At 37.4% G+C, this 1,153,433-nt stretch overlaps 5 protein-coding genes, 3 long non-coding RNA genes and 1 pseudogene across 16 annotated transcripts; 5 read left to right on the top strand and 4 right to left on the bottom strand.

Annotated features, from left to right (window-relative positions):
- Nucleotides 1-6,131: 6,131 nt before the first annotated feature.
- LOC122475848 lies at nt 6,132-45,405 on the top strand. Its single transcript, XR_006295321.1, has 3 exons — nt 6,132-6,383; nt 9,125-9,207; nt 45,196-45,405. It is a non-coding gene; the product is annotated as an uncharacterized LOC122475848 (long non-coding RNA).
- A 66,249-nt stretch (nt 45,406-111,654) lies between these two features.
- Nucleotides 111,655-129,552, top strand: PDC (phosducin). Of its 2 annotated transcripts, none has more exons than XM_043567866.1 (4): nt 111,655-111,763; nt 122,301-122,385; nt 127,053-127,204; nt 128,651-129,552. In XM_043567866.1, the coding sequence occupies exons 2-4, from the start codon at nt 122,325-122,327 to the stop codon at nt 129,173-129,175; spliced, it is 738 nt and encodes a 245-aa protein (XP_043423801.1). In that variant the 5' UTR covers nt 111,655-111,763; nt 122,301-122,324; the 3' UTR covers nt 129,176-129,552. The 2 variants fall into 2 exon arrangements, with proteins under 2 accessions (XP_043423801.1, XP_043423802.1); XM_043567867.1 differs by having other exon boundaries at nt 111,669-111,751.
- A 15,140-nt stretch (nt 129,553-144,692) lies between these two features.
- Nucleotides 144,693-179,621, bottom strand: ODR4 (odr-4 GPCR localization factor homolog). The gene is made up of 14 exons (XM_043568043.1): nt 179,438-179,621; nt 176,859-176,979; nt 173,872-174,009; nt 170,108-170,203; nt 167,920-168,026; nt 166,820-166,856; nt 165,873-166,013; nt 164,782-164,877; nt 163,370-163,438; nt 160,637-160,765; nt 159,662-159,752; nt 156,234-156,419; nt 149,474-149,584; nt 144,693-146,706 (listed from the first exon to the last, which is right to left on the bottom strand). Exons 2-14 carry the CDS (start codon nt 176,955-176,957, stop codon nt 146,639-146,641), a joined length of 1,368 nt encoding a protein of 455 aa, XP_043423978.1. The 5' UTR covers nt 176,958-176,979; nt 179,438-179,621; the 3' UTR covers nt 144,693-146,638.
- Nucleotides 179,622-180,090: 469 nt separating this feature from the next.
- On the top strand, nt 180,091-245,859 carry TPR (translocated promoter region, nuclear basket protein). Of its 3 annotated transcripts, none has more exons than XM_043568035.1 (51): nt 180,091-180,538; nt 182,607-182,711; nt 184,869-184,942; nt 186,443-186,539; nt 188,060-188,163; nt 188,526-188,690; nt 189,170-189,262; nt 189,914-189,994; nt 190,074-190,161; nt 190,857-190,997; nt 191,429-191,520; nt 191,793-191,990; nt 194,069-194,176; nt 195,322-195,548; nt 196,232-196,395; nt 197,047-197,180; nt 197,267-197,415; nt 198,429-198,591; nt 200,225-200,359; nt 200,855-200,995; nt 201,868-202,033; nt 203,015-203,181; nt 203,948-204,100; nt 204,577-204,693; nt 210,393-210,596; nt 210,916-211,100; nt 211,776-211,923; nt 216,018-216,155; nt 216,253-216,384; nt 217,330-217,460; nt 218,405-218,615; nt 219,999-220,142; nt 220,478-220,676; nt 221,578-221,783; nt 221,990-222,051; nt 224,706-224,914; nt 225,702-225,974; nt 227,078-227,226; nt 227,860-227,943; nt 231,145-231,345; nt 232,436-232,567; nt 232,763-232,853; nt 235,198-235,382; nt 236,577-236,645; nt 236,757-236,851; nt 238,698-238,804; nt 239,967-240,062; nt 240,189-240,345; nt 242,258-242,376; nt 244,951-245,046; nt 245,658-245,859. In XM_043568035.1, exons 1-51 carry the CDS (start codon nt 180,388-180,390, stop codon nt 245,711-245,713), a joined length of 7,092 nt encoding a protein of 2,363 aa, XP_043423970.1. In that variant the 5' UTR covers nt 180,091-180,387; the 3' UTR covers nt 245,714-245,859. The 3 variants fall into 3 exon arrangements, with proteins under 3 accessions (XP_043423970.1, XP_043423971.1, XP_043423972.1); XM_043568036.1 differs by having other exon boundaries at nt 236,760-236,851; XM_043568037.1 differs by lacking the exons at nt 180,091-180,538; nt 182,607-182,711; nt 184,869-184,942; nt 186,443-186,539; nt 188,060-188,163 and adding an exon at nt 188,391-188,429 and having other exon boundaries at nt 245,658-245,805.
- PRG4 (proteoglycan 4) lies at nt 245,810-262,605 on the bottom strand. Of its 4 annotated transcripts, XM_043568038.1 has the most exons (13): nt 262,578-262,600; nt 261,903-262,001; nt 259,211-259,333; nt 257,833-257,952; nt 255,115-255,261; nt 254,502-254,624; nt 250,166-253,018; nt 249,409-249,486; nt 248,440-248,576; nt 248,005-248,161; nt 247,339-247,536; nt 246,764-246,889; nt 245,810-246,010 (listed from the first exon to the last, which is right to left on the bottom strand). In XM_043568038.1, exons 1-13 carry the CDS (start codon nt 262,579-262,581, stop codon nt 245,913-245,915), a joined length of 4,263 nt encoding a protein of 1,420 aa, XP_043423973.1. In that variant the 5' UTR covers nt 262,582-262,600; the 3' UTR covers nt 245,810-245,912. The 4 variants fall into 4 exon arrangements, with proteins under 4 accessions (XP_043423973.1, XP_043423974.1, XP_043423975.1 ...); XM_043568039.1 differs by lacking the exon at nt 259,211-259,333 and having other exon boundaries at nt 262,578-262,596; XM_043568040.1 differs by lacking the exons at nt 254,502-254,624; nt 255,115-255,261 and having other exon boundaries at nt 262,578-262,598.
- Nucleotides 262,606-377,691: 115,086 nt separating this feature from the next.
- HMCN1 (hemicentin 1) lies at nt 377,692-843,394 on the bottom strand. 3 transcript variants are annotated; one of them, XM_043568168.1, is made up of 107 exons: nt 842,759-843,388; nt 740,725-740,795; nt 723,608-723,766; nt 721,751-721,873; nt 673,672-673,843; nt 671,518-671,624; nt 659,838-659,958; nt 658,679-658,942; nt 656,588-656,732; nt 652,800-652,921; nt 647,204-647,479; nt 627,479-627,620; nt 626,249-626,376; nt 623,930-624,043; nt 618,377-618,535; nt 611,019-611,213; nt 608,334-608,429; nt 606,731-606,858; nt 605,673-605,817; nt 602,493-602,605; nt 600,643-600,802; nt 599,869-600,037; nt 596,160-596,287; nt 593,703-593,975; nt 591,299-591,394; nt 588,648-588,842; nt 587,260-587,390; nt 586,947-587,094; nt 584,593-584,719; nt 581,158-581,312; nt 573,576-573,854; nt 572,786-573,067; nt 571,966-572,074; nt 570,587-570,756; nt 569,175-569,329; nt 556,608-556,731; nt 541,803-541,904; nt 540,833-541,009; nt 538,328-538,479; nt 536,135-536,258; nt 531,366-531,541; nt 526,738-526,834; nt 522,730-522,852; nt 521,489-521,650; nt 519,807-520,088; nt 516,547-516,714; nt 511,967-512,080; nt 511,307-511,393; nt 499,025-499,216; nt 495,532-495,705; nt 494,099-494,212; nt 492,855-493,000; nt 488,554-488,704; nt 486,295-486,489; nt 484,662-484,775; nt 480,307-480,494; nt 478,719-478,815; nt 472,890-473,051; nt 471,638-471,751; nt 471,315-471,517; nt 470,657-470,738; nt 470,418-470,549; nt 469,934-470,083; nt 467,384-467,543; nt 465,194-465,318; nt 464,782-464,965; nt 464,090-464,187; nt 462,914-463,192; nt 457,174-457,370; nt 453,855-453,936; nt 452,191-452,327; nt 448,069-448,210; nt 446,910-447,054; nt 446,390-446,517; nt 445,920-446,076; nt 443,763-443,884; nt 443,400-443,564; nt 441,696-441,803; nt 440,899-441,036; nt 440,631-440,765; nt 437,047-437,316; nt 434,195-434,385; nt 429,961-430,174; nt 427,703-427,837; nt 427,121-427,311; nt 425,347-425,428; nt 420,914-421,183; nt 420,176-420,346; nt 419,901-420,071; nt 416,226-416,396; nt 415,287-415,457; nt 414,223-414,393; nt 413,881-414,051; nt 410,284-410,433; nt 409,873-410,010; nt 408,716-408,837; nt 407,798-408,035; nt 402,703-402,765; nt 401,543-401,662; nt 400,242-400,376; nt 397,435-397,548; nt 396,810-396,935; nt 393,620-393,748; nt 391,397-391,747; nt 387,409-387,528; nt 380,864-380,990; nt 377,692-379,126 (listed from the first exon to the last, which is right to left on the bottom strand). In XM_043568168.1, the coding sequence occupies exons 1-107, from the start codon at nt 843,024-843,026 to the stop codon at nt 378,760-378,762; spliced, it is 16,908 nt and encodes a 5,635-aa protein (XP_043424103.1). In that variant the 5' UTR covers nt 843,027-843,388; the 3' UTR covers nt 377,692-378,759. The 3 variants fall into 3 exon arrangements, with proteins under 3 accessions (XP_043424103.1, XP_043424104.1, XP_043424105.1); XM_043568169.1 differs by lacking the exon at nt 391,397-391,747 and having other exon boundaries at nt 377,694-379,126; XM_043568170.1 differs by lacking the exons at nt 377,692-379,126; nt 380,864-380,990; nt 387,409-387,528; ... (10 more) ...; nt 410,284-410,433; nt 413,881-414,051 and having other exon boundaries at nt 414,276-414,393; nt 415,271-415,457; nt 842,759-843,394.
- Nucleotides 421,414-427,646, top strand: LOC122476014. Its single transcript, XR_006295362.1, has 2 exons — nt 421,414-421,820; nt 427,027-427,646. It is a non-coding gene; the product is annotated as an uncharacterized LOC122476014 (long non-coding RNA).
- Nucleotides 782,370-782,524, top strand: LOC122476658 (annotated as a pseudogene).
- A 4,023-nt stretch (nt 843,395-847,417) lies between the features above and the next one.
- Nucleotides 847,418-854,595, bottom strand: LOC122475980. The gene is made up of 3 exons (XR_006295352.1): nt 854,084-854,595; nt 849,016-849,174; nt 847,418-848,399 (listed from the first exon to the last, which is right to left on the bottom strand). It is a non-coding gene; the product is annotated as an uncharacterized LOC122475980 (long non-coding RNA).
- Between the last annotated feature and the right edge of the window lie 298,838 nt (nt 854,596-1,153,433).

Here is a 1,153,433-nt window from a genome sequence, read left to right on the forward strand (position 1 = left end):
ATGAATTATAATTTTAATAATCACTCTGAAAAAGTTAAGGATACTATGTAAGCCTATAACATGGGGGTTAACCTAGTGTTTTATACCAAGGATAAGAGAAAGAGGTCTCATTGTATATAAAAGAGAAATGAAGGGACTGGTCATATAAAAAAATGTAAGGAGGTAAGTGACGTCTCTGAGAAGCCATAAGAAACTTAAGTGCTAAAATTGAGGTTAGAATATAGAAAGAGAAGAATCAGACTGATGAATACAGGGAACAAACTGCCGGTTACTGAAAGAGCAGACCTAGGCCGGCCGACTAGTGAGTATATCCCTGACATGACCGCAGAAAGAGGTTCCTGCTCAAACCTCAGACCACGCCTCCTCCCCTTGAGTAACTTATGTTTTCTAAGAAAGCAGGCTACTGACTGAGGCATTCTTCCGAAGTCTAAGGTGGGAGGAAGGGGAGTATGAGAGGCGTGGAAAGTGTGAGTAGAAGAGGGAGGGCTTCTCTCAGGTGGGGGCCAGAGGCAGGAACCCTCAATCCTGTCCAGGCTTAGAATGACGTGGGAGCATTTTACCCCTCCCCAAACCAATTAATCAGAGTCTCTGGGATGGTGTTTGGTGCTAGGATTTATATAGCACAGCAAGGCTGACAGCCAATGGTTAATAGGTGACCAGTGAGAAATGTTCTGTATACACTGAGGCCAAACATGTTAGAGATCCTCAGACTCAGTGGTTCTTAAACTTCAGGTGCATCAGAATCTCCTGGAAGACTTGTTCAAACACAGATTGCTGAGCCCCACCCCCAGAGTTTCTGATTTAGTAGGTCTGTGACTACCAGGCCCAACATTTGCATTTTTAACAAGTTCCAGGTGACTGGGATCTTAATTGCTGATCTGGGAACCACACCTTGGCAGCCATTGTTCTATCCTTCCCCAGCCAATCGGCTGAGGCCACAACCCTTCCCCAGCCAATCAGCTGAGGCCATGATCCCTATAAAACCTTTGTGCTTTTGAAACCCCCCTCCCTCCCCCTCCCCCTCCCCCTCCCCCTCCCCTTCCCCCTCCCCCTCCCTCAAAAAAAAATAAGTATAAAATCTGGTCAAATTCTTTTGGAGTTTGGCAAAACAAACTATTTTCTTTGTATGTCAATTAAGTTATAAGTAAAAATAAACGGTGCGTATGGCAGAAATACTATCAAAAACACAGTGAAGAATCACGAACTTCATCTCAACATAACTTTTATTAAATCCCAAACTTACAGAGGTTAAACTATGTTTGTTAGAAACAGGCTGGAGAGGGAAAGCTGTGGCATGTCACAGAACAACTTTCCTTCCAAGCCTTCACAGGTATTACAGAGCAACTGAAATTCACAGTTTAGAAAGAGATAACACAGAAAAAGAACAGCTACCTTTTAAAATGGGCCTATTGGAAGAAAAAGAAAAACACTGCTAAACATTTCTTATTTATATTCTCAGCAAGATTTGATAGGATAGTGTCTGTATGCAGTCCAGAGATGGAAATGAGCTAAAACTGAAGATTAGAAGAAAGTATTTTTCTAAAACATGTTATTTAATATAGAGAAGTTGAATTACTATGTTGAAAACTTAAACAAATGTAATATTGTTTGCCAACTACACTCAAAATATTTTTAAATGTGTGATTTAATACAAGAGGCAGTGAATAACAGATTGCTGTGTCACAAATTAATGTGATAGAGAAATTATTCTCAAGAAATTATCCTACAGTCCAAAAACAAAAGAAATTTCTGAAAAGTATGAGAAGACATAATGAAATGGGAGATCTATAGGATCTTAGGAGTTATCTCATTCAAGGAGCTGGGTTGGATTAGGAGGCCAGGCAAAGGTATCACAGATCAAGAATATGCACCTTATGTTTTACTCACAATATGACCTATGGTCATTCCAACACTGTCTGAGTTTATTCAAATGTACTGATTTAGCCATTGTTTCATCTTTGGTTCAAATAAAGTTTCAAAATAAGCTTTAATATTTGCATACCTAATGAGATTCTTTGCCTTCTGATGGATATTCAGTCTTGAGACTAAAAGACAGTATTTCTTTAAATTCATTTTTATCCATTTATCCTGTGATAACTATTGATTTTTCCCATTTCTTTGGTTTAACTGGATATTTTATTTGTTGCCTTTTAAGTAGTATCTTGTTAATGAAAATATCCAGAAGTCCTAAATATTTATTATGTTCACTTAAGTAACAGTAAACACATACCATTTATTGAATGCTTACTATGTGCCAGTCTCCTTTCCAAGTATCCTCTGTGTATTCATTCATTTCAACTTCATAATAATTATGTCAGGTAGGCACTCTACCACTTTAAAAATGAGGAAACCAAGTCACAAAGTTCTAAGTCATTTCTTAGTAGGATTAGGATGTAATTTAAGTCCAACTAGCCTAACTGTAAAATTCATATAACCACTAAACTATATACTGTGAAGAAATTCTAGAAAATTTATTTTGGCCAATTAATTATTAAGAATTTTAATTGCCCACAGTGTAGTATCTGTTGAAATTTTTACTAATTGGCTTTTCAGTTGTTTGATTAGTTTGGTAGCACATTGGAAAGTAATCGAATAAATTTGACCAAATTTTCTTCTATTGACGAAGAGCATACTTATTAAGTTTGATTTGAAGCTTGGTAATCTGAAAATAAAGTGACATTCAATATAATTTTATTTAATAAAATTTTCTATGATATTTAATAGATGGTGATGAAAATTATTACAGAATTTGGAGTCATGACATAGATAACTACACTGAATGAAGCCTGTTTCAAACAAAACTTAATATATAAATTTATAACTCTATAATAAATATAACAATGGTTAATTCTAGAATTGAATGTTGAAACTGGATGAGGGCAAATTCAACATCTACATATATTACTTTGCAGTTCTATCTCCTACATGTAGATAATTATTTTTTTATTTTATTTTAGAGAGAGAGCATGCAAGTGGGGAAGAGGGAGGGAGGGAGAGAGAGAAAGAGAGAAAGAGAATCTTGAGCAGGCTCCATGCTCAGCATGGAGCCCAATGCAAGGTTCGATCTCATGAACCTGGGATCATGACTTGATCTGAAATCAAGACTTGGATGCTCAACCGACTCAGCCACCCAGGTGCCCCAGATGTAGTAGAATTTAGGTACTCTGTTCTCTCTCTCTCTTTCTTTCTGTCTCTTTCTTCACTTTTTTCTTTATCCCACCAGTCTGTGGTATGAATATGGTTATGATAAGATTAACTGAATCTCACTTCAACCCAAAGATAAAGAGTTGAGAAGAGCTAGGAAGCTAGAGAAAATGAGATGAAATCAAGTAACTTCAATTAATTTTGAAGGGATAGAATGAAAGCATGTTAGGGAAAGTATCAAGGCATGAAATTGGAATAAGCGAGTACATGTCATATTAAGGTTTTTTTTGGTAAGACAGACATCTATTACAAAGGCAATGGAGAGTTACTTAAAATTTTTAATCAGGGAACTAATACAAACAATACAATAGAAATAATCCTGGAAGTAGTGTAGTGTGAGCCTTGAGCTAGGAGTGGTAGAGAGGAGTGGTTATAGATTAATGGTGTCATTGGACTAGAGGAAGCTATAAATAAGGCATTTAGTGATAAGAAGTCAAATTAAGGCAATGATATCAGAAGCAAAAGTTGGAGCATATTAGGGGAAAATTTAGATATATAAATACAAAATTATTTTTATCAGAATCTATATACAGTATTTCTTTTATTTATTTATTTATTGAGTTTATTTATTTTGAGAGAGAGAGAAAGCAGGAGAGAGACAGAGGAAGAGGAGAGAATCCCAAGCAGGCTCTGTGCTCCGCCCTGAGCTCCACACAGGGCTTGAGCTCACAGTGAGATCATGACTTGAGCTGAAATCAAGAGTCGGATGCTCAACCAACTAAGCCATCCAGGTGTCCCTTTTCCTTCTTTTTTAAAGAAAAAATTGCTAATGTGCCATACATTTTTTTTTCACATTACTGGTTTAATTCTTTCCAAAATGTTAACACACCACTTTAACCACCATGATTTCAGGTAAACTATACTCTATGTATCAGCTGAAGTTCTTTGTTGCTAAGTATGAGAACCATCTCTGAGGAGACAGTGAGGAATGAAGACGCTGGGGTTAAAATAAGGAAAGAGGGTCAAAGTCCTATGGATAATTAGCAGGTTTTTAAACCAAGCAATGGAAATGTATTGTAAAGCCAGTGGCAGATCACAAAATCTATAAGGAAACTCAGAAACCAAAGTAAATCTTGGAGGCCTAAAGCTTGGAAATACAGAAAATTCTGGTTTAGAACATTAAGTTATCAGCAATAGAATGAAAAAAGTCCAACTCTGTCACTTTAAAATCAAATTACAATGTAAGCATCTAACAGGCACAATTTGTGTGAAATGCCTGATTGTTATTAAGGGTTAAATCTAAAAATCTGAGCACCTAGAACACAGCCCAAACAATGAAGTCTCTCCAAATAACTTGCTCAATGTTCAAAAGATTCTCAACCTTTGGTTAGGGACAGTAAAGCTGATTACTGTCCGGTCATATTGTATCCAAGGGGGAAAAGGCTAATTCTCTAAAAGCAAATCTCTTGTTAGAAATAGAACAAGATATTGGGCAGCCAAAGAACAATGAATATTCGTCATATCTAAAAAATGCTAAGAATACAGTAGTTCTCATTATTTTCAGAGTACTCAGGAAATTCTGTAACTAATGCTAAGAAATCCAGTAGCATTATAAAATAAATACAGGGGCGCCTGGGTGGCGCAGTCGGTTAAGCGTCCGACTTCAGCCAGGTCACGATCTCGCGGTCCGTGAGTTCGAGCCCCGCGTCGGGCTCTGGGCTGATGGCTCAGAGCCTGGAGCCTGTTTCCGATTCTGTGTCTCCCTCTCTCTCTGCCCCTCCCCCGTTCATGCTCTGTCTCTCTCTGTCCCAAAAATAAATAAACGTTGAAAAAAAAATTTTTTTAAATAAATACATAACATGATTTTTAAAATAAATAAAATAAACTGTGGAGATCAAATTATCTGTTAACAATAAAATTGGTATGTTCAGCTATGATTTCTTCCTACCCCCCCCCCCCCACCAATTTCTCTATTTCCTTATTTCTTGATTTTTCCCTACTCTTTTGCAAAGTTAACGTGGCTTCTGAGATACTATTTACACACCCTGCTTTTTGTTCCTGGTTGCAGTTATTCATATATTCCTTTCATTCCTTTTTCCTCTTTGGAAAGCAAGGAAAGAGATTATCTTCTAATCTGATGATAATATTTCTCATGTCATTGTTTCTCTATTTCCTTGCTTCACTCTGGAATTCATCTCCTCCCCCTGCCTCCCTGGTCTAACCCAGCCCGGGGTTTATTAACCTTCAGGGTATGGTGTAATACTAAACATTTCCCCAACTGAGTCATGTAAATAAGGGTAGCCTCTACTATTAAAGTTTAACAATTTGCTATTTTGAAACCTTTGCCCTTTGCTAGTTCCACATAAAATGAGAAGAAATAGAATAGTGTGAAGAATAAAATTCTCTTTACACAAAAATAAAAATGCATTATATTATGTAAACATATTATTAGTGTGGTGTTGGTATAATACCCATGAGGTTTATCCAAAGCCCTGCAATTACCGATTATTATAATATTATCTCTAACTTGTTGAAAAGCAACATGAGAGGAAATGAGAAAACTCATAATAATATTCATAGTTCAGGATTTCTTCAGAAAAAGCTCCCAGTGAATAATGCTTAGATGCAGATATTACAGGATAAATTTCAGGCTATCACGAAATAGGACAAAGTGAAAGGGACACAGTTCTGGTTCAACGGTGGAAATATCTCCCAAGTAGTGTCCTTGAATGAAGTGGAGAATCTCATACTTCCAATAAATGGGAATGATCAAGCATTTTATCTCTGAGCAGTGAAAAAGTAAAATGTGTAGCAACATTGAAATTCTGACTTAGCTGAGGCAACATTGAAATTCTGACTTAGCTGAGGCACGTTTAATGACTCGTCTTTGCAGTGTAGCAAAGCAATGAAGGGTTACATGAATTCGGCTTAAATTTCTGCTCTGCTATTTATTAACTTCATGGCACTGGGTAAAACTTTCACTTTTTAATCCTCAATCTCTAACAATGCATTCTTTTCAGAGCTGTTGAAGGTATTAATCAGAGAATATGTGTAAAGCTCTTTAAAAGTTACTGACACATAACAAATTCTTTAATATGTGAACTGAATATTTGTTTCCAGAATACTAGCCATAGGGACACCTAAGGGACAATGTGATTTAACACTAAAGGCTCTGAAGGACCTGCTAAATGAGAAGATAAAACTTGCAGCAGTGCAACACTGAAATAAAGTACATCAACGTGAGTAATTTTTTTTTATCAGAGTGTAATTTCCTTAGAATTTTCAGAGAATGCATCAACTGAGTCTTGATTTGGGTGAAGTGGAAGTGGTAAAGTTCTCTTCTTTTTTTGTCATTTAAGTTGATTCTATGATGATAATTATACACATAGAGTTTTAAAAGAGAGCAAGTGGAGGGGCGCCTGGGTGGCGCAGTCGGTTAAGCGTCCGACTTCAGCCAGGTCACGATCTCGCGGTCCGTGAGTTCGAGCCCCGCGTCGGGCTCTGGGCTGATGGCTCGGAGCCTGGAGCCTGTTTCCGATTCTGTGTCTCCCTCTCTCTCTGCCCCTCCCCCGTTCATGCTCTGTCTCTCTCTGTCCCAAAAATAAATAAACGTTGAAAAAAAAAATTTAATAAAAGAGAGCAAGTGGAGCATTTTCCCAGATTAAACAAAGAGACCATAAAAATAGGAATGAAATAGTATTTTTCTGCCTTTGTCTCTCAGCCACAAATGCAGGAACTCCAGATTTTCCTAACTCATGCTTCGAAGCATCTGAGTTTGTCACATTCGTGCTTCATAGCTAGCACAGATACCACAAGCTGTTCCTTCCTCTTCTTGGTTTCTGTTGTCCCTGGTTGCTTATATTCTCTCCTGCATCTTCTCTTTTCCAGGTATTGTGCCTGGTCCGTAACTCAACCTGCTCCAAAAGCAGCCACAAGGGAACATTTCCCTTATTCCACAGCTTTGCTACACTCTTTTACACAGGATACAAAGAACTGTTTCCTTGTCCCCTCAAGTTCTTAAACATATCTCTTATTATCTCTTCTTTTAGGGCTCTCACACAGGTTTCTGGGGGCGGGGGTTAAATAAAAGGACAAGCTCGGCAACACATCCCCAGCTTTACTCAGAATTACCTTGCCATTGGAACACTGACCCTCTGACTTGGGACTGACTCATCCTTCTTTTAGAATGAATTCTGTTCCTGATGGTCTAACAGTCACTTATGTAAATAGACTCCTTTGGGTATTTCCAACCCCGTCTTACTGACAAGCCAATGTGGGATTTTTGGAAATCCTATGGAGAAGCCAGGAGATAGGCTCCACAAACTAAGATTTTTTGCTTCAAAGAAATGGGAAAATTATCTATAGAATGCTCTAATGCTGGCATTGCATGTCTATTGTGTCTTTCCGAACCACTGTGAATTTCAGTTTTCATTTGGCTTGACTTCACTGTTGTATATTTGACCCCACCTCATTGAAATGTTGTTTTCCCTTATCTCTGTCAAAGTCATTCTCTCTTGATTTTCTTTCTGCTTTCTTTCTCAGTTGAGGGTGATAATTTCCATGTCTCTACTTCTTGTCCTGATCATTTTTATAACAAGGATAATATTTATTACTATACATCTGGCTGCCTATTGTATACGTAAACCTTTTTGACCCATGTTGGGTCAAGTGGCCACCTACAATCTAACAACTATGGCCAGGAAGCAAGGTCTTACTGTAGAAAGAGCACAACTCCCATGCTGTAATGGAGAAGAGAGGGGAAATTCTAAAAAAGAGAGAGAGACAAAGAGAGAGAGGGAGAGACACAGACAGACAGAGGGAAAGAGAGAGAGAGAGAATGAAAAATTGCTAGGCTTGCAGGGGAGAGGGGAAAATAGGTGATGGGCATTGAGGAGGGCATTTGTTGGGATGAGCACTGGGTGTTGTATGTAAGCCAATTTGACAATAAGTTATATTTATAAAAAATAAACCATTTTGAAGAAAAAAAAATTGCTAGAAAGAGGAGGGCTAGTTTCTAATCAGCCATTCAAATAAGTGTCCCATTCACCAAGTTAAAACCAAAACCTAGAGCTATAAATAATTACAAGACATGCTGCTTTATATTTTATCTCTTCCTTTCCCTAACTATAATTTAGTTGAAATGACTTATTGGCATGATTAGCAACATAAAATAGACAATAATCAAAGAGAGGATATCTTAAAAGTTAGCCAATCAGTACCTGAATAAGCAAAAGTTGATAGTACAGCAGGATTTACTAAGTGGTATGCATTGAAGCATTAGCCCCATGAAATGTCCTGGGACAAAATTGTTCCATGGTCATTCACATTTCTAAAAATCAGTTTACTACAGCCCTCTCCTGGAGAGTCACAATACATATTTATGTTCCAAGGGCTTTAGAGAAATATTTCTCTATAAACACCAGGAAATTGTTCACATTCTAAACTGATTCATTTCTAATGATATTTGAACTCACTGTTTTTCCAGCTACCATTTTATGTTATCTTTATAATTATTTCTATTGAGGCACAAGTCCTTTTATGCTCTTCAATCTCTGGATATTCCTCAAATTTAGGGTAAGAGGCTTGGGTTCCCTAGGCAATTTCCAACAGGCTTGGGAAGTTTAATGTGTTTACTCTAGGCCAAGGTCAGTGTCATCATGTTTAATCAACTTGTTGCCAGACTCTTTAATAAATCCTACCTTATTTAAAGTTCTGGGTACTTTCCTATCTTTGTCTTATTTCTGGGGCAACTAGGGATTTTGGAGAAGTGTGATGTAATTTAACAAAAGAATATTAAACTAGTTTTCAGGCTTAAGGGTTAAAAATGTATCTTGGTAGATTTATTTATAAGAATGTCAAGTTCACTTCTGTTTTGGACAAAGATTTTATTGTCCAAACTTTGAAACTTTATTAAATCTTTATTATGTTGATTTCTGCTAAAGAACAAAAAGAAATTCATGGTATAAATTATTTTTTATAGGGCAAGGCAGGGGCAACAGAATCATCGGCTACATCTTGACTCCCAATTCTGATGGGAATTTCCAATATTGACACCCTAAAAAGGTATTGTTGTTGTTTTTAACTTTTTGAATAGTTAACATGGAAGGTGATCTCTGTTAAAGAGTTAGGCATACAGGTATTTCAACATATATTAAGTCATCATGTTATAAAGCATGTTGACACAAAACCTGCAGTGTCATAGGAAACTAAGAATTAATGTATTTTGCATAAAAAGGAAAATGGAATTTAGCCAAGACAATTGCAGACAGCTGCAATACAATTTTATAGTCAGGTTGGGTAGCTTCTCCTTTACTGGTATTTGGGTCTGAAATGTTACTTGTGAGTCACCGAGCACAGAGAAGGATCTTAGTGACCTGGAGAATACTCCTTGTCAGGTGTTTTCTACTGTGTCAATAAAATGGAGTCATGGGGCCATCCCACAATGTAATTATGCAATTGTGAGAAATTTAAAGAGAAATGTTTGAAGATTAAAGATTGGAAAATACCAAATGCTTCCATTGTGATGGAAAAAACCCACGTAGCTGAAAAATAAAGGATATATCCAAACAGGAGCCATAAATAGGTCATCAGCATAGGTGTAAATCATGTCCATGTAGATATTGTAAGACAAAGAAACACATGTAGAATGCAGGGAGGAAGTATTTCCAAATATGAATATAGTTTCAATCATAAAGAAAAAAATTATTGCTATAATCTATCCATGTGGCTCTGTAATAAAAGAGTATAAAACTAATTGCAAAAAATTTGTTATAATAGTTATTAGGGTTCCTATGGAATCCGGTGACTTTCTAATACCTTTGGAAATATGCTTTAATGGTTAGATTTTATCTGTCTCCTATATTTATTTTATGAGAACTTTGATCCAGTTTTATTCTTTTTGAAACTGAAAATTCTTTGGCTAAACTTCAGGAACTATTTAAACTTCATCTGTATCTGAATCTAACAACTTTTTATATTCAAATTCTTTATAATCTGGGTGTTAGAGGGTAGGGGAATGAATGGGAAAACAATTTACCATTTTTTATGTATTCAAATATATATAAACAAATATTCTTGCCACTATGGAAAAAGAGATGAACAAGAGAGACAAATTCCCTTTTCTCACAGAGCTCACTTTCCACTGAGGAGACCAAGCAGCTAAATGTGTAAACCAGTACCAAATTTAAGCAAAATACTAATAGCTAAGAAAGAAACAAGTAAGATATGTATTACAGGCAATCTCTGTAAGAGGTGATGTTTGAATATCGGCACAGCTCCAGCTATGTGAAAAAACCTGCATAAAAGGGTACTGTTTATCGGGAACAGCAAATCCTAAGACCTCAAGAAGCAAAATAATTTGAGCCCATTTTAGGATCAGAAGAGAGTCTAGGGTAACTAGTACCAGGAGCGAAAAGAAGAGAGGTGTGAAATGAGTCTTCGAGGAAGGCAGAGACAGGTTATTGTAAGGAACTTGCATTTTATTGCAAATGCAGTGGCAAACTATTGAACTTCCTGGTTAGACTTCAGTGGTTAAGGAAACTAAATCATAAGTACTTTAAGATGTCAGATAACACTTATAAAGATTATGAATTATTTTGTGGAAGATTTTTCTATGACAAAATCTAACATTGATCTTCCATACTCTATGCCATTGCTAAAAATATGAGGGGATCTTAGTTATGAAGTTAAGTATCGTCATTATTTTAAAGGATATCATTTGGAAAGTTAATAGTAACTTTTGAAATGATGAATTTTATAGATCATGAATAAAGAGCAGTCTATGTGGGGGAAGTAGTTGTGGGGTAAGGATGTGAAAAGGTTTAAGAAGTTAATTCACTTTTATTGTGTTGAGATGAACTGAGGAAGACTTTCTGAAATAGAGGTTAATAATATTCATTATTTTATATATGCTTTAAAGTGCATTAGTTGCCAATTTAATAAATTTGGCAACTATAGAAAGGTACAAAGAAGAAAATAGTAACCTATAATAACATTACTTGTCAGTCTTTCTTAATCATTGTAATATGTATTTGACAAGATTGAAATTTTATAGGATATTAAATTTACAACCTAATTATTATTTGTATTATTATTTTAAGTTTATTTATTTATTTTGAGAGAGAGTGAGCATAAGCGGGGTAGAGGCATAAAGAGGGGAGAGAATATCCCAAGCAGGGTCCACACTGCCAGCACAGAGCCCAACACAGGCTTGAACTCACAAATCATGAGATCATGACCTGAGCCAAAATCAAGAGTCAGATATTTAACCAAATGAGTCACCCAGCCACCTTCAACCTAATTATTTTCATTTAACATTATATTTTTCATGTCAATGAACATTCGTTGACAACACCATGTTAATATGTACATAATAATTATTCTTTGGTAATACAATGATTCACTTACTCCTTTATCTGTCTTGATTTATGTTTTCTTCTTTAACCTAGAAGGGGTTTATGAGAAATTGTTTCTCATAGCAAGTTTTTAATTTTAAAATGTGTCTGACTATATTATTTTTTTAATGTTATTTATTTTTGACAAAGAGAGAGAGACATCAGGAGAGGGACAGAGAGAGAATCCCAAGAAGGCTCCACTCTGTCAGCATGGAGCCTGATGTGGGGCTCAAACTTGAAGACAGGCAGATCATGACCTGAGCCAAAATCAAGAGTTGAATGCTTAACAGATTGAGCCACCCAGGCTCCCCTAAAATTTATCCCAGTGTATTAGAAGACACAGGACCAAGGGCTCCTGGATAGCTCAGTTGGTTTAGCAGCTCACTCTTGGTTTCAGCTCAGGTCATGATCTCACAGTTGTGGAACTGAGCCCCGCATCAGGCTCTACTCTGAGAGTGGAGCCTGCTTGAGATTCTCTCTCTCTCTCTCTCTCTCTCTCTCTCTCTCTCTCTCTCTCACTGACCCTCCCTCACTCATGCAAGCAAAATAAATACATAAACTTAAAATAAATAAATAAAAGAAAACAAAGGGCCAAATCCTTGTTGGTGGAATACATTTGTTTTAGTAAGCATCACAGTGACTAACAACACAACCTCAACAGTGACAACAAAAATTACTAATGACTCAAATATTGGAACGTATTTTATATGTGTGTGTCAGAAAAATATTTTTTCTGAGGTGTTCTCCCCCCTTACTTCATATCTAGTGTGGCTTTAGAGGTTATATATTTAGTGTGGAATGAGGTGGGTGACGTACATTCACTGATTCTGAATTCAGAGTATAATTCCCAACCACCAAGAGGATTCCTATATTTCTGCTTTCCAAGGCTTGGTCCTGTGAGCCCTAATCTAATGGGACACATTTTAAAATAAAGAACCGTCATTAGTAAGAAGATCTTTCTGGAGGCCAAGATTAATGCTACAGTTTTTATTAGCGATACCTGGCTTCAGTGTAAGGGTCAAATGCCATTTATATATTTAAAAATATTATTTATCATGTACTGTTTGTCAAGAAAGGTAATCTCTGCCCTGGTGGAGCCTTTGTTCTAGCAAAGAGGCAGGAATCAACCAAGTAATCAAATAGTTACCAGGTGTCTTAGAAAAGACACGCGATACTATGAGAAAGCCTAACAAGGAAACTGTCTTAGCCTGAGCAGGGTCAGCTAAGTGTTCCTTAAGGAAGTGGCATCTGAGCTGGGATCTTGAAGAGAAACAGAGGTTAACTGGGTACAGAAGAGAACCTTCCAGATAGGAGGAAAAATAAATTAAAGGCTCATTGCTTAAATAATAACTGTTATGAATCCTGGGAGGAAAGTGTTTTAACTAGCTCAAATTGCTACTTAAGCTTTCACTAGAGTCTAGTCAGTTTATTAGTCATATTTTATGCATTTACATTAAATGGCGATCTAATCTACTAGGCAACCAAAACTGACTCCAAACGGTGACATATAAATATTAAAAGAGAATAAGAATCAGCACTGGTTTTTTAGTGTTTCTTGCTTAAAGCATTTGAACCAGAGATGCATTTAAAAGAATAAAGACCCATGCTTTGTACAATATTACATGTCTAGAGTATATAACAATAATTATGGGGAATTGGGAAGTACAAATACAGAATCACTGCTTTTAAGACAGTTTTTAGCTACAAAGATAGGTTTTTTTAAGCTTTTTGCTCACAGTTTATCGCATCAGTTAGAAGACAAAAATGACGTGTCTTTCTCATGGATAAGTAACATCTAGAAATATGCTTACAGTCATCATCAACATGAAAAACTCCCCCTTTTTTATTTTAGAGAGAGAGAGCGAGAGAGCGAGAACACAAGCAAGGGAAAAGGACAGAGGGAGAGAGAGAGACTCTTAAGCAGGCTCCTCGTTCATCACAGAACCTGATGCAAGGCTCATCCTAAGACCCTAGGATCATGACCTGAGATGAAATCAAGAGTTGGACACTCAACCAACTGAGCCACCCAGGTGCCCCAAGAAAAGTTCTTTAATACGCATTTTAACCAAAATATCCTGAAATGACAATTAATAGAAGCAGCAGTTGGATTAATAGTAATAGGAGTGTTAGTTGTAATAGTTACTATTTATTCTGAGTTTACTATGAATTTCTCAGGCTAGTGTTTCATTGCTAATGCTTACAATTACTGACCAAGACAGACGCTATGATCTCTGCTTTTCAGAAAATACCATTCAAATTCAGACATGTTAAGTGAGCCACTCAAGATCACACAGAAAGCAGTGGAGTGAAAACTCAGCCCTGGTCTCTCTGGATCTCTATTCCAGACCAGTGCTGCTTGGACCCAGGGAACTTACCTAGTTCTGGTTGTGACGAAATCATTTCTCTCTAGATAGATCTCCAACTGCTTTCATAGCTATAAAATAGTAATGCCCTATTTGCATCCCTTGTATTTCAGATTAGATCAAAGCAGAAAATTCACTCCAAAAATTATGCAAATTTTCTTCCAAAGTTCTAGACTGGTGTTGAAGAACATGTTTATTAATTAATGTCTAAAGAACATTAATGTCTCTTTCTCTCTCTCAAAATAAATAAATGAGCATTCTAAAAAAAATGTTTCTTGAAAGACAAACTGTTGTACAGAAAGTGGTGTTATTATGTAAAAATAAGTAACAATATTTACAAGAAACCCAATATGGTACTGCTTTTGATCATCATTTCCTTAGTTTTTGAAATATTAACCTGGTTCTAATAATCTCCAGATAATGAGGAATGTTTTCTAAATGGAAACAACAGTTAAAATAGATATTAGATTCTATTTTCAATGGGGTAAGTCATTGAGCTAGGAAGAAGGGAATTAGAAATGGGATGCAACAGAAGTTTATTATAATATAATACAAGGATTTATTAGCAACAAGGGTCATACCCAATTCAAAATAACATACAAGTTCTATAGAAAAATATAATGTAATATCCTTTCAGCTGGATAGGGGCAGAACCAATAATTAAATCCATGTATCTAATCCAGGTTTGCTGTTTTTATCCATGACTTTAGTATATTCTAGACTGACATATCAATTTTATTGGAAATAGATGAACCAAAGCTCTCACACATACAAACTTAACAATATCTGAGAATTTAGTCTGGGTGAGGGAAATAGGTAAAAAATACAATAATATTTAAGGAAAGATGGAAAAAACAAGCACTAACAAAAACCTGTTCTCTAGGTAAAATGGACTATAAACAAAAAACATTATAAGAAGATACAGTTACAATCATAATAATTAGGAAGTTTTACTTTCTTACTTCAAAAACACTAGTGAAGGAAGCACTGAAGGAAAAATTGTTATCTTTTTTCATTTCTACAACAAACAGTATGAAAATGAGACAAATAAAGCTACAACAATCATGACAGTGTGGCACTGGCAAAATAATACCCAAATACATCAACAGAACAGAATAGAAAGCCCAGAGTAGATCCACATAGATAAAGTCAACTGATCTTTGAAAAAGGAGCAAAGGCAATACAATGGAACAAGGATAGATTCTTCAACAAATGGTGGTCATCCACATTAAAAAAAAAAAAAGCAAATCTACATACATACCTTATACCCTTCACAAAAATTAACTCAAAATGGATTATATCTAACTGTAAAACACAAAACTATAAAATTCCTGGAAGATAACAGGAAAAAAACCTATGAACTTGGGTGTGGTGATGCCTTGCCAGATGCAACACCAAAGACATAATCCAGAAAAGAAATATTTGAATAATGAAGCTGGACTTAATTAAAATTAAAAACTTCTGCTCTGCAACTGACAATATGAAAAGAATTAGAAGATAAGCCACAGATTAGGAGAAAGTATTTGCAAAACACATCTAATAAAGAACTCTTACCAAAATATGAAAAGATCTTTTAAAACTCAACAATAAGAAAACAAATAACCCAGTTAAAAAATGGGCCAAAGACTTGAACAGAAACCTCACCAAAACAGATATATAAATACAATGTGTACAATGTGTGTGTGTGTGTGTGTGTGTGTGTGTGTGTGTGCAGGGAATTAGAAATGAGATGCAACAGAAGTTTATTATAATATAATACAAGGATTTATTAGCACATGAAAAAATATATAAGCATATGAAAAGATGGTCCACATCACAGGTCATCAGAAAAACACAAATTAAAACAATGAGATAGCAGTACGTACCTATTAGAATGGCCAAAATCTAGAACATTATATCAATAGCAAATGCTAGTGAGGATGTGAACCAACAGGAATTCTCATACATTGCCGATGGGAATGCAAAATGGTACAGACACTAAAAAGTGTTTTAATTTTTTTTAGAGCTTACTTATTTTTGAGAGAAAGAGAGGGAAAGAGACAGAGCACAAGTGGGGGAGGAGCAGAGAGAGACACACAGAATTTGAAGCAGGCTCCAGGCTCCGAGCTGTCAGCACAGAGTCCAATGCGGGGCTCGAACTCATGAACTGTGAGATGATGACCTGAGCCAAACTCAAACACCTAACCAACCGAGCCCCAGTGCAGCTGCTTTTGAAGGCAGTTTAGCAGTTTCTTTCAAAACCAAACCATACTTTTGCTGTGTGATCCAGCAAGCATGCTCCTTGGAATTCACCCACAGGAACTGAACTTATGTCCACACCAAAGCCTGCACGTGTACATTTATAGCAACTTTATTCATTATTGCCAACACTAGGAAGCAATTAAGATGTGGACACCTACTGTGTCCTTCAGTAGGTGAATGCTTAAATCAACTGTGGTACATCCAGACTATGGAAGATTATTCAGCATTTAAAAAATGAGTTATCAAGCCATGGAAAGTCACGAAGGAAACTTAAATGCATGTTAGTAAGTGAAAGAAGCCAATCTGACAAGGTTACATACTGCAAAATTCCAACTATGTGATATTATGAAAAAGACAAAACTACGAACACAGTAAAAAGATCAATGGTTGCCAGAGGTGGCAGTAGGGCAATGTATGACAGGGAGAGATGAATAGGCAGAGCACAGAGGATTTTTAGGGTAGTGAAAATAGCCTGTATGATATAATGACAGATATATGTTATTATATACTTTGTCCAAACCCATAGAATATACAACGCAAACAGTGAATCCTAAGGTAAACTATAGACATTGAGTAATTATGATGTGTCAATGTAGGTCCATCCTTGATTAAAAAAAACCAAAAAAACAAAACAGGTACCATTGTGGTGAATGATGTTGATAATGGAAGGCTAGACCTGTGTGTGTGCAAGAGATACGTGGGAAATCTCTACTTTCCTCTCAATTTTGTTGTAAACTTAAAACAGTTCTAAAAAAATGTTTTAAAAAGAAAACAGGTTTTCAATTGGAAAAGACCCAAATGCCAGGCAAGGTGAATGAAGAAAAACCCATACCTAAAACTGATCAGACCAGCACTCCTTGATTTTCCTCTCTAAACCTGTAAACCCTTCTGCCTCTGTGCCCTCTTTTCCTTCTTCCCATCCTGTTATGAAGGAGAATGCAACCATCCCTGTCTCAAAAACTTATCTCTCACTATACCCTGGTCGGAGAATTCAAAACTGCTTATGGTCTTTGCTCCTTCAGTTAGCCCCTTTCCCTCCAGCTGTATCATTTCCATCAAAGGCAATTATGTTTTAGAATTCCTACCCTAAAGCAACAATAAAATCTTCCTGGTATTTACATTCTGCCTTAAATTCTATCTCAGTTCTCAGCTCTATTTCAGAATTTTCCTTTGTGGTAATTTTTTTTTTGAAAAAAGAGATATCTTTCTCAATCTTTCCAGAATTTTTTTTTTTTAATTTTTTTTTTCCCAACATTTATTTATTTTTGGGACAGAGAGAGACAGAGCATGAACAGGGGAGGGGCAGAGAGAAAGGGAGACACAGAATCGGAAACAGGCTCCAGGCTCCGAGCCATCAGCCCAGAGCCTGACGCGGGGCTCGAACTCACGGACCGCGGGATCGTGACCTGGCTGAAGTCGGACGCTTAACCGACTGCGCCACCCAGGCGCCCCTCCAGAATTTTTTTAAAAGGAATTGTATACTTATATTGTATCCAGTTCCTTTATTCTCATTCACTTCTCAGACCATTTATGTCTAGAATTCACCTCCAGAAGTCCATTGGCACTGCTTTTGTTAAGGGTTAAGAGGCCAGATACTGCTAAAATGAATGAATTTGGTGTTTACCTTACTTAGCCTCTCATCAGAGCTTGACACAGCTGATCATTTCTTCCTTCTTAGGAACTTACATGTTCTTGATACTTTTTTGTTAACTCATTGCTTTTACTTCTCAGTCTCTTTTGCTGATTCCACCATTCTTACCAACCTCCTAAATGTAGACTTCTTCAGGTTTTTCACTCTTGTTGATGCCTTCCCTTTCTGTACTCTCATTCTCCATAACCTATCTCAGAGCTCCCTTGGTGTAACTACTACAGATGTGTTGTCAACTCCCATATCTATATTCCTGGTATAGACATCACTAAGCTCTAGAGTTGTGTATCCAATTTCTTCCCTGACTTCTCAACTTACATATCTCAACTTATATATCTTACCAACATTTAAAATTTAAAATGTTCAAAACATGAAATAAAACTTGGTTCTCACAATCTACCCAGTTGCTCACACCAAAAACTCTAGGAGCCATAACTGGTTTCTTGCTATATCAATCAGCAAACCCTGTTGATTCTTTCTCTAAGGTATATCTTCACTTTCCCTACCTCTCTTCATCCTTTTATGTTTAAGTAATCTCTAACCAACATGGGGCTTGAATTTTCAATGTCAAGATCAAGAGTCACATGTTCTACCAACTAAGCTAGTCAGGCGCCCTCGTCATCTCCTTTATTACAGTTACAGTGACTTGTGCTATTATGGTCTCCTTCAGTTACACTGTCCTTTTTATAAACATAATGTCACTTAGTCCTGCTAATAATCATGTAAGGTGGACTAAAGAGGAAATGGGCTCATTTAAGGTAATTAATTTCACATAGTAATTTACTTCACATAGTAAGTAGTACAGATGAAACGCCAAATCAGTGCTCAAAAGTATGTGAACAAATGATCACTAACATTTTGATTACCTGCTAAGTGTTACACATTTTCCACATCTAATTTAATCATCATAACAAGAACATATAACTGTTATTATATTACAAATAAAATAGGAGATTTAAGCCAGTTGTCTCAAATTATGGTTCCCTTTGCTTCCACTTTCAACTTCCTTTTCATTTCTTTCCATTCTTCTCAATACCACCAAAGAAATTTTTTAAAAACATAATTCCTATCATGTCCTTCCTCTGCTTAAAATCCTTTAACAGGTCAGAATTGGTTACAGAATAATGTCCTTATCATGGCACTGAGATGCTTTTATAAATTTGTCACTGCCTTCCTTTCTAATTTTATTTCTTCCTACTTCCCACCATATCTCCTGGATTCCATCCACATATCAACTGCTTTCGAGATTCAGTTTGAACAGGCTGCACTCTTTCTTTCCTATATGTCTTTATCCAAGCTGTTTCTTCTGCCTTGAAAGTTCATCCCGCATATAGTAGTCATTGTAGTTGCTTTCCTACCATCTCTTTTGTTTCTTTCAATAGCCACCCCAAATATCCAACTTTCCTGGTGCCATGGTATGAGTTTGGCCAGCTCTAGCTAATCAGCATGATTTTACACCCTAGTTGGAGTTTCTAGTTCAGGTGACGCAATTAGAGACAGTAAGACATAAAGTGAGATTTATGTGAAAAATATTTCCCGGCTCTTCTCAGGGGATTCTACAATTAACATTCTGTCTTCTCTTGTAACTGATGTGTAGTTAGTAAGCCATTTTATGAACATGAAGGAGAACGGGTTTTAAACTGAAGTTTGACCTTCAGGAAGGCAGAAGGTTACACCAGATCTTTCCATAATGACATTACTAAGCTGCTGAAACAAACCAACACTGAAGCTAACTTTACCGCTAGACTTTCCAGTTATGTGAATCTCCTTTATTGACAGACTTTTCTGCTACTTGCAACTGAGAGCAGCTAAATACTACACACATTTTATCATAAAATGTCACTAACAATAGGCCTTCCTAACTTCTCAGTTGAAGCTAAATATTTTTTTTTCCTCAGTAAAAGTTTCTTTTGTATACCTCTATCAAAGCCTGTAGTACATTGCTTAAACTATTAGTTTGCTTCCCCAGGAGACCAAACACCTGAAGTGGAAAGGAGTTCATGTTATTTGCTGCTCTATGAGTTTGTTATCAGACTGTGCTCATAAATAGCCCACCATCCATCCCCAAAACACTTTTATTTAATGCAATTTCTCAACCTCCGCACTATTGATATTTTGGACCAGATACATCTTTGCTATAGAGGGCTATCCTATGCAACCTATAATATTTAGTAGCATCTGTGGCCTCTACTCATTAGATGCCAGTAACATAACCCCTCCCCACCATGTGTGATAATAAAATGTGTCTAGGAATTGCCACATATTGCCTTGGAGGTAAAATTGTACAATTTGAAAACTACTTACCTGATGACCAAGAGGACAAATTTTATTACAAACATCCTTACAGGATAATATTGTATCCATCCTTAAGTACAGACAGAAAGGGCTAATAATCCCACAAAGGGCAAAGTAAATTGTTTTCATGCAAAACTACTGGTTTGGTTTGTAGTAAAGGAGTGTGAGGGTAAACTCCTCCTTTACTGGGTACAGGATATGATCTCACACACCAAACCTGCTTTTCTCATAAGCCAATCCCCCTCCAGAAACTTCCCATTCCAAAGGGATGGGTCAGTTTCATCACTGAAAAAGGAAGGACCAAAAAGAAAAGACAATTTCTTATATGTAAGGAATATCAGATTAGGTGCCTGTAACAGAACTTGGCACTAAACATCTTTCATCACCTCCTTGTTTCTTACACATACCCAAACTAATCCCTAAATGGTTTCTCTCCATTTAGAGTGAGAGCTTTCAAACTGTTACTAATTATAAACTTCTTCAGAAGCAAGGTGTTTTCACTGAGAGTGAACGTGCAGGTACTTGAGCCCACACAACCTCCTTGGCCTCGGGGCAAGCACTTCTGTCTGAAACGCCTTCTCTAACAGACAGGATGATGAAAACGGAAGCTGTAGAACTGAGTGAGCCAAGCCAAAAACCCTGTTTGGATGATTAAGTGTTCTCTAATACATGAAGAATTCAGAGAAATGGGGCAAAGTGAATGCACTTCACTATGATCTGACATAATAATCTACAGTCCCTATCTTTATGTCCAAACATACTTTTATGTATGTATTGTACATAAAATTATGTATGTATGTACTTTTATGTATTCAAGTCACTCCTTGAATATATCATTTTGGTAAATGTGAAAATTAATTTCTGAAGGTGAAATCTATAACTTATAATCATCCATTTTGACTTTTCTTTTTCTCCATCTCTTAGGTTGAAGCAAAACAATGTTTGCCTTTGAATCTAAATGTAGTTTTAATATTAATTTTCATATGTATATTTAAAAGTTACAAGACTTTAACTAGAAGTCTTGATTCCAAGAACAAGGAAATTAATGAAAACCATAATAAGTGTATACAATGTTAATAATTAAGGCCATCGATATGATTAAGAATGATAATTGTGTATGGTATGGTTAATTTCCTCAGATACGCCAGGAAACAATATAATTTTAACAACTGATCTACCCATGGATGGAATGTCTATATTCCCTCTATATGGGGCGCCTGGGTGGCTCAGTCAGTTAAGTGTCCGACTTCGGCTCAGGTCATGATCTCGTGGTTCACGAGTTCAAGCCCTGCATCCAGCTCTGTGCTGACAGCTCAGAGCCTGGAGCCTGCTCAGATTCTGTGTCTCCTTCTCTCTCTGCCCCTCCTCCACTCACTCACTCTCTCTCTCTCTCTCCCCCAAATATATATATAAAGAAACATTAAAAAATTACATTCCCTCTATAGAAAAGAGATGTTTACATTAAAAATTAAATCATGACCATAAAAGAATTTCCCTGGAACCTGGAATAGAAGACTGTAATGGGCATTTTTATTATTTGCTTTGTAGATGGTAATATTCTTTAGATTAGCTTGGGGATAGATACTAAGTCTGTTTTTCTATTTTCCTAGATTTCTATGAATATTTTGAATAGTTAACAGAGCCAAAATATTAACTGATATAATAATTTCTCACTATTCTGCTCCCACATCTTAATGCATGTGAAGGCACTTGTCTCTACCTTTACATCCTATCTAATAATAACGATCCTATCGACTAAATTCCTATAATATACTAGCATGCATATATTATGCCAATAATTTACTCTCTCCCCAAAAGAACTCTGAGATAATACTACTATTCCTATTCTACAGATGAGATAACTGAGTTTGGAGAAGTAAGCAGCTTACACAAAGTCACATAACTTGCAAGAAACAAATCATGTTCTTTCTGTGAAGAAAGGCAATCAGTACCTCATCCATCAAATAGATTCATAAGCCAGAAAGAATCATCTGGGGCTTTGTGTTCCACTAAAAGAGGAGCCTTATTATTGAATATGTAGGTGGCAGGCACAAAGCTGGAGGTGAAAGCTAATAAAACTTCAAATGAACTTACTTAGCAAGCTGGAAGAACAGACCCCAAATCAACAGGATGAAATTATTATAAGGATGGATGTAGTGGCCTGGACTTACCTTTAAAAAACATCCATTACAAAAAAATCCATAAAGAAGTAAAGAATGGATGATCAGGTTGGGGTGAAGCCTACTCTCACAATAATCATTGGTCACGAGCAGTCGCTTACCTAGTCAAATACCTAGGCCACTGGAGCCACATGGTGTTTATAGCATCCCCTTATCTACCAACCTAGTAACACTAGCGGAAATAAAACTGATTCACTTAGCATGACTGGTTCTTTTGGAACTCATGCTGGATTCTCACTGGAAACTACTTTACTCAAGTTTCCCTAAGCTATCCATTTAATAATATATTCTAGAAATTTTTCCTAAGGATTGATGTGAGGTTTACTAGTTAGAAATCCCCAAGCTCGGGGTGCCTGTGTGGCTCAGTCGGTTAGGCGGCCGACTTCGGCTCAGGTCATGATCTTGTGGTCCGTGAGTTCTAGCCCCGTGTCGGGCTCTGGGCTGACAGCTCAAAGCCTGGAGCCTGCTTCATATTCTGTGTCTCCCTCTCTCTGACCCTCCCCTGTTCATGCTCTGTCTCTCCCTGTCTCAAAAATAAATAAACGTTAAAAAAAATTAAAAAAAAAAAAGAAATCCCCAAGCTCTATCATTTTCTTCTTTTTAAAAGTATCAGAACAGCTCTTTTTTGGACTTCTGCCATCTTCCCACAATTTTTCAAAGACTACCATGGAGAGCTTTATGTTCACTATCAAAGTACTTTCAGAAACCAGGTGGTAATTCAACTGGACCTGCAGTTTGAACACAGTTTAAAGTTATTAGTTATAGGTTAGGAAAGAAAAAAATAAGTTTTCTTTCTGTGACTGTTAATTTTAGTTCCCCATTCCTAAATAGTAGGCCTCATTGCCTAATTATTATTATTTTGAAAATCTAGGAAGGAAGGAAAGAAGGAAGGAAGGAAGGAAGGACAGAAAAAAGGGAGGGAGGGAGGAAAGAGAAAAAAGAAGAAAGGAGGAGGAGGGGAGGAGGGAGGCAAGGGATAAAAAAAGAAAAAAAATTATTTAACATCATTTGAAATTCCCCATTCATTATGAACTTCAAGATGCTATAGATATAGCCTCTCAAATTTCATGCTATTCACAGATTTCTAAATGAGTTCTGCCTTGTCATAATTAAACCTAGAGAAAGAATTTCTCTTACCACTTCTATTTAAAACATTAAATTTTCAAAAGAATAAGTCAAGAATATTCATAAACTACTATTACTCTGATCATAAGGACATAAGATATCTGATTAGAGGGAATCACCTATAAACACTACATCTTGTTTATATACAATAGTGTGTAGCAGTGAAAGTGTCTTAATGCAGAGAATCTATTTCAAAATCATCTTAAAAATAACCAACTTATTCAAAACATGTTTTTACTTCTAAGAATGTAGGCACAGAGTCAAGAAACTAAGGACTGCTGGTGCTAATATTTAGGAAAGTTAGAAAAGCCATTCACAAAGAAAACATTTGTGAGTAGTTAGTACAAATTTCCCCTTAAAATGTATCTGTTTTTGTCTGCACTTGTAATGAAAGTATTTTCCCATCTTGTCACAAAATTATTTTAGAACACCAGTTTAAAGGCAACATTGATGTTAACACATCATCTGAGAATGGCTCATAGTTGGCATAAAAATGTACCAGAATAGTTGGCAATTTAAAAATACAGTCATGGGGTGCCTGGCTGGCTCAGTCAGTAGAGCATGCAACTCTTGATCTTGGGGTTGTGGGTTCAAGCGCCATGGTGGGGGTAGAGATTGCTTAAAAATTTTTTAAAAATCTAAAAATATAGTCAATGTTTATTTAAAATCTGAATATTGTTTACAAAAATATAGTGGTGTTTCTTCTTTTCTACGTGCCCTGATTTATTAGGTTCTTCCTTGTCTCCAGTCACACCTCACATTCTTAATCATCACACTACAACTCTCATTCTAATAAGTGATTCTAAATTCCATTTCCAGTCTTTTCTTCTCACCCAAGATTTAGGCCTCAAAAACAATCTCTTCTTCACTCCATTCTTCCAAAAAGCAAGAAATAAGGAAGATAATCCTATTGTTTATAACCTGGAAAGATTTTATGTGCTGTACCTTCTAGCCCACTACCTTACTTTAGCCCTCTCATAATCTGTCACCAAGATCATAAAAATAGCCTTTAACTGGTCTCCTACTAAACAGAATTTTCGCATTGTTATCTAATATCCACACTGCCATATCTGATAACTTTCTTATTTTAATCCTCCATTTGATCCCTGTTGCCTGCAAAACAAAATTGGAACTTATTGGCATTGGAATTCATAACTGGTCCCCATTGATATCCTGAGCCTCACATGACTCACCTCTATGCTCCTACCCCCCATAAATACATCCTCACCTGAATATCCTATGCTCTTTCACAACCAAGTACTTTTGAGTATTCAATTCACTTGGCCTGGAAATTTGTTCTTCTTCTCTACATATATCTTCTGATTCTTCTAATGCACTGGAAATATCAATTCCTATACAATTTGATTTTCTTCAGAACTAACCATCCATTCCCCTTTGCTTGCAGCTCTCTATAGAACTTATAGAATATTAATTCAATACGGTCAGAAAATCACTATGATAGAGATAGATAAATAACATAGAGTGGAAAGGCAAAAGGAAAAACCAACTCTTGATCTTCTGAGTTCTGTAGACTATGAGTTCACTGAAGGCAGCAACTTAGTTTCATTTATTATCCATTCAGTTGGACTTACCTTTGAGACATGGTGAGTGTTTAGTACCTATGTATATTTTTATTATATAGTCCCTTTTAAATAAAAAACCCTGATTACTAACCTTTATCAATGTTTTAACATTGGATTTCATGTACTTATGTTTTCTTCCAATTGTGTAATGTGTTCAAGCCTAGTCTGCCCAATAGAAAGACAGTAAATTCCTAGAGGTGAGGCATCCAAAAGATTCATATTGAATTAAATAATAATCTTACACTAAATAAACTAACTTTACCTCAAAGTTAGTTTCCTGAACTAAAGTTTTTATCATTTTTGTGTAAAAATACCGAAACTTGATGTAATTGTTACGTGGTCATCGCTCAGTCTACTTGGAATGTGATTTGAATATGTTAATGATTTGGAAAATTTTTTCCAAGATGATGCATGAGTGGATGAATATCACAGAGTTGACACAACAAATTGAAATAGCTCTCATTTAAAGTTACAGTGTAAATCATTAGTTATATGATAATCAGAAATAAAGTAGAAAACGTAGCTATCCTCACCATTTTAGAGTTTCCAACATTACCATAGTTTATACCAATTTAAACAATCTGAATAAAATCCTATCAGAGTTTTTTAATAATGTAAAGCTAGGTAAATTCTATTCTTTTATGAACTTTGTCTAAAATTGACAGATTTTAATCTTTTTTAAGATTAAAATACTTTAAAATGACTCCCAAGTGGGCTTAGGGCTTTTCAGTTTCCTTGGTATAAATTTAAGAGAAATATTATCTTCAATAACTTAGTATTTTTGATTGTTTAACTCTGGCTGAAAATTAACTTAACGGTTTCCTTGCCACCTAACACTTCTAATTAGAGTCATTTGTAATTTGAAGTATCTGATTATATAATTACATTGTCCAAAATCTTTAAAAAAGTCTATGAAAAAAAGTCTATGATTGATTACAAGAAAACCATCCCAAACCATGCAAAGTTGTTCATCACAATAATTCTATGTACCACAAAGTTTAATATGACTTCAATTTCTAAAAATAAAGTCAATATTATAAAATATTAGACTGAATCTAATGACAGAGTTTGAAAGACTCTGTAGCAATATAAAAATGCTTGTGTGAATTAAATTTGTAAAAGCAGAATATAAAGTTGTATGTTTATTATGAATACAAATATGTAAAAAAAATTATCTAAACGTGGATTATTGGAAACTTTAAGGAAGAGATTCCAAAATGTCAGTGATGGTGGTGTTTAATTTATGAATTTATGGAAATAATTTCTCTCCCTGTCTTTATTTCCCAAACTCTCTATAAGGTTGCTTCATGATTATATTAAACTTATAATTTAAAATAATATTTGCAATAATATGGACTCAGTAAACTATTCTAGCAAGAAATCTATTTGGAGCCTAAATTTACCAATTAATTTATTGCTTTTAGGTACTTAAAGTGACCTAAAATTGTGTTATCTATACTATATTTATAAAGATACAGATACTGTCTACTCACACATGTCCTTATTTTATTTATTTAAAAAAAAAAAGAGTAGACCACTACTATGCTCATTCTGCTTTTTCTTATATTTCCTATTCTACATGTTCTTCAATTTCAGTATCTTTTCTTAGGCTCATCTTCAGCTCATTACAGATATAGATGGGTGGATGGGTCAAGACCAGGCAAATGGAAAGGATCCAGCTTACCTCAGGTTTCTCTCAATGCATGGCCATACTGATTATTTTAAAAATCATCCTTGGGGGCCACTTATATATGTTTCAGACACCAGTGCCAAACACTTAAGTTCATTATCCCCCAAGCAGACCTATTAAATGACTTTTTTGGGTCCCTATTTTATATATGGGAAAACCAAGTGTCACAACATTCAGTATATAACACGTTCAGTATATACACTTCAGTATAAAACACTACAAAGCTTCTGACTTTGGTAAGGTACTTATGTCTTCAACTTTACCTGTTGTTCTCTAGTCCACAGATCCTCATTCTATCCTCTCTATATAAGTCCCTAGCTTTCTGCCAAGGTTTAGCTGCAGAAAGTGAGGGAAGTAGTCTGACTACTTACACAAAATGTCAATCAGTCATCCTGTTTTCTGCCTCGCTTTCACCCTACTTTCACAGGTACCTGGTGCCAATAACTTCTGAGCTTCTAGGGATCTACAGTGGGAAAAAAAAATTCCTCCTGAATCTTTCATTGTTTGTTTCAGATTCAGATCTCTTGGGTCTACTAAGTTACCACATATTTCATATTTCAGTTTTTAAAATATTGAGCTCTGGGGCACCTGCGTGGCTCAGTCGGTTAGGCTTCTGACTTTGGCTCAGGTCATGATCTCACAGTTTGTGGGTTCGAGCCCTGCATCAGGCTATGTGCTGCTAGCTTAGAGCCTGGAGCCTGCTTCGAATTCTGTGTCCCTGCCCTGCTCGCACTCTGTCTCTCTCTGTCTCTCAAAAATGAATAAATGCTAAAAAATTTTTTTGAATATTGAGCTCCTGTTGCTGTTCTTTCCCCTCCTCCTTTTTCTGCTTCTCCTTTTTTTCTCTCTTTCTCGATATTTTATTTTGAAATATAATTCACCTAAAAGTGAATAAAACATATTTTTGCATCTGTGGTAGGCAATACTGTGGCTCCCAAAGACGTCCATGTCTTAATCACCAAGACCAGGGCGCCTGGATGGCTCAGTCAGTTGAGCGTCTGATACTTGTATATGTCTCCTAATAAAATAATATATTGAATCAATGAATAAAAATGCTCACGGCAAACCTTACAGATGAAGTGGGCGTCGTCCGACCTTAGCCTCACTAAATGAAAGTCAACCAGACATATTCTTATGGTGTGATGAAATGTGAAGAACAGGGTCTCTCTCACCTATGCAGTATTGTTACCAATAAACAAAGCCACTGAATCGTATTGCTATAGTTTGAACTATGTCTCACTCCACTCCCCAAAGTCACATGATGAAGCCCTCATCCCCAGTGTGATATTTGGAGGTGGAACCTTTGGGAGGTAACTTCAGTTAAATGAAGGGAAGATGCTTATAAAGGGATTAGTGCTGTTTTAATGAGACACCAGACAACTTGTTCTACCTCTCTCTGTGTGTCCACAAAGGAGAGGTCATGTGAACACGCACGAGAGATGGTGGCCACCTACAAACCAAGAGACGTCTGAGAATGAAGCCTATCTTTCCAGCAACTTCTTGAGCTTTCAGGCCCCCAGAATTGTGAGAAAAATAAATGTTCATTGTTTAAGCTACCCAGTCTATGGTATTTTGTTATGGTAGCCCAAGCAGACTAAGAATAGATCTAGTCAACCTAGTCAAGCCACTAGGTCCAACTGCTAGTTTACAGGAAATATGGAGAAAAAAAAAGAAAAATTTAAGTAGTATCCACGCAACTTTGATAGAACAAATACCCAGTTTCTTCACAATTCAATGGAAGGGAAAAGTAGGACTTTGGTGGGGGTAGGTGGGTGAAGGATACAGTTACAGAATAAAAGCAACTAAAAGACAAAACCAAATGTAATGTGTGGGCTTTGTTTGGATTCTAACTCTAATAAACAACTGTAAAAGTTCATTTGGAGAATAATCTGGAAAATATGAATATGAACTGGGCATTAGATGTTATTAAGGAATTATTAAATTTTTTAGATATGATAGTCACAAAGGGTTAAGTTTTAAAAGAAGGTCTTTATCATTAAAGATACGTATTGAAGTATTTATAAGTAAAATTACATAATGTCTATGATTAGCTATAAAATACTGTTTACTCCAGCACAGAGAAGGAAAAGGTGTGGGACAGATGAAGGAAAATTGCTAAAATGTTAATTGCTGGATCAGTACTAATGAATTTACCAAACTATTATTTCTACATGAGTGAGATTTTTGTGCATGATTTTAAAAATCAATAAAAATGTATTAAAAATCTAGAATTAATCAATAACTCTAGTCTCTTACCAGAAAATAACTCCTGGGTTTCTAATAGCTTCATATTAGCGCTGTAACAAATTACCACAAAGTGAGCAGCTTAAAACAATACAAACTTATTATCTTACAGTTTTGAGGTCAGAAGTCTTAAAATCAAGAAGTCTGCAGGCCAGCAGGGATACATTCCCTTTGGAGGCTCTAGAAAAGAACTTTTTATATTTTCTGGAGGCCACCTGCATTCTTTGCTTTTGTTCCTCTTTCCATCGTCAAGGCCAGTAAGTATGGCGTCTTCAAATAACTTCCCATCTCTATCTCTGCTGCTTTCTCTCTCTCTTTGTCCCTCTGTCTCTGTCTCTTTCTCTCCCCCTTTTCTCTCCCTCCTCTTTCATTTCCTTTTATGACTAAGACCTTCCTGTCTCCCTTTTCTAACCCTTATGATTATATTAGGTCCATCCAAATAATCCAGGATAAGCTTCCTGTCTTAGGATCCTTAGATTAATCACACCTCTGAAGTCTATTTTGCTTTGGGTTTTGTTTTTTGCTTTTTTTGGGGTGGGGGGGAGTGGGTTTTGTGACGTCTGTTTTGTCCTACAAGATATTATATTCACAAGTTTAGGGAATTAGGGCATGGACATCTTTATATTATATTCACAAGTTTAGGGAATTGGGCCGTGGACATCTTTGAGGGGCCATATACACTTGAAGATTACAGAAAAAAATAAAGAAATTTCCAGATTTCTTGAAAAAAACGAGAGGCTCTAACACATGGTAGCAACCAGCTGAACCAAGGAGCAACTACTTTCATTCAATTTTCCATCCATGCTACCACTGCCTACTGCCTTACAACCAACCTGTTTTACTTTACATTAATCTGCCTCTGCCTATATTTGGGTTTCTGATATCTGATTTAGAATGAAGGCTATACACTGAAGAACAGAAGTAAGTCCTGAATATCTGGAGCACAGACACAAAGAGAAATCAGATTGGAAGCCTGATTGGAGCAGGCCTGGTGTGGTCAATAAAACTTAAAGAGTCTTGAGCAGGGAAATTACATGCCCATATTGGAGTTTAAAAAACAAACAGACAGGGGCGCCTGGGTGGCGCAGTCGGTTAAGCGTCCGACTTCAGCCAGGTCACGATCTCGCGATCTGGGAGTTCGAGCCCCGCGTCAGGCTCTGGGCTGATGGCTCGGAGTCTGGAGCCTGTTTCCAATTCTGTGTCTCCCTCTCTCTCTGCCCCTCCCCCGTTCATGCTCTGTCTCTCTCTGTCCCAAAAATAAATAAACGTTGAAAAAAAAAATTAAAAAAAAAAAAAAAAAAACAGACAAGGGGCGCCTGGGTGGCGCAGTCGGTTAAGCGTCCGACTTCAGCCAGGTCACGATCTCGCGGTCCGTGAGTTCGAGCCCCGCGTCGGGCTCTGGGCTGATGGCTCAGAGCCTGGAGCCTGTTTCCGATTCTGTGTCTCCCTCTCTCTCTGCCTCTCCCCGGTTCATGCTCTGTCTCTCTCTGTCCCAAAAATAAATAAACGTTGAAAAAAAAAAAATTAAAAAAAAAAAAAACAGACAAAAAACAAAACTCTTCATGCAGAGTGAAAAAGGGATTGCAAAAAGTGCTTTGGAAGCTGAAGACTAGAAAGTATCAATTTGGATTATTTTATCAACTTTCAGATAAAAACCAAGGATGAATTTCAAATTTTGTGCAGTCTTGTTTTAGTCTGATAAAAAAAAATGTCCTTGTGACTCCTTAGCTTTTTCTAAAAACAATAAAATATAAGTTAGTCATATCTTGAAAAAACATTGACCAAAATTATTCTAAAATGAAGGGGGAAAACTTGCATAAAAAGTGAAAATCCAGATGATAAAACCTGACTGATAAAAGAAAACTTTCCCGTATGTTACAGAAAAGTCTTCCCCTTACTCAATACAGTACATCCTAGTATTATCCAAATAAACTTGAACTCATACAGACACGCTGAAAAAGTTATAACTCAGAATGACCCACGGGGCCTGTTTCCTGTTAGACTCTATCCCTGGTTCTGCTCTCTAATTTTATTTGAATACATTTCAGCAATGATTCATCTTGTGAGTCTGCCAGTAGTCTTTCCTACTGAGCAAGTGGCATGTACTTCACGTACTTTAGCAGGAACACAACTGAGAATTTACTCAGATGGCTTCCAAATACCTTATTTGCTATTCAAAAATAAGTCATACTATTTTTTTATTAGTAATACGCTTCTCCAAGACTAAATATCATATGACAAACAGTGAAACTTAAAATAGCAAAGGAACATTATCTAGGGATGACTTTGCCCTACATTTTGGGGACCTGGTCTCCTTCAGTGAGGCCCACTGCCTGGGATCTACGTGGAACCTGTATCTGGTATCCAGGGTAAGCCATCACCTTCCAGATCCAGCCTGGTCCAGTGGGTACCATGGCATGTCTGACAGTGTGACAAATACTCCTTTTTTGGTAATTCTTATGCCCTAATACATTAGCAAGATTTTAGTCAAGACCATTATTTCATTATTATATTCTCACCTACTCCCTGTCACCCTCATCTCCACCTCAAGACTCAAGTCTGAAGTCTATGAATTGCTGAAGTAAAGCAACAATAATAATAGCTAATATTTATTAAGTCATTATGGGTCAGAGGATGTTCTAAATGCTTTGTACATACCAATTGATTTAATTCTTACAACCACCCTATTAGAGAAGTAGGTAGGTTATCCTTTTTACAAACAAGAAAACTGGGTTATATAGTGGTAAAGTCATAACTTGAAACTTTGCTATTAACCACCACACTCTAACTCTAGAGCCCATACTTTTAACCTCTATTTTACAAACATTCTGCTGTATTCTGATTCACCTTTTTTCTGCAATATTTAACATGGCATTGGATGTGCTCTTTTCTGGAGGGCTTCTAGGCTCCTCATGGACACATCCTATCAGTCTACAAGTCATGACAGATGTAGCTGGATAGCAGTGGCCCCAACTTAAGTTCAAGCTGGGATCCCTACTTTTCCCAACCCCTAGGTAACAGCCACCCACAGATCTTCCTTTGTCCTTCCTTCATCTCCATCACGTCCAATAGATAACTTGATTTTTTGCTTCTACTTACTGCCCATATTGGAGATAACATTCCTTCTTCAACTGGGGATGAGCAAATAAAGAATCTTCTCTCTTCACTGAATCAGAAACAAGAAACAGAAAGAATCCCCCTTCTCCACACAAGTATCTTATGGAAGTTTCGTTGGCAGCAAGAACCATGTGTTCCTATCATCCAACTTTCCCAGCTGCAACTATTGTCCCCTTAGAGAGAGCTGATTAAGCCAAATCTAGAGTCATCTCTTAACACTGTTTTTCTCCTTAACCTTCTCATTCCCATACAAGCAGCATATTTAAATTGTTGTTGAATCTATCCATTGCTCTCCATGTCCATCCTCATTAATCTTATAAAGGCAAAATTATCTCTCACCTGAATTACTGAAAATATGTTACCTGGTTTCCTAGACTTCCCTGCCTCTGCCATTCCATTTCACTTTTCACACTCTAGCTAAAGAATATTTGTAAAGAGCAAACTTACTCAATTTATTCCCATGCTAAAAATCCTTCGACTCCCCATTACTCTTTGAAGAAATAAAAGATTTCCAACATTGCTTTCAATGACCTGGCCTTCATTTATCTTTCCAGACTCATCTTTCATCATCTGTCCCAAACATAGTCCTACATTCTCTTCCATTCTATTACTTGTAACTTCTCCTTGTTTTGCTAAAGTAGTATCTTTTTTCTTGCCTACTGGTGTTTGCACATCTTTTCTCCCACACCTCTCACTGTCCCTTTTCCTTTGTCATACTAGCGTATCCATGTTTTTGTGTGTGTCTGTATCTCCTGGTACTTCCTCATTGTTTTCATGGCTGGTTGCATTTTCATTGCTATTGTTTGTATAGTTTATATCTCTGGCTAAACTGTAAGCTATGCAGGAAGAGGAACTATTTTACTTTTATTACTATTGTGTCCCTAGCACCTATTACAGTGCCTTGCAAATAATAGGCACTTGGTAATCATTTATTGAACGAATGAGCACATGAGTAATCTGTTACATTACAAGTTAAATAGGTTTCCATGGATCTATTTGAAAGCTAAGCTTTCAAATTTACTTCTGGAATAGTTTGTTAATAATTTGGCATTTTGACCCATTTTGCCCATTTGTTTATTTAGAAATAGAATGTATTTTTACACAATCATCTCTTCCTTTCCTCACTAATGACTATGTCTAAATTTCCTATATTTGCTATTTGATTAGGAATATAGAATAAAACCATGGTCCAAGGTAGAGAAATTAGAAATGGCAATAAGAACTAGAAAAATTGGAAAATGGAAATATTAAATGTTATTTATAAAGTGTTGTCAAATTACCTTGTATTTACTGAGTGCCTAACAAGCACAGATCTCGGCACTTAGGAGGCATCCCAAAAATACAGGTTGATTTTCTGAGTGAACAAAGCAACTTTTCAGAGTAGTTTTATCCCAATGTTCCTGATAGAAAAGGATACTGATAGTCCTTAGTGCTGATACCTCTCTGCCTACAGAATCGAGTCTAAGCATTGATTTTACAATTTTTGTTTCTAGTTCTCATGTAGAATAAGTGTTTTGTGGGATCTTCCTCCTACAGAATTCCAACCTATGGATAGGACAGGTGCTTGAGGCACTGTGAGTCTTACAGAAGTTTTAGAAGTCCTCTTAGTGTCTTGCTGGCAGGAGGAGTGGTTGGATAGAGTTACTGTGGCCAGAGCTGGGAGCTAGGAGTAGTGGGCAGCCAAGAAGAGCTGGCTTGCCCTGAGAGTCTGAGGGCAAATGCTGTACTGCTATTGGGATACTGAGGCTTAGGCCAGCACTGAAGTACTGAGTTGAGCCTTAGAGGTGATCAAGATCCTTAGAATAAACTAAAATGATCCTTAGCTTTTATAACCCCATGGGTACTGGCAGAAGCACAGATCAAATCCTCTCTGCTGGAACTGTTGCCTAATATAGACCCACTGAAATGCCACATAGTAAGATAAGGCAATCTGATCACAAATAAAGGTTACATAGAAAACAGTAGTTAATGTTATTAAAGTCAGAAAAACAATAAAGAACAGATTCAGATCCCTAAGATTTTCTGTATAGAGTATAAGAAGATAGACTTATAAATTTTGGGCAAACATGTATGAAATGTTTAAAGAAATAAAGGATTTCATCACAAGATAATCAATTAAAAGCTACAAACCCATATATTTGAGGGGAAGTCAAACATCTAAAAATGAAAATATAGCTGTTGAAATTAAAAGCTCAATCAATAGTTAGGCAGTAAGCACATCAGCAGAGAGAATTGATGATATATCTTGAGAAATTACACAGAATGCATCATAAAGAGACAATGATATGGGAAATATGAAAGAGATGTGGAGGATAGAAAGAGAAGGTTAACACAGACCCAGAGTTCCAGAATAAGAGAATAGATAGAAAAGAGAGGCAAAATGTGAGCACATAGTGGTTGTAATTCTTTAGATATAATAAAAACATAAGTCTCTATAGAATCGCAATATATTCCAATAAAATCCTGGAACCATGAGATTACACACAAAGGAATGACTGTTGGAATGACAGCAACAGAAATAAAGGAAATCAGAGAGATGGGATAATTTCTTCAAGTTGTTGAGAGACAAAACTATCTTTCAAGAATGTGTAAAATAAAGACATGCTTAGATTTACCAAAACTGAAAGGCTTTATTATTAAGAAATCTACACTAAAGCAAATAAAGCAGTATATGTGTGTGTGTGTAAATCAAAGCAAATATCGACTATGTAATTTAGAAAGCGCAATGTTGAATTTATGGAGCTAAAGAAAAGACAAGAATAAAATCCTAGGGGCAGCTGGGTGGTGCAGTTGGTTAAGCAACTGACTTCGGTTCAGGTCATGATTTCATGGTTTGCGGGTTCAAGCCCTACATTGGACTCTGCACTTATAGCATGGACCCTGCTTTGGATCCTCTGTCTCTCTCTCTCTCTCTCTCTCTCTCTCTGCCCCTCCCACTCTCTCTCTTTCTCTCAAAAATAAATAAACATGTTTTTTTAAAAAAAGGAAAGCCTAGACAAAATTATCAGAGTGGGAAGGAATAGAGTTAAAGTGTTATGAGGCTTTTATATTTGGGGAGGGGTTAAGATATTAATTAATTCCGATTTCTTTTTTTTTAAGTTTATTTCTTTTTGAGAGACACAGAGAGAGCAGAAGTACGGGAGGGGCAGAGAGAGAGAGAGAGAGCCTGACGTGGGGCTGGAACCCACGAACCATGAGATCATGACCTGAGCCAAAATCAAGAGTCGAATGCTTAACCAACTAAGCCACCCAGGTACCCCTAATTCATTGAAATTTCTGTTAATGATTTGCTAGTTCATACAGCATTCCTGCTAAGAAATAATGAAAATTACCAAACACATTATAAATAAAACAACACTTTTTAAAGCATTGAATATCTTAAAAGACAGAAGGGAGTTCACTGGCTAAGTTTTGGAAGAAAGCCTCCATTTGGAAAAATAAAGAAAGCTTAGAGCCCCAGAGCTGCAAAACCTATAACTGGTATGTAGCAAAAGAAACAAAAACAAAACAAGAGTGGTAGACAAGAAAATAAGATACAAAGGCAAGAAATGGGCATTAATTTTCTCATTCAATAAATATTTATCATGCAGCTACTATGAGGACCCACTCTAGGTGCTAGGCACTATTCTAGGAGTTGCAGAAACAAAAGACAATAGAACAGATATGCAAAATCTTCAGATACTGGTAAAATGAATCACAGATTTTTTAAAAACAAGTATACTTGACATGTTTAAGGAAATAACTCACAAACGTACAAATATGTATGGGAAACAGGAAATCATGAAAAGTGACATAGCTGATGAGAGAAAGAACTAAACAGAATATCTAAGAGTGAAAAATAAAGTGAGAGAAATTTTAAAAAGCAATCAAGATGGCAAATAGGCACATGAAAAGATTCTCCACATCATATATCATCAGGAAAATATAAATTGAAGCAATGAGATACTACTACACATCTGTGAGAATGTCCAAAATATAGAGCAATAATACCAAATGCTGACAAAGATCTAGAGCAACAGGGACTCTCATACACCTGCTGGTTGGAATGCAAACTAGTACTGCTACTTTTGAAGACAAATTGGCAGTTTCTTACAAAACTAAACTTTTACCATATTATCCAGCAATAATGTTCCTTGTTATTTACCCAAAGGAGTTGCAAGAAGCTTGTATAGCAGCTTTGTTTATAATATCCCAAATTTGAAAGTAACCAAAATGCCCTTCAGTAGGTGAATGGATAAATAAACTATGGTACATCCAAAGAATAGGATATTATTCAGTGCAAAAAAAAAAAAAAAAAAAAAAAAAACCACACACACACACAACAAAAAATGAACTATCAAATTATGAAAAGACAAGGAGAAATCTTAAATGCATATTAGTAAGTGAAAGAAGCCAATCCAACAAAGCTACATACTGTATGATTCCAACTATATGACATCATAGGAAAGGCAAAACTATGGATTCAATAAAAAGATCAATGGTTGTTAGGTGTGGTGGCTGGCAGAGAGGGATAAGGAGGGAAAGATGAATAGGCAAAGCAGAGGATTTTTAGGGCAGTGAACATACTCTGTATAATGTGGTAATGATGGATACATGTCCTTATGAATTTTTCCAAACCCGTAGAATCACCAAGAGTGAACCTTAAGATAAACTATAGACTTTGGGTGATTATGATGTGTCAATGTAGTATACATATATAAATATCATTCCTGAGTGATGTTCATAGTGGGGGAGGTTATGAATGAGTGTGAGCAGGGAATATATGGAAAATCTCTGAACCTGCCTGCCTTTCAGTTTTATTGTAAAGCTAAAACTGCTCTAAAAAATTCTTTATTAAAAAAAAAAAGACCCCATGTATCTCTATATATTTGCCTGGCACAGAAAAAGGTATGAAAGGATACACACTTAACGTTGATTACCTCAATGTGGATTTGAAGGAAGGAACGAAAGGAACAATGAACTTTTTCTCTATGTAAAAAAACAAAAACAAAACCAACCAACCAAACAAACAAAAACAATGGACATAGCTGGCAATGATTGGATATAACGTAAGAAATAACCAGCTGGAGAACTACAAGAGAAATTAGAAGAAATAACCCACAACACAGGATAGAGAAATGAAAAATAAAATGGAATAAAGCAGAAGTGAAGATAATAGGTGTGAAGGAGACCATGAAAATGTCCTTATGTTTGATTAGAGAACCATCAGAAGAGGAAAGCAAAAATGAAACCGGTTTAAAATTTGAAAAGATAAAGGCTAAGAATGTTACTGACCTGAGGAGAGATAACAAACCACAAATTCAAGAAGTCCAACAAATTCCAAAAGATAATTTTTTAAATATACACTTAAATGCATCATAATGAAATATCAAAACCCAAAAACAATAAAAAGTTTTCAAAAATCAAAGGAGCCACAGCTACTCTGAAGCTGACTTCCCATCAGCAACAATGAAAGTAAGAATAGATATCATTTATTTCAAAAGTAATGTGGAAAATGTCGTCAGCCAAGACTTGAATAAAGTCTTCTTCCCTGTCTGTTTAACTGCTCTGGTGCAATTTTTCTTTTACATATCCTAACATGAGTTGGAAAATAGACCCACTTTTTGTATTTTCTTACAAAGTTTGTGTAACTGGCACTGTTTCTTCCTTGCGTGGTTAGCAGAGGTAAAACTCACCAAAAGAGTCATCTGGGCCTAGAATTTTCTTTGTGGCCAAGTGTTTTGACTAATAATCCAATTTCTCCATAATTTTATTATCTGTTGATACCTGCAACATTTATAGTGATAACCTCTTTTTCATTCTTAATCCTTTTGGGGGATTTTACTTTTTTATAAAATCAATTCTGAGAGATGTTTGCCAATTTATTAGTCTTTTCAAGGGACTAACTACTGCTTTGGTTAATCACAATTGTATATTTGTTTTCTATTTCATTAATTTTTTTACTAACTAAGGTTTACTAACCTTCCTTTTACCACCGTAGAGTTTAATTTGCTAATCTTGTTTCTAATTGTTAGCATTACTGGTCCAATGACTGATTAAGACAATCTATAACCAATGATAAAAGTTTAAAGATTTATTCTTGTAATCTTAAACAAGACCAGGATAACCATTACCACCATTTCTATTCAACATTGTACTGTAAGTCATGATCATTCATAAACATGAAAAAGAAATGAAAGGTATAAAGGGTTAAAAGAAAAAAAAAAGAAAGAAAACTGTTATTATTCACAGATACTGTTGCTCATGTAGGACATCTAAAAGAATTTGCAGGAAAATCATGAGAATAAGAGAATCTAGTAAGGCAACTAGATACAAATCTATACATAAAAATCAGTTGAGCTTTTATGCAGCAGGAACCAGCTACTATAAAATTAAATTTTAAGTAGATATAAATTCTCATCAGCATTAAAACATTTTATCATCAAAATGCTTACTTCCAAAATATATACAAACTACTCCTACAAATCAATGAGAATAAGGTAGACAAACCAACAGTAAAACAGGTAAAAGAACAGAATAAACACTTAGCTAAAGAGGAAATTTAAATGGCCAACACAATAGGAAAACATGCTTAATCTTTTTATAACAATTAGCATTTTAAAACCACAGTGATAATACCACTATACAATCTCCAGATTGGCAAAAATTTTAAGCTACCAATAATACTATGTTAAAGATGTTGAGTCACAGGAACTTTTATTCACGGCAGACAGGAGTATAAATTGCATTGACTAGTTTGGAAAATTGTTTTCCATTACCCATTACAGTGGCCTTGGGTACACTAATTCCATTCTTAAAAGTTCAAGGATATGGTGCATCAGCATATACATGCAATAATGTACTTCATCACATTATTCACAATTTTCAAAAATCAGAACTAGCCCAAATGGCCATAAATAGTTGAGTGAATAAACAAGTTGTGATATAATCATACAATGGAATATTATGCAAGAAAGAAAATAAACCAACCAACCATAGTTGGAACTTCATACAAAAAAAAATGAATGGATTTTTGAAACAAAGTTGAGGGAAAGAAGCAAGCCAGAAAAGAAAAACATGCAGTATGGTTGCATTTATATAAAATTCAAAAAAAGTAAATCTAGGGGCTCTGGGTGGCATAGTTGGTTAAGCATCCGACTCAGTTAGTTTTGGTTCAGTCATGATCTCACAGTTTGTGAGTTCAAGCCCCACATTGGGCTCTGCACTGACAGGGCGGAGCCTGCTTGGGATTCACTCTTTCTCCCTCTCTCTCTGCCCCTCTCCTGCTCCCTCTTTCTCAAAAAATAAATAAATAAACAAAAATTTTTTAAAAAGAGAGTAAAACTAAAATATATTCATTATGGATGTATATACAACTAGTAAAGCAAGGAAACTTATCATAAATTAAGGATAAGGCTTACTTCTAAATAAAAGGGAGAAATTTATAATTGGGATGAAATAGACAAGAAGTTTCTGGAGGTGCTTATTATGGTTTTTAATCTGAGTTGTGCACAGGTATTTGTTTTGTAACTATTAAATAGTAACTATGCTTTTTACACATTTCTATATGTGTTATGCTTCATACCTTCAAATTGAGTTTAAGAAAATACTATACAAGATAGGCTTTAAGAATGGGTAGTAAAGTTTTGAGTATAACCACAAAAGAATAGAAATTAATGCAAAAAAAGCCAAGTCAGTTCAGAGGGTAAAAAATGGTCCTAGAAAAAGAAAAACAAACAAAAAGATAAGAATGCTAAAGAAATAAGCAGAGGGGACAAAAGACAAATAAAATTTTTAAAAATAAATAAGGTAGTAGAATTAGACCCAACTCTATGACAATCAAAATAAACATAAAGGAACTTACATGAATATCATCAGTTAAAAGAAAGACATGGAAAGATTGGATTAACAACAAAAATAAAACCAAAATATAGTTCTGTGCTGTATATAAGAAAGAAAGTGAAAGTAAAAGGATAAAAAACGATGTACGGGGCAAATGTTAATCACAAGAAAACTGAGTTAGTCATGTTAATAAGAGATGAAATAGGCTGTAAAATAAGAAATGTTATTCGGAATAGATCATCAGAACAGTGGTGGAACTTCACGCAGGGTCAAAAAGTTTCTTTTTCTACAAGTCAATGTAACAGGTCCAACATCTTCAGACTCTCTTCTTTTCAGTTAAGATGTCTATCCTAATAAAAAAGCCACTGAGATTATATATGGCATGCATGTCACACTACCTTTGATTCATTCCCCACTCTTACACTGCCCTTCTCAAAATAGCCCTTAGAAATTCATTCTTCACATAAATGAATAGAAGAATTCTAAGAAGTGAAACACAGAGAATTCAAGTGAAGCATGTTCACAACACCCACCAATAGGCTATTATTCTGTCATTGTCACTTAAAAGCAAAATGAAGAATCCAGATCAGCTTTTTTTGAAATTATATGTCTTAGAGACCCTATCATTTTTTTCTCGCAAGTATTTCTGTTATAGAGCATGATGAAACTCCATGTTATCATTCATACTATGGAGAAAAGAGCACCACTAACTATACTTTGAGGCCAAAAAAATCTTTAAGTTTTTGTCTTAATATACTTATAATGAATACTGAGTAAGAAAAAAATATATATAATTATCCTAGGTAATAGGATATCATAAATAACTTCTCAAAATATAAGAGGAATAATTCAATTTTCAAAAATGAAGACAAATGAGCCAAAGCTATATTCTATGACTCAATAAATAAAACTTTTTTTTTTAAGTTTATTTATTTATTGGGGCTCTTGGGTGGCTCAGTCGGTTGAGTGTCCAACCTCAGCTCAGGTCATGATCTCCTAGTTCGTGAGTTTGAGTCCTGCGTCGGGCTCTGTGCTGACAGCTCAGAGCCTGGAGCCTGCTTCACATCCTGTGTCTCCCTCTCTGTGCCTCTCCCACTTGTGCTCTGTCTCTCTTTCTCTGTCAAAAAATGAATAAACATTTAAAAAAATTTTTTTAAGTTTATTTATTTGTTTATTTAGAGAGTCCCAAGTGGGGAAGGGGCAGAGAGAGGGAGGGAAAGAGAAAATCCCAAGTAGGCTCCAGGCTCGGTGCAGAGCCTGATGTGGGCTTGAACTCACAAACCATGAGATCATGCCCCTAGCCAAAATCAAGAATTGGACGCTTAACCAACTGAGCCACCTAGGCACCCCTACTTTCAAGACCCCTAAATCAACAATGATGCATCAGAAAAATACAAATAAGCTTAATAAAATCTCAAATATGACTAAAGCTATAAATAAAACGGGCAGTTAAAAATAGTGAAACATTAAGCCAGAGGCATTTATACAAAAACACTGGTAACCTAATCTGATGTTGAGACTATGATGCCCCAAGATGAATTAATGTGTGTTCCTGAAAATTCACATTTAGTAATAAAAGGCGTCTGGAAAAAGACTAGCTGTCAAGCCAGAACAATTCTGGGACTTCCATTTCTATATGAAAGTTTCATACCACTGTGAGACTATCAAAGGATTCAAACCAGGATATTCAGACTCTGCTTTTAATGGCTATTTCTATATTGTAAACAAATGGCTCTAATTCTCCATTCATCAGAAAAATTTCAGGAATTAAAATAACTATTTTTATGAATTCTTATTTCAAAAATTTTTTAATGTTTATTTATTTTTGAGAGAGAGAGAGAGAGAGAGAGAGAGAGAGAGCATGAGTAGGGGAGGGGCAGAGAAAGGGAGACCAGAATCCAGTGCAGGCTCCAGGCTCTGAGCTATTGGCACAGAGCCAGATGCGGGGCTCAAACTCACAAACAGTGAGATCAGGACCTGAGCCAAGGTCAGACGCTTAACTGAGCCACCCAGTCGCCCCTATTTTTATGAATTCTTAAGTTAGATAACATGTACTCCAAAATAGGAGCCTTCTGCCAATGTTTCCAGAAAAATTATATGCCTATGTAATTGCTCAGACTGCCTTAAGTTTCCAGTCATTCCCTCCTTTCACTTTCAGCTCTGTTTCAGCCATGAGCATAGGTTAGTAATAGCTCAGTAGCATTTTACATTTTTTGCTTAGGGCATCTTCTCTTGCTGTGGGCCCCAATCAAAGCTGTAGCTTTTCAGATCCTCCGGTAAATGGTCAAAGCAGGATACACAGGGTAGGTATATGTTTCTTTCAAGGCATGCCAATTATTAGGTCTCTTTCTTAGTGGTACAGGGCCAAAAGCACAGCAAGTTGTTTTTCTCTTTGGTGGAGATATCTTGGCATTTCCCAAATGCACTTTAATGTTACAGCAGGATCTGACATCAAGGTTGTCTGGTCTTTCCTTTTTCAAGGGGATCTGATAGTGTAAACAATCAGGTTAGGGAATTGGCTAAGGGATATGATCATGACTTTTTCTTTTCAAGGCTTAAGTAAGACCTCTGTTTATTGAACCAGGAGTTTTTGCTTTGTTTTATATTATGTGATTGTTCCACTCTCAATTTTTTCCTAGGGAACTCATTCATAATCTAGTAGTCATAGCCAGATAGCTCTTCCAGATAGGCCAGTCTGATGATAGTGCCAGGCCCACTGCCTATTATGGTCTTGCCTTATCTCTGCCACCCTCATGGTGCTTCTCATTTCCAATGCAATATTTCATGGCAGCATTTCTGGCCTACAGCTATTTTAAACAGATGTTTAAAAACAGATCTTTTAAAGATATTCATACTTCCTTCAACACATATTTCAGATGTTTGTTGAAGAGACTATGATCTAGACCCTCTAGATTTGCCCATTTTTATAATTTCTAAAATAAGATATTCTAACACTTAACATCCACCTTTCTCTGTTGAATGCATTTTTAAGTGTGTTTGTGTATGTGTGTTAACCAAAAATGTTAGAATCAACCCAGCTAGTCTATTTCATATAGAATCTCGGGTATGTGGACCATACTGACAGATTCAGTAAAACTAAAATCATGCTTTCTCCTTAGTCAAGCATCTAGAAAATCTAGTCTCATGTATATTTCCTACTTTAGAGTTAATATACATTGGCATGTTCCTGACTGCCATTCTTTTGTTATATAAAATTTTACTTTCCAATATTGATTTCGGACTTTGGGGCATGCCAGGGTATAATTCTAATTAATGGTCTAAGAGCGAAAAGATGTGGGGCATGAGAAAGACTGTTGACTTCTTTCTCAATGTGAACTATCTTCAGATGAAGGTATATAGGTACCTACAAGCATGAAAGAAAACAGTTTTCAGACAGGAGAGAGAGAAGAGTCACTTCTCTGTCAAGAAAAACTTTGGAGGTTCAAATTACTCTGATGCCTCTAGATCATTTTTTTCCTAATGGATGCCTTAACTTTCACATAAGAAATCTAGCAAAGTTCTTTTTTTTTAATGTTTATTTATTTTGAGGAAGAGAGGGAGAGTGTGCATGGGCATGCACATAAGAGGGGCAAAGAGAGAGGGAGAGAGAGTCCCAAGCAGGCTCCATGCTGTCAGGGCAAAGGCAGATGCAGGGCTTGATCCCATGAGCAGTGAGATCATGACTTGAGCCAAAACCAAGAGTCAGAGGCTTAACTGACTGAGTCACCCAGGCACTACAAGAAATCTAGCAAAGTTCTGGTACTAGTAATTAGTGCTCTCGACCATTATTTCCAGTTCTCATTCTGGGAAAAATTGTACTTCTTTGCCCCCTCAAAGTTATGAAAGGCCATATGACTTCCTTTGGCCAAATATATTTGAGTAGAAGTGATGTCTCCCACTTTCCTTCCAAAAGCTTTAAGAGCCACTTCACAATTTGCCCCAATTTCTTTCCTTCCCTCTGCTACAGTCACCAGCAATGATCCATATAATGGCTCCTACATTAGCCTGTGTCCTGAAGTGAGGGGAGTGCAGAACACAGCAGCCAACCAACCTGCAATGGATTTGCAGTATGAGTGATGCTTATTGCTTTAAACCAGTTAGACTGTGGAGTTGCTTTGTTATCATAACCTGGCCTATCCTGACTGATACAACTCTGATAACAATCCAATAGGTACAAAATAGAGGAGATTCTTTCAACATTTTCATATAAATTCCTTGAGTTTAATTTTTTTAACATTTATTTATTATTGAGAGACAGAGAGAAACAGCTTGAGCAGGGGAGGGGTAGAGAGAGGGGGGACACAGAATCTGAAGTAGGCTCAAACTCACCCCCGACGCAGGGCTCAAACTCACAAACTGCGAGATCATGACCTGAGCCGAAGTCGGTCACTTAACCAACTGAGCCACCCAGGCGCCCCTAAATTCCTTGAGTTTACATCCACTTTTCCAAACTAGTACTTTAATATTTTGAGTCTACTAATTCCATTGTCATTATTCACCCAATGCCATCAAGAGCCTCCCTACCCTGCCATCCTTGAATTTCTCACACTCTATATTGTTCCATGCAAGAAATTGTTCCAAGCCTTCACACTTTATCTTTTATTGAGATTTGTTTTTCCAGATGACCATAGGTCATAACTAAACTGTTTTATCAAAGGGTACCATACTTGATATTTCATTCTTCAGTGATGATCTATGACCTGAGATTCCTCATCACTTAAATTTCTTGGTTGAAAGCAGAAGATGCAGACTCTGGCTAACCTTTAAAAAGGAAGTTTATTGGAAGGCTATTGGGGTCATGCAGATAAGATAGGAAGTTAGGGGACCAGACTTGGCATGGGAAAGAAACCAAGGGAGGTCTAGAAAACAAGGAATGAAGAATCAGGTGGAAACAATTATCCTAAGGCTGGCATAGCTGTTGCTGCCCTGATAGATGTCTGGTTATTCTCTCTGTCCTTACACCACTTGTCCAGAATTCAAATCTTGGAAGAAAATTTTCAATTAGAAGAACTTATATCACAAGCTCACCCACCAGCAGTTCCAGGGAGTGGGAGAGGAGTGGTCTGGCCTTTCAAGTTTCATTGTTAGAGGCATAGGCTTGAATTCCTTCCCACCATGGTTACACACGTTGGGAGGAGGCAAATCCCCCAAGAAATCAGGTTCTACTAGGGAAGAGAATGGATGCTAGGCAACAACAATACCAAAAAAGATAGCTGTCCATGAGAGAAGTGGGAAAAGGAGAGAATAATATGGTCCTTAATAAAAGAAAGTTTTATGGCTTCACTGTGTTACTAGGTTACTATAGGAACTCAGGAAGTCTTCACTTACCAAATGCATTTTTTTCCTTGCAGGATCATGTAGCTGAAGGCACTTTGGAATAATACAAACCTTAATTCAAACCATGGTCTGTCGTTTCCTGGATATTTGGGGGGGGAAGTTCCTTAATTTCTTTGAATCTCTGTTACATCCTACAGTTGCCTGAGGACTCTGAGTGAATATATATGGAAGACTTGATACACACCCTGCACTAAACAAACATTAGTTTCCACCCGCTGTGTCTTCAGAGAAAAGGACCAATAAGGATGTGTGTGTGTGTGTGTGTGTGTGTGTGTGTATGTATATATATATATATATATATATATATAGAGAGAGAGAGAGAGAGAGAGAGAGAAAGAGAATTATTTTAAGAAATTGGTAATTATTTTAAGGAAGATGCACTTATGGAGGCTGGTACGTCCAAAATCTTCATGGTGGGCTAGCATGCTGGAAACCCAGAGAAGAGCCGATACTGCAGTATCTGACAAGGTCATATACTTTTGCTCTGAGGAGGTCAGTTTTTTGTTCTATTCAGGCCTTCAACTGACTGGGGGAGACCCACCCACATTATGGAGAGCAATCTGTTTTACTCAAAGTCCACTAATTTAAATGTTAATCTCATCCAAAAACATCTTCACATAAACATCCAGGATAATGTATGACCGTATATATACGAGCACAGTGGTACAGCCAGGTTGGCATATAAAAATTAACCATCATACCATGAGAGATGCTATAATTAAGGAAAATAGTCTTCCTTCTTTCTCTGCATTCAGTACAGTATTTTTTTAAGGCTTTTAAAACCAGTTGAGCAAGGGATGTCTGAGACTGGGCATATAGCAATGGTGGGGATGGCAGATGTGGGCCATTAAACAATAGATCCCAGAGGGTAAGTACTCAAGCTTTAGAAGAGGCTCATCCTTAGGGCACAGTCCTCTGCAGACCCCTTTCTCCCCTCAATGATAACCTTCACCAACACCAACTCCTACAGCAACTCTTGAACCTGATCAAGAATGAGCTGATTATCTGCAAGCTTGTGACTGTCCACTCCTGGAACAATGCCAGAATAGTACTTTGCCCCACTATAGGGCAAGCATGTGGACACAGATAAGCAAAGTGTTTACTTCCAAAATTCAAAAGCATGAGGATGACATAGATGAAAAAGATAAGATTTCTGCAAAGACTTCTCCGAAGATAGATTGAATGCAAGAAGACTAATGGCTATATGTAACATGGCACATACCTAGAGATGAATAAATGTTGAGAATCAAGATTCTCATGAAACACAGCCTCAAGGCAGGCTGAAGGCAGATAGAGCACACAAGAGTCTTTTGAATAGGAGCCTGGGTGGCTCAGTGAGTTAAGCGTCTGACTTCACCTCAGGTCATGATCTTGCGGTCTGTGAGTTCGAGCCCCATGTCGGGCTCTGTGCTGACAGCTCAGAGCATGGAGCCTGCTTCCAGTTCTTCTCTGTTTCTCTCTGCCCCTTCCCTGCTTTCTCTCTGTCTCTCTCTCAAAAATAATAAACATTAAAAAAAATTTTTTTTGAATGGCCATGCTGAGGCTATCTGTACTGCAATGAAGAGCAGCTACAGACCAAGAAGGGAAAGATCATCCAGACTCTGACCACGAAAGAAGAAACTAGGAAATAAATTTCATGTTTCATCTGTACACAGTGGTTTCATTAACAATAGATGATCTCCCAAAACCCAAGCCTTTATCTGGGGAAAAATGGCTAAAGAAAAGAAACAGAACATCTGAGGAATTTGATAAGTGATCAAAATAACATCATTAAATGAAAATTAATGTAATATTTACATTTAATTGTAAGAAATTGTTATTATTTGACCACTTTTAACCTACAAAAATGGCAAAAGTGCTAAGAGTCAAGGTGAAGCCAAGGTACCATCAGTAGACAGGCAAACCCTGTCCTGTAAGTTATTATATCACCATTCTAAATCCAAGGAAATATAGTTGTTAGTTCTGAAAGGGAAGCAGACTTGAAAATGTTACTACTGACAATTCAAAATTATAAAATCAGGGCCTTGAGATCAACAGAACAGCTAGTAAAAATGGTGCTGATGCAAAGTACAATACATATCACACACACTCGTGCAATAGAAAGAACTCTTTCTCTTGCAAGTGGAAAGTTGTTTTAGCTAAGCAAGGACTAGACTCTGTGGGCAAGGATTACGGGTTGGGAAGAAACATACATGCACATGTATATGTACATGTATGTGTACAGGTGTGTTTTGTGAGTGTATATGTAGGGGTATGTGTGTTTATGTGTGTAGGTGTATTATGTGTGTGCACGTGTACATGGGTAGCTATGTATGCATGTGTATGTGTGTATAAGTGTAGGTTTACCATGCTGACAACACGGAGCCTGTTTGGATTCTCTCTATCATCTCACTGTGCCCCTCCCACTCACTGTCTCTGTCTCTTTCCCAAATAAATAAATTTTTAAAAAGTGTAGGTTTAGATATAGGTGTGTGTCAGGTCAAATTTTCTAGTCATGATATTTACAATATTACAAATAAACCTTAGGCTTTATCATCTTATTACTGTAGGTCTAAGTGCTGTCTTAACTTGGTATGTCTGAGGATATTTTTTCCAGTCATGATATAAATGAGATTCCAAAGAGGAGAAGGCTTATGCCTCATTTTCCCATTACTGTAGGTCTAGTGCTGTGCTAAGGTCTCCCGTGGACATACAAGGCCGTTGCAGAATTGAGTCTCTCCCTTACAGATGGGAAACAGATTGTATCTGAACCAAGTCCATCTTCCTTCTTTCACCTTCTCTTTGCCATTTCTTTACTTCCTCTTTCCCTCCCCTCCTTTCCATCACAGGTTGGCTGCCCTAAGGGGAAATGTTGCTCCTGCTCCAGGTAACTAATGAGTTTTGCATCCTCTCCCTCGGCCTGTGGCTTCTGGAAGCTGATGCACTGGTTCCTCACAGTACATGAAACCTGATGAGATTTACCAGTTTAACTGCTTTACCAGTTGTTGTTTTGTTTTGTTTTGTGCTCTTTCACACAGCTTTCAATTTTTCTCAGTTGTATATATTCCTTTTAATTAAGGAAGCTTGATACATAAAGTGTTAAAATGATCAAGTACAAAACTGAAAGGTTTGACTCTAAGGAATTCTTAAAAACAGCATCATATGTTTCTCCAAAGCTCTTATTATCTAAGATTATTACTTCACAAAGATCTTTTAAGCTTTGCAAATATCACTCACAGACCAAAAGATTAGACTCAGGAAAAGAGAGAATGGACAAAGTCCAAGAAAATACCCTTGATCTGGATAACGCTACAATGTTTTGGAAGCAGTACAAAGAAAAATGCATAATACTAGTATTGTACTACAATGCCCAGATTATGAGTCTGATTATTGCATTAATCATCTCATTTTCAATTCAGACTATTAAGGGGATATTTTACAAAAATGAATTTGATTAATTTGAAGTCTAACAAATTCAAAAGAGGCAAACTTTAACTCGACAAGTATTTAGCATGTACTATATGCCAAAGTCTGTGAGAAAAAGAAAATTAGTATAAGGGAGTAAGGCTTTAAGGAGTTCAAAACATTTTCTGAGATGTAGAAATTCCAATTTTGGTAGCAGCCCTATGAAGCCTTGGTTCACAAAGTTTCACTAAAGCTAGACATTCCAACATACTTAACTCATGGCTTTGGAGACTGCTTTTAAAAAAAATCTATGCCAGGAATATGCACACACCTACGAAATTAACAAGGGAAGTAGCCATCAAAGAAACCTGTGGACCCCTGCTTGGGTTCTGCAAATATTGAGAAAACAACCACCTTGAGTTCAGGGAGGACAGAAATGAGTATTCTCTGAACCAGTCTGTCTCAACATGCAGGCGTTCCAACCCCAAACCTGCTCTCACAGCTCCCCTTTCTGTGGTCATCATGATCCTAGATCCCAGATCACATGGCCAACACTGCCTCCTTGAAAATCAGTTGCCTCTTTGGCAAGTAGGCTAGCAGTACTTGATTTTATCTCTACAAGTTTCAGAACATGAGGACCTATTCAAGTAGATCCTTTCCCTTCTGATTCCACGGGTTCCCATCACAGCACACAGTTCTATATGAATGAGCATGCATTCATTGTTGGAAATTTGACGCTGGAGGTAAAGAAACAGAGACGCCCTGCTGCCTACTCAATAAAATGATATTGTTCTCCCTGAATAAATAGAACAAAAGAAACTGAAGATTTGACTTTCATCCCTGAGGATCCTACATATAGAGGAGAAAACCATACATATAATATGAAAGAGCCCAAGGATAATTAGAGAAACAAGAAATGATAACATTGTGTTGAATAAAAAGTGCTGTGGGGAAGGGGTTAAAAGAATAACCAAAATGGTATGAAATGAATATGAGAAAGCTTCCTGGAGGAAAGAACATGCATTCAAGGTAAAGGAAATGGAATGGACAAGGAGACATGGAGACAGAATTCCTTAAGTTTTAGGCAATCTTAATTTTTATATTTTTGACAGGCATATAACAGTTTTAGAATAAAACGAGTTCTGGAAAGGTATGTTTATTTATGTATACACCTGTTTGATTCGATGGCAAAGTAAAATGCAGAATTTTGATTCCGAGTAGTAGTTTTGGTTATGAATTCCAGATTTTAAATGAAATCAGCATTGGCAACCTGTAAGTCTAAACTCATAAATGTCATTAAACTTATAGCCTTAATTTGGGAAAAATGCCTGGACTTTGCCTTTTGATTTAAAAGTAATATTTTACTTTTCTCTCTTCTTTTTTAATAGTAACTTTAAAATCTAACAAATATTTATATTGTATGTTTTGGAAAAAACAAATTGTTATACCAGAAGTACAAATTTCACCTTACAATATGAATAAATACTGTAATGCTTAGAACAAAGTGAGGTTGCACAGCCACGGGATTGAATAAATCTTCATTACTGGAAATGTCTAAAAAATGGACTAGGCAAAAACTTAGAAGAGTCAAATTTATTTTTAAGCTCCCTTCTCACTTTGATTTCAAGATTCCATAGCTCTAGCTGAGAGCTTTCCGTATGAACAATCTCCTTTATTATGCAGTCTTCAGTAGAGGTAAAAAATTCTGCTTTATACCAGCAATGAGTTACAGCCAGGGATTCATGGCACTGCCTAGCATTTCACAAAGTTTGACTCTGGGGGCATATATATTACAGTATCTGGAATATTTACCAAACTTTTAGATTTCTAGGTCCCACTTTAGACCTACTGAAGAATCTTTACAAGTGAATCCCAGAAATCTACTTATTTAACAAGCTTTCCAAGTGACTGATACAATACTATAATTTGTAAACCACTGCCCTAATCCTTAACATTCCTACTGAAAAGGCAGATCAGTAAGGCCTATTTACAGTCATGACTGCAGTTATATAGTCATCTGTTCCTTAAGGAGTGAGTTAAGCTTACAAGTATCTCAAACAATTTTAAGCATCCAACCACCTTTGGAAAGTAAACTTATTGCATGTAAAACGTTCCTTGACCTTTTCTTTACAAGAGGCAATTTTTATTTTCATGGGCATTACAGTCACTAACAGTAATCTTTCTCAACAAAGAACATTGAGTGAATAAGGCCTCAGTTATCAGCAGTGTCTGGTTAAGACTCAAATGTATAAATATTTTAGCCTTTTTCATTTCTATTTGATGTTGGAAAAGAAAACAGTATTCAGATCACATTTACAACCTAAGCCACAGAATACGATTTAAGAAATGCAAGGGAATTATGTTACTTACCTCCATTTTACTATAAAAATATTAACTATTTGGTTGTATTAACAAACCACTACCACTTTACCATCTGTCCTATGATTTAATAACAACTGCAAATGTGAGGATTCTAGAACCTCACCATTTTTCCCACTATAATTCTTCTTAAGTACATGCCAAAGATTTAATTATAGCATAATGAAAATATAGAATAGTAAAAACCTGGCTAAATTAGGCTAATTGAGGGAAAGCTAATCCAAATTGCTAAAAAGATTAATCATTAAGGCATTTATAAAATATTATTTCCAATAATAGATATGACATCTCATTTTAAGTGTGAAATACTAATAGTGAGCATACATAACCTTTTTAGATAGAGTAAAATAATTAATATTATACTTTTTGTAAGTTAATATTAAGTTTTTTGTAAATACTTTCTACAAATAGACCAGGTCCAAATCCTATCTGAATTAACACAAATTCCAAATCAAAGGATTTGATTTATCTATTTATCTGTCTTTTAGGTTTTGAGAGTCAAATTATCATATATGTTAGTTACCTTTCATGCCTGCCTTAATTTATCTTCTAAGGACTTTTTTAAAAATTAGGATAAGATTCTAAAATTCCCTTTAAACAGAAAATGCAATTTCATTTTTAAAGCACTTTCTGTAACAAAACTCTTGGGTACAAATTAAACATAATGAGCATTTAAGGTTACAAAATCTTCCCATGAAAACATTTGGAAAGGTCACTTCAATTTATGAGGGTACATTTTGCCAAAGTTAGGAAGATCTTAAAATTTACAGATTCTAAGTTTTAATTGGCTACTGAAAGCCAAGCCTCACTTCTTCTAGAAAAAGAATAGGTTTTAATTTGAGGGGATAAACAAAATCAGAAGAGAAAATAATTATTCATAGAAAATACTGTATTAGAACCCCATTTCAGAGAGAACAGAGCAGTAAAAGAGTATATGTTTTGTGAGAGGTTTGTTAACTTGATTTAACTACATAGACATCACAGAGCTGATACGGGAGCAGAGAGTTAGTAAGATGGCGGAGCTTGATGTGGTCGACAAAATAACACCTCAGAGGGATAAAGCCCTTGTTTATAGCCTTATTCTGTAGCTTGACAGTTGTTATCACTTTGGACAAGTTACATAATCTCTCTAAGCCTCAGTTTCTCCCTTTGTAAATGGGGATGAATCATATCTACGTTCTAGGGTTTTTATGGAGACTAAATGCAATAATAGTTGTAATGCAATTAGTACCATAACAACTATATATGAAGCCTTCAATATCTATTAACCGTTACAGATTATAATACATGTTCTTGTGTATGAAAATCTCGGAAAAAAAGTGTAAAGATGTACCAGGACAAGTTGGTACTAACTTCTGAGAGATAAAAATGGATTCTAAACAAATTCATGTAATTGAACCTTATGAACACTATGTAGTCACTAAAATTCATTTTCAAAGAATAAATAACATGGGAAATAGTAATGATATGCTAAGTTAAAAAAAAAAGCAGGACACAAAACAACAGATTCTATGAAAAATGTGTGTATAGAAAAGAGTATTGGAACAAAATTTCTGAAGGTGCACAGTGGTACCCCTCTGGGTGCATTACGGATGGTATTACACATGCCCTGATTTCTATCATCCATGGTCATTCTCCTTCTGATATAATCCTGTTCACTCATGTTCTTTTAAAAGTATTGAGTTTTGGAGCCCCTAATTGAACATAATATTACATGTGTATTTTAATACAACAGGATGACCATATACTGTGATCTGATTACTCTTTAGAAAACCAAAGATGCAATTATTATTGAGCATTTATTGAGCACCTACTCTGTGCCATTCACTGGGGACAGATTTTTCCTTAAGGAATCTACAGTCTGGTAGAGGACAGAGAAAAAGTATGATGAATATTCTTAAAGAGTATACAAGATACTATAGAGGCACAGTTGAGCGCAGTCAACTCTTTTTCTTAGATTAGGGGTACATCAGCTGAATTTTGACACATGAGTAAGAATGGCTTTGATTTCACACCCGTTAAGTGTGATGCATGTGAAATATTCTTATGGAACTGTCCAGTAATCAGTGGGATACATGAGAGTAGAGAGCAAGAGTTTTGGGATGGAGATGAGAATTTGAGCACCACCAACACATAGGTGATAGTTAAAGCCATGAGAATGCATGAAATGGGTAAAAGTGGTCATGAAGAAAAAAGCAGGAATATGATCCAGAAACAGAAAAAAGACAATACCCTCAAAAACAACATTAGTTAAGGGATGTAGAAAGCAAGAGGGGTCCATGAATAAAGGCTGAAGAGAAATGACTAGAGATGCAAAATAAAGAACAAAACAGCTGAAGAGGAAGCTTTGGATGGAGTTTTTATTTATTTTTTAATATGAAATTTATTGTCAGATTGGTTTCCATACAACACCCAGTGCTCATCCCAACAGGTGCCCTCCTCAATACCCTCTCTTCCCTCCCACCCCCCATCAACCCTCAGTTTATTCTCAGTTTTTAAGAGTCTCCTATGGTTTCCTCCTTCCCTCCCTCTCTAACTTTTTTTCCCCCTTCTCCTCCCCCATGGTCTTCTGTTAAGTTTCTCAGGATCCACATAAGAGTGAAAAAATATGGTTTAAAGAAGGAAAGGGGTCAATGGCACTAGATGTCTCCAGTAAGCTAAGACAAAAAACTAATTCATTGGATACAGAGGCAAGGTTCTTTTGGGTGACATTTGTCTCAGCAGTTTCAGTGTATATCTCTGTGAATACGTGTGCATGTATTGTTGTGGGGGTGCGAAGGTAGAGGCTGAGGGCACTAAATTTAAAAACGAATGAGGATAGAAAGCATAAACATTCAATTCATAGAAAGAAAATACTGATGGAAAACATGCTATGTATAGAAACTGACCTCTCTAATGGCCAACAGGCACATGAAAAGATGCTCAACGTCGCTCCTCATCAGGGAAATACAAATCAAAACCACATTCAGATCACCTCACGCCAGTCAGAGTGGCCAGAATGAACAAATCAGGAGACTATAGATGCTGGAGAGGATGTGGAGAAACGGGAACCCTCTTGCACTGTTGGCGGGAATGCAAACTGGTGCAGACACTCTGGAAAACAGTGTGGAGGTTCCTCAAAAAATTAAAAATAGACCTACCCTATGACCCAGCAATAGCACTGCTAGGAATTTACCCAAGGGATACAGGAGTACTGATGCACAGGGGCACTTGTACCCCAATGTTTATAGCAGCACTCTCAACAATAGCCAAAGTATGGAAAGAGCCTAAATGTCCATCAACTGATGAATGGATAAAGAAATTGTGGTTTATATACACAATGGAGTACTACGTGGCAAGGAGAAAGAATGAAATATGGCCCTTTGTAGCAACATGGATGGAACTGGAGAGTGTGATGCTAAGTGAAATAAGCCATACAGAGAAAGGCAGATACCATATGGTTTCACTCTTATGTGGATCCTGAGAAACTTAACAGGAACCCATGGGGGAGGGGAAGGAAAAAAAAAAAAGGAGGTTAGAGTGGGAGAGAGCCAAAGCATAAGACTCTTTTTTTTTTTAACGTTTATTTTTGAGACAGAGAGAGACAGAGCATGAATAGGAGAGGGGCAGAGAGAGAGGGAGACACAGAATCTGAAACAGGCTCTAGGCTCTGAGCTGTCAGCACAGAGCCTGACGCGGGGGTCAAACTCACAGACCGTGAGATCATGACCTGAGCTGAAGTCGGATGCTTAACCTACCAAGCCACCCAGGCGCCCCCATAAAAGACTCTTAAAACCTGAGAACAAACTGAGGGTTGATGGGGGGTGGGAGGGAGGGGAGGGTCAGCGATGGGTAATGAGGAGGGCACCTTTTGGGATGAGCACTGGGTGTTGTATGGAAACCAATTTGACAATAAATTTCATATATTGAAGAAAAAAAAAGAAACTGACCTCTCTAACATATTAATAATGCAAGTTAAAATCAGATAGCAGGTTTGCTGACCACGTGAACAAAATATTCCTCAAAATAACCTCCTATGCTGGCCAGGGTGCAGTGAGACAGCACGTACTACTGGCAAGAATATGACATAATTCCCCATTTTTCCTTTTATGTTCCTGCTGTAACTGATCTCCCCTTCCTTTGCGGCCTCACTGTATACTACCTACAACATTTCATATTTCTCATATTCTTCATGTGTAATTCTCCCCCTAGCTGGCTTACAAGGTTTTTGAGGATAGACACCCAGTTTGACTAATCCCTGTTCTCACAGTGTCTAGTTTCCATCACGGTGCGTGACTCATGGTAAGAACCTAAGAGATGATTGGCAAACAAATTGATAAGAACCCAAGTTCCTGTTTTGATACATGTTATTTTAGCTAAAATTGGTAAAATTCACCCTAATTGTGAATGACATAAGTCAAAGAAAGAAGCCAGAAGTGGTTTCCTTTATGAAATTCCGATAGTGTCTGTGTAGTCAGATATAAAGGTAGGGACATATACTATGCATATTGTGCATATCTACAAACATTTATGCTGTCCTGACCTTCCTTCCATGTTGTTATTTTAATTCTCTCAAGGTAAGTATTTGCCTTTATTTAAGTCTCCATTTATCCCCTCATAATCCTTTGAATATAAATTTTAAAAGCTATCCAGAGCCGCCTAGTCAATCTAAGACAGTCAGAGCCACTAATATTCAGCCAAGCATATGACTAAAGCTGTGTCTAACAAGTTTATTGAAATCTATGAAAACGGAAAAAGTATAAATCCACTCGGTATTTGAAGTGGGAAAGTAAAATATGAGTAGGCTTTAAAGTGTATTTTTAATGTGCTTCATATTTCCTAAACTGTAATTTTAATGAATCATCAGAAATTATTGTGTCTGTATGTACTATTCAGGGAATCTCAGGGAAAGTACAGTCATCACTGGGCCCACAGTAAAACAGGTACAAGATTTTATGATACCTCTTCTGTGAGAGCCAAAGTACCCCCACTGTCAGCATTTTCTGGTGTTACTCTTTTAGGATGGATCAACATCACCTGGAGAATGAACCAAGCCAGCTTTTCAAAGAACTTCTCAACTTTCTTTAAATATGCTAACACTGCACTATCATTCCTTTGCTTGCTCATGAAATACCAAAATGAAGACAATTTCTCTAATTATGTATTACTATCCTTTATATGCGAAATCAGTGATACTCAACCAGAGGCAATTTTGCCCCCCAGGGGACACTGGCAAGGTCTGAAGACATTTTTGGTTGTCACAATTTAGGGTGAAAAGGAGGGTTGCCACTAGCATCTAGTTGATAGGGGCCCGGGATGCTGCTAAACATTCCATAATACACAGGATAGGCCCCCACAATAAAGAATTATCTAATCCAAACCACCAATAATGCTACGGTTAAAAGCATTCTAATGCTACCGTTAAAAGCATCCACCCTCTGCTAAATGGTAGAATGTGTAAAACTTTCAGAGAAAGTTGAGGCACAATGAAGCTACCACCCCTTTCATGAGGTTTTCTTGGATTAACCCACAATGACAACTTCACAGATTGGATTTTCCATAATTTAGGTTTCATTTGATGGTGTCCGATCTCAAAGAATTTTTGAGGAATCATGTTCCTATTCACTACTGATACTTTCTTCTTCTTCTTCTTCTTCTTCTTCTTCTTCTTCTTCTTCTTTTTGTAATTTGACAAATTTGTTCTGTGACAAAACTGTTAGGGAGCTTTATAAATCAAAAGACTCACTACTTAAGTTACTTTCTCTTTCTAAACTAGCTCTTTTTTAAAACTTTTCCAGGATATCTATTGTAATACTGCTTTCATAGATAATAATTTCTGAAGTGGGAAGGAATAACTAATTATCCCATTGTTTTTCCAGCTAAACTATTTGGGTAATATTTCTAGTAACCCATATTGCCAACATCCATTGTTTGGCCATTTTACTTAGAATAAAAACAAAGAGGCTATGATTTTTGGCCTTGGATCAATCATGTAATTCTCCTTCTATTTAAAGTTTGAAGATTTGGCTTGTTATTTCTAATGCCAGGAATTCACACCCCCATGAGCCAGGAGTGGTAGGAATAGGAGATGGGGGGGTGGGGAGGAACAATTTTGAATTAAAGACAACAGTTGAATAGAATTCATTAGCAATAGTCTTATGAAACAAGTGATTTCCTTGGAAAAGAAAGGAATTTTAATAGTTCACTGCCATATTGTCATTTTTTTTTTCCTGATTCTTGAGGGTCCTTTGGTATGTTTGTCACGTACAAACATTGAAACAGTGAGCACATATGGAAGAGTTTGCCAAGGATATAAATTGTTATACAAAGTGATATGAAGGCTTGCAAAAGAATTATTTTCATTATTTTTTCATTAAAAAAAGCTAGATAGATAGCCAGGTTACTTGGTGGTACATTTTAAGAAAGGAATGGTCATGACAGAAAGATCTGAATTTTGAATTTTTGCCTAAGACAAAGGGGGATGATGATGTGGTAAAGAAGTCACTAGCAGAAGCCAGCTAGATCTTAGTTTTAATACTGAACTCAAAATGATCTTTCCGTTACTTCCATAGAGGTTTCCTTCTGAAGCAACACAAACCCAATCCAATCTGTCTTCAACAGAAAATACCTTCAGACACTTAAAGATAGCTGCCCTGTTCTTCCCAAATATTCTCTTTGAACACGTTTTGACACATAAAAGATCTATCCTAACACAGGGAAAATTCAGAGAGCCAACACTGTATGATGCTAACACCTGAGTATAACCCAAGTGTGAGCAGTCTGTCTTTTAAGATCTAAATATAATTTGACTGGACCTGACTCCAATCCCTATATTTTGAATCGTGTCTCCTCTAGCTGTCTTCAGGGATTTCTAAATACAGAGAAGAGTTGAAGACTCTTTCTCTTGGTTATCTCTGGCTCAGAGCTTGTTTTCAGTAAATAGTCAGTTTTACTTAACTATCACCTGTGGATGTTCTCTTTCTCTTCTGTCTTCAGCACTAACTCAAACATGAAACAGATCTTTGTCCTACATTTTCCCAAAACCAATCACATAAGGCATTTTTGGTTGTATCAAACTTTACTGTAGTTTGGGGGGCAACAGAGGATGCTTACAGTACAGGAATGCAAATGACTGAAAATTATATAGTAGGCATCTCTGTAAAATTATAGAGTACACATTATTGTTTTTAAAAGTCCCTTAGCCATTCTGTTAGGTCCTCTGCCCTTTTAAACACACTTCCATAGATTTCCTCCATTCTTTTAGCTCCAGCATTGACATGTTATACAGCTTGTCTCATTACCTCCTGTAGGACAGGGTCTGGTTTCAGCACATTTGCATTATCAGTGGTACCACTGTTACACTGGTCAACCTGGTTCAAAACCACCTTAGTGTATCCAGGTGTTCCCTTCTTTGTCATCAAGCACTGTCCACTCATACTTTAAATGATGACTTATTAATGTAACCCCATCCCTCACTTGCGAAGGTCAGATTCCTTTCACCACATACATGGATTTGCTTTCAGTCTTTGTTTGATGGAAGCTCTCATACCACCTCCAGGTTCAGTTTCTGAAGACAGGACATTCATAATTCTACCTCTGCTCCAAATCTCTGACCAGACCTTGCTGGGTTAAGTTCCACCTTTGTTAGGACAGTACCATATCATGTTGCTTCTCTACAAAATCAACTAAACTCAATACCAAACCACTATTTTCTTATTAGGCCTCCTCCAAGGAAACACATATTTCTGCTTCCATACCTTTGTTCATAAGGTATGAACCCCCCCACCCCACCGCATGTTTGTTTGCTAGGACTACCACAACAAAGTCACACAAAATGGGTGGTTTAAACAACAAAATGTATTTTCTTGCATTTCTAGAGGCTAGCATCTCCGATTCTTATAAGGACATCAGTCATATTGAATTAGGGCCCACCAAATGACTGATTTTAACCTTATCTCTTTAAAGTCCCTATCTTCAAGCACAGTCACATTGTGAGGTACTGGGGGTTAGGACTTTAACGAATTTGGAGAGATACAATTCAGTCCATAACACCCGTCCCGTCTTAAGTTTTCTTCCTCCTCCCCCTCTCCAAATCACAATCAATATTTAAAGTTACATTCAAATTCTATTTCCAGTCCTACCACCTAATCATTATAATTAACTCCCTCTCTTCCTCTAAGCTCTGACTTCATTCACTTTGGCATTTGTATGGTTTTACCTTCCTGGGTGTATATCTATCTCCAGAAAGTTCAAACTCTTTTAAACTAAGTTGTTGGTAAGTGTTTACTGAATATGGATTTAAAACTCAACAAGATTGGGGCATCTGCCTAGCTCAATTAGTAGAACATGCAACTCTTAATCTCAGGGTTGTGAGTTCAAGGTCCACATCGGGTATGAAGCCTACTTTAAGCAACAACCACAACCACAACAACAACAACAACAACAACAACTCAACAAGATTGACTTTCTTCAATCTGAATTGTCTGTTTTTCAAAAGAACTTTTCTGAGTCTTATTTACTATGATATTGCTTTCGTAGATGTGGATACATTTCTAGGTAGGAAAGAGTCACTACTCTGTTACCAACTAAAAAGCAATGATTCAAATTTTTGAGAAGAAAACTTTCCCCTTTGTATAAGCATATATGACACCTCTCCCCTAATTCTCAAAAGAATCTTAAACTCTCTGTCTTTAATATTTCCCCCTGTCTTAAATAGCTCCTTTAAACATATTTCTTCCCAGCATCCCTGTGACCAAATACCATAAAATACAGGGTAAGCATCTCACTCAAATTCTTTCTTATGCATTGGACTCTGACACTTGAAAGTCTTTTAACTTGAAAAATTCAGCATTTACTTCATGAATATAATGCAAACTAACATTTACATAAATGCAAACAGCATTTATGGGTACAGTACATTCAAATTGGCTTACCTATATTCTCTCATTTAATCCCAAATAACTCTGTGAATGCATACTATGATTCCTCCCCTTTTGTATTTGAGGAAACTAAGGCACAGAAAAGTTAAGTAACTTTCCCAAAATTTGTGGTGGGTTAAGACAAAGTAGTCTGACACTACAACAAAATGGCTTAACTACTATGTTTGGTTCCATCTACAAATAGGAAAGACGTTGTTCTCTGTCTCTCTCCATCTCTAGTATTCTTTTTTAAAATCTAAGTTTTAGGGGTGCCTGAGTGGCTCAGTCGGCTAAGCACCCAATTCTTGATTTCAGCTCAGGTCTTGATTTCAGGGTTGTGAATGCAACCCCTGCATTGGGCAGGAAGTTGAGAAGCCTACTTAAACATACATACATACATATATACATAAATTCTAAGTTTTAAATTCATAATTACAAATTATTTTCCTAATGTAAATCACATATTGTTTTGATAAGGATTTTCAATCGTAGACAAGTATTTTTAAGTATATTTATTCTCTTTAATATTTTTACCTTGTGTTTCAAAATTCGAGCAGTGTGTATGAAAAAAAATTGACTCTATTTTCAAGTTCTTGTGCTATGTGGTTTCTTGGGCTGTTGGTAAGCAGTTTTCAGATTTAAGGTCAAAACAGACAGCTGCCCTGTGTGTGATTATGCTGCCCTCACCTGACAGAAATTGTGTACTGCAAGTAGAATGGACTCCTAGCAGAGACCATGAAGTCCCAACTCAGAGGAGCTGAGTATCTACCTAAGAGTTCACTGACCACTTTCAAGCCACTTTACCTGTAACCCTGAAAAGCCTGTAAAGTTTTCACATGTCCTTAGTTTACTTCACAGAAGAAATATACCAAGTGGGAGACTATTCAGTTAGTGAAAGTATTTATAACTCTATGTATTATATAGGTATTACATACATCTATAATTTGATAGTAGGAAATATAAAAAATGTTCTCCCTGTGAACTCAACATACTAATAGAGGAAGTCTGTATGTTACCATGAACATAATTTTTTAAAAAACTGGAAAATTCTTGAAATTTCTGCAGGGGTGTATGTAATTTACTTATTTAATTATACAACCTGTAGGCCTGCCATTTTTAAATCTTCTTAATATTAATTTTGGAACATGTAACTTAGAACATTAAACTTAAATCCTATATTCATAAGTATGGAAACTTTCTGTGTCGATTAACTAGAAAGGTACGGTCTACTTCCTCAACAACACCCAACATAGATCTCCAAAAGCGTTCTCTTTCTCTCCTTGATAAACAGTCTGTTGGCTTGCAAAGGCAGTGGCTAAAATTCCTCATTGGTCATACTTTCACATTAATATGGAATTAAAAACTAGAAACAGAGCCTCAAAATTCCACCCTAGATGATGTAGACAACTCCCTAGGAAATGTAAATCTGGGGTCGGCAAAAGGCCTCCAAATTATTTCTCAACTGGTCTGCCCCAGAGCCTAGGATCCCTGCCATTGATACATTTTTTCCTACTTACAACATGATGTCTTTGGTAGTTTCTCTGGTAGTCTGTTTTTAAAATATGAAAATACAACATTATCTACAGACATTATACACTATAAATCACAACTTTCTTTAGTATGGGTTAGTTTATCAGAGTACTTACTGTCAAAAGGAAAACAGTAAATAAGACCTTGAGGGAAGAGATGAAGATGCAGGGTGGTGTTAAATGGGCAGAAGGTGTTAAATGGGCAGCAGTGAGAATTGTAGAAGTGGGGGCAAAGGAAGATCACTCAAGCAAAAGCAGCCAAATACTGAAAGGAAAAGGGGGAAGAGGCTGAACACAAAACTTGGACCACTTGAGAATTTTATGGGGGACTGGCCTTCTTGGCCAAAACTAAAATAGAGAGATTAGCCAATAAGAAGGGAAATTTTTATCAGAGTTTATCAGAAAGGTATATACTACTATAGAAGAAACAACAACAAAAAGAAACAAAGGGTAGAATGAGCACATTTGTTTTAAAGGACTTTAAAATTGATGACTTTACCACAAATAAACTCTCACTTTCTTAAGATAAAACATTCTGCATTTAGAAATACCAGATGATATTGAAATGCTAAAGCCTAGGCTGAATATTGAACAGATTGTTCCATCTCTTCTCAGCCAAGAAAAGGAAAGGACATAATATTTTCTAAAGATCCTATTTGCTTTATGTCTTGACATGTTTAGAATAAACTAAATAAATGTAAAAAAAAAAAAAAGGAAAAGAAACATATAATCAAAATAATGTACTGCCAAGTAAATTTGTCAAGACTCTTAAAATCTAATTTTAATGCTCTCAAACTCTAAAAATGGCACCAGAAAATCAGCCAAATAAGTGATAATGTACATAAGTTTTATTTATCTGTATATCTTGGAAAGCAATGGTTAGTTGGTCCTTTTCTGGTGATCTCCTTGTCCAGGTTACACAAACTTACTTGCATCATAATAGTTCTTTCCACAGGAAATATTGATACAATATCTGTACTCATGTGGTGAGGTGTGGCTCTAGCATCTGAACCACAGCAAAGAAAACATCCCCATCCAGCACTGCTGCGCTCTCCAATAAAGGGCAGCACATGTGTCCTAAACTGGGTTGTCTTTTAATTTCTGCCTTTCTCTTTACTTAAAAGACAACATACTTGGGGGTCTGGATGGCTCAGTTGGTTAAGCATCCAATTCTTGATATTGGCTTAGGTCATGATCTTGTAGTTGTGAGAGTTGCAAGATTGGACTCTACACTGACAATGTGGAGACTGCTTGGGTTTCTCTCTCTCCCTCTTTCTCTGCCCCTCCCCCACTCACGTGCTCATGTGCCCATGCTCTCTGTCTCTCTCTCTCTCTCAAAATAAATAAACATTCTAAAAAAATTAAAAATAAAAGACAACATACTTTAGGTAAAGGTCAAATTTTTATTTCTAATCCCTAAGGATGATATTCAAAAGATTTTCTTTAAAAAGGGAAGGTGGCACACTGGCCAGTCAGGACAGTTTTTGGATGTATACAACAGGCATTTGGCTACCTTACTGTTTCCTATACCTCTTATTCAATCTCAATTCCATATTTCATTCTAAAGTTTTTAATTTTAATCCAATTTAAATATAATTATTTAAAATAACATCTATGTTTTGAAAATAAAGCCAAAATATGTGAAGTTTACAATTACATCCAAAAAATTACTTGTAACTTAGTTAAATTTAACATAGTCATACAGCTACATAAAACAGAAGAAAGAAAGAAAGAAAGAAAGAAAGAAAGAAAGAAAGAAAGAAAGAAAGAAAGAGGAAGGAAGGAAGGAAGGAAGGAAAGAAGGAAGGAAGGAAGGAAGGAAGGAAGGAAGGAAGGAAGGAGGGAAAGAAAGGAGAGGAGAGGAGACAGAGAGAAAGACAACCAAGAATCTATAACCTTGACACTAACAACCTGGTGAGTAAATGCACACATTTCTTCCCAAGGTGCTAATCACATTTTAATAGCACATTTACCATTCTGAAAGATATGTTAAGACTTTTTAAGGTAAAAAGCAAGATATTTGTAGTCTATTCACCTGAAATGACTATAATAGGAGGAATACTAAATATCAGATTATAAATATTACTAGAAAAAGCAGAGGTATATGTGTAACAGGAATTATAACCCATCTGGAGTCATGTTACTGTCCCATGTCCTCGTTCCAACTCTTATTGGCTCTGGGATCTTGAGCAAGATATTCAACCTCTCTTAGTTCTGTTTCTTCATCTATTAAATAGTAACAACTCTCCTTCCATTTGGATTATTGAGAAGGTCAGAATGAAAGCACGTTAGTGAAAGTGTTTTGTAAATTATTAAAAGTGATTCAAGGATAGCTGGGTGGCTCAGTCGGCTGAGTGTCCGACTTCAGCTCAGGTCATGATCTCACAGACTGTGAGTTCGAGCCCTGCATTGGGCTCTGTGCTGACAGCTCAGAGCCTGAAGTCTGCTTCAGATTCTGTGTCCTTCCCTCGCTCTGTCCCTCCCCTGCTCATGCTCTCTCTCTCTCTCTCTCTCAAGAAAAAATAAAACATTTAAAAAAAGTGATTCAAGGTTACCTAATTAAGCATTAGAATAATGATATTAATAATAATAACAATAATAAGCTAAATCCTAAGATTCATATTTCTTCCAAACAAAAGTTGCTTTCTTCATGAACAAAGCCTTAAGATATTACAAATGTGACAAGAATGTAAAAGTTTGACAAATGTTCTAGGGACTAACCCTGGGTTTAAAAAAAGCAATAGGCTAGACAATCTTTCCTCACCATGACAACACCTTTGCAACTTACACTTGAAAATGAATGCTATTTATAGTTAAAGCCACCCAGTTAATTCTCAGAAGAGGATTACACGACTGCCAATCAAGCAAAAGCCCCAGCAGGTAGGGTTTATGTGAGCTGATAAAACAGGTTCTGTCAAAGCACTTGTAGAAGTGAATTCCAGAATTACTGACCCTCTCACACCCTATCCTTCTTAATCCAAAAAATTATATCCTCCAGCTAAGAACAAAAAATAAGAGTCTGGTATTAAATAGATGTATTCCACCTAAAATCACTGTAGATTATGCAGAGAATATGTATGTTTTATACACTCAGATTTTGGAAATTATACTAAGAATTCAAAAGACTGCCCGGTATTTTCAAGGGTATCTCAAAGCAAATTATATTTCTTTGCCAGTTATAACAATGTTATTCTACATCCAAACTTGGACTCTTTACTTAACATCCAGGTCCAAATTTCCATGTGTATTCAGGAAAAATCTACCTGGACTACCTACCCAAAGGTACTTTCTACAGTCTTTACCCAAACCTCTTTCGTGAGGGTTTGGCTCAGTGAATATTATCACTATCATTCTAGCTACCTGGTTAAAACCTTACATCATCTTTTATCCTTTCCTCATCCCCACTCTCACCACAGCCATTAATTAATGAATATCTTTAGCTTCTATCTCTAAAATGTCTTTTATATTTATTCATTCCTCTGCTCTATTCCTATTGTCACTGCCCTTATCCAGGGATTCATCAAATTTCAACAAAATCATCTGCACAATGTCCTAACTATTTTTACTGACTACCTCACCTTTCCAAATGTACTTTCCACATTCCTAATGGAAAAGTCTTCTAAACAATAAGGCAGTGAGATTAAAAGTCCTTACAATCTAGTTCATATCTTCTTTCAGACTTATTTTTAAATTGATGTCTCCATAAACTATTCTCTAGTCACATCACACAGCTAATAGTTACTGTTCCTTGAGTACTGTATTCCATTGTCCAGGGCTTTTAGTCATGCTGTTCCCTGCATCTAGAACGTTCTTTCCTCCTTTCTGCAAATAGTAACATTTATTTTTCAAAACTGTTTTCTCCACCTCCTCTCATTTGAGCTATACCCCAATACTAAGAATCTATCACTATTTCCTACACTCTTATAAAGCCCTGTTTCATTTCTAAAACAAACAAACAAAAAAACACTTCTTTCACACATACATGTTGTTTTCTCACCAAATCACAGATCCAAATACCGTAAGCATGTCATTTTTAGCTTAGTATTTCCTATGGTCTCAAGCAGTGTGTGTGTGTGTGTGTGTGTGTGTGTGTGTGTGTGTGTCTGCATGCGTGTGAAGTTTATCCATCAGTAGCTCATTGAATGTTTATCAAAAATAATGCCTATCATTATAATAGTGTGCATGATGTAGTGATAGCTATAGTTATGAGCATAGCATAATGTATAGTGTTGTCAAATCATAATGTTGTACCCCAAAACTAATATAACATTGTGTGTCAACTATGCTTCAATAAAAAATAACAATAATGACTATCATTAAATGGGGGCTTATTACATTTAGGCTCTATCTCCAACATTTTTCACTATATTAAATATGTCATTTAATCCTCAAAATAAATCTATGAAACAGGTAACATTAGGCCCGTTTTATAAGTGAAGTTACAAATACCCAAAAAAGTTAAGCAGCAACCCAAAATGTACACTAGTCTGGAGTAAGGACTGGAACCGAGATCTTTCATAATTCACAGCTTGTGCCCTCAACCAACTTGCTACCCAGCCTTTGATGAACAGTTAACCACAAAAAACTACAGTAGATAAAATGGCTATTAAATGAATATTGATTGAAAACATTGAGAACATTGGTGCCTAAAAGGTAATATGATTAGAATCCACAAATTTAAACTCTTTGTTTAAAGAATAACATTCCTTATCTCATAAGACTATTTTGAAGATTAAATCAAGTATACAAAATGCCTACCATAGTACCTAAACACAGTAAGAGATCAAACAAGTTTTTTTTTTCTGTTGTGAATAGTATAGAAAGTATACTCAAACTTATTCCCCAAATCATAAAATACTAGAGCAAAGAGACATGCTTTACATTCATAATGGCTGAATGTCAGATAAAAAGAAATGTTTTAAATGTATCTGCTATAGATAAATATATATATATATATATATATATTAACAATAGTTTGGCAAAAACTATGAATGATGGTCTCTTGCATGACATCAGAAAGAGATCTCCTTAGCTTTTGAAGCTGATGGCATCCCACAATACATTGCCCTCATTCTTTGGCTGCAAATAGAGCATTGGACAATGAACTTCATCCAACAACATAATCGTACCAATTACTACAATTCACTGAGCAATTATGCAGTTCATATGTATCAAAACTTTTCACAAAACACCTTTGAAATCAGTGCTGCTATTATTATTACTGTTATTATACAAATGAGGAAACTGGAGTGTGAAGAGTTTAAGTATCTTACCCCAAATTACAGTGCTGTAAGTGACATAGCCAGAATTTAAGTATGGGTCTGTCTGACTCTGGAACCCAACCTCTTAATCACTCAGTCCGTTTTTACTCAATCTGTAATCTACTGTTGCTTTGGATTTTTTCTTTTATAAAGGGAAATTTTTTGTGTGATTCATTACATTATAAATACTAGCTTCATTTAAAAACTCATTCAAGCCAAACACTCATTGTCTAAGCAATCCAACTTCTTTTAATTTAACACAAAGAGCAGACATAAACAAATTATAATTAATGTAGTCTGAATTCCAATACCATAAAACCAGAAGGCACAATGTACATTTATCTATCCACATAGTCTTTTCCTAGAATGGTCTGAAACCAGCAATGACATCACTGGGGGGTAGACTAACTTCATACCATATGACTATATGGTGATGTGTTCTGAGTATGGTTTTATCTTGCTTTTTTCAAAGGTCATATGGGTAATACATCAAAAGAGGTATTTTTAAAAATTCAGCTTTTTCCAAGTAAGCAATACTGGCCAGGCTTTACATCTATATATTTTCATTGCTATTTTCATGGTTATTCTCTTTTTTCTAATTTGATACCTACCACTGCCTTCCAGTCATGGTCTAGGCAGTCTCTCACTTTAAAAAATGCTCCTGTAAAAAAAAAAAAATCATTCATTTGAAAATTCCATCTCTTAGGAGAATATGTTTTAAATATTCGTGTTGGACCTGCTCATTGAAATAAAAATGTGAACAATGGAGACAATTGGCCAGGCTTTGCCATAACTATCTGAGCTCTCCTTTCTCCAGCATATAAAGAAGCAGAAAGATGAATACAGAATTCAGAGAGTTTAATTTAACATGATGGTGGCTTGGGGGCCCCAGCATCTGATGGTAGTAATTACAGACTCCTCTTGCCAAATTCAATATTTTGAAGTTGAGACAAAGCTTTCATTTAAACCTAACTTTCAACGATTCATAAAGTTTGAAGTTATTTTCATTGTTTTGTCAGACATCTCAAATGCTATGTCTCAGTGATTATCCTGAAATTCCAGAGGTACCCACTAAAAGATACTTTTCTCTTTAAATACTTTGAAGTATTTTTTTGTGCCACTACCCTTTCATCACTTCCAGCTTTGTATTTCTGATTCTCTGGCCAGAACGCAGAGTCACTAAGGTCTAAAGCTATTCCAAAGGGATTTAAGATCCTGAGCAAATCACTCTGCGTCCTCCTTTCATATCTCACATCTCTGCCCTAAAAGACTTTATTTGGATGAGATATCTAAATTAAAATTTAAATTAGAAAATTCCAAAATGGCAACACAGTCCAGATGGATGTGTACAGAAGAGAAAAGGAGCAATCCTCTTGTTGAAAAATAAGACATGTTTCATTCTGGTTATATGCATAGGAGCTCTTCACCAATGTTTTTTTTTTTTTAATCAGGTGGAGAAATAAAAATTTCTCCTAAGCAAATGTCTATCAAAATCTGTGCATATCAATTAATTTTGTTGTTGCTGTTAGGATTGAACCTTTAGTTTTATTTAAACCATCACTTGCTCAAATTATGTAGCACCTGTAAAGTTATTCTTGCATAATTCTTCAATAATATTTATTCTGTTCTACAATGAAATCCAGTGTCATCAATTCATAAAAATTGTTCAAGGTACATTTAATAATCAGAAGAGGAGATAATACATTTCTAAACATATTGGTGGTAGATGGAATAAGGGCCATCAAAGATATCCAAGTCCTAATCCCTGGAACCTGGGAATATTACCACATATGGCAATAGGAATTTTGAAGATATAGTTAAGAATTTTGAGATGGGAAGATTTTCCTGGATAATCCAAGCAGGCCCTAAATGAAATTACAAGTATCCTTTTAAGAAGAAGGCAGAGGAAGACTTGACTACAGATAGGAAGAAGACCATGTAATTACTGAAGAAAAGATTGGAGTGATGTGGCCAGAAACCGAGGCATGTCAGCAGCCTCTAGAAACCAGAAGAGGCAAGAAATGTAATCTTCCCAGGAGCCTCTAGAAGGAACCAACCCCACTGACACCTTTCAGCCCCATGAGACTTACTTCAGACTTCTTGTCCCCACATCTGTAAGAGAATAAATTTGTGTTGTTTTAAGCCAGAAAGTTTGTGGTAATTTGTTATGGCAGCAATAGGAAACTAAGACAACATAGTACATCCATGAATGCATTTTATAAAGAGGAAAAGTGAGGTCATAAGGTAAACCACTGTCCCCAAAATTGGAGAGACAGACAGGTGAACACAGAAAATCAAAGTTTACCAGAGCAGAAAACTACCATTAGAAACCCTCAGGAACCAGTGCCACAACAGGAAAATGTGAACTTCATTTGGCAAGTTGCTGAAGGTTCAATGTAGACAAATTTAAGAATAGAAATTCCAGGGTGGCCCCCTACTTTTGGAGCTCTCTACCAGGTTCTCCCAGTGAATATCAGAAAAAAAATTCCTTTGGGCTTCTAGCAGGGAGAGACGGGGGGTGGGTGGGGGGGGTAGTAAACATTTTTGAAATATACCAAAGCATTCCATTCTTCTAAACAAGGCCCTTACTCAAGTAAAACTATTTTGCCAGAGCCTAACCCATTAGGGTTTTATCAGGGCCTGACCTGCTCTGGTCTTCCATGTAGGGGAAGGGAAATATTCAACTCCATTCCCCCTGCCCCCATCTGACCCACCTAAAATGTGGGAATGGATGACTGAGAAGCACTTGTGAAGTTCACAGTTCAGAGACATAGACTCACGGAAAAACTGAGCCCTAATTGTAGATTATAGTACATTTCCCTTACCCCGCACCTTATCAGAACATCACATAAAAAGCCTGTTTAGTGAGAATTACTTCCCCCCAGTACATCATATCTAGCTTTCAAAAAAAAAAAGGATAGAAAGAAAAATTACATGCATTCTAAATGGAAAAACACAGTTTAAAAAGACAACATAAGCATCAGAACTAGCCTTAGATAAGGCAGGAATATGGAAATTGATGAGGTTCTGGAGTGCTGGCGGGGCTCCAGAGCTGATGGCCAAGAGAGAATTCTTGAGATGTCTTTGGTGCATAAAGGTGGTTTTATTAAAACACAGGGACAGGACCAGTGGGCAGAAGAACTGCACTGGGGTTGTGAGGAGTGACTGGCTATATACTATGGAGTTGGGGTAGGTAAAGGCAAAAGGAAGCCTCCAAAGGACTTTCATATGCTAAAGAGGGATCACCAGAGGCCTTGTTATTGTTGAGCTAAAGTTATTTTCCCTCTAGTAAGGCATTAACATTAAGACAGTAGGGAGTTCCTAGAGAAATGTTTTACTCTGCCTGTCTCAAGCATTTGTCAATGGGCTGCAGGTTATAAAGAAATTTAATTTTATTTACCATTTCCTTTTGCCTTTGTTCCCCCACATCACTATGGAGGGAAGGGTGATGTTGGGGCTCCAGGAAACTGAGTCTATAGGTTTCTGGAGATCAGGCTACTGATAAGATTGCCTTTTTCTTGTAATTTACTAAGACATTTGTTAAGTAATGGAGACTCAAGTCCTGCATGACTGTGATCTCTATCAGTTAACCATTGGTTTTTCCCTTTCCTTTGTTCTTGGGCAGCCAGGAGTACCTGTGGAATGTCACACATCCCACTTGGAGGGGAGCTGGTTTGCAGGGTGTCAGCTTGCCTTATGCTCCCATATCAGAATTATTGAACTATGTATTTAAAACAACTATGATTAATATGCTAGTGGGTTTAATGGAAAAAATAGACAACATGTGAGAATAGATGGATAATGAAAGTAGAGAAATGGAAATTCTAAGAAAGAATCAAAAAGAAATGCTGGATATCAAAATCACTGTAACAGAAATGAAGAAAGCCTCTGATGGGCTCATTAGCTGAGGAAAGAATCTGAGGATATGCCAATGAAAACTTCCAAATCTGGAAGGCAAAGAGAAAAAACCCTGAGGTGTGGGGGGAGGAAACCAGAACACAATATCCAAGAACAGTGGGACAAATGCAGGATAAATGCCCAAAAAACTGTACCTAGTCAAATTGCAGAAAATCAAAGATCAAGAAAGAATCCTGAAAGAAGCCAAAGGGAAAAACACCCTACCTACAGAGGAACAAAGATAAGATTTGCATCGAATTTGCCATATGTAAATTTGTTTACATGGATTAACCCATTTAAGTGGATTGACACAACTATTCCCATTCTAGAAACACAGAAATGTTAAGCAATTCACCCAGGGCCACACAAGTAGTGAACCCAGACAGCCTGGCTCCAGAGTCTGTACTCCTAAGCACTAGGCTATCCTTAATGAACTCTAAAAAGGAACTGCATTGTTTTCCTCCCTAGGACATATAAATTGGCTGTTTTCTGAGCTAACCAGTTTGAAGTACCAATTCAAATGACTATCATTATATAGGCTTACAAAAGATAAAATTATACCTTTTAAACACCTCTAATCCAAATTTGTTATGATTTTTCAAAAAAAAATGATTTAATTTGAAAGTCTTTAAACCAGATAATTTTCCACTTTATCATCTCTTGAGGTTGAATCCCACAAAATTTCTAACTTCAATGTAAAGAAAATTCCTTGCATTGATTTGCTTAAATTTATTTCTTTCAAACTTTCAAGGGTGTTTCTTAAGTTGAATAAATCCATATTCATAAGTCCTGCAGCTTTCAAGATTTTATAAACGACAAATATATCTATTCTAAGGTACTACTTTCCCAAATCTTAAGATTCTATTCAAAATATTTTTATATGAGTACTTCCAGTCACCTTGATAGTAATTATTATTTTTCTGGAATTTTTCCAGCTTTATTATTTTTTTAACTTAATCCAGTCTTCCAATATGGGTATACTATAGTATTATACAACAGCAAAATAAAGTCATTTGTTTTATTTCTGAAACCATTCCTGACATTATACAATAATTTATTGGTTCTGAGGATTATAAGCAATCCATTGGCTAATGATTGCAGAAATAATCATCAGTTCCAAGTTCTTCATTATAATAAAACATAATTAAGATTATTTTCTCTAATATGTATTGATTCACCAAATACATATGAAGATCCTGCTATATACAAGACATTATTGAAGTAGAGTTGGCCACAGAACAGCCAATAATCTAGTGAATAAAGAGCATGAATAAGTGTAACAAAGAGAATGTCAAATAAATCATTTCCAAGTAAATGCTTTCTTTACTCACTGAGTTTTGGTATCATAAAACAACATCAAATGTATTTGTTTTCCTAAGTTTTCTCATTCTTGGTGTGGGTCAAAAATAAACCCCTATTTTCTTACCTAACAGTTTCTTTATCAATTGCCTACTACCAATAGTTGTTTCACTTAAACAACTATTACATAATTTAGCTTAAAAGAAGAAAGAGGAGAAGGAGAAAGGTATGAAGGAGAAACACCACTGAGCAATGTGATCTAAGGGCTAATAATGGTTTTACTATTATTAGTTCAATGAATAAATTACTGTGGTAAAGTAGCTGAATTATAGACTAACAACTATATTTAATGTCCGCTCAGTTCCAGAGAGTTGAACCACAAAGTACTTCTTACTTCATGAGTAATATTTTTACTAATACAGAAGATTCCCCTTTGCCACGTGAAGTGTTTCACGTAATACTATATGTGTAATGGCCCTTTTCCCACAGGTTTTCCCAGCAGCAATTTGAGGTTTAATAAATTCTAAGTCCTGGTAAGCTCACAATGTATTATAATGGTAATAACAAGCAAATATTCACCTTATTCAATAAAATAACTCTCCAATTTTATTTTTATATTGGTCACATATGTAAGCCAGAATAAGGAGAAACAAATAGCTAAAAAAAATGTGATCCACCCCAATAAAATAAATATTTCCTACTTATTTTTCAACATTTGACTTTTAACAATATGCGGGTAATGTAAAATAATGTAAATTTTACTAATAGGTTCCAGACTACAGACTCAAAATGCAAAGTGAAAAATCAGATAAACCCCTTCCACAGAGAAATAATATGAATACTTCACTAGAAAGGTATGTACTTCTAGTCCTCAAAACCCAGATATATAGATCACTGGCTAATTTAGATATATAGATACTAATTTAGAATGCTAAATTAGTTTTCCACAAAAGAAATGAGACTTGAGTATCCTGGAGTAAAAGGAAAGGATACAAATTTTAAAGTAAGCTCTGAAATTATTTTAATTACATCAAGAAGAAGGAAACACAGAAACGAGAAAAGTAGAAGAAGCAAAAATAATAGTATTATCTGCTCATTGTGTACTAGTTAATGATGCCAAGTAATTAACATACATTAAATTCTCACATTAATGCCCTAAGGTCAGTATTCTTTTTTTTTTTTTTAATTTTTTTTCAACGTTTTTTATTTATTTTGGGACAGAGAGAGACAGAGCATGAACGGGGGAGGGGCAGAGAGAGAGGGAGACACAGAATCGGAAACAGGCTCCAGGCTCTGAGCCATCAGCCCAGAGCCTGACGCGGGGCTCGAACTCCCGGACCGCGAGATCGTGACCTGGCTGAAGTCGGACGCTTAACCGACTGCGCCACCCAGGCGCCCCCTAAGGTCAGTATTCTTATCATTTTACAGAAGACTGAAGCTCAGGAGAGAATGTCACAATAGTAAACAAAAGGGCTAGGACTTGAACTTGGGCATTTCTTACTAAAAACAAGGTTCTTAACCACTACCTTAAGCTACCTATTTAGCAAGCAAGAAGAAATAGTCACTCTTTTAATTATTTGCCTTTTTATTTTGAAATAATTTTTAACATACCTAGATTTGCAAGAATAGTACAAGAAAGAATAATTATACAAATGTGGTAAAACCTTAACAACTGGCTCAACAATACTCATTATCAGGGAAATCAAAACCACCATGAGATACCACCTCACACCTGTCAGAACGGATAAAATTAACAACACAGGACACAACAGATGTTGGTGAGGATGCAGAGAAGAGGAATCCTCTTACACTGTTAATGGGAATGCAAACTGGTGCAGCCTGTCTAGAAAACAGTATGGTGGTTACACAAAAAGTTAAAAATAGAACTACCCTATGCTCCAGCAATGACACTACTAGATTCTTATCCCCCAAAATACAAAAACACTCGTTCAAAAGGATACATGTACCCTGATGTTTAGGGCTGCATTATCAACAATAACCAAATTATGGAAAGAGCCCAAATGTTCATCAATGGATGAATGGATAAAGAAGATGTGGTATATAATATACAGTGGAATATTATTCAGCCATAAAACAGAATGAAATCTTGTCATTGGTAATGATGTGGGTGGAGTTAGGGACTATTATGCTAAGCAAAATAAGTCAGTCAGAGAATGACAAATATCATATGATTTCACTAAAACATGGAATTTGAAAAAGAAAACAAATGAACATAGCAGAGGAAAAAGAGAGGCAAACCAAGAAACAGACTCTTATCTATAGAGAACAAACTAATGGTTACCAGAAGGGAGGTGGGTAGGGGGATGGGTTAAATAGGTAATGGGGATTAAGGAGGCACTTGTGATGAGAACCAGGTGTTGTATGTAAGTATGGAATCACTAAATTTTATACCTGAAACTAATATTATACTGTATGATAGCTAACTGCAATTTAAATAAAAACTTGGAGGAAAAAAAATAGTTGAAAACCTGAAAGTCTGGGAGAATATCCTAGAGTTCTTTGCACGATATTTGCAACTTTTAGGTATGTTTGGAATGTTTTCAAATTTAAAAGTCACAAAAAATTGAAAGAGCATATATTTTTACACGTATTTTTCCTTTAATCAGAGTCATTAGGAGTAAGTTTACAGACATGATGTCTTGTTACCTCAAAATACTTCAGTGTGCAGGGGCACCTGGGTGGCTCAGTCGTTTAAGCTTCTGACTCTGGATTTCTGCTCAGGTCATGATCTCACAGTTCGTGAGTTCAAGCCCCACATCAGGCTCTGCACTGACAGTGCAAAGCTTGTTTAGTATTCCCTCTCTCTCTCTCTCCCTCTCAAAATAAATAAAATTCTCTCTCTCTCTCTCTCTCTCTCTCTCTCTCTCTCTCTCTCCCTCTCAAAATAAATAAATAAACATTAAAAAAATACTTCAGTGTGTTTTTCCTAAGAACAAGAGCATTCTCTTTCATAATCACAGTATAGTTGTTGAAATCAGAGAACTAATATGGATATAATACTATTATCAAATTTACAGAACTTATTCAAACTTCTCCAGTTGTCTAATGTCCAAGAATAGAGGCAAGAAGTATTGTAATCTAGGATTCTAGAATCCAGGATCACATATTGGATTTAGCTGCCACACCTCTCATCTCCTTCAATCTGAAACAGTTCTTCATTCTTTGTCTTTCATAACCTTCTCATCACAAGCCAGTTGTAAAATGTCCCTCAATTTTGCTTTTGTCTGATATTTCCTCATGATTGTATTCAGACTATGCATTTTTGGTTAGAATTCCACAAGAGTTGATGCTGTTCAGCATGAGAAAGCACATGATGTCAGTTTGTCTCATTGCTGGTGATGGTGACTGGTCACTTCTTTACGTGGTTTCGATCAGGTTTCTCCACTGTCATTTATTTTTTTCCCTTTGTAATTAGTAAGTACTTTGTGGGAAGATACATTGAGACTGTGTAGAAAACCTGATCCTCACCAAAGTGTCACACCATAGTCTTGGCATCCATTGATAATTTTACTTGAATGAAATATTACTATGATGGTTCTAAGAACATACTAGTTTGACACTGTAAAAAAAATACAAATATTCAGGTCTTGATTGATTACTCATGTGGAGATGTGTAATGGTTGGTTTTTAAAACCACTTGAGGAAAAAATAGTTAATGGAAAGATGTGTAATTATAGCTGTACTTCCTGACAGTGATTCTGCTATAGTCAGAGGTCTGGCAGCTTTTTCCTCATAGCTCTTAAGAAATACTGATGTTCAACATACTAATATTATGAAAACAATTTACTCTCAAAGTATTTCCAGCTTTCCAAACCAAACCAACCCTTCTAGAGGAATTGTTAAACAATATTAGGAGCACTGGACATTTGGTCAGGACAACTAAGTTCTTGGCCAGCAGAATTTGTGAGACCCCAGACAAATGATGTAAACTCACTTGGCCTCAGTTTCCTTTTCTGTAAAGTAAAGCCAATAGATTAGGTGATCTCTGGGACACCTTGAGCTCTGGTTCTATGATTATGTGGTTCTATTTCTCCTTCCCCTAGAAGACCAGAGAGGTGGTATATTATTCAAACTTGCATTCTCCTCTACTCTTAATATACATTTCTGGTCTGTGCTAAGGTAGCCATGTTCATATTTCAGTGGTAAATCATAAATAGTTAAAAATGTAAATTTCTAGACCTACCCATACAATTCTGATGCAGTAGACCTGGGAAGCTGCTCAGGAACCAGTGTTTTTTATAAGCACCCAGGTTATTCTGAGGCCACTGATTGAGAATCGCAATTTTTGAAACACTGTCAAGGGTATAATTGGCAACCTCAAGGACGGGGTTTTACCTGAGAATTTTTGGGACTCTGGTTCATGCTGAAGTACAATGAGGTAGGTGCAGCGACTCCAGACCCCGAGCTTCACAGCTCTGAACCTCTCTCTTCATTTGAGCTCCAGTCATGTAGCCAGGATCCTGGATTTCATCAAAATCTGCTCTGAATAGTTAAAAGAAAGAGGATTAGAATCCAGAACAGAACAAGTTCTACAAATAAACAGAAACATAATTACAATGGAAAAATGGGCAATGACTAGGAACAGGCAATTCACAGAAGAAGAAATCCAAGGGTGAGTAAGCATTCATTTATCAGTGGAATAAAAACTAATAAAAGAGTAAGGTACCAGTTTTCACCAAATTGGCACACATTTAAAAAGTTTGATAGTATCAAGTAATGTTCAGGAAAATTGGCACTCTAATGCATTCATGGAGAAAATATAACTATAACTATAACTATAGCTATAACTATAACTATAACTATACTAGATGAGTCAGTTTAGAGGGCAAGTTAATAATGTCTATTAAATATGTTTATATCCTATGACACTAAAAATTTCACTTCTTAGTATTAACCTTAGAAATACTAGCATATAAACAAAGATAAGCATATTTAAGAATGACTTTAAAATAGAAAAAAAAAGGAAACTACCTATATATGTCCCTAAAGGAACAAATGTCTAAATAACTTGTAGTATAATCTTAGTAGATGTTATGCAACAATAAGAAAAAATGAGGTAGATCTGTATGGACTAATTTACAGAGCTCTCCAAGACTTATTGCTGAGTGAAAAAAAATCTAAAGAGTACTATTCACTGTGGTCACTTGTCTTCAACATGGCACCTTCAATTCCTTCCCTCCCATGCCATTCCCCATCAAGAAGCTGAGTCTATGCCTGCCCTGTCCTTGAATCTGAGCTAGTCTTAATGACTTTCTTGACCAATAAAATGTGGCAGAAGTGATTCTGGGTCTTCTGAGACTATTCTGTAAGAAGCTCTACAGCTTCCTCTGGGTTTTTTGCAACTTTTTATTGCAACTCTGGCTCTAGAAGAAAATCACCTGCTATGTATGAAATCTGACTGTCCTGAGAATGGCATGTGCAGAAAGAGGAAGATTTCATCCACCCCTGGATATTCTAGCCCAGGAAACATGTGACATGTGAGTGAAGCTGCAATTTTGGGAATTATAGTCTCAGCAGATGCCACTTACATAAGAACCAAGGTCATAGACATATCCCCAATCAAGCCACACTGGCCATCTTCAGCCTTTTGAGCAATCTCAGCTGAGGCCCCAGACATGGTAAAATAGAAATGAACCATCCCTGTTGTACTTTGTCTGAATTTCTCCCTACAGAATTGTGAGAATAATAAATGTTGGTCATTTTACAGAAGTTAAAAAAAATTACCATGATGATTACCAAATAGTGATTTTTAACTCCTTCTTTGAAGGAATGTTGAACGGCACTTTACTGTAAAGAGGGGATTTTTCCTTCTCCATTATTATTCACTATTCATTTATATCAGAATATACTAATAGAACCTTATTTTATTCTATAAATTATAATTTATTATTATAATTATTTATTTTGATATTTAAATTACCCCAAATTTGATCAACGGGCCCCTTTCAAGCTTGTTCTTGTATCCTTTTGACATGTCCCCATGATTTTTGAGCATTCATAATTTTTGGCATAAGATGATATCCCAGGCTCATTTTTTAGTTTCTTTGCTCCAGCTCTTGTTTCTTTTCCTTGGAGCACTGGTTCATTTAGTGAAAATGTTATTTGGAAAGTAAGATTTGGGTGCTAAGTGTACTCACTGCTACTAGAGTGTCATTTCTATGCCTTTAGTACACAGAGCTAGGAAATGTATGTATGTGTATTTCTATATACACATGTACAAATAGATAGATACATACATATATATGTACATACATACATATAGAAAAAGCCATGAATTCATACGAACACCTCCAGTGCCAATCCAATATCACTGGCTTTACGCTTATCTTCCCCCATTGCATAGCTATACTCATATCAACAATGGTGAGAAACTAGACTTCTATTACCCTCAACATATATACAGATACTACCCAACTTGTGATGGTTCAACTTAACAATTTTTTTACTTAATTGTGGTCCAAAAGCAATATGCATTCAATAGAAACCATACTTTAAATTTTGATCTTTTCCTGGGCTATTGATATGCTATGTGATACTCTCTCAAGATGCTTGGCAATGGCAGTGAGCTACAGTTGCCAGCCAGCCACATAATCACAAGGGTAAACAACCAATCCGTACCTCTACAACCATTCTGCTTTTTCACTTTCAGTACACTATTCAATTAAGTTACATAAGGTATTCAACATTTTATTATAAAATAGGCTTTGTGTTAGATGATTTTGCCAAATGGTCAGCTAATAACAAGTGTTCTGAGCATGTTTGAGTTAGGCTACGCTAACCTATGATGTTGTGTAGGTTAAGTGTATTAAATACATCTTTGACTTAAGTATTTTCAAATTACAATAGGTTTATCAAGACATAACCCCATAGTAAATCAAGAAAGATCTGTACTTATTTGCCTAGTCCTTAAAATTACATAAAGTAGTTAAGAGATTGCTAACCTGCAACAGTGCAGTAAACACTCTTACTGACTAGAGCTCAACATTTGCGTACAGTTCTTTCAGTCTTTAGTCCAAGGTTAAAATTTCAAAATATTGTATCTAAAAGTTACTTGGCCACATTGCCCCACACCTTCAACATGGCTGTATTTTTTTCATTTGAAATACTTAGCTTCACTTACTTATATTCGTATTCCATTTTAGATTCCCCTCATTCTTATACCTAACTCTGTGGGTTTATTTTGAAAATGTAAAATATTAGCATGATTAGGAAGGTCAAAACTGCATGAAAAATTGTACTTCAAGAAGATTCATTCCCTCATACCCAAATCTTCATTTCTACTAATTCCCAGTAGATAGCCAATCTTTCTCAGCTTTTCCTTCCTGTGCTTCTTTTTTGCAAAAATAAACAGATGCTATTACATTTTTTATATCTCCTTTCTTACACAAAAAATAGCATACTATATGCTACATAAAATTTTAAATTTACTTTTCTCACTAAACAATGTATCCTACAAATCATTCCATAGCAGCCTCAGAGATCTTTTTTTCATAAATTTCCAAAATACCTCACTGTAACCAATCTCCATAGATTAGAGATTTAACCAATCTCCATAGATGGACATATATTGTTTCCAATATTGTGCAGCTGAAAAAAATGCTGCAATGAATACATTTTTACATATTAATTTTCATAAAGTTAGAGATACATATTCAGGGTAAAGGCCTAGAAGTAGAATTTCTAAATAAAAAGTTAAGAATTTATGTAGTTTTGTTATGTATGCCAAATATGCCTCCGTAAGTTTTGTACCAATTTGCATTCCTATCAGTAATGTATAAAAGTGCCTGTTATCCCACATAGAATATGTTGCCAAGCTTTTAAAATTTCTGCTTATCTGGTAAGTGAGAAATGGTATCTTAGTGTAATTTTAGTTTCTCATATTATGGGTAAAGTTGAACATTCTTTTTATGTTTGAGTCATTTATGTATGTATATCCTTTATATATATAACATACATATATATTATAAATATAAAATCTCTGGTGTTAGAAGTCAGGATACTGGTTACTCTTTGAGAAGGGTAATTGGTGACTGGCGGCAAAATATAAAAATTCACTGAGCTTATGATATGTGTGCCTTTTAAATATATTTCAGTAAAGATATTTTATTTACTTTTTAAGTATATTTATTTATTTTGAGAGAGAGAGACCGAGTGAGCAGGGGAGGGGCAGAGAGACAGGGAGAGAGAATCCCAGGTAGGCTCTGTGCTGTCAGCATGGAGCCTGACATGGGGCTCAAACTCATGAACTATGGAGATCATTACCTAAGCCAAAACCAAGAGTTGGATGCTTAACCAATTGAGCCACCCAGGTGCCCGGTAAAAGATATTTTTAATAATGAGTGTCATATATATATGTATATGTATATGTATATGTATATGTATATGTATATACATATGTATATGTATATACATATGTATATGTATATACATATGTGTATGTATATACATATGTGTATATATATATATATATGGAGAAGAAATTAGAAGTGTTTAGAGAAAACATAATTAACTCAAAGAAAGTTTGGAAGTGGGCAAAAATAAAACTATAAAAATGTCATTAAGAAGGAAACACATGAAAAGCACTAATATGATAAGTATTATATATACCAGTAATCACAATAAATGTGCATGAATTAAATTCTCTAATTAAAAAAGAGACCCATTAGTAAATTGGATAAAAGATAGTATTTACTTCTATGCTTTTATTAACAGTAAAAATACTAGAAAAGACATGGTGAGCAAAAACTACCAATAGATGTTAAGACAGAAAAGAATCATTGTATCTAAAGATTGTTACTACATATGATAAATGACAATTGAATAGGAAGACTTAGCAATATTAAATTTATGGACACCTAAAACATGAAGATTTGAAATAATATTGACTGAAGAATGAAGATAAAATGTTAAGTTCATAATTATAGTTGTGATAATAACAGATTAAACTGACAAAAAGTATATAGGAAATATGAACAACTAGCAAAAACAAGCAAACTTGATCTCATATATGAAATATAGCAATCAACAGTTACAGAAAATAGTTTTTTCAAGCATAGACAAATCATTTACTAGGTCATAAGCCAAGTCTCAACAAACTTTAAATTTTATCATAAAGACTACATCATCTGACTCAAAGCAATCCAGAGAAAACTTTTTAAAAATCCCCTATGTCTGAAAATGAAAAAGATTGATCTATAGATACCATAAAGTTACAGTATCTCAGTACAAACTGAGATATGGCCCAAGGGATTAAGCAGATGGCATCATTAGAACTGAGATGCACATTTAGATGACCAGATTGAGAATGTCACATTCTCTCAAACAGATCAAATAAAGAAAAAAAAATCCAAAACAATTAAAGTCCCTTTCGCAAAAGCTTTTTAAAAAAAATAAAATTCATTTTGATACATTTTGGCTAAAATAATGTAGAAAATATATATTCCATATAATCTGATCAAGATCAAGACAAGAGACTGTCATTGGCTCTCTACTTTAATATCTGTTGGCCAGTTCAACCAAACTTTCTATTTTACTAATATTAGGGATGAATAGGTGCAAAAATAGCCTCTATAGTGTATTATAATGGTGGTTCTTAAACTTGAAGTATTTTAGAATCACCTGGGATATTCTTCTATAAATGCAGGTGTCTGGGGCCTACCCAGGAATCACTGAATCAGAATCTCCAGGGGCCAGCAATGTGTATTTCCAAAATCTCCACAGATAATTCTGATGCACAACAAGGGTTGAGTACTACCAAAAAGATATTTTAGAATACTTTTACAGAAAAGTAAATAGAATATTATATAACCTCAGATAAAATTTTAAAGTTACCATTAAAAATATTATGACCTATCTCAGGAATGAGACCACAAAAAATGGTCATTTCAAGTTACTCTCTAAAAAATATTCAGGAATCACTTTTATTGGTACCCCCTAAGAGAATTGATGTAGATTTTGACCAGAAACAAGCAAACAGAATAAAGCAAGAACAACAGTGAGAAATTACAGTGAGAAAAAAGTTTGTCATTAATTTTTCTCCTCTTTGCTCCTGATTTTTATTTTTTATACCTGAGAGGACAAACAGGTGACTTTCCTTAACATGACTGAATACAAGCTTTAGGAGAAAAAGTAGTCTTTAGGTGATCATGTCTTATCCTTTGATTCATTGACATTCTTTTAAAATTATTATTAATATGGTAAGAACACGTAACATGAGATCTATTTCTCTTAACAAATGTTTAGGTGTATAATACAGTATTGTTAACCATAGGCACAATACTATACAACAGATCTCCAGAACTTAATCATCTTGCATAACTGAAACTTTATATCCACTGAATAGCAGCTCCCTATTTCTCCCTTCTCCAAGCCCCTGACAACCACCATTCTTTATGCTTCTATGCTTTTGACTATTTTGATACCTCATATAAGTGGAATGATGAAATATTTGTACTTCTGTTGCTGGCTAATTTCATTTAGCAGAAGTCTTCAAGGTTCATTCATGTTGTCACATATGAAAGGATCTCCTTTTTATAAGGCTGATATTCCACTCTGTACATACCACATTTTCTTTATCCATTCATCCACTGATAGACTTTTAGATTGTTTTCACATCTTTGCTATGGCAAATAATGCTGCAATGATCATGGGAGTAGAAATTGTTCTTTGAGATCCTGACTTCAATTCTTTTGTGTAAATACCCAGAAGTGTGATTTCTGGGTATTTCTATTTTTAATATTTTGAGGAAAATCCATACTGTGTTCCATAGCAGCTGCACCATTCAATATCCCCACCAACAGTGTACTAGGGTTCCAATTTCTATCCATCCTCAATAATACTTACCTTTTTTCATTTTTTAAAATAAAGCCATCCTGACAAGTGTGAAGTAATATCTCATTATGGTTTTGATTTGTATTTCTCTCTTGATTATTGATATTAACATCTTTTCATACACCTGTTGACCATTTCTATGTCTTCTGTGGAGAAATATCTATTTGCCCATTTTATTTATTTTTTTTTATTATTTTTTATTTTTTTTTTCTGAAATTTATTGACAAATTGGTTTCCATACAACACCCAGTGCTCATCCCAAAAGGTGCCCTCCTCAATACCCATCACCCACCCTCTCCTCCCTCCCACCCCCCATCAACCCTCAGTTTGTTCTCAGTTTTTAACAGTCTCTTATGCTTTGGCTCTCTCCCATTCTAACCTCTTTTTTTTTTTTTTCCTTCCCCTCCCCCATGGGTTCCTGTTAAGTTTCTCAGGATCCACATAAGAGTGAGACCATATGGTATCTGTCTTTCTCTGTATGGCTTATTTCACTTAGCATCACACTCTCCAGTTCCATCCACGTTGCTACAAAAGGCCATATTTCATTTTTTCTCATTGCCACGTAATATTCCATTGTGTATATAAACCACAATTTCTTTATCCATTCATCAGTTGATGGACATTTAGGCTCTTTCCATAATTTGGCTATTGTTGAGAGTGCTGCTATGAACATTGGGGTACAAGTGGCCCTATGCATCAGTGCTCCTGTATCCCTTGGATAAATTCCTAGCAGTGCTATTGCTGGGTCATAGGGTAGGTCTATTTTTAATTTTCTGAGGAACCTCCACACTGCTTTCCAGAGCGGCTGCACCAATTTGCATTCCCACCAACAGTGCAAGAGGGTTCCCGTTTCTCCACATCCTCTCCAGCATCTATAGTCTCCTGATTTGTTCATTTTGGCCACTCTGACTGGCGTGAGGTGATACCTGAGTGTGGTTTTGATTTGTATTTCCCTGATAAGGAGCGACGCTGAACATCTTTTCATGTGCCTGTTGGCCATCCGGATGTCTTCTTTAGAGAAGTGTCTATTCATGTTTTCTGCCCATTTCTTCACTGGGTTATTTGTTTTTCGGGTGTGGAGTTTGGTGAGCTCTTTATAGATTTTGGATACTAGCCCTTTGTCCGATATGTCATTTGCAAATATCTTTTCCCATTCCGTTGGTTGCCTTTTAGTTTTGTTGGTTGTTTCCTTTGCTGTGCAGAAGCTTTTTATCTTCATAAGGTCCCAGTAATTCACTTTTGCTTTTAATTCCCATGCCTTTGGGGATGTGTCGAGTAAGAGATTGCTACGGCTGAGGTCAGAGAGGTCTTTTCCTGCTTTCTCCTCTAAGGTTTTGATGGTTTCCTGTCTCACATTTAGGTCCTTTATCCATTTTGAGTTTATTTTTGTGAATGGTGTGAGAAAGTGGTCTAGTTTCAACCTTCTGCATGTTGCTGGCCAGTTCTCCCAGCACCATTTGTTAAAGAGACTGTCTTTTTTCCATCGGATGTTCTTTCCTGCTTTGTCAAAGATGAGTTGGCCATACGTTTGTGGGTCTAGTTCTGGGGTTTCTATTCTATTCCATTGGTCTATGTGTCTGTTTTGGTGCCAATACCATGCTGTCTTGATGATGACAGCTTTGTAGTAGAGGCTAAAGTCTGGGATTGTGATGCCTCCTGCTTTGGTCTTCTTCTTCAAAATTCCTTTGGCTATTCGGGGCCTTTTGTGGTTCCATATGAATTTTAGGATTGCTTGTTCTAGTTTCGAGAAGAATGCTGGTGCAATTTTGATTGGGATTGCATTGAATGTGTAGATAGCTTTGGGTAGTATTGACATTTTGACAATATTTATTTTTCCAATCCATGAGCAGGGAATGTCTTTCCATTTCTTTAAATCTTCTTCAATTTCCTTCAGAAGCTTTCTATAGTTTTCAGCATACAGATCCTTTACATCTTTGGTTAGATTTATTCCTAGGTATTTTATGCTTCTTGGTGCCATTGTGAATGGGATCAGTTTCTTTATTTGTCTTTCTGTTGCTTCATTGTTAGTGTATAAGAACGCAACTGATTTCTGTACATTGATTTTGTATCCTGCAACTTTGCTGAATTCATGTATCAGTTCTAGCAGACTTTTGGTGGAGTCTATCGGATTTTCCAGGTATAATATCATGTCATCTGCAAAAAGCGAAAGCTTGACTTCATCTTTGCCAATTTTGATGCCTTTGATTTCCTTTTGTTGTCTGATTGCTGATGCTAGAACTTCCAGCACTATGTTAAACAGCAGCGGTGAGAGTGGGCATCCTTGTCGTGTTCCTGATCTCAGGGAAAAAGCTTTCAGTTTTCCCCGTTGAGGATGATGTTAGCTGTGGGCTTTTCATAAATGGCTTTTATGATCTTTAAGTATGTTCCTTCTATCACGACTTTCTCAAGGTTTTTATTAAGAAAGGGTGCTGGATTTTGTCGAAGGCCTTTTCTGCATCGATTGACAGGATCATATGGTTCTTCTCTCTTTTTTTGTTAATGTGATGTATCACGTTGATTGATTTGCGAATGTTGAACCAGCCCTGCATCCCAGGAATGAATCCCACTTGATCATGGTGAATAATTCTTTTTATATGCCGTTGAATTCGATTTGCTAGTATCTTATTGAGAATTTTTGCATCCATATTCATCAGGGATATTGGCCTGTAGTTCTCTTTTTTTACTGGGTCTCTGTCTGGTTTAGGAATCAAAGTAATACTGGCTTCATAGAATGAGTCTGGAAGTTTTCCTTCCCTTTCTATTTCTTGGAATAGCTTGAGAAGGATAGGTATTATCTCTGCTTTAAACGTCTGGTAGAACTCCCCTGGGAAGCCATCTGGTCCTGGACTCTTATTTGTTGGGAGATTTTTGATAACCGATTCAATTTCTTCGCTGGTTATGGGTCTGTTCAAGCTTTCTATTTCCTCCTGATTGAGTTTTGGAAGCGTGTGGGTGTTCAGGAATTTGTCCATTTCTTCCAGGTTGTCCAATTTGTTGGCATATAAGTTTTCATAGTATTCCCTGATAATTGTTTGTATCTCTGAGGGATTGGTTGTAATCATTCCATTTTCATTCATGATTTTATCTATTTGGGTCATCTCCCTTTTCTTTTTGAGAAGCCTGGCTAGAGGTTTGTCAATTTTGTTTATTTTTTCAAAAAACCAACTCTTGGTTTCGTTGATCTGCTCTACAGTTTTTTTAGTTTCTATATTGTTTATTTCTGCTCTGATCTTTATTATTTCTCTTCTTCTGCTGGGCTTAGGCTGCCTTTGCTGTTCTGCTTCTAGTTCCTTTAGGTGTGCTGTTAGATTTTGTATTTGGCATTTTTCTTGTTTCTTGAGATAGGCCTGGATTGCAATGTATTTTCCTCTCAGGACTGCCTTTGCTGCGTCCCAAAGCGTTTGGATTGTTGTATTTTCATTTTCGTTTGTTTCCATATATTTTTTAATTTCTTCTCTAATTGCCTGGTTGACCCACTCATTCGTTAGTAGGGTGGTCTTTAACCTCCATGCTTTTGGAGGTTTTCCAGACTTTTTCCTGTGGTTGATTTCAAGCTTCATGGCATTGTGGTCTGAAAGTAAGCATGGTATAATTTCAATTCTTGTAAACTAATGAAGGGCTGTTTTGTGACCCAGTATATGATCTATCTTGGAGAATGTTCCATGTGCACTCGAGAAGAAAGTATATTCTGTTGCTTTGGGATGCAGAGTTCTAAATATATCTGTCAAGTCCATCTCATCCAATGTCTCATTCAGGGCCCTTGTTTCTTTATTGACCGTGTGTCTAGATGATCTATCCATTTCTGTAAGTGGTGTATTAAAGTCCCCTGCAATTACCACATTCTTATCAATAAGGTTGCTTATGTTTATGAGTAATTGTTTTATATATTTGGGGGCTCCGGTATTTGGTGCATAGACATTGATAATTGTTAGCTCTTCCTGATGGATAGACCCTGTAACTATTATATAATGTCCTTCTTCATCTCTTGTTACAGCTTTAATTTAAAGTCTAGTTTGTCTGATATAAGTATGGCTACTCCAGCTTTCTTTTGGCTTCCAGCCGCATGATAAATAGTTCTCCATCCCCTCACTCTCAATCTAAAGGTGTCCTCAGGTCTAAAATGAGTCTCTTGTAGACAGCAAATAGATGGGTCTTGTTTTTTTATCCATTCTGATACCCTATGTCTTTTGGTTGGCGCATTTAATCCATTTACATTCAGTGTTATTATAGAAAGATACGGGTTTAGAGTCATTGTGATGTCTGTATGTTTTATGCTTATAGTGATGTCTCTGGGACTTTGTCTCACAGGGTCCCCCTTAGGATCTCTTGTAGGGCTGGTTTAGTGGTGACAAATTCCTTCAGTTTTTGTTTGTTTGGGAAGACCTTTATCTCTCCTTCTATTCTAAATGACAGACTTGCTGGATAAAGGATTCTTGGCTGCATATTTTTTCTGTCTAGCACCCTGAAAATCTCGTGCCAATTCTTTCTGGCCTGCCAAGTTTCAAAAGAGAGATCAGTCACGAGTCTTATAGGTCTCCCTTTATATGTGAGGGCACGTTTACCCCTTGCTGCTTTCAGAATTTTCTCTTTATCCTTGTATTTTGCCAGTTTCACTATGATATGTCGTGCAGAAGATCGATTCAAGTTACGTCTGAAGGGAGTTCTCTGTGCCTCTTGGATTTCAATGCCTTTTTCCTTCCCCAGTTCAGGGAAGTTCTCAGCTATGATTTCTTCAAGTACCCCTTCAGCACCTTTCCCTCTCTCTTCCTCCTCTGGGATACCAATTATGCGTATATTATTTCTTTTTAGTGTATCACTTAATTCTCTAATTTTCCCCTCATACTCCTGGATTTTTTTATCTCTCTTTTTCTCAGCTTCCTCTTTTTCCATAACTTTATCTTCTAGTTCACCTATTCTCTCCTCTGCCTCTTCAAGCCGAGCTGTGGTGGTTTCCATTTTGTTATGCATTTCGTTTAAAGCGTTTTTCAGCTCCTCGTGACTGTTCCTTAGTCCCTTGATCTCTGTAGCAAGAGATTCTCTGCTGTCCTGTATACTGTTTTCAAGCCCAGCGATTAATTTTATGACTATTATTCTAAATTCACTTTCTGTTATATTATTTAAATCCTTTTTGATCAGCTCATTAGCTGTTGTTATTTCCTGGAGATTCTTCTGAGGGGAGTTCTTCCGCTTGGTCATTTTGGATAGTCCCTGGCGTGGTGAGGACCTGCAGGGCACTTCCCCTGTGCTGTGGTGTATACCTGGAGTTGGTGGGCGGGGCCGCAGTCAGACCTGATGTCTGCCCCCAGCCCACCGCTGGGGCCACAGTCAGACTGGTGTGTGCCTTCTCTTCCCCTCTCCTAGGGGCGGGATTCACTGTGGGGTGGTGTGGCTCGTCTGGGCTACTTGTACCCTGCCAGGCTTGTGATGCTGGGGATCTGGCGTATTAGCTGGGGTGGGTAGGCAAGGTGCTCGGGGGCAGGAGGGGCAGGCTTAGATCGCTTCTCCTTAGGTGATCCACTTCAGGAGGGGCCCTGTGGCAGCGGGAGGGAGTCAGATCCGCTGCCGGAGGTTTGGCTCCGCAGAAGCGCAGAGTTGGGTGTTTGCGCGGAGCGAGCAAGTTCCCTGGCAGGAACCGGTTCCCTTTGGGATTTCGGCTGGGGGATGGGCGGGGGAAATGGCGCTGGCGAGCGCCTTTGTTCCCCACCAAACTGAGCTCTGTTGTCAGGGGGCTCAGCAGCTCTCCCTCCCTTTGTCCTCCAGCCTTCCCGCTTTCCAAGCAGAGCTGTTAATTTCTGACCTCCCAGACGCTAAGTCGCGCTTGCTGTCAGAACACAGTCCGCCCGGCCCCTCCGCTTTTGCAAGCCCGACTCGGGGGCTCTGCTTGGCCGGCGAGCCGCCCCTCCGCCCCGGCTCCCTCCCGCCAGTCCGTGGAGCGCGCACCGCCTCGCCGCCCTTCCTACCCTCTTCCGTGGGCCTCTCGTCTGCGTTTGGCTCCGGGGACTCTGTTCTGCTAATCCTCTGGCGGTTTTCTGGGTTATTTAGGCAGGTGTAGATGGAATCTAAGTGATCAGCAGGACGTGCGGTGAGCCCAGCGTCCTCCTAAGCCGCCATCTTGCCGCAACTCCTCTCTATTTGCCCATTTTAAAATCAGGTTATCTGCTTTTTGCTATTAAGTTGAAGGAATTCCTTCTGTCTTAGATATTAACCCTTTATTAGATACATGGATTGCAAATATTTCCCCCATTTCATGTTATCTTTTAACTCTATTAATTTTTTCCTTTGCTGTGTGAAATGTTTTAGTTTGATATAGTCCCTCTTGTCTATATCTGCTTTTGTTGCCAATGCTTTTGATGGCATAGCCATGAAATCACTGCCAGGACAATGTGATGAAGATTTTCTCCTATATTTTCTTCTAGGAGTTTTACAGTTTCAGATATAACATTTTAAGTCTTTAATCAATTTAGAGTTCATTTTTGTGTATGGTGTAACATAAAGTTCTAATATCATTCTTTTGCATATGAACATTCGGTTTTCCCAGCATGATTTGTTGATGAGACTATACTTTCCCTGTTATGTATACATGGCACCCTTGTTGAAGATTAGTTAACCATATACACATGGGTTTATTTCTAGACTCTCCATTCTGTTTCATTGGTCTATATACCTGTCTTTTAGCAGCACCATACTTTTTGTTTGCTTGTGTGTTTTTGTTTTCTGGGTTTTTAAAATTGAAGTATAGTTGACACATATTAGTTTCAGGTATACAGCATAGTGACTCAAAAATTATACACTACAAATACCATGTTGTATAGTTACCATCTGTCACCATACAAAGTTACCACAATATTTATTATTGACTATATTCTCTATGCTGTACTTTTCATCTTTATCACTTATTATTTTATAAATGGAAGTTTGTCCTTGTTAATCCCCTTCTCCCATTTCACCTACCCTCTCCACTCTCTCCCCTCTAGCAATGACCAATTTGTTTTCTGTAGTTATTTTCTTTTTGTTTTGTTTGTCCATTTTTTTTAGATTCCACATATAAGTGAAATCACATGGTATTTGTAATCCTCTGGCTTATTTCACTTAGCATAGTACCCTCTAGGTCCATCCATGTAGTCACAAATGGCAAGATTTCATTCTCATAGAGGTGAGTAATATTCCATTATGTAGGTATGCCACATCTTCTTTATCCATTCATCTATCAGTAGACACTTAGGTTGCTTCCATATCTTGACTATTGTAAATAATGCTACAATAAACATAGGAGTGTATATATCTTCTCAAATTAGTGCTTTTATTTTCCTTGGGTAAATACCCAGAAATGAAGTTATTAGATTGTATGCTATTTCTGTCTTTAATTTTTTTTGAGGGAACTCCATACTGTTTTCCAGAGCAGCTGTACCAATTTACTCTTCTACCAACAGTGCACAATGACTCCCTTTTCTCCATATCCTTGCCAACACTTCGTATTTCTTGTGTTTAAAAAAAATTTTTTTTAAACATTTTTATTTATTATTGAGAGACAGAGAGAGACAGAGTGCGTGCAGGGGAGGGATAGAGAGGGAGACACAGAATCCAAAGGAGGCTCCAGGCTCCGAGCTATCAGCACAGAGCCGGATGCAGGGCTCAAACACACCACTGTGAGATCATGACCTGAGCCGAAGTCAGACGCTTAACTGACTGAGCCACCCAGGCGCCCCTCTTGTCTTTTTAATACCAGCACTCTGACTTTTTAGGAGGTGATAATTCATTGTGGTTTTGACTTGCATTTCCCTGATGATTACTGATGCTGATCATCTTTTCATGTGTCTGTTGGCCATCTGTATGTCTTCTTAGGAAAAATGTCTATTCAGGTCCTATGACCAATTTTTAAATCAGATCATTTGGTTGTTTTGCTATTGAGTTATATAATTCCTTACATATTTTGGATATTAACCTCTTATCAGATATGTGGTTTTAAATATTTTCTCCTAGTCCTTAGGCTGCCTTTTCATTTTATTGATCATTTGCTTTGCAGAATATTTTTAGTTTGATGCAGTCCCAGTTGTTTATTTTTTATTTTGTTACTTGTGCTTTAGATGCCATATCCAAAAAATCATTGCCAAGACCCATATCAAGAGGTTTTTTCCCTATGTTTTCTTCTAGGAGTTTTATGGTTTGGGGTCTTACATAGAAGTCTTTAATCCGTTTTGAATTAATTTTTGTGAGTGATGTAAGATAAGGGCCTAGTTTCCTTCTTTTGCATGTGAATATCCAATTTTCCAAGAACTATTTTTTTTAAGATATTGTCTTTTCTCCATAGAGTATGCTTTGCTCCTTTGTCAATTAGTAATTGACTATGTATGCGTGAGTTTATTTCTGGGCTCTCAATTCTGTTCCATTGATTTATGTATATTTTTATGCCATTAACATACTGTTTTGATTACTATAGCTTTGTAACATAGTTTGAAATCAGGAGATGTGATGTCTCCAGTTTTGGTCTTTTATTTTCAAGATTACTTTGGCTATTCAGTGTCTTTTGTGGTTCTATACAATGTTAAATTTGTTCTATTTTTGTAAAACATGTCGTTGGAGTCTTGAGAAGAACGCATAGAATCTATAGATGGCTTTGGGTAGTATGGACATTTTAACAATATTAATCTTTCCAACACATGAACAACGGATATATTTCCATTTACTTGTGCCTTCAATTTCTTTCTTCAATGTTTTTATCTGTTTTCAGTGTAGAGAACTTTCACCTCTTGGTTCAATTTATTCCTAAGTTTTTTATTATTTTTAATGGTATTGTAAATTGAGTTTCTTTCTTTATTCCTTTTTCAGATAATTTGTTGTTGGTGTATAGAAATGCTACTGACTTCTGCATGTTGATTTTGTACCCTACGACTTTACTAAATTTTAGTGGTCTTGAGGATTTTCTCTATATAAAATCATACATCTGCAAATAGAGATAATTTTACTTCTTCCCTTCCAATTCTGATGCCTCTTGTTTATTTTTCTTGCTTGATTGCTCTGGCTAGGGCTTTACTAGTATGTTGAATAGGAGTGGTGAGAGTGGGCACCCTTGCCATGATTCTGATCTTAGAGGAAAAGCTTTCAACCTTTCACCATTGAGTATAATGTTAGCTAGGGCTTATAATATATGGCCTTTATTTGTTGAAATACATTATGTTGAGAGTTTTTAATCATCTCTCTTAAAACAATAAAAAGTAGAAACTGTAAACTAAGTAAAAGTAAGTTTTTAATCAACTCTAAAAACAATAGAAGTAGAAATTGTAAACTAGTAAAAGAACTTAAACAATGGAAAATTAAGCATTTCCTTAAACTGCCTTCAAGACATTGACACAATTTTATGGTTTGAGTAATGCATTGCACATAACTCAAAATAATAATTCTGAGATGTTTTTTTCAATATATGAAGTTTATTGTCAAATTGGTTTCCATACAACACCCAGTGCTCATCCCAAAAGGTGCCCTCCTCAATACCCATCACCCACCCTCCCCTCCCTCCCACTCCCCATCAACCCTCAATTTGTTCTCAGTTTTTAAGAGTCTCTTATCTTTTGGCTCTCTCCCACTCTAACCTCTTTTTTTTTTTCCTTCCCCTCCCCTATGGGTTTCTGTTAAGTTTCTCAGGATCCACATAAGAGTGAAAACATATGGTATCTGCCTTTCTCTGTATGGCTTATTTCACTTAGCATCACACTCTCCAGTTCCATCCATGTTGCTACAAAGGGCCATATTTCATTCTTTCTCATTGCCACGTAGCACTCCATTGTGTATATAAACCACAATTTCTTTATCCATTCATCAGTTGATGGACATTTAGGCTCTTTCCATACTTTGGCTATTGTTGAGAGTGCTGCTATAAACATTGGGGTCCAAGTGCCCCTATGCATCAGTACTCCTGTATCCCTTGGGTAAATTCCTAGCAGTGCTACTGCTGGGTCATAGGCTAGGTCTATTTTTAATTTTTTGAGGAACCTCCACACTGCTTTCCAGAGTGTCTGCACCAATTTGCATTCCCACCAACAGTGCAAGAGGGTTCTGTTTCTCCACATCCTCTCCAGCATCTATAGTCTCCTGATTTGTTCATTTTGGCCACTCTGACTGGCGTGAGGTGATATCTGAGTGTGGTTTTGATTTGTATTTCCCTGATGAGGAGCGACGTTGAGCATCTTTTCATGTGCCTGTTGGCCATCTGGATATCTTCTTTAGAGAAGTGTCTATTAATGTTTTCTGCCATTTCTTCACTGAATTATTTGTTTTCGGGTGTGGAGTTTGGTGAGCTCTTTACAGATTTTGGTTACTAGCCCTTTGTCCGGTATGTCATTTGCAAATATCTTTTCCCATTCCGTTGGTTGCCTTTTAGTTTTGTTGATTGTGCCGTTTGCTGTGCAGAAGCTTTTTATCTTCATGAGGTCCCAGTAGTTCATTTTTGCTTTTAATTCCCTTGCCTTTGGGGATACATCAAGTAAGAAATTGCTACAGCTGAGGTCAGAGAGGTCTTTTCCTGCTTTCTCCTCTAGGGTTTTGATGGTTTCCTGCCTCACATTCAGGTCCTTTATCCATTTTGAGTTTATTTTTGTGAATGGTGTGAGAAAGTGGTCTAGTTTCAACCTTCTGCATGTTGCTGGCCAGTTCTCCCAGCACCATTTGTTAAAGAGACTGTCTTTTTTCCATTCGATATTCTTTCCTGCTTTGTCAAAGATGAGTTGGCCATACGTTTGTGGGTCTAGTTCTGGGGTTTCTATTCTATTCCATTGGTCTATGTGTCTGTTTTGGTGCCAATACCATGCTGTCTTGATGATGACAGCTTTGTGGTAGAGGCTAAAGTCTGGGATTGTGATACCTCCTGCTTTGGTCTTCTTCAATATTACTTTGGCTATTCGGGGCCTTTTGTGGTTCCATATGAATTTTAGGATTGCTTGTTCTAGCTTCAAGAAGAATGCTGGTGCCATTTTGATTGGGATTGCATTGAATGTGTAGATAGCTTTGGGTAGTATTGACATTTTGACAATATTTATTCTTCCAATCCATGAGCACACAATGTTTTTCCATTTCTTTATATCTTCTTCAATTTCCTTCATAAGCTTTCTATACTTTTCAGCATACAGATCTTTTACATCTTTGGTTAGATTTATTCCTAGGTATTTTATGCTTCTTAGTGCAATTGTGAATGGGATCAGTTTCTTTATTTGTCTTTCTGTTGCTTCATTATTAGTGTATAAGATTGCAACTGATTTCTGTACATTGGTTTTGTATCCTGCAACTTTCCTAAATTCATGTATCAGTTCTAGCAGACTTCTGGTGGAGTCTATTGGATTTTCCATGTATAATATCATGTCATCTGCAAAAAGTGAAAGCTTAACTTCATCTTTGCCAATTTTGATGCCTTTGATTTCCTTTTGTTGTCTGATTGCTGATGCTAGAACTTCCAGCACTATGTTAAACAACAGCGGTGAGAGTGGGCATCCCTGTCGTGTTCCTGATCTCAGGGAAAAAGCTCTCAGTTCTTCCCCATTGAGGATGATACTAGCTGTGGGCTTTTCATAAATGGCTTTTATGACCTTTAACTATGTTCCTTCTACCCCGACTTTCTCAAGGGTTTTTATTAAGAAAGGTTGCTGAATTTTGTCAAAGGCCTTTTCTGCATCGATTGACAGGATCATATGGTTCTTCTCTTTTCTTTTATTAATGTGATGTATCACGTTGATTGATTTGCGAATGTTGAACCAGCCCTGCATCCCAGGAATGAATCCCACTTGATCATGGTGAATAATTCTTTTTATATGCTGTTGAATTCGATTTGCTAGTATCTTATTGAGAATTTTTGCATCCATATTCATCAGGGATATTGGCCTATAGTTCTCTTTTTTTACTGGGTCTCTGTCTGGTTTAGGAATCAAAGTAATACTGGCTTCATAGAATGAGTCTGGAAGTTTTCCTTCCCTTCCTATTTCTTGGAATAGCTTGAGAAGGATAGGTATTATCTCTGCTTTAAACGTCTGGAGAGCTCCCCTGGGAAGCCATCTGGTCCAGGACTCTCATTTGTTGGGAGATTTTTGATGACTGATTCAATTTCTTTGCTGGTTATGGGTCTGTTCAAGCTTTCTATTTCCTTCTGATTGAGTTTTGGAAGTGTGTGGGTGTTTAGGAATTTGTCCATTTCTTCCAGGTTGTCCAGTTTGTTGGCATATAATTTTTCATAGTATTCCCTGATAATTGCTTGTATCTCTGAGGGATTAGTTGTAATAATTCCATTTTCATTCATGATTTTATCTATTTGGGTCATCTCCCTTTTCTTTTTGAGAAGCCTGGCTAGAGGTTTATCAATTTTGTTTATTTTTTCAAAAAACCAACTCTTGGTTTCATTGATCTGCTCTACAGTTTTTTTAGATTCTATATTGTTTATTTCTGCTCTGATCTTTATTATTTCTCTTCTTCTGCTGGGTTTCGGGTGTCTTTGTTGCTCTGCTTCTATTTCCTTTAGGTGTGCTGTTAGATTTTGTATTTGGGATTTTTCTTGTTTCTTGAGATAGGTCTGGATTGCAATGTATTTTCCTCTCAGGACTGCCTTTGCTGCGTCCCAAAGCGTTTGGATTGTTGTATTTTCATTTTCGTTTGTTTCCATATATTTTTTAATTTCTTCACTAATTGCCTGGTTGACCCATTCATCTTTAGTAGGGTTTTCTTTAACCTCCATGCTTTTGGAGATTTTCCAGACTTTTTCCTGTGGTTGATTTCAAGCTTCATAGCATTGTGGTCTGAAAGTATGCATGGTATGATTTCAATTCTTGTATACTTATGAAGGGCTGTTTTGTGACCCAGTATGTGATCTACTTGGAGAATGTTCCATGTGCACTCGAGAAGAAAGTATATTCTGTTGCTTTGGGATGCAGAGTTCTAAATATATCTGTCAAGTCCATCTGATCCAATGTATCATTCAGGGCCCTTGTTTCTTTATTGACCATGTGTCTAGATGATCTATCCATTTCTGTAAGTGGACTGTTAAAGTCCCCTGCAATTACTACATTCTTATCAATAAGGTTGCTTATGTTTGTGAGTAATTGTTTTATATATTTGGGGGCTCCCATATTCGGCACATAGACATTGATAATTGTTAGCTCTTCCTGATGGATAGACCCTGTAATTATTATATAATGCCCTTCTTCATCTCTTGTTACAGCCCTTAATTTAAAGTTTAGTTTGTCTGATGTAAGTATGGCTACTCCAACTTTCTTTTGACTTCCAGTAGCATGATAAATAGTTCTCCATCCCCTCACTCTCAATCTGAAGGTGTCCTCAGGTCTAAAATGAGTCTCTTGTAGACAGCAAATAGATGGGTCTTGTTTTTTTTTTTCCATTCTGATACCCTGTGCCTTTTTTTGGCGCATTTAGTCCATTTACATTCAGTTTTATTATAGAAAGATATGGGTTTAGGGGCACCTGGGTGGCGCAGTCGGTTAAGCGTCCAACTCAGCCAGGTCACGATCTCGCGGTCCATGAGTTCGAGCCCCGCGTCAGGCTCTGGGCTGATGGCTCAGAGCCTGGAGCCTGTTTCCGATTCTGTGTCTCCCTCTCTCTCTGCTCCTCCCCCGTTCATGCTCTGTCTCTTTCTGTCCCAAAAATAAATAAACGTTGAAAAAAAAATTAAAAAAAAAAAGATATGGGTTTAGAGTCATTGTGATGTCTGTAGGTTTCATGCTTGCAGCGATGTCTCTGGTACTTTGTCTCACAGGATCCTCCTTAGGATCTCTTGTAGGCCTGGTTTAGTGGTGACGAATTCCTTCAGTTTTTGTTTGTTTGGGAAGACCTTTATCTCTCCTTCTATTCTAAATGACAGACTTGCTGGATAAAGGATTCTCGGCTGCATATTTTTTCTGTTTAGCACTCTAAAGATCTCATGCCAATCCTTTCTGGCCTGTCAAGTTTCAATAGAGAGATTGGTCACGAGTCTTTTAGGTCTCCCTTTAAATGTTAGAGCACATTTATCTCTAGCTGCTTTCAGAATTTTCTCTTTATCCTTGCGTTTTGCCAGTTTCACTATGATATGTCATGCAGAAGATCGATTCAAGTTATGTCTGAAGGGAGTTCTCTGTGCCTCTTGGATTTCAATGCCTTTTTCCTTCCCCAGATCAGGGAAGTTCTCAGCTATGATTTCTTCAAGTACACCTCAGCACCTTTCCCTCTCTCTTCCTCCTCTGGAATACCAATTATGCGTATATTATTTCTCTTTACTGCATCACTTAGTTCTCTAATTTTCCCCTCATATTCCTGGATTTTTTTATCTCTCTTTTTCTCAGCTTCCTCGTTTTCCATAATTTTATCTTCTAGTTCACCTATTCTCTCCTCTGCCTCTTCAATCCGAGCCGTAGTTGTCTCCATTTTATTTTGCAGCTCATTGATAGCATTTTTTAGTTCCTCCTGGCTGTTCCTTAGTCCCTTGATCTCTGTAGCAAGAGATTCTCTGCTGTCCTTTATACTGTTTTCAAGCCCAGAGATTAATTTTATGACTATTATTCTAAATTCACTTTCTGTTATATTGTTTAAATCATTTTGATCAGTTTGTTAGCTGTTGTTATTTCCTGGACGTTTTTCTGAGGGGAATTCTTCTGTTTCGTCATTTTGGATAGTCCCTGGAGTGGTGCGAGACTGTGGGGCACTTCCCCTGTGCTGTCTTGAATAACTTGCGTTGGTGGGCGGGGCGCAGTCAGACCTGATGTCTGCCCCCAGCCCACCCCTGGGGACACAGTCAGACTGGTGTGTGCCTTCTCCTCCCCTCTCCTAGGGGCGGGATTCACTGTGGGGTGGCGTGGCCCCTCTGGGCTACTTGCACACCGCCAGGCTTGTGGTGCTGGGGATCTGGCGTATTAGCTGGGGTGGATGGGCAAGGTGCATGGGGGCAGGAGCAGTAGGCTCAGCTTGCTTTTCTTTTGGAGATCTGCTTCGGGAGGGGTCCTGTGGCACCAGGAGGGAGTCAGACTCGCCGGAGGGATGGATCCGCATAAGCATAGCGTTGGGGGTTTGCGTGGCGCAAGCAAGTTCCCTGGCAGGAACTGGTTCCCTTTGGGATTTTGGCTGTGGGATGGGCGAGGGAGATGGTGCTGGCGAGCGCCTTTGTTCCCCGCCAAGCTGAGCTCTGTCATCCGGGGCTCAACAACTCTCCCTCCCGTTGTCCTCCAGCCTTCCCGTTCTCCGAGCAGAGCTGTTAGCTTATAACCTTCCAGATGTCAAGTCCCGCTTGCTGTGGGAACACACTCAGTCCGGCCTCTCCGCTTTTGCCAGCCAGACTTGGGGGCTCTGCTTGGCCAGCGGTCCGCCCCTCTGCCCCCGCTCCCTCCCGCCAGTCCGTGGAGCGCGTACCGCCTCATCGCCCTTTCTACCCTCTTCTGTGAGCCTCTCATCTGCGCTTGGCTCTGAAGACTCCGTTCTGCTAGTCCTCTGGCAGTTTTCTGGGTTATTTAGGCAGGTGTAGGTGGAATCTAAGTGATCAGCAAGACGCGCGGTGAGCCCAGTGTCCTCCTACGCCACCATCTTCCAGGATCCCAATAATTCTGAGATTTTAAATAACAGAGAAATATTCACTGAGTTGTCTATGTGATGCTTGAATTAATAAAAATTAAAAGGTAAATTTAGTGAAAACAACCTCTATTTTAATTCTTCTTCTAAGACTCATATTATCATAGACATTAAAACTGTGAAAGGACTCACCATCTTGTTTATGTATTTAAATTGTTTCTTAAATTTCTGTGCTATTTATGACTTTAATTTTCCTCTAAATGTTTTGGCATTGTATATGTAATATAAAGTCACCAGTTGCTTTGATATGACAGAAGCCTTAAATAGTGTTAATTCAATCTACACTGAACTTTGAAACATCAGTGATAGAAACAATAGTTTAGCTATTATTAAAAAAATTAAGTTGTGGCTATTTTAAAAACCATATACTCTTTAAAAAATATCTGACTATATGCTTCAATTTTACTCAGATAAGTTTCTATCTTCATAGGAATGTATACAGAATGCAATAAAGACTTCCCATTATGCAGATTTTTGTAGAAAGTGAATGCTATCCTCAGTTGAGAATGAAAAATGATCTCCAGGCAATATTGGTGGATCACTAAGAAACTTCAAGGTCCAAATGGTATTTATATTTTCTTCTTTCAATTAAAGGCCATAACATAAGATGAAAAAGACAAAATACCAGAAGTAAAGGGCTGGCTACACTACAAATGTTCCAGAATGAGATTTTTCTCAATTATATCTCTCACTGGGCTGTCTTTTTCTGAGACAAGAGTATATCCATAAGATCTCAAAAAGTGTTTTTTTGGAGATTTTACAATCAAATCAATGAAGTTGTTTTTTTTTTTTTAACACACTGTGGTGTGCATGTATCCCTTCAAATTAATGTTTTCTTATCTTTTGGGTAAATACCAAGTGATGCAATTACTGGATTGTAGAGTAGTTCTATTTTTAATTTTTTGAGGCACCTTCATTCTGTTTTCCACATTTGCTGCACCAGTCTGTATTCTCACCAACATTGTAAAACCGTTTCTTTTTTTCTACATCCTGACCAACAATTGTCTCTGTTTTTTATTTTAGTCATTCTGACAGGTGTGAGATGATATCTCATGGTTTTCTGATCTGTACTTCCCTGATGATGAGTGATGTTGAGCATCTTTTCATGTGTTGTTGGCCATCTCTATGTTCTCTTTGGAGAAATGTCTGTTGATGTCTTCTGCTCATTTTCTAATTGGAGTGTGTGTGTGTGTGTGTGTGTGTGTGTGTTGAGCGATGAGTTGTATAAGTTCTTTGTACCATTGCAAATATTTTCTCCCATTCCATAGGCTGCCCTTTGGTTTTATTGATTGTTTCCTTCCATATTTTCATGTAGTCCTAATAGTTTATCTTCGCTTTCATTTCCCTTGCCTCAGAAGACATATCTAGAAAGATGTTGCTATAACCAATGTCAGAGAAAGTACTGCCAGTGCTCTCTTCTAGAATTTTTATGGTTTCAAGTCTCACATTTAGGCCCTTAATCCATTTTGAGTTTATTTTTGTGTATGGTGTAAGAATGTTGTCCAATTGCATTCTTTTGCATGTAGCTGTCCAGTTTACCCAACACCATTTGTTGAAGAGGCTTTTTCCCATTGCATATTCTTTTCTTCATTGTCAAAAATTAATCAACCATTTAATTTGGGTTTATTTCTAGGCTTTCTATTATGTTCCATTGATCTATGTGTCTATTTTTGTGCCAGCACCACAGTGTTTTGATTACTACAGCTGTTTAGTATAACTTGAAATCTAGAATTGTGATATGTCCACCTTTGTTTTTCTTTGTCAGGATCGCTTTGCCTATTTGGGGTCTTATGTGGCTTCACATAATTTTTTTAATTGTTTGTTCTACTTCTGTAAAAATGTTACAGGCATTTTGATAGAGATTGTATTAAATGTGTAGATTGTTTTAGGTAGTATAGATATTTTCACAATTTTTGTTCTCCCCATTGATGAGCATGGGATGTCTTTCCATTTCTTTGTGTCATTTTCAATTTCCTTCATCAATGTTTTATAGTTTTCAGAGGATATTTTACCCTTACAGATATTTTACCTCTTTGGTTAGGTTTATTCCTAGGTATCTAATGGTTTTTGGTGCAATTGTAAATGGGATTGCTTTCTTACTTTCTCTTTCTGCTACTTCATTATTAGTGTGTAGAAATGCAACAGATTTCTGTACATTGGTGTTGTATCTTTCAACCCTACTCAATTCATTTATCAGGTCTAGTAGTTTTTTGGCAGAGTCTTTAGGGTTTTCTAAATATATTATCATGTCATCTGCAAATAGTGAAAGTTTTACTTTTTCCTTACCAATTTGGATGCCTATTATTTCTTTTTGTTGTCTCTTTGCTGTGGCTATAACTTCCACTATTATGTTGAATAAAAGTGGTGAGAGTGGACATCCTTACCTTATGCCTGACTTTAAAGGAAAAGCTCTCAGTTTTTCCCCATTAAGTATGAATGCTAGCTTTTTTATTTCTTTTAATAAACCTCATCTTCAAAAAAAATGGGAAAGGTAGATATATATGATGGCTCTGGGAACCAGAAAATCTTTGATGGAGACTGCTTAGGATTTAAAGAGAATTCCATATTTTCCTCTTTTTAATCTACCCCAGGCAAGAGAGTTTACTGGTTAACAAATAGTGTGAGCCCTGGAATTAAATCAAGCCTGAATTCCAAACCTGGATTTTTCACAAACTGTCAATGTTTTAAATGCAAAAACTTTGTTTTCTTTACTAATGTGTACAGTGTCCACAGAAGAGTGTTTATCATATAGTAGGCATTCCACAGATAAATTAATTTAGAATAATAAGGTACAAATATTCAAGTGTATCTAGACACTATCACTGTTAAAATTGCACAAATATCCACTTAAATTTTTTAGATAAAGCTACATATGATTAAACCTTATACTTCATGAACTTAGGTGTTTTCATCTTAATTGCCTCTTATATATTTGGCCTCTTGCTAATTGCAAATTTCTAGTTTTAAGCTTAGAATAAGTTAAATTTCCTACTCTGACAAAGTTGGTTGAGAAATTTGTCCATGAGGATGAAAGGCGCTAGGAAAAGATGGTAAATTGAACACAACTGTCTACTTTCCCACCTTTACATACCACTAAAAACAGAAGGAAAGAAATTCCTTTGTTTTAAAATTTTTATTGTTTATTTATTTTTGAGAGAGAGAAAGAGAGACAGAGAGAGACAGAGTGTGAACAGGGGAGGGTTAGAGAGAGAGGGAGACACAGATCCGAGGCAGGCTCCAGTCTCTGAGCTGTTAGTGCAGATACAGATGTAAGGTTCGAACTCGCGACCCATAAGATCATGACCTGAGCCAAAGTCGGACACTTAACTTAATGAATCACCCAGGCACTCTGCAGGAAAGAAATTTCCAATGGTAAAAAACAATAACAATGGGGAAAATGATAAGGGAAAAACACCAATCAAACTTTCAAGTACAGAAAGCAAATAGACCCAGAAATGACTTAGCCAACCTGAAGAAGTTTTATTAAAACTTGTCGGAGGGAGGAGTTAAAATGGAAGAGCAGCATAGAGACACTGAACTTGTCTCATTCCTGAAACGCAGCCAGATCAGAACCAAACCATTTTGAAAACCTAGGAAACTGATCTGTGGATATTGAGCATTTTTTTCATGTGTCAGTTGGCCATCTGGATGTCTTCTTTGGAGAAGTGTCTATTCATGTCTTTTGCCCATTTCTTCACTGGATTATTTGTTTTTTGGGTGTTGATTTTGATAAGTTCTTTATAGATTTTGGATACTAACCCTTTATCTGATATGTCGTTTGCAAATATCTTCTCCCATTCTGTCAGTTGCCTTTTAGTTTTGCTGATTGTTTCCTTCGCTGTGCAGAAGCTTTTTATTTTGATGAGGTCCCAGTAGTTCATTTTTGCTTTTGTTTCCCCTTGCCTCTGGAGATGTGTTGAGTAAGAAGTTGCCGTGGCCAAGATCAAAGAGGCTTTTGCCTGCTTTCTCCTTGAGGATTTTGATGACTTCCTGTCTTACATTGAGGTCTTGCATCCATTCTGAGTTTATTTTTGTGTCTGGTGTAAGAAAGTGGTCCAGGTTCATTCTTCTACATGTCGCTGTCCAGTTTTCCCAGCACCACTTGCTGAAGAGACTGTCTTTATGCCATTGGATATTCTTTCCTGCTTTCAAAGATTAGCTGGCCATACATTTGTGGGTCTATTTCTGGGTTCTCTATTCTGTTCCATTGATCTGAGTGTCTCTTCTTGTGCCAGTACCATACTGTTTTGATGGTTACAGCTCTGTGTATAGCTTGAAGTCTGGTATTGTGATGCCTCCTGCTTTGGTTTTCTTTTTCAACATCACTTTGGCCAGTCAGGGGTCTTTTCTGGTTCCATACAAATTTTAGATTATTTGTTCTAGCTCTGTGAAGAATGCTGATGTTACTTTGATAGGGATTGCATAGAATATGTAGATTGCTTTGGGTAATATCAACATTTTAACAATATTTGTTCTTCCTATCTAGGAGCATGGAATCTTTCTCCATTGTTTGGTGTCATCTTCAACTTCTTTCATAAGCTTTCTAGAGTTTTCAATGTATAGATTTTTCACTTCTTTGGTTAGATTTATTCCTAGGTATTTTATGGTTTTTTGTGCAACTGTAAATGGGACCGATTCTTTGATTTCTCTTTCTGTCACTTCCTTGGTGGTGTATAGGAATGCAACTGATTTCTGTGCATTGATTTTATATCCTGCAACTTTGCTGATTTCATGAATCAATGCTAGAAGTTTTTTGGTGGAATCTTTTGGGTTTTCCATATAGAATATCATGTCATATGCGAAGAGTGAAAGTTTGACCTCCTCCTGGCTGATTTGGATGCCTTTTATTTCTTTGTGTTGTCTGATTGCAGAGGCTAAGACTTCCAATACGATGTTGAATAACAGTGGTGAGAGTAGATATCCCTGTCTTGTTCCTGACCTTAGGGGGAAAGCTCCCAGTTTTTCCCCTTGAGGATCATATTAGCGTTGGGTCTTTCATATATGGCGTTTATGATTTCAAGGTATGTTCCTTCTATCCCTACTTTCTTGAGGGTTTTTATCAAGAAAGGATGCTGTATTTTGTCAAATGCCTTCTCTGCATCTATTGAGAGGATCATATGCTTCTTGTCCTTTCTTTTATTGATGTGATGAATCAAGTTAATTGTTTTGTGGATATTGAACCAGCCCTACATCCCAGGCATAAATCCCACTTGGTCGTGGTGAATAATGTTTTTAATGTATTGTTGGATCTGGTTGGCTAATATCTTGGTGAGTATTTTTGCATCTATTGATCTGAGGATAAATGCAACAATCTGCATAACTTGAGCCACGGGTCATGTTGCAGAGAGGTGAACTGGGGAGAGGAAAGCTGTGGAGGGTAGGGAGCTGTTTTCTTGCAGAAAGGACAGAGAGAGAAAAAGAAGAGTGGAGATGCTGTGCATCAGGATCGTGCAAGAACAGCACTTTCCCTGAAAGTTGCTGGAAAGAAAGAGAGAAAGAGTAAGAACACTCACAGGGACTAAACAAGAAATTTGTTCCCCCAAACCACTGACAGGGAGAAAGGAGAGGGTTTTAATACCATGAGGATTCTATAAATAGCAGAGTGCAGAATCTGAAGTTTTGGAGCTCAGTACCTGGCAGTGCTCTGCTGAGAAAGTAGGGTGAATCCCCAGGAGCAGGCCGTGGGGTCAAGGGGTGCCACACAGGGAGAAGCAGTTCCCCTGTTTGGAGAGCATTTGGTAGAGGCCATACAGCTACCCCATAGGCAAAGGTCTCAGCGGACCCCAGAAAGCATTTACATTTGCTGTATGCCAGGGAAACCTGGCAGTGGCTATGTTTTATGATTTGCCTTAATCTCTGAACCTCTGCCACTGCCTGATCACATGAACATTTTCTGGGGCAAGCTGGCACCCAGGTATTGCTCAGTGAGAACCTCCCCCAGAGAGTCAGTGTGGGTCCAAGCTACAGGGGTCTCTGAAGTGTGGGGTTTTGGAACACAACCCCATCTGAGACAAAACTCTGGAGGGAGGTGCCCCCTGGCAGGTGAACAGCTTGGACATGGACAGGGTAGAGGTAGGGAGTGGACAGGGGCCTGAGACAAAAGAGGGGTGCTTGATTGCTGGTCAGTGAGAGAACGAAGTTCTTGCACCAGAGACTAGGATGCTAGCTCTCCCTGGTACACACAGATCCATCCCAGTAAGCTAAGCTGCACCACCTTGTGGAGACTGAAGCTGTTACACCAAGTCCTGCCCAACTGTGCCCTCCAAGCACATCCCCTAGAAGACCAACACTCTGCCTGCTTAGTGTACAGACTATCGAGTGATTCATAGTTTCAGTTCTAGGGGAAACTGGATGTAACTTCATTCAGGTTTTATTCTATTTGCTGGTTCATTTATTTGTGCATTTTCTTTGTTTCTGTTTTGCTTTAATTGTTTTCTTTTTTTCTCTCTTTTCTTTCTGTTTCTTGGATACAGAAAGAGGAAAATTTTATTTTTATTTTTTACAACATATTTTATTTAAAAATGTTTTTTTCTATTTCATTTTATTTTATTCTATTTTATTATATAAATTTTTAACTATAGAAATTTTTAGCTTTATTTTTTCCTTCCTTTCCCTTTTTTCTATACTCTATCAAGCTTCTTTCAGCATGCAGACTGAAAAACACCTAGGACCTAGCTTCTTTTATTTGATTTTTTTGTTTTCTTCTTAGTTTTTTAACTTTAATTTTTTATTTTATAATTTTTTTCTTCTTCCAAAATGATAAAATGAAGGAATTCACCCCAAAATAAAGAATAGGAAGAAATGACAGCCAGGGACTTAACCAACACATATATATGTAAGATGTCTGAACTAGAATTTAGAACCACAATAGTAAGAATACCAGCTGGGGTTGAAAAAGCATAGAAGACGCCAGAGAATCCTTTCTGTGGAGATAAAAGAAATAAAATCTAGTCAGGCCAAAATTAAAAATGCTATAACTGAGATACAATCTTGAATAGATGCCATGATGGCAAGGATGGATGAAGCAGAGCAGTGAATCAGTGATATAGAGGATAAAATTATGGAGAATAATGAAGCAGAAAAAAAGAAGGAAACATAGGCAAAAGATCATGATACAAGACTTAGAGAACTCAGTGACTTACTAAAAAGGAATAACATCTGAGTCATAGGAGTCCCAGAAGATGAAAAGAGAGAAAAGGGGCAGAAGATTTATGTGAGCAAATTATAGCAGTAAACATTACTAATCTTGGGAAGGACACAGATATCAAAATCCAAGAAGCACAGAGAACTCACATTAGATTAAACAAAAACTGACCATCATCAAGGCATATCATAGTCAAATTCACAAAATACACAGACAAGGAAAGGATTATGAAAGCAGCAAGGGGGAAAAAAGTCCTTAACATATAAAGGAAAAGAGATCAAGTTCTCAGAGGACTTATCCACAGAAATTTGGCAGGCCAGAAAGGAGTGACAGGATAGATTCAACATGCTGAATTGGAAAAATATGCAGCCAAGAATTCTTTATCTAGGAAGGCTGTCATTCAAAATAGGAGGAAAGATAAAGAGTTTCCCAAATGAACAAAAATTAAAGGAGCTCGTGACCACTAAACCAATCCTGCAAGAAATTTTAAGGGGAATTCTTCAGTGGAGAAAAGACAAAACAAAACAAAAATGATAAAAAGCAACAAAGACTAGAACGGATCAGATAACATTACCAGAAACACCAACTCTACAAGCAATACATTGGCACTAAATTCATATCTTTCAGTATTCACTCTAAATGTCAATGGACTAAATGCTCCAATTAAAAGACATAAGGTATCAGAATGGATAAGAAAACAAGACCATCTATATGCTGCTTACAAAAGACTCATTTTAGACCTAAAGACACCTGCAGATTGAAAGTAAGGGGATGGAGAACCATCTATCATGCTAATGGTCATCAAAAGAAAGTGGGAGTAGCCATACTTATATCAGACAAACTAGATTTTAAAATAAAGACTGTAGCAAGAGATGAAGAAGGGCATTATATTATAATTAAGGGGTTTATCTACCAAGATTAGCCAACAATTGTAAATATTTATGCCCCAATGTGAAAGCACCCAAATATACAAATAAATTAATCACAAACATAAAGAAACCCATTGATATTAATACCATAATAGTAAGGGATTTCAACACCCCACTTACAACAATGCACAGATCATGAAAGCAAAATATCAACAAGGAAACAATGGCTTTGAATGACACACTGGCCAGGATGAACTTAACAGATAAATTCAGAACATTTCATCCTAAAGCAGCAAAACTATACATTCTTCTCGAATGCACATGGAACATTCTCCAGAATAGATCACATACTGGGTCACAAATCAACCCTCAACAAGTACAAAAAGATCGAGTTCATACTTTGCATATTTTCAGACCACAACGCTATGAAACTCGAAATCAACCAAAAGAAAAAATTGGGGAAGACCATGAAGACTTGGAGATTAAAGAACATCCTACTAAAGAATGAAAGGGTTAACCAAGAAATCAAAAAGTACATTTTAGCCAATAAAAATGAAAACACGACAGTCTAAAACCTCTGGGATACAGCAAAGGTAGTCATAAAAGGGAAGTATATAGCAATCCAGGCCTTCCTAAGGAAAGAAGAAAGGTCTCAAATACAAAACCTAACCTTACACCTAAAAGACCTGAGAAGACCAGAATGTAAAGCCCAAAACCAGCAAAAGAGGGGAAATAATAAAGATTAGAGCAGAAATCAATGATATAGAAACAAAACAAAACAAAACAAAACAAAACAAAACAGTAGAACAGATCAGCGAAACCAGGAGCTGGTTCCTTGAAAGAATTAACAAAACCCCTAACCTAAAATCATGAATGAAAGAGAAGAGATCACAACCAATGCAACAGAAATACAAACAATAATAAGAGAATATTATGAGAAATTATATGCCAACAAATTGGGCAATCTGGAAGAAATGGACAAATTCTTAGAAACATATAAACTACCAAAACTGAAACAGGAAGAAATAGAAAATTTGAACAGACCCATAACCAGTAAAGAAATTGAATCAGTAATCAAAAATCTCCCAACAAAAAAGAGTTGAGGGCTGGATGCCTTTAGAGAGGAATTCTCCCAAACATTTAAAGAAGAGTTAACACCTATTATTTTGAAGCTGCCCCAAAAAATAGAAATGGAAAGAAAACTTACAAACTTATTCTACAAGGCCAGCATTACCTTGATTCCAAAACCAGACAAAGACCCCACTAAAAAGGAGAACTACAGACCAACTTCCCTGATGATCTTGGATGCAAAAATTCTCAACAAGATACTAGCAAACCGGATCCAACAATACATTAAAGAATTATTCAACATGAACAAGTGAGATATTTACCTGGGATGCAGGGCTAGTTTAATATCCACGAATCAATCAATGTGATACATAACATTAATAAAAGAAAGGATAAGAAGCACATGATCCTCTCAATAGATGCAGTAAAATCATTTGACAAAATACAGCATCCTTTCTTGATAAAAACTCTCAAGAAAGTAGGGAAAAAAGAACATACTTCAAGATTATAAAGGCCATATACTAAAGATCCACAGCTCATATCATCTTCAATGGGGAAAACCTGAGAGTTTTCCCCCTAATGTCAGGAACATGACATAGATGTCCACTCTCACCACAGTTATTCAACATATTGTTGGAAGTCCTAGTGTCAGCAATCAGACAACAAAAAGAAATAAAAGGCATCCAAATCATCAAGGAGGAAGTCAAACTTTCACTCTTTGCAGATGACATGATACTCTATGTGGAAGACTCCACCAAAAAACTGCTATAACTGATAAATGAATTCATCAAAGTTGCAGGATATAAAATCAATGTACAGAAATAGGTTACATTTCTATACACCAATAATGAAGCAACAGAAACAGAAATCAAGGAATCAATTCCACTTACAATTGCACCAAAAACCATAAAATACCTAGGAATAAACCTAACCAAAGAGGTGAAAAATCTAAATACTGAAAACTATAGAAAGCTTATGAAAGAAATTGAAAAAGACACAAAAATGGGAAAACATGCCATGCACATAGATTGGAAGAACAAATATTGTTAAAATGTTGATACTACCCAAAGCAATCTACAGATTCAATGTAATCCTTATCAAAATAATGCCAGCATTATTCACAGAACTAGAACAAACAATTCTAAAATTTTTGTGAAAACAGAAAAGACCCTGAATAGCCAAAGTAATGTTGAAAAAGAAAACCAGTGCTGGAGGCATAACAATTCCGGACTTCAAGCTGTATTACAAAGCTGTAAGCATCAAGAAAGTATGGTACTGGCACAAAAACAGACACTCAGATCAATGGAACAGAATAGAAAACCCAGAAATGGACCCACAAATGTATGGCTAACTAATCTTTGACAAAGCAGGAAAGAATATACAATGGAGAAAAGAGAGTCTCTTCAGCAAATGATGTTGGGAAAACTGGACAGTGACATGGAGAAGAATGAACCTGGACCACTTTCTTTTACCATACACAAACATAAACTCAAAATGGATGAAAGACCTAACCATAAAACAGGAAGCCATCAAAATCCTAGTCTAGAAAACAGGCAACAACCTCTTTGACCTTGGCCTCAGCAACTTCTTACTCAACACATCTCCAGAGGCAAGGGGAAACAAAAGCAAAAATGAACTATTGGGACCTTATCAAGATACAAAACTTATGCACAGCAAAGGAAATAATCAGCAAAACTAAAAGGCAACTGATGGAATAGAAGAAGATATTTGCAAATGACATATCAGATGAAGAGTTAGAATCCAAAATCTATAAAGAACATATCAAACCCAACACTGAAAAAACAAATAATCCAGTGGAGAAATGGGCAAAAGACATGAATAGACAGTTTTCCAAAAAAGATATTCATATGGCTAACAGACACATGAAAAGATGCTCAACATCTCATTATCAGGGAAATACAAATCAAAACCACAATGAGATACCACCTCACACCTGTCAGAATGACTAAAATTAACAACTCAGGCAACAACAGATGTTGGCGAGGATGTGGAGAAAGAGAAACCCTTTGTACTGCTGGTAGGAATGCAAACTGGTGCAGCCACTCTGGTAAACAGTACGGAGATTCCTCAACAAATTAAAAATAGAACTACCCTATAACCCAGCAATTGCAGTAGTAGGTATTTACCCAAAAGAGAAAAAAATGCTGATTCGAAGGGCACATGCACCCCAATATTTATAGCAGCACTATTGACAATAGCCAAAGCATGGAAAGAGCCCAAATGTCCATCAACTGATGAATTGATAAAGAAGAAATGATATGTGTGCTTGTGTGTATGCATGTGTGTGTGTGTGTGTGTATACGTATATATATGTATATATACATATATACGTATATATGTATATATACATATATATATATATCACATATATATATTGTGGAATAGTACTTGATGATCAAAAAGAATGAAATCTTGCCATTTGCAGCAACGTGGATAGAACTAGAAAGTATTATGCTAAGCAAAATAAGTCAGAGAAAGACAGATATCATGATTTCACTCATATGTGGAATTTAAGAAAACAACAGATGAACATAGGGGAAGGGAAGCAAAAATTAGATAAAAACAGAGAGGGAGACAAACCATAAGAGACTTTTAAATACAGAGAACAAACAGGGTTGCTGGAGGGTGTTGGGTGAGCAGGGTGGGCTAAATGGGCAATGGGCATTAGGAGGGCTCTTGTTGGGATGAGCACTGGGTGTTATGTAAGTGATGAATTACTAAATTCTATTCCTGAAATCATTATTACACTACATGTTAACTAACTTGAATTTTAAAAAACAAAAACAAAAAACGTTTTAGGGTGCCTGGGTAGCTCAATCGTTAAGCATCTGACTTTGGCTTAGGTCATGATCTCATGGTTAGTGAGTTCAAGTCCCACACTGGGGTGAGCTCAAGCCCCAATTCAGGTAAAACATGAGCCCCACTTCTCTCTCTCTCTCTAACCCCTCATAGGATTCTCTCTCTGCCCCTCGCTCACTTGTATCCCCCCCAAAAAAAACTTATAGAAAAAGTTGAAAACTAACTCTATTCGTGTCATAAAATATTTCTTACATAGTCCCAATTTTGTAGTAATTATAACATTTCATTGTGATTTTTACTTTCTTATCTCCTTTACTGAACTGTGATCCCCATGACATAGGGCATATAGTTTAATTTTCTTTGTATCCTCAGTACCTAGTCACTGCTGGTTTACACAAAGTAGGTGCTCATATTACACAAAGTAGGTACTCATTTTATTGTAATAAATAAATATTCATGTAATTGCTATCTTTTGCCCATTAAATGCATTCTGTAAACTATAAGGTAACTACTCTTAGATTACAGAATATACATTCTATGAGGTGCTTTGAACTAATAGTTTCAGAAGTTTAATTTTCAAAGACTGCAAAAACACTTCTGTTGAGCATTCCCTATCAAAGGGTAGGCAGTCTATAAGTTGTTGTTGAATGAAAGTTCTTTGTTTTGAATGCCAATGGAAGGAAAATGAAATGACCAACATAATAAAACAAACAAGAACTAGGAAAGATACAATAAAGTAGGGGCAAGATAGAAAGGTTGAACTCATTAACATTATAAAGACTATTCAAGGGGCGCCTGAGTGGCTCAGTCAGTTGAGCATTCAACTTGGGCTGAGGTCATGATCTCATGGTTCATGAGTTCAAGCCCTGCATTGGGTTCTGTGCTGACAGCTCAGAGCCTGGAGCGTGCTTTGGATTCTGTGTCTTCCTCTCTCTGCCCTTCCCCTGCTCACACTCTGTGTATATCTCTCTCTCTCAAAAATAAATAATTTTTAAAAAAAATAATAACAAAGACTGTATTCAAACATTTCCAGTATTTTTTTTACAAACAAAAAAATAAATCTTTTATTTATAAAAAATAAAAGATTTTAATATGCAAGGCATTTCAGGGCACTAAAAAGTTAGAAGAAAATAGTTGTTTGGTGAATTTAGGAGGAAAATGGACCATGCCAAATGCAATTGTCAAGAAGGGTAGTTCTTACAGTTGGGCCAAGAAAATTTCTTGACCAGAAAAACTAATTTTTTCTTTCTGAAAATGGCAAGTGAATTTCTGAGTGAAATTTCCATGCTGGAAAGAGATAATTTTTTTCTTCAAATAACATAAAATAGGTGGACAAAGATTGTATTTACCACAGAATTTGAAGTTCTTCATTGTTTTAGTTTGTCTTTGCCTTACAGTTAATGAACAGGCTTTGTAAATCTCTTATGTTAATCCTATTACCTGTTCAGAGCTATTTCTGCGAGGGTCATCAATATTCAGGGATCTTAAATCTGAGCTTAAAACTGTCCAAGTTCAAGTGAAGTTCAGTAAACAGGCCTTCTCATCTACTGAACATAACCAAGGATACGAGGCACATAGGACCAAACTGTGAGTCTGCAGGTAATCTTCTTCATACAATTTTTAAACTTTTACCTTGGGGGAAAGAATACTGATTTTAATGCTCATGGGTGTTCTTTTAAAATATTTCAAAGTAACATTCAGTAATGACTTATCTAACTGTAAAACAAATTCCGCGGATCTTTCCCTCTTAAAGAGATGGGCACTACTCATCTTCACTAATGTAAATTCAGAGTAAACACATAATTTTGAACTTGATATTCCAGACTCAAAGATATTATTTCAGATAGTTAAATAAAACCATGAATAGAAAATTAATTTTGAAATTTAAAATTCTTCAGGCCTCCTTTTGAGTGAAGAGAGAATTGAAGGAAAAAAGGGATGATTCCTTGCACTTTGCATTTGAAGATATGACTCCTGAGCTATGAAAGGGAGTATTACGCTCAGTGAGAAAGCATTCTCAGGCTTAGAACCAGGCACTTAACCAGTTGTGTGTTCGTGTTTTTTGTTTTATTTTTAGTATTACATTTTTGGGGTTTTTACAGGGAGGGTTTGTCTATTTAAGTGGGGATAATAATAGCTGTTTCAGAAGGTTACTTCAAAAATTTAATGACACAGAAGTAATGTTTTAAAAGAAAAGAAGAAAAGAATAGGGGCTTCTGGGTGGCTCAGTCGGTTAAGCGGCCGACTTTGGCTCAGGTCATGATCTCATGGTCCGTGAGTTCGAGCCCCGCGTCAGGCTCTGGGCTGATGGCTCGGAGCCTGGAGCCTGTGTCGGATTCTGTGTCTCCCTCTCTCTCTGCCCCTCCCCTGTTCATGCTCTGTCTCTCTCTGTCTCAAAAAGAAATAAACGTTAAAAAAAATAAAAATAAATAAAAGAATATAGGGAGTTTGTGGATATTTGTTAAATTAGGTGCAATTTTTCTTTTGATTGATTATATTTTCTTCTATTTTGCCTCATTGTGGAGGTAATTATGATTAATAAATAATCTTTACAGTTTGCCTCATGAAAATGAAGTAAAATTTTCCCATTGTTTTGTCATTGAGTTTTTTTATTAACTTCAAAAATAGCTTTCAACTATAGCATCCATTTATATATATATCCTATACGTATATATATCCTAACATTAAAGCTAGAAAAAAATTTTAGAGGTCATCTAACTCATCATGGCAATTTTTTGAGTAAATATTATGTTTATAAAATGCATTTGAATTACAGAAGTTGTCAAAATATATATGAACCATTCATGATAATGCGTCTACTGTAATTATAACAGTAAGTGCTAAAGTAAGTATAGTTACGAGATATACAGATATTCAAAACAAGGTATCTGCTCTGAATTTCCAGCAAGATTCCAACATTTCTATTTGCTTCAGAACAACTAAGGAAATGTCTGTTTGTAGTAAGAGCAAACTTGAATAGGTTAATGTCTTTTTCTTTCATTAGGAGCAAAAACTCAGTTATAATTTGGAAGCTTATATTTTCCCAGGATATTTGTAACTGATGATACTGGCTGACAAATAGAAGACTGCCATATGCTATGCATTCCTGACATACAAATTGTTTAAAAGACTCCTTACATCTTCCACCTGTCCAGTCTCATTTATAACAAGATGAGACTCAAAACAATTTGAGAAGAATAGGAACCATTAACCATTATATATACTCTGCAGTGTCTCTTATCAAAGTTTCTATCATAATTCTTCTATCTAAGTTGTTATGAACTTTAGATACCAGGGAGAGTGAAAGTGATAAAGGGATGTTTTCGATGGCATCAAGGTGTGTGTTTTATATGTAAGGGAAAGAAAAGTAACGTTTGCTTGGTGTCAACCATTTGCTCAGCATCTATTTGTGACAGCCATTTTGAGGATAGTGTGTGCTATAATCAATTCATGATTCTGCGGATTTATTAAGAAAAAAACTTTCATTACGATAAAAAACAATGTGAAAGTTGACCTACCCCAAAATTAACAGCTAGAATGACTAAAGGCAGCAACATAAATCCTGAGTATTTTAACTATCTCTGCAAAGTCCTCCTCCATTAAATAACCGAAATTCAGAAAAAATATATAAACCACTATGACAAAAATGGAAAATCAAATTTAAATCACCACCTCTCATTTTCCACTTATGCACTTTTCAGAAAATCTTACTATTGTTTTCCAGGCATTTTCATGTACGTTTTATTAGTCTGTATTTCAGGCTAATTAGCCTGTATTACCTGTATTAATCAACCTGAATTAGCCTGTAATTCACCAAATGAATCTCCCCTCAGGTTTCACATTCTTAAATGTCTTAAATGTTTTATGGCAAACAGACCTTACTAGAAGTATATCAAAGTATTAGGATAAAGATAACCAAAGTATTAACATAAATCAAAGTATTAGGATAAACTTTAGTTAATAAAATAGAATAGAAAACAATTCTGAGATAAATGTATAATATATGTGTGACTGTGTACACACACATGTACACACACACACACACACACACACACAGATATTCTTGGGTGGGAGAGATAATTAGACATAAGCAGTGCATAAATGCATTGATTCCAAAACAAAATTTATATTGATTTGACAACATCTATTATTAATTTTAAATATTTTATTTTAGTATTTAAAATTTTTAATTATTTACTAATTATCACTTTTGCTCAACATCTATTAAGTTCCTACAACTAAATATTACACATTTTACATGATACATTGCATATCATTTAATACTCACACAGCCTTTTGAAGTGGCCACTATTATTACTCCAATTTTACAAATAAGAAAACTAAAACACAGAGAGATTTTGTGATTTGTTCAAGGTCACCCAGTCAATAATTGGCAGGGCTATATTTGAACCCAAGTGTTTATGTATTACTATGTTCTACTGTCACTCGAAGTATTGTAATGCATGGTTCTTACCCACAAGAAGCTTAGCTACTCCTCAGAGGAGAAGACATATATAATTAATCAATTGGAGAATTATTCAAGAAATTAACTGACATATTATGAGGCATAAAATTCCCTCTACATTGATACTGGACCTAACATAACATTACTCTTACTAGAAATCTCCAGTTCTCAATGTCAGTAAATAAAATAGAGGGGTGGGATAGAGAAAGAAGAAATTATGTCTTATGTGAAATCATTATAGCTATCTTTATGATTTGAGAGGTAATGGAGGTCTCCACAAACCCAGTAATAACTCCTATGATATGACATGGTGCTATTAGACCTATCTGATGTGAAATTCCCAGCACTTTTTTACTAATAAAGGAAAAGCAGAATTGTTTGCTATAGGAGTCCAATATGACATTGGGAAAGATAGTCATGGCAAGGGTTAAAACATCTGCCATTAATATATTAGCATTGGTGAGAACATTAGCCTGGCTTAGTTAATCAGATTAGTTCACAGTCACCTTAGAAAACAGGAGAGCACAGACCTAAGGAGATGTATGGTTAGAGGCAGAAAAGGGTAGGATGTGAAGCCCTCTAAGAGTGACACCCTTAATAAAGCACAGATCAAGGCACAAAATCAGGGTTTCTATCAAAAATAAGTCAGTCAGAGAAATACAAATACTTCATGATTCCATTCATGTGGAATTTAAGAAACAAAACAAACTATCATGGATCGGGGGTGGGGGAGAAGAGAGACAAACCAAGAAACAGACTCTTAACTATAGAGAACAAACTGATGGTTACCACAGGAGAGGAGGGGGGAAGGGGTTAAATAGGTGATGAGGATTAAGGAGGGCAGTTGTGATGAGCACCGGGGTTGTATGCAAGTGTTGAATCACTAAATTGAACACCTGAAGCTGATATTACACTATATGTTAACTAACTGGAATTTAAATAAAAACTAAACAAAAAAGAAGTGAAGGTGAAGCAGAATTTCTATAGATTTTTCTCCACCTAGCAATTAAAAAAATTTTTTTTCGCATTTATTTATTTTTGAGAGAGGGAGAGAGAGAGCACGAGTGGGAGAGGGACAGAGAGAGAGAGGGAGACACCGAATCTGAAGCAGGCTTCAGGCTCTGAGCTGTCAGGGCAGATCCCAGTGCGGGGCTCAAGCTCATGAACTGGGAGATCATGACCTGAGCCGAAGTCAGAAGCTTAAGCAACTGAGCCACCCAGGTGCCTCTGTTTGTTTTATTTCTTAAATTCTACATGTGGGTGAAATCATTTTGTATTTGTCTTTCTCTGACTGACTTCTTTCACATAGCATGATACTCTCTAGTTCCATCTATGTTGTTACAAATGGCAAGATTTCATTCTTTGTTATGCCTGAATAGTCTACATTCTATTGTAGTTAGTACAGACACCAATATTTTCCTCAGGGCATCAGTGCAACCCAGAAACTGGCCAAGGAAATAACTGGCATTTATATTATTTGGCATGCAGGGGCTTCCTGCCCTATGTTTTTATAGAGCCTTCTATGTTATCTCAGGAATATGGGTCTAGAAGCAGGGAAAGAACTAGTGAAGAATCCAAAAAAATGGACAAGTTAATCCTAGGTATGCCTCATTGCATTAATTGTAATTCTTAGACGATAGATGGTGAGTCCTGAGAAATCCAGAGGCTGCAAGGCTTCAGAAATTAAGGAAAAGGCAGGCTAGGCAGACTCAGAAATAACAGCCAGCATCTACATAATTTAGATAATTTATCACAAAACAGAACCAGGGGCTATGGACTGAATTGTGCCCCCCACAATTCATGTTGATGACCTAACTCTAACTGTGATGGTATTTTGAGATACTAATTAGTAAGGAAGGAAGTAATGGTTAAATGAGAGCACAAGGGTAGGGCCTTGATCCATAGATTTAGTGGCTTTACAAGAGGGGACACCAGAGAACTCAATCTCTACACCATGAAAGAACACAGAGTAAAGGTGGCTGTTTGCAAGCCAGGAAGGGAAGCTTCACCAGAAAGCCCTGCCAAACCTTGACCTGGGACTCCTGGCCTACAAAACTGTGAGAAAATAAATTTCTGCCCCAGAAGTCTATAGTATTTTGTTAAAATAGCCTGAGCAGACTAAGATACCAGGAAGTTATGTTTATGTGATTTCTGACAAATTGAAAAGAGGCAGACAGTTTGAAAGACTGAAGTGTTAGTTTTCAAATATATGCCACACATTGAGAAGATTTGGGGAGCTACATAATAATAGCACTAAGAAGCAAACAGACTTAATTTTAGAAATTGATCTTAAAGACTGTTGTTTCAATTACATTTAAATATTCAAATACCATTCTTTGGAGTATACAGTTAATTCTTAAGTGGTTGATACGAATCCCATGAGTGAAATATCACTTGGCTGGCCAAATCTTCATACAAAGCTAAGTATAATGTTTCCATAACTTTGCATTTCTAGTTTCAGTTTGATACAGAACTGACAAATTATTGCATATTACACTTGCTTTTATTTACTTATACTATTTATTTATTTATGCTGTTACACTCAGCATAAATCAGTGAGGTTTAATGCAAAACAGAGACATTTATCATTCAAGTAACTACTATCTCAAGGAATTTAGGAACATGGTAGCTTATTGATCGATTATTTTTCATATTCTCATCTTGGTTTTAATGCTTCTATAAAAAATTAGGCTGATTTATTTGGTTAATTCATTCATTCCTTTTAGCATTTTATTGAGGTAATGAAAGAACAGAAAAAAATGAGGATTTTTGAGGTTTGAGAGTCAGACAAATTCGGATTGAACCCTGGCTCTATCTACTGCTACAAGCTCTGTGAGCTTTGGCAAGTCACGGAATCTCCTGAAACCTGAGAGTCCATGTCTGAAAAATGAAGATAATAATTTTTTGAGAATTAAAAACAGTATCTATAAAGTATCTAGCACATAGTGGTTTCTTTTAAAAATGACTGCTGTAGGGGCGCCTGGGTGGCTCAGTGGGTTGAGTGTCTGACTTCGGCTCAGGTCATGATCTTGCAGTCTGTGAGTTCAAGCCCTGCATTGGGCTCTGTGCTGACAGCTTAGAGCCTGGAGCCTACTTCAGATTCCGTGTCTCCTTCTCTCTCTCTGCCCTCACCCCCCTCCACTCTCTGCCTCTGCCTCTGTCTCTCTCAAAAATAAACATTTAAAAAAATTTTTAAATGGCTGCTGTAACTTATGGAGTATTTATAACATGTGAAACAATTATAAGAAGACAAGAACAGGTAAAAAACTTGTTCCTGTCCTCAAAAAAGCTTACAGTAGTGGAGGAAAAGGAATGTAAAAATAAGTCCTAAAAAAATTGTTGTGGATGCTAGGAGAGAAGTCAATCTAGAACATAGTGGGGAGATGACTCTAGTTTTTGCAAATCTACCAGCAGACTACAAGAGTTAGTATTGAAGGCAAAGCTCTTCTTCAAAACACTGAGAATGTACAAGTCAATTGTAAACTAGATAGTCTGATTAGATCAGGTCAATATATTTAAAATGATTAACAGATGTCATCATCACAGCGTCATGTGAACAAGGATAATGATAATAATGAAATAGTTTAGGGGTAGATTTGGGGTTTTTAAAGAGTTTTTTAAACTAATGTTTAAGAATTTTACTCACTTCCTTTCTATTCTAGATCATCACTATGGGAGGTGTTAGAGTTTTAAGAGCAAAGTGTGAGAAATGTTATTCCCTATCAGCCATTATTTTAAATTACTATTAAAATCCTACACTAAGAGGAAAATAAAACCCAAACCTGGTAAAATTATATTTTAAACTATATGTCTCATTAACATGTATATATATCTAAAATCAAAAGGGAACAACATTACAGATTTTTATAATACATAAGATGGAAAATACAGTAACTGCTGAACCACAGCAAATTTGGGGATGGAAGCACTTTTCTGTCTTCTCACCCTATTTTATCACCAATTTGCAATCACACACAGATGAGCTTATTAATACCCAAAGTCTTGGGGCGCCTGGGTGGCGCAGTCGGTTAAGCATCGACTTCATCCAGGTCACGATCTCGCGGTCCGTGAGTTCGAGCCCCGCGTCAGGCTCTTCTGGGCTGATGGCTCAGAGCCTGGAGCCTGTTTCTGATTCTGTGTCTCCCTCTCTCTCTGCCCCTCCCCCGTTCATGCTCTGTCTCTCTCTGTCCCAAAGATAAATAAACGTTGAAAAAAAAATTAAAAAAAAAATACCCAAAGTCTTGTAAACATCCTATTGTTATTTTAAAACCTTTAACCCTTGGGGCGCCTGGGTGGCGCAGTCAGTTAAGCGTCCGACTTCAGCCAGGTCACGATCTCACGGTCCGTGAGTTCGAGCCCCGCGTCAGGCTCTGGGCTGATGGCTCAGAGCCTGGAGCCTGTTTCCGATTCTGTGTCTCCCTCTCTCTCTGCCCCTCCCCCGTTCATGCTCTGTCTCTCTCTGTCCCAAAAATAAATAAACGTTGAAAAAAAAATTAAAAAAATAAAAATAAAAATAAATAAAACCTTTAACCCAAAGCAGACATGGAATTTTTTAACCACTAAGAATACCACTGCAAACCAAATGCTGATCATATGTTTTAAATGATTGTTGTACTGTATTACAAACATAAAATACATATTTTTATTTTATTTTACAGACTCACATAACACTCACTATGTGTCTGGATCTAAGCACCTTCCAAATACTAATTCAATTAATTTTAGGATACTAATGCTAATTTTGAAAAAGATAAGTTATTTGAGGAAATCAGAAAACCCCAGAGTGAGGTGATGACAGGGAATATTATTAATAGGAGTGTAGATCAAAAACATCAATAAGTTAATTATACTGGACTTGTGTCTCCTCTACAGAATCTTCAAGCAGTGTCAGCAAATATGTTTCAATATGTTTCTTTCAATTTGTATCTGTTGACTGGTTTCCCTAGTAGTAAATAGTAGTAAATTTTATCAATCTTTGTACTCTAACTCAAATGAAGGCATTAGGTAAAGATGGGCTCTGGTTTTTACTAAATAGACAACCTAGCTGACTTAGGTCTTAGTGTTTGTAAGTGTCATATTGGAAGAGTTTTGTTCCTCATGTAATTCAGAGCCTATGGAAATGCCAGCCACATAGTCTATTCTTAAAATATACTAGTTGAATAATGAATCAAGTTTTCCCCAAGTAATGGGATTATCTTTTCAGTAAACAAATTGGCAAAAGTCTTTTTGGAAAATGAAATTTTTTTTTTACTGGATTTCTAACTAGGTTGGCAAGAGGCAAGCCAAGAAGCAAGTTATGCTTCTTTTTCTTCAACATTTGAAATAAAAATTATCTTTAGATAGTCTTAATGTACTTATTGTGTATTTATTGTATTTACCGTGAATCGTAGTTACCCCAAATTAGCTCTATACTTCTGCGGGCGGTGGGGGGAAGTCTGGTTGAGTGTCTTCTTCTCTAGGGACTAAAGAACTATTGAAGTTATCAAAAAGTTTCTATTACTTTGTTGTGAAGTGTTCTTTTGAAGCAAACTAATAAATATTCATTTTTTTAATGCAAAAATTATTTTTAAGTAATTGCAATAAGTAATTAAGTAGCTTAGTGTTTATGTAGCTTTAATGTTTATTTATATTTGAGAGAGAGAGAGAGAGACAGTGAGCAAGCAGGGAAGGGGCAGAGAGACAGAGACAGAATCTGAAGCAGGCTCCAGGCTCTGAGCTGTCAGTACAGAGCCCAACACAGGGCTTAAACTCACAAACTGTGAGATCATGATCTGAGTAGAAGTCGGACACTTAACCAATTGAGCCAACCAGACACCCTTAAGTAGCTTTTTAAATATAATGCTTATTTGTTTGTTTGTTTACTTTAAAGTAAGCTGTACACCCAATGTGGGGCTCGAATTCACCACCCTGAGATTAAGAGTTGTATGCTCTACTGACTGAGCCAGCCAGGTGTCCCTTAAGTAGCATGTTTTAACTAACATTTATTTATTTCCATTTTCCTTTATTCTTTTTAATTACTAAATCCATCGAATTTTAATATTTTGATTACATCTATAGTTACATAAATATTGTGTAATAAATTGGTGTTCCCTTGATAGCTTTTTTTAAAGTGACTCAAACCATTTATTTTTCTTATATTCCCCCTTTTACATGAACATGAGAAAGACACATGATTTAAAATCCATATCTACAGTCTCCAAGAGCTCTTGACAGCCTTTGCTTAAAAGGCTTTTCTTGTTCAAATGGATAAAATCAAATTGGCAAAGACCTTTGACATCCAGTGATTCTGAGTAAGGACTACAATGATAGAAACAATAAAATTATGGGGCGCCTGGATGGCTCAGTCGGTTAAGCGTCTGACTTCCGCTCGGGTCATGGTCTCAGGGTCCTGAGTTCAAGCCCCACATCTGGCTCTGTGCTGACAGCTTGGAGCCTGGAGCCTGTTTCGGATTCTGTGTCTCCCTCTTTCTCTCTCCTCCCCAGCTCATGCTCTGTCTCTCTCTTCTCAAAAATAAATAAACGTTAAAATTTCAAAAAAGTCACATCTATACGGACCCCGCAGGGAATGTGTTAGTATGTATAATAGAGTTTTCCAGATGTTGGAAAGATAACTAAGTACATAAGTTGAATTTGATGTGAACAAAGAATAAATAGGTTCTATATAATGACATCAAAGAGTTTCCCATGAATAAAACTTCATGTACTTTTGGTAGATATTGTGACATATTTTATTTAGTCAAAATTCTATAGGCATAGTGACTAATTGTTATCTACTTGTTGGGTGATTTCACCAAAACTTGCTTGATGGTCTGGAGAGATGTTATGGAATTAGTTTTTGAACAGCACTGTTTCTTAGATCATTATTCGTTAATGCCAGTTCAGAAGTTGGATTTGTCAAACCATATTGACAAAATGACTCTACTTCCGTATGTTAACTTCCATAAGAGTGTAATGACTTAAAATTTAGCTCTACAATTAAATCTAGGTTCAAATTTTTGCTCTACCACTTACTATGCAATCATGGACAAGTAACTTAAACTCCCTGTCCTTTAGCTTCCTCAGTTGTAAAATGACATTAACAATTATCTCCGCCACATATGGCTATGTGAGAATTAAATGATTTTTGACACATAAAGTAATTGGAACAATGTCTGCACATAGTATTCATAGTAAGTTTATAATTATTATTAATTTTTAAAGTGTTGTTATATAAAATATTGGGATATAATTGTATGATATTTGGTAACAAAATAAAAAACCATGTAATAAATAATGTTCACTAAGTACATAGATTTAAACTGAAGGCTCTTTAAGTAAAAACAAACTATGAATTATGTAAAATATTTAGGTCAAAATATCTTTAATAACATAAACATTACATTGATGTCCTTTTACAAGGCAGACAGAAACATACTGAACACTTTATCACTTAGTGATAACTCTTAGCCTACTGTGGAACTTGGCAGCAGGAGAATAATAGAATCTCATATATATATATATTTTTTTTCAGATTCAAAAAATTAAAATTAAAAACTCTACCTTTGGTCTACTACTGTTTACAATTGCAAAGAAAGTTCATAGTGGGAGAAGTTAGGAAGGAGCTTAATTATACTGTACATAGAAAGGTATATGTATACATATATAATCATTACTTCTTTGTTCATACTATAGATTATATCAAATCTAATCCCAAAAATGGAAGAAGCCAAAAGCCAAAGTTTGGAGGAAGACTTTGAAGGACAGGCTACCCATACAGGTAAGCAAATCTAGAAGAAAATAATAATTATTAAATTAAAGTTAAATCTGGATATCTCTAATGTTCTCATTGCCACTATTCAGTATGAAATTTAAGTAATATATTTGAATGGTTTCATGGAATCATCTAAAAATACTTGAGTGGAAAAATGAATGTGAAGTCAAATACTCTTAAGCAGTTTTATTTAGATGTCAAAGAATGAGAAAAACATTTATTATTGAGAATTTCTTACTGCCCAACTATTATAAGACCTTTCTATGTACAGTATAATTAAGCTCCTTCCTCTCTAATTTCTCCCACTATGAACTTTCTTTGCAATTGTAAACAATAGTAGACCAAAAGGTAGAGTTTTTAATTTTAATTTTTTGAATCTGAAAATATAAAGAAATGATAAAACATTCTTAAATTAAATGCATTTCAGTATTCCTCCAGAAAACATTAAGACTTCAATTCATTTCACCCAGAGCCTGTTTTCCTAATCTGTTAAATTGTACACGACTGTGTATATGCCTCTACTAAGAGTTTAAAAGTCAAATAGCATGGTTCAAGTTTAAAAGTTCAGTTTGTAGGGGCATCTGGGTGGTTCAGTCAGTTAAGTATCCAACTCTTGATTTCTGGTCAGGTCATGATCTCATGGTCATGCCCTGTGTCGGGCTCTGCGTTGAGTGTGTGGCCTGTTTAGGATTTTCTCTCTCCCTCTCAGAAAAAAAAAGTTGTTTGTACCTCTTAAGCCTCTTCACTTATTTTGTAAACCCTAAAGTAATATAATATTATTGTCAACTACACTTCAGTTAAATATAATATTAAATTATATTATAAATTATATTAATATATGTACATATATTATATAAATATATATAACAAATTATAAATTATATTAAATATAATATAAATATACTGTCAACTATACTTGAATTAAAAAAATAAATAACAGGGGCGCCCAGGTGGCGCAGTCGGTTAAGCGTCCGACTTCAGCCAGGTCACGATCTCTCCGTCCGTGAGTTCGAGCCCCGCATCAGGCTCTGGGCTGATGGCTCAGAGCCTGGAGCCTGTTTCCGATTCTGTGTCTCCCTCTCTCTCTGCCCCTCCCCCGTTCATGCTCTGTCTCTCTCTGTTCCCAAAATAAATAAACGTTGAAAAAAAATTTTTTTTTAAATAAAAGAAAAATAAAATAAAATAAATAACATCTTAAAAATATGTAAAAATAACAGTTTAGGGTTTTTTAAAAACTCTATTGAATCTTATTAAATTAATACTTTCCTCTGTCTTTTAATAATATGAAGTGGAGCCTTTAAATTTAGAAAGAAGGTTGAATGAATTCACATGAGTACTTTATTTTTTTTTAATTTTTTTTTTAACGTTTTATTTTTGAGACAGAGAAAGACAAAGCATGAATGAGGGAGGGTCAGAGAGAGGGAGACACAGAATCCGAAACAGGCTCCAGGCTCTGAGCTATCAGCACAGAGCCCGATGTGGGGCTCGAACTCACGGAGGGAGAGATCATGACCTGAGCCCAAGTCGGCTGCTTAACCGACTGAGCCACCCAGGCGCCCCCACATGAGTACTTTAAAAAATTTTTTATTTATTTTGGGAGAGAGAGAGAGAGAGAGAGAGAGAGAGAGAGAGAGAGAGACAGCGCACAAGTGGGGAGGGGCAGAGAAAAGGAGAGACAGAATCCCAAGCGGGCTCCACACCATCAGCGCCTGATGCAGCGCTCCAACTTACTAACAGTGAGATCATGATCTGAGCCGAAATCAAGAGTCGGATGTTTAACCGACTTAGCCACCCAGGAGCCCCAAATTCACATGAGTACTTAACAAAATGCATGGGAATTCATTTTATAATGACACTGTGAAGAATACCTGTCTAATTATGGCACAGAACCAAGAAACCATAAAAGAAGATTGATAAATTCAGCTATAAAAATGAGAAGGGAGAGAGGGAGAGAGGAAAGAATGAAGGAAGGAAGGAAGGAAGGAAGGAAGGAAGGAAGGAAGGAAGGAAGGAAAGAAAGAAAGAAGGGAGGGAGGAAGGAAAGAAGGCACCAATGAACAAACAGGGAGGGAGGAGAGGAAGGGAGAAAGGGAAGAAAGAATGTCTGCTGTCTGATAAGTCATTAGTAGCAAATTCCAAAAAGCATTTAACAAATTGGGGGAAACCAGCTGTAATTCAATTGACAAACAGTTAATTTCCTAATATATACTGAAAGCTCTTACAAATCAGTAAGAAAAAAAGCAACAACCAAATGGAGAAATGAGCAAAAGATAGGTCAATTAAAACAACAACAACAACAACAACAACAACAACAACAGCAGCACTGGGGCACCTGGGTGGCTCAGTTGGTTAAACACCTGTCTCTTGGTTTCCGCTCAGGTCATGATCTCACAGTTTGTGAGTTCAAGCCCCACATGGGGTTTGTGCTAACAGCATAGAGCCTGCTTGGGATTCTATGTCCTTGTCCCTTGCCCCTCCCCTGCTTGCTCTCTACCTCTCTTTCTCAAAACTTAAAAAGTAAACATTTTAAAAATAGCACTTATGGGGCACCTGGGTGGTGCAGTTTATTAAGCTCTTGGTTTCCGCTCAGGTCATGATCTCATGGTTCGTGGGTTGAGCCTGCATCAGGCTCGTCAGAATCTGCTTCAGATTCTGTGTCTCCTTCTCTCTCTGTCCCTTCCCTGATCAGACTCTGTCTCTCTCTGTCTGTCAAAAATAAATAAATGTTTAAAAAAATTTTAAATAGCACTTATGAAATTAGTACTGTTGTGAGATACATTTTTTTCATACAGTTTGTAAAAGTAAAAAGTTTAATAACACACTTTGGAAAGAGGCATACTCATATTACTGGTAGGAGTGTAAATTGGCACAACTTCCTTAAAAGTAGTATAGCAGTATCAAAATTAGAAATGTATATACTTTTAGGGGCGCCTGGGTGGCTCAGTTGGTTGAGCATCTGGCTTCAGCTCAGGTTATGATCTCACAGTTTGTGAGTTCGAGCCCCACATCGGGCTCTGTGCTGACAGCTTAGAGCCTGGAGCCTGCTTCCAATTCTGTGTCTCCCTCTCTCTCTGCTCCTCCCCCGCTCATGCTCTGTCTCTCTGTCTCCTTCAAAAATAAATAAAAACATTTAAAAACATTAAAAAAAAAGAAATGTATATGCCTTTTGACCAAGCAATTTTACTACAATAACCTATAGACAGAATTGCATGGATAGAAAAAAAAAATGTATGTGCAAGGTTCTTCATTCAGAATCATATATCATAGAAAAAATGTGGAAGCACCAATATACATCAATAAGAAACTACTTAAGCAATTTAACATCTACACAATGGAATGCCATGCCCCCATTTTTTTAAAAAAGAGAAGATCCTCTTTATGTATATATATGAAAAAATTTCTGAGATATATTATGAATTTAAAAAAGCAAGGTGAGAAAAAGTATGTATAATATACTACCACCTGTAAAAATAACGAGAGAAAAAGATGCCCTTTTCTGCACATATAAACACATGCTATACACATGCATATTTTGCATAGACAGAAAACATATCTAGAAGATGAAGACTATACAAGTAAACAGAACACAGTGATTGACTGAATATAATTTTTAATATAAGTAACTTTATATTAAAAGTACATATTGTATATTATGTATATGTATATTTATTTTATTATTTTTTTGAGAGAGAGAGAGAAAGGGGGAGAGCGAGAGAGAGAGAGAGAGAGAGAGAGAGAGAGAGAGAGAGAGAGAAAGCAGGGGAGGCGCAGAGGGGGAGGTAGAGAGAGACCTGAACTGAAATCAAGAGACAGACACTCAACTGACTGAGCCACCCAGACATCCCAACATATTATATAAATTTAAAAATTATTAGAAATATGGGGGAGAGAGCGAGTATATCCACATATATAATACAATATTAAAAGTATAGATAGGGCTAATCTTTAGTGAAGGATATTTAAAACTCCATATTTTCAAGAATTTAGATCTTCCAAACACTGTTATTATTTATCACGGCTACTAAACATCTGAATTCCAGTTGGATCATCCTTGATTTTATTAATTTTTCCTAAATCTTCAAATCCCAGCTTTTCTACATTTGTGAAAGGTTCTTAAAATCTTAAAAGGAACTGGATGATTATGTAATAATTTTCTTAAAGCCATTTTGGTTATGTTAATTGAGATCAGGTCTACTCTCACTGGTTGTCTTGTATGTGCTATTATTATTGTTGTTTTCTGGATCTTTATATCATTTCAATTTATTTCCCTAATAATCCTAGTATCCTTTGTTAATAGTGGGTGCCAATTTTAGTTTATTGCTGAAGCTTCCTTCTTATTAATAAACGTGCCATTTTTCTAGTTTCTCTCTACATTCTAATTTCTAACAAATTTACCCTCAAATTTTGCCAGTAGTTCAAAGTGTATAATTTGTATTCTCATTGATGTAGATGTTTCAGAAAAATTCTTAGCCATAACCCACTTAACAGATTAATTTGGGAAAACATTTTTATGAGCAGGGCAGTCAAAAATTTCTAGCCAAAACAAGATGTTCATTTCCGATGCAGAAGATGACAAGTCTATTCCCATGGCAATATTTAATACAAATTTAAGTTGTATAAATAGTCGTTTTGAAAATAAAGAGGAAAACAATTTGTTTTTTATTTTATTACAGGACCCAAAGGAGTAATAAATGATTGGAGAAAGTTTAAATTAGAGAGTGAAGACAGTGATTCAGTTCCACCAAGCAAGAAGGAGATTCTCAGACAAATGTCTTCTCCTCAGAGTAGAGATAACAAAGACTCAAAAGAAAGATTCAGCAGAAAGGTAAGGAGAAATCAATAATAAATAACTTACAATGTTTTTAGTCAAAATTACTTGAAAGAATCACTTTAGAGATATTATAAAATAGATATATTTCAAAAATATATATTATAGTATTTATATTGGCAAAAAAACAGGAAATGAAGTGAATGCCTGTGAAGATATTCCATATTAAAAAATGTATAGCAGCTATTAAAAGAATTAGTTACAAATACATGAGCTGACTTACAGGCAGTTCTATAATATGAGAAAGCAAGATACAGAGTATGGTAAATTATACAATCCCATTCTCTAGAGCAATGGGGAAAAAAACCACATCACTTCATATATTTTTATGCTTATATGATTATATGAACATGTGTGTAAAAAAGTAGGGAAAGACACTCACCAACTTGACAATATTGGTTAGTTGGAAGGATGGGATTGGTGAGAGATCTCAACTTCCTTTTTCCAAGTAGGAGAAAGAAGATAAGCAGAATAAACCACTTTTTTTTTAAGGTATCACGATTTTTTTAAAGCAGCATTAACAAAAAAATCACAGTAATTTACTTGTCATATAATGTGTATTTCCATGTGATATGTTAAAAGATGATCTCTAAAATGTTAATGGAGATAAACTCAGAATATTAGAATGAGGAAATTTCACTATTTCTTCCTTCATTCCTTTAGCTTTTAGGCCATTTTTGAATCCTTATAATTAGCATGCATTATCTATATAACAATAACAATAATAATCATATTAATTAAAAACCGATAAAGTGATTTCCATTGTGGAATATATCACCTTATGGATTATTATCTCTAAACCAGTGTATACCATTCATTATATATTAATTCTCAACAGACTGCATCAGAAACATAAAGGCATTTTTGAGTGACACATTCAGATTGTGTGTCTATACCTTTTTATTTTTTATGAAAGCCACTCCAGGGTAGAACTTGCTGGGATTTTTTTACCCAAAGTGATGGGTAGTTCAGCGGCACATTTCTTACTGGTGATCATCTCGTGGCTCCACAGCAATATTTAGGCATGCTCTAATCATGAAATAGTTATGAGCTCCTATTATATTCCAGACACTACAGCAGATAGTGAAGAGTGATGAATGAGAAAAAATTCCTGCCCCATGGGACCTATCAGTTATAAAAACTATTATTAAATAAATAAATAAACAACACAATCTCGGGTAGTGTTTATTGCTATGAAGAAAAATAAACCAATATAATGAATAGAGAGCATAAGGTGGGCATTCTGTTAGGTGGTGTAGTCAAAGAAGGTGACATTTGAACAAAGACTAAAAGTGGTCAAGGAGAAGGCCTTCACACCACGAGTGAGGTAGGATGAGGGGGAGAAAATAGCACATGCAAACTTTGAGTCTATATGATTTTGTGTCTAAAGCATATAAATTCTGACTGAATGATCTCTGTCATTTCTTTTGTGTTTATTCCTAGATGAGCATTCAAGAATATGAACTAATCCACCGGGACAAAGAAGATGAAAATTGCCTTCGTAAATACCGGAGACAGTGTATGCAGGATATGCACCAGAAGCTGAGTTTTGGGCCTAGATACGGGTTTGTGTATGAGCTGGAAACTGGGGAGCAATTCCTGGAAACTATCGAAAAGGAGCAGAAAATCACCACAATTGTTGTTCACATTTATGAAGATGGCATTAAGGGCTGTGATGCTCTAAACAGTAGCTTTACATGCCTTGCAGTTGAATACCCTATGGTCAAGTTTTGTAAAATAAAAGCTTCTAATACAGGTGCTAGGGACCGCTTTTCCTCAGATGTACTCCCCACACTGCTTGTCTATAAAGGTGGGGAACTCATAAGCAATTTTATTAGTGTTTCTGAACAGTTTGCAGAAGAATTTTTTGCTGGGGATGTGGAGTCTTTCCTAAATGAATATGGGTTACTACCTGAAAGAGAGACACATGCCCTAGATCAGACCAACATGGAGGAAGATATTGAATAAAGAGTCACTATGTCAACATCTCATATTTCTCCTTTACAAGTTGAGCATTGATTTTCATAGTATCTATATTCCTTTAGAGAACACCAAGTATGGCCATGGCTATTTTAATTTGTGGGAAAAAAAACATGTACACTAAAAGTATTTACTTAGCGTTTCTTAGTTACTTAAATGCATAGAAGTCTTTACTATAAAACATTGTAGTGTTCAGCCACATGTTTGTAGACAAAGAGAATATGAATAATGTGACAGTTTTCAAAATCCCTTTCGAATTATGTGTGGGCTTTTTTACTCCTTGTTTTTTCCTCAGTGTTATTATTTGGGTTTTCAAATTTATAATTTTTCTAGTGTGATAAGAATAAAGTCTCACAAGGAAATAAGTTTTCTTTTTGAAGTCTTTTCTTTCTTGAGTATTACATTATCAAGGTCCTAAAAACATTATATAACCCAAAATACAAAAAAAAAAATCATTAAGATACACACACACACACACACACATATAAACTTAGAAACACTGTGCCACATTAAAGTTGCAAAAAAAAGTAGTATTTCTTTTAAATACAATTTCAGAAGCTAACCTTATTTAGGAAAAAAGGCAGAGTAGTAGCAAAGTCTTTTTATTCTACAGACACAAAATTATCTAGTAGTGATAATAATTACAACTATACAGATATCATTTTTTAATTTTTATTTTTATGGGCCAGCATTTTATACATATAATATCTAATCCTTTTTTAATTTTTTAATGTTTATTTAACTTTGAGAGAGACAGAGCATGAGTGGAGGAGGGGCAAAGAGAGAGGGACAGAATCCCAAGCCGGCTCCAGGCTCTAAGCTGTCAGCACAGAGCCAGTTGCGAGGACCAAACCCACGAACTGTGAGATCATGACCTGAGTTTAACTGAATGAGCCACCTAGGCATCCCCTAATTCTTTTTTTAAACGTTTATTTGTTCATTTATTTTGAGAGAGAGAACACGTGCATGTGCGTGAGCAGGGGAGGGGAGGAGAGAGAGAAAGATAGAGAGAAAGAATCCCAAGCAGTCTCCATGCTGTCAGCGAGGAGCCCAATGCAGGCAGGGTTTGATCCCATAAACCGGGAAATCATGACCTGAATCGAAATCAAGAGTCAGATGCTTATCCAACTGAGCCACCTAGGAGCCCCTATAATGTCTAATTCTTAACCACAATTCCACAAGTAGATAGTATTATTCGACTTTAAAAATGATGAAACTGAAGTTCAGAGATCTATTTCTCTTGAAAACACTTGCAAAACTCCTCCTACACAAACAAATGGAAATGCAAAATAAAATATAATTTGAAAAATGTTTTTAAACACATGAATGAACTGAGCAAGAAGATAAAAGAAACTTCTAGGGGTCTGAATAACTGTAGGAAATAATGGTGAGTGAGAGCTGAAGCACTAAGGCCCGTATATGAAGACATAGTGCTTGATAAATCATCAAAAATTGGCTCCCTGTAGGAAGTGTGCTTAAAACAGTTTTGCCTATTTTCCCCTGGTGGACCAATGTTCAAATCAGACTTTGTCACAAGTTCTAGTCTCCAGTTTCCTAAATGAAGACTTTATAGATTCTCATTCCTTAAGCCTTTTATAGATTTTCTTCCTACTTCAAGCACTTCACCTTCCTCATATTTCACTGAGAAAATAGAATTTATCAGACGAGCCCAACTTCACCTTTCCATCACCAATCTACAATGTGCACCTGCATGTAAACACTGTTTCCACTGACGTTATAACGCGTGTCCATGCAGCTAAGACTCATGACCAAACTGAGCAGTAGAGCCAACCTTCTCACCCATTTTTCTCCTGCAAGTGTTTTCCCTCTCATTTCATCATGTTTCACCCTTTCTCTTTGTCATACTATTCATATTGGCTTGTAAATGAATTTTAAAATTGCCCACTATGTAAAATATACCTAACTATAATTTAAAATTTCCAGCTATTCCTCAGTTCCCTGCTTTCCTATACAGTCATATCTCTCAAAAGAACTATCTACAGCCACTATCTTTGTCTTCATTTCCATTTTTTTTCATCCCACTCCCATCCAGCCTTTGTCTCAAACACTCTAATTACAGTTGAAGTCATATTGTCAAACTTAGTGGACAATTCTTATTCCCTATTTTATTCTATCTCTTAATAAGCATATGTCAGAGCTGCCCACCTCCCCTCTTTTTGAGTCACTTCTTTCGGCTTCTTTCAAAATACACTGTTTGTTTGCTTTCTATCCTACTGACTATTTCATTCAAGTATGAATAGTCTTCTCTGCCAAACACTCATCCAAGGTAGCCCCCTTCTGTCCATAGTTTTAAATATCACCTTACATTCAGATCACTTTCAAATTCACATTTCTACTTTCACCTCTCTCCTAGACTACGAAACCCTGTGTCTCAACTGGAGAAAGAGAATAAAGGAGAAAAAGAATGGGAAAGAAAAAGAAGGCCTGTAATTGTTGTAGATATTGGTGATACAAATATGGGTAATATAGAATTCCTAACTATGGCCAGCATACATTGACAAGTCCTTGACATATAGTCATTGCAATAGGTAGTTTCTTTTAATGAACCTAAAATTCCATATTCTATTCCTCTTTGTAAATTGGGAAAGGCATTTTAAATATCCTCTGGCCTGTTTCTAAGTTGGTGAATTCAAGACATATCACAAGGAGGAAAAGTTCTAGGAGAGATACATGCAGGGCAATTACATATAAAATAAGAAACAAAAAAAAAATAGTCCAACTGTTTTCTCCTATCAAACAATTGCTAACAAATTTGTTAATCCTTTATGGAGTTCTCTGCTAGGGAATTAATGGACTCAAAAAGCCATAGAAACAAACAAACAAACAGGATCTTCATATGAGATATTAATAATGAAAAAACTCTTTAGTGGAATGTCTCTTTAGATTGACATTAATTCCATGAGCTGGAAGTAAATACTTAAAAAGATGATGACAAGGCAGTAAGGAATGACAGTCAAATGGATATCTTTAAAGAGAACAATATTTTAAGAATGTAAGTTCTCAATCGCTAGTCTTTAACTACAATGTGATACAGCTTTGTAGGGCAGGGGTAGAAAAGCATAGCTAAGCAGTGAGAAAAGTTTCATCTATTAAAAAGAAGAATAAAAAGGAGTGCTTTGAAAGATTCCTTCAATGAAAGCTTTACTCTTGTATCAACTGTGCATTTAAAATAGAGAACTAGCAAGCTTAAGCAGGACTGAACCCAGGAATGTATTTAACCCATAATTGCCAAAACAAAAGTAACTAGGTGGCACCTTTGTAGGGAGTAAGTGATGATAGCAACCATTCTCAAAATAAGCACTTGGTGACTAATGGATGCCAGAATGCAGCTTTGATGGTAACACTCATCAGAAAGAGTCGGACAAAAGGCAGGATTTGACTAGAATATCTGAAACCCGCTGCTGCAGAAATCCTGGATTACAAACTCCCCTCATGTAAACACTCATTCCGCTATTATGTTTGGCAGGAGAAGAGATCATTTTTGTCTCAGCAAAAGAATGAAGTTTAAATGTAAAGGTCTAAAATGCTGTAACATGCCTCATAACAAACCACCCAAATAATAAGGGGAATAGCCTTGGAAGAACCAAGAGTGTCAGTTGCAAAGTAATATTAAAATAGAGAAATATTTTAGGGAACAGCAAAATTATATTAGTAAGTGAGAAGCTTATTCCTTCATTCGTTCATGAAATATTTATGGATGAGCTGCAATGTGCCATGTAGTGTTCCTGACCTTAAGGAGCTTACAGTAGAGAAAGGAGACATTTAAACAAGCAATAGGTAATGCCTGCATCTATATCCATGTATATATTAGTAATGGTGGTTAATAGCCTGAGCACTGGTGCCAGACTACCTGGGTTAATTCAGTGACCTTGAGTAAGTTAGTTAACCTCTCTGTACCTGTTTCCTCATCTGTCAAATAAGGATAACCATAGCACATCCTCACTGGACTGTGAGGAAAAAGTGAATAAATCATGTAAACAAACTACTTAGAACAGTGCCTGTAACATAGGTATTACTCAAGTGTTGTTATTATTATTATTATTATTATTATCATTATTACTATTTCTAACAGATACTTATGAAGTATCATGGTACATACAGTACATAGATACAACCTCTGAAAGATATGCTCATGTAAATAGAAGCTAATTTACGAAGATGGTGGGATGCAATTCATCTATCCCAAACACCTCACACACATTCCTGCATATAAGGACCTTATTAAAAATTCTAAATATTTGAATTGAATGAGAGATCTCCCCAAAAATTGTCATTTCAAGTTGACTGAGGATACCATGATAAATATAAGTTAAATTATTTCTAAAAACAAAAGTGTGAAATAAATATTAACACACACATGAGAAAGAAATCTACAGAGTTTTGAGGACTACTATACTGAATTTTTTTTGGTACAATATAATCATGATCATATACTTAGTTGTTCAAATATATCTTGTAAACTATTACCTCACGATAAAATTTTGATTTTCTTTGTTTTCTTTATCTACACTAGTTTTCCACAAGTTTTGAGTGTCTAATACATACAAGTAATTATGTTAGATATAGGAAGTAGGTGATAAAAATGGGTAAGATATAGTCATTCTTTCTTCTCAAAGATTTGCAATCTAGGAGAGCACACATTCCTAAAATTAAAAGACATGGGGATTTATTTTTATTTTGTTTATGTATTACTGTTTGAGATCCTATATTCTGGAACCCAGCTGATACTGGATTTCAGTGAAGAAATTAGTATACATTCATGCCCCTCTGATTAGCTAAACACAGTCATCTCTATTCTGTTCTTCCTCTTACTTTCACTCTTAAAGTATATGTTCTTCAAGACCTCCAATTTTTCAACCCTACCTCTTTAACACTTTCTCCATTTCATGGTTTATGTTATATATAATATAATGTTATACATAACATATATTATCTCATTTGATTCTCACAACTGCCCTAAGAGGAGGGCACAGCAAAGGTTTTAATATGTCCTGTTCAAGGACGGAGACAAAATTTTTTCAGCTTTATTGAGGTGTAACTGACATTGTAAGTTGTCTAAAGGATACAACACCATGACTTGGTATAAATATACATTGAGAAAGGGTCTGCCCACACACACATACACTAAATGAGTTAATTAATACAGATGATGGAGAAATTGAAGTTTATGGTTAGTTTACTTGTCCAGGTTTATACACCTAGTAAGATGTAGAGTCTAAACCTAACCTTGGTCTCCCAATCCTAGTGCCTATGCTCTAGGATACATTATACTCTTTGTTTACCAGTCACCAATACAAAGCATACATTATCAACAAAATTTGGGATTCCTTAAGATTAGAAAGTCTGTCTTAATATATTTCATGTCTGTGTCAATTCTTCAGGGAAAAAGGAAAGTTACCTGGAATCCAGATAAAGCTTCGGTAGGTTGCACAACTCCAAAATCACTGTGGTGGCCATGGCCCTGGTAGACAAAACAAGCCTTAGGTATATAGCACATAATCTCAGTTTTCAATTATGGATTTTCCTTTTTTTGGCAATAGCATTCAAAGGAAACATAAATTGATATCATAAACATAAAATAAATATCTTTACTTGAGTCTCTCATCTATAACAAGTATCAAAGTCTTTTTTATCTTTCAGAGCTTTTTTTTCATAGTATAAAGATAATGCTTCTAAACAACCACTTTCATAAAACCAGGTGTTTCACCCTAGGCTATTTTATTTTTCAAAATGTCCACTCCCCACTCCCAATCCCTGAGCACATACTAGCTTGATTTAATCATGTTATCTCAAAAACAGTAATTCATTTTTAAGGCTGACATTTATTCATTGCTGACATGGTATGATTATCTCCTCTACAGGGTTCCTGTTCTAACAAATTAATGCACTTTCAACACACAATGATTATCACACATGAAATTGACTTGAATTTCAGAGACTTAATACTAATAAAGTGTGTTAGTCCCACATAAGTTTAGAAGCATAAGACCACGGCTGTACATTACATTCAAATTCATTAAAAAAAAATACAGATGTGATTTTCCCATCATTTTTTCCACTTTGCACATTTATTTTTTAATTTTTTTTGTAATACTTTTTTTAATTTTATTTTTTATTTTTTAAAATTTACATCCAAATTAGTTAGCATATAGTGCAACAATGATTTCAGGAGTACATTCCTTAATGCCCCTTACCCATTTAGCCCATCCCCCCTCCCACAACTCCTCCAGCAACCCTCAGTTTGTTCTCCATATTTATGAGTTTCTTCTGTTTTGTCCCCCTCCCTGTTTTTATATTATTTTTGTTTCCCTTCCCTTATGTTCATCTGTTTTATCTCTTAAAGTCCTCAAATCAGTGAAATCATATGATTTTTGTCTTTTTCTGACTGACTAATTTGACTTAGCGTAATACCCTCCAGTTCCATCCACGTAGTTGCAAATGGCAAGATTTCATTCTTTTGGATTGCTGAGTAATACTCCATTGTATATATATACCACATCTTCTTTATCCGTTCATCCATCAGTGGACATTTGGGCTCTTTCCATACTTTGGCCATTGTTGATAGTGCTGCTATAAACTTGGGGGTGCATGTGTCCCTTCAAAACAGCACACCTGTACCCCTTGGATAAATGCCTAGTAGTGCAATTGCTTGGTTGTAGGGTAGTTCTATTTTTAATTTTTTGAGGAACCTCCATACTGTTTTCCAGAGTGGCTGCACTAGCTTGCACTGCCACCAACAATGCAAAAGAGATCCTCTTTCCCCGCATCCTCACCAACATCTGTTGTTGACTGAGTTGTTAATGTTAGCCATTCTGACAGGTGTCAGGTGATATCTCATTGTGGTTTTGATTTGTATTTCCCTGATGATGAGCGATGTGGAGCATTTTTTCATGTGTCAGTTGGCCATCTGGATGTCTTCCTTGAGGAAGTGTCTATCATGTCTTTTGCCCATTTCTTCACTGGATTATTTATTTTTGGGTGTTGAGTTTGATAAGTTCTTTATATATTTTGGATACTAACCCTCTATCTAATATGTCATTTGCAAATATCTTCTCCCATTCTGTCGGTTGCCTTTTAGTTTTGCTGATTGTTTCCTTCGCTGTGCAGAAGCTTTTTATTTTGATGAGGTCCCAGTAGTTCATTTTGCTTTTGTTTCCCTTGCCTCCGGAGACGAGTTGAGTAAGAAGTTGCTGCGGCCAAGATCAAAGAGGTTTTGCCTGCTTTCTCCTGGAGGATTTTGATGGCTTCCTGTCTTACATTGAGGTCTTTCATCCATTCTGAGTTTATTTTTGTGTCTGGTGTAATAAAGTAGTCCAGGTTCATTCTTCTGCATGTCGCTGTCCAGTTTTCCCAGCACCACTTCTGAAGAGACTGTCTTTATGCCATTGGATATTCTTTCCTGCTTCATCAAAGATTAGTTGGCCATACATTTGTGAGTCCATTTCTGGGTTCTCTGTTCTGTTCCATTGATCTGGGTGTCTGCTCTTGTGCCAGTACCATACTGTTTCGATGGTTATAGCTTTGTAGTATAGCTTGAAGTCTGGTATTGTGATGCCTCCTGGTTTGGTTTTCTTTTTCAACATCACTTTGGCCAGTTGGGGGTCTTTTCTGGTTCCATACAAATTTTAGATTATTTGTTCTAGCTCTGTGAAGAATGCTGATGTTACTTTGATAGGGATTGTATTGAATATGTAGATTGCTTTGGGTAGTATCGACATTTTAACAATATTTGTTCTTCTTATCCAGGAGCATGGAATCTTTTTCCATTTTTTGGTGTCTTCTTCAATTTCTTTCATAAGCTTTTTACAGTTTTCAGTGTATAGATTTTTCACCTCTTTGGTTAAATTTATTCCTAGGTATTTTACGGTTTTTTGTGCAACTGTAAATGGAATCAATTCCTTGATTTCTTTCTGTCGCTTCATTGGTGGTGTATAGGAATGCAACCAATTTCTGTGCATTGATTTTATATCCTGCAACTTTGCTGAATTCATTAATCAATTCTAGCAGTTTTTTGGTGGAAATTGAATTAGTAATCAAAAATCTGCCAAAAAACAAGAGTCCAGGGTCAGATGGCTTTCCAGGGGAATTCTACCAAACATTTAAGGAAGAGTTAACACCTATTCTCTTGAAACTGTTCCAAAAAATAGAAATGGAAGGAAAACTTCCAAACTTTTTCTATGCAGCCAGCATTACCTTGATTCCAAAACCAGACAGAGATCACACTAAAAAGGAGAACTATAGACAAATTTCCCTGATGAACATGGATGCAAAAATCCTCAACAAGATATTAGCCAACCGGATCCAACAATACATTAAAAACATTATTCACCACGACCAAGTGGGATTTATACCTGGGATGCAGGGCTGGTTCAATATCCGCAAAACAATTAATGTGATTCATCACATCAATAAAAGAAAGGACAAGAACCATATGATCCTCTCAATAGATGCAGAGAAAGCATTTGACAAAATACAGCATCGTTTCTTGATAAAAACCCTCAGGAAAGTAGGGATCGAAGGAGTATACCTCAAGATCATAAAAGTCATATATGAACAACCCAATGCTAATATCATCCTCAATCTGCCTTTTCCACTGTTATTCAACATAGTATTGGAAGTCTTAGCCTCTGCAATCAGACTACTTTGCACATTTAAGAGATTTTATTTATTTATTTATTTATTTATTTATTTATTTATTTATATTTTATTGAGAGATAGAGTGAGACAAAGCGTGAGGAAGGGAGGAGCAGAGAGAGAAGGAGAGAGAATCTGAAGTAGGCCCCAGGCTCTGAGCAAGCAGTCAGCACAGAGCCTGATGCGGGGCTCAAACCCACGAACCGTGAGATCATGACCTGAGCCGAAGTTGGACGCTCAACCGACTGAACCACCCAGGCACCCCTAAGAGATTTTAAAAATTTATTTTGTTGTTGTTTTCATTTTGGTGGGGGACTGGAGAGAACTTTTATTTTTAATTTATTGCCAAGTTAGCTAACATACAGTGTATATAGTGTGCTCTTGGCTTCAGGAGTAGATTCCCATGATTCATCACTTACATGCAACACCTAGTGCTCATCCCAACAAATGCCCTCCTTAGTACCCATTTTCCCCTCTCCCTGCCCCTCCATCAACCCTCAGTTTGTTCTCTGTATTTAAGATTCTCTTATGGTTTGCCTCCCTCTCTGTTTGAAACTACTTTTTCTCCTTCCCTTCTTTCATGGAATCTTTTGGGTCTTCCATATAAAGTATCATGTCATCTGCAAAGAGTGAAAGTTTAATAATTTGAAATTTACAGTATAATTCTATTACTTGACACAGGAGTTAGTTGTATACACACACACACACACACACACACACACACGCACTTGTTTTGGTAACAAATATATATTTGTTATTAATTTCTACTTAATTGCATTGTGTTCCTAAATGTAATCTGTCTTACAATATCCTAATTTATTAACTTTTGAAAATCTTTGTGTGCTAGAGGGGGAAGAATGATTAGTTGGCTAATTACTGATTGCAGTATTTTATATATTTCCCTTAGATCAAGCTTGTTGATCATGTGGTTAATATCTACATTGATATTAATTTTTTGTTGATATCTTGATATATTAAGGATTGCAAGCACTGTACTAAAATCTCTGATGGTACATTAGTCACTTTCTCCCTATATTCTATCAATTTGTGCCGTGATATTTTATGACATTTTATTAGGTATATATGTTTAAAATTGATAGATATTCCTGGCAAAAGGATTCCATTTTATCATTATGTAATGACCACTTACAAATGACTATAAATTTGTTTGCCTGATATTAATTTAGTTATACTTGCTTTAAAAAAATTATTTGTTTGGGAAGCCTGGGTGGCAAGAGTGAACATCCCAGTCTTGTTCCTGACCTTGGGGGAAAGCTCTCAGTTTTCCCCACTGAGGAATCTTTTGGGTCTTCCATATAAAGTATCATATCATCTGCGAAGAGTGAAAGTTTGACCTCCTCCTGGCTGACTTAGAAGCTGATTCTTCGAAAGAATTAACAAAATTGATAAACCACTAGCCAGTTTGATCGAAAAGAAAAAGGACCCAAATAAATAAAATAAAGAATGAAAGAGGAGAGATCACAACCAACACAACACAACCAACAGAACAATAAGAGAATATTATGAGCAATTATATGGCAATAAAATGGGTAATCTGGAAGAAATGGACAAATTCCTAGAAACATATACACTACCAAAACTGAAACAGGAAGAAATAGAAAATTTGTGGTAAGGATAATATATGGATTATGTTTTTAGAGTAATAATAGTAATTATTTCCCTAGGTAACTTCTTGAATTCTCTCCTTTCTCTTGTATTTTTTATCATTTTTAATATTTTACATATACTAAAGAATATATGTATAATAAGTCTCCTGTGATGTGTCATTAATTCTTTCCCACCCCATATGCATGTGCTACTCTTCCATTGAGAGGTGAACTTCTTTTCCCTCTCCTCTAGGAACTATACTGGCCCTGTTTGCTTTGACCAAAAGAATATGGAGGAATGACATTCTGGGATTTCTAAGCCCAGTCCTTTAAGAGGTAACAATTCCCACTTTCTTGCTTTTTGAACACTGATGTTTGGGGCTCTTCCTTTTGGAATCCAACCACCATGATTTGAGAAGCCTAAGCCATGTGGAGAGGTTATGTGCAAAAGCAGCAGATAAATTGCCAAATATGTGGATGAGCTATCTTGGATGTCACAGCCCTTAGATAACTGAAGCCCAAGCTAACATCATGTGGAGCAGAACCTTTCAGCTGAGCCAGCTGAACCCAGTCAATCTATAGAATCATAAATAAATGATTAATAAAACCATTAATAAAATGGCTAGTGCCAGTAAGTTTTGAGATGATTATGAAGAGATAACCAAAACAGAAACTGGTGCCTAGAAATAAAGTAGCACTGGGCCAAAGCCAAAACATGTAGCCTTAACATGGGAACTTAGAAGGAGACAAAAGCTTTAAGGCCTTCAGGAAACAATGATGGCAAGAACAATGAAAAAACTGTTACTGAAAGGCAACCCTTGTTATGAAAGGCACTTTCACCTGCAGTAATGTGAAAGGTAGAACTAATGAACTTGTGGAAATCACAAACTGGAAGAAATAACTGAATAATCTTGTGGATCTGGCCAAGGAGATTTCCAGACAGAATACTGAAAATTCCAACTGACTTTTACTGGCTTTGATCAGAGATGGAAAGAGAGATGAACTAAGTAAGAAACTGTTCAGTTTTGGAGCAAACTTTATAGGAAATATAAAGGCCCTGAACACCTTTTTCCAGCCAGCAAGAAATTCTAGAGGAGGAAATGACCTCTGGGCAATGCTCAACTCTAGGGAATTGCAAGTAAAACAAAGCACAAGTTAAGTTAGGATTGAGAGTACAGCTAGAATAACCTTTAAGACTTCAGAAATATTTAATCCAGTGCCATAGATCTCTTAGCTAGACAAAAAGACTTCTAAGAATCTTATAAGCATGTATGTTATTTTAGTCCACTCAGCAAGGCAATTGGTACCTGATTCTTAAGGATGTTGTCTTTCAGCATCCTGGCACTTAGCTCAAAGTAGAGGGAGAGGCCTATCTTGAACAGATTTGTGGGTGTGCCTTTTGCTGAATGGAGTGGATTATAATTTGATTCATAGAAAATACACAATATTTTTAAAGGAATTACATCAGTTTGGTCTAAAAGGAAGAGGCAGTTCAAAATAAAAAGAGGCTTCTGGGACTTCAACCTTCAAAGAAAGACAAGGAAGCAAGTTGAGAAAGCTATTCAACTTCAAACAAGGCACTGTCATGGAAAAGGACAACTCAGATTAGAGTCAAAATCTCACAGGGAAGGGCCAGAGCTGAGAATTAGGCCCTAATTAACATACACTCCCTGTGCCTAGAATCATGATGATTTTAGAGACATGTGCCCAGTTGGGAGTTCAGAATTGCTATGAACCATTTTCTGCTTTGTACCTCTCATTTTCCCTCCTTTCAGACAAGAATCTATTGCCGGTCTTACCATATGGATATATGGGGAAGAAAACTTGTTTCTTAGTTCATGCATCTTCATATTGAGAAGAGCTGAAGTAAAGGTGGCTCATCATGTACCTGAAACTGATTCAAATGATGGGATTATGGGCCTTGAGCCTGAATCTAAAGATGAAACTTTTAAGGTGTCTTGAGAGGTGGTGAATTCATTTTCCACATCAGGAACATGAACTGCTATGTCCAGAGTCCACAGGGTATATTATGATAATAATCTCCAAAGATGGTTGCCATCAAATCCTTTCCTTCTCATATATGCATACCCATTGAGAGGTAAAGGTTTTTTCCCCTTCATCTTTAATCTAGGCTGGTCCTGTAGATTACTTTGACCAACACAATGTAGTGATGTTCTTAGATTTCTAAGCCAGGGCCTCAAAAAGACGCACAGGTCCTACTTCTTTCCTCTTGGAATGCTCACAATTGGGATGTTACTCTTGAATCCCAGTCATTACGATAGGAAGAAGCCCAGTCACCATGATGGAAGAACCCCAAGCCACACAGGCCACACAGAAGAAAACTGAGGTGTGATAGGTGAGTTCCCAGCTGATGGCCAGTATCAACTGCCAACCATATGAATGAGCTATTTTGGATGTTTCAAACCTAATCAAGCTCCTAGAAAATTGTAGTTCTAGCCTACACCATGTGAAGAGCAACCTGATTCCTGTCAATTCAAAATTGTGGGGGAAAAAAAAATGAAACATTGTTTTAAGCCAATTAAGTTTGGGGGTCATTTGTTAGTAGTAGACAACCAAGAAAATATATATATATGTTAATACCATTAGGTACATAAAGTGAGTATCAAGTAACCCATTTCAACTCAAGAACTAAAAAATCACCAATAATGTTTCATCTATTCATTTGTTCCTTCTTGTCTTCCTGCTCTGCCATTAGTCCCACCTTGAAATGGTAATCAACATCCTGAATTTTTTGTATCACTCTGCCACATTAAAAAAAAATTATCATGTGTTCCTGTGTAATATAGATGAGATTTGCTTGTTTTTAAACTTTATAAAAGCTATCTATCATACTGCAGCCTTCTGAGACTTGCTTTCTTAGGTCATTCTCCCTATTAAATTAAATTACAAAACCCATAATTTATTTTCCATTTCTTGTCAATAAACATTTGGGTGATTACAAATAAGGCTGCCTTGAACATTCTCAAGATGTACTCTTGTATACATATGGAAAGAATTTCTCTAAGGTATATATGTAGAAGTAGAATGGTCAGGTATTAGAGTATGTATATGGCTTACTTTAAAAGATATTGCCAAATTGCTTTCCAGGGCAAACTGTGTGTTGATTTACAACCCCACCTGTAAATGTCTTCTTGATGCAAATCTTCTTCATTAATATTGTTGTATTTCTTAACTTTTCATTTTACTGGATGTAAAATGATATTCACCATGGTCTTAGTTGATGACTTATGAGATTAAACATCTTTTCATGTGCTCAGTCACAACCTCTTAAAATGTCTGATTTGTTCTTTGCTCATTATGTCTACAGTACAGTGATGAATAGAAGTGGTGATAAAAGCATCCTTATTGAGTTCCTGATTTTAAATGTATAAATACAACTTAGTCATACTGCACCATCCTTTCTTATATAATGTTGAATTCAGCTGATCAATAGTGCTTTTGGTTTTAATATCTGTTAATGTGTGGGATGAGTCTGGAATTTTCTTTTCTCCTACTGAATGTAGGAGTAATCTGATTCTACTATGAGTAGTTATACTGGATCCACAAAATGAGCTGAAGAGTCTTTGGAAGAGTTTGCATGAGATGTTTAAATAGTATTGTCCTTGAAAAAGAAACATCTGTAGATGTGGGCTAGTCTGTCAAAAAATTTTTCATTACTTACTTTTCAACACTATTGAATAAGTCTATCTAGCTTGTCTATTTCTTCTTTAGACAATTTAAAGAAATTGTATTTTTCTAGACCTTAATCAATTTTGTCTAAGTTTTCAAATATATTAAGATGCTTCTGTCAGTCTCAGCATTTTCATCTCTGCTATATCTATGGAATCCTTTTTTTAAAATGTTTTTTGAGAGAGTGCACAAGTAGGGGAAGGGCAGAGAAAGAAGGGGACAGAGGATCTGAAGCAAGCTCTGCACTGAGCAGCAAGCCCGATGCAAGGCTCAAACTCACCAACTGTGAGATCATGACCTGCACTGAAGTCTGAAGCTCAACTGACTGAACCACCCAGGTGCCCCAAGAATCCTTTTCAATCTTTATGTTGTCTACTTGGGCCCTGTTTTCTTCTTGTTCAATTACGCCAATTTTATTGTCATGAAGACAACTTTGACTTTGTGATTATTTTGTTTTCTAATTCATTGATTTCTTCCCTTGCCTGTATCTCCTTGCTTCAACATTGTTTATTCTGTTGTTCTTTTCTTAAGTTACATACTCAAGCTTTTTAAAAAATTTAAGCATTTAAAGTCATTTCCTTCAGTGCAGTTTCTGCTGTACCACCCAATTTCTCCGAACGTGGTGCTTATAATTAAGTTCTAAGTATTTATGTTTTTAAAACATGTAAATGTATGCTTTTTAAAAAACTTAACATTTCTTACTGACCTCAAACTTATTTCTGATTATCCATTTAATACTGATTTTTAAAACTACTGTAATTTATTTCATGCCCAATACATGGTCAACTTCCGCTAACATAAAATGCGTAAGAATATTCTCTAATTGCTGATTATTTTAAATCTGTTGAATCAGTATGTTGATTGTATTATTCAAGTTTGGTTTTCCATTCATTTTTGGCTTGGTTTATTTACCAATAATTGAGAGCTGGTGAAATTTCCCACTCTATTGTTCAATTTGTTGGTCTAGCCCTATAATTTATGTATTTTGAGGTCATTTTATAAAGTATATACAAATTTAAAATCGTTATTTATTTCTAGTGAATTGATCCTTTTATCATTTGGTGGCTTTCTCCATCTTTAATAATACTACCATAAAATCTAATTTGGATTTAATATCACCAAAGCTACACAAATTTTATTTGTCTGTGTTTTCATCTTTTAAAAAACCTAGCCTACAGCTGGATTTTGAAAACTTATTCAGTCTGTTGTTGAACTGGGTTTAGTCTATTCAAGTTTAATAGTATTACTTAACTTGTTACTATGATTTTATCTATTTTGCCCCTCTCCACCCCTAATTTCTTCCTTTTGTACTGTTACTGTATTCCTATTCCATTATTTTAAACTTATCCTTTGCAATGATTCATTCCCTATCTACTATTTTTAGCAGTTACACTTGAAATTTTACCATATATATTCAACATACTTTAAACAGTATCTTCAACCACTTTCTGAACAATAAAGGCACCTCAGAACACTTTAATTCTAACCACCCTCCTTCCATCTTATAAGCTACTATCCAGTTTTTCAATTATATCCTATTTTAGAAGTCCACATTCATGTTGCATAAAATGTTTATTTAGTTTTACATTTTTTTTTACAGTTTTACTTCTTAAAAACACTTTTTTCATTACAATTGTTTTATATTAACAACACTTGATTTACATGTTTATCACTTTATTCACTAGTCCTTCAATTTCAGATCATCCTTATGGAATCATTTTCCTTCTTGAAGATCATCCTTTTGCAGTTTCTTTAGCGAAAGTCTGTTGATGGCAAAAATCTGTTTTTCATCAGAACATTTCAGTTTTGCTTCATATAAATTCTAAGTTGATAATTAGTTTTTCTCATAATTTTGAATCCATCATCTTTTGGGTACATTGTTGCTATTGAGAAGCCTACTAAGTATGTGACTGTCTTGCCTTCATTGGTGATCTTTTTGTCCCTTTGATTGCTTTTAAAATCTTGTATTTGGTTACCTTTTTGTTCTAATACTTTGGGTTAGGCATGGATTTGATCCATATATTCCTGGGATATAATACGTTTCCTGAAATCATGAAGTCATATTTTTCCAACAAATCTGGAAAATAGTTATCTTCAAATATTGCCACTCCTCCACCCCTCTCTATTCTTTCCTCGTAATACTTCTAGTCTTTGTAATTCTTCTCTCCATATCTCTTAACTTCTCTTTAATATTTTTATTTTCTTGTTCCTTGTTTCTCCTTGCTGAGCACTGGATAATTTCTTTAGAACTCACTTACAGTTTATTTATTGTGTCTTCAGTTGAGTCTAACATGATATTCAACATGCTTGAGGTTTTGGTTTTTTTTTTAATTTCAAGTAACATTTTTTCCATTTTTAGCAGTTCTTTAGTTCTCATTTGTGCCTGTGGTTCCATCTTTCATAGAAGTTGGTGATGAGACCTTGGAGAACTGAATCCAAAGCTTATTATTTCTATGGGAGCTTTCTCATGCTAGCTGGTTTCGATTTGCACTGGTAATCTATACTGCTTTATCATAATCTATGGAAATCTTGAGGCTGTATCTTGCTTCTGCCAGAAGTATTTATAGGATACTATAAACTGGGTAGCAATTCCAACTGTACTGGCTAGGACAGCATGTCAGATTCAGATTCATCTCCTTGTTTCTAGTCCAAGGCAAATTGCATATTGGCAGTGTTGCAACTAGTATTTGCCATCTGAGTAACCACTGCCCACTTGCATGTTTAATAGAGTATTCACAATTCCCAACTCAAAATGTGTTCATTTTTGTGGGGGAGTCAAAATAGAGGTATGATTCTCAGAAACTTCCCTACTGTCTTTGAGCCGATTAATGCATTCAAAAGTAGGTTTTATTCAGGATTTAGTTTTGTAGTACCTAGTCTAATGTACCACTAGAAGTAAATGTCTAATATATTAAAACATGTATGATATGCTAACCTGAGAAAGCACATGATTTATGGCAATCCTTACCAACTCAAACCTCTCTGAAAAGGTTGCCTTACCCCTTGACCAGAACTCAATCAGTATTTTGTAACTGAGTATGCCTTAGAAAGGTCCTAGAGTATGAGTTCACCTAATATGTAGTTGCTCCACTTCTTAGAAATTTCTCCAGTTATTCTATTACTAAGATATACAGTCAACCCTGACTATTCACGTTTTCAATATCCTGATCAATATGCAATCCAGATCAAGAGGACTAAAATCTATGAAAGTAAGCCATCATTTTGAACATTTTTGAAAATAGATAATAAGGATTTGTGACATGCAACTTCCATCTATATGCACAACTTTATTTTTGCAAGCCTGAGCCATCTATAATATAAGCAGGGCTAAATGAGGCAGCTAGTGATTTCCATTTAGTCAGAAACACACCTAGTAGGCATTATTGGCAGCAGATCTGGCTGCTACTGTCTGAAATGTAGATGGATGGTCTGCATCTTTATGATTCATAATTGTTGGTCAGTGTTCTCTGGATGATCAGGAAGCTCTTTGTGTCTCACCCTAATCACTGAAGTAGTGAAAGGAGATCCCCGCAGCAAGGACTGCAACTGCAACCGCTGCAATCACACCTACAAGTAAAACAAACACAAAACACGTGGAAATGGGATGAGCAAAAGAAAGGCTTAACTGATCCTCAGCTCTGAAATGCAGGTGACTGATGCGCCTAAACGAGACACACATGCACAAACACATATACTTCCACACACACATATATATGTACTAAAAGCCAGCAAAGTCTGAGGAGGAAAATACAGCTGTAAGTGGAACAGTTTGCCAAGGTTGAACTGGTAACCATGTACTTCACCACTTAGCAAACAAAACCCTAAAAAAAAAAAAGCATGTCTCTTTAACACATGTGTACTCACCTAAGAGAAAGACTCACACATACTTGAAAAGGTTTCTTTCTTTTTTTTATTTATTTTTTTAATGTTTATTTATTTTTGAGAGAAAGGGAGACATAGTATGAGTGGGAGAGGAGCAGAGAGAGACAGAATCTATGCTGTCAGCACAGAGCCTGATGTGGGGCTTGACCCACGAACCATCAGATCATGACCTGAGCTGAAATCAGATGCTTAACTGACTGAGCCACCCACGTGCCCCAAAAAGCCTTCTATAAATATGTACACTGAATAAGTCAGTCAGAGAAAAGACAAATACCATATGATTTCACTCATATGTGGAATTTAAGAAACACAACAGATGAACATAGGGGAAGGAAAAGAAAAATAAGATAAAAACAGAGCAGGAGACAAACCATAAGAGATTCTTAAATACAGAGAACAAACTGAGGGTTGCTGGAGGGGTGGTAGAGGGGGTGGGCTAAATGGGTGACGGGTACTAAAGAGGGTACTTGTTGGGATGAGTACTGGGTTTTATATGTAAGTGATGAATCACTGAATTTTATTCCTGAAACCATTATTACACTATATATTAATTGGTTGGATTTAAATAAAGTTTTAAAAAATAAGTTAATTAAATAAAATAAATATGTACAATGACATCCAAGCCATCTCATGGTAACTAGCTTAAACCATAAGAGAGCTCCAATGAGCAGTGTGTCTCAAACATTACAAGGCAAAGTCAATTGTGTAGCTATTAAAACTACAAAAACTCAGATTCCACCATTATAAAATCTAAGAATTAGTAAGCCTGTGCTGGTAACTTTTATTTTTATTCATTTTTTTTCTGATAATTGTAAGTTAACCAAAACAAAACTGACCAGAGAAGTCCAGACACAGACCCACACATATACACACACTTTGGTATAAAGAATTTGGGTAATCAGCTAATGAGTAAGTGACAAAAACAACTAAATTTCCTAACTTCTCTCAGTCAAAAGTCTTAATGCTTACAAAGCATTTTTCAAATTGGCATTCCACTTAACAACAGTCTACATGTTCTTCCATTAGTAAGTCTGAACAATGTTAAAGTGACTGCCACACTTCTTGGAGCCTTTAAAATTTTGAAATTCAAATGACATATCGGACAAAGGGCTAGTATCCAAAATCTATAAAAAGCTCACCAAACTCCACACCCGAAAACAAATAATCCAGTGAAGAAATGGGCAGAAAACATGAATAGACACTTCTCTAAAGAAGATATCCAGATGGCCAACAGGCACATGAAAAGATGCTCAACGTCGCTCCTCATCAGGGAAATACAAATCAAAACCACACTCAGATATCACCTCACGCCAGTCAGAGTGGCCAAAATGAACAAATCAGGAGACTACAGATGCTGGAGAGGATGTGGAGAAACAGGAACCCTCTTGCACTGTTGGTGGGAATGCAAACTGGTGCAGCCACTCTGGAAAACAGTGTGGAGGTTCCTTAAAAAATTAAAAATAGACCTACCCTATGACCCAGCAGTAGCACTGCTAGGAATTTACCCAAGGAATACAGGAGTACTGATGCACAGGGGCACTTGTACCCCAATGTTTATAGCAGCAATCTCAACAATAGCCAAATTATGGAAAGAGCCTAAATGTCCATCAACTGATGAATGGATAAAGAAATTGTGGTTTATATACACAATGGAGTACTACATGGCAATGAGAAAGAATGAAATATGGCCCTTTGTAGCAACGTGGATGGAACTGGAGAGTGTTATGCTAAGTGAAATAAGCCATACAGAGAAAGACAGATACTATACATGTTCACTCTTATGTGGATCCTGAGAAACTTAACAGAAACCCATGGGGGAGGGGAAGGAAAAAAAAAAAAAGAGGTTAGAGTGGGAGAGAGCGAAAGGATAAGAGACTCTTAAAAACTGAGAACAAACTGAGGGTTGATGGGGGGTGGGAGGGTGGGGAGGGTGGGTGATGGGTATTGAGGAGGGCACCTGTCGGGATGAGCACTGGGTGTTGAACGGAAACCAATTTGACAATAAATTTCATATATTTAAAAATAAATAAATAAATAAATAAATAAATAAATAATAAATAAATAAATAAAATTTTGAAATTCATTATGAATTTCCAGACTTGCATGTGACTTTTTTCATAGAACACATACCAAAATCTTCTACATTAACAGTTTTGCAAAGAACACCAGTTTGCAAAGCACTGGCCCAACTATACTAACTGAGTCCCAAAACTCAACATGTTTTTCTTCCAAAAACACCAAAAAAATTAACAGAAAGTATCATGTTCGAGGGCACTTGAGATAATGCATTATTTATAAATCTTTCCATCTCCAGGATCTAGCACTTTCCATAATACTCAAATACTCCTTAAACCAGTACTTCTAAGAAAGCAAAAATGGAATGGAAATAATTTAAAATAAGAAAACTCAAAATTCAAAATACCTTTTCAATGTTATAAAAGAAATTAAATACCTATGTTTTGCTGAATTTTCAGTATTATTCTAGTTTTAATTGGTTTTTCAGGATGTTCATCATCTGTGGTGTCCAATGAAGCTTCAGTATTCACAGAGTACCTCATACAAGCTGCAAGAGGATAATAATAATTTAATAATAATTCCTAAATGAGAATTACCATTTTAAAATTAATTTTAAAGAATATTATAAAGAGCATATACAACAAGCTCCATTTTCCTTCAACTTGACTTTTTTTAATAACATAATGTATTTGCTCATTATCAAATGCAGGCCAATTCAATCTCATGGAATGTATGTTAAGATGACAATTTTTAAAATCCTGTATGTAATTTTATAACTGACTGAAATCAAACAGCCATAGAGCTAGTTCTGAGTGACTCCCACAAATTATAATTCATTTACTATATGGTAGTAGAAATAAACTGATACCAAAAATCAAACCAGATAGGAGCAGGGTAACCTTCACTCTTAATTGGGATTAATTTCTATCGTTCTTATTGATGGTTTGACAATTAATAACTTCAAATAATTAGATATTAATAATAAAAGCAGGGATTTGCAAATTGCAGCCCATGGCCAGACTTTATGTGCCCCACAAAGCCTAAAATATTTACTATTTGGACCTATAAAGAAAAAGTTTGCTGACTGGATCTAACCTGAAATTTGATATGTAGTTGTACCCTTTAAATTTTTTCACGTTTATTTTGCAAAAGGAGCAGAGAGTGAGGGAGAAAGAGAACTCCAAACAGGCTTCCACACTGTCAGCGCAGAGCCCGAAAGGGGCTTGAACTCACAAACCATGAGATTATGACCTGAGCTGAAATCCAGAGTTGGATGCTTAACTGACTGAGCCACCGGGGTGCCCTGACATACAGTAGTACCCTCTTATCTGCAGATAAGTATCTTTCAGATACTTGCAGTCAACTGCAGTCCAACAGCAGATGATCTTCTGACACAGCATCAAAAGGTCAACAGTAGCCTAATCCTTGGTCACAATGCCTGAGTCATTCACCTCACTTTATCTCATGAGACATTTTATCATCTCATATCATCACAAGGGGGAGTATAAATACAAGAAGATATTTGGAGAAAAAGAAAGAGCACATGCACATAACTTCTTTAATAGTATACTGTTATGACTGTTATATTTTATTGTTAGTTATCATTGTAAACTCTTACTGTGCCTAATTTATAAACTAAACTTTATCACAAGTACATATACATAGGGAAAAACACAGTATAGAGAGTTCGGTACTACCTGCAGTTTCAGGCTTCTATTGGGGGTCTTGGAACTTATCCTCTGCAAATAAGAAGGGACTACTGTATTCAAGCAAAATATGATCATAAATTTGACCTTAAAACAACTCAATGTTAAGCAAGGCAACTCTTTATCCCATTTTACAGATGGAAAATAGGACCTGGGAAGTTAAGTGCATATTTGAGGGTAATGGATAGCAGACTGAGGATTCAAATACAAGTTCTCTATTTCATTATACTAGCAATAATTTATGTAGGTTGGTTTAGCTGAATTTATTTAACATTGATTAAAAAAAGTGTTTCAACTAAAGGGCCGCCTGGGTGGTTCAATCGGTTAAGCATCCGAATCCTGACTTCAGCTCAGGTCATGATCTCACAATTTGTGGCATTGAGCCCCGTGTCGGCACAGAGCCTGCCTAGGACTCTCTTTCTCCTCTCTGCCCCTCTTCCCACCTCTAACCAGAGTGCATATACTCTATCTCTCAAAGTAAATAAACTTAAAAAAAAAGTGTTTGAACTAAGAACATCCTTAGAGATCACATAGACTAGTGGTTTTCATGTTTTTTCCTAGTGCTAAAGAATCTGACAGAAAATCCCAGCATGTAAAATAGATGAAAATAGAATTACGCAGCTAAAACAAGAATGGAGGGATCCTGAAGCCAGACTCCCTTCCTTCCCTCAGAGGTGGTAATCAAATGCTCTTCTATAGAGCTCTAGGGAATTATCTGAAAGCATCTGCTCCATGTTGATACCTTTGTTTACAAAGAGAACACAGAGAGACAATAACTACTGTTTAAATTCAAGGTAAAATAACAATGGAGTACTACCTGGCAATGAGAAAGAATGAAATATGGCCCTTTGTAGCAACATGGATGGAACTGGAGAGTGTTATGCTAAGTGAAATAAGCCATACAGAGAAAGACAGATACCATATGTTTTCACTCTTATGTGGATCCTGAGAAACTTAACAGAAACCCATGGGGGAGGGGAAGGGAAAAAAAAAAAAAAAGGTTGGAGTGGGAGACAGCCAAAGCATAAGAGACTCTTAAAAACTGAGAACAAATTGAGGGTTGATGGGGGGTGGGAGGGAGGGGAGGGTGGGTGATGGGTATTGAGGAGGGCACCTTTTGGGATGAGCACTGGGTGTTGTATGGAAACCAATTTGACAATAAACTTCATATACTGAAAAAAAAAATAAATTCAAGGTAAAATAGATAATTTCCTGGATTTAAAATGTCTTTACAGACATCTTTATATCTCAATATAACAGCACAGGCTCACAAGTATGATACATAAACTTATGGAAACAGTTATTTGTGGTACCAAAATGAATGAAAGAGAAAGAAAAAAAATGCCTATTTTTACCGATTTCCCATGAAGATAAGTTTACTGTCATCTTCAGAAATCATCTTTAGCAACTACTTCATTACAATCTAGGCTATCACTGTTTCTTTTCCCCTCTTCAAGCATATGATGAAAGTACTTTAAAGACAAACACAAAACCCCCTTCCCTTTTTTTTTCTCCATATCACATTGGTTGCAAAGGCTAACAAACTCTTATCATGAATTATCTCTAGAACCATTCAGTCTTCTATATTTCCAGTTTTCTAGTTTTCTCAAGGGCTCTAACACTTTAGTTCTAGATTACATTAGCCCACCCCTAACTTTATATTTCCCCTAACTTCACCTATAGATCAAAAGGTCGAATGCAACAGCACACTTTTATTCATGGTAGCACACACACACAACTCTGGCTTTTCTGTCAGTAAATAAAATAAATAATTTCTATTAGTAAATAAAATAAAACTTTTTTGGGGGGGGCCACTAAAATCCTTGTATCTGATAACAAATAAAAATAATGGATGAAGCAAAAATTAAACTTATTTGCTAAAGGATTTTTTTTTACTTGAGTACTTGTATTTAAAGAGCACAAAAATGGTTTTGTCATGATGTTGCTTCCACATTTAACATTGAATTGTTACCTGCAAAAGTCATGCTCTAGTAATGTCAAATCCTCTGCACAAATAATTTACTTCTCTAAAAAAAGATATTTCATTGCTCTATTTCCATTTTGAATCTGTCATACAAAATCATATTGCTTTGATACAAATCTGAGATCATTTACTAAAGCAGAGCCATAACAACTTATTTGTGCTGGTTTTTGGTGGGGACTTTTAGGACTTTAATTCAAATCTCAGACATTATTCATTTTCCTAGTATCTGAAATTTAAATGCAAATAACATGATTCGATAGGAAGTTAGATCTTAATCATTCCTTAAAACCAGGTAATTTTAACTTCAGACAAGCCCCAAATTAATCATGTGAGAAAGTAGAGCAACTGTCAACAAACGAGAAAAAACAAGAGCCATAATGAATGCATGCTAAGTTATCAACGTGATCAATTTTATTCCAAGCTATTGATAGTTAGGACTGTTTAGATGCTTTAAATAAAATGTTAGGACTTGAACTCCTTAGTGGTCTTCTTCCCCATCCCTGAATACTAAAGTAATGAGGTTTCACTATAACCAGTGATGTAGTTGTAAAAATACATGTTCATTAGTACTTCTCTTTCCTTCATAATTATCAATGTTTAACCAAACAACAATTAATTAGCTCTAATAAAAAGACACAATTGGCAAAGATGAGTTTCACCAGATTTTAAAGGTAGGTCTCCAAATTTTTAGCTGATACTGTAGATAAAATACATCTGAGTTATTAAGTTAATATCTAGTAGGAGATGACTAACACACCTAAGAAATTCTAAAGCCACAGTTATCCCTCACCTTAAGTGAGTCATTTTTACAAACAAATTGTTCTTCATCCCTTAAGTCATTTAAAAGTATGTTATTTTAAGGTACTTACCTGGCAAAATATGTATTTCAAACATAGCAACTACTTGGCAAGTATATTATAGTATAGAAATAATAATAATCAGCAAATAATAACACCAAATACTTAGAAAATTAAGCCAGATACTTATAACAAGTTTAACACCCCTAAATGTACAGTAATTGATTTTAATTTTTGAACTTGAACAACTGAACTCCACTTTTTATGATTTTACACAAAAACCCTAATTTCAAATATTTAGGAAAATCTATGTATACCATAAAATACTACTTTTATACTTTATGTTAACATTTTTCATTATAATTCAGAAGTTTCATTTTTTAAAAGTTTTATAATAATGCTAGTTAATATCATCTTACAGTTATGTATCTCTTTTTGTTTAGAAAGTATTTTCCCTAACATTTATATTAAATTCTCATATCAACCCCAAGAGTATCTGGGGTTCAGAGGTGAATTGTTTAAAGTCACACAGATGTAAGTGGCACACCTGGACTCAGTTAAAATATTATCTCCATAAAATTATGCATCTAATATTTTTGAGTAAACTAATAAATGAATAAATGAGTGACAAATAAATTGAGAAATAAAGAAGTGAATAAGTGAATATAGTTCTAAACCAATAGGATACTAATGAAAAAGCACTTGATTTTTCTACTAAAATGTTTGTTTTTACCCTGTCCCATAATTTGGGAATATGTTATTTTGTTATTAAATATGCTAATTACCAAATCATTCCTTCTAATTCAACAAAAACTTGATGAAGCAAAACTAATATAATTCTAGACAAGTCATATTCTTGGCCACAATACATCTGATGCTAGTGTTCAATTCCTAAAAAAAAACCTAGATTTACTTTTAGTGCATTCATCATTCAAAATGAACTCAAATGTCACAGAATGAACACAAATGCTCTCAGATTTTTTCTAATCCCAGACAAGGATAATGCCTGTGCTGAATGTTCTGATAATTCTGTTCATCCCTCTATTATAGAACTAATCACCTTGTTTTAGAATAACTCATTTTTCTCTATTTCCCACTATACCATGAGCTTCTAATAGTCAGGACTATATATTTGATCTCTAGAACCCTCATGCTTAATACAGAATAGGCAATCAAAAATAATCAATCAGGGGTGCCTGGGTGGCTCAGATGGTTGAGTGTCCGACTTTTGATTTTGGCTCAGGTCACGATCCCACAGTTTGTGAGACTGAGCCCAGCATCAGGCTTCACAGTGCAGAGCCTGCTTGGAATTATCTCCCTCTCCCTCTGCCCCTTCCCTGATCATGTTCTCTCTTTCTCTCTCAAGATAAATAAATTAAAAGAAAATTTTTTTAAGTAATCATTCAAACACTAATTTGGGATTTATGTACATTTCAAAAACAGTGCAGACTCCGTAAAGAAGCACATTTCCCATAATGAAGTAGTATCTTCAATACATCATATAATACTAGAAAAACATATAATCTAGAAATCATGAGTTTGACACAGGATACATTTAAGTATACACAGCTAAACTTTCCAAGTTGCTGTTTTGTTCCTTTGTGTTTGTAATGTTAAACTCTTCCTACTCAAGTTAATCCATCTCTATACTAGATTACCAGCATAAAAAAAAAAATCACGTATTTTTAAATGTTCGTTTAATATGTTTAAACATGTTTAATATGTTTAAATAACATGTTTAAATACGTTTAATGTTTCATCACATATTTTTAAATGTTTCAGAAAGCCTGCTATACACTCTTGTACACTTATTTATAGATATGTTTTCACATCCTGCCTTCACTAGAAACAAAACAAAAACAAAGCAAAGCAAAACAAAACAAAAACAGCCTTCTAAAATGTAAGGTCAAGGGGCGCCTGGGTGGCGCAGTCGGTTGAGCGTCTGACTTCAGCCAGGTCACGATCTCGCAGTCCGCGAGTTCGAGCCCCGCGTCAGGCTCTGGGCTGATGGCTCAGAGCCTGAAGCCTGTTTCCGAATCTGTGTCTCCCTCTCTCTCTGCCCCTTCCCCGTTCATGCTCTGTCTCTCTCTGTCCCAAAAATAAATAAACGTTGAAAAAAAAATTTTTTTTTAAAAAATAAATAAGATGTAAGGTCAAATGTGAAAGTGACAGGGGAAGAAATTATGTTACATAATTAGATGCTATGGCAAATCTGTGCTCTATAAAAATAAAGTTGATCTAATGTTTGGAACTGCCTTTTTCAGCTTAGTATCCCAATTATATGAAAAAGACAAGAAAATAGAGGCCAATATATGAAAAAGATATTTAATAAAGTGTTTAAAAAAACACTGCGACATTATGCTTAACCAAATATTAAGATAATGAATTTTAAGAAAACTTTCCATATAATAAAACAAATACCTTAAGAGCTATATATTTCCACTTATTTAAGGATGAATTTTTTTAATGAAGATCTACTTGCTAGGCTTAGAAAAATTTTAAGTATCTTAAATTTTGGTAGAATTTTCCAAGAAAACACTGACTACATGTTCATCATATGTAGAAATTAAACAGACACATTTTTAAATGTCTTGAAAATATCAAACAGAACTAGTGTCAAAGAAATCTAAAGACATATTTAAACTAGATGCCTCATAGGTAATCTTAGGAAAAGTTTAATGAGGTTCTTAAGTAACATTATATAATTACCTGTGTTTATTTCCTCTGCAATTTCCAAATCTTCTATTTGAATCATATGATCTAACATCTCTATAAAATGGTCTCTCATTTCTTCAGCTGACTCATCACCAAATTTATAATCACATAACATTATAGTGGATCCCGGAATGGGGACAAAAACTCGGTGAGGGAGGATGTGAAACTCTTTTTCAGAATCTAAATGGAGAAGGAACATTATCAATATTTAGATAGGTCTGTCACTAGGATCAGTGATATATTTTGATAAGTATATGAAAATATACACTAATAAAAACAAAACCTAAAAGGTCTTTTCATTTTCTAATTGATCTTACACAAAACTGCTCTTACTGAATTCTGCTTTACCTTAACACCCCTGGCCTCTGCAAGGGACTCCATGATGCTCCTATGAAATGTAAACTTACCCACTGCCTTCAGTGTGAAGATACTGTTACTTATATATTCTTGTAATATCCACTGTCCTATGAAAGAATACCCAATAGAGAATTTTGTCCCTGGTCTCAGAAGTAGTTGTTTTTCTTATTTCTTACTTTCTTATTGTACTTCTTACAAGCAATGGATTTTATAAAAATAGTATTTCTCTTCTTCATGTAAGTTTGGAGCCAAATTAGTGGCCCACTTACACCAAGTGTATAGGACATGATAGTACATTTCACACTAATCTTACCACTGACTTCATCTTACTAGATCTAGGCTGATTACATGTTTTATATATGAATCTTACTGTAACTTCATCCTGCTTTCTTTTCATTTTCCCTTTACCTCATTCTTACCACTAGTATTTATCTTGTTATCTTGTTAACTGTAATACCTTTTTGCAAACAGCCTTAAATTATCAATAGAAAAAATAATCTGGATATAAATAAACAGTATTTCATTCTTTGAATACTCACAAAGTAAAATATAATACCTCCCCTAATTTTTAACATAGTCACTGGTCTACATAAACACATAATAATTGTTTAGTTCAACACCATGATTCTAATGAACTATTAACAAAGATAGAGATATTGTGTAAAGAATGACCTCTTTCAGCAATGGATGTGATTAAATAAGCTACCAATATACAGATCAAATAGAAAACTAGGGCTCACTTTAGTAGCAATCTACATTTCCTTGTCAGGAAACTAGCAGTAGCTTTATAAAACTATAAACAGAAGATGATGAAGGCGGCCTTAAGTGTCACAGGAAATGCTATGACTTAAAAATTATGTGTTCTTACCAGATTCTGCTTATTATCTTGTTTTCATATGAGAACTGGGAGAAAAATTTTACGATTTGACCAGGCTGCCTCCTAGCTGTAATATTATATTACTGCAATTTTTACTGTAGCATGTATATTGTCCACACATTGAAATTAGGAATGCATTATTTTATTCTGGGCTACAGTTTCTTATAACAGGCTAATGTAATTAGCTAAGGCCTCAAAGGCCACTCAGTTACCAGTGAAAACTTTTATTTTTATTGAAAATTTAGGAATAATATTAGATTGTAACATTAACTTCTAATACATCAAACTTAACGTATACATATCACAACTGCTATGAGAAGTAATTTTACTACTTGAACATCACCAAAAATTTCAAAACACTAGCTCACTTAATATAAAACAACATCAATGCATTTTTAAATGCTTTAAATAGAGTATTTAACTAAAGTGTGTGATAGGGTAGGTCTTTGGCATTAATGGTGAATGTATCCCTACGTCCCCAAAAATCCTAAAATTCACAGTTCAATTATAGCAGTCTGTTGCTTAGAAAGTGAAGTAATGTTTAGCACCAGGAGAGTTATGACATACACAAAGTTAAGTAGTAAAAACAAGGTCACACTGGGGCACCTGGGTGGCTCACTAGGTTATTAAAAGTCTCTCTCTTTTTTTTTTTAAGTTTAAAGTTTATTTCTGTCTGAGCCAGACAGAGTGCATGAGCGGGGGAGGGAGAAGTGGGGAGACAGAGAGAAAGAGAGAGAGAAAGAGAGAGAGAGAGAGAGAGAGAGAGAGAGAGAGGATCCAAGCAGCCTCCATGCTGTTAGGTCAGAGCCCAACGGGAGGTTCGATCTCATGAATCATGAGATCATGACCTGAGCCAAAACCAAGAGTTGGATACTTAACTGACTGAGCCACCCAGGCACCCTGCATTTGACTCTAGATTTTGGCTCGGGTCATAATCTCAGCAGTTCATGAGATTGAGACCTGCAGTGGGTTCTGCACTGACAGTGCAAAGCCTGCTTGGGATTCTCTCTCCCTCTCTGCCCCTCCTTTGCTCTCTCTCTCTCTCAAAAACAGTAAATGAATTAAAACACACACACACACACACACACACACACACACACACACACACACACACAAGGCCACACTGACATGAGGCTGATAGGCTGGTAGGCTGGGTGACTAATTGACCAGGTTTTACATACTTCACAAAACAAAAATCTCAATCCAACTGCTGCATATAAAATTTAAATTCATGTCTCAGCAAACTATACATTATTACTAAATGGAGCTTCAGGGTTACTTGTGAAGTACAGAAAGGACAAATGTTAAATTAAGTCTGGCAATTCCACCAATCTATCATACTACAGATATAAAAGAGATAATTAGTCCACCAAACCTAATATACTAGCTATCAGTAGTCCTAAAAGAAGTTAGTTATACAGAGATTTTCCTATAAACATAAAAATATTCCCTTAACAAGCTAATGTACATGTTTCATTTAGATACATATTCAACTGTGAATTGCAAATGCACTCACACCTGAATGGTTGGAAGGTAGAGAAAAGTGTGTAACTTCAAAAAGCATACTCAATATTATAATTCTCCTTTTGAGTAAAAAAAAAATATTATTAACACAAATTACATAAATGGTATAGTTTATATTTCTCAAAAGATGGAATAATTATAAAAGCTTAAGACAGAATGACCCAGTCTTTTTCAAATCTAATAAAGTTTGTTATAGTAATAATGAGAAGTATATAAATTAGTATACAAAACAACTTAGGAAAGATCAACTGCATATATACTACAAATTAATACCTACTAAAAATTTATTATATAATACTTAACACTAATAAATATTTTGTTTTGGATAAATTTTTTTTAAACACCAGATATTAATTTAATAATATTAGCTTTAAAATGTTAATACAGTTTACCCATTCTGGCAGAAATTCATGCAGAGTTTACAAAAAAATCCTCCCTCAGATTTTAAAAATGTTGACAGATTTGCTATTATAAGGTGTTTCAAACATTTTTTTGGGGGGTGGCAACTGAAAAATTGTCATTTGCTAAAAAAAGTAAAAGATGTCATATCGTTATAAAAGACAGATATAGGTAGTTACAAAAGATAACATATCTATTACATTTTGACATCCTATTACTGTATTGATAACACACACATAAAAAGTTCTTAATTTTATACTCATAACTTTTTTTTCTGGAACTTCATTCAAAAGCAGATCCTCAAATAGTATTTCACAACGATCTGCAACTGTATTCAATATATCTCTCTTCATTGCCTATAAAAAAAAATCACAATAAGAAATGAAATCTGTGACTTTAGATTTGCATTATTTTATTACCACTCCCCCCCAACATAGTTGACCTCCCTGTATAATCATGTTCACTACAATAATTGGTGGTACATCATCTCATTTTTGTTAAAGTTTATTTATTTGAGTGAAAGAGAGATAGAGAGCAAGCTCAGGGGAGGGGCAGAGAGAGAATCCCAATCACTGATAGTGTGGAGTCTGATGTGGGGCTCCATGCCACAAACCATGAAATCATGACCTGAGCTCAAATCAAGTCACTTAAGTGACTGAGTCACCCAGGCACCCCACATCATTCCATTTTTTTAATATCCATTGCTTTAGCATGATTAACACATTAACAGTTTAACAGCACATTTGCCTAGCCTTCATTTAAATAATTAAAACCAAATAAATGAATGAAATTTTGTATCTAAACAAATAAAGCTAGTGTTCCAAATTAGGAAATGTATAATTATAACAAAAGTGCCAGTCATCATTTTTTAAATTTCTGAATTATCCAGATTATAGAATACTAGGTAATAATATTTCCAGTGAATACTTTTCTTGTTATTTATAAAGTTTAACTTCCTTCTGAAGAGATCATTTCAAATGTACTACTATATCAAAACTGTGGATCACTGAATAAATATGTATAATCATCACTTTAAAAAAAGGCATAGACCAGATATCCTACAGATGAAAATCTTGGGACCAACGACATGGTACATTTGGATTAGCTAAGAGATTTGACCTTTATCAGTTAAAATCAAATTAATAATTATGAAATCGAAGATTGAAATAAGATTTTAGGATTTTTGAATAGTTATGTTAACATGCTTCTGTTTTTCATACAGCAGTTATTCCTTCTGTACCTGCACAGCATCTTTAACCTTGGGTTTACTGCTATGAATATAAGCTCTGCATTTCACGGCACCCTTAAGGTTTACCGAGCCACTGCAGATCTGGACTGTGGCTGTGGATCTGCGGTCTGAATTCAGAAGCTGAAAGACAAAATCTGTTTAAGTTCTAAAAGCCAATAATTATTAACTATATGAAACATTTAAACATTATATAAGCCATTTCATGAAGTGAGATAGAATTTCTGACTGAACAAACTGTTTGAAGATACCTTCCATAAATTACTAAAAGGCCTTCACATTCCTTATTAAATTATATATTATTTTCTGAGTATTTTAAAAGTACTCTGAAGTAAAACACAACCCCCAAAATGGGACACAGTAAAAATGAAAATTCTAAGTATACCTGGAATAAATAGGGTCAATTCTGAAGAACAAACACAAATCATGTAACTTGTGAATAGTGCTATGCGCCTCTGCAATAATAATAATAATAATAATAATCAGGAAAAAAGGAGGGAAAATGGTGAAGAAACTGAAAGACATGACTATGAGAGCACATGAATAGTTAATGTCTAATGTCTAATGTAATTCAGGCAAAGTTAGTTTGGGGTTTTTTTGCGTGTGTTTTTTAAAGAATTTAAAGTTAATACAGTCAAAGTCTTATTGGTAAAAAATCTGTCATAAACCAAAAAATTCAAAATGTTCCAGGACTGGTTAAAACAAAGTTTATCCTCAAACCAAGCAGCAGGGTGATAATGCTCATATTGTACCTGGAATAAGCCTATGATACTTGTAGAGATCATTGATATATCAATAAGGTGAGGGTGGAGGAGGAATACTGGGCTTCCTTTATCCACTACACAGAACTTTACTACAAATGAAACTATTTCATTATGGAACATAATGCCCTTTTTTATGTATTTAATATCTAATTTATATGTCTTACAATATACAACACATTTTTATTAAAAAAATTTTTTTTTAACGTTTATTTATTTTTGAGACAGAGAGAGACAGAGTATGAACAGGGGAGGGTCAGAGAGAGGAAGACACAGAATCTGAAACAGGCTCCAGGCTCTGAGCTGTCAGCACAGAGCCCGACGCGGGGCTCGAACTCACAGACTGCGAGATCATGACCTGAGCCGAAGTCGGCCGCCCAAGCGACTGAGCCACCCAGGCGCCCCTATACAACACATTCTTAACATATACATGTATAAATTAGAGCACTGTTTTCCACAAAGTACTAGACTATATATCAAAGACTACACACACACACACACACACACACACACACACACACACACACACACAGATGGAGGAGAGTTTTCAAAAGATATAAGGACTAACTTACTCCTTTTTGGTGGAAATGTACCTGTATGCTACAAAGATCAACTCCTTTTGGTTTCTTTGGACTCAGGAACAAACTAGCTTAAAAAGAGACTCTGGGAACCTAACTTGGTCATAACTGGAGGAATTTTTGTGACACTGATATGGTATTTTGGAAAAGAAAAAGATCCATCTGGTTATGGTGACCAAGAACTTTACAGAAGTGGTGGTAGAATTTGGGGTAGATCTTGAAGTATGGATAGGATTCTGGCTGCCTGAATGACAGAGAAATGACTGTACTGGCCAAGACACATGGCTCAGAAAATAAACAGAATTTTAAAGGCACAGAAAGCGAACCTCTGAAACTTTTCTAACTAGTCAGTATAGAGCAATGAAGGAATTTAAAACAGGGAGATCATTAACACAATCAGTGCCTAACCCTTATATACACTCAACAAATATTTTGTGGAAAAAAAAACCTAACAAGTAAGACTTTAGATACAACTATTCCATTTAGGAACACAATGCCTTATTTTATATATTTAATATCTAATGTATATGTTTTACATATCTAGTAAAAAGCATACAGGTACAGGAACAGCTTTAAAACAAGGGACACTCCTAACCTCAAAGGTACTAACGAGAGAAATTGAGAACTATGTTGATTGGCATTAGGTCCAATGACAATCTAGTAAATGCTCTATTGCTAAACACAGAGAAGGAAAAGAAAGGAAAACAGCCTCCTATGAAAATTACTTTTAAGTCTATTTTACTTAGGTAAAATAACATACAATAAAAAAAATATCCTGTTCTACATGCATACTTTTAGGAATAATTAATGGCTTTAACTTTTTATTCTTCAAGATATCCAATTCTCAACTTCTGAAAAAAAGAGGTGTGTAATTTAAAACAACCATAAAAAATATAAAAATTGCTAATGCTGTGTGATTTTTAACAAATCAAAGGCGGTATAAATATACTTCAAAATGAAGTATATGACAACTCTTGGCACATCTCTGCACACATCATTTTAAGTTGTTAAGAACTACAACTTTGCTTATAAAACCTATAACCCAAAATATCACACACATGTATGTATGCGTATGTACGTATATGCTATACGTGTATATATACTATACATATATATATATATATATATATATATATATATATAAAATACGTACATAAATTGCTATCTACTTGATGCTAAAATTTTAACAGCCTTGAGGCAAAACACCAAAATAGGTTTCATTAAAATAATGTTTCTGGTAAATAAATTTCCTAGAACTGGACATTTTGTACACCTTATGTTTCTAAAGTTCTTTAATTCTCTAATTATAAAAACCAGAACAATTTCATTATGATTATTCTAAGAAATAATGTATTTTGATTAGATAAGTAGTATTTTAAAATATTTACCAAATGTGTTAGCACTTTGACATCAAAACAATGACTAGTCGCTTGAACATTTCCTCTAGAAGATTTTTTCTGAAAAAACACAAAAGTTAAAAAACTTGATTATTGAGATCTGAGTGGAATATAAAAGATAATTTAGGAGCCATCCTACATATTCTAAGTAATTTAGAGGAAAAGAAAGTCTTATTATTTGTTTCATATTAGCTTTTTCTATAGATATGTTACTTTGTGTATTCTCTATCAATCGACGTATATTCTTAAAAACCACTAATTCCCTACTTTTGTTTCTCTAAAGCAACAATTGGCAAACTATTGCCTATGGGTCAAGTCTAGACTCCCTCTCGTCTTTGTAAATAAAGTTTTACAGAATACAATCAAGATCATTCATTTACATGTTATCCGTGGCTGCTTTCATGCTACAACAGCAGAGGTGAATAGCTGCCAGAGACCATGTCGCCGACAATGTCTAATATATCTACTATTTGGTTTTTTACAAAAAGTTCACTGACCCTTGCACTAAAGGGGGAAATTACCAAAGTTTCTCCTCAGATCAAAGCTATTTTAGAAGTTTGTATAGATTCCTTCTACAAAATGGCCAAACTGAGTCTTTAAACTGCTATCAAAGTAGAACATGTACCTTTAGTTTCTTGTCTTTTTTTTTTTTTTTAAATGTACCTTTAGGTTTTTTTTGTTTTTTTTTTTAATTTTTTTTTTTTCAACGTTTATTTATTTTTGGGACAGAGAGAGACAGAGCATGAACGGGGGAGGGGCAGACAGAGAGGGAGACACAGAATCGGAAACAGGCTCCAGGCTCTGAGCCATCAGCCCAGAGCCCGACGCGGGGCTCGAACTCACGGACCGCGAGATCGTGACCTGGCTGAAGTCGGATGCTTAACCGACTGCGCCACCCAGGCGCCCCAATGTACCTTTAGTTTTAAGCAAGCAGTTTACAATTTGGAAATCAGAATTTAGATGACATGTACTTCTTCAGATTTCAGGATCCAATTAATTCAGAAATAATCTCCCATAATTTTCTGAAAAAACATTTATTTGCTTTACTTTAAAAAACCTTAGGGGGCACCTGGGTGGCTCAGTTGGTTGCCTGTCCAACTTCGGCTCAGGTCATAATCTCAGTTTGTGAGTTCGAGCCCTGCATCGGGCTCTGTGCCGACAGCTCAGAACCTGGAGCCTACTTCCAATTCTGTGTCTCCCTTTCCCTCTCTGCCCCTCCCCTGCTCGTGCTCTGTCTCTCTTGCTCTCAAAAATAAACAAACATTAAAAAAGATGAAAAAAAAAAGACCTTAGAAATAAGAAGTAGATGGAAACTGTTTTCATGAAGGCAACAACTAAAGATGTCATTTTTAGTTTTTCCTTAAGTACAAATAATTTCATAAGATGATTTTCTCTCAACTCACCTGCCCTTCTAACAGGTCACAATCTTCATCTTTAACTTGTCCATTAATCAAATAAACACCATTTTCTATTTGCTTGGCCCAGCGTACAAGTCCATTCTTAAAAAAATATAACATGGATATCTTTCAGATATAATGCCATCTCAATTAAACTCCCTAGAGTCTACTTTTTTCCCCACCTGATACACTGAAATGTTAATGTGGTAATCAGTAGTGTGGTATTTATTTATTTCTTGAGTTAACATTTTGCCATTTTTGCTTTGTATATTAAAAAAATTGTTTTTCAGTATAGCTGACATAAAACATTACATTAGTTTCAGGCATACAACATAGTGACCCAACTTCTTTATATGTTATGCTATGCCTACAAGTGTAGCTACCATCTGTCACCATACAACACTATTACAGTATCACTGACTATATCCCTGTGCTGTGTCTTTATTCAGTCTCATAAACAACAAAAAAAAAGTATATCCCCAATTTTTAGCACCTTACTCCTATTTAATAATAGTTTTTCTAAACTTTATCCCAAACTAACATTCATATCACAGACTTAGAAGGTTTAATAATTACATGACCACAGTCAAATAAAATTCAGTAATGCTCATTATCTTAAAAAAGTGAGAAAAGAGAAAGAACCTCAAGAACAAATATATAAGGGAGTATAAAAGGGGAAAAAATAAGCAAGGTCCATCTGCTTCCTTCAACAGAAAAAAAAGAAGAGAAATGAGACATGAACAAAAGAATAGTACAGAAATACAAAAAAGGACTGGAAAGGAGAAAACAAAACTAAAGACCAAACAGTATACCTTTTAAATAATTGTATTTTATGTAACTGTATTTTACAATGTACTTAACTACATATTAATTAACAAATATTTACAGAGCACCTATTATGCTAGATGTGTTACCATTATGACGCTGTCCTATCTCTAAATTTCTAATCTGGCTGGGGTAATAAATTAGTCACTCATAATATCATTATAATTAGTATGCAATTTATGAGGATCATAAAATGAATGGCTCAGACAACCAGAAAAACAGCAGATTATCTATTCAGCAATCACTAAAGAAAATTCATTTTGCCTTAATACCTTTGTATTTTTCTCCAAAGTATAGCTGACTGAAGTAGTAGACAGCGGGATGTGAATATTAATATGAACTGTACACTCTAAAGAAAGCCATGAAGTTGATAGTCCATTTTGATACTTCCAATCTGCTGGTTTTGCTGAACTCTTTAGCAGTGGGGAAAGTAAAAAACAAAACAAAACAAAACATAAAATATGTGATTTAGGTAAAATATATCAAACAATGAAACATCATAAAACGTACAACATAATAACTCACACAAACTGCTATCTAACATATTGGCCAACTTCTTTCATCAAAGGGCAATAGGTTAAATTAAACAGAAATGAAGCATGCATTAAGTTCACTATTCTTCAGCACATTCCAGACAGCCTTGGCAGCTCCATCCCCCAGTGGTGGGTTGAAAAAGAATCAGATAGTTCATGGGTAGAATTCTGACAAGTCCTCTGGTTCTTCTCACCTGTAGCTTCAATAGTGTCAATTCTGAAGCTTATGATTCAGAGCAAATAATCACTGAGCAACTGACTATTAGGTGTCAGATGTTCTCCTTTCTGTCCTATACCTTGCTAACAGAAAACTGCAAAGTTACTTTTTCACACTGCTTTTAGACATCTTAGCAAAATGTTAGTCTGGATTCTGCTAGTAGGTAGCTTGCTTACTAGGCAATATAGCTAGCTACCAAAAGCCCAGATACTTTTACTACCAGCCACTCAAATAGAATACTAAATATATAAGTAGGTAGGGGAAGCTTAAGAAAAATATTTTAACAATGAAAAAAAACTAAATTTTCCTTATTTGTAATGAAATTAATCACATTTCAAAATAAACAACTGTAGTTGGCTGTGAACATCAATAGGAAGTGAAATTATGGAAAATTATTAAAACTAAACATTTAGTTTTATTTTTAAAATAAATTGCAATACAAAAATCTTTAAAGAGGTATTTTTCTTACCTTTGGATCATGGATATCATAAGTTCGACAAAATATTCTTTACTGGTTAAGGGTAGAAATGACCAAAAAAGATAATTCATTCTTATTAATCAAAAGAAAACAAACCATCAAAAAATAAAAATAAAGTGCATGCATCCAAGAGTTTTTAACAAAATCAGACTACTTTATATACTGAAATATATACACATATATGTTTGCACATATACATCTTGTAACTAAACATATAAAAATATCCATATTTTGTATAAATTTATATAAACACAAAAATCGTTCTGATACCTATGATGCTGTAAACTATTTCCTATTGCTTAAAATCCTGCCAATCACAATGAATAGAATGCAAGCACTTGCAGAATTTTCCTCAAATACACACCCTCTATAATAGGAGTGCTGCTTTAAATGGAGTCCAGTCTGAAAATGTTTACTGAGTCAAAGGTCCTGTGCATGAAACGTTTAATTACCAAAGGCATTGTAAGCTCAGCTTCGGCAGGAACGATCACTTCTTGAATTTTGCCTTTTCCACGTCCTAATTCACTAGGCCCTTGTGCTGCTTAGCCCCCTTGGTGTGGCTGCCTCTTGCTTGGGAGGTACCCTTGCTCTGACAAGATGTAGAGAAAAAGAAGCTAAGGAGCCCCTAAAGTGGCTTTTAGTGTCACTTGATGTTGGCTAAAGACATAATAATTACTTGGATGTTCTACACTGTCCAAATCAGTGTATCTGTGCTTTGAACTGACCATTCTGAACTGGGGGTGAAAATTTACCGTGACAAAAGAATTACCTTGCCTCAGCTGTAAGTTGGGCTTCTACCTCTCTGTACCGGACCTACTGAGCTTCAATGTACAGGGGTAGTTAGCAGTTAATGAGCTCAGAATCCCCAGTTCTTTCCACCTTTCTCAAAGTCTTTAATAATCCAAGACATGATTAACAACAATTACTACCCTAATTACTATTGGCAGTCCTAATTATGTGTTATATACAGGAAAAACTTACAAGTTATGCCTGTTTTTTAAAATGATGATTTAAATCAATGGGAAACTACTTGCAGGACCATTATTTTGGTCTCATATATTTTAAAATACAAACACCTATACAAAAGATACTTTTTTGTAGAAGAGCAAACGTGAAGTGTCACTCGTTCTGAGACTTCCTCTTCTGTGAAATTCCACAGTCTCCTTTTACTCATAGATTTTTCCATAGCAAATACTAGCTGAAAGAGAGGAAAACAACATCAACTGAATGCAAAATAAGAGAACAAAAATGAGTGCAGAAAAAGATAATTATAATGTCCCTAGGCTCCCAATTAGCTTTAAAATTCCATGATTCTATCATTAAGTTTTTTTGTCTTCAAAAAAATGACTGAATATTAACCTTTTGGATTCCATTTTTAGGGATGTATAAAATTTGGGTTTTAAATATAAACATACAATTCACTGTCATTAATCAACTGGACATGAGAAATTAATTTGGGGCAATTAACATTTATGTATAGAATAAATACTTTATTTTAATTAGAATCAGAAATGACAAGTGATTTTTAACCTATAAAAATGAAGCATGTCACCCATTTGGGATTTCTTATTTAAATGTCACAAAAGATGTAAGGCACTACATAAGTACACATAAAATATACTAATAACATAAAAGTAAAAAAAAAAAAATTAGAAACAGTGACATGTATTTATGTCAAAATAAGAATTTTAAAAATACATACTTGATATGAGAGCGGTCATAAATGTGACTCAAAGCTTCCTAACAGTAATGTGCACAGACCAACCTAATCTGTTACCTAATTCACATGGTCCATAAACTGAACACAACTGTTGAGAAGAGGCACAACTTTCTTGATAATGAAGAAATTTCTTCAAAGATGATAGTATGTAATATAACAAAGATCTCAACAAAGACCTTATGGAAGACACAAGTTTTATAAGGTTATTTCTTACAAATTGCCTCAATAAGGGCAATAGAAACAAAGTTAGGAAACTGATACTCCATCATTTCTGAAATACAGCATTTCTAAAGTCTTACTTCCTTCTTAGGAACAAAAATCATACAAAAGTAAAAGGAAAGAGGACCACCACTATCTCTCCAGCTCTGAGCCCAAGTTCACCTTATTCAATCCAGTGCCAACCACAAAAGGATGCACAACAAATGCAATTAAAAATGTCTAGACTTATACTTCAAAATGTCAAAAAGGATAAACAACTGTGAAAGGTACATTTATTTTAAATGGAGAAAACAGCAGAAAGTTGAGTAACTTGCCAGGGGAGGGGAATATCTCCATTTTCTTCCCTTTTTCCTTTAGGTACAAAGATTTAATACAGGACATTTGAGAGGAGAGAAGATTACAAAACTGAAGAGTCTGTAGCATCTGTGATTCTTATTGGCTGCACACTTTTTTACTAGGAAATGTTTTTTGGAGATTCTGTGGGGTTTTGCATTTATCAAGATTATAGGGTCCCCTTCTCTCTTGGGGTGGGAAAGAACTTTATGAAGACTCATTTGGATCCTGAGTGCTAAAGGAGATGAAAGGTGCCTGTACAGAGTTTGCTTTAGATTTGGGCTTAAGGGAAAACAGCTTGTGGACCTTCATAATTAATTATGGACTATGTTACCCAGTTCACTGATATAGGAATAAAACAAAAAGGAGGGGACTAATGATAGTCCTGATTAAGTATCTGATAGTCCAGAATAAGTATCTGATTATGTTTTACTCTTAGAATCTTGAGAAAATTAACACATGAAGAATCACAAAACCTATTAATTTCACATTATAGCAATCACTTGGAACTAAAAGGAAGTTAAGCTAATAGGTTTAATTTTAAAGATAATTTTTTACTATCATGAGACAAGTCATAGTGGTTTAACAAGTACTGTCCAATAGTAGTACTCTGCTAGAACTTCCATTTAGTTCCAAGTGATTGAGGAGGGCACTTGTTGGGATGAGCACTGGGTGTTACAGGTAAGCAATGAATCATGGGACTCTACTCCCAAAGCCAAGAGCACACTGTATACACTGTATGTTAGCTAATAAATTATGTTTAAAAAAATAAAATTAAGTTAAAGCTATTTTAAAATAGCTTTGATTGAAAATAGAAATATTGACCTTTTGTTACACTCAAAATACTATGCAATCAGATGAAAAAAGCTGTTTTAACATAATCCCAGCATAAAGGATTATGAAATGCTAATCTAAAATATGCCTAGGATCATTGCATATATGTATAATCAATTCAAATAAGATGTAAACCTTGATCATCTTAAGAATTTTTGATATTTCAGACTTACTCTACGCAGGGCATTTTGAAAATCATTTCCCATTTCTAAAGTTGTAATGATAAATACTCCAAGAACTAAAAGTCCCCCTGGTAGCATTCTGGACACCTAAAAATAGAAATATAGTATTAGCTAACATAAGCATTTGGCATTATATGCAATGTTTGGTGTTTGAGAAGCTAAATACTAAATCCACAAATACTTACTGAGTACTAACTATATGTATACCCTACAGGTATACATATACAGGTATACAGGAGCTTTGAAAAACTGGTTAAAATACTAAGAAACAGTTGATAACCATGATGAATGGGGTGTCAGTATGTACACAATCTTTCTAAAGTGTCCTTAATTTTTGTCTTAAAAATACTTTATAACTTAAACCCTTTAATAATGATACCCTTTAGTTACATCAATAAACAAAACCCCTTTCTCACAAGATCAGAGTATCTTGTGAGATACCTTCTAAAATTTTTCAATGGCTTCCACTGTCAGTCACCTAAATAATACATAAATTTTATCTACTACTAGTATTTCAGAGTCTCCAAAATCTAGCTAATCAGATATTCAGAGCCTCACTTGATGCTACTTTTCCCTGAAATATTCAAGTATCATTCAAAAAGTTCTGTTTCCCATACATGTATCCAGCTTTCTAATTCTAAACCTTCACTCCAGCTGCTCCCTCAGCCTGAACTGGTTTTCCTTTATCCTTCTACATGACTGAACTCTACTGTATGTCAAAGTCAGCTTGAGGAAGCTGCCTTCCCTGATACTTTGATCTCCCAACTCTACAAGACTCTGGTGTTGTTTTCCCATGGAGCTTATCACATGAGCCCGTGCTATAATCATTGGTATGCGATGGTCTGGAAGTTCTTTAAGAGAAGAAGTGATCCTCAACTAACTCTCTATTCCTATAATATTCAGAAGAATGTTAAAAGCCTAGGATTTGAATAGAGGGCGTCTGACTTGAAAATCCATTGTTTCCTATTTTTTATGTTTACTTCAATTTTTGTACCTATTTATTACATTGGGTATGAATGTTATTTCCAATTTTTCTTTACTCTAAAATAAATGTTTTTTATTTTAGACACAGAATCTGAAACAGGCTCCAGGCTCCAAGCTATCAGCACAGAGCCCGATGCAGGGCTATAACTCATGAACTGTGAGATTGTGACCTGAGCCGAAGTCAGACACTTAACCAAGTTACCCAGGCACCCCTTTACTCTAAAATAATATTGTAAAACTTCTAGCAAGGCTTTCTATGTTCATGGCATTATTTGCTTAGAATAAATTTCCTGAGGTGGACTTATAGATTATGAAGTTATGCATATTTTTGATCCAAACTACTAGTTTGTCCTCCACAATATGTTATTTCCCTTCACATGACTGTGGCTAGTTCTTAATACCATATGGATTTCTTTCTATCATCTAAATTCAGAGATCAAAATGCTTTGGTTATTTTTTTGTGTGCTCAGTGCATAAGAAAACTGATCACAAAGTTAAGTCTTCTTACATACCAGTCTATTCCTTAATATATTTACATTGTGTCTGCTGGTGGTTCCCTCAGATTTCATAAATTCTATTCACTATAGTAACATATGCTTGACATATAAATAAAGAACAAAGTTTTCATATTTAGCACAGAAAATCTGTATGTTTTCAAAATCACCATAACACATAAAATTAGTGATTTCTTTCTAGAGGCAAAACGGTTAACATATTTTGCTATAAAAATTTTATGTTCGTGTGTGTGTGTGTGTGTGTGTGTGTGTGTATGTGTGTATGTGTAAACATATACAATATGTATCTCTCTATGCATATATATATATACATGCATATATAGTATACACTGCATAAGAAACCAGAAGAAAAATTAGAGTCCAAAGTTACTTAGAAACCATTGTGAATTTAAGTTTGAAATATTTATTATTTTCATTAGAAGATATTAAAAATTTCTTGTATTTTTTTTACTACACACCACTCCTATTACACATACAAACATACAGATAAACACGTGCAACTCTGAAAAATTTAAAGTTGATGGGAGATGGAAATCATTATTTTACATTACTCTAACATTTCCTATTAGTTGATATAATCCATTCAATAACTACTTTTAAGTGAATTCCCTCTCACCCACTCCCAAATCTTTTTCTTCCTTATATAAAGGCAACACCATCTTCCTAAACATCTGGGCTAGAAATGTGTCATGTTTAGCTTCTTTCTCAATAGCTCTTCACTCCCAGTCTACTTGGTCACTAAATCATCTTGCTACTGGCTCTGTGACTGGAGCGTTTTGGCAGTGAAGTTTTAGCTCACTGCATTAGTTAACTCATGCATTCATTTATCCGACATTTTGGAGTTCTTCTTGTAAACCATGGAAATACTACACTTGGCACTGAGGATATACCCATAAACAAAACAGACATGACCCGTGTCCTCACAAAGCTTAGAGTCTAGGACGGGCTCACATCATCTTTTTTTGAACTATTACAGTAACTGATATTCAGTCTCTCTACCCTCCATTCACACTGTACCAAGGTATTGAAACTATCTCCTCAATTATTGATCAATCATATTAACTCCTTCTCTAAAGGAAGCTCTGAAAGTCTACCACAGAGCTACTATCTACCAAACAAACTCCTCACTTCTTAGGATAGCACTCCAAAACCATCCATAAACATCCTCACAGCCTTATGTCTAAAACTACATTCTTTTACATATCCGGTGTTTCGACTGTAACCAATTGCTTGCTCTTCCCCTAACATGCCTTTAACATTCATGCCTTTGGGTCATTTATTCATACTATCCTTTGTGTCTTCAGTGTGTTCTCTGACTTCTGCTGGCAGTACTATTCATATTGCAAGTTTAGAACCTTTTGTGAACCTGTTTGAATCTAGCCATTGGCAGATATTTAATCATTCACCATTCCATATTCTTACTGTCCTTTTCCACTTTTATCTCATTTCTCTTACAATTGGTTTGTGGTAACTTTGATTACAACATACATTCTAAGGACATAAAAAAAAAAAAAACCTATCATTTTATTCTACATGAAGTCTTTAAAACAATCTGACCAGCAACTATATTATCAATAACTAGTATTATTTTAGTATTATATTATTATTGTTTTATTAGTAGTATTATGTTATTTTAAAGAAAACTCAGAAATAAGCTAAAGGACAAATAACAAAGACAGGTTAAAAACTACAATGGATAGGGGTGCCTGGGTGGCTCAGTTGGTTGAACACTGAACTTCGGCTCAGGTCATGATCTCATGGTTCACAGGTTCAAGCCCCACATTGGGTTCTGCACTGACAACTCAGAGCCCTGGAGCCTCCTTCACATTCTGTATCTCTCTCTTTCTGTCCCTCCCCCACTTGTGTGCACACTCTCTCTCTCAAAAATAAATAAATAAGCATTAAAAAAAACCCTACAATGGATAAAGATTAGCAATAGAAAAGCAGAGCATATAAAATCAAAGGCTTTCAAATGAGACTGCCTGGTGCTGGCTTTGGCAGCACATATATCAAATCAGCCTGGGTTCAAATCCCAGTTCCATCACTTATTAGGTAATATTGGGTGACTTAACCTCAAGTAAGAAAATGCATTTTTAAATTAGACACAAGATATTTCTATCTTTGATGTACTATGCAAGTTTTGAAAACTTAAAAACGAGTACTCTGAAATCCTAGTCTAGTAGTCTGAGGCTGAAGTGCTTTTATTTTGTCAGTCAATAAGCACAACTTAACTCTATAAAAAACAAATATGATGACCTGGTTGGCATGTTCTGTGGCCCATTCTTCATCCAAGTTATCCAACTTAGCTTTTTGTTGATGTTTGAGGTTCTCATTTTGTTCCTCTTTGGGTGGCGTTCTAGTGGCAAGAATGACATAATCCTTTTGTGAAGAACACTTAAAAACAAATTAGAAAAGCTTATTAGAGTGTTATCTGATCGAAGAACATAAAGCTCTTACAACATGCAAAAATAATATATGTACAGCATAAGTTGCTAATACTTGCATTACAACAGAATTAACAGGGAAACCAATTATCATGGATAACTTTGCAATGTTTCCCTTGCGTGTCATTTATATACATGATATACTTAATATCAGATCCTCATTTGCTTGGACATCCTGAATGTGAATCATATAGTGGTCCTTTAGTGGTTCTTAAAAACAGTTTACTGAATGAGTGAATGTACTGCATTTTAACTAAAAGATAAAACGCTTTGTCAATTTTCTCGTTATCATATTTATTTTCTAAATAATCTGAACAGATTGGATGGCTCAGCAAATATAAAAACTCAGTAAAATAAAGCAACAAATTATCTTGTGTCTTAGTTTCACTGAAACAATGATAGAGCGAATTTGTACATGTTTGTCCACAGAAAAACAAACAGGATTTGGGACACATAATTGAAGTGATATCAGATTTATGTTCCTCAGTTTTAATAACTGGTAAATGGTAACCAAAGGTGAGCTATCTAAAGATAAATTTAGGGGGGCTCCTGGGTGGCTCAGTCGGTTAAGCGGCCAGCTTCGGCTCAGGTCATGATCTCGCGGTCCGTGAGTTCGAGCCCCGCGTCAGGCTCTGTGCCGACAGCTCAGAGCCTGGAGCCTGTTTCAGATTCTGTGTCTCCCTCTCTCTGACCCTCCCCCGTTCATGCTCTGTCTCTCTCTGTCTCAAAAATAAATAAACGTTAAAAAAAAAAAAGATAAATTTAGGGAACTTTTAATAGCTCAACCTCCTTACAGTGAAAGTACACTATAAATAAAAAGTAAAAACAAGGCAGATAAAACCAGTTAGCATGGTGTCATTCTCATACATGACCTGAAACTCCTATTATGAGTGTAATCCTGGAATAGAATACAAAGGAAGAGAAATTATTTCTACAAAAGTAATTTTTCCAGAAAGTTATATTCATATACACACAGGAAAAGGTAGATGCTGATTAAGAAAGCAGAACTTTAAAAAAAAAAAAAGAAAGAAAAACTGACTCAGAGAGTAGGAAACAGGCAAGCTTGAAGAAGGAGAAAGTGATGAGTTTAAGTAGAAACATACCGGAAGGGATGAAAAGGCAATAGAAGGAAAGACTAGAAGGAAGATCTTAAAACGTGAGAGGCTTATTTGTAAGATGGTGGTTTTGCCAAGCTCTAAAAGCCTATACGAGTAAGGCAAGTTTGGAAAAGGGTACTTCTCCCTGACCTTTTATCTTTACTGACTACGTCTTTTTCTGAGACTCTCATTCCCTTAAACTTTCTTAAATAAAAGGTAGTCGAAAACCTTAAATGAAAAGTTCCTAAGGTACCTGGGTGGCTCAGGTAGTTAAGCATCTGACTTTAGCTCAGGTCATGATTTCATGATTCTTGAGTTCGAGCCCCGCATTGGGCTCTGTGCTGACACAGTGCACAGCGTGCCTGGGATTCTCTCTCTCCCTCTGTTCCTTCCCCAGGTGGGCTCTCTCTCTCTCTCTCTCTCTCTCTCTCTCTCTCTCTCAAAATAAACACATAAATTAAAAAAAAAAAAAAAAAGCTCCTAGCAAAAAGAGCCCCATATTGGATGCAAGTAACCTGAATCACAAAGTAGTTCAGATTATTGCCAAGAGGTACTTTGGCTACCTAATGTGAGGCCTCATAGGGTGGTATTATCTGTGTGAACAGTACAGGGTCTACCCTCTGCGTTACAAGTTAGGAAATCAGCTGTATGAAAACCCTGAAAATGAACCGGTGTCTCAGGGCTAGACTGACATTAACTAGGCTCATTCAGAATGATGTTGAAAACAAGAATTATCATGAAGGGGTGTGAACACATGACTCTTCTGGACAGTACATTCTTTGTAAGTAGGTAACAGAGGGTTATAATTATAACCAAATTATAAAAGGAAACAGCTTGAAAATCTGGATAGAATCAGAACAAAAAAATTAATTACACAATTCGAAGATTCTAAAGCATCATGATAAAATACTCAGAAAGAAAATTATTACAATAGAACTTTTTGCTCCTAGGCATCAAAATCAAGCCCTTGGGCCACAGTGCACTCTTCTCTAACTAGTGTTTAGATGGAGGTAGGCCAGTGTGTCTGTGACTCTCCTTTTGTTGTCGCTTTATACTCCTGACCAGTCCTACCTGCTGATTATATGATAAATCAGCAGGTGCTTATGCTTTTTAACATAACTGTCCAAATCTCTGATCCATTTTGTGTTGATTTTTAAGGCTTAACTCTAAAAGGGAAATAAAATTTGTCTAATTTTCAAATTTCTCCTATTCCCTTTTCCTCCCTTTCCACTGAATCAACATTAAAAAAAAAAAATCAGTAAAATGGATACCATAGCATGTAACAAAGACATGCCCACTATCGCCACCAAGGTTGAGATAAGATAAACAATGGGAAATAAAGTTGTCAAAAGCTACTTTTGCAAAGAATTAGACAACCAGGAATTAATAAAGATTAGATGAGAGTATAAAACACTTGGAAAGACATTAAGATACATATAATCTGGTCAGTAAAATTCTAATTTTGGGGTTTCTTTTACATTATAATTTACTTTTACATTATCAAAAGGAAATGTGTTCTCACTTAAGCAAACTTGGGGTCTGTCCTGCTTCTCTATATTTTTCCTCAAAGATCCATGTTAAGTTCTTCTTTTACATTCCATTCTTCCATTCCCTAACCTTATGCTTATTGTTAAACAGCATATTTTAATTTTAAATAAACAAGTAATTTGTTTTATCAATAAATGCACTAAAAGATACATACCTGTCCAATTAAAAGACCAGAGACAAAAGCCTTTCCTTGAAGATTTATGTTTGAAAGATACTGGCCAACAGCCTCTTCTACGATGTAGGTTCTTCCCATTACTGAGAACTAATTCTATCTCCTAAATTATGAGAAAAAAATATACAGCATTCTTAAGTGTAAGTATAACTTGCAATGTTTTTGTCATGGAGGTTGTATACAGACAGAAGTGGTACTACCCTGATTCTATCCCATGCCTTGCAGAGATTGCTTATTAAATAGGGAATTCTTTCCTGCAAAGTTTAAATGTAGCTTCAGAGTCCTCAATACAGTGTTGCTGGAAATGATTACCAATCAACTAGAGTTGACATAAAAGATAAAACCCACTTCTATAGCTAAGATAAGGGAGAGGAAACCAACCTAGCAGTCAACACACCTATTTTTTTTTAATTTAATTTGCTACTCCTTAGTTGTAACATCTTTGATAGTCTAAGCTGAGCCTCATTGTACTCATTTCAAAAACAGGAAAGAAGACAATTTCTGAGCTGCTCATTGGGAGATAGAATCAAATTCATTTACTCAATAAGCATACTATGAAGAACTACTATGTGCTAGAAATTGAGCCAGGTCGGATGGCACAAAGATGAATAATACTTGACCTCTACCCTTGAGTAACTCACAGTCTAATTAGAATTATGAAATTTGATAAATAGCTATGCAAGAATAATGAACATTTACGTGGTTTCTACTTTGTATAAAGCCTTGTTCTAAGTACTGTACATGTGGTAATATCTAATATTCACAAAAACTCCATGAGGTAGGTACTATTACTATACCCCCCCTTTTAATAACCCTTGTTTTATAGATGAAGGGAAAAAAAAGGAACTTGCTCAAGCAGCAAAGCTGGGAAGTGGCAAAAGTGGAATTTCAACTTAGGCAGTCTAGCTCTAGAATCCATGTCCTTAAATGCTATGTTCATACTGAGGAATCATAGTTGGTGTTTCAATTAACCCTTTACTAAGGGTAACTTCTGTTCTGCTCTCTCTTTCCAGTTTATGGATGACAGCTGCAGCGTTTTGAATAGGAATAAGAGTCGTCTGAGTTCTGGAAAAGATTTCAAACTTTTGGCACAATAAAGCCAAGGCAACTATAAATATGCTGCAGTGGCATATCTGACACCCGTAAAGAAAATCACCAGTCACAATGATTTTTCCATTACTCCAAAAGTAAAGCCCAGCAAATTGGTTCCAGTTTGAAACTGTCTACGGGGTGTTGTTTTTTCAAAAAGCCTGTTCAGTTTTGTCTCAAAATGCATTACATTTCTTCCTAGCTCTTTTCCAACAACTGTGCAAGTAAATCGGGTTTGCACAAAATTTCTCTTTAGACTAAGTCTAGAACTGCCTATCTAAATCAGTAACGCTGCTATAAATTTAAAGGCTTTCCATTTTTAATAGTGCCTTAACATATTAAACTTTCCTCTTCTTTCATTGTGCTATTCTACTTTTCCTTCTGTCTTAATAATCCTTAATTCTTCAAGAAAAAGCAGTGACAATGACTCCAAAGTAATGAAATGTAACTTTGCAATCCTATTTTTTCCCAAACTATCACCTAGTAACCATATTACTTTAGTGCTTCTTCAAAACTTTTTATAGCTGACCATACTTTACAAAAGACCCTACTAAAAATGTACGTCTTGCCTAATACAGTTCAATTTATCCTGAAATATTGTGTGACAGCGTAAGCTATGCAAATTGTCCGAGCACTGTGACTTGAGACAGCTCAATCTCTACAAAAGAGAGATTTCCTAGTCTACAAAATAAAGAATTTGGATCAGGCAAGTCTGAAAACCCATCTAATTTTAGGACTCTGTGAGTCCAAACACAGAATATCTGCATTTTCCAAATCACGAATAGTGGGCTAAGGACCCAAGACAGTGCTACCCATACCAGCAACCTTAGTTAACATGCTTACATAAAATACTTTGGAGAAAAATCAATCTTTCCTTACTGATATTCACAAAAGGGCTGCTGCTGTGGGAACTGCAGGAGAATGACATTAGGAATACTTTATTTGCAATAAAGGACCTAATAAATTCTTTCAGAGGCATGTTTAAATATGAAATAATCTACAGGTTCGGCTTAAAAATCACAGGATTACGATCTGGAAACAAGTAGTTCTGTTAATAGAAGCAGGGTGATAAGCGGTTTTTAACAGTGTGTTTTAAAACTTTTGTTACAACACAAAACTTTTGTATATAGTTTCTCCATTCAAGAAGTAGAAACATGGTAACACTTTCTGCAGTATCACCTTAAAACAAAGAAAAATGAAACGAGCGCCTTAAATTCCTGTTGGCTCACTGTTACTCCGCTACACACACACACACACACACACACACACACACACACACGCTCTAAGTATGCCGTTTTAAACAAAGTTAAGTTTTGTCAAAGCTGGACTTCAATGTCGTGCCGGAGTGTCTGCCCATATGTTTCTTACACTCGGTCTCTTCCTTACTTCCTTCCTTCAAAAGGAGGTTCTCTGAGCCCGAGTGCACACACTCAACCCTCACACTCACGTATTACACCCGTAGGCCGACTCACCTGCAGTCAGATTCTGCACGCATGACAGGCAAACCTGTCGAACCGTCCGTCCTCCCGAGAAAGGGGTTTAAGGTGCAAGAACCAGCCTCCTGGGGCCAGATTCCCCTCGGGTCCAAATTCCACAGCCAATGAATTCATCAGAAAGCGACAGACTTCCCACACCTCACTTCCCACTCCAAACCCAGGGTCTCGGGAGTCAAGTGGCGCATACTGATGACGCACGCTGCCCCCCTTCCTTCATCGCAGCACCTCAGCCAAAGGGACTGCGGTCGCCACCCCGCCCCCTTCCGGGCGCCATTGAGAGCGTGGCGGTAGCCCGGCGCCTGCCGTTCATCCGTGTTCGGACCGATGCCCTCTAGTGGCTCAGTGTCTAGAAGCCGCCAAAGAGGACGACCCATGGCATCCCGGAGCTTTGACGGTAAGGTCGCCTGGCTCTTCAGGGAGGGACGTGAGTTGACGAATACTCCGTGGCGCCATCTCGCGGACAGTAGTCGTATGGCCTGAGGAGAGCCGGGGGGCGGGGAGAAAAGAGGAAGCGGAATGGGCGGTGCGCAATCAGGCTCACCGAAGGGATTGAGGAAAAAAAAACACCAAAACACTACGTTTCCCACAGGTCTGTGGGGCTTGAAGCGGGTGGACTGGGGAGCCGGAAATCGGAGTGCCCGGCCGGGTCAGAGGCCGCCTCTGAACTCGGATACCCAGGGTGCCCACCTTCCGGCGGCTGCGCGCGCACTTCGGGCGCGGGCGCTGTGGCGCGTTCGGCGGCGCCTAACGCAGGACTCGATTTCCCAGGGTCCCGCCGCGGGAGTCTCCGGCGGGCAGGCGCGCGCGAGCCCCGGAGCGAGGTGGTCGAGGCGGGCGCCCAGGCTTCTGGGTCCTCTTGGTCCTCGCCTTTCTTCTCCGGTTCTGCTCCGCCGGCCGCTGGCCCCGCGGCCCCCGGCCACATCGACATGGCGGCGGTGCTGCAGCAGGTCCTGGAGCGCACGGAACTGAACAAGCTGCCTAAGTCCGTCCAGAACAAACTTGAAAAGTTCCTTGCCGACCAGCAATCCGAGATCGATGGCCTGAAGGGGCGGCATGAGAAATTTAAGGTGGAGAGTGGTAAGTGGCGACGCTCTTCCCGCCCTTGGTTCTGGGCCCGACCCCGTAGCCATGGCTGGTCTTCTCCCCTTGCAAGCTGGCTTTCTGCGTACGACTTCGCGGATGGCATCGCTTCCCTGTGCTGCCTCGCCCTCCTGTAGGCCTTCTCTTACCTGCTTCCCTCACAGTTTGAAATGAAGGAGCCCTTTTGTTTGTTTTAAACTGAATTTACATTTAGCTCCGTTTTCTTTGTAGTTAGAGTAGTCTCACATAGGGACACTTAACGTTGTTCGGCACACAAATTTTGAAGATCTGGGTTTCTTTACTCCGGACTGGCCGGAGTCCGCGCGACCCCTCTCCCTCTAAGCTTAGAGTACCGTGTCTTTAGGTTGCACGTAAAATGCTAGCGATTGCCGCTCAGTTTTCCGGTCACCTGCCTTCAGAGGCCTTTGTCGAACTGACCGCTTCGTGCGCCTAGTTCTGTTTTTTTTAGCCCTTCGAGCGGATCCAGCAACGACGTAGATATTCACAAAAATGAGTAGGTGCATAACACAGCGCTGGAAACGCAGCGGTCGTAAATAGGTTAAGTAAGTTTGATACATTGGATTTCTCTGTAAAAGCTGGAGTTTACTAGAAAGTATATCAAGACCTGCTTATAGATACCTATAGCAGACCCTCAAGTAAAGTTACCGGCGACGGTGACTTGAACATCCTTGAAGAGAGATTAAGACCACCGTGATTATCGTTAGAAATACAAACTCTGTGGGGCGCCTGGGTGGCACAGTCGGTTAAGCGTCCGACTTCAGCCAGGTCACGATCTCGCGGTCCGTGAGTTCGAGCCCCGCGTCGGGCTCTGGGCCGATGGCTCGGAGCCTGGAGCCTGTTTCGATTCTGTGTCTCCCTCTCTCTCTGCCCCTCCCCCGTTCATGCTCTGTCTCTCTCTGTCCGAAAAATAAATAAACGTTGAAAAAAAAAATTAAAAAAAAAAAATACAAACTCTGTAAGTTTCTTGGTTTGGGGGGGGAGGTTGTGGTGCTGTTTCTGCTAAATTGATTGAAAATTCTGAATACATTATCACTTCAAAAAAATGTAATTATCAAGCAGAATTGGTGTTACAAAGTAATTCCCTGGGGGCGCCTGGGTGGCCCAGTCGGTTAAGCGTCTTAGGCTCAGGTCGTGACCTCACGGTTTATCAGGTTTATCAGTTCGAGCCCCGTGCAGGGCTCTGTGCTGTCAGCTCGGAGCCTGGAGCCCGCTTCGGATTCTGTGTCTCCTTCTCTCTCTGCCCCTCCCCCGCTCATGCTGTCTCTGTCTCTGTCTCTCTCTCTCTCTCCCAAAAAATGAATAAACGTTAAAAACAATTTTTTTAAATAATTCCCTGAATCCCAACACTGAAGGTTGTATACGGCATTCTTTTCATTAATTTATACATAACTATCCTTTGTCTTCTATGTACTTGATACTGTGCCGAACAGTACACATGCAGCCCTTCCTGTGTGAAGTTAGCACAGTTTTGCATAAATTTGGTTATTTTATAATTTCAGGTGTATGGGTCTGTTTACACAACCTTTTAAAACAAAGCAGTTTTTAATTAAGTATTCTTTCTCCATTTAATAAGGTTTTTTGTACGTGTGTCAGCTTTATGCTAAAAAGTAATGTGTGGGGAAAATACTAAGATATTTACTAATATCTTATTATCTTAAGATATTTACTAGTAATTTGTAAGTAAGTAAGTAATTTGTAAGTAAATATCTTAAGATATTTACTAGTAATGTGTGGGGAAAATACTAAGATATTGCCTACCTTGAAGAATTTCAGTCTTGTGAATAGAGAAGTAATTTGTAAAACTCTCTTTAGTTCTTGTTTTCTTTTATATACGTGTATATGTTCATATATACATATATAGATAAGTATATAAGGAAATGTTAAAGTCCTTTCAGTGCTCTGTGTATCTTTACTTAAACTTTCTTATTTGGAGTGCGATTCAAATACTGTCTTAACTATTAAAATCAATGTTATTAAAAATAAGTAGCAGTATTGACAGTATGTGCACATGTGTGTTTGATTTTTTTTCTCTGCTCTTCTGAAGAACAACAATACTTTGAGATAGAGAAGAGGCTGTCCCACAGTCAGGAGAGGCTTGTGAATGAAACCCGAGAGTGCCAAAGCTTGAGGCTTGAGCTCGAGAAGCTCAGTAAGTATCTAATTGTGTCCTTATTTTATTCTTGGAGAATGGAGATTTTTAGATACCTTTTTGTGTGCCCTGGAAACATTACTATTTATGAAAATACTGATTGTCATAGGGCTTAATGGTCAGGAGATCTGAGTTCCAATTCTGCTGTTAAAAAGTTCTTTTGCGGGGCGCCTGGGTGGCGCAGTCGGTTAAGCGTCCGACTTCAGCCAGGTCACGATCTCGCGGTCCGTGAGTTCGAGCCCCGCGTCAGGCTCTGGGCTGATGGCTCGGAGCCTGGAGCCTGTTTCCGATTCTGTGTCTCCCTCTCTCTCTGCCCCTCCCCCGTTCATGCTCTGTCTCTCTCTTCCCAAAAATAAATAAACGTTGAAAAAAAAAATTAAAAAAAAAAAAAGTTCTTTTGCCACATGTAAATCATAACATATAAAATGTTTAGAACCACCTGTCCGTCTGCTTACACAACTGTACAGATCAAATGAGAGATGTTTGAAAGCATTTTAAAAAGTCATAAAGCATTATGCAACGGAAAGTGTGATGAAGGAGAGTGACTTTATTATTTGCATGTTGAAGATTAAAGCCTATTAATTCTATTATTATAATTTTAATTGTCACAATTTTTACAAATGTGTATGAATTCCAGGATATTTCCTCTTTAAGGCCCATTTCTTGTGAAAGATGAGTAATTTCCTTTTTAATTAGTTTCCTTCTATCATTAAGTTCTAGAAGGTACACAAGATCTTGAAGGTCGTGGCATTTCTTAGGAAAATGATGTGTATTATATGTTTTGCTTATTATAGAAGAAAGCAAATGTCAGGAAAGAGCTTTCTAGAGTAGGGACATGGTACTATTAGGGATAGCTGGATTTTTAATTTGATTGGGAACACAGAAGCTAATAATCAAGAGAATGGTTAACACTTCAACCTTTTTATTTAACCAGGTCTGTGGCCATCGAGTATTTAGGTCATAGTTTTTTTCAGCTCATTTTGAAGCACTTAATTTTTTAAAAAAATATGACATATATGTACGATGGTATATATACACATGTAATGAAGGTATAAGTAATTTCTCGAGTAGCTACATCTGGTTCATCCATCTGTATTCTGTTTTGGCATGATAACTAGGTCTGTAGGGCTGTGGTACTTAAGAATTTCAGGAAAATTACTGGATTATTGCTCCTTTTATGAGATCTGGAAAAGATGAGGGTAACCTATCATTTGTCTTCTATGTACTTGATACTGTGCTGAACAGTACACATGCAGTCCTTCCTGTGTGAAGTTAGCACAGTTTTGCGTAAGTTTGGTTATTTTATACTTACAGGTGTATGAGTCTATTTACACAAGGCATATAGTATGGCTTCTAGGAGTGTACAATTATATTTGTGTTTTTTTAGTTTGTCATTCTAAATCTGCGCTTTTGGAAGGCAGCAAATGATACAAGTGTGAAATAGAAAGTTTAGACTAATTTAACAAGATTTTTCTGTATAATAAGCCAACTGTTTAAATAGAACTTAATATCGGAAATAGTGATAATGTATTTAGTCATTAAATTGCTAGCATGTAAATAATATAGATGTATTTTAATGGAGGAAAGTTTGAGGAAGTATATTTTTCCTAGTTACTTGCGTGCATTTAAGGGAGAGACTGTACAAGGAAAGATAGACCATTATGAGTGGAGATTGTGGGTTTGATAATTCAGTATCAAGCATAACTTTTTCCCTGCATGGTAAAGGCTCTTTTTAAAGTGATAAACAAGCTGAATTAAAATTATCCATTATTGTTATTTGCTCTGTATAAATTTTCTATACTTTAAATGTTGTTATTTACTTTCTTGGTTTTGTCTTTTTTTACTCAGTTTTCTTATTTGTAAATATAATTTACTCTTTATGATTGACTCAGAGATGTCCTTGAAAAATGATAAACGTGAGAACTGCATATGCGTTTTCCTGTAAATGTTGGTTAGAATGATCAAAAATGTGATTTTGGAGACAGGATAGCACATTTAAACATTTGGTCTACAAGTAAACTTGGAATATTCAGGAATTTGGAATGTACAACTCGGTCTTTTTGAGTCTCAGTTTCTTCATTTTGAAATACATATGGGTGGCAATTGGATGAAAACCGTCATTGCAGTTTTTAAGTTCATAAAATTCTTTTTATTCAGACAATCAACTGAAGGCACTAACTGAGAAAAATAAAGAACTTGAAGTTGCTCAGGATCGCAATATTGCCATTCAGGTAAAAGTTATTTTTGTGAATAAAGCTAACTATAAACATGATACTTGAGGAAGTATTCTATTCTGGTTGTGTTTACTCATTACTTAATGGGAAAATGAAGCATGTTCTATCACTAAACAAAAATGCATAAATATATATTCCTTAATTGGTCCTTTATGTGTTTTATTGATTGAGCATTTTTTTACTCATCAGAATGTATTAGTGCTTAATATAAAAGGGAACTTGCTTTTAACTCTGTAGTTCCTAAGGTTGTGATTTTTTTCCAGAAATTCACATTGTAAATAAAGTGCCATAGAACTGTAGGTAGGATAGACATTCACAGATTTATCTGTCCACCTACTTAACCTACCTAGAAATTCTCTAATGTTTACTATTGCTCAGGCAGTATTTCAACTATTGTGATCTGGTTGGGGATATGGGTGAATCCATATCATAATCATTTTAGAGTAGTAAGAAGAATAACAGATGGAATATGATCATGAGGATTGGTCACCCATTGGTTTAATAAAGTGGTCATAGTCCGTGAGAAACTAGATGGAATGTCAGCCTCTTGCTATTGCTTTTTTAAAACTTGTGTTTGATTTGAAATTAAAATGTACTTGGTATATTAAAGGTACTTACAATGGGAAAGAGTGCTAGACTTAATCCAATAGAAATTTAAAATTTTCTGCATAGAACTAAAACACAAGGAAGCTATTAAGTATTTTTCATTTAAAATATGACTGTTTGGATCCTTAATACATGACTGCTTTCATCCTTTAAGAAAAATCATTCAAGGGGGAAATGGGCAAAGGAATTAAAAAAAAAAAAATCAGGAAGCTGCACAAATGGTCTATGGCAATGTGAAAGGTTGCTCTACTTTACTTGTAATCAGAAAGATGCAAAAAAATAACAAAAAAATTTTTAAGGAAAAATGCAGATAAAACAATCAGGTAATTATTTTTTTACCTCCTCCTGTGAACATTGATTTTTTTTTTTTTTTTTTTTTAATCTTCAGTTCTGGCATGAGTGGCTTGAGATTGGTGCTTATAAATCAAAGCATATTAATTGCCATTATCTTGCTGTAAAACAGTTGACAAAAGATATGAAAGGTTTTTAAGACATTCCATTTCTAGGGCTCTTTCTTAAAAACATAATTTGAACCAAGGTGTAAATACAGTGACAGTCATCATAATTGTATTTTATGGCAGCAAAAAATTAGAAATAAAATGTCCTGTCTACCAAGTCATGTTTAAGTAACTAGGACATGTCCAAGTGATAAATAATGATATGGGAAATTTTTTCATAAGCTATGAAAAATAATTTTTAAAACTGCAAAATATAAATAGAAGTGTTGAGATTATGGGTAATTTTTAAACTTTTAAATGTATTAAGTTATAAGAAAAAACCAACCATTCTTAAACCACAGCTAATGTTAAAGTTCTGTGTTCAAGTTCCTATAATGATTAATCAACTTTATTTTTTAATTTAAATGTATTATGCTTCTCCTTTACATGATAGAGCCAGTTTACAAGGACAAAAGAAGAATTAGAAGCTGAGAAAAGAGACTTAGTTAGAACCAATGAGAGACTATCTCAAGAACTTGAATATTTAACAGGTATGAGAAAATACTTTAGGCTCTAACTTCACTCTTTCCTGTCTCTTCTTACAGTGCTAGGAATTAATCCTCAGTCCATTTCTGTTGCTGGTGTTTCTTTGTCATAGCACAGAATATAGTTCAATGTAATATCCTATTGTGTCTGCCACTCGTTTGTCTTTAGATCATTACCAAGGTTTTAAAGCAGTGTGTAGATAAGTATGCATAAATGAAAAACATCTCTAAGAAGTTGTAATTTGAACCAAGATTTACATGCTAACACTACAGCGTTATTTATCACATCAGATTGGAAGCAGTTTAAGTGTTTAGTTGTAGAGGCTAAACTCCTTCATTTTATACAGACACACTTGCTGGAATAAACTGTCCATAAACATTCAATATGTAGAAGAACCTGAAAGGAGAGCTCATATTTAAAACTACAGACTGAAGGAGTTATGAGGCAGGAACATAAGCTAAGTAATACACGTACGTAAGATAGATAGTAGATAGTATGTGAAACAGTTGATGTTTTAAGGTAAACATGACTCTTAAGCAGTTTAATGTATCAAATTCCCTTTGGTTACTTTTTAAAAATTTTTGAGGTTTTATTAATGGAAGAATTTTCAATTATTTATGTTGCTATACAGTACTATTCAGTTAGGTAACTATACTTTTCCAGTCTCAGAAAAGTTACTTCAGAGTATTTGTTGATGAAGTTGATCAACTAATAGGTAGATAAAATTGAAACTTTTTTTTTTTTGTTTATTTTGAGAGAGAGAGAGAGAGAGGATATACATACAAGCAGGGGAGTGGCAGAGAAGAAGAGAGAATCTCAATCATCAGTGCAGAGCCTGATGCAGGACTTGAACCCAGGAACCAGTTGGACACTAACCAACTGAGCCACGCAGGTGCCCCGGAATTTTTTTTAATAAAAACTTTCATGTAGGGGAACCTGGTTGGCTCAGTCAGTTGAGCATCCAACTATGGCTCAGGTCCTTATCTCACAGTTTGTGACTTTGAGCCCCACATAGGGTTTACTGCTGTCACTGCAGAGCCTGCTTTGGATCCTCTGTCCCCCTCTCTTCCCCTCCCCCACTCATGCTCACTTTCTCTCAAAAATAAACATTAAAAAAAAAATTTAATAAAACTTTGCTGTAAAGAGTATATAGAAAACTAAGCATGTACATGTTCTGGCTCTGTTGAGTAGGTTTTTGTTATCACTGCTTTTTAACTTAAATGGCTATTTATGAAATCTTAATAGATCTGTAAGTATATATCAGGAAAATTAATGCTAATTTGCATATTTAGCTTAAGATACTGCATTTAAAATAACCAGTGTAAGTTATATGTTGGCTTGGGTGCACAAATTTGGTTTATCATCTGCATGTTTAAATTAAATTTATAACTAAGTATGACAGAAACAAAGAAGTCGAGAACTACTTTGTATTAATTGCTTGTATTTCTAGAGATGTATCTTTGATGTTTGGTTTCTCTGAGCATTAATTAGTCATTATTTTCAAATTCTCTTCTGACCTTTCTAGAGGATTTTAAACGTCTAAATGAAAAGCTTAAAGAAAGCAATGCCACAAAGGGTGATCTTCAGTTAAAACTGGATGAACTTCAAGCTTCTGATGTTTCTGTTAAAGCAAGTAACAAATAATTTCTAATGCACAAAATACAATGTTTGCTTAAAACTCCCTAAATTAAATTTTAAATGTGGGCAGGTTATCTATGAAGTGATTAAAATCTGTGTTTTTGTTTTTGTTTAATATCAGGGAATTAATTAAATATTATGGCCATTTTAATTGAAGTGTTTATGTGATGTTTGTTTCTTATAGTTCTTGATATGATTATCTTACCTGATTACCTATTTTCTGTTAAGAATGCATGCAAATACTTATTTCTGTTAAAGTAAGATTCTGCTTGTGTTCTTTAGCTACAGACAAAATCTTTTATTAGCCCTATATTGTCTTTAACTGTAAACATGATTTTCTTGGGTATTTTTAGTATCGAGAAAAACGTTTGGAGCAAGAAAAGGAGTTATTACATAATCAGAATACATGGCTGAATACAGAGTTGAAAACTAAAACTGATGAACTTCTGGCTCTTGGCAGAGAAAAAGGAAATGAGATTCTAGAGCTTAAATGTAATCTTGAAAACAAAAAAGAAGAGGTAAGTTAGTAAAACTTTTTTTTCATTTTGGTTAAAACTTACATTTATGTGCCAGGTTATTACAAAAATATTCCATGGGTATACCAAATGAAATGTATTATAATGTTAGAAATGTGGAGGACATAACTCAAACATTTGGCCTAGGAAATGAACCAGTGGCATATAATTAAATATTTTAAGATCTTCTTTGATGAATTTTGATACTCTCTACTATTTTTTTATATATCTTTAAGACATGTTTAAGAAGTGGTGATAAATTTTGTCAACTAAATCCAAGTGTGTTGTTCTGTGAGCTGTTATTTTTCATTCTCTTACATATACATATTTTATATGAAATCCTTTTTTGGGTTTGGGGATTATTTTGCTTTCACTTGGCAGCTAAACTTTATGTTTATCGAAACATACGTTTATGTTACGTAATTGAAAATTAGTTTCAGCTAATACAACATCTTCCCTCTACCCAACTCTCTTCTTCCTAGGTTTCCAGAATGGAAGAACAGATGAATGGCTTGAAGATGTCAAATGAGAATCTTCAAAAACATGTAGAAGAGCTGTTGACCAAACTAAAAGAGGTATAGAAGACCACTTTAAAATTTCTCTTTTATAAAATCGTCAAAGCATTTATGAGGCGGGGCGCCTGGGTGGCTCAGTCCATTGCGCTTCCGACTTCGGCCCAGGTCACGATCTCACCATCTGTGAGTTCGAGCCCCGCATCGGGCTCTGTGCTGACAGCTCAGAGCCTGGAGCCTGCTTCGGATTCTGTGTCTCCCTCTCTCTCTAATCCTCCCCCACTCATGCTCTGTCTCTCTCTGTCTCAAAAATAAAATAAAAAAAAAAACATTAAAAAAATTAAAAAAAAAAAAAAAAGCATTTATGAGGCTATTATTCTTAAAATGATCTCATGTTGTGAACTATTTCTGGCTCCATAAAATGGCCAGGATACTGATATGATGTAGCTAGGTTAAAATAGCTAGACCCAGAAAAGGCAATCACGTAGTTTATCCAATATCCAATATATTGTTTGAAAATGAGTATGGTTAATTTCAGTATTTATGTATTACACTTTAAGATAAAAACATTTTTGTTTTTAAGGTAATTCACCTTTATCATGAAAATTGATGTTAATTTTTATCGCTTTGCAAATTGTATTTTTTATCTTAGTCTTTGATAAGCATTCTAAATTCAGTTCAGATGAGACTGCTGTAATTGGGTCTTTTTTGCAGGCCAAGGAACAGCAGGCCAGTATGGAGGAGAAATTCCACAATGAATTAAATGCTCACATAAAACTCTCTAATCTATACAAGGTAAATGCCCAGCCTCACATTTTAGTGTCCTACTGTTGCATTTTTGGATGTCAAATAACTTTGTAAGATTAAATTTTAGAGTGCTGCTGATGACTCCGAGGCAAAGAGCAATGAACTGACCCGAGCAGTAGATGAACTGCACAAACTTTTGAAAGAAGCTGGAGAAGGTAAGATTTAAATTATGGGGATTATTTTTGGTTTTAGATAAAAGGTGTTTTTTTTCTTTACATTTGTGGTTGTTGGATTTGGAAGGCAATCTTATTAGAGACAAAATTTGGTATAGAAGAAAGAGTCTTGGAGTAAGAAACTTTGAATTCTATTTTCAGCAGATATTTTCTATTTTGAAAATAGAGTTAGCTACTAGTTTTCTGTTTTTTTCATCTTATAATCCTATATATGGTCTGATTTCTAAAGGAAATTTTTCTTCCATTTATGAGACACTTACTTGAGTAGTTTGGGTATTCTCTTACTCCATAAATAAGCCTAACATTTCAGTTTGTAAATTGTGTCTTTTAGGGTCTTTGATTTTCTTATATTCTTATTTGTAATGTAAGTTATTTTCGTATGATCTTTTTCCAGTCATTTTCTGTGTTCTAAAGATCAGAATAAAATCAAAGAGATACGTAGAGCCACTTCTTTACAATCTGAATTTCCCTTATCTTCCCCTTAGATTGGAGACATCCAAAGGAGAAGTAGATTCACCAGGCTAGGACATTTAAGGAATGTAGAGCAAGAGCTTTCAGAGGGTGACTGTCAACCATAGCCTGTCTACAATTTAATGTTGTCTACTGAAGGGAAAAATAATGACTAAACTTCCAAGATTTTAATTGTGTTTGGATATTGTCTTTAAAAACGTTTTTAGCCAATAAAGCAATTCAAGATCATCTTCTAGAAGTGGAGGAATCTAAAGATCAAATGGAAAAAGAAATGCTTGAGAAAATAGGAAAATTGGAGAAGGAATTAGAGAATGCAAATGACCTGCTTTCTGCCACAAAACGTAAAGGTATAGATTAATAGGTACTTAATAAAGGCTTGAATGAAGTACTAGAACTTCCTACATAGTTCTTACTAATTTCCGCTAATAGTATTTCTTTATCATGTTGTGATAAAGGAAACTCCATTAATTTATAGAATTAGAATTTTTTACTTTAAAATTAATATCTATTAATTTTTACTATATTGTCAAGTATAATTATCATTTGATCACACATAATTTATGTGTCAACTTCCAGAATGTCTTTAACTATACTTAACTGCATGATTTTTAGAATTGGATTATGTTACCTGACAATTTGATACCCCATTGTAAAATCCACATAGGAATTTGTATGTAATGCTTCATAGGTGTCACATTTTACTCGTTTTGAAAAAACTGTTAGTGGCTTTAGTTTGAAATATTACAGAAATACACTAGATTCCTATGTCTTGGCACAGGAGCCATATTATCTGAAGAAGAACTTGCAGCCATGTCTCCTACTGCAGCAGCTGTAGCTAAGATAGTGAAGCCTGGCATGAAATTAACTGAGGTAAGAATGGTATTTAAATCTTACTGTTTTCCTTCAGCAAAAGGAAATTTGCTGAAATTTAATGCTGAGAAAAATTATTCTTAAAATCATCTGATGATTTCTTGGAACATTCCAAGAAAAGCTTTCTTGGTTTCTGGTTCTTATAACATAGTAAATAAACATTAACGTCTTATGTAAGTGCTAACACATGTTTATTATGAGGCTGTATCAATTACAGGTATATACTTCTGTTGTTATGCTCAGATTTGAAACAATCCCTCTTCTCCTTTCAGCTGTATAATGCTTATGTGGAAACTCAAGATCAGTTGCTTTTGGAGAAACTAGAGAATAAAAGAATTAATAAATATCTAGATGAAATAGTGAAAGAAGTTGAAGCTAAAGCACCAATTTTGAAACGCCAGCGTGAGGAGTATGAACGTGCACAGAAAGCTGTGGCAAGTTTATCTGTTAAGCTTGAACAAGCTATGAAGGTTGGTTCCATTCTTAAATTTTAGCTGTGGGAAAAATATAGATGACACATGATTTACTAGGTAATTCTTTCCTAGAATTAAAGTGTTTGAGTTGGGAAAGGCTAATCGTGCTTTTTCAGCAATAGAGTAATTCTACTTTATTAAACACCTGTAATAATGAAATGTTCTAATCTTACTCTGCTAAAATTATGGGAGCCTTTTATATTTTTTAAGACATTAGAGATGTTTTCTGTAGGATTCTCTAGTGGATGATGAATCGCCAAATCCCGCTGGGCTTCTCTTCAAATTAAAATAACAGTCTCTTTGTAATAGAACTCTTTTAAATTTGTCACAGTCATTCCTTGTCAGTCAGGTTCTGATATTCTGTCTAGAAATGGTAACATTGTTTGACCATAGAGAAGAATTCCTTTTTTATAACATTTCATAATTTGGCAAATATTTATGTACATTATTTTGTTAACTGTTCTTTGCCAATTGGAAGTACCAAGGAAATTCACAAATATCTTCCCTTTTAAGGTTCCTTTTTATTAGATAATGATTAAAAAACTTTCTGATAATTTTGCTTTTAGGGTACAACTATTAATATTACTGAGAAGTAGTCAAAGTTTATTAAACAAATTTTATTGAGAAAATTCAGTTAAATCCATTTGTATCTGCTGTTCTAAACTGATCAGTTTTTTTTTTTTTTCCCCTGGAGATTAGTATAAATAAATAGGGTCCTTAATTCAAACTTAAAATTTTGTTGCTGTTGCTATTATAGTTTAGTTGTCAGTTTAAATCAGGGTATATTATATTTAATGGTCTCTTTCTCCTGCGTTATATGACATCTGTCAGTCTTGCCTTGACAGAATATTGGCATTTAAAATCTGCACACACACACACACCCAACCCCATTGTTTGAAAAGAAGTCCCTTGGATATAATTACATCATCTTGAGTTTCTCACTGTTGAGAGTGTTTTGCCTGGAGCTTATTGTCTGAAGAGGATAGTGAAGTAGAGGGGCAGATGTTCATTGTGGAAAAAACCTATTTGTTTTTCACTAATGTGCAGGTATAACAATAAAAATCCTTTACATACTTTTTTAAAACTAGTTAAAGAATTTATAGATAATTTCTGTATCTTCTTTATAGTAGAATCTTTTATCCATAACCAATATCATGTGTCCTCCAGTCTAGATTCTGTGATGTTCATTTGTTAGATACTTAAGAGTTTTATAACCAAATTGCTTCTTCCTTGGCATCGTAGTTAATCCCATTTTAAACTCAGCAGATTTGTATCATTGCCATCTCATGAGTATTTGCCTTCTTCATTTTATCACATACTTGTTTCTACAGAAAATGGTTTATGCATACCTTTAGGGCAGTGCATTCAGGTACTTGAAACCACAGGATACATATGAGCCATCTTTCACTTGGATAGTATTTAAAACATTATTATGTAAAAAAAACTCATCAAGAGGCAAAATTTGTATGGATTTGAGTTAAAGCATAAGATTTCAACAAATTTTGTGCTTTTTTCAGGCTTGTTAAAAGTATGCCCCTAAATCCCTAGTGATATTGTGATGCGAAACTTAGCAAGACACTGCTTATACTATTTTTTTTTAACATAGGCTTGAAACATAGGCTGTTGCTTCTTTAGAATTAATTCCTGATGCCTTTTTTATACAAGTCTTATGCATCCCTTACCCAACATTTACTTTTGATATGTATTCGCAGATAAGTAACGTATTAATGATTAGCATTATAATACAGTCCTTTGTTTTCATCTCGGTAACACAGCTTTTGAGAGTATTTGTGTGATGTTATTTGATATACACTATTAATTTCATGTGGCTGTATAATTGTAATTTACGGTTAATTCTGAGTGGCAAATTCTCCATTGTTTGCATTAGCATAATGATAAGCAGTACTTGAGATATTAAGAAGTGTATGTGTTCATATTTGTAGAGAAGTAACTGTTTAGAAACTACTGTTTTATACAGAAGTAGTTGAGCACTGTGTATTTTTTTTGTTCATATAACTATTGGTATAGATCTTAGAAGGGAATACAGAATTTTCATTAGAATTTATGTTTTAAAGGAGATTCAACGATTGCAGGAGGACACTGATAAAGCTAACAAACATTCATCTGTGCTTGAAAGAGACAATCAAAGAATGGAAATACAAATAAAAGATCTTTCACAACAGGTTAGAATTTTTTGTTTCTTTTCTCTTTTTTTTTCTGTATAGACTGCCCAGTAGTGATCGAATCTGCAGGTATCTAAGATAGAACTACTGCATCTGAAGTTCTCATCAGTTAGGGATACTACTCTAACAGAATTATAGGCTAGTCATTGTTTTTTTGTTTTTTCATCACCCTTCCCATTTGTATGTTAAGTACTTGATAAATTTTCAAATTGCAAGTACCGATTGTAATAAATGAAATAATTCAAGAGTAAGTAAAAGTTTCTGCCTCCTGCTCAAGTCCCAGAATATAACCAGTGCTAACAGACCAGTTCTTTCACGTCTTTTTTCATATATATGCAAACACATGTGAACATTCATGAACATGTATAAGCATTCCTTGTTTTTTGTTTTTTGTTTTTTTAATTTATTTTGAGAGAGCACAAGTATGAGCATGGGAGGGGTAGAGAGAGAGGGAGAGAGAGAATCCCAAGCAGGCTCCGCATTGTCAGTGCGGGGCTTGAACTCAGTGAACTGTAAGACTCAGTGAACTAGGACCTGAGTCTGAGTCAGAATCAGAAGTTGGATGCTTAACTGACTGAGCCACCCAGGTGCGTCCCCCCCCACCTCTTGTTTTTATTGAAATAAAACCATGCTATATGCATTACTCTGGGACTTTTTTTTCCAACTGAGTAAGTCAAGAATGTAGATCTATCTTGTTCATATATTTTATCCTCAATTTTATGTGTAGGTTTACGCACATACATGAAAACCTCATATGAATGGAATTAAAATCTATTTTTCATGCTGTCCTTCTTCCGCACCATACAATATATACATAAGCATGCAAGTGCAAGCATACACACACACAGGTATATATTTCTTTGTGTTTTATTTGGCCACTGTTTTACAAAAATGGGACCATCCTTCTAGAATTGTGAATTGGTGATTTAAAAAAAACAACAGCTTTCATTGACACTTTTATAGAAATGAAAAATAGTTTTTCCCATTAAAATTTAAGTTTTAATATCCAAAACAATCTTGATATTAAGATAATTTAATATTGATGGCTTTCATAAAGTAATATTTTCATTTGAAAATTTTTATTCTAAACATTTCCAGAATCAAAGTCAATGCTATTTGATAATATATTAAAATTTTGTTTTTAGATTAGAGTGCTTTTGATGGAACTTGAGGAAGCAAGGGGTAATCATGTAATTCGTGATGAGGAAGTGAGCTCCGCTGATATAAGTAGTTCATCTGAAGTAATATCACAGCATCTAGTGTCTTATAGAAATATTGAAGAACTTCAACAGCAAAATCAACGTCTCTTAGTGGCCCTTAGGGAACTTGGGGAAACCAGAGAAAGAGAGGAACAAGAAACAACTTCATCCAAGTAAGCAACTGATTACCTCAGTTTGTTTAGCAAAAATATTTATTAAAAACTTCTTACGTGTCCTTAATAGTGCTGTAAACTGGGAATATGATGACCTAACGGAAAAAAGAATTGAGCAACAATACAAAAAAAATTTTTTTTTACTCTTAGGGATCTCAATTTGTGGATGAGATTGATGGTAAGATAGAATAAGGTATATAAATAAGTAGGATAATTTTAGTCCCGTGTGTTCAGTGCTGTAATGGCTAGAAGTCTGTCTTTGAGAGTGTAGAGGTGGAGGACCTAGCCTAGGTTTAAGGAAACAGACCAGGCTTCATGGAGAAGGTAATGTAGGAATTACTCAAGCAGAGTAATGAATTTTTTCCAAAAATGTGTTTGGTGCCAGAGAAAGAGCAGTGGCTAAGAAGACTGAGATTTGGACTGAGTGGAATTGGTTTGATTTTTGCAAACAGATTTTTCAGGTGACATTGGTGAGTACCTGAGTACTGTATGGTGGAGGTTTTTAAAGTGGTTCTTAAAATACCAGCAGAAGAAGGAAAGGATAAGAGAGACAAAACATTATGCTTAATGATAGATGGTAAAATGCTTATTAATTTATAGTTTATTGAAATACAGTAGAATTTATAGTAGATGTTATAATTCAATCTCAGTCATGTGAAATAGACTGATTTCTTTTCCTACAGAATCACTGAGCTGCAGCTAAAACTTGAGAATGCCCTCACTGAATTAGAACAACTCCGGGAGTCACGACAACATCAAATGCAGCTTGTTGATTCTATAGTTCGTCAGCGTGATATGTACCGTATTTTGTTGTCACAAACAACAGGAGTTGCCATTCCTTTACAAGGTAGGTTTTTACATATTATCCTAAAAAATTCCAAGTAATTTTGGGAAGTATTTTTTAAATGTATATTATAGAATAGATTTTGCAACATAAGCAGTGTTTACTGATGGTAGCTTCAAATTTATCTACTATATGTGATTGATCGATCATGACATCACCAATCCTAAAACATATAATCGTTTTAGGTATGACTAAGAAAGAAGAAATTCTGACCATTGTTGACAAGTGTGCATCTTAGAATCCATGAATTACTATATTTGTCTATTTTTAAGTGTAGTTGACATACAATATACTATTAATTTCAGGTGTACCTCATAATGATTTGACATTTCCATACAACATGAATTGACTCCCACATTCTATAAGTCTAGTTACCTTCTGTCACCATACAGAGTTAACTCACTATCACTGACCATATTCCCATACTATACATTACATCTCCATGACCTTTTAGTTATGTCTTGTTTCACCATTTCATTTGCAAATATTGTCTCTAACCAGAAATGGAAAGTGATCTTGGTAGATTGTTCATTAGATTCCTTCTTTCATAATCTCTGTAATCTTACTGTTTCATTTAAATAAGTCGAGCTTGTTTATTTTGGCAATGCCATATGTACAAAGAGATGTTACATTATTACTTTTACATTTCTGAAGCTTCAAGTTTAGATGATATTTCTCTTGCATCAACTCCAAAACGTTCAAGTACATCACAGACTGCTTCCACTCCTGCTCCGGTACCTGTAATTGAGTCAGCAGAGGCTATAGAAGCAAAGGCTGCTCTTAAACAGGTAAGAACACACCATGACACTTTTATCTTGGTTAGAATCTTTGAGAACACAGGTGGTCATCTTTTAATAATTTCATCAATATTTAGTTGCAGGAAATTTTTGAGAATTACAAAAAAGAAAAGGCAGATAATGAAAAAATACAAAATGAGCAGCTTGAGAAACTTCAGGATCAAATTACAGATTTGCGATCACAAAACACCAAAATATCTACACAACTAGATTTTGCTTCTAAACGGTAAGTTTTCTTTTATTTATAAGTTAATAGTCTTAGTAAAAATAGTCTGAACTTCAGTATTCAGTTGAATCCAGTTCAAGGATTAGTTTGCAAAAGTTTACTCATTTGTGGACTATAATCCAGGGCTGTAGGGGTTCATTTTTGAATATTGATTAATGATTCTCTTGGGCATTTCCTAAGTAGGCCAGGTAGTTTTTTAATAAGTTGAAATTGATGTGAAGAATGTTGCTGGTTTTCCTTCCTGAGATTGAACAATCTACTGTTTCTATAGGACTTAATTATTTCATAAATGCATAAGAGGATGAGAAGAATGTGAGCAAATTTTATTCAGCCTTTTCTAGGTAGAAGAGAAGCAAGCACTAGACAGTTAATTTTGAGAAAATTCACTTTCTTGGTCATTTATAAAAGTAATAGTAAACCTCATTTTATAGTTTTAGTAGGTCTGTCAAATACTTGTTAGTTTAGTAAGTTAGAATGAAATGTATTTCTGTATACTACATGATAAAACTAGGTTTTTGTAAGCATATGGCAGGTTGTTTCCTCCATACAGTCCCAACAGTTTGATATCCCAGATATAAGCACCTTTTTTCCCCTATGTTGATAACTGTAGCCAGCCATTTGTAGGCTTTCAAGCACATAATAGAAAGAATTATAGAGGAAAAAAGGATCTGCAAAACTCCAACCATGCATAAATAAATTGTGTTCTGTATCGTGGTGGGTGTTTCATGTATCAACATTATATTGGTGCTATTTTGAATGTGATCAAAATTCTTAGCTTAAAAAGAATCAAAATCTAGCTTAAAAAGTTAATTCAGCATGAAATGAGAACTTAAAGTTTACTTAGAATTTGAATTTAACTGTTAAATTTGGAGTTGAAGGTTTTACATTATTACACAAGGTACTTTTTTTTCATATTGTTAATCGTGTGAAATTAGTCTGTTGTAAAGTTCTTCAAGGAATAAGCTAGGATTCAGTATTTCAGTTGCTAATGGAATTCTTTCCTCTCACATAAGCTATGAAATGTTACAAGATAATGTTGAAGGATATCGTCGAGAAATAACATCCCTACATGAGAGAAATCAGAAACTTACTGCAACAACTCAAAAGCAGGAACAGATTATCAATACAATGACGCAAGATTTGAGAGGAGCAAATGAAAAGCTGGCTGTTGCAGAAGTGAGACCAATTTCCCTCATCTGATTTGCATTGTAAATTGCATTTGGCATGTGTTCTTTAGTTATTACTTTGATTCCACTGGTTGGTATGATACAGGTGTTTGAGCGGTTTATGGATTTCAAGTCTACTTATTTATTAGAGAGTGTACGTGCGCTCAGGGGAGGGGCAGAGAGAGGGAGAAAGAGAATCCCGAGCAGGCTCCATGCTGCCAGCATAGAGCCCCGTATGGGGCTCGAACCCACAAACTGAGATTATGACTCAAGCTGAAACCAAGAGTCACACGCCCAACTGACTGACACCCGGCTCCCTGATTTCAAATCCTTATTAGCATAGTTTCTAAATACCTAGTTGTGCATCAGTTTAGTGATTATTTCTATCAAAACTAAATGGGGAAAGAAATTTGTTTTTCTGGACTAAGATTTCTTTACAGGTCTTCCATTTCATACTAAATTTGTAAATCACTGTTTCTCTAACAGACAAATGAATATTTCATTCATTCTTGCTCATTTGTGACAAAAATACAAAAATCTTATTAGCATTAAATTATATTTCTGAATTTCAACATGAATACAAATATCTACTAGAAATTGGCAGTACTTTCAACTATACTGGATTCTTGATGATGAATTTCTATTTAATGTTTTACTGTTCTGTAAAGTTGTCTCACAACTTTCTGATCATTGTGAGCTAGGTGCACTTGTCCCCCATTTTACCGGTTGAGAAACAGACTCAAAACTTAAATGATTTCCTGTTTGAGATAGTCGTGAGAGATGGGTTGGTTGGGACTTATACCTAGGTTTTCTAATTCTGTTGGCTATATCCCTTCATTTTTATGTTTCCACTCATTTGTGGGGAATGGACAGCATCACTTTTTCAAACTGGGAGAGTAAGTTTTATGATTGCTCATTTATGATTTATGGTGTAGTTATGAATACTTTGAGGATATTTGTTTTCAGAGCACCCTTCCAAATCTCCTGAGACTCAGAGTGTACTCTTCATGAGGCAGAAAAAATGGAAATAAATCCGTCATCATTCTCAAACCAGATACTTAGAAACCAAGCTTTGATTCTAAAACTTGCATAATTTAATAATATATAGGTATGAAGGTAGCAAAATTTTGCAATTTTGTTTTACTCTGATGTTTTAGATTTTTTTGTTGGCTGTTTCAAAGTCTGATTTGTTAAGAGCAGAGAAATCATTAAGTATTTGTGGTAATTGCAAGATTTTTTCCTTTGGTCTATTGATATTCCCATAATTTTTGCTTCATATTTTAACACCTGAAAATTAAGAGTTATAAATTCTTATGTAATGAAGAAATGTCCTCGTCTCTAATTAGCATTAAGAAATACCAATGAGGGGGGTGCCTGAGTGGCTCAGTCGGTTGAGCAGCCGACTTCGGCTCGGGTCATGATCTCACGGTCCGTGGGTTCGAGCCCCGCGTCGGACTGTGTGCTGACAGCTCAGAGCCTGGAGCCTGTTTCAGATTCTGTCTCCCTGTCTCTGACCCTCCCCTGTTCATGCTCTGTCTCTCTCTGTCTCAAAAATAAACGTTTAAAAAAAAAATTAAAAAAAAAAAAAGAAATAACAATGAGGGATCTTTTAAATTTTTTCTTTTACTTGTATTTGCCTCAAGGTAAGAGCAGAAAATTTGAAAAAGGAAAAGGAGATGCTTAAATTGTCCGAAGTCCGCCTTTCTCAACAAAGAGAGTCTTTGTTAGCCGAACAAAGAGGGCAAAACTTGCTGCTGACTAATCTGCAAACAATTCAGGTAACCAAAAAAACAAAAAAAAACAAAAAAAACAAAAAACACCTGTAGAAAAAAATGTTCTAGTTAAATAAGTAGTTTTAACATTGCATCCTCTCAGGTTCTTAATTAGAACATTTTTCTGTCACTTTTGTCATGCATTATATAAATAAAACCTTGAAAGAGAACTGATTGAAACCATGCATTTAGCAGTTTTCACCCTCAAATCTATATTTACAGAGTCCTGTGCAGTTGAGTTGTTTACAAGATTAAATTTTTGTTTTTATTTTTTATTTTAAAACTTCAGGAGGTCTGAATGACTATTGCAATATGTCTCTTTTCCTTTATTAAGTAGATATTTTAATACAAAAAATGTCAGAAGACTTTTTTGGTGAATGTTCTAGATTTTAATTTCTTCATGTAGAAATGGGTTGTAATGCTCTATAGCCTTTCATTTTCTCTGTATTACTTTTTTAATTTCTTTCTTAAGCATAACCAAAAAATCTTTTTTTACCTTAGGGAATATTAGAGCGATCTGAAACGGAAACCAAACAAAGGCTTAGTGGCCAGATAGAAAAACTGGAACATGAGATATCTCATCTAAAGAAGAAGTTGGAAAATGAGGTGGAACAAAGGCATACACTTACTAGAAATCTAGATGTGAGTCTGTTAGTGTTATGAATTTCTATAGATTGTTTATTTCTGGAAATGAAGCTGGTATGTAGGTACACTGCCATTTCCTGTTGAAGCATGGTTTTGAAGAAGCTGTTAGTTTTCCTTGCCTCCTGTGTGCCTAATAATTTTTGGTTGGGTGCTATATATTTTGAGTTTTATCCTATTGGGTGCTGGATATTTTTATATTCCTATAAATCCCGTGTTTTTTTCTGGGATGCAGCAATTGAAAATAATTTGCTTCTCTTGAGGGTTGCTTTTTATGATTTTTTAGGCAGGTCCAAAGCAGTCCTCAGTCTGTAACTAATTATTCCCCACTATTGAGGCAAGACTTTCCTGTATACTAGTCCCAGTGTCCAGTGAATTATGAGTTTTTTCATTCTGGCTGCTGGTAATTGGCATTATTCCTGACTCTCTGTGAACACCAGACACTCTTCACTCAGTCTCTTTGGATGATTCTTAAGCCTGTCTGGGGTAATTTCACATGTATGTACTGATGACTATTTTGTTGAATATTCACCAGGGATCCTCTGCAAATCTCTTGGGTACTCTATCAGTGCAGCTCTCTGTGATAGTCTATCTTAGGAATTAGGAACTAATTTAGTCTGCCTATACTCTCATTTATGTGTTCTCAGTTCAAGGAGTCTGCTTGCTTCTGCCTTATTTCCCTTTCCCTCTGTCAAAGCCTAAACACACAGGAAGCTAGGGAAATTACAGGGCTTGCTTCTTTTGTTTCCTATCTCAGGTATCATAGTTCTTTTTTTCAGTTATTTCAGATGGGAGGATGTATCTGATTTCTGTTGCTCTATGTTGGCCAGAGTTTAAAGTGTTTTAAAATAACACTTAGGTTCACTTCTTAGGTTCAACTTTTGGATACAAAAAGACAACTGGATACTGAGACAAATCTTCATCATAACACAAAAGAACTATTAAAAAATGCTCAAAAGGAAATTGCTACATTAAAACAGCACCTCAGTAATATGGAAGTTCAGCTTGCTTCTCAGTCCTCACAGAGAACTGGCAAAGGTAAATACACTAATAAATAAGTAAAGTGATAACAAAGTACTTTTTGAGGCTCATAACATACCCTGTAAATAAATAACCTATGTTCTTTTTGGATAATAGCAAAAGAGGAAAAAAAAAACAAAACCTTTTACTCTTCATATAGAAAAGCTGTTTTAGGCTTAAATTAATAAATTTGCAGACTCAGAAGACTGGAAATAGTTCTGCATGGCACCTGACCAGTTTTCCAGTTGTTGAAACCATTTATTGATACTTGTAAAATGTTTCTTTTGAGGAGGATTAATACTTAAATCTTTAACTCTCCCTTGTTGAATCTGTAGTAAGGGTCACTTGCAGAAATAATTCATTTGTTTGGTCTCTTTTAGAGTAGTATTCATAATCATTGCTCATTGATAGCCTTAGGTAAAAGATTTGTTTCATTAGATTTTGCTTCTTTTTGAGAATGTACCATTTCAAATGCAAAGCCTTTGGTCCAGGTAATCTTAAGAAGAACATAATATATGTACATGGGTAAATATATGATACATAAGTGGATGTGTAATTATCCAATAATAGTCCATATTGATACATCACATGATAAGAAAACATCCTTTTTAATCTGTAGTTTCTTCCTTTTCCATGGATTTTAGAATGAAAATTGGACTAAATAATTTGAGATTTAGTGTTTTAGAGTAAACAATGTTAAAAAAGTAAATTAGTAACCTGGTAATATCTTCAAGTAGCTTCCTCAATTTAGCTCAAATGTTTATTCTTCTCTTTTAAGTATCTTCATTGTAATATTTGTAATGGCAGATTTCAAATATTTGATTTTTTGAAGAAATAATATTCTGGAGAAATACCTGTTTTTATTTTGGTATTTAGTGTGTGTTCAAATATACTTTCAAGATAAGTACTTTTACATTTGAGCCTTAATCCTAATTTCATAAACTCTCTGATAACAGCCATTTAAAATGTTAGTTTTAAGAGAGCTCTTAAATCTTTTAGGTCAGCCTAGCAACAAAGAAGATGTGGATGATCTTCTGAGTCAGCTAAGGCAAGCAGAAGAGCAGGTGAATGATTTGAAGGAGAGACTCAAAACAAGTACTAGTAATGTGGAACAGTATCGAGCAATGGTTACTAGTTTAGAAGAATCTCTTAACAAGGAAAAACAGGTATATTCAATTTTAAATTTAATTTGAATGCACTTTTTTTTTTTAATGTTTATTTATTTTTGAGAGGGAGATAAGAGTATGAGCAGGGAAGGGAGAGAGAGGCGGAGGGGAGACACAGAATCTGAAGCAGGCTCCAGGCCCTGAGCTGTCAGCACAGAGCCCAACATGGAGCTCGAACTCACAAACCATGAGATCATGACCTCAGCCCAAGTTGGACACTTAACCAACTGAGCCACCCAGATCCCTCTTAACTTTTTTTTTTAAATAAAAGCCTGCTGTGTGTAAGTACTATAGTAAATATGAGTTTGACGGATATCATTGTGTTTACCTTTTAAATCTGAAAAATACTTCAGTCTAATAAGCCAGATAAAACAAAACACACAAAATTCAAAACTGATTAGCATTGATAGATATTTTTTTTAAGTCTTTTTTTTTAATCTTTATTTATTTTTGAGAGAGAAGAAAGAGAGAGAGCAAGGAGGGGCAGAGAGAGAGGGAGACACAGAATCAGAAGCAGGCTCCAGGCTCCAAGCTGTCAGCACAGAGCCTGACATGGGGCTCGAACCCATGAACTGTGAGGTCATGACCTGAGCTGAAGTCGGATGCTTAACTGACTGAGTCACCAGGCATCCTGATAGATTTTTTTTTTTTTCAATACAAAGCAAATGTTAATTTTAGTACTTGTGAAGTTTAGATTTAGAGAAACTAATTGTATAATTTTAGATGTGTATAATTTTTGTATTCTATTACCTGGATGCTGGTAAAGGTGACAGAAGAAGTACGTAAGAATATTGAAGTTCGTTTAAAAGAGTCAGCTGAGTTTCAGACACAGTTGGAAAAGAAGTTGATGGAAGTAGAGAAGGAAAAACAGGAACTTCAGGATGATAAGAGAAAAGCCATAGAAAGTATGGAACAACAGGTAAATTAGATTATTAGCCATATCAATCTTTGTGTGTGTGTGTGTGTGTGTGTGTGTGTGTGTGTGTGTGTAAGGATTTGTATTAAGTAGCTTATTAGTTACCATCCAGTTCATTTCAACTGATACTGAATGGACACATATTTAACAATTTTAGTTGTATGTTTTACACTGCTTTGTAGGTCCGTATGTGTTTCCTTTTGAGTATTTTAGACTACTTTATGGTAGTAGATATCAGTGCTGTTTTTTATAAGCCTCTCTGCCTGAGCATTAACTTTTGCAGATGTTAGTAAGGAGTGAACATAAGCCTGTGAAATTTGTGCAGTATTACCTCAAGTTATCTTTTAAATTTAGTAAGTCTGTTTGGGCCAGTAGGATTTTAAAAATTTGTCTTTAAAATAACCCTGGTTATTTTATTAATTATTACAATAATTGTCTTGCAATTAACCCTGGTTTTAATTAATGTTCTTCTGATTTAGTTATCTGAGTTAAAGAAAACACTTAACAGCGTTCAGAATGAAGTACAAGAAGCTCTTCAGAGAGCAAGCACAGCTTTGAGTAATGAACAGCAAGCCAGACGTGACTGTCAGGAACAAGTAAGTGTTGATCATGTAGCCAGTTATTGAGAAATGAGGTTTGATCCTAGGGAGCAGTTCTTGGAGTATCTTACTGCATCTTGAGGATTGGTAAACCGTACAGAAATACAGTTATTTTCACCATTGTGGAACTTGCACTAAGATCAGCTGAAAAGTGTTATGTGAAGACTAAAAGCAAATAGTGCAATAACCATTAACAAAGCAACCTTGACAAATGGGGAAAAATATAAAAGTACCAGTAATAGTAAAACTGAAATAGAATGGGAAGACATGTAATGTTCTCATCTTTGAGTGGTATATGAATAGTCATTTGATTATAGTTCTTTATTGCTTATATATATGGTATGTACATGTATGAAGATTACATCAGAAGTGGAATACAGGGGAAAATACTTCAAAGGTAAATTAGACAAAAATTATCCTTGGCTTATTGCCAAACAGTGTAACATTGCAAATTAAAATAAAAGAATGTATCAATAATTCAATATTGAAATAAATTATTCTTATTTCCTTTTGTTTACTTTAAGTTTGTGTTTATGCATGTGTATGCACATGTATTTTACATATCGGAGTTGTTCTTAGCTTTTATTTTATAAAGCCTGTTGCAATTTGTTGTATCATCTTCATAAGTTTCATTTTGAACAATTCTTTCATATTTCTTCCTTGTTTTGAGTTTTTTTTTGTTAGAGTGGTTGTTTTTTCTCCAAATTTTTATTTAAATTCCAATTATTAACATATAGTGTAATATTAATTTCAGGTGTAGAATTTAGTGATTCGTCACTTACATACAACACCCAGTGCTCATCCCAACAAGTGCTCTCTTTAGAGCATTACCCATCTAGCCCATCCCCCACACCTACCTCCTTCCATCAACCCTCAGTTTATTCCCTATAGTTAAGAGTCTGTTTCTTGGTTTTCCTCCTTTTTTGCCTCCTGTGTTCATTTGTTTTGTTTCTTAAATTCCACATATGAGTGAAATCATATGGTATCTGTCTTCTTCTGACTCTTTCACTTCGCATGATAATTTCTAGTTCCACCCACATCATTGCAAATGGCAAGACTTCATTCTTTTTTGTGGTTAATATTCCATCATGCGCGCGCGGACACACACACACACACACACACACACCCCACCTTTTCTTTATCCATTTATCAGTCAATGGACATTTGGGCCCTTTCCGTAATTTGGCTATCATTGAAAATGCTGCTATAAATATTGGGGTGCATGTGTCCCTTCAGATCAGTATTTTTATATCTGCAGATACAAAAGGTATTTATAAATATCTTGTAGTGGTGTAATTACTAGGTCATAGGGTTGTTCTTTTTTAACTTTTAAGGAACCTGTACATTTTTCCAGAATGGCAGAATGGTTGTACTTTTCCATCAGCAGTGTAAAAGGGTTCCCCTTTCTCCTCATCCTCGCCAACCCTGTTGTTTCCTATGGTGTTAATTCTAGCCATTCTGACTGGTGTGAGGTGATAGCTCATTGTAGATTGGGGTGTTTTGTTTTGTTTTGTTTTGTTTTGTTTTGTTTTGTTTTGTTTTTGAGAGCGAGAGAGAGCACGCAAGCCAGGGAGAGGGGCATTGGGGAAGAGAGAGAATCCTAAGCAGACTCCACACCCAGGACAGAGCTGGACGGCAGGGGTTAGTCTCAGGACTGTGAGATCTGGACCAGAGCCGAAATCAAGCACTTAACCTACTGAGCGACCCAGGCTCCCCATCATTGTAGTTTTGATTTGTATTTCCTTGATGACGGGTGACATTGAGCATCTTTTCATATGTCTGTTAGCCACCTGGCTGTCTTCTTTGGAAAGTGTCACTTCATGCCCATTTCTTCACTGGATTATTTGTTTTTTTTTGGATGTTGAGTTTGTTCTTTTTTTTTAAAAATTTTTTTTTTCAACGTTTATTTATTTTTTTTGGGACAGAGAGAGACAGAGCATGAACGGGGGAGGGGCAGAGAGGGAGACACAGAATCGGAAACAGGCTCCAGGCTCTGAGCCATCAGCCCAGAGCCCGACGCGGGGCTCGAACTCACGGACCGCGAGATCATGACCTGGCTGAAGTCGGACGCTTAACCGACTGCGCCACCCAGGCGCCCCGAGTTTGTTCTTTATATATTTTGGATACTAACGCTTTATGAGATACGTTCTTTGCAAGTATCTTCTCTCATTTTGTAAATTACCTTTTAGTTTTGTTTATTGTTTACTTCATCGTGCAGAAGCTTTGTATTTTGATGAAATCTGAAAAGTTTATTTTTGTTTCTGTCTCCTTTGCCTCAGGAGACATATCTAGTAAGAAATTGCTACAGCCAATGTCAGAAGAGGTTCCTGCCTGTTCCTCTAGGATTTTGATGGTTTCTGGTCTCACATTTAGGCCTTTTATCCAGTTTATTTTTGTGTTTGGCATTAAGAAAATGGTCCAGTTTCATTGTTTTGCGTGTTGCTGTCCAGTTTTCCCAACACCATTTGTTGAAGAGACTTTTTTCCTTAGGATATTCTGTCTTACATACATCTGGGTTTTATTCAGTTCTGTTGCCCTGTGTGTGTTTTTGTGCCAGTACCATTATGTCTTGATGACTATAGCTTGAAATCCAGAAACGTGATGCCTCCAGCTTTGCTTTTCTTTTTCAAGATTGCCTTGGCTGTTTGGGGTCTTTTTTAGTTCCAAACAAATTTTGGGGTTATTTGTTCTAGATCTGTGAAAAATGCTGCTGGTATTTTGATAGGGATTGCATTAAATGTATAGGTTACTTTGGATAGTATAGACATTTTAACAATATTTGGTTTTCTAATCCGTGAGTGTGGAATGTTTTTTCTTTTTGTCGTCTTCTGCTTCTTTCATCAGTGTTGTGTGGTTTTCTTGTTTTCACAGTACAGATCTTTTACCTCTTTGGTTAGGCTTATTACTAGATATCTCAAGGTTTTTGGTATAGTTGTAAATGAGAATGATTCCTTGATTGCTCTTTCTGTTGCTTCATTATTGGTGTATAAAAATCCAACAGATTTCTGTACATTGATTTTGTAGCCTGAAACTTTACTGAATTTGTGTACCAGTTCTAGCAATTTTTGGGTGGAGTCTTTTGGGTTTTCTATATAAAGTATCATGTCATCTGCAAATAGTGAAAGTTTGACTTACTCCTTGCCAATTTGGATGCTTTTTATTTCTTTTTGTTGTCTGATTGCTGTGGCTGGGACTTCCAATACTATATGTTAAGTAACAGTGGTGAGAATGGACATCCGTGTCTTGTTCCTGACCATAGAGGAAAAGCTCTGTTTTTCCCCATTGAGGATGATATTAGCTGTGGTTTTCGTATATGGCCTTTATTACGTTGAAGTATGTTCTCTTTGTCCTTACTTTGTGGAGGGTTTTTATCATGAATGGATGTTATACTTCATCATATGCTTTTTCTGCATCTGTTGAAAGGAGCATATGGTTTTTACCCTTTTATTAATGTGGTGTATCACATTGATTGATTTGCGAACACTGAGCCACCCCTGCAGCCCAGGAATAAATCCTACTTGATCACAGTGAATGATTCTTTTAATGTACTGTTGGATTTGATTTGCTAGTATTTTGTTGAGAATTTTGCATCCATGTTCATCAGGGGTATTTGCCTTTTTTAGTGAAGTCTTTGTCTGGTTTTGGAATCAGAGGGTAATGCTGGCATCATAGAATGAGATTTGAAGTTTTCCTTCCATTTCTATTTTTGGGGACAGTTTGAGAAGAATAGGTATTATTAACTCTTCTTTAAAAAAAAACTTTTTTTTACATTTATTTATTTTTGAGAGTCAGAGAGACAGTGTGAGCAGGGGAAGGGCAGAGAGAGAAGGAGTCACAGAATCCAAAGCAGTCTCCAGGCTCCGAGCAAGGTGTCAGCACAGAGCCCATCGCGGGCCCAAACCTACAAAACATGAGATCGTGACCTAAGCCGAAGTCGGACACTTAACTAACTGAGCCACCCAGGCACCCTGTTATTAACTCTTTAAATGTTTGGTAGAATTCCCCTGGGAAGTCATCTGGCCCTGGACTTTTCTGTATTGGGAGATTTTTTATTACTGATTGAATTTCTTTGCTGGTTATCAATCTGTTCAGGTTTTCTGTTTCTTTCTGTTTCACTTTTGGGAATTTAATCTTTCTAGGAATTATCCATTTCTTCCAGGTTGCCCATTTTGTTGGCATATAATTTTTCATAATCTCTTAAAATTGTTTGTATTTCTATTGTGTTGGTTGTGATTTCTTTCATTCATGATTTTATTTGGGTCCTCTTTTTGATAAGTCTGGCCAAGGGTTTATCAATTTTACTAATTTTTTCAGAGAACTAGCTCCTAGTTTCATTGATCTGCTCTGATATTTTGTTTGTTTGTTTGTTTCTCTGTCATTTATTTCTGCTCTTTATTAATTTCCTTTCTGGCTTTGGGCTTCATTTGTTCTTCTTCTGGCTCCTTTAGGGATAAGGTTAGGTTGCATTTTTGGGATTTTTCTTTCTTCTTAAGATAGGTCTATATTGCTGTGTACTTCACTTTTGTGATTGCTTTTGCTGCATCCCAAAGATTTTGGATCATCATGTTTTCATTTTCATTTGCATCCATGTATTTTTTTTTTAATTTTTTTTTTTTTTAACGTTTATTTATTTTTGAGACAGAGAGAGACAGAGCATGAGCAGGGGAGGGTCAGAGAGAGGGAGACACAGAATCTGAGACAGGCTCCAGGCTCTGAGCTGTCAGCACAGAGCCCGACGCGGGGCTTGAACTCACTGACCGTGAGATCATGACCTGAGCCGAAGTTGGCCACTTAACCTACTGAGCCACCCAGGCGCCCCATGCATCCATGTATTTTTTTATTTCTTCTTTAATTTCCTGGTGGACCCATTCATTGTTTAGTAGGATGTTCTTTAAATTCCATGTATTTGTGGCCTTTCCACAATTTTTTCTTATGGTTGACTTCAAGTTGCATGGTGTTGTGGTTGGAAAATATGCATGGTGTGTGGTGGTGTGATCTCAGTCGTTTTATACTTGTTGAATCCTGATTTGTGATCCACTGTGTGATCTGTTCTGGAGAATGCTCCATGTGCACTAGAAAAGAATGTGTATTCTGCTGCTTTAGGATAAAATGTTCTGAATATATCTGTTAAGTCCATCTGGTCCAGTGTGTCATTTAAGTCATTGTTTGCATGTTGCTTTTTGCTTAGATGACCTGTCCATTGATGTAAGTAGTTAAAGTTCTCTATTGTTATTATATTATTATCAATGAGTTTGCTTATGTTTTTGTTAATTGTTTTATATATTTGTATGCTTCCATGTTGGGGGCATAAATATTTACAATTGTTAGATTTTCTTGTTGGATAGTCTCCTTTATTTTGATATAGTGCCCTTCTTCATTTCTTGTTACAGTCTTTGGTTTAAAGTTTGGTTTTAACTGATACTGATAGAAGTATTGCTATTCCGACTTTCTTTTGACTTCCATTTTCATGACAAATGTTTCTCCATCCCCTTACCTTTCAATCTGCAAGTGTCTTTAGGTCTAACATGAATTTCTTATAGGCAGCATATTTCATTAAATAGATATAGCATAACTTCTAAGTATTTTATTTTGGTACATTTAGATTTTTAAAGAATGTAATGTGCATCTTTTCAGAAAATACTGACTAGCCTTATGAGTTTTTAATCTTGTGTCAATGGGGAAATAATTTCTTACAGGCTAAAATAGCTGTGGAAGCTCAGAATAAGTATGAGAGAGAATTGATGCTCCATGCTGCTGATGTTGAAGCTCTACAAGCTGCCAAGGAACAGGTTTCCAAAATGGCATCAGTCCGTCAGCATTTGGAAGAAACAACCCAGAAAGCAGAATCACAGTTATTGGAGTGCAAAGCATCTTGGGAAGAAAGAGAGAGAATGTTAAAGGTATTATTATACATCATGATAGAGTATTCTGGAGAATTTAAAGGTATGGGGGTTTTTAAATATACATTGATTGGAAAATCTGCTGTTATTGTTTTTTATTTATTTATTTTGAGAGAGAAAGAGAATAAGCTGGGGAGGGGCAGAGAGAAAAGGGGACAGAGGGTCCAAAGCAGACTACTTGCTGACAGCAGAAAGCCTGATGTGGGGCTCAAACTCATGAACCATGAGATCATGACCTGAGCTGAAGTCGGATATTTAACCGACTGAGCCACCCAGGTACTCCAGAAAATCTGCTATTATGATAGACTCTTGTTTACAGGATGAAGTTTCCAAGTGTGTGTCTCGCTGTGAAGATCTAGAGAAACAAAACCGATTACTTCATGATCAGATTGAAAAATTAAGTGACAAGGTTGTTGCCTCTGTGAAGGAAGGTGTACAGGGTCCCTTAAATGTCTCTCTAAGTGAAGAAGGAAAATCTCAAGAACAAATTTTAGAAATTCTCAGGTAAATCCAATAATATTCTTAATGCTTTATTTTGTGGTATACCAAGCACTGTGTAATGTAACTATAAATGCATAAATTAGGGAAGTGGGGGTTATCTGCTATTTATTTATAAAGCTCGTTCCATTCCTATTGGCCAACAAACCCACTTCTACCCTATCAGCAGTCACTTTCGACCTTTAGACATAGGCCACGCTAAAGATAGGACTTTCAGTTGAATCTGATAGTAAGAACTTGAGCGAGTTCTTTGAAAAACTAAATGCCTTTCAATTTTTTTTTTTTTTTGATGTTTATTTTTGAGAGAGAGACAGACACAGAATGCCAGTGGGGGAGGGTCAGGGAGAAAGACACAGAATCCAAAGCAGGCTCCAGGTTCTAGCTGTCAGCACAGAGCCCAACCCGGGGCTCAAACTCACAACCTGTGAGATCATGACCTGAGCTGAAGTCGGCTGCTTAACCAACTGAGCCAGCAGATGCCCCTCAATTATTTTTTTTAAAGATACACATTTCTGAAGCCATTGTCTATAATAAAAAGCATCTCTCGTTACTTATTAATGAAAACATGTAAAAATAGTTACTAAAGTGAATAGATTTGTCATCTTAAAGATTATCCAAGTTTTAAAATGTTGTGTTGGTGGCATTTTTTTTACTCAAATAAAATTTTATATATTCCTGTAGATTTATAAGACGAGAAAAAGAAATTGCTGAAACCAGGTTTGAGGTGGCTCAGGTTGAGAGTCTGCGTTATCGTCAAAGAGTTGAACTTTTAGAAAGAGAGCTGCAGGAACTGCAGGATAGTCTCAATGCTGAAAGAGAGAAAGTCCAGGTATGTATCCCAAGCTTTAAGAAAGCAGTTATTTACTTATTTATTTTTTAATTTTTTTTTTTTTAACATTTATTTATTTTTGAGACCGAGAGAGACAGAGCATGAACGGGGGAGGGTCAGAGAGAGGGAGACACAGAATCCGAAACAGGCTCCAGGCTCTGAGCTGTCAGCACAGAGCCCGACACGGGGCTCGAACCCACGGACCATGAGATCATGACCTGAGCCGAAGTCGGCCGCTTAACCGACTGAGCCACCCAGGCGCCCCAAGAAAGCAGTTATTAAATCAAGAGAGCACATTTCAGTTTCTTGAAACATGAAATTTAATCTGAAATAAGCGTTTTTCCTACACTCTCAGATTATTAAACGTTATTAAATAGTGGTACAGTGTAATGGTAAAAGACTAGTGGCAATCAGACTGCCTAGTTTAAAAAAAATTTTTTTAATGTTTATTTCTGAGACACAGAGAGACAGAGCATGAGTGGGGGAGGGGCAGAGAGCGAGGGAGACACAGCATCTGAAGCAGGCTCCAGGCTCCGAGCTGTTGGCACAGAGCCTGAAGCGGCGCTCGAACTCATAAACCGTGAGATCATGACCTGAGGCGAAGTCGGTCGCTCAACCGACTGAGCCATCCAGGCGCCCCTAGACTGCCTGGTTTTAAATTCTAGCTTCATACCGTTAGATGTGTGTCTTGGGTATATTATTTTCCCTGCTCTTAAATTTTCTCATCTGTAATATTGGGATGATAATAATAAGGATTGAGTTCAAGTACGGGAAGCATTTAGAAACATGTCTGGTGCATGGTGAGTGCTTAAGTAAATTTCAGTTCTGTTTTTTATTATTATAGTTGTCATATGTATGTCAGTAATTATTCTGAGATAAAATTGTGGGTAGAAACTGCTACAGAACATTTTTTCCTCAGCAAGGAGCAAAAAATAGTCAAAACTGTCAACCAAGAAAGGAAAAGAAGTTGCTGAGGTGAATGGATGGTCACAGCAAAAGCTCAACTCCTTAACCTACGCTACCACCCAGAAGCTTACAATTGCATGTGCTCATTCTAAGGAGATTCAATAATAGAACTTCACATCTGGAGGGAAGGAAATTATGACCTTTACTCATTTATCTTCTTTTAAATTTTTTTTTTTTTTCAACGTTTATTTATTTTTTTTGGGACAGAGAGAGACAGAGCATGAACGGGGGAGGGGCAGAGAGAGAGAGGGAGACACAGAATCGGAAACAGGCTCCAGGCTCTGAGCCATCAGCCCAGAGCCCGACGCGGGGCTCGAACTCACGGACTGCGAGATCGTGACCTGGCTGAAGTCGGACGCTTAACCAACTGCGCCACCCAGGCGCCCCTCATTTATCTTGTTTTAAATGATAGTTGGAATGGCTGTTAGACAAAAGCCATCCAACCCCAGGGGAAAGTGAGTAGATTTATGGGGTTTATATTTTCATACAGAAATGAAAAGTTTCAGAATTGTATCTTGACAAAAACCCATTCAAATATATCTCGTAATATATAAAACCCTCCAATCAGTGGCATTAACATTTGGAGGAAAAAAAAGCAGAATCAGGATTTTTAAAAAGATGGCATATTCTCTCAGTGTTCCTTCCGGCAAATAATACTAGAAAATGCCCAACCAACAAAGTTAGATGGGAGAACCAGCTTTTACATACAATCGAAAGAGTCAAGAAATATCACACGTTATATAAAAAATAATACCCAAACATGAACAGTGTAGGATGGTAACCCTGTATCATAGCTTTTTTTTTATGCACACTTTTTTTTTGACTATATTAAAAGGCAATAGTCTGACAATAAAAAGGCTGCTTATGAAATACTGTTATATTAAACTTTAATTACAGGATGTTAAATCCTTAGAAGTAAGGATTTAATTAAATTAATGGAAACATCAATTGCTCTTCAGATTTGAGAGTTGCTGCTTGAAAAGGTGGTTTTACACGAACACTGAATTAAAAGAAACAAAAAAACTTTAGAACACAATGAATTGCTTTAATTTCAGTATGCATCCACATCTCAGCAATCAGTGGTCCTGAACAGAAAAGTGGAAAACGACAGCAATTTGCCAGGAAATCAGGCCCACCAATATCAGGGATCTGCTGTGTGCACGTTCTTTCTTAATCTCTGCTGAGAACCGTGAGAAGCAGCAGCACCAAAAGCAAAGTATGCACCGAATTCAGGGTTCTTTTTGTTCCGTTTGTCAGATTGCAAATGAGACCCAGGTGGATGGCAAGGATCAATTTTTAAAAGCTAATGCAATTCTAGGAAAAGAAAACAACTCATTCAGGGGGATTGTGTGTGCTTGTAAGTGTCTTCTGTGGCCTTTCTCCAAGTTTAACCACCAACAAGATTGAGGGCTCGCAGGTTTGAGTACCCCTGGTGACTGTTACTTTCACTTTGTCAAAACCTGAACTAAAAAAAAATCCACATCATTTGGGGCACTTGGGTGGCTTAGTCGGTTGAACATCTGACTTCAGCTGAGGTCATGATCTCGTGGTCATGAGTTCGAGCCCTGCATTGGGCTTGCTGCTGTCAGCCTGTCAGAGCAGAGCCCACTTCAGATCCTCTGTCCCCCTCTCTCTGCCCCTCACCCACTCGCGCTCTCCCAAAAATAAATATTAAAAAAAAAAAATCCCACATCATTTAATAATGAAAGCCAAGTACGGCAGGGCTGAGGATCCAATATTCATTATCAAGCTGGTGGAGAGAGAGTAAATGTGGTTCCAGTACTACACAAGGGAAGTCTGAAATTCTCTCCAACCTTACCTGATGGCTTCTAGCCAAAGCAAGGAAGTGTCATGGAAGGTGTTCAGTGGTGATAGTGTAAAAATGCACTTGAGGAAGAGGAAGGAAAACACAGTCCTCAGTTAAGGTTGGGGAGACGATATGGGGAAAACCCTGAATTTGTCCCCAAAGGCCATTTTCAGAGGGGATTAGAGGGGGTGCTGTCTATGCTTCAGTCAGAGGTGGTAGTAGAAAGTGAAGAAAGGACAATGGCTTGAAAGTGGGGGGGGGGGGGCATCATCTAAGATTTTAAAAAAGAAACCAGAGATGCAGCTAGAGCCCCCTCCCCCACCACCACACATAGCAGTAGTACCACAGGCTCCGACCTGAAACCCCCACTCCTCTAGCAGGTCACCCCAAGCTGGAGGGCTGTTGCAGGCCATGTAATCAGCAGAAGGTGATTGTGTGATATGTCTTTTCACAGTTGAGTTAGATGGGCCCCACTGGTTAGGATTGGAATCAAAGTATACTTTCTTGATCCCAGAAGTTCAACTATGTGGACAGTGGTTATGTTTGACAGGATTTGTTAGAGCATAACATATATTTCAAATGGACAAAAAAATTAGAATTGCTTACAGTATCTTAAGATAAATTGCTTTTGAATGGGAGTTTCCCTTTTAGTACTTTGAGATCTACAAGACATATCTAGAAAATTAACTACTGTGAAAAATGAAGACTGCTTAAATCAAGGCGGCAGGGCGAGGAGGAGGAAGGCCTATGGTTTTTCTTTTTGATTGACTGCTATAACATTATCCTCTGACCGGAGCCATAGCTTTAAAAATGGTGAGGAAATAAAGTAACATGTAAAAGATGGATAATTACACCCAATGAGAACAGAACAGAGAAGTTCGTCACCGTTGAAGAAATATTCAGTAGAATTGCTCAAAACCAAAGTGATGAAACAACTGAATGAAATGAAGAATTTCTAAACAGTGGGGAACATGGTGGAGGGGGAATAATATCATTTTAGAACTATTAATAAATTCAGTATACCAAGAAAAAGAATAAAGATTAATAGATAATAGAGATCTGGATTAATGTTTTTACCCAGTGTTAGAACTGATTATTTATTAGTGGGATTTTTATCTTTTTGTTTTCATCCCTATAATTTTAAACTTGTAGTTAGCCTGCATCACAGAAAAATAAATACGTACAACTTTCAAAAATTTCCATTTAAAAGCTGACATTTAAATCCTTTTTACTTTTTGTAGGAAAGATTAGAACTGGTAGGAAAAGATAAGTCTTCACCTACTGTTGGATGTTGGTATACACGTGTGTTTGAAATCTTTAGGTAACTGCAAAAACAATGGCTCAGCATGAAGAACTGATGAAGAAAACCGAAACAATGAATGTAGTGATGGAGACCAATAAGATGCTAAGAGAAGAAAAAGAGAGGCTAGAACAGGATTTACAGCAGATGCAAGCAAAGGTTTGGGACTTCCTAATCAAGAGTAAACACGTGTCATTTTTAACAATGTTAGAGTTTTTACATCAGATGTTCAAAAAAATACTGGCACTATTTTCAGGTAAGGAAACTGGAGTTAGATATTTTACCCTTACAAGAAGCAAATGCTGAGCTGAGTGAGAAAAGCGGTATGTTGCAAGCAGAGAAGAAGTTACTAGAAGAAGATGTCAAACGTTGGAAAGCACGTAACCAGGTAAATGCAATTAAACATGGAGGTGTTGATTTTTTAAATAATAGGACAACATTTAAGAGGATGAGAAATGGCTAATTTATTTCTTTAAATTCCAAATTTACGCTTTTCCTGTATCTCTAAAATATTTTTGTACATGAAAAAAATGAGTTTATCTAGCTGATTGAAGCACTTTAAAAAGACTTGGTCACTGAAAACTTTTTGGGGGGACAAAACTGTATAATTTTGATTAGAGGGTTAGAAACTCCAGCTCCATATTTAAACAAAAGATTGGAAATCTGCCTTGCCTGATAGTAGTTATGCAATTTGTGAGAGTTCCTTAATATTTCCGAGCCACTTTTCATTTTACAAAAAGTTTAATAAATGTAAAGCAGTTCACTTAGCACCTGGCTCCTAGAAAATGGTCTAGAATAGTAATTGTTATGATCCGAATAGGGTTATAGAATTTTAGAGCCCATTTTTTTCCTGTTTTTATCACACAAGCAATCTGAAAAATAAGAAAGGAGGGTGATCTTTCCAAATCTAGATATGTTCCTGGTAAACTTCACTGCACTGTTTCCTGACTCAATGGAATCAGTTAAATTTAGTTTATTTTTATGCAGTTGTAATGATTTATAGACATTTTTTCCTTGTAAATGTCATTTTAATGAAAGTGGATATTTAATATTAAAAGCTTATAATTTCTTTAGATTCATTTATTTGACTTGTTTGTAACTATTTTGAAGTGTTTGTTTGCAGTTATAAAAAAATAATGCATAATGACGTTTATTTCCCTTTCCCATTTTGGCTAGGGATTTTAGGTAAATAAACCTTCAATCTTATTTTATAGTTTGGTACTTGATCACCATGTATAAGACAGCAAACATAATTAGATATGCTGCTATTTTATTATAGTACATTAGTTTCATAAAACCTATATAACCATATTATGCGTTTTTGCTATTCTAGCATCTAGTAAGTCAACAGAAAGATCCAGATACAGAAGAATATCGGAAGCTCCTTTCTGAAAAGGAAGTTCATACTAAGCGTATTCAGCAGTTGACTGAAGAAATTGGGAGACTTAAAGCGGAAATTGCAAGGTATATGGAAAGAAATCTTAAATTGTATATTAATATATGAAATCTTGAGTTTATTTCTACTCTTTATATATTGACTGCCCAAGTGCTTCCTGAGTTAGAAAGAATGAAAAGTGCTGCAGCCTTTACATGTGGCTTTCCCTTTATTACCTTATGGAGCCAAGCAAGCAGTAATTTAATTTTATGCCTTTATGTATATGATTATTACTTTTTAAAAATCTACATTTTTGGTATGAGTCTAAACCTAAACGTATTTATTTTCTTAACAGTTGATAACTTTTGCAAGCAGGTTTTTCTTCTTTTGGTTAGCATTTATTTATGAGTATTTTGAAAGTGTTTAATAAAGAAAGTTTTTAAATAAGAAATTTTTTAAAATGAACTTACAATGAACTGGTGCCTTTTTAAAGTTAAGAAATTTAAAATTAAAATTAATGTTTCTGAGACCTTTTTTAAGTTTAAATTTTAGTGTTATTTATTTATGTTAGCTCCTACTTGTGTAATACTTGACAGCTTATAGATTTTTCTCATGTATATTCTTTTGTTTTATAGCAGTCTGGCATTTTAAGTAGGAGAGATAATAATTAGTACTTAATGAGGAAACTGAGTTTCAGAAAGGTACCCAAGATCACAGGTAGTAGTTGTTAAACCCATACTCTTAATTCAGGTCATGTGATTTCAGATTCAGTTTGATAAAGTACAGGGGTTGGCAGACTATAACCTACATGCCTGTATTTGCACGGCCTGTAAACTGAGAGATTTTCACATTTTTAAAGTACTGTAAAAAAGGAAGGACATGTGACAAAGACTACATGTGGACTACAAAGCCTAACATATTTACTCAACACCCAATATAGTAGAAATTATGTATTTTAGTATCAGGCAGAAGTGGCTTAAAATCTGTGTACTAACATTTGATTATTTTCTCCTTTATTTTTTTGTTTGTTTAGATCAAATGCATCTTTGACGAACAACCAGAACTTAATCCAGAGTCTAAAGGAAGACTTAAATAAAGTAAGAACTGAAAAGGAAACCATCCAAAAGGACTTAGATGCCAAAATAATTGACATCCAGGAAAAAGTCAAAACTATTACTCAAGTCAAGAAGATTGGGCGTAGATACAAGACTCAGTATGAAGAACTTAAAGCACAACAGGATAAGGTATTTTGAAGTAATTTTCTTTATGTTTGTATGTTTGTATATATAATTTTTGACATACACAACTTTGTTTTATACGCTTTTATTCATGTAATAAGTTTTCTTTATAATTTTTATTTATTGGTTTTTAGATTCTGAACATAACTGTAAGTTTATATATGATTATTTGGTTTAAGATATCTCTTTAATTTGCCTCAAGTTACACTATAAATTCATGAAGAAATTTTAGTAAATGCTTTGTTATTTTAGTTCAGTGTTCCAACTTCAAATATTTTCCTTTTTCAGACCTGTTCTTGTAACTTATTGCTGACTAAAATTGTGTATATAGGGGCGCCTGGGTGGCGCAGTCGGTTAAGCGTCCGACTTCAGCCAGGTCACCATCTCGCAGTCCGGGAGTTCGAGCCCCGCGTTGGGCTCTGGGCTGATGGCTCAGAGCCTGGAGCCTGTTTCCGATTCTGTGTCTCCCTCTCTCTCTGCCCCTCCCCCATTCATGCTCTGTCTCTCTCTGTCCCAAAAATAAATAAAAAACGTTGAAAAAAAATTTTTTTTTAATTGTGTATATAAAAAATGATAGTTCTTTATAATTAATCAGACTTTATTACAGTTTTACATAAGTAATGTATATTAGCCACCTATCAAAAGGAATTGTTTAGTTCTTGTAACATTTTGAATCTGAATTAATTCCCAGAAGTAAAAACAAACGTATGTTAACTTAATTATATATTTAGCACCTGTTAGATTAGAAAATGTATTTTGAAAATCCAAAATGCAGGATGCCTGGGTGGCCCAGTCAGTTGAGCGTCCCTCTCTCGATTTCGTCTCAGGTCATGATTCTAGGGTCATGGGATTGAGCCCCATGTCACGCTCCATGCTTAAGATACTCATTCATTCATTCATTCATTCATTCTTTCTCTCTCTCTCTCTCTCTCTCTCTCTCTCTCTCTGTCTCAACCCCCTCCCTGTCCCTCTATCCCTCTCCCTGACCTAGACTTGCACATGTGTACTCTTTCTCTCTCTCAAATAAAAAAATAAATAAAATGTAAAAATATCCAAAATTATTACCCCTTAGTATTGACTGCATTAGCACTTGAGTGCTTTTTCACTTAATGCGTTATTGTGAAAATATATTTGTATGTCAGAGATCCATCGATAGTGCAGCATCATTTTGATTAGATGGCTATTATCCAGTTGTATAGAAGACTCTAACTTGCTTAACTAATACATGTTACTTTCAGACATTAGAGTTATTCCATAGAAAATTCACTTATGAATACCTTTTAAGATAAATTTCTTTGCATAGTTGTGATTATTACCTTAGATGAACTTTTGGAAGTGGAATTATTGAGTATAAATGTGGAAGTATATTATTACTGTTTGTCATCTTAGGCCATGGAGACTTCGGCTCAATCTTCTGGAGACCACCAGGAACAGCATGTCTCAGTCCAGGAAATGCAGGAGCTCAAAGAAACCCTCAATCAAGCTGAAACAAAGTCAAAATCACTGGAGAGTCAAGTAGAGAATCTGCAGAAGGTATGACTGAGAGTAGTGAAGAGTGTATGTGTCCGTAATTGTTTCCTTGTTAAATACTTGAAATATGTGTTAAACACTGACAGTTTCTCTTGTCATATGGAAGCATTTTTATTATCTTTTTTATGGATATTTATCTTTTATACATGAATGATGTGTGTGTAAATAGTATCTAATCGTCTTCAGGTATCCACTTGAATGGTTTGACCACATTTTACATTTATATTTCCATTTAATCTAAATAAGCAAATTAATAAGTTTTACATGTTAAGTCTGCAGGGTGTACAGTTTATATTGGTATAATTGAATTACATGAATACTTTGCTTTCCTTTAAAAGACATTATCTGAAAAAGAGACAGAAGCAAGAAATCTGCAGGAACAGACTGTGCAGCTTCAGTCTGAGCTTTCACGACTCCGCCAGGATCTTCAAGATAGAACCACACAAGAGGAGCAACTCCGACAGCAGATAACTGAAAAGGAAGAAAAAACAAGAAAGGCCATTGTAGCAGCAAAATCAAAAATTGCGCATTTAGCTGGTAAATTTCTGTATATGCCAGAGTTTGAACTTAAATATTAGGTTGATTTCTCTTAGACACAGAATTAGAACAGTCTTAATTTTCAAATGATGAGGATGTCCCTGATCTATTTATGAAGTTTTTCCTAATTTTTGGCTGGTAATAGGGAGTACTGTGGTCCTTCTCCTTTATTGTGTGTCTGTTTCTGCCATCTGTTGGGAGATCCTTTGGGTCTGCTGTGTGCTTTGCCAAGAGGCCTTCTGTAAATTCCTACATAGCATTGGCTCTTACTAGCCCAATGATTTTCTGTGCCTTACTTTTCTGGGGGTTCCTCCAGCCCTTTGTGGAGAATATCATGTCTGATTTGTGAAGGACCCAGTGCTGGAATGCTTGGGAACTAATTGCACTTTGCTTGCTGTTCTGCTTAGTGGGTAAATAAAATGCCCAATCATCTGGGTTTTATTGTAAGCAATTTTTTTAATGATCTGTAATACAGTGTCCCAGCAACTTATTTCATTAAAAAAAAGTAAAGTTACCTGATTATTTTTAAGTATGTTATAGGTTGTATGAAATGAAAATTTTGGAATTTATAACCTTGTATTTTAGTAATGTATTGAAATATTAAAAGCTGTATTTATAAAAGGACTTACACTGACTACAGTTTATTCTGTATCCTTTATCTTTATGAGAGCTTAGATATAGTTACACATTGTTATGGTACAGTATTTTTTATATTGGAGTAGTAAATATAGATCGATGTAGATATTTATTTATTCAGATGTATTGTGTATTAGAATTAATTGTAGATGTTAAAGCTAAGGAATAGAATCTGATACAACCTTTGTGTACCTATGAAATGCATAAAAGTTCTTTACTTCCATTGTTTGATTATAATAATAGAATCACGTGATTTCTTCTTTAGGTGTAAAAGATCAGCTAACTAAAGAAAATGAGGAGCTTAAACAAAGGAATGGAGCCTTAGATCAGCAGAAAGATGAATTGGATGTTCGAATGACTGCTCTTAAGTCCCAGTATGAAGGTCGAATTAGTCGCTTGGAAAGAGAACTCCGGGAGCATCAAGAGAGACACCTTGAGCAGAGAGATGAGCCTCAAGAACCTACTACTAAGGTAGTTAGCTAATTCTGTGTAAATGACAAATCATTTTGTCCTTGTACATTGTGCTTGAAGGTGTCTGATGATTTAGAGGCCTTTATCAGTAAATTTTGGCTAAACAAAGTATACAGAGAGAATTAGTAAAAGTATAATATTTTGATGGCATTGTTTAGTGAACTCTTGTAGCGTAGACAAAATAATCCATAATTTTCTTTTTATAGGTCCCAGAACAGCAGAGGCAGATCACATTGAAAACAACTCCAGCTTCTGGTGAAAGAGGAATGTGAGTTTTAGTTCTGTCACAGTTTATCTGTTTTTATTTCTTTTAAAGTTCAGGCAAGAGTGAGTGATCTTGGAGGAGAAAACAAATCTGTATTATAAAATTATGTACTAAAAAGCTGTTTATCTGTACAAAACTGCATCGTGTAGTTGCAACTCTTTTTTCCAGGACTCTTGTTTTCAGCATCCTTTCAGTCCTCTCAGGTAGACCTTTGTGACAAAAGAAACAAGATTATCTTTTATCTTTTAGACTTCTGCAAGGCTACTGATATTCTCTGTGATGTTCTGTGATAACAAATTTCAGAGGCTAGGCTAACACCTGAGTTCAGTGACAAACAGAACATTATCAGGATGCAAGATCGTAGAGCATTTACTGTAGTTTTTAATGCTTAAATTCAAAACTTTTTCACTAAGACTTTTGAAACATTTAGTGAACAAAAAATACAGAATTGCACTCTGTAACTTTTTTTTTTTTTTCAAGGTTGCCAAAAGTACCCAAAGCAGTGTTAGGAAAAACTGAATACAGGGTCTGAGTTCATACACAATTGTACCTACTAAACACTCACTTGAGGAAACACATAGTGCTCTTTATTATTATTATTTTTTTTTTTTTTAATAACAGCTTTATTGAGATAAAATTAAACCCCACAATTCACCTACTTCAGTGTACAACTTGGTGTTTTTTGTTTGTTTTTATTCTTTTTAATTCCAGTGTAATTAATATACAGTATTGTATTAGTTTCAGGGATACAATATAGTGATTCAACAATTCTCTACCTTAGTTATTCATCACTACATAAGTGTACTCTTCATCCCCTTCATCTGTTTCACCCTCCCACCCTGCCACCTCCCCTCTGGTTCTCTATATTTAAGAGTCTGTTTTTTGTTTGTCTCTATTTTCCTTTGTTCATTTATTTTATTTCTTAAATTCCACATATGAGTGAAATTATATGGTATTTATCTCTCTCTAGCTGACTTATTTCACTCTAAATCCATCCATGTTGTTACAAATGGCAAGATTTCAGTCTTCTTTATGGCTGAGTAATATTCCACTGTGTATATATACCATATTTCCTTTATTCATTCATCTGTTGATGGATACTTGGGGTGCTTTCATAGTTTGGCTAATGTAAATAATGCAGTAAACACAAGGGTGCATATATCTTTTCCAATTAGTGTTTTCATATTCAGTGGGTGTAAATACCCACTAGTGGAATTACTGGATCATATGGTAATTCTATTTTTAATTTTTTGAGGGCCCTCCATATTGTTTTCCAGAGTGGCTACACCAATTTACATTCTTTTTTTTTTTTTTTTTTTAACATTTTTTTATTTTTGAGAGACAGACAGAGCATAGTCAGGGGAGGGGCAGAGAGAAAGGGAGACACAGAATCCAAAGCAGGCTCCAGGCTCCAGGCTCCAAACTGTCAGCACAGAGCCCGACACAGAACTCAAACTCACAAACTGCGAGTTCATGACCTGAGCCATTGTCGGACACTTAACTGACTGACCCACCCAGGCGCCCCAGTTCACAGTCCTATTGGCAGTGCATGAGTGCTCTCTTTTCTCCACATCCTTGCCAACTCTTGTTATTTTTTGTCTTTTTAATACTAGCACTCAGATTTGTATGAGGTGATATCTCATTTTGATTTTAATTTCTATTTCCCTGATGATTAGTCGTGTTAAGCACTTTTTCATGTGTCTGTTGCCATTTGTATGTTTTCTTTGGAGAAATGTCTGTTCTTGTCTTCTGCCCATTTTTTAATTGAATTATTTGTTTATGTGATTTGGAGATTAACTCATTATCAGATGTATCATTTACTAATATCGTCTCCATTCAGTACAGTGTCTTGGTTTTGTCGATTGTTTCCTTTGCTGTGTAGAGGGTTATTTTTTTCATTTCTATGTAGTCCTGATAGTTTAACTTTTTTGCTTTTGCTTTTCTTGCTTCAGGAGACATACCTAGAAAAATGCTGCTATGTCCAATGTCAGAGAAATTACTACCTGTGCTCTCTTCCAGGATTTTTATGGTTTCAAGTCTCATATTTAGGTCTTTATTCCATTTTGAGTTTATTTTTGTGTGTGGTATAAGAAATTCATTATTTTGCATATAGCTGTCCAGTTTTCTCAACCATTTGTTAAAGAGACTGTCTTTTTCTCTGTGTGTATTCATGCTTCCTTTGTTATGAATTAATTGATCATATAATCGTGAGTTTATTTCTGGGCTCTCTATTCTGTTCCATTGATCTTGTGTCTGTTCATGTTCTAGTACCATACTGTTTTGAGTACTGCAGTATATCCTTTTTTTTTTTTTAAGAGTTATATGAGAGAGAGCATGTGCATGTGAGCAGGGAGGGGCAAAGAGAGGGAGAGAGAATCCCAAGCAGGCTGCATCCTGTCAGCCCCATAGAACCTGACTCAGGCCTTGATCCCACATCCCTGGGATCATGACCTGAACCAAAGTCAAGAGTCGGATGCCTAACCAGCTAAGCCACCCCATTGTATCTTGAAATCTGGGATTGCGGTACCTCCAGTTTTGTTCTTTATCCAGATTACTTTATGTGGCACTTTTTGTTTTGATAGAATATATGTACTTTATAAGAAGTATTTATAGTAACTTTATATGAATCATTATTCTTGCATTTTCCCCTCTGTAAGTGCCAGCACATCAGACCCACCAACAGCCAATATCAAGCCAACTCCTGTTGTGTCTACTCCAAGTAAAGTGACAGCTGCAGCTATGGCTGGGAATAAGTCAACACCCAGGGCTAGTATCCGCCCAATGGTCACACCTGCAACTGTTACAAATCCTACTACAACCCCAACAGCTACAGTGATGCCCACTACACAAGTGGAATCACAGGAAGGTAAGTAAAATAATAAATCTGATCAGACTGACTACTCATTTAGATTTATTATGAGAAGATAGCAGTAAGTTCAAGGATAAATAAGGCTTCCACTAAAGCTAAAGACAAACATATAGTAAAAGTGGGCAGTTAATATTTTCAAGTGTGTGCCTCCCAGGATACTTGTTAATGCAGTGAATTTCCTTCCTCCTTCCTTCCCTTTCTTTTTGCTTTGTTTTTTTTTGGTTGTTGTTATTGTTTTTAAGCTGAAGGAGGAGGAAAATAACACACCTATAAGTACATAGCATGTTTTTCTAAGGCCAACATACTTACTTCTAATGGCTTAGGAAGACGATATGAAAGCCACCTTGGAAAGCATACTAAACCACTGGTTCAATGCAGACACCACTCTTTCACTGAAACTGTCTGACCATTTCAGTATTTTCTTCACTGTGTTCCCATGGCTAGTTTCTTACTCATTACTAATAATAAAACTGTGTAATTTGTTTTTGAGCTTCTTAATTTATCTTATTTGGTTATGATTTAAATAAAATCATAGATGCAAAGAGTTTCAGAGACTTATTTAATTCAACCACCAAACTGCACACTACCATGTCAGTCACATAGGCAACACAAAAATGCAGAATACATTAATTACCTTTACTCACACTGTTTTTGCCTAGTGAGTGGTGAGAGATACATACACAAATAACTGTAAAATGTTACCTGTAACATAGTAGGGAGGGAAAAATCCAAGTTTGCTAAGAATAGGAAACTTCATATATTAAATATTATAATTATTTTTCAGCGATGCAGTCAGAAGGGCCTGTGGAACATGTTCCAGTGTTTGGAAGTGCAAGTGGTTCTGTTCGTTCTACTAGTCCTAATGTCCAGCCTTCGATCCCTCAACCCATTTTAACCGTTCAGCAACAAACGCAGGCTACAGCTTTTGTGCAACCCACCCAGCAGAGTCATCCTCAGATAGAGCCTGCAAATCAAGAGCTGTCCCCCAACATAGTAGAAGTTGTACAGAGTTCGCCAGTTGAGCGGCCTTCTACTTCCACAGCAGTATTTGGCACTGGTAAGCTTAATTTCATTTATTTTGTTTTAATTTTTTTTTTTTTGATAAGGTTAATTTTTTTTTTTTTAATTTTTTTTTTTTCCAATGTTTATTTATTTTTGGGACAGAGAGAGACAGAGCATGAACGGGGGAGGGGCAGAGAGAGAGGGAGACAACAGAATCAGAAACAGGCTCCAGGCTCTGAGCCATCAGCCCAGAGCCTGACGCGGGGCTCGAACTCAGGGACCGCAAGATCGTGACCTGGCTGAAGTCGGACGCTTAACCGACTGCGCCACCCAGGCGCCCCGATAAGGTTAATTTTAAAAGCAAGTTAAAGTAGACCTGTGCATTGTATTTTCTTGGACATGATACACATCTTGAGTATTCTTTGTACATACTTGTTTTCTAAATGGGGTTAGGAAGGATGAATGGATTCCTAACACTTCATTTCATGTTTACTACTAGATCACTCATTTTTGTCATTAAGATCTTTCTTCTCTTCCAGTTATTTTGACTGGTTTTAAAGGTGATACAACCCCATAACATTATATGTAACTTAATACAGGTCCTGAGAGGAAAAAAAAACATGTAGGAGACCATATAAGGATTTTCAAATCTAAACAAACAGTGTAAATTTTTTTATCCAAGGAGTCTTGGATTTTATAGCGATGGAAGGCCCTACGTAAACTTTGTGAATAGCAGTTATACATCAGTACACCGTGAATCAAATGCATTGCTGTAAAAGTTGATGGGGTTTATTAACCACATTTAAGATTGATAGTATAAGACCATTGATTGAGAGCAGGTGTGTGGAGGAGAGTAAGAGGAGAGGGAGAGAGAATCTTAAACAGAGTTTGGAGTGCAACTCTGGGCTCATCTCACAACCATGAGATCATGACCTGAGCTGAAATCAAGAGTCAGACACTTAGCCAACTGAGCCACACAGGCACCCCAGTTACTCTTTGCTTACACGTATATTAGCAGGAATAAATTACGTTGAACTGTTCAGTTAAGTGTTTACTATATCTTTCTTCAGTTAAACGACCAAAATGTTTCAAAAACTAACTTTGTTTCATTCAGTTTGTTATCCTCTAATTCAAGATTTTAATTATGTAATTTCAAAGTTTCGGCTACCCCAAGTTCTTCTTTGCCTAAACGGACACGTGAAGAGGAAGAGGATAGCACCATAGAAGCATCAGACCAAGTCTCTGATGATACCGTGGAAATGCCTCTTCCAAAGAAGTTGAAAAGTGTTACCCCTGTAGGAACTGAGGTAAGTCTTTCAGTCACATTATTAGGTGCATGGACCTGTTGGAGCCAAAATCCATTACTTGGAAAACTCTCGTTGAACTTACTGCAAAGCTTCAACTGACAGCTCAGGTATTGTTGCTTTGCCAACATTTGTTTATAATTCTTGGCATATGTTTTGACTGAATTATTTCCCATTTCAATTAAAAAAAGACAGTTATAAAAACTTAAGTTGTATTCCATTTCAATGGAATGAATGGTTATTTTTTCTAATCAAAGAATAAGGAGTTTATTGTCTCATGGACATTTTAAACTGTTACCTGCCATCTTTTTCTCAGATTAACCAAAACTGTGTTCCTTTATTTTCTTTTGTTGAAGCTAAAGTTGTAATGAATTAAGTTTTACCATGAAACGTTAAAACTACTAAATTAATTTCATTAGCATGTATTTAATTAGTGTTTATAAGCTTGTTTATACTGAAGAGAACTGTGGTTGGTTATATCATATAAATGTAAGAGCATTTCTGTTGTATGTATGTAATGTAAGAGCAGTTTCATAAAATTATAGATTTAAGTTTTTATTTTGGGAAAACTAGCTGAGCAGGTGACTCTTCATCTAGTAAATTGATCTGGTTAACACACTTTGTATTATTATTCAGGAAGAAGTGATGGCAGAAGAAAGTACTGATGGAGAGGTAGAGACTCAAGTATACAACCAAGATTCTCAAGATTCCATTGGAGAAGTAAGTAAAACATTTAAAGTAGTAAATTGTTGCATTTCATGAATGAAATCAGCTTTGACAAATTGTAACATTACTTGGACTTTTTTTTTAACTTGATGCTTTTATATTTAATGAAATAACATTAGAATTACCATTGCAATTTCTGTTTTGTTTTACTCCTGGTTAGTATACTGCCTTATAAACTTTGTTAAAGAGATGTTTTTATTATACTTAACACAGAATTTTTGCAGGCTAAGAGTTGTCATGAGTAAAGATTATACACTCTTAACTATTTGGAAAGATGAGTGCTGGTTGAGTCTTGGGTTAATCCATAGTGCCCATTTGGTGGTCCTTTATTGCTCTCCCCTCTATTGCTTCTCTTATGGGATTAAAACAACCGATGAAAGGAAATGCATTTGAATTTTTCTTCATTTTTTGAGCTGTAAATGAGGCTTCTCCAGAGGCAGCCTCACTAGTTCTTAGACTCTGAAGCTATAAACCATTATGTTCCATTCCTGACTACCACTAAAAAGTTGTGTGACTGTGGCAAGTCATTGATTGTAAGCCTTAAGGCCTTAAGCCTTCTCATCTGTTGGAATAATATAACGTGATTTTTAGTATCATAAGTACTAAAAATACGTGGCAGATACTGTTTTAGGTACTATTACTTTTCTTTCATCCCTCTGCCACAATAATTGAGAATTCGTAATATAGTAATATTAATAGTTTAACAACTGATAATTAATACAGTTCCTTACTGTGCATCCCAAGTGTTCTAAGAAATCAGCAGTTATTAGCCAATTTAATCCTCAACAGCCCTATTATATGATGCTCAGGTAAGTAACATACTCAACTTCTGATAGCACTGGAGCTGGGACTTAAACTTAGGCTGTCTAGTTTCTAGTTATACTCCTCAGCTTGAAATAGTATGTTCTGTCTGGATAAATTTTTAGGATCATTTATTCTAATATTATCTATATAAAATTAAGGGATTGTTTCAAGCAGATCATAAGCAACCATAGATTGCAAGTGAATTTTGATTTCTTAGATGTATTAATTTTTAAGTTAATTTTCCCTATTTTCCTTAATTAAAGCAGAAAATTAAACCTTAAAAATGAGTGCACAGTACTCTAAATGACCTCCATTTCACGTGTCTTTCAGAGTGTCATATCTGAAAAGCATAATAATAGTTTTGAAATAATACTTGAATTTCTAATTTCTTGCGAGACTTGGTCAAATTATACTAAAGTCTTCTGTACAAAGTTTTTTCTTGAGATTGGCAAAATTGCCTGTGACTCAGAAGTACCATTTGGCATTCCATTCCACTTTTAGCATTATCTACTGATGTGTAACAGTTCATTTTTCTGGTTTTCTGACATTGAAGCAGATGTTCTTTGTAAGCATTGCTTTTCTTGAAATAAGCCTGTCACTTTGAAGCACATTTTTAATTATACCATAAATTACTCATTTTTTCCCATTACAGCAAATATAATCTTTGTGAAGGAATTCACAAGACATTGCTTTGGGCCTGTATAAAAAATAGATTTTGGGGCGCCTGGGCGCAGTCGGTTAGGCGTTCGACTTCAGCCAGGTCACGATCTCGCGGTCCATGAGTTCGAGCCCCGCGTCAGGCTCTAGGCTGATGGCTCAGAGCCTGGAGCCTGTTTCCGATTCTGTTGTCTCCCTCTCTCTCTGCCCCTCCCCCGTTCATGCTCTGTCTCTCTCTGTCCCAAAAATAAATAAAAACGTTGAAAAAAAAATTTTTTTAAAAAAAATAGATTTTGCTGAGTGCTTAACCAAAAAGTAGTCATTTAATTTTTTATAGTAAATAACAAAAATAAAGCTTAAATTACAGTTGATTTCAGAGGCTAACAAAATAGAATTGTGAGGGTGAATTAAGCAAAGAATTATATTCACGTCTAATGTCTTTAACATGGTTTGAGAACAGTATACTGAGTTATTAGGGATAGAAGCACCTTTGTAAAAAGACCATAATAATAGGGGTACCTGGGTGCCTCATTCAGTTAAGCATCCGACTTTGGCTCCCATCATGATCTTGTGGATCATGAGTTCACGCCCTGTGTCAGGCTCTGTGCTGACAGCTCAGAGCCTGGAGCCTGCTTCGGATTCTGTGCCTCCCTCTCTCTCTGCCCCTCCCCCACTCATTCTCTCCCTCTGTCTCTCTCTCTCTCTCTCAAAAATAAGTAAACATTGTCTTAAAAAGGCAGCTGTTTTAAAAAAAGACAATAATAATAGCTTATTTTGTTTAGTGTGTTTTCCAGGCTATTTCTGGTTTGGGGAATAAATTTTTTTTTTATAATAATAAGTTGCAAGCCTGTGAATATTCTTTTTTTCTGACTTTGGTCTGCAACTACACTGTCAACTAACCACATTGGCTGTTGAACACTTGAAATAGAGCTAGTCTGAATTGAGATAGACTGTGAGTATAAAAATCTACATTGGATAATAAAGGACTTAATTATAAATTTTAAAAGGTGGAATATCTACTTAAAAATTCTTAGTTTGATTACATATTGAAATAATATTTTGTATAAAGAATATAAACTGATTTCACTTGTTTTCATTTTTTAAATGACTACTAGAAAATTGAAAATTACATGTGTGAATCACATCGTGGATCACATTGTGTTTCTGTTGGACAACACTGATCTACACTATCATGCCGGTTTTCATACACATATATCTGTATATATGCATTTTTTTGTATTGGAGTATTACTCAATGGATTTATAATGCTTCCTCTACAAGAAGACGGTAAAGAAACCCGATTTATTTTCTCTAGCGTGTGTTTCAAATTAATTCTTCTTTTAATAAAAATCACATTTTATTTTATTTTTATTTATTTATTTTTTTAATGTTTATTTATTTTTGAGACAGAGAGAGACAGAGCATGAACGGGGGAGGGTCAGAGAGAGAGGGAGACACAGAATCTGAAGCAGGCTCCAGGCTCTGAGCTGTCAGCCCAGAGCCCGACGCGGGGCTTGAACTCACGGACCGTGAGATCATGACTTGAGCCGAAGTCGGACACTTAACTGACTGAGCCACCCAGGCGCCCCTAAAAATCACGTTTTAAAAACAAAATGCTACTAGTCCACAAGTGTTTTTTTGTCTTAGATATACAGTATCTCACTGATAGTTTTAAGTATATTTTACTTTAAAAAAAATTGTTTTTCTTTGTATTTTTTTTTTCACTCTTATAAGGGAGTTACCCAGGGAGATTATACTCCGATGGAAGACAGTGAAGAAACCTCTCAGTCTCTACAAATAGACCTTGGACCCCTTCAGTCAGATCAGCAAACAACAACTTCATCCCAAGATGGTCAAGGCAAAGGAGATGATGTCATTGTAATTGACAGTGACGATGAGGAAGAGGATGATGATGAAAATGATGGAGAGCATGAGGTAAATCATCCATTATTTTTAAACTGCTGGGTGAAATGCTCCAATCCTTAAAACTGCTAATTCATCAACCAGTAACATCTGCTTCCCTGTCAGTTTAAATAGGTTATTTTGCTTTTTTTATCCCAATAGTTCTGAAATTAATATTTTATAATGGAATTGAGCATAGAACAAGTGATAAAAAGTCCATCTTTTTTTTTAATTGCTAAGCCCTTTTAGGATTTGCTAAATTTGTTAAATTAATTGAACTTAGTTTTAAATATTACGGACAACTAACTGGATTCAGTTGTAAGCTCTATCGTTTCTGGAGATAAAAAAAAGGGGTTTTTTTTTCTTGTTTAGTCACATAATTTTTTTCAAAAATAATGGAAGGTTTTTTTGTGTCTTTTGTGTGTGTGTTTTTGTTTTTTTGCTAATTGAAGCATAATTTAAGTGAAACTTTATTTTTTATTTTGGGAATTAATCCTTATTGATAACCATTCATTTGAGATTCTTTCATTAATCAAACAGTGGTTTTTAAAGGCTCATAGTTTAGTATAATTCCATCATGTTTTTTCTTCAGTGCCACTTTTTAAATTGAGAATCAACTGGACCACCTAACACTTTTTGGACACCTCGGAGCTTTGATCTTTGAACTGGTCTCATGTCAACAGTTAGAATACAGAACTGATTATTACAGTACTCATTCCAGTAAACCTCACAGTTTTGCTATTTGCTGCCACTGACATAATTCCATATAACTCTCAGGACAATTCCTGTATCCTGATCAACGGTGTGTCACTGAAATTTTTTTTTTTTTTAATGTGTATTTATTTTTGAGAGAGACAGAGACAGAATACAAGGGGGTTAGGGGAAGAGAGAGAGGGAGACACAGAATCGGAAGCAGGCACCAGGCTCTGAGCTGTCAGCATAGAGCCCGACGCGGGGCTCAAATTCATGAGCTGTGAGATCGTGACCTGAGCCGAAGTCGGTCGCTCAACCGACTCAGCCACCCAGGCGCCCCTATTGAAATTTTTAAACACGCTGTTAGGATGTGCAGAATATGTGTGCTACATCAAAGATCTTTGTTTTTCCTTGGGAATTTTTCTGCTAGGATTATGAAGAAGATGAGGAAGATGAGGATGATGATGAGGATGACACAGGGATGGGAGATGAGGGTGAAGATAGTAACGAAGGCACTGGTAGTGCAGATGGCAATGATGGATATGAAGCTGATGATGCTGAGGTAAGTGGCTAGAATTAAGAACTTGCTAGAAAAACTGTTTTCCAAGGGTATACAGAGGCCTGTGTTGTCAGAACACTAACACTTCTTAGACCTTTGGATTTGTTTGTTTGTTTGTTGTTATTGTGGTTTAGGTTGGTTATGATGTTTTTAAGGTAACTAATATATTTGCACTTATTCCTCATATTTTGTTTTTAGGGTGGTGATGGAACTGATCCAGGTACAGAAACAGAAGAAAGTATGGGTGGAGGTGAAAGTAATCAGAGAGCTGCTGATTCTCAGAACAGTGGTGAGACTTTTTTTAAGGAGACCTTTTTTAATTGAATATTTCTGGTAATATCTTCTAAGCTAGGATAGCATTTGATTATCATGTAAGGAATGAAACTTGGTTAGTAAATTAGCAAGCAAGAGATTAGCTTATTCTAGGTTTGTTATTCTCTCATGTAAAGTCTACTATATTTATCACTAAAGTCATTATACTGTCTTTGCTGCCACATCAGACTTTTGTAAGATTCAAACATTCCGAAGTCTGTAAAGTATTGTAAATGTAATGTGTTGCTGCTGTTTTTATTAAGTGGAAAAAGTTCAGTCAGGGGCCTCTAACAGTGGTAATAGCAGTTCACAGCCAGAAGAGGTCATCTAAATCAAGTTGTACATTTAGGATTTGTGGGTGTTGGAGCTTTGCAATGTTTACTGGTTTTCCATTGAATAAAAGATACTGTGGTCATCGTAACATGCTTTTTGTTAAATGTTTGAGAGGGTGAGTCCAGACCTCACTGAAATGTTGTAGGTATTAAAGGATTCTGGAAATCATAGAAAAATTTATTTTAGAACATTTTTAAATGTGTTTTAAAGAATTGGTGATCATCTGGTCTAATATCCTGGTTTTATAAATAATACTGAGCCAAAATCACAAAGGGTAATGTAATAAAGCCTTATATATGTGGACTATTGGGAAAACTGTGTCTGAATTTCTGTATAAACCTGCACATTTAAAAATGCAAGGTATGGGGCTTGTGGGTGGCTTGGTGGGTTAAATGTCCAACTCTTGACTTTGGCCCAGGTCATGATCTTGTAGTTTGTGAGTTCAAGCCCCACGTCGGCTCTGTGCCGATAGTGCGGAGCCTGCTTGGGATTCGCTCTTTCCCTCTCTTTCTGCCCTTCCCTACTTCTCTCTCCCTTACTTTCTCTCTCTCTTTCAAAATGAATAAATGAACTTAAAAAATAAATGCATGGTATGTGCTCATGTGAATTAAGATAAAGCAAGGGCATAGGCAACCTTTCAGCTTTTAAATTTTTTAGGAAAAAAAATAAACTAATGAATATTAAACCATATACTAAAACATATTACTTTTTAAGGGACATAAGGAGAGAGATTAATGATAATTTGGGGTCATAATTTGCATTTTATAAAACATTTTGTAGATTTAAGAAACATGTGTCACATAGTTGGGATACAGGAAGAAATATGTTTTGCCCTTTTAAGTATTATCACTGAAAGTTAAGTCTTTTCAGGGCCAATGTTGGTAGCCATTTTTTTCCCAGATACAAAGCATATAATAGATGTTCATTGAATACTTACTGGAGACTTTCTTTTTTACAGTCAAACAAAAATAGGCCTAGTGATCTGGATAAAATTAAGTTAGTGGATGTATTTGGTATGTTGCCAAAAAGTTACAAAAAGAATGCTTTTCCTGAGCAACTGTACTTAACATTAAATTGAACAATGCCAGGGTTAAGGATGCCAAACCCCCTGTATAGTCAAATATTCAAGTATAACTTCTGACCCCCCCAGAATTTGACTACTAATGGCTAACTGTTGACCTAGAAGCCTTAATGATATCGTAAAACAATTAACATGTTTTTGTATATTGTATCACATACTGTATTCTTTTAATAAAGTAAGCTAGAGAAAAGAAAACATTATTAAGGCAATCATGAGGAGAACATATAATTATTGTACTGCACTGTAAAAAATCTGCATATATGGACCTGTGCAGTTCAAACCCGTGTTGTTCAAGAGTCAACTATATTCTTAGAATGAGCTTATCAGTTTAGGTACCAATTAAGAATCTGAGGGGGCACCTGGCTGGCTCAGGACATGCAGTCGGTAGAACATGCAGCTCTTGATCTCGGGGTTGTCAGTTTGAGCCCCACATTGGGCATAGAGATTACTTAAAAAAGAAGAGGGAAAAAAAAGATCACATAGTTATTAAATGTTATAGCTAGAATCTGATTCCAGACCTCAGACTTTTAAAACTGCTAAATTCTGTGATAGCCTATTTACTTTCCCAGTGGGAAACAGCTTCTGTTGTTTTTACCACGTATGTAGAAGACCTAGACATCTGAAGATCAAGACATTGAAATTACAAGTTTAAGAATCCGAAAATACAGAAGTATTTTTTAGCTGGTTCCATTAACCAACCAGAGAAATAGACTCAGAGAGGTTAAGGGACTTGCCTAAGGCTGCACAGCTGATAATTGCACTCCCATTGTCCACACCTCACTGCTTTCCTTCTGAAAGTATTAGTGAGGTGAACATTCCTAGTGGCAAAATTTATACTTCTAGGGGATTGTCCAAGTTATTCTGTGATAAATTTAATAGTTCAAAATAAGCTTCTCTTTTCCTCTAGGTGAAGGCAGTGCAGGTACTGCGGAGCCATCTTTTTCCCAGGACATTTCTAGAGAACAACAGCCATCATCAGCATCTGAAAGACAGACTCCTCGAGCACCTCAGTCTCCGAGACGCCCTCCACACCCTCTGCCCCCACGCCTGACCATTCATGCTCCACCTCAAGAATTGGGACCACCAGTTCAGGTATTAAAAGTACTGGTCAATCTGAAAAATAAACTAAAAAATCTTGGCTTTATCTCTCCTCCTTTCTGTTAGATACAATTTTTTCCAGAAGTTAAATGAACTTTTTAACGTTTTAGCATATTTTTATGAAGTTTTTTGAACTGAAACTAATCTCTTACTTCTTTTCCTTAAAATATGTCAGTAATTTACTTCATAAGTGAAGCAAGTTTTAGAAAGGCAAGGCTTACTAAAAGTTGTGTATAAATTGAAATGGTTACAGTCATAACAAATAAATGTCTGGTCACTTTTTCTAAAGGTTAAAAAAAGGAAAAGGGTTTCTGGGATTTTAAATAAAGTAAATTTTATTTTAGCAGCAGACCACCATGTATTTTGAAGGTTTCTTTTTCTATGGTGCGCATGTTTTTTCTTCAAAAGGAAATTACTATTCTGCTTAACAGAACATTTTTTTCTCTCCTTTTGTTTCATTCATACATATTAATTTCCATTTTCCTAATTAATGATAGTGTTCATGATCCTTAGCATGTAGCACTCTTTGTAATAGGGTTGAACATCTCTTAATCAGAAACTCTTACAGAAATAGCAGGAAAACTACAAAGGCTCTTACTAATCTAACTTGACTCTTACGCTACGTTATGGTGTACTGAAAACTGTCAGGTGTAGATTCTTCTAAAATACCACAGATGAAGATAACCTCATTAGGTAAAAATATAGCCTTAATGGATTGTGTATGGATCCTGCAATATATACCAAATCTACCAATTCAGAATTGCCTAAATTGGGCAACAGTTTATGTGAAGACCATATTGCTATTTGAGCTACAAAGAATAATTAAGCTTTAAGATCCAAAGGCACATTCCCTAATGTCTTAAATTAAGGAAATAGTAATTAGCTACATACAAATAAAATAGGATCAGAGATTGGTTTTAAATATTGGTTAATATTTTGTCTTTTGGTTAATAAAGTATTTGTTGGTCAGTATTATAGTCTGTACATTTAAAAATTTATCGCTATTTAAAACTGATTTCTTTAGTGCAAATATAAGCAATTTTTCCTGAAAAGATACCCTGGTGGTTACATTATATGCTAACATTTCAGTGCTGTTATGATCAGTGTAGTAAGCTGTATCTATTGGTATTTGGTTCTTGTTTCATTGCCTGATTCCTTAAAACAAATGTAATTCCCTTCTTGACACAGAGAATTCAGATGACTCGGAGGCAGTCTGTAGGACGTGGGCTTCAGTTGACTCCGGGAATAGGTGGCATGGTAACTATCTACCCATTATGTGAAAGTGACTCATTTGTTCAGCACATACTTACGTAGTCCATACATGTGTTTCTGTCATGCTGTTGATTCCATTTTCTGCCTTCATTTCAGCAGCAGCACTTTTTTGATGATGAGGACAGAACAGTTCCCAGTACTCCAACTCTTGTGGTACCACATCGCACTGATGGATTTGCTGAAGCAATTCAGTAAGTTAATGAACGAGAAACATATTTTGTAACTAATCATATTCTTCCTTTTTCCCTGTTAGTTTGTTTATATTTGAGTGATTCATTACTTATTGAGTCTTCTAATTGTGTCCTGAGCACTGGGGTAGGAGGGCTGAGGATGTAGTGTTGGGGAAAATGATATAAAGGTGAATGAAATATAGTGGCTTCCATTAGGAATTTGAAATTTAAAGGCATTATAACAGTGGTTAAGAACACAGCCTCTGGAGTCAGAATGCCTGGGTTTGAAACTTAGCTGTACTGCTTGCCAGCTGTGTCAGGTTATTTAGGTTCTCTATTCTATTCTCTATTCTCATTTTACTAATGAGCATAATACGGTAGTTAGTACCATAGAAATTGTGGGAATTAAATGAACTGATTTATACTAACATGGTTAGAATATTACCTGGTATGTAGTAAATGCCTTGCAGATGTTGATGAAGGTGTTGGTAATGGCAGTGATCGTGAAGGATGGCATTATTTCAAAAGCCAAGCATATGAGGAAACTAATTGTCGCCTACTCAGTCTAGGAGAATAAAAGGATAAGCAATAGGCTTTTTAATACAAAGAAGTTAGGGGAAATTAATATGAGACTTAATGGGGACAACATTGAATTGAGTCTTGGAAAAGAATTACCTACCACTTTTGAGCATTTCCATGAATCTGTTTATTTAATCTTTATAGCTATGAGCCTAGACACCATTATTGTTGCTGTTTTACATTATAAGGAAGCACAGAGATATTAACAGACAGCAAGAAAATGACAGTTTATTATTTAGAACCAGTCATTCTGGCTCTAGAACCTGTGTTAACTTGAGCCAAACCACTTCTCTTAAAGGATAAAAAAGCTTTCCATGTGAAAGTACTCGTTTAATTGTAACTAAAGTATTAGGTGCATAATAGGATGTACTTGAATACCAGAATGAAAAAGTTCCAGAGACTTGGGAAAATATATGCCCATATAATATATGCCCATCAAAACCTATTTTAAACTTGCTCAATTAACCATAACTCATCTTGGTTAACACACTTTTCCAAGCCAACTGATCAGTGTCTGCCCTTCCCTTCTGGAAGTCAGCCTATCAGAAAGAGACTCCAGTAAGCTGGTTCTGAGTGACAGCCAGTTAGCAGATTCTTGCATAGGTCAGAATGCAAGGTTCTAATAATTTTATGAAGATAAGTTTAACAATCCACCTGAAAGAGAACATCTTTAACTAAAGCAATAGTGTTGACATGGAAAAGAAAATAGATTTAAGAGTAACACAGAGGAATAATCCATAAACATTAGTGGCTGGCTAGTGAAAGAAGGTGGAAGGGTAGGGTGAGGTGTGGGCACAAGGGGAAGACAAGTTTCTAGCCATCTAACAGGGTCTAGACTTTTTCTAGACCTTGGGAGCCGTGTGATGAGCTCTTTCAGAGAGGAAGTGGGCTAGAGGTGGCTTATCTATGACTCAACAGTGAAAAACCAAGACAAGACTTTGTCTCATGACTCTTTTTTTTGGTACTTCTCATTTTAGATTTGTGTTGTTTTCAGTGTATCTACATGGAGATAGAGATCCAGTAGATTCAGGAAATGTGAGGCATAGTTCAGGAGAGCTGAAAGTTACTGATAAATTAAATATATATAAATCACATGTAATCTTACTACTAAATTCATTGACAACTGATATTTTGAAAATATTTTTATAAGGATTTCTGTAATCAACTTTATTTCTAATCTGTTTTCTTCCTACTTTGTGCTTATTCTTCCTTCTATGTTGTTTCCTATCATTGTGATTTAAACAAAGTAACTTTAAATTTTATCTTAAATTCATTTTTGTCTATTTAGCTCCCCACAGGTTGCTGGTGTTCCTAGATTCCGGTTTGGGCCACCTGAAGATATGCCACAGACAAGTTCAAGTCACTCTGATCTTGGCCAGCTTGCTTCTCAAGGAGGTAAATAGATAAATAAATGCTTAGATCTCCTGGATTTGCACGTATTCAAGTAATAAGCTATTCTGATGTGATTTTTTTTTAAAGTGAGCAAATATAAACTTTTTTAAAAAATTGATATCTAAGTAATTCCTCTGCAGATTTTTGGGAAAAGCTGTATTTACTACTTGTTAAATGTTGCCTTACATATAAATCTTACCTTTCCAACAAAGTTCTCAGATCTTTGAGCATAAGGACTAGATTTTACATTTTTATTTCTTCTGGCTCCTATATGTCATACATGTACAAACTATTTAGGAATATTTGTTGAACATAGGTACAATGAGCCATTTTAAAGTTGTTGAAAGGAATGCAGCATGTTTTATGTTTAGTTTGGTACTTTACATTTCTAGTTAAAGGTATAAAATTAACTAGATATTGTCTACTGACATTGAAAGTAAGAAATATAAAATGTGTAAAATATGTGGCATAAAATGATCCCTAAGTTAAGTAATACTAGTTGGCTGTTAAACATGAATTATGCTTTTTGTGGAATTAATTACCTTTTAATCCTCAGTCGGCATCCATATAACCAACTATATTTGTGGGAAGCTGTATGGCATTTTGTAAGTGAATAAGGAAAGCATACTACTTTTATAAGCCCAAAATAAAGGATCATGTAAGCCATATACTGTATCTTTTATATAAATTGAAATCTTACATGATTTTTTATTTTATAGGACAATTCCTAGGCTTGGAAGTCAGGTCTAGGCTTAAATTGGAATGCTACCACCTACTAGTTTTGCAACTTGGCAAAGTTGATTAGCCTCCTTGAAATTCAGTTTCTTTAACAAAAAGGGGAGGAGTCATATCTTGTAGTTTTGGTGAGTAGATTCTAACGTAGGACCTGATTTAGTTGGGTATTCCATAAAGTTAGCTTATATGAAATCACAGGACTAGCATCTTAGGTACTTTTTTAAAGGCTTCTGAGTGTCTGTGAACTTAAAGGATGTGTTTCAGTTACATTTACATTTTGAGAGACTGATTTTTGCCTGATGGTGCGAAATAAGTGGGCTACAGCAAACTTGTGTGTCTCCACTGATTCATTTTTTTTCTTTCAGATACCTAGCATATTGACAGTTTTATGTTCTTTCAATCATTCATTAATATTTAGAATTGTCTTTAGGTTTAGGAATGTATGAAACACCCCTCTTCCTAGCTCATGAAGAAGAGTCAGGTGGCCGAAGTGTTCCCACCACACCTCTACAAGTGGCAGCCCCTGGTAAGTATCACAGGCAGACTGGTAGATTACGTACATTCTTGGTAAAATGGGAACCTGTGAGACATCTTCTGGCTAAAGATTTGGTAAGCCACCAAGTTAAAGTTGTCGTTTCTTTTCATTTTAAAGTGACCGTATTTACTGAGAGTACCACCTCTGATGCTTCAGAGCACGCCTCTCAGTCGGTTCCAATGGTGACGACGTCCACTGGCACTTTATCCACAACAAATGAAACAGCAACAGGTGATGATGGAGATGAAGTATTTGTGGAGGCAGAATCTGAAGGGTAAAGGTTTACTTTATAATTTTACCTTGCTTTAGACCTTTACACTTGTTTTCCTTTAGCCAGGAGACAGTGGGTTTGGCTATATTTTCAGTAGCATCCCATTACAAAAATAAACCAAGCTATACATTTTGGAAGACTGATTTTTTCATACAGTAATATATTTTAGGACTTGGATGTTACTGCAGCAGACAAGTAATTTTTAAAATGTTTATCTCCCTGAAAATTACGTGATGTATTCTAGAACAGTCTTTTCTTTAAAGTCACTGGTACCCTTGCATTAATGTAGCTGCTTGAACTTTTCTCTAAGTAAGAAGTCTTTCTGTGAAAATTTGGAAATGGCTCACTTTCCATTTTGTAGTGGGCTCTTGAGTGAACCTCATTTATTCATTCTTTAGAACTTGATATCTGAAATACTGACTTCTTAAAAATTAGAAACTTCTAGTAGTTTTTAAGACCTGACAACATTTTTTTAATACATCAGTTATAAACAAAGTTTAACAAAAGTATTTCATGACACATCATCTGTATTTTTTAAGTCAAGGGAGTAGAGTAATTTATTTAAAAAAATGTTTTAACGTTTATTTGAGGGAGAGAGTGTGAGTGGGAGATGGGCAGAGAGAGAAGAGATGGAGACATACAATCCAAAGCAGGCTCTAGGCTCTGAGCTGTCAAAACTCAATGCGGGGCTGAACTCAAGAACCATGAGATCATGAGCTGAGCTGAAATTGGACACTTAATCAACTGAACCACCCAGGCACCCCAGAGGGAGTAGAGTAATTTAATGCAAAGAAGCACTAGACCATGGTCTTGGAAAAGTTTTAACTTTCAAGGCAGAACCTAATTCTTTATAAAATAAAAAAGTTGAACTACTTCATAGAAGCATAGCTAGAACTAGCACCCAGATTTCCTAGGTAGAGCTCAAAGATTTTGTTTTATTTAGCAGTATTTTCTTAGCATAATTATAGGCCACTTCTAGCATATGAGAGAAAAAGCAGGCTTATTATTATGCTGTAACACAGTGCTGCTAATTTTGAGGTTATACACCCTGCTGGGAATACTAGCTGTCATTAATTTCATACCATGTATACAAGTTGCTTTATATATGTTGTTTCTGACCCACACAAAATCTCTACAAAGTATTATCTCCAATTTACAATGAGGAAGCCCAGACTCAGAGCATGTTAAAATAACTTGCTTAGGCCACTGGTAACTGGCTTAGACTGGATTTGACCCTTGACTTCAGCCCCATGCACTTTACACTTCATTAGCACTTCTCAACTTCAACACATAGTTATGAAAGACATCTTTCAGATACATTATTACTAATGACTGTACTAAAATTTGCAGATGATAATACTGGAGCAGATTCAAAGTGCTTTTGTATTGTTACCTCCCTTCCTTGCGTTTTGATGTGCTTTTTTGAGTGGTAGAGAGAGTGGTGAAGTTATAGTCATTGAGCCAGGAAATCACATACCCACAGCATGTCTCATCTGGGCTAGAGCCCCTGGTGAATTAGTTGTTTATAGTTGTGACTTGTAAATTATTTTAGTGTTCTGCTTTCCTAGAAAGTTGTTTTGAGATTTCAAGATCTCGGTAATATCTCTTATGAATGTCAAGAATGTGCACATCCTTTGTCAAAGAAAAAAACGACAAAGAAAGGAAGCAGAAACTAAAATTGGAACATGTCCTGGTGAGAGAGGAATAAGGAAAAAGCAACTTGAGCTCTCTTTTCCTCTGCCCCCTTAAAAAAAAAATAAACCATTATCAATGTCAGAGTCTACAATCTTGAGTTAGGGGGAACTTGGGGTTATTTAAGTGATAAACTATATCAAAAAGAGGTTGGGAACAATTTTGGATACCTCAAAGATCAGCTTGTATTTTCTACCAATCAATTTTTATTTTCCTTTCTTAGTATTAGTTCAGAAGCAGGCCTAGAAATTGATAGCCAGCAGGAAGAAGAACCTGTTCAGGCATCTGATGAGTCAGATCTTCCTTCCACCAGTCAGGATCCTCCTTCCAGTTCTTCTGTAGGTAAGTTCCTGCTCTTGAATACAGCACAACTCGATACATCAAACTTGTTTGCAAAAGACAATTTTATCGGTAACAAATTGATAATTCTCTTTTTTCCCTGAGTTTAAAATGCCTTATTTAAAATGGAAATTGTATTTCATTAAAGGAGACATCAGGTATATTAAAGACGTGGTTGTCCTGGAGGTGCGGCAGGGCTGTGAGGGATTGGTTACTGGGAAGGAAGCTAGGGAGCAATACTTCACATCTCCTGCCTCTTGAAAACAAAGCAGCTTCATGTTATTTGTTCTACATTTGGGGGTTCTGACATGAGATTGGATTTGAAGAGTTGAAGGGTAGGAGGACTGTTGCTCAAAAAATATTTGAAATTTACTGATGTAAATAATTTCAAAGTTTGGCTTTCTTTTCAAGTACATGACATTAACTTTGAAAAAGGCTATTTTATGTATCTTTCCTACAATAGAAACTATTTATCTGGTATTCTTAAAAAAGTAACATTTATTGAGCACTTATGTGTATCAGACCATGTTTAAGCCCTTTACATGTATTTATTTAATTCTCACATGAAACCAACATGGTAATCACTCATACGGAAACTGAGGCACAGAAATGTTGAATAACTTTGCCATAGTACATAGCTAATAAATAATGGGCAAGCCAGGATGCAAACTCAAGAAGTTTGGCTTCAGGGACTCCACTTTTAAAATAATACGCTGTACTAACTTATCTGTCTTACAGTTTTTAGGTACGGAATTACTTTTATTATTGAAGAAATATAGTACCCATCATCCACTCTGATTATTTTTATTTTGAATTGTTTATAGTAGTAATTCTCAAATTCTGCCATGGAACCTTCATGTTCTGTGGAAGATCTGCTCAGTTATTACTTTTTTCAGTTATGGGACTTTACTATCTCAAGATCTTTTCTGCCTATCAGCTGCTTTTCTCTGACACATCAACCGATGAGCCAACATCCCAAGGCTCAGATCCCTTTTAACAGCTAGTAACTTTAAATGCCTGCACATTTATTTTATTATGAAGTATGGATGGTCATAATTAATCTTGTAGTCAAATTAGAAATGTATATAAACTATATAACTCAATGCATTACAGTCCACAGGGTTCAAGTATCATAATTATCAGAATTATTAATAATAGAATTACTGAAGTGCTCTTTCTCCAATTATATTCTAATGTCCCATGAGAATTCTTTTCAACTGTAGAATGGGCACTAGTTGTATCTTACCAGGGCTTGCATAAGAAGATAGGGTTTTTGTTCCCTTATGTAGTATGCTATGAAATTAGGATGTCTACATTTTTTGGTAATATAAAACACTAAGCCACCTCATCTGAGCAATTGTTCATTTGGTCAGTAAATATTTCAGTGCCCACCATGTGCCAGGCAAAAGAAAGCATTACTAGGAAAATGACATTTCAGTAAAGACCTGGAAAGGGTAAGGTAGCAAAGCTGTGCAGTTTTGAGGAAAAAGAGTGTTCCAGGTGAGAGATCTAGCAGATGCAGAGTCCCTAAGACAGCATTGTGGTATATTCAAGGTCAGCCAGGAGGCCAATGTGGTTAGAGCACAGGAAGACCAGAGAGGCACCGGGGGAGAGGCCCAATAGATCATCATAATTGCTTTGGCTTTCATGGATTTAGGAAGCTTTTCTTTTTTTTAAGTTCATTTATTTATTTTGAGAGAGAGAGAGAGAGAGAGAGAGAGAGAGAGTGTGTGTGTGTGTGTGTGTGTGTGTGTACACACGCACATAAGTGGGGGAGGGGCAAAGAGAGAGGGAGAGGGAGAATCCCAAGCAGGCTCTGTGCTGTCAGTGTGCAGCCCAACATGGGGCTCAATCTCACGAATCGTGAGATGACCTGAGGTGAGATCAAGAGTCAGATGCTTAACCTGTCTGAGCCACCCGGGTACCCTGGATTTAGGAAGCTTTTTTAGAGGGCTTCAAACAGAGTAGTAATAAGGACTTAACAGTATCAGTTTCGCTGCTGTGTAAATAAGAGATTTGAAAATGTGTAATGGGCAGAAAGAAGGAGAAAGTTTGGAGGATATCGTACTGATTCAGGGTTAAGACAGTGATGTTTAGACAGGCTGGTAGAGTTTAATTTGTGAGAAGAGGTCAGATTTGGGGATAAATTTGAGCTGGCAAGATTTGCTAATGATTGGATTTGGGGTGTCTGGAAACGAGAGGATTCAGATAATGATCACATTATAGTGTAGGGGACTGTTATTTCCTGAGGGAGGTGATATGTGGTATTTTATTGTAGTCCTCACCTTCTAGCACAGTGATACCTGGATAGGCACCAAGTGAATATTTATCAAATGAGTGGAGTGAATGAATGAAAAACCTCAAGCACTCTTTTTAATAAGGAAATTTTTTTTTTACATTTTACTCTTTTGCTTGTTAAACGTCCCTTGTTAAAAATGAAACAACTTTTAAATACTGAAACAAGTGGACACCTCTGCATTTATCCATGCATTTAGTAACTAGATTTTGTCATTGTAAATGCTTTTCTTATTTTTTAACCTGCTTTCTTATATTTTAATGCGTTTTTTTTTTCCTTAGATACTAGCAGTAGTCAACCAAAGCCTTTCAGACGAGTAAGACTTCAGACAACATTGAGACAAGGTGTCCGTGGTCGTCAGTTTAACAGACAGAGAGGTAAATTTCTGACATATTGATTACATGATAGGATGTATGATAGTAATACACGGAACAAGTTTTCTAATCCTTAAACTTCCAACTGTATCTAGGTTTTTTTAATGTTCAAGGATTGATTAAATTATTACACATTGAGCATGTGATGTTTACTAACCTGTAAGCTTCTTGCAGAAAGATTTGTAAACTATAGGTATATAATGAATATGTACTTAGAATTCATATTTATTCATTTCTTCCTTGAATTAAAAGTAAAGATTTTGAGAAGCTGAAGTGTTATAGTACTAGATAGTCATTTGTTACGTCTCTGCCTATTGTTATACTTCTTACACTACAGAATAAAGCTTTGTGACTTTGTTTAGTTAAAAAAATTAAAATTTTTAATGTGTCTTCTAAGGTAAACATTAAAGATTGTATTCATGTCATGAAAATAATAATCTAATTGTACTAATTTTCACTGAAGATGTCAAATGTCTAACACAGTTTTATATTTATATACCTAGATATTTGATATTGAAAACAATTTTTATAATGACCTAGGGTAAGTGAATACTCCAGTTTTGAGCTAACTTCTTAAAAGATGCATTCAGTTTGGTTATTTTTTTCTCTTATAGGTGTGAGCCATGCAATGGGAGGGAGAGGAGGAATAAATAGAGGAAATATTAATTAAATATCCTGTAAACTGTAATAATTGTGAATAAGATTGTCCAAGCCTGTTTTAGTGTAATGGTTGTCAAGATTAAAAACCTTTTTGTATTTAAATCAGTATGCTTCTCTCAACATTCTTTATTAATAAAATGTGTTTCAGTGTCAAAATTTTTCATTTTTTTCTTCATTTTAATTAGTCGATTCTTCCTTTGCCCGTGGGTCTAAGGACAGTTGTACCAGACATTGGACAAGGTCCGCCCAGAACGAGTAGTAATGACTCTTGCTGTTCTACTTGGTTCATCGATGTTATAGTATTGATCTAAATAAAAGAGAAATCCTTTTTTAATTAAAAAGAAAACAAAACACCTGAACTAAAAATAGGGGTTTTTTTTTTATTATTACACTCAAAGACAGTGTTTGTCAATTTAATATCAGAAATGTTTAGATTGATTAATTTGAATTTACAAAAATAAAATTGCTTTCCCATACTGACCTTTCACCATCTTTCCATAAAATTAGGTTCATCTCTCCTTTTCACGGTAAGAATTTGAGAAAAACTAAGTCTAAAAAATTATTCACTTGTTTTATCCTTTAAAAATATTTTTGACATTTATATAGGTAGAATAACTTAGATTTCTGAATTTTTCTAAGAAAAGTGCCCCAGGTAATATAATTGAATTAATAAAGTTAGTTTCTCAACTTCTTTGTGATCTTCATGACTGTGTAGTGATGCAAATCAGTAATATTTTGTGGCACAAGACCTCCTATAAATGCCACAAGCAGTAGAAGTAAAATACTGTTTTTAGTAGCAGTTTTACTCAAGTAATATGTTTTATTATACTAGGCTTTAATCTCATGAAGGATAGTACAGAATTGAATTGTAGCACATTCAGTTCAATTGAAAATAAAGTGAAAATCTAAACTTTCTCTTTTTCAGAGCAATTAGAATAAGTATAGTTTAACTTCTCATCTTTAGTCACCATTGAACACTCGTGGTTTTGCTTTAATTATATTATTTCAGAGATTAGAGCACATCTGTAAGAACCTATGAAGATTTTACTTAATAGCTTACCTTTAGAAAAGGCATAATAATCATAGCCATCAGGTTTTCTGGTGTTGGGCAGTGCTATAGCTGAAGTAACCACATTTGGAAATCCTCTCCAGTATAAACTCATTTTAACTTCATTATGGAGGAAACCTGTAGATTTAAAGGTATCAGACTGAAAAGCAATGTACTATAGGAAAGAGCAGATATTAGGCAGACCTGGGTTTGAATCGCAGTTTGGTGACTTAGTAGCACTACTTTGGGCGAGTTGTGCCTTAGTTTTTGCTCTCTCTGACATGGTACAAATACCTACCTTACAGGACTCTTCTGAGGTTTACAGATTTGTATGTAATGTTCTTGGTAAGAGGTACCTGATAAGTGGTATTAATTACAATGAACAAACCTGAATAAACATTTCTTTACTCACACACACAAAGAAAGTATTGATCTGGTCCTCCGCTGAGTTGGATTGATGTTTTACATCAATACGCTTTAAATTATTAGAGCTATTTAGTCACTGCATTCAATAAGCTTCATTCTGTAAGAAACTGTATTACATCTATTTCATGTGCAAGAATTTTTAACACAGTGAGAAACATTACCTTTGTCTTGATAAGAGACTCTGATGGGTGAATAGCGAATTCTGATGGTGTGTGTTTGAGAAGGTCCTATGGCGCGTTCGAAGCGACGTCTCCTAACCTGTGTTGTTTCTCCATACACTGAATAATTGATAGCAGGCCTTCTACCAGTGCACTTTCTGACAGGTTCCTGTTTATAAATATACTGCTGAATGCCGCCACCTATTATGTATTAGAAAATCACATATAATAATGAAAATTAAGCTTAATCCTCCGAAAAGGTGGAAAAGAGCTTTTGCAAGATAGAGGAAATGATCAAGGTCTTTCATAAAGTATGTCCAGACATTAATGACCATTAGTCCAAGGGTATTATAAAATAATTACTGAGTCCTGAAATCCTTCCTGAATGAACAAAACCAACAAATTGTATATTTGTATATTTAACTTTGTTTGAAAGTAAATGATGACACTTACATTAAGGACCTGAACATTCAAATGAAATTGTAATTTGTATGCTGAGAGCTCTAAATACTCTTTCCTGTCCTCAGTTTTTTCATTGAAAATATCTGATTCCAGCCATTAAAGATCTTTTGACAGTAAACCCAGTAATAAATGAAAATATTTAATAAAATTTCCCAGACAAATCAACTCTTAAAAGTTTTGTAATCTTGTCAATTATGTAACACATACCTCTCTTGAAAAAATACACAGATTCAGGTCTTTCCTTGTATTTAGCTATGGAGAGAGCTGCCACTATTTTTCCATTTAGTCCTCCAAATCCTTTTACAATTTGTTTGGGATACCCTGCATCTTTTATGTCATTGGTGAAACGCCAGTACTGAGAATCCTGATAATTCAACAGAGGAAATAATGTTAACAGCTTCGGAATAAAAAGGTTAGGGATTCATTCTTAGACTTAAATATAGGGAGAAAGTTTTAACTTCATTAAGTGAATAAATTAGCCTGTAATGTTACCAAGTTGTTAACTTTTCAGATTAAATTTTGATGATAGAATAGCTTAATAAAATATGGAGACCCTTCTGAAGTAGAGGTTAAGCTGATTTATGCTGTTATAATAAAGAATAGCTTGTTGCTGATTTCTCTGAAAAAAGATATTTTTCTTACCTTAAAGAAGAAAGTTTTTCCTTCACAGTTGCACCTAGTAAAAACAGTATCAATGGGGGAGGGAATACCCCAAACTTCAGTAATTTTACGAGCTGGAGATGGTGGACTGAATGGACTTAGCATCCAGAAATAATGACCTAAAATTGAAAGTGATCTATCAGCCTATAAGCTGAATGAATCCCAATAAAGAAACCAAAATAAAAAAAATTTAGTCTATCGTAAGAACAGATTGAATAAATAAGCATTACATGACAAGTTTAGTCAATACCATGAGGACTAGTATAGTTAGTATTTGAACATTTCTGAGAGTAGAGATTTCTCAAGTCTGAAGTTCAAGCCTTTGAAATATTTTAATTTTCCAGTTTCCCTAGAAACTTCTGGCTTTGTGACTTAACAGAAAGTCACTTCTCTCTCCATTTCTTTACCTTTTAGAACCAAGGAGTTATAATTCAATGACTGCCAAAATCTCTTTAGCCTCTACTGTGCTAGTCTATGATTTGTTTCCGGTCAGATTTAATCAAAATATTAGAGGACTGGACCAGCAGAAGGCACAGCAGAGAATTAACAGGAAGTAACTGCTGCTCTGTTACACTCACACACAATGTAGCACTGTAGAAAACATCACAATCAAGATGTTATTTTCAAGTAAAATAGAGCAGGTAATACAAATCCTGATGTCATTTCATTTGATATGAAATCAAACTATGAACTACCTTTTCATTCTAATGGAACAAAAAATCTTAGTAGTATCTCTTCAAGTTCTTTGTTTTGTTTGTCTCTCCCAATATGTCCAATTTTGTTAATCTTATATTTTGGTTATTACTCTCAGGTTCTCGTAATACTGTGTGAGGTACGTTCATCAATCAGTTTCCCTCCAGAAAGCTTAACCCAAACTTCCACTTTTCTTTGGTTCTCCCAAATGCCAAGAACAAAATGAAGAGCAGAAAAAGAAATACGTGCATAGCTCACCTCGAAATGCAACTAATGTTCCATTGCGCAAAGCAGTCAGCCCATCTACTGGCTTACCGTTGCATAAATTAGTCTCATCTAAAACAAAAAATTAAGCCAAGATAAAAGAAAATGCGAAAAGTGTTCACATTCTTTTCAAATCCTCCCACAGTGTTGTTTTCCTCTGTTCACCTTTTCCTCAGCCTTTGAAGGGACTGGTGGGAGGTGTGTGTATTTCAAAAATGAAAAAGAAGAGAGAGATTTCATAATTGGTTTACTTAAAAGTGATCATTATTCAAAAAGTAATATATAAAAATAAGTTACGAATTGGAATAGGCCAGGTTACCCATTATCTACATGTATTAGATAATTATAGGATGTTTGATCCCAACACAAAATTCCATTTTTCAGTTCGGTTTGCCTTTGAGACTTGGTTTGGTAAAGAATAATATTGCAGGTTTTTGCTTTGCGTTATACTCTTTTAAGGATAGACTTCCACTTAAGTATTTTTGACATTCTATACACTGTGTCTGCATATAGACACAGATGCACTAAGTTCCTAGCACACTAGGTTATTACATGATTTTCCAAAGACCAAATAACCTTACTACAATTACTCCTCTACTTACCTATGGAGAAGCTGTAAAACTCCACAAGTTAACAAGTTCAGGATTCTAGATAATGTACTTCAATAGAGTGATACTAACTTGGCATTCTGGTCCAAATAAATTTAAGTTAACATTACCAATTTTAAAACAAAGTAACTGATGCTTGTTACCTGAAAGCATGGAGTTGATGGCAATGTCTTGATTGGATCCTCTCACTAAGATATCCGTGCCTGGGATAAATATAGGAGTTAACACAGGGGGCCTGAGGATCACGTGAGGTTTTTCTCCTGCAGCATCTCCATCCTTATTTGGATTTACTTCAACTATTTCTGAGTTAGGTGTTTGGTTGGGGCTGGTGGTAGTTTGGAGAATGGCTTTTGTGGAAGAGGTGGGGTGTAATTTGGGCACTGTCGATGTAGTCATCCTTGGGGGAGTTGGTGTAGTCTTTGGTTTTCTCCCTTTAGGTATCGTGTTTGGCTTTTTGGTAGAAGTGGGCTTTTTTGGTGCTTTGGTTGGCTTTTGGGATTTAGGAGTTGACACTTTAGGATTAGCTCTGTCTTTTGGCGCAGCTGTGGTTTCTTCAGGTTTATTCATAGTCTCTTCAGATGTAGTTGCCTTTTTTGTTGTAGTCATTACTTTGGGTGCAAGAGTTGTGGCTTGAGGAGTATTTTTGGACGATGTGGCTGATGTTACTTGTGTGGTTGTTCTTGTTTTGGAATCAGTGGTCTTTTCTTCTGTCGGAGTTGATGTAGGTACAGCGACCATAATTCCAGGTGTCATGTGTATGTCTTTTTCTGTTGTTTTGTCTTTAGCTGTTGTAGTGATTTCAGGTGTGGTCACTCCAGGAGCCTCAGTTACAGGTATAACAGGTTCTTTGGGACTGTTTTCAAGAGCCTTTGGTGTGGGTTCTTTGGGAAACTCAGGAGTTGATTCAGCAGGGTTTTCGGGAGTAGTGGGAGGCTCCATGGTGGTTGTAGTAGAGCCCTCTGAGTTGGTTGGAGCAGGTGTCTCAAGAGAAGCTGGAGTGGGCTCCCTGAGAAGTTTGGGGATGGGCTCCTTGGTGGTGGTGGGAGCAGTCTCCTTGGGGACCGTGGGTGCAGGCTCCTTGGGAATGCTGGGAGCAGGTTCTTTGGGGGCCGTGGGTGCAGGCTCCTTGGGAATGCTGGGAGCAGGTTCTTTGGGGGCCGTGGGTGCAGGCTCCTTGGGAATGCTGGGAGCAGGTTCTTTGGGGGCCGTGGGTGCAGGCTCCTTGGGAATGCTGGGAGCAGGTTCTTTGGGGGCCGTGGGTGCAGGCTCCTTGGGAATGCTGGGAGCAGGTTCTTTGGGGGCCGTGGGTGCAGGCTCCTTGGGAATGCTGGGAGCAGGTTCTTTGGGGGCCGTGGGTGCAGGCTCCTTGGGGGCGGTGGGTGCAGGCTCCTTGGGAGCGGTGGGTGCAGGCTCCTTGGGAATGCTGGGAGCAGGTTCCTTGGGGGCTGTGGGTGCAGGCTCCTTGGGAGTGGTGGGTGCAGGCTCTGTGGGGGCCATGGGTGCAGGCTCCTTGGGAATGCTGGGAGCAGGTTCCTTGGGGGCTGTGGGTACAGGCTCCTTGGGAGTGGTGGGTGCAGGCTCTGTGGGGGCCATGGGTGCAGGTTCCTTGGGGGTGGTAGGTGCAGGCTCCTTGGGGGCCGTGGGTACAGGTTCCTTGGTGGTAGTAGGAGCAGGCTTGTTGGGGGTGGTGGGTGCAGCCTCCTTGGGGGCCGTGGGTGCAGGTTCCTTGGGGGTGGTAGGTGCAGGCTCCTTGGGGGCTGTGGGTGCAGGTTCCTTGGTGGTAATAGAAGCAGGCTTGTTGGGGGTGGTGGGTGCAGCCTCCTTGGGGGCAGTGGGTGTAGGCTCCTTTGGAGTGGTGAGTGCAGGCTCCGTGGGGGCTGTGGGTGGAGGTTCTTTGGTGGTAGTGGATGCAGGCTCCTTAGGAGTGGTGGGAGCAGACTTCTTGGGGGTGGTGGGTGCAGGCTCCGTGGGGGCCATTGGTGCAGACTCCTTGGTAGGTGTAGGCTCTTTGGTGGTGGGTGCAGGCTTCTTGGGGGTAGTGGGTGCAGGCTCTTTGGTCGTGGGTGCAGGCTTCTTGGGGGTGGTGGGTGTAGGCTCTTTGGTCGTGGGTGCAGGCTTCTTGGGGGTGGTGGATGCAGGCTCTTTGGTCGTGGGTGCAGGCTTCTTGGGGGTGGTGGGTGCAGGCTCTTTGGTGGTGGGTGCAGGCTTCTTGGGGGTGGAGGGTGCAGGCTCTTTGGTCGTGGGTGCAGGCTTCTTGGGAGTGGTGGGTGCAGGCTCTTTGGTCGTGGGTGCAGGCTTCTTGGGGGTAGTGGGTGCAGGCTCTTTGGTCGTGGGTGCAGACTTCTTGGGGGTGGTGGGTGCAGGTTCTTTGGTCGTGGGTGCAGGCTTCTTGGGGGTGGTGGATGCAGGCTCTTTGGTGGTGGGTGCAGGCTTCTTGGGGGTGGTGGGTGCAGGCTCTTTGGTGGTGGGTACAGGCTTCTTGGGGGCGGTGGGTGCAGGCTCTTTGGTGGTGGGTGCAGGCTTCTTGGGGGTAGTGGGAACAGGTTTCTTGGTGGTCGTGGGAGCAGGAGATTTGGTTGTAGTTTCAGCTTTTGGTGTAGATGTACTAGGAGCTTTGGATGTGGGTATAAAATCTTTAGCAGGTATTTTCTCTGCACTTTGTTTCTCTTTAGGTGAAGTAGTCTTCTCTTTTTCTCTATTTGAAGTCTGTTTATTCGTTATAGGAGTCTCTTTAGTTTCAACTGCTGTCTCCTCACTCGTTGAAGATGTCTCTTTGGGTGTATCAGAATTAGGTGGAAGACTGGGTTTTGGATTTGTCGGTTTGACTGTTGTAATCTTGGGAGGTGTGGTAACTTTATTGCGTTGGGTGGTAGGAATGTCAGGAGTCGTGGTGAGCTTGACGTCACCATTGTCCAGTCCACTTCCATCTTCATCTACAACTGGTGGTTCAGGGTTAGGTTTCTTTTTAGGAGTTTTTTCCTTCTTGTTATCTTTTACTAGAAAAAAAAAATGCACATTTTTTACTTTTGAATAGTTTTCCATAATGACCTAAGGAGCTCGTCCTTACCAGCTAGCTGTGTTGATAGCTGATCAAACTGCTTTATCTGTAGGCAAATTGCTAACCTGTAATTCATTAATTTGTTGTAAAATGGGAAATGATTAACTTATCTGATTGGGCTATTTTAGGGAATTGATGAGAAGGGATGAAAAAGCACAAGTAAAAGTCTATACTATTAATGTATAGAAACAAGTGGCAACTTTGAAATCACCAACATGATCAACTACACGAATTCATCTCTTTATATTAATGTTCTTTGCCTCTCACTTCCTCCACTCCTTTTACTTCACACTGTTGAGTGCTGCACTCTTCCTTCTGGAAACCTAGTTCCAACATCTTCAAGATTAACTGTACCAATTGGCCTCGGAAGCCTCTACAACTACACCCCAGGAATCTGTTCCAGTCACTCCAGCGGTCCCTACTAATCTGTTTCCATACACACGGCTGTTAGCTCTTCCCTTTCCTCTGCCCACCTAAACTCAGCAGCCCAGGGGATACAGAGAGGGGATTAGGATGCCATGGCAGCCAAAGACCTTGTTGAACAGGATTTCTCCTAGCAGCTACCCAAAGAGCACATCAAGAGCTCATCCCTGAGAGGAGTTCCATTTAACAAACTTGTATTGCACTTGCATTGTATGCAAGACTCTGGATGATTCAAAGACTATTTGGCTATTCTGCCAGAGTAAAGGCTTCAGGGGAAATAACAACCACCCAGGAAATAGAGTTCTTTGAAACTCCAGTATCCAATATTCAGTATTTCCTGGAGAAAGAGAATGTATTTTAGAATTTCAGGAAATTAAAAAAAAAAAAAAAGAACAAAAGGAATCTTTTTTTAGGAGGTAATAGCCTACTCTGTGGGACAGTCTCTACTACAAAAAAAAAAAAAAAATCAGCCAGATATGACATAACTTATTAGAAAAATAATAAAAAGTATCTGTAAAACGTGGATAATATTGCCTTTCCCAGAGATGTGTATGAGACTTTAATGGATTAACGTTTTAAAACACTTAAAGCAGCATATAAATGTGTGCAAAATAAAATAAGGAAAAATAAAAGGGAAAGCAAAAACCACAAGGAACACAGAGGAAGGAGAAGAAAGAAAAATGATATCAGATAGACAGGAATGAAAATCAAAACCATAAATAATCATCTCCGGTGCCATCCTGTGTTTCCAGAGCTGCTGCTATAGCATCTTCTTATCCTTGGTTTTAAGAGTGCTTTCTTAGCTGCTCTGCACTAGTTTCCTATAGGAAGTTCTCATTAGTATCTTCTAAAATAATTTTTACAAATTATTTTTATAAATCTATACATGCCCCAAGTATTGAAATGCCCTCAAACCATTCTACCAACACGCATTGCTTTTAGAGAATTATTTTTAATATGGCATTGATATAGTCTTTGATCTTTATCAATGCTCAAACCTTTGGGTTTCTTCTTTAATTCTTTATTAGCAGCTGAATTTTTGGAAGACTTGACTTTCCGAATAGTTGAAGAGGAAGAGGAAGAGGAGGAAGAAGACTCTTGATTTTCAGAAACAGAATGTTCTATAAATCAAATAAAAAGGTTGATCACACCAACTGCAATTGAAAGCAAAAAACATTTGACTGCTCTGCAAATGTCCGTGTTCTGCTTTTTTAATTTATCAGTAATATGATCAACTGCTCTTTAAATTTGTCAGTTAAAAGCCAGGTAGCTAAGCTTATCACAGATACTAGCAATATATATTACTTTCTCTCAAATTCCCCATGTCTCACAGAATCTAATTATTCTGCAGAAGATCTGGGCTTTTTTTTCCCAATGAGATTTGTCTTCTGATTACTGTAACCTACACCCATGCTGGGTTCAGTTGTAAGAAAAATATCTGAGGGTTTATAATTTGGCTTAAACTTTGACTTAAAACACACTTTTTAAAAAAGTGTAATAAGCCTTTCATGACTCATATGATTCCCTTTTTCTATGAAGAGTCTTTTAAAAGTAGTTCACCTACAGCTTAGTCCATCTCAAAACCTTTTATTACATCTGTCATCTTCCTACCTTCTGTTATTTCCTCTGATTCTATAACTTTCTTAGTCTTCTTCTTGTTTGGTGATTTGGGTGAACGTTTGGTTGTTGATTTGATGGTTTGAGATGCTCCTGGAGCTGGAGGTACAGTCTTTGAAGATGGTGATGGGGGATTATGCACTGAGGCCAAGCGAGACAAGTCAGTTAACATCTTGTTGACATTCATCAGCAACTCTTAACTGTGAAAGGCATGGACGCATCTGGCTTCAAGAATAGAGGCTGGTGAAAACCAGTGTAGGCAGGCCCTTAGCCTAACACTAATTACCACAAAGTGATTAATTCTGAGGAGCATTGCTATAAAATATAAACCTGAATTCCAGCCCTAGCCCTGCAAGTCTCTACCCTTGTGACCTTGGGCAAATGAACTAACCCTTCTTGAATTTTGTTTTCAGATCTGCATATTGAGATATTTATTCTAGATGATTTCTGAAGGTGTTTCTCTGCCTAAAAAATACCTGATTCTAGGGGCACCTGGGTGACTCAGTCAGTTGAGCGTCCGACTCTTGATTTCAGCTCAGGGCATGATCCCAGGGTCATAGGATCGAGCCCTGCATCAAGCTCCACACTAAGCATAGAGCCTGCTTAAGATTCTCCCAATCTTTCTCGCTCTCTCTCTCCTAAAACAAAACAAAACAACAACAACAAAAAAAACCCCTCAACTCAACCCCATACCTTATGCCAATCTTCTGTGATGGTAAAAATAATTACTGCATGTGAATGACAGGTATTTGTGCTCTCACAAAGAGAAATATAATAAGTACATTTGTCCTGTTTTCATATTCATTTAAATAAAATGATGCCAATCCACCTTTCTTCTTTCTAATTACAAAAGCTGTACATGAATATTTAGTCTTGTAAACAGTTCACACCTTCACATGCTTTTCTCGAAATGTGTTGCCCTTCCCCAAGTTAAACAACTGTTAATGGTTTGGTGTGTATCTTTGAAACCTTTTCTCACCCGTCCTCCTACCCTTTCTGTGTCTAGAAGAGAAGACAAGGGACGTGTTTTGATCATTAGGAACCAGAAGAAAAGGAAAGGGACTTCTAGAGGATAAGAAAGCGGAGGACAATGAGATGTTCTGGGTAGAGGGAGTTGTGATAAATCCTGCTGCTCTGACTAAACATCCCAGAAACTCCTGCCCGTGCAGTCTCCGTGAGCTGACCACCCCACACCTTCCTCTGTCTTCCCCCAAACAGCTCAGTTCTGCCATGTACTAGCTCATAATCTTGAGCCAAACAACCTCTTGGACTGTTTTCTCACCCACATTTTTTCAGCGCTTGAAACGCTATGATTTTGAAATGTATAGATGCCTACCAGCCGTGTCTATAGCAATCCCGAAACAACTAAGAGGTGTGTTGTAAGATGGTTCAGTTGTTATTTGTAAAAAATGAAGTATTGAAGCTCTGGGTGGTTCCATTATTTTCACTTGAGACCCTGACTATCTTTGTGAATTCTGTAAATGAAGTATGACCTTCATCAAATTTGTTGTTGTTGAGTCCTACTTAAACCTCAAGTAATCTGACCCAGCACCCGGTAGTATGGTCTTTAGCACGTTCTTTCAATGCTTCATCACTCTCTACCCAACCTTCCTTCCCACTCATCTTCCATCCAAAATAAATTCTTTTTTGTTTCACAGCCAAAACCATTATCAGGGCAATGAATAAATATGTATCCTTCATCATGGGTCCTTCTGAAAGCTGCAGGAACTCCACACTCAGTTTTTGATTATGAGGGTGTTGTCTCCATCATTTTTGGACTGCTTTCCAATGAAAACATTGAACAGTTAAGAAATATCCCTCAACTATGCTGATAAACAGTTTTTTACCCTATTTCTCCACTGTTCAAAAGAAGCAGGACGTACAGTCTTGTTTAAATAGAATAAGATTATGCAAGCAATGCTTATTTTCACTTTTACCTTCACAAATATCATTGTTTCAACAAAGTATAATTTAAGAATAAACATTTGGTAAAGAAAGGAATTCATAATTTAAGTCTTTTTTAAACTGTTTTGGAAAATCTGAAGTTTTATTATACTCTCAGATTAGTTCTCCAGGACCTATAACCAGAGAGGAGGATTTTAAAATGGAGCAATATCCCTTTTTATTGACTCTATCACACACAGGGATTTAGATGGAGATGACCATGGGCTCCAGAGACGAGAAGGGACATACAACAGACGGTTGACAACTTCTTGGTAGGTTTGCCTATAACTTTAGTGTCTTTAATCAAACTCCTAAATTTACAAGTTTAGAGAAGCTGTGTCATTCTGTCCTTCAATATACACTCAAAAACTCTGAAGCCAAAAGCACAGCTAACTCAAAGGACTGCTGACTTTGTGGGGTCAGCACCATTAGGGTGAAACAAGAAATCCTGGAATGAGCTGGTTACTGTTAATTGCACCTGAAATTGAACCACACCTGAGGAAAAAGTAGGTGCACTCAGCCCCCATCCTCTCTATTCCTCAACCAGCGATCTCTGGAGCTCCTGGAGACTGGCAGAACCAGGCAGTGCTGTTGGAAGAGGCTTTCCTTCATCAATTCAACTTGGTGAAGCAAAATTAATATGAAATGGCTTGTGCCAGTAAAATCAAGTCCTTGGGTGGAGTGCATATTGGACATTATCAGCAAAGCTAAGGTAGGTGCATAGATCGGGCTGTACTGAGAGGCGCTGACTGATACCACGATGCTTACCTTTTCCACAAAAATTCTCATAATCGGAACAGCACTTGCCATACTTCTTACATTCTGAGTCGCAGTCACACTCCCTCCCTCTTGCAAAGGACTCAAAGCAGCGGCCTTTACAGGAAAGCTCTATCCACAGCAAAACAGAACATAGATTACTGATTATGCAGCCACACCCATGTACTGATAGCCATTTCCCACCTTATAGCTGCCTAGACTTCCAAAAGTGCATTTCTGAGTCTTTTATTTGAAATTTGGAAAATACACGGTTTTCTAAGTGGAGAAGTCAGGAAGGAAATAAGGTGCCTCAGGGAAGCTTCTCTTGCCTTTCAAGACTCTAAGAGACACCCCAGTGCTGAGTCATTTCACATACGGACAATGGAAAAGTGGGAACCCTTCATAGGAAATCCCCCCATCTTCTCCATGTCACACCACTGCTTTGTAATAGATGCTTATTAAGTGAATGTTCAGATCCTACAATATTCCAAAGAGCTGGCATAATATAGATGGGTCACTGTTTAGGCTCAGAAATCATTTATAACGCAGAGACTTTTATTATGATGAACTGGGCAACATGTGGCGTTGAAAGATTACAGCCTAATCCCGTGGCATGGATTATACTTGCTCATTTCAAAATAAGCCTTGGTTAGAGACACAATAACTTTACCAAAGCCTGTTTGAAATTATCACCTTCAACAACACATAATTGTACAGCGGTATATTTATCAACTTCACATACAAATTCTAAAGTAAACATAACTTTGAACCATTTTTAATGATAATTTTCATAAATTGGATATGAAATGCCCGTGTTAACAAAATGATCTAAAAATGCATTCAGGTGAAATACCACCCATCATTTAAAATTCCGACCCTTTGGGTTTTAACTGAAATTCCTCATAAGACACTAATGCTTCGTACTTAAAGTGACTTTTTTCAGACAATTTAGAAACATGTTTATATCAAACAGTCAAACAGTAGATAAGATTATTTTATATCCATGGATTCTTTTGATGAAGCTATGGAAGAACCCCATCACTAAGCAGTTATATCTCTGATTGGTAAGTGAATAGTACTCATTACTATTTACTTGATGACTCCTGAGTCACAGCATTCTCTATTTACAACAAGATATTTTACTTGGACTAGTCAGTAACCTTGTGCACCTGTCAGAGTTCCCCTCCTCTTCCCTCCTCTTCCCTCCCCCAAGAGTCACGAGCTTTGACACCATCCTTAGGTACAGCACGCTGCAACATTTATGCAAGGAAGGGAAAGGCATTTAAGCAAAAAGAAGCGCAGTAGTGTGGAAACAGCACTGGAAGGGGCTGCAAGGGGACTCACAGAACAGTGCTGCTTGGCAGGGGAGACACTAGCTGTCAGGACTTACCCACAGTGCAGACTTTCTTGAAATCAGGGCAGCACTCCATGTAGTGTTGACAGTTATAATCACAGTTGCAGGTGGCATCTCTAGAATACCCTTCCCCACATCTCCCTGCACAGCTTGGTAAATCTACAATTATACAATACTAGGGTAAACATGGCCAAACCACTTTACAGAAAGGAAGGGGTCTAATGAGGAGGACAAAGCCATTTGGTCAGGGAGAATTTTATCAATTGGAAAAGGTTGGGGATGATGGTTAGCAATGGGTCCAGGTGATCTTTGCCTGATCTCTGATGTGACCTTGATCATGCCACTTCATTCTTCACCAGACTGAGAAGATAAATACACTTTTGAAAATGAGGCAAAGGTAATGGCTTTGCATAAAGAGGGTGATATTCGGGCAGTAGTGGGGTTGGGGAGTTGTGGTGCGGAGAGCGGCCACAGCTCAACTGAGGCTGCAGCTAAAATGATGACTAGTTGACATTTATTGAGCATCTCTGTATCTCTGTGCTGGACACTCAGTCATATGTTATCTCTAATGTTTATGAAACTGTTACCAGGAGGGTATTAGTAGCCCCTTTTGAGAGATAAGGCAGCTGAAACACAGAGATTTTAATAACTAGCTCAAGAATACCGGGTTAGTTAATGGTTCCAGGATATATGTATTACAGATAAATTGTGTTACCTATAATACCTATAATAAATATGTGTTACCTATAAATTATTCATACTGACCTCTTTCACTCTCCGAAGTGTCCTGATTTGGATAATAAGTTACATGGTCACCTAGAACTTGAACTCTGATATATCTGATTCTAAAGCCAACACTATTCCCACCCAATCACATTGCCTCTCATCCCTCATGTTGAGTTTAAAACAAGCTGGTTAGGCCAGCAAAAAACTTCCCTGGGCTTCCTCCTCCTTTTACTGGTGAGGATAACCGGTTCTTTAAATGTTGAGGAAGTGAGATGTTTACAACCACAGATACAGAGAAGACAAAATAAATAACTGTTCAAATAGCATCTGGGCATGAATATAAAGGTCAGAGTTATTCTGGGTGAAAAAAACAACAATATGAACAAAAGCATAGCTATCCTCAAATATATTTCTGGAAGTCATTTGGAAAACACCTTCCTGAGAGATAAAACCACAGAAATGTAACAATCGAATCCGTCTCTGGAATAGAAATTGGCAGGTGCAATGTCCTAAATCCATAGAGGGACGTTGAAACACACTGAAAAAATCTCAAAATAATGAGTCTGGGAAACTGAAAGTCTTCACATGCAAAGAAAATAGTAGATATTAGGACAACTTCCACAACCTTTTGCGTACATATGTGCACAATACATACAAAAACGCATATATAGTGTATGTATATAAATACATATATTATATATAAAGGAAAAAGAGAATGAGAAATTGAGAAGGCGAGAAAAGCAGACAACACAACATTAAAGTCTATTCTTTCCTAATTAGCAGATTTCTGAATGAGGAAATCAATTATCTTTATAGGAAAATTTATTTTCATAGACTAAGTGATTGTCCTACTTTTACCACTGTTAATTTTAAAGATAATTTTACATTCATTCATTTAAAGGAGAGTAAAACCATTTTGGAGCACAATTGATCTTATTCCAGAGGAAAGGTAGATTAGGAAATGCTCTCAGTGTTGTGAGCCTTGTAATGCTATCGTAAGACAGCAGAGGAGTCTGAAGATAGTGTAGAGGCCATGATTCCTTATTAAACGTTCACATGTGCTTCCATGTGTTTTTCCATCTTATCTTAGTGATTCGGAAACTATGTCCACGTCAGGAGATTATCTCTCATGCTTAGGTTTATGGGAATTTTAACTATTTTCCTGGAAATGCCTATTTTATAAATGCAATTTCACCATAACAAGCATGCACCTTGATTTTTCTTCTCTCAGGTTTTGCTTATCAAAGAAAAACAAGGATATGAAAATCCGATGTTCAGTATTATTGCCATTAATCAACTTTGATCGCATGCTAGAGACATTTGCTAAGGTGATTGCACTGGATATATCTTAACATTCTCTAAATGTCAATGACAAGAACTGTTCATCCAGGACAGTTTTTAGAGTACTGTGAATAGTTCAATATTATAATATAAGATGACATTCACACAAGTAGAGTCCATTCCTGGATGAATAGTTCTTGTAAGAAACAGAGCACTTTCAAGATTAATCCAAGGCCATTTGAAACATTGTCAATGCTCACTGTACCATGGTGCCTGGTTCTACAGATCCTGAAAGAAGCTAGCAATAATTTATTTGATGTAAAATACTCATTAAATTTACTGGAAACATGTGAGCAAAAATTACATGCCATTTAAACGTCATTCTTTTCAGTTCATCTGATGATACTGTATCACAATAGCACAGTTTTATCATGTGTCCGTGGTTTCTTTTTTAGCTTTTGGAGTCACCACAAAAATGAGTACAAAAATTAGTCTATAGAAAAGCCCCAAACTTGAAAGGTTTCATAAGACATGAGAAAAAGTAAGAATTCCAAAATGCTTAGAAATGTTGCATATGCTTTTACATAATTTTAAAACTATACTATACATTAAATTCAAACAAATGTACGTTTTCAGAAGTCTGTTTCTTTTGTTGTCATAATAGTCAAAACAGAATGATTAGCAACAGTTGTTAAATAAGTCTTTTTGGTGGTTAAGCTACCTTGAGAAGAAACTTGCTGAATCAAGAAAACAGAAAGCAGCAGCAAGTACATGGGAAGTATTTTCCACTCCATGTCTGTTTCCAGGTACCGAAACCTCACTGAAAAGAAAAGAAAAGCATCAGAAAACTGCTCTTTAATCTCACCACTAATTTATGCCCATGTTACTTACGGTGTTTCGGTAACTTTTAAAATGCGGTTTAATGGTAAAACCATCCCACTCTTGAAACAAGACTTTTAAAGATAACGAGCTTTAATTCTACTGTAAATATTTCACCATCTTATGCAGAAGAAATCGTGAGTCACCATCTCAATCATGTTATGGTCCATGTTAATACTTTAGAATTCTCCCAAATGAAAAACAGCCCTATCTCAAACTCCATTTAAATTATAGTATATACTTACAGTGCAAGGTTGAAATCCCAGCTTACAGAGAAAAAATAACCAGCTTCAGTAAAATTTAATTTAACAAACACAGGAGTGATCATTCCAACTTTCCCTTAACTCTCCATATAAATTTGTAAGCTTCCAACAGGTGTATTGTGTAGCTGTGATCCTTTTCAAAACTTTCCTACTCCTGTCCTTAAAAACTGTTCTCAAACTTCTTTAATAAAGCATAGCCCTATTGAATTGAAAACACATTTAATTCCACGAAGCGAGTTAACTTTGACACTTACCCATAAAAGCAATAGTGAGTTTTTCCAATGTTCTGGAAGTCTTATATATCAGTGCAAATATATTGGGATGAACCAATTAGTCCAAAGGTTAGACAGAATCAACAGTGACAACGCTATGAAATCAAACTTTCCTCATTTGTTGGAAGAGGGCCCAGACAACTAGACTTAGGCAACATCTGGAAAACACTTCCATTAAGAAAAATGACTGCTACAAAATAAATTTAGGATTATTGGCCAAAACACACTTCTAATTTCTGAGTGAAGTGAACAAATTGTTCTGAGATGGTAAATAGCTCTGGCAACTTCTGACTAGTGTATCAAAGCAGCAGCTTCAAAATAGTCAAGTGTGGGTATCACTTCTTCCTCCCCGCACCCCCCCCCCGCCCCCCCAGTTAAGTCCAGCAAAGAGTGATTTTGAAATTTGTCTACTGTTAGATTGTGGTCCAACTTTTCTTAACTTATGCTATTAAATCAAATGTACATTTCCTTTCTTGAGTATTTTCATTTTCACCGAGCACAGAAAATAGGCTCTTAATTGCCTGAAGGTGGATGGTCTGCAAGGGTGGATTTTCTAGCTTCCCTTACCATGTAAAAACCTTCTTCAAAACTGTAGCATAACAGACTCTTAAATACAGAGAACAAACTGAGGGTTGGTGGGTGGGGTGGGGGGGGATAGGGGAAAATGGGTGATGGGCATCGAGGAGGGCATTTGTTGGGATGAGCACTGGGTGTGGAATGTAAGCGATGAATCACGGGAATCTACCCCCCAAACCAAGAGCACGCTATATACACTGTATGTTAGCTAACTTGACAATAAATTATATTAAAAACAAACAAAACAAAACAAAACAAAAACACCGTAGCTATCTCCCTTCGCCCCTTTATTTAAGCACAGCAGCATTTGGGAAAAGGTCTTTTAAATTATTAACTTAGATTCCTTACCACAGAAAATGTGAACTATCATCTTGTGGAGCTAAGTCAACTCCACTCAAGGTCTTACCTCAGTTTGATATGAAATGTTCCTGTTAAAATCCTATCTAGCTACATAAGGCTGAGCTTGTGTCTTCGTACCTCCCTGAAACTGGCCCAGATTAACCCCAACCACATCAAGAATCATAGTCAAAAAATGTACTACCTTTCACTGCAATAATCTGTTCATTTGTCTCCTTCCCAACCACCCCACCCCCTACAATCTCACTCCCACAGACTGCGGTTTCCCGAAGCACAACCAACGCCCGTGCCTTACCTCTGTTGCCAACACGTAGTCCAGTGCTTCACTGAGGTTGTGTGTTTAACACGAGCTCATGGAACCAAACTGTTGTATTCTGCTGTGTGCTAGATACATGTAAACTAGCTGGGGACTGCATTGAAGCATCACAAGATGCCTTTGAGTTAAATATAATCCTCCACATTTTACGAATAAAATGAAGACCACAAAGAAAAATCTGTGACCCATGGAGGATACATAAGGAGTAGAAGCCAGAGCCAAGATCTGAACCCGTGTCTCTTCATTTAAATTCCCTCTTGCTTCTACTGTAATCAGCCCCTTTGGATCAACGCCATCACTCAGTACTTAATCATAGCACTAACATTTACTCCTTCATTTGTAGAGGTGGGTTTATGAGATTGTGACCCTTATTAAGACAGGGGTTATAATATAAGCATCCCTTTGGTTCCCACAATGCTTATTCTGGGCTAAATACATAGTATAAAAAGATAATTTAGAGACTATCAGTTCACCTCTAAGTAATCTCCTTCCTCTGGGAATTACCTCTCCATCTGTAGGGATATTTCCCTTTTAGCCACTTTCACACAGGTGATTTCGCCACAGCAACTATAGCTGGTAGGATGAGGGGAAGAAACCTGAAATAAATTGGGCCAATATGGTTTCCTATCCTGGAAATTTGGAACTGTAATTCGGAGATGACAAGTCTGTCCATGTAGGCCTGTAATATGTAAACTTCTGTCCATGGGCTACAGAAGCAGGAAAAATCCTTATGAATCAAGAGGTGCAAATGAGAGAGCTCTGATAGCCTTCTAGTCTTGGTCATTCCTTGTTCCTGACTCCCACATGCCTCCTTGTTTGTATCTTTATGGCAGACTCCCCCTCTGGGGCTGAAGCTGGCTAAAGATACTTTCTGCTCCTTAAAATCACTAATCATTACAGAGTGGATGTATAAAAGATCCTGTTGGCTGGAACTGAACCAAATTCTCTGCTTAGCTTTACTGAGGTCAAGAGGGGTAAAGGAGCTAGAAGCTTTGTAACTTTTTCAAGTCAGACCTTGTTAGTTTCAAGTCAGACCAAGTCAGTTCCCTTGTTAGTTGTTCAAAATTCTGGGAATACCAAGAATATTAGACATACATATACACACAGACACATATTCTTAAAACAAATATAGATTGCTTTCTGATTATTGCATTTTAGAGTTATCTATTCTACCACTTTTCTTCTTTGGACAAATCTTACAATGATGCAAATGACATTCTTAAAATGATTAAAAAATCCGCTCTCGTAACACTTGCTCTGAAGTCCAGGTTCTATTCTAAAGTTGGAAAACTGACAAAGCAAAACACACACACACACACACACACACACACACACACACAATTGTGACCAATAATAACTTTAAACATATCCATTAATGCATTCTCATTTTCATCAAATATATTTTGTCTGTATAATGAAGTATGGAAAAGAATGAAATCCTTCATTAAATGTCAAGTTCATGAAGTTCAACTTATAAATACCTGATTTGCATAATTCTATGGGTAGTGAGACTATTTGGGTAAGTAAAGTTTGCCTTTAAGCCACAGAAGCATTTTAATTTTGTCTACTAAATATAGCTTTATCATGTAGACTAAATGCATCATTTTGTGACTATTGGGCCATTTAACCTTCCTTATTGATCACACAGCAATCATTCCATTAGGTGATAGGTACCCTTGTTGAGATCTCTTTTCTCATTAAAGGTATTTTTTTAATGGTCACCTAAATCTCATTTAATTGGGATGAAAATTATCCTAGGATTGGTTTTTGGTAGGGGGAGATGGGGAGAGGAGAGTGAAGAGAGATGGGGAGGACGTAAATAATACTGGGGCCGATATTCATCTTCTAGAGACGACCTTCACACAGTTCCTCCTCACAAGCGTCAATTTCTTTTTTTAATTTTTTTTTCAACGTTTTTATTTATTTTTGGGACAGAGAGAGACAGAGCATGAACGGGGGAGGGGCAGAGAGAGAGGGAGACACAGAATCAGAAACAGGCTCCAGGCTCCGAGCCATCAGCCCAGAGCCTGACGCGGGGCTCGAGCTCACGGACCGCGAGATCGTGACCTGGCTGAAGTCGGACGCTTAACCGACTGCGCCACCCAGGCGCCCCACAAGCGTCAATTTCTGTGGTTGGCAGCAACACAGTGATGCCTTCAGAGAACACTCAAATGTGCTTAGGGATATTTGCTCTGCATTAAATTATCTCAGACTGTGCTTTCTCCTTGGTGTGCTGTCTCCATCCCTGCCATTAGTCGTCACTTTGCCCTGTAACCACTGTGTCTGTACCTAGTGGCTTCTCTCCATCTTTCCACATCTTTGATGTGTTTCATTTTCTTCCAGCAGCAGCCTAGGAAAAATTGAAGCATGCCAGGGGAAAACCACAGATGCAGTCTTGCTCTTTATTGCCCTCATTTTGCTCACAATGCTGTTAGAGCACTCTAGAAGTGGAATAACTCCTCTCCTCTCACGGGGAACAGTGACCAGGATTTGGGGACTACCTCTGTATGTTCTGTTCATGGCATTTTCACATACTGGAAAGGGCTGTGGCTTTTTCTCTGAATGTTGATCCAAAGTCTGACCATTAGGTAAGAAAAGTATTATTGCATTTGCTTTGGAAGGGTGTGGCAGTCGCATAATTGCTCCCCATCTTTTGTACCTTTTTCTAGCTGCCCAGCGAGACATTATATTGCCCAGCTTCCTCTTCAGTAATGTGTGGTCAGATGACAGCATTTCCTCCTACAAAATGTGAATAGAAGAGATATGCACAGCTTCCACTCTACTTTCCCAACAGAAAATCACTTCATCTGGACTTCCTGTTTTCCTCTGTTCTTGCAAAAGGGAGGGCAGGCTTCAGAGACCAGCCTTCATCATGCAGACAAGGATGGCAGCCTGGGAATAGCACCGTTTATGGAACTCACAGGCACTCCCTTTCTCTGGACGAGTCAAGAGAGTTGTATAAAAGCAAATAAAACTTCATTTTATTTGGGCAGCTCTAATTTGGGGTCTTTTCATTACAGCAACTTAGATATTACCTTAATATAGAAATCTTAGGAAATTCCCAACTACTTAAAAAAATTTTTAATGTTTATGTATTTTTGAGACAGAGACAGAAAATGAGCAGGGGAGGGGTAGAGAGCGAGGGAGACACAGAATCCAAAGCAGGCTCCAGGCTGTCAGCACAGAGCCCGACGTGGGGCTCTAACTCGAACTTGTCAACCACGAAATCATGACCTTAGCCGAGGTCAGATGCTCAACCAACTGAGCCACCAGGCGCCCCTGAAATTCCCAACTATTTAAAGGGCTGTATTCTAAAATTTGATTTGTATTCTGTACAGCAATGTAACGAATGAACTCTTGGTAATAAACTATTGACATTGGAAAGGGAGAAATAAACTATTTTCACTCGTAGATGACATAATTGTGTATGTAGAAAATCCTTAGGAATCTGCAAAAAACTGTAAAAACTAATGAATTGAGCAAAATCACAAGATCGATAACAAAATCCATGTTGAGGCCTTTAATTCATGAACTGAGATGTGCTGCCTCTTTTTAATGTCTAAGAATAAGAGTTAATTTATTTATTTAGTCATACAATTCTTTTGGTGAGCAAAAAGTGCTCACTATATGCCAGCTCTAGTATGAATTGCTGGAGATACATGTATGTGCAAGAAAGAGCCTCTGGTCTCTAAGAGTTTTTGCTCTGGGAGTCAGACATTTAAATCAATAGTTCAAATCATATGTGGAAAAGAGGAAGCAATGTGGTGAACCACTGAAATTGGGCTTTGGCATCAGTCAGACCATTATTCAAATCTTAGCCTCAAGATTTTCTACCTTATCCAATTCTCTTGACTTATCTAGTCCTCAGTTTCCTTGCCTGCAGAGTGGGAGCAGTAATTCCCATTATTATTTGCCATTGCAGAGATGCATTGGAGATGAGAGAGAATTATGTTGAATAATAGTGACATGTGCTCAATAATTTGTAGGTATTATAATTATGGTATGGTTACCATTCAAGAACTGTAGACAAACTGCTATGGAACCCTGGATGAGGAAGTGCCAGCTGGACTCAAGGAATTCTTCACAGAAGGTTGGTGGCATGTAATCTGGGATCTGAAGTCTCCTACAGCCAGGAACAGGGGCAATAAGACAAAGACCGTGATAGTTGGCAAAACGATATAGCTCCTCCTTTTCATTCTTCTTGCCTATTTTGTTTTTTAGCCCTGGAAAATCTGACTTCTTTTTGCATGGAACTGAAGTGTAGAAGATAGAAAATGACCTTATAATCATTCTAATACAGGCTTTTTCTAGCAGACCATTTTAGTGACCTAATAATAATAGGGAATGTGTTGACCACTTACATGGCACATGTGTATGAAGTTCATTGAGCCTCACACGTGATCTTATGACATAATTATTAGTATTAAACCCATTTTACCTTTGGGACAGTAACTTGCTTAAGAACACAAAACTAGACAGCCAATAGATGTTAAAGTAAGTATTTTAACCCAGGCTTGTCTACAAAGCCCATGATTTTAACCAGTTCCATGACCCATGTGCTATAATATGCAGGGTTAATAAGTATTTTCTTTGTGCTCCTACGTAACTATATTTGTATTTCTCAATGGGATTTCACACTTAATATCCATCTTTCTCACTAGGTCAGAAACTTCTTAAGGTTCCAGAATGCTTATATCTTATTCATTTTGTAGCCCCCTCCTTTTTTTTTTTAAATATCTGGCATAGTTTCTTTTTGTACATCAACGGTATTGATATTCTGCGCATTCGAATCAACATTAAGTTTACTGTCCTTCTCCTAATGGCCCCTTTGCCGTCATATCTCTGTTTTCTGGCACCTTCTCGCTGTAGCATTGTGCTCATTCCAGTCTACCTTACCTGGATTCCAGATGCCAAGAAAGCGTACTGTGTGACAGTTCAGACAAAATCATTACAAATTTATTTTCCAGTAGCTAACAACATGACTAACTTCCACATAACTAAGTGTATGAAAGTGAATTGGGGTGCTACAATAACTCAGGGTGACAAATACTTGGGAAATGGGAAATTCGGAGAGTGGGAGCAAAGCCTGGGTGTGGTTGAAGAACCACAGATAGGTGGGACAGGAGGGAAGTCTCCCAAGAGACAGTGTGGAAGACATTTCATTGAGTCATTCCAAAGCAGGAACGCCAGGCTCTTCAAAGGTTTTGAATATCATGTCGTTTTGGCTGATTGTACGACATTGCATAATCATCCTTGTAAACCCCTTTCCCTGCAATGGTAGCTAATTTCTGTCAAAAGGATTAAGAAGCAAGATATTTGCAATGACTTGCTTCTATGAAGCTTTTATTAAGCCTGATACGGAAAACCCAATCAGAAGCTTAAAATAAAACTCAACATTTCTCCCTTCTCTCCATCCTTTTTGCTGATGCCTCATGAAATTTGACACCAGAGGATTTTTTTCATCTCTGGGGGCTCCAAAGATGTTGGTTATTGCTAATGTTAATCCTTGCTCTAGCTTTCCCATGGGCTAGGAAAGAGGGCTTTGGTGTTTACAAACCCTTGGGTTCTTTGTGTATCAATTGGATCCCAAGAGTAAAGGGGTGGAGGGGCACCTGGCTGGCTCAGTCAGTGCAAGGTACAGCTCTTGATCTCAGGGTTGTGAGTTTGAGTTCCATGTTGGGTGTGGAGATTACTTACAAATAAAATCTTTTTTTTTTTAATTTTTAATTTTTTAATGGTTTTTAAATTATTTTAAAAGTGTTTATTTATTTTCAAAGGAGAGGGAAACAGAGTGTGAATGGGGGAGCAGCAGACAGAGAGGGAGACACAGAACCCCAAGCAGGCTCCAGGCTCCGAGCTGTCAGCACAGAGCCTGACATGGGGCTCGAACTCACACACCGTGAAATCATGACCTGAGTCAAAGTTGGATGCTTAACTGACTGAGCCACCCAAGTGCCCCCAAAATAAACTCTTCACAAAAAAAAAAGAGTAAAGGAGATGAAACAAATGGTTATTTATTTACCTTTCATTTGTACTCTGCTCTATCCCCAAAGGAAACATTTATGGCAGGGGCATTGATGGAGGCCAGGTCTTCTGTTTCCCCAAGTCCTCATTGAAGTAGAGTAGCAAAGAGCTGTGCCATTTATGGAGGTGAACTGAAGGTCACGGTTGTGCCCCGCAGAGTCTTATCAGGCTTTGGACAACACTCCCACCAACCGTGCACATTTACTGAGTACCAACTAGGTACCAGGCACTTATTCTCATTAAAGCTAAACAAACATAAACAAAAACAAAACAAGACAAAATAGCAAAGTAGGTTTTATGATTATTCTCTTTACAAATAAGGACAGTTCACTAGCTTTTCCTGTGAAAATGGCAGGAGCAGGATTCTGGCCTTTTGTTGTCTAAAAATTACAGAAGTAAATTTCTTTTACACTACATTCCAAGTTCTAACACTGAATTACTCTATAAGATAAATGTGCCTTCCTCCTTCATAGATGGGCTGAATTCAGCAGAATATGACTAGTAACTCTAAGCCTCTAGTTTTCTCTTTTTATTTAAATATAAAAATAGTTTAATTGATTGAAGAAAAGACTTCCTCTAAAATTTTACTACCTTAACACAACTATTTACATTCTTATATATGCTCTTCTAGAACTTGTCCCTATGAAATCAAAATTTTATAAATAGGTTCAAGACCAATAATTTATATTTTTAATTTTTTACTTATTGAATTAACAGACATGTTTATATTTCTTCAAAGTTGTCATGTTAATTCTTATATAATATTCCATGTACTTGAGGGACCATAATTTAATTTCATTCAGGTGTATTGTAAGACTATTTTTTGGCTATTGTTTAACAAAAAATATGCATTTAGCTTTTTTTCTCTATTAAAGAAAACTCGGGAGCTCTCTGCAGAAAATACAAGTAACTTGTACTTTTTGTGTATTTTTGGAGGTTAGAAGAGGCAGTCACAGAAACAGTCTGAGCTTCAGGTATATAAACTTAAACTTTGGGTTCCAAAGAAATTTTTTATATCATGCAGCCTGTAATTAACTATTCCCCCAAAACTTTGTGTAATATATTAGGGAGTCTCCTCTTCCAGTGGCCAGCATACAAGTCCAGTCTATTTAAAACAAATAGTTTCTCCTTGTCCTAATTTCTATACATTCCCTGACCCTATATACTATACTTCTTAGAATGTATTTGTCCTTAAATCTGTCTGGTTAACTATACAAATGAGATTGAGCATATCTTAATAATAAAATTGAATTTAGTAAATATCATTTTAATATCCTTAGAGTTAATATTTCTATTTTGTCTTCACAATTATTATTTTAAATGATAATATTTCATTTCAATCTTAATTATCCTCTACTATGACCTCTACACAAGTTGTTTCCAGTTCTTTTCCTTATGATTAATGCTACAATAAAGTCCTTTTTTCATGCAGTTTATACTGATCTGTACCTTTAAAATAAATGGCAGTGAGAATATCTTTATGACTCTTGATAACAATTGTCAAATTATCTTGCTGTCTATAGCACAGATTCATCAAAGGTAAAGAAATGGTCTCATATGCATTGGTAGCCCCAGACCTAGCAAAGAACTTCCACACAAGAAGTGTTTGATAAAATATCAAGTTGAATTTAAATGTAAAATTGTCCTTGATATGATGGGCAAGAATTTTTAAAATTCTTTTTTTTTTTTCCCATCCCAACACTGGAAATGAGTTAGTGCTTAGATACACACTCCTTGTTTATTCTCCCATCTGACAGTATGTATTTATAGAGATGAGACTTAACTGATGGATGTGATCCCTGGCCTTGGAAAACAGTTGTAAAAACCCAGTAAGGTAAGGAACAGTGCTGGGAAACAGGTGACTTCTGAGGGAACCTTTCACTGAATGATCCCAGAACTCAAAAAACTTACAGTCAGCTCTTCCTGGCATTGAAAACGACACTGCTGTCAGCTTTGGTTCTTCTTCTTTGCCTTTTTTTTTTTCTTATCACAGAGTATAAGTTAGCAGGTGAACACAGAAGGTCAAGTTGAGGCAAGTAGCCCAAAACTAATTTCTTTCCCGCCACCCTTTATCTCTTCCATGCTTCTTGTAGAAGAGGGATGTGGGAGACTTACAGAGAAAAGAAGTGAAAGCCAAAAGAAGATAAGTCTTGATGTAAATAGATGACATAGCCTTGCACAGAATCGTCTATCTGACATTTGGTGGAAGGCAGGTAGGCACACCAGAGGGGAAAAGAGCCCAGTAATTTATATGAATGCCAGTAAAACTAAAATCGGAGTTGTGTAAAGCTTTGCAAAGCTAATTGAACTCTTTTATGGTTCTGTTTGGGGATCTACAAAATTAGCTTCACATGGGAAAGTAGACAAACTTGTGTGCAATGTAATGATCTAGAAAAATTACTAATTTTTAGGCAACGACTCATTTTGCATCCCCCATTTTGCCTTCCTGAGAGAGACTGGTTTGTTGAAATAAGATTTCATACGTCCTTAGCCAAGTAAAAGCTGGCCAGCTCTCAGATACCCTGCATAATAAAAAAAAAGGTAGAAGGAAGCAGAGGGAGTGAGTGCTGTTTTGGAGGGAAGAGGGAGTGAGAAGTGATCTCTGGTGGGATGACAAGGGGGTTGAAGGAGGAATTAGATAAACAGCAAATGGCTAATGGAGATTTATTAAGTCAGGTGCTGTGCGTGTACAATGCAACTCCTCCTTTTCCTGCCCCTTGTGTAAACTGTAATAAATCCCGCTATGTCCAAAAAAGCTTTTTTTTTTTAATGTTTATTTATTTATTTTGAGAGAAAGAGAGCGTGATGGGGGAGGGGGCAGAGAGAAGGAGAAAGAAAGAATCCCAAGCAGGCTCCACACTCAGTGCAGAGTCTGGTGTGGAGCTCTATACCACGACCCTGGGATCATGACCTGAGTCAAAATCAAGAGTGTGACGCTCAACCAATTGAGCCACTCAGGTGCCCCCACAAAAACTTTTGACATCAATGAATTTGTTAAGTAATTGTTCATATATATATATATGTATATACATATATATATGTGTATATATATACATATATATGTATATATATGTATATATATAAAGTTTTTAAACAATGACATATTTTAAATATATATATAAATATATAATATATATTTAAAAATTTACATATAAAGTTCTTAAACAATAATATATATTACGTATACATATTTATGCATTGATTTCAACTGCACAGGCATCAGTATCCTAAACCCTCATGTTATTCGAAGGTCAGCTGTGTATATATGTTGTCATGGTTGGCCCTGGGCAAAACCAGAAGGTACATGTGGACTACTCTAATACTTTACTTCTAAGGAAACTGAATAATGAGATGGTATTTATGGTTAAATGTTAGAAGAAGACACATCCTCATCACAGCTGTTTTCAGGAGCTTCAGAGTCTTATAGATTGAGCACGGACTGATAGCACGAATAACTCCAATAAATTAAGGAATAGTTAGAGGTAATCAAAGAGATGTTTGAGAAAACATCTCTGCTCTAGAGACATGGAAGCGCAGGTCCCTGCCACCTCCCTTGGAGCTTCAGTCAGGTCCTGTCAGAGTCCTGGCTGGGTTGATTGTTGGTCTGTCCCATGTGGCAATTCTAGAGTCCTAGACTCTGGGTTGAGGTATCTAAGGACTGGAGACATAACAGCGTGGGTGGAGAGATAACTGTGTGGGTTTTGTTGCTTTGTTTGTTTATACTTTATTTTATCATTGAACAAATAATAGGTAATCATGATATAAAGAAAACAACTCTAACAAGTGAAAAATTTGAAATAATAAAAGGGAAAATGTAAGAATGGGTGTTTGTTGTTCATGGATTATGGCCAGTTCCTTCTTCCTTGATGGTGATTCTTCTAAGTGATGCACTGTTATAAACCGGAATGAAGTCGGACTGTCTGAGTGACTCACTGAAGGGATAATGGGAAATTGGTCAGCAAACTACAGCAACGTTTGGGTAATAGGTCATCTGGCTTATATCATCTGGCTTAAATTACTCTTCCCCTTCTTTCACTCTTGGAATTTCACCTGAACATCCCTTTTCTGTTTTATTCCATCAAGGAAAATTGGGTTCAACTGTAATATTTTTTATTATGATACAATTGATATATGACATTATATAACTTTCAGGTGTATAGCATTATATAATTTAGCATCTGTATGCACCACAAAGTGATCACCACTAAAAGTCTAGTTACTGCCTATCACCATACAATTGAACCCCTTCACCCATGTTGCCTTCCTCCTGTTTGGTAACCACCAATCTGTTCTCTGTATCTATGTGTTTTGTTTTATTTGATTGTTTTGTAGTGTTTTTAAATTGTTTTGTTTTTTATGAGTGAAGTCATTTAGTATTTGTCTCTATCTGACTTTTCACTTAGCATAACACCTTTAAGGTCCATCTATTTTGTTGCAAATGGTAAGATTTCATTCCTTTGTATGGCTGAGTAGTATTCCATTATATATACCACATCTTTTTTTATCTACTAATCCACTGATGGCCATTTAAGTTGTTTCATTTTTTGGCTATTATACATATTGCTGCAATGTACACAGGGCTGCATATTCTTTATAAATCAGTGTTTTTGTATTCTTCAGATAAATAGCCAGAAGTGGAATTGCTGAATCATATTGTTGTTCTAGTCTTAGTTTTTTGAGGAATCTCCATGCTGCTTTCCATAGCAGCTGTACTAATTTACATTCTCACCAATACTACACAAGAGTTCCCTTTTTTCCACGTTCTCTCCAACACTTGCTATTTCTTGTCTTTTTGATAATAGCCATTCTAATTGATTTGGGGTGATATCTCACTGTGGTTTAATTTACATTTCCCTAATTTTTTGTGATGTTGAACAACTTTTCATGTGCCTGTTGCTCATTTGTATGTCTTCTTTGGAAAATTATCAATTCAGATCTTCTGCCCATTTTCTTATTGGGTTGTTTTTATTGTTGTTGAATTGTAGGAGTTCATTATATTTTTTGGATATTAATCCTTTGTTGGAGATATGATTTGTGAAAATCTTCTCCCATTCAGTAGGTTGCCTTTTTGTTTTGATAATGTTTTTTTTTTTCCACTGTGTAAGAGCTTTTTAGTTTGGTAAAAAGCAAGAGCTTTTTATTTATTTTTGCTTTTGTTTCCCTTGCCCTTGGAGTTGGATTGACAAAAATATCCCTAAGACTAATATCAAGGAGCTTACTACTTATGTTTTCTTCTAGGAATTTTATGGTTTCAGGTCTTATATTCAAGTCTTTAATCCATTTTGAGTTAATTTTTGTGTAGGGTGTAAGATAGTAATCTAGTTTCATTCTTTTGCATGTCGTTGTCCAGTTTTCCCTACAGCACTTATTGAAGAGATTGTCTTTTTCACATTGTATGTTCTTTGCTGTTTTGTTGTAAATTTACTGTCCATATATATGTGGGTTTAATTCTGGGCTCTCAATTCTGTTCAATCGATCTGTGCATCTGTTTTTTATGCCAATACCATAATGGTTTGATTATCATAAGTTTGTAGTATAATTTGAAATCAGGGAGTGTGACACTTCCAGTTTTGTTCTTTCTCACAATTGCTCTGACTATTCAGGATCTTTTGTGGTTCCATACGAACTTTAGAACTATTTGTTCTAGTTGTATCAAAAATGCCAGTAGAATTTTGATAAGGATTGCATTGAATCTGTAGATTACTTTGGGTGGTATGAACATTTTAATAATATTAATTCTTTCAATTCATGAGTATGGAATATCTTTCCATTTATTTATGTCTCCTTCAATTTCTTTCGTCTGTGTTTTAGATTTCAATACCCAGGTCTTTCACCTCCTTGGTTAAATTTATTCCTAGATATTTTATTCTTTTTGATTCAATTATAAATGGGGTTGTTTTCTTAATTTCTCTTTCTGATAGTTCATTATTAGTGTAAAGAAATTCCATGGATTTCTATATATTGATTTTGTATCCTACTACTTTGCTGACTGATTTCACGTATTAGTTGCAACAGTTTTTTTTAGTGGAGTTTGTGGGTTTTCTGTATATAGTATCATGTCATCTGCCAATAGGGACAGTTTACTTCTTCCTTTCCTACTTAGATGTCCTTTTTGTTTGTTTGTTTGTTTGTTTGTTTGCTACTTAATTGCTCTGACTAGAACTTCCGGCAGTATGTGAATATAAGTGGTAAAAGTGAGCATCCTTGTCTTGTTCCTGGTCTTAGAGGAAAAGCTTCAAGCTTTTTAACATCAAGAATGATACTAACTAGGGGCGCCTGGGTGGCGCAGTCGGTTAAGCGTCCAACTTCAGCCAGGTCACGATCTCGTGGTCCGTGAGTTCAAGCCCCGCGTCAGGCTCTGGGCTGATGGCTCAGAGCCTGGAGCCTGTTTCCGATTCTGTGTCTCCCTCTCTCTCTGCCCCTCCCCCGTTCATGCTCTGTCTCTCTCTGTCCCAAAAATAAATAAACGTTGAAAAAAAAAAAAAAAAAGAATGATACTAACTATGGGTTTGTCATATGCAGACTTTATTTGGTTAGGTACATTCCCTTTATACCCACTTTTTGACAGTTTTTATCATAAATGGATGTTAAATTGTGTCCAATGCTTCTTCTGTATTTATTGAGATAATCATATGATTTTTATTCTTTATTTTGTTAATGTGGTATATCATGTTAATTGATTTGCCAATGTTGAACCATCCTTGCATCCCTGGAGTAAGTTCCACTTGATCATGATATATGATCCTTTTAATGTATTGGTGAATTTACTTTGCTAATACTTTGTTGAGGTTTTTTTTTTCCATTAATGTTCGTGTAACTTTCTTTTTGAGGGGATTCTTTGGTTTTAGTATAGGGTAGTGTTGGCCTCATAAAATATAACTCTCAGTTTTTAAAGGCTCTAACAGAAAGCAAGCCTGTGAATCAAAGGCTCAATGGAGTGACTTAATCACTAATACAGGCTTCTTGCCATTGGCAACGCACCAAATCATTCACTCCTTCAGATTTCATTTTAGAAGCTGCTAGAGTTAATTATTTGCAGCTGTTGCTGAACTTTCTGTGACAACTGATGGGCTCACCCTAACAGTCCAACAAGACAGAGCAGCACATATGGAGTTATTGATTGAATCTTATGAAACCCAAAGGCAGGCGGAATATAAAATTTATATGGGGGAATCCTAAGAGAAATCTCAAAAAAATATCTCAATAGAAACTATATATTGCCTAACAGCAGCCAACTCCAGAACTGCCAGAGTAAGTGAGAAAGTGCCAGCAGGGAATTGCAGCCTGCACTAGAAAGTAATGATCAATGCTGGGGGATAAGGAAGGAAAGAATGAGTCACCACTCTGAGACTTGGATCTCTCCATGGTGGCAGGTTGGAGGTGGGGGGCAACCCAGCCCCTTGGATAGTCCATGAGCAAGAGTAGCGAGTGAACATCTTAGATCTGGTAGCAACATTGGGACAGAGCTGAGCAAGGGAAGGAGGTAAGGACACTTGTAGCCTTGACTGGGTGGAGTGCCATCTGGTGGACATTTGACCACACCCCTCTGGAAATACCTATCACAGCCTTTTCAACAGACAAAATGGTTGTGTTTGGAAAACCAGGAAGTCAGAAGAGGTGTCTTTTTTTATTTCTACTTTTTGAGGCAAGGCTATTTGACTGAACAGTGCCTCAAAGGATCATGTTATAATTAATAATTTAATTATAGTGTATAATTGTAACTATAATAATTTAAAAAATATATACCTGAATGAAATTAAATTATGGTCCCTCAAGTACATGGAATATTATATAAGAATTAACATGACAACTTTGAAGAAATATAAACATGTCTGTTAATTCAATAAGTAAAAAATTAAAAATATAAATTATTGGTCTTGAACCTATTTATAAAATAATTATAATTTATAATTAATAGATTTTTGTGACATTAATGAGTTTTCTTATATTTTAAACAACATCTATGTATTTTCAAAAATACAAATTTTATAGTTCATGTCAAGATAGACTAGGGCTATTTTGATCATTCAGAGAGCAGATGTTAGAGTTAAATTATTCTTCTGAGTCAGTTCTTGTATGGTCATAGGGAGTTAGCAAATAATATCCTGAAATAAATGATGCACAGGAAAATCTAGAATTTTTTTTAAAAAGTTAAGTTGCATCAAGGGGCGCCTGGGTGGCTTAGTCAGTTAGACATCCGACACTTGGTTTTCTCTCAGGTCACAATCTCCCGTTCGTGGGTTTGAGCCCCGCCTGGGGCTCTGTGCTGACAGTGGGAAGCCTACTTGGGATTCTCTCTCTCTCTCTCTCTCTCTCTCTGCCCCTCCCCCACTCTCTCTTTCTCTCTCAAAATAAGTCAAAACTTTTAAAAATAAAATAAAAAGTTGAGTTAAATAAGTAATCTTTCATAAACTGGAACCTTCCATAACTCACCCTTGACTTTAGGGTTTGCAGTCAAAGAGTTGGAGAGCTACTTCATGTCAAACTGTTGTTCCCTGTCTCTCTCTCGGTTTTCTAATTACACTTGTAGAGAGACGGGTCCTAAAGGTGCGGTGAGGAGAGAACTACAAAGCAGGGGCTAAGACTCTCCCGGAGCGCAAGTATCGGTCCCCTGGCTCAAGCCTCTTTCATTTTTGCAAACTGTCTGACAGCAGCAAGAACATGCAACACGGTATTTGACATCTGGACAGGCCATCCACCTGCAGTGTATTCCATACCGGGTCATGAGTACATCTGGCGCCGGACGAAACATTCTTTTCCCAGGCCTGGCGCCCGTACGATGTCCTTCTGGAGAGAACGAGCAGTCCCGGCGTCCTGGGAATGAAACAGCTTTCAGTTCCTTGCTGCTCCGTCCCTTTCCTTCAGGACATTCTCACAGTGCCGTGCCATGGTGCCTCGGTGCCTCTGGCCTCTTGTTCTCCAACAGTGATGACTTTTGAATCAAATACTATCTTCCCTTAGGCTACTCTCCTCTCTCCTCCCCCTCAGGTATCAATGTCCTGGGGTTCTGGTCTCCTATCAAAGCCATCCTATCAAAAGCTAGACTTTGAAAAGGAAATGAGTAAATTCAACAGTGCAGCTAATAAAGATCTAAGTGTCACCTCCCTCAGTTCAACTTGAATTTTAATAAAAGTCACAAAGTCCCATTAAAATATCTCCAAAGCAATTTCTCAGGCAAAAACATTTTAAGGAGTCAAAATTTTATTTCAAACCTGCTGCCAGGAAAATGTTCCCTGAGAGAACAATTGAATGATGCATCTCCTGCTAGAGATATTTAATAGGAAAGCAAAGAGCTTCAACTCATAGATTAGAAGAGAAAATAAAGGACTGTGGTCTAGGCTCATTTGAGGAACTCAAAGATCACAGGTTCTTAGGTTTCTCCCAGGACTGAGAGACAAGGGGTGGGGTTCACAGAAGTGGCTCTTAAACTCCTTAAGATTTGTCAAGTACAATTCTAATTTTTTTCTCCAAAGGAGCAGCTAATCACATTAGATCATAAACTTCTGCCCAGCTCAGGACTAGGACTATTTTCTTTCTCATATTTTAACCTGGATATATATATATTTTTTTTGTAGTTTTCCTTGACATGCTTTTTCAGACTTTAAGAAATGTCCAATTCAAGAAGAGAAACCCATATTTTTAAAAAGTTAAGTTACAACATCAGTCTTTGCCTGTGTGATTTAATAAGCCAGGTATCACACCTCGATTTTACACTTTGGGAATAGGAACCATTGGCTAGTTTATGACCAATTCAACATCAAGCAGGAAATTAGGAGCAGACATGAATAAAGTTTCTATTAGGAATGTAAACTTGTATAATCATAAAATAGGGCACAGGAATGTAAGTTTGCAGGCAAATCCAGATATAATAGAACACCTTGTAAATTTAAATTAATTTAAATATACTACATTGTACCTAATATGTAGGCATATTTGGTGGAAATTGAGTAAACAAAATGTTAACACATAGATAAGGTAAAATAGATAAGGTGCTTGTTTTATTCCACATAAGCTTCATACTCTGTTATACTGTGAACTAACAGGGAAATCTGAATTTGTGATCTATTTGGTGCTGTATAGCAAACTTTTTTTTAAAAATTTTTTTTTCAACGTTTTTTTATTTATTTTTGGGACAGAGAGAGACAGAGCATGAACGGGCGAGGGGCAGAGAGAGAGGGAGACACAGAATCAGAAACAGGCTCCAGGCTCCGAGCCATCAGCCCAGAGCCTGACGCGGGGTTCGAACTCACAGACCGCGAGATCGTGACCTGGCTGAAGTTGGACGCTTAACCGACTGCGCCACCCAGGCGCCCCAGCAAACTTTTGAAAAGCTGATGAAAACTTCCCCTGTGGATAGGAAGAAAATAGTATGAAAATTCCTGTAATAAAGTAACTCAAATCTAGGCTCTGCCAATCACTCACTGTGTGAACTTGGGTAAATTATTTAACCTCTCTGTGGCGATAGTACCATTTTAAAAAGATGTCGTAGTGATCCACATGGGTTAATGCATGTGGAGCATTAGAATAACACCAGGCGCATGGTGAACATTTGATGAAAGTTACCTTCCGTTATCACTGTTTTTTTCCTGCACGAATTTTAAGAGTTACTTGATGTGACACCAAATTCCATAATAAAAAGTCTATCTTCAGAGATTTAACAGATGATCGTATGAAAGAGAATGGCATTTGCCAATAGAAAATGGGTTTAAAGTAGAGAAGGAAAATGCAGTTCAGAATCAGAAGGGTTTACTGGTACTTTGTACAGCTCTGTCACAGAATCTCACCTGGATTCTCCTGACTCCTGAGCCCCATTCATCCCAACCCCTATCATTCACCTGGGTCAAACTTTAATATGAAGCTCTTCTCCTTCAGGTTTGTTTGTTTGTTTGTTTTTTTATAAAAAAATTTAATCTGTACATACAGCATTTGTATTAAGTTTGTGAACTTTTGTGACAATTACACAAGAAGTAGAAAGATTATTTTGTGTTCAGTGACTCCTGCCAGCTCACTAGTTCTCTCCTCCATTCTCCATAGTCTTCCGAAATATTTTACAAAATGATTTTGATGATAAATAATTAGGATCTATAGGGGCAGCTGGGTGGCTCAGTCAGTTGAGCGTCCAACTCTTGATTTTGCCTCATGTCATGATTTCAGGGTTGTGGGATTGAGCCTTGCATCAGGCTCCTGCTGAGCTTGGAGCCTGCTTAAGATTCTCTCTCTCCCTCTACCCCTCTTTCCCATTCTCTCTTTCTATCTCTTTCACAAATAGAAAGAATATAAATAATTAGGATCTATATATGGTCAAATAACACTTAACTATTCATATTGGTTGCTAGAAAGTTTAAGGCTAAATTTATGGCTTAAGTATATCGATGGTCTTTTGAGTCACATAAGTATTTCTGTAAAGTACACATAACTCAAACACTTCAATAAATCAATACAATCAGTTCTTTGTTAAGAAACAAAAAAGGCAACGGTGCCTGGGTGGCTCAGTCTATAAGCATCCAACTTCAGCTCAGGTCATGATCTCCTGGTTCATGAATTCAAGCCCCATATCGCGGGCTCTATGCTGACAGCTCAGAGCCTGGAACCTGCTTCAGATTCTGTGTCTCCCTCTCTTTCTTCCCCTCTCCCCACTAGCTCTCTCGCTCTCTCTCTCTCTCTCTCTCAAAAATAAATAAAATACTAAAAAATTTTTTAAATAAATAATAAATAAGGAAATAAATAAAGAATACATAGAAGATATCTTTGAAAGGTTTTATTTTTAGTTTTTCAAAATATTTAAATAGACACCACTCATTTTCTTGTCTACCAAAGAAAAAAAACTTTCTGTTATAGAGTTTGGGGAGGTGGTTGTTGTCTTAACAGCAGGTTAGCATAGCCAGACTAATCTTACACAACTGGTAGGTAAAACGTAAACGGATTTTTCTTCCAGTGAAGTAGAGCACACCCTTGAGATAAAATTGAAAAACACTCCCACCTCTGGTGAGTAATTTTATGAAGTGTCTGTGGCAACTGGTAAAAAGAGACAGAATGGAAAATCCCCTTGCAGCGAACTGTGAGAAGTGTTATGCCTTTTCAGTTTGGCCACTCAGCATTGACTCTGAACTTCACCGTTTTGGAAACCTCAAAATATTATGATGAGCAGTTTAAATGACAACATTCCACTGTGCGTTACATTGTATTCTCTCAACTCCTGAAAACACCCACACTCCACTCTCTCCTTTGCATGGCTTCTGAGAAGTCAGATTTAAGTCTTTGTTCCTCTCTAGGTAAGGTTTTCTCCCTCTCTGGCTTCTTTTAGGATTTTTTAAAATACAGTATGCTCAGGTGTAGTGTTTTTGTTTGTTTGTTTTGTTTTGTTTTGGCATTTATCCTCCTTGGTATTCTCTGAACTTCCTGAATCTACAATTTGGTGTCTGGCATTAATTTGGGGGGTAATTCTCAAACATTATAATTTCAAATATTTTTTCTGTTCCTATCTGTCTCTCTCTTCTCCTTCTGTTCCTATTATGGGGACATTCCATCTTTTGTAGTTCCTCCATACCTCTGGATTTTCTGGGTTTTTTTTTTTTCAGTCTTTCTTCTCTTTGCTTTTCAATTTTGAAGGTTTCTATTGATATATATAATATAGAGATATAGATAAACAGATATATTGATATATCAAGCTCAAAGATTCTTTCCTTAGCCATGTCCACTCTGCTAATAAACCCATCAAAAACATTCTTCATGCCTGTTACATTGTTTTTTGATCTCTAGTATTTCTTTCTGGTTCTTTCTTAGATTTCCATTTCTCTGCTTACTTCGTTATCTATGTTATCCATTAGAGCCCTTAGCATATTAATCATAGTTGTTTTTTAATGTTTATTTATTTATTTTGAGGAGGGGAGGGGCAGAGAGGGAGAGAGAATTCCAAACAGGGTAGAACCCACCATCTGCAAGATCAGGACCTGAGTAGAAATCAAGAGTTGGATACCTAACCAACTGAGCTACCCAGGCACCACTTAATCATAGTTGTTTTAAACTCCTTGTCTGATAATTCCAACATCCCTGCTATATCTGGTTCTTCTTGCTCTGTATCTTTAGCCTGTATTTTTGCTTTTTGTTATATCTTGTAATTTTACTTATGGCAAGAAATCATGTACTTGGTTAAAGAAACTGCTATAAATGTAATTTAGTAATATGATGATGAGGTGTCAGGGAAGGGGAGGGGCTGTATAGTCTTATGATTAGGTCTCAGTCTTTTGGTGAACCTTTGCTTCTGGACTGTGAACTTCACACGGGATTCTCTGATGCTCCCCCAACCCCCCAAAACTCACACAGTTATGTGGAACAAGATGGTGGGAGTGGGCTGGAGATGGTATTTCCCTTCCCCTGTGTCAGTAAGCCTCTGATAAAAACCCCTCTGGTTAAAATAGTTTCTCCAGAGAGCAGGTGTTGTTAAGAACAGAGTGTTCTAGTGTATTTCAGAATGGTTTCTTTCCCCCTGCACTGGTGCTAGCACAAGACTTTTCTCTGATATTTACTGTGAGAACCTGGTCAAGGTCCTTAAAGTAAAACTCACAGGATGGTGACCCCTTCCCCATGATTTGGTCCCCCTCAAGTTTGTGATTGCCAGACCGTCCAATCTGAGCCTCCAGGATTTGTCAATCACTGTTCTGGTTTTTCTGCGCTGGTATTATTTCCCACAGAGGTTGTGGTAGGGTCCCCTCCCGAAGGAAAGAAAAAAAAAAAACACAAAAAACCTCAAGGCAACCAGGCTATACACATATGTGACAACATCCCTCACGACCTTGTAACATGAGACCACTTAATCAGATTGCACGTTTGTGGGTTACATATATGGGAGACACAGAAGTAAAAAAATGTATGAAAAACGATGCCACATGGCATTCGGGGCTCAGTTCTTTGGGTACTAACCCAACTGAGTTGTGCCCAGTTGCTTCCTGGAAGAAAAAAAAAGCCTTGGTGTCGCGACTCTCTGTGTGAGAATCCTGCTACAAGGTTTCAGCTAAGGGTTTCTTCTCCGGTAAATTGAAATTCTGTGTTCATTTATAGGTTTTTCCATTTTGGAGGGTAGTGGTTTGCCCTGTGACCTCACTTCTCTTACAAATCCAGTAAGAGTTGTTGATTTTTTAGTCTATTTAGCTTTTTACCTATTGTTAGGATGGAGTGATTTCTAAGTCCCTAACATTTAGAAGTAGAAACTGGAAACCCCATTATGTTACTTTTATTATTATTATTATTATTATTATTAATCACCATTATGTTTGTGAGGATGTGAAGGATATTTACCTACCATAAATCCCTGGATTCAGAGGCAAAGCCAGTTTCTTCTTCTCCTTCTCCTGCTCCTCCTTCTTCTTTTTCTTCATTTTTAAAAATGTTTATTGATTTATTTTGAGAAAGAGAGAATGTGTGTTTGAGCAGGGGAGGCACAGAGAGAGAGAGGGAGAGGGAGAATCCCAAGCAGGTTCTGTGCTGGCAGTGCAGAGCCCAAGGAAAGGCTCTATCTCGCAAACTGTGGGATCATGAGCTGAGCTGAAATCAAGAGTCAGAGGCTCAACTGACTGAGCCACCCAGGCACCCTGGCAAAGCCAGTTACCAACACAAAAGGGAAAAAGCTTGGGGACAGTCTCTGAGTGCTGATGTTCTACACAGAAGAATCTTCCCTAAGACAATCTCCTTTGGTCTTCATGTTTAAATATATCATCTAATTGTCAGAATGTTCCATAGGCCCAGCAAATTGGGAGGATTGTTGTTATTTTGGGGGCAGCATTAGTCAGAAGGAAGTTGCTCTGACATAGGGTCCCAAAACAAAACTGCAAACTACTGAAGATTTGTACGCTGAAACAAAACAATTCTCTGTAAAGAGCCATGCTCCTTTGTCCTCAGAATAATGTCCAAGAACTCAGGATGGAGTATAAGGTCCTTCGTGCTCTGGCATTTGTTTACCTTTACAACTTCATCTCTTGCCACTCACTCCTCTCAATCTGCACTGGCCATACTGAGCCTTCTCTGGTTTCTGCGATTGTCCGCGTTCTCACTCAATTCCACTTTTCCCTGGAGATGTTGTTTCCTTTCTCAGGGCTGGTAAAGATTTTTCCCTACTTTCACCATGACTGGTAAGTTACACAGAGATTCAGGGAGGCAAGTGGTTGCCATGAAGGAAATGGCAAGCTGAGAGGCTCCAAATAGGGTTAGTAATTCTGACACTTACAGTTTCTACTGTGCATGTCCTTTCCAGATGTAAGACATTTGGTGAGTTGCTTCATCTGTGTCCTCCAATAACCCTGTGTATGCCGACATCTTTTAGTGTCTGCACTTTACTCCTCAGTGGACCCAGCACCCCAGCACACCCGTGCGCAAAAAAATGTGAGCTTCTTGAAAACAGTCCTCACATCTTGTCTCTCTGGGTTTTCTCTTAGGCCTCAGGCCTCAGTACCTAGAAATGTGTTGAATGATTAAGTGAATGCACCTACCACTGTCACCGAAATAAATAGGTGAAATGGTCCCACCCTTCTACTTTTCCTGCACCAGGCTACATGTTCGTCACTATTTTTGTGACTTCTTTTCTCTTTGAAGCTGTCATTGACAGTCACTTAAAATTTCTATCTTCTGTATTAAATTGCATGAGGAAAAAGAAATATATACTGTATTTTATCCACAGAGTTCTGCTCTGACCTGTGGGACACTGCACTTATTGACTTTAACAATGCAAACTTTTTTTCTTTCTTTTCTTTCTCTATGTTTTTTAATGTGGGCAATTCAGAAAAAAAAAATTAAACTGGTTATGAATTGCATTTTTAAGTGTTTATTTGTTTATTTTGAGAGAGAGAGAGAGAGCAAGCAGTAGAGGGGCCAACAGACAGGGAGACAGAATCACAAGCAAGCTCCAAGCTGTCATCTCAGAGCCTGATGCGGGGCTGGAACCCACGAACTGTGAAATCATGACCTGAGCCGAAATCAAGAGTCCGACATTTGACTGAGCCATCCAGGTGCCCCAATTTGCATTTTTGAATTAGAAAAAAAAAGCTTTGTTGAAGAAAAAATGTGTATTCATATAACTCCAACATATTACTGAGAGAGAATTATCAATAAAAAGCACTACTTTAAAAATATTTTTAACTTCTCATTTGAAATAATTTCAGACTTATAAAAAAGTACAAAATGATGCAAATAGTTCCCACATATCTTTCACTAAGATTTATTTTTCTTTTCTTTTTTAAGTTTATTTATTTATTTTGAAGGAGAGAGAGAGAGCAGGCACACGTGTGCATGAGAGCAAGGGGAGGAGCAGAGCGAGAGGGAGAGAGAATCCCAAGCAGACTCTGAGCTGTCAACACAGAGCCTGATGTGGGGCTCGATCCCACGAACCATGAGATCATGACCTGAGCGTAACCAGGAGCCAGACACTTAGCTGACTGAGCCCCCTAGGTGCCCCGATGCCCAGATTTCTTAAATGTAAACATCTTACACATCACAATTTCAAAATTAAGAAATATTACTATTATAATACTGTTATCTAACTTAGAGACTTTGTTTCTGTTTATTTCATTGTTCCCACTATGTCCTTTTTCTGGCCCAGGATCCAATCCAGAGTCATACATTGCATTTAGATGTCATGTATCCATAGTCTCCTTTACTTTGGAAAAGTCCCTCAATTTGTATTTCTTTAGTGACACTGACAGTTTTGAAGAGCACTGGTCAGTTATCTTGTTGAATTCCTCTAGATTTGGTTAGTTTGATTTTTCCTCATGTTTATGTCCAGATTATGCATTTTTGTCAAGAATACAACAGAAGTAATATATTTTTCTCTATAAATCACACTAAGTGGTATGTATTTGGTTAAGGCCAGACTTCTCCAGTGTAAGGTTACTTTTCTGTTTTAGCCTTTGTAATTGATAAATATCTTGTGAGGAAATAATATAACACCACATATTCTATTTCTGATTAGACTTGCATTCACCTATATTTGCATCCATGGGTGATCTCTGCCTAAAACAATTATTATAGTGGTGCTTGGCAAATAGTAATGTTCAATTTCTTCATTCCTTCTATATTTATGAATTGGAACTCTACTGAAAGGAAGAATTTTCCTATTTATTCAGAATGGATTCTTATTTTATTAAATGGATTAAAATCCATTACATCATTATTTAATTATTCAAATTGTTCCAAATTTGGGTCCTTCCAAGTTGATTCCCATGTCCTTTAGACATATTCATTTCTTTGAGCACGTCCTACTTTCTGGCATTACATGATATTTCAATATTGTATTTTTCCTACAGCCCTGGAATCAACCACTTCTTCAAGGAGCCTTGATTTCATTTAGTTTCTTTTCTTTCTTCTTTCCTTTTCTTTCTTCCTCCTGTTTTTTCCTTGTTTGTTTGTTTTTTGAGAATGTTGTTTAGAAAACAAAATCTGAGCACTAGGTGTGCCCCTTGGTGCTGGGATGCCCTTGCTTCTAGAACAGAGCCAGAAAAAAAGCACGTTCACACTCACACACTCTACCTCTTTCTAGCTCTGTCCATCTGCATGATATTAAAACCATGAGATCATGCTGAGACCTCCAACTTCCATCCAACACCAGTGTTCATTCTATTCTTTACCCTTTCTTTATTTGTAACCCCTTACTCCAATAGTGAGAAACGTGGCTCTCCTTTTCCACAACATATTTGCTTATTTGCTTAGTCCTACAATACATACAGTTTCAAAAGCTACTCCATAATCCCTGTAAAAAAAAATCTCCTAACTGAATGCTGTGTGTCTGTGTAGTTCTTTTTGTCTTTAACTTTGGGGTATATACTTTAAATATACTATTATCCAGTTACTTAGATTAGTTTGGTTTGTTCCCCATCCTGCTTCAGTGGGGCTATGATTTTCCTCATGTCATTTCCCTCATCCCTTACCCTTTTCCCCATTTCCCCACCATGTTTATCCCTGTTCCTTCTAGGTAACCAATATTAGGAGCTTTGGAGTTATCCCTCCTATGTTTTTGTTTGTTTATTTACACAATGCAGCAGAAACGTGTATTTTCTTATTTCTCCTCCCTTCATATTACAAACACTTGTTTGCACCTTTATTTTTTATGTAACAATTATTTTGGAAAGTATTCTAGAAAGTTCATAGACATCTTGTTATTTTTAGTTGTGTAAAAATGCTACATTGTGTGGATGTACCATCACTTATCCAGCCGCTTTTCTCTATATAAGCATTTAGAGTGCCTCAAATATTTTTCAATTATGCGCAATACCACAGTGAATAACCTTGTGCATAATACTTTGGTATTGTTGGAGGTGTATCTTCAGAATAAATTGCCAGAATTAGGATTACTAGATAAATTACTAGATAAAAAATTAAGTGCTTGGAGCACCTGGCTGGCTCAATGGTAGAGTATGTGAATCTTGATCTCAGGATTATGAGTGCAGCCCACATGTTGGGTGTGGAGCCTACTTAAAATAAATAAATAAATAAATAAATTTATTAATTAAAAATTAGTAAATTAAGTGCTTATGTTGTTTTGTTAGAATATGCTAAATTTCCCTCAAAACATTTCATTAACAATATATGAAAACTTATTATCTCACAGCCCGCTACCAGAATACATTGCCGTTCTTTTGAATTTTTTGCCATTACATAGAAGACAGAAGTTTTAATTTACATTACTCTAATTCCCTATGTATAAAGCCATTATTATATCTGTGTGTGTATGTGTGTGTGTGTGTGTGTGTGTATGTGTGTGAGTGTGAATTATCTGTTCATGTATTTATTTTTTTTTCAAAGCCGGGAGTTATTTATTTATTTTTTGTAATCTCACTTTTATTCTTCTTTTGTTCTAACATTATTTTTTATTTTTTAAAATTACATCCAAATTAGATAGCATATAGTGCAACAATGATTTCAGGAGTAGATTTCTTAATGCCCCTTACCCATTTAGCCCATCCCCCCTCCCACAACCCCTCCAGTAGCCCTCAGTTTGTTCTCCACATTTATTAGTCTCTTCTGTTTTGTCCCTCTCCCTGTTTTTATATTATTTTTATTTCCCTTCCCTTATGTTCATCTGTTTTGTCTCTTAAAGTCCTCATATGAAGTCATATGATTTTTGTCTTTCTCTGACTAATTTCACTTAGCATAATACCCTTCAGTTCCATCCATGTAGTTGCAAATGGCAAGATTTCATTCTTTTCGATTGCGGAGTAATACTCCATTGTATATATATATACCACTTCTTCTTTATCCACTCATCCATCAATGGACATTTGGGCTCTTTCCACACTTTGGCTATTGTTGATAGTGCTGCTATAAACATGGGGGTGCATGTGTCCCTTCAAAACAGCACACCTGTATCCTGTGGATAAATGCTTAGTAGTGCAATTGCTGGGTCGTAGGATAGTTTTATTTTGGTTTTTTGAGGAACCTCCATACTGTTCTCCAGAGTGGCTGTACCAGTTTGCACTGCTACCAACAATGCAAAAGAGATCCTCTATTTCTGCATCCTCGCCAACATCTGTTGTTGCCTGAGTTGTTAATATTAGCCATTCTGACAGGTGTCAGGTGATATCTCATTGTGGTTTTGATTTGTATTTCCCTGATGATGAGTGATGTGGAGCATTTTTTCATGTGTCAGTTGGCCATCTGGATGTCTTCCTTGAGGAACTGTCTATTCATGTCTTTTGCTCATTTCTTCACTGGATTATTTGTTTTTTGGGTGTTAAGTTTGGTAAGTTCTTTATAGATTTTGGATACTAACCCTTTATCTGATATGTTGTTTGCAAATATCTTCTCCCATTCTGTCGGTTGCCTTTTAGTGTTGCTGATTGTTTCCTTTGCTGTGCAGAAGATTGTTTCCTTTTTACTTTGATGAGGTCACAGTAGCTCATTTTTGCTTTTGTTTCCCTTGCCTCCAGAGATGTGTTGAGTAAGAAGTTGCTGTGGCCAAGATCAAAGAGGTTTTGGCCTGCTTTCTCCTCGAGGATTTTGATGGCTTCCTGTCTTACATTGAGGTCTTTCATCCATTCTGAGTTTATTTTTGGGTATGGTGTAAGAAAGTGGTCCGGGTTCATTCTTCTGCATGTCACTGTCCAATTCTCCCAGCACCACTTCTGAAGAGACTGTCTTTATTCCATTGGATATTCTTTCCTGCTTTGTCAAAGATTAGCTGGCCATACGTTTGTGGGTCCATTTCTGGGTTCTCTATTCTGTTCCATTGATCTGAGTGTCTGTTCTTGTGCCAATACCATACTGTCTTGATGATTACTGCTTTGTGGTATAGCTTGAAGTCTGGGATTGTGATGCTTCCTGCTTTGGTGTTCTTTTTCAAGATTGTTTTGGCTATTCGGGGTCTTTTCTGGTTCCATACCAATTTTAGGATTATTTGTTCTAGCTCTGTGAAGAATGCTCATGTTACTTTGATAGGGATTGCATTGAATATGTAGATTGCTTTGGGTAGTATTGACATTTTAACAGTATTTGTTCTTCCTATCCAGGAGCTTGGAATCTTTTTTCCATTTTTTGGTGTCATCTTCAATTTCTTTCATAAGCTTTTTATAGTTTTCAATGTATAGATTTTTCACCTCTTTGGTTAGATTTATTCCTAGGTATTTTATGGTTTTTTGTGCAACTGTAAATGGGACCAATTCCTTGATTTCTCTTTCTGTTGTTTCATTGTTGGTGTATAGGAATGCAACCAATTTCTGTGCGTTGATTTTATATCCTGCAATATTGCTGAATTCATGAATCAATTCTAGAAGTTTTTTGGTGGAATCTTTTGGGTTTTCCATATAGAGTATCATGTCATCTGCAAAGAGTGAAAGTTTGACCTCCTCCTGGCCGATTTGGATGCCTTTTATTTCTTTGTGTTGCCTGATTACAGAGGCTAAGATTTCCAATACGATGTTGAATAACAGTGGTGAAAGTGGGCATCCCTGTCTTATTCCTGACCTTGGGGGTAAAGCTCTCAGTTTTTCCCCATTGAGGATGATATTAGCGTTGGGTCGTTCATATATGGCTTTTATGATCTCAAGGTATACTCCTTCTATCCCTACTTTCTTGAGGGTTTTTATCAAGAAACAATGCTGTACTTTGTCAAATGCTTTCTCTGCATCTATTGAGAGGACCATATGGTTCTTGTCCTTTCTTTTATTGATGTGATGAATCACATTGATTGTTTTGCGCATATTGAACCAGCCCTGCATCCCAGGTATAAATCCCACTTGGTCATGGTGAATAATGTTTTTAATGTATTGTTGGATCTGGTTGGGTAATATCTTGTTGAGGATTTTTGCATCCATGTCCATCAGGAAATTGGTCTATAGTTCTCCTTTTTAGTGGGGTCTCTGTCTGGTTTTGGAATCAAGGTAATGCTGGCTTCATTGAAAGAGCTTGGAAGTTTTCCTTCCATTTCTATTTTTTGGAACAGTTTCAAGAGAATAGGTGTTAACTCTTCCTTAAATGTTTGACAGAACTCCCCTGGAAAGCCATCTGGCCCTGGATTCGTGTTTTTTGGCAGATTTTTGATTACTAATTCGATTTCCTTGCTGGTAATGGGTCTGCTCAAATTTTCTATTTCTTCCTGTTTCAGTTTTGGTAGTGTATATGTTTCTAGGAATTTGTCCATTTCTTCCAGATTACACATTTCATTGGCATATAAATTGCTCATAATATTCTCTTATTATTGTTTTTATTTCTGTTGTGTTGGTTGTGATCTCTCCTCTTTCATTCTTGATTTTATTTATTTGGGTCCTTTCCTTTTTCTTTTTGACCAGACTGGCTAGTGGTTTATCAATTTTGTTAATTCTTTCAAAGAACAAGCTTTTGGTTTTGTTGATCTGTACTACTGGTTTTTTTTTTTTTTTTTGGTTTCAATAGCATTCATATCTGTTCTAATCTTTGTTATTTCCTGTCTTCTGCTGGCTTTGGGTTTTATTTGCTGTTCTTTTTCCAGATCCTTAAGGCAGAAGGTTAGGTTACACAACCTGAAAGATCTGAGATCTTTCTTCCTTCTTTAGGAAGGCCTGGATTGCTATAAACTTTCCTCTTATGACCACCTTTGCTGCATCACAGAGATTTTGGGTTGTGGTATTATCATTTTCACTGATTTCCATATACTTTTTAATTTCCTCTTTAACTGCTTGGTTACCCCATTCATTCTTTAGTAGGATGTTCTTCAGTCTCCAAGTTTTTGTTACCTTTCAAATTTTTTCTTGTGGTTGATTTCGAGTTTCATAGCGTTATGGTCTGAAAATATGCATGGTATGATCTTGATATTTTTGTACTTACTTAGGGCTGCTTTGTGTCCCAGTATATGGTCTATTCTGGAGAATGTTCCATGTGCACTGAAGAAGAATGTATATTCTGCTGCTTTAGGATGAAATGTTCTGAATATATCTGTTAGGTCCATCTGGTCCAGTGTCATTCAAAGCCATTGTTTCCTTGTTGATTTTTTGATTAGATGATCTGTCCATTGCTGTGAGTGGGGTGTTGAAGTCTCCTACTATTATGGTATCACTATCGATGAGTTTCTTTATGTTTGTGATTAGTTGATTTATATATTTGGGTGCTGCCACATTTGGCGCATAAATGTTTACAACTGTTAGATCTTCTTGGTGGCTAGACCCCTTGATTATGATATAATGCCCTTCTGCATCTCTTGATACAGTCTTTATTTTAAAGTCTAGATTGTCTGATATAAGTATGGCTAGTCCGGCTTTCTTTTGTTGGCCATTAGCATGATAGATGGTTCTCCATCCCCTTACTTTCAATCTGAAGGTGGCTTTAGGTCTAAAGTGGGTCTCTTGTAAACAGCATATAGATGGATCTGGTTTTCTTATCCATTCTGTTACCCTATGTCTTTTGATTGGAGCTTTGAGTCCATTGATGTTTAGAGTGAGTACTGAAAGATGTGAATTTATTGTCATTATGATGCTTGTAGAGTTGGAGTTTCTGGTGATGTTCTCTGTTCCTTTCTAATCTTTGTTGCTTTTGGCATTTATTTATTTATATATGTATATTTTCATCTTTTCTCCCCTCAGAGTGCCCCTTCAAATTTCTTGCAGGGCTGGTTTAGTGGTCCCAAACTCCTCTAATGTTTCTTTGTCTGGGAAACTTTTTATCTCTCCTTCTATTTTGAATGACAGCCTTGCTGGGTAAAGAATTCTTGGCTGCATATTTTTCTGATTCAGCACACTGAATATATCCCGCCACTCTCTTCTGGCCTGCCAAGTTTCTGTGGCTAGGTCTGCTGCCAATCTGATCTGTCTTCCCTTGTATGTTAGGGACTTTTTCTCCCTTGCTGCTTTCATGATTCTCTCCTGGCCTGAGTATTTTGTGAATTTGACTATGATATGCCTTGCTGATGGTCAGTTTTTGTTGAATCCAATGGGGGTCCTCTGTGCTTCCTGGATTTTGATGTCTGTGTCTTCCTCCAGGTTAGGAAAGTTTTCCCCTATGATTTGCTCACATAACCCTTCCACCCCTATTTTTCTGTCTTCCTCTTCTGGGACCCCTATGATTCTGATGTTCCCTTTTAATGAGTCACTGCTTTCTCTAATTCTTAAATCGAGCTCTTTTGCCTTAATCTCCCTCTTTTTCTCTGCTTCGTTATTCTCTATAAGTTTGTCCTCTATATCACTGATTCTCTGTTCTGCCTCGTCCATCCTTGCCGCCACTGCATCCATCCATGATTGCAGCTCAGTTATAGCATTTTTCATTTCATTCAGGCTATATTTACTTCTTTTATCTCTGCAGAGAGGGATTCTAGCCTATTTTCGACTCCAGGTAGTATTCTTATTATCGTGATTCTAACTTCTGGTTCAGACATCTTGCTTGTATCTGTGTTGGTTAAATCCCTGGCTGTTGTTTCTTCGTGCTCTTTTGGGGTGAATTCCTTCATTTTGTCAGTTTGAAGGGAGAAAAGGAATTAATGAGGTAGAAAATTGAAATTAAAAAAAATAAAAATTAAAAATTAACACACACACACACAAAAATTGAATAGATGATGCTAGATCCTAGGTGTGTTTTGGTCTGGGTGTTGAAAGTGGTTTGACAGATTAAAGAAAAAAAAAAAGGTGGGGGGGGAGAAAAAAAAGGAAATCGTTTGAGAATTTGAGAAAATGAATACACTGAAGTAGACTAAAATGAGATGATGAGGTAATAGAGAATTTGATAAAATATATACAAAAGTAAAGAATATAGTAGAAAAAAATTAAAGAAAAATATTTTTAATAAAAATAAATATGAATTTTTATTTTTGTGTATTCAAGAAAAAAGAAAAGAAACAAAAAAGAAAAAAAAGAAAAAGAAAGGACATCGTTTGAAAATTTCAAAAAGTGAATACACTGTAGTAGACTATGATAAACTGGTGGAAGTAAAATAGAATTTGAAAAAATTTACATAAAAGCAAAAAATATAGTAATAAATATTAAATAAAAATATTTTTAATAGAAATTGAAAGTAAAAATGAAGTTTTTCTCTTTCTGCATTCAAGAAAAATAAAGAAATGAAAAATAGAAAAAAGAAAAAGAAAGAAAAAGAAATTGTTTGAAAATTTGAAAAGGTGAATACACTGTAGTAGTCTAAAATATAATGATGGAAGTAAAATAGAATTTGAAAACATTTACTCAAAAGTAAAACATATAGTAATAAAAATGAAAGAAAAATATTTTTAATAAAATTTGAAAGTAAAAATTTTTTCTCTTTCTGTATTCAAGAAATAGAAAAGAATTGTAATAAGAGAAAAAGAAAAAAGAAAAAAAAATAAAGAAAATTGAATAGATGAACCTACTAACAGATTTAAGTAGGACTGAAATTGCTTCGTTTTCCCCTAGAATCAGTCTATATAACTCTTTATAGTCCACAAACCAAGCCAGCGGTAGGCCTTGTGTTCTTGAAGAGCAAAGTTGGCCCAGACGGGCGCAGCTCAGTGTAACAGCTCCGCTCTCCACTAGATGGCGCTGCTAGCATACTGGGGTGGATTGTTGCCGTGCTGGTAGGTGCGTATGGGCATGCGCAGGAACAGTGAAAATGGTGCCCCCAGTCACCCAGTCACCCAGTCTGTTCTCCTGGATTAGCAGTCGCGCACCCGTCGTCTGTTTTCAGCTCTCGTCCACTCCCCACTTCTTCAGTCTCCGTGACAGGCCCCAGGCAGCACCTCTCTCCCGAGTTGTGTCTCAGACGCGGCTGTTTTCCCCGGCCCCTTACTTCTGACGGACTATGGCCTTGACCCGTTCTGCCCCTCTGCGGGAGGGTCTCACCGAGCAATGGCCAAATGAGCAATGGCCGAATGTCTGCGGCACCCAGGAACGCTTGCTGGACCCTGCTGCTGCCGGCGCCCCGAGACTGCGGCCACGTGCCAGCCCCCCCCCCCCCCCCCCCCCCGAAAAAGTTTGCGAGACAGTGAGCAGCAGTGTTTTAGGGATTCTGGAAAATCACAACACACATCTGGCACCAGGCTTCACCCTTAAGGACCTTGCCCCAGAACCAGCAAATGTGGCCGCCTTCCGGGGTCTGCTGGGACCAGGGGGCTTCAACAGTCTCTACCAAATGTCCTTCCAGCAGTGGAACCACTTTTCTCCGTGTGGCCTGAGAACCTCCCGGACCCCACTCTGTTCCTGTGGATTCGCCCTTCCCACCAGAGCACCGCCAGGTATCGAGCTGCAGAATTGCAGCCTTTGCACTCCCCTTGTTTAGAGTCTTAATGGGATTTAAACCGTCTCCTTTCTCCCTTTTAGTTTAGTCCCTGCGGCTGTTTCCAGTTTTCCACTTTCTCACCAGCTGCTTTTGGGGAGGGGTGCTTTTCCCGTATTTTGCCCCTTCCCAGTCTCTGCCCTCTCTCTGCCCGCAAAAATGGTTGCCTACCCTCTGCAGTTTCTCGCTCCCCAAATTCACTTCTCCTCGCCACATATCTGCTGAATTCTGTGGTTCAGGTTGTGCAGATTGTTGTGTTAATCCTCCAATCAGTTTTCTAGGTGTGTAGGATGGTTTAGTGTTGGTCTGGCTGTATTTCAAGGACGCGAGACACACAAAAAACTTCCATGCTGTTCTGCCACCTTTGGCTCCCCCCTTTGTTCATGTATTTAAAACAATTCTTTTTTGAGAGAGAGACAGAGCATGTGAGCACATGTGTGTGCAGAGGAGGGTCAGAGGGAGAGAGAGAATCTTAAGCAGGCCCTATACCCAGCACAGAGCCGGATGCAGGGCTCAATCTCACCACTGTGAGATCATGAGCTGAGCCAAAATCAAGAGTCAAACGCTTAACCCCCCTGAGCCACCCAGGTGCCCTTTAAAATTTTTTTCATAAGATTTTTTTTCTTTTCTCCTTGATTTTTAAAATGCTATTTATATATTATAGATATTACATATTCATATGGATGGCACTCATTTTGAACCACTAAAATAATTAAATTTAAACACGGCATCTCTCCATCCTTTTTTTTTTTTTTTTTTTAAGTGGGTTTCATACCCAGGACAGAGCCCAACACAGGGCTTGATCTCATAACCCTGAGTTGTGAGATCAAGACCTGATCTGAGATTAAGAGTTGGATGCTCAACCGACTGATCCACCCAGGTGCTCTACTCCATCTTTCATCTTAAGTCTAGAAGAAACAACATAGGCAGATTTCTATGAAAGCTTTGTCTTTGTCTATGAAATCTGATTGCAAATCATTTTGATGATATTGGTCATCACATTCCTTTCCTCACACCACCATGGTCTTAGTTACTTCAATTGTTCCATAACTGCATAGTTTATTTGCCTAGTCATTCTATTAGTACTTTGGATAAAAGTGATATAATTTTGTATATCTCTGATGCCTGCCACAAGACAGATGCAGTGAATTATCAGAAATATTTGCTAAGGAAGGGGCACCTGTGTGGCTCAGTCAGTGCAGCATCTGGCTCTTGATTTTGGCTCAGGTCATGATCTCACGGTTCGTGGGTTCAAGACCTGGATTAGGCTCCATGCTGGCAGTGTGGGGCCCGCCTCAGATTCTTGCTCTCTCTCCCCACCTCTCTCTCTTCCCCTCCCATGCTCTCTCTCTCTCTCAAAATAATTAAAATAAACTTTAAAAACATATTTGCTAAGGTATAAAGATGCTAAAAGAAAAAACAGAACCTGGTTATTCTTTATAAGAATGAAGAAGAGAATACACATTCACCTTTATTTGTGGATTATTTCTAGAAATTTAAAACACATGGCATGGTAAAAACCCATAAATATAATGTAAATTAGAAGTAAGAGACAATATTGGTGCAAAGAAACAGCTGAAGGTAGGAGTAAACACTATAGATAAGAGCAAGGCTAAGATATAAATGTGTAACTTGATCTCTACACTTGCTAAGAATAGAAAGTAAATTTTTTGCTTCATAGAGCACAATTACGGTTACATTTATGAAGCCAGCATAGTTTACTTCTTTAAGATCAGTTTGAGACTGAGGTTTCAAGCCTAAGCATGAAGTTGTATGGGGTTGTGTTTGTTTAAGGACAGCAGTATGATTATGAGATCCTTCAATAATAAATTGCTTCTGGCACGCCTGAGTGGCTCAGTCAGTTGAGCATCTGACTCTTGATTTTGGCTCAGGCCATAATCCCAGGGTCATAGGATCGAGCCCCATATCCGGCTCCATGCTGAGTGTGGAGTCTGCTTGAAATAGTCTCTCTCCTTCTGCCCGTCTTCCCTGTGTGCGCTCTCACTCTAAAATAGAATAGAATAGAATAGAATAGAATAGAATAGAATAATAAATTGCTTCCTTAATTGTAAACAGATGTTTAAAGGGCAATGGGTAAATTTGATATGCTACCAAAAAAAAAAAAAAAAAAGAATATCATACAAAGAATGAGAGAGAACAAGAGGGAGAATATTTCACTCTGGCTTTCTTTGGTCTTTTTAGAATATCGCTAATGAACCCCATCTGTACCAGCTTCTGAGTCTTTGCAACTTGTCTTTGCTTGGACTCATGTCCCTGCTTTTCTTTTATGGAAAATAGCAGTCTAAAACAAGCCTTCCATAGGGAGAGGTTGCCAAGCCACGTGGGGTCGCCCCGGGGACCAGAGCAGTTTACCATACCCCATTACGGGCAGGCAGATGTGCCCTACATAAAGACCAATAGCTGCCTAGCAAGGCAATAACAGAACACAAATCATCATTAAAAATAATTTTTACTGCAATGCTTAAAGGAAAAACAGATTTGGTCTCCGCACACTGAAGTTATATCAGGAAAGCAACGAACTACCCTCGAGGGCACTGTAATGCCTTGCTTTAGTCCTCCCAGGTGCCTATGCTTTCCCGTTTCCTTTACTGCAGGCCTACTTCTGAGTAGTACCTTTAATATGCAGGTAATGTGCAGCATGATTTCCTAAACGGGAATGTTATAAAAAGCATTTTCCCAATGTATCTTGGAATATGTGGGGACATTTGCATAGGCCAATAGTTTTCAAACTTAAGCACATCTCAAAATTGCCTGGGGGTGCCTGGGTGGCTCAGTAGGTTAAGTGTCCAACTCTTGATTTCAGCTCAGGTCATGATCTCATTGTTCATGAATTCGAGCCCCACATAAGGCTTTGTGCTGACAACACGGAGCCTGCTTGGGATTCTTTCTCTCTTTCTCTCTCTATCCCTCCCCTGCTCAAGTTTGCGCTCACTCTTTCAAAATAAATAAACTAAAAACTTCTTAAAAAAGTGGAGTTGCCTAAAAGGCTTGTTTAAACATAATGCTCTCCCACCCTGAGTGGAGTTTCTGATTCAGTAAGTCTGTGGTGGGGCCCAAGAAGTTGCATTTCTAACAAGTATGCAGGTGGTGCTGGTGCTTCTGGTCTAGGAACCATTTGGGGGACCACTGGCCTCAGACCATTTTGGCTTAAATATATTTTCAGGGGTCCTTTATATCTTTCAACTCCCAATAAGAGGCAAACTAAAACATAGCTCTTACCTAGTGGAAATTTTTGTTATTGTCATTACACCTCAATCTAGTATTTTCAAAAGTGAAGACCAAGAACTAATAACCTATCATGAGTCTCCAGAGACCCACAGGTTGTTTTATGGACAGCATTGATGTGCATAATATGACAATGTCTGGTTTCTAACAGGAAGAAAACATGGACTTGATGATATCCCATTGTTTGAGGTTTCATCCTACCAGTTTCTCATTAAGAGAAACTTTAGTCTTTTTACATGAGATGATGGAGATGTTTGCATCAGGAAGTATTCATTGCACAAGTGTGTGCGTGTTTGCTTGGGTTTGTTTATTTTTGTTTTTCTTTTAAATTTTGTCCCATTAAAAAAGTGGTTAGGGGAGGAAAAAGCACCTCTAAGCACTTGTTGGAGGTGCTAAGGTTTCTCTGTGGTCATGATTAAAGATCGGATGTGTCGACCAAGAACTCAGAGCTGTGATTCAAAGTACCAAACCTAGTTTTACAAACCAGCTTGAGATAAAGGTACCTGTGTTAATCACAGATTAGTCCCTTTTTGCTCTTAGCTGTCTAGCAATGCTCTCAGGCCAGGTAACACCATACTTAGCCCCTTATTAAACATGCATCACTTTGCCCCCGTCCTGAGCTGCAAGAAAGGAACCAAATTTGAGGTTCTGTATTTATTATTGTGTGAACGATTGTCAGTAACAATCCAGGTTCATGTTGTTATTCAAAAACCCCTGGAAACTGATGCATTTCAGAATTAAGAATTTGGAATTTCTAGCACTTTAGAATGATAAACAGTGAACACATTTTGTAATTTGTAACACCTGTAGCAGGGTCCAGGACAGCACCCGCTGAAGAAATGCATTAATATTTCTGCAGGAAAATATGTGAATAGTTGTGCTCAGTGGCAAAAATAAAGATGAAAAATTTTATAACAGCGACTCAGTTTACTGTGAGTTCAAGTCCTATTTTTTCTTTTACATTTAAAAACAGCTTTATCAAGATAATAATTCAAATACCATAAAGTCCACCATTTTAAAGTGTACAATTTATAGTTAGCCCTTGAACAACATGACCCCACACAGTTGAAAATCTGCACATAACTTTTGACTCCCCCAAAACTTAACTATGAATAGCCTACTATTGCCTGGAAGACATACTGATAATGTAAACAATTAACACATACTTTGCATATGCATTATATACTGTATTCTTATAATAAAGTAAGCTAGAGAAGAGAAAATGTTATTGAAGTCAGAAGGAAGAGAAAATATATTTACTGTACTGTATTCACTGCAAAAAAATCTGCATGTAAGTGGACCATGCTGTTCGGACCTGTGTTGTTCAAGGGTCAACTGTATTGTACAACTATCACCACTATCTGATTTTAGAATTTATTCTTTATTCCCCTTTATTCTCCCTTCCCCTGCCCCAGGCAACCATAAATCTACTTTCTATCTCTATGGATTTGTCTTTTCTGGACATTTTATGTAATTGCAATTATACAATATGTGACCTTTTGTGTCTGCTTTCTTCAATTGTAGTTTCAAGGTTTATCCATGTAGCATATAACAGTGCTTCATTCCTTTTCATTGCTGAATATTATTCCACTGTATGATTATGTCACATTTTGCTTATCCAATCATCAGTTGATGGACATTTGGGTTCTCTACCTTTTGGTTATTATGAATAAGGCTGATATGAACAATCATAAACAAGTTTTTGTGTGAACATATGTTACATACATAGGAGTGGAATTGCTGGGTCATATGATGTTATCTCTTTGTAACTGTTTGGAGAAACTGAAAATTTTTTTTCCAAAATGGCAGCACCATTTTAAATTCTCACCTGCAACGAATGATGGTTCCAATTCTTTCTCAGCCTTACCAATACTTGTTATTGTCAGTATTTTTTATTTATAGCCATCCCAGTGGCTATGAAGTGGTATTTCATTATGGTCTTGATTTTTATTTCTCTGACAGCTGATAATGTCAAACAGCAGTGTACTTATGGGTCATTTATATATCTTCTTTGGAGAAATATTTATTCAAATCCTTTGTTCATTTTTAAATTAGGTTATTTGTCTTTTTATTGTTGAGTTTTAATAGCTCTTCATAAATTCTCCTTATAATTACTGCAAGCTTTTGGTTAATTTTCAGAGTTCTGAAAAAGTTGATTTGACAATTTTTGCAAATATTCTCATTGTTTTTCTGAAGGAGCTAACTTTCAGAGCTTCTTATTCTGCATTCCAGAGTACTTCTCAGGTCATATTTTAAAGGCTATAGAAAACTTCATTTTGAGGCACCTGGGTGGCTCAGTCTGTTAAGCATCCGACCTTGGCTCAGGTCATGATCTCAAAGTTTGTGAGTTTGAGCCCCACGTCAGGCTCTGTGCTGACAGCTCAGAGCCTGGAGCCTGTTTCCAATTCTGTCTCTCCCTCTCTCTCTGCTCCCCCACCCTGCATGCAGATTCCCTCTCTCTCTCTAAAAATTAAATAAACATGAAAAAAAAATTTTTTAAAGAAAACTCATTCTTCAGAGCTTTCTTGAATTGTAGAATTGTGAAGACTTGAGAAGAATTGCCTAAGACTATAAATCATACTCCTCTTTTTTAGCTAATTCACTTTTTTGGTATACATATGACTTGACTAAGAGATAACAAAGTTATTGCACTGAAAATATAATTTTCTTAACATATAGTAAGAAAGTATTGATGAAGAGGTGGTGATTAACCATGAGTATTAAATTTTTATGTTGATATTATGGAGGGCCATTGCTATAAGATTACCTGCCTGAGAAGAAAAAATAATTTTAGTGCTGATTTATACTTATTTGATATTAAGGAAGACTTGTTAGTTTTTCATAAGAACAAGCCAAACCCAGCTGTTTTGGTTTTTGCTGGCAGAAAGTAAAGCCAATATAAAAATTTAATTAAAGTTGTAACTCTTCTATAAATTTACAAGTTTCACTGACACCTAATTACTCTGTTTGGATACTCTGTGCCCTTTAAAAAAATAAGATTTTTAAAAATATGGCTTAATTATATTCACTGAAAAGCCATCAGGTTTTAAATACTAAGCTGTTAAGAGTTGCAAAAAACCATGTCTTGCTGATATTTTTAGATGCCAAAAGAAGATGCCAGAACAGGCTTGCTGGCAACATAGAAGAGTCAGGACCCCTATTAACTAGTATTTGTTTGGTATGTACTATATACACATATCATATACATTTCCCTTAATTGATCTTTTATCTCCTTAATGTGTACTTATACTGATCTAGGTAGATGGGAGTAGTGAATAAAATAGACCAAATTCCTACCCTGGGAAAAAAAGTGTGCCAAAATGTCAATACTAGGAACTAAAAAAATCAGATAGCATGGATGGAGAAATATGGTGTATGTGCATGTGTGTGTGTGTGTGTGTGTGTTTGGGGGGGGTGCTATATACGATAGGGTGCCTCCCTGAAGACATCTCTAAGTAGGTAACATCTTGGGGACTTGTGTACAGTGAAGGAGCTAAATGGACATCTGATAAGAGATTATTCTGGAAAAAAGGTAGCAAGAACAAAGTTCTGAGGTTGGAATGTATTTGTCACCTTATATAACACATCATGTACTCCAACCTCAGGGAAAACAGATGTGCCTTCAAGAAAAAAGTGAGTGTGGGGTTACTTGGCCTGACAGCACTTCTAGACTCTTACAGCAAATAGAAAAGGCCCATGCAGATACCTCTTGATCTAAAGTTATTTGGGGGCGCCTGAGTGGCTCAGTCAGTTAAGCGTCAGATTCTTCATTTCAGCTTAGGTCATGATTTCACAGTAGTGAGATCGAGCCCTGTGTTGGGCTCTTCACTGGGCATGGAAGCTGCATAAGATCCTCTCTCTCCCTCTGTCCCTCTTCTGCTCTCTCTCTTTCTCAAGAAAAAGCTAAATATAAAAATAAAAAATAAAGTTGGTTTGTAACTTAACTCACAGGTTTGGTATTTAACTCACAGGATTCACATCTGTCAGAGTTCTTCAGTGATATTTTTGCCAACTTTCATCTTCAGTTATAGCCACAGAGTAACTTTAGCATCTCCAAGGAGGTACACAGAGGTTTTATTATTATTGCTAAAGTTTTATTATTATTGCTAAGTTTTATCATTATTGCTAAAAATGTTTTATAGTTGGACCAAAAATTTAAAAACAAAAAATATCTGTAAGGTTTAATACATAATTTAATACATAAGATCAATGAAGAGTAAAATTTTGTCTGATTATAAATTCCGTCTTTTGGAGCACTTAGATGGCTCAGTCCATTAAGCATCCAACTCTTGATTTTGGCTCAGGTCAGGATCTTATGGTTTGTGAGATTGAGCCCTGTGTTGGGCTCTGTGCTGACAGCATGGAACCTGCTCAAGATTCTCTCTCTTTCTGTCTCCCCCAATCTCTCTTTGCCCCTCTCCCCACTCTCTCTTTCTTTCTCAAAATAAATAAATAAACATTAAAAAAATAAATAAATCCCATCTTTTAAATTTTAAAAAACGTCATGTATTTAAAGACAATAGTCTTAACTAAATGTCAGTTCCTTAGGGAATAGTCTGATGTTTTGGTTACGCAATCTATGCTGTCATCTAGTGGTAATTCATTGACATTTCAACCAAATGTCCCAGAGGGCTGTGCTAAATTGCTAGCACAGCAATTTATGTGTGCTAAGCTCCCCCAAATTAAATGGCCGTCAAATTATAACCATTTTTAAAAAATAATTATAGATTCAGAGGAAGTTGCAAAGATTAGTTGTACCCCACCTCTAGTTACCTCATAGTTACATTTTATACAACTATAGTACAAAGCTACTTTTATAAATTATCTTATATTACGGCATATCATATTGTATATATGGTACAATAGCAAAACTAGGAAATTGCATTGGCACAATGTGTATTCTATGTCATTTTATCACATGTGTAGATTTGTGTAACCCCCAACACAGTCAAGATCATCATCATCCCAAATATCTTCCCCATGCTTCTCTTTTTTTTTAAGTTTATTTATTTTTGTGAGTGAGAGAGCAAGCAAGAGAGAGCGTGAGCAGGGGAGGGGCAGAGAGAGAGGGAGACAGAGGATCTGAAACGGGCTCTGTGCTGACAGCAGACAGCTCAACGTGGGGCTCAAACTCTAGAGCGATGATATCATGACCTGAGCCAGCGTCAGACACTTAACTAACTGAACCACCCAGGCACCCCATCCCACACTTCTCTTTTATAGTCATACTCCGTCCTCTCTTCCCTACCATCCCTAATCTCTGCAAACCACTAATCTGTTTTCTATTTCTATACTTTTGTCAATTCAAGAATATTATATAAATGAAATCATATAATATCTGATTCTTTGAGATTGACTTTTTTCCATAATTCTCTGGAGATTCACAAAAGTTGTACATATCAATAGTTCATTCTTTTTCATGGTTGAGTAGATCCATGGTATGGATGTACCACATTTTATTTGATGATTCATCTGTTGAAGTACAGCTGAGTTGTTTCAGTTTTTGGCTATTACAAATAAATGTGAAGGTTTTTTGTGATTTTTTTTTTACCATTTATCTGGAAAAATATCCAGAAGCATGATTGCTGGGTCATATGGTGGGTGTATGTCCAGTTTTTTAAGAAACTGCCAAACTATTAAAAAAAAATTAATGTTTATTTTTATTTTATTTTTTTCAATATATGAAGTTTATTGTCAAATTGGTTTCCATACAACACCCAGTGCTCATCCCAAAAGGTGCCCTCCTCAATACCCATCACCCACCCTCCCATCCCTCCCATCCCCCATCAACCCTCAGTTTGTTCTCAGTTTTTAACAGTCTCTTATGCTTTGGCTCTCTCCCACTCTGACCTCTTTTTTTTTTTCCTTCCCCTCCCCCATGGGTTTCTGTTAAGTTTCTCAGGATCCACATAAGAGTGAAACCATATGGTATCTGTCTTTCTCTGTATGGCTTATTTCACTTAGCATCACACTCTCCAGTTCCATCCACGTTGCTACAAAAGGCCATATTTCATTCTTTTTCATTGCCACGTAGTATTCCATTGTGTATATAAACCACAATTTCTTTATCCATTCATCAGTTGATGGACATTTAGGCTCTTTCCATAATTTGGCTATTGTTGAGAGTGCTGCTATAAACATTGGGGTACAGGTGCCCCTATGCATCAGTACTCCTGTATCCCTTGGGTAAATTCCTAGCAGTGCTATTGCTGGGTCATAGGCTAGGTCTATTTTTAATTTTCTGAGGAACCTCCACACTGCTTTCCAGAGCGGCTGCACCAATTTGCATTCCCACCAACAGTGCAAGAGGGTTCCCGTTTCTCCACATCCTCTCCAGCATCTATAGTCTCCTGATTTGTTCATTTTGGCCACTCTGACTGGCATGAGGTGACATCTGAATGTGGTTTTGATTTGTATTTCCCTGATGAGGAGTGATGTTGAGCATCTTTTCATGTTGGCCATCTGGATGTCTTCTTTAGAGAAGTGTCTATTCATGTTTTCTTCCCATTTCTTCACTGGGTTATTTGTTTTTCGGGTGTGGAGTTTGGTGAGCTCTTTATAGATTTTGGATACTAGCCCTTTGTCTGATATGTCATTTGCAAATATCTTTTCCCATTCTGTTGGTTGCCTTTTAGTTTTGTTGATTGTGTCCTTTGCTGTGCAGAAGCTTTTTATCTTCATAAGGTCCCAGTAGTTCATTTTTGCTCTTAATTCCCCTGCCTTTGGGGATGTGTCAAGTAAGAGATTGCTACGGCTGAGGTCAGAGAGGTCTTTTCCTGCTTTCTCCTCTAGGGTTTTGATGGTTTCCTGTCTCACATTCAGATCCTTTATCCATTTTGAGTTTATTTTTGTGAATGGTGTGAGAAAGTGGTCTAGTTTCAATCTTCTGCATGTTGCTGTCCAGTTCTCCCAGCACCATTTGTTAAAGAGACTGTCTTTTTTCCATCGGATGTTCTTTCCTGCTTTGTCAAAGATTAGTTGGCCATACGTTTGTGGGTCTAGTTATGGGGTTTCTATTCTATTCCATTGGTCTTTGTGTCTGTTTTTGTGCCATAATGTTTGTTTTTGAGAGAGAGAGAGAGCGTGAGCAGGGGTCAAAGATGGAGTCAATATTGTCAGCACTCCTATATCACATCATTTGTCCATTTTCTAATGGATTGGTTTTTTAATTTTGTTTTTGTTTTTTTGCTGTTGTATTTTGAGAGTTTTTTGTGCATTCTAGATATAAGTCTTTTGTGGTGTATGTGGTTTGCAAGTATCTTCTTCCAGTCTTTAGCTTGTCTTTTTATCCTCTTAACAGGATCTATCACTGAGCAAATATTTTAAATTTTGATTAAATCTAATTTATCAATGATTTCTTTTATAAATCATGCTTTTAGCATTATGTCTAATAACTCTTTACCAAGCCCTGTACCTTGAAGATATTCTACTATGTTTTCTTTGATCTTGTCTGTGGTCCACTCAGTTTCTTGAACCTGTAGGTTTATGTTTTTTGCCAAATTTGGAGAATTTTTAGCCATTATTTCTTTGAATACCTTTTTAGATTTTTCTTTTTGTCGTTTCCTTCTGGGACTGTGATGACATGAATAGATCTTTTGTTATATATCCCCACAGGTCCTTAAGGCTCTGTTCCCTTTTTGTTGGTCTATTTTCTCTCTTGTCATATTGGATCATTTCTATTGTTCTATCTTCTCATTTGCTGATTCTTTCCTCTGCCCCTTCCATTCTGTTGTTGAGCTTATCCATTAAGATTTTTATTGAAATTTCTGTATTTTTCAGTCCTAAAATTTTAATTTGTTCCATTTGGCTCCCTTAATAGCCTTGTCAGATAAGTCTAACACCTCTGTCATCTTGGTTTTAGTGTCTGCTGATTCAAGTAGAGATTTTTCTGGTTGTTAGTATGGCTAGGGATTTTTGTTTAAACCTGGACATTTTGATATTCTGTCATGAGACTCTGAATCTTAATAAGTCTTCTGTTTCAGCAGGTTTTTCTTTGACACTGCACTGGTGTGGGGAGAGGGCGCTGCTTCATTACTGCTAAGTGGAGGTGGAAGTTGAGGTTTCACTGATATACAGGGTGAGGAAGGGCTCCTCTTTACAGCTGGGTGTGGATGGGTGTTCTTGCTACTCTAGACTTCCTGGGAAGGGCAGAAGTGTCTAATTCCTGTTGCCCATGTGGCCTGCTGACATTGTAGGAGGTGATTTTGTTATGACCACACAGTAGTGAAAGGCTTGACCCTTCACTAGACTTCCCCTGGCACCACCTTAAGAGGGAGAGAAGGGATTTGTCTCAACTGCTGCTGGAGGTGGAAATTTAAGCTCCCCTTTCCTGGTCCTTTGGCTGGAAAGAGAGAGCTCTTTTGTTTTGTTTTGTTTTGTTTTGTTTGGTCTGTACCTTTGGGGTTTCCAGGTTTCAGGCTTCTCCATTATCTAGTTTGAGATACAAAGCAAAAAGAAAACTCAAAGACCATACTGCCATGTTGCTTCTGAAATCTAGAGGTCACTAGATGGTCTGGCATTTTTCTCTCTACCTTTCAGAGTCTCATTGTATTTGTTTTATGTATTTTAACTGCATTTAGTGGAAGGAATAGAGAATGTATATCTACTCCATCTAGTCCAGAAATAGAAGTGGAAACTAGTCACCACTTTAAAAAAGTTATTTATTGAGGTGAATTTCACTTAACTTAAATCAACCATTTTAAAGTAAACAACTCAATGACATTTAATATAGTCACAATGTTCTCTAACTACCACTTTTATATAGTTTGAAAATATTCCCATTAGTCAAAAAAAACCACCCCTCATATCTATTAAGCAGTTCCTCCTTACTCCCCACTGTCCCCAGCCTCTGACTCCTGTCAACCTGCATTCTTTCTATGGATTTATCGATTCTATATATATTTCACATAAAATAAATGATACAACATGTGACCTTTTGTGTCTGGCTTCTTTCACTTAGCATAATGTTTTTGAGGTTCATTCATGTTGTAGCATGTATCATTACTTCATTCTTGAATAATCTTCCACTGTGTGTATATATCATGATTTGTTTATACATTTATCTGTTGAGAGAACTTTGGGCAAGATTTCACCTTTTAGCTATTATGAATAGTGCTGTTATGAACATGCATATGGATGCACTTGTTCAAGTACTTGTTTTCAATTCTTTTGGATATGTACCTAGGAGTAGAATTGAAGGGTACATGTGGTAATTGTATGTTTACCTTTTGAAGAACTGACTGTCTTCCACAAAGGCTAAATTATTTTACATTCCTAGCAGCAAAATATAAAAGTTCCAATTTCTCCATGCCTTCACCAACACCTGGGATTTTCCATTATTTGTTTTAAGTTTATTTATTTGGGGAGAAGGAGGGGCAGAGAGAGGGGGAGAGAGAGAATCCCAAGCAAACTCCATGTGGTCACTGCAGAGCCAGATGAGGGGCTTGATCTCATGAACTGTAAGATTATGACCTGAGCCAAAACCAAGAGTCACATCCTCAACCAACTGAGTCATCCATGTGCCCTTCCATTATTATTTTTTTAATGTTCACTTATTTTTGAGAGACAGAGAGACCGAGCATGAGCAAGGGAGGACCAGAGAGAGAGAGAAACAGAACTTGAGGCAAGGTCCAGGCTCTGAGCTGTCAGCACAGAACCTGATGCAGGGCTCGAACTCAGGAATGGTGAGATCATGACCTGGGCTGAAGTCGGATGCTTAACTGACTGAGCCACCCAGGCGCCCCCCATTTTTAAATTATAGTCATCCTAGTGGACGTGAAGTGGCATCTCATTGTGGTTTTGATTTGCATTTTCCTAATGACTAAAGACGTTGAGCATCTTTTTATGTGATTGTTGGCCATTTGTATAGAGGTCAACAGGCTTGAGCAGTGGAAACCTGACTAGGATAAAAGGGACCATTGGGCTGAATGCAAACAGGCTTATTAGGTGACCCACCTCAAAATATCCATAGGCCTTAGCTGACCAATGGGCTACTTACAACTGGGCACAGGCATCAAAAAATAAAATTCCATATGTTTCCATACCTCCTCAATCCCTCCTTAACAGTATCCCCTTCACCACTGACTGCTTTGTGGCAGACAGTCTCTCATTTGCTGTCTTGCCTGCTGATTCTTTGCAACGTATTCAGTAAACTTCTATTTCCTTTGTTGTGCCTTGAGTGAATTGTTTCACCACCTGTGCCTTCAACCCCACCTGACCAGGTTGCCCCACAATTTGTACATCTTCTATGGAGAAATATCTAGTGAATTTGCCCATTTTTAAATTGAGTTATTTATCTTTTTGTTGTTGAGTTATGGGAATTCTTTGTAATGTCTGAATAACAGATTCTTACCAGATAAATGATTTGCAAATATTATTCCCATTGTGCAAGATTGTCTTTTCACTTTCTTGATGATGACTTCTGGTGCACAAAAGTCTTCCATTTTGGTGAAGTCTAATTTATCTGTTTCTTATTTTGTTGATCAGGCTTTAGGTGTCATAATCTACAAATCTGTAGTTAAATCCAAGTTAATTAAGATTTACTCCTATTTTTTCCCAAGAGTTTTATGATTTTATCTCTTATATTTAGGTCACTGATCCACTTTGAGTTCATTTTTATATATTGTGTAAAGTAGGGCCTTAACTTCATTTTTTTTTCATGTGGTTAACCAGTTGCCTAGCACTATATGTTGCACTATTCTTTCCCTATTAAATGATCTTTGAAACCTTGTCAAAAATAAATTGTTAATAAATGTTTATGTTTATTTATGGATCCTCAATTCCATTCCATTGGTCTGTACATCTATCCTTATCCCTGTACCACATGGTGAATCACTACCTTTGTTATACTCTGCATTCTTACCCTGTTTAAGAAACACAAAAATAAAATTTTAATGTCAAATGACTGATTATGTATCAAAATCTCTGAAAATGAGAGATTAATTATTAATAGATAACTAAACTCAAAAATGAAAAGGGGAATCAGAAATATGGTGATTCAGGAACTGTGAAAAATGACCAAAAAAGGAAAAATCTGGAATTTCATTATAAATCCACCCCTCTGTGGTCGTAGGACTATTGGGACTGTCAGGAAAGAGCACAAACCACCCTTCTTCCTAAGCAAGCTGCCCATGAAGATACAACAAATCGTCTAGGAGAGATTCTCAAATGCTAAGTGCACACCAAAGCATATTATTAAATAGCTGAGAAAATGTAACCAAACTAATGTGAGTTTGCTACTTGATGAGTTACAGGTAGACTATCTCAAGGGGAGTTGTCACACAAAATAATTTTTTTTAAATCTTTATTTATTTTTGAGAGCAAGAGCAACTGGGGAGGGGCAGAGAGAGAGAGGGAGAGAGAGAGAGAGAGAGAGAGAGAGGGGATGGACAGAGGATCCTAAGTGGGCTCCAGGCTGACAGCCAAGAGCCCAATGCAGGGGCTTGAACTCATGAACCATGAGATCATGACAGCTGAAGTCAGCTGCTCAACCGACTGAGCTACCCAGGCACCCCACACAATGTAGTTTTTATTTGCAGCAAATATGGAGATCACAGGGAGTAATTTCCAAAGTTGTGACTCCACAGGCAACAAAATTGGGGAGGTTTTAAACTAAGCGTTCATGCATATTCACAAAGGGTCTTAACAAAGAGACCTCAGTATAGAATTGGGGCAAAAGTTATTCTAAATTGATAGAGTCCAGGTCCTAGTTGATTGGAAGTCACAAGGGCCAGCAAAGGTCAGTATCATCAATTCTCTGGCTCCAGTTAGTCCAGTGTTTAAATACTCACAGGGATTCAAATCCTATAAAAATGATTCCAGACTGTGTTAGGTCAACTTCACTTTTGAAAAAACACTGGAAATTTTACCACCAACTTAAAGTCTAATGCAGTGAGGCTATCTCCTGGCCTATAGACTGGTAGTTTTTACATTTTGTTTCCTTAAAATCCTTATGTGCTGAGGTTTTTGCATTTCTTTGTAATTCCAACACCACTTAGGAAGTTCAGCAAGTAGTGTGCTTGGGCATAGATTACGAAGACAACTGGGGGCCTAATCAGGGGACCCCTAACTCTTTCTGCTTAGAAAAAACCACACTATGAAAAAAATGGCAGAGAGTATACTTGAATAAATAAGTTAATAGGGCAATTAGGTGGAACTTAGAACAAATACAATTAATATTGTCTTTAGAGTTATGTAAGATATTTCTAAAAAAAGAATCAGTCTGAGTTTATAAAAATAAAAGATCTGATTGATGAAACTAAAAGTCAATTTGGTGGCACTTTTGGACCCAGTAGAGAAAAAAAAAATGTCATGTTTATAATTCATATCAAGGATTTCTCTAAGCTACAAGACAGTATATAGATAATATGAAAAAAAGGCCATAGAAGACAAAATTTCCATGGGCTATACAGGCAGAAAAGATATACAGGGAATAAAAGATACAATGAAGTAGATATAATTCTTAGATAATTGAAAAAACATTACCAGAATTTAAGGAAAACATGATTTATCTCATCAAAAGGACCCACCAATTGCTAAGCAGAATCCATTAATTAAACCCCTTACATAACAACATGGGAAAAAAAGTTTACTAAAAGTTTTTGAGTTTCCCAATGAGACAGGGAAACTAAAGGGATCCCATGAAAAACCTTTCCCCCCCCCCCCCTCCTTTTCCTGCCTTTGTTCTTGCCAGGATCCACACCCCTGCCTTACACGGGCCTTATAGAACAGATAATACATGTCCTCCTCGCAAAGGTCAAGGAATTAATGATTTCTTTGGAGTCTTCCAGCATAATAAATAATACCTAAGGAGTGGCTGGGCAATGGTTTTCCAAGACTACTGATTTATCAAGACTCCTGGCTCCAGGGCAGAAGTGATTTATGGAGGACACCTAAACCTTATCTTTGTTCCTGGATTACTGAGAAGACAGTGCAACCAGAACACTGTCCTCAACAAAGACCCCAGGCCCCAAACAAAGACAAGACTCACTCTCCTTTCTGAGTCTTCTGGATGCTCTGTGTCTACACTCTCTTTGTCTTTAATTGTGCTCTCATTTCCTCTTGGCTCACATTTGATTTCTATCCAGCATTAAGCCAAGGACCCTCTTGGCTGGTCCTGCAGGACCCCCCTGGGTCCTTGGACCCAGCCAACCTGCATCATCAATTAAAAAAATGGAGAAGATTAAATTAGCAATATCTAAGATCACAATAGGTAATCTCAAAATTTTGTAGAAAAATACCTTGAACATAAGATTCTATACCTCAGCCAATTATCCATCAACTGTGAGTGCAAAATAAAAGAAGTTTTCATTTAAACTAAAACTTAGAAATTTTATATCTCAGAGACTCTCTCTTAATCAATTATACTGGATATGCAGTAATAAAAAAATTCCAATCCCAGAAGAATATGTTAGATATTAAGAACAATGTAAGCAAAGAAATCAGTAAGCATAATATTAGTTCTAAACAAATTATGTAAGTAAAAAATTATGTTTTTAAATGTATATTTATTTTAAGAGAGAGAGAGAGAGAGAGAGAGAGCGCATTTGAGAGAGGGGCAGAGAGAGAGGGAGAGGGAGAATCCCAAGCAGGCTCTGCACTATCAGCTCAGAGCCCTACATGAGGCTCAATTGGATCTCAAGAACCCAACCCTGAGATCACAACCTGAGCCAAAATCAGTAGTAGGATGTTTAACCAACTGAGCCACCAGGGCATCCCTAAGTAAAAATTTAAATGAGAATATGGGGGAAATGGAAATATCAATATGGGATGCTTGTGGCTTTGAAGTGGGAGTGAATGAGGGAAACTATTAAGTTTCTTTATATTGCTTAAGGGCAAGGTGTGAATATAGTTAACTTCAGAAATTAACTTTCAGCTGAATAATGGCCCATCAAATATGTCCACATCCAAATCCCCCAGATCTGTGAATATGTTACCTTCCATGGCAAAAAGAATTTTGCGGATGTGATTAAATTGAGAATCTTAACATAGAGAGATTATTTCAGATTATCCAGGTGGGCACAATATAATCACAAGGGTCCACTTAAGAGGGACTGAGGAGGATCAGGAAGAGAGGAGATGTGCCAACAAAAGCAGAGTTTAGAGTGATGTGGGCCATGAACCAAGAACTATGGGAAGCCTCTAGGAAGTTGGAAAATGTGACGAAACACATTCTTCCCCGAAGCCTCTGTAAGTAGGATGTCTCTGCCAACCCATTTTGGAGTTCTGACTTAAAGAACTGTGGGATAATAATTTTGTGTTGTTTTAAGCAAGTAAGCTTTTTTTTGGTAATTGGTTACAATATGAAACTAATACAAGAGCTTTAAATATTTGTGTTAGAATTTAGTGGTGACTCATGGAAGAATCAGAATAGAATGTATAATTTCTAAACTATTTGAGAAAAAAATAGAACAAGGAAAGTTTGAACAATTCAACACATGACAGAAAATATAAAAATAGAGAAATAAATGGGAAAAATATAGTGAATAGAGAGCCAAAAATGAAAATGTCAAGACTAAATCCAAATTCTTCAATAAAAACAGTGGCTATAAATGGATTAGATTCATTCACCCATTATAAAACAGATTCTCAGATGATTGTCAAAAAACAAAAACAAAAACAAACCAAATCCCTTTATTTGCTAAATAAAGATGCTCCTAAAACAAAATAGTAGTGGGACTTTCACATTTGGCCAGGATGGAGCATTTGTTGCTTTGCAATCCTTATTGTCTTTCCCTTGGCATTCTTCAAATATCCAGTGTGCTAAAGTGTGGCAATCAGAAGTAAAGAAATAAATGTTCTGTATGTAGTCTGCCTCCTTAAGAAAAATGACAGAAGGTTGAAAAAAGAGAAGAGAGAGCAAAGGTGAGGGAGAATGAGTGAGAGCATACAAGGAAAATAATAGCCACAAGATGGCAGATTAACAGTGGAAACAAAACACGTACAGCAAAGAAAGAAGTAGGGGAGGAAATCTTAATGGGAAATGGAATAATCTACCAAAAGGAAGGCCACAAATTGTTCTATATCACAACATCACCTCAAAATATGTTCAATAATAACTAAGAGAAATACAACAAAATATTGACAAGTCACACAGAGAATTTTGCACACTTTTCACCGAAATCGACAAGTCAAGTAGACAAAGCATACAAAAGATACTGTTGATTTGAGTAAAAAGGTTATGAAATCTGATTAAACAATTTGAACATGAATTGGGTCTCAGCCTCCATAACATAAAGAAACTGGTTCAGATATGAGGTATATTCAGGACTAAAAGCCTCTCGTTTACTATAGTCCATTATCGATAGAGTAACCAGAGAGAAACTTTAAAAATATGAGTCAGATCATGTCACTTCTCTGTTCAAATCTTCCACTGGCTTCATGGCACAATTAGAATACAACATAAAAATGTTAACCATGGCCTTCCAGGTCCCATCTAGCTATTTTCTCTCCTACCTCTTTCTTTTTGCTCACTGTGCTGATTCAGCACTAGCCTCTTTGCTGCAAGCGAGGCAAGCAAGATTTTACCTCAAGGCCTTTGTACTTACTGTTCTCTTTGCTTTCTGTGATTTACTTCCAGATTAAAAACAAAAATATAGCACTCTTGTTCAACTTTTCCTCCTGAGAAGGAGGTGTTCGCCATTCAGCTCATCTCAAAAAAGAGCCAAATGTAAGTTCCAGGAGAGAGAGAACTATCTATCCACTTCTTTCATTGTCGTATTCCTAGCAGTTAGAACAGTCCTTGGGACACTCTAGGTGCTCAATAAATATCTGTTAAATAAATAAGCAAAAGAAAGCATTACATAATAACACCTGTAGAATGTGGCTAAAGTAGTGTTTAGAAGAAATATTTAATATAAAGCATTTATTTGAAAACAGTGAAGACCAAAATATCTCAAGAAACAAGTAAAACAATCAAATCCAAAGAAAGCAGAAAAAAACCTAAAGAAATAAGAAAAGTGGCTCAAGGGGCACCTGGGTGGCTCAGTCGGTTAGGCGGCCGACATCAGCTCAGGTCATGATTTCGCGGTCCGTGAGTTCGAGCCCCGCGTCGGGCTCTGTGCTGACTGCTCAGAGCCTGGAGCCTGTTTCATATTCTGTGTCTCCCTCTCTCTCTGACCCTCCCCCGTTCGTGCTCTGTCTCTCTCTGTCTCAAAAATAAATAAATGTTTAAAAAAAAAAAAAGAAAAGTTGCTCAATAAAATCAAACCTAACGTTAAGACCAGGAAAGTTGAAAATAGTGTCAAGATAATAAAATCAAATAAAGCCACAAATAAGTAACATCAAGAAAGACAAATGGGACTTACCTTGGATACCAAACAGTTTATAAAAATATGAGAATACTATAAATAACATTATGCCAACAATTTTATAAAATATAAATTACTAACATCAGCTCATTAAGTAGAAAAAAAAAAAACCCAAACCCACAATAGACCAAGATTTATGTAAGAAATTTCTAGGGTAGTAAAAGATATAACTCTAAAAGGCCCTGATCCCTACAGTACTATAGGCAAGTTTTTCCCATCTTCAAGAAATAAATAATTCCCATTTATATGAATGCACCAGAATCTAGATAAAGACAGGAAACTACTCAATTCATTTTATGAAGCTAAGATAAACTTAGTCCCAAACTGAATAAGAATGGCACAAGAAAACTTTAAGCCAATTTTATTTATAAACACGATTGCAAGTAAAACATGAATAACTTCATACTGCAGTGAGTTAAAAGAATAATACTTTATGGCCTATGTTTTTCTCAGAAATGTAAGGATGGTTCTAGAAAAGTTATCATTCTAATTTTTTAAATTAGACCAAGACCGGAAGGCCATTTGATATCTTAATAGATGTTGAAAATAATTTGATAAAATCCAACACCTATTCACAAGTAAACACACACACTCTTAACAGACAAGGAAAAGGAGGAATTTGCTTTACCTTGAAAACATGTATATAATAAGGAATGAAGCGGGATGCCTGGGTGGTTCAGTCAGTTAAATGTCCAACTTCAGCTCAGGTCATCTCATGGTTCATGAGTTCAAGCCCTGCGTAAGGCTCTGTGCTGACAGCCTGCTTTGGATTCTGTGTGTCTCTCTCTGCCCCTCCCTGCTTGCACTCTGTCTGTTTCTCTCAAAAATAAACAAACATTAAAAAAAATAAGTCCTGAAGCAAATATATTGGTGACATTTTAGAAGCATCCCCATTAAAATCAGGAGAAGAAAAGAATAGCACTCTTTCTTCAATTATTTAACATTGTACTGGAGATTCTAAGAAATACAATAAAGTGAATTACAAAGATTGGAAAAGAAGAGAAAAACGCCTGTTAATTCTAGATGACAGTGATCATCAATAGAAAAACAAAGGGAATCGAGTGGCAAACTGTTAGAACTCAATGAGATTTGTGGCCTTACAGTATGATGTGGCATTTGCCTCTCCTCTCCTGGACTCTCTGTGGTCCAGTCACACCAAAAGTTATTCACATTCTTTTCTTTTTTTTTTTTTTTAATTAAAAAAAAAATTTTTTTTAACACTTATTTATTTTTGAGACAGAGAGAGACAGAGCATGAACGGGGGAGGGGCAGAGAGAGAGGGAGACACAGAATCTGAAACAGGCTCCAGGCTCTGAGCAGTCAGCACAGAGCCCGACGCAGGGCTCGAACTCACATACCGCGAGATCGTGACCTGAGCCGAAGTTGGACGCTTAACCGACTGAGCCACCCAGGCACCCCAAAAGTTATTCACATTCTTAAATGCCCATCTCTTGATACTCAAAGTGTGGACTGTAGACCAGTAGATCAGTATCATCACCTGTGAGCCTTTTAAGAATAAAAATGCCAGGTTCCAGGGTGCCTGGGTGGCTCAGACAGTTAAACATGGGACTCTTGATTTTGGTTCCGGTCATGATCTCCTGGTTCCTGGGATAGAGCCCCACATTGGGCTCTACACTGACAGTGCAGAGCCTGCCTGGGATTCTCTCTCCCTCTGTCTCTGCCCCTCTCCTGCTCGTGTGTGCTCTCTCTCTCTCTCTCCAATAAACAAACAAACAAACAAACAAACAAACCAATTGCTAGGTTCCCCTTCAGACCTATTGCCTTTTAACAAGAACCCCAGACAACTCCTATAGTAAAGTTTGAGAAGCATTACCCTACACTCTTCTTAGGGACATTGCACATGCTTTTTCTTTTTCTGGGACACTCTTGCCCACCTTATTAATTTTACAACTCAAAATTTTCAACTCAAACTCAAGCTTCTCTGACATTTCAGCCTGGAACTGCTCCCCCCACCCGCCTGACCATGTGTTTTCTCAAAGCACTCTGTACTGTTTCTTCACAGCATTTGTCACAGATCATTCTTAAATGCTTATGTGTATGACTATTTGGGTAATGTCTGGCTCTTCCTCTAGACCATAAGGTCCTTGAGAGAACATGTCTGTTTTGTTTACTCTTATTTCCAGGGTACAAGGCCTGGCTTACAGTAGGCACACAATAAGTCTTTGTAGAATGAAAAAAATATAGTGGAAAGTCTGATATACATGGCACCTTTCTCTTGGTTATGAAAAGGACTTTTATTGTCATTGTAACTTAACACTTGGTTAATTCACCCAACAGGATAAGTTAACCTGAAAAAATGTTCTTCATTTCTGAAACAAGGTTTTCTGTCTATTTTTGTTTTAAGATATAGACATCTAACTAGGGATTCTTGATCCTAGATGAATCCTCTTAAAATCACCTGGAGCTTTAAAATATTTCAGTGTCTGAGACCCCTCCCCAGAGATTTTGATTTCATTGGTGCAGGCATGGATGAGAATGTTATCTCTGGCATTCAACTGCACAAGGCCCCAAAAGTAAAATAAATGGAAGGGTTTTGGGGTGGCTCATTAGGTTAAGCAACTGACTCCTGATTTTGTTTTAGGTGGTGATCTCATGGTTTTGTGAGTTCAAGCCCCACATTGGCCTCTGCACTCTGACCATGCACAGAGCCTGCTTGGGATTCTCTCTCTTCCTTTCTCTTTGCCCCTCCCCCACTCACACTCTCTCTGTCTCTCTCAAAATAAATAAACTTCAAAAAGTAAAATAAATGGAAATCAAATAATATTACCTTTCAACATTCATATAAGTAAATAAATATAACCTGGTGACCAAGACAAAGCTTATGTTAACCTACAGTTTATAAATTACAGCTTAAAAAAGATGAAGTTAAAAAGATTTATATATAATTTGAAGGACCTCATGATCTGAATTAGGTGTACTAAGATCATGATGTGTATTTCATATTATTTTTTTTTTCTTCCCAGGATCTGATTGCTATATATAGCTCCAAGAATCCCTGAATTTTACAGCTGTTGTTATTAGCTTATTCAGATATATAAGTAGGCACTAAATTTCCAGGACTTTCCTGCTTCATTCAGATGAGCCACACTTCTCAAAAAAAAAAAATCAGATGTCATGTTCTTACTTTTAAGTTATTGTGCCTACAGTTGCTGGAAAGCCTATCAGCTTTCTAATCATATATGGAGGGAAATGACCCTAACGCTTCCGTTGAATTGGGTCAAAGCCACCAACCAAAGATGTCAAGAAATACACTTTGAAAGTTAGATTTATTTATTTAGTTCACTGCAGCAAGGAGAACCACTTGGAAGAAATCATGGGGTGTGTCAGCAGGGAGGGGTAGAGAGGGGCTTCCCATAAGGTTTGGGCTTGTGTTGAGTGGTTCTGAGGAGGGATGAGGGTTTAGGGGACACGTTCTGGATTGGCTAATCTGGAAGCAGAGGTGCTTCAAAATTTGGTATTTCAGAAATCCTTTCCCTTTCTCACCTGAATATCCCGGAGATCGAAATCTTTCTTTCTTTTTTCTTTCTTTCTTTTTTTTTTTTTTTTCAGCATTTAGGAGTCCACATCTGATAATTCCACTATGTGGAGGTCCAATTGGTTTGTTTTTTGCATCTAGTTTTATTCAGGTCATGAAGTTCCTTCATGTGCCTGGTTATTTTCAATTATGCCAGACTTTGCATCTGCAAAGTTCTTGAAGTAATAAGAGTCCCGGGAAGATGTGATTTTCCTCCAGGATGGGTTTACATTTGCTTCTGGCTGCTTCCTTCATATTATTCCAGTTTTGGGCATTGAAATAACTTGAAGCTGAACTTCAGTTTCTGTGAGGGCCACTTACTTGTGGTTCACCCTGACCCTAGGGTGCAACTTTCTCATCCTGAAAATGAAGAAAGAAGTTCATGGAACACACTTTTGGTAGATCCTGGAACACATTCTCTGTTTCCCTAGCCCTGTGAGGCTGTGAAAGGTACCATTCAACCTCAGCTCCTCTCCAAGAATGACAAACATCTTAAGGGGAAAAATGACCCCAATCTCCAGCTCCGTTCCCAGGCCTGTCCTTTACTGGTTTCTGGCTCAGTATATCTTCACTATCTTATTAACTGAGATTCCATCAAACAACTTTTACTAAAAAGATTCTGTATGGATTTTCTTTCTTTCTGTCTTTTTTTTTAATGTCTATTTATTTTTTGAGAGACAGGGAGAGACAGAGCACGAGTAGGGAAGGGGCAGAGAGAGACAAAGACACAGAATCTGAAGCAGGCTCTGGGCTCTGAGCTGTCAGCACAAAGCCCGATGCAGGGCTCCAACTCACAAAATGTGAGATCATGACCTAAGCCGAAGTAGGAAGCTTGACCAACTGAGCCACCCAGGAGCCCCCAGATTTTCTAATTGTCTTCAGTGGAGGGCTTGGTCTGCCACTTCTAGAAGCCTGAGTCCATAGCCTGAGTCCTATCCTTAAAGTTATTTCATAAAATTAGAAAACTACCTCTGACATATTTACAAACTCATTCTTAGCAAGAATAAGTTGTTATCCAGTGCTTCACTCTCCCCAAATGGTGGGTAACCAAATTAATTGGACTTTCTAGAAGAGTAGTATGCATTTATTTAAAGGCAGAGCCAGTCTTACAAAATTTAACTTTTAGAGACTTGTTACATCTAAGGCTTCATAATTAAGTTAGCCAGCTCTATGTTTCTCCTACTGGGTCCTCTTTAATTAATTTAGAATGCAGTAATTAATTATTGATTAGTAATGAAACATTAAGGCACTCATTAGGGAAAGTACCTGTAATAAACCTTGTACAAGTTGAAGTAACCAATTTATGCATTTAACTGTTGCTTTTGCAAAACTTGCCACCAAAGAAGGTAGGATGCTAATGGTAATTTTAGAGACATTACTTCATTACAAATGGATTGCAGACCATAATTGGTTTCCTTTTCCCAAACCATGTGTATCATGCACATCTGTCAAAAGAACGGTTGTTTGCAGTCAATGCAATTTTGCCATTACAAAATCCTCAAAGGGACACAACAACAGAATCCTTTCCAAACTTACAGCTGAAACTTAATATTTTTCTTTACCCTCTTTCCTGGTGAAGTTAATTTAAATTTAAAACAAGCTAAAGAAAGTTTATAGTTTGAAGGAAAATGCCCAGCTGGAGACACAGGGCCAATGTAGCAGAAATGGAATCTTTCCGATCTGAAACCATGTCATGGTATGATTTAATGGTGACAACATAGAAGTTCCCAGAAAAAATATAATTTCCATTTCCCTTGCTGCAAGTGTTCTTCCAGTTTGAATTGTTAATATCCCTGAACTTAAACTAACATCAGGCAGAGTCCTGAAAATAAATGATTTTCCAGTTATTTTCCCCCAGATGTGGCAGGCAAGAGTGGGTCTGGATAGAAATGGGCACAATCTGTATTAAGTGAATCTTGGGAAAATTGCTAGAAGTACTAGAGATTGTAAGGTGTACATTTAAGAGTATTAGAGAAATATGGGATCAATGGGAATGTTAATGAACATCTTAATGACTGGGCAAACTTGGGCCAGAAGCTTATTCTGAATACTATCAACTATGGAAATGTATCAGATCAGTGGGTGGAAAACAGGAAAGGAACTGATATTGGCATTTGATAATATGCCTCTCAGGGTTAGCCACAACCAAAAACACCTCAAAACACAAGTATCTTTAGTCACTTTAAACTCCAGAGAAGGAAAATGAATTATCCGATAGATATCACATCTGGCCTCCAGCACAGAGGTGACATGAGTTGCTGGTTGTCACCTGCCTGGTCTATCTATGCTGTTTCTGGGAGAAGAGTCCATTGTTCTCTCTCTTCTATAGGCAAGCACACCAAGCAAACACAAGCAATTCTTTAAAGGTTTTATAAGAAGTCTGGTGTTGGGACTACGGTATATCATTGCCTTATGGTGCCCATGAGCAGAGATAACTAAGAGCTTTATAGCATGTTAGAATTTTCCTTAGAAGTTGTGAAGTGAATCAATTTCAGTCAAGATGACTCAGCCTTGTTAAAAGTGCTGAGGAAAATGATCATGATTTCACACGTAAGTGTTTGGTGAGAAGTTCTACTCAGTCTTATGCAAGGGCTCTGGTATTCAGTATGTATTGCATGTTCCCAAAGGAAGATAGTTAATTTTTTGAATCACGGACCTACTTGAAGATATATTCTTTAGAAATGTGTTGATGTCAGCCTGCTACAAGTTCATGATCTTCCACGGTCACAAAAATCCATGCAGATGACTGATTTAATACTATCTCAGGTGGTTAGATGATATTAACACACTTTCATTGGGCTGATCTTATAGTATGGATGGTTTAATTTCCTATTTCTGTTATGTAACAAATACCCACAAACTTAGTGTCTTACAATAATATAAATTTGTTATCTTACCGTTTTGGAGGTCAGAGATCTGAGAAGGGTCTTAGGGGGCTAAAATCGAGGCATCAGCAGGGTTGCATTCCTTCTCAAAGCCTAGGGAAGGATCTTTCCTGCCTTTTCCAGTTTGTAGAGGCTGACTATACTCCTTGGTTCATGGCTGCATCACCACCTCTGCTCAGGTTGGCGCATCTTCTGCTCTCTGATCTTCCCACCTGCCTCTTATGAGGACCCTTGTGATTTTATATTGGGCCCATTGTCAAAGATATATGCAGTCAGACATTAGTTGAAGCAGTGAAAACAGATCTTATTCCATGACTACTGATGGTAGGAGAAAGAGCTGAGTGAGCTCCATTCCAATCTGTGCAGAGGTGACGGGGGTTTTAAAGGGAGAATGAAGGAGGAAAGAGAGGGAATGGTGACAGCACAGTCAGAGAAAGGAGAATTATAAGCAGCAGGAAGTGGGGGTGGTCCATATGAATCCATCTGGATTTGTTAACTGGCACTCAGCAAAGTTAGGCTCCTCCCCTCTCACAGAGATCCTGGGTAGGGGGCCCCACCTTCAGGAGTTGGCTGGAACAAACCATAAATTCTTTGGGCAGGCTTGAGTTTTCTCAGGGAGGCACTTTAAATGGGGGCTAGAATCATCCTAGGAATGTGCCCTCAAGCTGTTAGAAACTATGCTAGCATTTGTTCAAGTTTTTTTTTTTTTTTAAGTTTTATTTTTGAGAGAGAGACAGAGAGAGGAGTGGGGGAGGGGCAGAGAGAGAGGGAGAGAGAGAGAGAGAGAGAGAATCCCAAGCAGGCTCCACACTGTCAGCACGGAGCCCATGTGGGGCTCAAACCCACACACTGTGAGACCATGACCTGAGCCGAAACCAAGAGTCGGACTCTTAACTGACTGAGCCACCCAGGCGCCCTTGTTCAAGTTTTTATAGGTCATGGTTGAGGTCTATAAGAAGAGGGCGCAGAGAAGCTAGCTAGAGTTTGAACAAGGAGAAAATCCTTGTAACCACCTGGATAATCTTTCTATCTCAAGATTCTTCTTATTTTTTTTTTTAATTTTAATTTATTTTTGAGAGACAGAGAGAGATAGAGCACAAACAGGAGAGGGGAAGAGAGAGAGGGAGACACAGAATCCGAAACAGGCTCCAGGTTCTGAGCTGTCAGCACAATGCCTGACCTGGGCTTGAACCCACCCACCGCAAATCATGACCTGAGCCGAAGTCGACACCCAACTGACTGAGCCCCCTAGGCACCCCTCTCTATCTAGATTCTTAACTTAATCAAATCTGCAAAAAGTCCTTTTGCCATATAAGATAACATATTCACAGGTTCTGGAAATTAGGATTTGTAACATCTTTGGGGGCCCATTATTGTGCCCACCACAGATCACAATGATAGAACTCTATCTCCAGCAAAGTATGTTTCTCTAGTCAGTTTTAAGTGTTGATGGACTTCTACATCTATGGTTGGTCAACCAAACTTCATCACATTCTTTTGAGACAGAAGGACAAATATCTTCAACCCATTTGCTACATAAGGGCACTTAAGCCATGAGACACTAAAAACTTCACCCAAAGGTCTGAAATGATAGTGGCTGCACTAAAACCTATTTTTGATTTCTTAGTTACAAGTTTTTTTATACTAAATGGCACTGATTTTAAAAGCATTGCACACACACACAAAATAAATAAAATAAATAAAGCATTGCACACATGCATAAACATGAAAAGGTGAAAACAGGGGTGCCTGGGTGGCTCAGTCAGTTGAGTGCCCAACTCTTGATTTCAGCTTGAGTCATGATCTCACAGTTCGTGGGTTCAAGCCCCACATTGGGCTCTGTGCTGGCAGTACAGAGCCTGCTTGGGATTCTCTCTTCCTCTCTCTACCCCTCCTCTGTTCATGCTCTCTCTCTCGTTCTCTGAAAATAAATAAATAAAACTTTAAAAACATTTTAAAAAGGTGAAAACAAAACATATTTATGATCTGCTTCAGTGCTTTGAAAAGGATGTTCAATTTTTATGAAAAGTTCATATTCTCATATTTTGATTGCTTTTTGTTTCTTTTAATAAAAAGTACTGTTTTAATTTCTTCAGGATTCTAGGTCAATGGATACATGGAACTTTTCTCAACTTTTGGAGCCTTCTTTATGCTTTGCTGAATTAATCATGGAGGATAATTACACTCACCAAAGTTAATTTTTTATGACCACCTCTGTGATAACAATGATCCTATCTGGTTTCCAAATTTATTTATTTACATAATTTAAAAACAGTGAGTACTGGCTCGGTTAAGTGTCTGACTCTTGATTTTGGCTCAGGGTATATCTCAGGGTTCATGAGATTGAACTCCATGTTGGGTCTGCACTGACCTCATGGAGCCTGGTTGGGATTCTCTCTCTTTTTCTGTTCCTCCCTGACTCGTTTGTATTTGCGCACATGCACTCTCTCTCTCTGTCTCTCAGAATAAATAAGTAAACATTTTTAAAAAGTGAGTATGAACTATAAAAGCTCTACTTCCTTAAGAAGTTTTCAGATAGGGACTGTTTTCTTTACCACAGTATCTCCAGCCCCTAGCAGTGGCTTGGATTTTGGCAATCAGTAATTGAGGCAGTTAGGTAAACAAGTTCAATGTAGCTAGGAGAGATTAAGCACAAGGAGAGCGCCTATGGATATGGCAGTACCTAACTCAATCAGGGAGGACAGGGGTCAATAAAGGCCATTAGGTGAAGGGATCCCCTAAGACATGTGTGAAAGTAGAATAACAATAGAAAGAATAACAACCGTGGACCAAAGAGGGATGGAGAAAGGGCATTACAAGGGAAACCATGATGCAGATGAAATTGTAGATACTCCTATGACTTTGGTTATGACATCAAATGATGTTGAAGTTTTTCTCTATTCAAATTTAAGAAGTGCAGGTTATTTCCTCAGGTATGACAGTGTGTAAAAATAATTTGATTATTTGATGCTTGCTAAGCCACACACACTTATGTTACCATTTTATAATGTCATATGAATCTACTAGGAATTGACAAAGAAAAGTATGAGGTGTGTGTGTGATATTAAAACATTTAGAGATGAATCCTCATAATTCTTAAGTTGAAGTACTTTTTTGCCTTGGAAATAAAAAGGAGATTGATTAATCTGCATCACTGAGGTGCAGAGAATAATTGAAACTAGAGGAAGCTTGAACTTTTGTAAACATTTAGGTAGCGAGTAAAATGAGTTTGATTAAGCGTCCCTATAAAATGCCTTCTAAATATTCCACACCCAATTCTCTCAGCATCTCAGGCAAGTTAAAAAGTTTAAATCCTGGGGTGCACGTGTGGCTCAGTTGGTTAAGCAACTGACTTTGGCTCAGGTCATGATCTTGAGGTTTTAGGTTCAAGCCCCACGTCTGGCTGCACTGACAGCTCAGAGCCTGGAGCCTGCTTTGGATTCTGGAGCCTCTCTGCCCCTTCCCCACTCACACTCTGTCTCTTTCCTTCAAAAACAAATAAACATTGGGGCGCCTGGGTGGCTCAGTCGGTTGGGCGGCCGACTTCGGCTCAGGTCATGATCTCACGGTCCGTGAGTTCGAGCTCCGAATCAGGCTCTGGGCTGATGGCTCAGAGCCTGGAGCCTGTTTCCGATTCTGTGTCTCCCTCTCTCTGACCCTCCCCCGTTCACGCTCTGTCTCTCCCTGTCTCAAAAATAAATAAACGTTAAAAAAAAATTAAAAAATAAATAAACATTAAAAAAATGTAAATCAGAAGCTACAAAGAACTATAGAACTTAGAAATCCTCTGCTTTTCAATTTTTTTCCTCTGATAAATAGTGCTTAACACATTAGACTGACATTTTTACAATAAAAATATTTTTTTTTCATGATGTGGAGAGAAATAGGAAATTAAATAAGATTTTAATGTGCTCAGTTAAGTGTCAATCCCAATGACCCTTCTCTTTATTGTTTTTAACACTTGTCCTTCTTGTGTGTATTTTACATGTATTTTTCATCAATAATCTCTCAGTGATTTGACACACTTGAAACACTTTCTTTCTTTCTCAGTAAATGACACTGTGGTCTCAGTTGCTCAGACCATCTTGACCTCTCTCTTTCAGTCCCACCCCACATCCAAACCAGCAGAGCTTTTGCTCGTGTTTATTTTCTGTCTCCTCTCTTGGAATGTAAGCTCTGAGGCAGTAGGGGTAGTGTCAGTCCTATTCATAAACAAATCGTCAGTGTCTAGACAGAGCAGATATTAAATGCATATTTATTGGGTGAATTAATAAAAACATTAATAACATTTTTGGTAAATATATATATTCTCTTGGGTAAGATTTTTGGAAAGGTACAGAAGAGTGTAAAGAATAAAATAGGAGCCCTTGTAATTTTGTATCCAGAGATAATCAGTATTAATATTCAAACATATTCCCTCCAAAAATCTGAGTAAATATTTTCAGTCACTTTACAATAGATGCCTAAAAGATGAACTAAAACACCAGAGAAAAGTGAGGAACCTGGGTGGCATAGTCACTCGAGTGTCTGACTCTTGATTTTAGCTCAGGTCATATCCCAGGGTCATGGGATCAGGCCCACCTTGGCTCTGCACTGAGTGTGGAACCTGCTTAAGATTCTCTCTCTCTCGGGGCGCCTGGGTGGCGCAGTCGGTTAAGCGTCCGACTTCAGCCAGGTCACGATCTCGCGGTCCGTGAGTTCGAGCCCTGCATCAGGCTCTGGGCTGATGGCTCAGAGCCTGGAGCCTGTTTCTGATTCTGTGTCTCCCTCTCTCTCTGCCCCCTCCCCCATTCATGCTCTGTCTCTCTCTGTCCCAAAAATAAATAAACATTGAAAAAAAAATTTAAAAAAAGATCAGAGGAAAGTATTAGGTCTTGGCAATGATTTTTTTTAATCTGACACTAAAAGCTAAAGCAACAGAAGTAAAAATAAGTCTGGGAGTACAACAAACTAAAAAGCTTCTGGACAGCAAAGAAAATCATCAACAAAATGAAAAGGCAACCTACTGAATGAGAGAAAATATCTGTGAATCATATATCTGATAAGGGGCTAATATCCAAAACATATAAAGAATTCATACAATTCAAAAGGAAAGCCCCCCAAAATTCTAGTTAAAAAATTCGCAGATCTGAATACATTTTTCCAAAGAAGACATAAAGATGGCCAATAGATACATTAAAAGATCCTCTACATCATTAATCATCAGGGAAATGCAAATCAAAACCATATAGAGATATCAATTCAAACCTGTGAGAATGGCTATTATCAAAAAGACTAGAAATAACAAGTATTGGTGAGGGTGTGGAGAAAAGGGAACACTTGTGCACTATTGGTGGGAATGTAATGGTGTAGACACTATGGGAAACACTATGGCGGTTCTTCAAAAAATTAAAACTAGAACTACACTATGATCCAACAATTCCACTTCTGGGTATTTATCCAAAGAAAATGAAAACATTAACTCGAAAAGATATATGCGCCCCTATGTTCATTGCAGCATTATTTATAATAGCTTAGGCACGGAAACTACCTAAGTGTCCATTAATGGATGAATAGATAAAGAAATATATACACAATGGAGTATTATTCACCATTAAAAAAGAATTGAAATATTTGGATTTTGCTTGGAATTCTGTCTCTCTCTTCCTCTGCCCCTTTTCTGCTTTCTCTCTCTCAAAAATAAATATACATTTAAAAATGTATTCAATAATCATACTGTTATTGGCTGTGTTGGTATTGCCGTAGATGCAGTTGCATGTAATTGTGGGGTAAATTTAATGGGTTATTTGTGCTGGTGTTGCTTAGAATAAGAATTTTGTTCATAAGTGAAAGAAGATATACATTAAGATTGATGAGGTTAAATAAACATCATATAGTTCTAATTTGAACTGAAATTAGAAGTATGAATTCATCATGTATTTTATCTTAAAAAGAAGTGTTATCTGGTTTTGTTCACTGAAAGGTCCTGAAACAAAGGCAAACCCAATAATATCTAACACACATAGTGACACAAGTGTTCTCAATACCCTGTCTCTTTAAAATTTACTGGACTTTTTGGGGGGAAGAAAAAAAATGGCTGGTTATAAATCCTGGGCAGAAAATGTACAAAATGAGACTGTCCTATTCTTACTGTGAAAAGCAAGGTAGCACTACTAACAAATACTACTAGGGCCATATCAAAAAAAAAGCATGAGCTAACCTACAGATGGTGCAGTCAATAATAGCTGCAATGTATTCAAGCACATGAAATATGTTGGCACCACAGGCTAATAATGACGCCAAAAGACAAAACAAAACAAAACTCTTTAAAATTTTTTTTGAATATTTATTTTTGAAAAAGAGAGAGAGAGAGAGAGAGTGCGTGTGCGGGCATGCACGAGTTGGGGAGGGGCAGAGAGAGATGGAAACAGAATCCGAAGCACACTCCAGGATCTGAGCTGTTGGCACAAAGCCTGATGTGGGGCTTGATCTCATGAACTGTGAGATCATGACGTGAGCAGAAATCAAGAGTCAGACTGAGCTACCCAGGCACCCCAAAACAAAACTCATAATGGTCGTCTTTGGAAGTTGTTAGTGACACAACTCTTTATTTTGAAGGAGGTAAATAAAGGGAAAGAAGCATTTTTCTTGCTTTCCCTGTATGAAACATTCCTCAAAGTAACTTAAGAGCTAATGAAGGGAAACTTCTCTTTATTCAAGTACTCCTGCTATGATCATGAAAGGAATGATAAGATTAGCAGACCACCATTTTGCAACCCCAACTGAATCAGTGGGTCTGAGCGATGGTTGTTAGTAGCTAGCATCATAATAAGAGATATCCAAACATTAACATATGCACCACTATCTATGATGTATCCTTGCAAAAAATTGAAGCCAGAGTTATATAAAGTTATTTACCTAATTTCTGATGAATAGGAAATACAGAGGACAGAGAGACATGTTAAAGGCTGTTACAGGGATAAAGTCAGCAAAATATCGACTATTGGAAAATCTACAGAAAAACAACCTTTATTCTTCAAATAAAGAATTAAAAGAGATTGATGGAGTAACAACCGGTAAATTAGGATTCACTAAGAAATTATGTCCACTGATTGCAAGGTATAGATTTTATCTGGATCCTATTTAAAACATTAGTGACATAATCAGGGAAATTTGAACACTGACTGGCTATCTGCCAGTATTGAGGAATTAGGGTTAGTATTTTTAGATACAATAATGATATTGTGGTTTAGTTTTTTAAGAGTCCTTAGATAAATCCTGAAATATTTACCAATGAAATAACATGATGCTTGAAATTTGCCTTAAAACCAGTTGGAGGTGATGGAAGAAATGAGCTCATATATTGATGAAGCAAGATGGATAATTAATGAAACTTGGTGATTTTCTTCTATTGAACAGTACTCCATTTTTGTATATGCTTGACATGCTCTTTAAAAATGTATAAAAACAAATACTGATGCCTTGGTCCCACTCCAGATTCCAATTTCAACGATCTGGGTGGCAGTATATCAGTGACAAAATAGAATCTTCAGTCTAAACAGGAAACCAGGAACTGGTAAGTAGGGCAGACTGAAAGGTGTGATATAACAGGAGGCGTCTGGGGGGAGGTCAGAGGAGTTGGTTTCTAGACCTGGTTTTATCACTAGCCAGTTGGACAAAACTAGATCAGTCATTTCTATGGGCCAAGGTTTCTACATCTGTAGGAGAGCTTAGGTTATTTAATTTCTGACATTCCTTCCAGCTTTTGTGGAGTGAGGTCGAGTATATTGATAGGCCCAGTCTCATACCATTATTGCATTTTCTTAATGGTTTTTCTTTCCAACCATATAATCCCTTTGGCTGTTGGAACAAATGTACTTGCTTCTCATTGGAACCTAACTGAACTCCCTACACTCTTAAGATCGTTCACACTGAGCTGCTCACCGCACCATGGGGCTCAGCGGGCACATCTGACTGGCTCTCCAGGGCCTCCTCTTCTTCCACTGCACGTACATTTCACGAGTCCTATCATAGTTCAGGAAAGGAGGCAAGAAATTTAACAAACAGTAATAAACTGTGGTTTTTGTCCTTGAGAATTTGTGATTTTTTTTTAATTTTTTTTAATGTTTATTTATTTTTGAGAGAGATAGAGACAGAATGCAAGTGGGTTGGGGCAGAGAGAGAGGGAGGCACAGAATCTGAAGCAGGCTCCAGGGCTCCGAGCTGTCAGCACAGAGCCTGACGTGGGGCTCGAACTCATGAGCTGTGAGATCATGACCTGAGCCGAAACTGGACGCTCAACCGCCTGAGCCACCCAGGCACCCTGAGAATTTGTGATTCTTAAGGGAGAGTTATACAAGCATAAATGCTTGTAAGTTGAATATGTAAAATGTATAAAGCACAGACATTTGGGTCAGTGGGAAGGCATCTGAGGTTTGTCAATAGGGAAATGACAAAACCATCCCTGTATGTTTGAAACATCTTTGTGATAGTGGTATAAAGTGATACTAGCTTGGGCGCCTGTGTGGCTCAGCCAGTTAAGTATCTGACTCTTGATTTCAGCTCAGGTCATGACCCCAGAGTTGTGAGATTGAGCCCCGCATCAGGCTCTGTGCTGGAGACTGCTTGGGATTCTCTCTCTCTCCTCCCCTCTCTGCCCCTTACCTGCTTCCACTGTTCCTCTCTCTCCCTAAAATAAATAAAGAAACATTAAAAAAAAATGATACAAGTTTAGAGAGGCAGCCTGGCATGGTGGTGAAGAAAAGGGATCTCTGAAGGCTGAACAATTTTTGCACTTGGGGACCAGCTTGGCTGCTCATGAGCTGGTGAAGGGGCAGGTTATTCAACCTCTCTGCCTCACATCCCTCGTCTGTAAAGTGGAGATTATTATAGTACCATTTTCACAGGGCCGTTTTCAGGATTAAATGAGCTAATAAATGTAAAGCTCTCATAGTGCCTATTTCAGAGTCAACACCGTGTAACGCTGGATACTAAGGTAAGCACTATATATTTTTTTTTTCAACTTTTTTTTTTTTTTTTTTTTGGGACAGAGAGAGACAGAGCATGAACGGGGGAGGGGCAGAGAGAGAGGGAGACACAGAATCGGAAACAGGCTCCAGGCTCCGAGCCATCCGCCCAGAGCCTGACGCGGGGCTCGAACTCACGGACCGCGAGATCGTGACCTGAGCTGAAGTCGGATGCCTAACCGACTGCGCCACCCAGGCGCCCCGTAAGCACTATATTTTATATAAAATATAATAATTTACTCTGATTATTCACTTACTTTATGGCATAAAAATACTTGAACTTTGGGGGTGCCTGGGTGGCTCAGTCGGTTAAGTGCCTGACTTCAGCTCATGTCATGATCTCACAGTCCATGGGTTCGAGCCCCGTGTCAGGCTCTGTGCTGACAGCTCAGAGCCTGGAGCCTGCTTTGGATTCTGTGTCTTCCTCTCTCTCTGTCCTTCCCCCACTCGTGCTCTGTCTCTCTCTCTCTCTCTCTCACTCAAAATTGAATAAACGTTGAAAAATTTTTTAAAAAAGACTTGAACTTTAGTGCCAGTCTTGATGAGACTCACATTCCTGGAGATGATAGTCTTGATGTCATAATTCTGCTACATAGGACACAAAATTATAGAGGGGGACTAAACTATACTTTCCTCACTTATGAAGAAATATAAAATAAGGAGAAAGTGCAGAGCAAATAATTCTGAGGGGAAAAGTGAACCAAATGTAGGCAATTATAAAAATGTGCCTGGAGGGAATTCACATTAGTTTGAAAATTATGGTGAGTAATTTAACTTGACATATTTTAATCAAATGTCCTGAATTAGAAGTCACAGCTAAATATACTCATGAGGAAATCTTGTCAGCTGCAAACACACAGAAATATATTATGATAGAGACACGTGCATTTTTCTTTACTTTAAAAACGATGTCCTGAGGTTTTGAAACTTCTTTGTGCCGTGTATCACTTGAGAATATTAAAATCATTCTTTCCCTACACAAGTGGAAATCTGTTTCACTTGAAGAACCATGGCTTCACTAGTTCATGTTTGGAAGGGTATTCTCTGGTGGCCAGATTTTGAAAACATGAGCCACATCTTTAGGAGATTAAATCTTGCCCTAATTAAATAGTGGTCACCACATCCTCAGCTAATCATAACAAAAACACGTGCTGAAATATTTGAAATGAAGAGGAGACATATTTCTGAGGGGCCCAGTGGACCTTTTGGGGTCACAGGGAAACCTTTTAGAGGAAAGCAAATATTCTCTGGTTCTTCTGGGATAATTGAAACCTTTACTATATTAAATAAATTAGTGGCTGGATTGGTGATAGTGGTGAAAATAGATAGTGTCTTTGGTCTTACATTTACAGGTTGCTTTTCTTTTAGGGCAACATCTCAGAGACGTGTATAATTAATTTGTTAAAGGATGACGATAAAAAAACGTGTAGCCACCTACTTGTGGAGGTGAAGTGAACATGAAGGAAAGGGCCATTCCCTTGGTCCTTACTTGTTTGCTTTACTGACCCATTCTTTCTTCTTTGAATGTTTTTTTGCTGGGGGAGGGGGGAAGAAGAGATCATGAGTCAGGGAGGGGCAGAGAGGGAGGGGGACAGAGGATCCAAAGTGGGCTCTGCGCTGGCAGCAGAGACCCTGATGCCAGGCTTGAAGTCAGGAAATGTGAGAGCACAACCTAAGCCTAAATGGGACGCTCAACTGACTGAGCCACCCAGGTGCCCCTTACTGACCCATTCCTGAAAATGTATGATTTTTTTCCTTCTTCTCTTTTCTTCTTCTTCTTCTTCTTCTTCTTCTTCTTCTTCTTCTTCTTCTTCTTCTTCTTCTTCATTTTCTTTGATGAAGCATAGGGAATATAAGGTCAGGATTTTATTGATGATTTGGGATGGGGACTTTGATCACCAAGGCTCTTCTTTTTCATATATGGTTTCTTAGTTTAAGGATTTGAATTTCAGACTTGTTTTGTGAAAATTCAGGCTCCCGCCTTCTACTCCCTCCCTAATCTCTAGAGTCATTGAGCAGATTTTAGCACACCGAGGAACATCCTGTACTTTATTACTGAGGAGGAAGATGATTTAAAAATTACACATGAACTTGTATGCTGTGATGTCTTTTGCCAAACAGCAGGGCACCTACAGGAGCCCACAGAATGTGGTGTAATTAAGGGGTGATAGGGAAGTGCCTGGCTCCTGGAGGAATTCATTCCTTTAACAGAATTCCCTGTTAAAATGCATATACTGCACAAGGAGTGAGCAGAGTTATTAACTGTATTTAGGATAAGTGTGCAACCAAGTAATTATGAACATAGGACTGTAGGAAGGGATGTGGAGAGGGCAGGTGCAGGATTCAAAGGAGGAGGCATTAAAAAGGTAAGTGGGATGTCATAGTTCAGTCAAGAGCCCGACTGATTTTCTATGTGTCTTCTTCTCTACTTCTTGCCTGCCTCCTTTTCTCCTTCTCCATGTGGATGGCAACTTATTGTTCAGATCCATCACACATATTTTAACCACCTGAGCCTTTCAATGTGATCAGTGTTGCATTGTTGCTGGTCATTCATCGAGTGTCCGCATCCTTGGAAGGCTGTGATTGTACAGTCTTTGCTAAAGAGGCCTGAGTGTGTGAGCTGCCTTCCGGGGGTTAATCCGTTCCTCTCATTTCTTCTTAAGCCATGTGGGCTCCCTGACCCAGACCTGGGAAACAGATTACCATTGCACATAGATGCTCAATAATGAGGATGATAATAATAATAATAATAATAACTAACTGATAGCTGATGAGGACTTTGTGTCAGGCATTCTGTGAAGTGATTTAGATATACTAATGTTTAAATCTCACTATTGGTCTTATAACCTTAGGAACTACGATTATTCTTATTTTACACATTAGAGAATTGAGTCACTTTCCCTGCACCACACTGGAGGTAAACAAGGCTATGTGGATCCTTTGAATTCCTTTGAATTCCTTGACTTTCACTTACAGGTACTTTGCTTAAATAACTACAGTATTTCAATATCAAAAGTTACCGACTATTTCTGGCAACTTCCATTTCTGCCTTTTCTGTCTGCCCTTCTTGGGAAATCCTCAAGACCATTTGCAGGTCACCAGGGTCCCTTAATGAGGGCCTTGCTTCCTGTCGTCAATAACCACCACATGTTCTGATGCTCTTGCGTGCACCTTTGGCCTAAGGGGTGGTTTCACTGAGGCTCCTTCTATGAGTTGCCTGTGTATCTCCTCATTAGGAATGGCCCTGAAGTGAGAGTGTGTCAGAGATCAGATATGTGACACCTCCCCAGTGAGTCACACACTCCTCTCCCCCTGGGCTCCTCTTGTCCGGCTTCTGCCCCCACATCGTCAACCCTGTTTCTCCACGAGGAGTGACTCAGCTCTGTTGTCCTTTCAACCCGACTCAAAAATGGGTGACTGTCTTGTCCCAATGGAGCCATTTGGCTGCCTTGGATTTTCTTTAATTCCCTTCCATAAAGTGCTGAGGTACTTCATACAAACCAATAACACACATATACAGCAAAACAATGCCTTTCCTTATAATCGTCATGGATTATCCATGTACTTACCACACACTTTCGGCCACACAGATCTGTGTCCCTGTTTCTATTTCTCTAAGTGTGGGGCAGGTGTTAGGCACCAGAGAGTTCTCTACCACTAGAATAGGGCAGGGCAGAACTCACCTTGGAATAGCTGAGGATAGCCCTCTTCATTCTGAGTAGAGGAATTAAACCTGTTGTATTGTGAGGGCTTAAAAATTTTGTAGTTCAACACTGGAGGTAGCAAACAGTAGATGTAATGCCCAGTAGTTCTCTTTGGGTGAAGTGTTCGGGAAGATGGCTGTGCTATATTGATAGTTAGTATTCAGGGGCATCTGGGTGACTCAGTTGGTTAAGCAACTGACTTTGGCTCAGGTCATGATCTCACATTTGTGAGATCAATCCCCACATTGGGCTCTCTACTGTCAGTATAGTGCCTACTTCGGATCCTCTGTCTCCCTCTCTCTCTCTGCCCCTTCCCTACTCGTGTTCTCTCTCTCTTTCTCTCTCAAAAATAAATAAACATTAAAAAAATAGTTAGTATTCAGATCCAGTATAGAGAGATAGTCTATGATACTAGAGATTGTATTTTCCCAAAGTATTGTTGGTAGCCATAGGAGCAGCTGGAGCAGAGGATTCTGTCCTTAGCCCTAAGATCTAGATCCAACATGTGTGAATGGCCTTCAGCATCTTCCATCCTGAGACTCATTTTTTTTTTCCAGCATCTTCCATCCTGAGACTCATTTTGGATTACTTTGTGTCTTCTGCCAAAGTGACCTCTCTACTGTCATATGGCCTGGTTCTACCACAGCCCAAATGTCCATAGCATCACACCTGCAGGGAAACTGGGAATTAAAAGAACTTCCATCAGTAGGACCTGGGCTGTTGCGGCTGTGAGGTCCTCCACTGAGCAAAGCACTGGGGTGTGGGTAGCTTACCATAAATAGATTGGCTTTTGTAGAGAACTATGGGGTTTGGCTGGCTGTGGCTTTTATCAGGATTGGAGCTTGTGTATAATTTTCTAAACTTCAAGACATGATTCATCAGGGCTAATTTCTAATCAGAAGCAGTGACTATCTGCCATAACTGCATGTATCAAGAGAGGACTAAGACGGAATGATCTCTCTGTCTTCCAGACACTTTCCTGGAGGATTATGGTCTTGATTTCTAGATAGCTTGTTATTGCTTCAGGTACAGGCCCTGGTGTTTGCATTTTGGAAATATATAGGGAGCAGCTAGTGTGAACAGATACCTCAGATATCATATGTTTACAGTCACAATGTTGTATGCAAGAGGTGGGGGAGGAAAGGAGAAAGGGTACCTCAACTAATAATATATATCACTGGAAAAGTAAATACTAGGCTGAAGTTAAAAAGTGTATATATGATTTCTTTTCTAGAACAGAATGGCTATTAGTCCTACAGATAAATTCAAACTATTAGTCAAACTATAATTCATAAATCATCCTGTATACACACAGCATCAGTATCATCATTTAGTAAGAAAACAGAAACAAGACAAATGGAGCAAAATTTCAGACATACCAGGCAGTTATAAGGATTTTATATGTCTCTGCCTTGACTTTCTCCCAAATTACTAAATATGGAACACCACCAACCATACTGACATGTTGGTACCAGTCAGAGTAACACTTATGCTGCTTTAACAAATCCCCAAATTTCAGTGGCTTATCATAATAAAAGCTTATATCTCGCTTACATAACATACTAATACAGATGCTCCTGATTGAAAACAGTGACCTGCTGTCATGATTTGCCTGGAATGGAGAAGGACCCAGAAATGCGAGATCTTCAGCCTTAAAACTGAAAAAGTTCTGGACAAACCAGAACAGGTTGGTCACCCTACGGATAAAATAGCTCTTCTTGAAAGAGGTGATCAGGGTACCTGGGCTTCTTCTACTTTGTGGCTTCCACATCTTTATGACCTGACTTCCAAGGTTTCCCTGAGAGCTATGTCCATTCCCACCCAGCCAGAATAAAAAAGGGCATGAAAGATACCATGGGAGGTTTTGTGAGCCAGTTCTAGAAGTGACATACCTATTTTCTGTTCTCCTCCCATTGGCAAGAGTTAGTCATGGGGCAATACTTAACTACAAGGGCAACTGGGAAATGTAGTCTATCTGTGTTTCTAGAAAGACCTTATTGAGTGATCAGCTAGAGTGTCTGGGATGTCAGCACACACGTTGTGTTGTGGTAAATATGTAAGTCTATGTATAGATCCCAGCCATTGTTTGATAATGTACAATATATTTCCACCAAAGAATTTTTTCTCTGACCATTCCTTTAAATATTTGCTGGGATGATCTTAAGAATTCTCTTTATTGCCATTTAACTGTTTATTTTTATTTCTTTTTTTTTTAAGTTTGCCTATTTATTTATTTATTTATTTATTTTTGAGAGAGAGAGAGAGAGAGAGAGAGAGCGCACACAAATAGGTGAGGGACAGAGAGAGAGGGAGAGAGAGAGAGAATCCCAAGTAGGTTCCCACTTGTCAGCACAGAGCCTGATGTGGGGCTTGATCTGAAGAACCACGAGATCATGACCTGAGCTGAAATCTAGAGTCAGAGGCTTAACCAACTGAGCCACCCAGGCACCCCTAACTGTTTATTTTTGTTTCTTTTCTTGAATCTGCCCCATCAGAAATAATTTTTTTTAAGTTTATTTATTTTGAGAGGGGTGGAGGGGCAGAGAGGGGAGGGCGAGAGAGAATCCCAAGCAATCTCCACACTATTAGTGCAGAGCCCAAGGTGGAACTTGATCTCAGGAACCAAACTGTGAGATCATGACCTGAGCCAAAATCAAGAGTTGGACACTTAACCAACTGAGCTACCCAGGTGCCTCAAGAAATGACTTTTTTAAAAAATCAGGGAGCACTCAGTCTGTATGAGGCAGAAGTAGAGTTCTGATCCAGTGCTTGGCAGGGAGAAAGTCCAGAGTAATGTTGCTTTCCACTTGTCCAGGGTTCCGCATCAGGAAGGTCAGGGAGCCTGTTTAGGAGCCTCTTCTGGGGATGTGTGTGGCAGTTTTCAGCAGTTGGGCACACTTTAGTCCTTCAACCCAGACCAGAACAGGAAGATGGAATGCTCCTGGGGAGATGTGTCTCAGAAAAGGGATCAGAATAAAATATCAAACATGATGGAACTTTTGAAAAAATTGAGGATTACTATTTGGAACATATTATAAGAAAAATAAGACAATGAAAATCTCAAAAAAAAAAAAAGACTGTATAAAAAGTAAATGTAATCATAACATGCTTCTTGGTTCTTAGGTGAACCACGCATATATAACTATACTAATATAAATACCAATGATGAAATTACATTAGTAACAAGTGGCAAAAGAAGGTTGGGCTTGATATAAAAAGGGTCATATCCTCATCTTATCATAACAGAAGGTATATAGATAACACCTAAAATTGATTAATCAAGATAAATCAGTATAGGCATATTAGTTAGTTATATGAATTAGTTACTATGCAACTTAGTCAAGAGTTAAAAGTATTGCAGGGGCACCTGGGTGGCTCAGTTGGTTAAGTGTCCAACTCTTGATTTCAGCTCAACTCATGATCTCATGGTTCATGAGATCAAGTCTCACATTAGGCTTTGTACTGACTGTGGAGCCTGCTTGGGATTCTCTCTCTCCCTCTCTCTCTCTGCCCCTCCTCCACTTGCACATGCACATGCTCTTTCTCTCAAAATAAATAAATAAATATTTTTTTTTAAAAAAAGTTAAAAGTATTTCAAATGGGAGATGTATAAGGGTATAGGGAAGGTGGGAATGGGAACAACTGTTTCTTATTATAATCCTTTTGATGCTTTAAAAAACCTATATATGTGTATGGCATTGTGAAAACAAATATTTATTTTTTAAAAAACAGTGGATTGTTATATGGGTATCAGCCCACTGCTAATGATGTCCTCAGCTGAGAATGACTGAGGTACTCACCCGGGCCAGCGTTGTGGCTGGACTGGTTCCTGTGGTTCTTTCTTTCTTTTTTTTTTTTTTAATTTTTTTAATGTTTATTTATTTTGAAAGAGAGAGGAAAAAATAGTGTGAGAGGGGGGAGGGGCAGAGAGAGAGGGAGACACAGAATCCGAAGCAGGCTCCAGCCTCTGAGCTGTCAGCACAGAGTCCAACGTGGGGCTCCAACCCACGAATGGTGAGATCATGACCTGAGCTGAGGTCTGACGCTCAACTGACTGAGCCACTCAGGCGCCCCATGGACTGGTCTCTGGGATTCTTAATTATGGTTGCAGGATGTACCTCAGCAAAATCATCAGGGAACTTTGAAGAACAGGATTTATTACTCACAAGTCCTGGAGGGTACAGAGCACATCAAAGGATAGAAAGAAGAGGGAACATTGATTTGAGGCTCTGCTTTACTAGAGTTGAGGGTGGGATGCGTAGGGTCTCAGGGGTTCACCCTTTTGGGGGGAATTTAAAGCATAAGAGCAGGAATTAGGGTGTGGGAAGGGAAGGGCAGGGTCACTGAAGTGGTCAATTACCTAGGTCACCCTTTCCAACAGGGGGACTTCATGGGTGGGAGCAGCCTGGCTCTTTATTTCATTATTTTCCTAACAGCTATGTCAAACAGCTGGTCATATGTTTATTCCAGACGGATGTCTTTGAAATGGGCGCGTTGGCAATCAAAAGCTTAATGTCAGGCACTTATATTACAATCTAAAACTTAAATGTCAGGCATTTACAACTCTAATCCAAAAGCTTGTTGTGAGGCACTGATACAATATATGCAACCTTGTGGATTCTTATAATTGTCATGCCGAAGGATAGAAAACGTCATTGAGTTGCCATGATATTAGACATAGCTGTTCTTTGAACATAGAAATGAAATGAGACAAAATGTCCAGGTAAACAAGAACATTTCTGGAGGTTGCACAGAGTAGGTAGATTAGGTTGCACAGTACTGTGGCTTATATGAGATTTGTATATATTGCAAATCAGTATGCGTAATGTGAAATCTATAGATTTGTTACAGAACCTGGTCTGGATCACCCAGCGGAAGAACCAAGCATCACTCAGAGATCTTGGAAGGCAGGAGGTTTATTTTACACTGGTGGGCTCAGAGGAGATAGCTCTCCAGAGGTCTGAGGGCCCAGCATAAGTTCCGCAGGGCAGCCGGGGTGGGAAGAAAAACCCGGAAGGGGAGTCTTGGGCAGGGACTGGAATTCTCCTATCAATACTGTTGGCCATCTTAGAACAGATTTTTCGCAGTCAGATTCTTAGCTAAACCAAGGTGTTTCTCTCTCTTTTTTTTTTTTTGCACATTCCTAAGTACTGAGTTGGTAGAGACAGCTGTAGGAAGATGCTACAGACAGATAATTAAATAAAAAGTAGAAAATGGAATTATTGTGGACAAAACTCAAAATGATGCAGTACGAGAAAAATGAAGATGTCTATTTCAGATTAGTGAAATTAAGTTACTCGACTCAGGGAAGGGATTCGGGGTTTGCCCTGCATTACATTTAAAATTTTTTCATGTTTTTATTTATTTTTGAGAGAGAGAGAGAGCACGCAGGGGAGGGGCAGAGAGAGAGGCAGACAAAGAATCCAAAGCAGGCTCCAGGCTCTGAGCTGTCAGCACAGAGCCTGACACAGGGCTTGAACTCATGAACTGCAAGATCATAACCTGAGCCCAAGTTGGATGCCTAACCAATTGAGCCACCCAGGCACCCCTGCCCTGCATTATATTTTAAAGGAAAACTGCCAAGTCTCTGTTTTACTTAGGTTTGAAGGAAAAGATATGACAGGGTTAATCTTGGATGATGAGGTTTATGTCAGTGAGGGAGGAGAATTCACTGGACATTTTTTTTTTTGTCTGTTCCTTTTTCTTGATAGTGTTCCCCTCACCCTCTCTCCCAAGAAAGCAAACCTTGCTGTTTTAGGATATAGTGTAGCAGCTGCTACAATTCAGGAAGTTAACTTCTCCTTCCCTTCCTAGAGATCATGAACACAAACTAGGGATTATCAAGGGTGATTTAGAAATAATGATTTTTGAGCTTCTTTAGAAGCTTTAAACTCAAATTTGAGAGGCAGTCCAAAAAGTCTACTAGGAAGGAATGAAATCCAAATTGAATGTTAAGGATGAACAGCAGTTAGCTAAATATGTACCTAGAGCAAAGTCATTCTCCGCAGGGGCAATAGAATACGTGAAGAAATGGAGATGTGGTGAAGGGAGCCTGTGGGCTTCAGTAAGGTAGTTCTGTTTAACTCAAACATGTGCAAATAAGATGGGGGAGAGAGCAGGAGGAGAGAGGGAAGGGGTCAGAGCAAGAAATATCTTCCCTTCCATGCTTAGGGTTTGGAATTGATAATGAACTTATAATGAAAGTACTGTGGAGCCATTTAAAGCTTTATGGCAGAGAGTGAAGTGATCAGATCTGGTTCCAGAAAGGTCACTCAAGAAAGACTGTGGCTATTGGGTCAGGCTAGACCTCTCCCTCTAGAGGGGGACTGTAGGTAAAAGGCCCAGTTGGGAAATGATGCACGAGGGCCTAGCCCAGGGCAGTGATAGGAATGGAATGGAAGGTACTTATTTGAAGAATATGAAGGAGACAGTGTGACCAACATGTGCTGATGAAATGGCGAGATAGGGAAGGCTCCAGAATAGTTCGGGTAAGCGGGTGGTGATGCCGTTCCCCCAAAATAGAGAGAAAAGGAGGTAGATCTGCGAGAGGTAGGAAGCAGAGATGATGAACTCACGTGTAGACGTATTTGAGGTGTCTGGGAGACTTCTAAGGTGAGACAGCCCCTGTAACAAAAACCTAAGAGAGCATATATTCCCATCTGTTACAAAACTACAGCCATACTTGGCATAGTTCAATTCTAGTTGTCTTCTCCCATATGCACCTCACACCAAAAAATGTGATTTTCTGAGGAGGTCAAGATCAGGTGTTAGGTACCTGGAATCTCCCACGGGAATACAATTGGAGCTTTATCATGAGAATGTGGAAAAACAGCCCAAACCTATAATATTTCAATGAAACTAGATAAGGTGACTTTTGACTTTTTTAATCAAAATTCCATATTATAATTCTAGGGAGCTGAGATCTCAAAAATTGCAAAAAGTAGGCTTTAGATGAAAAGAATAAAGTGTCTTGCCCTCAAAGATAGTCAGTTTATAGACCTAGGGTTGCATAGGTAAAATGCAGGATGTTACTTGAATTTCAGATTAAAAAAAATGGAAGTTTTTAGTATGTCCCACATATTGCATGGGACATACTTACACTAAAAAATTACATGTTTTTCAACTGAAATTTAAATATAACTGTGTGCTCTATATTTTTATTTGCTACATTTGACAGCCCTATAGAGGTATTCGTTTTGTGATGAAAATACAAAATCTAGTAGTTGTATTAGTTTCCTATCGGTGCTGTAACAAATTATCACAAATGTTGTGCTTAAAACAACACAGATTTAGGGCACCTGAGTGGCTCGGTTGGTTGAACATCCAACTTCAGCTCAGGTCATGATCTTACAGTTTGTAAGTTCGAGCCCCATGTCAGGCTCGGTGCTGACAGTTCAAAGCCTGGAGCCTGCTTCAGATTCCATGTCTCCCTCTCTCTTTGCCCCTCCCCCACTCATGCTCTGTCTCTCTGTCTCTGTCTCTCTCTCTCTCTCTCTCAAGAACAAATAAACATTAAAAAAAAACATGGATTTGGGCGCCTGAGTGGCGCAGTCGGTTAGGCGTCCGACTTCAGCCAGGTCACGATCTCGCGGTCCGTGAGTTCGAGCCCCGCGTCGGGCTCTGGGCTGATGGCTCAGAGCCTGGAGCCTGTTTCCGATTCTGTGTCTCCCTCTCTCTCTGCCCCTCCCCCGTTCATGCTCTGTCTCTCTCTGTCCCAAAAATAAATAAACGTTGAAAAAAAAAACCATGGATTTATTATCTTATAGTTCTGGAGGTCAGAATTATGAAATGGGTTTCACTGGGCTAAAATCAAGGTGTTCTCAGGCCTATGCTGATTCTGGAGGCTATGGGAGAATTCATTCCCTTGTCTTTTCCAGCTTCTAGAAGCTTCCTACTTTCCTTTGCTTTCAGGCGCTCGCTCCACCTTCAAAGTCATCAAGGTTCCCATCTCTAACCAGTTCTGACTCTTCTGCCTTCCTCTTATGAAGACTCTGTATTTATAGTGAACTCACCTGGATAATACAGGATAATCTCCCCATTTTGTGATCCTTAAATTAATCACAGATGCGAAGTTCCTTTTGCCATATTAGGCAATATATTCACAAATTCTAGGGCTTAGGATATAGGCATGTTTGTGGCCACTATCCTGCCTACCACAGCAGCTTTCCAATAATGCTAGACTCATGGATGTCAAGGCTACAATAGGCTTTTTTTTTTAAGTTTATTTATTTATTTTGAGAGAAAGAGCACAAGTAGGTGAGGGACAGAGAGAAAGGGAGAAAGAATCCCAAGCAGGCCCCACACTGCCAGTGCAGAACCAGACATAGGACTCGAATCCACAAACTGTGAGATCATGACATCAAGAGTTGGATGCTTAACTGACTGAGCCACCCAGGCAACCCCAGGCTAGCTTTTTGTATCCTGTGTGATATGTCATGTCCAGTTTTCCAAGATTTTCCCTTAGTTGTGTCTGCCAGCCCTAGGATAGGATTCTATAAAGTAGCTGTATTAGTACAGCAGTAACATATCCTCATGGGCTGAGTGTGAGGAAATCCAAGTCTCCTAGGGTACAGGAGTGTCTTGAGTTATAATGGGGGCAATGGATGGGATGAGATGGGAGAAGGAATGATAGAGAACACATAATTTTAAAGATGCCCTGAAGCTCCCTTTTGGATGTTGCCAAAGCTATGACATTAGAAGGCAGAGGGATGTGACTGGAAGGAAATTTGAGGAGTGAGTCTCCTATTTTTGCTTAACCTTTTCTTTAAAGAAGAATGTGGATAAAGTGACTAAAACTAGCTGGTGACTTAGTCCATATGGGCTTCTGTAACAAAGTACCACAGACTGAGTGGCTTCTAATCAACAGACATTTATTTATTTCTCACCGTTTCTGCAAGCCCAAGATCAGGGTGTCTGTCACCATGACCGAGTGAGGGCCCTCTTCTGGGTCTCAGACTTCTCACTGTGTCCTCACATGGTGTAAGGGGCCAGGGCCCTTCCTCTTCACGAGGGCTCCACCCTCACAACGTCCCACAGGCCCCTCTTCCTAATACCATCACACTGGGGACTAAGATTTCAATGTAAGAATTTGGGGGTTGGGGTGGGACCCAGACATCCAGACCATAGCAGCTGGGGCAGAATGGTGCCAAAGCAACTGAGCAATCTGATCACTTCAGTCAACTGGACCAGTTTCCCCAGCTGGTTGAAAATATGTCAAATATCATTTGATGTCAGAAAAAGAAAAACATAGTTCTTTGCTTTTGCTTTATCATTGATTACGACCACATATAGTTCTATTAGATAGTTGCTATATCATAGGTATTATGCTAGATAATTTTACCGACATTATTTTCTTTAGTCCTCCTATTTTCTTTTTTTTTTTTTAATTTTTTTTCCAACATTTATTAATTTTTGGGACAGAGAGAGACAGAGCATGAACGGGGGAGGGGCAGAGAGGGAGGGAGACACAGAATCGGAAACTGGCTCCAGGCTCTGAGCCATCAGCCCAGAGCCTGACGCAGGGCTCGAACTCACGGACCGCGAGATCGTGACCTGGCTGAAGTCGGACACTTAACCGACTGCGCCACCCAGGCGCCCCTAGTCCTCCTATTTTCAAGGAAGGTATTACATTCACCAGTTTACATGAGCAGAAATTGAGCAGCAGAGAGATTAGCCTGCTTCTCCAGGCTGCGACAAACTTAGAGTCAGATTTAGCTGCTGGTTTCTTCTTACCCCAAGCCACTTTTATCCACTGTGCCATGCTTCTGGTATGTTGTCACATATTGTGTTAAGAGCTATAAAAAGGAGCAAAGAAACACCAGTTAGAGGTGTTTTAATTGTTCTTTGCTCCTCCATGGGAGAAAGTCCTGGTGGTCACTTACAAATTTCTTTCAGCTGCATGAAAACAGCCACATAGTATTTACTTAACAAGGATCATTATGTCCCTTTCTAGAAGAGTACAGCACCTTGTCTTCCATTCTCTTTGTGGCCCATCTTCTCCTTCCCCACGTAGCTTAATACCTGTTTCAGAAAAAGATTGTACTGAGGTAATAACATTCTGAATGTTGAGGCATATGTTGGTTTTCTCTGGAGGAGACATGAATTTCTGGCTCTCCTTAATGTTCTTTTGTTCTTTGTATAGGAAGCTCCAAGGAAGCTTTTTTTTTTTCTTTTCTTTCCTTTTTTTTTTTTTTTTTTTCCACCAGGATTTCACTGTCCTGAGGCATTCAGGGATTGGAAATCCCAAATGCTAGTGAGCCATGAGAGGCGTTGGCCCTTGGTCAGACCCAACCCAATGACATAAACTGAGACAATCTCGCTCTGCTGCAAATATGTTTTTCTGAACACACCCAACTCCCAAAGATTTTCATCTTCTCTGGGCTCCCTAACATCCGCTTTGTCAAACAACAACAACCAACAACAACAACAACAAAAAACAAAAAACAAAAAACAAGCTATTATAGAGAAATGAACCCAGTCCAGATTCCCAGAGACGACTCCTGGGGACAATGTTTCTCCTCATAACAGAATATCAAGAGGCAACGGGTGTCAGAATCATTGTTGGATATTTTATTTGTTGAAGGTTTCAAAATCACTGGTTTCTGTTGAAGAATCCAGAGAAAGAACCAGGCACACTGATTTCCTAGCTTGGCACACGCGAGGATCCTTTAGATGTAAATGACTTAACAGAAACAGCATGGAGTTTTTTAAACAAACTCAGTGATTTCTTTTCCATTTTTGCCTTTCAGTTTTCTTTTCTAAGTAGCCGCATCATCTGCTAGCAGGGAGGGACTGCAGGTTGAACTTCAGCATCCTGTCACCATGAAAATAGCACCAGGCGGAGGCCAGGCACACCGGGATTCAGTCCCAGCTCTGTCCCTCCCTAGCAGTGTCAGCCCAAATAAATGATTGGCCTTCACAAATCTTCCAATTTCTTTTTTTTTTTTAATTTTTTAAATGTTTTATTTATTTTTGAGACAGAGAGAGACAGAACATGAGCAGGGAGGGTCAGAGAGAGAGGGAGACACAGAATTCGAAGCAGGCTCCAGGCTCTGAGCTGACAGCACAGAGCCCGATGTGGGTCTTGAACTCAACGAACTGTGAGATCATGACCTAAGCTGAAGTCGGATGCTTAACTGACTGAGCCACCCAGGCGCCCCTCTTCCAATTTCTTAATTGCAGCTTAATAATACTCTTCTTGGGATGCTCATATGAGGATGCATAAGGTGCCTGGTATGCACAACATACCCCAATAAACAGTAGCTACTATTGTTATTTTTTGTTTTTTCCTCTTTAGCACCTTGGATGTAGTAGGCTTTCAGTCAATTTGGGGGGCTCCCGGGTGGATCACTTAGTTAAGCATCCAACTCTAGATCTCAGCTCAGGTCTTGATTTCAGGGTTGTGAGTTCAAGCCCTGCATTGGGCAGGAAGCCTCCTTAAATCAGATTTTTTCTTTTTTTTTTTTTTTTGGAGAGAAGGAAGGGAAGAAGGAGGACAATGTCTAAAGTCACAGAAGTTCCTTTTTTTTTAAGCTTATTTATTTAGTTTGAGAAAGAGAGCAAGAGTGGGGGAGGGGCAGAGAGAGAGGGAGAGAGAGAGAATCCCAAGCAGGCCCCACGCTGTCAGTGCAGAGCCAGATGTGGGGCTTGGTGGGATTTGAAACTGCAAACCGTGAGATCATGACCTGAGCTGGACGCCAACTGACTGAGCCACCCGGGTACTCCTCAGAACCTTCTTTCTTTTTCTCAAAGTGCCTTCTCCCTTGTGAGCGATCACTGAACTATTCACTTGCTCTTCCTTGCTTTTCACATGCTGATCCTGTTTGCTATCCTCCAGATTGTTTGCCTTTCAATCATAAGGAATTAACAAACATTCATTGTCCTCCTTTGTCCCCACCATTCAGCTAGGTGTTGTGGAGAATATAAAAATAAATAAGATGAGCTTGGGAGGCTCAGTCAGTTAAGCATCTGGCTCTCGATTTCAGCTAAGGTCATAATCTCACAGTTTGTGGGTTCAAGCCCTGATTGGGCTCCACTCTGACAGTGTAGAGCCTGCTTGGGATTCCTTCTCTCTCCCTTTCTCTCTGCCTCTCCCTGATCGTGCGTGATGTCTCTCTCTCAAAAATAAACAAACATTTAAAAACAAGCAAAGTGAAGTTCTTCCTCTCAAATCATTTACTGCTTACTGCTCGAGAAAAGATATAAGACTGGGCTGTAATGTAAGGGAGGAAAAAAGCCATGTAATATAAGAATCTGCTAAAGTGCAGTGGGAGAGAGAGGGAGGGGCTTCGTGTGGCCCATCATGTTTGTGCTGTTCTTAAGTGGGACTTGAATTTGCAGAAAAGAAGCCTAATGGTGTCCAGGAAAGGAACCAGCAAAAAAAGCAAAATGCTGGATGAAAAGGGTAACCCATATATTCACAATAACATAAGAACTAGCAACCTAGCATGTATTATGTCAGATAGAGCACTACCCTAAGCACATTATATATATGACTTCATGTAATTAGGAAAACAAACTGTGGCAATAAATTTTTATAGGCTCAAAATATCTTTGTTTCAGTCATGTTTGAAATTAGTATGCACCCAGAGGGCACAGGCTGCAACAGAAGGAACCTGGGGCCAGTGTGTTAGAATGTTGGGGCTATTAACATGGTGCTTGGAGATTACAGAGCACTAAGTAATCTTACCTTCTTTTATTTTCATATAATAACTATTAAAAAAGAAGACAAGAATATTGACCAGTCAGGTAGTTTAAATATGTAAACACAGGGCCTGAAGAAAATTTCTTATCAAATCTATACTAATTCTGTGTCTTGACATAAAATTGGATGGTTTGTTTATAAGAAGCTCCATGTGGGAATCATCTCTTATTATAATAACCCTCACCTTTGAGTCTATGATACTTTTGTTTTTAAGTTTATTATATTTATTTTGAGAGAGAGAGCGTGCACAGCATGAGTGGGGGAGGGGCAGAGAGACAGAGGGAGACAGAGAGAGAATCCCAAGCAGTCTCCATGCTGTCAGCACACAGAGCCCAATGTGGGGCTCAATCCCACGAACCGTGAGATCATGACCTGAGCCGAAATCAAGAACCATATGCTTAACTGACTGAGTCACCCAGATGCCCCTATGATACTTGTTTTAATTAAGAAATTACATTCATCGTTTGTTTGTTAGAGAACACTGAATTTACTTATTGAATTTTGTAATAACAACTGATTGTCTTGTACTTAAACTGTGTAAAAGTCTGTCATATTCTCTTGGGTTTAGGAAGAATATGTTTTTTCGTGCAACATTATACAAGTTAAAACTAAATGGTGATTATAGTAGAATGATCTTTAACAGGCAATGCAGATATCTTGGCATTTCACTGGCCTGTGATTTCAGTATTACATTGCCCCCATTAAAGATGAGGAAACTGAGATCAAGTGAGGTTCAGTGTGGAAGCCATCAGGATGTGGCTGTAGAACTCCAACCAGTTCCATCTTTGCTTTAAAACCCGCTTCTGTGCTTGCTTGCCCTGAGGCTGAGCTTGTCAGTGGCTGCTCCCAGCTGTGACTGAGTGCAGCAGGGATATTCAGGCAGATGCACCCATTCCTGGAAGACACAGGGCTCTGCTGACAGCAGCTTTGGCTTGAGGATGCTTGGTGGCCTTGCTGAACTTTCCTTAGACTCTCTGCACTCCCTTCCCTCTGTTGGTCAGGTTTGGTGAGGGTCAGATTTGCCTCATGGTCTTAATGGCTCTTCCAGTCTTCTCCATTTTCTTTCTCTTAAAAATTTTTTAAATGTTTATTCATGTTTGAGAGAGAGAGAGAGAGAGAGAGAGAGAGAGAGAGAGAGAGAGAAAGCAGGGGAGGGAGAGAGAGCGGGAGACATAGAGTCTGAAGCGGCTCCAGGCTCAGAGCTGTCAGCACAGAGTCCGATGCGGGGCTCAAACCCACAAACTGTGAGATCATGACCTGAGCTAAGTTGGATGTTTAACTGACTGAAACACCCAGGTGCCTTCCCCTCCCGCAGTTTCTTTCACAGATGTTTCCCTGATATAATCTTTGATTATTTAGTCCTATGTTAACATCATCTTCTCAGGGGACCTGGGCTAACACATTGAGCAACTTACCCATAAGTTAGACAGCAATAAAGTGGCAAATCTGGGACTCATGCCCAGGTTTGTACCAGAACAGGTAGTGAGTAGTGGGAAATAATGGTGCAAGAGTGGTTACTACTAACATGTATTCTATATAAATCTTCTTGGTGGAGAAATTGATCAGATTGCAGTCAATTATTCCTAAAGGACTTTATTTTAGAGACAGGATAGTGAAACACTATTTTGGATTTTCTGTCTTTATGAGTTCCCTTTTGGAAGATCAATGCCAGTATGGTATTTTTTTTCTTAAAAAAATTTTTTTTAATTAGAAAGGTTTATTTTATTAATTTATGTATTTGGTTTTTTTTTGTTTGTTTGTTTATCTTAGACAAAGAGAATGAGTGAGGGAGGGGCAGAGGGAGAAGGAGAGGATCTTAAGCAGGCTCCATGCCCAGCAATGAGCCAGATGCGGGGCTTGATCTCACAACCCTGGGATCATGACCTGAACCAAAATCAAGAGTCAGACGCTTAATCCACTGAGCCACCCAGGTGCCCCGCCAGTATGGTATATCTTAAATTTTCTTTCACAATTTAGCAAACACTTGAGTTGACAAGTAAGTATGATAAAACCTCTGTAATAGCTGAATAGAGAATTAACATGTGGGAATTGGACGTTTGGATACCCAGAGGGTAAGGATCAGGTCTGTTCAGGTTTCTCCCCCAACATACAGTGGATAATTATGAGGATTAACAGAAAAATAAAGCAGAAATAAAAGAAAAGAGAAACACTTTTGTTTTATCTACCCCCTCTCTCCCCATTTCCCTCTCTCTCTCTGCTCTGGCCCACACTGATCTTCCTGCTCTTCCTCAAACTGCTCAACCCATTGATGCCACAGGGCCTTTACACATGCCTGCTACTTTGTTTGGAGCATTCTTCTCCACATCTTTGCATGGCTTCCTTTTCCCCACCATGCAGTTCTTGTTAAAATTTCCCCTTGGAATTGCCTGCTTGGACTTTACTATATAAAATAGGGATTATTCACTCACCTCTGCCTCTTTCTTTAGCCTAATTTCATTTTCTTCATAACTGTCATCATGAAAATAAATTACATAGTTTATATATTCATATAATTACTTGACTAGCTCTCCCATTAGCTGGAATCTCCAAGGGTAGGGTGTTTTTTTTATTGCTGCTGTTGTTTTTCATGGCTGAATCCCCCTGGCAGAGGACAGCACCTGGCACACGGGGATGTCATTAAAAATTGTTGCATGAATGAACAAATGAATGAATACAATGAATGTGCTTAGCTCCAAGGAGATCTTGTGAAAATATTAGCTCTTTCCTTTCTGCTGTCCCATTAAAGAGTACCAAGAGTTTTTAATTCAATAGTTTTCCAAGCATATGTGCACTTGAAAGGGGGCGTTAAAAAGCATAAGAGACTGTTAAAAACTGAGAACAAACTGAGGGTTGATGGGGGGTGGGAGGGAGGAGAGGGTGGGTGATGGGTATTGAGGAGGGCACCTTTTGGGATGAGCACTGGGTGTTGTATGGAAACCAATTTGTCAATAAATTTCATAAAAAAAAAAAAAGAAAGGGGGCGTTAAGAGGCAATGCAAATGTCATAACCCGGTAGAATGACTGTCAAAGGCCAGCAGTTCAGAGCCTGTGTCTAATAGATGTTTTTTGAGCAGGGATATTAACCCTTGTCTTTACACACTGGCTAATGGCTCAGATGTGTCAACACTAACACAACACAAGATGACAATGTTGAATTTCAACTGATCCTGGAAAACAGTGAAGGTTGAGAAATGCCGCCTATCCTTTGTGTTCTGGAAAACAGCTTAGGGCAAAAACCAGCCTCTCTCATATGACTTAGATGAGACTCATGGATGCCCCCTATTTACCTGTGATAAGGCCAGTCACAGTACCTCCAAATTCCCATTCTTTGCCTCATAAATAATTAGCTGAGTCACTTGTTCCCGCTGATCAACAGAAACAAAATGCTTGTTAGTCTGATTTTGCGCTCCTCTCCTTCCCCCAAGTGCCTGCACTTTGCCCCTCCTGGTATCCTCCCAAGAATAAGCTGAGCTCTGGGGAAACCTTTCTCCGATCTGCTATTGGGTCATGCCACCCTTTCATCCCACGTTCCCACGCTTGGTTCTTTCCAGCCCTGTTTATGACTCTCTCTAAAAGAAAGCCCCCCTCTGCCCAGCTCCTGAGACATCTACAGACCTCGTGGCCACAGCTTGCTCCTTCTCGCAATATTCTTCCTTTCCCCTTGCAGTAGTCCGTCCTCCCTCCCCCTTGCAATAATCCTTTTCAAATAAATTCTCTCCTGACTGAGACTAAAGTCTCTTCTTACTGAGTCTGGATGTGTCATTATTTAATAAAGAATAAAAGGGGAGAAGGGCTTTGGTCAAACACGAATTAGCTCACACAGTGTGGTGCCTTGTTAGGACACAGCTCTGATACATGCTCTAGATTCTTTAGTTACTTTAATAGGGTTGCCGTGACAACTCAAGATCTAGGCACACATATATAGAGGAGTATTACTGACACTTTCCTTCTCTGAGCCATAATTAGTCCTTGATTTTACTTTTTGGGTATATTTGCTATTCTTCATCTCCACTGCTCCTTATAACTGATTGCCATCTATCTACGTGCTGGCGTTATCCAGTGCCTGGATTATGCACTGACCTGCTCGCTGATCTCCTCAGACTTATTTTTGCCCTACTCTGTTCTCCATACAGCACCTGGGGCAACTGTCCCAAACAGCAAATCCAAGCGGGTCACTGCACTATGTTCAGTACTTTTGTGGCAGTATACTTTTTGGGAGTATATTTAGATTTTTAGTATTTTTCCTTTTCTCCATTTGGATGAGGAGGTAGCTCTGGGTTGCTTTGCTTCAGGAGAGGTTTGTGGCATGGCTCCATGTAGTTCCATTTTCCAAACTCCCATAGAAGATATTCTGTGACATATTCTGGCATCTTTGAGGACTGAGGGAATGTCTATGAGGAAAAGCTGGTGAGAAGTTCCCTCCCACTCTCACCTCGGACAAAGTAAAAAATAATAGAAGACTCTGGAAAAGGTGATAGAGGTCCAGGGATTCCAAAATCCCCTGAGCAAAGTCGAGGCCAGTGGGCAGTACAGTATTCAACAAAATGGTGCCCTGCCTGGAGTGTGTGGATCTGGAGTCTGAATGAGGTGGATTCCAGGGCAGCTTTTCCACTCATCCCTCTAAGATACTATTTTACCTCTACAAACTTCAACTTGCTTACAAGTAAATAGAAATAATGGTTAAAATTGAGAAAGTAACTCTGTTTGAAGAGATTTGTGACAAAAATACACAATGTAGTGTGTGGCATACACTAGGCACATGATACATATGAATTTCCCTTCCTCTCTCAAGAATATGAAATATGGTTTAAATAAATGTGAACATGGCTGTGTTCCACTGAGCATGTCAGAGGAAAGTCCTGTTGGTGCAAATCTTTTTCAGCAGAGATAAGCAATAAGGTCCTCTTAGATCTGTGCCATTCGTGAACAATTTTGCACTCAATCTCCCACGTGGAGACTAAGGTACCCACCAGTCAAATGAATCCACAAGGAACCTGCAACATACATGCATCGACACTTCTTGATGTGGAATCTCTCACAGCTTCTTTCTCTAATCCCCCAGTGTTTGGGATTATATGCCCCTTTGTGTTAGGCCTTTATGATTCTTTGAGTCCCTGAATTTTTAGTGTCTTTTAGACATGGAAACATAAGTTTTGAGTGGTGCTTTAGCATTATTCATGCAATATGGTTTCTTTTTATCTCAACTTCAATTGGAAGGCTGCTCTATTTGTTTGTCACGCAAGCACAGACTTGCTGCACAGAAATTTCTGTTGGCCAAATGCAGCAAGGCCTTTTAGTTTCATGATCAGCATTTTGGTATTTAATAATCCCTTCATACTCAACTTCTTATGCTATATAATGATTTTACTTTTAAGAATTCATTTTCTGCCAGTAGTGGTTTTCACTATGAAATGCAAATATTGATTTATTTAGTCTCCTATATTGTATATACGTCCTATACTTGTAGTCTAAAATTAATTTAAACTCAATACTCGGATCAGATCCCAAAATAATCATAATTAGCTCATAAGTAGTGAATGTCCAGAGTGTCTCAACTTGGAGTGTCCAAAAGGCAACTATGCCCTCAGCCTAATTAAATCATGGTGATTCACCAACATATGGCAAGTTTCTTTTTTTTTTTTTTTGTACTTATTTCTATTTTATTTTGTTTATTGAATATAATTTATTGTCAAATTGGTTTCCATACAACACCCAGTGCTCATCACAACAGGTGCCCTCCTCAATGCCCATCACCCACTTTCCCCTCCCTCCCACCCCCCATCAACCCTCACTTTATTCTCGGTTTTTAAGAGTCTCTTATGGTTTGGCTCCCTCCTTCTTTTTTTTTTCCTTCCCTTCCCCCATGGTCTTCTGTTAAGTTTCTCAGGATCCACATATGAGTGAAAACATATGGTATCTGTCTTTATCTGTATGACTTATTTCACTCAGCATAATACCTTCTACTTCCATCCATGCTGCTGCAAATGGCAGGATTTCATTCTTCCTCATTGCCAAGTAGTATTCCATTGTATATATAAACCACATCTTCTTTATCCATTCATTAGTTGATGACATTTAGGCTCTTCCCATAATTTGGCTATTGTTGATAGTGGTGCTATAAACATTGGTGTACAAGTGCCCCTATGCATCAGCACTCCTGTATCCCTTGGGTAAATTCCCAGCAGTGCTATTGCTGGGTCATAGGGTAGTTCTATTTTTAATTTTTTGAGGAACCTCCACACTGTTTTCCAGGGCGGCATTCCAGTTTGCATTCCCACTAACAGTGCAAGAGGGTTCCCGTTTCTCCATATCCTCACCAGCATCTGTAGTCTCCTGATTTGTTCATTTTAGCCACTCTGACCAACATGAGGCAGTATCTCAATGCAGTTTTGATTTGTATTTATGGCAAGTTTCAATGTATATGATGAGATTTAGTAGAGCTTTTCCTTGGCTACCCATAGGTCTCCTATCCACTAACGTATAGACTACTGAAAAGTATGATATCTGGCTACCTTAAATAGTCACATGGAGACAGTATTTTTTGTTCTGTCATGTGCTTTATTCTGAAAGGTGACATTACAAATGGAATATAATTGAAAGCATAGAATAGAATGAGGTAAACTCAGATTTTAAAAGTCTATTGAAAGACCAGAAAACTATAATCGGTACTTAATTCTATGCTAGCACTGCATTCAAGTTGTACAGGGATTATTTTTATAAGAATTAAGCTGCTTTTGATTAATCAATCAAGTATTTCTGTTCGATCCATGAAATCTGTGAAGAGATTTTGGAAACCGTTGAAGGTGAAAGAATGCATTTTAACAACCAGAGACACATTCCATTGCTGTTGGAGTCCTGTCCTAAATGAAACTCTGGAGGAGCGTCGCCTCGAAGAACCTCTGAAGTTTTCAGGATCACTTGCTCTGGTTGTTACCTCAGTAATGCCAAAGAGGGGTGGGTGGAAAACCCTGTGGGTGGCCATTGTGTGTGCAGAGCCATGCTATGCAGAATTGGACGGTGTGGCCTCAGATTCCAGTTTCATAAAGTCAGGAGCAGATGGAATCTCAATATGCAAACGGTTGTATTCAAAAAGCCTAGGCCAGGGCGCCTGGGTGGCTCAGTCAGGTAAGCATCCGACTTTAGCTCAGATCATGATCTCCCTGTTCATGGGTTCAAGCATCGCATTGGGCTCTCTACTGTCAGCGTGGAACTTGCTTCACATCCTCTGTCCCCCCCACCCCTCACCCCTTCCCCATGCGCTCTCTCTCTCTCTCTCTCTCTCTCAAAAAATAAATAAATAAATAAACATTTAAAAAAAAAAAACAAAAAGTCTAGGCCTCCAGCAGGCCTAACTTAAATGACACATGCTTCCTGGGACAATAACATAGAAGGAAGTCAGGTAGATTTGAGATTATTGGAGAGATTTAGGTTTTCTCAGAAGATATAGGGCTTTGTGTTCACTTCCCATTTCCCTTATTCCCTACAAGATACCTTCACTAGGTAAAACAAAGTGTTCACTCTGTAATTCCTCATGACTGGGAGCCTGTTTTCTTAGTTATTATCTGGCATTAGATTGGAATTAACATGTTAATTTAGCTAAATGAACCAAAGATTGGCCTTAGCAATGATTTAGAGATAGAAATAACCAATATTTAGGGATACCTTGGTGGCTCAGTTGGCTGAGCATCCAGCTCTTGATGATTGCGACTCAGGTCATGATCCCAGGGTTGTGGGATTTAGTGCCACATTGAGCTTCATGCTGAGCATAGAGCCTACCTAAGTTTCTCTCTCTCTCTCTCTCTCTCTCTCTCGCTCTCTCTTTCTCTCTCTCTCTCTCCCCTTGTTTGTCTCCCTCACATGTGTGCATGCTCTCTCTCTCTCAAATAAAAAATAAGAAATAATTCATATTTAAATAAAATATTAAGCAAAATAATTCTGCTCATGTATTATGTTTTGCTTTATCTTATGCCAACTTATCTAAGCTGGCATTGTGCTTCCCAGAATTTCCTTCACTGCATATTCCAGGCTAGTGTGGGTCACAGAGACATTGTGCACATGATTTGGGAGATAGAAATAAGCAACAGCCATGTTGTTTTTATACTGAGATGATTGGTGCAGCTTCCACCTATGTTTCTGGATCTTCTGGCTCATCTTCTCTGCACGGGACCACAGCTGGACATCTCCAGCTCCTGCCAGTCTCATTCTTAGACTCATCCTTCAGCTTCTACTTCTGGACCAAGTGCAGGTAACATAAAGGAGGAGCTGGCACTCCTTACTGTGGAGCTAAGCATCTGTAAAAGACCTACACAGGCTCCAGATTTTCCTATGGGTTCTGATTTTTTCACTTTACTACTATCTTTCCTTCCTGTCTGTCTGCCCTGCTGACCACAGGCCCAGGAAGAACTGTGGAATAACAGCAGAATCAGCACCCACAGTTGTGTGAGGTCAAATCTCTACAATAATTTCCTATTACATATGTAATTGCCTAGTGGTTTTGCTTCTGCCATCAAACCACCATACGGTTGGGTTTGTTATGGTGACCAAGAGTGTGTAAGCCAGAATTTCTTTTCCTAGGAGAGTTGAGGTCCCAAGGAGTTACAAACTAAGAAACTACATTGTTGCAACAAGACTACTAATAGGTGAGCTGGCAGGAAATTTAATAAGAATCTGAATGTAAAGAAGAAAATGGGTTACCAATTTTGATGCCTTTCAAGATCTCTTCTCCTATATATTCATAATCTTACTATGTCTGATAGTAGTTGCATGGAGGAATAATTCTACAGGGATGGAAATTCTTTCCTGAATCTGTGATTGGTATATCCTTTTGAAGTGGAGGCTAGAAAACAATATACATCACCTCTGATATTATGAGTGAAGCTGATGGAGTGCATTAGGTGGTGCTGGAAGCTTGGACTTTGGAATCAAGCCAAATTGTATGCAGGCATCCATTGTTGTGTTATTGGGCTGGTCACTTAACCTCTCAGAGCCTTGGGTTTGCTATATGTAAGATTCTGCTTCTTCTGGAATTGTGGCTGAGGGCTAAGTGAAACAATATATCAATACCAAACAAGCCTCAGTGTCCTGTTGTTATCAGTGCACATGCCTCATCTCTTTATTTGAAAATGCCCCCGAGGCATGGCTGTGTCTTTTTCATCATTGTTCCTAGTACTGTGTGAGACACTCAGTAACTGGCATGTAGTTCATGCTCAGTCTTATTTGTGCTACAAATGAATGTGTCCAGAGGCACAGCTTTTTGTGCATGTTGCATATCCAGACCCGGTGTTTATCACATCTTCTTTTCTGAGATTCCAAGTAGGTATGACTGGCCATTATGTTTAGCAATTCAGGAGTAGTGCATGGGTGAAAGTCTGACAATCACTATGCCTGGTATAGTGCTTAAGTTAAGGATTTTTCCTTTGCGGATCTTAGAAGGCCTGACACATGCAGTTTTGATTGTACACCAGTGGATGTCACTCTTCAAACACACAAATGTGCTCTCAGAAGCTCTTTGGAAAGGCAAGGCAGACGCTCCACAGATGTTTGTTTCTTTCTTTAGGCTGTGGGAAGTGATGCTGGTCTCCAGATGTCACCCATCATCATGGAGCCCTCCATGCTGTATCTTCATCCAAGGGTAGAAAGAGGAATTGTGGAATGTTCTGCAAAGCATGCTTTTATCTATAGGAATGGTGTTCATTGATTGATGGGATTTGGGGAATTGCCTCTTAGTGAATTAATATCATTTAAGAATGTTGTTTGGCTGTAATGTAGTTGCCTCTTGGAAGGAAAGTAGGCAAGTCAGGCACAGAAATGGGAAAGAAATTTTTCACTTTTGTATCTGATGGTAGTGATTTTGTTTGTACTTTGTTAATAAAGATTAAAGAATAATAATATAATATTTGGCAAAATCTTGGTACTGTACTCTTTCTTGTTTAAATTGTCCTATTACTGACTAAGGAAATTTCTATTTTGAAAAAAAAAACACTGATAATGTTCTCTGCAACGTTATTGATTTTCATTCAAATTGATCTCTCATTCAGACATTAATTCATATTCATTTATTTAAAATTTTATTATGCACATACCTATGTGCATACTTGTTACATAGGTGCTGAGGTGCACTGGTAAATAAAAAAAACCCTGTAAGTTTTTAGAAGAGAATTTTAATAAGATTAAAGAAACAGGAGTGCCTGGGTGGCTCAGTCGGTTTAAGCATCTAACTTTTGGTTTCTGCTCAAGTCATGATCTTGTGGTTTGTGGGTTTGAGCCCTGTGTTGGGCTCTGGGCTGACAGTTTGGAGCCTGCTTGGGATTCTCTCTCTCCCTCTGTCTCCCTCTCTCTCTCTGCCCCTCCTGCTCTCTCTCTCTCTCTCTCTCTTTCTCAAAATAAATACACTTAAAGATTAAAGAAATATGGCACCTTCAAAATGATCCTTGATTGGCTTATAGTTTATAGATAGATTTACAAATAGGTGAGCTAAAAATAAAATGTGCATATTTTGTAATTTTATGAGTACAATGTAGTATGAAGTTGAAAAAAATCCAATGTTATGTACATGGGAGTGCAAATTGATATAACCTGTTCTCAGAGCAAATTGGAGATACATCTGAGAAACCTCAGGAGTTATTACAATTTTTGATCCAGGAATTCCACGTCTGTAAATCATTCTTTTATTTTTTTAGAATTTTTTAATGTTTATTTTTTTTAAAAAAAAATTTTTTTTTAACGTTTATTTATTTTTGGGACAGAGAGAGACAGAGCATGAACGGGGGAGGGGCAGAGAGAGAGGGAGACACAGAATTGGAAACAGGCTCCAGGCTCCGAGCCATTAGCCCAGAGCCCGACGCGGGGCTCGAACTCACGGACCGCGAGATCGTGACCTGGCTGAAGTCGGACGCTTAACCGACTGCGCCACCCAGGCGCCCCATTGTTTATTTATTTTTGAGAGAGAGAGAGAGAGAGAGACAGAGTGCGAGCAGGGGAGGGGCAGAGAGAGGAGGAGACACAGAATCTGAAGCAGGCTCCAGGCTCTGAGCTGTCAGCACAGAGCCTGATGCGGGGCTCAAGCCCATAAACGGTGAGATCATGACCTGAGCCAAAGTTGGGCGCTTAACCAACTGAGCCATCCAGGCACCCTCTAGAAATCATTCTTAAGTGGCAGAGATGTATTGTAAAAGTATGTACAAGAAACAACTACTTACGTTGAAGAAAAATAAGGTAAGAAAGAATAAAGTAAGCACCCTTAGCAGAACAATGTGGCCAGGGTGTAGCCATTGACAGAGCATACGGTTACTTAGAGTAATTCAACCCTCATTCCCCTTCGGGTTGCTTTGTATCACTTGTGCCGTATGCAGTGTCACAGACAGGAGGATGGTAGAAGGTGAGTGCTCTTTACTCTGACCTGTGTATGTGGGATGACTAGGTAAGGCACTGTGTGGACCAGCAATACTACACACAGTATACCCTGATACCCCACCATATAGGGAGAGAGTTCGTGTCTATCAGGCAAAAAACTGACCCACTGTAAGACCTCATCTTAACTTCATTGCGTCTGCAAAGATCCTATTTTCAAATAAGGTCATTTTCACAAGGACTAGGGACTAGGACTTCAACACATCTTTTGGGAGACAAAGTTCAACCTGTAACAAATACCCTCTTCTTTTTCTTTATCCTGTCATTATCTTATTCTGTTCCATATTCTATAATCTGTTCCTTATTCTACTCTGCACCATATGTTCATACCCACAACCCTCACCACCTCCAAACTCTTTCCTATTTATTTTCATTAGGATTATTTACATTATCCATACACAGGTGACCAAGGTAAAATTTGAAATTTTTAAGTGTAACCAGAAATCAAAAGATTGTGAAATGCTCTGTTGAGTGGCATCCAGCCGAAGGTGGGACCTAAACACCTGGTTTGACCTTACCCATAACATTCATCCTTTCTGGACCTCAGCTTCCTCATGTGCAAAATGACCTTAAACTTCTCAGCTTGAAAAGTAGTAATATGTATGTGAACAAACTAGGGTAGCCAACACGTCTGAAACAGAGGTCTTTGATTAGGGGTGGAGATTAAGACAGACTAAAACAACCCTACTGTTTGGCACACAGGGGTCTCCAGATAAACTGTGGTTCATCGTCAGTTCTCTATTGGAGCAGACATATCAACAATTTCTCTCTCTCTCTCTCTCTCTCTCTCTCATTGCTTTTGGCTCACACTTCAAGGCTTCCTCAAACCCAACAGCTGAAGCAACCTCTAAAGAACAGAGGAACAGTGGAAGCGGCAGTTTGAAAGAGGCTACCAGGCAAATGGTCAAGTGCAATCTGTAGGTCTGATCATTGTTTCTACTGCATATCAAACGATGCCTATTTTTCATCTCCATACCATGTTGCCAAAGAGGTAATCATGACGAAGTGTTATGCTGTGAAGGAACAGCCCTACATCAAACACATGTCCTTCTTTGATCCAGCTGAACCAGATGATAGTTATTTTACTGTCAAGAGAGCAATGACAAAAGGCCAGCCAATGCTGCAACATTTTAGCTGGGTGTGTGTCAATTGAGGACAGATGCATATGTCTGTTCTAACTGGAGACTGAGGGAGCTTCGTTTCATTTGTTCAGAATCCAGATGTAGCAACTGGTACTCGAAATTCAGTTTATGGGAATGAAGCTCCTGAGATGTGAGGACGAGTGAAGTGTCTGAATTTTTTTTTTTACCTTTAGTCTGTGGAATAATACTCTGAAGACAGGAAGCATTACTTCTTATTCATTCTCATCTACTTTGAATGAAAGAAAGCAAGTTTTTCTGCTACCTAGGGAAAAGCACATGCTTGTTCTGTGTGTGTGTGTGTGTGTGTGTGTGTGTGTGTGTATTTCCTTTACATATCACATATTAATATATATATTTCTTTTTTAAAGAAACATTTTCCTAGAGTGCAATCAGATAACTTGAATTGTGGGGTTTATTTCAAAGTGAAATAAAAAATTGCAAACAAGATGGCTTGATGATGTCAGTTTAGTAAATTTTATCCTTGCATTTAATCTTGCTTGATAACAAGTTTTGTCACTTATTGTAAAAGTTTTGTCACCTATTGTAATGGTTTTCCAAATGCTGCTATGTCCTCTATTTCCCTTCTGTAATTCTTCTACAGCTGGTAACTTTGACCTCACACCTGGAATGGAAATTAGCATGAAGACAAAATACCCCATGTATGAGTGGCAAACAAGGGCGCTGCTTGCCTTTTAGTGGCAAGATTCAGGCTTTGCCAGGGAAGCAATGGTTGGCAACCTCAAATTTTTGAGGCGATCACATTTCTGAGACAGAAAAATCAGTCCTGGTTTTCTGATGCCAGTAAGTCCACCTCTAAATTCCCAGACTCTGTCAAGTGTCTGGTACATTCTTTTTTTTCTTTCCTTCTGAATTTTTAGCTTTATTTATTTTTGAGAGATTGGGGGAGGGGCATAGAGAGGGAGACAGAGATTCCAAAGCCGCTCCATGCTATGAATGCAGAGCTCAGTGCGGGGCTACAACCCATGAACTACGAGATCATGACCTGAGCTGAAATCAAGAGTCTGTCGCTTAACTGACTGAGCCACCCAGGTGCCCCCTGGTACAATCTTATTTACAAGGGGTGAGACTAAAACTCATTCAACTTCGCCACCTAAGATAAGAGCATTTACTCATTTTGCTTTATAAGAAAATAAATGAACATTAGCCAACTACAAAGCAATCCATTCCTAAATTTCCTATCACATTCCTCCGTTTGGGATGAGGGCCAACTTCCCAGGGTTGTTTTCATGAAGTCTAGCTCTTCTGGGTCCCTCAAAACAAATTATTTCCCATTACTCTGGACATAAAGTCAAAACTCCTTAAAAAGATTTATAGGACCGTTCATATTTTGGCATCTGCTTATTTCTCCAGCCTCTTAGCCACACTGAACTACTAACTCACCCCAAGCTTCTACAAAACCGATGATCTCTGTAGAGAATGGCCTGTACTTACTGATTCTTTGTCCCTGTCCTTTTCCCTTATTGCTGTCTGGGTAACTCTTGGTCATCCATTGCACAGTGAAGCACAGAGAAGCTAAAGGTAACCTGGTTTTACATCCTGGCTCTGCCACTTACTAACTATTATTTGGTCTGGGCAGGTTACCTCACTTTTTATGCCTCTGTTTCTTCACTATAAGCTAGAGATAAATTACAGTGCCTCCCTCAGGGGATTGTTAACTAATGTAGGTAATATATACAGAGCATGTAAAACTGTGTCTGGCTCAATAAGGGTTAGCTAATAGTGTTATTCAGATTTTTTTTTTTTTTTGAGAGAGAGTAAGTGAGTAGGGGAAGGACAGTGAGAGAGGGAGAGAGAAAGAATCCTGCACTATCAGCATGGATCCTGACTTGGGGCTCGATCTCACAAACCATGAAATCATGACCTGAATGGAAGTCAAGAGTTGCTTAACCAACTGAGCCACCCAGGTGCCCCTGATTCAGATTTTAGTTTAGCTGTGACATTCCTTGGGGACCTCTTGGTCCTGGTTTAGGGACCCTGTCTGTGCCTTAGTTGTACCTTGTGCTTGCTTTTATCACAAAACTTACAATGCAGTGTTGTAACATGGGAAATGAGTCTATGCCGAGATGAGCCACCACAGTCCTGTTTATAGGTATTTCATGGTGTCACCACAGAGTCATTAGACTTCTTTTCTTTTCACTCTCTCCTATATTGAATATTCAAGTCACTCAAACAAAGACCCTTAATTTCCCAAGTCACTAACCCTCAAGGACACCACATTAAAAAGTTCAGTTTTCAAATGAAGATAAGATGAAAACCATGTCTGTGAACTACCCCTTCTCTCCCTACTGGGCCCACAGAACTTCTTTTCACAAGCTAATTCAGGATGGTGAGTCCGGGGAGCTGTTTCCTTCCTTTGGCACATCACACATTCTTTCTACCATGTACCCTCTCTACTGAAGGAGGATGCCTTGTGGAGTTCATTATGATGGAGTTCTACCTCTGTTGCAGGTCTGTTTCCAGTTCTGCCTCACACGTGGTGATAAATATTCAGATGTATGCAGTGCACAGACAGGCACACATGTCTCATCACACATCTTTTACCACTGCTTCTAATACTATTGTCTACATCCTGGAAATGCCATAGGATACACACAAAATCTTGCCCATCTATGATCATTTGGCACTAGCAAATCACTGTGTTTGAGGCCCTGAACTTACTGGGAGTCAAGAATATGAGAAGCTTGACCACCTGAACACATAAGAGAAACCCAGGAGAAAGATGAAGCATCTAGCCAGTCTTCTGAATGCTTTCAGATACCAGGGAATGAAGTTTTGTATAGACCAAACATCTGGGAAAATTGAATTTTTCATTTGCCATCCAGATGCTTCTATGTATTGTCCCCAATTTCTTTAATCTCATTTTGTCTCCTTGACATCAAAACAGCTGATCCATTTAGTAACCACTCTTCTCTGCTTCTCACTAAATTTTTCATGTGGTCTTACTCCGCACTCCAAAGCTTTTGCCTTGTTCTACTTAACTGTTAACCCTTTTAACAGTTCTGACACTGCAGTCCACGAGCAAGTGAGCATGAAGCATTGCCCGAAGATCACACAGCATGGCAGAAAATTGGCAGTTTTACCCCCATTACTCATAACTTCAGGGATCTTTATTTTGGAGACAAAGATGCCATCAAGAAGAACTTCTGAGAAACTTTCAAGTGTCTTTGAGTTAATACTCAATATAGAAGGCTTTTTCCTTCCACCTAAAGCAAGGCACAGCAATATAACTCTCCCCACTAACACAACTATGTTACGCATATGTGTATGCGCAAACATTCATTCAATGCTAACATATGCCAGGCTCTGTGCTAAGTGCAGAAGATATATTGACAAATGCATTGGTATGGACCTAAAAGAAGACTCATGTAAACAGATCATTACCACATACTATTATGGATAAATTGTGTCCTCTCCTGTAGCCCATCCATTGAAGCACTAATACCCCAATACCTCAGAACATGACTGTGTTTGGAGAAAGGGCCTTTAAAAAGGTGTTTAAGTTAAAATGGGATCATTAGGGCAGGCCTGAATCCAATCTGACTGGTATTCTTGTAAGAAGAGGAATCTTGAGGGCGCCTGGGTAACTCCGTTGGTTAAGTGTCTGACTTCAGCTCAGGTCATAATCTTGCGGTTCATGGGCGAGAGCCCCACATGAGCCCTGTGCAGACAGCGTGGAGCCTGGAGCCTGCTTCAGATTCTGTGTCTCCCTCTCTCTGCCCCTCCCATGTTCTCTCGAAAATAAACATTAAAAAAACAAAAAAGGAAGAGGAATTTTGGACACACGAAGAGATACCAGGGGCATGTGTGCACAGAAGGGGGGACCATATGGAGAAGCTAGGGTGTTAATTTTTTTAACATTAAAAAATGTGTACTTTATTAAGTATAAAGTGTATAAACAATTAGGTAAGCTTGTGGAGAAGCTGGCCAAGATACCTACATTAAGAGGCACAGGTGTCCATGTAAATATTTCATTTTTTTTTACAGAATGTTTATTAAAGTTGTTTAACGTACAATATCTCATTTGTCATTGTGGAAGTTCTTTATTGTCAAGATGATTCTTCTGTCTGATGGCAAACAGCAGTCTTACTTCCAGTGATTATTCTGAACCTCCATGTTGGTGCTAAGGAGCAGAGCACTTAATGGAATGAACAGAAAGGTTAGAAGCTTGGGAATCTATTTAGTGTGTTCTCTTTCTTTCTTTGAGCTTTCTCCCTTGAGTTTCACAACCTCTCTTGAATTCTATAATCCATCTCTCATGCAACTATGGACGCCCCAGGAAAAAGAAGCCAACCATATCCCTTAGTCTGATTTTGGTCAGGTCCTTGACCCTACTCATAGTGAAAACAGAAGGTGTCCAAGCTCAAGAGCAGCCCATCTTGCTGTCTTAACTTCGTTCATCTCTCTGTAAACCAACTGTGATTGTATGCAAACAGTTGGTTGAGGATCTTGGTTGCTAGCTTAATATCATGTCTAGATCACTCCCAATATTATTGCAGGTCCCAAGATACAGACAAATCCTAATAGAACATAATTCTGCCACTAAGTGCAGGCTGACGTGAAATGAGGGAGAAGTGACAAAGATAGAAGATGTAACATGGACAGCGTGAGGGTTGAGGTGGTACAAATGGGGAGGGAGGAGCTCATCCTGAAACCACTGTGAAGAACTTCCAAGTTCCCAGGCAGTTCCTCTGAGAATAGGGAATTTGAAACAGAATGTTGGCAGCACATGATGATTGGGAAACTACAATCATTGTGACCAGTTACATGTTCTACTGCAGCTCCAGCTTGGCGGTGAGCTTTCTGACTCAGTGCAGAGAGAAGTGATTACATACTGAAAACTTGGCCTCAGTTCGTCCCCTCCAAGGACCCCTGGGACGCTGCAGTTAATCAGCAGACTGGTCATCAAAGGTCACTTGATATTTTGAAAATGTGTTTTAGATACCTGGGCAAGTCTTTTGATACATTCTTTCAGTGTCCCTATGGAGCTGTAACAACCTGTGGCCAATGGGATGGATGTGTCAGGCACTGCATCCACACATGGAATCACTTTATTCGGGAGCCTGGGCCAGAGCACGATGAGCTCGTCTCTATCCTGCTGTCTGACTCGGAGGTGGAGGAAACTGGAAACATCAGGACGATGTGGATTACAAAACTGACAATCAGACATGCTGGGAACCTGAAAACTAGTAGGACAACAATCTGGCTCAGCGCACAAGGGCAGCCTCATAGCACCAGAAAAATCATGTAGCAGCTAAAGACTTTCTGTTTTTCCCATTGGGTCGAAGTGTATTATTGTCATTAGGAACGTTCTTAGGGTAGCTAGAATGCAGGTCTTCTCCTTGGGCTTGAGTCATGTAATACTTGTGCCTCTAACACACACACACACACACACACACACACACACACACACACTGGACACATGACTTTTTGAATTCAATTAAAAATGGACATAGGCTTGGAAGAGAAAAATAGGTCCCAACAGGAGAGTAAGAGAAAAGAATAAGGCTTTCTTTACCAATTTTTCCTAGTGGATAGTGAGAAGGGGTATGTGTGTTGATTGAATGAATCATGGGAAAATCAATGGAAGTTTTTATTTTTTATTTTTTAAATGCTGCTGGTAGAGCTAACATTTTTTCCCTTTCACATGTCTTCCTATTAAGATTAATCCTTCTTGCACCCCATCAACACCAAATCTACATTCTTATCCCCTACCCACCCAAAGCAACAAAAATACAGAACCTAGGGCAATCTCACTGTCTCAGAGATTTCTTCAACTTGTAACTATTTTTATCTCTAGTGCCTACACAGTTCCTCACAGAATAAGAAATGACAATATGGTAATAATAGCTAACAAGAAGCACTGTGCTAAGGGCTTAATAAAGAATGCATCTTTTGATTCTGAATATATGGAAACAGGCATTGTTAACACCCCCATTTTAAAGGTGAGGAAACAGGTTGAGAGAGATTAATTTGCCCAATATAATGCTGTAGGAAATGGAATGGGTTGTTCATCTGACTCCAGAATCTATGTTTGCAACCATTTTACTATGATTCAGGAATACTTTTTATGTCCCCAAATTGATCTACAGATTCAATATAGTCTCTATCAAAATCTCCAGACTCTTTTGCAGGAATTGACAAGCAGATCTTGAAATTTATGTGGAAATGTAAGGGACCCAATATTCCCAAAATATTCTTGAAAAGGAAAAAGAAAATAGAGGACTTCTAGTCTTTGTTCACAAAACTCACTATAAAACTACAGTTATTATTTTTTAGTCAATTGATTTTTGACAATGATGGCAAGACAATTCAATGCAAAAGGTTAGCCTTTTCAAAAATGGTGCTATGACAACTTTATATCCATAGGCAACACAACAAATTTAGACCTTTATCTTCTCTTGTACACAAAAATTAAATCAATGTATCATAAATCTAAATAGAAGAGCTAGAACTCTAAAGCTTTTAGAAAAATATGGGAGAAAATCTTTGTGACCTTAAGGTAGACAAAGCCTTCTTAGCTACAACACGAAATGAATAATCCATTTAAAAATGACAAATTGGACTTAATAAAAATCAAAATTTTTGCATTTCAAAATAAACTAGTAAAAAAAGAAAGGATAAGCCACAGACTAGGAAAAATATTTGCAAATCAGATATCTGGTAAAGAACTTATATTTAGAACATATTAAAAAACTCTTACAACACAATAATAAAAAGGCAAATAACCCAATTCAAAGGGGGTAACATATTTGAATAGATATCTTGCCAAAGAAGATATCCAAATGGCCACTTAACCCATGAGAAAAAAAATGCTCAACATTATTAGTAGAGAAATGTAAATTAGAACACTCTCTAGAATAGATAATAACGTGTTGAAGGTACGAAGAAACTAGAATCCTCACATATCACTAATGAGAATATAAATGGTACAACTGTTTTGAAGAATAGTCTGGCAATTTCTTTCAAATTTAAACATAAATTTATGTTGAATTCTTTTTTTAAGTTTATTTAACTAACTCTTCGTTAATTTGAGAGAGAGAGTCAGGGGAGAGGCAGAGAGAGAGGCAGAGAGATAATCCCAGGCAGGATCCACGCCCAGCATGGAACCCAATGCAGGACTCCATATTGATCTCACAGTGGCAAGATCATGACCTGAGCTGAAATCAAGAGATGGGAAGTTAACCAACTGGGCCACCCAGGTGCCCCTACATCCAAGTCTTTATATGGACATCTCTTGAATAGATAGATACCTAGGGGTAAAATTGCTAGGTTTTGGGGAATCCAAGGTACCTAAAAGCAAGGAAAATGAAAACCTGTGTCCACACAGAGATGTACACATAAATTTTAATACTATTATGGTTCATAATAGCCCCAAACTGGAAACTGAGGAATAAACAAAAGTGGTTTAGTCACACAAAGGAATACTATTCAGCAATAAAAAGGAATGAAATACCCATAATATGGATCAAACTCAAGAAGATTACGTACATTATATAATGTATACACATATTATATAACTCCATTTATATAAAGGTCTGGAAAGGGCAAATCTATAGAGACAGAAAATAAATGACTGGTTGTCTAGGGCCCATTGCTCTTTGAACAGACTTATAATTTAATAATGAATTATAGTTCATTTTTACATATGAATTTTCACTGGGCTGTATGTATCAGTTAGTTTTTTGTATTCCTCATGTTTATCAGTAATCCAAGTTATATATCAAATGCTTATTGATATATAACTTATTGAATGAATAAATATATGAATGATTTCTATGGATAACTTTAAAATACAATATTGGTGTGTGGGACATATATTAGTTATAATGCCATGCTAAGAGCAGTACAGGATAAGAGATGACTCAGATCCAAAGCTACTGCTGTCTTCTATTTTAAAAAAGTTTTTTTAGGGGAGCCTGGGTGGCTCAGTCGGTTGGGTGTCCAACTTCAGCTCAGGTCATGATCTCACGGTTTGTGAGTTTGAGCCCATGTATGCTGACAGCTCAGAGCCTGGAGCCTGTTTCAGATTCTGTGTCTCCCCCCTCTCTCTCTCTGCCCCTCTTCCACTCATGCTCTGTCTCTGTCTCTCTCAAAACTAAATAAACATTAAAAAAATTTTTTTTAAGTTTTTATTTTTTTGGTATTTTTTAAATTTTATTTTTATTTTTAAAAATTTACATCCAAATTAGTTAGCATATAGTGCAACAGTGATTTCAGGAGTAGATTCCTTAGTGCCCCTTACACATTTAGCCCATCCCCCTTCCCATACCCCCTCATGTAACCCTCAGTTTGTTCTCCACATTTATTAGTCTCTTCTGTTTTCTCCCCCTTCCTGTTTTTATATTATTTTTGTTTCCCTTCCCTTATGTTCCTCTGTTTTGTCTCTTAAAGTACTCATATGAGTGAAGTCATATGATTTTTTGTCTTTCTCTGACTAATTTCACTTAGCATAATACCCTCCAGGTCCATCCACATAGTTGCAAATGGCAAGATTTCGTTCTTTTCGATTGCCGAGTAATACTCCATTGTGTGTGTGAGTGTGTGTGTGTGTGTGTGTGTGTGTGTGTATCACATCTTCTTTATCTGTTCATCCATCAGTGGACATTTGGGCTCTTTCCACACTTTGGCTATTGTTGATAGTGCTGCTGTAAACATGGGGGTGCATGTGTCCCTTCAAAAGAGCACACCTGTATCCCTTGGATAAATGCCTAATAGTGCAATTGTTGGGTTGTAGGGTAGTTACATCTTTAGTTTTTTGAGGAACCTCCATACTGTTTTCCAGACTGGCTGCACCAGCTTGCATTGCCACCAACAATGCAAAAGAGATCCTCTATTTCTGCATCCTCGCCAACATCTGTTGTTGCCTGAGTTGTTAATGTTAGCCATTCTGACAGGTGTAAGGTGATATCTCATCATGGTTTTGATTTGTATTTCCCTGATGATGAGTGATGTGGAGCATTTTTTCCAGTTGGCCATCTGGTTGTCTTCTTTGGAGAAGTGTCTATTCATGTCTTTTGCTCATTTCTTCACTGGATTATTTGTTTTTTGGGTGTTGAATTTGATAAGGTCTTTATACATTTTGGCTACTAACCCTTTATCTGATATGTCGTTTGCAAATCGCTTGCCTTTCAGTTTTGCTGATTGTTTCCTTCGCTGTGCAGAAGCTTTTTATTTTGATGAGGTCCCAGTAGTTCGTTTTGCTTTTGTTTCCCTTGGCTCCAGAGACGTGTTGAGTAAGAAGTTGCTGCAGCCAAGATCAAAGAGGTTTTTGCCTGCTTTCTCCTCGAGGATTTTAATGGCTTCCTGTCTTACATTGAGGTCTTTCATCCATTTTGAGTTTATTTTTGTGTCTGGTGTAAGAAAGTGGTCCAGGTTCATTCTTCTGCATGTCACTGTCCAGTTTTCCTAGCACCACTTGCTGAAGAGATTGTCTTTATTCCATTGGATATTCTTTTCTGCTTTGTCAAAGATTAGCTGGCCATACGTTTGTGGGTCCATTTCTGGGTTCTCTATTCTGTTCCATTGATCTGAGTGTCTGTTCTTGTGCCAGTACCATACTGTCTTGATGATTGCAGCTTTGTAGTATAGCTTGAAGTCTGGGATTGTGATGCCTCCTGCTTTGGTTTTCTTTTTCAAGTTTGCTTTGGCTATTTGGGGTCTTTTCTGGTTCAATACCAATTTTAGCATTATTTGTTCTAGCTCTGTGAAGAATGCTCATGTTATTTTGATAGGGATTGCATAGAATATGTAGATTGCTTTTGGTAGTATCGACATTTTAACAATATTTGTTCTTCCTATCCAGGAGCTTGGAATCTTTTTTCCATTTTTTGGTGTCATCTTCAATTTCTTTAAAAGCTTTCTATAGTTTTCAGTGTATAGATTTTTCACCTCTTTGGTTAGATTTACTCCTAGGTATATTATGGTTTTTTGTGCAACTGTAAATGGGATTGATTCCTTGATGTCTGTTGCTTCATTGTTGGTGTATAGGAATGCAACCGATTTTTGTGCATTGATTTTATATCCTGCAACTTTGCTGAATTCATGAATCAATTCTAGAAGTTTTTTGGTGGAATCTTTTGGGTTTTCCATATAGAGTATCATGTCATCTGCAAAGAGTGAAAGTTTGACCTCCTCCTGGCCGATTTGGATGCCTTTTATTTCTTTGTGTTGCCTGATTGCAGAGGCTAAGACTTCCAATACTGTGTTGAATAACAGTGGCGAGAGTGGACATCCCTGTCTTGTTCCTGACCTTAGGGGTAAAGCTCTCAGTTTCCCCCCCCCCCCCCCCTTGAGGATGATATTAGCATTGGGTCATTCACATATGGGTTTTATGATTTCGAGGTATGCTCCTTCTATCCCTACTATTTTGAGGGTTTTTATCAAGAAACGATGCTGTATTTTGTCAAATGCTTTCTCTGCATCTATTGAGAGGATCATATGGTTCTTGTTCTTTCTTTTATTGATATGATGAATCACATTGATTGTTTTGCGGATGCCCTGCATCCCAGGTATAATCCCGCTTGGTCGTGTTGAATAATGTTTTTAATGTATTGTTGGATCTGGTTGGGTAATATCTTGTTGAGGATTTTTGCATCCATGTCCATCAGGGAAATTGGTCTATAGTTGCGTTTTAGTGGGGCCTCTGTCTGGTTTTGGAATCAAGGTAATGCTGGCTTCACTGAAAGAGTTTGGAAGTTTTCCTTCCATTTCTATTTTTTGGAAGAGTTTCAAGAGAATAGGTGTTAACTCTTCCTTAAATGTTTGATAGAATTCCCCTGGAAAGCCATCTGGCCCTGGATTCGTGTTTTTTGGCAGATTTTTGATTACTAATTCGATTTCCTTGCTGGTAATGGGTCTGCTCAAATTTTCTATTTCTTCCTGTTTCAGTTTTGGTAGTGTATATGTTTCTAGGAATTTGTCCATTTCTTCCAGATTACACATTTTATTGGCATATAATTGCTCATAATATTCTCTTATTATTGTTTTTATTTCTGTTGTGTTGGTTGTGATCTCTCCTCTTTCGTTCTTGATTTTATTTATTTGGGTCTTTCCTTTTTCTTTTTGATCAAACTGGCTAGTGGTTTATCAATTTTGTTAATTCTTTCAAAGAACAGCCTCCTGGTTTTGTTGAGCTGTACTACTGTTTTTTTTGGTTTCAATAACATTCATATCTGTTCTAATCTTTGTTATTTCCTGTCTTCTGCTGGCTTTGGGTTTTATTTGCTGTTCTTTTTCCAGATCCTTAAGGCAGAAGGTTAGGTTACACAACCTGAAAGACCTGAGATCTTTCTTCCTTCTTTAGGAAGGCCTGGATTGCTATAAACTTTCCTCTTATGACCACCTTTGCTGTATCACAGAGATTTTTGGGGTGTGGTATTATCATTTTCACTGACTTCCATATACTTTCTAATTTCCTCTTTAACTGCTTGGTTACCCCATTCATTCTTTAGTAGGATGTTCTTCAGTCTCCAAGTTTTTGTGACCTTTCCAAATTTTTTCTTGTGGTTGATTTCGAGTTTCATAGCATTGTGGTCTGAAAATATGCACGGTATAATCTTGATCTTTTTGTACTTACTTAGGGCTGCTTTGTGTCCCAGTATATGGCCTATTCTGGAGAATGTTCCATGTGCACTGGAGAAGAATGTATATTCTGCTGCTTTAGGATGAAATGTTCTGAATATATCTGTTAAGGCCATCTGGTCCAGTTCAAAGCCATTGTTTCCTTGTTGATTTTTTGTTTAATTTTCTTTCACGTTTATTTTATTTTTGAGAGACAGAAGCAATGGGGTAGGGTCAGAGAGAGAAGGAGATGCAGAATCCAAAGTAGGCTCCAGGTTCCACACTGTCAGCACAGAGCCCGACATGGGGCTTGAACTCACGAACCGTGAGATCATGACTGAGCTGAAGTCAGATACTTAACTGACTGAGCCACCCAGGAGCCCCAATCCTTGTTGATTTTTTGATTAGATGATCAGGCCATTGCTGTGAGTGGGGTGTTGAAGTCTCCTACTATTATGGTATTACTATCGATGAGTTTCTTTATATTTGCGATTAGTTGATTTATATATTTGGGTGCTGGCACATTTGGCGCATAAATGTTTACAACTGTTAGATCTTCTTGGTGGCTAGACCCCTTGATTATGATATAATGCCCTTCTGCATCTCTTGATACAGTCTTTATTTTAAAGTCTAGATTGTCTGATATAAGTATGGCTAGTCCGGCTTTCTTTTGTTGACCATTAGCATGATAGATGGTTCTCCATCCCCTTACTTTCAATCTGAAGGTGGCTTTAGGTCTAAAGTGGGTCTCTTGTAAACAGCATATAGATGGATCTGGTTTTCTTATCCATTCTGTTACCCTATGTCTTTTGATTGGAGCATCGAGTCCATTGATGTTTAGAGTGAGTACTGAAAGATGTGAATTTATTGTCATTATGATGCTTGTAGAGTTGGAGTTTCTGGTGATGTTCTCTGGTCCTTTCTAATCTTTGTTGCTTTTGGCATTTATTTATTTATATATGTATATTTTCATCTTTTCTCCCCTCAGAGTGCCCCTTCAAATTTCTTGCAGGGCTTGTTTAGTGGTCCCAAACTCCTCTAATGTTTGTTTGTCTGGGAAACTTTTTTTTTTTTAATGTTTTATTTATTTTTGAGACAGAGAGAGAGAGAGCATGAATGGGGGAGGGGCAGAGAGAGAGGGAGACACAAATCGGAAGCAGGCTCCAGGCTCTGAGCCATCAGCCCAGAGCCCGACGCGGGGCTCGAACTCACGGACTGCGAGATCGTTACCTGAGCCGAAGTCGGATGCTTAACCGACTGAGCTACCCAGGTGCCCCAAGTCTGGGAAACTTTTTGTCTCTCCTTCTAAATTGAATGACAGCCTTGCTGGGTAAAGAATTTTTGGCTGCATATTTTTCTGATTCAGCACACTGAATATATCCCGCCACTCTCTTCTGGCCTGCCAACTTTCTGTGGCTAGGTCTGCTGCAAATCTGATCTGTCTTCCCTTGTATGTTAGGGACTTTTTCTCCCTTGCTGCTTTCATGATTCTCTCCTGGCCTGAGTATTTTGTGAATTTGACTATGATATGCCTTGCTGATGGTCAGTTTTTGTTGAATCCAATGGGGGTCCTCTGTGCTTCCTGGATTTTGATGTCTGTGTCTTCCTCCAGGTTAGGAAAGTTTTCCCCTATGATTTGCTCACATAACCCTTCCACCCCTATTTTTCTGTCTTCCTCTTCTGGGACCCCTATGATTCTGATGTTCCCTTTTAATGAGTCACTGCTTTCTCTAATTCTTAAATCGAGCTCTTTTGCCTTAATCTGCCTCTTTTTCTCTGCTTCGTTATTCTCTATAAGTTTGTCCTCTATATCACTGATTCTCTGTTCTGCCTCGTCCATCCTTGCCGCCACTGCATCCATCCATGATTGCAGCTCAGTTATAGCATTTTTCATTTCATTCAGGCTATATTTACTTCTTTTATCTCTGCAGAGAGGGATTCTAGCCTATTTTCGACTCCAGGTAGTATTCTTATTATCGTGATTCTAACTTCTGGTTCAGACATCTTGCTTGTATCTGTGTTGGTTAAATCCCTGGCTGTCATATCTTCGTGCTCTTTTGGGGTGAATTCCTTCATTTTGTCAGTTTGAAGGGAGAAAAGGAATTAATGAGGTAGAAAATTGAAATTAAAAAAAATTAAAATTAAAAAATATTAAAATTAAAAATTAATAACACACACACACACACAAATTGGATAGATGATGCTAGATCCTAGGTGTGTTTTGGTCTGGGTGTTGAAAGTGGTTTGACAGATTAGAGAAAAAAAGGGGGGAGAGGAAAAAAAAAGAAAGAAAAAGAAAAAAATCATTTGAGAATTTGAAGAAATGAATACACTGAAGTAGACTAAAATGAGATGATGGGGGTAAAATAGAATTTGAAAAAATATACACAAAAGTAAAGAATATAGTAGAAATAAATTAAAGAAAAATATTTGTAATAAAAATTAAAAATAAATATAAATTTGTCTTTTTCTGTATTCAAGAAAAAAGAAAAGAAATGACAAAAGAAAAAAGATAAAAGGAAAAATAAGGAAAAAAGAAAAAGAAAGGACATCGTTTGAAAATTTGAAAAAGGAATAAACTGTAGTAGACTATGATAAAATGATGCAAGTAAAATAGAATTTGAAAAAATTTACATAAAATCAAAACATATAATAATAAATATTAAATAAAAATATTTTTAATAGAAATTGAAAGTAAAAATGAAAATTTTCTCTTTCTGCATTCAAGAAAAAGAAAAGAAACAAAAAGAAAAAAGAAAAAGAAAAAAAGGAAATTGTTTGAAAATTTGAAAAGGTGAATACACTGTTGTAGTCTAAAATAAAATGATGGAAGTAAAATAGAATTAGAAAACATTTACACAAAAGTAAAAAATATAGTAATAAAAATTAAAGAAAAATATTTTTAATAAAAATTGAAAATAAAAATGAATTTTTTCTTTTTCTGTATTCCAGAAAAAGAAAAGAATGTAAAAGACAAAAAGAAAAAAAAAGAAAAGAAGAAAGAAAGAAAATTGAATAGATGAACCTACTAACAGATTGAAGTAGGACTGAAATTGCTTCGTTTTCTCCTAGAAGTCAGTCTTTGTAGCTCTTTAGTCCATAAACCAAGCCGGCGGTGAGACTTGTGTTCTTGAAGAGCGAAGTTGCCTAGTTGGGCGGGGCTCAGTGTAACAGCTCCGCCGTCCACTAGATGGCGCTGCTGGCCTACTGGGGTGGATTGTTGCAGTGCTCATAGGTGCTAATGCGCATGTGCAGGAACAGTGAAAATGGCGCCTCCCAGTTATCCAGTCTGTTCTCCCAGATCAATCGCACACTCGTCCTCTGTCTTCAGCTCTTGTCCACTCCCGCTTCTTCAATCTCCGTGACCAGGCCCCAGGCAGCACCTCTCTCCCGAGTTGTGTCTCAGACGCGGCTGTTTTCGCCAGCCCCTTACTTCTGACAGACTGTGGCTTTGACCCGTTCTGCCTCTCTGCGGGAGGGTCTCACCGAGCAAGTTTGAATGTCTGTGGCACCCAGGAACGCTTGCTGGACCCTGCTGCTGCCGGTGCCCGGAGACTGCGGCCACGTGCCCCCCCCCCCCCCCCAAAGTTTGCGGACAGTGAGCAGCAGCGTTTCAGGGATTCTGGAAAATCACAACACACATCTGGCACCAGGCTTCACCCTTAAGGACCCTGCCCCAGCACCAGCAAATGTGGCCGCCTTCCGGGGTCTGCTGGGACCAGGCTTCAACAGTCTCTACCAAATGTCCTTCCAGCAGTGGAACCGCTTTTCCCCGTGTGGCTTGAGAACCTCCCGGACCCCACTCTGTTCCTGGGGATTCGCCCTTCCCACCAGAGCATCGCCAGGTAAGGAGCTGCGGAGTTGCAGCCTTTGAGCTCCCCTTGTTTACAGTCTTAAATGGGATTTAAACTGTCTCCTTTCTCCTTTCTCCCTTTTTAGTTTAGTCCCTGCGGCTGTTTCCAATTTTCCCCTTTCTCACCAGCTGCTTTTGGGGAGGGGTGCTTTTCCCGTATTCTTTCCCCCTCCCCAGTCTTTGTACTCTCTCCACCCACAAAATTGGTTCCCTATCCTCTGGGGTTTCTCACTCCCCAAATTCACCTCTCCACACCGCATATCTGCTGAATTCTGTGGTTCAGGTTGTGCAGATTGTTGTGTTAATCCTCCAATCAGTTTGCTAGGTGTGTAGGATGGTTTAGTGTTGGTCTGGCTGTATTTCAAGGACGTGAGACACACAAAAAACTTCCCTGCTGTTCCATCATCTTGGCTCCTCCCCCTCTTGTGATATTTTTTCTATTTTTTTGGTATTTTTAATTATTTTTTCAAGTTTAAATTCTAGTTGGTCACCATATAGTGTAATATTAGTTGGAAGAGTAGAATCTAGTGATTCATCACTTACATATAACACCTAGTACTTATCAAAAGAAGTGCCCTCCTTAATACTCATCGCCCATTTAACCCATTCCCCTCCCTCACTTCCCCTCCAGCAACTCTTAGTTTGTTCTCTATAGTTAAGAATCTGTTTTATGGTTTGCCTCTGTTTCTTTCCCCTCCCACCCAGTGTTCATGTTTTGTTTCTTAAATTTCACATGCATGCAATCATATGGTATTTGTCTATCTCTGACTAACTTATTTCACTTAGCATAAGATACTATAGCTCCATTTATGTTGCTGCAAATGGCAAGAGTTCATTCTTTTTTTATGGCTGAGTAATAGTCATATATATATATATATATATATATATATATATACCACAACCTCTTTATCTATTCATCAGTTGATGGACATTTGGACTCCTTCCATAATTTGGCTATTGTTGATAATGCTATAAACATCAGGGTACATGTATCCCTTTGAATCAATATTTTTGTATCCTTTGGGTAAAAATCTAGTAATGCAATTGCTGGAATAAGGGTAGCTCTATTTTTAACTTTTTGAGGAATCTCCATAGTGTTTTCCAGAGTGGCAGCACCAATTTGTATTCCCAACCACAGTGTAAGAGGGTTCCTCTTTCTCCATATCCTCACCAACATCTGTTATTTCCTGTGTTGTTAATTTTAGCCTTTCTGACAGGTATGAGGTGATATTTCACTGTAGTTTTGATTTGTGTTTCCCTGATAATGAATGATGTTGAGCATATTTTCATGTATCTGTTAGCCATCTGGATGTCTTCTTTGGAAAAATGTGCATTCATGTCTTTTGTCCATTTCTTACCTGGATTATTTCTATTTTGGGGTGTTGAGTTTGATAAGTATATATACATATATTGGATACTAACCCTTTATCTTATATGTCATTTGGAAATATCTTCTCCCATTCTGAAGGTTGCCTCCTACTGCTGTCTAGTAGGCAAGAGAACGCACATGCTAAGCAACCATAATACGAAATACAAGGTTACAAGTGACATAATAGAGGTACATAGAAAGTATGTGAGTTTAGGTGCAGAAGAGGGGTCTTTTGGGTCTTTTGCTTAAAGGATCGGGGAAGACTGGATGGATGATTTGGCATCAAACAGAGCTTGGCAGCTGGGTTAGAGTATGTGGAGTTGGAAAGGACAGCATGCCAATAAGTGAAAATAGAAGAAACACTGATCGTGGGAAGGACCAGGTTTAAAAAAATCTGTTGCAGTGGTTACTTTAAAAAATATAGTAAATATGAATTACAAAAAAAAAACCCCACTCAAAATACAAGCTTCTTTTTTTTTTTTTTTTTGGTTTTGTTATTGAATTGTAAAGACATAAATGGTTGTAGGTCTACAAGCAATGAAAGGTGATAAGGGTTGGTCCTGAGAAGGCTTAGAGTCTTTTGCAAGGGTTTCAGGAGAGACTCTTATAGGTTGTTTAGACAAAGAAGACTAACTTCCTAGACAGAGAGGAAGAGATGTTTCTGTTGGCATAGAAAACACATCAGATTTGGAATTCAGGGATTCCAGCTTCATCAAAATCTGCTCATTTGACTCGCTCTCAAATTTGGGGGTCACACTTCCTTTTTAATCACTGCTTTAACACAAGAGAAAGTGTGAGAGTAGGAATTAAATTTGTATTGTAATCCAGCTACTGCCAGAATTGGACCTTTGGTCTGGTTTTTAGAAAACTTGGCTCTGCAGTTCTAAGAGATAAGGGTTTCTTTCAGATCATCATTCAACTTTATATACTTTTTGCAGAACTTTAGTTGAGAACTGAAAGCCCTAAACTCATTATTTTCTTTCTCCATGTTTTCCAGTGCACTTACAAGTAACCAACCCATCAACTAGTCTCCATTTTCACTAAATGATTTCACTAAATGATTTCACTAAATGATTTCACTAAATATTTGATTGTTCAAGGCCATGTCTTCCATAGTCCCTTGGTTAGAAGTGTCTATTGGCGATAAGTTACGCACAATTTTGGCACCATATCCCATTAACAACCAGAGTCCACTTTACCACTTGAGATGGGTTATTAATACCATTAAGTCTGATGATATCACAGAATTAAAGTTAATGCATATCCAATTCAGAGAATCCATTTAAAGTCTGTTTCAGTCTGGCTATGTCTGACACACACACAGAGGTGTGTGCATATGTGACTATAAACTTTAACAGCTTATATAGCTGTAAGGAAACAAACTAAGTTTTCAAAAAGGTTAAGAAAAGGGATGTGAAAATTTTATTTAGGCTGGTTTTACTGTAATATTGTTTTTTGCTTTATAAAATAATTTTATAAAAGAGTCCATCAAGATATTATATAGAAAATACACCAAGGTAATATATATATACATTTCATAAAAATAGAATACATCTTGAGAATTGCTTCCAGAGTCTGTTACCACCATGTACAGTGTATTGACGTTCAACATTTATGCTAATTTGAACATACAAGATTTTCAAGAAAAACAAAAGAAACTGTCCCATTGGTATTTGTAAAAATTGTTTCCAATTGACAGGAAAATAAAATACTGGAATGTAAAAGTTATAGAGCTAACTGAAAGGAAGGTTATATCAAAAGGCTAGGGCAAAGATCCATGCCATGAACAATCATCTGAGGACAAAATAATATTTTTTCTATTATCATAAGTGGTCCATCTCATTTCACAAAACCACTGAAAATAATATCCTTCTTTTGGATGTTCAATCTACGTGAACACCATTTGGTATCAAAAAAACATTCTAGAAGCTGTACTATATTTCTCAAATGAGTGGTGTTTCTTTTTCCCTTAAGGTGTAAATAGGTGTATAAATCCCATTATAAAGTATGAATACTTAAAAAAAGCATCTTCATAAGTTACTTAATAAGCTTTGATCAAACACATAGCAGCCAGTTTTATTATTCTAAAATGCTCAAAAATCCATTGGCTTTGAATGAGTTATTTTTTTCATTTTTTTTTTAAGGAAAACTATCTTAGCTCTTATACTACAATAAAACATCACTTATATGTCCTTCTAAGATGTTCAGAATAATCTTTGGAAAGTAACTGTTCCAGTGTAATAAATAAAGAAAATAATAAGGGACTTTTCTAGACTTTACCAAAAGAAACGACCATGGTGGGTTCATGAAAATACCTCAGCGGCACCAAGGAAGGCACACAAAACAGAGCATAGCACCATTTTCAAGTTGCCAAGATTGCAACTGTTCAGGAGATGGTAATCTGGAAGGGGACTTGACACCCATGATTAATGCAGTTTAAATATTGGATTAGGCTCTGGAGGACTTCTTAGTATGGATAGGCAGACACAGCTATATATACTATGAATGTGGTCTGATATTCAATGGTCCCATTGGCACTGTAGGATGAGGCTCGAACCCTCATGCGGTAGGTCTCTGGTTCTCGCAAAGGTCGTGTTGTATACACCACTCCTTTCAGGTTTTCGTCCCTTAAGGCAAAAGGAACAGTCTGTTCCACATCTACCATGAGGAAAGTTGTCCTGGGATGCATCACTCCATCCTGCGTGTATGCAACCAGCCGGATTAAATCTTGATTGGCAGCTATTCCAAATGGGAGTGAGACAAGTTTGTATTCCAAGGCATATGGGCTCAAGGCACATTCCAAATCATTGGGTGGACAGTTCTTGAGGCAGAACCTAAGGACGACAAACGCATGAAATGCATGTAGTTATCTGGCTTGGAAGCAGGAGAGGGCATGAGGCGGCTGACCAGGATCCATGACAACTTTTAGGCATTAAAGGGAGTAGACAGTCTGACTGCAAGAGCAATAGGCCACCCCACGTTCTCGGTCACTAACTCAAACCAGATGCCAGATGTCTGTGAGAGCATGCTGGTCTAGAGTCAAATATCTATCTCTCAGTTTCATTAAAATCAGAAGTTTTTGAACCACTGAAGTAAGTATGAGTACCACAAGAGTGTCTTTAAAATGGAAAGTCAATTTTGGAAATAGAAGCATCTTATGTACATATACTGGAAACAAGTACTTTTTAATGAAAGGAACACAAGCTATTTTTAAATTGTAACATCTATCCCAAGACTGAAAGCTGAAATAGAATATATTAATATTTGGTTTATTTTTCTAAAAATAATGAAAGGTCAACTAAGATTCGTGGTTGGGGGGGGGAAGCGCTTCCTTTTGTATTTGTTTTCCACATTATTTTAGATTACAAATACTACGTTTTCTTTTTTCAGAGCCCACACTGGCTGTTTTTGAGGCATCATGACTTTTAAGTTGTCTGCCAGAAATCACTGGTAATGGAGAGTAAAATTTAAAAACAATGCACAAAGGACTATTTTCTGAAGATATGGATTCTTCAGTCATAGTATTTTTAGATGTTTCCCAAGTCAATATTTTTAATTTTCTCCCTCACTTTCCTATTCCTCACCCCCCCCCCCAAACAATTATGAATAGGTTTTCAGTGGATTGTGGGCAGTCCACACTTGGTCCTGTTACAGTAACTTGGTAGTCACTGTTGAGAGGAAAAACAAAGTGTGAGCTCCAACCAGCATTTGGTTTCAGAACCGCCTTCTTAATGGGTCTTATTCATGACTACCACTATCTCTGTTTTCAAGCACCCCATTGACTTGGTACCTGAACAGAGTATGACATTTCTGTAAAAGGTGGGAGAAAACAGAAGAGTAGTTTTTTTGGAACTCAGAAAAGATACTGTTTCAGACAGCAGGAAATGTAAGCAAGACGATATATGAATGGGCAGACTATTGACTCATCCTTGCTCATCACCATTCTCTCATGGAGTCACAGTGAGTCAACATAATTACAGCCAAGGTACTTCTTGGAATGCTTTAAGTGCTGAGAGCCCTTAAAACCCTGAGGCAACACGAACGGAAACTAGAAAATTTCAAAGTCAGGTTCTATCACCCCATAAAACTCTCACTGCTGAGGCAGAATTCTAGATGCGGCATGGCGGATTACATACTGTGGAGACAGTCTGGGAAAACCTTGGCAGACAAAAGTGATAGTTTAGGCTACAGTGGCTGCTGCAGGATGAGCTCATTTCATACCCATTCACTGTAACTCCATATACCCTTGGGCTTATTGACTTGGTGTGAATTACATATGTCTACAGACAGGGCTTGTTGGTTGAGGAGAGAAAGCTTTTCAAAAGTATTCCTGGGACTGGGGAACCTGGGTGGATCAGTCAGTTGAGCGTCTGACTCTTGATTTCGGCTCAGGTCATGATCTCACGGTTCGTGAGTTCGAGCCCCGCTTTGGGCTCTGCGCTGACAGTGCAGAGCCTGCTTGAGATTCTCTCTCTCTCCCTCTCTCTCTGTTCCTCCCCGGCTTGTGTTCTCTCTCTCAAAGTAAGTAAACAAACTTAAAAGTATTTCTGTGAAGAGGAGGCAAGACGTACCCTGAAACAGGATCCCGTTGGTAGTTGGGTGGACAGGGGGTATCGATGCACTGGTAGCTTCCTCTCATGTTGAAGCACATGCGATTTGGCCCACAGCGCACACTCTGCTCCAGACACTCATCAACATCTAGCAAACATCACAAGGAACACACAGCATCAGCAACTTGGGTCAGAGCTGGCCATCAGAGCAGGGGTTGTGGCTATGTGACCGAAATGGTGAGGGCTAACCTCCTTCTCCCCATGAATGAATTCATCCCTAAGTTTTTTCAACCACATAGTGGGGAATACCTAGGCTTGTTCAACCATAAAGTGGGGAATCCTGATACTGGCTGTGCTATTACCCATACTGCTTTGGGGACATACATATTTTTTGTAACATATGTGAAAGGCCATTGAAAAATAAAAGCTATAAAAGTAGAAGGGAAGCTATTAAGCTATCATTTGGGAAACAGACTGCATTTGAGTTTTTTAAAGCAACTAATACTTTAAATTCATGAAAAACAAGCTAAAAATTTAAAGGACACTTGTGAACCTTCCTGTGAAGTGAAGAATCTCTTTATAATGTGAGTGATCCTTCCTGGTATTTTGTTTTAGAAGTTCAAAATGTCGAGTGGGAGGTAGGGTAGTGGACATTAAAGTAGTCAAGTGATAAATTCAGGGGAGATTGTACAGGTTAGTCAGATCTTGTGGAGAGAGAGAGAATTTAGAAAAAAAACCAAAACCAGGATCAAATGAATGACCCAAGAACCATAATCCAAGTTTAAGCAAATCTGAACTGTGGAGAATCCATCCTCAGGTGTTATGGAGGTGGGGTGCACTCTCTATGGTAATAGCTCTCCCTAGGGTAATGGGAAAACATGCAAATGAAATGCTGTTTATTTTGTTGCTTTCTATACCAAGTTGGTAAATAAAAACCCTTAAATCACTATAATTAAGAGAGATCAAGGGGTGCCTGGGTGGCTTAGTTGGTTAAGCATCCGACTTTGACTCAGGTCATGATCTCAAACTTTGTGAGTTTGAGCCCCACATCAGGCTCCATGCAGGCCACTCAGAGCCTCCAGCCTGCTTCAGATTCCCTGTTTCCCTCTCTGTCTGCTCTCCCCTGGTCATGCTCTGTCTTTCTCTCTCTCTCTCTCAAAACTAAACATTAAAAAATTAAAAAAAAAATCAAGATGGAGCTAAAGGAAACCTTTTTTGAGCTTTCTGAAAATAAATGTTTTTGAGCCATGATTTTTAACTTAGGGTCCATATTCAAGCATCAGGGGATTTATGAATGAAAATCTTTTTGTGTGTGCCTGTGTGAGTGTGTGTGTCTGTGTGAGAGAGAAACAGACAGATGGACAGAGTCAGACAGACAGTGAGTGCAACATTGAGATTGATGGATTTTCTGGAAGGAGCGTCCATAGAGTTCTACAAAGTTTTTTAGGGATTTTGAGGTCCTCAAGTTAAGAAACATATTTTAGGGCACTCGTCTCCAGCTGTGGTACCTGCATTCCCCTGGTGGTGGGTGGAAGCTCTTCAGCAGCAGCGGGACAGCAGGCAAATACTTCGGGGAATCAGTTTCCATCCAGAAACACATTTCCCTTATGTTCTCTTTCCTAAAAGCACTCTGCCCAAGAACTTCCTGTGGCCTGGAGTTCTCCTGTCCCCATTCCCATTTTATATCCTTCTTCTGCTTTACAAAAGAAAGGTTTTCACTAATCCTTAGTCTTTTTATGATACCCAAGTGTAAGATGATTCAAAGCACATATTCAGGGTGAGAAAAACTGGTTATTCATATTGATGGTGGCAGGCCTTATTTCACCATTGCTATAAACCAATGGTCTTAGCTCTCTATTTTAAGTCAGATTTCAGAAGTGAGCTGGTTGTCATGGGAACACCTACTTAACACTTTTACTTGAACAGCAAAAATGACCTTAGATTTTTTCTGACAGTCAAGTTGGTTGGTTTAACAATGACTATAGACTTCTAAATTATATAGTGGTCATTCCCCATTAACTGGGTTAAATCAACAGCTCCAAAGTACTGAGGAAAAGATATTTAAGGCACATGTACATCAAACAACAAAGCCAGAATTCACACCCTTTATAACAATTTAAATATGATATGAAACTTTGGAGGTCAGTTTTAAAAATTATGAATGCCACATGTATAAGGTTTTCAAATTTCTTTTTGCAGCAGGCAAGCAAAAAATTTGAAGACTACTTATTTTAGATAAAGTCTTAGGTCAATTGGCTGTATATAGGCACCTGGAACACGCCTCCTTCTTTAGTATTTGAATAAACATAGATCTTGATGTACAGAGGAAACAATTACAATTAATTGGAACCAAATAAGTTCTCTGCAGAGGTAGGACCTAAAGGTTAAAACCACTTCTATCATGGAATTGGTGCCAACACCAATGTGCATGTGAAACTATTATATCATTTCATGGTAGTAAGTGACTTGGTATCTGCATAATGGTATGTATGTGGGACTTGGCTTAAAGTTGTAAGTTCTTTTGTGAACCCTCAAATGACTTGAAATACTGCTATAAAAAAAAAGAGAAAGGAGAGAAGAAATTCCAAGACATAGTATTTTATTATTTAAAAAAAAATTTTTTTTTTAACGTTTATTTATTTTTGAGACAGAGAGAACAGAGCATGAATGGGGGAGGGTCAGAGAGAGAGGGAGACACAGATCTGAAACAGGCTCCGGGCTCTGAGCAGGCAGCACAGAGCCCGACACGGGGCTCGAACCCACATACCGCGAGATCGTGACCTGAGCCGAAGTCGGATGCTTAACCGAGCCACCCAGGCGCCCCAAGAGATAGTATTTTAACCATGGACAATAAATGTTAAATTTTATTTCTGAATTATTAACTATTTGTATTTCTGTCTCAAAAATGAGCACTTTAGATTTGGTTTCAAGTATATTCTGTTTTATAGGAAATGACAGTATAATTATTTCCTTTAAACTTGCTAATAGTTTTCACAAAGTAAAAAGATGCTGAGCTATAGTGATATGGAGTAAATCACTTACTTGACTTTGTAGTTACTTAGATGTGCTGATATTAAACATAATGTGCTTTCTAGGACTAGTTTTCCTATAGGAATAGAAGGCAGAATGAAACAAATTTTTATTACACTGAAATCTTGCCTATTGTCTCTGAACCAATTTCTAATTATGATTTTATCTATCAGAAGGGTGTTATCTCCTTGGCAAAATGAGATTATCTAAGAATGAAGTAAAAGGCCCTTTAGGAAAATGTGAAAGAAATTCAATTAGCCTTATCTTCTTTTTTCTCACAAAAAAACATTCACTTCACACTCAACCACCAAATTTAATTTTAGCTCTAATTTTTATGGTGAATTCTTGCAGACATATGGAGGCCAGTGGGCTACAGGGGCCCATGGAAATGGCAGCCTGGAGTCCAGAATCTGGTTACATGTCTATATGCATAATAAGAGCAGTTATCTTATCACAGATTTCCAATGGCTGAATGTGAATTTATAAAAATAAACAAAATCTAATATTCAAAGTGTTCACCCTTAGCTCCAGAGTGCACACTTCCCATTGACAGGCTTTCTTTAGTATTTTGGCTTCTGGGCAGGTGACTCTTCTTTGTCTTTTGTCTACAACCATCTCCTCAGGCTTAAACACCCTACAGGCATTCACTCTGCTTGCTCTGTTCATTTATTCTACTTCCTGGTCTTAAAAAGAGAAGCCAGAAAAGATGGAGAAATCATGCTGTCTTCTGTTAGCTGACAATGTGATGATGTCTGGTTTTTATTAAATATTACAAGAAAATCACTATGATAGAAATTAAAGGATAGGGATTTTATAACATAAATATTCTACAAGAAAAGAATACAAGATGAACTAAAACTTTAATATTAATAGCTTTAGGACATATGAATGCATTTAACCAAGTGCTTCTGGATACATCAAGCAGTAATTTAAGATAAACATACTTGAAACATTTGTCTTATAGAAAGAATAATTTAGATTCTTGATAATATTACGGATTCCTTTTTAAAAACAGATAAATTAGGGGCACCTGGGTGGCTCATTCAGTAAGCATCTGACTTTAGCTCAGGTCATGATCTCGTGGGGTCATGAGTTCAAGCCCCACATCGGGCTCTCTGCTGACAGCTCAGGGCCTGGAGCCTGCTTCAGATTCTGAGTCTCCCTCTCTCTCTGCTCCTCCCTCACTCACACTCTGTCTCTCTCAAAAATAAATAAACATTAAAAAAATTAAAAAAAAACTTGGGTAAATTAGAACACTAATTTCAAATGCAATGCCAATAAAGTGTTTCTAAACGTTTAAAATTAGATTAGTGGGGCTTAAAATTAGCAGAAAGATCTTTTAGTTTCTCCTCTCTGCTTCTTGGGCAAATCATTATCAGTCATGTTTTTTGTTTTTCATTTTGTAGTCTGGTGACTTCCACTTTTGACTAGCGTCTCTGTCCTTGTGTAATGTCAGATTCACTTTAATTTCCTTTTTATCACTCACAGTTTTATCACTAATGTATAAAACTTCAAGAATGCACATGTAACTATCAACCTTTTTTCTCTCATAAATGCCTGAAACACTTTCTAAAGCTATAACAAGACTCTAAGTTATTCTTCAGATTAAAGACTGCTTTAAAAGATGTAATTGTTTTCTCTCAAGTCTTTTTTAAAACCACAAAAATATGTAACCCATTTAAATCACAAACATTTCAAGTGACACCTGTTTCTGATTTGTTCCCATTATTTTCCACTCTCTGAAGCACAACTGAAAGTTGAAAAATGTTTTGAACTGAATGAGTGGTGAGGGCATTTAAAGAACAAACTGCCATAATTTAGAAAAAAAGAAAAATTCTCTCATGAGAATATGATACAATATAACACTTAAAAATCTGGCTAACAGGTTTTGTAATTTGGTTGGTTATTCCAAATGCTTTCGTATCTACTCTGCTTCCTTCCTTGGTGCCTGGCACACTCACAGGAAGTGCAGTGTTAATGTTGGGCATTGCCACTTCTTCAGAGGGTTCTCGGGGTGACAACCTGGGGAGGGTTATAAAACACGGACAGTTGTAAACGCTCTCACCTTACCCTGATGCTACAGTACAATGACCCTGGTATTCAAAGCATCATAGGAGAGACAAAGGCCCATTCTAGACATTATGAGATCTGTTATCAAGTCCTACCCTTGTTCTTGATTATTCTAGGATATTAATGCTCGTGTAATCACTCTGAGAATTTATTATCTGTGGAATGGGTACAAATTATTGCCCTTGACATATCTGTACTGTTGATTAAAATCAGTTAATACTTTGGAAAAACATGACTATAATGTAATATATTATTCTCGTACTTCAAACCTTAGTAGAAAGTTCTGCATAGGGTTTTAAATAAATGTTTGTGACAGATGGCTGGGAGCGAAGGTTATTACGGTGTTCACTTTCCTTTTCCAGTCTACATGATCCAGTGGGGGATATCAGGGAGGGAATGGGTGAATGGGTGAGGGAGGGGTTAGAGCTCATGGAACTGAGGTGGCCCCATCATACATCCAGCTCTTGTTTCCTGGAACACACTTTCCGTGACTTGAAATCCTAGCAAGTCTTGTGAATCTCACACAGAGGGAAAATGTAATCTAAATTTGACTGGTACTGATAACCACTCCTTTGGAGATTTTATTTGTTGTACTTTAGCAAAGGATACAGTTTGTATATAACAGAAATTAATATAATTCAGAGGCTTGTTAAGACCTATATACTACTTCTGATTTTGTCCACAAAATTGAGGGGGTTTCTTGACGTAGGTTCTTATTTCTTTTTGATCTAAGTTTGCATTGCAACATAATATATCTCATTAAAGCAAAATGCTTTACATATTTTTGTGTAAAGAGGGTAATATTGAGATTGATAGTTTTTTTTTCCTTTCTACCATCACTACACATTGTCCCAAACTCTGTTATAGTACCTATAACCCTGTATATTATGTTTTTATTAACATGTCTGTTTCCATTGGACTAAGATATTAAAGGGAAGAGATTATTTTATTCATTTGCAGATGCACCTTTTGCATTCTGCACTGCCAGTTCATGATTGTGCCACATCATTTGTAGACTCAAAGAATAGATTGCTTAGTTGACCACCCACTGTTTGCCAAGACAAAAAATAAAATAGTGCCTCATACTGGAGTAAAATTTACCAAGGTCTCTTCCTATTTCCTCTTCTATCTTGGCTGAACTTTGAAAAGACATTTGAAGAGGTTTATTTCCACTTATTTTTAAAAATATATAACATGAACTGGTTTAGGCATTCTTGTTCCTTCTATAAGACTGAACCAGTACTGATTCTCAACAATTTTCCTTTGCCTACTTGCTCTCTTACTGGTTCTCCTACTTGCAAAGTCAATGTTTAAAAATAAATATGACCAAGGGGAATGAGAAGGAAGAGGAAGCGACTAGGAGAATAATTATTTAAAAAAAAAAGAAAGAAAACATTATTTTCTCACACTCTCCTACACCGGCTCTAAATCAAGTTGCAGCAATGAACATCCCAACTTTTTCTTACCTTGACAGGTCTTTCCATTGAGCGTAAGCTGATAGCCAGGTGGACAGATACACTGATAGCTTCCAAAGGTATTTTTACATTCGTGCTGGCAAGTGTCTCGGTTTTCACATTCATCAATATCTATGCAGAAAGAAAGCAGGGTGTACAACCATGCAAAACAAAGGCAGAAACTTGACAGAACCAATTATACACAAGTTGTGGATATACAATAGAAAAACTTCTATTTTTTACAACTCATGGGATTTAACATGCTCAGAGCTGTTTTATATCAGGATCTGTTTTTAATGGAGTCCAATATCAATTGTACTATTTCATAAAATATGATCATCTCTTCTGTGTGTAAGTATATATGAGCTGAAGCCCCAAACTGGCCAATTTCTATATTTCTATATTAGGAATGGCAGATGAAACAGATTTGTACAAGATCCTACCACCAAAGTACTAAAGTCTTGACTTTATACTAGGTCTTTATACCCTTTATACTCTTTATAAAGTACATAAAGTATACCCTTTATACCCTTTATACTAGGGTTTACTTAAAAGACGAATTTTCTATTGGTGTTAACTAGAACAAGGAATGTTCGTTTTTATTTAAACTTTAGTCTCCTGTCTCTCCTCGCACCTGCCCCCAACATCCATGCATCACTTTTCCATACAGAGATAGCAAGTGGAAGTGTTTTTAATTTTGTGATAAGCATATTCATCACACTTCGTGCAATTATACAGTACTAATGGCAACTACATATCTATAGTTGCTATGACACCTTGAGCCCACTTTACTCCTCAAAACTTCAGTCAATTCTTTTGTCAAAAGTAATCACTGATGCAGATTTGTTGGAAGGTTCATATACCACAATAAAGGGAAAGCATTTTATAGTAAACAACTATTTATCTGCTATTATTAAACAAAGCCAAGAAAGCAGCAATAAAAAGGAGAGTGAGAATGGGTGATAAAAATTAATTGCTATTTGCTTTCAGGATAGGAGATGTGATTTAGGAGGCCTCAGATTCCTTATCGCAACTGTGTTTTGCTTAATGTTAGAATTTGTTCATAGTTGCACCAACCAGTGGAAGAATGAAGAGAGAACACGATGTGAAATGGCAGCAGGAGTGCTGTCGGGTGGAAGTAAAGAGGAGATGAAAACTAGGAGGTGACACAGAGCAAAGGGATGTGTTCATTGTACATGTTTCGCATATGCTCAGAATGTAACTGCAATGATTCAAAATCTGTTAACGATAAACACTCATCAAATAGTTGTTAATGGTTTTGCCCCATTTTAGTTAACCAAAGCATTTATTCCACAACTTGTGTGAGTTATTTTTACTTTTTCCCTTTATAATCTGCTTCAACCTAAAATAATCACAGAAATGTAAACGATGAGGAAATCCAAGAAGTCAATATCGCTCTTGCCAGAGTATGAATTTTAAAGTGGCCCCAAGTGTAATTTCTGCATTCAGAGGCAGCGCAGTGTTCATTTCTCCTGTTAAGCTTTGGAATCATTCCCTCAAAAAGCTAACTTTTAGCCCAAGTCAAACAAGATTGCATAGTGTTAATTTGAATCTTTTGTAAGATAGACATATCCCAGATGGTTAATTAAAGGCATTTGGTGTTAATTGCAACTTGCTCGTAACATAATTCCAAAGCTGTCTGCAATCTTAGTGTAAATTTCTTTATTAGTATGAACACTATAAAATACTCATCATATTTTAAGAAATAGTTCTAAATGTCTATTAACTGCCCCAAAACAAAACTTAAACATCCAGTAATTGATGAGTTTTGGAAGTTTACTTCAAATTCTCCATGAATGGTTCTCTGAAATAGTAGCTGTCTCAAACAGCCAATGGTTTGGGGAAGATAATTCTTATAAATATAATATTAGTGTAATATAAACACAAAGACACAGAAAACATTTATGAGGGGCGCCTGGGTGGCTCAGTCGGTTAAGCGTCTGACTTCAGCTCAGGTCATGATCTCACGGTCCGTGAGTTGAGCCCCGTGTCGGGCTCTGTGCTGCCAGCTCAGAGCCTGGAGCCTGCTTTGGATTCTGTGTCTCCTTCTCTCTCTGCACCTCCCCTGCTCATGCTCTGTCTCTGTCTCAAAAATAAATAAAAACATTTAAAAAAAGAAAAAAAAGAAAGAAAACATTTATGAGACTCTACTATGAAACTGTAGGGCTTAGATAATGATGAAAAAATGGAGGATGTAATCAGAGATGCTTTCTTAAAATGACTGGGACCTTCAGATGACTTAAAAGAAATCAACTAGATGGAGTATGGTGTGGGGGGTGTAGTTTAATTCATGTGGCACACCATAAACAAGGGTGTTGGACAGGAAGGTAAAGGTAGAAGAGAAGAAGAGCTTCTTTCTCTAAGGTGAAGTCAGAGAGTGGGATGACAATTGGAGATGAAACCTTTTAGTGGGAATGACTATTTGGAAGAAACTTTGAAAGACAACATGTCAAATTTTAATTCTGTCAATCAAAAAAAAATGGTGAAAAGTTCTCACCAACAAAGAGTCAAGTCAAAATTGTGGGCATGAAACACTACCAATACTCAGAATGGTTTGGAGCAAGCTGAGAGTGGTATTTGATATCCTTGCAAGGATTGTGGTGTCCACAGGGTCAGTAATTACGTAGTGTTTGAACATATAAACTAAATGTTGAGAATTGGTAATGAATGCATTAATGTTTGAAGTTCAAGGAATAAAAGACACTGCCCTTAGTTTTACTTTTTTCTAGGACACTGATCACAGGGAGAAGATTCCATGTGCATCATATTAACTTTCAGATACATCAGGACATCTAGACAAAAGTTCTGGAGAAAACCGGACTTAAAGAGAAAAGTTTAAAGTTTAAGTATCCAAGAGGGTCATAGGGTCCAGGTGGGTCCACAGAAGAGTGACTGAGAAAGCACATCTGAGAAGTGCTCATCTGAGAAGTTCCTCAGTGATGTAGGAACAGAGCTTGGAGAGTAGAAAAAGAAATGGCAAAAATTGAAGTCAATTTTTTAATGTTTTAAGAAATGTGTAACAGAAAGTATATTTAGGAGAGAATAAGTGAAGTGTAGAATACTTAAGAAAAGTGCAAGAAAATGAAGTTGGCCTGTGGGGTTTTTAAATTGAAACAAAATTTCTTTTTTACCGCCCTCCTCCCTTTCTTCCTAGCTTTCTTTTGTCATCTAACAAATAGTGGGGCTAATTTGTGTTTGCTAATTTCTCTTGGCACATAGTTCAATGGCATGCAAACTGTGGACACTCACAGATAATTGAATTAAATGAATGACAGATGGTAATGTTTGCAAATTAACTGAAAACAAAGTCTCAATTCTTGAGTTGGAAATTACACTTTACTTTTGCAAACAAATTAAACTGTAGACTTGTGAGTTTAGATAAAGATATTGAAAGCACATATTTTAGAGCAATGAAAGCAACGTAGTTTTGTCCTGGCTCACATTATCTTTTCAGTGACTTCCATATATACAAAATAATCAAACTGAGAAATTCCACGGGGGTGGATGGAGGTGGGTGTGGGACAACAGTCAACACAGTGTTGGGTGTCACATAGAACGAGCAGTTGACTGAGTAGCTGAAAGTTTCACTTTTAACCCACTGCTTTGGCATCAACCAGATATAGCCATAAACTGATGGTATTATATTATGTGGCAATATGCATATTCTCTTTTAAAAAATATATTCTAGGTGCCACTGAAATTTATTTCTACACAGCATTAAATTTAGCAACACTTTCAGGAGTTGATCAAAAGAGAGAAACTGCCAATATAAAACAATTATCAGAATGCACACATGTAAATGCATCATTTACTTGAATAAAGTTTGTAATAGTTGTAATAGTTGGAACTTTGAGTCATCCCAGATTTGAGATCAGATGTAGTTCACTGCACCCAAAATACCACAGGTGCTGTGCATATGCTTAGACTCTGGTCCATACGTGAGCCCACAGAAAGGAAATGCAATATGGCTGACATTTACCTACACATGTGTCACGGCTCGCCTCAGAGCCTTCAGGACAAGTTTTCCTAATAGTCCTTCTAGTCCTGGAGAGAGATGTTCTGCTGTTTCTATACTCCGAGTAGGAGCTGTAGAGATGTGAGTACTGTCTGTAATGCTGTTGAGGTTGATAGTTGTTTCTCACAGGGGAGAACCGTGCAAGGTTATAGCTATTGTATTGGGTGCCATAGTTAGGCAGCCTCTCCAATCCGGCGCAAGATTTCCCGTCCCCTAATAAATGTTGACCTGGTGGACAGATACACTTGAAGCTGCCGGGGGTGTTGGAGCACTGATATGCACAAGGCTTAGGCACTTGTTCACATTCATTAATGTCTGCTCGTGTGCCATGATACATAAAAAAGAGAAAAAAAAAACACATATACATACACAACACAGGAATAAAGAATCAGTCTCTGAAACAAACTGAAGACATTACGTTACCCTCCAAAGCTACAAATATAGTAATTTCTCAATTGTTGAGAACTTTAGAGAAAGCGTTAATCATTTATTTAGGAATATACAGAAAGGTTCTAAGGTTCTTCCTAAAGATTGCTTCACATATACAGTAGAAACCTAAAGGATCATATGGGAAAATGTGGTGTTTCCAGAAAAACTAGAGTTCAAAGTTAACACAGATCTTAATTCTGTTGGTGGAGGAAAGGACTCAATCACATTTCTAGTTTGCATTTTGTTGTAACATTCTTTAATCTTTCATACAATTACAAGTTTCAGATGTGGTAATATTGATATAACTACTAACATTTTTCTTTTGTTTCTTTTGAATCAATAATTATTATTTAATAATCAAGCCAAGCACATTTTTTTAATAAAAATTTAAAAAGGAGATTAAGACAGAATTATTTCTTAATAAGATATAAATTCACAAAGTCCATAAAAAAAATTTAAAAAGTTATTTTTCTTCCTTTTCTTGGGTCAACACATAGTAAACCCTCCCAACTTTTCTTGTAAATTGGAAAAACAAATGAAAACCAGAGAACAAAACCAACTTCTTTAATTCATTACCACAGTGGCATGAAATAAAGTAACACGAATAAGCAGAATAAAAGTAGTATATTTTACTTTAAAAATTATTTTAGTAGGCAAAAGTTAAAATTACCATTTTTAAACTCTTTAAGGGAATGGCCCTACCTTCTTCATTGGTTTATTCCCCAGTCCAATGCCTGACATTCAACTTCAGATCAAATTAATGAACAAATAAACATATTTCATTCTGCTAGGTCACTGTTATGACTATCCAAGATGTTAAATTACAATATCTAAACAGAAGACTAAAATGATATGTTATGTACTTCTGCTATTAACAAGCATTTATTTTAAAAACGTTTCTAGTAACTGTATTACTTTCAACATTTGCTCTGTGCAAAGTACTATGCTAGTGACTGCATAAAGACAGGACAAAGTCTTTATGGGAGAATTTGCTATAAATAATTGTTACGTAGACAACCAAGGCAACCAATTTTAAAAGTGTAGTATGGCACACCGGAAGCCAGTAGTTAAAGCCCACACAATTTTTTTGCACTTAAACATTCCAAGAGGACCATAATTTCATAGGTCAGTTTCTTGATTATAAGTGCATTAATTAAAAAGAATCATATGGTTACCTTCTTACAGGTATCTTCTATTGTCTGTTACCTGCCTTATTTATATTCAATCATAACTAAGACGGAAACAAACAGGCCACTGGGAGAACTGAGTGAGATTCTTAGCATAGGGGCACATGGTAGGCACTAAGTATCCGGTAAAGTAATAGTTATCAACTCACTTAAATTGCATATTCACATCTTAATTCCTCATGCCTAAACCTTCATATTGCATTCAAGTACGCTTCATATTCAAAGAGAACGTATCTGTGCAAAAAATGTATATAGAGAGATAACCAATGAGACAATCTTCATGGTGAAGTTGCCGCAGTAACTACAAAGGAACCTCACTCTGATATGTGTAGCATATAGCAAGCACTCTGTAAATGGCTATTATTATCACTTTAAATGTCAGTGTAAATTGCATTCAATATGGAATCTTTAAGAAGTAATTAAAAATGTTATTAATTACTTAAACCAACTTACAAATTTTCTAATTGTCCCAAGAAAGCTTTGAGGGTAGAGAGTGATCCTGATCCAGTTGGTAAGGCTAAGTGATTCTGTTAGTAGCTTTATTACTCAGTAAGAGTTCCTGTTAACTTACCCATACAGGGTCTCCCAACTCCTTGAGACCGGAAACCTCTGGGACACACACAGCGATAGCTGCCTCTTGTATTCTCACATATCTGGTTATATCTGCACTGATGGGTCCCATCTTTACATTCATCAATATCTACAGACACAAGACAATAAAAAGTAATAACATATTCTCTTTCAAAACCTAACATCATTATATTTGAAATGAACATTCTTTAGAACTATCAAAGGTTGCATTTCTCACCATGTAGCTGAGACTGGGATTCAAGTTCTTCTACTCTGCCCCTTGTTGTTCCTTTTCCTTCTCTTGCTCCCTACTATGGCAAGAATTTTACTTTCAGCTTTTTATCCCTTTTCTCTCTATGTTCTCCACCTCTGACTGTCTTATTTATACTAGTGACTCTAGTAAGCTCATGGATGTAGACTTACAGCAATAGTACTATGTTGTTTCTTATCTACAGCCCCACGTTTCTAGCTGCTGGCTGGTCCTCTCCATGTCCATCCTTTACCAGTACTTCAAACTCCACACGTCCTCAGTGTCTTATCATTCCTTTCTTCTTTATAACAGCATTCTTCTTTCCTTAGTCAACCAGACTAATCTATAACTAACTCCCTCAGTTTCCAAGATTGGGTAATTCTACTTCCTTCAATCAACCCCTTAAATCTCCATTTCCATTTCCACTTAGCTATATTTTTGCTGTAGCTTTGTTTTTTTTAAGTATTAATTTATTTTGAGAGAGACAGAGACAGTGTGAGTCAGGGAGGGGCAGAGATAGGGGGAGACCGAGAATCCCAAGCAGGCTCCGCACTGCCAGTGCAGAGTCTGACAAGGGGCTCAAACCCACGAAACCATGAGATCATGACCTGAGCTGAAATCAAGAGCCAGATGCTTATTGACCTAGGCAGCCCTTTGCTGTAGGTTCTTAAATAATCTTCTGATCTTTTGGCTCAGCTCATCTCAGATTATTCTTATACATAATTAGAGTCAATAATCTTTTTTTTATTAATTTTTTTAATGTTTATTTATTTTTGAGAGAGAGACAGAGTGTGAGTTGGGGAGGGGTAGAGAGAGAGGGAGACACAGAATCCAAATCAGGCTCCAGGCTCTGAGCTGTCAGCACAGAGCCTGATGCGGGGCTCGAACCCACAAACTGTGAGATCATGACCTGAGCTGAAGTTGGACACATAACCGACTGAGCCACCCAGGCACCCCAAGAGTCAATACTCTTAAAAATACTTTAAATCACACATAACTGCACATGATGCTCTGAGTTGGCTACTATTCTTAGGAGTTAAAAAATATTTACCTATATCCATACTGCTGGAAAGTCTTTGAAATCTGATAGCCCAACCCCACCCCCAGTTTTTTTTTTAAGTATACTAAGCCCCCATGTACCTCAACAAGTAACAAGTGGTCAGTATTCCTTCATTTATATCTATACCCTCCTCTCACTGTTATGTTATTTTGAGAAAAATCAGGATATATTGTAACTTTTTAAATAAATATTTCAGAGTTAAAACTTTTTTTTAACAATTCTTTTTATTTATTTTATTTTTAAATGTTTGTTTATTTTTGAGAGAGAGAGAGAGAGAGATCAAGTGCGAACGGGTGAGGGGCAGAGAGAGAGAGGGACAGGGTATCCGAAGAGGGTTCTGCACTGACAGTAGAGAACCAGATGTGGGGCTTGACCTCACAAACCATGAGATAATGACCTGGAGCCAAAGTCAGATGCTTAACTGACTGAGATATCTGGGTGCCCCTTAACAATTCTTTTAAAGTCTTTTTTTTTTTTCCGAGAGAGAGAGAGAGCGTGTGGGGGAGGGGCAGAAGGCAAGGGAGAGAGAATCTTAAGCAGGCTCCATGCCCAGTGTGGAGCCCCACATGGGGGCTCCACCTCAGGACTATTAGATCATGACCTGAGTTGAAATCAAGAGTTGGACGCTTAATCGACTAAGCCGACCAGGTGCCCTTGAACTTTTATTTTTTTTAAGTTTTATTTATTTATTTTGAGAGAGAGAGGGGAAGAGAGAGAATCCCAAGCAGGCTCTGCACTGTCAGTGCAGAGCCTGACATGGGGCCCAAACCCATGAAACTGTGAGATCATGACCTGAGCTGAAACCAAGAGTCAGATGCTTAACTGACTGAGCCATGAACATTTTTTTAAAGTCTCACTTTTAAAATGAGAAACTTACACTCAAATTTCTTTGCAATCTTAAGACTTGTGCAAAGTCAGATAGGAAGGAAGGATGATTTTTAAACTGTTTACTTTAAGTCCAGCTCTCGCTCCCTCATAAGGGACTGTCTTTCCTTTTTGCACAACCTCCACCTATTACCATTCCATTCAAGGCTCTCTTTAAATGTGATCATTTCCATGACATCTCATATCAGATATGATCACTCTTCCAACTATTCTTCTACAATTTTATTTGTACCTCTTTTATGGCATTTCATTCCCTCTTGTAGTATTTTTTTTTTCTTTTGGTGAGGGAAGTGGAATTGGTCACTCTAATTAAGTAGACTGTAAGGACATGAGAGCAGGAACGCAGTGTTTCATTTTGTAAGTGATGCTGCTTATAGTTCTACAAATTAAGGCAGAAAGAATAGAGAACATAATTTATTTTATTGTCTAGTCATTGACTTGACACTGAAGAATATTCAGTCCTAAGATAAAACGTTTTGAACTTTTAACAAATCTTTATAAGCTTTTCTTAACCACCTGTGAAATTCTAAACATATATACTAAATTTCATAGTAGACATGTGAGATAATATGAATTTATGTGGCTATTAAACTGTGTAAGCCAAATGTATAATTGATGGGAGCTCAAAATGGTAATGAGTCTCCATGAGGAGCTTCCGTTTCTTGGTATAGTTATGAGCCTGGGACCCCAGAGTTCAACCATACTAGAAGTTGAGAGTAAAAAATCTGTGAGAAAAAGTGAGCATGAGCAAGGGAGGGGCAGAAAGAGAGGATCCCAAGCAGGCTCCACGCTGTCAGCAAAGAACCTGAAGCGGGGCTTGAACTCACGAATCGTGAGATCATGACATATCATGGCCTGAGCCTAAACCAAGAGTCAGACGCTTAACCAGCTGAGCCACCGAGGCACCCCTACTTAAGCATTAGTTAAAAAATGGATGCCTTATTTGGCTGGTCAGTGGCAAACATATCTCAGTCATCGAAACAGCCATACACTCACCAATGCAGGTTCCATTTTCTGCCTTGGTCATTCCGTTTGGACAAAGATCAATGCACTTATAGCCCCCACGGGTGTTCTTGCAGTGTTGATCTGGTCTGCATACATTTTGTCTGCATTCATTCACATCTTGATAAAAGAACAAAGGTAATGAAGATTGAGAAATTTCTTTTCCACAGAAATCATACCTTTGGATTTTAAGGCGAAAGATGTTGATTACATAATCACTGTGTAAGATTAAAGTGTTTAAATCCATGAAGGTAAATCACACTATTTTAAAACAGAATGATTAAAAAAATTAATTCACATAGCTAGTAGTCATACCAACGAGTTCCTCCTTTTAGAAAAACAAATAAATATCTTTATGTATGTAACCATAAATATTATGCTTCTGTGAAAAAAATTAGTAAACACAATAGGGAACTGTTAAAAAATGGTTATGTAGCTAGAAAATGAAACCTGTAAAAAATAGCATTTGCTTTCATTTTGTTTATGCATGCGTTGCGTACCTGATGGATGGAGGTATCTTACGTATGAATTCAGCCCAGGACACAGCAAAGGGATTAGATCAAATATCTTTAGAAATTACAAAGATGTCATTGCTTTGAATTTAAAGCCGTTTTCTTACCTATACATTTTCTGCCTTTGAGCTGATACCCAGGTTCACATCCACAGTGAAAACTTCCAATGGCATTGAAACAGCGGTGGTGACAGGGGCTGGATTCTTGACATTCATTAATATCTGTTAAATAAAACAAAACTTTCATTATATGCTATTAGGAAACTTGGGTTAATTTATTTCAAATGTTAAACATTTTAATGATATCATTATCATGTTTAAGATCTTCCCTGAAATGAATCCAATACAATTGCTCTCAAATCTAATACAATTGCTCTCATATGATCTGCTAGATAATTGACGAGATTAACTGCTGGAGAACATATCTCTCAATACTCCTCAAAGGTAGACATTTGCTAGTGACTCCAAACTATGTGGATGCAACACTTCCTTACTTTATTTTACCAGATGGCTCCCATTTCTGTTTCTAAGAATGTTGCTGACAGACTAGAACACTGAAGATGGGGGGGGGGGGGAGTCAAAGTCTTCTGCAGTATCTTTTGCAATTCAGTTTCCTTCCCCAGTTTTGCTGCTGTCAGCCCGATGCAAGTCTTTACCACTAAAAGCAGCAACTTTGGCATTTGTCAGTGTCCACAGTCATCACCAAATTAATCTTCCCAAATGCCATCTGGGGCATAGTAGAATAAAAAAAAAATGTGCAGGCACAAATCCCCCAAATTTGTGTGCATTTGCCTGTTTTATGTACCTTCTTCCCTTCCTTCCTTCTAGTCCCAGAGGAAAAGAGACCTCTTCTCCCATGTAAGAAAAGTTTCTCTGCTTGAGTGTTCAAGCTCTGAGGCCATCTCCTCCGTCCTCACCAAGATGAGGATTGTGGTCCATTCATCATTCCCTCCTTGTGTGCATTTTTAAAGTTCTTCCTCCTTACTGTCATCTTTCCCATACCCCTATGGACATAACCCAGTCTCTCCTACCATAATCCCTCTCTCAGGTCTGTCCGCATCTCAATTTCTTTCTACTTCTCTGTTGTTCTATCCCAAACCCTTCAAAGGAACAATCACCACACTTAGGCTTTTCATATCCCCACCTTACATTCCCAAACTCAAGATTGCCTATGTTTTATTTTGTACTTGTCTTCCATTTGAACTCTTTTATTTATATTTTTTATTTTGAAATTTCTTTTCTTCTTAAAGTTTTGAAGTTTTAGTTACTTAACATATTGTGTAATATTAGTTTCAGGTGTATGAGCTCTTTTAATCTTTCAAAATCTGCATGTTACTATAAACGCACAAAGTGATCATATACTTTAATTTTTTTTTTTTTTTTTTCAAAGTTTATTCATTTTTGGGACAGAGAGAGAGACAGAACATGAACGGGGGAGGGGCAGAGAGAGAGGGAGACACAGAATCGGAAACAGGCTCCAGGCTCTGAGCCATCAGCCCAGAGCCCGACGCGGGGCTCGAACTCACGGACCGCGAGATCGTGACCTGGCTGAAGTCGGACGCTTAACCGACTGCGCCACCCAGGCGCCCGAAAGTGATCATATACTTTAAAAATGCTTTCTTAGTGTAGTTTTTTTCTTCTTTTTTCTGCTTGGCTTCCTTTATCCTTTTTTACCTTCCTTGCCTACCAAAGTCAACCTGCATTAACAATCTAGTATAAATAATAACATGTCTCTTGTACGTACAAATGCATATCTCTATCTAAAAATATAAATCCATTTCCTTTATCTTTGGTTATTGCTTTGTTTCTACACAAGTTATGTGTAGTTTTCTACACCTTGGTGTTTTCACTCGACAATACCTCATGAAAATTCCTCTAAGCCTAATAGTTGAACAGCATTCCACTCTATAATGGCCGTACAATGGTTCCTGGTATGGACATACCATAATTCAATCACTTTTGTAGTATTGTTAGGCATTCAGTTTTGTATCCGCTATTTCTGTCTCTATGAAAAGACCCTGACAGCAGCTTTATTCATCCTTGGAAGCACCAGGATGTCCTTCAGTAGCTGAATAGATAAATAAACTATAGTACATTAATAAAATGGAATATTATTCAACACTAAAAAGATAAGAACTATCAACTCATGAAAAGACATAAAGAAAACTAAAATGCATATTATTAAGTGAAAAAGGTTAATTTGGAAAGGCTATATGCTATGTGATTCCAACCATATGATATTCTGGAAAACATAATACTGTGGAGATAATAAAAAGATCAGTGGCTTGCCAGAGGCTTGGGGGGAAGTGAGGGATGAATAGGCAAAGCATTGAGGATTTTTAGGGGAGACAAACTATTCCTTATGATACTATGATACAGGATACATGTTATTACTTGTCAAAATCCATAGCGTATACAACACCAAGAGTGAATCCTAATGTAAATAAAGAACTTTGGGTCATAATGATGTGTTGATGTGGGTTCATCCTTGGTAAAAATTTTGCTACTCTAGGGCAGGATGTTGATAGTGGGGGGTGCTATGCATGAGTTGGGGTGGGGAGTATATGCGAAATCTACCTTCCACTCCATTTTTCTGTAAATCTAAAACTTCTGTAAAACATAAAGTCTATTAAAAACATCCTGCAATAAATATCTGATAGTCTTATGTGGTGGGGTCTTATGAAATAGAGCCTCTTAGATCATGCTATATAATCTCTTCTCTCAAATATAATAGGCAAATGTTATTATTCAAAACTATTGTGCTACAAATATTTAAAATAGCCATGGAATATTACATCTAAAATCTTATCAAGAAGCACAATCTATAAAGCAGAGTATCCTTTAAATGATTCAAAAGGCAGAGAGTCTTAATTCTTAGTATAATGAAGATAAAGCAAGGGATTCCATTTTTATACCTTGACAACTCAGCCCATCAGAAGTTCTTCGAAAGCCAATTCCACAACGGACCACACAGCGATAGGATCCAATGGTATTGTCACAGTCCTGACCAGCATGGCAGGCATGTCCACCTAAAGCACACTCATCGATATCTGCAATGAAGTGAGTCATTCAACTAAGATGAGTTGAAGAAAACCAACCCAAAAACCTATATAAAATGGGGTTAAGAAAAGCCATAAATGATACTTGAAAATGTACCAGAGCAAGAATGCTGAATAATGTGGTTGAGTCCTTTCGGGTGGATTAAATTGATGATGAGTTCATAGGAGTTTAGTGTGATATGTTTGCAGACTAACCCATCCACTAGATCACTGACAAATTAGGTGGCTTTAAAAACATTACTTCTCCTTTCTGATATTTCAGTTTTCTCATTTGTAAAATGAGGATAATATCTGTCTCTCAGTGTTGCTTTGAAAATTAAAGGAAATAATGTATATAGGTGCTCAATCCACACCGGACATTTCCATAAACGTTATTTTTATCCCATCCTACACCCTTTCTCTCTGTCTCTTTGGCATTTAGAAGGGCGTCTCCTTGGACATAAAGGGAGTAATCCTTTTCTTTCTTCATCATTTAAAATTTTATTTATAAATAAGCTTCTTATACAATTCTAACTTTGACGTATATTTAGAGTCTGATAGAAAAGTATTTTCTGGGGTGAGGGGATGGGCAAAATGGGTGAAGGGGAGTGGGAGATACAGGCTTTCAGTTACAGGATAAGTCATGGGACTAAAAGGCACAGCATGAGAAACACAATCGATGATATTGTAATAGTGATGCACTGGGACAGATGCTAGCTATACTTGTGGTGAACATAGCACAGTGTATAAATTTGTCAAATCGCTAAGTTATATACCTGTAGATAATGTAACATTGTGTGTCAACAATACTGAAAAACAAAGTTTTTTTTTTCAATGCTCTTAACATGCTACTAGGATTGTGCAATTTACTTAAATTCCTTATGTAACTTCTTTATTTCTTAGTTTCGTCATTGTAAAATGAGTATCTCCACAAGGTGTTGTGGGGATTAAGGGAGTCACTACCGGCTTCCCTGCTTGTACAGTGCCCCACATGAAGGCAGTGTGTGAGCAGTATTCTGTCTGTTCCTCTCTCAACCTGAGAGAAGATCTTCCGTGTTTATTGCCAACATGGAGGAGGAAAGAGTAGGAAAGAACACTGGCCTACCACACTTTTCCTAGGTCAGAGCTCTCTGTGACCATTGCTTGGCTGTATCTATTAGACTCAGCTTGGTGAATACCTTGACAAGTCCTTCCGTCGGCAGCTATGGTGAGGCCTTTTGAGCAGGAGCAATGATAGGTTCCCACGGTGTTGTGGCAGATATGGGAGCAGGGATTCCCGGCTGCACATTCATCTTCATCTGAAACAAGGAACAAAAAGGCCCAATTGGTCTGTAAACCCCCTACTTACTAGAAGTTAGTAAAGTCCATGAAGGTAGTTTGTAAAATAGTTGCTTACAGAGCACAGTGAGTTGAATCAAACCTAACAGAAAATGCTCTAGGTGCCGCAGAATAGAAGCAGGAATAAATTAATTTTGGGTCCCCAAATAATCTTTGATAGTGAAGATGTTTAGATGAATTCTAAAACAACAGGGATGACAGCTAAGATAAAATGACCATATCCTGGGATCTAAATGCTTTTTTACCTACCTTAACGCATTCCTCACAACATGCCTAGGAGACAGATGCTTTTATTACTATCCTCATTTTGCAGGATAAAATTGAGGAACAAAGAGGTTAAATAAATTGCCCAAGGTCACACAGGTCATTATTGGCAGAGCTGAAATTTGAACCTGGACAGTATAGTTTCTAAAGACCACTTATCTACCACTATACTACATTAAATTGCCTACCAGTGAAAGAAAGGCACTGTGTATGCAAACTTGAGCTCCTCCAGCTGTTTACGTAGCTATTTAGTTATCTGTGGCTCTCTTGTACTGGCACTTCGATGATATGGGGCTGGCTTAGTCATTAGTCCTCGGCCCACAGTCCTGCCCTTATCCTCTGAGCAATTCTAGGGTTAGATGGCTTAGAGTTGGATTATTATTATGTTTCACATCCATGGCCATCAAATGACAAGAGTCCAGTGTTTTGTTCCCGTGCTCACTTCATCTCTGTACTTGATCACGATCCCTGACACACTTGATTGTGGTCAGATTGAAAGAGTACGGGCTTTGCAGCTGCCTTAAATTCCAATCTAGCTCTGACACCTGATAGCTGAGTGGTCTTAGGCACCCCCACTTAACTTCTTTCCATCTCGATTTCCTCACTCATAAAATGGAACACTTGTAAGACTGTTGTGAAAATTACATATCTAGCAAAATGGCAATAAATGTCCATTAAACAGATTCCATTACTAATATTTTTTATCAAAACAAAAATTCATTATTCCTGTTCTTACCAGCACAAAAGGGTCCAACTGAGTCTAAGGCAAACCCAGATGGGCACTGATTACTGCGATCTCCTACCACAGAGAGAAAAGGAAAATTAATTGGCTTGTTAGAATGTCAGTACCTTGTTTCTTTCCAGTACAATCTTCCCTGGGAAGATATGCCAAAGATGGAACACATTGTGCAACAAATGCAATAGGTGAAAACAAGCAGGAATGGAAGACTTTTCCTGTTCCCAACTGAGAACTAAATGAATCACAGTCCAGAGATGATTGGCAAGCAGCCATTGGAAATAGATTTTCTGTTTAAATTTATTTACATTAATCAAAATAAAATGAAGCCAAACCATTCTGTGATCATGCAAAAGGATCCAGAATCAATGTGTACATAAGGTATAACCATAGACAAAGTCCTATTTATTCTTCTAGCCTTTACTTATGCTGCCTGTTCTAGAAGCAGGAACACTATTTTCAAGCCACTTAAAAATAACTTATGCCAGTGACAACCAGAAACTCGAATGAAGAACTCCTCTCCTTTTGTAGATCTCTTTCATTTGCAGTGTAAAGCATCTGGGTCAGAGTCCCCTATGTGTGACCAATTGTTTCCCATGCAGTCAAAGCAAGGGGAGACAGGCATATTATGATAAAAACAAACATAGTAACAAGAACAAATAAGCTAGTTAGGGAATCTTTCCTTAGAAAGTAACTCTGCCTTCACTGGTTTAAGCAATTTAGCAAATATTTTTCAAACATTATTGACATAAAGAAACTTAAACAAAACACCTTTCGAGTTACCAAAGTATTCCTTTTTTTTATTCTTTATGTTATAGTTAAAGTATGCTGTTTTGAATTATATTAGTTATGATTTCCTTTAGACAGAGTGGGGGGCAATACAAAATATTTGTGTTATTGCAATGTATAATAATTACAGAAACTTTGAGAAGTATAGATTTCCCTGTAAATTTGTCACTTGAAACAAACTACTGCCAACATTTTGATGTTTTTTCTTCTATAAGTATACACTTCAATGGGGCGCCTGGGTGGCGCAGTCGGTTAAGCGTCTGACTTCAGCCAGGTCACGATCTCGCGGTCCGTGAGTTCGAGCCCCGCGTCGGGCTCTGGGCTGATGGCTCAGAGCCTGGAGCCTGTTTCCGATTCTGTGTCTCCCTCTCTCTCTGCCCCTCCCCCGTTCATGCTCTGTCTCTCTCTGTCCCAAAAATAAATAAACGTTGAAAAAAAAAATTAAAAAAAAAAAGTATACACTTCAAAAAGGATCTTGCACTCTAGAGATTAATAATTGTCAAAGTTTATTGATCATAAAATAGAGGTTATTAAAAATATAGATCCTTGCTCCTATCCCAGTCAGCCTAGGAATCTCTGTTTTCAATCAGTATAAAAGTTTCCTTATAATCACTGTGGTGTGGGCAACCCAGGTTTAGATCATATTGTATGCTGCTTTTCAATTATTATTAGGCCATGCATACTCTTCTTTGTTTTATTGTCAATCCCCAAAACAGTAGGTGGTACACAGAAAGCACTGAACAAGTATTTTGAATAAATGAGTTAAACATTCCTTTAAAATTATTTTAATGACTGTTTAAGAGTTTATCATATTTACATATTTACCATCATTTACATATTTACCTCTTGCTTCCAGGCTATTTATTATTGGCCATTTCTGTGATTTTCTTAGGGCAGACCCCCAGAATGAGATAACTACCAAGATCTGAATGTTTGAAAGGTTACTGATACATACTGCTTTCCAGAAACATCACATGAATTAACCACTGATTGCAGTATGTACAAGGGTGTTCATTTCCCCATACCTCTCTGATACTGAGTGGTTATCATATTTTTAAATCTCTGACAATGATAATTGGAAAATGGTACCTCATTGTTTTAGGTTATATTTCTTTGCTTATTAGTGAGGTTAGACAGTTTTTCACATTCATTTTGTCATTATTATTTCTTCCTTTGTGAATTTGCTGTTCATAGCTTTTATGTATTTTTTGTTGGGGTGTTGCTTTCTTTTAATTGATTTTTTAACAATGCTTTTAATTTTTAAAAAAATTTTAAAGGTTTATCATTTTTTTTGAGAGAGACAGAGACAGCACAAGTAGGGAAGGGGCAGAGAGAGAGGAAGAGAGAATCCCAAGCAGGCTCCATGCTGACAGTGTAGAACCTGGCGTGGGGCTCGAACTCACGAAACTGTGAGATCACGACCTGAGCCAAAACCAAGAGTTGGACATTTAACTGACTGAGCCACCCAGGCACTGCTATTTTTATTTATTTTTTTTAAGCCAACTCTATGCCCACATGGGGCTTGAACTCACGACCCTGAGATCAAGAGTCGCATGCTCTACCCATTGAGTTAGCCAGGCACCCCTTCTTACTGACTTTTAAGAGCCTTGTATAAGATTAATCATAGTTATCTATAATACACAATGCAAATATTCTTTCTTGATATATATTTCACCTTCTCAATTTTGTTTTTTTCTCCCATGAAGAAGTGTTTAAAAATTTACTTGTAGTTAAACTGATCTTTCTTTTATTTTTTCTGATGCCTTTTGCTAATGAATGTGTAAAATATAAATATATTTCATAATTATATTTTAAAAACAATTTTTTATTTTAAAGATATAACAATTTTTTAAAATGTATTGATTTATATTTGTGAGTTGACTTGACCAGCAGTTTCCAAATGCTGATGTGCAGACCAGATACATTAGAATCATTTAATGCTGCATTAAAAATACAGACTTCCAGGCCCTACCTTAGACTAGTTAAGCCAAAGTCTCTGTGCCTTGAGATCTGAACTTTCATGAAGCTCTCTAGGTAATTCTAACTGCACTGTAGTCAGAGCTCTTGTCTAGACCCAATACAGAAGAGAAAGAACTTGGTGGTTAAGCAACCAAGAATGCAAGCTTGCCCCCTGGTGGTCACTTATAAAGAAATTGCAAGCACATAATTCTTGTATTTCACAGGAACCTCAACAAATGTGCACAGATACCAGATGTAATTCATAGACTCATAGTAGCTAAAATAGTAAGGGGTTATAAATGTCCTATAGTGTGTCTTCTCCAATTGTGGAATCCAGATCCCCCAACTACAATGTTACAGATACCACAAAGACCTTCAAGTAGTTCAGGCTTAGAGAATTTACATGATTGGGCAACAAATGCACACGACTTTAAAAAATCATTTTAATTCCCTTTGTCCTGGATGGTGTAAGTTCATTTTTAACGAAAGTCTTACATCAAGTTGTCTTCTTTTAATTATACTAAGTTTTGGAAAAAGTAAAAACAGAGATTAGACTTGAAAAGTGGGCATTGAGGAAAAGAAACAGAAATCTTCATTCCAATGGCTCTTTTCTTTTGTCTCTGTGACCTGAACATGCACAACCATAGTAAAATGAGGTGGTGATGGCGACATGTGGGTGGTGTGGAGCTCTACTCGGTATAAGGCTTATGAATCTATGATTATCTCAAAAAATGTGAACATGTTCTCCTAGATTACTATGATCTCAAATTCAATGACAGTTCTGATAGCTGTTAATGAAGAAAATAGTCATATACACAAGTGGTGAAAGCAAGAGTAAATTGCAAAAATGAATTTTTAGTGTATGGAGCATGATAAGACAAAATGATGCTACTTAAAATCTAATTGGATCTACTTAAGAAAGCCAGTACATAGCGAAGACCAATATGAATTATATTAAGTGTACTCATAGGAGCCTAAAGTTCAGAGTTAAAGCCATTCAAACACTTAGTGTCCATAATAAAACCACATGCAAGTATCTCTTAGCATCAGAGCTTCATGGAACACAGAATGGTGATTGTTTGGATGTCTCTTATAACTAAACAGGGATCTCAGGGTAAAGACACATCAAAGAACTACACAGCATAGCGAGACCACTGAGATCAAGGGTTGTAGAATTATGCTTAGAAAATGAAAAGCAGTTGAAACATTATAATGTCCAGGAATAAGAAATGACAGAATCCTGATTATTGCTGCACAATTTTTAAAAACTGCTTTTAAAATATGGAAACTTTTTTTTTATTAGTTTAGGTTGACATACACTTTTAAAAAAATTTAAATCCAAGTTAGTTAACATATAGTGTAATAATGATTTCAGGAATAGAATTTACTGATTCATCACTTACACACAACACCCAGTGCTCATCCCAACAAGTGTCCTCCTTAATGACCATCACCCATTTAGCGCATCGCCTCACCCAACACCCCACCAGCAACCCTCAGTTTGTTCTCTGTATTTAAGATTCTCTTATAGTTTGTCTCCCTCTCTGTTTTTATCTTATTTTTGCTTCCCTTCTCCTGTGTTCATCTGTTTTGTTTCTTAAATTCCACATCTAAGATCATATGATATTTGTCTTTTTCTGACTGATTTTGCTTAGCATAATACACTCTAGTTCTATCCACATTGTTGCAAATGGCAAGATTTCATTCTTTTTAATCCCCAAGTAATATTCCATCGTGTGTGTGTATGTATGTTTCTGTGTGTGTGTGTGTGTGTGTGTGTGTGTGTGTATGTATATCATACCACATCTTCTTTATCCATTCATCAGTTTATGGACATTTGGGCTCATTCCACTTTGGCTATGGTAGGTCAACATACACTTTTACATTGTTTCAGCAATTAAAAAATTCCTTGACAAACACGAGAGTCAGAATAAGAAAAATGGCCTGGAGCACCCAAAGAAAACCTCATTCTGCCAGAGGATATATTTTTAAACCTTTCTGCAGATTAGTAATCCAAATTAGAACTCCAGTGGGATTGGCTTTAAAATGGCTTTACCTACCACAAAACATAGACAACATACATGAAAATCTTATATCACTAGGTTTGGTCTGTGCCCTAATATCTTTATTGTGAATGGCATCGATGCAATTCTTTTACCCTTTTTTAAGTTATTAAATACATTTTTTCCCTAAGATTTTTAAAAAGTAATCTCTACACCCAACGTGGGGCTCAAACTCACAACCCCAAGATCAAGAGCTGCAGGCTATACCTACTGAGCCAGCCAGTTGCCCCCATTTTGTTCTTTTAGAAAGGACTGGATGGAAAAATGATCTTTGACCAAGGTACCTTTGGAAATTGAAGCATGGATTTTAAAACCCAGTGTCTCTTCTAATTGGTTGTAGTCAGATTCTACAGAGGAAGCATGAAGTGTTTCTACCAAGAAAGGCATTCTTCCCTGTGCCTCATCATAGAAAACAGTGTGGTTCCATGTGTATGGGACACTGATGCCATCAATGGTGAACAGCCGGGTTGAGTAGGCATACAGCTGCCCAGGACCTGTCTGAATGTAGTCCTCTGTGTAATCCTAAGGAAGACAGTATAGATTTGATGATTAGATTTTTTTTTTTCTTGAGGGTATTACAAGATGCACAATTAGAAAAATAAAGGCTAAGAGGCTAAAAATATAGCTTGAACAGCATGATTTGAGCTGCATGGGTCAATTTATATGATCTTTTAAAAATAAATACAGTACGGTACTATAAGTGTATTTTCTCTTCCTTGCAATTTAGTAACATTTTCTGTTCTCTAGCTTACTTTATTGTAAGAATACAGTATATAATACATATAACACAAAAAATATGTGTAATTGACTGGTTATGATATGGGTGAGGCTTCTAGTCAACAGTAGGCTATTAGTAGTTAAGTTTTTAGAGTCAAAAGTCATACGTGATTTTTGACTGTCCAGGGAGTTGGCACCCTATATACCCCCATGTTGTTCAAGGGTCAACTGTAGCTCTAAATAAAATACTACTTGTACGGTCATGTTCAGGAAACCAGTAAGACTGTGTAAGGACTTATTCCTAAAGATTTTTATACAAAGACAAACTAGCCATTTCTAACCTTAGTGGTTTAGATATTTATTCCCTATAGCAAACAAGGGAAACTACACATGGTATCCATGTTTTTTTTTTCTATAGATCTTTGATTCCTAATCTTACCATTACTCCAATAAACAGTGAAGAGAGGTTATCCTGACATTTTTACCTTTACAGTGACTTCAGCAGGTGACTGAAGCTGCAGGACATAACCGCTCACAAAAATATCTAGGAGCAAAGCACCATCAGAATCCAAACCCCGGGCAATATGAGTCATCCGCAAGATTTCTCCTGGGAATTACAATTCATTCATTTTAACAGCAAAAAATATATGGTTTGTGTAAGCACACAGCAGACTTACCTTAAGTGTCAGTTCAGCTATGTTATTTTAGTTCAAACTTCATAAACAAAGGCAATAAAAGATTAAATTAGCACTCAGTCCCCGAATTAAAGTGTTAGGGTAATTGAATGGTATGTTCAAAATTTCTTTTTCTGTGGCAAAAACGTAGTGTATGATTATGCAAAGGATTCCATGTTTTAAACTCACAAGCAATAGCAAGGCAATTCTACAAAAATGGATGGTCTAAGAGAAGGGACAGACAGCTTCACCAGGTAGATTGGCAATAACCACATAGGGCTTTGTTTTTTACGATGCTTCAAGAAACAGCAGAGGGGCATCTTAGTAAGTGGATGGCCATGAAAAACCCTCATGGGCTTCTGGGCTGCATAAAGCCCCTTCCTCAGTCTTTCTTCTTTAAAGAGCACTGCCACTGCGGCTGTTCACCTTTGAAAAGATTTGTAATGGAGGTCTATAAAAATCTGTATGCACTTGGAAAGGGCCATGAATAGCTAATACATATTCATTAAGACTAAGGGCAAAGAGAAAAACCCTTAGCTTTGCTTATTTTTACTTCCATCTTTTTGATAAAAAGATCTCTGTAAGGTGTCCTGATTGAATCTCAGGTTCATAGACAAAAGTCTTTATTTAACAGCAAGGACTCATTTTCTGCTCTGGTTTGGCCTTTAAAACCCTCTCTGAGGATTTAAAGAGAAAAAATAGAGAAACGATGAGAAAACACTTTTGGGGTATAAAAAATCACGATATTGTCTGAAAACATATGGCCTCTTATAGAGCCATGTCAGTAAAAGTTTACAGGGAAATATGAAATTGCTTTTATATCATTTATGATAAGACTGCATCAAAAACTTTAAAATTATTCTCTGGGGGAATATATAAGTGTATTTTTCTTAGCCAGCAACTTTTAGGCAATCCTGTTTTTTATAGTTAAATATTAGACTTAAATATTAAGTTTAGTTGGCACTAACCAGTTGCAAATTCCACCTGGGTTTCTCTCTTGAAGACTGCATTGGTGAGGGTGAAGCCATTGACTGCTTCTCCTATCTCCTTGGCTGTTGTCCAATAAATGGGATTTAGAATAGAAACTATTTTTCTCATTGCTGGACCTAAAGAAAAAAGGATAAATAAGGTAACAGAGAAAAATATTTACAGAGCTGGTTATTCATAAGGATGAATCCTAAATAATCTTGAATAACAACAAAATAAGTATCAGTATCTCACATGTCTTTAAGAGTTTACCATCGAGCTAAGTGCTATCATACAGATCATTTAGTAGTAGCATCCTCTAGAAATTTCAAGCAGAAATCAGAAGACGTAGAATAATATATGAATTTTAAAGAAAGAGGCTATTGGCAACTTTTATTAGCAAAGAGACTTACCAAGACTGCGAGGTACATTGGTAATTTTGGCACGTATTACTCTAGTATCAGAGGTAGGATTATCTGTTACTGTGGCATTAAGGAAAGCAATTCCAAATTCAACATCATTAATATTTCCAATAACACTTCCTCTGGCTCGCTGGGGCCCACCTATTGGGGAAAGAAAAAACATTCTTGGAGAAGGAAACAATTTCATCAACGTTACGTGGGAGAAAAGAAGGCCAGTATTCAAAGATGCTACAAATCTTCTCACAAACATTTAAAATACCATATGACATCTGAATTTAAGAGTGAAATAAATAAGCTTTCAGAACATTCTACTTCCATGTAACACTCATCATCCCACATAAATCTACGATGCTTCCAATCTGTGTATATCATGGCACTATTTCACAATCCAAAGAATACAATCAGCACCCAGTCCCAAAGCCAAAATAAAGAACGTGTCTGTTGATCGTAATAAAATGATGATAATAAGGAGAGTTTATCGAGCCTGTCATGCACTATACTAAGCACTTCATAAGTGTTAACTCTTTTAATCCTGTCAGAAATCCTATAAAGTCATTTTGAATGGTCATAGTTGGCAGACTAGAAAATAAAGGTCAGAGACATAAGTAGTAGAATGAAGATCTGAACACAGATGTGCTTGGCATCAAAACTCATGTTCTTTTATCTACTGCCTCCTTTGTGAGAACACAGAAGGAAAGAAAGGATCACCTCAAAACAGCTCCTGAGCTTGTTACAGGTCACTGTCGACACAGGTGTGGAGTATCTAACAGGTATTGTTCAGTCTTGGGTTTCAGATGGAAAGCTTACCAATTAAATAAAACAGTTATATTTTCCTATACAGGAAAATAGTTAACTTGAGAAAAATTTGAGACGGGTATTTTACTTTTAACAGTATTACAAAATTCATACATACACAATTCGGTTGAAAACAATCATACATTTTTTTCCCCCAATCACATATGTTTTAAAAAGCATCTCTACGGTAATTTTATGCCTTCTTCCAATTGTTCAACAAAATTATTAGTTACTGACACTAGAATAGGTGGTTAATGAATGCTTTTTAAATTTTTTTTTTAACGTTTTATTTATTTTTGAGACAGGGAGAGACAGAGCATGAATGGGGGAGGGTCAGAGAGAGAGGGAGACACAGAATCTGAAACAGGCTCCAGGCTCTGAGCAGTAAGCACAGAGCCCGACGCGGGGCTCGAACTCACGAACAGTGAGATCGTGACCTGAGCCGAAGTCGGATGCTTAACCGACTGAGCCACCCAGGCGCCCCAATGAATGCTTTTTAAATGAACTGCATGCTTTGGCAAGAGAAGGAAACACAATGGGAAGAAGCTGATAGTGAAATTCATAAATATTCATTATTTGATGAGAGAGAAAGGGAACGGAGAGAGAATCTCAAGCAGGCTCTGCACTGTCAGCATAGAGCCCAATGTGGGACTTGATCCCATGAACTGTGAGACCATGACCTGAGTGAAATCAAGAGTTGGATACTTAACCCACTGAGCCACCCAGCTACTCTAATATATTTTTTAAAAACTCACTAAGTGTTTCAGATACCATTGTATGTTATATACCAGGGAGAAGTACAATTGTATTCAATCTCAGAAAAATCAGTAAATATAGTATTTCACCATTTTAATTTGTATTACTTTGATCATTCATGAGAGAATACACTTTTTTCATGTTGGTTCAGCCTTCATGTTCTGGACTACATTTACTTGTTCATCAAGTGTTGAAGATACAATAATAAGAAAGAAAAAAAAAAGACCCAGGCCTACCTTCATAGACCTTATATCTGAAAGGAGAGAGACATTAATTAGAATTTCACAAATAAATGTAAAATTGAAATGTACTAATGTGTAAGTATCTACTGCCTAGGGAAGTCTGAGAAGAAAGTAAAAACATAGTGGAGTCTGAGGAAAGTTTAGGTCTTAACTAAACCAGAGAAGGCAGGACAAGGGCCTTCTGGGTAGAGGAAATACCATGTGTCATCCTTTTGAGAGGTGGTGGCTTGCCATATTTGAGAAACCAGAAGGAGCAAAGGACAGAGAGTGATGGGAGAATTCATGGAAACCTTGGTGTAAGATGGTGCAGGAAAGCAGATAAGGACATAGTAGGACTTTTTGCTTCTTATCTTTAGTCCTAAGCAGGAGGAGAGACGGGCAGAAGGATCACTCATTCACTTAGTTCTCTGGGCCATTTAACCTGGGTCGTTTGACCATTTTGACCTTGGTTCTCTAGTCTCCAGAGGAGCTTGAGTCCCAGCACCAACAGACATCCAGTTCTGGGTACCTAATTGGGATCTTTGGAACTCTCTGCCAGAGTCTGTAATCCAAATTGTCTGCTTAATTTGGACTTCTGCTACTGGGGCCCTTGTCTCCAAGATGGAATACTACCCCTTAGATGAATAATACACCTTGACTGTGAGTTGTAACAAGGCTCAGGAGCTACAAAATGCCCCAGTTAAAGCTAGAACTATCACCATGCCTACATGCTAGAGCCTCAACATCCTTGGTAATAAGTTGATATGTTGAGAAGACATGTTGAACAGTTGACCAATAAACACTTGTCCTTTTAGCTTGTCTAGATCCTATAAACCTCCTCACGTAACTCTTCTTTTTCACTCTGCCAAATGAGCCTTCTTGATTTTCAAGGACATTTTCTTTCCTTTTTTAAATTTATTAGAGAGAGAGAGAGAGAGAGAGAGAGAGAGAGAATCTTAAGCAGGCTCCACACTCAGCATGGAGTCCAATGTGGGGCTCAATCCCATGACCCTGGGATCATGACCTGAGTCAAAGTCAAGAGTCAGACACTCAACTGACTGAGTCACCCAGGCGCCCGGGGACATTTTATCTCTAAAGCAACCTTCAAGCTTTGGAAAGTTCAGTGGTATCTTCCCCCTTCAACAATGTGAAACTGTTCTTTTGGATCTTCTTACAGACTTTGGAAAGTCTATCCTCTGACACAAGCAACCTTAATATTATCCACCATTTCTTGGGACTCCAGCAAAGTCTTTCTAAGGTCCATTGGTTCTAGAATTCTGGCTTTGTTCCTTCTGAATTTTTACATCACTTACAAATCCAGCCATGCTGTATGACTTGGGTTATTGTAATTGAACTTCCCCTACTCTTTTACCTACAACTGAACTGGCCCCTATTTGACTTTCCAGATTCATGTTCTCCATATTTCCATCCATGAAAGAATAGCCTCTAATTGTGTGTTTCTGTTAAACATTCAGTTTCTTTCCAACTCTCACTTTTCAGTTTGAAATCTCAGCCCTTGCTTTCCCCACTCTTCTAAACTCTTTTGTCCTTCAAGCCTAGGACTACTATTTATGGTTTTGCAGGCCATATTCTTTTACAGAGGGGCCTGGAAGGGGGCAAGCAGAAGCTAAAATCCAGCCACAAGCTTTGGTGCAGATCAACTTGAAGGGAAAATGTACATTTTTCCTAATTCTCCCTTCCAGAGTTGGCACTGTTTTATAATTTGTAGGCTCAGAGTGGTATCCTTTTTTTAATCTGCAGAAAGGCTGTAAATAAGCAAGCAATGGTTTCACCAAAGTCTAACTTAGTTGCTTACCTGGACATGTTTGCATATTGCATCTGGATACCTGTGTAGTGTCTCCTGGACAGGGGCGACCACTTTTAGACGGCACTGGATTGTTGCACAGCCGCTTTCGAGTCTTTTCACCTCCTCCACAAGAGGCAGAGCACTGGCCCCAACTATGCCAGCTTCCCCAACTTCCATCCACTGTGAACAAGAATGGAATGGTCAATATTAACCAATCAATTTTAAAATCTACACATAGGGTAACCCTGCCTATACAACTCCCATTGTCAGATCTGAAATTATGGGGCTGCTGCAATAAGCACCAAATAAAATGCTTTACTTATTCTACTGGTCAGGAGTTGAGGGGCTCACCAGGACACATGTCAGTGTTGCATCTCTGGATCTGGGAGTCTGGCCCCCCACAAGCTCTTCCTCCGTTGGAGGGAGGAGGGTTATCACATGTGCGGTACCGCCGCATCTGTCCTCCGTTGCATGTCCGGCTGCATATTCCCCAGCCACTCCAAGGACTCCAGTTACCATGAGCTACAACAGAGAACCATTGGAGAGGTGTTAAACAATGACACTCATCCAAAAAGTATGGTAAGACTTTCCCCAGGAACTGAAAAGAAATATACAAATCTATAAATAGGAAACTTCCAAAGGCAGATTGTTTAGCAATTGTGTTGACTAGAAACTGGGTGTACATTCCAGTGACTGTGAAATTCCATTTAGTATGTATCTGTCCAGTCTTACAGTGTTTCAGGATCTGAAGGATATGAATGAGACAAGATCTCTACTCTTGATGAGTCAAGACCATACGATCCAGATACAGTGGATTCAGATGCTACCAGGGTCTTAAAATCTAGCTTGGAGACTGAATTAAGGCAGAGCCACCTGCTTGCCTCTGTAAAGATATCAACATCAATAACAGTGGGCGTGTAAGGGTGCCCTTGTCCTTGCACTCTTCAGGTGGTCCTAGAGAGCAAATGAAATAGGGACACAGTCCTTGCCTACATAGATCAATTACATCTATGGCATTACACAGACACAATAGCAACTGTATGACACTTTGTTATTCTAAACCAAAGTTAGAGGAATCAAGTAACAGTATATTATAACTTTAAGGACTTGAGGCCATAATAAACCTTTTTTAAATGTTTATTTATTAATAAATAATGTTATTTATTTTTGAGACAGAGAGAGACAGAGCATGAACGGGGGAGGAGCAGAGAGAGAGAGGGAGACACAGAATCCGAAGCAGGCTCCAGGCTCTGAGCCATCAGCCCAGAGCCCGACGCGGGGCTCGAACTCACGGACCGTGAGATCGTGACCCGAGCCGAAGTCGGACGCTTAACCAACTGAGCCACCCAGGTGCCCCGAGGCCATAATAAACCTTTAAGAAAGTATAATGTTGACTCACTATTTCCAACACTCACTTGGACAAGGGTCATTATTGCAAAAATCGCTCTGGACATCACTCCCTTCACATCTGCTCCCTCCATGCTGTGGGACAGGATCAGAGCACTCCCTTGTTCTCTGTCTGGCACCTCCTCCACAGGACACAGTACAGGCACTCCAACTGGCCCAAGTGGTCCACTTGCCATCCACTGGATTAAGGAAAAACATATGTGCTCTGTTTCTAATACTCTGGGCATTGTTAGGTTGGGTGATGTTCTTCTTATTTCTTTTGAAGGTTTATTTATTTTTATTTTTTCCTCTAATTTTAATTTGAATTCCAGCTAGTTAATATACAATGCAATATTAGTTTCAGGTATAGAATTTCACGATTCATCACTTACATACATCACCCGGTGTTCATCACAACAAGTGCCCTCCTTAATCCTCATCACCTATTTAACCCATTACCCCCACTCACCCACCTCCCCTCTGGAAACAATCAGTTCGTTCTCTGCAGTTAAGAGTCTGTTTCTTGATTTGTCTCTCTTTTTTCTTTTTTACCCTTTGCTCATTTGTTTTGTTTTTTAAATTCCACGTGAGTGAAATCATATGATATTTGTCTTTCTCTGACTGACCGATTTCAGTTAACATAATACTCTCTAGCTCCATCTATGCTGTTGCAAATGGCAAGATTATATTCTTTTGAATGGCTGAGTAATATTCCATGGTGTGTGTGTATGTGTGTGTATATATCCATTCATCAGTCAATGGACATTTGGGCTCTTTCCATAGTTTGGCTATTGTTGATAATGCTGCTATAAACATTGGGGTGCATGTGACCCTTTAAATCAGTGTTTATGTATCCTTTGGGTAAATACCTACTATCATAACCGCTGGGGGTGATGTTCTTATTGACATTGATTCTTACTGACATGTTACCCAGATTATTAAGGGTATAAACACTATATGTCTCTTACCTGGACAGGGTCTTTCATTGCAAATCTGCATCTGTGTTTCTGCTCCATCACAGTAGGACCCATCAAATGATGGTGGTGGGTTATTACACAGTCTTGTTCTTATCTGGGCACCTTTACCGCAACTCTCGCTGCATGCACTCCAAGGCTGCCAAGTGCCCCATGCTCCATGAACTATAAATATCCCAAGAGACAGAGTTGCAAGTCACAGAACCATGTTTGTTAAACAAAATTATACAAGTAAATTAACTCAGTAATGAGTTAAATTAGCCTGGAATCTAAAACGACTGAAATTGAACCAAAGGAAACATAAATAATGTTCTTCCTTTCTGCTTCTGGTTAGATTTTGATGGGAAATAGTGTTTATAGGAAAATTCAGAAGGCTACCTAATGCCAAAATGAATGCTTACAATTATCCAAAGGGACTATTTTATTAAAATAGAATGTAATCAAACTACTATATGTAAACACAATCTAAGTTTAAAAATCCTAGATAAGTATTTGTTTGTGCTTTATGCTCTGGGGAAAGTGGAAGGAACCAGAAGCTTAGAAGCAAGGCTGTATGACAGGTCTAGATGCAATTATAGACAATATGAATGTTTCCACAAGGGTAACTTGGACTCTAGGCTCCGCACTGGGTGTGGGCTGAAACTCACGACCCTGAGTTCAAGACCTGACCTGTGATCGAGAGCTGGATGCTTAACTGACTGAGTCACCCTGGCGCCCCGATAACTTGGACTCTGGACTCAAGACCACATCTTTAAGCCTGATTCAGCTTCATGTTTAAAAATACACTTGGATCTTTCAACAACATGATGATTTGCACAGTTGTAGCTCTTTAAAAATTGTCTCCATTACATAATGTTCATGAATTAAAAGTTCTGAATAACACACTCACCTGCTTCCTAAACAACAACAAAAAATTGACCAGTAGTTTCCAAGAAGTGATACTAAAACCTTCCTTTTGGTTACTAACAGATGACAGCATCTACCCACAAGACTGAAACAACCTTATGTTTCCTACCAGGTGCATGGGCTAAGAATCAACATTATTGTTTCTCTTACATATAAGTCAGTATCAAGTCATATTTTTGTTTTAAGGGTACTTTCTAGATATGGAGCTCATAAAGTATGTTTTTGTGGTCATCCAGTTTAACCAAGATATGAACCAAAATAGGGCCTTAAGGTTAGGGTCTAAAGATTCTATTAACAAACTCTGTAAGACACCAAAAGAATAAATTGAAAACCAAGTAATGAAATTATAATTTGACTGCTTTGTTTACAAAGTACTTTAAAACACACCTAGGATTTTCTTTCAATTAACTATTTTCTAGTTGAGTTTACTACATATCCTTTATACTTTGTAGACACAGGCGAACACTGTCATACACATTTATTTTAGCTGACAAAAAGTTGGACTAAAAAGTATTGGCTGAACCTAAAAAGAAAGAAGAAAGCCTTTAAATATAAGGCAGATATTACTCAAAACTACTTCTTTATTAATTCAGATTGCTGATGCTCATAGTCCTCATATATGGACTATGTCATTGAAAAAAGTCTGCTATTCCAATTATTTTAAGATGTCCTATTTTCAAGGCTGGGGTTAACAAAAGCCCACACCTCTTATAAAGCCTTATAGTACAGATGCATTCTTTTATTGGAGATAATGTTTGGTGATTGGTTGATGTTTATTCATATACTGTCTGTGTAATTTCTTTTTTTCTCTTTTTAAAAAATGTTTGTTTTGAGAGAGAGAAAGAGAGAAACTGAGTGGGGGAGGGGCAGAGAGAGAGGGAGAGAGGATCCCAAGCAGGCTCCACACTGTCAGCGCAGAGCCCGACACAGGGCTCGATCTCACAACGGTGAGATCATGACCTGAGCTGAAATCAAGAGTGAGATGCTTAACTGACTGAGCCACCCAGGTGTCCCTATAATTAGCTTTCTAATTCTTAAAGATTAAAAAAATAATTTTAGCTTTGGTTTATTTAAGATTTCATGACAGTATTTTACTTTTGTAACGTAATGTAAGTTCTGAACTGCAAATCAAGATACCTAGGATCTAAGCAAATAGGCTTAGGAATCAGACAGACCTGGATTCAAATCCTTGATTCACATTTTACTAGCCATGTAACATCAGGGAATTAATTATCATAATTATCATATCATATATTTCCTGAATCTTGGTTTCCTCATTTGTACAACAGGATGCAATACCCAATGTAGTGGATAACTGTTTCATTTTGGTTTTTCAGCATCCTCCCCCCTTTTTTTATTTTTATTTTTAAAAAATTTTTTTTTCAATGTTTATTTATTTTTGGGACAGAGAGAGACAGAGCATGAACGGGGGAGGGGCAGAGAGAGAGGGAGACACAGAATCGGAAACAGGCTCCAGGCTCTGAGCCATCAGCCCAGAGCCCGACGCGGGGCTCGAACTCACGGACCGCGAGATCATGACCTGGCTGAAGTCGGACGCTCAACCAACTGCGCCACCCAGGCGCCCCACTCCCCCCTTTTTTTAAAACCAACTCAGCTAGGTATCTCTCCCAGTTCAACTCTGTGAGTTCAACTCTGAGTTTGTTCAGTGTGTTTATCAATATCTGAACTATATTACATCTGTTTATCATTCTATCTTGAATAATGAAAAAATGCCTTGAGCACAGAATGGGTGCTCAATAAATATCTGTTGGAGAAATGAATGGATAAGTGATGAATGAATGAATGACCAGATACTCTTCTACTCCATATAACTTGTTTTAGGCTGTCAAACAAGGAGCCCTGCCTGTTACAATGTGGGTAAGTCACTCAAGCTGGTTATCCAAGTATCTGGACTTAGTTGAGTTCAGAGGTGAGCATGAGTCCCAAACAAAATCAAACAGGGCTCTTTTCAGAGGTTGATAGGAAATCTGAGGGAGAGAGAGCAAGACTCTTTGTTTCTTAGGCCTTGGGTTACAAGGCTCCTGTGAGCTACTAGCTGCCAGCAGTCATTTTTTCCACTGCATGGAAAGAGTTTAATGGACAATAAAGCCAAAGAGAGGTGAGCAAAGATGAGAGATGGAAAACATGCTAGTAAAAACACTGGCCAAATCCTTGAATTCAGTCATACCTGAAAGTAGAATTTTCTACTTAAGCTCATCAAGTTTGGTTTCTGTCACTTTAAGCTGAAAGAGCCCTGAAATACCTATGGTGAGGGGTTGTTTTACAAAGTCAAACAACATGTACTTAAAGCACCTACCACGGTTCCCAGAACACACAGGTATTTAGTGAATGGCTGCTATTATCATCTTAGCCCTCACTCATTGTGTGTTTTTGGGAAAGTCTTAAAATATCCTAGACTTCATTTTTCTTGCCTGAAAATGAATGGCTACATTAGATTTTAAGGTCCTTATTACTTCTAAAATTCTATGATGGTAAATACTTATGTTTCCTCTACATGATTAAAAATACACCACAGTTTGTGGAACCAATAGATGGTCAATTAAGTCAGGGATTTTACTTAACATTGATTAATACCATATCTTTCATAAGCTTGTATCAGTGAGACATAATTAAGAACACAGGGAATGGATATATTCCAGGGTAGAGGCCATAACATATTTTTATAACAACAAAAAAAAGGTAAGTATAACCCCTTTATAGGAGTTAAAAATAGAATAGTTTTGCTCATCAGTGGATTCTCACCTGGGCAGGGCCTAATGTTGCACATGATTATTTCTACTGCATTCCCTTCACATGGCCGCCCACCATATTGAGCTGATGGGTTACTGCAAGTTCTGGTCCTGGTTCTGTTGCCACGTCCACAACTCCGTGTGCATTCTTCCCAAGGGCTCCATTCTGACCAGCTACCATCCACTACACACAGGTAAAACATCGTCAACACGAAGACAGCCCATAGTAAGCTAACAGAAATGAATATCTATCAAACATGTGCCTATCCACTGAATATAGAGATGTACCTGGACACAGCTTACGTTGACAGTTTCGCATTTCTGAATCTGACCCTTGGCAAGGCTTCCCACCATTGGCCGGAAAGGGGTTGTTGCACAGACGACTCCTCTTCTGGATGCCTTTGCCACAGGTGACACTGCAGGATCTCCATGTAGACCACTGGGAATACCCACCGTGAACTGCAAATAAAACATTGTACTTTGTCTCTGTGATGGTAAAAAAAAAAAGCTATAAATTGAATTTTATTAACACGCTGGGTCTAGAGCTGGATCTATGATTGCTGAGAAATTGCTTATGGATGCTCTCCTCTTTGGTAAAATTAAAATCCATGCAGGAGAGAAAAATTTCAGATAATTAACTGGAGTTTCTTCCCAGTTCCAATACTGATTCATGTGGATATGGCTGCCAGAAGAGTTAGAGATCAAGAAGTTTAAATACTGTTTACCTTTTGATATACCATTCTTTAAAGAAAAATAAATGCATGATTTCTGAGAATAAATGTGACTTAGTTTTGAATCAAAACTTCATGTTGGGATTTTGAATTATTGGCTTGATATTTTACTGCTCTAACTGAATATTGTTTCAGTCCCTTCAGTTGGTAAATTGTGATGTGATTTTTGTTCTAGCTCCACAGTCTAGAAGTGTCTTCAGGGTCCAGGAGACTTGGACTAAGATGCTTAAGAGTTTTTACAATTTGGGTCGCCCCAGGTGATACTTAATATGAATGTCCCTCTGATCACACTCACCCTGGACTGTGACTGGCACCCTGACAAGGACAGAACCCATCAAGTTTCGAGCAACACATTCATATTCAGATGTATCTTCTTTTTGAGCAGCAGCAATATGTAAGGAGTTGTTGGACAACATGTTAACTCGGTCATCCCAGGGAATAGAGTGCCCTTGACGAGACCATGTAATGGTTGGATGAGGCTCTCCAGTTGCCTGACAATTCAATATGACTTTGCCACCAGCATGAATAACAGTTTCTGCTGGTTCAAGAGTAATAATAGGAGGACCTACAGAAAAAAGCACATAGTGTTTTCTTAGTTTTTGTGAAGCTATGTTAACATTTTTATCAATATATATAGTAACATTTTTAAAAAAATTAGGCTGATTTGTTTATAAAACACTGTAGCTGCTCAACTACTAAGGATGCAGTTGCCATTGACAGATTTTTCAGTATCATAGCTCTGTTTTATTTATGAAATGTCCAAAATTTTAAATCCCTAAGCAGATTAGCCTATATCATGGGTTCTGCAGTCATACTTGCTGTATACTTAAATTCAAATTCTGCTTCTGTTCCTTAGGACCTCTTTGAGCCTTTGTATCCTTCAGAGAATTCTTGTTAGATTCCTCTAAGATGAGATAAGCCTAGCTCTTTGACAGGGTAAGTACATAATATTATTAGTACTATTGTTACCATTGTTTTTGTCTGTGTTTTACATGGCAAACTCTCACTTCTTTCCCTTACATCACTTCTGAGGTAATGAGTCATTATTAACTTATCCTTTCATAACTGGTCATCATTCATTTATTCAATAAACATGTATCGAGAGCCTACTATTTGCCAGGCATTGTGTTAGATGCTGAGGATACAGAGATAATAGATATAACTTCTAGCCTCAAGGAATTCACAGTCCACGGATAAGACAAGTAAGTAACTATAATTATTTAGCTGTTCTATAATATCATTGTAGGATTTTGTAATGGAATAGGTAGAATAATATTTAGTATAGAGTAGGTAAATGTGTGGTAATATGGATGCATAAACAATAGTGACTTAATAGAACAAACAGAGGCAATCATTGAAAATGGAGAGGAAAAGGAAGACATTCAAGAATCATTAGGAAAGTAGAAATAACAGAACTTTGTCATTGACTTGAGAGGAACTGATAACTACAGGATTTTGACTTGGACAATATAGAAGAACATAGGAGGAAGAACAAATTTGTTTGGACATTGTAAGGAATGATAATTCGTATCCATTTAGAACTATTGAGTTTGTGGTGTCTGTGGGACATTCATATAGAGATGTCTAGATGGTAAGAGAATGTTAATATCTGCAGCTCAGAATAGAGATATAGGCTAGAAATACAGATCTATGAGTCTTTCATGAGTGGATAAGATGGCTTTAGAAGTGATTCTAAAAGGAGAGGAAGAAGACCAAAGACATAAACTATGACAGCATCATTATTTAAGAGATGAACAGAAGACAAGCCATCAAATGATACTAAGAACAGATCACTGAAGTAGGAAGAAAATCAAGAGAGAATGGTATCCTGGTAACCAAAGGAAGGAGTTTCAAGAAGGAGGGAGAGGTTAATACTAGTAGATCAGAGTAGATCAGAGCTGCTCAAGTGAAGTCAGGAAAAAATGTAAAAGGAGCTATATATATAGCTGCTGGTAGGATGTTTATTCTAGTCTACAGTGTCAAGCAAGATAGAATATGAAAAATTTCATGAAGAAGAAGAAGCTTGAAGTGGATTTTCAGAAATGGTAAGATTATATATAGGAGAAGGGAGTCTACTTGGAGACAAGGAAATAGCATGGAGATGGATTCAGCTTTGAAAGGATGATTCACCCTCGAAAGCAGCAACATACAAGGTTTTAAACATTTAGTTAATCAGGGCTCACATCTGAATACAGGTTAGCAGAGAGGAGCCTGTGTATTCTTGAAGGATGAAAGCTGTGTTTTTGTGGGACTGAAATGAATGGTAGAATAATTTTCTCAATGAGAGGTAATGAATAGCAGATAATTCAGGGTGATGGTTCTGTTTTAGATGGAGAAATATAACTGGAATAATAGAACATAAAGCAAAATAGAAGTAAAATGTGTTTTATTATGACCATACCACCATTTTATGTAAATATGTTATTGACATGCTGTCTTTTACAAAAGTAGTTACTTCATGTGAGGTTTGAATCTCTCAGTATCATTAGTGCATTATTCATATATATGCCCACATTGTCCTACTCAATTACCTTCTTATTTGATATTTATATTAATTTAGGAACTTTCAAGGCTGGGGCTTTTATTTTTCTCCTAGTGTTCAAATTACATTATGTGTTCAGTAAACTGTTGCTGAATACATTAAATGCCTCAGATTAATCACTCTACACTAAATGATAACATAATGATTAAATGAGCTCATCTGCTCCCTCGATTATGGTCAAAGAAAGTGTCAAATAAAACTCGGAATCTTAATTTTAATACCATATTTGAACATTTCCAATTGCCCATAAGGCTATAAGTTAACTCAACAATAAAATTCCATATGTACATCTTTCAAGGGTGAATTAATTCTACCAGTCACATAATGATCAGTTAAATACAAGTACTTTATCTAAATGAAAACATTGCTTCTGGTGCTTTAATCTTAATTTTAAACAAATTGTATTTTGGTTTTTTAATATGCCTCATTTATTTAAATCAACTTATTGTCTGTAGGTGTAGATGAGCTAATCTAATGCAGACTTTCTTAAACCAATCAGTGGAACACTCTTCCAGGAAAGATTAATCGATGTGATGCCCTACTTACATTCACCCAACAAGGAGGGGAGGAAGGTTTCATGGAAATAACATTTATTTGGGAAACATGGCATGTTATATCCTCCTCTTGCTGAGTTATAACACATCAATATATTAACATTTCAGGAATGATCTGCAGTAAAGAAATCTGGTGATTAAGCAGGGCTTGGCATATAGTAGGTTCTCTTTATATGTTTGATAAATGAATGAACTTCGTTTAATCTATTTTTTCCCAGACTTGTTTGACCATGGAACTCTAGTTTTTTCCTAATAACATCTCACAAGGCTATTGTTTGATAAATACTTTAATAAAACACTGTCTTAGCAAGAAATGGAAACAACCTGTCTAGTGATGGATAAATGGATAAAGAAAATGAGTCTATATATGTTTAATGGAATGTTATCTAGCAATAAGAAGAAGGAAATACTATTTGCAACAACATGGATGGACTTTGAGGACATTATGATAAACTAATTAAGCCAGACTGAGATGTGAAAGCTAAAAAAAAAAAAAAAAAATCCATAGAAACAGAGTCAATTGGGGGAAATGGGTGATATTGATCTAAGGATACAAATGTTCAGTTATAAGACAAATAGGTTCTGAGGATCTAATATATAGCATGGTGACTATAGTTAATAATACTGTATACTTGAAATTTATAAAGTGAGGAGATCTTAAGTGTTCTCATCAAAACAAGCAAAACCAAAAAATGGTAACTGAAGTCATGGATGTGTTAATTAGCTCGATTGGGGCAATCATTTCATAGTGTATATGTATATCAAATTTTGACATTGTACATTTTAAATATGTACAATTTTATTTATCAATTAGATGCCAATAAAGCTGGGGGAAAACACTGTTTTAGATATTTACTAAAAATTAAGTGCTAAAGTCTGAAAAAGATTTTAAAAAGTTAAAGTCTTAGATAATAGTAGTTTAGCAATAGCTGCTAGTAAATGCTAGTATATAGCATCTCTTGATAGTGAATGAAGAAAATATAAATTTATACCATTAAATACTGAGCCTACTCACAAAATAAGTTTATTCACTGAAATTCTCAACTCAGTGATGCTATCCTCAGGTCAGTTCTAAAGTCATTCTGGAGACTATCCAGTGGGTTCTGAGGTTCTATGCCCTGGAGTTTTTCATGTTTTTCTAATTCTGAAAGATCTGTCTTCTGTATAACTGAGGGGTTTCATCATGAGCATGATAGTCCTGCCCAGTACACACATTTATTTCATGGAAGATTGACAGCCATCAACCTAGAACACTTTTGAGTTCACTTATATTAGTCTTTACTTTTAATACATATTTTTAAAGTGCCACAAAATGACGTTTTGTAAGCACGTCACAAAAACTGTGATAGACTATATGAAGGGTACTTGACTGACTATATTGCAAAACGAAAGAAAGCTCTGCCACCAAGCAACTGCGATCTTGAACTCCGTGTGTTAGACAAAATAGAAAAAAATCTCTGTGCAAAACTGTATCTACCAGTCTTACGCTTGATAAATTATCAGCAGAAGACTAAATTATACACACCCTGCAAGCTACCATTAATATACCTGCTATAAAGTTAAAGAAAATGAACACTGTTTATTAGGCAATGTTTCTTAAATCAGGTGTTCACACAGAGTGAAGCCACTTACTCTGCAGGGTCAGGCTCATGCTGCGCTCCACTGCCCCAGCATCATTGGTAGCTACGCATGTATAATCACCGGCATCTTCATTCTATGGAAATAAGCAGTGTTTTATAAAAATGTGAGCCTACAGAATGGGGCAAATAACTTTTTCCACCAGGATGCTAATATAAAATTTCATTTTTGAGGAGGGGTTGGAATGGAAATAGAAAAACCTACATTATTTTACATCATAAAGGGGTTTAAGAGAAAAGAAAAAGAAGAAAAAAATCCCAGTCTAAGTTTTCAAAACACCTATTCTTGCTCTCTGGGAATAATAATTGCTAGGAAACCAAAGCAAAACTAACATTTTTTATAACCTTCTATCCAAAATTAGCTCACTAAAGAAAAATGCCTACTCTCTTCTTCTAGATATCTTAAAAAGCATTAAACTATTGAGGACAAATTAACAAATATTGAGACTTCCTAATGGGGGTTATTAAAATAAATTAAGGATGAACAAAGTAAAAAACTAATTTACTGATAATGATGAATCATAGAATATAAGTCACAATATTATAAATATGCGCTGTAAGGGGTGCCTGGGTGGCTCGGTCAGTTAAGTGTCTGGCTCTTGATTTCAACTCAGGTCATGATCTCAGGGTCGTGAGATTGAGCCCTGTGTCAGGCTCCGCATTGACAGCACGGAACCTGCTTGGGATTCTTTCTCTCCCCTTCTCTCTCTGCCCCTTCCCCATTCAATCTCTCTCAAAATAAAATTTTAAAAAACCTACAAAAATAGTACTATATGAGTTTAGATTTGGTGACTAATTCATCACAGATTTTGCTCAAGTCTTGTGAATAGAATTTGTTAACAGAAACACTAAGTAAATAAAGGAGAACTAAATTGCAGGAAGTAGAGGAGGGTGGGAAAAGGAAGACATGTTTAATTGGGGGTGTTATATAATATCCAGATAGAAATTTTCAATAAGAAATGGTAAATGGGAACATTTCAGGGTTGGAGATAGATATTTAAGTATCTGAAACTGTGTGGTGAAAAAAGTTAGTATTAGCATTAATATTGGTATTAGAAGAATTACCAATGGCTTCAGAAGTAGCAATACTTAGATACAGAAGGGGGAATGTGGTAATGAAGAAACGTGTTACAGCAGTTAAAAGTAGAAATCATCTCAAAATTGAAGGGACAATGAACAACATCACATTGAAATGAAACCCAGGAGAATGAAAGACTAAGAGTGATTCATTGGATTAGGTGATTAAATATTGTATTTTAATTATTATTTCAATTAATTCTACAATGCATTAAAAATCACTCATACATAATCTAGTTGCGAAATTTTTAGATAAAATATCTCATTCACTTGGCCCTCAAATTAGAATAACTTAAAGCAACACTCATTTTCTGAATTACTGAAGCTTTTGGAAGGCTTGATATAGTTATTGGCCTTAGAGATGAAAGTTATCCTATATTTTACTTGTAGTTATGTTTGCAATTCTTCAATTTCTGTGTTCTGAAACAGATTTGAGGAAGTTATCTAATGATGCTAAATAATAATGGATCAGTGATTGGAAACAAAGCAAAATTATTTTATTGCTTATATTTCTGTGAAAAGTCTAAAAATAATCAATTTGAACCATGTTTCAGTTTTTTATAAAAACCCATTGATTCAGATTTTATGATTTAAATAGGAATGCAAGAGGAACTTTTTCCTTTCATGGCACCTACAGAGAGGGATTAATTGTGGCAGTTAAAGTGCACATCAACGATTTCAGCGTGACTTACTACAGTGCCATAAATGGCCAAGGAGCCATTGAGAAGTTGACGGATTCTGTGGTTAATTTCAATATCCACTCCTTTTCTGCTCCATTGGATGGTAGGGGCAGGATCTCCTTTCACTTCACAATTCAAGACTGCATTACCACCAAGCGGCTCAATCCAATTGGAAGGGTAATCACCTTTGAAGACTGGAGGTTCTGGGAAATAACAACAGATAATTAATTATAAGTAAAAGGAAGCTCTGATAATTTATTTGTGATTTTGACCTATTTAGAAAGATAACATAGTGAAGAAGGGAAAAGCCACTTTTGAACACCATGAATTTTCCAGAATCAACTGCTCATGCTAATCAACCAGATAATTTTGTTAGTTTCAATAATCTAAGCAGATGATTCCATTTTGTACCAAATGATCTCTTTGCTTACCTACTTTTGAATTGAACGTTGATAATTTTTTATTTCTTAGGAATGTGCACATCTGTGAAATAGGACTAGATGGATTTAATAAACTGAAGTTATACAAGCAAGCAAAATGCAAACTATTCTTTGTAAATAAGTGATAAACTAAAAATAGAGCATGCTTACCTACCTTTCACATAAACAAACCCTATTGCCTTCACAAAACCAACACTGTTCTCTGCGGTGCACACGTAAGTACCCGAATCCTCTTTTGACACTCTTTCAATAACAAGTTCACTGTGTCCATTAACACTGTCAAAGTGGGCTGAGAGAAACAAGTTAGGAAACGACATAAATGCCTCTAAGTAACCTAGGAAAAGAATCACAACAGCTCAATATTTTGCAGGTTGGATTTATGAGCTGGTCAGCAATTGAACCAGAGATCTCATCATGACATTGGAGAAGAAAGCCTTTTCCACAGATTTATTCCTCTGAGCTATTGGCTAGGTCTATAGACACTTGTTTGAAGAATGAAAAAAAACAGCAGAAGGGACAGGAAAAGAGAATGAAAACAAACATCCTTTAAAATTATTTTAAAGTACACCTTTCATCTCAAAGCATTGCCTAAATCTGGCTCACCGTCTTTCTAGGTTTCAAAATCTTTCATTCAGACATATGACATTTTCCATTTCATTTATCTCACCACCACTTTTCCTCCCAAACACTTTATATCAAAACATGAAAATGTTTTCAGTTGTAATTCAACTGACTTGGCAGGTCAGAGGGGAAATCATGAAAAACATATGTTGGTTAGGTAATAATGACAACATGATTAAATTTGTGATAATTTAAACTTCTCCATAAATGGTGATGATATAAATATTTATGAAGGTAGTTATAATATTTGGAATAGAGTATAAGGTAAACATGCTAATCCTAAAACAACTGATACTAAATAAGATTCTGATTAGACCAGCCAATATCTAATTATTTAGGTATGTTTACCTTGCATGCTTTCCCCCAAATTATTTCAAAAGATTTCATTCTGCTGAATATTAAGTGGAAAATTAAGCTTTAAAAATTTAAATAGCTAAATTAGTATTATACCGTCAGAAAACAGCACTGATTAGGTTGTGGGTTTTTTTTAAGCGATAAATTGCATTTATTTTTATTATTTTTTTCAACGTTTATTTATTTTTGGGACAGAGAGAGACAGAGCATGAACGGGGGAGGGGCAGAGAGAGAGGGAGACACAGAATCGGAAACAGGCTCCAGGCTCTGAGCCATCAGCCCAGAGCCTGACACGGGGCTCGAACTCACGGACCGCGAGATCGTGACCTGGCTGAAGTCGGACGCTTAACCGACTGCGCCACCCAGGCGCCCCAATTGCATTTATTTTTAAAAATAAATTTATTTATGTTTTAAATATAATTTATTGTCAAGTTAGTTAACATACAGTGCATACAGTGTGCTCTTGGCTTCGGGAGTAGATTCCCATGATTCATTGCTTACATATAACACCCAGTGCTCATCCCAACAAGTGCCCTCCTCAATGCCCATCACCCATTTTCTCCTTTTGCCCAGTACCCCCATCAACCCTCAGTTTGTTCTCTGTATTTAAGAGTCTTTTATGGTTTGCCTCCCTCTCTGTTTGAAACTATTTTTTTAGACTCTATTTTTCCTAAGTGAGGTATACTATTATTATTAAGGTAATATAGTTGATGAATTTCAGTCATTAAGATCAATCTTTTATAACAGAAAAACTCAAGCTTATTATTTCTTTTCTAGCAAGACATTTATTAAATGCCAATAGTGCAGTATTTTAGAATTCAATTTTGGGAAATGACCACTTCTTATTACTGATGATGTCTTTGTGCTGATGACAAAGTCTGACAAATAAGGAAACACTTGTCCTCCCAGAGAGGAGTGCTCCGGGGTTCCAGGCACTACCTTAACATGTAGTGCACATAGTGACTAAAGGATTTCTGCATAGCTGATCTACATTATAAGAGAGGCTAACAGATGTTAATTCATACAGCAAGAAGCAGAGTTCTCCTCCGTAAAATTAGGTGAATCTTCAGCACTCTACCAGTGCCACCTTAATCCATTTATCAGTGATGAAGGAGGTCCAGCAAGGGCAAATTTAGGTACCTGTGTATACCATATTGTCTTCTCAGGGAGGAAGGAGATTATTTTTAGGTAAAAACATCTACTAATATTCTAAAATATATGGTCCTGTGATTACCTTATCCTTTCAAAAGAATGAAAAAAGAACATATATACTGGGTATAGGATAAAATCCAGGCAAAGGTACATATTTTGCAGAACTTAAAGCAATCAATTTTTCATGTAACTTTTCAATCAATTCCCACAGCTAAAGGAAATGGAGATTGCTTCAGCGTCCTTTATGGGTGCATTTATTTACTTCTTAAGAATTAAATTACCAACCTGGGATAATATTGTTATTGAAGGTCCATGTTAACTTGGGCAATGGAATCCCAGTGGCTTTACAGCTTAATCGTAGCTGTTCTCCTTTATTTAAAGACACATCTCCAGGAAGTTCAGTAAAAGTGGGGAGAACGTGCACTGTCACACTGACCATGTGTGTATCTTCACCTGCAGCATTGTTAGCAACACAGGTATAGGTGCCAGAATCCTCCGGCTTAAATAAAGAAAAATCATAGTGTTTAAGATTACATAATCTTACATCATATTACATAAAGGACATAAAATTGCATAGCTTGGTTCCCAAAGGAGCACTCTTATTTAAAGGCAGTTTAAATTTCCATCTTGTAGTCTGAACCATCTGGCTAGCTTTTGCACAACATAATTTAAAATGTGTAAGAGTTTAAACAAAAGCCCATACCTTACAGAACTACAGCATTTTACAGTAATAAGATCTCAGAAAACTGTACAAAAGTTCTAAAGTTTACTAAACATCAAGAGTACTGATACTCCGCAAACTACAGATAAAGAACAAATAATTTCATTCTTTTTTAATATAATTTATTGTCAAGTCGGCTAACATATAGTATATACAGTGTGCTCTTGGTTTTAGGGGTAGATTCCTGTGATTCATCACTTACATACAACACCTAGTGCTCATCCCAGTAAGTGCCCTCCTCAATGTCCATCACCCAGAACAAATAATTTCAAAGGCTGGTAGCATCTTGACAGCATAGCTGCTCTCTTGGTAATGTGGCACCAAAGACCCCCAAAATTATCACAGGAAATAGAAGTTTCACTTGCTAAATCCACCAGCTGGTCTTGACACTCATCTTAATAGATGTCCTGGCAACATCTGACACAATTTTGACCCCCTTTTCTTCTAAACCATGTCCTCACTTGGCTACCAGGCTACCCCATTCTCCTAGTTTCCTTCCCACCTCACTGGTGGCTCCATTTTCAGCTCCTTTTCATGGCTTTCCTTTAACATTAATGTTGTTATGTTGGTATGTGGGAGAGCTCAGTCTTTGGTCCTCTTTTCTTATTTGCACTTGGTTCCTTAGTGCATCCAGTCTCACGGTTTTAAGTGCCACCCATATGCTGATGTATACGAGTATTTGCAGCCCACGTCTTTCTTCCAAAGTCCAATTACACTGACGTTCCCATTTCACCTCTCTGCTTGTATGTCCCAAAGACATCTCAAAGTCATGTCCAAAACTGAACTCCCAATTTCCCTTTTACCATCCTGTTTCACCTGTAGCCTTTCACCATCTCAGCTGATGGCTATTTTGTCCTTCCAGTTGCTAATGCCTTTTGTTCTCAGACATTTGAGTCACTTGTACTCTTCTTTTTCACACTCTACTCGCAATCTACCTAGGATATCCTAGAATATATGCAGAATCCAACCACTTCCCACCTCTTGTGGGCTAACAGAATTTCTCATCTGACTCTAAACCATCTCATCTGACTCCAAACCATCTTCCCAACAGGTCTTTCTGCTTCCACTCTTGCCTCCCTACCATGTATTCTTATTATAGTCGCCAATGTAGTATTGCAAAAACATGGGGCATTTAATAACATTGCTCCCAGTCTCAAAAACTGCAATGGATTCTACTTTATTCAAAGTAAAACACAAAATTGTTATAATCTACAAGACACTATATTATCTGGCCTCCATTTTTTTTTCATATCTTTCTTCTTTTGTTCTTCTTTGCTTTTACTGGTCTCCTGTTCCTCCAATGTATCAGGCATGTTCCCACCTTATGTTTCTTCCAGATATTTGAGGGAGGAACATCCCAGTTTTATCTGCTTGTGATGCTCTTCCCCCAGATATTGGTTTGGCTAACTCACTTCAAGTTTTTTCAAATGTTCCCTTCCCAAAGGAGATTTACTCTGACTCTCCTATTTAAAACTATAACTAGTACCCCTCCAAACTCTGATCCCTTATACCTTGTTCTTCTATTTTTCATAATACTTATTTTCTTCTATGTATATTGTTTATTATTTTAATTGTCTATCTCCCTTCTCTAGACATAAATTGCATGAAGGCAAGGATCTTTTAGTCTTTTGTTTCCTATGTATTACCAGTGCCTAAACAGAGAAGCTATTCAGGAAATATTTGTTGAATTAATGATTGAATGCTTCTGAGTGCATTAAGGCCCATGGTAGACTTTTTCCTTATCTTTCAAAACGTTTAAGAGGGGCACTCTGGTGGCTCGGTCGGTTAAGTGTCCCACTCTTGATTTCAGCTAAGGTCATGATCTCATGGTTCGTGAGATCAAGCCCTTTGTTGGGCTCTGCACTGACAGCACAGAGCCTGCTTGGGATTCTATCTGTCTCCCTCTCTCTCTCTGCTTGGAATTCTCTCTCTGCCCTTCTCCCACTTGCACATACATGTGTGCACTCAAAAATAAACATTTAAAAATATTAAAAAAATTTTTTAATGTTAATTTATTTTTGAAAGAGAGAGACAGAGTGCGAGTAGGGGAGGGGCAGAGAGAGAGAGGGAGACATAGAATCTGAAGCAGGCTCCAGACTCTGAGCTGTCAGTACAGAGCTTGACGCAGGGCTCAAACCCACCAACCGTGAGATCATGACCTAAGCTGAAGTCAGACGCTTAACCAACTGAGCCATCCAGGCGCCCCTGAAAATATTTTTAAATATTTAAGGGTATATATTGTTTTGCACTGAAACATTAAAGAATTGATTGGAAATGTAGCATAAAAACTGTAATCACTAACTGTAGGTACAATCTAAATTTGGTTGGCTGCATACTGTTGTTTTTTTTTTAAAGGGCAAACTAGAATAAGTCATATTCCCTGTAAAAGTCTTTCCACCTCCATATCATTTAGCTGTCCTTAAATTCCCAGGTTATGACAAGTTTAAAATCAAGGAATTTATAAAAGTGAAGCACTTAAAAATCGAGTGTACATACTATTCACAAATAGATTTCTAGTTATTATTTGTGTCCTTCATCTGGTATTTAGAAACTACCTTATTGTTATTTTTTTAACGTGTCTGAGTCATTATCCCACTAAAAGTCTAATCTTTTCTTTCTCATTTAATTCCTTCAGGTCTATAAATGAAATTGAAGGCCCAAATTCAACATTCTTGAGTTTAGAGGTAATCCCCATTAAAGATATTCACTAGCTTACATTAACAAATTTATCCTTATTTTATTAATTCTAAAATTCACATTTTTAACTCTTAATACCTCAGAAGCTAGGGTATTAAAAATACATAAAAATTGATGATCTTCTCTAGTTTATTTAACTGAATTTTTTTCTTTCTTAGTGGCACATAAAATAATGGTACATCTTATAACTAATGGAAATTTAAATCTGAATAAATACAATTTTTGCTGGCACATGTGGTTGAGTTAGGACTTAGTGACACAGCCTATTACTGGGATTATTTATGTGGTAATCCCAGGAGTCTGAGTAATGGCTGAAATTATACTATAAAGTTAATGTGATCAATTTTGTCATTTTAATCTGTTCAAATTTAATTCCACAAAGATTTTATAATGGGGCTTAGGCATTTTGAAGGGTAATGAATAGGAATAAAAAGGTATATACAGAAGCTCTGAAAATGATTCACATTTGTTTCATATTTGGTGCCAAGTATTGATACTCTCAAACCACACAGTAAATGTTTTAAAAAGTCATTTAGTATGCAAATATACAGAATATTTTTCAAGTGGGCTACCACTGAAAAACTAAGATACTTCTCATAGCTACTATTCTGTGGACTGGCTAAGTGCCACCTAACAATATTCAAACATCTCAGCTTGCATAGTAGGATCTCTAAGACTTTAGTTTCCTTGTCAGTGATAAGAAAGGGTTATTGAAAATCCTGAAAAGAACAGAGAAACTGCTTTTTATTATTTGCTTAATAACATATCAGACATTCTTATATCTCTGTTCTTCTAATCATTCCCATGCATGGTTACAAACACAGACTATAACAGAGGCACTTAGAATTTTTCCTAATAGATTTCCACAAAAATAAAATCATTTTAGAAGGAGGTCATTTATGAGTTCCTACTATCTGTTAAATATTATTCTTAGACCTGGGCCACAAAATGAAACATGCATAAAATTCATTTTTTGGACTGAATATGTAAGAGTATTTTTCTTTTGTTATTAAAGAGTGTATTTCCAAGCTAAGCTACGAAAAGAAAAAAGGTGAATTATTAATCCGGTTTAATGTATCCATTCACATCTATTAAACTTACCACAACATTTTCCAGAATAAGTTCTCCATAGGGCTCAAGAGTATACTTTCCTAACAAGTTAGTTAAAAGAACATCATCTTTTTTCCAGTTGATTGCTGGTGTGGGGATTCCATCAGCCACACATGGAAGAATGGCTTGTGAATTCTCATTAACCGTATAGTGTACTTCTGTGCTTCGGATTCTAGGTGGTACTATGAAGAGTTTAAAAAAGATAGTCATTCATGATGTTGAATTCAATGGTATCCTTATTTACACTGAAAATCAGCACACAAAATACTCTTTTGGGGATCATTTTGCCGCAAGTAGCAAAATAAAGTCTATTAAGACATTGATTTGTTTGTTATGAAAGATGCCTACAGCAAAAACTTTAAGGGATTTGAACTTGTTGACTATATTCGAAATCAGTTTCTGAACAAGTGACATAGAACTAGATTAGGAATCTTTAGCTTTTATTTGGCTTCTGAAGTTTTTCTTAAGTTTCTTATTCTTATTTCAGTGAAGTAAAACAAACAAACTAGAGCAACAAAACCTCAAAATGCATCCATGATTGGATAATTACTGGATTTGTATCACAGACATATCGTGAGGACACATTAATAAAAGTCACCAGTTGAAAACACCGTAAAACACTCCCCCCATATTGAATGTCACGAAGTGCTACAGAAAAAAATTTATTGCAGTATTTCACACGTGTTTCAACAATTGCAAGTAAACCCAGGTCAAGACAATTCAGCTTTTATGCTGTCACAGAGGAAATTTTTATAGTGATTTCAGAATTCTGTGCAAATACTTCCTATTCCTCAAATTACTCTGAACTGGAATTTAGGCAATACAGAAAGATCAATTGACTATTTTGTGTACTAACAAATACCTTAGGGGACTTGGAACTGTGACATTTACTTCTAAAGAAAAGGCTTTAAAAGTATGTGGATCCTGAGAAACTTAACAGGAACCCATGGGGGAGGGGAAGGAAAAAAAAAAAAGAGGTTAGAGTGGGAGAGAGCCAAAGCATAAGAGACTCTTAAAAACTGAGAACAAACTCAGGGCTGATGGGGGGGGGGGCGGGGGGGGGAATGGGTGATGGGTATTGAAGAGGGCATATTTTGGGATGAGCACTGGGTGTTGTATGGAAACCAATTTGACAATAAATTTCATATATTTAAAAATAAATAAATAAAAGTATTAAGAATACTTGGCTCAAAAAGTAAAAATACACCCCCCAAATGAATTTTGGAATTATTCCAACATATCAGAAATAGATTAATTTTAGTGGCATTTTAAAAAGTGACAGGACAAAAGTTGTATTCAGCAAAAATTATTTTTTGATTATATGAGTAAATATATAAATCTTATATGACTGATTATATGCATAAACATAGATAATAGGGAAAACAAAAATGCATTTTGCTGAATGGAACATCGTAAATATTCGATTCATTTTTAATTAATTTATACTGTATTTTTATTAGCTCCTTTATCCTGGTTTCCTAGGGGTTGATATTTCAAGTTTGCTTGTGGTTACAAAGTTGCAACATTAGTATATTTACTTCAATTCATTCTTTTTCAAAATGAAAATGTTAAGGCTATGATTTTATATTTGATTTTAACCCTGGCCTACACACCATACATTTTGATATATAGACTCCTTATGTTTATTATTTTCTAAATAACATGAAAATAAAAACATATTCTTTGACCTGCTTGTTAACTGGAATGTTATTTTAAATTTGCCTGGGGTTGAGGTTTTGGCATTAAAAGATTTTTACATGTTTCTAGCTTTATTGCATTATGGGCAGGAATTGTGGCCTTATTTTCAAATCATATTAATGACTGTTTTATTGTTTAGTATATAGTCAATTTTGGTAAACTTTCTACAAATATTTAAGAAGGAGAACTATTATTTATTTGAAGCTAAAGAACTAATGTGTGTTGATTAGTTCAGTTATATTAACTGACAGCAGGTATAAACCAGTGGGAGTATTTAAAAAACTCAGAAATGCTGATTTAAAAATTTGGGCTATTATTTATTTATTTATTTATTTATTCAATTAAAAATGTGTCTATTTGAAATCACCACTTTAATGCTGAAGTTGTAGAAAATTCAAATACACCTGAAAGATAAAAAACAGCTTTCACAAATTTTTTTTAAAGAAGAAAAAAGCAGAAACTCACCATTATAAGAATTACCTCTAAAAACAGCAGTTGAAAAGAGTTTGTTTCCTAACATTGATATCCATAGGTGGTCTATCTTTAGTTTAAAATACATTAACATGTAAAATATTTCAATGCTGATCCTTAGATATTTTGTTAGTTGTCTGAATACAAAGATCTTTTTTCTATTACAAAAATATACTTGTAAATATTTTGCTACTTTAAAATAATGAAGCAAATAGATTTCTAACTCTCATTAGGTTCATACTATATTTATAATGTATCTCACATGGTGGTTAGAGTCAATATCATTTGCAACTTGAGAAGTAAAGCAGAATAATCACAAAATACAAATGGATCCCATAAATAGTATCAGTAGCCAAAGTATAAATCCCAATAAGCATAAGATGAGGGGATTACTGGCAACACATTAATTATTTTGGCTATCTTAAGGAAATCTTTCTCACACACATATAATCACAGCTTTTCTTTTGCCCACACAAATAACCAGAGCCTACATATTAGAAAGGTAAGTGTACCTACACAACCACACACACACACACACACACACACACACACAAACACACACCACTTTGGAATACGGGTTTTGCATGGCTTTGACTTTCACCCTATCTTTTCTTGGTGGTCTTTTCTCTTTGCCACGGCAATGTAGCAGATTGAAATAATGTCAAACAACCTACCATGGACAGTGAGCTTGGCGCTCGTGCTGCTTGATCCTGCCACGTTAGCTGCCATGCACGTGTACTGGCCAGCATCATCAGGCTGAGCAAATGCTATCTGCAGGGCCCCAGAGCTGAGGATGCGTTGGCGGACTGATTCCATAACTGCATGCCCATCTTTATGCCAGGTAATATCAGGTGGTGGGAGGCCATCTGCCTCACATGGTAGGGAGATGGGTTTATCCACAGCTGTGGTATATTCCTTTGGATGGGGGCTAATGACTGGAGGAACTAAAAGATACAAAGTTTATCTTAAAAGCATACACTAGGGTATTACTCCAGCAAAGTGAAGTCACACTGAAAAGAAACAAAATCCCGACTTTACCGTATTATCATTGAAGGATCACTATACTGTTTTCATTGGCAAAGAAAATTCTTTGAGCCACTTTCAGAAAATTATTCTCTACATAGTTAATAAATGTAAATGATAATCGATTTTAAATGAGGGCATAAATATATGTTCCTGATGCTACATGCCTAGAAAATAGAAAATTTAGGTTGTGTCAACAGAGGCATTTTCTTTAACATACTGTATTATGTGATTCACTTCAGCTATCTAAACTTTCAGAATAGACCCCTTCAAGGTTTAAAAATCATTCCACTGCTGAGAGATACTTTTACTCAAATATTTCCTACAGTGGTTAGTGTCTCAAATACAGTGGCCACATTTAACAAAGTACTGTTTGAATGACTGAATAAATAAATGAATAGATCATGGAAAAGAATTATACAGATAAAACTGTTCCCACTTTTTCAGAAAGCTATGGAAGAGCTTATGATAAGGAATTCTCTTCCTAGTGATTACAGTAGGTTGATTACCATTTAGGGATTGGCCTGGATCTTTTGTTGAGCCTCAAAGAAATATTAAATAATTGTGAGAGAGCAATCAAACACAAAGGAGGAAAAACTAGTCACAAGTACACAGGAAAGAAAGGAGAGGATGACCCACCCGTGTCACTGAAAGTCCAGAGAAGTGACAAAGTGCCGAGGACAATGACAGTAAAAATATCCTTTTAAGCATGTGCAGACAAAACCCACAAACAACAAAAACTACTACCCATTCAAGAAAGTTGAAGAGAGAAACAAAGCCAACAGTATTCACTGTTACCATATTCAGAATGTGTAGTGGAATCACAAATGAGATCTCAGAGATCCACTGATCCAGGCAACACTCTGTGCATAGCAAGTCCCGGAGACCTAGAACTATCTGCTGTATCTCCAGAGGATATGGAGATGTGGTCAACCACATAGAGAACAAATTTTAAGATACACTACTGGTGATGAGTAAAATAAAATCAACAAGTTGTGAAAGAATACAAATAGCCATATTAAAATCATTTATATCAGCCAACATTATTTGGTTGGGCTTGTATTTGCCATTATATACTGTTTCTGCAAGAAGAGAGATTTGGTTCAGAATTTTCATGCCTCTAAAGCATGCAGTTATTTCTGGTTGCTTTTGAAATGTTGAAATGCTATTAATCACCTACTGTGTTTCTTTGTCCCATAACTGCTCAGATTTTAATCAATTTTAATCAATTAGTGAAGGAAAAAACCCTCCTATATGGAACTGTTCTTTCCATGATCTCCATGTTGCCAAAACCAATGAATATTTATTGGTCCTTATCCCAACTGACCTCTCACTCACATTCAACAAATTGTCCACTCCCTTCTTGAAATGATCTCCTCTCCTAGTTTTCATACGGCTTTCCTCCAACATCTCTGCCTGCTCCTTTGTATTCTTTTCTAGCATCCTCTCTTTCCTCAGACTGTTTCTTAAACAATGCACAGTACTGGGTCTTTGTTTTTAGTTCTTTTCTGTCCAAATTCCGATCCAGTCTTGTGGGCTGAAATACACTGATTACTTCCAAATTTATATCTTATACTATACTTCTCGAGCTCTGGATCCATAAATATTCAATTCCATTTGATATCTCCCTTGGATTTCTAATAGTTTCCCACCTCTAACAGGATCAATCAGCAATCATGTCTTCCTTCCTCTAAAACCTGTTCCTCCCCTTGCACCTCCCCATGGCACTATCATCCACTCACTAGCTCAAGCCCAAAGTCCAGGAAACATCATTAATTCTTCTCTTTTCCTAACCTCCAAAATCTGATTCATCAGCCATCCTGGCAGTTACATCTCCAAAAGTATCTTATCCATCACTTTTTTCATTTACCCCTGCAATTTACATAGCCGCTCCCACTCCCAGCCTGTAACGCGGTGCCTGGAGGACCCAAAGAGTTCCTCCAGCTCTAGCCTTGCCCCTTCTCTAAACCAATACCTACACAACGTCAAAAGAGATCTTCCTAAAGCCAGATAAGCAACATGGTTAAACCCTTAGAAGGCTTCCCACTGCATGGAGAAGAAAGTACAACCTTTCTGTGGTCCCTCTGACCTTCCATGCATTGGCCCGCCTTCTTTTCGGACTTCCTTTCCATTTTGCCAGCCTTCTCCTTCTTCACTGCTCTCCACCACACTGGCATGCTTCTTTTCTTACTCTTTCCTCCCTTGGGGCCATTGCACATGCTGCCCTCTCTCCTGGGGACACTCTGCCACTTTTGCACGGCTCATCCTAGCTCATCATTCAGGTCTCAGCTTAAATGGTACCCCTTCAGAGAAGGCTGCTTCTTAAAGCCCACTTTAGCCACTAAGGTAAGGTGGTCCCTATGTTTCCCCATGATTCCATCTCAGCCTTTTTTTTTTCTGCTTAACACGTTAGAACTTACAATTATTTCATTTATTTGGTAGTTTAGTTTTTTTCCCTTTTCCACACTATAAGGGAAGCATCATGTCTGTAATGTTTAATGTATTTCCACTTATTATTCCAATAAATATTTATTGAGAAAATGTTGAAAAATATAAAGAAATTAGATTTATGATGTGCAGTTAGGTGAGCTTTACTCTAGTCATTAATTCATCATAGGAAAATCATACTATAAGGAAATTCAAAATCAGCTAATGCAAATTCAGTAGCTCAGAACCTGCCTCCAGGTGTCTTCTTCACTCACAAAAACAATGTATGCAAATATGAATATTGTGTTCAGAAAATAACAGTTCAATGTGAAAAAAAAACCCTGCTTTGTCTACAGAATAATTTTTGCCTGTCAAATTGCTTAACTGTAATTATGATTTTTTTGTTTCATGATTTTTTATTTATGACTTGAAAAATTATGATTTGTTTTTGGAGTGGGTATTACAATGTAGTGTTTCATAATGTATCCAATGCAGTATTTTGGAGAGAATGGTTTTAAAAATCACTTTAATTATGTGCCACAATGAAATAGAGTACCAAATGGAAGTTTGTAGAAGTCCAAAATTACTCTGAGATGCCTCAGTTTTCTTACACAAACAAGGACCCTCCCCCCAAATCCCCAGACATTAACTTTTCTCCTTCATAAGAGTGATAGAAAAACGCATTGTATAATGTAAACTCAGAATGTTGACAACTATGGCAGCATCATTATTTTAGATAAATGAAATGTGGCATCCATCATTACAAGCATCTTTGCAATGAAGACATAGAGATGAATTATTTAGGTACCTTGAACATTTAATTTGATTTTGCCTAAGGCTGTACCAGCTGGATTCTGAGCCACACACATGTAAGTGCCAGCATCTTCTCTGACGGCTCTGGAGATCTGCAAGCCGCCACTAGGAAGAACTGCATGACTTTTGCCTGCGTTGCAATTGTGAAAGCAGGGTAAAAATAATTTTTATTAAAAATTCTTTTCATTAAAAGATAATACTGACTTCTGAATTATAAAACACTGGTTTTTTGTGATTTTCTTGATAGAAACACTGGTAGGTACCTGAAGCGATGACATTGATGCCTTCTTTTTGCCAAGTAATGAAAGGACTGGGTGTCCCTGTTGCCTCACATGGTAATAAAATTGGATTGTTTACAATGACGTCTAGTTCACTTGGCTGAGGCTGAATGACTGGAGGCTCTGTAAGAACCAATCAACAGAGAAAGCAATGACACCAGTTAGTGGCAGGAACATCTAAAGTAGCCGTGGGTTAAACATGCCCAGATTCATATTTCCAAATTTTTAGTGATCTGATTGTGCTAGGGAGAAGAAAATATTGACCATAGTACATTTTTTTGAGTCTTCCAACTGTAGGCAGTTTCCATTAGAAGACTAGAAGCAGGGGGCGCCTGGGTGGCTCAGTTGGTTGAGCCAGCTCATGATCTCAGGTAATTATCTCATGGTTTGTGAGTTCGAGCCCCACATCGGGCTCTCTGCTGTCAGTATGGAGACTGCTTCAGATCCCCTGTTCCTTCCCTCTCTGCACCTCCCCACTTGCTCTCACTCTCTCTCTCTGTCTCTTTTAAAAATAAATAAAACATTAAAAAACAAGACTAGAAGCAGGAACAGATTACAGCAATTCAAGAAAAAAATAACTTAGGGGTTGTTCTGTGTGGTTTGTCATCTGTTAGGTTTTTGTTTTGTTTTTTTTTTTAGTCTTTTGACTAGTACCTATCAATCTTTCATATTCCCAAGATATTACCAGGTTTCATAACTCTAGAGAGTACATCCATCCCTTCAAGAATAAACATGACTTGAAGAAAAACCAACAAGCTTTTAATGAAAAGTAACCTTCATACCCTGGACACGAAGGGTCACGTGTCGATGTGCAGAACCAGCTGCATTCCTGGCAACACAAGTGTATCTTCCAGCATGGTTGAACTGAGTGGCAGACATTTCAATTGCTCCTAAAAAGAAAAAAAGTTTTTATGCACAGTGTGTCCTTTTTTTCTGCAACCATTTTTCTGGTTCAATAAACTAGGTTTCTCTGATTTTGTGTTTTTGTCCCTATAGCATAGTGGTGCTTGGCTTATATGCATACTTGCATCCCCTGAAGTGCCTAACACAGTGCCTTTTGGTCATTATTAATGACTTCATTTAGGTAAAATTTACAACCATAAAATTCACCCAATTAAATGTACACTTCAATGATTTTTAGCTTAATTACAGCTACATGGCACAACTATCACAATCTAATTTTTAGAACATTCCTATTACCCTAAAAAGAAATCTCATCCTATTTACAGTCACGTCTCACTCCCAACCCCAGCCCCAGGCAATCGCTAATCTCTTCACATTCTCCGTATATTTGCCCTTTCTGAACATTTCATGCATTTGCAATCATACAGATGGCTTGAGTCCGATTACCTTTGCTGTGAGCAGAGTTTGTGAGTTTCATCTGTTGTAGCATGTGCCAATTTTTGCTCTATTTTTTTTCTCTATTTTATTGATAAATAGAATTTCATTGTGTGGATTATCCATATTTTGTTTATTCATTCACCAGTTGGTGGACATTTGGATTGTTTCTCCTTTGTGTACTGTGCATAATGCTGCATGAACATTTGCATACAAGTCTTTGTGTGGACATATGTTTTCATTTCCTAGGAATGGAGCTGCTGGGTTACATGGTAACTCTGTTTAATATTTTGAGAAAGTTCCAAACTGTTCTCTTAACACAATACCTTGTGCTGAAGGGTACTTCATTTCTATTTTATGATTTTAATTGCTACCAATCTATATAGGTTTCTGAGACAGCCAAAATACTTTGCTTTAAAAGCCAAGTTCTACCCTGCGAATGATCTTCCATTATTTCTCTTCTATTGAGAAAATAAATTCCCTTAGAATAATATGTACAGATGCATAAACCCCAGGATGTTAGTTGCTACTTTAGTTTATCTCCAATGCACCCTCCCAACTTAGGGGATCAGCTTTCAGAAACACCAGTGTGAATTACCTATATTTTCATTGAGGTGAATTTTTTTTCTCTTTCAATACATAAACTTTATAAATGATGGCTACTACCACTCTCAAAAATTACCCATCCTAGCACTTATCACCCAACCTTCCCTACCTACTCAATTATAAAAACCTTGAAAACAAGAACCCTCTTAGTTTTATAACCTCAGAAACTCGGTGGAGTCTCTAACTTATTTTAGGCATTAAATGTTTGTTAAGTGAATGGAGATTCTTTTTGGCCAATGGAGGGAGTATTGCTCACTCAAAAGCAACCCATGAACTTGTAAAACCTTAGCATCAGTAAGTATGGACATAAAATTCCAATGATCACAATTATATTCAGTTATTGTTATTTTGTTTCCAGATTTTTTTTCTCTCCTGTTCTCTAATTCCCCTTCACACTCTAACTGCCTTTCCCCCCAGGTGCCTAAGTCTAGGAATGAAAATGAATTTTATTCTTTTATTTGGGTACCAAAAAAAGGCCAGGTGAAGCCATCTATTCATGATTAATCTAATCACAGATGTGTAATCACTGAGCTTGGCCTTACCTGATGACAGAATTCTATAACCGTCTCCCCTGGGAAGTAGTCTTATCCCATTTTTTGTCCAGTGGATTGAGGGAAATGGAACTCCCGAAGCAGTGCAAGTAATCACCGTTGGGGCGTGTTTGGTTACCAGGAAGTCTGTAGGCTCATCAGCTATGGAAGGTGGAACTAAAACAACAATAACAACAAGAAGAAAATACACATTTGCGACCCTTCCAGATTTCCAAACTCTTATCATACATCTTTCTTTTCCTACACTGAAAGTGAATGTTAGGTAAGTGGAAAAAGAAGCCCTGTTGTAAGGTAGTGGAATGATGAAATGTATGATGATAGTAAGTATCAATCCATACAGTAAGCCAGTTCTACCTTGGACAGTGAGATCCACAGTTCTTTTATCCTCTCCGGCATCATTTGTCACGGTGCACTCATAGGTTGCAGTGTCATCCACAGAAGGGGAAATAATTACTAGTGAACCTGAAGAAAGGAGCCTAGAAGAAATATTTCAAGGAAATGATGTACTATATATCATTTTTCATAAATGTTGGTTCAACATGGTACCATGTTGTGAATTGAGGGAAATGGAATTCTTTCCTCATGTTAAAATGAGGAGTCTCTCTGATACTTCATATATCAGACTTTTTTATATGGGCAATGGGTTAACAGAGCCCTAACCTTGAGATTTATAGGAAGCAGCTGGGTGGATTGTTCTAAGGGGGCATCCTGCATTTTCTGAATGCTTCTACCATGACCAACCATGCTCTTCTAAGTGAAATACAGTAAAATGGGCACACTGATGACAGCTATTGTTGATTGAGCATTGAATACATTCTGGCACCATCTCAACTGTTTCACATAAACTATCTCTAAATTTCACAATAGCTTTGTAGATTGGTACTTGATTATTTCCATTGACGGACGGGTAATTACAACTCTGTCTGTCTTGCATGTTTCCCTCCTTCACATGTCTCCTTACATGTGCTGGACATCTTAGAGATGCATAGTACATACATCAATAAGTCTTTTTCTAATGTCTAATCAATTAAAAACTAAAGTGATCTAGATCATTTCAAATATTTAAGAGCTTTAATAAATATACATATATTATTCTAAGTAAATCTAAATAAAATATCTACTTTCTTACTGCAAAGTGTGTGCTGATGGAATAAAAATGATTTGATTTAATGGGAATACATTTGACATGCTTTTTTATTCAATGGTATTGTATATTTTCCATAGAGTGTATATCTTCAAGTCACTAGACTCCCGCTACCCAAAGAATAAAAGGGTGATAAAGAGAGAGAAACAATAGAATTCCAAGTGAAACATTCCTGGTTTCATATTTCCTGATTATCAGAATTGATTATTGTCAAAGTAGATCTATGAGAACATTTGGCAAATCCTTTGACGAGGTATCTATCCATTAACTTAATTGAGATACAATAAATGATGCTCATCTTAAATATCAGAAATTCCTAGTGATTAGGTTAGCTTTTAAAAACCATACACTGTCATATTATGAGCTACTGGAAGTAAAGCTGGGAGAATGCAAACAATTGGAGAAAATGATATGTTCCCTCATGCTATCAAATACCTAAGGTGTATTTCAAGGTTCAGAATTTTATTTTTTATTCTACGGCTACAGCTAGTATTAATTTTACAGAATAGTTTTTCTTTTATACCAAATGATGCTTTAACTTTTTGTCTTTATAAAAATCTAAAAGGTGCTAAAAAATAAAGCAGAATAGGAATATAATCTTGCAGATCTCTCTGACCTTCATTCATAAGGTTTATGAATGGAGAAGTTGAACTTATAATTCAAAAAAAGCTTTTAGGTTGAAAAACTAATTTCACATTAAGAAAAAATATATACTCTATATACTAGCTAATTCCTCAAACATGTATAGGCTTCAAACATGTATGTAAAGGCTGTCCCCATTGTATGTATGTATATGCTGTCCCCATTGATAGAGATGAAATGTTAATTCTTTTTAAAATAATGTTTCTAGGGGCGCCTAGGTGGCTCAGTCGGTTGAGCGTCTGACTTTGGCTCAGGTCATGATCTCATGCTCTGTGAGTTCCAGCCCCGCGTCGGGCTCTGTGCTGACAGCTCAGAGCCTGGAGCCTGATTCGAATTCTGTGTCTCCCTCTCTCTCTCTGGCCCTCCCCCGTTCATGCTCTGTCTCTCTCTGTCTCAAAAATAAATAAATGTTAAAAAAATAAAAAAAAATAATAAAATAATGTTTCTAAATAGTAGGTGGGGGTTTTCAATTAAATTATTCCCTACTGGGGTGTCTGGGTGGCTCAGTCAGTTAAGCGTCTGACTTTGGCTCCGGTCATGATCTCACCGTCCATGAGTTTGAGCCCTGCTTCAGGCTCTGTGCTGACAGCTCAGAGCCTGGAGCCTGCTTCAGATTCTGTCTCTCTCTCTCTCTCTCTCTCTTTCTTTCTGCCCCTCCCCTGCTTGCACCCTGTCTCTCTCAAAAATAAACAAATATTAAAAAGTTAAAAAAAATTATTCCTTACCTGTATGAATTCTGATTTTGATCTACATTAAGAAGATGCCCATTTTTCTTCCACCTGATTGATGGTTTTGGTATCCCAGTAGCCTCACAAGCCAGAGTAGTTTGAACATTTACTGTTACAGTTATGTTGGTAGGACCCAGAGCAATGGATGGAGGAACTAAAACAAAGTCAACAAATAGGAGGGTAACACATTCAGCAAATAGTATGCCACCTGAAGTATTTCTGCCAGACTGAAATTAATCACTGGTAACTTGCCCCCTAATCATGAACTTGATCAGGCTCTGTGAATTTAAATAGTGTTGTGATGGTGCTAGCCACAGTGAAGAGAAAACATGGATCTTGACTGTTCGCAATAGAGTGTGGTACACTCGCGTAGCCCCTGATATCAAGGTCTTTATGATCTCACTGGTTTAGGCTATCAAAGAACATTTAACCCAAAGATTAGATGTCATTCACAGAAGTATATTTACCATGGACCTGTAAATCTATTCGCCTGCGGTCTGTTCCAGCAGCATTGGTAGCCATACACAAATATCGTCCAGTGTCTGTGACATGTGCTGACTGGATATGAAGGAATCCATTTTCCAAGATGGAGTATCTACAAGAAAGATCACAAGTGAAGTCCCCGGAATCAGCCTTTTCTGATTATTCACATTCTGACTGAGAGTATTTTACAAGACTTATAGTTAAATCCATTTTTTTTTGGTCTTTTCCTGCTTTAGAAATTCACAATACCCTGGGTGGAAAAGGGGGATGTTCTGCAAAGATGCATAGCAGATGGACTTGTGCCCTTGGAGGAAATATAATCATTATGTTTTTGGACATAAGCCTTACGATTATGCTTTTAAAATAGTATGTGTTGATTCTCACGTAAAGATGAGGATACTAGTATTAAATATAACAAGACCAAAACAATACATTGGAAAAAAAGATTCAAGAATTTATATTTCAGTTAGTACAGTATTTTTCGTCCTTCTCCAGAACTGTTACCTTGCGTGACCTGCAGATAGAACAGCTCCATCCTTTCTCCATGTTACCCTCGGGGTCGGCACACCCCCAGCAAGGCACTCCAATACAGTCGACCTATTTACGTGAACGACAAGACTCTGGGGGCCGCTCTTTATGTTTGGAGGAACTGCGCAAGAGAGGTATGTGGAAAACTTCATTCACATTAATAACACAGCCTGAACTAAGACTCTGAAGAGGTAATACAAGGTTAGCTTTGAGTCACAGGTACAGCTTTGCCTGCAGCTAATTCAGGTTAGTATAAACAGAATTGGGGTTTAATTCCTAAAGTCTTACTCAAGAAACTCCATGTTGAAAAATAAAGCACAGGTTGGGGGAAGGAGGTTTTAAATCCCTGATACGGTGTGTGAAATCTGGCTTTCCTGGAGAGACGCTTGACTAAAAATTAGCTCTGGTCTGATGCAAATTAAAGATGATATTTCTTATTTCTCTTTGGCCAAATAATGGTCAGGGAATGTTAGCACTGGAACAGCTTCACTTTAAATAAAGAACAGACAGTGGGCCAGTCTAATGAAAAGCACATCTGTGATTAATCATGCAAGTCTCAGAGTATGTATTTTATTAATCGTTGAGTTCATATGGGAATAGAAAACTTGAATTTTAACTTTAGTATTAGAGATATTAGTTGTGTAGGTCACTCAATATTCTGTAAAGTTTCATATAGTAACCAGAGACACTATTATGGGGAAAAGCCTGTATTATCTCCCCTGATATTGGCACATTTTAGTGTTTAGATTTTATATTTGAGAAAATCACAGTCCTGTGGCAGTCTCTGTAGCACATATACACCCAACACCAACATGAATAAAGAACTAAATAATGGACCACCTGTCATCCAGAGATTTAGTGTAACTTTCTCAATGCCTCTTATCTGAATGACACAGAGCATCAGGATATGCTGATAATGACTGGACATATATTATCCTCTAAGATAATGTACCTTTAATTAATTTTTTTGAAATATCATTTGAATATAGCCATAATACAAATACATGTTGTCTTCAAAAAATAAGATAACCACAAGAATTTATTTAGTGTGCCCATAAGAAACAAAAATGTTATCATTTCTTTGAATGCCCTTGGCTAAATTTTTAAATTGTGAAACAATGGTTAACTTTCTTACCATTTACAGTGAGAATAAATTCTCTTGTAGTCTTTCCTGCAACGTTGCTGGCCACACAAGTATAATTGGCTGTATCACTTAGATCTGCATTATTAATTTGCAAGTATCTCCCTCCAGAGAGGATTCGTACCCGAGGGCTTGCCTGGATTCAGCAAGTAAGATTTACCATTAAAATGTCAGGAAAAGAGAATAAAATATTACTTTATAACAGCAAAAAGTAATTATAGTGAACTGTGGATTGCCTGTCTTCCAGTATGCTTTGTCTGCTCCCCCTACTGTTATCCTGGGATCCAAACCCCTTGGGAACTATTTCTATGAGTGTGCTTAAGGCAAGGGCACAATCGATGTTCCCAGTTCTCCTGGCCACAATGATCCACTCAAGGATGGGCAGCTGGGCCCCAGAGAGCCCTCTGCAGGACTGTGTTGGAAGTGTTGGGGAATAAGAAGTGTTCTTTTTATTGGTATCTGGTAGTGAGGATGACATAGCCTGGTAGTGGTCTTACCACCTTGTGTGGACAGCCTGTTCTGAATCTAAAACAAAGCAAGCAGAATTGAGATTCACAGAAAAAATATCATAGATGCTTGCTTATGTGAGAAGAATCTCTGGATCTAGTAATACCTAAGACCTAAAACATAAGATCACCAATCACTGTAGGTAATAAATATCTTTAAATAATTTTTAAGTTGGTTTGAGTTTAATTCTGCCATTTACAACTGAAAGCTTCATGACTTAAATTAACTTTGCTTAACTTATAAGAAACAATGGTCCTTTAACACTTAAAAAGAAGTAAATAAATGATTTTAGTCTATGAATATTGTTAAGTGTTTATTTCGTACCCAGATGTAGAAACAAGAATTATGAAAATATAGCAACAATGAACCCTAATCTCTGCTATTAAGTCCAACTGGGAAAATAGATGTAAACAATTAATTTTGTATAACGATGCATGATGTTCATAATCACTAAAAAATTTCCAGATAGCATCAAAGACTAATATTTTCTGGTTGCATCAAAGAAGGAACTACTTCAGGGGTAGCCTAAATAAGGTTTTTTTGCCATATGGGATCTGTCCCAATTAGATATACCACTGACCTTCTAATTGCATGGGTCCACTTACAGGTGGATTTTTTTTTTGATAAATATAATTCAGTACTATAAATGTATTATCTCTTCCTTATGATCTTATTAATAATGTGTTCTTTTCTCTAGCTTATTTATGTAAAAATAGAATATATAACATATATAACAATCAAAATATATGTTGATCAACTATTTATATTATTGGTAAGGCTTTGGGTCAACAATAGAGTATTAGTAAAGTTTTTGGGGGAGTCAAAAGTTATACGCAGATTTCTGACTACATGGAAGGGTTAGTGCCTCTTGTCTCCATGTTGTTCAAGGGCTAACTGTATATTTCTAATGAAAAGAGTTGTTCATATTCAAACATGCAGTTCACCTCTTTATTTTACAAGGTCATGTATTTTCTTTAGGCCTTTAATTGCTATAGGGGCTCCTAGTGATAAAATTTTATTACCTCTGATGAGAATAAGTGATTTCTTAAACATATGGCAAGTTCTATAAAATATCTATTTTTAATTTTTTTATATGGGTATAGCAGGGTTTCAGGCTAATAAAAAAGGTCAGAGTTGATTCTTAATAATGTTTTTGTTCCATGAATATCAGTAAGTTCTGCTAACTCATCAAGTCTCATATAATTTTCTCTGGTCTCTTTCCATTGGCCACCAATGATTCTTCCAAATTTAACTTCGTTCATCAGATAGAATCTTATTGTCAGTTGATGATCTTGCTTCCTATTCCATGGAGAAAATCAAAGCCCTGTGCCTGCAGTTCTCTCCTCCTCCTACCTTACTTAATGAATGCAACCTTCCTTTCTATCTTTCCATCTCTGTGGAAAAGGTCAGCCCTTCTGTCCAAGGGTGATTTCTTCACTTGTGACCAGGGTCCCATTACTTCTCTAACTCATGTTATTCTCTAAACTTCTTTCTCTCTCTTATATCTTCAGTCTCTTATGTATGCAAGTCTTCTACATATTTAAAGAATAACCCATAATTATTTCCATTCCCTCTTCTTCCTTAATTCTCCCAACAATGGTAGCCTACCCTTTCCTTTGATTACTCTGTTGAAGAACGATTGTTCAGATCTTTTTACTATTTCTGTGTATTGCCAAAGTCATGGACACAACTTAATTGTATCTTAGCATGGTCTCTGTTAACCACTCCTTCTCTTTTCCTTGGCTTTTAGTACACCAGTGTCTCCTGTATTTAATCCTATCTCTCTGAGTCCTCCTTCTCAGTTCTGTTCTTCTTCTCTTCTTCCTTTGCTCGCCTTGTAATTATCAGTGTTGCCTTATGCTTTATTCTCATTTACAGATTTTCTCACACATTCTTATGTATGCTTTCTTATGCATTTCTTATGTATGTACATCTCAAGCATTCTTATGTATGCTTTCTGGTCAACTTCATACAAACCAATGGCTTCAACAAGTGGTCATACGACTGAGGACTACCAAGTCAAAGACGTTTTTGATGAAATAGGGACCTATACTTCTTAGTGCTTTTTAGAATCTCCACTAGGATAATATATCAGTAATTCAAACTCAAAATATCTGAAACTGAATTCATCTCTTTTTCATAACCATTGAACTCACCCTGTCCCAGCACTAACATCACTTGTTCATAGCTGGAATTATTCTAAACTTCTCCATCATCAACATTCACTCAGTCTCTGTCTGAACACCTAATAGTTTTGAGTAAAATGCACATATGGGAGATAAAACTATGGAAAAAATGTCAGAGCATGAAAGGTCTTGTGAGCTAAGTGGAGTAGTTTAACATGAATCCTGAAATCTATGGGGAATAATCAGAGTATTTTAATCACGGTCTACTTCAGCTACAAGCTACTTGCAGTTCCTGGAAGAACAGCACTCCTTTCCCTGAAATGGCTTTGTGGATGCCATTATCTATCATTAGAATTTCCCTCTTCTTTCTCACCCAACATCTACTCATCATTTAAAACTGATTTTACCCTTTTCAAGAAGCTCCCCTGAGCTGTCCCTTACCCTGGAGTCTGAGTTACTAGCTTCTCTTCTGTTTTTATAAAACGTTATACCTTGCGCTAACATATGAGTTGTATCCATGCTATAATCTTTGATTTACTTCTATATCTTTTCAAGTAGTCTGTGAGCTCCTTGAAGGTCAAGACTACTCTCAGTAGCAATTATAGTGCCTATCATTACAGTAGAGGCACAATAAATAGAGAAACTGAGGCACATGAACGTTAAGTGATACCCATGATAATTTCACATGCAAGTAACCCCCAGTTAGCATCCAGTCTGTTTTTGGTCCCTTGGTGTGATTTGGTGGTGGCGGAAGTTCTTCTGCCTTAGGGGTTAGGGGACTTAATCTTCTTTTATAATTAGAGACAATTAGCACAGTAAGTTATACTAAGGATGAGGAGGAACAAAAGGGGAAAAAAGCATAAGTAATGACTAGGATAGGAACAATCAGAACATTCAAAGTCAAGGCTTTGAACCAACACTAAAAGGCAATTTAGGATCCTGGGCTGTGACACTCAGTGACAGCAGACAGATATCACATGAGAATGGGAAGCTTTAGAAAGCCAGTAAGTGTGTTCTTCAAGGATTCCTGTCTTATAGTCTTGGCATCCAAGGGTATCACCTAGATTCTGGGGGTCCCTCCTGAGGTCCTGGTTTATTCTAGAAAAATTCAGTAAAAGGTTTGTCCAAGACACTTAGTAGGACAGGCCAGTGCTTTTGAGACTCAGATGGTTTATTCCCTCTCAAGTAAAGAAATAGCTGAGTATTTCAAATCCAACTTTAATCCATGGGCTCCAGGAGATACATACTTGGGCCAATTTACAGAGTGTTTGAATCAAAATACCTGTCTTTTGACCCATAGTTAGGTATTAACTACCTGAGTGAAGGTTGAGAAAATAAGGCTGATTAAAAGATCCTGTGCCCCCCCCACCCCCGACGCAATGTTGAATAACAGTAGCCTGATGTTTGGTTTTGTCTACCTAGCGAAGACTCCTCAGCTGATTTTTTTCCTCAAAATGGATATGCGGAATTTAGGAGGATTTACCTGTAACCGATCTCCATTTTTAAGCCAAGTGATTATAGGTGGGGGCACTGCATCTGATTTGCATTCCAATGTCACTTGTCTGTTCCGTAACACAGTGAAATCCTGGGACTCATCAGTTCCAGCAATATTAGGGGGTACTGGGTATAAGAACAAACATATCAGAGGCTTGCAATAAACAAGATGTAAAATGATCTGTATTATCTTAGGTTTTCAACAAATGTTACTCCTGTTATGTAAAATAAGAGGCATAAACTTAAAACATTACGCATTAAATTTATGATATGGATGACTACAAATAGTGGACTTTTTTTTTAAGCCTTACTCTGTACTTTCAGACACATAGAGTAATGAAATTCTTCCAAGAGCCACATGAATGACAGGATAAGTAATATAATCACATTACTATCACCATTTAACAGGTAAAGAAACTAAGGCACAAAGAAAGGATTTCTTGTCCAGGTTCCACACTTGGTAATGATTTTCTCTGAACATCAGATTTGAAAACTAATAAATGAGGGTCTGCCCATCATAACCTACAGAAATGTATACACTTTCTTAATATTCAGAAATGTATCTTTTTGTTAAAATGTTTTCATTTATTTTTGAGAGACAGAGAGAGAGAGTGCGATCAGGGGAGGGGCAGAGACAGAGGGGGACAGAGGATCTGAAACACTGACAGTAGAGAGCCCAACGCGGGGCTCAAACTCACGAACCGGGAGATCATGACCTGAGCCGATGTCAGACTCCTAATCAACTGAGCCACCCAGGCACCCCAGAAATGTATCTTTTAATGTGACTTGTCAATTAGTGGCAGGCTTAATGTGTGTGTAGGGCTGGTGAGAGGGGGGTACCTAAATAACAGATAATTTGCATTGCCGAGTCATCTAGGCTACAAGAATGAAACAAATATTTCCTTTTGGTTTGTTAAATGTTCCTTTCCATAAAGAGTAATTCCCATCTCTATGTTGAAATAATATTGGCCAGAGTTTAATTGGCCCAACTTTTCTAGAAGGTAATTTGGGAATAAATTTCAAAGTCTTAAATGTGTGTGTGTGTGTATGTAATCAAGCAAGTGTACTTACAGAAATTTATCAAAATAAACTAATTAAGGAAACAGCACAATATATATACACAAAGATGTCTATAACAGTATTGCGTATACTCGTGAAAACAGAACAGTTTAAATATCCGAAAATAGGGAATGGATTAAATAAATTATGGCATATTCATAAAATGGGGCACTAGGCCATCATTAAAAATTATTATAAAAATATGGTTTTTGACACGAAAACATGTTCATAATGTCATTAAGAGAGATGAAAATGAAGTTAAATACTACATGTCGTATGAGACATTTCTGTGACATCTGTATGCAAAAAGGCCTTTGTGTGGTAAGACCGGGTGACATATTTTCTTATTTATTGTAATTTATATTCTGTGACTGGAAATCAATAACCATGAATTATTTGTGCAGGAACAAAATAAATAAGTCAAAAAGTCCGTGGAAGTTTTTCAAGAAGGACTTGGTCAGCCAAATATAAGAACTAGATTTGCAAAATATATATTTCCTTATGTAGAAACATATGATGGAGTTGCTCATGCTCCATAAATTATGGCTTCTAATTAGGTATATGATAGATGGTAGGAAATTTTGCCAAATTTACCATGCACTCTCACTAAATATTCTTTATCATCATCTCCTGCAGTACTGGATGCCAGACATGTGTACCTTCCTGTATCCTCCACCTGCAAAATCCAAATAGGTGAATTACACAATGTTAACTTGTCAGTTTCAGTGACGAGAATAAGTATTTATTAGAATGAATGTAAAAGTCTTACACAAAGCAAGGTATCATTTAGGATAGCACAACAATTAAAATTTAATAAACTATTTTAACATTTGTGATTAGCACTCTGGTAGTGAGCACTGCTTGGCATCTCTATCATATATAAAACGATGTTTTAAGAGGGTTTCAATATTTGATTTCAGAACATTTGCATGTTAGGTATATTTAATGATCACAGAAAAGGCAGATGTATGTAGGACCCCACACCATACATGACAGACTAGATATACAATGTTTATTGAACCCATTAGTATTTATCGATTTAAATGGTATCTGCCATTTAAAAGTTCAACTGGCATCTTCCTGAAGAAAATAAAATGCAATTTAAGTAAACAAATAAAATATCAGGTTATTTAAATAAAGTACATTAATACCATATTTTGAATCTACCTTTGGTAAACATGGTGAAACAAAAGAGCTATATTATGTAACCCGGCTGTAAACAGTGTCAGACTGACAGAATAATCTACTCGTATCTGACTAAAACCAGAAACATTTCTTTAAAAACCCTGTGCATACTTTCCACTGAAAGTGTGAACCTTCCTTCGTATGTTTGACATTGTGTAGACACAGCCCATGCTTATGTACCCATAAAATATACTCTGGGAAACAGATGATCTTACTTCTGTGAAAAATGTATTTTGGAAAAGCAGAAAAATCCCATTTTCATTTATTTTTACTACTTGAACATTACTAGAATATTGTGAGTTTTTGAATTCTTGCATTCAAAATTGACTTTATAAGTTATGGAAAAACTGTTTTGTAGGTTGCAAAAACTCCTTTGAAAAAATTTAAGACTGGTATGTTTGCAAAAATACTTAAATGCAACTTTAAGAAGCACGACACTCACATAGTCCTTCAATTAAGAATTCAAAATGATGGACCACTGCCTGGAGAATAATTTATGAATTTACCATCAATGTCTAAAACCTTTAAAAATCAACTTTTCTCTATCAACTAATTTTATTCCCAGTTAATATTGCTCACCCCCAATTGTTTTGACTTAACCAAACTTGAACTATCATTCAAGTTTACTCTTAAGTCTTTACCTCCTCCAATAAATATTTCCTGACAACCTGTGCCCTTCTGCATGCCTACAGTCATTATATTTAGCTACATTTTCAAAACTGTGTTCTGTTTATAGAGGGTTTGAAAAGGTACAGTTAATCAGATTTCTCTAGAGCAGTATTTTGTGGAATTGTTGACATGCACTATGGTTCACAAAGAAGAGGAAGGTATAGTATGTAAGGTTTTCCAACTGTATTTGGTCACAGAATTTCCCCCAGTGGAATAACTCACAGAACTAGCGTTTGATGGAAGATATTTTAGGAAACTCTTGTCTCTAGCACACAATTTGGAATTTGCAAAGCATCCACTATGTGCCAGTCATAACTATATGCTATAGTTGCATACACGAAAAGACAAAGTTCAGATAAGTGAAATTTAATGTAGTAAGTGCTATAATAGAGATACGTACAAAATGTGAAAACACAGAGGAGCAGAGGAACCAAGATCAGTCTTGGGAGTTAATAGTATTTAATTTTCTACTTTGAAAATATCTTGAATGTTTTTTTTGAACTGTTTCTTTTCCTAATTTTATCATGTGTGTAGTTTTATGTACTCGAGACAACTGGAAACTTCTGGAAGGCTGAGACATGTTTTATGTATTATGTTTGTATTCTCCACAATAGCTAGTGCATGTGGGTCACCAACTAATACTCTGTGGGATCTTTGTCTCCTTTTGTTACAACCCAACTATATAATGTTTCCATTTAGACCTACTGTGATGTGGCCTTAATCTTCATTTAGGGTTTATTTACCACCATTTCTTTGTTTTTATAATTCGATTCCACACAGTTTCCTTTCCCTTTATGTTACAAAATTCTTCTGGATCTGTTATCTGTTGAAATTATAACATTCAAGGGTTTTCATTCAGTAAGTGGTTTAACAATTTAACTCGAGTTTCCCCTGAGTTACTGCAATATTTGTTGGAGAGAAAAGAGGGGAATGGAAGGCATGTTCTCCTTGATACTGAAACCAGAAATGTGCTGAGTTCCACTGGTAAGGCTTTTGAACCCAATGTAGGATCGAGACCCAGCTCTATCACCAAACTTGTCATGCAAGTACTAATCTCTCTGTGCCTGTTCCTGGCTGTGTAGAGTGGAGATAAAGACATTGCCTCAAAGAGTTGTCATGAGAGTCATTGGTGTGATAGAGCCCAGAGCTGAACATAGGACTGACACAGTAGACAATTTATAACCCTTAGCTCTCTTTTTCTGGCTCCGTTTCCTTCCTCTTTTCTCAGTGAAAAAGCACACAGAATATAATTAAATAATTTGTTATTCCAGGTTTAAAGGAACAATGATTATGATAATGACAATAGCAGCAGGAAAAACAACAATTCCATCTAACTCTATTTAACATTACTACATGCCTATGGCACCAGTCTAGGCACATCATGTTAGATGATCTCTGAAATTCTCAAGTGTAGGAGTTAGGTATTATTACTATTTTTATCCCAAAGTTACAGATGAGGGTATTAGGGCACAGATGGAGAATATCTGTAATATAAGGTTTGTCTTTGTTAGTAAAACAGAAGATTGTTATAATAAGACATCCCAGACATGCTTCTCTTTAATATTTTTAATTTAAGATGAATTTCCTTAAACACAAACTAAAAGAACAGTCAATTTTACTGAATTGATTGAAAAATTGTATCTGTTCAGATTCGTATGTCTCCTAGTTCATTTTGGAGACCAGAAATGCTCTTTGAGACCTCATATGTATATATGTTGGATTGTTTTTTGCCACTTTTGTCAAGGGCTGCATGGTACAAATTACGAGCTTCAGGAAATATATTATCACTTATAGCACTGAGAAAAATTTGCAGAAAGTAAAGCATCTTGCTTTCTTCTGAGTTTAATATGATACTCCTACTGCTCTTTTAGTCATGTTACCTTGTGTCTACCCAATCAGGCATACCATAGAACCAATTTGCCCATTTTTAAGGTTACAGAGAGAGATCTGTGTCTTTGGACTTGATTTGTATCTGAGATTTGGATTCTAAAACATAATTTCTCCATTAGCCAGTGAGAGGTTTAACCCAGGATTAAATAACTTTGACTTTGACACTTACCTGGGCACTAGATATTTGAAGGACCTCTCCACCTCCAAGAGTTTGTATCTGTTCTGTCTGTGGGAGGGGCCTTCCATCCTTCATCCAGGTAATTTTAGGAGTTGGAATCCCAGAAGCAAAGCAGTTAAGTTCAAGTGGATTATTAACAATCACTGATATCTCTACAGGTTCTTCAGATCCATTGATATGAGGTGGTTCTATTTAAAGGGAATTAAAAACAACAACAAAATAAACTTGCTGTTTGATAAAATACTGCTGATTAGAAAAACTTTAAAAGAAAATTCAACTCAAATGTATGTTCTTATAATATAAATTGGTTAAAACAAAGATACCAAAATAATTCCTACACGCTATTACCCTTTGTCACTGGCACTATTTTAAGAGGGACAGATCATGCCTATCATAGATCATGAAGTAAATGGAAAGGTAATTATAGCTCAGCATTTGGGATTCAGATAATTAGAGGAGTCTTACCTAACTGCAAAGATTTGAAAACAATAAAAACTAAAGCCGTCTTGTATCATTGTTTAAGGAAGGAGACATATTTAACCATAGCAGTGTGTTTTTGTACCTTCTAGATATCTATTGTTTAAAGCAACAGGCAAATGTTATGGAATTTTGCTATCATCTTTTCCGTGCAGAACTGTAGGAGGAAACAATGACTAAGCAGAAGAAAAAACGGTTACATTTGGAGACTATTTCTGCATAAAACACATTTGTTATGTCTGGGCAGAAATAATTTCCTTTTTTTGTTATTTATATTTCTAAATTACCTTTCTCAAGAGGATGTTAAAGAATCTAAACACTTGGAAGAAACATTAACGTTCCTTAGTCCAACTACTCTCAAGTTTAGGAATCCCTTTAAAACAGTCTTTCCATACAATGATCATTCAAGTTTTCTATGAACATTTCCAGCTTACTATTTCACAAGGCAGCCAAAATAGTTGTTGGACAGCTCCAAGGATTAGACTTTTTTTTTTTTTTTAAATCAGGCACACAGTTTAGAACAGAGGTTTACAGCAGAACATCTGGAGTCAAAGAGCCTGAGTTTGGAGTCCTGGCTCCAACAATTATTAGGTTAGTGCATTTGGGCAAACCTCTAAAATAAGGACAGCACTATTATTTAACTAATAGGATCATGGTGAGCATTCGATGAGATAATCTATAAACTACACAGTTCTCTTGTGTTTCTGAATATGTTTTATAATTAAAGGTTTTAAAAAAGTTATTACTATTTCAATGTCTACCACAGCTCTTGGTATTTTTTTTTCCTTCAAATTTTTATTAAATTCTGGTTAGTTAGCATATGGTGTAATATTGTTTTCAGGAGTAGAATCTAGTGATTCATCACTTACATACAATATCCAGTGCTCAATACAAGAGCCCTCCTCATTACCCACCACCCAGCTATTGGTATTATTATTAAAATGTGCTTACTTAAAGAAAAAAAATCCACCCACGGTTTTCATTTTCCTTTCTGGAGAAAGATAATACATTAAATCTATACTCCTTTTCAGATTGTAATTAAGAAGTCAGAGTTTCTTAACCACTGACCCGTTCTTTTTTACTTTCTTCCATCTTATGTATTGCTTTCAAAATCCATTTTATTAAGTGCATTTTAGAATGATCCAAAATTTCTTATTTAAAGTATTTCAGTGTCTCCATGTTGCTTACTGAATTAAAGAAAAACTCCTTATCATGGCTTCCAAAGCTTCATCAATAAGGCCTTTACTTATCTTTATAACATTATGTACTTTTAATATACTTATATGTAACCTAGGCTTCAAATTAGACTACTTCTTTTCCCTCAACAAGTCCAGTCTTTTCTTGCTCTGTGACTTTACTAATGTTATTCCTTCTACTGGAACATTCTCCAATAGCCCCATCCCGTAACTGAGCATGTTCAAATACTATCAAGGTCACATTAAGGTCATTAAATTTATCTCTAAAAACTATAAATCCTCTCTTGATTCTCTCAACATCAACAATAAAATTTCCATCCCATATCACTCAAAAGCACTTATCTGATTTTCCATTTGACTTACAGTCAATTCTTTATTCCTTTTACTTATTGGTTATTTACCATGTGCCAATCGCTGTGGATGCAAAGACTAATCAGGCATAGCCTTTAGCCTCAAAAGCTTACAGTCACTAGATTGAAAACAACAGCAGCGTAATAGAAACAACATGCTCCCACCTGATTCAAACCCCGGTCACCAGGTCTTACAGATGTTAAGTGATTGTGAACAATTTTATTCTGGGACTTGTTCATATGTCTTATACTCTGGACAAAGTAGGAGGTGCACAGACTCTGATGACTCCAGAACTTATGCTTTTAGCTTAGATCTCTCTTCCGAGCTCAAGACCCATAAATCTAATTATCAGATAAACATCTCCAGTGAAATGTTTGGACACTACTTCACTCTGAACATGTATTCAGATTGAACCTGTTATCTTATCCCTCCAAACCTGGTCCCTTTCCAGCATTTCCTGCATTTATTCATTCAGTCACATAAGCCCAAAACTAGGAGTCATTTTTGATATCTTCTTCTTCATCACTCTCCTATGTCCAAATCCTCATGTAAGTCCTACTACTTCTACCTGAAATCATTTCTAAATACATTTTTCCTCTCACCTCCATTACTAATCTGAGTTACAATACTATTTACTTGGACTAACATCGCCTCTTTTCTGGATCTAGGCACCCACCCAATATTATCTACCTCTTTGTTTCCTTCACATTATCAGAGTCAGTTTTGTTGGGGCTATCAGTAAAAACTACATTTCCTAGCCTCTGTAGTAGATAGTAGATGGAGTGATATGTGACGATTCTGAGCAATGAGATATAAGTGGAAGTGGTTTTGTGGGACTTCTAAGAAAATCTCTAGAGGAGCAACTCTTCACCCGGCCTATTTTTCCTGTTCTGTTGTTGAATCTACTGATGCTGGTGGTGAGCACACAATGCATGATCACTGACAACCATGATGTAAAGGTCAAGAGAACTGTAAATATCTGAACTGGTTAACCAACACGGCTACTGCCTACCTCTAGACATCTCACTCAGCAAGAAAAACAAAAGTTACTTGTTCAAGCTGCCATACTTAGCCTCTGCTATTCACAGCCAAACACAATTCCTAATAATACATGGGTCTCTCAGAATCCACTCTTGTCCTGCTCCAAGTAGCTCTCCACTTTGCACTCAGAGTGGTCTTATCAAACTGCAACTCTACTCATGGCATTCCACTTACTAGAACTTTTAATGGCTTCCCATTGTTCTATGATAAAAACCAAACTCTTAATGTGGTCAACAAACCCCTTCACAGCCTGGACCCTGTCGAAACTCCTTAGCTTTACTTTGTATGAGCATTTTCCCTTGTTTTCATCATTCTTCTTACATTGGACTTTTCAGAACCACTAATACACCATGACACCTCCCACCATGTGGAGAGCATTAAGCTAAGAATAGCCGTTCCCCAGGTTAAGATGGTTACTTTCAGATTTGGAGTGTAGCGCTGATCCAAGTAAAGAGCTTTTCAGGTTTTTAATGGAATTAGCTTTCAACAGATGTTGAAATGCTGAAACTTCTCATCTTTCTGCTGAGCCAGTTTTTCAAATCTGTTTTAAGAAAATATTATCCTTATAAACCCTGCAGCTAAAAAGGTTGTTCTTTGTACACTATGCTAACAGTATCACTGATATTTTCTTCCTTAGTTTTCTACATTGAGAAATGCTCTGGGTTGTGATTCTGCTGCTGGGTTCTTGAATTCCTAGAGGAGTATGCTTTCTCTCTTACCACACTGCCACGTGTTGGACCGGGCCATATGTTGCATACATGGTAGGTGTTCAGCACTTCTTTGTTGCATGATGACTAGAAACATGCCTGGCACATAATGTATAGTCAATGTACAAGATCACATTTCTGTCATCTCTTGTTATTCCTGATACTCTGTGAATTGGTGTACCGGAATTTGTTACTCCACCCCTCCTTACAGATGCACACTTTCTTGTGTCTTTTGTCTCTAAATACCCTGGAGTAGCACCTCCCCTACCACCCTTCATTCTATGGAACACCTGTCTACACCGCAGTCTCCTCTTTGTTTGTTTAGATAGTATTATGCCTCCCTCTATAGTTAAAACCCCTTTTATTTATTTATTTAAAAAAATTTTTTTAATGTTTATTTATTTTTGAGACAGAGAGAGAGAGAGCATGGACAGAGGAGGGTCAGAGAAAGAGGGAGACACAGAATCTGAAACAGGCTCCAGGCTCTGAGCTGTCAGTACAGAGCCCGACGTGGAGTTTGAACTCACAGACCGCGAGATCATGACCTGAGCCGAAGTCGGACGCTTAACCGACTGAGCCACCCAGGCACCCCAGTTAAAACTCCCTTTAATGCAGCTAGCAAGTATCTAATTCCATTCGATTCAATCCAACGAATAAACCTCACGTGTCAAATGCCAAGCTAAATCTTGGGAATACAGCAATAAGAAAGATGGGTACTGCCCATCACAGAGCTTAACTAAGGATGAAGCAGACTTTTAACGTTATCCAAATGATTAAATTGGTATAGGTACTATGAGAAAGATTACAGGGCATCCTGAAAACATAGGCTAGCCTCTTGCCAAAATTATTCTTATTGTTCCTTGTGAGGTACATTTTGTTTGCTGAGGAGGCTGATGTTTTACGGACATTGTAGTGAAAAAACAAACTAAACTCCAAAAATAATTAATTATTAAAATAGTTCATCTCATTCATCCTCATTTCTCTTCCAAAGTCAAAATTTTTTATTTCAAGTAAATGGGGTGTTTTCTCTTTATAGTAATTGTGTGTAGAACATTGTAATACTCATTTCAAATATTCATTTTAATGCACACAAGAGTAAATGGAAGTAGACTCTTTGAAATGACTATGATAACTATCATCTATAATTGGATCACTTGGAAAGATTGTGTGAAAGAACATAAAATAGTATACATACTATGCTTTTCCATCAAATTGCAATTTATCAAGAGCTTTTCGTTCTTGAAAAAACTTATCTACTTAGCGATTGGTTGTATGACTTTGTTAATGAATAATGTTTTATAAGTAGAAGTTTTCATCTTTTAAACAGAGGGGAAACAAAATAATTTAAATTTAACATGCTTCAGGTAAGAGTACACCTAGATAGGGGCACCTGGGTGGCTCAGTGGGTTAAGCATCCAACTTCAGGTCAGGGCATGAACTCATGGTTTGTGGGTTCAAGCCCTGTGTCAGGCTCTGTGCTGACAGCTCAGAGCCTGGAGCCTGCTTTGGATTGTATGCCTCTTCCTCTCTCTCTGCCCCTCCCCTGCTCCCACTCTGTTTCTCTCTCTCTTAAAAATAAACATTAAAAATTAAAAAAAAAAAAAGAGTAGGGATGCCTGGGAGGCTCAGTTGGTTAAGCGTCCAACTTTGGCTAAGGTCATGTCTCACAGTTTGTGGGTTTGAGCCGCGTGTCAGGCTCTGAGCTGTCAGCACAGAGCTTCGACTTCTATGTCTCCCTCTCTCTCTGCCCCTCCCTTGCTCATGCTCTGTCTCAAAAATAAAATAAACACACACACACACACACACACAAAGAGTAAACCTAGGTAAATTACAAAACAGAAATGTGAAATGCAATGAATATTTATAAATTTTGTCGCTGTAGTAAGTGATTCTAAGAATTACATTTATTTACTAAATCTCTATTGTCACTTGTTTCCAAATTATTGAATATTTACCTACCCAGGACCTTCAGGTTAAAGTGTTTGCTGACTTCTCCAGCTTCATTTGAGGCAATGCAGATGTACCTTCCTGAATCTTCAGTCTCTGCTTTGATAAGCTGAAGAACCATTCCTTGAGTGCTTACTGTCAGACGGGTATTAAGACCCAGAGGCTGGCCATCTCTAAGCCAAGACATCCTGGGAGTTGGAGTTCCATCTGTAAAGCACGTCATGGAGGCAGAACTACCCTTGACAACTGTGATCTCCTCTGTTCCCATCGCATTGTCCAGATTTGGTGGCACTATATAGAAAACAACAGGTAAAACTTACACATCTATTATAAATTGAGACCAACTTAGATTTAAAAAAATTGTTATGGTTCAGTTAGTTATATAGTATTTCTGTGATCTACTAAAATATAGAATTTAAAATAGCATATAAATAATTACTGCCTATAATAAAAAAAGGTATTGGATAGGCTAAATAGTAATCTCCCAAAATATTAGCAATGAAACCTCAGGACTGTTTTCTTGCAGAACATACAAAATTAAACTGTTTTAAGTTTTGGCCATTTTTGAACTTTTTAGGTTTGTCTCTTTAATTTGTTATAATGCATATTATAATTACAGAAGTATACTTTCAACTGCTGCATGTGGAATAAATAAAATAATACCAATTTCTAGAGTAAGTTTTATATAATCCATCAAAATTCATTTGTAGGCTGTAGTAAATAGTTCCTTAACTGTTCTCAGATGTTCTTTGGGATGTAGAAATTTGGACCAGTAAACCTTAATATTTCAGAAATGGAATGTTTTAGGTTGTCTCTCCATCTACACACATACACACACAAAGACATATATATGCACATATTCATTTATATTTTAAATACTCTAAATGTACCACTAATATTATTAGAAAACATTCTGAACTTTCTCTTTGTATGAAAAGACTGGTCCTTGTGTTCGGATTGAAATGCAATTTTTAAAAATTTAGATTTGACTTAATGCAAGATTCCAGGTTAGAAGAGTATTTTGACAGATAGTATGTTCCAATATGGACCCTTCGGGAGAAAACACATTCTTTCCTAGTTACTAAAATTGTATTTTACCAGTTCTTCTGATATGTCAATATCTAAATATAAGCCTTTTGCTTAATATTGGACACACAGTAAAATACTAGGGGCATCTTAGTGACATACCAAAAACTTGAAGACTATAATGTTTATTATCCACCCCAGCTCTGTTGGAGGCCACGCAAGTGTACTCAGCAACATCAGACACCTGAGCTCTCACAATCCTGAAAAACAATTTGACCCCATATTTCATAATTTAATCCCATTCAACATATACAAAGAAAATATTTCTAATTTATACACAGATTATGAGTTATGCTGGGAAATTTTAGTTATGAGGGTTACAAAATACAGATGCCTCAAATGCAATTTGTTCCACAAAGTTAATCAGGCACTGACAGTATGCTATTAAAAATATAACATAATTTAAGAGTGAATATTTTTCAAACATACATTAATAAAGAATGATGCTAACATGAAAATCACATGATTGTGGTAGGCATCTTCATATTACCTTTCCATAGAAAGTTTTATCTAAAATAGTAGTTCTTGGAAATACATATGCGATACATACATCTGTCTGTGCAAGACCTGTTTTATACAAATTTACTAAAATGTGAGCATTTAAATAAGAATAAAAAACCATTTCAATTTTATTGTTGTTATCCTCTCTCTTCTAAAAAGATAGTGAAAGGGAAAAATAAACAACAGCGAAACCTTATGAAAAAAACATGTCTTAAACACCATTTAGATAAGGTTAAAGCCTACAGTCACAGTGACTTTATCTGTCTAGCAAATCACACAAAATCAAAGCTTACCTGATAACCTGCCCTCCTGAGAGCAACCGGATATGGGAGGAGAGAGGCAGAGGAAGTCCATTCTTTAGCCAGTTGATCTGTGGTAGAGGTGTCCCTGTGGCTCTACATTCAATATTTATTGAAGTATCCACCAAAGCCATTAGTTTCTCTGCTTCTTCTTTATTACCCCTAATTGCGGGTGGAACTATGTCCCGCAGAAAATGAGAATGAGAGAGAGAATGGGTGGGGTGTGCATTACTAGTTCAAATAATTTCAACTACAATTGCCCATACTGCTGCTTATCCCAAAAGGAAACAGCAGTGACGTCAGATTTTAAAACTAAATGCTCCAGACACCTACTGCTAGAATTTTTATTTCTACTGATAGATTCCTAAGGTGGGATAGTCAAAAGAGAGTGAAATTTCACATTTACCGTAGACATTCAAGTTAAAAATTCGATCTTCTTCTCCAGCAGGATTAGTAGCCACGCAAGTGTATTTCCCCACATTGGATGGGAGAGCTCCGTAAATGTTTAATGTGCTGCCATCTGCAGTCACCCTATAGAAAACGCCACAATAAAGGCACTGAGATGATTCATGCGAAGCTTAGAGCTTGAAAACTCACTCTGGGTTATTGTGTTCTTTAAAGAAATACCACCATAAAATGCACCTTCATCTTAGATATATAATGGTTCATATCTTTTTCGCTAAGTATACGGAGGTCTGTTAAACTCAGAGCTAGTGAAACTGGAGATTTCAGGCAACCAACTGAAATTCTACAGAACCAACTAAAATTCATGTCCTATATCTGCCACCTCCTTATGAGAAAAAACTGGAAACGAATGAAATCAGATTGGGAATTTCTCTATCCCAATCAAAGACATGTTTTTCTCAAAGTTAATATACTTTTTCCTTACCCATAGAAAATTAAACAAAAATTATTAAACAACATTTATTAAACAAAAATTTTTTAAAAGTTCTGGTATGAAATTTGAAGAATGTTACAAGAAACTAAAAAAATATCAAAAAGTAACTATATATGACTTAGTAATATTTTTAATGGGAAGGAGAATAGGATAGCTTATTTAAACTGTGACAACTATTTTGTAGAGGTATATTTTGCAAAAATTTTTCTACACATTGCTAGAGCTTTTTCTTTGAATTACATAATAGTAAATAACTATACTGTTAGATTGTCAAAGATATTTAAGTTAATATTATTGCATTATTTATCCCCTTCACACACCATTAATTATCAAATAAAACTTTGGTATAAAACTTCCTGTGTTTTAGAAAGAGATTAAATGGCTTTCTAAAGTTATTCCTACAATAGTGATTTTACTAGAATCTTCCAATGTCAAAAGTAAATGCTCCGCTTCTACCCTATCATGTTATGACATATGATTGCCAAAAATTACAATATTATCTGAGTCTAATGTATTTTTCATTTTCAAAATATCAATTTTAAAATTAAATGAGTTTAATCATATGAATAAACAAAAAGCAAGTTGCCATAAGCAAAGGGAAATGGAAGCTGACCTTGAAAAAATTACTTTATTTGATTGGCAAATTGTTCCACTTACAAACCATACATACTTATTTGCAGAGCTGTTAACAAATAATCAGTAAGTTAGATATAAAAACAAGTGCATTTGGGATCTTATTGTAAGAGACGAGTGACTGATCATAAATTCTTAGGTGCAAATATTACATAAGATCTTAGGTCCTACCACCTTTCTGGTGCTTGGCTTGCAATATGGTTGATATCAGCTGATTTAATAAAAATAATTAAATACTTGTTAACTATTGAGATATGTCCACACCAAAGAAATAAAACTTAAAATGTATCTCTAAAATATTATTTGGCAATGTACTCAATCTTCTAAAGGGAACAAATATCTAAATTTTAATATAAAATGACTTCAAAGAAAATAACATTTACTTATCGTTTTTTAAATCATGTATATTCAATTCATTGACTAGAAAACAGTCCAAACCCTAAATCTAAAATATTGATTTAAAATTATAAAGTGTACAATACATTTAATTAATGCTTATTCATGCATCTGATTCTTCAAATATGTGTATATAATGGGGCTTTTGTGATGAAGTAATCTAGTAGAGATTAGAATTCTGGACAGTTCTTCTAAAGGTATTTGTTTTTGAAAGTAGCAGGAGCAGGAAGCCCTGGAGAAGGAAGTGGGAGCAGGAAGCCCTTACCATGTAATTATCTCATCTCTGTATAGTTTGTTGCATGGGTAACAAGTACCAGCAGAAAATGGGATTTAGACAAATCACTACAAGGAATGAACTAGGTTATGATGATATTATCTCTTTCTGCAAAATGAGCCAAGCACTCATTGATGCTGATGGATGAGGGAAATGCACGCGCACGCACACACACACACACACACACACACACACACACACACACACACTTTTAAGCAATTCTCTAAGGAGGGTTTCTGTGTCCAATTCTTCAAAATGTTACCTTTTCTCTTTCTAAATACAATGATTGCCAAATTCCCATGGCACTGAATTTGGTATTATTCATGTGAAATTTGAAGAATAAAGGCATTGAAGAATATCTTACAATTAATGATGTAGATTCTTTTAAAACATACCGGATTCTTTCTGTTTCACTGCTATTTATGGGCTTTCCATCTCTAAGCCATTGAATAAGTGGGGTGGGAATGCCACTTGCCATGCAGGTCAGCTCAACATTTTCCCCTAGAAGAACACTGACTTCACTTGCAATTTCAGCACCAGCAATACTTGGAGGAACTTTGGGAAAATGATTAAGATTCTCATTAACAAAACACAAGATTATAAATTCCAATGAATACAATAGAATCATAGAACAAAATGCCATCTTTATTTCATATTTTTCCTAGGTTGTGGTTAAAGATCCAACTATTGTTATCCTCATAAATTATTTTATTTGTTTTTATACTTATTTATTTTTAATGTTTAATTTTTTTTTATTTTTAAGTAGGCTTCACGTCCAGCGCAGGGCCCAACATGGGGCTTGAGTTCACAACCCTGAGATCAAGACCTGAGTTGAGATCAAGAGTTGGATGCTTACCCTGCTGAGCTACCTATGGGCCTCCATAAATTACTTTTAAATGAGGAATGATTAGAGGAAACAGTTCAATAATCCTGTTATATTTGTAAGTTGATACAATTATTTAGTCACACAAACTAGTGACAAATCTACCTCATGGGCACCCTTCCTGGCCAAATGAATCACTTTTAGATTAAATCCTCAATATAGTTCAGAATTAGAACAGCTCAGGAGTGTGTTTTATGAAATCTTGGCATCAATGTCTGAGAAGGGTATCTAGGTTGGTTATTTCTCTCTTCATAATGCAATTTAAATATTATTCATTCTGAACAATGGATAGACTTGTAGGTTTGAAGATCCAATTATTTCTTCTATACTCTTTCTAGCCAGCTTTGCTTTCCACGTTAATGATTTGATTGAGAAATAATGTCTAATAAAAATATTGACAATGGTATCAAGCAGAAACACATCTGAATTCCTCTTCTAAATAATTATGGTGGTATGCTGAAGGTAGTGCACACCAGCTCGCAAGAGCCAATTTTATACATCTTCCCTACTCCATGTTCAGTGACATCATATTGGGAGCTTGAAATGGGTCACAATGGGAATAATTACACCATAGAAGCTGGCAAATGACTGGCTACAAATAAGGACCTTTTTGTCTGCAGAGTCAGTTGTTAAATATTTAACAGCACATCCCTACGTAAATTTGCAGAATTTACAGTTACTAAATTAGTCAAATCAATAGGAGTTTTAATGAGACTCCTAAAATGAGTAGCTAATATATGACAATCACTGGACTAGGCCCTATACATGTATTTGTAGTCCTGAGATATGATTATATACATAAAGTATCTGATGAAATGTTTGGTCATACCACATTACCCGTGATTACCAATTATTGTTAATGCATTAAACTAAATTAGACATAATCCCTGACCCTGAATCTCTGAATAGTTATTTTTCTCATCTTGCTTCTGAAATCTCAAAGCATCCCTAATCAGAGAAACCATCGATAGTCATAAATTTATTTCAATTTTTCCTAGTTTTAGTTTTTAGTTGATGGTTCTTAATCTTACTTGGCAATATATACATTTATGAAATCATTACACTGTGCAACTTAAACTTATACAATGTCATATGTCAATTATATCTCAATAAAACTAAAATAAATATTTTTGAAGTTAGCTTTAGTAAAGCACAAAATAGGTAGAAAATATTCAATTACTTTTATAATTTATGAGAAATTCTTTTCATAGTAACTGTAATAAAATCAGAAAAAGCCAGCATTCAACTTAGTTTCAAGTTAGACTTCTACTCCAATTTAAACATTAGGCCAAAAGTAATAATCAGAGGTTTACTGAAAATGGAAAGTATGAAAGTTCTCCATCCATCCAGTGGTCAGCATTATGTTGAAACATAGTAGGTGTTAATTAAGTTGATTAAGTGCAGAATGAATTAATGCTCCTATGCTCACCCCAAAATAGTAAAAAATCCATGCTTACTTGAAATTTAACCAATCCCTGACTTGCAGTTAGAACACAGTACAATCTCTTCATAAGTTAATCTTACTTATCTATATAAATAAAAACAGATCTATAGGCTTGGCTCAAAACAAGTTATACCAGATTAAAATAAATAAATAATTCAATAGAATATATACTATTGGAACATCATTTCAGTAAAAATGAAAAAATATAGAGATTATGACACATCTATTATTCTTTTTTCCAGTTATGACCATTTTCATGAAAGTACAACTCTACTGATAAATATAGGATAGAAAATTGACAATATTTTTTGTATATCTAAAGTTTTTTGTAAGTCACATCATTAGACAGTGCTTATATCTCAACAAAACTGGAAAAAAGAAAATATCCAAAAAATTACAAAGAAAGGTATTTTCAATTATAAATGATCTCTTTAGATGTAGTCTTATTTGTTTTATAGGTAGAATATAATAAAGAAACTGAAGGTGAATCAGAGTGTACCCCACATACCTTTTTAAACATTTTTTTAAGTAAACTTTATGCCCAATGTGTGGCTGAACTCACAAGAGTCACATGCTCTACTGATTTAGCCAGACAGGAGCCACCCATACCCCACATACCTTGAATTGAAAGAATGTAATTTTTCTGTGCTTTTCCCTCCATATTTGATGCAATGCATGTATAGTTTGCACTATCTGAATGTTGAGACCGGGCGATTTGGAGTTTGCTACCTCCAGACAAAATATGTACTTCAAGTGAGTCAGAATTTTCTAGAGGTGAAAACAAAGCAAAACAAAACATAAAAAGCTCTTATTTTAACGTCTCTGCAATTCACCATAATATATCTTATTTTATGTGGCAACTATAGTTCTTAAGTGTTCTTCCTTTGTACTTTCATTTTAAATGGGATACCTCTTGAAAAAACAAGAAAGAAAAATCTCTATGTAATGAATACTATTAGTTATTATTAGTTATCATTATTAGTTACTAGTAATTAGACTTTCTGAAGTAAACACAGCTATAAGCATAGTACTGAAAATGTACTAGTTTCTTCATTAGTAAATTAAGGGCAAAAGAAAACAAAACAAAGCACAGCTATATTACCGATGGGCTTGTGGTTCTTCAACCAGGCTATCGTGGGAGGCGGGATTCCAGTGGCATCACATGTTAAGGTCACAGGATTGCTGATCGTCTCAACAACCACTTCATTTTCAGGCCCTTCGATACTGGGTGGCACTGTGAAAAGACAGAAGAAAATGTTGTGTCCTCATTAAGCTAATTCAGGACACTTTTGCATTTGCACATCTGGGGGAAAAAGAGCTGTATTAGAGGCAGATGCTCACCATATACATTGAGGTGGAAATTTTTATCATCCCGTCCTGCTACATTTATAGCTCTACATACATACTGGCCTGTGTCAGATACCTAAAAGAAAAAGATACTATTGTATGTGCTCCATTAAGTTACAGATGACCAATCACACTGTTCGCGTGTAGATTAAATCATAAGTCATCTTTATGCTCCAATGCCCAGTTCTTTTTTCTTTTTTTTAGTTTCATTTATTTTGAGAGAGACACCATGAATGGGGGAGAGGGAGAAAGAGAGGGAGAGATACAGAATCCCAAGGAGGTCCGCACCATCAGCACAGAGCCTGATGCAAAGCTCCATCCCAGGGACCATGAGATCATGACCTGAACCAAAACCAAGAGTTGGATGCTTAACCGACTGAGCCACCCAGGTACCCCTCCAATGTCCCAATTAATTGCCTTCTACAATCCTGCTTTTAATAAATAAATAAATAAATAAATAAATAAATAAATAAATAAATAAAATTTTAAAAGATAAAGAAAGAAAGAAAGAAAAATAAGGTCAATAGCATTGATGATGCTGTTTTTAAATAAGAATTATTTGTCACTGCAGTAAAGGGAATGCAACTGCCAATGCTTTCTTCCACAATCCCACCAAGGAGTCATGACACATGAACAAGAATAAAAGATGCACCTCAGCTTCCTTGATCTGCAGCATTTGTCCATCTGCTAAAATCTCCAAGCGAGCGGATTCTGTTATCATCTGCCCATTCTTATACCAGGTGATGACTGGAGGGGGCACGGCGTTCGACTCACACTCCAGTGACACTGAGGTCCCCTCTCTCACGTTAACTACAGAAAGAGACTCACTGCCATGATCTTTAATGCTTGGGGGCACTGAGGGAGGGAAACAAGAGCAGAAGGATTTTTTTTGTTTTTTCATTAAGATGCTGAGATATAAAATCTCTACTACTAGTTTAAAAACGAAAGAATTTTATGAGGAGAATAAAGACAAACCATAGACAGTCAGGGAAACTTTTTTCTTGCTTTCACCAGCTTGGTTGATAGCAATACAAGTGTATTCACCACCATCAGATACCTTGGCCCGAATAATTTGCAGAGTTCGACCACCTGTGGGCAAATACAATGCAAACTGAAGAGCGGCATAGAGGCTGTTTTATTTTTATTTTATTTACTTAGTTTTACATGTTTATTTCTTTTTGAGAGAGAGAAAGAATATGCAGAGGGGCAGAGAGAAACAGAGAGAGAGAATTTAAGCAGACTCCACACTGTTAGCGCAGAGTCTGATGTGGAGATCGAACCCACGAACCATGAGATCATGACCTGAGCAAAAATCAAGAGTTGGACGCATAACCCACTGAGCCACCCAGGTGCCTCTAGCAGTTGTTTTAATAACTATTTCTGTCAGTAAGATAAACGGCAAAATATATCCTTTTTCTAACAGTGAGATTTCCTATTCAAAAGCAAAGAACTAAATTGAATTGAGTGTCTTCGATCCCTCCTTTCCCTTTGATTTCAGTATTTATTCTACTTCCTTATAAAGGAAGAAATTCAGAAATTTTTTCTCTCCAGTAACCATAGAGAGTAGAACTGTTTGATACAGTTCTAGCAAGCACACAGTAATTACACTATAGTCAAGATATGTTAAATCTCCCACAGTGTAGAATTGTCTGTTGGTCTATTTATCTATCCTCAAGGAGCTTTAGGATTGATTAAAAACAACCACTGATTTTATCCAATGAAATCACCCTTTTACTAGTCTATCACCCACAAGGAGTCTATCACCCGCAGGTTGTTCCTAAATGTCACAATTTCTTGAAAGTAGACCTTGTTACTATACATTCTCACTAAAACCATAAATCTGTACAATGTTATCCTAATGGCCCCAAATGGGTAAAGAGAGGCATTTAATGTGAACAAATAAGAGGAACAAGATAGGGGGGCCTGGGTGGCTCAGTCAAACATCTGACTTCGGCTTAGGTCATGATCTCACAGTTCATGAATTTAAGCCCCACGTGGGGCTCTCTGCTGTCAGCATGGAGCCTGGAACCTGCTTCGGATTCTCTGTCCCCCTCTCTCTTTGCCCCTGCCCTGCTTGCACACTCAATCCTCCTCTGTCAAAAATAAATAAACATTAAAAAAAAAAAAGGAACAAGACAAAAGTTTGGGAAAAGACTAAGTTGATGCCATTTGTATTGAGAAAAGTGAGAAGGTTTTGCCTACCTTTTAAGAGTAATAACTTCCTTACCAGGCACAATGAGAGCATTTGTATTTAGCTTGATAGGCTGTTCATTCTTGAGCCAGCTGAGATCAGGAGGTGGAAAACCAGAGACCTCACAGGTCAAAGAGATGAAATTGTTCACCACAACAGTGAGATTTTCAGGGTTAGGACCGATGACACTTGGAGGAACTATAAAAGTAAACATATTAAAAGTGAAATCTCATATTATCAGCAATACATATTCCAATTTGTTAATATAAGCCTGATCACCAGTCTGCTAACACATTGACTTAATGATACTGTTATTTTGCTGTGTTTCTTCTAATTCCCTAATGCCCTCATCAAACTAATTTCCATCAGTTTTGTTTTTCCCAATTGAAAGAGGATACTAGAATTTTCAAAGACAGAATTATTGTGCATTTTATGTATAAAATGTAGCAGGCAATTCCTAATATGGTTTTGTTAATGTACAAAGAAAGACCTAACAGCACTTTTTATTCAGTACATTTGAATATTCTTGTATTTAATATTACATTTTTATTTAAGGATTTATCTTAGTGCGTATAGCAACAGTAAAGTAGAAATTTAATTTTAGGGTGTCTATCAACAAATCATACAGGTTATTTTGACGATGTAAATAAGTGACTTTCAAGATGAGCAGAAAATTTAAGAAATAAACAATGTTATGGTTTATTGTTCAAAACAAAAAAAAAGATTTACAAAAGCAAAAGCAGTGCAAAGAAAAAGTGGAATAAAAAAGAATAGGATTAATAATGCAATGCTATTTATGCATATTAAAACATATGTAAATGGAATAGATTTTTATAAGAATACACAGACATAGATGGTATAACATCTTAACACATTCGAATGGTTTTCTATGAAAGGAGAGGGTAAACAGGAGCAAGAAATGGGCATAAAAATGAACTGATTAATAAATAAAAGTAAAAATGGGTCTTGTTGAGGCCAATGATGAGAGACATGAATGCAATTAACAGAACACTCATTATATTAAGATGAAGGTCTTAAAACAACATCAAAAACAAAAGCAAAACATCAAAAAGGCAAAATTTCTTTTACTATCACATGGTTGTTTATTTTTCACCCACTAATTAATTTTAATATTCATTCATCATTCATTTATTAGACATTTATTAAATATTTACTGTATTCCAGACATTGTGCTAAGTGCTAATGCAGTGTGAAAATGTAATAGATAATGCCCACATAGAGTTAATAGTTTGACATTAAAGACAGACATTGAACTAAAAATAACAGCTAACATTTTTTTGAATGGATATGCTGTGTTCGGCACTGTTCTAAACACTGCACAAATACCATCACACATACATTTCACATATACTATTGACTCCCCATACAACCTTATGTGTTAAATACAGTTCTTATCCTCATATTAGAGATAAGGAAGTGGAGACAGAAAAGTTGACATCTTGCCTAAGGCTTCACAACTAGTTACTGGAAGAGACCTAAAGACTGTTGTCTGGCTCAAGAGCCCTTATTCTTAGCCACTGTTCTATAGTGCCTCGTAATTACAAATGTGATGAGAGTCAATCAGAAGAGTGGGTAACAACAGGGAACTATCCTAATCTGGGGATCAGGAGGAGGAAGTGACATTGAAGAAGATACTGAAATAAATACGAACAAGAATAAGTTAAGTGAAAGACAGAAAATGGGTGTACTTCCAGAAAGAAGGCACAGCATATACAAAGGTCCAAGTGGAGAAAAGAACACAGCACCTAGAAGACTAGCGTGACCAGAGTTTGAAGAACAAAGTAGGGGAGATACACAGAGAATTAAAGGACTAAGCAAAGGTAAGATCTTTTTTTGTTCATTTTTTTTTAAGGTTTATTTATTTTTGAGAGACAGAGATAGAGCACAAACAGGGGAGGGGCAGAGAGAGAGGGAGACACAGAATCTGAAGCAGGGTCCAGGCTCTGATCTGTCAGCACAGAGCTCGCTGTGGGGCTCAAACTCACGGACTGTGAGATCAAGACCTGAGCCAAAGTCAGACACTTAACTGACTGAGCCACCCAGGCACTCCCAAAGGTAAGATCTTATAAGGTCTCTGGGACCCATTCATTAAGAATGCTGAAATACAGCCTCAAGAATGGGGAGCTGAAGAGTGTTTTAATCAGAAATTAAGATACCAATCTGGCCACCGTGGAGAGAACTAATTATGAGGCTAGAAGGGATTCAGAAAGGCCAGTGAGGAGACCAGTGCTGTAAAATGTGTGACAGATGTTGGTAGCTCTGCCTGGGATGGTGTCAAAAAGGATTAAGAAAAGTGAATGGATTTACGGACATTTCATAGAATTTTTAGGACTCGATGTTTTGAGGATAAAATTTAAGGAAGAGGAGAAGGAGTCAGGTATGACACCCAAAAGGCAGGGTATAAATAAGGGGTATAGGTGTCACAAAAGCCAAAGAGAAGAGTGTATTTGAAAATGATAGTGGCAAGAATGTCAAATGCACAGAAATAAAAACGGTAAATCCAGGAAGTGCCTCTTGGACATAAGGATGTCATTTGATGAATTCAGTGAGCAGTTTCATTGGTGATGTGAAGGTGAAATTTGGAATACAGTGGTAGAATGAGTGAGTGGGAGTGAAGAAATGGAGACATTAAATATATACACTTATTAAAAAGGCTTGTTTTGAAATTGGGGAGAAAGCGAGGGAGGCAGCTGAAGGGAAAATTTAAGTCCAAGGGGAATATTTTGTTGTTGTTTAAAAATGGAAGATATAAGTAAATTTAAGTGCTGTTGGGAAGGAGCCACAAAGAGGGAGAATTTCAATATTCATGAGAAAGAGAGGAGATGATGAGATTTTGGAGGAGGCAGTGGACAGGGATCTAGAGTCAAGTTAGTCTTTGGCCTTTGGAAGGTAGAGGGATGCTTCGATCTTCTGTGGTAATGGGGAAAGAAGTGGCAATAACAGATGGTGGTAGTATGCTCCATTTGATGGTAGGAATTTGAGGTGGTTTCTGGGCTGTGCCTTCTCTTTTCTCTGTAAAACAGGAGGTGAGGGCATTTACTGACAGAAAGCGAGAGGGGGCTGTTTATGGACTGAATGTGTACATACCCAGCCTTGTCCTTCCACTCCCAATTCGTATACTGAAGCCCTGACCCTCACTGTGGCTGTATTTAGAAATGGTACCCTTAAGGAAATAATTAAGCTTAATGGGGTTGTAAGGGTGAGGCCCTGATATTAAGGATTGTTGTCCCTACAAGAAGCGACATCAGAGAGTTTCCTTGCTTTTCTGGCCATGTGTGCTCAGTGAAAAGGCCTTGTGGGGACAAAGTGGCTAAAGCAAGCCAGCAAGAACCTTTACCAGAAAGCAAACCCTGATGGAACCTTGATTTTGTACTTTCCAGCCTCCAGACAGTGAGAAAATTAATTTCCCTTGTTTAGGTCACACAGTTTCTGGCATTTTGTTATGGCAGCCCGAGCCCGCTAAGCCAGGGGTCATCTGAAGAGAGGGATGAAGGTGAGAGAGAGTCACTAGGGAGCAGACATAAGAGGAGGAGCCCAGGCAGTATGGAGAGCCCAGTTCAAGATGATACCTATCAATTTATAGGCACTGATGTTCCTGACTCCAAGAGTTCCTCCAGCCATGATTAGCCACCTAGGTGCAGGTATGATCAGCTGTGGAATTTACTGAGAGGTAACACAGCAAAATAGCTAAGTTTAAAACCTCTAGAATGAGACTACCTAAGTTAAAATCCTGGCACTGTATTTGCCAGTTCTGTAACTTTGGGCACGTAACTTAATCTCACTAGACCTCAGCCTTCTCATCTGTAAAAGAGGTATAAAATGGTACCAACCACCCGGGATTATTGAGATAACTAAGTGAAATAGCATACGTAAAAACTTGGCACAGCACCTAGTAGGTATCAAGCGGAAAATATGTTGTGTTGTTAGATGCAGAGCTGAGCTTTTACTGAACAAGAGCAATAAAAAGACCAAGAGAGGTGGCTGAAATGCTCTTCCATTAACAGTTAAGCTGGACACGAAGGAGAGTGAACATAGAGAGCTGAAAACCCAAGGGCCCGCAGACAGAGTCCAAAAGAAGCAAGCATTGTTGTAGTGGGATATAACAAGTGGTAAGGTTTTAAGTGAAGATAATTTAAATTATGTCTCTCCAAAATGAATTTTCTAATTGTAAGTATGGGTTCCTGACTGTAATTGGGGTTCAAAGTATCATTAACTGGTGAACGAGGAAACACCCTCCCAAACTCCAGTCCTTAAGGGTAAACTCTAGTGGCTGCCACCTCTCCAGGTAGCAAGGTTCCCACTTCAGGTGTTTTTGCTATGCATTAGGAAGAAGCAATGGGGGGCGTTAACCATCAGACTTTGGCTCAGGTCATGATCTTGCAGTTCCTGAGTTAGAGCTGTGCTGACAGCTCAGAGCCTGGAGCCTGCTTTGGATCCTGTGTCTCCCTCTCTCTCTGCCCCTTTCCTGCCTGCACTCTCTCTCTGTCTCAAAAACAAATAAACATTAAAAAAATGACTTAAAAAAAGAAGGGGCAATGGATATGAAAAAACACCAACTATTTATTTTGCAACTACAACAACTATAGATAGGTTCAGGGAGACCAAGATCTGTAAGAAATAACTATTTGCCTATAACATCTATAATAAAGTTGCAGGATTGGGGGTGAAGATACAGACATAAAGATAACTAACACAAGGCAATATATGTAATTGCTACAATGGGGGTTTTGATCACATGGAGGAGGAAAAATTAATTCTGCTTTGGGAATCAAAAAATAATCAACATTTTTATTTTCAACATTTACTCTACTGCCCTTTACAGATTAGAATGTATGCTTTCACAATGATCATATTTATTTAATTACTCCTGAGAATTCACAGCACATTGTTTTGTGTTTTGCTTAGATGTACTAATTAAAAAAAATTGTGAAGATATTTATTAAGCACCTACTGTGTTTTACCCATTGTGCTAGGTACTGGAAATCCAAAGATAAAAATGTTTCAAATATTTGTTACAGAAACACCAAACGAGGCTGGACGCCAATATTCCCTACAAATCACACCAAGGAAGAATATCCATGATGCTAAATAAAAGTATTTTGGAGGGAGAAATTTTTCATGAAATGTCAAATTTCAGCTATTTCCAACATGGGCTAGAATTCTGTGTGTGCATCCCACATGCAAAGGAAATCTTTTACGATGATTGTTCACCATTTCCAATTTAATATTCCCAAACAGATGTGGGTCATGAAAATAGGATTAATCATTTGCAGTTGACATCCAACTGCTTTCTTTTTTTCCACACTTGCCTAAATAGTATCTCAATAGCTTTTTACCACAAAATTAGTATTTATGCAGTGTCTAGCATATAGGTGTACTGATGGATTTTGAGAATTATTTAACTACCCAAATGACTTTTTCTTTTCTAGGGAGTATACCTAATGGTACTAGAGGATATAACTCAACATGAATTCTACTTTTGAGGACAGAAACTGGTTCTGATCAGGGTTAGTGGGTAAATTTTTATAAGTAGAAGAGCTATATTTGGGTCTAACTTCATAAAAACAAAAAATTGGGGAGAGTTTCAAATTTTGATCCTTTTTTTCACTTTCAAAGTAACTAGTTTATCCTAAGGGACTGAAATAATATAATAACAGGCTTCCTAGAAGATCTGTGCTTTATAATCCTACTGGTTGTGATGGGAAGAACATAGGAGATTGAATAAATGCAGACTCCACACATTGTTCAAGTGAAAAATACAAAAGAAGTCCACATAATCCAAAACACAGTTTTCGTGCTTTTTCCAGCGTATGCTAAGAAACGTTATTGGAACTGAGCTCTTACCGTGAACATTGAGGTTAAAATATTGTTTGGCACTCCCAGCTCTGTTCTCAGCAATACACACATACCTGCCGATATCTGTTATTTGAGTGTTCAGAATCTAAGGAAAAAGATGAAGACATTTCAACTGAAACTTTTAATAAAGCAACTTTTCATATTCATCATTATGTTTCAGAATAAATATCACATACCTTTTCTGATTAATACCAGATGAGCACAAGAAAAAGAAATTTTTGTGCATAATAGTGCTGATGCCAGCTTTTATTAGGTCAATCAAATATTTATTTACAAAGATTTCCAATCAGAAAAGGCAAATTAAAAGAATTAATGTTTATTTATTTTTGAGAGGTGGGGGTGTGGAGGGGCAGAGAGAGAGGAAGACACAGAATCTGAAACAGGCTCCAGGTTCCAAGCTGTCAGCATAGAGCCGGACGCAGGGCTTGAGCCCATGAACCGCGAGATCATGACCTGAGCCTAAGTTGGATGCTTAACCAACTGAGCCACCAAGGCACCCAAGAAAAATATACACATGGCTATTAGTGAACAGCAACTTGGGATTTTTATGTGGTTTTCATTATTTATTACCAATTCTTTACTAATACAGGGGAAGTGTTGATCTACAGGGAACCTTACACCACCTGGGATTTTATCATCAGAAATAGACTACAGAAAGGATTATAATAATTTACTTATAATGTGGTTTTTATCACAAGGTCTGTGTTGTAGTAAATTTAGGGGTGTGCATGTGTCAAAAGTACAGACAATTTTTGTAAGAATTCACACAAAAGTGTAATAGTGGCCACCTCTGAAAGACAAATACCATACGATTTCACTCATATGTGGAACTGAAGAAACAAAACAAACGATCATAGGGAAAACAGAAAGAGGCAAACCAAGAAACAGACTCAATTCTAGAGAACAAACTGATAGTTACCAGAGGGGAGAGGGGTAGGGGGATGGGTTAAACAGAGGATGCAAATTAAGGAGGGAACTTGCTGTGAAGAGCACTGGGTGTTGTACACAAGTGTTGAATCACTAAATCATATGTCTGAAACTAATATCACCCTGTATGTTAACTAACTGGAATTTAAATAAAAACTTAAAGAAAATAGTGGTCCCCTCTGGTAGGGAGTATAGAATAAAGAATTTTATTTTACATTCTTCTTATGGTTAGTTATTTTTATAAACATAATATTTACAAACCAACAAAAGTATCTTTTAAAAGTGAAAAAGACTTCTTATAAAATACAAAGTGAAACAGCTTTTTAAAAATAAGATTTTTTTCCCAAAAATAAATAAACGTTGAAAAAAAAATTTAAACAAAAAAAAAAAAAGGGGGGGGGGCGCCTGGGTGGCGCAGTCGGTTAAGCGTCTGACTTCAGCCAGGTCACGATCTCGCGGTCCGTGAGTTCGAACCCCGCGTCGGGCTCTGGGCTGATGGCTCGGAACCTGGAGCCTGTTTCCGATTCTGTGTCTCCCTCTCTCTCTGCCCCTCCCCCGTTCAGGCTCTGTCTCTCTCTGTCCCAAAAATAAATAAACGTTGAAAAAAAAAATTAAAAAAAAAATAAAAATAAGATTTTTTTACTTTTACCTGAAGAATTCTTCCATTAGATAGAAATTTATGATGCCCATTTTCTAGCAAGGGCTGTCCATCTTTTTGCCAGGAATTCTTTGGTGTGGGGCTGCCACTGGATAAACACTCCATCAATGTCTTCTTATTCACCAGCACGGTGACCTCTTCCGGAAGGTCACTACTTGCTCCCTTAATAATCGGTGGCACTAATAAATGATTGCAACAAAAAGATAATGACAGGAGATAAGGTCTTTTCTTAGTTATTCTAATTTTGTGGCCGTTTTCAAAAGTATGGCATGATAACAGAAGAGCAAAGTTGAAGAAGAAACATTTTACACCAATAACTTAGGGTGATGATAAAAATGGTGTGAATTTGGGTTTACCTATCCTGGACTAACCTCTTCCACGATTTTCATTCCCATTTAGCTCAATCCCAATCCTTCTCCAAATTATCTGACCTTGTTTCTCTCTCAGCCCCTTCCACTATGCCTTCTGGGTTTTCAAGCATACATATAAGTAGAATCTGCATGAATGAATATTTAAGTCTGGTCACCTAGACAAGCCAGATCAATTATATCTTTAAAGTGTATTTGGAATGTACAGATTTGGTTTCATTTTACAAGGGAATTATCTGGGCTTCTTAAAGTGTGTTTCTGCAGCCTCAGTGCCCATGGTATCAGCATCATCTGGGAGTGTGGTTAGAGACAAATTTGGGGGGTCCACTCAGACCTCTTCAATGGGCATCTTTAGAGAGGCCAAGAAATTTGTTCAGGTGATCTTGATGTACACTAAAGTTTTAAGAGTCACATTCTAGATTTTCCTACATATATTCATTTGCATTTAAAATAATACCACAGAATCCAGGTGCATACCTATCTTATGTTAGACTAGTCCATTATGAAAAATCACATTACCCATAAAATTTTAAAAAATGGAAATGTTTCATAAACTAGAAACACATGTATTGGCTTGCTGTTGTAAATGTAGAAAATTTATCTTCAAAGTGAATAATCATTTTATTTTATTTGGAAAGCTTAGCTATTTTGTTTCATTCTCTTACAATGTACCATAACTTTAGCAATCAGTAAAGACTATATATTTAATGTAGACACAGTCCTGTGGTATTTGGGTCTTTCAAAAACTAAACTGAAAGTCTGTAAAGAAAATAACCAAGGCCACAAGGTACATATTAGAATTTCAATGTTACTTTAAATGCAAATTTCCACATTCAAAGTTATATGATTTTTACTATACTCTAGATAACATAAAATATAACTTGAACTGCAGATTAGTAAAAACTGAACTTGAACTTCAGAGTAAATGCGCCTGTCACTAACCCCAATACCAGGAAAACTAAACAAATGGGATGTTGGGACATAAAGATTCTATGTTTTCCTCAACTTCTGCCTGGGGCTGAACCATCAGGAGGTCCTGGAGGTCCCAGAGGTCCAGAGCTCTTTCTTTGACCTGCTCCTCCAGCTGTGTTGACCCATCAGCTGGCTTACACCATTCAGAATCATTCTCAGTAGAGAACCTTGGAGTAGCACATAGAAGGTGAGCCTCAAACACTGTGAAACATCCCTAATTTAGACAGAATTTTGGGTACAGTTTCTATTTTTTGTTTTGTTCCAGCTCTCTAAGCTTATCTCCATCATGCTGTGCAACTTCCTCTTAATTAAAATAGCCTGAAGGGATGAACATCTACCTTTGAGTACTCACCCCCCAGGTTCCATTTCAATTTAACTGACTCCCAGTCCTTCCCAATACCCCATTATCTTGCTTCTTTATCAGATTCTTCCACTGTGCCCTAAACTCTTTCCAAACTTAGGTCAAATTAAGTCATGTGATCTAGGATACTCCTTCACTCTTCTTGGTGATGTTAGTACTGATTTTCTTTTTTTTCTTATCACTATCTCATAGACTTTAAGATCTATCTTGATGACCCATCCAACCCTAATTAGTTCATCTCTATTCCATGTCAGCCAGTCCTAGACAGCCATACCTTGGACCACTCAATATTAACACCTCTTCCCTTTGCAAGTTATAAGCTCCCTGAAGAAGGACCAATGTCTAGGATATTCACTACTATGTCCTTAGTGCCTGGCACATAATTGAGCAATCAACAGATACTTGTCAAATATATGAATTTAGGACTCTAGTGTTCTTTCTTCCACCTATTTTCAGGCTTCCTTCCTAAGCTGCTCTTTGTTTGCACTGAAAACTCTAGCCTTTCTAATCTTTCCTCACTTATAATCAACCCATCAGCTAAATTCCATCATTTTCCCTCTTGCCCTGCCCAGGCCTCATAGGGGTCATTTTGGTGATGCTCTGTCTCACTAGTTTCCGCCCTCCAGTGCTTCCACAATATATACCTGTTTACTTTGTGGCACAACCCCGCCCCACCCAGATAGAGCACACTAATTATTATTATTATTATTATTATTTTACCTCTACCTCCAGGTTACTAGGGATGCTGTGGAAGGAAGGGTGGCTGCAGAAAGGAATAACTGAGCCACACGGCTCTAATTTCAACAGTTGACTGTCCATCACATCCTCTATAGTGGTAATCACTAAACTTCTCTGTTTTCTGCAGACCCAAACACCCCTGCCACTGTTTTTCTTGCTCTCATACTTAATGAAAAGGACTAAAGACATTTGATATGCATTTCCCCATTTCTCTCCTAACCATTCCAGTGAATGGCAATTCATTACCACGAAAGGCTAATTAACCCCTCTTGGTTCCTAGATTGAATTTTTCACTGTTCTAGCGTCTTGGTCCATCAATTCCTGCACACCACCCTCCCCCATCCACACACACACTTGAAATTTTAATTTGTCCCGTTCTGTTGGATCACCTTCTGTGGTCTATAAGCAAGCTCAAATCTTTCTTAAATATGTTTTCTCAAACAAGCTGTTTGTCCTAAAATTCTACTCCATTTCTTCCATCCTCTGCAAAATGTCTTAACAGTACTCTATATTTGTTTTCTTTCTGATTAGTTGCTCAAGATTAATCCTTTTGTCCTGTGGCTTTCTTTGTACCATACCACAGTATCTAAATCAATCTTTTGAATCATATCAATGCTTTCTTAGTTTTAAAGCCAAATGGACTTTTTCAGTTTTTCTTTTCTTAAATTTGCTCTAGCGGTCAATACTAGATCCATTTCTTGGTAACCGTTTCCATGCCTTGGATTCTGTGATAGAATAGTATGTAGTTTACTGCTTTTCATGAACTTCTCAGATTGTTTCTTCTCTAACTCTGTTTTCCTTTTCCTTTTCCCTACTTGTTAACAATCCCACCACAAACTTCTTTTCATCTTCTCCTACTCTATCTATAAGCCTTGCTGTTGGAAATCTCATGCCCTTGAATGTCACCTGTTTGTGGATAACTATCAAATCTACATTCTTAGTTCAGTCTCTCTCTGTGCTGAAGTTCCTTATTTCCAACAACCCTTTCAATATTATACCTAGGTATCTTTATCTTGTAACATGCCAAATTCAACATGTCCAAAACAAAATTGACTTCCTTCTTCCCAAATAATGTTGTTTTCCTACATCTTTTATTTTTATTATTCTTGCCACCATTGTCTTAATCACTCAGAATAAAATCTAAACTCTTTCATGCTGATGGCGTCCTGTACATTCCCACTGCCACCTCTCTAGATCAGTCTCTTCTAATGGAAGCAACTACTTGTTTCTGCTTCTAGTGACATCACCTCTCTTTTCTCTTCAAGGTACAATACTTTTTCCATTCTCAGTTCATGCATTCAGATGGAGATCACTGCAGTCTCAAGATAGGCACACAAACTAGGCCTTAAACAGCCCGCTTAGCTGCTATGATTGGTTCAGAGGTAGAAATGTGATTCATGCTTGGCCAATTAAAGAAAGCCATGAAAATCCAATTCTAGGACTTCAGATGTAAATACCAAGAAAGGCTTTCATTTGGATGTGAAATTAGAAAGTTGTAAGAGTAGAGCTCCTGGGGGCCAACTTGTCAATCTGGGGGATCCCCTCCCCACCGGAGAGTGATGCTAGTAGAAAAAAACAAAACCAAGAGAAAGAGGAAGGTTAAATCTGCTTGACCTCTTTTGAGCCACAGAAATCAGTTATGATGTAAGTCAGATCTACCCTGGGACTCTTTCGCCTTCTGAGTCAATGAATTCTCTTTTTTTTAGTTGAAGCCAGTTTGTTACCTGACACTTCAGGAGTCCTAACTAATGTGTTCTCAATTTGTATAAGATAATTAATTCCTCAGTAGCACTATCACTTTCTGATTATCTTTACAGTCTTTAAAGTGCTCAGTGCAACATCGTGCAAACATTAGTTCCTCCAAAAATTTTTTTGAGTGAAAGAATGCACAACAAACAAAGACTCACAGAGTACACGAACGTCATACTGAAGGGAATCTTCTCCGGCCTCATTCACAGCCACACATGTATATCTCCCTGCATCTTCTACTTTAGCTCGAGGAATCTGCAACACTCGCCCACCTGAAAACAGATCCCAATATACTTACTTCTCTAAATCCTAGAGTGAACACTGGTCATAAACAGAGATGCGGTTTTTCAGGTCTAATGACTTCCTTACATTTTCTTTCAAGGTTCTTATTTCATCTAATGGTTCAGTTTTAATCTGACATACCATTTTTATAACAAACACTGCATTATTGATAAGTGATCCAATATATGAATCACATCTCCTGAGAGACAAATAGCTCGTGTTATTTCTTCCCAAGAGGGTAATGTTGCTCTGTCTCATCATATTCCATGTGGAATGTTATTATGTAGTGACTTCTTAATTTTACAGTTTTGAACATATGTAAAAGAAGTTTACAATGTTTGAGGCAGGTACAGGTTTGAGAAAGTAAGAGCCAGAGATGCAAAAGTTATAAAGTATATTATAATACATACAGATTTAAAAGAATAAGTGCATATTTTTAAAACATTTCACAGATATATTTTCAAACTCAAAGTTTCAATAATTGTGTAACAAATTTTTACCTATGTTTACCATTTATATTTCATTCCACTTATTTTAGTTCTCTCTATATATACTTTATTTATTTATTTATTTATTTATTTATTTATACATACATACATACATACATACAATCTTTTTTCTGAACCATTTGAGAGTAAGTTGGAAACATGGTGCCCTTTTCCCCCTAAATATTCATAAATCTGTATTTCATAAGAACAAGAATGATCCCTTATATAATCATAGTACAGTGATCAAAATAAGATTTAAAATCAACACAAAACTACTATTGAACTCACAGTTCGTATTCAAATTTCATTATTGTTACAATCTTTTATAAAAATTTTCCTCCAAGCCTACATCCAATTTCAGATCATGTATCACAACATTTAGCTAACATTCGTATTTAGTCACCTTTTTAAAAATTTTTTCAAGACAGTCTTTTATTTCATTGAAATCAAGTTTACAGGCCATGGACTACACTGACCTTAAGTGTACAATTTGGTAAATTTTGACAAGCTTCTTTGAATGTTTGTTAAAAGAGAAGCCTTGAAAAGGTTATTAATTCCACAACAATTTAAACATCTTCTTTTCCATCAATAAATCATGCAATAACTAAAATATTTGAAATTAATAATCATAACTATTGATTTATGATAAATGCATTTAATAAAGTGAATAGCAACTATTTGCAAGCAGATTTTAGAATTTATCATTAATAATGTGTAGAAACTGAACTGATGATCTCCTCACACTATTAGAGACATGGAGTGTGAAGGAAGCCAAAGAACTTCTTAAGTTGATAGAATGATCCTGTAGCAGATCTGAAAATAACCTAAGGTATGCCAGCCCATTGTCAAATTCTCAGCCTACACTCTTAGCTTGAAGGTTCACAGATACGAGGGGCATTTGGCAGCTTGTGTCAGCTAAATTACATGGCCAGAAAGCTGATCAACTCAACTGAACTAATAAATAAGGAGAAACACACTTGGCAAAGCCCCCACATTTCACTCGGTTCATAGCCATCATTACCTGGTAGAATCAACACTCTATCGTTGGAGGTCAGAGGGCGGCCATCTTTGTACCATGTCAGTGTTGGGGGAGGAGCAGCATTTGTTTCACAGTAAAGGGAAATGGGATTGTTGATGATCACATCCTTGGCTTCACCACTCCTGCCAGCATCCAGCATGTTTCCTATTTCCCAGAGTTTCTGAAAACTTGGAGGAACTATGGAGGAAAGGCATGACATGTTAGACACATGTGAATGCTCGGGTTAATTAAACAAAGATCTTGCCTGTATTTTCACAAGAATGACTTGTAAATGTAATAAATTAGACAATGCGAAAATATTTTCCAGTACTTACACATCTACCAACTCGAGTCCTGAGCCAAAAAATGTAATAGACAGGAGTCAGAGTTGGTTTTCATGTGGAGGAACAAGAAATATGGGGCTCAAAATGCCATGCTCATGCTTTGCTCTCCCTGTTAAAGGTCTTAGAAGATGAAGAGGCCTATTTTCAGGGAAGACATGCCATAATATGCATGGCTAGGAATATGATCATAGTGGGAAAAACTAAATTTTGAGGAACCATTAAAAAAATTCCAGCTCAACAGAGATCATTTGCCAATGATTTGTCTTACTAAGAAGACTAAAGAAGTTATGCAATCAGGATTAATAACTGCATTAGCAAAAATAATAGGGCATTCTCAAACATTTCTGAGGGACAAGCATGAACTTTCTAGAAGGCAATTTTCCTGCACATCAAAAGTATTAAAAAAGTGTATAACACTTGACCTAAAATTTCCACTATTAGTAACTTATGAAAAACCACAGATGTCCAAAAGTTTTATGTATAAAGATGTTCAGTGAAGCATCACATGAGTAGTGAAAACTTGGAAACAACCTAAACATTCAACAATAGAAGTGTAGTTAAATACATATTTTAATACTCAACTGATAAAACGGGTACATTATTAAAGAGCATGTTATAAAAAGCATAAAAGCACAAAAGTAACAATATCAACAACTATAGCAGGTACCACTTCTTTTTTTTTTTTTAATTTTTTTTTTTCAACGTTTATTTATTTTGGGACAGAGAGAGACAGAGCATGAACGGGGGAGGGGCAGAGAGAGAGGGAGACACAGAATCGGAAACAGGCTCCAGGCTCTGAGCCATCAGCCCAGAGCCTGATGCGGGGCTCGAACTCACGGACCGTGAGATCGTGACCTGGCTGAAGTCGGACGCTTAACCGACTGCGCCACCCAGGCGCCCCAGCAGGTACCACTTCTTAAACATTTTTCTAAGAGTTTTACATACTTTTTTATTATTTTATTTTAGAGAGAGAAAGAGTGTGTACGCTCGCACGCAAGCAGAGGAGGGGCAGAGGAAGAGAGGGAGAGGAAGAGGGAGAGAGGGAGAGGGGGGGAGAGAGAGAGAGAGGGAGAAGGAGAGAGAGAGAGAGAGAGAGAGAGGGAGAGAGAGAGAGAGAGAGAGCGAATCTCAAGTAGGATCCATGCTCAGTGTGGAGCCAACATGGGGCTCCATCCCAGGACAGTGGGATCATCACCTGAGCCGAAATCAAGGGTTGGTTGCTTAACTGACTGAGCCACCCTAGCGCCTGAAACTTTTACATATTTTGATATTTAGGAGCCTGACACAGGGCTCAAACCCACCAACTGTGAGATCATGATCTGAGCCAAAATCAAGAGTTGAACTCTAAAATGACGGAGCCACCCAGGAGCCCTTTTAAATTAAGGCATTAATTTCAAAACATGGAAACTAAGGCTGAAAATATTTATGTAACTTGCCCAAGTCAAAAAGTTTGTAAGAGCCTAAATCATTCAATTTCAAGTCTGACCATTTAAAATTCCATACTTTACTACTTTCTTGCCTTCCATGTAAATGCTATCAAACAAAACCTTCATGAAAAAAAATATTAGGGGAAAGCTCATGTAATAGAAAAGTCTGTATCATGTGACCCTGATTTATAAATGAAGTATACCTTCAAAAAGATACCAGAAGGAAACATAAAAATAATAGAAGTAACCCTGAATAATGTATTATTTCTTCCTCAATTTCTCAAGTTCCAGTGTTCAATAATGAATTTTTTTTATTTTCAACAGAAAGATAGGTATTTAAAATAAACCAGTGAGCAGTGGGTGTTATCTGTAAGCCAATTTGACAATAAATTATATTTAAAAAAAATAAAATAAAATAAGTCGAATCTCTTTTTCATTGCTTTGATAGATCATATAAGTTAAATTATACACAATAAGCATCTTATCATTACCTTGTATATTCACATCAAAATCCAGTTCATCTTCACCTGCAATGTTAGATGCTACACAAGTATAGCGTCCAGTATCTGATATTTGAGCCTCCTTTATTTGAAGTGTGTGTCCATTTGCAGCAATAGTAACATGATCATCTGATTTAAGAGGCTGTGATTCAATTATAATAATGTTACCATGAAGTATTCTAACAAATCCTCTAAGAGACCATACAGCTGATACTTTTTAGGATTCTTTAATAAATAAAAATAAATTACATTTGAAATACTCGAGATAACAATAATTTAATTAATTTACTTTAATTAAACTTTTTGAGTAATCACATTTTTATTTGTTGAAAATATTGCTCATATATTTTACATCTGTGCCCGGTTATTTCCGGGTGGTACATTTATATATCGAATCTATTGTATGATGAAAAAACATTTTTACACACCATATCTATCCATGTTGGAAAAAATTATTTATCAGCTGATTCCACATTGTACTAAAAAAGCATATCTTTTACTATAATTCTGTAGAAAATTTCAGAGTTTTTAAATGAAAGATTGGGGGCATGAATATTCTCATTTGATCTAAATATCACTTATTGGTCATTCAGAAACATTATTACTTCATAAATGGAAATTTGTAACCTAGAGATATTTATGTTACAGTGTTTGATTCAGAGTATTACTATACTTATATGGCACACTAACTTACAGATATTTATATTACAATGTTTTATTAATAACATCACCTACACTTAATAGAACATTTCTCGCCTTCTAAACATTTCCATTTACACTAAGTTCCCTCTTATTCCTTCAAGGCTTTAAGCTCCTGGCTCACTGTCATTCTTTCTAATGATACTTTTCTCGTAATTCTTGGTGATTTCAACTCCCACATAGACAGTTATCCAATGCTGTGTGCTCTCAGCTCCCTGACCTCCTCTCCTTTAATTTTTTGTCCCCAATCCTCTCTCAGCCACTCAACCAGTCATACTCGCCCTTGTAATTACCAGTAACCACATCTCTTTATAATCTCACTTTCAAGTTCTCACTCTCTGACCACTACCTCCTAACTTCCTAACTTACTTCCTCTAGCATCCCAACTCCAATAAATTCTTGGTCCCAGGGAAGACTCACACTCCATAGACCTCTTTTCACTGCCACTCACTCTTTTCCTGACCCGGTGAAGGTCTATTATGACAATCGCTCCTTGCATAAGCCCTCAACTCCTTTTGCCTTCTTTCCCTTTATTTTATTTCCCTGGTAAAAGTCTAACCTTGGTTAACACTGGTCTGTCCATTCTGAGCATCCTGTGGTCTATTCAAAGACACCTCTCCAACAACTATGTCCTCTGTCACCTGCATCATCATCAAATTATTTCTTTCCACTGGATGATTTCAATCTGCATACAACATACTACAATTTTCCCCATTAAAAAAAAAATCTCTTTAGAATGTAGCCTAACTCCACATTTTTCTACTCCCCTTTATAGCCAATGACTTTAAAATGTTTTCTACATATGCTGTCTCCATTTCTATGCATCTTTTCTTGAATCTATTCCAATAAGACTTTTACAGTCTCCACTTGACCAAAATGACATTGTCAGAATCACCAATGACATTCATGTTGCTAAATTTACTGGTCAGTTCTCTCAGTTTTTATTTAATTTGTGTTCGTTTTGAAAAACCTTCCCCCCCTCCTATCTTTTGGGGGACTTCACTCTCTGCCCCACAACCTCTAAATGTTGGAGTCCCTGAGGCTTCATCCTCGGACTTCTTATCTATCTAAACTCACTCTCCTATTGATCTTACGCAAAATCTTGGACTCATCTTTGTCTTACAGTTTTCCCTCACATCCTGCTACCACCTTTGTCCAAGTAATTACCATCTCTCTTCTGGACCACTCTCTCTATCTTCTCTCAATATGGAAGCCAATGTAACCCTTTTAAAACCTTAAGTCAGATCATATTGCTCTTGTGTTCAAAATTTTCCAGTAACTTCCTACCAGAATAAAGGCCAACTGGTCTACAAGGCAGTATGATCTGTCTCCCCATTAATCTTTTGCTCACAACTGCTGTGCTCCCATGGATCACTGCACTTCAGCCAAAATGCCTTAGGATGTTTGTCCTTGCTATTCTATCTACTTTAGAATATCTTCCCCTCAGGTATTTTATGTCTGCTTCCTGCATTTTCTTTGAGTTTCTGCTCAAATATCACCTTATCAGTGAGGTCTTCCCTACATAAATAAGAGAGCATATTTACTATTCTTCTTCCTGACTGAATTTTCTCCATAACATTTACCCCATCTGGCACATTATATGCTGCACTGGTTTGTTTATTTAGTGTTTGTCTCCCCAAACTTCACACGAGGAGAGACTTTTGTCTGTTTCCTTCATAGCTGTATCCCCTGAATCTAAATCGTGCCCAGGAAATAGTATGTGCTCAATAAATAATTTCGGAACTAAATCATTATTAACATTATATCACTTAAATAAAAATAATATAATTTAAATTTTCTATGCTAAAAAACCCTTTAAGGCATGAATAAATAACTCAAAGATTCTATTAAAACTTATTGTGGCTAACATGGCCAATGTGTTTGGTGTATTTTCTCAAAAGTGCTGTTTTACTGAAGTAGTGCTGCTTATCAGAAGAATGAAAGAAGAAAGGATATGGAAAACAAAAACTGGTATTTTGGGGGGCACACATTTTAGAGAACCAATGGTAAACCCTGAAAAATTTAGCAGTTTAACTAAAGCATCATAAATGGATCAATTTCAGAGTCTGGATTTGGAACTGTAAATTAACCATTCATTACGATATTTAAAGAAACGAAAATGCCTCATTCCTGGCACGATTCTAGTCTTTAGTCAATGTTTACATGGGTATGTGTTTGTGTGTGTCTGTGTGTGCATGCGTTGTAACTAAAACAAATAAAAAGGTTCTAGATAAAATTAAAAACAAAATAATAAGATTTCAAAGGAGAAAGGAATTGTTTCCAAGCAAACTCATCTAGAATTGATATTGTACCATGAAGTGTACTTGCAGTCAGAAAAGACACTATACACAGAACATGGTGGGAATTCCATATTTTTCCTCTCCAACGGCTTCCAGATGAAGCTGCTTACTTTATAAGAGACAATTTTTTTCTAGCTGCCAGTATTGCAAAATCTCTGTGACCTGAAAAAAAAAAGCTATATCTGTCTGCATCTTAAATCATAACTCTGACTTGAACTTCTACAGCTGGAATTTAACTGACCATTTGGTTGATTATGTGTATAACAGGACAAACAGCAGCTTAGTTATGCCACATCTCTATTAAGCACAGTGTTAACAGCAGCCAAAAAAAGAGTCTATTTTGGTGTCAAAACACTAGCACATTTATCTTTAAAACATGCATGGAAGAAAAGAAGTTGAATGAGAAATGAGGATGTATAGTCTGAAAGTCAGATCACATAATGGAAGGAAGTGTCATTATTTATAGTTTCTCATTGCCCCTAGTTAACTGAATTGGGCACTTAATCATCACAGTTAGCTATTTTTCTTCCTCTTATAATGTAAAACAGGTTACCTTTTGTAAAGAATTAAAGGTCTTCAGAGAAAACTCTGAATAAACTTAGTACCCTTGTTATATCATTTTATTTTATTTATTTTATTTATTTATTTTTTCAACGTTTATTTATTTTTTTTTCTTTCTTTCTTTTTTTTTTTTTTTTTTCTAAATTTTTTTTTCAACGTTTATTTATTTTTGGGACAGAGAGAGACAGAGCATGAACGGGGGAGGGGCAGAGAGAGAGGGAGACACAGAATCGGAAACAGGCTCCAGGCTCTGAGCCGTCAGCCCAGAGCCCGACGCGGGGCTCGAACTCACGGACCGCGAGATCGTGACCTGGCTGAAGTGGGACGCTTAACCGACTGTGCCACCCAGGCGCCCCATTGTTATATCATTTTAATTTGGCTTAGCACTGTTCTGTTTCTTCTCTACAAAGTTTGCTTATGCTGTGAAGCCACAGAACACAAAAACTGTTCCTCAGTGGGAAAGCGGCTGGAGTTTTATAGATGACTGCTAATGTCCACAAAAACAATCCTTCAAACTTTCCAGTGATGGAATAGTGCTAAGATTGTTGAAATGGTTCAATTTCTTAACAGTTTTATATTCTGGGAACATGGGATTGTGCTTGTTATAAGGTGACATTGATTCTCTGAGTTACTGGTGCCTGTTTTTTCCCTTTTTTTTTTTTTTAACTTAATTGGTCATTTTTTGTTTTTAAGAAACTATTCGCAAAGGAAAAAAAAAAATGTGTGACTGGCCTGTCCATCCTTGTACCAGCTGAGAGAGGCAGACGGAATCGCGTAAGCTTCACATTCCAAAGTCAGCGTATTGTTTACTTTGATCTTCACTTCTTTAGGGGAAAGACCTGGCCCCAGTAGGTCCCCTTTATTGATGATGGGTGGAACTGCATGAAAAAATGAATATTCTTAGAGTAAGCACTCGTTCTTTTATATACATGGACTATCATGGAAATCACACCGACAATTACTTAAGAAAACGAGGAAATAACTGAGGCATTTGCTATGCTCTTCTTCCCCCATGGACCCAAGAGTGCATCTTATGAAATGGTAGCATTCAGATGTGAAGGAAATGTGAAGGAAAATATCTTCTTCCTTTCATTTGAATACTGCCAATGAGTCTAATTAGAACCATTGCTTCACAGAACCATTACTTTCATTTTTCCAGGTCCCCAGACACAGTCCAAGCGTGACCCATAAAATGTATTTTGTCAGTCATTAAAGGAGCTGATTCAAAGAATAAAAGACAATCAGAAAGATTCTCTTCCTTTTTAAAAACAAAAACAAAACCAAAATCCTGAAATGTAGGCCCTGTTAATGGTAGGATTTGCTGTCTTTTTTTTTTTTTTAGTGTTTATTTGTTTTTGAGAGACAGAGTCCAATCTGGGGAGGGAGCAGAGAGATAAGGAGACAGAGAACCTAAAGCAGGCTCTGAGCTGTCAGCACAGAGCCCAATGCAGGGCTTGAACTCACAAACCATGAGATCATGACCTGAGCCAAAGTCAGATGCTTAACTGACTGAGCCACCCAGGTGCCCCAGGATTTGATTTGCTTTTTATGTACAGGTCAAAGTACAGTGGATCAGCCCAAAGTCATTGATAAACTCATCTTAAGCTATTGATTAGAATATGTGTGTGTGTGTGTGTGTGTGTGTGTGTGTGTATTTAAATAACAATTTTGTGTATGAAAGTACTATAACTCAGCCCAGAGGGTTTTCAGAAGGAAAAACAGAAACATAAGGAAGTACCACTGAAAAGTTCTCCAATAAGAGGTTAGAGAGCAGACTGAATGGGCTCTTCACATCTTTAAGCAATTAAGGTCATGGGTACAATGTTAATTCAACTTCCATCTTAATGAAGGAAACTGCATAGACAACAAGCTTTAATGATGAGTATAAATAATTATGAACCCATAATAAAAAACAGTATCGAAAAAGTTAGAAAACTTGAGGAAAATATGAAATGTAGTGTTTTTTCAGGACTTACTGTAGACCTTCACTTCATAGTGCTTTATCATTTCTCCTGCTTCATTAGTGGCTATACAAGAGTATCTTCCAGCATTGTCCTCCTGTGCATTTAGGATCTGCAGAGTCCTACCTCCTGAAAAAGCATGGAACACCAAAGAACCTCTGAAGTCACAGTGGCAACAGAATATGCACAAACTATCAGGGGTTTTAGTTCTCACTATTAACATATTTCTTTTTCTATGTGCCAATTCTGTAATAGACATGTGACACAGGACAAACTACAATCTACATGGGCACTGCATAGTGGGTGAGGAGTCAGTAAGTCCTTGGTGATCCTCTGTGGTAATGACTCTCATGCTCATCCTGACCCTCCCATGCCCCTGTACACACTCTGGCTAAGGTCTTTGTTTCACTCTCTTCATAAATAGGTCTTCTGCTTTAGTCATCTTCCTCTCACTTACTTGGCCTATCAGTAGAGACTGATCTTGCTAAAACTCAGTTTGTATTATGGTACCATTCTCCTTAAAAATCTTCATTGGTTCTCAATTGACTAAAGTATAAAGTTAAAACACTAGTCCAGGCATTCAAAACATGACCCCAATGTTCCTTCCTGACCTTTTCTCCTATCCACCTCCCTCCCTGCCACACACACACACATACACACACACACACACACCTCCACTCAAGTGGGAGGTGGGGGGTCTACAGATTATTACTTGTGCATAGATAGGCCTTTCGTACATCTATGTGCCATTCTCACTTTGTACCATTTCCACACTAGTCATCCAGATGGATCTGAAATCTCTTATTTCCAACCAACACAATTCTATATTTTTCCTTAAGGGTTAGTTCAAGTTCCAAATGCAACAAAGCATTTCCTGACCACTTTGGCCCACAGTGGCCATTCTATCTTTTAAATTTTTATAAAATCTGTCACTATCTCATTTATCAATCTCCATGACTATTCATAATCCATTATTATTCATGAATTCATGTTGTTAATTAACTTTTATACATCTTATATCCCTTCCACATAAAACTAAATTTCTTAAAACCAGTGATAATACTTTTCCATTCTTTGTATTTTCATACATTTTGGCAGGTATTAAAGAGAAATAAACAAACTCTCTCAATCTAAATACTAATTCTCTTTCAAAGTTCAATTCAGCAAGAAGTGAATTTCTACTCTTTTTGGTATTTCACATTATATTTTTAGCAATTAATAGCATCGTGGAATTTATTGATTTGCCCTTTATTTACATATTTTACTGGCCTTTCAAAAAGTAATTTTGCTTTAGGTTACAAGATATATACAAATAATTTAAAAATTAAAATAGCAATAGAATAGCATAACTAAGTCATAATCACTTTTATTAAAATTAACCAATGATTCTTTTTCTACAATAGCAGATGGCATAAGTGTATCTTGGGCATCTAAAGTAAACTAATTACCTGGAAGAATACGAATATTTCGGTTGGATTCTAAAGGTGTTCCATCCTTAAACCAGGTGATGGTGGCTGGAGGATATGAATAAGCTTCACAGACCAAAGATGTGGGGCTGTTAAGGATAACGGTGACATCTTCAGGGCCACCATCACTGTCAATACCAGCAATTGTAGGGGATACTGAAAAAGATTTAAAATGTGATGAAAGAAATATGTTTAGAAATGTCCTTATTTGTGAATTTTCTCCCATCCAAGTACTATCCAGGCCCGACCCTGCTTAGCTATCGAGATCAGACAACATCGGGCTTGTTCAGGGTGGTATGGCCGTAGACCCTTATTTGTGAATTTCTAAATTTCACTGTACTTATTTGTGTAATTCCATTTATTAACAGTTAGAGAAATAATTGATTATTTTTGTTATTCTACATGAAAAGAATGAGAACTTCAAAATGGCATAATGGAGATGACACACAAAAAGAAATCGTAATGTAATGTAGTAAGGCAAGAATGGGAATTCTGTTGCAGGATACTTGGAAGCATTGCATTTAATCCAATCTCAAGTATGTGGTATGAGGACTCTCATCAGGGAAGCCCTCCTGAAGGAGATTTCAAAGTGAGTCTTCAAGGATTAGTGGTGGTTAGTAAGAGAAAGAAGGGAGACTAGTAGAAAGAAGGAGGATATTGGGAGCATAGTGAGGAGCAAGAAGGGAATATATAGAAGATGGATTTAAGGGGATCAATGTTGGAAGCAAGGATAATGGAGACAGGTACATTTGTTCTGTAAAAGATAATGAGAGACTGAATGAAAGGAAGGCATAAAGAGGACGGAGTGACTAAAGAAAAAATTTAGAAAGTTAATTGGTGTGCCTTGATGACAGAATTTGGTGACTAAGCTGAATCAAAGATGACTTTTAGTTTTCTTGCTTGGGAATGTAGGTAAACTGCAATGAAGCAACATAAATATAAAATATGGAAAGATGTGCTCATTTAGGAGGGGAAGAGAGTTTGTTCAGTTCTGAATATCTTGAATTTTAAGCGCCCATGAGGATTCCAGGTAGACTTGTCCAACAAGTAATTGCATACAGAAATCCAAACTTGGAAGAAAGATCTGGGTTGCAGGTATGGGTTAAGAAAGACACCAGTCTGGGGCACCTGGGTGGCTCAGTAGGTTAAGCATCTGACTTTGGCTCAGGTCATGATCTTGTGGTGAGTTCAAGCTCTGAGTCGAGCTCTGTGCTGACAGTTCAGAGCCTGGAGCCTGCTTCAGATTCTGTGTTTCCCCCCTCTCTCTATCCCTCCCCCACTGAGTTCTGTCTCTGTCTTTCAAAAATAAATAAACATTAAATTTTTTTTAAAAAAAGACACCAGTCTATAGGAGATGATAAATAAGCTCATGGGAATTAAGCTTATTATTTGAAGACAATATTAGAGTAAAATAAGCAGTGAAGAAAGACAAAATGCTAAGGGACCTAATTTTTGAGAGATGGATTATGTAAAAGTCCATAAAAGAGAGAGAAAGGGAGCAACAGAAAGTGTGCAAGGATAACTAGGGAAGAACACTGCCAAGGAAAAAGTGATAACTAATGTTTAAGACATTAAGAAAGGACTGAAAAATATTTTTGGATCTAGCAACAGGATAATCTTTGCCACAACAGCATGAAGCATGGCATGGGGAAAATGGGACAAGCAGTAGACACGGAATAGTTACAATATGAAGTGATGGAGGCAGTAGGAGGTGAAGCTGTAGGTAAGGTGGGTGATGGGAATGGCTAACTTATCAAGTAAGGTGGAAGATACAGAGTTAAAGGCATACGTGTAGGCAGTAACTGTGAACAAGAAGATACCTCATCCTCTGGGAAAAGAAAGGGTAAGGACACTGAATTATGGCTGAGTAGACTGGAAGTTGAAATGTACACACTAAACAGCCTCATCTTTATGAAGATGGTGGAAAAGAAGTCTTTGATTCAGATCCCTTAGCCCTCAATGAATGAGGGAGAATGACAAGAAACTGGTAAGTAACTAGGAAGTGAGGATTGGAGGGCACAATCAGATAGTATGACTTGGGATACTTGGAGACAGTGGAGATTGGACAGAATCTCCAGGGAGCTAGTGTCTCTTGGGAAGAGTCAGATTTCAGTTACAGCAAGGAACTGGAGAGAATATTAAATTGGGTTTCCAGAGAGGACACAGTATAGAATTTGGACATGAGTTATATTGGGAAATGAATCAGTGGTAAAAGGAGGGAGGCACCAGGAACTTAAAGCTCTGAGAGAAGCAGTGAATGTACTGCAGGAGAGGAAATCCAGGGCTGAACATTTGCCTTTCATACACTTATGGGTGTGAGGAAGAACAGGTGCGTTAACAGGCAACTGGCTCATGAACTCCCATTCATACTTATCCATGTATCTGTTATTCAATGCTCTGTCAGGGGCTGGGGCTAAATCCTTTACAAGGTAAAAGGGGTTCTACATTTTGGAGTTTATTTTTTATGTATTATCTATATATACTATTCATTTGACACTTATACATTATCCACTATTTTGATTTAATTTTTCTTGCACACATTATCTCTTCTACTTAATTAGGCTGTAAGCTACAAGAGGGTAGTATCCTGTATGGGAATTTCCTATGTACGAGACTATGTTTCCCAAAAGAGTCTAGGCAATAACTACAAAAACAAACAAAAATTGCAAAACTTTGCATACTCAAATGTAGGTCAGTTGATTCTAGAACAATAAAAAGTATTTTCTCAACGTTTATTTATTTTTGGGACAGAGAGAGACAGAGCATGAACGGGGGAGGGGCAGAGAGAGGGAGACACAGAATCGGAAACAGGCTCCAGGCTCTGAGCCATCAGCCCAGAGCCTGACGCGGGGCTCGAACTCACAGACCGCAAGATCGTGACCTGGCTGAAGTCGGACGCTTAACTGACTGCGCCACCCAGGCGCCCCAAAAAGTATTTTGATATATGTAATCAAATATAATACATTTAGGTGGTGTATTTTAAATTTCAAGACATGAACAGAAATTAAGAATCTATTTTAATGTCATGCCTGAGACATAAGCATAACTTTGAATGTATAGTTTCTCATAATTCCTAGTCCACAAAGACTATAAGATAGACAATTGCCAATAATGGCAGAGTCTCATAACGAAAGGATAAAATATATCAGATTGAGCCCCTTGTACTGTTGACCTATTTCTCTTTGACCAGCATATATTTTATCTCTTACCACTATGTTTTTAGCATCTGTCTTTTCCACAGTTGTGTCCCTAGCACAAAACACAGTGCCTGGAACATAGATGGTATTTTTAATGTGATGAATAAATCTGTGAATGAATGAATGAATTAAAGAAAAACAGCAAATGTACACAACCACTAGTCCTCCTTAAATAATGAAATTCTATGGTAGAAACATTAAGCAGAAAAAGAAAAGAAGGTAAGTCAGCAGACCTTCATGTTTGATTCTTCAAGATTTGAAGCACTGATTGTACCTACCCAACACATTAAGACTGAAACTTTTGCTCTTGTCGCCAGCCGTGTTAGAAGCCAAACATGCATATCTTCCAGTGTGTGATACTTGAGCCTTAGTAATTTTAAGAAAGCGGCCGCCAGACATAATGTGATGGGTGTCATCTTCCTGGAGGAGCTGTCCATCTTTGTGCCACGTAATTTCTGGCACTGGGTTCCCTGTAACCAAAAGCCATTTCTGAGAGATGGCTAATAATTATATGCCTATAAATGATAACTGAAAGCATTTTTACCTATTTGACATTTAAATATCACATTTGTAAAACAATGCATTAGCCATTCATGTTAAATTAAATTTGTAAACATAATTTATAACAATCATGCTATAATTTTTTAAATTTGTGTATCACAAACCATTTTCAAATGAAAATTGTTTTGATCTATAAGTGAAATCATTCCAAATTAGTCTTTGTCCTTAAATAGCAAAACATACTTTAAAAAAATGGGATATGCATTTTTATTAAAATTATTTTTCACGAATACTTTCACATGCATTAAAATTTTTTTAAGTTTTTATATTTTTGACAGAAAGCTATAAAAAAGGAAAAGCCTTGAATTAAACAATTTCATAAATAGATATTTTCAGTTTATACCAGGATTCTAGCATAAATATATAGATTGGTGGATATAAATATAAATATAGTAATTAGTCCTGTAATATTTATAGCCTATGGGGAAATATCTTTCTGTTTTAACATGAAACTTATGTTAAATATTAATTTTTAAGTTTCTCAAATAATTAAAAAAATTTAAAACCATAAAAGCAAGTTTACTTAGGAAAAAGGGCTAGAATAATATATTAAAATTGGAAGGCTTGACCACACCAACCATGGAACCTGTTCTATAGCCCCACCCAGATGGGGAAGCAAACTTTCAGGCCTGCCCAACTGCTGAGTTACAGCACCCAGGCCTACCTGACTAGGAAGCCTAACCAGAACATTCAGGCAACCACAGAGCCTATCCTACTGCACTCAGTCAAGAAATCAAGTGAGTAGTACTATCTGACTGTTTCCAGCCAACAGTAACCCCTCTCCACTAACCTCAGAGCTCAAGCAGTGTGGCCTTAACCAAATAGAGACCCTAATAGCAAGCCCCACCTGCAAGGACACTACCAGATTACCTATGCAGAACACTAAGCTGAGTTGACTGATGGATGATTACTGTTGCCAAAGTAAACCTATAAAGTCTGGAAGAGGAGGCCCCTTACTCAAATGTGCAGATACTAATGCAAGGAGTCAGGTAAAAAAAGATACTATCAAAGGAAACTAATTAAACTCTAATAATGACTTTAAAGGAATGGAGATCTATGGACTGTCTGACCAAGAATTCAGAATAATCCTCTCAAAGAAGTTTAGGGAACCACAAGAACACAGGCCCTAAACAAAATTAAGAAAACAGTGCATGAACAAAGAAACAGAAACTATCAAAAACAAACAGAATTCCTTGAGCTGAATAACATAGTGACTGACCAAAAGAATTCAATAGAGAGCTTCAACACCAGACTCAACCAAGAAGAAAGAATTAGTGAACTATAAGATAGGTCATTAAGTAACCAGTCAGAAAAGGAAAGAACGAAAGAAAGAAAGAACATAAGCCTATAGGACTTATGGAATACCATCAACAGAAACAATATATACATTATGGGAATCCAAGAAGGACAGAGATAAAGGACAAAAAGTATATTTATAGCAATTATGGCTGAAAAGTTCCCAGACATGGGGAGAGAAATGGACATCCAGATTGATGAGGCCCAAAGGACCCCAAATGGGTTGAACTTGAAAAGGGCTACACTGAAACACATTATAATTAAGGTTTTTAAAAGTTAAAGACAAAGAGTTTGAAAGCAGCAAGAGAAAAGCATATCACATACTAAGGAACTTCCATAAGACTTTAGGCTGGTTTAAAAAAAATAAGTTCTACTTTGGGGGTGCCTGGGTGGCTCAGTCGGTTAAGGGCCTGACTTTGGCTCAGGTCACGATCTGGCAGTTTGTGAGTTTGAGCCCTGCATCAGGCTTTGTGCTGACAGCTCAGAACCCGGAGCCTGCTTTGGATTCTTTGTCTCCTTCACTCTCTGTTCCTCCCCTGCTTGTGCTCTGTCTTCCTCTTTCTCAAAAATAAACATTTAAAAATTAAAAAAAAATAAGGTCTACTTTGTATGCCAGGAAAGAATAGGATAATTTATTCAAAATGTTAACAGAAAAAAAAAAATCTGTCAACCAAGAATACTATAGCTGGCAAAGGAAAGATAAAGATTTTCCTGAACAAACAAAAGCTGAGGGAGTTCATTATCACTAGGCCTGCCTTACAAGAATGCTAATAAAGACATTCTCAAGTGGAAACAAGAGGATGCATAAAACTCACCAGTAACGGTAAATATACAGCCAAAGTCATAGTCTCTTCAATTGTAATGGTAGTGTGTAATTCACTTACAACTCTAGTTTAAAAGTTAAAAAGTAGGGGTGCCTGGGTGGCTCAGTCGGTTAAGTGTCCGACTTCACCTCAGGTCATGATTTCACGGTTCATGAGTTTGAGCCCAGCGTCAGGCTCTGTGCTGATGCCTTGGAGCCTGGAGCCTGCTTTGGATTCTGTGTCTTCCTCTCTCTCTGCCCCTCCCCTGCTCATGCTCTGTCTCTCTCTGTCTCTAAAAAATAAATAAATGTTAAAAAAAAATTTAAAACTTAAAAAGTAAATGTATTTAAAATAACCATAACTGCAATAATTTGGACATGTAAAAAGTACAAAAACTGCCACATCAATAATCTAAAATGTGAGGGGGAGAGAAGTAAAAATGTAACGTTTATGTATACTATCAAATTAAAGTTGCTATCAGGCTAAAAAAACATGTAAGATATTTTATGTAAGTCTCATGGTGAAGAAAAATCTATACTAGTTCTACAAAAGATTAGGATAAAGGAGTCAACCATCAACTCACAAAAGAAGACAGCAAGAAGCAAGGAATAAAGGGTTTAAAAAATAATAAGAAAACAAATGGCAATAGTAAGTCCTTACTTATCAATAATTACTTTAACATAAATGGATTAAATTCTCCAATCAAGAAACAGAGAATGACTGAATGAATTAAAAAACAAGATTTAGTAATATGTTGCCTACAAGGGAGACAAAGAAGATCATTATGAAATGATAAATGGATCAATCCTCAAGAAGATATAATAAATGTAAATATTTGTGCACCCAAACATTGGATCAACTAAGTATATAAACAAATACTAATAGAACTAAAAAGAGAAATAAACAGCAATACAATAGTATTTAGGGAACTTAATATCCACTGTCAACAATGAAAAGATCATCCATACAGAGAATTGATTAAACAACAAGAACAACTACAAAACAAAAAACAAAAAAAACAAATAGGATTTGGACAACACTCTAGACCAAACAGAATTATACAGAACATTCTAGCCAACAATAGCAGAATACACATTATTTTCAGCACACATAGTACATTAATTAGAATATATTATATGTTAGACCAAAGAACAAGTCTTAACAAATTTAAGATGATTAAAATCATACAGAGTATCAATCAGACAACACAAAGAAATAAAGGCATCCAAATCGGCTAGGAGGAGGTTAAACTTTCACTCTTCGCAGATGACATGATACTCTATATGGAAAATCCAAAAGGTTCCATGAAAAACCTGCTAGAACTGATTCATGAATTCAGCAAAGTTGCAGGATATAAAATCAATGCACAGAAATTGGCTGCATTCCTATACAGCAACAATAAAGCAACAGAAAGAGAAATCAAGGAGTCGATTCCATTTACAATTGCACTAAAACCCACAAAATACCTAGGAATAAATCTAACCAAAGATGTGGAAAATCTATACACTGAAAACTATAAAAAGCTTATGAAAGAAATTGAAGATGACACCAAAATTAACCAATGGATAATTTCCATTTCCAAAAAACGGAAAAACATTCCATGCTCCTGGATAGGAATAACAAATATTGTTAAAATGTCGATACTACCCAAAGCAATCTACATATTCAATACAATTCCTATCAAAATAACATGAGCATTCTTCACAGAGCTAGAACAAATAATCCTAAAACTTGTATGGAACCAGAAAAGACCCCGAATAGCCAAAGCAAACTTGAAAAAGAAAACCAAAGCAGGAGGCATCATAATCCCAGACTTCAAGCTATACTACAAAGCTGCAATCATCAAGACAGTATGGTACTGGCACAAGAACAGACACTCAGATCAATGGAACAGAATAGAGAACCCAGAAATGGACCCACAAACGTATGGCCAACTAATCTTTGACAAAGCAGGAAAGAATATCCAATGGAATAAAGACGGTCTCTTCAGCAAGTGGTGCTGGGAAAACTGGACAGCGACATGCATAAGAATGAACCTGGACCACTTTCTTACACCAGACACAAAAATAAACTCAAAATGGATGAAAGACCTCAATATAAGACAGGAAGCCATCAAAATCCTCGAGGAGAGGGGCGCCTGGGTGGCGCAGTCGGTTAAGCGTCCGACTTTGGCCAGGTCGCGATCTCGCGGTCCGTGAGTTCGAGCCCCGCGTCGGGCTCTGGGCTGATGGCTCAGAGCCTGGGGCCTGTTTCTGATTCTGTGTCTCCCTCTCTCTCTGCCTCTCGCCCGTTCATGCTCTGTCTCTCTCTGTCCCAAAAATAAATAAACGTTGAAAAAAAATTAAAAAAAAAAAAATCCTCGAGGAGAAAGCAGGCAAAAACCTCTTTGACCTTGGCCACAGCAACTTCTTACTCAACTCGTCTCTGGAGGCAAGGGAAACAAAAGCAAAAATGAACTACTGGGACCTCGTCAAAATAAAAAGCTTCTGCACAGCGAAGGAAACAATCAGCAAAACTGAAAGGCAACCAACAGAATGGGAGAAGATATTTGCAAACGACGTATCAGATAAAGGGTTAGTGGCCAAAATCTATAAAGAACTTATCAAACTCAACACCCAAAAACAAATAATCCAGTGAAGATATGGGCAAAAGGCATGAATAGACACTTCTCCAAAGAAGACATCCAGATGGCCAACTGACACATGAAAAAAATGCTCCACATCACTCATCATCAGGGAAATACAAATCAAAACCACAATGAGATACCACCCGACACCTGTCAGAATGGCTAATATTAACAACTCAGGCAACAACAGATGTTGGCGAGGATGCGCAGAAAGAGGATCTCTTTTGCATTGTTGGTGGCAATGCAAGCTGGTGCAGCCACTCTGGAGAACAGTATGGAGGTTCCTCAAAAAACTAAAAATAAAACTACCCTACGACCTAGCAATTGCACTACTAGGCATTTATCCACAGGATACAGGTGTGCTGTTTTGAAGGGACACATGCACCCCCATGTTTATAGCAGCACTATCAACCATAGCCAAAGTGTGGAAAGAGCCCAAATGTCCATCGATGGATGAATGGATAAAGAAGACGTGGTATATATATATAGAATGGAGTATTACTCGGCAATCAAAAAGAATGAAATCTTGCCATTTGCAACTATGTGGATGGAACTGGAGGGTATTATGCTAAGTGAAATTAGTCAGAGAAAGACAAAAATCATATTACTTCACTCATATGAGGACTTTAAGAGACAAAACAGAGGAACGTAAGGGAAGGGAAACAAAAATAACATAAAAACAGGGAGGGGGACAAAACAGAGAGACTCGTAAATATGGAGAACAAACTGAGGGTTACTGGAGGGGTTGTGGGAAGGCGGATGGGCTAAATGGGTAAAGGGTACTAAGGAATCTACTCCTGAAATCATTGTTGCACTATAAGGTAACTAATTTGGATGTAAATTTTAAAAAATAAAAAATAAAACAAGTCAAAAAAAAAAAGAAAAAAAGAAGAATCATACAGAGTATCATTTATTATCACAATGGTATAAAAGTACAAACCATTAACAGAAGGAAAGCTGGAAAATTCACAAATACATGGAAATTAAACAGTACACTTTAGAATAACCAATGGATAAAAGAATCAAAAGGGAAATGAAAAAGTATCTTAGGACAAATGAAAATGGAAACACAACATATCAAAATTTTTAGTATGCAGCAAATGCAGTTTTAAGACAGAAGCTTATATTGAAAAACTCATACATAGAAAAATAGAAAAATCTCAAATAAACAACCTAACTATACACATCATGGAACTAGGGAAAAAAAAGAACTAAGACCAAAGTTAGCAGAAGGAAGGAAATAATAAAGACTAAAGCAGAAATAAATGGAGAATAGGACAACAATAGAAAAGATTAACAAAACTAAGAACTGGTTCTTTGGAAAGATAAATAAAAATGTTTAGCTGTCCTAAGAAAGACAGACAGAAGACCCAAATAAATAAATTATAAATGAAAGAGGAGACATTACAACTGATACTATAGAAATACAAAGGATTATAAGAGAGTACTATTAATACTATTGCCAACAAACTTGACCACCTAGAATAAATAAGACAAATTCCTGAAAACATGTAAGTTGCCAAGACTGAATCATGTAGAAACAGAAAATCTGAACAGACCAATGAGTAAGGAGACTGAGTCAATAATCAAAAACCTTGCAATAAAGAAAAGCAGAGATCAGATGGTTTCACTGGTGAATTTTACCAAACACTGAAAGAAGAATTAACAACAGTTCTTCTGAAACTCTTTCAAAAATTGAAGAGGAGGCCAGCATTACCCTGATACCAAAGCCAGGTGAGGATACCAAAGAAAAGAAAACTACAGGTCAATATCTATTTTAGAGACAGACAGAGCACAAGTGGGGGAGGGGCAGAAAGAGTCAGAGACAGAATCTAAAGCAGGCTGCAGGATCTGAGCTGTCAGCACAGAACCTGACGTGGGGCTCGAACCCACGAACCATGAGATCATGATCTGAGCTGAAGTCGGACACTCAACTGACTGAGCCACCCAAGTGCCCCATCCTATAGCTTTCTAATTCTTTATGCCTTGTTAACCCATCGGTGCAAGCTCAGGGAATTAAATAATACACCTTAATTCTACTAAGGTTTACTGAAGGTCAAATAACCTCCTGTTATTTCTGGTCCAATTTGTTACCAAGAGGATGACTTACAGTAAATGGTTAACTTTGTCTCATAGTTTTCATGAGTAATTGTTAAAATAGCCTTCAGGGTCTTTGGTAACCTAAAACTTGAACATTTTGCTTAAATGTTAAATCAAATTAAGTTCATCAGACATTTAGGGTTCTTCCAAATCAAATGGACTGCTGAAGCATTGCTTACTAAACATAGGTTTATGCTTCTGATGTCTTATGGCAAAAAAAAAAACAAAAAAACAAAAAAAACCCCCAAACTAAGAATATTTAAATCCATTAAAAAAACATACTTTATGCCTAATGGATTCATAAGTCTGCCACCTAAAAAATTTCTGATATAACAGTTCACAATTGGTTACTACCTAGTTTTCACTGGAGACTAAGGTTTCTAAGAGTTAAAATTCTGCTATATGTAATTAAGGCTAATGGAAATAAGTAACTTCATATATAAAAAAGAGATATGTAAGATCTAAAAAACGAAACTACATTTTTGTTAATGGTAATAAGTAAAATAAGTAAGTAAATAAATAAATATAATTTTAACAAAAAGGGTAAAACAACAGGACAACACACCCTTTTAATTTTTTTACTTAAGCCTTGGTTGGAATTACCCATTCTTTATAATCCACAAGGCCAAGCCATTACAAAATGAACACATAATATGCTCAAAAATATGTAAAAGAACAAACAAACAAACAAAAAGGGGGGAGATACCCCAGGCTGTCTGCATTATAACCTCAGCTCCTTCTTGATAGTGCTATGATTACTCTTAACTTTTAAATACTAACTGCAGCTGAATGACATTCTTCAAAATCAGATAAACCCTCTCACCCTATGGTGGTGCTATCCAAAATCCCCAAAGGGGGGCTCACACGGACTGGGCCCACTGAACTTCTCACCTGGGGTCGAGGATATGCTTGTGTTCTTTCAGATTCTGGACCTCTGTGGATTCCCTCTTGGTTGGTGAAGCTGTACCATGCCATAGTGGAGACCCCCAGGATATCTTCCAGTGAACTAGGACATCCAGAGAATGACTCTGAATGAGCAACCACTGCCCCCCTTTTTCAAGATGGAAGAAGCCTCTGCATTGACTCCTCATCCTGAAGCCACAAACACAAGTTTTTGCTCCTGATATAACATGGGGAAGCCTTAAACACCTGTCTAACCAGGCTGTCATCCTCTTACAACACAATGATATTGCATATGCCCCTAATTCGCATCTGATGGCCATGATCTCCATCATTAACAAGAATTTGATATATGTAACCCTGATTCTTCTCCTTGCCCTCATTTGTCCAGGCTGAGTTCAATATTCATATTGGGCTCATCTTCTTAACCTACCTATATTTGATAGCTTAACACTCCTAGCCTGGGATATTTCTATTAGCAATAATGGCAGAGTTCATGGAAGGAGCCAATCTTAACTGGCCCTTCCAAACTGAACAAGAGTATTGGCTTTATATGCCAAGACCTCAATAGTGGCTTCTTCCAGCACCTCCTGTGTGTGTTACTAAATTTAGCAATTTACCTGTTTGTCGCAAACTAAAAATTAACTGGCTTTTATGTGTACAGCCCAAAACCTCTACAAGGCCAGAGAATTTTACCTTTTTGTCAGCCACAAGCTTTGATTTACCTCAAAAAACAAACATATCTCACACTCCTAATGTTATAGCTTGGTCTAGTCTCAAATATTCAGACCACCCCTGGAATAATATTCCTTGGACAACCTGTTATGGAGAGATTGAGCATAATCTTTGCTGGGGCAATTGGACTATTATTGAAGGGGTCCTAGAGGACACCTTGAAACAAAATATTCAAATAAGACCATATCCTATGACCAGTCTAGTAGGGACAATATTTTCTGGAAAGACAGAGCTTGTCAGGCCCTTTAATTAATGCACATAAAGAGAAATTAAAAGGACCGGCTTGTTAATCTTTGTAAGCTTGGCCTTCCCTTCTTCACTTGTACTGTTAGCCATGGTGAAATTTATGTAAATCGACATATTAACATAACTTGGGCTTCCTTGAACAACCATCAATTTGCATGGACCACTACTTGTGTCCCTTCTCCCTATGTTCTCTTTGCTACCTCCACTTTACAGATCAAACAACTAGAAAATAATTACAATATCTCTCCCTCCCAGGGCTGGTTTATGTCCTGCATAAATAATTATAACATTACCCAATTAAATATCTCCTCTTTATCAGTACTTAGCGCATCTCGGCCTGGGTTCCTGTAATAGCTCTGAGCCCTATATGCATCCATCAGGACTAGGCACACTTTCCAAGTTTGTTCAACACTCGTAAGGCAAAAAAGATTTGTTGGCCTGTTAATCATGGGCATCCTAGCAGCAGTAGGCGCTATGGTCTCTGCCACTGTTATTGGAATCTCCTGCATCATACTATCCAAACAGCCCATGTCCTTAATAAGTTTATGGTCAACACTACCAAAGAATTTATAAGTCAAACTTCTATTGATAGACAAGTTTTGGCCTGCCTCAAAGCTCTTGAGGCTGCAGTGGAATTTATTGGAAAAAGACAGAAGGCCTTGTTCCTTCACTCTAAACTGTCTTGCGACTCTAACTACCAGCATATTTGCATGACTGGCATTCCTTATAATCACTCCCAAGCTTGGGATGCTGTCCAGACACACCTTCACAGTGTTTTTTCTTTCTACCTCTCTAACAATATGAGAAAACTTAGATATGACTTGTATCAACAGCTACAATATGCAGAAGACTAACTTAAAAATGAGTGGGCTGGGGGCGCCTGGGTGGCTCAGTCGGTTGAGCGTCCGACTTCAGCTCAGGTCACGATCTCATGGTCCGTGAGTTCGAGCCCCGCGTCGGGCTCTGGGCTGATGGCTCAGAGCCTGGAGCCTGCTTCCGATTCTGTGTCTCCCTCTCTCTCTGCCCCTCCCCCGTTCATGCTCTGTCTCTCTCTGTCTCAAAAATAAATAAAACGTTAAAAAAAATTTAAAAAAAAAAAAAAAAAATGAGTGGGCTGATTCCTGGGCAATGTGGCGTGACCTAAATCCTTTCTTACTTAACAGCCAGCACTCATCTTAAACTGTGGATAACTCTGGGAAGTGGAATGCTTTTACTGTGTCTCTTTTTACATATTTGCAGAATCACCCTCCAAACCATCCAAAAGCAAAAGGACCAGGAGCTCATTATGACGGTCCTCAAACACTAAACTAGAAGAACCAAGAAAAACAAAAAAAGGGGGAACTGTAGGGAATAAGCTTAGGAATTCCCTGAGCTTGCACTGATGGGTTAACAAGGCATAAAGAATTAGCCACAAGATGAACACACCCAAGTTTGGGTAAACAAGATTAGGTAAACAGGGCAAAGGCCCTCAGAATAGGACTAAGGTATAGGAACAGGAAATCTCAGGATGAAAACATCCAAGATGAGGTAAACAAGATTAGGTTTCAGGGCAGAAACACCCTCCAATTTAGTACAATAGCAGAAAGCTGCTTTCACTGGAAGGAAGGACAAAAACAGGTAAACAGGGCTATAGACCACAGCAGGGCAAGTTGCCTGGAGTGGAGCTAATTAGCAAAAGAACGGTGCCTTATTAACCCTGAAGTAGCATGCTCTTTCTTGTCCCTAGGCCAGTTTAGGTAAACAGAGGTGGTGCCTCACATCTGCTGTAAACAACCTTCCACCCAGCACCAGAATTTTATTTTGTATTGACCCAAACCCCTAACACTGCATATCTTCAAACCCACTTTCCCCCATGCCCATGAATTAATGTTCACAGTTTCATTGTCTCTTTGTGCATGCCCATCACGCTGGTAAGATTTCTGATCCTAATAAAAACAGAGCAAGGACCCTTATTCAGGAGGGCTTTTGTCTCCTCTTGGACATTACCCTCTCTGGCATTTCAATCCTGCATCCACTTTCTTGCTGGACAAGGAGAACTCCAGACCCAGAGTCTATGACATGGGAGTCCTAAACTAAAAAGCTTCTGCCCAGCAAAAGAAATCATTGGCAAAATAAAAAGGCAACCTATGGAATGGGGGAAAACATTTGCATACCACATATCTGATGAGGGATTAATATCCAGAATATATAAAGAACTTAATAGCAAGCAACAACAAATAATAAAATTTAATAATTGGCAAGGGACCAGAATAGACATTTTTTCCAAAGAAGACATACAGATGACAAATAGCTACATGAAAAGATGTTCAACATCACTAATCATTGGGAAATGCAAATCGAAACCACTGTGAGATATTATGTCACACTTGTTAGAATGACTGTTATCAAAAGGACAAGAGATAACAAGTATTGACGAGGATGTGAGAAAAGGGAACAATTGTGCACTGTTGGTGGGAATGTAAATTGGCATAGCCACTTTGGAAAACATTGTGGAGATCTCAAAAAATTAAAAATAGTAATGCCACATGATCCAGCAATTCTCCTTCTGGGCATATATTTAAAAAAAACCAAAGTCACTGTCTTAAAAAGATATCTCTACTCCCACGTTTACTGCAGTATTATTCACAATAGGTAAAATATGAAAACAACTTAAGTGTCTATTGACAGGTGAATGGATAAAGAAAATGTGTGTGTGTGTGTGTACATCACACTTTCTTTATCTATGTATGTGTGTGTATATATGTATATACATATATTGTATACATCTTTTTTGTTTCTCTATATACAAGCAGAAGCAGAATTTTTAAAAAGACAATAATTTATTGAATTGAAAGAAAAGACCTATGTGTCTTTCTTTTTTCCCCCACCCACCCCTTCTTCCTTCCTTTCCTCAGTGTAGGGGTATTCTTTTGTTTTTTTAAAGTTTATTTATTTATTTTGAGAGGGGGAGGGGCAGACAGAAGGAGAGAGAGAATCCTAAGTAGGCTCCGCGCTGCCAGTGCAGAACCTGATACAGGGCTGGATCTCACAAACGGTGAGATCATGACCTGAGCTGAAATCAAGAGTCAGATGCTTAACCGACTGAGCTACCCAGGCACCTGGAATATTCTCATCTCCAGAGAATCTGAGAAATTTCCTCCTATACTTCTACTGGCTCTACTCAACTAGAATTCAATTTCAAATGCTTATTATAGTAGTTTGACTTTTTTCTCAACCTATTAAGATACATAGTGGAGGCAATAAATAATAAGTGAGTGGAGGAGCAGCAGGAATACAAGAGCTAAGTCCCTTACCTGTCACTTCACATGTCAGTGTAACACTCTGTTTCTCTTTGACCTTCATGTCTTCCAATGTATTTTCGCCCACAATGCGAGGTGGCACTAAAAAAAAAAAGTTAAATGCAGAAAAAAACAGAAAAAGTAAGCAACTATTCTAACAGCAGGATTATTATTTTATAAGCATCTTTGTTTATATTTTTATAAGCTATAACCTTTAAAACAAATCCCCAAATTCTCATTATTTGTTTACTAGAATAATGTCATAACATTATTTTGATCAATTCCAATTTTTAGATATAGTATAAAGTTATATGCCATGAATTCACTTATAATGAATTTTATTGTAACATAAGTTATAAAGTCTGGATAAAAATGCCAACAAGTTGATAAGAACATTTATTAGACATTTATTTCTCCCACTGTAACTCTGATAAATATTCACATGAAACAAGTTATCAGAGTCTTAAAATATTGTTGAACAATTGTGAACTGAAAAGACATGGCATTTCAGGCATTTTAATCCAACTAATTACATCCAAAATTATTCTAACACTGAATTATTGCCAAAAGTATCAGCCCAGGGGCCAAAAAATATATGAATGTGAGATCAAGCTGTAGATAAATTTTAAATGTACATACAGAATGCATTAAGCCAACTGAAAATTATAAAAATACCTAATACTGAAAGCCCAAAGATTCTTCTTTCTTCACCAGCTGCATTTCTTACAACACAAGTATACTGTCCCGCATCTTCTATTCTGGTCTGCATCAACCGCAGAGTCCTACCTCCTAGAGAAGCAAACCACCAGATGACTCAAAAAGAAATCGATAACTTTACAAGTTGGCCAACTAATGCTCAATTTAGATAAAATTCAGCCAATATGCTTCAAAGGCCTTAAACATTCATTTAAGTCAAGTATCTTTTTTAAATCATGTTTTAAGTCTATATGAAACAGAAAGCGCAACTCAGAATAATTTTTTGGTTGAATGGATAAAAACATTAATGCAATGCTAGGTGACAGCAGGCAAGAAACAGAGTTTCAGAGAGGTGATGTTTGAACATAATCTTAAAAGGCAAGTATACTTTAACACATAGAGGAGTTGAGAGAAACCACTGTTAAGTAGACTATGAATGAGGTAGTACAGGAGAAAACAGATGTGGGTTGTGGTACTTAAAGGTGAGGGAAGCCTGGGTGACTCAGTAGGTTGAGTGTCCGACTCTTGATTTCAGCTTAGGTCATGATCCAAGGGTTATGAGATTGAGTCTTGCATTGGGCTCCGAGCTGAGGGTGGAGACGGCTTGAGATTCTCTCTCTCTCTCTCTCTCTCTCTCTCTCTCTCTCTCTCTCTGCCCCTCCTCCCTACTCACTCCCTCTTTGTCTCTCTAAAAAAAAAAAAAAAGAATCAGAGAAGGTGAAGCCAATATTTAGAGATAAGACTGGTTGGAGTAGGGCCAGACGCTTTGGCCCCTTGAAAGCTTTGCTATGGAATTGGGACTTTATCATGCTCACTAAAAGCTATGGAAGTGTGTAAACAAAAAAACGTCATGATGTGATCTGTGCTTTAGAAAGACAACTGTGACAGGACATTTAGGAAAAGATTCCCAGCTTGCCACTGGGCATATGAAATGGGAATGTGAGAAAAAGAACTACACAAGTAACCCAGACTATGGTGACATCACTCTATAAGGAATGGGGGAAACCATGAAGACCAACTACTGGTCTTCACCTGAGTATCATGGAGTCCTAGAATCATTTCGACCAAAGTCTGTGGGCGTCACTTGACTGACTAGCACAACTCTGCTTTTGTTACATTTTTGTTTTGTACTTCTATGTAGGGACAAAAGATTCTGCATCTATGAAATGCTTGTAGACTGAGAGGGAGGCTCTGATATGCTGAAGGGTCTAGTCACACCCTGAAGGACAAAGGAAGAGGAGCCAGTAAATGGGCTGAAGCAAAGCTTGAAGAAAACTAAGGCACACTGAGAGGAGAGTCCTTGAAACCATTTGAGAAGTACATTCTAAGAAAAAAAAAGTAACTCATGTCTTAGATTTTGTAATACGTTTCTACCTGGTACATTTTTGCTTAGTACTCTGAATTTGAACTAAAAAAATGGAAATGGTTAAACATGGAATTTTCATGTAAATATTCACCTGGCTCTGGATTTCTCAGGAGAGTCCATCTGCTTTGTTTTTATAAACACAAGATGTCACTGAGCTTTTCCTGTAAGCAACCTTCCTATCTTCAACCCGTTGAAAGGCGAGCTAGGTAGTAACTTATTTAGACAAAGTTGATTACCTGAATTCAATCTTTTTTTTTTTCTGAACTGAATTTAAATAAAGAAAGTTAAATACAGAAATTATGTAAACATTTCAAAAAAACCTGTGTTAATTCGGCAGGGATTCAGGTACTCACTGCCAAGTTAGTGAGACCATAATACGATTCCAGCTGAGAGATATTAACACAATACAACTTTTATGAGTTATTTCTAGCTCTGCAAACCTTAACCGCCTAAATCTCATGATCTTTCTTTAGTTTCCTGGTCCTCTCACTTAATCCAGTGAGAAACAAAAGATCTGACAGTAAGTTATACTTAAATGGAGATGTTTCTTGTACCTATTAAATTTTTATAGCAGCTATCTGTTCTTGGCAGATAACTTCAAAACAATGACCTTCACAAACATATTGCTTTCAGAAAATCTGTACTTAGTCTCAGGAGAACTAATCTTAATGAAACAGAAGTGTGCAGCAGACCAAGGACCAAGCAAGTCATATGCCATTCATCTGATTCTCATTCATCTATTGCACAATACACATGTTCGGACTGTAAAACTGAATGACTCTTTTGGCAACGCCACGAGGTCAAATACTTTTAATGTGTTCACTCAGGGATCTCCAGCTGCTTGTCAAGCAAAACAAGACTAAATAAAACCAAAACACCACTCCTGTAAATCTAGAATAAGCCAGAGCATATCACTCTTTGTGATAGCAGTACATCACTACTATCTTGCCTTTTTCATTTCAGGAGCCCTGGTGTAGCTATTATATTTAAAAAGAGTTCCTACTTTTTCAGCAATTGAGAATTAAAAAAAAAAGAAGCCAAAAATATGAGGATAATTTCAAGACAAGACGATAATGTGTTCAGGTTTTTGGTAGCCAAATTGTAATAAAGCCTTTGTCATTCGTATGCATTTCCTAAGGTCAATAGAGACTAGGACTCCTGTGCAGAGGAAAGTAATATAGTAAGGAAATAGGAAAATTTCCCAGGACAGGGACACCCAAACCTTTTACTTGACTGTCTATGTCAACACTGAACATGTATTGGATGCTTGTGTTAACTGATTTACATATATGAACTCATTTCAACTTTACAAAAGCCCTAAGAGGCAAATATTATTAATATCTTTACTTTATAGGTGAAGAAATAGAAGTGAACAAAGTAACTTTTTTGGAATTTTAAATTTAGTGAGTATTATAGGCAATAAATATAATAATTATAGCAATATAAATTCTTCATCAAGGTCCTATCATTTATAGACCAACACCTTAAAAAAACAGAGGTACCTTAGGATATTTAGAACTAATTCAAAACTAGGAAAGGATCTTATCTGAAAAAGTCTTCAAAAGTGGGAATTGAAACTTTGAACAAATTTAGAGGCAAGAGGTCACTTACTGTTAAGAATAGTTCATCTTAACTTTTAACAATATAAATATTTTTTAAGTTGCTTATATTCAGACCCAAATCTGTCCCTAGAATCTTCCATAAACTGGCATTACTTTTAGCCTCTGGAACTAGACACAACCAACATAATTCTTTTCTGCACCATGGTTCTCCAAGTCTTTAAATTTAATTTTCACTATGTAACCATAACGTTACATACGGTTTATTTTTCCACCTTAAATACAATCAGAAATGTAAATTATTTTGCAATAATGTACTATCATGGTTACCTTTCTTTAAAAATATTATCAATAGGTCCTTCCAGTCTTCCTAGTAAGTTAAGTCCAGAATACAATTGGTTTCTTTCTTTTTTTTAATTAATGAAAATATCTTTTATTAATGTGGCAAAATACTGGATTTATTTTCTTGATGACCACATTACACTGTTAATGTATACTGAATCACAAACACAATTCAGAGCTCTTCTTGAAAAATTCTGAAGCCAAATTTCAGCCTAATTTTCATCATTTAAAAAAAATGTTTAAGTTTATTTTGAGAGAGAGAGACAGAGAGACAGCACAAGTGGGGGAGGGGCAGAGAGAGAGAGAGAGAGAGAGAGAGAGAGAGAAAGAGAGAGAGAGAAAGAGAGAGAGAGGGAGGGAGGGAGGGAGGGAGAATCCCAAGGAGGCTCTGTGCTAGCAGCTCAGAGCCCGATTCAGGGCTCTAACTCACAAAACTGTGAAATCATGACCTGAGCTGAAACCAAGAGTTGGGAGTTCAACCGACTGACTCATCCAGATGCCCCCATCATCATGTTTTTAATGTAAGTGCATAAGTTTGTTTAACTCCATTTTGTTAGGCTTAACTCTAAAGTTTCAGGGTGAGGTGTGTTTGAATTCAGATGCCTTCAGTTCAGCATATTACGTATTCTTCTCAGTATCCAAGCCCTTTATTAACCACAGCTCGGCAAGATTGTTTTCTTGGTCTGTGTAAGACCTAAAGAGTGAAGCACAGACTCATTCCTAAAAGAGCTAAGCACAGACTCCTGTGGCATGGCCTTGAGACACCTCTCTGCATGCTTACCCTGGTTTATAAAGGACAAACTAATAGATTTTTTTTACATAATCAGATGAGGGAGAAGGTGAATATCCCTTTTACATTAATGATAAAGTCCTAGCTCATAGGAAACTAACCCATCCTGAAAATATAAAACTCACTCAAATGAAATACTTGGTTATGGAGATTTGTTATAAAATATGATTCATTCTAGACTCTGGCTTCATTTTCAGTATTTCTCTTCATTCCTCACTTTTCAAATTGATTGGTACTTACTGTAGCATGAATGTTCTGACATCCCCATGATTTAAGTAATAAGAAAGTGCCGTGATTTCTTTCTTAAAAGGATCTAGAGATATTTACAGATTTCTCCCCCTTTTCATAGGGCTTCTGATGTCCTTCTAAATATTTTTTCTTAATATGACCAGAAATATAGTAAGCAATTAGATCAAAAAGAAAAAATAAAAGAGAGAAATTAAGGAGAAACTGTAGCCATATGAAGCCATCCAGATTATCAGGTTACGAAAATTTCTAATACCTGAGAGAATTCTCACAGAACTGCTAAGGCTGACAGGCCACCCATCTTTAAGCCAGGTAATCGAAGGCAGGGGAATTCCAGAAGCTTCACAAGTCAGGGACACTGAGTTCTTTTCCACGACACTGATATTTTCAGGTTTCCCATGGTTTCCTATGATGCTTGGAGGGGCTGTAAGATAAAACAAACAAGAAAAGGAAAATAAAGTAGCTAATATATATCAAAAACCAAATCCTCAACAGCCTATGGCTAATAATTAGACTTCCATTTTCTGGTGAACAGTAAGCAAAATAAGCAACCACAACAATGAGCTTATTAGTAGCAGCAGTATTTTTAGTGTGACATTGCTGGAGGTAAAAAATGTCACTTTTTCCCCACTGATAGCAGTAAATGACTTTCACGCCATTATTCCCTTGGTGGTGAATGATTTTCTGAGTCATTCATCTTGTCTGGTAAATCTCTAATATGGATTTATGACCTCCTTATGGGCAGAATTTTCTAACAAATAATTCTAATCCTAAAAATTAAAAGTAATCTAACAGAAAAAGATGCTTTATATTGAAACCTCTTTTCTTTTACATTCTGATTCTGTTAACTTTGGCTCATACACTGGCTGCAAACCACAGGTTATTAATACTGGATGTTGTGCATGTCCTAATTGGATTCAACTTATAAGACTGTGTCTATTAAATTTATCATTGTTTCTATAGATTTAAAAGTTGCAATTCCTAAAGATTCCATCCAAAACCTGTTAAAACTAATAAATGAATTCATTAAAGTTGCAGGATACAAAGTCAATACACAAAATCTATCACATTTCTATACATTAATAATTAAGTATCAGAGTGAAACAAAGAAACAATCCCACTTACAATTGTATCAGAAAGAATAAAATACATAGGAATAAATTAACCACGGAAGTGAAAGACCTGTATGTTGAAGACTATAAGACATTAATGAAAGAAATTGAAGAAGGCACAAATAAAAGGATTGAAAAATTAATATTATCAAAATGTCCATACTAACTAATCTACAGATTCAATGCAATCCCTATCAAAATTCCAATGGTATTTTCCACAGAAATAGAATCAACAATCCGAAAATTTATATGGAACCACAAAAAAACCCAAATAGCTAAAGCAATCTTGAGAAAGAACAAAGCTGGAGGCATCACGCTACTTAATTTCAAACTATTCTACAAAGCTATAGCAATTAAAACAGCATGGTATCGGCATAAAAACAGACACAAAAATCAATGGTACAGAATAGAGACCCCAGAAACAAACCCACTCATATATGGTCAATTAATTCATGACAAAGGAGCCAGGAATATCCAATGGGGAAAAGACAGTCTCTTCAATGAATGGTGCTAGGAAAATTGGATAGCCAAATGCAAACTAATGAAATTGGACCACTATCTGACACCATACATGAAAACTAACTCAAATGAATTAAAGACTTGAATGCAAGACATGAAAACATAAAACTCCTAGAAGGCAACATAGGCAGTAAGCCCCTTGACATAGGATACTAAGATGATTTTTTGAATGTGACACCAAAAACAAAAGCAACAAAAGCAGAAATGAACTAATGGGACTACATCAAAGTAAAAAGCTTCTGCACAGCAAAGGAAATAATCAACAGAATGAAAAGGCAACCTACCAAATAGGAAAAATTACTTGTAAATCATATATATGATAGGGTGTTAATATACAAAATATATAAAGAACTCATACAATTCAATAGCCCAAAACAGACAATACAATTAAAAATGGGAAAAGTATATGAATAGACATTTTTCCAAAAAAAGACATACAGGGGCGCCTGAGTGGCTCAGTCGGTTAAGCCTCCGACTTTGGCTCAGGTCATGATCTCATGGTTTATGGGTTTGAGCCCTGTGTTGGGCTCTGTGCTGACAGTTCAGAACCTGGAGCCTGCTTCAGATTCTGTGTCTCCCTCTCTCTCTGCCCCTTCCCCCTCACGCTCTGTCTCTCTCTCCTTCAAAAATAAATAAACATCAAAAAAAGAAAAAAAAGACATACAGATGGCCAATAGGTACACGAAAAGGTATTCAACATTATTAATCAATAGGGAATACAAATCAAAAGCACAATGCAAGATCACCTCACACCTGTTAGAAAGGCTATTATCAAAAAGACAAAAAATAACAAGGAGGGGGGATGAAAAGAAAAGAGAATGCTTGTGCACTGTTGGTGGGAATGTAAACTGGTGCAGCCATGATGAGAAACAGGTTTTCTGAAGTTCCTTAAAAAATTAAAAATAGAACCACCATGTGATTCAGCAATTTACTTCTAGGTATTTATATGAAGAAAATGAAAACACTATCTTGAAAAAATATATGCCCCCACATGTTCATTGCAGCCTTATTTACCATAGCCAAGCAATGGAAACAACCTGTGTCCATTGATGGATGAATAGATAAAGAAATTAAAGGATTTATATACAATGGATTATTGTTCAGCCGTAAAAAAAGAACAAAACTACCTCAAGGGCATTATGCTAAGTGAAATAAGTCAGACAGAGAAAGACGAATTCTGTATGATCGCTCTTAGATGTGGAATCTAAAAATAAACAAATAAATACAACCAAGTTTAAAGATACAGAGAACAGACTGATGGTTGTCAAAGGTGTGTGTGTGGTGTGTGTGTGTGTGGGTGGGGTGGGGTGGGGTGGGGTGGGGTGGCAAATTATTTTTGTTTAAATAAACTGAATTAAAAAAACAAAGCAAAAATTAAAATTGCAATTCAAATTATATGCATACAAAAAACTGTCCCTGAGTACATGTATGTTTGGTGTATTCGTATTGACATTCATGACTCAATAATTAAAATATTAAAGCTGACTTTGGTAAAACTCATGAACAACTGATGCTGAGTCCGTAAGCTCTAAGGAACCTAGGCTTGTTCAAACCAAGACAGCAAATTTGGAAAATAGACTTAAGGAATATTACCTGGGATAGCACTGGACCAAAAGTACTTGAAGAAGATAATTAGACAATTATATCTACTTCACTATGTGCTTTTCTAATAGAATATCCAATATATGCCTGTTTCAGCAAGCTAAGAAATGGGAGGTCAGGTATAGAAGGATAAATGACAGGACTGATCCAGAAAAGAGGTACATATGTAGAAAATCATAGGCTATAAATAAAAGACTCAACACAGAAGGTTTAAATCTCCTATCCAGGATGCTATAGACTATAAGAGCCAGTGAATAGACTTATTGAGCTTCTTTATACTTACTATGTACACTTAAGTCGTATTTTCTGTCAGCCATTCCTGCTACATTCACAGCAACACACATATAACGGCCTGTATCGGATACATGAATGTTCTTCAGCTGAAGGATGCGACCTTCATCCAATATTTCCATTCCCCTTCCCTTGGTCAAGGGGCGGCCATCTTTCATCCAGGTCACTTTTGGTTGAGGAATACCCTGCACCTCACACTCCAAGGAAATACTCTTCCCTCGAGTCACAATAATTTCAGTAGGGTGGCTGCCACTATTAGATATTGTTGGTCGAACTAAAGAAAAAAGAAAAAAATAATAAAGTAGGAAATGTCTGCTTCAAGTCTTGCATAGGAATTATTATCAGTCAAAGTTAAATTCATTTTTGATGTCGAATATTGACTATTAAAGAAAAGACCCAAAGCTAACAGACAATATAGCATTGCTATATTGAGATGTTGAATTCTTCTCCAATGTTTCTAAATGGTTTCATGCTTAGAATAAACTATCAACACAGTAAAAAAAGAATTCTGTGTTTGCTACTTTCCCTGCTTTTTGACAAGTCACACAAATATTTGAACCTGTCATTCATAGCCCTAATTTACAGAAGTCTTCCTAGGACTAACATTAAAATAGATACAGGAGCCTTGCTCACAATGAATTCCTTTCTTCCTTCTAACTTCCACTATGGGAGCTGGAAAAGCTGAGACTATTGCTAAAACTTGAGGTGGTCACATGAATCAATTCAGGCCTATAAAATCTAAATAAAGATCGGCTGGGTAGGCATAGGCGGTGAGGGGAATGGGTCTGGAATACTTTTGCTCTCCTGATGAAAGGAAAAAATACCACTCCTTACCTTTATTTTTGCCTTCAATGTGGACTTGATGCCACAGTTGCAGCAATGATGTTGATACCACAAAGGAAGGGCCAGGAGAATCCTAGCCCTCCTGTCCTGATATGAGTTAAGGTTCTGACCAACCCCAGTGACTGCCAACCTCGGGTTTCTCATTATATGAGAAAATAAGTCTCTAATTGGTTAAGCCACTGATCGCCAGTTATTCTGTAGTTTTGCAGCTAAATTTACCTGATACTGATTCTAAGAAAAAAAAATTAGACCCTTACTAATAAATATGTGTGGGGGGGAAGAAAAATGGGCCAGTGTTAGTAACCTTGTGTTCTAGTGCCACTTCTACCACAATCGAGCTGTGTGACCTTGGCCAGTCATGGAAACCTCTATGGTTTCCACACTTTTAAATGGAGGCATTAATTTTGCTTCCTATCATAGCTCATGCAAAGGTTAAATGATATAATTTAAATATTTAAAACATTCAAATCATATATAAGTTAATCTTTAAAATAAGGTATTTTTACGTACTGCAAATATACCCTATGATACAATGCTATCTCTCCCCATTCCACACATCCACTATCCTGCCCACAACACAATACAACCACATCGATGCGTCTGCCATTGGCAAGCTGATGCAGAGTGGACAGCTGTATTGCTAAATAAATAACAGAAGTAAGCAATTGTTTTTTGTTTATGTCAGCACAATTTAAATTTGTGGGTCTCATGATAGGTATACTATAATCACACTGCCTTGAATGTATCTTAAAGATATAAAGAAAAAGTAAACATGAAAGACAGAAAGGTTAAAAGAAGATTGTGCCAAAGTCTGGTTAGTCAATAACTTACTGTAAACTTGCAGACTGTAGTCTTTCTTTGCAGTTCCAGCAACATTCGATGCCACACATGAATATAGCCCTGCATCAGATTTTTCAGCAATTGAGATCTGTAACTGTCTGCCTCCGGATAAAGTTCTGACTCGCCCTGCAGAATCAGCCAGCACTGGGGAGCCTGAAAAGAAAACAAAATGGCAGAATATGAAGCAAAAACATACAACATTTTGTGTATATACTCTGATAAGTATATTTATTTACGTCCTAGTTCAAGTACCTAAAAGGCAGATGACACTGCAAAACAATCCTATGCAAAAAGAAGGAGGAGGAGAAGGAAGGAGAGGGAAAACAGAAGAAGGAAAAGGAGAACGAGGAGAAGAAAAACAAGACAAGAAGGAGCATGAGGAAGAGAAAGAAGAGAAGATATTTATCAAGATTATCTTCTGCAAATTTTTCTTTCAATCAATATTGCATTTGAAAGAAAACAGAAAAATAAAGTAAAATATTAAAACAGTAAAAATGATTTTAATTTAATTTTTTGAATGTTTATTTTTGAGAGAGAGACAGAGAGAGACAGAGAGAGACAGAGCAAGAAAGGGAGGGGCAGACAGACAGGGAGATACAGAATCTGAAGCAGGCTCCAGGCTCTGAGCTGTCAGCACAGAGCCCCATGTGGGGCTCGAACCCATGAACTATGAGCTCATGACCTGAGCTGAAGTTGGACGCTTATCCACTGAGCCACCCAGGTGCCCCACAAAAATGATTTTAAAAGTCAACTAAAAATATACATGATCTCTCTGATAGGTAATGGATACATATAAATATTTGTTGATGAGTAAGTTGAAAGTTTGTTCAACTGCAGAATTCAATCCTAACACTGCAAAATTGTCACAAATACAGCAAAGTTGCTTGTTATAGAAAATATTTTTTAAAGCTATTCTGAAGAAGAAAAAAGACTTCTTTGAATGGTGGACTCTTGATCATTAGAACCACTCTATAATGCGTTTGATTAAAAAGCAATCAACTAATACAGAAACTTATTTTTTTTTCTGGAGAACAGAATCAAAACTAAAGATTTTCAGCTAGATACTAAAAGTATCACATACTATACATTTAAAATAAAGCAATCCTGCTATCTAGTATTTTAGTATGCAGACCCCAGGGAAATTGTTAATAAAGTGACATGTTTGTCATATAAAATATAAATTCATTTAATATTTATATTTAATTTTATAAATGCTAAGGGTGAAAACTGACCTTTTTTCTTCCAAATGAGATTTGGGGGTGGAATACCACTTGATTCACACAGTAAACTAATGAGATGCCCTTCAATGACTGTAAGTTGAGCAAGTTCATCAGAACCATAAATATTTGGTGGTACTGAAAGATGAAAAAAGACAATTTTTACATTAACTTAACATAAAACTTCCATAATACTTTACATTAAAAAAAAAGGTTCTCACTCAAATGACACAAGGAAGTAATTAGCACTTGATGTTGACATATCAATACCACATTAAAAGTCAACTGTAAGATGTAGACTAAATACCTATTAGCAGACTTCCCATTTTCACTGATAGAAACTTAGTTAACAAAATATCCAGAGCGGCTAAAAAGAAGCAAATGTATTACAGATAAATAGACTTCTTGCATCAAAATCTAAAGCACCTACCAAATTTAAAATTAACTGTCATTTGTGCCAAGCCAGTTCTGATGTCTCAGATGCTGAAGAGAACTGGAAAATATCACGCTTACAACGTTGTAGTAAAGAACAGACACAAGGGGTTGGATCCAAGAAATGGCTATGTTACCTGGTCTAGAATGCATAGCCTGCCTCCCCACTGTCCTCTAGTTTCTCTTTGGAACCTTTCAAGTGAACCCTGACTACCCATGGTTCTCTCAAGGAGGCTGAGTCCACATTTGCTGGCTGAACTCTGCTCTCAAGATCCTTCTCTGGCTGCAGTATTATCAGGTGACAGATGCTTGCTTTCCAAGCTCCTGGGAGCTGAGGAGTGGGAGAATCCTCCTCACCCCTCAATCCAGCTTCCAGTCACTGTTCAACTTCAACCACCCCCACGTGAAAGCCTATTCCTTTGAGGCTCATGCCATCAATTTACTTTTCTTTCTCCTTCACCATCATCTGTGAACCCACCATTCTTTTTCTTTTCTTTTCTCTTCTCTTTCTTTTATTTTCTTTTTGAGGGAAGATGGGAGGGAGGAGGAGAGAGAATCTTAAGTAGGCTCCACGTTCAGCATGGAGCCCAATGTGGGCGGGGCTCATTCTCATGACCATGAAATCATGACTGAGCTGAAATAAGGAAGCAGATGCTTAACCGACTGAGCACCCAGGCACCCTTAAGCATTTTTTTTCTATTCATTGAAGAATTTGACACTTGTTTCTATCCTTCTTCACATGGAAATCTGCCATTACTCTGTATGAACTCAACATCTACATGTATATCCAGTCAAACCACCGTGACGCCACTTCCTTGATTTGCTCATCCCTTTCTCCCTCATGTTCCTCCTCTACGTTTCTCCTACTGCTCCATCCTTGTAGCTCTTTCACTCAATTATTCCCAATTCTCATTTCATTGACTTAATTGAATCTCAAGTCTTTTCACCTCTCAGGAACCTCCCAATCCAGCTGCCTACTCTTATTTACTGACTTCTCTATCTAGCTTAGATTTCATGATCAATAATTTCAACTACTCCTTTGTCAATATTCTCAACTGCCTTGCACTATTGCCCTTCCTATTTGACAACTCTCTTTCTCTGGATGAATCGTATAGTTTACTCTGTCATCACCTATACCACAGATAGAAAGTTCTACAGAAGAAAATGACAATTACACAGATTACTATAAGTATACCCTCTCCAACCTAAATGCTGCCCTTCTCTACTCCTGTGGCTTCCACTGACATAAATACTTGCAAATCTGTATCTGTAATGTAGACCCCCTCTGAGGTCTAGACTTTTGTATCGGACTACTAAACATCTCTATCTGGATGCCTCAGAGGCACTTTCAAACTCATCTTGCCCACAACTGAATTCAGCCACCTTCCTTCTCTGAGAAAAGGGCACTACTGTCCACATGGCCCAGAGGGCCAACCCACAGTGACATCCATCCTTTACTCTTCTTGTTTTCACACCTCTCCACGTGATAAATTAATTCTGTTAATTCAGTTTCTTAAATACTAATAGAGTTTATATGTTTTATTCCCAAAATACAGATCTGAATACCCCAGTCCTTCTATAAATCCTTTTAAATGGTATCCTATCACTTTAAGAATCAAATACCTACTTTAAAAATTGGTTTTAGACATTCTTTTCAATCTTCCCTTTTTAACCTTTTCTACCCAAGATCTTCTCATTCTCCTCAGCTCCATACCAGGCTCCATAGTGAATGATGTTTGCCTCAGTGAACACAGACAGTATTCTCCAGGTCTTTGTAATGCTTCCATCCTCTTCAGAGAGCTAATGCCTACTTATCCTTAAAATCTCAATTAGATGTCATGAGCCCTGATATGTCTTCCCGCAAATACTCCTATGATCTCTTAGGAGGTTTAATTTTAAATGTCTATTTAAAGATATTTATGTAGCAGCAGACTACATGTTCTGTGTGACCAGTGGCTTTGTCTTTCTCATTAACTTCTCTATGACTATATGAGGCATGGTGCCTAGAACACAGAGGCACATGATAAATATTTTTTTGAGTGAATTTATCCTTGATGTCTCAACTTTCTCCCCTCAATCATTTATTCTTATATTTACTGCATTCTGCTTTCCCCTATTAAATTGCTTTCCTTTAAAGGGGCATTGTTCTCTTCTGTAAACTACACTTTGTAGTTCATGTCTAATTTCTCTGCAATATGTGACATTATTCATTCATGCACTTACCCATCCATATGTCCAACTCGTTTGTTGTCCATGTTTTTCTTTTGGGAACACCATTGTCCTCAGTTTCCATGACACAAGTTTTCCCCTACCTCTTTGACTGCTCCTTCTCAGTTTCTCACTTTGTGTTTCTTTTTCTGTCTCTTTTTTTATATTGTATGTGTGAGAGTCTACAGTGTTCTTCTGTGCACATTCTTCTTATTCTCTATGGGATCTTGACTGCTACATATATACTCATGTCTCCACCTTTACATTTTAACTCTTTTTTCTCTCTCTCCTAAATTACAGGCCTGTATTCCTGACTGCACAGAGGACAGCTTCACAGGGACACTCTATACACATCTTCAATATACCATTGCAAAAATGAATTTCTCACCTCACTTTCTAACTGATCATCAGCTCTAATTTTTCTCTTTTTTTTCAACACTTGACAACACTTTCTTTACTTGACAACACTTAGCTCAGTGTCTTGTCCAGACTGGGAGTTACAAGAATATTTTTCCCATTTGAAAGAAATGAGAAAGAAAGGGAAGGAGCAATGGAGGAAGAAAAAGGATGGAAGGAGGTAGGGATAGATGTCAATGATATATAACTAATATGTAGTAAATAAATTTACTACTTAGTAAATTTTACTCTTTAAAGGTAAATTAATCATTTCACAGGGTGAATAATAGCACTTCTCATAACCTTCCTCAATGATAATGATTTATAATTAATTATTTTCTACATATAAATTCAGGGTTTTGAAGTTTTAAAAGATATGTGCTCTCCACTGGAATCAAATTACTTCCTCTACCTATTTGGATTTTAAAAATGTGGTTTCGAATAAACTTTTATAAATCAAAAGATACATTTCAGCTCATGATCTCAACAGTTAAAAAGTTTAAACAAATACAATCAAAGAAATGTGGCATGATACGTTATAAGTGAATTTAAACAAGTAAATAAAGGTGAATATACTGGAAATTGGAGCACTTTTTAACAATTAGCAGATAGTCATAGCCAAGTACAGTTGTGATAATTCCCAGGAATCATCTTAGTTGGTAACAAATGGTAGAATTTCAAGTGAGGACAGCTTTTCTCACTGGTCAGCAGAGTAATCCCACTACCAAGCAAACACAGGTGTTCTCTCTGTCACACACAAAATCCATGTGCATGATTTGGCCTTCTGATCTCTTTCAATTGATCCAGCCATCATCAGTTCATGGAGAAAGCTCGATCGTTAGAAGATCCTGGTTGCAAGAACTAAAGGTATACGCTCAGGTAGGAGAGGAGAAGTGTGCCATGTCGAAGTTCTAATAACCAATATGCTTAGGTTCAGGAAGTCTACCTATGATTGATTTTGAAGGAATTACATATAATCACACTTACCCCAAATGTTTACATTATAGTTTTTCTCAGTTTTTCCAGCAACATTTGTTGCCTCACAAGTGTAACGACCAGTGTCTTGAACTTGAGCATCTTCAATCTAAAAACAAAACCATATTTTGAAACCTCAGTTTCTATTCCATAAGTAATTGGAATTTTTCTATTAATGTTATTTGTGACTTATTTTTCATGTGTATTCTAAATATTTTCAAACATATGAAAAGGAGAGGGAATAGTAATATGTATGGCTACATGCCCATCACCTACTTTCAACACTTGAATCAAGATTCAATAATATGTATCTACATGTATCATACTTTATTTTAATGTAATTAATATTAGTGGCTGAAGGTCTAGAAAGGCCTTTTACATATAATTAAATAAAGTTCACATAAAATAGCAACAAAAGTCACAATTAATTTCTGAGTAAGTTATTTAAGGCTTTAAAATAGATAATCTGTATATTTCTAGGATATCATTCAGTAAAATAACACCTTTATTTTGACTTATTACATGTCTTCTCCAAATACTGGTTCTGTAAGCTTCTTTAAGCCAAGCATTATATGCAGTTAGTCTCAATCTCCTGGCAGCTAGTTTGGTGCCTGATAGATAACTGAGCACCAGTAAACATTTTCCATATATTTATCTACAACATGCATCAACACTCTTCATCAATTATTCATTGACCATTTAGCAGTTATTAAGAACCTTGTACCAGATATTATAGCTAGAAGATACCAAGAAGTATAGTGTAACATATAGTTTGTGATTTTACAATCTAGTTGAGAATATAAAGTACGTGAATATTTTTAAAAAAGTGTTCAATAATAAACAAGGAATACGTAACACAAGATAACATAAGAAGTACAACAAACAGTATGTGATTGATTGCTAAATAAGTTTGCAATCAATTGCTTAAACATTCAAAAGAGAGAATCATTAGAGTTGGACTGATCTTTGAAGGTATTTAGTGTACCAGGGGTGCACAGTAAGCACTGGATAACACTTATTAATGGATTGATGTGAACAAAGAGAACTGGAATTTATCAAAGCACAGATGGAGAACCCAAGAATATTAGACCTGAAAGAGTACTTAAAATCTAACCTCCTTATTTTACTAAGAAAAACGAGGACCACTTCGGAGATTTAAACTGCCTTGGTGCGCCTGGGTGGCTCAGTTGGTTGAGCGGCTGCCTTCGGCTCAGGTCTTGATCTCATGGTTCGTGAATCAAGTCCCACATTGGGTTCTCTGCTGTCAGTTCAGAGCCTGCTTCAGATCCTCTGTCCCCCCCTCTCTCTGCCCCTGCCCCACTCCACTCTCTCTGTCTTAAAACTTAAAAAAAATGTTTGAAAAGAAATTTAAAGATTAAAAAAATAAATTGCCCAAAGTCACATAATGGTTGATAAACATATGGAAACCTGGGGTTCCAGGTCCTTAAAATCATCTCATAAAGAATTCATAGAGAGGAGGGATGAAGATTTACTGATTGCCAAATGGTGCTGGGAAAACTGGACAGCAGAATGAAACTGGACCACTTTCTTACACCATACAGAAAAATAAATTGAAATGGATTAAAGACATAAATGTGAGACCTGAAACCATAAAAATACTAGAAGAGAGCACAGGCAGTAATTTCTCTGACATTGGCCATTGCAACATTTTTCTAGATATGTCTCCTGAGGTAAGGGGTAAAAGCAAAAATAACCTATTGGGACTACATAAAAATAAAAAGCTCTGCACAGCAAAGAAAACAATAAACAAAACTAAAAGACAACCTACAGAATGGGAGATCATATTTGGAAATGACATATCTGATAAAGGTTTAGTATCCAAAATATATAAAGAACTTATCAACTTAACACCCCAAAACAAATAATTCAATTAAAAATAAAAATGAAAAATGAAAAATGAACAGATATTTCCCCAAACAAGACACACAAATGGCCGATAGACACATGAAGAGATGTTTAACATCATTCATCATCCAGGAAATGCAAACCCAAACTACAATGAGATATTATCTCACACCTTTCAGAATGGCTAAAATCTAAAACACAAAAACCAACGAGTGTTGGCAAGGATGTGGAGAAAAAGGAATGCTCTTGCACTTTTGGTGAGAATGCAAACTGGGCAGCCACTGTAGAAAACAGTATGGAGTTTCCTCAAAAACTTAAAAATAGGTAGGTACCCTACTGGGTACCCACCCAAAAAATACAAAAACACTAATTCAAAGGGATACCGGCACCCCTGTGTTTACAGCAGCATTATTTATAATGGTCAAATTAGGGAAGCAGCCCACGTCCATTGATAGATGAATGGATAAAGAAGATGTGCTGTACGTATCAACAGAATATTATTCAGCCATAAACAAAAATGGAATCTTGCCATTTTCAACAACATGCATGAAGCTAGAGAGTATAACACTAAACAAGATAAGCCAGTCAGAGAAAGACAAATACCATATGGTTTCACTCCATGTGGAGTTTAAGAAATAAATGAACAAAGGAAAAAAAAAGAGACAGAGAAACAAACCAAGACATAGATTCTTAACTGTACAGAATACACGGATGGTCACCAGAGGAAAGGTGGGTGGAGGGATGGGTGCAATAGGTGATGGGGATTGAGGGGTGCGTTTGTCGGGATGAACATTAGGTGATGTATGGAATTGTTGAATCACTATATTGTACACCTAAAACTAACATAACACTGCATGTTAACTATACTGGAATTAAAATAAAAACTTAATAAAAAAGATTTATTCACTGCCTAGTGTGTTCCAGGCAAATTAAAGCAGTAAGAATATATTACTCTACCTGGTGAAAGATGTGCATGAATTGTTTTGGGTAATGCACAGGTGAGATAGTTTTAACTGATCAATTCAGTTTTTTAAGTTCTGTAGCAGTTTTAATTTCCATGAAGTTGTCTCCCAACACCCCTCAATGGGACCTGCACCCTTCAGGGTACCTCGGTCAGCCTCCGTGGTAGGGATTCACTAGATGCCAGGATTTCTTCACCATCTCCTTTCTTCTGGCTTCCCAGCCCTATTAACATCTGTGCTCTGGAGAAATCAACTTATATACTCTGAAATTTGCTAAGACATTTCTAATCACACATAGCTCTCCCCTACCAGTGCTAGGACTTGTGTTTCTACAATTGTCTTCTTCTCTCTCATTTGGCCAGAGTTGGGGTTTGAGAATTCTACCAGTTGCTTTCTAGAGCTTTTGGTCTACCTCTGAGGATGGCCATTGTTTTTTTTGCCTTCCCCCCACTCCCCGCTATATAGCTCAATGGACTATCCTACTTTCCTCTATCAGTTATTCTCACTTCTCTTTCACCCAGCTCCATTATTACAGATCATAATTCCTAACGTCTCTACTGGGTTGCCTCTCAGACACAACTTCACACTCCTTCCCATTCTTTCCCATGCTTCTGCTCTCCTTATGTATGCTTCTCAGCTTCCTATGTGCTGACACCATCATCCATTTCTCGACTCCCTTTGTTTGCCAGTGATAACCTTCCTTTACCAAGAGGCTATGTGGTGTGGTGGGTAGTAGAATGAGTTTTGAAGCTATACACCCTGTATTCAAATTCCATTTCTGACACTTAGTAATGGTGGCAGATTACTTAGCTATTCTTTCAATTTCTCAATAAGATTATTATGAAGACTTTATAAACAAACATTCCAATGGCTTATTGACTTTCTGAATCCTAATTCCTTAAACTAGTTTTCACGTTAGCTCTTACTTCACTCAAATCAACACTGTCAACATTATTTCCACATATTCACTTTGTTAAATTCTGTTTCAGCCACACTAGCTTATTTGCTTTCCTTAGTCAGGCCTTTTGTCCCATCTACCTATAAAAAGTCAAAAAGCTTTCCAAGACCTTCAGGCAACCACAGCCTCACCTTTTGCTATCATCCTAAAATGTATTGTCTGTGCCATCCAAATAGTGATTAACTCAGACTTATCTTACTGCGTTTTCAACTGAACGGTTAATTTTCATATTTTATGCAAAATTGGAAGACACTGAGGGTAGGAAATGTATCTACCTTTTCAGGTCCTATGCAGAATACCCAGAATGAGTGTTTATTTGTTGACTGGTTGAATGGCTAAAAATGAAGCGCTCATTAGAATATCTCTGCAGTACTTCCCTAGAAACATTTTTGGATGGTTTCTGGCTACAAATATGGGTAGACAAATATCTAAATTCTACTAAGCATAAAATTTAAAAATATTACAAAACCCCATTAAAAGAAAGGGTAGCTAGAATTTTATAAGATGAAAATAGTAGAAGATGAAAATAGTAGAACACTTATAGATAGGCAATTTTTAAAAAAATTTTTAATGTTTATTTATTTTTGAGAGGGAGAGAGACACAAGAATGCGAGCAGGGGAGGGGCAGAGAGATAGGGAGACACAGAATCTCAAGCAGGCTCCAGACTCTGAGTGTCAGTACAGAGCTCGACGCGGGGCTTGAACTCATGAATTGTGAGGTCATGACCTGAGCCAAAGTCGGACGCTTAACTGACTGAGCCACCCAGGTGCCCCTAGACAGGCAACTTTAATACCAAAGCCATGAGCTTAGGAATATTATAAGAAGAAGTATATGAATGAACCCATAGCCTTACCTTTAACACACTTCCATTTTCAGAGATACTGAGGCCTGGTTTCTTCAGCAAGGGGCGGCCATCCTTTAACCAAGTCAAAGTAGGTGGGGGGATAGCATCACTTTGACATAGCAGATCCACGGCTTGACTAATGAGGACAGAGATGTTCTGTTCTTCTCCCATAATATTTGGTGGAACTAAGTGAAAGATGGGGTTTCCCTCAGGATAAAACAGGCCAGTACACTGCTTATCTTTATTAATCATCAGGACATACACAGAATAGCTTTATTTGTTCTTTTAAGATGTAGGATCACTATAATTCCAGCATACCCTCTGCTTCATTTGGTTCAGAGTCAAGTATTAATAAATCACTGATTAACATGTTCCTATTGAACAGAAATACTTTTTGCTAACCTTTCCCTTTAAGAAGTTTTAGAACTGGAAGTTCTCCCCAACTGCCTATTTCAGAAACTTTTTGAACTAGATGTTCCTGCTTAAGATTTCCAAAGTGGTAAGTCACTCGTGAAACGTTTTGGAAATAGCAATAATTAAAAGCATATATATACTTTTGATATTTATTTATATCTTTTTTTTGCAAAGGAAAATAAACTTTATAGACACAGAGGCAAAATTAAAAGACAGAGTTGAAAGAGATCATCCAGTCCCACCTCACGGTATATAAAACGTGAGGTGAGTGACAATGACTGATTTGAAATAATGTGACTTAGAATTTAAATAAAGATTTGGAGAACAAACAAAGAAATTATGTAACTAATTTGTGGCCAAGCTAGGAGTCTTCTGACTTGCAGTTTAGAGCTCTTTTTGGTTTTCCACGATGCCTTGTCAGCTTTCTATAAAATAAAGACCATGTGGGATAAATGACACAATAAAGAACAAAACGAAAGCAGTGACCAGCTGTACAACATACAATTACATAAAAGGAGGAAATGAGTTTAAATTTTAATGAGATTAAAATTAGAATCCGCTGGCTATTGAGCTTGTCAGACGCTGCAGTGTGCTCTTGGAGAAGTCTAAGGAACCTCCTTCCCTTGGGTGTATTAAAAAATAGAGTAAACAATCATTTGTCTCAGATGGTTTAGGTACAGCCCTGCCAAGAAGGAGAGGGTGGGCTCCAAAACCTCGTGAGGGCTCTTTCAGGCCTGTATTTATAATACTTCAAAAAAACACAAACTAATGATGAAATCAGGCCCGTTATAAAGGGGTCACTCTGAAAAAACACACAGAGGAATTTCCTTGGCCATTTCTCACTAAATCCCCTAACTATTCAGGACTGTAGGAAACGTACCATATTTGTAGTATTTTTTTTTTTTTCACAAGAAAGGTTAAGCTGCAGTGAAATGAATCCTGAGGGATTTAACAAATGCTTTGATTGAAGTAAGTTTTTTGTGGTAAGGATCGTTACTCTATAGTCCATGTGCCATCATCTCGGGCTGGATACTGTGGCATGTGGCAAAACGACAACAAATGTGATAGGTTTTGACTAGTAACACTGCGATTCTGCAACCAGGAGGTTTCTTTGCTACCATGTCTCCTACAGAGGGAAAGGCATATAAACTAAAGGCCACTTTTCGTACTATTTCTGGATGCAGGACCTGTGCTAAACCCAAAGGTACTGATGCCATGATGCAAAGAAATGCCACATGCAATAGTTGGAATAGAGTAACAGAGCATTTGTGCAGAGATTCTCGATGCACCTTTGCTAAATTCAAGCACACACAGACATCTGGCTCTCGATAAGCTTATTCTATGGGGAATGGAAAACAGTGGGATTGTTTTTAATATGTGACACATTAGATAAAAGATATACAACCAGTCTGAGATTAAAACTGCTATCATATTAGCAAAAGCAGCACAGTTGGCCATTTTCTAAGGTATTATGAAAACAGATGCGCTCATCAGTCTTAGCACAAACAGCCCTTTAAAAAATAGCCAATTTAACAGCTTGGAAATCATTTCAGGTAAAGTCTGGTCTCGGTGCATAAAAAAGTACCATGACCATATAAAAATACGTTTATCTTAGAGTATTTATAGAATTTACAAAAGAACGTGAACTCTTTATGACTGCTGGTGGAAGTCAAAGTCAGAAATAATTCACAAAAGCAGAATGGTAATTTATTCCCAAATATTTTCTTCCAATTATTTTTCTTTAGAGCTAAATGAGTTGGATCAAGTTCAAAAAGAAACCAGATTTTTTTTTAATTGAGACGAAAAATGCAAAAACAACAGCGTATTTGTTTCCTAAGGAACATAAATTAAAGCAAATCTAATTACAGCCGAGGGTATCTATTACTGAAACTCATCTATATTTTCTGTCTTTTCATTCCCAACTTTTTGTTTAGTCTGAGAAGAGAACAAGCTTCTGCCCTTTAGACCTCAGCTTCCTTAGATGTTATCCCTATTTAGCTTGGTGGTTGTGCTGCTTAGGAAGCGGTGTATTATGTCTGTTTCTCCTCCTATGCATTAAACTTGTTACATTTAATTATCAAAATCAGCACTGCTATAGGGTTATACTTGTTCAGGTGCTGGAGCACAAGTGATGTCTATCAAAGTTCTCAGAGATTAGGTTTAAAGAAAAGGTACTACAGGAATCGTAATCATTTAAAAACCCAATTCTCTTGTTTTAGCGCCATTCTGGTTTCATACTAGAGAAAAATTTTTTAATGAACTACTCGTGTAGTTACAAGAGTGGGGAAAGCTCTTTTACCCACTGTCTACTCTTCTTATCACCCCCACAATCTACAATGTAAATCTGAAGGGGTTTACTGCTGGGGATAGACCTTCATTAGGCTCCAACGAGACATGAGATTGTCAACGTTACTACTATATATACTACTATAGGAATACGATATATAGAGATAATGCTAAGAATAGAGCACAGATTGGAAACTAATTTCAGTTTTATTCTTTCTTGCTGGCTTTATTTCTTTATTTGCTTGCTATGCATCTACATTTTTAAAAATTTTTATTATTTTTTTACACTTTTTTTAATGTTTATTTTTGACAGAGAGAGAGAGAGAGAGAGAAACAGAGCATGAGTGGGGGAGGGGCAGAAAGAGAGGGAGACACAGAATTGGAAGCAGGCTCCAGGCTCTGAGCTGTCAGCACAGAGCCCGACGCGGGGCTCGAACTCACAGACTGCGAGATCACGACCTGAGCCGAAGTTGGATGCTCAACCGACTGAGCCACCCAGGTGCCCCTGCATCTACATTTTAAATGCTGAATACGTGTCCACATTTTCAAACATATTAGCTAGCCATCTGACTTTTATAACAGAGGAAAAGTCCCAGTTTTCAGACCAAAAGGGTGGCATGGAAATGTCTTGGCAAATGGCAAAAAATAGTGATGCATGTCTTTATGACTCCTGGAAAATACCAATTCTCTATCACCTCTCCAGCACTTTTGACATTAACCAATGTAGAAACGGAAGGAGCCATTCCCAGATTTTCACTGCTGACTAAAACTCAGAGAATACTCTTGTCACCCCTCCGCCTGCTTGCTAATGATTGCAGGAGCTTTTGGATCATATACTTAGATTGATTAATGAATCACTCTCTAAGGATGTTTCAGATTGACAGCATTCCAATTCCTCATAATACATAAAATGACCCAGTTAGATTTAAGGAAGAAGTAGATTCCCTGGGCCTGGGCATTTTAGACACATCTGTTATCTCAAACACATAGCACCAGCAAAGCTGGAGACGGAATGTGGACTCACGTCGACTGCAGAAGCAACAGAAAAGAGAGAACATAGTTTACTAAGGCCAACTGGGACTTTCCAGCTCAATTTGTCATACAAGTTAGCCATTCTGTAACAAGGCTTTTTTTTTTCTGTCAGAAAACTATGACTTATAAGTTATTTGTGATCATTACATTTGCTTTTGGCAAATGTATAAAGAGCAGTCAACCCACATGGTTTGAAGGTAAAAAAAAAAAGTGATATATTTGGAATAGGAATGAACTATTTGGAAGTGAGGGAGGACTTAGGATTGTACGTCTGAAACTAATATAATACTACATTAATTATACTGGAATTAAAATAGAAAAAAAATCCAGATACTCTTTGAGGGAGCACAGAGAAACAATTCCATTATTCCACGACTAAGGAATATAATTCAAATTAGACACTGAAAAAAGTCTAAAACAGCTCTAAATGGAAAGGTAAACTAAATTGTGGAATGAAAAGCACATTTTATGGATGGAGCCCAATTAGGACCAAACTTTGTGCAGGAGGACTTTTGCTGTGATAGAATTAGACATTTCCTTTTGTACCTTATGGCTGCATCATAAGTAGAAAAAACTTGAATTTTATCTAAATTTATCTTAGTTTAACTTTTGCTTTTCAAATAGCCTTTAATTCATAGACATAGCACGGGCTACAAAATATGCTGATTGTAACTTAAAAGTAATAAAATCTAGGCGCTGAGTAGAACGGATCAAGAGAGCTACTTGAACAGATGCTTTCTTTAGTGAGATTTTATCTTTCAAATTGCAAAGCTGCTTTCCATAGCCATCTGTTCTTCAGAGTATTCTGTGAAACCAATACCCGGCATGCTGGATGTATGCTTATCTTAATTTCTCAGAACTTTAAGAAAGGAAAATCAGTCAAAGTGAAATACAAGGCAGAAAGGTAGAATTTGATTTGAGTTGATACTGTGAAATCATTTCTATTGCTCATAGTTCTTTATCAACAACTTCCCTTAACTTCCTCAATGATCTTAGGAAGTAAACACATCTATATCAGAGCAGAAGTAATTATTAAAATATCTCACCATATACTCTAAGGTCAATGTCCCTGTGTTTCTCCCCAGCAGCATTCACTGCCACGCAGGTGTATCTCCCGGTATCACTGATTTGTGCGCTGGTCAGTGCTAGGATGCGGCCTCCAGACAGAACCTATCAATGATAAGAAAGATAAATAACTAACATGCCCCTCTGAGAAACATATGCATAAACAGCCTTTTTCTCCTATTTTCTGAGGTTGATCAATTGACATTTGCCTCCGGAAAGAGTTCCACTTGGATATTTTTTATTTTATTTATTTCATTTTATTTCCTGTCAGATTTATTTTACTTTACTTTATTTTATTTTATTTTAAAGTGGGCAACCATCATAAAATCTACTTCCCATCCTATCTTTGGAAGAAGACTGTGAAAAAAAAGCTAGAACCAAACTTAGCAATCACTGAAAACAAGATCAAGTGATAGTCCAATCTCATCTATACTCACTACAGAGAGAGAGAGAAAGCCACCAGGGGAGAAAGATGAGAATAAGTGAGAACAAGAGGAGCTAATTTCCCTTCTAATTTTCTTGGGTAGAATAAATAAGAAGTTACAATGAATAGCAAAATAGCAGCCAAATAAATTAGTCATATTCATAGATTTTTAACCTATTAGTCTAGTGGTACTTCTAAAATATTGACATCAAGTCTGGGTCTTTTATGGTCCCAAATTCTGCAAGCATTGGATTTTTGAGAAAAGCTAAAGAAGTAGAATGGTGGGAGAACTAAATTCCCTGCTAAGCAAAATAAAACTAAAGTATACTTTAAATGAGATATATGTGCTTCTATATATTTTTAATGTCCATTTATTTATTTTGAGAGAGAGAAAGAGAATGCCTACAAGAGTGGGAGAGGGGCGGAGAGGGGCAGAGAGAGAGAGAGAGAAAGAGAGACAGAGAGAGAGAGAGAGAGAGAGAGAGAGAGAGAGAGAGAATATCCCATGCAGGCTCCTCACTGTCAGTGCAGGGCTCAACACGGGGCTCCATCTAATGACTGTGAGATCATGACTCGGTCTGAAATCAAGAGTGAGACACTTAACCAAATGAGCCACCCAGGCTCTATATTTTTATTTTTATATTTTATGCTTCTATATTTTTAATTTTGAGTCAATGTAAAGCACTTAAATGCTTTCTCAGACTCAAATTTCATTTCTTACAATGTTGTCTTTCTAGTATTTCTTACTTTATTATTTTATGTTTTTGTAAAATTAAATACAGTCTATATGGTTCTCTCTCTAATTCATTAATATTTCCAAACATTTAAATATAAATTTTATGAGGAAATTCCTGTTTTTACTGTTGATCAACATTTTTCTTTTTGAGAGAGAAAGAGAGAAGGGGAGGAGCAGAGAGAGTGAGGGAAAGAGAGTCTCAAGCAGGTTCTGCATTGTCAGTACAGAGCCTGACACGGGGCTCAAACCCATGAACTGTGAGATCATGACTTGAGCTGAAACCAAGAGTTGGATGCTTAACTGACTAAACCACCCAGGCACCCCTGTCGATCAACATTTCTTTGTGCAAGGTATCTTTTGTGGTGGTGGCAGGGAATAGAGATGGGGAGGTAGGAAGCAAGTAAAACAGATGGGGGTGCCTGGGTGGCTCAGTCGGTTAAGCACCTGGCTCTTAGTTTTGGCTCAGATCATGATCTCATGGTTCATGAGTTTGCGTCCTGTGCTGGGCTCCAAGCAGACAGCATGGAGCCTGCTTGGGATTCTCCATCTCTCTCTGCCCCTCCCATACTTGTGCCGTCTCTCTCCCAAAATAAATAAATGAACCTAAGAAAGAAAGAAAGAAAGAAAGAAAGAAAGAAAGAAAGAAAGAAAGAAAGAAAGAGAAAGAAAGAAAGAAAGAAAGAAAGAAAGAAAGAAAGAAAGAAAGAAAGAAAGAGAGAGAAAGAAAGAAAGAAAGAAAGAAAGAGAAAGAAAGAAAGAAAGAAAGAGGCTAAAACAAATGGCCAATATATAGTACCTACATATGAAATAAAAGAATTCTTATATGTAGTGGGCTTTAAAGAATTGTTTAGAAATCCCAAGTGTGGCTATGGTATTTATGGATGTATATTTATGTGTATGTTTTTGGATAACAATTATTAATTCGTATTTTCCAAATCTGGTTAATAGCTTTACCTGTTTGTACTGTATTTAATAATCAGGTGGTAGATTGCCCTTAAGAAATAACAAAAGTACCTGTATCCCATTAGTGAAACTAGAGACAGGGCTACCATCTTTCAACCAGGTCAGACTTGGGGCAGGGATACCTCTGGCTTCACATTCTAACCTCACCAGGTTATTAACCACCACTGCCACCATGTTACTGCTGCCAGAAATCGATGGGGGCACTGAAAAGAAATAAAAAATAAATAAAAGGAAGTTATGTTAACATTACAGAATATTTCACCTCAAAATAATTAAAAGTACATATAATGTCTATAGTTGTATTTTCACATGTGGGTTTTTGGTGGCTTTGTTTTGTTTTGTTTTGTTTTGGTGAGTTCTTTCACACTATTTTGAGATTCTAATTATAGCTATCCTTTGAGGTAGGTAGTGCAATTATCAACATTTACAATTGAGGAAAGCTACTTTGCTTAGGAAATCCAGTTTTTAACAGCAGAGTGTTTTTATTTCTTGATTTCCGTGTGTGTGTGTGTGTGTGTGTGTGTGTGTGTGTGTCTTCCTCCACTGTATCTATGACTACCTCGTTGTCTTAAAAACATTATTAGAGATAATAATTTGAAATCTTTCTTTGGCCAAAACCTATGATTTTGATAGACAATATTTACAAATAAGGTTATTGTCATAAGTTGATAAGATCATTGATGACTATTTCAACAGTTCATCTAATTTTTTTAATTTTAATAATTTATTGTCAAGTTAGCTAATATACAGTGTATACAATGTAGTCATGGCTTCAGGAGTAGATTCCCATGATTCATCCCTTACATTCAATACCCATTGCTCATCCCAACACATGCCCTTCTAAATGCCCATCTCCCATTTTCCCCAACCTCATACTCCCAACCCCCATTAGCCCTCAGTTCGTCTCTGTATTTAAGAGTCTCTTATGGTTTGCCTCCCTCTTTGTTTATAACTTATTTTTCCTTCCCTTCCATTATGGTCTTCTGTTAAGTTTTTCAAATTCCACATATGAGTGAAAACATATAGTATCTGTCTTTCTCTGACTGACTTATTTCACTGAGCATAATACCCTCCAGTTCCATCCACATTGCTGCAAATGGCAAGATTCCACTCTTTTTCATTGCCGAGTAGTATTCCATTGTCTATATATGCTACATCTTCTTTAGCCATTCATTAGTTGATGGACATTTGGGCTCTTTCCATAATTTGTCTATTGTTGATAGTGCTGCTATTAACATTGGGGTACATGTGCCCCTATGAATCAGCACTCCTGTATCCTTTGGATAAATTTCTAGTAGTGCTATTCCTGGGTTATAGGGTAGTTCTATTTTTAATTTTTTGAGGAATCTCCACACTGTTTTCCACAGTGGTTGCACCAGTTTGCATTCCCACCAACAGTGAAAGAGGGCTCCCCTTTCTCCACATCCTAGCCAAAACCTGTTGTTTCCTGAGTTGTTCATTTTAGCCACTTGGACTGGTGTGAGGTTGTATCTCAGTGTGGTTTTGATTTGTATTTCCCTAATGATGAGTGATGTTGAACATTTTCTCATATGTGTATTAGCCATCCAGATGTCTTCTTTGGAAAAGTGTCTATTCATGCCTTCTGTCTATTTCTTCACTGGATTATTTGTTTTTCAGGTGTTGAGTTTGGTAAATTCTTTATAGATTTTTGATACTAACCCTTTATCCAACATGTCTTTTACAAATAGCTTCTCCCATTCCATCGGTTGCCTTTTAGTTTTGTTGATTGTTTCCCTGCTATGCAGAAGCTTTTTATCTTGATGAGGCCCCATAGTTCATTTTTTGCCTTTATTTCCCTTGCCTTCGGAGACATGTCAATTAAGAAGTTGCTGCGGCTGAGGTCAGAGAGATTGTTGCCTGTTTTCTCTAGGATTTTGATGGTTTCCTGTCTCACATTTAGGTCTTTCATCCATTTTAATTTATTTTTGTGTATGGTGTTAAGAAAGTGGTCCAGTTTCATTCTTCTGCATGTTGCTGTCCAGTTCTCCCAGCACGATTTGCTCAGGAGACTGTTTCCATTGGATACTCTTTGCTGGTTGGTCAAAGATTAGTTGGCTATACATTTGTGGGTCCAATTTGGGTTCTCTATTCTATTCCATTGGTCTATGTGTCTGTTTTTGGGCCAATACCATACTGTCTTGATGATTACAGCTTTGTAATACAGGCTAAAGTCTGGGATTATGATGCCTCCAGCTTTGGTTTCCTTTTTCAACATGACTTTGACTATTCAGGGTCTTCTGTGGTTCCATTTAAACTTTAGGACTGTTTGTTTTAGCTCAGAGAAGAATGCTGGTGCTATTTTGATTGGGATTACATTGGATATATAGAAGCAATCTTAAGCCCAACAGCATGTGAAACTAGAGAATTTTAATAGGAATCAGGAAATGAAAGCATTCATCAGTTTTAGAACACTACACCTTTAGAAAGATAACAAAACACACTATGTTAAATATTTATGCTAAAGTTTTATAGAAGCACCTAATCATTTTGAATGCGTTTTTACTCCAGTGTGAATCTAGGGGAAGTGGCACTAACCATGGACCTGTAGACTGTAAAATAATTCTGTAGCTCCAGCTGAGTTGATGGCCACACATTTATATATACCAGCATCAGCAATCTGGGCACTTTCAATATCAATGATCTGTCCTCTGTTCAAGAAAGTGACACTGGTGGACCCCGAGAGTGGACGATTATCTTTATACCATGTAATAGCTGTAAGAGGAAAAAGAGAGAAAGCTTTCTTTTAAAAGCTTGATACCACTAAATTGGAGCTTAACCAAAATACTAATAATTGCTTTAGTCTTTTGCTTGTCATTCAAATTTAAACAGTTTAAGAATCTCTTTAGGATTGGCTTTGAGGAGGAGGTAATCCTAAGAAAAACATGAATAGCCAAACTAATATAAGAGTCCTGAAAATGAAATTATAAAACAAATACCCTTTTTATTATCTCTAATATATCAGTATTGTTTGATAGCCAACTTTTAACCAGTTCTATTTCTTTTTGTTGTTTATACTTCTCTTATCAATAAAAAATTTTGTCTATGCATTTTATCAAAACCAAAGACTATATATACCATTAACCTAAAAATTATATTATTCTTGATTCATATTGATAACTTACTAGTGATGAGAATCAACAAAATAATAGTCTCATCAAATGACTGATTATTATAAAGATAATCAATTTGAACTAGAGAAAACAAATATTTTCCAACATAAATGTATAAAAAATACTATTGTGAGTTTTGTGGCCACAGTAAGGGCAATAAAAGGATTAATTATTCCCATATTACTGCCTTGTTCAAATGGGTAAATTATTTCATAGAGTTAGAAGCAATGAAAATTCAAAAATATCATCCACCTCCTGATATCCTTATCTATGCTTTACCCTTAGAATGTATCCTATAATCTTTCCTTTATTAATAATTGCTATATGGTGCTCATAAACAGGTTTAGCTTTCCCCAGAAATCTTAAAATGTCAGAGACTCCACAGGTAAACCTACCGGGCAAGGGGTTGCCAGCTGCCTTACACTCCAACTGAATGGGGTTGTTCAGCACCACCGTCTCATTCAGCATCTTCCCTGCATCCTCCAGGCTAGGTGGTTCTGCAAGACGCCCAAACATAATTAATTCACATAAGTAGGCTATTTAAACAAAAACTATTTGTTCAGTGGAAATTATCATTCCTTTCTTCCTTTCACATACATATACTAATATACTTGGTATAAAAGTAAAGTATACTATTAAGTAGAATTGGAGAACAGGATTAAAAAAAAAAGATCTCAGTAAGTTTTTAGGATCATCCATTCCTCTGCACAAATAGGAAAATCCTCAGAATTATAGATTAGCAGGTAGCAAAGAAAGCTAAAGGACTATTTTTCTATTCCAATTAATCTGATTAGTCTGATGATGAATTGCCTTTAACAAGAAGTAAGCTATCCCATTTGAACTCTTCCAGTGAAAGGGAAATCTATTTCTCAAAATATCTGACTTTATCTGTGTAGAGTATAATCTTAAAGCATTTCAGAAAAATTAAGAGTCTTTTTTTGGTGTATTGCAGTTTTTTCTTTTGATATAAAAGTTATAATTAAATTGTTAGTAAAATAAAATAGAAAACTATATTTTTAATTTTAACTTTTAAAAAATGTTTATTTTGAGAGAGAGTGAGTATGCAAAAGTGGGGGAGAAGCAGAGAGAGAGAGAGAAAATCCCAAGCTGACTCCACACTGTTAGCACAGAGCCGAACGCGGGACTCGATCTCACAAACCGTGAGATCAAGACCTGAGGTGAAATCCAAAGTCCAATGTTTAACTGACTGAGCCACCCAGGCACACCTATTTTAAATTTTAAACACCACAGATAATGCTACTTTATAATTCAGTGTGCAGATAATAAAGTAGGAATTTGGAAAGTCCAAGAGGCATAGTATAAAAGGAATAACAACATAGAATAGCAATGCCCTATGTTTCCTACACTATCTCAAGTAGTATAGGAATGACGCCAGGATGAAAAACTCACAAGTAAACTAGAGGTCTTATCTTATTGTGAGAAGATGCTGTAAATGTAAGTTAGTATCTGAAGTTTATATAAAAACTACATTTTAAAGATTTGCTAAACTTATTCAGTGCACTGGAACCCTTCAACCCCACTCCATCTATTCATTAATCTATTAAAAACAGAAGAGGAAAAGGAGAAAGGAAAACAAGAAAAATTATTAGAACTAAATAAGATGGAAGAAATAAAATCAAATATGTGAATCAAGAGCATAAATGTGAATGAACTCATTTTCTTTGTACAATAGACAAAGAGTTAACACATTTGTGGGTTAATGCTATTTTCTTTAATAAAAAAAGTCCAAGTGGATAAAGAGCATAAATAAAAAACCCACAAAAATGCTAACAGTAAAGAGTTGGGCAAAGGTGTACTAGGAAAACAGGATCATATCAGTTTCTGACAAACTGGTATTCTAAGCAAAAAGCATCAAATTTAATAAAGCTACCTGCTTTCTTATGCTTGACAGGTCACAAGAAACAAAGAGTCCATTTTAATGGCAATGCTATATGCATTGAATAACAAAGCAAAATTTGTTAAAAAGCAGGACAATTTTGAAAAATCTAAAAGGAGCATATTTTAGTGCACTTTCTTAGGAATTGACTATAGTGAAATAAAAATTGTGTTTTAAAGAGTTTGAAAAATAATATTACCCATCCAGATTGTAGGTGCATATGTGTGTGTAGGTGCATTTATAGTTAACAAGAAATATACATTTCTCAAATACCAATAGAATATTTTCAAAACTGTCTGTATATTAGGCCACAGAATCTCAATAAGGCATTTATAACTACAATTTAATAAACTATAATAAAAATAAGTAGAGGTCAAAAACAAAAATATAAAGCTCTTTACAGGGGGATAACTTCATTAAAGAAGAAATCAAGATAAAAGTATACGATTACAAAAAAATAAAATATGAGATTGATTATAATTAAAACATATAGGATGTCACCTAGCTGTAGAGTACAGTACTCAAAGTAAATCCTAAAGCCTCCAATGAATATATTTGAAAACTAAGAAATAATAAAAATAAATGTTGTAAGCATATTCAACCGGGAATCCAATAAAATAAACCAAAAGAAGTCAGGGAGAGAGAAACAATAAAAATGAAAGCAGAAGAGAGCACCAAAGAAAACAAGCAAAAACAACAAAAGCTGATTTTCAACAAATTTAAAATAAAATCTGTCCTCAAGGGGTAAATGTCTTGGTGCGTCAGATCTCTATATTTCTGGAGGTTGTTCCTAAAGGGAAAGCCTACAACCCTCTCTTCCTTTATATCTGTATCCACTTAATTTAATGCGTTAACCCTTCCTGTTTGAAAGCCTAGAATGTTTCTGTTCTCTGCACTGAATTCAGAAGAATGATACTGTATTTAAGGACAAAAACCTTTAAATAGGGCTATCTGACTTTTCCAACAAAAGGAAAAATAGTTAGTCCATGGCACATTCCTTCAAAACAGTTATTTAAATACTCACTTGAAGCCTTCTGGACTGAAGTGATCACTGAAGGCTTTGACAGACTATGTAGCTGCTGCAATAAAACATTATGGTAAGAATAAGAAATGCAAGAGCTATGGAGTGGGTTGGCTATTTTTCACTCCCCTAGAGAACTTAAAGGAAAAAGATTAGACGTCAGCAAGAATGGCAAAGAACTCTGAAAATCCACTCCTCCATAAAAGAAACAAGAACACTGGAAAATTTGTCAAAATCAACTTTTTCAGAACTCTGGAAATTAACCAAAGACTTGCAACAATCCAAGAAGTGTTTATTCAAGAAAAAAAGCTAAATCTCATTAAGAACAGTGAGTTTCATGGCATTTTATCTCCCTCTATTCCCAACACTCTCTCCCCAGCTCAGCAGTAATCTTGAAAACAAATAACCTAGCAAACACGGTGAAAAAAGCAGCAGATACTGAAAGAAGCAGAATGGGTTTGGAACTACCTAAGAGCACCATTCCTAGAAAACTGGCACTGTTTGACCTATTTGGCCCTTCCCTGGAAATCCACACTCAAAGGACTTGTCTTTATTCAGCAGGTTCAGAGTTTGCTCAGTGCAGCCTTTTCCCCAGAGGCATGTTAAAGTCTGTAAAAACAGATTTCATAGGAATTGTTGAGAAAACTTACCATATTAGTTTCCTTTTGCTTTCACAACAAATTGCCTCAAACTTGATAGTTTAACAATACAAATTTATTACCTTACAGTTCTATGGATGAGAAGTACAACACAGTCTCACCAGGTTAAAACAAATGTCTCAAAAGGGCGCAATTCCTTTCTGTAAGCTGCAGAGGAGAATCTATTTCCTTGTCTTTTCCAATTTAGAGAGGACACTTACATTCTTTGGTTTTCACCCTCCTGCCTTCCATCTTCAAAATCAGCAATGGAGATGTGGGGCAGACTCATAAGACCCTCTCATCCTATCACTCTGAAGTCCTGCCTCCCTCTTCCACTTTTAATGTCCTTCTGATTACACTGAGTACCTTGGATAATCCAGGGTAATCTCCCTATTTTGAGGTCAGTTGATTAACAACTTTAATTCCATTTGTATTCTTAATTCCTCTTTGCATGTTACCTAACATATTCACAGGTTCTAGGAGTAGGATGTGAACATTTTGGGGGGTACCAGTATTCTATCTATTCACTAAATAAAAAAAACAGAAGATGCAAACAAAAAAAACCCAGCAACAACAGGGACAACAATAACACTAATTATGGAAAGAAGAGAATATGACTTCCAGAATTGCCACATTATATTATTTTTCTAAATTTTTTAATTCTAGTATATTTAATGTTTAGTGTTATATTAGTTTCAGGTGTACAATATGGTAATTCAATACTTCTATACATTACTCATTGCTCATCATGGTAAGTATTCTCTTAATCCCCTTCACCCATCCCCCTACCCTCTGGTAACCATCAGTTTGTTCTCTATTAAGTCTGCTTTGTTTTTGTTTGTTTTCTTTGCTTATCTCTTTTTTCTGTTAATTTGTTTTGTTTCTTAAATTCCACATATGAGTGAAATCATATGGTATTTGTCTTTCTCTGACTATTTCACTTAGCGTTATACTCTCTAGATCCACCCATATTGTTGCAAATGGCCAGATTTCATTCTTTTTTATGGCTAATATTCCATTATATATATGTGTGTGTATAAAACCTCTTCTTTATTCATTCATCTATCAGGGGACACTTAGGTTGCTTTCATAATTTGGCTATTGTAAGTAATGCTGCAGTAAACATAGGAGTGCATATATCTTTTTGATTTAGTGTTTTGGTATTCTTTGGGTAAATACCCAGTAGTAGAATTACTGGGTCAGAAGATAATTCTATTTTTAAGTTTTTGAGGAACCTCCATACTGTTTTCCACAGTGGTTGCACTAGTTTGCATTCCCACCAACAGTGCATGAGTGTTTCTTTCTCTCCACATCTTTACCAACACTTGTTTGTGTTTTTTACTTTAGCCATTCTGACAGGTGTGAGGTGATATCTCATTGAAGTTTTTTAAAATGTTTATTAATTTTTGAGAGAGACAGAGAGAGAGAGAGAGAGAGAGAGAGAGAGAGAGAGAGAGAGAACAAGTGAGGGAGGGGCAGAGAGAATGGGATACAGAGGATCCAAAGCAGGATCTGCATCCAGAGTGCAGAGCCTGATGCAGGGCTCAAACTCACAAACTGCAACATCATCACCTGAGCTGAAACCAAGAGGCAGACACTTAACTACCTAAGCCACTCAGGCATCCCATCTCACTGTAGTTTTGATTTGCTTTTCCCTTATGATTAGTGATGCTCTGCATCTTTTTATGCCACATTATATTATTTAAAATGTCTACTTTTCAACACAAAATTATGGAACATGCAAAGAAATAAGACAGCATGTTCCATGCACAAAAAAGAAGCATTCAAGAGAAAATGTCCATGAGGAGGCCCAGGTGTTGAACTTCTTAGACAAAGACTTTATTTTTTTAAATGTTTATTTATTTATTTTAAGATAGAGAGAGGGAGAGGGAATGTGAGCAGGGGATGGCAGAGAGAGAGGGAAAGAGAGACTTCCAAGCAGGCTCATGCTGTCAGCACAGAGCCTGATGCAGGGCTCGATCCCACAAATTGTGAAATCATGACCTAAGCTGAAATCAAGAGTACGACACTTAACAGGCACCCCTAGACAAAGACTTTAACTCAGCTATTTTAAGTACATTCCAAGAGCTAAAAGAAACCACGTTTAAAGATGTAAAGGAAAGTAGGAGAATGATGTTTCACTAAACTGGGAGTATCAACTAAGATACTAAGATACTAAGAACTAAGATACTAAGAACTAAGAACTAAGAACCAAATAGAAAGTCTGAAATTTAAAAGTGCAATATTTGAGCTGGAAGAAGAAAGAGTCAGTAACTTAAAGACAGATCGATTGAGATTATCCAAGTTTAGAAGCAGAAAGAAAAAAAGAACAAAGAAAAATCAACAGAACAGAGCCTGAGGGTTATGGGACACCATCAAGTATTATGCATAATGTAAGTCCCAAAGGAGAGGAGAGAAAGTGTAGAAAGAACATTTGAAGAAATGTGGTTGAAACCTTCCCAAATTTGAGGGAAAACATTAATGTACACATTTAAGAAGTTCAACAAACTTTAACTTTAAAGAAGTTTAACAAATTCCAACTTGGATATATCATATAAAAAAGAGATAATCTTAAGAGCAGCAAAATGGAGAAGTGATTTATCATATACAGGGATTCTCAATAAATCCAATAGTTGATTTTTCATTAAAAAAAATGGAGGCCACAAAGCACTGGGTGACTTATTAAGAGTGAGGAAAGAAAAAGACTATCAACAAAGAATTCTATCTTAAGCAGAACTATCCTTCAGAAGGAGAAATTAAAACATTCATGGAAATAAAAAAACAAAACAAAACAGAATTCATTGCTAGTCTCCAGCCTCACAAGAAATACTAAAGAGAGTCCTTCAGGCTACAAATAAATAGTAACTCTAATACACATGAAAAAATAAAAGAGCACTAGTAGAAGTAACTAATAATAAAAACAGTAAAACTGTGTATTTTGAGCAAAACTATTTTTTTCTCCTCTCTGATTTAAAAGACAACAGCATAGGGGTGCCTGGGTGGCTCAGTTGGTTAGGTGTCTGACTTCAGCTCAGGTCATATCTCACAGTTCATGAGTTTGAGCCCCATGTCAGGTTTTGTGCTGACAGCTCAGAGCCTGGAGCCTGCTTTGAATTCTGTGTCTCCTTCTCTCTTCCCCTCCCTTGCTCACACTCTATCTCTTGCTGTCTCTCAAACATAAACAAACATTAAAAAAATTTTTTTAGTAAAAAATAAAAGACAACAGCATAAGTCAATAATTATAAGTCTGTATTGATGGGGTCATGAGGAATAAAGGTGTAATTTGTGTGGCACGAATAGCACAAAAGAGGGAAAAGGGAAGAGAGTTATAAAGGAACAAAACTCTTTATACTATTGAAATTAAATTGGTTTTAATCCAAAGTATAATATTGTTAATTAAGAAGCTAATTGTAATCCCCAAGGTAATCACTAAAAATAAACTCAAAAAATACAGTAAAAGAAACAAGAGAAATAAAATGGTACACAAGGAAATATCTATTTAATAAAAAAGGCAGTAATGGAGAAATATAAAAACCAAAATAACATAATACATATAAAAAACACATAGCATGGTAGACTATACACTCTATCATGTCAGTAATTACACTAAATGTAAATGGATTAAATACTACTCAAAAGGCACAGACTAGCAGAATGGATTTAAAACAAAAACCAAAAATATGACCCAACTGTATGTTGTCTACAAGAGACACGCTTTTGAGTCAAAGATACAAATAGGTTGAAAGTGAAAGGACATAAAAAGATAAATGATGCAAACAGTAGACAAACAAAAACCAGGGAGGCTATATCGATATCAAACAAAATGGACTTTAAAACAAAAATCATTACTAGCAACAAAGTAGGGTAATTTTAAATGATACTGAGTCTTAACACATTAAAAAAATATAACAATTACAACTATACATTTACATAACAACAGAATCTCAAGACACATGGAACAAAAATTTTTAGAATCAAAAGGAGAAACAGGTAATTCAATAATAAATAATTGAAGGCATCATTATTTCAGTTTCAATAACAGATAGAACAACTGAACAGGAAATTAACAAGTAATGGAAGACCTGAACAACAGTATAAACCACAAACACACATGGAACAGTCCATGCAATAACAGCAGAATACACATTCTTCTTAAATGCATTTGTAACATTCTCAAGGATGGACTATGTTAGACTTTAAAACAAGTCTCAATACATTCAAAAGGCTTAACATCATATAAAGTACCCTGAAACCAATACTACACTATATTTTAACTAATTTGGATTTAAAAATTTTTTTTAACGTTTATTTATTTTTGAGACAGAGAGAGACAGAGCATGAACAGGGGAGGGTCAGAGAGAGGGAGACACAGAATCCGAAACAGGCTCCAGGCTCCGAGCTGTCAGCACAGAGCCTGATGCGGGGCTCGAACTCATGGACTGCAAGATCGTGACCTGAGCTGAAGTCGGCCGCTCAACCAACTGAGCCACCCAGGCACCCCTAACTAATTTGGATTTAAATAAAATCTTGGAAGAAAAAAAATCATACAAAGTATGTTCTGCAACCACAGTGGAACAAAATTAAATATCAATGATAAGAGAAGACTTAAGAAATTCACAAATATGTGGAAATTAAGCAACACACTCTTAAGTAGCTAAGTGATCAAAAAAATCATATGGGATTGAGGAGGGCACTTGTTGGGATGAGCACTGAGTGTTGTATGGAAACCAATTTGTCAATAAATTATATTAAAAAATAATATGGGATACTTGATAAAACCCTGAAAACATGAAAATAAAAAGATAACATACCAAAACTTATGGGATACACATAAAGCAATGCTTGGAGTAAAATGTGTAGCCATAAACAACTGCATTACAAACAAATCTCAAACCAATAACTTAATATTCCATCTTAAGAAACCAGAAAAAAGAGAGTAAAGTAATCCAAACAAGCAGAAGGAAGGAAAAAAAATAAAGATTAGAGTACAAATAAATTAAATAGACAATAAAAAGATGAAAGAGATATCAACAAAACTAAAACCTGGTATTTTGAAAAGATCAACAATATGGACAAAATTTTAGATAGGCTGACCATGACAAAACATAAAGAGAGAAGATGAAATTACTACAATTAGAAATGAAAGAGGATCAACCATACAGAATTAAAGAGGACTATAAGGGAATATTATAAACCAGTGTGTGCCAACAAATTAGATAATCTAGATGAAATATACGGTTTCTACAAAGTCACAAATTACTAAAACTGGCTCAAGAAAAAGTAGAAAATCTGAATAGATGTGCAAAACTTAAAAATTACATTAGTAATAAAGTCCTGCAACCAAACATTTAAGGAAAATTACTTCACAAACTCTTTCAAAATAGAGCAGAGAGGGAACACATCTCAAATCACTCTAAGAGGCCAGTTGTACCATGATAACAAAACCAGACAGAGAAAGTGAATAAAAAGACACTACAGACCAACATCCTTTATGAATAAAGACATAAAAATAATCAACAAAATACTAGTAAGGTGAATTCAGCAACATATAAAACAGATTAAGCACCATAACCAAGAGGGACTAATACTAGGGAGGCAGGGTTGGTTTGACATATGAAAATCAATCAATGTAATCAAGACAGTGTGGTACTCAAAAATTAACTTGAAATGGATTAAAGTCATAAATATAAGACCTGAAACCACAAAACTCCTAGAAGAAAACATAGGGTAAAATGTACTTAACATTTGCTTTAGCAATGATTTCTTGGATATGACACCAAAGGTACAAACAACAAAAGCAAAATAAACAAGTGGGACTACAGCAACTAAAAATCTTCTGCACAGCAACTAAAAATCTTCTGCACAGCAAAGAAAAAAATCGACAAAATGAAAAGGCAATGCACTAAATGCAAGAAAACTTTTGGAAACCATATATCTGAAAAGGGAGTAATATCTGAAATACATAAGAAACTGATATGGGGTGCCTGGGTGGCTCTGTTGGTTAAGCGTCTGTCTCTTGATTTTAGCTCAGGTCACAATCTCAGCAGTCATGAAATCGAGCCGTGCACTGGGCTCCATGCTGGGCATAGAGTCTGCTAAGGATTCTCCTTCCCCCTCTCCCTCTTCCCTGCTCACTCTCTTTCCCTCTAGCTCTGGGAAGGGAAGGGAAGGGAAGGGAAGGGAAGGGAAGGGAAGGGAAGGGAAGGGAGCAAGCCAGCCAGCTAGCCAGCAAGCAAGAAACTTATACAACTCAATAGCAAAAAATCCAAAATAATTAAATAATGGGCAAAGGACCTAAATAAGACATTTTTCCAAGGAAGACTAAGAAGTGACCAATAGGTACATGAAAATGTGCTCAACATCACTTATCATCAGGGAAATGCAAATCAAACCCACAATGAGATATCACCTCATGTGTGTTAGAATGATTATTATAAAAAATCAAGAGATAATAAGTGTTGTTGAAGATGTGGAGAAAAAGAAACCCTTGTACACTATTGGTGGGAATGGAAATTGGTATAGCCAATTGGAGACCAGTATGGATGTTCCTCAAAAAATTACAAATAGAACTACCATATGATTGAGCAATCCCACTTCTGGGTATATATTTGAAGGAAATGAAATAGTATCTCAAAGAGATATCTGCACTTTCATGTTCACTACAGCATTATTCACAATAGGCAAGACACGGAAACAATCTTAAGTGTCCAACAACGGATAAATGGATAAAGAAGATGTGATATACGCATAATTCCCTTCTAGCATTTAAGGAATCATCTTACAATTTTGAATTTAGGTGAACACTGTTTTAGACAGAAACATTCATGGGGCACCTGGGTGGCTCAGTGGGTTAGAGGATCCAACTTGGGCTCAGGTCATGATCTCACAGTTCGTGGGTTCACGCCCCATGTCAGGCTCTGTGCTAACAGCTCAGAGCCTGGAGCCTGCTTGGGATTCTGTGTCTCCCTCTCTCTCTGCCCCTCCCCCGTTTGCATTCTGTCTTGGTCTTTCTCTCAAAAATAAATGAACATTAAAAAAAATTAGAAGAATAAAAAGAAATTCATAAGATAAATAGTATGTTATGTTAACAGTAAGAGGTCTGTATACTCCAAGCAGGAGGTAAGATGTCTGCATACTCTAAACAGGAGGTTGAATTCCATTCAACTTGTTGACTTTTTCTCTATTCTCCTTCCTCCAAAAGCTGCGTGTGCATTATCATGCCAAACCCACAATACCTTCTTCTGAATATATCATGGGCTAGATTTTACTTATGACTTTAATTACAGGCATGAATTGACTTTTTCAAATCCTGGTTAAATTCAATTTAATACATAACTAATAAAAAACTTAGTTAATCCCACATAATTGCCAGAATTATGATATAGTGAGTAATAAATTTATTTATACTGAGAAAATACTAGAGTGCTAAACTCAAGTTATCCATTAAAAAAGAAAAAAAAAGTTGCTCACAACATTCCCAAGTCTCCTTTAGGTCACAAGTGAGCTATTAACCAAAACACAGAAATGATAGAGGAACCTTTTTTAAGTGGGTGTTAGCAGATGTTAGCCAAGCAAATACTTTAAAATAATAAAATTAAATTAATGGGTGCTCTACTAATGCTTTCACCAGACAGCTAATACAGGCGCAGGATGGTTCCTGGCCAACAGTAAAGGCAGTGGAACTTCAGATATATTTGTTGAAATGTTGGTGCTGTGAGAAGGGCCAAAAGCCAAATATGCATTTGGCCAAAACAGTTGGTAAGTTGCTATTTACAGATAATAATTAGAAACCAGGCACCAGGGTAAGCTTGTAGTTGTAAGCACATGCAGGCTTTCATTTAATCCTCGTAACAACCTCCCCAATTACACTATCATTATTCTTTCCATTTTACAGATGAGAAAACAGATCTAAAAACTTAACATCTAAGCCTACTGTCCTCATGATATTACTTGGCAGTAGAGGGACACAAATTAAAAACCCATGCTGTTAACCATAACATGCCACTTCTGGGTGCTTCACCTTGGTTAATCTTTCCTAGGATATAATTAAGTACAGATGTAATGAATGCCTGAGCCATCAGACCCCAAGAAATCATCTGTTTGTGGAAACATCTGTCTCACTTGGCAAATATCTGAGGTTTAGATAAAATTTCATAGTTTGGTCTAGAGAATTAGAACTTTCAGAATTATGAAACTTTGATGATCAAAAAGGACCACCTACTGAGAGTCTCTGCCTTCTATAAAAGACATAACTCCCCCTAAGAAACCTAGGGGATCACAAGAATGTTCCTCATGATCATGACATAATCTTCTAGTCCAGGAGACCATCCACACTTACTTCACCTTTTGAAAACACGTTTTCCCATGCTTGAGGAGAATGAAGGAATCTACAATCTTTTTTATAAGAAAGGAAAATATTAAACAGTTGGAAAGCTGAGGTTCTTAGGGTTGAGCACTTTTGGATGACAATTACAGTAAATGCTCATTCACTGAATGTGTTACCCCATAAATAAAGATTAGGACTAAAACAAATGCTCACTTAGAAAGCAACTATAAGACTGGTTAAATCAATCAATTAAAATACTAAATTAAATGATAGTTGCTTCTCTATAGATTTTTCAATGTCCCTCTTAATATATAGCACCAGGATTAGATATAATACTTCAGAAGCATTCAGAGAGCAAGAGTATAATAGGGCTATTTCCTTTCTTGTTCATACTGTTTCTAGTACTGACTTCTAAGATTATTAACTTTATTATAAAATTGAATGCGCATGTCTACATTAATTACAGAAAGCCATTGATATCTCCAGTATTTCAATGTGTGGAGTCCGTAAGCCACTCTTCTCCCACCCCATTTGTATGTAGTTTTTCACATCAGATTAACTTGCTATTTTAACTTCTGAGATATTTTTCAAATCTATGGCCAACTAATCCTTTAGAAATTCCTACACTTTTTGTTAACATCTCCCACCCTCACTGAAGTTATTAATACAAGTATTGAAGAGGACAGAATCAAGTTTGGAGTCCTTTGCATCCAATGGGACATCGCTGTCGAGAGTACCAAGATGATATGTCAGCTTTCTGTCCTGATTTCTGGACAGTAACTAACTACTTCCTGCCAGGTGGATCGCAATCAATATTAGATTAGAAGTCCACTTCATCATTTATTCTCCTTTTCAGATCGATGAACTGTATCTTACCTCTATTCCATTTGTGATTTGTATCAAAAAGATTGTTTTGTATGCTCCATCCAGCTTGGTAGCTTTTAATACATACTTACAATGACTAACCTTCTGTTTCTTTTTCTTCTCACATTAACTCAGATGTCTTCCAGCTTGCTGCCCCTCTGCCTGATGATTTTCCATGCATGCATGTACCCTAATTGCAATCCTTGCTAACATATATTTTGTTACCATATTCAGACTGTAGGTTTATATACTTATGTTTTCTTAGGTATTGATGTTTTTCTTTCTGTTGTTGCTTTATATTTTATGGAATCCTTGATTTCTTTCATGAACTCTGGTTTTCAATTATTCTTGACTACATTAGTAAATCTCTAAGCAAGTTTTTAGAGTCTGGGCCAATGTTTCTCTGGGTAATGGCATACAGACCACTTGCATCAGAGATGTTGTTTGGGGACATCTGAAACTGGGCCCAGGAAGCTGTATTTTTAACACGCAATACATATGATTTTTAGAAACATTAAAGTTTGGGAGCCCCGAACGCTGAAGTTTTGTTTTTCCCAGCTCTCGAGACATACATTCTATTCTTCATTTAAGTATTTTAATCTAGTCTAGAGAACAAAAACATCTTTCTTTTTGATAACACCCGAGAGAGTAAAAGGGGGAGGTATTTTACATCTAATACCTCAAAACCTCAAAAGCACTCTGCAAGTCAGATACTCTGAGAAATTAAATGGTTTGCTCAAGGTTACATAGATCATGGTTGGCATAGACTTTAAACCACAACTGGCCTGACTCCAGTGCCTGAGGTAATTGCCAACACATCATGCTAGCCCACCTAACTGTTTCCTTTTAGGCAACAATGGAGACAAAGACAGAAACTGCTGGAAGGGAGAAGATAAACAGCTTGTAGGAAGAGGAGAGGAGGAGTCTGAGGGTACGAAAATGGGGAAAGGAGAGCAAGGCCGCCCACACCACACTCTTAGATGGAGGTGGAAGTTTCAGTATGTGCTGGAGACAGCTGATGTAGAGCACTAGGAAGAGACAAAGCCCTTGCGGGGAACGTGGTAAATGCGAGGCAACTTGAGGGAGAGCAGGGTCAGCCTGTTCCCAAACTCTTAAGCATGGCAAACCAATTCCAAGATCGTTATAGTTAGATATTGGTCTTTAAGTTAATTGCTAAATGAAGAAATAAAGGCCTTGTTAAGGAACATAGTCTGTGGGTATGACATCCATAAGTTAGGTGATCGTATTTAGGGAAAGGGGGAAAATAAATGGGTTTATTAGAAACATTTAGGGAACTGATGATCTGAATCTTTTAACTGATTGATTTAAATAAAATATGTAAAGCAGATTAGAAGAATTCAGTGTCCAATTTAAATTTTTTTCATTCACTTACTATTTACTTTTTCATTTCTTAAGTATTTATTGACTGCCTACTAAAAATGTACCTGGAATCAAGCTAGATGCTAGGGCATCCTTCTCAGTTAAATTGCTCAGTAAATGCAGAGTGAATATATGAATGAATGAATGAATGAATGAATGAATGAATGAATGAAATGAATGAATAAAGGATTTAATAAACAATCACACAGACTAGAGAAAGTGAATAAACTATAAATGGAGATCTTGGATAGCTCTCTGCAAATATATTTAGCTGAATTAGGAAAGTTTAAAACTACAATTCTTGACCTCTTCTGATGAGACTCCAGAGATCTGAAGTCTCACATTCAAGGTCAACTATTCTTTCAAGTTTATTGTGAAGCTATAATATTCAGAGGGTATTCCATGGCCACCCAGACTTTTTCAAAAACATGAGAGAAGATCCTCAGTCAAGGCTACCTTCTACTTACAAAATCCCTCTTATAGGCAGGAAAGAAAATCACAGAAAATACTAAGGCACAATCCTGCATCTCTGTCTTTACGATAAAAGTTATGTGTACAACGTTTTTAGTTAACAGAGTTCAAATAATTAAAAACACACAGTAGGATATTTATTTATGAACTCTAGCACATCCTATTTGACAACCTGAATATCTTAACTGATACCGTGACAGGGGCGCCTGGGGGCTCAGTTGGTTAAGCATCTGACTTTGGCTCAGGTCATGATCTCACAGTTCATGAGTTCAAGCCACGTGTCGGGCTCCATGCTGACAGCTCAGAGCCTGGAGCCTGCTTCGGATTCTGTCTCCCTCTTTCTCTGCCCCTGCCCCACTCATGCTCTGTCTGTCTCTCCAAAATGAATAAATGTTAAAAAATTTTTTTTAATTGATACCTGACAAACTGAGTATCTTAATATGAGCAATTATAATTACAATAATGTAAAAAAACCTAGTTTTTTAATATAGACTAACATAAACACTTGTTTCTTTTATACTGTAATTCAGTAAAAATGAGTCATCGTGTTAAAAGAAAAAGTCATAGAAATATTCTTTTGTTAAAACATGGGAATGACGTTACCATGCACATGTAGCTGAAGGTGCTGCTGTGCTTCTCCGGCCGCATTGGTGGCCACACATGTGTATCTGCCAGCATCTTCCATCAGGGCTCTGGCAATTTGTAAAACTCGACCGGAAGACTGTATCTAATTGGGAACAGAAAGCATGGCAGCACTTTGTACTTTATATTGGACTGGAAAACATTTGCTTAGGTAGACAAACTCATTTAAATTTACACTAGCTAATTATAGTTTTATGCCAATATCTTAATTATCTCTAGATAGATTAGAGCCAGATCGCTTCATCATACAAAAAATAGACTGATGCAATTGAAAACTTTTTTTATTCTTTAGAAAACACAAAATAAAATAACCTAAGACCAGCCTGCTGGTATAGTCATAAAACTTCACTGAACAAAAGACTTTAGCACTGAACTATGAGGTATGTGATAAAAATTTAAGCTACTTAAAAAAAACACAGTCACATTTATATAACACTTCATAAATAGTTTTAAAACAACAATCTTTTTTGATTAAATGGTCACCGGGGCCAGAAAAACAATAAAAATTACAAAATATGAGTAATGGAAATGCAGATACATTTCTTCCTGACTGTTTTTCCTCATTTCTCTTTTAAACCTATTGCAACTAGCCTCCACCATTTTGGAACTGGTAGTTTAAGGGTTATTCTTTGAAACTGATTATTCAAAGGTTATCAGTAACTTCTAAGCACAAGATCCAACAGCATACGTAGTAAGCTCATTTTCTCTTCCCCCATCTATGGCATTTGGCATTATTGACCACCTACTCCTGAATCACTCTACTCTGGTTGTTGAAGATACAAAATGTCCTCAGTTCTCAATCTGTCTACTTCCTCCTCCTGCCCCATAAAAATAAAGCTCAGCTTTCTGATAGTTTTCATCCAAATTCATGTCTTCAGCAAAGAATCTTGTGCAGACTCTTAAATTTATAGTACTGGCCTCAATTTCTCTCCTGAGCTCCACACTCCCTGTTCCAGCTATCTGCTGGATGGGTTAGCGCATGAAATTTAACATATCCAATAACTGTTTCCTTGTATCTCCAGACCTACTTTTCATTGCATGTTTCCAGTCTTGTTTAATAGCACCACTATTCTCCAAGTCATCTTGATTTCAGAGCCCAATTTGACTCTCCTATTAAGTATACTACTCTGTATTTTTCAGATCCCCTATTTTCCATTCTCACAACCACTGTGGGATTATAATAGTTTCTTAATTTATATTCCAGTGTCTCCAACCTCCCAAACTGTTAATCTATCTTATACATCACTGCCAGAATAATTTGCCTAAAATGCAAATTTGATCCTTTTACCAGTTCCCCTTCAAAGCTCACTCACAGCTCCCCACTTTGCCTAGCATGAAATCCGAACTTGGCATACATAGCCTTCCAGGCTTCCCACATTTTGAACCCAAATGATCTGCTCTCCATACACTCCCGTGTAAACTCCCACTTGACCCATTCTCCAACCATACTGTACTAAACACATTAAGCAGCACATTCATACATTAATAGTCACTTCTAGACTTCTGCACATGGCCTTTAAATGTCATAATTTTTTAAGAGTCTGAACTAGGTCAGTTCTCTTCCATTTTTTCTTACTCTTTACTCTCCCCTTAGATAAACTCATTCACGTCCATGGTTTCAAATATCATTATTTGTCAGTATCTCCAGCTAGAGCTCTCCTATGAGCTCCAGGAGCATACATTCCGTGGTCTACCTGATCTCCACTTTATTTCAAAGTCAACTTAACCTCCAAAAGTCTAAAACTGAAATACAGTTTTTTTCCCGAAATGGGATGTCCTCCAAAGTCTATCATACTGGATGCATCATAATCTATGTATTTGTGTAGTTAGATTCTCCATGTTTTCCTTGATATTTCCCACTACCTCAACTTTCATGTGCAATTTTTCACTGAGTCATAATGACATCTTCTTCATGGTCAGAATGTGAGTTCAAATTTCAATCTTCTCTCTCTCCTAGATGAGAAAGTCCTAATTGATATCCACACGTCTACTCTTTATCTTTTTAAATTTATTTTTTGCAGTAAAATTGGCATGAAATTGTAGTTTCACATGTACAACATAATAATTCATATATCTGTATACGTCGTAAAGTGATCACAAGTCTTGTCATCATACAAAGTTACAAATTGCTTTTCTTGTGATGAGAATTTTAAGATTTACTCTCTTGTTAACTTTCCACAATGCAATACGATATTATTGAGTATAGTCACTATGCTGTAATCACATCCCCATGAATTATTTACTTAATATCTGGGATTTGTACCACCTTCACCTTGACCACCTTCACCTATTTTGTCCACCTCTCAACCCTCTTCCTCTATGGCAACCACCAATCTGTTCTATGTGTATCTATGAGCTTTGTTTTGTCTCTTTCATTTTTTAGATTCCACATATAATGCCCTCAAGGTCCATCTGGGTTGACACAAATGGCAAGACTTCATTTTTTTTATGATTGAGTAGTATTCCATTGTGTATCTATCTCTATCTCTATCTCTATCTCTATCTCTATCTCTATCTCTATCACATCCTCTTTATCCATTCATCTACTGATGAACACTTTGGTTGTTTCCATGTCCTGATTATTGTAGATGCTGCTGCAATGAACACATGGGTGCATATGTCTTTTTGAGTTAGTGTTTTTGTATTCTCTAGATAAATACCCAGAAGTGGAATTGCTGAATCGTGTGCTAACTCTATTTTTGATTTTTTGAGGACTCACCCTACTGTTTTCATAGTGGCTGCACTAGTATACATTCCCACTAACAATGCAAAAGGGTTCCCTTTTCTCCACATCCTCACCAACACTTGTTGATAGCCTTCAAACAGGTGTGAGGTGATATCTCGTGGTTTTGATAATAGCCTTCAAACAGGTGTGAGGTGATATCTCATGGTTTTGATTTGAATTTCCCTGATAATCACTGATGTTAAACATTTTGTCATGTGCCTGTTGGACATCTATATGTCTTTGGAAAACTGTCTATTTATATCTTATGCCCATTTTTAAAACAGATTGTTTTTTTACTATTATATTGACTTCTTTATATACATTGGAAATTAATCCCTTACCAGATATATGATTTACATTTTTTTCTCTCATTTAATAGGCTGCCTTTTAATTTTTTTGGTGGTTTCCTTTCCTGTGAAGAAGCTTTTTAGATTGATGTAGATTGATCCCACTTGTTTAGTTTTGCTTTTGCTGTCTTTGATTTTGGAGTCATATCTAAAAATTCGATGCCAAGACTCTTGTCAGGAAGCTTATTACCTACGTTTTCTTCTAGGAGTTTTGTGGTTTCAGGTCCTACATTCAAGTTTTTTTTTTTATATGAAATATAACTTATTGTCAAATTGGTTTCCATACAACACCCAGTGCTCATCCCAACAAGTGCCCTCAACGATGCCTATCACCCACTTTCCCTTCTCCCCACCGCCCCATCAACCCTCAGTTTGTTCTCAGTATTTAAGAGTCTCTTATGGTTTGCCTCCTTCTCTCTCTGTAACTTTTTTCCCCCCTTTCCTTCCCCCATGGTCTTCTGTTAAGTTTCTCAGGGTCCACATATGAGTGAAAACATAGTATCTGTCTTTCTCTGCTGACTTACTTCACGTAGCATAATACCCTCCAGCTCCATCCACAAATGGCCAGATTTCATTCTTTCTCATTGCCAAGTAGTATTCCATTGTATATATAAACTACAGCTTCTTTATCCATTTGTCAGTTGATGGACATTTAGGCTCTTTCCATAATTTAGCTATTGTTGAGAGTGCTGCTATAAACATTGGGGTACAAGTGCCCCTATGCATCAGTACTCCTGTATCCCTTGGGTGAATTCCTAGCAGTGCTATTCCTGGGTCATAGGGTAGATCTATTTTTAATTTTTTGAGGAATCTCCACACTGTTTTCCAAAGCAGCTGCACCAGTTTGCATTCCCACCAACAGTGCAAGAGGGTTCCCATTTCTCCACATCCTCTCCAGCATCTATAGTCTCCTCTGATTTGTTCATTTTAGCCAATCTGACTGGTGTAAGGTGGTATCTCAGTGTGGTTTTGATTTGTATTTTCCTGATGAGGAGTGACATTGAGTATCTTTTCATGTATCTGTTGGCCATCTGGATGTCTTCTTTAGAAAAGTGTCTATTCATGTCTTCTGCCCATTTCTTCATGTATCTGTTGGCCATCTGGATGTCTTCTTTAGAAAAGTGTCTATTCATGTCTTCTGCCCATTTCTTCACGGATTATTTGTTTTTCAAGTGTGGAGTTTGGTGAGTTCTTTGTAGATTTTGGATACTAGCCCTTTATCCAATATGTCATTTGCAAATATGTTTTCCCATTCCATAGGTTGCCTTTTAGTTTTGTTGATTGTTTCCTTTGCAGTGCAGAATCTTTTTATCTTGATAAGGTCCCAATAGTTCATTTTTGTTTTTAATTCCCTTACCTTTGGAGATGTGTCAAGTAAGAAACTGCTGTGGCTGAGGTCAAAGAGGTTTTTTCCTGCTTTCTCCTCTAGGGTTTTGATGGTTTCCTGTCTCACATTTAGGTCCTTCATCCATTTTGACCTACATTCAAGTTTTTAATCAATTTTGAGTTAATATTTATGTATGGTGTAAGACAGTGTTTTGGATTCATTCTTTTGCATGTGACTATCCAGTTCTTCCAATGCCCTTTATTGAAGAGAACATGCTTTCCCCATTGTATATTCTTGCCTCCTTTGTCATAAATTAATTAATTATATATGTGTAGGTTTATTTCTAGGCTCTCTATTCTGTTCCATTGTTTTATGTGTCTGTCTTTATGCCAATACCAAACTGTTTTTGATTATTATAGTTTTGTAGTATAGTTTGAAAACAGCATGAGGCTTCAAGATTTGTTTTTCTTTCTCAAGATCATTTTGGCTACTTGGGATCTTTTGTGGTTACATACAAATTTTAGGTTTGTTCTACTTATGTGGAAAATGCTATTGAATTTTTGATAGAAATTGCATTGAATCTATAGGTTGCTTTGGGTATTATGAACATTATAACAAGATTAATTATTCTAATTCATGGGCATGGGATACCTTTCCATTTATTTGTGCCTTCAATTTTTTTCATCAATGTCTTATAATTTTCTAGTGCATAGGACTTTCACCCCCTTGTTAAAATTTCTTTTTATTCTTTTTTATGCAATTTTAAATGGGATTGTTTTCTTGATTTATCTTTCTGAAAGTATGTTAGTATATAGAAATGCAACCAATTTTTGTATATTGATTTTGTATTCTGCAACTTTACTGACTTCATTTATTAGTTCTAACAGTTTTGGGGTGAAGTCTATAGGATTTTTTGTATATATAAAATCGTATTGTCTGCAAATAGTGACAGTTTTACTTTTTCTTTTCAATCTGGATGACTTTTATTTCTTTTTCTTGACTAATTGTTCTGGCTAGGACTTCCAATGCTATATTGAATAAAAGTGGTGAGAGTGGGAATACTTGTCTTGCTCTTGATCTTAGAGACAAAACTTTCAGTTTTTCACCACTGAACATGATAAGCTGTGGGCTTATCATATATGGCCTTAATTATGTTCAGGTATGTTTCCTCTATTCCCATTCTGTTGAGTGTTTTCATCATAAATGGATGTTGACTTTTGTCAAATGATTTTTCTATTGAGATGATCATATGATTTTTATCCTTCATCTGTTAATGTGGTGCATTTCACTGGTTAATTTGTGAGTGTTGGAAACATCCTTGCATCCCTGGAGTAAATTCCACTTAATTATGTTTTATGATCCTTGTAATGTATTGTTGAATTTAGTTTGCTAATATTTTGTTGAGGATTTTTGCATCTATGTTCATCAGGGACATAGGCCTATAATTTTGTTGTTGTTGATTGGGGTTTTTTGTTGTTTGTTTTATTTTGTTTTTATGGTGTCCTTGTCTAGTTTTAGTATCAGGGTAAAGCTGCCCTCAAAAAATAAATTTGGAAGTGTTCCCTTTTCTTCAAGTTTTTGGAAGAGTTAGAGAAGGATAAGTACAAAATCTTCTTTGAATGTTTTCTAGAATTCACCAGTGAAGCAATCGGGTCCTGGAATTTTGTTTGTTCATAGTTTTTTTTGTTTTTGTTTTTAATGCTTATTTATTTATTTTTGAGCAGGGGGAGAGCTGGGGAGAGACAGAGAGAGAGAGAGACATAGAATCCCAAGCAGGCTCTGCACTGTGAGCAGAGTCTAATGCAGGACTCGAACCCACAAACCGTGAGAGCATGACCTAAGCTGAAATCAAGAGTCCGACTTTAACCAACTGACCCACCCAGGTGACCTGATAGTTTTTTTGATTACTGATTCAGTCTCTTTACTAGTGATTGGTCTATTCAGATTTCCTATTCTTGATTTAGTCTTCAAAGATTGTATGTTCTAGGAATTTATTCTTCCTTCTAGGTTGTCCAATTTGTTGGTCATGTAACTGTTCATAGTAGCCTGTTATGATCTTTTGTATTTCTGTGGTATCAGTTGTACACTCTCCTTTTTTACCTCTGATTTTATTTATTTGAACCATTTCTGTACTGTTTTTGGTGAATCTAGGTAATTTTGTCAGCTTTGTTTGTCTTTTCAAAGAACTATCTCTTAATTTCATTAGTCTCTTTTTTTCTTTTTTGTCCCCATTTCACTTATTTCTGCTCTGATCTATTATTTCCTTCCTTCAACTAACGTTAGGCTTTGTTTGTTCTTTTTCTAGTGCCTTTAAGTGAAAAGTTAGATTTCTTATTTGAGATTTTTCTTGTTTCTTGAGGTAAGTCTGTATCTCTATAAACTCCCCTCTTAGAATGGCTTTTGCTGCAGCCTATTGATTTTGGTACATTGTATTTCGATTTTCATTTGTCTTAGGTATTTTTAATTTCCCCTTTGATATTTTGTTGATGAAATTATTGTTCATGTTGCTTAATATCCACATATTTGTTATTTTTCCTGTATTTTTCTCGTAATTATTTTCTAGCTTCATACCATTTTGGTCAGAAACTATTCTTGATATGATTTCAATCTTCTTAAATTTATTGACATTTGTTTTGTGGCCTAACAGGTGATCTATCCTGGAGAATGTTTCATATGCATTTAAGAAGAATGTGTATTCTGCTGCTTTAGGATAGAATATTCTGTACATATTTATTAAGTGAACCTGATCTAATGTGTTGCTTAATACTGATATTTCTTTATTGCTTTTTTTCTGGATGATCTATTCATTGATTTAAGTGGGATATTAAAGTCCCTTGCTATTATTGTATTGCTGTTAATCTCTCTGTGTAGGTCTCTTAATATTTTCTTTGTATACTTTTGTGCTTCTATGTTGGGTATATATATATTTATAAATGTTACACCTTCTTGCTGGATCATTATGAAATGATTATGTAATGGCCTTTATCATTATGCAATGTCCTTTGTCTCTTTTTTTAATAGTTTTTGCTTTAAAGTCTATTTTGTCTGATACAAGTATAATACTCTACCAGCCTAGTTATCATTTCCATTTGCATGGAATATGTTTTACCATCTCTTCACTTTCAGTTTGTTTGTGTCCTTACATCTGAACTAAGTATTTTGTAGGCAGCATATAGATGAATCTTGTTTTTTTTAAATCCATTTAGACACTTTATATTTTTGATTGGAGAATTTAGTCCATTTACATTTAAAGTAATTATTGAATAGGGAATATAGCCAATGGCATTATAATAGCATTGTATGGTGACAGATGATTGCTACACTTGTGGTGAACATAGTATAATGTACAGAATTTTTTAATCACTACAGTGTTCAACTATGTTGTACATCTGAAACTAATGTAACATTTTATATCTTCAACAAAAAATTAATTTTAATTTAATTTTTTAAAACAAGGAAATGACCTGTCCCTTCCCCACCCCCACCCAATAAATTGTTGATAGGAATGTACTTATGCCAAGTTGTTAATTGCTTGCTGGCTGTTTTTGTAGTTCCTCTCTGTTCTTTCCTCTTCTCTTGCTTTCTTCCCTTGTGGTTTGATGACTTTGTTTAGTGTTATGTTTAGATTACTTTCTCATTATCTTTTGTGTACCTACTATAAGTTTTTGCTTTGTAATTACCATGAGGCTCACGTATAACAACCTATTATACAATAGTCTATTTTAAATTGATAGCTGGGGCACCTGGCTGGCTCAGACAGTTAAGCATCTGACTCTTGGTTTCGGTTTAGGTCCCGATCTCACACTGTTTGAGACTGAGCCCTGTGTCAGTCTCTGCTGACAGCACAAAGGCTGCTTGGGATTTTGTCTCCCTCTCTGCCTCTCCCCAGTTTGTGCTGTTTCTATCTTTCTCAAAATAAATAAGTAAACATTAAAAAAAAATAAATTGATGGCAACTTAAGTTTGAATGCATTCTAAAATTTTACATATCTACATCCCCAAGTGTTTTGTTTTTGATGTCACATTTTACATTCTTTTATTTTGTGTCTCCCTTAACTGTTTGTTGTGGTTACAGTTAATTTTACTTTTGTTTTTTAATCTTAATACTGGCCCTATAAGTAATTAACCCACTACCTTTACTATATATTTAGTTTACCAGCGGCATTTTTACTTTTGCATGTTTTCTTGTTACTAGTTAGTGCTTTTTCTTTCCAGCTTAAAGTCCCTTTAACATTTTTTTTCTTTTTTGGAAGGGCCACTTTAGTGTGATAAATTCTTTTACCTCTTGCTTGTCTAAAAATCTCTTTACTCTCCTTCAACGCTGAATAATAATATACCGGGTAGTGTATTCTTGAGGGCAAGTTTTTTTCCTTTCAGCACTTTGAATATATCACACCACTCCCTTCTAGCCTGCAAGGTTTCTGCTGAAAAATCATAGTCTTATAGGGGAAGGGGGAGGGGCAGGCGGGGCAGGTCCATTGTACCTAACAAATTGCTTTTTTCTTTTTATTTTTAAGGTTTTCTTTTTATCTTTAACTTTTTACATTTTAATTATAATGTCTCTTCATGTGAATCTCTTTCAATTCATCTTATTTAGAACTCTCTGTGCTTCCTGGACCTGGATGTCTGTTTTCTTCCCCAGCTTAGAGAGGTTTTTATCCATTACTTCTTGAAATGTGCCCCCTTTCTCTCTCTTTTCCCCTTCTGAAGCCCATGTAATGTGAATGCTATTCCATTCGATGCTGCCCCATAGTCCCTTTAGCTATCTTCATTTCTTAGAAATTCTTTTTTCTTTTTGCTTTTCTGTTTGGGTGAATCCCACTGCCCTGTCTTCCAGCTCACTGATTTGTCCCTCTGCTTCATCTAAGCAGCTGTTGAACCCCCCTAGTGTATTTTTCAGTTCAATTATTATTTTTCAGCTCCGTGACTTCTATTTGGTACTTTCTTATATTTCCTATGTTTTGTTGAAGTTCTCACTGTGTTCATCTGTTCTTCTCCTCAGTTCAGTAAGCATCTTTGTGACCATTACTTTGAACTCTTTATCAGGTAGATTACATACCTCCATTTCATTAAGATCTTTTTTTTTTCCTGAGGTTTTGTTTTGTTCTTCCTTTTGAGACATACTCTTCCATTTCCTCATTTTGCTTGAGTCTCTGTGTTAATTTCTATGTATTAGGCAAAACAGCTATCTTCCCACTGTTAAAGGAGTGGCCTTGTCTAGATTAACCTCATCATTCAACCTTGCCTTAGCTCTTGGTTGTCTCTCACACTTTGTGACTAAGTAGCCTGATTTACTCCTGATAGGTCTCAGTTGTTAAGAGTGTTTCAAGACCTGTCAGTGCTCCAGAGAAAGAGAGATCTTAGTCAGTACCTGGCTTCAGGCTGACTGGAAGCCAGATCCTCAGGCAGCAGCATTTAAAGTATACAAATGGCACTGCAATTGTAATCCCTGCTGGCCTTAAGACCAAGGGATCTGGAGGTGCCCCCGGGTGACAAATTGCAAAATTTGGGGCTTCAGATGTGAGTATATGCTTCTTCCTGGGAGTGAGCTATATATAGCAAGGCCAAGGGAGGACACATAGGTGGTGTCTCCCTGCCTATGTTCCCTGGGAATGCCTTCAGAGTCTCTACATGGATGGCAAACCTGAAGCCCATCCCTCAGGTTGAAGCTCGAGGACCAGTGGTGGGCCTTTTTCACCAGCAGACTAGGAGTATATTCCAGTTTACTGTCTGTGCAATGCCTTGGGTGGGGTAGCCTGCCAAGAACTGTTTTTCTGGTTATTGTTACAGTCCCATAGGCCCTGGCACACAAGCTCCTCTGGCCACTAGGTCCAGGAAGGGGTATCTCCTGTGTGGACTGTGCTTGCCTGTCAACTTTAGTGAGGCAGTGGGAGAGAACTTGAGGTGGGGCATGTCTGCAGCTTTAGCAAGGCATGGAAAGAGTGCTGGGGGCAGAGCACACGCTCCACTGCAGCAAGGCAGTGGGAGATTGCTGTGTCTGTGCACATCTGCTTTTGCTAGCAAGGTAGAGGAAGAATGCAAAACTGGTGCCTCTCAGGACCTCTGTCCCTGGAGAAAGTCCCTACTGGTCCCTGCCCCTCTGGCAGATGCTTTAAAATTAGCAAATAAAGGGGCGCCTGGGGGGCTCAGTGGGTTAAGCATCTGAGTCTTCATTTCCGCTCAGGTCATGATCCCATGGTTCACAAGACAGAGCCCTGCATCAGGCTCTGCTCTGACAGCGTGGAGCCTGCTTGAGATTCTCTGTCTCTGTCTCTCTATCTGCCCCTCCCTTTCCCTCAAAATAAAATAAACGTTTAAAAAGAAATTAGCAAGTGAATATCCTTCACATAGAGTCTAGGTACTTTTTAAAGTTTTACACTAGGTCCCAGGGCAGGTAAGTGTGCATGTGAGTCATGAGGTATCTCAGATCCCTACAGTCCTCGGGGTCTCTCGGATGTAAGGTCCAATGGTTTTCAAAGCCAGATGTTTTATGGCTCATCTCTCCAGTACAGGTCCCAAGGGCTTAAATGCCTGACATAGGGCAGGAGCCCCATCTCCTCAGGGAGAAGCTCCAGACTTATGAGATCCCTCCCTGTTGAGGGTCACCATGCCAGGGGTGTGGTTTTTGGCAAGACTGCACCTCTGCCTCTCCTGCCCATCTTGATGTTGCCCTTTTACCCTTTGTCATAGAAGAGCTGTTCAGCTAGCTTTCAGATCTTTTTCAGAGCAAGTGTTCCATACGTGGCAGTAGATTTGGTGTCTGTAGGAAGAGGTGAGTTCAGGATCTTCCTGTACTGCTGTCTTGGACCACCCTTGCCCACATATCTACTTTTAACTCCTTCAACTCATTATCTTATAGGGGTCTGGTAACTATTTAAAGTGAAGATTTGATTATGTCACTCCTCTCTTAAAACTCTTCAAAGATCTCTCATGTATTTAAGTACAAATAAAACCATTAACATTACTTAAATGCCTTCTACCCACTCTTTGGTCTCCTCTCATACCACCTCATCTTGCTCTCTTCAGTCCCCTGGCTTGCTGTCAGGTCCTCAGGGGGTGTCATGCTCTCCTTTATTTTAAGTTGCTTGCCCATACACATCTTCTCTGAAACACCCTACTCAGTTCTCTTCCATTAAGTCACCCATTCAGTTCCTATGTATTCTTCAGATCTCTGCTCAAAGACTTTCTCTATGAATTACCCTCATGTCTAAAGCCTTTCCACAATATCAGTTCTCATACTTCTCCATATTTTCTCTTAAAATTACTCTTTATAAAGTTTTATATATGTATGCTATAAACACCTATCTCCCAGAGAAACAGTTGCTTACTAGCAGTATGCTTTAAGGCTTCATAATGAATCTCTCACTAGCACAAATGTATGCAATTAATTCCATAGGACTTGGAATAGGAATAATAAGTGAGCAGATACCCATCACTTGTATTCGGAAGAGAACTCAGCACATCGCTCATTACTGCAAACTCACTACAAGCAAAGTTCAAGCCCACATTAGTCAATTAACTTGATCCTAGGAGCAAAATCTATTAATTCAGATTTTTAAATGCACTGTTTAGATTATCTAAGTTTGAAATATATTTATTTATTTAAAAATATATAATGAGGTAAAGTTTTATGCCAGAGATTATACTCAGAGTGAAGGATACAGAAATGAATTTATTCAGACAGCGTCTCTGTCCTCTGGAAGCTTATAACTAAAGTATTTTTTTTCAAGGCTTATTTCACTTAGGTTTATGTAAATATGATTTTACCTCAATCTTAGTATATGATAAACACATTGGGGATACTCTGAGTCAATATGGATGAACACTGTTCATTCATCCATGAAACATCATGTTTTCAATACTTAAAAGAGGCATGCATCAAAACAGTAAAAATACCAACCAATAAGTTAAAATCAGTATCATTATGATTATTAGTCTTTAATTAATTTCATTCTTCAAATCAAAATATTAAGTTAAATTCTAAAAACTATAAGGAAAACACATACTGTTTTAGTAAATTTTCTATAGTCTGTCCAACAGGAAAATGTACAATTAGGAAAGAAGAATGTGATAGCTCTGAGAAGATCTAGGTAGGTTTCACAGTTTGGGCTAAGCAATATTGATACTTACTTTGAGATTTCCCTGGGCAGTGTTCACAGGTTGGCCATCTTTTAACCAGGTAATAGATGGATTTGGAATGCCATTGGCAATGCACTGCAAAGTGATAGGCTTGTATTTCACTACAGCTCTCTCAGAAAGATCTGGGGATTTGATTGTTGGAGGTACTAGATTCAAGGAAGGGAAGGGAAGGGAAGGGAAGGGAAGGGAAGGGAAGGGAAGGGAAGGGAAGGAAAGGGAAGGAAAGGGAAGGAAAGGGAAGGAAAGAAAGAACAGGGGAAGGGAGGAAGGGAGGGAGGGAAGGATGGATGGAAGGAAGGACAGCGGGAGGGAGGGAGGGAACAAAAACCATAATCAGTGGAGTCAAATACTTAAAAATCCAGATGTAAGAACCTGAAACTTTAAAATTTAGAAAAGGGGAAATTCCTATTTTAACAAACAATGAAATAATTTTATCTCATGCATTTAATTTAGTCTTCAGCAATTTTAGATGACCTATTTCTTAACTGTGGATTTCTATTCTTCAAAGAATAAGTAAAATATATTTATAGCAACTGTAATCGGCATGTATGTTTGGCTTACACCTTTTGGTGTGTTTTCCCAATCTATTATGATCCTCTCTTTCTCTAGAACTACCTCATTAAATCAGGGTGGGTTTCCTGTACCTGTATTTATTCCCGCAAGACTCTGACCCCAGTAAGACTATTGAATACAGAATGGTAACTTGATTTAAGCTGCCAGAATTGGAATTGAGACTGAGAAATAGAGTTAGCTATATTTCATCCCAGGATTGGAAAGGCAGTAAAAAAGTCTACATGGACAGAGGGAAAAATGTTGATGTTCATAGAAACCTCTACTGAGGGTTCCAAATGGCTCTCCAGTCTCCCATTGCAGTCTCTCCTTTCCCAACATCTGCAGACAAGTGAGACATATAATACCCTGGCAGAGGGTTGCCTCGTCATTACACTAATGGTTCTGATCCTTCTGTGCTAGTTCTGTGAATATTCTTACATACCCTGGATCCTGCAGAACAGGATCCTTACCTTCTATTTTGGAAATGACTTTATTCACACTCCCTCCTGTTTTGACTAAACTCTGGAGAGTAGACACAATCCCTTTACTTAGAACTTGCTGTCTGCCTATTCTATCTTATTTGGCCTCATTCCTCAGATGCTGGCATTCTATGCAGAATCACACTAACATTTGAATTCTGTATATTCATTTACACAGGTCTCTTGGTTAAGTCTCTGCGTTCGTAAAGTGCCTTCCAATCTGCCATACAACTTAACTCAAATTCACATACTTCATATTACTTTCCACAACTCAAGTTTTATCCAGATTACTGAGCTACCATCTGAATTAAATAGTGACCCAGTGCATAAGCTAATTTTAAATGTAATGCTCTGGTCTCTTCTTCAGCATACCATGAACAGTAACTTCAAATTCCTTCTTGTGGTCGCCAGCAATGTTTGTTGCCACGCAGCGATAAAGGCCCGTATCTGACACCTGGGCCTGGGCAATAACCAATTTGCGTCCATTTAGCAAAATCCTGAATCCATCCCTTTCATCAATTAGCTGGCCATCCTTTAGCCACCTATAGAAACAAGGCAAAAAGAAGTCTGGAGATATATTTTAAAAACTAAGTTCCTAGAGGGGTGTGTGTGTGTGTGTGTGTGTGTGTGTGTGTGTGTGTGTATCTCGGAGGAACTAGAACCATTTATATATTAAAATGTCTCTGTACATACGTAGATATATAAATTCTCAACTGTATTTACTGAATTCTCTATTTGCCCATTCTATAAAGTGAACTACGATGGGGAAAAGAAAAAAGTAAAGCTGGCCTAACACAGAAGTTGGCATATTGTTGGAGCCCCAGTAGCTATGTGTTTTCTTCATTCTTCTATTAATGTTAAGGAACAGAAAGAGGCAAATGCCCCTAAATATTATTCACTTCAGATGTTTAAATAATATTAACCAGCAAAGTGAATACATTCCTAAAGCATCTGTAAAATAAGAGACTGAAACCACATAGCATTATGTATTTGTTCATTTCTTATGAGTTATCACTTTCCATTTTACTTTATAATCATATGTGAACATATGTTATTCTCTTAGTTGACTAACTGCTCCTTTGCATATCCTGCACCTTGGAAACGAAAGGTTAGGTATTCACAAATGCTTTGTGAATGAAGAAATAAGAAAAAAAATTGGTAAACACATATGCATGGTAATTTCCTCTATTTCCCTAATATGTCCAGTACATTACTTTTTATTTAATCATTCATTAAACATTTCAGTTCCTCAGGAAGATCTGACAGATACTGCTTACTAGTCTATAAACTGAAAATGTAATTTCTCAGAGCATAAATGGAATTCGTCTAATTGAGCAGATTTAGGGGCCCTGTTATTATAAAGCAAAAGCTGCCTTTGTATACAGAGTATGTCTTTTAAAAGAGGAGCATAAGGAATATAATTTTTTTTTTAAATTTTTTTTCAACGTTTATTTATTTTTGGGACAGAGAGAGACAGAGGGGAGGGGCAGAGAGAGAGGGAGACACAGAATCGGAAACAGGCTCCAGGCTCTGAGCCATCAGCCCAGAGCCTGACACGGGGCTCGAACTCACGGGCCGCGAGATCGTGACCTGGCTGAAGTCGGACGCTTAACCGACTGCGCCACCCAGGCGCCCGAGGAATATAATTTTATATGGCCGTCTTTTAATGACACAGGACTTCTTTCAAGATAGCTCTAAAACACGCAAATAAAGAAGTGGGAGGTATTTAGAAGACATACCAAAACCCTTACATGATAGTTGGTGTGGGAGAGCCTGTCACTTGACAATCTAGCTCCAGTAAGTTATTAACCATCACAATGAAGTAAGATGTCTCATCTCCTCCGTCTATAGCTGGTGGCACTAGAAAACAACAGAGATGTAGCATACAAAGAAATGTACACAAGAAAAAATATACTACTCTTTTAAGCAGTACTAAGTTGCAGTTTAGAAGGTTGACAATAGGGATTTGATACACCAAGGGGATTTGAAATATAAAATGAACTTTACCATACATACTTGCTAGGATCGGGGAATGTATTTTTGACACACTGTGGATTTTTCTCAATTAATCTACCACGTAGGTGCTGCTGATGCCATCTGAATATAAAGCTAGTTCATAGTTTAGTTTGCTTATTTTCATAATAAGAGAAATGAACCTCAAAAATTGGGCCTCTGTTCAAAAGTCTTTAATTTATAAAAAAACAGAGACTAAAAAGGTTGCAAGATGACTTCCCAAAGCCCAGAGACAAAGTTTCCTGTTGTCTAGCATAGCGCTCATGACAGGGGACCACGTTATCACTCACTGCAATCAGATATTGTCATAGATGTAAAATGCATCAATGCACTTACAAATACAAAGTGTGCCTGTCAAAATCAGTGGAAGATTTACGTGGGTTCTTAGATCTTGGGTCTGGTGATAAATCCACCACTCAATAATGTGCAGGTCCAGAGTTGAACAGACAACTGAACCTTCTGTAACATCATTTCATGATTCCATGACCAAAAAACATTTAATAACATGGTCAGGTTTTGCTATGAATCTGGAATCCAGATTGTGGCATCCTTATTTACCTAAGACATCAACTTCGTATTTGATTTCCTTTTCTCCTGCCACACTGGTAGCCACACATACATACTGTCCCCGGTCGGCTTCTAGGGTACTCAAGATTTCTAGTTTCTTCCCACCAGCTTCTGTACGGACGTTGTCACTGGTTTTCACAGGTACGCCATCTTTTAACCAGGTGAGAACTGGAGGAGGGTTGCCAGTAGCTTTACACTCTAGTGTCAGTGAATGAGCAATAATCACTTGCTTACTCAGAGGCACAGCCAAGTCACCTTCAATCATTGGAGGAACTAGGTAGAAAAAAGTAACATTTCAGGCATCTTCGAAATCCCAGTTGAATACAGGAGATTTTGTTTTCATGTAGTTTGACCATAGAAACGATATACATGTCTGTCTCCTTCTAAGCTGTTAAGGAAAGAATTTCTTGGGTTAGCTGATCTGCAACTACTGTCAATATTGTGGGATACTCTGTGCTACGTCTCGCTTACAAAGGGTAGATAGCAGCAGAGAATGTTCTTAGTCCTGAAAACAACTTTACCTCGTCCATAAAAACCAAATGGTCTAGATGCTCCATGTGCCATGGACAAATGGTTGGGCAAATGAATGGACCGCCTCTTGTTAACTGTATCTTTTTAAAATATTTCTTCCAAGTCATGGGACAAATTCTTCCCATTTCTATCCATGCATATTGAAAATGACCAAACCCACCAGGACTTTATTAGTGAATGAATTCGATGTTGGCATATTTGAAAGCATAGACAGAAAGGCATATGATGACAGCACGTATTTTTTCCTTACCATAGACATCCACATGGAATGATTTTTCAGCAGTTCCAGCAACATTGGTGACATGACACGTGTATGTTGCTGAATCAGAAACCTGTGCTCGAGGGATATGAAGAAATCGTCCTTTATCAATATAAAGGGCTTGTGAGCCGGATATGACTGGCTGGCCGTCCTTGTACCAAGTAATAGCAGGCATTGGAAGTCCCCGAGTTTCACATTCCAGTTTAATTATGCTGTTGATCAGTGCTGATATTTCTGTGGTGACATTCCCTCCTTTAATACTAGGTGGTACTACAAAGGATTGCAGAAAAGAAACAAGTCTTTTAGCTTTAGCTTTAGCATCTGTACCAGACTCTTAAATGCTGTAGGTGTTTAAAGAATGCATTTAAAGTAGATGTGAATTAAAGACAATTAGGAACTCAATGATTTATCTACTGATAGTCAACTGCCTGTCTTCTCAATCTTTATCACCTTCCTCTTGGGTTTTGATTTCAGTAAGAGCAGAAAGTCACAGGGTTCGTTTCAGGGGTTCATTTAAGTCCAATAGATCATTACATAACTAGTTTGACCATAGAAATGATATACATGTCTGTCTCCTTCATTACATAACTAAGAAAGTTATGTTGAACAAACAAAGGGAAACAAAATAAAACCCCACTTAAAGTGGATATGATACATTTGAAATGAGGCCAAGGGACCAGGAAATGTCACATCCTGTACAACTGCATGCCTTCTCCCCGCAAAATACTAAAGGTCTAAGTGCCTTCAGAACCAGTTACTGGGAAGAGCTGCGGAATCTTCCAACTTTTGCTTCTTACAGGTTTTTGTTTCGTTGTTGCCTTTTTTTTTTTTTTTAGCTGCCAAGAGTTCATTCACTCAACTATACTCATCTAACCAGCTACATGTACATCTTCCGTAATTTAGCAACCACATTCCTGGCCTCACACCACATGAGAACTCTGTGTGAGTTGGAAAAACGACTCAAGTGGCTCAATCCTGCTACATCTTTTGACTCTGGTCATTCCAGGCTTGTGCTACAAACTGCAACAAGTTAAAAGAAATCAAATGGCATGTGCCTGAACTGGGAGTACCTTAATATTATTTTATGAAACTTTTATTTTAGAATAGGGTATATTCTAGAATGCTTTTCTTACAGTTGGACTAAGGTTATAGGTTTCAGGAGGAAGACCATGGAGGTAAAACACCCTCCTCATCAGATCATATCAAAGGCACAAATCATCAGCATGACTTATCACTGATGATGTTAACCTTAACAATCTGGTTGTGGTAGCTTTTGCTAGGTTTCTCCTTTATAAAGTTACTCTCCTTTCCCCCTTTTTGGGGAAAGGGATCACTCTTTTCAGCCCATATATATGGGGTGGGGAGTTAGGTTCTATTTTGTTGAGAGGAGAACACCTACCTAATTTTTTTGGAGTTATCCTATATAATTTTGTTTCTCGTCCCCAATTTATTCACTTATTCAACAATTTATTTATATCAACATGAATTCATGGAAACTTATTTTATACTTTGGGTTATGATCTAAATACTACATGGTTTAATTTGTTGTTCGGATCAATCCAGTTTTGACCACTGGGAACCATTTCATTTGGCTCCTATATTCCTTTGGCATATTCACGCCATGCTACTATTTTAGTACTTTTTTACCTTCTGGCTCTACTACATGCTGTAGGCTCATCTTGTATATTCCCTGCCCCAGCTCTAGAATTAACCATTTTTCTTAGAAGCCTTGGTTCCTTTAAGTGGAAAAAGATATTAGAAAACAAGAACCGGATGTGAATAGAGTACCATAATATTTTCTGATAACCGTTCTCAGAACTAGCTCACAGTGACAAACATTCATATACACATTTCTTTTTTGTCACACATAATTTAAGGAAATATCTACTACAGTGTGAAGTAAACCTGGTGGTAGGATAATTTTCCTATAAGGTAGTTTAATATACAGCTCAAAGAAGCCAACTATGGTTCATAGGTGAGACATGGAGATGCTAAGCTAAGAATACATTTTTACATTTTTAAATGGTTGGGAAAAAAAATCAAAATAATACTAATATTACTTTGTGACATGTAAAAATTATATGAAATTCAAACTTCAGTGTCCGTAAATAAAGTTTTATTGGTATATAGTCCCACTGATTTGTTTACATATTGTCTATGGTTACTTTCTCCCTCTAATAACTGAGTCAGGTAGTTGCAAAAAAATAGCAAATATGGTGTTCTCATTGTTTCTCACTCCTGCTGAGCTTACCATCAATTTAAGTAACACAGTTATAACTCAATAGCATTTCAAATTGCCATGCATATCACCATGGCATGATATTTTATTTTATTTTTATTCTCAGTGCATACTTCTCATGTCAAAACAAGAAAGAGAAAAGTAGATTTTAAAACACCTTTTTAAAGCACAACACAGTGAGGATTATTTTGTTATAAATGAATGGCAAAGCATCATTTATTTTGTAATAATACTATTGCTGTTTTGAAAGATTACAATACACACCAACACACTAGACTCATCATGTTATCTCCAAAGGAAAACAACAGTTGGATAAATCATAAAATGTAAAATGGACTGACTCATAATAACAGAATTTCTTCTCAAAAATAAAAAGTCAAAATGAGGCTACAACCAAAAAAAAAATTTTTTTTCTGAGTGGTTCATACGTTAGCGAAGCAAGAAAAGTCATTTACCAACAGTGATTTAATTAAAATCAGGGATGATCACAGTCAGTAGTCACAGAAATGTGTCCACAGAAATCTTAAATCTTTGTTTGAGATTATTAGCCTTTGCATGACAATAATTGCTGGAAGACATGAGACCACTGGGAGCAACGTTGATAGTTAATTCTTTTTTAAAGGCAACTTTTCTGAACAGTATTCTTGGCTCTTGGCAAACTAACAGATGTTACTGATACTGCTTTTGGTTTGAGGAGTCAATGCCAAGTCTGAAGAAACTAAAGAATTAGTCTCTAAGAATAGTCTGCATGGAACAACTACAGACAAAAAATATTTTCAAAGAAATCTTACAAAAAAAAACCCAAAAGAACCCAACACTAACTCGTTACAACCTGAAGTGGAATCTGCTAAGATATGGTACAACTGATGGTAGCAGGAAAAGGCTTAGACAAATTTATAAAGCTTATTAAAATATAAGGTTTTAAAAGTCTATATTCCTTGTGTTACTTACCAGCAAGCACTCTGTGTAAAATACTCATATGTTCTGGAACCAGAAGTGTCAATGGCATATTTTATTTGCTCTTATGGACTTAAACATCATCAGTTCCATGAATTTTTTGTTATAATTAGAAGCTGAATATAAAGACTTGTCTACCATTGAGCAGTTCAGCGCCTTAATGGTGCTAAACTTATATTTTAATTTTTTGAGCTCAGTGCTGAGACTACTTTTTCTGAATGAAAAGAACTGTCCTCGAACACTATTACTGAATACTGTTGAATGATTTTGGAAATTGGTTTTTGCTACAAATTTGCTAATGTTTCTTAATGAATTCAACCTAAAATTACCAGATCAAAACAGCACTTAAGTGCAAAACTTATACTATGGTAGTCATTCTGTCTGAATCACAATTATGTCAAGCGACATTTATACATTTCCCATGCTGTCAAACAAAACTGAGATCTCCACTGCCCTACAGATTTGCCCTGGATATATTTTCTAAGCTCAAATTTCAGTTTCAGCAATGTCTCTTAGACCTTGATAAAAATACAAAGGAAATTTCCATGTTCAAAGTTCATTTATCTCTAAGAATGAACCTTTAATTATTCAGTCTGCGATACGGCATGCTAGAAGTCAATTATCAAAAGAATATAAGAGAATTCTATAAATGCTTTCCAAGCAATGAGTATGGTCATTTAAAATAATATGTTTGTGAAGTGATGTCAGTATTTGACAGTATCTGTCTACATGAAAAAACATTTTCCAAGAGGAAATACATAAAATCTCATTATAGAGCAACATTGACATTAACATGAACATTTGCAATCAATTTTAGTGAGAGGGATCACTAATTTTGACCTCCACTTAAAATATTACCCCTTCCCTCCAAAGAATTCCATTAATCCAATCTGTAGACTTGTATGACAAAAAATTTTATAATTTTAAAAATTATTCAAAAAAAGAATTTTATCAATAGATAATTAGTAGAAATTTATTTCTATCTTGATATGTAAATACCTACATAGTATCTTTGACTTTGTCTCATGGTCTGCAAAACCTAAAATATTTACTATCTTGCCCTTTATAAAAAAGGTTTGCCAGGTCTTGCTACAGATAATTAATGAATACAAATTCAAGCCACCATTTTGAAACCTTAAGGAAGAACATTTTATTCAGATTTAAAATTTTAATTTTGCTTTTAGATTACTTATGTCATATGTTAATCTGTAAACATATATCAAACTTTTGGTTCAAAGTGCCTAAATCAGCTGGCTAGCCTAATTAGTTGGATGACACATTAAAGAAAGCAAGAACATATGTTCAAATAAGTCTCTACCCACCATGAATGTTTTACAAAGGAATATCATTTGTACTGGAAAATATCTGCATTTTTGAAGTTGAGAAAAAATACTCAAAGAACATTTCTAATTGATGTCAGAACAACACACCATCTACTGCTTAAATTTGCCAAATAAACGTCACTTCCTATTTCAATTTAATTCATATATACTTTTCTGGGACCTTATTTCTGTTTGACGAAGGTTGTTACAGATAAAGGTAATAAACACACTGCACATTAAAATGCACTGCACATATACATTCAAAGACTTACACACACTTTGGGGAAGCACTTAGACTTCTTAAACACGAACCTCAAGTTAAAAATCTTTGCCTCAGAATTAATAGCTATGAATTTACACAATCTCCCCCTGGGACATTAAAAGCTCTTTTATTTCCTTCCTTTTTTTACATCTTTCCCCTCCCTCTCCGCCACCCCCCCCCCCCGCCCCCGCTCCATCTTTTATTTTTCATTCTTATTCTGCCTCTATTTCTTTCCTTATTCGGGCACAATGTGCATTTCTGCCTTTCAAGTGCATCAGCTGTTTTGTCCTCATGTTGGTATGTAAATAAGGAAAACAAATGAATCAAATGTCATACAAAACACATTCTCAATCTGAAATCTACATAAATTTTCCTGACAGCCCAACTATGGCATCTGTTTCATTCATTCTTAGGAATAAAAAGCATTTTCATAAGTGAAATAAAATAAGCTTAAGGTTACCCACTTGGAGGTGCAGCCAAGCATACTAGAAAGGAGATGCATTATTTCCTGAGTTATAATAATCAAAACTTCACAATGTCATAATACCTTTCATCTCAGACAATCCTAGAAATTTTAATCATTATAGTTCCCTCTCTTCTGGGTGCCTGAAGGCATTATATAGACTGCACAAGACGATCTGAAATAAAAGAACCCAAGTCCTTGGGAAATAGGTGTCTTACAGAATCACCAAAATGTATGCATCATAGACACTGGCAACGATACAACAATGTAGAGAAGACCACTCAAAAGCTTAGGGGAAATTTTGCACCTGTTATTTGAATGTCTGGTTCTGGTAAGAGGCCAATGGTGGCAATAACACTTATGTTTAACTTGGATTCATGACCGCCAATCTTTCAGTAATGCTACTCTTTTTTTTTGGAGGACATGTCTTTTCATGATTAGATTCTTCCAAGGCTTCTATTTATAGGTAGAAATAATTTAAAAGCTTGCATTAAATAAAATCTCTTTGATTCAAGAGAGCTACTCAAACTTTATATAAAGACACTAACATTGAAAAAGGGAAATTTGCAATCCAGTGAAGTTATATAGAAGTCAAGCTAGTAAGCCAATACAATCACTAAGTAAATAATGAAAAATGAGTAACATTATTAAACTCTCAGTATAAGCCAGGTGACCCAGTAAGGTATCTAGCTTTTGATCCTCACAATAACACTATTAAATAGGTGCTATTATTATCCCCATTTTACAGATGAGGAAACTGAAGATCAGAGGGTAGGCAATTTGTCCAAAGTCATAAAGCTAGTGAGTGACAGAAATTGGATCTCAACCCAAGTCCGCCTGTCCCAGAAGCCCAAGTTCTTAGCAATGATTAGATCAGTGCTGTCCAATAGAAATACAATGCTAACCATCTACATAATAAAAATCTTTCTAGTAGCCACACCAAAAGAATTAAAAACAGAGGAAATTAGTTTTAATAATATATTAAACTATTATATATAATATTTATATTATTTATATATATTAAATATATATAAATATTTATAACATTAACATATATACAAATAATATATTAAAATATATATAAATATTTATATATTATTTATATATATTAAACATAATATATAATATATAATTTAGCTATTTATATATAAATATATAATATACTTAATATTATATATATTATATATATAATCATTTTAGATATAATCAATGTAAACTTATCAATTAGATATCTTACATTATATTTTCAAATTAAGTCTTTGCTATATGACCTATATTTTATACTTACAGCTTGTCTCATTTTGAACTAGCCACATTTCCAGTGCTCAACAGCTTCATGTGGCTAATGGTTACCATAGTGGACAGTATATCACTAGACCATTCATTCATTTATTAGCAAACATTTCTTGAGAGCTACCACGTATCAGACATTAAAATAGGGAACATGCAAAACTAGGCCCTGCTCTTACGAAGTGTAGCTTTCCTCTTATGAAGTGTAGCAGATAGGTAAATAAATCCATAATTAAGCAATAACCTATCAGACAGTGATATGTATTATGAAGAAAATAAACTTGGACAATATAATAGTGACTGCCTGACTGACTGGCTTGGGAAGATCCTGTAAAGAGGTGATATTCCTGAAGTATCTACACTTTTGAGTGTCATACACTGTGGAGAGACAGAAATCAGTACAGTAATAAGCATGACTGGCCTATTGAATTACTGGGTAATTTGCTGTGCCTGTAACCTAATGTTTATGTGTGTAAAAAGTATTAAATGACCTTGGAATTCACTTGCCTCAGGGAATATTGAGATTTTTAGTGAAATGAGGGCTGAATCCTCTGGTAGGGACTTAGCTGGAAGAAAATGGTGGCACAAACATAAGGCATTTAAAATATCACCCTGTGGTCAGAATAAAGACCAAGATGGTTTGAAAACAGAACAACTGAATGGTTTGCATACCATTGGCTTCATTCAATTCATGTATCTCAGTTCTTTTTAGAGGTTTCTGGGTTTTCTTTTTAAAGTCTTTTAAGGATTTAGACATTTGACTTATTATGTATTAATCAATCAGGAAACGCCAGATGTCTTGAGTGACATCATTGGAAAATCACTAGACCTCTCAAAGAAATCCAGATGTAATGACAAAATACATTAAAATTGGATGCAATGTTCTAGTCTAGAACACAGAAACTAGGATCTTTCCTCTAATGTAAGTTGCAGTCCAAATTATTCAGCATTGAATAAAAGAACAGTTAACATTAAACCCTGATTTTCAATAATAGTGGGAATTGATAATGACAAAACAAGCATACGAAAATCACACTTACTATAGACCGTGAGTTTTATGTCCTTGGCTTGTTTGCCAGCTGCATTAGATACAGCACACTGGTAGCGACCCTTGTCACTTCTTCGTGCATTCTTTAAATGTAAAACTTGTCCTCTGTCTAGAAGTTCAATATTAGGATCTCCCAAAAATAAAGGCCTAGAAAAAATAAATTTCATTCCATGGGTCCATTTTTATTTTCCTGTGTTTCCTCTCTTATTGATAACAACAAAAATCATTAAGTCCTAGGAGATTAAAAATATGAAACAAGGTTTTTTTCTCTATGAATCTAAAAAAAATAAACAATGATATTAGTACTCTTATTCAGAAAAATAGAATTATTAAAGCATTATTATTCATTATTTTCATTAATGAAAGTTAGATAATGATTACTTTGAGATGAAAAGTTCCCTCATTTCAAACTTATTTGTTAAGTATTAATAGAAACCTGGTAGTGTTTCATTGTTTCTTCCATTCCTCCCCCTCCTTCTCCTCCTCCTTTTTCTTCTTCATCTTTTTTATTTGTTTTCATAGCCAAAATTTCTATCATCATTTAGTAAAGTAAAACTAAGAGTATAGGAGCTTGAGGCCAAGGAATATTAGTTTTAAACCAATATCATTATAATACCTGGAAAAGTATTCACAATAGAATGGTTATTACTTATTAAAGACAATGATCCTGCCAGCTTTTCTAAAAAGTAGATACTGTAGTAAATATGAATGTTTTTATAATCACAAGTACTTAAATATACTTATGTCAAAAGCAACTCATATATGGTTGTTAAGGAAGTCTTTTCCTACTATACAGTCATTTATTGAATACTATACAATGCTCACTTTACATAACTGGCAGCAGCTTTACGTAATAATTGAAACATATCGTAAAGTCTATAATATCCTAAGATTCATACCTTTTTTTAATGTATATTTATTTTTGAGAGAGACAGAGAGAGAGAGAGAGAGAGACAGAGAGAAAGAGAGTGGGGGAGGGGCAGAGAGACAGGTAGAGACAGAATCTGAAGCAGGCTCCAGGCTCTGAGCTGTCAGAACAGAGCCCAATGCGGGGTTTGAACCCACAAACCAGGAGATCATGACCTAAGTCAAAGTCGGATACTTAAACAACTGAGCCACCCAGGCACCCCCTAAAATTCATACCTTTAAAATCCACTGATCTTCTTTCAGGAAGACCCATAGCTAGTTTTTTAAAAATCTGCAGTGACTTAGCCCATGATAAATAACTAGATGCACTGCTGGATTAGAAGCCTCATCAGACTACAGAATTAAATGGAAACACATTTAATGTTCTGTGGTAGCATCCTTTACGATTTCTTGGCATGTCACTTTGTAGGAAGCTCTCAAAAGCTGAGAGAATAAAGTACCTTAGTTTAATGCATTTTAACTGTTTTTAAAAAGTGAATACTTGATAATGTTACTCAAATTTAAGTAACTTTAAAACTTTTATTGATCATTAATTATGCAAGGAATATAAAATTTAAATAAACAAAAAAGGAAGTATTATAATAAGAAAAGGTCTGCTTGATTTATTACCCCTAATGTGAGTCTTCTCTCTAGATATCTCACCTTTGTAAGTTTGGTTTGCATTTTTTCACAAGTTTTTTTTCTTCTAAACATTTTCACGCTTAAATGTCTTCCCAAAAGAATCTAGTTCTTACATGTAAATGGTATTGCTTTGTTCTTTCTACTTTCTCTTTTTACCTGACAATAGCTGTAGAGATATTTTTGATATCTATAGCTTGATCTTACTCTTTTTAATTGCTGCACGTTTCAAAATATGACTATGCCGTAAGTTATCTACTCATCTCCTAATATTAAATATTAACCAGTTTCCACTTTTCTGCCACCACAGTGTTGCAGGGAATATTACCTATTGTCGTACCTGCTCTCATGTGGATGTGCATGAACGTTTCCCTCTCCTAGAACCTGAAAGTGTATTTGCTACATTACAGCATATGGGCCTTCAAACTTGAATAGATATCAACAAATTGCCTTTCAGAATACTAATCTATTTACCACACTCTCGCCAACATTTGGCATTGTTTGAACCTTTATTTGTTTTGCCAATCTGACCTGTGAAAAGCAAAATTCATGTTTTCTTGTTTACATTCTCCAAATTATTGACAGTGAGCATCATTTTTTCTTCCAAGTTTTAATTTAAACTCGTTAGTTAATATACAGTGTAATATTTGTTTCATGTGTAGGATTTATGGATTCAGCACTTACATACAACACCCAGTGCTCATCAAAAGTGCCCTCCTCCATACCCATCACCATTTAACCCATCCTCCTGCCCATCTCCCCTCCAGCAACCTTCAGTTTGTTCTCTATTGTTAAGAGTCTGCCTTATGGTTTGCCTCTCTTTTTCCTCCCTATGCTCACCTGTTTTCTTTTTTTTTTAATGTTTATTAATTTTTGAGAGAGAGACAGACTGTGAGTGGGGGAGGGGCAAAGAGAGAGGAAGACACAAAATCCAAAGCAGGCTCCTGACTCTGAGCTGTCAGCATAGAGCCCAATGCAGGGCTCAAACTCACGAGCTATGAGATCATGACCTGAGCTGAAGTCGGACATTTAATGGCCTGAGCCACCCAAGCGCCCCTCATTTGTTTTGTTTCTTAAGTTCCACATATGCATGAAATCATATGGTATAGTCTTTCCCTAACTTATTTCACTCAGCATACTCTCTAGAGTATCGTTTAATACAGCTATTGCTTAACTGAATATTTTTAAATTGCCTGGTTATATCCTCCATACATTTTTCTATGTTGTCAATTTTACTGATTTATTAAAAGTTTGCATACAACCCTTTATTTTATTCAATGCAAATCTTTACTCTTTGCTACTTAAGCCTTAGACACCTGCTCTCAGAAACTATAATGATACTCAAATTGAGATAGGCTGTGAGAAATAAGCTCTCACGAACAATATGAATCAATACAGCCATATCAGTGTAAGCAAACCTCAGTAGCCCTTGAACTTGAAGTCTGGGAAATATCTAATTGCTCTTTTGTGATTGTTTCCTTTTGTCCATTTATAGAGCTAGCTTGAGTATTCATCTTATTGTCATAAATTTTCTTTTCTCATAATTCAAACAATCCTATGTAAAAGCAAACTTTTCTCTGCATTTGGATCTTGCATTTTTCATTTTTTATTCTGAGCCTATGGGCAGAATATTTAGTGTCCAATAAACTTGAGTTCCTCTATGTTTCTAAAATAAATTCCCAGCATTTATAGTCTTATAAATCACAAGAATGAAAGGTATTAGAAGACTCTGAGAACATTGTTCAACAATATTGTTTTCCTTCATGTTCATTTAATAATATTTATGTGGTTAAAATAATTAGAAGGGAGAAAATCCACATGGATTTCCACATCTATTTTCTATCAACTGGACCCTTGCAACAAATAGAGACATGGTACTCACTTGCCATCTTTGAACCAGTGAATAACAGGGAAGGGAGTGCCTTTGACTTGGCATTCGAGAGTGGTGTCATGGTTGAGGACAACAGAGACTTCATTTGGGGAGCTGGCACCTATTATGGTGGGAGGAACTTGAACAAAGACATTTTATCATGAAAATCTATGATTTAGCAAAAACGAATGGGGGGAGGGAGAGCAGATTATTAATGATTTCTATAGTATTTCAGTAAGATTTTAATATTACAAATAAAATATCACGTAAAATACCTTCATATTGCATCTGTAGACCCACCCAAATGTTAAATTTAAATATTGGAACACATTCATAAAAAATTTGCTAGCAGGAAAATTACCTGCAAGAATTATGGTTGATTAGAACTAATTCATTTTGAGGAGAAGTAAACGCATATGCAAAAAGAATTTGGAATATAAGTGAGCCGTGAAGCTCATAAAATGCAATTTACTAGTGCTGTACATTTTAGAAAATGAATGACATAAGGAATATTAATCTTATAAGGTTCAAAACTGACATATTACAACGTAGTGCTATTTAATGTATATTACCCTTGTTTCTTTTAAAGGGCCCCTAGGCTACGCCTGGATAGGGGACATACTATGAAAACGACTATGCTAGTTTTTATTCTCAGAATTATCAAAATATTGAAGAATTCCTGTACACTTCCTGGACTTTGAAATCCTCTCCCTTCATATCATGTTAAGATGTTTGGTCTTCATCTTCAGAGCAATGACCAGCCACCAAAGTAGCTCTCTCGATAGAGAAGGCGTGTGATCAGATTTGTGTTTGGAGATCACATTGGCCAGGGAATGAAGACTGGATTTCAGCGGCAAAGAGTGGAGGAAGGGGAGCAGTTCAGAGGCTACTTTAATTCGGCTTATAAATGATGATACTTTCACAGTTAAAAATGAAAGGAAGTAGATAGTTTAACATTGGATTAGGAAGTAGACTTAACAGGATGTAGGTAGATTTATTAAGTTGGGGAGGAGGAGGTAGAAATGATGAGTGCCAGGTTCTAGCAGAGGCAAGCTGGTGGATGGGGGTGCTGTGATGGGCATCGCTGAAGATGAGCAGAACAGAAACTCATTGACCTTTCTGTTTGATATGCCACTGAGACATTCAAGTCAAGACACTGTGGAGAAGACAAGATATATATTCTAAGATCCAGAGAGTCTGAGTTGGAAATAAAAATTTGGGGAGTCATCAGCACATAGAATTTAAAGTAAATGAGTGCTGAGAGAAATAATAGCAATGAGACTAATGATAGGAAAGATTACTTAGTGTGTTTGTTATAGTCTGTGCTTACATATAAGGATAAATTTGGTAGAGGAAATGCAAAGTACTTCAGGCTCTGAGAAGACTAATGAGAGGGATTATTTTCATGCTAAAGCAGTTTAAAAATGGCAATTTGAATGCAGCATCATTCCCAGACTTCATTTCCACCCCAGACTGACAAACATATGCCCATTTTGGTGAACAAAACACTGAAAAGGGAGGAATTCATTTTATCACAAAGTAAACTTTAATTGGAAAATACAATTTCACAAGCTAAAATGACAAAACTTTAAATTTATGATTACCATTAAAATTTTATAAATGCCTCATAATCCAATTTATATCCCAATTCTTCTACCCGCACTCAGAATTTTCCCCTTTCAATTAGAATCAGGGCAGAGGTGATTTAGTTATGAGTTAATTAGAATGCAGGGAAAGGAGCATTTGCTATCTCCTCCAGTTCCAATTACAACCTAGCAGCTTCGGATGTCGACAACATTAATGAGTTTTACTCTGCATCGTCCTGTATAGTTATTTCCCAGAGAATTTCCTGCCTGCCTAGCAGGAGAAATTGACAAGAGCAGTAATTTACTATTTTATGTGTAATACAGTACCAAACATCCACAGACATCTCTGTATGATAATAATCAATAGCTTAAAACATTCTATAGCATATGACTTTGGTTAACCAAATCAAAGACAAAATAATGGCAGACCAAAACAAATTACATTAGTCTTATCAATTTCTTTCTAATCTCTTTGCTCTTTCACACTGTCAGCTCCACCCAATTATAAGAAATGCATCTGAAAACTGTAGTATTTTTTTAAGTTTATTTATTTATTTTGAGCGAGAGACAGCGAGCACAAGCGGGGGAGGGGCAGAGAGAGAAGGAAAGAGAGAATCTTAAGCTGGCTTGGCACTATCAGCGCAGAGCCCAGTGCGCAACTCGAACTCATGAACCGTGAGATCATGACCTCAGCCAAAAGCAAGAGTCAGACTCTTAACCCACTGAGCCACCCAGGTGTCCCTGAAAACTGTAGTTTTTTGAAAAGACCATTTCCCTTACCTAGCACATCGATGTTAAAATACTTCTGAGAAGTGCCTGCAATATTAACTGCTTTGCAGGAATATCTTCCTGCATCCTCTGGAGTGGCTCTAAAGAGCTTTAATATCTTTCCATTGTTCGTGATCTGAATACTGCTGCTTTCAGTCACCTTCAAAGGCCAAAATGGTCAGTGTTATTTCCAATCCTAATACAAATGCATAATTAAGAATTGATGTAAAAGTTTTATATCACTATTAATGAGAAAGTCACATCTGAATGGTTTATTTCAGAGATGGATGCAATGAGTTATGCATATTTTGATGTCTTCATTTACCTGGACGTCATCTTTGTACCACATAATGACAGGAGAAGGAGTACCTTCAACTTCACAAAAGAGATTGGCCAGGTGATTGACCAACACAGATACATTTGTTACTTGTTCTTTATCTTTAATTACTGGAGGAACTGCAAAAAGAGAGAAGTCATGGCTAGACAATTTTATAACAAATATTATTTATGAAGTCTCTTTACACAGGCCTTTAGAAAGCAAATTCTGAGATACGTGATAGCTAAGAAAGGCTGGTCATAATTTAAGCACATGCCTTAACATAAAGTGAAATATCTCAACCAATATATAGTAACCCTTATTAAATTTTTACTCTGTCAGTTCAGAGTTTTATAGTGACGATAAAACTTAGGATACATTTAAGGAAAACCTAGTTAGTCCACATACCACTGAAAATGCAAACTGCTAGGGTCTTAATGAAGTCATGTGGGACTCACTACTTTGCTGATGGAAGTGTATACTGCCCCGTGTCTATGAAAGCCAATATCCATGAAATTGCTATGTATGTATGTATTCTAGAGACAGTGTGTGAGCAGGGGAGAGAGGCCAAGGGGGGGGGGGGGAGGGAGAGAGAGAAAGAGAGAGAGAGAATGAATCTCAAGCAGTTTCCATGTGGAGCCTAATGCAAGGCTTGATCCCATGACCCTGGTATCATGATCAGAGTTGAAATCAAGAGTTAGACACTCAACTGACTGAGCCACTCAGATGCATCAATGAAATTTTAAAATGAACATAACTTGTGACTGCTGCAAAATGACAAATGTACAAGTATTTCAGTGAAGTGCTACTTATACTAACAAACAATTGGTTGCACCTATATGTTCATCATTAATAGATGAAGGTTAAGGAAATCATGGCACAGTCATACAGTGGGATGCTATGTAGATATAAATAAGGGTTAGGAATATTGAATAATCCCCAAGATAGATATGTTAGTAAAATAGACAAGTGTAGAGCCATGTATACAGTATTCTCCTATATGTTTACCTTTTTATACAAAAAAACAGAGAATAAAATATATATTCATATTTTCTTGTTATGCATAAAATATCTCTGGGAAAATACACACACACGCATACATGCATACAAAGCTAATAAATTTCTTTGCCCCTAGGGAGGATAAGTAGATAGCTTAGCTTAGGCCATGAGGCTTCTGACTATTCTACCATTTGAATTTTGAATAAAGTCACAATAAAAAAATTTCACGAAATTTTAAATCCATCCGTCAATCAATTAATCAGTGCAATCAGATTTTCAGTTTTCTGTTTGATAACATTCTATTCACATTCATATTAAATAAGAATACATTAAGAGAATAACATATATAAGAATTTGAAAATGTCACATATTCAATTGTATGATTTTTCTATGTTTACCATGGACTTTGAGGTTATATTTTTTTTCTGTGGTTCCAGCTTCATTGACTGCCACACAGATGTACTCCCCACTGTCAAAGGGTGTAACAGAAGCAATGACCAACAATGCACCATCTTCCAAGATAGAAATCCCAGGCTCTCTGCCTGTCAGCTCTCTACCATTCCATATCCATTTGATGGTTGGTTTGGGGGTACCTAAATAAGAAAGCAAAGCTTTGTGACATTTTAAATAAAATTAGGAATCATTACAACATATCAAATATATTTAGGAGAAATAAAAAATTTTTTATGACTATAATTTGTACACTAAGGCACTATGCTACTTTCAAGATATTTCTCCTGGCATGAAATAGCAAAGAGATAAGGCCTCTAATTCCTGATCAGTCTTAAGAGACCTATGGTCTCTAGTGTAGAGTTTGAGCAAGTTGTTTATATCAAGATATTCAGAAGACAGTAAGCAAACCAAAACACTTTCTTGAGTAAGTTCATGATCATTAGTGGGGAAAAAAACTATATTAATCAAATGGGAGAGTTCAGGGATGAAAACAAATGAAGAACAGAAAGCAAGAGACTATCACAGGAATACAACATAAAAATTGCCCAACCAAATAGAATGCATACATGATATGCAGAAGCAATACTTTATAATTTCACATTTAAAAAAATTTAACCCACGAACCATGAGATCATGACCTGAGCTGAAGTCGGACGCTTAACCAACTGAGCCACCCAGGCACCCCTAAAAATTTTTTTTTGATCTTTATTTTTTAGAAAGAGAGAGAGAAAGAGAGAGAGAGAGTGCGAGCGAGCTCAAGTGGAGGGTGAACAGAGAAAGAGGGAGGCACAGAATCCAAAACAGGCTCCAGGCTCCAAGCTGTCAGCACAGAGCCCAACACGGGGCTCAAACTCATGAAACATGAGTTCATGACCTGAACTGAAGTCGGATGCTTAACCAACTGAGCCACCCAGGCGCCCCTATAATTCACATTTTAAATAGGCCTGACATAGTAGAGATGAGCAATCTACTATCTACACATATCTGATGATCTCATGCTGCTAAACATAGGACAGTAGAACAATTCTTGACTTCTTATATTGAAAAGAAAGTTGGGAAAGCAGAGAGGACTGATTTCCTAGATTTATTTATGACAAAAGGGTAAATGGAAGTGATGTGCTCATGAGTAAAACTGACAAAACCATTCTGAAGTACATAATTGAGCCCAAAGCACATATTGGTAATAGACAAACATTAATTCTGTATTAAGAATATATTTATTTAACAAACAAGGTATCAGGTACTATTCTAAGTACTTTTAAAATTTACTTAATATATATAAAAATATAAAAAAGAACATTAAATTAATATGATTACACATTAATAATCTTACATTAATGGGTAATAAAAATATTAAAATAATGGCATATAATCCAAGACAAGAACAAAAGAATGGCAGAATCTATAAAATGTGCCATTAATGCTAAAGGACTTATAAAAGTAACTGTGAAAGTTATATTTATGAGAAAAAATAAAACAAAAAAATTGGCCTATTTTGTTGTGCTGATAGTAAAAGGCTGACTGATGAGAAAGAGAAGGTGAACTGATAGTCTGCAGTTGTCTATGTTGCCAAAGAAAAAAGGCGTATAATCATTTCCTCATTTCTTTACATCCCGCTCATTCCTTTGTGGGTTTCAGACTTAGTGGATATTTGTGAAGCTAATAAATGAAAAACTAAATGAACAAGCAAAAGAAGTATTATCTTTAACTTCTAAATGGTAAATGGTAGAACAATCATGGCCAAGATGAAATTTGTTGTAAAAGATAATGATACGGTATCTAGCTAGTTTATTATTTTTAAAAATTTTTAATGTTTATTTTTATTTTTGAAAGAGAGAGAGACAGAGTGCAAGCAAGGGAGGGGCAGAGAGAGAGTGAGACACAGAATCCAAAACAGGCTTCAGGCTCTGAGCTGTCAGCACAGAGTCCAATGTGGGGCTTGAACCCATGAACCATGAGATCATGACCTGAGCCAAAGTTGGACACTTAACCAACTGAGCCACCAAGACACTCCTCTGGCTCCCACATTTTATTTTATTTTATTTTATTTTTTAAATTTTTTTTAACATTTATTTATTTTTGAGACAGAGAGAGAGCATGAACAGGGGAGGGGCAGAGAGAGAGGGAGACACAGAATCTGAAACAGGTTCCAGGCTCTGAGCGGTCAGCACAGAGCCGGACGCGGGGCTCGAACTCATGGACCGTGAGATCATGACCTGAGCCGAAGTTGGACGCTTAACCGACCAAGCCACCCAGGCGCCCCAGGCTCCCACATTTTAAAGACAAATCCTGTCAGAAGTAACAGGAAGTAGCATGAACTAAATGGGAAAGATACTAGATAAGACAAGTTTGGAATAACAGGTCTTTCCACTGAAGCAAACAAAGTATGTGTTGGGGAAAAATACCTATTCAATGAGCTGTTATTTAAAAGAGAGATTAAAAATATAAAACAAAAGAGGGATTAATTGTCATTATGCCCAAATGTTATAGCAAGGGCCAACAAATGGATCTTTTTATAATGATGTTTTGGGTTCAATAGAGAAATCTAATATGATATAACTTTATGCCAGTGCCCATATGTCCAAGTACTACATACCTTTTGCAGGACATGGAAATGCAATGCGTTGGTTGGCCACTCTTTCTTGGAATGGAGTGTTATATGGAGGTTCTAGATCTTCCAGTGTAGGTGGTTCTATTAGAAACATAAATGCATTATCACAGGCTTTCCTTAAGCAGTATCAAACTCTCCTGAGGCATCATCAACCAACTACATTGGTGAACTGCTATCTTTCCGGATTCCTCTTTTAAATAGGACAAAAATTTCTAGCTGCCAGACATTTCTACCTCGATGTGACCTAGGGATCTAAAACTCAAAATGTCCCCACTGTCCAAATTTATCATTTTGTGCTTCCCACAATCTCTTGTGTTTCCTTTATTCCCTCAGTTAAGGTGTCATGCTTCATCCATTTTTCTTATGTTTCCCTCCCTTACTCCTGACCTCCACATCCAATCAATCATATAGTGCCATATGTTCATCACATATCTGTATCTTCCTCTATCCTTAAGGTCACTGCTGATTTCAAACCCTCACTCCTCTTGCCAAAATTACTTCAATAGACTTCTTACAGGAATCCTTTTTTTTCAAATGTGTTCCCCTTTGGATTCATAATCTACAGAGTCCTCAGAATACTCTCTCTGAACCGCAAATCTCATTTGGGGCTTCCCTGATGAAAATCATTACTTGTATTCATTTTACCTGCAGGATAAAGTTTCACACCTGTTCTTCCTTCAGTACACCCTATCAGTGAATCCGATCTCCCTGAACACCCTCACTATCCATGAAGAAACCATGAAGAAATTTGGGAGTCTTTCTTGAGTCCTCTATCTCCTTCACTCCCTATATCCAATTGGTCACCATCCCTGATGATTTCCTCTTCTAATTATTTTTTGAGTCCACTGGCTTCTTTCCTCCAGTCCAGCTACCATCATCTTTTGCCTGAGCTACTTCTGTAGCCCCCAGCTGCTTCTCTTCACCTTCTCTAGACAAACCATTCTCTCCCCCAAAGAGTGATCTTTCAAAATCCACACCCGACACATCATTTCCCAGTAACAACCCCTCTGAATCTTTTCACTGCATACAAAATAAAGCCTAAACCCCTTAATCTAGGTTCCTAGATCTTGGATAATCTGGCCCATGACTGTGTGTCCAGCTTTACCACATATCACTCAACACTCAGTCTGAAATGGGCCAGCTGGCCTTTACTGATTGATGTATTGATTTATGACAGTATATCCAAAATGTCGTATTTCCTCTTCTTCACATTCGACATCCTTCTCCTAGAAGGCTCTCACCACTCCACCCCACCCCACTGTATCTTTGCCCATCACCTAATAAGCTTCTACTCCTTCTTCAAATCTCAACTTGCATGCCCCAATCCTTGAAAGCCTTCTTTGATTTGTCTTTCTTTAAAAACTCTTATAGATCTACCATTTCATGACAGCATTCACCAATTTTTGTGCATGAGATTATCTTGTAAATGTCTATCTTTCCCATTGAACCATAAACATAAGCACTCAATAAAGTCTGCTGAATCAATGGGTGAACTGGATAAGCTCTCCAACAGTGTGCTAGCCATCCATCCCAAATTGCAATGGGGCAGTTATGAAGTACTAAGTACTATGCTAAATACAATACCTCCTTATCTTTCCTTCTTGCCTTTCCACTATCATTCTCTCTGCCAGGAATGCTCTTCCCCTTAATTTCCATATGGCTGGTTCTCCTTAGTCAACAGATCTCACTCCAAGTATTACTCCTCAGAGAAGTTCTACCTGACAATGCATCTAAAGTAGTCAATTGCTGGGAGCATCACCCTATTCTAATTTTCTACTTAGCACTTCTCACTATCTGTATGTCTTGCTTATTTGCTTGCTTTCTGCCGATGCACAGTAGAACAGCTTATGACAGCTGGTGCTTTGCTTTTCTCACTACTTTCTCCTCATTGCCTACGATATGACAGACACCTGGCAGGAGCTTGATAAATATTTGTTGTTTGAAGGAATAAATATTTATCTTTAAAGCCTCAACACAAAGCCAACATCATTAGGGGAAACAGCAGATCTAGATTTTTAGGGATCAACATTGAGTGCATGCTAACGGGATGAGGTGAAATCGTACTCCAACTCACTCTGTTCACAATTTCTCCCAAACCAAAAATAGTGGGTGGGGTACTTATCTAGGATTGTTTCCATTATTGACATCATCCATGGCAACTTCATTTTCAAAAGTAAACATACAAAAATGGATGCAGGTTTAGTAATAGTATGGTTTCACTTCTTTCTAGAATGGTTCTCCTTTCAAAGTTAACTCGAGTCATACAGGTACAGGAATCTTCCAAAAGTGATCCACGACTCTCCAAGATTATATATTTTGTATAGACTCCAGGGGTTTTTCCCCACTCCCCACCCCCACCATACTTATATTTTCTTATGCCCCAAATCACCTTGGACATGTAGGGTTATTTCCGATTCATCACTGCCTGCTATGTTAGTAGCAACACATGTATATATGCCGGCGTCAGAGAGCATGGCTTGGTTGATGCTTAAAGTTCCATCTGAACTGCTAATATGCTGCCCTCCATCAACCAGCATGGCACTTCCACCTTTAAACCAGGTGATTACAGGAAGAGGTGTCCCTTGAGCATTGCACAGAATGTCCACTCTTTGACCAACTTGGATTTTGATTAGTTTAGGGCCACGCTGTATCTTTGGAGGAACTAGAAACAAATGAGGATTAATAATCCAATTAAAAATGCTTTTAATGTTTATTTATTTATTTTTTTGAGAGAGAGAGAGAGAGAGAGAGAGAGAGAGAGAGAGAGAGAGAAGGGGAAGAGCAGAGAGAGGGAGACACAGAACCTGAAGCAGGCTCCAGGCTCCAAGCTATCAGCACAGCTCGACATGTGGCCCGAACCCATGAACCCCGAGACCATGACCTGATCATGACTCGAGCCCAAGTCTGACGCTCAACTGACTGAGCCACCCAGGCGCCCCTATAATCCAATTTTAAACAAATTCTTTCCTTTTCTCACTTTAAATGAGAACTCTTTACCAAGAGGCAGAATGAAAAAGTGGAACGATCTCAGGATTTGGACCCAGGCTCAGGCCACTTACTAGCTGTGTGATCTAGAGCAAGTCAGTAAATTTCCTGAGGCTTGTTTCCTTAATAATCCAGGCCAAATAACCTAATCAATACCAGTACACTGCAAGGATTATGGGAAATAATAAATCTGAAACCCCTCATGCCAGACTTGAGGAAAAAGCAAGTATTTAAAAATGTTAGGTTTCCTTTAATTTATAAATAACTTGAAGTTTAAAACTCCCTCAAAAGGCAATCTAGATGATTTATATAATTTAAGAAAGTAAAAGAAAAAGCATTTTTCTTCAGGTACTCCTACTTTTTGTTCTCTTTGTGGAAGGTTTAGCCAGATAGGAAGAAAAGTTTCTCATTTAAAAAACAAAAAAAAGTTTCTCATAAAAGCCTTTGCTAATTTCAGAGAAGAACATCAAAACCGAGTCTCTATTTCTTGTCTTTACAGTACCTTCCTTTAGAAATTTAAATGAGATAATTTATCAGAAACATTGCCAATATTAATGCAAATAGGGAAACAGTTGACTTTAAGCAGGGAGAGATAAGGACCCTCAGGGAGACAGGCTGTATAGCTTCAGCCTGGAGGCTGAGAAAGCAACAGCGGCAGCGGAGTTTGGGAAAAAGAGGATGAGACGAACCTGTTCCAGACCTCCCTGAGCTAGGTGCCAAGATGAAGTCTCACAAACATTCTGATAAGGTCCCAATAAAAGTCAGGTACAGAAATCTTCAGCAGGTACCTGGTCAGGACCCCTCTCACTCTTGAGAGCTTTATACTTTCCCTCCATAAACTCTATCACTTTGCTCACTCTCTGTTGTCCCCGAGATTCATTCTTTGACTCCATGAGACAAGGACCAGCGTCTCTCCCACCCTCCTGTAACAATGGCTTCCATGTACATGCGTTACACACTGTAGAATCAAGTTGACTTACTTTATACAATAAATGTTCTAGTTATACAATTAGAATTTACATCCCTCAAAAGCCCCATTCCTCTGTCCTTTTTTTGTTAATATTTAACCAATACATTGTAAAGGTTGTCACTTAGGACAACCTTATAATTTTGATAGGATTGTTATCATCATTTTATGAAAGAGAAAACTAAAGGTAAGAGAGGTTACGTAATATGCCCAAGATAACCTAGAGTTTGTAAATTACAGAATTCTATCTCAAATCCCATGGTTAACAGGATGCTATTATAGCGATTGATCTGACAATGAAATCAGATCAATACCATGTAAGAAAATACTTTTCTGATATTTGAATATCTGGCCTACCTATACAAATGTGTGACAGAGTATATACTCAGTAAGCATGTGCTGAATAAATAAATATTTGGATAGACCATGGTAAATTGAGGTAATCAAACAGATTAACTAGAAAGTTTTTAAAAAGTTAGAGTCCCAGGAAGCAGAATGTTTTCAGTTGCTGAGTTCTTTGAATATTGAAAATGACCATATAAATACTAGTAAATTCTTCTTTGATAACTCACATTCACTTCTAAAAAGCCATAAGTCTAAACACATTTTTTTTTTACTGTGTATTAATAGTCGCCATAAGTGACTGTGGACATTCAGTAAAATTGAGAACCAAACCTTTAATACTGTTCATTTGAGGAAACGGGGGAAAGTTGTTTACAAATGGCAGATAAACTTTCCAGAGTAAATGAAAGAAAATGACAAGTCTCCAATTTTAGAAAAATTTTCTCTAATTACTCTATAAAAAATTTGGAGATTAACTATCAAAGAAACTGGTATGATGAGTTTCCCTGTGGCCAGTACAAAGATATTATATGCCCTCATTTCAAAACTCACCATGGACATTTAATTTAACAGACTGAGTCACGTTCCCAGCAATATTTGTGGCAACGCAAAGATACATCCCACTATCTGAAACACGGGTCTCAATGATCTTCATTGAACCAGAAGGAAGGAATGTGTGCCTGAAAGAAAGAAACCACATGGTAGACCATAGAACATGAGAATTTAAATATCCCCTATGCAGCTGCCCCTCAGTATGAAATCATTATTCTGCAAGCAGTTTTTGAAACCATTCTCCCATCTATATTTCTATATACTTTAAAACTCAGGGATTTTCACAATTGTACTGTGTATTTTGTATGATATTCTTGCAAACACAAAATGTGATTTTTTTACCATTAGATCTAACCTAATGGTCTCAAATCATCCAAAAACTGTACATCTCTCTGCTTTATTAACTTGTAACTATAAAAAGCCAATATATATTTTAGTAAATTTCAGCTATATTTTGAATTTTATTATTTTTTCTGCAATACTTCATTAAAAAATGTAGTGTGTTAAAGGCAAAATAAGGTACATATGTAATTCTCAAAAATATATTGAATATATTTTTCCTACAGAACAATAATGTAGTTGGGTGAACTAGATCTACATATAAAAATGTTATTATGTTTATTGTATTGAAATAGCTTTAAAGGGAGAAGGCCAGATAGACCTACTCAAAGTGTTCTACTGGCCCAGAGAGAAAAATGAATAAATAGTTAAGGACAGAATTCTCCCCCAAAGAAATAAGCACATAGGAGAATCCAACATGTAACATATAATAATAGAGCTGATATCACAAAGATCAAGAAAAGGATTGATAATTCAAAAATGATGGGCAACTGGTTCTCCACATGGGAAAAATAAATTTAAAAAAAATACAGCACTACCTAACACTAGACACAACATAAAAATTCAGATGTATTAAAGTCAAAAATGTGAAAAAACAAACTTAAAATATTAGAATAAAACTCTGGAAGATATGTACATATTCTTCATAAAGTACAAATCTTTTTTTAAGTTTATTTATTAGCTATGAGAGAGAGAGAGAGAGAGAGTGGGAGAGACAGACAGAGAGGGGAGAGAGAGAGAAAACCCCAAGCAGGCTCCTCACTGTCAGCACAGAGCTTGATGCGGGACTCGAACTCATGAACCATGAGATCATGACCGGGGCTGAAGTCAGACACTTACCTGACTGAGCCACCCAAGTGCCCTAGAGGGAGTAGAGTAATTTAATGCAAAGAACCACAAAACCATGGTCTTGGAAAAATTTTAAATTGAAGCCGAGTCAGATGCTTAAGTGACTGAGCCACCCAGGCACCCCAGAAAGTACAAATCTTAAAAACAATAGATTAATACACTTAGTTACATAAAAAATGTAAAATTCTATGCAGACATCATACATTAAAAGTCTCACAGTGGTCTGAGAAAATATATTTTCAACACATACAACAGACAAAGGATTGTTATTAAGAATACAGACCAAATTTCTACATTCAACAAGAAAAAGATAAACCAGTCATCATAAATCTGTGCAGCAGGTCTGAAGAGGCAAGTCACAGATGAAACAGATGGCCGACAAAAAAGTAAAATCATTTTTGGTTCCCTGGCAGTCAGTCACATGGAAACTAAGAGTTGCAAGATACCATTTCACACCCATCTAACCAACAAACATGTTTAAGTCCATAAACACCATGCATTGATTATAATGGGGAAATAGGTGCACCTATATGCTCATGGTAGAAAGGTAAATCATTAGTGCCTCTTTGGACAGCAATTTAGCACTGTCTACAAAGCTGAAAGTAGGAATTCATTCTGACCAGAAACTATAGTTCTGGGCCAACCCTAAAGAAACTCATGCACGTGTATATGAAGAGACATATATAAAGATATTCACTCAAGAGCCTTGTTTATAAAATAAAAAAACTAAAACCAAACCAAACCAAAACAAGCAAAACCTGAATGTCTGTACACTAGGAAATGTACAAACAAAATGCAGAATATGTATACGGTAGTTAAAAATGAATAAAGCAGGGCGCCTGGGTGGCTCAGTCGGTTGAGCGTCCGACTTCAGCTCAGGTCATGATCTCATGGCTCATGAGTTCAAGCCCTGCATCGGGCTCTGTGCTGCCAACTCAGAGCCTGGAGCCTGCTTCAGATTCTGGGTCTCCCTCTCTCTTTGCCCCTCCCCTGCTTGCGCTCTGTCTCTCTCTGAAAAATAAACATTAAGAAGAAAATTTTAAAAATGAATAAAGCAAATCTCTATGTATAAAAATGAGTAAATATCGACTTAATAAAGCAAGCAGTAGAATAACAATATATAATATGTTACATGGCAAATTAAAAACAGACACATAAAATGAAATGAAAACTACAGGAAACATGATTCCATACTGTTTAAGAATGGGTGCATAGGATGCACATGAGATCTGTGCAGTATTTGCCCCCTGGGGAGGGAGAAAAGCGACTGGGGAGGAAAACAATGAAGCTTCAAGTTTATCTATAACATGGTATTCCTTTCATTCAAAAACATCCCAAACACATATTTTTCAAAAAAATAGTAACATTATGTAAAGTAGTTCTTAAATTATTTTTTATCTCCTCACCAGTGGATAGGGAAATGACAAGAGCACCATTTACAGCTTCATAACTATACGCCAGTAAGTCCAACCGACATAGCTGGAAACTATAATTCTTATTCCACCAGTAACTTCTGGCATGACATTGAGTTAAAATAGTAATTGCTACTATTCCTTGAGAACTAGAGACAGGAGATGTGGAATATACATTATCTTATATATGCCTTTCAGGTAAGTATTATGTCCATTTTATAAATAAGAAATCTAAGGTTCAGAGGGCCATTGAGAAAGGCGCCAAAAGTTTCAGGCAAGCTTTAAGTGGTGGAGGTAAATTTAAACTCATACCTGCATGGTGACAAAGGTAGTACTCTCAAAGGCTCTGGCATTCTGCTTTCCATGTCAATGGAATATATCAGATATATTGTCTCAGCAGGCCTTTATATGTACAAGGCTTTAATCACGAAGATTTTTACAAAAACATCTAATGAGAGTCAAATCTTAAACATGAGAGTACTTATGAGAGTGTTTTACTGCTCCTAAGGGATTAATGAGATTCTGTGTGCCCTATGCACTTGTGCTAACAGGTCTATATACAAATATGCTCTGTTTTAATAACTACCTTGTATACGCAGCCACGGGCAATTATGTCAAAGCTGGGTGTTAGCATTCCTGATATTAAAGAATGATTTAGGGGCGCCTGGGTGGCTCTGTTGGTTAAGCATCTGACTTCGGCTCAGGTCATGATTTCATGGTTCGTGAGTTTAAGCCCCGCATTGGGCTCTCTGCTGTCAGCACAGAGCCTGCTTTGGATCCTCTGTCCCCCTCTCTCTCTGGCCTTCCCCCATTTGCTCTCTCTCTCTCTCAAAAATAAAATAAACATTAAAAGAAAGAAAGGAAGGAAGGAAGGAAGGAAGGAAGGAAGGAAGGAAGGAAGGAAGGAAGGAAGGAACGGACGGAGGGAGGGAGGGAGGAAGAAAGGATAGACTTAGAAGGTAAAAATATTTTCTGTAGTCTCAGATGTATGTGTAAATTATCTCAAATTTAAAAGTTATTTCTTGATACATTTGAAAACCTGAATAGGCACAACCTTCTGTCCCAAGAGATTGTGTTTGCTTGTGTCTGGTTCATCCCAGATCCCCTACCTTGGAGAGAATGGGGAGATGAGCTGCGTCTCTTTGGCCCAGGTGATGATGGGTGGGGGTAAGCTCTTCACTTCACATGGAAGTGTCACGTCTTCTCCTGCGAGGGCGGAAATCTCAGCAGGCTCATCCTGGGACAGTCCTCGTTGGTCTCCAATCACTCTGGGCCTTACTAAAATAAACGCACATTTTGGAAGGGAAATAGTACATTGAAAACATTTCACTTACATTCAAATGCGGACTACTAATACTCTTTACAAATTTACAAGAAGATGCTGTCTAGGCCGAAGCTTTGGTACCTATCTAAAACTTTCCATTAACACATTTATGGTGAGAGCTGAAAGGAAAAGGACCAGAAAGTCTCCCTTCCTCACCCTTCCTTTCAGAACATCATGACGAGGTCAGCTGAAATGCCCTTTTAGAGTCTGCCATCTATGAAAGTAAAAACCCTCAAGGCAGAAGTGCAAACTGAGACACAGCTGAGGTTTGGCTTTGCCAGGAGTTGGAACTAACTGGTGTTTCTAAAGCAGACTGGGTACATACAATAAGCATACTCCTTGGGAAAACACCATAACATTATCCCGAATGGCTGTACAATTACTCTCCCTTTAAATCAGAATCTAAATAGAGAAGATGTTCATTGGCAGTAAAAATGTGTTTTTGTCAATGCGGTTCACTTTAGGAGTACAGCCCCTGGTAATATGATTTGGGAGAGAAATGTGAGTTTTGGCACCGGTAGAGAGTGTCAAAGAAAAACATTCCCCCAGGGGCTCTCACCATAGACGGTCAGCTGCACTTTCCTCTTGGCGTAGCCAGCTGCATTGGTAGCGGTGCAGATATACTCCCCGCTCTCTTCACCCCCGGGAGACACCACATACAAACTTCCATCAGCCCCTGCGGAAAACTTAGCGCTGCTGGTGGAAATCAACTCTCCTTTCTGCAAAACACAACAAAGAGCGAAGTGTTTTCTTTAAGATAATGAAGGAGTGACTTAATGTCTGGAAAAGGAAGAGACGAAGGGGAAAAAAATCTCCAAGGGGGAAAATCCTAGATTAAAAAAAATGCTAATTTGAAGAAAGGTAATTTTAAGAAAAACTAAGCAAATAAAACAAAGGTGATATTTCTTCATACTGAACCATGTCTCCTTTGTTCCAGAGCTTCTTAAAACTGGAGGGAATCATGGTAATACTAACGGATGGGGCAGTGCTCATGCAAAGTCACACACTGTTCTGAGTACTTCAAATGAATTAGCTATCTTAATGCTCAAAAGGGTCATATGAGTAGGAACTACCACAAGTCCCATTTTATAGCTGAAAGTATTAAAGCTTGGGGATGAAGTGGAGTAACTTGCCCAATGTCACAGTCTCTCAGTGGTAGAGCTGGGACTTGAACCCCAGCAGTCAGGATCTGGAGCCCAACTCTTAACCTCTGTGCTTTCTCACAACACAAAGGCCACCCTGGAAAGTTTCATTCTTATGTTTTCCTAAAATGCATTAAACTTATACTCAGTCCTAGACACTGTGCAGTTTGGGGATAAGCTTCACCACTGTATTTTTGTGTCCAGAAAGCAGAAATCTTCACCTTTTTAATTAATTTACAGATGTCAACACCAACTTCTTTATATTTCAGAGCTTTTTAGATATATAAAGTTAGATAGTATGGTAAAATACTTTGGTTGTAGCACAAACAATTATACAAAGGTCTCATTTTGTTATTATACAGTCATTTTATATTACTTATATCTGCCAGATTTAAATTAGTTTATAGGAAATATGCTATCCTCATGACTGTTCAAAGATGAAAAGGACCTCCTCAGGGAGTGGTTTTTTTCCTCACTGCAAGAGTACAAGTAAAAGCTAGACAACTTCATGATAGGGATGTAGAGGGGAATAAATGACTTCGTAGAGGTCTTATCTTGGCTTCCTAAAAGAAGAGAGTCTGAGACAAAGATATGGAGGCAAGAAGTTTGATGCTTGAGCAGGTGAGTGGGAGAGTGAGGCACAGAAGGAAGGAAAGCTAAAAAGGGTTTCAGTGCTCTGGTTTCCTCTGTGGTTAGGTTGATAAGCTTCTGGTGCCGGGGATCCTTTGAGAAGCTATAAAGAAGCAGGCCAGAAGTATTCTTCTGATGGATAAGAAGCAGGACATTCATATAGGACACCTACCCCCCACAGGTGTTAATGTCCCTATGCTTCCTGGCCACCTGACAGCAGGCTAAGTGGCCTTGTGGGGCTTTGGAGAAGGCCCCGAGTCCAGAAACCAGAGAGGGGTACACATGAAGTGGGACTCTGGCAGAATGCACGGAGCTGTCCACCAGAGCTGCGCTGAAATCAAAAGAGCTGAAGGGATGTGGCAAGGGGTAAGAAAGGATCTGCTACAACATGTAAAGTGCTAAGAAAAGCTCCTGGTGCTATCTTACAGTCCACCGTTGTGTTCTTAACGTTACTCAAGCCTCAGGTAGGTGATTACACTAAGGACATTTTGAGGTCCCTTCCAAGTGGTAGGAGTGCATGGGTTTTCCTTTTTATAAAGTTCTGTGGTACAGTCAAGTCCCATGTATGACCAAAAATATTCAAATAATGTTGTTATAACCCATGACATCAGCAAACACCACCAGATGGGCCATTTACCTTGGACCAAATGATAGATGGCTTGGGATTTCCACTTGCTTTGCACGGCAAAGTTACTGGAATGCCTTCAATTGTGCTGAGTACCTGCCGCCCATGCTGAATGGTTGGCAGAACTGAAAAAGGAAGCAATATTTAGAATGTGAGCATCTGTCTTTCCATGTAGCCTCATTTGTTTCAAGTTGTACATTTTCAGGATACACTGCATATTTGTAAAAACTAAATGAGACTCAACATTTTCTGATAGAAATGTAGGGTACCTTGTAAGGCAGTGTAATAAAGTAAATATAGTAGCTATAATCTGAAGAATTTAATGAAAACTTAAAATCAAATAGTAAATTATGCTTAGTAAGTTGACTTTCCTAACAAAAATAAGACTGAATAAAATCCATGCTTTCCTGGAAACTCAAGGTTGAATTACATCCTAAGACTTACATATTTAACGCATACCTTTCATCATTGTCCATCACCCATTAAGCTTCAGTGAGCTGACTTAAGCCCACTGCCAGAAAAGTAGACTGTTTTAGCCACTATACATCAAATGTCTGTTTACAAGAGCTACTTAGCGAGCTACTAAATTTAACCTAGAAAAAAAGGATTTGTTTTCTTAAAAGAAATTCAACAATAAAACTTGCAAGGCCTTAGGAGTTTACATTTAAGGCTAAAATACAGGATTCTAAGTCAATAGTTTTCACTAAGAGGAAAAACATACCTTTTGACTTTAGAAAGCAACTGACGAATTAACATTATATGAGCAGAAGCAAAAGGAAAAGGAAGACTGTTAATTATTCCTTTCTGTGTATATCTCAATTAATCACAAGCAACTAGCATATGAAAAAAGACCAATACTCAATGTTCTCAAAATAATGAATTTGATTAAAGAAGCTCCCACACATGAAAGTTCTTAACATAGAGTAAGGAACACAATAAAATCCCTATATACACCAGGCATTTCCTTTCCTTCCCCTGGAAAGATGTGACTGGAACTGCTCCCTAGAGCTCAAGCACTCACCGTGTCTCTTGCCTTTGAGTCAAATTTCTCTAGAATTATCATAGGTACCCTGGAGGAGTTTGACAGAACAAGAGATACCAGAGACCTCACTACAAAAACTTCCCTGAGAGGCTGAGATTAGCTTTGCTACAAACTCATATTTTCTAAGGCTGGGCTTATTCTTAAGATAATTTCTTCTTAAGAAAAAATGGCAACAAATTACCAGATACTCTCTCTGTCAGGTTACTCTCTAAAGCAAGAAATTTAATTTCCAGAATCATCATGGAAGAGTCAAATCTAAACTATACTGTAATTTTGTAGCAACATGGAATAAGCCATTTTCTTACATGCATATTGAGTTGGACAGCTATAAAGGAAAGTGATAAATTTAGGCATTTTCAAATCTGATGACATTTGACCATGGAAGAGCTATTTCTTTCCAGATTGTCAACCTATATAAATCAAGATGACAGTTAAATGACTTGCCATTTTAATTTGTATTTTTATTTGCATACATTAATTCATCCTCATAAGAAGTGGTCACTGAGAGCTTCTAATGACTATTCTTCAAAGTGGAGAGGTCTAGTAGTGAAAGAATATGGACATAAATAAATACGGACGTAAGGAGAACCTGGCATATTGCATCACATACAACTCAAAAACGAATCTGTCAGATAAATGGTTACTGGGTTCCTGTCAGATGTCTGGGTTTTTTTCCTTTTAACCTTAGTAACTAAATCAGTTACTCATTTTGGACTAAGATAGATGAAACGATGTTGCAAAGTGATGTTTTTAACTTTTAATTGTCCAACATTTATTGCATCACAATAAACCACATCATTGGTTTGTCTATCTCCTCACTCCTCCGATTTGGCAGACATCATAGCTAATCATGTTACTCTTTTACTCAAGTAGAAATTTGCCTCAGAATCCTTCTCAATACAGTACTGAATGGAGGTGACATGATTATATTTCTATACTAAATTCTCAAACCAGTCCATAAGCACCCTCCAGGAAATCTGTGGGCTGATTTTCTCTAAAAATCGTTAAGTACAACTATAAATATATTCAATCTGGCATTATGTGTTTACTCTTTTAGACTATAATTTAGTGTTACTTTAATATTTCTTTAAAATAATACTTCTTCAAGAATATCTCATGTGATGTTGGTAGAGGCTGGTTTAAGACTGACAGAGGCAGAAGACGCTATTTTAAAAAAAAATTTTTTTTTAATTTTTATGTAATATCCACACCCAACATGGGGCTTGAACTCACAATCCTGAGAGCAAGAGTCTCATGCTTTACTGACTGAGCCATCCAGGCGCCACAGAAGAGGCTATTTACAATGAGAAGCAGACATAAAAAAAAAAAAAAAAAAAAAAAAGATGGTCTATATCCACTGACAATTTCAATAGACCAAACAAAATGTGGAAATTACCGGAATCTCCAACTCATGTCCTTATAAAGGGATGAATTTGCTAAAAATAAATGTTCTATGCTACTTTCATCTCTGTATATGGAACTATTTTTTAATACCATACTTTAAAAAAACAACGTTGCAAAGTCTTTAAAGAAAATACACAAAAAAATTTATGAAAATTTCTTAAACTATGACGTTGTCAGTTATTTATTGAGATGTAAAAAGTCCGTGACTGTTAGTTATGAATGGAAAAAGATGGCTTTTGGATTTTCTTATTTGTGAACTTTTAAGTTATCTAACACGCAAAAAGATTGTTTGGAGCACATGAGGTGGCCTTTATAAAAGTTTAGGTCATTTCTAGCTAACACACAAAGGGGTCATTAGTAAGGACATGGTTATTGCACAATCCAAAAAGAAAAGGCAATTTGGATGGAATAATAAGTTCGGCTTGCCTGAAATTAAAATGTATTTTTAAACATAACTTTTTGAGAACTGAGTTCACTTTTATCAATTAAGAAATCACTTACAAAAGCCCTTGGCCAGACTCAGCTGGTGACTCTCAATAAAGCCTTGTTGTGTATGTAGAAAAAGGAATTCTGGAAACACCCTTAACGATGTAAATAGTGTTCAAGAAATAAGGCTTTTTGTTAAAAATAACAATTAGGAAAAAAAATCTCCTTCTTACAACCAGAAGACAGAGTTAGTTGGTTTAAAGACACAAACCTAGCTTTGAACACAGTTTGGAAAGAATTACAATGGGTGCGTCTCTTACCATGCACATCCACGGTGGTAGTTTTATTAATGGTTCCAGCAACATTACTGGCCACACAAGTATATCTGCCTCCATCCTGAAGGCGAACTCTCTCAATGTGGAGACTCCCGTCACTGCGTACAGTGATGTAAGGATTTTGGACCAACTTAAAGAAAAAGAAGTCATATTTAATTTAAAAGATAATGTTCCCTAAATCAAAACCAGATTTGTTTTTCTCCAACTGGGTTATTAAATATCTTATAACAAAATATTTTAACACCTTTTAGTGAAAAATGATGAGCATGTTACCAAATGTAGAATCAATTGTATGTCTACCTAATGTAGCACCAAAAAGTATACCTCCTAACATCTGTTGGAGTTATGCAAACGATGGAAAAAGGAAAGAAACAGAAGCATCACTTATTTCATGTTTCTGTGAATTTTGTTATCACTCAGGACCCAAATTTCACTAGTCATTTTTACTTTTGGCTTAATTTGTTCTTTTTCAAGGAGACTATTACCACTTGCAAACTATTTGATATTTTTTATTTTGGCAAATAGGAACTCATTCAAGCTGAGAGAATGTGACTATTCTCAACACTTGCCTTTTTCAGTGACAGACGCAAATATCAGAGGCAACGTAAATATCAGAGGCAGCTCACATTTTTAAAAAGTTCATGATAAAGTATATAATATTGGGAGTTAATAATAAAGGTTAGTAAATGGAAAAACTTTATGAGAGTGTTAACATTTATTACATCCTGTGAAGAAGAACATAAAAATATTTAAATACTATAAAAATAATTTTGTATTTTGAGTTTTTACATACTCTGAAGAGTTTATTAGTTGCACTGTATTGAATTCAAAACAATAGAAATCACACCATTGACTATTTCTCCGTTTTATTAATCCCAAATAACGTGAACTGAACCATGTCAATATGGAAAAAAAGTTTTGGTGTTGTATTTACAAAGTATATGTTTGTATATTTATTAAATTGATATTTCAATGTTTGAAATAAATTGCCTCTTACTCAAGAAAATTACAAATGTGAATGCATGGATTTAGAATGTTCTTACCATGGCTGAATTCTTAATCCACCGACGTTCTGGAATGGGATTTCCAGCCAACAGAGCACAAGGCAAAGTAAGCTGCTGTCCTTCAATGACGCTGGTCACCGAAGGGCTGATTCCAATGAGTGGAGCAACTAAGTCGTAGAGAAACAGGTATTATCACCTCTATCTCACCCAAAAGAAAGGCAAATCTTCTTCTAGGCCGATGACTACTAATTCCACTATTTTAAAAAATGAATTTTCAAGAATAAGATTTTTAAATGTAAATAGGTCTGAACTGGAAGAGAGACATAAAAGACCCTTCAAAGCAGAAGGAATGGCAAAGGGGGTAGGTAGTAACAGAGAAGTAGACACTAAAAGAGAATTCGTCTATGGCATGCAAAGCCAGAAATGTCAAGCCAAGAAATTTGCACTGTTTGATGGACAAATGGAGAGGAACTGAAATCATTTACATATAAAAAACGTGGGATCATCAGAACCATTCTCATACTAATCTGAAAACTGTGACTAACTTATTGGAGAAGGGAAAAATCAGAATGGATAAGATCAATGAGGAGGCTATTATAACAGCTCAAGCAAATAAAATGAGGTGGACTCTCTTAGATGGAGAGATGTTCTTTTGTAGAAATTAATTAATAAATTAAACATAAATCAAAGCAAAATCCCTAGATATTCTATTTGGAAATTTCAAGTATATGTTGATGAATAAAGGGAGATCTAGAAAGAAAATGTTATAAATGCATATTAATGAGAAACAGGCACTGAGAGATTTAAAAATCATATTAAATACTATAATAATATAGACAATGTAGTACCAGTGCATAAATAGAATTCCAAGGAATAGACACAGGAATATAAATTTAGCATGTAACCAAATAGGTATTTTAATCAGTGGAAAGAGAATATTCAATACAAGACTCTGAAATGAAAAAAAAAATTTTTTTAACTACAATGGGGCACCTGGGTGGCTCAGTCGGTTAAAGTCTGATTCTTGATTTCGGCTCAGGTCATGATCCCAGCATGGTAGGATCAAGCCCTGCATCTGGCTCCTTGCTGAGCACTGAGTGTAGACCCTGCTTGAGATTCTCTCATTCTCTCTCTCTCTCCCTCTGCTCCTCTCTCCTGCTTTTGTGCTCTCTCTCTCAAAATAAATTTAAAAAATGAAAACAAAAAAAGATAATGAAACAAATGTCTTACCACTAAACAATATTGCATTCTTACTTCATATTATATCCCCAAATAATTTCATGTGGACTAAAATGAAAAGTGTAAAAAAGTGGTAACCAGAAAAGAATGCCATGGCTCTAATGTGTGTGTGTGTGTGTGTGTGTGTGTGTGTGTGTGTATTTGTATTTAGGCTTAAATCAATTTATTCAAGTTGATTTATTTAAATGAAAGATAAGGAACTTGGAGAGGATGATCTGTAAGGTTATTTCCAGTTCTAACATCCCATGAAATATGAAATAGGGTGGGGGAGAGGAGGCTAATCTAGTAATCAAATATTTACCTGTTGTTTCTTTGTTTAAAGTGGCACAGACAAGAGATGATGTAATAAAAGAAGTCTGATGACTTGGAAGAGCGTGATATCTAAGCACATAATTGATCTTACCAAGTCCTGTCACTGTTACTGTTGTCTGGGACTGGATCTTTCCAAACTGGTTTTCTGCCTCACAAATATAGGTTCCTTTATCATTTGCCCATAAATCTAAAAAAAAAAAAAAAAAAAAGAGAGAGAGATCGTTTACTCATTCAACACCATCTATGAAGCATAATCATGCCAGACACGATGCTCAAATTTGTGGATGGAAAATGTGTATGTACTGTCTTTTGTTACTTCCCATTCTACAGGAGGAGACATACATAAGAACCAACAATCACACCACAGTGTGATAAATGCTGTAATACAAGTTTCAAACAATGAGCTGTGGGAGCACAGAGACACAGAGACATGAGAGACTGATGGCATGCAGAGGAATTAGGGAGGGATGCACGTAGTAGGTAATATACAAGCTGTACTGTAAACAGCAGGTAGAAGAGAGGAAGGGCAGTCTAAGCCCAATGGGCTGTAAAGACAAAAGCATGACTTGAAAAATCAAGGTCTGTGCAAATAATGTAAAGCTGCACCACCAATGGATGCTGCAGCATCACCTTGGGGGTATTTTGAAGGTTTGCAAGGGAGAAAGGGAGTTTTTTGTTTTTTTTTTAGTTGGCCCAATGATTGGGGGAGCATACTGGCATTGGGGCAAGAAGTAGGTAGGCCATGTAGAGGGCAGATTCATGGAAGGAACAATTATCCCAAATCGAGCAAGACTTCTGAAGATCCCACTGGAAATTCATGGGTTTGATGGCTTTGTTTATAATTATATAATAATTACATATATCAGTCTACATTTGAGCTGTCAAATTTATGGTGATGCACATAAACATGTATGCATATTGTGTAGACATTTCTGGAGTATTTATCTATTGAAATGTCTATTATTTCAGTAAAAATTACTTTCCTTTATTTTCCTTTGTACTACATTTTGGATATTAAAAGAGTTTTTATTATGTAGATAGGTCAAAAAGATAGACTTTGTTTCAGGATAATAAGAAGGATATTACAAAATATTTTTTTAATTAAGGAGGGTGTTAAAGGGATCAGGATGAAGACTACTAGGTTACAGGTTGTGTGGATATAGTCAGGGGTCAAGCTAAAGACAGAGTGTGGTGCCTTGTAAAGAGTGTGGTTTGTCTTGTGAGCAACAAGGGAGTCAACAGAAGATTTTAAATAGGGAAATGATTATAATCCTTGCAAATATCTTCACTAAATAAGCACAGTTTAATCTACTGATAAGATTTGGCAGAGAAAAATGTAGCTCTCCATTATGAACAGTTCCATTTATCTCAGATAAAGAGCAGTGACAAAGCTCCTACTTCTTTGTTAACCACAGGCATACAACTTCAGAATTACATCTGGTAAGTTCAGGCAGTATCCACTCTCAACAACAGCAAACATTTATTTGCAAAGGAAAATTCACCAAATCATCTGGTTAATAAGTCACATTGTTTTTACCCAAGATATTTTTCATATTATGAACTCTTGGATTAATTTGTATAGGAATACATAAGACTGCAGAAAATGGTTTCTAATCTCTACTTTCCTTCTAGATAGTTTAAGGTGGACAGTTAGGCAACCACTGGTCAATATGTTGCCCTCTTTCATTCTTCGTTTTTTACATCGCCTCTAACTGATTTGTTTCAGGTCTAATTTGTTACCCAGGCTTTTCTCATCACTATTATTACCCCACATGTATAACCCTGTAAGCCTCCCCCATTTTCATATCTTTCATCCTGCAGAGGGGTTGTCCTGCAGTGAAGCTTGGAGGGCTATTTTCTACCTCATCAAAAGCATTTCTTCACCTGCACATTCCAGGTCCTGCATGATCTGACCCAGTAGGTACTTTTGTGGCCATCCCCCTAGATGGTGGGTTGTAAAATGCCTAAGTGGGGGACTCCATATAAGACTTCTGTCTTAACCACAGAGCCTAGCCCAGAGCTAATTACTTAAGCACTTCTAATTCGTTTAATTCATATTTGGAAGTTTAAGTGGCTAATGTACCTTTAATATTGTTAATAAACATGGAAATCACTTACTGAAGGCTTTCTAAAAAAATAACCCCAAAGATACAATTACCCTTTAAAAATCAGTTACTTGACTAAATGTTTTTATTCCTCTAGTGCCACTATTCAAACATTCTGAATATTATTTGAAAAAGTACAAAGTATTTACAAATATTTGAATGCTTTGTAGCTTATAGGCAAAATTCTTGGATGATAGAGTACTTTTTTAAAAAATCTTACACTCCAGAGGGATATAATTTTTAATCAAGGAGCTTCCATAGAGTATAGAGTCCCTATGGTTATATACTATTGGTCAAAAATAATTCATTAAAGTTAACTAACTACTATTTTAATATTTTACCTTTCTATACAGCAGTTGGTATAAGAGTCAATAAAATGTGATCACTTATTCACCTAGAGGCCCAGGTGACTCTATTTGTAATAAGAAACAGTGAGATATGAAGAAGTCACATTGCTTCACAAGCCTTTATGATATCACATACATTTGAATAAAATATAATTTGTGACAATTCCAAAATATAAGAGTTTAACACCATTTTAAAGTGAAATCCAACAAACACAAAATGTGTTATGATTAATTCACAATTTTACACATAGTAATCCCTGTGTATAAAACATGAATGTATAATAAATGTGCATACTTGTACAAAATATATTTCCTTTAACCTACTTGAAATAAAGAGAGCTCCTGTTCTTAGTTGGCTGATGGAACTCACTGAAAAGGGTCTTGAGAAGATTGGCATGTTGTCTGACCTCCGCCATTTAATCTTTGGTTCTGGATAACCCTGGACATAGCAAGGTAGTGTCACATTTGAGCCAATTTCCACAGACACATCAGCAGGTTCTTGTATGAAAACTGGAGGTGCTGGAAGATATTTAAAACAAACAAAAAAATGTTGTTGGGACAGTGTAAAGGCACATTAAATATAAACTTAATTATTAAAATGTCAACAGATCGAATCTGAATCAGGTATTGTTCACATAATATTATAAATTTACCCTTTACTCCTGTATGCTATTGAAATAGCAGATATTTCTTTTTTGCTTTATAAATGAATAGAGGCACAAAGAAGTTCAACTACTTCCTTAAAGTGACAAATGATAAAGAGAGTGGAATTCAAGAGTGGGGATTTAAATCAAGACTACTTTAAATAAAGAGAACCTTTCATTTTAGAAATTTCTTTTCAATTTTAGTTAATGTCATACTGCTCAAATCTTTGAACTTTCTTATAAATAAATTTGCCTTAGAATGAAATATTTTTGACACTTTCCAAAACTTAACTCCTACTGGTTTAAAGAACTTAATTTATACTAGAGCACATTCTTTAACAGATCACTGTATCTCCAGCTAAAATATTTAATCCTAAATTAAATCTTTGCTCTATATCACATTCTTGCTTCTCAGTATCTTTCACCTTTGGTTTGTTTTTTGTTTTTTTGGTTTTTTTTACATTTTTCAATTAAAGGAATTTAAGCTTGAGAATCAATAATAACAACAGAATATAGTATTTGATAAAAAGAGAATAATGAGAGCTTAATATCTTAGAGTTAAAATCTGATTCAGAAATTATAAAATTATAGATTAAAAGGCTACAGTTATCCACATAATTTAGGTAAACACAGAAGCCAGGAGGAAGAATTAGAAATGTGTTGTTGGCACAACTTGGAAAACATGGGAAGGAAATACAGGAGAAAGCTATCAGCCAGCCCAAATAAGTTCCCCAGAACTTATAAGTAATGATGTATGAGGCATCAGACAAGGAGGTAGAATGCTATTAAAGCATTCATGAAGTAATTCATGAAACCTGCTCATGCTGGATTCTAAGAGGAGGAGCCCAAGAGAGGGATCCTTGGTAACGTCAAGGTTAAATATTGCTTAGGAATTCAACTATCACTTACAAAGCAAGGACTGTTATAGGTGCTTTCCATTAATTTTCTCATTTGATCTTCACAATAACACTGTGGGGTATTACTATTATTCGAATTTTATAGATGAAGAAATTGACACACAGATTTGCTAAGTGTTACATGGAATTGAAGACTGGAGGTAGGATTGAAAACCAGGTTGATACTGGTAACAGCTTTTTGTCATTTTATCAGCCTCCCCTTTTCTATGAGTTCCTACAACTGCTCAAAGTCAAGGTGTTTAGCAAGCTAATAAAAATGGGTGCGGAGATCACTTCTTGCTTTCTCATTGGGAATTTTGAGACTTGGACGCACAGTTGTCTCCTGAGCATGCATTAATGCTTTATTAACCTAGGCTAAAGGATATCCTCTAACTCTGCAGCCTCATCTCCCATTATTCACCTACAGAAATCTTATTCAAGGGACCATCAGAACTCTTTACTCTTCTCTAAATAAGGATTAACCATTTTCATACCAGTACCTGTGTTACAGTCATCCCTCTCAAATGCAATGTTGGTAACTGATCTCTGGCTATTGAAATATTGACAATTCTTTAGTCCAGTTCAAAAGGTCCCTCTTTGAGGCCATCTCTCATCCTCCCAGATGGACATGACTTCCTCCCTCTGTGAGGTACAAAACTCACTCTGTACCACTTCCATGGCAATGGCCTTATCCAGCCTTTTATTAGACTGTGTGTTTGATTTTCCCTAGAGAGTTTATGTTTGCAACCATTTTTTATCTTTTATAGCAGCTAACCTAGTACTTTGTGCATTATACATGGTTGCTCAATATCTGTGAATGAGTGAATCAATATTAAAATGCTTCAATAATAATTTAATATGTGCATTTGTATATGTATGTAAGTGTATGTGGTGTTAACAACCTTGATCTTTTGAAAAAACCATGGCAATTTCAGAAGCCTACTGTTGGTTTATTGAGCCTAAATTAAATTAAATTAAATTAAATTAAATTAAATTAAATCCACAATGTAATATGTTTTTAACAAGAAGGAGAGTAGCTGTGTTTAGATTTCTCTTAATCCACCTATGTGGGAAACTGACATATAAAATTCATAGGCAAAATAAACATATTTTAAAAACAATTCATAAAGTAGCTCATTGTTTTTCTATCCTAGGTGTAAAGGACTAGTTACTTTTCTCTGCATTGACAGTAGTCATTTATCCCAGAGCCAGTTGCTTTTCGGAGAAATAGAGGTTATAAAAGTCTCAGGATGTGTTAGATGCAGAGTATGGGCAGGTAGATTTGGAAATGGGGCAGAAAATCAATTTCAGAAGAACAAAAAGATATGCAGAAGCCTGGGGTTGACCAGACATTTAAGAGGAAACAAAGCTTACTGACACAGCAGAACATAGACATCAGTCAAAATGGAAACAAATCAGAATTTTCAGAAGTAAGAAAGCCAAGAACGAACTGGACTAGAAAAGGATAAGCAGAGCTCAAGTTGTGCACATAAAACTCGGTTAAGACAGGAGAAGTCATCTGTGGTGAAGAAGCTTTGGGAACAGTGTCAGGTACAAGACAAGCAAAAGGTTAGGGAATATACATCCTGGTACCAGAAAACAAGGCAAATGAGAGTACCAGGCACTAGGTAAGGAGCCAAGAGAGCATCAGTGACAAGGAAACCTCAAAAATGAAGCCACTCCTAACTTAAGCCAAGAAGCCTTCTAAATACTTCCTACTCTTGATTGTGGCCAATTCGAACTCCAAGTGAGTTATATTGGGTGGATGGTAAACAGATTAACAGGGCTACGGAAGGGGCAGTGGTGACTGTAGTACAAAACACAGGGTTTGTTCAGAGGAGGCTGTGTTGTGTAGAGATGTTACAGTCCGTTAGGTTGTTTTAAATGGCAGCTCCATTATTTCTTAGTCTGCAAAATTGGAAAATTCTTTTACTTCCCTCAGTCTAAATCTCTCTATGAACAATAAGGAGATAATAACGTTCCTATCTCGTGTTGTTAAAAGACCTGGTCTTTATTAATCATTTAGCATGTAATCACCCAAATATTAACTATCACTAGTTATAAACACTGTTGAATTCATGCATTAAATCTTAGCTCCAGGGGTGCCTGGGTGGCTCAGTCAGTTGAGCGACCGACTTCAGCTCAGGTCATGATCTCACAGTTTTTGAGTTCAAGCCCCGCATGGGGCTCTGGGCTGACAGCTCAGAGCCTGGAGCCTGCTTCGGATTCTGTGTCTCCCTCTCTCTCTGCTGCTCCCCCACTCATGCTCTGTCTCTCTCTGTCTCAGAAATAAATAAACATTAAAAAAATTTTTTTTAAATATTAGCTCCAGAACTTAATAAAACTATTATTAATTTCAATATCAGCTTCTGCATACAGCCTGTCAGGATTATGCTGGATCACTGTGATCCCCTAAGTATTTACGTGCAAACCCCTTGATAACTGTAAAATTAATGCATGGTACAGCTTTGTTGTCGCTCACTGATAGATATGGCTGTGCACATACATCATTTTGAAAACAGAAAGTCACAAACAGATTGACCATGTTGCTCTAAAATCTATTGCATAAAATTATTCTGGTTCCTTTGGTGATAATTAAATGTATACCCACTTGGGCAACTCTAGCATTGCATTAGTCAAAGATTTTCTTTCCTAAAATGGCTGAACACACTGTTTTGGTTCTAGCAAACCACAAAACACAAAACCACAGTCTAGGACTCAAACCCTGAGTGGTGTGGAATGCTGCAAATAAAATCGCTGCCAGGCCAACATTTTGTTTGATGTAGCCAATCTTCTTCTCTTCCAAATGACTTCACAATTCACTACCTCTTTTTAAAAAAGGGATGGAAAGCACTGGTAACTTTCCCTCTTGACCTGAAATGTCCATAACTCAGAGCCCTGATAATGAGAAGCAGGAAAAAGGAGACTCACTACAAGAAGCTATAACTCAACAATAATATTGAACAGCTTTATTACTATTATTTTTTTGATCTACTATTGATGCAAAGTAATAGGCCCACAAAAACAATATGAAAGTCCAACAGCTACATGATAGGGATAAAGGTATGTTTTTCTTTTTAGGTCATAAGCTACTTAAATTTATGCCCGATAGTTTTGGAACTCAAATGAATTTTATGCACTACTACTAATAGTAGTAGTAAAGGCTTGAATTGTCTCAAGCCTTTAAAGAAAATCAATTGGAAACAGTGACTTTCATATTAAAAGCCCAATGCTTAATCTTAAATACTATGCCACTATTATATATGCATTGCTATATTACTTTTTAAGACGCAGAGAATCAGAATGGTAATTCAATTTGTGGAGTTCATTTTTTTGATACATATGCCATTAAGCAGCCTTAGATGAACAGCAGTAACCAATGGACATGCTGAATGCACATGGGTGATGATGCTTCATTTCAAATTTATAACCAACGTATCAGGTAGGTACTCTTAAAAGTCAGGCAGGGGCGCCTGGGTGGCGCAGTCGGTTAAGCGTCCGACTTCAGCCAGGTCACAATCTCGCGGTCCGTGAGTTCGAGCCCCGTGTCAGGCTCTGGGCTGATGGCTCAGAGCCTGGAGCCTGTTTCCGATTCTGTGTCTCCCTCTCTCTCTGCCCCTCCCCCGTTCATGCTCTGTCTCTCTCTGTCCCAAAAATAAATAAACGTTGAAAAAAAAATTAAAAAAAAAAAAGTCAGGCAGAAAACCCAGCCTCTCTCCAAAGCCCATTCTCTTAGCCACTATATACATTCTGAGGAATAGTTTGGTTTTTTGTTTGTTTGCTTCTAAACCTAACAGTGATAACCACAACCATCACTGCAACTGTGATTTGCACAGGCCTTAGCAGTTACACCCTGTGTCTGCTAGGATATGGGACCATAGTTTTATGTGGACAGAAAAGGTCTAACCAAACTTTGTGAGCCACAGTGATCAGAATTCTAATGGTGGGTAAGGAGATAGTTATTAAGGCATAATGGATGCATGTATGGCGATGGTGTTAGAATGAAGTTATCTGGCAACTGTTAATGATCATGGTTACAGTAAGGACACAATTGAGTTCATGTTAATAGCTCCAACAGAACAATTACTGGAATAAAAGTTGAGAAGCCATTGTTTTAGAAAAGGTCATAGTGGGGCGCCTGGGTGGCTCAGTCGGTTAAGCGTCCGACTTCGGCTCAGGTCATGATCTCGTGGTCCGTGAGTTCAAGCCCCTCATCGGGCTCTGTGCTGACTGCTCAGAGCATGGAGCCTGTTTCAGATTCTGTGTCTCCCTCTCTCTCTGACCCTCCCCCGTTCATGCTCTGTCTCTGTCTCAAAAATCAATAAATGTTAAGAAAAATTTAAAAAAAAAAGAAAGAAAAGGTCATAGAGAGTGAAGATCTTGAATATGAGTGAAGATAAAACAAAATTCAGTTCACGGAATGAGGATAAATACAAAATATTGGTTAGGATGTTTCCTAATCCAATGCAAGTCACTCCAGCACAGATAGCCCTAAGGCTACATGGATTTTCACTAGTCAACAGCGAGAACCTGGAAAGTTCAGAAACTAAAAATATCATCAAGAAAGCAGTAAGTAAGCAAGGAAATGTGTATGTTGTTAATATTTTCCATAATCTTGGAGAGGGGTGAGAGTGTCATTCCCCTTTTGCTGGGAACAATTACTCAGGCTAATTCATTCTTCCTTAAAGCCAGACAACTCTAGAAGGATGTTGGGTCAATATAAAATACCTGAGCAGGAAAGAGGAAGAGGCAGAACTAGAAAATGTTGGGAATTTGAAACACGATACTTATATATTTCTTAGAAACAAGAATTCTGCACCAAGTGACCCTCTTCATTTGGGCCTTACATTTCTAAAGGCATTCCTTGTGTTTTAACTTCAGATATCCTCCCCCCGGAGATTCCAATCTTATTTCCAAGGCACTTCTCTCAATAACGTCAGCTTTTAGTCACGGTCAAACACATTTTGCTGTGCCTTAGACAGATTCTACAGTGGTCTTTATGGCCATTTCCAGCTCTGTTGATTCTACCCCAAGAGCATAATCACCAAGAGTACAGAGTGTTCACCAGACAGCCCAGGGGCAAGGGGATCATAAAAGATCCCAGGAGGAAAGAAATTAGTTTATATGAAACAACATATTAAGCTTGGAGGGCCAGGATATTCATTTAGAGAATTAAGATAGAACTGGAATGGTTTGTATTACTTTATCCTAAAAAAAAAAAATCTGCATTTTCTTTATAGTTCCCAACTTTTGTTTAAAAAAAAAACAGCTGATGCATGAAAATCATCATACATAAATGAAAATACAATTTAAGAAAATGTCATATTTTATAAGTTTAACTAATGTCAATGTTTGAATTATTTGTTAGAATTAAGCTGCCAGGTTCCTTTTCATACAAAGCAAGCTCTGTTTTATTTCATGTGTTCCTACACTGTGTATCAATTATTTTTTAAGAAACATGACATAGAGAGACAAAGAAGGAGAAAGAACCAAACTTCTTGAGTAATCTGATGACAGTGGTCATACACATGCTGTATCCTTCACATTGTGACTGACATTTATTTGTTGTTAGTACTTGAGGAGTAATTGCTAGTAAAAATTTTTTTTTAAAATAAAAGCACAATGTGCTACCTTTGCTATCATCAACATCTCCAAATTATGGTCTAGAGCCAAAGTCTAATTTCTGGCCTCCAGATGTTAATACTTAGCAATTTTGTGTCGGAACGGATGACTCCTGTTACGAAAATGTCTGGCAATAGATGATATTCCAGTGAAGCTTATAGTCTCTGATGTCAGATTACCTGGGTTAAAATATCCAGGCTCTGCCCCTCCATAGTTCTGTGATACTGGTCAAGTTACTTAGCTTTGTTACACCTCCTTTTTCTTATCTATATAATGGAGATATTTATAGTATCTTCGTCTTAGGATTGCTATGAGAGTTAAATGAGCTAATGCATATAAAAGTTCTTAGCACAATGCATGGTATATAGAAAGCACTTGGTAAATGTTTACCACCATGATTATGTTAATAATCTGAGACGCTAACTCTCACTTGTCCTTTCTGACAAACATTTCCACCCAAATGTTTCAGAGTTATTAGCATGGAAAAAACCAAATGTGTCTATCAAAGCTGGATGCTTACAGCCAACATCCAGAGTTATCTTGCCAGCTGCTCTTCCAGCATCATTGACAGCTACACACATATAATCACCAGCATCCAGGTCTTGAGTTTCTTGAATCTTCAAAAGTCCCAAGAGAGGGTCAATAATGAGGAATGTTGAGGGCCTCAGCTCAAGATCCCCTAGGTCAAAACAAAGAGAGAACATTAAACCCTAAAGTATTTACATAGTTTACTCTGCTCTTGGTTTGATTTCAAGACTGCTGAAGAAAATCAACCGTCAAGTTTTTACAATACTGTTGTCTGGAACAACGCAGACACTTAAACAATGTTTACGCAAAGAAAGGACAAAGGGTTTGTTGGCACTAAGCTGATTTATTAGTCTGTATGATTCTGTGTGCTAACCAAGAGCCAAAAATCTGGCCCCAGCTATTTCCTACTGTGAATGTACCTAAATAAGAAAGAACTCTTCAAAGCTATACTGGGGAGGACGAGGTTGGGGAGTGGGGTGGGAAAGGATGGCAGCTGTCACTGTGGCTGTGTTAGGTAAGAAGGGAATGGGAAGATGAAGGTTGAAAAAAGGTTTCTACCAGCTTTGTGGCAGGATGAATTTCAGTTATTTAGAAAGTGCTTAGGAGATCCTAAGCTGGTCCACAAAGCTGGTAGAAACCTTTTTTTCAACCTTCATCTTCCCATTCCCTTCTTACCTAACACAGCCACAGTGACAGCTGCCATCCTTTCCCACACCCCACTCCCCAACCTCGTCCTTCCCAGTACAGCTTTGAAGAGTTCATTCTTATTTAGGTCTTAAAAACTGAGAACAAACCGAGGGTTGATGGGTGGGGGGACAGTGGGTGATGAGTATTGAGGAGGGCACCTGTTGGGATGAGCGCTGGGTGTTGTATGGAAACCAATTTGACAATAAATTTCATATTAAAAAATAAAAATAAAATAAAATAGGAGTGTTTAATGCATGTTAATTATAATTATTTGTTCGGTATACATATTGTCAGGTCCAAATAAATCTTTTTTTTTTTTTTTAGTTAAAAAAAAAAAAAAGAAAAGAAAGTGCTTAGGAGACTACAGGTGTTCTTTGTTTGGTCAATGGACCGGGTTTTTGGTTTGCTGAATGCTGTCACAGTTAGTGTCTTGTGAGAGGTATAGGCTGCCGAGGAGGGGCTCAAACTCACGAAACCGTGAGGTCATGACCTGAGCCGAAACCAAGAGTTGGCCGCTTAACTGACAGAGCCACCCAGGCACCCCTGGATGAGAAATTTCTAACAATGGCCAGAAAGAAGTGTTTTATAGAAATTTCCCATAGTACCGCTACTAAATCTGTATTATTCATCAAGTTCTTGAAGTTGGAGTTACAGGTTTCTCGAAGAGGCAGGTAGGGAATAAATGTGTGGAAAATGAAACCATGCATTGAGTTTGACCTCAGTGTGAGGCTAGAATGACAGCAGAAAAATTAGTTATGTCTGAGTTATCTGTGTGTCCCTGATGTTATGTGTCCCTTCAGCCCCTCCAATCCCCTGAGAACCATTTCTCTATGAAGGAAAACAATGCCTTAACTAATCTGTAAGTTAGGTTAGTCTCTCCTTATGTTTCTCCTCCTTCAGGGTGACTCCTCTCCCAAGAATGTAATTACCTGGATGGCCAGCTTCATAAAAAAAAAATACCTACTACTGGATCTTTAAACCTATCTTAGTGTCCACATCCTTTTTGTAAAGAGTAATAGCAAACTTCCTGTGGGGATCCTAAAATCTTCCTGGAGGTTGGAAGGCCATTGTTCTTAGGGGTGCACAGCATGCCCAGATGTCAAGTCTAAAAAACTGCTCTCCAAAAGGTCATGTACTACCCTAGCTATGTGCTTTGAAGACCACCATAGTATCTCACTTAGCTTCTAACAAAAAAAAAAAAAAAAAAAAAGAGAGAGAGAGAGAAACCCAGAACAAGTAATCCTCTAGAATACTATAAAAATCACCAATCAACAGACTCAGGGCAACAAGCAGACAATTATATTTGTTTTTGTTTTTATAATTTTGAGAACAGAAGGGGTCAAAGGAGCCATAAATTTGAAAACAAAAAAATTGCAATAGCGACCATCAGTGCCAAAAATAAAGTATTTTTCAGCATTCCAATATTTAAAACCCAAATCATCCTTTTAAGCTTGCTACTACATACCACACGAGAATAAGAGAAGCAACGAAAGCTGTGTCTATGTGCCTCTGGGAAATTTTCATAAATAAAAGCAGATGATGTTGACATAAACTTTCCTCCCACTAAGGGAGAATGCAATATGACCTAGCTGTTCATCAAGTATTAGAATGTTTGGACTAAAATGCATTTAGAATTTTGGAATTTACTTCTCCCTTATTTCTTTTGTTTATGTCAAAGGATAAAATCAAGACCTTTTAGCTAGTAGGTTTTTTTTTCAAAAAAAAAAGCTAAAAGAATAGCAATAATGAAAATGTAAATTGGGAAACACCAGTTTAGTCAAGTCATCTACTAAATTAGTCATCAAATTATTGGGAAGCCTTTGAGAAATATGGAACTTTGAGATGGTAATGGAATAGGGATTATTTAGTTTTAATATTAGGTAAGATTAGAATTTTTACAGAGTGAAATATACAAACTTTCCTGACAACCCATGCTAGGATTTAACAATCATTACCACTGCAGAGGGTTCTCTTTATGCTGTACTTTAAATTCAATTCTGGTTTCTGTGGATGTAAAGGCTAACAACAGAGAAATCATTATCCCTGGCATAAGATCCTTTCAAATAGTTGATGGGAATTAGTGGTTCTCAAAAATGTTTCCTTCAAACCCCTTTTACACTCTTATAAATTATTGGGGACTTTAATGAGGTTTTTTTTTTGTATAGATTATATTTATTTGTATTTAGTATTTTAGAAATTGAAAAAATTTAAATGTATGTATTTATTCTATAATAAACTCATGACATTGTAACATAGTGAACATATTTTATGAGAAATTAATTATTTTTCCAAAAATAAGATAAATTTAGTGAGAAGAGTGGTGTTTCACATTTTGCAAATTTCTAGAATGTCTAGCTTAATAGAAGACAGCTGAGTGCTCATATTTGCTTCTGCATTCATTCTGTTGGATATCACACTTCATGTACCCTCCAAAAACTCCACTATACACTTGTGAGACAATGAGTATGAAAAAGAAAAATAATATGTTAGTATAATTAGGAAAGTAATTTTAGTCTCGGAGATTCCCTGAAAAAAATGACGGGGAACCCCCAATTACTCTTAAGAACCACCAATCTAAATTGAAAAACCTACTTTCTTTAATGTTTCACCAGAAATATCCTCTATAAAACATTTTGATAGTGTCTCTATTCTTTTTTGAACCCACTATATGTTGCTTATTTCTAAAATGAAAAATCCAAAATTTTTATGGGTATATGTACTTATGCAATTCCTTTTCTCTGATGGCCTGAATAGAATATAATTTATTAATTTATTAATGAATGGTAGGTGCCAGGGGGTTGGGGACAAAGGAAATGAGATATTCTTCAACAGGTATGAAGTTTCAATTATCCAAGAGGAGTAAGTTCTAGAGATCTACTGTGCAACAAAGTGCCCATAGTTAACCATGCTGTATCGCACACTTCAAAATTTGTTAAGAGGACAGATTCCATGTGTTCTTACAATCAATTAATCACTACCTATATTCAATCAGAATTGCTAGAAAAAGGGGTATGAAGAAAAAGTTATTCTTCTGGTTAAGGTAAGGACTCTTCTTCACCCCTTGGTTTCCATAAGGTAGGATTTCCCTAACCTCCCATTGTCTCATCCCTAGCAGAGGTGGAAAAGGAGAGCCCAGCTGCCTCTTCCCCCTTTCTTTCTGGAACCAGCCTGCATCAGAGTTTATCCTCTAATTTTGTTCTTGATGATCCAGACTCTGCATATGCAATAAATGCTTGCCTGGTACAGATAGGACAGTAGGTTGGCCTATTTCTGGGGTTTATGCCTACTGTGCATACTGTTGATGAACACTGGAGGATGTCTTCTAATTTGGTCTGTCAGTGTTTAATGTCCACATTCTATCTCTGTTGTTTCATAACTGAGAGAAATGGAATATATTTAACTGGGCCCATTGAACTCCAACATCTTTGGTTTAGAAAATTAAAAGGCAATCAATTCTAGAATCTTCCATGTGGTCACTGCATGGCTCCCTAACTCCTCCTTACCTTCCAAGCCATTTATGGGACCCAGGTTAACATGAAGACTAAGTTTACTCAGAAAAGTAGCCTCAATTTGGGAAAATAAAAGACTTTCTGTGTGACTCTGCTATCTACAGGCAGAGAAGTCAGCAGGTCACATTGACTTTTAAAAAAGAACTACTGCTTCTATAACACATTTTTTTCTGGATTTATTTAATTATGATGTGACTTTGACATTGATTATCTACCTCATTTGTAATTCAAAGACTTAAGATTTTTAAATAACTAAAATTACAGCTTATGGTAACTGAAATAAACCTAATTAAGAAGCAAATTCAGAAACACTTTCTTATCAGAGAAAACATGAAGACAAAAAATCATTTAACATAGAAAACCATGAAAATAGCATTACCTCCTAGTTTTTCTGTTTTTGATTTGTATTATTTAAATGTGTTTGTTTTCTACATAAAGCCTTTCTTTTTCACCTCATGTTCCCCAAGAGTTTGAACCCGAGGTGAATTCATAATTTTGTGATTATGACATCAACCCGTTGCTATGGGAACGTCTGTGATTTAACAAACAGAATCACAACAATAGTTCTTTGTACTGTTTAGCATTTTTCATCTGAAGATTAAAAAGTATTTTGCAAACAGCATCTCAATAATCCTAGCAACCTCCCTGTTAGAGTGCTTGCAGGAATTTTTCTTTCTCATATATTGGAAGAACTGAGACAGAAACAGAAGCAGGACGTTTTACACAGATATCTACTGTCAGCATCTGAGCCTGGACCAGGACCCAAGAGTATTCTTACTAAGACAAACAACACATTACTGTTATTTTATTATAGAATCACAAAGGTGTAATCTTTATGTTATGAATGTAGGGAGAAAATTTCCATGCTTGATATAAACATCTACTATGCATGATGATGCCCATCACACTGTCTTTCAACTACCTGTAAGCTTTAATGTCTTTTTTTGAGCACTTTATAGAACGTGTCCTTGGGAATCTAGAAAACTTTCTAATAGTGACAGCTATTATCTCTAAGTGAATTGAAATCAGGAAAGCCATTTTAAACGTTAACAGAGTATTCTTGGACAATTTTCTACAGGAAACAATCCTAAACTAACAAAGAGAATGTTCAGCTGGATTAGCAAAGGCGAACTTTTCCTGCTTTGATTTTCACGGTCCTATAATCCACACCAGATGTCAAATCTTGAAATTTAGAGTTCAGAATTTTGAACTATTGTCTCTAGTGAGATCATAAACACATTTTATGGGGCTGCTAAGTCACACACCAAAACAAAATTTTAACAAATCATTTTTTTAAAAGAGAAAACAAAAGCAAGTGAACCAGACATGAACACATTTAAGAAATGTACCTTTGAACCACTTAACTCGAGGTGGAGGAATACCAGAAGTTTTACATTCCATAACTGTTGTATCCCCAAGAGCAACCAAGAGCTCGCTCTGAACTACGATCAACTTCGGGGCTTCTGAAAAAAACAAACATGCAAATCGTCAACATCTGGCCCAGTGCCACGTGGACCTTGTTCATGATTACACTAAATGAACCAATTTAGCAAAATCTACCAGTATTTATGAGCTTGTGGTTATTTCAATGTTTATAAACAGATTGAAACTCTTATAATGCAAGTGTTGATAGATAGATGTGTGTGATGAAAAATTATTTATTAAGGCCAAAAATATATATTAAGCAAAAATAATTCTGATAAAAGAGTACAAAAAATTAGGAAATTAATTGAAAGGTCTTTATGAAAAAAAAGAGATATATAAGGAAAGACAAATCTTAGAAATCTGAACACATCTTATAGAAATAGTAAGTAATACTGAAGGAACAGAGAGAAGAGTAATAGTAATAAAAATATCAAAAGAGCTATGATAAGGCTGACTTGGCTAATTATGAGGATAATATAATTGTAGATGAATTTGTTGTAATATTTTCTATGTGATTTTAAGGATATTCATGTTTCACTACAGAGAGAGGGTTGTAGTCTAACCCTCTATAAAAAGTAGAGCCTCCATTCTCTTTTTGCCTTTGATGCTAAATACATACATTCTCTAAGTTTCTTTGCCTAATTCTTTAGAGTTCACTCATACATTTTTCTCTTAGCTGGGCATGTTAGGACTTTCTAATTTCAACTGAAGTAGTTTAAAAGAAATTGAATTAACTTCTCAAAGATCATGTTATCCCTCTCCTAGAAAGAAAGCTTTCAGTGAATTCATTCCACAATTCTCTAGTTTGGCTTTCAAAAATCATACACTGGTACAGAGCTTTCTCTTGTAACTTACCTTCCATAACACTGTCTTACTCATCACAAGGTGCAGAGCAAAATGGTAGCCCAAAGCACCCCCTACCCTCTCCTATCTTCCTGTTTTTGCAAAGCTGTTTCCTCTGCCTGAAATGCCCTTCGCCACAACTCTTCTAATCCCACTTGTTCCTCCAGACTGAGCTTAAGTCCTGCCTCCTTTGAGAAATCTTTACAAATTCCCAGTCAGAATTAATCTTCCTCTCCACCAGTCCTCTGCTATAGTACTAGTCTGTCTGCTTTCTTCTATATCTCTATGTATAGCCATTCCCATTATGCAGGCTCTCAAAAAGTAAGGACTTCATAACATACATCTTTTATTTCACATTCCACAATTCTAGATACTCTGGGCAATTAATAAGGTGAATAAGTGGGTCAACTATTTTAGCTTCTTTGTGAATGAAATGAAATTTGTGTCTATGATTCAGAATCTATTTCAACCCGCTTTCTACAGTCCCACTGTCTATTTCTTCTCTAATCTTCCAAACTTACCATGTGCCTTCCTCATTTCCATCAATGAAGACCACTTCTTTCTATGCTTTCAGCTTTGATATTTACAACACTTTTGCTACCTCCCTCATCTATACACACCAAATTACAATTCTTAATTTTTATTGTAGCTTTCTTACTCTCCACTGCCAGTTTCACTACCTTACCATAAATGGCAGGGTAGACTGCTAGCCATTAATTATTCACAATTACAAACTAACACTGAACATGTCATGTCCTTGTCCTTTATTTGTTTAAGAAAGACCAAATTAAAAGAAATACTCTATTCTGTTATATATTATTAGAGTATATGATTATATTAAAATATATTAGATTATATATTACATGTTATTATACATTTTATTATGGAATATTTATTATAATTATCACAAAATGCATCCTCAATAAATGCTTGAGTTTGGAGGGGAAAAACTGAAGATGCAAAGTGAAATAACAGCTAGACAGGATAAATGACAGAAATGTTATAAATATGTCATTACTATAGAGATACTATAAAGCTTTAAATATAAGTTAAAAATATAAAATGGAAGTTGAGGTAAACTAGAAAGGATATAGAATTTATTAATATGTAAGCAAAATATTGCAAAGAACAGAAAAGCCATGGAAAGACAGACTTTGTAGACAATCTGGGACTCTACCACAAGACGTAAGCCTCCTAGATTTCTACTGAATAATGAAGCTATCCACTCCCGGAACTTTTAACTTAAATGTTACAATATTTGCTTTAATTAATGTGTGAAATAATCAATTATAAGACTGGTTATAACTGATTCCTAATATTAATTTTCAGAGAAGTACTTTTACATTGCTTGATATGATATGCATCCTATTTTAATTGCTTTTTAAACTGATTATACTTGCCAATATATCTAAGGGTAGAAGTCTGTTTGTCTGTTCCAGCTGCATTACTTGCCAGGCAACCATAAATCCCTGCATCTTTGGGAACTGCATTTTTGATAAATAAGGTACCTTCTGAGGTCATCCTATACCTATGGACAAAAGAAAATAAAATTGAAAATACCCTAGTAACAGTATGAAGAAACTATAGTACCTCCTTACAAATATTTTAGACTTATATTTTTTGATGCTGTTTGCAAAAACTATTAATGTCATCATTTTATAAGAAATATAGTAGATGTAGTAGGAATAATAACAATAATCATAATAGATGCCAGTATTCAGTACTTGCTATGTGCCAGAAAGTGCTCCAGAAGTTTTACATTTATTAATGTTTTAAATCTTCACAATTACCCAGTGAGTTAGATATGATTATTATCTCTGTTTTACAGATGAGTAAAGGGAATATATAACTCACCCAAAGGCAGTTAGTAAATGGAAGAAGTGGAATTTGCAAACAGGCAATCACACTCTGTAAACTGCTATGCTAAATGATTCCTCACAATGAAAACTTGAGAGATACAATGCCTCCTGTCACACAGCAAGTCAGTGATGAGTCTAGAAATAGAATCTGGCTCATACCTAAGCCCTCCTCCTCAGACAAAACCCAGAGTAATGGAAGCTCAATAGCTGGAAGCTTCCTTGTTTCTGTTCCCCATGGTCATTGCATTCTGAGCGTGAGAAGATTCAATGTCTTTAAAAGGCATCCAGCAGATAAAATATATTTCAATGCAGTATGGCAAAAGTGACTAGGAATTACAAAGAATGTCTGCACACATTTTAATTAGAGCTACTGTTCCATCCGTGACATCTCCTTCTCTCCTATTAAATCCCATGATCATATCTTTAATAGATCAGTGGAAACTACATATTGCCCCCTAGAGCATTTATTTTCCCCATTTCAATTATTCAAGGTAAGCCAAGGGTTATGGTGTCATGTTTCCAATGCAAAGTATTGTGAAGCTCTTAGTCCTGGCCATTAAATTCAAGACTGCAGAACATCCAACTCTGTCAAGTCATCATTTATTATTTTATGGACATTTCCTGGCCTATTTAGAAAATCGAATGCTGTGGATTTTGGTCAAAGCTCCCTCAACCATAGGGACTTAGTCACATTAGTTTTGTCCGGCTTTTGATTCATTCTAATTAATATTTCACTCAGTAAAAACAAAGAATGTGATACAAACCCAGTACCTGTGTGAACCCATGATAAACATATCATTAATGGTCCAGGTGATCTTTGGTTTGGGAAAACCTGTTGCAGAACACATGATGGAGACCTCAGATCCTCCTGTGAATGATTGATTCTTGGGCATCACAGTGACTTTGGGTGGTTCTGCAAATAGAAAGAAACATATAGGGTGAAATGGCAACTTATCCTGATGTTAAGAGCTTCCTATCTTAGCAGATTTGTAGGCTTCTTACCACATCTTTATTTTTATTTGCACTTTCAAGAATTCGTTTATAAAAGTAACAACCAAGTTGCAGCAGGGATTTGGGAGATCTTCCCCAAAGTTGACAGGAGTTGCAGACTCTGCAGCCTGGCTCTCTGTGGCCCAGGTTGCATGAGACTGGGGTTCCTGGTCCCTGCAGAGCCCCTCTTCTCCCTGAAAGCCTGATGCTGTGGCTGGGACCCTGGAGCCTGCCACTACTCTGCAGTTCCAGGGTAGAGGGCCTTACTTCTGGCCATTTGTCCTGAGACCTTGCACCTCAGCCCAACCCTGTCAGGCCTACTGCTACTTCCAGATCCCACAGCATGAGAGTAGATGAGGCCTTGCCCTCAGAACTTGGGAAAGGTCCTGCTAACTCTCCTCTGGGGGACTTTAGGGACCTGGATTGGAGGCCAGTGACAGGAAGGGCCTGAATGAAAGCCATGGGAGCTGCAGGAGCAAGATACAGTGATATTTGGCAGCTGGAGCAGGCCAGGGAATTGGGAAGGGTCCCTCTGTCCACTCTCTCGCCAGGTCCTGCCCCCCAGTCCTACTCTGCTCCATGGCCTTGCTTACTGGGCTGGCCTTGCAGTAACTCCATTCTCCTGGAGTGTCTTGAACATGTGGAAGAAGGTGGTCCTCATGGCCTAGGGGCAGATGTGGTCCATTCTCTTGAGGTGTCTTAGGTAAAAGAAAGTAGTCCTCATTGCCTGGGGACATCAGTCATGGTGAGGTCACTGGTGGGGATGGCATCTAATATATCCACCTTGAATGTCCCTGAGATAAAGAGCTTCCTTTTAGGGTGCCTGGGTGGCTCAGTCGGTTAAGCGTCTGACTTCAGCTCAGGTCATGATCTCACGGTTTGTGAGTCTGAGCCCCGTGTCAGGCTCTATGCTATCAGCTCAGAGCCTGGAGCCTGCTTTGGATTCTGTGTCTCCTTCTCTCTCTGCCCCTCCCCAACTTGTGCTCTGTCTCTCTGTCTCTCAAAAATAAATAAATGTAAAAAAAAATTAAGAGCTTCCTTTTGGGGTCACAGAAGGAGGAGAAGGTGGAGTATACCACAGAAATGATGGGCACCTAGACCTGAATTGCCAGGTAAAAGTCATCTTTCTTGAAAGATTGTCCTTCTGCATGTCCTCAGGGTGGATCCACATTCTGAGGTACTCTATGACCATGGGCTGGCCTATGTCAGACATCAGAGTCATGGTTTGTCCTGGAGCACTGCCAGTTGATGAAGATGTCCCCAAGACACATGATCAGGCCTATGGGCCCCATGAAGAGAATGCCTGCTTGGTGATCTACATGCAACACTTGTGGAGAGCCTCCAACAGGCCTATCATGTTCAGGACACTCTGGTGGTTAAAAAATGATGACTCAGAGTTGGCCCACTTCCACCTTCTAGTGGCCCTGTGTCTCAAAGTGAAGGGTTCTATATGTACTTGAAGAGCTGGACAAAGCAACTGATGATATTCATGTTCTCCACCATCTGACTGCTGTGGTGTAATAAGATGACCCTGGCCATACTGGAGACCACGAGGCAGAGCACACAGTACAAGGGGATCTTGGTTTAGAACTTGGCCATGTGGCTCAGCTGTATGAGCAGCAGCAGCAGCAGGAGAATGGTGGTCAGCCACGGCAAGAGCTCCATGACCAGGGCATCACTGGGACCATTCACCTGCAGGAGTGCCCTGTAAACCCAATTGTGCTGGCCTTGAGCCCCCTCCTTGGACTCCAACCCAGAAAGAGCTCTTTATATGACCCCCATCAGGGGTCTAGCCCAATCTGTACAGGGAAGGGACCAAAGGAATTTTAAAGCAGAGGAAGTAAATACTCTTTGAGAGTAAAATGAATTTGGTTCCAATGTCATGTTTCTGTACTCCAGTGTTTACCAGGTGGCCCCTTCCTACTTTGCTCCCACCAGCTGACCACTGGATTCTGTCTGCTAAGTTGGAACTTCAGGATAAACCTATTCTCAGGAAAGGTCTCTACATAGGGCCTTTTGCCTCTTTCCATTTAGTGAACACAGGTTTGGAGCCACCACTTGTCCTGGCTGCTGCTCTTTATTTATTAGATTGTAATTTGTTGAGGTGAAGACCATCTCTTTCATATTATTCCATATTACATTGCTTTCTACAGTATTTAACATCCCTTTCATGCTATACAGTGACTTGTAAATAACAGGCACTTAAAACTGTTGAGGGAATACAGTCCCTTCCTAAATTGTAACTTGGCTCTGAGAATTTTTATGCCTGCCACTGCTCAAGGTCCTGCTATATTGATCATTTATCTCATGCCCATGGATTCACAGGACACAACTAACAGGAAATAGCAATTATTCAAAGTTTCCATTGCATACATTCCACTTCTACGGCAGAAAACAGACTTTTGAAAGCAAAGTAATGAATCAGGAAGTTATTGTCAAAAAGGATACAAAAATTCCCTGGGGTAACTGGAATGTTGATATATCTGGCCTAATCAATTCCACATTTTACATCTATATTACTACAGAATGCGAATTAATCTTCAAAGAAAGTACCATCAAAGAAATAATAATTTTCTTAGTGTAAATATTTCCCACTCAGTAAGATAAATGAAAATAAATTCACTTGCACAGTGTTTGAAATAGAAGTTATAGGTATTAACAAAAATAAATAAATTTAATAACATGTGGTTTTTGCACAATTATTATGTTCCAGGCTCTGTGCTAACCTGTAGGGAGACAATGATGAGCCAAACAGACATGGTGCCAACTTTCCAGTTAACTGCATTTTTAATATAAATGAGATAGAGAAATTCAATTAGTTAGATCTTTATATATTTATGATATATCTTTACTATAAGTTAGCCTGCAAATTGTGGCTTAATTTCACTAAGAAAAATTAGTCTGAGAAATCCTGATACATTTGAAGGAGATACAAGTGGTAACACTAGACCAGTAGGCTACACAACTGGATAAAACTAATTAGTGCCTAATTGCAAGCAGCTTACAATCACCCTCCTTTTTTTCCTGTTTACATTGTGTTCTTCAAATTATGATTGTCTTTGAAGTTAATGTTTAAAGGGTTTTTCCTGCCTGTGGAATTGGTTGATAGTCTTATTATTCCATGGATTCTTCTTGGTGAACATATGGCTACAGAAATACAGGAGGTCAAGGGCAGGCTGCCCATGGCCAGTAAGTTCAAGTTGTGATTCCATCTGGAATCCATCAATTCTGAAATGCCAGAGGACTACACATGCTGTGGGAGTGTTTCAGATAATCTTTAGGGGATGAGGGGAAAAAGGAACACTTCTTTCTCTTTGGAATTTATTGAATACCCACATTTATTCAGTCCCACTTTCTGAAAATAAAATGTTTCTTATGCTTAGCTCATGTTGACCTAGGATTGCTGCAAAGATTCAGCAGCTCTTGGGATTTATGTCTAAACACGGTGCCTCCCGATAAAGTCTAACAGAATTGGCCTGGCATCTCTCCCAGCAAGAATTCCACTGGTAGGCTCTGTAGTTCAGGTATCAAAGTGAAAATAAATGTCAGTTACTCAAACCAGGATGCAGAGGGCTAAGAGGTCATTTCTCAAATAAAGCCTGGACATAGGGTGCTGCTCAGGGTCATGAAATCAGTCTGTGTGCATACATACAGATGGGATGACATCATCTCACAGAAGGTGAGAAATGTGCCATTGTCCTGGAAAGAATATTTCTGCTGACAATAAGAAAATCAGAAAGGAAATGAACAAACATGGAAGCAAAATTAGATTTCTGCCAAATAACAGTTGAATAAAGATGGTCAGAATGATTCAGCCTTCACTTGATTAGGTTAAATAAGGCTGTAATAGACCTCACTATAATTATTTCAACTGTTAGAATTTTTAATTTTCTAGAAAAACAGCTCCTCTTGTTTTAATAAAGTGGTTTTAATGGAGCAGAACAAGCTTAAAAGCCTTAGTTCAACTCTATCAAAGTCTGGAGTCAAATTTTAGGCTTTGGGGGGAAGTAATCCATTCTTAGTTGGTTTTCAATCTTATTTCACCACCACAATAATCACCATTATCATCACCATTATCACCATCATCATCACCACCACCACCATCAACCACCAACATCATCACCATAAATAACAACTTGCTTTTCATTAGCCAAAACAATGGAAACATGGCACTCTATTAGTATTAAGGCATTAATCCATTCTTTATATTTTAGTCATAAAAAAGGCAAAATAGGTGAGTTTTTATAATTTCTCACCAATGATTTAAAGAGATACACATAGATTATGATACTAAAAATAAAAAAATAAATACTGTTTTAAGACTTAGGTGTCTTAGCACTCTCTAAATGGCAAGGCTAGCAAAATGAATTGAAAATAGCTATTGTTCTGCCTGCAAAGGCTGTGAAAGATAAAATCTTGCCTAACTCTTGCAAATCTCCAATGTCAACCTCACACTCTCAAGACATATTTCCTGTTGGTGGTCAGCTGGATCTGACTTGTTGCTGTTTTGCCTCTGATAGGACATTCTCAAAGAAAAGATCTAAAAGACTTTCTCTTCAAGGTGATTTAATTATCACCAATAAATTAATCAGATGATGGAAATGCTCTGAATTATCTAAGCAACAATTTAAAATATTTTCACCACTGGCATGTGTAGTTTACCTGGGCAAATTTCTTTGTGTTTCATCCTTTCACACAACAAACATTTATTGAGTACCCATAATTTAGACACTTTATAACCACACAGAACTCACAGAATACTGGATAAAAATCCAAATTATGTACAATGAGGTACTAAATCTCCTTCTGGTAGTCAGCTCTTCAAATAGGAAGGTTGGCAAAATTATTGAGTGCCTGTTACATGGTAGGTATCTAACTCTAGGCCTATCATTTATTTTCCACAATAACTCTATGAAGTGTCACAGCCATTCTACGGATAAAGCACCTAACAAGCCTCAACATGGTTAAGTAATCCATGTGTCTGGTCTATGCCTCAGTGGGGATAATAAGGCACAGTGTTATTGCAGATTAGTTAAATTAACATACATAAAACACTTAAAGCAATTGCTGGTGCACAGTAGGCACTATGTAATTTTTGCTATTATCAACATTCCATTATACAGTAAAGTATGACGGAGAGTGATCAAATAAGTGACATAGCATTTAAAATAGGTGTGTCTATATATATTATCTAGGCATTTACAAATGAAACTTGATCACAATTCTCATACTTGCATGTTCTATTTAGATCACACATCCCACTAATAAATGATATGAAATATACCTTATTTGATTCTTCTGAAATGTAACAAGCTCTAGATACTCAAAATTTGTTAGAAATTTCAATAAAAATAGATAAATCTAGTTTTTCCACATTTTGCTGATTAAAAAAAACCCACGCTAATACCTATGTCACCTGGCACTTGTTAAAAAGGGGATGTGATGATGTAATGAGCATATGGTTATGATAATATCAATTTCATACTGAGTGAAGTAATTCTGGTCATTAGGGTTTAACTTCATCCATCATCTTGAGAAATACTTCCTTTTTTTACTGCAACATTCTCTCTGGTGACGCGAACTAATTAGTGACAGACATCCACCCTTTCCTGACACCATAGAAAAAAAATTAATACTTCTAATGTTCATACAGACATAACATGGAAAAAAAAAAGGAAGCCTTGTCTGGCCCTTTGACTTCATGTGGCAGCATGTGATTATGGAAGAAACGTCAGCTCTCCATGGAATATACTCAACAATTTAACCAGGACTCCCTTGTTCATTGTCAGCTTTAAAAATCCTCCTCATAAAGGAACAACTAATAAAATCAGTAGACTTATTTCTTGTCCCCAAAGAAACAGGATGATAGTGTGTTTTAAATAAAACTTTAAATTCATACCGTGTAATACATACCACACCATTTATTCTAACTTTCACTCCTCAGCCTGGTCAGTACAAGCATATGGAAATATAGCAGCCACGTCACCTTAAAATTGATAAACTGCTTTAGCCTCTTTCAAAAAATTTTGCCAAACTTACATGATATAATTTTTAATTATGGTAAACTAAACAATACTTAAAAAATCTTTATAAAATTTTCATATGATAACTATCAGACTTTGTTACAAAATAGGTTTTAAATGTAAGCAGTGGTTTGCTGGCATATGCTGCGAGGGGAAAAGAAAGTACTTATGTAATGACATCGAACATTGTCGATGTGACCCAGATAAGCCATTGAAATTCACATGGAAACATGAAAGATAAAGTTAGTGACCCAAATCTTCCCTATAGTCTGTTACTATTACTTTGAGGTCCATTCAGCAATTAAGGAACACACACCTATTGGGTGCAATTGTGTTTTTCTCTTTGTGCAGGGAGCTGTGGTTAAAAGGCGGGGGGGGGGGGGTCAGTAAAAAGGTACCTCAGTACATATAATATGATTGGGGAAAAATGATGGTAATTAAGTACAAAATTGCGTGTCACAAAAAGAAAGAAAGAAAGAGAAAGAAAGCAAAAAGTTCTACAGAAGCCTGACTATTCAGAAAGATGGTTTAGTTGATGGTCATACCACCTGAATCTCCTCTGATCTTAGAAGCTAAGCAGGGTCATGCCTGGTTAGTACTTGGATGGGAGAAAGAAGGTGGTTTATGAAGTTCACATCAAAGGTAGGATTTAGATAGGAAACATTAAAGTCAAAATAGCTCTTTGAGCTAGGTCATAGAATCTGAGTGAGAACCATGTAATCTGGAGGTAGTCGGGATGCTTCTGTGACTCAAGCAATGGGCGTGGAATTGGGCAAATCATGGAAAGATAGAAGTAACAGAGCAGAGGTAGAGCCAAAGCAGCAGAAAACAGGAATCCACTGAAAGTATAATGGACATGGAGCCTGGTAGAGGAAACATTCACTGGCCACCAGAAAATCAGTTCTGGAGACTGAAGATGAAGACAGGTGTAGTACCTAGCCACCCTTTGGAGAAATTCGATACCAAGAAAATTCAAAACTCATACAGACACTACAAACTGTCTGCCTGATACTGCTCTAAGAGATAACATTTAGCAGCATGAGTAATATTTCATGGCAGAAAATAATCTGATAGTTTCTCTACTTTGAATTCATAATTAGAGGTGAAGTTTTAAGAACAAGTTCAAATATTTAGTTACCCATGTTAAAGAAACAGGCATAAAGGAAAAGACATAAGAATATCTGATTCATTTAAAGTGAATAGTATCCTTATATTGAAAGGAAACATTTTTATTTCTTTTTTTTTCTCCATACATTGTTTTAGGAGGATAAAGGTTGAAGATAAAATGTTAAAAGTATTATGGAAGATGGGATGCCTGGGGGAGCTCAGTCATTTAAGCATCCCACTTAGGCTCAGGTCATGACCTAGCTGCTAGTGGGTTTGAGCCCCGCCATCGGGCTCTGTGCTGACAGTTCAGAGCCTGGAGCCTGCTTCAGATTCTGTCTCCCTCTCTCTCTCTGCCCCTCCCCCTCTCGCACTCTGTCTCTCTGTCTGTCTCTCTCTCTCTGTCTCTCTCAAAAATAAACATAAAAAAATTAAAAGTATTATGGAAGAGTCAGTGTGTGGAGAGCTAACGATTGTCAATTTTATTCTGAGGTAATTAGGAAACCACAAAAAGGTTCTGAATGCATGGGCATTTAAGGGAGGGGCGCCTGAGTGGCTCAGTCTGTTGGGCATCCCACCTTACTCAGTTCATGATCTCACAGTTCGTGGGTTCAAGCACCACAGTTCATGGGTTCAAGAACCCTTGAACCCAGTTCCTGGGTTCAAGGTTCTGTGCTAACAGCTGGAAGCCTGGAGCCTGCTTTGAATTCTGTGTGTCCCCCTCTCTCTCTGCCCCTCCCCTGTTCATGCTCTGTCTCTTTCCCTCTCAAAAATAAATAAACATTAAAAAAAATTTTAAAGCAATCTTGGGGAAAATTCACCTGATTACACTATGAATTAAAGTGAGGGAACAAAATTTGAAGGAAGTCCAAGAAAAGAGGATTTTAGTAGTTTAGGTTTGTGACATGCAAAGGGGATGACATGCAAAGTTACCAGGGAAATAAGGAAGGGAGTGATTTGAGAGACACTGACAAACTGAACTAACGTAGGGAACTAGCGTAGGGAAAGTGGGAAGCACCTGGGCCTAAACATATCATTATACCTGGGATAATTCCATCTGAACTCTAAATTTCACATTAGCTCATTCACACTGATCCCTATTAGCATTGCCAAGCATCCACTGATTCCAGCATTGCCCCACAGAAAATATGTCCCAATACATCCATAAATAAAAAGAGAATTGGAAATTCAATTTTAAAAATTGATACACTGTGTTTGTGTGGTCTGAGGAAGGAGCACACAAAGTGAAAGCGAGAAAGAGGAGGGCATGATTCCTTGAAATAGATCCCAAGTGCCCGGACTCCTGGTCTAGTGCTTTCATTACCCCAGGAAGCAGTGAGATTCACAGAATCAGGCAAGAAAGGATTTTTATCTCAGCAACTTTCAGTTTAAGAAGCAGGGTTATAAAATTCTAGAAGCTTTCCTTAGCCTCCTCCAAAAGGATATGTGTCCAAAAGTCACCTAGTGGAGCAACCAATTGTAAATTGCTGTTTAAAAAGGCATCGAATTACATTTTGGTAAAAAAAAAAAATGTATTTTCAGGGCTGTCAATTAATCCCTGTGATGGAAGATTTCCAAGCTTCTAAGTGTTCCTAGTGATAATTTCATGTAATGAGGAATTAAGACTCTGATGAGAAGATACTCCATTAAGTAGTTTTCAGTATTAAGTTTCTGTTTTTTACTTGAGTTCTCACAATAAAATCTAAATAAATATCCTTATTTTGGAGATAGTTAAAAACCTACATTCAGCCTAACCACTTAATTGATTTGTATATTTGAAAACATAATAGAACAGATTTACAACTGCTCCCCAAATACTTTTCTTCATTGTGGATGATACGTTGAATGATCTAACATCAAGCAATGCTAGATGAGAAATTGGAAAATAATTAGTATTTAATTACTGAACATAATTTCTATTGAATTGTACAGACTGTAAAATGTATTTTACAGAGTCTCTGACTCTTCTAAATATCTGTGTTTCCTGTTGAAAAAGCTAACTTCAAAAAGTTACATAATGACTGTCATTGAGCCTGCTGAGAATTGTAATTAGTAGTTATGTCCTATCCCAACAGATGTGTACCTAGTGATTTAGCTCAATCAGTGTATTTAAAACATACTGACATTGTTCGAAAATGCATTACTTCCGCTTCTGATTAGGGAGGTAACTCCAGCTAGTTCTAGTGGTAACCAACTTTTAAGTATGAAGCTTGCACAATGAGTAACAGAATCTCACTAAGAGTGATTTACAATAGACAGATGTGCTTGTTCATTTAAATTTTCCTTAATTTTCAAATGAGTAGAAATGTTAATGGAATACATTTTCACATCTTTTAAGTTTTTCCATGCCTACTAGAAAGTTCCCATAAAAATGGCCAGGGATTCCTTCCAAAGAGCGAGAGCACAGGATGAAAACTAAAAGCCAACGAATCAGCCAAACAAAAACAGAAATCAACTGCCTGAACAAAGAGGCAAAGGCCACTGAAATCCCAAAGATAATGGAATCAAGTGCATATTTCCAAATGATATCTCATCAATGTAAATATGAAGACCTGGCTATAACTTTTCCAAAATGGCAGAATTATTCCTGAATGGCAATAATTCCAATGAATTATGAGAGTCCTTAATATACACAGCAGCTGCAATAAATTTCCTAAGACTTCTGCTCTTGCTATTTCTGCTTTTCTTTTTTCTCTGGAAAATACTACAGTTGTGCTATCCAATTCGGTAGCCACTAGCCAAATGTCTATTTAAATTCACATTTAAATTATCTAAAAGTAGATCAAATTTCAGAACAAGTTCCTTAAGGAGCACTAGCCATATTTCAAGTGCTCAAGTGCCACATACAGTTAGTAGCTACCACACAGAGCATCACAGATATACTTCTATCATTGTAGAAAGTTCTACTAGACAGTGCTGGACTAGAGAGAAGGTCTGTTAAATCTGAGAGGTCATTTATTCATTGATTTACCAGTAGGTGGTGCATTAGCAATAAAACACATAGGCAAGGACTAAATCTTGACAGTTATAGCTGGATTTGCAAAAAATCCCATACCCAAACACCAATATGGTTAGAAAATACAGTTAATAAGAGAAGGGCAATAATTTCAGAGATAGGCAGTGATAAATTTAGGCTAAATTCTATTTAGTGAAAAAATACTAATGGCAAAACACATGAAGATTTATTAAAAATTTACAATTTTTATTTTCCCAATGTAAAATATAAGGATATATATATGTAGCAAATGTTTGCTCCCTTGGTATCTATTTGAATTCCTAGTATAAAATTCCTCATATAAAATTATACTAATTCCTAGTATAAAATAATTTATACATTAACATTGTTTCCATATAATACTATATTTTTTCTTTCCTTAACATTTCAGGAGCTTCTTTGGGTGATTAGTCAAAACAGATTAAGACAATAAATATGACTGATAAGAAGGTTAGAATTTTTAAAGTCTATTCTTTCTTACTTAGAAAATCTTCAATTAAATGACGACCAGCATTGACTATTGCATTACCTTTTCTTTACTGGGCTCTCTTTATAACAATTTTCCAAAATCACAGAATTTCCAAATAGAAGAAAGTCCATTCTCATTTGACTTGGGGAAAAAAGGGTCAATCATAATTAGCATTATTACTTCATAGCATATTAGAAAAATACTATTAAAGCTTTACATATATGTATATGTATCTTCTGATCCAGACACAATTATGGCAAGGATATCTTTTGACTATCAAAAGTTGGCAATGTAATATTATTCAGTGCTAAAAAGAAATGAGCTATCAAGCTATGAAAAAGACATGGAGGAACCTTAAATGCATATTACTAAGTGAAACAAGCCAATCTGAAAAGGATACGTACTGTATGTGTCAAATTGTAAGACATTTTTGAAAAGGCCAAACTATGGAGACAATAAAAAGATAAGTGGTTTTCTAGAGGTTGGGAGGGTGAAAAGGAGAGATGAATAGAGCACAGAGGTTTTTAACATCAGTGCCAATAAACACTCTGCATGGTACTATAATGATGGATAAATACCATTATAAATTGGTCCAGACCCACGGAATGTACAATGTCAAGAGTAAACCCTAATGTAAACTACAGACTCTGGGTGATTATGAAGTGTCAGTGCAAGTTCATCAATTGTAACAAATGTACCACTCTGGTGGGGGATGGCGATAATGGCAGAGGGCAGAGAGTATATGAACCATCTCTGTAACTTCCTCTCCGTTTTGCTGTGAACCTAAAACTACTCTAAAATAATAGGGTTTTTCTTTTTTTTTTTTTTTTTTCAAAAAAAGGGTTATGGTACTCAAAAAAGGATAATTTTATAAAGTATGCAACACTTATAGGATCAAAAGTACATAAAAGTAGATCTACATAGCACTTCTAGCAGGAAAGACTTAAAACTCTGGCAGTTACTTTATGTTGCTAGACAAATTCATTTGTTACCTTAGTTATCTTATCAGGGAAGTGACCCACAATGTGATTGAAAAAACACTTAGCCTTGCAAGTCCAATCTGAGGTTCAGAACCTCCCATCCTTCCAGTTGTCACTTCCTGACTCCCACACTCTCCTTCCCCAACTTCATCATGACCCAAATTCCTCTGACCCTTCTGATTTATTCCAATCTATCAGACCATGCCTTTAACCTTCTCTTCTTTCTTTATCCAGCCTAAACTCCACAGAGCTATAACTGCAACCACTTTTTCTCCCCCGGGTACCTTGTTTTTATTGTTTGCTGAGCCAACATCACAAAGTCACAAACCTGAATGATTTTTCCACTTGTATATGAAAAGGATCCTGAAAACGGCAGGAAAAAGAAAATCACACCATCCTAGGGACAGATCTCCCTCTTCAGCTGGACCCTCTACTCTCAGCATGCCCACATTGCTGTGTCTTCATTCTTCTGTGACTTTACACATGTAACTTTCTCCATCTAGAAAGGCTTTCCTGATTTCCACCTGGGTAATGCTGACTTATATTCCAGTGGATACCTCAGGTACCATCTCCTGTGTGAAGCCTTTCTCAACATCCACTCATCACTAAGAATTAAAGGCTCCTAGGTATAATACCCTGGTGAAATTCTTACCACACTGTGTTATAAATATTCATTTAATTTACTTATTCCCTTTCTTATATTATAAACTTATTGAGGGGAAGGATGCTGTTCTATCTTCATTTATACCCTCAGCACAATATCTGACACTTAAAGTTTTGGTGAATACATGAAGGAAGGAAGGAAGGAAGGAAGGAAGGAAGGAAGGAAGGAATAATGAATATATAAACAAATAAGACACCAGCCCTGATCTTTGGCAGACCTGTGTTTTTAGTCAAGACACTTCATGTGTTTCAGTATTTGTTTTAGTACTATGAAAAAGTATACTGATAACAGTATTATTCAGATAGTGCTGTAGGAAACAGCATAAATGAAGATTCTATCATTATTTATCATTTAAATATCTTTTAAAATGATTATCTATCAGTTTAGCACTATCAATAACCAAATGCTCCTAATGTATACCTTTCTGCAGATCCAGCAATAAGTACTAAGAATTAATTCAACTTTTATTCATAAGAGTCAAATATCATATCCCTTTCCTCATAAATAAAAATAGTAAGTTACGATGTTTTTTCCTGTATTACAAATATCTAATCTGTAGAAACAGAATTTATTTTTAATTGGATAATGAATTTATAAAATAATAAACATTAATCGATGTTCAGGAAGAATATAACTCAAATAATTTTTTAGTACATCTTATGATGGAAATATTTTTCGGACTTGCCTTACCTAAACACTCTACCCTGTTTTTTTTTTAATTCCCCAATTAACATTTATTAACCACTCTCTACATCCCAGGCACTGTACTAAATGAATATACTCTAGCTCATTTTCTTTACTGTCCAATACCATCTAACATTATCCTAACATTTTTCTTCACTGCTGCTCTATGGTCTCTGGGCCCCTGAAAAATTTCTCTTGGACTAAAAGATAAATAAAAATTAAAAAAAAAGGAAATATGAACTCTACTTCTCATTCAGACTTCCCACAGACAGGATGCAACACTATGCACTAAATATTGTGTCAGGACTAAAGACACCAAACTGAAGAAAATTGGATCCTGCCATCATGGAACTTATGGTTTAATTGTCTTACATTTTCTCCGTGTGCTTGTTTTGGAGCATATTTATGGATGTTTCTCTCCCCTGACCTGCTCCTTAGCTACTCTACCAGAACTTGGGTCAAAAGATTTACCAAACTGTTGTGATCTACCTGGCCTACTGTATAAGGCACCAGAGAAGGAAGGAGCAACGGAGGGATAGGGAATTAAAATCAAGCAGTGATTTCTCTAAATCATCGTTACACACAATGCTGGAGATCCAGAGATTCTTAACCTATGCCACAGAAACCTGAGGACATTTGTAACTTTCCTATTGAAAAAAATTTAGGGGGGTACATGGGTAGCTTAGTTGGTTAAGCATCCCACTCTTGATCTCAGCTCAGGTATTGATCTCAGGGTCATGAGTTTAAGCCCCATGTGGGGCTCCACATTGAGCATGGAGCCTACTTTTAAAAAAATTCACTGCTCTCACTTTTCTGTCTATACCCAAGAGCCATTTATTTATATTATCTTTTTACACTTTCCTCTACCTGCCGGAACTTAAGGCCTGCTAATAGCCTGTGTAGGCATTTCTGTATTCAATGCAGAACAATGGAAAGACCCAGTTTAGATCTGGGCTGTGTCACTTGCTGGCTTTGTAACCTAGGGCAAGCCACTAGGGATTACATAACCCCATCCTAAGTCAAGAAAGATGTATAATTTTATTGAGTAGAATTGCATTTTCTTATAAACAGAAGCTTTCCTGAAACCATGGAGTCATTAGAACACATTCGTCAGATAAAGAAAGTAAACATTAAACTTTTCTCTTCATAAAGTTTACAGTCACCATAGAAAGAACCAGGAAAGCAAATATTTCTATGGGAAACTGCGTTTTCCTTGGATGTCAGTGCAGTGAATATCTGAATCAAAACTTCACTAGATTATTTTCCTTCAAATCTAAAGGCCTCCAACTTACTCCTTATTAGATCCATAGTACAGAAGGCAACAAAAGCCAGTATCTTAACAGAGCATGTTATTCATTTGTGCTGATTCATACTGGGACATCAAACAACCAAGGAAATGAATACAATTAACTTTTGACAGCAAGTAATGATTTGAGGTTTTCATTTTAAGTGTGTGGTTTCATCTTATCTAAATGAAATCCACAAAGATGCACTAGTATTTAAAACATACATATACATGTCTCAGATCAACTTCCAAAAACAGAAGGCTTAACTAGCAAGACTTTAGTGTATCAAAATGTCTAAGAAAAGAGAAAAGCAAATAAAAAGCAGTTTTCATTATTCAATCATGGATATCACATTCTATAAATCACAATTATTTTTGTGAAAATCTTGCAAAGGGAAAAATTGAAGAGATTGTCATGGCTCTGTTACTGGGTTATTCAGTATAAGAAAACCTAACTTATCAACTGAAATTCTGCATTTATTCTTTTTGCTTGACCTTACTTTGTTGCAGAAAGGATTTAAAATGCTTATTCTATAATATAGTCCTAAAAAATTCCAGACCCTTAAGCTTTCAAGTATGAATTTTTGTACTGATAAAAGTTCTAATCTGACACTTTTGAGAGGCACTATTTCTTAATTTATTTTCTTAATTATTCCTTATTTTTACACTACCTCTTATTAACTTTCTTAATTATACCTTAATTATTTTAAATATAAAAGTGATAACACAAATTTATGGAATATTTAGCAAAGAAAGAAAACACATTACCCATACATATTTCAATCTCCCAATAAAATTAATATGAGCACTTTCAAAAAAATTTAAAGCCTATTTACACAAAGTTTTTAAATAATGCATTCCTATTAAACACTTTTTTTTAAGTACATAAAAGTATAAATAAGAAGGTCACTTATAGTTCCACTGTCCCCAAACAAGCAATGGTCAATCTCATATTCACATTTTTGTCTATATCAATCTAACTGGGTTTCCCCCTGACCCTTTCCCGTCATAACTGTGGGTGGCTTCAATTTGTTTGTTTATATGTTTGACTAGCCGGACTTCTGAGTCTTATAAGCCCTGCTTGAGGAAATCCCCTTTTGGAAGAATTTCCTGTATCTAATTATACCATTTTCCCCACAGTGAGGAATTCTCATAATGAAGGAAGCATATCAACCTATTCACATTCTCTCATGCTCATTATGTGACTGATTCAAACAACCACAGTTTCTATGATCAGTGTTTCTTCTCAAGGCTCTTCTGGTAGAATGATAATGAGCCTAATGTCACTAAGGGAAATGAGAATGATGGAAAAGAGCCACTAGGACACTTGCTTCTGCCAAGGCTGGACTCAAAATTCCACGATACTGCCAAAACTGAGGTCTTTGAAGTGTCCATGGTCTAAGGAAGAGTTAAAGTCCCACTGGGAACATTGGAATGGCTTATTCTAGGATGGGGAAAAGAATAATCTGATTTTATCTGCTTTTCTGCTTCTCCCTTAGAGAGTAAAGAATATCTCCCCATATGAGAGAACATATTCAGACCCTAAGAACCAAACTATGACAGTCATTGCAATTATTTTCTAGCCTTTAGCACATCTGAGAAGTCTGACACCAGTCTGATTTTATCCCTCCATTTACAACATACTGGGTCAGTCTGAATGTATGCTTGTGGAGTTTTTTCCCTTGTACTAATACTTTCAAATTTCAGCCAGGATGTGTCTAGATGAAATTCTTCATTGACCTCGCTTGATTTGCTTACCCAGGACAATTTTTTGTTCTTCTCTAGGATAATTTTCTTCAATTATATCTTTTTCTATTTCTTTAGTGTCACTTGTCTTTGTTATATAAATATATATGCTATATACCTACATAGCTTTAAGTTCCAAGTTGCAGTCTCTGTTTTTTATTTCTACTTGAAAAACAACAACATATTACTCACTCATAGTTTTTTTCCTCAACATTCTGAAAGAACTTCTCAAGTTTGTGCACCACATCCCTGATTTTATTTTTATGTAGTGTAAATTCTGTTTTTTAGTGCCTCTGATTCAAATTTGCATTATAATATTGCATTTTAACATCAAATCCTTTCTTATTTCTTCCATCACACTTGTTGATCTTTCACATCAGCCACTTCTTCTTCTATCATTATATACTACTGCTCAAAGGAGGATAAGTCTTTTAAAAAGACATTGGTGACACTAAACATTTTTTTCCCAGTCTCTAGAATGAACTGCTTTCAAAAGCATCCATTTCTTTCAAGGCTATCCCCCCTTGTTGCGTTCCTCAGTATTTTTTCCTTAGGTCCAGTGCTTTATTTTTTTTCCTATTTTGTCTTGATAATTTTCTGTTTATTCACACTCAAATCAGGTGACATCAAATCCAGACCCAGTGTCTGTCAACAAAGTGTTTTTTTTGGGGGGGGGGATGTATTGATATTTATTTAGGCATTAAAAATATCATCCTGTACAAAAATCACTTAAAAATCACTTAAAAGACATCAAAATAGGAAGGGAGGGTTGTGTTGCAACTTATCCTAGAAAAATAGCAGAAAATGGTATACATTAAGATATTGAGATCACATTTTATAAGCAATACCAAATACCCCAAAAGTAGTTTCCATACATTTAATGTAAGTGCTAATTTTGGTAGATTATTTTATTACCAAAACACATAACTATTTCTACCTAAGATACACATCAAATACTTAAAAATAGTGTATAACTCTTTTTTACATAGAGGAAAGCTGAAAATAATATTGCCCAGTGATGATGCCTCACATTGCTACAAACTTCTTATTTTTCTGAATAGTGTATCCAAATTATATTAGTAGCAGTATAAAAATAGGTAATTTTTCTTGCCAGATCATACTCTAATTATCTTCTGTAATATATAAATAATATTCTTTGTAAAAGTTAAGGTAATGATTTGCCATTTGTATCAATAAGACAGAAATATAATGACCAAAGTGTCAGAATAGTGTGTACACATTCAGGTATTTCAGTTCCAAAGAGTTTTGGAAAGTGTTTGGATGGACCTAGCTTATTTGGCTACTGTTGTTCTAGTTGAACTGCCTTTGCAGTTCAGACTAACTAACTGAGTTAGTCTGATGTCTAACTAACTAACTGAGTTAGTCTGATGTGCACAGCTCCTTGCCCGATTCTCATCTATGATGCTCTCCTGGCTGAGACTGGGATGCTGCCCTCTGCTACCATCTGTCTCTAAAATCGCTAGTTGACACCCCTATCAATGTTTCTCACTTCCAAATATTTTCATTTGGAGAGAAACATATATCCTAGGTTACAGTTCTCTATGAGAGTCTGGGTTGCTTGTCTACTTCCAGTTCTACTGTTTTCCTTACTGGATGGTTATCGCTATCAATATGTGTGAGGCAACACCATTATGGCTTCCTAAAGAGTAACATTCTCTTTTTCAGAAAGTATGAAACAGAAGGACAAAGATGTATCCACTCAGCTTTCATGTGAACACAAAAAAGATGCACCATTGATTGAGATTTTCATTATACTGACCTTAAAATATAAAGATTACATATGCATACTTATATATACATATGTATATAAATAAAAATCTTTATTACATATATTTATAAATACATATTTATTATAAATAAATCTTTAGTATATATGTGTGTGTATATATATGTCTGTGTGTATAAACACACACACACAGACATATATATAAAATTCCTCCCCAAATTTTTACTACTGTTAATTGCCACTGGGTTTTAGTATTCTCAGTTTTGTCTTTTTGAGGTCCTTATTGATATTTTACTGTTACATGAGAAGAGATTGCAGCAGCCACAGATATGCGATTTTAAACCAGAAAATTTGTGCCTGGGACAATTCTTTATCCATGGAAGTTTGAGAATCACTCGTGTAATCAACTAAATAGGATGCTAATACATTGAAAAGTTAACCCGAGGAAACTAGGAAGGTTCTGATTTTAGTTTACAATCCAATTCTAAGGGACTTCAAGTGAAGAACCAAGATCAAATTTTCCAAAGTCCATTAGCGTTTTGTTCTATCTGAAACAATCAGTTTACTAAAGAACAGTTTCAAAATTCTGGTAACTCAGGTTACCACTTGGATTGACTCAAATGATCTAGGCTGTCTACCATGTGGAAATGCAGTGAACCATCTACAAAAGCAATGTTTCCCTAGAGGTTTCACCAGATCCACTAACAAAAGAGATGTACATTCAGACTGCAGAACAGGTCTTAAATACCAGCGAGAAAACTAGAATCAGATGACCAATTTGCTAATTCTCATAGTAGTTTTACTTTTCTGCTTCTAATAACACTCTAAGCGCTAGCCTTGAGTCTCAGTGGTCATTTTCTTAGATAATCTTGTTAAAAACATCATCTGAGAGTGTTACTTCAGGCATGGCAAAAAGTTGTTTCTGATGTCATAACCAGATAGCCAGACACAATCCTGATGCAATCAGTCTCCCACATCGAGGATTTGAAATGAAATATTCTGTTGAGATGGTAACTAAATCTTTCAGCTTAACAGTGTAAAACTGGCAATAGTAATTTGCTCATTACATTAAGGCTCTCAGCTGGTACAGACGTTTAGAAGCTAAATATGATTCTATTGAAAGAGATTCACTGGAACAGATTCTGACCTTCATTTGATCGTCCTGAATGATATATATATATAGTTGGTAGCCATTAAACCACATTGTTAACACACTGTTTTCAGCTACCTAACATTTCGTCTCTAAAGGCATAATTAAAGATTGGCTTACCCTTAGTTTATTATCTTGTGTGTATAAGATAAATAAGATAAAAACAACTCTGCTAATATTTAATAAAATTTCACCAAGATGAGAAACATCTTAAATCTTACTTTAAAAAGATATAAGCAAATTAGTTACATCAGAAATAATGTAATACTCAACTCGGGAAAGACTTTTAACCAATCATTACAACAATTAGAATTTTTAAGTCCACATGATAGACTTGGGAATTTAAAACTATTAAATCATCCAGAGACAATTTCTATTTACATTTTCTTAAAATAAAGGTCTCCAACTCTAGGACTGGTTGGTTGTGTTTGTCTTAAAACGTCACCTATTTGTTAGTGATGTTTTAGTTTCCAGTTTGGTCAGCTTTAGGCCACCTAAGATCCATAAGGACTCTGTCATTCAAAATAGTAATTGTTTGGGTAGATATTGTTATTGTCATAGCCAACCTAAGGGAATAGAGAAACCAAACTTAAGGGAATAGAGATCAAATGAGGAAGAGAGAAAGGCACTGTAACTCTGAAGTTATCATACACACATACCTTGCACCGTGAGGAAAACCGAAGCAGCTGATGATCCTCCTTCATTGGAGACTACACAATGATACTCCCCAGCATCACTGAACTTCACACTCCTTAGCTCCAATGAGAGGTTGGCCAGGATCCTCATCCTTGCTGGGTCTGCCAGTCTGACATCTCTGTCATTCCTCTGCCAGGTTACATTGTAATCCACTGCGCTGATGACGAGACATGTCAAAACTGCTCTTTCTCCAGGAGTGACTGTGACATTATCAGGCACTTGGATGACTGGAGGGGGCTCTGGGTGAAACGAAAAGATTCAAATCAAGAGACCTAATAGCCAGTTTGCTCCCTTATAGATGTAGTTTAAAAATGTAATGACTGTATATTGAGAACCTGGTAGGGAAGATGCAGAAGACAGCTTATTAATTAGTATATATGTCTTTGACCGCAAGAAAATTATCTAGTTAAAAGATACTTTAAAAAAGTAGTACATGTTCTAAAAAAAAAAAAAACGACCACCTGATTTTTATCACATTTGCCGAACACTGTGGTTTTAGATGTTATGTCTTCAATGGGAAGATTTGAATGTTCTCTAATTGAAAACATCGTAGTGTAAAAGTGAATAATAGCACAGGCACTTGTAGCCTGAAGACACCATGCACAGGATATGCTTTTAGTGCCTTTAATCCTCAATGTAAAAAAAAAAAAAAAAAAAGAAAAAGAAAAGAAAAGAAAAGAAAAGAAAAGAAAAGAAAAGAAAAGTAGTGCTTGTTCACACACACCAAAGCATACCCAAGTTTAAATTTATAAATTATAGATGTGAGAATCAAAAAGACTTGGCAAAAGGATATCACTAGACTAATTTAGGGGTTGGGGAATGAGGCAAATTTTTGGGTTTTGAAGAAGGTAGCATTTATGGATTTTTTTAAATTTAAAAATGCTCATTTGGTGTTTTAGAGAAAAGAGGACACAAAGTATGGTAGATGATAGTATACTAAATATGATAATATTGGTTTCAAAGGGCTACAATCTCATTAAGAAGACAGTGCAACAGCAGAGTATGACTAATGTTCCCCCAAAGGAACAGGGGATGTTTTGACTGCAGGACAAGTTAAGAGTAGGCATAGGCCTTTAATAAAATTGTACACATGAAACTATGCACACAAAAGGTATTCAATAAGTCATGCACATTTCAAATGCCGTCAAAAATAACTTACTAATTAGATATTTAGCCAACATTCTAGAGAGAATCATACTACTCTAGTTAGGTTTGAGAATAAATACAAATGCCCCCCTAAAACATGTTCTGCCCAAATGCTTTAAAACGATCTGCTGTAACAAGCTATTATTCAGCAATAATACAGCAATAAAACTGTAGTGAGCTATTCCAGCTGGAAACCCATGTGCTTGTTTAGTTTAAATATGAAAGAGTATTAGATATTCAAGATCAAATTTTATTCTTATTTATTTAAAACCATATATAAGTGCAGATGAATCATAAGCCTGGAAAAAAAAAAACCCTGGAAATAATATGCCAAAACCATAGTGATAATCTCTGAGGGACAGAAATGTGTATATTTTTCATATTTTCCTTTATATTTATCCTGCTTTCCAAACATTTAGAAGAGTAGATCCTATTTTAAATTATCTTTTAAAAAACAAAATTTTATCATTCTGCTATGTTCTTAAAATCTCTTCAGAAAATGGTTGATGAATCATGTGGAAAGAGGACACGACAAAGTTAGAAAGCTCTGGATTCTGGCTAGGCTCGACAGAATATACGAGAAACTTTGTTAAATTTGAATTTCAGATAAACATCAAATAATATTCTCGTGTACATATGTCTCATGAAATATTTCAGACATACTTACATGAGATTCAAATTTAATTGGGCACTCTATGTTTTTACGTACTGAATCTGTCAACCATAGGCTGCCTAGTTCTCTCTCTAGGTATGTGACCTTAGATAAGTCAATTTATTCACAGGGTTTGCTTCCCTGTCTGAAAAATGAGATAATCAAATTAGGTTATCTTAAAAACCCTTTCTAGTTCTAATGTTCTATGACTCTCATATCCAAGATGGTATAGACCATCAAAGACCTGAAAGTCATCATAAGTACATGTGTTCACATTCTATCGAGATCTTTATGAAGGCCACATGATGTTTGTATGGTTTTCTTTTTTGTTCTTTTGACACAAACTTCCTCAACTAAACTAGGTATTTTTTGAGATTTTTAGAAAATGGATAATTGTACATTAGGCATGTAGGGAATGCTGGGCACATGCCCAGAGTCCTCTTAAGGATATAGGTACTCATTTCCCTGGCTGCTATGCTTCTTGGTTATATACAGCTCATAGCCAAGGGAGCTAACATGCTCAGGGTAAATCCCCCCTTTCCAGGGCACCCATCATTCAGTGACCACTTAATGAGGAAACAAATCGAGGCTCTCTTGCCTTGATTCAGGGCCATGACAGCTCCAGAATTCCCTGTGGGATCCAGTAAGGCCCTAGCAGTGACTATATCACAATTTAAATTCTTCCACTTCTGTTACTCCCTTACCAGTGCATTTTCCTAGAAATAACCTTCTTGTATACAAACCCCACCTCAGAGTCTAATCCCTTTTCAAACATAAATTGAAATATGTAAAATGCTAACTTTCTAATAATATATGGGAACAGATAAGGTTTGAAAGAATGACATACAATATCATTGCTGCCTAAATAACTAGAGATAATAAATAGTGTATATACTTAAATATTTATGCACGCATAAATAAATTTGTGGCGTTGGGGGAAATGATGAGGGAGAATGACAACAGTGTGCAAAGGAGGCCAAGATAATAGACTGTCAGAAATAGCCTGGTCCTAGAAGTTTGAGGGACAGCCCTTCCTAAGTAAAAGAATGACTAAGGCTAGAATTAGGGAACCAGAGATGAAACCTCAGAACCTCATAACTGAGAGAAGAATGACAAGTATAGGCCTAGTGACATTAGGTAAAGATCACTGAACAGGGAGTCAGGAGGCCGGGAACCTTCTTCTCATCCCTGTAATCATAATGGGTCACCGCCTGCTCCAGGCCTAAGTTTCTTTAGCTACAGAATGACAAGGTGGTTCAAGATTATTTCCAAGCCCTTATCCTGTTCTAATACAATATCCTGTAATTATAATTTAAGATTGTCTGTCACTGACATGCCCTGAAAAGTTTTCTGTATTCCCGGTATTTTAGGTAAGCCCAGAATTTTAGTACTCTGTGCGAGTACTCCCTCAGGGGAGGGCATTGTGTTAAGAAAGAAATTCAGTGAAGAAAATTAATGTAACTTTGTAACCGTACTAAATTAGCAATTATTCCTTGAAAAGAGTTTTTCATGTTTCTGCAACTCTACTCGTTTGTTTCTGTATGTTTATATGTAATAAAAGAAGTACAATGCTTTTTATACCCATTTTGCATCTAAAACATTCAATAATGAACATTTTTCATGAACTAAAAATCCTTACATATGTCAGCTAGAAGAAAATCCTGGAATAAAAAATTAGGGTAACATATTGGTAGAACTTTAGCTTTTCTTCAAACTGTGCTTGGGTGTCCTTTGCCTTTACAAAATAAATTCGTGTCCATAGTGACACCAGAACATCACTATCTCAAAATGCCTTGTTTTCCAACACTCCTTTCCAAAATATAAGACCTAACTGTCCTATGAATTTGCACTTGATTCCAGCATGCCTTTAGCTAACTGCTGGGATCTCAGCCCAGGCTACAGGGGATTCAGAAGTGGGTGGAGGTTTGAGGCAACAGTGAGCCTGGCAAGAAATGTCTATTCTTCCAAGTCCAAAGGGGCACTTGCTTGTTATTTCTGCCATTACTGTCACTGCTGTTACCATCAGTGCTTCTGTTCCTTCTTTCATAATTGACTGAGTGGGACATAATTCCTGAACACTGGCTTGGGCACGTTATAATTTCCTAGTGATACCACTGCTTGGCTGGCACAAATTAAACTAATGGGGCATGTGTACAACACACATATGGAAGTTACTGACACTACAGAGTCAAATTCTTAAGAGTCAGTTCACAAATTTTTACTGGCACTTCCTAGTTGTTTATGCAAGATGTCTAAATCAATGCACTCAAACTTCTTTCCCTGTTGTCTTTCTCTCAATTAATATTGTTGGGAAAAAATAGTCAAGTGCTCAAGTGTTTGTTTTCCCAGAAGCTGAGGAACGTTGACACAATTCCAATGCTTTTCATAATTACTGGCGATGAAAAAAAAATGAATAGTTTATGATGCATGTCAACTGAATTGTTTCAGGAGACAAGCTTTATTTTTCTAAGAATAAGAGAATACAAATAAATTCACGCCAAGAAGAACATGCTTGCATGCCTGTTTTAAAGTTCAGCTTGGACTTATTGATAACAAACATAAATCCTAGACTTCTGAACAGTCCTACAGTTATACAGTTGCTTTTGTGTTAAATTGCCTAAAGAAAATGCACATCCACACTAAAAGTAGGTATAGACAATGTTATAAACTCAGCAGCTACATTTAGGTCAGAATGGGGTTACTATTAAACACACAGCAACACTAGTCTATAAGACAGGTAGAAAATAATTCAATCAAAACAAACTTTCTAATAAATTCTAGATATGTTCTGAGTAAGTGGCTTAAATCCTGATCATTGGTTAAAAATGATAATCTTTTTGTGTCCTAAGAATTCTGGGAGATTAAAGGAAAAATGACTTTTTTGCTAAAATGTATTCTACCTTAGAAAGCAATGAGTTTTGGGGTGCCTGGGTGGCTCAGTCGGTTAAGCATCTGACTTCAGCTCAGGTCATGATCTCACAGGTTGTGAGTTCGGGCCCCGTGTCGGGCTCTGTGCTGACAGCTCAGAGCCTGGAGCCTGCTTTGGATTCTGTGTCTCCCTCTCTCTCTCTGCCCCTCCCCAGCTCAGGTTCTCTCTCTCTCTCTCTCAAAAATAAATAAAAAGCAATGAGTTTTGTCTCCCATTTATTTGTAGGAAACATACTATCTACTGTGAAATAATTAGCATTTCTTCCACTCTTCTTAATACCAATACTGTAGCCACTGAGGTCCTGTGTTTCTTGAACATGATCACTTTCACTGTCTTGAATTTAATGTCAGAATGCATTCATAAAAACAGTCTGCTTATTACAAATATGGGAAAGAAAATGGGAAATTTAACCTTGTTATTCCCAGAATAGATCTCTCCCTTTTCTTAAATTTTATCCCTTCCTTTCTTTAAATTTCTTTCAATTTTAATAAAAATGCTAGGTGATCTTTTCAAAAAATATTTATTAAGAGAGCCTACAATAATAATGATAATAGTACAAGAACAATAACAATGATGGCTAGGGTCTATTAAGTGTTTCTATGTGAGGTTTCTATCTCATGTAACCTCACATTTCTCAATGAGATAAGAGACTGTTACTGATAATTATCTTCCTATTATAGTTTGGGGAAACCAAGGCACTGAGTCCTTAAATGCTTGTCCCAAGGAAGGTCACACAGCTAATATGTAGTGAAGCCAGGATTATCAAACATCCCATTTCCATAGCTGCACTAATTTCCAGGCAACTGCAAAGCAATTAGTGACAATTACTTACCTGACACATCAAAAAATGTCTGTGCCCGTCCAGTCCCCGCACTGCTGACAGCGATGCACTCATAGGCACCTTCATCAGACAAAGTAACCTTTTCAATCTCCCAGTTCACACTGGCAGATTCCCTGGGGCAAGAAAATAGAAACCATTTTAGTTACGACAAAAGCAAGACAAAATTGAAAGCAGTGATTTTTTGGAAGTATTCATTCAAAAGAACAATGTAAAAATAAGCAGATGAAACTACAGAGTTCCTCATAGCTTAAAATTATACACCTTTTAATTAGAAAGGCATTGAGGAGGTCACCTATTGGGATGAGCACTGGGTGTTGTATGGAAACCAATTTGACAATAAATTTCATATTAAAAAAAGAAGAAGAAAGTTAAGCTCTCTGAGCAAAAGGCACACCAAAGGCAATAAGATACAGAGTTTGTGAATTTCTTTAGGGAAACATTTTCTGGCTATGTGAAAATATAAGATAAAGATTTAATAGAGAAACACTCCTTAAATCCTCTCTCCTTCCATATTATTTCCAGTTTTGGGTCTTGTTCAGTAGAGGTTCTCAACCAAAGCAATTCAACAAGGTAATTCATGAGTTTGAAGGTAGAAAATTGACTTTTTGATCCCAAAAAGTTCTTTTTAATTTTCTTGTATATAAGCTCCATATAAGGCTATGGAACATATCTGGTTCAATCTACGTATACGTTGACAAAAGAAAAAAATTACCTGTTTTATTATCAAACCTGTCATTTAGGTTTAAAAAACCCATTTGCTATAATATGTATCCATTCATTTAATAAATACTTATTCTTTGGCCTTTAACACTGTTCAAATTGCTTTCTATTTTTTCGAAGTGTTTTAGTAATAGATATTTAATTCTGATAGATATTTCATATCTAATTAGTTAATAGATATTAATAGATACTTTAAAGGATTCCAATAATCTATAAAATAGGCATTATCTTATTTTAAAATAGAATTGAAAATCATAACTATTTTCCTAATTTTCTTCTTACACTCATCCATAGCTATGTTTAACCTTCTTTAACATTCAAGACATAGATGAGATGAAAAGCCCATTGCAGAGGCAAAAGACACCATACACTGAAGTCTGAAAGTGGTATGAGATATAATAGCTCAGTTATAACACCAGATCTCTTGCTGTCCAAAAAAAAAAAACCATACCTGTCATCAAAAAGCCACGAAGAACTTACTGAGCTCTTAATGTGTATTTATCACTAATCTAGACTTTGTAAGAGAGAGTGAAGGCACAGGTTCCTGTTCATCAGAAAAGGGACAAAATAAGCAAGGTCACTCACTGTTCCATATATTTTAGTAACAGAATATTCACTTTAGTTAATGTTTCCTTTTTTTTTTTTAAATTAAAAAAAATTTTTTTTTCAACGTTTATTTATTTTTGGGACAGAGAGAGACAAAGCATGAACGGGGGAGGGGCAGAGAGAGAGGGAGACACAGAATCGGAAACAGGCTCCAGGCTCTGAGCCATCAGCCCAGAGCCTGACGCGGGGCTCGAACTCACGGACCGTGAGATCGTGACCTGGCTGAAGTCGGACGCTTAACGGACTGCGACACCCAGGCGCCCCAATGTTTCCTTTCAACCATGTATGCATGAGGTGTCAGTAGTCCTTACTGCCCCATTCAGAAGAAAAAGGAGTATGAGTGTACTCTAAGCCACAGTCATCACCTAAGCTATATCTTTAATGCCTAAGAGCAGTAAGCTAAGTCCAAGTTTATAACTGTCATCGTCTAAGAGGTACTGGTAAGTTCCAGGGAGGCAGAAGTTTGAAATACATACAGTGTGTCGTGTTTTCTGCAATGCCTAGTTCGGACCCAAGCACACAACATTAGGATTCATCAAAACTTAGACACATGGATATTTTAGAAACAGATAGTGACAATTCTTCTAGTCCCTCATTTTAAAAACAAGTAAATCGAGATTCAGGAAGAAGGATAAGTAATTAGTTCAAAGGCACGTAAACAGGGTGAGATTACGTAAAGAATATTCTTGACAGTGATACTTGCTCCTCTCATTTATGAAATATTACGTGAAAATAATTCTCTTTTTTCATGTAGTCTTCTCAGTTAACATTAAAACTCTAAGAAGTTTTGAAGGCATGACCTTTGGAATAAGGAAAGAACATGTCAAATAGAAATGTGTCCTGCTGCTAATGCAAACTAATTCTCTCTTACATCCCCTAGTGACCATAGCGACTCACATAACAAAGATTAAGTCACATGTCTCAAGTTATTAGGAAATCTAGGGCAGGGACTTGTGAGTGAATCAGGGTTAGAGTATCAATCCATCACCACCCATGCCAAATTCTGTCTTTAGCCTCTTACACACAAAGAGCTTAATATATGTCAGCAAGGCATGTCACATCTCTGGGCCACAGAGCTGGAAAAATGAAAGAATTCTTGTGGCTTACCTCCCAGGAATTGTGTGGAATTAATGAATTAATATTTATAAAGAATCTCAAGTGTCTTTGAAACATGTTACTATTTAAACATGAAACAGAATTATTTGATTTCATCAGGCAGTTATGTAGCTTCATCATTTAATATCCTGGTCAGTTATGTTGCTGGTTATTAAACATGGAGCTTAGGGAATCATTAAGATACACAATATAAAAAAAGTAGCAGGAAGTAATACAGTTCAATCTTCAAATAGTGGAATTTTTTTCTAAAGTTATACTGAATATTCCTGCCATAGTTTTTGCTTAAAATGACCCCCTAAAGAGATTAAATAGGCTAATACGGTCAAATATTTAGCATTTTATGGAAGTTATTTATATTACTATTGAATCAACAGCATAGAAATTTTGTAAAATAATTTCTAGAGTTTTTCTCCAAATGTAGTTTGTTTCATTAGTAAGATTAAAAAAAATTCCAGAAATCATCCTCCAGATTTCAAGGTCTACTCAATTTTCTCATTGATTATTTATATTTATCTAAAAAAGCCATCCATCTTCACAAGGAAGGTCAGTGCTTCCTCACCCACTCCCACTGATTGTTACGTGCAGTAGCCACACATGCTCTCCCTCCACCTGCTGTCCCAGCACACTTCACTTCCCTAACCCCATCCTCTACCCTTCTCCTGGCTCACTGCACTCCAGCCACACTGGCTTCCTTCCTGTCTTTCTTTCCCCCGTGCCCAGTCAGCTCCAGCCTTGTGCATTTGCACTAACTGTTCCTGGCATGCGAATCCTTTTTCCTAGATATCTATCTGCATGATCACCTCTCACCATGTTTAGGTCTTTGCTCAAATGTCCCTTATCCTGAATTTTAAAACTGCAAGTTGGCCAAAACCACATGCACCCCAACTCTCAATTATATTCAGAGATTTGTTTGCCCCAAAGCCAACAAAGCTTAAACTCTTCTCTTTTGCGAGGACCCTTCCAAAGTTTAGTACCTAACTTTATATTCATAATTTTGTATTCTTGGGCTTAACAAGAGACCCTCAAGTTATATAACATCCAGATTCTATAAAACCTGAATCAACCCTTGAAGGAATTCTAGCACTTATTAAATTAACATATTTAACATATTATAAATGAGAAATTAACATATCATAAAACATATATCTGTTTTCTTTCTCCATTACAATAAAATCTCCATAAGGGCACAGACCTGCGCCTGTTTTGTTCACTGCTATATTCCAAGACTATGGAACAAATAAATGAGAATTTCCAATGAAAAAGCACATTAAAATAAGTATCTGTTTGTATTTAGATGTTTAATGCTTTCTATAACTGCTAATAAAACATGTACACACCTTAAATACTGGTCTACTCCAAGTGTAACTCCATTTCTGACAAAGCTCAAGGTAAAGGGTAAAAGACTCTCAACAGAGCAGGAAATGTGGCCTGGCTGCAAGTAGTATCCCGGGGTTTTCATGGGCATTGTAACTTTGGGAGCATCTAGGAAAAATAGAACATGGGCAACAAGGTCACAATAATATTGGGTACTTCCTGTTAATCCATTCAAAATCTTCAAACTTTAATTATTCTAGTAAACTCTGTGCATTCCAATTAATCTAAATCACTAAAAATCACTTTAATTATCTTTCTTTGTTCAAACCCCATTAATTTCTGGATCTCTCCATGGACCCCTTACTAACGTATTCATTAAACCTGAGACTCTATTTTTTAGGACACTATTTTTTGTGCCACCAATATAGAAAAAAAACAAACAAAGGCTACCGAATAAGTTACAATACCTCCTCCACTGTAGAATCTATTGTTATTTTAAAAATGTAAATATATGAAAAGGACCTACATGGCTTAGAATTGAAGTCATACACCTTAGCTAGCAGATGGTAGGGGGAAGCCCTGCCATTAGCAAGTCACCTCACCTGGACCAAAAAAGTCTGGGTACTGAATGTAACTTCCTTGCTGTGCCCCCCAGCACCATCTTGCTACATTGCCCACAGGTTCTACAAAAAGACGAGGCCTCTTGGGGCGCTTGGGTGGTTCAGTGGGTTAAGCATCTGACTTCAGCTCAAGTCATGATCTCACGGTTTGTGAGTTCGAGCCCCATGTCGAGCTCTGTGCTGCCAGCTTGGAGCCTGGAGCCTGGAGCCTGGAGCCTGGACCCTGTTTCAGATTCTATGTCTCCCTTTCTCTCTGCCCCTCCCCTGCTCATGCTCGCTCGCTCTCTCTCTCTCTCTCTCTCTCTCAAAAATAAGTAAACTTAAAAAAAAAAAAGAATTGAAGTCATACAGTAATTGTTTTCCCCAAAATAATGGGAAAAAAACTTGATTTTTAAGAATCCAACAGATTTTGCAGTATTCAATTTAGGGGTAAGACAACTAACTATGAGGAAATACTGAGGTTGGTTCTAATCTCGCCATTCGACAACAATTAAAGAATAGCTGTACAGTTGTTTCTGAATTTCTCAAATTACAACCTTATGTATAAATGATAAATTGTTGTCCCTCCATCCAATAGTACAATATTAGAAATAATCCTTCTACAGATTTGCATATCCACAGTTTTGGCTACAGTGCCAAAGTTGTTTTTTTTTTTTTTTTTTCCGACATTTATTTATTTTTGGGACAGAGAGAGACAGAGCATGAACGGGGGAGGGGCAGAGAGAGAGGGAGACACAGAATCGGAAACAGGCTCCAGGCTCTGAGCCATCATCAGCCCAGAGCCCGACGCGGGGCTCGAACTCCCGGACCGCGAGATCGTGACCTGGCTGAAGTCGGACGCTTAACCAACTGCGCCACCCAGGCGCCCCCAGTGCCAAAGTTTTTATCACAGTTGTCATTAGCCTTGAGAAATAGCAAGAGTAGAGACAAACTGAAATGCTACCTCATGCTTCCAAAGAATCCTTAATCTACGTTCTCATCTCTATACAACAGCAAATATATGAGTAACTAGCTTACTGATTAACTGCCAACTTATCACATAAAGGCAGAATTATCACCAGATGTTTACAATGAATTACTATTCACAAAGTAGGTTTCTGACAATCATTGATAAGCATTTAGCCCATTTGGCCAATTTGGGTAGCTTGATCAAACACTGAGCATGTGTGCCAGGCTTTCGTTTTTTGTTTTTTTTTTTTTTATTTTTATTTTATTTTTTTTAGGGGGAGTAAGAGTACCAGAATTTCCCAGTTGTTACACTGATTGCACCAATCAGAATTTTCAGATCTGCAGTCAGTGAGACTTCACATGAAACTCTGGATGTGCTTTTTATGATTAAGAAAAATTGTGTTATCTAAGTGTAAATGTCCATCAATTTGACAACCCAGTAATAATGTGAAGATATTCTTTATTTTATAGTCCATTCTTTACTATAGGACCACAGTACTCCCTTAAACTATCAATACTCCAGGGTCTTATAAAATGATGTCTCACCTGGGATGATACTAGAGAAGGAAACACTTGAAACCCTCTGGAAGAGATAATCATCCTTATCATAGCCTGTGACTCTGAGAAAGAAGGCTTCATTTGGTGGTATAAAGTCAGAAATATTCCACAAGCCATAAGGTTTTCGGTCAGGGTAATATTTAACAGGGATAGTCTTCAGAGAACTGCCTGAGACACTCAGAAGTTCAAGACGATCTACTCTGGCTGGGATGGAAATTCCAGAAGTATTCAGCAGCACATAAGTAGGAATTCCTAGAGGAGAAAGACTTTATTATTATTATTAATAAGTAATATACAATTGAGTTATTTATCAGATAAATCTTTGAACTATAATAACAGAGAAGTATTATAAATATGAGTACTACAAACTGTCGAACAAATTGTGGCCTAATTATAGAATCTTTTCTACTACGTTAAAGACAGTTATTCATGACCAGAGAAACTTAGGAAATCCTAATTATTTTTATGGTATTTTAATAATATCATACATAGAAAAATCAGAATTGTGAATACTGTATTAATGTTTAATTACATAAATATTTAATTTTTAAGGATTCACTATGTGTATCCTTCCAGTAATTGTAGTAATAAAAGAATGATCAGAAAAAAATAAATTTAAGGAGTCACGGTATGATTAAACATCTTTTTATCTATAAACCTATAATCTTGCATGAATAAAATAAGAACAAGGTTTAAAAAGCAGCAATAATTTTATCTTTGAACATACAATGGCACATAATGTCTTTAATTTTTTAGCCATCTACACACATAAAACCCTCATTTTTCACCTTCACAACAAGGTAATTTATAGATGTTAGTAAAAATCTCAAGACATACGTCAGTAGTTTTCAAAGTTCAGTAAGTTTAGGAATCAACTGGGGTGCTTGATATAGTGCATATTCCTGGGTCCAACCTTATTTGGTTCTAATTCAGGAGATCTGGGGTGAGGCCCAGGAATCTTAATTTTTAACAAGCTGAGTAATTTTAATATCACTGGTCTTACACTTCGAGAAAAAAGTGATGAGGCCAAGAATATAACTCCCAATTATGTTGAATTCCACAGAATTATAAAATCACAGACAATCTGAGCAATGTTTTTGCACTTGGATATCTACTACGTCAACTTTGGTAATATGCGAATACAAACCTTGCACTGGTCTGCTGACTGTTTTTTTGAAATCCAGGGTGGGCTTTCGGGAAAAACCAGCTCTGAAATCAATCGTACTAAGGCCGGTGATGCGAACAGAGTGCCTTCCACTGCTAGAAGTCTGAAAAATGTTTAACGACAAACCCCGTGAGTTGATCCAGGTTGCTGGTCACAATAAACACTACCAGGTATGGGAAACTACAAAGTGTTTAATTAGGACTGATGTCCAATAATTGAGGCTCTGATCTGGGTGTTCTAAACTTAACTATGATTCTACACCTTAAATGCAAGTTTTACAACACATATCCCAAGGGATTGTTCTAAAATAAAATTCAGTAATACACTGGCCCAATGGTATAAGATATAGATGCTGAGTCACTAGTGAATACCCCTGAAGTTAATCTGTAAAAGCTCCATAAGGACATGGATCATTGTGGTTTTACATGGTAGACGTTCAACAAATATCGATGAAATGAATGGATGACTAAATCTTCTCCCCTAAACACTATCCAAGTTTGACTCTGGAAAAGATCTCCTTCTTTGCATCTGGGAAGATACAGCCAGGACGAGCACTGAGAGCTGACCACTATCCAGATTTTGGCCAGCCAGCATCCTCAGCTCAGCAGCATCCTAGCAAAAGCACTGGGTGCTTGAGACACAAATGTGCATAAAACATGGTCCCCATCCTCTAAGTACTCATGCTAATGAGGGAGACAAATGGAGAAATAGAAAGCTTTAATATGATGCAGTATTAGAAATACATAAATGGTATGCAAAAATACATAAAAGCAACATAGACTAGCCTGTAGTTCGGCTAAAACCTCCTAAAGGGGATGATGGCTGGACTAAATATTGAATAGCTCTGCACTGAAATGACTCATATGTGGATAAATAATACATAATTTGGATGAAGGCCACAGGATAAAATAGTAACACTAATGTTTACTGAGTGCTCCCTCTATGTCCAGACTCTTTAAATACATTGGCTAATTTAATTTTCGTTACAATTCTATCAGATATATATCATCATTATCACCACTGCACTGATAAACAGATGGGGCACTAAGTCATTAAGTAGCTTTCTAAGTTCACAAGGCTTCTTAACTGCAGAGGTGGGGTTTTAATGGTAAGGTCAGGCTCCCAGGTCTTCACCAGAGTGCTACATTGTCTCCCAAGAGCAAGGTAAGTCAGAGTTAGCCTCTATGTCAACGTCTTTCAAAATAAGAGCCGAGGAGCACCTTCATCTACAGCTATACAAAATCACTCAGGTTGTTTCTTAAAAATGCAGACTCCAACCCAGATTTACTGAATCAGAATGTATGGTGAGTGGAGTCTAGGAATCGACATTTCAAAAACCCACCTAACATTTATGAATAAGAGTTCACCAGGGGTGCCTTGGTGCCTCAGTCAGTTAAGCTTCTGACTTCGGCTCAGGTCGTGATCTCATGGTTCATGAGTTAGAGCTCCACACTGGGCTCTCTGCTGTCAGAACGGAGCCCGCTTGGGATCCTCTGCGCGTTCTCTCTCTCTTCCCCGCCCCCCAAAATATAAAATAAACATTAAGAAAAGAAAGAAAAAGAGTTCACCATATTTTATTACATTGATCACCAAGATTCTCTCTCAAAGTAAAATGACCACATGATAGCAGCATTGATAGAATGCACTAGAAATATGCGTGCCTATATATATATAATTATATATATATAATAATCTGATAAACAGCCATATTAAGGCAGACCATAATTAAAAACATGCCACTTCCCTGCTAGGAATTTACCCAAGGGATACAGGAGTACTGATGCATAGGGGCACTTGTACCCCAATGCTTATAGCAGCACTCTCAACAATAGCCAAATTATGGAAAGAACCTAAATGTCCATCAACTGATGAATGGATAAGAAAATTGTAGTTTATATACACAATGGAGTACTACGTGGCAATGAGAAGGAATGAAATATGGCCCTTTGTAGCAACGTAGATGGAACTGGAGAGTGTGATGCTAAGTGAAATAAGCCATACAGAGAAAGACAGATACCATATGGTTTCACTCTTATGTGGATCCTGAGAAACTTAACAGAAACCCATGGGGGAGGGGAAGGAAAAAAAAAAAGAGGTTAGAGTGGAAGAGAGCCAAAGCATAAGAGACTGTTAAAAACTGAGAACAAACTGAGGGTTGATGGGGGTGGGAGGGAGGGGAGGGTGGGTGATGGGTATTGAGGAGGGCACCTTTTGGGATGAGCACTGGGTGTTGTATGGAAACCAATTTGACAATAAACTTCATATATTGAAAAAAAAAAACATGCCACTTCCAGAGCTCTGCAAACTACACAGCCTTCCTGAAATCACTGCGATTTAGCAACCAGGAGAGGAAAGAGAAGGAGATATGTCCCTTTTACTACCATATTTTTTTCTCATTGAGCAAAACCTGCAAAAACTAAAAACAACAACAACAACAACAACAACAACAAAAGGAACATGAAGGTGAAAAAAAAAAAAGAAAAAACACATGGCCATAAAAACAGGTTTGTTGTATTTTTAGTGTAAATGCTGCTGCTAATTACTCCAGCTCATTTTCCTAAGGTTTACAAAGGACTGTGTAAGTGTGGGGGTCTCAGTACCACCATTTATTCCATTATTTCTAAAGGAAGATGTGTCATGAATTCCATACAGTAGAGCAAAGAAAAGGGGGGAGTGGTGGTGCATATGGGCTACGATCCAATTTTACATTGGGATTTCCTGGGGGTTATACGAAACCTTGTTAAGTCTATTTCAACTGGTTTAGATCACACAGTGCCTTACTGAAGACACTATTGCCTCCTGATTTCATGTAAGGACAATCAAAAGGGTCAATATTATGATGACTTGATTTATATTTATTCACTGACATGATATATTATCATTAATTGCTACTCAGAAAGTCTCCTATGATTGAGGTTACCAAGGCTACACATGACCCATAATTTGCCAAATGATTGCCATGAGGTGTTAATTATCTTGCATATGTGCTGTGTACAAATCAACTGACAGAGTCCATTTTAAGAGTAGTGCTTAATATCAAAGTGACAAAATTAGAAATTACCTGTGTTTGAAAATATGGCATTTTATTACTAACCAATATATTAAAAATAGAGCAGAGCTAATGAATAAGGAGCTCCTTTTAACCTCTATAAAATTACTGTAAAATAAATTAATTTTGATCCTTAAAATACCACACTAATTAATGAAGTATATGGAAATAAGGATGTAGGTTTCCTGTTCTCTGAGCAATGCCAAAAATATGAAGGGTAACAGGTTAACCAAGTTTTTTAACTTTGTGTTTCTATATCATATTTTAAACAGTCGGTATAGAATTTGAAAGGGTTTGTAAGCAAAAGTATTTCCAAGTGAGTCCGTTTTCATGTAAAACTACATCCAACTCTGTATCAATCAGGGTAATAGGAATGAAGGGCATCACAAATAAACCAAAATTGTGGTTTAAAAATAGAATAAAAATTTTAAAATTAAACTAATTTAGTTTAAAATGACCTCTGACACTCATGCATGCATTTATCATTCTCTAATCATTCTCTGAAAATAATTACAACAATATTTGGATAATATTTGGGGAACACAAAACATCATATTAAAATGTCTTTTTAAGAAACTGCCAATAGTTTATAATTTTTGTCTGTTATCTTAAGGTAAATTATTTTTTTAGTCTGCTTCTTAGCTCCCTTTTTCAAATATTAGTGTTAATAAGAACAAAAAGCGGGGGAGGCCTGGGTGGCTCACTCAGTTAAGCATCCAACTCTTGATTTCAGCTCAGGTCATGATCTCACAGTTTGTGAGACAGCCCCGTGTCGGGTTCTGTGCTGACAGGACAAAGCCTGCTTGGGGTGTTCTCTCTCTCTCTCTCTCTCTCTCTCTCTCTCTTTTTCTCTCTCTCTTTTTCTGTTCCTCCCTGACTCACACTCTCTCTGTGTCAAAAATAAATAAATGAACTTTAGAAAAATAACAAAAGGGTTCTATGTATAATGATGGTAAATAAATCAGTAAATGGTAAAGGAGAAGAAATATTAACATATACAAAATGCAAACTGTACAACAGACTAAATCTTTCATTTTATAAATGATCACTTTTGATCTTTACAAAAGCCCCTTTGTGGGAGTATATTATCCTAATTTCACAGATATATCAGGTGGAAGAGCTGTGGTATACACTCAGTGAAGCTCCAGAAACCAACCTCTATAGCCACCCTATATGTTTCTCATGCTTATCTCACTGAATTTGATTATGCTGGTTTCAAGGAAAATGCTGAACTGATCTACATAGTAGGAGAGTAATGTGAAACTCATGAGACTATTCAGAGGAGAGAAGTAGAGGCATAAGAAGAAGAAAAGAGGAATGGGGCTAAGGAGAGAGCAGAAGGGGATAAGGTGCTTCAAGACATAACCCCAAATCTTCAGTTAAATCTACTAAACTCACAAGTCCTGTTATTAGTGGATTTCCTGTGATATTTTTGATGAGGCTGAGCTTTGTCCTGTATCAAAGTACAGAAGGTGATAATCAATACACAGATAATCAGGAGGCAAGGAGACCTAAGAAAGTAAGCTTTCAGCAAACTCCATAAACGTTGGGAGAAGGCTCTGGATTCTCACATATTATGGACATAGTGGGGTTGGAGGAGAATTAATGATGTGAAGGTCCTAGTGGGACAAAGAATATTCAGCTAGTTCTGTAATTGAGTCAAACAGAGAAAAAGAGAGGCAGTCCAGCTGCATATTCCTTCCTTCTCTTTTCTCCTCCAAATTATTCTAGCAATTTTAATATCATTTTTCTTTATATATAATAATATTAGTAAGACCACATTACTGACTTAATGTTTTTATATTTGGTCTGTTTATCATGTGGGTTATTTGAATTTGGCTCCAAAAAACATCTCTCCACCATAGAATGTCTTGAAGTACCATTTCTGCACAAAGCCACTCTAATCTCATGGCTTCCATAGTTAAGAAGAGGGAAACCTAGCAGCAGCATGATAGCTCCAACAATAACAGGCAAATTTCTAGACACTAGGCACTAAACAGGGTTTGTATGGGCTAGGAACTCTTGAGAATTGTATTTCACACAGTGTATTTATTCATACAATTTTTTAAAGTTCACAACGATCTATTATTAACTTTATTCTGAATTACACTGAATTACTCTCTGAATTCAATGTCATGAACTCAAAATGACTCTGAATTCATTGCAACTCTGAATTACAATGTCATGTTGGTCAAGTTGTGGAAAGGTCTGAGTCAAGAACACACAGGCTGCTGCAGTGTGAGCAGAGCTGAGGCAAAGATAAAGTTATACTAGATACCTACCGACATCCTAAAATTGTAAATAGGTAACCTTGATCCTCAAAGGAGTAACAGAAAAGAAGGAACAGAGTAGACCAAGTCTAGGTTTCTGAATTGAAGTGACTCTGTGAGGAGTGAAGGAGGACAGGCTAAAATACCATGGAGAGCTCCAGGAAAAATTAGTTATCCTCTGATATCTGTGGATGGATCTACTTCTTAGTTTAAACATAAAGGCCTATTAAATACCTCTCTATATTGAAAGTCCCATAGGGTGATAATGGTCTCTTATTTACCATAGGCATTTTGTAAGTGTAGGTTTAAAAAATGATACTAAAGCCCTCCAAATGCCTAACTAATGTTGGTGTTTTTCCTTAGACTCCTTAAGAACCAGCAAATGCCAGATTCATCAAGAATTCGTGAATTTTTCCAGAAGCATTATGCTAAGTTTCTTCATACATTATTTTATGTAATCCTATTGCATCCAAAGATGACTTTATAACACTATAAAGAAACTGATGTTCAAAGAAATGATTGCTTGCCTAGGTTTAGATAGCAAGTTAAATGGCAACTGTTCCAAGTTCAGTGCTTTTTCTATAGTACCCAAGTCAATGCATAGCATTTTAGGATAACATCATCTCTGGGATGATTTGCACACTGTGGCAATAGAAGATAATGATGCCATCTAATTATTCATTTGCCATTCTACATTTCTAAATACACTTCCACTAGGAGAGGCCAAGTTGGTTAGTGGAGAGTTGGTAAACTGCTTTCTGAATAAAAAGCTTTAATTCTGGGCACTTGCCAATTTCTGTGGTGTAAATACTACCACCATGGCTGATTTCAAGCTCCCAACATGACGTTACTGAACACAAAGGTGGGAAGAGAAAGTGCATAATTTCCTCTCCATGAGCCATTATGAGCCAGATCCAGTATACCACTAGGCCATGTAGGGACTAAAGTGTGTCTGTCACTCACAGAGATATCTGTGTCATTCCAGAAGTGACACAAATTCCTTTTTAAAAAATTTTTTTAAAAAAATTCAATGCACATTCTCCAGTCTTTTCTCCCACTGAAATAACTGAAGAGGCTGAATGTTCTAAATTATGGTGGAGCCTCCATCAGCTTGGGTTCGTGAGTGACTGTGTAAAGTAGAACATCTTGTCAACACCCAAAGAACATATAACATTAGTAAGGAATTACCTTTCTTACATTACGCCAGTAAGAATTCTTCCTCCTACTAAATATGAAGCCTGCCCTTTTACACGTTGAATTAAAATGTGATTGATAGAACTGGCTTTAATTCTCTTTCCTAAAGAGTTTCAATGCTTTATGAAAATATATAAGCCCAGGGTACCTGGGTGGCTCAGTCAGTTATGCGTCTGACTCTTGATTTTAGCTCAGGTCATGATCTCACAGTTGTGAGATCGAGCCCCTGAGTCAGGCTCTGTGCTGAGTATGGTGCCTGCTTAACATTCTCTCTCTCTCTCTCTCTCTCTCTCTCCTCCTCCTCCTCCTCCTCCTCCTCCTCCTCCACCTCCTCCTCCTCCTCCCCATTTGTATGCTCTCTCTCTAAAAAAAAAACACACACACACAAAAAAACAAAGCCCAAAGTAAGAAAAAATCATGTGTATCCGCATTAATAGAAATAGTATAGATACAATCTTCAATTTACACATATTCAAGAGTACAACTAATTTTACCATTAATGTGTCAGTAAGTAGGCATTATTTCCCCCATTTTTCTCAGACTTGGGAAATTAGGTAATTTCTTCAAGGTCAAAGAGCTATTAAGTAGTGGATCTTGGGTGAAAATGGGTGCAAACTCTTCTCAAAGTATTTGTTCTTAAGTGACTTACTGTTCTTTAAAAATTAAAGAAATATGGCAGTTTCAAATATTTATTGAAAACCTACTATGGGCTGGGCATTGTGCCAGGCACAAAGATATAATAATGCCAGCTAGATTTAAATACTCTCATTCTATTAGGCATTGTATGTTTAGAGAAATGTGATATAAGGAAAGAAATGTATCCAAAGCATAGAATAAATTATATATATAAATACACATACACACACACACACACATACATACACACACATATATAACACACTACACATAACATACACATAGACATACACATACACATAGACATATAAATGTACAGATTTTTTTTTAAAGGAAACATTCTATTTGGTTGATAATCTGGTATCAGCAGACTAAAAAAACTGGGAAATTTTCCAGAAAATCTCTAGTATAAAGCATTCCATTGACCTAAAACATCTGAATTAATGCTGCACCTAATCCATTTAAATAACACACCTGGTGTCATCTTCAGGCTTTTTCAAAAGAGTCACCAGGTGAGAATAATTGGAAGCCAGTGTAATAATCTTCTTGTGTGGTCCTTCGTTGACTTGAGATTTATTTAATTATGATTCCTAAACAAGCTTATGCCACTTGAGTATGGTTTCCAAAATATTCTTATCTTTAGAAAATCCATTAGTAGTCTCTGGCAACCAGCATAGCTATCTAAAACCAAAACATTTCTACTAGTCTCAGAATCTCAATATAATCATGTGGTTGGGTACACTTCTTTCTCTACTTGGAAGATTATCTAAGGACAGTTTATCCAAATTTACTTAATGGAAATGTGCCCCAAGGTATGTGTTGGATTACATTGATCGCACTGATAATCCTAGACTAATAGAAACAGTTTGTGCCACCTAAACCCGAAGGGTGCTGACAATTATTTAACGTCTTTGTAGGAAGCTTCACTTAAGGAACAAAATTTGGCCTGAGAGTTTTTGTGGTTATGTTCAAACATTCTATATATAGATATAGCTGCCTGAATGGAAAATCCGTATTGCACAGAAACGAGATTCAGGATTTGTAGTTTCTCTACAATGGAAATTTAGGGACATAAAACAACATTATCTTGTGTTTTTAGTAAACCTTTACATTCTTCTTACTCATCCATTTCTAACATGTTTTTACCTGCATCAGAGGCAACCTAAAGCATTTGAGTCATTTATGTGAACTATACAGATGAGTAAACTCATTGTCTATTTGGTAACAGTGTCCTAATAAGTTACAGAAAAGTAATTACCAAGGTTTTAGAGGAAAACCACAGAAGAAAAGAAATTGCCACTCTCACAGTATTTTAAATCATGGACAAATTAAAGAGTTCCATGCCAACACATAACTAAATCAACTCTTCAACTTGCTTCCTTGGATATTATCAAAATAAATGCATTCATTTTTATTCATGAATATTCATGTAGTTCTTTCCCAGACATCTGTGGCATATACCATCAACAAAATCTGGTCCAGAGTAAAATAGGAAGAGAAAACCTGTACAGAAATAAATATAAAATCTGTAGAGAAATCATCAAAAAGGGAGGTGCAGAAAAACTGCAGTAGAAGGCCAGAGGGAAAAGAGAGCCTTTCAATGGAAAAAAGTCAGAAAAGGCTTGATAAAAGTGTTGTCATTTGCCATGAAAATCAGAAGTCAGATGGAAAGGAAGGGCATTCTAGGAGAAGGAACAACTTAAGAGAAAACACAGGTCAAGAGAATGTGGTAGGAGATAGGATGAGAGAGAGTACAAAGTTATATTTGACTAGAGTGTAAAGGAAAGTGACAGACAAGAGTTAGAAGGATTGGTTGAGGCTCAGTTGGGTGGCCCTGGAATACCATGCTAAAGTCAAATAATAGTTTTCCATACTTGGGATAAAAACTGCTATGTGAAATATTCAACAAGCCATTATGAATTCTACTGATAGAGCAGACATTTTCCAGATAGCTGAGTGCATGAGAGATAGCACCAGAGATAATACTATCTAATCTCAGACATTTCTCTTCTTGAGAAAGTGCACATGTAAAACATTATCACTCATTAGCCATCAAAAAGGGAGATCCAAAGTCAGCAGTGATATTTATGTCTCTAGGTTCAGCTCAATTTCCTTTGCATCAGCCTGATATATTATTTTGGTACTTCATATAGGAGCAAAATAAGTTTATTATCTTCAAATTGCATTGTAATGTATATCCTTTGTTTAGCTACCACTAATTGTACTCTATAAATGGTGTGACATCAGAACCAGAGGTTTTTTTGTGAGAACTCTTATCTATTTACTGTGTCTTTTCATTGTTTCCTTAATTATAAGAGTCTGAACCTACAGACTTGTCTAAACAGAGTCCCCCTCACCTCATCCCCTTATCGTCTCCCTCCTCACTCACAAAGTAATCCTCAGTGCTTTTCTGTTCTAATTATCAATTAAAATGTGCTTAGTGCCCATTAAGTATCAGGGAACATGGCCAAGGGCAAAACTCCATAAATGTTTATTGGATGGATGACTGAATGGGTAGATGTGTTAGGCACAAGATAAAGCAACAGCCATGCAATATTTCTCTTCTTCTGGGCAAGAGTTTTACTAGAGGAAATACTATGGGTAGCAATCCAAATCACCTGCAAAAGAGGTTCATATACTTTGCAATAAGTTGCCAATAATACGAAAGAAATGTCATCACTTGTACATATTTCACAATCAGTAACTTGATGCTTATTCAGAAAGCAAGAAGAAATTGCCTCACTGAACTTGCTAGTCAAGACATTGTTGGTTTAGGTCACACTTAAAGTATTTGAGGGAAAAAAAAAGACTCTAAACCTCCTATACTTACTGTGGTCACAGAAGGTCAGACTCAACACTAGTCATACACTGGGGGAGTTGGTTAAAATAACTAACTATACCATCCAATTTGGCTACACTTGTTTAAAATATAGCAGTAAAACATTGCATCGTTACAACTGAATGCCCTCAGTAAATATTGAGCACCTAGTAAGCGCATGGAAGGAGGTGAATAAAACAGGCAGATGGGGCCATTACATTTCACACTGCCTTTTCACCCAAACCCTTATCCCATATTATCCACCTCCCCCCACCCCCCCCCCCCCCCAAAATCCATATGACCGTTTCTACTTTCCCTATAAGGCTGAGAGTTCTGAGAATATTCTAGGGCTTGGATGAAGTTACAATGGAAGCTTTCATTTTTTTAAGCTGGGAAAGTTAATATAGGTATTCTTTTAAAAAGGAAAAAGCAAACAAAAACAAAAACTGGCATGCAAGAAATGGCACCTCAGATGCCTGGGGTATGAACTCTTCCATGCACATGCACAGCAGCTCCAACATTTCAATCATGAGCCCATGAATCTTTTTTTTTTTTTAATGTAGGGAAGCTGAGATAGCAAGAGTAAATAATTCAAGGGGTATCTTCAATTTGAGTTATCCCAGAAGGATTCTAGAGCAAGCTGTTTATTTGGGAGGTACAAAGGATGCTCATAGGAGGAGGGAAGTGATACAGGAAAAGGAATGTAGCCCCAGAAGGGTGTGCTTTCAGTCCTGCTCCCATGTGGACAACTGGAGTTTATTCCTGCCAGAGACTGAAAGCTGCTCCTGAGGGGTTTAATTCTCTGGCAGAACAGCCTTCTTCTGTTCTGGAAAAAAAAAACTCTTAGGCACAGAAATGCAGATACTGGAGTTGGAATTAGGCCAGAGCACATTGAAAAGCCTGAGAAACATGGGCAAGTCCCTCAGAATATCCACGGCAATGAGTCACACACATAATCTACTGCAAGAACTGGATTTCAATTTATGGTATTCTGAATTCAGGGTGTATGTTCTCTCCTCCATATTACCATAATACAATGCTTAGAGTGAATATATACTACTTCGTGTAATTCTAGGATCCAAACACCATATTGGGTTCAAGTAAACAATGAATGTAGATCTATCCAAATAACAAGAGCCAACAGAACCTGAGTGCTTACTTTGTAACAGGAACTATGCTAAGTATTGCATTTGTATCATATTAATTTTATTCTCAGCACAATTCTATGAAGTAAAAGAGTATTATTTTTTTATTCCAACATTAGGAGGAGGAAAGCAAGGCACAGAGAACTCTACAGTCCCAAGAAAATAAAGCTTTTAAGTAGCAGCATTGAGATTCCCACCCAGGCATCCCCGTACTAGAGCCTATGCCCCTAACCATTATTCTCGACTAGCTCCATCTCTGATTGTTTTGGAAAAAGGAGGTGCATAAAAAAGTCAATCTACAGGTTTGATTATTGGAAAACTATCTGAGAATTTAAGTGTATTCTGTGGTGATATCAATGCCGTTCATGGTCATCAAAACTTAACACTACCAAATTCACGTGATCAAGACACCTCTACAAATGCATTATGTATACTGCTTTTTAGTAACAGCATTCTCCGTGATTGTGAGAGAAGATGTAAATATTGTATATACTTTATAAAACATGCCAACATCAAAACAAAATAAACAGACTTTGTAAAATAACCATACCTTCACTGTCCACATTCCAGCCTCTGGCTCTTTAACATTCACCACCTTGGCAGAGTTATGGATATTTAATAGCTCATTCAGGCCAAATCCTTTTTTTATCAGCTTCCCTGAAAGACAGACAGAAAGGTAACAAGCATAAGCTTTCTTTCAGCTATGTGTACTAGCTGTATACATTTCCAGTACAAATTACCTGATGGACATGTGTGCCTATAGCTCAAAACATTATTTATTTCCAAAATATGTTTAATTTTATGGTTTCTGGACATTGAAACTGAAGTATCAGATTCCCATTTGCTATGAGGATTTGGTCTTAAAACAAAAATAACAACTGGCAGACTGCAATCATATTTCCAAAGCCAGCCTAGGTAACAATTATTATGGCTACTGAGAAGTTACGTGCAGTTACTAGAGACATTTAGATTTAACAGATGGCAAGAACAGTAAACCAGAATAAATGTCTTTTTGGAGATCACTCAAGGTATTACTAACATGAGAGCCTTGGGCATATTTGTGCACGAAGCCCAAAACATTAACCTGTATTCCATGAAGCACAGGAGAAAGCTTTTATTGTCACATTTAAAGGAGGCAGTGAAATAAAGTAGCATGATACTATCTCCTATGACCTGAGATTTACCTAAAGTATCTAATAGTTGGGACATAGAGAAGAAGAAAAGCAAATTAGGAATTAAGCCATAGTTTAGTTATTCACTCATGGCTCTCTATAGACTCCTTCTGCAGTTATATAAACAAATCAATTATAAGAATCTATGTTTGCATTGGAAGTTTTACAATTATTGTAAACAACTTTTAAAATATCAATGTCAATGGCTTTTTAAAGTAGTAGAAACATAATACAGTGAATAACATATTTTTAATTATCCAGGTAGTGAAAACCACAAATCTTTCCTGGGGAGCATGGAAGGTTAGAATGGAATGCTACCTCAACAGACAAATTCATGTATTCAGCTAAACCCATAGGAGTCTTGAAAAATAGGTCTTATTTGTTTGGTAAATCTCCACTTTGATTGGTAGCACGAATGTGGTCTTTGGGGACAATTTCCTATGCTGTTTTCTTTTAGGCATTAGTTATTTCTTAAGACTTAAATTGAATAAGTAAGCTAGTTACTCTCTTTCCATTTACAAATACTCACAAATAGGTTTTTAAAAAGCAGCACACTAAAGCCACAATGGAAATGATAATATGTTACAAACATCAATAGGTAGGTAAATAAATAAACAATCAAACAAATAAATAAATAAATTCTAAATGCAAATAACAGGGAAAATGAGGTTTCTATCTTTACTAGATTCCTTTTCAATGTAAGTCTTATTAGAATATTCAACTAGCCAAGGAAGCAGGTCAATTCCTAGGGTTATGACATACAACTGAGGAAGCAAAGTAAATTAAAACATTATTCTATTAAAGAATGTGGTTTTTAACTCTCTTCTGTAAAAGTCAACCCTATCAAGAAGACAATATGGTAAAAAAAAAAAATAGGCAGTTAGTTTTATTTTTTTTTTATTTAAAAAACATTTTTTTTTTCAACGTTTATTTATTTTTGGGACAGAGAGAGACAGAGCAGGAACGGGGGAGGGGCAGAGAGAGAGGGAGACACAGAATCGGAAACAGGCTCCAGGCTCCGAGCCATCAGCCCAGAGCCCGACGCGGGGCTCGAACTCACGGACCGCGAGATCGTGACCTGGCTGAAGTCGGACGCTTAACCGACTGCGCCACCCAGGCGCCCCTAGGCAGTTAGTTTTAAAAGGAGGTTTTTCATGTGATTCATTAAAAATAACACAAAATACCAAATTTTATAGAATATGTTACATGAAATATTTCCTCATACATAAATTAGGAAAATATAATTTCAGGCTCAATTTAAATATTTTTTTTCTTTTGAGTAGTTTAGCTACAATTAAGTTACTAAATCTGATCTATATAAATTATTAGGAGTTTCAGTTTTTTGAATCTCATGTTAATTCAACAATACTTATGACTAAAAAGTTTTATTTTTAAAAAATCCTTCCCAGTCATTTTTGAATTCACTGAATTTATTCGTAAAGTTAGCATTAACTTGACATAAATAAGTGTGCAAAAAACTTTTACCTTTCATGGTTTTCGTATTTTATTATATGATGTATGATATATCTCACCTAAAGGATCGCGAATTTCAATCCCTGGAGAAGGGCCACTCAGAGACACAGTAACCTCTTTTAGGCTGGGATCAAAAGGAATTTTCCAAGTGTTTACAGCTTGTTCCAAATGATCTGTTGATAACAGGTGAACTTTAGAGGACTGCACTGCTTCCTCTACCCATTTTAACACCTATAAAAGAAAAGAAGACGCGTGAGTGATGTCAGAAACATTTACAGTATTATACATCCATGACTTCAGATACAGTATTTTTCTTTGGTTAATCACATGAATTGGCACTTCCTGTACTAGTATGGGGTTTAGTTCCATCACGGTGAAGAGAAACCTTTTCCTACATCCAGTTATTGTAGTAGCTTCAGAATCAAGTAACTAGTGTCATCCATGCTCAGATTTCAAGTTTTCTATTTGGAATAATATATTAAAAATGAGATTATGATGTCTGAAAGCCAGTAAAGTGAAATAGGCAGAGATATTACGGACAGCTTTATATTTTTCAAGAGAAATAAAAAAGAACCTATAAAAAACATGGTATTGCCAATATTGTGAGATCCCATTTCCCTCCGTTCTCTCTTTCTGGATTTCTTTTAAGATACAATTTTTAAAAGATAACTAGCAAATTATCTAATCCAATTTCAATATGTTGGGTCTATGAGTTGTTGGAATATAGTATATGGTAATTATATATAGAATATTGTAATATATATTGCAGTATATCAAATGTTGCAAAATAATTGCAATGCCAGCAAAATATTCATTTTTTATGATAAAATAAGAAAGTACCAAAAATAATGGAAGAAACTAACCACTGTATTTTTTGAAAAATAGAAAAATATTTCAGGTTAGAATGAATGAAAGTAGTGTATTTTGCAAACACTGTCTTGGGGAAAATATTAAGAAATTAGGTTATAAAAAGGTGTTAATGCTTCACTGTAAACAAGAAAGACTTCCAGTTCTCAGAAGTGTTCTGCAACAGCAAATACAAGTTCTCATTAAACAAATAGTGCATGTCTGGGTAGGAACTGCTTATTTGAACTTCCTACAATTGATTCTAAATCATGATAATCTTTAATCTACCTCTGATCTTCCTCTGGTTCATATATCTTTCAAGATTATATCCTATCATGAATAATTTCCCTTGTGATTACGTGTAAAATACTAAACAGAGCTGAATATGAAGCTACAGCCTAAATGTTTGAAATAAATAAAACCTTCTTTTTATTTTATTTTATTTTATTTTATTATAAAATTTATTGTCAAATTGGTTTCCATACAACACCCAGTGCTCATCCCAAAATAAAACCTTCTTTTTAATTACAATAGTGGCAGCCACAAATCAATCCCACAACAAGTACTGTGTAATAACTTCATTCTCTATAAAAACCACCCCTTGATTTTTGTCCACAAGGATGAGGAAAGTAGCTAACACATCACATAAGTAACAATGGTTAGGCAATTATGTTCATCTATAAAACACATGTTTATGGTTCAAGCTACTCTTCCAGGTACTAAGTATTTTAGTCAGTATTCAGCAACCACTCTTCCTCTCTGAACTAGTGTTTACTAAATTTCTCCCACGCTTTATACATTATTTAGTTTTAATGAATCTTCCTGTCTTTTCTCCAGGGTCAAGAACAGCCCACATCTCTTTCATCTTTGTACACCGGAAACCACATGGCATGCTGTACACACGATAGAGGTGGGATATGCACTAATGTCCATGAAGTTGGTCATAATGAGGATAATAATGACTTCTTCTGAAATAAAAAACGTTATGGCGATTTATGAAACAGAGAGCCCTTGCTGAAGTAATGAATGTAAAGTGCCCATCATAATAGTTGCCACATAATAGACGAAGATTTCCTTGCCGCTATATCTCAATTCCCTTCTTTCCCCTCAATGAATATTTCACCAGTGGCTTCATGCGCAAAGTGAAAAAATTCATTCATGAAAGTCAGACAGTATTTCTGTAAATGAGAAAAGAGGGGGCGACGTTATTCCAGGAAGAAGAGAGGACCTGACAAAATACATGAAGACAGAAGTACTCCAGATATGTTGGGAACATGAATGAAACCATGTTGCTATGGTGAAGTGTTCAGAAGAAGAGGACGTAGAAGATGAGGGCGGAAGCATCAGGGGCAAACTATGTATGATCACCCAGTCAGGCTGTGACATTTGGATTTTATCCTAAATATCTCACTGGAAAATTACATGAAAGGCTTTAAGCAGAGGACTAATACAGTACAAGTGTTATTTTACAAAAAACAAAACAAAACAAAACAAACCCCACAAACCTTATAGTGGTGTCATAGACAAATTGAACAGAAAGACCAAATCCATTATAGTTAATTACCCCTAAAAGGAAATTACATATTTCCTCAAGTTTTAACCTTAGAAGGCACCTGGATTTTATATACAAAATGAAGTATATATCAAAACAATGTCTAAAGAAGCAGATGCCATATTTGAAATATGGGTTCTCTCAGTGATCATGCTTGAATAGAAATGTATGTATCATCTGCTCAATAAATCTGTCCATATGGCTATAGAAATCAGACTGGTTGTAACTACTATTGGACTAAGTAAAACACATTTTAATAATCTGAGTGTTGACATTTTTATTTCTTATACAGAGAATATGGCTGTCTAACTAAAGGAAATGGAAATACTGGCTTACTGTCTGAGAAAGCAAATGAGAAATGTAACTGATAACAAATAACTTTGAGGATAATGTCCAGTGAGGAGATGCAAGAAGGCAAAGGACAAGAGAACTAGATAAATGAGAACATTTGTTTTAGTGGCAAGACACATATTGTGGTTGTAAATGATTAGTCGAAAAGAAGAAAAAGAATTAGTAAACAAGAAGTGCATCCCACCTCAAGTTTAACAATGAAATGCAACAGAAATGGAAGAGAAATTTTTTATACATCCCTCTTTAAATGAATATATATCTCTGGATGGCTCCTCAAATATATCTTTCCTTCAAACCCAATGCAGAGGTTATGATATATCACTGGGAATCTATTCATTGTCTATTACGTATGCAGAGAAATCACTAAGTCCTAGGCATTCTTATAAAAATGGGAGAGTTTCTACTTTAGTTGCATTTTCATAAGGCAAGTGTGTTCAAATGGTATGGAATATGAGAGCTTTTGAGTTTACTCAATACTGTTTGCAAATCACCAACATTTATGAAGCTTTCACAAAGGATTACTATGTATCATAATATTACTTGTGAAAGATACAGTTCAGACTTCTTAAAAGTCACTTTTTTATCCATTTATAAAAAAATCAAATCAAAACAGATGCAATCCATTTTGTTAGAAAATATAGATTTTACCAGTGTATGCATTAATGAAGATCACTGCAGGCTACAGAATTACCATTAGTGAGATTTCTGGCCTCCTATGTTACTACATATAAGAAAGAAATCTTTAATTGTCTAACCATGAGAAATGTTCTCATGAGATTGGAAATAATCTTCTGTTTAATGACAAATGGAACAGAATTATAATAATCTGAGAATCTTTGGATTGGTACATTTTTACTAATGTAAAAACTGTTTCAAACCACTAGGTAACCATTAATTATACATTAAAATTTTAATTAAAAATGTTTCTCTAATAATTCGCATCAGTTTATATCTCCAAGGGGCTTTGAGAGCATCTAATACAGCTCCTTTATTTTACAGATAGGAAACTGATATTTCAAAGAGTTCTTGTACCTCTTAAATACCTAACTAGACTTATTCTAGCTCAATAATTGTTTTATATAAGACTCCTGTGTTCTTGAAGATACTTTCTTAGTTTATATATTTTATATCATATGTAATGATCAATATTTAAAAGGTCATATACATATCAGATAAAGGGTTAGAATCCAAAATCTATAAATAACATCAAACTCAACACCCCAAAACAAATAATCCAGTGAAGAAATGGGAAAAAGACATGAATAAGACACTTCTCCAAAGAAGACATCCAGATGGCCCACCGACACATGAAAAAATGCTCAACATCACTCATCATCAGGGAAATACACATCAAAACCACAATGAGATACCACCTCATACCTGTCAGAATGGCTTATATTAACAACTCAGGCAACAACAGATGTTGGGAAGGATGTGGAAAAAGTGGATCTCTTTTGCATTGCTGGTGGGAATGCAAGCTGGTGCAACCACTCTGGAAAACAGTGTGGAGGTTCCTCAAAAAATTAAAAAAATAGCACTACCCTACAACCCAGGAATTGTGCTACTAGGTATTTATCCAAGGGTACAGGGATGCTGTTTCGAAGGGACACACGCACCCCAATGTTTATAGCAGCACTATCAACAACAGCCAAAGTATGGAAAGAGGCCAAATGTCCATCGACGGATGAGTGGATAAAGAAGATGTGGTATATATATATATACAATGGAGTATTACTCGGCACTCAGAAAGAATCCATGCCATTTGCAACTACATGGATGGAACTAGAGGGTATTATGCTAAGCGAAATTAGTCAGAGAAAGACAAATTATCATATGACTTCACTATTATGAGGAATTTAAGACACAAAACAGATTAACGTAAGGCAAGGGAAGCAAAAATAATATAAAAACACGGAAGGGGACAAAACATAAGAGACTCTTAAATATAGAGAACAAGCAGAGGGTTGCTGGAGGGGTTGTGGGAGGGGAATGGGCTAAATGGGTAAGTGACATTAAGGAATCTACTCCTGAAATCATTGTTGCACTATATGCTACCTAACTTGGATGTAAATTTAAAAACATAACAAAATAAAATTAAGGTCATGTGTCTATTTTACATGGGAATGAGATGCAAGTATTATTTCAAAGCACAAAACCAGGATACATTGTTATATATTATGAAATATAATAGTGCTAAGCAGAAATGGAAGCAAAATCATTTTTTTTATACCCTTCAAGAACAAAACATGAAGAAGAGCTTTGTTTAGCTGCTTGGAAGGACATCTTTTTTTTTCCCCTGCACTGAGATATAATTGACATATAAGATTATATGAGTTTTATTCATTATTTGTATACATGGCAAAATAATCACAATAAATCTGGTTAATATCCATCATCATACATAGTTACAATTTTTTTCTCTTATGATGAGAACTTTTAAGATTTACTCTCTTAGCAACTCTCAAACATACACTACAGTATTATTAACTATAGCTGCCATGTGGTACATTACATCCCCAAGACTGACTTATTCTATAACTAAAAGACTGTACCTTTTGATCCCCTTCACCCATTTCTCTAATTCCTCTACCACTCTCCACATCTGACAACCACCAGTCTGTTCTCCGTTATCTATGAGCTCAGTTTTGGTTTGGGTTTTGTTTTTGTTTTAGGTTCCTCATACAAGTGAGATCATGCACTATTTGTCTTTTTCCGTCTGACTTATTCCACTTAGCATAATAAAATTGAGCCCCCAAGGTCCATCCATGTTGTCACAAATGGCAAGATTTCCTTCTTTTTATGGCTGAATAATATTCCTGTGTGCATATATACCACATCTTCTTTATTTATTCATCTGTCAGTAAAAACTCAGGTTGCTTCCATGTCTCGGCTACTGCATATAATACTGCAATGAACATGGGAGTGCATATATCTTTTCAAGTTATTGTTTTCATTTTCTTTGGATAAAAACTCAGAAATGAAATCGATGGATAATAGTTCTATTTTTCCTTTTTTGAGGAACCTCCATACTGTTTTTCCATTGTGGCTGCAACAATTTACATCCCCCCCCCCAATAGTGCACAAGGATTCCTTTTTCTCCACATCTTTGCCAACAATTATTATTTGTCATTTTGGAAACAGCCATTGTAACAGGTGTGAGGTAGTATCTCATAGTTTTGATTTGCATTTTCCTGATGATTAGTGATGTTGAGCATCTTTTTATGTACCTGATGATAATCTGTATGTCTTCTCTGGAAAATGTCTATTTAGATCCTGTGCCCATTTTTGATAAGTTGTTTGGTTTTCTGCAATTGAATTGCATGAATTATTTATATATTTTGGATATTAGCCCCTTATCAGATACATGCTTTGCAACTATCCACTCCCATTCCATAGACTGCCTTGTAATTTTGCTTATGGTTTCCTTTGCTGTGCAGAAGCTTTTTAGTTTGATGTAGTCCCAGCAGTTTATTTTTTGCTTTTGTTGCCTTGGTTTTTGGTGGCAAATACAAAAAATCATCACCAAGGTCAGTGTCAAGGAGCTTACTGCCAATGTTTTCTTCTAGGAGTCTTATGGTTTCAGGTTGCATATCTAAGTTTTTACTGCATTTTGAGTTAGTTTTTGTGTATGGTGTTCAGAGAGTGGTCTAGTTTCATTCTTTTACATCTGACTGTTCAGTTTTCTTAACATCATTATTGAAAAGTTTGTCTTTTCTGTATTGTATATTCTTGGCTCCTTTGCTGTAAATTAATGGACTATACACACATATGGGCTTATTTCTGGGCTCTCTATTCTGTTCCATTGATCTAAGTGTCTGTTTTGTGCCAATACCATATGCTTTGATTATTATAGCTTTGTAATAATAGTTTGAAACCAGGAAGTGTGATGTCTTCAGCTTTGTTCTTCTTTTCTCAAGTTTACTTTGGCTATTTGGGGTCTTTTGTAGTTCTATACAAATCTTAGGACTGTTTATTCTATTTCTGTGTAAAAATACCTTTGGAACTCTCACAGGCATGTTTTGAATCTGCAGATTGCTTTGGGAAGTATGGACATTTTAACAATATTAATTATTCCAATCTACAAGCAGGGAGTAGCTTTCCATTTCTTTGTAATTTCATCAAAGTCTTGTAGTTTTTAGTGTACAGGTCTTTCACCTCCACGGTTAAATTTATTCCTAGGTATTTTATTCTTTTTGATGCAATTTGAAGGACATTTTTAATGCAATTAATTACATCCAAAGAACATCCCCAGAACATCTTTTGTCCATTCATTGGAAGAACAGAAATATGGTATTATACACAATTTTAATTAAATTGTGCATATAGTTGTATTTTTGTTGTTGTTTATCATTTGTCTTCCCTACTAAACTCTGGGTCCCATGACAGAGAGCACAGAGACATATTCACTACTATGTCTCTTGAAGCTAATGTAGTGCATAGGATCTAGTAAATTCCCAATAAATATTTGCAAGAAAAAGGAAAAAGGGGAAAGAGGGAGGTAGAGAGTAAAGGAGAAACTGTATGCCAGATCCTTAGCCTTAGAGTTAAGAGTATGTGAAAAGGTAGCATTTGGGCTCTGTATTCATTTGTGACAAGCCCTCTCTCAGCACCGAATTTTCAATATGGAGCTGAAGAGTGCACAAACTTGCATATGTGGTCTTTAAATTTTTTTTAGTCTTTATTTATTTTTGAGAGAGAGAGAGAGAGAGAGAGAGAGAGAGAGCAAGAGCAGGGGAGGGACAGACAGAGAGGGAGACACAGAATCTGAAGTGGTCTCCAGGCTCTGAGCTGTCAACACAGAGCATGATGCGGGGCTCGAACTCACGGACTGAAAGATCATGACCTGAGCTGAAGTCGGACGCTTAACTGACTGAGCCACTCAGGTGCCCCAAAACTTGCATTTGTGGTCTCAAATGTGAGCACCAGGCTCTGTTTAGTTTTTATTTCTTTATTTGGTTAGTTAGCTTAGGGTTTCAAAATGCAATGGAGAAATCTCTAAAATTAAAGTCAGTAAAATTTTTTTTTAATGCCAAAATGTATGCCTCACAGTAGCCCTGGGTGCAGATTTTCAAGTTCAGTAATGGAAGAATGTCAGAAAATGAACTCAATAAAGCAAGAGCAATGGAAAAGGCAGAGTTAGGTTTAAATGCACCCATCTAATAATCAGAACCTGTTCTGAAAAAGATTTGTGTAATATTAATACTATTAATGGTACGTACTTTTATAGTGCTGTTACATGCTAGGTACCTTTAGAAGCTTTACAACACTCTGCAACAATTCTTTGATACAGTACGATTATCTCCATCTTATGGATGAAGAAACAAAAACAAAAACAAAACTGAGGCCTAGATTGCAAAGTTTGTAAGTCACACAACTAGAAAGAAGCAGGGCTGGCCTTTTGATCCCAGTAACCTTGCACATTTTGTGAAGTATCATAAAGAAAAATGGCAGTTTTCAAGAATAAATCAGAAATAAAGCTAGCGAAAAACAAAAACCAGTGCAGGGGTTTTTAATGAGAAGTGGCATGCAAAACAATGATCTGATTAGCTACATATTTTTATCACTATTGGGCAAAAAATTATCAAGAATTAAATTGTATAAAATATTAAAGCCTTTAAATCTAGATTGTATTTGATGTGAGAAATACCATCTTTTTGTGGTAAACCTTACATAATAGCAGAGGCAGCCTTCACTCTGACTCTCTGGATAACCAGGAGAGCCTTTCCCCCCAGGCTCAAATTCATTTCTACTCTGCATTCCACCATACAGCCCATAATACAGAATATTCTTGGAAGTCACCAAGTAGTAACTGGGCATCTACTGAATATAAAGGATAACATAGGATATTATAAAGAATACCAAAGAAATACAAATATATTTCCTGCCTTATAATATGACAATCTAGATGGAGAAATGGGGTAGACATTAAAAACAAATTAACTAGCTCTTACTTTCAAGTAATAAATAAGCAAGATAAGAATACAAATGCTCAGGGGCACCTGGGGGACTCAGTCAGTTAAGCCTCTCTGACTTCAGCTCAGGTCATGATCTCATGGTTTGTGGGTTCCAGCCCCATGTTGGGCTCTGTGCTGACAGCTCAGAGCCTGCTTTAGATTCTGTGTCTCCCTCTCTCTCTGCCCCTCCCCAACCCACTCCTCTTTGTGTCTCAACAATAAAAATAAAAATTAAAAAGAAGAATACAAATGTTCAGTGTATAGTCCTAAACTGTGATGCACTTTTCTACTCAAAAAATTTTAATGATTCCCAGTCATATCCAGGATAAAGCCCAAGTCAAGAGAATACTAAAGTGCTGGCAATGTCGGCCATCCACCCTGGATGCAGGCAATAAAAAGGTACACTGTCTATGGGAAAATAAAAAATAATAATAAAACTTACTAAAAGTTGGTCTGTTCTTTAATATCTCCATGTGATAGTAATGCTAAACAATGTCAGAGATTCCTCCTTGAAAAAAAAAACATCTTTGTTGTTCTGAAATCTAAACAATTGCTCTTATTATTGTGGAATATTAATAAAACATGTAAGCTTCAAATTAGCACATTTTCATTACTTTCCCTTTAAGAAATGTTGTATTCTACACAGACACTAATTCAGAGAGCTCCCACGTACATCAGATATGTAGTCATGCAAACTACACTGCTCACTTTCATTTCAAGAGTAAGTAGATAGTACTGTGATCCTATGTATTCCTGTGTTTGGACAGATGAGAGTTAAGCCTTGATAGCTCAGGAGTTCCATGTTAGGACATGTGGTAAAAAGATCGCTGCAGCTTCTGTGTTGAAATTAGGCTCTAGGGGGGTGCCAGGGCAGAAGCAAGGAGATCAGATATGAAGCTGTTGCAATAATCTGGGTGGAAGATGACCCAGGGTGACCCAGAAAAGGCCTGTGGCAGTGGGGCAAAGAGAAGTGACCAGTTCTGGAAGTTTGCTAAAGTCAGGCTTGACAAGGTTTCCCGAAGACTGGGGGGGGGGGGGGGGGGGGGGGGGGAGTCGGTCTGAAGATGAAACCTCTGACGCCATTAACTGAGATTGAGAAGACTGTGGGAGGGGTTGATTTAAAGGGGTGGAGGCAAGAGAATGAGAGGGAGGCTCTCAGCTTGGGCATTCTGAATTTAAGATATCTATTTATTAGACATCCAAGTAGAAGTACAAAGGAGATGTTCAGATATATGGGACTGGACCAGTTCAGTTGAGAGATCCAGACAGGAGATACCATGGAATTTAAAGTCATGAAGTTTCCCTTGCAGCTCCTCCCCTCTAAGAACTTACACAAAGGAAGAAATATATCATCCTGTGACAAGAAGCTTAGATGCCCACACATAATGGCTTGAAATGGAGCCTTGGAACAAGTTTTCCCTTGTTCTCATTCCAGGAAACCTTCAGATGACAATCTGCCCACCCTGTATATGTGCCTGCAGGGAGCGAATGCACTAACCATGTCAATACAAGTGTTCTAGACTTATGGCAGTTAGATTTCTCACCACAGATGAATGAGTTGGCATTCTGATTTTATACAACACTGCTATGAGTTTGGTTAATGACAGTCTCTTCCTGAGGATGGGCCCACTCACAGAGTGCTGACAAACCCAACTTCACAGTTAGCAAATTTTAGCAAATCCACCACAGAAATGTCACACTTTGAGATCTCTTGAGAAGGTCTTCTGCTAATAGTATCCATTTATATTATGTTTTGTGTATCTAATATCTGCCTGATTTGGAAAACTGCACGCTGAGCTTTTCCAACAGTGAGTGTTCAAAAACAAGTGTGGTCTGTGATTCATTGTACAAGTCTGTGCAATGCTTGTGTTAAGGGTATGCAAAATAAGAAATAATCTGTGTTATAGGTTATTTTTTTAAAGGCTTTCTGGTGGAACGAACATTTTACCCAAGTCATTCAGAGAACATGGGCTGGGGGAAGGGTTAGAAATGGGGACAGCACTAGGAAATTTGGGTTCAATGGGGAGACTACGGAGGACTGATGACAAAAGTACCCTCAACCTTCAATTCTGTGAACTCCTAAAATGTGTGTAAAATATGTGTACCACACCTTTAACATGATGGGAATTCTCTAATGTGCAACAGCCGAAAAAATAAAAGCACACGTTCAACGTTTTTGAAGGGTAAAATCATTCCTGCTGGCTACTTTAAAGTGTCCAAGTATATTTCATTAATGTATATTCATAAAATTCTTGTGACACAACTTTGATGTGTTACAAATGACTGAGGAAATTTGGCTTGCCAGAAAATACACTTTAAAATAATAAAAATATGAAAGATTGACTTTCATACATAAGATCCACAGACCTTACTCATCTTACAGCTGAAAGTTTGTATCCATTTTCCAACCTCTCCCTATTTCCCCCACTCTTCTACTCTCTATTTCTGGGTTTGACATATTCTTTAGATTCCACATATGAGTGATACCATGCTGATCACACTGTATTAAATTAATGAAATTTATTAAAAGAGTAGGACTTAAATGTTCTCACCAAATGATAATTTTCAAAACAATAAATATGTGAGGTGATGGATGTGATAATTAACTAGATGGGAGGAATCTTTTCACAATGTTTATGTATATCATATCACAACATATACTTTAAATATCTGACAGTTTTATTTCTCAATTATACCCCAATAAGGCTGAGAAAAAAATAAAAGCTTGATTTTTTTCATTTATGTTTCCCATTTGAATCCTTTTATGTTTGCTTAGGTTTTTAGGAGTGTTGATGTGCTTCATTTTTTCCCCTCTAATAATACCTGTCTATTTTAGAATGGAAAAAATCTCAGTGAAGTAAATTCTCTCATTAAAACACTTCCTAGTTATTAAAGGAAATGAAATTGTAAAAACACACAAGAACATAAGTACGTGCCTTCATGTATAGACAGGATACATGTATCTGTACATACATGCATAATTGCATGTATGCCTATACATAAACTAGTTGTGGTCTCACTCCTGGCTATACCAAAGCAGGAAAAGGTCCAAACTTACTGCAAGCTCTTTATGGGTAGCAAAAACACCCCTAGTTATAGAAATACTTAAGTACTATTAAAGTTAGTTTTTTAGTTTTTTTTAATGTTTATTTTTATTTTTGAGAGAGAGAGAGAGAGAGAGAGAGAGAGAGAGAGAGAGAGAGAGAGATGGAGTGTGAGTGGGGGAGGGGCAAAGATAGAAGGAGACACAGAATCTGAAGCACGCCCCAGGCTCCCAGCTGTCAGCACAGAGCCCACCCTGGGGCTTGAACTCACAAACTCCAAGATCATGACCTGGGCGCCACCTAGGCACCCCTAAAGTTAGCCTTTTAGCTGAATAGATATGCAGAGTTATATAAGCATGTGGAAACATACACGAAAGGAGGATTCATAGTTCAGCCAGATTTTCAAAGCGAGATAAGAGAAGGTTGTTTTGTTTTGTTTTAATATAATTTATTGTCAAGTCAGCTAACATACAGTGTATCCATGTGCTCTTGTTTGGGGTACATTCCCATGATTCATCGCTTACATACAACACCCAGTGCTCATCCCAACAAGTGCCCTCCTCAATACCCATCACCCGTTTTCCCCTCTCCCCTGCCGCCCCCATTAACCCTCAGTTTGTTCTCTGTATTTAAGAGTCTCTTATGGTTTACCTCCCTCCCTCTCTGTTGGTAACTATTTTTTTCCCCTTCCCTTCCCTCATGGTCTTCTGTAAAGTTTCTCAAGTCCCACATATGAGTGAAAACATATGATATCTGTCTTTCTCTGGCTGACTTATTTCATTTAGCATAATATCCTCCAGTTCCATCTATGCTGCTGCAAATGGCAGGATTTTATTCTTTCTCATTGCCAAGTAGTATTCCATTGTATATATAAACCACATCTTCTTTATCCATTCATCAGTTGATGTGCATTTAGACTCTTTCCATTATTTGGCTATTGTTGAAAGCGCTGCTATAAACATTGGGGTACATGTGCCCCTATGAATCAGCACTAGGAAGAGTTTTAATGAGAGAATTGACTTCACTGAGATTTTTTCCATTTTTGCCATTCTAAAATAGACAGGTATTTAGTGGAGGGAAAAAAATGAAACACATCATCACTCCCAAGTTTATCCTCTGGATAAATTCCTAATAGTGCTATTGCTAAGTCGTAGAGTAGTTCTATTTTTAATTTTTTTAGGAACCTCCATACTGTTTTCCAGAGTGACTGCACCAGCTTGCATTCCCACCAACAGTTCAAGAGGGTTCCCCTTTCTCTACATCCTCACCAACATCTGTTGCTTCCTGAATTGTTAATTTTAGTTACTCTGATCAGTGTGAGGTGGTATCTCAATGTGGTTTAAAAAAATTTTTTTTAATATTTATTTTTGAGAGAGAGAGCGCAAACAAGGGAGGGGCAGAGAGAGAAGGAGACAGAATCTGAAGTAGGCTCCAGGCTCTGAGCTGTCAGCACAGAGCCTGACATGGGGCTTGAACCCATGAACTGTGAGATCATGACCTGAGCTGAAGTTGGACACTTAACTGACCAAACCACCCAGGCACCCCACAATGTGGTTTTGATTTGTATTTCCCTGATGATGACTGATGTTGAGCATCTTTTCATGTGTCTGTTCACCATCTGGATGTCTTCTTTGGAAAAGCGTGTATTCATATCTTCGGCCCATTTCTTCACTGGATTATTTGTTTTTCATGTGTTGAGTTTGGTAATTTCTTTATAGATTTTGGATACTAACCCTTTATCCGATATGTCATTTGCAAATATTCCCATTCTGCCAGTTGCCTTTTAGTTGTGGACTGTTTCCTTTGCAGTGCAGAAGCTTTTTATCTTGATGAGTTCATTTTTGCTTTTATTTCCCTTGCCTTTGGAGGCATGTGGAGCAAGAAATTGCTGCAGCTGAGGTCAAAGAGGTTTTTCCATTTTCTCCTCTGGAGTTTTGATGGTTTCCTGTCTCACATTTAGGTCCTTTATCCATTTTGAGTTTTGTGTGTGTGTGTGTGTGTGTGTATGGTGTAAGAAAGTGGTCTAGTTTCATTCTTTTGCATGGTGCTGTCCAGTTCTCCCAGCACCATTTGCTAAAGAGACTGTCTTTTTTCCATTGGATATTCTTTCCTGCTTTGTCAGATTAGTTGGTCATACATTTGTGGGTCCAATTCTGGGTTCTCTATTCTATTCCAGTGGTCTATGTGTCTGTTTTTGTGCCAATACCATACTATCTTGATGATTACAGCTTCGTAGTAGAGGCTAAAGTCTGGGATTGTGATGCCTCCTGCTTTGGTTTTCTTTTTCCAGATTACTTTGGCTATTCGGGGTCTTTTATGGTTCCATACAAATTTTAGAATTGTTTTGTTCTAGCTTTGAGAAGAATGCTGGTGCAATTTTGATTGGGATTGCATTGAATATATAGATTGCTTTGGATAGTACTGACATTTTAACAATATTTATTTTTCCAATCCATGAGCATGGAATGTATTTCCATTTCTTTGTGTCTTCTTCAATTTCCTTCATAAGTTTTCTACAGTTTTCAGCACACAGATCTTTTATATCTTTGGTTAAATTTATTCCTAGGTATTTTATGGTTCTTGGTGCAATTGTAAATGGGATCAGTGTCTTCATTTCTCTTTCTGTTGCTTCATTATTGGTGTATAGAAATGCAACCGATTTCTGTACAATGATTTTGTATCCTGAAACTTTGCTGAATTCATGTATCAGTTCTGGCAGCTTAGAGAAGGGTTTTTTAAAACAACTTTACAGAGGCACCTGGGTGGCCCAGTTGGTTAAGTGTCTGACTTCAGTTCAGGCCATGACCTCATGGTTTGTGAGTTTGAGTTCCGCATTGGGCTCTGCACCGGCAGTGCGGTGCCTACTTGGGATTCTCTCTCTCCTTCTCTCTCTCTGCCCCTCTCCAACTGGTGCTCTCTCAAAATAAATAAATAAACTTAAAAAAAACTCCAGAGAGGTACGGTCTCTTCTGTAGAAGAGTCTTTTGCATTACTAAACAAACAAATATTTCGAAGTACGTGAACATCTTACTTAAAAAAGATAAATTAGAGCATGAAATAATTCACAATGCAAAGAAATTCTGCATTTCATAAATGGGCTACAGGATCTTTTCAAGTGTTTTTTTTTAATAGTCATTAAATAACTAAGAGAAGAAGAGACTATGAGCTGAGATGCCTCCAAGTTCTAGAGAACACCTTAATTCATAACAGCTAAGAATAGTATGTACTTATGTGCCCTGATCTACCCCCCATCCCATTTTACTGGAAGAAGCTAAAACACAAGATTGTCTGGTTTCTACTTGACATGTAAAAATCCTATTGGTTCCTTACAACAAACACCTAATGAAAATTAGCAAGATTTCTTCCAAAAGACCCTCAAAATACAGAATTCATTCCCAAGAAGAATTTACTAGGGTCTAAGATCTGGTTCAGGAACCTAATTTCAGCTGAGATTGAATAAAATTAGGGTAGGGAACTTATTTCTTTGGGGCAGACATACATTTGCCAAATGTACATCAATCATATATTTATGAGGACACTTAATGACTACGTGATTTCTCTATTGGCTTCTAGAAGCAGACTTATTCTGGGCTTCAAATTATAACTGTATAATTGTTTTGATGGCTACCATTTTATCTATCTATCTAATGATGGATGCCATTTAAGAAGCACTTACATGCTAAGCCTTGTCCTAAGAACTTCACAAATTTTACTTCATTAAATTTTTTCCATATCCTGTAAATATTTACATTTTATTGTATGTAACACATTGTCAGTAAGGATAAGATATAAGATTCCAAAAAAAGGCAAAGAACCCTAAATCTCATGCTGTTAATCATGGTAAGATTATAATATAGGGTGACGTTCTTTAGGTTCCCATCACTCCTAACATTCCTACCTTTGAAAGAAATCTTAGATTCCAACTGATCCAAGGAAGAAAAGACAGGGGGCAGGAAGAAGTGGGAGAAGAAAGAAGGGAGGGAGGGAAAGAAGGAGAGGAAAGGTGGGAGAAGGGGAGAGAGGAAAACAAATCAGATTTTGAGCTTCTAAGGACCTATGTCCTAATAATTTAGAAATGATTCAATGGGTTTTAAGCATAATTTTGACTCTATGCAACTTTCAAATTATGCCTTAGTTTAAAACGACATCCCTCCACATACACTTAAAACGTAAATACATTGCACTGTCAGGTGTTTGTTGAGTTTGGGAAAAACACAAGAGAGGTGATTTAAATGCATTAAATACTTAACAGCAGTTGGCTGATTAACTTAATACAAGTGCTCTTCTCATTGAGATGGGAAAATCTTATAGCCTATACACTACCATTCTTTTCTTCCTTAATCATAACCATATTGGAACAAATAGATCCTAATACAGCTGATTGAGGATCCCTCAAATTATAAATCTCATGCTATGAACCACTGTAAGAACTTGGGTGGGCACTACAAACATTTCCCTTAATGACTTAACTGTCTCCACGCTGATATGTTGATTTGCACCATTCCAGATTTACACATTATTTAGACATTTTAACATTCAGTCAAGTTATAGGCAAGCTTCATTGACCCCAGGCCATACACCACTAAAAGGAGCCGTTTGTATATATCTGCTCTAACAAGTGTTGATTTTAAAGTAAAGTACTCAAGATTTCATCATATTTTCCATATTTCCAAACAGCCTCCTAAGAATTAATAACAAACTCAAAAACGAAGCTTTAGGAAGTATACATTCAAATGTCATTCAGTACAGCTTTAAGTACATTCAATGAGGAGAGAAACTGGAGGATTTTAAAGGTCCAGTCATTCAAAGGTTCCACAAGGCATAAATGCTAATAACGATGTGCTTTAGGGAGTCAGGAAGAGGAGCCATCAACGTGGACTAAAATTATTGGGAAAAGCTTTATAGAGGTGGTAAAACTTCAACATTATACAGCTTTTAAAACCTGGCACCATACACAAAAACCTCAGTAACACTAACTCTTTCCAGATTCCCTCTAATCTTTAGTAAGGACCCTTCAATTTATATAACAGCCTGGATTTTACTGGTAACATTAGCAATAATAATAATGTTAGCAATAGGTGAATATTCAGCTCTTGCCAAACATCTTCCTTTCAAATTATAGTAAAACTTTATTAGCTCCTACAACTAAATCATCCCTCCAGAGATGGTAGTTGGAAACAACTGTGCAAATCTTAGGAGGTCCCAAGGGTAAAAGGGGAAAGTAAAGCAAGACTCAAATTTGGGAAGGTAATGAAAGTAATGGATTAAGTCAGAGAAAGACCCATCAGCACACCAACATGTACCAACAGGTAATCTAGTCCGAAAAAGAATAGATAATAAAGTAAAAGTGAAACAGAGGCAGGAGAACATATTTCAACCCTGGGGGGCAGGGGGAGGAAATAATGGGAAGAGCCATCCAATCCATAGCCTATTAGGGTCTTTGGGCTAAATAGTATCTCTATTTATGTTAAAACTAATTATCACAGTATTTTAACAGCTGATGGAAGAATAAAACTGATTTATGGTCTGAAAATGGATTTTATATTAAGTCAATAAACATTTAAGCACAGTCATTTTACCAAATAGCAGTTCTATACTAGATACACAAGGGTGAAAAAGTATGTTCCCTGCCTACGATAGTTTAACAAGGCCAGATTTTAAGCAACTAGAGAACCCCTGCATTTGGCATTTGCTACCATAAACTAGGGTTGGGATGTCTGGGTGGCTCAGTTAAGTGTCCAACTCTTGGTTTTGGCTCATGTCGTGATCTCATGGTTCATGAGTTTGAGCCCCCCCGTCAGGCGCCGGGCTGACAGCACAGAGCCTGCTTGGGATCTCTGGCTCCTGTTCTCTCTGCCCCTCCCCCTCTCATGCTCTTTCTCTCTCAAAATAAATCAATAAAATTTAATAAACAAAAAAACTAGGGTAATATATTCTCTCTGTTTCACCACTAATAAATTCATGTTTTGAGCAGGGGAGAAAGTTCTGGGTCTCTGAAAAGCAATGAAAAGCTGCTTCAGCAGACGATAACAGAACGTTGATGTTTCCCCAAACTTCCTGTTTAGAGACAGACTCAAATCTTCTGGGGCCAAAGCTTGTTCAGTTTGGGGGCCCTACTTAAGGAAAAAACATATAAAATCACAACTATAAAAGTTGGAACAAAAATAGTTACCTGTGATAAAAAATCAGATACATACATTTCAAATTATTAAAGCCTGACAAATCTAGAAATTAACAACAATTTTGTTATTGTTAACGAACAAGAGTCTATGATACTTTTTCACTGCATTTTGACTGATATTCTTTGTCTTATTCCCATAATAAAAAATGCATAATATTTTCTATAAAGAGAATAGAAAGATAATTTAGTTTTTCTCTAATACTGTTTATCAAAAACCACTTTTAAATTCTTATCTGGGATGCTTTAACACTTTCAACTTCATATATTGACACATTTGGTGCCTATAGTATTGCTAGAACTTTAGTAGTTTTATGCTACTAAAAAATAGTCAAGACCACCCCAAATTCACTGGACACAAGGGCACATGGGTTGAGGGGGGAAGTTGGAGTTGAAGAAGACAGCAGTCTTAACCAATCACAGTTTAAATGTCTTACTTTGCATATCTGTTCCTCACACCTTTTTAATTCTGTGAACACATTTCAACTCATTTCCCAGAGCCTTGGAAGGGGTTCACACAAAACAAAGTCCCTTAGACTTAAGTTCTGTTACCTTCACTGTAATCTTACCTCCACTCCCATTCTTCAAAGAACCCATTTATTACAATGTCCCTGCCAACTTATCACACAAGTCAAATGGCACCATCAATGTCAGACTTTTTTCTGCTTCTTAAAGACCACTCAATAGTGGGTCTATGCCTGGGTGTGGGGGTAAATATGAGATAAGAGACAGAAGGCTTTTCTCTCTTTTCCCAGTTTTCCCATAAATAATACTATCACAATCCTTATTGAACAACAACTGTGCATTTCTCCCATTTTACAGAATTAACTGAGGAGTAGGTAGGGTGGGTGAATGAGTATTATCCTGAAATCTTCAGCATGTATAAAAAGGAAAAGTGAATACATATACTCTGGAGGAGAGGAAATGAGTTAAATATCAAAATGGGGACCTTATCTTTTAAAAGCCAGGAAGAAAACAGAAGCAGGATCCCATGCTACAGAGAGACACCAAGGGGTAAAGAATGGATATACTCTTGGGTGGGGAGAATTCATAGTCTAGTGGAAAAAACAAACATGTAAATAAACAATGACAGGATGCTAAGAGGTACAATAATAAAAGTGTATATCAGGTATGATGCACAGATTAACTCTGGGTTTATCTGGGAAAGGTAGCCATCCGTACTTGAGATGGGTTTTGAAGGATGAGCAGGAAGCAAATGGAACAAGCAGAAGGGGAGCATTTGGGACAGAAGGAATAGCAAGTTCGAAGGCATGGAGGAAGGATACAACACAGCATATCTGAGAGGTTCAAAAGTGTGTGGTGTGCATACAAAGTGGTAAGAAATAAAAGTGGGGGAGGACTTGGAAGAAAACAAAAGTCCTTCCATGCCATGCTAGATGCCAGACCTTACCCTGAAGATCCGTGGAAGTCATGAAGGAAATTAGAAACACAGTATCACAATTAAGTTTATATATAAGATGGATCATGCTGGAAGAATATACAGGATGAATTGGGAGGGTCAGGGAAAGACTGGAAGTAGAGAGATCAGCAATGTGGCAGTTAAAATAGACCAGGCAAAAGATAATGAAAACCAATAGATAGCAGGAAGGAAGAAGACGAAATAGATGCAAAGATACTTTAGGTCCAACATTACCTAGGTGACAATTTTAAAAAAATTTTTTTTAATGTTCATTTATTATTTTTGAGAGAGAGACAGAGTGCGAGTGGGGGAGGGGAAGAGAGAGAGGGAGACACAGAATCCGAAGCAGGCTCCAGGCTCTGAGCTGTCAGCAAAGAGCCTGACACGGGGCTTGAACTCACGAACTGTGAGATCATGACCTGAGTCGAAGTCGGACGCTTAACCGAATGAGCCACCCAGATGCCCTCCTTAGGTGACAATTTAATGTGAGACATGAAAAAGAAGGAAAGTCTAGAATGACTCAGATTTCTGGCATGAGAAACAAGATTGATGATACTGCTTAACTCTGACCAGAAATGTGAAAGGAAAGTATGGTTCAAGAGGCATCACATTAAAAGGCGAATACTTCAACTACTAAGAGGAAAAAGTAAAACTAAAACAACATGAGAGTATATTTAAAATTTGCTATAAACACAAAATGTTATACCAATTAAAAATGACTACCTTTAATAAAGAATGAGAAAAAAAAAACTCTTAAGTTATAGTGTACCTATCATTTCAAAGACTAGGTAAGCTAATTAGATTTGGATTCCTATACTACAACAGAATGACTATAAAACTGTTCATGACTATTAAACTGATTTATATACTGAAACAATTAGAAGAAATCTGGTTTCTCTTATCAATTGCATAACACTGGGATTCAGTTTGACCAAAAGTTTTGAGGGATCAGTTCTAAAAATCCTGCTTCTACATCTAACATAAATAACTTCATATTACATTCTTGTTTTCAAATTTTATACTGAAACTGTTTCTTATCAAAACAGTAACATATGCTATGTAAAAAAACTGGAAAAGAGACAATTGTATAAGAAGAAAATAAATAACACTATTGTACTACCTGCAAATAATATTTTGGTATTTCTTTCCATATTTGTGCATGTGTGTGCGTACCTGGGCTTATCTGTAGACCTATTTACATAATTAGGATTTTACTCCACATATAGTTTTTTTTTAATATTTATTTTTGAGACAGTGAGACAGACAGAGCACAAGTGGGGGAAGGGCAGAGAGAGAGGGAGACAGAATCTGAAGCAGACTCCAGGCTCTGAGCTGTCAGTACAGAGCCCGATGTGGGGCTTGAACCCATGAAGTGCTAGACTGACTTGAGCCAAAGTCAGAAGTCAGAAGCTTAACTGACTGAACCACCCAGGCGCCCTCCACATACAGTTTTATACACTTCTTATTTATTTCAATACATATTATTCTAAGAACTTACTATATACTCATGAATCTAATAGACAATTAAAATACAAAAGAAATTAGACTTCATGCCTGAAGCAGAATTTTTTTATTATTAAATGAGATTGTAATAAGATACTTAAGGTTGAGGTTAGGAGGCAAAAACTTAAATGCAGCAATTTATAGGTAATGAGCTAATCAGTGTCCAGCCTACCAGGAAAAGAGGCAAATCCTAAGACTAGATATTTGTTACTCAGTGACAATGCAAGAAATGCCTTACAGGTTCTCATTTAGTAAAAGACTCTTAACATGCAATCCATCATGGACTGGTTGAACTGAGAACTTTGAGTTTCCACACCACAAAAAAGAAATACAGTACTTGTAAATTTATCATGGTTTCATAAAACTACTGCATTCATGGGGCGCCTGGGTGGCTCAGTCAGTTGAGCATCTGGCTTCGGCTCAGGTCATGATCTCACAGCTTGTGAGTTCGAGCCCTGCGTCACGATCTGTGCTGACAGCTCAGAGCCTGGAGCCTGTTTCGGATTCTGTGTCTCCCTATCTCTCTCTGCTCCTCCCCAGCTCATGCTCTGTCTCTCTCTCTCTCAAAAATAAAAAACACTAAAAAATAAAAAATTTTAAAAAAACCTACTGCATTGATACCTTGTTTATTTTCTAAGGCCTTAGTTTGTAAATGGAACATTGTGATAGAGGGAGTTCACCTATCTCATTCCTAAGTCATAATTAATTTTTATGGTAATTAGCCACACAACCTGTACAAACCTCTGGAGATAAATATACTGAAGTCAGTATCTTTGATTTTAGTGCAATTAAAAAATATATAGTTTTATGATTCACTAAGAAACCAAATGTCTTGGCCTGAACGTAAATAGGAAAGAATACTGGCAACAAAAATGGCCACAGTGTTTCTCTCAGCAATCATAGGGTAGGGAAATGGAATTATAGGCTAATTATCTAATACTTTAAGCACATAACATACACTGGAACAGATAAAAAATCAGTGATAAATATTAATTCATTAGAAATTTAATGCATAGATTTCAAATCACAGTTTTCATTCACAACATATACTCATAATAAATAATAGTTATAGCATCAGTGGAGCTCAAACATTTTATTTCTAACTTTACGCAATTAATAATGCTGGTATTTTTTTAATTTTTGTGTTTTTAAAAAAAATTTTTAATGTTTATTTATTTTTGAGCGAGAGAGAGACAGAGTGTGAGCACGGGAGGGCAGAGAGTGAGGGAGACACAGAATCCGAAGCAGATTCCACACTCTAAGCTGTTAGCACAGAGCCCGACATGGGGCTTGAACCCATGAACCGTGAAATCAGGACCTGAGCCAAAGTTGGACACTTAACGGACTGAGCCACCCAGACACCCCAATAATCCTGGTCTGATTAGAATCAGACATATTTGTAAACAAAAAAATAACAAATGATATTAATCCAAAGAAGTAATCAACAAAATGCTAATTAAGTTGATCCCAATACCCAGGAATGAGAGTAACTAATTCTTGACTCAGAAGTTAGGAGAACCAAATGAATAATTCTAGAGACTAAATGAAATGTTCAAGAAACTTCCACAAAGACAAAAAGGATTATAGTTAAACATCACCAGAAATATATCACCAGAACAGCCCCAAATGGTGTTTATTAGTCTTACAGACATTGAACTATAGTCAAGTAAATATCCAAAATGAGTAATCTTTATAGCTTCAGTAATTATTTTCATATGAATCCTTATATTTCAACATAAAAGTGCTTATATTCAATAACTGTCTGAATATATTTCTGAAGGAAAATCCAACAGTTTTGCTGGAAGCATTTTTTTTTATTTGTACAAAAAATAATAATAATGCCATACACTTCCACCAGAATGGCTAAAATGAAAAAGACAGAAAACACCAAGTGTTTTCTTACATACTACTACTCTTGGGTGTAAACTGAATCAATTTTGGAAAACAGGTGTCATCTACTGAAGGTGAACCTATATTCTGTGACCAGCCTTCTCACTTTAGATAGTTAACCAAGAGAAATTAATACATATGTACAACAAATGATACACCTAGAATGTTCAGAGCAGTGCCATGTACATTAGATCAAAACTGGACATTATCCAAATACGTATAAACAATGGAAGGGATAGATTGTGGTGTATTCATAAAATGGAATTCAATACATGAATGAGAATGAACGATCTACAACTACAGACAGTGATGTGGCAGAACCTCACGTATACACTGTTGAACAAAAGAAGCCACATGCTAAGTGCACATGCTATCTGACCGCATTTATGTAAAGGACAAAATTTGCCAAACTAATCTATGCTTTTGGAGGACAGGATAAGAGTAACCCTTGTAACTAGAAGGTGAGCTGAAAAAGGGTTTCTAGGGTCCTGGTAATGTTTTCTTTCTTAATCCGGATGTTGGTGACCCAGGGTATGTTGAGTTTGTGAAAATGCACGCTTATGTGCACTTTTCTGCACATAAATAACGCTTCAATGGAAAGTTTAAAATAGAAAAGTTAACAATTATTCATAAAAGCACTTTTATAACCAAGCATATTCATTGTATTTTTAGGCATAATTTAATTGAAATAAAATTTCACTAATTAAATTCAAGAAGCCCAATTATATATCTAGGATTATAGGGTATTCAAAAGACATAAGATGGGAAGAAAGAAACAAAAGGCTTCCATGGTAGCAAAATTTATAATAATGTGGGAAACACACCAGACACAAAGGAAACCACTAGTATCAATAAATAATAATATATACACTAATTTCTTTCAACTCTTAGGATACCATAAATTGTAAGATGCACTATTATTTTATGTGCTAGTTAGGAAAAAAAAAACACTTGTAATGAATCTATGACATTCCACTTATTGCTAAATAAATTCCATTTAAAATATATTATAATGGATAAGAAATGTGCCAAAACAGAAAGTAAGTACTACAGATGGTCAGACCAGGAAAGCATCCATATAGTAGGTACACTCCAGGAAGGATTCATGTATTAGGTGGGATAGAAGAGGGCTCTTCAAAAGGGAAATGACAAGAAGTTAAAAGCTAGAAGGTGAGATTATCTTAAGTTAAAGAAGTTTTAGGAGCATAAATGCTGAGACAGCAAAGTACGCCACACTGTGTGGAGGTGGAGATAGTCTAATTAGAGTGGGGAATGAAGTATTAGGAAATATGTGGAGACATATTTGGATGGCAAGGTGAGACCAGATTATAGAGGGATTCGGATTCCAACAAAAACAATTTGGATACTATCCAATTGGCAGCAAGGGTTGGGTTTTAGAACATGGGCCAGATGTGACTGCAGTGATGTTTTAGGAAGCTTATCTTATTGGACTAGATTGGGGAAAGTAGAAGTAGAGAAAGAAGAAATCATTGAAGTAATACAGGTGTGAGGTGATGAAGACTTGGGCTAGAGTGCTGACATTACAAAGTGCATTAAATAAAAATTTCCACAGTATAACTTTATGATGCATTCCATATGTAAAACTAAATTTGATATTACAGTAAGCATAACTACCTAAAAAGAAACTCCATGCTTTTCTTTATTATGAAACATTTGACTTAAGATTGGAAACTTGACATTGAGACCGATCTATAAACATATTTTGTGCAAGTAATATAGATGAATAAAAAAGCGTTATAATGAGAAATAAATATCCTCAACCTTTTCAAAGTAGATACATTTAAGCTTTACCTTTTTTAAGACCTATTAAAAGTTTCTAAACACCCAACTAAAAAATCTCTTGGGTATTTACCTACTTAACTGTGTATGTTGGATGTTTACTTCATTTAGATCATGAATGATTATAAGGTACGGAGCATGTAACAACTGGGTCAGTCTATCTATCTGTCTATTTTTATATCCCTTTTTCTCTTCTAGCTAGTTTTTTTTTCCCCCAAAAGAACATGCAGAACACAGCACCTCAAGTATTTGCAATCTTTATATTAAGTCCTAGAATGTTTACTAAAGTGCTTTGCTCAATGAAATGGGGCAAGATCTGTGTTATGCAAATGTTTATGTCTTTAGACAGAATCTCAAGTATGCAATAAGCATTTAGGCACTTCTATTTATTTATTTATTTATTTATTTATTTATTTATTTATCTTATTTTTTTTTTTCAACGTTTATTCATTTTTGGCACAGAGAGAGACAGAGCATGAACGGGGGAGGGGCAGAGAGAGAGGGAGACACAGAATCGGAAACAGGCTCCAGGCTCTGAGCCATCAGCCCAGAGCCCGACGCGGGGCTCGAACCCACGGACCGCGAGATCGTGACCTGGCTGAAGTCAGACGCTTAACCGACTGCACCACCCAGGCGCCCCTTTTTTTTTTTTTTAACTCAAGAAGGTAGACTTCCAATTGGTGAATCCTTTCTTGATGACTACACAACTGCAAAGAGACTATTTTTGAATTAAATTTGGTATCGTACACATGACATAGAATCATTCTCTTGAGCCATAAAAGCACAGTATCATTGGCATAGCAAAAGAGAAACTAGAGTCAATTTTTTTCTTGGAAAAATGGATTGCAGGGTAGGAGGCTGGCTGCTGCCCTTCCTGTGCTCAGCGTAGATATAATTAAAGGGGCTAAGGTGCTACTCATTCAAAGTGTTCTGACCCATTTAGTTATAGACATACACTTGTGTTTATAAATCTTAATAACGGAGCAATAGAAGTTAAACCCATAACTTAAGAGACTTAATTTAGAGGACTGAATAGAAGAACAAAGTCCTCTAATGTAGTGACATGTAGTGTAATCATGCAGATAGTTTAGAAAAAAGAAAAACTTTGGTCACAACTTAGAAGTAAAAAGGTGGTTTTTAACACAGCTAACAATGAAAGATTTACCATTTACCTATCGAACATAATAATTTCAGAAAATGATGGAATCAGATCACCCAGTTCTCTGCTTCAATGATGTCGATAACTCAACAGAGATGGTGGTAAATGCTGTTAAACGATTTTCAAAAATTATACAATCATGGTCTTTAGGTCTGCACGTCATCATGTAAGCAAACTATAGTAATTCTTGTTCTTCCCTGTGTAAGTTTGGTATCCTTTCTGTATATTATCTTTATATTTATAAATTCACTTAGTAAGATTTATATTAATATTTATAAATTCACTTAAGAATAAAATGAATATATTTTCTAATATACTGAATTTGTAATCTCCTTAACTAACTTTTGCTCTTCTAGAATTCCTCAAGTTTTTCACAGTTCTTGTGTCAAACAAGGATGACTACCAGACAAATATAAAATAAAGGCTTGTCCAAGGACAGTACTTTTCCATTGATTATTATAAATCATTTCTAATAATATATTAGTATAATATCAGTTCTTAACCATTAATATTCAGCTTTATACCATTTTAAGATTTTAGGGTTTCTGTTATTTATAACTAGCCTATTTTGTCACTTTATACCTAATAATTTGCATTGTCTCCCCCAAGTCAGTACTGTTGAGTCATTTAAAATAACAAATTTTATTCACTGCAGAATGACCATTATATGACATGATACAGTCAAACAGCTCTGATTCTGAGATATCATGCCCTTGGCAGTTTCCTCCATTTGGTCTCCCATGGGTCCTCTATAAAATATTCTCTGCAAAGCACTACCTGCTTTCCCAAACAGACACAATGTTTATTTGATTGGCTTAGTAACCTGTTTCAGACACTTTCATATCAATTTTGCTTCATGAGGGAGTACTGAGATAGGAATTATCCTCCCCAAAACAACTAAAACACTTGGCAATAGAGAAAACAGCTTCTTAAAATATATAATCCAATGATAACAAAGGATTGTGATCCTTAAGAGATTACAAACAAATGAGATGAGCCTAAGATTTCTAGCTGGCGGCAAGTTCCAGCCTGGAAATCAAATTGAGCTGAGGAGACAGATATCTGAATTTGGAGAGGCTGAAGCAACTAGAATATTAAGAAAAGAATTATAGAGAAGAAAGGGCTATGAAGACAAAAAGAGCCAGATATTTCCACAGGAGGCCTCTTTAGTTTTTGTCTGAGTAACAATCTGCCCCACGTATAAGATAAACCCCATGAGGACAAGAGACAACTACTTCCCACAGAAGGAAAAGTACTTGGGATAAATAAGATAAAAATTCCTAGAGATCACACAGGACCAGTGATTGCATGAGTTCTTTCTAGCCAGAGCAGAGAGGCCTTATTGAATTGATGGGGAAATTAGTGGAGACTACAGAAGGGCCATCCTTTATAAGTAAGACTAAATTATCACTGGACTAAATGCATATTTTTATTCACTCTATAAGGGCTTAAAAACCAGCCACAAGGATCAACCAAATCCAGAAGTAACTTAACTCCCTGTCATATATAGTCTCATAATCTTAAAATTTATTCAACAAAATCCAACCCTCAACAGTATAAAGTTAATAATGTCTAGCCTATTATCCAAAATCACTAGACGTACAAAGAAGCAGGAAAACATAAACCATAACTAGTCAACTGAAATAGACAAAGAAATGACAGAAATCATAGAACTAGCAGACAACAATGTTAAAACACCTGCTATAAATATGCTCCACATGCTGAGGGATATAAAGGAAAACATGAACATAATGAGAAGAGAAATTTAAAAACAAACTTCTAAAAACAGAAATACCATATCTAAAATAAAAAATATACTATGTAGCGTTAACAAAAGATTAAACACTGTAGAAGATTAATGATCTGAAGAAATAGCAATAGAAACCATTCAAGATGATGCACAGAGATAAAAATTATTAAATAATATGAACAAAACCTCAATAATCTGTGGGTTAATATCAAATGGTCTAAAATATATGTAATTGATATCCCAAAGGAGAACAAGAACGGAAAAAATATATGAAGATATAATGGCCAAAATATTTTCAAATATGATAAAAGCTATAAATCCAGAGATCCAAAAGGTCAACAAAAACCAAGTAAGATAAACACCAAAAGAAGTCCATAATAAAGCAGAGAAAAACAGGTGACAAAGAGAAAATCTTAGCAATCAAAGAAGAGGCACATTACCCACAAATGAACAAATCTAAGAATAACTGCAGACTTCTCACAAAAACTAAGCAATCAGTGTTAGAAAAAAGAAAAGTCAACTTAGAATTCCATGTACAGCAGAGGCAAAATAACACTTCTTGAGGAAGGAAGGAAGGAAGGGAGGAAGGAAGGAAGGAAGGGAGGGAGGGAGGAAGGAAGGAAAGAAAAAATGAAAAAGAAAAGCTGAAATATTTTGTCACCAGCAAACCTGCATCACAAGAAATATTAAAGGAAGCACCTCAGGCACCAAGAAAAAAAAATACCAAGTTGAAACTCAGACCTTCTCAAAATAATAAAGTAAAAAATGGCATATGTAAGGATAATTATAAAATGCTATTTTAAAAATTTATTTAAAAGACAACTGACCATCTAAAACATTATATGTGAATACAATGCACTGTTTCATAATATATGCAGAAAAAATTAATCATGACAATGCACGAATGGATGAAAGGAGGGAAATGAAAATATACTGTTGTAAAAGTTATTTTTATAATATGAAAGGTTATATTACTGAAGGTACATTGTGATAAGTTAAAATTGATATTAAAGTTTAAATTAAGCACTATAAACATAAAACACTGAGCTATAGTTAATAAATGGAAATTAAAGGAGACACAAAATATGCTCAATTAATGAAAAAGTGAACAGAAAAAAAAAAAAAGAAAAAAGTGTAACAAAGAACACATGGAACAAAAACAGACAGTAAGATGATATATTTAAGCCTATATGCATTGATAATTATATTAAATATCATGGTCTAAATACTCCAATGTTAAAAAAGAGAGTATCATTCAGGATACAAAAAGCAAGATCCAATCATATGCTGTCTACCGGAAACACACTTTAAATATAAAGACACTGATGGATTATGGGCAAAAGAATGACGAAAAAAAGATTTATTATGTAAACATTAAAAATAGGCAAACTGGAATTGTTTTATTAACATAAGAAAAACTAGATTTCAGAAAAAGAAATATTACCAGCAACAAAAAAAGAGAGTTCAAAATGAGAAAGGGTCAATTCAACAAGAACATATAATAATTCTATACGTGTATGTATGCAATAACAGAAACTCAAATACATGAGGCAAGATATAACATAACTAAAAGATAGTAAACACATATACAATTAAATTTTGGCATTTTTTATGGTTAGAACAAGTAGACACCAAATAAGTAAGCATATAAATCTGGAAAATACTACTAGACAATTAGATCTAATTGACATTATAGAACACTTCAGTCAACAAAAGAAAAACACACATTTTCAAGTGCGTGTGGATCTATGCCTCACTGTAAAACAAGCCTTAGCAATTTCAAAATAAAGTCATGCAAAGCATGGTTTTTGACTACAGTGGAATCATATTAGATATCTTTAAGAGAAAGGGATTTGGAAAATTTCCAAATATTTGGAAATGAAATAATATGCTACTAAATAATCCATGGATCAGGGGCACCTGGGTGGCTCAGTCGTTTAAACATCCAACTCTTGATTTCGGCTTAGGTCATGATCTCATGGTAGCGAGATCGAGTCCTGTGCCAGGTTCAATGTAGAGGGCAAAGCTTGCCTGGGATTCTCTTCCTCTCAAAATAAATAAATAAACTTTAAAAATAAATTAATTAACTCATGGATCAAAAAAGAAAGCACAAAAAAATTAGAAAATATTTTAAACTGAATAAAAATAAACACAATAGATTCTAACTCCTGTAGTGCAGCTAAAGCAATGCTTACAGGAAAATTTATAGCATTAAATACTTATACCAAAAAACAAGTCTCAGAACAAAATAATAATCTACACTCCTACCTTCAGAAAATTGAATAGCAAGCTAAACACAAAGTAAGAAAGAACAGAAAACAATAAAACAGACAAAAAAGAAAGATATCAATAAAACTCAAAGCTGTTTCCTTAAAATAAATTTTAAAATTTGATAGCCTTTTGGCCAGACTGATCAGACAAAAAAGAAGACAAACATAACCAATATCAAAAATAAAAGAAGTAGCATCCCTACTGATTCTCCAGACATTAAAAGGATAATATGGAAATATTACAAAAAACTTTGTCAATAAATTTAGTAACTAAGATGAAATGGGCAGTAATGAAAAAACTATAGATCAATCTTATACAAACTCTCTTAGAAAACAGGAGTGGAGGGAAACCTGGCCGGAGTGTGAAACTCTTGATCTCAGGGTTGTAAGTTCAAGCTTCACACTGGGTGTAGCAATTGCTCAAAAATAAAATCTTTAAAAACAACAAAAAAATAGGAGTGGAAGCATTTCTTAAGTCATTTTTCAAAACTCTAATTTCAAAGTCAGCAAAAACATTACAAGAATAATATCCCTTATGAAGTAGAAAACATCCTTAACAAAATTTTAGAAAATCAATAACGAAGGCAGCCTGATAAATTATAGGCAACAAGTTTGAACAGACACTTCACAAAAGAACATATACAAATGGCTAATGATCTCATGAAAAAACATGTTCAACATCATTAGTTCCAAGAGGAATGTAAATTAAAATCACAATGAGATAAAAATAAACAACTATTAACTCTCCCTCTGCCCTCTCCCCTGCTCTCTCTCTCTAAAATAAATAAATTTTAAAAAGATTTTTTTAATGGGGCACTTAGGTGGCTCAGTCAGTTGAGCATCCAACTCTTGATTTTGGCTCAGGTCATAATGTGAGGGTCAAGGGATCAAGGCCCACATCAGCCTCTGTGCTGAGCTTGGAGCCTGCTCAAGATTCTCTCTCTCTCCCTGCCCCTCTCCCCTGCTTAGACTCTCTCTCTCTCTCTCTAAAAAAATAAATTTTTAAAAATAACAACTATTAAGGGGTGCCTGGGTGGCTCAGTCAGTTGAATGTCCGACTTTGGCTCAGGTCATGATTTCACAGTTCGTGAGTTCGAGCTCCGCGTCGGGCTCTGTGCTGACAGTTCGGAGCCTGGAGCCTGCTTAGGATTCTGTGTCTCCCTCTCTCTCTGCCCCTCCCCCACTCATGCTCTGTCTCTCTCTCTCTCTCTCTCAAAAATAAATAAATATTCAAAAAAATTTAAAAAGTAACAAATATTAAAATGGCTAAAATTAAAGAGATTCATATTACCAACTATTAGCAACAATGGGGATCAACTGGCACTCATTCATCACTAGTGTAAATATCAAATGGTACAATCATTTGGAAAACAGCCTGGTAGTTTTTTATAAACTAAAATATGTACTTGCATATGACCTGGTTACTCTTAATCCTTCATCCAAGAGAAACAAAAACATATGTTTGCACAAAGAACCATATTGCAATGTTCAACACAACCCTAACCAAAGAAAACAAACCCTGGAAAACATTCAATTGTCTGACAACTGGGAAATGGTTAAATAAATGGTGGTATATCCATAAAATCAAACGTACTAAACAAAAAAGAATGATACACATAACAACTTGGATGAATTTCAAAAATATCAAGTTGAGTGAAAAAAGCTAAACACAAAAGTTTCCATTTATGTGAATTTTTGGAAAAAATAAACTGATCAAATGACAGAAAGTTGACAGGCTAAACGGCAAGGAAAAGAATTGACTGGAATAAGGCATGAGGGAAGGTCCAAGGGGCATGGAAATGTTCTATATCATGATTATGGAGGTGGTTACACAGGTGTATAAATTCATCAAAATTCATCAAAATGTACTTCATGCAAACTCCACATCAGCAATACTGGTTATAAAGTTATTATGTGAATATATAATATGTATAGAAATACGATTAGTATCATAAGAATACAAAGATATATATGTCATAAGTATGCTTTTTTGTGTTCATACGGGGTAAAGTTGTGAATATATGCATATATATGTATATAAATGTATGCATGTATATACACACACATATATATGTATGTATATATAAAAATATATATATACACATATACACACACTGTGATTCATTCATTCATTCACTGTTCAAAAAGAACAGTAACTGAACATCACAGTAGGATAAGATGCTAAAAGTGTTTCAGATAAAACCCCTGCCCCCAAGAACTCATAGGCAACACCTATAATAGAGATCAGAGAAGCAAGAAGAGTTTCAAGGAAGGAAAGATTAATTCAGGTGGGCCCAAGGATTCAAGCGGCAGCTAAGCAGAAGGAGGACACAACCTTTTGCCATCTTTGTAAATGCTCTCTCACAAGTTAAAAATAGCACATACTTTTTTAGCCCTGACTTTTGCCAAATATGGGCACAGATTTTCTCCTGATAACCTTTGAAGAGTTGACATTATAAATAATTATTTCTTATGGCTGAAGACTCAAGCTGATGCTAGTGTTGGCATCAGAAAAAAAAAATTTCATAAAATAAACTTAGTTAATATTTCAATCCCCAAAACTAAATGTTATTGTTATCATTCTTTATGCTCTAATTTCTGAAGCGGAAAAGTAGTGACTTCCTGACTGGTGGTTTTACATAAATAAATACCAAACAATGTCATTTTTTTGTGGCAATCAACAGCCTACATCGTTAAATAAGTACTAGGGATATAATGTACAGCATGTTGATTGTAGTTAATAATACTATATTATACATTTGAAAGTTTTTAAGAAAGGGGATCTGGAAAGTTCTCATCACACGAAAAGATGTGTGACTACATGAAGTGATAGATGTTAAATAAACTTATTGTGGTGATCATTTTACAATATAGACATCAATTACATCATATACCATAAACTAATACATTAGAGGTCAATTATATCTCAATAAGACCAGAAAAAGAAAACAACCCATATCAATGCTCTTCAAATTTCTTTTTTTTAACTGGACACAGTCGTCAAATCAAATCTTGGGCAGAAATAAACATAGACAACAGGAAGCAGTAGGAGGGGAGTCCACCTCAGAGTCCCCAAGACCTACCCCCAAACAAGCTCCATGAGGCACCGTTTAAAACTACTTAGCTGCATAATCAAAAAATAACATTATAACCAAAACACAACTGATTCCTTTCTTTGATATTGGCACAAGGACAATACATTCATTTGCTTATTGTTCTTTTAGGTAGGGAATGATAAACTGTAAATGTTATTAGAGTTTATTCAATGAAGCTAGGCTCAGAGGGTCTCTCTCCAGATGGGAGTAAACTTTGCTTCCTTCATTCCACAGTTACATAAATCAACATATATTTGGAAAATCTTCTATGGTCAATACAGCTAGCCAAGTAAATTTATGTGACCCTTAAAATAACAGTTAAAAACTAATCTTCTAAAACAAAAATAAGTTTAAACTTGCCCCAAAAAAGTCATGGAGTCTAACAAACCTTTAAATATGTAATAAATGGTTTTCCATTAGGATCCTAGACTTTTCTACATCTGTTTAGGCTAGAAATTTCTAAAAGAACAGTTCTCTTGTGAAATTCTGAATTTAACTTCCAGACCCCAGCTAAAAGAGGAAGTATAAGGAGTGAGTGAAATGAAAAAATACTAAGGGACTTATCCAAATATTTTTGAAGCTGCAAAAATATTCAGGGTAATTTTGGGGAAAAGTACAAATTGGTTTTTATTTTATAAAAACTGGCTATTCCTACTGTGTTTACTTTGGAAACCTCATCTGCAAATAAACTTCATTCTGTTTGATACTGTAGGTTGAATTCACAAATGACATTTGTCTAAATTCATTTATGGAGCATTATGTCCTATTCTCCATTTCTAATAAAAATGGAGAACACTGTAAAACAAACAAAAACAAAAAGTCAAAAATCCAGGAAGCCAGGGTTAGGATACCTATTCATGTGACATTTATATTAGTACAAAATAATTGAAATTCAAAGGAAGTTACTTGTTCCTAAGAAAAATATGAAAGTGAATTAAATTTATTAGCAAATCAAATTGGTCCTATTCATGATTTGCTTACTTAAATATATTCTGTAAGACAGCATTATTTCATAAAAGTGTAAAGTATTAGATATTCCTAATTGATCCACTGACTTCCTCCACCCCAACAGGCTATGTTAATGTAGATATTACTAGAAAAAGTCCATCTTGTTACATATCAATTAACTACATATAAAGTAAATCTGTTTAACAGGTTTCTAATAGTTTTATGATATATCTGCATATTTACTTTTTAAAAACTAGTCTTTAGGAAAATAAAGAATACCAAAACAGAGGAAAAGGATATTCTGTGGCAAAAACAACATGAACAACTAAATCTATGTATGTAAAAAGAAGACAATGTCAGGCAATGAACAGGCTAATTCAAATATGCCCCTTTGCCATAAGGATTATTTTGCCCTGATTATTTTGTGAAACAGCAGACACAAGAGAGGCTCTGAAAACAGAGTGGAAGTTACCTTTTTTAATAAGGGAAATTTACATTTATAAAGGAAATTTCCATTTGTGAGGGTATCTCCCTTCCCTTTTCCAAGAAGAGGATGTCTCTAAGTTACAAGAGACTCTTTTTTTTTTTTTTTTACTTTTTCCATCCAAAATTTTATTTATTTATTTATTTATTTATTTTTCAATATATGAAATTTATTGTCAAATTGGTGTCCATACAACACCCAGTGCTCATCCCAAATGGTGCCCTCCTCAATACCCATCACCCACCCTCCCCTCCCTCCCACCCCCCATTGAGACTCTTTTTAATGTAGAAGGCTCCACTTAAATCTGCATAACGAACTTTACCCTGGGTAACCTTGCTTTTCCTGGTCACCTTTCCAAAACTGGCCTCCCCTACCTCTTTCTTTCTTTTTCTTAAAGTAAAGGTGGCATTTAAGCCTGAGTTTTAAACCATCTTGTAAAGTTACTAATTTTTCCCTGGGTATCCCTCATGTATACATAAGGTATATAAGTTAAAATTTTTCTGCTTGTTTTTCTCTTATTAATCTGCCTGTTGCAAGCTGAGTCTTATAAGGGTAGAAGAAAAAAAATCTTTTTCCCTCCCCACACTTCCAAGATTCCATTAAAGACAGTTCCATGCTCTTGGCAGAAAGAAATAATAGAAGGAACCCTCAACCCTGAGTCAGGGTACCTGAATCTCGGTCATGCTCTGATTTAGAATCAGCATCCCAGCTTACGTGGGACATCAATAAATTCTGATATAGGGCCTCCCTATGCACAGTAAAACTATTAGCAAGACAATTCCTTTCTTCCTCAATTTTCTATGATTATCATAATTAACAAATTGCAGACCTGAGATTTTATGTGAATGTGGAAATCAGTGTGGATTTCTCCTAGTCCAAATCTCAAATTTGTTCTACTTTTCAATTTTCATGTATTCAGTAAACAGATATTAAGTATCTACTAATTTACTATATGCTTGGCACTCTGATAGGCAGCAGAGATATAAAAACAAAAGCAGTTCTTGCTCAGGTGAAGTTTACAGCTTATTGTGGTAGATCCACTGTTACCATAATACAACATGATTATAAGATGAGAGAAGAACAAAGGAGAGGCACAGATTTGAGAATTCAGAGAGGGTCTTGAGGGAAATCAGATCCAACATGATTTTGAAGGATGAGAGGAAATTAGCCAGATAAGTGAAGACGAGGGGGTGGTGGTTGGTTATTGGTGCACAGCCTGGAAAATTTTCTGGGAAGAAGGAACAGCCAATCCAAAGTCTCAGAGGAGAAAACACTATGAACCAGGGGAACTAAGAAAAGTACATTAAAACTGAACTCACCGTGACTCACATCTACATTAAACTCTAGGATGATCCTCCAGGATGAAAGTACCCAAAACTATCAGTCACTTTTTTATACTTTCTTCCAGATTCTGTTCTGTGTTTTCTCTCCATTAACCTAATTCTTTACTGTCTTTCTAACCCAAAGTTCTTCGCTGTGATTTCTAAAAACTCCATTTCATTGTTGGACCCTCTTATTCCCAGTCTTCATGAAAAATTCAAATTCCTATCCTCAAAAAAAAAAAGTCTTTCATCTGAACTAGTCTCTTCTCCAACAGCTCTCTTTAATGAAGGCTGCCCATTCTTCTAACCCCATATATCTTAGAGATGGGACCTGGAACAGCCTTCTCTTTCCTCACTCCTACTTTTCCCACCCTGAGGAAAATCCTGCTCCACTGAGACTTGTGTCATCCATCTTTATTGTTATGTTGCTGCTGTTCCTCATTTACTGAAGACTATGACACCGAGCCCACTGTCTTTCTCTCCATCCCATGTCTCGCTGTCACCTCAGTGCTTTCCACATTCACACAGACAACCGATCCAGTTTGCCAAACCCTGAATACTCTGACCTACTCACCTCCTGTAACCCTGATTATTGTTTCATTTCAGTCACAAACTTCCATGGCCACACTATGGAACTTGTCCTCAATGAGGGCTGTTCTAGACATCTCATTTTCTTACCATAATCTCCAAGTCCTCCAGTCCTTACTCAGTTGCTCCCTCTATAACCCTTCTGCATCATGAAAACATGTATTATATCTATTTTTTGATCAATATTGAATTCTTAAAGCCTAATACATAGTAAGTAGGCCTCAATAATTTTTGTTGGATGCACAAATGGGTAAAGCAACAAATGAAGATATAAATAAATGAGAGAGTGATAGAGAAATAAGTGAAAATGTCATATGGCCAAAGATAAATGAGACATTAGGTGAGGAAAGGATGGGTTGACTGAGAAGGCTAGTATGAAAATAGAATGGAAAATATTTTAATAGCCAACTGAATGTAAACAGCAGAAAAAAAGAAGGTATCAAGGATGACTGACTCAGGTCACTTATGCTGAGGTGACTGTAAGAAAAGTGGTAACATCAAGAGCAAAGGGTAACTCTAATGATGAACATGTCTAATGGGAAGATTCTAACTTAGAATGGGCCATGTGGTAAGGTTAAGAGGACCAAAGAGAGCTGGAATACAGGACGAAAGTTGAGGAGGCAGTCAGGATTGAAGGTTTGGACATTATCTGCACAGAGTAAAAGAAAATTAGTGAGATTCATTCATTCAAACATTTATATAATAACTATTAATTGAGCACATACTATGTGTCAAACACTGTTTTAGGCATAAACAATTGATGGGTAACATAATAGTAGGTAAACAGTAATGTTATCATAAATGAAGGTAATGGGAAGTATAACACAAAATGAGGAGTGTTATTTTAAATAATGCTATCAGGAAGAAGAAACAATGAAGTAGAGGTCTTAGTGAACTGAGAAAAGAAGCCATGCAAAGAAAGGAAGAAAAGACTGAATTATGATATAAAGATAAAGAGGCTGGCCAAGGTTGAGAAACACAAACATTTAGAATAAGAGGAGGAAGAAGTACCAGCAACGTAAGCAGAAAAGGAATGAAGATCTGTTGGGAACAACATCATATCATGGGTCCTTGGGGCAAAAGAGTTTGAAAAAAGTTCAAAATGCTCAACAGTGTCACATTTTACAAAGAATGAGGATGGAGGCAACAGTCATTGGATGACACGAAGAGAACAATTCTAACTGGGTGGAGATAGTAAAAGTTAAAGACTACAGAATAAATAAATATGAGGGGAAAAAAGGAAATAAATGTCACTCAAGAAGATAAGGAAGAAAAGGTCTACTCTTGAGGAAGAAGCAAAACTTAGAAAGAGGAGTTTGGCTCTTCACTTCGCTTTTGCCTAGGAAAGACTTGATCTCTCTCCTCCTAGATTCCAGAATCTGACATCTTCAGACACCAGACCTATGTGTGATTCATCCTAGCATCCCTAGAACACACAACACAGAGCCTTACTTATAAATCTGTTCTGGAAGTATGTGGAGTGTATTTGAAATTTTCTTTTCTTTTTTTTTTTAAGTTTTTATTTAACTTCCAGTGAGTTAACATACAGTGTAACATTACTTTTAGGTGTACAATTCAGTGATTCGGCATTTCCACACAACACCCAGTGCGCATCCCAAGTGCCCTCTTTAAACCCCATCATCCATTTAACCCATCTGCCCACCTATGTCCCCTCTGGTAACCATCAGTTTGTTCTCCATAGTTAAGCATCTGTGTCTTGGTTTGCCTCTCTCTTTTTTCACTTTTGCTCATTTGTTTATAACAGCATATGCTACAACAGCCAAATTACAGAAACAGCCCAAGTGGCCATCGATTCACGAATGGATTAAGAGGATGTGGTGTGTGTGTGTGTGTGTGTGTGTGTGTGTGTGTGTGTATGTGTGATCTATGTGTTTATCATTTCTTGCAATGATAAAATAAAATTGATCTACTCTGTTTAGATCACACACACACACACACACACACACACACACACACACACATACACAATGGAATATTACTCAGCCAAAAAAAATGAATGAAATCTTGCCATTTGCGATGACATGGATGGAGCTAGACAGGATTATGCTAAGATACTGATAAGATTATGCTAAAATAAGTCGGTCAAAAAAAGATAAATACCATATGGTTTCACTCATATATGGAATTTGAGAAACAAATGAAATTTTGTTTTTTTTAAGTGACAATGCCTTCACTCTTTTCCTTTATTTAAAAACATAATATATTCATTATTTTAAAAATAAGGCACATTAAAGAAAAAAATATTAAAATTACCTATAGTTATACTATCCAGTGATTGCCATCAACATTTTGGGTATGGCTTTTCCATTTTATTCTAGAAATATGCATATATATGTAAATAAATATCTTCCCAGACATATAATTTTAACATCATTTTCAATAATAATTTTACTTGCTTTTTATTATTTAAACTTTATTTATCATATTGAGTTAATTTATTAATTTCATAAATATTATTTGAATGAACAATGGCCACATTTTCATAAACAGTTTCACTAATTCCTGGAAACTCTCTTCTTAATCACAGAAACTAATTTTAAAATTTTAAATGGTTTAACCATACCATGTATCTTTTTTCTAAGTTCATAATTTAAAAGTTGATAAAATAACCCAATGATGATACTTTTAAAGTAAATAAATTATTAGCACCTATTTTGAAAGGTTTTTTTTTTTCCCATTTTATTTACTCATTCACTCACACCAAGCTGCTTAAATTATATGGTAAATGACCTTAACGTACTTCCCCCTAACCTCAGGGCCTTTAGCAAGAAGAGAAAAACCATTTATAATTTTTGTCACAAAGCCAAATCATAACCAAAATGTTACAAGGGAGGTCTCAAAAGTAGCTCATACCATCTCTCAAAAGACTTTACATTTATAACCCTATTACAGTTGGTTCATTCTAGGAATGCATAAGGAAACCTGGAAAATATATGAAGCATGGACTCCTATTTCCATTTATTTACCGTAGGCCATAAATTTCTTAAATAAAACTTGCCTTACTTTGACTCTTAACTCTTCCATTTCCTCTTTGCTACTGCAGAATATAAAATAAAAATTAGATTGTCCCTGATGAATGTTTTTATTTATGCTGAGCAAAGTACAAATAAGGATAAATCATGAGATGTATTTAGCATTTACAACCTAATACCTTCAGGGAACTGCTTACCACTTTATTAGATATGCCTACTGTTTTCAAAGTTGCCTATGGATTTGTAGTATACAGAAGTATTTAAAATACAGTCTTTTCTTCATTCTTTGTATGTGAAAACCCTTAAACTGCTTTTCAAAAAACAAATGTATATGTGTTCTCCAAACGTAGTAAGCTACTTTTAATTGATATAATTACTTTGTCAAAGGTATTAACCAAGACTTTTCTTGCAATGGTAAAATAATATTGATCTACTGTGTTTAGTACAAAAGTTATAACTTTTTCTCTCAGGAGAACAGTAATCATAATAGTAGGACTCCTGGATAGTCAACTGAGAAAAGAAAATTAAAAAACTATAAGCTCTTCTATGTCTAGAAATTAAAAACAACCAATTACCTTGAGCCAGATTATTTAATTATCATAATTAAAGGAAAATACTAGCAGTAGGTACCTCTTAATCTGGAGAAAAGATGTAGTAGTCAGACCTTTTTATTTTTCCCCTTCTTTGATAGATAAAGACTGACCTTTGGTCTTCTGGGCACACAAATCTCTTGGTCAGCTAGGCCAACTGGCCTAGATATTCAGGCACCTTTGTGTAAAGGAGAGGCTATGATTCTAAAATTCCTTTTCCCCAAGATTCAAAATTAGGTCCCTTTTAAAATGCTTTCAACAAAAGACCTCACTTGATTTTTACATATATAACAAAGAATTCTTGTTACATATGTCTTTAATAATCCCTGGTTTAGATGACTGAAACATAATTGCTTTCTTAATGATTTAAAATCTTTACAAATACAAACATACAAATACAATATTGTTTTGAAACAACAGGTATATAACCTCTTAACTGTATTAGTTCTCTTATTCTTTCTAAATTCCCATAAGATAATATGTACTCTGGTGTGTGTATGTATGTGTGTGTGTGTGCATGCGTGTGTGCATGCGCACGCATGTGTATGTGTGTGTGTGTGTACAAAGAGAGAAAGGCATACCTTTCACCATAGACACATGCCTCTCTACACAAAAAGTTTCAAAAGAAACCTTTAAAATTTAAATTGATAAAATATAAAAGGAAATATCCAAATTGTTGAGGCTCTGTGAAAATGACCCAATGGAATTTTATTTGCTTTTAACACTACAGATGTATTTCATTCCCTTGTGTTCCTTTGTGGATCCCAACAGGTGAACTCTTCAAGAGACTATAGTCAGTGACTTCAGTGATGATTAAGTTGTTTCAGTTTTGAATATCAAACACTTGGGACATTTTCCTTTCAATTCAAATCTTTAATCTCCACCATAACTCCAATAAAAATAAATCCCAAGACCTCAAAATGGGTAGAATAGATCATTTCTTTCAAGCCAGTTTGGACTGAATAAAATTTTCAATGACTTTGAGATTGACACCATAATGTTTTGATAGTTAAGACTCTTGCAAACCCAGAGTTAGCTATGCAAGTGATTGGCTCCGTTTAAGCTCACATCTTACAGTCGAAATCGACATTTTATTTCAGCTTCTAATCAAAATAGAGTCAACAACTAATGAACGGGAAAGAAGTTGTGGTTTATATATACAATGGAATACTACTTGGCAATAAGAAAGAATTAAATATGGCCTTTTGTAGCAATGTGGATGGAACTGGAGAGTGTTATGCTAAGTGAAATAAATCATAGAGAGAAAGATAGATACCATGTGTTTTTACTCTTATGTGGATCCTGAGAAACTTAACAGAAGACCATAGGGGAGGTGAAGAGGGAAAAAAAGTTACAGAGAGGGAAGGAGGCAAACCATAAGGGACTCTTAAAAACGGAGAATAAACTGAGGGTTGATGGGGATGGGAGGGAGGGGAAAGTGGGTGATGGGCATTGGGGAGGGCACCTGTTGGGATGAGCACTGGGTGTTGTACGGAGACCAATCTGACAATAAATTTCATATTAAAAAAATAGAGTCAACTAAGAAAACAGTTTGTTTCTTTTTCTATTGTTATGGTTCTGTTGAATGCATGTAACCTAATCACTACCATCTGCCCTTAACACATCTTTCTTTTCTTTTCAGAAATATTCTTTCAGAAATTTATATAAGCTTCTCTCTCCATTCTGTTTTCTAAATTTCACGAGTTTTGTTTTATAGATATGACTCCACTGCCTTCATAGAATACACTGCCATAGTTTGTACCTAGTGCTTCAACCAGTTCCCAGAGCCAATATATGAAACCATAAAATGGAAGACGGACATTCTCATTTTTTATAGGCTCATCCTTTTAAACAATGCATTCCCCACTTCCCATTCCCCACTGCTCCACATGACAGGAGGGCTCCACTTGACTCTTGGTATTTTCTGCGTAAGTAAGATTCTACTGAGAAAAGTCATCTTTTTCTTTTCTCCACTTGCAAAGAATATTATGTCCTATGCACAATATCAATGTCATTTTAAAATACCGTTCACATGCTCAGAGCTCTGTAATAAATAATTTTTAAATAATACACTAAGTATGTTATGTTTTATTTTTTCTAAGCAAATAGAAACAAAAAGTACACATGCCTTCGTATAGCCATATCAGTAATTTAATTAATTAATGACTCCTAGGTGCCTTGGAGGGATAAGGTAACAATGTGACAGGAGTATGAGAGGTTCCCCACACACATTCATGAGGATAACATGTCAATCTTAGCATAATAGAAAAAGAAAGTATTCTACTGGAACTAGGATAAATATTCCTTTTTGGTGTATTTTTGGATGTAAAGACTTCATATTATTTTAAAGTATGAGCTCTGAGTTCTCCACTTCATTTTCAACATTTAATTAGGTGAAGTCAAAGAATGAATAAGTGGAAACATTTACGCATTGTTTTCTAACATTTCCTGTAGTTTTCTAGAATGTTATAATTGTCTCTGATACATTTTCAAGTTTCAGAGGAAACACCCGTTTCTACTTATTTTCAAGGTCAGCAGTAAGGTTATGTTTCTGAAATAACGTGTGGAGTGAAACTTAGAATAAGGGAAAATAAAATGGCAGATACCTCACTCCAGAGTATTAACTGTTCAAAACTCTGGGTTTCAGAGTCTCATCATTAAGCTTTATGCAGAAAGCTCTTGGTCTGAATTGTAGTCACAAGGGATCTTTGGCCAAAGTGGCAGGAAGGGGTTTTGCTGAATTCACACTCCAGCAAAGTTAAGTCTTTCTAATATCAGCATGAACCAATGAAAATAAGTATAAAGCTAGCAAGAGAAATGTATCCAGTAATCTCTCATCTATGAGGCTTTTTTGTTGCCAGGATGTTAGGATTTTTCACAGATTAGGCGTAAGACTGTCACTTCACATACTATCATCTGATTCAGTCATTCTCCACTTTGGTATTTATACAAAAGAAATGAAAGCATATGTCCATGCAAACACTTGTACATGAACGTTTATACAGCTTCATTTGGAAATTTTTCCAAAGAAGACATATAGATGGCCAACAGGTACATGAAAAAGTCTCAACATCACAAATCATTAGGGAAATGCAAATCAAAACCACAATGAGTTATCACTCCATAGCAGTCAGAATGGCTAGTACCCAAAAGACAAGAAATAACAAGGGTTGGCAAGGAGAAAAAAGAACCATCATGCACTGTTGGTAGGAATGTAAATTGGTGTAGGCACTGTGGAAAACAATATGGGTGTTCCTCAAAAAGTTAAAAATAGAAACACCATATAGTCCAGTAATCCCACTACTGGACCCAAAGAACATGAAAACACTAACTCAAATAAACTCCTATGTTTATTGAAGCATTATTTATAATAGCCAAGATAAGGAAACAACCCAAGTGTCCATCAATAGATGAATAGATAAAGAAGATTTGACACACATATACATACGTTTGCACGCATGTGCCCGCACACACACACTGGAATACTACTGAGCCATAAAAAAAGAATGATGTTTTGTCATTTGCAACAACATAGATGGACCTTGCGGGTATAATGTTAAGTGAAAGAAGGCATTCGCTTATATGTAAAATCTAAAAAGCAAAACCAATGAACAAACAAGCAAAAACAGACTTACACACAGACAGCAAACTGGTAGTTGCCAAATGGGAGGTGGGTAGGGGAGTAAGTGAAACAGATAAAGGGACTTAAGAAGCAAAAGCTTCCAGTTATAAAATAAATAAGTCACAGAGATTAAAAGTACAACATAGGGAATATAGTCAATAATACTGTAATAATGCTGTATGGTTATAGATGACCACACTTACCGTGGTGAGCAATGAATAATGCATAGAATTTTCCAACCACTATATTATACACCTGAAACTAATATAACATTGTGTGCTAATTTTACTTAAAGAAATGCATCCTCCGATAAAAAAAAAAAAGTGGAAATCACAGGCAGGGACTTATGGTGGTCAAGGGTATCATCTGAGGAGAAAGACTAAGTATGTCCCCTAAGTTCAATTTAACCTTGAGCAAGATGCTCTGCTTCCCTATGCTTCAGTTCCCTCATTTATGCATTGAGGTTTAGGATCATGCTGTCTTCCTTATATGGTAAAGATTAAATGAAATAAAATTAAACTCTTATTGAATGGCCATATCAAGCACTCGATCATCTAAATTGATACTATTATTAATTTCTTAGCCTGAGAAAAGGAAAGAATCACGGGAGCCTTTCATGTCTAATAGAGAATGAGGAAAAGAGTCTGCCCGTTCCAAACAGAGCGGCACAGGAGCCTCTCCCAAAGAAAGCACTAAGTGCTGGAAGGACCGCTGGAATTAATACATCTTATACCAAAGACCTGCATGTTACATGATAAGATAGTCGTTAAGATTTACTGAGAGACTTCCAAATATCATCATTTATGTCCTTCAAAAAATATAAATTAGTTGACAATGATTCCTTTATTTAATAAAACTCCCTTCTGATATAATACAGCCAGCATTACTTTCAAGTAGGGAGTTACACCAATCCATAGGGCCAGGATGTCCAGGTGGAAGGTTTTTTGTAGGAGGATAGGGAGAGACAGGAGGAGAGTGTTTGGAGACGTGAATTGGGAGAGGTAGGGAAAAAGAATGGGGAAATTCAGAACAAGTAAATCATCCAATTAACAATGGATCTTTCGCATTAGCTTCTTTGACGCAAGCATATAACATCTGTGGGTAACTTTGAGATTTCAAACTTGGACGTTTCTTATACCTAAGGAAGCATTAATTAGATCCATTGATAATAACCCAGTTTACAAAGAAATGGACGAGTAAAACTGTTTAGTTCCTTTTTCAACTTCAAAGGTGAATTAAGTACATCCTTGAGATGTGTCTTAACTTGTGTTTCCAAAATGTAATACCGTACAATGATTTATAGACTGATGCTTGGCAAATAATTTCTTCACTTTGGTTTCTTTTATGTTAAATAAAGATGAAAGATACTCTACTTAATTATTATTTTAAAAAAAGAGGAAGAAAGAGGAAACTTCAAGTTATCTCAAGAGAAAGTTGATACAAAAAATATCCCACTAGGTTAGGAAACTGATGAACTAGAGAGGATAAAGCATAATATTTCACAATTTTCATTAGAAATAAGAGATGAAAAATTGCTTTTGAGTAAAATGTAAGGACCAAGCACACGTGTGGCCCTCCTGCAGTTCTCACGTATGTTAAATGTGCAGCTATCACTATATCATCAATTTTTCCCAGAGTTGTTTATGTTTATACAATAGGAGAATTTGGAGCAATGAGAAAAAAATGGCTAAATTATATGCTAAAAATTCTGCAAATCCAATTTTAACTCTGTCACTCGGCTTTTTGTTAACAAAATCTTCTACCTTGGTGGCTTTCTTTAAGGAAAGCATTGGTGTATACAGTTTCCAGTAACCCCTTCACAGTATCTTTCCTCACACAGGAAATAAAAAAAAAAAAAATCTCTCCAGCCTTTTCCCATTTGAGTAAATGTATTTCCTAGCAACAGCTAGCCATCTGGTTTCTAAAAAACATAGGGGCACAATTTCTCCACTTTGAAATCAAAATAACATTGTGAGGATTATAAAAATACTAGTTAACATTTATTGGGCACTTACCCTGTACCAGAACTTGTTTGAAACATTTTACACGCATTATCTTATTTAATCTTATAATAACTTTTGAAAATGGAGAAGTCTATTCTCCCTGTCTTACAAATTACAAATTTACAAATTCTCCCTGTTTAGTGGAGTTTAAAGAGACCATGTCATGAAGGAATATAGAATTCTTTTCATTTGGGATACATTTATCTTTAGGTAACTGAATACTTGCTTCCAATTGGTTTAAGCAAAAGGGTCATTTCCTTAACTCTGGAGGCTTAGCAGTATGATGGGATTGAGTGTTGACTTAACCCACAGGCTTTGGATTTTCTTAGCTTTTTACTCTCCCTTACATTTGTTTAATTCTCAGAATTATATGAAGATGCCTGCATCAGGTCTGGGATTCACATCCATACAGGATAATACCTAGAAGAGAATTTTTTCAAGATGACTCCAGTTAAATTCCTCTTGAGTCTCAAGTGGCCCAAAGTAGATGAGATGATCTTTCTTGAACCAGATGGTGAGGGGGTTGGGATTCCCATGATGGACAGCTAAATTAAGGCTCACCCTGTTTGCTTCAAACTTCAATTTATAAAAATGGACAATTTTAGCAATGCTTCTCTTTAGTCCTATTCTGCCTAAGCTAAATTTCAAGGTCAAAATATCAGCGGGTTAAATTTCTGTTATATATCTGTATCTATAATTTTTGGCAATTTATATCAAGTTTTTATAAATTGTTATTCTTGTAAATTACTTGGTAATTGTCAGAATTGTTAAAAATTATTAGGACTACAAAAATTATGCATCACACCATTTATTTAATAACTAAAGTGTGTATCTTTGTAGGGCTTATTTTTTCCATTTAAGACAACAATATTTTCAATTTTGTGTTAGTCCATTTTCCGTGGGGATGTGGATATAAATGGGAGTTACATTTATGAGAATCACCATGTTATTTTCTAGCTCTGGGACCCAACTCCTAATAAAGTCCTATGGTTCTCCCTAAAAGTTCATCCAATTTGTTTTGGGAAGCTCCAAGTTGTGCCTGACTACTAACAGGTTTGAACAACTGTTCTTTCAAATGCCCGAGGTGCCAGCCATGTCTCTTCTCGCCTATTCTCTTCTCTAGTACTTTCTGCCAGAACCACTATGTCCACTGGGAATGGCATCTTCTGCCCCATTTTTCTGCAGAAGACCACTGTCACTTTTAATCTGGAACTTCACAACACCCAAAGCAGGTGGTGTCCTCACTGATGCAAGAGAAAGCAGTACTCTCCTTACTTATACCCTCTACTTTGTGCTGATGATATTGACTGTACCCCAGAGTGTTATACAATTCCAGATTAAAAACAACTACAAGAGGGCTTTCCTTCATTAAGGTCAAACATAGCCGATGGGATGGGACAAGAAATCCAGGTCCTGGGGGCGCCTGGGTGGCTCAGTTGGTTAAGTGGCCGACTTCGGTTCAGGTCAGGATCTCACAGTTTGTGAGTTGGAGCCCTGGGTCAGGTGGGCTCTGTGCTGACTGCTCTGAGCCTGGAGCCTGCTTCGGATTCTGTGTGTCCCTCTCTCTCTGACCCTTCCCCACTCAAACTCTGTGTGTGTCTCTTTCTCAAAAATAAATAAACATTAAAAATAATTAAAGAAACCCAGGTCCTGTGAAAGACTTGTACTCTTCCCCAATTCTTTTTTTCCTAGGTTCCCAAATTCTCATGCAAATGTTCATACAAATAACTGCTAAAGTATTCCCCTGTAGTTGTCAGACCCTGCCCAGGCATTTCAGAATCTCCATCATGGACACAATATGGACTCAAGCCATAACCTTCTTAAGGCTGTTTCTTCCAACAAAAGACTTTTTATACTAAAATAACCTTCCAAGTTTGTATATCATATGCTGATAAAAATATTTTTGCTAGATATTATTCTAGAAATTTGCAATGTCCTATTATTTCCACCATGATGTAATAAGAATTCTTTAGGTATAAGAAGAATTACTGAACCATTTCATTCAAGACTCAAAGGAATCCGTTATGAAATTAATAGAACTTGTTTGGATAACAGTAACCACATCAATCAGATGTGAATTGTGCCTACATAAAACTTTATCTTAGCACTGGCATGCTCCTAGAAACTTAAATGGAAGATAGATAGATAGATGGATAGATTAATTAATTAATTAATTAATTAATTCTTACCATAGTGAGGCCACAACAAGGTAACAGAAAGGAGAAAGAATTGTGACAGACGTATCTCAAGCGCTTTTTTAGAAAATACCAAGATTTTCTTAGTATGTAAGTTATAGATTTTATTACCATAAAAAATTTTAGTTAACTACATAAGTTACTTACTTATAGTTTTTTTTTACTTTTAATCTTAGAGATTAACATCATTTGAATTTTGCTCAATAACTTTTTCATACTCGACTTCAGTAAACCATCACACCTTATTTTACCAATTATTCAAAAGCTGTGCATCAGAAATACAAACTGACTTTACTAAACAAGATCTACAAAACTTTTCAATTCCTGTTGAATAAATTTTAAATACATTTATGCTTAAATCTAAATAATACATCAGTATAGAATACAATGTATAAACTAATACTATACAAATCTATGCTTCTCCACATTGGTTTAATACTTTTATTGACCTGTGGACTAGGGCAGGGAACAAAAATCTCTTTGCAAACTGTTTTTGAAATCATATCTGTCACAATTAGGTCAGCCTAACTAATTATGGTAATGTAGTTAATAATAAAGCAGACCCACTTGATTAAACTGACCTCATTAACTTGTTTTTTGTCCAGATGGAACACTTGACCAGAACTTGTAGAGGCAATTTCTTCATAGACTTTATATCCAATATGGCCCCTGTCATCACAGTCTCCAGTGAGCACAAATACAACCTATAATTTTTTTAAAAAAAGAAGACAGTTTAAAGGGTTTTCATAAATCAATATGTATTTATTGACTACCTACTATGTGTTAACATATTACTATTAAACTGGAATACATATATATTATATATACATCTTACATATATAATATACATATACATATACATACATATGTCTATAATACCATACGTGTATAATTAATATATAATATATAATATATATATTCCACTCTATATGCATTTTGAAAAAGTGTTTGAAGTCCCTCTTACTTAAGAGGTGGAGCTTAATTTGTCATCTCCAAATCAAAGCGTGGACATGTGATTTGCTTTGGGCAGCAGCCCAAGGCAAAAGGGACATTCTATCAGTTCTGAGCCTACATGCAAGAGGCCTTGTATATTTCCCCTTGGTCTCTGGTGCTTCTGCCTTGGCCATGAAAAGAACATGCCTAAACAAGCCTACTGGTCTCAAAAAAAAAAAAAAAAGTGAGAAACCCATGAGACAGAGCCAAGTCACCCCAAAGATCAGCCTAGATAAGTTAAACCCAAACTATCCCCAGACACACAAGTGAGCAAGCCTTGCCTAGACCAATGGAGCCCTGCAAATATGTTTTAAGCCACTGAGAGTAGAACAGTTTGTTACACAGGAATAGCTAACTGATACAATGAGTAAGTCTGACTCAGACAAGATTCCACATAGGAGGTGATATTTGAGACACAGGCCTTCTTTGTAGGTCTATGCTCTTGTCAATTCTAGGGATAAAATAGAAAGAAGAACTTTCGGGATGCCTGGGTGGCTCAATTGGTTGAGTGTCCAACTTCCGCTCAGGTCATGATCTCACAGTCTGTGGGTTCGAGCCCTGCGTCAGGCTCTGTGCTGACGGCTCAGAGCCTGGAGCCTGCTTGGGATTCTGTGTCTCCCTCTCTCTCTGCCCCTCCCCTACTGGCTCTCTCTCTCTCTCTCTGTCTTTCAAAAGTAAATAAAAACATTAAAAAAAAAAAGAAAGAACTTTCATTAATCCCCCATCATTTCCTCTCTATATTAAAAAACAAGGTATTAATATGCACAAATACTACATATCCACTTATGTTTAAATTAAATGGCACATGTATATTGGAGAACATATATACAGATCAATAGTTGTAATTATTGATTTTTGCCACACAAAGTATAGACAAAGAGGAGAGGCAACCTCTCACGTGCCATACAGGTATATACCTTGTTTTATTGCGCTTTGCTTTATTGTGCTTCACAGATACTGTGTTTTTTTTTTGTTTGTTTATTTGTTTTTTACAAATTGGAGGTTTGTGGCAACCCCGCATTGAGCAAATCTATCAGCACGACTTTTCCAATGGCATTTGCTCGCTTCATGTCTCTGTGTCACATTCTGGTAATTCTCACAGTATTTCAAACTTTTTCATTATTAGTATGTTTGCTATGGTGATTTGTGATCAGTGAGTATGACTTGCTCAGATGATGGTTAGCACTGTCTGGTAATGAAGCATTTTTAAATTAAAGTATATATACTGTTCTTCTAGACATGATAATATTTCACACTTAAGAGAGTAGACTACAATGTAAACAAAACTTTTATGTACACTAGGAAGCTAAAAAATTCATTTGACTTTATTGTGATATCTGCTTTATTGTGGTAGTCAGAACTGAACCCACAATATCTCCAAGGTATGCCTGAATTCCTTCCAGCTGTATTCAGATTGAAAATTCGGGGGGCTGATTCCTACTCACTTGTGACTGTTTCTGTTGGATAAGCTGTAGCACCTCATGAGTGAGCCGATAATCCTTGGACCGTGCATCAGTGAAAACATAGATGAAAGACCCCGGAAGAGAAATTTCCAAGGCAATTTTTATAGCTCCAATACTCATTTCTGGACAATCACCACCACCCTGTTGAGGAGCAGAGAAAAAAAGTGCAATTATTTAACAACAAAAAAGAAAATATTCTAGTTATGATAAGTTGCTCTAGAAGCTCCAGAACTGAACAAGTTCTCTTCACACTTATTTTCTATCAGTTTGACACTGTATTAATTACTTTAGTTGCCAGGAGATGGAAAAGATACAGAGTTATGTAGAGATAGAAAAAAAAAACCTGTATTTATGGATAAATTAAAAACTCACCCAAAATACACAAAATAATAGAAATTGTCATATACTTTTTATCTAATTAAATGTTGACTCACTTTCTCATTCCCTTACATGACTATTTCACGACATGCCTCTTTTCTTATCCCTCATTTGATGACCTTGTTTCTACTGTACTGGGAAAAGATTAGCAATCAGAAGAGAACTTTCATGAACTCCCACCATGGTGTCTATGAACCTACCTGTAATAGCAGCCACCCGCCTTGCCTTCACGGTGAAGGAATCATCTAGACATAGCTAAGGCTAACTACTCACGTGTGCCTAATCAAAGACATAGCTCCTGTGTGCCCCCTCTCTGGCGGTCCCTTCTCTCTACTCCACTGCCAAAAATTCCTCCTTTATTGGATCATTCCCACCAGCAAACAAACATACTGGTATATCTCCCATATACCATATATATATAACCATATATACCATATATATATATACACCATATATAGAACTCCCATTTGAGTTTTTGCTCAAATGTTACCTTTCAGAGTAACCATCCATGTCCACCTTATATAAAATACACCCTTTGTCACCCTTTTCACTCTGCTTCATTTTTCCTACGAACACATGATCTCTTGTTTTATTTTCTACTTGCATAGGCTCCATATATTTTCCTAAACAAAAATAGTCCTCATCCTAAGAAGAATTCTTGTCACATTTATTTCATTCAAGATTATAGGGGTTTATAGATAAAACTAAGTATGCTGTATTTACAGTTTCATATATTTTACATTTATGATTATTATCCTTATGTTCCATGTTATCAATGTTCTTCAAAATCACAGGTTTTGGGGGCACCTGGGTGGCTCAGTTGGTTAAGCATCTAACTTTGGCTCAGCTCATGATCTCACAGTTTATGAGATCGAGCCCTGCATCAGGCTCTGTGCTGAAAGCTCGGAGCCTGGAGTTTGCTTCAGATTCTGTGTCTCCCGCTCGTTCTGCCCCTCACCCGCCCACGATCTGTCTCTCTCTCTCCCAAAATAAACATTAAAAAAAGTTTAAAAAATATCACAGGCTTAAATGATTGCATAATATTCCATTATGTCTACATCCCATAATTTCTTCTACTGTTGAAAATTAATGTTCTTCCAAATTTTCCTATAGTATAAATTTGGAAATACAAATCTATTTTATTTTATGTATATATATAAAATGTCTGATTACTTCCTTAGCATAGATGTCAATAACTACAGGGCCAAGGGAATGGACTTTCAACCGATATGTTTTGAGCAACCAATAAACTGCTTAACACCACTAGGATTTAAACATAGAAAGATGAATAATGAGGTAAAGTATCTTGTCCTTAAGGAACTTGTAGTCTAGAAAGGATAAATAAAAAACAAGACAATTTAGGGTTATAGGGGGGTGCCTTATGGTTCTACAGTCCACCAGAATACAGTAAGAGTTCTTTCTTAAAAAGAAATTAATTACTTGATGAAAGTGATATGGTTTTTTCTTTAAACTCTGGAGATTCTACTTGATTCTCTTATTGGGGCTTTTCCCAGGCTCCAAACAGTCTTAGACTGTGATACAATATCCTGAGAACCATAGTTCTAATCAGGGTCAAAAGAGCCAGGCTTCGAACTATTTACACTGCAGCTTGGACAAACCAGAGAATCTTTTCTTGCTTAGAATCCCACTCAAAACTTACAGACTGTGAGTACCATTATATTAAATGAGTTGGAACAGAGCCCCAACTATTATAAAATGATTCTAAAATTAAAACACTCATCAAATATGTCATAATGGTAGGGGGTTGAAAGCTGTGATAACCTGATCTTAACTTCTGAGAAGTCGGCTATAGACTCCCAGAAATTTTACTCAGTTAATAGTCCTTTCTATTTTTGCAGGACTTATCAGCTGTGCATTATTACTTATGTGCATTTTCATGGCATTTAGTTTAGCAGATAATACTGTTCTTAAAAACTTGTACACTTGTATCTTCAGACTGTACTTATCTCCCAGATTCCAACTTTACATCTTCAACCACTTATTAAACATCTACTCCTAGATGTTCTATGGGTCTTCACATTTCCGTGTGTCTAAAGTAGAACTCATTGTATTTTCCCTAATTATGTCTTCCCTATTTTTGTTAATCAAACCACCTGCCTCCATATTCAGGTTCAAACCTGAGTCATCTGGACTCCTCCCTCTTCCTTCACCTAATCAGTAGTCAAACCATTTTCCTTCTACTTCCATCATGAATTCGTCCCCTCCCTTCCTCTTTACTTCCTACAATTCACTCTTCTTATCATTGATTTTGTTACTCGTATAGCCTCCAATCTAATCTTCTGCTCTGCCTGCCACCAAACTTTATTTTGCCTGCAGTAAAGGGCTATCTTTATCATGTTCCAACTTAGAATCCTTCACTACTTGGGGCGCCTGGATGGCTCACTTGGTTGAGTGACTTCAGCTCAGGTCATGATCTCACAGTTCATGGGTTGCAGCTCCATGTCAGGCTCTGTGCTGACAACTCAGAGCCTAGAGCCTGCTTCGGATTCTGTGTCTCCCTCGCTCTCTGCTCCCCGCCACTAGTGCTCTCTCTCTGTCTCTCAAAAATAAATGAACGTTAAAAAAAAATCCTTCACTACTTGTGTTGGATCAAATTCTCTGTCTGGTTTCCTATCTCTCCTCCTGCCCCTCTTCATAAATCGCTTTCTTTAAGCTAGGACTACTTCCTGTTCTTTAAATATGCCTCTCGCTTCACACTGTAATGCCGTCAGTGCTTTCATTCATCTTTCTGTTGTTCCATCTCCACTATTAACACTCCTCAAATACACTTCTTCACTTTCCAGATGTACTTTGATATGCTTTACATTTCAATGATATAGCATATTTTCCTCTGCATAAGAGGTGGGAGGATTATCATCTGCAATAAATGTCCTTAAATGAGCATTTGTTGCTAGGAAAGTGTGGAATAGCTTCTGGGGACATTAATAACTTTAATATATTGCATAGGAATAATTTTTACTCGAAGCCAACTTTGCAAATCCATAACTGCTGGATGGACTGCTCAAAAAAACTAGATTCATATTGAATTTTCAAAACTTAAACAAAAACATTCCTCAACTGTGCTTGACATCATGCACCTGAGCGTGAATCACAATATAAAAATTACCCATTCCACAAGCATTTGTTGAATGGCCAAGTATGCAATACACTAGCTCTGTGGTAGTATAATTCTAAGGAAAGATTATCTCTTGCTAATTAATATCACCTAATATCAAGGGATTAGAAGAAATCTTCTATGAACCAAAAGTCAGAACAGCTAAGAAATCTCCAGGGATGCATACTAGGGATGACAGAAATGATAAATCTTGTCCAGTCAGTAAAGGACAATCTTTGAGCCACTTGACTTGTATTCAAATTTACTCTAAGAGGACCCAGGGATGCCTTACTTCATCCTACAACATTACCCAGGAGTAGACTCTAGAGATCATTAGAATCCTTGGAAGTTACTCTAAATGAATTCATCTCATTGAGATCTCTCTAGTATGAGATTCATACTAAAACTTGAATGTAGCCCTAAAAAACCACATGTGTTGAGGTGGAACCTCTAAGCCTTTAATTATTGTTTTTTACCCTATAAATTTGAATAGAGGAGTTTAAAACCACATCTTAATAAAACCTATATGGTCAACAACATTTTCTGTATTGGAACACCTTATTCTCCTGAAAAAAAAAAAAGCCCCTCTGTGAAACACTGAACTTCATATATAGTAAGTTTAATATTGGTTAATACCCAAAGGAAAGAGTGTGATGAGTTCACACAACTATAACTCCACAGAGAATTTCACAAATATAATTGCAAATGAAAGGCATTCCTTTTATTTCTTGACTCTTTTATATCACACTCTCAAAACAAAGACTTTGACTTTTATGGACAAACTAATATAAAGTCTCCAAGCAGCCAGAAATTTGAGGAATGTCAAGTCTAGCGGAAACATTTTGACCTACGTATATCAGAAACCCATACTAGATGTACTTAATATCCCTTAGGAGTGATCTGTGTAGCTTAGTGGTTTTCCTGCTGTGGAAATCAGTGTATTATTTACAATAAAAATAATTATGCTGCCCTGAATTTCACGTTTGCAGACACAGATTTTATTATAATCATATTGATTCCATACCGATTAGAAATTGTTCTCAAGAATAAAACTCTTCTCTTACCAAAATAGTACAATATCTTAAAATTATTATCTTTCTGTCTATACTAGATTAGTGGATAACTGAAAATGAAAAATAATTGTTAAATGATAATTTATATCTCAGTGAAACTATTTATCTCATTATGGATGAAGGTTTTTAAAAGGAAAAATAAGTGTTTTTTTCCAAGGGAAAATTTCATATAATTTATATTAAAAACTCCCTATCTGATACCTGAGTTTGATTTTCTAATCATTTTAAATCATAAATAATCACTAAAATTATGCAGTAAAGGAATACTTTAGATATGTGCTGTCCAGTACAATGACCACTAACAAGCCTTGGGAGCTATTGAGCATCTGAAATAATGGCTCGTGAGACTGAGGAATCAAATATTTTATTCTAATTAATTAAAATTTAAATTTAAAAAGTACTAATTTTTCATATCGATGAAAAAATTGGATATACTGAGTTAAATAAATAGATTATAAAAATTAATTTAAACTGTTTTTAAAATTACACATGTGGCTCACATCCTATTTTTGTTGGACAGCACTGCTTTAGAATGATACTTGGTTTTGTTATGCAGGCTTCATTATAAGGTTGTTGCTTTGCACTAAAAGTCTTCCACGAACTTTGCTTTCTGTCAGAAGTTATTAAAAACAAAATTTAAGTAATTTTAATTTACTAAGGCTCAGGAATCAAGTGACAATCTACTCCAAAAATCTATAAATTATTGACTTTGTTTAAGTATACATAAAGTTTATAAACAAAGTTTTTGCACATTGATATATATGAAGCTTATCTACAGGTTTGCTAATAATGTTTCTCAAATCATTATTTGATCTTCTGATTCTTAAATTCAGTTTTGGCAGAACAGGACTAAAGAGAACCATTGTCAAAATGTCCATGTTTATAAATAAACCTCACAACGTCAGATACTTCAGGTTGATCTATATCAAACTCATGTACAGATTTTAGAATCGGGGGCAATGGGATTATTACTGAAACACTAAAAACAAACCATTTTACATTTTAGTTCCACACTTTAAAAAAGTAGTCCTTTAAAAAGTCTTAACATTTTATGTTTTGATATGAATACCGAATGGGAAAAAACAGTAAGATAATATCCCATAAAACATCTATAATGGAGACATTTAGAATTGATGAACTTGAATCTATGAAAAGCCTCATTAATTTAATTGACACTTTTACTGGTAGTAAGATACCTTGTATTGACTCAATGGATATCTACTCTAAGCCAAACACTAAGAGAGTACTGTCACATACACTATGGTATTTACTCTTTATCTCAATTGATGACGTAGGTATCATTTTTAGCACAATATATTGCCAGAGGACTGAATCTTTAAAATCTCTTCCTAAGGTCACATGACTTTTAAGTGAAAGAACAGAGACTGGAATTCAATTCTGCCTGGCCTGAGCTTTCATGCAAACTCCAGTGAGGCATTTTATTACTTTCATCAACCTCTGTGACTGCAAGCAAGTAGCCTGTAAGAGAAAACTATAAAAGCAAAGGGGAAAAGATTCTCATTCTTCCAGATGCCCACAGAATATTGTACGTTCTTCTATTGTGGCATCTGCTGAGTTGGATTGTAATTTTTATGTTTCCTCCCACTATATCTTTATTCCTTGAAGAACTTAGTAAGTGGTCCATTGTGGTTGGATGAATGAAGGGATAAATGAATGAATAGTGAGTATATGAATGAATGAGACTGTGCAAAACAATCTTGACACAATCTAGGCGTGCTGTGTTCAACCTGAGCTTTACTCAAGCCTAGCCCATCTCATTTCAAGTAATATAATTCCAGAGCTAGGTCTCCTGAAGTACAAGTGCTTATATATACATACTCTAAGTGGTATACAAAACTAACTCCTTCAAGCTTTCATATCTCTGTATCTCTCTGTCTCTCTGTCTCTCTCAATCATGGCATGGTGTCAGGTTTAATATTTAACAAAAGAAAACAAACATGGCAATGGAAATGTATCCCCTAAAACCACATAAACCTGCACACATACATGACAATGCAAACTGCTTTTGTTAATTGTGTTTTTATTTGAACTCTGAGATAGACTTATCTGTATCAGTGGGCATATTCTTACTCAGTATTTTGATATTCATTTTATCTTCAGAATTCTACTGATAGCTACAACTTACTAAGTTGCCAAAGACACTTCAGATAGAAAAAAAATGTGTACTGGAAAAACAGAAGCATGTGACCCTTCATAGTAAATGTCGCTCCTGGAATTAAGGAAAAAAACTGTAACCTCAGAGTTACAGTGATAATTATGGTAAAAAATAAATTCCTAGAAAGCAAGATAAAATAGGAACAGAAATCTTATCAGTCAAGGGAGTAATAAAATAGAGATTATCATGCTGTCTTTTCTAAATATAAGACAATGTGGGAGTGGCAATGAACTAAACTGAACCTTTAAACCCTGAGAAGAGTTGGAGAAAAATGAGGTCCCTGTCCAAACCCCAATGGGAAAGTGTTCGTCAAACAAGTGATCAGAGTACTGGAAATCTCAGAGCAGGCCCTCACCCATGCCTTATTATGTCTCTTCTAGTCAACCCAATTCAATTCTATTTTCTTCATCCAGTTTCACTGAAATGGTGCTTATACCAGTTGTTTTCCAGGTATGTCTAACTCTAAGCAATGAAAAAATAAAACTTTTTTGGTAGGCTCATGCCTGAGTCCAAAATAAGTATTATTGGCATTATAGTACTTGCCCTTATTCTAACACAACTACAACCTACTAAGCCTTGTTTCAAAGTCAGACTGTATTTTTCCTTCGCACGGAATACTCACTGCTTGAAATGTCTTATTTCTGTAATTTTCCCTTTACCTATAAAATTCAGGAATGAAACTCAGTCTCAAGCTAAACGAGAGTTTACAACCCTCAGTTCTTCTTAAAACACAGTTATGTGATTCTATGAGCAAGAAACAAAAGGTACATGTGGAAACCATTACATTGCATTGAACCTAACATAAAATTTCATTCAAGCAAGTATAAAATAAATTAGAATGACTACAGAACCCTAATGCATCAGTGACATTTGGTCTTCATCACTTGTAGAAACTATGGCGGGGATGTACTGAAAGATAATTGCAGTATTTCAGAGCCCAAACTTCAAATCTCTATAATCAAAATAAAAGTCCAGGCAGTCCACCATGCTGCCTTGAGTTTAGAGAAGGTGGAATCCAAATCAAGGCATAAAAAAACTGTTGACCTTTCTTTCAGATGCATTAAAAGTTAACAATTACAACCATTTCCTGCCTTTCAGGTTATTACCTGCCAGTAGTAACTCTTCAGCAATTGATCTTTCAGTTTGTTGGAACTACCTTCCTGTTTGGCCTAGGAGGAGATTCAGTTCACTTCAGTTTAAATAAGGATACACTATGTACTGTGCATTCAATATCTTCATTAATAAATCAGAAATTGATACACCTTCATACTACTTAAGAGAATTCCTTCCCGGGGCACCTGGGTGGCTCAGTCAGTTGAGCCTCTGACTTCAGCTCAGGTCATGACCTCATGGCTCATGAATTCCAGCCCCACGTCGTTGGGCTCTGTGCTCACAGCTCAGAGCCTGGAGCCTGCTTCAGATTCTGTGTCTCCCTCTCTCTCTCTGCCCTTCCCCTGCTTGCACCCTGTCTCTCTCTCTCTCTCAAAAATAATAAATAAACATTAAAAATTTTTTTTAAATAAAAAAAGAGAATTCCTTCCCTTGCCCATCAAGGATTCCATACCTTTTTATTTTCTTTTCCCACAAAATTAAGACATTATCCTGATCCCTAGTTGGGATTCCTGATCTCTCCTACTATATGGCCTTGTTTGCCCAGAGAGAATGAGCCAGAAGAGGGCAGAAGGTGGCCCCTGCAGCCAGTCATTATCTGTCTATTCAAGGATTAGGCAGGCTTTCTTTCTCCCTGTTTTCCCTGGGTTATGACCCTTCTCTGTCTTTACTAAGCACTCTTCAGATTCAGCCTGCCCACTAAAATCTCTGTCTTCCTTTCTACTCCAACACTCACATATGGATCTTATATGCTTCCCAGCACATTTGGTATTATCTTGGTTATTGGGTAGTTAATGGAGATTATAATGTGATTGTGTAATGTGTGCTTTATTTTATGCGTAAAAATATATTTATACTGCTTATGTTACTTTAGGTCTTGGCAAAAAGATTATCAACACAATGCATTTTTTACTAATAAAATCATTATAATTTATGAACATTATAATATATAGGGAAGTTTGAGACAGACAAATTGTATGGGCTATTTTAGAGCTAGCAGTCATTAAACAAAACTGGTGAACCAAGATTTAGATCATCTCACAGGAGGAGATTCCATATATATAAACAGACCAGATAAATGAGGACTTTCAAAAATCAACATGAATATAGAACTATGAGACCTGGTTTAAAGTTTATATGAAAAAATCTGAGGGACTGAGCTGGTAACTGCACCTGAATTCAATAATCTGATACCATCGCCAAAGAAATCTTATATTGGCCTCAAACATGAAAGAGCTTCCCAGACATAGCTCCAGAGGAGGACCCCAGGTATCATCTGGTGATGAAGATCAGTGCTATTAAATCTCTAACTGGTGTTAGTTCATTTCTAATGTATTGATAGGTTTCTGGAAGGGATTCAGACATCTGATGGGGTAATTGGACAAATAATAGTCAAAGTGAGTACTCATACCAAGATTCCACAATTCTTCTTGACATTTTTTCAAGGCCTAAGAATAAAGACAGCTTCTTAAGAACTGCTCTTGATCTGAATTGAGAAAAAAACTCTACATTCATTTTGCTCAAAGTGAGGTTGATAGTTTTCTCTAGGAAATCTGGTTAGGTCAAGAAACATTCTCCCCAGGAAAACATTTTGACCTCCATCCTTACCATCACCTAAAAATGGACAAAATCAGATGCAGTACTTATTATGGGGAATAGGGTAATCCTTTGGTTACATAAGTAGCATGTATGGGGTGAATCCAGGCATCATGGGTCAGTGATGCCATTCTGTGACATGTAACTGTAATATTTACTCTGCAATGACTCGTGTATTTACCTTTTGGAACATTCCCATGCATGCACCCTTTGAAAAGAAAATCAAAATTTTATAATCATAATCCATACCTACGTCATTATGTCTATATTCTGCTTTGAAAAAGTAATCCAATAGTCAGAATACTCTTCTATACTCTCTGTCCTTTGAAATGCTCATAAAAGATCATTAAGAAATCATCTTGCTATTTGCTTCTGGATAGGGTACCAAGGTGGATAGTTAGAAAAGAGCCAAGCATTCCCACTCAGTGCCCTCCATTCTCTTCCCTCCCTGAGGATTAAGAATTACTCGTCCCTCAGAGAATTCATATGGTCTAGCAGGGAACTCTAGCAGCACGTGAAAGTTGTAGTAGATGTTTCATTCAAGCCCCAAGAAGTTTCAACTCTAACAATGAAAATAATCAAAACATCACCTACAAATACAACTAGGTTGTGTGGTAGTATGAACACTATCAATCTCTTAAAAGGCATCTTTTCCTCGTGTCTCTCCAATGTGTTTGTGAGGTCATACTTAAATAAGTTTACCACAGTAAGTAGTGAGAACACATACTGAGCAAAAAGAGCAATTTTGTTTATAATTAACTTTGTCATTTGCTGCTCAGTAATTTCGGGTCAGCCAACTACACAAACTGATGAGAGGTAGCAGTGAAAGTCAAAATCTTAAAGGAATGAATTCATTTCATTGAGGACGAGACCAGCCCTAGGCCTACCATCGTCTTTAATTCTCTTCAGCACTATCTTGAAGTAAAATGCAAAACAAATGCTATAAACAAATGTTAACTTGATTGGACTAATAAGGTTACTTAAATCAGTATTTAGAAGGAAAGTAACAGAGTCGTAAAGGACACTGCCTTAAGCATTAAATACCTCCCGTTATGTGACCAGCTTTGCTATTTGCCAGTTTGGTGACCTGATTGTTACCTACTATCTCAAAGCTTGAGTATCCTCCTTTGTAAAAGGCAATATTAATATTTGTGTGGGTCTGAATTGAGAGAAACACTTGCAAAATCACAAGGCACATATTCCACAATTGCTGCTCGTTTACGGTATAAGTGTTTGGTGATTATTTCCCTTAAAAAAACCTTCAGGGTACTGGAGGTAGTAACACAATAGAAGTAATAATAGCTAACATTTATCAAGCCTTCACTTTGGGCCAGACACTGGTTCTATTATTCTTGAAGCTTTTACATGCATTATGAGTTACATGTGTTGGACTCATCTCATCTTACCTAAATTAAACACATGCCATTCTTCCTGTAAAAGTGAATACACACACACACACACACACACACACACACACACACACATTTGTACAAAAGAATACTTAAATAGAAATAAAAGCTGCTGTCTTCAGTTGAATCATGTCCAATACCAAAAATGGAAATCACATCTCCCATAGTCTATATCTACACTGACATAAAATCCCTTCTTGTTATTTTTATCTAGTCATGTCTTTTTTTGCTTTTCTTAATTTCTTTGTCACATATTAGTTTGATTTTTAAAATTCATTAAGAAAACTTTCCTATAAATTGAGAAATAAAGAGCATACTTTTACATAGTAGCATGATTTAGAATATCAGAAATTAGAGGCACCTAGGAGGTTAGGTGTACGACTCTTGATTTTGGCTCAGGTCATGCTCTCAGAGTTCATGAGTTCAGGCCCCATGTTGGGCTCTGTACTGACAGCGCAGAGCCTGCTTGGGATTCTCAGTCTCCCTCTCTCTCAACCCCACCCCATTTGCATTCTTTCTCTCTTTCAAAAAAAAATTAAAAAATATATATATACAATACCAGAAATTAGATAAAGTGTATACCAAATTGTCATCATAAATTTCTCTTCTATACTCAGCACTATCTTGTCTTCTTCTTTTTAATAGTCTTGGCCTATCTAGTGATGATTTTTCATACTCTCCTTTGGCAGTTAATTCTAACATCAATTGTTTTTACATGATAGCAAAACATTTGTCGCCTTAACCTTAGCCTGCTGCATTTTGTCTATTTACCCTTCTATTCCTGTTAAAGAATTATAATAATTGGACCTTAACCTCATCTTCTTCATAACTCCATCCTGTTCCTATGTGACAATGTTGTTCTACATATTTTTACTCTTATTTCTGCTTTTTTGGGGGGGGGTCAATTTTGCTAAAAGACTTCACAAAGGAAAATTAAATTATGTGTGAGGATTTTCAGTTTTAGGGACCAACTATCTATATGAAAAAATTGTAATTCCATTATTGTAAAAATACTTTCCTTCTTTTTTTACATTTCAAGTGTCTGACTAATTGCTTTTTGTTCTTTAGAACATTTGGATAAAAGGCTTGAAAGCATATTACTGCCAACACCATTTTTTGATTTCTAAAAATCAAAAGCTTTCTAGTTTCTTTTTTTTAATGTTTACTTATTTTTCGAGAGAGAGAGAGAGAGAGAGCGCACAAGCAAGGGATAGATACAGAGAGAGAGACAAAGGATCTGAAACTGGCTCCATGCTGATACCAGAGAACCTGAGGTGGGGCTCAAACCTATGACCAGGAGATCATGACCTGAGCCAAAGTCAGATGTTTAACCAACTGAGCCACGTAGGCACCCCAGCTTTCCAGTTTCTTATAAAGACTGTGACCTGAGACAAGACTTTGCACTGCATATTTACAGAGATACTAGGTCTCAAAGCTCTGTGGTTTGAATACCATTTATTATCATTTGTCTTCCGTTCTTTTTCCCAGAGAGAAAGCTCAGATGCTTTCCAAGTTGCTTCCATGTATTCCAGATGAAAGATGATAAAAGAAAATAAAATGAATGTTATAAATGTAATGATTTAAGGTGACTGATTTTTTTCTAAGTTTTTCTTGGAAAATTTGAAACTATGTTCCAAGTTATCCATATCTCTGTAAAAAAATAGCTAAGCTTAGTGTAATCTTAATGAGCAATTATTTAATTTACTTCAAACTAAATTTACTTTTCTTGTTTTCAAAACTATTACAAATGTAAGAAAATTATTAACTTAAAAAATTTGTTTAGGGGCTCCTGGGAGGCTCAGTCAGTTGAGAATCTGGACTTCGGCTCAGGTCATGATCTCATGTTTTGTGGGTTTGAGACCCACATTAGCCTCTGTGCTGACAGTTCAGAGTCTGGAGCCTGCTTCGGATTCTGTGTCTCCCTTTCTCTCTGCCCCTTCCCCGCTCGCGCATTGTCTCTTTCTCTCTCAAAAATAAACAAACATTAAAAAAAAAATTTTTTTTAATTTGTTTAAATCTAAGTAAGCTTTAATAGGACAGCAATTCTTGTTGCTCATGATAACAGTGATTTGCAAGGAGTCACCAAAAATGGTAGAAGGGGAGCAGAAGAGGAGTCTGGAAATTATATACAAAACAAAATTTAGTATTTTATACTAAAATTTTATGAAATATGTGAAATTTAGTTTCTAGGCTGATTTATGAAATAATAAAATATTCTTTAAGCAAACACTGAGGAGAAAGAATATATTCTTTAGATTAGGTGTTAAGTGATGATGTAGCCTACAGCTTTTTCATATTTATGAAATATTTTCATAAATATGAAAGGTTTTTCATATTTATGTTGAATGAAGGGAGAAAGTAAACATTTGATTTCTTATCCAACTGGTTGTTCTACTTAAGCATCCTTTTGGATCCCAAGACAATGCAAAAATAAAACCCGTAAGATGTAGCCAATCCAGAGAAAACCTCCAGAGAAATGTACACCCGCTTTCATTCCAGGAGAAAAGAAAAGAAAGATAGAATATAACCCCACGGACTGCCTGTAACAGTCTCAAGTCCAAAAGGTGATGCAGGAGGGCTCTGGGAAGGGAATCAATGGAATACGAGTCAGGAATTATGATCCTTTGCCCTGGAGACAAATTGAGCACAAAGGATAAGCACACTCCTTGAAGATTCCTCAGAACAAAAGAAAGGGAGAGGCAGGAAATCAGGAAGTGCCAGTGCCAGGTCTCATTGAGAATGTAGGGATTTTCATTCTAGCCAGATATTCAAGAATACAGCTCAGCTGTATTTTTGCAAAGAAAAAAGAAATGAATACAGTAAATCCTTTCTTAACGTTCTATCAGCTAGAAATCTCCATTACTTGGCCCTTCTGAATCTCTGTGTAATGCAAGCTGATAATTAGGTTTTTAAGTTATCTTTTGCCCCATCAAAGCTTAAATTATATTTGATATAGTTTTACTGCTAAATATATATTTTTAAAAGAGGCTACCCTGATATAATCCCTATTTAAATCCACTTTCATGCAGATACTGGTTCATCCCACAGGTGGATCAGAGGCTCAATGAGAGGTACAAGGCCTTGCTCTTAGTAGCTCATGGTAGACTAAGGCAACATAAAAATTTTAACAAACAGGGGAACACAATTTCTAATTCCCATGGTCCATGTACAGGCTAGAAATTTTTATGTAAATATTTTTTTCAAAGGATCTGGACATCCAAAGTGGCAAAGAATTTGCTATATTGAAGAGCAGAAAAGTAAATTCTAAGTAAGTATGAAGATAATGACTGGAAAAGAATGACAGTGTAAGAGAAAGGAAATAAGGGATTTTTAGTGGGAAAGACCATCAGAATAAATTTAGTAAAAGAGAAAACTAGCCAAGGGATAAATATATAAATCCATTTAGGTACTTATGAAATATGATTTATTTTAGCATATGATTAAAAATTATAGAGACAGGTACAATAAAATAATCATGATTGAATACATATTTGGAATGCCAAACTTTGGCTTTTTCACCCTATGCCCCAATTATGCTCATACAATACACAGTTGCAAATCAAATCATTCACCCAACAGTGAAACCAAAGTATTAAAACTCCAAACTCTAATTTGGACTGTGTTGATTTGTACACAATGGTATATTCATTCATTCTTCCTTTCTTTCATCAAAAAGTGAGCATGTTCAATATGCCATACATTTTTCTAAGGTAATGATGAGCTAAATCAGACATGATTCTTCAGTGTGAAATCCCCACTACTTTGTGATGGAGAAAAGCAGTAATATATGGCCAAACCTTAAGGACAGGGAGGATCTCTGAGGAAGTGGTGTTCAAGATTAGACTTGAATCCTGAATACAAGATTTTAAACTAGGTTAAGGGAGCATGGAAGTGAGGGCAGGATGAAGGACAGGAAATTCCTGTGCAAGGAAAAGAGCATGTGTGAAAATGCCACTGGGAGATGAGTGGAGGATAAAGATTTGCAGACAGTCTATGCAAGGCCCCTAAAACAGAGCACAGAGCCCAAAGGAGAGAGCGGTTCTACACAGGGCTGACAGAGAGACAGGTCTCAGGTTACTCAAAATCTTAGGAAGAATTTAATGAGGTGGGGATAGGGGATGACTGCAGAGGGTATTAGGGGAAATGTTCAGAGATGTATTTTGAGATTATTTTGTTTGTAGAATGGAGAATAGTCTGGCAAATAAAAGCAAGAGCAAATGCAGGAAAATCACTTAGAAACTTTTTTTGCATTTGCTTAGACTAAAGATATAGTAATTGGGATTAGGGTAGTACCAATAGAAATAGTGACAAATCAATAGACATAAAAAATATTTAGAAAGTTAAAAACCATGACTTGATGGTTTGGATGTTGGGGGAAAATCATCATATTAAAGATGATTCACAGTTTTTGGTAGTATAACCAGAATATTGTGGTCAACATTCACAAAGACAAAAAATAGAGGACAAAGAACAAGAATTTAGGACCAAGTGTAGAGCAATGGAAAGGGCACATTTGTGAGTTTCATTGTAGAGGCCCATTGTGACATCTAGGGGACTGACATAAGGATCTGTATGTCAGAGGAGAAGTCTTAGGGGCCATTTGTTTGCCTCTGTTTGAAACAGTAAGTGAGGTCACTTGCTCAGGGCAGATCGCTCACTGAAACAACCAGTAGTAAAAGGTGAGGGGATGGAGGTTTAAACAGAGTAGACAAGATCTGTAATTATCATTGGGAAAAATGGGAAATTTAATCAACCAGAAAAACATAGTAAGATCATGGGAGTACTGAGAATCCAGTGTTGTGTATCCACAATGGAATCAACCTGCTCTGTTGTAAGACTTTAACAGCACATCGCCCTGGTGGACAGGCATGAATAATGCAGATAATTGGAGTTATTGAGGAATAAAGTTTTGCCTTTTGAAGAAAAAAGCAATGGACAAGGAAGAAAAAGAGGTGTTTTTGAAATGATAGGACTCTGAGCTCAACTGGAGGAAAGTAAAAAAAGGAGAGATCTGATGGCCTGGGAGACAGGCTAGGGGTTAATGAGGGTGAAGGAGGAGTTGTAAACAGTTGTGCCAACAAGCTTGGTGGACAGATGGTTGCTGCTGGAGGTTAAGATGCTTGAACTAGTGCTTTGAGAGGTAGAAAGGATTATTGATGATAAGGTCCTGAGGGAGTGGAAGACTGAGATGGAGTAAAGAACAGGTTATTGCAGATGACTAGCAGGTCAAGGGACTGAGGGGAGAAGGCTCTGACAGGTCTTTCCCATAAATGCTGAAGTCCCTGGAATGATGGCAGCCCTGAAGGGGAAACGTAGCCAATGATCTAGGTACCAGTAGCTTAGATGAATGGTGGGGAGTGGTCAAAAGGTCTGGAAATGACTACAGCAAAGACCATCCATGGAGAAGAGTATAGTGAAGCAGCCTCAAAGAGCAAGTTTTTTTTGTTTTCATGAATGGATTTAGCAATAATGATCTCAAAGCAGCCCTGAGGGGAAAGTACATACTAACCCTATCTCTAAGTCCTGTTGTCAGAATATCAGCTAAAGCAATGTTATTCTTCTTCTCTAATCACCTAATTATACTTACTGTCAAAAATTTTATACAGTTGACTTAGACCAGAGAACATCAAAATTATTTTTAATTATACCATTTCTGTTGTGGGGGAAGAATTAACTGTTGTTTATGATTCTCAGTGAAGGGACTCACCTAGAGCAGGCTTCAGTAAACTTTGTTGTAGAGGGTCAGGGAGTAAATATCTTAGGGTATGTGGGCCAGTCTGTCAAAGCTACTTAATTCTGCTATTGTTGTATGAAAGCAGCCATAGATAATGTATAAATGAAGGTGAACTCAATCTGCCCCATTTACATATCTATTGTTCAATTCATTCAGAACTCAAGTGAGAAAAGGAAGTGGAATTAAAAACTAATAATTATTTCTGGAACACGTGGGTGGTTCAGTCAGTTAAGCATCGGACTTCAGCTGAGGACATGATCTCATGGTTCATGAGTTCGAGAACCGCATCGGGTTCTCCCCTTCCAGTTAGTAGCCCGCTTCAGATCCTCTGTCTCCCTCTCTCTCTACTTCCTCCCCTGCTCACTCCCTCTCTCTCAAAAATAAATAAACATTAAAAAAAAATTTAACCCAAAATTATTTCTTTCAGGTTTAAAAATAAGGGAAATCAGACAAAAGTTCATGATTTTCCTTTCCCCTGAAACAAATAAAATTGAAAGCAAGCACTTACCTGAACATACAATTCTCTGAGTTCATATTGAAATTTCTTGGGATCTGTGGTAATTGTCACTGGGCCAATTTCTATGAGAATAAAAATGACATAGATAAGTAAATTGTAATCAATAGCATTAAAGAGTTTATCATGTTTGCAAATGTCTTTTCATTGTACACTACATGGTTATTAATTAGTAAGAGATATATAGCCAGCAAAACAACAGACTGTTTCTCAGTTTATAGCTACCAAAGAATAACTTAAAATTTGCTGGAAATTATGTATATTCAGAGTGACTTTTTAGCCTTGGGAAATGCAAAGGAGCAGTCAAAAATGTTGTAAGACCAAGAGCCAGGAGACCCCAGATTCAGTCCCTTTTTACTCCCATCAGTCAATGAATATTTATTGAACACCTACTTCATTGCTGACCTCTAAATTAATTACCCATCCATCCTATAATTCTGTTTTCTCAACTATAAACTGTAAATTTGTTTGCAACTTTTCTGTAAGTCCAAATTAGTTAAAAATAAGAAGTTTAATATTAAACAACAATAAAAATGACCTTCAATGCCACAGAGTTTTCAAGAACTTGCAGAAGCATTGATATGAAAACATTAAAAGTCGAAGAAATAGTCCCCATCACTTCCTTCCCTGGGCTGGGGCTGCTGTCCATCACTATCACCATTTGCCTGAGCCGGCTCTGACCACTTTGTGGTCACTGCCACCCTCACAACTACCCTGATATATTGCACAAACCACTATTCCAAATGGGAACAAGTGGGCCACTGCATTTCTTGGAAAACCAGGACCTAAGGTAGGTGAAAAGAAAGGGCCCAGACACCAGGGGTGGTTAATTTGGCAATATTTTCTTTTTGTAGGATGCAGCATGCCTATAGTAAACATTTTCAACCACAAAGATAATCTTCTTAAAAATAACAATCAACCTTTAAAAGAGAAAGTGGATGGGGCACGTGTGTGGCTCGGTTGAGCATCCTACTCTTGGTTTTGGCTCAGGTCATGATCTCAGGGTTTGTGAGTTTGAGCCCCACATTGGGCTCTGCACTGAGAGTGCAGAGCCTGCTTGGGATTCTCTCTCTCTCCCTCTCTCTCTGCCCCTCCCCGGCTCACTCGCTTGCTCGCTCTCTCTCAAAAAATTTTTAAAAAAATAGACAAAGTGCCTTTACGAGTATCAATTACTTCCTGAAGAAACACCCATAGATTTAGTAATACAGTATTAAAACTCATGAGTATCATGTGCACTGACACTAAATTCCTAGGGTGGATGGAAAGTTTTCCATTTTATCTAATGAAGATACAGGCTGCATTCAAAATGATAATGTGCAACTACAATACCAAATTATAAAAATATTTAACATATAATTTTTAACAAGACATGTTCTAGCTTCAAAGGCACACTGCTAGAAGAAGACTTTATGACTTCAAAGGATAATAATTAATTAGTCAGGCCTTCTATAATGTGCTAAATGTAATACAAAAATAGACTGTAGGATTTTAGAAATAAATGAGGTAAATTGGAAAGGAAGCACAATTTGTCTGCCATAACCCATGTAATTTTTCTTAGAAATGACATGAAAAAAATGCCTCCAACCTTCATCATACAGATCACAGATCAGCCACCTAGCAGTATACAAAAGGAGTGGAGAGGCAATTGGAGAAATTGTGTGAAAATGCAAACATGTGCATTCCATACCAAGCAGAACAGTTATTAGTTATGTAAAAGTCTTGTCCCAAGTGTATGGAAAATCAGAGAAGCCTATTCCCTCAAGACTAAACAAAGGCATACTTTGCAAAGGAATGCACAATAGCAAAGAATATGCCAGGCAGTTACACCCCGACATATAAATTTTCAGTAGCACTGTCAGGCTAAACTTCTATGTTTCTACATGGCATAATACTGAAATAATTCTAGAATTCAAAGCTCAAGAATTAGAAAGAAATACAAAGAATACTGGAAAAAGGCAATTACATAAGAATACAAAGAGAACATTCCCCATAATAATAATATAAAAAATAGTCCTGGATATATGCCTGTTCTTCAACACAGGAGATCAAGAACTGGTATTGAAGTAAGAAGACTGATTAGGCTTCATTTGTATCCATAGACTCAAATATCCATTTGTTTCCAATGAAGATAGGAAATCCCTCCTGAATTTCATTAATAAGCATTTTTGCAAACTATACTGGACAGCTGAGATAAATCTTTTATCAGTTATGAGAAATACTCAGGAGAGGTGAGGGCTTGCTGAGCTGCCATATCCCTCCAGCTGTAAGCATCCTTTCCAACTCTTTTGAATAGAATGATATGACTATTTGGCAAAATCAGCCCTCCTCCCTTTCAGGACCTGCTTCCATTCCACTCTTACTCTTCACTTAATAGAGCCCTGTGCCAGTGTGTTATGAGCAATTTCCTCTTCTCTTCCTTTTGGCTCATGTTAGTTTCATCCCCTGCCAAGGCTTTGATGACATCCAGTAGGTACAACTTTGTCCTCTCTTCCTGCCTGAACACGACCCTCTATTGCATATAGAATTAAATGAGAACTCTCCAAGGCACTCCAGGCCTCTCTTCTATTAATCCAATTTTCTACCTTTGTCAACACCCCTTAGCATGAGGCCACTGTGCTTCCTCACCATCCCATGGCCATCCCCACTGTCTTTCATCTGTCCATATACTGCTCATTCTAAAAAGCCTGACTTAAGTCCTACTCCTTGAATGTTTTGACTTTTCTCCAATTTGCTTTAATGTTGTTTTGATAATATTTGTACAGTAAACACATGGGAATAATGAAGATGCACAGCATTCAAGAGAATGCAAAGATCACCTCCACTTTATTCAGTTAACTTTATCTAGTGATTTACAAATAAAACACACCAAAAATCACTCAATCAATCAACCATCAATCTCCAAACAAAAGCACTGAGCTAGAAGGGACATCAAAGATCATTTCATTCAATCTCTTTATCTATAGAAGAAAACTTGAGGTCCAGCAAAGATGAAATTGAAAATTTGGGTGGTTTAAAAAAAAAAAAGTTAAGATTTCTGAAAATATTTTCTATACAGAGCAACCTGTCTGGCTCACTAATATTTCTTCTTTTCCAAGATCTCCATTCTGTTGATGACTAAAGTACCACTAACTTTCTCCTCCTTTCCTCTGGACCACAGGCAAGACAGGCCATGATCAAGTGCCTAAACTGATGTGTACAACATCCAGGATTCTTAATTGTTGCAGGCCTGGATATTGTCTTTAATAGACCAAAGAACAATAAAGAAAAAAATAAAGGTTAAAGGTCAAGCCCAGGCCTTCAGATCCTTTATTTCTTGCTCATTTCCTTACATCATGGAGACTCTATGCTATAGCTAAAGACCATGAGACATGATCGATAAGATGACAATAAGTCAACTAAGAAAGTTTTCAGTTTTCCCTATTAACTAAATGTTTTGTTTTTTAATCAAGTTACTAATACATAATCAATAGACACAATTTTCCATATACACTTTGTCTTACAAAAGAATCATTACAGCAACATGCATTACAAATATAAGAAATACGCCATGCTTCAGAAGACCACTTTTTATAAAAGAAAAAAAAACAAAACACAACAGTGTCCAAAACTGCAAGGCAATCTCCCCTTTCCATTAATTTTGTTGTATCTCGTTTCCTAGGGACTTATCAGATAGGTTGGATTTATTTCCAGCATCTCAGCCATTGTTCTCTTAATCTGAGTTGCTAGATTGTATTTAAGAAAATAATGGAAAGAAGTTCACAATGTAATATTTTCTTTCACTGCTTCACTTGGCAAGATCAATATCCAGTTTCTCACTTCCTTTTTCCTTTCCACTAACAGATTTCTGCTCCTTACAGTTTTTCTTTACTCAAAGTGTTTCTTGATAATAAGAGAAATAGTTACTGCTGCTTGCTGGGGTTTAAACACTGCCTGTGCATGATTTGATAACAGTATGCACAATTGTTTTGGTTTTCAAAAATACATAGTTCACGGCTTTATATTAATAGTGACACATAAATATGTGAAAAGTTAAAATGAGATCCCTAAGCTACATTATAAACTAATCAGTATTTTCAAAGCATTATAGAAAAATCAAAAATAACTATAAATCATAAGGCCTATCATAACGGAAATTTAAAGATAGTTGAAAACTACATAGTTGAAAACTTACACATAAGCCATGGAAACTTAGAAAGTCTAATTTAGCAGCTGAAAAGAGCGAAGTGATACACAAAAAACATGGCAAACTTTCTCAGTGCCCAGAGAAAATAGAGACCCCTGAGTCTAGGGAAACACAGTGAAGGTATCAGGAGGAGACGAGGAATGCATTGGGACTTGAGGAAAGCACCAGATTTTTTTTTTAAATGCTTGTTTGTTTGTTTGCTTGTTTGTTTTTTAAATATACGAAATCTATTGTCAAATTGGTTTCCATACAACACCCAGTGCTTATCCCAACAGGGGAGAAAGCACCAAATTAACAGAGGGTGGTATTTATTAGAACAAAGAAATTCCAGGCATTGGGACACGGGTGGTTCAAAACTGCTTCCATGAACTGAATCTCAACTGTTACTCTCTCTAAAAATTCTACTCCTGGGCAATTAAACATAAATCAATTATAATATCTTCTATGTGCAAACCTACTTGTAAATAGACATATTCAAAACATTCAAGTTGTCTAAAGGAAAATTAATAAATTATGTTTCCTGTTTGGGGATGCTACAGAAAATCAGATTAATAACTATATTTACTTTTACTGTTTTCGATTTAATCCACAATGCACTCTTTCTAGATTTCTCTATTCTCACTCAATTATAATGTTGCTGTCCAGCACCATTTTTAAATGATCTACATCTAATCCACAAAAACAGAACTGTCTCCTGACTTTGAACTAAGCTAAGGACAAGTATATTTCAGGACTTATTTGCGTACATTCCTACTCACAATAGAATAGGTAATGTTCAAGACCCTTAAGGCCCTTAATGATTGTTTTGACATGAAGTAATATATTTGGTGTGTTTTATAAAATCCAGGCCAATGATGAATTCATGCATAGCATGTTATCTAGTATTGATTAAATGGCATTCGGCTCTACTATCCAAAGAGATTATTCATTTAACGATGTTATATGATAACCTTAAATATATGCACTTAACAAAATTGCAGCTAATATATGTAAAATGCAAGGGTCATTTCACTTGGACTGTTGAACAAGATATAGAAAAAATCATGAACATGAATTCACCAATGTTACACAGCTGTTTAGAACAGGAAGCAAAGAAGAATGTCTTAATAATTGACACAGGATTTTGAGGTATATTGAGTAGGAAGGATGTTATTGCTTACACTGGACCTTAGCCATAGCTGTAGAAAGCACTCTTGAAAAAACAGCTGTGGGATTTTTAATGGGCAACAAAATTCAAATTCAAGGTTTTATATGAAATCCTAAATAAAAAATGGCATTTTAGCACCAAAACATATCCATGCATTGATAAGGTATACTCAGATAGGAAAACATAAAATATTTTCTCGTGCTATTTAATAAAATTTAATTAATAAGCTTTCCAGTGTGATTAAGGTACTTTGAAAACAAACCAGAAAATGAATACTATGCACAAGAACATTTTAAAATTTAAACAGTGATATTCTAAGTAAATGTGTTTTTAATTTTAAGATAAAAGTATTAAAATTCATTTCAAAGTTTTAATTGCTCTCTTAGACAATTCTTTAGCATTAATGGCCTTTCAAATAAATCTAGACATCAGTGAGGGACAAAGAAAAATTATAAAAGGAGTAAAATGCTGTTGAAGAAAAAGTACATTTACAAGTCCTTAGAAATGAATTGTTAGTGTTGTTAAAATTTCCACGTTAGGAGAACAGACTTAATTTCAGCCCTGATTGTTTCCACAACTAAACAAATATATGGAGTCCTTTGATCATGTTTTCAGGGAAACTATAATGCAGAGATCCAAAATCATATTTATGAAGTAACACTTTATTTGCAAAAAAATATGGGAATCACAGACATTGCTAAAAATATGATAGATGCATTTATGTGTCTCTATATATGTGATAGTATGTATATGGTTTCCCCCCCAAATTGCATTCATTTACTCAACCAACAGACACTATCTCCTTATAGTTAGTTCCAATTGGCAGGGAAAAGCACAAACAAGCAAATACATTTAAAGAGTTAGCAGAATCAGACATGTCTGGGTGTGTCCTACAAATTAAAGGGCTGACTTCAGGGACTTAAGACCGGTGCATTTGTATGAGGTCCTGCTCTCAGAGGCCTCTGCTCTGTTGAGAATACTTTGCAGTCAACTGTCTTGAAATAATTTTATCTTTGAATTTGTGTTTTATAAGTCAAGTTCAATGGGACAATGGAACATACAGTCTGAGCTTGGAGCCTTAGCTCATGGTGGGTCCTGCCTGCCACCACTTCTGAGGACAAGTTCTCAGCCACCTCTTCTCCCACTCACACATGCCCCACGCTCTACCCAGCAGCCCTGTTGCTGCCTCGGTCGGCTGTCACCATCCACCCAAGCAGGGACCTGATGTGAGGATAGGGAGGGGTGCGAGCTCCGGCCACCAGAAGCCATGTCTCAGCCAGGAAAAACCTTCCACACACTCTCAACCCAGGTACCAAGCACATATCAATGCCATGATTTAAAGATCCCTGGGACTCGCCTGCCTGCCAAGGGTTGGAGCTACAGAAAGAGATGTGTGGCTCAGATGACCAGACCTTACCCCAGGCTGATGCACAGTGCTTGTCCCACACCCGGCAGGGGGGCGCAACCCCACAGCCCATCTGGCCAGATGCCGAGCTCAGCCCACAGGGCAAGTGAGGACCCCAAGGGCAAGCACGGGTCTGTACTTGGCTCACAGATATTCTGGTGCCCAGGGGTGCTCCCTCTAGGCACCATATCTAAAGGCTCTTCTTTTCCTCCTTGCAGCTCTCTGAAGTCTGTCTTCAACCATTAGCATGGATTTTACTATCCATCTATATTTTGTACAATGCCAGGGTTTTGAAAGAGAGAGACAGAGACAGAGCATGAGCAGGGGAGGGGCAGAGTGACAGAGGGACACAGAATCCAAAGCAGGCTCCAGGATCTGAGCTGTCAGGCCAGAGCCCGACACGGGGCTCGAACTCACAAGCCGTGAGATCATGACCTAAGCCGAAGTCAGATGCCCAATCAACTGAGCCACCCAGGCGCCCCTGTACAATGCCAGTTTTAAATGCAAATATCAGAGCATTTAACTCCTGCGTGGATTCAACCAAATTATACAATCTGTATTTTTGTGTTGATGCCAGATGGTGCTTCCAACTGGCTAGAAGAGACACACACAGGCCGGACTTAGGAAGATTGAAGGAGGAACCATTCATTTATACTCCCAGCAGCAGTATAAGTGTTCCAGATTTATCATGACACTGAATTAAGTAATACTCCTTATTGAAGAAGAGAAAAGATTTTTTTAAAGAAAAAAACCCCACAGTTATATAAAAGAAAGCTAAATATTAAAATATATGTATTCTGACAAGTCAATTTATGGATTTAATACATTAAGAATCTCAGAAAAGTTTTTTTGCTTGTGTGTGCTGTGTTTATTTTAAACAGCACGTGGTCATTTTGTATTAATGAAAATTGACAAGGTAATAAAGGACATCACAAGCATCAATAACTAAGAGGATAGTACTGCTGGTATACAAATGAATATATAGTAACTAGAAAAAAATTAATAATCTACATACAAACTACTATCTGAAGATAAGGTACATAAAATAGGATTATTTAAAAAATATTTAACTTTAATTCATATTTTATAGTATATAGCAAAATAAACTCTAAAAGGCTAACATGGTTCAATATAACCATTATTATAATTTTACCTGAATCCAAATTAGAATATAAATCAGATATATAAAAGAATAACATTCTTCTTTTCAAAGCAATAGAATAAATCACTAGGAAAAATACTGACAAATATGAATACATAGAAATCAAATGAAAATTGATTACACTCGAGGTGAGTACAGCATAATATATAGAGTGGTCGAATCACTATCTGTACACCCAAAACTAACATGCACGGTGTGTCAACTATATTTCAATTTAAAAAATATCAAATGAAAATTAAATTCTAAAATAAAGTAAAGCCAGATTTGGCAACACTTATGTCATCAATTAAAATAAATTAAAATCTACACTATCTGAAGAGATCATTCAAATTTGTACAAAAAAAATAATAAAGTATCAATCACTACATAAAAAGAAAATTCATTAGAAGAAGGAAACCAAAGAAATAAGACCAGAAGCAAATGTCTGTATTTAGTTATAGTGAAAGAGATGTAAACTTCAGTCAATTTTAAGTACCTGGTAAGAAAGAAAAGAATCTTTTTTAAGCGTATCACTCAAACTGTAACACAACCTGGAATATGTGTACTGTCAGTAAGATTTTAAGTGGTTACCACTTCAGTGAAATTTACTATAGTTATATGTATTTTAGGTATGGTAAGTCTTTTTTAAAAAATTTTTTTTAGTATTTATTTTTTGAGACAATGCAAGAGACAGAGTGCAAGCAGCGGAGGGGCAGACAGAGGGAGACACAGAATCCGAAGCAGGCTCCAGGCTCCGAGCTGTGAGCCCAGAGCCCGACGCGGGGCTCAAACCCACGAACCGTGAGATCATGACCTGAGCCGAAGTCGGACGCTTAACTGACTGAGCCACTCAGGCACCCTGGCATGCTAAGTCTTAAAAATCTCTTCTGATAAAGTTATTTTCCTTTTTGTTGTAATTCACTGGAAATTAAAAAGACAATGACATGACTAAGGTATCAACAAATAATGTCAAAATAGAGAAATGTTTAGAAATATAAATCTCTAAATAATATTGGGCAGCAATTAAACCATTGTTCCGTGTTGAAACACAAGTAAACATTTATCGTAGAACATTAAATAAAAAGGGAAAACATAAATTGTATATACACTTTGATTCCAACAACAGAGACAGATATGCATAAGGACAAATTCTGAAAGGTCACACCAGAGTAAAAATTGATGTTTGGAAGAAGTAGAACAATGCATACTTTTTTTTTTCATCAAAAAACTTTCAAATTAGTGGACCCATAAATTAAGGAAGGAAAAATTTCACTTGAGCACGTATAAGCTTGAGGTTGTACTCATGAATTTTGGCTGTATTCATGAATTTGCAGCTCTTAATTGGTTTATAATGGTCTCTAGAGAAAGGCACACAAATATCTCTCAGCATTGGGTAAATCACAAGGAAAGCACTGATCTGGGACATTATCTATTACTGTTGTGAGGTGAAATATTTGAAGAAGGTGAAATACTTAGAATTTAATCAAAACAGTCATTGTCTGGACAGAGTATTCTTTTTCAGTCCTCTCACTTCAGGCTTTCATCTTTCTTTCAAGTGCACAACTCTTGGCAATGTCAACTTCCTACTGTTAGTCTTTATTGAATATACAAAGAATTCCTTCTGATGGAATGAAATAAAACACTCTGCAAAACTTGTAACCCTGAAATTCAACCTCAATCATATTTTGGTTCTATTATTGTTATTTTTGTTTTCTCTCCACACTCAGGCAATGATGCGTGCCTATTCATATACACATGTGTCTCTAGTCTTGCTTTTTTCTCTTCAGAGGAAAAATACTGAAAACACAAAATATTCAGTGTAATTACAAAGACTGAACATGAAACTGAATCATCAATGGGAGCATCCATTTTAAATTTAAATACCTCTCCTAAATACGAAGAAATTCAAAGTATTCACCTTAGTTGGTGGCTGAAAGTACCACTGAATTGGAAGTTACCGCAGTCTCATTAAGGTCGATGAAGTTAATTACTTTGTTTCAGTGTGAATATTTTCCAAGGGTATTTTCAACCCAAGACAAATCTGCACCTGGTGCCCATAGTTGGTACTGGGAAGCCATCTACACAGCAGCCATCCCACTTCCTCTCTTCTCAGGTCACCAACACACTGCTGCAATTGCAAGGCCAGGCATGTGTGTCCCCACAGATACCAACAGGCTGTGGCACATGTCCAATACTTGCCAAACACTACAGACAAGGAACAAGAGACATTCTGTTGCATTTTTCTGGTATCACAGTGATCAGTCTCTTCTTATCACCACAGGGTTTCAGTATCTCTGCTCCAAGTTCCCATGCTTCTCTACTTCATTTTGAAGAGCATTCCTGTTAACTGATTACATCAAGCCTTCTCTTTAAAACCTAAACTTCAAAAGGCAGGGGTTGTTTCTTTGTTGTACGGTCTGTACTCAAACCAAAATGCAATAACTAACATATATTTTATAGGCATCCATTAATAACAATTAGCAGAGACATGGAAAGGGAGATTTGTCCAAGTAAAGTTCCCAACCACACTGATTAATAGTGCTTAGATTGGTGCTGGTCCAGATCCCACCAGAAAATCTTCATAGACTAGATGAAAGTGTCATTTGTTTTGGAATTGTTTATTCACATGGCCCATGTTTACTAAATGTTGGACTGAAGAGGCAGTCTACTGCTTTGGTTAAGAGTTCAGGTTCCCCCTTATCAAACCAAACTTTTCTTCAAGACTTCACTTCGGTCTCAACTTTTTAGAATATCTTCCTGAATGTTTCAACTCTTAGAGATCATTCCTCTGAATTATTTTAATGACATGTCTTAAACTGCTTGTTTGGTATTTACCAGATGTGATAGGCATTTTCTAAAATAGCCTCCAATGATCCCCACTGGCTGATATTCACACCCTTGTGTAATCAATCCCCTCTCCTTGAGTATGGGCTGAACCTAATGACTTCTAATGAAGAGAATAGTGCAAAAGTGACGGGCTATCACTACAAGATTAGGTTACAAAGAGACTATGGTTTCTGTCTTCATACCCTCTCCTGCTCTTTAATTAAAATTACCCCTTGTGCTCCTCTATTTTCCTATAGAGAGGCCCACATGGAAGGAACTGAGGGCAGCCTCTGGCCAAGCCATCCAGGACCTGAGGCCTTCTCCATCCAACAGCTCATGAGGAACTCAATCCTGCCAACAATGATGTCAGTAACTAAGTGGACCCTTCTCCTGTCAAGCCATGAAATGACTACAGACCAAATCAGTACCTTGATGACAGACTTTCAAAAGACCCTGAGTCAGAGGACCTAGCTAAGGCATGCTAGGATTCCTACTCAACAAAGTATGCTATAAAAAATGCTCGTTCTGTTACAACACTAACTTTCGGAATAATTTTTTGTGCAGCAACAGATAGCTACATTAATTTAACTGCATATTGTCTCCCAAGCTAGATTATAACTGTTCTGATGCCAGCAACTGTGACATTTTGAATCTCCATCCCTTGGATAGTGATACTCACTCTTTGATAATGGTGATGTTACAGAAATACATTGACAACAATTTTGAACAATATATACAAATAATTACCTTAAAATAGTCCCTATAGCAAACATAGAGGAATTAGTCTATCTTCAAGAATCTGTAGTTTAATTTACAATAAAATGTAAATATTTGTATGTATATATGTGTGTGTTTATAATAAATAATTGTCCAAACAGAAACACACAGATCCCATAGAAATGACCAATTTTATTAGAGGTGAACAATTAAGTAATTATTTAAGTAACTTTAAGTATTTAATTATAATTAGGTAATCATAAAAGTAAATGAACAGGAAGTGTGAGGTCTAGAAAAATCAGAAAATATTAGTATGACTATGTGAAAAATATGTAAGAAAAAGAAAATACTAAATATTATAAAAACTCTTAAACAGTCATGGCACTAAAAAACATTAGAGAAATAGCGAATATCAATAAAACTTCTAAAGTCATACATAATCTCTAATGATGCCTATGAATCTCATTATGATAATGAAATCAATAATGTCAAAGGGGTGAACTGAAGAACATTCAAAGTAACTGAAATTGAACTAATTTTCGCAAGAAGTTATTAATGAAGCATACACTCTACCAAAAATAATCTGTCAAAAATTTAAGATCTCTTTAAGCAAATACTATTTTTCTAACACTTTTTAATTCAACAAATAATTTTTTTTTATTTTTATTTACTTTGAGAGAGAGAGAGATTGAGAGCAAGTTGGGGAGGGTCAGAGAGAGAGGTACACAAAATTCCAAGCAGGCTCCGCACTGTGAGTGCAGAGCCCAATGCAGGGCTCGAACTCACAAACTGTGAGATCATGACCTGAGCTGAAGTCAAGAGTCAGAAGTTTAACTGACTGAGCCTCCCAGGTACCCCTAACAAATAATTTTTAAGTCCCTACTTGGTAACCATGTCCCATGCTTGAAGCTAACCATTCAAAGCCTAATATGTAACTTTGTGAATTTATGTGACTTCTTTTTAATTCTGTAAATTTCAACCTATCTACTGAGTTTCCTATTGAAAAACTGAACATGTTTTGCACAGGTCATGATAAAGAATGTTTAGAAGGCATTTTTCTGAAGAAGGAACAGAACAGACTGAAGTAGAACAGAACAGATTATTAAGTGCTTCATATCTGACAGCACTGTGCTTGGCACAAGGGAACTAACTGTGGAAGAGACAGACATGATCCCTTTCTCCACAGAATTCACTGTCTTAGAGAGAAAAGGGAGAATAAACCAACAAGCAAACAGAAAACACAGCAACTGATTGAAATAAGTGCAAGATGGAAATAAGCAAGCTACTGAGACTGATATAATGGGGAGAGTAGCTGCTTAGTATTACATTACGGAGGGAAGACCTCTCTTTCATTTTCTTCGTATAAAATGAATGTCCACAGGGGCGCATGGGGGCTCAGTCAAGTGTCCAAGTTCAGCTCAGGTCATGATCTCACTGTTGGTAAGTCCAAGCCCCACGTCGGGCTCTTTGCTGCCACCAGAGCCCACTTTGGATCCTCTGTCTTTCTCTCTGCCCTCCCCCACTCGTGCGCGCTCTCTCTCTCTCTCTCTCTCTCTCTCTCTCTCTCAAAAATAAATAACCATTAAAAAAACAAAATGAATGCTCATAATCTCCGCCCATTTTTATATTGGGCAGTTGGTATTTTTTGTGTCAATTTGTAGAACTCTTTATACACTAAATAATGTTTTGTCTGTTATATGAATTGCAAAAAGTTTTCTCTACTTTGATGTTTCTTATAAGCAATTTTGACCATGCAGAAAGTTTTCTTTTATGAAGTAAGTAAAATTTATTACTCTTTTTCTTATGGTTCCTGATTTTTATCATGGTTGGGAAAGCTTTTTCATGTTGAAGTTATATAGAATTCTCTCTCCCATGATATCTTCTATTACTTTTATGGTTTATGTTCTACATTTACATCAATGATCTATTTGAAGTTTCTTCTGGTATAAGCTATGAGGTATGGATCCATTTTTGTTTCCAGATGGCTACCCTGTTGACTCATTATTATTTATTGAAAAATCCATTTTTCCCCATTGATATTACATGTACTACAATTCACATATGTATTCTATATTCTTTTCCATTAATTTTTCCCTCCGTGCCCAGAACCAAACTGTCTTAATAATTGAGGTCTACTAAATTTTAATCTCTGGTGGGGCTAATTCCACATCATTGCCCTCCTTTTGTTAAATTTTATTGGCTATTTGTGTTTGTATATTTTTTTCCATTATCAACTTTAGATCAGCCTATCTAAATCCCAAAAATATCCTGAAAGTATTTTTGTGATTGTCACATAAACTTACAAAATGAATCGGGAGATACTGACAAGATGCTGAGACTTTCCATGGTGTATTATTCTAAATATCAAAGTATTCTTCCAGGAACATTAGAAGCCTTTTAAAAAAGTTTTTTTTTTTCCTTTTTCCATATAGAAGGTTGCGCACTTCTTGTTAATATTTTATATATGTATATATTTTTTTTGATGAACATTGGGATCATTCTTCCATTATGTCTCCTAAGGCTTGTAAATTTGTATATATGAAAGCCACTGATTTTATATATTAATTTTTTTCTCTCACTGCTGTTTGGAATTTTTTTACTCTGTGTAATAATTGTCAGCTGATTCTTTTGGTTTTTCAAGTACATAATCATACGATTTAAGCTGCAAATGTTTTCCTATTTTTATATCTCTAGTTTATTTCCCTTGTCTAATTGTGTTGGTTAGTACTCCAGAACAATGTTAAATAATAGTAGTGATCTATTATCCACTAGTTATACCTCCACTAGTGATCCACCAGTGATCCAATAATGGACATTGTCTGTTGCCAAAATTATCAAGAATGCTTCTAGCGTTTTCCCACTAAGAATGGCACTGGATTTGGGGCTGAAATAGACCTATTTTACCAGGTAAAGAAAATACCTATTTCCAATTGTACTAGAGGTTTTTCTTTTTAAGTCTGAACATTAAATTTTGTTGCCTTTTCACAAGTATGAATATAATCATGTGCTTTCTTCCTTAAATGTAATGTTAATAGATTTCTTTTTATTTATTGAACCATTATTATCTACCTCCCTGAAATAAACCCTTTTAATCAGGATGTTTTATTCTTTTAATAACTGCTAGATTCTGTTTATCAACATTTTATTTAGGATGTTTGCATAGTTTCTTGCATGAACATAAACATGAATGATCTAAAGTTTTCTTTTAAATACAGTCTTTGTTAAATTTTGATGTCAATTCCATGCTAGCATCATTCTAAACACTGTTAATTTTTTTTCCTGTTCTCTGGAATACTTTTTGGGTTTTTAAGGGTCTGGTAGAATTCTTTTGTGAAACCATCAGGGCCTAGTGCTATTGATGATAATGGGTGTGGGGCATAGATTTCTCTGCCCCACTCCCCATTCCCAGGTAATTTGTATGTTTTTATTTTCTATGTGTTTTAGAAACTTTTAGATAATTCTCTCTCTAGAAAGTTAACACTTTCTTCATTTTTTCAAATTACTCACCTAGAGTTTGGAAAACAAAATCTCTTGTGACTTAAATTTGCAGCATTTTGAAGTTATTTTCCTATTATCCTTTCTTACATTATATATTTGTGCACTCTACATTTGTTATTTCCCTAGCTAACATTTTACTTTTCCCAAGTACTTCTATTCATCTCTTATCTAATTCATTTATTTCTGCTTTAATGTATATTAATTTCATTTTGTTTGCTATAGATTGACTTTGCCATTTTCTTCAAACTTTCTAATTTACTACTCAAAGTAGTAAATCTATACTTTTTCTTCTGAAATTTGTTTTATCTGAACTACAGATTCTAGTATGCTGTGTTTCTATTGTGTTTATTTTCTAGATTTTAACCATTTTAGTTTATATTTCCTCTTTGATACGACTTTAAGAGAAAGATTTGTAAATCTGATCAAGTGTCATTCTAAATTTTTTCTCCTCTTAATGCTTTCTAGTTTTATTACATTGTGATTAGTGCAATTTTCCTTGTGGTACTGCAAATGTTCAGTTTCTGTTAACATTCCATGGTCACTTGAGAAGATGTATTCTCTGTTTTCAGGAAACAGTTTTAAATGTCAATCAGATCCATCTTATAAATTATGTTGGCTACATCTTACATATTTACATAATTTTGTTTATTTGACCTGTTATGAACTATGGAAGAAAATTAAGTTGCTTCTATTAATACTGTTTTGTTCAATCAATGGTACAGAGATATATTTCTCTGTTATATTTTCATTGTGAATGTTTCAATCCTTTATAAAGTGTTATTTTGTTTCACTTAACATTATAAAGTGTTCTTTTTGACTCATTTCAATTCAGTGTGACTTATACTGAACCCTGCCTTGTATCATCAAGATCATGACTTTAGCTTGCTTTTATAAATTAAAAAAAAAAATTATGCTTTTATTTTATTTTTGAGAGAGAGAGTGAGAGCAGGAGAGGGGCAGAGAGAGAGACGGAGACAGAATCTGAGGCAGGCTCCAGGCTCTGAGCTGTCAGCGCAGAGCCCGATGTGGGGTTTGAACTCACAGACTGCTAGATCATGACCTGAGCCGGTCAGGATGCCCAATCGACTGAGCCACCCAGGCACCCCTAGCTTGCTTTTAAGTTGCATTTGAAATAAATGTACTTACTTTCACTGCCATTCTCTTTCCCTGTATTGTTCCATTTTTGTAAGCTTTATTATTTCTACTGTCAGAACAACTAACAGTATAGTCTCTACTGTTGCCCTAGTGGCCACATTTGGTTCACTCTTAAGAGTTACATGGATCGAGCGCTCATGGCTACTACTCTTGTAGTTTTTTCAGACATCTCTTGAAGGGCTGTGGCTCATCTAAAAAATTCTTGAAGGCGTTTCCCAGGAACAATATTCCGAGTTGTGCATGTTCAAAATTGTTTCCTATTGCTTTTGTACTTGAACATTTTTGCTGATTGTAAAATTCTTAAGTCACACTCCTCCTCAAGATTTTACACACATTGCTCCACTATCTTCTAGCACTAAATATGTTACAGGTAGTTTAAGGTCACATTGATCTTTTTCTTCTACATGTAACTTATTTTTCATCCACCCAAAGGATTCTTTCACTACCTCTGATGTTAAGCAAGTTAACTTGGATACGTTTTTATGTTGACAGCTTTGGGGCAGTTTCCATTGGGCTTGCTATGTTTGATTTTCAACATGTAAACTAAAGTCTTCTTTAATTTATTGAAATGCATTTAATTTGTATTTTTAACTACTTACTTCATCACTGAACTTCTGTTTTCATTTTTAGTGAGTCCAATAATTCGTGTGCTTGATTTTCTTTGCCTGTCTTCTATAGCTACCAATCTCTCTCTAATTCTTTAAAAAAAAATTGTTTTAACGTTTGTTTATTTTTGAGAGAGAGAGCAAGTAGAGGAGGGGCAGAGAGAGAGGGAGACACAGAATCCGAAGCAGGCTCCAGGCTCTGAGCTGTCAGCATAGAGCCCGATGCAGGGCTCGAAACCACAAACCATGAGATTGTGACCTGAGCTGAAGCCAGATGCTTAACTGACTAAGCCACCCAGGCGCCCCTCTAATCCTTTTAAACTTTTAAAATGTGTTTCATGTTGCTCACTTTTCTCACATCCATCCTCTGGACCTTTGCTGTTTCAGCAATGTTTTTTGTTTTTTTTTTTTTTTTAATTTTCCTGCCAACTTAACCTTTATTTCTGTGATGGTTTTATTTTTCTCTTCCATTTCTTTCTCCAGCCTCTCCAATGTTACATTAGTATTTCTCTTTTCTAAGTTCTTCTATTTTTGATTTGCACTAATCCTTCATAGAGACATTTATTTCTTTAAGGTTTTGTTTTGCTTTATTTTCAAATTTATGGTGCAACGTTCAATAACTTTTGTCTCTTTCATGGCCACATTTTTTTATTTTTTTCATAAACTTTTCTTACCTGGATTTCAGTTTTCCCCTCATTTCCTCATGTTTTCCTTGTGATTTCTTTTTTTAAAAAAGATCTTGGGCTGGTTCTATTTTTACACTGTAGTATTGAAACTCGGGGTTTTTTTTGTTTGTTTGTTTTTTGGTTTTTTTTCTGTACCACTGTTTACCGGAGGTTCACGTGGGGAAGGGTCCAGGGACATGATCCAGGATAACAGCACTTTTTCTCATGATAAAGGATTTAGTCTGTATGTTTATTTGCCCTTTACATTTCCTCAGCCAATAAACAGAACAGCTGTGGCAGTTTTCTTAAGGGTCCCCTTCTTTGTTGCAATAGAGACCAGCTATTTGCTGAAATACGGCTGTGTTTTCATGTGCTTCGCCCAGCCACCTCACCGCTGAGAACCCAACTGGGTCTGAGACAGCCCCTGCCCTCTTCTGCTGCACTCAATGCACCCCGGAACACAAACAGGGCTCTGACATTGCACCTCCAAATGTGTCTCTCATCTTCAAAGACAGCCCTCTTTTAGTGCAGTAGCTGCATCCTGTCTCCACTCTTGTCTATTTCTACCTCCTACTGTACAGTGTCCACAGCTTTGGGCAGAAATTCCTTTATGGGGGGAGAGGGCGGTATTTAGCAGTCTCCTAGTTTTAGCAAAAAAAGGTTGTTCACATGTTTGTTTCTCATTCGCCTTGTTTTGCATAATTTCTGGGAAGAGGGTAAGATAACGTGACTTTAAGCTACCACATTCAAATCAAAGGTCCTATCCTAAATTCTTCAGTTTTTAGTCTTAGAAGTTGAACATTCGCAAAATCCACATGTTTTATATGTTTAGGAATTGAGTTGGAAGTACTCAGAAATAATAATAGCCATCTGCTTTATGTCTGGCACTGGCCATACACATCCATCTATTTTCTTGTATACTCCTCAAAACAGCCCTGCAAGTTAGGTATTATCTCCTTTTGCAAATGAAAAGCAGAGCCCAGATTTCAACCTGGATCTGTCTGGTGCGAAAGCTTACAGTCTTTACTCCAAACCACACTCAAAATTAGTTCCTATCCTCCCAGGATAATTTTAAAATGTTTAATTGTTGTGGAAACCAAATAATCCCTGCTTGATTAGAGTGTGGCATTATTTCTCGTTTTGGAATCTAAATTTCTTTAGTCTCCTCCAAATACTTTTTTAAACCACTGGCTACATATAGGAGGGTTGTGCGTTGTTGATTGAGAACTGGACTTCCTAAACTGTAAAACCACAAGGCCCAACATAACACAACCAATATGCTGTTTGGTTTTGTCCCCTAAGCAACTGACCAAACACTACTAACAATGTGCCTGCCAATATATTTGACAAAGATCAAGAATGTTGATACACCTCCTACCTAAAAAATTAACTTTGAATAAACACAACATAAATAACAAACAGAAGAACATTTCAGTGACAAACAATTTGAGAGTAAGATTACAAATATTTCACTTTGGACAGAACTGACATAATTATTATTATTTTTTTTTTTTTTATTTATTTTTGGGACAGAGAGAGACAGAGCATGAACAGGGGAGGGGCAGAGAGAGAGGGAGACACAGAATCGGAAACAGGCTCCAGGCTCCGAGCCATCAGCCCAGAGCCTGACGCGGGGCTCGAACTCACGGACCGTGAGATCGTGACCTGGCTGAAGTCGGACGCTTAACCGACTACGCCACCCAGGCGCCCCAGAACTGACATAATTATTTCATGAATGTTTTAAACTTCCTACGTGGCCCAATATTTCCTACAGAGTTACAGACAGAAATTAACAATTGCTACCATACTTTTCTTGCCATTTAAAACAAGGCACAACACAAAACTTCTGTTCTTTCAAAATAAAGTTTTATTAAAACTTTTCAATGGATATCCTCCAAAGATAGCATTAAAGAGAGACACAATAATAGAAGAGCACAGTATTTTAAGTCAAGACCTGTATTTCTGTACTAGTTCTTATGTTATTATGGTGTGAATTTAAACAAGTTATTTAATTCTCTAGGTTCAGTGCCTTTGCGCATAAAATAGCCTTGGAAATAACCTTTCCTCAGTTTTTCTGTGTGGTTAACACCCATGTAAACAGCTAGCATGGTTCCTAACACACAGAAGATCCTCAGTAAGTATTTATGGAATCTGAATAACATTATGATACATTTCTTGCTTCTCCTTCCTGTGGCATTTAGAGCTACTATAATCATAGCAATAAAATTCTACTCAGTTTTTCTCAAAGATATATCAGCTGTTATAATTAGCTTTAAATTGAGGAGCCTGGATGGCAGTTGGTTAAGCGTCCAACTTTGGCTCAGGTCATGATCTCGTGGTCCGTGGGTTTGAGCCCCGCATCGGGCTCTGTGCTGACAGCTCAGAGCCTGGAGCCTGCTTTGGACTCTGTGTCTCCCTCTCTCTCTCTGATCCTCCCCTGCTCATGCTCTCTCCCCCTCTCAATTTTTTTCAACAATAATTAGCTTTAAATAGATACTAATGTTCCACTTAATTCCTCCTCTTTCTTGGGCCACAATGTAGAAGCAAGACTTATCTTTGGTATGGACTCAAAGTTTTCTGTACTGCTTTTTTTAGAAAATAGATCTATTGCTCTGATGGATTAAAATGTTTTTTTTTTAATGTAGGCTGTGGAATAAAATAAAAATGAATACCAATTCTGGCTTTGCTGCTTACTAGCTATAGCAAGCTATTTAACATCCCAGTCTCAGTTTCCTTTCTGTAAGATTCTGACAGATTGGTTAGAAATGAATGGGACAAGTCATGTAAAAAATAAAGGCAATAGACATTCAATAAAGGTGAGCTTCATGAAAATTCCAGAAGTCTTTACAGTTTCAATTATGCTTATACCCAAAGTATGTTCCCTTTTATCCCTGGGATCTAGTCAGAGCTCAGCCCACAGTAGGTGTTAATATGTGTTTATCATTTTGCTATTAGAAGACATTGCATAGCTTGCAGACAAGGTGTATTTTATTGGGTTACAACTTTGAGAATTCCCAATTTTTTCAATCCCTGATCCCATAAAGCATACAATTTAGTATGGAGGTAAAAATGAACCAAGTAAGTTGCAAACAAGACTGTCTGAAGTATGGTGTAAACAAAGCCACTGAAGAAGACACAATATTTCTTTCACCTGGGACAATACGCCCAGTGGTTACACACACAGATTTTGAAAGTGACCACGTGGGCTCCAGTCCTACTCAACTGTTTGCCACCTGACTTTGGTCAACCTACTTAAAAATTCTTTTAGCCTCAGATGCCTCATCTTTAAAACAGATCTTCCCAGGGTTGTCAAGAGAATTCAACAAACTGAAGTATAAAGCCCAGGACCCAGGATATGTGAGCTAATGATAATATTGCTACTATCTAAGTCTCACAGTGAGTATACTTTGACATGTACCCCCATCTCTATCAAACACATGCTGTAAGTTCTACCACAGAATGTTTATGATGGTGATCAAACAAACAAGCAGCTCCTTGTTATTAGTTCCAAAGTGCTTAGATATGTTTCGAAGAAAAAAATGGAAAAAATAGCATTTTAGTAAAGCAATATAAATATCTTGACTGCACTATGAACCTAGGAAATTTAAGTTCTTGTTTCTATAAGTCTGGATTGTTTTAATTCTAAGTTGAAAATGCTTCTTGTTTCAATTTTAGTTCTTAATTTAGAAATAAAAGGAAATAAGGAAAGACAAGCAGGTCCTCTGGGTGGTTTATTTTTCCACAATAGGGTATTTTACTTCGGTCCTATTTTCTGGCATTCAGTCATGTGACCTGCTCAACGGACCTGACTTGGATTTCGCTGAAACCACAAAGGCAAGAGATGGCGCCTGGGAAGCCCATGACTAACTTCCATCATAAAAATAAGCATCTTTGCCAAAACTCTGTAGTTACTTGAGGCAACATCAAACTTGTAGTCAATCGAGGCAACAAGAAAAACAAAAAACACCTATTGATATTTATAGCTACGAAATGAACATTAAATATCAACTGCACTTTAAATTCCAAGAAAGCAATTGTTTTATATGTTGCCCATCCTTTCATGCCCATTTTCCGTGTGCCTTGGATATGACAGGAAGTTTGCGAAAATGTCAGCATAAAGATTTTAAATTGTGTTGTAAGGGGAAAATAATGAAGAACCTCTTCCATGAAATAATATGCTTCAAGAACATACTGTTCTGAAGAAATGATCACATCTAATCAAGTATTCTCTTTTGGAGGGAGAAATACTAACGTCCAATAGGTGACAATGAAATAAAAGATGGTCTGTATATAATATTTTAAATAACGTTTTAGTGGAGCACCTGGGTAGTTCAGTCAGTTAACTAACACATCAGACTCTTGATTTTGGCTCAGGTCCTGATCTCACAGTTTGAGCCCCTGTGTCAGCATGGAGCCTACTTGGGATTCTGTCTCTCTCCCTCCCTTCTCTGCCCCTTTTCTGCTTACACGCATATGCACACACTCTCTCTCTCAAAAAAAAAAAAAAAAAAAGAAAAGAAAAGAAAAAGAAAAAGAAAGAAAGAAAATTACAAAAATGTTTTATAATAATGTTAATATTCCTTGTGGAAAAATTATAATGTTATGCTGGGGGGGGGAGTAAAATATAAAGTAAAAATATAAAATAAAATATTTCATACAATCTCCATTTGGAATGAAAAGAGAAGCCTAGAAGGAGGGGGGAGAGAATTGACAAATGAAATATACCAAATTTTACCAGTGAGATTGTTAGAATTCTACTGATTTTGTTGTTCTTTATATCTTTTTTCCAAGTTTTATACAAGATACATGAGTTGCTTTCATAAGCAAACAAACAAAAAATCTGAATCTGAAGTATTCTTTGTCAGACAGGATACTTCCTGACCACTACACGGATGTTTTCCATCAAGAAAAACACAACCCATTTTTAAAACTATGAAATCATAAATGAGGAAGCCCGTATCTTCAGCTAAAATATTATTTATTTTGGACACATTAACTCCTGTCAAGCAACCAATGGGCCGCTGAATCTCACTGAAACAGATTCAACAACAGAATAATCCCTAATGCTAGCCGGAAGTAAATTTCTTTTTTTTAATTTGACTCTTTAGTTTAAAACTCTATTCCTGGATATTCTAGTGGAAATTAAGTACCTAAACATAGCTGTGCAAGGAGGGATTTGATTTAATTTACACTGAACATGTTATCAAATCCTTCAGGTTAATAAGAGAATATTGACCAGGCAGGCAGGAGCCAGAGCGCACAGCTTTTATATGCTTGGGGCTCCCGGCATTACGGATAACAGAAAGCTTAATAGACAGCAAAACAATTAACAGGGAATAGCTTCACATCCCAGGACAGGACACACTCTCCTCCCTACAGACTCAACTCTGCCCAGCACTTCCCCCAATGCCAGGTCTTCTCCTTGGCTTTTCTGAGCCCTCCTGAAGCTGGTCAAGCAGAGGGGGGACACAGACAGACCCTTCTGCATCTTCCTCAGCTCAAAAAGTAACATATGATCAGAATGACCCCACAGCTCTCAGCAAGGCTGAAAATACTAAGGCCAATCAGGGCTGGAACCTAGTTGTCACATACATACACACAGAATATAACTGTCAGCAAACTCCCATACATCTTATAAATGGACTGCATTCTAGAAAGCTGGTTTGTTGCAAGAGTTAGATGTATCAATTCTGGGGAAACAAATGGTCTATTGCTGTCTGCAACTTAGCAGGGATTCCAATATGCTACCCTTCAAGCTTGGTTATAATCTATTAGTTTTTCCTAACACATGACAGAATATGAGTTTCCTAAGCCTATTAATAAGATAATTCATTAAACCAAACATATGACAAATACCTAATGACATACAGTTACTATGAATTTAAAAAGAGAGAAAACAGGGGCACCTGGGTGGGTCAGTCAGTCAGTTAAGCTTCCAACTTCAGCTCAGGTCATGATCTCGTGGTTCGTGAATATGAGTTCAGACCCCGGTTCAGATCCTCTGTCTCCCTCTCTCTCTGTCCCTCCCGCACTCATGCTCTCTCTCAAAAATAAATAAACATTTAAAAAGAGAGAGAGAGAAAACAAAACTTGAAGCTAACTTCTTCAGAATTCCTCTCAAGGTATGTACCTTTAGTGAAATTATGTCAGAGAATACAATCCTTTATATTGTTAATCTCTATAGTAAGGTAATATATTCCAAAGTGTGCACAAAAATATGCATATGTAAGAAATTTCTGTTCATATTTGTCTTAATCGTTTCTAATTTCTTTGTGTTTTATAGTTAACACAATTTATTACAAAAATACGTAATGTATGCATATGATCTGTAAGTTAATATCTCAGTAAGTGTTTGATTTTAAAAGTTGAAGGGGTGCCTGGGTGGCTCAGTCAGTTACGCATCCGACTTCAGCTCGGGTCATGCTCTCGTGGTTCGTGGCTTTGAACGCTGCGTCAGACTGTCTGTCTGTGACGGCTCAGAGCCTGAAGCCTACTTTGGATTCTGTATCTCCCTCTCTCTCTCTGCCCCTCCCCTGCTCACGCTCTCTCTCACTCAAAATAAACATTAAAAATTTTTTTTTTAAGTTTGAAATCTGATGATCAGAACTGACAAAGAAAAACGTCTATATAAATGTTGTATATCTAAAATCCAGTGTGTTGATACCTATTCGAGCATGTAACTTTATCCAGCTGAAGGCAGATGAGCCATTTCACATGTAGTTTATTATAAGCATTTCATAGCCAGAAAATATTACATATTCTATCAATACTATTTCCCATAAAGTATTCTCTGACCATTCAGATGCTTTTGGCTAATGGCCTTCAGCTTGATTTTAATCGTACGATTAAATCCCAAAGCAGCAAAGAACAACATGCACCACAAATCAAATATATATTTACAGACTGTGTTTTAAATTATACTATTTGTAGCCTTATTTGGATTAAAGAAAAGAATTTCAATTTCAGCCAGTGAGAAATTACTCTGAAATTCAACTCCGTTTGAATTTGATCTAGATTCTTCTTCTAACTAGTTTGATCTAGATGTGTTGATGCTCCATTCTACCAATGAGGTGTATCTATTTTGGGAGGCTGTCTCAGCTCCATAATTTTTTAAAATAATTTTTTAATGTTTTATTTATCTTTGAGAGAGAGAGAGTGTGAGCAAGGGAGGGGCAGAGAAAGAGGGAGACAGAGGATACAAAGCGGGCTCTGTGCTGACAGCAGAGAGCCCAATATGGGGCTCAAACTCACAAACTGTGAGATCATGACCTGAGCCGAAGTTGGATGCTCAAGCGACTGAGTCACCTAGGCACCCCACAACTTCATAATTTAAATTCCAGTTCAAAGGACGTGAATGAAGAATGCCTTGGGTAATAAAATGAATGGAGCAAAATTCAATCCCAAATACTTACTTGCATAGCTCAATAACTTTAATCACCCTTGTGTAATAAAAATGGAGTTACCGTCTAGTGAGGTGGCCCAGGTGAAATGAAACAGAAGGCTAATCTCACCTGGGATCCATGCCCCAAGAGAATTGTTTCTTGGAGTATAAAAACAAAGTAACCTCAGAGATTACATCAACACTTCCCCTGCTGATGGGGGAAATCAAAAGCAAACACCATGCACACATTTGTCAGTCCATTGGCTGTGGTGCCAGTAACCTCTCAGCCCCTTTATCACACTTCATTGTGCTCCCCCCCCCCCTTTTCTGCTACTTCCTTTATCTACTTCCTGCTCCTTCTCTGGGTTTTTATTTTCTTCTACTGTGTCTTGTGACACCTTTAGGAGGTCATGCTAAACAGGCTGTATGGCCTGACACATTGTTAATAAAAATAAAATTAAACTACATTTCAGAGTCTTGGTTGGGGCTCATATCATTGAATTGTCTTATTGACTATTTCCACTGTGAAAACACCCAGTGTTTCAACAGAACTCTTTCATTTGTTTTGGATTTCCCTTGTTTTTAAATATTTGGGGCAATTTTTATGACTGGGTTTTTCTCCCAATTCTTCCCAAACAAACAAAAAAAAAAAAGACTGCCTTTTTTAAGTTTATTTATTTATTTTGGAAGAGAGAGGCAATATAAGCAGGAGAGGGCCAGAGACAGAGGGAGAGAGAGAGAATCTCAAGCAGGCTCTGCGCTGACAGCACAGAGCCCGATGCGGGGCTCGAACCCATGAACCATGAGATCATGACCTGAGCCAAAACCAAAAGTCAGAGGCTTAACCGACTGAGCCACCCAGCCAAGAAGACTATCTTTTAAAGTAAAATATTTAAGAAGAAAGATTATAAGGAGTTATAAAAAATTATAATCAGAGGAACTGGTGCAAAATCATTGGAAATACAGGAAGAACAATCCACCAATTTAAATGAGACATTTTTCTCCAATTTCTGACTGAACTGTTTTAGTTTCTAAAAGAACACACACAAGGATACAGATTTATGTAATATCTGATAACTCACAGTGAGAAAATGTCATAGATAATGACAAATAAAAAAACCCATAATTTTCAAAACAGAAGGGAGAAGTGGCAAGTATTAGAAAGAATATATAAACTGGTAAACTTCATTTTAAATTCAAGAAAATGTCTAAAATGGCCATGAACATCTAGAAAAAGATGTAGTTACACATGAATAAAAATCAAAATGTATCAAACTAGCAGCAGTTCCTTTTTTTAAACATGGCTTCTATGGTGATAAATTGATCAAGGCACTGCATAACATGTCTTGATTTCAAAAAAAATTTTGGCAGAATTTCTTAAATTACTCATATTCAATGAGATGGAAATTTTAGCCCAAGGGAAAGGTTTTTTAAAATGGGATTTAGTTAGGGTAAATTTTACATTCTACATGTATGTTTTTAGAAGTACAAAATGGTGTTAAACTGCTACCATTCACTCACCTCAAACCATAGTTATTGGGCAGCACATACCATTTCAATTCTTATGAAAAATATATTCAGACTTTAGCCAATTGCAACCTTAGTATCAGTCAATAATGTGAGATCACTAACAAAAAAAAAAAGCTAAAAATCTTAGGGTTAAAAAAAAGTACTGTATTATAGCAAGGAAGGTAAGAATTCAGTATTTTCAGTTCAATTGGATTCACATCTGGACAACTGTAGACAATTACCCATCTTAAGAGAAGAAAGTGACCAGCTAATGTATCCAGAGAAGGGCTATCAGACTGCAAGGTATCTTAATCTGGAAAACATTTCATTGGGATATTTAGAAACAGGATAACCATCTTCAAACACTTATATTCGTGTCATTTGGAAGGAAAGAAAAGAACTTAAAATGATCATTAAAAGAAACAGCATCATGAAGATTTTTTTCTAATAATTAAAGCTAATATGAGACATATTCTGTCACTCAAAGTATTTTAAGGGCAGTTTAAATGATCAACTTCAAGGCCTGGAATGCTGGATTGACTAATCCATTCTTGAAATTAAAGATAACTACTGTGCAGTGAAAGAAATACGAAGAGAGGATATACACATGTGCAGATGAGGGTATGCCCTACCTCACAGAGGTGGGGAAGCTGAAGGAAGCTTTCTAGAGAAGCCCAGAAAAAACAGAAACGATCAGAGTTTTGAGGAAGAGTTGGACTTAGCCAAATGCAGGAGACGCATGGGGGGAAAATGATACAGGTAAACCACAAGCATCAGAAAGAAAACAGTAGCTGTAAGAGACCAAAAGTATGTAAGCCTGATTCAATTGGCTTCCAACTCCCATGCTTCCGTGAGCCAAAACAGCTTTTTGTGCTCCACATACAACGATGACTTTCAGGCTTCTCTGTCTTCCTTTCCTATGTTTCAAAACCAGGATGTAGACAGTCTAACGGAAGGCTGGGCCTTTCCTGGGTCACCTTATGATAAATATATTAGATATATTGCATAGGCTTTAGTGAATTTAAGGCTGGAACAGTCTAACAACAATTCTCTGAAACTATGTAATATATTAAGAAGCACAAACTATGGCCTATGACCTTTGGGATTTTAGAACTGAGTGTTATTCATGACTCTCAAACATGTACAAACCTTTAACTGTAAGTAAAGTCTTCACTGCCTAAAACATGAACTGCTTTATCATGGTTTTGCCAGCCCTCTATAATCTGGCCCCAGCCTTCACAGCCAGCCTTCCCACCAACTTTGTCCCCTTGCATTCCCTAACTGGGGCCCAACCTCTCCACATATCTCCTTGGAATTTCCACTTTTATTTTTGTTCCAAGTGTCCCATTAGCCTGTGTCTCACCACTGCCTATTGCTGCCCACTCATCCTCGGGGACCAAGCTGAATGTCCCTTACCATGAGGAGCTCTCTAGTCCCACCCCTGTCTCCTAGGCAGAGCACCTACATTTGCCACTGTGCACTCTCAAGGATGCTCTGCATTGTCTTTTGTGTACATAACCTGTCTTCCCTGCTCAGCTCTGGATTGGCTGAAGAAAGGAATTTTTACTTATCTTTGTTTCTTCTGTCACACCTAGGAAAGTACCTTGCGTACAACATCTCTCAGCAAACTCATTCCTTCAATTTATTCATAAATATTTACTGAGATCCTACTATGTGCTGGGAACTGTTCTAGACACTGAAGATACACAGGTGGGGAAAAAAAAAAAACTCCAGCAATCTCTGCCCTCATGGAGTTTCCAGTGGAGAGTGGAGGGAGGTCTAAACATAGATGAGAAAGAAGTCCAGGCCACAGCATCAAGAAAGTCCTGTAATCAGCCATCAAACCATATGGTAGTCAACAGTGAAGCCCCTGTCACTTTCCACTTCTTTCTGTCTCCTAGCTTCTGCTCAGTGAGATCCATGGATGTATTCAATTCCAGAGGCTTACCCTAATGGAGTTTCCAAATTCACACAATCCTAAGACAAGATATACTTAATGCCTCGACCCCCACATTGCAGCATCCGCATTGAGTCATTCTCGCTGCTAGGATGTTACCCAATACTGACCACTGGTTTTTCCATATTATGTTCCAATTTGCCTTTATTGCTAATCAGATACAGCTGACATTAGCATATAAATGTCATCTAACATTATCTAAAATGTATTCTGTTAACAGCAATGTGTAAATAAGGAAATTGTTTTAATCTCTTTTCCTATCAACAATAAATTGAATATATATTTGGGAGTCACAATAGGATGAGCACTATATAAGAGATTTGAAAGCTGTTATCAGGCTACTGGTATAAAATTCTGGGAACCTCCTCCCCATTTAAAATATTACAAGCATCCTTCAATATATGGTGACTACTTTTCAAGCATTAACATGGTAGAAGGAGACGTCACTGACCACTTTACAAAGTCAGCTTAGCATATAGATTGACAAATCTGTGTTAGTAACTGCCTATAATCTGTTCTTCTTTTGGGTCTCTCAACTTTCCATTCTGTCCAGATAGTGACACATTCCATGATCATGCTAGACGCCCTTCCTTAAGCAGGAAACAAAATGGAATTTTTCTGGTCAAGGCAAAAGACTTCCTTACTCAACTGGTCCCAATTTTCCCTTATGTCAAACTTAGTTCATTAATTCATGTCTGGATTCTGACTCCTGGATACATTCATTACACAGTCTCATGGGCTCAATATTGCTAAAGAAAAACGGCATTATCACAAAGTTATGGAATACACAGTAGTATGTGAAATTAATAATAAACAAATCAAAGTGGTATTCTGCAATATAAATAAATAAATAAATAAATAAATAAATAAATAAATAATTTCGCCAGGAATTCCAGACATCTGCAAGTCTTAGGTGGCCAAGTTGCAAGAAGTGACAATCTGTAAGAATAGCAACAGCCTCAAAACTGAAGGGTTGTTTTCACAGATAAACAGGTTGGTAAAGCTAATGGCATTGCTGTTAGTTATATTTCATGGGTTAGCGTATATGCATTTTTAAAGTTAGAGAAAACAAATAATTGCATAATATGGTCACTAACTTGTACGGAGCACACTAAGGTCGGTTTTTCCCCTAAGTTGCATACCTAAAATAATAAAGTTGGCAGTAAGATCTATACCTCTTGCTTTTAAAAATGCTTTTAACACTAGCAAAATCACCCCCACAGCAAATACTCTAAATAATGGAAGTAGAGATTTGAAATCCGTATTCAAAATAAAGTCACTCTTTCATCTACATACTCCCTGGAGTGCCTTGTACGTGTGAGTACAGTTCTAGGCAGTGTGGATGATAAAACATAGCATCTACTTTCCAGAATCCAAAGTAACTATAGGCACTTATAATCCCATAATGAAAAATAATAACTTGTTCAATTTGCAAACAATTGATATGCCTGTTTTCTATATAAAAGAACCTAAATTCGAGGACTTGACAGGTCATTTCTCATCCCACTTAATAACTTGCCCCCAGGGGCGCCTGGGTGGCGCAGTCGGTTAAGTGTCCGACTTCAGCCAGGTCACGATCTCGCGGCCCGTGAGTTCGAGCCCCGCGTCAGGCTCTGGGCTGATGGCTCAGAGCCTGGAGCCTGTTTCCGATTCTGTGTCTCCCTCTCTCTCTGCCCCTCCCCCGTTCATGCTCTGTCTCTCTCTGTCCCAAAAATAAATAAACGTTGAAAAAAAATTTTTTTAATAACTTGCCCCCATTTCCTCATGGTCTATGTCAAAAAATATGTTATTGCTAATTAGATCATTCTTGCGATACCCTCCTTCAAAATTATCTAGTGAGTGTTTTTGAGTGATCCATCAATGATTATAAGTGCAAAATTATTGAGGTACAAAGCTCTTTAATTTGCCATTGGTGTCAAGCATGTTTTTTTCTTGTCTAACCAAAAAGATTGTTCACTTTTTTTTTTTAGCAAGAAAGCCTCATATCTTTACCCTCTACAACCCCTAAATTATTCTAGTTTTATAATAATATTTAATAAATACTAAGTGCAACACTATAATTAAAAGACAACCTCTTAAGATATAATAAGTAGGAAAGATAAAATAGATGCGTTTGTTGCCAAGTGAGTCCTCAGTGGCTAAATGACTTCACCAAACACAAAATTTGTCTTCTATTAATAACATTACATTATTGTTAAATAAGAAGCATGAGCTTCCACTATATCTAGGTAGGACTGGGAGTGATTTCCCCAAAGAACTCAGCTTTAATTGTTTATCTATTACTAGCATTTATTGTACTGTGAAAAACAGTATACATTGGGAAGTTTGCCCCCACCCCTGTCTCTAGCACTAATTTTCAGCTGTATACGAAACATGTTCAGAGAAACATAATCCATTTAAAAGGCAAGAGAATACAACAGTTAAGTCAGAGACTATGGTCATCAACGATTGTTTCAGAAGAGTACCCTATCAATTATTGGTTTAAGGGAAGAATACAAGACACAAATTTGAAAGCCTCTTCTCTTTTGAAATTGTCAGGTTGTGTATCTATCTCTCTTCAAATTAGAGGTTAAACTTGATGGTTCATATCTAAAATTTCTTCTTCTGCTTTTTTGGAATTACAGCTTATCATTCAGAATAATATGCAGTATCTTCAGCAGTGAATCAAAAAGTGCCACAAATGTAGAAGTCATATGTGAGCCAGACATGCTCACATGAACTAACAACATCTTAAACTCCACTACTGGCTTCTCTGTGACTTTGAGTAAACTCCATATCCTATACATCTACTCATCAATTCTTCACGACTTCCCCAGGATGTATCTAAGCTTGGTTTTGCAGCCATTTCTGTTTCATTTCCCACTGTGTGCATTTCCTCAGTATACATTCAAGGTAAATCAAATGCAGTATAGCAAAATTATAACAATTTACAGAAGAGCAATCTCAGGGTTCAAATCCAAAAATAATGCAAAAGGATAAAAAAAATGTCTATTAAACTGTAAATTATGGTTTTATTATATATAGACTGGTAAAATGTATGCTTCATACCATAATATATAAAATTCCTTATAAAATTATTCCCCAGGATTTTGGTCCTCCCACAGGAGTCAATCCTCTGGAAGTCCATTTGTTATTCAGCACTGGAATACAGCGCCACCTACTGGTAATTGTAGATCCATCTTCTATATGCTAGACTTAACTAAATTTATTTTCATCAAAGCTGACCCAAAGCTATGTATCTTTTTTTTTTTTATTTTATTTTTAACGTTTATTTACTTTTGGGACAGAGAGAGACAGAGCATGAACGGGGGAGGGGCAGAGAGAGAGGGAGACACAGAATCGGAAACAGGCTCCAGGCTCTGAGCCATCAGCCCAGAGCCTGACGCGGGTCTCAAACCCACGGACCGCGAGATCATGACCTGTCTGAAGTCGGACGCTTAACCGACTGCGCCACCCAGGCGCCCCAAAGCTATGTATCCTTACAAGAGTAATTAGAATTTGATTTTGCTTAAAATGTGTCCCAAAATAAAATTAAATAGAAGTAATTTTTCTAGTACACTGTTTCTATTCTGGCTTATTTATATTTTAACTAGGCAGTCAAATAAAGTCTCAGTAATTTACCCTGTTCCTATGCACCCCCATTTCAATTTTAATGAACAAAATTTAAATAATTAAGTATATATACATTTATATATATGTGATTCATTCATTCACAAATATTATTAAGCACCTACCTTTTACAGACCATGTCCCATGTTAGGTTCTAGGAAACACAACTGAGCAAAGTAGACATGGACTTACAGTATAGTTGAGGCACAATAATTAAACAAATCCTTATTCAGATATCACTATCATTTCAATCAGATGCAGTAAGGAAATCATCAGGAAATGCTTTCATGAGGAAAGCATGTGAAAGTGTGCCCGTGTACACTGGGTTAGAGAAAACTCACACTAGTTATCTCTGTGAAACTACAGTATTGTGTATCTGGAAATTTTATGCTATGTATTTTCTCTCTTACATAAAAAAGGAGTTAGCACTCATTTCCAACTCACTGAGCACGATGCATATCAATGAAGGAATAAGTGTGTGTGGGTTTGTGAATATACGTAAATATATTACAAGCAAGTGACAATATTGGGCTAATTAACAGCTAGCGGGTAACTAAATTGCCAAAAACATTTTCAATACTTTCCCTTAATTATTCAATTATTCTTATTTCATGTACAAATATATGAACTGTTTGAAAAGCCTAATATCTGCACTAAACATTTACCTTTAAAAATTCATAATGTGAGGGGCTCAGTCAGTTAAGCATTGGCTCAGTTGGTTAAGCGTCCGACTTCAGCTCAGGTCATGATCAGCTCGTGAGTTCGAGCCCCATGTCGGGCTTTGTAGTGAAAACTCAGAGCCTGGAGCCTGCTTCCAATTCTGTGTCTCCCTCTTTCTCTGCCCCTCTCCTGCTCACACTCTGTCTCTCTCGTTCAAAAATAAATAAACATTAAAAAATTTTTTTAGGGGCGCCTAGGTGGCTTAGTCAGTTAAGCGTCCAACTTCAGCTCAGGTCATGATCTCACGGTTTATAAGTTTGAGCCCTGAGTCAGGCTCTGTGCTGACAGCTCAGAGCCTGGAGCCTGCTGTGGATTCTGTATCTCCTTCTCTCTCTGCCTCTGCCACACTTGCAGTCTGTCTCTCTCTCTCTCTCTCTCTCTCTCTCTCTCTTAAAAATAAATAAATATAAAATTTTTTTAAATTTAATTCACAAAGTGGGCTCAGTAATGGGAAACAGATCATATATAGAGACCTAACTTCTAATATCTCAAATATTATGGGTTTTATAACCAATAGATAAGAAGAGAATGTGAAAAAGCTAAAAGGCATTTCAAATAAGATCACTTTAATTTTTCTTGGAACTGCATGTGGCAAGACATTTTTTTTTTAAAGAAACAATCCTAGTAAGTCAAAATTATATTTATTTTTTCATGACAGTTAGCTCTTAAAATGGTCCAGTCTCTTCTTATATGTGTTTTCCACGGGTTTGAGTATAGGTATGCTTTTCAGTCAAACATATCAAATATAATAGTAAAATTATTTCAGTAGAAATATATTAAGAGGCTTGCCATTTGCAACAACGTGGATGAAACTAGAGTGTATTATGCTAAGCGAAATTAGTCAGAGAAAGACAAATATCATATGACTTCACTCATATGTGGAATTTAAGATACAAAACAGATGAACATAAGGAAAGGGAAGCAAATATAATATAAAAACATGGAGGGGGCAACATAAGAGACTCTTAAATACAGAGAACATACTGAGGGTTGCTGGAAGGGTTTTGGGTAGGGGAGATGGGCTAAGTGGACAAGGGGCATTGTTGATGAGGGCACTTGTTGGGATGAGCACTGGGTGTTATATGTAGGGGATGAATCATTGGATTCTACTCTTGAAATCATTATTGTACTATATGCTAACTAACTTGGATGGAAATTAAAATTTTTAGTTTAATTTAATTTAATTTAAAAATCTTTTAAAAATGTATTGAGAGGAAATTGGCCAAATAATTTAGACAGGACATAGCAATGAGCCCATTCACCAAACACTCATTCCTTTCCTTCCTTATTATCATCACTTGTAATATTGCCCTAAAAATAACAATATATTACTAAGCAGATGTAAATTTTTTTATAAAGTTGACCATCTGAAACAACTATGTACTACTTAGAGATTAGCTGATGGGGTTACTAAAAGCTGACTACTCTTACTCTAACAGGATCTGCTTTAAATAGAAAACAACTGACCTTCATAAACATTATTAAATCTGTCTCCAGTTTTCTGTAACATCACCATTTGTACAGAAATGCCCTAGAAATTAGTTCATCTCATTAACTGAGACAATCTTAAAATATCTAACAAGTATTAGGAAGAAAAATGTGCAAAAATAATTCCAAGAAGGAAGGTCTTGTAGTTAATTCAGTACGTTCAGCATTTTCTTTCAATCTTTTTGTTAAACAATCCAGTGAAGGCTTGTGCTTCTGTGTTTATACGTACATTTACCTTTTCAGAGCGAGAGCGAGAGCGAGAGCGAGAGCGAGAGAGAGAGAGAGAGAGAGAGATCACACTGCCCTTTCTTTCCATGGGAAAGATCTATGGGGAAACAGGTTACACCAACAGACCCTCACACTTTTTTCTGTTTCAAGTAGCCTGATAAATGGAGAATGCCACACATCATAGCCCTAAATAGATACGTGCATTTTAATAGAAGCACCCACTGAGGGCGGGACACACAGATTTCTTTGAGGAGCCTGAATAAGAGAAACTACTCTGTCCCTTAACAACCCCTGCTCAGATTGAGAACCCCAAATGACTTTTTTTAAAGCATTTTTTTTCAAAATTCTATAAAACTATTCCTATCTTAAGTCCTAAATGTAAGGACATGTGGAAATGAAATCAACAAATAGACTAAAACTCATGGATACGCACAAAAAAATTGAGATTGAATTTCATGACACTTGAAAAACATTTCGTGACAAACTTAACTTGTTTGAGAGACTGGGGGTGTGGGGTGTTTTTTAATAAGCAAATGCAGATGTTGAGGGAAAAATGTTTAGTTTTTTGACACTGTTCTTTGCTAACAAAATTGCAAATGTTTTCCATAAGCAAACAGTGTTGAAATGTCTGAATATTTTTTCTTAAACCACCACCCAGCTGAACTCTGAAAACGAGACCTTACCAATTTACTGTTAATGAGCTTATACATTTAATATTTTCTGACCAATATTTCTTTGTATAACTTTTAACTTATTTTCCATGCCTTTATAAATTTAAATAATTATGGGAAGAATTCATGGTCTTGCCATGTTGTACACACGAACACACACTAAGTTGGTATTTGTTCAACTGTCACTCTTTAGGAACATATTGAAAGTTGTTCATAAACAGATTATGGGATGAAATATTTCATTTTACTCCATACAGCAGTTTGGACCCATCTTCATGTAATGTACAGAACTACCCATGTGTAAGTATTCACTGTCAAATCAGAAAAAATATGCAACAAGAAAAACACTGATGCAAGTATATTTAAGTTCCATTTTCAGTCATTACTGTGATACCTTTGAATCTTTTTATTGGACTAAGTATTTTTTTTCCCTTTTAAACTAAAAATGTTCATTGATTATATTTGATAAGTTTCACTTCCATCTCTTCCCATACTCTGTTTGCAGAATACAAAATTGTTCAATCAGTAGGACAACTTTCTAAATGCAGTTATAACACAGCAGCCCTATCAAAATACTAAGAATTCATGGATCAATGGAAACACTGACAGATGAAAGAGGACCCAGGTTGAATAATTTAACTGCAGACTATGTCTCCCTCCTCATTCCATTAAACAGGTTGACAAAGACTCTTGTGTTTCAGTGCTAAAACCAAAGTATCAAAAGATTATTTCTCAATTATCAATAATCCTTGAAAAGAGCTTCAGTGATGAGCTTATCTTTCCAAGAGTTTATTTCCTCACCTGTAATCTCCTCACTAGATAAGACTTACAATAAGTAAGGCCAAAGGAATTTCAGATTACAGAATAAGAATTGGTACCAAGGAGAAAAATAATACCATAAGGATGACCTAATTTCCCCAACAAATATTTTGACGTTTCTACTGGGTAGTGGCAGGAGTTTGAAGTACTTCAAAAAGTATCTTAAACCTTTCAGAGTGGTGAGTAGTGACTGAAAGCAATTTACTATAAATCTTTTAAATGCAGACAAGATCTAAATACTTTTGGAGTACTTCATACCTGGCTAATCCCAACATCCATTTATCAGAAAATATGTTAAAATTCTACTTACTATTACTTCCAGAAATGCGAACTGTGCGAGGGTAAGGATCACCTTTTTAGCAACATTATTTTCCTATCTTCATAACCCAACCGAATACAAAATGCATAATAGGGACTTCAGGAATGCCTGAAACTATTACATATATGTATATATAATGCCTATGAATTTCCAGTGATGTATATATATAATCACATGTGTGTATATGTATACATGTATGTATATATATAATCATATATACATATATACATAATGGAGTAAAGAAGAAGAAAACACATTTTATTAATCATGAGTATCTTAAAGATTCTTACTAATAAAGCTTAATAAAAGAGACTTTCAAAATTAAAATTCTTGGGGAAAACTGCCAAAATCTGTTTCCCAGAAAATGTCCTTAGTCTCCAACCCTGTCTGTAAAATGGGGTTTTTACTATGGTGAAGGAAAATGCTTGGCTCTTTCTTATTCTTAGACATATGTTAGGAATGAAAAAGATGTTAATAAAGTGCTTATATGTCCTTTGGGGGAAAATTTCTATACCATGTGGTATCATAAGGTAAGTCAAATATAATTTGAGAAAAGGTAATTACCCATTTGAATCCTTTGGCTCCGGATCATAGGAAAGGAGGGTGGGTAATGTAACCTTGAACAAGTATCTGGTATAAATTAATAACTATCCATTCCAAAGAGCTAATCCATTACGTACTGCCTATTGCTATTTCCCTTGTGAATACTTTTGACTTTTGTAAGAGTTGCCCAAAAGATCCATGTTGGATGCCATCACATTATTAAGGGTCAAAGAAAGAAATATTGATCTGCCAAGAAAAATGGAACAGTTAACCTCTCATGTCATTCAGATGCCTGAAGAGTAGAGAAGGTCAAATGTTGAAGGATTCCCTTATTTCATATTGTTTATCAAGTCAGACTGAACTATAATATGAAATACAGATGTACGTTTATTCCCACAAAAAATAATTTCGTAGGAAGCACCACAACCCATTCAAAACTTTAATAAGTTTCCATAACACAAGTAATAACAAAAACAGAAATAAATTGTCAGTTTTTAAGTGATCTTTCAATTATTTTTATAATTATTTGGAAATTTCAAAAGAGAACTGTCTCTAAACATCCAAAAATTGGATCAGAAAGCTCCATGCCTTAAATGTTTTAAAGCAGAATATTTGTCACTTGAACATTTGAGCATACTAATGTTTCCAAGATATTTTAGAAAACTAGGAAAGTTATACCACTTAATTCGTTATCTCTTATCTTTCAGATTTCAAGGGGAAAAAAAGTCTTGTTATAAAATAATTTTTGAAGAAAGGATCCAAAGTAAGGATATAAAATTCATAAACATGAAGGAAGTGATACTAAAGACAGGAATGCAAAGTTCATTCTCACAAATTATAAATAATGTTGGAAGGCTTATTTAAAGGAGATTTTGAATCCTAACACCAAAATAAAGTCACCCAAGAGTAGCCTTTTGGCTAAAACTTGTCTTACTCTCAAATATGCGTGTGTAAAAGCATGTGTGCATATGGGTGTACGTATCTGTGTGCACATGTGTATATTTGGTTTTGACTGTGTATGTATATGAGCAAGTGTAAACATAAACAGTGTGTACACACATGTATTTGTAGGTTAGTGTGTGAGTGTGCATGAGTACTTGTGTGAATCTGTGTATATGTATGTAAGTGTACATGGACATGCATGTGTATGATGTGCTTGTGCGTGTGTACATGTGGGTACACATGTGAGTGTGCTAGTTCACTTTCCTCAGTTAGATTTATTCTTCATGTTCTGAGAAGCAATCTTATTTGTGAACTATGTAGAATATATAACAGCTAAATAGAGTCAAAGTATTACATGCAACTATTGGGTAGAGGAGTGGCAGGATGATAAAGTCTGAATATTCACTCTTTGGTACCAAAATATAATCCTTTATTTTACAAGGACGATTTAATCTGCAACAGGAAACAGTCAAACTGAAGTCACACGGAAAAATTTCCATATCATTCAAGGTTTGTGAATGTTCCTAAGTCATTTAGATAAAGACTTTCTTCTAACAGAAAACCTGTTTTAGCTTCTCTTACAATCTTCAACATCCAAGTAGCTCAAACCTTACACATGCCTCTTTTTACGAATTACTATTGTAATCAAGTGCATGATTTTAAGTATTTTCAACCAGTGAGGAAAAAACCCAATTGTTTCACAGACGAAATGTTAAGGAAAAAAATTGTAACACAGGAAATGAGAATGGGAAGCCTTTCCTAACAAGGCTAATAAGTCAACCCTCTCAATATACTGCCTGCATCAAGCCACATCAAATAAAGTACACATAACCAAAACACAGTGGACATTTTACTTATGTCCTCACAATATTATGGCAATACAAATCTTCAGAATGGGTTACATTTAATTTTCAAACTCTGAAACATAAAAAGACCCTTTCTAAGAAGACAATTTGCAGAAGAGAAATGAAGCAAGAAACAATGACAATGTATGTAAGAGATGCTTGGTAAATACTGCTGAATGAAACTTCTCCTGTTGGACCTGCTATATAACTTAAATCTGAGAAAAGCACTCCCCAGACAGCAGAAGCAGAAAGCGTACTGGCTAAGAATGTGGGCTCTAGAGTTAGACCACATTCAAATCCTCTTTATCTCTCTGTCCAAGCATCTAACCTCGTACTGCCAGTTTCCTCACCTACAAAATAATAGAACCACACTGTAGAGTTATTGTGCATTTAAATGAGTTAAAACAGTGATAAATGGTATGTAATAAGCTCTCAGTAAAAGATGATGATGATGATGATGATGATGATGATGATGATGATGTCAAGTTTGTTGTGCTTGGATTCACTCCACAGTCAGCTCTTACTTCCTTCAGCTAGAATGACTTTTCTACAATGGGGAATTTTTTCCCAAGAATAAAAACGACAGGATTCTCTTTTGTTAGCCCGTTTTGTTAATAGAAAATGAGCCATGCCACAATCATGAATATGGCACTAAATAGTAATGGTTAAGGTACATATTTTGCCTGCACCAGCATCAACTCAACTATTGGCTCTACCAACACATGAGCATTTCAGGGAGAACACACACCTGACATGCTGTACTACCAAACAATCTTCAGGAATGCCTTTTGTACTTCTAACAATGGGTCAGACTTAGACATAGGGGGTAAAAGACAGAGACAAAGATTGAGATGGAGAGAGAAATAACGTGTATGCTACAGCAAAATCCCGTTTTCCCAGAATAAATTCTCAAAAAGATCAAATGGTTAAATTTTTTTCACAAAAATTAGATATTTCCCTAAGGATTTTTTTGAAGGAGATAAAATACACGTTCCTTTTTTGTTCTTTATTAATAATGAGGTATGACAAAAATCAACAATGCATCCCATAAAGTTTGGAAGTGTCCACCAAATTGTATCTGATAAGCAGTTACTTTCAGTTCACACATAAAAAAATTGACAGTTCTACCTAAATGTTATTAGGTAACAATGACATTTTTACTATTTCCTAAGGTAAAATATTTGACCTTCAACCTCTCCACTTGATAATTGTGGAATGGGGAGTGCAAAACTGTCAGCTGTTCACTTCATAAGTATATTTGGGGGATTGGATTACTAATTAAAAAATACTTTGAAAATATGATACAAAATATTATAAATTCTACTATAATTGTAACTGTGAAAAGCATTTTAATGTCTTTAGAATAAGAAAGATGTAATTATATCTCACATACTTTTCTCACACCCTAATCTAAAGCTAGGTAAGGGAAACTCAACAGTCTACCATAAATTTAAGGAACATCTACCACCATAATAATTTTTCCCCACTGAAAATCTAATTGAAATGATTCAGGGTACAGTTTCCAATAGAATCTATCAGATGTGCTATTCCTTCCAGATGCTGGGCTCATGCATTTCTAACCAATCATAACAAGTGAATAGGGAAATAGTATAGTTAAACAAAACAAGACAAAACACTAGGTCAATAGACATTACTTCAATACGATGCACATTCTTTCCAAAAGCAGGAATCTGTAGACTCACCATAACACTCTAAGACCCCTCTGAAGTTTAGAGAGCCGGGACTTAGGAAGACTATTAAAAAAAAAAAAAAAAAAAAAAAAAAGAACTGCTACAGTCAGGACAGGAAACAATTAAGGCATAAATAAGAATTTTGGCAGAATCAGGTCAAAGTTAGGACACATTTAAGAACTGCCCTAAAGGTGAGACTAACAGATGAATAATGAAGTAATGGGTGAAAATGAGAGTAGGAGATGTATTTGATGCTAAAATAACCCATTTTCAAGCACATGAAAGCTTTGAGTTGAAAGTCATAAAAGTGTTTTTAAACATTTACAACAAAATTTCCTAAGGATTTGGGTTGTGGGGTTCCATGGCCACTCCTGAAATCTTCCAGGAGGTGAAGATGTACTATGAATGTGAGATCAATCAGCCTTTCTTTTTCTTTAGTCAGGGAAGCACTCTTGTGATATTCACAAGAAAAAGATCTAGATATTTTAGTTTAGGTAATAAGCATTCTGGAAGACTGTCAAACAGACAACAACTCAGTAAACGTCAGAATCACGGTGACTTCACTTATAATGTGAAAAGCAGTCAAAGTTTCAGTAAGCAGATATTAGACCAACTGAGGGTGTGTTAGCATGATTTTTGTGATACTCAATGGCTAATTATTAGTGTTACTCACTTTTGGAATTATATAATGTACAATATCATACTTTCATTACTAAAAATTTACTTTGAAAGCATAGAGTATATGGTGTGCATTCTTTAGCAATCTCAATTTTCAAATGAACGTAAAAAATACATTGACTTTGGGGCACCTGGGTGGCTCAGTTGGTTGAACATCCCACTTGGGCTCAGGTCATAATCTCATTGTTCCTGAGTTCAAGCCCTGCATCTGGCTCTCTGCTGTCAGCACAGAGCCCACTACAGATCCTCCCTCTCCCTCTCTCTCTGCCCCTCCCTGCACTCTCTCTCCCTCTCCCAAAAATAAGTAAGTATTAAAAAAAAACACACTGACTTGCAAACTCTTGTGACCCACCTGGTTCAGCAAGTGTGGGAAGAGATAAATAAAAATTATGTCTTTTTTCTGTATCCATTCATGTATCTGAGGCTCCAACAGAGATATTTCAAAAATAAAGAGAAAGAATTTACTTCTGTTGACAGATAACTTAAGAATCCAAGAAGACTTATTCTGAGGACAACTACTAAGTGATAGCCAAGAAGCAATGACTAAAGTTTGCTGAATCCCAGAACCTTGGATCAGAAGGAAACTTGGATGTCATCTCTTCCATCTCTGTTTTATAGATGACAAAGCTGAAGGGTGGATTTACCCAACTTTTCACAACTAGTGGGCATCACAGGAGAGGGTCAGAATGCTTTAACATAAAGGAAAAAGATGGGCATAAAAAGCAGTGTCTGTAGTATAAGAAAATTTTAAAACAACTGGAATTCTACTTAATTCTACTTTCCTCTCTCTAAGTAGGTATGGATGGACTATTCAAAAGTACCTTTTCTGCCTCATCCTTTCTCCGTCTCATTCTTTTTATTTATATATTTTAATTTATTTTTAAATGTTTTTATTTGAGCTTTACACAGTGGCAGTATCGTAGCCACCGAGGTTTATCCGAGGTGCGATTATTGCTAGTTGAAAACTTTCCCAATGTTTTTGAGTAGAGTTGACATACAATGTTATATTAGTTTCAGGTGTAAACATAGTGATTCGACACCTCGGTACGTTTTGCTGTGCTCACAAGTGTAGCTACCACATGCCGCCATACAACGCTATTACAGTACCGTCGACTATATTCCCGGCGCCGTATGTCTATCTCATTCTTTAAATGATGGAAGAACACTGCTGCTAGAAATCTGTATTTCAACTCCTTTTCTTTTTCCCACCACTTTTCCTTTTCTTTTTCCCACTCCAAATTCTTTTGGAAGGTAAAACTGACTGGAAAAAAATGTTATCAAAAACAAAAATAATGGACCTTTCAGTTTAAATGACCAGATGTTGCCTCCATTCCACAGATAAAATATTCATCTTTGTTTCTATAGACTTGAGTTACAAGAATAAGTGTTTATAATGAAATTCCTTTATAGTTATAAAAATGTCTGTCTTTCTATCTATCTACACACACACACACACACACACACACACTTGAAGAGGATTATGAAAGTTAAAGTATGTGTACAGGAATTTAGCTTTCTTTTTATTTCTTATCTCATCATTTTTACTCTCCTAAATCATTTCCTCCTCATTTCCTTGGTTCTGCTAATTTTAGTGAAGGCACTTAATAAAAAGGGCATTTCTTTTGTGTAAAGGTCACTTTGGGGGTGCTAAGAAGTTCACAGAAAATTCTGACATTCCTCTTCCTAAAGGTTGGTGCAAATAAGCAATCAAATTCTAGGAACCAAAAAGAAAAAATGAATTCCAAACATGCAGTAGGAGCCTTATCTTCTGGCTTCACTCTCTCTACTATATATATATATATATATATATATATATATATATACACACTATATATACACTATATATCCTCTATATATACTCTATATATACTATATATACTATATGTATTCACTCTCTCTACTATATATAAGATTGATCCCCTCTCTCTTTCCCATTGGATTTTTTTTCCTGCCGCTTTTTTTTTTAAAAATTGAGGTATAATTGACATGCAACATTATATTAGTTTCAGGGATACAACATAGTGATTCAATATTAGTATACATTGTGAAATGATCACCACAATAAGTCTAGTTAAGAGCCATTCCCATACATAGCTACAGACTTTTTTTTCTTGTGATGAGAACTTGTAAGATCTACTCTCCTAGCAACTTTCAAACATGTAATACAGTATTATTAACCAAAGTGGCCATTTAGCTCTTAAATCTTTCAAAGTTCTCAAATTTAAACAAATAGAAAAACCACCTCCCTGTGCCCCTTATTCTCCTTCACCACCTATTTTCTCTTCTCCTCTATACACAAACTTGTCAAAATATTTGTCTATGCTCACCATTCCCTCATCTCCCCTTGAAGCCTCAAATTTTAGCCAAATTTGGCTTCTTCCTCCCAACACTTCACCAAAAGAGCTCTGGGTCAAGTCACCAGTGACTTTCATCACACACTCAATCAAATAAGCGCTTTTCAGTCCACATCTTGAAAGATCTCTCAACAGCATTTGGCATGACTCCCTCTATCTCGAAGCACTCTCTCTGTCCCTAGTGACCTTGACAAAATATTGTCCTGATTTTTTCCCTCCTCTTTTATCATTGTTTCTGGGTGTCTCCATTACATGTTCATTCTTCCTTACTTGGCCAGTAAAGATTCTGCGGTTCTTAAAGACTCATCTCTAGGCCACCTTATTTATAGTTTCCCTAGCTGATCTCATCCATGCCAATGAGTTCAGTTCAAACATATGCAACGGTGACCCAGAAATGTACATCTCTAGTCTACACATTTACTAAAATGTCTCTATGTTACACACAGTTCAATATGTAAAAGAAATATTTATGATTTACCTCGCCCCTCAATCTAGTTCTCTTCCACTGTCCCTCATCTCATAAAGTACCTACATTCATCCAGCTGTACAATAAAAAATTTAGGAGTTATTTTTTAGCCCCTCCAGCCTCATTCCTCCATCACCTAAACCATCTCCAAACCCTATCCATTTTGCCCACGAAACAACTCTTGAATCTTTCCACTTTTCCTTATCTCATCAACCACCTTAGTCCTAGCAGCTACCTCTACCATCTTTTATGTCTTAGAGGACCTAGACTATGGCAACAGTTCCTAACAGTTCTTCCATCAATTACTATGAGCTCTTCTCAACTACACTCCCCCCCCCCCAGGGAGCCAAGGCTATTTTTCTAAAACATAAATCTGATTACATCATCTACCTTACATCATAAACCTTCTAGCAATTTCCTACTGTTTTTAGGATAAAGTTGAAGCTCTTAAAGCACTGACTAAATACAATGTCCCTGCATGATCCGGCTTCTACCTACTCCTCCAGCAATTCCTAATTATTTCTGTATCTTTCAGCTTCTCTTACACACCTTTATTCAATAGGACCTTTCCTTTGTGTCCTTACTCTAGAGGGTTCTCCCTTCTACCCTCTTTTCTGGTTAAGTCCTATTCCTCCTTGGCATTGAATTCTGCCTTCACTACCTTGAGAAAGTCTTGCCTGAATGCCTCAACTATATCATACTCTCTAAGTTACATTATACATTCTCAACTGTTTGACTATTTAATCAATTTTGGTCACTCCACAAGACTGTTAGCCAAAGGGAGAGGGACTTCATCTGTTTTTGCTTTTCAACCATCCCCATGCCAAGTGAGGGCCTAGCACGTTATGGAAGCAATATTTGTTGAATAAAAGAGTAAATGACCAAACTAGAAACTCAGAGCACTGAACTATCAGAACAACCTGGAGTTTCTGGAAAATTCAAGAAAAAAAATGGGAAGAAAAGTGTATCCAGTCATTTGGCTGTTATTTTTCCAGAACATTTCTTTTTTCTTAGCACGCAAGTGATAATATCTTAGCCAACTGGCTTTTTCTATTTCGGCACTCATCACTAACACGAATCATTCTGAATTACTGACCAAACTCTAAACAGGCAAGCCTTTCATAGTAGCAGTACATGATTTCCATTCAGTAAGGAGTTATCCTACTCAATTCAACTGAAAACAAATATCGTCTCCTGTCTCCCAAGTATTCACCAGGTGCTATGCCTCTGTGCCTATTTGTTTTGTTGCAGTGATTGTTTTATTTTTAAATGTTTCCAAACCAGTTCATCTTTTGCTTTGTGCAATGTAGTTTATTCTCCTAGCAGCCATACAAATCTGCTGTATCTTCCACAAAAATAAAATAGAAAGAGAGGTTATCAAATATTCATGTCTCACTCATGGCCTAACGTATTTTCAGTAGGTGACACTTACTTTCTCTTTAACATAAACCATTCATAAAGAGTAGAACATTTCATAAAATTGGATACGGTTAATTCAAATACTTTGGCACATGGTAATTTTTACTACAAGATCTAATTCATTTGCAAAACAACAGAAACATGAAATAAAGTTGTCATTATTCCATTTATAATTATTCATAAGATTCCCAACAATTTAACAAGTACCTACTATGTAATAGGTGCTTATCACTAATCTTTAAAACAACTAATATTATAACAAATACAATATAAATTAGTCATACTTACAGAAGAAAAAATCAAAGCTTAGAACTGTTAAAGTCAATACAGATGAGGATGATTTCTAACACATAGTTAAAAATAAGGCGCCATAACTATGGCAGGCATCACTAACATTATTCATTATTATTCATTTAGTCAGTCAACAAATATTTAGTGAACGTTTATTATATGCTAGACCTTGGGATACAATAGGGAACAAAACAGACACAGTCCTTCACCTTCATTGAAGTTACTTAATGTATCTTTTTTTTTATTATATGTTTTTAAATTTACATCCAAATTAGCATATAGTGCAACAATGATTTCCGGAGTGGATTCCTTAATGCTCCTTACCCATTTAGCCCATCCCCCCTCCCACAACCCCTCCAGTAATGTATCTTTTAAAACCTATAAGAGGAAGAAATCAGTGTTGCAATTTTAAAAGGGACACCCCCCCCCCCCACCGGGCACCTGGGTGGCTCAGTCTTTTGACTCTCGATTTCAGCTCAGGTCCTGATCTGAAGGTCCTGAGATCTCCTGAGTTAGGCTCCACTCTGGGTGTGGAGCCCACTTGAGATTCTCCCTCTCCTCTCTCCCTCTTCCTCTGCCCCTCCTCTGCTCACACTCTCACTCTCTCTCCCCCACCAAAAAATAAATAAAATAAATAAAATAGAAGGGACACCCCAAAACCTCAGTTCTTTAAGTAGTTCTTAGTTCTTTTTCTAGGATTGAAGAGGTGAGAAAAGTCTTATTTTTCATATGCTGGACATGTTCCTCTTTATGACCTATCAATATAAACAGAGATCACATCTTTTTCTGAGAACTTTAGGCAATGAGGAGAGATCCCCACACTCAAGACATTCCTATGACGAACTGTAAAGTAGAATTTGGCACCCAAATGCTCATCATGACTTCTTGAGTTGCGTCCTTGGCATGAGGGCACCAAATGCAGTATGTTACTACAAGGTCATTTCAACAGTCAGAAATTGATGATTTGTAATACAACCAACTCAACGTGCAGCTCCTTGGGGGAAAAAAAGGTTTCTCTTGGGAAAAGATTCTAAAATGATTCTTTAATTTATTTTTTTAGGATTCTGTGATTATATGAAGTAACAAGATAAAAATGCACATTTCTTGGACAGCCAGGAAACTGAAATATTTGGATTGGCAACAGAAAGTTATAAGTAAGTCAAAGGCACTATAGCTTCTGTCAGATAGTGGCCAATTACTATGGGAAAGAAACTTCACAATCTCAATTATGACCACTCCTACCTTTCAAAGACTATTTATTTGACATTCAGTCGTGGGACCATTTTGTATAAAGTTCAGTATGGAGCACGCTTATTAAGGTATGCTTACTTCTTTCTAATGCAACGTACACACACATTATTCCTTCAACAGAAAGCCAAGATTTCTAGCTGCTCCCCAGAAATAGAGAGTGGATTCTAATGGGAAATGGAAACAATTTCAGACCAATATAAATCTTCCAAAAGTTAAGGTTCTGATCTAAAAATTCCTGCTAAGGTTCTAATCTAAGATTTCTAAATATAGTGGTATTGCTTTCATTTTCCTTAAAAAAGTCATATTTTGGCCATGTTATTACAACACTTTTTTTTTAATCAGTGTCCTGCATACATTCAATAAGGCATGACTAAACACATCATCTGGGCCTGGGAATATGGCTGCATTGCAAACTTGTTAGAGTGTCCATGCTACAGCACCCTCCTTTTAGAGGGAGAAAACAAAAATGACAAGAATATGTATCAAACAAAGACAAAACACTGGATCATTGAAGCAAATAGTAACACTTCCCAGAGCTGCTGAATTATAAAGAAGTCTCACAGATATCAAGAAATGGCATTGGTGGGGGTAAATTAATGCCATTAGTGTCAGAAATTATTAGCATTTGGAATGCATAGGTTTTACTTTTCTAATTAAACACAGTTAATGGCTCAACTTTTTTTTTTTTTTTTGTGGCTCAACCTTTTGATAGTTCTCAACAAAAACTTAACGTACTGGTTCTGAACCAACTTTTAGGTCTGCACATAGACCATCTGCACGAGACACTCCAATCAGTAAATATCTCACATTACATGCAGTGATTCTCAAATGATGGAGAGAAAGAAAATGTAATGCTTAACCCTCAGGTGGAGTGCACCAGAATCTTCCTGGACGTACATATTATTTGAAAAATGTCCCTCTAAAACCTGGATGATTTTTTAAATGCTTTCCTTTCCCCTGTTTATTTTTTTAAGTTTATTTATTTATTTTTTGAGAGAGAGTGAGTGTGTGGGGGGTGGGGGGCAAAGAGAGAGGGAGAGAGAGAGAATCCTAAGCAGGCTCCACACTGTCAGTGCAGAGCTCAATGCAGGACTCAAACTCACAAAATGTGAGATCATGACCTGAGCTGAAACCACGAGTCAGACACTTAACTGACTGAGCCACCCAGGTGCCCCACCCTTTCCCCTGTTTAAAAAATTACTAACTTCAATATTTGCTATCACTATTCTTTTGACATCAATCAGCACTTAAAATGTTAGTTTAAGCAATTCTTAAAGATTTAGACTATACGGTCCATGCAAGCACAAATAATTGCTCGTTATTAGCATGGTGATGGCCCTTAACCAAGAGAGCCAACCAATGTTATCACTATCTTCTGAACTGTCCTTCTAAAATAACTTCTAGGGGTCCCTGAATGGCTGAGCCGGTTGAGCTTGAGTATCTGACTTCAGCTCAGGTCATGATCTCAGAGTTCAAGAGTTTGAGCCCCGCATAGGACTCTCTGCTATCAGTATGGAGACCACTTTGGATCTTCTGTCTCCCTCTCTCTCCTCCCCTTCCCTCACAACCTCTCAAAAATAAATAAACATTAAAAAATAAAATAACTTCTATCGTATATGTTTTGAATTGTTGTTACTGCTATTTTTTCATATCTATTTACTCATTTTTATACCTTCACTGCCTGGAACACACATTCCATTTTATACAATGCATTTTATAAATGTTTATTCAATTAGTCAATCCATCTACCCATCAGCACTCTTCACTCTCATCTGGGCTTATCCTTGGGTGAAGCCTATCCCAGAGCAAAAGAGACTAAATCACCTATTCCAAGCTCAGGATTTACATGGGTTTGTTTGAACTATTTAGGATTGTCTCTACATTTATGATGTATTAAAAATTACAACATTCAATCTGAATATATGAACCAATCATGGCTAATTTAGTCCTTCTGAGTACTCCAGTTTTGTTGTTTTTCTTACACAAAGACATAAATATACTCAGGAAGCTAATGGCTCAAAAATTACTGAATAAAATCATCAAAAAAGTGTTTGGAAAAAAAGTGAATTCATCTGTTTTTAAGCATTAATTAAATTTTTGTTTCCAAATAAGAGGTATAACAACAGTTAACTGTAATGTCCTAAGTCTCTTTTCTAGCTTTCTTGACTACAGCGTAAGAAAACTGCAAAGACCCTTGGCCAATGATTTGGTTTAGTAGCTACAGAACACAGTTTGTACTGACAAAATTAGAACACTAGTAGGAAAGCAAACTGGTATCCTGTCTCTTGAACCACATAAAAGCTTACACAGCATTATGAAAGGAAAAGATAAGATAAAATAGAGAGGGAAAGGATAGGACCTGAGGTCCCCAGGTGGGGAAAAACACATATAAAACAAGGATCCTTGACTATAGTCCATGGGCATTCACTTTCCAATGTCCCCTTCTCTGCAAAGAGAGCTTTCATACTTCTCTGATCTTACACTCTAATAAACTTTTGCCTGCTGCTCATTCTGTGTTCACCTCTTCATTCTTCGAAGCAGCGAGACAACAAATCCGGGTATTGAGGTAAAAAAAATCCTGCAACAGCATCAATAAAGTTAAGATTTAAGGCCAGATGTGTTTGTGTCCACTGAGTAGCACTTAATATCTATCTATGGGCTAAGGGGAAAAAGGCTTCTATGCAAACCAGCTGTGCCAACTAATAATAGCTACAAAAAGTAAATGGATAGAGAATTGAAGACATGCTCATAAGAGAATACAGAAAAATTTGGGGAATGTAATCTGGAACCAGAAAAGGCTGAATTTTAAAATAAGGGTTTATTTTAAAAATATCTTCAATGATAAAAATAAGGAGTTCAGAGATTATGAAAAATGAAATTCTCAAAATCCATTTAAATCTCTGCATTAAAGACATACAGCACACTGTTTTGTTTTGTTTTTTTTTTTAATTTTTTTTTTTCAATGTTTATTTATTTTTGCACAGAGAGAGACAGAGCATGAACGGGGGAGGGGCAGAGAGAGAGGGAGACACAGAATCGGAAACAGGCTCCAGGCTCTGAGCCATCAGCCCAGAGCCCGACGCGGGGCTCAAACTCACGGACCGCGAGATCGTGACCTGGCTGAAGTCGGACGCTTAACCGACTGCGCCACCCAGGTGCCCCTGTTTTTTTTTTTTTAATTTACTTTTGTTACAAGAAATCTTAACTCTCCCTCCTTCCCCAAGCCTGATCTTTGCAAATCTTTCTAAATAATCACAATCCCCCATGTTTCTGATTTCAACTTTACATTTTCTTCAACCCTGCTCTGGGGTTTTTGAAAATTACTTCCATAAAAAGTTAAGTTTACCACAAAGACACCCCTTCTAAGTGTAAATGGGAGCATGTGCTACTTCATCGCCCATTTTTTCCTTGTTGGCTCTGTCCAGATGACAGAGCAGTGAAACCTCCCTCTACACTTGAACTTCTTAACACAATGCACATCACCCCAATGTGTGTGGCCAGTTAACATGAGCTCTTTCCACTTCTTTTCTACCTAAACATTTTTCTGATTCTTACCATACTTTCCTTCCTTTTTGTTGTATTCACATAATAGCAAATATTTACTGATGGCCTACCATGCGCCAAACACTACAACAGGCATGAACAAGATGGAGTCTCTGTCCTGCAGCGTGCTGAGAGAGACAGATATGAAAAGGAGCTGTGGATTCCACTATGATAAATGCTCTGCAGGTGGTAAAGGAGCTCACAGGAGCAGCTCCTATATCTGGGGGTCAAGGCATTTAAGTCTAAGTGAAATCCAAAATATGAGCAAATATGAGCAGGTACTTCTCAAGCATGACATTACCACATCCATAAAGATAGATACTTGGAACTGGAGAAGTATGTTTGGAAAAGTCTGAATAGGATAATATGGGAGGTGCACATTTTATGATACAGGTAATAGAAATAAATGATGCTGGACCTTACACACCACCCTAGCCTCTCAAAAGAAGTAAGTGAGAAAGGGCTTCTATGTGATGCCAAGGACTTTCAGAGGAAAAAAGTTAACCATGACTTCGCCTCACCCAGCAGAGTATCACCTCAGCAGAGGGCATTTGGGAATGTGTGGGGCATTTTTTGGTTACACAGTGGGGAGTGCAACCAGCAATTAGTGCCTGAAGGTCAGGAATGCCAAATATCCTGCAATGCCTGCAAGAGTCCTTCGCTAGGAAAAATTGTCCAACCCTAAATGCTGATGGGGCCCCATTGAAAAAGCACTCCTCTAGGCCTTCATTAAGCCATCAAACAGCCCTTCCTCTCTTCTCTTCTATGCCTCCGGATATGGAGGCCTACCAGTTAAATAAGGTGCCTATATGCAGTTATTAAGAATCACACTGAGAGTCTGAGATTCCCACCAAATTTGTCTTATCACAAAGCTCCACAAGAAGGATAAAGCGGTGGTATGAAAATCAAGCATAAAGACAGTGTTCTGGAAAGAGTCAGTAGCATCACAGTCTACAAAAAAGGGAAGGAGAATGAGACTGACCAAATCACTGTTTGCTTTGGCAACAAGTATGTTGTTGGCGACCACTGGAGAATAGTAGCTTTATTACAAAGAATACAGGAAGGGGTGATTAGGAAGTGGAAATTTCGAGTAGGTTTAAAATGTGCTTTCAATAAATTTGACAATGAAGGAATGCATGATATTAAAGTAGCAGTTTGAAAGAGTTGTTAGGTTGGAACAGCAAGTTTTTGTTCTTACTGTTTTTGTTTTGATCAGGAGACTTTTTAGGGTGTGGGTGTGTGTGTGTGTGTATTTCATGAATGATAGGAGGAACTGTTTGCAGGGACCAATCGAAAAGGACTGAAGAGTGTCTCAGAGGAATGGAACCAGAACAGATATTTTTGAAGAAGGAAGGATCTGACAAATACTCAAGTACCAAAGGTCTTTAAAACAGAAAGACTGTTGAATGTTGCAGATCCCATAGTTCTTAGCAGGTAAAGCCCAGAGAAAGACAGAAAAAAGAAGGAAAAAGAAAAAAGAAGAAAGAAAGAAAGAAAGAAAGAAAGAAAGAAAGAAAGAAAGAAAGAAAGAAAGAAAGAAAGAAAAGCATAGAGTTAATGACTACACTGGTAAGAAGTAAATTCAGAGATTGTCTCTAACTCTGGACCAGAGGTGTCTTGCCTGAGCCCACAGGAGCTAAGAGGTACCATATAAAATTTCCTCTGCCAACAACCAGGGCAGAGTCACTGAAATTATTAAAAGGTCATCACAAGGTACCTCTAGTGTAATCACAGGGCCACAGTCACAGAAATAACCACTTAGAAACGTGGTAGAGAAAATATCTATGTCATATGTCATCCAATTGCTACAACTGGTGGCATAACTCAGTTAAATGCTATGACGATATTCCTATTGTCTAAGAATTACAATATTATTTTACATCACAAAGTAATCAATGTGTATGACATGCTTTATAATTAGTGTAATCAATCATTCTTTATTATATCATAGTGAGATTATGATGATTTCAAAATGTTACTTAAGCATACTGAGGTCCGAATACCATGTCATGCTAAACCTCCGTGGAGTTTTTGCCAGTGTCTCTGTGATTACTAGCTTGTGTGATTACAAAAACTACCAAATTACTAAGACCCCAACAGCTCACTGTGTTCTCACACACCCTTGTTCCTTCCTCCCATTCACCCAGCTGCCAAAGCTAGAACATAAAATATGTCTGTCAAGTTACATTAATAAGGTACCCTGCTCTTTACTGCTTTTTATTGCTTTATAGATATCAGTGGTGGAAAAGTCGTAACAAATACTATAGGTGAATTTTAATTTTATAAAAATAATTTAGAATTCTTTGAATTTCTAATGAAAACAAGTGTTAAATGTTTTTATTTCTCTGTCTCAAAAAGTCTAAGAAGCTTTATTTCATAATTTTTCAGAAAATCTTGGGTTAACCAAATATTTTGAATTTGTTGCCTATTACATAGGTATTAAAAGGCAAATAAAAATAATAAAATCCCCATGATTTCTTCAAGCTAAGTATGAAACATTTTTAGTGAATTACTTGAACGATTTTTTTTCTGAAAAATATTTTTTTAAATCTCCATTAAAAAGAAAAATTGCATTTGGGGGCAAGATCATTTCCTCACAAAACAAAACAAAAGCTCTGTTCTTCTAAGAGCAGACTTGGGCATACCAATCTACAGCCCAAGCAAGCTCAGGAAATGTTTTAATGATATTCCACTATCCCTTGAGACATTTAACTTCAGCTCATGAAAATACCAGTGTCTAAGGGATGAAAATTACAATGGCTCCCTACAAAAGCCCACTCTAAACTATGGGGTTAATTTAAACAATATGGCAAAACTCCAACCAAACCTCTAATATAGATTAAAGCATCTATTACTTAAAAGCTGGTCTGTGTGTTTATCTGTCAATAGTAAATTCTATTTCAGGTTCCACATGTTTTACATATTCCACAAAAATAAAAGAAAACCATCATGTATTCTAATGTAATATTAATTTTCACTACCTCTCTCTCTCTCTCTCTCTCTCTCTCTGGGCGGGGGGGGGGGGGTTGAGAAGTGAGGAGGAGGGAAGGCTGGGCACAATGTCTCACATATGTGTGTACAGATATGCTGAATTGAGTATTTTATAATGTCACTCAAATAAATGCATAGATGAAACTATGTCCTCTTTAGGTCCGCTGTGTTGGCATTAGAGAAATGTCAAAACTTTGCAATAATCCTTGAACTCTTTTAAAAACAAAAATCAAAATAGAAGGCAATATCATACATTTCAAACTCATGAAACCAATAGGCTAAAATCAATTAAATTTAATTCACTGAGTAATGGCTTACAGAAGAGAACAAGCTAAGGTGATTTTTAATATAGACAGACTTCTACTCTGGATATCAGTATTTGAGGGTGAGTGGGAGAGAAAGGTTTAGTATATACTAATCCAAACATATACTCTAAATCCAAATGCTTGGGCCAGAACTCCAGCTTCCGCTTTGCTGCTATTTGGCCTTCAGTAAGTTACTAGACCTCTCAGAGCTTAACCTTATTATCTGTAATATGATATATGGTATAAACAAACAAAGACTACCTCACAGGATTAAAAGAGAAAATGCATGTAAGCACAATGAAGGTTGGTTTCCCTCCTTCTCTCTTTCCCAACATTTGCTCTTCTACCCCAAGAAACACAGGTAAAATATATTCTAGCATTTTGCTAATGGAGGATTTTGGTCAAAGAGAGAATAAGGACTTGCCAGGGAGAACTGAAAAATGACAACGGCCATGCTGAGGATTCTTATGATTTTCTGTACTCTTTGTTCCCACAATGGTGACTCTCTCCCCAACATACTTCCCTGTGAGCTCTCAAAATCACGGCAGTTGATTTTGCAATGTTAGCATACCATTTGCTTTGGTCAAGTGGGCAACCCTGGCTCCTGCCAATCTCTCCGGACTCTAAGTCAGTGTGGCACGCACCTACCGATCCCCAGTCTCCCAGCCCACAGTAAGAGACCGAGCCAAGCTAGAGTTTAAAAAGCAACTTCTCAGAAGGGCATTCTGTACTACCATCCAAGCCCAATCTTAACCTAATTCTTCTCATATGGGATAAAGGGAGTACTCCAGAAGGTACATCTTTTCCATCTGTCTTTTAGGCCAATTTTTTCATCAATAAAACTTACATTTAACATGGTGCTCCATGACCTTTTCTCTCTCCTACTCTACCACACACATGCACACATATACCTCATAGGTTCAAATTTAAAGGGACATATTTTAGCTGGTGACATTATACTGAAACTGAGGAAGAGAAAAACAAAACATTGAAAAACAAAAAGTCATCTCATGTTGCCAGAGGCAAGTCAAAAAAGCACGTCCCTTCATTCCATTTAACTTTTAACAAGCCTGAAGGGGGAAAGGTTCCATATGCAATGCTGGCAAATGTAGCATTAGGGTGACACATGGTATACGATATGATGATGCTAACCACAAATGGGTAATTAGGCCATCGCTATGGCCCAAACCTAGATGTTGGGAAAAATTCAATAGTATTAATTTGGTTCTGCCATATTTGATTTATGTAAAAGCCTCATGCTGGCTTGGTATCTGGAAATGTGTCCTTCTTCAAATAGTTTTAACATTAATAATTTGCAGATTGAAATCTGTGGTTAAATACATTTTTAAGAGGGTATTTGCAGCTAGCAAAGGTTTGCACAATGATACATTGCAACTGCTGGAACCAGACTGAGCCATAGAACAGATTTCCAAGGAAGTCAAAGAAAGCCAAGATGCAAGAGAACCCCAGATGAGGCAAAGAGAGCCAAGACGCCATTTTTAATACAAAGCCCAGCCTCCCTTTGCCCATGTGCATTTCATACTGAAACAAAATTTAAGATTGTTTCTTACTGGCCAAATAGCCCTCAACAAAGAAATAAGTGACAAGAGAAAGGAGTAATTGTTAACGGGGGAAAAAATAAGGCTAAATACAACATAATGGGCATGAAGAGAAAACATAGAAGAATATGCATAAACACAAGTTCCAAATACTATTTTCTGCATTTCCATGGAAAACCTCATGTTAGGGAAAATGATTTCTGGGCCTTCAATTTGGAAACTAAAAGAGGCCTCTTTGGAGCCAGATAAATAACAACATCATCATGATGTTATAAAATCACAATGCATTCTTTTTCTAAAATACCTCAAAATGTCTTCCAGACATCTTTGTGTTAATCTACATGGGCTTCCCTGACGTGCACATGCAGCATTTTACTGATTGAGGATTTCAATTACAGAAAAAGTAATGACTTGACTTGCCAACAATAGCTGATAAGCGAAGACAGGATTAGGCACCAGGTCACCCAATTTATATAACAGATTTCTATCCAGTAGGCAATGGTGTTTTATTTTATTTTATTTTACTTTATTTTATTTATCTCTATACCCCACATGACACTTAAACTCACAATCCTGAATTAAGAGTCCCATGCTCTACCCACTGAGCCAGCCAGGTGCCCCAGTCAATGCTGTTTTAAAGTCAAGTATATTCACAGTAGAATTAGTTAAAATACCATAAGTGAGGAGAATATATGTGTTTTTAAAACATCCCACTAAAGAAGATGAATCTTTTTCAGAACTCTCCTAGGATTTGTTCATGTTAATGAAGTATTTGATTTTTAAGGACAGGGAGTCTCCTATTAGCCACAGACATGATGGTATTTGTCATGCTGCAGAAAAATTCTCCATATTTGGCTTTCAAAACAGAACTATTGGACTTCTGGGGCAAGATGGCAGAATAAAGCCAAATTTGGTTTTAAAACATTTATCTGCTTTGAGAAATATATACATATATCTATATATATAGATATAGATATATATGTGTGTGTATACATATATGTATATATATATATTTAAAAATATAAAAAATGAGAAATATATATACATACATATTTACAAATATACATATACATATATATATATATACATACAAATACATATATATATATAAAAAACACAAAAGGGAGAAAGACTCTGAATTAGTTGAGTAATTTTCAGTATTTTCTCTACTATAAACTGGCTTTAAAGGAAAATTAGTAATTTAAAGCCAGGTCCCAGAATCTTCCTTCCTAAAAACCTAACAAATGAAGAAAAAAAAGAAAAGAATTCACTAAAACTAACCAAGAAATATATCAAATGAAGTAGGAGGCACAATCTTAATGCCACTTTCTTTTCAAGAAATGCGGCCAGAGGGGAGAGAAAGTGAAGATTCTAGAAAGTGGCTCAGTCATCCCAAAACACATCCTGTGTACACCAGAACAGTGAGGAAGAGAGGTGAGTAGACAACATTCCCAAGTTTTCCACTAATATTTCCAATTATGTTTTAAAGAAGCAGCCTGTGCAATATATATTGATTCTATGACCAAGCAATTCCAGATATTTATTCAAAAGAAATGAAAATATGCGTCCACAAAAGGACTTGCAAAAGAATATTCAGGAACTCCTGGGTGGCTCAGTCAGTTAAGCATCCGACTCTTGGTTTGAGCTCAGGTCATGAACTCATGGTTTCATGAGTTCAAGCCCCACATCTGGCTCTGTACTGACAACACAGAGCCTGCTTAGGATTCTCTCTCTCCCTCTCTCTCTACCCCTCCTCCAATTGTGCTGTCTCTGTCTCTCTCAAAATAAATAAATAAACTTAAAAAAATTTTTAAATATTTAGAATACCCAAAAACAATAAGCAATTCAAATGCCCATCAACAGAATAATGGATAAGCAAATTGTGGTATAAGAGTAAGTCTAAAGAGTAAGACATGATGCATGACTGCATTCTTATATGGATTTTTAATTGGCTATGAGCAAACATACTTTCAAAGGCAATGCAGACCCTATTTTTAACAATAAACAATAATACAAAAAGTGGAGTTCACCAAGTAAAAGCAGCAATTATTGAAAGAAAATCTGTATTCTTATAAAAAGTGAGTATTCTGGGGCGCCTGGGTGGCGCAGTCGGTTAAGCGTCCGACTTCAGCCAGGTCACGATCTCGCGGTCCATGAGTTCGAGCCCCGCGTCAGGCTCTGGGCTGATGGCTCAGAGCCTGGAGCCTGTTTCCGAGTCTGTGTCTCCCTCTCTCTCTGCCCCTCCCCCGTTCATGCTCTGTCTCTCTCTGTCCCAAAAATAAATAAAAACGTTGAAAAAAAAAATTAAAAAAAAAAAAAGTGAGTATTCTGCCAGGAAGGAGATAAAAGAAAAACAAGCATCCTAAACAGGCAACCAGAATATGTGCCATTTATATTATGCAATTTTTATGTACTCACGCTATGTTATTCTACAATAAGTAAAGCATCTGTTGATGCTAAAAGCTTATATATATTTTTCCACTCTCATAATGACCCTATTTATTTTACCAAGCTTCCAAAACAATTTACCTCCGGCAGAGCTCTAATGCATCAAGTTGCATTCTTGCGGAGATTTTTTTTTTTAATTACAGAAAAAGGAAGACACAAGAATGTAATTGCTAAAAAAAAAAAGAGAGAGAGAGAGAGAGAGAGAGAGAGAGAGAGAGAGAGAGAGAGAGAGAGAGATGTTTATTTCTTGTATTTACTCCACATTACAGTCTGGCTATTTTTACTGAGTAAAGACTAAAAAAAGAAAAAAAAACTATACAATTATAGATACTGAAAGTTAATCCCCACCTGAAGGGCATGTTCATCACTTGCCCATGTGCAGGAAAATTCAATGACAGCAATTGACATTCCTCCCTGAGTGAAGAAAGCGAATGGCTCCTGAAAACAATCTAATTAGAATGCAGAAAGACAGCTCTGCTCTCCAACTATCAAATACACAAGAGACAATTTAAAGGTTCATAAACAACTCTAAGAAGAAAACTAGAGTGAGCTTACAAAGAATTTAAATATGAAAACAATAAACTAGACCTACTAATAAATACAAACAGGAAATACCAACGGCTTATCACCTAGTAAACCCTATGCTTTGAGCCATGATTTGGGTCAAATAGAAAAACAAACACAGACTTCACAGCATTACATTTCAACATATAGAAGAGTCAATAAACCCGAAGGGAAAAACAACTTCTCTATACAGCCCACTGCTATTAGCACTGTCAATTACTACAGTATACAGCAGCAGTTGGGTAACACAGCTGACCTCTTTCAACAATGTTAAAGCTTTCACCAACCCGCCTAATAAACACATGTTCCCAATAACTCCCCCAATGAATAAGCCCCTTTCAAAAGAGAAACAGGACTCATGAACACTAACCTCTTGATTAGAAAGCACATACTTAGCCAGTGGACTGTGAAGGTCCCCCCCACCCAATTCGCACGCTTCAGGCCACATTCACAATCAATTAGTTACATCAAATCCCCTTTTGTTTCCCTCCAGTGACTTTTTGCCACCCTGTTATTTGACTCCTAAACAAATGCCTTACCTGGCTTTCATCCAGATTCCCTGCCAAGCATGCCCCTCCCAGCCCATATAGAGCCAGCCCATACAGATGTGACTAGCCTACTGGAGCTAGAGTTTCTACATCATATGGTAGATTAAAATAATGTTTTTAAAATAATTCCCCAGGGAAAATGAGGAATCTGTAATATTTAATTGAAGAAAGCTCACTTGTTCCCTTTCTTGTATTTTTCATGAAGTCGTGCCGTGTGTCTTTCTTTCATATACTCCAGAGCTGCTCCAGGAAGAAGAGCACATTAGGCTGAGAAGAGGTATCCAGGTTATAATCTCAGTTAAGTCATTAACAGCTACCTTGTCTTGGGTATCAGCCCTTGGCACCTCTGAGGCTTTGATTCTTCACCTACAAATTGAGTGAATTTTGAAATGGAATAATGTTTCAAAACGTTGTTAATTTGTGAAACAGAGGACGTCCAAGAGGCGATTTGTTCACTTTCAATTACGCTTCCATCCCACGCTTACTTAAAAGTGTTCAAGCCCCAACACCGCCCCATAATCCTCATCCCTGAAAGACTGATGGTTAATGATCCATTCTAACCATTCATAATTCCTAATGTTTTCCTCAATACCCTAACTTTCAGAATTTATCTGACAATGTGATGCTCAATAATTTCAGCAGCATTTCTTCCAGCATTTTCAATTATTCCTTTGTCAGTTTACTTTTTACTCCATTCCTCTTTCCAATCCCCAAGCTTGGATTAGCGTAACTATTTTTTCTCAAAAGTCATTGAGCATTGCCTGGGGAATCACATAAATATGCTAATGGATCCATCACAAATTTACGAGATTCAACCCCAGCTGCTCAGCAATCCATTAATTCATTTCTCCTCTGTTCCCCTTTTCATTGCCCAAAAGTAGTTATTCCAAACCTTTATCACTCACATCAAGCACTATACTCCCTACTTCTTCCTCATTCTCAGCAGACAGTTGTCAGAAAAAAATAAAGACTCTAGCCAAGAACTCCTTCAACTGCCCTCCTCTTCATTTGTATTATTTCCATTTGCCCTACTGTAGCAGACAAACCATGAGTGTTGCTTCTTTTCCAAACTGATGCCATCCTTCCGTGAATTCAAATGCAGCTCTCCACATAGCTTCCAAAACCATCTATCAATCACACCTTCCTTTTATCAATGTTTCTCTTCCACTCCAGAGCCTTTTTTTCCCCTTCTGCTAGCAATCTGTGCTCAAAACTCATCCAAAGTTCAAATAACAAACAAATCCTCTTCCATTAGACTTCTTTAATTTAGAGGAGGTCTGGGAAATAAATGTAGTTTCTAGTTGAGCATCTGCATCCCAGTGATGATTCCACAGCATAGAAAAACACATCATTTCTCACTAGGTTCAGCACTTAGCTTTTCGGACTCCTTTCAGCAAGACTTACTAAATCTTCCTCTTCTCAGACTCACAACTGAAGAGCTGTGTTCTAAGATTCTACTTTAATTGCCTTTCTTCTTGCTCTCTAAGCCCTACTTGGTTTAGATCATCAGTTCCACAACAGGCCCTGTCCCTCTATATGAACTCTCCGACAGCTCTAACTACAGACCTAACCTTTTTGCAAAGCTCCAGTATCACATTTTCAACACTTTACTTAACACTACCATTTGGAATCATTCATAAGCAATTCAACATGGCCATATCACAACGTTTTTCATTGCAAGTAATGGGAAACTTCTACTTATCCTATCTGAAATCATAAGTAAATTCACAGCCCCATGTAACGAGAGACAGCAGGCTACAGACAACTGTTAGATGTGCATCAAGACTCTGGATCTTCTTTTCTGCATTTTTCTTGGCTCTGCCCTCTTCTGCGTGCGGGCTTCATCCTCAGGCTGGCAGCTGGTAGATGCAGCAATTCATATTCAAACATAAGATCATCCGTAAAAAGAAATGTTTCACTTCCTTAAGAGGAAAATTTTATTTAGAAGTCCCACTGAATGAGGTCCATGCTTATTCCTAAACCAAACACTAGCAAATGGAATGAGATTACCATATTTAACTTAACAAGGTTTTCTAAGCCTTCAGATTCAGGGTCAGATAATTCTGTATAGTAAGGGCTGCTCTATGCACTACAAAAAGTTTAGCAGTATTCTTGGCCTCCACCTACTACATGTCAGCAGCATTCCCCACTTGTGACAACCAAAAATGTCATCTCCAGACATTGTCAAATGTCCCCCGTGGGGGGCAAAATCGCCCCTGTTTGAGAACTGCTGAGTTAGACAAACCATGATATATCCTTAAAACACAAATAAGGGCCATCTTCTCTTAAGAAAGAAGGTAGGAAATAAATGTTGACTAGGCAATCAGTAGTAACCAAAACAATGTCCAAAACAAAACTTGTTTTCTACTCTCTACCTCCAAAATATATTTCCTCTCTTAAATTCCCATTATTGATTAACATATCATGGTCTAGGTACTCAGTGGCCCCAACCAAGAATCTTGGAGTCATGTTGATACCACCATTATTGTCGATGCCCAATCGACAGTTCCTATCGATATTGATAATGAAGTATCTTGTGGCTCTGTTCTCTCATTTCCACCATGACCTAAATGTCTCAGTGGTCACCTCCTCACTCTGTGTCCTGCCTCATTGGCTTTTCTACAATTGGAGAGTTATCTTTTAAAGAACAAATCTGATCAATTCGATTTCCAGCTTAATACCTCATCACCCACACAACTCAATTGAAAAGCTTCAACCTATCATACAAGGTCCTTAGTGATGTATCCCTTGCACACTGCTGCCACCTCATTCCAGCCACTTCACTTATCTTATTATTTAGCTACTCCACAGAGTATTTACTATTCCTCACACCAGATATACACCAGTCACTTTTAGTCCTTCCACTTCTCAGGTATTATTTCTTTCTTAGTGACTTCTATTCTCCTCACGAGAAAATCAATTACTCTAACAACTGAATCTCTATGGGAATACACAGCATAAGAGGGGGAAAAAAAGCACTAAGAAAAAGAAATGTAATTCTCACTGAGGTCCTTAATGCATCATATTACAGCTTTATTCAGTCTGCCAGCTAGATCATGGGCTAATACCAAGATGAGGTATTATCTCTATCTTTATCAACAGTTTCCAGCACATTTCTTAGAACATAACAGGACAGCTCTAAATGAAGGGCTGTTAAAATGAAGGAGTTGAATTGAACTGATTTGAATGTATGTACCCCAAATTATAATAAGTCTCAGGGACTAATTCTAACCAGTCAGTTAAAAGTATTGTTAAAAAAAATAAAACCACGGGCTCAAAATGGTGTCCTTCAGAATGAGTTCCTAAGCTGGGGCTTAATACCCAATCTAATTGCAGTTTCAACCTCGCCCAGAAATTTGGCCTTAACCAGTTAATCAGGATTTTTTTTTTCCATCAGCATCAATGAATCCATTACCTGGCTTTTCTTCATTCCCCCTCTGTATGATAAAGACAGTTGCTTTTTCCTCTAGCAAACAGCCTTGTCTGGAAAAATCTTTTTGTTTTGCTAGTAACTTTCTTGCCCCCTCCCTCCATCTACAAAAACTTTCCATTCCATAGAACTCCTCGGTGGCTCATGTGTCTCTCTACTGGCTAGATGGGATGTTTCCTTATTCACAAACCCTTTAATAAAGCAATTAGATCTTCAAATTTAGTTGGCTAAATTTTGTTATTTAACACTACTTATCTTTAATAATGGTAAATTATCTGAAAAATTTATATACCATATGAAATATTAATAAATGTTTGCTTAATAGTCAAATAAGTAAAAAAAAAAGTGAAAATCAGTGTGACAAATAAAAATGCAACATCACCTATAAAATCATGACAATGTTAAGAGGGATAGTAGTTTCCAAGTCTCTGCGTGATTCAGAGAGGCCATTACACATGTGCATTCCTGGAGACCATCCAAACCCCTCCTCAACCTCACACCCAATGATGATGAACAGAATATGGATGGGGTCTCTGAGAAAAGGGGCTAGGGTGGGGCTAGGGGATCCTTAGATCCCAAGAGATGCCACACTAGACAAGCAACCAGGTCTGAGAAATTAAGCAAAAACCACATTTCTAGAAGGCAAGAAGAAAGTTGTTTTGCATTGTGTTATGGTGTTGTTTTTTAAGTCAAACCAAAGTAGAAACTGAGTATGAAGCAAAGAAGTCAGGGTAAATGAAGACGAGCTGGGGAGAGTCACCAACAGGCATAATTGCCTTTAGTATGCTGTATTCCTTACCAGACAGGATGCCTGAATGGAAAATAAATATGAAGTATAGAATTTATAAAGACCTGTTAATTGGAAAAGCCATGTGCCAATATATGTTGAGTCATAAAGAAGTGTGTTCTCTGTGTCACAGAGGCCCTACTTTGGTAATCTTTGCCAGACCAATAATCAAAAACTCAGAAGGAAGTCTGTAAGCACAAAGATGTGTCTATACCCTTCTTTATAAACAAGAAAAACAAAATGGAAGTGACATACAGACCCATCATAAAATACTGATTACATCTTTTTACGTTCATTCAATGAAACTAGCTCTGAAGACCATGTGATACCTATATGAAAGCATGGAGATGTTTATGACACCTGATACCTATGTTCTAGTCACAATTATATTAATAAAAAAATCGGATGTGGAAATGCTCTACCTAAATACACCACAAAAGATAATGGTTATGCCAGAGTATAAGCAGTCTGTAAACTTCATGATTTCATTATCTTCCAAACTTTCTATACTGTGCTTATATTACTTTTTCACTTCGTGTCAGCAAGAGCACCATAAAGGCTAAGTCACAATATCATCCATTTATGTGCCTTCAGGCACAGGCCGCACAAAGCACCCATCTTCAGGAAAGGCCAATGTTTGGATGGATTGACACCGAGGAAAGTCTACACAGGCTGTTAGAGGCATGGGTCCAGTCTGATCTTACTTCTTAGAAAGTACTAGGAGCTTGGAATTCAACTCAGAACTGCAGTCATAAGCTTCACCAGCACTGTCCAAAAGGATATGGATTAGCTAAGAGTAGTTTATGAAGTCTCATTCAGGAAAAAAATCTATAATTCGCTGCTTCTGGCACCCCACAGCAAGCCTCAGTCTGGACATTTACCTTGTCTGGTCAGGGTGAAGAAGCACCTGTGGTTTACCTGCCAAACACTGCTGACCCCTCCTGTCCTTTATAAAGGACCTTAACAGCATTAGACTATTATCGGCCATCGTGCAAAGGTGTAGTGACCCCTTTCTGGAATGTTGCTGTTCCAAGGGCTTCCTCCTTTTGTGCACACATAAAATCAATCTCTAAAATTTAAAGAGACTTAATTAGTGCACCAATAACACATTACTAAATCTAATATCCACAGTGAAATTTGTATAAAAATGCTATATAATATGGCCCTTGTCCTCCCTGTCCCTTAGATTTCTATTTAGCCCCATTTGCTAGGAACAGCCCAGGATCTAGCTCTCATCTGTAATGACATGAAACTGCTACATGCACCAAGAAAAGGGGCAAGAGGCAACCAGAGGGCCTAAGATGAGCTGGGTGTGGCATGACCCTATTGCCTTTAACAGTCTGGTGACCACAAATATTGCCTTCATCAGGTCATGCACTTAAATGTCCCTTTTATGTTCATTTCCTGCTCCATCAGCTGGAACAGAATGAGAGTTGGTGCTCAGTGACTGCTCTATAGTGGAAGCAACTGAATATTAGTTATGGGCACAGAAAGAGTATAAATTCTGTAAAAGGCTAAAGCATATTCCCACACTGCAGAACTGGAGGTGGTCTGGAGGGCTGAAAGACACTACTTCTACTCCCCACATACCATCCTATTTACAAGTGCAAGAAGATCAGACTTCTCGGAAAGTCCTGCTTGTATTTAGGTAAGCTAAAATAGGCTTAATGCCTTCAAAAACAAAGCGTTACATTTCTACAGGAAATAAAAAAGGAGAGATACCTATATGTCATATTTGCGTTTTTGGACAGAATGTGAATTTATTTTTCTTTACGTGGTTCTTCTCTCTCTCTCTCTCTCTCTCTCTCTCTCTCTCTCTCTTTCTTTTCAAGATTTATACAGTCCACTTGACTAATTTTTATCTAACCTAAACTTTAAAGCTAAATAATTTATTTTTCTCTAATTTATAGTTTAAAGCTAAATAATTTGGCCTTTTCTTTAAAATTAAATTTCTTCTTTCTGTGGAATAACTCTAACATATAATCTCTCTGAAAAAAATTGAAATCCCTGCTCGCTTCTCTCTTCAGTAGTCTTTGCAAATGCAGCTCCTCTCAGGCTCCCTATCACCCTTTCAGGTCTTTCTAACCACCTCTGTTCAGAAAATTGCTGGGTTTGGGAATCAGTCTCTTATTCTTTCTCAAATTCTTTTGTCTCATCATAAAGTCCACTAGAACTCACTTCCCTGCTATAGCAGTTTGCAAAAAGAGCAAAACTGCAATATGATTTTGCCTCCCACTAAGAAGCAGAATCTATCTCCCCCATGTTGAATCTGAACTGGTGCTACTAGTTGCTTTGGCCAACAGTATATGCGAGAAGCAAAAGTGTACCATTTCCAAGGGGATTTGCACACTTCTCTTCACTCTCTTGGAAGCCCTCATATCTCTTGGATGAAGCCTAAGCTAGATGCTGGATGATGGGATACCACAATTAGCACTGCAAGCCATCCCAGCTGAGGTCATCTGAGAACAGCCAGGCCCACAGAAGCACCCACGAGGCCAGCCAAGACCAATAGAACTACCAACCCAGCTCAACTAAAATTGCTGAGCCAGAGAACAGTGAACTTTAGTAAATGGTTATTTTATACCACTAAGTTTTGGGATAATTTGTTATACAGCAAAAGTTAACTAATATGGCTGCTCATACACATTCCTTAACAATCAAGCCTCTTCTCTACCCTGCTACTTTTCTTTTTATATGATAAGTTAAATATTTCCAATCAGTTAGACTATTCTTTCACCTAAGCACATACTATAAATTCTTATAGTTCAATGCAAAAATTCTCCTCATTCCCAAAGTATCTGGCAAGGGTGTTCTTACCATAGTGATATCAAAGGAGGTATTATGTAAAATTTCTCTCAGGCATTTAATATCAAGCATTAATCAAGCATTAGTAAAATCAATAAATTCAAGCATTTAAATTATATTAATTCATACAATTCTCATGTAATATAGAAACAAATCTTCTCCTATTCCTTTTAGAATTATAATCTGCTATGTACCAGATTATATCTCTTTTATTTTTTTTTTTCTTTTTCAGGTAGGTTCCCTGACCAACATGGGGCTTAAATTCACAACCCCGAGATCCAGAGTCACATGCTTCACCCACTGAGCTAGCCAGGTGCCCCTTTCATCTTTTCTATGAGAAAAAAAGGTTGATTCATTTCTTCATGTCTTTCTTATTCCAGAGCCTATGCTTCTCCCATCAAATCATATTGGGTATTTTCACTTTGAGAGTATTGACCTACATGCTAATTTCTTAAAAGACTTAGATATACTAAAATTTGTATACACCAACTTAAACCAAAATCCTTAAGTTTGTTTACTCATTCATTCAAGTGGCAGATGCAACATAAAAATACACACTCCCAGACTCCACCAGACTCTTGAGCACCAAACCTCAGGGTTTACCTGTGCACCTTCCTGCTTTTCCCACTTCTCAGAGGTTGTGATGACAGGCTAAGCCCCTCTCAACTACTCATTTCTATGTGTGCTTTCCTGTGGAACAAATCAGCCATCTTCTCTAAAAGTCCTTAACTTTTTCCAGCCTGCCTTTGAATCTTTGACTGAAGTAAGTAGAGGAGAAGAAAGATGGAATGCAAATCAAGACATGAAAACATCCATTAAAGGTAAGATGCCAATGTCCTTTTGCCTGGGATTCATCCCCAGCTCTTGGTTACACATATTGCAAACTTTCTGGAAAAGGTCTGCTTCTTCCTTTATATTTTGACATGATGGGTGTTCAATAAATGAATGTTGAAGAATAGTAACACAAAAGTCGAAGTCATATCGCGCCCCCTCACCCTGGGTTTATTCTGCATGCAAAAGAATTAACTTTTATGGCATTTAACTTCAACTTTGGGTTTTTCCTTGCTAACAGCTATTAACATTAATATCGCACCACAGAGGGGATTTTTGTTTTTCTTCTGATAGCCATCTTTCAACAAGTCTGGCTGCAAGTAAATGAGATCAGCACTTCAAGAGCCAACTATTGTGTGTCTTATTGTCCGTACTTGCTAAAACTTTACTTTCCCCATAGTTTGCCTCTGTTTCTATCGCTGACTCTATCTTGTAATGAAAATGAATGCCCTGATTTAAATGAATGATATGAAATATGATCTCTTCTGCCTGCTGGCAACAGTATGTTTCATCTCATTACCACATTCTTAAAGAATAATTAGCATCTCTAGGGATGAATTAGATATTACATATCCAACATTTGCAGATACATTTATTCACAGTTAGAAAACAGTGATCCTTTCCACACAGTAAGCTTCAAGCTGTAAGTTTTACCAGTCCTGAAAATTGAAATTATTCTCTGGGGAACACAGATTGTGTTACTGCTGACTGAGCTGCACACTAGTAGTGGAGCCCAGAAACTTTCCACTTGCATGTTTGTAAAATTGACCTTGTGGTAATATCTCTGCATTTCTTCCAAAGTTATTTATACTCCTTAAAACACTTTAATTAAATTTGATAATAAAATGGAGAACTGACACCATTTAACTGAAATAGTCTCAAAATCCACGAGTGTTTGTGATATATTCAGATAATCAAAACCAATAATTAGGCCATTGCTTAACCTTCTGGAGAGCTTGCTCATATATCTATTCAATATCTATCTCAGTTGCATGTGGAAAAAAAAGACAGGTTTAATGTAAGTTTAATGCACCTTATAATATCTTTATATACTGATAATTTAGAATTTAAATATTAGCCTAAGCATGCAATGTATTCATTTTCAAATAAATTTAAATTGTAAGTTAATTACATAAAATATCTCACAAAACCTACTCTTAATAAAAATATGTAAGGTTATTCAGAGTAGAAAATAGTGTACATTAATGTTTTATTATCAGCCCCTTGGTTTAATTTTTTTTCCTTTCTTTAAAATATTTTTTTTCCTCTAAACTGCTAGATTTTTCTATTCCCTTAAAAAATATTTTCAAGCTCATCTTATTTCTTTTTTTTTTTTAATTTTTTTTTCAACGTTTATTTATTTTTGGGACAGAGAGAGACAGAGCATGAACAGGGGAGGGGCAGAGAGAGAGGGAGACACAGAATCGGAAACAGGCTCCAGGCTCCGAGCCATCAGCCCAGAGCCTGACGCGGGGCTCGAACTCACGGACCGCGAGATCGTGACCTGGCTGAAGTCGGACGCTTAACCGACTGCGCCACCCAGGCGCCCCACATCTTATTTCTTGAAATAGAGGATTGTGCTTTATAATCTGACAATTCTAAAACCTTACATTTTTTATGGGTCTGTTTTGGCAGTTGGTTGTTTCTGCTGGTTCTCATCCTTGGTGCCTGGCTTCCTTACATGCCTGGTAAATTTGACTATGATTAACCCATTTTACTTGTGGACCTATTTGTGAGCATTACTGGAGGCCTAGGATTTGCATTTACTTTTACTAAGAACACACAGGGGCACTACCAGTTCATGACCACCTTAAAGCAAACTCACACTTGAACTGCCTAGCTGAGGTGTATTTAAGCAGCACTTCCTTGAGAACATCAGTGTTTGGCTATAACTTCTCAATGATTTGTTTATTTCATTTTGGTTTGGGTTTTGTGCCCTCTCCTACTCAGCACTAAAGTGACTCGTCTTGCAGTCCCCCTGGGATGGGAGGATAGGGAGTGTTCATCCTTATCCTGAGGGTACAGTCCTTGGGGGTCTCAGCTTTATGCAAAGAGAATGTCTCCTCTTAGACTCCCAACTGTGGGTGGACCCTGAGCTCAAGGAGACCAGATTCTGCAACACAGAATAATACCTGGCCAATGTCTTCTAGCAGAATGCCTTCAGTGCTCCAGTGACCTTTCTGTATTCTCATTTTCCTCTGAGATTTTGGCCAGGGGATTCCTTATTATTATTTTTTTAACTTTTGGATGCTTTTAAGGTTATATATGTGTTTATCTAGGCTTTTTTTTTAAAGCTGTTCCAGTGACAGGATTGGTCTGAATATCCTAACCCTCTATGTTTCCAGAAAGAGAACCTAATCCAGCTTTAATAAGTCTCATTAAAGCAAACATGTTCCAGGTGTGTGAAGTGTCTGCTTTAATTATACCTTTTAATTGCAAGGAACAAACAAGTTTCAAGCTAATTCAAATAATTGAGAGAAGTTATAAGGGTATGGGTGCATAGGACCCCTGAAGCAATTAAACAATCCAAACCACAGAGAGAAAAGAAGCTTTTTATGATGGGCCATATACAGACAGGAAGAGCTGGAAACCATAGGAGACTGCGGGCCTATGCTCAACCTAAGGGGTTCTCAAACTACAGACAGAATCAGATTTTCCTAGAGGTCTGCTGAAACATGGATTGTGGGGTCCCACCAGCAGTTTCTGTAGTAGGACCTGTGAATTTGCATTTCTACTAAATTCCCAGGTGATGCTGGTGCTGCTGTTCCTTGGACCACCCTTTGAGAACCACTGCTCTATGGCATCATTGTTGAAGAATGAAGGCTCTGGAGTTTCACTGCTGAGATCTCAATCCTGGCTCCCTATCTACTACATGTGTGAACTTAGACATGCTCTCTTACCTCTCCATACCTCACTTTCCTGGTTCAGTGACTCAGATTCCTCACCTGTAAAATAGGTAAACTGGTAGTACCCGCCTCCAAGAGTTTATTGAGCAAATAAAATGAAATAAAAGATGTAAAATGCTTAGAACAGTGCCAGTATTTAACAAATGCTTGGAAATATCAGCTATTATTATTGTCACTCACCTATTTTAAATAAATCATATTTCAGTATCTATTATGCTTCTTGCTTTTTGTGTATGTCCAGTTTTGCCCCTATTACTAACTTGTTTTTTCTTCTCTCTCCCTCTGTCTCTCTCTCAGCAATTAAATCCTCATTTTTGGAATCTGCCTTTGTTTCTCTGTAATTCCTGCCAGCTCTTGACCCCACACTTCACCCTTGGAATTTTCCCGCAGGCCTAAATTCATCTCTGTGGTTGTCAGTCTATCTCTGGCTGTCCCAGTGCTAGTTCTCAGGTGTCTGATACCACATCTGGTATCGACTCTCTCTCACATTTTGTTGTAGAAAATGGAATCTCTCCAGGCATGATCAATTTACCAGTGTCCCTGGGTTTGGGGGCCTAGGTACTCCTCACTCAATGCTGCCCTTTTCCAAACAACCTCCCCCAGAGGACAGATCTCCTCTGTTCTTCTCAATCCCCTAACCCTGTTTCTTAACCTTTCGGCTATAATAGCTGTGAGTGCAAAAAAAAAGGGATAAATAAGTTAACCAAGGGAGAAATTTCTATCATTTGAGGAAGATAAGACAGAGGTAGACAATAATATTAGAGGAAAGAACAAAAATTACTTCAAAAGTCTAAAGCATTTTGCATAAACATCCTCAGTATTAGAACATCTGGGATCTTGTGGTCTTAGCCAACATCTAAATCTCTTCTACACTAAAAGCTTTCAATTCAAGCTCCTGGTGTATTTTTCCTCTAGAATATTGTTGACACTTTTATTATCCAGACCAGTGTTAAAATGGATTCACTTAATGACATGTCTTATGCTTATAGGTCAGTATTGCTGAAATCCATTTGTCTTGTCTTGTTAGCGCCTCTGTTTGAATTCATCACTTGGAGGGCTAAAATTTCCTTTTCCTCTGATTAGTTACTGATAGACTGATAGCACGGCAGCTTCTAGTTTCCCTACTTTTCTTGTTTATTTGGAACCATAACTATGACAACTGAAGTTGTAGGATAAAAAAACACAAGCACAAATTTCATTCATGATAATTACATCAATGTCCAAGCAAAACCTGAGCACCTAGCCACAAGTTACAAGTACCCAGATGATGTGCACTCAAAAGATGCCATGTACACTCAGGCGTCTGTAAATGCAAGTCCTACATAACATCTGTAAATCTTCTCCTGCTAAAACTAGAACATCATTAAAATAAACCATTGCAGTTTTTTTTTTTTTAAGTGTAGAGACATCTAAACTTCTCAGGAAGAAACTCCTTTTAAAAATAATAATAGTGACAGTTATACCTTTCCAGACAGAATTGAAACTCTGGTTAAAGTTTTCCCCCAAAAACAGAGGCAATCATTATAAGATACCCCTCCCCTCTTTTTTCCCTAGGGTGCAAATCACACAAAGTATTCTACATGGAAATTCTGGTCCCCCACAGCTGGTAAAGCTGAAATGCCTGTTTATATAGCTTAACGAGCTGGGAAATTATCCTTTGAACACAATTTTAAAGGCGGATACCATTTTAACACATGCCTTCATATTTATCGCTACTCTTTCTCCTATGCTAAAACATTTATATTGAGCATTCTTTTTTTTGAGATTAATTATATAGGGTTTATAATCTCATTAACAGTCAAGCATTTCTCTCCTAAGACACTACCTGCCCACCTCATTCTCCTAATCACGTTCTTTAGTTTTGATGTGTCTATAGTCAAAAGTCTCTCTCCATGAACCTACTAACTTCATGTTGAAGCTCACATATCAGCCAACAAAAACAGCTTGACCACCCCACCTTGACTGAGTGCTCCCCAATTTCACTATCTCCTTTTTGCCTTTGAATCTTGGCACACACCTTCTCTCTTCCCCTTCCCTGGTGCCCTGTGCCACCTACCTTTCTCCCCAACCATACCTCCATCCCTTCCCCCAAGTCATACTGCAATGTCCCTGCTTGGGGAAATGTTTCCTGGCTCTTTGTCCCAGTCCCACACCCACCTTCCACTGAAGACCCCAGAAATTAACAGGCAACAGGGTGGCAGGAGAATGTAATGACTAGGCCCTTGGATTTTGGAAATGAATCACAGATTTCAAATGTTAAATCTACCACTGACCAGCCATGAGCTCCTGAGCAGGAAAACGTTACCTTCCAGAAGCTCCATTTCCTCATACATCAAATATAAATAACATTAATGCTTATTTTGTAGAGTTGTGAGGATTAAATCTGTTGATGCACATAAAGCACTAAGAATAATGCCTTATGCACAGTAACTATTCAATAAGCATTAACTACTAGTAGTATTTTCACAAAATCTGGATTTCCCACAAACTACATGATATATTATATTATTATTGTACTATGATTCTTATTTTCTTTTTTTTTTATTTTTTTTAAATTTTTTTTTCAATGTTTTTTATTTATTTTTGGGACAGAGAGAGACAGAGCATGAACGGGGGAGGGGCAGACAGAGAGGGAGACACAGAATCAGAAACAGGCTCCAGGCTCTGAGCCATCAGCCCAGAGCTCGACGCGGGGCTCGAACTCACAGACCGCAAGATCGTGACCTGGCTGAAGTCGGAGGCTTAACCGACTGCGCCACCCAGGCGCCCCTGATTCTTATTTTCTTAACATGACACTCTCCAAGCTCTCTAAGGAAAAGGATCTTGTCTGGCTTGTTAGCTGTTGCATCCTAAGCACCACATATTGTATAAGGCATAGAATACTCACTCAATAAGCATTTAATGAATCAATGAATAAGTGAATTGTTGTCAGAAAATGAATCTGCCTCCAAGCCATGAGCTCCATCTTCCATTTTAGGGGGCTGTCACTGTATCCCTACAAGCCGAAGTCCTCCGCTAACAACTACAGGGGTTTGCCTGCTCTGGAATTACTCTTTGGCTTCCCTCACACTCAGTTCCACTATGTATTACCTTCCAGATTCTGGACTTGAGTTGGCTGTTGGAATATTCCATCTAACTTGATGATCTGGCTCCTGGACTAAACTACTTAATTCTTACATTTGATGAGTGTCTGGACTTTCTTGTTTCCTGGACTATTTATCTACTTCGTATTCTAGCTGTACATAAGAAATACCTGCTGTCGGTAACCACCTGAACAACTATTTCCTCACATTTAGTCTATATCCTCCTGTTCCCACCTGTAACTGAGGAAATTGACAATTGACAACACCCCAAAATATGACTGTTCACCAAAGTAGCTCTAAAGAAAAGAAGTATCTGTTCTGAATATCAACTAGAATTATATTATTTGTTACTTACATATTATCATGGTACAGTGACAAGTGGTATTGTTAATAACGCTTTAACTGGAGACGGTCTGTATCACTTTACCCTTCTGTGTTTTATTAGTTGTAATGTTTAAGAAGCTTCCATGTTCATAACCCCATGAAATACAACAGAAAATTTTTCATATTAACAAAATCATGGAATGATACTGATGGGTTATATACAAGTCCCCATCAAGGGTACTAAAACAATGTTATTTCATTGAAAACATTGAAAAACATGCACTGAATTCCTACTATATTGCCATGTATTAAAATAAATGACGGGGTGCCTGGGTGGCTCAGTCAGGCGTCCAACTCTTGATTTCAGCTCAAGTCATGATCTCACAGTTGTGAGATCGAGCCCCATGTCGGGCTCAGCATGGAGCCTGGTTGGGATTCTCTCTCTCCCTCTCCCTACTCATGCTCATGCACATTCTCTCTCTCTCTCAAAATAAATAAATAAACTTTTAAAAAATTTTACATAAAATAAAGGATAAATATATAAAGATGAATAAATCATATTTCATGCTTTTAAAAGGTCACAATTTAGTGGATTTAAATTTCAGTAAAAGTAATACTTAAGCATTTGAAATAAAAGCATTGTTTTCCAATTTTGCTCTTCACCAGAAAAATGGTGCTATCATGACCATGAAGGATGGCTGCTCAAATCATTTCTTTTGAAGTATACTGTTTCTATTAAATCTTCCTATATATATATATATATACACACACATACACACACACACATATACACACACACACACACAACACACATACACACACACACACACACAACATAATCAAAAGAACTTTCTCTCCTAATCACCCTTCATTTTTAGGTCAGAATACAGTCTAACAGAATAACCAATTCATTATAATAACTGGTTTTAACATTCCAGGAAACATCCCAGGAAAAGCAGGAAGGGAAGCAAACTGCAACATCCAGAGAATTGATCCCTGCACAATTCTCCTCTTCTGTACAGTGCACTCACATTACAGCTATGGTTAAAACAGTGAAAATGTGTTCATGCAGCAAGAAGGAAACATGGGAAAGGACAACATTCTCAAGCGTTTACAATCATAGACAGTACAAAAAACAGGTTCTGGTCACGCTATGTTTACACGTCCACATTTTTCTTCCAATATAGCTGTATGTAGCCTGTCAGGAATGGATGTAATTTGTGCTACTAAATCTCCAACCATGGCCTTCAGTAATGTCTCTGATGTTTTGTCTACTGATACAGTGCCAAGGAACAGTGCTGAGTTAGTCTGGAGTTGTGGCTTTAGAAGCAGGAAACCTGAGTTTGAATCCTACCTCCACCACCTGTGGAGGTCTTAGACAAGCTGTGTAATAACCTCTCTGATCTTCACAGCTACTTCACAGCTCTGATCTTCACAGAAATAACAGCTACTTCACAGATCTCATATAAGGATTTTTTAAAAGGTGCCTAACAAATTCTGTTCTCTATTGACTCAAAAATTAATTTTTGAAAAAGCAGAAGGAAGAAGAGGAATGCAATGGAAAGGTTTTTTAAATCATGAATGTTGTCAAGCATGGAAATTATAACCCTCTGGCTGCAAAATCAGAACAGCTATGAACATTCAAAGAATAAAAAGAAATCAAGCTAGGAGCTGGTAATTTGCTTCCAATGCTGTGTATAAATGAATAAAGAATGAATTAATTGTACAAACCTAACAGGGCTGAGAAGGGGCATGGCATGTGGAGAGCATCCCAAGAGAATGTATATACCTTCCAACAAACCTAGTTACAGTCCAAATGCCACAACTGTCAAAGTGTGCTGAGAAGCAGTGGTAAGGCCAGGACTGCCTCTTCTTATCAGTGTTTTAAATAAGGATGACTTTATTGTTTGTAACTAATTCATCAGTTCAACTAATATGTATTAAACCATTGCCCTCCAATTCTGCCTTCCAGCACTCTACAGTCTAGTAAAGGATACATGATAATACACATAAATAACCAAATGCAGGGAATAATGTGACAAATATAGTAAGAAGTGCAAATGAAATACAACAGGCACTCCATGGAGGAAAGAATTACCTTCAGTGGCAGTTCTCCGAAAAGAGGATAATATTGGTTCATTCACTCATACATTAAGCAAATATATTTTGGCATTTTATCTTATACTACATATTACTTAAGGACTCAAACAGATCCATGATCAAGACAGATGAAACTTACACTCTAGAAGAAAACAACAAATAAGCATTTACATGTATACATATATAATAATTTCAGATGATGGCAACTGGTTTCAAATAAATTAAAATAGGGTAATCTGATGGGGAACAATTTGGGACCGAAGGAGGCAACTTAAGAGAAAGTGGCCAAAAAGGATTCCTCTGGTTCTAGCATTTGAGCTGAGAACCAAAAACATTCTTGGCATAGAGATTAGGAAGCACAAAAGCCTTGAAATGACAAGGAGCTGAGGATAATAGAACGTTCATAAAAAGCTGGAATAAATGCAAAAGGGGAAGGGTATGAGAAGAATGCAACAGGAAATAGTCCAGGGGCAGATCACATAGGGCCTCACAGTTGACAGGAAGAAATTTACATTGTGTTGAAAATCTATGGGGAACAAAAGGAAAATAAAATAAAATCTAGGGGAAACTGTTGAAAGGTGTTTTTTTTGTTTTGTTTGTTTTTTTTAGTGCTTCTTTATTTTTGAGAGACAGAGTGTGTGGGCAGTGGAGGGGGTGGGGCAGAGCAGAGAGAGAGGGAGACACAGAATCTGAAGCAGTCTCTGAGCTGTCAAACCACCAGATCATGGCCCAAGTTGAAGCTGATGCTTAATCAACTGAGCCACCCGGGTGCCCCTGTTGAAAGGTTTCTAATGTTATTTATTTCCATTTTAATAAAGGTTACCAGGGGCATCTGGGTGGCTCAGTCAGTTAAGTGTCCAACTCTTGGTTTCAGCTCTGTTAGTGAGATGGGGCCCTGAGATGAGTTCTGTGCGGACAGCACAGAACCTACTTAGGATTCTCTTTCTCCCTCTCTCTCTCTCTACCCCGCCCCGCCACGCATATGCATGCTCCCCCTACTTTCTCTCTCTTGAAATAAATAAACATTTAAAAATAAAAAGATTACCATGGCTATTGTGTGGATAGACGCAGGATGGGCAGCATGGAGACCAGGTGGAAAAGCTACTGAAGAAGTTAAGAGAGAGAATGCCAGTGGTGGCGACTAGGGTGGGCAGATCCAGACTGTATTTTGGAACTGAAACAAAACATGTTGGGTGGTTATGTGTAAAACTGTTCCACCTAACCACTGAGAATACTGGCAGCAAAAAAGGGCAACCGAAAAGAGAGAAAAGTGGAAAGAAATTCACATGTATTGGTCCTCTACTACATCTAGGTACTTTATTGTTTTTTTTTTTTAATTTAAACCTCACAACAACTGCAGAGATAGATATCATCACACCCTCCTTTTTTTTTTTCCTGAGACAGAAAAGTGTCCTTTATGATATAGTATCTCCACTGGGTTATGAGAAAGGCGAGAGGTAAAGACACAATGGCAGAAAAGGTGTGCACAGGCAACTGAAGTCTCTGACTAGAGAATGAATGTTTAAAGGGGAACAGCAAGAAACTGAAATGGCTACAGCCCTTAACAACTACCTCGTTCAGATTTTCACCATGGAGGCTCTACAAAAATCCTGGCTTAAAGTATCTCTCCAGGCTCCTCCTCCCAAACCCATTAACACTGTCTTATTAACTTCCACTGACAAACTTTCATTTGGACAGCACTTTCTGTCCCTCCGATAGACCTGATATCCTAGAAGTGCCCATGCTTTCTGAGGTTGCTGCAGATGCTGCACTCATGGGTAGCCCCTTCACTCCCATGCCCGTCTCCCTGGAGCCCCACCAGTCCCAGAGAATCATGGAGTTCCCAATCTCCTCCAGTTCTCATCAGGATGGCTACCCTGGCCTGCCACAGTCCTCAGACTGTTCCTGAATTCCAGGTGTGGTTGTCAGAGCAGCTGTGATTTCCTCAGCCAGCTGATGAGGCAATACCTGAGGCTTTACACCCCAGGTTTCCTAACCTCATCCAGGATGTACACGATGGTCGCACAGTGGCTAAGGATGAGTTCTAGAGCTCTTACCCAGCATTGTACCCTGAGATTTGGCAGCACTCTCCAGTGGAAAACCAATGAAATACAGCCTTAGACAGGTTTTGGCCAGTTGTGATGCTGTTTGGCAGGGATTCTTCAAGGCGTCCTGAACAACCTCCGAGTTGGCCCTATGTCAAGCTGCCTGACGCACAGGATGTGCCTTTTTCTAACCTCCACAAAGGCACCTGGATTAGGTAAAGGCCCGAGATTAAAAGGGATACTAAAAGTTAATAAATCCAGCAAGTAAATATTATAATAATTTTATATGTACACATTATAGTATCACAACAAAGAGCAAAGACTGATCAAAGTACAAGGAGAAAAATACAGACCACATGATTTCAACCTACCTCTATCTCAAATGGATAGGGCAAACACATAAAAGTAATTAGAAACATAGATGTTAACAATAGCATTTTAGTTATATTCTGTAGTACTTAATATATGCCAGACACTGATATTAATACATATAACATATTAATATATATTAAGTATAATATATAATAGAATATATATTAATAATTATATAATAATTTAGCCCTATCAAAAACCTCTATAAGAATGTACTATTATTATCTAAGCCCAGGCTCACAGAGCTAGTAAGCTGCAGAGCCAGGACTGAAATCCAGGCAGTTTATTCCAGAACCTATGTTCTTAACCACCATGTTATACTGCCCTGCCGTACATTACGTTTAACTAAAATACACGTAAAAAAAATCATACATCCAAAAATCAGAGAATACTCTCGATCTTTAAACACACTCAAATATTTAGAACATAGTAACTGACTGAACAGGTTCACAAAAGAAGTTCCAACAGTTTTTTTAGTAAAAAAAAAAAAAAGAAAAAGAAAAAGAAGAAAGAGAAAGAAAAAACATGTTTGAAAACTAAAAAACCCACACTTTTAAATAACAGATGGCCATGCACCAAAAATAACAAAATGCCTATGGAATAAACTTAACCAAGGAAATGAAAGACCTATACTCTGAAAAGTATAAAACATTGATGAAAGAAATTAAAGACGACACAAACAAATGGAACAATATTCATTCCATGCTCATGAACTGGAAGAACAAATATTGTTAAAACGTCCATTGTACCCAAAGCAATCTATATGTTTAATGCAAACCCTATCAAATTACCAAAAGCATTTTTCACAGAGCTAGTGAAAATAATCCTAAAATTTGCATGGAACCACAAAAGGCCCCAAATAGCCAAAACAATCTTGACCAAGAAACAAAGTTAGATATATCACAATTCCAGATTTCAAGTTATACTACAAAGCTGTAGTAATCAAAACAGTACAGTACTGGTACAAAAACAGACACATAGATGAATAGAACACAATAGGAAGCTGAGAAACAAATCCACGATTATATGGTCAGTTAATCTTCAACAAAAAAGGCAAAAATATGCAATAGGAAAAAGACAGTCTCTTTAACAAATGGTGTTGGGAAACTGGACAGCCACATGCAAAAGAATGAAACTGGACCACTTCACACAAAAATAAACTCCAAATGGATTAGGGACCTAAATGCCAGACCTGAAACCATAAAAATCCTAGATTAGAGCACAGCCAGTAATTTCTCTGACATTGGACACAGCCACATTTTTCTAGATATGTCTCCTGAACCAAGGGAAATAAAAGAAAAAATAAACTATTGGGACTATCAAAATAAAAAGCTTCTGCACAGCAAAGGAAACAATCAACAAAACAAAAAGACAACCTACTGAATGGGAGAAGGTATTTGCAAATGACATATCTGATAAAGAGTTAGCGTCCAGGGGCGCCTGGGTGGCTCAGTTAGTTAAGCAGCGACTCTTGATTTGGGCTCATGTCGTGATCTCATGGTTCGTGAGTTGGATGCCCTCACTGGGTTTTGTGCTGACAGCATGGAGTCTGCTTCGGATTCTCTCCCCCCGCCCTCTCCTTCTGCTCCTACCCTGCTCATGCTCTCTCTCAAAATTAAATAAAAATTCAAAAATAAATAAATAAATAAATAAATAGCACCCAAAATATATTAAGAATTTATACAACTCAATACCCAAAAAACAAATAACTCAATTTAAAAAATGGGCCAAAGACATGAACAGACATTTCTTCAAAGAAGACATCCAGATGGCCAACAAATGAAAAGATGTTCAACATCACTCATCATCAGGGAACTACAAATCAGAACCACAGTTAGGGGGGGAAAAAAAACCACAAAAACGCAGTGAGATATCACCTCATACCTGTCAGAATGGCTAAAATCAAAACAGAAACAACAAGTGTCAACAAGGATGTGAAGAAAAAAGAACCCTCACGCACTGTTGACGGGAATGCAAACTGGTGCAATCACTGTGGAAGACAGTATGGAGGTTCCTCAAAAAATTAAAAAAAGAACTACCCTGGGGCGCCTGGGTGGCTCAGTCGGTTAGGCATCCGACTTCAGCTCAGGTCATGATCTCACAGTCCATGAGTTTGAGCACCATGTCGGGCTCTGGGCTGACAGCTCGGAGCCTGGAGCCTGCTTCAGATTCTGTGTCTCCCTCGCTCTCTGCCCCTCCCCTGTTCATGCTCTGTCTCTGTCTCAAAAATAAACATTTAAAAAATATTTGTTATAAATAAATAAATAAATAAATAAATAAATAAATAAAAATAGAACTACCCTATGATCTAGTAATCGTACTACTGGGTATTTACACAAAGAATACAAAAACACCAATTCAAAAGGATATATGCTATGTTTATTGAAGCATTATTTACAATAGCCAAATTACGGAAGCAGCCCAAATGTCCATTGATAGATGAATGAATAAATAAGATCATACACACACACACACACACACACACAGAAATATTTTTCAACCATAAAAAGAATGAAATCTTGACATGTTCAGTAACATGGATGGACCTAGAGAGTATAATGGTAAGTGAAATAAGTCAGAGAAAGTCAAATACCATGTGATTTCACTCATATGTGGAATTTAAAAAACGAACAAAAGAGAGAGAGATAAACCAAGAACGTTCTTAATTATGGAGAACAAACTGAAGGGGAGGTAGGTGGAGGGATGGGTGAAATAGGTGAAGGAGATTAAAAGTACACTTATCACAATTAAGTAATGTATAGAACTATTCAGTCACCATACTGCACACCTGAAACTAATAATCAACATTAACTATACTGGAATTAAACTTAAAAACTTAATAAAATTAAGAAAAAAATTTCTTTGCAACATCCCATTAAGAAAAAAAAGGCTAAAGTAGAAATTACAATGGAACTTAAAAAGTATATAGTATTGGGCAATATAAACACAACAGGTAAAAATCTCTGAGATGTAACTAAAGTGGGTCATGAAATATAGAAAACGTATGAATTAAAGTCAAAAGCCTTAAATATCTGTATCATAACTAAAAAAGGTAAAAATAAACATTTAAGTTTAGAAATTAAAAAGGGCCATCGGAGGGGTGTCTGGATGGCTTAGGTGTTTACAATCTCACAGATGGCGAGATCGAGCCCAGTGTCAGGAGTTCTGTGCTGATGGTGCAGAGCCTGCTTGGGATTCTCTGTCTCTCTCTCTGGCCCTCTCCCACTTGCTCTCTATCTCTCTCTCTCTCTCTCAAAATAAGTAAATAAACAAACAAAAAGGGACAACAGAACAAAACTAAGGAAATCAGTAGCTAAGAAATAATTAAAGTAGGGCCATGAATTAATAAAGCAAAAAACAAAAAAAATTGGAGATGATCAAAAAACCAGAGGCTGTTTCCTTGAAATAGACAAACTGAGGGACGCCTGGGTGGCTCAAACATCCAACTTCCGGTCAGGTCATCATCACGCGGTTCACGGGTTCGAGCCCTCCATCGGGCTCTATGCTCACAGCTCAGAGCCTGCAGCCTGTGTCAGATTTTGCCTCCCTCTCTATCTGCCCCTCCCTCACTCACATTCTGTTTCTCTCAAAAATAAGTAAACATTAAAAAACAAACAAAATGAAATAGACAAATTGATCTAAACTGATCATAAGGAAAAGAGAAGGCATAAGTAAATAAAACTGGAAATGAAAACTGAGTCATTGGTATAGATATACTATATTTCATCTTTATCTTGATTACAATTTCAATGGAAAAAATTTCAGTTTCACCATCAAATATGATAATTTTAGAGGGTTTTTTAATGTGGTTTTTTTGTTTTAGATTGAAAAATTTACTGTATATCCCTGTTTTCTAAGAGCTGTTTGTTGCCTTGTTTGATAATAAATGAATATATAAACACATCAAATGCATCTGTAGAGATGACCACATGATTCTTCTCCTTTTACCTACTAGTATAATAAATTATAATACTTTACTTTCTAGTGTTAAACTTATCTTTTTTATCTTGCAATAAAAACAACCTGGTCATTACATAAGTTTCTTTTTATATACTGTTAGATTGATTTGTTAATATCCATTTGGAGTTTTTGCAGCTAGACTTATGAGGGAAGTTGACCTATCATTTTTCTTTCTTGTATTATCCTTATTTTAGTCATTTGGTATAAGAGTCATGCCAGCCTCATGAAAAGTGTTCCCTTTTTTTCTATTGTCAGGAAGTAGTTCTGTAAAATTGTGATATTTTTTCCTTGAAACTTAGTAAAGCTCTCCTGAGAAACCATCTGGGCCTAGAGTTTTCTTTGTAGGCAAATATTTTACTATGAAGAAAACCTTTTGCTTTTTAATGGGAGTAAACTGGACATGGGAAAATATATACAGGCAAGGAAAGCAGGAAGATATGAGAAGTGACAGTCTAAGTTGACATGGAAGACACTCCCCCTACAAAACAGAAAAGCTGGATAAATTATAAAGTTTCCCTTTTAATAACCAGCCAAACTCAAATGACAAAAATAATGGGAAATCTTCCAGTTACCTAAAATTAAAAGGAAACTCAAACCAGAAGTAATTTTCTATTGTCACCATGTCAGTAAAAGAGGGTATCAGGGCCTGATATAGGGTTTGGCTGCTAAAATGTTAATACCATGTAGGTACAGTTTTCTTGGTATCAGCCTCTTTTAGATCAGAGAACTACAACAGAGTACCTTGCTTAAAGCTGAGCCCTATCAGTGAAACAGGCATCAGGAAAAATTCCTCCCACTAACCTAGAAAATTGGCAAGAAAACTTGCCATCTATCCAGGTCCCTAATTGGGGAAATAAATCTCCTGAGAGAAACTGAAACCCTAAGCCAGAAACATATAAGAGTAAGTAGGAGTTGTACTAACTCTATGATGCAAGAATCCAAAGCCAAAAAAATTAGCCCACAAACTAATTTTAGGACCCCAACAACAAAAGCCAATGCAAAACCTCTCTATAAACACCAGTAGTGCACAATCCAGGGCACACTAGACTCCCTGCTAAAGATGTATTCACAGTCAACAATTAGCAGTCACACAAGGAAACAAACCACAATGAGGGAGAGTCAGTACACCAAATACTTGGGAAAATTTGCGCCACTCTAAGAGGTAGAAATTCTACAACAATATTAAAGAGACTATACTATTGAAGAGTATATGATACAAAACAAAATAGGCAGATTTAAAAGAGAAAACTAAACTTCTGGAAGTAAACTGAATACAAACTTAAGTCCTCTAGTTGGGGAGGCAAACTAGGTTTCAAGCAGGAAAAACAAAATCAAATCCATGCTTAGACACTAAATGAGGGACTGCAGAAACAGGAAAGCAAAGAGATCATCTTAAAATAACCAGACAGAAAAGACAGCTTACATAAAAAGGAATGATAATTAAACTGACCATAGACTTCTCAACAACAAACAAAAGAAGTCAGAAAACAATAAAATAATTTTAGTGGCTAAGGTAGATACAAAATTCTATGCTAACTAAACTACTAATCAAAAATTAAGATGCTATATACATAGATTCTAAAACAAACAAACAAAAAGACTAAAAGGATTTCCTACTGTTGGAGGAAGTCATGGAAAGGAGGTGACTGCAGGTTGAAACACAAGGCAGAGGCTTTTCACCCTCTCCCCATTCTTGGAATGGACATTTGGCCCACTGCTCTGGCACGAGGAGCTACTCAAGGATGAAGTCTTGAGAGAATCATGTGTTATTGAGACCATCTGGACTGTATACATGACTGAACCCCATTAAGGCCTCTACATAAACTCTTAAGATTCTGGGGGGTGGATGTGCAGATCTACTCACCTTGCTGCTGCCCAACACAAGCATTGCAAGTTCCCTTATTAAACCTGCCACCTACCAATCTGGAGTGGCCTACCTCTTTCTTTGGTCTTACCCTCTGTGTACTGGGGGGCTAGTATAGAATTTCACCCAGGGAGAAACAAAACTGAGATTGCAAACCAACACCTACTGATATACAATTCCTGAAAAAACTACTAAAGAACGTAAAGAATTTAAGAAAGAATGGGGGGGGGGGGGGGGGAATGGAAGAATCCAAAATGAAGGTGTGGGAAGCTAGAAATAACAAGGAATAAAGAAATTAGTAAACAAGTCAAACCTATACAAACACTGACTATATAAACAAAATGACTCATTGGGGTTTGAAAACAAGACAGATCTAATACACCGGTTAATACTATGGAGAGTAGGAGGAAGATGATCAGAGTAAAGCATTCCAAGGCTTTTGCATTACACAGGAGCATAGACACTGATTAACTTCATTAAGCCAAGTAAGTTAAGAGTAGGGGTGAAAAAAGTTTAATGCAACCTATAATTACCAAACTAATAGCATAATAATTTAATTTAACAGCAGAAAGAGGGGGAAGGATTAACAAAAAAAAGTCACAGTAAATAGAAAACAAAATGAGATAATAAAAATTAGTCCAAGTATATAAATAATCACAACAAAAGTAACCGGATTAAACTTTACTATTAAAAATAGTTTGGGAGTACCTGGGTGGCTCAGTCCGTTAAGCGTCCGACTTCAGCTCAGGTCATGATCTCATGGCTCGTATGTTCAAGCCCCCTGTCAGGCTCTGTGCTGACAGCTCAGAGCCTGGAGACTGCTTCAGATTCTGTGCTTCCCTAGCTCTGCCCCTCCCCCCTCCTTTCTTTCTCTCTCTCTCTCTCTTTCTCTCTCAAAAATAAATAAACATTAAAAAAATCTTTAGTTTGAAAATAAGAGAAGTTTAAAAGATACTTATCAAAAATACCAACCAAATATGGAACAGCATTATCAATACCAAGCAAAATGTATTTACACGCAAAAGTATTAGAGATAAAGATGGCCATATAATGATAAAATGAACAATTCATTAAGAGCATAGAATAATTCTAAATTAGTATATACCTAACAACATGTCCTTAAAGCAAAAATTGACTGGAGTTACAAGGAGAAATTAACAAAACCACAATCACAGTGGAAAACTTTAATTTGTTCTGATAGATCAATCAGGCAATCACTAATAAAGAGATTGAATATGTTAATAACATAACTAACAAGATTAATCTTATACACATATATAGAACTTGGCACTCAACAATTGGAGAATTTTTTTCAAGTACACATGGAACACATTCACAAACATTCATCCTTTCATTGAATAACTATGTATGATGTGCCTTCTATATGTCAGGAAGCCTTCTTTGTGAGGCTCTGGGGAATTGGGAATTCAGCCATGAAAATTAAGTCTCTCCCCTCACGGAGTTTCTATTGGTGGAAGAAACAGACCTCAAATAAATGGATTCACATCATCTCTAAGGTCAAGCAGGGCTAAGTCTATAAAAAGAAAAATAAAACAAGTTGACAGGATAGAGTAGTGTGGGGACCTATGTTAGATTGGTGGTCAGGGATGGCCTCTCTGAAGAGGTAACTTTGAGCCAAGAGATTTATGAAGTCATGATATGAGCCATTCAAGATTCTGGGGAAAGAAGGAATAAGAGCAATGGTTCCAGAGAGGATATGTGCCTGGCTTATAAGAATGAATAAAGAAGCCAGTATGCTAAAAGTGAAATGAATAAGGAAGTCAGAAAAGGGAGTTGGGAATAATGGGAGCTGCCTTTCATTTTAAAAGCTCCTCTGGCAGCTCTGGAGAGAGTAACAGGGATGCCAGTTAAAGTGACTCAGGCTACAGACACAGAGGCAGAGAGAGTAAGTAGTGGTCAAACTAAATCTTGAAGATAGAGCCAAAAGAATTTGCAGTGACTGGATGTGGGGTATAAAAGAGAGGAGTCCAGGATGACTCCAAGGGTGTTGTATGGAACAGCTGAGAAAATGGTAGCACCCACACTGAGATTGAGAACACAGAAAAAGATACATGTGGTGTGGGCAGTGGGGGGTGCTAATAAACGTGAGATGCTCCATAGATGCCCCGGTGGATATTTAAGAAAGTGGCAGGCTCCTCCTGTTCCCCTTCTGTGCTGGTGTTGTCTGCCTGGCCTCTCTGGGTATTTACTGTTGAAATTTCTCAAATTGTTATGGAGAAGAAATGCTCAATCTGCTTCCTCCAACATAGAATTCATTTTACACTCAATAATTCTACCCATCTGAAGGACTTTTCCAAGCAAAGTTAAGCTAACACTTAGTGAATACCTATTACACTAAGTCCTTTCACAAATACCATCTCATTTATTTATTTTTATTTTTAAAGTTTATTTATTTTGGGAGAGAGAGAGTGTGTGTGTGCACACAAGCACGGAAGGGGCAGAGAGAGAGGGAGGGAGACAGAATCCCAAGTAGGCTCCACACTGTCACTGCTGAGCCTGACATGGGGCTCGAACCCACAAACCATGAGATCATGACCTGAGCTGAAATCAAGAGTCAGATGCTTACTCTACTGAGCCACCCAGGTTCCCCAAATACCGTCTCATTTAAACATAAATATCCCCCTTTGTCGAAGGGTGGGTGAGACAATCGTGCACATCTATTCTCAGCTCCACATCCAGTGACATCACAGTGGTAGTTTGAAATTGGCACTGGTGGAGTATTTACACCGTGGAAACCACCAAATGCTACAAATAAAGACCCCTCCCCACCCCCAGCTCCAGAGCCAGTGGCTTACCATTTAACAGTACACACTGATTATATCCGTATTTCAGACAGAAGGAAACAGGTTCTAAGAGGTCAAGGGACCTGTCCGGGTACAGAGCCAGGACCCAGGTGTTTTGACTCTATGTCAAGTGTTATTTCCCTTGCAGAATCCTCTTGAGTCCTGACTTTATGTCAAGCTTCACACCAAACGTTTTAGTGCGTTTTCCCCTCTAATTCTCACAACTCAACAAGGCAGTATGATTGTTTTTCTCACTTTAATAGTAAGGAGACTAAGGCTTTGAGAACTTAGTAGCTTACTAATAATCAAACGTTGGTCTATTTGATAGTAGAATCCATTCACTATGCAATTCTGTCCAATACAATCAAATTCTACTTTGTCAAGATAAATCAACTGTTAATTTCTTTCATAATATAGAAGGGGGAAAAAGGAGTGAAGTTATCAAAGGCACAAATTAAGTCCATAAAAGGTACATTAAATGTAAAGGGCAATATCAATACTGAATGCCACTTTTCCAATAACCCAGGAAAATTCCTTGGAAGAGGTGAAATTTTAAAGAAACTCTTAATTACAGAAGCAAAAATATCTGGCACACAGAGAGACATTCCAACACAGGGTGTGGCTTAGGAGAAAACTTAAAGGCTAAAAGTGTGATGATCTGATCCAGGGGGTGGTGAACAAGTTCACCTAAGAAGAGCAGGGAAAACCCTCTGGGGAATAGGAAACAATAGAAATGAGGTTTCTGTGTGCTCTGGCAAAGGGCTTTGAAGTGAAAACAATGAACTAAACTAAAAACAAAACAGATTTCACTTTGAATCTCAATAATTGATATTCCAGATACTATAATATCTTTTTAGAATTTTGTTCTCTACTCCTTCATGAAATAACCTATTGTCTTGATCTTCTACCCGGTTAAAAAAAAAAAAAAAGAATTTAAGAACAAGAGCCATCTCATGCATTTATCTCTTTCCATCACCCACTGGTCTCCTTTAACCAGCCTCTCTCAGTCAGATGTTGGCACAAACCAGCTACCACTGCCCTGAGGCATTTTCAGTGGTAATCAGAGTTCCTTCCAGCCAGGGAACTTCAAGGAATTCCTCCCACCTGCTATAAAACAGTGCTTAAAGGTAAGCTCATAGAGATTTCGTGCTGTGGAAAAATTTCTCCAATTAGTGTGTTAGAAGCTTCCAAGAAAAGAAACCTAGAGGTATACAAACTCAAAATACTTTGGAACCCACACGTAATTCTCAGAATTCCTAGCTCCTATATAATTTTCCCCATTTCAAACCAGTAAATGTGTCAACTCCAAAAAAAATCAACAAAGCATAAGTCGATGTTTTAAGAGTAAAGGATCTAAAGTATCGAATGATTTAAGAGTAAAATTCACAGACTTTTTTAAAAATTTCAAATTATTTTGAGGACTTAAACAGCAACCCAAAATATTAATGCCCCTGTCAATAATTCCCATCAAGAACCCCGTTCCTATCTAAAAAGAGGTCAGAGCTTAGAGTCCATGATACTCCCTGCCTAACACAAACATTTTTATCAGAAACTTCTAGAACAAACTGACTTTCTAGTAAAAGAGTAAATACTTTAAATACTTTTGTTTTCTTAATGTTAATTACTGAGTGGTCTCAGTATGGGGTGAATTGTGTTCCAGCAAAATTCATATTAAAGTCCTATCCCCTAGTACCTCAGAATTCGGCCTTATTTGGAAATAGGGTTGTAGAAGATGTAGTTAGTTAAGATGAGGTCATACAGGAGTAGAGTGGGCCAATAATCCAATATGACTGGTATCCTTATAAAAAAGGGAAATTTGACATAACACACAGGGAGACCACCCTGTGAACATGAAGGCAGAGATCAGTGCATCTACAAGCCAAGGAACACCAAAGATTGCCAGCAAAGCACCAGACACTAGGAGGGAGGCAGGGAACAGATTCTCTCTCGCAGTCCTTGGAAGGAAACAACCCTGCCAACACCTTGAGTTCAGACTTCTAGCCTCCAGAACAGTGAGACAATACATTTCTGCTGTTTAAACCCCCCAGTCTGTGGTACGTTGTTAGGGCAGCCTTAGCAAAACAACACAGTGGTCTCTCTGCCATGACTTCTTGTGTACATTCTCTCAATCTTACACATTTCTCAAAACAAAAGGTGGCAAAAAAATAACTTACAGAAAGCTATTCTTTTTCAGGAGATGCTTTCCATTTTGTGGGAGTTCAGATAATATAAGCCTCAGGTGCCTCATATATTAAATAAAGATAACATCTACCACTTAAGAGTTTTTGTGAGGCTTAAATGAGATAAAGCATGGAATGTATCTAGTTCAGTGTCTGGTCCATAGTAATGACAAACAAATAAATAAATAAAATGGTGGCTGGTCTTATTAGAAATAAAAATTATGCTACCTCACCTGTGTCAATATGACATGTGAGATGAGATGTTTCCTCAGCAGTCCCTACCTGCCACGCTGTCCTCAGAGTTGCCAACAGCTAACTTCATTGGGCTCTGACTCTCCCAGGGCCTGACCTGGCATCTGAATTTATATCCAACCCTATCCAAGTTAGACTTTGCAACTAGCAATCCACCCTGCTTTATGTTACCATCGTCTTTGGTCGCTGCCCCCAATGCAAACCATTCCTCTTCTCACTTACTCTGTTTCCTCTCTTGACCCATTCATTCCCCATCCTATGTCCTTGCAAATCCCATGAACTTCCAACCCATTTTGCCACAGAACTGTCCATCTACCTCCCACTTTAGCTGAAACAGGTTTGTCCGTGGATGGGACCACCGCCCCCATAGTCCTCCCTTGTGGGGTCTGCTCATTCTCCAACACTCCAGATACACCAGGGGCAGAAGGTGGGTCAGCATTTTACCCATTCCCAGTCCATATGTCTTTACTTTCAGAGAAAACACCTGCCATTTTGAGGTTCATGACTCCCTCTAGCCCTCTTCATTGTTAGCTGCCACCTGGAGACAGCTCAATAATTCTTACTGAATAAAGACTCAATGCCTGACTCACTATCTTCCTCACCATTTTAAGCTGTTATTATCTGTGTTACTTTAACAACCATGTTCAACTCTGCAGACTCAAGTTCTCTGATCTCTATTCCATGGTCTTCACTCTGGTTAAACTTCCTTTTCTATGAAAGCTAACATCTATGGTCAATCACTCTAGCTATTCTTACCAATGACCTCAGCTTCCTTGCCATATTGTCCTTCACCAGCATAATCTCAACTCCTGTCAATCTGATATATCCAGTTCTGACTCTACGGCCTGTCACTTCAGCCTCTCTCTTATCAGTATCCCTCTCAACCATAGCCTATTTCTTTAGTCACATCTGTTCAACAAAATCCCAGTCATGGATCAAACCAATGGTCAATCTCAGAAGTTATGCCCAAGCTGCTGAGAGCTGATAAAGAAATCACAGACCTAGGCAGTGTTCAAGCATTATAAATTCATCTTCTAAACCACAACTCATCCTGAGAAACAATCTGTGTGTCTCTAGTCACCTTCTACTTCCAAAATTCCATTATTCTTCTAAAGTCCCTTATTTATCCTCTACCACTTCCCTCCTCTCATCAAATGACTCTCTGTTCTGTCCCTTTGAGAAAAAAGAATCCATCAGACAGGAAGTCACCCAGCATCCTATATCCCCACCTACCAGCTCATCCATGACCATGCCTGTCTGTGATCTGTTTCTCTTCTATCACTCTAAAAAACTGAAGGTCTTCTCCTTCCATCAACCAATACTTCTACTTCAAATCCCATCTCCTCTTGCTTCCTCAGAGTCCTAGTTTCATAAATTATCTGTTCTCTCTGGCATTTTCTATCTCTTCTATTCTATGTCTTCTATTCGATTGACTCTTTTCCAGCAGCACTTAAACAATCTCTCCTCTTGCCCCTATCTCCCATCTTAAAAAAATGTCCATTCTCAAATCTAAGTCCCAATAACTAATGTTTATTGAGAGTTTACTATGTGCAAAGGGTTGTACTAAGTTTCGGACATCAATCCTCACATTAGCCTTATAGAGTAGATATTATTACTCCCAGTTACTAAACCTGAAGCACAAAGAGATTAGATCATACAACAAGTAATTGATGGAGCCAGGCTTCCCACCTAAGCATCTGACTCCAGAGCTCATGCTATTAATCACAGTGTTACATTTCACAAAATCAACAGACTGCATTTGCTAGCTCTATTTTCTTACCCACCATTTTAACCTCCTGGCTCCCTACCCCCAATGAACTGTCCACTTTAGCCTGTGAGTTTAGCCTTTATTCTCAGTAACCTTATAAATGGACAGACTAACAACTTCTCCTGCTTAAAACTATTAACTTTTTAGATTTCCAAATGCTGCTTATTCAAGTTTCTCTTCATATTTTCCTGGACTCTCCTTTCCCGAATCCTTTATGTACTTCCCTTCTTCTCCTGTCTTTTAAATGCTTGTGTTCTCCATAGTTCTACCCTGTCTTCCTTCTTTTCTCAGGGTACATACTCTGCTTGGATGATCTCATTTATTCCAATGGCTTCAACTGTCATCTATGTAAGTTTCAAGTGGACAGAACAGCTACTTGGCACTATTCATACTAACACTGACAGTAGGAGATGCTGAGGCATGATACCTGGAGACAGGCCACCCAAACAGACACACACAGGGAGATGTTTACTTTGTTAAATTCGCCAGCAACCAAGGTCTGGCTCTCAGACTTGCAAACTCAAAAACCTGAATTTGACACTTTCAGAACATTTTAAACAATAGAGACTGACGCATAAAACTGGTATGCCAAAATATGAGTTACCAATGAGGAATATAACTGTCTAGTGAACCTGATGTATGTGCCAGTCTGACCAGAGCAGTATTCTCCCCATAAGGAAAGAACATGAGGTTTAACTACCAGGAGACTGTTCGGTGAGCATGCAACCAAAACAAGGAGAGTTAATAGTATGATCCAAATATATAATGACGTCATTACATATTTATAAAGGTAAACAGTCTATCGCCATGGTTAGAATGTGACTGATGGGTTGACTGGCTATTTAAGTGTAGGATGAACTAACATTCTGAACCCTAGAAAGAACTTGGCAAAAAAAAAAAAAAACAAAAAAACAAAACACCCAAACAATCCAATTAAAAGCCGGGAAGAGAATCTGAATAGATATCTTTCCAAAGAAGACATACAGATGACCAACAGGTACATGAACATATGCTCAACATCACTAGTCATCAAGGAAATGCAACTCAAAACCAACATGAGATATCATCTCACACCTGTTAAAATGGCTATTATCAAAAAGACAAAAAATAACAAGTGTTGGCAAAGATGTGGAGAAAAGGGAACCCTTGTGCACTGTTGATGGGAATGTAAATTGGTGCAGCCCCTGTGGACAAGAGTATGGAAAAGTTAAAAATTTAAAAAAAAACTGAGAAAAATAAAAATTTTTAAATTTTAAAAATTAAAAATTCAGCAACCATAATATCCAGTAATTCCATTAGGAAATCTGTATGATGAAAACAAAAACACTACCTCAAAAAGATATATGGACCCCATGTTCACTGCAGCATTATTTGTTAATAGTCAAGATATGTAAACAACATGGGGTGCCTGGGTGGCTCAGTGGGTTACGTGTCCGACTTTGGCTCAGGTCATGATCCTGCGGTCCATGAGTTCGAGCCCCGCGTCCAGCTCTGTGTTGACAGCTCAGAACCTGGAGCCTGCTTCAGATTCTGTGTCTCCCTCTCTCTCTGTCCCTCCCCTTCTTATGCTCACTCTCGCTCTCTCTCTCTCTCTCTCTCAAAAATAAATAAGGATTCAAAAAAAATTTTTTTTAAAGATATGTAAACAACTGAAGTATCCATCAGTGGATGAGTAGATAAAGAAAACGTGGTGTATCTATAATGAAATATTATTCAGCCATAAGAAAGAAGGAAATCTTGACAGTTGTGACAACATGGATAAACCCAGAGGGTATAATGCTGAGTGAAACCAGTCAGACGTATAAAGACAAATACCATAAGATCTCTCTTATCTGTGGAATCTAAAAACAAAACTAAGCTCACAGATACAGAAAACAGACTGGTGGTTGCCAAACAGAGGTTGGGGAGGGCGTCAAATGGGTGAAGGGGTCAAAAAGTAACAAACTTCCAATAATAAAATAAGTCAGTCATGAGGATATACTGTACAGAATGGTGACTGCAATAAACACTATTGAATATTTAAAAGTTGCTAAGAGAGTAAATCTTAAAAGTTCGCATCACAAGACAAAAATGTTTATAACTATGTATAGTGACAGATGTTAACTAGTCTTATTATGGTGATAGTTTCACAAGATACGAATAATGAATCATTATGTGGTGCATCTGAAGTTAATATAATGTTATATGTCAATTATACCTCAATTAAAAAAAGAACTGGGTTGCACCATGCCTAAGCTGTTTCTGTGGCTCTCATTTTCATCGTTGACCCCCCCATACTTTTGGTTGGTATTTTATTTTAGGCAGGTTAAGGTATAAGGAGCTTATTATATTCAAGGCTATCAGCCTGAGAGGCCTGAGAGTAATGGTATCTCTTAAAGCTAAATTTACATATATTTTCTCTTCCACTGAATGCCAATTTCATGTTTTAACCTAAGCAGGGAATCCTATTTCCCTTTTCTCCATGTTCTTAGGGCCAAGCTCACAAATCTATAACCTTCTTCCTATACCCAAGTTACCTCAATATCTCCCCCCTAAATTACTGTGATGGATCATCCCAGCTCTCAGGACTGCCTTGCTCCAATCCATCCAAGAGATTGAGATCTAAAATGAAAACCCAATTATGTCACTCCTCACATATAATCCTTCTAGGCTCCTGATAGCTTCCAGGATGAAATCCAAACTCCTTAATATTTTGATTAAACTGCTTTTATTCATCACTTTGTTCAAGTTTCAGCCCAGACTACACTTCCAGAAACTCTTCGGGGACCATCACCTTTTGAATTGTGTATCAGGGTCACTGCTCTGGGCTCACACAGCTCCCTGTGCTTCTTTCTACTATAAAATGTAGCTAATGTTGGTATTAGATATTGGTATATAATGTTGCTGTTTCTCTTGTTCTTCTCTCCATAGACTGTTAACTTCTTGTAAGCTATGCCTTGTTATTTTTTAATCAAAAGCACCTACCACAATCCTTGACAAATAGTAAGAAGCCTATTATTGACTGATGAATGAGTGAATAAATGAATCAATGAATATGATGGCTTATCTTTGGATTTTTTAATTCTCTTGCTGGTTTCCCAATTATGAAGCAGTGGTTAAGGGCTCAAGGGGCCAATGAAGCAAAAAATACATGTTTCTCAAACATTGTTATTAGAATAGGACTAGATTTGAGCTTATTTGAATTGTCCTTTGCCCATACGGTAAGAGCCACACTATCAAGTACATTTTTTTTCTATTTTATTTTTTTAGTCTTATTGTATAAATGTTCTACTATTTTTTTCATCACCAGCTTCACTCTAGCACCTATTCAATCTTTATAGACAAATATGAGCTATTCAATAATCAAGAGAAACCCCATTGATTCTATACCGCTTGTAAAGGACTTTCATGTATATTGTCTTACTTAACCATAACATTACTCAAGTAGGGAAAGCTGATTTCATTACACCTTACACTTGGCATAAGTCTATTTTTAAATTTTTCCTATTCTCCATAGATATGGGAATCCTCACAGAAATTTACCAGAAAAAAAGATAAAACCAGGGTTGAGAATCCCTGTAGACTTGTGAAAGCCAACTATAATGTGGATCTTTTGTTTACAGTGCTACTTAGAAATTAATTTATTTGTTGTCACACTCTTTTGGCCAGTTTAGTTAAAAATTAAAGGTAGTTCAGCTGTGACGTTCCAGACTGCATAGAAATCCACCCTTTCTGAAATTCACCTGCTATACAAACATTCAATGACTATCTAAGACTCAGACATTACCTGGATCATAATGATATTTCCAAATCATACTCAATCTTAGACGGGACATATGCATCACCAAAAAGGCTTAATTAATAACTTATTATGTTGTTTAGCTTTGTTCTTCTGATTGGTAGGATTTAAAAAGCCAAGTCACAGACATGAAAGGCAAGATTAAAATACCCAGAGAAATCACTGGTTCTTGTTCCCAGCATTCATTCCATGAAACACTTCCTGTCTACTGTGTTCCAGGCCTGTGAGATTAACAGAGCAGTCCCTGTTAATGTCTAGTCAGAGAGAAAGATAGGTGAGCAGAATTATAAAGACCACTGGGAGGGCTGCCTGGGTGATTAAGTTGGTTAAGCATCCAACTCTCGATTTCAGCTCAGGTCATGATCTCACGATCATAAGATCTCATGAGATCTATGATCTCATGGTTCATGGGTTCAAGCCCTGTGTCGGGCTCTGCACTAATAGCGCAGAGCTGCTCAGAAGTCTCTCTTCTCTCTCTGCCCCTCTCTTCCTCTCCTCCCCCTCTCAAAATAAATAAATATTTTTTTAAAAAAAGACCGCTGAGAATGGTTATTATTTGTTTGACCAGAGACAAACCATAAGCAAAACCAAATTCTGATTTTCCAACAATCAATTAGAAGGCTGCTCCTCAACTTAACAGCAACAACAACAACAAAAAAAGCTCACCATTCTGTGGAAGTCAGAGAAGATATGGTTAAATAGAAACATCCCTGGGGCACCAGTCTAGCTCAGTCAGTTAAGCATCAGACTCTTGATTTCCGCTCAGGTCATGATCTCATGGGCATGAGATCGAGCCCCAAGTCAAGCCCTACATCAGGGCTCAGTACAGAGCATGGAGACTGCTGGGATTCTCTCTCTCTCTCTGCCCCTCCCCTTGTGCTCTCTCTTAAAATAAACTGATTTTTTAAAAAAGAAATATCCCTAACATATTTAACATATTTATCAAAATTTGGTCCTTACACTTTGGGAGAAAGTTTTCATTGTCCATAAAAAAAAAAACCTCTACATATTCTCAGAAAACATCCAGTGACATAGTATCCACTCTCCCAGGTTAAAATATTCTATTATCCTAGGAAACAAAGTTATCATTGTCCACCCAAAATATCTCATTCTTTAATGTTAGTTCATTGCCTTTGGTTGGATTTCTCTCGGGACTTTGAAGACCAATCCTTTTCCTCATGAAAACCCTTCTTCCTGTTGAATATGCTAGAAGCAAAAAGAGACTGATAGCTTTGTAACTCTTTTTCTGACACATATCGAAACCCAAACATTTCAATTTGAAGTCTGGTTCATATAAATTTGTAAAGGTTTTCGAAGTCTAAATGTGCAATATTTTCCTTGTAAAAATCTTTCCATTCATGATGACTTCAGGTGATTTTACTATTGCTGAGAAAAATTTTCTAAGAGAATCTTTTCATAAAAGTCCTAGAGTGCTTTCTTAACACGGTGTAAGTCCTGCAGAAAGAATCATACAAAGTCACTGAGGGCTCCCAGGTTTTATTACAATGAAATTCTTCAAGTGCAGAGATGTGTAATGCTGATATGTCTACCAATGGATCAAGTCCTTGCTACTTTGAATCTCTTTCCAGTCACTTATCTTTCACTATATTATAGTCATTAAAATCACAAACTTTGGTAATTACATCGCAAGGCACTAATTTTATAGGTAGAGAAAAAGAAGTCTGGCAAGGTTAAATAATTTGCTCGAATGACAGAATAAGGAAAAGAACACAAATCTTCTGTTCCAAGTTGGATGTTCTTCCTAATACATTGAATTTGCACTTTGTAAAATACTGGTTGAATCATTTATCAAAACTAATTTGAATTTTAGCTTCATGAACAAAGCAACCATTCCAGTAGTTGGAAACGACAATATAATTCCAAAGGTTTCCAATTATGTTTCTCCCATTCTCTTTTGAATTCTCTCCAAACAGGCTTTCAATCCCATCGCTACACTCCACTATGGTTGTTGAGTCACCAATGACACCCACATCCCTAAATTGACTAGCCAATTCTCGGTCCTCCTCTTAATTAACCAATTAGTGCTTCTTCCTGAAAACACTTTCCTCTCTTGACTTCTAGTTGAATATACTCTCCTCTTCCCTCTCTGACTTCAATTTCTCAGGCTACTTTGCTGGATTATCCTCACCTCTCTGACTGCTAACGACTGATGGCCCAGGCCTGTGTCCTCAGACCCTTGCTATTCTTCAAGTAACTGGTCCCTTAGGGACTCATTGAGACTCACAACCCTAACCACCGTCTCTATGTATACCTTTGGATCCCAAATTTTTATCTCTGACCAAGGCCTCCTGCCTTGAACCTTAATTTCATATATCCAACTGCCTTCTTAATATCCCCACTTGGGTACCAAAAAACATCTCAAACTTAACCATATCAAAAAATAAAAGCCTCATTCTTCCAAACTCTTTCTCAAACCTGCTTCTTGCTCATTCTGCTCCATAAATGGCTATCTTATGCTTCCATTCACTCAAGACAAATCCTCAGCATCTGCCTTCTCTTCTTTCCTCAAGTATCATTAAATCCTTTTGATCTCATCTTCAAAATAGAATCCAACTCTCTTTCCAAACGTCCACGCCTACCAACTTCACCCAAGATATACCATCCTTTTGTGCCCAAATGATACAATGGTCTCCTGTCCTCCTGTTTCTGCCCTTGCTTTACTTTATTTTCAAACAATAGTCAGAATGATTATGTAGATGCGTAAGTCAGATCATGTCACTACTCTGCTCAAAACCCTAAAATGGCTCCACGTCTCATTTAGAGAAAAGCCAAAGTCACGGTGGCCTATGAGCCCTTTCATGATGTAGCCTATCAACTTTCTAATCTCACCTCATAACTGCTCCCTCTCCCCCAGTGTGTTTTGGTCTTTTCAAGTTTCCTCGGACATGTCAGGATGCTCTTGCTTGTTGAAGAACATTTCATGTATTGTTCCTCTGCCTGTAAAAGCCTTTCCTCAGACATTCTCATTACTCCCTCCCTCATCTCCTTCAGGTCTTTGTTCAACTGTGACCTCTTCAATTGGGAGCTTCCCTGACCACCATATTTTAAATGTCAACACACTCAACACACTTCAGACTCCTCATGCTCTTTTTCTGCTTTTTATTTTCTCCAGACCAATCAGCGCCAACAAACACACCATATGTATTTTAATGATTTTCTTTATTGCCCCTGCCTCCCTGGTAGAATGTAAGCTCTATTAGTGCAGAAGCTTTTGTCGGTTTTGTTCCCTGTTGTAGGCCCAGTGTCTGAAGCAACGCTTGAAACAGAATAGGTGAGTGAATGAATGAATGAATGTAGACAGGTAAAATATATCCTGGGGAAAAAACCAGAGACATGGTGAAGAGAATTCTTCTTTATATAAAGTGACTCATTAAAATACACTGCCCTATTCTCTTTCCTGTCTCTGGTACCTGTCTTACAGACAGGGGAATTGGAAGAGTGAGTGATAAAAGGAGCTGTAGTTAAGGGAAGACCATCAGCTCTCCTCAAAGTTGTGTTCTGAGAAGACAGAAATACATTTTGAGTATTGTAAAAAGCACAGTAAAAACTAATATGTAAGAATCAACAAGTTCAATAATGAACTGGTGTTGGTGGGGATGTAAAGGAATTAGAACCTTCAATACTGCTGGTGGGAATGTAAAATGGTACAAATGCTTTGGAAAACAGTCTGGCAGTTCCTCAAACAATTAAACATAGAGTTACTGTGACCCAGCAATTCCACTCCTAGGTACCTACCCAAAAGAAATGAAAATATACATTCTTTGGTGTTGTGAGCACCCAGTTTCAATGTGGGAATGAGGGGTTTCCTCATATCACAACAAGCTATTCTCAGATACCACCAGATTCCACAGGTGAAGGGTTCAGTTCTACAAGACTGCCCACCCCCACTGCCACCCTCTGCAGAGACCAGCTGCACATCCAGCTGTTACCTGTACTTCCAACCAACTGGCTATAAATCAGAGGTCCCCACGACCCCCTCCTTAAGTTCGATTCATTTGCCAGAGTGACTCAAAAAACTCAGGAAACCCACTTACTCACTAGATTACTATTTTTTATAAAAGCATATAACTTAGGGACAGCCAGATGCATAGGGTATGCAGAAAGGGTTGCAAAGCCCCCATGCCCCCTTTGAGCATGCCATTTTCCCAAAATTTCCAACCCAAAAGCAATACAAACGCTGTCCTCATATGTGTTTTCAGAGGCTTCATTACATAGGCATCACTGATTAAATCTTTGGCCACTGGCCACCGGCAGTTGATCTAACCCCCAACCCCCTCCCCTTCCAGAAAGAAGTCAGGAGTGGGACTGAAAGTTCCAACCCTTTAATCATATGGTTGAATCTCCTGGAAACCAGCCTCCATCCTTAGGTGGGATCCAAAAGTCACTCCATTAACATAACAAAACACAATTTTATAGTTCTCATCACTTAGGATACTATAAGGGTTTCAGAAGCTCTAAGTAAGAAATGGGAATGAAGCCCCAACATATATTTCTTATATAAATTATAACATTGCATACATCCACACAGACACTTGTACATAAATGTTTATAGAAGCATTATTCATAATAGCCGAAACCCTAAATATCCATTAGGGATTAACAGTTAAACAAAATGTGGTATATCCACACATTGAATATTACTTAGCCATTAAAAGGAATAAAGTACTGACACATGCTATAACATGGATGAATCTTGTAAACATGCTAAAGTGAAAGAAGCCAGTCAAAAAAGACCACATATTATATGACTGCATTCAGATGAAAGGCCAGAGCAAGAAAGTCAATGAACAGAAAGGAAATTAGTGCTTGCTTCGCGCTGGGAGGAGGATGGTAAGGGAGCTAAGGGACTGATAAGTAAAAGGCACAGGGTTTCTCTTGGAGGTGATGAAGATGTCCCAAAACTGACTGTGGTGATGGTTGCATGTACCTGTGAATATACTAAAAACCACTCACTGAATTATACATTTAAAAAAAATTTTTTTTTTTTTAGCATTTACTCATTTTTGAGAGTGAGAGAGACAGAGCATGAGCAGGGGAGGGGCAGAGAGAGAGGGAGCCACAGAATCAAAAGCAGGCTCCAGGCTCTGAGCTGTCAGCCCAGAGCCCGACGCAGGGCTCAAACTCACAGACTGCGAGATCATGACCTGAGCTGAAGTCGGACGCTCAACTGACTGAGCCACCCAGGCACCCCACTGAATTATACATTTTAAATGAATAATTATATGGCAAGAGAATTATATCTCAATAAAGCTGTTAGAAATTAAATGTAATCACAGAAGTGAAAAGCCCATCTTAGGCACAGTTAGCCTCACAAGATTGGCTTGACTTTTCATGGTCCTCGTCCTCTCTGGTACTTCCTCCAACCATGGGTGGATTTTTGGTCCTTCAACACCAGCTTCCTTACACACACATTTTCTGAAGGATTTTATCACCTCCTTGTTAACTTGTTAGACTTCCACCTCATGTATGTCTGTGTATTCTACATATTTTAATTTTTTTTAATTTTTTAAAATGTTTTTTATTTGTTTTTGAGAGAAAGAGAGAGAGACAGAGTATAAGTGGGGAAGGGGCAGAGAGAGAGGGATTCACAGAATCCAAAACAGGCTCCAGGTTCTGAGCTGTCAGCACAGAGCCCAACGCAGGGCTTGAACTCACGAACCATGAGATCATGATCTGAGCCGAAGTCAGACACTTAACCAACTGAGCCACCCAGGTGCCCCCTAATGCAGAAGTCCAAAGCAATCATGTGCAAAGGCCTAAGGGTTTTTGTCAAATGCCTCAGTGTATCTCAGATCCTGTCCATTATTTCATCTGGCTACATGAGACAGCAGATGTCAAAGGGTTTTGAAAAGCTGTGGGTGGTCAAAGTTATAATTATTTATATTAAATTCCACACATTATTTCTCTCCCTGTCAGTTGTAGCACCCAATCATAGGAATATGTGTTAGGAGCTATGAAAACAACCACATGTAAAACAGACAGCCATAAAATGTCATAGTCAGAAGTGAACTTAGAGATGCTCAAATCTAAAAGAAAAAAGAAGAAACCCTTAAAAAAAAAAGAGAGATGTTCAAATTCAATTCTCTCATTTTATAGATGAGGAAATAGGTAAACTGACTTTTCTAATGTCACACACTGAAACAGCCAATCCCCATTCAAGGCCCCTTCTGTCATCCCACACTGATCAATCAAAAGTATAAGAGAATCAAAAACTCTTAATAACTATACACAACATACGCACACACACACTACACAAATGTCACACAAAGATAATATTATAATTCAGTAAAGTGAATTAGCAAACTAAATTAAAGGTTATTAGTATGTTTTAACTTCTATCTCCCTCTTTATCTTCAGAAATACTTTCAATAGTCTTAGATAACATAAATACTTGGCCACTTCTACTTTGAATTACAATAAAATTAATAATTTTGCTGAATTACACATGCAATTAATTTTATGAACCAATGGAATCATTTTCTCATATTATTTCAAAAAAGCTCTACTTTACTAGTCATTTGTTATTAGCATGCCAAGTTTCCCCCACTTTGCAACAAGATTGCTAAACTATAGGAAAGTCAACCACAGCACCCTTTCCCATTTGGTAACAATTGGAAAGAGGCACACCAGAATACAATTTATTCCAATAATTTTTCATATCACATCAAAATATCGTGACGATCCAGTTTCCATTTATGTCTTGAGGCAATTTGTGTATTGTTTGCAGCAACATCATCTCGTAAGAGTCTTTTGGGGAAGAGGAAATTGTGATGTTAATTGGAGAAAACAATTTTGACTTTGTTTTTCAGCCAACTTCAGCTATATCCCCATAGAAGAAACATATTTAGGCTATTCCAAAACAACAAGTCTTGTGCTGCATCATAATTGGCATCTTGACATTTAATAAATTGAAACATAACACATGAGGTGCCTTACTAAGACAGTAAAAGCAGTAAATGACCACTTAATTCTTTATTCAAATATAAAGAACATTTTGTGTTTCATCAAGGTAGGAATGTAGAAAAACCTACCCTACTCTTCCACATGTCCCAGGAAAGTAGGATAGGTTCTCATTTTCATCATTTGAAGGACAAAAAAAAAAAAAAAAACCCAGAAAGTTCTATTTCCCTCTAAACTTCTCCCGGTGCCATTTTCTTTTAGACAGCTAAAACCTGCCCTCTTTAACACCTAGAGATAATTTGAACTCATGTGCTTGTCAAAATGCACAAAGAAAGAATCTGAGATTCTCAATATGAAGCTCCCATTGTGAAGAGGTTGTGTCGAGGTCTTCTGAGTGAAGAGAGAGACTTTCAAAGCAGGGAAAATGTGGGAGAACAGTGGGAGAGGACTTTTAAGAAACTGGGCAAGGACTTGCGCTAATGAAACTCAGGTGGATGTCAGACAGCAAGCCCCAGGGTTCCCCCTGCAATGCTACCCTCAGCAATGACAATGAGGGCTCCTCTGAGCCTCACAGAAAGGTGCCACTTTAAATAGAAACTGAAAAAAAAAAAGTATATCAGATCATATTACCGTGGAGCAGCTGAAGCCCATGGCTTTAGGGGGGAAAATACAGTTATTTTGCTTCAGCTACCTTTAAAAGAGCACCGACAACCAAATCACATGCATTTCTACTGGATGAGGCAGGGACATGATGTTTATGCTCATCTGTGAACCTAAGTAATGAGGACTTGGTGCAAAGATGAATAGATTCAGTTAAGAAATGAATGGCTTCTCTCCTGTTTTCATCTCTTCAGTTCCACTAGCAAATTACTCACAAGCTTCCTTGTGTCTCACACAACAGGTTTTCCCCCTCTTGTGTGAGAGCTATCCTGAGCATGCTCTCAACCAGGATGTTAGCTTAGGGTAATGCTGCTGGATACCCATCTCCAAATCTGCCTTCCTAATTAAGCACTCTTTAGCTCTAAAATTAAAAAGTCAATGAACTCCGATTTCGATGTCCTTGCCCAAGACCCTGGGTTCTGGTATTTACTGTAATTCCACACTTCCAGGTTTGGGGACCAGGGTACCAGCACCTACAAGACCTGAGTACGGGTCAGGGAGCAAACCCAGATGCCAGAGAGTAATTCTTTGTTACAATGGTTTTCAGCTACACATTAAAAAAAAAAAAAAAAAAAAAAAAAAAAAGTTTTGAAACTTCCTAACACTTTAACGATTTCATAGCATAAGACATGTAATCATAAGAAACAACAAACACAAAGAATAAATATTCCCCTTACCTGGATCATGGAAAGGCACCAAAGCAAAGTTGAAAAGTGGTCTCTTAGGTCTTTTCAAAGACGTCTCCAAAATTTTGGAAGCCCCTTCGATAACCTGAACTAGATCATCATACATGGAACCAGTCACATCAAACACAAAAGCCAAGGTGGAGGCCCCCTCGGGAATTTCCTCAGCCCTGGTGTCTGCCTGGGGGCTTGCATCTTGAGCTAGGGAAGAATAAAGAAGAGCCAACAGGAATACGGTGTGGACGATGTCCCAGAAAATCATTGTCTTTTCTTTCCTTTTTGGTTTTTTTTTTTTTTTTCCTTTTTTCCTGGGCGCCTAAGCACTGTGCTTAGCCTTCCTCAACAACACGCAGAGGGGTTCCTCTCAGAGTAACTCATTAGGCTCTCGAAAGCTCTCTGACCTAGCAAAACAGTGTGGAGGCGACAGTCCGATGCGGACCGGCACCAACCCCGAAGCCCTGCAGGGGCTGAGCGGGCGGAGATGCCGCAGCTTTTGTCTGGACGCAGCTTCCTCCGGGACGGCTAGGTGCCCGCGGGCCGCGCGCGGCGTGTAGCGGAGACACGGCAGCGCGCCCGGCCCATGCCCCGGGGGCCGCCCGAGCCCTACGGCGCCGCGCCCAGTCCGGCCGCCCTCGCCGCCGCCGCCGCCGCCGCGCCGCACTCCGCCGGGGCCAGCCACTCGGGCTCCCAACTTTCCACTGTGCGCCGCTCGCTCCGGAGCAAGGAGGGCAAGCCCGGAGCGGCCTCGCCTCCTGATTGGCCGGCGGCGGCCCCCCCCCTCCCACTCCTCGGCGCTGGAGCCCCCCCACCGCCCCACTCCCGGAGAGCGACTGCTCTCTCCGCCGACTGTAGGGTCCGTGCGGGACGGGGGAAGCTCTCCCAGGGTCGGCTCCGCTCCCGCCGGCGCTGCTCCTAACCTACGGGACCCCAGTGCAAACAATGGCTTTCAAGAATGTGTGGCAAAATCCCAAACTGAGGGGACGCCGCACTAACTAGCACAAAGGGAATGTTACTTTTCTACTGTGTGCAACGCGGCTGCAGAGTCTTCTTTCCTAATCTCCCCCTCCCCAGAAGCCAAGACGCCCCGGCCCAGCCTCCAGTCTCTCAGCCCAAGGCTCAGCCCAGCCAGGAGGGGGAGCTGGAAACGTCTCTCCCGGCAGCAGCCTCACTGTCACTCTTTGATCTCTTCAGGGACTGCGGAGGGAGGGAGGGGAGAGCTGGATGGGCCAGACGCGGGAGGAAAAGGAAAGGGGCTTGTTAAGGGAAATGAGAGACACAGCAGGAACTGGGGAGCCACTGACTGTAGTTAGGAAAGGCAGGAGAAGGGAAGAAAGCTGGATGTGAAGACGGGATGGAAGTTCAGGGGAGTGGATGAGGAGAGAGAAAGGCTGCATACTAAAGAGAAAACTGATTTTTAAAGTTTCATCAGCAAGGGTCATGCTCCTGAGCAGTCTGAATCCTCTCCTTCGCACGGTGAGGCCGAATAATATCCCCATTTCACATTTCCTCCCATAGAACAACCAGGTGCCAAGTCTTAGCCAAAGATGCATTAAAAAGGTGTTCCCCCTCCATGGCATTTTCTTGCTGATAAGTAAGGAAACCTCGCCCTGGAAAACATTACAAAGGCTTTCTGTGTTGTAATTGTTATATACATTTTAGAACTAATAACAGAGATAAGAAGGTAGACAAAGAAAATCAACCATAAGCTAGGGATTCCTTTCTTCATTTTAATGAAAACGTGCTTCCCTTGTGGAAAAGGAGTTGTCTGGATCTTGACATTCTAAAGTGGGGCAAACGTGCATCTTGATCGACGTTGGTTTGTGCATTAGACCACCCATCTCACCCAGAGGCCGCCTGAGGAAGAGCCAGCTCTCACCAGTATTTTACAGTCTGCAACTGTCTTCTTTTTTAGACCCAACAGCAGTGGGACGTGAGTTTATGATACCTATAAGTCATGTCACTTCAAGGAAGCAGACAGGCCATTTGGGCTGAGTGGGAATATGAGAGGAGATGGGGAAAGTACTTCCTTTCCAAGTAGTATTTACAGAATGCTATTTGAGTAGCCTCCTCCTTTGTTTATTTTAAAAGGATTGCATTATAAGTCCTAGAGTTTTCACTGAGAGCTGAGCTGTTCCAGGTGTTCAAGGAAGGTCATAGAGCCTGTGATTAAGAGTTCTGGGTCAGATACCCTGGGTTAAAAGCCCAGCTGTGACAATAACTGTATCTTTAGTAAATTACCTAACTCCATACCTTCATTTATTCCACCATAAAGACTAAAAATGATCGGGCACCTTCGCCGAGCATCTGACTTTGGTTCAGGTCATGATCTCGCAGTTCGTGGGTTCGAGCCCCATGTCAGGCTCTGTGCTGACAGCAAGGAACCTGGAACCTGCTTTGGATTCTTTGTCTCCCTCTCTCTGTGCTCCTTCCCCACTCATGCTCAGTCTCTCTCTCTCTCTCTCTCTCTCTCTCTCTCTCTCTCTCTCAAAAATAAATAAACTTAAAAAAAAAAAAAAGAAAAGAATGATAGTACCTACCTAATCAGGATTAAATGATCTATCTTGGTAAATGTTCCAGGAGCACTTGAAAAGAATGTTTGTTATTGGGTAGAATGTTCTATAAATGTCAATTAGGTCAAGTTGTTCAATAGCATTATCCCAGTCTTTCATAACTTTACTGGTTTCTGCCTATTCTGTCAGTTTTGGACAGTGGTATTGAAATTGCTGACTATAATTATGGACTTGTCTATTTCTTAGTGTAGTCCTGTGAGTTTTTGCTTTATGCATTTTGAAGCCCTATAATTAGATGCATAAACATTTAGAGTTATATCCTCTTAACTAATTGACACCTTTATCATTATGCTGTTATCTTCATTATCCCTGGTAATATTATTTGCTCTGAAATATATCTGGCGATAATAATGTAGCCACTCTAGCTTTTTCAATTTGTATTAGCATGATTTATCATTTTCTATCCTGTCACTTTTACCCTATTTGTGTCTTTACATTAAAAGTGTGTTTCCTGTAGTCACCATACAATTCAGTTGCGCTTTTTTTATGTAATCGAATAATCTCTGCCTTTTAATTGGGCTGTTTAGACCTTTTACATTCAATGTGATTATGGATGTGGTAGGATTTAAATCGATCATCTTGGTATTTGTTTCCTATTCTCTTGATTCTTTGCTCTTTTCTTCCTTTTTTTATGCTTTCTATTGGATGTATTGAATACTTTTTATGATTACATTATATCTTCATTGCTAGCTTATTCAAGGTTTACAGTATATATCTTTACTTAATCACAATCTTCCTTCTAGGAATAGCACTATTTCACGTATAATAAAATAACCTTAGAATTGTATATTTCCATTACTCCTCTCATGACCTTTTTGTTGTTGTCATCCATTTTATTTTACATTACTATATTTTATTTTCTTTTATTTTAAATGTTTATTTTTGAGAGAGAGAGAGAGAAAGAAAGAGGCAGAGTGTGAGAGGGAGAGGGGCAGAGAGAGAGGGAGACACAGAATCTGAAGGAGGCTCCAGGCTCCTTGCTGTCAGCACACAGCCTGACATAAGGCTCAAATCCATGAACCGTGAGATCATGACCTGAGCTGAAGTCAGATGCTCAGCCGACTAAGCCACCCAGGGGCCCCTACATCACTGTATTTTAAACCTCACACTACACTGATGTTGTTTTGTTATTTAAATAGTCAATTACCTTTTAAAGTGATCTAAACAATAAGAAAAAAGTATATTTACCGATGTACTCACCATTCCTGGTGCTCACCATTCCTAAAGTATATATATACTTCTCTGTATAGATCCAGATTTACATGTGATACCATTTTTCTTCTGCATGAAGGACATGCTTTTATGGTTCCTGTAGTGAAGTTCTACTGGTGGAAAAAATCTTTCACTTTTGTGCATTTGAAAGTCTTTATTTCACCTTTGTTTTTGAAAGCTATGTATATATATATACATTTTTTTGCCGGGTAGTATATTCTACATGGATAGGTTTTTATTTTTCTTTCAGCACTTTAAAGATATTACTTCACTATCTTCTTGCTTGCCTTGTTCCCAGTAAGAAATCTCTATCGTATTTACATTTGTTACTTTATATGATCTGTATCTTTTTTTCTTTAATGCATTCAAGAGTTTTGTTATTACCACTGTGTTTAATCAGTTTGAATATGATGTGCCTTGGTGTGGCTCCCCTCATGTTTCTTGGTTTCTCCCCTCGTGTACCTAGGGATTATCAAGCTTCTTGTACCTGTAAGTAAGTATATGTTTTTCATCAAAACTGGAAATTTTGGTCTTCATTTCTTCAAATATCAATTCACGTATATGAGGCCATCTGAAGTTGTTGCACAGCTCACTGATGCTCAGTTCATTCTTTTTAATTGTTATTTTCTTTTCTCGTTGGGTTTCATTTTTTGACAGTTTCCATAGCTATTTCTTCAAGGTCTTTTCTTCTCCACTGTCTATTCTATACTGTCATGTTCAGTGTGATTTTTTAATGTTTGTTTATTTATTTTCTTTTTGACATAGAGGGAGAGACAGCAAACCAGGGAGAGGCAGAGAGAGAGGGAAAGAGAAATCCCAAGCAGGCTCCACATGGTCCTCGCAGAACCTGATATGGGGCTCAAACCCACAAACTGCAACATCATGACCTGGGCAGAAACCAAGAGTCAGATGCTCAACCAAATGAGCCACCCAGGCACCACCCCCCACCCCCCATTCAGTGTACTTTTCATCTCAGACGTTGTAGTTTTCATCTCTAGGTTGGATTTGGATTTATTTATATCCTCCATATCTCATTTTTAGTGTATGAATATATGGAATACACTTAGAGTAACTGCTTGAAGGTCCTTAATTGGTAATTTTAACATCTGTATCAGTTCTGCATCACTTTCAACTGATTTTTGTCTGCTTGTTACAGGTTGCTTTTTTTTTTTTTTTTTTTTTTTTTTTTTTCTGCCTTTTGGGCCTCATATTCTTTGACTGGATGTCAGACACTGTGAATTTCACCTTTGGGGTACAGGTATTTTTGTATTCCTATAAGTATTCTTGAGCTCTTTCCTAAATTATTTGGAAATAGTTTGATCCTTTTGGGACTTACTTTTAAAATTTGTTAGGTCAGACCAAAGCAGTATTCATTTTAGAACTAGTTATTCCCCATTACTGACAAAGACCCATCTGTCACTGTACCAGTACTCTGTGAATCATGAGGTTTTCCAGTCCGGCTGGTGGGGACAGACCTGTTCCCATCCCCTTGTGAGTGTGGGCACAGTTAGTTACCTTTATGCCTTTCAAGCGGTTCTTTCCTGGGCCTTAGCCAATTTTTTCACATGCATATGCTGGTCAGTACTCAGCTGAATATTTAAGAGGGACTCCATTCAGATCTCTGGAGTTTTCTATCTACATAGCTCCTTCAGGTTCTCTCTCCTGCAAACTCTAGCTTCTTAGTGTCCTTGGACTCTCACCTGTATCTCCTCAACTCTCAGCCTGCTGGGTTCCACCTTGCTTCCGCCTCTGTACATCATGACCTGGAAACTCTCTGAAAGTGGGAAACTGGAACAATTATAAAACTCGTCTCATTTGTTTCCCATCTCTCTGGAATCATGGTCTTTCTTAGCCTGAGAATAAAATGAAAGAATGATTATTCTTCATTTAGCCCAGTGCCTAGCAATGCAGCAAGCTCTCAGTAAAAGTGAAGTATTATTACTACCCTTGCATGTATTTGAGGATACTGTTTGGAAGTTTGAACCTAGGTACATATGCACCGGGGACACAATGCTTTGAAAGAAACAGATAAGTAGAGAGCTTTTTTTATTTGTTTGTTTATAGAAGGTCTTTTACAGCTTCACTAACACCCTGATATCTAAGTGAGTGGTAGCACTGAGGGACTTACTTAGGTCCACTGGGCATGGTGGTAGGGAAAGAGGGTTAAGAAAGAAAAGGAGGGGCGCCTGGGTGGCTCAGTCAGTTGAGTGTCTGACTTCGGCTCAGGTCATGATCTCATAGTCTGTGAGTTCGAGCCCCGCGTCGGGCTCTGTGCTGACAGCTCAGAGCCTGGAGCCTGCTTCGGATCTGTGTCTCCCTCTCTCTGCTCCTCCCCCGCTCATGCTCTGTCTCTCTCTGTCTCAAAAATAAATAAAAACATTTAAAAAAATTAAAAAAAAGAAAGAAAAGGAATATTCAGTGTCTCAAAAAGCATTTGTGCTTTGATATGTATATATGTAGAATACATACATTTATCTTCCATAATCCCAGATGCATGTCTCCACTTTAGTCTCATGTAATTGATGACAACATGATTTGTGACACTGGAGAAACACACCTGGGCTCTTCTACTCCTTCTCAATAAAGTTTGATCTCTGTTGAAATGCAGGCCTCTGGAGACAAGGTAGCCTGTGGACAGAAATCTTATTTACACTTTAAAATAAACAAGTCCCTGAAAGCAGATTTTGGCAGGCAGTCAGCAGAGAATACCAAGAATACACATTGGGAGAAGTGGTTAGGCTAGGAAGAGGGCATGGCCCAGGGTGGGGGTAGGAAGGGTTGGGCAAAAAAGACAGCACTGCTTAAGTCAGAGTATTGCCCAGAAATAACAATATATCCGAGCTCATTTCTTGCTTTTGTTATTAAAAACAGTCTCTATGAGGTTGGAAGGAGCACTAGTCTGTGAATCCAGTCTTGCTTTAGCCACTAATTATCACAAACACATCATACTAAACAATTTGGAAAATTAACTTCAGCTCTAAAATTATGTGACAGTCTTGGCGGAAGTTCCCCAGAATGCAGAGCCTGAGATGAAGGTAAGGGTATGATTCTCAGGCTGCAGGCATGAAGGATAAGAGGAATGAGGCAGGGAAGAAAGGAGAGCCAGTGCAAGAGTACCTTACGAAGATGGCCTCTGCTATAAGCCACTGGTTACTGGGTCCCATGGAACTTGAAAGCCCTGAAGTTAGTTGTCTCAAGACTGTTGTGAAGGAGAAAAGGGAGTGGGTATGATAAAAGGGGGAAGTACTTGCTCATTAGCTCCCCTTCTCATTGGTCAATCACTTACCTCATGGGGCCCAAACAACCCCACATTTTTGGGTCCCACATACATGGATGCTAATCTGATTTCCTTGGCATCCTGCCCCAAAACATCAATACAAAAGCCCTGGACAGAGACAGGAAACATGTAGGAGATGCCTGAGGGAAGACGCTATCAGGTCGTACCTGCCTGAAACTGGTGGGAGCTTGGATCATATCCTGAGGTCATATAAAGATACTAGAGGAATTGAAGCTAAAGAGAAAAAAAAAAAAAAGTTATTTTTCAGCAAAGTCACTCAGACAATGAGTGAGAAATGGAATAAAAGAGGCAAATTGGGGGAAAGGACAAAAATAGGAGTAGGCTGCAGTAATAATATTATTAACAACATTCTTCACCTAAGGAAACTGAAACTTGGAGAGTTGAAGCAATTTGCCTAAGGCCGATGTTAATGAACAGTAGAACCAGAACTTGAACCCTGGCAAGCTGATTGCCACGCCAGTGCTCTCCACTGCTTCCCAATGCTGCCCTCAGCCTGTAAATTTTGAGGGCTCATGAACTAAAAATAATAGCCACAGATAAGACAAGGAGAGACTGGGAGAACAATATCAAAATTATTATTATCATTCAGTTGCTTTTTATGAAGAGATCTGCATAGTAGCTCCAAAGAGGCACAAGTCAAAAAATGCTTTTTAAAGGCTCTGGGGACGGAGACAGGGACAAGAGGAAAAAGTGAAATAATTTTTTTTATTTACTGGGAGCTGGTTTAGTTTATCTATCCTATCATAGATCTATCCTAGACCATCCTCCCACCCCCAAATTCCTCCAGGAAGCCCTAGAAGATCCAGGAGATAGGGCTTGGCAGTGGAGAAGAGATTAGCTCCTCCTGCAGATTCATATACGATGGCAGACTTTGTGGTACCATATAGCAGATTGTGGAACATCTCCAGTGTCATGCTAACGATCAAAAATCTCTTTACATCACCGGTTCTCATCACTGTTAACCTTGGAGGATGGGGGAAATACGAAAAGGTGACATCTTTTTTTTTGGTGTTTATTTATTTTTGAGAGCCAGGGAGGGGCAGAGAGAGAGACAGAGAGGGAGACACAGAATCCAAAACAGGCTCCAGGCCCTGAAATGTCAGCACAGAGCCCAACGTGGCTCGAACCCACGAACCATGAAATGACCTGAGCCGCAGTTGGACACTTAACCTACTGAGCCACCCAGGCGCCCAAGAAAAGGTGACATTTTTTTAAAAAGTAGTGTGGCTCATTTATAGCAAAGTCAATACTAAAATCTTCTCTCTGGGGGCACCTGGGTGGCTCAGTCGGTTAAGCACCAGACATCAGCTCAGGTCGTGATGTCAAGGTTCATGAGTTTGAGCCCTGCATCAAGGTATGTGCTGACAGCTCAGAGCCTGGAGCCTGCTTTGGATTCTGTGTCTCCCTCTCTCTCTTCCCCTCCCCCACTCACGCTCTCTCTGTCTCTCTCTCAAAAATAAATAAACATAAAAAAAGAAAAAAGTTTTAAAATCCTCTCTCTGATTCGGTTTCCTCTCTTGAAATTCTTCTTCCTGACCTAGACAGGATAAGATCCTGCTTGCTGGCTAAGTATTTCAAGCGATCACCTGGTTGGAAGCATTTGTCACACTGGCCTAATAAAGTGTAGCTCAGAAAAACATTGGCTTAAAAGAATGAGTGCTGCAGAAGATTGCCATAAAGCAGTGGGTACCTACACCGCTTTCTAATAAACTGTCTCCTGCAAATCACTAGATGGTGTGATGTTGTCCTCAATGAATGATCTTTCCCAGAATGTCTGGTTCTGTATGTAATGAGGCTCAGGATTATTTTATGTTTATTTTAGCACATTTCTACAGGATAGGTAACTTGTTACTACAACTGAATTAAAAGCAGAATACTTTTGTACCAACTCTAATGGTTATACTTGGTACTGCTATGAAACTAAAAAAAAAAAATTAAAGTTAGGTTATTTTTTCTTCTCTTGTCTCCCTTAAGAAGGCAATAAAAGAATGGAAAGCCATTGTGTTGTAACTGGAAAATTAATCACATCAAATATTCTCTTATACTAATCAAGTTAAAAGTCTAGAATTAGCTTATATAAAACAGATGTTTACATGCTTATTCTCTTTTGGTACTAATGTCAAGAGAAGAAAGCACAGAATAACTATGTCATGGCATACTTTGGGGAATGTAATGCTCTGCTTTTACTTTTTGTAATAAAGCCACAAAGCCTGTGGTCAGCAAGGGGGACAGCCCCAGAAGGAGGAAGAGCACCAGGGGCCTAGTCTCTGACTCCTTACACAGTCAAAATTCCCATAGTCTGTAATGGAATGGGGAGTAAGCTGTCTAAGGAAGAGAAAACTGGCTCCCAGAGCGGGAGAAGACACAGGCAACATGTGTCTGGTAGCTTGTCCAAAGGGAGCCTCCCTTTTGGCTCAGCCAGCGCCCTGGTTCTCTAGGACTTGTGATTCTGATTTGTGTTTCAGTTGTGATCTTCTCTATAAGGACCTCAGCTATCCACCCTTTCCCAAAATAAAGACCAAGAGACCTACAAGCTGTCCTCATGCTGCTTGAGAAAGATCGTTAAAAGTCTAAGTGAACACTTAATTGAAAGAGCCTGAACCAAGAATCCCTTTTCCTCACTTCCTGAAAAAAAAATGTTGAAGAAATTAAAATGTATCCTTAATGACCCCTCTCCAGATGTCCTCCCACATGTCCATCCTCTCTTACAGGTAGCTTCTGTCCCCACAAAGTCAGGGCCTTGGCAGTATCCATACATCCAGTCTCTTCTGCCACCTCATCCCAATTCAAAATCTATAAAGGATTTTAGACATCATTTTTCCACCCTAGGGCCTTAATTTTACAGAGAGAAACTGAGGCCCAGAGAATGACTTGTCCAAGATCTCATAAACTTTTGCAGTAGTGCTGGCAGTCGGCTTCAGACCTGAAACTATTACTTTTGCACGTCACCAGATGAACTAGCTAGTGATCATTGAGTACTTACCACGTCTGAGGCACTGTTAAGTGCTGTCCATGTACGAACACATTTAATTACCTTTAATTCTTACTCTAAAAACCATGAGGTTGCTAATAGAATGATCCCTGTTTCACGGAAGAGGAGACTGAAGATGAAGTTCACACAAAGAAGTTAGATCATCTGTCATGATCCTCACATCTTCTTGACCTCTTCACTTTTATTCTCCTCCCTTTGTCTCCTATCCACATTGTCACTATTATTTTACAATAAAAGTGAAAATTCTAATAATGAGACTTTGAAATATATCACTGCTTTATAGTGTACTTCAGAGTCTTGTCATTAATATAAGAATACCCACACCATATAGGCCTTTCCAGGAAAAAAGAAATGATACTATAGTCTTGACTTATTTTGCTTTGTGAATTATCCATGAAGCATTCTTCGGTCTTGAATGAGCTTTCCCTGCATGTAAGCCTATTTCTGAGCTCTCTCCCTCATTATTTATCAGTTCAAACTAATTTTATATTTTCCCCACAATGCTATAAATTCCTTGAGAATAAGGGCTGTGTTCGATTCACTTTTATAAGCCCATAGTGCCCAACATACTGTAGGAATTCAATAATACATAATGAACTGCTGAATGTATGATTAATAATAATGATAATAATAGTAACAGCCATCTAATGAGTACTTTAACATATACCTGAATATATGAACTCATATGCATGAATAGTCACAATAACCTTGTAAGATAAATATTACTTAACAATTTAATAGACAAGCAAAATAACTCAGAACATCAAGCAACTTGCCCCAGATCACATCAGTAGTATATGGTACAGCCAGGAGTAAACCCTAGGTCTTTGAGCCCTATTTTCAATACACTCCATTGCCACCATGCAAAATAATTTTATTACTAGCCTGAATATGACATTCTTATGAAAATATTCTGCAGAGAAAATTAATCATTATAAGGCTAAAATAATTGGTTAGAATTTTATTTTATCTTTTACATGTTTATTTTTGAAAAAGTGCGTGCACGCGCGCGCACACACACACACATGCAAACGCACCAGTGGGGGAGGGGCCAAGAGAAAGGGGGACAGAGGATCCAAAGCAGGCTCTGTGCTGACAGCAAAGAGCCTAATGTGGGGCTCAAACTCACAAACCATGAGATCATGACCTGAGCCAAAGTCAGACACTTAAATGACTGAGCCACCCAGGCACCCCTAAACCATCTTATTTTAAACCATCTTATTTATGCAAAAATTATCTTTACTTACCTCCAGAGAGATAATTAAAAAGTTGTAGAAGTAAGGACAATTTAGCAGTAAGTAGCTTTAAAAAATGCTTTCCAAAAAGGGAATGGCATAAAGCTGTGACTTATCTAGTCACTCACCTGTTGATTAAAAGCAAACATCCATTAGTGCCTGTGACCAGTCCCTATTAACCATCAGGGGCTATGAAGAAGGGGAAGATTGATGTTCCAATATGGATTTACTTGATAGTGAAAAATATGAAAAGTATGAAAGTATAGTTCAGGTGGTAGATATAACCCATTTTCTATTTTCACCTTTATTCTAAGTCTGATTTTTTTTAAGGGTGAAATCTTTCTTCTCTTTTTATACACCTTCCTCCCATATCTTCAAAGTATGGGCTTTCCTAGGCTAAGGCTTTGATTACAGATGTAAAGAGTGTCAGAATTCAGGGAGGGGAAAGAGCTTTGAAAATCAGAAAACACCTACTATTCCAGACAGCTGGGAATCTGTCCTAATTTTTAAAAACAGAGGAAGAATTCTAACTTCTTATCTTACATTCCAACATTGACCAACTCTCTTTATCAGAATATTTCCCCCTTATATTTCTTCTAATATAAGACTCTCTTCTTTTTCCGTTTTCAGAAGAACTACAGCTGGTCACAACCTTCCACATATTTTTTTCTATACCAATTAAAGAAAGAGGAAAAGTGTTGATTTCAATAACAATAAACTGGATTCAACTTTTTGCCTTCACTTTTTAATTTAAATATCTTAGTCTTATTCAAAAAAACATTAATCAAAATAAAATAACTAATTCCAGGTTCCTCTAAGTATATAAGGGAATATATCATGAAAACCAATTTTCTTTCTTTGTTTCCTATTTATTTTCAGCCTACACTCAGTTAAAAATCCAGTTTTGTGGGTTTTTTTTTTAATGTAAGTAAAAAGGAAGCCAATGTTGGGGCACCTGGGTGGCTTAGTTGGTTAAGCATCCGACTCTTGATCACAGCTCAGGTCATGATCCCACAGTTTGTGAGATCCAGTAGAAGCCAACTGAAAGAACTCCCAGTGGTCAAATCTGGAACAATTTATGAGCAACAAAATAACAAAACATCAAGGGGCGCCTGGGTGGCTTCGTCGGTTGAGCGTCCGATTTCGGCTCTGGTCAGGATCTCACAGTTTGTGAGTTCGAGCCTCGCGTCAGGCTCTGTGCTGACAGCTCAGAGCCTGGAGCCTGTTTCGGATTCTGTGTCTGCCTCTCTCTGCCCCTTCCGCACTCATGCTGTGTCTCTGTCTCTCAAAAATGAATAAATGTTAAAAAAAAAAAACATTGATTATAATCCACAGTGTGAAATAAATATCGCAGAGCCCATTAGGATACAAATACTGAACAAATAAAAAAGTAAATGACTCTTCTCCTATGCAGAAGAGTTCTAAATAACATAGGTACATAACCCCATGTCAAAAACATGGAAGATAAATACCCACTCCTCAAACGTGGGCTGCACTTAGTGACTACCCCTCAAGAATACAGTAAAGAAAGGGGGGTAATAACTTTACAGGGGAGAAACCTGGCCAGTGCTAACTCCACCACGTGATCAAAGTTAACATCAACAATGAGAAGTTAGTTGATAGCACATACTCTGGATATGACGTGATGAGAAAAGCATCTGTCGTCTTCCTTCCAAGAATAGCCTCAAGACTTCTTGTCATGGTCTAGAGAATCCTAATGTGCGATATGCTATCCTGGATGGGATTCTAGAACAGGAAAGGAGTATTCGGCAAAAGCTGAGCAAACATGAACCAAGTGTGGTGGAATTCAGTTAATATTTAGTTAATATTGGTTCACTAGTTGTAACAAATCTATCAGAACAATGAAAGATGTTAATACTAGGGGAAAATTGGCTAAAGAGCATAAGGGAACTTTCTATACTATCTGCACAATTTTTCCATAAATCTAAAACCATTGTAAAATAAAAAGGCTATTTATAAAACAAATAGCAAAAGTAGCCCCCAAACCATTTTTAATGAGGCATGACTATGATAGCATCAAGAAATCCAACTAATTTTTATTAGTCATTTGCCATTCACAAAATAAAATGAATTAAATAGTTCATGGTAATTCGTGAGTGTATTTTACCAGCAGAGTCATGTCTTAAAAGACTGAACATCTGAAAGAAATTCTATTGGGCCTTTTGGAAATCAGACTAAAGGCATTATATAGCATAAATAACATTGAAATAATTCAAATTCAAATAACATTGAAAATGTACCCTAAAGCAATAATGCTACTGTCACTCACTGCCATATGGCAAATGAGGCATTGCTGCTTAAGCAAAGCTTAGAAAGTATGGTGTCACTACTGAAACACTGAGGATGGAAGAGATCCATGATTATTGAAAAAAGAAAAATTCTATAATAAATTGTAACTACTACCTCCATCAGAACAGCATGCTAATGAAACCAGAGTAATTAGCATGTGTACCACTTAGTTTGACTATGGTGTTGGTGACCAACTCCAGCCCAATACCAGCTTGTGGGCTTGTAGCCACTAGTCAACGTGGTACGAGAGTGTGCCAAGAGAGCATAAACCTAAACCTTCCCTGGAAAAACTGCTTAAACAGAACACCTTATTGATGACAGACCAGGTGTGTTATTTTCTTACAGAACTTGAGCAGCATTAGCCTGTAAATGACCCTGGTGGGCAAACTTTGCTGAGATTTGATGGACAAAATCTTAGCCAAATTCTTCCACTCACACTGCGGCTAATCCCAAGTCCCTCAGTAGAGGATTTTCTGTACTGCATTGAAAGCATCTCTGTAAATTTCTTTTGCTTTGACTTATAGGCTGGCCAAAAAAGCTAAACATCAAGAGTGCACAGAAAAAGGTTTCTTCCCACTGGACTTGTAGTTTATGCCTTAAAGTTGATTTTTCTAAACACAAATGCACAATGAATTATTGGAAACATGAAAACTCATTCAGTCATCCCCAAAGGGTATTTTTAATGCTAAATATTTAGCTATATGCTGAAACAGTATAAAATTAGAACCATATTTAACAGATGTTGAAAAAAATGGCATTGTGCCAACTAATTCAAACTCCTAACATTGCTGCTATCATCCTACGTAAGCACCAAATAATCAGTGATGAAATAACTACACACCAACATTGACAAAATAAAATTCGGAGATATCCAGTGTGTAACACATGCACACTGAGTCACAATTTGTGTTATATCTTTCAACTGAGTTCAGCCTAAAGAAAATCATAGTCTCGGTGTTTGTGACTTAGTTCTCTCAAGTGGCTCATTTCACCCAACCAGCAATTAATCAATAATACTTTAATTTTCCTAATCTTACTTTTCACAAATCCAGTATCTTTACCAACTTAAGTAAGCCTCAGAACTCTCCTACGGAAAATTCAGGAATAGCGTTTGTCTTCCACTAATGCAAAGCTATGAAGACTAAGCTCATCGATTCGAGGCTGCCCTAAAACTTGCAGAAAGGCCAGAAACTAGTTTCCAATGTGGTAACAGAAGCATTCAGAGAAACCATGTGCAAAAAATGATTGCATTCTAAATGGGAGGGAAGCGTGAGAAGTTTTCATCCCTACCCTCAGCTTCCGCCCCAACCTGTGTGTGTGTATATTTGATCAGCATTTATTACTTGTAAGTCATTCAATGGACAGTCGCGGAGAACCTTCTCTATGTTAGACACTAGGAAAATACCATGAAGAGATGGTAACCTCCCATTCACATTATAAGCAACAAAAATGTAGAGCTTTTGTGAGTGTTCTAGAGTTTTCATTAATTCTTATCAGAGATGTTGGAGTTTTAATAATCAACATTATGTCTTATCTTTGCTTCTACTATGTGACTAGTCTTATTTGCGTGGAACAACAACAACAACAACAAATTACAACCCGAGATTTCTACTAAATAGGTATTTTATTCTTAATAGTTTAGGATCAGAAGAGGTATTAGGAAAAGTGTGAGAACTAATATTGCCCTCTGCTGGCAGATCCCTCAAGTAAAAAGCATTGTATTTGTTTTGCCATTTTACCCTATTCACAGTCACTGGGGATACATTTTGTCATTAAGAGATTGGGGCTTGCTTCTTATAAGTAATATTTGGAATTCCTTCTGAAACAAAGTCCAAAGTGTCTAGGCAGTGATGGTAATCACAATCAACACCAAAATAAATACTTTTTAAACTATAACTCTACTGACATGATAAGACAATTGTCTCACAGCCTAGTGGTTCAAAATTCAGGGACATCTTAATCTTATTTTATTGACCCTGAACCTAATCATCCAAGACTCTCTTGGCTTCTGCTAACTAGGTAGCTCTGAAATTTGAGTAGCTCACAGAATAGACAATTATGCCTCTCTTTTGACCATTGGGGTGTATGAACTTGTTCCAGTTAAAACTTCAGATGTGGCATGAGGTTTGGAGATGGGGATCTCAAGATCTTTGTAGACACTTAGTTTTAGATGATCCTATGTTAATATACTGAGAGGCTTAATAAAATAAAGCTCTTTGTTAGATTTGAATCTGCTTGGGATTTGCTTCCATTTTTTAAAATGAGTTTCTCTTTTTTGATAAATGTAGATGAATTCAAGAAGATTTTGTTGGGCGCCTGGGTAGCTCAGTTGGTTAAGCATCTGACTTTGGCTCACGAGTACAAGCCCCACTTTGGGCTCTGGGCTAACAGTTCGGGGCCTGGAGCCTTCTTCAGATTCTGTGTCTCCCTCTCTCTCCGCCCCTCCCCTGCTTGTTCTCTCTCTCTCTCTCTTTCTGTCTCTTCCAAAAATAAATAAACACCTTTAAAAAAGAAGGTTTTGTTGTGAACAAGGGCTCTTTTATTGCATCTTTGTGTCTCTAGCACTTAGCTCAGTGTTGTATATATAATACATATTTAAGAAAGGCTTTTGAATGGGTAAATGAATTGGCCTATTTCCTTTACTATGTTTAATGAAATAAATCCTTATTTCACAATAAAATGCTCAAGGTGGAATGTGGTATGGTATGTAGGAGAACATATGCTTTGGAGTTGGACAGACTTGGACTTAAATCCTAGATTTGATACCCAGCTGAGTGGTAAGAAAGCCATCTGATGTCACCAAGCTGCAGTTTTCTCATCTGTAAAATAAGAAACACTCTACTTTCTTCCTGTGTTGTTGTAAGGGATTATATGAGATAAAATATGTGACGTGTCTGGCACATAAAGGGCTTTCAAAAATTTCATTCTCTTCCTTTTTTCCTTTTCCGTTTAGGTAAATTGCTAACTTCTTTCTTTTTTTTTTCTTTTTTAATGCTTACTTTTTTTTTTTTTTTTTTTTTTTTTTTTTTTTTTTTTTTGCTAGAGTGAGAGACAGCGCAAGAGCAGAGGAGGGACAGAGAGCGAGGGAGATACAAAATCCAAAGCAGTCTACAGGCTCCAAGATGTCGGCACACAGCCTGTCCCAGACTCAAAACCCATGAACTGCAAGACCATAACCTGAGCTGAAGTCAGAAGTTTAACCTACTGAGCCACCCAGTTGCCCCATCTTTTTAATCAGGACTGTAGAACAAATTATGTTCTACATACGTAGAACATCCATTTTGAGAAGAAAATCAAGGAAATGTGTTGTAATTACACTATTCATTTAAATTTCCAAACCTTTGTTTTCCCACCAGAATAAGAATATGTATACAGTGGTCCCTCCTTGGAATGTGCTCCAAGACCCCCAGTGAATGCCTGAAATCATTGACAGTATCAAGCCCAATATACACTATGTTTTTTCCTATACCTAGCTACCAATGATAAAGTTGAATTTATAAATGAGGCACAGTAAGAGATTAACAATAATAAGTAATAACAAAACAGAACAAGCATAATAATTTATTGCAATAAAAGTTATGTGAATGTGGTTTCTCTCTCAAAATCTGTTACCGTACTGTACTCACCCTTCTTTTGAAGATGTACGATGATAAAATGTCTACGTGATAAGATGAAGTGAGGGAAATGACAGCAGGCATTGTCACCTAGCACAAGGCTGCTATTGACCTAAGGATTCCTCAGAAGGAAGATTACCTGATTCCAAACCACAGGTGACTATTCGTAACTGAAACTGCAGAAAGCAGTTTCAAAACCAAGGTTAATGGAGGGACTGCTGTATATAAGCTCCCATATTTTGCCTGCTTTAGAGCTTCTGCTGACTTTAAAGTGGGTTACCAATGGTAGAAAAGGTACTAGCGGGATTTATGTTATTTACCATCATTTTCCACTTATGTGAAAGTGGAGAAATTATAACGCCTTCCATGAGATTAAGGATTTGCAGGTTTCAAAATGCTTTAATCTGTACTCTCTTCCTTCACTCTGACATTAGTTCCATTTTAAAGCGAAGGAGACTGAGAGGAGAGAAAGGGGACTGCCAAATGTGGGAAATAAAACCAGAAGTCCCGTGTTCTGACTTGTCCAGAGCTCATTCCTGACCCATCTGGATGCATTGTATTGTGCGTTCGCCTCAGGAGCTACCATTACATGCTCACCAGTGCTCCCTGCCCTCCACTTTGGGCATTGCATCCTGGAACCAAGCCCTCTCATGCTGCCAACGGGATTGCGGTTAAAGGAGACAACCAAGTCATGAGTCCTGGGGCTCATTTTTTTGTTTTCTCAGTGACTCACAATGAGACATGTGAAGAGTTGTCTGGAATTAACTACTTTTCCAGCGTTTTACAAAGCCTGAATGCCCTCGGTGGTATTTTTAACAATTCTGGGGAAGTTCTCAGTTTATTTTCAACATTAAAGATGCTACAGCAAGTGTGAGCAGAATGGAAAAGTTGAAGTTCTTGTCTGTAGGGCTACAGACTCAAAGTCTCCATTAGAAACAGCTGTGCCTGTAAGTTTTCTTCTGTGATGCATTTATTGACATTCTTGTTGTGTTGCCAGTGCTAGCTGGTGGCCAGCTGTTCTCATGACATTTTAATTAAAGAAGCTCCCACACTATCAAGAGATATTCTGTGCAAAGATGTACAACACCTGTCTGCTGCTGTTCCTGTACCAGACCTATCTCCATGTCTAGTCCCAAACAATATAATTCACTCTTACCCTTGCTGCCCCGCACATCCCAAATAAAGTGTATTAAGCTGGGATCGCTGTACCTTTAAGGAAATTTTATCGCCCAGGAATTGTATGCAAAATTGAGTGTATGTGTGTGTGTGTGTGTGTGTGTGTGTGTATATATATATATATATATATACATTTCTTTTTAAGAGGGGAAGGCTGGTACTTTGAACAGATTCTCAAATGATTCATTATCTGGAAAAGGGCTAAAGTAGATTGGTAAGATAGGAGACCCCTTTATATTAATTTCCTTTGGAAACAAAATAATTTTTTCTTGTCTTAAAAACCTCAGTCAACAATGGGAGGCTTCTGAGGGTAAGTTAGAGACTAAATAAAGTAAGGATAAAAACATGGGATAGGAAAGTTAACCACAAATAATGCATATGCTAAAAGGCAACAGATGAGGAATCTCTTGAAAAGAATAAGTTATAAAAACGAAACTTTACCACCATAATTTTACCTTAGTTAGTATATTAACAGTCAATGTATGTATCAACTTCTAGAAGAGGCTTTCTAAAAGGCAAATGTTGTCTTTCAAGTTTTTAAGCTCATGCTATGTCCAAAAAGAAAATACATATTTAATTTTAGTAAATGATAATGTATTAATCAATGGATCATAATTTGCCAGTATGACCTACTTTTCTCTGCTCATCTTTCCACTGACCAAATAAAGTAGCCATTTCAAAGTCATTGTCCATCTTCCTTCTCGATCATAGTAAAGAATTTCAGAAGTTCTAAAGTTGCCTTACAATACTCAACACCAAAATGTGGCATGGTATTGGCCAGACTCATCAATATATTCCCCCAAATTGCCTTCAAGTTTGGAATTTAATGAGAAATCTCATTTTAATTCCTACAGATATACGCGGCATCCTACCTCCACCTCCTCTTCCTATCCCTGCCTCCATTTTATCCTTTCCTTCTCCAACATTCCTCCTGGCCTTGCCTCTGCTCCCCACGTCCCCTCACCCTCTTTCCCCACAACAACAGAAAAAAATAACATGAAGAGTAGACTCTCTTCAGAGGTAGAGAAGTTAGCCCAGGACTTTATTCAATAGCATAGTAATTGAAGAAATGTTCTCGGATTTGTGGCAACAATTTCTAGAGCCTCACCATTTCCACCTTCTTTATCCTACCCCATTTCCTTTCTCTTTAAGAATCCCTCAGTGACTAATTGCTTTTAAGAAGCCCTAAGAAAAACCACTTTGTCACAAACCTAATGCTTCTTACTACCTTCAATTTGGCCAATACTACCTTTGAGAAGAGAAACAACAAAAATAAGGAAAGGGAACCATGACCACCTTTTTTTCTTCCCTGGTCCTCTCTGAAAGAAGAAACTGTTAGACAGATAATGGGAAAGGGCCAGATAAGCAAGAAAATGGCAGCAAAATGTACACATGTACACACCTTGCACGATAGGCAAATTTAGGGTTGAAAGAATAATTGAATGGTAAAATGAATTCCATGTTAGTAGTGAAATGACAATGCTAACACCTAAGTTTGGGGAAAGAGTTATACTTGGCTCACTTCTAGTAAAAATCTCAATTTCTTATCCCTATAGGTTTATTAGCACAAGAATGGAGCACAATCAGGCAGTAAAAAGTTACTGCCTTGAAGAAAAAAGTGGGTTCTACAATAAAATGTATAAACTTTGTTTCTACAATGCCTGAGGCATTGTTTCCAGAAGCTTTTTTAGCCTAGTATTATGTGCACATACAGAATATCAAAATAAAACGTTAAGTGGGAAATTTAATAAGGTTCATTCTTTTTAAAAGAAAACTGGTTTTAGTGTGAGATGCATGCCAGTCCTCAAGATCTATGATTTATCCCAACAATGGTAAAAATGTTTACACTTACTATGTGGTTCAGGAAAATTTAATAATTAGTTCAAAGTTCTACGATATTTCTGTATTATGTCAAATCTAACAAAATTCAGTCAAGATTTAAACAACATTCATCAAATGTTTTAAGACTTCCTGAAATTCCATCTGCTGCACAGAGACTTGCCTCAGTAAGGTAGCAATTTCCTGCCCTCTTACCCTATCCTTGTCTTCTCAATATAACATTCATAAATCTGAACCCATTTTAAGTACTTTAAGGGAAACAATGGAGTTATGCCAGAAGACCAAACGATATGTGAAGCCCTGATTTTCAAAGGAGTGGGGAGCAGGAGAAACAAAATATGAGGTCTTTAAACCAAAGGCTACATCTTACTTTTTTTATTGCCGGTACATAGTATAGTGTCTGTAACATGAATGAATGAGTAAACAAATGAATGAAGAAATCCATTCAAACAGATTCTGAAAACCATAGACTGGCAAATATAACATCTACCTGTTCTTGAAATGAGAAATATGTCAATGAATTATTTACCCTTTAAAAAGAAAGAGAGCCTGGAGCCTGGATTTACTGAAAACAAATCATGTCATGCTAAACCCATCAGGATTGTACTCTCTGCTCTGCTCTGATCAACTTGGATCAAAACACAATCAGCATACTCATCAAATTTGTGAATGTTACAAAATTGGTGAGGACACTAGATGATACAATGGGGTTTCTACTTTATTTCAAAAGTATAACAAACAGATTGGCAGCGCTATATTTAAACTTTAACAAAGAGAAATGTAAATGTCTTCAGATTCATGAAAATAATTTAAAATTCAAGATGAGAGAATCTGGATTCAATGATGTGAAAAATATGGTATGGTAGGGTATGGTACAGTATGGCATGACATGAAAAAAACAACGCAAATGTTTCAATGACTTCAGGTCAGTATGAGCCAATGATGTGAGATGGCTCCTAAAAAAGTTAATGTAAATTATAGTATTAATAGAAATATTCTATACAGATCATAAGAGCAAACAGTCCACTGTATTTTGCTGTAGATGGAATCCATCTTTGCCCTCTGATGTGACACTTTAACAGAAATGCTGACTGAATGGAGACCATTGAGAAGAGCATGACCAAGATGGTGAGAAATCTGGGGCATTCAAGATGAGGGAGATGAATATTAACTATCAGGTTTGTTTTTATTTATTTATTTGACTTAAAGGCACAAAAATATAGTAATCATAATACTTGGTTTAAGACACATTCTCTTATTGATCCACAAATGTTCTTAACTGTTTAGTTTTATGTTTGATTATTTGCTTGTCTGTTTTTAATGATGTAGCAAAATCCCATGAACACACCAGCCTAAAAGAAAATAAGAACTTGGCAACAATTTACTTCCACTTCTGTCAGTGGCCACAAGGTGGCTCTGGCAGGCGGCCACAAAGATAGCTCCCATTCTTACAGTATGGTATTGAAATTCCGCCAGTGAAAGTGGTATCCTCCTCTTGAAACTAGACCAATGTAACTGCCTTGACCAATAATGTTTGGCCAAAGGGACTATGCAGCTACACTAGATTATAAAGGTGATAACACACATCTGCTTTTCTCCCTTCGGATGCTTGCTCTTGGGATGCAGCCATCATGCTGTGAAGAAGTGCACATTAGCCCACACTGAGAATCCATGTGGAGACGCTACATTTAGGTGCTCCAGCCATTAGCCAACATCAACAGCTAGACATCCCCAGATTATTTCAGTTCCCAACTGCCAAAATCTCAGCCCATTCTTCCAGTCTGCTCAATTGAGGCTCAGACATCACGAAGCAAACCCAAAATATCCACATCATTTCTTGTCCCAATCTCTGATGCATAGACTCTGTGAACATCATTAAATGGTTGTTTTATGACACTAAGTTTTGGGTGGTTTGTTACACAGAAGTAGTAACTGGGTACCAGTATGTGGTCATCACCAGGCCTTTCCCTGTTGCACTCAACTTAAACCACCATCTTGTATGTTGTGTTTATCTATTCTTTCATTTCATCCTTCATAATTAGATCTCATCTTCAAGTAAGCTTAAAAGTATAGTTTTAATTTTATGTTTTACTTTATAAAAGGGTATCATATTTAATGTATGCTTTTAGAACTTATTTTTTCATTTAAATTACATTCATATTATCCATCCTTACTGCAATTGTTCAATAATTTTGACTGCTAAATAATATTCCATTGAATAAATATACTCTAGTGTCCACTCTCCTGTCAATGGGATGTTAGGTTTTCCTAGGTTTTTGCTAGCATGAATAGTGCTGTCAGGAACATTCTCATATATACCTCCTGGAGTATTTATACAAAAGTTTATCTTGGGAATAAAAGTAAGAAGGACACTACTAGAAAGCAAGATATGTAAATGTTTGGTCAAATATTTTTAAAAGTGTGGTAAGGAAGACAATTACAATTAAGGCATAATATAAAGAGCCAGCCCTAGAGCCAGATGACTTTTTGAGGAATCCAAGTTTTGCAGCTCAAAGGTCATATGACCATAGACAATTCATTTTGTTAATCTACAAGAATTTCTACTGAGATTTAATTTGGCAATATGAAATCTCTTTATAAATTACAGTGATAAAAATATGGCATTATTTGTAAGAATAGATGTATTGGTTTCGTGTGTTACTGCAGGAAAAAAATTAAAACCAAAGGCTGGAAGCTACACTAACTCAGATTTTGTACCAAAGATAAAAAATAACTTTTAGCAATTTAACCTACCCAACAATAGAACAAGCTTCTTGGAATGGTTGAGTTAAGAGTGGGTTTGGGATCTCCCTGCAATACCAGGTCAGGCAGGTGTGTGGAGAGGGTCACAATGAAAGAATGATGGGCTAGGCTTCAGGACTGAATAGATGTGAAGGATTCTTAGCCAAAAAGCCAAGAACAGAAGCATGAGTAAGGGGACATACCCAGGCAAATCATTTACCTCTTTCAGTTATACTGTGTTATGGATTGAATCATGACCCCACTCCCCTCAAAAAAAAAAACAAGATACGCTAAAGTCCTAACCCCTGGCACCTATAGTGTGACCCTATCTGGAAACAGACTCTTTGCAGATATAACCAAATTAAGATGAGGCCTTAGGTTTGGCCTTTAATCCAATATAACTGGTATCCTTATAAGAGGGGAAGACAGCCATGAGAAGAGAGACCCCAACAGAAGCAGAGATTGGAGTTAGGCTGCACAAATTAAAGAATATCTGGAGTGACCAAAAACTGAAGTTAACAAGGAGGGATCCTCCTCTAGAGACTTCACAGGAAGTGTGGCTTTGCCAACACCTTCATTTCAGTATTCTAGTCTCCAGAACTATGGGAGAAGAAATTTCTGTTGTTTTAAGCCACCCAGTTTGTGATAATTTGTCATGGCAGCCCAAGAAAATAACACACTTAGTTATTAAGCATCTAAGGAGGCATAGACAATTCCCTATGATTATACAGTTGTAAGGCAGGGATGCTGTAAAAGAGATAACTTCACTGAAAGAGAATTTGGACATGATGATCCCTAAAGGTCCTTCCTGATTCTGTGATTCTCCAATGCACTGATCCAGTAAGATTCTCACACCAATAGACACATAGAATAGATAGGTAGATTGCAGTTAATGGGTTAGAAAGGCCAGACAAGGTGATTAATGCATGCATTCATTTAAACCCCACAAATCTTCAATCAGATGTGCTCAGCTTCCCACGATAACATAGGTGTCTATGTATCTGTATCCATCAGTTCCAAGATTCTCTTCTGGCAAGATGCAGGAAGGGGACAGTAATAGATTAACTCTGTGGTAACTATTGGGGATAATTAGCTACAGAAAAAGTAGAAAACAAAATATGAATTTGAAAAATTTGTGTTTCTCAAGTATTTTGTCCTGCCAACAAATTTCTTGCCAAGAGATTAAGGAGGAGGAGGAGGAGGAGGAGGAGGAGAAAGAAGGAAGGAAGGACTTTAGGATATATAACACCACTTCCTGAATTGAGGGCCAGGAGTCAGAAAGTCCCAATTATTGAACTAATCTCTGCACTATCATAATAATAAAGCAAGAAAATGATTTTCAAAAAATTAGAAGTTGCCAATGATACATTTATCTCAATGATATGTTCACAGTGCTTTAGGAAAGCTATTAATGGTACATGATTCACATCTCTGTTTAATCTAAGTTTCTGTTCAATATTTGCATAGTTTTATAAATGTCAATATGTTCTTTTTTTTTAATTTTTTTTCAACGTTTTTATTTTATTTTTGGGACAGAGAGAGACAGAGCATGAACGGGGGAGGGGCAGAGAGAGAGGGAGACACAGAATTGGAAACAGGCTCCAGGCTCCGAGCCATCAGCCCAGAGCCTGACGCGGGGCTCGAACTCACTGACCGCAAGATCGTGACCTGGCTGAAGTCGGACGCTTAACCGACTGCGCCACCCAGGCGCCCCATAAATGTCAATATGTTCTTACATTACATAGTCTCTCATGGATTATAAACTCTGAAAGGGGAAGACACTCTATTTTGCAGATACACTATGCCACCAGACATTTGGAGATTCCTAAATTAGAACAAATAGTGATTTTGTTAACTATCATAGTGTTTTGTCTGTAAACTAAGGGTGCTTTTTTTTGTTTAATAAGTTAGCTCAAAAGGCTGAGCTTTTTTTTTTTAATCTTTTTTTAAATGTTTATTTTTGAGAGAGAGAGAGCACGCGCACAAGTCGGGGAGGGGCAGAGAGAGTGGGAGACATGGAATCTGAAGCAAGCTCCAGGCTCCGAGCTGTCAGCACAAAGCCCTACCTGGGGCTCTAACCCCTGAACTGTGAGATCATAACCTGAGCTGAAGTCAGATGCTTAACCGACTAAGCCACCCAGGAGACCCTAAGCTCTTTTTTTTTTTTAATGTTTATTTTTGAGAGAGAGAGAGAGAGACAGCAAGATAGTGAGCAGGGGAGGGGCAAAGACAGAGGGGGAGAAAGAGAATCAGAAGCAGGCTTTTCACTGATAGTAAGTAGTGAGCCCGATGCAAGGCTTAAACTCATAAACCATGAGATCATGACCTGAGCCAAAGTTGGATGCTCAACCGACTGAGCCACCCACATGCCCCCTACAGGTGCTTTTTAATCTCCCTCATGGAGGTGTTGTGTTGATTAAATAAGCAAGAACAAGGCACTTGCCCAGTGGCCATCAGTAAATCTCCATTAAATATCAGCTCCAGGTATCATACCAAGACAAGTATTGAGAGTCAGTATTTGTGCTTAAAATTAAATGTGGAAAATGCTAAGATCTTTACCCCCATAATGAAATGCTGACAAGTGGCAGAGTACAGAGTAACCTCTATAAAGCAGAAGCTTGGAACACAAAAATGGGTGGTTTAGACCAGAGCTCTTCTACCCAGTTAGCTATATGACCTCAGATAAGTTGTCCAGCTCTCTTATCATCAGTTGTCTTACCATACGAGTTATTTTCAGGGTCATTATAGGAGTATTAGGTACAGTACTTATAAAACATCTAAAGTTATGACTGACACACAGTGAGCATTTGATAAATAGTAGTAGTAAATCCAAGGGGGTCTTCAGTCCATGTTGTCTCATCTCAAAGGGTTCCTCTAAATACTTTCCATTCTTCTGTACACACTCTTATTTTATCTAATAATTTCAGTTCCTTTTCCATATCATTATATACATGTTTATGTCATGTCTAGATTACTAAAAATATCATACAATTAATTTTTAAAAATTAAATGCCTTCTTAACGGAAAGTATCCAAAACTGGAAAAAGGAAAAAAAATGTAGATGGCAAGTTCTGTCGGTATCATACACTTGAAAGCCCATCCAAGGATTACGTAGGAGATGTCATTGTTTAATTTACTGTTTACTGCTGATTACAGGTCCCAGACCTGTGATGTTATCATAAAATGTATAGGCTTTTGTTCAGTAAAGATGCAAATAATGTGTTTTGCAAAACTGATAATCCCAAAGGTGATGGTTATTTCCCTGTAGGATATTAGCCAGTTTTTTGTATCTAGTTCAGTAATGCTTTCCTAACATGTATTTATTAAATTGCCTATAAGTATCTTAAGTCTTCAAATGCTCTTTGACCAGTCTTTTCTTTTTTCTTTTAGGTTTGTTTGTTTGTTTGTTTGTTTTGAGAGAGACAGAAAGTGCGAGCGAGGGAGGGGCACAGAAAAGGGGAGACTCTCAAGAAGGCTCTGTACTGTCAGTGCACAGCCCAGGCAGGACTCGTACTTTTAAAACTGTGAGATAATGACCTGGACTGAAATCAAGAGTTGGACATTCAATCGACTGAGCCACCCAGGCGCCCATCTTTGACCCAGTCTTAACATCTTCCCAATTCCCTCGCTAATAAATGAGTGAATGAAATCTTCAAAAGGTGTTCATTTTATACTTGCATGTGAGGCACAATTTTAATTTTCTAAACATTATATATTAGCCACCCTGAGAAAGATTATTAGGAATCAATTATAATCTTTTACAAAATGAAAAATTATTTGGCAATGTGAATTATCACTTTCTACTTCATCTGTTAAATCAGAGTTTTCCTGTGTTTTCTTATAGCTGGGCGTTCTTGTGTTCAGGCCACTGGCATGATCAATTACAGCTGCCACTTGTGGCCTCAAGATAAGTTGGCAGAAGTTCTAAGATCTCTTATACAACTGTATTCACAATGAATTCAAAATCACCGTAACAATTTCTATCAGCTTCCTTTTCTTTGCTTATTCCAATCTCTAATGGTCTGAGAGATAAGGCTCATATTACCACATACTCACAATGTCTGGCTACTTCACACATATGAAACACAGCTTTGTTCCACTTTTCTTGCCAACAGGGAAGCGTAAACAAAGCTGGACTCTGGAGAAGTGGACTTGTTGGTTTAACCTGATTTGCACCTTGTTAATATGTAATGCTCATTGACTCAGAAACCATTTGGCAAATTTCTGCTTAATTCATGTGAATTATTATTCTCACAGGTTTACATACTCAAGTTTTTGAAGAAAGAAAGGTTTGGACAATTAAGATTTGAATGTAAAATTTCATGGATTATTTACAGGATAATGATCCATGTTTCCATGAACAAATATTGAGGTATAGGATGAATCCATTAGGTTCAAAATAGGGAAAACAAAAAAGATACAAATGGGGTGGATTATTCCCTTCAGAGAAGGATTTTCCACTGTAAAAAATAATTCATAGTAATATCTTTAGAAGAAATGCCCTGGAACTATAAACCATCCTTTTTCTTCCTTTTCTCCCCCCTCTCTTTCTCAATACAAACGTTTAAGCAATGTGGTAGAATCGGCAAGGCCTTGTTACTGCCAAATGGTGTGTGACCTTAGAGAAAACCATTTGGATAGAATTGGATAGAATTTCCTTATCCAAGAATGAATGAGTGAGTCCGGTAGAATTCTAATATTCCATCCAACTCCATTCCATGACTTACAGACCACTTTCAGGAGGACACATTACATAAGACATTCCTAAAGTCCTGGGGGAAAGTAATTGCCAGGGAACATCCATAGTCTTGGCTCAACTTGACTTAAGAAAAGGCCATGTCCTGTGATGGACCTACTCATGCTGCTGACTTGTTTTGTCTAAGGAAACAGTGGAAAAGAGCACCAAATGAAGCAAGTCTTCAGTGTTCCGCTCAAAAGCTTTACCAAAAATTAGTTGTCTGGCCTTGAGTTTATCACTTTCCCTGTATAAAGTGAGGACTCAGACCAGATCTTCCTTCCAGCACTAATTATCGTTATCTGCCTAATTTACAGATATTTAGCTAGTTGCAGGCATAGCTAGATCAAGCCCATATTTTCCATTTACTGAGACTGCAAACAGTAGTGTGAATCTTAGGTTGATACTCACAAGCCGTGTGATTTTGGGCAAGTTACTGAAACTTATAAAGCCTTAGTGTCCTTATCTATAAAATGGGGACAGAGATGCTACTTTATGGCATATATTTTGAAGGTAAAATGGATAAGTATATTTGAAATGCCTGATATAGTAACTAGTATGTTGTTTTACTCAATAAGTAGCAGTTGTTTTTATTGTTATAGCCATGGTTTGGTAAGACGTATAAGTTCAAGGAAAAAATTTGCATAATATATTTTTTTAAGTTTATTTATTTATTTTGAGAGAGGGAGAGAGAGGGAGAGAGGGAGAGGCAAAGAGAGGGGACAGAGATAATCCCAATCTGCTGACAGCGAGGAGCCCAGTGCAGGGCTCAAACCCACGAACTGTGAGATCATGACCTGAGCCCAAATCAAGAGTTGGATGCTCAACTGACTGAACCACCCAGGAGCCTCAATAGTTTTTTTTTTAACCTACTTCAAGGCTGTGTATGCTCATTTTGACCCAGTGCAATTCACTTGTAACTTCAAGATATCCTGCCTAGAACTGAAATTAAGTTTCAGATTTCACAATAATTCTCTCATGAGCATATAAAGATTAACAGTCTAATATTTGCAATCCTTTATTACCCTCTAAATGGAAAACACTACACACCTGTTTGAGGCTTTTTATTATATTTTATAAAAGTTAAAATATTTGCATTGACAAAAGAAAAGATGCCAATTAGAGAAAATCAAGATGGAACTTTTTATAGTTGTTAAAAACATTTGCTGAGCAAATTGTAAAGTCTCTTCATCTGAAATAGCCTCTAAAATGTTTTTATAATGGCAGTATTAGTATTAATTCAAATGCTTATTGGTGCTGAAAACTATGGGTCGTATGGACTTTCAGAAGTCAACTTTTGTTTCAATTTTTAAAAGTTAAGCATCATACCCAAGATCTGGAAAAAAGACATGAAATTCATTTTATTTTATTGCTAATTTTACAGGTTTATTTATAAGTTTGTTGTGACTATCATCCAAAGTGGTAAATAAGTCTAAGCTTAACATTAATAACCTTTCAGCTTTAGCTACTATATGGTTATTTCCATATAACAGCATACCCTCTCTAATTTATCACTCTAATGCTTAACTCTAGCTATTATAGAACTTATCATTGTTTTGTTTTGTTTTGTTTTGTTTTGTTTGGAGAGGGGATCTCTCTTCAATGCATTCTGTCTAATGGACACTTAGATTTTAAGGATAAAATATAACCTTCAAAGTCATAAAAATGGCAGTAAGAATAATACTACTATACTTTATTAAATGTCTACCTTTCATGGAGTACTCACTATGGGTCTGACAGTATTAAGTACATGAGCATTTTTTAAAAGTTAATTCCAGTATGATTAACATGCAGTGTTATGCTAGTTTCAGGTGTACAATATAGAGATTCAACAATTCTATACATTACTCAGTGCTTATCGTAGTACGTGTATTCTTAATCACCTTCACCTATTTCACCCATTCCACTCCCCACCACCTACTCTCTGGTAACCATCAGTTTTTTCTCCATAGTTAAGGATCTGTTTTTTGGTTTGTCTTTGTCTTTGTTCATTTGTTTTGTTTCTTAAATTCCACATATGATTGAAATCATATAGTATTTGTCTTTCTCTGACTTCCCCATTTCACTTAGCATAATACCCTCTAGCTCCATCCATGTCATTGCAAATGGAGAGATTTCATTCCTTTTTATGGCTGAGTAATATTCCACTGTATATATGTACCACATCTTCTTTATCCATCCTTCTATCAATGGACACTTGGGATACTTCCATAATTAGTACATGAGCATTTAATTTAATATTTACATATGTGGTTTAACAACCATAAAAGATAAACACCACTTGTCCCATTTATCAGATAAGAAAAAAAGGCCAAGGAAGTTCATGAACTTGCCCAGAGTCACAGAGCTTTGAAATGACAGGGCTGTGAGTATTTTTACCTAGAGTCTGTGCTCTTTGCAGTGTCATTAACAGATTACATAACGCTCTGGAGCCTCTCATTTTCATACCCACCTTACCTTCCTATCTACCACAAACCATCTCTACTGGCTCACTCCTGGGAAAGGAGGAGGAAATGAAAAGGCAGAGAACTGGGTTGTTTCAGTTCACTCATTCAAGTGTGCCAGGATATGGAATGTGGGCTCACATTCCATATCCTGGCAGAGCTGCCTTTCCCATCCCACAAAACTGCTTAAGTCTTAAGTCCAGAGCTGAGAGTAAAAGGCACTTCATGCCTCCACATTGCAAGTTCCCAGAAGTACCAGCATTTGAGGTCAGCCCTGCTACCACCAAACCTCAGACAAGGCTGTTGTCATCATTTACAAAAAAAAAAATTTAACGTTTATTTACTTTTGAAGGAAAGAGAGTGTGAGCAGAAGAGGGGTAGAGAGAGAGGGAGACACAGTATGTGAAGCAGGTTCCAGGCTCAGCTGTCAGCACAGAGCCCAACGCGGGGCTCGAACTCATGAGCAGTGAGATCATGACCTGAGCCAAAGTCAGATGCTTAACCGACTGAGCCACCCGGGCACCCCTGTGGTCATCATTTTTAAATCCCATGTCTTCAACTTTCTCAAGTGTAGCACTTTCTCCTGATAGAATGGCATGAAAGCCCTGAAGGGAGAGACGGCAGGGTAGGGCAAGGATATACAGAGCTTTAGGAATAGGTTTAAAGTCTAGGCTTTGTTTTAGATTTGGGTAAGGGGAAAAGATATTAAAGGTTTCAGGGCAGAATGTAACTGGCTGTAACCTGTGCAAAATCTTGAGGGTAAGATTGCAGATGGAGAGTCGGGCAGGAGGTGATGCAGAAGTGATGGATATGTGGTGGAAGTGGTGATAGACATATTTGAGTTTGAGCCAAGGCAGGTGTTGGCACTATGTCAGTGGAGACTGAGTTAGTGAAAGAAGGGCAGAGCTCAAGTCTCAGATATCGAGAAAGAGGAGGAAAAGACCAGTATATGAGAGAGCTGTTGTTTTGTCTTTGGGGCAGGGACCAAGGAAGATGGACCATCATTCCCTACCCATCCCTGGCTCCATGCTTAGGAAGAGACTTCCACCCTCCATCAAAGTTTTAAATTGTGAGTCTATGCTGAAGCCAGGGAGAAACAAGGAGAAAAGGAAGATCAAAAATGGAGGCAAAGTCCGCAGGATGGAGGCACTACCAGATTCTATAAGAAGATGACAGAAGAGGTCATCATTCATGGTTTGAGGGTCTAGTGAGAAGGGGGACAGTCCCCCACCTTCTTGGGGAGGAGGTCAGGGAGGTTTTCCTTCCAAAAGGAAAGCTATAAGAAAATCCCTATAGGAGAGCAGGCATTATTTCCTGGATATATCCACACTGGGCTGCAGAGCCCACAGGCCTACATTCATCCCAGTACAGAGGACAAGCTTGGTGAGACAGGCCATTACCAGAGAAGAGGCCTGTGGCATATTTGCCTTTATAGTCTCTTCCCTAATCTGGGGAAGAATAAAGTGTTGCCTAACATCTGTTCCCATGATAGGAGATTCCACATCTGCAAGGTTTTAATTTATTTTTTAATGTTTATTTATTTCTGAGACAGAGAGAGACAGAGCATGAGTGGCAGAGGGGCAGAGAGAGAAGGAGACACTGAATCCGAAGCAGGCTCCAGGCTCTGAGCTGTCAGCACAGAGCCCGACGTGGGGCTCGAATTCACAAACCATGAGATCATGACCTGAACCGAAGTCGGTCGCTCAACCGACTGAGCCACCCAGGCGCCTCCACATCTGCAAGGTTTGATGAGACTGTTCTGTAATGTGTGTAGAAGGATGGGGGCAACCCCTTCCCAATCCCAGTTCTCCATGGTCCTTAGAGGATATGTACTATCATCCCTCTTATAACTTGGCTCCCTACGAGGGTCACACAGAGATTAGCCAAGGGACAGGAGCCCCGGGAGCTGCCCAGGAAGCCCAACCTAGAGAAATTTTTCAAACTTTTACTCCTGGCAGCAAAAAAGGACCCGAAATGAAGCTAAATTATGACCCTTACAAGCCACCAATAATCCCTACGCAGAGACCACCGTATCAACAGAGGCTGCCAGCATCAGACAGAAATAGGCTAAAGAATGAGCAGAGGATTCCTCTATCCCTTGCTACTCAACTGTGACCTTCTGACAGGCAGTGTCAGCATCACCTGGGAGTTATTAGCAATGCAGAGTCTCAGGCCCCACCCTCAACCTCCTGAATCACAATCTGCTTTTTATCAAGCCCAGTAGGAGATTCACATGTGCATAAGAGTCTGAGAAACAGTGCTGTAAACCATGACTCTGTCACCAGTCAGGGGAGAAGAGCTTCATCTCCCATCCCACTGACATATCTGCAGTGAGCACTTAGAGAACCTGTGGGAGGCTGGGGACCAAGGAGAGGTGAGAAGCAGGTTACAAAAGGAAAAAAAAAAAGAAAGAATGTGATAAGAAAGTCCACAGACACTCAATTTTCAGGTCACCAGGTAGACAGTGTCAGAGAAAAAGAAGGAGAAAAGCTTTTGAAGCTTTAGAATGAACTGTCTTAAATATTCAGATAAGAGTGTCCCGATAATCAAATGCACACAAATAATAGGAAATGTGGCCAATATTTTTTTATAAAGTTTTATTTACTTATATTTGAGAGAGAGAAAGAACACATATGCATGCATGCGAGCAAGCAGGGGAAGGGCAGGGAGAGAGAGGGAGAGAGAGAATCCCAAGCAGGCTCTAGGCTGTCAGTGCAGAGCCTGACACGGAGCTTGATCCCACAAACCATGAGATCATGACCTGAGCTGAAATCAAGAGTCAGAGGCTTAACTGACTGAACCACCCAGGTGCACCAAAATGTGGCCCAAGATGTTTTTAAGGGCAGTTCAATAGGGAAGTTTGGAAATCAGAAATAAGAAAAAAAATGGAATTATTGCATGTTTTCTTTAAGTTTATTTATTTTGAGAGAGAGAGAGAGAGAGTGCACAAGCAGGGGAGGGGCAGAGAGAGAGAGAGAGAGAGGGAGAGAGAGAATCCCAAGCAGGCTCCACACTGTCAGTGCAGAGCCTGACATGGAGCTTGATCCCACAAACCATGAGCTCATGACCTGAGCTGAAATCAAGAATCAGATGCTTAATGCACTGAGCCACTCAGGCACCCCAATCACTCCATGTTTACATGATATATAAGTTGAGAGTTCTCAGGAAGGCACTTCAATAATCTGCATGAAAGGGGAGTCATGGAAGGTTTTTATCCAGAGGAGCAGTGGGAATCTGACTTACATCCTAACAGGTTCAGTCTGAATCCTATGAACAATGCACGTGAAGGGGAGTTGTCAGATCCTGGGTGTGATTTTGAGGTAGAGTCACCATTTGCTTTGGAGTGTGAAACAAAAAGACAGGAGTCAAGCATAACATGTAAACAAGTCAGTATAATAAAAATTGTACTTTGTTAGCCAAATTCTGTAAACCAAACCTTATGTAAATCCAAAGAGCTCTAGTCGGAGTACATCAGGCTTCCCCCTGGTGGGACTTTGTGCTGGACTGATGTGGTCTACAAGCTGCATAGAGAGCTGCCATACACCCAGCGGATGCCTTACAGCTTTTCTATGCTGTGATGAGGAAACTTAGAAAATGAAATCACAGGATGTTCAAGTTGTCACCTGTCTGCTTTCTTGGACCAAGTTAAACCACACGTTAGAGTACTTCTTATGTTTCTCCCCAACGTTCTGAGGTTGTAATCTCTAATCTAATCCACTCATTGGAGGCTACTGAAGGTGTGGGAAGATACTACTAATGCGGTTCCCCTTATTGGCTCCTTCTATTCCAGAACTAATTTAAAAGGTGGCCCCTGAAAGCCTCTTCAATCCTTAAGAAACCCAAAACTAACTTCTTAAGGTAGCTGAACAAAAAGTGGCAAACAAGTGCCTCAGTGGGAAAAATCATCCTGAAATAAGCTAAATCTGAATTATAAATTTTTAAGTACCCAATTCTAAGCCTCAGTTATTTTCACACATCATCTCAACTAAGGTATTTTCAGACAATGTCCATCCTGACTTCCTTCTTAAAAGAATCTATAAACCAGGATCATAAAATCCAAAGGAATTTACATTTTAAACGTTTAACCACAAGGTGGAGATCTAAAGCAAAGATTAATTTCACAGCAGGACTCAACTTAGAATCCAGAGTTCTTATTCAAGATTCAAGTTGTCTGTGTTCTCAGATTGTGCAGAAACGGACTTATTATTTTAAGCTAGAGGAAAAGAAATCGCTTATGTATCAGTGTTCTTTTATATATATTAGAAATGTATATGGCATGCAAGTATTTCAGGAAGCTCTAAGCAATGCAATGTCACACAACAAAGTGGAAATACTGATTAGAAATTTCAAGCTTTAGGTATAAAGTAGGGAGAACACTATTGTTACTTGATTATGAGTACATTTAACAAGGGCTAATGTGATTATTTTAGTCCAGATATTTTAAGGCTGGTATTGAAAACTAATTCCCTTAAAAACTCAACAGACAGAAGTATCAGACTAGTGTTTCTGAAGATGCTAAACCATGAGTATAACTAAAATACTCCTCTAGTTTCATTTCGTTTGTTCACAGTGGTAGGACTAACTTACCAACGGAAGCTCTGGGGACAGTAGAAATTCCTCACCTCCTTTTAAGATGAATGTGTTTTATCAGTTTGCCCAATGACATACCAAATGCACTCTTTGTATTCACAAATTATCTTCCAAGGTTTCCATCTAGAAGTTTCACTATTTTAAAAATAATCTAAATTTCTGTTGATTTCTTATAGTGTGAATAATTATTTTTCCCTGTAGAAAAAAATCACATATCATTGCAAGAGAAAATCTAAGCTAAATAATACACAGAAAACATGGTATGATCCTTTCTGTTTCTTCTATGTCCATACGCTTTAAGTTATTTCAGAGATCATATAACAAAAGTATATTAACTAGTTCAACTGCAGCCAAAATTCTTGGCAGGGTAACTCCCTAAAGATCTTCAGCAATTTTTTATCATAATGAAAGAATCCATTTGTGGAAACGATTTTTCCTCCAATTTACTCGAGGTCTAAGACCTTCCATCTTCAATTTATTAAAGGTGTTGATCACCATACCTTAGAAAATTAAAAAAAGAGGCAATCACATGCTCAAATATTGTTTCTTTTGGCTATTAGGTGGGAATTTCCCCTCATTCCTTAGCAGCTGATTTACCTCTTTATCTCAGTCACCTGCCTGTGTTACAACTAGTAGAGCAGAGTTCCAAGCTGTTTATTTAGATAAGCATCAAAGTTTGGGATGCTGATCTGTACTCAAGAGACCTTTGATCCTGTGCACCTTGATTTTAAAATCAAATGGGAACTCTCACAAGAAAGATTTGTCTCTTCCGCTGCTTTCTGGTCTCAGCAAGGCCGGAAATACCAAAAGCTGGCGGTAGTTTAGAACTTCCGCTTCCTGTTCTGGAAGAAAGCAGACGTGGAGACACTACAAATGTTAACTAAAGAATACAGTGACCTTTTGCAATCCACCACAACATCCAGGTTAAATGTTGTTCAATGTTGCCTGTTTACTTAACTAGTGTAAGCTTATGTGTCACCATTTCAAACCAGGCAAAGCAAAGCCCCCAGAAGGTTTTCAGGTCACCACGCATTGGTTGCTTTTCTGGGGATCCTAAAAAAGAGGGAGAAACATTCTCCAGGAGTGGCATCTGGAAAGTCAATAGGATGTGCGCAAATGGCATGGAGGTCTGGTTAAAACACAAATTACTGGGTCCATCCCACCCAGACCACGATTTCTGATTCACTAAGTCTGGGGTATAGTCAGAGAATTTGCATTTCTAACAAGTTACCAGGTGATGCTGATTCTGTTGATCTGAGCATCGCACTTAGAAAACCACTGCTTTAAGTGATTTTATCTGTGAAAATGGGGAAATTTGTAAACCTTATCAAATATTAGGGTTTCATTTTATTTATTTTGGGGGAGGAGTTCATTTTAAAGAGGAAGTGTGACAGGAGCACAGGGGTTAGAATTAGCCATACTTGGGATTTGAATCCAGATCTGTTCAAAGTTGTGAGTCCTGGAAAATTGCTTAACTCTGAACCATACTTTCCTTATTGGTAAAATGGGGGGGAAATAATCATAACCTGTCTCTGAGAACCAAATGAGATACTGTATGTCAGGTGTCTGGCACATGGTATCCTGTAAGTGGTAATTTTTATTTTAAAAATCATAGGCACTACTGAGGCGCCTGGGTGGCTCAGTCAGTTAAGCATCTGACTTTGGCTCAGGTCATGATCTCATGGTTCGTGAGTTCGGGCCCCACGTTGGGCTCTGTACTGACCGTTCAGAGCCTGAAGCCTGCTTCAGATTCTGTGTCTCCTTCGCTCTCTTCCCCTACCCCACTCACACTCTGTCTCTTTATCTCTCTCTCAAAAATAAATAAACATTAAAAAAATTAAAAACAATAAAAATCACAGGCACTATTAATAAACAAACAAGGAAATGCATTCATATGCAGGCAATAATCCCTGAGATCCAGACACAGGAGAAACTTTGGTCAGGATGCACTTGGATCCTGGATTCAGATACTGGATTCAGATTCAATAAAAAGAAACTGGTACAGTTTAAAGAACAATCTTGTTCCTTTAAAATAAAAACCTCTCTCACGGGGTGCCTGGGTGGCTCTGTCTGTTGAGCGTCCAACTTCAGCTCAGGTCATGATCTGGCAGTTGATGGGTTCGAGCCCCGCCTTGGGCCCTGTGCTGCTGGCTCGGAGCCTGGAGCCTGCTTCTGATTCTGTGTCTCCCTCTCTCTCTGCCTCTCCCCCACTCATGCTCTGTCTCAAAAATAAAGATAAACATTAAAAAAAATTTTTTTAATAAAAATTTCTCATAAGGTCCCTGGTTCTTTTTCTGTAAACTATCATTAATTCCCATTTCTTTATTGCCATCTTACAGCTCATTCTTTTAAAAAAAATTTTTTTGTAACATTTATTTCTTTTTTAGAAAGAGAGAGAGAGAGAGCCAGTGGGGAAGGGGCAGAGAGAGAGGGAGACAGAATCTGAAGCAGGCTTCAGGTTTTGAGCTAGATGTGGGGCTCAAGCTCAAAAGCCGTGAAATCTTGATCTGAGCCAAAGTAAGACACTTAACTGACTGAGCCACCCAGGTGCCCCTCAAATAGCTCATTCTAACAATTCCTTCTTTTTCTATCTCTTACTTGCTATATTTCTCTACTTTGCTGTTAATATAGAAAGAGAAGAGAAGAGAAGAGAAGAGAAGAGAAGAGAAGAGAAGAGAAGAGAAGAGAAAGAGGGAAGAAGGGAGGGAGGGAAGAAGGAAGAAGGAAAGGGAAGGGAAGGGAGGAGAGGGAAGAAAAAGAAAGAAAGAAGGAAGGAAGGAAGGAAGGACGGAAGGAAGGAAGGAAGGAAAGAAAAAGAAAGAAAGAAAGAAAGAAAGAAAGAAAGAAAGAAAGAAAGAAAGAAAGAAAGAAAGAAAGAAAGAAAAAATTTTTTTTCTAATATGGAAAAGTTCTAGGGGCTGTAAACTCCTATGTAATGAAGTTAACCCTCTCCAGTTACCAAATCAGAGTCTGAGCACAAGGGGAAAGTTTAAAAATTGAAGAAAATTAACAACATATGTTAATAAACTAATCTAGTGGCATTAAAATTAATTTATACTGCCCAGTTTCCATGTTAATGAGGCATCTGTGCCCTTCCATCAAAGTGATAGGGTATCACATCCAAAAGCAAAGGAAGAGCTATAGGGAAGTGGCCGGAAGTTCCCTACTGCTTTCAATGACTAAAAATGAGCTCAAACCAAAGTTAAATAAAAGAAACGGTTCATGCATTTTTAGGCATTTATTCATAGCGAACTTACTAGGGTCTGGCCTCTCTCTATGACACTTGGAATATACTTATGAGTAAAAGACACCCAAGTCCTCACCTCACAGAAGTTGTAGACTAGTTGGGAAAACAAACATTAATCAAATAAGCACACAAATACATAAAAAAGAGAATCAGTGATATGACTGGTGCAATGGACCAAAAATAGGGTCTAAACAATATGGTGATGATGGGTTTGGGGCAGCACAGAAGAAAGCCTGCAGGAGCTATCACAGTCTGTGCAAAGTCACAAAGTAACAGGAGTGTGATGGCACATCTGAAGGTATGAAAGGAGACTGGGGAGGCTGGAGGTGAGAGCAAGGAGGAGAATCGTGAAGGGCTTTGTGGCCAGGCAAGTAGTTCTTCATCCTACGAAGAGTGGGAAGCCACAAAATAGTTTTAATCGAGGAACTGGCATAATCTTTTTTTTAAGTGTATTTGTTTATTTTGAGAGAGAGAGAGTAAGCAGGTGAAAGGCAGAAAGAAGAGAGAGAGAGAGAGAGAGAGAGAGAGAGAGAGAGAGAGAGACAATCCCATTGTCAGCACAGGACCTGATGCAGGGCTCAAACTCATGGACCATGAGGTCATGGCCTAAGCCAAAATCAAGAGTTGGATGCTTAACCGACTGAGCCACCCAGGTGCCCCAGGAATTACCAAAATATAATTAGCATTTGTAGAAGGTCACTTGGACTTCAGTGTGCCAAACAGGTTACCAAGTGGGCAGTGATGGGGCTGAGGAGGGGGACTCAGTGGAAAAGGAGGAGTAGTGGCAAGCGTCAGTGCAGTTTGGGGCACTACTGTTACAGTCCAAGTAAGAAAGAATAGATGGCAGATTGGGCTTTGTGGTAATAAAATAGTTTAGTTATTCACTGCAACTTTCTTTAGTGGAAATTTGTTCAAAGAAGAAAAAAGAACGCCATTTCTCCACGAAGTCCAAGTAGAGATGGGCTGAAAGCCTACAGACGGACCACATGATCATTCTAAGTCCCCTCTGATACTGTGACATGTCTTAGATGAAGTTCTAACTCATACTTGTACATGACCAGCTTTATGAGTGACATTTTGTTTTGTTTCAGAGTTCTTGAATGTAGACTGCCCCAAACTCTTCACCTAGGTGCTTGAACTCACCATTTGCATTTCATCTTCAGTGTGGCAAAGGCTTATAATTTTTCAGGGACTCCTTGCAATAAAGGCCTCCAAGAGGAAAAATTTAATTTGTATTCTGGTTAAGCCCCCAGTAAGGAGTAGATACAAATTAGTTGAGAATGGGCTTTTGGAAAAATAGGGCTGAAGGGCTTCCTTAGTAGGCTTTAGGAGATGACAGAAGAGGAAAGAGTGTTGAAGCAGAGTGGACAAAGAGGGGATAGGACACTAAAGAGAAACTTCACCTCCTTCCTCAAGTTTGCTGGGGCCAACCCTATAATGAGGAGCTATGGCAGGTCATTACAGAAAGTGGGCTACCATTTCAAATTGGTTTTACACAATACTCTACCTGCACAGAGTATCAACCAAGAATGAGGATAAATTCCAGCCCACATTTTCTTACCATACCTTTCATTTTTGGAAGTGATCCCAGTAAAGGCAGAGAGATGTGTCTGTGAACATGGACTTCCTGTCCATTGCAGCTCAGGAAGCCACCACTTCTCCATTCCCATCCATTTTTGTGCTGAAGTCATTCCCATATTTTTCTACATGGCTCCTCTCTGGGGAAGGTACAGAAATATCATAAACTGTGGCCATTCCTAGGGGCCAGGCTGTTTATTTCCTCTTCTTTCAGATAGGTCCAAGCCCTGACCCTCTGAGCAAAGACATTCCTAAGACAAGACCACTGCTTTTCTCTTCCTCTAATATTGCTCTCAACTTATACTAGAACCTTTTCCATATCCTGCACACTGTTATTAAAGGAAGTTCTGTTACCAATTGGTCTGAAAGAATTTTCCTGGAGTTTAAATCTTCTAAGGGAATGTATATTGAAAGGTTGCATAGGTAGCAACAAAAATCACATTTATCTGGAGTGGTTCTGCAAAATGCAGGTCCTGAACCCTGGCTCAAACCTACTAAATCAAAATCTACCTTGTCAAAAACACTCCAAGTGATTCCCAGTACACTGGGGTTTAGCAACTACTGTTCTATGGCAGCTGCATTATTACAGCCCTATATGGATGCTCTACTGTGGTCCCAAGTTAGCGGGAAGGAACCTCAGCTTTTCACACCCATGCAGTGGCCTAAACAGCTTTATTTATTAGGTCAATCAAGTAGATTGGTCAGGAATTTTGCCTCAAACAAAAAGGTTGAGATTTTCCTCTGAAATTATTTTTAGAGAGAGGTTGGAGTAAAGGGAGGATGGTTATCATCTCATCTCCACATGGATGGAACACCCTTCTAGTAGACATTTGAAAATGTAGGTGGGGAAGGCACATTGTTGACTGGTGGGTGCTACAGGCACTTGGTGTTCAAGGGCCAAAGATGCTACACACCTTGCCTTTAGTGGCCCTTCCACACAGCAAAGAATTGAGCCAACAATACCCCAGGTTGAGAATCCTTCAGCTTTGACTCCCCTATGATGCTGAATGCATGTGTTTGATACTTGCCATAGAAGCCTCCCTTCATGCTATACATTGAATAGAGTGTATATATTTCTATGTTGTTGAACAGTATATATAAAATTCTCAGCACTGTGCTTGTTTTATTATTGGTAGCTCTAGGAGTTTCAGACTTTTATTATTTGATCATTGAAAATGAGTGGTTGAGGATTAATTAATCAGATTGACTTTCCTTAGGGCTTGCTGACTTGAACACAATTCAGAGTTTAAAAAAAAAAAAAAGGAAGGAGGATGATATAATCTATTGTCAACTTACAAGGTCTGTGTCAAATCTTTTGGTTACCCCGAGAAGATCCAGTATCGGGGCACCTGGCTGGCTCAGTTGGAGGAACACATAACTCTTGATCTCAGGGTCATGAGTTTGAGCCCCATCTTGGGTGTAGAGATTATTTAAAAATAATATCTTTTTTTAAAAAAGTCCAAAGTCCAGTATCTGTTAGACCACAATTCATCATCTTATTGCCTTCAGTAACAACATTAGAGTATTCAATGGCTTATACAGAATTGTTCTGAAAGTTGGGAAAATAGAGTGCACCAATATTTGGCCTTAGCTTTCACTGTTGTTAATGGTAGTTTCTAAGATAAATTGAGCTTTCTATAAAAATAAATCCAGTGTTAGGAATCATAATTCATACCAGACCCAGAAAAAAAAGATCCTTGCAGAAAAAACACGGTTGAAATGGTATTCTTGCCAGAAGCCATATACCATTCTGAAATTTATTTCCTTTTTAGTGGAAGAAAGGACTTCAAAGCCATAAGTATACACATATGCTACAAGTATGTCTAAAATCTAAATGTAGGAACCTCTGAACCAACTTCCACATGATATTATTAGCAATTCTATAATTTATACTATGAGATAATATCAAAATGAGGAGATGTAGAGATTGAGAGATGACATAAGTTACCTAAGCAAAGAATAGTGAGGTTTGGAAGAGAGAAAATTCTACAATACCAATGTCATCCATAACTCCTCATCACCTTTAGGATAAAATAGAAGTTTCTTTACATGTCCTGCAAGTCCCTTCCTGATGTTACTCTTTGAAAACTAACAAATCAGTATATATTTTGAGTAGTTGTTTCCAAAGCAAAGAAAAGCGTGTGGAGGCACAACATAAAAAAGAAAAACACTGCTTCTAGAGAGGGCAGAGGTGATGTTCTAGTGTCCACTTTGCCACCAACTGTGTTCAAGTTCCTTTTTGTCATCTGTGAAACTGTGGGAGAGGCCAGGTGACAGCTGAAATCAGCAGCGGTCTAACAGTTTATCAATTCGCTTAGAATTTCTACTTTATTATCAGCATTGCGAAGCATGCCACGAGGCTTATGACTGGTCTGTTTCACATCTTATTCTTTCTTTATGAACTGTGTCATGGATTAACATAAACTTGAGAAGCAATTGCTAATCGTTTGAACACTGATATCCTTTTAAAGTGTTAAAAGGACCTTCTGGTAGTGAAAGGCAAGCATGAAACTCATGCTTTTATTTATTTTATTGAAATGTACAAGTTTTTTTAAACTCCAAATTTAGTACTTGGCCCATCTGTTTCCTTTAACACTCCTTTGAGAATGATCCTTTAAATTTCAATGAGTTGCAAAAAGATTGTTTTGGTAATATATCATACTGAAGCAATTCAAGTTCGCACTAATTCTAAATCTAATGAAACCCTCCTTGTAGCCATTCATCAGGGAATATTTTCACATTTTTGGTGTCTTTCATAGCGATATTAAGAATTTTTTAGTATGAGAGTTCTCCCAGAGGTTTTTCAAAATAAGTAGTTTCTAAATAGGCTTTTCAAAGAATCCAATAAAAACAAAGATAGTATGGTGGCAGCTGCTTAGAAAAGAAAAAGAAAAAAAACCCCTCATAATTGGTCTATAAAGATTTCAAGAAGCCCACACTGCTTAAATAATATTTTTAAATAAGTATTAAGGTTTCAATACAATAATACAAATTAGTAGACTATAAAATACACAAATATAAAGTGACTAGCCCAAGATATGTAATCACTATTTTACCACAAACTTCTGTAAATTTCATCCCAAACAATCCAGTCCCAGAAATCAAGTTTAATCCCAAGAAGATACATTTTTATGCATTTCTAACATCTGAATTCTGCCAGAAACCAGCGTCTTAGGACTCTCCTCGTGGCTTTCTGCTTGACATCTCCCCAGCCTGGCTCCCCTCCCACCTAGCATCATCCTCCTGTGTTCACAAAGGAGCCCCAGGGCGCTGCTTACCACATGTAGAGGCACCCAGGCAAGATTCTGAGACTTGAGCAGTGACATTCCAATTAACTGTACACATTGTCAAGGCAGTGATGATGGAATTTTTAAGTATGTGGCAGAGTTGTGTTCTGATGGAAAAAGAAAGAGACTGATTTCAAGTGTAATAATTAGGATTTTCACTCTTTTGGGGAAAAAGCATTAGTCAGAACGTCACTGTCATTCACATACTGCAGGACCTAGAGAAGTCTGTGTCCTATAAGAGTGATGGAGAATGGATGTCCCTATAGAACTGTCTCCCATATTGCTAAGGGGACTTCTAGCTGGCCTGCTAGGCTCAAGAAAACTGGGAAGCCTATCTGGATTTATAGTAGAGGACAGGAAAGCAGAACAGATGAGGAACAGATAAAAGGTGAAGGATTCAAGACAGCCCGAGTGAACCGAGTTCATGGGACAGATTTTAGCAGGAGAGAGACTTAGGGGAAAAATCTGAAGACTTTCACTATGCTAAGGATGAGATCTCTTCCAGAACTTTTTGGGGGACATTGCAATACACTTGATCTTAGCCAAAAGGTTGAGAAACTATGGGGATAACACTGCAATAAGCATTTAGTTTCTCTTTAATTAACTTTCATTGCATGATTGATATTTTTTTGAATGTGGCACCATCTGCCAGGGATCTATTAGTCCCTCAGGCATAATTGGAAGTCACCCTTTCCAAGATGAGGACCTGATCATGTCAACTTGACTCCTGAAAGTCCTCTAAAAGTTCCTAATCACTGTGCTTAGCACTGCATGATCTGGCCCCTACCTTGGTTCAGTCACATCTCCTGCCATCAACCAAAATCTATACTCCAGCCACATATGAAATGGATTAATCCCAAAATGTACTGCTGTAATACTGTGCCTTATAATGAGAAATATATACTCAGTCTTTCTTGCATTCCTAGGACAAAGCTCCTAAAGCCATTAAAGTTTCTTAAATGTTGAGAGAGGAAAAGATGTCTCATATTATGTTAATGAGATGACTTTTATTACCCTAAGGATTGGGGCTGGTTCCCAGGGGAACCAACCCTGTGAACAGAAGGTTGGAATTTTCAGTTCCTCCTTTGAGGAGAGGAGAGGAGCTAAAGGTTGAGCCAATCACCAACAGCCAATGATTTAATCAGTCGTGCCTATGTAATGATGCCTCCATAAAAATCCAAAAGGATGGATGTCAGAAGCTTCTGGGTTGGTGATCACTTGGAGATGTGGGGAGAGTTGCTTGCTTAGAGATTACAGAAGTTCTGCATGCTTTCCCACCTACCTAGCCCCATGTGAGGCATCTCTTCCATTTGGCTGTTCCTCATGTGTATCCTTTTATTATAAACCGGTGGTCTAGTAAGTAGAATGTTTCTCTGAGTTCTGGGAGCCACTTTAGCATATTAATCAAACCCTAAGAGGGCTTATAGGAGCCTCCGATCTTTAGCCAGTTGGTTAGAAGCACAGGTAACAACCTGACTTTGTCACTGGTGTCTAAAGTGATGAGGCAGTCTTTGGGACTAAGTCCTTAGCCTATGGGATCTGATGCTATCTCTGGGTAGATAGTGGCAGAACTGAGTTGAATTGTAGGACACCCAGCTGGTGTCAGAGGATCACTTGGTGAAAAACACACACACACATTGTGATCTCATAGATCTTCAGACCTTCACACTCACTTTTGCTCCCTCAGCTTGAAACACATTCATATCCCATTCATCCACCTATCCACCAAGTATTTGTTGAGCACCTATTATGTGTTAAGTACCATTCTAGGTACTGAGTGACCAAAATAGTGAACAACAACAACAACAAAGCAATGAACAAACCACACAAAAAGCTGTTACCTACATGGGTTGCATATTCCCTTGGGTGATCCTCATGCCATTCAAAACATCCTCCGATATCAACAAAATGCGGTGTGTGGACTTTGTTTGAATCTTTAAAAAAAATCACAAGACACCTGAAATTTGAATCTGACTGGATATTTGAAAATATTAAGAAATTATTATTGATTTTTAGGTGAGATAATACTATTATAGTCATGGTTTTTAAATAAAACAAGAGTCTTTATCCTTTAGAGATAACACACTAAAATATTTACAGACACAATAACATAAGGTCTGGAATTAGATTCAAAATAGTCCATTGAGGGGTTGGGGGTAGTGAGGAGAGTGCAGATGAAACAAAACTGTCTTTTGTAAATAATTGTTGAATCATCCCTCTACGTTTGTATATGCTTGAAAATTTCTATCATACGAAGTTTAAAAAAAGGAAGAAACCAAAGTAAAGATATATTGGGCTTCCTGCCCCCTACAAGTCTTCCCTGGGACTCCAATCCCAACTCTACTTCCTGAAAGCCAAGGGCTGCTCTTGCTCTCATAGCCATTTGGCTCCCCTTATCTTCACAGCATTTCATGACTGTCACTTCATGTATCATTCCCATGAGACTGTTAGCCACTTGAAGGCAGGGATCGTATGTGTCTTTCTAACCATTCTTTCATCAGCTCCAGCTATAATGCCTGGCAGAAAAATAGACACTAGGCATCATCTCTGCAAATGAAAAGCCAAGACTATAATAATCAGATTTTAACGAAGGTGGCATTGGTTTTAAGGGAACAGAAACTTGTTTTCTGTACTATAGAAAATTATCTGGCAAATGCAATCTTATTCACTCAACATGTATTTACTGAGTCCTCCTATGTGTAAAAGATCCTGTGCTGGGGACCATAAACTCCCTATTAACAATTGTCTTCCTTCCTTGGAGTATCCACGAAAGACTGGGGGAAGATGCAGGGGTGCCCGTGCACATGTGCGTGCGCACGCACACACACACACACACACACACACACACACACAATTAGTTATTTTCTCATTGTTGGTCCCTTCAGTATGTAGTTGAGGCTAACAAACAAAGTTAGTATCCCTGTAGCAGCACCTAGCATCTCTGTTCATTTGCTTTATGTACTGTTTTGATGAGCAAATAAAATTCCTTGTCATTTAAAATGGTAGCCGCTAGGGGCACCTGGGTGGCTCAGTCGGTTAAGTGTCCGACTTTAGTTTAGGTCATCATCTCGTGGTTCATGGGCTCAAGCCCCGCATCAAGCTCTGTGCTGATGGCTCAGAGCCTGGAGCCTGCTTCAGATTCTGTGTCTCCTTCTCTCTCTGTCCCTCCCTCACTTGCACTCTGTGTCTCTCTCTCTCTCTCAAAAATAAATAAGCATTAAAAAATATTTTTTAATGGTAGTTTTTTTCTTTTAATTGTCAAAAAAAAAAAAAAAAAAGATGGTGTGCCTGGGTGGCTCAGTTAAGCATCAGATTTAGGCTTAGGTCATGATATCACAGTTTGTGGGTTCAAGCCCCACATCGTGCTCTGTGCTGATAGCTCAGAGCCTGGAGCCTGCTTCGGATTCTGTGTCTCCCTCTCTCTCTGCCTCTCCCCCATTGTGCTCTGTCTCTCTGTCTCCCTCTCTAAAAAATAAATAAACTTTAAAAGTTAAAAATAAAATGAAATAGTAGCCAGCTCTCCTTAATAAAAATTAAGTTAGCTGAAAATAAAAACAACTTTGGCTTTTCCTCTGAGGTTTATTTTCTTCCTAAAATAATTAAAAGACAAAATACATAGGCAAATTATTTATCCTACTAATAATATGAAATTTGCTAAGTCCTACAGGTTTCAGTAAGTAGTGAGTGATACGAATCTCTGATACCCAACCTCTCCCAATTCCAAATTAAGTACAAATAATAAAATCAATGTCATGATAAGGTAAGATGGATAATACACTCTAATTTTGAGATATTCCTCTCTTCTAGAGAGATTACTTGCCTCATTTGGAGTAAAACTACATCATCTGCTAAGAAAAATTCACATGAAATAGAGTACTTTCAAAGAGTATACATTTAACTAACTCACTTTACTCTTCTACTATATCTTTGTACTTAACTTTGTTAAGTGCTTGACATGTGTCAACGTTTCAAAACCTGGGGCACCTAGGTGGCCCAGTTGGTTAGGCATCAGTGCTGACAGCATGGAGCTGGCTTGGGATTCTCTCTTTCTCACTCTCTGCCCCTCCCCTGCTCATGCTCTCTGTCTCTCTCAAAATGAATAAACATTAAAAAATATTTCAAAACCTGTGATAATCTTGCTCAATGATGGCACAGTCTGACAGCCAAAGATATCCTTAATACAATTAACTCCATCAATTCCAAGATGAAATATACTTTGAAAGAACTATTAACAATGCTCTTGTAACAAACAAAATGTTACAAAACAGAAACCAGGATCACTACTGCAAATTCTCTAATACACCAGTACTAAGTAGGGCCAACTATCATGATCTTCACCATCATGGGATCACACAGGGCATGCACCTAAAGAAACTGACCACATTTTATTTGAATTAACAAGTGAATGAATCTCATTGGTTTGGAGTAATGAGGCAGTGTCATATATTAAAAGTCTATGTTATAGAGGAATATACATACTTATATTTATTATTCTAAGAATATACTAAAGCTAAAAATTATATCTTGACAAAAGATTTTGGAGAAACTCCTTTACTAATAGCCAAAATATTATTTTGACCAAGCATCTGAATATAAATAATATTTGAAAATATTCAAGTATGTGTTTAAAGTATTTAAGCATAGTAACTTCTAGTAGTAAGTTTCATTATCTGTAAAGAACAATTTTATTAAACCAAGTGAAATTCCTACCTATTCCTCACTTTCAATGTTCTCTAGTATGGGAGACAGCACCCAGTTGCTGACACCAGAAACCTGGTTTGAACCCTCTTTTGGACTCTCCCTTTCTGCTAGTCTCATCCACCTGATTACCAAAGTGCACTGTGCCTATGATCTAGTTTTTCCTCTTGTCTGCCTGAGAACGTCCCACTTTCCCTCACAATTCACAATTCTGTACAGCCTAACCTGACTTCCCCAGGCAGATTTAGATATTCCTAACATCTCTTATAATCCTCAGTCATATTTCTATTACAGTATATTCTTAATCTTATTATTGGAACCCAACCTCCCTTCCCAATGGGATGGATCACAGCCAATTCAGGCTAGGTAAGACTGATGGGGCAAACCAATATCCACAAGAGGGAGCCATAAATCAGGACTCAGAGATCAGAAATTAGCCCTAGAATCAAGGGATCAGGTTAAAATAGTACCTGGAAGACAAAGCTAAGATGTAGGAAGGAGAGGACAGAATTAAGAACAGGTTAGTAAAAGGAAGAGGGTCCAGAAAGATTGCCACATACATTGGTGGGTCAGGGGATGCCATTTACCTGAGAGAGTTTTGGTATATGGGGAATATTAAAGCTGTCTAAAAGAACCAAGTCAAAGCAATCATCAGGAATGTTCCATTTATGTGCCAGATGAATGGTAAGCTATTGACAGTGCAGTGGTCTAAATTCCTCTCCCAGGTAAGTGGAAACCAGGGCTCCGGTTCAGCTGAGATTCCAAAGCTGGAGGATGTGAAAGAGTCTGGGGGTGAGCTGGTTGTTATAGGGTGAGAGTAGAAGGCAACTGAATCTATGGCTCAGGACCCAAGAAAAGGGTAGAAAAAGTCAAGGAGACTACCAAGCACTCATCCATTTATTCAGTAAATATACATTCAGTGCCTAATGTGTGCCAAGTTCTGTGTCAGTGTCTTAGTCAACTCGAGCTGCCACAACAAAATACGATAGATGGGGTAGCTTAAGCAACAGGAATTTATTTCTCTCAGTTCTGGAGACCAGAAGTCCAAGATCAAAGTACAGCAGGGTTGATGTCTGGTGAGAACTTTCTCCCTGGATGGCAAATGTCCACCTTCTCACTGTATCTTCACAGGGCCTCTCCCCAGTGTGTGCAGGTGGAGAGAGTGAAAGCAAGCTCTCTATGTTGTCTTTTCATACGGGCACTAATTCCATCATGAGGGTCCCATCCTCTGACCTCATCTAAACCCATTTATCTCCCAAAGCTCCCATCTCCAACTACCATCACGTTGGGAGTTAGGGCTTCAACATGTGAGTTGTGGGAACACAATTCAGTCCATGGCAGCCTGAGTGCTTTGATGTTTACGGTGGAGCAGATCCTTTACAAGTGCAAGCAGCAGAATGTTGCAGAGAGGAAAAACTCAGAGGTTGTTTTTATTTATTTTTAATGTTTATTTATTTTTGAGAGAGAGATAGAGCATGAATAGGGGAGGGGCAGAGCAAGAGGGATACAGAATCCAAAACAGGCTCCAGGCTCTGAGCTGTCAGCACAGAGCCCGACTCAGGGCTCAAACCCATGAACCATGAGATCATGACCTACGCCAAAGTCAGACGTTCAACCGACTAAGCCACCCAGGTGCCCTCTAATTCAGAGGTTTTTGAGGAGAACGTATTTACAGTAGTGAGTTCATTATCTACAAAGAAAGATTTTATTCAACCAAGTGAAATACCTACCCATTCCTGAGTTTCAATGTTCTCCAGTATGGCAGACACACCCATACTGTCTGACACCAGACCCTTCCAGCTGGCACCAGAAACCTGGCTTGAACTTTCTTTTGGACTCTCCCTTTCTCCTAGCCTCATCACCTGATTACCAAAGTTTTAAGGAGAATGTATTTCATGGGTTGCTAACCTAGTCATCAACTTTAAGGAAATGGTAGAAGATAAGAATGAGACCCAAACCAGGGTCAGAAGCAAAGAGTCTGTGAAACAATAAGAGCCAGGGAAGTTCAGGACAGCAGCCTGGGAAGATGTGCAGAGGTAACAGCATATGGGGTGGGGAGGTTTGAAGGGTAGGGTTCCTTGTGGTCGCTGAACCCAAAGGGAAGGCCAGTGAGGTGTTGAACTTGTTCAGAAATGAGAGAGAAGGGGTCTTAGATGCAAGTTCCTCTTTAGGCTGTAGCAAGCACTGGAGCAGTTAATAAATATTTGTTGAGTAACTGAGTGAATAAGACTGTCCTGCTTTTAAAATTGATTTAAATTAGTCTGACTCATAAAGAGTACTTTTTTAAACAAATAATTCTTGTAAACTTCTGTCCCAGCTGTCCAGTTTAGAGATAATCTAGCTCCTTTTCTTTTCTAGGACCTTTTTCTGCCTCCTGTCTTTTCTGACTCTCCCTGAACATAAAGAGAGTTTTGAATCTTATAAACCAATGAAGAGAAAGGGGGTGAAGCTGAGCAGTCAAGTTGGATAGTTTGGAGGAAGTCACAGCAAAAGACTTGATGCAGAAACACTCATTGTTTGTGATTTTCATTTGGCTATGTAATCCTGCCATCTGTATCATGGTCACAGCTGAAATTCACTAGCCCTCCTTCCATGTTACCAGTGCAGAAAGTACCCAAGTGGCTTACAGTTCACAACTGAATAAATGCTATTTGCGTTCCTGTTGAAGCCTTGATAGGGTATTATGTAATAGAGGAAGAAGCCTACAGGGACAGCAAGGCCACTTGATGCTTTGCAGCACGTATTGTCTTCCCACTCATTGCCTTGCCAACGTGGGTGTGTGCACATGGTCCTTCCCGGAGCCACTTCCACTGGGCTCCTGGAACGGCCGCCACTGTCATTGGCTGTGTTGCTGGGAATCTGTCAGCTAGATTCTCCTCACTCCTGGGGGGAATAGCATGAGGAAGTTCAGCCAGGGTCAAGGAGGCTTGTTTTCTCTTCCTCATCAATGGATTTACTCTATAAACTCATTTGTCCTGTCAAATCAAAGGAAATCCTCTTTGTTTTTCACACTTGAGCTTCCCTAACGTAAGCACTATCTAAGGAGTCGTGATTAAGTCGCAAACTTATTTCAAACATGCACGTTGCATTTGTTTTTTCCTGGAATGATGATGAGATCAAGGCCTGTGTCTGTGAAGCAGTCTGTGAGAAATTTCTGGAAGTATAAGGTGTTTGTCAGGATTGATGGTGGTGGTTTGAAGTTATTTTACCCCTTTGTGGTTCTGTTATTCTCCAAGGATTTTAACCCCATTTCCTGAAACCCACACAAAAAGGCTTCAATGATAAAACTTTCCAAATGGCAAAATGTTACAAAGGCTTAGTGCAAGATCTAGCCTGTGTCTGGTAATATTCAATTCCTCAAATGTTGAGGATATTAAAAATGAGCCTTCCTAAAGTTGCAGTAAGCCTTTCTATATTTCTTCAGACAATTGAAAGGACACCATATGTGAAGTGCCAAAATATTAGATCTCAAATGAGCTATGATCAGAAAAATAGTGTCTAAAAGAAAAAACTAGCCATAGAAATCATAAAGTTTTTAAATAATAGGGTGAAATTGGGCTTACAGATCAGTGAAATAGTCATTACACTCCTGTCACTTTGCAGCTGAGGGGAAGCTAAGGCCACTCAGATGACACGATTTGTACATGGTGACAAAACTCAGGGGTGGAGAAATGGCAAAATACAGGTCTTCTATTCCCCGTGGTCCAAGGCTGTGCTATAGAAAATTTTAATTCTCTGCACATTCTCCTGCTCCAAACTGCACATTTAAGAATACATGTTTTGTATTAAAATTCCAAACTACTATGAAAATTGAAGGCTATGTCTTCACGTATTTCCTCAAACATTTCCAAACGGATTTTTTTTTTGTTTTTGCATTGCATTTGGACTCTATTCTTAATTCAAAAGCTTACATAAAAGCAAGTCTTTGGCATTTTTTTTTAAAGATGGAGATTTCCTTTGTGTCTTAGACCTTAGAGCTTCCTCAGACCTTATTTCTTCATCTTAGCTAGTTTGATTTTCCTTTTTTAAACTCCTTTATTTTTGTTTAATGAAAAATGTGTGCTTCATTTTCTAAAAAAGTGTGCTTATCACTTACCTCCTTGCCACTTGTCTTATTTAGTCATTATTTGAAATCCTTGTCTTATTTAGTCATAAAAGTCCAAATACAATTTAACATGTAGCAAAAAAAAGAGGTACAATTGGAAAAATGACAGTTTTGCTAAATTAAGCAGTATTTCTTAGAAGATCATAGAGAAATGAATTCTCTGTGAGCTATACACATGTTAGCACTGAATAATAAGCACCACCTTCTTGGGGCACCTGGGTGGCTCAGTTGGTTGAACGTCTGATTTCGGCTCAGGTCATGATCTCGCAGTCTGTGAGTTTGAGCCCCGCATCGGGCTCTGTGCTGACAGCTCGGAGCCTGGAGCCTGCTTCGGATTCTGTGTCTCCCTCTCTCTCTGCCCTTCCCCCGCTCATGCTCTGTCTCTCTGTCAAAAATAAATAAACATTAAAAAAATTAAAAATAAAAGCACCACCTCCTCTAAATGCTACCATCAAGGTATCAAATCCCAGTGTCCTTTGTCTAAGGTCAGGTATGGTTATCCCCTTGGAGATTTGAAGATAACAGACATATATCAATTAAATTAGAAAGATGAAAGATTATTAGAGTGAAGATTTTATTTCTCCAGGCTGACTGCAGTTCTAAAGAATGAATATTAAATGAAAATTAGTAAAGAATTTTAATTCAAATCTATTTAGTGTTCTTGAGGAGTTCATCAAAAATAACTACTGACATGTCATTATCCAACAAGTTCAAAGTACTTCCTACTTGGTAAAAGAAGACACTTCATGTTCTGTATAATCATGCTGTCATAAGAATAATAAAAAAAAAATCTTTGATTTGACAGAAAGTATTTTTCTCCTACAGGAATTAAAAGGAGGGGAAAACTCAAGTTGTTGAGTGCAAAAATAATTGTAGTAATCAGTGTTCAATTTGGCTATAAGCAATATTGATATATGTTTTATGTCCAAAGAAGGCAGTATCATTGGAATTGCTATAATGGATGAATAATTATTTTGCAATATAACCATGTATTTTACCAAAATACCTTCCTTATGCAACAGAAAATTGAGCAAGTTTAAAAACAGTGACTCATGACCACCTGCTACTTCTAAAAACCCAGTGATATGCATAGCTATTATACAGAGGCTAGTAATCTCTTTTTAGAGATCTAGATCTCTCTTTTTATTCTCTACCTTTGTCAGCCAACTCACTTTATGGCTATTAAGTCCACAAAGCTTCTGAATCCTCTCCAGCTCATCTCATAACAAAAGTTGACCACCTGACATGCAGGCCTGGTTTTGTGAAAATACATTAATCCCACCCTAAGACTATGATAACCTGAGTCAACAGTGAACACATTAGTGAAATACAATTGCTGGTTTATGGAATTATTCCAGTTAGCCACTGAGCATGAGGCATCTCCTAGTTCTTCCATTGTTTAAAGATTCATTCAATTTGTCATTAAGCTGAGTGGACATAAAAGATGAAGCAATGAAATCATGAGTTGATCTAGCCACTAAAATAACCCCCATCATTTTTTTAAAAACTTAATATTAACTCAATTTTTTATTTAATATGTCATATCTGGATGGAGACTTTGAGCTATAACAAGTAACGATTTTCAAAGTACAAAAACTTACTGAAATGCTTTCTGTCAAACATTTTTATTGACCTCTGGAGCAGTCTAGAATCCTTGAAAGAAAATTAAAACCTCTAAGCAGGTAAAACAAATTCACACCACCAGTATTTCAATCAATGAAGAAACATCCTGCATGCATTTTTTCCAAAACAAAATTAAACTGAAGTCTAGGAGAACTGATCTAGATGACACTCTAAAAAGTTTCTTGCCTTAGCCCCCCAAATGATAGAGGGAAAACTGAGGTCTAACTAGGTGAAGCGTATAGAGGCTCATATGGCCTCAGTAGCTCAGTGGCTCATATGTAAATACACTGGAACTAGGTGGAAGGTCTCTCTGCTCTCTGCAGGACAGAGTTCACAATCATTCCTGTGCCTCCACTTGTAAGATCCTCTCTTCCTATCCTCTTGTTCCAAGTACCTAATCTATGTGTTATTCCGAAAGAGTCTGAATTTCTCAGTTAACTATTAAGTTTGGGAACTAATCCCTTTAGCAACATGTGGTCTTTCAATTATGCCGTCATCCATGGCATATGAATAGATGCTCCCTAACAAAAGTTGTCTCTGATCAAACTGGTTTGGGTAACGCTAGGATAAACAAAGGTTTCTCCTCTGTAAAACTGTTTCAGGCCTTTAAAACACTGATGTGCTTCATGAACCTTTGGATGTGTGTATCCCAACTTTATTTGGTATGATTTTTTTCTTCGTTTTTGAAACAGCATATGTCATAGACACTATGACAAAATGAAACATAATATGGGAAACACTGTGACATAAGCTAATTCCTAATGAGCTTCGCTCAGATGTGTCTTTTTCAGAAATATAGATACTTGACAGTTATGAATGAAATGATTATTTTGAAAATTTGCAAATGACATAATAGAAAATTAGACTGACCTGTATTTATGCTAGCCAAAGATAAGAAGATATCAGAGTATCTGCATTTTAAAATTGGCTTTTGGAAGACTATACAGGATTTAAGACGTGAAGAAACTATAATTTAAGATGGCATTTCATGTATTGTGAATACTCTTCCAGTTAACATCCAATGACTTCACATATGTATCTGCTTCCTTGTAAAGCTGATCCTAATAATAGAGGTGCCATCTACTGAGCACTGTGTGCCAGGCTGTGCTAAGTACTTCCATTGTTCACAACAGCCCTCTAAGTACAGCCCTTTTATCACTCAAACCAAAATGGTCTAGTTTTCAGGCCTATGCTACTCACCTCACTATGGCACTCCTTCCCCAGTCCATCCTAATTACCAAAGCTCCCATAATTCAAACATAAGCCTGCTTTTTCTTTTCATACCACAGTTCCAGAAAGTGCCAGGATGTAAGCCAGGATTCTCTATTTCAGAACCATTTCTCTCACCTTATGTGGGAAATATTGAGCTTCTTTAGAGTAGGCACTTTGATTTATGCAATAGATAATGATGCCGTAAGTTAAGCAGATAAACACAGGATGCAACTGAACTCATTCTAGTTCCATGGAGGCTCAGAACTCTGCATTGGCTAATGGTGACCCCACTAGTTCACTGTCATTACTACCTCTTCCTTGAGTCTAGTGCTACTCAAAGTGTGGTCCGAGGACCCCTGCCATTCCCCTGAACTATTTGTAATGAATCTGTGAAAAGGGGCTTGTTCCAGAAAGCAAATCAATTATCTCACTAGCATGCTATTTTGGGTTCAGCTGGCATTTGTTTTCAAAGCAAGAACTTCTTGAGAAAGTATCTTGCAGATTTACATTCTGGTGCAAGCTCTATATAGGAGGCTGCTGAATAATCCTACCTGAAGAAGTTTTCAGATGACCGAGGGTTCCTGACTTTATGCCATAGGCAATTACAGTTAACCCTTGAACAACACCTGTTTGAACCGTGCACGTCTATTTACATGTGGATTTATTTTGATAAATATAGTACAGTACTGTAAATGTATTTTCTCTTCCTTAAGATTTTCTTAATAACATTTTCTATTTTCTAGCTTACTTTATTGTAAGAAGGTAGTATATAATACATACAACATACAAAATACGTGTTGACCAACTGCCTCTGTTAGTAGTTAAGTTTCAGGGATTTATACACAAGTTATACGTGGATTTGTGACTGCATGGGGTCAACTACACGCCCTTAACCCCCTGTTGTTCAAGGGTCAACTGTAATATTTTGCTTTACTACAGCAATTGATGGCTTGAAAATTTGCTTGTTTCATGATTTCATATTAGGACAGTATTTCCAATATATTTATTACTGAATGTATTTATTACTGATAGTATTTATTACAGAATATTTCTGCTTACCACTGTGTATTTCCAAAGAAGTATTAACAACACCACCAATACATTGTTCATTGTTAGGTACACAATCTTAAAGGAGAGTGTACTCTAAATAAAAATTAGTAGAAAGTCAAATAGAGAATATGAATTTTTATCATTTCATTGAGTGAGCGCCTATAGTTTTAATTTTCTTAAAAATTCAATCTAGGGGCTTCTGGGTGGCTCCGCCAGTTATGTGTCCGACTTCGGTTCAGGTCATGATTACACGGGTCATGAGTTCAAGCCCCCCGTTGGGCTTTACGCTGACAGTTCAGAGCCTGGAGCCTACTTCGAATTCTGTGTCTCCATCTCTCTGCCCCTCCTAACTCACTCTCTGTCTCTCTCTCTCTCAAAAATAAACATTTAAAAAATTAAAAACTAAAAATAAAACAAAATAAAAATTCAATCTAATTCTAAATACATCTATTTAGCACGGTGAAGATAGACAAAAACAATAAGAATGGACCTTTCTCAATGTGTTTCCACCAATTTTACCTAACATGTCTCTAGAAATATTTCCTCAATCAGTAGAGATGGGATATCACAAATTATGTTACTTTAGAGAGAAAGATCTTTTACCTAACATTCCATATAGCTTGGGTGAATTCATTGTTATGGCACATTTTCCTCACTTATTAAAAGAGACAAAAGAAACTTCTTTTATGTGCTCTCCATTCCTTTGAGAATTCTCTGCAGCAATTTTTAAACTCCCCAGCTGCCCACATAAAAGGCACAGTAGAGAACTAAGCAATCACCTAGCTACTTCAGACTTTACTGATTTTTGCCTCAATTATCGGAAACTTCAGAAAAATTATCTTTTTAAATTATCTAAGCGATAGCCTCTATTTCTCCCATGAGCTCTGTAGTAATCTATACCTAGTTCCATAACCTTTAGAATGGAACCCCTCACTCGAGACTGCATTTCAAAGGTAATCTTAATGAGACTCTACCGCTGAGTACATCTTTCTAGTCTCTGATGAAGGAGAGCACTAAGCGTCATCCCTGAAGAGTTGTGACAATGTAAACATCAAATATTTATCCAGCATTTAGTCAGACAGACAGGCACAAATAAAAGTCATTAGAATGTGCTAAATCACAACCATGGACATAACAATAGAAACGTGAGGAGGAAAAAAAAAACTTGTCAGGAGCTCATGGCCATGTTCTCACAGAGGGAAGAGGAAACAGAGCGGATGTATTTCTCTTCATTTATCTTGAGCAAATGTTTGCTTTGGTCTATTTTTGCTTTCTCTCCCACTTCCTACTACACAAGTCACACTTGTTTAGCATCAGTCATGTCAATATTTAAGGGACTCATTTAGCGGCTGCATTGTCTCCACTTCCTGTAATCACTGAACACTAATGTGTAGCCGTTTTCCACTTTCAGAATAAGTTTAAAGCATAGTTATCCTCATCCTTACACCCTCTTCCCACAAGCAACCTCTACATTTCAAATCAAACAGCTTCCAATAATGGTTCATCGGTTCTGGAATTCTGCCTTGTCTATATTTCATACTGTGTGCTCCAAAGAAGCTGGAAAGGTATAAAATTAATCCATTAATTCAACCCTACTGACCTCCTGAATCAGAACTCTTCAGTGATAAACCCTGAGCATTTACATTTTCTTATACTTTTGATAATTTCCTTTCCTTATTTGGAACCCTTATTAATCAGATATTGAATATTCCAGATTGACTCTGGTTTTCTTATCATTTCTTTCCTATCGTTCCTTTTTTCTTTCTTTCTTTTTGTTCTCCTTTTCAGGATATGTTTCAATTTTATCTACCAACTTTTCCCGGTAATTTTTTTTAAGTTTATTTATTTGAGAGACAGAGAAAGAGAGAGAATGAGCAGGAAAGGGGCAGAGAGAGATGGAGAAAAAGAGAATCACAGGCAGGCTCCAAGCTGTGCATCAATGCAGAGCCCAGTGCAGGGCTCAAACTCACAAACTGTGAGATCATCACCTGAGCCAAAATCAAGAGTCAGATGCTTAACTGACTGAGCCACCCAGGCACGCCCAACTTTTCCTGTAATTTTTATTTTGCCATCATATTTTTAATATCCAAGATCAAGTTTATATTCTCTTCATTTTCCTTTATTCATTATGCCACTTCCTTTTCCTTTAAAAAATGCAACATTTATTTTCTCTGTCTGCAAGGATGTTCAAATTATAGTTCCCTTGAAGTTTTTTCATTCTCCTTGCATTATCTCCATTTCCTGAGGGTTTTTTTTTTCTTTATCGTGGGGTCTCTCTTGGATATTAGAAGCTTCCTTTAAATATCTGGCGATCCTTGATTGTCTATGCATATTTAATATTGGGGCATTATAAAGCTGGCTGGAAGCCAGAGCTTGGAGTAAGCAAGCAAAATGCCTGGGACACAAAATGTAAGGCAGCGCACATACACTCCGAGTTGCACAAGTGCGATAGGCACACATTGCACATTACGAGGAGAGTCAGTGCTTCCTTAGGTGTCCCACTCTGGGCTTTCCCGGGGTTCAACTTACTGGAAGCTCCATATGCATGAGTGGGGCTTGGAGAGGTGTAGAGTGTGGGGGAGTTGTAGGGGACTCAATCAGTTGTGCTTCATGGGCTCCAAATGTCTGTATCTGGAGAAGTTTAGGTTCTCCAGGGAAGGATCCTCAGCCTAAGGAAAAATGAGCCTGACTGCCACTCTGGAGCTGTCCTGGGGGAAAGGGGCCGAGGCTCACCATTCCTCAGGCAGATCAACACTCTCTTGTTTTCAGCTTAGTATTCCACCCTTCTTCTGCTGGGCCCCAAGCCCTAAACCTCTCTGGCTCAGTTTCTCCAGACAACAAACCTCTCCTGAGAGAGTGAGGGATACGTGATCATCTGACAGTGATGGGTGAGTACAGGAAGCCAGGATTCCTTAATACTCCTTGTCCAGACTTTTCAACAATCTCCCCTTCATCTTCCAGCCTTTACCTTCCATGCTCTCTTGTAGCCCATAATTCCTATAATAACTTTCATGTGTTTACACACACACATGTACTCTGGATACTTAGGTTCACCTTCCTCCTCTATAATGAGTTATTTGTCATTGCTCCAATCACTATCTATCCCTGGGGTCATAAATGTCATCTCATTTCATCACAATGGTATGAGTGTTTTTCTTTCTTATTTTCCCTATTTGGGGCGAGTTTTAAGAGAAAAGGGGCTGGAAACGTCTCTGCCCTCTCAGGTTCACCTCTCCATGTTAAAAATATACTAGTCCTCTCAAAAAAGTTTTCTCTTAAATGTTTACCCCCAAACTATTTCCCAAACCAATCATCTTTATAAGCTACTTTTTTAAAAGCAATTCAGTGAATCCAAACACAAGTGAATAGATTTTATAACTCACATTTCTAATACCTGCCACATTTCCAAACTTCTAGACAACCCAAGAGTTATGAAGTGCTTAATATTTAACAAGGACTATGCTAATCTGTAAGGGTAAAAAAGTAATTAAGAAAGGTCTCTGCTTTGTATAGATTTGTCATCTCTAGGGGAAAAACAGCATGCAAAAAATTAAGGACAAAAAAAAAAAACAGTTAAGGTCTTAGTAAGGGCTACACAGAGTTCACAAAAGAGGCAGAGTGAGGTCAGGAAAGAGCCAGATCATGAAAGACAAGCTGGTGTGTACTGGGGCCAGTCCTGGGAGCCGGAAGAGGGGGATCCTGGGTAGATGGTATAGCAGAGCTAAATAAAACAGAAATACAAAGAGCTGGACATGGTCAGGAGACTGCCATCCATGTGTACAGCCAGAATAGAGGTGTAGAATAGTGAAGACAAAGATGAAGAGTTCAGTTCAGAGTTCAGATGAAGAGTTCAGAGGAAGAGTGAAGGCTCCAGTTCCCCACCCCCATCTTCAGTTCCTCTCATTAAATATGCAGAATCTGTTTTCTGAACTCTGAATCTGGGCCAGTCTTATTGCATTCTTTGCCAAATAAAATTCAGCAGACATGATAGTGTGCCAAATCTGGGTTTAGGCCTCAAGAAACCTTGCATGTTTCTGCTTGTGCTGTCTCTTGCACCTCTGTCATCCCCATAAATCATGCCCAGGCTAGCCTGCTTGGAGGACGAGGGACACAGGGACGACAGCCAGGCTACCCGAGTTATTCCAGCTAAGTACACCCTAGACCAGCCAAGGCCAGCCAAGACAAAGAAAGTGACCCAGCAGACCACTGCTATAAATGAGAGCAATAAATGTTTTCTAAGTATGTCTGCGATTTTGTGGTTGTTACCCAGCATTATTGTGGCAATAGACAACTAATACAGACTCATTAGCCAGACGTGAAGGGTCTTTTATAATATGCCAAGGAATTTAAATGTATATGTATGAAATGGAAACCCTTGAAGGGTGTCAAGAGGAGAGGAACATGATTTGATTTGCATTTTGGAGAAGTCACTCTGGCTGTAACATGTAGGTTGAGTTCAAAGTGGAATTTCTTGCAGTAGCTCAGGTAAGAGATGGCAAATGCCTTAATGAAGGCAACATCATGGAGGACAGTAAGAAGACAAATACCAGAGACATCAGAGGAGTGGCTAATATAGCATACAGAGACGGGCTGGTTGAAAAAAGAGGGGGAAAGGAAAGATTCTGGTATGTTTCCCAGGTTTTGATAACATGAAATAAACTGGAGCTAGGTTGTAGGAGAAAACATACTAAGTTCAGTTTTACTCTATTAGAGTCTCTATGGGACATTCAGGGAGATGTCTGGAAGTCAGTTTTATGGATAGGTCTGGAGGTCAGCACTCAGCTCAAAATTTTTGATAGCAATGCTAATTTAGGAAATCACAGCACACAAATGGTTCACTAGAGCCATGAGGTTGGATGGAATCGCCCAGGGGGAGGGTGTGTATTGAGGAAAGAGCCAAGGACAGGGCACTGGGGTGAGCAATGTTTAAGCTGCTTGCTGAAGATAAAGGGCCAGCAGAGGGCAGACAGAAATACCAGGAGAATCCAGTATCTCAAAGCCAGAGGACCATTTCCAAAAGAGAAAGATTAATGCTACCTATTTGGTGTGAGTTGTATCTCTCCCATTAACAATACATGTCTATCAAAATTTTAGAACCGGAACAGGATTAAAAGATCAAGAACTCAGCACTGCAGTGACAGCTACAAACTCGCCTTTTCAAACTAAGTAAATAATTTTATAGGAGTTGGGCCCTGCCAATCTGGCAACAAAATGGAAAGTTAAAATATTTTTGAAAATAGTTTTAAAAAATTATTTCAACAACTGTAGGATCACTAAGTGCCATTAAATTTAAGACAGAAAAGAAAGGGAGTTATTTTTAACATCCATGGTAAATTCTCTTCTAATTCCAGGTAGCTTCCCTGGAGAACACTAGAATAGAAGTACAGTGAACATAAAGGTCATCTCTCTCTAGTGCAAAGCATGTTGGTCGTCTGATTATTTATAACATGTCATTCGCCATCAGCTGATCGAACAACAAGCCAGGAAGCATTTAGGCCAAATGTGCAGGGATTTGAAGGAGCCTACATTTTTTGATCTTCTGATATAGTACCTTCATTTTAATCTCGCCCTTCTTCAGGACAGGGACTGACCATAGGTTAGCTAGTTACTGGGTTACGGTTGTTTTATTTCATGTATGCTGCTGAAAACTTGCTTGATGAGCTTTGCCTTGTGAAGGAGTGTGAAATTAACACTCAGGATATAAGGAACTCCACCCTAGTATTTAGAAATCATTCAAACTCGGGATTTCTTGAGTGATGACACCTTAGCCATACCATTGTCATTGCATTCTAGTCTGTACAGTTTTTACAAACACGGTAAGTGTTAGGAGACCGTAGACTCTGAGTCCACTAGGTTCATTTTAGGTCTCCTACCGAAGGAAGCTTCTTCAAGGAGAACATAGCAGCTGCTTTAACCACCGGAGGGGGCCATTTCGTCAATTTCAGCCCTGAATAGAAATAAGCGAAACTATTTTTGGTACCAGCAGGCTTCTCACCTGGTGTTGGAAACGTTTGCTCACCAGTTTCAAACAAAAAGAGGCTGGACCCTGTATTGGTTGGAGTTTGGGTTGAGAGAGTGCCTCAAACCCTTGATCCCACCTGCCAGGCCTGGAAGAATTCTGGCAGAAGGGAGGAGGGGGGCAGGGGGAGAGTGGTTCTATTTTAAATTTATTCACAGCATTTCACCAGCACACATCCTTGGAAATATTGGTGGTTAAAAACAGGAGCTTTTTAGTTTGTTTGGTATTTTTAATTCTGTGCCTGCTTCAGTGACCAGGAATAAAAGCCTAAATCAAACTAGCTTAACAAGGACAAGCAGGAACTTCTTGGGCCACATAACCAAAAGGCCCAGAAGAATGTTCCCTATAGAAATGGCTGGCTTCAGAATTTAATGTCTTGAGGATGCTGTTGCTCCCACTCCTCTCGGTTCTGCTTCCCTGTGTGTTGACTTCACTGTTAGGTAGGTCTTTATCTCATGGTAGCCAGTTGGTCTGGTCAGCTTCAGATTTCAATGGTTCTTACACACAAGGACCCCACCAAAAGGAGATCACTTCTTTTCCAAACACTCCAGAGAGAGTCTCGGCCCTGGCATGGCTCAGTCCATCTTGGGATGTGTGCCCGCCAGTCACTGTGGACTCATCCAAGCCATGGCTACCACCACCACAAAGCCTACAGGGAGAAAGGGGCAGTGGTGTGGATGCACAGAGTGGACTGTATAAAGTCAAAATGAATAATGGCTGATCCCCCAAACTCTCTCTCTCTGTCACACACACACACACACACACACACACACACACACACACAAGTAGTGAAATCATTTCTGAAGAAGGAAGGCATGCTAGACATATAGAAATGCTTTGCATCTCTTACAACTTGGAAAACACTTACCAGAGTGTTGTGAGCATAAAAAGAACTTTAAAAATAGTATCTAAAAGAAGTCCTAAGAGTAATAATAATGATCATGATGATAATATTTCTGAGACCCAAATAGATATGATGACATAAAGGAAGATAAGATCATTGTTATTTCAATAATAACTCACTGTTCTTTGTATAATGTCCTCGGTCTATATAGGTACAAAGTTGGATATATATATCATGTCAGTGCTACATGATTATTCATGAAAAATAATAAAAAGGTGAAGAAAATGTATGTATTCGGTGACTCAAGAAAATGGACCTCCAGGCATAATAAATAATTTTGTGTTCTAGGAAATGGGTAGTTAAATGGGCAGTCACTGGTTTTGTGTTCCTGTTTCAGCCATGACAAATGTATCATTAGGAAAATGTGTATGTCATTTACCATTAAGCAGAAATCCCTGTACTAGGCAGTCCCCTAAAACATGACTACAAACCCCTGGGCCTTTGTTTGGGCTGTCTTCTGGCCAGAAGTGCTGTCCCCCTCCTCTCTGGCTATCTAAATCAGCCCCAAATTTTCTGTCTGTTATGAACACTACCCTGACTCTCACTGGTTTCTGGTCTCTCTCATGGCATTTTGTTAGCTGTGTAAAGTTGGTGGAAAACCAGCAACTCTTAAACTCTTACTTGTTATGGAATGTTGTGTCTATAGCACAATTTGACACCTAAGCTATGTTTGTATTGTCCCCTGTATGTTTTTACGGTATACTTCCTTTTTACTTCTACCCTCTGGCAGTTAATATTTGGTGATTCTGAATCATCCGTGCAACTTTTGGGATATGCCATACCTTCTCTTCCCTTTGTAGATACCACTTCTTGAATATGAAACAGGGCTTGACATTTTGCCACACTCTCCCCACTTCCACTCTTCACCTGACTACTCCCACTCACCCTACTCAGTTTAAATGTCTTCTCCAATGAGCCTTCCATGACCCTGAAAGTTAGGACAGGCACCCCCTGTCATTTTCCAGAGACTCTTCAGCAGTCCAGGTATGCGTTTTCTTTGTGAACATCAATGCAAAATCTTCAACAAGCCTTTGATCTACTTAGCAATTCAAAAATAACTCACAGGAAAAAATTAGACAGCAATTTAATCCTAAGTGACATTGTACTCACTAAAAGTACATGTGGAGTTCAGCAAAAAGGAAAACTCAGAAAGGTTTCAGGGAACGGTGTGTTTTATTCATCGCAGTGTACTTAAGCTCTGTACTCAGTACCTAGAACAGATAGAATACCAGATGTTGGTACCTAGACAAACAGAATAATTTGGAGAAATGCCTTGAGGGATGGAAGGAGAATCAGAGGAGAGAGGGAAGGATGGAGAATCCTTCAGTGCAAAGCATGAACTTTATTTGAATACATAGAGCTGCGTAGATTATTATTAGATCTAGTTTCAATCTCTTATAAAACTATATGAATCACACAATCCTTGATTTAAGGCAGATTTTAGGCAGAAGTGCCTTTAAAATGAGAAGGAAAAAAGAAACAAGAAGAGACATGAAGTTTTGGAGCAGTGAGGGTGAGGGAAGAATGAATCACAGCCATAGAGAGTTTTATAGTTTTACACTCTCACTTCTAGAATGTCTAAAATCAAATATACCACACCAAAGTCTGTGATTGCCTGCAACGGATTCTGTTTCTAAGACGTATTGTTTTTAATCAACAAATGCTTTAAAGTTTGATCAGGAACTGAGAAATCATATATAGCACTTATCCCAAATAGCATCTCTCACACAAATCTGGAATGTGTTACCAGTGAAACAGAAAACAATGCTTTAGTGCCATGAACCTTAATCAAGAATTTGGGGTGATCTATTGTTTATCAAAACATTGGTCTGTGTACATGGGTCATAATGAAATAATCACTCCACAGGAACTTAATACACTCTGGGAACAATCCCCGAGTGTTGTACCCAGGGAACCTAATAAAGAAACTTGAAGCAACTGTGTGAGAGGAACAGGAAAACAGCCAGGCTGTTATCTCTTATTGAGTCTATTTTCTCATAGAGAATCCTGAGAAAACAAAAGACATCTTGTTTGAAGTGTTTTTGCCTTCTTCAAGTTTGAAGGGGGAAAAAAATCTCTTTGAAGTACTTACAAATTAAACATTGCTAGAGACTATTTCTTCCTTCATGTCTGAAATATTTACTAATTCTGTAATTAGACAATTTTGCCTTTAAAAATTATTTAACTTATTTAATTAGCATATACTTGTACCTGGAGCTAAGCACTGCTGAGGAAACAAGATGTAAAATTGCATCTATATCATCTAGGAACTGGTTGGAAATGCAGATTCTCAGGCTCTACCCCAGACCTAATGAATCAGAATCTGCAGTTTAGCAAGAGCCCCAGGCAATATGTATGTGCTTTAAATTTCGAGAAGCAATGTTATGGCTGTACATCGGAATCACGTGGGTTTGTTTTGGTTTTTAATGCTGTTGCCCAGATCCTAGTTCCAGAAATTTCTATTTAATTTTCATGGGTACATCCTGAGCATTGAGATTTTCTCAAAGATCTCCAGGTGATTCTAATATGCAACAGTTAAGAATCCTGCCCTGGGGATTTTCATCTTTGTTGCAGCCTGGAGTGCTTGCCAAAATGCAGATTCTGATTCTTTTAGGTGGGTCCTGAGAATCTGCATTTCTATTGAGTTGCCTGGTGACGTTGATGCAATTTTATTCCTTTTGTATTTTCCTCCACAATACCTAGCTCCAGGCATAAGTAGATACTAATTAAATAAGTTTTCAAGAACCCACTTATTTTTTTCCATTATAAAGATAATTGTATTTTATGGCTATTTTTCATGTGTTTTTTTTTAAGTAATGGCAGCACAAACTCAAACCCCTAAAGAATAAGAAAGAAAATTAATGTTAACTTACATGTTAGCAGCCTGTTATGGGTTAAATTGTGTCCCCCCAAAAGACATGGTATAAGTCCTAACCTGTAGAACCCCAGAACTTATTTGAAATGGGATGTAATTGCAGATATAATTAATTATGTTAAAACGAGGTTCTCCTAGAGTAGGGTGAGCCCTTAATCCAAAACGAGTGGTGTCCTCACAAGAACAGAAGAGACACAGAACCGACACGCACACAGGGCCACCTGGCAATGGAGGCAGAGACTGACTGCAGTGATGCATCTACAAGTCAAGGAATGGCCAGAACTGCTGGCAACCACCAGATGCTGGGAAGAGGCAAGGAAAGACTCCTCTCTAGAGCCTTCAAGAGGAGCATGGCCCTGCGGTCACCTTGATTTCAAACCTCTAGCTTCCAAAACTTTGAGAATCAATTTCTGTTGTTTTTAAGCCTCCCGGTTTGTAGTAACGGGTTGAAGCAGCCCTAGGAAACTGATAAACATTCCTCAGTACTTATTGCATAGGCCAGGAGTTTTTGTTGTGTGTTGTTGTTTTGTTTGTTTTTTTGTGGGTAGTTTTATTTTTATTTATTTATTTATTTATTTATTTATTTATTGTCTGTTGGGTTTTTGTTTGTTTGTTTGATTTGCATCCAGAACATACAGGCACTGCTTCTTTATAAAACCTAAATTGATTTGCCAGTGGCTACTTCAAATTTGGTTTATCATTTACTATTATATATGCCAAGAAAAGGAATTATAAAATAAGAGAAGACACAAGTGAATGGAAAGAGATCTACTGAGCAAGAAATGAAGGAGAGACTTAAAAATCAAGGAAAGAAAAAAGAATATACAGACACTCATAGTTTATTATGAATAATCTTACATTTGAGGAAAAGCACCAAAGTTCTCAAGTTCTCAGAAATGAAATTATCCCTTAACAGAAATACACCACTCTGTGATCCTATTGATCTAGATTTTTAAAAATAATTTATTGTCAAGTTAGCTAATATACAGTGGATACAGGGTAGTCTTGGTTGCAGTAGTAGATTCCCATGATTCATTGCTTACACACAACACCCAGTGCTCCATTTTTCCTGCCCCCTCAAACCCCTACCCCCATCAACCCTCAGTTTGTTCTCTGTATTTAAGAGTCTCCTATGGTTTGCCTCCCTCTTTGTAACTTATTTTTCCTTCCCTTCCACTATGGTCTTCTATTAAGTATCTCAAACTCCACACAGGAGTGAAAACATGTATCTGTCTTTCTGACTTATTTCACTTAGCATAATACCCTCCAGTTCCATCCACGTTGTTGCAAATGGCAAGATTTCGTCCTTTTTCATCACTACTTTTTCATCATGTAGTATTACATTGTGTGTATATATATATATTACATTGTGTGTGTGTGTATATATATATATATATATATATATATATATATACACACACCACTCTTCTTTATCCATTCATCAGTTGATGGACATTTGGATTCTTTCCATAATTTGGCTATTGTTGATAGTGCTGCTATCAACGTCGTTGGGGTACACGTTTCCCTGTGAATCAGCACTCCTGTATCCTTTGGATAAATTCCTAGTAGTGCTATTGTTGGGTCAGAGAGTAATCTATTTTTAATTTTTTGATGAATCTCCACAGTGTTTTCCAGAGTGGCTGCACCAGTTTGCATTCCCACCAACAGTTCAAGAGGGTTCCCCTTTACATCCACACCAACATCTGTTGTTTCCTGAGTTGTTAATTTTAGCTACTCTGATCAGTGTGAGGTGGTATCTCAATGTGGTTTTTAAAATTTTTTTAATGTTTATTTATTTTTGGCAGAGAGACAGAGCTCAAAAGGGAGGTACAGAAAGAGAGGGAGACAGAATCCAAAGCAGGTTCCAGGTTCTGAGCTGTTAGCACAGAGCTCAACACAGGGCTTGAACCCACAAACCATGAGATCATGACCTGAGCCGAAGTTGGATGCTTAAGGGACTGAGCCACCCAGGTACCCCTGAATGTGGTATTGATTTGTATTTCCCTGATGATGAACAATGTTAAGTATCTTTTCATGAGTCTGTTAGCCATCTGGATGTATTCTTTGGAAAAGTGTCTATTCATGTCTTCTGTCCATTTCTTCACTGGATTATTTATTTGTTTTTTTGGGTGTTGAATTTGGTAAATTCTTTATAGATTTTGGATACTAACCCTTTATCCGATATGTCATTTGCAAATATCTTCTCCTATTTCGTTGGTTGTATTTTAGTTTTGTTCATTGTTTTGTTGATTGTTTCCTTTGCAGTGCAGAAGATTTTTACCTTGATGAGGTCCCAACAGTTCATTTTTTGCTTTTATTTCCCTTGCCTTCAGAGATGTATCAAGTAAGAAGTTGCTGCAGCCAAGGTCAAAGAGGTTGTTGCCTGTTTTCCCCTGTAGGATTTTGATGGTTTCCTGTCTCATATTTAGGTCTTTCGTCCATTTTGAATTTATTTTTGTGTATGGTATAAGAAAGTGGTCCAGTTTCATTCTTCTGCATGTTGTTTTCCAGTTCTCTCAGCACCATTTGCTAAAGAGACTTTTTTCCATTGAATACTCTTTCCTGCTTTGTCGAAGGTTAGTTAGCCATACATTCATGGGCCCAATTCTGGGTTCTCTATTCTATTCCATTGGTCTATGTGTCTGTTTTTGTGCCAATACCATACTGTCTTCATGATTACAACTTTGTAGTAGAGACTAAAGTTCGGAATTGTGATGCCTCCAGCTTTGGTTTTCTTTTTCAACATTACCTTGGCTATTCAGGGTCTTCTGTGGTTCCATACAAATTTCAGGATTCTTTGTTCTAGCCCTGTGAAGAATGCTTGTGCTATTTTGATTGAGATTGCATTGAATGTGTAGATTTCTTTGGGTAGTATATCATTTTAATAACATTTGTTTTTCTGATCTATGAGCATGGAATATTTTTCCATTTCTTTGTGTCTTCTTCAATTTCTTTCATAAGCTTTTTATAGTTTTCAGTGTACTCTTTTACCTCTTTGGTTAGGTTTATTGCTAGGTATTTTACGGTTCTTGGTGTAATTGTAAATGGGACTGATTCCTTGATATCTCTTTCTGTTGCTTCATTATTGGTGTATAAAATGCAACTGGTTTCTGTACATTGATTTTATATCCTGTGACTTTGCTGAACTCATGTGTCAGTTCTAGCAGGTTTTTGGTGGAGTCTTTCAGGTTTTCCATGTAAAGTATCATGTCATCTGCAAAAAGTGAAAGTCTGACTTCTTCTTTGCCAATTTGGGTGTCTTTTATTTCATTTTGTTGTCTTATTGCTGAGGCTAGGACTTCCAACCCTATATTAAACAACAGTGGTGAGAGTGGACATCCCTGTCGGGTTCCTGATCTCAGAGGGAAAGCTCTCATTTTTTCTGATATTAATGGTGAGCTTTTTTTAAAAAATATAATTTGTTGTCAAATTGGCTTATATACAACACCCAGCGCTCATCCCAACAAGTGCCCTCCTCAATGCCCCTCACCCATTTTCCCTCTCCCCCACCTGAGGTGGGCCTTTCATATATGGCTTTTATGATGTTAAGGTATATTCCTTCTATCCTGACTTTCTGGAGGGTTTTTATTAAGAAAGGATGCTGTATTTTGTCAAGTGCTTTTTCTGCATGTATTGACAAGGATCATATGATTCTTATCTTTTATTAATGTGTTGTATTACACTGATTGATTTGCAAACATTGAACCAGCCCTGCAGCCCAGGAATGAATCCCACTTGATCATGGTGAATAATTCTTTTTATACGCTGTTGAATTCGATTTGCTAGTATCTTGTTGAGAATTTTTGCATCCATATTCATCAGGAATATTGGCCTATAGTTCTCTTTTTTTTGCTGGGTCTCTGTCTGCTTTGGGAATCAAAGTAATGCTGGCTTCATAGAATGAGCCCAGAAGTTTTCCTTCCCTTTCTATTTTTTGGAACAGCTTGAGAAGGATAGGTATTAACTCTGCTTTAAATGTCTGATAGAATTCCCCAGGGAAGCCATCTGGTCCAGGACTCTTATTTGTTGGGATATTTTGGATAACTGATTCAATTTCTTCACTAGTTATGGGTCTGTTCAAATTTTCTATTTCTTTCCATTTGAGTTTTGGTAGTGTATGGATGTTTAGGAATTTGTCCATTTCTTTCAGGTTGTCCAGTTTGTTGGCATATAATTTTTCATAGTATTCCCTGATAATTGCTTGTATTTCTGAGGGATTGGTTGTAATAATTCCATTTTCATTCATGATTTTATCTATTTGGGTCATCTCTCTTTTCTTTTTGAGAAGCCTAGCTAGAGGTTTATCAATTTGGTTTATTTTTTCAAAAAACCAACTCTTGGTTTGATTTGTTCTACTGTTTTTTGGATTCTATATTGTTTATTTCTGCTCTGATCTTTATTATTTCTCTTCTTCTTCAGGGTTTGGGATGTGTTTGCTGTTCTGCTTCTAGTTCCTTTAGGTGTGCTCAAAATCCACTATCTTAAAGGATTCCACTCTGCATGGACCTGGTTATGGGGTAGCACCACTCCGCCCCGTTGACAAAGGGCCTCTGGCTGGCACCTGCGGGGTCTTTTGTCCTTGGAGGGGAGGGTAATACACCCTTTTCCCACAGTACTCAAGGGAAGGGACTGTTCTCTTCCAGTGCACCCCCAAGATTGCTACCTTGCACTGGGCCCAGCTCCCTGTCCCCAGCACACACAGTAGAGGCTCTAGTCCAGAGAAAGTCATGCACGCCTGAAAATTCCAATCTTTAGCTCCTAAGACTATTTGCAAAGTAGAAACTGGATCTCTCCCTATTTCTCATTTCCCAGTCTGTGGCCCAGAGAGGTTTTTCTCTTGTTCAAATACAATCCAACAGCCTCCCTTTCTCTTCCTTTTGTCTCTTCACTGAAGGGGCTCCCCACACCACCCCCCTCCCGGCTATGCCACCCATTTTATCTCTCCCAATTCACGTACATGTATCTCCTTCCCACCAAGCTGTCTCTTTTCACCTTTGGAGATTTTTCTGTCACTCTGCAGCATGTATTCCTGGGTATTCCAAGTGTTCTGACCTCAATACAGCTGTGTTTGAGGGACAAGGGAAATTCCAGTCCTCCTACTTCTCTGCAATCTTAACTCCTCCACTCCTACTGATCTAGATTTAAAACTGAGAACCATCTGTATGATTTTTAAAAAGCCATGTAATGTTCATGAATCTGTACAGTGGGAACACTGATGACAATTCTTTTCCATAGAGGTTGGTAAGAATCATAAAGGGTTTTGCAAGTTGTCAAAACATTTAGGAAATTGTATTATTATCAGAAGACAGAAGAAAGAGCACTGAGCATAATTACTTTAAGAAGCTCCCCTGTGACCCCCCTTTTTATTTATTACAAAATTAATATGTTTATCAGTTCAGCTAAATGCCACCTTAAGCCCAACTCAGGGGAGAAAGTATGGAATTGGTTAAATAAAAATACTGGTAGTAAGAGTAGCAAACACTGCCTAAGAGAGAGACCCCTGGAGCTACTGTGGTCAGGCCTAGGACACAGGGCACCAGGGAAAGGCGCCTGGTGGGAGAGAAAGCTTCTAAAAGTGGGGGTAGGTGGGTGGACAGTGGCACTAAAAGCAAACTTCTCTTCACAATTTTCCCATGGGTCAGTCTTGAGTAAATAAAATGTTTTTTATTTCACTGTATTAAAAACATACCTGATCTTATTTCTAAATTGTTCCTAATAAGTATGTCTGGGCAAAGACCACAACTGGTGAAAACTTTATTATGCATATATCTTTTGTACAGAAAAAAAAAGTGGCTTTCAACTTTTATTATTGAACTTCATAATGAGAATTAACTAAGTCCAAATTTGTACTATTTTTAAACCGAGTTAAATTCAGTACAACAGTAGGTTGGCTTTTTAAATGTTCACTAGGCAAGAAGAAGAAAAAATGTAGTGAAGTTCATTCTACTGGAGACAAAAATGAGTTTATTTCCAATAAGGATACAACATAATCTGTCCCTCTAGTTTTATTTTCTTTTTGTTAAGAAAAACTTCTAAACCACCATCAAGCAGACAAATAACTACATAATATACTTTAACCCATTAAATTATTCTAGAATTATTTAATTTCCTGGGTAGGAGGAAGAATATAGTCTATTGACTAGATTAGGGGAAAATTTCTTGAGACATTTGCTCATAACAGTGTGCTATAGACCAAATGTCGTGCTCCCACCCCCAAATCATATGTTAAATCCTAACCCCCAATTTGATGACATTAGAGAATGGGGTCTTTTTTTTTTTTTTAATTTTTTTTTTCAATGTTTATTTAATTTTTTGGGAGAGAGACAGAGCATGAACAGGGGAGGGGCAGAGAGAGAGGGAGACACAGAATCGGAAACAGGCTCCAGGCTCTGAGCCATCAGCCCAGAGCCTGACGCGGGGCTCAAACTCACGGACCGCAAGATCGTGACCTGGCTGAAGTCGGACACTTAACCGACTGCGCCACCCAGGCGCCCCTAGAGAATGGGGTCTTTGAGAGATGACCCAATGGTCATGAGGATGGACCGTTCGTGAATGGGATTAATGCCCTTAAAAAAGAGACCCCCAGAGAGCTCCTGGGCCTCTTCTGCCTTGTGAGGACAAAAGATGAAGAAAAGATGCCATCTATGAACCTGAAAGTGGGCTCTCACCAGACACTAAATCTGCAGTCACCTTGATCTTAGACATCCCAGCCTTCAGAACTGTGGGAAATAAGTGTTAAAAGTGTCTGTGATATTCTGTTATATCAGCCCAAATGGACTAAGTTACTATGTTCTTCCTATTTTATTATAATTTACATCTATACAGATTTGATAACCTGTGAAATCCTGAAGAATACAGATTACCAAAGTCATGGTTTTATGCTCAAGACCCTCTAGTGGCTCACTAAATTTTGTTGAATGAACTCATAAAAGTATGAAGTTGACTTTAATATGCTCTGGCAAACTATAACACAAGACACCTGATACGGTGGACATTGGTCAATGTTTTGGTCTCCAATCATCTAAACCCTTTGTGTAATTAAAGAATGTTCCTTTGTATACATTTTTTTAATTTTTTAAATTTTTTTGTTTTAGAGAGAGAGAGAGAGACAGAGAGAGCATGAGCAGGGGAGAGGGGCAGAGGGAAAGAGAGAGAGAATCCCAAGCAGGGTCCATGCCCAGTGCTGAGCCCAACATGGGGCTCGATCTCACCATTGTGAGATCATGACCTGAGCTGAGATCAAGAGTCAGATGCTTAACCAACTGAGCCACCCAAGCACCTCAAAAGAATGTCCCTTTGTATAAAGCTAGATATTTCCCCAACCCCCTGGTAGCCTCAGTTTCTCCAATCACGTTTCAAATTAGGACACTATGACACTGACAAGCAGAGAACCTGGAGGTTCTACCTTGTTGGTAGCAGAGGGAGGCCAGATTGAAACCCAGTTTCCAAGGCAAGTTATGCCACTAGCCTCGCATACCCCACAGAGTCCAGGCATTAGCAATGCTGCAGCAGCCACCTCACAGAACTAGTTGGGAAGTGTGATGATGTCTAATGCCCAGTGTCACCAGCCACTCACCCCTTTCTGATCCTGGTTCTCCAGCCTTCCTGGAGATGTTGTGAGCTAACCAGTATCTTCTAAATAAATCTCTTTTCTGCCTAAATCATCCAAAATTCACTTCTGTACCCATAACTAAAAATCCTGTGGAGTCTCAACTGGGCTCCACAACTAATTAGCAGACTGACAGTCTCACCTAAATACTCTGGTATTAATCAGATAATCTATTCATAAACACGACCATGTTTGGCTGTATATCCAAAGTCCCTTCCTGTTTTAAAATTCTTTAATTCCATTAGGGTAATTTCAGTGAGGGATATAAATATTATGTTAATGCAATACTTGTATTTCTCATATCTCACAGACATATAGTAATACCTTCTAGATGGATAGATCAGACACTGCAGTTTTTCCCGTGTGACTTATGTCTTTTAAGAACTCTGGTCAGTAGAGTAGTTCTGGACTTTTGGTGATATAAATTATATTAGGGCCAACACTGAGAATTACACAAACTCCACTGCCCATCAGCTAACTATATCTCATACACCGCTGAATGTTTCACTGAGCAAAGAAAGGAAAGATGTTCTTTGGCCCAACTTGATCACGATCTGTAAAGCTATTTGATAAAGTGTCCTCATGGGAGTTAAGTATGCCTAATGTGTTCCCTTATTATTCATGACTGTCACACGAACCAGAAGTCATTCTTGTCCAAGAAAGAAAGGCAGCGGCAATTTAGTTGCACAGTTGCTGGGGTGGTTTTTTAAAGCAGTTATGTGAAAGGAAAATTCAAAGAAAGCCAAATTACACAGGGCTGGTTACCTGCCATCAAGCTGGCTGTGGTTCTCTTGTTTCTCTGGTCTTTACTGCTAACAAAGGGCTCGTGTACCTTGGCACTTATCAGAAAAAGGCACTAATTTTCTTTTCACTTACACATAAGCTATCTCTTCCAGATGAGATTTAAATAGAAGATTAGCATGAAATTCTTGCCCTTTCTTCTATTTCTATAATCTAGAAACCATTCAGTGTATCTGATAAGAGCAGTTTCTTTGCAGTTTGACATTCAGAGGGTACCTTTGAAGGGTTATTATGAGGGCCAAGCTGTTCTCCAAGTTTCACGGGGAATGAGTTATATTCTGAGACCTGTAATAAATTCAAAGAAGCTTCAGAATCCACACATTCCAAATAGCATATTTTTTCAAACATTTTTGTTTGTAGAGAAGAATATTATTCATCCTAAAAATGGAATCTTCCTTTTTTTGTCATTTTTGTTCTAAAAAAGAGTTAGGAGAAATTATGTGAAATAAAAATGCTGACCTATTGGGATTCTCATCCCCAGAATCCAAAGAACAACAAGATGCCCAGATGTACATGAGAATCAGTGACCATCTAGTTGACATCAAACAATGCCATATCTATTTTATTTCAGCAAGTCCTTCTATAGCCAGGCATAAATCTGCAGCTATGGACCAGCTTTATGAAGAATAACATTTACCATTTGGATCTAAAGTATTTTAATATTTGAAGTTCAAGCCATAAATACTTCTGGGAAGAAGAGCTTAGCAGCTCACCCCTTCACTACTCTGGGAGTAGTGGCAAAAGGACAGAAATTAGGGGCAGAAAAGGGGTGGAGATTAGGCTTCCTGCCATTTCCTGTACCTCAGTACCAAAAAGTTTTTAAATCAACCTTTTGTCTACCTGAGAAAATCTAACAAAGATTTTTTAAAAGGCAAGAATGAATTAACTGAGTGACTTTCTTTTGTTAGCTTTCCCAAAAACTGGGGTACAGAATATGCACAATGGACAGTACTCAAAGATTGAACAGAAGAAAGTAGAAATAAGAGAAATAATCTTAGGCCTAGGAGACTTATTTCTCAAGCAAACAGGAATCTGTGAAATATACTTGAATACTTGGGTAAATAACGCTGACTAAATGGCAAACTAAATTTGCCATTGAAGGGGTCAGACTGAGCCTCCCCAAAATGTGCCACATTGGCATGGGGATTACTTTCAGCCAAAGTCAATCAGGACCCAAAAGGCTCGGGAAGGGCCTTTTACTTTCCCCTGAACTGCTTAAAAGACTTTAGAAGAGGGTCTGGTCGAGGAAGAGAGCTATCACCAGAGTGTGGGCTAAGTGTGGTAAGCTGAGGGAAAGCTTGGCAGGGCCTAAAGATCAAATTCCCCTCAGTTTCCCATTGTCCCTGTGAGACATGACAAACACTTGTGTCCCAAACTTTTGTTCTTCCCATCTTCCTATAGATTGGCTTCCTCCACTTTGAAGTTTCAGACCTATACCACCTTCTCCTTAGCTCAGGATGGCATATACACCTCAATTGCTTGGCTGCCTATGGATATCATATTCTTATGAGACTCCCATATGTATAGAATTAAATTTGTTTTTCTCCTGCTATTCTGTCTTATTTCAATTTCCCAGCCTAAGAATCTAAACAGCAGAGAAAATTTTTCTCCTCTTCAACAGCATTTATCATTATCTGGGTAGAAGCTGCATCAACCTTCCTATGATTCTGCAGTAATAATTAGATGTCTTTCATACATTCATAGCCCCTACTCTTATGTTGTGCTCCCTGAATTTTTGCTAATGATTTTCTACTATATTAATGATCTAATCAGGCGTTTCTTCAGAACAAATGTAGGCCATTGTTAAATGAATGGCCAAGTTTAGTAGTTCAGTCTATGAGTATGAAAAATACCTGGTTCTATTTTATGGCACCAATTTGTGATGTTAGAATGAAAATGCCTAATATGGACTAGGTTTTATTGCCTTAAGAAAGAATAAGAGCTTCTGGGCGCCTGGGTGCTTCAGTCAGTTAAGTGTCCAACTTCGGCTCAGGTCATGATCTCACAGTTCATGGGTCCAAGCCCCACATCTGAGTAGGTTCTGAGCCATCAGCACAGAGCCTGGGGGCTGCTTCAGATTCTGTGTCTCCTCTCTCTCTGCCTTTCCTCTGCTCATGCTCTGTCTCTGTCTCTCAAAAAAATGAATAAACATTTAAAAATATATTTTTTAAAATGAATAAGAGCCTCAAATTGCCTTCACTGACTTAACCACCCTTCAGGGTACAGTCATTTTCAAATCTTTTATGCAACACTTGAGAATATTAATGATAAAAGAGTTAATCATGTTTTATTTGGGTAATAAAAAATTAAATTTATAAAAGTGAAACTCAGAAACAGTAAAAATGTGAAGATGGCTCCCTAGGACAGGGTAACATCAGGGAAAAGTCCCTGAACTCAGAATTAGAAGCTTTGGTTCTGGGATTTGGTTTATTTTCTTTCTTTCTTTAAAAAAACATGTATTGAATGCCTTCTTATGCCAAACTCTTTTCCATCTCTACAGTTGGATGGATATAGTTGTGGGCAAAATAGACTAATTGCCTTCTTGGAGCTAGTAAGACATTAAAAAAAAATCACATATTTAATTGCAATTATAATAAGTACCATAGGGAAAAGAACAAGGTATACTTTTAAAATGTAGGAGGGGCACCTGGGTGGCTCAGTCAGTTGAGTGTGCACTTTGGCTCAGGTCATGATCTCACATTCATGAGTTTGAACCCCACATCAGGGTCGCTGCTGTCAGCACAGAACCTGCTTCAGATCCTCTGTCTTCCTCTCTTTGCTCCTCCCCCACTTGTGTTTGCTCACTCTCTCTCTCTCTCTCTCTCTCTCTCTCAAAAATAAAGCCTAAAATATATATAAATAAATAAAAATGCAGGAGGGATGTACACCAAATTGGAGGGTTTAGGGAAAGCTTTCTTGAGGAAGTGACATTTAAACTGAAGGTTATGCATGAGTTAGCCAGGCACCTGAGTAACAAAGAGCTGGGGGTGGTGTGTGGAGAATATTTTGATCAAGGAAACAATATGGTGAAGGCTTTAAAGCAGGAACAAGCTTGGCATGACCCAACAACAGAGAGGTTCATGGGGCTAGAACATGATAGACAAAAAGGAGGGTGGAGGTTAGAGATATAAACAGGTTCAGATAGAACAGACACTTGTGGGCATGTTAGAAAGTAAATTACTGAGGCAGTAAAGGATTCTAAGTACAATGATAAAATTTATTTTTATGAATGCTTACTCTGGTGGGAATACAGAAATAGGATTAAAGATATATGGCTAAAAAAAAAAAACTGCAGGAGGACCTAGTGTCAAACTAGAGTGGACGCAGTAGAAATGGATTAGCGATATATATTAAAGTAGAACCCAGAGGACTTGGTGATAGGTTAGGTATGGGAGGTCAGAGAAAAGAAAGGCAGAGCCAGGGAATGCTCCCAGGTTTATGGCTTGGGCAACTGGGTAATGAAGCGGGATTTACCGAGTGATAAAAACTGGAGCAGGAAGAAACTGCAGAAGGGGACAAAGAAAGAGGAAAGCTTCTGTTTTGCACATCACATTGTGATGTGAACAGGCATTCAAATAGAAATACCAGCCGGCCATTAGGTATGTGAGCCTAAAGCTCAAGCAGAAGTCAAGTCATTTATCAGTTGTGAAACTTTGGATGAGTCATCTTGTAATTCTGAGCCTCAGTTTCCTTATGTGAAAAACTAGAACCAACAACTGCCTGCCTCAACAGGATGGAGGGAAAGATAGATGAGGCAGCATCTATGAAGGATCTCTCTCCACTATAATTTAGTATAGACATGCAGCATGCTTGATTGATGAACAATAACTTTTCATGTTGGAAAGGGAAATGTGAAGAGTATATACTAAGTTTTAATATTCCATGTGTCTCTATTGGCAAATATACACACATTTATAAAGGGAAGGAGAGACAGAGAGAGAGGAAGGAAGGAAGGAAGGAAGGAAGGAAGGAAGGGAGGGAGGAAGGAAGGAAGGAAGGAAGGAAGGGGAAAAAAGCAAGGAAGGAAGAAAGGTAGGAAGGAAGGAAGGAAAGCAGTGGAATAATTTGTTAATTTTGGATTTTTCATGTAAATTCTTTTGAAGAAATATGTATCTTGGGCAGTCTCATAGCAAAGGCTCTCTAGTCCTTTGGCTTTCCCCACCTTGATAACTGTGTCTTCCACCTTTTTGTTTCCTCAAATATCCTTCCTACCTGGGGTCTTTCATAAAATATTTCATCAGTCAGATAAGTTGCAAAGCACATATTTTCTACTGGCATGAAGAAATACAGGGTATGTATTACATAGACAATTAAACCAACTGACGATTTGTTTCAGTTTAACTCATGAAGAAATACAGTGTATGTATTACATAGACAAGTAAACCAACTGACAATTTTTTTTCAGTTTAACTCAGTTTAATTTATTTCTATCCATTATTCTACCCCTAAACCAATTTAAAAGTTTCAGTTAGTTCTACTAATTGCTAAAGTAATAAAGTTTTCAGTTAAACAGTCTCTCTAGAATATACATTGATTTTTAAGCCCTTGTGATCTCAAGAAGTTCTCATGGAGAACTGGTTCGGCTGGCTCTTGCTTTTTGGGGACACACAACTCCCAGTCATTGCCCTGTACACTCCAGTGGAAGATTTTCTAAACGATCTCTTTTCTGATTTTTAGCCTTTTTTAACAAAATGGAATCAATTGGCTTCTGGCTTTTTCATGGTACTCTCACCCTTGACCAAAATATCCAGCTTTCAGATTCCTGTTTCAGCAAGGTTCTATTTATTCTTCCTCACTCAACTCCTTTAGCTTGTCCTGAGGGTCTCTCCTTGGCTTTAAGTTGTAGGTCCTTTCAAACACTAGCTTTCTCAAAACCACATTTATATCAAAAGGGTCCTTCCTCCTTCAGCATAGTATACTTTAGTTCTCAAATATTGTGGAATATTCACATATTGTGGAAGCAGTTTTCATTATTATGACTTGTAGACCTCTTTGAGTGATTTGAAGGACAGAAATAAAATAATCTGATTTGATCTTTGGATTTACTACGTGAAGAAGGAGAATGTAAACAAAAGTTTAATGAAATTGGAGAAAAAATACAGAAGTAGGGATGGTGCCTTTTTTAGAGTAGAAAACTTCAAAGTGAAAGGCAGAAATGCACTAGGGTTACTACAAGTTTTTTTTAAAGCATTATACAGTAAGCAGTATATGAGATTCCAGTAGAATAAAGAAAAAATCAAATTACTTTTGATTAAAAAACAAAGCTATTTTATGGAGTTGCTTGAGAATACTTGAACTTCACCAATGAAGACAGGTGAGAAAAATCACAAAAGTCAAGCTCAATTCTGCCATCTACTGCTTAGCAAGCAAGAAACCATGGCTGGTTGAGACCTACATCTGTTCCGGCCCCCTTGGGTCACTGCTAGAGCATCAACAGCCATTTAGAGAAAGATGAGATAGAAGCCATTGAGATAATCCCTAGGAGATGTAACAAGACTTGCATCAACAAATAACAGATACTGGATTCAATTTAACCCAGTGAATAAACCAAGACAGGGTTTTTAATATATCTATATCTAATATGTAACTAATTGTATTCCACCCCTTTTTAAAGCTTCAACACTACTAAAGCAATAACTCAACTCAATCTAAATAATGTCTTTGAATGCTCAGCAACACGGTGGACAAACAGGTGTACTTTTTTAGTTTCTTCAGTATCTCATGGATCTGAAGGAGACAAACGATCCTCTCTTTACTCACTCTTGAAAGGAAGATTAAGCTTTAGATATTGGAGAAGGGAACTAGGAACAAGCATTCCAGGTTTTCTGTGCTCCCTTATCCCTGAAAAATGTTATCTTTAAAGGACAAAATACAGAAAACATAATTTGAAAGATTGTATAATTTCGCCTCCCTGAAAAAATGACTTCTATATTAAATTCTTCCTTGAGTCATATTTTGAAAACAAAAACCCATAGCATTTTATATTTGTACTCAACAATAATAGCTCTTCTTAGATGGAATAAAGGGCAAAGGATCACATTTTCTATTTCCATCTCTAGATTCCTAGTTCTGACAGTGAAAAGCAACACTGATAAACTTTAGCTTAGTAATTCTGCAATTACCATGTATTGATGAGCTCTTGTCAGTTGCCCAGCAATTCAAAAAAAAAAATTTTAATGTTCATTTATCTTTGAGAGAGAGACAGGGAGGGAAGGGCAGAGAGAGAGGAAGATACAGAATAGGAAGCAGACTCTAAGCTCTGAGCTGTCAGCACGGAGCCCGACGTGGGGCTCAAACCCATGAACTGCAAGATCATGAGTGAGCTGAAGTCAGACGCTTAACCAACTGAACCACCCAGGTACCCCTAAACCTGGTTAGTTTAATCCTGCTCTTCATATACTGCATGGCAAAAGGTTATCAGTTACTAAGAACTTTCTCAATCTCTAAGGAATAATTGGTTTATACTAATCCACACTGCCCCTGCACCTTCTTCCTCCAATCTTCTTCCAACACATGCTTCGAGACCTTGCTCAGGTATCACCTTCTCTCCAACACTGGCCTTCACCAATCTCCCTTTCAGAATAAATTGCTTTTTCATTGGTATTTCAATAGCAGTTTACCACTTTCCTCTTTATCACTCTTATATTCAATGCTTTTTTGTGTATCTACATTCTCCACTGGACTGAGGACTCCTTGAGGGCAAAAATCATATGGCATTCAACTTTAGAGCTCCAATATCTGTAATGCAAGTATTTGATCTATGAAATATACTGGGTTTCAAAGCTGCAGGTGGCAAACTGAAGTTAACGAATATAATACTCCACATATCTAATAAAAACAGACCTTTCCAGATCTCCATGTGTCTATTTCAGAAGGTTCAACACACAACACAACTATCAGGTGCCAATCCAAAGGTTGACACATAATCAAGGAAAGAGAAATTATACCATACACTGATTGGAAACTGAAAAAATTAAAGAATTGATCCACTTACAAATTATATTTCAAAAAAAGCAAAACTTTTCTATATTCAAGTTTCCAGCAAATAATAATGAATATTTGAATAATTCAAGGTGCATAATGTATTAAATATTTTGTCCTTTGCTATTCATTGTATGGCTTTGGCTGAACTAAAGGAATTAGCAAATTTTTCTTTTTCTCAAATCTCAAACACTTGCTAGTGTCTCTGCTGAACAGAATTTACAAATATAATATCAAATATTGGAGTCTTGTAGTTCGTGTCTTTCATGGCAGAATTTAGAAAGCATGGTATTCAGTGTAAAATATCAACTTTCAGGTAAGATAAAACACAAAAGTGTTTTATGTATCCTACCTTAGAGGGGCCTAGAATTCTTACTTTTACTTTCTCCCAACCATGATGAATGGGGGGACTCTTTTTGCCTTTTTTGATTTTGCGTAAATCTCTTAATTTTTTATGAACTCTGAATCTAGCATTCACCAACTCAAATTTTAAAGTATATTTACTCTTATCCTTGAAACCACAAGTCTTTTTCTTCATTGTTTTCTTAAAGTTTGTTTTGGATTACCATTAAACTAGGTGCTCACAAATTCATTTGGCATTTATCCCCATATTCCCATGAAGATTTAATTTTGAAAGCTTTGCAAACATATTCTTTCTCCAAAATATAGTGTACCCATATGTGTTTATTAAATCAGTTACATTTCTGAAAAAAGTACAGAACTTCATGGCAGCTTCCTTGGTAAATTTCCGGTAGTCATCATGAAATGAAAGATGGTAGAGGAGGTGGGGGAAAATTAGCAAATAGTTGGAGAGAAGAATCACAGGTTATCATGTATTCGAAAGGAATAATCCTCAAGATTCAAAACCTCCACAACTCTTTTTGTCCTTGTGCTCTCTAGTGAAAACAGTCTGGGTGGAAGCAGAAGCCAGTCCACAATGCTCATGAATAACTTGCATTCTTATGCTGGAGAGCAGCCAATTACCCTGGGACCAAATTCCTGTTTACTTTGTTGTGAATGTGGGAGACAAGCTGCCTGCCGGTAGCCGTTAAGGCAGTAAAAACACAGCCAGAGGCTGTCACAAGGAGGAAATCACAGAGCAAGTTAATTTGTGAACTTCAAGGACAGAGATTAAATACTGGGTAATGAAGCTCAAATGGTGGCTTTGCATGAAAGGAAAAAAAAAAAAAAACGGGGCTGAGAAAGCCCCGTTAGGAGTTTGGTAAAATATCTGCATAATGACTGGCATATCATTCTTCTCCTCTTATAATCAATGGCCTTCAAAATTTGCTTCCAAAAAAGTTACTGATTCATTATTTGGCAGAAATTCAAGTTTGCTTCATTCTGAATCTCCCATTCTCCCTGATATACCTGGTACGGAGAGAATTAAAACCAAACAAACAGCATTTGGGGTCAAATTCTGAACAACCCAGATAGAATTTGGAAACAGGATGGTTTGTTCCACTATTATGCTACACATATGCCATTATGCTGGCTAGGAAGCTTCCACATGCAGTGTTTCAGGGTCTCAAGACTGCTTCAAGGCCTCTTATTTGCATTTAGAACTTGACCAAGGGGGAAAATGAGAACTGCCAAACCCATTAGTTTGTCCATATCCCTAAATAGTGTAGTATACTGTTATATTCCCTAGCTAACTATTAAGAGCTACCTCTTCAAATCCTAGAACTTACATGGTGACTTCTGATTCACTAGGACCGCACTATCATAGCCACAGGTCTCATGACATGAGTTTTACAGTTCTTTGGACATAAAGTTGTTTTAACAACAACAACATTGGATAGAGTACAGGATGGTAAAACTGATCTATGCTATGGTTAGTCATTCATTGCTGTTGCAATGTGGCAGATAATGGAATGCATCTACCGTGTGTCCTATTTTGGAAGACCTTGGAGGTGTTTTTCAATGTTTTATCAGGAAAGATGAAAAATAGCCTGCCCAGTCCAGAATCCAAAAGCTTTATCCATTAGCATTTTAAATCTAGTCAAGTGGAATGTACACACAGGCACTGGGAGGTCCAGGTGTCTGGAAAAGAAGAGCTGAGAGTACACTAACAGGACATTCAACTAACTATAAAAACCTACGGCTTTACGAGGAAGCAATCTTTTTAAGGCTATGTTGTGTCATCATTTCGCATTTAAGATTTATCTGTCCAGTTACATCCCTTTTTTCATCCTTTGGTTTAGATTTTATTTCCCTTCTCAGAGACAATAATAGAGACTATTCAAGTCTATGCATACTTCAGATAATTAAGCAATCTTGCAATTTTTTTTCAAAAGGATTTTCTTTTTTTCATAATTTTCTCTCCATGGTCATTTCAAAGTGTCCCCAGATCACAACCAGGGGAAAAAAAAGTCAGCTAAGTTTCCCAATATGGAAGCCCAACAGGCTAAACTGTAGTCAAAACTCTTCATTTATTTCTTTCTCTTGTCCCTCTCCATACCACACAATATTTTCCTGGTGGCAGTGATTCCACAGGAACATGGAAGGACATGGTTGTTCTTGGCATCACTTTAGAAGTTAGAGGTGTCTTAGTCTCCATTTGGAGCCAACTGTAGATGTCATACATGAATTTATCTTAACCCTTTTTTCGTAGGCTGTTTCTAGTTTTAGCTTATGACACCTTTTGAGATAATGAGTTCTATGTTTCATCTAAGAGAAAAATCATTTCTCTTTTACAGATAAATAAGCAGGGAAAGGAAACATCTGGGGCCTGGCTTACCGACCGTCCTGGGGTATCAGACTTAGATCTGACCTTGAAACAAGAGACTCTGAACAGCAGAAGGATACTGTTCTGTAATTTTTGGTTCAGTTGCCTTCCCCTTCCAGGGCAGAATCTCTGTTTTTGTATTCTCAACACTCAAATACTAACTGCATATAGTAGGGCCCACAAGAACTGTGTTGTTGAAAAAATGGATAGATGCCTGTCTTTAAGAACGGGGGAGGGGGCCTGGGTGGCGCAGTCGGTTAAGCCTCCGACTTCAGCTCAGGTCACGATCTTGCGGTCCGTGAGTTCGAGCCCCGCGTCAGGCTCTGGGCTGATGGCTCAGAGCCTGGAGCCCGCTTCCGATTCTGTGTCTCCTTCTCTCTCTGCCCCTCCCCCCTTCATGCTCTGTCTCTCTCTGTCTCAAAAATAAATAAATGTTAAAAAAAAAATTAAAAAAAAAAGAACAGAGGGGGAACATAAGTGAGTCAATTTCACTACTTCATAATTTTGGCAAGAATACATTTCTCTACTAAATTCCCAACTCCTAAATTTTTCACAAAGCTCTCAATTGATAAATATTGTTTCTATTTCAGAAGTCATCTTTTCATATTTTACTTTTTTAAATATGATTATTTTACATGTATTCTTCTGCTTTAATTAAAAACTAAAGTAGAAATACTTTACCTGAGAATATAAGAAAATGTAAGGATAGAGTGAATTTATAGAAATAAGGACTGACTTTAAGAAATATATAGTTTTTAATTACTTTATATATCATATATATATAGTTTTTAATTACTTTATATATCATAGGTAGAAATAAGTAAGGAACTAACACAGACAATGTAAAGAGGAACTTCCAACCCACTTGGAACAATAGCAGGGTAGGATCCAGTAGGGGAAACAGGTTCTATCACCATCTGTATAGTTGCCTAACTTTGGGGAAATCAGTTAAACTATGGTATCCAAATTCCTTATTAATAAAATGAGAATAATAATATGTACCTTATTAGACACACAAATTACAGTTAAGGATCCAAATTAGATGATGTTTAAGAATTAGGTAATTAGCTTCCTTGCTGCATGTTTCTCAAGGGCAAGAACTCTGTTTTACTTAACTTTGTACCCAAAGTTCCTAATACAGTGCCCACTTGGCATGTAAAAGTTAATGGAAGTTGTTTTAATCATTAGGCAATAGATACTCAAGAAGAGATCACAAGAGTGCACAAAACAAAAGGCAAGGTTTGCAAGGTAAATGTGTGTGTGTGTGTGTGTGTGTGTGTGTGTGTGTGTGTAATAATTTGTGGAGAAGAAAAACAAAGAGGAGGAAATTAGGAAAGTCTGAGTGGGATGAGTGACTAATCCTGATAGTCACAGGATTTATGATATTGTCATTAAAGACATTGTAAAGGAAAAGATTCTCCTTAAAAAGGAGGAAGATTGGGAAAACAAAGGAAAGACATCCCTTCCCCCTCTTGTCACCTTTCATCTTCATTTAACCAATTTATCTTCTGTTCCATCTTTTGAATCAAACTCTTCCCAATGACTTTGTCCCATACTGATATCTACCTTCTCTGAACTCCTAAATACATTTAACAAAAATTATTTCCACCCTCCACATGGTATGTACTCATCTGCTATTTTATCACTATTTTGCCTTTCCCAGATTTCATGTCAGAAACTGATTGTCCCTCAAAATCCATTCTCCCTTTCCTCCATGATTCCTATACTCCTTTGCAGCTAGGTAGCTAAAGGATTATGTTCTTTCCAATGGAAAAAGGGTGGAAATGATGGGCTAGACTGGGAAAACCTCCTTAGCTCTTCAATGCTATCCCCCCTTCCCAAAGGCTGAATGGTGGCAAAGATGACCAGAACAATATGTTGAAGATGGCAGAGCGTCTATCAGCTTAGCTTTCTGAATGACTGCATGGAGCAGACTGGTCTTCCACCCTCACAGAGCAACCAACAGTGAGCAGTTACTTGAGGAGGAAAGAAACTTCTGTCGTTTTTGAGACATAACACTCTGATCTATTTGTGACAAGCCACCTTAACTAATACGGAGAGGTTCGTCTCTTCTCTCCAATTAGATTACATGTCTTAACCATGTCACCCACCCCAGCACTAAGTCCATTTTAGCAATAATAAACATTTTATTTTTCTCTTCTTTTATTAACTTCTGAAGTTAAAATTAAATTAAATGGTGCAGAGGGAAAACATCACAGCTACAAATCTGGAATGGAGAATAGAATTACTAACAAAGTAGAGAATGTGGGGGAAAGGTATACTTCTCTGGAAAGATAGAATCTAGGAGATATTAAAAATGTTATTGCTACCGTTATTTAAAATTTTTTTTCACATTTATTTATTTTTCAGAGACAGAGAGAGACAGAGCACCAGTGGGGGAGGGGAAGAGAGAGAGGGAGACACAGAATCCGAAGCAGGCTCCAGGCTCTGAGCTGTCAATACAGAGCCTGACGCCGGGCTCGAACCCACTGACTGTGAGATCATGACCTGAGCCAAAGTCAGATGCTCAATTGACTGAGCCACCCAGGTGCTCCATATTGCTACTGTTATTTAAATCATATTCCTGCACTATCCAGAACTACTAATGGAGGTTCCAGAAGTACAAAGTTTTCTGTAAAGCCTAAAGATCCTTTAAGAGAAAAATTATATTGGGGCGCCTGGGTGGCTCAGTCGGTTGAGTGACCAACTTCAGCTCAGGTCATGATCGCGCAGTTTATGAATTCGAGCCCCACATGGGGCTCTGTGCTGACAGCTCAGAGCCTGGAGCCTGCTTCAGATTCTGTGTCTCCCTCTCTCTCCCTACCCCTCCCCTGCTCACGCTCTGTCTCTGTCTCTCTCAAAACTAAATAAACATTAAAACAATTTTTAAAAAAAGAGAAAAATTATATTTTCTTCTGTTAAGATATTTATTATTAGATTCTCTAAAAAATGAAATATTGGAAATCATAAAGCTGAACAACTGTGAATCTGGTAAAAATCACTAAGCTGGATTTATTTTAGTACCGTTATGTAGGCCAGAGGCTTTGGTGCCTTTTGATTTCTGTTATTATCTTGATGCTCTTAGTTTCTTTTACTATACATGTCAGTGATTTAAACTGGGCTTTTACTTATAAGTGTTATTAAAAAATATTATCTAGAAGACCTATTCATTCTCAAATTCTTGGCAAAAGTGATTAAGATTTTTGTAAACAGAAAGTAATAATTGCCAGCAATAGAACTATAAAAATCCACTGAAGAGCAATTGGTAGCAACTCCTCCTAAAATTGAAACAGATTTAGTATCCAAATAGATCTTTCATCTGTTTAGCCCAGAACAGAAATGCCCAGTATTCCCCAGCCTGCGGCCTAGCATTGATATGTTGAGAGATACCTCATCTTAAAACAAGTAGAATGCAGAATCCTGAATAGTGACTGTAGTGCTCTTGAGCATGTATTGGTTCACTACAGGTCCTTATCAGTTTCTCAATGACATTGTACAGCCCTTCCTGGTAATGCATTGGTATGCATGCCAAAAAAGAGACAAATAAAACAACCACAATAACAAAAGTCTGAGGAACAAAGAGGCTTGCTTCCTATCCCTAGTGTAGGCTAAAGGAGGTCTTTAAGACAGAGGTAGAAGTGAGATACTAGGCTCCAAGGTATTTAGAATATTTCTTCCAAAAGTTTAGAAAAGGGAAAAGTTACATTTGTTGATCTGCCACAGAATGATCCAAGGCACATTCAAAGGGCTGATATGGCCCCAAAGCCGATTCACCTAAAACTTACAAACTTGATGAACTCATGCAACGGTCAAAGGTGAATTTTTCACCAATACCACCTTACAAACATCAACAGCATGGAGAAAGCATTATTGTTCAAGTTGCAGAATTACCTTATTTATTTCAGCAATCTGATTTAGGAAATTTCTCTGATGATGCATGTCAAGATTGCATACTACTGTATGAGGTTCATATTGGAGCCCTTTTACTTCCTAAATTTCAATTGTCCTTTCAGTAGCTCAATAAAATACATTCTCATTCAAACTGTCACCACATGGCACAGAGCTTAAGAAACTGCACCCATTTTAATTTTTTTTAATGTTTATTTTTGAGAGTGTGTGTATGTGAGAGAAAAAGAGAGAGAGAGAGAGAGACAGAGAGACAGAGACAGAGACAGAGACAGAGTGAGAGCAAGAGAGGGAAAGAGAGACAGGAAGACACAGAATCCAAAGCAGGCTCCAGGCTCTGAGCTGTCAGCACAGAGCCCAGTGCGAGGCTGGAACCCACGAACCATGAGATCATGACCTGAGCTGAAGTCAGATGCTCAACCAACTGAGCCACCCAGGGGCTGAAACTGCTCCCATTTTAAATATTGAACAAAATACAAAGCACAGGTTGGTAGACTCTAAAAAAGAAAAAAAAGAGAGAGGTTAGAGTAGGAGAAAGCCAAAGCATAAGAGACTCTTAAAAACTGAGAACAAATTGAGGGCTGATGGGGGGTGGGAGGGAGAGGAGGGTGGGTGATGGGTATTGAAGAGGGTATCTTTTGGGATGAGCACTGGGTGTTGTATGGAAACCAATTTGACAATAAATTTCATATATTTAAAAAAATAATAATAAATAAAATAAAATAAAATAAAATAAAATAAAATAAAGAACATCCAATTCAACCCTCTGTGTTCTGTCCCTCTAGGATTTCTTTTGTTCCAGCAAGTTCATGGATAACTACACAGCTTCTCAGTAACTCTTTGGGTTTGATTCCCAGCTTGCCTTTTACTAGCTCTGAATCTCAGGCTAATTATTCCACCTTTCTGTGCCTTAGTCTCCTCATCTGTAAAATGAATTAATATATGTGTTAATACTGTTTGGCATATAATAATAGCTCAATAAACCATACCAAAGACTCCCAAAATAGAAATTCTATTCCAGACTTCTGTCCTGTTGAGCCAATTGCTATAGCTTAACCATAGGGACACTCAAAGATTCCAGAGACACCTTAAGCTCCATATGCCCTCAAATCAAACTTCTGATATTCTTACTGAAAACAGATTCTCTTGTGTCCATTTCTTTACTTTCTGAATATGCTATAATTCTAAAATCCAAGAAAATTAGAATTTCAACCTGTAGCCCCAACTTTTGTTTATTGCCACATAATTTTCTAGTTCCCATTCAGAAGTAAGAAGATTAGAGAGTTAGATCACAGATATAAAGTCCTGGCACATAATTCTCTGCAAATAAAACTGCAAGGAAAACTTATAACTCAATGTCTGGAGAAAAAAAGGTGGCTTGTCCTGAACCTATTCCAGAAATTTCATTATTTTTTTTCTGTACCACTCTTTATTTCTTAGCAAATAATGTTTACATTCGTTTATATGCCTCTAAACACAAATAAGCACGGTTGCTAAATAATATTATGCCATTAAATTTCTTGTTCAATGCCTCTTCCTTATGTTTCTTGTTAGAAGTTAATGAACAGTGTATGCAATTAAGAAAGAAATAAATCCCAATTCCCTCATGAGCCACAGAAATAAATCAGTATGTCTTAATCTCAGAATGAGAAACAAAGATACTTCTTCCTCAGACCAAACAAAGCAGGGATTTCAGATTGAAAGAGAGCCATGAAAAAAACTGACTCCCCAAATATGGTGAGCTTACACTACAAAAATGAAATTAAGAGTCTAAGCATTAATAAAAATTTAGAACCTTATATGAAAGGTTTTTGTTAGTGTGTTAGGAGCCAATAGAGACACAGACATCCTTCTTTGTTTTTAGAAAAATGTATACGCTCTAGATACTAGGCTGGAATTCAACTAAGATGGTACTTTATTATGAATGTAGAGCATTAAACTCATCTTTGACGTTCTAGAGGCCACCCACACTCACTCAGATGCTGCTCCTATAGTAATTTCAGGTACAGCCAAGGCTTCCTGGAAAAGTGCTCAGTCCTAGCCAAGTGCTCAGTAAGGTACTCAAGGACATCCCACAGATCAGGACTGTAACGCAGGATAGACATCTCTGGCGTGGGTGTCAAACTAGAACTTAAACACGCCTCCCATAAGACAATGCAGAGCAAGGTGAACCCTGAGGAACCAGTCACCAAATGGAAATCCTACTCTCCCTTCCCCACTGCCGTTCCCAGTTCCTGCCAGATAACCAAATGAGTTCAGCTGTAGACAGAATCTTCTCTTAACCTCTTTTTCCTTTTGGGCTAATTAACTAACATCTGTGTGTGTGTGTGTGTGTGTGTGTGTGTGTGTGTGTGTATTTACAACACACACAAAACAAATTTGTTTTACCATAAATAAATTTACTTATTTCTTAAGGCTCATCTGGAAAAGTAAAAATCTAGCCAAGGCTTCAACATAACATAGGAGTTGTTTTCTCAATCTCCATGGCAAAACGTCATCCAAACAGAATTGTTATGAGCTGTAACTAATTATTCAGGTACAAGGTTAAAGAGAGGGAAGCTAGATTCATTTTTTTCTTCTTTTCTTCATTTTTCTTTTTCTTAAGTGCAGTTAGTGAGTTAATCCTACCTTTCTGTTTATTGCACACCGTGATCACAGCTTCGTGAAAGGTCTCATCCTTGTTTAATATTTTTCTTCTCTTCATCCTTTATTCACATTCCCATTTTTCTCATTCCTGGAGGTACTCACTCTATTTTTTTTCAGTATGTCTCAGATATGTATGTATCTCTACAAAATCACTGCCAATACCAAATTGTGTCACGTTCACACCCACCACAGGTCCAGGGGCAAAGATGTTTTCTCCTCCATTTTAAAGAGTGGAATCATCTCTCCAATTTCAGGGGACCAACATGACTCTGCCCAGTGCCTTGGGTGTGTGGGGGGGGGGGGGGGGCGGGTCTTACCAACTATTGAATCAAAGAGGATTATGTTTGAGCCTTAAGATCGAATGGCATTTCCCTTGCTAGGTTTTAGACTTGCTTGGAATCTGTCATTCCTTCCTCCCTTCTGATTTCTCCTTTTTGGAATGGAAATGTTTATCCTATGCCTGTCTACCACTAAATTTTGGAAGCACATATCATGTCTGGTTTCACAGTTCACAGTTGGAGAGCAATTTTTCCTCAGGATGAATCATACTTCAAGTCTCAACCATATCTTATTTAGATGATATTTAGATAAGACTTTGGACTTTAGAGATGATGCTGAGATGAATTAGATTTGAGGAGCTATTGGGATGGAATAAATGTATTTTTTACGTAATAAGGACATCAATTTGGGTTGGGGATCTTGGGGTAGAATGCTATGAACTGAATTTTGTCCCTCCCGAATTCATATGTTAAAGCCTTAATCCCCAGATTGTACCTAGAGATAGGGTCTTTAAAAGGTAATGAACATTAAATGAGGTCATAAGGGTAGGGCCCTAATCCAATAGGACCATTGTCTTATAAGAAGAAGAATCTCTATCTCTGTCTCTATCTCTGTCTGTCCCATGCAAGGAGGCAGCCATCTGGAGCCAGGAAGAGGGCTCTCACCAGAACCCTACCATGCTGCCACCCTGATCTTGGACTTCCAGTCTCCAGAACTGTGCGAAAATACATTCTGGTTGTTTAAGCCATCCAGGTTGTGGTTTTTTGTTATGGCAGTCTGAGTTGACAAATATAGACATAATATTATTTTGTGTCCCTACACATTTTAATTTATATAAATGGCAGTATACCACTGCTTAAATTGTTTCTTTCGTTTTTCACTCAACACTGAGTTTATAGATGTATCCATGTGGCTGTATGTATATCTAAGTCACTACTTCTGACTAAAGTGGAGTCCAATATATGCTTCCAATGTATCCTTTATCTATTTTCTAGTAACAGACTTTTGGTTGCTGCTACCACAAACAGGATGGGTTCAATATTCTAATACATGACCCGTAGTAGGTTTCTATAAACACAAAGACATATACATTTTGGCTCAAATAGTATACACAGATCAAATTTCCCTTCATGCTGTTAGATTGCTTTTTCAAATGGCTGTGTAGTATGCACTTCCTTGGAGAGTATTAAGAGTCTCTATTCTTGCCAGCATTTGGTACCATACTTTTTGCCAATCTGATGTATAATTAGGAGGTTTTTAACAGTAATTCTCATTTATCTAATTACTACTGACATTGACATCACTTCTTATACATGTTAACCATTGGAGTTTCCTCTCCTGTGACTAATTCAGAGCCTCTTCCCATTTTTCTATCATGTGTTCTTTTTCTCATTGGTTTTCAAAATTTTTTTTATATAATCTAGTGATCCCTCATCATTGTTAGATGCTGCCATTGTCCCCAGCCATCTATCCCAATTTTATGGAACAGAAATCCTAATTGTGCTACAGGCAAATTCATGTTTTTCTCTTTTTATCTTGTTGAAATAGGATATTCAAACCCAAAGATATCTTTCCATCTTTTCTTTATAAGCTTTAGAGCATTACCTTTCACTTTTTGGGTCTTCAGTCCATTCAAACTTTATTTTTATATATAGTATGAGTTAGGAATACAGATTTATTTTTCTCCACTTAATGAGACTGTTTTTCCTAATACCATCTACTAATAATCCTTTCTCTTCTCCGTGTTTCTGAGATATCACCTCTATCATACCAATTTCCCATTCACAAATGAGATGTTCTGAGTTCTCTTTCTCTTTTATTGGTATAGTGTATGTTTCTGTGACAGACCTTTTTTCAGCCCTTATTTTTTATTATAGATTATTCATAGATGATAAAATATCCCCCTTTTCTCTTTTTTAATAAATTTATCTTTTCATGTACCTTTATTTTTCCATATAATTTTTTAATCAATTTGTCAAAAGCTCTTTAAAAATCCTCAGATAATTTATTAAAAATACATTGAGTACATACCTAATTTAAAGGCATCTTTAAAATCTTACATCTCCCCATACATGAGTATGATGTATTCTACTATTTAGCAATGTTTTCTTTTGTATGTTTAAATAGTTTTAAAATATTCTCCATTAAGACTTTGTGCATTCTCTATCTTATCAACTGCTAGATACTTTATAAATATTTTGCTGATATATCTTATTTGCTATTAAATTACTTAGTTGATTATTTCTATTGTAGAGGAACATTTTAATTTTAAATTTGATCTTGTACAAACTTGGAGAACTCTTATAATTGTCCTAATAGTTTACCTACTGATTGCATTAGGTATTCTCTATTGATGAGTGTATCATTTACAATCAATGACAGTTTCAACTCTTCCATTTAATCCTTATACATTCATTTCTTTTATTTTGTCTTAATACACTATCCAGGACCACAACAGACGGTTCATATTATCAACTGGTTTGAAATGTTTGGTCACATCAGTCAGATTTTCTGCATTTTGCTTACTTCTATGTGCTTTATTTTCAATTTCTGAGGTAAGTATAATAAAATCTCTCATTACTGTTGGTAATTTACTTACTTCAAGCCACTGTTGCTGATGCTTTCCATGTTTTAAGTTCATGTAGTTTGGTCTGTATCCCTATTGGTTCAATATTTTCTTAGTCTATTGTTCCTCTTACCAAAATATACCTTTTTGCCCTTTAGGATGTTTTTTCTTTTTTACTTATGTGCTCAAAATTTACTATGAAATTCTTTGAATGTTTGGAAGAATTCATTTTCTAAATGATCTAAACTTATTCATCTGTGTAATTTCATTTCTTTGATATTTATTGAACCATTCAAGTTTTTAATTTCTTCTTAAATTAGTTTTGGTAAGTTTTATTTTTATCCAGGAAACAGTCTATTTCAAATTAACTTTTCAATTTAATTTTTTCCATATGGTTATTAGTAATATTCTCTATTATTCTTATAACTTACATTGTATGTAGGTCCCTATTTTTGTTCCTAATAGTGCTTCTTTTTCTTTTCTCTTCTTTTCTTGATCAGGACCTTCAAAGGCTTATTAATTTTATTAGCCTTTTTGAAGAACCAACTTCTGATTTGTTATTTTTCACTTATGGATCTAGTTTTCTCTTAGTTATTATCTGCTCTTATTTTTATTATTTCTATATTCTACATTCTCAGGTTTACTGTATTCTTTTTCTAGCCAAAGCAATTTTGCACAGGAAAAAAAATTAGGAGATTTATACTACCTATCTTCAGGACTTACCCTAAAGCTATAATAATAAAGATAGTATGACACTGGTGTTAAGAATATAGGGGCGCCTGGGTGGCGCAGTCGGTTAAGCGTCCGACTTCAGCCAGGTCACGATCTCGCAGTCCGTGAGTTCGAGCCCCGCGTTGGGCTCTGGGCTGATGGCTCAGAGCCTGGAGCCTGTTTCCGATTCTGTGTCTCCCTCTTTCTCTGCCCCTCGCCCGTTCATGCTCTGTCTCTCTCTGTCCCAAAAATAAATAAACGTTGAAAAAAAAAATTTTTTAAAAAAAGAATATACATAGACAGGGGCGCCTGGGTGGCATAGTCGGTTAAGCCTCCGACTTCAGCCAGGTCATGATCTCGCGGTCCATGAGTTCGAGCCCCGCGTCGGGCCTGGGCTGATGGCTCAGAGCCTGGAGCCTGTTTCCGATTCTGTGTCTCCCTCTCTCTCTGCCCCTCCCCTGTTCATGCTCTGTCTCTCTCTGTCCCAAAAATAAATAAACGTTGAAAAAAAAATACATAGACATTGTTGGAACAGAATTGAGACTCATAAAATAGACTATATAGAACTAAACAAAGTCTATATATTAACTGTATTTCAAAAAGGGAATGACAGTTTATAGCAGCACTATCAACAATACTGAAACTATGGAAAGATGTCCATCAACATTGACTGATGAATGGATAAAGATGTGGTATATCTATGCAATGGAATATTATTTGGTGAACAAAAAGAACAAGATCTTGCCATTTGCAATGATGTGGATGGAGCTAGAGTGCATTTATGCTAAATGAAGTAAGTCAGTCAGAGAAAGACAAATACCATATGATTTCACTCATCTGTGGAATTTAAGAAACAAAACAGATGTACATAGGGGAAGGAAAAAAAGAGAGAGGGAAGCAAACCATAAGAGACTCTTAACAATAGAGAAAAACTGAGGATTGATGGAGGGAAGAGGGCGGGAATGGACTAAATGGGCGATGGTTATTAAGGAGGGCACTTGTTGGGATGAGCACTGGGTGTTGTATGCAAGTGATGAATCACTAAATTCTACACCTGAAACCAATTTTACCATATATGTTAACTGAATGGAATTTAAATAAAAACTTGAAGAAAAAAAAAAAAGAAGGGATTGACAGAATAGTGACTAGAGAAGGCCATAGAATCAAGGAAGGTTTCTTTTCTTTCTTTTTTCCCTCCAGCTTTACTGAAGCACAAATGACTAATACAATTGCAAGATGTTTAAAGTATACAATGTGATGATCTGATATATGCATACATTGTGAAAGGATTACTTCCACTGAGTTAACTGACACATCCATCACCTCAAGATATCTGCCTTACTTGTTTATTTGTTTGTTTTGAACATTTAAATTCTACTCTCTTAGCAAATTTCAATTACACAAAACAGTGTTATAAACTATAGTCATCATGTTATACATTAGATTTTCAGACTTTATCTTACTCATTTTATAACTGAAGGTTTACATACTTTTACCAACTTCTATTTCTCCACTCCCCAGATCCTGGCAAACACTCTTTTCTCCTCTCTGTATCTATAAGTATGCAAAAAATATCTATATCTATCTTTATCTTTCACTTTCTGGCTTATTTCACTTAACTAACGTCCTCCAGGTTTATCCATGTTGTCACAAATGACAGGATTTCCTTCTTTGTTAAGGTTGGATAATATTCCAGTTTGTGTATGTGTGTGTATGTATGCATTATGGACACTTAGGTTATTTCCATACTTTGGCTATTGTGAATAATGCTGCTATGAACATGGGAATATAGATATCTCTATGTGTACGTCCTAATCCCCCAAACCTGTGAATATGTTATTATACATGGCAAAGAGGAATTAAGGTAGCATATAGAATTAAGGTTGCTAATTAGCTGACCTTGAGATAGAAAGGATTATCCTGGATGACCTAGGTAGGCTCAATGAAGTCATAAGGGTCCTTGTAAGTAAAAGAGGGAGGCAGGAGGGTCAGAATCACAGAGAGATCTGAAGATGCTCTACTCTTAGCTTTGAAGATGAAGGAAGGGCCCATAAGCCAAGGAATGTAGCAGGTCTCTAAAAGTTGGAAAATGTGACAAAGCATATTCTCCCCTAGAGCTTCTAGAAAGAATATATCCCTGTTGGCACCTTGATTTTAGCCCAGTGAGACAGACTCCTGACATCCACAGTGTTTAGCCCAGTGTTGCAGACTCCTGACGTCCACAATCGCAAGATAATGTATTTGTGGGGTTTTTTTGAAGTTTATTTATTTATTTTGCGGGAGAGAGAGAGCACAAGCGAACAGAAAGAGAGGGAGACAGAGAATCCCAAGCAGGTTCCACATTGTCAGCAGAGCCCCAAGCAGGCTCCAACCCATGAACCACGAGATCGTGACTTGAGCCAAAATCAAGAGTCAGGTGCGTAACCAACTGAACCACCCAGGTTCCTTGCATTCATATTGTTTTGAGTCACTGAGTTTGTGGTAATTTGTTAGAGCAGAAATAGAAAACTAATATAAGACGAGGGTTCAGTAGAAGGTGGTGAAAGTTTAAAATACTGCTTATGAGGATTATACGTAACTGATCAAACTAGGTAGAGAAGGGAGAAAGAATGTTCCAAATAAAGAGAAGATCATGAACAAAACCAGGAAAACAATAAAGCTTAGCGTACTCAAGCCTGAAATTTAAAATGATAAGATAGGAGCCTGGTAAATGATATGTATATGTATGTGTGTAGACAAATATAAGTGACTTATATCATGATCAACAGCAGCAATGAAAACAAAACTCAGGGCATAGTCCAATGAGTCGCTCTTATTTGTAACTCTCCTATGACCGATCTAGAGCTTGCTCTAAAACTAAACAGTAGCTTTTTAAAAAGTTTAAATAATTCTCTTTGAAATATAAATTCCTTAAAAACGAATGATTACAAGGGCAACAGACTCTGAATTTTAATTTCAACTCCACCATTTATAGGGTGTGTGATCTTCAAGTTATCTCTCAAACCTTCAATAGCCTCATCTATAAAATGAGGGTAGTAATTACACTTGCTTCATAGGGTTTTTTTTTTTGAGGTTTAAATAAGATGATGCATGCAAAGTAAATGTCACAATGCTAGCTACTTTTACTATTGCTACTTTTATTCTCATGAAGAGTTTCTCATAGAATGTCTCCTAGAACTTAGGCAGTTAGCTGGTTTGGAACATTTCTGCAGCAATTTTTTTTTCTGTCTCTGACTCTGAACAGTAACTGACAATAAACGAATTTGTTTTCATTACACCTTGACTGAATAACATGGCTAACACCAAAGACTATGCAAAAAATTGCAATTTTCTAAAGCAACTGTGAACAGAGCATGGTATGGGAACAGACTGATTAGTGTGGGCATTATATAATTTTGAAATATTTCTTCTTTGGTGGGACAATAAAATTCTTTATAACACTGAGCTTTATAGATAAACATCAGTACGTGGTGAATGAAAGAAATAAGTGTTGCAAGAATGTGCCAAACATTATAGTTAGTTATACTTTGTTATAAAGTTAATAAAATAACTTCATTCTTTAATAACTCCTTCTTCAACCTGGGCTGTGTATTCAATCCCTTACTTTGTGTGTAACTGAGTGAGAAAATACTTCTTGATTTCTGTTATAAATGGAAGCTAAAGTGTTTGGGCTTGATTTCACCCTTGAGATAGCCCTGGTATCCCATGGTTGCACAAAGGACATTCAAATACTGAAATCATCACTGGATAACCCAGAAGTCACCAAGAACTAGGGAAACAGAAGACTTGATAAATTTATACAATTTTATAAAATACTTATTGGTAGGATAATGTGTCAACATGTTTCCAATATTGAATTTTTGATTAACATATTGAAATTGTTTTGTGTATGTATTTGTGAAAAATACACTTAAAGAGAGAAAAGAAACAATGTGCAATTTAAATTTATTTTCTTGAATTCTTTAGTTTTTAAGAATTCTTCACTTGTTTCACTCAGACACCATCTGAGTCTTTAATAGGTCGTGAAATAGTGTTCAATATTGTGAGAAGTAAGGGCGATGATTCATTTTCAGAAGTACCAAATAAATAAAAGCTATGCTGTCTAATTAACAATAGGTTTACAACGTACTGGAAAATGCACGAACCCCACCCCACCCCCAACACATACACAATGGCGTCCCAAGCCCTTAGACACTTCATTTCCTGCTTCCCCTCTTCATTTCACAGGCTTATTTTCGTGGGTTTTGCAATGAGCATGCGCCAAAAAAATTGAAGTCTCTGCGTCACCTCAAGGAACGTACACTTATTTAAATCAGACTATTTTTTGCCTTACATGGGCATAGGCGACATCCAGGTAAGGCTATAATCTCTGGAGTACTCAGGCAATGAGGAATCAGGGCAGGGACTTGCATGCTAGGAGATAAGTTGCCTGTGGTAACTGCCCCAAGCGAGACTGTCCATGAGACATCCACTCTTGCAAGGTTGTTGATTAAAGCCTTGGTTCACTCTGCTCTGAGTCTCCGTGTCCCTCCTTTGATGGGGTCGGTGGGCTTATTTCTCACAAATATTTAATGAGTATAGTAAGTGAGAAATTCCATAGAGATTTTACATGAAACATTGTTAGGCTTTCTTCACCAACTAGAGAGCATGCACCTGACATTAAGGATGATGCCTACACAGGTTTGTGTTTCCAGCACCAAACTCAGAGTCTGGCATATTAGATGGATGAGGAATGGATGCCTGAATGAACGAGTGAATGACTACCTGAATGAAGTGACAAAGACAGGAGTAATTAAACAAAATGTGCACTTTCTAAGCTATCGAAGGCTTAAATAAAAACAATTGTTGCAGGTTATTTAATGAGGAATCTACTGGAAATAGTTCTGGAGACCAAGCACTGGTAAGGCAGTAGAGGCTAGATCACCAAGCAGGTTGTCAAGCTGCTTATTCAAGCCTTCTCATTGAACACAAATCTCTCGATAGGTCTTTAAGTCAAAGGGAACGTAACATAGTATTTGGTCAGTCTCATCCTTTTACTGTATTCATTTGCTATTTTATTTCCTTCCATGTTTCCTGCTTGACAGGAAAGAATTACCACATCAACACCTGTAACTCTCCTGAATTGTGACAAAAATTTGAACTCAGTGTTTGAAGAACAAGAAAAATGAAGAGGAGGGGGAGAATAGTCATGGATCTTCGGGTCACTAACTGCATTATGTTGGGCTGGTCACAAAAGCCATCTGGCCCTTATTTTCCTAATGTGTAACTTGGGAATGCAGAATTAGATATTCATTGAAATCCCTTCAAATTTTGTAGTCAGTGATTTTAATTAAATGTGTGATATTTGGGGATAAATATAAAAGTGTGTACTTAAGGCCTACCTTTACTTCCTCTTATGCTAATTTAGCAGTAGCTTTCTAAAACAAAGAGATTTCCTTTTTCCCTTAATTGGCGAATTTATTGTCATCTGTGCATGTAATGGGACTGAGAATGATCAACATGTCCATTTTACTCCAGTCCTGTGCCAGAACTGAAACAAAGAAAAGAAAGGGTGCAGAGGACAAGAGCCTGGTCACTAAGAAAAACAGTAAAAACAGAGGACCAACTAAATTTCTACTGGGCTATGTCTGATGGGTTCAGGGAAGAGTATAAACAAGAAGGCGACCACGAAGACAGATTAAGATGAGGAATCAATGTGGATTTGGGGAGAGGGAGAGTCCACCAGAGAGTTTCAGAGAGCTGAAGAATTAGAGAAGAAAGAAAGAGGATTTGCTGTGAACTAGATGCTTAGATTTCTTCTTTAAGAAAAAAGGAAATGCTGGGGAACCTGGGTGGCCCAGTCAGTTGAGCATCCAACTTCAGCTCAGGTCATGATCTCATGGTTCGTGGTTCAAGCCCTGCATCGGGCTTTGTGCTGACAGCTCAGAGCCTGGAGCCTGCTTCGGATTCTGTGTCTCCCTCTCTCTGCTCCTCCCCCGCTCATGCTCTGTTTCTGTCTCAAAAATAAATATAAACATTAAAAAAAGAAAAAAGCAAATGCTTTATTTCTAAATCCTTTTTTCTTAAAAACAAACTTTTTTCATGTTAGAATACTTTAGATTTTTAGAACAGTTACAAAAATTGCACAGAAAGTTGGCACGTACCCCACACCCAGTTTCCCCTGTTAACATCTTAGATTGCTATGACATTTGTTACAATGAATGACCAATATTGATACATTATAATTAAGTAATGCTTTATTAAAATTTCACTAGTTTTTCCAAAGAGTTTTCACCTGTTCCAGGATCCCATGCAGGACACGTTGCACTTGGTTGTCACGTCTCTTTAAACTCCTTTTGGCTGTGATAGTTTCTCAGACCTCCCTTGTTTTTGATGACCTTGACAGCTTTGAGGAGTATTGGTCAGGTGTTTTGTAGAATGTCCCCCACTTCGGTTTTTTGGGTTTTGTCCCAAAAAAAACCCCAAAAAATCATGTTGTTCTCATGATTTCACTGGGATTATGGGTTTGGGGAGGAAGACCATAGAGGTGAAGTGTTGTTCTTATCACATCATGTCAAGGGTACACGCTATCAATATGACTTACTGCTGATGGTGTTATCTTTGATGGTCTGGCTGAGGCAGTGCTTACCAGGTTTCTCCACTATACAGTTATCCCCCCCCCCCTTTTTTTTCTGTACTCTTTGGAAGCAAGCTACTAAGTGTAGTAGTCCACACATAAGGGGTGAAAAATTCTATTCCACCTCTTGGAAGGGGTAGTCTTTACATAAATTACTTGGATTTTTTTTATGGGGGATTTGGCTTTTCTCTCCCATTTTAGTCATTTAAATTGGTATTGGACCCATTTTATATTTTGGGTTATAGTCCCAAGGTTATAAATTTTGTTGCCTAAATTCCTTTGTGTGGTTGAATTTATTTTCTTGAACATACCCCTCTGAGGAACTCAAAACTCCTCAAGCTGTCTTTGAAACCTTTTCTATTAGCCTTAAAGACTAACTTGGAAGGGGCTCCTCCTGTGCCCTTGTTGCTTTCTACACTCAGGTACATGTTATATTTGATTCATAATTCAGGGACCAGGATGTTTCCAAAGTGGTAGTAAACCATTGCTTAGACATTCTACTCAAGGAAATTACATGCAAATTTAGGAATTTTAGTTGTTAGACCTTGCCCTGTAAGGGTTTGATGACCCCAAGGAAAGCAGTTGAGAAAAGTCTTACTTGTGCCCTTGACAGGCTACAACATAATCAGGACACGATCATTAAGTGTATATGTGTGTGCTAACCTTTTGTTCTTCTATCTATTATTAGTCTGTTTTAAACATAAATTTAAGGTTTGATGCCATTCCAATGACCCTGAAACTTACATCCTTGCTTCCAAAGATAGCAAATAAGGTATCTTGAAAGATGCATATTGTTAAGAGGGCTGTGCTTTTAAAGTGTGTCAGCAATACCAAAATTACAACTTAAAATGACATATCCCCATTTTTTTCAGTATTATTGACTACATTCCCTATGCTGTACTTTTCACTCCCATGAGTTATTTATTTTAAAACTGGAATTTTGTACCTCTTAATCTCCTTCACTTATTTTGCCTATCTCCATTTAAAAATATTTTTTTTAATTCTTGTATCCATCAAGGTGTGTTAACTGCTATAATAAGTAACCTCAACATTTCAGTAGGTTAACACAGTAAAGGTCTATTTCTCAGTCAGGCAAAGTCTGATATAGATATTTCTGATCAGGAGGCTTTCTTGTATGGGTCTCCATCCAGTCCCATGGATGGGAAAAACAGAGCATGCACATGGTCACCTGCAATGTTTTAGGGACAATGCTTGGAGGCAGACTATGTTACTTCCACCTCTGGCCTCCTTTCCATTGGCCAGTGGTCAGTCCCATAGTCCCACTGACATGCGCTGAGGAACTGAAAAATGCAGTCTTCCTGGTCCCAGAGAAAAACAGAGAGGACTGAACACAGAGCAGTATGTCTGCCACAGCTGCTTAAACTATTTTCCTGAAATGAAGGTATTTTTCAACATAGTTCTTTTTTCCTTCATAATTTTTCTTACTACTCTTTCACTGTTTTGAGGATTCTCTTCTTTTACCTCATGATTTGGTATTCTCTGTGACTCTATCCTTAATCAAGAACTCATCTCTTCTTAGCTTGTGTTCTCCCTTAGTAATCTGGTTCATTTCCCTGACTTCAATTGCTGGGAATTTCCACTTCATACTTCTCTTCTGACCTGCTTATTTGTATTTTCAAATGCCTACTAGCCCCATATGAATAGTTCAGAGGCTCTCAAGCTGAGAATAACCCAAGCCGAATTTCTTACCTTCCTCCTAAATTATATTTTTACCTTTTTTGCCATTTCTGGGAACAGATCAATCTCAGTCATTTCTCAAGTGAGTAAACAAGGATTATTCTAGATTTTTTGACTTCCCCTTCATAACACATCTGATTTTTATGTCCTTTAATCTCTATGCCCTAAATAGTTCTTTAAATTTCTCTTTTATTCATAATCATTGCTAAGTTCTTAAATTTAGGCTTTACTATCTCTTATCCAGACTGTTATAATCACCACTAACCATTATTACTCCCCAGATACCACCTCCCTGACACCAGCCTCCTTATGGCCACCAAAATCGTATTTTAAGATATATATCTGATCAACTCACTCCTTACCTAAAATCTATTACTGTCCCCCATCTGATGAAAGCTATGAATATTCTCTCAAAAGAAAAAGTGAGTCTTGTGACAAAATGGCCAAGTTTCCCCATATTTCCAACTCCTTCCCCACTTCCCAGAATGACTATTCCTGCCTCATCAACAACCAGGATACAGAGGGAAAACTTTGGTTAAGCCACTCAGGATGTAAATGATAGAAAGTAAAAACAAGCTAAATATCATTTAGAATAAATCAATGATAAGATGCCATGAAAACCAATTATGAATACCCACTCCAAAGGGCCAATAGCAATGCTAAAGTTGAAGCCATAAAACAACACTTGAGTTCAATAAATAACACAGCATGCTGTTAACAAGTAAAAAGTCTGAAGCAATTAACTCAAGAAACTTTGGGACATCCACAGCTAGTCTTTTTTTTTCTTTTTAAAGGTTTAATGGCTGCTTTTTTAAAAATTTAATTTATTGTCAAGTTGAGTAACATACAGTGTATACAGTGTGCACTTGGTTTCAGGGGTAGAGTCCTGTGATTCATTGCTTACATACAACACCCAGTGTTCATCCCAACAAGTGCCCTCCTCAATGCCCATCACCCATTTTCCCCTCTCCCCCTCCCTCAGCTTGTTCTCTGTATTTAAGAGTCTCTTATGGGTTTGCCTCCCTTTCTGTTTCAAACTATTTTTCCCCTCCCCTTCCCCCATGGTCCTCTGTTAAGTTTTCCATATTCCACATATGAATGGAAATATAAGATATCTGTCCTTCCCTGACTGACTTATTTCACTTTGCATAATACCCTCCAGTTCCACCCACGTTGTTGCAAATGGCAGGATTTCATTTTTTCTCATTGCCAAGTAGTATTCCATTGTAAATATAAACCATATCTCCCTTACCCATTCATCAGCACAGCTAGTCTTTATTAGTTGCTTACTAGGCTCATGGATGTTTGAGGTAGAAATTATTTAAAAAAAAAAAAGATGGTCCCAAAGCAATATGTTAGGTAGAGTAAATTTAAATTTAATTCTAAGTAAATCCAAGCAAAACCAGTATCTTCTTAAGATACAGAAAATACAAAATCTAAATTAACTTGAGAAATTCTTCAATTTGAAATGGAATGGGGTACAGATATAATTTGAAAAGATACTTCTGTTCAGAAATGAGAAGTCAAATAGTTATCACTTTTATATTTGTTACTTTTTTCTTATAGTGTGGATGAAGAATCTTAAGTAACAAGATTAGAAATTTACCCAAACTATGCATTAGCTTTCAGTTCCATCAACTAGAACACCATATCCCAATCTGGAGGTTGAGATCTTCAGAAGAGAATCCCAAATTACAAAATTAAGAGTATCATTTTGAGAAAACGTGAGCATCAACCTCCAAATCTCTAATAACTATATATACTAATTGAGAGTACATTCTGCTAGAAGAAATAAGACTACCTGATATAATAGTACCTAAAACAAATTAAGAGTTTATTTCTTCTTCATGTAAAAATCTAGAAGTAGATAGTCTAGGGCTGGTTTGGAACCCTGCAGTGCCGAAACTAGGCTTCTATTCCTAAATTTAGTTATTTGTCCAAGATGGTTCCAACTGTTGTTACAAAAAGAATGGAAGAAGGACCTGACCCCTCTTTTTAGGTATACTTGCAGAAAGTTGCAAATTTTCATTTACATTCTATCATAGTCCATTCAGGCTTCTATAGCAAACTACCATTGACTGGGTTGTTTATCAAAAACAGATATTTATTTCTCACTGGGAAGTCCAAGATCAAAACACCAGCAAATTCAGTGTCTGATGAGAGTCTGCTTCATGGTTTATAGATGGTCATCTTCTCTCTGAACACTCACAGGACAGAAGGAGCAAGGGAGCTGTCCAGGGTCTTTTACAAGAGCACTAATTCCTAGTCATCTCCAAAAGGTCCTATCTTCAAATACCATCACATTGGGCTAGGAATTTCAACATACGAATTTTGGTGGGCAGCCAACATTCAGTCTATTGCATACACCATCAGACAGAGCTTAGACATAAGACCACACACAGCTGTAAATGAAGATGTGAAATGGGATCCTGTTACTAAAAGAAGAATTGATATGAAGGTATGATTAGTGACAGTATCACACCCTAATGTCTTATTCTGTTCCCCATATCTGTCACTGAACACATTCTTTTTTCTACATTTCATCAAAATTAAAAAGAATACCAGACAATCCATTTCTGCAATGAAACTGTTGTATATGACGATCCTGCTCTACTAGGGTTTATGGGTTTGTTTCTTTCATTAACTTTGTATTAGTTAAGGTTCTCCAAAGAAACAGAACCAATAGAAGGCAGATAGGTAGATAAATAGATAGATAGGTGATAGATAGATAGATAGATAGATAGAGATAGATTTTAAGAAATTGGTTCACATGATTATGGAAACTGGCAAGGGTAGGCCAGCATGCTAGAGACCCAGGAAGAGCTGACATGGCAATTCAAGTCTGAAAGCCATCTGCTGGCAGAATTTCCTCTTCCTTGTGGGAGGTCAGTCTTTTGTTCTATTCAGGCCTTCAACTGATTGGATGAGGCCCAGCCATATTATGGAGGGCAGTCTATTTTACTCAAAGTCCACCAATTTACATATTAATCTTATCCAAAAACACCCTCACAGGAACATCTAGGATAATGTCTGAGCACATATCTATGTACCGTGGACCAGCCAAGCTGACACATAAACCACCATTACAAACAAGAAACAGACTTTTTAAGAGAGTAGGATGTAAACTTTTAAAAATAAAATACTGAGAATAAATCCACTGGAACACACTTTAATACAGTATATAAAATATTTAATGACAAATCAAATTGACAAAGAAATTAGAAAATTGAGACCAAAGGACTTTCCAAAAATATCCAACAGCAAACTCCAAATAGAAATCAGAATTAGCAGAGAGCTAATTCTTCTTTTCACCTAAACTCATCTTTGCAAACCACTTCTCTGTGAATAACGCCATAGCCATTATTTCAAACATTAGTTGTAAAAAAAATCATTTTTTCAAATAAAATAAATATTACCCATTAAAAATGTGTGTAATCTCTCTGTATTTGAAATAGTCTGGGTGTTCCAAATTTATGCTTTCATTCCATAATTTAATAGTGATTTAGGCAATTTCACACCTATTTTCCATAAAGCACTTTGCTGTACTCCATGGGAGGTAAAGCCAGAGTTAAATTAAAGTCATGGCCTTCAATAAAATTTGGAGAGAGAGATAACACCTTTGCAAAAATATTTTTAACATAACAAACATGGTGTAAGACAAATTCTTTGAAAGTTCAGAATAAATTTTGACTCTCTTAACATTTTCAAACATACTTTACGGATACTACCTTTTTAAATCCAGCTTAGAACACAAAGATGATTACACCTCCTTTATAATACCAACTAATTACTTCATTAGCCAGAAGTCCTATATTTGCCTTTAGGAAACACTACTTGCTTTGAACTATACAAGTTTCTTTAGGTTTACTCAGCCCAAAGTGGTCAGTCCTACTTTCTGATTCCACGTAAAGAGAACCAGGAAGTCTAACGAGACCATTAGTGTAATTGCTCTATAGTAGCCACATCACATAGCTACTGTGCATTAGATGCCCAATGGATGTTTGTCCACTTATAGTGATTTCTTTGCTGATGCTTGCTGCACTTCTTTTAAGTGATGATCAAATATTCAGTCGCTGTATCCAAAACATGCCCAAGCAGACTTCTGGCTTGGCCAAGAGTAGTTTCTATCATATCTGTATTTTATGGATATATACCCCTAACATGCAAACCTTGGTATCAAAACTGAGATACCAGTTTTGCACATTTCTTTTTTTTTTTTAATTTTTTTAATCTTTACTTATTTTTGACAAAGTGAGAGACAGACACAGAGACAGAGACAGAGACAGAGACAGAGAGACAGAGTGCAAGCCGGGGAGGAACAGAGAGGGAGGGAGACACGGAATCCAAAGGAGGCTCCAGGCTTTGAGCTATCAGCACAGAGCCCAATGCGGGGCTCAAACTCACCAACTGCAAGCTCATGACCTGAGTCAAAGTCGGGCACTTAACCAACTGAGGCACCCAGGTGCCCCAAAGTTTTGCACATTTCTTAGGAGTGTTTGGAGTTCTTCCTGCCAGCATACTTCAGTTAGCATCAACTCCCTCTATTGACAATACTCTAATAACACTGAAACAAAAGGGATGGGGTCAGGTTCTTGATTCTTCAGTCTCAGAAATCTCCTTGGCTCCTAAGCAAAATTTCCTACCTCCTCCCCAAAGATGGGCTCTGCCTACCATGGCTATTGTGGGGGAGCTGCTTTAATCTAGCCACAAAATCTATCATTACACATAGTTGCTATTTTCCCCAATATTTGAACTTGTCCTAAAATTACTTTGTACCTTTTGTTTGCTCTCTGGAAGAATTTCAATGTGGTTTGCAAAGCTACACTCTGATATTACCTACATTCTTAACTTAGAGTATATGGTTTCCTTAAGACCAGAAAGAAAACATATTAGATATTGCATATGAGGGTTGCTATGGAATTGATGTGATATTTTTTAGGGACTTAACTAAGCAATTTGGGGATATTTTAAAGGGACTCAACCAAGCAATTTGCCAAGAAAGGAGAAAAGAAGCTCAGAGCAGTTTTCCTTAAAAAAGGACAAATGAAGCTAATAAGTCTTTGTACAGTTGAGGGGAAAATGTGATTGTTAAATTAGGTGTGCTGTTGCCTGGGAGAAGCACATCATATCTGTAATTTCTCTCCATCAAGAGCAGCCTTGTGAATCAGAAGGACAATTTTCTGCCCTATTTAGGAGAAAGGAAGGGACTGGGTACACGGAACTTGGATGGTGAGAGAACTAAGTAGCAGTAAGTGAAGCGGCTGAAGACAATCAGAAGACTGCATCAATGAGGAAGTTAACTTCATAGTACTAGTAAATGACTACCTGGTGAAGTTATTAAAAAATCTCAGTACAGTGGAAAAGCCCCCAAAATGTCTTTGGCCAACTTGAGGATGAGCAGTTTCTTTCAGGATTATAAAGAGACTAGAGCTGAGGTTTGATTGACAACAGCTAAGGATCATTAACAAAGGTATAGAAATGGACCTAGGTCTTCAGGTTTAATCTTGTTTTTAATTTGTCACTTACTTTAAAAATAATAATTGTGTTTCATAATTCTGTCCAATGCTTATGCTTTACTATGTTAGTGAGATTACATTTTTATGCATTAATGTTAAAGTATGCAACTCTACAATGTAATCCAGGCACTACCCAGCACTTTGTGCTAACATATTCTAATGAAAAGCAAAGCATCCAGAATAAATGAGCTAAGTTTTGATGACTGGTCTTTCAAACCCATAATGGATCCTGTTAGAGGCAGCAAATGTCATGCAGATTAAAAGTGGTAAGAATTCTAAACCTCATCAAAGATTTATGTTATGCCTGCGCTGTGAATTTTTCTGTTTCTCACATAAATATTGTTACTAGCAGGAAAACAAACACATAAATAGTGCATAGTTTATTTTAAAAAATTGATATCTGGGTAATTACTTAGGTCTCTGTAACAAACCAATATTTGAAAAATACATTTATCTGTTTATTGTATTTCTGACAAAAACTTCATTTTGTTTTACATTTGAACACTGAATTACCAGACCTTGGTTTGTGACTGTCAGTAATTCTGGGTTGTGTTGACTTAACAGAATCAATGTGGCATTACTGAGGGATTAATGGCCAGCAAGGACTAGCCATGGTATAATGATCCACAGGAATTATCTTTACCAAGGTTACTATTGCTTTCTAATGCTGAAAATCAGAACAAGAAAAACATGTGAAATACAATAAGAAGGTCTCAACTATTACAGACAATAACAAAAGATTATTTCTAGGAAATGAATGTTTGAGACAGATGAGTCAATTTGAATGATTAATAACATTTCAATCCTCCTCTTATATGAAAATTTTTGTAGCGTCAGTTCCTTCCACACCAAAGTACTTATTTCGCTAATTCTCTGGGGAAACATGAGAGTTGAAATAAAGGAACTTAAGATCTGAATTCAAGTATTTTCATTGACCAAGAGGAAATGGTCAAGTCACACTTCTGTACTAAACAGACCTTCCATGCAAACACATCTTGTAATATAGTACACATAGGAAAATTTAATTATACCTAAATCTGTCTTAGTTACCTAAAAGTAGTGTTAGAGATCCAGTCATTATTTTTAATATTCTACAATATCTAATCAACATCACATTTTTGTCTTTGTTGGAACTATTTGGGATGACCCAAACATCGATTTGCTTGTGATTGGAATTTAGTCAAATGAGTGTCAAAATAGTGGTTGACTTTTAAGAATATTTTTATTCATAAACATTGAGAAATTATTTGTAACCTATTATTTGCAGTTTCGGTGATAAAATCTCCCACACCAGGGGATTCAGGGCAAGGGGAGTAATAAAAAGGTCTCTGGGTGATGCCTGCTCACCTTCACCAGACAAACCTAAGCTATAAGCTGGGAGAAAAGGCACATGTGATTGTCTGGATCCCAGGGAGTCTATAATCAGCTATCAAGGAAACAGTAGGGAAGCAGAGTTTTCCCTAGAGTGTACAGGCAAGAGATCTGGTATGTACAAGACCTTTAGGAGCTAAAAGTGACCTAGGTAACCACCTGTAGTCTCCTTTGAATGAATATGTATGCTAGTTTTCAACAGCTTTAACCCCAAGAATGAGAGCTTACAAAGTTTGTTCTTTTTCGGTAATTTAAAATGTATACTTAAATAAATACCGTATACTTAAATATGGATGTATACATATGTATGTATATATATGTATTGTATATTTTACATATATGTGCATATATACATATATACATACCCACATACATTTCCAACTCAGACGAGAGTGGCAGAAACTTACAAAGAGGTTTTCACTATGGCTCTGCATTAGTAAAATTCATCTTAATGCTACCAAAGAAAGAGTTAATGAAATATTTTTTTCTGCAAAGTCTTTTAAAGTAACTTATTATATGTTGAAGGTCAGAAATCAGAAAATCAGATGCTATCCAAAGCAAGACTATATCACCCTTGATATCCAATGAAGAATGCTTATCTTCTCCTTTGTTCTTATCTTTCTATCCCCTGTACTTTTTCTATAAACCCATTATAAAAATAAAAACTTCCATGTATCCTTCTATAATCTGCTATGTGACGCTAAGGCTGGGGCTGCAAATCATGTGTCTGCTTTACCTTCTGATTCTCTATCGGTTTCCACCAATCATGGCTATAGAGAAAAGACTAGGAGTCAGGTTTCTTCCTGCTTTCTTTCTCTTCCTATCACTGTTGTCTTAGCAATGGCCCTCCAGGCTGGGATGGACAATTGGGCTTGATCTCCTGTTTAATTTCAGTATTCTTAGAACTAACCTGAATGGTTCACTCTTAGAGATGCAGATACCAGCACTAACTGGAAAGTCCTCCCGGCACCTGCTGGGAAGCAGCCAGACAGACCCCTTCCCCTTCCCTCTGTTACCTCCCCCAAACTCTCTCCAGTCCTGAGCTCCAGCTCCTCTGGGCTATAAAGATAGGACTTCATGAGAGACTGGATGTAGGGGTAGGATACAATCAAGACAAGCTTAAGATTCTGGTCTGGTGAGGTAGTGGCTTCTTGTAATTACTCCTTCTTTGTTACTTCAATGTCACCCTTTGGTTTTTCAGAGAGTAAGGGTGGATGCCAATGTAACCAATTCCTCATGTTAAATTCTCAGTGTTGAAATGCCCAACACAGTTTCTATTTTCCTGGCTGGACCCTTACTTATACACCAGTTACCCAGAGAAATTTTCTTTGGGTGTCTAAAAGAATCAGTTGAACTAGCTTTATCCACATAGATTTAATCATTAGCAAATATTAATTGGGCCCCTTAATATGTAGGCACAAAATATTAGGAAAATGATGAGACCTATAATCCAGGTGTGGCTGTCTGGGGACTATCTCCTCATTTGACCACTGAGCTCCAGCTACACTGGCCTTCTTTCAATTTCTCAGATGCTTCAGGTTGTTCTCCAGCTAAGAGTCCCCACACACGCTGCTCCCTTTGCCTTCCTGACTCTCTCATTCCTGAAACTCCTTGTGACATTAACCTGATTCATATCTATCCCTTTTTCTAATTTAAATTATCACTTCCTCAGGAGGACCTTCCCAAACCCTCCAGAGGAAGTCAGACATGCTCACAGGACCCTGTACTTCTTAAAAGAGTAGAATTTAAATAAATAATTGAGTAATGAGTTACTAAGGACTAGAATGTAAATTCTATTAAGGCAGAAACCATTTCTGTAGAATATTGCCTGTTTTTGTAACTATTTCTCCAGTTCTTCTAATTGCAGAGGAGTTAAATAACAATAAGAATACAAAAGATACAAATTATTGGACACCAGCTACAGACACCATATTAAACACATTTCACGTACTATTTCATTTAGCCATCCCAACAGCCTCAAAATATGGATACTACTATCATACCAAACAGAGAAGCCACCCAAGGCCTAGAAATGGCAAGTGGCTCGAACAAAGTAATATAGCCAACCAATGACAGAGCCAGAACTCCAGGCACTCTTATTCCAGAGCCTGTACCTGGAATAAATGAGTGAGCAAAAGTACAAAGCTGATTGCTTAATTGGAAAGACAAAGCTTATAATTAACAGAGAGGCAGCACAAGTTGAGTTGGAAAAGCAACACAAAACAAAACAGCGCAGATATTCTGGGATACCAGAACACAAAGGGCAGATCCCCAAAGCAGAGATGATGAATGTTTCACAGAGTGGCTGGGATTTCAGCAGGACCTTGAAGGTAAGGCTGTACTAGATAAGTAGAAAGAAGGGCCTCTAAGGCAGAGTAAACAGCCCAAGAAAATGTCCTTCACCTTCAGATAACCTTTCAAAGCAAAAAAAAAAAAAAAAAAAAACTATTGGAAAAATTATAAGATGTATTTTTTTTAGGATCAAGGCTTTTAAGACTCATTTCCCAGCAGTCAAAACTAAGCAGAGTTACCAATTTCTTATAAAACACATCTAATTCAAAAAGGGCAATCACAAAGAACACTGGAACACAGGGATGTAAGCCAAGGTGTAGTTGGGCAAGTGGCAGACTGCGTCAGAGGGCACCAGAACATGATGCCTACTATTGGCCACTGCAGATATACTGGAACAAAGCCACACACACACACACACACACACACACACACACACACACACACACTGGCAGAGTAGCATTGGTGCTACAGACCCAGGCAGGAAATCTGGGTTCCAAAACTGACACTGAGCTGGAACCCAGTATTCTCTGGATAAAGCCAAGAATAAAAGGAAGGATGCAGGATTCAACTAATAAAATCTTCAAAGCCAGAACCCAAATAAGTCACTTACAGAAATGGGTCAGGAAGTGGCACTGGTACTATTAGCAAAGCATAGACAGAGGCAAGTTATGTTGAAGGAATGGCTTATAGAAAAATGGGAAACTGGAAGGAGCAAAAGACACCTGGATTCAGGCTGATTTTTTTACTTCACTTAGGCATAGTAGGAAGTTCAACATTAACATGATCCTTTTATGGGCTCATGCTCAAATAAATCGAATTGGATTTCTCTCCTTGTAACCCACCAGGGTTTTGATACCTATCCCTTTGCAAATGATAAAATTGGCATACCTTGGGAAAGAAAATATCTATTTTTGTTTGGTTTTGTTTTCTTTATCTTATTTAGTTTTATTATTTAATGTTGTTAAATTTTTATAAAGAGTTTCATTTTGATATTCTGTTAAAAATACTTTAGATGTCGATATATGAAATAAATGAATGGAATAAATATATTGAAAATAATTGGATGGAATTGACATATGTATATATTTTTGTAAAAATGAAATTATATACTATGTAATTGTTTTTAAAACCCTTTTTCCACTGAGGAATATGTTTGGACTTCCCTAACAATAAATGAAGTTCTTCATCATTTATCATACATTTTCAAAATAGGAGTATTGAGGTGCAGGGGAGTAAACCAACTAGTCAAAACTCCAAAAGAGAGGATTTAAAAAAAGCATTCACTAAATATCATTTTTTATGTAACACAACACAAAAGAACTTAAAATCAATGTGGGCCTAGATCAATAGGAACTTACTGTAAACAGAAAAACCAACAGAAATTACAAAGTCCAGAAATAATAAAGTCTTGAAAATATTCTGAAAGTGATTTAATAGTGCACAGAGCAGTTCTGCAGAAACCATGTAATTTTTCAAAACAATCCAATTAGCTAAATCAGCTACTTGAATACTGATTAATGTTGACAAATGTCTCCCATTCTACTGTATCATCTCTACCTACATAAAAATTTTTGCTTCATTCCTCTGCTCTTCAGTCACAACAAAACTTATTAACCAGTGATTCAGAACTTGCTGTCTCCACTTCTTCATCCAAATACTGATTGACTCTTCGTTCCAGTATATATTCCAACCTTATTCTATTGGCCTCCACTTTGCTATATCCAGTAGAGACTCTTCTGTCCCCATCTTTCTAAACCTTCCAATAGCATTTCATACATGCTACTACCTCCTGAAAACTTTGACTTCTCTTGGCTTCCATGGCACTATTTCTCCTAGATTTCCTTTACCATTGCTAACTGCTTTTTCTTATTTTCTTTTGCTAAATTCTACCCATTTTTCTTAGTGTTTATGTGCATTGGGATTTTTTCTGACCATCAGCACTTCCCTATACTTTTGCCTTAGTTATTTCATCTAATCCAATGGTTTTAAAAGATACCCACACTCTGATGACTACCAAAGTTGTGTCTCCAGCCCTAGCCAAACCACCCCTTGAGATCCAGACTCATTTTCAACTGCCTCCTGGACAACTCCATTGGGATGCATAATAGAATTTCAAATTCAACAAATCTAAAATAATACTAACAACAACAACAACAACAACAACAACAACAACAACAGCAAAGCTAAGTATTCCTCTAGTTTTTCTTACACCAGTAAATTTTATCCCATTGCTCATCCCATTGCTCAAGCCAAACCCCCAGAATGCTATTGGATTCTTCTCTTTCCATCACCCTCTCATGCCTAGTCTCTCCAAGTCTTGGAGAAATTCTAACTCCTTAATAACTCCTTAGTAGTTTCTAGATTTGTCCACCTATTCTGTATTTACTGCTAGCACTCCACTTCAAGAAGTGTGTCTGAAGGTCAGACTATGAAGATTCTCCACTTACTAGCTGCATGACCTTGGGCAAGTTACTTCTCTGTGCTTCAGTTTCCTTATCTATAAAATGGTCTATCTTATAAGATTGATATGGTTGTGAAAAGTAATCAGTCAACATATGTAAGTGGCTAACAACAGAAACTGGAGTTTTTAGGTTATGATCAGAACTCCTATTTTAGTTTAAGTTGAAAAAAATCAACACTCTTCTAAAGAACCTGACAGAATGCAGAGTCTACAAAGAATATTGTCCACATGTCCAGGATACAACCCCCCATAATTACTTTATACACAAAGAAACAGAAAAAATATGAACCAAATTCAAAAGAAAAGACAATCAGTGGAGACTAACCCTAAAAATGATTCAGATGTTCAAATTAGCAAAGACTTCAACAGAGCAGATATAGCTATGCACAATATTATAAAGAAAAATATATACATAATGAAAAACAGAAAGAAAATTTGGCAGAGAAACATAAACTATAACAAATAACCAAAAGAAATTATAGAGCTAAAAAAATACAAACCGAAAATTTTAAAAATTCACTAGATGGGATTAACAGACTTGAGATGACAGCAGAAAATGAATTTGAAGAGAGATCAATAGATTATCCAACCCGAATAAGAGAAAAAAGTTGAAAAACATTTACAGAGACTTAGAGACTTGTGGGATAATATCAATAAGTCTCATAAAGTGTCTCAAAAGGAGAGGAGAAAAAGACTGAAAACCTATCAATTAGTCATTTAAGTTTATGCATTTCAAATATGTATGTTTTTATGACAAAAGAAAAAAGGCATTAAAAAAATACAGATTCCTAGTTAATTATATTCATGCTGCAGTGTTTAGGAGTGAAGCGTGCTGATGCCTGTCCTTACTTTGAAATGCATAAAAAAAAATAAGATGGCCTGATAGGGGAATGATTAGAGGGATGTATATACAACAAAGCAAAAATAGTAAAAGGTTAAGTCTAGAATCTTGGTGGTGGGAATTTGTGTAAAACTTTTTAAAGCTTTCTATATTTTTATAACAAAATGATATAAAATTATAAATTGAGTAATATATTTTCAGTGGGTTTTTTTGTCTAAAACTTACCCAAAATATATAATTTAAAAATGCTTACAAGAGTATAAGTGCTATAGATGCATTATTATTTGAGCCACTTTTATCCTTCCCGGACAACTGTCATAGCCTCTTAGCTAATCTGTCTTCACTTTCTCCCTCTCCAATTCTTTCTTCATTCGGTAGCTAGAATGACATTGTAAAAATGTAAATCTGGGCATGTTGATTTCCTTTCTTAAAATTCATTTATGGCTTCTGTTGCTCTTAGAATAAAATTAAATCTCCTTAGAGCCTTCAAGGTCTAATTCCATGGAGCACCTGTTACCTGACCTACCAAACCCTTTCCCATGGGCAGGCTTTGTTTGTACATGCTGTCCCTTCTGCCTGTAATGTTCTTCCCCCAACTCTCAAGTGGTTGATCAATTCTTATTCTTTAGGTCCGTCTCATCAACTTTTTTTATTTCCTTCATAACACTCAGCACAATTTTATTATCTAGTTTTTTATTTATTTGCTTATTGTTTGTATCCTCAGCTAGAGCTTGATAAAGGTAGAGATTTTCCACGCTTGTTCACTGCAGCTTCCTGGGGCCTGAAGCGGGCTCTGATTAGACATTAAGTATTTTGCCTAATACCTCAAAGTTACTAAGTTGCAGGGCAAGGGTTAAACCCCAGTTGTTCTGTGAGTTCTTTCATGATACCAAATAGGTAGAGAGAAACTAGACTGCATGATTCTATCCTCCTGGAGTTTCTCATCTAGGAAGGAAAAGATCAAATGCACAGAGTAACAGTTGGTTCCAAGATCCAGAAAAATTCCCCACTTCATTCTTCTCACATCTTTTTCCTTGAGAATCCATGCTCATCATCAATAAGGATTCATCATGTCACCTTATCTACTACATGGAGTCTGCCACTAAATCCCATGTTATTTTGCCTCCTGTGTATCTTCATTCTCACTACCGCTACACCAGCCCAGGCTACCTCTGTCCTTTGTCAAGACTACTATGGCAAAGTGGTCCTCCAGCCTTGCCTCCATTCTCCAGGCTGCAGCCAAGATAATCCTGTGAAGGAGAAATCTAATCATGTGGCTTCCCCACTCAAACCCCACAACAGGAACAAGTCCAGTCTCATTAACATTTCCTTCAAAGCTCTTCAGAAGAGGTTGGTAAGACACCTCCCTACCTCTCCAAGTCCATCTTCCTGTTACTCTTTTCCCTGACCAATATTTCAGTTCCCCTGAGCCCCACTGCCCTCTTTCCTTCTTGGCTATTTCTCCTGCCCAGGAAACTACTCCACCTGCTCTTTGGCTAACTTCTTCTCACTCTGCCTTCAGGTTCCAGCTCACACATCACTTCTTCTATGAGAGCTTCTCTGACACCTTCCCCCCACCTCACTACCACATCATGTTTTACTGTGTATCCCATGGCTCTTTGCTGATCTATTGTAAGCTCTCTGGGGTCAAGCACCCTATCTATCTGTTTTTCACCATTATATGTCCAATAGCTTGTATACACTAAATGCTTAGTAAATATTTATTGGATGGATGGATGGAGGGGTAGATCATAGTACTTGGAAGAGCTTCCCCAAAATAACCATACAAACTCTCTTAAATAAAATAAGCTGGATTATTCCATTTATAGACAGGAAACCATAGTCAAAAGGCAGAGGCCTATTAGTGCCAGGCATTGGGGGACACAGGGGCATTCTGTCTTTTTGGCTATAGTGTTCTATCCATAGAATGGTTAGCCAGCTTGTTTTAGTTAAGAGAGTTTATTGGATTATTTTGGAGAACGGATCCTTGAAGCAAGCATGTATAGATATTCTAGTGATGTTTCAAGTGACATTAAAAATTCAGAAAGATAAAAGTCTAGGGACCAGAAACATAAAATGTATTTCAAATGCTCCCATAGAGTAGCTATACTAATTCAGTACCAGGCATACTAGCATGCTATTATTTATAAAAGATTGATTTTATTTAGGGTGTATTAAATTACACAGCTTTTGCTGTGCTTTTCATAGTCCCCAGAATTCTGACTCAGTTTGTCCCTTAACTGGCTCTCATCAAAGCAGAGAGTTACCAGGATTGATGGAAGAGATCTGCAGAGAGCACTGGCAGAGAGCATTGTTGTGATCAACAGTGTAATGACTTTAAAAAGAGAAAAGAAAGAAAAGTACAATACAAACTCCCATTCTTAGAAGAGCTATTTCTGGGGGGCTCGGGGGCTCAATTGATTAAGTGGCTGACTTCAGCTCAAGTCATAATCTCACAGTCCATGGGTTCGAGCCCCGCATCGGGCTCTGTGCTGACAGCTCAGAGCCTGGAGCCTGCTTCGGATTCTGTGTCTCCCTCTCTCTCTGCCCCTCCCTTGCTCTCTGTCTCTGTCTCTCTCGCAAAAATAAATAAACATTAAAAACATTTAAGAAGAGCTATTTCTGAGTCTTTCTTCCCTGACACCAAAAATAAATAAATAAATAAATAAATAATCATAATGCAGTTAGATTTAAGTGTCGTGTTCTTAAGAACATATATTAGTCTCTTGTCACGATTGTGCTCCCAAACGACAAAAATTTCTGTAGAAGTACAAGCGGTGGCAATTCCCAAACTTGTATTAAGTGAACAGTGAGCTCCCTGATGATCTCTTCAAGCAAGGCCCTTAATGGAAAACATGCATTTAATATTTACTTTCCAGGGAGTTGTAAAGAAAACTACAATCCCCTCTAATCTTTGCATAACTATCAGGCTTCTGGAATTATTAGACTTGTTCATTTTAAAAGTTTCACAGGATGTAGCACTAAGTTCTGCTCAAGGGCTAAGCATTATTTAACAGGCAGTGACTCTCAGTCCAGGAGTATAAGAAACACAGCTATTTTAAAGTTGCCTTTCATGTCCAAAGAGTACAAGAAAACACCAAGAAGAAAAATATCATTAATATTCAACTACTTTTCTGCCACATTTATTTTATCTGTAGGTGAGAATGCTGAGTGTTACATGAACATTTATCAGAGAGCTTATTTTCCTGACTGCATCATGTGATGTGACAGGACTCAGGGTACAACCACTGCCATTGAGAAGCGAGAAGCACAGAGCAATGACCAGCTGAGGACACAGACCACTTGTTTCCTGGAGCATGCATGCTTCGTGCCCGCTGGCCATGTGAGAGGACAGCTGGGACAGGTAAGAGCTCTGACTGGGTCACATTTACTTGATACCAGCAGTAGAGAATGTCTGGCCCACTGGTCAGATCTAATTCCCAGTGTGCTTGACCTTTAAGTCAGCTCTGCCCAAAGAATTTCCCCTACTGGGCTTCTGTGTCTATGCTATTAGAGAAGAGACTAAACCAATAGTGAGTATACAAATAACTGCTTATATTTCAAATTATTTATAACTGAACTCCAGGTAAGTAGGGTACGGCAAAAAACGGTGCACCCATTTAACCCCTCTCCTCATTCCTTTCCACCTGGTCTCTCCCTCTTGCTTTATGACTGAGATTTTCATGCCCTGTCTTTGTGTGCCTTCCCCTCCATTTCTCTAGCCCCACCCTCTATTCCTGACTATCAGCCTACATTATTGCAAGTGTATGTTTAGGCAAATTTCTCAACATCGTGGAATCTCTGTTTCCTCATCCACAGAGTGGAGATAATAATATCATGTCTCAATGAATTTGTGCTGCAGAGTAATTATTACAGTGCTTAGTCAAATGGCACAGGGATCAAATTTTCCCCTAATCCAGTGCTTCTTCCTTGCAGACTGCCCCCAGTCCTGACCTATAGTTGGCAAGTCCAGCTGAATGCATAAAGACACACTCACTGAGCACTGGCCACACATCTGCATTGGAAGAAGGAGGGAGAAATCCAAGAATAAAAAAGAATGTACAAAGACATCCTAAATGTGGTACTGCAGATGATGAGGCTGATTCACCCTTGAGACATTTCATTTTACAAGCTGAGATTATGATAACAAGTGTGTACCAAGTTTCATGCTAAAACGTTATTCATGAGCCCGCCATTCTGCCATAATGATGGAAGACTAGACTTGTTCCAAATAGAGGAGTGAGCTACAGCCAACTTTTGATTGATGAAGGACAGCTGATCTGATTTGGAGCTCCTCTGGGGCTCCCGCAAGGCCACATTTCTGTCACATGCACCATTTTAATGTCAGCTTTCCTGCTTGGAGGCTGAGCCTGAAAAGGAGTCATAAATTACTTTCAATCATGCACATGCCGTAAGCTGGCTGGAGGAGATGGGATGTCAATCTTCCTCTTTTTGGGGGAGCAAGGGAGACCAAATGTACCCCAAAACATCTTTTGCTTGTCTCCTCATTGCTCTTCCTGTATTCTTTGTATCCTCTTATTACAGCTGAGGAACTGGAGGTGCCAGGAAAAAGGTGGAGCTTGGATGCAATAAGGGTAGCAAGGCTATACGTGTCATTAAGGACTCAGCTTCCACACAATCCCTGATTTATTCGTTCAATCAATCAGGCATTTCATAAGCATCTATTGTCTCTCCATGTATCCAGAAAACACTACATTCAAACCCATTCTAGGAAACTTTCTTTTGTTGGAATAATTCCCAACCATGTCTCTGTCTAAATTTCCTGCAGAGTTTTTGTTTTTGGGGTGGGTGGAGGGGAATACAAATTCCTGGGCCCAACTATCCAAAGATCTGATTCAGTATTTCTAGAGGGGTTCTCAGCATCTGTACTCAGGTGTGCAGCCTAGCTCCCATTACCATCTGCCTCTCATGAGTGTTTTCCTCCAGCCATACTCTCTCTGGTCACAACCTTTGTCTATTCATATTAATCAATTTAGCTGATCCAATCAACTAAATCAGGACTTCTCTTTGCCCACAAAAAAATGTCCATTCATTGGACAAATGATACAAGCCAGGAGTCAATTTCTCAATATATACTACAGAGGGATGACAAGCTCTGGCCCTGCCTCAACTGTTTTATCAATGGTTTTCTGGAAACAACGGTCTCCACCTGGAATACACTAAAGGAGATTTTCAGACCAAGGTATGGTGGTACTTTCGGGAAGACGTCCAAAGTCAAAGCAGTTTAGCTGCCACTTAACCTGATCCCAAGTACAGCTGGCCCTACACCAGGCTCTCAATATTCAGAGGACTGGGGGGTTTCTTCCCTCCACTTTGTAGAAGTAGCAGCCTAGAATGTGGGACTCCAAGCATAGAAACCTGAATCCTAGGACAGAATATGACCTCAGAAGACCCTAGAGAATCTGAAAAACAGATCAGCAACTCCCACATAATCAGGAGTTGGCAGAGAGCATTGGATAACTTTAGAAAGATGATTAGTTCGTGCTTGACTTAAATGTTCTGCCTAATTTTCATTATAGAGTTGACATATTTTAAGGTTGAGATTATTCATGCCAAAATCTTTTTCTTTCTTAATCTGGAATTGGCTACATTATTATCTAACACATGTAATTCTTTATTATCTGATTTTGGAATGAACTACTGAGGAAAAATCTATGTTATCTTGAGCCCAAGAGGTCTAAGTAAGTTGTGGATTTAAGACTTCCATGAACAAAATGTTTTAAGGTGATTTTTTTTTCCAAGGGGACTTCTGTTCCTGTGAATCCAGAAACCACCAGAGATACTGAGTTTGATATGCAGAGAATGAGCAATAAATAACAGCAGAATTTAATTCTTTAATTCTGATTGAAAAGAAAAAAGATGAAAGAGAAACACAAAATAGTATAGGCACTTGGATAGAAGATTTCAAGAGTTAGAAAGTAATAACCAAAAAAAATTCCTGTCAAACTAACTGGAACTTAAATGAGTTGGAAAGAATTGAACATGTCATTTTTGGTTTTCTTATACCACCCCACCCTGCCCCAATCATTACAAGGCAGCAATGAAATAACTTGATTAAGTAAATAAGTTTTACATCACTGGCATATGATGCATTTTTGGTTAGTGAGTAACTGGCTAGATAATAAAATCAGAATGCAGGCATTTTAAAAAGCCAAATGCTTTTGGAAAGTAACCTGAGGGTATCTTTCCTGATTCCACTTGCATGCTTTACACTTCACCTGTTCCTCACTTGACTGTGATGTGATGGCATCACGAGGCTTAGATATGTCACAGGTTGCAAAATGGGGTTGGCCACTCAGACTACAGAGCTTGGAATCAGAGTTCCTGAGACAAAGCTCATTTCAAATGTCTGGCATTCTGAATGTCAGAACACTTAGAGATTAGATGTAAGGAAATGTGAATTTGAAAAAAAGGAAAGGAAAGTTTGAGGTCACAAATACAGAACACCAAATTTTATTTATTGTACAAAACTTATTTGCTTTCTTGCCTCTTTTGATCTTTCTCCCTCGACTCTTCTGCTTCTTGTATACATAAGCCCACATATGTATACTTATTTATATCTATACATATCCATACACATTCTTGTACTTATTTTCTTCTTTTATTGAATTTTTAAAACTATTTTTGCTTATGTAGGAAGAGCATGAAACAGATAAAGTAACAAAATCACATTTTGTTGCAGGAAGAATATAGCCTGGGGACATTTATTAGTTGGAGACCAGACTCAGATGCATTTCTCTGAGTAATGAGGGAAAGTCTTCCAGGCCACACTCGGCCAAGAATTTTTTCTCTCCTTCCTAATCCACATGGTCTATAAAACCACTCTCACTGAAGCTGCAGAAGACACTTTAAAGAGGGAAGGAACAGAGAATTACAAGCACTTCCAATGAACTGGTTAACTGAATATATAAAATTGGAGGGGCTTCGCATGTCTAACATTTTTATGCATTTTCTTGGATCCATAAAAGTGAAAACAGGAGAATAAATAACTAGGGTGATCATAAAACAGCTAACTATGTTTGTGAAGCCAAGCAGAAAGTCTCAGCTTTAAACACTTGCAGATGGAAAAATCTAAAGCTCTGGGGCACTATGAACACTCTCATTCTATGCAGTGACCAGTTTTGTCAGTGAACCAGCATGGAACAGAATGTGCTATGGAAACAGATGAGGCCCAAGTAGAAAAATGAAAATGTTAGAATCTCTAGACTTGGGGAGGATAGCTTCTAGCAAGGAGAGACCGGTAGTCAGAGCCAGACCTATGGCTTGTCCTCCTGAACTTGCTAGTTCACCCAGTCAGATACTGGTGTCCTTTGTTACCTCTGGGAGGACCTGCCTTTGGCTCTGTGAAACGCAATCCCTGCCAGTGGCTTCTCAAAGAACACTTGCCTGAGTTGGTTGCAGGGCTCCTGCAAAGTGGTGGGAATGTGATATTCCAGAAGTCCAGTTAAGTTGGTCAAGTATATATTTCTTTTTATAACATTGCCTGAGCAAAGTCAAATTCTGTTTACATATTTTCCTCTGAACTGGGCTATGATCTTTTGGGGAAAAACTACTGTGGTCTTACTCATTCATATATCCCAAATGCACATAGTAGATACTCAAAAAATATATACTGAATGAACAGATCAACCTGCAACTTAAAGAAGAAGGTGCCTTACAGTAAATTATTGATGGTCACGTATTCATTCTTAAATAAATTTTCTGAGTGCTCACCTCTTGTGCTAACTAACTAGGGATTACATAAATAAATAAAAAGCAACCCAGGTCCTCAAAAACTTACCTCTCAAGGGGGAGACAAGAACTATAATGGAATGGTGGGTGGAAAGAAGAGGGCAGGCTCGAAAGACAGTGGGGAGATCAAATCCATAGATCTTGGTGCCATTCATCACTTAGATGGACTAAATGGATGATAAGGAAATTAGGAGGAGAAGAACTCAGATTAGGAGAGATCTGAGAAAATCTAGTCTAAGAGTGAAAGTCATTTGAAAGAAAGGGGATAGCTGATACAGTGAAAACCCTAGAGGGCCCCTCTGCCTCCAAAATGAGACCTAAGGTACAAGACAGGGTAGGTAATAAGCTAAGTTTACCTCCAATAATGGTGAGTTTTCTGCATCTTAAAGCAGCCTAGTCCATTCTTGGCAACTCTGAGAAACTGACTTATCTACTTTGATATACCTGCTTACCACTGACCCTAGTTCCATCTATGAAAACCATGCCGAACAGGTTAAATTCCTCTTCCATATGACAGCCCTTCCAATGCATGCCCTCCTTTTCTTTTAACCAAGGTTCATATACGATTTCCAGACTTTTCACTACTTTTGTCATTGTCATGCTTTTAGGTTGACTGACTGGAAAATGGAAACTCTAAGAGAACCTAAAATATAAGAAACCTAAAAAATACGGTTGGCAGGAATGGGTGGGGGGGCATGGGTAATGGAAAAGGAAAAATTAATCACCTACATGTTAAGAACTAAATCAGGCCCTTTTTATATAAACTTAAATGCCACAGGGATCTGCACTTAATTCTATGGCGCCTTATTCTCCTCTTCCAGTTCATTTCCCGTTTACTTTCTTATAGCATTCCCTTTTGTGAGGTCAGTCATCTTGTGATTAAAATACATTAATTCTATTTTGCTTTTCCTTTTCTTTTGTACTAAAATATTTATTAAAATAATGTGTAATGGCAATGGGATGAGATAAGTGTTTCATAGTCTTTTAGAAATAAAATATATTTAAATGTGAGGCCACGGGCAATGATGAGCTGGCTCTATCTTCAGACATCTTAAGTCATCCAAACATTTCCTTTGTAGCAAATTGTAAAGAAAAAAATGTGAATATTATACTATGTCATATGACTTCAGTTATTGGTATACACTGAAGGTAAAGGAAGGAAGAAGTATAAACTTAATTTTTTGTTACATAAGTAATTAGTCTCATGGTTTATAAAATAAGGAAAGAAACTGCTCAATCAAGGAAGAAACAATTTCTTCTAAACATTAGGATCTATTTAGAATTTATGTCTTCCAATTGGAACTTCATCTGACTTCCAACATTTCAAGTCACAAATCTCTTAACATATTCCTTTTTCATAGGTTGGATAGCTTTGAAGGAGGTTCAATTTCCCCCTTTTTCGCTGTAAAATCATTCATCTTGCAATGCAACTTTCACTGCATCTTCTCACATTCATAAGTAGAAACTTTATGTTGACATTTTATAAATAGAAACCCCGAATTTCAGAATCAAAAGCAATAGTGTCCAAACCAACATCATCTTTCCTGCCTTGAAGTCCTCTTCTATATGTATACACATTGGGAAAGAGCTAAAAAGAATTTTAAAAGACTTCATTCATTAACATTTTAGGATCTTTTTTTCTCATAGGGAGCTTTAGCATTACCATGCACCACAACTCACTCCTCTCCTAAAGCAAAACCTAGCGTAAATTGGACAAACCCAAAAGACAGGGTTTTCATTTCCTGCAGTCCCTGTAGTCTGTAGCAGTGGTGTCGATCACTGGGCAATATATGCAAACTTCTGACTGATTATGTTTTCAAATCTGTTTAAAATTCCATCCATGAGTTTGTATATAGCAAAGATGAGATCGTCTGTCTGTTTAATGAAACACTCCCCTTCCCCAATGCATATAGCATATTTTGAGAATACAGTGTTAGCCTGGACTTGCTTCAAAAAGGAAATTTTACTCCTACTTCTGCCGTACCTCTCAACATATTATCCCTCTATATTATACAATAATACATCAATTAATACATGGCATTTTTCATCCAGTGCAGGCTTATAACTTTCAGCTGGGTTGTGGTTTATTTTATTGTGTACTTTCTTCTCCATGGTACCAGACAAGCTTTGTTTTTATGGTATTAAAAAAACCAAAAGAGCTACTGTCAAACATTATATAAGGAAATGGTTTCCTTGACAACCATAACCACAAGCAAGTTGTTTGAACTTCTTCCTCATTGCCTGGATTGTTTAGTTGCTAAAATACTTGAAAACATGTTGATGCATTCAGGTACTAAACACCTGAATTTGTAGAACAAGCTAGAAGCAGGAAGCAGAGCAGGTGATAAATGGTGCAAACAGGTGTAAAGAGTTAAACACTAATCATTTTCAAATATTAGAGTTCAGCCTCGTGACATAGTCTTTAAAAGGACAAATGTTGAAGGCTTGATATTTAAGATCCAAAATAAATGACTACCCCAAGGACAGAATTAAAAAAAAAAAAAGAGTAGCTAGAAATGCCAAAGAAGTGAAAAATATTGCTTAACATAGAAAGTGGCATTTTGGTTTTAATAGGTGCCAAACGCTAATTCCAGAATAGGAAGGAGATCCGTTTCATGGTTATCAATAGAACAACAGAAATTTGGTCAAAAGTGCTCCTAAGAATATGGCTGTGGACAAAATTAGACACGAAGTGTGGAGTATCAATAAAATGGTTCCTGAAAAATTGCAACGGTAAAGGAAATGTCTCATGGCTGATAGGACTCAAAGGATCTCTATCTCTGAGAACCTGTCAAATAAAAATATTTTCCCAAGTATCAATTTTTCATGAATAACATGGCAATATACAGCTTGCATGGATTATAAAAACACTAGATTGATGGGGGGTGGCAGGGGGGGAGAGTGGGTAATGGGCATTGAGGAGGGCACCTGTTGGGATGAGCACTGGGTGTTGTATGGGAACCAATTTGACAATAAATTTCATATTAAAAAAAAGAACACTAGAAATCTCAAGAGGACATTGTGCGCAATGTGATTAGGAACCCAAGATAAAATTACTAATGGGATTATACAATTTTAGAACATAGTATAATAGAAATGAGTTTTACCCCCCTCCCCCCAAAGAAAAACATTACTAATTTGGGGATGTACTCAGACTGGCTGATAACAGAGTAATTGGACTGAAATAAATGATGTAAACAATTACATTTGTGTTTATGTGTGTTTATTAAGAAACAATTGTGCAAAAATATGGGCCTAGAAATTTCATTAAGGAAAGTAACAGAAACTCTATAAGGAATTGGAGTTCTAGGTCACCCAGATTGATTGAGCAGCAGGTGAAGACAGAGTTTTACTTAAAAGCTCTAAGAGTCTGTGAATTTAGAACTAAGGTAGGGGGTGGTGGTGGCAGGAAGGTAGGTAGGAAGGAAGAAAAGGATGGATGGACAGAAAGGTGGAGGGAGAGAAGAAAGAGAGACAGACAATAGAGAGATCTGGTCAAAACATAGGCCAAGCTGCTCAGTATTGGGAACATTCAACAGTATTCTAAGAACCAAAGCAAAAGTCAAAAAGTAAGTTAAGCAGAGATCCCAGTTACCATTCCGAGGTGAATTTCAGAACAGTGTCAAAATGAAGCCAAAGAGATGTACCTGAAGCCTAGTCATAAAAGGACCGCAATTCCCCATGGACCCAGAGAATTCAAGAAGAGCTTAACTTTTTTTGCATACTTGGATTCTTATACTGTTCAAAAGGTAGAGAATGTTGGGGTTCTTCCATTTATCCATGTGCTGGAACAGAATCAGAATTGTAAGGAGGGCTTTGGCATGGCCACTAACACTCCTTGGCTCACCCGCAAATAAAGGGCCTCTATGCAGGTGGCATCCATGTTTGAATTCTCGGCATATTCCTGAAGAATTCTATCCCATGAGTTCTAGACATAATAGGCCACATAGCAGAGCGAATTCCAGGAGGTATTTGTCAGGCCGAATCTCATCAAACTGCTTGCTTTCAATACTTCAGATGCTTATTGGGAACCATCATTATGCAGAATTGTCTGAAGGATAGAAAATCCAGACATTCCTTTGCATACTTTGTAATCTATTGTTGGAATGATCCAAGCCAGGAGAGATCTTCATATCTAGCGTGCCTCATTTAGTTCTTCCCATCTTCTGATAACTTTTATTTATTTTTCTTTTAAAATATATACATCTACACTTCATTTTGTTTTGTAAAAAAATTTAAGATAGATGGGTGCCTGGGTGGCTCAGTTGGTTAAGCGTCTGACTCTTGATTTCAGCTCAGGTCATGATCTCACAGTCGTGAGATGGAGCCCTGCCTTGGGCTCTATGCTAGGCATGGAGCCTGCTTGGGATTCTCTCTCTCTCCCTCTCTCTCTCTGACCCTCCCCTACTCATGATCTCCCTCTCTCTCTCACTCTCCCCCCAAATAAATAAATAAACATAAAACATTTTAAGATAGAACTTTTTGTTGAATTGAGCTATGAAGCTACAATGTTAGGCTTTGAGAAACATTATAGGAAACACTTCTCTGAAACTATCAAGGTACTATTGAGAATGTTGCTCATTATATTTCAAAGAATCCTTATGTAGACCCACTGAAAAACTGCCCTCTTACCTTGTTACAAAAAAGCATTGTGCTTCTCTTCTGTCACTGGCTTCTTATTTTATGGACACTGACTCATGTAACCAAACATGTTTCTCTCTGGGCACAGAGCCAATTTATGGCCTTTGTCCGTCCATCCATCAGAGAACTTCTCAGTATGCATTTTGTGAAAATAATCCTGGATTCTTTATTTCCCTACCTCTATTTTTCTGTGCATTCAAATATTCCCATTAAAAAAATTTTTTTTGGAATAGTTAGTATATTGTTCCCTGAGTAAAAGTACGATGAATTCAGGGCAGCACCTCTCCTGCTCATAGCTGGAGAGAAGCAAGTATATCAAACTAAGGCTGGACAAAAATCCTACCCATTTAGATCCAGGAAGAAATTTCTCCTTGTAGAGAAAAAGTACACTAAAATCAGACCACCACCACTTGTCAGACCACCTTATCCATGGAGTGAAGGTTGGGGCATGTAACTTTTAGGGAGTGCATTCTGGAGTATCATATAATATCACCCAATTCTCCTATACATTCATAAAATAAAATACTCAGTACTTTTTTTCAATGTAAATAAGAAACTAGAGTTCATTACTAGAAAGAAAAGTTTAGTTATCTCTTGTATAAGATAGAAACAGCCTACTCCCCTGAAGGACAGTACTGGCTTCCTCTATGAGCTTTGTAAGTGCCTAGACAGGCCTGTCCTTGTAGCAGAAGAAACTAAATGGAAGACCCTAGTAGAAACCTTACAGCAAGAATTCTTCTGGAATTCTTGGAGGAACCACTCCTTATTATCCACCTGGAATGGACCCAGATTGTTCTAATTTCCTATGGCTCCACACAAGGACCCATGCTCACTGTCTAACACTCTGACTTGGCCATTACCTTCAGCCTCTCTACCTAACTCTGCTCTGGCCCTTTCCTTGATCCACTATTTGTGTTCACTGTCCCCAGGGCTGTATACTTGGCAACCAAGTTGCTAGGAGAACCCACCCTTCCCGTGGCCACAGCTACTCCCCTGAGCTAAAGTGAACAACTCATCCTCATTTTAAAACTGAAAATCTCACATCCCTGGAAACGCCTCAGCCCCAGGCAAACAGGGATGGGTGGTCACTCCACTCACAGCAAAGTGAAGGCAGAACCACAATCTTAATTTTATTCCTTAATTACTATATGGCTTTTTAAAGAGACAGCATTGTGAGCAAATATCACAGAACTACATTATCTAAGTGTGTATGAGCCATATGGCAATACCCATAGCAAAATTTAAATCTCATTCCCTTCCCCTGGCACCTCTCATGTCTCAGAAATGCCTCTGCTGTCTTTTATCACTGTATGCTCAGATAGTAGAATTTTTAAGATTGGCCCAAAGAAAATGAGATTAAGAAAGTATATCTGCTGTCTAAAAACAAACAATGAATTCTAAACCCAAATAAAAGTAATTTTAGGATGATTCAATTTGTTCACATCTACAGCTCTCTCCTCCCTGTTCAGCGTAAATAACAAAAGCTGCCTATGAATCTATCTCAGAAGACAAAAGGAAAAACAAAACTCTCTGTTCAGGGCATCCCAATTTTACAAACCAGGAGGTGACCAAATTTCCAAGACATCACTGCCATAACTCCTGCTCAACGGGAAGGAGACTCTAGAAGCATGAATGGTCAGTACACATAATATGACTCACACAACACTAATTAGTCACTGATCCTTCACGCATTTCTCAAATCCCCCAATCTCAGAAAATGTGTGTACGCAGACTCTTGTTTACATTCTGGGCTCAGTTGTTAGTTTTTGAGCAACCAACGGAGCAACCTCTCCACATATGTTCATTATGGTCCTTTCTAATAAAGAATATTTCCTTATACTGTTTAAATAAAAAGAAATGAATGCATCAGCATTTCAAAGCTCTGACCTTTAAGTTTCTGTACTCGTTGGTGTATTGAAGAAAAGATATATAGAGTGTCCATTAGAATTGAGAGTCAGATTAACTCAACGGAGCATACATACAGTTGTGCATCTAATTCTGGAGGTAGTATAATCATTCTGTCCTATATGATGGATGCGTGGATAGATTTTAGAATTTTGAAAGTCTCAAATTAAGCTTCTAGTTTATTCCTCTAAATCTCCATGACTTTAAATAAAAATGATTTCTTATATCTTCTCTGTAAGACTTGGGTATAAAACTCTCCAGCAGGAAAACATCCTCAGAGCTAGATATATCTTATAATTGATTATGTGCCTACACTATCTGAATATGGGAGACCAAAGCTGATGCTGCTTTAAAATAACAATAGGGAAATCAATTTCCACGGAGAAATCCCCAGGGATGGGAATGTCAATTTATTGCAGGTATTTGTGAAACAAGAGGAAAATTGGTCATTTTTGTTAAAGGAAAATTAGCCAGACACAGCAAATCTGTTGGCACTGAAAACTGATACTATACCTATTTTTTTTTTAATTTTTTTAATGTTTGTTTATTTTTTGAGAGAGAGACAGAGACAGAGACAGAGTGTGAGCAGGGGAGGGGCAGAGAGCGAGGGAGACACAGAATCTGAAGCAGGCTCCAGGCTCTGAGCTGTCAGCACAGAGCCCGATGTGGGGCTCAAACCTACAAGCTGTGAGATCATGACCTGAGCCAAAGTCAGACGCTTAACTGACTGAGCCACCCAGGCACCCTGATACTATACCTATTTAAAAGGAACCTTGTATTTTCTAAAATAGACTTGATTTTTTAGAGTAGATTTAAGTTTTCAAAGAACAAGACAAGAGGAAGTTCCCATATACCTTCTGCCTCCACACAGGTTTAATCTCTCCTACCATCTCACACCAGAATGATACACTGGTTACCACTGATGAACCTACATTGACATATCAATATCACCCAAAGTTCAGAGTTTACATTGTGGTTCATTCTTGCTGTTGTACATTCTATAGGTTGGACAAATGTACAATGACATGTATCCAACCATTGAAATAGCATCAGGAAAAGTTCCCCATCCTCTGCCTATTTGTCCCTTCCAACCCCTGGCAACCACTGATTCTCTTAGTGTTTCTGCAATTTCGTCTTTTCCCACAATGTCATACAGTTGAAATTTCATATAGTAGACTTTTTAGACTGGCTTCTTTCATTTTATAATATGCATTTAAGTTTACTCCATGTCTTTTCATGGCTTGATAGCTCATTTATTTAGAACCATACATTTTTTGTTTATTTAAAAAAAAATTTATGTTTATGTATTTTTGAGAGAGAGAGAGAGAGAGAGACAGAGCATGAGCAGGGGAGGGGCAGAGAAAGAGGGAGATACAGATTCCAGAGCAGCTCCAGGCTCTGAGCTATCAGTGCAGAGCCCGATGTGGGCCTTGAACTCACTGACTGTGAGATCATGACCTGACCCAAAGTCCGGTACGTAACAGACTGAGCCACCCAAGCACACCTAGAACCATACATATTTAAATTTTATTTATATGTTGTACAATGAACATGTACTCATTTTATATAAGATATCTAAAGTTATTTTATTTTTTAAAACATTTATTTTTGAGACAGAGAGAGAGAAAAAAAGAGAGAGCACATGAGCAATAAAGGGAGGGGAACAGAGGATCTTAAGTGGATGGGCTCTGCATTGACAGCAAAGAGCCCAACAAGGGGTGAACTCATTAACTGAACCATGAGATCATGACCTGAGCCTAAGTCGGATGCTTAACTGACTGAGTCATCCAGGTGCCCCGGAACCATACATTTTTTTAATTAAAATTTTTCCTTAACTTAAAACAGTGGTTTCCATGATTAGAGGTAGAGTTTGAGTTTTGCAAATCTGTAAATACAACCTATTGGAGCAGGTAAGCTTAGGTTCAAGTTTCACCTCTCCAAGTTACTAGGATGAACCTTGGAGAAACCAACCAACCACTGACATGAGGAAAGACTGAACATTAAAAAAGGTGATCATCCATAAGGAAACATGGCTTAAGACTGTGCCCACTACGGGCCTTCCCAAATGAGTAGTGACACACTGACCGGTCCAATCTTCTATCCTGAGAAGCAGAACTGTGAAATAAATACACGTGAGAAATAGGGAGCAACTACACTTGAGGAAATGAAGAGAAGGTAGATGACAAGACTGCTCATGAATCCTAAAATAAATTTAAGTTATAGCCATGCAGTGGAACAAAGTGTACCCAATAAAAATCATGATTTGGGGTATGGAAGATTTTAAGAACGGGGTATCACTTTCATAAGTAATTATAAGTGGGGAAAATATATAAAGATGTATACACCAAATATGCTAAATCTGTTGCATCTACATAAGATCATAAACAAAGGCAGGTGAAGAAATACAAAATACACCCAAATGCTCATCAGTGCTTATCTCTGTGTAGTGAAGATAACTGTACTACCTGGGTTTTCAGCAAGAGATGAAACTCTTACACCAAGTAATTTGAGGAGAGTATATCAAGGGACTATTTGTAAGATGGGGGAGAAGGATGTTACAGGTTACCTGGGTAAACCCCATTATCTGCCAAGGCGGGGGGGGGGGGGGTCCTGAAGCTGTAGAGGGAAAGCTGGGTTGAAGGGCTGCTAGACAAGAACTGTGTCCTGTATCCAAGACCCACTACTGGTTGGCAGCCTCACAGGGAGGAACCTGGGGAAATAAACAGCCTGACTTCATGCACGCTGGCAACACTCAGGGGGAAGTCAGAAGGCAAAGCAGCGTTTGGGTACAGGTCAGCCTCCCAGGCCCTCAACAGGCTAGAGGAAGATGGTATCTAGAGGAACAAACAGCATTATTTCACTTTCCTTTTTTTTCTTATCTGAATTTGGGTTTTTTTTGTTTGTTTGTTTTTTCAAAAAGAAGCACATCGAACAACCATGCATTTCATAGCTTTAATTTCTTCCCCTGTGGCGTTCCATTTTTTTCAGTCTCTGCAGTGGGTTGGATAAAAAGTAAAATAGGGGTGTGAGTCAAAAAAAAAAAAAGATTGAAAGAAACAGAGAGAAAAATGAGAAAATGAGACATTACAGAAAGACTATCATGAAGACCGATTGGCCCCTCATATATTTCCACATATAGGACACACGTGGGGGCTGAAGAAAATAGGCTCCATACTGCTCTGTGTATTAAAGATTGAGAGTAATAGAAATAATAGTAATTTATAAGGGAATTTTTTAAGGGACTTCCTCGGGTCTGCTGTGGCATACACAATCAGCCCTGAATTAAAACACTATTTCAAGGTTGCCAGGGCCCTCTTCAGCATCCTGAAGCCATTTTGTCTTTTCTTGTGTCTCATCTAAATATATCTGTTTTCAAACCCCATTGCAAAACTTTTTTGCAAGTGTACCAGATCAAGTAGAATCCACATTGAGCAGATCTTACAGATATGACTAGTTTCAGTACCAGCAGATGTCAAAACCAAGCAAGCCATAGTCACTGGCTGATTGCATGCAGGCAGAATTAGGACTAAGTTTTGTGGTCTCCACTTCCTCAGAGCTCAGTTCTGTAAGGCTAACATTGTTCATCACAAGTCCCCACTAGGACACCTACACTGATCCAGCAGAGGGCAGTGATAGATCTAGGAGCCTGGCCCTAGGCAAGGACTCCCCATTGGAGGCACAGCTCAAAATGGCTTCATCTATGCAAGGCAGGCAGGGTCACCTGAGTTCATTTCTCACATCCGCTCAGTTCTGTGGCTGCTCCCTTAGCAACCCTGCAGCCGCTGCCAGCAGTCATGGGAACAGGAATTATGACCTTCCCCTCAAACTGCAAGCCTTGAAAACAAAAGCCACAGCACCTCCAGCCTCAGCAACATCTAATTTATGGCTGAGTTGCTTGGCTATATATTTCAGGCTTGAGGCAGCCCTGGAGTGAGGTGGGCAACGGGCTACTCCATTAAAGGGACAGCAGGGGAGCCCATAAGTCCCAAAGCAAATGTCCAAACCTAATCAAGAAGAAATCCAAGGGAGAAGAGAATCAATGCAGGCCTGTGGTTTTTTAATTAAACAGACCCCTGACTTGACATTATAGTTACTACAAGAAAGATGAGCTTGATTATGGACAAGGAAAAGCATGTTTCAATTGCAAAACATCAAATAAACTGGAAACTATTAGCATCAATTATCAGCTAGTAAAAACCTCTGGAGATTTCAAGCCTCTAGGAATTTTTTAAATAATTGATTAAAGACAATTTGGGGAAGCACATTGTGCAATAGTTTGCAAAGTGCAACTTAACTTTTCAACTAAGGAAAACAACTTGAGTAATTTGCACTACACCATTTATATGCAATCAAGAGTTACTCTTTCTTTCACTAATACACAAAAATAGAAAGCATTATACATGTTAGAGCTGGAAGAGACTGTAGACATCACTGTTCTTTAATTTGTTAAGCAATAAAAATCTTTTTAAAGAGATAAATCTTATATGCAACTTCAATAGATCGAAAACAGATGAAAGAAACATCTTCTTGATATAAATTTATTTTAGAAGTTCACATTTCTGCTAAAGGCTATAAAGTCAGTCACTGAGAACAAGGAAGCCTTTTTGGATGAATAAGATCAGAATTTATAGATGATTTGCGGACTTACATCAGTCTTAGGATCTAATTTATTTTAGTATTTTCTTTGCAACTACTTTTGAGGGTGATGACAGTGATTCCCACAGATAAATCCCTGCACATCGTCAAAGAGGTTTTTTTAACAGCTTTTCTTGCGACTTCAGGATATTCTTTAATTAAACATAGCAAAATAAGTTTAATTCCAAAATCTGCACTAAAGCAAGTCAACACTGGCAACATATTAAGAAGCTGTGATTTCCAAAGAATTAAAAGATCCTTTTTTTTTTTAATTCTGGTAAAGACAGCTGTGTTCTCAACAAAAATTAGCTCTTTTTCCTTTTCCACCTTAGTATACAGCTCAACCACATTTACCAGCTTCCTTTGTAGCCATCTATCTGAGATCTAGCCAATGAAATGGGAACAGACCTGGCACCTGGAAACCCCTCACAGGCACTGCATCAACCCTTTCCTCAACAGCTTGCTGTCTGTGGAAAGTGCTCTGAGGATCCAGACAAGAAGACAGGGCCACGAGATGGAAGAGGCCTGTATTCCCAAAGGTCCATGTAGAAGGCCACTTGTAGACCAGGAATATCCTTCATAGATTTGGAATAGCAAGAAGAAAATGTTTACTGTGTTTAGCAACATAGGTTGGGAATCTGCCATTACAGCTAACATTATTTCCTCTTATTAATAGAATGGTTAAAGTAAATATGGAAATAATATTTTTAAATGTTTATTTTTTTGAGACAGCGAGAGAGAGAGAGGGAGGGAGGGAGGGAGGGAGGGAGGGAGGGAGGGAGAGAGAGAGAGAGAGAGAGAGAGAGAGAGAGAGAGAGAGATCAAGCACACACAGAGCCTAATGCAGGACTTGATCCCATGACCCTGGGATCGTGACCTGAGCTGAAATCAAGAGCCAGATGCTTAACCAACTAAGCCACCCAGGCGCCCCATGGAAATAATATTTAAATCAAGTGTTTACGGAACTCCTGAAGCACCTGTCTGGAAGCCATGGTTTGAAAAACAGAGCTTTGATCCAAACTTCTACACAGAAGCATGTCTTCCTCAGTGCAGGGCAAAGAGAGCCCTCACTCAAAGACACCCAAAAGTCAGTAGGGCTTTTAGTAACTGGTAGGCACACTAATATGATCGAGGTAACTTCCATTTTTATGCAATACTATGGGAGATTTAGGGCTCTGTTCCTTCCTACCCAAAGAGATGAAAGGCAGCATGATGGTTGCAGGAACTTCACGTCTCAGTGCTGCTGAAATGTCAAGAAACCGAAATGAACTTATGAGCGGAAATCAGATAAAAGACCTTTAATGACTTACTGTTCTTCTGTTTTATCAGTTTATTCCTAGCCCCTCAACTTGTTTCCTTCACCCTTAGGCTGGTTGATTTAAGCCAAGAAGCACTTATTTTGATCTTTCTAATAAAGAAGATTTGCCCCTTAGACCAATCCCTGAGGACTAGAGGCTCCTGATTCTCTGGCCATGAGCACTCCTCAACCCCTGAAAAAGCAGCACTCTGATCCTAAAGCAATAGGACCAGAGGCAAAGAAACAGATGGGGGCAGAGGGGCTTAAGGAAGCCATTTAGACAGAGGATTGCCTCTTCCCACACCTAGAGACTCAGAGCAGTAGAGATGTTTCCATTTTAATCTTTTGTTTCTGAGATAACTCTAGCTAAGAAAAAAAGAAAAGTAGAACTAATCTCATATTTCCCATTTCTCAGGCCTTTGTGATACAAAAGGACAAGAATCTAGATGTTTAATTTTGGTCAGTGCTATTTCTTTCCTATAAAATCAGAAAAATCCTTTATCGAGTGTTGTATAGATACATCCATGGCCATCTCAGCAAAAACATCTTCCAACTCAAGGTCTTTCCATGGCCATTTCTTGGAATCATTCTCTATTTTCCCACTACAGGTTCTGCCTTGAAATATGTTTCCCTGTTAAAACAGAAATGACACTCTGAATATACTTTCCTCCTCCAAATAATCTCCCTGTTTAAGGGGTTTTTTCACCATTTTTTTCAAAAAGGTGGTTTCAGAGGAAAGAAAAGGGCAGAACACCCTAACCATACACAGATACACAACACTGCTCAACCATTTCCAATTCAAAAATAAAGCACGGTTGACTGAGCTTGCTTCAGAACATCCAAATATTTACTAAAAGGAAATGATTCTGCAGGTTGAGGGGGAGAAGAAATGCCTAGGAGAACAGATTCTGATGAGATTTGCTGTTGCTTACACTGGTAAAAGCAACTTAACCAGACAAATAAGAGCCTATAAGTAATGGCAATTACTCCCAGGAAAGTGGTACTTCCGTAGGAGGAATGGTTTTCTTTATTTGGTTACCATTATTTTTCAAGAGACATGGTACTACATTTAAAAAAGAAATTGAAGGCTAGAAATGATCAGGGGCCATGATGGAAATAGTTGCTCTGAACCCAGCCTAGAAGACAGGTCCACAGAGTCAGTCCATTCCCTTGGTTAAAACACCCCCTTCCAGTACAAAAACAAACAAACAAACAAAAAGCGTGCAATTTTATGCCACAAAAAAATTGTTGTTGTGACAAAAATACTAATTAGATGTCTGGGGGGATGGGGAGATGCTCAGTTGTGGAATCAAAGAAAGTGTTAAATGATCGATGTGTGAATATACTATAAATGCAGAAGGAGGTGAGAAGGTGAAATGCGTACTTGATGCCATAAGAAAAATAACTTGTAAATATTTGTTTTGTGATAAAGCTAATGTTTTTCAAAGTTGTTCTTGGAGAGTATAAATAAGTAGAAATGCAAAACAAAGACATCCCCAGAGAACAGACTTTTAAAATGCTAATCAAGAGAGTGATTTTCATAGAATATGCTTAATGATAATAAAATTAACATTGAGAAGAAAGAAGAGAAAGGATAAATGAAATAAACACGAAAATTTTTCTTAGAAATACTGAGGAAAAAGTCTTTTAATGTAGCTTCTGGGTTAGGAAACACAGTCACATATTTATTTGCTTTTCGGGAAGTCTTACAGAAAGAAGAATCACATCTACCCAAAGCCTTACAACCTATTTTTACCCCCTTTTAACCTTGAATATTGTACTTTACAAACTTAAAAAACAGACTCCATGACTTCAAGAGCTTAATTACATGATTCTGAAACTTTTCCAGGAATCGAGGGAACCATATTTTCAAATTAATATCTTTATAAATTTAGTGTTAAACTATTATGCAAATAGAATTATATTATACTTTAAGTTCCCCTAAATACAAATATGCAAAATAAAATTAAGCCCATGATTCCTCACAGCTCTCTGAGATTACATTCACATTCCATATTCACAGTGAACTATGGCACACAGAGCAAGTACCCCTCAAAATGATAAACTTAAAGTTGACATATACAAAATCTAACAGAGACTTTATTTGAAGAGCACTTGTATCTAGGATGCCAACACCAGAAAATTCTATTTAAGGCCTGAGGAAATTGCAATTTGGTCAGCAGGTTTTTATTGTACCTAATTGTCCACCAAACAGTCATTGTCTTTACAAGTGGCACTACATTCAACAAATATTTACTGAGCAATCACTATTTACAAGATGTTCTTCTAGGCACTGAGATTAGGGTACAAAACAGGGTCCACCATATTCCTTCTCTCCCAGAGTTTACAACCTAAACCAGAGGCAGGACCTAAGAGAGGAGGGGGAAGGTTTCTTAACAGGAGGCACTACTGACATTTGAACCAATTATTTATGGGGTGAGACCATCCTGCACACTACCATTAAAAGCCAAGAACAACTCCTAGTCAATGATGGCAACTAAAAACATCTCTCTACATCTCCAAACCTCTTTGTGGATAGGATATGTCTTCAAAGTGCTTAGATGAAGAAAAGAAGCTTTCTGTGCAAGATATGAATTCCCCCATCTGGGAGGGTGTTCCAAATTCAAGACTACCTAAGACTTCAGAAGCAGTCCTAATAGAGGTTGACCCTAAAAGAAAGGAAGGATTTTAAAAACAAAGTTATCCAGCATTTATTATCATTTCTTATTCATTCTGCCTTTGTCTTTCATCCCAAGAATTGAGAGGAAAGGGCAAAAAGACTAACTTCTAGGCTAGGAACTCCTGAAAGGTAGTGAAATGGCAGATTAGTTCAAATTCTGCTTGGTATTGGTATTTGCCTGTTTGCTACCTCTGCTTATTTTACAGTGATTCTTATGTGCTCCATGGCAAAACAGTGTAACAGAATGGTGCCTCGGAAATGAAGTAAAAGTTTTAGGACCTAGACCTTTAAAATACTATATAGAAAGTCACATTGATTCGTTTAATTATTAAGAACTATTTATTATAAATACTGCTGAATTAGAAGCTCTATCTTATGTGTCCTCTCAATTTTTCCAGAGTCAGTAAGCTAAGCTTACTTTTTGATACTTAACCTTCAAATACAATATCCTGAAACTCAAACTCTCAGGCATGTATTTCTTTTGAATATTTGTGAATAATTTGTCAATGAGAGGAGACATAGATAAATTTGTTCTTAAATGTATTCTAATGAATGACAAAGACTATTTACATTTAGGAAGTCCATTTGCTTTTTTGCTTGTTTGTTTTGTTTTGTTTTTGATGGTTTATTTTCCTAAGAAAAGCATCTAGAGTGTTGTAATGGTTTTAAAATATGTCCACAGATTTTTTTTGACAAAAAAAGAAGTGAAACTTAGGGGTGCCTGGGTGGCTCAGTCGGCTGAGTGTCTAACTCTTGGTTTTGGCTCAGGTCATGATCCTACGGTTCATGGGTTCTAGCCCCCTGTCAGGCTCTGTGCTGACAGCATAGAGCCAGCTGGGGTTCTCTATCCCTCTCTCTCTGCCCCTCCCCTGCTCATGTGCTCTCTCTCAAAATAAATAAGTAAACAAACAAAAAAGTGAAGCTTAATTCCCCTACTGTTGAGTGTGGGCTGAACTTAATGACTACCTTCTAATGAAAAGCACTTGGCAAAAGTGATCATGTATATCTTCCCAGATTGAATCATGAAAGACCTTGTGGCTTCCTCCTCCTTGCTTCTTTATCTTGGATCATTCACTCTGGGAGAAGCCAGATGACATCATGAGGATACCCAAGCAGTCCTACAGAGAGGTCCTAGTCCTCACCAGGAGTGAAGAACATCTGTCAACAACCATGTGCTTCCATCTTGGAAGCAGATCCTGAAGTCCAGTCGTACCTTCAGATGACGGGAGCCCTTGCTAATATCTGAGTCAAACCTTGAAAGACGCCCTAAGCCAGAACCATCTAGCTAAGCCATTCCCAAATTCAGACCCATAGAAAACAATAAGCTAAAAACTTTTTTTGTTGTTTTAAGCTGCTAAGTTTGGGGGTAATCTGTTTCTCGGCAATAGGTAACTAATACCAGTGTGTACTTTCATCACTGGGGTCTAAATAAAAATCTAAAGTTCCAAGGTTATTTTTAATTTTCTGTATGGCAAACAATTGTACTCAGGTATCAGTGGCAGGCCCTATCTTTCTAACATCTAGATATACTGGACTCTACTCAGAGCCCTGTCACTTCCACAGTATCACTCTGGACACAAAGAACTGACCCTTGCCTTCTAGACCTCTGCTTCCCCCTAACCAGGGATTATCAAGGCATCCTTTCAAATAAATACAGTGTTCTCTTTAGTAGGCATTGAAGTTAAATATAACTTTCTCCATCTCATCACTCAATATTGTGTTGGATTTTAATGCATAGATTCATAACCTGTGAATCAGATTAATATCAACATATCCCAAAGTACCAGACCCATTTAATGGAACAATATCCCCATGCCACCAATTTTTATTGTATGCGATAGGCAGCTTCTAAAGTGGCCCCCAGTGATCCCCATAATCTGGTATTCATGCCCTTGTATAATCCCCTCCCTCTGATTGTGGGCTGGGCCCAGGGACGAACAGAATGTGACAAATATGATGGGATGCCACTTCTGAGATGGAGTTACAAAAAGACTCTGGCTTCCACCTTGTTCTCTCACTTGCTTACTCTGATGAAAGCCAGCGGCCGTGCCGAACACCACCTTGTGAAAGGTGCACATGGCAAGGAAATGAGGGAGATCTCCAGCCAACATCAGTGAACAATTGAGGTCCAACAGCTCACGAGGAGCTAAATCTTGCCAACAATCACATTGCTGAGCTTGGAAGCGGACTGTCCCCTCATCCAGCCTCCAGGTAACTAGATAAGTGCTGCCCTGGTCAACACCTTGTTGCAGTCTGGCTCCAAAAATGTTGGATAATAAATATTTGTTATTTAAGAGGCTAAATTTAGGAGTAATTTGTTATGTAGAACTAGACACCTAATAAAATACAGAAAATGAATTAGCTTTAAAGCATAAATTATAAAGTACATGACTATCAAGTATTTCTAGAGCAAACGAAGCACTGTTCGCACAAAGCACTAAATAGTATTTGAGTAAGACTTCGTAACATCAAAGCCCGGATCATTCGATGCAAATTTATCCTGATATAACATGTGATTTTTTTCCCTATGGTAATTTCCCCCCAAATTATCTTTGTTGTCCACAGAAGATTGGGATGGGAATATTAACACAATTATATAGTCTTAAAATGTGTTTTAGAAATCGATTAAATAGAAACATATCTGGCATATACATGCCTTTTGAGCTCCTTACCTGGGTGTTATGAATTCACTATCTACCACATGTTTGATAAGCTTTTGTTACACCTAAATATGTATGAAAAAGTAAATTTGGGAGGCCACTTATCAACACAATTGGTTTCAAAGCCATGAGTTTTAAAAAGGGAAAAGTAGCTGAGTTTTAAGTATTCTCTAAATCAGCATTTCTCTACATGTATTCCATGGAACACTAATCATACAGGTTATTTGGGGGTGGTATATTTTAAAAGGGTTCCACTGTTAAGTTAGTTTGAGAACAGGTGGGTGAATTGAAGTTAAAACAGGCTTCTTTTTTTGTGTATGGTATCTCTAGGCCTTTACAAAGTATAAATGTGTAAATGTGACTTTCCAAGATGAAAGTTATGTTATACAGTGATTGAAAAGCTCGTTTGGATGAAGGAATGATGCTTCTCCATGAGCCTGCACTGGAATCACCGTATGGAAAAACTTGAAAATTAAAAGTTTAATTGATGACCAATATCTGAAATGTTGTTCCAACCTCTCCCCTCAAATGTTGTTAAGGTCCTCTCCAAATCTCTCTCATGGATTGGAAGCTATATTAGGTAAGAAACCAGAGGTCCGCATTTAAGCAGGTTTAATATCTCTGACCCTGGTGGGTTTAGCTTCAATCACTGGTGCTACAGGCAACACTATTAATAATTTACCTGCTCTTAAAATAGGATTCATAAATTATAATAGTAAACCCACACTAAATGTTAGTTATGTGCCAGGCTCTCTTTGGATGTAATATAATTTGGACAGATGAAAAAGTTGACACCCAGGGAGGTTACAGGAACCCCTTATGTTTGAACACTGCTGCTAATATCCATGCACCATGTAGACATGACGAAGAGGCTACTGTAATATGGACACAACATGCATCGGCTCACCAATTCAATAAAAATTTCATTATGACAGAATGAGCACAAATTAATGTCACAGTCTATTAAAATTCATCTCAATTCAATGCTAAATTTTCCCCTATTGATCATTATTTTGTAACAACAGAAATATATTGGCATAAAATGCTTATGGCAAATTAATATTAATGCAGCAAGAATGCAATCAATGCCGAGATACAAAACATTAATAATCCATTAGGTTTCTCTTATAGTCTCTTGAACCAAATTGGCTATAAAATTCACAATGTTACTTTCAAGCTTTACAATATTAAAGTGAGATTTTTTTTTTCCTGGAAGCTTCTATAAATCTAGTAAATGTACATTGAACTTGTATATAACACCAACCAGTAAAAGCACTTCTAATTGCCTTTTGCTTTTGTTAATGCCTATAAGTCCATGTGTGTTTTACACAAATAAGACTACATGTGTTTTTAGAAATTAAGCATGAATTCATTTTGAAGAGGAAAAGGTCTTAACTTTAAAAAACTATCCCACTCAGGGAATTTTCCTAATTATTAAATTTTTACTGAGATATAGTAGAGATTACAACTGATGGCAAAAACAGGTCCTATACTCATTGTATAATCTACAAAGGGGTCCAATTTGTATCTCAAAGCTAATAGCCTAGCTTTAAACATACACTCTACCTTGTGAGTAGGTTTAAGAAACCAAACACAGCCAAAACAAAAAAACCCTGAAAGTAGAACTCCTCTGGAGAGAAATAAAAAGAATGGTATGGAACCTGCCCTTTGTAACTGAAGCACAGAGGTAGTGAGAAGAGCTTGGGTTTTTTAGTTAGACTTGTTCAACTTCCATCTCCAGTTGCTTCACCTTCGACTAGTCACTCAACCTTCCTGAGTTATCTCATCTATGAATTGATAGGAGTAATAATACAAGAATTAGAAATAACATACAAGTACTGAACACATGAGAGCACTCCATAAAAGTCCTGAAAATACCAATTAAAAAGAGTAAATGCTAAAACTTATTTTTGAAAACACTCTGTGAAACTATCTTAATAAAAAGAGGAGGATGCCCCAGCAGCTGAGTGAACATACATCCGGAATGTGCTTGATAAGTCACAGTGAAATTTTAGAGATTGTTCTCCCCAGTTGAGGGAAAACCTTTAGCTAATAGGCAGCTAATCCTTAGAGCAGACAATAGGAGAGGTGAGGAGGAGACAACACCAGCTGATGTGGGGACAGGGCTGCATGAACAGGGTGGAGGTAAGGAAAAGAAACCTGGGAGTAGATTCTTATAAATGTGGTTTATCACCGCGTCTTGTCTGTGTCTGTCTTCCTCATTGCTTGGGAGCAACTCTGGAACTGTGTTTGTCTTGTCTTGGTCACAGTGCCAAGCACAGACATTTAAACATGGAGTTCAATAAGTGCCAGGGGAGGGGAAGAAAAGAATGAAGAGGTGAAGAAAAGGAACCAGAGAGAAGGAAAATGAGAAGAAAGGAGGAAGGAGAGGACAAGAAAGTGGTTACTCTCAAAAAAGAATCAGAAATTTATATTCTGTAAAATTTGCTCCTTTGTAAGTTTTTGTGTTTCTTCTTTTATTTAATTAATATCCATTCTTTGGTTCACCTGAATGAAAACTAAGAAAGCTCTGCACGGTTGGGAGTAGAATTATTGGTGATGGTGTCAGAACAGAGGCTCCAGAGAGATGGAGTTGGGCCATGAGATGGGGAGCCAGACCCCTGTGATGGTTCATCCTTTTCTCTAACCCAAATTGACCAATTGAATTACAACCTGCTACCATCAGGGCAAGACCAAATCTTACCCATTTCTCCATGTAATCAATCCTCTGAAAGACTTGTCTGAGCTTCAGCCTTTTTATGCTTTACCTAATGATTTCTGAGATCCTGAATTCTATCCTTGCAATTCCATTTAACACATAGCTGTAAAACCTTTTGCTGCCATATTCCCTGCTTCAGAACCTTCCTTAAATCCTTTGTCCTGGCTTCCTTACCTGCCACATAAACTTTAAATTGAGTCCATTAGTTTTGATCATAGTGCTAAAGAGGCTAAGGGCAAAAGTTAAACACCAGAAAAAGCTTATAAATTCCTGGACTCACAAACATCAGAGCAGGAAAAGAACCTTAACAATGACTTAGTACAACCCTCTTATTTTACAGATGAGATCATTAAGGTTCCAAAAGATCAAGTTTGCATAGAAAAAAAGAAAAATCTCTACATGGCCACAGAATGACCTTTAATCTTCGGCAATCATCTAGAAAATTCTTGGGTTTTCTTTCCAAAAGTCAGGGAAGAATGTGGATTACATCACATAATTATCACCCTCCTGCAGGCGGCCAGGAAACCTCAAAGCCCTTTTAGGTTCTCTTCCTGTAATTACCAGTACCTTCCTCACTGCAGTATTTGTCCTAATCTTTAACCCCGACTTGCATTTCTTTATTTTGTCAGCTATGGAGGAGAAAAGCCATGAAAAGATCTTAATAGCAGGGAGAGTACAGCAGTGAGATCCAAGGACCCTAGAGACAGATGAAGCTCAAGCCCCATCTAGCACTCTCACTTGGGGCAAATTTCTTAACCTCTCTAAGCCTAAATTTTGTAGTGAGAAAAATAGGGTGACACTAGGTCCTACCTTATACAGTTTTTGTGAGGGTTCAATGAGCAACTCTGAACCAGTCTTCCCCTATCACGATTTAGGCCCTTGTCCCTTGTATGTAACATGCATACAAGCCTAGACCCTTCCCCTTCTCATAGGGATGTCCTTCCTGGGTGGGAGAAATCTGGTCTCCCCTGACTGATGACTTCAGATGGAACTACCTCAGCCCAGAGGTCAGAGATGTTCTAACATTATTGAACCCCAAAAGGGAAGAGTGAAGATTTCATCTTTTTATTCTTAAAAGTTTCATGGCATCTTGTGGAAATATGCTTTCACTCTCCAACCAGCAACCATTGTATACCAAGAACAGTATTGGTATTGTTCGGCCAAATAAAATCCTATTCCACTGCCATAATATATCTGTATTTCATGTATTTTCTTCATGTTTATATTGTATCTTATAACATGAATCATAAATATTTGACTCTATTGTCTATTCATCTGTTTTTCTTTTTGTTGATTGCAATGTAAGCATTTCCATCTTGCTACATAAACAGGTATGGTTTTACCATACAAATATTCATATCTCTGAGAAGAAGTCAACAAGTGGTTCTTCTCAGAAAAAGATCTGGTCCATGCTGACCATATATCTCTAACACCAGAAACATACTTTTAAATAGCAGTTAATCTTGTAAAATATTCCAACATTTCTTCTCATTGGGTAACTCCATCAAAATGATAATATTATTTCTTATGTTACTGTAACATCCTGAGCATTTTTGCAAGTGTTTCTTTACTTATTACTCATAATCTTAATAGGTCAGTATTGTTATGTCCATTTTTCAAATAAGATAATTGAGGTGCAATGGGGATAAACTTCTCTATATACCTCCATCTAACATCTATCTACACGTAATGGAATATTATTCAGCCATGAGAAAGAAGGAAATCCTACCATTTGCAACCACATAGATGGATCCAGAGGATGTTATGCTTAGTGAGATAAACCAGAGAAAGACAAATACTCTATGATATATCACTTATATATGGAATTTAAACAAGCTGAACTCAAAAAAATCAAAGAGTAGAATGGTAGTTGCCAGATGTTGGGGGTGGGGGGTGGGAGAAGAGACGTGTAAGTGTACAAACTTGCAATTAGATAAATGAGATCTAATACACAGTATACAGAATATAGACATTATTGTATTATAATCATCAAACTTGCTAAGAGACTAGATTCTATCCACACTAGAAAAAAAACCCATCTGGCATTTAGTCAGAAGCTATTGAGTTCCTTTGGGGAACTCTGGGCTCAGGATCCTCTGCACCTGGAGAGTATGAGTAGTAATAACAGGCAGCTGGATGTGGACAGAATTCCCCCCCAGATTCCACCTGGGCACTGCTCTTCCCTTGCTCCTATGTGCAGCACCAGACTTCCCCTGGGCTGCAGCCCAGCATCATCCCTGGCTCCTGTTTCTTGCCTTTGCTTTCTTTGATGAGGCTTAAAGCTCAAGTCTGTGCCCACCCTTTGGTTCTGTGAGCATGTCTTTTATTTTGAGCCAGCTCCATCCCTGATGGAGCTCTACCCTGTCCCCTCCCTAGCACCCAACCCTCCCCAGCCCACCCACCTCTCACCAAACCCACATCCCACTTATTCCTTCCCCAGGCCTTGAGTTCATGCCTGCCCACATCTAACGTGAGGTCCTTGTTCCTGTCCAGTCATCCATGCAGGCTCAGCAACCCACCTCATTATGTGACACCAGAGAGTCACCAACTCCTGAGCTGAGGTCCCAGTAGAACTAAGAAACCATTCCTCTTTCAAAATACTTCTTTCAAAAATATGTAAGGAAGTCCCAACAGCCTTGACCAGAGCCAAAGAGAATTTGCATCTCAATAGCAAGCTCTCTAAACGCCTATTCTCTATCCCACAATGTACACACACCCAGGGCCCAATGAAAGGAAGTACTTTCTTTGGAAACCTAGACACTGAACATGCATCCCAATCTCAACCACTAATCCTAGAAGCCATAGTGACTTCAAAATTTTAATTGTACACATTCACAATGAATAGAGAGGCTGTGACAGTTTTATTTAACTGTCAAATATGTTGTTTTTCCCTTACTGACAAGTATTGAAGACTGAGCTACCAATATTTGATTGAATTTATCCCATAATCAAAACTGGTTTACAAAAACCTAGTTTTATTGGAGTTAAGGCATAAGTTTAGAAAACAAAGAGTGTGGTTTGTCTTGCAATAGCAAAGAATACCAGGAAAGTTTGCAGATTTTTCCCTTCATTATGAAATTAATAGATAGAGATTCATAAAAATTTGAAAAAAGAATGCCATTTCTAAAAGTATCCCATCACCATAATACATCAGTATTTCATATATTTACATCATTTTTATGCAATAGTTCTGTTTCTTACAACATACATCATAAGTAATTGATTTGTTATATATTCAAATGTGACTTTCTATTATAATGAAAACATTTTTATAATGCTACAGTCTTATAATTATTATTTTAATGGTTGCATAATATCCCACAGACCGACCAAATTGGTTTACCTACCATTCAGGTAATAAATTGGATATACGGGCTGTTCCTAATTCTTTCCTGTTTTTTAATTAATACTGTTAGCATAAAATAATAGAAAATACTTATGTATTGGTCTCTGCCCCCAGTTCCTGGCACAGAACTCTTAAAACCCTTGTAAAGGTTCAAGTGATAAGAGCACTAGAAGAATCTTGATATTTTAATAGTTGGTTTTTTGACCCTTCTTGACACAGAGCTCCTAAATCCCTTGGAATTTCCTGGTGATAAGAGTATCTTCTGTTCTAATGAGATGACTTTTGGTAGTCTCCTGGAGAGCTTCAAGATGGAGGCTGGTCACTAGAAAGACCAAGCCATGATTAGAAGCTTGGAACTTTTAGTCCCACACCCTCTCCAAATAGTAGGAGAGGGGCTGGAGATTGAGTTAATGATCATCGCACCTGCATGATGAAGCTTCCATAAAAATCCCAGAAGTATGGGTTTGGAGAGCTTCTAGGTTGGTGAACACATGTACATGCCAGGAGGGTAATGTAAGTCAACTCCATGGGGACAGAGCTCTTCATCTTGGGACCCATTGAAACCTTGTCCTATATATGTTTTCATCTGGTTCTCTATCCATACCCAGGGTTGTTAAGAACCGTGATTTGTAAATGCTTGGTCAGGAACACAGGGGACAACCTGGAGCTTGTGATTCACATCTGAAGTGGAGGCAGTCTTGTGGCACTGAGCGCTTGTCGAATTTGACACTAACTCCAGGTAAACAGTGTCAGAATTGAATTGAGTCATAGGACATCCAGCTGGTCTAACACAGAATTGCTTGATGTGTGGAAAACCCACAGATCTGGTATCAGAATTGAAGTGTTGTGAGTGCAGTAATAATAGTGTGGGCATAAAGGAGAAACACAGGAGGGTTTTTACCAATTCAGCCAGTAATAGTTTCACTCCATTTTTATGAATTTAGAATGTTGTCATAGGCTGAGGTTACAAAAATAAATTAATGATAAAGAATATACAAAAGGGTATAAATATTGATCTATATGCTAAATTTCTTTCAAAATAGCCATTTTTTAGAAAAAGTCTTGATTTTAATCAATTCTTATAAAAATTAAACTTTGCCATTTTAAAATTATTTTTATTCAATCAATTTATTTTTAATTTTAACTTGGCTTTCTTTGACTTGCACAGAGAATGAAAAAAAAATCCATATCTTTATATATTTTTCTACAAAGTTCTCTGAGCTCCATGGGGACAGAAACTGTATCTTTCAGTTCTTAGTATTCCTCTTAGAAAATAGCAGAAAGGGAACAGAATTTGGAGCCTTACAGGCCTGGGTCCAAGTACCTATTTGGCTACTTATTTGATACGTGACCTTGGGCAACTTATCCTCTCAGAGCCTCAGTTTTCTCTACTGTGAAACAGAATAATCAGATCTAATTCATGCGGACTCAATGTAAAATGACTGGCATATCCCAAGAACCTAGTAAATATTAGTTCTTATCCCACACATTATATATAAGAAGCACGATTCCTTTTGTAGCATAAGCAAGCTCATGCCTCTTCTCGTTTGATGATTGAGTTCTTAGTCTTATCAAGTTGGGTACATTTTACAATATTTACTGAATATATTTTTATTTTCTACTATTTTAGGGGGTGTGGTTACTTTGATCCACAAATTTTTGAATTCTGTTTTATGAGGTCAAATATGTATTTTTTGTTGTTTCTTCTGTTAGGGTGGAGACATTTGATGCAACAAATGTGTGAGGCAAAGTCACCATAAGAGGAAAACACATAAAGGTATGTATCTAATTATACATTAGTTGCACCTCACAAGGATATTGCCATTGTTGGAAATCTTTTTGAAAAGTTTTTAACAGAATTTCTGCCAAGTACTACCTTTATGTAGACACACACACATGGCTTTTGGAATATAATACTAGAGGCTCAGATGGGTATCAATATGAAGAAATCCAACTTGATTTTAAAAAAATTCATTATAAAATGAGAAAGCTTTTCTTATGTGATTCATAAAACAGCTCCTGGAAGCAATTCTAAATACAAGATGCAACTATAAAATTATTTTGACAGATTACAGGCTGATAATATAATCATCCAATAGGACAACTTTGAAAAGCACTATATATAAATTCTAGATGTTCACTATGAAAAGCAAGTGGTGTTTTTACTTTATATTCAGTCACAACTTGTAGGTCTTAAAGCAATAAACCTAGTGTCAAATGAATACCTTTTATAAAACTCAAGAAAAAGATGACCTTCTTTTGCATTGGAGATTTCTATCAGTACATCAATTACAAATTTCTAAAGTATCTGTTAGTACTTCTTATGCCATCTGGGATATACTTTAAGGGACAAGAGATACATATTTCCCCCAAAAGCTAATTGTGTCAGTTAATCATCAAAGAACTAATCACAAAACATATAATAGGCATAACTACACACTTATATCCAAAGAACTTCCCCTACAGGTATAAAATAGAGGCTATATGATATAGCATTAGTAAATGTAAAAAAGACCAAGATAAAGGTAAAAAAAAAAGACCAAGAAAATAGCAAAGAATTTCAGCTGACAATATGCTTTGTATGAATTAACGATGTGGCCACCAAAAAAAACAACAACAACAAAACGAACAAACAAAAAAACACCCAAAACCCAAATAAGACCATATTAGTCTATGTTCCTAGGAGTATAGTATCACAAGCCAGGAATTGCTAATCACTTCACTGTAGCTTGTCAGACCCTAAACTACAGCTTTCAATTCTGTGCAGAGCTCATTAAAGAGAATTATAAACAAATGGGATTGTGTTCTGCAGTGTGCAAAAAAGAAAGTTTGAGGGACTCAAAACTCATGCCACTTGGAGCCTGGATAAGAAGAGCTGGGAGAGGCAAACGATGGTAATTTTGAGATATTTTAGCCCGTCATGTGGATAGGAGATTTGACTTCTTCCCTATGGTTCTAGGAAGCTAAATATAAACCAATGGTTACGAGATCAGACCAATATAGGTCAAAGTTTTCCAAAGTTGACGGGGCTGCTTTCTAAGGTTATGAGTGCCCTATCATGTAGAAGTATTCAAGCACAGACAACAGGCATTTAAACACTAAGATCACTACTATTAAGCTAACTTCTCCTCCAAGTGGCTAATGCTGGTTAAAACCAGTGGTTCTCAAACAGTGTGCATCAGAATCCCCTGGGTGGCTTCTGAATCTGGAAGCACAGATTCTAGACCCGCCCTCACAGTTTCTGACTCAGGAGATCTAGAGAGAGACTTGAGAATTTGCATTTTGTAACAAGTTCCCACTTGATGCTACTGGTCCAGAGAACCACTTTGAGAACCACTGGATTAAACAAAACACTTGGGAGGGATGCCTTAGCAATTCTAACCTGGCAGAAGAGTCTGGGCGAGGTGACTTTTCCTTCAGTCCTGCAGCAGTTATAACACATTCAACAGAAGACTGTGTGGTATGAATTATAAGGCCTATAGTAAAGGAATATGAGCAAGTACATTGAGGAGGGAAGGAATTAAACCAAAGCTTGAAGGGAAAGTAGAGCAAAATAGGTGAAAAAGAGGAGGAAGCACAAACTGATCAAAGGTAACAGGGTTGAAGTTACATTTTTAAATATTAACTGATTGTTTTTCCAGAAATGTTGCATCCCCATCCTCCACACCCCACCCCCACCCCTGCTTCACCATTTCCTTCAGGCAGTCAGCCCGCTGGTATGCATGCCTTGCCTTGGGAAAGGTATGTAGCAAGAGAAAGAAAAAAGTCTCCTGTTTTTTGACTTTCACAAGTTTAGGCTCTTAATAGAAGGGGAAGGAGTCATGCCATGGAGAAAAGGACTAGGGTGAGTGAAAGCAAACTGTCTCCATTCTGGAGCTAGAGAATTATCCTCCAGCCTTGGGGGAAAGAGACAGGTGAGGACAGAGTGGAGAGAAGATTCCAAGGCATTATGGGCTTTTCACTTGATGCCTTGGCTCACCTTACACCTCTAGGGCCTGGATACAGTGAAATGCTGTTTTTACTGAGATTGAGTTTCCATAACCCCTCAGAATCATGGCTTGAAATGGAAGTGGAACTATTAGAAAAATAGTCACATGAATTGCATACCTCATGGTCTGAGATGCACCTGCTACAGGAATATAATGTGCTCTTGGAATGAAGAGGAGGCTGGCCTGGCTGGGAAGAATAATCTGAGAAGAGAATGAGAAATTAGGGCGGATAAACAAGATGAGACCAGAATATGACGGACTTTGATGCTTAGGTTTTAAGCTCCTGTGCTTAAAGCCAAAGCTATCTGGCCTGTAGGATCACCCTGAAGCCTGCCCAGATTTCTAGTACCCATTTCTCAACCTTTCTTTCCACAACTTAAGGACAAGCTAGCACTTTTAGCATACTTCACTAGGACACTAACAAATCCTTGACCCTTTGCTGAAATGTAAACTGAGAGGTCTCATCTCTTTACCATCCAAGAACTTGCCCTTCATTTAACACCTGGTAATACTTACCTGATGTGTTATAGAATTATTTTAGTCAACTATTACCTATCCATAGTCACAAAAGTTAGTTATAAATTAGCCTCTATATTTTTAAGTGACTGATGTTCTTTTGGTTGATGTCAGATGAATTTTAAGTATTGGTGATCTTATTAGTTGAAAATAAATGAGTCTCATCTTCAGACAAAACATGCATTGTTTTTATATCTTCAAGGGAGTTCTCCCAATATCATTAGCTGGGTTTGGGTAAACCCAAAGATTTATCTGGATATCGTCTGAAAAAAATTCCTATGGTCATTAGTTTGTTAAACTTAATTTTCCAAAATCTACATACAAATGCCAGTACTTAACTAAAAAAAAAAAAATCAATCTGATTTAAAAAGGGGCAAAGGACCTGAATAGACATTCCTCCAAAAAAGATACAAATTGGGAATGCAAGCTGGTGCAGCCACTCTGGAAAACAGTATGGAGGTTCCTCAAAAAACTAAAAATAAAACTACCCTACGACCCAGCAACTGCACTACTAGGCATTTATCCAAGGGATATTGGTGTGCTGTTTCAAAGGGACACATGCACCCCCATGTTTATAGCAGCACTATCAACAATAGCCAAAGTATGGAAAGAGCCCAAATGTCCATCAATGGATGAATGGATAAAGAAGATGTGGTATATATATACAATGGAGTATTACTCGGCAATCAAAAAGAATGAAATCTTGCCATGTGCAACTATGTGGATGTAACAGGAGGGTATTATGCTAAGTGAAATTAGAGAAAGACAAAAATCATATTTCACTCATATGAGGACTTTATGAGACAAAACAGATGAACATAAGGGAAGGGAAACAAAAATAATATAAAACCAGGGAGGGGGACAAAACAGAAGAGACTCATAAATACGGAGAACAAACAGAGTTACAGGAGGGGTTGTGGGAGGCGGGATGGGCTAAATGGGTAAGGGGCACTAAGGAATCTACTCCTGAAATCATTGTTGCACTATATACTAACTAATTTGGATGTAAATTTTAAAAAATAAAAAATAAAACAAGTTAAAATTTTAAAAAGCTAAATAAAAAAAAAAAAGAGATACAAATGGCCACTAAGCAGGTGGAAAGATGTTCAACATCATTAATCATTAGGGAAATGCTTTGGATGTCAAAAACAAAACAAAACCAAAAACAGAGAAAAAACAACAACAAACAGGAAATAACAAGTATTGACAAGGACATAGAGAAACTGGAATCTGTGTGTGCCCTTAATGGGAATACAAACTAGTGCAGCCACTATAGAAAACAGTGTAGCGGTTTCTCAAAAAATTAAAAAAATAATTACCATTTAATTCAGCAATTCCAGGATATTTGCAGGATACCTAAAATAATTAAAGTCAGGAAATTGGTATTTGTATACCCATATGGCAGCATTATTCGAAAGAGCCAAAAGGTGGAAGCAACTCCTAACCATCAACAAATGAATAGATAAGCAAAATATAACATATGCATACAATGGAATGTTTTCAGCTTTAAAAAGTAGGGAAGTTCTGACACATGCTACTTCATGGATGGACCTTGAGGAAATTATGCTAAGTGAAATAAGCCAGTCACAAAAACACAAATACTGTGTGAGTTCACTTATATGAGGTATCTCGAGTAGTCAAATTCATGGAGACAGAAAATCATTCGTTGCCAGGGGATGGAGAGAAGCTGAAAAGAGATCTGGAGATGGATGGTGGTGACTTTGCACAACAAAGTGTAAGTATTTTTTGTCACTGATCTGTAACCTAAAAAATGGTTAAGATGTTAAAATACACACATACTTCAGACGGCAATTGTTTTATTAGTGAGAATGGTTATGCTTGTAATACTGACAACTGGGTTGCATTTTGAATGGCGGGTTAGTTTCTTTGCTCATTTTTAACATTGGAATCGTCATTTGGGTATTAATTTTCAAATGTATGTATGTAACAAAGATAAAATCCATTATCATATTTTTTTTAAAAAGCAATTGCTTAATTTAGACACTGATGTAGGCAGAAAGATTACTTAAGAATTGCAGACACTTACCAAAGATTGCTTCCCCAAATGTTAAATAGATTTTACCACAAGTTCAAACTTACAATGTTCTTCAGTTTAAAAATCAAAGATCTAGATTATCTTCTTGCCTCTGGATTTAATTTGGCATGCTTTATAACACACTGGCTGATCTCAAAAGTGTTACTTTTTATATCTCTTGTAGCAGAATGAGAAAAATACTAACAGATCGAATATACATAGATTTATAACAATGGGCTTGCCTTATAGGACATTAGGTGAGGTGACTTCCATCTCATTACTCTGATCCTAAAACTAGTATCCACTTTGAAAAATCCACTTTATCTTTTGTCTTCCCTTCTGTGCATGAAACATTTATTTATTTGGTTTCCTGAAAGTTAAGAACATTATTCTGAGAATTGGCACTTGCTGCCCAAAGTCATTCATTTACCAACTGCAAAGAGAGAAGCTCAGGAAGAAGGCAAGAGGAAGAAACAAAGGAAGGAAGGCTTAAAAAAAGAGTTAAACACAATTTTCAAGATAAACTGAGAAAATTCATTTCTAAACGTCTGGCTTTGGTTCTGCAGGGTTTTTTAAAAAAAATTTAATGTTTATTTTTGAGAGAGAGACAGACAGAGATGGAAACAGAGACAGTGTGAGCAGGGGATGGGCAGAGAGAGAGGGAGACACAGAATCTGAAGCAGGCTCTAGGCTCTGAGCTGTCAGCACAGACCTCAACACAGGGCTCAAACCCATGAACCAAGGAGATCAAGACCAAGCTGAAGTCAGAGGCTTAACCGACTGAGCCACTCAGGCGCCCCTAGTTTTGCAGTTTTAAAGTCTTTAAAACACTTATGCAGGAGCTAGAAGTTAGATTCAGTGCATTAAGAGGGTAAAGAGAAAGGCAAGAGAAGTTGGCAAAGAAAATGTAAGGCTTAAACAAACAGCAGCCCTTCCATGTTCCTGAAATAAATAAAACACAAGCCAACCCAGAATCTTGACCAGGCACATTGAGCCAAGGCAAGCATCAAAGCATACTCAGAGTCCTATACTTTCTGTGTACCTCTGATGAGGCCAGAGCACAGTGCTCTCCCCAAAATGATCTTAGAATCATAGCAGCAACTCATGCAACCTTCCGTCAACAGAGCCATGAAAATAGCATTGGCCTTCATGTCCACTGGCCATGTCCTCAAAAAAAATCAACGAGAACTAAAAGCAAACAAGCACTGTGCCAAAAAAATTAAGTAACAGACTTTTGACACACTTCATGACTTTACACATTTGACATATTTTTAAGAAAGAAATCTATGCTTATTCATGAAAAATTGGTTCTTAACAATAAGAGATACATTTTTTTTTGGGGGGGGGGGACAGAGAGAGACAGAGCATGAACGGGGGAGGGGCAGAGAGAGAGGGAGACACAGAATCGGAAGCAGGCTCCAGGCTCTGAGCCATCAGCCCAGAGCCCGACGCGGGGCTCGAACTCATGGACCACGAGATCGTGACCTGGCTGAAGTCAGATGCTCAACCGACTGCGCCACCCAGGCGCCCCAAGAGATACATTTTTTTTAAAAAAAACCTGGTGTATTCATTTCACAGAATATTTACAATATTTAAAAGACATAATGACATAGAAGGTTTTTAATATAATGTCAAAGACTGTACAAACTGATGAAAAATATTAAATTACGTATTTTTCAAAAGGTAAAATGACTATGAAATAAAGAAACACTTGTTAAAGATTTTTATTCAATTTGTTATCAATCATTAAATGAGGGAAGCAGGCAAATGTCTCAACCAATTCAAAGAAGACATTAAGGAGCCACAAATTTACATGGAATAAATGAATACTGAAATAAATTACAAATGGACACAAGACTGGCTTTTTCCTGGTGATGGGCGTCTGGGGTGGGTATCTTTCCAGCGTGCACAGGTCATTTGCAAGTCTATAGACAAGGATTATCTGCATAATTAATTTGTCCATTATCCACAAAGTACAGAGTGGAAAACAGCCCTAATCAAAGACAAAAGCTCATTTCCCTAAAGTAGTATTTCTTAGTTTTTTTTTATTACTTTCCAAAGCAGACTTTTCAGACATTTTTACCTCATCCTCTCCCTACTACCAAACTAAATATCAAAGAATAAGATTTTGTTGAGTAAAACTGAACTTTTGAAAGCCACAAACCATTCTAATAACTAGGAATTTTTTCCATCCATAAAGAACCAATTTTTGCCTTGTTGGGGCAATTGAGAGCCCTTGCCTTATAGGACAGACAATCCCCAGAGGTCCAGTATTCCTGAAAGGATATCTAGCAATCTCTTTGGGATGCCATTTTGTAAAACCACTATGTGAAATATAGCTGCTACATGTATATATTATTATACACATACATTATCATACACATTATAGATATATGAGCTTAAACAATAGTTTGTACAGGGGTCAGCAAACTATAGCCTATAGGCCAAATCTAACCTGTCTATTTTTATAAGTAAAGTTTTATTGGAACACAGCCACATGCATCATTTACAGATTGTCTTGTCTTCTTTGACTATGACTACTTTCACTCCACAAATGCAGAATCCAGTGGTTATGACACAGACTGTAAGGCCAGAAGGGCCTCAAATATTTACTATTTGTCTGTTTACAGAAAAAGTTGGCCACCTCTGGTTTATGCTAAGCTGCTTATAGTAATTATCTCTGGTTAACAGGATAATGAACTATTTTTTCTTTAAAAAATAATCTATATTTCCTAGAAAGGTTGTACTTGCTGGTGGAACAAAAACTTCTAAAAATTATTTATTACACATAGATTGTGTACAAAGCACTTCAGGAATGAAAAAATAAGACATGGTTCCTGCCTTTTAAAAAGCTTCTAATCTAACGTTGCTGAGGTAAATCGGTTGTGTCTGCTGTCAGAGGGCTGTTGTATATAGTTACTGAAATCGGCTAAAAACAGAAGTAGACAGGGACAGCTAGAGGGGGAAAAGGTATTATTAGTAAACATGAACTGGGTCAATGTAAATTTTAGGTTAAATTTTGGCCTTTGAAGACTTAAATATTAAGGGAAAAGTGTATTTAATAGTTCATCATGATGGAAGTATTTACTTCAAACGGTTGTAAGAATAAAGGAGGAAATGTGCTTGCTATAAACATTATCTTTCCATGCAAACTTAATACTCACTGAGGTCGTAAAATTTAAAGTTATTCTAAAAGCCACCGTGAGAATATATACAATATTTCAGGACTTAAGCTGCTGTGATTCACATAAATCTCTAAACTATTCCTATCCAGGTTTCAAGATATTGTAACTTAACAGAGCAATTCAAGTGAATATGTGGTATTCCATTCAGTTCATCCTTTCCAGCTCCCAGGAACTTCCTTCTCCAAGGACCCTATCCTTGAAAGTTCTTTCTAAAGCCTGAATGTTAACATTGTAGTTCCCTCAGAGGCTGTTTATCATAATATAGGACTCTTAGGTACCTACAACCAGACCCAGGCAAACGATCTGCACACTGCTCAATTCCAAGTATTGGAGAATAGGGGCCCCCAATCCCATATATTTACTGAATAAGACCTTTACCTATTTGTAGGATAAACAGGTAACTTAATGAGTCTCTTAGAAGATTCAAAATGAAATTTTCTGTTCAAAATTTTCCAAGAAGTAACTCTATAGTTACTAACATTAAATTCAATTCAATAGTCATGTAAACACCTAACATCAGCCTTTCCCAATCATGTTATCATAGCATTATTGCATTCCAATCCATCATGAGGTGTGTCTCCAGTAATCTGTCACTAATAAAGGTTAAAGTACTAAAGCTTGCAAATTATTTACTTTTTTTCAGAAATTAAAACTGATTGAAGGTTATCTCTATAATAACCATCCCACTCACCTGCCTTTCAATATGTTGAAGAAAGAAGACATTAAGGCCAGCAACGTGGACACTCCCACAGGAGGTGTTCGGCTTGTGAACAACATCTGCCATTTATCTGTACCATGCTGTAAAAATGGGTTTTAAACTTGTAGACAAAGGGAGAGAATCAATGGGGAAAGAGAAAAAAGGAAGAGGAGAATATAGAGGGGGATTGAGGGCAGTGGGAAGGATGGGAAGAAAAACAACAACTTGAGGAATGAGAAAGGAGGAGGGCCCCCAGGACAAAGAAAGAATGATCAGGAAACCAAGAGAGCAAAGTCTCAAAAAGGGGGTGTGGTGGGCAGTGTCAATTGCTGCTGAGAAATTAAGTAACACGGGTGATGTGAGGCAATTCAATGTCCCTGGAGACCTGAGTAGGGGCAGAAAGCTGACATTAGAACCTGAACTGAAGAGTTAAAAGAAAGGAAATAGAAAGAGCATCTATAGACTCTTCCTTACTGAAGCCTGGCCTTGCAGGGAAAGAGCAAGATAGGATGATGGTAGCTAGAGAGAACACTGAACAGAGGCAGACGTTTTTAAGGATTGGAGAGACCTGAGCATGTGTGTAGGCTCCAAACAATAAACAGGGATAAGTTGAAAATATCATGTAGAGAGGAAATAATTACTAGAACAAGGTTCTATTCCCAGAAAGGACAGAATAAGATAGGATCATGAACAAGGATTGGTCTTGAACAGACAAAGGCACGCTTTTCCCTCATAAACTGAAAGTCAGGAGGTCACAGTGAGTTCATTTAGAGGTCAACTTTTTGTGAAACAAAAAAGCTAAGGCTCACAGCCTCCAGATCTGCTTTCTCAGTACAGGAAGGGCACAGTCATCAGGAGAGAGGGAAAGGACCAGGGTGGAACCTGGATAGCGGTAGTAGAAAGTAGATGAGGGGGATGAACAGAAACAGGTAAAATTACTGCTGGGGAGGAAGGGGTGGGCTCCCGAGTCCCCTGATTGACAGGAGAGAACCAGAAAGAAAAAAGAATCACAAGCACAATCCTAGGGAATGTACACATTTTCCAGAAGAAAGGGAGGAGGCCCCAGCAAAGACATCTGAGAGATAATGGACAGAGTAGTGGGAGGAAAACTACATTGCTGTAGAAGCCATGGTAAGGAGCACTTAAAAGAAAGACCAAACAGGAAAAGATGAAGTTGATCAATGGAATCCAAAACTACAAACAGCTTTGGATGATAAATAAAAAAAGAGCCATGGGGCACCTGGCTGGCTCAGTCCAACTGGATGGTTAAGCATCTGACTCTTGGTTTTGGCTCAGGTCATGATCCCACAGTTAGTGATATTGAGCCCTGAGTTGGGCTCTGTGCTGACAGCATGGGGCCTGCTTGGGATTCTCTCTCTCCCTCTCAAAATAAATAACCATTTTTAAAAAAAGAAAATCCACTAGATTTGGCAACAAGAAACTCACTAATAGCAGAGAGCTTTTCTATAATGGTAAAGATTAAATGTGATTTCATGGAGTAGTAGTAAAGACTTGAAGGCAGCTGTAGGAACACTTTTACCTTTCAAGAATTTTAGAAATTAATAAAGTGTGAGATTAATAAAGTTTGAGGAGATGGTGGTGTTTGGGGTATTTTTTTATATGAGATAAAACTGAACATATATGTATGCCTGTATATGTATATGTTTGTGTGTGTGTGTGTGTGTGTGTGTGTGTGTGTGTGTGTGTGTTCTGGGTACTACTGTAACTCAACAACTCCGCTACTTAATAGGATCATTACAGGAATTAAATGAAAGCATGTTATGAACTGAAAAGTACCATAGTAATATTAGGTGTTTTCTCATTATACACAAATTCTGATTTTTTTAAATGTAAGACACATCCTTATGTTTCTGGCCACTGAAAATTCCATTCATGTTTTATATGAGTGTAGTCATGAATCAATGAACTTTATCTTCAGGGCTTTCTCCTTGTAGCTCCTAGAATTCTTGACAGCTCTGTAACGTGAAATCTCCAGACAAACTGAAACCAACAGTTGCCATCTTAGAAGTTGAAAGGACAAAAATGGAAAACTATGTTAAACTGATTTCTGTGGTTCTCATACACCTCCAGGTTATAGGGACAAAATACTGACTCTGGGGATTAGCTTGAGTTTTCTTTCTACTTTGGGACCTGTTGTTAATTTAGTGAAACACATATTTCTGCCAGGCAAGACCCAGGTAAGGCTTAGGTCAAGTTATAAACCAAGCCTTTTATCATATCTGACAGCAGGAAAAACCATGTCTGAAAAATGTCATCATCAGAAAAAAAATTGTATGTTTTGCTTTGGGGTCTTTGGCTTGAGGTCTGCCTCCTATTTTAAAACCACTAAGGAGCCAAAAAGTTCGTCACTAAAGGCTAGTAATTAAATTGTGTGTGGGAAAAAATAAATAAAATCCAGTAATGAGATTACATTACACTGTATGATTTTGTCTGAATATTTTTGTGAGAGCGGATTCTCAAACCCTTGATATGAAATCAGTGGGCCTTTGGAACAGAACAATCTTCCTATTTTGCTGCTGTTTTATATATTTGAGAGCAAGTAATTGAACCTATATTTCCTCATGTATAAAATGGAAATAATAAGAATTATCTTATAAATCTGAACATTCACACCCTTGTTGGACACAGCAGGCAATGAACATTTTATCCCCGTCTGCATGGAGTTTGGGAAATTCAAAAGGCAGTATTACTAGGATAGCACTGAACAACTTTGGCACTCAGACTTTAGCTATGGATTTGAAACAGAGAATCTGTGTAAAATCTAATTACAACCCAGGCCATGAAAAGATAAGACAGGACTTACAACAGACTCAATGTTAATCACATTAAGGAAAATGGGGACAAAATGGAAGTTGAAAGATGTGAATGTTACTTTAATACATATTATCACTCTGAAAATACTTTGTGTTTTATATATTTTGGAAGGGTTTTTCTAAATATTTTTAAATTAATTTAAATAGTTCATGTCTCTTTACACCTTTTAGTACAAATCAACATATAGCTTATTAAGTCTGTATTTTAGGGAGCACAAAGAAAAATAACTTTATGTAAACCCATATTAGTTTAAGTGAGGCTGCTTCAAATTGGAAGACTTACATAAAACTATCAAATGTAATATTTGGCTATCACAAATTCTCTCACATCTAGTGAATTTCTTGGGCTGTCACCCATCTACTCTGAGTGTAAAGATGCTTAGTCAGGAACAAGGACAACCTTCTATGCCAATCTTACATGAGAAGCCAACTGGCAGCAAATCTTCTAACCCATCATATGCTGCTGTCTGCTAAAGACCTGAACAGTGAGGTGAGCTCCTGGAAGAACAATGAGTCACAGGCAATACCTGCCACATGCATTATCCTCAAGGTAAATGCATGTCATGAGACAAGGCCCTGGAGACCTAAAATAGTCTGAGCCTGTCACTTAGTACCTAAAGTAATTACTCAAGAAATAGCTCTTTCTAAGGGGACAAATTACCCCATCAGCATAAAATGACACTCTTGTGAGACTGTTGGATAATGTCTTTAAAAAAAAAAAATTCTGGGGCACCTGGGTGGTTCAGTTGGTTAAGTGTCCAACTTCAGCTCAGGTCATGATCTCATGGCTTGTGAGTTCGAGCTCCGCATCAGGCTCTGTGCTGACAGCTCAGAGCCTGGAGCCTGCTTCGGATTCTGTGTCTCCCTCTTTCTCTGCCCCTCCCCCACTCACACTCTGTCTCTGTCTCAAAAATAAATAAACATTAAAAATTTTTTAAATAGATAAACATTTAAATTTTTTTTAAATTCCTGGTGGTCACCTTGACATGAAAATTATACATTAAAATCACACCAGTAAAAGGAGGTCAAGAATGGTTTTCTAAAATCTCTTCTCAGTTCCAATCTAGGTTTGAAGTCACTCCCACAGAAGGATCCCAGTAGAAACTGCTCAAGAGAATCCATAGGAATCAATTTCCCAGGAAACTAAAAACTAAGTACCTTAGAAAGACCAGATGGCAGGGTTTTCATGGGAAGAGGCGAGATGAAGAAGCCGCACAGACCAGGTTCTCATGCACATGCCTGCTGAAGAGACACATCCTGTTGCAGAGCACGTGAAAGGAATGACTGAACACAAAACTTTAAACATAGGTCAGGATTAACTAAAGCCCAAGTTTGCCAGGTGTATTAGTTTCCTAGAACTGACATAACAAATTACCACAAACAGGTTTAAAATAGCATGAATGCATTACATAACAGCTCTGAAAGACATAAGTCTGAAATTAAAATGTCATCAGGGTTGGTTTCTTCTAGACGTTCTGAGGGAGAATCTGTTCTGTTTCCCTCTTAGCCCCTAGAGGTTGCAATAGTCCTTGGTGTTCCTAGGACTGGAGATGTATCACTCCAATCTCTGCCCCTATTGTCACATGGTGTTCTCTCCCCATCTGCGTCCAAATTTCCCTCTTCTTAGAAGGACACCAATCACTGAATTAGGTTCCATTCTAATAAAGTATGACCTCATCTTAACTTGATTACATCTGAAAAAACCCTTTCTAAATATTACATTCACAGATACTGGGGGTAAGGACTTGAACATACCTTTTTAAGAGACACAACTCAGCCCACGTCACCAGGTCTTTCAGAAGCAACCTGGCCATCTATTACCAATATGGTCTGGGACCTTGTGGCACAATGTAAAGAATTAGTATGTTTAAAGCTCAAAGCAACCTTCAAAATCACCAAACCCAACTATCTTACTTTATAGATGTTAACATGTTTCTTTTTTTTTTTTACGTTTTTATTTTTGAGAGAGAGAGAGAGAGACACAGAGCACAAGCAGGGGAGGGGCAGAGAGAGAGGGAGACACAGAATCTGCAGCAGACTCCAGGCTCTGAACTGTCAGCACAGAGCCCAACGTGGGGCTTGAACTCACAAACTGTAAGATCATGACCTGAGCCAAAGTCGGATACTTAACTGACTGAACCACCCAGGCACCCCAGATGATTAACATCTTTTTTTTTTTATGAATTTTATTTATTTTTTTTTCAACGTCCATCCATTTTTGGGACAGAGAGAGACAGAACATGAACGGGGGAGGGGCAGAGAGAGAGGGAGACACAGAATCGGAAACAGGCTCCAGGCTCTGAGCCATCAGCCCAGAGCCTGACGCGGGGCTCGAACTCCCAGACCGCGAGATCGTGACCTGGCTGAAGTCGGACGCTTAACCGACTGCGCCACCCAGGCGCCCCTGATTAACATCTTTCTAAAGCAGCAATTTACAACCAACTGTAATTTTCAGACCCAGGGTACAATCCAGTTGTGAAGTTTGAGGCAGAAAACTGTTATTAATAAAAAGCACTAAGCAGTAAACGTGATTCACTTTTCTTATATACAAGGATAGATTAAAGGCTGTGCCCATAATAATCTCACCCAAATTCACTTGCACTTCCTTCCTAGGAGAGAAGGTGGAGGGAGAAGGTACGGCTATAGCTAGAGGCTGTAGTCATCCATAACCCATAATCCATCAAATCTCTGCCTCCAAGGAAGTATGTGGAGCATGAGAATGTCATTCAGATGTGTAGCCCAGTACAAAGAAGGTTAAAGACCTCCATCCTATGGAGCTACTTCACCAGGTAAAGATTGAGTGATACACTTGTGCACTTCCCAGTTTCTAGGCACACACAGAATTGCAGCAGAGGGTTTTGAGGGCAATTTTACCCCACCCTTTGAGTGCTCTTTATATATTATATTTCCTCTCTTACAGGTAGCAATCCCTGAGCCTGCTGCAAAAAGTAGAGAAATGGGGGAAGCAAGAGAAAGGAGATTTTGAGAGAAATACGCAAACAGCAGAGTACAACCTCAAGCCAGGAGGCTTAGCCAGGGCTGGCTGCAAAGGGGGGCAAAGAAAGTGTATAAAGGTAGAATCAGAGGGAAATCTTTCCCATGTGTTACTGAAGACCTATCTAGACACAAAATTATTGTCTTCAGTCCTGTCCCTTCCAGCAGGAGGATAAGAAAGGAGTGTAAGTTAGAAAGAGAGGGGGAGAGGACAAGAGAGACACAAGTATGTATTGGATGCCTACTGTAGACCAAGAAACTTGCTAGATACAGAAAATACGTCTCATTGCATCTTCACATTCTAAACCATTACGTGTTATTTTCATTTCACAGATAAGGAAACTGAGGACCAATGTGTCTGAGTACTTTGCCCATTGCCTCAGGGCTCATCCCTGATGGAACTACGATGAAATCTAGAAATCTCTGATCCAAGGCAGCTGTTTCCAAGAAGAAAAGTGGAAAGGAAGAAGGTCAAAGTCTTCATTTAAGGTTGTTTCTTGGAAACAGAAAATTTACATACTTTTGTATGTAAACATTTCTTGAGAGTAAAAAACAGAATAGATGAAAAAATGTGATGTGGATACTGCTTTTGATTAGCGTCTCGAATCTCTGTATAAGTAGCCAACAGAAAAGAAAAATGAAGAAAACTAGATAGATTAGTTTACTGGGGAGTAGGAATCTGAAAAACCATATGGGGCTTCAAAGAATTTCAAGACTAAACAGTTTTAAAGTAGCATAACCAGGTAAGTGATGCATTTTTTATTTTCACATTTCACTTTTATCCATCTTAAAATCAAGGCTACAGAGTCCTGATCCCAGCTGAAAACAGGGTCTGAGCTTTCAGCCGGAATCACCATGATGTTACATCTTCTACACAGCACTGGCACACATAGAGTGTCTGTCCATTTCAAACTACAGGGCCCACAGTATTTTGCAACAGCATTATTCCCAAAGGACAGAAGATGGCTTAGAGGATCACTAAAGGTTCAGTCTGCAAAGTATGGACAACCGTAAATAGAAAAGAAAAACAATCCCATCTGTTATACTTGTTTTAGGGTGGGCCATCTGATTGGAGACGAATAGCTGTGTAGGTACAGTCCAAGTTTACTGGGTATAATGAAATCACCCTAAATAAAGCCATTTCTTCTGCTGTGACAGTTGTCATAAATACCTGATTAGAACGTAAGAGAAGTCTTTTTCAAAGTTGGCTTCCTTCAATGGGGTTGTTTGTTAAGGGTATTCTGCTTATTATTAGTTCCTGTCATAAATCCTAACTGATGATTGATGCTGATAATTTGCTAATACTGATTTTCCTAAAAGTCCTAAATTGTGAATCTCATCAATCTAATCAATCCCCTGACTGTAGACCTGACTGCAATAAACTCACCCATAACAGATGACAAGCATGTCCCTAGGCCAGTGCACCAATGACATGACCAGCATTTCCCTGCCTTCGCTGTCATGAAGTTATTTCTCACCTAAACCCGTGCAAAGGGGCAAGTCATCCTTTGTCTTCTTTTCAGTTAATCTCCACCTCAGTGGCCACTCCCATTCTAGTCACCTATGCATTCATGGCTAATCTTGGATCTCAGACTTTTATTTAAAACTGTCTAGGTGCACATCTCTACACGGCAGTTCCACAAGCATCTCAGAAGAGTATAGCAGGGTGGTTGGGGGCACATCCCCTAGACAGCCAGATCCGTTGGGATTTGGGTCCCAGCTCTGTCTATTGCTTGTAATGAAACTTCAGTTGCTAACTCCTCTCTAAGCTTCTATTCCCACATGTACAGGGAGTATCTACTTCATTAGGTGGTTCTGAGGATTAATTTACAAAATATTCACACAGTACCTGGTTCACGGTAAGTGCTCCACAAATAAACATTATAAAATATAAAACTGAACTCATCATCTCCACCTATAAATCTGTGTCTTTCACTCAGTCTCATCCTCCTAAATTCATTCTCTCCATCTCTATTATTCCTATGGGTCACTTAGTTCCATTCATTTCTGTTCTTCTATCTTCTCTTTTAAATACTTTGTCTATATCAATTTAGATTCACAGCAAAATTGAGAGGGAGGTACAGAGAGTTCCCATATACTCCCTGACCTTACACATGCACAGCGTGCCCCATTATCAACATGGTACATTTGTTACCACTGGTGAACCTATACTGACATACCATAATCACTCAAGTCCATAGTTTACACCAGGGTTCACTCTTGTTTCTGTACATTCTATGTGTTTGGACAAATGAATAAAGACATGTATCTATCATTACAGTATAGAATATTTTCACTGCCCTAAAAGTGCTCGGTGCTTCACCTATTCATCCCTTCCCCTAGGAACCATTGATCTTTTTACTGTCTCCCTAGTTTTGTCTTTTCCAGAATGCCTTAAGTTGGAACCATACAGTATGTAGCCTTTTCAGATTGTCTACTTTCACTTAGTAATATACATTTAAACTTCCTTCATGTTTTTTCATGGATTAATAGCTCATTTCTTTTTCACACTAAATAATATTCCACTGTCTGGATGTACCACAGTTTATTTATCCATTCACTCACTGAAGGACATCTTGGTTACTTTCAAGTTTTAGCAATTAATGAATGGTGCTATAAATATCCATGTGCAGGTTTCTGTGTGGACATGTTTTCATGTCCTTTGGATAAATACCAATGAATGTGACTGGTAGATCATATGGGAAGAGTATGTTTATATTTATAAGAAACCGCCAAATTGTCTTCCAAAGTGTCTACACCATTTTGTATCCCTACCAGCAACGAAGGAGAGTTCCTGCTTCTCCATATCCTCCTTAGCAATGGGGATTGTCAGTGTTTCAAATTATGGCCATTCTGATAGATGTGTACTGGTATCTCTTTGCTGCCTTAATTTGCATTTCCCTGATGACAAGTGACATGGAACATCTTTTCATATGCTTATTTGCTATCTGTATATCTTCTTTGAGGTGTCATTTAAGGACTATGGCCCATTTTTTAATGGGTTGTTTGTTTTCTCAATGTTCAGTCTTAAGAGTTCTTTGTACATTTGGGGTAACAGTTCTTTATCAAATGTGTCTTTTGCAAATATTTTCTTCCTGTCTGTGACTTGTCTTATTCTCTTGATTTTCTTCTTTTTGTATAATATAGAAAAATAATTATATGAAATTACAATTTTTTCCTGAAATAAAGTTTGCAAATTGAACAGTGTAACAGAGGAAAGACCTATTTGTAATAAAAGTTGAAGTATAAAACAAGATATATTGTCTAAGGGTTTAACTGCTGTAATTTGAAGCCTCAACTATAGAAAAGTAAAAAAACTAAAGACTTTATTTCATTTTAGTTATAAGAAAAATTATCATAATTTTTTTAATACCTTGAGAAACATTCTCCCTAATGCCCTAGACATGGCCAGTGCCAAATTGTATAATGCATCATATGGCTTTGGAAGGGGTACTTCGGTAAAGTGTTCTGTGTAAATAGCAGTGTTGGAAGAATACAACAAAACAAAAAGCCATGGGAAAAAGGTAAAGAACAATCTGTACCTTTGTCCTGCCCACATAAGCTCTGTGGCAAAGTAGCTAAAGGCATCCTTTCTAGAGCCAGTCCTCACTCAGCCTCAAGGCAGAACAAGTTATTTCTCTGTGCCTGGGTTTCCTCATCTATAAAATGAGGACAATAATAGTTAACTAGGGTTGTTTTGAGGGTGCAGTTAATAGGTAGAAAGCACTTAGAAGAGTTCCTGGTGCATAGTAAACACTCAATAGTAATTAGCAATTACTTTTACAGTGCTGTTTGTGAGGATCAAATGAAACATTTTTAATCTTTGAAAGCTATACAAATTGATATTGTATGTCGATAATAAAGAAGAAAATAATATCTTTAAATCAGATTATTTGATACTTGACAAGAAATTATGGGGCTCTTCTAAGATATTTGAGTTTAAACTCAGCTATAAAAATAAATACTGCTTTTTGAAATTCATGTAACAGCATTTTTTAATGTTTTATATCACATAACACATTATATTAGTCATGGTTTGTATAGACTCATTATTTTGGAATCTTGAAATCTTTCTAAATGCTCTCTAAATTCATCATATTTGAGTTAAAAAACAAATCACATTAATTTAGTAAGAAGAATCCAGGGTTCGATCAAAACCCTAGAGGAGAAAGCAAGAAAAAAACTTCTCTGACCTCAGCTGCAGGAATTTCTTATTCGACATATCTCCAAAGGCAAGGGAATTAAAAGCAAAAATGAACTATTGGGACCTCATGAAGATAAAAATCTTCTGCACTGCAAAGGAAACAATCAACAAAACTAAAAGGCAACCGACGGAATGGGAAAAGATATTTGCAAATGACATATCGGACAAAGGGCTAGTATCCAAATCTATAAAGAACTCACCAAACTCCACACCCGAAGAACAAATCATCCTGTGAAGAAATGGGCAGAAGACATAAATAGACACTTTTCTAAAGAAGACATACAGATGGCCAACAGGCACATGAAAAGATGCTCAATGTCACTCCTCGTCAGGGAAATACAAATCAAAACCACACTGAGATACCATCTCACGCCGGTCAGAGTGGCTAAAATGAGCAAATCAGGAGACTATAAGTGCTGGAGAGGATGTGGAGAAACGGGAACCCTCTTGCACTGTTGGTGGGAATGCAAACTGGTGCAGCTGTTCTGGAAAACAGTATGGAGGTTCCTCAAAAAATTAAAAATAGATTCTACCCTATGACCCAGCATTAGCCCTGCTAGGAATTTATTTACCCAAGGGATACAGGAGTAATGATGCATAGGGTCACTTGTACCCCAATATTTATAGCAGCACTTTCAACAATAGCCAAATTATGGAAAGAGCCTAAATGTTCATCAACTGACAAATGGATAAAGAAGCTGTGATTTATATATACAATGGAATACTACTTGGCAATGAGAAAGAATGAAATCTGGCCATTTGTAGCAATGTGGTTGGAACTGGAGAGTATTATGCTAAGTGAAATAAGTCAAGCAGAAAAAGACAGATACCATATGTTTTCACTCATATGCGGATCCTGAGAAACTTAACAGAAGACCATGGGGGAGGGGAGGGGGGAAAAAAGTTACAGAGAGGAAAGGAGGCAAACCATAAGAGACTCTTAAATACTGAGAACAAACTGAGGGTTGATGGGGGTGGGGGAGAGGGAAAAGTGGGTGATGGGCACTGAGGAGGGCACCTGTTGGATGAGCACTTGGTGTTGTATGGAAACCAATTTGACAGTAAATTTTACATATATGTATGTAAAATTCCAGTCTGCTATGAACACACTGAATGTCTTTAGGCAAATCATTGAGCTTCTCAAAGCCTCAGTCTCTGTACACATAAAATTACCAGGTAGAAGCAGATAATCTCTAAGGTCATATCCAATTATAAAACTCCGTAAGTGGTAGGTTAGGATAAACATCACTATCTTTGTTTTTTCTTGGGATAACTTTTAAAGGGCTTGCCTTAAGTCATATGTTTGGAATTTTAAACAAGCAAAAATACCATTCTCTTGGCTCCCAGACTGGAACTTTCAGTGCATGAATCTCAAACTTTTCAAATCAAAATGCCATAGAATTCTTTTATTATCTAAAAATATTGAAAATGAAGACAATTAAAGAAAAGAAACTCTACAATTCTTAGCAAGCTGATACCACCTGAAGATACTTTTCAGTTTTGATCTCTCAGGCAAAATAATGCCTCTAGTAGCTTAATGGTAGCAAAAATCAAAAACATATTTATATAGCCTGAGACCAACAAACTACTTGTGCTGTCTCCCTGCACTGATCTCAACACAGCCCAATTTTAAGAAAACTATAGTGACCCCATCTGTACTCCACCACTGTGCTAACACTGCCCAGCAAAAGACAGCAGGAGGAATAGGAGGTTGGCAGATAAGAGAAATAAACATTAAGCATTTTAAAGTCTCTTATTCTCTTATTGATTATGTTAACATCAGACAAAGTAGACTTCAAGATAAGGAATATTACTAGAGATAAAGAGGGATATTCCATTATTGTTAAAAAGTTCAATTCATTAACAACATATGATAACCATAAATGCATAAGCACCTAATAACAGAGCTTCAAGATACATGAAGCAAAAACTGACATGACTGAAGGGGAAAAGAGACAAATTCATAGGCAGACACAGAATATATATTTTCCTTTCAGTCATGATATTAATGTATCAAACAGAGAAAAATCAATAAGGATAGTGAAGATTTAACAATACTAAAAACCAACTTGATATACTTGATTTTTATAAAACACAACCAACAACTGCATAAAATACTCTTTCTTCAAATGTGCATGGAATAAACATCTAGATGGGCCATATGATAGGGCATAAATCAAATTTCAAAATTTTTTCAGAGAACTTAATTATACACAGTACTTCTTTGACTACAACAGAATTAAGTTAGAAATCAGTTACCAATAGATATTGGTAATTAACAAACCTACTTCTAAATAATCCATAAGTCAGAGCAACAATTTAAATTTAAATTAGAAAATACCTCAAACAAAATGCTAATGAAGTCAAAATTTGTGGGATGTAGCTAAAATTGTGTTTGGAGGGCAATTTCTAGCTTTGAATGTTTATGTTAAAAAAGAAGAAACAAATTTTAAAATAATGACCTAAACTTCCATATAAAGAAGATGGAAAAAGATGAGCTAATTAAACTTAAATTAATTAAAGAAAACATAAAAGAATGGAAAACAATGAAATGATAAATAGGGAATAGATAAAATTGAAAAGCCAAAACCTAGATCTTTAAAAAGATTTTTTTTAAGTGATTAACTCTGTCAAGACTGATCAAGATAAAAAAAAAAAAAAAAGGGAAGAAAGAAAAGTCACAAGTTACCAATATCAGAATGGAATAAAGACATCACTACAGACTTTATAGACCTTAAGAGGATAAGGGAATATCATAAAAAACTTTATGTCAATAAATTTTCCAACTTAGATGAAATGGGAAAAGTCCATTAAAAACACAAATTACGAAAAGTGACAGTAGAAGTAATTTAAAAATCTGGACATTCCTATAACTGTTAAAGATATTTAACTTTATGGGAACATTTAAACTTTTCCATCAAGAAACCTCAAGGCTTAGATAATTTCATTAGTGATTTCTCTCAAACATTTAAGGAAGAACTAATAACAGTTCTATGCAAACTCAGAAAATAAAGGAGGAAGAAACTTCCTAAAGTGTTATATGAGGCCAGGATAAACCTGATACCAAAACCTGACAAGAACATTTCAAGAAAAGAATATAAATGTAAAAACTTTTAATAAAATATTAGTAAATTAAATCTAGTAATATATAAAAAGTATAATGCATCATGACCAATAATAGGCTCTTTCCTGTTAATGCAAGATTAGTCATTCAGTGCAATTTATTATAACAGTATCTCATTTAAAGCATAAAGTATGACAAAATTCAAACCCATAAATTGGGAAAACTGGGAATAGAAAGGGAACATCTTAAATCTGATAAAAATCATAAAAGTAAACTATGGTTTTCTTCCCTTTGCTCTCACCAACACTTTTAACACCAATTGTGTAGGTTTTTTCCCCACACCAACCAATGATCTGCTACCAGCCAGGTGTCCTACAATTCAATTCTGACACTATCTACCTGGACTTAGTGTTAAATCACACAAGTTAAGGGTTCAGACTCACAGATTTTGCCAATTTCAGATGCCAGATGCAACTCTGGACCTCCTGTATCTATAACTGAGCAGCTATAAGTTAGAAGTTCCCATGACCCTCTCCTCACAATCAATAATTTTCTGGAATGGCTCACAGAACTCAGAGAAACATTTACATTTACCAGTTCATATAATAAAGGATATGATAAAGGATACAGATGAACAGCCAGATTAAGAGGTACACAAGGTGAGGTCTAGAAGTGTCCTCAGTTTAAGGAGTTTCTTTCCCTGTGGAGTTAAGATATACCATCCTCTCAGCACATGGATGTGCTCACTAATCCAGACAGCCTCCAAACACTGTATTCTAGAGATTTTTGCGTAGGCTTCATCATATAGGCACGATGGAGTATTAATTGAATCCCTAACCACTGTCCTTTCCTTGGAGGATGGGAGAGGAGGCTTAAAACTTCCGAGCTACTAATCATGGGTTGGTCTTTCTGGTAAACAGACCCCATCCTAAAGTTATCTGGATAATTATCCCACCAAGCATCCCTTCTTTAGAACAAAAGACTATCACCCAGGAAATTCCAAAGGATTTAGGAACTCAGCGTTAGGAACTGAGGTCAAAGACAAAATATAGAACACAAGAAGCTCTTAGCATCCCTATCACTCAGGAGATTACAACGATTTTAAAAGCTCTATGAGAGGATTTGGTGGCAGATTATATAATAATAATATATCTTATTACTTACCAGAGCGTCTATATAAAACACAGCTAACAGTATACTTAGCGGTGAAAGACTAACCTATTTCTCCTAAGATTAGAAACAATTTCTGCTAAGAATGGCTCTTCTATTTAAGTTTAAACTGGAAATCTTGGCCAGTGCAATGAAGAAAAAACACACACACACACACATAAATGTTAGAAAATATTTAATTGTCTTTATTTGTAGATGGCTTCATTTCTAAGAAATCTATAAAGAAACAAATAGAATAGATGATTTTGCAAGGTTTCAGGTTATAAGATTCATATAGCAAAATTAAAGTACTTATACTACCTGATTTCAAGGTTTAGTATAAGCCACAGTAACTAAGATGGTTTAATATTAGTGTATAGATATTCAAATAGATCAGAGGAATAAAATAGACCTCAAAATTTCCATGCTAGCTGGAAAATTGATAGTTGACAAAGGTGTCAATGCAAGTGAATGGGGAAAAATGTCTTTTCAACATATGGTGCCAACAAAAACATGTATATCCATATGAAAAAGAGCAGTCTGGGGCACTTGGGTGGCTCAGTCAAGTGTCCAACTTCAGCTCAGGTCATGATCTCACAGTTCGTGAGTTCGAGCCCTGCATCCAGCTCTGTGCTGACAGCTCGGAGTCTGGAGCCTGCTTCAGATTCTGTGTCTCCCTCTCCCTCTGTCCCTCCCCTGCTCACACTCTGTCTTGCTCTCTCTCAAAAATAAAAACATTAAGGGGCGCCTGGGTGGCGCAGTCGGTTAAGCGTCCGACTTCAGCCAGGTCACGATCTCGCGGTCCATGAGTTTGAGCCCCGCGTCGGGCTTTGGGCTGATGGCTCAGAGCCTGGAGCCTGCTTCCGATTCTGTGTCTCCCTCTCTCTCTGCCCCTCCCCCGTTCATGCTCTGTCTCTCTCTGTCCCAAAAATAAATTAAATAAATAAATAAATAAATAAATAAATAAAAATAAAAACATTAAAAAAAAAAAGAAAGAAAAAGAACAGTCTGAACTTCTTACACCATACAAAAATTTAGAAATTTACCATAAAACTTAAAACTATAAAGCTGCTAGAAGAAAATTTCAGAGAATATCTTTATGACCTTGGGATAGGCAAAGATTTTTTAGACAAGTTTGATAAAAAGTGTTAATCATAAATGAAAAATAATCAAGCTGACTTCATCAAAATTAAAAACTTTTGTTCATCAAAAACACATTACGATAATGAATAAACAATCCAGAAACTGAGAAATATTTGTTACACCTATCTGATAAAGGACTGGTATCCAGACTATATAAACTACTATTATAAATTAATAATAAAGACAACCCAATTTTTTAAATAGGCAAAACTTGAAAATATATTTTATTTTATTTATTATTATTTTCTAAATGTTTTTATTTATTTTTGAGACAGAGAGAGGCAGAGCATGAGCAGGGGAGGGGCAGAGAGAGAGGGAGACACAGAATGTGAAGCAGGCTCTAGGCTCTGCGCTGTCAGCACAGAGCCCGACGCGGGGCTCAAACTCACGGACTGAGATCATGACCTGAGCCGAAGCCGGACGCTTAACCGACTGAGCCACCCAGGCGCCCCGAAAATATATTTTAAAAAAGCACATGAAAAGTGCTCGACAGCATTAATCATCAGGGAAATTCAAATTAGAACCACAAGATACTACCACATACGACTCAAATTGCTAAAGTTTAAAAACTTAGAATATAAATATTGGGACAGATAGGAAACAAATTGGAACTCTCCTATTTCTGGTGGGAGAGAAAAAATGCAGCAACCATTTCAGACAATCACTTTTTTGTTTCTTTATAAGTTATACATATCCCTACTCTATGACTCAAATTTCCTGCTCCAAGGCACTTACCCAGGAAAAGTGAAAACATGTCTACACGAAGACTTTTACAAGAACATTCGTAGCAGTTTTATTCATAATAGCCCCAAACTGGAAACTAAAATGTCTATCAATGAAAGAATGGTCAAATTGTGATATAATCATAAAATGGAAAGCTGCACAGTAATATTAAAAAAAATGAGCTACTGATACCCATATCAACATGAATCTCAAATTTCAAAAACATTTTGCTGAGTAAAAGAATCTAGATGCAAGAGGACATTTATTCTATTTGTAGAAGGCTCAAGAATAGACTGAACTATGGTAACAGAGATCAGAACAATAGTTGGTCTGGGGAGGATCAGAGTAAGGGGGTTCAGTGCAAAGGTACATAAAGCAATCTCACAAATTGTGGAAATGTTCTCCATCTTTATTAGGATGTTGGTCACATAGGTACATCCATTTGTCAAACCTATCAAAATGTATCATTAAGATCTGTGCATTTCATACATTAACAAATAAAAATCCAGCATTTTCAAATACCTGAATCTACGTTCACTGTAAGGTGGGTATGTCCTGTTTTTAAGGAAAAAAAATAGCTAAATTGTGTTGTGATTAGTCAGAGTACAAGATAGTTTTCACTCTGGACACTTGTTTGAGAGGTCCTCTAGATAATAAGATCCTTTATTACACTGAAAATGATGAGGTGTACAAATATATAGTTTAAAATAGTTTTTTAGGCACATATATGCTGCATATAACTCAGCTCAAAAATTAGAAAATGTCATAGCCATCTTGGTTCCAAAGAATCTCACAGGCATTGGACCCAATAGTCTCAGAAGCATAGGTAACTTGGGATCATTTTCCAAGGAAATAGTCCTTATTATAGGTGAGCTACCTATGTGAGTGCTCTTAGCACACAAGGAAAACACAGGTTTCAGAGAATTAAAAAAGCTGTAAGAAGCGTTTGCACTCACAAGTCAATCTAGCTACGTATGACATTTTCCTGCATGGGCAAGCATCTTCAGTTTCATCTTGACATATCTACTGCTATCTTCTTAAAAGCTGATTTTGCACATGAAAAATTGCCATTTCACATATAGCAAAACACTTAAAATCTCCCTCACACGTACAAAAAAGTCATATGTCTCGGGAAAACTGGTTATATTTTTATCATTACTGAGAACTGGTTAAAATTAAGTTACATAGTTTATACGAGCCTTACATACTATCTTATTAACTAGCTATTGGTAATATGACCTACACATGATAAATAGTATAACCAAGATGTTTCCAATCACTTGCTTTCTCAATGACCTCACCATGTAAAGTCTAATCATATCATAATTTACATGAAAATAGAAAACAGAGGGTCAAAAACGTAGTCAGGACTGTGCTACTTGGGATAATGCCTTTTCTCCTTGGTAACAGACACCAGTTCGATCCTACCAGTGGCTTTCCATTCCACAAATGAGTGAACTAAAAGGATCTCTTTCTTAGAATCAGTATAACTTATCACTGCCATGGCTGATGTCAGACCTTGTGGCCAGGGTTGGGCAAAAAGGAAAAAAAAAAACCAACAGATCCAAGAATGTGCTGGTCTCAATGGGCCGGGTTTGGTCAAGCAGAAAGATTCGTGCTGCTCTCAGCAACAACTTGATCATTCGCTCCATACTTAGCTAATACTAACTGGGTGACAGAGGTAGTAGTTTAATCTCATTGAACTGGGACACTACATTGAAAAATTATACTATTTGTTAATGGATACATTTGGTATATTCCTGGTCCATTTGGAGCCATATCCAACTTAGTTATTAAAGAACTTGGAGATGCTTTGTAGAAAATGTCACTATTAAAAGCGATCTTGCCTATTTTGCTTAAACTCTAAAAAAAAGTTATAGAATTTCTTTAGAACATCCTAGAATATAGTGGGCTATTAATATGTATTTGTTGAATGAATGAATGAATGAATGAATGGTATGGGGCTCTAGTATACTATTGAGCAACTCTAATATTTATGCATAAAGTTAAGCATTACTTATTGGCTTCATTTGAATAGGTATAGTTATATAAAATAATAAGAATAGCTTGTAATCAAGTATCCACTGCAGAGCTGGTAGAGCAGGGATACTATTTTGAAAATACTATACTGATATACTGGACTTGTGGCTCCTCACCCAGTAAAACCAAGAGGCTTTAACACTTTCAGAGAAGGGATAAAGAACAAAGAAGTTATTGTTCAACTTTAACTTGCAAATTGTATTTGTTAGTTCCATTTTTAGTTTTGATCCGCAGGTTTTGTTAAGAAATAATGGAAATTGTGGCACAAAAACAGACACTCAGATCAATGGAACAGAATAGAGAACCCAGAAATGGACCCACAAGTGTATGGCCAACTAATCTTTGACAAAGCAGGAAAGAATATCCAAAGGAAAAAAGACAGTCTCTACAGCAAGTGGTGCTGGGAAAACTGGACAGCAACATGCAGGAAAGTGAACTTGGACCACTTTCTTACACCAGACACAAAAATAAACTCAAAATGGATGAAAGACCTAAATATAAGACAGGAAGCCATCAAAATTCTTGAGGAGAAAGCAGGCAAAAACCTCTTTGACCTTGGCTGCAGCAACTTCTTACTCAACACGTCTCTGGAGGCAAGGGAAACAAAAGCAAAAATGAACTACTGGGACCTCATCAAAATAAAAAGCTTCTGCACAGCGAAGGAAACAATCAGCAAAACTAAAAGGCAACCAACAGAATGGGAGAAGATATTTGCAAACGACATATCAGATAAAGATATCCAAAACCTATAAAGAACTTATCAAACTCAACACCCCAAAAACAAATAATCCAGTGAAGAAATGGGCAAAATACATGAATAGACACTTCTCCAAAGAACACATCCAGATGGCCAACTGACACATGAAAAAATGCTCGACATTACTCATCATCAGGGAAATACAAATCAAAACCACAGTGAGATACCACCTCACACCTGTCAGAATGGCTTACATTAACAACTCAGGCAACAACAGATGTTGGCAAGGATGTGGAGACAGAGGATCTCTTTTGCACTGCTGGTGGGAATGCAAACTGCTGCAGCCACTCTGGAAAACAATATTAAGGTTCCTCAAAAAATTAAAAATAGAACTATCCTGTGACCCAGCAATTGAACTACTAGGTATTTATCCAAGGGATACAGGTATGCTGTTTCAAAGAGACACATGCACCCCCATGTTTATAGCAGCACTATCAACAATAGCCAAAGTATGGAAAAAGCCCAAATGTCCATCAATGGATGAATGGATAAAGAAGATGTTGTGTGTGTGTGTATATATATATATATATATATATATACACACACACACACACACACACACACACACACACGATGGAGTATTACTTGGCAATCAAAAAGAATGAAATCTTGCCATTTGCAACTACGTGGATAGAACTAGAGGGTATTAGGGTAACCGAAATTAGAGAAAGACAAATATCATATGACTTCACTCATATGAGGACTTTAATACACAGAATAGATGAACACAAGGGAAGGGAAGCAAAAATAATATAAAAACAGGGAAGGGGACAAAGCATAAGTGACTCAAGAATGGAGAAGAGAGGGTTACTGGAAGGAGTGTGGGAAGGGGGATGGGCTAAATGGGTAAGGAGCATTAAGGAATCTAATGCTAAATCATTGTTGCACTATATGCTAACTAACTTCGATATAAATTTAAAAAATAAAAGAAAAAGAATAAAACTAACTAACTAACTAAAAATCATATGACAAGCAGCCAGCACAGCATATAGGTGCTAGACACATGTTTGTTGCACTCAATAAACTTCTGGCAAGAGAAAGAAAGAAAGGAAAGAAAAGAAAAGAAAGGAAACTCAAAAGGCTTTTCTTAAAATACTAAGAACCAGAGCCTGAAAGAATGCAGAGAAATGAAGCTAGAAAGAACTCAGGACATGATAAAACTCTCAACTCAAAGGAAGGAGAAAAAAATACCTTTTAGTCACTGAGGGAACTAGAGATGACAGGAGACGGTGAGGAAAAAATGAAGGAGTTCAGACTCAGGTATCCAGACTGTCCTCCAAGGCTCAAAACCCTGGGTGGGGATGCAAATGGGAATAGAAACACCCAAATAGACCTAGAGGAATCCAAGTATGGGGGGACTCATTCCTCATTTCTCAAAATAAAAACTTTTTAGGGGAGCCTTGGTAGCTCAGTCAGGTGAATGTCCAACTTCAGCTCAGGTCATAACCTCACTCATGGGTTTGAACCCCATGTCAGGCTCTGTGCTGACGGCTTGGAGCCTGGAGCCTGCTTCTGATTCTGTGTCTCCCTCTCTCTCTCTGCCCCATCCCCTGCTCATGTTCTGTCTCTCTCTCTCAGAATAAATGAACATTAAAATTTTTTTTAAAAAATAGAATAACTTTTTTAAAATGCCAACTCCTTAAAGAAGACTAGCATTTTACATGCCAATTCAACATGATGCTGGGTTAATAGTGTAGAAACAGTGTAGGATGGTATCTCACACCATAATATACAGAAAGCAAAAAGATGGAATTCCTGGGCATCCCAGGAAAACTGAAGCCAAACAGCCTGGGGTTAGGATGAAGGGCCACAGTGAGCAGGGACTCCATGTCTAGAGGCTGTGATAGGACTCCCATTCTTCAGGGGAAGATAACAGTTGATGTCCCAAAGCAGGCAGGATCAGCCATACCTCAGTGACACCTAGGTGCAAGATGTGACCAGTCACACCTGTCAGGCATCAGAGAAGACAAAGAGACAGCCCAAGTACCATCCTGCCACCATGATAATCTAATTGTCCTTGTATCCAGTCATATTGGGGAAGGAAACGGGGGGGGGGGGGGGCAGTGAGACCCCATGACAGAAAGGAGACAGCTTCATAAGGAGTTTCAATTTTAAACCGATTGCTTTTATATTTAAAAGACACTATTTAAATTCCCTCTTACTAGTAATTTTTAGTTTCCCTCCCACAACCCACATCCCTACCACCATCAGCAGAAGAGTTTAAAAACTAGATTAGATCAGTTATATAAAAATAATTTTAAGTTCCTTTCTTTGTATGCCTGAGTTACATTAAAATAATAATAATTAATGATGGCTATTATTATATACCAGGCACTAAGCTCACTACAACTGTTAACTCATGTGTTAATGACAACTATTCTATGAAGTAGGTACTATTCTTATACCCATTCTACAAATGAGAAAATTGAAACACAAAATCACACAGCTATTAAGTGACAGGACCTGAACTCACACCAGGCAACTGGCACCAGAATCAGGACTCTTCACTCCTTTGGTAAACTGCAGGTATTTCTGAGCAAATTCGACTTTGCAAATTACCAAGCAGTACAGCTGGGATTCAAGATGGCCTAGCTACAATCATAAGCTCTGTTCACCACACTACTGCTTTTTTTTCCTTTTCCCCTTCTTCTGATAATAGAACCACTTTTCCTTTGGGTACCTGCACCTTTCCACAGGAGGCTGTGTCTGTCAAGGATCCCCACCCAAACCAGCTGATCAGTGAACCTCCCTACTCACCATAAAGAGTACAGTAAAGGACCCAAGCCAGGCCAATTACAATCTCTCCTCTTCTGGGATTATAGGTGCCATGGTAGATGTTACTCGTTCTTTTTAGTAACCAACATATGCATCACTTTCTTAAATGAGGACTCCACCATCTTAAAAGCAGATCAGAGAAGCCAAATATACCAGATACTCACTTTTTTAACCTCCTTTGCAACTGTGGTGTCAGCATAAATGCCAAGCCAGGGTAACCAGAAATATAGTCTCCAGATTTTTTGTTTTGTTTTGTTTTCTGTTTGTTTATTTATTTAATTTTTTTAGAGGGGGGGATAAGGGCATAGGGAGAGAGGGAGGGAGAGAGAATCTTAAGCAGGCTTCATGGAGCCTGACATGGGGCTCGATCTCACAACTGTGAGATCATGACCTGAGCCCAAACCAAGATTTGGATGATCAACTGACTGAGCCACCCAGGTGCCCCTAGACTCCAGCTTTTGATTAGAAGTTAATGACCTAAAGAAGTGGAGACTGGACACAATCTATTTCTAGAGAGGATGATACATGACAGCATCTACATCCAATTTCCTGAGAGGTTGCAATTGTAGCAACAGTGTTTGAGGCCTAGGGTCCAGTGTTGCTGTCAACAATACAATGCCCCCAAGGGGCCCGCCGCAGGTCAGTGAAGCTTGTCTGCAGGAAGGCTGGGTTATAGCTTCTGATAGGGAGCCTCTGGGGCTTGCCTTGCAGCCCTCCTGGAGGTTCTGTGAGCTACTTGATAAATCTCTTTTAATAAGCCTTTACTACTTAAAATAACCATTTAGTTTCTTGTGCTTAAAACTAGGAATCAGGGGCACCTGGGTGGCTCAGTCGGTTAAGTATCTGACTTCATCTCAGGCCATGATCTCACAGTTCGGTGGGTTCGAGCTCCACATCGAGCTGTCTGCTGTCTGCAGAGTGAGCTTCAGATCCTCTGTCCCCCTCTCTCTCTACCCTCCCCCCTGTTCATTCTCGCTCTGTCTCTCTCTCCCTCCCTTCCTCTCTCTCTCTCTCAAAATAAATAAACTTAAAAAAAAAAAAACTAGGAATCAGCTTTAGTGTTTAGCTGCTATAATAGGCTAACACAAATATTGTGGCTTAAGACAACTCAGAATTATTCTGTTATAGTTCTGGAAGTCAAAAGCCTTAACATCAGGGTATCAATAGGGCTGCATTCCTTTCTGGAGGCTCTAGAGAATAATCCATTTCCTTGCCTGCTTGTGGCTGAATACAATAAAAATCCACTTGGTATTAATGGTGTGGCAAATAAAAGGCTGATTTGAGGCACTATAAGAAAGGTACTCTCCTAATCCAATTCTCTGATCTGAAATCACAGACCTGGAGAGTACAGCAAGGCATCTTTGAGGGAAAAACTTGCAACCACATAAAAGTATTGCTTATCCTCCTTCTAGCTTTTCCTATGGAAAATACAGGAAGTATGGCCATTTGACAAGATTAACCATGCACTGGAGAAAGGAAAATATCCAGTACTTTGAATCTTTATTGACATTGGCTCTAAAATATGCTAACTCCTAGAGACCCATCCTGTGGTACACCATTCATGGTTAGGGATTATAATATCAGAGACGCCCACCTACTCATAGGCCCAATGTAACCATAAACCCATCATGTGATTATATTCCAAGTCGAGTGTATAGTTGGAATATGTAGACCCAAAAGTAGGCAGAATTTACCATTTGTTCCCTGAACTGTGGAGTGATAGAAATGGATAAGTAAAAGCTCTTTGACCACCCAACTGCTAATAATACAAAGACTAGTTCCACCAGCAAAGATGAAAGATGGAGGGGTGGTGATTCTTACCACATTTCCATTTACCTTATCTTTTTGAAAAAATTTTTTAAATTTTATTTGAGAGAGAGAGAGAGAGAGAGAGAGAGCGAGAGCACATGCACATGGAAGAGGGAGAGAGAGAAAGAATCTTAAGCAGGCTCCACACTCAGCATGGAGCCCAACACAGGGCTTAATCCCACCATCCTGGCATCATGGCCTGACCCAAAATTAAGAGTAGGAAGCTCAACCAACTGAGCCATCCAGGTGCCCCCATTTACCTTACCTTTTCATCACTGTAGCAGAGAGATAGATCTTACAGAATAACAGTGGATTATTATAAACTTAACCAAATAGCATTTCTTACTGTACCTCTCTTCTAGAGGTAGTATGTTGCTTAAGCAAATCAACATGGTCCTTAGAACCTAATATATAGCTATTAATCAAGAAAATGTTTTTTCTTCTTTTCTTCAGTATGCAGACACCGAAATCCCTATCTTCATGTTTCTTTACTCATGTCAATTTCCTGGATCTGTGCTAAAATCTAGTCAATGGATCCCTTAATAACACCATGTCACCTCCATATGACAAAAAGAAGTATGTTATAACAGATACCTTGCTAAGACAGTGTATATAAAAAGAAAGAAGGGGCGCCTGGGTGGCGCAGTCGGTTAAGCGTCCGACTTCAGCCAGGTCACGATCTCGCGGTCCGTGAGTTCGAGCCCCGCGTCGGGCTCTGGGCTGATGGCTCAGAGCCTGGAGCCTGTTTCCGATACTGTGTCTCCCTCTCTCTCTGCCCCTCCCCCGTTCATGCTCTGTCTCTCTCTGTCCCAAAAATAAATAAACGTTGAAAAAAAAAATTAAAAAAAAAAAAGAAGAAAATCCAAGATGATGTCAGGATCTGAAACTTCAATAAAGTTTCTGGGAGTTCACTGATTTGGACAAGTTGAAATAGCATGCCCAAAGTGCAGGTAAAGTTACTAGCCTTGTATCCCTCCTCACCTAGAAAAAAAAAAAAAAAAAAAAAAAAAAAGCAAAAGATTTTCATGGCTCTCTTCCGGAATTGGAAGGCAACATTCCCATAAGCATATTTTTTTTGACCCACTGATTGGACCTAAAAAGCTGCTCACTTTGAGGAGTGGCACAAATCAATAGAGAGTTTTCTATCTGGTATGAACCATTGTTCAAGCAGCTCCACTACATGGCTTTTATGAGTCATCAGATCCAAAGTGTTTAAAATATCAAATGGGGCAAATACAGATGCTGAATAGAGTCCATAGCAAATCCTGATGCAAAAGTCATGTGGCAGCCCTTAGGGGTTTGGCTGAAGGCTATGCCCTTTTCAGCAAGTCATTATTTCCCTTGAGAGAAACACCTTGCTGCTGAACTCTGACAGAGACTAATTGTCAAATCACGGGACACCAGATGACCACTGTGACTGGGTTATCTCATCTGCCTCACCACAAATTGAGTACACCCTGGAGCATATTATCATCAAGTCGAAGTGTTTTTCTATAGGTTTCAAAGCACAAATACATTCTACAAGCATAAATTGCATGAGCAAGTGGTTCATACTTCCAGCATGCCTACGTCTGACCTAATGCCGGCCCTCTTCAGCTCATACTCAGGATTCTGGAGAGTGGCCTGTGAATAACTGACTATTGATTAATTGCCAGGGAGAGTGAACTTTACATCACTGGTTGTTAGATTTTTTTTTCTGATGCACAGTTATTTTCATCAGTCACATCCTTTTGAGTCTTGCCTTCAAGCTTTACTAGGGCAGCTCCAGAGAGCAGCCTTTACTCAAGTCCAATTTATCTCCATAATTAAAGTGGTAACTTTCCAAGTATTGTGCTCTATGAAATCTTTGTGCCCTAGCTGGTAACAACATGAATATTTGCCAGTCCTGTGTGCTCCAAATATTGTTCTGCCCATCCTTCTAGCAGTCACTTCCCTGGCCTCAGACAGTTTCCTCTCACATGTGCACAGATCACTTTTTAGCCAAAGACTCAAGGGGATCCCCCTAGAGATCTCTGGAGTTCTCTATGGAGTTCTGTCTCCTCAGTACTCCACTTTGAAAAATCCGGCAGCCTTGACATTCCCCAATGTCTGATCTTCATCTCTTCAATTCAGCAAGACTAGCAGAGACATCCCCCGGCCCCAGTCACATTTCCTCTAGATACTGACTCTAGATAGTACCCATCTTGTCAATTTCCTTTCTTTTAGTCCTACAGTGTTTGTTGTCCAATGCCTGAAAAACATTATTTTGTAGAATTTCTTGGGTACTTTCCAGTTAATGTAGTATGGTAATCCAAATTCTGTAACTCCATCCTGGCTGAAGCAGAAGTCTACAGCATCATTCTTAATGAGGGCCTTAGAATTCCACTGAATGGATGTATGATCTGGGCTACAGGTATTTGATAGGAAAACCATACCTTGTTCACCACTGTACCCAAAGATTCTGAGGAATGATGGAATTTGGCATATAACAGGACTGGATAAACATGTATTTACTGAATAAATTAATATTGAGACTATGTCTCTTTATTTCTTAGTATAAAAAGTGCTGAATGAACATTTTTGTTACTAACCTCTACCAGAGTCCTACCATAATAATTATTTATTTAGGATATATTTCTCTAAGTATAAATACTGGCTCAAAGAAAAGGCAGATTTTAAGGCATTAATGTTTACTTCCAAATTGACCAAATGGAATCAATTTACATCCCCACTGGCCAATAAACTTTTTATGAATACTTATTTCTCTATATCCTTGATAAAACTGGATATTTCATTTTTAAAAATCTTAATTTCATAGGTTTGAGAGGTTAAGTTTAGTAGTTATTTTTATTTATCTGATTACTATTTAGGTGATCATTTTTACGATTTGTTTTCATTTGTAATCCTGAGTGATTGTCTACTACTCAAAAGTTCTGTGATTTTTAGTGGGCGGGGGGGCGCCTGGGTGGTTCAGTGGGTTAAGTTTCTGACCCTTGTTTTTGGCTCACATAATGATCTCATGGTTTGTGAGTTCTAGCTCCTCACTGACAGTGGTGAGCCTGCTTGGGATTCTTTCTCTCTTCCTATCTATCTACACCTCCCATGCTCCTGCTCGCTCTCTCTCTCTCTCTCTCTCTCTCCCCCAAAACAAATAAATAAACTTAAAAAAAGTTTTGTGATTAAAAAAAATTTTTTTTAATGTTTATTCATTTTTAAAAGGGGGGCGCATGAGTGGGCAAGGGGCAGAGGGAGAGGGAGACACAGAAACAAAAGCAGACTCCAGACTCCAAGCTGTCAGCACGGACCCCGATGTGGGGCTGGAATCCACAAACCACGAGATCATGACCTGAGCCAAAGTCAGCCACTTAACTGACTGAGCTACCCAGATGCCCCATGATTTTTTTAATTAACACAATAGACTGTGGGAATTCTTAACCCCTATAACAATCATCCTGTATTCAGTGCAGTGTCCAAAGGTTAGAGAGATATTCATTGTTTTTCTATCATCATGTTTAAGTCAGTCCAAAACCAAAGAGCTCATTTGGCACTCCAAACAATGGACAATATGTTCAAAGGATCCAGCAGTCTGGTAGAATCAAACAGCAAAAAGTCAAAGAAAAGAACTATAATTAAAAGCACTTTTAAAGGGTCAAAATCTCATTAATGTTTTACTGAGCACATGGCATTAAATAAGTAACCAAAGATACATGCTCATTATTATTGTCCCCACCATTATTCCTTTGATATAAATGGCTCAGTAGAGGTGAGGCACTTACCCAGATAATGAGATTCAATAATTAACATGGTACCTAGTCTCTCTTCCTACAAAAACACTCAGTGGGGTCAACAAAGGAAGATACATACTATTCAAGAGAAAAAGGAATATTCTCATCTTATAAAGTAGGTAATTTACCCCAACATTATAATTGCAGAAACATTGGAAATTTCCAATATTATAGTAAATGGTTAACTAAATTATGGGACCATGTCTCACTACAGAAATATGCTGCCATTAAAAATGTTTCTAAAAAAAATGTTAGTATCATGGGAAATTGTCTATGATATAATGTCAAAATTTTTTGAAGAAACTGTATATGCACTAAAATTACAATTATGTAAAATATGTTTATTATAACACATGCATAAAGGACTAGTAGAAGATACACTAAAATATCTATGCCTTTGTAGTAAGATAATAAATAAATGGTTGATTTTTCTTTTTTTTTTCCTTTCACAATGACAACATATTATTTTTTTTACCCTGATAAAAACAACACCAGAGGCCACTTTTTAAAAGGGAGAGACACATACCAAGCTGATAACAATAGTCACTCCTAGGGAGAGCAGTGAGACTGAGGTAAGTATTTTCTCTCGCTCTCCGTCTTTCTCTTTCTTTCCTCAACAGATGAAGTAACTAAAGTTTCAAGAAATGTCTTGACTTTGGGAAATTTACATGGAAGTGAGAGAAAATCCCAGATGTTCAATGAAAGCACCAAATGAAAGCACACTGAAAGCATGAAACTCACAGTAATATATCAGACTTTAGCAAGCCTTGTTAAAAGGTCCATAGTGGACAGCTCTCTGCCACAACATCACTGGGCAGACATTAGCTCACTCAGGCTCACTCAGAACAAACTAGGGACTGTCACTTCTCTTCACATTAACCCCCGTCCCCCACCTACTTACTGACATGTGCTTTTGTTATCATAGATGAACTACCTGAGTTATAAGCAATTTGTGTGCTAGTTCTATTCCTTTTTGACATTACTCCACAAATCTCATTTCTCACTGTTATATTTTCCATTTTTTTTTTCCTTTTCTAGTTGATCATCGTCCACCTTGGGGGAAAAAATGCTCTTAGATCCATTTTCCTTTCCAGCTATCACTTCATTTTTCTCCCTGTTGGAGAAAATCTTCTTAAAAGAGTTATCTAGGCTTGCTGTCACTATTTCTCTCCTCCCATCTTCTTTTAAACCCTTCTACTTCAGACTTGTGCACCCACTACTCCCGAATGACCTCCATGTTGCTAAACCCAATGATCAATTCCAAGTCCTCATCTGACTTGATCAGCAGTATATGAGATAGTTGATCATCCTCTTCATATTAATAAATATCAATCTGTTTTCTCCCAAGGTACTTCTGTTTTCCTTCTACCACTCCAGGTGCTCCTTCTCAATGTCCTTTGCTGCTTCCTTCCTTCTCTTTACCTTCTCTTTTAGCTGTAATGGGCAGGGCTCAGCCCTTGGATCTCTCTCCTCTTCTCATTTACTACCACTCTTTTGGTGATATTATATGGTCCCATGTCTTTCATCTGATGACTTCCAAGTGCCCATCTCCAGTTAAAACTCTCTCCTAAACTACAGACTTCAACATCTTACTCAATACCTCTTTTTGGATGTTTAATAGACACCTCAAACTTAACATTTCCAAAGTGGAACCCCTGATCGTCCTCCAAATTCTGTTCCACTCATAGTTTTCCCAACCTGAGGAACAGCAGTTTCATTCTTTCAGCCCCCAAAACCCTTAAAGTCATACTTAACATCTCATTCTCTCACCAAAAAATCTTATAGGCTCTACCTTTAAATTATATCCAGAATCTAACCTTTTCTCATAATGTTTATTACTACAATTCTGGTGCAAACTAAAATCACCTCTGGTCTGGATTATTACAACACTTTTCTGACTGTTCCCCCTGCTTTCACCCATGTAATCAGAACTCATGTGATGCTGGAGGGATCACTCTGGCTGCTATGTTAAAAAGAACTGCAGAGGAAAAAAGATATTATCTTAAATTTTACAGTTGAGAAAACCAAGGCTTAGACAGGTTGAGTTGTTTGTTCAGGATCATGTAGCTAATAAAACATTAGAGGCTATTCTGTTTTTCCCTTATACTCTTTGCCATTAAGTTATACTTTCTTGATATATATATAGGTTGCCCTTACTTAGTGCTTTGCCTGGGGCAGTCCTGGTTTACACATGTTGCCCTAGCATGATTTAATTGTGCCCTCCTTTCACCCACAAATATATCCTGCTTTGGATGACAAACTACATGACACAGATAGATACGCAGATAGGTATATAGACATATGTCTGTATAAATATCTATATAATATAGATAAAGGTAGAGATAGCATATAGTGTATATATTTTATCCAATCAATAAGCAGGAATGGGAATATAGATTATCCTACTTATTGTCATTAACATCAAACATTGAGTGAGATCTGTATTGGTTCAATAACTGTCAGCTCCCTTCAGCTGCCAAGGAATCATTTAACTCTCAGAGATCAATTAGAAATCCCCGCCCCCCCCCCCCCCCCCCCATGAAAAGAATCAGTGGCTTTTGGTCAGTATTTCCCTTTAGAGTTCCCACATCCTCCCCTCTCCCTTACCAGGGTTCACACATGTGAGTCTTTAATTCTACCATTACTCAGTCTTAGCCCCTGGTCCTTCACTACTACTCTCTGATAGAGATTTTCAATCAGATTTGCTGCCAACATCTTGGTATGCCACTATCAAATACCGCCTTACCCCAAACCAGCTCTCCCTTCAGACATCCTTAATCCTATGAATGAAGGTATCTATTACCCAGACTCGGACTGCAAGGTCATCTTCCACCTCCTGATTTGCTCTGCCTCACCCCATTCACCTCATCTAGCCACCAGCTTTGTCAGTCATCAATAGACTTTATATCTATGTCATTGGGGAACTGTAATAACCTGGTCCCCTGCTCCCTGCAAAAGCTTAATTTGGAAAGTCTTCCTCAAGTACTGCTATAATTACAGCTTTCTTTTTCAGAGCATGCATTCTGCAGAGTCCAGACCAACTTATAACTCCTCCAAAGAAACCTTCCACCCACAGAAAGACATTTCTTTCTCTATCAAGCCTCTTATCTCTAACAATTGCTCAACACTCTTACTGCCTGGTACTGTTATCTTTTCTCTTTAATTAGAGTATGGCATTCCTGAGGGCCAGGGTCCTATTTCAACATTTTTTTTTAAATCTCCCTCAAGTCTTATACATTTCTTGGTGCTAAATGTTTTCCCTATTTGTTGGCAAGAAAGTTGAAGGACAGCCAAATTAGATGAAGTATACACTGAGACAACTTCAATTAAAAAAACAAGGATTGAAGTAGGCCTCCAAGAACATCTTTTCAATCTTAGAAAAATTAAACAAATATTCTCTAGATTAGTCATATACTCTAGTATCATTTCATCAAAATCTGTTGAGAAGAGAAGATTCTCTTTAATCAATATATCTGAACAAATAATCTTGAAGATGAAAATATATGATTCACTTGTCCTAGGCTACACTGCTGGACTTTCTGATGTTCTTGAGTATATTTTTCATTTACATATAGGATCTTCATTCTTAAAATACTGTCTAAATTATGATTTCCTAAAGAACAAATGGGGATAAGTTGACTGAAAAAAAAAGAAATTTTATTTTTGACATTCAGTATACCCACAAAGTACTGTGTCATTTACCTCCTCTATTTCTTCCAAACAGTCATTCAGAAAGCATTTTGGTAAAGCAGAAAAAGAACTAAATTGGGAAAGATCTGGCCACTTGGTATAATGTATCCCAGTCTCTGTAACACTTACCACCATCTACCTTGTTCTTCAAGTATGTGTGCTTTGCTTCTTCTGTGTCCCCTTCCAACTAAAATGTGATCTTCATTAGAGCAGAAACATTATCTATCTGCTTCTTCAACCAGTCCTCAGATGGTAAAACTTAAGTAAATCATTTAACTTCCTTGGGTCTTAGTTTCTTCATAGATAAATTTTAAAGACTAAACTAGGTAACCTTTAGTTTCTCTTTAATTCAAATATTTTATTATTTACATAATATAATGAGAAGCATAAAAGATAAGGCCAGTTAGGGCTTATGGGTGGCCAAAAAATCTCCAGTTGATTAGGGAAGCTATTCTAGCCAATTTGGATACATTCCACGAAACCTTACTTTTCCTGCTTAAATCACAAAGAAATATAACCAGCACCTAGTCCTATCATGTAGACTGGTTATTTCTGTCATTGCTTTTAGATCTCTCAAGGCTAAACCAGATTTGCTTAATGCCTAAGATACTTTAAAAGTTGGCTATCTCTTTAAGCCCACTGATATCCTATTTAATATACCAAGATAATTTAATTAAATGATCTCCAGCAGTTCATAGTTTTGAATTATCTTCTTTAAAAAAAAAAATCTTTATCAGGGCACCTGGGTGGCTTAGTCGGGTGAGCATCTGACTTCGGCTCAAGTCATGATCTCACAGTTTGTGAGTTCAAGCCCCACATCAGGCTCCGTGCTGACCGCTTGCTCAGAGCCTGGAGCCTGCTTCAGATTCCGTGTCTCCTTCTCTCTCTGCCCCTCCCCCACTCACGCTTTGTCTCACTCTGTTTCTCAAAAATAAATAAATATAAAAAAATAAATAAATAAATCTTTACCACTGTCCATCACTTTCATAATTCTGCCCATTTGCAGAAATAAAACATGAGTGTCCATGTGATTAGGAAAGTCAGATAATTAGAAATCCAAGTTTAGAGATAAATCAATGAATATTTGCATTATAAAATACTTCTTAATGCTCATCCTCCCCCCAAAAGTACTTATTATATAGTTGTCAACTCATGAGCTCTTAAAATCTTTAAGGAAGGATTCAGCTCATAAAAAAGAAAATCAATTTAAAACACAGCAGTCAGATGAAACAAGGAGACTGCTGTAAACTTCTGTTTCAAGTAAGAAGTTGCAAATGCTCTCTCTTCCTCCGTGCTGCCTGCGGAGGTGGCAGCCATGTCCTACTCATCATCATGGCTGCTCTCAGAACTCTGGTAAAGTCCGAGATTTTTAATATTTCTTTCTATAATTATTTTAGTGTTTATTTTTGAGAGAGAGAGAAGGAGAAAGTGTGAGTGGGGGAGGGCCAGAGAGAGAGGGAGACACAGAATCTGAAGCAGGCTTCAGGCTCCAAGCTGTCAGCACAGAGTTCCATGTGGGGCTCCAACTCACAAACCACGAGGCTTAACCAACTGAGCCATTCAGTGCCCTTAAAGTCCAACATTTTTAAAAAGAGGACCAAGAAGTTCACTTGGCACCAGTCCAACCAACAGGTCAAAATTCAGTGCAACTGGTGGAAGCCCAAAGGCATTGAAAATAGAGTGCACAGAAGATTCAAGGGCCAGATCTTGATGCCCAATATTGGTTACATATGGGAGTAACAAGAAAACAAAGCACAATTGCCCAGTGGCTTCTGGAAGTTCCTAGTCCACAGGGTCAAGGAGCATGAAGTGCTGCTGATGGGTAACATATCTTACTGTGCGGAGATTCCTCACAGTGTCTCCACTAAGAACCACAAAGCCATTATGGAAAGAGCAGCCCAGCTGGCCATCCCAAAGCCAGGCTGTGCAGCGAAGAAAATGAATAGACAGACAGCTTATGTGCATGTTGTATTTGTGTTAATAAAACCATAAAACTACAAAAAAAAAAAAATAACACGGAAGTTGCAAATGCTGCCCTACATTTATATATACCATTAGGAAATCAAAAGGACAATTTGTGAGCTCATAGAGAGGGAGTAAATGATTAATGGGGGCCATTTTGGATTTACAAAGAACACCAACTTAAGCATTTTTTGACAGGAGTACCAACTAGACTGCTAGGTCAGAAGAACATTATAGGCATGCAAAGATGTGAATTTCAGTACATCTACATAACTTTATTGAAAGCATGGTGAAATGGGGGCTGATAATCATACAGTTGGTTTGATTTCAGAACTGGCTGAATGGCCTACCCAAGGATACCAATCAAAGCATTGATATCAACTTAGAAGGGCTTGATACTACATTCTTCCATATCCCTGTATCACGGAGACTTGGAAGAGAGATGACATAAACAAAATGAGGTAGAAAGAAGCTAGATAGAATAGTGAATTCATGCGATAATCAAGCAGCAATCCAAAATGAATTCAATAGAGCTAAATAATAATACTATCAATTTTATATGAAAATTATGTGGATAACCAGTCATCAGAAAAATGCAAATCAAAGCATTAGTGAGATAACAACTTACACCTCTTTAAAATGGATAAAAATGAAAAGATTCACAGTAACTAGTCCTGGAGAAGATATGGAAAACTGGAGCTCTGTACATTACTAGCGAGAGTATAAATTGGTACAAGCACTTTGGAAAATTGTTTTGCAGTATGTACTAGGCAATACATGTATATACTCTATGACCTGTCAGTTTTACTCCTAAGTGTATAACCAACAGATAGGATTACTTATCTCTTCCAAAAGACATGTACTAGAATTGTCACGGTAGCTTTATTAAAAAAAAACCTGAGCTGAGGGGCACCTGGGTGGCTCAGTCTGTTGGGGGTCTGACTTTGGCTCAGGTCAAGATCTCACAGTTTGTGAGTTGGAGCCCAGCATTGGGCTCTGTGCTGATAGCTCAGAGCCTGGAGTCTGCTTTGGATTCTATGTCTCCCTTTCTCTCTGCTCCTCCCCTGCTTGCACTCTCTCTCTCTCAAAAATAAATAAATATTAAAAAAACATTTAAAAACAAAAAACAGGGGCACCTGGGTGGCTCAGTCAGTTAAGCATCCGACTATAGCTCAGGTCATGATCTCACGGTTTGCGAGTTCAAGCCCCACATAGGGCTCTGTGCTGACAGCTCAGAGCCTGGAGCCTGCTTCAGACTCTGTGTGTGTCTCTTGCTCTCTGCCCCTCCCCCACTCATGCTCTGTCTCTCAAAATAAATAAACCTTAAAAAACAATTTAAAACAAAAACAAAAACAAAACCTGAGTCGAATAGATAACTAAAGTGTGGTATAATTTATACTATGAAATGCTACATAGCAATAAAAAGAGTAAGCTTCTGCCTTACTCACACACACCAATGTGAGAACTGGAATCACACAATTCCATTTACATGAAGTTCAACCAGGCAAAATTACTTCAGAGTAATAGAAGTCACAATAATGGTTACATTTGGGGAGCTGCTGGCTGTGAAATAAAAAGAGAGAACCTCCTGCAATCTGAAAAAATTCTATATGTTGATCTGGGTGGTGGTTAGAGGGGTATTTATATACACAAAAATTCAGATTAGTGCTTGTTACTGTATCTGGATTTTTCCTCATCAAAAAGATCATGTGTATAAGTTAAGTGAAGAACTGCAATTAGATTCAAATAAGCAATTCTATAGAGAAGAGCCCAAGCCACACAGATGAAAATACTGGCAGGTTTTAGTTGTATACACACACAATAGGGGTAAATGGCATGGATAAAAGCTAATGAGGTCTTAATACTCTTAAAACTGTGGTGTCAAGAATGAGCTATCCTACCAGGTCTTCTCTGCAATGTTTAGACTACACCCAGGGTATTGCGGTCATTTTCCTCTGAATTCTTTAAGGAGAACATCAACAAATTGGTATGCCTCCAGAAAAGAAATAACCATATGTTGAACATATGTTGAACATCTGAGGACAGTCTAGAAGAGCTAAGTCTTTTCAGCCCAAGGAGAAAAAAAGAAAAGACTTAGAAAAAGCCAGATTTATTCTACATGTCCCCAGAAGGCTGAAATGAAATTAACAGGTGGAAGTTGCAAGTAGGTCAATTTTGTTTTAACATAAGGAAGAGCTTTCTAAATAATAGAGCTTCCAACAAATTGCCCCAAGAAGTAATAAGCTGATCAAGCAATGACCAGACATCTGCCTATATAATTACAGAACATACCTATCTCAGCTAGTGAGTTAAATAAGATGTCCTCTATGTTAATTCTGTATCCTTGTATCTGCCAAATCAACAGTCATGTATATATTGGGAAAATCTGGTAGGACTAAAGAAAATCCACAAGCTGCTTATTCTGGGCAGAAAGTCACCAACTACATACTTCCACTTAAACAAGGGAGGCTTTGCCCCTCTGCAGTCTCAGTCAGCATTCAAAAGCTTCATTACTTAGAAAAGCTCTCCTAAGTGCATAAAACACATTTCTGAGGATGGTAAAATACAAGGGGAATCTCTTGACGATGGTTTTCCTGATTACCCATAACTTAAACTATAACCATCTTTATGTAAAATGCTTTCTTTTTTTTTTTTAGATGATTTCCTCAAGCTATATCCCATAATGTGAGTGATAACTGAGTAAAAGGGCACAAAATCAGCTTTATTGCTCTTATTATAATTGGACAAAATGCACTCCAGAATGACTGGAACAATTTCAAAGTCACTAGCACCCTTTGAATAGATCTATTCTCCCACACCTCCATTAGCATTGCATTTTGCCATTGCAACTCACTTCTTGTTAATTAAGAAGCAGTGGTAGAACTCAGAGTTGTTCCCATTAATATTTCCTGAATTATCAGTCAGGCTGGCCACTTAAAGAATTCAAAGACTTTTTCAAGAAAAAAAAAAAAAGCACTAAGCAAGCCCACAGGAGTCCCACAGTATTTGGTGTGCCATGCAGTTCAGTCTGAGCCAAAGTGTTCACTGCTCTGACAAGAGTCTTCTCTGTTCTCACAAAGCCAAGTGGTTCCACAGGATGGTGAACATACAGCCGGTGCCATCTTCCCTGGGCACTAATTGCACATTACGCTGTGGTGTTACTGCTTTCTCATTATCCTGCTATACTTAGTTTCAGGAACAGTTTGTCTCTCTGTGGTTCTAGTAACAGTAAATTTTATACATAGACCCACAGTAGTCAGCAATCCCATGAAGAGGTCACAGAAACTGAAGTACCAGTGGATCCCAAAGACAAAGTTGCTATAAACCAAACTAGTCACCTCCGTGTGATGAAATTCGGGGTAACTTTTTTTTTCTTCACCTATTCTGTATTTTTCTAATTTTTCCAAAATGCACATGGAGTGCTTGTATAAATTAAAAAAAAAAATCATCTTGATGGAAACAGTGACAAGTGGGAGGCATATGAATAGAAAGAAGGAAAAAATTATCTAAACTGTATTCCCTTTGTTCTCAATTTTTTAAAAAGGAAAGACACCCATAATAAGCTCCACTGATGCATAAATTATTAAAAGCCACAGATCAAGGTGAAGCAAAGAGCACAGACATGGAATTCTGCCAGGACTCAAAGATCGCTGTAAAGTCACCTGTTTTTCTGAGTCACAAGTTAGGGAAGAAAAGGAGGGAGATGTCCATATGGGCCCACTTCAAAGCCAGTCATACTGGATTCTTTGCAAACACTTTTCTGTTTAAGTCCTGAAAGGTTCTGAATGATTAGTTCACTGTGCATTACCAGGAAACACTAATATGTAATCCAACAAAAGGCAGGTGCAAAATCTACAGGCACTTTGGCCTTGTTATATAGGCTGCTTAATGACCCTTCTATGTTTACATTTTCATACATAATTAAGCCTCGAGAGAATTTATAACTAGGAAAAATAGATCCAAGGATGGTCAGTGAGTTGTCCTCTCTAAGTTCTAAAAAGTCGGTGTAGTTCTCAAAGCTTGACTCAGGCAAGATTCAAGGCAAACTGTTTCTTCCCCCACCCAGCCCATTAAGCCTGGATCTGTGAAACCCTTACCAAACCAGCTCTCCCCTACCACCTTGGTCCTCTGTGCACTTATAACCAAGCCAGAATACCAGGCTCAAGTGCAACTCCAATGAACCTTTTTTTTTTTTTTTTTTTTTACATTAATAGCGGTATCCATCTTTCCTAATGCACTCAGAGACATCATTATTAGGATTTACTTCTTTCAAAAATTGAGCTAAAACTACTTTTAACTGTAATTACTGAAGGCCTGACACATCTCAATTTAAAGTTCATAATGTACATTTAAAATTATTCTGAGTGCTTTTTATAAAAACCATTTAACTTTAGATATATATAGAGAGAGAGGGAGAGAGAAAGAGAGAGAGCACGCAATATTCTTTAAAAAAAAAAAAACAGTAGACATTTAAAGAGAGATACTAAAGGGGCGCCTGGGTGGCGGAGTCGGTTAAGCCTCCGACTTCAGCCAGGTCACGATCTCGCGGTCCGGGAGTTCGAGCCCCGCGTCAGGCTCTGGGCTGATGGCTCAGAGGCTGGAGCCTGCTTCCAATTCTGTGTCTCCCTCTCTCTCTGCCCCTCCCCCGTTCATGCTCTGTCTCTCTCTCTGTCCCAAAAATAAATAAACGTTGAAAAAAAAAATTTTTTTTAATTAATAAATAAAGAGAGATACTAAGGGGGCTCAGTCGGTTAAGTGTCCGACTTTGGCTCAGGTCATGATCTCGCAGTTTGTGAGTTTGAGCCAGCATTGGGCTCTGTGCTGACAGCTTGGAGCCTGGAGCCTGCTTCGGATTCTGTGTCTTATTCTGTCTCTGCCCCTCCCCCACTCGTGCTCTGTGTCTCTCAAAAATAAATAAAAACGTAAAAAAAAAAAATGTAAGGAGAGATACTAAGGGGCACCTGGGTGGCTCAGTCTGTTAAGCCTGACTTTATTTCAGGTCATGATCTCGCAGTTTGTGGGTTCAATCCCCGTGTTGGGCTCTGTGGTGACAGCTCAGAGCCTGGAACCTGCTTCGGATTCCAGTCTCCCTCTCTCCTTGCCCCTCCCCCATTCACACTCTGTCTACATCTCTCTCAAAAAATGAATAAACATTAAAAAAATAAAGAGAGATACAAATAATTATGGGGATTCAGATACTTAGAAAATTGTATATAGAGTGTAAAAATTTTGAGATTAAAAATAGTAACTTTTAGAAAACTTTAAAAAGAAATCTGATTAATAAAACTCCACAGAGGGGCGCCTGGGTGGCGCAGTCGGTTAAGCGTCTGACTTCAGCCAGGTCACGATCTCGCGGTCTGGGAGTTCGAGCCCCGCGTCAGGCTCTGGGCTGATGGCTCAGAGCCTGGAGCCTGTTTCCGATTCTGTGTCTCCCTCTCTCTCTGCCCCTCCCCCGTTCATGCTCTGTCTCTCTCTGTCCCAAAAATAAATAAACATTGAAAAAAAAAATTAAAAAAATAAAAAATAAAAAAAAATAAAACTCCACAGATATGACCTTTACAAAATGACTGAGTTGCATTTTCAAAATCTACTAAAGTTGTAAAATGTACTGCATCAAGGCCCTGGGATTTAACACAAGAGCAAGCTCATTTCACATGTATCAGGTCCCAGGGCTTGAGATGTAAAAGATGACAGGAAGGGCCATGCCAAGCTGTATCTGGAAGGCTAGGTAGTAAAGTCTTATAAAGAGAAATGAGGTTCAACAGAGAAAGGTAGAGGAGAAAGCCAAGGCTTTGCAGACAAAGAAGGCTCAACCAAGAATAGCAAAGAAAAAGTGAGCCTGGCAAGGTCCAAGGGCAAAATCCAGAGACAGCTAACTGCCTGGAGGGTTCATGTGGCTTCAAGAGAAACCACCCCAGCCTGCAGCTGAAGAGAGAAGTCCAAGCCCACACCTAAATGGACTTTGCTTCTCTAGAAACCTCAAAGGGACAGAGGGAGAGAGGGAGAGAGAGAGAGAGGGAGGGAGGGAGGGAGGGAGGGAGGGAGGGAGAGAGAGAGAGAGAGAGAGAGAGAGAGAGAGAGAAACAGGTCAGCTGAAACAGTCCAGTCCAGCTCTGGAAGGATCAGGAGTCAGGGTTCAACAGAAAGGAAGAGGTCAGTTATTCAGGCTTATACAGAGGTGTTACTAGAATGTGCCCTGACTTCAGCCAGGGCAGGGGGGCAAAATTAGGGGCTTCTTGTTAACAGACTCCAAACAAAGGAGGATAAGAAGGATTGCATGCAATCCATGCCCTGAAATTTCCTCTTAGTAATTAAGGCACTTTTGCACTAAAATTAGCTGACAAAGATGAACCTTCTATCTCCCCTGTGCATAGTCAACTGTAAGAGGGCACAGTGTGCCCATACCTCCCAGAGGCCTAGCTAAGGGGAGAACAGATACTGGTCCACTGGGATGAAGAGCCAGTGGCCCAGAGGTGGAAGAAGCCTGTTACAATAAGGCGTGAAAGAGGCGGCCTTGAAATCTCATATGATCTTTCTGGAGGTAAATCCCCTTTGACTCCTCTGCAGGACGGGAGTTGCCCTGGAGAGGCAGTATTGGACAAACCCCACAAGAGAACATCTTTGGGGGCTGCTCTAGGTGGTCTGTTCAGCACACCTGATGTGCGCCAGCCCCTCAAGCATGGCAAGCCAGATGTTTATCAGCCCATTTTCAAGTTTTTCAAACCCGTTCCTAAGCATGGCCTCTCTTCAAACAAAGCTTTAAAGACATCTTTCATATGTAGGATTTCCTTTGCCCCGGCTGCATTTGTAAGCCTATAAGGAATGCGGGCAGTGGGGTAGCCTGTCCTGCTCCTTTCTTGCCTCTGTGAGTCATTTCAGATGGTTAACACTGTCACTTGGGAATTAGGCCTTTTGCCAGCTACATGACCAGAACTAGAACAGGAATTTTACTCTTCCTCTAGATCCAATGTGGCTGGACCCCAAAGCAGCCAGAGTAAGCTTCTAAAAACACAGATCGGATCTTGCGAACGAACGCTCCTCTGTATAAAACACTCCTCTGGCTTCTTATTACTCTTGGAATAAAACTCAAACTCCTTGTGATGACTTCCAAACCCTGAATGATCTGGTTCTAGCAGCTTCCAAACTCTTCTACCACCTCCCCTTGCTCTCTCCCTTCCCATCCACAAGAGGCCTGAATTAAATGTCATCCAAGAGGTTGGCTTACAATCAAAGACTTAATCCTATTTTTTTTAATTTACTAAATTCTTTCCAAGTCTGCACTGTTCCTGAATAATGTAACATAGCTCTTAATCACTGCTGAAGCAACATCATCAATAAATGTAGATACACCGTTATTTTGACAAGCCCAGGTTAAAAATTATTCTTCCAGTCTTGGTTTATGATTACTCTATCACATACATTGTTACTCCTTATTACTCATGCACTTGTCATCCTTTTTAATTAATTAATTAATTTACTTATTTTGAAAGAGAGACAGAGAGAATGTGAGCAGGGGAGGGTCAGAGAGAAAGGGAGAGAGAGAGAGAGAGAGAGAGAGAGAGAGAGAGAGAGAGAGTCCCAAGCAGTCTCTGTGCTGTCAGCATAGAGCCAGATGCAGGGCTTGAACCCACAAAACCACGAGACTAGGACCTGAACTGAAATTGAGAGCTGGACACTCAACCGACTGAGCCACCCAGGCACCCTTTGCACCTGTCATTCTTAGGTATCTAGGGTTATGAGGGGAGAGTACGGTCAGAGCTACAACCTAGAAAGTAGACATTAACATTTCCACAAATGTTCCACATATGTTTGCTCAGCGGAGCAAACGTCTGCTCTTGAAAACCAGGATCACTCCTATAGCAGAACATCATCACATTCTTCTAACACAACACCACAACTTTCCCTGCTGAAAGGGACTCGGTCTGCAGAATAGTTTTGTTTTGTTTTTAATTGCAGCACTTGTAGTCAGTGCCCAGCTCATGACTGGGTCTTCAAATAGGCTCACTGCCCATCTTACCAACTGCTGCGTTCTCACTCTCACAGCTGCCAGGAGAACACCACTGATTCAGCATTCCAGGTGGAAGAGTCAGAAACACAAACTCTGGGAGCTGATGAATCAAGATTCTTTGTGTGACCTCTGCATGGACACGGCAAGTTCTAAGTGACTTACAATGAAGCTGAAGCTTTAACATTAGTGGTTGTTGACCAGAAGCCTAGTGATCTAGGAACACCCTGACTTCTCCCGGTGATGGGAGAAGAGACTTCCCCATCCAAAAGATAAATATCAGTTTCATCACCACCATCTCTTTAAGATTTGCTGAGAGCTACAAACACCTCACTTGCCAGATTGTAAGAGCAAGGGAGGTAACAGTCGGAGCAGGCTTCCCACAGTGCCCAAGCAAGTAAGATTTCTGTCCAGGCTTAGAGGCATATTTTGGCTCTTAGAGGGATTAGCCCATTTTCCAGGGCCTATCTTCAGTCTCTGGGTCATTTCCTCTGAAACTGCCAGTTTGTACAAGTATTAGTAACATGACAGTTATTTAAAATGTCTCCTGGACCCTTCACCTTCACCTTAAACCTGGCTCACCCACCACCTGCTGTGCCACTGGCAACCAACTAAAGAATCACCAATCACTTTTGACCTGCTGACTCATTTCCGCTTGTTTTTTGTTTCCCCACTCCATTCCCCCTCTCCCAGGCTTCCACCCCTTTGATTTAATCTTTCATTCCCTCTCCTGTTGGCCCCAAGACTTCACCACTGAGCTTAATCTCCCCATCGTGACCCTTGACCTTCTGTAGAACACAATTTATGCTGTCACTTCTGCCTGCTGATCTACTTAACCAATGTGCCTGATTCCCTCCCCATTATGGTCGCCAGCCTACCTAACAAGTGACACCTGAAAAGAAGTTCAGACATTAGGACTTCCTAACATCTTGCCACCTCCATCAACTCTAAAGGCTAAACCTCCAGTCCTTCCACCCTCCTTATTCCACATCTCTGCTTTTTGCAGCTGAAAGTCAACATTTTTTTTTTTGAAATGTTGACTTATTTTGAAAGAGAGCAAGAGAGTGTGAGCAGGAGAGGGGTAGAAAGAGGGAGGAAATCCCAAGCAGACTCTGTGCTGAAGGCACAGAGGCCAATGCAAGGCTTGAACTCACAAACTGTGAGATCATGACCTGAGCTGAAATCAACAGTCAGACACTCGACCCACTGAGCCACCCAGATGCCCCTTAAAAGTCAACATTTTTTTTTTAATTTTTTTTTCAACGTTTATTTATTTTTGGGACAGAGAGAGACAGAGCATGAACGGGGGAGGGGCAGAGAGAGAGGGAGACACAGAATCGGAAACAGGCTCCAGGCTCTGAGCCATCAGCCCAGAGCCTGACGCGGGGCTCGAACTCACTGACCGTGAGATCGTGACCTGGCTGAAGTCGGACGCTTAACCGACTCCGCCACCCAGGCGCCCCAAAAGTCAACATTTTAAAATCAATTTTTTTAAGTTGTATTTTATTTATTTGAGAGAGACAGAGATAGCACAAGTGGGAGAGGGGCAGAGAGAAGGAGAGAGAGAATCCCAAGCAGGCTCCGCGCTGCCAGCACAGAGCCTCACACGGGGCTCAATCTCATGAAACTGTGAGATCATGACCTGAGTTGAAACCATGAGTCAGACGCTTAACCCACTGAGCCACCCAGGGGCCCCCTGAAAGTCAACATTTTAATATCAAATTTAACCTTCTTCTAAAACTAGATTTCTTCTTGTCTGGATGATTTCTCCTTTCCTATTCTTAGTACCATCATTTTCCCCCTCACTCACAAATTTCAACATATTGGCTTCCTTTTCACTCCTTTTTCACTCAAAGACATCACACGCCACTGCACACTTTGCCTGGAGCAATCTTACCTTCCTTCATACCTGGTCACTTCCAACTCATGACTTGGAGATTCTGGGTGCCAAATCTGCATTGCCTGGTCCAGTAGCTACTAGCACATGAGGCTGTTAAGCAGTTAATATGTGGCTAGCCCAAACTGAGATGTGCTATAAGTATAAAATACCATATTTTGAAGACCAAATGCAATAAAAGGAATGTAAAATATCTCACTAATTATTTTTATATTGGTTACATCTTTACATTTTAAATATATATAATATTTCAGATACTTTAAGTGAAATGTATTGCCTTTTTTTTTTAACATGGCTACTAGAAAATTTTAAATTACAACATGTGTGCATGTTATATTTCTTTTGGACACCGCTGCCATAGACCTTAGACTCCATGAGGTCAAGGCCATCTTGTTTATGAGTGTATTCCCAGCTATATTAGCACAGTGCCTGATACACAGTAACTAGCTTGATGAATATTCTTTTGAAAAAAGAAGTTTTTCTAGACAATTGGGATTTAAGCCTGGGATTCTTCTTTGCAGAAAAAGAAGAACCAAAGAGAAACAACTAAAGATAAAGAAGTTTTGCAGCTCACCCCTCCAGCGTCCCACGCTTTCTACCTGCCATGGGTACCAGAACTTCTCCCGGCCTTATACACTTAGTTATGAGATAGGGTCTAAACTGTCAGACCGAGACAGTTTAGCACCAGCTCAAACTCATACCTTATCAATCTCCAACTAGTGAACAAGTAGATGTATTTTTCAAATTACGAATGGCCTGCCAAAACAGAAAATAATAAAGAAAAAAGTCTATATGGCAATAAAGAACTAAAGGGCTATTCATTTGATCTCAACCACTTTCACAAATATGATCTCAGGGGTATTACCTTTTACTTATCTCAATGCTTAGTATCAGAAAATTTGTCTTGACTTAACCTGAATTCATTACATGGCCAAATGTTTAACACAAGTGTGGGAGAGACAAGAGTGTTTAAAAAAGTCTAATAATGTCCTTAAAGACTGTTTTGCTTCCATGCTGTTCACTCACATTCATGGCATGGCCATCACTGTGAAGTGACTCAGCAATTCCAAGTATCTGTATTACATTACACCCAGCTCCCACGGTTGGCATTGACACTACATTGCATCGCTCCAGGAAGGAAGAAGCCAAGCTGTCCTGTGATCCCCGGAGACTAATCCAGCAAGAGAAGCACTGGTTAGTCACGGCCAAGAGCACAGGGATTAGACATCAGACACTGTTCAGCCAGATATATCAGGTGACAACTAGAAGAACGCAGCTGAGTGCTGGGATGCCAAGAAGGCAATCCAACACCAAGATTCTTAACGTGAACATCCATTTTTATCTGAGGCACTAAGCACTCACTACTTGGCAGTATCACTGCCTTCTCCAATGAAAACAGGAATGAAAATTATCAGTTTAATAAAGTCTACACACGCCTAGGAAGCCACCACTCTCTCAGTCTTTCCTCATGTTTCAAAATCCACTGAGCTGAGAGACAACCAGATGGCATATCCTCAGAAGTCAGCCTTAAGCTTTCTAAAAACTGGATTGGAGGAAATACGAAGTTGGGATTCCTATCTCTGCTAACATGTATTAATTTCAGAATCATTGAGATGGCATGTGTCAGGCCTGTTGTCATCCAGAGCTGGAATTAAGGCTACATTTAGGACCCTACTCATAGCAAACGATTTAAACAGCAACAACCATATGACTCAGGGCAGTCGGCTTCCCTGTGTCCAAGGATCCTTCTACCCTAAAGGAGTCTCAGAAAGCCACAAGACCGAATAGGACACTTGAGCCTCTATGAGACCCTACCAACCCGCATCATTTCTCACCATTTACCCAATAGAAACAGATATACTTTTAAAATAAAGTTAGGGGAGGAAAAAGAACCCAAACAATTTTTTTAAAAGAATGGAGACATATAGAAATGAGCCAATAGTACTAAGTTAGAACAGTTTGAGCAACAAAACAGTTATAGTATTTAATTATGACCCATAAGAACAAAGTAAATATCCATGAGTCCACACATAAATCAGTAAACAAAGGCAAAGAGACAGCTCTTTCTTACAGAATTCCATTTAATGAATGTAGAAGAAACAGGGGAAATAGAAAATCACCATTAGAACACCACAATCGGGGCACCTGGATGGCTCAGTTGGTTAAGTGTCTGACTTCAGCTCAGGTCATGATCTCACGGTCCGTGAGTTTGAGCCCTGCATCGGCTCTGTACTGACAGCTTGGAGCCTGGAGCCTGCTTCAGATTCTGTGTCTCCCTCTCTCTCTGCCCCTCCCCTGTTCGTGCTCTCTGTCTCAAAAATAAATATTAAAAAAATTTTTTAAAGAACACCACAATAATAGTTATTACAGGCAAGATCCAAAGATAGATCTTAAAATCAGTGGGCAGAAGTTTGAGGAGAAACAAGATACACGCAAGGTCTCAAAATATCTCCCCCAAGGTATTTATTAATTACAAAGAGGCAAATAGTCACTTTGCAGAAGAGGCATGTATCAGATGCCACCTTAACCAAGTGATCATAGTGAATATCACCAGTAATAAGACATAGTGACATCATGAACCCCATGTTATGATCTACAGAGAAGGGAAGGGCACTGACATTCAGTCTCTTGTATTCTTGCCCAAAACACATAACCCCAATCTGCTGATGAGAGAAGAAAAAAATCAGACAAACCAGAGGCACATTCCTCAAAATAAGTGACCAGTTCTCTTAAAAAATGTCAACATCATGAGAGACAAGGAAAGACTAAGGAACAATGTTAACAGATCAGAGAAGACTCTGGAGCCATGACAGCTAAATGAGATGAGATGTGGGATCCCAAATTCAATCCTGGACCAGAAATAGAATGCTAGTGGAAAATGGTGAAATGCAAATTAAATCAAAGTTTAGTTAATAGCATGTTACCAAAGTTAATTTTTTAGTTTTCATAATTGTACTATGATTGGGCAGGATGTCAAATTTGGAGAAGCAGGGTGAAAGGATACAGGAACCCTCTATGCTATATTTGCAACTTTTGTGTAAATCAAAAAGCATTTCAAAATAAAAAGTACAAAAACTGGAAATTAAAAGTCTGGAGGAGGGTTGAATTCTAAACCCAAAAGTGATAGAAGATAATAAAAATGTAGAAGATCAACATATTTAACTAAGTAAAATTTCAAAATTTTGTACAAACGTTAGAGATAAAAACAATAATAAATATCCGACAAAAAATATGACCAAATACAAAAGCCTAGCACTGTTTAATATCCTTATATAAGAAACTTTTGCATAAGTTGATAATTAAATAATTAAAATATTTAAAAGACTAATCACAAAATAAAAGATAAATGAATACTGACACTCTACAAAACCAAATTTTAAAAGAAGCAAAAATATAGAATAATCATCCTTGTGATTAAAGAAAAGCAAATTAAAACAGTAAGAGAATATCATTTTTACCCACCCATTAGCAAAAATGGCAGGAATAATAATACCAAATAATGATGAGCAACCAGAGAAAAAACAGTACTCATAAATTTCACTGTCAATACTGCCTGTCTGACCAAGTCTTTGATTTGCAGAAGTCTCTTTTTTTAATATTTTTTTAAAAGTTATCTCTACACCCAACATGGGGCTCAAACTTACAACTCCCAGATCAAGAGTCACATGCTCTACCAAGTGAGCCAGCCAGATGCCGCTGATTTGCATAAGTCTTTTAATTGCCTCCCTGGACACCCTACGTTCCATCCCAGCCTGACAGGACATACTCCTGGTTCAAACCCTAATACCCCTAGACAATTTTTTAAAGCTTTAAAAATATGGTCCCATAAACAAACAAAAATGTAGTTTCTGTCAAACCATTTCATTATTTACTTTCAAATGCATTCATTTATCCCCTAACATTTCCAAGTGTTTACTATTTACCAACATTTTTGTTGATGCCAGGAGTAAAAGAAAACAAAATAGATTTAAAAGTTCCTCATTTCATCGCATCTACATTGCAGTAGAGCAAGGATGATAATTTTTTAATGGATAAGTAAATTATGTTAGCATTTTGAAAGATGATAAGGGCTATAGAGAAAAATAAAGCAGAAAGGTGAGAGAGAATGTCAGTGTAATCTGGGAAGACTTCATTGAAGCAGTGACATTTGAATAAAGACCTGAAGGTGGCCAGGGAATAAGTCTTGGGCATCTGGGGGGAAAGCATTTCAGGCAGAGAAAGTAGCTTGTGCATAGGGAGGAGTGGAGCCAATGTGGCTGAAGAAGAGCAAGCAGGCCCTCATGACTAAGAACAGAAAGACAGGGGGCTCAAGAATGGGACATGAGGTCAGGGAAAAAACATTATGGGCAGATGAGGAGTTTGCACCAGAATGTCAATCAGTAAGTACACTGCTTCCTTCATTAAGAAAGTCTTGTAAGAACAAAATGTCAGACAAATTAAGCAGTGCGTTTAGTGACATAGTTGATTTACATTCTGACACAGGTCCATGTCCCATACTTCAGGAGCATTGCTGTAGGCCATTAGAAGGTTGTTGGCTTCTGATTAGGGACATAGGGAGCCCATTAAAAAGTTTTGAGCCAAAGAGTTATCTGGTCTGATGTATTTTAATGGAATCACTCTTGACACTTGCATTGAAAAATGCTGATGACTTTGACTAAAGTCAGAAATAGCAGAAATGGTGGAAAGTGGTTGGATTCTAGACATAAACTGAAGATAGAGTAAATAGAATTTCCTGACAGTTTGAATGGGTGAGATAAAGAGAGGAGTCAAAAATGCCATCAAAATTTTGGCCATTGCAATGGGAAGAAGGAATGGAGTTGTTATTAACTGACATGGAAAGACTAGGAGCAGCTTTGAAGAAAAAAAATAGTATCTTGGTTTTGAATATGTTAAGTCTGAGAGGCCTGTCAGGCCCCCGAGAGGAGATACCAAATAAATAGTTGGACACAGAGTTTGGAGTTCAGGGACTTAGTCTAATATCCTTCCTTTTTCCCTATCCTCTAGCCTCTCCAGACTAGACCTACCCAAGTCATTTCTTGTAATAACTTGATACCACAGGAAATTTTAAAATATTACAGGATCAAAATTACTAGGTACCACTTTACATCAGTTATTTATTTTAACCCTCACTATTAGGCTAAAGGTTAAATATTGTTATCCCCATTATCCAATAAGGAAACCGAGGCTTAGGCAAGACAAATAATTTGCTCAAGATCACACAGCCAGGCCCTGTCTGGCTGTCCCCAAGGCCCTATTCTTTAAAGTGCTTTGATGCTCATGGACCAGAAGAAGTGCCTTGCTGTTTAAATGCTAGATGATCCCCCCTGGGTACATGGTGATGTGACTCCTGCCCAAATGGGCAGTTAGGCTGAGTGACACCAGCTGACTCCCAGACACTTCCTAGCTTTATAACTCTAGGTTTCTATAAAATGTATTTTGATATTAGAATAGGTTTTGGAATTTTTCATGTCTTACCTCTGAAAATTTTCAGTACAGAGAAACTAGGTTCTAGTTCAAGAAGGGAACTGGATGCTTCAAAATTATTATGGGCAACAAACAAATTAAGTTCCCTCTTCCCACCCCAACTCCAATCCAATGACTTTTAAAATGAATGTAAACAAAAACCCTGTGATAATATCCCCACTGCCCTTATTAAATATATACAAACACCCACCAGCCTTATCATAGAGCAAAGACTCAGAAAATGAAGACAGCTCATATTTTAACAGAAATCATAAAATCACGGCAGGCACATTCACTAATACCACTGTTCCCTTATTGTTGTCCTTCTCTCCCCCTACCCCAACCCTCCCACCAAGGAGCCCTTAATGACAGTTTCACTGATCTGCCCACCAAAAATGGCTTTTGAGTGTAGGAAAGTATCAGAAGGTCCCTGCTGAGCTGCCAGCTGGGGAAGTGTCACAGGCCACTGAACTCTAAAATGAGCTGTCTCTGTAACAAAAGGTCCCTTTCCCTTGGAACAACTTCAAGGGGATCACACACTGCAGTCCCCATTGCTCCTTTTGTATTCCAGTTTGATTAAACTGGGAATTGTTCTGTGCTCAGGGCTGTTGAGAACACCAGGTGGTGGATTCTAGAGATAAAGGATTATATAGATCCTTTGTTAGAAACAGACGTCCCCATTGTATGCCTTACAATATTTGAGCACAAATGCTAGGAGATTCCCACAGCTCCTAACGGTTCTGCACGGGAGACAACCAATAAATCCTGGTCCCAACTCTCTCATGGCAAACAGTTGCTGCTGGTGGCTAAACATCATCTAGCCACTGGATGAAAACAAGAGAAATTTTAAAATGTACATTTATAGTAAAAGACCTGAGCCAAAGCAAGGAAGAAAAGCAGAAATGTATACAAGATACAATCATGGTTGATACTCATAGAGCCTGGACATCAGGAAAAATGAAATGGTTTATCTTCCTGACTATAAATCCTTGAGAGCCAGTACTATATTTTGTTCAACACTGTTTCCCCAGGGCTGTACACAGTACACCATTCACTGAACATGTGCAAAAAATAAATGTAATAATTACAACTAATATTTATTGTGTACTTATGTATCGGTTTTCTATTGCTGCATAACCAATTACCATGAGCTAAAAACAACACCCATACATTGTCTCATAATTCTGTAGTTCAGAAGTCCAGGCATGCTTGACTGCGTTCTCTGTACAGGGTCTCATGAGGTTGAAGTCAACATTTTAGTCACCGGGGTTTATTGGAAGGTTCTGGGAAGAATTGACTTCTAAGCTCATTCACATTGTTGGCTGAATTAATTCCCTGAAGCTGTAGGACTGAGGCCCCCATTTCCTTGCTGGCTGTCAGCCAGGAGTCTATATTAGCTCCTTAAAACTGACCATATTCCCCCTCACCTGGCCTGCTCCATTGTCAAAGCTACCGATGGCATCTCAAGTCATTCTCACACTTAAATCTCTCTGACCTCCTCTTCCACCATCAGCTAGAGAAAGCTCTGTTTTTGAAGGGGCCCATGTGATTAGCTTAGGCCCACCAGATAATCTCCTCATCCAAGGTCAAATATGCCTATACAACAGGATCATGGGTATGAGGTCTCCTCATAGTCACAGTTTCTGGGGATGAGGGCAGGACATTTTTGAGGGTCACTTGAGAAATGTCCACAGACAGACACTGTTCCAAGGGTTTTACACTTAATAATTCATCAATCTTCCCCAGCAACCCTAAGAAGTGGGCTCTATTATCATCCCAATTTTATAGATGAGGTACAGAGAAATTAAGTTACTTACCAAGGTCATCTAGCTCCTAAATGGCAGGGTCTGGATTTCAACTGAGTCAGACTGAATTCAGAGTCCCACCTCCTATCCACTATTCTACACTGCTATTCAATTTACTATTTACTATATACTATTACAATCTACTATTTACAATTTACTATTTAGTGGAATTTATGAATACATGAATAATTGCATTAGATATGGGACTAGGAGACAATGCTAAGGACGAGTAAATTCCTGGATTTGTTTAGAAAATTTTATGCATAAATTCTTATGCCAATCATTCTGTTAGGGGATACACAGAGTCTCAAAGATATGAATCTTAGAGAAGTCCATATACCTGTTCCCTCCCTTTTCACACATCAATTGAAACATGTGAATTATAAACATTTAAGGCCAAAACGGAAACAGCAGGACTTGACATTGAGGCAGTATTATATAGCCCTTTGCCCTCAGTCATTTTCTTCCACATCAAGCATGACTGTGCCCCAGGGTAGAAACAGTCACACAGGACAATGTCAGCATGCTGATTTCATTCTGGAAAAAGACGTGTGAGAAGAAAAATCAAAAGGGCCAAAATTTAGAGTTGAAACAGCACAAGAAGGACAATGACCCCAAACTGTAGTTATTTCTCATATCTTAAATCGTTTTTACATGTGGCTGGGTCCATATATGCTTCTCTGTCCTCTTAGTACTTAGCTGAGGTGAGGTATAAGTAGCACTAGATTTGAAATTAGAAACTTAAGTGCCAGTCCTGGCTCCGTTTCTTAGGTGAATTTGAACAAATGATTTAAGTCCTGAATCTCATTCATCCTATCTGTAAAACAGAAGCAATAATAATATCCACCTCACAGAATTTTAGAAAGAATCAGATAAGTTACTGCCTTAGTCCGTTTGGGCTTCCATAACAGAATCCCACAGACTGGGTGGCTTAAAAACAACAGAAATTTATTTCTCACATTTGTGGAGACTGGAAAGTGAAATGCAAATGTTACATGTTATTGCACCAGGTATCCAAAGGACTGATGGAAGGAAGGGACAAGGCACGCACGGCCAACTTGGAAAGAGGTTACTTCTCCTGGTGTAAAAATCTGAGATGAACACCGGCTTCAGAAGAAATAAAGTGAGATCAAAAGCTCTATAACATCCACTGGGCCTCCATGTATTTTGCAAAATGAAATATACTTGAGTAGTATCAATGTCATTTTGAGAGGGACAAGTAGCAGACTGAAACTCCAATATGCTCTCAATACAGTGCTTTCGTCAGGGAAAAGATGGCCTGTTGGTTGATTACAAGAAGGAACTGTGCCTCTTGCTTATATTAAATTAAATGGAATATCAAAATGCTCATCCTCTCAAATCTTTATAAAGATTGTCTGATAAATTGATATGAACATCAAGTAGTATTGGATTGTCCTTAAAATGGTCATGCAATATATAGAGAGGTGAAAATACTTCCCATGTACAATCTCTCATGACACCTTCATTTCAGCCTTGTGAGACTCTGAGAACAGGACCCAGTCAAGCCTGCTCAGACTCCGAACTACAGAACTGTGAGACAATGAATGGGTGATGTTTTAAGCCATAAAATCTGTGGTAATTTGTACAGAGCAGTTGCCTCAACACTTTTTTTTCCCCAAATAGTAATCAAAAAGCTTAAAGAAAGTCACCTTTAGAGCACATTAACATAAAGAAATGACTGCAATCCATCAGTTTCTGGAAGCTGACCATTGCCAAGCAGTAAGTTCTGGAAACCGAACAGGTAAGTGTATGGCTTAAAGTCAGGCAATCCAGAGTTCTCCAGTAATAGCACGCACATCAGCAATAATGCGAACATGAATCCAATAACTGCCTTGCAATTAAGCTGACTGGCCATGAAAAAAAATCTCAAGCTTGTAGATTATCTTCATTGTGTGATACAAATCCATATCTGATACAAACCCTTAAAACACATTCCCAGAATAACGTTGGATAGCAAATAAAGCAGCTTGACAGGGTAGCTGCTTAGAGTTGACCTAGATAGGGTCCTGATAGTCATACTCCACAAGAATTTCATGAGAATTGTACCCATGTGAAACACACACACACACTCCTCCCACCTGAGGGTTAAAGGCTGTACTTTAACATCTAATAATACTATAAGATGTTACTGATATGAACAAAGTTTAATGATACTTATTGGTATCACATTTATGGCCCCCTGGAATGATAAGGTTAAATATTTCAATAAGCATCCTTAATCCTACCTCACATTAACATTAACAAGACACTCAAATACTTGTTCCTATATTTGAAGCAGTCTAAAAGAAAAGCTAAATTGGAGAGGTAAAAAAGGAGATGAGGACTACAAAAAGAAAAATCACTGGTTGAACTAATTCAAAGCATGGTGTGCTAGAGGGCAGAAAGGCCCAGGGTTGACTCTGAAGAGGCCAAGCTGGTGTGGTGAAAAAAAGCATGCTCTGGAATACTCTAGGGCCAGAGCCAGGTGGACCTGGTTTCAAACTGTTTCTTCACAGCTTATGAGCAGTATAACCTGAGGTCAAGTCCTCACCTTCCTGAAACTTGGTCCCTTCTCCTGTAAAATGACAATAATAGTAATTAAGCATGGTTGTGAGAATTCCCTGAGAGAATATACGTGGAGGGCCTCACACATTGCTGGCACACAGCTGGGGCTCAGTATACTCCAGACATTTCCTTAGGCTTATCATTACACACTAAGAATCCCTCTCCCTCCTTCTGCGCCCCACCCCTTTTAGCAGTGATAGTGGTGATAAGGAATCCGACCTCCCTCCTAAAGGAGAATAAAAGGATATCATTCATAAAAAGGGGGTGGGGAAAAAAAGATGCTTCCTTAGATAACCAAGGGCCCAGAGAATAATGGTACGTAAACCATACTTGGAAACCTAGCTTCACTCTTTACTAACTTTGGATGAGTTATTTAACCTATCTTTGCCCCAGTTTCTTCATCTGTAAGATGATGATGATGATATTTCTCTCATAAAGCTGGCATGAGAATTAAAGGAAGCTAATAGATATTAAGTGCTTATAACATTGCTGGCACAAGGTTAGCACTCAGTAGATGTTAGCTAGTATTATTAAGGGTTATTATTACTCATTACCTATGCGTGCAATGCCTTCGAGAGAATAAAGGAAGAAGGCCGGTATCTGGCATGAGGCAAAACTATGCAGAAAAAGGCATGGCAGCAACAGCAGACTCAACTGTAGGGGGTGGGAGCCAGTGAGTAATGGAAAAATGAGCTGTGAAAAAATAACAAACATCTATATGATGTTCGCTGTATGCCAGACATGGTGCTAAGTATTTCCTATATATTAATTTACTCAGCCCGCCTAACAATCCTTTAGGTTATAGATTCATTTAATCCTCAAAACAAACCCATAAGGCAAATACAGTAAGTATTCTATTTTTAAGATTAGGAAACTGAGGGACAGAGAATTGTATACACCAAAAATTCCATTTCTTTTCCAACACAAGAGCCAGCTGACCCTAGGGAAGACTCCACACCCGGTATGTCAGGCCAAGCCCCTCAAGGCCCTCCCCAAGAAGCGTATGCAGGCACCAAGAGCTCCAGGAAGTAAAGGCAGGTTTCACCTGCTAGGGGAACACAGTCAAGTTCTGGAAACACACTGCCTTTGTTACACTTCAACTACAAAAGGAAGTGTCACAGAAGAGCCTCTCCATGCCGATTTTAATTAGCTAGTCAAGTTTGCTTGGAGGAACAGCTTATGAAGAAGGGCCAGGCCATGTTCCAAACTGAGATTTCCCAATTCTGCTGATTATTAAAAAAAAAAAAAAAGGCACTAAACTTTGTATTAGTAAAATATAACTGATCCTGGAACAAATATAGAGAAAGGCAGTACCAGTGACGATTTTCTTCCTACAAACTTTGAGAAGAAATGGGACCAGGGCTGCAAGAAAGAATGAAGATGATAAATTAGCTTTGTTTCTGTCAACTGTTGTAACTTCTTTATATGCCAAACTATTTGCTAGAAGCAGAGACCTAAGCCTCTGTTCAGAGAACACTAAACACAAAGCTGGGATGGGAGTGGAAAACGGTCAACTCCTGTAATGATATCCTTTTGGCCTTCTGCTCCCAGATTCAGGCCCATTCACCATCCTCCTCCCCAAGACCCCCAGTCAGATTTCTAAAAGACCAATTTGTTTCTCTTCCTCCTCTTCTAAAATCCTCCAAATGTTTGCCCTCAGCTACAGAAAATGAGTCACAATCTTTAGCATGGATTCCACACCCTACATAATCTAACTGCCTTTTGCAGCTCATCTTTCCCCGCCCACTGTTCCCTGCACTAGCAGAGTCCTCTTTGCAGATTATGGTGTCTCTGAAGCCACTACTCAGTCTTGATTTAGAGGAGTTGGTACATGGAGTCAAAATATCCAAGTGGGGATCCACTGAACACGGGAGAAAAGTGGAGAGAGTGTATTAAATCATGAAATGTACATTCGCAAAAGCTCTTAAGTTCTCCCAAGTCAGTATCTATAAAGTCTCTTGCAAGCACAAACTTTACATTAATGAACATATCCTTTAATACGTAAGCATTTTAACTACCTTCTTTCTAAGTTCAGGCTTTTTAAATTTTCAACTATTTGCCTTTCCTAATTCTGGCGAGATTGGGGGTATTTCATTAAGAAAGGTAGTCTTTTTCCCTGATTAAGGCAATCAAAAAGGAAAATTCAAATTGAAAACAAACTTTCTGAGAAATATCCACCTTCTTGATGAGACAAAATATGACTGGCCTGCTACTTACCTTCCTTTCTTGTTGTCAGTGAAACCCTGGGTCAGAAGAAAATACATTTTTTAGCTGGTAGGTCTTACTGGTTTACACTGGTAGGACTCAGTGTATAAACTGAATCATCTGTTCTGGGTATTAACATTGATATTTAATACATAAGCATCCAAATGCAAAAGGATTAAACTGAAACAAAATATTTGTAGCCTTTAATAGGTAACTCTCTGGGCAAAACAGAATTACTGCAGGTTATTCCAAGTTACAAACTCCCCGAAAGCTCAGAAGACGCTCATTACCTTTACAGAATATTAATGAACACAAAACCTCTAGGAACTATTTTTAGCACAGTGGAGAGACCACAGGCACACCCCACTAATGCACGCAGATTTTCCCTTCGGCTTCTCAGCCTTGAGAGCACTGAGTGTGACGGCACCGAGAAGGGTCTCTCATTCCGCCTGGGGAATCTATCAGACAATCGTATCACAAACCTCAGAAGTGACATTTTGCTCCTCCATGTGGCCTAGAGCCATCTCACACCTGCTAGTGAAAAAAACAGGATGCCTGTAAATAACATTTTTCAAGAGAAAATTAGAAATCGACTCCAAAGCAACTAACTGTAAACACCCATCTACCACAATTAACTTTACTGCCAACTGATACACAGGTCTCGGGCGCATCAATACTGTAACAAAAATCAAGTAAAAGAAGAAGAAAAATGGGTTATTATACTGAAGTCTCTCTAGACACTATCCTTATAATTAATCCCATTGGAGAATTCCATTTTTAATTAATATCTTCAAAGACTTAAGACATAGAAGAAAAAATAAGAAGTGCCTTATTAAATATCTACTTCTATATACACTTTTCATTCATGCATCCATTCATTTTCAGTTCTAGGAAAGCAGGAATTTTTGTGTTTTGTTCATAGCTGTGTCCCTAGCTCCTAGAATAGTGCCTGGCATGGAGTAAGACCTCCATAAATATTTTCTTTCCCACAATTGCCTTCTCTTCCCTTTACCCTAAGTTATTCTTACCCTTGTGCTTCCTGTCTTGGTTCATGATACCGCCATCCATTCGGTTGTTCAAGCCATAATAACGCAGTCAACTTCTCTTCTACATTCAGTCCTTCATCTCTCCACCATCAATCAGTCACTGTCATCTCTCCCGGAGGCACAGACCCCACTGGTCTCCCTGCTGCCACTCTTGCCATGACCACAATCCATCCAGACTAATCCCTTTCAAACATGAGCCAAATCAGTTTACCATCTAACTTAATATTCCTTCCATTCTACTGAGGCCCACTAACTCCCTACCATGAGCCATCTGCCCTAAGGGGTTCTGCCTCCAATTTACCTTCCCCATTTTGCACCATGCCCCACTTCCCTCCTGCCCACTGAGCTCCTGAGGCAATCCTGTGGTTTCTTAACATCTCCAAATGTGTCCTTACTTGTACATGCCCTTCCCTCACTGGAATGTTCTTCCCGAAAATTATGGACTGTTTCTCAAAATTCAGATTTTCTCAAAATTCAAAATTCAAATGTCACCTTCTGAGAGAAGTTTTCCATGACCATCTGCCCAAATTTCTGATTCTAAATTACCACTGATGTTATTTAGTCATGGGTAAACAACTAAGAGATCTCCAAATACAGCCAAACCCAAACCTCTCCATCCATTTCCTGCATCCCCAAGAGGTAGAAAAATTCCTCCACTAGCATCTAACTGACCCCCTCCTCACTTTCTGATCAGCTACTTTTCCCAACAACCAAATGAGCCAGACAACTGCACCACGACCACCACGACCACCCCCCACCCCCCACCCCCCGCCGCCCCACGGGTCAGCCTCACTTTCACTCTTCTGCTCCAAGATGGAATCAGTTCGGGGATGTGAGTCTGTGGGTCATGCTGGGTGTGTTCCTCCTGGTTCTGTCACATCACTGGGGAGAACTCTTTCCAAATAAAGACACGAAGCTCAACAATCCCACTTCTATGTACATATCCACAGAAGTGCATGCACGTGGACATCAGGAGACAGACGAGAATATTCCTATCAGCTTCATTCATAATATCCAAAAACTGGAAACTACCCAAAATGATCGTCAAAAGTAAAATAGATTAATAAATTTTGGCATATTCATACAATAGAATTCGTATAGCAATGAATGCCATGCATAACAATATGGATGAAATTATTTTACAAATAAATGTTGAACAAAAGAAACTAAACTCACAGAATACATTTCTACATGGTTCCATACATAAAAGGGTCAGAAATGGGTAAAACTCAACTCTAGTTAGTATACTCAACTCTAGTTAGTATAGTTAGAATAATACAGAAGTGGTAGAAACTTAAGAAAATGTAAGGAAGCAATTACCATACAGACTAGAAAAGTGTTCATCTTAGGAATGGAAAAAGGGGGTAGGGATTGGAATGGGTAATGGGATGTCTCTGGGGAATACTGACAACACTTTATTTCTTGACTTGGGTGATGGTTACACAAGTATTCATTTTATAATTCAATAACCTGCATGTTTACATTTTATGGGTGTTTCTTTACCTACATTATACTGGGGGGAGTAACAAATCAAGGCAGTTCTTGCTAGGTGCAAAAGAACTGTGCTAGGACTTATTGTCACTGACGCGAATAAATCCCAGTCTACTAAGCACTATTATAAGGTTTTCTATATGTATGGCCAAAAACAATCTTAGCTGATAGAGCCATTCGAAGGGTGGGTAGAAGAAGAGGGGCAATGTAGGAAACAAATAAAAAAGTGTTGTTAGAATTAATCAAAGAACCGGGAAAGCAGATTAGATAGGAAGGTCAACTTGAAACCAGGACTCCCACCAAGTGGTCAGACAAGATGAGAATATAAAAAGAGGCCATTTCACTTGGCCATTAGATGGTTAGTTCCAAAAATAGTGAAAAGAAGAAAACTAGATTAATGTATGTTCATATTCTACCTAGAGACATAGTATATCTAAGCTTTTTTGACTTATGAAAAATGGAGCTAGGAGAAGGAAAGGAAGGAAGGAAGGAAGCAAGGAGGAAGGGAGGGAAGGAGGGAAGTCTGGAGGGAAAAATTCAATGCAATTAGAATTACAATAGATGTAAGCAGAAGAAGCAGTGGACATATATACAAGACAGTCAGGGAAGACGTCTCAGCAGAAGTTGTTTATCTGACACCTGATGACAGCAGAATTTGCCAGAAGAGAATGAGAGGGAGTGCTCCAGGGCCAGATCAGGAGCGACCATGGGAAGTATGTTAAGCATGTGTGAATCACTTTAAACATCTCTCTCAAGATATCTTTCCATCAGTGTACTCGTACTTAACAGGTAACCCACCATTTTGAGTTATGCCAACTTGATTTGTCTGACAATTTGAAACACTGACGACAATCCAGTAGTCACTAGCTGGATTTTCTAGCAACTTCCTAAGTCCTAAATAATACCAGTGTTACTAGAATAACATCCATTACTATTATATCAAGTAGCATCAGTTACTGAGGTGTAGCAGTGAACATAGGAAACAGCAAACTCTGACATCATTCTAGTCATTTGTTAGGGTGTGTGTGTTCCGCTTCATCTGTAACACAGACTCAGACCGCAGCGGGCTTCTGCGGCAGCCCCCACACACTCACTGTGCATCATTTAATGCTAAGGGAAGCACCTGAAATGACTTAACTGGAAGAGTAAAACTCTTTGTTTGTCTCTAATATAGAACTGGAAAATGACAAGAGTGGGAGGGGGGGAGTTCCTTTATCCATCTTGAGGTTTCCTCTTCCTGCTTAAAAATTGTTAGAGATTAGCTCAATGTAAAAGCAATACTTGGTACTTTGAATTCTCAGCCATTTATTTCCTGGTAATAAGTAAAGGAGGTGGGGATAAGGGACAATCTGACCAAGACTTTTGTTTTTTTAATCACCCTTAACCTAGGGGCATCTGGGTAGCTCAGTCGGTTAAGCATCCAACTCTTGATTTCAGCTCAGGTCATGATCTTGAGGTTCATGAGTTCAAGCCCGGCATTGGGCCCTGTGCTGACAGTGAAGAGCCTGCTTGGGATTCTCTCTCTCTCTCTCTCTCTCTCTCTGCTTTTCTCTTGCTCTCTCTCTCTCTCAAAATAAATAAACTTTAAAAAAATCACCCTGTCATCTAGAATAAAAGACTTTAAAGGGTCTTACTCATATTACCATCACTACACTATTCACAACAGCTAGGAGTTCCCATCTAAATCGTTATGCCCAGCTAGAAAAAAAAACTTTGTTTTCTACTGCATTTCACAAGACATATGCAGTTACTAAAGCTTTTATGAACTTTGCATAGAAGAGATCCTCAACTATTCATTAAATGAGTTAACCAGTGAATACATTAAATACAATTTAATCTAAAATCAGCATCCAAATAACTGATGCTGGGGAGATGACTGACATAAAATCAGTTGTCATCACAATGAAACTATTAAGATGGTAAGTGACTAGACACTAGGTGTGATGCAATATCCTTCCTCTTCCCTTTTCCTCACATTCTTAGCCTCTGATCATTTCTCTTCTCTTGTTCTTCCATCCCACATTTCCCTAATCACCGGCCCCCAAAATTTTCACCAAAGTTTCCAGAGAAGCAAAGGCACCCCATTTTCTTTATACTGGTGATACTTATACCTTCACTCTGATTATTTACACCTTCAGTCCACTGAGTCTGTTCAGCTATTCATTCACTGCTTAATTTACTCAACAACCAGTTACTGAGCTCAGGTGTCAGACACTGTGCTTAGTCTAGAGCCAAAAAAAGTCAAGAAAATACTTGATCCCATCTTCAGGCTGCTTAGAGTCTTTGCAGGAATAGAAATGAGTAAACAGCCAATTCCAATACAAAGAGACATACATTTGGGGATCTGAGGACACATGGCCTAACATTAGAACTTAACAATCCAGTTGAAGAGAAAGGACATTTGAAATTTAAAGGAAGTTCATGTTGGTTAAATGTTCAAGAAAACCACTTAATGTAAGTGGTTGGAAGACTACTGGCAAGAGAAAGGAAGGTCTAAGATGGATTATGAACGAGAACAAGGGTTAGCCAGGTGGAAAGGTAGGGAATAGGTAAGGACATGGTTCAAAAGTAGAAGTAACTATGTGTGGGAAGGCCCTGAGCTCATGGATTAAAATTCAGAGGACATCTTTCTGGATCGGACTCCTGCTTTATACACATCAGGCAAACTGACCACTTTACTAAGCAGTCGCATGGTGCTTTTCTGTCTCCTCACCAGAGGCCACATGGGAATATCCTTCCCATCTTGCCCTTTGTCCTATACTTCCTTCAAGGCACAACTTGGCCATTCATCATGTCTTGCCTTAAAATCTGACATTTATATTGGCTCCTTTCATCTTTCAAATAGTTATTTCATGTGTCCCTTGACAACGCTTGTGATATCTATACTGTTTCAAATGTCCCTTCTCAACTAGATTGTAAGTAATTGCTTAAGAAGAGCATCCAGTTATCTGTATCTATCTTTCTAGCACAGTACTTTACCAGAGCAAATGCTTGCTGACTATTATTTAGTTACATGGTTTAAGTAAGCAAAAAAAGAACAAAATTACCACCCAAACTACCCAGTCATTGAGGTTCCTGACTCTTCAAGGGAGAAATGGAAAATGCTAGATTTTCTTGGTATCACTTCCAGTGGATCTATGTAGATACCTACTCTTATGAGAAATTACCCAGGTGTTTCTGTTCTATAAACATGATCCATTTGGACTTAGGGGTTCATATAGTCAGGTCCGTATGATATCAAAACCATTTTTACATCAAGAATCATCGAGGCTTTGGGGCGCCTGGGTGGCTCAGTCGGTTAAGAGTCCGACTTCGGCTCAGGTCATGATCTCGCGGTCCGTGAGTTTGAGCCCCGTGTCGGGCTCTGTGCTGACAGCTCAGAGCCTGGAGCCTGTTTCAGATTCTGTGTGTGTCTCTCTCTCCCCTCCCCTATTCACGATCTGTCTCTCTCTGTCTCAAAAATAAAAAAATAAAATAAAACGTTAAAAAAAAAAAAAGAATCATTGAGGCTTTGGGTCAGATATTCATTTTCTTTGCCAAGATGCTGCTGACACCCAAATCTCCAGGACCTCTGAAATTTCCACAGAGAAAAGAAGGAGTCTCTTCAATTACCACTCGAAAAGAGAAACATACTTGAGGCCCGTGGCGGTAAATTTCCAAAAGATTGGTGGCCAGAACTTGGAAGCAAAATTTCTAGTCATAATAAAAAGCTACATCTAGCTGACTCCCTTAAATAAGATTTTTGAAACCAAAAAGAAAACAACCCTCCCCCCAACCCCCCCCCCCAAAATCAAGTTTGAACTTTGAGGCAGACTATTTTTCCTAGCGACAACATCAGAGAGCTCTGCGCATGTATTCAGTTCATTGGTTTACAAAGTTGTGGATACATATAGTACAAAACAGGCTCCAGTTCCCTGTGTGAGATGCCCAGTAGTGAAAACATCCTCTCCAAGGCTCATAGGTGTCTCTTCATTAAATGGAAAATTCCACTAAAAGTCACAAAGATACTATCATATCAGCCTACGAGTACAGATGAAGGTGATGAGCCACAAATGCATTTCCACATCTGGGGACTATGTAGCAGGGACAGGGTGCTGCAGGGAGTAATGAGCATTTGCCTGATATAACCAGGCACATATTTTGCTATTTAGGACTTAAAACAGACTTAGGTATAGTGGAAGCATAGGCTGTCATGCACTATTCACTAATATCAATAAACTGCTTCTGAGAGTTTAAAATTTTTTTATTAACTCAACAAACATTTAGTAAATGCCTACTATGCACGAACACTGAGCTGGGGAAGAAGTGATTAAACTCCCCTTGCCATCCAGAACTAACAATCAAGTGGTGGAGATAAACGCATAGAACAGATAATTTTGCTAAAGTGTGATGAGTGCTATAATAAAAGTGAGAGGAGAAAACAGTGGGTTCAAGAGAAGCACCAAAGACTATTAATCATTCTGGCAAATGTTAAACAGAAGGGACAGCAGCAGTGCTAGCAGCAAAGTAAGTGAGGTCACTGCAACCATTCTTTAATTGCTTGCTTGAAAAACACATTTTAGAACTACTTATTTTTCATTAAGGAAATGTAGTACTTGATTCATCAATTGGCCATAACACCCAAAATTTTAAAAAGGGAGAGAGACAAGCGCGAGCTTCACCATTTCCAGGAAGCCCACCTACCTCTCCGAGAAAAACTTCATTTTGAATGTAAAAGGTTCAAACTTACTGAAACTATCTCAGAAAATCTCATGAGTCCCCTGGTTGCCTTTGATCACAAAATCAAGAGAAGACCAAAGGAATTCCAAAATGTGTCCGGTCTAGGACACAGCTAGAGTTCTCTGAACTCCCAAGGCCCTCAAAGTTTTCCTTCTCACCCACCTTTCCAGGCCAGAGATATCCAAACAATTTCCCATTCTTACCCTCCAGCCAGCCAGTCAACATTCCCCTAACAGTCTGTAACTCATGAGTCAACTAACTTTTTTCTTTTAATTTTTTGTAACATTTATTTATTTTTGAGCGACAGAACATGAGCAGGGGAGGGGCAGAGAGAGAGGGAAGCACAGAATCCGAAGGAGGCTCAGGCTCTGAGCTGTCAGCATAGAGCCCAATTTGGGGCTCAAAGTCACAAACAGCGAGATCACGACCTGGGCTGAAGTCTGACGCTTAACCGACCGAGCCCCCAGGCGCCCCACGAGTCAACTAGCTTTTATATAGTGTCTTGAACATAAGAGCTCACTTGTAACTGTGAATGGATGAGTTTTTCTACTTTATTTTATCAAGTTGTTCCTTCTATGCCAGATGTTGTTTCCAGGTCTCCCTTTTCTTCCTCTCTCACCACAAATCTCCACCCACCCTTCTCATCGTATCTATCAAAGTAATATTTGAAGGAAGATGGTGTAGAAGGAAGAACAAGGATTCTGGAAATCAACATCTCTGACTCAAACCCTGACAGTATCACCTTAGTAAGTCACTTAGTATCTATGACCTCCGATTTCTCCTGTAAAATGAGAATAATCCCCCCTAATAGGTAGTATTCCTGTGAGAGAAAACCGAGATATGTATAAAGTTCCTAGTGTGCTTTGGTAACAAGCACCCAGTTAGTACACACTAAATGCTAGTTTCTTTCCTTTCCTAAGACTTGACTGAAATGCCTGCGGAGAAACCTCTCAGCTTACCCACCTAGGATCCGTCTGTAATAATGGCATGGCAGTGCTTCTCCAGTCTCTGAAAGCCTCTAGGGGAAGAAAATCTGCAATTAAGAAATATAGATTTTATGGGGAAAACAGGATTAGGAAGCTGAGGGCATCATTACACCTGAACTGTTTTAAATTCAGTAAAATGAAACCATGACAAAATTTGCTAAATAAAAACAGTATTGATGACATTCAGGCCTCTTAAAAGAGCAATTATGACTACTGTGGTAGTATTTTCCATTTAGCACTCCATGCTCATTAGGAAACTTCTGAAGAGTTTCCTGCCCTGTAATTTATAAAGCTGCTTATAAATTCATCTGGCTTTGAGGCAAATAATCCACATACTGCCAGAAGGTGTGTTTTATCTGCTTCCAAGTGTTCGATGCCTATCTGATCTCATGGCTCAGGGCTGCTGACTCCTGAGTCTCAAGTTCCAACATGGTCCCTCAAACAAGGGAAGCACTCAGTTGCTTGAGAGGAAAAGCGCTTTAGGTAAGCTCTAATACACCACTGTGTATTGCCAACTAGGCATTCTACAATCCCGCTCCCCGGGACTCAGGTCCCTGTGGCTTTTCTGGGTCCATGAGAACCTCATGTCCAAAGGCTTCTGAAGACCCCAAACCCAAGGCTGCCTTTCCATAGTCTGAAACAGACCTTTCGTCAGCCTCCTCTACCAGCCTCCTCAGGCTTCACAAGCAAGAAGGCTAGTCCTATTCTGCCTTCTTCTGAACTCTCTTCCCTAACACCCTTTTCTGTGGTGCTGAACACTTGACTCTTCCCCGTTCAGTTCCTATACTCTTGGCGACTTCTTTAAAAACCCAGAACTAACATTTACATGCCAGCCCTCGTTCCAGCCTCGGCACTTCAAATGTATTAACTAACTTAACATCCACAACAAAATTAGGAGGTAGCTCCTATTACTATCCCCATTTTACAGGTGAGAAAACTGAGGCTCAGAAAGGTTATAAGAGACAGACTGAGGATTCAAATCTGGACAGTGTGTGGTTTTAGCCGTCACCATTTGCTAAATTTCCTCAATTCCTTGCTCAAACTGAAACCTCAGGCCACATAGCATCTATTGGTCTCTTATAAGGTGTGTGTTCAGGTGAAATAAATCCTTTTGGAACCACTGCCTGTTTCCTTCCTCTCCCTCTCCTTCTCCTCCTTCTCCCTCCCCTCCTCTGCTTCCTCTTCTGCCTCCTTATTCTTCTTTATGCTTTCTGATGTCAAATAAATGTTGCTTGATCAGAGCCCCAAGGTGTCACCACAATTGGGTAGATTCCCAGATGTAAATCTCCCTACCTTATCAAATCTCTAGCTGAGAGAATGCCCTCTCTCTGAGGTCACCAATAAAGATATGATACAGAAAACAAAACAAAACACTATTCTGGTTCAGACTGCAAACAACTCTGTACAGTACTCTCTTTCTGAGAGGAAAAAAGAAAAAGTTATTTTGTAAAAGACATCTGCAGCTGCAAAACACAGTCCTTACTGCCTTTTACTAAACTTTAATAGATCACTCACAAATAGGTCATGCCCTTGTGGGTAGAAAGTTCTATAGGTTTTTTAGAATATCTTTAATGAACATGAAGACTAACTTTCAGTGTCCAGATGTACCCGGTACTTCTGCCACGATTCTATGACTCACTGAAGAAGCCACGTTTACTCTAATCATTCGCCAAACAATTACTGACCTCTGGAAACCCGGTGAGCAAGGTAGACAGTATTTCTCCTCTCAAGGTGCTTACTGCCAGCGTGGGACACAGGCAATTAAGCAAACACCCGTCTACAGATGATGATGATCACACAGGATGATGTGCAAGAGAGAGTGAAGTGAGTACAGAGGAAATTAATTTAGATGGAGTTATCAAAGAAGGCCTCTCTGAGGAGGCAACATTTAGCGGAGAGCTGAAGCAAGCATGCACATTCCAGGAAGAGGAAATAAAAATGCAACGTCTTCAGGTGGGCACAAAACCAAGGAGCCCCTTCCCGTGGACAGCTCACCATTGTGTTTACCTCTTCGTGACTTTATAAACTTTATACATCCTGTCAACCTTAATCGTTGTGAACTAAAGAATGTACATCACATCTATAAAGGAGTTTCTCCCCCTCTTATCTCTGCAGTTGCCAAATTCCCAGGACCACTGTGTCTTGCTTCTGTCTGCAATACTCTTGTCAGGCCAGCTGCCCAGCAACACCTGTTAATGATTAGCACCAACAGACCACGGAAAACAGATCTTGCAAGTCAGTCAGCCGTAAAGTCCTTCCTAAATAAGGCTGCGGGAGATTTAGTCCAGCTCCTGGGGAGCTGGGCCGTTCATTCCTGCATAACCACCACCACCGTGCCCAGTCCCTCACCCCATCTCACCATGTCCCCAGGAGTCTGACAGCTGGGTCAAGCAATGACCTTTTTCAACCTATGGGAAGCCAGTAGTTAACAACTGAGGAATGTCTTTCTCATCACTTTATGTTGAAATACCACCAAGACCTCAGGCTTGTAACTCATACCAGATAAGTCATTTAGTAAAAAAATTCTAAGACTTAACCTGATAAAGAGATAATTTACAAAAAGCTTCATGAGGCATTCCTGGTGAGCCTATATCCTAGGCTTTACTAGACATTCCTGATGAGCATGTGTCCTAGGTTTAAAAAGCACTGCCACGTTTAAAATAGACGATTTTCCATGTTAGTGATAATTACATCACACTGGGAATGGATATACTTTCTTTGCATTCAATCTATTTATTATTCACATAGATGAATTCATGAAGCCCGAGTTGCACCACTGTCTTTTCCCCAAAAACCAGTCTAAGTCTCTAAGGCCTTGGGAAGCTGTATCACCCTTGCTAACATTAGGGAGTGATCTTCTCCCTCCCTCACATCTTCACCCCCTGGTCTCCACACCTGTGGAGAATGGTATGGTCTCTTCTACTTGTATGTTTACAGGAAGCCATCTTCCTAAAGATTTTTTTAAGACTCCAAAAGTTTGTGTTTCCTTAAATTAATTTAATTTGCTTGTTTCTGTCCTATAGTTTAGGTTATTTTTTCTTTTTTTTTAATTTTTATTTATTTTTGAGACAGAGAGAGAGAGAGAGAGAGAGACATAGAGTGTGAGTGGAGGTGGGGCAGAGAGAGAGAGACACACACACACACACACACACACACACACACACACACACACAGAATTTGAAGCAGGCTCCAGGTTCTGAGATGTCAGCACAGAGCCCAATGCAGGGCTCGAACTCACAAACAGTGAGATCATGACCCAAGCCGAAGTCGGACACTTAACTGACTGAGCCATCCAGGTGCCCCAGTTTAGGTTATTTTCAATCCTAGAAATATTATACTTCTATAATGATACATTTGAGAGTGGCACACACAGTCAGGAGACGTAAATTCCAGTCCTGTGTTTATTTATTCATTCAAAAAATGCTTTTTAGATTCCTATTATGTACCAGACTCTGCATCACTGGTGGGCTTTTCACTTTGGACAATTAACTAACTTGCTCTATGCCCCAGTTTTCCTATTTGCACATATCTCTAAAGAGCACACTGTACCAGATAATCTCTACCCCTTTGCAGTTCTAAATGTGTTTGCTTCTAAGTCCAATTCTAACCTCCATTTTGTTTCATCATCACACTTATTTCTAAGTAAACTGACGTTGGGAAATATCCCATTAAAATAAAGGCTAGTACTGGTTAGATATCCTAAACCATTAATATAATTTCATTGAGAGAGAAAAATATACACTGTAATCAGTATTTCTGGACTTTAGATGATTATTTGCAAGAAAAATCAATGAAGAAATTATACTATATATACTCAGAAACAAGAGTCAGAAAAGAATAATATGTTACAAAATAGCTTGGAACCAATTTCCTCAAGAGGAAAAACCGGGCACCTGGGTAGCTCAGATGGTCAAGCATCCAACTCTTGGTTTCAAGTTCATGAGATCAAGCCCCACGTCGGGCTCTACAGTGACATCACAGAACCTGCTTGGGATTCTCTCTCTGCCCTTTCCCCCACCCTCCCACTCTCTCTCTAAAAATAAATAGACATTAAAAAAAGAAAAAAGAAAAACCAAGTATAAAACCAAGCACTGAAAATATAAATAAAAAATGTAAAACCTAAAGCTGGCCAGATAATGTAAAAAATAAGTATACATATATATTGCTGGTAATACTGTATATTCTTTCTAAAGAATAAGTTCATAATATGTAACAAGGATCATAAAGCTGGTTGTGGAAATTAATCACAGAAATAGTCCTGGGTTCACCCATGTAACTTTCTTTGACCAATGAACTTGCTCTTTCCAGTCGTGCCCCTTTGCCATAACCATGAGAACATGCCTAGGTTAGCTTGATGGGTGGATGTACAAGATGCATGGAGGAAAGCCAAAACTTTCCAGCTGGGACTGGCAGTTTCCCTGAGCTAAGGAGCTGGAGCTGGGAGTCCAGGAAGCCTAAAAAAGCTAGAATTTTCAAGGAAAAAGTACCAGAGAACAGAGAGCTCTGGAAATCTGCAGAGCAACCCCCTACCCGACTCTTCAGCTAAGTAATGATGTGAAGAGAGTATCCACTGTCTGAGAAACAACCACTCAAAAGGATTAGAGAAAACAATTTTCAAAGCTCACAAAAAGCTAGCAATAGTCCCTGAAGTGGAAACACTAATAATTCAAGAGGTATCAGACTGGTTAGATACCCAGAAGGGCTTGGCCTGTGTAATGGGACAAAACCTGCCCTAGAGAAAATACTGCTCTGCTTACATCAAGCAATACTTACAGGCAAGACTGAAAGGATCAAACAGCTTCCAAGTAACTTAATTGGATCCCAGCACCAATATCAAGAATACCTCTAGAAATACAAAATATTCAGTTCCCAACAAGGTAAAATTCAATATTTCTGCTTCCAATCAAAATTTGCCAAGTAATTAAGTTTGCTAGGGCTGCTGTAACAAAATACCACAAACTGGGTGACCTCACAGAAACTGATTGCCTCACAGTTCTGGAGAGTAGAAGTCTGAGATCAAGATGTTGACAGGGAGTAGACAGATGGGAAGGCAGGGGGGCAGGGGCACGTTCCAGGCCTTCTTCCCTGGCTTATAGATGGCTCTGTGTCATTGACTCTGTGAGTATGTGTGTGTGTGTCTCTAAGTTTCCCCGTTTCATAAGGACACAGTCATATTGGATTAGGCCCGCCCTAATGAACTCATTTTGATTTGATTAACTCTGCATTAACCCTGTCTCCAAATAAGGTACATTCTGAGGTGCTGAGAGTTAAGACTTCGATATATGAGTTTTTAGGGGGACACAATCAACCCATTACACCAAGCATGCAAATAACCAGGAAATAAGGCCCATATTGAGAAAAATCAATCAATCAAGGCCAAGAAATGATGTGGATCACAGAATTTGAATTTGAAAAAGATGTTAGAACAGTTATTAAAATTGTGTATCACTTGTTCAAGATGTTAGAGGAGACTGGTATGATTAAAGTTTCACAGACACTTGGAAGATACAAAGACTCAGGTGAAACTTCTAGGGATATAAAAATATAATGTCTGAGATGAAAAATACACTGGGAAGTGTTTAATAGAAAATTAAATGCAGCAGTAATAATTAGTGAAGTTGAAAACACAGCAGTAGAAATTATCAAAAATGAAATTCAGAAGAAAAAGACGGAGAAAAATGAGCAATCAGTGAGCCATGAGAGGACTTCAAATAGCTTAATATCTATGTAAATAGTGTGTCAAAGGGAAGGTGAGGGACTGGAAAATAATTTGAAAAAATAATAGCTGAGATTTTCCAAATATGATGACAACTAAACTACAGAGCCAAGAAGCCCCACAAACTCCAAGTATGAAGAGCACGAATATGACTGCAGCAAGCCGTGTTGCTACCAAACTGCTTAAAACCAACGATAAAGAGAACATCTTAAAAAGAAGCCAGTGGAAAGACACATGGTGTACAGGGACTTCTCACTGCAAACCACATCGAGACAATGGAGCAACAGTTTTAAAGTACAAAAAGAAAAAAAAATGTAAACCTAGAATTCTATACTTAGTAAAAATAGCTTTTGAAAATAAAGTCAAAATAAAGACATTTTAAGGCATACAAATGCTGAAAGAATTTATTAATAGCAAACCTGTCCTACAAGAAATGTTAAGGGAAAAATCCCTCAGGCAGAAGAAAAACAGTACCAAATGGAAATTCGGAGCTATCAAAAGAAGGAGAGCACCAAATGTGGTAACTATGTGAGGTCTAGAGAGAAACTTCTCCATTATTTCCTCCCTCCCCTCACCACTCAGTCCATGTCCCATTTAGAAATACAACTGAACAAGGCTTAATTCCATATGTACAATTTATATACACATCATCTATAGAAAATTACATTTATCAATAGTCATCAACAAATATTCATTGAGCCTACAATATATTTCTTTTTAATTTTTTTTTCAACGTTTATTTATTTTTGGGACAGAGAGAGACAGAGCATGAACGGGGGAAGGGCAGAGAGAGAGGGAGACACAGAATCGGAAGCAGGCTCCAGGCTCTGAGCCATCAGCCCAGAGCCCGACGCGGGGCTCGAACTCACGGACCGCAAGATCGTGACCTGGCTGAAGTCGGACGCTTAACCGACTGCGCCACCCAGGCGCCCCGAGCCTATAATATATTTCAAACACTGGGGATATAGTGAGCAAAACAGACAAGCTCCTTTAACAAGCTCATGGAGTTCACATTCCAGGATTTGATTTTCTGATTCATGAACATGAGAACACGGTATTATAGTCACACTGCAATTTGCTGATATTGTTTTATTTATATGTTTTAGTAATTCCCTCCAGACTGAAAAAAAACTTAAATTTGGTTGCTTCAATTGCCTTCATGATTCAGTAATTCAATACAATAATCTAGTTAATAAAAGCCCTTTAAATATTATCAGTACTGTTAATTACATAGGCTTACATCATAATGTACTCCAAACAAAGCAATTTGGGTATTTTTCATTATGTCATATTCTATCAAGCTGCTGGAATTGGGATAGGTAAAAGGAGAAAAGGGATAAAGAAGCCATTAGGGTTGAATTAAGTTTCTAATATTTTTGTAATCCATATCTTTTATAGAAGGATACGAAGGTGTTTACCATAGACATACATAATGTCAGTACACCATAACTAAAATGGAAATGGATAAAGCAAAGCCATGCATACCTGAAAGAAGCAAATATGCTAGCCTCAAGTGCTAATTTAGTTACTATAATTATTAATAAATATGGCTTGGAGCTTCCTAGCAGCCAAAGCAAAAAGGGAAACACAACTTATAAGAAATTGTGCTCTGTGTTAGGGGAAAAAAATATTAATGTACAAATACTCACTGCCTTCTCCTTCCCTTCTCTCATATTTCTTTAAATATTACTTACCCTAGTCAGGTTTTTGAAAGATATTACAGCTGATAGAGGGAGGGAGAAAACAAGAATATACACTGTGAGGAAACTCAGGTATCCTATATCACTATCTGAAGAAGAAACATATATTTTGGAAACAAACAAAAATTATGAAAGTCATCCTCACCAAAAAAATAGGCTATTCTTTTGAGAACATATGTAAATTCTACCCCACCATTTTACACTGGTTAAATGAACCAACTTTTCTTTGCCAATGAACAAACAAGCAAGCGCTTTTGGGTGAAACTCTAAATAATTGGGAGTCAAAATAGTGAAATGGTGAAATCATCATCTTCAAATCAGTAATGGCTATTTTTTTTTCAACGTTTATTTTATTTTTGGGACAGAGAGAGACAGAGCATGAACGGGGGAGGGGCAGAGAGAGAGGGAGACACAGAATCAGAAACAGGCTCTAGGCTCCGAGCCATCAGCCCAGAGCCTGACGCGGGGCTCGAACTCACGGACTGCGAGATCGTGACCTGGCTGAAGTCGGACGCTTAACCGACTGCGCCACCCAGGCGCCCCAGTAATGGCTATTTTTATGGCAGGTTTTGATTTGAGGAGAATGTAAAAAAAGTGTATTCTAATCTACTTCCTAGGAACAGCTGTAATCAGCAGATGATTATAATGACAAAACTCAAGTAATTAAACGTCTTCATTTAAAAATCTATTCAACAGCAACAACAAAAAAAGGCATCCATGGACTTTTACTTGTCAAAAGTCTGGAAAATGTCCTATCTCTAAATAGAGTGTCATTAATTTTTATAGCATATATGATTAGGCAAACAAACAAAAAAATGAAAATGAAGAAAGAACCAACATTACCTTGATATTGCCTAGCTGTTTATTTTATGGTATAAATATATAGAAAGACATTACTATGGAAGTATCAGTCTATCTCCTTTGGCTTTTGAATGTTATTGTCAGATCCCACAGAAAGCAAGATGGCATTAGAATGCTTGGCTATTTCCCTGTGCTCCATTCTGCTTTCTGAGCCCTAACCCAATGTTAGAATTTCATTAACTTCTTTCTGAGTTCTCTTGCCGGCCCTTTTGCAAACAGTTAAATAAGGTGCTGGAAACAGTCTCCATCAACCATTCATTCATTACACTAGTATTTACAGGCTCTTTGATGGGCCAGACAGGATTCTAGACAGTGAACAAAACAGACCAAAATCTCTGTCATTGTGGAATTTACATCCTAGTGAAGGAAGAGAGATAATAAAACGAGTAAGTAGAGACTATGTCAAATGGTGATGAGGGTGATAAAGAAAAACAAATCAGGGAAAGGGAGAGGGGAGAGCTGCTGAAGAGGGACAACTCTTTCAAAGAAAGAAAAGTCTCAGTGAGACAATGACATTTGAACCAAAACCCAAAAGGTGTGAGGGAAGGAGCCTTTTCCTGCAGAAAGAGGAGACAGAGGGAACAGGCTTGGCAGGATTGAGAAATAGCAAAGGCCAGCACAGCCAGAGTAGGGAGATGAGTTGAAGAGGCAGAGGTACAGGCAGATCAGGCTGACCTTGAAAGCCATTGTTAGTGTTTTGTTTTTCATTCTGAGACAGACAGGAAGTCATGAGAGGTTTGAACTAGAGAGAAGCATGAAATGACAGAGGTATTTTAAATTCTCAGGCTCACTGTTGTGTTGAGCACAGACTATAGAGGATCAAGGGGGAGAAACCAGTAGCCTCTATCAGAAGCTACTGCAGGGGTTCAGGCAAGAAAGGATGGAGGCACAGACCAAGAGGTTATGGCATCCATGGTAAAAAATACCCCCTACAGATGGCTGCCCATCCAGCAGTTTCTGGAGGGGGTGTCAGGGGTTGACAGTCATATGAATTTTTTTTAAATATTCATTATCTTTAACAAAAGTATCAGAAAGTTTTAGAAGCCAATAGTCAATGTTTACATGTGGTGACTGATATGAAGAGCTATTGCCAGTGAAACTCGAACCACAGCAATCCCTCCATTTTTAAGGGCTGAGGTTTATTCACTGGAATTTCTACTTAGATGACAAGTAAGAATTCTCATTTGATTCTACTCTTGCTATGGAAGATACTTCCTTAATATAATCAGATCACTTTTTCTTACTAGACGCAAATGGTGAACAAAATTAAATTATGTTTTGGCAACTGGAGATTTGCATTAGTTCAGTATCTTAATGCTTGCCAATAATTCATATTAAGTGGACATTTGGATAGAGATGTAAATGACCCATGAGACTGGCCTGAATTTATACTGAATCCCAGGTTATACTTTAGAATTTTGATTACTTTCTCACATGCCTTACCTGATTGTGTTTTGTTAGCATACTTTTTTCTCCTAAGAAAAGATTGGAGATGAACTCTGGTTAATGAGTTATGGCTAATCAAGATGTGGTTTCCTGTGATTCCAGCCTTTGAGGCCTACAGTGCACATCATCTGATGACTCTATGGCTGATATGAATACACACCAAATAATTACTGAAATTCATCATCTTACTTCTGAAATAAACATATTACTGACCTCAACCATGTTATTCAAAATATAGATCAAAACACCCTCTTCCATGATAAGCCTGTACTTTTATAGCCTTCCCTGCTATTCTCTCTCCAGCAACATTTTTCTGGACCGACAGGACTATTAACCAGATTTTCAAGCCATGAGTTATTTACATCCTCCAGTACATTTCAGTGAAATTAATTTGAGTTGTCCTCCTTTCTTACCAGCTTTCCAATAAATCTTTCTGGCAGTTTAAATAGAATATCATCAAGTCAGACTGGCTTGTGGCAAAAATCACCACTATTAAATGTTCTGCCAAGAGCATGCATGGTAAAAAGGAAAAAAAATGGAAAAACGAGGAGAAAACGTTTCAATAACTATGAATAAAACAGAAACCAGAAAATATGTGAAATGCTACAGCATACGGATAAGAACAAAATTCTAAAGGAATATTGCATACCCACTATATTCATTTCCTAGGGCCACCATAGCAAAGTACCACACACTGGGTAGTTGAAACAACAGAGAATTTACTTCTGACAGTTCAGGAAGCTAGAAATATAAGATTAAGGTGTCAGCAGGTTTAGTTTCTTCTGAGGCCTCTCTTTTTGGTTTGGAGAAAGCCATCTTCATGTTCACGTGGCATTTTTCCTCTATGTATGCCCATGTCTTAATCTCCTCTTCTTATACGGACACAAGTCATATGGGATTGAGGCTTACCGTAATGACCTCATTTTAATGTAATTACCTCTTTAAAGACCATATCACCAAATATAGTCACAGTCTGAGTACAGAATCAGTTTTGGGGGGGGATACAATTCAGTCCATAACACACACTACTTAGGAAAAGCACACATTATAAATCTGTTAACTATTTAATGAGCCACGAATTTTGATCTTTGAACACCGAGAATGTGCTAAGATTCCCATGTAGAGAATGACCACTAGATCTTTGTGTGATCCATCAAGCCCATGACAGAGACAGAAAGCACTTAGAGGCTCTGGAGTCTAGCTCACTGTCTGTTCAGCATCCAGCTCTGCATTCAGGGGATAGCCATTAGCCAGGTTCAGTATAGCCAGGACAGTTCATTAGCCAGGTTCTTTCTTTGCCACATGTCCCAACATGCTGCATAATTTTTGAAGTGAGATAAAAAAAAAGAATTGTTTTCTATTTTCTAAAAGAAAATTTACCAAAGAAAAAGCCATCCCTTTGCTCTTTATGTTTTCTACCCACATTTGTTATACTGCTGCTTCCCAGTTGGGCAAGAGACATGGAGTCCAAACCCAAATCAGAGCTTGTACTGGATGGGTATCCATGGCAGCCATCACTAATTCTTGAATCTCACCAACCTGGATTTGACTTCAGAATCCTTCTCAACACAGCCACTACAATGACTGAAATTGAGATGGACATTATTTAACATCCCTAGCCCAAACAAAAGTGGGATGCCAGAAGTTACTGCTTGCCTCTTTCCACTAAGCAGTTTCTTCATCCAAGGGTTTCCAATCACCAATTCGGTCTCAATTCTTGACTGGCCTAGCTAGGATTGGCCTCTGTGTTAATAAGAACCATTTAAAAAAAAATTGGGGCGGGGGTGGGGGGGCACCTGGGTGGCTCAGTCAGTTGAGCGTCCGACTTTGACTCAGGTCATGATCTCGCAGTATGTGGGTTTGAGCCCTGCGTCCGGCTCTGTGCTGACGGCTCAGAGCCTGGAGCCCATTTCGGATTCTGTGTCTCCCTCTCTCTTTCTACCCCTCCCCCGCTCATGTTCTGTCTCTCTGTCAAAAATAAATAAACATTAAAATTTTATTTTTTATTTTTTTAATGTTTGTTCATTTTTGAGAGACAGAGAGAGACAGAGCATGAGCAGAAGAAGGGGCAGAGAGAAGGAGACACAGAATCCGAAGTGGGCTCCAGGCTCTGGAGCCATCAGCACATAGCCCCACACAGGGCTTGAACTCACTAACTGCGAGATCATGACCTGAGCCAAAGTCGGATGCTCAACCGACTGAGCCACCCAGGTGCCCCAATAAGAACCATTTTTAAAGGGCTGTAATGGATTCAAGTTTTGTGGAGCCTAAATTTCATACAATTGGAGGTAGGTGGAGAATCCCTTTAAGAAAAAGAGTCTTAAATTACACATAAAAATTTATACTCTCTCCCAGGACCTTGGAAGGGTCTCATTCAATTGAGGGCCCTGAAGCTTAAGCTTCCTTAGCTTCAACTAGTCTATCTGTCCCTGTCACAAGGAAAATCTGCCTTAAATCAACTCTTCTGTAATGGAAATTCACTCCTTCACTCCCATCCCTCTTCATGCACCCCCTCTTTCAGCTTCTGTTTGTCTGTATTTTGTTCTTTAGGTCCTACTAGTGCCTTATTGTACTCCAGTTGGTTTTGGTTCATGGATGGTAACAGGATGGGCAAGTTAGGAAATACAAGATAAGGGCTGAGCTTGAGAAACACCTAGGCCCAGACAATATTGCCATCTTGTTTAGAAAGGAGCATGCATTTGGTTACTCTAGTTCTGAGATTAAACAGAGGTCATTTTTGAGTGACTTAGAGACTAGGCTCCAGGATTTAGCAGCTAAGGGCAAGTCCCCTTTTCCTCACACCATTGAGAAGTAAGTGTGAAGGTGTCCGGAAATGGGGTGTGCAATTTGCATAGAGCGCAGAGCCTTCTCAGGGAAAGGAAGCAGGATTACTATGTATTTCTCCTGGTATTTAAAGTTGTAAGAGCTGATGGGATGTACTGAACTGACTTTGTTCAAGCCTGGATGACAAAAAAACACAGTGACATTCTTGAACAGAAAAGATACCTTAATAGTTAAGTGAGACTGAACCAGACGGCTGGTCCCTGATCTAAGATGGTCAGAGCAGACATTGGTTCTGAATCCACAGGTGAATGACACCACCTAGACTCCACAGAAACAGCACTGGAACTCTTGCCAAAGTAGCTGTGAACAAGCAGGTAAGGTGAGAGACCAACATTACTACCGAGCTGTAACTTTGGGAACGCAGATCTTCCCTAGTTCAGAGTCCACAGCTGAACATAAAACTGGTGACAGAGGAACATCTTTCACACATTTACCTCCTCCTTTACCTTAGCCCCCTCCTCACACGCATCTCTTAGTTTCCATAGTATTTCCTAGAGCACCAGGAGCCCCTGACTCGGGTTCTTCCCACAATAGGACAGTGGTTTTGGTGTCAGTGGCACGTCTTGGATTCTGTTGCATTCCCAGCAACTGGAAATCCTTTACAAACCCTGTATTAGGTAAGCTCTTTAGTAGGGTGGAACAGGCATGGATTTGGTAGTAAGAGACCTAGACTTGAATCCTAGCTTCATCATATCCCAGTTGTATGATTTTAAGCAAAGGGACTTAACCTTGTGAACCTCAGTTCCTTCACCCATAACCTAAGTCACTGTGGGCAACAATTGGGTGGCTTTGTCCAAAATACATAGCACAGTATCCAGCATAGCATGTGCTGAGTAAATTAACTCTATTGCTAAAAAAAAGCAAAGAAAAGAAAAAAAATTTTTTAAAGAAAAAGAAAAAGGCTCCTGGGTGATTCAGTTGGTTAAGCAGCCGACTTCGTCTCAGGTCATGATCTTACAGCTCGAAGGCTCATGAATACGAGTCCCATGTCGGGCTCTGTGCTCACAGCTCAGACCCTGGAGCCTGTTTCGGATTCTATGTTTCCCTCTCTCTCTGTGATCCTCCCCTGCTTGCACTCTGTCTTTCTCTCTCTCTCAAAAATAAATAAACATTAAAAATAAAATAAAATAAATTAGCTATGTTCCTTTGCAGTCTCAAGGATTTCCCTGGCAATGTTTGACCAATGGGAAGTTTTGATTTGGAATACAGAATTAAACTGTCATCAAAACAAACTCTCAGGGTGCCTGGGTGGCTCAGTTGGTTAAGTGTCCGACTTCAGCTCAGGTTATGATCTCACGGTGAGTTTGAGCCCCGCGTCGGGTTCTGTGCTGACAGTTCAGAGCCTGGAGCCTGCTTCAGATTCTGTGTCTCCCTCTCTCTCTGCCCACACCTCCTCTCAAAAATAAATAAACATTAAAAAAAAATACCTCTATTATTACCATTACCTGTATACCACTTTAGCAATCCCACTGGAAGCTATGGCCACACCAATGTAAGGATATATGGAAGACAAAAAGGCCATGCTCAATACAAATTGGCCCTAAGTTTGAACACTATATGAACATTGGGAAATGAAATCAGAAAACGGGACATTAGTCAGTTTGGATTGGATAATTTAAAAATGTGGCTGTGCCAATAATGCAAATAAAGAATGACATCCATATGGAATCAAAAGACCAGCACCTGAAGTAACTTGCTTTGGTGCAGGCAGAAGAGAAAAAGCAAACTGGTTTCCAGAAATTTTCCTGGCAAACCCTACCTCAAACGGATCATTTACTCACTGTGAATTCTCTCCACCCTTAAGTTCACAGGCTGGGCTGCCACACCCTACACATATCTATATTCACATATCATTTCGTGTTCCAGATTTGTCTCCCTAAATCTATTGTCAATTTCACTTGGGAAGAAGTTGTAATTTCTATTTCTTTCGTATACTCCCTTTGGGTAGGAACACAAGAAATAACAAGGAAAAAAAAAAAAAGAAGGAAGGAAGGAGACAGGGAGGAGGGAAGGAATAAGAAGAAAGCAGATAGGAAGGTCTGCTTCAAAAGGAAGTCTGAACTTTGTGGTAAAGTATCCTGTGGTGAAATATCCCCATGCTAGGAACCTGGCCATTTTCAAACTGTTTGTGCTTGGCTGTTTTATTGAACTTGATGCATCCATCTTGTAATAAATGCTTGTTGGAGAATCCAGCATAAAGAACCACCTGCCGTGCTTGACCTGAATCATCAGCAAACAATAAGCAAAGAACTGATTTATAGACCATATTGGTCATTAGTGGCTAATTAAATGTGGAAAGCAAACACAATACTTTCCAGAACAGCTGTTACATAGAAAGGGACCATGCAGCAGAAATAATTGCACAACTGGTTTTATAAAGAGCTTTGTCTTCAAATCCAAATCCAGGTGTTTTCCTATGATGACAGTACCTAAAACAAGGAGTAACATTGGCAGAAGAACTTGAGAATAAACATAACTCAAGTTCCCTTAAACCCTAACCACCATGGTGATGGGGGATCATAACACCTCCCCAAACATGCTATCTTCTACAGGTGATCTCTCCCACCTTTCTGAATTCCCTTAGCACTTTATATCACTCATGAGGCTCTTATTAAGTACTGCATTGGATTATCATTCTTTGGATTCATGTCTTTTGATTTCTACCACTTACAGATTCTTTAAGGCAACAACTTTGCCACATTCAACCTCACATAAGGTTTCTGAATCTCACCTAAGACCAAACTTAGTGCTTTTTACTGAGCCTACAACAAAGAAACACTTGTTGTATAAATTAATAAAATTCTCATTGTCTTTTAGTCTGAATTTTATTCTCTTATCTATTTCTTCATTTGGGCTCGAGTCCCCCCCAAATCCAATAATTACCTATGAAATTTGATAAATACAGGAGACAGCATGATCTAATAGCAGAAGCATGGGTAGGAGGTCAAGAGATAGAGGCTAATTCTGGTGCTTTTACTAAAATGCAAAAGTGAACTTTGTAAGTCGCATAACTTTTCTATACCTAGAACACTTCATCTATAAAATGAGGAAAATGAATACCTGCCCTCTAAAGAAAGGAAGGGAAGAGAGGAGACATTTATTGGGCTCCCATTATATGCCAGACACTGGGTTATGGACACACACATGAATCACCTTATATGAGTCTCATAACAACTTTGCATTTGTTTCTGTGTTACAGATGAGAAATTTGAGACTCAAGGAAAATAACTGGCAAAGTAAAAATATACACTCAGAAATTCTAACTCTAAGGTAGTTCAGGTCAAGCCATTTGACACTTAGTGAGAGCCACTGAGCTGGCACCAGCACTGTTGCCAAGGATACAGAGGTGAACTAAACAGAAGCTAAGTGTCTACAAAAGCATGAAAACATATAAACAAATAAGTGTACCAGAGTATGCAAATGTGATTCCTTCCACCCGACCCTGCTGCTTTTAATGAGGCTCTAAGAAATAAACTATGTAAAAGTCAAAAGGGTATATTTTAAGTGCCTGTGCCCAATAGTACTTGCACTAGGAAATGTACTTTAATTTTTTTTTAATGTTTATTTATTTTTGAGACAGAGACAGAGCATGAACGGGCGAGGGCCAGAGAGAGAGGGAGACACAGAATCTGAAGCAGGCTCCAGGCTCTGAGCTGCCAGCACAGAGCCTGACGCGGGGCTCGAACCCACAGACCGTGAGATCATGACCTGAGCCGAAGTCAGATGCTTAACCGACTGAGCCACCCAGGCGCCCCAGAAATGTACTTTAAATACAGTAAATAACTCTTGGTCCCTGTCCTCGTGAAACTTACAATCTTATTGAAAAAAATATCCGTGCTTGAAGTGGTGAACTTCACTTATCTAGAAAATTCACTCACATAGAACAATACATCCCATTAAAATAATAGATAAAACTAATATTGCTAATTTCGCTTTTGAATCAGTTATGACCACGGCAATGAAAAATAATGTCTTTGTGATACAATGAACAAAAGTGTTGTCACATATCAGGGGCTATGACTTTCTGAACATTATATCAACTAATCACAATTAATTAATAATCCCCAGGTTTCAGGAGGTGTTAATGGCAAATAGTCTACCACCCATAGTCTAGCTCTGACTATATATTCCTCTATAAATAAAGGTGTTTTGGGGTTTAGCAATATTTTTTTAAATTTAATAATGGTTCTCATTTGAAATAGAATATTAACTTTTATTTGCAAAATCTTCCTCCTTCTCGTGAACCCAGGAATTGTGAATACTACAAATGAAATCAAATCAAAATACATAAGGACAATTTCAAAAGAATATCAAGCCAAAAATTAAGGGATTATTAATGTTCCTTCGGTATACTTCACTTTTATATTATTAGGGTTACCTTGCAAGCAGAATTTTTTTTAATTTATTGTTTTATTGTTGAAGAAGTGTTTAAAGCACCAGTAAAACTAATGTGCAGTTTCAGAATGCTTCTCCCTACAGCATATCCCAAAGAATTTAATTTTTTATCCTCCTATATAAAATAAGAGCTGCTAATTACTTCTTTGTTCAAATGAGCATTTGGAGGGAAAAGCCTCAGAAAACATTTGTTGGAAATACACATATCACCACTTTTTAAAAAAATTGATTAGGGGCGCCTGAGTGGTTCAGTCAGTTAAGTCTCCAACTTTGATTTCTGCTCAGGTCATGATCTCATGTTTCATGAGTTCAAGCCCCTCTGTGCTGATGGCGGGGAGCCTGCTTAGGATTCCTCTCTCCACTACCCACCCTCTCGGCCCCTCCCCCACTCACACTTTCTGTCAAAATAAATTTTTTTTTAAAAAAGCATGAACACTTCCATACAATTATTTAACCCATCCCTCCACCTATCTCTCCTCTGGTAACCATCAGTTTGTTCTCTATAGTTATAGTTTCTTGGTTTCCCTCTTTCTCTTTTTTTTCCCCTTTGCTCATCTGTTTTGGTTTCTTAAATTCCACCTATGAGTGAAAACATATGGTATTTGTCTTTCCCTGACTGCCTTATTTTGCTTAGCATAACACTCTCTAGCTCCATCCACATCTCACTGCAAATGACAAGATTTCACTCTTTTTATGGCTGAGTAATATTCCATTGTATATATATACCACATCTTCTTTATCCACTCATCAGACGATGGACACCTGGGCTCTTTCCATAATGTGGCTATCGTAGATAATGCTGCTATAAACATTGGGTGCATGTATCTCTTTGAATTAATATTTTTGTATTCTTTGGGTAAATACCTAGTAGTGCTGAATCACTATATTGTACATCTGAAGCTAATATTACACTGTATGCTAACTGGAACTTAAATAAAATCTTTTAAAAAACAAAGCATTAACTCATGTCCACAGTGTGCATCAAAGGAAACCTTAGAAATACTTACAACAGTAATCTCAAAAAAAAAAAAAGAGGAGACATTTCCTGCCAACAGAGTGGATTGGAGCCATGTAATTTGTATAATAAACAGCAACTAGGAGTCGTTGAGCCCTTCTCTTAGAGGGTTCAAAAGCATTTCGTTCTACATACAGTAGTCCCTCCCTTATCCATAGCAGATACATTCTAAGACCATCAACGAATGCCTGAAACCATGGATAGTACCAAACACTATACTGTATACATACATACCTACAATAAAAAGTTTAATTTTTGAACTAGACATAATTAAGAGATTGACAATAACTAATAATAGAATGATAACAATATACTATAGGAAAAATTAGTGAATGTGGTCTCTCCCTCTCAAAATATCTTACTGTAGTGTACTCACCTTTCTTTGATGACGTGAGATGATAAAATGCCTATGCAGGGGTGCCTGGGTGGCTCAGTCGGTTAAGCGGCCGACTTCGGCTCAGGTCATGATCTCGCGGTCCGTGAGTCCGAGCCCCGCGTCGGGCTCTGTGCTGACAGCTCAAAGCCTGGAGCCTGTTTCAGATTCTGTGTCACCCTCTCTCTGACCCTTCCCTGTTCATGCTCTGTCTCTCCCTGTCTCAAAAATAAATAAATGTTAAAAAAAAAATTTAAAAATGCCTATGCAATGAGATGAGGCAAAGTGCACAATGCAGCCTTGTGAGGTAGCACTGGGCTGCGACTGACCTCAGGGTTCTTTAGAAGGAGAATCTCAGCTTTTCACCACAGCTGACAGCTGGTACCTGAAACGAAGAAAGGGAATTGGAAACTGAGTGGGTGAGGGGGGACAACTGCATATCATCTAATCCTCACACCAAGCCTAGGAAGTTGGTACCTAATCATCTCCATCCCTCAAATGAGGAAAATTAGGCTTAGAGCAATTAAGGGGTCAACTCAAGGTCACACAGCTGGCAACAATTAGATTCCAGAAACTAGGCTTTCAACCTGTGCTGCTCAATACAGTAACCACTCACCACACGTGACTATTTAAATTTTACTTATTTAAAAATTTTTTATGTTTATTTCCTTGAGACAGAGAGAGAGAAACAGAGCACAGGGTTGGGGAGGAGGGTCAGAGAGAGAGGAAGACACAGAATCTGAAGCAGGCTCCAGGCTCTGAGCTGTCACCACAGAGCCAAACGTGGGGTTCGACTCAGGAGCTGTGAGATCATGACCTGAGCCAAAGTCAGATGCTCAAACGACTGAGCTACCCAGGTGCACCTTTTTATCTATCTATCTATCTATCTATCTATCTATCTATCTATCTATCTATCTACTTTCTTCCAAGATTTTATTTAAATTCAAGTTAGTTAACATACAGTGTAATATTGTTTTCAGGAGTAGCATTTAATGACTCATCACCTACATGTAACACCCAGTACTCATCACAACAAGTGCCCTCCTTAATAAGCATTACCCACTGTAGCCCAACCCTCAGTTTGTTTTCTATAGTTAAAAGTCTCTTATAGTTTGTTTCTCTCACTGTTTTTTATCTTATTTTATTTTTCCTTCCTTTCCCCTATGTTCATTTGTTCTTAAACTCCACATATGAGTGAAATCATATGGTATTTGTCTTTCTCTGACTTATTTCACTTAGCACAATACTCTCTAGTTCTATCCACATTGTTGCCAATGGCAAGATTTCACTCTTTTTGATGGCTGAGTAATATTCTATTGTGTGTGTTTTTAACTATCCATCAGTCAATAGACCTTTGGGCTCTTTCCACAATTTGGATATTGTTGATAGTGCTGCTATAAACACTGAGGTGCATGTGCCCCTTCAAATCAGCATTTTTGTATCCTTTGGATAAATACCTAGTAGTTCAATTGCTGGGTCACAGGGTAGTTCTAGTTTTAATTTTTGAGGAACCTCCATATGATTCTCCAGAGTGACTATATCAGTTTGCATTCCCACCAACAGTGTAAGAGTTCAGTTTCTCAGTTGTACTGGCCATATTTCAAGTGTTCAACAGCCACCTATGGCTAGTGACTACTCTATCTGGACAGTGCTAACTAGAGAACAAATCCATCACTGTGAAAAGTTCTATTTGACAGCTATTTTAACCTACACAAGTCTCAGGAAAGTTAAAGAAACAAACTAGTGTAATATTACACACACACACACACACACACACACACACACACACACACACACATTCCCTTCACCCTGTCTCCAGTGGTTCTAGAGAGGAGAGCATCATCTCATCCATGGACAGCAGCAGAGAAACAGAACAAGCAACAGCAATATCACCACTGGGGTTCAGTAGGGACTTGGAGTGGTGGGAAATCCCACAAGGTACTGAAGAAACTTCTGTGTGGATACTTCAGAGATCTGTAAGATTAAGCCTCCTACTTACTTTCCCATGTTAAAGGAGGGACCCTTTGATGACAAATGGGACAGACCTTCATGTTACAAATATCAGTGTGACCCACTGTGCTTGCAAGCTGGCAAGAATGGCATCCTATCAATTTTACAAGTAGCACAGACATTGGGGCACCTGGGTGGCTCAGTCGGTTAAGCGTCCGACTTCAGCTCAGGTCATGATCTTGTGGCTGATGAGTTCAAGCTCCGCGTCGGGCTCTGTGCTGACAGCTCAGAGCCTGGATCCTGCTTCCGATTCTGTCTCTCCCTCTCTCTCTGCCCCTCCCCCACTTGCAGTCTGCCTCTCTCTCTCTCTCAAAAAATAAACATTAAAAAAACAAGTAGCAAAGACATATCATGTTTGACAAGTGTGGCTCAGGGAGAGTCAGTGCTTCCAAAACATTCTGAGTTGTTCCAAAATATCTCTCAGAATAATGCTTATGGTAAGAAGTCACAGTTACGTATGGACTTGAAATTTTTAAAGAAATTATCTTTTCTTAGTTGTAAAAAGTAATATAATGTTTCAAAATAAAATTCTAGTATGCTTGCTCAAAATGGCTTCTTTCAATAGTAAGAATTCCAGACTCTCTTGCTGAACTGATGTTTCTTTAGAATTTAATGTTTATGCCAAAAGACACATTATAAAATGTAGACCTTATCTGAAAATCTATCACAAATTGTAAGTAAAATTTTAATAAATAAACAATTTTTGAATGAACCAGCTAGTTACAGTTCTGGATCACAAACCCAAGTACTTGTGCTTTCAGATAATATAATGAAATAGTCCCTGATTTGGGGGCGTCTTGGTGGTTCAGTGAAGCAACCAACTCCTGATGTCAGCTCAGATTATGATCTCAGGGTTCTTGAGTTCAAGCCCCATGTCAGGCTTTATGATGACAGTGCAGAGCCTGCTTGGGATTCTCTTGTTCTCCTTCCTTCTCTCTCCGTCCCTCCCCCCATCCATACTCTTTGTCTCTCTCAAAATAAAGAAATAAACATTTGAAAAGAAAAAAATCATCCCTGATTTTTATCTAAAGAAACAACAAAATCCTTTTTGTTAAGTAGAAGTTAGCTTCTCTCCTCTCCCAATATTTTTGATCATAAATGTATTTCTTTTATAGCAAATTGTTTTCTAGTGTCATTTGTTTTCTTTTTCAAAAAAAAAATTTAATGTTTATTTATTTTTGAGAGAGAGAGACAGAGTGTGAGCAGGGGAGGGGCAGAGAGAGAGGGAGACACAGAAATGGAAGTAGGCTCTAGGCTCTGAGCTGTCAACACAGAGCCCAACGCAGGGCTTGAACCCATAAACCGTGAGATCATGATCTGACCCAAAGTCTGGCACTTAACCTACTGAGCTACCTAGGTGCCCCTTTTCTGGTGTCATTTGAAAAGATTATTTTATTTTTTAAGTCAACAGGTTTCATTCCATCACTGTCCCTCACCAAATCATAAGATATGAACCTGGTAAATTCACACAACATAAAAGGTTACATGGTAAAACATCTCCCTGACTTGGCTGTCTAGCTGCCTTCTTCCCCAATTTTTTTCCCCAGAGCTAATCACATTTTCCAGCTTCTGATAAATCATTCCCAAGCTATTCTACACAGTGACAGACATAGGTATGTATATCACTTTTTAAAACACACATGAGGGCACCTGGGTAGCTCAGTCAGTTTAGCATCTGACTCTTGATTTCGGCTCAGGTTATGATCCCGGGGTCATGGGATCGAGCTCTGCGATGGGCTCCACACTGAGCATGGAGCCTGGAGCCTGCTTAAGACTCTCTCTCTCTCTCTCTCTCTCTCTCTCTCTCTCTCTCTGCCCCTCTCCCTCACTCACACACTCTCTCTAAAAAATAAAAAATAAATAAAAAATTTAAAAAACACAAAACACTGCAGTAGTAACTGCTAAGGCAAAAATCACCAATAGATGCTCAAATTAGTAGAAAAAAAGCATGATGTCAACAAAATATTTAAATAGTCTCAAATTAACTCCCCACAAGATAATTATTAAAAGGAAAAGATAATAATGACCTATAGACCTTTTCCTTCTTTTCCTATAAAAGGAAAAGACAATAATGACCATAGAGAACCCAGACACCATCTAGTTGATGTTCTAGTTGATGTCTCCAGCACATGTTCTAGTTGATGTCTCCAGCAATAAAACATACCAACATCATGTATCTCCCAATACTTAACCGTAAAGTGCACAACACCATTTCTGTGATATTCTTGCCAAAAAAATTATAATCTGAGTCTAATCATGAAGAAACATTAGAAAGACCTAGTTGAGGGACATTCTACAAAATATCTGATGACTACTTTACAAAAGTGTCAAGGTCATAAAAAAGCAAAGACTAATGAATTGGAGGAGCTGTCCCAGGCGAAAGTATGCTCAAGGACATTAGTGGGACATCTGAAAAAGAATTTGAAGGAAGTATGTAGATTATTTAGCAGAATTGCATCAATGTTAATTTCCTAGTTTTGAGCATTGTATTATATAATTATATAAAGTGTTAACTTTTGGGAGAACTAAGTGAAGGTAAATAGGACTTTTTTTGTACTATTTTTGCAAGTATATAAAGTATGAATTATTTCAAGATGAAAAGTAAAATTTTTAAAAATTCAAGTTTATTTATTTATTTTGAGAGAGAGACAGAGTGGGTGAGGGGCAGAGAGAGAGGGAGAGAGAGTATATCCTAAGCAGACTCCTCACTGACAGCATGGAGCCTGATGTGGGGCTCAAACTCACAAACCATGAGATCATGACCTGACTGAAACCAAGAGTCTGAGGTTTAACCAACTGAGCCACCCAGGTACCCCAGAAAAGTAAAAATTTTTAATTAAAAACACAAATGGTAAGGGCGCCTGGGTGGCTCAGTCAGTTGAGCATCTGACTTCAGCTCAGGTTCTGATCTCACGGTTCGTGAGTTCAAGCCCACAATGGGCTCTGTGCTGACAGCTCAGAGCCTGGAGCCTGCTTCGAATTCTGTGTGTCCCTTTCTCTCTGCCCCTCCCTGGCTTATACTCTTGTCTCTCTCTCCCTCTCAAAAATAAATAAACGTTTAAAAAAAATTTTTAAATAGGTTTTGAGAATCATTCTGTAAGTATAGATACTGAATTTTTAATGTATGTGAAGTGTTCCATTTTATGAATTTATAATATATTTGACCAGTTTCTATTAACAGGCACTTGGGGTTGTTTCCTAACATTCGGAGTTAACATTCTTTTATGAAAGACTTTTTGTAAGACTTTTTGCCACTCTAAATGTACCATAAACCAATGGCTCCCTTCCTGTAAGAGTGAGAATTCACACTGAGAGGAGTTCACCCAGAGTAATGGATGTGTTCAAGCCATTTATCAAGCCCAGATTTGAGAAAAATAAAACATGTCTTATTTGCTGATAATATACAATTCTCAATGTTGATGTTAAAATGAACTGATTTTAGGGGTGCCTGGGTGGCTTGGTCGGTTGGGCTTCCGACTTTGGCTCAGGTCATGATCTTACAGTCCGTGAGTTCGAGCCCCGCGTCAGGCTCTGTGCTGACAGCTCGGAGCCTGGAGCCTGTTTCAGATTCTGTGTCTCCCTCTCTCTCTACCCCTCCCCTGCTCATACTCTGTCTCTCTCTGTCTCAAAAAAAAAAATAAAAAAACATTTAAAAAAATTTTAAATGAACTGATTTTAATACTGTCTTGTATATTGACTACATATTCTTTGACTTTTCTTTTCCTTCTAAATTGATTTAGGGGTATAAAAAAAGCCAAATTATCACCAATTTTACCAATTGAAGCATTTTTAAACAGAAAAAAAGATGAAATTACATCCTAAATTAGAAATGCAAATGTATCTATCTTCTTTAGGAATTACTACTCTAACCAAATCTTTGGGATGCAAATGAACTATTTCAAAGATCTGTATCCCAAAGCATAGACACAAATTTAAGATAAACTTGATCATTAGAAGGATGTAAGTAAACCCTAAATATAATAAAATGCTAAAGTGTATTTATCTGCAGGGAAGATTGTATTGATAATCAGAAAACTCTGAATGTCATAGAATGAGAATTGACAGGATACATTATCCCTCTCTTCTGCTTCCTATACTAAAAACATAACCTTGCTTACTTCCCATTTGCCACTCTGACAAGCAAGGCATCCTAATCCCAAATTCATAGTTAATGAAAGAGGAGAGATTTTTGTTAAAATTGCTCTTCTCATAATTCTTTCTCCTTTAAAGTCTTCCATATAAAGTCTTTGCCATTAAAACAGCATCTAGAGTGCATTGGGTTGGATATTTCACAGAGTGAATGAACCATTCCCTTCCACTTTTTAGCTTACAACAAATCAAGAGCAAACATGATACAGAAAACCAATAAACATTTGGGTTTTCTCCTGAAGATCAAGTAAATAGATCACTGGATGAGGTGGGGAAATGCTATTAGGGACCCTTTATTTTTTCATGGAGTACTTAATAGAGATATTAGGAGTCATTTGAAGGAACAGTTGGGAGGCTGTATTAGTTTCCAGTGGCTGCTGTAATGAAGTACCATGAACATGGCAGTTCAAAACAACAGGCATTTATTCTCCCACAGTTCTGGAGGCTAGAAGTTCAAAATTAGTATCACTGAGCCATCTTCCCAAGAGCCCCCCAGAGGCTCTTTTCTTACTTGCTTGGAAAAATTAATTTGTCTGTGCCCCCCAGAGGTTCCAGAGGAGAATCTATTTTTGCCTCTTCCAGTTTCTGGTGGCTGCTGGCATTCCTTGTTTGTGGCCACATCACTCTAATCTGTGTCTGTTTACACGGCCTTATTTTCTGTGTCAGATCTCCCTTTGCCTCTTATTAGGACACCTCTGATTGGATTTAGGGCCCACCCAGAAAATGCAGCATAATCTCCCATTTCAAGATCTTTTACCTAGTCACATCTGCAAAGACCCTTCTTCCGTATATGGTAACATACACAAGTTCCTGAGATTAGATCTGTTATCTTTGGGGGCCAATGTCCAGCCTACTCCTGAGGGTCCTCTTTTCTGGACAGCAGTATTCAAGAAAGCTTGTGATCAAAGGGGTACAGAATCTATCATGGAACAGGAATGAAGAGTGTGTGTTTTTTTGTTGCCCCTGTTTGTTGGAGCATCTAATGAGACCCTGGAGGAGAATGCACCTACTGAGGCAAAATACAATCAGCAGGGGAAAGAGGAAAACAGTGTGGTCAGTAAGGGAAGCCCAGGGAGGTCAGGCCCCAGGCTCAGCAGGACACAATCAAGCCTCTACTAATAGCTTTATTATATCTGTAACTGCTTCCAGTTTGTAGCAAGAGCCATACAAACAACTCTTAGACCTAATAAAATTACATTTTCCATGTACCCCTAAATGTCCTATGCAAATTTGAAATATAATACAGGGTATTTTTCACTTTCTCTTCCTAATAGTATCTATTCTCTCATTACTCCTTTGTCCTCCAGAAGTATGCTTCACTGTTCATTCAAAAGATTCATTTACTGAGCATCTACTTAAGCACAAAGACGTATCACATTTCATGTTCTCGTGGATTTTCTGACAAGGATAAGAGATAAACAGAAATAAATGTATTAGTTGGAAGACTGATAACTGCCACCAGGGTGAATCTGTGTTACAGTGATTCTGAGAACAGAAAGGTCACATTGGTTTGGAATGGGTGATTAAATAAGAAAAGCCTAATAGTAGAGATGGCTTCTGAGAAGATTCTTAAAGAATGGCTAGGATTTCAACAGGCTAGCAAAGGACCACTTCAGACAATGAAAACAGCACACGAGGGCTGGAAGTGAGTCACTTTATACATGAAGAAAAGTCAGAGCCAGAAAATAATTTGTCCAAGAATGTACAGCTGGTCAGTGGCAATAAGAACCCAAAGAGAGTCCAGAAATCTCAAGGAAGCCCATACAGCACCCTTCTGTCTGCAGTTCCCTCTTCCTTCTAGTTGTTTTATGACTGAGATCTGAACTGCTGACCATCAAGGCTATCATGACTTATATCCTCTTTCTACTCAATCACTCTCATTCATTCATCCAGCTGTCTCCCTCCAGTCTGGATCCCATAATCCTATGTTCATCTTTTCTATCCTACTCCACCTCTTCCTTACCAAGCCATACAGAACTTCTAGTGTGCACCTTCTCTGAATGATTCCTTCATCCCCTTTCTCTAATTGAAACCTTGGTCTTCCTAAGGACACAAGAAAATGTTGCTGTTTTCTTTAAGGCCCATGAACTTTAGAACTTGGCTATTGTCCCCCCAGGTTCCAGTTCTACTTTCAAACTTTAATCTGCCTTACCTTCTTTAAAATATGCAGCCCAGGGGCGTCTGGATGGCTCAGTTGGTGGAGCATTTGACTTCAGCTCAGGTCATGATCTCATGGTTCATGAGTTCAAGCCCCATGTCAGGCTCTGTGCTGACAGCTCAGAGCCTGGGGCCTACTTTGAATTCTATGTCTCCCTCTCTCTCTGCCCTCCCCCGCTCACTCTCTGTCTCTCTCTGTCTCTCTCTCCCTCCCTTTCTCAAAATTAAATAAACATTAAGAAAAAAATAATAATAAAATAAAATATGCAGCTCATTTGGAGCCTATACCATCAGACTACAATTCACTTACTTCCACCTGTGTGTAGATCACATATGACAACCTCCAGATCACTCCCCCTCTTACTGATGATTTTTTTCTCAACCTATCACCCTTCATGTCCTCACTACCCTCCATGCCCAGAAAATCACTGACGTGCCAACTCCTGTAATTACTTTCCTTCTCTCTTCCTCCTTCCTACTTGCCTAGAAAATCTCCAAACCTGATTAAACTCAACTCCAACCATATTCTAGTAACTGAAGTTTGATGAAACCATTAAATACTCCTAACTAGTTCCACAATAAATTCATGACACAGAGTCACAAGGATATCTAACACTTCCTGACAACTACTTATACGTCCACAGTACCTTTGCTGTCTGACTCCCATGGACAACCATTCCACACTTTCTGCTCTCCTCTCAAATATCCCTGTCTCACCTTACCCTTGACCTTACTTTGTATCTTCCTGAGAAATTAGAAGCAATTTAAAGTGAGTGCCCTCATCTTTCTATACATCTACTTTCTTGTGTACCTATTCATTCTACCTTCTTCCCTACAGATACAAGAAGTTATGACCCTTCTTCTAATAAGGCCCACCTGTTCCACTGGGACATCTTAATCAATGTCCTATTAGCTTGCAGTTACGCCCTCTCTCCTACACTTCTATTCCTCCCACTCTTCTGAATTGATCTCATCTGATCTAGTTTATTCGATCTTAAAAATCACCTCCCCTTTGAACCAAGGTATCCAGTAGTTTTCAACCTATTTTTTTCCACTCTTTATAGCAAAAACCTCAAAAGAGTAACTATATCTCCACTTCCTTACCTCAAAAGAGTCCATCAAGACTAACCTTTCATGCCCATTTCCCTTTCTACTCAACCACTCTCTGAACACTCAGGCCCTATCACTCATCCATGTGTTTCCCTCCAGTCTGGATCCCACAGTCCCATGTCCATCCTTTCAACCTTGCCTGTGTCCTCATCTTGACCACTCCAGTCAAGCTTCTGATTCCTCCATTTTCTTGTCAAGGTTGCCAGTGACCTGACATTGCCTAATCCAATGAACACATCTGTGCCTTCATCCTACTGGACCTGTTAGCATTATCGACCACTCCCTACTTTCTGAAACACTTTCCTCTCCTGGCCTTAGTGTCACCCACTCTCCTAGTTTTCTTCTTACCTCACTGGCCCTTTATTTTCCCCACTCGTAATCTCCTTTTTTTCTACCCAATCTGAACTTTGAAGTGGTCTGGAATCCTCTCCTTTTTCTCTACCTACATTTATTTCCCAGGCGATTTCACCCAAGTCTCAGGTTCCAGTAGCTACCACCAGCAGAGTATAGACCCCTGACTAGGCTTCTTAGGCTTTAAAGAGGAAATCAAGGATGATTCCAGTCAGAAATTAGGTTGTGCTAACCAAGTGTACTCCTCACCAAAACCAGACAGGGTTCCAAGGTCACATCCTGAGGTTTAGTCATATACTTCCCAGGTGGTCATCTCTTCCCAAGACAGAGCACCACAGAGGCTTATCCAGAACAATACTTTTTGTTTTACCTCCACCATCCTGCTCTGAAGCTCCTACAGTCCCTCCTTCCTCTCCTGAGTCCACTTCCTATCAGAGAATATTCCAGAGTGAATCCAACACAACCACCCCTCATTTACACTAATCCTCTGACTCTGCATCCATAATTTTTTTTCCATAATGTCAGGTTGTCTCTCAGACCCTTACTTATGGTTAAGTTTCATGTAATGCTACCTTGTATATGTCTTTTCCATGAGATTCTTATCCTCCATCCATGCCACCCTCCCCGCCACCGAAAATCACGGAGCAATGCATATATCTGGCTCCATAAAACACTAGCAAGCAATTCACTGTGGCACAGGCAGGTTAATTTTTCCAAGCATGTAAACAAAACACTTAGCTTAAAAATGATAAACACATTATACTCATGCAAATAAACAGCATCAAAAATAACATATTTATTTTCTATTGTTTCCCTTTGCAGCAATTTCTTACTATTTCCTATTTCAAAACAAAAGCTAGTTTCCAAAGGAAGGGAAAACAGATTAAGTCTAACAATAAAGGAGTAATGTTCACAAGGTTTAAATATGAAATCTTACATACCTTTTCCAAAGACACTCATGTTTGCTGGCACTTCACTACTTTTAATCCTGAACATGAAATTCAAACTTCTATGGAGACAAAACTATGCATCTATTAAAACACACACACACACACACACACACACACACACACACTGGTCCCTTCCTGGTGTGATACTTGGATAAATGTCTTTTGCAACTCATTCCAATGTGAGTAATGTATCTCCTTCTCTAGCTTTTTAAAATAGGTTGGATTACAAACTGTCAGGAAACATTCAAGTGACAACTAAAGTAAAATAAGATATGAATAAAGGTCTCATTTCATGTTTCTCAAAGCATGTTCCACTGACAATGCATTGGTTAGTAATAATGTTTATGACAAAGTCTATACTTTTGTTTGGGTTATGAATCATTAATTTATGACCTTTAATAAAAACCAGACATTGCCTCATTACTGTCTCATACAAGAACTATGTCTTGCAAAGAATTCTGGTAAGGTCTATTTTTTTCCCCATTAGTGTGTTATGTGTGTTAAAAATTAAGAGTGAGATTATTAGGTGACCTATTCAGGCCAGTGTTTCTAGGACTATAAATCTGTGGCTACCAAGTATTAATTCATTTTTACCAGAAACTTGGAGACTACATAGGAAGAATTACTGGAGCAGTCAGATTCCTGAATCTTTCTGACCATCATTAATCTTGGGACATAGGAAGAAAGCACAAAGCAACTGTACTCCTACTTTGGTTTCCTTAACCACTCAGATATAGAAATAGATTATCCAACAGCACATTTATTTGTTGCTTAATCTTGGCATTTAAGGTATATTCTTGAACCAAGAGTTCAGTGATTAGTGAACTATTACAAGGGCAGGAATGATCGTGAGTGGCCCAAACGTTTTGGAGCCAGGCAGACCTGTATTTCAATCTCCACTCCACCTTGTACCAGTTACGTGACTTTAGGCAAATTGATTAATTGCTTAGCTTCGGTATATTCTGAAAATCAGAGTGCTAACAGGTAACCTCAACAAAACTGTAGTTTGGATTTAATGATGTAAATTCAGGTGCAGTATCTAGTTCCTAATAAATGTTAGCTCCTTTCCCTTGAACAATTTTACATTGGGAATCAGTGGCAGACTCCATCATAACACAATTGCTAACTGATATGCTTACGTATTCACTAGAGTATTTGCCTATATATTGCCTCTTCAGAGACAAAAAGATTTTGGGGGCTTTGGAGTACAATGATAAAGCCACTTAATGACCTCCATCTGATGACCCATTTCATGAATAGAACTCATAGCTTACAAATGATATTGAACTAAATTAACAAAAATATTAAAGCCTTTATGAAAGAAAGTAATATCCGTGGGCCCAGCCAGATTTTTTAAAACTAAATTTAGTCAGTTTATAATGCCCACTGAGTTTCAGATATGCTCCAGTGTATATGCTCAGAGCAAAGGGAAGGAAGTGGTTACCTCAACTGGGGGCGGGGGGAACAATGATGTTGAGAATGTAGAAGAAAATAAGATGAGATCAGAGAAAACACAAATTCTATCAAAATATTCCCCTGGCTTCACTGATAAGTACATGGTAAATGCCACACTAGTCAAAACAATGGTATTTCCAACTCTGGCCCCAAAATAGAGAACTGCTAAATAAATTGCTACATTAATGAAACAAAGTTGTATGCAGCCATCAAAAATGATGTTGTAGAAAAATATTCATTTTACTTTTTAGAAGAATATTTAGTAACATAGAAATATGTTAATAATTAAGTAAAAAAAGAAGCTATAAAACAGTATGGGTAGCATTCTTCTATTAAGGAAGGAAAGGATGATGGGATAGATGGATGGATAGATGGAAAGAAGGGAGAAAGGAAGGAAGGAAAGGAGGGAGGGAGGAAAGAAAGACAAAAGGAAGGAAGGAGAAAACATCAATATATTAATAGTAGTTTACTCTGGATATAGAAATTTGGGTAACTGATTTTTTTCTAGCTTTATTGAAGTATATTTGATGTATAACATTGTGTAAGTTTAAGGTATATAACATGATTTGAGATACATATACATTGTGAAATAATTAGCACAAAAAGGTTAGTTAACATATCCATCACCTCACCAAGTTGTGTGTGTGTGTGTGTGTCTCAGTGCGAACATTTAAGATCTACTCTCTTAGCAACTTTTCAAATATACAATACAGTATTACCTATAGTCACAATACCGTACATTGGATCCCCAGAATTTATTCATCTTATAACTAAAAGTTTGTACCCCAAATCACCCAGTTGGTAAATCAAACTGGGAAGTCAAACTTAATCTAGTTCATTTCAAAGCCCAGCCTCCTAACACCCTACCCTATGTATAACCTTCATATATTAGAATAACCAAACTCACCAAGCTTGGCAATAAACTGGCCACACACGAAATTCTATATTTAATTCTACACAGTTTAAAATGAACCCAGAGGAAAGTGAAAAGAATTCTATAAAGTCTATAAACTAAGAAGATAAGAGAAAGAAAGGTTAGGTTAGGTTGAAGAACACAAAGAAAGGGGTAAATTATTTTCTCTTACTCCTGTTTCATCTATTCTGGTTCCTCTAGGGAACAAGCTTCCTACCACCACTCATGGAAAGATATATCTAGCCTCTCAGGCCTATTATTGGATTTAGATGTTGAACTCTCAGTCCTCATGGTCTTTGTCACACAAGGATCTTCTTGATCTTTGTAGGCTCACTTAGAACTTCTAGGTAACCCCTCCTGATACCATCTCTGCCTCTGACCACACTATCTTCAGCATGATGTTTTCTTAAGTTCCTTTCCAGGTAACATACCAACCAGCTTGAGCTGGCCTCAGAAACTTCCCTCTTCTCTCTGCAATGCCATAATAAGGAAGCCCTTCCATACCAGAAACACACATTTTCTTACCTGGCCTTGCTCTAGAGATCATTGACTAAAACTGACAGAATTTAATCATGTATTAGCTTAAGAGGAGATAATTCTAATCATTAGACTTGTGAATAAAAGCACTAGCTATTAATGGTACAATGAAGACAATCCCAGGAAGCTTGGTAAGTATGCTTAATGGAATCTGCATAATGGAATCTTTATTATGTGATAACTCAGGTAACACAAAGCTGCTGAAATAAATACCAAAATTTTAGTAGCATTAAGCAATATAATATTATGTCTCACTCGTATTAATCAATGAGACTGTTTCTAGTTGACTGGTAGCTTTCCTGCATGCAGTGATACAAGGACCCAGTTTCTTTCTTGTGCCTCCACCATCCTCAGAAAACATGGAGGTTTGTTTGGGGTTTTGTTAATCCAGCCAGAAATCAGAGAAGAAACAGAAGATGCTTCTTAACCACTTCAGCCAACAAGTTATGTGTGCCAGATTCCAAAAGTGAGAGCTAGTTATATACTCCCACTGAAGTATAATAATCGGGAAATGCAGTCATTGGCCACTGCCAAAAAGTCACTGTCTAGTAACTACTCTTCACTATGGAAGAGAAGTGCAAATCTTTGGTGAAGAGCCAACACTGCTACTGCCATTAGATAATAAAATGAATGGGTTTTAAATAGTGTTTTAACTCCAATTTTCATAGCCCTCAACTTCCATAAAAGCTCAGCACAAGAAATACCCACTTGTATTTAACTGCAAACTCTTCAAATTTCTAGAGTTTGAACATGTTGATTATAAGCTCTTGTGTTAGATTTTAAGGACTTGGAGGGCAAGAATCGACTCTTCTGAACTTTGTATGCCCAAAGCCTTGCACACTTTCTCTTGCACATAGTAGCTGCCCAAGAAGTGTTTGTTGAGTAAATGAACTAGACATTATATTATGCAAGGTTCCTTATACAAAAAGAACCTGAATTCATCCTTGAATTCAATGTCAGGTATGTTTGTTTCTCAAAATAAATGTCTATGCCTGTCTGCTCCTACCATGCATGGTCCTGTGAGCATATAGTAATGTGGTCCTTCACATATTTCCAGACACAGCTTCCTCTGCCTGGATCACCCTATCCCCACATGCACCTGGAAAATGCCTTCCCCTCCCTCAAAAGTTGCCTCAAGAATGACCATCTCTTCTCCACACAGTCTTACCCAATTCTCCCCACAGACTTAGTACTTCTTCCTCTTTGTGTCCATCATACCCATTAAAATTCTTATTCTAATTTATGGCAATTATATATTTATTTTCTGTCTCTCCATTAAATTATAAACCATTTAAAGGTAAGAACCATGGCTTTTATCTTGGGCACTGTCTGATATATAGAGAAGCTTAACTGATATTTATTAATTTGTAAATTGCCATTGCTTTAATGTATTCCATGCTTAAATAAAAACTTGAAGAATGATATGCCTCCCTCTCTTCACACCCTTTCCCCCAAACACAGTGATCTGATTTGCTGAAACAAAGCAGAGTAGATATTGAAAGCAGAAAATTCTCAATATCATATTGGAGTTAGGAAGACTCTAATCCATTCATATTATAATACTTACATCTCTAAATACAATAATACATTCTTTGTTGCATTACATTACAGTTTCATGCTGACTTGATCCCCAACTGAATATTAATCAGTATTGTGTTTGTGTGATAATCTCTTCAGCAGAAATGTTTTTAGTATTTTGTATTTGTAATGCAATATTTATAAAGTTTGAAGTCTCACTTGCCTTCAAACTGAAATCCTTAACTTTTCAGATAGTATAAGAGAAGGCAGGGGAAAAAAACCTAACATTCACTGAACGGCTATGGGGTCCTTGATGCTTTACATACTTTATTCATCAGAATCTTATATCAACCTAATGAGATATAAGCATTATTATCAACATTTAGACATGAGCAATCTAAGGCTTAGAAAGTATAAAATAATGTTTGAACCAGAATTCAAATTCAGATGCATCAAGTTCTATGGTAGGCTGAATAATGATCCCCCAAGATGTCCATAATCTAATCCTCGGGAACTGTGAGTATTACTGTATATAGCAAAATCAACTTACCAGATGTAATTAAGGATCTTGAGATAGGAGGATTATCCTATCTGGGTGGCTCTACATGTAATCACAGAATTCTTATAGAAGGGAAGAAGAGAAATTTTAACTACAGTAGAGGAGAAGACGGTGTGATCATGAAAGCAAAGACTGGAGTGTGTATCCAAGGACTGTTGGGGGATTCTGGAAGTGGAAGATGTAAGGAACGGATTCTTCCCTGTGATCTGCAGAAAGAACCAGCCCTGCTGACGCCTACATTTTGGCCTCTCAAGACTTCCTTTGGACTTCTGAATTCCAGAATGCAGGAAAATAGATTTGCATTGTTTTACATTTGTGGAATTTGTTGCAGCAAGCAACAGGAAACTAATACAGCCTCCAAACCTAAAATCTATATAAATCAACTCAGTGAAACAAATAGTGTATTCTCAAGACCAAGTCCTTCAACACCACCCCATCAGGAGAAGCCAACAACTAGAGTCATGTGAGACCAGATAGGGAAATTCCAAATATGAACACTCTCCAAAAACACTTGAACCATCATCATGACTATTCCAAAGTAAAATCTGGAACTCTTTAGCCAAGTACTGCAAGAAATATTCCCAGCTAGGAAGAAGGAATAGTGTGAGGGCCAGTCTCTCAGGTAGCCAACCCATAAAACCTTGTAGAACTAAGTAAAAAATTTGAACTGAACCCACAAGCCTGAGGTGGCCAACACAAACCTCAGTAGAACTAGTTGTACTTCCAGTAGCAAAACACTTTTATACAAGGGCCATATTTCATTTCCAACTCTTGGGGCAAAGCCTTGCATATGTCCTACACTAGCCCAAGACTGGAATTTACCAGAGAATAAGTAACTCAGAAAAAAAGCTTGCAAGCTCTGTGCCTAGCCCAGATGGAAAAACAAGCTACTAGCTTTGAGGCAGTACAAACTCCAGACCTCATGCCAGCAAGAGCCTCCTCCAGGATTACATTTGGCATGAAAATAGAATTATAGTAGTTTGAATTACACATACTTTCCAATGCAAAATAAGTACTACCGTGAACTGAAAGAAAGTTTGTTTATATCTTCTGTTGTTCATTGAGACGATTCTCACTGGCTCTGGAGGCTGCTGTCCAGTGTTACCCTCTCAGGGGAAGTGACTCAAGAAGGAAACCATCACCATGGCCAAGAGAAAAGAGAATCTTCAGAATGAAATTAGCTTTTGTTTTCCTGTTGCCTTTTGATGTGGATAGATATTTCTGCATGAAAAATTTTCAGTTTTCGTCTTCTGAAATATTCAAAAAGCTATGGCTTAGAAGAGGTATAAACAATAAGGTAGTCTGTGGGGTGGGGGAAGTTTTTCTGGTGGAGGTGAACTACAATCTGATTGAGGACAAACATAAATATGAGAATTTTTATGGAAATCTAAAGGGATTTTAACAGTAAAGATTTAAAGTAGTAAAAATATTTTATAGAAATCCTTAATGAAAACTCTATTCTCAAATTTTAAAATTCTATTTATTCCTTCATCAGTCTCCCTTACTTTTTGACATCGTCAGAAGTCCCATGAACCATACCTTAATGCTTTAAAATGATCTTGACTATGACTTTTATTTTGGAACAGCTATATCAGAAAATGTCTCCCTAATACTCATTAAAATTATCAATAGGTAATAACTGAATATCAGTGATTTACAAATTGCTGGGGAGATACAACAGTCAAAGTCAGTGCCTCTCAGGACTTATAATCTACTGAGGAGAAAGAACATAAATATGTAAAATATTAAATAACAAAGCTTTAAGTACTGGTTAAAAAAATAGAAACCCATCACAATGTAGTCCATGGTTAGAAACACACGATTTTGCAGGCAATGGCCACCATAGGGGGTTAAGGAGAAGGAAATCATATTAAAATAACAAGGCTTATGGGACACCTGGGTGGCTCAGTTGGTTAAGCGTCTGACTTCGGCTCAGGTCATGATCTCACGGTTCATGGGCTCAAGGCCCACACTGGGCTCTGTGCTGACAGCCCAGAACCTGCAGCTTGCTTCAGATTATGTGTCTCCTTCTGTCTCTGCCCTTCCCCTACTCGATTGCTCTCTCTCTCTCTCAAAAATAAGTAAACATTAAAAAAAATTTTTTTTAAAAAACAAGGCCTGGAAACTAGGGAATTCAGTTGTTTCTATAATGTTACAGTGCAGCTAAAGCACAGTGTGTAACTGGTATGATGAAGAAGGACTCATGCACTGGAGTCATACAGACCAAGCATCAAACTCCAGCTCCACTCCTTGCCAGGCATCAGATCTTGTCAATTACTTAAAAACTCTGAGCCTGCTTATCTTCCTCTGTAAAATGTGGCTCCAACCTACCTCTCAAGATTGTTCTGAGGTTAAAGTGAGAGATACATATAAAGTTCTCAGAAGATAGTAGATGCTCAAAAATATTAAGACCTGTCCTCTGGCAGTGGTTGTTTAGTCCTCAACAAAACTTTTCTTTCTGAAATTTCATGACACCCTGTAGGTCTCCTTAATATGCATTTTATTTCAGAGACCTCCTGCACAGGTAGTGTCATGAGTTTTGTGACTGTCCAGTAAGGTATGTGTTTCCAGGTTGGTCATCATGGACAACACATGGAAAGTGACTCTCCTCTCAGAAACATTTTAATTCCATGAGGGGCGTGGTTGGCTTAGTTGGAGCATGTGACTCTTTATCTCAGGTTGTGAGTTCAATCCCACGTTGGGTGTGGATCCTACTTAAAAAAATAAATAAAATAAAATCTTAAAAAAAAAGAAAACATTTTAATTCCTGCCATTGCCACAGGACACAGAGAAGATACACACTTCCTCAATTCAATGACGCACATTTTCTACATATTAATACTTCCGAAATAGGAATGTGGCTTAAAAATGTCATCCAAGGAAACTTGCCTGGAATAGCCTTTTAAATAAAATGTTGCTATTAATATAGTAGTTTGTTGTACAATTAATGGCATCTTGGCCTGGAGGAAATACAGTCATGGCATTAGAAAAAAATGGAGCTTCCGTAGAAAATAGAGGTGGACTCAAGTTTAGAAGCAAAAGCCACAGACTTAATGCCACAAAACTCTACACTTAAAAATTGTTAAAAGATCATTTTTTTGTTTTATATATATTACTACAATAAAAATCATTTTAAGCCACAGAATATGTAACCATCTCCTGGATTAAGAAGTCATTAATGTGCAATGGAACCAGCACTGTATATGGCATATTAGAAAAGAACAAAGCCTTCCATAGAAACCAACTAGTTCCCTGTCCTCCAAACCTGTTCTTTTTTTTTTTTTACATTTTGTTTATTTTTTTGAGACAGAGAGAGCACAAGTGGGGGAGGGGCAGAGAGAGAGGGAGACACAGAATCCAAAGCAGGCTCCAGGCTCTGAGCCATCAGCCCAGAGCCTGACACGAGGCTCAAACTCACAAACCGTGAGATCATGACCTGAGCCAAAGTCAAATGCTTAACTGACTGAGCCACCCAGGCGTCCCTCCAAGCCTGTTCTTTGAGGAAGAACATATGCACAGCTTAAGACATCTCTACAGTTAGTTACCCATGCTTTATAGGAACACATGGTTGCTCCCACACAGGTGGACCTGGAAAAGAGTAAATATAAACCCATAGGAGATGATGGTGAACACTCATCTCTTAGGCTTACCAATCAAGGTTCACTTAGTGCAGAAGACCTAGGGAATGATATTGGAACCCACCATGGATTCTTCAAAGTGCTTAAGTGCTTTATGAATGGTTCTCTGGAGCAGAATCAATCAGGGCAACAGGTAAACTTCTCCTAGAAATACAATCTGCCCCATTCACTGACTTCTGCTATTGTTTCCAAAAAGTGATACAGGTATTCCACAATTGGTGCTGCTGGGTCAGAAGGGTTCCAAAGAGGTGACTCATCCCTCCACACCTCACTTGGCACACGGTACCATATGAACATCCTGGATTGGGCATCGCTTAGAAAACTTGGCACTCAAAGAGGCTAATGGCCAAGTTAGCCTTTGTAAGGGAAAATTTTGTTGAATGGAATGCATGCACAGCCTCCAGCCCTGACTCCTACTTTGTTCACAAAACACTAGACAAGTACCAAGATACCTGGGGAGGAAGCTGTGTGACATCCACAGAGCAGTTCATCATGCCCACCCTTTTGTGGAGAGTCATCTCTGGAGTAGATGCTCTTGGATCAGTACTCTCGCAGGACATAACTTAGAGCCCAGTGCAAGAATATCATCTAACCTCCTTGCCATCAGTCCTCCAGTCTTCTCTCCTTTCAGGCAAAATGGAACACAAGGTGGACTATTCAAAATGATGTCCATTGGGAGGGCTTCCCTCGTCCGCCAAACTCCAGAGTAGATGGCTCTGCTGGCACCTCAGCAGTCCATGTCCCATCTGTGTCAGCAGAGCCACCTGTAACCCAGACTCAAGCTTTTCCCCTTTTCCTGAATGAAGCAAACACTCCATGAAACCACAGGTGTGGGTGCTACAAGCATAATGGCAAAACCAATGAAAGCAACTGAAATATCCAGAAATGAAGGTTGGTTAAATAAAGCATGGTATATAGGATGAAATAAGCTGCATCTATTTTAAATGATGCTATGAATATTCAACAAGGTGATTTTTTTAGATGAAAAAATTGGGTGCTATAAGGTTGTGAACATACACATTAGGAAACAGCGATTATCTCTGAGATGCAAAATTATGAGGCATTATTTTTCTTTCTGCTTATTTTAAATTGCATACTATGAATATGTATTAGTTTTATAACATACCTTTAAAATAAAAACTCCTGGTAGACAAAACATTGCTAACCTTCCTGCCCACAAGCACGTTGTTAAGTACCACTGAAGAGTAATGCTAACATCAGTGGAATGATTTATGTGCTTTTGCTTGCTAAGGAGAGTATAATAACCCAGGGCGGGGGTGGGGGTGGTAAGTCATCTTCTGCAGAAAATTGTTTAAAGTTATTTTTGAAGAGATCCAAGGCATCCAAAAGGGACTTTATAAATTTCTGGATAACAAATTCAGTCCTTAATAAAATGTTTAATTCTAGTGAGTAAATAAATTTTTGGCACAGTAAAAATATATCTTTATATCATATCCTCTTCTGTAATCAATATATATGCTATACTTAAATTTATTTTATTAGTATTTCTAAAATACATTTACTTATTTGAATACTATGTGCTTCCTTTTATAACATACTGTTGACCATGTCAATGACTCATTTGTTTCAAAGTTCAATTTTAATATTGTTTCTATACAGAAACTACAATCTACTCCATACTGATCTACTTTATTATAATGTCTAAAACATGCTACAGAGGAAACTATCTAGATAAAAATATACCATGGGCTTCTCTTGGCCAAAGGCCCCTAAAGATATACTCTCCTTTATACTCCTGTATGAGTAATTTGCTATTCTTTTACTGTGTCCAACTTAGGTGGCCAAGGTAAGTCCAACAAGTTGACTGCCAATACATAGGCCCACATAAATGCATTTACAAAGTTCATTGTTGCCATTTGGACCAGAGACTAAAAAGAGGATGGTGCAGGCGTGCCTGGGTAGCTCAGTGGGTTAAACATCCGACTCTCTGACTTTGGCTCAGGTCATGACCTTGTGGTCATGAGCTCAAGCCCCATGTCCTGAGTGTGGAGCCTGCTTAGAATTCTCTCTCTCTCTCTCTCTCTCTCTCTCTCTGCCCCTCTCCTATTCATGCTCTCTCTCTCTTTCTCTCTTTTTTAAAATAAATAAATAAATACTTAAAAAATAATAATAAAATAAAGAGTATGGTGCAGATTCTGAAAAGATTTTCTTCCAAAGCATTATTTTTGTGTTTGATCCACAGTTTTAATTATCCTTGACAGATATACATTCAATTTCTTCGAGGAAGTGTTGAGGCTATGTATTTAAAGGAAACTGCAACATCACAAGGAATGGCACGCAATTTAGTGAAGAGATCTGTTTTCCTCCATATTGTTAATGGCTATTTCTCTACCACCCATGAGTATAGACACTGAGACTGAGATGGGCATTTTTCACACCCTTCCCTATGACCACTCCCCATCTAGGGGCCATACATTGACATACATTCCACTCCCATGCCTAGAAAGAAAACCAAAAGAAGAAGAAGAAGAAGAAGAGAAGAAGAAGGAGAAAAGAAAAAGAAAGGAAGAAAGAAAAGAAGAAAGAATGACTATCATTCATTCAAATTAAACTTTTTAAAAGTTATTTATTTATGTATGTATGTATGTATGTATGTATTTTGAGACAGAGAAAGTGAACAGGGGAGGGGCAGAGAGAGAGAGAGAGAGGGAGAGAGAGAGAATCCCAAGCAGGCTCCACACTGCCAGCACAGAACTCAATGTGAGACTTGAACTCATGAACCATGAGACCATGACCCAAGCCAAAATCAAGAGTCCAAACCTTAACCAAATGAGCCACCAGGCACCACTCAAATAAAATTAAACTTTAAATGAAATGGTATAAAAAATACTTACCCATATAATTTTTTCCTATAATATGTAACATTGTACGTGACCTAGGATAACGTGTGATGCAAGTTTCTTGTGTTTCTAGGAGGCAAGCTCTAGTTCCATTCATCTAGATGTCAACCGTGTTTCTCCATCCTCTATTTCATTCACACACAGAACTCTCATAGATTAGAGAGACCAACCTACTAGAAACTTTGGGAGGGTTTTCTGCCTCACAAAATCTCTCCCACTGGTCAGGAATTCATTTTAGAAACCTTAGAAATTCATTTTAGGGAGTCTTAAAGCCTTTTTTCCCCCCAGTCTTCAACAATCTCACCAAAAGAAGAGAATGTATCTTGTCCCCTAAAAACTACTACTATCCTGAGGGTTTGGGAACAGGCTACAGTTTTGCGGGAAGGAGCCCAGGGAAGGAAGGAGAGAATAGGCAGGAGCAGAAAACTTCCTGGGCAAAAACTTTCTTCTGACTTCAACAAAAGCATTTCTACCAGCTACTCAGTTTCTTCTACTGCTGTTGAAGAGTCCTTTGTGTTCGTGGTTAAAGCAAAGTGATGACAAATAAAAATACGGAAGTTGTAAACTACACCACAATAGAGTCAGAAGTAAGGGAAAAATAGAGGAAAAGTTAAACACGTTGGCGGACGGCGGGAGACAGGAATGGGTTCTGTTTTACTGAACAGGACAAGGGTTTTGTTTCAATTATTCTCCAAACTTCCTTCCCCAATTGCACCATATCCCTTACACTTAAAGCAGAAATTTCTGATGGAAATGTTGCAAGTAAAAGGCTGAAAGAAGGGACCCAGAGCACAGCTATCTCAACCACTGGACCATGAAGCAATCACCACAGACCTTGTACCCAAGCCCGGAAAGGCTCACATTCTGGGAAGGAGGAACCACCAACGAAGAAATAAAAACTTCTTCCCGCCAACCAGCCAGAGACTCTTCCAGTCTGGCGCTGGGCAGAGCCAGGAGGGAAAGGATCTGAATCTGTGACTTTGCATGCTCTCCTTCACTGCTCCTTTCCTAGAATCCCTCAAAACCCACATCCCACACTCACCATCCACCAACAGCATCCCAGTGATCTAGCACAGTCTCACTTTACCATGGGATGTTGAACTGCGAAAATGTGCTAAGGACACCTAACTCAGAATTGGGATTGGAAAGCCATGAGGGGCGGGGGCTCTCACACACCACTCATCACAGCTTGCTGGGTCCAGGAGGAAGAATGAAGGTTTTCTTTCTGCCCAGCAACAGCTAGCTGCCCTCGCCTGCAGCCCGAGAAGTCACCACCCCTCCAAACTCATTTTCTTCCAATTAACTTTTGTTCAAAACAACCCCTCCCAACTTCCCCCTTTCCCCTATAAAAGGGTGGGCTCCTCCATTGTTCTCTGGACTTGCCTGTGGTTCACCATGGTTTGCTTACCGTGAATTGTGATTCCTCTGCTCTTCCCAAATAAACTCAATTTTGCTAGCTGAATCGCTTACCTTTAGGTTGACAACACTAAAAAGGGGGTTCAATCCTTCCATACAAATTGCTAATGATACAATTTCTGACCTATGGAGAAAGATATTTAAGATAAATATCATGCCTTCAAAGTACCCAGAGCTCTTGTCCTAAGGAGCCTGGCAGTGAGGGCTCTTCCTCTGACTCAGGTTTCACTATTGAGGGCCTTGAGTGCAGAATCTCCTGCCTCAAGTCCACCTGAAGAGCATTTTACCTGCAGTAGGTGGCTAGGGCTGCCCCTACAAAACACCACAGGCTGGGTGGCTTAAACAAGAGAAATGTCCTACTGTTTCAGAGGCTAAATGAAGATCTTGGCAGGTTTGTTTTCTTCTGATTACTCTGTCCTTATGGAAGACTGCCTTGTCCACGGTGTCCTCACATGGTCATATGTCCCAATCTCCTCTTCTTATAAGGACACAAGTCATACTGCATTAAGTCTCACTCATATGACCTCATTTTAACTTAATTACCTATTTAAAGGCTCATATCCAAATGCAGTCACATCCTGAGGTGCCAGGGGTCAGGGCTTCAACATATGCGTTTTGGAAGGACACAGTTTAACCCATCACACTATCCTCCTGTCTTCAGAAAGGAATTTAAAAAGCCACAGAAGGGTAAAGCCGTTGTTATGATTTAGCTAACAATGTTAAATCAGGTTTTCTTTGAAGAGAAAACATCTGAAGCGTGGAAGAGAGATTTCAAAATGGAGAAACCTGTCAAAGATTTCCCTGCTGGGGTTAGCTCAAGGAGGAAATGAACAAAGGAAAGAAATCAGCTTGAACATGAACCTGTCACGACAGTACCCAAAGGAGGCTGAGGGGTCCCCTACACTGTCACCAGGTGGTGCAAGATGAGGCGCACCATTAAGTTAGATGCATTAGGTACTATGGACAGAAGGCCATGAGTGAGACCAACAGGGATCACCCAGTCTTGATGACTTCAAAGAGTAATCTGCTGTACTCCCAGACTCGGCAAAAACGTATGGCACTACTTAGGTCTGTCTGTCATCTATTGCAACCACACTATTCTTTATTTCTTTTCTTTACTTTCAGTAACAGCAACAATAATCACAATAACTGTACCACATATTGAATTCCCACTACTGCAGAGCCAGTACTGGGTTAATTGCTTTTTTTACATTTTTCCATTTAATCCTCGTATTATTAATAGGAAGAAACTATTAAGGGAAGAACCATTAAGGGGACTATAAATGGGAAGAAACTGAAGCACAGAAGAGTTAGATTAATTATCCAAGGTGCCACAGCTTGAAAGAGGAAGAGCTGGTGTTTGAACCAGAAACTCTGACGCCAGAGCTCTCGGCTACTTCTCTTCATTGGTTCATCTTCATGAGGCAATACAGGGTGCCCCATGGGTGGCTGAGTCAGTTAAGCATCTGACTCTTGATTTCCGCTCAGGTCATAATCTCATGGTTCAAAAGATCAAGCCCATGTTGGGCTATGCTGAGAGCACAGAACCTGCTTGGGATTCTCTCTCCCTCTGTCTCTCTGCCTTTCCTCAGCTCACACTCTCCCTCTCTCTCTCAAAATAAATAATCTTTAAAAAACAACAACAAACAACAACAAAGCAACTCATAAACAGTATCTATCATTTTTATTACTATTATTATTTTCTCCCCAAGCTCTACCCTATGATTAAACTGGTAATACTATAAACCAATAAAATTCCATTAAAGTACAAAATAAAGTAGTAGTAAATGGGGGGTGCCAGGGGTTGGAAGTAGAGGAATAGGAAAGATATTGTCTAAGGGTACAACTTGCAATTAGTAAATAAATCCTAGAGATCTAATGCACAGTATAGTGATTATAAACAACATCGTATTATCGTCATCAAACTTGCTAAGAAATTAGATCTTAATTATTCCCACAACAAAGAAATAACCATGTGACAGAATAAAGGCATTAGCTAATGCCCACAGTGTCAATCACACTACAATATACAAATGTGTCAAATCAACATGTTGTATGCCTTAACCTTACACAATTTATACATCAAATATATTTTAATTAACAATAATAAAATAAAATTAAAACTAAAGTAATGTCTTGCACTGCAGGTTCACATTAATTAGTACCATTAATTTAAACTTATCCTTTTAGCTCATTCTTCCACAAAGGTGAAATTTTAATGGACCCTTTTTTTTACTTGCCTTTTAAAATCACTATGGATTGCTTATTAAACTGCATTTTCATTATCCCTACAGCATCTCAATCTCTTAGGAAGACGCAATGAATAATTTAAAATTTATGTTTAATTTATTGTACAGTCTTATAGCAACTCTTTTCATGGACTGATCCTTGTTAAAGTTCTCAAGGCCTAGAGGCACAGGTGGCTCCATTAAAAATGCATTTTTCAGTTTTCTTGAGGGATTCTTTTTTAAAATGCTGGGATGGGCACACTCATAGTTAATTGACAGTAGGTTACTTGATACTCTATTCACTACGTTTGAAGAAACATTGCTTTTTTGTCTTATAATTAGTAGTGTGCCAATACTTTCCATTACCTGCGTTTTGGATTATAATTAAAGCACAGGACATAAGACAGTGTGACGGATTCAACTATTTCCTGGGAAATGGTTGAAAGAAGAATTACAGGTGTGAATTAAGAGTGGGAGAGAGGCAGAGGGGAAAATATATGCTTCCAAACAGGGTCTGAGAAAGTTACCCGAGAGTGGGCCTCAGTGGGGAGGCCAGGGTCCTTCTCATGCCTCACGCAGATGCTCTGAACAGAATAAAAAGATGTGGGGCACTTTTCTCTGATTGTGACCTCCTGTTTGAGGCCAAGATGCATCCTCTATAATGTATCCCCCACTTTCCTGAGATAGAAATGAAGCCAGAACATGGCATGTTCTTCTGCTGAACCTACTTCCATAATCTCTCAAATGGTTCATGTTTTATTTATATTTAGCCTTAGTTTGAGTCTCTTAAGACCCAAAGTGGACCTCTTTATACATGACTATGTACATTCTACTTACTGAGCCAGAGGGTTATTCATTTGTAGAGATATGAAAAATGTGAAGACAGCCAAGGATAAGTCCCAAATAACATAGTCTGAGAAGCATTAATTCCTCCCAAATTGGTACATATTAGTATTTTTTTAGAATGTACTTGTGTTTAAAGATACTTGGGCACCTGGGTGGTTCAGTCAGTTAAGCATCTGACTTCAGCTCAGGTCATGATCTCATGGTTCATGGGTTCAAGCTCCATGCTGACAGTACAGAGCCTGCCTGGGATTCTCCCTCTCTCTTTATCCCTCCCCCACTCATGTTTTCTCTCTCAAAATAAATAAATAAACTTAAAAAAAAGAAACATTAAAAAAAAATCTCCTGGGCACCTGGGTGGCTCAGTCTGGCTCAGTCAGTTAAGCATCTGACTTCGGCTCAGGTCATGATCTCGCAGTTCATGGGTTTGAGCCCCATGTTGGGCTCTGTGCTGAGAGCTCAGAGCCTGGAGCCTGCTTCGGATCTGTGTCTCCCTCTCTCTCTCCCCCTCCCCTGCTCAGTCTCTCAAAAATAAATAAACATTAAAATTTTTTTCTGTTTTTAAATCTCCTTCACTTGGTGTTGTTTTATGAGGGGTCCAACCAACCTTGGGAAAACCTCTCTTTCTCTGGAAAAGCCCTACACTATTAGCCAATGTGGTTTTCACTCTACTTGCCAGACATACGGACCATCTGACTTAGGACTGGCTCTAGAATTATCTATCAAAATAATTTTTTTTCAAAACAGATGAAAGTATTTCTATTAAATTAATAAGAACAATAGCTCAGGAATAAAAGCAAAAAATTAGGCACCCTATTTGTCTACATTCCCTAGAAAAAAATATGGGTATTTTTACTTAGGCCTTATTTGATGCAGAATATTAAAAGCAACTGTTGAGAGCATTAATGTTGATTTCACTCATAATTATATCTCCAATACCTAGCACAGAATCTATAACCCAGTAGGAGATTTACAATTTGTGTTATATCGGCAAAAAATATGTTTTAAAGTGAACAGTCTCCAGCATCCTGATTTGTCTTAAAATAATACATTCACATAGAGAATAAATGCATTTATTCCTCAAAGCATCAACTGCTTGTAAGATATGCTTGCCAAGGGTCAGTTTTCTTTCAGAAAAGAGAAGCATTTAGCTTTGAAAAAGACCTTCTTGGGGCGCCTGGGTGGCTCAGTCGGTTAAGCGTCCGACTTCCGCGAGTCTGAGCCCCGCATCGGGCTCTGGGCTGATGGCTCAGAGCCTGGAGCCTGCTTCCAATTCTGTGTCTCCCTCTCTCTCTGCCCCTCCCCCGTTCATGCTCTGTCTCTCTCTGTCTCAAAATTAAATAAACGTAAAAAAAAATTTTTTTTTAAAAGAAAAAGACCTTGGGGCACCTGGGTGGCTCAATCAGTTAAGTGTCTAACTCTTGATTCGGCTCAGGTCATGATCTCACAGTTCATGAGTTGGAGCCCCACATCAGGCTCTGCACTGACAGCACAGAGCCTGCTTGGAATTCTGTCTCCCTCTCTCTCTGCCCCTCTCTTTCTCTCAAAACTAAATAAATAAACACTAAAAAAATACTTTAAAAGAAAAGAAAAAGATCTTCTTTGGATGCAAATCATAAGACTGAACTCTATCCTTGGGAATGGGAATAGCCCTTTAATTTGCAAATTTCCTGATGCTCAATTTTAAAAATAAGCTATTTTTAAAATGAGACCCTGGCATTTCAGCAGTAGTACCTCATTTCACAGATGCAGAATTAAAATCCAAAGGCTGTAATTACAGCTGACATTAATTGACATTATGTATTTAATGTTTAAGACCCTAGGGTAAATCCATGAGTGGATCATCCATTCCTCACAGTCAACCTGCAGGAAAGGTGCTAATTCGGCCCCATATGATACTGGAGGAAACTGAGGTCCAAAGAGGTTAAGTGGCTAATCAGATGTCACATGGCTTCCAAGTGGTGGAGACAGGATTTGAACCAAAGTCTGTCTGGCTCCAAAGCTCAGGTGCGTAACCACTGTCCTTTATTGTCTCTGTGCTCTCTTGTCTTCAGAAAGTCACAAAGGCTTTGGTAATGTCCATTTCTGGACATGGCACTTTAATGACACAGGGTCTTCTATGATCTCAAAGCAAAAAATCTTTAAAAAATAAAAACAATAATGAAAATGAATTAAAGTCAATCCTTGAGGCCAGGGTACATGCACTGAGGTTTGTTAACCCTCACATCGAAGTTCTGGGTCCAAGCTTACAGCCTTCAGGCCTCTCTCAGGCAGCCTTCCTGGTGTGATTTCCAGTTGCTCACCAAGAGGCCTTCTCTGTTTTAATCAGGATGAACTCCTTAAAAATTCTACTACGGAGTTTACATTTTCTTGTCTCTATTCCGTTCCAGAAGCTGTCCTCCCCATCTGAAACGCCATGCAAGAAGTTAAATGTGGCCACCGATTTTTTTTTACAGGACTTCCCATAAAAGGGTGGAAACTATTTCCCCACTACCTTGAATCTGGGCTGACTTTGTGACTTGCTTTGACCAGCAGAATGTGGCAGAAGTGTCATCTATGACGTCCAAGTCTTGGCTTCCAGAAGCCCTGCACCTCCCGCTTTCACCCTCCTCGAACTCTGTGGCCGCCTGTGAGAATGAGAGAGACCACATGTAGAGGACCATTTCAGGATCCTTTACTGAAGCTCCAGGGTGTGAGCAAGACCACCCATGACCAGCTGACCCACCCACAACTGCAAACAAATGCAGAGTGAGATGAGCCATCCTAGCTGAGCTCTGCGCAAACTGCCAAGCCAAAGAACAGTGACAAATAAATGAGTGGTGCTTTAAGCCCTTAAGTTTTGGGTGGTTTGTAAAGCAGCAGAAGATTACTAACTCATGCTTTTTTATTCCTTTCTACCTAATATGTCTACCAACTACTTGTAGTCTGAACTTCAAAGTCACTCCTCCAAGAAATTTTCCCTGGTGAAAACTTCCCCTGCAAAGCTAACCTCACTCCGGTTTAAGATGATGCCCTCTAAGGGCACAGAGACCTAGCTGCTTCCCTAAGTACTTTCCCCATCCACTGGCTGATGCCTAGGATTTCCTCATTAAAGTTTAATTACTTACATAAAAGCATAAATGTCTATTAAATTTTAAGAGACCCTAGAAGAGATAACAACTTTGTACTTTTGATTTTGCTCTTATTATAAAAGTATGCAGGAATAGAAAGTGACCCTAACTGTAAGGGCACTTTCCCAAAGAGAAAAAAAAATGTTATTCAACCAATTTAAATATAAACCTTTACGGAGGGGCACCAATGAAATAGTTATGTACCTAATTTCAATATTTAATTTATTAATTTAATTAAGCATACATATTTAAAATAACATTATATAAAATAAGATTCGATTGAGAAATAGTTTTCTCCTACTTTTGCACTCCGTGAAGGTATTTGATTCGTAGTTGCCTCCATGTCTCGTGGCAAGAACTCTCCATATTTCTAGAGACACTTTTTGAGTCATCTGACAGTTTTCCAGATGGAAAACATCATCCTCTCTTCCATATAATTTGTATTTTTTTAGCCATAATGCTGTCACTGAAGTTTTTATCCCAAACCACAAGTACCCATTCACAAAACACTAAGACAATGATTTGTTTTATTCATCCTATGAGCGTATATTCATGATTTTCATAGAGGGACCACTTACAGTATCGCTATGTAAGGGATTTTCAGAAAGCTGGTTTATGATAACACCTAAGGCTTACAAGTTAGGGATCTTATCCCAAAAAATAAATTCATTAAATTCATGTTAAATTCCTTTACTCTTTTTTTTTAACCAAAAGACCACCGTAATCATCTAAAAGTTCGTGACTTCTTGATGTCATTTCAAGCTAATGTGTTTTCCCCAAATAGTACTTGTGGTTCAAAAAAAAAAAAAAAAAAAAGTCAGAGAGAGCATCCCATAATGCAAAAGACTCTGGAAGGATCAAAATGTAAGGCAACTCCCTCTTTTCTGAGAGAAATATTTTGAGGAAAAACCAAATTTCTTTATCTGATATATATTAATACATGCTCATTCTAGAAACTTCAGATAATTAGATAGGTAAAAATTAAAATCACTGGTAATGCTATAATCAGAGATCATCATTTAAACATTTTGGTTCATTTCCTTCCAGATCCTTCTCCCATGCATGATTACACATTCTATTAAATTCAATCAGCTCTGGGGCACCTGCGTGGCTCAGTCGGTTAAGCATCCCAACTCTTAATTTTGGCTCAGGTCATGATCTCACAGTGTGTGAATTCGAGCCCCATATCAGGCTCAGGGCTCTGCTACTGACGGCATGGAACCTGTGTAGGATTCTCTGTCTCCCTCTCTACCTGCCCCTCCCTGCTCGTGTGCACACACTCTATCAAAAATAAATAAATAAACTTAAAAAAAATTCAGTCAGCTCTATCTCTACTTAACATTATAACATAAGCATTTCCCTTGTTAGAAATTCTCTGTAAGGAAGACATCATGCACTCAACCACCCTCCTATTACTGTATACTTATATGGTCGGGGGAAGGGACAATATCTCAAGCAAAACCAGCCCCTTGTACCCTAGTGTACATAGTTTTTGATTCCTTTTTTCTCCCACTTTTCCTTTATTGAGTATCTACCCATTTAAAATATACTAAAAGTAAATAAAGGTCAATTTCTGCCCTCAAAAGACAGAGACCTGTAAACAATACGTAATATATGATAAAAGGGAGAGAAAGCTTCATGGAGGTGTCAACATTTGAGGATGTGGGGGCTTTTATTGTTTGTTTGTTTATTGCTTGTTTTTAGGATAATAAGACTTAATTTTGCAAATGTTTGCAAGGTCAAGAGAAACCTACAGCAATGTTTCCCCAACTAGATTCCCTGAACACGGCACCTCTGCTATGTGGAAGCCAGCTGGACCACACCTTTATTATGCACCAACTGCAGGTTTTCAGGACTGGGAATTTTCCCCGAGAGCAGGTTTGGATGGGGTGGGGGTGGGGGTGGAATTGCATGAGGGCACTGGGCCTGAAGGGATGGGACAACAAAGAAGCAAGGAACAAGTGCAAACACGAAAGGCCGAACCGGCTCTGCCACACTCACCAGCTCCTTGCTTTGCGTTTCCGTGGCCCACATGCACCACAATGACACCCACGACCTGTGTGCTCTCTGGTTCTTTAAAATAGGCATACTTCAGGGGCGCCTGGGTGGTGCAGTCGGTTAAGCGTCCGACTTCAACCAGCTCACGATCTCGCGGTCCGTGAGTTCGAGCCCCGCGTCAGGCTCTGGGCTGACGGCTCAGAGCCTGGAGCCTGTTTCTGATTCTGTGTCTCCCTCTCTCTCTGCCCCTCCCCCGTTCATGCTCTGTCTCTCTCTGTCCCAAAAATAAATAAACGTTGAAAAAATATATATATTTAAAAAAAAATAGGCATACTTCATCTCCCTCTAACAACTTTTGGAGTGTACTGGAGACAGCCATCATGTAACTGTACTGAACCCATGGCCTGGGTTTGAGGCCCAACTCCATTACCTGCTGTGGATTCTGTGTAGATTCTGGGTAATTCCCAGCCTCCTTTGTATACACATTTCTGCCCAAACAACTTTTCTGTCTATAGATATGGTCACAGGCCAAGTGACACATGTGGCACTTCTGGCCACACTGACCCTACAGATTCTTCACTTCAGATCTGTTTCTCACTTGTCCATGGCACCTTGAACATTTTCTGACTGCCCTAAGGCCACTATACCCAGAACTCACCACAATCCACCTCAGTCTGTGTTTATTTTCTCCATAGCATGGATCCCTTTCTGCAATTGCCTTTTTTTGTTTATTTATTTATTGTCTGTCTTCCTACTAAGATACACCATGAAAGGAATCTTACCCAATGCTAACACAGTGTGTGACACTAAAGATGGAACAGTGTGAAAGAATAAATGAACATAGACTAAATGTGGCTCCAGAAGATCATAAGAATGACACAGTGCTAGGTACTAGAGAAAAAAATAACATCTCTGACCTCCAAAGCTCACAGTCTAATAAAAAAGAGAGAATAAAAAACAAAATAATTGCAATACAGCATGCAAGCATAATCACAGATGTATACGTTGGAACAGAGGTATACAGAGGAAGGGACCTAGACATTTTCTGAAGGAAGTGATTTCTGAACCTAGTTTCAAAGAATTTGTGGAAATCTGCCAGGTAGGTAATGAGGGAAATCCTTTCAAGAGGGCCCCTTGGATCTTTATTCTGACCTAAACACTGACCTCATTTCCCTTCCCCATGGAAACTCAGGGTTAAAAATACCCTTGACAGATCATCTATTCCAGTGCCTCTTAAAGAGGACTTTGCGTTTTAAAAATACGTCTGCACATTCTCTGATACTCATCTCTTCAATGGAGCCTAATTCCCCTCCCTTTGAGTGCAGGCTGTATTTAATGACTCATTTCTAATGAATAGAATATGGCAAAACGGTGATGTGTGACTTCTGAGGCTAGGTCATAAAAGGTCATAAGAAGTGGCTTCCATTTTACTCTCTCTCTCATGGATCCCTCATTCTGGAGGAAGCTGGTTGTCGTGTTATGAAGACACACAAGGCAAGGTGCAGAGGCCTCTTCCCCTCAGGCAGTGAGCCTTCCTAGAGATAGGTTCTCCAGCCCAGTTAAGCCTTCCAGGTAACAGCAACTGCAATCAACATCCTGGCTACAATCTGATGAGACCCAGAAGTCCACACAAACTGTGAGTTGATAAATGTCTGTTGTTTTAAGCCACTAAATTTTGGTGTAATTTGTTATACAGCAATAGATAATAAATAAGAGGCCTCAGTCTGTGTTTAAGTGAATGATAACTATTTGGTTTTTTTTTTTAGTATTTTTTTTCCAATATATGAAGTTTATTGTCAAGTTGGTTTCCATACAACACCCAGTGCTCATCCCAAAAGGTGCCCTCCTCAATACCCACCACCCACCCTCCCCTCCCTCCCACCCCCCATCAACCCTCAGTTTGTTCTCAGTTTTTTTTTTATTTTATTTTTTATTTTTCAACGTTTATTTATTTTCGGGACAGAGAGAGACAGAGCATGAACGGGGGAGGGGCAGAGAGAAAGGGAGACACAGAATCGGAAACAGGCTCCAGGCTCTGAGCCATCAGCCCAGAGCCCGACGCGGGGCTCGAACTCACGGACCGCGAGATCGTGACCTGGTTGAAGTCGGACGCTTAACCGACTGCGCCATCCAGGCGCCCAGTTTGTTCTCAGTTTTTAAGAGTCTCTTATGCTTTGGCTCTCTTCCACTCTAACCTCTTTTTTTTTTTTCCTTCCCCTCCCCCATGGGTTTCTGTTAAGTTTCTCAGGATCCACATAAGAGTGAAACCATATGGTATCTGTCTTTCTCTGTATGGCTTATTTCACTTAGCATAACACTCTCCAGTTCCATCCATGTTGCTTCAAAGGGCCAGATTTCATTCTTTCTCATTGCCACGTAGTACTCCATTGTGTATATAAACCACAATTTCTTTATCCATTCATCAGTTGATGGACACTTAGGCTCTTTCCATAATTTGGCTATTGTTGAGAGTGCTGCTATGAACATTGGGGTACAATTGCCCCTATGCATCAGTACTCCTGTATCCCTTGGGTACATTCCTAGCAGTGCTATTGCTGGGTTATAGGGTAGGTCTATTTTTAATTTTTTGAGGAACCTCCACACTGTTTTCCAGAGCGGCTGCACCAATTTGCATTCCCACCAACAGTGCAAGAGGGTTCCCGTTTCTCCACATCCTCTCCAGCATCTATAGTCTCCTGATTTGTTCATCTTGGCCACTCTGACTGGCATGAGGTGATATCTGAGTGTGGTTTTGATTTGTATTTCCCTGATGAGGAGCGACGTTGAGCATCTTTTCATGTGCCTGTTGGCCATCCGGATGTCTTCTTTACAGAAGTGTCTCTTCATGTTTTCTGCCCATTTCTTCACTGGATTATTTGTTTTTCGGGTGTGGAGTTTGGTGAGCTCTTTATAGATTTTGGATACTAGCCCTTTGTCCGATATGTCATTTGCAAATATCTTTTCCCATTCCGTTGGTTGCCTTTTAGTTTTGTTGGTTGTTTCCTTTGCTGTACAGAAGCTTTTTATCTTCATAAGGTCCCAGTAATTCACTTTTGCTTTTAATTCCCTTGCCTTTGGGGATGTGTCAAGTAAGAAATTGCTATGGCTGAGGTCAGAGAGGTCTTTTCCTGCTTTCTCCTCTAGGGTTTTGATGGTTTCCTGAGTGAATGATAACTATTTGTACCTACCCTATTAGAGATTAAAACTGAGGAATGTTAAAAATATTTATATAGTAATTCATTGAAAACAGTAATAAATACAGCTCATGTTGACATAGATAACATTTTCATGAAAAATAACAATCTTGCAAAACAAAACTTAGTTACAAGAATGGCCTCACTTCACATTTTTACAAATCTTTTTGTAATGCCCACTTTCATGGGAGATAGCTAGATGCTGGATTCTCATATGTATGTCTGCATTTAATCACTTGTGAAATCACGAATCATGTATCTTCTGAAAAACTCCTCCCCTATACTTGTAAGACAGAGAAAAACATCACTGATCTCGTCAAGGTTCTCTACAACACCCATGACAGTAGATGCACAGGTCACACTGAGAATGCCCAGTGACTAGAAACTCACTAGTTCCCAAGAAAGCCCATTGCTCACCCAAAACATCACTGGTGATTAGAGAGATCCTCCCTCTGCCACACTACCTTTGCTCTCCCATTAGTATGATGCACTCTTTGTAAAGCCATGCAGAATAAGTAGAATCACTCCTTTAAGGGTAAGACCCTTATATAGTTTATTTTAAGGGTTATTCATAACTTTACAGGGTACTTTTTCCCATGTTCTCTTAAAAACATCTTCAAGGTAATCAACTAAATTATGAATCAATTTATCATGAGTAAGGCCCTCCTGATAGTTTCAAGGGCCTTATGATCTTTTACCAGACACAAATATTCCTACAGTGACTGTTTTCAGATATCAGACTGCATAACTAGGAGATGACATAAGGAATGGGACAGTATAATTAAAAGAACACTGAAAACAATCAGTGCAATTTATTTATTCATTATTTTCTGTAGATTTTATTTTTAAGCCACCTCTACACCCAACATAGGGCTCAAACCCACAACCCCCAAGATCAAGAGTCTCATGCTCCACTGACTAAGCCAGCCAGGCACCCCTCAATCAGTACAATTTAAAACAGAGACTTCTTGGGGTGCCTGGATGGCTCAGTTGGCTAAGGGTCCAACTCAATTTCAGCTCAGGTCATGATTTCACAGTTTGCAAGATCGAGATCGAGCCCCATCAGGCTCTGCACTGATAGCACCCTCTCACTCTCTCTCTGTCTCAAAATTAAGAAACTTTAAAAAACAAGTAAATAAAACAGCGTTTTCTCTTTCTGCTTAAGGCACAGCCTTCTGATTGATTTAGACATCCAAGTCTCGTGTTTTAAGTCCCTCCTTTACCATCCTGAAAGTTTCATGTACATTTCCACATGTGTCTCGTACATACTTTGGGCTTAGTTTTTCACCAAAATTGTCCCCTAGGTCCCTGTTTAGAGATGACGTTGGAGATGACGTCTGCTGGTTTGTCAGAATGGAAAGACAAACTTTGTGGTTGGTTCTGAAACAGAAACAAGCCTGAAGATATTTCCAAAAAAGCCATCCAGAATGGAGAATAAAGTTTCCCTTCATGTTAACCTAAACTCTGGGGAGAAAGAGCAGTGCTCACCCAGATTTAAAGTTTGAGTTTGAAATCTTCTTATATCCACATCAAAATACTTGTCAACACCCCCCCCCAAAATAAAAAATAAAAAAACCTTGCACTGTTGGTGGGAATATAAATTGGTGTAGCCACTGTGCAAAACAGTATGGAGATTCCTCAAAAAATTAAAAATAAAATTACCATATGATCCAGCAATCCCACTTCTGGGTATTTATCCAAATGAAATCAGGATCTCAAAGTGCTATGTGCACCCCAAGTTCACTGCAGCATTCCTCACAATAGCCAAGACATGGAAACAACCTGAATGTCTTCTGATGGATGGAAGGCTAAAGAAAATGTGGTATATACATACAATGGATGTTATTCATCCATAAGAAAGCAGGAAATCCTGCCTTTTACAATATGGATGAACCTAGAGGGCATTATGCCAAGTGAAATAAGCCAGACAAAGACAGACACTATTATCTCACTGATATGTGGAATCTAAAAACAAACAAACAAACAAAATGAAAAAACAGTTGAACTCATAGTTACAGAGACCAGAATGGTGGCTCCTGGGGGCTGAAGAGGAGGTAAAATGGGGAGATGTTGGTAAAAGAACACAAGCCTCCAGTTATAAGTTGTGGGGAGCTAAGGCACAGCATGGTGACTACAGTTGATAATACTGTATTGTATACTCCAAAGTTGCTAAAAGAATAGATCTTATGTAAGCATTTTTATCACACACACATACACAAAACAGGTAACCAGGTGAGGTGACAGAGGTGTTAATTAACCTTACTGTAGTAATCATTTTAAAATAGGAACGTACATCGGGGCACTTGGCTGGCTCAGTAGGTTGAGCATCCAACTCTTGATTTAGGCTGTCAGCACAGAGCCCACTTTGGATCCTCTGTCCCCCTCTCTTTCTGCCCCTCCCCCATACATGTGCACTCTCTCTCTCCCTCATAAACAAATAAACATTAAATTTTAAAAAGAAATAAAAGTATCAGCAAATGGCTTTCAGGTAGATTCAATTCATTTTGATTTCCCTTTTCTTTCTTTTTTCTCTTATCATTTATTATTCCCCAGTTTTATTGACATAATGGACAAATAAAATTGCAGTATATAAGTTTACAACATGATGATTTTTTTATAACCATATATTTACTTTCTTGTGTTTTTTTTTCAGCTTTACAGAGGTATCACTGAAAAATAAAATTGTAAGATAAAGTGTACATTGTGATGAGTTCATATATGTACATACATTTTTAAAAAATATTTAGGTGCACCTGGATGGCTCAGTGAAGCATCTGACTTTGGCTCAGGTCATAATCTCACGGTTCCTGGGTTCAAGCCCCGTATTGGGCTCTGTGCTCACGACTCAGAGCCTGGAACCTGCTTCAGAGTCTGTCTCCCTCTCTCTCTGCCCCTCCTCCACTCATGCTCTGTCTCTCTCTCTCTCTCTCTGTTTTTAATGTTTATTTATTTATTTTGAGAGAGAAAAAGGGGTGGGGGGAGCAGAAAGAGAGGGAGACAGAGAATCTCAAGCAGGCTCTGCACTGTCAGCACAGAGCCCAATGCAAGGCTGGAACTCATGAACCACGAGATCATGACCTGAGCTGAAGTCGGACACTTAACTGACTGAGCCCCCCAGGTGCCCCCAATTTTTAATGTCCTAATTCAGAAGGATCCATTCAGAACACATACTTCTATTTCATTACAGAATTTATAGACTACAACATTGTCTCCTTTAAAAACCTAAATTAATATCACACAGTTCAGGGAATCCATTCAGCTATTTCTTATCTTCTTTCACTGTATAATAAAGTGCATGATTAGTATTTTACCTTTAATACTAACAGCTAACACTTATTGAGCACTTACTATATCAAGGAGTGTATTAAGTGTTTTCAACTTTAGCTCATTATTAATTTTTAATTAATCCTAATAACCTAATCCTAATCCTAATAACCATTAATCCATTATTAATCCTAATAACCCTACTAAGCACTCTTGGTATACCCATTTTACAGATGAGAAAACAAAGTTTAGAACACAGACAGCTAAGGTCCCAGAACTACAAATGGCAGAAAAGGAACTGCAAGCAATGGCCTATGAAATGCCAAAGCTCAACCTCTGAATCAATGCCCCTGTAAAAATCTAGTAGCATGACAAACCTTGAATACTTGTGGATTGGAATGATGATTTTCTTACAGTGTGATCCTGGAAAGGATGAATGGGGAACTGCCTGACAACACCAAATCCCCTAAACATAGAGAGCCTTTGACTTTTCACCACATCCACACTGCATAAAACTTGAAATGACCTTCCAGGCATCAGGGAAAGTATTCACTTTGATGGTAATTGAAGATATTTGAAAACTCACAAAATGAGGAAATAAACAGCAAAAACTTGATTTGACTGCATAAGAGTGACACTTAAATAATTTAAATAATTAAAGTCATTTGTGTGCCGCCATCTACATTTATTGTACATGAAATCAGATTGCTCAGATTCTGTGCGTTTATTGTATATGTTCTATTTTATAGCAACAAGTTCTTCCCATTGGACCTCTCAGACCACATCCGAGTGCAGGAAGTGGCACAGTAGGGGCTGGGGTGCCATCCTCACCTCAGTCTGAAACCTGCTGTGCCATTTATTGGCTGTGTGGCCTTGGACAAGGTACATAACTTCTCTAGCCTCAGTTTTCTCACCTGTAAAATGAGGTTAAAAAAAAAAATGAAGGACATGTCTTAAGTATAGGATTTAGTACACGAAAAGCACATGGTGTTTTGCTATTATTTATGTCATTATAATAAATAATAAGCATGGCTATCTGATCAATTTTAAAAACTTGAAACAGTTTTGTTTTCTAGAGGAAAGCATTGTCCTCACTTCCCTCCATTCTGCTGCTATGTTTCTAACTTATAGTTTTACCTCCTCACTGTGCCATGCCCCACCCCCCCCACCCCCATGCTGGGACTTCTACATCCTTCAGCAAATACAATGACTTGCTAAGAGAAGAAGAGAAGAGAAGAAGAATGAGAATAAAAGCTAGAGGCTATTTTTAAGTTTATAAAACAAGCTCCACTGACACATAGCAGAAATAGATCTGGCATTTTGAACAGAGAAGGGACCATTCTTCGTCAAACTTCCTGGAGCAAAAGGGCAAAACATTTGCAGGAATGAAGCCGCCAGGGATGCTGGAGAGCAGACCTGTCCACTCCACAGGCAACGCTCCTATCTAGTCACAAAGAAATACCCAGCATCCACACACAACACTGATGGCACCGCCAGACATCCAAGACATCTAAACTAGGAACAGGTGAACCCAGAGGCATATTCTACGGGATTTTCAAAGGCTGAACAGACAGAACCAAGAGATGGTGCTCCAGGGCTTGATACTGGTCTTAAAATACGGTATTAAACATGTATAACTTGGAGATAACAGACACCTTCAGCAAAATGTACATCAACAAATTAAGTGCTCAGTAATCTTTGGGAAACTCTAATATCTGATACTTGTTTTCTTAAAGGGAAGGAGAAAGTAGGTCACAGGATCTCAGCTTAGAAAGGAGAGTGGGCTGGGGCACCTGCGTGGCTCAGTCAGTTGAGCATCCGACTTTGGCTCAGGTCATGATCTCACAGTTCGTGAGTTTGAGCCCCACAGTGGGCTTGTTGCTGTCAGTGCAGAGCCCATTTCGGATCTTCTTTCCTCCCCCCGTCTCTGCCCCTTCCCCACTTGCACTCTCTCTCTCTCTCTCAAAACTAAATAAATCTTGAAGAAAGGAAAGTGGGCTGAGCATCTGAGCCTGTTGAGGAAAGAGAGAATGCTTCTGGTGGCTGGAGGGCAGAGAAGCAGGGAATCCTCCCAGGAGCCTGTAATGCGGTCTTCATGAGGCTGTCATTTGTGTTTAGAAGAGTACTTATTATGTTTGAGACTTATTATATAAGGAGAATATTGTCAACGGACCAACTTCTAATAGGCAGGTAGTTGGCAAAACACTTATTATTGACTCACTGCTTGTTCCTGGGAACGCTATTTAATCTTTATCACTTTATCTGTCAATAAAATATGGGAAAAACGATGGCCTCACCCTGCATTTTAGAGATAGGAGAGCTGCACAAGAGGGCCACCGTCCATCAGGAGAGCCGCCACTCAAGGACGGATAAATTCTTTGGCATCCGTGATGAAAAACTCAGCTGTGCCACAGCTGCCTGTGGGGGAGGGAGGGGCAGGTGGTGGAATCTCATGTGGAAACTCGAAAAGTAAAAAGGAAGAAGAATGGGAGAGTGCTCAGTGGCCTGAGGTATCAACGGAATTTGAGACAAACGATGAAAAATAAGAGAAAATATAAGACACAGATGGAAGCACAGCACAATACCCAAATAATAAAGAAGAAAACATCCCCACTGAGTTTTGCAATCCAAAGGCATAAATAAAAATGACAGTCAATGAAAACTGGGAAGGAAGGTTGAAGGGGGAGGGGGGTTTAAAGTAAAAAAGACAATGTTAAGAAAATCTTAGAAGCTTACTCCAAAAATAAAACCAGGCAGAATTAAATGAGGAACAAAAAGCAAAACCATCATGAGTATGGATGATGTCCTTTTAGGGTCTTTCTTTCTTTTTTTTTTTTTTTTAATTTTTTTTCAACGTTTATTTATTTTTGGGACAGAGAGAGACAGAGCATGAACGGGGGAAGGGCAGAGAGAGAGGGAGACACAGAATCGGAAACAGGCTCCAGGCTCTGAGCCATCAGCCCAGAGCCCGACGCGGGGCTCGAACTCCCGGACCTCGAGATCGTGACCTGGCTGAAGTCGGACGCTTAACCGACTGCGCCACCCAGGCGCCCCTTTTGGGGTCTTTCTTGTTCATTAACCTTTAATTCCTTCTCCTTAAATAAATGATTTCAAGTTACTGCCCATTTCTCCTGGCTTTTAAAAATTGCCTCACAGAGCCATGAAGCCAGTATTTGTTTTAATGGTAAGTATAAATTGTCTAACTGAAGGATGGTGGCTCATGAGGAGTCAAAGAAAGCAATAACCCAGGAATCTGGGTGTACCTATGTTTACCCAGCGTCATGCAGGGAGAGAGACACTGGGACTCATTTCTATCTGGACTTTTTTTTTAAATGTTTATATATATTTTTGAGAGAGAGAGACAAAGTGCGAGCAGGGGAGAGGCTTAGAGAGAGGGAGACACAGAATCCGAAGCAGGCTCCAGGCTCCGAGCTGTCAGCACAGAGCCCAACACGGGGCTGTAACTCATGAACTGCAAGATCATGACCTGAGTCCAAGTCAGAAACTTAACTGACTGGGCCACCCAGGCGCCCTTCATTTCTATCTGGACTTTAAATCCTGGCCTCAGGAGCTCACCCTAAGCGAATCCGTGAAATGGATTTTTTTTTTTTAATGTGTAAAATTGAATAGAAGATCCTGAACCCAATGAAAGGGAACAGAAACAAAGTAACCTTTGCATCTCTCCATGGCCGTGTTGTAACTCGCCCTGTGCTGTGCTACAGCTGCCTACGCAGTGACCTTGTGTAGCTGTTCCCGGCCAGGCCCTATCACAGACCCCAAATGGATCAGGAATTTCTTCTATCCCTAAGTGGTATTACTCAGTTATGACGAGGGGAAACACATGACTTAGTGATGTTGTTTTGTTAAATCACACTCTAGGCAAACTAATAAACTAAATTTGTTACACAATTAGCTATAAATATCTCAACTAATAACCAATATGGTATACATTTTAGTTCTGACCACCCAGCTTTCTGGCCACAGGTAGCCTTGTAGCATCTCATATTTACTGTCTTCAGGGTATTTATGTCTTTATCTGTTTTCTGATTCTGGATACCATTCACATGTATATGTACACTCACATGTACGTATATAGTAACATACAACACACACACACAACCTGTGTCCATCTACAGGCTTCTTCCAGATGACCGCTGAATTTACTTAATAACCAGTTATTAAATTATAGGGTTTCCCCTAGCTGAAAAAGTGTTTCCTACTATCCTCTATCCCCCAGTGCTGGTCTGTAGAATACACAGAAAAAACTACAAGGGATCAAGTTAAAAATGAAGATTCCTGGGACCCACCTCTAAAGATCCAGATTCAGTAGCTCCGGGGTAAGGCCCAGAAATATGTATTTTTTAACATATTTCTTCTTTGGAGACAAGAATGGACAAGAGAATAGGCAATATGGCGTGACTGTAACCAATACAAACTGCCTGAGCTCCAATACCAACTCCCACTTTTGCTCTGTGTTGAGCAAGTTACTTTCTCTCTCTGTCTGCCTTATATGCCCACACTGGGGGTAAGGGAAAGTAGTATCTGAGGCACTATCATGAGGACTAAGTGAGTTAACACCTGTTAATCCTCGAAAGAGTATTGAATTCTCAAAAACTTATTTTTGAGAACTTAAATATTTCTTGTTTAATGCACATTTGTATATTGTTTTTGGAGTTTGGGGATTTTTTGTTTTCAAATAAGTATGTAACTATTTTTGCAATTAAAAAAAAACTAACCTTCCTTCCCCCTGGGGGATGGGGGGATGGGGTTGGGAGTGGGTGTGAACACCCCTAGGCCGCAGGAATGGCAGCACCCCCCTCCCCCGTGTATTTATACATGAGCTGTGTTGTGCAGACCTCAGGCCCACCCCCATCCCATGCTCCTTCTGATGCTAACCCCAGCAAGCTTCCACTCTCAAAGTGGCCCTTCCTCTTAGACTCTTGCTCCTTCGGGGCAGGCCTCCTCCTGGGAAATTGGGCAATGCCACCATAACTGCCTGGCCACAAGGCCACTTCACTGTGCCTTTCTTCTTCCCTTTTATACACTGAGCCACCCTATTTCCTAGGCTCCTGTCCTGCCACCTCACCCCATTTGCTCTATCACAGACCCCTGTGCCTTTCCTTTCTACTACTTAGCACAAGTTCTTTTTTTAATGTTTATTTATTTATTTTGAGAGAGAAAGAGAGTGGGGGGGAGGGGCAGAGAGAGAGGGAGAGAGAGAGACTCGCAAGCAGGCTCTGCGCTGTCAACACCCCAACACAAGTCCTAATTATATATGAGTTTACTAAGTGATGGAGGCAGGTGTCTACTTGGGTTGTTGCTGTATTTTAGCTTCTAACACTGTTCTTGGCACACAGATGGCACTCAATAACACATTCTAAGTGGATAGATGAGGAAATGGCTACCCGCAACCACCAGGCCACTCTGCGCTGCCTAACCCCACTGACTGTTGCAGACAACTCACTCACGGTCAGGTGCAGCCTGTATAGGGGGGGCTGAGGGGAGGGGAGGGTATTGTCCCTAGGGCTTGGCGTAGATGAGAAATTCACTTAGCAGTTGAGTGCCCCCAGAAAGACTACTCCCCTAGGAAACAAAGCAGTTACTTCTCGGGATGGTTCCTGTGCTGCCACAGGACACAGTTGCAGAACTGTCCCTCCCAGGACTGCAATAGGAAAAAAATTACCACTCTTCAAACAGAACCCCTTCTCTTCAACTACCACCTTCCTATTAGAAACACCTTTGGGCATTTTAAACCCTCCTCTCCTTCTTGCCCACCCCCCATGCAGACAGACCCTGCCTGACAGCCCAGTAGACCAGCTCTCCTACTCCTCTGTGATGGCAGGTCTTCTTCAGATAAAATGAAATGGCAATATGTGGGGTGCCTGGATGGCTCAGTCGGTTTAGGCTTCCGACTTTGGCTCAGGTCATGATCTAACAGTTCTGTGCCGACAGCTCAGAGCCTGAAGCCTGCTTCAGATTCTGTGTCTCCCTCTCTCTCTGCCCCTCCCCTGCTCTCACTCTCTCTCTCTCTCTCTCTCTCTCTCTCTCAAAAATAATCATTAAAAGCAATAAAATGGCCATATGTTTCAATTAATTTTAAAAGGTTTCCGTGATTTGGGGGCCCCTGGGTGGCTCAGTCGGTTAAGCATCCGACTCTTGGGTTTAGGCTGAGGTCACAATCTCGTGGTTCGTGAGTTTAAACCCCACATCGAGCTCTGTGCTGACAGAGCAGAGTCTGCTTGGGTTTCTCTCTCTCTCCCTCTTTCTCTGCCCCTTCTGCACTCTCTCTCTCTCAAAATAAATAAAGAAACTTTAAAAAAAAAAAAAAAAAACGGGCATCTGGGTGGCTTAGTCAGTTAAGCATCCAACTTCAGCTCCGGTCATGATCTCGCAAGCCCCGCCTCAGGCTCTGTGCTGAGAACTCAGAGCCTGGAGCCTGCTTTGGATTCTGTGTCCCCCTCTCTCTCCCCCTCCCCTGCTTGCGCTCTGTCTCTCTCTCTCAAAAATAAATAAACATTAAAAATAATTTTTAATTAAAAAAAAGTTTCTGTGATTTGTAGTGATTTCTAATAAACTGCTGTTTATTAGAAAAAGCAATAAATGTTTTTTTCTAACCAAAATAATCCACACATAATTAGTTTTGAACTTCTTGAATGAGATGTGCTAAAATAAATAGAATCTTTCATGCTAATATAGCAGTGAAAGTGAAATGCTCCAAACTCCAATCTATTAAAATGTAGGTATTTTATCCAGGTCCTGCTCTAGATCTTTATTTTCTAGATCTCCTTTATTTTCATCATCCAGAAGCATACTCTTAATATCTAGTAGAAGATGTAGAAGGTTGGCATGAATTCTTCTGACTTATTTTATCATCTGTGACATGGTTGGTTCTTCACCTATTACATTTTATGCTCAAAAATATTGAGTTCACTTTTGAGTTTCCCTATTTGGGCCTCAGATTTTTGCATACTTTCTCACATGGAGAAAAACGAACAATTCAAATCTGTGCTTGCTTGCAGGTTATTCGGATCCTGAGAATTGTATTTGCTTCTCTTTAATCCTCCCTTATTAAGTACACTTCTAAGAAATGACTTCATACATACCGCACCCTTTAAAGTGGAGGCTTCCACTGGAGTAGTGATTAAAAAAACCCCGCGCTGCTTTGCATAATGCCACCGGAGCCCTTACATTAGAAAGAAGATAGGTATCTGCTGGTGCCTCTTATCCCATCAGTTCCCAAAGTCACAAAGCCTGACCTACATGTCGTAGGCTCTATATAAAAGCAGGAAAAGTCACTGCCGTGGAATTTTCTGCATTTCTTTCATGTCCATTTAAACTGTTGTAAACTTTGCTTCTCTACTTAAAAAGCAGCCGACCACCACTATGGGGGATGCCCAGGGCTCTGGAACTCAGACCCAGATCACTCTACCCTCGTTCCTTCTACACCTGTAGAGACCATCTTAGCAATGATGCTTCAGCGTGAAGTCACCCCTTCTCCCCCTTAACCCTTTCCTCCTATATTAATCCATCTTTGTTTTTAATCTGAGGGAATTTGTGTGGTACTTGCTCCAAACAAGGCTGGCAGAACAAGGATGTCAACCTGGATTAAGTACGTATTTGAGCAAATGCAAGCTATACGATGTTTAATTTCTTTTACCCAATTTTAGCCAGGAAAAATACAGTAGAGAAAGGATACAAAGAGGGATTAACACAAAGAATGAAGATTATACAGACTTGTTTGCCAGAATTCCATGGTTCCTTGTTTTTTCCCTTAACTCTGGCCACTTCTTCCCAAATACTCTTCAGTGGCACCTCCTCAGCCATTTGACTACTTTTAAAAAAAATTTTTTTTTCAACGTTTATTTATTTTTGGGACAGAGAGAGACAGAGCATGAACGGGGGAGGGGCAGAGAGAGAGGGAGACACAGAATTGGAAACAGGCTCCAAGCTCCGAGCCATCAGCCCGGAGCCCGACGCGGGGCTCGAACTCACGGACTGCGAGATCGTGACCTGGCTGAAGTCGGACGCTTAACCGACTGCGCCACCCAGGCGCCCCTGACTACTTTTTTTAAATGTATGTTTTTAACAGCTAAGCCTGTTGAGACATAATTTACATACCATAAACTTCACGTTTTAAGTGTCTACTTCAGTGATTTTTTTTTTTTTAAGTAAATTTAAAGTCACACAACCACACTCCTACAATCCAATTTTGGAACATTTCCATCACTCTAAAAAGGTCCCTTGTGTAGTGTTTCTTTGACTTCTTAGCCAGGAGCTTAGTCTTTGGACCATTGCTCTTTTATACTCCCATCCTAGATGATCTCATCTGGTCTCCACATTTTAAATATCAGATGTATACTGATGACTCCCAAATCTATGTCCCTACCCTGAACCTCTCCCCTAAACTCCAGACTCAGCTCCTCTTACATGTCTAATAGGTATCTCAAACTCAGCATGCTCAAAACTGAGTTTTGATCTTTCATTAAACTGCTCCTCCCACAACCCTAACCAGTTAACAGAAACTCTTTCTTCCAATTGCCCATGCCAAAACCCTGGGAGTCATCCTGACTCCTCTCTTCACACCCCAACACCCAATCCACCAAGAAATCCTATTGGCCCTCCCTGTAAAATAGAACCAGAATCCAGCGACTTCTCATGCCGACACTGCAGGCAGCTGGGTCCAAGCCACCGCTGGATTATTGCCACAGCTCCATTACTGCTCTCCTGCTCCTGCACTTACTCCCTACTTTTAATCCTCAACACAGGAGCCAGAGCGATTCTTTTAAATGTTAAGGCAGACTATGTCACAACCCCACTCAAAATGCTGCAATGGCTTCCCATGTCACACAGAACAAAAGCCAGTATCCTGACAGTGGCTCACTGCCCCTCGTAAGCACTCCCCAGGAGCACTTACGGTTCCCACAAGACTTCAACTCCTAGTGCTATTCCCCATGTTCATTCTCCTTCAGCTTCACTGGCCTCCTTGTTCTTTCTCACTCACATCTGGCTCAGAACCTTGGCACTGACTGTTCCTTCTGTCCATAAGACTCTTCCCCAATAAAACTTTTTGCCTGATTTCTTTATTTCCTGTGTTTCCTCAAGTCTTACTTCTCAGTGAGGCCTATCTACATCACCCTACTTAATACCGTAAATTTTCCCCTGCACTCACAATCCCCCTTACCTTATTCTACTTTTCCTTGTTGCATGGAATTTTCCACTCTGTAAGTTGACAAGCTGCCCTTAAATTTAATAGGAAAAAGCAAGGGCAAAGGAGAGCACCTGTCAGATATAAAACTTACTACAAAGCTACAGTCATAAAAGGGTATAGCAATGGTACAGAGATGGAAATGGGACCAATCAAATAGGATAAATAAACCCATGTCTACATGGGAACTTGGGATATGACACATTCGCATCACAAATCATTGAAAAAGGAAAGATTATTTAATAACCTGTGCCAGAAAAATTGGCTTTCTATTTGGAAACAGATAAAATTAGATGCCTATTTTACATCATACACAAAGTAAATTCCAGAGGGATTAAGGGGCTATACACAAAAAGAGAAACTTTCAAACCTTAGAATAAAATATAAGAAAATATATCTATGACATCCTGGTAGGGAAAGTTTTCTCAACATGACAAAAAATGCACAACCATAACAAAATTAAAAGGCAACCTATGGAATGGGACAGGATATTTGTGAATGACATATCTGATAAAGTGTTAGTATCCAAAATATATAAAGAACTTACAGGGGTGCCTGGGTGGTTCAGTCAGTTGAGCGACCAACTCTTGATTTTGGCTTGGGTTATGATCCCACGGTCATGGGATTGAGCCCCACATTGGACTTCATGCTGAGCGTGAAGCCTGCTGGAGATTCTCTCTCTCTCTCTCTCTCTCTCTCTCTCTCTCTCTCTCTCTCCCTCTCTCTGTCTCTCCCTCTCTTTCTCTCTCTCTCTTTCCCTCTGTCCTTCTCCCTTGCTCACATGCTCTCTCTAAAAAAATAATTAAAAAATAAAATAAAATAAATGAAACTTATAAAACTCAACACTGAAAAAACAATAATCCAATTAAAAGATGGGCAGAAGACATAAACAGACATTTCTCTACAGAAGACATATAGACAGCCAACAGACACATGAAAAGATGTTCATCATCACTTATCATTAGGGAAATGCAAATCAAAACTAAAATGAGCATCACCTCACACCTGTCAGAATGTTTAAAATCAAAACACAAGAAAAAACAAGTGTTGGCAAGGATGTGAAGAAAAGGGAACACTTATGCACTGTTGGTGGGAATGCAAATTGGTGCAGCTACTCTGGAAAACAGAATGGAGTTTCCTCAAAAAGTTAAAAATAGAAGTACCCTGCAATCCAGTAATTGCTCTACTGGGTATTTACCCAAAGAACAGAAGAACACTAATTCAAAGGGATACATGCACCCCTAAATTTATAGCAGCATTATTTACAATAGTAAGACATGGAAACAGCCCAAGTGTCCATTGATTGATGAATACAGAAGGAAGAGATGGTATAGATATATGCAATAGAATGTTACTCAGCCATAAAAAAGAATGAAATCTTGCCATTTTCAGGGACAGGAATAGAGCTAGAGAGTATAATGCTGAGAAAAATGCTGGAATTTAAGAAACAAAGCAAATGGGCAAAGGGAAAAACAATGTGAGAGAGACAAAGCAAGAAACAGTCTTTTAATAATAGAGAACAAACTGATGGCTATCAGAGGGGAAGTGGGTAGCAGGATGGGTGAAATAGGTGATGGGGATTAAGGAGGGCACTTGTAGTGAAAAGCATGGGGTGATGTATGGAAGCATTGAATTACTAGATTGTACACCTGAGACTAATCTAACACTGTATGTTAACTAACTGGAACTAAAATAAAAACTTAAAATAAAATTTAAAAAAGGGAGAAAATGCACAACCTTAAAGCAAAATACTGAAAATGTTTGATTATATTAACATTAAAAAGCACCTGCATAGAAGAAAACATGATAAATCAAGTTAAAAGATATGTCACAATCAAAAAGATGATATATATAATTGAAAAAGGATGGGTTTCCAGTATTTATATATTTTTAACTACCATTAATAAAATAATCCAATGGAAACATTTTTAATATTTAAAATAAAATTTAAATGTTGAAATATATTAATAGGCAATTAATTTACACAAGAGGAAATTTATCTGGCCAGTGTACATATGAAATATGTTCAATATTACTAAATGATATGCAATTAAAATGACAGCACTCTTCAGCTGGCTCCACAAAAAATAAAAATATTTCTTATAACAGAAAGTGTAACTCATAAGGATGTAGGCAGAAATGAAATTTACACATCCTGATGGGGTATGTAAATTGGTCTAACTACTTTGGAGAAATATTTGGCAATATCCAATAAAGCTGAAAAGTTATGTATGGTACAACCTAATAGGTTCATTTTTAGAAATATACCTGGAGGGGCACCTGGGTGGCCCAGTCTGTTAATCATCCAACTCTTGATTTCAGCTCAAGTCATGATCTCACACTCTTAAAATAAAAGCCCACGCCATGCTGAGTATGGAGCCTGCTTGGGATTCTCTCTCCCTCTCTCTGTCTCTCACCCACTCTCTCTTTCAAAATAAATAAACATTAAAAAAACACATATATATATATACCTGGAGAAACTCTCATATATACACACAAAATTGCATACAGGCATGTTCATTGCAGCTTTGCTTGTGATTGCAAAAAATAATGGGAAATAATTTAAATGGCCACCAACAAGAGAATGTATAAATTGTGATATCATATACATTAAATTCATTATAAAAGTAAATTTCAAAAACATCTTTGTGAATTTTTTTAAAAAGCAATGTGAAAAGTCATATATTGAATAGAATATCTATGTACTAATTTTTATAATAATACAAAATATTACTTACAAATATAAACACATCTAGTAAAAATGTAAGACACATACATGGAAAAAATACATATGCTATGTAGCCGATCACAGAAAAGACATAGTCTTCCTCCCCTCCTGAAATCCATTCCCCCTTACAATATTTACCACTACTTCTATCAAGAAGCAAAGTCTATTTTCCCATCTCTTCAATCTGGTGTTTTGTGACATTCATTTTCACCAACAGAATGCAATGGAAGCAATGTTTTGCCAGAGACCCTACACATTTCCATTCTATTTTCCCTTTTAGAATCTTCCTGCTACCTTGTGAATAAGGCTGAGTTGGCTTAATCAATGATGAGCAACCCATGGCCAGCCAATCCCATCACTTCAGCCTACAATCAACTAACCTCCAAACACATGATAAAGGCCACACCATCACAAGCCGGCTCCCTGCTGACCTGCCAGTTGACCACAGACACATGAGCAAGCCTCCCTAATATGAGAGCCCTATCTCATATCAGTAGAACCACCCAGCTGACGTGTAGACTCATGATCAATAATAACTGGCTGTTGTTTTAAGCCACTGTTTGGAGTGACTTTTACACACAGCAATAGCTGAATGATGCCTATCCCACTTTCAGAACAATGACCTCTAAGGAGAGAGGGAAGGGAAGAGTATTAAGGGGAGACAGACACATCTACCTTTCACACTTAATTTGTTTAAGGATTTAAAAGTCCTCAAATCCTGTGGTAAATCTGGATTGAAGGAACTTGAGAGTCTGTTATATTATTTCCAGAATAACTCTGAATATTTGAAATGTTGCCTAATTTGTTTAAAGAAGCATGTTAATATTCTTTCAATTTTTGACATATTCATATTAATATACTGGAGCAAGACAGAACTTAAAAAATTGGTTCACCACTGGGGTCTCATGTAGACTGGATACACAGAAACTTGGAGATAGTAAGCCTTGACTTCACGTTCCTGACCTCACGAGCCACTGTGACTCAGACTGACTAAATATTGTGTTACACCTCATTCTGTGGTAACATATAAACAAGAGCTGAGAGAAAAATATCAAACCCTCAATTAATCAGAACTCAAGAAACACATTTTATTTCATGAAAAAAAGAAATCGATTTTTAGGAGAAAACAAAGACAAAAATGTTGTTATCAAATATATTCTTTGATTTTCAGATTAGTCCCAGGATCAGCACTGAGTCAAGCTAACCTTTGCATGTTCAATATTAAAGCAGGAGAGTAGCTGTACACTTTTGAGATATATTTTCATCAAAGATTGAGACAAAAATGAGTTTCTATTTGATCTTCATTTTACAAAAAAAATTAATTTAACTGTTCATCCCCATTCAGCCATGCTCCTTTTACTAAAATAGACTTCTTTCTTCCTCCCTTCTCCCCTCCCCTCCCCTCCCCTCCCCTCCCCTCCCCTCCCCTCCCCTCTCCTCTCCTCTCCTTTCCTTTCCTTTCCTTTCCTTTTCTTTCCTGTTCCCTGCTAGAATGTAAGCTTCACAAAGACAGGCATATTTGTTGGATCACAGTGGGGATGGTGGTGGTGAAGATTAAGGAATGCATGTAGAGCACACAATTGACCCGGGGCATTGCTTAACTAAAAGGAAGTTTGAGTTCACCTATAGCCAGTATGAGTATCTGGGAGATTTGAAATTTTGCACTGACTCTTCTCAGATGTAAATTTTTGAAAACATTTGAATAAAGCTGATTATCAGAAAAAATAGGGTTGTTTACTTCAATTTTGTTGCAATATAATTTCAAGATTACAAAAACTCATACTGTAAGAGGACTGAGAGAAGAACTTCTAAACAATCTATACAAAACTAGTTCTAGCCACTGTGTGTCAATTATGTGCAAATAAAATATTAAAATAAAAAAATTAAAATTTTTACTACTACTTAAAAACAAAAACAAAAACTGAACCTATCCGTAAATCCCAAGTCCCTAGTGCAACCTGCTGAAAATGTTCCACCAGTCCTTAAATGCCAAGAGATTTCTAAGAAGCCTGTAGCTCTGATTTTGATAGGATCCATTCACCTTAAACCTTACAATCTAAGTAAAGGAAGGAACCAGTCTATATCTAACACATTGGGTGAAAACATAGCAAGCAATGACCAATCTCTCTGCCTGACATTTAGACCCAGGAATACAAACACTTCCTTTACATGAAAAGTAGTGGAAAGAGTGGAACCAACATCATTCCAGGTGGCAAGAGATGAGAAGAGGCATTTGTGGCCAAAAGACAAGGTCAGGGAGGGGATTTGGAAGAGCCTGATGTGAGACAAACAGTCAAAACAAAATAGGAAGTATATGCTCTGAAACAAGTCAAGTCACTTATGAGCCAGGCCAGCAGAATAAATCAAGGCTACACAGAGCTGAAAATGAATCAATCTCATTTATAAACAGTTGTAAGGCTAACCCTTTCCAATTTAGTTGTCTATTAAATGTACTAAAGGCCCTTTTATCTTTCTGCTGCTTCTGTCCATAAGTGATTATGATAGTTTGGTATCAGCTTTTTAGGTTTAATTTCTAATAAAGAATGACTATAGAGCTTCAAAAATAGTCAAGCTGAAGGCCAATATGGCAGAGTAAACCAACTAGCACAATCACCTATCTCAGTATCTGAGAAAGCTCAGATAAAAATCAAAAATATGTATCAATAATTAAAATATGAATAGTGCTTACAATGCACCTGGCATTATTCTAAAGGCATTATACATGTTAACTCACTTGATAGTACATCTTTTTGAAAACCAACACTATTATCATCCCCACTTACAGATGTAGAAACTGAAGCTCAGGTAGACCTGAGATTTAATCCCAACCAGTCTAAATCCAAAGCTTGTGTCTTTAGCTACCATACCACTCTGCTCTCAAACAAAATAGGCACATAAGCAATGTGAAAAGCAGGAAGAAAAAAAGCCATCCATTACCAAACAAGGAGAGGGTCTAAGCTTATGCCATAAACTTTGAAAAGAGAAATCTTGGGGCACCTGGGTGGCTCAGTAGATTAAGCCTCCGACTTCGGCTCAGGTCATGATCTTGCACACACCCTGAGAGTGAGTTTGAGCCCCACGTCAGGTTCTGTGCTGACAGCTCAGAGCCTAGAGCCTGCTTCCCATTCTGTGTCTCCCTTTCTCTCTCTCTCTCAGCCCCTCCCCTGATCACACTCTGTCTGTCTCTCTCAAAAATAAATAAACATCAAAAAAAAAAAAAAGAAAGAAAGGAAAAGAAAAATCTAAAAAAATAGAAATAAAAGAAATTGAGTGTCTACTAATCCTGTTCCTAGTCCCCAGAAGCAATATTGAATTAATACTTTGAGTCAGAAAAATCCAGAAAAGTCTTGCCAACACCTCTCTCCTCTCTCCCCACCCCACCCCATCCCCAAAATTTAGAGACATGTGAACCAGTGGAGTGCACAGGTAATTTCAGGAGGAGTTAACACTTCAGGCTTTGCCATTTTCCAGGACTCCGTGAAGAACTGGAAAATAAACTAAAGATCGAGAGAATCTGTCCAGGAATAAAATGCACTCCCAACCAGTCTGACTGATCTTTAGTATAGAAAATTTATCAAAATCTCAGATGAGAGAATGGGGCTCAGGTCTTCCAATAGACTGCATGTAGTTCTAATCTCATTAGGCAGCTCATAAACCATGCTCTGAATAGAGGAGAAACAAATCTCAGATGAGGTAGAAAGTGTCCAGAAGAATGCACCTACATCAGAGAAAACTAAAGTTCAGTCCACGTTAAAAATGAGAAAGATAGAAATTAAGGACTTAGCAATGGCAAACACATAGGCACACACAGAGCATAAAATAAAATAAAATAAAATAAGATTAAAAATAATATGTAGACTTAAAACTAATTGAGCACCAAAACCACACCACTGGAGTAGAAGTCTACAAACTATGACCCTTGGAAGAAATCTAGGACATCACTGATTTTTATTAAATGTTATTGGAACATGTGTTGTCTGTGGTTGCTTTTGCACTACAACAGTCGAGTCGAGTAATTACAACAGAAATCATATGGCCTACAAAGCCTCAAATATTGATTTGTGCAAAAAAGTCTGCAAACACCTCCACTAGAAAATTAATCATACACAAGTTGGCCCTCCTGTCCTGGGCTCTTCTACCCCACCTCTGTGCTTCCGCTTTCTGGTTACACCCTGAAATTGAATGGACACTAGCATAAATGCAGTATGAGTTGGTGGCTCACCCTTTGGGCTTCAAACCCAGCCCCCAAGAACTACCACATTATCACATGCCTTGAAAAATGTACACTTCACACCCCCAACTCAAGCCAAGCATCTTTGGTAATATATAATTGTAACATCCAACACTTATTTACCATGTGCTAAATACTATTGTGCTTTCATAAAACAGAAAAAAAATGGTAGAGGTGGAATACAAATAAATAAAATTTAGGCAATATGACCTCAGTGAATAATACTCCCTACTGCATAACAATCCTCCTTTACAGATCAATCTAAAAATAAGAAAATGAGAAAAGAGAAAAAGCAGGATCCAAGTTGACAACACTTTATTCTCCTCCTTTAAACATGTTTTATTGGAAGCATCTTCACAGTAAGCATTTTAGTGACTTATTTACATTATTAATGTTCAGAAAAAAATCAGGCCGCAATTCTGATTACTGGAGATTTAGAGTTCTCTCACAAGTTTACAAAGTACAGTGCAAAATTATGTGTTATTACTTTAAGCTCGGCTAGGAATAAATAGAAAGCACATTTTATTCTCGCTGGCCACTGGACTAGAATTTACAACTTTGAGGAAAATATCCCACTGGACTAGCCTACTACTATCTCTTTAAACCCCCAATGCAAGCTTTCACATCTCCCCTGGGTGTTTCTTAGTACTGAACAGATCTTAAGTTTACTTATTTGAAAATAATTATAAAGTCTTGTATAGAAAGTGATTTTTGTTCAGAAATAAAATTTCTCAACATGTACATACCTCATTGTAATATCATCACTATTTTGTATATTCTCTATGCTCACTACAATTCAATTTTAATTACATTCAAGCACCCAAGATATGTCAGAACATACTTAGGCATTGTTAGCTTATCAAACATTTTATCATTTATTCTTCAAATATTTATTCAACCCAAACCATGCTCTACAGGCACTGTGCGGGGTACCAGAGACACTAATGAATAAGCCCCAGGATTTTTGGAATTAAAGTCATGACTACAGATGAGCTCCTCTGAGATGGATATGTAAAACAGGAGTGGAAAAAAGATTTTCCTCTCATATGTGAACTCTGATAGTTCGGTGGTTTCCTAAAGCATTTTTGAGAATTCTTAGGATAGCATCAGAGATGAGAGAAAATTGTCAAAATCAATTAGCAGTGTCTTCTATGGACACATGTAATTTGGTTCATTTTGTATGTTCATGATTTCTTGTTGTATTATTTTAAAAAAAGGACCAAGTAAGAAATACTGCATATCAATGTTTATGAGTGAAGGAAAGAAATAAGCAGCAGCAACCTATTCCACAGCAACAGCAACATCACAGAAGCAAATAGGAAGAGGGTTTTTAGGAGGAAGTAGACAATCGTGTCAAACGTCATATTCCTTGAAGAAGAAAGTTGGCAAATTGCAACTCATTGGTGACTTTCCTGAAAACAGTTTCAGAAGAGTAAAGAAGTAGAAACTTCAGTACAGAGGCTGAAGAAATAAGGTAGTGGATACAATCTACATTTTTGTAGAAATTTCAGATTCCTCACAGTTTACACTGCTCCTTGATATGTAATAATGCATATTTGGATCTGGGATTATTTATTTGTTCACAATTTTCTGCCCTGAAATTGTAACATCTAGACTGTGTTCATCTGGTATATCCAAATCTCCATGACACCATTTTTCTATATAAACACATAATTCTAGGATCCTGTCTTACACCAATCTGATGCTATACTCATACACCTACTTTGCCTTTTTTGCTAAATTTTTTATTTATTTTTGCTAAATAATCATCTTCTGTTACAATAATATGAAATACGCTATTACTATACAATGTTTACAACTCAGGATATCAGATCAGCTCTCTTCAACTAAAGCTCAATAATGATTTTTGGGTCTAATATATAATTTATTAGTCAATATTTTATAATATATATAAAATCCTGAATTTGGCTCAGGAACTGCAGTGTAATTAATTCGCTAAGGAATACTTAAAGTCACACTGCAATGTAAAAGGAGAAATAAGCATGATTTCTCAATGTGAATATTCACTAATATTGGAGAAAATTTTGTATGCAGTTTATAAGAGCCCCAGTGCCAAAGATATAATAGGATGTGTACAGCCAAATCCAATAGCATGTCCATGGCCAATTTGCCACACTTCAATAGTGCGAACCTTGAAATACCAGCGTTTCCACTCACACATCAAGGCTTATTCTAGAGAAGGGATTGAACATAATGTTTCAGTTTAATCCAATTTTCCCACACTTTTATACAACTGAACCAAAAAAAAAATAATAATAAGTCAGGAGTCAGAGAAATTGAAAGAAGATGAGTTGGGTAGAAATAAACCACGAACAGAGAGCTCAGAGTTGTGACCTAGAGTCTATTCTCTACTCTGAAGCTGATGAAAATGGTTGACTTGCCTGGATGGCAGTTTTCACATGTAGTAAGTGAGAGAGGAGAGTTAGATCTCAAAGGTTCTTTCCTGTTCTAATACTCTATGCCACTATGAGCCTACAGTGATAGGAAAGCAGAGTAAGACACCAAGACAAATTACAACACAGAAGATCAGCCTCAAACTCAGGCAATAGAAGACCCCTGTTTCAAAGATTAGGTTTATACTTAGGATATTTAGGAAAACTGCATTTAAATTAACTCAGAAATAAATACTGGTCAGTCTTTGGGGGCATTTCTTAAGCTGCAGGCCTATTATGAAGGTAAGCTATGGTCAGCCAAAATGTGCCTGTATAATCAAATCATCTTTGTTTAAGTAAGGAAGAAGGAAATGCCAGTCCATTGCATCATGAGTCATTTAGTGAGTCATTTAAGCTATGTCAATAGCTTGTGTAACAAGAAAAAAAAAATCCGTTGTTATTAAATTTTAGGGTAAGATTTGTGCCACATAGTTTCAAAATCAAGATCAGAACTTTGTTGTGGTACATACACACTACCGGCTCATTACTTCATGATTTCATGATTACATCTTATTACATTAGAAATATTTTTGGGGGCGCCTGGGTGGTTCAGTCAGTTAAGTGTCTGACTTCAGCTCAGGTCATGATCTCACGGCTTCTGAGATTCGAGCTCCGCATCAGGCTCTGTGCTGACAGCTCGGAGCCTGGAGCCTGCTTCGGATTCTGTGTCTCCCTCTGTCTCTCTGCCCCTCCCCTGCTCACACTCCGTCTGTCTCTCTCTCACACAAAATAAAGAAACATTTTAAAAAAATTTTTTTAAAGAAATATTTTTTCCTTTTATTTCTATGTCTGAAATATTAAGTCTTCATTTGGAAGCAGGTCTCAAATCTACAACAGCCCAAAACATAATAAAAATTTCTATTCTATCAAGCTGGTCATTATTCATTCCCTACCTGAATGTTAAAAGAAACCTTTTAACTTCATTTGCAACGACCAGTATGAAAAAGGTAATCATATAGAAGATGTAAGGTCAAATCACTTGGTTTTTTAGAAGCACCAAGTGAAATCCAGTCTGAACAGTTGTATCGTATTGCCATTTGTATTTACCAAAATGTTGAAAGAGTACCCTACTGTATTTGCCATTGAAGTAATAAACATCATTCAGTTTTTATTATGTTTCAATTGCACCAAGGACTTCACACAAATTATCTCAGATATTCCTCAGAGTAATTTGGGGGATAAATATCATTATCATTATTTTACAGATGAAGGAATGAAGGCTTAAGGAAATGAAATGTCAGAGCGTTAAAGCCAGGCTTTGAAGTCACTTCTCTTAACCTCTGTGAGCACAGATGTGTCACAGATAGAAGGTGAGCAGTTGTTGAATTCAGGAGAATAAAAACTTGCTTGTTCAAGGAATAAAAACTTGCACAATCAAGGTAAGTGAGTTTCTACTTACCTGGTGACTCTGGAATATCCACCAGGCACTCAATAAATGTATAACAATGGACAGCTGATGGATCAAGCCTGGAATTCTACAAGATCATTATCAAAAAGAGAACAGTTTGATTGTGCTAGCAATTATGTCTGGTAGGCAGAAAGGGCATTATTATCCTTGTCTTACAAAGGAGTGTTTACAGAAACACAAGGAGAGTAAATAATTTACAGAAGGTCACACAGCCAGTAAGGAAAGAAGCATGGACACACATGCCCACCTGTAGGTCTTCCAAAACCAAGTTGAGTGTTCTTCCCACAGTACCACACAGCCTTCCCAAAGAGGGTGCTCTGTCTAATTCAGTGAGGGCCATTTATCTGTTTCACTTTGTTTCTTAGATTCTTAATGACATACCAAGATTATCTTGGACTTTCTTCCAATCCCAAATATTTTGTTAAGGTACAGATTTGTGTTTTTCAGTATAGCCTTGAACTAGATGCCGCACCACTCTACTACCTGAAGGAGATGAACTGAAACCTCCTACCCACAGAACCTTGTGCACAATGAAGTAGTGATGTTATTAGTGCTTCAATATAACAGAAAGAGATGATCATTCACAGTGAGGCCCTGAAGCCCTTGGAAGGAATTTTGTAAATGTTTACTTAACAAGTAATTGAATAAACACAAACATAGTGATCACTTCTGGTTTGGCCAGTGGTCTCTGGGAGACATCCACCAGGCTAGGTGTATATCATACAATCCAGTAGGTTATAAGAAAATATTAAAATTTTTACATAAAATTTTTGTCATTTTTTTAAAATTTCTATTTTCTTTTATACTATATATGATATTTAACATAGTGGCTCATGTAAATAATTTATGAATAAATGTATAAACATATAAACATTAGTATTACATTATATAAAAGATTTTATTAATGGAGGTACATAGGGGCTCCCGGGTGGCTCAGTCAGTTGAGTGTCTAACTCCTGATTTCAGCTCAGGTCATGGGCTTGAGCCTCGTGTCAGGCTTTGCACTGAGCATGGAGCCTGCTTGGGATTCTCTCTCTCTCTGCCTCTGCCCCTCTCCCCTACTCATGCCCTCTCTCTCTTTCTCTAAAATTTAAATAAATAAATAAATAAATAAATAAATAAATAAATAAAATTTGGATTATAAAGAAATGGGGGTACATAATAAGGAAATTTGGAAACTTCTGGTCAAGATCAAGTCAGCTGCCTTGCCCTCTGTGAGCCCCACAAGGTCTCCAAAGCACCTCATATAGTGGTTCTCAAATTTTAGTGGAGATTACAGGGGTTTCATCCCTAGATATATTGACTCAGTAGATCTGTGGCAGGATCCAAGAATCTGTATTTTTAACAAACAACCAGGTAATTCTGCTGCAAATGGCCTCAGGGGAAACACTACCTAACAAGGCTGCAGGGTACTAGAGGATCATACCTTCCTCTAACCGTCACCTTTCAGATACTTCAATGTCATTTTGAGAACCAAGGGAATAAAAGTTCTAGGTAAGAATGAGTGCACACTGGTTATGAGCTTAATGCCTTGAAGAAAAAATATATACTGATAATAATAGTAACAACAATAGAATCAGCTACCATTTATTTTTTTTTCAGGAAGACCAACATTTATTTTATTTTTTTTTTTATGAAATTTATTGACATATTGGTTTCCATACAACACCCAGTGCTCATCCCAAAAGGTGCCCTCCTCAATACCCATCACCCACCCTCTCCTCCCTCCCACCCCCCATCAACCCTCAGTTTGTTCTCAGTTTTTAACAGTCTCTTATGCTTTGGCTCTCTCCCATTCTAACCTCTTTTTTTTTTTTTTCCTTCCCCTCCCCCATGGGTTCCTGTTAAGTTTCTCAGGATCCACATAAGAGTGAAACCATATGGTATCTGTCTTTCTCTGTATGGCTTATTTCACTTAGCATCACACTCTCCAGTTCTATCCACGTTGCTACAAAAGGCCATATTTCATTTTTTCTCATTGCCACGTAATATTCCATTGTGTATATAAACCACAATTTCTTTATCCATTCATCAGTTGATGGACACTTAGGCTCTTTCCATAATTTGGCTATTGTTGAGAGTGCTGCTATGAACATTGGGGTACAAGTGCCCCTATGCATCAGTACTCCTGTATCCCTTGGATAAATTCCTAGCAGTGCTATTGCTGGGTCATAGGGTAGGTCTATTTTTAATTTTCTGAGGAACCTCCACACTGCTTTCCAGAGCGGCTGCACCAATTTGCATTCCCACCAACAGTGCAAGAGGGTTCCCGTTTCTCCACATCCTCTCCAGCATCTATAGTCTCCTGATTTGTTCATTTTGGCCACTCTGACTGGCGTGAGGTGATACCTGTGTGTGGTTTTGATTTGTATTTCCCTGATGAGGAGCGACGCTGAACATCTTTTCATGTGCCTGTTGGCCATCCGGATGTCTTCTTTAGAGAAGTGTCTATTCATGTTTTCTGCCCATTTCTTCACTGGGTTATTTGTTTTTCGGGTGTGGAGTTTGGTGAGCTCTTTATAGATTTTGGATACTAGCCCTTTGTCCGATATGTCGTTTGCGAATATCTTTTCCCATTCCGTTGGTTGCCTTTTAGTTTTGTTGGTTGTTTCCTTTGCTGTGCAGAAGCTTTTTATCTTCATAAGGTCCCAGTAATTCACTTTTGCTTTTAATTCCCTTGCCTTTGGGGATGTGTCGAGTAAGAGATTGCTATGGCTGAGGTCAGAGAGGTCTTTTCCTGCTTTCTCCTCTAAGGTTTTGATGGTTTCCTGTCTCACATTGAGGTCCTTTATCCATTTTGAGTTTATTTTTGTGAATGGTGTGAGAAAGTGGTCTAGTTTCAACCTTCTGCATGTTGCTGTCCAGTTCTCCCAGCACCATTTGTTAAAGAGGCTGTCTTTTTTCCATTGGATGTTCTTTCCTGCTTTGTCAAAGATGAGTTGGCCATACGTTTGTGGGTCTAGTTCTGGGGTTTCTATTCTATTCCATTGGTCTGTGTGTCTGTTTTTGTGCCATCAGCTACCATTTATTGAGCACCCACTTAGTATTAGATTATTTCTAACCATCACAATAATCTCACAAAGTTGCTATCAAAAGCCTAATTTGACAGAAGAGGAAATGGGTCTCAGCAGGATTAAGCAAGTTACTCAAGATTTTCCTTTCCTTTTCCTTAAAGTTTTGAGGCCTAGAAGAAGAAATTTCTTTACAATTTCCCAAGAACCCATTGTCCCATTTGTGTGGGGGGCAATTAGGTTTATGATCTTGATGCTTTACCCACATTTAAATTCACAGGCTTCAAAGGTTGCTGAGAATCACATTTCTGATTTCTTCATTGCTAGTCACTATCTTGGCTTTCTTCATGTAAATGATCATCTTCTTCTGTCACATTAAAGCACTAACCACATCACTACGTCATTGAGTGTAAACATTCTCTTATGAGCTTGGAAAAGTCCACAGAGAGTTTATCTATACTCTACCGTATAATCTACTCACAAAGGTTAATTAAAGATGATGACTCTTTTAAATATATACACTCAAATATTTATGAAGAATTTCACTTCTCATGCCCTCAACTTCCATCTTTAAAACGAAAGGTTTGGGCTAAACACTTGCTCAAATCCTTCCACTCTAAATGTTTAAAAAAAAGGATAATTTGGGGTGCCTGGGTGGCTCAGTTGGTTGAGCATCCAACTCTTGACTTCAGCTCAGGTCATGCCTTAAGATTCTCTCTCTCTCCCTTTACCCCCTCACTGCTCACGCTCATGCTCTCTCTCTCTCTCTCTCTCTCTCTCTCTCTCTCAAAAAAAAAAAAAAAAAAGGCTAATTTACCAGTGCTTTCAGCAATGCATAACAGTCATTTATTTAAAAGGTTTCTCCTAGGGGCGCCGGGGTGGCTCAGTCGGTTAAGCATCCGACTTCAGCTCAGGTCACGATCTCGCGGTCCGTGGGTTCGAGCCCTGCGTCGGGCTCTGGGCTGATGGCTCAGAGCCTGGAGCCTGCTTCCAATTCTGTGTCTCCCTCTCTCTCTGCCCCTCCCCCATTCGTGCTCTGTCTCTCTCTGTCTCAAAAATAAATAAACGTTAAAAAAAAAAAATTTAAAGGTTTCTCCTAGGGGTGCCTGGGTGGCTCAGTCGGTTGAGTGTCTGACTTCGGCCCAGGTCCTGATCTTGCAGTCTGTGAGTTCAAGCCCCACGTCAGGCTCCGTGGTGACAGCTTGGAGTCTGGAGCCTGCTTTGGATTCTGTGTCTCCCTCTCTCTCTGCCTCTCTCTATCTATCTCTCTCTCTCAAAAATAAACACTAAAAAAATTTTTTTTAATAAAAAATAAAAAAATAAAAGGCTTCTAATTTCAGTGCCATAGCCACCTCCTACCTTCCACGTCTTCCAATGTAGACTCATTTCCTTTCCATGTTAAGGCAAGTTAGTCAGCAACCCTTGGGAAATCCATACTATCCCCAACTACACTGGCTGTTAGAGGTATGAAGAAATGAAGCAACTCAGTGGTACCATGACTCTGTAAATCTCAAAAGTCCAATTCCAAAAGCAACACTAATTACAGTCCTACCTTCTCTCTCAGATTGCTCACTTTGAGGGCACCTAGCTGCCTTATCATTAAGACACTCAAGTAGGCCCACAGACAGGTTGAAGGCAAAATGGAAGGATCTGAAGCCCCCAAACAATAGCCATGTGAATAAGCCATGTCGAGCCAATGATGCACAATCTTGGAAGTAGACCCTGGAGCCCTCAGTCAAGCCTAAAGATGACTGTAGCTCTGACTGACCCTTATTCAGCAACCTCATGTGAGATCCTAGGTCAGAAATACCCAGCTAAGCCATTCCCAAATTCCTGTCCCTCAGAAATCATGTGAGATAATAATGTTCATTGTACTCAGCTTCCACACACACAACAGCAATAACACTTCTAGGATTTGCCCCTGAAATAGAGTACCCAAACCACTCCCTCAGAAATTTGCCCTGGAAGGAAATCTGACCTGGACACCAAAACAATGTTTTATAATTGTATTTTGTTGACTCCTTCTCCTATTCCATTAACCCCCAAATGGTTATCAAGAATTAACATACCTCTTCCTTGTCACTGCCCTCCTGGGTCTAATCAGGAGGGTAATGGTAAGTGCTGGGGCAGCAGGGAATGTGGTCTTTAACCATTAACTCATTGTTAAGTGTTGGCCCCCCATATCAAATCATTCTGACTCTGATCTATTACCAAGCTTATATTAAAGTGGCCTACATCTACATAGAATCTACCCACAATAAAAGACAATATGACCACTGATCTCCAGTCTCTAGGACATTCTTAGAGTCTACAAGGAACTTATATTGGCCTATGTGGTCTGTTGGCTGGACATTCATGTTATTGGGCCATCGTCTCTATCCTATTCTAATTTACACAAACAGGTGCCAAAGATGAACCATGTTATTTAATTTTGTCCTGAAAGGAAGCAAAAAGGATTCTAATCATTCAAGCAAGGAATTTGTGAATCTTTGGACCTCACCTTACCTCTTTGTGACTGTAAATATGACCATTAATTTATTTGGCTGCTCCAGAATACCAGCGTAATAAGATAAAAATCAGCCTGTTTTTACTTGCTCCATATGGGCCTGGGGGCATATGCTCACCACGAAGCTCATTCTCAGACTTCAAAGCAAATTCTATTGTGAAGAAGTGATGCATTCGGAACTGAAGAATGAAGCTAAATATACGCTAGTACATAATAATGGTTGAAAAGAATTTTTTTTTAAACCTCCTTGTCTATGTTTTGCAAATCACAGGTTTTTAGTTTGAAATGCATGCTGCCCACATGAAATGACCCAGATACAATTTAGTAGCCCTTTTGATAGGGGATTCTTCTATTTTACTGTCCTTCATCTTAAACAATCTGAAATGAGTTTCAAAAATATGAGCATTCAGTGATTCATTATCATTTAATTTCATTAACAAAAGGCAGCGTATGAAATGACTTTTGTTATTTTTAGATTTCAAATTTTTTAATGTTTATTTATTTTTGAGAGAGAGAGAGAGACAGAGTGTGAGTGGGGGAGGGGCAGACAGAGAGGGAGACACAGAATCCGAAGCAGGCTCCAGGCTTTGAGCTGTCAGCACAGAGACTGACACAAGGGCTCAAACCCACGAACCATGAGATCACGACCTGAGCCGAGGTCCAACGCTCAACCTACTGAGCCACCCAGGTGACCCTGTTCTTAAATTTAATGGTTGTTTCTTTATACCATAACACTTCCTTAATTGCTGGAAATGCAACATAGAGAAGCTGGGTTGCCTTCCTTTATCAACCTATTGGCACCCATCCACACCATTCCAAACAGCTTCAGGTTGAACCATTCTGCCACTAACTTAACTATGGGACACTGAGCCTCAGTTTCCCTAACTTTGCAAGTTTTGGGCCACATGGTGTTTAAGTTCCCTTTCTGTGGTAATATTCTGTAATGCCTCCCCAAAATGATTTTTAAAGAAAAGCTTGTGAAAAATTAACCCTTAAAATTAAAGTTACAAAACTTAAGTAGAATAAAAACAGTCTAACCCAAGACACTTCTAGATAACCTTCCAACATGTCCTTTGATTGTCTGTGTCCTTTCAGAGAACACAGTCTCTTCCTTCCACCCTCTGGATCTCCTACTCTCCAAGGAAGGGCTTTCTCCCCAGTGGGTTCCTTGATTGACCAAATTTCAGGATGAACAGCTAAAAAAAAGAACACTATAGCACTGCAATCATTTATTATAGGAGTTTCTAATCTGGTCATGACCATCCTAGAAGAACCATGAAAACAGAAGTGAACAGTTGTACATCTCTAGTTCCTATATATGTTATCCTCCTCTATTTGTCAAATATCTTCCCCTCCTTTGAAAATGTGACCATGTGAACCCTATTCTAGCTTGCTGTCCTATTCATCAGAGGTCACAACTGACCATCTGCAGACTTTATTCAGCCTACAGACATGTTTTCTTCATCCTCCACATTCTAGAAGGACCAACCATCCCAGTTTGCCCAGAACTCTCCCCATTTTAACACTCAAAGACCCATGTTCCAGGAGACAGCTCAGTCTCAGACAAACCAGGATGATTGGTCACCCAATTAAAAATGTTGGCCCATCAGGGCACTGGGTGGCTCAGTTGATTAAACGTCCAACTCTTGATTTCAGCTTAGGTCATGATCTCACACTTCATGAGATCGAGCCTCGCACCAGACTCTGTGCTGACAGTATGGATCCTGCTTGGGATTCTCTCTCTCCCTCTCTCTCTCTCTCTCTGCCCCTTCCCCACTTGTGCACATGCACATGTGCTCTTTCTCTCTCTCGCTCTCAAAATAAAAAAAATAAACCTATAAAAAAAACAAAAACAAATATGTTGGCCCAAGAAGTTTAGGGTTTTTTAAGTTGCCAATATGCAGATGTCAGGTGGTTTCTCAGAAAAATCAAGACTTCTGGCTTCTCTTTAAAAAATGAAATGTCCTCTTTCATGGCAACAGTCAACAGGAATTGAGTAACTGCTTCCCCATTAGATAAGTCATGTTATTTTTAGGGTCCCACAGGCCTTGGCACTCCACACTACTCCCCCTGAATGAGGCTGAACACCAGCCATTCATTATTACCCTTACTTGGGCTGTTGTTGTCCTTATGGTAAATTAGCAAGTGAAATGTTCCCTATATCTATGTGTCTCTCAGAAGGAACAAAATGAAAGATCTACCAACATGAGAAAACATTTTTGTGTGTGGAAGTGAAGAATATTCCCACCGGTTAATAGACATGGCCCTCACACCCAGTACACAGCCAACTGGACCCTCTAGTCATTGAAGTCTGGACACACATAATAGGTCCTGTCATTTCTAGTTGATGGCTGGGGTTTACTCAGGAATTTGGCAGTATTTTCCAATGTGCTCAGGCTGCCAGCACCCCGGAAAACATTATTAAACCATGTCTTAAGTACTTGATCCTTCGTGACAGGAACTCAATTTCTGTCGTTGCTTCTGCCTCATATAAAAATCAGATAAACCTTATTTTCCTCTCCAGAGATTTCTTGAGTTTCAGCCTCTCTAATTAATTTCTGTGCTTCATTAATCTTGAAGTCATCAAGGACTCTAGGCAAACACATATAACCTAGGGCTGGCAATCAATTTTAATATTTGTTCACATGGGAATATTTATAAAATGGTCATCTCCTACTTGAAACAAAAAAGGAAATCTTTACATTCTCATTTGTATTTGCAGGAAGTTAATCCTCATCTATAAATCCTGAACAAGGAACTAACCTGGAGAAAGCAGAGATTCTCAGCTTCACACAGGCAGGGATGGTGCGCCCCTTTTTTGGCTCATCATTTTAATCCCAGCAAACAATACATGCCTGGCCCATAGTAAGCACTAGAGCAGCATTAATGGAATAAATGAATAAATGTGTGAGTGAATAAATAAATGTTGCAGAAGAAAGACTAAGCTTTGGACTTAGGGAGATACACAGTCAAATCCCAGTTTGCCATCCCAGCTCTGCCTGTTTATAGCCAGGTGTCTTTAATTAAGCAATTTCTCTGAGCCTCAGTGTCCACATTGGCACAACAGAAATAATATCTACACCTCAAAGGGAAGCTCTGGGGATTAAGTCAGTGTTCAAGACCTAGTATACAGAAGGTACTCAAAAAGAGCAGCTGTTTAAAAAAACACTTCACAAAGAGGGGTGCCTGGGTAGCTCAGTCGGTTAAGTGTCCGACTTTTGTTCAGGTCATGATCTCACAATCCGTGGGTTTGAGCCCCATGTCAGGCTCTGTGCTGACAGCTCAGAGCTTGGATCCTGCTTCAGATTCTGTCTCCCTCTCTCTCTGCCCCTCCCCGGCTTACATTCTCTCTCTCCCCTCTCTCTCTCTCTCTCTCAAAAATAAAAAACATTAAAAAAAATTTTTTTAAAAAGTACTTCACAAAGAAAATTGAAAGGAGAGAATGGAAGAAATTCTTAAGCTATCTTTAAGTGTGAAGTACTTAAAAGGAAGAATTTAAAAGTTGCAGACTTTTAAGTTTCCTAAATGTGATAAAATCATTCTTAAAAGCATATTCTAAACTTTTGCTCAGGTTTTTCTGTATCTCTGCATTTTTAGTTGAGCAAGGGCTCCCTAGTTATCACTTCATACTGATTCTATTTAAAGTTAGAGTTTTAAGCATGTAAAACAGATAAATCAACAGCACCTATCACTGCAATGAGGCTTTCTTTAACTACTGGAAAGCATGCAGGAGTAAAGTTAAGAATAAAAAGAATTTGTGGGTTTTTATTCTTCTAATAAAATGAATTCAATAATGCATATATATATTCACTGCATTGTATGAGATGGTTAATGTACACAGTATACTTTATAAAAATAGATTCATTCAAATAAATACACCCTTAGGGATTTCAAATAAAAAAAAAAATTAAGTAATGGATTTCTTGCTTAGCCAACACCAAAATTGCCAGTCTGAGATTCTGTGTAATTTAAGCCTTTTCTATGACTTGGGATTAACCACTGCCCTAAGCTGGAAATAAATGTACATGGCCAGCTTTGAAAAACACAGCTGAGCAATCTCACGTTTTTTGAGCTGTAAGGTATAAACAGTTCAGCCCTCCAGGAGATCTCAGATCATGGCTTTATTGAGCTTGGTTTGTCTGAGACTGATTCTTTAGGACTGTGATGCTATTCACAGTAGCAAACATGCTACCGCATCTTTGGGGAAAAGTAATTATTTCTGAAGTTGTATGAACACTACCCATTAGTACCATGTAAAAAAGACTCTCAACTATTTGGCTGTTTTTTAGCGTGACCTTATTGCCTGGCAGGTACAAACTTGAAGATTCACCGACTTTGTTATCACTCGTCTCTCCACCCTACCTTACCACCACACCTGGGTTATAGGTCAGCTGGCCCTCAACATTGACTCGCACCTCCTTCCAAAGTGCCTTATTGTGTTTCTGAGACTGGAAAGTGAAAAGCCACATCTCCTAGACCGCCCAGCAGCCAAAGTTTTAGTTCTAATTCGTTCCACTAATCAGAAGTACTGGCACAAGAGCTGGAAGATCAAGTGAGCTGGAGCACAAGCTTTGGCCGTTTTGCTCTTTCTTTTGGCCGACGCTGAGGTGGCCATATCTGGTTTTTCTGGGGCAGTTTCCTGATCATGACAGCTCCTGATAGTGCTGACCTTCTTCTCATGCTAGCTTTGTGATCCTGACAGTGATGGCTCGGTCTCAGAGCCAGCAGCTGGCACCTCAGCTTCCTGGTGCAGTGGGAAAGAGGTCTCCTGAACAAAGAGCAGTCTCTCCGTTGGTGGTCCAGGCAGTGCGTGGCTTTCCAGGTTGTTCTTAAAAGCTCAACCTGGAGGCTGTTTCTTCAGCCCTCTCAGGGATTCTGTAAGCCACATACTGTAGTTAATCCCTTTCTGCTTAAGCCAGCTAAAATGGATTCTATTCTTTGCAACTGAACCCTGACAGACACAACCCTTAACTCCTAACTACTGAAAATCTCTTCCGTGCTGAAATTGCTTGGAAGATAGGATTATTCATTCAATCAGCACACAAACTATGGGCCTGAAACTGTTCTAATTATGGGACTGCCATGATAAATAAGGCAGATAAGGTTGAGGGCTCAGAGAGCATTCTTTTAAGAGAGAAAGACAGAAATTCACCATGTAAACAAAGAATAATTCAAAATATGTGAAACGAACAATTTCAGATATAAATGTAATGAAGAAACGAAATCACAGTAACATGATAAACTCTGCAGGCAGGGAGAGTCATGTTGGGTAGGGTGATCAGGGAAGGCCTCTTTGAGCAAGAGACATTTGAGTAGGAACCTGAGTAACAAGCTGGGGTCTACCCTGTGATGACTTGTGGATACAGCTTTCCAGAAGCAGGAACTGAAAGAAAAAGACAGGAAGGTGAGAATGAGCTCAGGATGAACAAAAGGCAGAAGAAAGGGTATGACTATAGCTTAATGAGGACAGAGAGACAGGACAGGAGCCCATCTCATTTATTCATTCATTCATTAAATATTTGCTAAGCAGTTACTATGCACAGGGCTCTAATCGAATTACTGCAGTGAACAACAGAGACACAAATTCCTGTTCTCCTGGCGGTTATATTCTAATGGTGGAATAGGAAGGTAAATAAACAGGTAAAACATATATTGTATTAGATCAGTGTTTCTCAACCAGGGATGGATGACTTTGCTCCCTAGGAGATATTTAGCAATGTCTGGAAATAATTTTGGTGGTCACAACTGGGGAGGGGAAAAAAAAGGGTTACTAGTATTTAGTGAGTAAGAAGCCAAGGATGCTGCTAAACATCCTACAAAGCACAGAGTAATCCCCAATAACAAAGAATTATGCCAAAATGTCAAAAGTGCCAAGGTGGAGAAACCCTGTATTATGTGATGACAAGAATTACGGAGAAAAAAGGTAGAGAAAGGTGATAGGGAAAATCAGGGGCAGGGCATAGGAGGGCAGGGCACAGAGGCAGTTCAGGGAAGAATGCAATAAGAATATAACATTTGAACAAAAACCTGAAGGAGGCAAGGCAGTGTGCTGTGAGGATATCTACAGAAAGAACATTGCAGGACAGGAAAGAGCAAATGCAAGGGCCTCTGGAACAAACACGTTTGGCAAACTCCTGGGTAGCAAGAAGAGTGATATGGCCTAGTGAGCCATGGAAGAGAAGCAGAGATGAAATTGAAAAGGCTACCAGGGCCCTGAGTTTCTGCTTGTGCTCTGAGCGATCAAGAATCAATTACTAACTCAGATCAGTTAAAGAGCTTTGGGCGGAGCAGTGACACAATTTCTGACTTCTGACTTCGTTTGCAACTGGATCACACTGGCTGCTGTTTGGGAAATGATTCATAAGTGAACAAGGGCAGACAGCAGGGAGACCAATTAGGTCACATTTAGTGGATTGCGACAGAAAGAGAGGCGTAAGGATGACAAGGAAACTGTAGCATGAGCAAGCGGAAGGTCTGAGTCGCTGCGTACTGTGATGGGGAGAGTGGGGGGTGGGGAGCAATTGGGGAGGTGGGGGAGATCAGGCATTCTGTGTTGGACATGTTGAGTCTGAGATACCTACTAGAAATCCAAATGAGAATGTCACCCACAGTAGAATATGAGTCTGGATTTTGGGAGAGAAGCCTGAGCAGGATATGTAAATCTATTGGAATCAATGAATAGACGGTACCTAAAGCCACAGGTATACAAATCACTAAGGAACTGAGTACGGAGAGAAGTCTGAGGACTGGAGAGCTAAGCAGGGCCCAGGTAATGCAGAATATTTATCAAACTGCTACATATATATGGTCCAATATTTTGCTAGAAAAGACAAGTCATCATTTTAAATAGGAATCCTGCTTATAAAATGTATTTTTGTTTAACCTTAATATTATCATCTTTCAAATCAGTTCTCAAAAGTAGATAATTGGTGCTATAAATTCCTTAAGAAAAGCCTAAAAACACGACATTTAAAGTGACAATATCATAGGTTACTGAAATTGTTAAAGAATTTCATATTTAGACCATAAAAATCACCTAATCTGAATCTGGAATATTAGGAATGGCAAAACTGAGGCCCCACAAGCCAGATCATTAACTAGTGTGACTTTAGAGTGCCATTTGCCCAAAGTCACATGGCTAATTAGGGGCACAACCAGAATAAGTAGCTTAATCTATTTCTTATTCCTACACTCTTCCCACTTTGCCAGGCTGAGAAGTCAACTCAAAATAAAGAAGAAACTCCTCTGGAATAGTATCAGGGAAGAAATTTGATTTGTTTGCAAATATTTCATATTCAACAAACTCGTCCTATAAACAGCCCATAGTATGAAGCAATGCACCTCTGTATCTGTAGAAGAATAAGAATCTATCTTGTGCACTGAAGTCAACAACGAAACACTAATCCTGTTTGGGAAGACAAAATAAGCCCTCTGGCAACTAGCCCTGTTGCCCTGGCAGCTAGGAGGAAGGTAAGGAAGTGAGTCAACATGGGGATGTGAGTTGGTTAGCCCCAGATTTTGTTCCTACCCTGCAATAAACAAGCCAACATTGAGAAAGCTGGTATTTACCCTTGATGGGCTATCCCATGGGTGCTGTTGGTGCAACAGTAAGAGAATTAAAAGTGTCTCTGTGCTTTGCCTACTCTTCTTTCCATTATTGTCTCAAATAACACTCACAAATATATACATTTATTTCCATGGAACGAAGCAAAGTGGATTGCTATGGCTCCATTAGACACAAAGGAATAGAAACATCAGAAGGGGAAGTGAGCTGGCCCAATCACCTTATGAGTCAGTGGTGGAAGAGACAGCATTCTATCCTGAAGGTTAGCCACTGACCATATCCCTCCTCTGTTCTCAGTAAGCAAACCCAGAGAGACATAGCAGAGCTGGGTCTGGACTAGCCCAGGGAAGGGGGAGATGAAAAAAAGAGCTTACTTTCAGGCAGTGAGTAACCCAAATAGCACACCCAGGGAATGCAAATCAAAAACCCTCAGACTTCAAACCTCTGCTGTGTATGCCAAGGCTCTCCCTCTTAGATGATCTTTGGATTCTATAGGACAAAATCTGGGCTACTTGCTTTTTTGTTCCTTTTAAAAAAAAGTTCCCTTAAAAAAAGTCTCCTCTGGACATTTTTTCAAAGTAAGTATGGTTTAAAGTTGCTTTCTGGAATTCTATTTACTTCCTCCATTCAGTAGAAGATCACTCTGGGGACAGGAAATCTGATTTAGTAGGAACCTTCTGTTGGAAAAGAGAACTACTAACATCTTTGAAAAATCAAAGGGTGCAATAATACATTCCCAAAGCAAATCCTTTAGTGGAAAAGTCCCTACTGCTGTCTTCTGGGAAATAGAGTCCTAAGCAAGTAATCTGAATTCTACTGCATTATTTCTCCATGTGATAGAATTTTGCTTATTTTCTAGGCCATTCTTGGAAAAGTCTTTTCACATTTTACTCACACTTTAAGGCTAAGCTCACATGCAATCTCTTCTCTGAAATTTCCCTGATTATTCCTTTCAGGCAAAGTGTATCTGTGCCTAAATTCTTCCACTAGACTGGAATGTCCTTAAAGCCAGGATTCTATTCTTTATTCAATCCTGTACTCTCTCTATAGTATCTAGCATGTACTTTTGCACAAAAGTAGGGAAATCTAGAAGGAAAAGTTTACTTGCCAACCACATTGAAGGGGATATTGCTAAAAGATTTTAAATATGTGAGTGGAAAATGTAAATATGCCCAGAAAGGCTACTACCAAAATGGGTACTTTTAAATACATTGCATGTCATGATAGGTGGTCAAGTAGAAAGTGGATGATAACTCTTGAGAGATGCTATCGAGGCGTTCTTAGGGCAGATGGGGAGGTAGATCAGATGACCTTTAAAGCCTTTCCAACTCTAGATTTCAAAATGATTTGTTATTTACTTATTTATTTATTTTATTTTAGAGAGAGAGCACAAGTAGGGGAGAGGGATAGGGGGAGAGGGGGAGAGGG

Source organism: Prionailurus bengalensis, chromosome E4, assembly GCF_016509475.1.
Source record: "Prionailurus bengalensis isolate Pbe53 chromosome E4, Fcat_Pben_1.1_paternal_pri, whole genome shotgun sequence".
In the NCBI taxonomy this organism is placed as follows: domain Eukaryota; kingdom Metazoa; phylum Chordata; class Mammalia; order Carnivora; family Felidae; genus Prionailurus; species Prionailurus bengalensis.

Coding starts and splice junctions, on each gene's coding strand:
- HMCN1 (XM_043568168.1), bottom strand. CDS start 843,026: ATGATTTTCTGGGACATCGTCCACACCGTATTCCTGTTGGCTCTTCTT. Junction 656,733..658,678: donor CTTCTCTAGTATCATCCCAG/GTGAGACATCAT, acceptor TATTTTTCCTAG/ATGCTCCCAAAGTTACAATG. Junction 427,838..429,960: donor CAATAACAATATTATCCCAG/GTTGGTAATTTA, acceptor TGTTTCTCTCAG/CCCACTTTGACAGTGTTAAT.
- PRG4 (XM_043568038.1), bottom strand. Junction 248,162..248,439: donor GAAAAACTTTCTTCTTTAAG/GTAAGAAAAATA, acceptor TTGAATTATCAG/GATTCTCAGTACTGGCGTTT. Junction 246,890..247,338: donor AGTCTCTTATCAAGACAAAG/GTAATGTTTCTC, acceptor TTAAATCTACAG/GTTTCCTCCATAATGAAGTT.
- PDC (XM_043567866.1), top strand. CDS start 122,325: ATGGAAGAAGCCAAAAGCCAAAGTTTGGAGGAAGACTTTGAAGGACAG. Junction 122,386..127,052: donor AGGACAGGCTACCCATACAG/GTAAGCAAATCT, acceptor ATTTTATTACAG/GACCCAAAGGAGTAATAAAT. Junction 127,205..128,650: donor AAGAAAGATTCAGCAGAAAG/GTAAGGAGAAAT, acceptor GTTTATTCCTAG/ATGAGCATTCAAGAATATGA.
- TPR (XM_043568035.1), top strand. CDS start 180,388: ATGGCGGCGGTGCTGCAGCAGGTCCTGGAGCGCACGGAACTGAACAAG. Junction 204,101..204,576: donor TAGAAAGTATGGAACAACAG/GTAAATTAGATT, acceptor CTTCTGATTTAG/TTATCTGAGTTAAAGAAAAC. Junction 225,975..227,077: donor CACAGCAGTATTTGGCACTG/GTAAGCTTAATT, acceptor GTAATTTCAAAG/TTTCGGCTACCCCAAGTTCT.
- ODR4 (XM_043568043.1), bottom strand. CDS start 176,957: ATGGGAAGAACCTACATCGTAGAAGAGGCTGTTGGCCAGTATCTTTCA. Junction 174,010..176,858: donor CTGGTCTTTTAATTGGACAG/GTATGTATCTTT, acceptor TTTGTTTTTAAG/TGTTCTTCACAAAAGGATTA. Junction 168,027..170,107: donor TTCAAAATGCCCTGCGTAGA/GTAAGTCTGAAA, acceptor CCTCTCTTTCAG/CTAGTATTTGCTATGGAAAA.